Source organism: Scyliorhinus canicula, chromosome 11 (assembly GCF_902713615.1).
Source record: "Scyliorhinus canicula chromosome 11, sScyCan1.1, whole genome shotgun sequence".
NCBI classification, from domain to species: domain Eukaryota; kingdom Metazoa; phylum Chordata; class Chondrichthyes; order Carcharhiniformes; family Scyliorhinidae; genus Scyliorhinus; species Scyliorhinus canicula.
Window position 1 is genome coordinate 98,815,374 of NC_052156.1, and position 948,606 is coordinate 99,763,979.

Sequence of the window (948,606 nt, forward strand, 5' to 3'; positions counted from 1 at the left end):
TTAATATCTCTTTTGCGGGCTTTATCTCTCCAACTCATTGTGATTGTTCATTGCGTTAAGTGGACTGTTTCTTTCCACTGTAAAATTAAACAATTTGAAACCGGCACTTTTTTTTCCAGATTGCTTTTTTTCTGAATCAATGCTATTGTCAAAGTTCCAAGTTCCCTGTGTTACCTACTGGCCAGATATCGTTACCTAATTTATTGTTTAAAGCAGCGCTGCAGCCAATCTTCGAATATTACGTTCTTGAGAAAGGGTTTCTAAACACATGAAAAATAGAGGGGAGTTGCCGCTAGTTTTTTTTTTTTTAAATAATTTTTATTGAAAGAGTTTTTCCATACAAACATTTACCCCTACTAATTTTTAAATTATTTACAACACAATCCCTCTAGGCAAATGTCCCTCCCTCGCCCGCCCTCTCGCGCGCACCAGTCCTCCCCCCCCCCCCCCCCAGGCAACCTTAACAAACAAGGCAGCCTACAGTTTCAGACATGAGCAGCGAGCAGACTTGCCCGCGTTACAGTCGTGCATGTCCCCCCACGACCCTTGCTGCCCCCCCCTCCCCTCCCCCTCCCCCTCCCCCCTCCCTCCCTCCCTCCCCCCCTCCCTCCCCCCCCTCCTCCCTCCCCCCCCTCCTCCCTCCCCCCCCCTCCTCCCTCCCCCCTCCCTCCCCCCCCCCTCCCTCCCCCCCCTCCCTCCCCCCCCCCCCCCCCCCCCCCCCCGGGTTGCTGCTGCCACGACCCCGAACGTCTATCTCTGATCTAAAAAGTCAAGGAAAGGTTGCCACCGCCTGGAGAATCCCTGTACCGACCCTCTCAGGGCAAATTTGATCCTTTCTAGCTGAATATAGCTAGCCATATCGTTAATCCAAGTTTCAACGCTTGGAGGCCTCGCGTCCTTCCATTAAATTAATATCCTTCGTCGAGCCACTAGGGACGCAAAGGCCAGTATTCCGGCCTCCCTAGCCTCCTGTACCCCCGGTTCTACCCCGACCCCAAAGATCGCAAGCCCCCATCCTGGTTTGACCCTGGACCCCACCACCTTCGACACCGTCCTTGCCACCCCCTTCCAGAACCCTTCCAGCACCGGACATGCCCAGAACATATGCACATGGTTCGCTGGGCTTCCCAGACATCTGACACACCTGTCCTCACCCCCAAAGAACCGGCTCATCCTTGTCCCCGTCATGTGAGCTCTATGCAGCACCTTAAATTGAATGAGGCTCAGCCTCGCACACGAGGAGGAAGAATTGACCTTCTCCAGTGCATCCGCCCACGTCCCGTCTTCTATCTGCTCTCCCAGCTCCCCTTCCCACTTGGCTTTCAGCTCCTCCCCTGATGCTTCTTCCGCCTCCTGCATTATCTTGTAGATGTCTGATATCTTCCCCCCTCCGACCCAGACCCCCGAGAGCATCCTATCACTCGCCCCCTTACTGGGGAGCAGGGGTAACCCCTCCACCTGCTGTCTAGCAAATGCCTTCACTTGTAAATATCTGAACATGTTTCCCGGGGGGAGCTCAAACTTCTCCTCCAGCCCTCCCAGGCTCGCAAACCTCCCCTCTATAAACAGGTCCTTCAGCTGCCGTATGCCCACCCTGTACCAGCTCTGAAATCCCCCGTCAATGTTCCCCGGGATGAATCTATGGTTCCCTCTTATTGGCGCCGCCAACAGACCTCCCATTTCCCCCCTATGTCGCCTCCACTGCCCCCATATCTTGAGGGTGGCCGCCACCACCGGGCTCGTGGTGTACCTCGTGGGGGGGAGCGGCCATGGTGCCGTTACTAGGGCCCCCAGGCTTGTGTTGCCACAGGACGCCCTCTCCATTCGTTTCCAAGCTGCCCCCTCCCCTTCCATCATCCACTTGCGCACCATTGACACATTTGCCGCCCAGTAGTACCCCGAAAGATTGGGTAGTGCCAGCCCTCCACTGTCCCTACTCCGCTCCAAAAAGACCCTCCTCACCCTTGGGGTGCCATGCGCCCACACGTAGCTCATGATGCTACTCGTCACCTTTTTGAAGAAGGCCCTAGGGAGGAAGATGGGCAAGCACTGAAATAAAACAAGAACCTTGGGAGGACCGTCATTTTGATTGACTGCACCCTCCCCGCCAGCGACAACGGTACCATGTCCCACCTCTTAAATTCCTCCTCCATCTGTTCCACCAGCCTGGAAAAGTTCAACTTGTGGAGGGTCCCCCAGTTCCTTGCCACCTGCACCCCTAAGTACCTAAAGCTCTTTCCTGCTCGCTTGAAGGGGAGTCTCCCAATACCCTCTCCCTGGTCCCCCGGGTGTATCACAAAAACCTCGCTTTTGCCCAAATTTAGTTTGTACCCCGAAAAGTCCCCAAACTCTGCTAATAGTTCCATTATCTCCGGCATTCCCCCTTCTGGGTCTGCCACGTACAGCAGTAGATCATCCGCATACAGCGATACTCGATGTTCCTCCCCTCCCCTAGTCAGTCCTCTCCACCCCCCTGAACCCCTCAGTGCCATCGCCAACGGTTCAATCGCCAGTGCGAAAAGTAGGGGGGATAGGGGACATCCCTGCCTGGTCCCTCGGTGGAGTGTTGCCGCTAGTTTTATCTAAAGTTTGTCCCATAATGTCAGTAAAATGTGCCCCAGGCAAAAAAACGCTCAAACAAAATTTCTGGTACCAAATCAAATTGGAGGGTCCTTGACCCCAAAACATTACTGACAGGGTCCCTGACCCGAAAACTTATTGACAGGGTCCCTGACCCCAAAAACTTAATCCAAGGGTCCCGGACCCAAATTTATTGACAGCCTGTATAAATCTGATACGGATGAAAAACGAGATCAACAAGGTCCCTGACCTGCTGCTAATTACACAAAAAAAATGTACTCACAGTCAAATTTAGATTCGAGAACCGTCACCTGTTTAGTTACTTCCGTCAGGGATGAGGGGTCGCAGCATAGATCCGAGAGAGAGAGAGACCAAGGTCAATCTTACCTTGTGCCGGCGTCTGTCTCTTTACTCCGGTCATGGCTTTGATCACTTTTTCTCAGTCCCTCATGGAAGCTCACTTCAGGATATTGGATTTTTTCTCGCAGCGCCAAATGTTGTATTTTATATTTTCCCCGCGTCTTGACTGTGATAGAGAAATTCAAACAGCATTCATTAGGTAAGCAAAACTGAACTTTATTCACTAATTAGAACTGCTAGCAGAAATGGCAGAAACTTGGAGTCGGAAGGCAGTCAATTACAAACTGCTGAGTCCGTCTCAAGTCTGCGATAGTACAGAAAAGAAGGCGATTCTTATACATTATAGGATCAAGATAACATGAATACAGCTTGGTCAGGAATTTGATTGAAAGTAAAACATAGGTAATAATCGTTACAATGGCATCACCTTCTGACCTTTAGGGGACTTGAGTTTCATATCATTATCTTGTCTTTGTTTTAAGAAAGGGAAGAAGTTGTTTACATACAGGAAGAGACAGTTGTGCAGCTTGTTATGTATTGAGACTGCTTCTAAGTTCAAGCCTTATCTAGACTCTCAGAGTCACCCAGTTCTCAGGACATGCTGACCTCGGCTGTCTCTGTATTCTGGGCCTTAGGTTAAATTCAATTGTACCAAGAAGACTTGACTAGTTTTCCCATCATGCCATTATTTGCTTCACACAATACCACACCGGAACAGGAGTAAGACTACGAATACTACTAGAAGTAGAAGCCCACATGCACGTGAGATTTTGGTGGCTTCAAATAAATTAGATGAAAAAGCTATCAAAGATGCTAAACAGCAAGAATTGCATAGTTGGAGTGAATTTGGGGTATACACGGAAGTACCGGATAGGGGACAAAAAGCTCTATCCCACAGATGGATTTGTACAGAAAAGGTTCTTCCAGATGGAACTTATAAGGCAAAGGCCAGGCTTGTGGCAAGGGGATTTGAAGAAAACTTAGACGATCAGGACTTTAGGGGCCTCACGGTAGCATGGTGGTTAGCATCAATGCTTCACAGTTCCAGGGTCCCAGGTTCGATTCCCGGCTGGGTCACTGTCTGTGTGGAGTCTGCACGTCCTCCCCGTGTGTGCGTGGTTTCCTCCGGGTGTTCCGGTTTCCTCCCACAGTCCAAAGATGTGCAGGTTAGGTGGATTGGCCATGCTAAATTGCCCGTAGTGTAAGGTTAATGGGGGGATTGTTGGGTTACGGGTATACGGGTTACGTGGGTTTAAGTAGGGTGATCATTGCTCGGCACAACATCGAGGGCCGAAGGGCCTGTTCTGTGCTGTACTGTTCTATGTTCTAAGAGTAGATTCACCTACAGCAGGAAAGGTTATTTTAAAGATCTTCTCGGCTCTATTAGCCACAAAGGCATGGGACTGCAAATCTATAGATATAAAAGCTGCCTTTTTGCAGGGGCATCAGCTCCAGAGAGACATTTTTCTCCGTCCTCCTAAAGAAGCAGCTAACACAGAAGGGGTACTGTGGAAGTTGAACAAATGTGTATATGGATTAAATGATGCATCTAGAGTGTGGTACTTTTCGATAAGGTCAGTCTTGTTAAAGTTAGGCTGTTGCCAGTTGAAAGCAGATCCTGCAATGTTTTACTGGCACTATAAAGGAAATCTTGCTGGCATCTTCATGATGCATGTCGATGATTTTTTGTGGGGTGGGACTAGTGATTTTGAAGCTATTGTAATCTCTGGTTTGAGAAAAGAATTCAGGGTTGGAAGTCAGGCTTCTGGTGCATTTAAATATGTTGGTTTGGAAATCGGACAGACTCCGTTAGGGGCAATTTTATGTCAGCAATCTTACTTGGAAAGCATCAGTCCAATAGCAATTAGTCGAGACCGGGTTTCACAAAAAGACGCAATGGTTTCGAAGATAGAAAAAGAGCAACTGCGAAGTTTAATTGGGCAACTGAACTGGTTAGGAAGACAGACTAGACCGGACGTGAGTTTTGATGTTTTAGAGTTGAGTACAAAGGTGAATGATCCCAAAGTGGAAGACATAATAAGAGCAAATAAAGTGTTGGCCAAACTAAAAATGCAGGAGTGTGTTTTGAAGTTCCCGGTTTTAGGTGATCCTAGGCATTTGAAACTCATAGTTTATAGTGATGCGTCCTATGCAAATTTATGTGATGGAGTTTCACGCGCAGGAGGTTTTATAATTTTTCTTTTGGGGAACAATGGTAAATGTTGCGCTCTTGTGTGGGAAACAAAGAAAATAAGGAGAGTGGTCAAAAGCACTTTGGCTGCTGAGACATTAATCTTAGTGGAAGCGGTGGGATATGGCCTTTTTTATAATTCAGATATTGACAGAAATTTTGGGATTAGAGATTTAGGTAATATACCTATTGACTGTCACATTGACAATAAATCTCTGTGGGAAAATGTGCACTCTACAAAAAGTGTCAATGAAAAGAGGTTACGGATAGACATCTCAAGTTTAAAGTAGATGTTGGACAGAGGGGAAATAACAAAAATTAAATGGGTTGACAGTAGCTACCAACTGTCAGACTGTTTCACGAAAAGAGGGGCTAGTTCAGAGAAACTTTTAGATATCGTGAATGAAGGGTGCCTGTTTCTGTGAATGTTTTTTGAAAAAATAACGGGGGAATCAGGTGTGTGTTTTAGTTTCTTGAAATTTTAGTTTCTTGAAATTTTATTTTCTTGAAATTTTATTTTTACCTAATTGTTTTTTTTTCTCCAAGGAAGGGGAGACTGTTAAGTAATGGGTTAAGAGACATTGCAATTAGTTGTCTCATTTATGTTAAGTGTTCAATGATTGTCTCATTTATGTTAAGTGTTCAATGATTGACACTGATATGAAAAGGGGCTTCAGGTGGACTCTGGAGCTTGTGATGATCTGTAGAGTTATGTGCAGAGTGAGTTTGAACCATTAAAGGTGTGTTGGTGAAAAAGGAGCTGAACTCTTGCCTCTTCATACCACAGCATCTAGTACATATTAACAGAGGGAGGGAAGGAATGAGAGAGAGAATGGATGGAGGGAGAGAGAAATAATGGAGGAGGAAGAGAGAGAATGGAGGGAGGGAGAGAGAGAAAGAAAGAAAGAAAGAAAGGGCTGTTGCAGGTTACAACAGGACATTGACAGGATGTAGAGCTGGGCTGAGAAATGGCAGATGGAGTTCAACCTTGATAAACGTGAAGGGATTCATTTTGGATGGTCGAATTTGAATACTAATTACAGGGTTAAAGGCTGGATTCTTGGAAGTGTGGCAGAACAGAGGGATCTTGGGGTCCAAGTACATAGATCCCTCAAAGTTGCCACCCAGGTTGATAGGGTTGTTAAGAAGGCGTATGGCTTTCATTAACAAGGGGATTGAGTTTAAGAGCCGTAAGGTTTTGTTGCAGCTATATAAAACTCTGGTTAGACCACACTTGGAATATTGTGTCCAGTTCTGGTTGCCTCATTATAAGAAGGATGTGGATACTTTGGAGAGGGTGTAGAGGAGGTTTACCAGGATGCTGCCTGGACTGGAGGGCATGTCTTATGAAGAAAGGTTGAGGGAGCTAGGGCGAATAAGGAAGAGAAGTGACTTATAGAATTAATAGAATTTACAGTGCAGAAGGAGGCCATTTGGCCCATCAAGTCTGCACCAGCTCCTGGAAAGAGCACCCTACCCAAGATTAACACCTCCACCCTATCCCCATAACCCAGTAACCCCACCTAACACTAAGGGCAGTTTTGGACACTAAGGGAAATTTCTCATGGCCAATCCACCTAACCTGCACATCTTTGGACTGAGGGAGGAAACCGGACCACCCGGAGGAAACCCACGCACACACGGGGAGGATGTGCAGACTCCGCACAGACAGTGACCCAAGCCGGAATCGAACCTGGGACGCTGGAGCTGTGAAGCGATTGTGCTATCCACAATGCTACCGTGCTGCCCCGATAATAATCGCTTATTGTCACAAGTAGGCTTGAATGAAGTTACTGTGAAAGCTCGGAGTCGCCACATTCTGGCGCCTGTTCGGGGAGGCCGGTCCGGGACTTGAACCCGCACTGCTGGCATTGTTCTGCATTACAAGCCAGCTGTTTAGTCCTCTGTGCTACAGAGGTGTACAAGATGATGAGAGGCATGGATAGAGTGGATAGCCAGAGACTATAGGCAGAGACTACAGAGTGGATAGGCAGCATGGTAGCATGGTGGTTAGGCTCCAGGGTCCCAGGTTCGATTCTCGGCTTGGGTCACTGTCTGTGCGGAGTCTGCACGTTCTCCCTGTGTGTGCGTGGGTTTCCTCCGGGTGCTCCGGTTTCCTCCCACAATCCAAAGATGTGCAGGTTAGGTGGATTGGCCATGATAAATTGCCCTTAATGTTGGGTGGGGTTACTGGGTTATGGGGATAGGGTGGAGGTGTGGGCTTGGATAGGGTGCTCTTTCAAAGAGCTGGTGTAGACTCGATGGGGTGCATGGCCTCTTTCTGCACTGTAAATTCTATGACTTTTCTCCAGGATGGAAATGGCTGTCAGGAGGACAGAGAGTGGTGGGTGTATGGAATGCACTGCCAGCTGGTGTGCTGGAGTCAGAGGCATCCAGTTAAGCCTTGGATAGGCACATGGACAGCAGTAAATTGAACAAAGAAGAAAGAAAATTACAGCACAGGAACAGGCCCTTCAGCCCTCCCAGCCTGCGCCGATCCAGATCCTAAATCTGGAGGGACGGAGGTAGAGAGAGACTGGAGGGAGGGAGTGAGAGAATGGAGGGAGAGAGAGAGGGAATGGAGGCAGGGGGAGAGAGGGAAAGAGAGAGAGAATGGAGAGGGAGAGAGTGAGTGAATGGACGGAGAGAATTGAGGGCGAGAATGGAGGGAGGGAGAGAGAGAGAATGGAGGGCGGGAATGGAGGGAGAGAGAATGGAGAGAATGGAGGGAGAGAGAGATGAAGGAATGTAGGTTAGGTTGATCTTAGATTAGGATAAATGGTCGGCACAACATTGTGGGCCGAAGCACCTGTACTGTGCTGTACTGTCCTTAGAATGGAGGGAGGGAGAGAGAGAGAGAGAATAGAGTGAGGGAAAGAGAGAAAATGAAGGGAGGGAGAGAGAGAAAGAATGGGCGGAGGGAGAGAGAGAATGGAGGGAGGAGAGAATGGTGGGAGGGAGAGAGGGAATGGAGGGAAGGAGAGAGAGAGAATGGAGCGAGGGAGAGAGAGAGAGAGAATGGTGGGAGAGAGAGAGAATGGAGGGAGGGAGAGAGTGAATGGAGGGAGAGAGAGAGAGAGAATGGAGGGAGGGAGAGAGAGAATGGAGGGAGGGAGAGAGAGAGAATGGAGGGAGGGAGAGAGAGAGAATGGAGGGAGGGAGAGAGTGAATGGAGGTAGGGAGAGAGAGTGAATGGAGGGAGGGGGAGAGTGAATGGAGGGAGGGAGAGAGAGTGAATGGAGGGAGGGAGAGAGAGAGAATGGAGGGAGGGGGAGAGAGAGAGAGAATGGAGGGAGGGAGAGAGTGAATGGAGGGAGAGAGAGAGAATGGAGGGAGGGAGAGAGAGAATGGAGGGAGGGAGAGAGAGAGAATGGAGGGAGGGAGAGAGAGAGAATGGAGGGAGGGAGAGAGTGAATGGAGGGAGGGAGAGAGAGTGAATGGAGGGAGGGGGAGAGTGAATGGAGGGAGGGAGAGAGAGTGAATGGAGGGAGGGAGAGAGAGAGAATGGAGGGAGGGAGAGAGAGAGAATGGAGGAGGGAGAGAGTGGAGGGAGGGAGGGAGAGAGAGAGAATGGAGGGAGGGAGAGAGTGAATGGAGGGAGGGAGAGAGAGTGAATGGAGGGAGAGAGAGAGAATGGAGGGAGAGAGAGAGAGAGAATGGAGGGAGGGAGAGAGAGTGGAGGGAGGGAGGGAGAGAGAGAGAATGGAGGGTGGGAGAGAGAATATCTCTTGAACACGGGATTAGACCCGGGGCTAGAGGATTGCAAACATGATGCGTTTGTTTCACGAAGGTGCAAATGATAACCCAGGAAACTCCAGTCTGTCATTAGTAGGAGGCGAGGACAGGATGAGATAAATGTACACAGAGAAAAATAAGTTAATATTAGACAATCAACATGGCTTTGTCAAGGGCACGGCATGTCTGACAAATTTGATTGAGTTCTTTAACGAGGTGTCACAGGCGGTGGATGAAGGTAGTGCCGTGGATGTTTTTCAGAAAGTTTTTGATATGGTGCCACATGGCAGATTGGTTAACAGATTACAAATGTTTGGGATTGATGGGTCTTTAGCGGCTTGGATTAGATAGAAGTTGGCTAAGAGCTGGGAAACAGTAAGAATAGATGGGCATTTCTCAGACTGGAGATGAGTTGAAAGTGGTGTTCCCCAGGGCTCAGTGTTGGGACCCTTGCTTTTTCTGATTTATATAAGTGATTTAGAAGTGTGTATTGAGGGCAAAATCTCTAAATTTGCAGATTATACTAAACTAGGGGGAACAGTGAGTCGTGAGGATGACACTGAGCAGCTTCAGAGAGACATTGACAAGTTGGCCAAATGGGCAAACATCTGGCAGATGGACTTCAATGCAGCGAAAGGTGAGATATATTTTGGTGGAGGAAACAAGGGGAGACAATATAGGCTCAATGGTACAAATTTGAGGGGAGTGCAGGAGCAGAGGGACCTCGGGGTTCAAGTGCATAATTTTTCTGAAGGTGGCCAAGGAAGTTGAAACAGTTGTTGAGAAGGCTTATAGTATCCTTGGGTTTATAAATAAAGGCATAGAGTATAAAAGCAAGGAAGTGATACTACGCCTCTACATATCATTGGGCAGAACATATTTGGAGTATTGAATCATAGAATTTGCAGTGCAGAAGGAGTCCATTAGGCCCATCGAGTCTGCACTGGCCCTTTGAAAGAGCACCCTATTTAAGCCCACACCTCCACCCTATCCCCGTAACCCCACCTAACCTTATTTGGTCACTAAGGACAATTTAGCATGGCCAATTCACTTAACCTGCACATCTTTGGACTGTGGGAGGAAATCGGAGCACCCGGAGGAAATCCACAGACACGGGGAGAACGTGCAGACTCCGCACAGACAGCGATCTAAGCGGGACCCTGGAGTGTGAAGCAACGGTGCTAACCACTGTTCTCCTTTGCCGCCCTGTTTAGTTCTGGGCACCTTATAATAACCCTTATTAGTATCACAAGTAGGCTTACACTAACACTGCAATGAAATTACTGTGAAATGCTGTGAATATTTATGGAAGGATGTTAAAGCAATGGAGAGAGTGCAGTGGAGATTTACTGGGATGATACCAGGAATGTGGAAGTTTAGATACAAGGAAAGATTGGAGAAATTGGGCTTGTTCTCCTTGGAGCAGAGAAGATTACGAGGCGACCTCAGTGAAGTGTTCAAAATTCTGTGCACGTTTGATATTCTGTTTCCCCTAGTTGGCATGTCAGTGACTAGGAGTCACAAATTCAAGATGGTCAGCAAGAGAGCTAGGAGTGAGATGAGGAGAAACCTCTTTACTTGGAGAGTTGTTGGGGTTCGGAATGCGCTGCCCTGGAGAGTGGTGGAGGTGGATTCCATAGGAGGTTTCAAAAGAGGGCTGGATATATATTTGAAAGTGACAAATTTAGAGGGCTGTAGGGCTGAGGAATGGGACTGATTAGGTTGCTCTTTTGGGAACCGGTGCAGACACGATGGGTCAAATGGCCTCCTTCTGTGCTGTAAATAACTTTAACAATAGATAGAAAGAATAGAGAGAATATATAGAGGGAGAGAATAGAGAAAGAATAGAAAATTGAGGGAAAGAATAGGGAGAAAATATATGGATAGAATCATAGATCAGAATTCCTACAGTGCAGGACACTATTCAACCCATCAAGCCTGAGCACCCTACCTTGGTCCATTCCTTCATCCTATCCCTATACCCCCATCTAACCTGTAAATTCCGGGACACTAAAGGGCAATTTAGCACAGCGGCTGCTGTTGGCCAGGCCTCTCCACTCCGTGGTCAAGTTCGAGAGCTGCTACAAAGGTGTTCTCGTTGGGAGGGCCGGCTGAGAGAGCTGGTCAAGGAGAGGCTGGCAGAAAGAGAGAGCTGGGGTCGGGGTCTCTGTCTTATACCTCTCCCAGGATCTCGCGCCCACCTGGGTGGACCCTCTATACACTCGCAATCGATTGGGTCTCTTCCCAATCGATTGATTTGAATTTCCCCAATAACGGGGCAGTCCCTCGATCACTGGGTGGTTCTTGGGGCTTATTGTTTTGGACTTCTCTTGGCGCCGAGAAGTCTGGCCTTCTATTCACTGTAGCGATTTGAGTTAACTTGTTTCCATTGTACCTGGGAATCACCCGGTATCGCCTCATTAGTATGCTAACTTGTTTTCTTTCACAGTGCTGTCTGGTTTCTGCAGCAGTCAGAATACACAAGCACTTTTGCAAGCTGCTTGCTTTTGCAACATGTCCATTTTCCCTGCATTCTTTGTAATAGAACATAGAACATAGAACGATACAGCGCAGTATAGGCCCTTCGACCCACAATGTTGCACCGACATGGGAAGTCAAAAACTAAAGGCCATCTAACCTACACTATGCCATTATCATCCATATGCTTATCCAATAAACTTTTAAATGCCCTCAATGTTGGCGAGTTCACTACTGTTGCAGGTAGGGCATTCCACGGCCTCACCACTCTTTGCGTAAAAAACCCACCTCTGACCTCTGTCCTATATCTATTACCCCTCAATTTAAGGCTATGTCCCCTCATGCTAGCCACCTCCATCCGCGGGAGAAGGCTCTAACTGTCCACACCATCTAACCCTCTGATCATTTTGTATGCCTCTATTAAGTCACCTCTTAACCTTCTTCTCTCTAACGAAAACAACCTCAAGTCCATCAGCCTTTCCTCATAAGATTTTCCCTCCATACCAGGCAACATCCTGGTAAATCTCCTCTGCACCCACTCCAAAGCTTCCACGTTCTTCCTATAATGAGGCGACCAGAACTGTACGCAATACTCCAAATGCGGCCGTACAAGAGATTTATACAACTGCAACATGACCTCATGGCTCCGGAACTCAATCCCTCTACCAATAAAGGCCAACACACCATAGGCCTTCTTCACAACCCTATCAACCTGGGTGGCAACTTTCAGGGATCTATGTACATGGACACCGAGATCCCTCTGCTCATCCACACTGCTAAGAATTTTACCATTAGCCAAATATTCCGCATTCCTGTTATTCTTTCCAAAGTGAATCACCTCACACTTCTCTACATTAAACTCCATTTGCCACCTCTCAGCCCAGCTCTGCAGCTTATCTATGTCCCTCTGTAACCTGCAACATCCTTCCACACTGTCTACAACTCCACCGACTTTAGTGTCGTCTGCAAATTTACTCACCCAACCTTCTGTGCCCTCCTCTAGGTCATTTATAAAAATGACAAACAGCAACGGCTCCAGAACAGATCCTTGTGGTATGCCACTCGTAACTGAACTCCATTCTGAACATTTGCCATCAACCACCACCCTCTGTCTTCTTTCAACTAGCCAATTTCTGATCCACATCTCTAAATCACCCTCAATCCCCAGCCTCCGTATTTTCTGCAATAGCCGACCGTGGGGAACCTTATCAAACGCTTTACTGAAATCCATATACACCACATCAACTGCTCTACCCTCATCTACCTGTTCAGTCACCTTCTCAAAGAACTCGATAAGGTTTGTGAGGCATGACCTACCCTTCACAAAACCATGCTGACTATCCCTAATCATATTATTCCTATCTAGATGATTATAAATCGCATCTCTTATAATCCTCTCCAAGACTTTACCCACAACAGACGTGAGGCTCAAAGGCCTATAGTTACCGGGGTTATCTCTACTCCCCTTCTTGAACAAAGGGACCACATTTGCTATCCTCCAGTCCTCTGGCGCTATTCCTGTAGCCAATGATGACCTAAAAATCAAAGCCAAAGGCTCAGCAATCTCTTCCCTGGCTTCCCAGAGAATCCTAGGATAAATCCCATCAGGCCCCGGGGACTTACCTATTTTCACCTTGTCCAGAATTGCCAACACTTCTTCCCTACGCACCTCAATGCCATCTATTCTAATAGCCTGGGTCTCAGCATTCTCCTCCACAACATTATCTTTTTCCTGAGTGAATACTGACGAAAAGTATTCATTTAGTATCTCGCTTATCTCCTCAGCCTCCACACACAACTTCCCACCACTGTCCTTGACTGGCCCTACTCTTACCCAAGTCATTCTTTTATTCCTGACATACCTATAGAAAGCTTTTGGGTTTTCCTTGATCCTACCTGCCAAAGACTTCTCATGTCCCCTCCTTGCTCGTCTCAGCTCTCTCTTTAGATCCTTCCTCGCTTCCTTGTAACTATCAAGCGCCCCAACTGAAACTTCACGCCTCATCTTCACATCGGCCTCCTTCTTCCTCTTAACAAGAGATTCTACTTCCTTGGTAAACCACGGTTCCCTCGCTCGCCCCCTTCCTCCCTGCCTGACTGGTACGTACTTATCAAGAACATGCAATAGCTGTTCCTTGAACAAGCTCCACATATCCAGTGTGCCCAACCCTTGCAGCCTACTTCTCCAACCAACACATCCTAAGTCATGTCTAATGGCATCATAATTGCCCTTCCCCCAGCTATAACTCTTGCCCTGCGGGGTATACTTATCCCTTTCCATCACTAACGTAAAGGTCACCGAATTGTGGTCACTGTTTCCAAAGTGCTCACCTACCTCCAGATCTAACACCTGGCCTGGTTCATTACCCAAAACCAAATCCAATGTGGCCTCGCCTCTTGTTGGCCTGTCAACATATTGTGTCAGGAAACCCTCCTGCACACATTGTACAAAGAATGACCCATCTAATGTACTCAAACTATATCTTTTCCAGTCAATATTTGGAAAGTTAAAGTCTCCCATAACAACTACCCTGTTACTTTCGCTCTTTTCCAGAATCATCTTCGCCATCCTTTCCTCTACATCCCTAGAACTATTAGGTGGCCTATAGAAATCTCCCAACAGGGTGACCTCTCCTTTCCTGTTTCTAACCTCAGCCCATACTACCTCGGAAGAAGAGTCCCCATCTAGCATCCTTTCCGCCACCGTAATACTGTCCTTGACTAGCAGCGCCACACCTCCCCGTCTTTTGCCCCCTTCTCTGAGCTTACTAAAACACCTAAACCCCGGAACCTGCAACAACCATTCCTGTCCCTGCTCTATCCATGTCTCTGAAATGGCCACAACATCGAAGTCCCAGGTACCAACCCATGCTGCCAGTTCCCCTACCTTATTTCGTATACTCCTGGCATTGAAGTAGACACACTTCAAACCACCTACCTGAACACTGGCACCCTCCTGCGAAGTCAAATCTGTGCTCCTGACCTCTATACTCTCAATCTCCCGTACCCCAAAACTACAATCCAGGTTCCCATGCCCCTGCTGAATTAGTTTAAACCCCCCCAAAGAGCACTAACAAATCTCCCCCCCAGGATATTGGTGCCCCTCAGGTTCAGATGTAGACCATCCTGTCTATAGATCCTTCCCCAGAAAGAGCCCCAGTTATCCAGAAATCTGAATCCCTCCCGCCTGCACCATCCCTGTAGCCACGTGTTTAATTGCTCTCTCTCCCTATTCCTCATCTCACTATCACGTGGCACGGGCAACAACCCAGAGATAACAACTCTGTTTGTTCTCGCTCTGAGCTTCCATCCTAGCTCCCTAAAGGCCTGCCTGACATCCTTGTCCCCTTTCCTACCTATGTCGTTAGTGCCAATGTGGACTACGACTTGGGGCTGCTCCCCCTCCCCCTTAAGGACCCGGAAAACACCATCCTAGACATCACGTACCCTTGCACCTGGGAGGCAACATACCAAACGTGAGTCTCTCTCGCTCCCACAAAATCTCCTATCTGTGCCCCTGACTATTGAGTCCCCAATTACTATTGTTCTACTCCTTTCCCCCCTTCCCTTCTGAGCAACAGGGACAGACTCCGTGCCAGAGGCCCGTACCCCGTGGCTTACCCCTGGTAAGTCGTCCCCCCCACAAGTATCCAAAATGGTATACTTGTTACTCAGGGGAACGACTGCAGGGGGTCCCTGCACTGACTGATTCTTCCCAGTCCCTCTTACAGTTACCCATCTATCTCCAGTCTTTGGTGTAACTACTTCCCTGAAGCTCCTATCTATGACCCCCTCGGCCTCCCGAATGATCCGAAGTTCATCCAGTTCCAGCTCCAGTTCCCTAACACGGTTTTTGAGGAGCTGGAGTTGGGTGCATTTCCCACAGATGAAATCAGCAGGGACACTGACGGCGTCCCTCACCTCAAACATTCTGCAGGAGCATTGTACTGCCTTCCCTGACATCACCTCTAGATTTAAAAAAAACAAGAAAAATAAAAATAAAGGAAGAGCTTACCTGATATTCCCTCAAACCCTGCTCCCGCTGAAAGGTAAGCAAATTTAAAGGCACTCACTCACCTTCACGACAGGCCCCTGCTCCCGCTTCCCAACGACCGTGGGGGGGGGGGGTTCATTTTGTGTTGGGCAGTGGCCACCCCAGGTGGCTATCCCCCCCCCCCCCCCCCCAGCTCGGTAGCAATCTCTAACTACCCCACTGCCCCATTCACCCGCCGTAGCATTTTGGGGCAGTAGTAGCTGGTGTCTGAAAATGATTGTCTGATCCCATTGCCTGATGTTTGGACTCTTCCCGATATTGAGTTTGAGTACTTGAGGCCAAATTGCTTCTTAAACAACAGGTGTTTACAGTTTGATGAAATGACTGCTTGTGCCTTGTGTGGATTCCTGCATCAGCCAGGAACTTGGGAAAGCATTTCGACACTGTTCTCTTCTGGAGATGAGTGCTGGATGAGGAGGAGGGTTACACATTATAAGGTTGACTCTGAAATTATTTCTGGAATGGCCTAGAAAGCCACAGTGCTAATCACTGTGTCACCCCACAGCCCACATCAAGAAGCTTGACATCATCTAGGACAAAGCAACCTGCTTGACTGGCACCCCAACCAGAAATATTCATTCCCTCCACCCCCAACACACAGTAGCAGTAGTGTGTACAGTTACAAGATGCACAGCAGGAATTTACCAAAGCTCCTGAGGCAGCTCCTTCCAAACTCATGACCATTAGAAGGACAAAGGCAGCAGATAACTGGGAACACCACCACCTAGAAGTTGCCTGCCATGTCACTCACCATCCTGACTTGGAAATATTTGGGTAGCACAAGTGGATTAGCACTGTGGCTTCACAGCGCCAGGGTCCCAGGTTTGATTCCCTGCTGGGTCACTGTCTGTGTGGAGCGGAGTCTACACGTTCTCCCCATGTCTGCATGGGTTTCCTCCGGATGCTCCGGTTTCCTCCCACAGTTCAAAAATGTGCAGGTTAGGTGGATTGGCCATGCTAAATTGCCCTTAATGACCAAAACGATTAGATGGGGTTATTGGGTTACGGGGATAGGATATAAATGAGGGCTTAAGTGGGTCGGTGCTAACTCGATGGGCTGAATGGCCTCCTTCACTGTATGTTCTATATCACCTCGCTGTTTCTCCACTATTGCTGAGTCAAAATTCTGGAACTCCCTCCCTAACAGCACAATGGGTGTACCTATATCCAGGGCCTGCAGCGGTACAAGAAGGCAGCTCACCACCACCTTCTCAGGAGCAATTGGGGATGGGCAATAAATGCCGTCCTTGTCAGTGTGCTAAATAATGGGTTAAGAGACATTCCAATTAGTTGTCTCATTTATGTTAAGTATCCAATATTTGACACTAATATGAAATGAAATGAAAATCGCTTATTGTCACGAGTAGGCTTCAAATGAAGTTACTGTGAAAAGCCCCTAATCGCCATATTTCCGCCGCCTATTCGAGGAGGCTGTTACGGGAAGAGGCTTCCAAGAAGCCTTTGTGTCAGATGATGTGATGTTAGAGTTTTGTGCAGAGTCTTAAAGTAAAATAAAGCTGTTTTAGAAAAGGAACAGAACCTTTGACTCTTTATTAGCGTTATGTACAAATCACTCAAACTCTCAAATTACTGCACAACAATCTATTTTATTGTAAGTTACCAGGTTACCACACAAGGATCAGTGCACAACTATAAATGGTATCAAAAGTTCTAATACACACAGTATCAAAACCCTGTTCTACAAAAGGTATCGAAACTCACTGCGCAGACCTAAATACCACCTGTTAAGAGGTGTGGTGATCAGTGGATTCAGATATCCTCTCTGAGTTCCAGACCCAGCACACTGCTTCTTCACCATGATTGTCCCTGAAAGCTGTCGCTTTCAATGTTCCTCTGCCTCTCCTTTTTATCCAGATCCTACTGGCACTGATCATGCTCTCAGTCACGTACTCACAGGACAGGCACTGGTCAATCACTGTCTAGGTACAATCACTGTCTTTTGGTCCTGAATGCTCAGGAGGCTGTGTTTATCTCAGAAGGTCATGTTTCTGAGCACTTCCACTCATAAGGGTCTGTGTTCAATTACTGTACACTCGAGGCATAGCAGCAGCCATGTCTCGCATGAGATAACTGCCCAATTAGCTCTCATGCCCCCTCTGTGGCTGCACATCCTGTTCTTTGCCGCAGATTACAGCAGTTTATGTTGCTCCCACAATTCTTATGCAGATGTAGAGTTACCCTTTTTAACCACCAGGCTTTGCAGGTATCTTCACGAATACCCATCAGGTGACACCAGCGATGCCCACATTGAAAGAATATGAAGAAAGTACAATTTCAGTGGGCACTGTCTGTTGTTATGGGCCAGGGCTTAGAAACTCCAAATGTGTCAAGACTCACCTGACCTATAACTTTAAGTTGAATTTGGCTAGGATGAGCACAGGAGCCTTGCCTTCAGGTTCGATTCATCAGAGTCCCTAGGCTCTTTTATCAAAACAAAGTTTATTTTAAGAATGCAGATAACATATATGAAACACTTATCAAGAATTTATTCTCAGTTGCAAACATGAAAAAATACACAACAGCTACAGTAATCTGTGTATATAACTCTTAATTAATCCCCCTTAGTAGCTGTTCCAATTCAATACAAAATACAATAAACCATAACTCCTTTTAAGGGCATGGCCCAGCACACTGTATTCTCACTTGAATGGGACTGGTCCTTTCCCCGAGATCCAGCAGTTTCAAAACTCCTTCCAGAAATCAACTCTATCTTTAGAGTTACCAAGACAGTTTGCTGCACCCAATGTGCTTTCAGTTCATTGGAACAGCTTTAAAATTAGAACAGGGAAACACCGTTTTTTTTCTTCTGCAGTCCAAAGCAACAAACCAAAACTGAAACCCAAAAACCAAAACCCCCTCTGACCTGACAGCCACAGCCCAGCTCCACTGACAAATGACATCACTGAAGTCGTGGTAAGACCAAACCTTTCTTAAAGAGACACTCACATGACACGGTTGGCATCTATATTGATGTGACAATGGAGAGGAAAATTTTGAAGATGTTCAGGACCATTAGGGAATTGGCTGCACATTTTTTTTGTTTTTCCAATTAAGGGGCAGTTTATCGTGGCCAATCCACCTACCCTGCAAATCTTTGGGTTGTGGGGATGAGACCCACGTAGATATGGGGAGAATGTGCAAACTCCACACGGACAGTGACCCGGGGCCGTGAGCAGCAGTGCTAACCACTGCGCCACCATGCCACCCTTGGCTCCACATTTTAATGTTTACTGATCCTGACAGGCCTGAAATGAGTAGAGACTCAAGAAAATCAAGCTCATGTACCTCCTGCTATACATATCGATGGAAATGGCTGGGGGACATGTGACTGGTTAGTTGCGATTGCCTTAGTTTATCTAATCTTCTAGTTGAACACTGACTTTGTCACATATCCTTTCTCTGAATTTGACAACAATGATAACACCAGATTTCTTGTTGCGTGCAATCATGGAAGTGAAATTCACCAAGAATCTGGGATTAAGATTCCAAAACAGTCGAAGAAGTATCTTGGCCCTTTAATATCATTGTAAATGAGCAAGCATGGAAGTAGAGATAGTAATGAAGTTAAACATTTTTGGAGCGCAATCTGGAAATTGTGCCCCAGAAGTACCCAAAGTTGCATCTGAAAATGTGCTGGTCAGATTACAGTTCACATTTCCACTAAAAAGCATTTCCTGAATCACAAATGTAAAATATCTGTGAACAGGCTCAGTTATCAGTGCAATGGTTTTTAAACCTGTGGTAATCATCGTGAAAACTTCATTTCTGCAAAATGTAACTGTATTTTTGTACTGGTTTGGCCAGTTTCACGTACTAGTGATGAAACCAAAAAACACTAGTTTAAAAAAACTCTTCCTACAGTTTATGTGCAGGTATATTCAATGTTCAGTACCTCAGATCTGGTGTACAGATTGTAAATCAAAAGCTGATACGAATATCAGTTGTGATGACCATGAATCATAGCCCTGAATTACTTACAGGCATATTAGAACATAGAACAGTAAAGCACAGTACAGGCTCTTCAGCCCACAATGTTGTGCCGACCATTTATCCGAATCTAAGATCAACCTAACCTACACCCCTTCAATTTACTGCTGTCCATGTGCCTGTCTAAGAGTCGCTTAAATGTCCCGAATGACCCTGACTCCACCACCTCTGCTGGCAGTGCATTCCACACACCCATATTGTTATAACCTGCCCCTTTACTACTGGCTGGGGTCTAATGGCAAACCCACAATCCTTAGTGAGTATGAGCTTCCCCAATGAGGGGGGGTGGGGAAATCATTAGCGTACTACTACTACTTTTCAATTCTACAAACTTGTGCTGGATTCTTTGTGGCCCTCACAAAACTGGCGATAAGGGTTAAAGTGGATAGCTGTCTACGCTGCTAAAGCCACCTGCCTGGAATTTTGTTGGATACAGGTTGGAAGTTTTTTTTCTGTTACACCATGCCTCTGTATGGGCATTTGGGTGTCTTTGATGCTGTGCTGGAAAGTTGGAACCAGTACGCACAACAGATGCGTTACTATTTCTGGATGAATAACATCACCGCAAACGAGCAGCAGGTGGTCATATTGCTCACTGCCTGTGGCCCGCATACGTTTGGGGTGATTAGGAGCCTTACGTACCCAGGTGCACTGGACATCAAGACATTTGATGAACTTGTGACCTTGGTGGGGCAACATTTTAACCCAACCCCGTCCACGATAGTCCAGCGTTACCTGTTTGATACCGCAGAGAGAACCCCAGGAGAAAACCTTGCTGAGTTTCTATCCAGGCTACTCAGGATTGCGGAGTACTGTGACTATGGTGAGACCTTGTCAGAAATGTTACGTGACCATTTGGTTTGCGATATTAACAACCCTGCCACCCAGAGAAAGTTGTTAGCTGAGCCGACATAGACTTTTCAACTGGCCATATAGATAGCTTTGTCCCGAGAGAGCACATAACGGGGAGTGCAGGAGCTACAGGGAATGGAGGTGCACGCCTTGGGACGCAAACCCTTCCGTCCAAAAGTGTCTCCCCATACCCCTGCTGTACCTTGGGCGGGGCGACGCCAGTGGTCGCCGGATGTTCCTCCCCAAAGGGTGCCTTCTGCAGAACTGATGGATGTGGAGCCATGTCAGTGTCAGACTTGCTGGCGCCGACCCCATTGTGGACTCCAGTCCAGGGGCTGTATCTTCCATTTGTATGAACCTGCGCCGACTACCCCCGAGGATGTGGAGATGGAGGACGACTGTCTGCAGCTGCATTGTGTGGCAGCTCCCCTTGTGGCCCCCATTAACGTGACAGTATGGGTCAATGGTCACCCACTTGCGATGGAGTTGGACACTGGTGCAGCGGTCTCCGTGATTGCCCAAAGGACATTCGACCACATCAAGTAGGGTATAAAGACCCTTGCATTAATCAATACACAGACCAGGTTGGCGACCTGTATGGAGGAACCACTGGACATTGCTGGAACTATGATGACCCCCTATTGTTTATGGGGCATTTCCCGCTTATCGTGGTGCACGGCCACAGGCCCAGCCTGTTGGGTTGGGACTGGTTGCGTCATTTATGGCTGTAGTGAGCGCAGCACGGTGGCACAGTGGGTTAGCCCTGCAGCCGCACGGCACCGAGGTCCAGGTTAAATCCCGGCTCTGGGTCACTGTCTGTGTACAGTTTGCACATTCTTCCCATGTTTGCGTGGGTTTCGCCCCCACAACCCAAAGATGTGCAGGCTAGATGTATTGGCCACGCTAAAATTGCCCCTTAATTGGAAAAAATGAATTGGGTACTCTAAATTTATATTTAAAAACATTTGTGTCTGTAGTGGCAGCACATCCTTCAAACTTTCCGAAACCGGGCTGGAATACATCTGGTTACCGTCCTAGTACCTCCGTCACCCTTCAAAACCTGTCTACCTTGGCCAAATTCTGCCTTATTTTCTGAAAATTTACTCTCACCCAATCCAAAATGTGTTTTTGCAATTTGTCTTTTTCTTTGCCCATAACAAATTTAAATTTTACCATGTCACTATCACGAAAATGCTCCCCCACCAACAGATCAACACATCCAAGGTTAATGTGCAGGCTTAATGTGAAGGGTGAATGTCCAGTGTCAGTGTCCAGAGACTGTGGTTCTTGTAATGAGTAAGTGATTCCTGCAGGAGGCGAACATGAGGCTGCAAGAGATAGAATAATAGAAAATATTGCAACTCAAAATGTACAATAAAGATTTACTGAATGAATTAGCGATTGTGATCACTGTACATAATCCCTGCAATATAACATGTATAACAATGAAAGGTAGGTATTACGATTCTATTTATTTTATAAAAGCTATTGACCCCGACGTGATTCGAACACGCAGCCTTCTGATCTGGAGTCAGACGCGCTACCGTTGCGCCACGAGGTCTGAGAAACGAGCTTCGGGAAATCTCCTTAAGGCTGGGGCACCGAGCCCGCTCCCAGTGGCCTGGATTTCACTCCAGGCCGGATCCCGACCGCGGCTGGGGCTCCGTCCCAAAGAGGCCTTCAACCCCCGGCACCGACCCGGACACCCTCCCCGACCTTTACCCCGCCCCCTCGCGGCACCTCCCTCGAGGTACCGCCCCGCCCCCTCTCTCGCAGCACTGCCCCGCCCCCTCGCGGCACCTCCCCCTCGCGGCCCTGCCCCGCCCCCTTCATCCCTCCCACCCCCGCCCCCTCCCTCGCGGCACTGCCCCGCCCCCTCTCTCGCGGAACTGCCCCGCCCCCTCCCTCGCGGCGCTGCCCCGCCCCCTCCCTCGCGGCGCTGCCCCGCCCCCTCCCTGGCCGGTTTACTTCCGTGTTTCCTGGTGGCGGGAATGAAGCAGCGGCGCCCCCTGGTGGGGAGGAGCAGAAGGTGGGGGATGGGGTGGGGAGGGCCAGCTGGATTCCCCATCATTAGATGTCACCCCATGGCTTCCTCCTGTTTGTTCAGGGACGCTGACAATGTGTCCCTGTGCTGTAGGTACACCCTCAGTGCTGTTAGAGTGTGTGTGCCAGCTGCACTTAATGGATCAACAGCACAAACTTTCTGAGCATTTATATAGCTCCTTCCACATCCTCAGTGTGTCCCAAAGCAGGCAATTAAATACTTTTTCAAGTCGGGTCACTGTTGTAGCAATTACAACAGCCAATTTCTGCACAGCAAGCTCCCACAACCAGCAATGCGATTATGAGCAGATAACCTGTTATTTTTCATTATGTCGATTAAAGATTATTTGTTGGCCAGTACACTGGGGGTAACTCCCCTGCCCTTCAAAGTTGTGCTATGGGATCTTTTCTATTCACATGAAGGTGTGTAAGTCTCAAGAGGCCTCAAATTCAACAGTGTAGCACTCCTTCAGTATTTCACTGAGGTATCAGCCTGGATTATTCCAGATCCAAAATGGTGCCGGAGCATGGCGACTCTGCGAGCTCTCTCCCCCTGCCCCTTTTTACATCATAGCAGCGTTCTGACCGACTAAAACTATATTCCTCTTCTCATATAATTATTAACTATGTTCTTCTATGTTTTTTTCAGATCTGAGGATCCTACGAACCCCGAGGACCGGACATCCAAAGAATCCCGCTGCTGGAACGCCGCACCCACCCAGCGACCGCCCATACCGGAGCCCTCCCGAGCAGCGACCGCCCGCCCAGCGACCGACCCCAGCCCCGAGCCCCCCCCCCCGAGCAGCGACCGCCCGCCCAGCGACTGACCCCAGCCCCGAGCCCCCCCCCCCCGAGCAGCGACCGCCCGCCCAGCGTCCGACCCCAGCCCCGAGCCCCCCCCCCCGAGCAGCGACCGCCCGCCCAGCGTCCGACCCCAGCCCCGAGCCCCCCCCCCCCCCCGAGCAGCGATCGCCCGCCCAGCGACTGACCCCGGACCCGAGCCCCCCCGAGCAGCGACTGCCCGCCCAGCGACCGACCCCGGACCCGAGCCCCCCCCCCCGAGCAGCGACTGCCCGCCCAGCGACTGACCCCGGACCCGAGCCCCCCCCCCCGAGCAGCGACCGCCCGTCCAGCGACTGACCCCGGACCCGAGCCCCCCCCCCCGAGCAGCGACCGCCCGCCCAGCGACTGACCCCGGACCCGAGCCCCCCGAGCAGCGACCGCCTGCCCAGCGACCGACCCCAGCCCCGAGCCCCCCCCCCCCCGAGCAGCGACCGCCCGCCCAGCGACCGGCCCCGGACCCGAGCCCCCCCCCCCCCGAGCAGCGACCCGCCCGCCCAGCGACCGCCCGCCCAGCGACCGCCCGCCCAGCGACCGCCCGCCCAGCGACCGCCCGCCCAGCGACCGCCCGCCCAGCGACTGACCCCAGCCCCGAGCCCCCCCCCCCGAGCAGCGACCGCCCGCCCAGCGTCCGCCCGCCCAGCGACTGACCCCAGCCCCGAGCCCCCCCCCCCGAGCAGCGACCGCCCGCCCAGCGCCCGCCCGCCCAGCGACTGACCCCAGCCCCGAGCCCCCCCCCGAGCAGCGACCGCCCGCCCAGCGACTGACCCCGGACCCGAGCCCCCCCGAGCAGCGACTGCCCGCCCAGCGACCGACCCCAGCCCCGAGCCCCCCCGAGCAGCGACTGCCCGCCCAGCGACTGACCCCGGACCCGAGCCCCCCCGAGCAGCGACCGCCCGCCCAGCGACCGACCCCAGCCCCGAGCCCCCCGAGCAGCGACCGCCCGCCCAGCGACTGACCCCAGCCCCGAGCCCCCCCCCCCCCGAGCAGCGACCGCCCGCCCAGCGACCGGTCCCAGCCCCGAGCCCCCCGAGCAGCGACCGCCCGCCCAGCGCCCCCCCGAGCAGCGACCGCCCGCCAAGCGACCGGACCTGGACTCGGAACCGGACCCAAGCCCCCTGTGGTAAACACCACTAGTTATACACTACGTGTATTACGGTACTGCCATTGTACTCCAGTTATTACAGTAAATCCCGGTCTGCTGGCTCCACCCAGCAGGCTCTGTATAAAAGTGTGTGCTCTCCTGCACTGCCCCCATTCTGGTTCCAGCTGCAGGAGGCTTAACATCTAGCACAATAAAGCCTCAATATTTCACTATTTCGTCTCGTAGTCATTGATGGTACATTAATTTATTGTGCTCGAATTTTGAAGATGAACATCTTACTCAAACTGGATCGCCTGGAGCTGAACCCTCACGCAGCCGATGCCACAGCCACTGTCGAGCACTGGCCAGCCTGCTTTGAAAGATATCTCGGAGCAGCCACAGAAATCCTCTCAGACCCGCAGAAGCTCCAGATACTCTACTCACGGGTGAGCCCACAAGTTTTCCTCAACATTCCGGACGCTCCCACTTACACGGAAGCGATGGCACTACTGAAAGGACAGTACATCAAGACTGTTAATCAGGTGCTCGCCAGGCCACGAGACGGCAACTCCCAGGACGATTTCCTGCGTGCTTTGCGGATACTTGGTAGAAAGTGTAATTGCCAGGCGGTGTCGGCTGTCCAACACACGGAGCTGCTGATCAGAGACACCTATGTCACAGGCATTAAGTCCAATTACATCTACCAGCGATTATTGGAAGGGGGTACGCTCGATCTTACAGAGACTGTGCAGCTCGCTAACTCCCTGGAAGTGGCCTCCCGCAATCTGGAATCCTACACCTCCGACCGCGCGGCACCCTCGTGGGCATCATGAGCCCCACCATCATCCGAGACCCGGGTGCACCGCACGCCTGTGAGGCACGGCAGCCGGCTAACCCAGACAACGCTGCCCAGCGCGGAGAGCAACCTGCAATGGGTGTGGCAAAAAGGGCCACTTCGTCACTGTTTTCCAGGCCCGACATCGCTACACCCACCACGTGCGATCCAGGGAACCCACCATCTTCGCCGCCGCCCGCCATGTGGGGCCCGTGGACGCCGCCATCTTCGGCACCATCTTGGAACGCACCCCAGGACCCCTGCTCGCCTGGCCGTTCACGGGCCGCCAATACCTCCTCCACCACCAATCAGCCCTCCCACCAACTTCCACAGCTCGCCTCCATCACCCTCGATCAGTCTCAGCCTCGCGTCCGCTACAACGACCGTATGGATCAACTGGCACGAGATGACCTGCCTCTTCGACTCCGGGAGCAGGGAGAGTTTCATCCACCCTGCTACGGTAAGGTGCTGCTCCCTCCTGGTACACCCCGTCACCCAGAAAAGTTCTCTGGCCTCTGGATTCCATTCCGTACAGATCCGGGGGTTCAGCGTCGCGACCCTCTCCGTTCAGAGCGTGGAGTACAGTAACTCAGACTCTACGTCCTCCCCCATCTCTGCGCTGCCCTGTTACTGGGTCTCGATTTTCAGTGCCACCGCCAGCTGACCCCTGCCCCCCCTCACCGTCTGTGGCCTCACGACCCTTAAGGTCGATCCGCCCTCACTCTTCGCGAACCTCACTGCGAACTGTAAGCCTGTCGCCACGAGGAGACGGTACAGTGCCCAGGACAGGACCTTTATCAAGTCGGAAGTCCAACGGCTTCTGCAGGAGGGGGTCATTGAAGCCAGTAACAGCCCCTGGAGAGCTCAAGTGGTGGTAGTTAAGACTAGGGAAAAACATTGGATGGTCATCGAGTACAGTCAGACCATCAACCGGTATACGCAGCTCGACGCGTACCTCCTTCTACGCATATCTGACATGGTCAACCAGATTGCGCAGTATCGAGCCTTCTCCACAGTTGACTTGAAGTCCGCATACCAGCAGCTCCCCATCCGCCCGGGGGACCGCCAATACACTGCATTCGAAGCAGCTAGCCTTAGGGTTCCCTTCGGTGTCACCAATGGGGTCTCGGTCTTCCAGCGAGAGATGGACCGAATGGTTGACCAGAACTGGCTGCGGGCCACGTTCCCGTATCTGGATAACGTCACCATCTGCGGCCACGACCAGCAGGACCACGACGTGAATCTCCAGAAATTCCTCCACACCGCTAAACTCCTTAACCTTGCCTATAATGAGGAGAAATGCATTTTCCGCACTACCCGCTTAGCCATTCTTGGCTACGTTGTGGAAAATGAAGTCCTGGGGCCCGACACCAACCGCATGCGCCCCCTCCTGGAACTCCCCCTCCCCCACTGCCCCAAGGCCCTGAAACGATGCCTGGGGTTTTTCTCATATTATGCCCAGTAGGTCCCTAATTATGCGGTCAAGGCCCGCCCACTCATCAAGACCACCATTTTCCCCCTGACGACTGAGGCCCGCCGTGCCTTCAACTACATCAAGGCGGACATTGCCAAAGCTACGATGCACGCGGTCGACGAGTCCCTCCCCTTTCAGATGGAGAGCGACGCATCGGATGTGGCTCTGGCCGCCACCCTCAACCAGGCGGGCAGACCCGTGGCTTTCTTCTCCTGCACCCTCCATGCCTCCGAAATCTGGCACTCCTCTGTCGAAAAGGAGGCCCAAGCCATTGTGGAAGCTGTGCGACATTGGCGGCATTACCTGGCCGGCAGGAGATTCACTCTCCTCACTGACCAACAGTCAGTTGCTTTCATGTTTAGTAATACACAGCGGTGCAAGATTAAGAACGACAAGATCTTGAGGTGGAAGATCGAACTCTCTACCTATAACTGCGAGATCTTGTATCGCCCGGGGAAGCACAACGAGCCCCCAGACGCCCTATCCCGAGGTACATGTGCCAGCGCACAAGTGGACCGACTTCGGGCTCTCCACAATGACCTTTGTCTCTCGGTTCTTCCACTTTATCAAGGCCCGCAACCTGCCTTACTCCATCAGGAGGTCAGGACTGTGACCAGGGATTCGCAGTGGGAAAGATTGTGACTGACCCGGGAAGCATATTTGTCCTGGTGAGTGGGAGGTTGGAAGGTTCCCTGGTGGTATTGGGCAACATCTATGCCCCAAACTGGGACAATGTGTAATTCATGAGGCGGGTTCTGGCAAAGATCCCGGACTTGGATACACACAGGTTGATCCTTGGAGTGGAATTTATCACAGTGCTGGACTCTGAATTATACCGATCAAGTTCTAGACCCAGGAAGCTGTCGGCAATGGCTACGGGGCTGTCAGGGTTTATGGAGCATATCGATGGGGAGTGATGTGTTGGGTGCTCTGGATCCGTGAAACACATACAGGCCACCACACTTAAAATAGTGCAACACTATTTTATTAAACTATAAACTGCTGAACATACTATTACTGTGGGTTACATGATATTAGATTAACTAAAGACCTGTGCATGTTACAAATCGGATGGTCTACACCTGGGCAGGACTGGAACCAATGTCCTCGGGGGTGCTTTTGCTAACACCTGGGGAGGTTTTAAACTAATGTGCAGGGGGATGGGAACCAAATTAGGAAATTAGAGGTCAGTAAAGAGGCAGCAACTAAAGCCAGTAAGGTGCGGGATAATAAACTCAATGTGACAAAGGGGAAGAGTAGACGGGGAAGAGATGATGATCGCAAAGGGACAGCTGGGCTGAGGTGCATTTGTTTTAACGTGAGAAGTGTAGCAGGTAAGGCAGATGAATTTAGGGCTTGGATTAGTACCTGGGAATTTGATGTTATTGGTATTACTGAGACTTGGTTGAGGGATGGGCAAGACTGGCAACTAAATATCCCAGGGTACAGATGCTTCAGGAGGGATAGAGAGGGAGGTAAAAGGGGTGGAGGAGTTGCATTACTGGTCAGAGATGATATCACAGCTGTGATTAAGGAGGGCACGATGTCCAGGATAGAGGACTGTGTGCCACCAGGATAGAGGACTGTGTGCCAGGGGTGATACATGAGGATCAGACAGGATTTGTCAAGGGACGGCAGCTCAACACGAATGTGCGGAGACTACTAAATGTTATTATGATGCCGGCAGTGGAGGGTGAGGCTGAGATAGTGGTGGTGCTGGATGCGGAGAAAGCATTTGATAGAGTTGAGTGGGGGTACCTGTGGGAGGTGCTGGAGCGGTTCGGATTCGGGGAGGGATTCATCAAATGGGTGAGGCTGCTCTACGCGGCTCCGATGGCAAGTGTAGTTACCAATGGAAGGAGATCGGAGTACTTTAGGCTCTACCGTGGGACCAGGCAGGGGTGCCCCCTGTCCCCCTTGCTCTTTGCACTGGCGATTGAACCTTTGGCTATGGCGTTGAGGGAGTCAGGGAGATGGAGGGGTCTGGTGCGGGGTGGGGAGGAACATCGTGTATCGCTGTATGCGGACGACCTGCTGTTGTATGTGGCGGATCCAGAGGGTGGAATGCCGGGGGTGATGGAGCTGTTAGCGGAATATGGGGGCTTCTCGGGCTATAAGTTAAATTTAGGCAAGAGTGAGGTATTTGTAGTACACCCGGGTGATCAGGAGGAGGGAATCGGGAGACTCCCATTTAAGAGTGCAGTGAAGAGTTTCAGATACCTGGGGGTGCAGGTGGCCAGGAGTTGGGGGACTCTCCATAAGCTTAATTTTACCAGGCTGGTGGAGCAGATGGAGGAGGAATTTAAAAGGTGGGACATGGTGCCGCTATCGTTGGCGGGTAGAGTGCAGTCCGTCAAAATGACGGTTCTCCCGAGGTTCTTGTTCCTTTTTCAGTGTTTGCCCATCTTTATCCCTAGGGCCTTTTTTAGAAGGGTGACTAGCAGCATCATGAGCTTTGTTTGGGCGCATGGGACCCCGAGGGTGAAGAGGGTCTTCTTGGAGCGGGGTAGAGATGGTGGGGGGCTGGCGTTACCCAATCTCTCGGGGTATTATTGGGCGGCCAATGTGTCGATGGTGCGCAAGTGGGTAATGGAGGGGGAGGGGGCAGCATGGAAACGGATGGAGAGGGCGTCCTGTGGGGATACAAGCCTGGGGGCCCTGGTAACGGCGCCGTGGCCGCTCCCTCCTACGAGGTATACCACGAGTCCGGTGGTGGCGGCTACCCTCAAGATTTGGGGGCAGTGGAGGCGACATAGGGGAGAAGTGGGGGGCTCAATGGAGGCTCCGTTAAGGGGGAACCATAGGTTCGTCCCGGGGAACATTGATGGGGGATTTCAGGGTTGGCACAGAGCGGGCATCAGACAGCTGAGGGACCTGTTTATTGATGGGAGGTTTGCGAGCCTGGGGGAGTTGGAGGAGAAATTTGGGCTCCCCCCGGGGAACATGTTCAGGTATCTGCAGGTAAAGGCATTTGCTAGGCAGCAGGTGGAGGGATTCCCTTCGCTTCCCGCGAGGGGGGTGAGCGACAGGGTGCTTTCAGGGGTCTGGGTCGGGGAGGGGAAGATATCCGATATCTACAAGGTTATGCAGGAGGCGGAGGAGGCGTCAGTAGAGGAGCTGAAATCTAAGTGGGAGGGGGAACTGGGGGAACAGATCGAAGACGGGACATGGGCTGATGCTCTGGAGAGGGTTAATTCTTCCTCCTCGTGTGCGCGGCTTAGCCTCATCCAATTCAAGGTGCTGCATAGGGCCCACATGACTGGGACGAGGATGAGTAGGTTCTTTGGGGGTGAGGACAGGTGTGTCAGGTGCTCGGGGAGTCCAGCGAACCATGCCCATATGTTCTGGGCATGCCCGGCACTGGAGGAGTTCTGGAAGGGGGTGGCGAGGACGGTGTCGAGGGTGGTGGGATCCAGGGTCAAGCCAGGATGGGGACTCGCGATTTTTGGGGTTGGGGTGGAGCCGGGAGTGCAGGAGGCGAAAGAGGCCGGTGTGCTGGCCTTTGCGTCCCTAGTAGCCCGGCGAAGGATCTTGCTACAATGGAAGGATGCGAGGCCCCCAAGCGTGGAGACCTGGATCAATGACATGGCTGGTTTCATTAAGCTAGAGAAGGTCAAATTCGCCCTGAGAGGGTCGGTACAAGGGTTCTTTAGGCGGTGGCAGCCTTTTCTCGACTTTCTGGCTCAACGGTAGGGTACAGGGACAGTAGCAGCAGCAACCCGGGGGGGGGGGGGGAGGGAAAAGGGGGAGGGAAAAGGGGGGGGGGGGGCGACAATGACTATGTTTGTTTATTTAATTTTAATATATTTTTAAGTTCTTTTGTTGTTCATTGGGGTTGGGGGGTGGGGGGGGATGTGATACATGCGCCGATACGGTCTGGGGGCGTCACAGTTATTATGGGTTATTTTGTTGCATTTCATTGTTTGTCATGTTTTATATTTTCTGTAAAAAATTCCAATAAAAATTATATTTAAAAAAAAAAAAAAGGAGGGCACGATGGAAGATTCGAGCACTGAGGCAATATGGATAGAGCTAAGAAATAGGAAGGGTGCAGTAACATTGTTGGGACTTTACTACAGGCCTCCCAAAAGCGAGCGTGAAGTAGAGGTACAAATATGCAGACAGATTATAGAACAATGTAGGAGCAATAGGGTGGTTGTGATGGGAGATTTTAACTTCCCCAACAATGAATGGGATTTGTGTAGTGTTGGAGGCGCAATTGGAGCAGAATTTGGAAGGAGCATCCAGGAGAGTTTTTTTAGAGCAGTATGTAAATAGTCCAACTCGGGAAGGGGCCATACTGGACCTGGTGTTGGGGAATGATCCCGGCCAGGTGGTTGACGTTTCAGTCGGCGATTACTTTGGGAATAGCGATCACAATTCCATAAGTTTTAGAATACTCATGGACAAAGACGAGAGTGGTCCTAAAGGAAGAGTGCTAAATTGGGGAAAGGCCAACTATAACAAAATTCGGCAGGAGTTCGGGAATGTGGATTGGGAGCAGCTGTTTAAGGGTAAATCCACATTTGAAATGTGGGAGTCTTTTAAGGAAAGGTTGATTAGAGTGCAGGACCGACATGTTCCTGTGAAATTGAGAGATAGAAATGGCAAGATTAGGGAACCATGGATGACGGGTGGAATTGTGAGACTAGCTAAAATGAAAAAGGAAGCATACATAAGATCGAGGCGACTCAAAACTGATGAAGCTTTGGAGGAATATCGGGAAAGTAGGACAAATCTCAAACGCGCAATAAAGAGGGCTAAAAGGGGTCATGAAATATCTTTGGCTAACAGGGTTAAGGAAAATCCCAAAGCCTTTTATTCGTATATAAGGAGCAAGAGGGTAACTAGAGAAAGGATTGGCCCACTCAAAGACAAAAGAGGGAATTTACCCGTGGAGTCAGAGGAAATGAGTGAGCTTCTTAATGAGTACTTTGCATCGGTATTCACCAAGGAGAGGGACATGCCGGATGTTGAGGCTAGGGATGGATGTTTAAATACTCTAGGTCATGTCGGCATAAGGAAGGGGGAGGTTTTGGGTATTCTAAAAGGCATTAAGGTGGACAAGTCCCCAGGACCGGATGGGATCTATCCCAGATTTCTGAGGGAAGCGAGGGACGAAATAGCTGGGGCTAATAAATAACAGATATCTTTACCATGATATGGGTAAGCACAGTAAGAAGTCTTACAACACCAGGTTAAAGTCCAACAGGTTTGTTTCAAACACGAGCTTTCGGAGCACTGCTCTTTCTTCAGGCCTGAGGTTGAGTAGTAGATTAGGATTGTTTTCATTGGAAAGACGGAGGTTGAGGGGAGACCTGATTGAGGTCTCCAAAATTATGAGAGGTATGGACAGGGTGGATAGCAACAAGCTTTTTCCAAGAGTGGGGGTGTCAGTTACAAGGGGTCACGATTTCAAGGTGAGAGGGGAAAAGTTTAAGGGAGATGTGCGTGGAAAGTTTTTTACGCAGAGGGTGGTGGGTGCCTGGAATGCTTTGCCAGCAGAGGTGGTAGAGGCGGGCACGATAGCATAATTTAAGATGTATCTGGACAGATATATGAACGGGTGGGGAACAGAGAGAAGTAGACCTTGGAAAATAGGCAACAGGTTTAGATAAAGGATCTGGATTGGCGCAGGCTGGGAGGGCCCAAGGGCCTGTTGCTGTGCTGTAATTTTCTTTGTTCTTTGTTCTTTGTCCTAACCAGTCGAATCACTCAGCACGTGGTGAGAATCTGTGCTGTAAACTATAATCTCTTGTGCTTCTGAAAGGCTGCATCCCGAATGAGCCGGAAAAGTGATGCCCTCTGTCTTTATAGCGAGTGTGCTTGGCTGGTTGGACTGGTGATTGGCTGCGGTGTTATGCATGTTGATTGGTCCTAGTGTGTGTCCATCAGTGTGTGTGTCTGCACTATGATATACTGGTGTATATTATGACATCCCCCCCTTAAAAAAAACATTTGTATGTATGCGTCAATAAATAGTGTGAGTGCGTGGACAATGTTCCTAACTATATGTGTGGTACGAAGACGTATTTACAGGACTATGTACAGGAAAACTAAGCTCTCTACAAGGGAAGGTGCCTGGTGCAGAGAACTAGTATGCAACAAAATGAACGAGAACAATATTATATACAAACCAAGAAAAACGATCAAACAAGGCAGGGAAACAACTCAGAGAGTCCGTAAATTTGCAAAGTTCATAAATTCAGTCTCTGAGATGGGCGACAAATTCTGGTTGACCGCCTCAAGGGTGGGTCGAGAGCCACCAGGTCAGGAGCTGGTTGGACTGCAACTCAGTCAGGAGGAGGCAGAGTGATCGGAAGCTCTGCACAGTCCATTGCAGGGTCAGCAGGGGAGCGATCCGGGGGATCCCATGGCGATCGTGGAACAAAGCGAAGGGCACGCCGATTGCGGCGCAGAATGGATCCATCTGGGAGGCAAACCAGGAGGAGCGGGGGGCCGCCTAAGGACAACAGCAGTTGCAGACCAGCCACCATCCGGGAGATGGACGTGGACATTGTTGTTCGGTGTGATAGCAGGGAGATCAGCAGCACATGAGTCGTGTATCGCCTTTTGCTGCACCTGAGACTTCTGCATTTGGCGAAGAACTGGAACATGGTCGAGATTTGGTACATGGATAGACAGCACCGTTGTCCTCAGGGTGCGATTCATTAACAACTGTGCGGGTGACAGCCCAGTGGAGAGCGGGGGCGGAGCGATAGGCCAGCAAGGCTAGATAGAATTCAGACCCGGCATCGGCAGCCTTGCAGAGGAGCCTCTTGACTATGTGAACCCCCTTTTCTGCTTTGCCGTTGGACTGAGGGTACGGGGGACTGGATGTCACATGGGCAAAATTGTACCGCCGGGCGAAACTGGCCCATTCCTGGCTGGTGAAGCAGGGGCCATTGCCCGACATCATAGTGAGCGGGATGCCGTGCCGAGCAAATGTTTCTTTGCACGCCCGAATGACTGCGGACGAAGTGAGGCTGTGCAATCTGATCACCTCCGGGTAGTTTGAAAAGTAGTCGACAATCAGGATATAGTCCCTACCCAATGCGTGGAACAGGTCGATGGCCACCTTGGTCCAACTCATGGGGCAGCAGAGCCTCCCGTGGTTGGGCCGGCTGAAAGCGCTGGCAAGTGGGGCAGTTGAGTACCGCATTGGCAATGTCGTCATTGATACCAGGCCAGTACACAGCTTCACGGGCCCGTCGGCGACACTTCCCCACGCCCAGATGGCCTTTGTGTAACTGTTCCAGGACCAGCTGGCGCATGCTATGCGGGATCACAATGCGGTCTAGTTTCAGGAGAACCCCATCAACGACCGCCAGATCGTCTCGTACGTTATAAAACTGCGGGCATTGGCCCTTGAGCCACCCGTCTGTCATGTGGCGCATGACACGCTGTAGCAGGGGGTCAGCCTCCGTTTCGCGGCGAATTTGGATCAGGCGTTCATCCGATGCAGGTAAATGGGAGGCTGCAAACTCAACCTGGGCGTCGACCTGCCAAACGAACCCCTCAGGGTCACATGGAGTGGTGACTGAGCTGGAGAGGGCGTCCACAACGATGAGGACCTTGCCTGGGGTGCACACCAGTTGGAAATCATAGGATTGAGCAGGATGCGCTGGACGAGAGGCGTCATATCGTTCAGGTCGTTCTGTATTATATTGACGAGCGGGTGATGGTCGGTCTCGACAGTGAATTGGGGAAGCCCATAAACATAGTCGTGAAACTTCACAACACCGGTCAGAAGGCCCAGGCACTCCTTTTCTATCTGCGCATAGCGCTGCTCCGTGGGGGTCATTGCCCGTGACACATACGCAATGGGGGCCCATGATGAGGCCTCATCACGCTGCAAAAGCACGGCTCCAATTCCAGACTGACTGGCATCCGTAGAGATTTTTGTCTCCTTTGCCGGATCAAAGAAGGCCAGAACTGGGGCCGTGGTTAGTTTGGCCTTCAGTTCCCTCCATTCGAGCTCGTGGGCAGGGAGCCCTGGAAGTCCGTCGTCTTCCTGACCAGGTTCCTGACAGCCGTAGTATGAGAGGCGAGGTTAGGGATGAACTTCCCTAAAAAGTTTACCATCCCCGAAAACCAGAGAACCGCTTTCTTGTCGTCTGGCGTTTTCATGGAAGTGATTGCAGCAACTTTGTCCTCATCCGGTCGCACACCCAAATGGGATATGTGGTCCCCTAGGAATTTGATATCTGACTGACCGAAAGAGCATTTAGCTCTATTGAGACGGAGGCCATGTGTTTGCGTTTGAAAACACGCTTGAGGCGATTGATGTGCTCCTGTGGGGTGGTGGACCAGATTATTATGTCATCGACGTAGACACGAACACCTTCAATTCCCTCCATCATTTGTTGCATGATTCTGTGAAACACCTCGGATGTCGAGATGATCCCAAATGGCATTCTGTTGTAGCAATATATTCCAAAGGGGGTATTGAATGTGCATCGCTTTCTGCTAGATTCATCTAGCTGGATTTGCCAGAAGCCTTTTGAGGCATCGAGCTTTGTGAAGAGCTTGGCGTGAGCCATTTCACATGTGAATTCTTCATGCTTGGGAATTGGGTAGTGCTCCCTCATGATATTTCGATTAAGATCCTTGGGATCTATACAAATTCTTAATTCGCCGGATGGCTTCTTTACACATACCATGGAACTAACCCAGTCGGTTGGTTCCGTGACCCTGGAGATCACTCCTTGGTCCTGGAGGTCTTGGAGCTGTTGCTTGAGGCGGTCCTTAAGGGGCGATGGGATCCTGCAAGGTGCGTGTACCACAGGCATGGCGTTCGGCTTGAGTAGAATCTTGTATGTATACGGGAGCATGCCCATGCCCTTGAAGACGTCATGGTACTGTTGGATAATGGCGTTGAGTTATGCCCTGAGGTCGGTGTCTGGATAGGCAGACCCATCAATAGGAGAGAGAGATTGAACCCTCTGCACCAGGTCCAGCAGCTTGCATGCCTGCACACCAAGCAAGGAGGCTTTCGAGGAACCTACAATTTCAAACAACAAGATGGCTCGTGTGCACGATGCGTAACCTCCAGTTGGCATGAGCCGCTGGCAGCAATGGCATTTCCATTGTAATCAAGTAGTTGGCATGCAGATGGCAGGATGGCTGGTTTGACACAAAGGCTTTGGAGGTCAGAGGTCAATGAGATTGGCGAAGGCACCGGTGTCCAGGCAGAATCGTATTTGGGACCTGTTGACCGTAAGGGTGGCATGATCCGGATCGATGCTGTGTATCGGAATGGGCTTGGTGCTGTGACATCCTGTACTTTGTTATGATGTCGACTTGAAAAGGCGCCTTCGGGTCATCGCTGTCAAAATCGGGAGACAGGTCTGGATCAGGCTCGTTGGCTGTGGGCTGAATAGCCCGGACATCCCTGCGAGGTTGGCTGGATTGTCGGAGACTAGCTGGCTGAGTTGATCTGCATAAAGCAGCATAGTGGCCAAGTTTGCCACACTGCAAACATCGTCGGGACTTGGTGGGACACTGCTGCTTTAAGTGGGCGGAGCCACAGTTGCCTCACGCCATTGCGTCAGTGCTTTCGTTGCGCCACCGTGCATGCGCGGTGCGATCCGGAATGGTGCGCGCCTGCGCATTGCGTTCGTCAACGTCGCTGTCCTCTCGTTCAGTGCGTCCAAGTGCAGGAGCCTGCGAAAAGCGCGCAAAATGGCCACCTTCATCCAGGCTGAGGCCCTGGAGCAATTTGATGACTTGGACACGTTCTGCCTCGTGGGAAGCTTGCCACGCCGTTTCAGCTGCCTGGATGGGGGAATGCCGACTGGCGGCATGCTCGTGGAGCACGCAGATATCAATGGCAATCGCTAGGGTGAGCTGCTTGACCTTAAGAAGCTGCTAGTGAAGGAGGTCCGACTGAACACCGAAAATGATCATGGAGTCGGAGGTGGACCCGTAGTTGCAGGACTGCGCAAGGATACGGAGGTGAGTGAGAAAGGACTGGAAAGGTTCATCCTTACCCTGTAAGCACTGCTGGAAGATATAGCGCTCGAAGCTTTCATTCACCTCGATGTCGCAGTGACTGTAAACTTGAGGAGGACCGTCTTAAACTTAGATTTATCTTTCCCATTGACGAAGGTGATAGAATTAAAGATGTGGATGGCGTGGTCCCTGGCTGTGGAGAGGAAGTGAGCAATCTTCCTGGAGTCTGAAGCAGCTTCCAGGTCTGTGGCTTCAAGGTAGAGCTGGAAGCGTTGTTTGAAGATCTTCCAGTTGGACCCCAGGTTGCCGGTGATGCGGAGCAGCGGCGGCGAGCGGACACTGTCCATGTTGCAGGATGGCTGTATGCTGGTGGAAGGCAGATCACTTGCAGGTAGGTCTACGAAGTTCTAACATCCCTCAACTACTGGTACCATGATGTGTTGGGTGCTCTGGATCCGTGAAACACATACAGGCCACCAACACTTAAAATAGTACAACACTATTTTATTAAATTATAAACTGCTGAACATTCTATTACTGTGGGTTACACAATGTTAGATCAAGTAAAGACCTGTGCCTGTCCTAATCAGTCGAATCACTCAGCACGTGGTGAGAATCTGTGCTGTAAACTATAAGCTCTTGTGCTTCTGAAAGGCTGCATCCCGAATGAGCGGGAAAACTGTCTTTCTAGTGAGTGTGCTCTAACTGGTGATTGGCTGCGGTGTTTGTGCATGTTGATTGGTCCTAGTGTGTGTGTCTGCACCACGATATACTGGTGTATATTATAACAGGGTGGACCCACGGCGCTTGGCGAGGCCATGAGTGAGGGAATTTCTTTTTTGTCGCATGTCCATAAGGGCTATTCCCGGATAGGCTTTTTTGTCTTGGGCAAGACATTGGTGACAAGAGGGCTTTGGTTGGAATACTCAGTGATTGTGTTGTTCTCCGCGTTGTCTGGATCCATATGCGGAGAGGATCCCACAGGAGGATGGATGTAAGACTTCTTTCTAATAAAGGGATTTGTGAGGGGACAGAGGGGTCTACTAGAAACTATGTGGACCGGAACAACATGGGTCAGGTCTCCACCGGTATAGTATAGGAGGTACTGAAAGCTATGATTAGGGGAGAGTTCATCTCAATCAGTGCGCTCAAGGAGAAAGTGGAGTGGGCAGAGCAGTTAAGGCTGATGGAGGCAATTTTGATGGGAGATCGAAAATACTTGGAGTCATCCAAGGAGGTGCCGCTTAAGGAATGACAGAGGCTCCAAATGGAGTTTAGATTAGTTTTTACTGAAAAGGCGGTGAGGCAACTATGTAAAGCTAGAGAGGTGATGTATGAATACACAGAGAAAGCCCACAGGTGAGGGACATCGGTAGGTTGAGGGATGAGTGAGGCAAAGTGGCAATGGAACCAGAGGAGATTAACAGAGTCTTTGAGCCCTTTTACCAGAAATTATACTGGTCGGAACCCACGCCAAGGGATGAGGGAAGAAGATGGTTTCTGGATAGAGTGGAGTTTCTGAGGGTTGAGCATTGAGCAGATAAGAGTGGGAGGGCTGGGGGCCCCAGTGGATGCTGTGAGAGGTGATGGAGTGCATGGGGTTGTGCAGTCCGGGAGAGGCCCATATGGATTTCCTGCTGAGTTCGATAAGCGGTTTAGGTTGCTGCTAGGTTCCTTGTTGGTGCGGATGTATAACAAAGAGCTGGAAATGGATGAGCTCCACCTCACATTGTTGCAAGTGCCTATCTCACTCATCCTAAAGAAGTTCAAAGACCATGAACAGTGTGCATCTTACCAACCAATCTTGTTATTGAATGTTGATGTGAAACTTTTGGCAAAGGTACTGGTCACACGGATACAGGGTTGTGTGCTGGATGTGATCGGGGAAGACCAGAAGGAGTTTGTTAATGGTAGGCAGTTATCGGCAGATGTACGGAGGTTACTGGATGTTATCCCGATGCCTACAGAGGGGAGGGAGGTGAAGTGGTGGTGCCTATGGATACGGAGAAGATGTTTGACTGCTCAACCCTCAGAAACTCCAACCTATCCAGAAACCATCTTCCCTCATCCCCTGGCGCGGGTTCCGACCGGTATAATTTCTGGTAAAAGGCCTCAAAGACTCTGTTAATCTCCTCTGGTGGATGGGTATACTTGTTTGCTGTACTGGAATGGTTTGAACAGGGGTTTGTAGACTGGGTCAGATTATTGTATAATGTCCCGAAGGCGAGCGTTACATAGTGGGATGAGGCAAGGGAACCCACTCTCCACATCTTTCCATTGCTCTTTGCCCTTGCAATCGAGCCATTTGCGATGGCTCTTCAGACCTCTAGGGAATGGAGTGGTGTTGAGCAGAGGGGAGTGGAACACCGGGAGTCTCTATACGTGGATAACCTCCTATTGTACATATCAAACACAGAGGAGTGATTTGGCAGGATAATGGGGATTCTGAGAGTTTAGTACCTTCTTGGGATACAAGCTTAATATGGCAAAAAGTGAGGTGTTTCCGTTTAATACTAGGGCGCAGGAGTAAAGTCTGAGTAAGCTACTGTTCTGGTTGGTGGGGTTAAATGTCCGATCTCTGGGGATACATGTGGCATGAAGCTGGGCCCAGCTCCATTAGTTAAACTTGACGAGACTTGTGGGGGAGATGGGGGAGCATTTTAGGAGATGGGATTTGCTGCCACTGTCCCTGATGGGGAAAGTTCAGACGGTGAAAATGGTGGTCTTGCTGAAATTCTCATTTGTATTTCAGAATCTTCCAATTTTCTTGCACAAGTAGGTTTTAGGAAAGTGAAAAAGATGATCCTGAGCTATGTGTGTGCTGGAAAGACTCCTCGAATCAGGAGGGCTTTCCTACAGAGTGATAGACGGGAGGGAGGCTTGACGTTACCAAATTTACAAAATTATTATTCCCATGGTACAGAAGTGGATGGAGGATCAGGAGTCGGTGTGGGGATGAGTGGAGGAGGCCTCGTGTAAGGGAACCACTTTGAGAGCAGTAATTTCAGTGCCTCTGCTACTCTCGCCAAATAGATATTCCTTGAATGTGTGGTGTGGTCTCTCTGTACTGAGAGTGTGGAACCAGTGCCGGCAGCACATTGGGATGTAGGGCATGTACACGAGGGCACCGATCTGTGGCAACCACAGATTTGTCCTGGCGAGGCTAGATGCCGAGTTTTGGGAGTGGGACCGGTTGGGGATTGGGTGTTTTGAGGGCCTGTTTGTGAAATTTACAGACTTGTCGGAGCTAGGTGAGGTTTACCAGTTGTCAAATGGGAGTGGGTTCAGATACTTTCAGATCGGGGCTTTCCTGAGAAAAGGTGGGTTTGTTCCCAATGTTGCTGCCCTCAGGGCTACAGGACACGTTCCTATCAGAGGACGGGATGATAGAAAAGCAGAGCTGAGTAAAAAGGGGGAAGCAGCAATGGAGGAAATTCAGCGAAAGTGAGAGGAGGAACGAGGGTGGGCGTTGGGGGAGGGGATTTGGAATGAGGCTCTGCTCAGGATTAAGGCTTCCTCATCATGCGCAAGCCTAATCCAATTCAAGATGGTGCAAAGGGCACACATGAGGACGGCCAGGATGAATTGATTCTTCTCGGGGTAGAGGATCAATGCAGGCGGTGTGCTGGGACCCTGGTGATGGAACCATCAATTTACTAGACACGTGCTTTAAGATATGAACAGTGGTTTTAATCTACTTACAACAGAACCAGCCTGTTCCGCGTTGAACTCTTGATGAACTGAACGACTGGCTCTGAGCATTGGTATTTATACAGCAGTTCAGGGGGAGGAGTCGTGGGCGGAGCCAAGGGTGGAGCCCTGTACAAACTCCTAAGCATTCCCAGTGCTACTCCCCCTAGTGGTCGGGAAACACAACCAAGCTTACAAATGCATGGTCTCATGTATATACAATAGTGTGAATTACGGAGTTACATTTACCACATTCACCCCCTACAAAAAAATCAAGCCCGGCGGGGGTGGTGGTTCATAAATTGAGTCTGTCCGGTGGTCGGACTGTCCGCTGCGATGTGCGGAGCACCGGGGTTGCAGCCTCTTGCGGCGGCTGGACGGGTGTTGTGGGTTGGGGTACGATGGCAGACTCCAGGGAAGATCTCGTCCGAGCTCCATACCCGTCTGGTTTGACTTGGGACTGAGGGCGCTGGGGGTTAGCCGGTGTAGGCGCGCGGAACAGGTGGAGAGAGCTAGTGGCCTCAGTGGGCTCAGGAGCGCGAGGGGGCGGCTGGGTTGCGCGGAACCGATGCAGCGAGCTAGTGGGCTCAGGAGCCCGAGGGGGCAGCAGGATGGGGTGTAGGGTGAGGGGTGCATCTGTAGTGATAGAGGGAATGCTGGACCCGGCGGGTGCAAGGTCCCAGAGGGATACGGTGTCCTGACGGCCGTCGGGGAACTCGACAAAAGGCGTACTGGGGGTTGGAGTGAAGCAGGCGCACCTTCTCAACAAGGGGGTCGGTTTTCTGCGCCCTGACGTGCTTCCTCAGAAGTACAGGGCCCGGTGTCTTCAGCCATGCCGGGAATGAGACCCCCGTGGTAGTGCCCCTGGAAAAAATGAAGAGCCTCTCGTGAGGGGTCTGATTGGTCGCTGTGCATAAGAAGGACCTAATAGCGTGGAGCGCGTCTGGGAGGACTTCCTGCCAATGGGAGACTTGGAGATTCCTGGACCGGAGGGTCAGTAGGACGGTCTTCCAGACCGTCGCATTCTCCCTCTCCACCTGCCCGTTCCCCCTGGGGTTGTAGCTGGTAGTCCTGCTCGAGGCAGTGCCCTTTTCGAGCAGGTACTGACGCAGCTCATCGCTCATGAAGGACGCATCCCGGTCGCTGTGCACGTAGCTGGGGAAACCAAACAGGGTGAAGATACTATGCAGGGCCCTAATGACTGTGTGGGAGGTCATGTCGGGGCATGGAATAGCAAATGGGAAGCGGGAGAACTCATCTATGACGTTTAAGAAGTAAACGTTCCTGTTAGTTGAGGGGAGTGGCCCTTTGAAATTGATCGCGAGGCGTTCAAAGGGCCTAGAAGCCTTGACCAGGTGGGCCCTGTCTGGTCTAAAAAAGTGCGGTTTGCACTCCGCACAGATCGGGCAGTCCCTGGTGACGGCTATTACCTCCTCAGTGGAGAAAGGCAGATTTCGGGCTTTGATGTAGTGGGCGAGCCGGGTGACCCCCGGGTGGCAGAGGTCGTGTGGATGATTTTCAGGCGGTCGATCTGGGCGCTGGCAAACGTCCCGCGGGATAGGGCATCTGGGGGCTCGTTGAGATTCCCCGGTCGATACTTAACATCGTAGCTATCGGTGGAGAGTTCGATCCTCCACCGCAGGATTTTATCGTTTTTAATCTTGCCCCTTTGCGAGTTGTCAAACATGAAGGAAACCGATCTTTGGTCGGTGATGAGGGTGAACCTCCTACCTGCGAGGTAGTGCCTCCAGTGACGAATAGCCTCCACAATGGCTTGTGCTTCTTTTTCGACTGCCGAGTGTTGGAGTTCCAAAGCGGAGAGGGTACGGGAGAAAAATGCAACGGGTCTCCCTGCCTGATTTAAAGTGGCAGCAAGAGCTACCTCTGAGGCGTCGCTCTCAACCTGAAAGGGGGTGGATTCATCCACCGCCCGCATGGCCGCTTTGGCGATGTCCTCCTTGATGCAGTTGAAGGCCTGGCGCGCCTCAGCTGACAGGGGAAATAGTGTGGCCTTAAAGAGTGGGCGGGCTTTGTCCGCATATTGAGGGACCCACTGGGCGTAATACGAAAAGAATACCAAGCACCGTTTGAGGGCCTTGGGACAATGAGGGAGAGGGAGTTTTAAGAGGGGCGCATACGGTCCGGGTCTGGGCCCAGGACTCCGTTCTCCACGACATAGCCGAGGATGGCTAGTCTGGTCGTGCGGAAAACGCATTTCTCCTTGTTATAGGTGAGGTTTAATTTCTGAGCCGTCTGGAGAAAACGGTGGAGGTTGGCGTCGTGGTCCTGCTGGTCATAGCCGCAGATGGTGACATTATCCAAGTACGGAAACGTGGCCCGCAGCCCGTACTGGTTCATCATTCGGTCCATTGCTCGTTGGAACACCGAAACCTCATTAGTGACGCCGAAGGGAACCCGAAATGGAAGAGGCTGGGGCTTTCTTCACCAGACACACTCTGGCATAGTGTCCTTTTCGCCCGCAGCTGCTGCAGGTCGTGTTGTGGGCCTGGCAGTGCTGCCGCGAGTGCTGATTCTGGCCGCAAAAGTGGCAGGCTGGGGCAGCATTGTGGCTGGGCGGCCGCGTGGCGCAGGCCTGGGGGAGTCACTGGTCGGGGGCCCATGACGGGGTCGCGGGGTCCGCGGGGAACGAGGTGAGGCTGCGGAAGGAGACCTCCATAGTGGTAACAAGTTCAACAGTCGCTTCAAGATTTAGGGCCCCCTTTTCCAGCAGTCGCTGGCGCACATAATTTGACCTAAGGCCCGCAACAAAGGCATCACGTACAGCAAGTTCTCTATGTTCTGCCGCGGTAACCGCCTGGTAATTATAGTCACCAGATAAAGTTTTAAGCTCTCTCAGGAATTCTGCGAGCGATTCCGTAGGCCGCTGGCGGCGAGTAGTGAACACGTGTCGCGCGTAGACCTCATTTACAGGCCTTATATACATTTTGTCGAGTAGCACTAGGGCTTCAGTATACGAACCGGCACAGTTTAGTTGAGTAGAGATTCTGTGGCTCACCCTCGCGTGCAGTAGGCTCAGTTTCTGCTCCTCTGTTGTTTCGGCTGTGCTTGCTTCCGCCAGGTAGGCTTTAAAACACCGCAGCCAATGAGAAAAAAATGTCTTTTGCCTCTGCATCCTGTGGGTCGAGTTCCAGTTGCTCAGGCTTGAGGGCTGATTCCATGATTGATCCTGACTGTTTCTTAAGCAGATTAAATTGATGGAACCATCAATTCACTAGACTCGTGCTTTGAGATATGAACAGTGGTTTTAATCTACTTACAACAGAGCCAGCCTGTTCCGCGTTGAACTCTTGATGAACTGAATGACTGGCTCTGAGCATTGGTATTTATACAGCAGTTCAGGGGGAGGAGTCGTGGGCGGAGCCAAGGGTGGAGCCCTGTACAAACTCCTAAGCATTCCCAGCGCTACTCCCCCTAGTGGTCGGGCAATGCAACTGCGCTTACAAATGCATGGTCTCATGTATATACAATACAGTGTGAATTACGGAGTTACATTCACCACACCTGGCGAACCACATGTTCTGGGCGTGTCCGTGGCTGGTGGCGTTTTAGACGAGGGGTTGCTGAAGTACCGTCAAAGGTTTTGGGAGTGGAGGTGACACCGAGCCCGTAGGTAGCAATTTTTGGAATTATGAAGATCTGGGTGCTTTGGTGGGGAAGGAAGCTGATGCGGTGGCATTCGTCTTTATGCTAGCCCAGAGGAGGATCTTGATGAGTTGGCCATTAGGGGGATGTGAGGGGTTCCCCGTGAGGTGGAAGTTATTAATCGACTTGTTTAAAGCATACTAAAATGTCAAGTGTCTTGTTTTTCCCCTTTTTTCTTTTCTATGGGAGAAGGGGAGGGGATCGAGGGTTGTACTGGATAAAAATGGGGTGTAGGAGTGATTGTATATGCTTAGTGTTTGATACGTTATTACATTGCTGTTCCTTTGTTATTTCTCTTTGAGTCTTTCTGTTTTTGTATATTTGGAAATACCTCCAATAAGTTACTTTTTAAAAAAAAAGACTGAATTAGGCTTGAGGACACCAGTTCCAATGTTCCGGTCGTATAGTAGTGAACCAGACAATTATACAAAGCTCTTTCCATTGCTACCTGTTCGATAGAAAGAACGGAGGCAGTGCAGACTGCTGCCTGGAGTTACTGTGCTCTTCAAACAGAAAACTGAAGATAACTTCCAACAGCTTGTTAATTAAAGCAAGGCAGACAACTGAAGTCTCAGTCATGTGACAGCAAGGTTTCAGATTGACCGAGCAAGGTGCCTGTTTGACACCCGTCTCCGTGGCTGCAATTCTACAGTGGAAATGCCAAATCTTACTCTTCCATACTCCAGCTGATATCAGCCCAGCCTGTCCAACCTTTCCTCATAAGACAACCTGCCCAATCCAGGTATTATCCAGTAAACCTTCTCTGAATTGCTTCCAATGCATTTACATCCTTGCTTAAATAAGGTCCTGAGCGCTGTGAAGCCACAGTGCTAACCACTGTGTTACTGTTCCGCTCAATACAAGCAGAGAGAGGTTATATTTCAGTTATAGAGGGCATTGGTGAGACCACATCTGGCGTACTGTGAACAGTATTGGTCTCCTTATTTAAGGAAGGATGTAAATGCATCGGAAGCAATTCAGAGAAGGTTTACTGGATAATACCTGGATTGGGCAGGTTGTTTTATGAATAAAGGTTGGAAAGGCTGGGCTTATATCAGCTGGAGTATGGAAGAGTAAGATGTGACTTGATTTAAACATATAAGATCCTGAGGTATCTTGACAGGGTGGATGCGGAGAAGATGTTTGCTCTTGTGGGAAAATCTTGAACGAAGGATCATTGTTTAAAATAAAGGGTGGGATTCTCCATCGGTGGGATCCTCTGCTTTGACAACAGTGCACTCAAGCCCGCGGATTTCCCAACGGCTTCAGGGTATCTCCAAGGCGGCCTTCAGGACACGCGACAACGCAGAATTGCCGAGCAGAAACTTATAGCCAAGTTCCGCATGCATGAGTGCGGCCTCAACCGGGATCTTGGATTCATGTCACATTACATTCACCCCCCACCATCTGTCCTGGACTTGCAAAATCCTACCAACTATCCTGGATTGAGACAATTCACACCTCATTTAACCTGGGATCACCCCCTATCTCTGGATCTGTAATGATTTGATTACCCGCAAATGCCCGCATTCCAAGCATTGTCTGGCATCTCTGACTTTGTCTATATAAATGTTTCTGGAACAAACCTCTTCATTCACCCGAGGAAGGAGCAGTGCTCCGAAAGCTCGTGTTTTAAACAAACCTGTTGGACTTTAACCTGGTGTTGTAAGACTTCTTACTTTCTCAAAAGATGGTTGAGGTAGCGTCCTTGAATATTTTTAAGGCAGAGGTAGGTAGATTCTTGATAAGCAAGGGAGTGAAAGATTATCAAGGGTAGGCGGGAATGGGAAGTTTAGGTTAATATCAGATCAGCCATGTTCGAATTGAATAGTGGAGCAGGCTGGAAGGGCCGAGTGGCCTACTTCTGCTCCTACTTCATGTTTGTATGTACTTTCTTGGTGAGAACACATGGGAGGGAGTAGGTTATAGGCCCCCTAACAGTAGTTATACCATTGGGCAAAACATTAAACAAGAAATCAGTGGAGCTTGTAACAAAGGAAATGCAATCATTGGGGGGAGGAGGGGCATTTAATCTTCATATAGACTGTGACAATCAAATTGAAAAGAATGTTCAAGGGGTTGAATTTATAGGATGTTTTTGTGGTAGGTTCTTGGATTGGCTAACAGTTAGAATAAATAGTATGGGGATTAATTAGGCTTTTTCAAATTGACAGGCAGTGAATAATGAAGTAGATGGAGGATCGGTGCTGGGGCCTCAAATATTAACAATCTATATGAATGACTTAGCTAACTTTCTAACTCTTCATCGATCTACTTTTGCTGATGATATCAAGCTAGGTGGGAAGGGAAGCTGTGGGCAGGACAAAGATAGGCTGCAGAGAGATATAGACCAGGTTAAGTGACTGGGCAATGAGATAGCAGATGGGGTTTAACATAGGGAACTGTGAAATTATTCACTTTTCTCGCAAGGATAAAAAAGCTCAATAATATTTGAAAGGTGAGAATGTTGTAAATGTTGATGTTCAAATAAATTTGGTGTGCTTGTACAAGGAACATAGTAAGTCAGCATAGAGGTGCAGCAAACAATGCGGAAGGCAAATGGCATGTTGACATTTATTGTTCGGGGATTGGAGTACCAGAACAAAGAAATCTTGCTGCAATTCCACAGGGTTTTGGTGAGACCGCATCTGGAATACCGTGTACTGTTTTGCTCTCACATTGGAAGCTGTACTGCAAAGGTTCACCAGATTGGTCTCTGGAATGAGGAGGTTGTCCTATGATACACTCAGTAAATTGCATTTATAGCCTCTGGAGCTAGAAGCACGAGAGGCCATCTCATTAGAACCAAATGAATTCTGAGAGCGTTTCGATAGGATGGATGTGTGAGATTGTTCTCATTTGTCAGGAAGCTAAAACACAGGGTAACAATCTCAGCATGAGGAGCCGATTATTTAGGACTGGGATGAGGAGAAATGTCTTCACTCAAGGGGACGTGAATTTTTGGAATTCTCCACCCGAGGGTTGAATATATTTAAGACTGGGATAGACAGATTTTTGGTCTCTGAGGGAATTAAGGGACATGGGAGTGGGCGGGAAATGGAATTGAAGCCCAAGATCAGCCACAATCGTATTGAATGATGGAGCAGGATCAATGGATTGTATGGTCGTCTTCTGTTCCTTATGTTCTTACGTTCTGAATGAGGGATTGAACATTGGAAAGGTGGGCAGCTGAAAGCCATTCCCTGCCCTTGCCACTGACCCCACTGCATCCCTCTCCCGAAACTCCATCCCTCCCGGCAATCTCCATCCCTCTCCCGAATCCCCATCCCTCTCCCAAATCCCCATCTCTCTCCTGAAACGCCATCCCTCTCCCTGGAATCCCCATCCCTCTCTCAGCAATCTCTATCCCTCTCTCAGCAATCCCCAGCCCTCTCCCGAAACCCCACCCCTCTCCCGAAACCTCATCCCTCTCCCTGAAATCCCCATCCCTCTCCCAAATCCTCGTCCCCCTCCCTGAAATCCCCATCTCTCTCCTGGCAATCCCCATCCCTCTCCCGAAACCCCACCCCTCTCCCGAATCCCCATCCCTCTTCCTGAAATCCCCATCCCTCTCCCGAAACCCCATCCCTCTCCCGGCAATCCCCATCCCTCCCCGAAATTGTGTTTAAACTTACAAACCTGGTGACTGTAATTGTTGGACAGCCAAGAGGCAGAGACTGCAGGTTGCGAAACGCATGCATTGATGTGTGCGGACCTTAACGTGCGCCTCATGAGTGATACACGCGTCAGGACCCATCACATTGATGGGATAGATCGTCCTCCAGAATTATTGGTTAATTCACTTGTCTTGTGACTCTGGATCAAGTGGGGTAGGAATTGACCCTGCACTGCCTCAGGGTGTCGTATCACCATCCCAGTCCCTATCTTGTGAAACCCCTCCCTCCACATTACCACTTGTGGCCTGGATTCTCCTGGACCTTTCTGGCAGGAGCCACCTCACACTCCTCCCATCTCTCCCTGACTGCAACCCCCCCCCCCCCCCCCCCCCATGGAGCTGCTGAACACAAGAGATGTTGGCCTCTGATTGGTCAGTAGTTCTGGCGAAGCCTGAACCATGTGTGGTTTGGTGAACCTCCCCAAAAAATAACTCTGCAGCCAGCAGACAGGCTTGCAACACCACGGCAAGATTCCACTCTATCATAAGTATCATTGTGTTCACATCATACCCAGTTATCACTTTTAATGCCACTAGTTTATCACTTTTAATGCCACTAGTTTTGTGCATTCAGATAAGGAGCCTTTAATATCATTTAAAAAAACTATTATTCCCTGCTTGGGTCTTGCTAATGTACCATTCTTGCTAAACTCTCTGTTCCTTCCTGCTTGACTGAACGTAAATCCCTATACTGCTCTATTGCCCTGACCTTTCTCTTTAGATTTCTGAATTTTCGCTACCTAACCTGACAGTTTCACCCTGTCACACACCCCCCCCCCCCCCCCCGCCCCAAACCCTTTTCAGATGGCAGGAAACAGGGGGCGGGATTTTTTGGCCGCCCCCGCCCGGCAACCAGAAATTCTTGCCCGAGGTCAACTGACCTTTACATGGTCCCTGTCCTGTCTGTGGCAATCGTGCGGCAGGTGCAGCCGAAAAATCCAGCCCCGGGTGGATAATGGATAGGTTCTCAAATTAGAAGGAAAGTGACTGGAGTCAAAATTGTTACCTAGATAATTATTTTTTACTTAGTAACACAAAAGAAAGCCATGTATCCAAGTTTGCCAAATGGCACAAATATTGGTGGGTTAGTCAGCAGTGTGCATTGAAGTATAAAATGACCAAGAAATAAAATGAAAATCGCTTATTGTCACGAGTAGGCTTCAATGAAGTTACTGTGAAAAGCCCCTAGTCGCCACATTCCGGCGCCTGTTCGGGGAGGCTGGTACGGGAATTGAACTGTGTTGCTGGCCTGCCTTGGTCTGCTTTAAAAGCCAGCGATTTAGCCCAGTGTGCTAAACCAGCCCCTATTTTTGGCCGCCCCCACCTGGCTATTGATAGATTATGTAAATAGACACAACTGTGGCAGCAGGGTAGCATGGTGGTTAGCATAAATGCTTCACAGCTCCAGGGTCCCAGGTTCGATTCCTGGCTGGGTCACTGTCTGTGTGGAGTCTGCACGTCCTCCCCCTGTGTGCGTGGGTTTCCTCCGGGTGCTCCGGTTTCCTCCCACAGTCCAAAGATGTGCGGTTTAGGTGGATTGGCCATGCTAAATTGCCCGTAGTGTCCTAATAAAAGTAAGGTTAAGAGGGGGGTTGTTGGGTTACGGGTATAGGGTGGATACGTGGGTTTGAGTGGGGTGATCATGGCTCGGGACAACATTGAGGGCCGAAGGGCCTGTTCTGTGCTGTACTGATCTATAGAACGATACAGCGCAGTACAGGCCCTTCGGCCCTCGATGTTGCACCGACATGGAAAAAAAACTAAAGGCCATCTAACCTACGCTATGCCCTTATCATCCATATGCTTATCCAATAAATTTTTAAATGCCCTCAATGTTGGCGAGTTCACTACTGTTGCAGGTAGGGCATTCCACGGCCTCACCACTCTTTGCGTAAAAAACCCACCTCTGACCTCTGTCCTATATCTATTACCCCTCAATTTAAGGCTATGTCCCCTCGTGCTAGCTCTCGCTGTCTACCCTATCTAACCCTCTGATCATTTTGTATGCCTCTATTAAGTCACCTCTTAACCTTCTTCTCTCTAACGAAAACAACCTCAAGTCCATCAGCCTTTCCTCATAAGATTTTCCCTCCATACCAGGCAACATCCTGGTAAATCTCCTCTGCACCCGTTCCAAAGCTTCCACGTCCTTCCTATAATGAGGCGACCAGAACTGTACGCAATACTCCAAATGCGGCCGTACTAGAGTTTTGTACAACTGCAACATGACCTCATGGCTCCGGAACTCAATCCCTCTACCAATAAAGGCCAACACACCATAGGCCTTCTTCACAACCCTATCAATCTGGGTGGCAACTTTCAGGGATCTATGTACATGGACACCGAGATCCCTCTGCTCATCCACACTACCAAGAATTTTACCATTAGCCAAATATTCCGCATTCCTGTTATTCTTTCCAAAGTGAATCACCTCACACTTCTCCACATTAAACTCCATTTGCCACCTCTCAGCCCAGGTCTGCAGCTTATCTATGTCCCTCTGTAACCTGCAACATCCTTCCGCACTGTCTACAACTCCACCGACTTTAGTGTCGTCTGCAAATTTAATCACCCATCCTTCTGCGCCCTCCTCTAGGTCATTTATAAAAATGACAAACAGCAACGGCCCCAGAACAGATCCTTGTGGTACGCCACTCATAACTGAACTCCATTCTGAACATTTCCCATCAACTACCACTCTCTGTCTTCTTTCAACTAGCCAATTTCTGATCCACATCTCTAAATCACCCTCAATCCCCAGCCTCCGTATTTTCTGCAATAGCCGAACGTGGGGAACCTTATCAAACGCTTTACTGAAATCCATATACACCACATCAACTCCTCTCCAAGACCTTACCCACCACAGACGTTAGGCTCACTGGCCTATAGTTACCGGGGTTATCTCTACTCCCCTTCTTGAACAAAGGGACCACATTTGCTATCCTCCAGTCCTCTGGCACTATTCCTGTAGCCAATGATGACCTAAAAATCAAAGCCAAAGGCTCAGCAATCTCTTCCCTGGCTTCCCAGAGAATCCTAGGATAAATCCCATCCGGCCCCGGGGACTTATCTATTTTCACCTTGTCCAGAATTGCCAACACTTCTTCCCTACGCACCTCAATGCCATCTATTCTAATAGCCTGGGTCTCAGCATTCTCCTCCACAATATTATCTTTTTCTTGAGTGAATACTGACGAAAAGTATTCATTTAGTATCTCGCTTATCTCCTCAGCCTCCACACACAACTTCCCACCACTGTCCTTGACTGGCCCTACTCTTACCCTAGTCATTCTTTTATTCCTGACATACCTATAGAAAGCTTTTGGGTTTTCCTTGATCCTACCTGCCAAAGACTTCTCATGTCCCCTCCTTGCTCGTCTCAGCTCTCTCTTTAGATCCTTCCTCGCTTCCTTGTAACTATCAAGCGCCCCAACTGAAACTTCATGCCTCATCTTCACATAGGCCTGCTTCTTCCTCTTAACAAGAGATTCCACTTCTTTGGTAAACCACGGTTCCCTCGCTCGACCCCTTCCTCCCTGCCTGACTGGTACGTACTTATCAAGAACATGCAATAGCTGTTCCTTGAACAAGCTCCACATATCCAGTGTGCCCAACCCTTGCAGCCTACTTCTCCAACCAACACATCCTAAGTCATGTCTAATGGCATCATAATTGCCCTTCCCCCAGCTATAACTCTTGCCCTGCGGGGTATACTTATCCCTTTCCATCACTAACGTAAAGGTCACCGAATTGTGGTCACTGTTTCCAAAGTGCTCACCTACCTCCAGATCTAACACCTGGCCTGGTTCATTACCCAAAACCAAATCCAATGTGGCCTCGCCTCTTGTTGGCCTGTCAACATATTGTGTCAGGAAACCCTCCTGCACACATTGTACAAAGAACGACCCATCTAATGTACTCGAACTATATCTTTTCCAGTCAATATTTGGAAAGTTAAAGTCTCCCATAACAATTACCCTGTTACTTTCGCTCTTTTCCAGAATCATCTTCGCCATCCTTTCCTCTACATCCCTAGAACTATTAGGTGGCCTATAGAAAACTCCCAACAGGGTGACCTCTCCTTTCCTGTTTCTAACCTCAGCCCATACTACCTCAGAAGAAGAGTCCCCATCTAGCATCCTCTCCGCCACCGTAATACTGTCCTTGACTAGCAGCGCCACACCTCCACCTCTTTTGCCCCCTTCTCTGAGCTTACTAAAACACCTAAACCCCGGAACCTGCAACAACCATTCCTGTCCCTGCTCTATCCATGTCTCTGAAACGGCCACAACGTCGGAGTCCCAGGTACCAACCCATGCTGCCAGTTCCCCTACCTTATTTCGTATACTCCTGGCATTGAAGTAGACACACTTCAAACCACCTACCTGAACACTGGCACCCTCCTGCGAAGTCAAATCTGTGCTACTGACCTCTATACTCTCAATCTCCCGTACCCCAAAACTACAATCCAGGTTCCCATGCCCCTGCTGAATTAGTTTAAACCCCCCCAAAGAGCACTAACAAATCTCCCCCCCAGGATATTGGTGCCCCTCAGGTTCAGATGTTGACCATCCTGTCTATAGAGGTCCCACCTTCCCCAGAAAGAGCCCCAGTTATCCAGAAATCTGAATCCCTCCCACCTGCACCATCCCTGTAGCCACGTGTTTAATTGCTCTCTCTCCCTATTCCTCATCTCACTATCACGTGGCACGGGCAACAACCCAGAGATAACAACTCTGTTTGTTCTCACTCTGAGCTTCCATCCTAGCTCCCTAAAGGCCTGCCTGACATCCTTGTCCCCTTTCCTACCTATGTCGTTAGTGCCAATGTGGACTACGACTTGGGGCTGCTCCCCCTCCCCCTTAAGGACCCGGAAAACACGATCCGAGACATCACTTACCCTTGCACCTGGGAGGCAACATACCAAACGTGAGTCTCTCTCGCTCCCACAAAATCTCCTATGTTCTCTGTTCTATGTGGCAGATGGATTTCAACTCGGGAACTTTTGAGGATCATTTTGGACCAGAAAAGGATAGATCTAAATATTATTTAAATGGTATAAAGGTAGGAATAGTGCAAGTGAAATTAGATAGATGGGTCCACTAAGGTCAGGTACAAAAGCTAACGGAATGCTAGACTTTATATCTAGACTGCAATATTACAATCCAATGGTAACTATACAATAAGAACAAGAAAGCAAGTCTTGACTTCTTTGACTCCAAGTTTATTGTGTTGAGCAATCACTTCTCCAACAAAACAGTGCCATCTGTATCCCCTTCATGCAATCTATTAAATAATAAGTGCAATCTATTAAACAATTCAAACTTTTAAGTACTCAGGAACATGAACTCTTTCCTAACATGCAAGAATCTAAAAAGGAGAACATTTTGCTGGAGCTGTAGAACGCTCTGGTTATACACCCATCTGGAGGATTGTGTACAGTTCTGAAAACTGCACCTCAGGAAGGATATAATAGCCTTGGAAGGAGAGCAGCACAGATTTATTTGAATGTTAACAGGTTAAATTAAGAGGAAGTATTCCCTGGAATATAGATTAATGGATGATTTTATTGAGGTGTTTAGGATTTTGAAAATTACTGATAGGCTGAATAAAAACCTTTCCCACTGATGAGATGTGTAGGAGAAAATTGGGAAACATTGATTCAAGTAATGGATGACGGGAGAGAGGAATTTTCTCCAACATTCAATTCAATTCATACATTTAGAAACACATGGGGTGAAGATGAAGACCGTTTGACCTATTGTGTCTTTAAAAATAGTTTCCACACATCTTTAAACGAGAGATTGATAGCGTTTAGTACACAAAGATGATGAATGACTATGGAGATTATGATGTATGGACTGAAGATACAGATCAACCCTAAATTCATGGGATGATGAAGGGCTGAATGGGTTCCTCCTATTCTGATATTCCTTTGTGTGAACATCCAGGATTGTCAGGCAGCAAAGAAAAAACTGACACACAGTAACTTGTTGCAGTTTATGAAACAAAGCAACTTCACTCAGTTAGATGGCAGACTGAAAAATACACCAGTTAATATATTTCTATCATATTTCCCATTAATCAGAATGGAGAGAATATTAGTGTGTAGCAGCAGGAGTACTCTCCATCATCAACATTGTTATGTTTAGTGATGCATCTTAGTGCTGACAAACCGCAGTTGGATTTTGTACCTATGGAGACCTGTGTATTCAAACAGGAGATGAATGGAAGGTTAGTGTGACATAGTCAGACATAGCAGCACTCCAGACAGAAATGGAAGAGCTCATTTAGACAGAATGGAGTTTTCAGTTGCGTCATTTCAAGCACTCGTTCACACTGGAATAGAAGGAACAATATAAAAATACTGAAACTTATATCCATCTCGAGAGAAAAATCACACAATTCTGGGATACAAATAGTGTTCTACATCTGGATTAATGTGCAGAGTCCTGTCTGTACCCACAATATGGAGGAACTCTCCCTTGACTGCATGGTGTACTTTGTGATAGGGGCTTAGTTGAATCTGCAGTGATCAGTAATCAAGCTGACACAAGCAGGCCACTCCCCTGATGACCCAGTGATTCTGAGGCTGGTCTGATGGTAACTCAATGGTCAGAACATAGTTGGTGGAATGACCGGTGGTGGAGAGATTCCCTCTCCGAACACTAGTCTTGTAAACTGTGGAACAAAGAAATGCAAAATAAATCAATCAATGTTTCTCCAGGCCTCAACATTAACATCCACATCGGCAATGTCTGGTAAAGGAGGAACAGTCTATTCCAATATTTAGATTATAATCATACAAACAATTAGGAAAATCTTTTCAGAAAGTAAAAATGAAGCAGCCATTTTCTTCTGTATGGTAATTTAGTGATGAGGATTCATCAAATTAAATTGCACCAACTAGGAGAAAATTGGAAAATTATACGTACCCAATTCATTTTTTCCAATCCACCTAGCCGGCGCATCTTTGGATTGTGGGGGCAAAACCCACGCAAACACGGGGAGAATGTGCAAACTCCACACGGACAGTGACCCAGAGCCGGGATTAAACCTGGGACCTCGGCGCCGTGAGCAGCAGTGCTAACCACTATATCAATTCATTTTATCGGGGACAGCGATGCAATAGAATTAGTTTGTGATTGATACAGGGTTGGGGTGGGGGGGGGGGGGGGGGGCGGAGAATGGGACAGTGGGATTAGTTTGAGATTGATATGGGTCTAACGGGACAGCGAGGCAATGGGACTAATTTGCGATTGATACAGGGTTATGGGGTAGAATGGGGCAGTGGGATTAATTTGGGATTGATACAGGGCTATGGGGGACAGTGGAGCGTGGAATTTGTTTGGGATTGATACAGGGCTATGGGGAGAGTGAGGCACTGGTATTAGTTTGGGATTGATACAGGACTATGGCGGAGATGGGGGCAATGGGATTAGTTTGTGTTGATACAGGGCTATGGGGAAAGAGTTACAGTGGGATTAGTTTGGGTTTGATACAGTGGGATTATTTTGGGATTGATACAGGGCTATGGGGAAAGAGTTAGACAGTGGGATTAGATTGGGTTTGATACAGTGGAATTAGTTTGCGTAGATACAGGGCTATGGGAAAAGAGTTATAGGGGGACTCTATTCAACTGTGTATAAAGGGTTGGTCTCCATTGAGCATGGGATGTACCGGGACTTCTGTAAATAAACCAAGTTTTTTATTCTTACTCCGTGGATACCCTGTGTCCTTATTAAATTGGCAATGAGGAGTAAACTGGTTTGCCATCGACACTACAACCTACTAGGCTGAGCCACTTCCCCGATTTTCTGGACCCAAGTTGGAACCAATTATTTCTCCATGCCTCTGTTTGGGCAATTGGATGTATTTGACGCCAGTGTTGAAGACTAGAATCTGTACGCGGAAAGGATGCGTTACTCCTTCCGGGCCAACAACATCACTGAGAATGAGCGCCAGATGGCCATACTGTTGACGGCCTGTGGGGCACACACGTTCAGAGTGATCAGGACTTTTATGTAACCGGCAGCATCAGATACACATTCATTCGACTAAATTTCGGGCACTTGTGGCGCAACATTTTAATGCAACCCCGCCAGTGATCGTTCAAAGGTTTTAATAGAGGTCCCTGGTGAGTCCGTCACCGTGTTCATATCACAGCTAAGGAAGATAGCCGCGTTACGTGAGTATGGAACTGCTTTATCTGACATGCTCCGCAATTGTTTGGTCTGCGATATAAATAATCTGGAGACACAAAGAAATCTGTTGTGCAAAACATCCCTGACTTTTCAACAGGCGCCATAGATATTGTCCTGAGAAAGGGCGGAATGTGGCATCCAAACGATACAAGGGATGGAGGTGAACGTTTTGGGGCATCGCCTGTTATTATATCCCCAAGGTCGGACCAATCGCTGCATCGACTCCGGTCTCGAGACGAAGGGTCAGCTGTCGAGATGTGGGGCTTCTTTGACTTGGCTGAAGGAGATTCAGACCCGTGTGCGACATGTCGGTGCCAATCTAATCATGACCGTAGGCAGCAGGACGGCCAGTGCTCCAGGCGCCCCGGTCGAGGTAGACGTCAGCCCAAGGCCGGGCCTTACGTCTGGGCAATCCAGAAGAGGAGAGGATGAGGCTGAGTTGTCGTTAAACTGTTTGCTCTGTGTGGCCCATATTCGAGTTCCGATACAGATGAATGGCCATATGCTCCAAATGGCATTGGACATGAGTGCTGCTGTTTCAGTGGTGGCGTAGAGCAGCTTTGATCTTATTAGACGTGATGTGCATACTTTCACTTTGGCTGACACGTTTGGCTACTTATACTGGACAGCGACTGAATATTGTGGTGATGATGCTTACTCGGGTAGTATTTTTTTATAAATGTTTTTTATTGGGTTTTTGAACAAAGTATATTTACCGTTATATACACAGAATAAAATTTATAGATATAGAAGAGAAGAAAACAAAAGAAAAAAAAACTGGTAGGATATTGTGCACTAAGTCAACAACAGCAACTCTGTACAGTTAGCAATATTATGTTTAACACAAGTAGGCACCTGTTTGTGAGGGGGGGGGGGGAGAACTGGGGAGGTATGTATACATTTGGGTGCCGGACAACCAATTACATTGGTTATGTCCAATACAGAGAGGGCAATACGAGCATGGATCTGGTGTTGGTGTTGTTACTTGCTTCTCCCGGACGGTTTTTGCTACCGTTGTCGTCTCACGTTCACCTCCGCTTCACCCATTCGCCCCGTCTTTCGCCCGTATTTTCCTTGCTCTCTGTTACTGTATTTGCCAAGTTTGTTGTTGTTTCCCATGCTCTCCTTCTGGCTATCATTCCCTTGAACACGGCCACTTTCGGGCATGGCTCCACCCTGATCCCCACCACTTTGGACATTGCCTCAAAGAAGGCTGTCCAGTACCCCGCAAGTCTGGGGCAAGACCAGAACATGTGGGCGTGGTTGGCCAGGCCTCCTTGGCACCGTTCATATCTATCCTCCACCTCCGGGAAGAACCTACTCATTCGGGTTCTTGTTAAGTGGGCTCTATGTAACACTTTTCATTGCGTCAGGCTGAGCCTTGCGCACGTGGAGGTGGAGTTGACCCTATGCAGTGCTTCGCTCCAGAGTCCCCACCCTATTACAATCCCCAGGTCCTCCTCCCATTTCTTTCTTGTTGCGTCCAGTACGATGTTGGCCCTTTCTATCAGTCGCCCATACATGTCGCTACAGTTCCCTTTATCTAGGATGCTTGCGTCCAGTAGGTCTTCCAGTAATGTCTGTCATGCGGTTGTGGGTATTTCCTTGACTCCTTTCGTAGGAAGTTTTTGAGTTACAGGTACCTTAGCTTATTCCCCCTGGCTAGCTGGAATTTCTCCGTCAGTTCGTCCAGTGTTGCGATCCTGCCGTCCGTATATAAGTCCCCGGCTGTCAGTGTCCCTCCGTCCTGTCCCCACCTTTTGAAGGTGGCGTCAGTCAGTGCTGGTGTAAACCTATGGTTGTTCCAGATGGGAGCTTTGTTTGACATTTTGGTCAGGGCAAATTGCTGCCAATTGCACCCTTCCAGGACTGGAGGGTGGCTATCACCACCGGGCCGCTGGAGTGTTTTTTGGGTGGGGATAGGAGTGCCGCCGTGGCGAGGGCCCGGAGAGGTCCCCTTGCAGGAGGCCTCCTCCGTGTGTACCCACTCGGCTTCTGGCTCCTTGATCCATCCTCTTATTTGCTCGGCTGTTGCCGCCCAGTGGTAGAATTGTAGGTTTGGGAGGGCTAGCCCCGCCCCCTGGATTTTGGTTTTTGTTCGACCTTCTTTGGGATCCTAGCGTTCTTCACCCCCCCCCCATACGAACGCCATGATTAGTTTGTCCAGTGCTTTGAAAAAGGCCTTGGGGATCTAGATCGGAATGGATCTAAACAGGAAGAGGTACCTGGGCAGTACGTTCATTTTGATTGTCTGAACTCTCCCCACGAGGGGGAGAGGGAGCGCGTTCCATCTTTGCAGGTCCTTTTTTACTTCCTCTGTCGAACTGGTGAGGTTCCATTTGTGGATTCCTTTCCAGTCATGGGCTATTTGGATCCCCAGGTAGCAGAATTTGTGTCGGGCTTGTTTAAACGGCAGTCCCGTTAGTGCTGCCCCACCTACTTGTGGGTGTACTGGGAAGATCTCACTTTTGCTCATGTTAAATTGTAGCCCGAAAAGGTGCTAAACTCTTTCAGGAGCGTGATGATTCCGTCCTTGCTGCTTTGTGGAGGAGCAGGTCATCTGCATAGAGTGAGACTCTGTGCTCTCTGCCTCAACCTTTGGATCCTGCTCCAGCTTTTGCTGCTCTGAGAGCAATTGCTAATGGCTCGAACGCTGGAGCGAACAGCAGTGGGGACAGTGGGCATCCTTGTCTGGTGCCCCTGTGCAGCTGGAAGCATCGGGAGTTGGTGTTGTTGTTGGTGTTGTTGGTCCGTACACTCGCCATAGGAGCATTGTATAGGAGCTTTACCCAGGAGGTGAACCCTGTTCCAAGCCTGAACCGCTCCAGTACCTAAATGAGGTATTTCCATTAGACCCTGTCGACGGCCTTTTCTGCATTCAGGGAGACGGGGTCATTATCACGTTCAGCAGGGGCCTGATGTTCAAGGCCTTCTACCAAGGGCTAGCTGTTAGCCTGTCTACCTTTGACAAAACATGTCTGGTCCTCTGCGACCACCAGCACGGAGTGATTTTGGTCACTATTTTGGCATCTGCGTTCAGCAATGAGATGAGTCTGTATGACCCACATTCCGTTGGGTCTTTATCTTTCTTAGGTATTGATGTGCCATCAATTGTACGCGAGACGAGTGCTTTACAAAAGTCAGGCCTTAAATATCACCACAGGTATCAGCGAGATTGAGGCCTGTGCTAGCGTGGGTGGCAATGTGTCCGTAGCTAGCGAGTCTGTGAACATCTCCCGCAGGTGCGGGGCCAGTGCAGTCGCAAATCTTTTGTAGAAGTCCGCCGGGAACCCGTCTGGTCCCGGCGCCTTACCCGTCTGCATGGAACTAATGCTGTCCATGATCTCTCCCAGTGCTAGTGGTGCTTCCAGGCCCCATTTTCTGCCCTCCCCCATGACGGGTATATTCAGTCCATCAAGGAACCATTTCATCCCAGACTCCCCCCGCTGAGGGCTCTGAGCTGTACAGCCCTTGGTAGAAGGCCTTGAAGGTTTTGTTAATCCTCTCTGGTTCTGTTTCCAACGTGCCTCTGGTATCCCTGATTTGTGCAGTTTCTCTGGTGGCTGCCTGCTTTCTCAGCTGGTGTGCCAACAGGCGACTGGCTTTGCCTCCGTGTTCGTATAGGGTCCCCGTGCCTGGCGGAGTTGGTGGACTGCTTTTCTGGGGAAGAGCAGATCGAAATTCCTTTGTAGCTCTTTCCTCTCCGCCAGGAACTCTACGGTCAGGGCCTCGGAGTATTTACGGTCTACCTCCAGTATGGAGTTGACCAGCTGCTGCCTAGCCGCCCTTTCCTCCCTATCACTTTGCGCTTTGAATTTCCCCTCTTACAACGGCCTTTAGTGCTTCCCAGAACGTGGAGGGTGAGGCCTCCCCATTTTGGTCATTCTCGGTGTACTCTGCTATGACCTGTGATATCTTTTCATTGAAGGCCTTGTCAGCTAGTAGAGCAATGTCCACACTCCATGTGGGGCGTTGGCCCTGCCCGTCCCCAGTCTCACGTCCATGTAGTGTGGGGCATGATCGGATATCATAATTTGTCTAGCCCCGGAAGCACTGTTTTCCCCACCACAAAGAAGTCAATTCTGGTGTATACGTTGTCCTTCTGGCAACTCCTTCTCCTCTGGGTGGGTGAACCTCCAGGGGTCCACCGCTCCCATCTGTTCCATAAAGTGCCTTTGCCATGTTTGAGGTTTTCCCCGTTTTGGAGCTTAATCTTGCAACGAATGAACACATAGAATAGGACACAACCAATGAGCAGTCAGGACATTCAGGGGTGGCATCTCAGTATAAAAGGGATGAGGCACTCACACCCCACCTCTTTCCACAGACCAACATCTACAGAGTGAGACAGGGTATATCCTCAGCATCACACCCCAGCACGTGGCTTAGAGCAAGGCTGGTTCAGTTAGACTGAGTTACTACATTTAGATTAGCAGAGAGTCGAACTCATTGAGAACTGTGCTAATAGTTCAATAAAACACATTGAACTCACTTCAAAGTCTGGAGCATCTTTTACTCAAAACTGCATCAAGTGGCAACTTGCGTTATTCCAAATTACATAACAGAACAGATCTGTACGTTGTTGGATCCTGTACACAGTTGAGGTCCCCCCCCCCCCCCCCCCCGTTATTAGCCAGTGCGTCGTTTTGTCAGGGATTTCGGCCATGGTCTTTTTGATGACGCCCCTGTCGTCCCAGTTGTGCGCATACATGTTAACTAGTGCTACCGGTGCCTCATCCAGGGTCCTGCTGACCATGATGTACCGTCCCCCTGGGTCCGTAACCGTCTTTGTCGCCCTAAACATGGTCCTCTTGCTGATCAGTATTGCCATCCCCCGGCCCTCATCCCATAGCAGGTATGGTAGGTCTGCCCCTCCCAGCCCTTTCTTACCCAGGTGTTCTCTCAGGTGTGTCTCTTGGAGGAAGACTATGTCGGCTTTCATGTTTCTTAGGTGGGCCATTGAGTCTTCTTACGTTCCAGGTGACTATCCTGGTGGGGGGGGGGGGGGGGGGGGGGGGGGCTTCTGACCCCTCGCTCCTGTGGGATTAACCATACTTACCTTTTGTATGCACCCCTGCGCTCTGGGGTTTCCCTTTGTCCATGGGCCACCCGACATGTGGGTGGTCCCCTGCATTCTGGGGTCTCCCTTCGCCCAGAGACCGTACTGGGTGGATGTTTCCAGTGATTCCTTGTTCCGAACCCTTGGTTGTGGCACTTTTTAGCCTAATTGTTGTTCTCTTTCTAGCCTTGTCTGTCTCTCCTTCCCTGTGTTCCACCCACCCGCCCTGGTCCCTCCCTTTCCCCCCTCTCCAATCTCCTCCTCATTTGTCCCACTTTCCCCTGTTCCTATCCCCGTTTGCTCTCCTGCCTCTGTTGAGTAGTTCCCCCCTCCCCCACGCCTGGCGACGTCCCCCCTTTGGGGGCACGCAGCCGCTCTGCCTTGTTGCATGCCTCTGGCGCTAGCTTTCCTGCTAGTGTGGTGGCCCCCCCTCTCGGGAATTACTATTTCGCTTCTCCTTCGCCCGACCTCTGTGGTTTTCTGCCTGCTCTTCCCCCATCCCCTTCTCCACTACTCTCATTCCCTCGTGCTGGGTCCTGGTCTGCCACCTGAAGCGGTCCCTCGGGTAGTGGTTTGCTTTTTGTTCAGGGTGCGCTCGCCATTGGGGGCGCGGGGGGGGGCAACGGATGCCTGGTGTTGCCTCACGACCCCCCCCCCTCCCCCCCGTCGATGTGTTGTTGCCCCTTGCTGTCGGTTTTCCAGCCCGTGTTCCTTGACAAACTTGTTTGCTTTGGTGGGGGTTGTGAAGAAGTATTCTCTTTCTTGGTATGTGACCAGAGTTTCGCTGGGAACAGCATACCAAAACGCATGTCGCTCTTGTGATGAGCTGCTTTTGCTCTATTGAATTCGGCCCATCTCCTGGCTAGGTCTGCCCCAGTGTCCTCAAAAACTCTAATGAAGTGTCCTTCCCATTTGCAGGTTCTATTTTTACTGGCCCAGTGCAGGATTGTTTCCCTGTCTTGGCACCGGTGCAGTTGAGCTTTAACTGCCCTTGGTTGATCCCCTGCCTTGTGCTTCGGGCGCAGCGACCGGTATGCTCTGTTCATTTCTGGTGGGTTGGGGAAAGTTTCCTCTCCACTAAGTTGCCAAGCATCTCGGCCACGTAGGCCGTGGGGTTTCCATCCTCGATCCCCTCTGGTCGGCCCACTATCCTGACATTTTGCCTTCTTGAGCAGTTTTCCTTATCATCCATTCTGCCCTTCAGGCTCCCCTGCGTTGTGCCCAGTCTCGCCACCTCCTTCTCCAGGGCTATCTCTCATGTCAGTCGCGGCTTTTTCCAGCTCCTTAATGGTCGCCTCTTGGGCTTCCAGTTTCTTCTCTGCTCTGCCCAGGGCGAGCTGCACTCCGCCAGGGCCTTGACCATTGCTTCCTTCACCACGGTCTCCATGTCTGCTCTAGTCTCTGCCTTGTATTCCTGCTGATGTTACCTCAGCGCCTCGGCAAAGGCTGCCTTCCAGTTTCAGTTCCCCCCCAGCACAGGAGGAAAATGCTCCTATCTGCCCAGTTCTTTTCGTTGCGGCGAACCTTCCGCTTCGTGCGCCAGTTAGCTCGTCTGAGCGGGCTCGCTCATGGCCCCTTCTGCTTCTGGTGCCCTTTCTTCCCAGCTTTGGCTCCCTTCTAGCATTTCTTTAAAAATAAATTTTTTAAATGTTTTTTTTTGAAAAAAGGGGAAGTTCTTTTCTTTTCGCCTCACTCACCCACACATAGAGTCAGGAGGGTCGAGAGAGAGACGTCTGATTGGGCCGGGTGTCCTCCTTTGGTCCGCTCCCGCCATGTGGTCGCCGCCCGGGGGGGTGGGGGGTCGGTCTTTGCCCCTGGCTCCGCTCAGTCACCGCTTTGGTCCAGGGCGCCACTCTTCTTGCCCCGCATTCACCTACTGTGCCGGGGGTGCGGGACCAGTCCGGCCGGTTTGCACACTTCGGTGCAAGTTTTTTGGGGGAACGGGAAGCGACGGCGTTTTCCCCCTCCGGAGCTCCATTGCCCGCGACCGCTCTCTTCCCCCATCGGAAGTCCCTTCTTCCTTACTCGGGTAGTTTGTGGGCACCAACCGGTTCACCTTCCCCTCATTGTCGTGCAAGGAAGCAGCCCTAGCCTGTTGGGTCGTGATTGGTTACACCTGCTGCTGTTGGATTGGCAGCATACCCTCCAAGTGGGATCTGACGGTTTATGTGCCATACTGAACAAGTTTCCCGAGGTTTTCCAGCCTGGATTGGGTACAATTAAATGGGCCGTAGCCAAGATCCTGGAAGCCCAGCCCCCATATTTTCAGTCTGTGTCGATGCCGACATGCCCGATGTTGTATCTTCGGATTCAGACATCGAGTTTCAGATTCAATGGTTCAGCTGCCTCCTGCCGATCGTCCACCACGGTGTTCCTACCACAAACAAAGGTCCCTTTCAAGGTATACGCCACCTGATCACTGAGGCAGCCTTCTTCCATCTCTGTACTAATGCCTGATTTCTCACCTGGCTTAACTCATCTTCTGCTGACATTGTTACCTCTTGATTCCTCTCGTCTCCAGTCTCCCATCTTGTAACATAATTTTTATTCTTTTTTAAAACTTACAGTACTCAATTCTTTTTTCCAATTAAGGGCAATTTAGTGTGGCCAATCTACCTACCTTGCACATCTTTGGGTTGTGGGGGTGAGACCTATGCAAACACAGGGAGAATGTGCAAACTCCACATGGACAGTGACCCGGGGCCGGGATTGAACCCGGGTCCTTGGCGCCGTGAGGCAGCAGTGCTAACCACTGTGCCACCATGCCACCCATATCATCTACCATCATAAACATGAATTTATCCATATCTCTGCTTCCTGTTACCTGACACCAAATCCAATTTCACCCATCAGTCCTATGCTTGCTGATCTTCATTGTGTCTAGTCCCTTAAAATACCTCCAATTTAAAATTCACATTCCCACAATTAAGCCTTCATGTCTTCATCCCTCCTGAACTCGACTACATCCTCCAGCCCAATAGATCCACGTGAACTCTTTTGTCTGGCTCAGGTCTTTTGCCTATTCCCTCCTTGCTGCACTATTGACAGCCAGACCCCATACTCTGCAACTCCTGAATCCCCTCCACCTGCCCACCTCTCTCAGCACCTTTAAGACCCTCATTAAAGCCCATCTCTTTTACCAGGACCTTGGCCACTCTTGTCATCTCTCCCTTTGGCTCAGCAGCCATTTTATGGGTTAAGTCAGTGAGTGTCTGCTCATTTTTCTATGTTAAATATATCAAAGCAAGTTATTATTAATAAACATTATTTGTTATTCTAATTCGTACAATGTTATAGACTGAGGGCTGGATTCGAATTAAAAATATATCTTGTTACCTGGACATCCATATACAGATTCTTCCTTAAATGATGATTTTTCACCTGGTTTGAGCCAAATCTGATTGAGGGTTAAGGGTTTGTACCAACAGAAAGATCAGAGGAAGAATCTCACTCGGGAGATTCTCCCAACCCAAAGGCAATCCTAACGTTATACCTTCATTTCTCCTGACACACCCAATTCCATGCCTGTGCAGACAATCCAAACTGGCCTGTCCCAAGTCGTCAGCTCATCCCAATCCCATAGCAGCTGCTCTGAAATATGTAAAATCCAGCTGCTTCATAGAATCCCTACAGTGCAGGAGTCCATTCGGCCCATCGAGTCTGCACCAGCCCTTGCTCTAATAGAACACCCTACCTATGCCCAATCCCCACTCCTAGCTTCGGAACTCCACCTAACCTTTGGGCAATTTAGCACTGCCAATTCACCTAACCTGCATATCTTTGGTCTGTGGGAGGAAACCCACGCAGACACGGTGAGAACGTGCAAACTCCACACAGTCACCAGAGGTCAGAATCGAACCTGGGACCCTGACGCTGTGAGGCAATAGTGTTAACCATTGTGCCACCATGCTGCTTGATCTCATTTGACCAAGTCCCACTATTCCCTGTGAGTCGTCTCCACCAGCAAGAATCTAACCACCTCCTCTTCTTGGCATTAGCATTGTTAACGTCTACACCATCAACATCTTGAGGATTACCATTGACCAGAAACTCAACTGGACAAATGAAATATTTGTTATTTTTTCACAAGATGTGGATGCGGTGAGCTGCCTTCTGTTCCTCTGCAGTCCATGTGGTGTAGGTACACCTACAGTGCTGTAAGGGAGGGAGTTCCAAGATTTTGACCCAGTGACAATGAAGGGATGGTGATATATTTCCAAGTCGGGATGGTCTGTGGGTTTGAGGGGAACCTACAGGGGGTAATGTTCCCATATGTCTGCTGCCCTTGTCCTTCTAGATGGCAGTGGTCATCGGTTTGGAAAGAAGTGCTGCATAAGGAACCTTGGTGAGTTCCTGCAGCACATCTTGGAGGTGGTACACACAGCTGCTCCTGTGCTTGATGGTAAAGGGGGTGAATGTTTAAGGTGTCGGTTAGGATGACAATCAAGTGGCTGCTTTGTCTTGGATGGTGTTAAGCTACTTGAGTGTTGTTGGAGCTGCACTCACCCAGCAAAGTGGAGAGTATAAGTGGGGAGAAGAATGAGCGGAGGTCAGATTGAAGAGAAGAATTAGGGAAGGTCAAATTGAGGTGTTCAAGGTGATAAAAGGTATGGATAAAGTAGACATGGAGCGGATGCTTTCTCTTGGGGGCATTCTAGAACTAGAGGTCATAAGTCTTAGGATAAGAGGTAGCAAATTTAAAACAGTTGAGGAGAAACTATTTCTCCCAAAGAGTTGTGAATCTGTGGAAATTGCTATCCTAGAATGCAGTGGATGCTGGGACAGTGAGTAAATTTAAGGAGTTAGATAGATTTTTAATTGGTAATGAGTTGAAGGGTTATTGAGAACAGACAGGACGGTGGAGTTAAGGCCAGAATGTGATTCCTATATCTTATGAACTACACTCCTGACTTGTGCCTTGTAGATGACGGACAGGCTTTGGGAAGTCAGGAGGTGAGCAACTCCCCACCGAATTTCCAGCCTCTGACCGGTCCTTGTAGTCACAGTATGTATATGGTGAGTCCAGTTCAGTGAGCTCTACTTTGCTCCTGGCACAGCTGGAACTGCTAAGGCTACCAGCCAGCCGGATTAGCTAGCAGTTCCTGAGGATGAGACTTCTTCCCCAGTGTGGGGTGGACGTCACACTCTGAGCCAGTCTAGCTCTACTTGTGGTGTATTGCGGCTGTGGAGCTACCTTGTATAAAGGTAGCTCCACAAGTCCAGCCAACTTTCCCTCTGGGGGGCGAGCCATCCGCACAACACCCCCTCCCAGTAAAATGCAGCCCCTGGAATGGGACTCCAGAACTCTTGGCTCAAAGGCAGGGAAGTTACCCACTGCATCACAAGTCCTCTCTGATAAGGAATTTATATGAGGTTTGATTAGTGAGATTGTGAAATGTGTAATAAAATCAGAGAATTCTACCACGCCCTGTTGTAATCCTTTGATTTTCAAATGATTTTAACAATGTCGTTACCATGGGTCTGAAGGTACGGGACAAAGGCAAAAATATTTTCAACCTACATTTTGCAGATCTGACAAGCAGATTTAGTGGACGGAATTCGCCCATTGGGCGGCTAAGTGCCGCGGCCAGAGTAAAAACGGGAGCGTTTACTCCGGCGTCGGTGCCCGTTCCGGTACCCCATTCTGCGGCCCACAGGGGGCTATTGCTGGAGCGGCGTACACTGCTCCAGCTGCCGATCCCAGCCTGAACCCAGCACTGTGGGGTCTGCGCATGCGCAGTTGGGCCGGCGCCAACTAGCACATGCGCAGTGGCATTCTTCCCCGCGCCGGCCCCGATGCCAAATGGTGCAGGGCTACAGCTGCTGGTGCGGAGGAAAGGAGGCCGGGCGGGGGGGGGGGGGGGGGGGGGGGGCAGACAGGCTGGCCCATCGATTGGTGGGCCCTGATCATGGGCCAGGCCACTATGAGCCCCCCCCCCCCCCCCCCCCCCCCCGGGTCAGACCCTCCCACCCCACAGGCCGCCCCCGGGCCCTTCAACGCCGAGTTCCCGCCGGCTCAGAGGATGTTAGAATGGTGCCGGCGGGACTCGGCTTTTTGATGACAGCCGCTCGGCCCATCCCTGCTGGAGAATCGGCGCACCGACCCGTGCCGCCCTGACCGGCGCTGCGCCGACCCTGCCGGTGCCAATTCTCCGCACTGCGGAGGGGGGTCGGAGAATTCCACCCAGTGTTTCTACAATAATAGGCGAGGGCGAAAGGGTTACTGTCAACCAAATCATGGAGGAATGGACAGGGACTTGGGTCACAGCAAAGTTTCTGTGATAATGGAAGGTTCCAATCACAAATTCAGAGACATGTATGAAACCATGAACATTATGAATCATGAACATGGCAGTTGAAAGACACTTTAGCAAAGGACTCTCAGGTAAGAATCATGTGGTGACCGATTAAAAAGCTGAATAAAATTGGGACTTCCGGTTGCGGCTATGACCAGCTAAGTCGCACGTTTGGCTGCTCCTGCTACAAAGGTGTTTTCGGGCCGATTGGAGGGCCCCAACGGCGCTGTAAGGACAAATCCCGGTGGGGGAAGGATCCCTGAAGAGAACCAGACCAACTTTATGGTCGGTACCCGGAGTGGGGTGGTAAAGAGAGCAACAGCAGCTCCCAAAAAAAAGCGGGGGAAGAAGACCAAAATGGCGGCCGGTGGTGCACCCGAGGAATGGAGGAAATGGGCGGAGGAGCAGCAGGCCGCTCTCCTGCGCTTCTTTACGGAGCTGAAAATGGAGCTCTTGGAGTCAATGAATGCGACGACCACCAGGCTGATGGGAGCCCAGGCGACCCAAGAGGCGTCGATTCGGGAGCTGCAACAGGAGATGACTGCGAGGGAGGAGGAGGCCACGGTCCTCGTGGGAAAGGTAGAGGTGCACGAGGCACTCCACCTGAAATGGCAGAGCCGTTTTGAGGAGCTGGATACCCGAATGAGGCGGAAGAACCTGAGGATCTTGGGCCTGGCAGAAGGCCTGGAGGGGTCAGACCTCCCGGGATATGTAGCAGAAATGCTGAGCTCCCTGATGGGGGCAGGGGCCGTCCCTTCGCCCCTGGAGCTGGAAGAGGCCTACAGGGTCATGGCTAGGAGGCCAAGAGCAAATGAGCCCCCGAGGGCGGTGCTGGTGCGGTTCCAGCGACTTAGCGACCGTGAAAGAGTGCTGGAGTGGGCCAAGAGGGAAAGGAGCAGCAAGTGGGAGAATTCGACGGTGAGGGTCTACCAGGACTGGAGTGCGGAGGTGGCAAAGCGGCGGGCCCGGTACAACCGGACGAAGGCGGTGCTACATGCAAAACGGATCAGGTTCGGAATGCTGCAGCCAGCGCGCTTGTGGGTCACCTACAGGAACCAACACCACTATTTTGAGTCCCCAGAGGAGGCGTGGGCCTTTGTACAGGAAGAGAAACTGGACTCGAATTAGACCCAGGGGATACTTGGCGGCCGTAGCCGCTCGGGTACTTTCAGCTGAATTCTTTGTTTGGATTTTGAACTCTTGCTGTGGTTTTTCTTCTGATGTTTTTTCCCCCTTTGCCAACTTCCCTTAGTTATTGTTATTGTGGTTATTCATGGTTATTTATGGTTATTTATGCTGTTTGGTAGAGGGCGACTGTTAAGTACAATGTTATTTGTTATCTATCTGTTATTTATAATGTTAAGTTGGGGAGGCGGGACGGGGGGAGAGCAGATCGGGGATATGGGCTCCTAGGGGGGGTTCTTTACAGGCATGGACGGGGACGGGGGTGGAACTGAAGATGGCGGGGTGGGGTGTGGCAGGGCGAAAGCGCGGGCTTTCCTCTGTTTTCCCGCGCGCGGGGCAGAGGAGGGGGGAGGGGAGGAGTGCGGGGCGTGGCTAGCAATGGCGACCTTTCCCGCGCTGGAGCGGGGCCAGGGAGGAGTGGCAAGGGGGGGGAGGCCCCCCCCCCGAGCCGGGGGGAGTCGGAGTGTGGCAGGAGCAGCCGGGTCAGCGTGAACCAGCTGACTTACGGGAGTACGATGGAGGGTACATCGCGGCTAGGAGGGGTCCTAGCCTGGGAGGGGAGGGGGGTTAGGGAGGGACACCGGGTTGCTGCTGAAAAGACCAGAAACGAGAAGTGGAGGACTGGAGAGGTGGGGGGAGGGGGACATCGCCATGGGGAGCGGGTCAGAAGGGGAGGGTCGACCCGGGGCGAGCAGGGAACAGGACATGGCTAATTGGCAGGGGAGGGGGGCGGGTCGTCCCGCGACCCGGCTGATTACTTGGAACGTGAGGGGGTTGAATGGGCCGGTCAAGAGATCAAGGGTATTCTCACACCTGAAGGGACTGAAGGCTGATGTAGCAATGTTACAGGAGACCCATTTGAAGGTAGTGGACCAGGTTCGCCTGAGAAGGGGGTGGGTGGGACAGGTGTTCCACTCTGGATTGGACGCAAAGAACCGGGGGGTGGCGATTCTGGTGGAAAAGAGGGTGTCGTTCGTGGCGGAGGAGGTGGTGGCGGATAAGGAGGGTAGGTATGTGATGGTGAAGGGTAAGCTGCAGGGGGAGAAAGTGGTGATGGTCAACGTATATGCCCCGAACTGGGATGACGCGGGTTTTATGAGGCGCCTATTGGGCCTCATTCCGGGACTGGAGGCAGGGGGCTTGATCATGGGGGGGGACTTTAACACAGTGCTGGACCCCGGGCTAGACAGATCGAGCTCAAGGACCAATAGGAGGCCGGCAGCGGCAGAAGTGCTGAGGGGGTACATGGAGCAGATGGGAGGAGTAGACCCATGGAGGTTTGGTAGGCCGAGGGCGAGGGAGTATTCCTTTTTCTCCCACGTCCATAGAGTGTACTCCAGAATCGATTTCTTCGTGTTGAGCAGGGGGCTGATCCCGAGGGTACGGGAAGCTGAGTACTCGGCCATTGCGATCTCTGATCATGCACCACATTGGGTGGATGTGGAAATGGGGGAGGCGCGGGACCAGCGCCCGCTGTGGCGGCTGGATGTGGGGCTGTTAGCGGACGACGAGGTGTGTAAAAGGGTCCGGAAGAGCATTGAGAGCTATCTGGACTTGAATGACACGGGTGAGGTGCAGGTGGGGATGGTCTGGGAGGCCCTGAAGGCAGTGATCAGGGGAGAGCTGATCTCCATAAGGGCGCACAGAGAAAGAAAGGAGAGGCAGGAGAGGGAGAGGCTGGTGGGGGAGCTATTGGAAGTGGATAGGAGATATGCGGAGGCACCAGAGGAGGGGCTGCTGGGAGAACGGCGCAGCCTGCAGGTCAAGTTCGACCTGCTGACCACCAGGAAGGCAGAGACGCAGTGGAGAAGGGCACAGGGCGCGGTTTATGAGTATGGGGAAAAGGCGAGCAGGATGCTGGCACACCAGCTTCGCAAACGAGATGCGGCTAGGGAGATTGGGGGAGTGAAGGAGAGGGGCGGGAAGGTAGTGCAGAAGGGGCAAGAAGTGAACGGGGTCTTCAGGGATTTTTACAAGGAGTTGTATCGGTCTGAGCCGCCGACGAGGAGAGGGGGAATGGAGGACTTCCTAAACAAATTGAGGTTCCCAAGGGTCCAGGAGGGGCTGGTAGAAGGGCTGGGGGCGCCAATAGGGCTAGAGGAGCTAGTCAAGGGAATAGGTCAGATGCAGGCGGGGAAGGCGCCGGGGCCAGATGGGTTCCCGGTGGAATTCTATAAGAAAACTGTGGACTTGGTGGGACCGGTACTGGTACGAGCCTTTAATGAGGCGCGAGAGGGGGGGGTTCTGCCCCCGACAATGTCGCAGGCTCTGATCTCCCTGATATTGAAGCGGGATAAAGACCCCGTGCAGTGCGGGTCCTACAGGCCTATCTCGCTTCTGAACGTGGATGCCAAGTTGCTGGCAAAGATCCTGGCAGCTAGAATAGAGGATTGTGTGCCAGGGGTAATCCATGAGGACCAGACGGGGTTCGTGAAGGGGCGGCAGCTCAACACGAACGTGCGGAGATTGCTGAATGTAATTATGATGCCGGCAGTGGAGGGGGAGGCTGAGATAGTGGTAGCGCTGGACGCGGAGAAGGCATTCGATAGGGTGGAGTGGGAGTACCTGTGGGAGACGTTGGAACGGTTTGGGTTTGGGGAAGGGTTTATTAAGTGGGTGAAGCTGCTCTACTCGGCCCCGACGGCGAGTGTAGTGACAAACGGGAGGAGGTCGGAGTATTTCGGGCTCCACCGAGGGACCAGGCAGGGATGTCCCCTATCCCCCCTACTTTTCGCACTGGCGATTGAACCGTTGGCGATGGCACTGAGGGGTTCAGGGGGGTGGAGAGGACTGACTAGGGGAGGGGAGGAACATCGAGTATCGCTGTATGCGGATGATCTACTGCTGTACGTGGCAGACCCAGAAGGGGGAATGCCGGAGATAATGGAACTATTAGCAGAGTTTGGGGACTTTTCGGGGTACAAACTAAATTTGGGCAAAAGCGAGGTTTTTGTGATACACCCGGGGGACCAGGGAGAGGGTATTGGGAGACTCCCCTTCAAGCGAGCAGGAAAGAGCTTTAGGTACTTAGGGGTGCAGGTGGCAAGGAACTGGGGGACCCTCCACAAGTTGAACTTTTCCAGGCTGGTGGAACAGATGGAGGAGGAATTTAAGAGGTGGGACATGGTACCGTTGTCACTGGCGGGGAGGGTGCAGTCAATCAAAATGACGGTCCTCCCAAGGTTCTTGTTTTTATTTCAGTGCTTGCCCATCTTCCTCCCTAGGGCCTTCTTCAAAAAGGTGACGAGTAGCATCATGAGCTACGTGTGGGCGCATGGCACCCCAAGGGTGAGGAGGGTCTTTTTGGAGCGGAGTAGGGACAGTGGAGGGCTGGCACTACCCAATCTTTCGGGGTACTACTGGGCGGCAAATGTGTCAATGGTGCGCAAGTGGATGATGGAAGGGGAGGGGGCAGCTTGGAAACGAATGGAGAGGGCGTCCTGTGGCAACACAAGCCTGGGGGCCCTAGTAACGGCACCATGGCCGCTCCCCCCCACGAGGTACACCACGAGCCCGGTGGTGGCGGCCACCCTCAAGATATGGGGGCAGTGGAGGCGACATAGGGGGGAAATGGGATATCTGTTGACGGCGCCAATAAGAGGGAGCCATAGATTCATCCCGGGGAACATTGACGGGGGATTTCAGAGCTGGTACAGGGTGGGCATACGGCAGCTGAAGGACCTGTTTATAGAGGGGAGGTTTGCGAGCCTGGGAGGGCTGGAGGAGAAGTTTGAGCTCCCCCCGGGAAACATGTTCAGATATTTACAAGTGAAGGCATTTGCTAGACGGCAGGTGGAGGGGTTCCCCCTGCTCCCCAGTAAGGGGGCGAGTGATAGGGTGCTCTCGGGGGTCTGGGTCGGAGGGGGGAAGATATCAGACATCTACAAGATAATGCAGGAGGCGGAAGAAGCATCAGGGGAGGAGCTGAAAGCCAAGTGGGAAGGGGAGCTGGGAGAGCAGATAGAAGACGGGACGTGGGCGGATGCACTGGAGAAGGTCAATTCTTCCTCCTCGTGTGCGAGGCTGAGCCTCATTCAATTTAAGGTGCTGCATAGAGCTCACATGACGGGGACAAGGATGAGCCGGTTCTTTGGGGGTGAGGACAGGTGTGTCAGATGTCTGGGAAGCCCAGCGAACCATGTGCATATGTTCTGGGCATGTCCGGTGCTGGAAGGGTTCTGGAAGGGGGTGGCAAGGACGGTGTCGAAGGTGGTGGGGTCCAGGGTCAAACCAGGATGGGGGCTTGCGATCTTTGGGGTCGGGGTAGAACCGGGGGTACAGGAGGCTAGGGAGGCCGGAATACTGGCCTTTGCGTCCCTAGTGGCTCGACGAAGGATATTAATTCAATGGAAGGACGCGAGGCCTCCAAGCGTTGAAACTTGGATTAACGATATGGCTAGCTATATTCAGCTAGAAAGGATCAAATTTGCCCTGAGAGGGTCGGTACAGGGATTCTCCAGGCGGTGGCAACCTTTCCTTGACTTTTTAGATCAGAGATAGACGTTCGGGGTCGTGGCAGCAGCAAACCCGGGGAGGGAGGGGGAGGGGGGGAGGGGGAGGGGGGGAGGGAGGGGGGGGGAGGGGGAGGGGAGGGGGGGGCAGCAAGGGTCGTGGGGGGACATGCACGACTGTAACGCGGGCAAGTCTGCTCGCTGCTCATGTCTGAAACTGTAGGCTGCCTTGTTTGTTAAGGTTGCCTGGGGGGGGGGGGGAGAGGACTGGTGCGCGCGAGAGGGCGGGCGAGGGAGGGACATTTGCCTAGAGGGATTGTGTTGTAAATAATTTAAAAATTAGTAGGGGTAAATGTTTGTATGGAAAAACTCTTTCAATAAAAATTATTTAAAAAAAAAAAAAAAGCTGAATAAAATTTCAGCTGGTCAACCAGAATGCATGCCGGCATTCACTTTGGCATGGGCTGCTCATGCAAAGAATTCAATTCAGATTGTTTGAGGGTATAATCCTTATCAATTAGAATATGGGAAAAAACCCAAAACTGTTTACTGTTTTGCGCAATAATCCTCCTGCACTAGGAGGTATTACAATTTAGTAAAATGTTTTCTGCTTTATATGCAAAGACTGGTTTAGTGGGCTGGTTTAGCACAGAGCTAAATTGCTGGCTTTGAAAGCATACCAAGGCAGGCCAGCAGCACGGTTCAATTCCCGTACCAGCCTCCCCGAACAGGCGCCGGAATGTGGCGACTAGGGGCTTTTCACAGTAACTTCATTTGAAGCCTACTTGATCGACAATCAGCGATTTTCATTTCATTTTTTATTTCGTTTCAAAGACACTGGTTTTCATCAAAGCTGAGGTCTCAGAAAATTCATTGCTCATGGTTAATCAGAATAAATGAGTAAATCTTGGACTCTGAGCAGTTGATAGAAGAAAATGCGGTGCCTTGTACCTTAAATAATCAAATTTTTTTGATGGGGGTCCTGAGGAACAGAATGTGGTAGACAAAGATCTACACAGCTTTGTGCCTGCTCCACTATTCAATGTGATCAGGGCTGATCTTGAGCTCAAACTCCATTTTCGCAGCCACTCCCCATATCCCTTAATTCCCTCAAGAGACCAAAATTCTGTCTATCCCAGCCTTAAATATATTCAACAATGGAGCATGCAAATCCCTCGGAGTAGAGAATTCCAAAGATTCACAACCTTCTGAGTGAAGAAATTTCTCCTCATCTCAGTCCCAGATGATTGGTCCCCTTATCCTGAGACTGTGGTGCCGTGTTTTAGATTCTCCAACTGGGCAAAGAGTCTCTCAGTGGCCACCCTATCAAATCCCTTCAGAATCGTGTAGGTTTCAATGAGGTCACCTCTCATTCTTCTAAAGAGAATATAAACCCAATTTACTCAGTCTCTCAGCCCAGGGATCAATCTCGAGAACCTTCGATCTACCGCCCCTAACACAAGTATATCCTTCCTTTACATATGGTGAGTACAACTGCACACAGTATTCCAGGTGTTCTCATCACCCCAGAAATATAATTTTAATTGGATTTAAGATCCCTTTAAAATGTGGGGCAGGATTCTCCAGTCCACCAGTCACGTTTTCCTGGATGGTGCACCCTCGCTGGCAGTGAGATTCTCTGTTCCTGTCACCTGCTAATGGGATTTCCCATTGTGGCCACCCCACGCTGCCAGGAAACACGTGAGTATGGTTGCGACACTGGCACAATAGAGAATCCTGCCAGCGGAGAGTTCAGCCAGTGTTTTTTTGTTACAATGGGTTAGTGGTGGTCTTTCAATGAGGTTTTTTAACCATTTACAGGTAAAAGAGGTAGAGACACACTACAACTGGTTGTTGGGTGAGTAGGTGCATATTTGTAATATTTATCTCTGTAAGTAACTGCTTCTAAAGGTGTTAAAGATTGTTTCCAATTCCACCTTTCACCAACTGGCTTTTTGGAGTAGGACATCCTGATTCTCCAACGCCTGTCCACCATCCACAAGCTACGAATTAGGGATGCGATGGAATACTCTTCACTTGGCTAGATGAGTGCATTCCAAGAATGCCCAAGATACTCGGCATCCAGAATCCAGTACAAAGCCGCTCGGTGGATTCCCATTCACTGGCTTAAATGTTCACACCCAAGAAGATTTCTCCAACAGCCAAAATCAGTACACCCTGCTTCGAAGAGCAAGAGCAGCAGGAACTTGGAAACACCATCACCTCCAAATTTTCCCTCCAGATTAACACCAGACTGATTTGAAAAATATTACTGCTTCCCCATCATTACCGAGTCAAACTCCTGGAGCACCTCTCTCTTCCAGCAGCCTCACTGCAGGGATGGTAGCTCACCTCCTTCTCAATGGTAATAGACACTGGTTCTGCCAGCAATAGCCCCCATCTTATGAATAACGAAGGAAATTGGTGAATATGTTTGCCTTAACTGAACTCTGAAACATTTACAAATGTGCTTCAAATAATCAAAGGTTAGGATACGATTGGTAGATTATCATAGAGAACTTTGGGAAGAGATTCTCCAATCATATGCTTCTTCCGATCCCATTTTGCTCCTTCCATGTAAAGACCATTAATATAAACTCCATCTACCTAAAGGTAAAAGGAAAATAATGATAAGAAAATAATAATCACAATCTGTCACAAGAAATGTTTTTAGATAATACATATAACAATACATGTTGAAATATCTGTTTGGATTGACGTTCAAGCTTCAAATCAGAGGCAAAAGAACTGGACGAGCACAGTGAGAGTTTAAACATTGTAGGCAGTGTGGTGACATGAGAATGTGGTGATGCGACTACATAAGAGGTCACTGATACTGAGACTTGTCATGTACAGATTGAAAAGGAACTTAGAATCATAGAACCCCTACAGTGCAGAAGGAAGCTATTCAGCCCATTGAGTCTGTGCCAACCCTCCGAAAGAGCAGCCTATCTAGGCCCAATTCCCCCATGCAGGGGCAATTTAGCATGGCCGATCCACCTAACCTGCACATTATCGGACTGTGGGAGGAAACCGGAGCACCTGGGGGAAACCCACGCAGACACGGGGGGAATGTGCAAACTCCACACAGTCACCCTAGATCAGAATCGAACCTGGGTCCCTGGCACTGTGAGGCAACAGTGATAACCACTGTATCACCATGCTGCTTTCGTCTTCATCTGACTGAAATTTCATGGATTCTTCTATGGTCGATCTGAAACTGTTTTCCAGCCACTCATAACTATCTGAAAGAAGATTTGCCATGCTGCGTCTGCACAGCTGCAATGCATGGCAGAACATAGAACATAGAACAGTACAGCACAGAACAGGCCCTTCGGCCCTCAATGTTGTGCCGAGCCATGATCACCCTACTCAAACTCACGTATCCACCCTATACCCGTAACCCAACAACCCCCCCCTTAACCTTACTTTTATTAGGACACTACGGGCAATTTAGCATGGCCAATCCACCTAACCCGCACATCTTTGGACTGTGGGAGGAAACCGGAGCACCCGGAGGAAACCCACGCACACAGGGGGAGGACGTGCAGACTCCACACAGACAGTGACCCAGCCGGGAATCGAACCTGGGACCCTGGAGCTGTGAAGCATTTATGCTAACCACCATGCTACCCTGCTGCTTCAATGTTGTTAAAAAATTGCAACGTTACAATCTCGGTATTGTCTACAAACGTGATAGGGAGCTGCACTTGGTTGATGCCCTTTCCAAGCCGCCTTACCCACAACAGACCAGGCAGATCATGAGGAAAACATAGATATCATGAGAATAGAGGTGTTGTCCTCTAGTCGAATTCAGGAACTCAAAGATGTCTTAACAGGCGGATATCACATACAGACAATTGCATGATGTCACCATGGCGGGGTGGCTGGCCAGAATCTTCAAAGGAGCTTCCCCACGAGCTCTTCCCATTCTTCATCAGAGATGAACAGACCTTACAGGACGGATTAACATTGCATGGGCAGTGATACACATTCCCTACTGACTTCCAGAGGTACCACACAACAACGGGGGCCTCACGGTAGCATGGTGGTTAGCATCAATGCTTCACAGCTCCAGGGTCCCAGGTTCGATTCCTGGCTGGGTCACTGTCTGTGTGGAGTCTGCACGTCCTCCCCGTGTGTGCGTGGGTTTCCTCCGGGTGCTCCGGTTTCCTCCCACAGTCCAAAGATGTGCGGGTTAGGTGGATTGGCCATGCTAAATTGCCCGTAGTGTAAGGTTAATGGGGGGATTTTTGGGTTACGGGTATACGGGTTACGTGGGTTTAAGTAGGGTGATCATTGCTCGGCACAACATCGAGGGCCGAAGGGCCTGTTCTGTGCTGTACTGTTCTATGTTCTAACTTCATCAAGGGCATCTCTGTTTTGAAACAGCCAGATACGGGGCCAAGGAATCACTGTCCTGGCTCTTCATGTACGCAGACATGGAAAGGGAAATCTGTAGATGTGCACTGTGCACTCAAGCCGCATCAAACTAAAGAACATTTACTCTCTGACGGTGTCCATATGTACATAATCACCGGCACCTTCTACAGTATCAGAATCAGCATTTACATTGGGTTCCAGACCTCCCATGGTCGTCCACAGCAGCTGATATCTTTGAATAGAATGGAAAGCAACATTTTGTTTAAATTGATTTGTATTTGGATGGTTTGAACTTGAGTGCCTGCCAAAAATGACAAGTAGCAGTCATCATCAAGCTCCAGGGACATTTTGCGACACACTGCATCCCTCAGAAATTATGACAACAACACTTACCACTTTATCTCTCGGGAATTTCAGAACTTTGAACATATCACAAGCTGCCCCCTATATCCTCCGTTAAACTGTTTGCAGAATAGTTGGTTCTCTCAGCCAAGTACCTTCTAGAGAAATCTGCACAGACTACTATGCTGCACTTCTGAACCTGCAAAATCTACCTCGACAGGGCCTGCCCTAATCGGCACAATGACTGTTATCCAGGTGCACCAGGACCACGATTCCTACTGCCAAGGCTCTACGACCGCCCAAATTTGAAACCAAGGTGAACAATGCCTCATACAAACAGATTGAGAGGCAAAACACATTGCGATCGAGATGCAAATAGCTCTGCGCTCTAACAGCTGGTCAAATGGTCAAGACTCAGACCGCACATGACCATGACCAGTTGCAGTGGTACTCGGCAATGCCCTGTAACAGAACAGTAATGTGGTACTCTCTGACGGTGTCCATATGTACATAATCACCGGCACCTTCTACAGTATCAGAATCAGCACCAACAGATGACACAACAATTCAGTCATCCGGCCTGTGGCCCAAACCCCCTGCACTTGGCACAGATGAAAAGTCCTCTGGTGTGAACAGTGAGGACACTGGTCACAGATAAAACTACATCACCATTAACTGGTGTAACCACACACTCAGAACACCTGAGCAGACCAAAAACAAAATTCCTAGACTTTATTATCATTTACCCTAGAACTGACTTTTGAAGTTCACCTTTCTTTACAAAAGAAAAGTGGGGGGAGAAGGATCCGTGATGGGCTATGCACAAGTTGCTTCAATGTATTTGTATGTAAATAGTTATACATTGTCAGTAGCTGCATCTCACTCAATAGTCTGTATCTAGTTTCCTATTGCTCGCAATATCTGAATCACTGGGTGTCGCAGCTAAACGGGGTAGATGTCGACAGGTCAAGTGAGAACATGTTAACGCGGTTACATGAGAGGTCATGTGGCTGGGGCGTGGGAGGTATCCCCAAGAGTTCAGGCAGAGCACAAGTATTGTATATAGCTGTTGAGCCGAGCAATAAACTATCTTTATTGGAAGATCTTGGAGTTCGTTATTTAGAAAACCCACAACATCCTATCAAATTTAATCATTAACCATAACAGTAGAGGAACATTTTGGGAGTAGTTACCACAATTCCATAAGTTTTAGGGTACTTTTGGATAGGATGAGGGTAACCCTTGCGTTAAGGTGCTAAACTGGAGAAAGGCAAATTACGATAACCTTAGACAGGAATTGAAGAATTTGGATTGGGTGTAGCTCAACATCGGACATGTCTTTCAAGCAACAGTTGATTAGGATTCAGGAAAGTCATGTTCCTGAGAGAACTAAGGATAAGTATGGGAAGTTTGGGGAGCCTTGGATAACGAGGAATATTATGAATGTCGTCAAAAAGAAAAAGGAGGCTTTTGTTCGGTTTAGAAGGGAGGGGACAGTCAAAACCCTGGAGGAGTATGAAGAAAGTAGAAAGGTACTTAAGTGGGAAATTAGGAAGGCTAGGAGGGAGGGGTCATGAAAAGTCCTTGGCAAGTAGGATTATGGTGAATCCCAAAGCTTTTTATTCATATGTAAAAAGCAAGAGGGTGGCAAGGGAAAGGACTGGACCACTTAAGGACAGTGGGGGAAATCTATGTGTTGAGCCAGAGGAAATGGGCGAGGTTTCTAAATGAGTACTTTGCATCAGTGTTCACCAAAGAAAAGGACTTTGTGGAAGATGAATCTTGGGTAGGGGGTGTGGACAGTCTGGGTCATGTTGACATCGAAAAGGAGGAGGTATTGGGCCTTCTAAAATATATTAAGGTAGATACGTCTCCTGGGCCAGATGGGAATTACTCCAGAATACTGAGGGAAGCAAGGGAGGAAATTGCTGGGGCCTTGACGTACATCTTTGTAAGAAGTCTTACAACACCAGGTTAAAGTCCAACAGGTTTGTTTCAAACACTAGCTTTCAGAGCACTGCTCCTTCCTCAGGTGAATGGAGAGGTATGTCTGTAGAGACATATATATAGACAAATTCAAAGATGCCAGACAATTCTTAGAATGCGAGCATTTGCGGGTAATTAAGTCTTTACAGATCCAGTAGATAGGCATCATGGTCATATTATTTGTTTCTGGAACATACCTCTTCATTCACCTGAGGAAGGAGCTGCTCCGAAAGCTAGTGTTTGAAACGAACCTGTTGGACTTTAACCTGGTGTTGTAAGACTTCTTACTGTGCTCACTCCAGTCCAACGCCGGCATCTCCACATCATGTACATCTTTGTATCCTCATTAGCTACAGGTGAGATCCCAGAGGACTGGAGAATAGCTAATGTGGTACCGTTGTTCAGGAAAGGTAGCAGGAATAATCCTGGAAACTATAGGCCGATGAGCCTCACGTCAGTAGTAGGTAAATTATTGGAGAGAATTCTCGGGGGCAGGATTTATACCCATTTAGAAACAAATGGACTCATTAGCGATAGACAGCATGGTTTTGTGAAGGGGAGGTTGTGCCTCACTAACTTTAAAAAAAATTTAAAGTACCCAATTATTTTTTTTCCAATTAAGGGGCAATTTAGCGTGGCCAATCAATCTAACCTGCTCATATTTGGGCTGTGGGGGTGAAACCCACGCAGACATGGGGAGAATATGCAAACTCCACACGGACAGTGACCCAGGGTCGGGATTCGAATCTGGGTCCTCAATGTCGCATTTCCAGTGCTAACCATTGCGCCACATGCCGCCTTTGCCTCACTTACTTGATCGAGCTTTTTGAGGAGGTGACAAAGATGATGGATGAGAGGAGGGTGGTGGATGTTGTTTACATGGACTTCAGTAAAGCCTTTGACAAGGTGCCTCATGGCAGGCTGGTACGAAAGGTGAAGTCACATGGGATCAGAAGTGAGATGGTAAGATGGATATAGAACTGGCTCGGTCACAGAAGGCAAGGGTAGAAGGGTGTTTTTCTGAATGGAAGGTTGTGACCAGTGGCGTTCCACAGGGATCTGTGCTTGGGCCTCTGTTGTTTGTAGTGGACATAAACAATTTTGGAGGAAAATGTAGGTGGTCTGGTTTGCAAGTTTGCAGATGACACCAAGGTTGGTGGAATGGCAGATAGTGTTGAGGATTGTCAGAGGATACAGCAGGACATAGATAGGTTGGAGACTTAGGCTGAGAAATGGCAAATGGAGTTTAATCTCGACAAATGTGAGGTAATAAATTTTGGTAGGTCTAACATAGAGGGGAAATATACCGTAAATGGCAAAACTCTTAGGAATATAGAAAGTGACTGTGCAGGTCCACAGATCTTTGGAAGTGGCAACACAAATGGACAAGATAGTCAAGACGGCATACGGAATGCTTGCCTTCCTTGGACGGGGCATCGAGTATAAAAACTAGCAAGTCATGCTGCAGTTGTATAGAACCTTGATAATACTGCGCACAATTCTGGTCGCCACACTACCAGAAGTATGTGGAGGCTTTGGAGAGGGTGCAGAGGAGGCTTACCAAGATGGTACCTGGTCTGGAGGGTATTAGCTATGCGGAGAGGCTGAATAGACTCGGACTGTTTTCATTAGAATGACGGAGGTTGAGGGGTGATCTGATAGAGGTCTACAAGAATATGAGGGGCACGGATAGCGTGGATGGGCAGGCACTCTTTCCCAGGTTGGAGGGGGCAGTCACCAGGGGGCATAGGTTTAAGGTCCGTAGGGAAATGTTTAGAGATGAGCGAGGCAGGTTTTTACACAGAGGGTGGTGACTGCCTGGAATGTGTTGCCAGGGGAGGTTGTGGAAGCAGATATATTAATGGCGTTCAAAAGGCATCTTGACAAATACATGGATAGGATGGGTATCAAGGGATATGGCACTAGGAAGTGCTGAGGGGTTTGACCAAGGTTGGTATCATGACTGGACAGGCTTGGGGGCCGAAGGGCCTGTTCCTGTATTGTATTGTTCTTTGGAATCAACACTGCCAATGTCAACTCACTGTTTGCATTCACACCCTTAGGTCTGATGGATTTTAATTTCCACTTCAGAGACTTGAGCCCAAAATGGACTGACACTCCAGGTAATAGAGTGTGCTGTGCAGAGTCAGCTGACACTCCAGTGTAATAGTGTGCGCTGTGCAGAGGCAGCTGACATTCCAGTGTAATAGAGTGCGCTGTGCAGAGGCAGCTGACACTCCAGTGTAATAGTGTGCTGTGGAGAGTCAGCTGACACTCCAGTGTAATAGTGAGCCAGCCAGTTGCTTATCTTGTCCTGATGTCTGCACCATGGTTTGACATCCTCGGTGATGCTCCTGTGACTGGGCCATGCTCTGCAGCGCCTTGGCCATTCCCATCTGATTGTGGGACATGTACCGCAGAACCTCGTCAAGGTCAGCCTGGTACTGGGTCACAAATCCCAGCGAGGCGGACATTCTGCCCAGACCCTCAGCCATGGCCGTCACCGGCTACACAACGCCTTGGACACCTTCACTCATGGTGCCAATGTTGTGCTCCAGGCTCTCCACTGCGGTCACCACCCGAGCAGTGTTGCCCTCAGTGCGATGCATTGCCGGTGACATCTCCTGCACCCGCAGCCTCTGGGACTCCTCCAATCGGCTACGGGCCTGCTGGAGTGTCGCTGACATCTCCCTTTGAATGTCCCGGCCGCACCCCAATGTCTCCATCAGCTCTGGGAATTCCTGTTCCAGAGATTCAGCATCTGGCTGGGACCCAGCTGGGTCCTGGGATCAAGCAGACCTCTGACTGCGGTCTCATCTGTGAGTTCCTGCCTCCACCTGATATACATCATCAGCAATGTGGTGCTCACCAGATCTGTGTATCTGCGGCGGTGGAGCTGTGACGTGTCAATCATAGCATCCTCGGAGCTCTCCTCCGAGGTGGTTTCCTGGGAGGCAGGAGAGGGCACCACCCGGGATGGGCCGCCGGAGGATCTGTGGGAGACTGGGTAGTCAGTGGGAGGAATGGGTCAGTCAGTATGGCAATAACAACTCATGTTTGAGAGATCCTCCGTGTGGGGCCCGGTGGATTATCACCTTTGCGGCTTCCGCCAACCTCAGCGCTGATGACTGCTCTGTCCTCGGCCACCTCCAGGGCCCAGTTCTCGAAGCTGGCGAGGAACCGTATGTCCAGTATGCCTTCGCCAGTCTGGGCCCTCGACCGAAGGTTGTACGAGAGATTCTTCTGCGGACACACAGAAAATGCATCATTAGCCACACGCATGGTTCACAGTTGAAGGGAGAGGGGGTGAACTGAGGGTTTGGGGCTGTATGGAGAGTTGAGGTGGGGGGGGGGGGCGGGCATTGGTGTCAATGCACCCGTGCTGCCTGGTGTACGTCATTGACCTTCTTGCGGGACCGGAGGCCGGTCCTCCTGGTCATACTCCCAGAGCTTACGGCCGAGTCATATCTGGGGGATAGGCAATTATGATGCGATGAGGCAAGGCTTAGGATGCATCGGCTGGAGAAGAAAACTGCAGGGGATGGGCACAATAGAAATGTGGAGCATGTTCAAGGAACAGCTACTGCGTGTCCTTGATAAGTATGTACCTGTTAGGCAGGGAGGAAGTGGTCGAGCGAGGGAACTATGGATTACTAAAGCAGTTGAAACACTTGTCAAGAGGAAGAAGGAGGCTTATGTAAAGATGAGACGTGATGGCTCAGTTAGGGTGCTTGAGAGTTACAAGTTAGCTAGGAAGGCTCTAAAGAGAGAGCCAAGAAGAGCCAGGCGAGGACATGAGAAGTCTTTGGCAGGTAGGATCAAGGATAACCCTAAAGCTTTCTATAGATATGTCAGGAATAAAAGAATGACTAGGGTAAGAGTAGGGCCAGTCAAGGACAGTAGTGGGAAGTTGTGCGTGGAGTACGAGGAGATAGGAGAGGTGCTAAATGAGTATTTTTCGTCAGTATTCACACAGGAAAAAGACAAAGTTGTCGAGGAGAATACTGAGATACAGGCTACTAGACTAGAAGGGCTTGAGGTACATAAGGAGGAGGTGTTAGCGATTCTGGAAAGTGTGAAAATAGATAAATCCCCTGGGCCAGATGGGATTTATCCTAGGATTCTCTGGGAAGCTAGGGAGGAGATTGCTGAGCCTTTGGCTTTGATCTTTAAGTCATCTTTGTCTCTAGGAATAGTGCCAGAAGACTGGAGGGTAGCAAATGTTGTCCCCTTGTTCAAGAAGGGGAGTAGAGATAACCCCGGTAACTATAGACCTTGTCTTGGAAAGGTTTATAAGAGATAGGACGTATAATCATCTGGAAAGGGATAATTTGATTAGAGATAGTCAACATGGTTTTGTGAAGGGTAGGTCGTGCCTCACAAACCTTATTGAGTTCTTCGAAAAGGTGACCAAACAGGTGGATGAGGGTAAAGCAGTTGATGTGGTGTATATGGATTTCAGTAAAGCGTTTGATAAGGTTCCCCACGGTAGGCTATTGCAGAAAATACAGAGGCATGGGATTCAGGGTGATTTAGTAGTTTGGGTCAGAAATTAGAACATAGAACATAGAACAGTACAGCACAGAACAGGCCCTTCGGCCCTCAATGTTGTGCCGAGCCATGATCACCCTACTCAAACCCACATATCCACCCTATACCCGTAACCCAACAACCCCCCCTTAACCTTACTTTTATTAGGACACTACGGGCAATTTAGCATGGCCAATCCACCTAACCCGCACATCTTTGGACTGTGGGAGGAAACCGGAGCACCCGGAGGAAACCCACGCACACAGGGGGAGGACGTGCAGACTCCACACAGACAGTGACCCAGCCGGGAATCGAACCTGGGACCCTGGAGCTGTGAAGCATTTATGCTAACCACCATGCTACCCTGCTGCCCCACATTGGCTAGCTGATAGAAGACAAAGGGTGGTGGTGGATGGGAAATGTTCAGACTGGTGTCCAATTACTAGTGGTGTACCACAAGGATCTGTTTTGGGGCCGCTGCTGTTTGACATTTTTATAAATGACCTGGAGGAGGGTGTAGAAGGATGGGTGAATAAATTTGCAGATGACACTAAAGTCGGTGGAGTTGTGGACAGTGCAGAAGGATGTTACAAGTTACAGAGGGATTTAGATAAGCTGCAGAACTGGGCTGACAAGTGGCAAATGGAGTTTAATGCAGAAAAGTGTGAGGTGATTCATTTTGGAAGGGATAACAGAAAGACAAAGTACTGGGCTAATGGTAAGATTCTTGGTAGTGTGGACGAGCAGAGAGATCTCGGTGTCCATGTCCATAGATCCCTCAAAATTGCCACCCAGGTTGAGAGGGTTGTTAAGAAGGCGTACGGTGTGTTAGCTTTTATTGGTAGAGGAATTGAGTTTCGGAGCTATGAGGTCATGCTGCAGTTGTACAAAACTCTGGTGCGGCCGCATTTGGAGTATTGTGTGCAGTTCTGGTCGCCGCATTACAGGAAGGATGTGGAAGCATTGAAAAGGGTACAGAGATTTACCAGGATGTTGCCTGGTATGGAGGAAAGATCTTACGAGGAAAGGCTGAAGGACTTGAGGCTGTTTTCGCTAGAGAGAAGAAGGTTAAGAGGTGACTTAATTGAGGCATACAAGATGATCAGAGGATTAGATAGGGTGGACATTGAGAGCCTTTTTCCTCGGATGGTGATGTCCAGCACGAGGGGACATAGCTTTAAATTGAGGGGAGATAGATATAGGACAGATGTCAGAGGTAGATTCTTTACTCAGAGAGTAGTAAGGGTGTGGAATGCCCTGCCTGCAACAGTAGTGGACTCGGCAACACTAAACGCATTCAAATGGTCATTGGATAGGCATATGGACGATAAGGGAATAGTGTAGATGGGCTTTAGAGTGATTTTACAGGTCGGCGCAACATCAAGGGCCGAAGGGCCTGTACTGACATAGACATAGAATTTACAGTGCAGAAGGAGGCCATTCGACCCATCGAGTCTGCACCGGCTCCTGGAAAGAGCACCCTACCCAAGGTTAACACCTCCACCCTATCCCCATAACCCAGTAACCCCACCCAACACTAAGGGCAATTTTGGACACTAAGGGCAATTTATCATGGCCAATCCACCTAACCTGCACATCTTTGGACTGTGGGAGGAAACCGGAGCACCCGGAGGAAACCCACGCACACACGGGGAGGATGTGCAGACTCCACACAGACAGTGATCCAAGCCGGAATCGAACCTGGGACCCTGGAGCTGTGAAGCGATTGTGCTATCCACAATGCTACCATGCTGCGCTGTAATGTTCTATGTTCTATGCTCCACCTCGTTCCAGGTGGCACTGGGTGATCTGTGGCTCACATTCCGGGAACTTCGGGGGAACAGGCTACCTTCCTGGCCTCGACCGTAAATAGGAGTCTCCCCAGGTCCCGAATCTTGGTCCCAGTCTTCTCGGCGCCATGGCTCCCAGCTGACTGGGGTTGGCTGTTCAAGTGCTGCTCCACCTTGTTAGTGGAGGCTGGTGAGCCATCATTTGTGGCGAGAAGACCGTGGGGCCTCATTAAGTGGATTCATTAAGTATTATTGAATAGCGTTGCCGGCCTTGCTGGGCCAAGTGCTGGGAAGCTCGCGGGACTTCCCGTTCACTACACTTAGAATTCTTTCCAGAGTATCGTGCCCTTTCTCAATGCAGTGGCTGGCCCTATACCTTGTGCTTCGCTCCAGTTCAGAATACAAAAACCCTGTGTCCACCTCCACAGCTATAAATCCCACCACCAGCAGACAACAAACAGAACTCTCTTCCTAACAGAAGGCAATGTTTAGGAGAGACCCGCCCATCCCCACCCCAAGTCCTGGGGCGCGATTCTCCGCTCCCCATGCCGGGTGGGAGAATCGCGGGAGGGCCGGGCGAATCACGACACGCTGTCCTGGCACCCCCGCAATTCTCCCACCCCCCCCAAAATGGCGTGTCGCGTTTTGCGACACGCCGCTCGGAGAATCACCGCTCGTCGTTTTTCACGGCAACCGGCGATTCTCCGGCCCAGATGGGCCGAGCGGCCTGACGAACCCGACCGGTTCACGCTGGCGCCAACCACACCTGGTCGCTGCCGGCGTGAACATCCGCGACCGGTAAGTGTGGGGCCTGTGGGGGGCGGAGGGAGGAGCGAGCACCATGAGCATGTTCATGAGGTGACTGGCCCGCGATCGGTGCCCACCGATCGTCGGGCCGGCGTCTCTAAAAGACGCACTCTTTTCCCTCCGCCGCCCCGCAAGATTAAGGCGCCATGTCTTGCGGGGTAGCGGAGGGGAAGACGGCAACCACGCATGCGCGGGTTGGAGCCGGCCAACCTGTGCATGCGCGGCTGACGTCACTTAGGCGCCGACGGCCGCGTCATTCTCGGCGCGCTGCTTTGACGCAAGCGTCAAGGCCGGGCGTTCGGGATTCACGCACCGACGCTCCTAGCCCCCTGGGGGGGTGGGGGGGGGGGGGGGGCGGGGGGGCGCCGGAGTGAAACACGCCAGGTTTCACTCCGGCGTCGGCACTCAGTCTCCCGTTGGGAGAATCGTGCCCCTGGTGTTTTGTATTGTGCCCTTCTCCTGAGCTTGTGTGCAGCACGCATGCAAACGTTTGGTTTGTGCCACAATGCCTGTAACCGAAAGCTATGAGATTGGCATGGGCCTGTCTGCCATATTATAATCTGGCTTTGGCCTCTGCATGTGGCTCAGTGACATCCTGGACCTTGTCAGCTCCATGCCCTTTAACAATTAAAAAAACATTTCAGTCCTCCCTGTCTCCCACCACCATCTCCATTTTGTCATGCGAGGTTGTGTAGATTCAACTGAGGATGATAATCTGAGACACTGTCAACCCTGAGTATTGGAGAGACACTGTCGACGCTGGGTATTGGAAAGCCCTGCCTAAGTGGTCCAAACATCTGAACCTCATCTTTAGGAGAACAAACATCTGCTCAATCAGAGACCAAAAGGGTTTCCTGGCATTCTCGATTCTGCCGAGAACACAAATCCTATAGTTTATCCGACATTTGACCTCACGCCAAATTAACTTCCCTCACCCGCCACTCTTCCCATCGCTAACAGGACTGCAGGATTCCGCCATTACTGGCCGGAATTCCCTGTTCCGGAGTCCAAGTGCTCCCGTCAGCGGAGAAATGGTATTGGTCTCCGGTGGTGCTCGGAGTACATAGGTACTCCACTCCGTGACACTTGGAAAATTGCTTTTGGGCAATCGGGTTTTCCGTACCATTCCATTGGACACCGGGATTGCACTGCGACTGAGGGGATGGGATCTAATCTCTCGGACAGTTCCCACACCTCTGAGATTGTAGCGCCGACTTTAAAGGTACTCCGATCTCCATTACCTGTTGCAGCAGCATCCCCCCACCCTGGACCGCAGGTTGGGCACCACCTCACCCTAATGGTTGGCAACGCCCTCTGCCTCAGAAACCCCTACAGCCTCCCCAGACACCCCCTTCAGCTCCCACATCACAGCCCTCCCACCCCAAGATCCCCACCAGGCCTCCCCCTCAGGTAGTGATAACCTGGCACTTTGCAATCAGTGAGGAGGTGAGGTGGAAGGTATTCTCCCAAAAATAGTCGCCAGGGTGCTGAGGGGGGTCCTTCCTGGGAGGTGGGGGTCAGGGGGACTGGAGGGGCTCAGGTCAGAGGTCTTCCTTGGGATGGGCTCCTTTGGCTGCTTTCCCCACCTGCAGCCAGTAAGCCCATTGAACAATTAGTTTGTATCTAAAAGTTAAAGTTTTCCCAAAATAATGTGCAAATATGCTCATCTGTATCCCTGCACCATTGAGATAGTCAGTCATTATCTCATAAACACTCATCCCTTATAATTAAGAAAAAGTGTTCTCATCTGCACCCTTAAACTCTTTATAAACACTGGGCATGCGATCCAATGGTCACGCTACACTGGGTGGGATCACTTTTAGGTAAATCTGCATATTAGAGCGACACAGTTAGTTACATTCTAATGTGCACATTCCCGAGGAACTTGAGTCTGTAGGATTAGTTTCCTTTGCCTCAGAGACCTCGGGCGAGTGTCATTCAGCACTGGTCTCCACAAACGGAGACCAGATGGAATGGCAGTCGTGAAATTTTCCAGGCAATCGGAGGCCCCCAGTTGCATGCCCTATGTGGTGCCCTGGCACTTGGGCACACGGTCAGAGCCACCTTGGTGCATTTTTTGTGGGTGCGTGATTGTGCCGGGGTGTCCTGCCTGGGTGCTGAGGGCGGGGACTCTCCCATGATGTGTTTGGGTTGGGGGGGGAGGAAAAAAGAGACCGGGGATTGCTTAAAAATGGCACCCTAATCTCTTGCTACACTGGGGAGTTCCGGCGTTCCCTGTTGAGGTCCCTTATACAAAGAACAAAGAAAAGTACAGCGCAGGAACAGGCCCTTCGGCCCTCCAAGCCTGCGCCGACCATGTTGCCCATCTAAACTAAAATCTTCTACACTTCCGGGGTCCGTATCCCTCCATTCCCATCCTATTCATCTATTTGTCAAGATGCCCCTTAAACGTCACTATCGTCCCTGATTCCACCAGCGAGTTCCAGACACCCACTACCCTCTGTGTAAAAAAACTTACCTCGTACATCTCCTCTAAACCTTGCCCCTTGCACCTTAAACCTATGCCCCCTAGTAATTGACCCCTCTACCCGAGGAAAAAGTCTCTGACTTTCCACTCTGTCTACGCCCCTCATAATTTTCTACGCCCCTCAATCTCCTTCGTTCCAGTGAGAACAAACCAAGTTTATTCAACCTCTCCTCAAAGCTAATGCCCTCCATACCAGGCAACATCCTGGTAAATCTCTTCTGCACCCTCGCTAAAGCCTCCACATCCTTCTGGTAGTGTGGCGAGCAGAATTGAACACTATACTCCAAGTGTGGCCTAACTAAGGTTCCATACAGCTGCAACATGACTAGCCAATTTTTATACTCAATGCCCCGGCCAATGAAGGCAAGCATGCCGTATGCCTTCTTGACTACGTTCTCCACCTGTTTTGCCCCTTTCAGTGACCTGTGGACCTGTACACCAAGATCCCTCTGACTGTCAATACTCTTGAGGGTTCTGCCATTCACTGTACATTCCCTACCTGTATTAGACCTTCCAAAATGCATTACCTCACATTTGTCCGGATTAAACTCCATCTGCCATTCGCCACCCAAGTCACCAAAAGATTTAAATCCTGCTGTATCCTCTGACAGTCCTCATTGCTATCCGCAATTCCACCAACCTTTGTGCTGTCCGCAAACTTACTAATCAGACCAGTTACATTTTCCTCCAAATCATTTATATATACTATGAACAGCAAAGGTCCCAGCACTGATCCCTGAGGAACACCACTAGTCACAGCCCTCCAATCAGAAAAGCACCCTTCCATTGCTACTCTCTGCCTTCTATGACCGAGCCAGTTCTGTATCCACCTTGCCATCTCACCGCTGATCCCGGGTGACTTCACCTTTTGTACCAGTCTGCCATGAGGGACCTTGTCAAAGGCCTTACTGAAGTCCATATAGACAACATCCACTGCCCTATCTGCATCAGTCATCTCTGTGACCGCCTCGAAAAATTCTATCAAGTTAGTGAGACCCGACCTCCCCTCCGCCTCTCGCTAGTACGACCACTTGCTTCATTGGCTATTCTCCAGTCCTCCGGGATATCGCCTGAAGACAGTGAGGATCCAAATATTTCTGTCAAGGCCTCACCAATTTCCTCTTTTGCCTCCTTCAGTATTCTGGGGTAGATCCCATCAGGCCCTGGGGACTTATACACCGTAATATTTTTCAAGACGCCCAACACCTCGTCTTTTTGGATCTCAATGTGACCCAGGCTATCTACACAGCCTTTTCCAGACTCAACATCCACCAATTCCTTCTCTTTGGTGAATACCAAGTGATGCAAAGTATTCATTAAGTACCTCGCCCATTTCCTCTGGCTCCACACATAGATTCCCTTCTGTGTGCCAACCCTTTCCCTGGCTACCCGCTTGCTTTTTATGTATGTGTAAAAAGCCTTAGGATTTTCCTTAATCCTATTTGCCAATGACTTTTTGTGACCCCTTTTAGCCCTCCTGACTCCTTGCTTAAGTGCCTTCCTACTTTCCTTATATTCCACACAGGCTTCGGCTGTTCCCAGCCTTCTAGCCCTGACAAATGCCTCCTTTTTCTTTTTGACGAGGCCTACAATATCTCTCATTGTCCAAGGTTCACGAAATTTGCCATATTTATCCTTCTTCCTCACAGGAACATGCCGGTTCTGAATTCCTTTCAACTGACATTTGAAAGCCTCCCACATGTCAGATGTTGATTTATCCTCAAACATCCGCCCCAATTATGTTCTTCAGTTCCTGCCTAATATTGTAATAATTAGCCTTCCCCAATGCAGCACATTCACCCGTAGACCACTCTTATCCTTGTCCACCAGCACTTTAAAACTTAGTGAATTCTGGTCACTGTTCCCGAAATGCTCCCCTACTGAAACTTCTACCACCTGGCCGGGCTCATTCCTCAATACCAGGTCCAGAAGGTCCCCTTCCCTAGTTGGACTATCTACATATTGTTTTAAGAAGCCCTCCTGGATGCTCCTTACAAACTCTGTCCCATCCAAGCACTAAGAGAGTCCCAGTCAATATTGGGGAAGTTAAAGTCTCCCATCAAAACAACCCGGTTGCTTTTACTCCTTCCAAAATCTGTCTACCTATCTGCTCCTTTATTTCCCACTGGATGTTGGGAGGCCTGTAGTAAACCCCCAACATTGTGACTGCCCCCTTCTTAATCCTGATCTCTACCCATATAACCTCACTGCCCTCTGAGGTGTCCTCCCGTAGTACAGCTGTAATATTCTCCCTAACCAGTAGCGCAACTCCTCCATCCTTTTTACATCCCCCTCTATCCCGCCAGAAACATCTAAATCCTGGAACATTTAGCTGCCAATCCTGTCCTTCCCTCAACCAGGTCTCTGTAATGGCAACAACATCATAGTTCCAAGTACTAATCCAAGCTCTAAGTTCATCTGCCTTACCCACAGTACTTATGGCTTTAAAACATTTGCACTTCAGGCCATCAGTCCTGCTGTTTTCAGCAACATCTCCCTGTCTGCTCTTCCTCAGAGCCATAGTGGCCCTATTTCTGAGTTCTCAATTTTTTCACCTTCTGACCTATTGCTCCGGTACCCACCCCCCTGCCATACTAGTTTAAACCCTCCCGTGTGACACTAGCAAAGCTCACGGCCAGGATATTTATGCCTCTCCAGTTTAGATGGAACCCATCCTTCTTATACAGGCCACACCTACCCCGGAAGAGCTCCCAGTGGCCCAGATAACGGAAACCCTCCCTCCTACACCAGCTGTTTAGCTACATGTTTAGAATCATAGAATTTACAGTGCAGAAGGAGGCCATTCAGCCCATCGAGTCTGCACCGGCTCTTGGAAAGAGCACCCTACCCAAGGTCAACAACTCCACCCTATCCCCATAACCCAGTAACCCCACCCAACTCTAAGGGCAATTTCGAACTCTAAGGGCAATTTATCATGGCCAATCCACCTAACCTGCACATCTTTGGACTGTGGGAGGAAACCGGAGCACCCGGAGGAAGCCCACACACACACGGGGAGGATGTGCAGACTCCGCACAGACAGTGACCCAAGCCGGAATCGAACCTGGGACCCTGGAGCTGTGAAGCGATTGTGCTATCCACAATGCTACCGTGCTGCTCTATCTTCCTATTTCTAGCCTCACTGGCACGTGGCACAAAGAGTAATTCCGAGATTACAACCCTAGAGGTCCTGTCTTCTAACTTTCTGCGTAGCTTCCTGAACTCTTGCTGCAGGACCTCATCCCCCTTCCTGCCTATGTCGTTAGTACCAATATGTACAACGCCTGTTTGCCCTCCCCCTTCAGGATACCTGCTACACGTTCTGAGACATCCTGGACCCCGGCACCAGGGAGGCAACATACCATCCTGGAGTCTCTTTCACGTCCACAGAAGCGCCTATTTGTGCCCCTGACTATAGAGTCCCCTATGACTATTGCTCTTCTGCGCTTTGACCCTCCCTGCTGAACATCAGAGCCAGCCATGGTGCCACTGCTCTGGCTGCTGCTGTTTTCTCCTAATAGGCTATTCCCCCCGACAGTATCCAAAGGGGTAAACCTGTTCGAGAGGGGGACAACCACAGGGGATTCCTGCACTGACTGCCTGCCCCTTCTGGTGGTCACCCATCTCTCTGCCTGCACCTTGGGTGTGACCACATCTATATAACTGGTATCTATGACGCTTTCCGCCACCTGCATGCTCCTAAGTGCATCCAACTTAGTATGTGAGAAGCCCCAGTTGGGTGCACTTTCTGCAGATTAAGCCATCCAGGACGCTGCAAGCCTCCCGGACCTGCCATATCTCACAGTCAGAGCATTGCACCCCTATGATTGACATTGTGTTAACTAATTAGTAAATTAAATTAAAAAATAAATTGAAACAAAAGTTACTGTTAACTATATGTTCCCTAGCACTCGATTTCTACTATGAATGTAGATGCTAAATACAGTCCTCTCCGATCTCTGGCTTAGATACCCCTCTTAATTATGATTAAGTAATTAATTAATTATGTTTAATTAGTTTAACCAAGTTTAATTTTTAAATTTAGTGCAGCTTCCCTACCAGCCAATCAGGTCACAGTTTCCCTGTGATGTCACTTTTCAATCCCCCCCCCCCCTCCAGTCGGATCACTCAGAATAGCAGAATACCTATAACTTACCTGTTCCCAAGCTGCTCCCCGGCTCTCTCTCCCGCTCCCGAAAATGAAGGCGCTGGAACCTGGGGGTGAGATTTTATATCACCTACCTTCCCAGGGTGCTCCCTGCTTCCCGGAATGCACTCAGGATCTCTCCCTGCAGATTACCAGTTACAAAGCCAAACAAAGGGAACAGAACATAAAGGGAAACAGCACCCCGTCCCACTCCACGCGAAATTACCACACTGCCCAAATTCCAATACCCACAAGTTGCGTTGTATAGCCATGTATTTCTGAGCACTGCGAGCGGCAGGAAACACATGGCCAAAATCGCTATGGGACTTTGTTAGCATTTGGTTGAATCAAGCCCTCTGTCAGCATGCCAAGATTTAAAGGTCTGTGAGATGAAGGTGAAAGTTGTGCCTTTAAAGTGGTGGAAACCTTTGAAGTGGTTTTCACACTGTCAATTTAATTACCTTTTGAAGTACTGAAGACAGTGTGTATGGGCTAGGAGACTGAATGCTTTGTACTGGATTGTTTACATTGAAATTCACACTCCACTGCCTGCTAAAAACATTGTGATCGACAGCATTCTCGAACTGCAATTTTTTTTAATGAGTCTTCCTCTTTGTTCTCGAGTGCTTCATAGAAAGTGAAGGGGCAGCCCCCACAGTGGTTCTTTCCTTGGGAACAATGAGGCAGGCTCTAAATTTAAGTAATTAAGATATGAGGGAAAATTCCTGAAACTCAGTCTTTTCTCTGTTGAGATAGGATCTGATAGAAATGTTTGAAATGGTAAAAATGGATCCACAAGAGTTTTACGATGTTCACAGAACTAAAGCAAAGGGGATTAACAGAAGTCAGTGGAAAATGCAGGACAGTACAGTGGCACAGTGATTAGCACTGCTGCCTCAGAGTGCCAGGGACCCTGGTTCAATTTGGTGTCTGTGTGGAGTTTGCACTTTCTCCCGTGTCAGTGTGGGTTTCCTCCAGGCCCTCTGGTTTCCTCCAAAGATGTGCAGGTTAGGTGGATTAGCCATACTAAATTGCCCTTAGTATCCAAAAGATTAGGAGGGGCTACGGGGATGGGATGGGGGCGTGGGCCTAGGTAGGTTGCTATTTCCAAGGGTCAATGCAGACTTGATGGGCCAAATGGTCTCCTTCTGCACTGTAGGGTTTCTATGATTTTCATGACTGAATAGGTGATTAGTTTGTGCAACAGGGAACCAGCAAGGATGGTGGAAAAATAAATTTTGATGGGATTACGAAGGACCTGGACAGATTATAGTTAAGTAATAGGATTCATAGTGGTTAGCACAATTGCTTCACAGCTCCAGGGTCCCAGGTGTGATTCCCGGCTTGGGTCACTGTCTGTGTGGAGTCTGCACGTTCTCCCCGTGTGTGCGTGGGTTTCCTCCGGGTGCTCCGGTTTCCTCCCACAGTCCAAAGATGTGCAGGTTAGGTGGATTGGCCATGCTAAATTGCCTTTAGTGTCCAAAATTGCCCTTAGTGTTGGGTGGGGTTGCTGGGTTATGGGGATAGAGTGGAGGTGTGGACTTGGGTAGGGTGCTCTTTCCAAGACCCGGTGCAGACTCGATGGGCTGAATGGCCTCCTTCTGCACTGTAAATTCTATGATTACTATGTAGCAAAAACCTCCTTTTGTTGCAACTGGAGATGAACGTGTCATTTCTCACCTGGTAGGGTATGTATGTGTCATACTGAGGGAACATGAATAAGTGTGCCCAATGTTGATTACATATCAGGCTGATATCTGGAAGGTGAATGAATAAATGGGGCTAAGATCATTTCATCAGTGGCCATGTAATATAAAAATTACGCTAACTGAAGTGAGTTGCAGGTGGAGAGTTACAGAGCGAGAATGACGTGCTTGTTTTGTCGTGCATATTTAGAAACTGTCTCTTACTGGTGGCGCTGGCATGTCATAATCCTGGTCAGTCACATCGAACTCGAAGCCCAGATGATCTATGGGTATTCGATATTTCCTTGCGTAGTTCTGGAGAGCACCTGTTAGGAAGCTCTGAGTGAAGTATAACCCAGAGATCCAGAAGACTATTGGGGTTCCTTTATCAATCCAACTCTGAAATACATTAAACAAAAGAAAAATTTAAAACATATATAAAACAACATCTAGTTTTATGGCCACAGAGACATCTGCCACTTATTTTCCAGTTTTGCTTCCACTGAGCAGAAATCTTCATTAACACATTTACTATCTAACCCTTATGGCACGATCAGCAGCTTCTTCAGTCCTTAATGGCACCATTAACACCCCCTTTGTCTTTATGCCCATGACATCATTGTCAATTCCTTGGCTCCAACCCATCCCTGACCTTCTGTTCTGCCCCACCTCCCTCTATGACAACGTCATTCATTATGGAGGTGATTTTGCAGTCGCATTCGCCAAGAGTATAAACAGAGACATGGGACACAACATCACGTGAGGGTCGGGAAATATGATTCTTGGCGGCAAGATCCTGATTTTCGCAGACACCTGCCGGTGATAAAGAAGAATTAAGAACAATACAGTACAGGAACAGGCCCTTCGGCACTCCAAGCCTGTACTGGTCATGATACAGCCGGGAGATTGAAAACAGCGCGAGAGGAGAGACAGTCGGGGGAGTGAAAACAGCGCGAGAGGAGAGACAGTCGAGAGAGTGAAAACAGCGCGAGAGGAGAGACAGTCGGGAGAGTGAAAACAGCGCGAGAGGAGAGACAGCCGGGAGAGTGAAAACAGCGCGAGAGGAGAGACAGTCGGGAGAGTGAAAACAGCGCGAGAGGAGAGGCAGCCGGGAGAGTGAAAACAGCGCGAGGGGAGAGGCAGTGGGGAGAGTGAAAACAGCGCGAGAGGAGGGACAGTCGGGAGATTGAAAACAGCGCGAGAGGAGGGACAGCCGGGAGAGAGAAAACAGCGCGAGGGGAGAGACAGTCGGGAGAGTGAAAACAGCGCGAGAGGAGGGACAGTCGGGAGATTGAAAACAGCGCGAGGGGAGAGACAGTCGGGAAAGTGAAAACAGCGCGAGAGGAGAGACAGCCGGGAGAGTGAAAACAGCGCGAGAGGAGAGACATTCGGGAGAGTGAAAACAGCGCGAGAGGAGAGACAGTCGGGAGAGTGAAAACAGCGCGAGAGGAGAGACAGTCGGGAGAGTGAAAACAGCGCGAGAGGAGAGACAGTCGGGAGAGTGAAAACAGCACGAGAGGAGAGACAGTCGGGAGAGTGAAAACAGCGTGAGAGGAGAGACAGTCGGGACATTGAAAACAGAGCAAGAGGAGATACAGCCAAGGGAGTGAAAACAGCGCAAGGGGAGAGACAGTCGGGAGAGTGAAAACAGCGCGAGAGGAGAGACAGCCGGGACATTGAAAACAGCGCGAGAGGAGAGACAGCCGGGAGAGTGAAAACAGCGCGATTGGAGAGACAGCCGGGGAGTGAAAACAGCGCGAGGGGAGAGACAGTCGGGAGAGTGAAAACAGCGCGAGAGGAGAGACAGCCGGGAGACGCAGTGGTTGCTGTTTAAGTGTTTTATTTTTACCCATATTTAAGTTGGGCGGTGGGGGACCTGTAGTGTCCCCCACCCTTCCACCCCCTCTAATCTAAGGGGGTGAGTGGATGAACTTCGGATCATTCGGGAGGCAGAGGTGGTCATAGATAGTAGCTTCAGTGATGTAGTTACTCCGAAGAATGAAGATGAATAGGTGACGGTGAGAGGGCTGCGGGAAGCAGTCAGTAGAGGGATGCCCTGTGGTTGTTCCCCTTAGTAACAAGTATACCGCTTTGGATACTGGTGGTGGGGGGACGTACCAGGGGTAAGCCACGGTGACCGGATATCCAGCACTGAGTCCGTCCCTGTGGCTCAGAAGGGAAGGGGGGAGAGCAGGAGAGCAATAGTTATTGGGGAGTCGATAGTTAGACTGAAAGTTAGACGGTTCTCTGGCAACAAAGGAGACTCACAGATGGTGTGTTGCCTCCCCGGTGCCAGGGTCCGTGACGTCTCGGACCGCGTTTTCAGAATCCTTAAGGGGGATGGGGAACAGTCACAAGACGTGGTACACATCGGTACCAACAACATAGGTAAGAGAAGGGAAGGGGAGTTAAAACAGGAATTTAGGGAGCTAGGGCGGAAGCCGAGAGCCAGGACAAACTATGTTGTATCTCTGGTTTGTTGCCAGTGCCACGTGCTAGCGAGTTGAGGAACAGAGAGAGAGTGCAGATAAACACGTGGCTGCAGGGATGGTGTAGGAGGGAGGGTTTCAGTTACATAGATAATTGGAGCACATTCTGGGTAAGGTGGGACCTCTACAAACAGGACGGTTTGTACCGGAACCAGAGGGCCACCAATGTCCTGGGAGGGAAATTTGCTACGGCTCTTCGGGGGGGGGGGGGGGGGGGTTTAAACTAATTTGTCAGGGGGATGGGAAAACGAGCTGTAGTCCAGAGGCCAGTGTTGAGAGTAGTGAGGTACTGAGGAGGGTATAAGGATCGCAGGAGTGTACCGGAAGACAGAAAGGTAGGTTGAAGTGTGTCTACTTTAATGCAAGGAGCATCTGGAATAAGGTAGGTGAACTTGGAGCGTGGATTGGTACTTGGGACTACGATGTTGTGGCCATTACGGAGACATGGTTAGAACAGGGACAGGAATGGTTGTTGGAAGTTCCGGGGTATAGATATTTCAGTAAGAGTAGGGAAGGTGGTAAAAGAGGTGGAGAATAGCATTGTTAATCAAGGATAGTTTAACGGCTGCAGAAAAGCAGTTTGAGGGGGATCTGCCTACTGAGGTAATATGGGCCGAAGTTAGAAATAGGAAAAGAACGGTCACATTGTTAGGAGTTTTCTATAGGCCCCCAGATGTGGAGGAAGAAATTGCAAAACAGATTATGGATAGGTGTGGAGGTCTCAGGGTAGTTGTCATGGGTGACTTTAACTTTCCAAATATTGATTGGAACCTCTATAGTTCGAACAGTTCGGATGGGGCAGTTTTTGTACAGTGTGTGCAGGAGGGTTTCCTGACACAATGGGCGGGATTCTCCGTAGCCCTTCGTAACGCGGGTTGCCTGCGAGAAAAATCGGTGTTAATGACTCCGGCGTAGGGGCCTTCTTTAAGGCCGCTATTCTCCGTTCCCGGAGGGGCTAGCAGCTGACTGACGCGATACGCGTCAGTTTCTCCAGCTGCGGAAGTGGTGAGACCCGGCGTTTTTTGGAGGATAAGGAGGAGAGAGACAGGGGGGGGGTGTGTGTGTTCCGGCATTTGGGGGGGGGTGTGTTCCGGCATTTGGGGGGGGGGGGGGGGTGTTCCGGCATTTGGGGGGGGGGGGTGTTCCGGCATTTGGGGGGGGGGGGGGTGTGTTCCGGCATTTGGGGTGTGGGGGGGGTGTGTTCCGGCATTTGGGGGGGGGGGGGTGTGTTCCGGCATTTGGGGGGGGGGGGTGTGTTCCGGCATTTGGGGGGGGGGGTGTGTTCCGGCATTTGGGGGGGCGACGGATGCCCGGGGCCAACGCACCGTCGCCCCCCCCTCTGTACGCCGCTGCCCCCTACCCCAACCCCCCCCTCACCACCCCTACCTCAACCCCCCCCCTCACCACCCCTACCTCAACCCCCCTCACCACCCCTACCTCCCTCCTCACCACCCCTACCTCCCTCCCCCCCCCCCTCACCGCCGGGTGCCCCCCCCTCACCGCCGGGTCCCCCCCCCCCTCAACGCCGGGTCCCCCCCCCCCCTCAACGCCGGGTCCCCCCCCCTCAACGCCGGGCCCCCCCCCCTCAACGCCGGGCCCCCCCCCCTCAACGCCGGGTCCCCCCCCCCTCAACGCCGGGTCCCCCCCCCCTCAACGCCGGGTCCCCCCCCCCTCAACGCCGGGTCCCCCCCCCTCAACGCCGGGCCCCCCCCTCAACGCCGGGTCCCCCCCCCCTCAACGCCGGGTCCCCCCCCTCTCAACGCCGGGTCCCCCCCCCCCTCAACGCCGGGTCCCCCCCCCCTCAACGCCAGGTCCCCCCCCCCCCAACGCCGGGTCCCCCCCCCCCCCTCAACGCCGGGTCCCCCCCCCCTCAACGCCGGGTCCCCCCCCCCCCTCAACGCCGGGTCCCCCCCCCTCAACGCCGGGCCCCCCCCCTCAACGCCGGGCCCCCCCCCTCAACGCCGGGCCCCCCCCCCCTCAACGCCGGGCCCCCCCCCCCTCAACGCCGGGCCCCCCCCCCTCAACGCCGGGCCCCCCCCCCTCAACGCCGGGCCCCCCCCCCCTCAACGCCGGCCCCCCCCCCCCTCAACGCCGGGTCCCCCCCCTCAACGCCGGGTCCCCCCCCCTCAATGCCGGTACCCACACCCCCGTCCCCCTCCCTCTGAAGGCCGGTACCCACACCCCCCCTCTCTCCTCCCCCCCCCCCCCTCTCCTCCTCCCCCCCCTCTCTCCTCCTCCCCCCCCTCTCTCCTCCTCCCCCCCCTCTCTCCTCCTCCCCCCCCTCTCTCCTCCTCCTCCCCCCCTCTCTCCTCCACCCCCCCCTCTCCTCCTCCCCCCCCACCCTCTCTCCTCCTCCCCCCCCACCCTCTCTCCTCCTCCCCCCCACCCTCTCTCCTCCTCCCCCCCCACCCTCTCTCCTCCTCCCCCCCACCCTCTCTCCTCCTCCCCCCCACCCTCTCTCCTCCTCCCCCCCACCCTCTCTCCTCCTCCCCCCCCCCCCTCTCTCCTCCTCCCCCCCACCCTCTCTCCTCCTCCCCCCCTCTCTCCTCCTTCCTCTGTTAGTGGGGGGGGGGGGGTGCGGCGTTGGAGGGGGGTAGGGGTGGTGAAGGGGGTAGGGGTGGTGAAGGGAGGGGGTTGGGGTAGGGGCAGCTGCGTGCAGAGGGGGGGCGACGGTGCGTTGGCCCCGGGCATCCGTCGCCCCCCTCCTCTGCACGCCGCTGCCCCTACCCCAACCCCCTCCCCTCACCACCCCTACCCCCTTCACCACCCCTACCCCACTCCAACGCCGCACCCACCTCCCACTAACGCCGCACCCCCCCCCCCCACTAACGGAGGAAGGAAGGGGGGAAGGAGGAAGGAAGGGGGGGAGGAGGGGGGAGGAGGAAGGAAGGGGGGAAGGAGGAAGGAAGGGGGGGAGGAGGAAGGAAGGGGGGGGAGGAGGAGAGAGGGGGGGGTGTGGGTACCGGCCTTCAGAGGGAGGGGGACGGGGTGTGGGTTGCGGCGTTGAGGGTGGGGGGTTGCGGCGTTGAGGAGGGGGGGGGGGGAACCCGGCGTTGAGGGGGGGGGGGAACCCGGCGTTGAGGGGGGGGGGGACCCGGCGTTGAGGGGGGGGAGACCCGGCGTTGAGGGGGGGGGGGAGACCCGGCGTTGAGGGGGGGGGGGGGCGGTTGCGGCGTTGCGAGAGATGGGGGGCGGCGTTGGAGGGGGGTAGGGGTGGTGGGTAGGGGTGGTGGGGAGGGGGGTAGGGGCGTTGGAGGGAGGTAGGGGTGGTGAGGGTAGGGGGCAGCGGCGTACAGAGGGGGGGGGCGTTGGCCCCGGGCATCCGTCGCCCCCCCCCTCTCTGCCCGCCGCTGCCCCCAAACCCCCCCGATGCCGCAACCCACCCACCCCCCCGATGGCCGCAACCCACCCCCCCGATGGCCGCAACCCACCCCCCCGATGGCCGCAACCCACCCCCCCGATGGCCGCAACCCCCCCGATGGCCGCAACCCACCCCCCCGATGGCCGCAACCCCCCGATGGCCGCAACCCACCCCCCCCCCCCGATGGCCGCAACCCCCCCGATGGCCGCAACCCCCCGATGGCCGCAACCCACCCCCCCGATGGCCGCAACCCCCCGATGGCCGCAACGCAACCCCCCGATGGCCGCAACGCAACCCCCCGATGGCCGCAACCCCCCGATGGCCGCAACGCAACCCCCCGATGGCCGCAACCCACTCCCCCGATGCCGCAACCCACTCCCCCGATGCCGCAACCCACTCCCCCGATGGCCGCAACCCACCCCCCCCCCCATGCCGCAACCCACCCCCCCCCCCATGCCGCAACCCACCCCCCCCCCCCCATGCCGCAACCCACCCCCGATACTGAACGGCGTCAACCATCATCAATGGTTGACGCCGTTTTAAATCAACTGTGATTTTCGCCGACGTGACCCGTGGCCACGTCGGCGGGACTTCGGCCCATCCGGGCCGGAGATTTAAGGTCAGTGCAAATAAAATGAAATCCCGCCGGCGCCAGCTGTTTTCACAGGCTGCCGACGGGATTTGCACAACGCCGGTTTTTTACCGGCGGGAGAATTCGAAAACCTGCGGGAGCGGAAATAACGCCGCTTCCCGCCAATTCTCCGACCCTGCGTGGGGTCGGAGAATCCCGCCCAATATGTGGATAGGCCGACAAGAGGTGGGGCCACATTGGATTTGGTACTGGGTAATGAACCGGGCCAAGTGTTAGATTTGTTTGTGGGAGAGCACTTTGGAGATAGTGACCACAATTCGGTGGCTTTCACTATTGCAATGGAGAGGATAGGGCCATACGGCAGGGCAAGGTTTATAATTGGGGGAGGGGTAATTATGATGCGATTAGGCAAGAATTAGGGAGCATACGTTGGGAACAGAAACTGTCAGGGAAAGGGACAAATGAAAAGGAACAAATACTGCGTGTCCTTGATAGGTATGTCCCTGTCAGGCAGGGAGGAAATGGCTGTGTGAGGGAACCACGGTTCACAAAAGAGATTGAATGTCTTGTCAAGAGGAAAAAGGAAGCATATGTAAGGATGAGAAACAAGGTTCAGTTGGGTCGCTTGAGGGTTACAAGGTAGCAAGGAATGAGCTAAAAAAAAAAGGGCTTAGGAGAGTGAAGAGGGGGCATGAGAAGTCCTTGGCGGGTCGGATCAAGGAAAACCGCAAGGCTTTTTACTCTCATGTGAGAAATAAAAGAATGACCAGGGTGAGGTTAGGGTCGGATGAGGATGAGAGTGTGATACAGGCGGTTGGCTGGAGGAGGTAGATGTTCTGAGGGAAGATGTATTCGCAATTTTGAAAAACCTGAGGGTCGACAAGTCCCCTGGTCCAGATGAGATATATCCAAGGATTCTTTGGGAGGCAAGGGATGAGATTGCAGAGCCTTTGGCTTTGATCTTTGGGTCCTCACTGTCCACGGGGATAGTGCCAGAGGACTGGAGAGTGGCGAATGTTGTTCCTCTGTTCAAGAAAGGGAGTAGGAATGACACTAGTAATTATAGACCGGCTAGTCTTACCTCGGTGGTCGGTAAGTTAATGGAAAGGGTCCTGAGGGATAGGATTAATGACCATTTGGAAAGATGCAGCTTAATCCGGGATAGTCAACACGGATTCGTGAAGGGTACATCTTGCCTCACAAATTTGATTGAATTCTTTGAGGAGGTAACTAAGTGTGTAGATGAAGGTAGAGCAGTTGATGTCGTATACATGGATTTTAGTGAGGCGTTTGATAAGGTTCCTCATGGTCGGTTCATGAAGAAAGTAAGGAGGTGTGGGATAGAGGGAAATTTGGCCAATTGGATAAGTAACTGGCTATCTCATAGAAGACAGAGGGTGGTGGTGGATGGAAAATTTTCAGACTGGAGACCAGTTACCAGCGGTGTACCAGAGGGATCAGTGCTGGGTCCTCTGCTATTTGTGATTTTTATCAATGACTTGGAGGAGGGGGCTGAAGGGTGGGTCAGTAAATTTGCTGATGACACCAAGTTTGGTGGAGTAGTGGATGAGGTGGTGGGCTGCTGTAGGCTGCAAAGGGACATTGATAGGATGCAGGGCTGGGCCGATAAATGGCAGATGGAGTTTAACCCTGATAAGTGCGAGGTGATTCATTTTGGTAGAAAAAATTTGAATGTGGATTAGAGTCAACGGCAGGGTTCTGAGGAATGTGGAGGAACAGAGAGATCTTGGGGTTCATGTCCATAGATCTCTGAAGGTTGCCACTCAAGTGGATAGAGCCGTGAAGAAGGCCTATAGTGTGTTTGCGTTTATTAACAGCGGGCTTGAGTTTAAGAGCCGTGGGGTTATGCTGCAACTGTACAGGAACCTGGTGAGACCACATTTGGAGTATAGTGTTCCGTTCTGGTCACCTCATTATCGGAAGGATGTGGAAGCATTGGAAAGGGTGCAAAGGAGATTTACCAGGATGCTGCCTGGATTGGAGGGTAGGTCTTATGAGGAAAGTTTGAGGGAGCTAGGGATTTTCTCATTGGAGCGAAGGAGGATGAGAGGTGACTTAATAGAGGTTTCTAAGATGATGAGGAGGACAGATAGAGTGGACGTTCAGTGACTACTTCCTCAGGTGGATGTAGCTGTTACAAGGGGGCATAACTATAAGGTTTGGGGTGGGAGATATAGGAGGGATGTCCGAGGTAGGTTCTTTACCTCGGTGGTTAGAGAGTGGAATGGACTGCCTGCTGTGATAGTGGAGTCGGACACTTTAGGAGCTTTCAAGTGGTTATTGGATAGGCACATGGAGCACACCAGAATGACAGGGAGTGGGATAGCTTGATCTTGGTTTCGGACAAAGCTCGGCACAACATCAAGGGCCGAAATGCCTGTTCTGTGCTGTACTGTTCAGCACGGTAGCATGGTGGTTAGCATAAATGCTTCACAGCTCCAGGGTCCCAGGTTCGATTCCCGGCTGGGTCACTGTCTGTGTGGAGTCTGCACGTCGTCCCCGTGTGTGCGTGGGTTTCCTCCGGGTGCTCCGGTTTCCTCCCACAGTCCAAAGATGTGAGGGTTAGGTGGATTGGCCATGCTAAATTGCCCGTAGTGTCCTAAAAAGTAAGGTTAATGGGGGGATTGTTGGGTTACGGGTATAGGGTGGATACGTGGGTTTGAGTAGGGTGATCATTGCTCGGCACAACATCGAGGGCCGAAGGGCCTGTTCTGTGCTGTACTGTTCTATGTTCTATGATATCAACCTTTGCCAAAACCCTCAGTACTTCCTAATGTCGTATCCCTCTGTACCCATCCTATCCATCTTTGTCAAGATGCCTTTTGAACGCTGTTAATTTATCTGCATCCACAACCTCCCCTGGCAACACGTTCCAGGCACTCACCACCCTCTGTGTAAAAAAACCTGACTCACACATCTCCTCTGAACTTTGCCCCACGGACCTTAAACATATGCCCCCAGTAATTGATTCCTCCACCCTGGGAAAGAGTGCCTGCCCATCCACTCTATCCAATACGCAGCCCTTTGCATATCTGCTCCGCTGCCTAGCATCCAGCGATCCCAGCCACGGCGAAGAAGCACCCGTTCCATACAGCAGGCCATGCCAGACTCCGACAGCCCCGCAGATCCTGAGGCTGAGTGCCTCAAATCCCCATACCGGGTGGGCATCATTACGAAGCATGGGCTGCCTTTCTCCAAGATAGTGAAGCACCTCCTGATCCTCAGCGTGGATCCCGACGATGAGTGGTGCGCTGTCCTCACAGTTAACAAGGCTCGCATCCGGTTCAAACTGGACACCGGCGCATCGGCGAACCTCATCTCGAAATCCGATCTCGACACCATCCGCGTCAAATCAAGTATTCTTCCACCAGCCTGCCAGCTCCTTGACTACAATGGCAATGCCATAGCTGCCAGTGGCTCATGCCAACTCGGAGTGTCCAATAAGTCAATGAAAGCGACACTGCGGTTTGAGATCGTCGGACCTGACAGAGCTTCCCTGCTCAGTGCTCGGGCCTGCAAACTCCTGATCCTGGTTCAGCAAGTCCACACCATGTCATCATCACAGGCGACGGCCTCACTTGATGAAAACTTCCAGGCTGATATGGATGACATCATCACGCAGTACCATAGCATGTTCGACGGAATGGGCACGCTCCCATACCGATACAAAATCCTGCTCAAACCGAACGCCACCCCTGTAATTCACGCACCACGTCGGGTGCCGGCACCCCTCAAGGATTGCCTCAAGCAGCAATTACAGGACCTCCAGGACCAGGGCATCATACCAAAGGTCACAGAACCCACAGACTGGGTCAGCTGCATGGTCTACGTCAAGAAGCCGTCAGGGGAGCTTCGGATCTGCATCGACCCCAAGGTTCTAAACTGCAACATCATGAGGGAACATTACCCGATACCAAAACGTGAAGAGTTGACCAGTGAGATGGCTCATGCCAAATTCTTTACGAAGATGGACGCCTCCAAGGGATTCTGGCAAATACAGCTGGACGCATCCAGTCGCAAGCTGTGCACATTCAATACCCCATTCGGTCGCTACTGCTACAACCGGATGCCTTTTGGCATCATCTCTGCCTCAGAGGTATTTCACCGCATCATGGAACAGATGATGGAGGGTATCGAGGGGGTGCGAGTGTATGTTGACGATGTCATCATCTGATTCACCACTCCCCAAGAACACATCGCTTGCCTCAAACAGGTATTCCAGAGAATCCATGAGCACAGTCTCCAACTCAACAAGGCCAAGTGCAGAAAGTAAGGAGGCAGAAAGTAAGGAGGCATGGGATAGTGGGAAATTTGGCCAGTTGGATAACAAACTGGCTAACCGATAGAAGACAGAGAGTTGTGGTGGATGGCAAATATTCAGCCTGGAGCCCAGTTATCAGTGGCGTACCGCAGGGATCAGTTCTGGGTCCTCTGCTATTTGTGATTTTCATTAACGACTTGGATGAGGGAGTTGAAGGGTGGGTCAGTAAATTTGCAGATGATACGAAGATTGGTGGAGTTGTGGATAGTGAGGAGGGCTGTTGTCGGCTTCAAAGAGACATAGATAGAATGCAGAGCTGGGCTGAGAAGTGGCAGATGGAGTTTAACCCTGACAAGTGTGAGGTTGTCCATTTTGGAAGGACAAATCTGAATGCGGAATACAGGGTTAATGGTAGGGTTCTTGGCAATGTGGAGGAGCAGAGAGATCTTGGGGTCTATGTTCATTGTTCTTTGAAAGTTGCCACTCAAGTGGATAGAGCTGTGAAGAAGGCCTATGGTGTGCTAGCGTTCATTAGCAGAGGGATTGAATTTAAGAGCCGTGAGGTGATGATGCAGCTGTACAAAACCTTGGTCAGGCCACATTTGGAGTACTGTGTGCAGTTCTGGTCACCTCATTTTAGGAAGGATGTGGAAGCTTTGGAAAAGGTGCAAAGGAGATTTACCAGGATGTTGCCTGGAATGGAGAGTAGGTCATACGAGGAAAGATTGAGGGTGTTAGGCCTTTTCTCATTAGAACGGAGAAGGATGAGGGGCGACTTGATAGAGGTTTATAAGATGATCAGGGGAATAGATAGAGTAGACAGTCAGAGACTTTTTCCCCGGGTGGAACACACCATTACAAGGGGACATAAATTTAAGATAAATGGTGGAAGATATAGAGGGGATGTCAGAGGTAGGTTCTTTACCCAGAGAGTAGTGGGGGCATGGAATGCACTGCCTGTGGTAGTAGTTGAGTCGGAAAATTTATGGACCTTCAAGCGGCTATTGGATAGGTACTTGGATTAGGGTAGAATAAGGGAGTGTAGGTTAACTTCTTAAGGGCAGCACGGTAGCATTGTGGATAGCACAATTGCTTCACGGCTCCAGGGCCCCAAGTTCGATTTCGACTTGGGTCGCTGTCTGTGTGGAGTCTGCACATCCTCCCCGTGACTGCGTGGGTTTCCTCCGGGTGCTCCGGTTTCCTCCCACAGTCCAAGGATGTGCAGGTTGGGTGGATTGGCCATGACAAATTGTCCAAAATTCTATGATTAACCTAGGACAAAAGTTCGGCGCAACATCGTGGGCCGAAGGGCCTGTTCTGTGCTGTATTTCTCTATCTATCTATCTAAGTGCTCGTTCGGTCAATCAGACATCAAATTCCTTGGTGACCACATCTCGCAGCAAGGCTCCGCTTTCTTGGAATGGTCAACTTCCGAGGGAAATTAATTCACAATATAGCGTCCCACAAAACAGCCCTCCGCCATCTCGTCAAAAAGTCTACGGAATTCCAGTGGCTGCCCGCGCATGAGAAGGAATGGCGTGAGCTGAGGGCGAAGATCACCACAGCCCCGGTTCTTGCGTTCTTCGACCCAACCAAGGAGACCAAGATATCCACTGACGCAAGCCAGGACGGCATTGGGGCGGTGCTCCTCCAACGGGATGACTCCTCGTCCTGGGCTCCAGTGGCGTATGCCTCCAGAACCATGACGCCTACTGAACAACGGTACGCTCAGATTGAGAAGGAATGTCTGGGCCTCCTAACGGGAATCGACAAGTTTCACGGCTATGTCTATGGCCTGCCAAAATTCACGGTAGAGACGGACCACAGGCCACTAGTCCACATAATCCAGAAGGATTTAAATGACATAACGCCCCACTTACAGCGAATCCTTCTTAAACTACGCTGCTATGACATTGAACTTGTCTACACGCCAGGCAAAGAGCTCATTGTCGCAGACGCCCTTTCCAGGTCCATTACCACCCCTTGTGAACAAACTGACTTAATCTGCCACATTGACGCGCAGGTGCAATTGTGTGCCACCAAACTTCCGACCTCTGAGGAGAGGGTGATCCAGATTCATGAGGAAACGGCCTCTGCTGCAGCGTGTGATGCAGCACCTTACAAATGGCTGGCAGAAGGGACAATATCCCCAGTCCTACAACGTCAAGGGCGACCTGATGGTGGTGGCCAGCATCCTCATGAAGCTCGACAGGATCGTGATTCCTCAGAGCATGCGAGCTATGGTGCTGTTAATGTATCTGCATCCACAAACTCCCCTGGCAGCGCGTTCCAGGCACTCACCACCCTCTGTGTAAAAAAACCTGCCTCACACATCTCCTCTAAACTTTGCCCCACGGACCTTAAACCTATGCCCCAGGTAATTGATTCCTCCACCCTGGGAAAGAGTGCCTGCCCATCCACTCTATCCATGCCCCTCATAATCTTGTAGACCTCTATCAGGTCACCCCTCAACCTCCGTCTTTCTAACGAACAGTCTGAGTCTATTAAGCCTCTCCACATAGCTAACACCCTCCAGACCAGGCAACATCCTGGTAAACCTCCTCTGCACCCTCTCCAAAGACTCCACATCCTTCTGGTAGTGTGGTGACCAGAACTAATATTCCAATATTCCAAGTGCAGCCGTACCTAGTTTCTATACAACAAGGTTCCCGTTTGTCATAATTATACATCTATGTATATAATGGAGTGCAGACAGGCAGTGATTGACACACAGGATGACCAGTAAGGACACAGAACAGAGCAACCAATCACCAGACAGGACAGATCACCGCCCATTTGAATAAATATAAATATTATTAATGGGATTCCCAGCCATGATTCCCCCCTCACTAAATATTCAGATCTTGCCAATGTGACTTTTTACAACAGCGTTAGAAGAAAGGGATTTAGTTGAGTGGATCCCACTAGGGGCCCCAAGCTATGTATAGAGCCCAGCGGGGGGAGAGGGCAGTGCTCTGGCACTTCCTATTGGCAGAGCTTGGCCGTGCCCCTGGCACAGGCTGGCAGTGCCCCCGGCACAGGTTGGAAGTTCCAACCTGGCAGTGCCAACCTGTGTCAGAGGTGAGCCCTTCTGGGGAGTCCCGCTGAGGGTGGGGGGGGGGGGGGGGGGGGGGCGGATTCCACTGTGTGTGGGGAGGATGTCGGGAAAAGCCTTTTGGCGGGGGGGGGGGGGGGGGGGGGGGGGGGGGGTCTTGCCAGTGGAGGGAGAGAAAAGACTTGCCTGTGAGGGCGAGAGTGCCCGTGAAACTGCCATTGTGCCGGGGTGGTGAACAGGTGGACGAGAGACCCTGATACTTGTGCGGTTGGTGAGGAAGGCTGAAGATCCCCCAGTAATTGTGCAGTTTGGGAAGGGGGGGTTGGGGGGGGGGGGGGAGTGGAAATCGGGCTAGAGAGCACCCATTCCCTTCATGGGAGTGGAGGGTGGCTCTCTGTGCCTGTGGGAGGAGTGAGGGAGTTTAACTTCACTGCTGATCGGACCGCCTTTTAAAGATGGTACCCCAATCTTGGAATGGATCTTGGCGGCTGTATCAGGCCCTGCCCCGCCAGACTGATGGTGTAAACTACGCCCCCTCTGATTTCTTTTTCTCAGAGTGGCTGAAGATCTGGTCTCAAAATGAGGCTCTGCATCTGGAGAGTGACCAGTCAGAGCCTGACATTGATAAGATAATGAGGAAATTCCGCCCTACATTTTATCCCTCTTCAGTTCTGTAGAAGAGTCAGGTGGACTCGGTTGTTTCTCTCTCCACAGATGTGTCAGACCTGCTGTGTTTATCCAGTATTTTCTGCTTTTATTCTCGTTAGATAGTGTTCTTGATGGAGAAAAATAGCCCGGTGCAAGACGCAATAATATTTTCAGACACAAATTGATACTGAGCCAATACAGATCATGTTATAGAGATAGGTTTAAAGGAGGTGATTTAGGTGAACAGCTTTATGAAGAGAATTTCAGAGATGGATCGACGTACAAACAGACCGTTATATGTGTGTACCTGAAAGAATTGAATTCTGGACAGGAGGTCAGTGATGTAACTGCCCAGTGGTTTCACTGACGGGTAGGAATTTGCTGACCACATTGTAGGAACCTGTGAAATCAAACAATAGATAAAATCAGAACCAAATCTGTGGACGCCACACTGTCCCCATTATCCAATACTCACAATGTGGACCCCACACTGTCTCCATTGTCCATGACACACTCACAATGTGGACCGCAGACAGTCCCCATTATCCACTACTCATGTGGACCACACACTATCCCCATTATCCGTTACTCATAATGTGGGCCCCAAACTGTCTCCATTAACCATGACTCGCTCACAATGTGGACCCCACACTGTCTCCATTATCCATGACTCACTGCCAATATGGACACCAGACAGTCCCCATTTTCCACTACTCACAATGTGGGCCACACATTGCCCCTATTATCCATTACTCACAACGTGGACCTCATACTGTCTCCATTAGGCTTGGCTCACTCGCAATGTGGACCCCACAGCCCCTATTATCCACTACTCACAATATGGAGCCCACACAGTCACTATTATCCATCATTTACAATGTAGACCCCCACACTGTCTCTATTATTCATTACTCACGCACAGTGTGGACCCCACACTGTCTCCATTATCCATTACTCACAATGTGTGCCCCACACTGTTCCCATTATCCATTACTGATAGTGTGTCCCCGCACTGTCTCTATTAGCAATTACTCACAATGTGTGCCCCACACTGTTCCCATTATCCATTACTGACAGTGTGTCCCCGCACTTTCTCTATTAGCAATTACTCACAATGTGTGCCCCACACTGTTCCCATTATCCATTAATGACAGTGTGTCCCCGCACTGTCTCTATTAGCGATTACTCACAATGTGTGCCCTACACTGTTCCCATTATCCATTACTGACAGTGTCCCCCCGCACTGTCTCTATTAGCGATTACTCACAATGTGTGCCCTACACTGTTCCCATTATCCATTACTGACAGTGTCCCCCCGCACTGTCTCTATTAGCAATTACTCACAATGTGTGCCCCACACTGTTCCCATTATCCATTACTCACTCAGTGTGGACCCCACACTGTCTCCATTACCCATTACTCAAAATGTGTGCCCCACACTGTTCCCATTATCCATTACTGACAGTGTGTCCCCGCACTGTCTCTATTCGCGATTACTCACAATGTGTGCCCCACACTGTTCCCATTATCCATTACTGACAGTGTGTCCCCGCACTGTCTCTATTCGCGATTACTCACAATGTGTGCCCCACACTGTTCCCATTATCCATTACTCACAATATGGAGCCCACACAGTCACTATTATCCATCATTCACAATGTAGACCCCCACACTGTCTCTATTATTCATTACTCACGCACAGTATGGACCCCACACTGTCTCCATTATCCATTACTCACAATGTGTTCCCCACACTGTTCCCATTATCCATTACTGATAGTGTGTCCTCGCACTGTCTCTATTAGCAATTACTCACAATGTGTGCCCCACACTGTTCCCATTATCCATTACTCACTCAGTGTGGACCTCACACTGTCTCCATTACCCATTACTCACAATGTGTGCCCCACACTGTTCCCATTATCCATTATTGACAGTGTGTCCCCGCACTGTCTCTATTCGCGATTACTCACAATGTGTGCCCCACACTGTTCCCATTATCCATTATTGACAGTGTGTCCCCGCACTGTCTCTATTCGCGATTACTCACAATGTGTGCCCCACACTGTTCCCATTATCCATTACTCACTCACAATGTGGACCCCAAAACTATCAGTATCCATTAATCACAATGGAGACTTCACAATGTCTCATTGTCTATTGCTCACAGTGGGACGCAGTAGCATAGTGGTATTGTCACAAGACAAGTAATCCAGAGACTCGGGGTCATTCTCAAGGGACCTGGTTTTGAATCCAACCAGACCAAATGGTGAAATTTGAATTTTTAAAAAAAATCTGATATTAAATCCAAAGATGACCATGAATCGATTGCCGTAAAAACCCATCTGGTTCACTAATGTCCTTTAGGGAAGGAAATCTGCTGTCCTTACTGGGTCTGGCTTACATGTGACTCCAGATCAACTGCAATGTAGTTGACAATTAAAATGCCCTCGGTGATCGGCAATAAATGCTGGCCCAACCAGCGACGGCACATAGAACATAGAACAGTACAGCACAGAACAGGCCCTTCGGCCCTCGATGTTGTGCCGAGCAATGATCACCCTACTCAAATCCACGTATCCACCCTATACCCGTAACCCAACAATCCCCCCCCTTAACCCTACATTTTAGGACACTATGGGCAATTTATCATGGCCAATCCACCTAACCCGCACATCTTTGGACTGTGGGAGGAAACCGGAGCACCCGGAGGAAACCCACCCACACACGGGGAGGACGTGCAGACTCCACACAGACAGTGACCCAGCCGGGAATCGAACCTGGGACCCTGGAGCTGTGAAGCATTTATGCTAATCACCATGCTACCCTGCTGCCACATGCCATGAATGAATAAAAAATTCACAATGTGGATCCCTCACTGTCTCCATTATCCATTATTCACTCATAATGTGGGCCTCATGCTGCCTCCATTATACATTACTTCCAATGTGGCCCCACCCAGTCTCCATTATCCATTACTCAATCACAATGTGGCCCCACCCAGTCTCCATTATCCATTACTCAATCACAATGTGGCCCCACCCAGTCTCCATTATCCATTACTCAATCACAATGTGGCCCCACCCAGTCACCATTATCCATTACTCAATCACAATGTGGCCCCACCCAGTCTCCATTATCCATTACTCAATCACAATGTGGCCCCACCCAGTCTCCATTATCCATTACTCAGTCACAATGTGGCCCCACCCAGTCACCATTATCCATTACTCAGTCACAATGTGGCCCCACCCAGTCTCCATTACCCATTACTCAGTCACAATGTGGCCCCACCCAGTCTCCATTACCCATTACTCAATCACAATGTGGCCCCACCCAGTCTCCATTATCCATTACTCAATCACAATGTGGCCCCACCCAGTCTCCATTATCCATTACTCAATCACAATGTGGCCCCACCCAGTCTCCATTATCCATTACTCAATCACAATGTGGCCCCACCCAGTCTCCATTACCCATTACTCAGTCACAATGTGGCCCCACCCAGTCTCCATTATCCATTACTCAATCACAATGTGGCCCCACCCAGTCTCCATTATCCATTACTCAATCACAATGTGGACCTCACACTGTCTCCATTATCCATTACTCAATCACAATGTGGCCCCACCCAGTCTCCATTATCCATTACTCAATCACAATGTGGGCCCACCCAGTCTCCATTATCCATTACTCAATCACAATGTGGCCCCACCCAGTCTCCATTACCCAATCACAATGTGGCCCCACCCAGTCTCCATTACCCATTACTCAGTCACAATGTGGCCCCACCCAGTCTCCATTATCCATTACTCAATCACAATGTGGACCTCACACTGTCTCTATTACCCATTACTCAGTCACAATGTGACCCCACCCAGTCTCCATTATCCATTACTCAGTCACAATGTGGCCCCACCCAGTCTCCATTACCCATTACTCAATCACAATGTGGCCCCACCCAGTCTCCATTATCCATTACTCAATCACAATGTGGCCCCACCCAGTCTCCATTATCCATTACTCAATCACAATGTGGCCCCACCCAGTCTCCATTACCCAATCACAATGTGGCCCCACCCAGTCTCCATTACCCATTACTCAGTCACAATGTGGCCCCACCCAGTCTCCATTACCCATTACTGAATCACAATGTGGCCCCACCCAGTCTCCATTACCCATTACTCAGTCACAATGGGGCCCCACCCAGTCACCATTATTCATTACTCAATCACAATGTGGCCCCACCCAGTCTCCATTATCCATTACTCAATCACAATGTGGCCCCACCCAGTCTCCATTATCCATTACTCAATCACAATGTGGCCCCACCCAGTCTCCATTATCCATTACTCAGTCACAATGTGGCCCCACCCAGTCTCCATTATCCATTACTCAATCACAATGTGGCCCCACCCAGTCTCCATTACCCATTACTCAATCACAATGTGGCCCCACCCAGTCTCCATTACCCATTACTCAATCACAATGTGGCCCCACCCAGTCTCCATTATCCATTACTCAGTCACAATGTGGCCCCACCCAGTCTCCATTACCCATTACTCAGTCACAATGTGGCCCCACCCAGTCTCCATTATCCATTACTCAATCACAATGTGGCCCCACCCAGTCTCCATTACCCATTACTCAGTCACAATGTGGCCCCACCCAGTCTCCATTATCCATTACTCAATCACAATGTGGCCCCACCCAGTCTCCATTATCCATTACTCAATCACAACGTGGCCCCACCCAGTCTCCATTATCCATTACTCAATCACAATGTGGCCCCACCCAGTCTCCATTATCCATTACTCAATCACAATGTGACCCCACCCAGTCTCCATTATCCATTACTCAATCACAATGTGGCCCCACCCAGTCTCCATTATCCATTACTCAATCACAATGTGGCCCCACCCAGTCTCCATTACCCATTACTCAGTCACAATGTGGCCCCACCCAGTCTCCATTATCCATTACTCAATCACAATGTGGCCCCACCCAGTCTCCATTATCCATTACTCAATCACAATGTGGACCTCACACTGTCTCCATTATCCATTACTCAATCACAATGTGGCCCCACCCAGTCTCCATTATCCATTACTCAATCACAATGTGGCCCCACCCAGTCTCCATTATCCATTACTCAATCACAATGTGGCCCCACCCAGTCTCCATTACCCAATCACAATGTGGCCCCACCCAGTCTCCATTACCCATTACTCAGTCACAATGTGGCCCCACCCAGTCTCCATTATCCATTACTCAATCACAATGTGGCCCCACCCAGTCTCCATTACCCATTACTGAATCACAATGTGGCCCCACCCAGTCTCCATTACCCATTACTCAGTCACAATGTGGCCCCACCCAGTCACCATTATTCATTACTCAATCACAATGTGGCCCCACCCAGTCTCCATTATCCATTACTCAATCACAATGTGGCCCCACCCAGTCTCCATTATCCATTACTCAATCACAATGTGGCCCCACCCAGTCTCCATTATCCATTACTCAGTCACAATGTGGCCCCACCCAGTCTCCATTATCCATTACTCAATCACAATGTGGCCCCACCCAGTCTCCATTACCCATTACTCAATCACAATGTGGCCCCACCCAGTCTCCATTACCCATTACTCAATCACAATGTGGCCCCACCCAGTCTCCATTATCCATTACTCAATCACAATGTGGCCCCACCCAGTCTCCATTATCCATTACTCAATCACAATGTGGCCCCACCCAGTCTCCATTATCCATTACTCAATCACAATGTGGCCCCACCCAGTCTCCATTATCCATTACTCAATCACACCGTGGACCTCACACTGTCTCCATTACCCATTACTCAGTCACAATGTGGCCCCACCCAGTCTCCATTATCCATTACTCAATCACAATGTGGCCCCACCCAGTCTCCATTATCCATTACTCAATCACAATGTGGCCCCACCCAGTCTCCATTATCCATTACTCAATCACAATGTGGCCCCACCCAGTCTCCATTATCCATTACTCAGTCACAATGTGGCCCCACCTAGTCTCCATTATCCATTACTCAATCACAATGTGGCCCCACCCAGTCTCCATTATCCATTACTCAATCACAATGTGGCCCCACCCAGTCTCCATTATCCATTACTCAATCACAATTTGGCCCCACCTAGTCTCCATTACCCATTACTCAATCACACCGTGGACCTCACACTGTCTCCATTACCCATTACTCAGTCACAATGTGGCCCCACCCAGTCTCCATTATCCATTACTCAATCACAATGTGGCCCCACCCAGTCTCCATTATCCATTACTCAATCACAACGTGGCCCCACCCAGTCTCCATTATTCATTACTCAATCACAATGTGGCCCCACCCAGTCTCCATTATCCATTACTCAATCACAATGTGACCCCACCCAGTCTCCATTATCCATTACTCAATCACAATGTGGCCCCACCCAGTCTCCATTATCCATTACTCAATCACACCGTGGACCTCACACTGTCTCCATTACCCATTACTCAGTCACAATGTGGCCCCACCCAGTCTCCATTATCCATTACTCAATCACAATGTGGACCTCACACTGTCTCTATTACCCATTACTCAGTCACAATGTGGCCCCACCCAGTCTCCATTATCCATTACTCAGTCACAATGTGGCCCCACCCAGTCTCCATTACCCATTACTCAATCACAATGTGGCCCCACCCAGTCACCATTATCCATTACTCAGTCACAATGTGGACCTCACACTGTCTCTATTACCCATTGCTCACTCACAAAGTGGATCCCACACTGTCTCCATTATCCATTACTCCCCCACAAAATGGATCCGACACTGTATCCCAATATCCATTGTTCACTAACAATGTGGTTGCCACACTATATCCATTATCAACTGCCACAGTGGATCCCACATTGTCTATTATCCATTATCCCATACTGTCCCCATTATCCATGACTCACAATGTGGATCCCAAACTGTCTCCATTAATCATTACTCACTCGCAATATGGACCACGCAATGTATCCATAGTCCATTACTCACAATGTGGGCCACGCAACTGTCCCCATTATTCATGACTCACAGTGTGGATCCCACACTGTTTCCATTATCCATTATGAACAACATAGACCTCAGACTGTCTCCTTTATCCATTCCTCCGAATGTGAACCTCTCACAATTTCTATTATCTATAACTCACAATCTGAACCCTTCACTATCTCCATTATCCATGACTCACAATCTGGACCCCACACTGTCTCTATTATCCATTACTCACAATCAGGACTACAATTCTATGATAATTCTATGAATTCTATGATAATCTATGATACTGCCTCTGTTATCCATCCCTCACAGTCTGGACCCCACACTGCCTCCTTTATCCATTACTCACAATCTGGATCCCACACTGTCCCTATTATCCATGACTCACTCACAGTCTGGACCCAACATTGTCTCTATTATTCACTGCTCACAATCTGGACCCCACACTATCAAAGAACAAAGAACCAAGAAAGGTACAGTACAGGAACAGGCCATTCGGCCCTCCAAGCCTACGGCGACCATGCTGCCCATCTAACCCAAAACCTTCTACACATCTAGGGTCCGTATCTCTCTATTCCCATCCTATTCATGTATTTGTCAAGACGTCCTTTAAACATCACTATCGTAACTGCTTTCACCACCTCCTGCCACGCGTTTCAGGCTACCCTCTGTGTAAAAATCCTCCCTCACACATGTCCTCTAAATTTGTCCCTTGCACCTTAAACCTATGTTCCTGAGTAATTGACTCTTCCACCCTGGGAAAAAGATTCTGACTATCCACTCTGTCCATGCCTCTCACAATTTTGTAGACTTCTATCAGGTCACACCTCAATCTCTGTAATTCTAGTGAGAACAAACCGAGTTTATCCAACCTGCCCTCATAGCTAATGGCCTCCATACCAGGCAACATCCTGGTAAATCTCTTCTGTACCCTCCCCAAATCCTCCACATTCTTCTGGTAGTGTGGCGACCAGAATTGAACACTATACTCCAAGTGTAGCCTAACCACGGTTCTATACAGCTGGATTGGATTTGTTTATTGTCACGTGTACCGAGGTACAGTGAAAAGTATTTTTCTGCAAGCAGCTCAACAGATCATTCAGTACATGGGAAGAAAAGGGAATTGAACAGAATTCAAGAAAATACATGAGAATACATAATAGGGCAACACAAGATATACAATGACTTGCCAATTTTTATATTAAGTGCCTTGAACGATGAAGGCAAGCATGCCGTATTCCTTCTTGACTACCTGCGTTGCCACTTTCAGTGATCTGTGGAACTGTACACCCAGATTCCTCTGCCTGTCAATACTTTTAAGGGTCCTGCCATTTACTGCATATTTCCCACCTGTAGTAAACCTTCCAAAATGCATTACCTCACATTTGTCCGGATTAAACTCCATCTGCCATCTCTCCGCCCAAGTCTCCAGTCGATCTATATCCTATGTATCCTCTGACAGTCCTCATTGCTATCCCCAATTCCACCAACCTTGTCCACAAACTTATTAATCAGATTAGTTACATTTTCCTCCAAATCATTTGTATATACTAGAAACAGCAAAGGTCCCAGCACTGATCCCTGCAGAACACCACTAATCACAGTCTTCCATTCAGAAAAACACCCTTCCATTGCTACCCTCTGTCCTCTCTGACTGAGCCAGTTCTGTATCCATCTTGCTGGTTCACCCCTGATCCCGTATGACTTCACCTTCTGTACCAGTCTGCCATGAGGGCCATTGTCAAAGGCCTTACTGATTTCTATGTAGACAACATCCACTGCCCTACTTTCAACAATCAGCTTCGTCACTTCCTCGAAAAACTTGATCAAGTTGGTGAGATACGACCTCCTCTTCACAAAACCATGCTGCCTCTCGCTAACATGTCCACTTGCTTCCAAATAGGACTAAATCCTGTCTTGAAAAATCCTCTCCAATAATTTCTCTACCACTGATGTGAGGCTCACCGACCTGTAATTTCCTGGATTATCCTTTAAAAAAAAATGTATTTTATTCCAAACGTTAATAAAAGATTAGAAAACAAACAATTTGGGGAACAAACTCCCCAACAACTATATAGTTTGTACAAATTTTCCCCTTTTTCATCCCCCTTCCCCCCCCCCCCCTTCGATGAACATCCCCCACCTTGCCTCAAAGCCTTCCGCTGAACCCCTTAATTTGTACTTAATCTTTTCCAACCGAAGAAAGTCATACAAGTCCCCCAGCCAGGCCGCTACCCCTGGTGGTGTTGCTGATCGCCACTCCAGCAGAATTCTTCGCAGGTCAATCACACAGGGGAAGGCCACAACATCAGCACTCCTCCCCTCCATCAGCTCCGGCTTCTCCGATATCCCAAATATGGCCATCAATGGGTCCGGCTCAACTCCCCCCACTATCCTCGTTGGCACCGTGAACACTCCCCCCCCCCCCCCCCCCCCCCCCCCCCCCCCTCCTCCTCCAAAATTTCCCCATGTTTCCGCAGCCCCAGGACATATGAGCATGATTCGCTGGTCCTCGCCTACACTTCTCACGCTCATCTGCCTTCTCCTGGAAGAACCCACTCATTCTTGCCCGAGTCATGTGCATCCTGTGTACTACCCTGAACTGTATCAGGCTCATCCTTGCACATGAGGAGGTCACATTTACCCTTCATAGCGCCTCAATCCATACTCCCCAGTTTATCTCCCCTCCCAGCTCCCCCTTCCACCTCTCCTTAATCTTCACCACCTGCCCACCTCCCTGCTACCCATATATATATATATATATCTGATCCTGCCCTCTCCTTCCACGTCCGGAATCAGCAGTCACTCCAGCAGGGCATACTTTGGTAGCTTGGGGAACTAATTCCAAATCTTCCGCGCAAAGCTCTCGGGAGCTCTACTCTCTCCTTCAGTGCCAGTACATAGGCAACTCTTCTTCCAGGTACAAATTTCTCACCTTAACAAGCCCCACTTCTCTTCACTTCCTATACATGCCATGCTGGCTCAAAACTGTGGTTTTCGCACAACGGCGTTAACACCGACATCCTCTCGATTCCAAAGTGCCTCCTCAGCTGGTTCCAGGTCTTAACCATAGACTGCACCACAGGGCTCTCCGCGTGTTGCCTTGACGTCACTGGCAATGCCGCTGTCACCATAGCCCTCAAGCTGGACTTCCTCCATCCATTCTACCCATTCTCCTTCCCACCACCGCCTCACCTTCTCCGCATTCTTTGCTGAGTAATAATGTAGCAGGTTCGGCAAAGCCAACCCTACCTTCCGTCTCTGTTTTTAAAAAAAATTTAGAGTACCCAATTCATTTTTTCCAATTAAGGGGCAAATGGCCAATTCACCTAACCTGAACATCTTTGGGTTGTGGGGGCAAAACCCACGCAAACACAGGGAGAATGTGCAAACTCCACACGGACAGTGATCTCTGTCTCTGTAACAGAGTCCTCTTAACCCTTGGCACCTTCCCTGCCCATACAAAGTCTGAAATAATCATATCCAGTTTTTGAAAGAAGGCCTTTGGTACAATGATCGGCCGTGTCTGGAATATGAACAGGAACCTCGGCAGAATGTTCACCTTCACCATGTGGACCCTCCCTGCCATAGTCAAGTGCAGCGTGCCCCACCTCTTCAGATCCTTCCTAACCTCTTCCACCAGTATTGTTAAATTCCATTTGTGTAACATCGCCCATTCCCACGCTATCTGAATCCACAGGTATCTAAACCTGTCTCTGGCCACCTTAAATGGCATCCCCCATAGATTGGCTTGCCGATCCAACTTGTTCACCGGGAACACTTTGCTTTTCCCTACATTTAACTTGTATCCCAAGAACACCACAAACTTCCCCAACAGACCCATGAATCTCTCCATGCTCTTAAGCGGGTCCGAAACATACAATAGTAGGTTGTCCGCATATAGCGACACCCGATGCTCCCTTCATCCCTGTGCAACTTAGCCGACCCCCTAATAAGAGCCACTGCCAGAGGCTCTATAGCCAGCAATGGCGACAGTGGGCACCCCTGCCTTGTACAGTTCAAAGTTCTATGAACCCATGTCATTGGTCTGCACACTCGCCATCGGTGCCACATATAACAGGTGCACCCTTGCCTCAAACTTTGGCCCAAACCTTCCCAAGATCTCAAACAGATATCGCCAGTCCATCCGGTCAAATGCCTTCTCCACGTCCATGGACACCACCACTTCCAGTACCTGGGCTCCCGATGGGGTCATGCTCACGTTTAACAGCCTCATATTACGAGAAAGCTGTCTGCCCTTTAAAAAGCCTGTTTGGTCCTTCGCAACCACCCCCGCGACACAACCTTCATCCTTCCTACCTTCAACTTAGCAAGTAGTTTAACTCTGTATTTAACAATGATATGCGCCTATACGGCCCTCATTCCAACAGGTCCTTCCCTTTTTTTGGTATTGTGATTGTTGCCTGTGCCCTTGTCTCCTGCAGCTCCCCCTTCTCCAGCACCTCATTAAATGCCCCCAAGAGATGTGGTGCCAGGACCATCGCAAACTCCTTATAGAATTCCGCTGGGTAACCATCGGCCCCAGGGCCTTCCCGGACTTCATACCCCTTATACTATCCAATACCTCCCTCAGCCTCAAGGGCTCCTCCAGCACTTGCCTCTTCTCTTCCTCTGTGGAAACTCCAGTTCATCTAAGAACCGTCCCATGTCCCCCTCTTCACCCCCCGTCGGGTCCACCCTGTACAGCTCCTTATCGTCTCCGGCTCCAACGCCACATCCCCTGCTCCAGTCCGTATCTTCAATATTTCCCTGCATGCAGACTGCCTCCGTAGCTGATGCCTTCGACTCTCCTTCTCCCCGTATTCGCACTTCACCCCTCTTGCCCTACGCAGCAGTCCTATCATCCTTCCTGTTGTCAACCTATCAAATTGCTCCTTTTTTTCCTCCTTTCCAATTCCTCCGTGGTGGGCGCCCTCGACTACTCCCTATATACCCCCACTATCTCGTTCATTAGCCGTTCATATTCTTCCCTCCTTTCCCTATGTGGTGAATGTAATATATGAATGTATATATACTAATTCACACTGTTATTGTAAGCGCAGTAGCGCCATCCTACCACTAGGGGGAGTAGCACTGGGAGCACTTAGGAACTTGTACTGGGCTCCACCCTTGGTTCCGCCCACGACTCCTCCCCCTAGTGCAGCTGTATAAGTATCCGTGTCCAGAGTCAGCCTGGGCCACTACGAGTTCATCGACAGGTAACAGGCTGGCTCTGAAGTAAGTCGATTAAAGCCTAGATTCACATCGGAAACACGTGTCTGGTGAATTGATGGTTCCATCAATTTAATCGACTTAAGAACAGTAAGATTGATTAATGAATCGGCCCTCAAGCCTGGACGCCTGGAACTCAACCCGCAGGATGCAGAGGCTAAAGAAATCTTCTCCCATTGGATCCGGTGCTTCAAGGCCTACCTGGCCGAAGCAAGCACAGCCAAAACTACAGAGGATCAGAAGCTGAGTCTACTGCACGCGAGGGTGAGCCATAGAATCTCAACGCAACTAAACTCGGCCAGTTCATATACTGCGGCGCTAGCAGTTCTCGAAAAAATGTATGTAAGGCCAATTAATGAAGTTTACTCTCGCCATGTGTTTACGACTCGCCATCAGCGGCCTACGGAATCACTCGCCAATTTCCTAAGAGAACTTAACAATTTGTCCAATGACTAATTACCAAGTGGTTACCGCGGCTGAACACAGGGAATTGGCGGTACGCGATGTTTTTGTAGCTGGCCTCAGGTCTAACTATGTGCGCCAACGACTGCTGGAAAAGGGGGCCCAGGGACTGTGAAATGACTGTGGAAGCTGCGACCACGATGGAGGTCTCCTTCCGCAGCCTTAACTCGTTCCCCGCGGACCCCGCGACCCCATCATGGGCCCCCGACTAGCGACTCCCCCAGGCCTGTGCTACGCGGCCGCCCAGCCACCATGCTGCCCCAGCCAGCCACTATGCTGCTCCAGCCTGCCATTTCTGCGGCCAGAACTAGCACCCGCGGCAGCACTGCCCGGCCCGCAACGCGACCTGCAGCAGCTGTGGGCGAAAAGGGCATTACGCTAGAGTGTGCCTCGCAAAAAGGGCCCCAGCTTCCAACTCCCCAGCGACTCGCAGTAATCGCTCCCCACACTCTCAGCCCCGCGGGGCCCGAAACGCTGCGGCCTATGCCCCGACTTCGCCCCCTCCAGCCACGTGCGATTCATGGGGGCCGCCATCTTGGAAAACCTCCACCACGCGGCCGGCCACGTGCGACTCATGGGGGCCGCCATCTTGTCCAGCCCCCGCAACGTGCGGCCCATGGGCACCACCATTTTGTCCCCCGCAAAATCTTCAGGCGCCGCCATCTTGTCTTCCCCACGGGACATGATCGCCAACAGCATTCCACGACCTGGGCCCCCCATGCTCTCCATCTTCGGACGCCAGTGATGACCGACCGCAGCTCGCCTCAGTGACGATCGACCAGTCTCGTCCGCACAACCTGGCCACCGCCTCGACCAGTGTGAGAATCAACGGTCGCGTGACCTCTTGCCTGCTGGACTCCGGGAGCACCAAAAGCTTCATCCACCCGGATACGGTAAGGCGCTGCTCCCTCGCGGTCCACCCCGCCAATCAAAGAATCTCCCTGGCCTCTGGATCCCATCTCGATCCGGGGGTTCTGCAAGGTCACTCTCACGGTCCAGGGCATAGAATTCAGTGGCTTCCGCCTCTACGTCCTTCCTAATCTCTGCGCCGCACTACTACTAGGCCTGGACTTCCAGTGAAATCTCCAGAGCCTTACCCTCAAATTCGGTGGGCCGCTACCATCCCTCACTGTGTGCGGCCTCGCGACCCTAAAGGTCGACCCACCCTCCCTCTTTGCCAATCTAACTCCAGATTGAAAACCCGTTGCCACCAGGAGCAGACGGTACAGCACCCAGAACAACACCTTCATCAGGTCCGAGGTCCAGCGGTTGCTTCGGGAAGGCATCATCGATGCCAGCAACAGTCCCTGGAGAGCCCAAGTGAACTGGGGAGAAACACAGAATGGTCGTGGACTACAGCCAGACCATCAATCGGTACACGCAGCTCAAAGCGTACCCTCTCCCACGCATATCTGATATGGTCAATCAGATTGCGCAGTACCGGGTCTTCTCAACGATAGACCTCAAATCCTCCTACCACTAGCTCCCCATTCATAAATTGGACCGTCCATACACAGCTTTCGAGACGGACGGTCGTCTCTATCACTTCCTCAGGGTTCCCTTCAGCATCACTAACGGGGTCTCAGTCTTCCAAAGGGAGATGGACCGAATGGTCGACCGGTACGGTTTGCGGGCCACCTTTCTGTACCTAGACAACGTCACCATCTGCGGCCACGATCAGCAGGACCACAATGCCAACCTTGCGAAATTCCACCACATCGCCACTCTCCTCAACCTTACCTACAACAAGGAGAAGTGCGTGTTCAGCACAACCCGCTTAGCCATCCTCGGCTATGTGGTCCAGAACGGAGTTCTGGGGCTCGATCCCGACCGCATGCGTCCCCTCATGGAGCTTCCCCTCCCCCACTGCCCCAAGGCCCTCAAACGCTGCCTGGGGTTCTTCTCCTACTACGCCCAGTGGGTCCCAAACTATGCGGACAAGGCCCGCCCACTCATTCAGTCCATCCACTTTCCCCTTACGGCCGAGGCACAACAGGTCTTCGCCCGTATCAGAGCTGATATAGCCAAGGCCGGGATGCACACAGTAGACGAGACACTGCCCTTCCAAGTAGAAAGCGACGCATCAGACGTCGCACTTGCCGCCACCCTCAATCAGGCAGGGAGACCTGTGGCATTCTTTTCCCGCACCCTTCATGCCTCAGAAATTCGGCACTCGTCCGTCGAAAAAGAGGCCCAAGCTGTCGTTGAAGCTGTGCGGCATTGGAGGCATTACCTAGCCAGCAGGAGATTCACTCTCCTCACTGACCAACGGTCGGTAGCCTTCATGTTTAACAACATGCAGCGGGGCAAGATCAAAAATGATTAAATCTTGCGGTGGAGAATTGAGCTCTCCACCTATAATTACGAGATTTTGTATCGTCCCGGCAAACTCAACGAGCCTCCAGACGCCCTATCCCGAGGTACATGTGCCAGCGCACAAGTAGACCGACTCCGTGCCCTACACGACAGCCTTGGTCACACGATTGTACCATCTTGTCAAGGCTCGCAATCTGCTCTACTCCGTCGAGGAAGTACGGACAGTCACCAGGAACTGCCAGGTCTGTACGGAGTGCAAACCGCATTTCTAGGCACCAGACCGGTTGAATCTCTAACTGGCACCGGACTTTCAAAGGACATTTAAAAAATTTTTCCCTGATAAAACACTGTACATAAATTCACTACTGTATATAGTTCTCCACCACCCCCGCCAGAATCATTTAAAAAAAAAATTTAGATTACCCAATTATTTTTTGCAATTAAGGGGCAATTTAGAGTGGCCAATCCACCTACTCTGCACATTTTTGGGTTGTGGGTACGAAACCCACTCAGACACGGGGAGAATGTGCAAACTCCACACGGACAGTGACCCAGAGTCGGGATCGAACCTGGGACCTCAGCGCCGTGAGGCAGCTGTGCTAACCACTAGGCCACCGTGCTGCCCTTGACTCATTTTTAACAGGGTCACCCCATTCACCATGTGGTAAACCACTGTTACACCTGTATTAGGTGATGTAAGGTAGGACCTGTACTACAGGTTGGCTGGTAGCCCCTGCCTGCTGGCTCCGCCCAGTAGGTGGAGTATAAATATGCGTGTCCTCTATTCAGCAGCCATTTCGCCAGCTCCTGTGGGAGGCCACACATCTTACTGCAATAAAGCCACAGTTGTATCCAACCTTAGTCTTTTAACAATTGACCGTGCATCACCGTCAAGGTTACGGTGGCCCTGAACTTTTATGCCACGGGGTCGTTCCAGTCGCCGAGTGGGGATCTGCTCAGCATCTCCCAGGCACCGGTGCACAGGTGCACCCGTGCAGTGACGGGCGCCCTTTACGACATCCATGCTACATCCAGTTCCCCATGGACCGAGCCCACCAGAATGGGATTCGCTGCCGTGGCCAGGACACCCATGGTACAGGGGGCGATCGATGGGGTGCACATTGTCATGCGGCCACCAGCGGAGAACAGGGACGTGTTCATGAACAGGAAGCGGTCCTACTCCATGAACATTCAGGTGCTCTGCGACCACCAGATGAAGATCCTGCACATCTGCGCCCGGTACCCGGGCAGTGTACGTGACACGTTTATGCTGGCACAATTGTTCATCCCCGCCATGTTCGAGGGACACCCTCAACACCCCCCCTCCCGGCTGAGGGGCTGGTTGCTGGGCGACAAGACAGCTTGCATTGGAGTAACAGTGAGTTTAATTAGAAAGGTTATATACACGTGTCCTAGCCCCTATAAGTAAACTTTGCCCTGCACCCGTGCCAACTTACTAGGTGTCTAACTTCCTGGCCTTACGGGCCCTACCACTACGTCTCTGTGCCACCCCAGACGGTACAGCAGGAGTGGAGACGGACTGCTGAGACTCCTGTCCTGCGACTTGGTTCCCCGTCAGCGATTGCTTCCTAGGGCGGCCCGGCCTGGATGGGCCAGGCTGATCCTCAGGCGTCCTATATGGCGTGGAGCCGTTGCCCACCAGATGCACCAGGGACAGAACAGGGGGAGTCCGAGCTGCTCCGGAGTTCCGGGACCTCCCCTGTAGGAATCACCGGCACAGGCACCAGCCCCTCCTCCTCCCTCGAGGTGCCCGGTGGCTCCGGGGCCTCTCTATGGGACAGGGTGCGAGTGGAGACTTGCCCCGAGGCACCACCGACACCTGGCGCTGCTAGTCCTGGAGGCCCGCTGTGGTATCGATCAGGGTCCTTATGTCAGCCGCGATGGAGTTCAGGGAGTGAGCCATCCACATCTGGGACTGCGCAATCTCCCTCTGGGCTTGTGTGACGCCACCCAGCACCTGGGCAATGCCGCCAATGCTCTCAGCGATGGCCTGCTGAGACTCGGCCAGATTGCGAAACGCGGCTGAAATGTCCAGCTGGCTCTGGCACATGGCTGCCTGTGAGAGGGCGGTCTTGTCCTGGGCCACGGATGACGCATGCACATGAAGCCCCACGCCTTGCATAACCTGACCCATGGCCGACACCGTTGCCCACATTGCCTCGACTGCAGACGCCACCCGCGTCTGCAGCTGCTGGAAGCCGGCTGTCATCCCGTTGTCTAGTCCCCGTGTGTCTAACTGCATTGGGTGTATGGGTGGGTCTGGTAAGTCCAGGAACCCGGGAACCATCTGAGCGGCAGCTGGTTGCTGGGGCTGGGCTGACCGCCAACCGTCTCTCTGCTGGCAGAGGTGGTCGAGGTGGGCACGATAGCGTCATTTAAGATGTATCTAGACAGATACATGAATGGGCAGGGAGCAGAGGGATACAGATCCTTAGAAAATAGGTGACAGTTTTAGATAGAGGATCTGGATCGGCACAGGCTTGGAGGGCCGAATGGCCTGTTCCTGTGCTATAATTTTTCTTTGTTCTTTGTCTGCCCTCGGCTGCTCGTACCTCCACCTGCTGTACTGGTACGGCTGTGTGGTGCGTACCAGTCAGTGTCCCAGAAGCCTCAACACTAATGTGCCCAACCGAGGTGATAGTCTCTGCGATGGTGGAGGGTTTGGGAGACAGCAGTGCCGAGAAGCCAAAGTCCGGGGTCTCCTGCGTTGACCTCTGGTCCGATGGGCACTGAGTCGCACCTGTCTGCGTGTCACTGTCCGGTCTGACAGTCCTCTGGGTTGGCGTGCTCTGTGTCTCAGTCCTCTGGGTTGGCGTGCTCTGTGTCTCAGTCCTCTGGGTTGGCGTGCTCTGTGTCTCAGTCCTCTGGGTTGGCGTGCTCTGTGTCTCAGTCCTCTGGGTTGGAGTTCTCTGGGTGTCAGTCCTCTGGGTTGGAGTTCTCTGGGTGTCAGTCCTCTGGGTTGGAGTGCTCTGTGTCTCAGTCCTCTGGGTTGGAGTTCTCTGGGTGTCAGTCCTCTGGGTTGGAGTGCTCTGTGTCTCAGTCCTCTGAGTCAGTGTCCTGGGTGTCTGTCTTCTGTGTGTCAGTGTCCTCGGTGTCGTATGCATCTGGGTCCTGGGTGTCCGTGTCCTGGCTTTCGGTGTCCTGGGTGTCCATCCTGTGTCTCTGTTTCCTGGGTCTCTGTGTCAGTGGAAGGGCTTCCATGGCGTCTGGCCTCCCCGCCATGGCTTGCGTCCCTGGGGTTAGGAGTGGTTACTGCCTATCAGTGATAGGCGCTCCGATGCAGGCAGCGTTCATGTTGGGTAAATCATGGCATGGCAGCTCTGGGCACCTGGCCAATGCGGCTGGCATGGGTGGGTGCAGCCCATGTGGGTCAGGTAGGGGGTTGCGCCGTCTCCCTGGGGGTTGGGGGACGGCCTTTCACATGTGTGGGTGGCATGCGGCGGTGGTGCCAGGGGCACGTCACTGTGTACTCACCCTGCCTGCCCTCGTGAGGGTGTGCATCTTCTTCCGGTACGTGAGGTGTGCCCCACGCTCTGACGGCATTGCCCACCTCCCTCCACACACGCCGAACGGTGCTGCGCGGGTGGTGGTGTCCACGCTTGGGGCACAGGATCGCCCTCCTCTCCTCCACCGCGTCCAGCAGCGTTTCCAGGTCGTGGTCCCTGAACCTCGGCGCAGCACTGCGGGCGGCGGCCACCTTGCGGGTTTTGGAACTCCGCGCCGCTTGCGGGCCAGCGTCATTGATGCACTGCGCCTATCCGATGCCGGTCTGGGGCCGCTAACCCCCGCTTCTCGCGGCGTCCATCCTTGCCCCTTTTGCGGGCCAGAATCGGTACTCACAGCGACCCGTTCACGCCGTCGCAAAACGCTCTGGTTTTTACGAAGGCATCAACACTTAGCCGCTGGATCAGAGAATCCCGCCCACGATTTCCCAGTTCACTTAGGGCAGCACGGTAGCATGGTGGTTAGTATAAATGCTTCACAGCTCCAGGGTCCCAGGTTCGGTTCCCGGCTGGGTCACTGTCTGTGTGGAGTCTGCACGTCCTCCCCGTGTGTGCGTGGGTTTCCTCCGGGTGCTCCGGTTTCCTCCCACAGTCCAAAGATGTGCAGGTTAGGTGGATTGGCCATGATAAATTGCCCGTAGTGTCCTAAAAAGTAAGGTTGGGGGGGGGGGGGTTGTTGGGTTACGGGTATAGGGTGGATATGTGGGTTTGAGTAGGGTGATCATTGCTCGGCACAACATCGAGGGCCGAAGGGCCTGTTCTGTGCTGTACTGTTCTATATAACTAGCCTTATTTAAGTTTAAAACACGAGTATTAGACCCACTCATCTGTCTTTTAAACTGGATGTGAAATTCAATCATATTATGCTCACTGCTACCAGGGATTCCTTTCCTCATCCACAGTCCAATCTAAGGCAGCCAAGGCACCACCCATCATGATGTAATTTAGTAAACTTCCAATGCATGGAAAGTAAACTCAATAAAAGCACCTCACGAGAACTAAGAAAGCAGCTGAGTATTTATTGTGGTATTTCATGGCTTTGATTCTGCCTCATTATTGCTCCATTGATGGTTCCAACTCCATCTACAAGTTTGCTGACGATACGACCATAGTGGGCCGGATCTCGAATAACGACGAGTCCGAATACAGGATGGAGATAGAGAACCTAGCGGAGTGGTGTAACGAGAACAATCTTTCCCTCAATGCCAGCAAAACTAAAGAGCTGGTCATCGACTTCAGGAAGCAAAGTACTGTACACACCCCTGTCAGCATCAACGGAGCCGAGGTGGAGATGGTTAGTAGTTTCAAATTCCTAGGGGTGCACATCACCAAAAATCTATCCTGGTCCACTCACGTCGACGCTATCACCAAGAAAGCACAACAGCGCCTATACTTCCTCAGGAAACTAAGGAAATTCGGCATGTCCACATTAACCCGTACCAACTTTTATAGATGCACTATAGAAAGCATCCTATCGGGCTGCATCACAGCCTGGTATGGCAACTGCTCGGCCCAGGACCGCAAGGAACTTCAGAGAGTCGTGAATACCTCCCAGTCCAAACCTGCCTCCCATCCATGGACTCCATCTACACCTCCCGCTGCCGGGGGAAAGCGGGCAGCATAATCAAGGATCCCTCCCACCCGGCTTACTCACATTTCCAACTTCTTCCATCAGGCAGGAGATTCAGAAGTCTGAGAACACGCACGAACATACTCAAAAACAGCTTCTTCCCCACTGTCACCAGACTCCTAAATGACCCTCTTATTGACTGACCTCATTAACACTACACCCTGTATGCTTCAACCAATGCCAATGCTTATGTAGTTACATTGTATATCTTGTATTGCCCTATTATGTATTTTCATGTATTTTCTTGAATTTTGTTTAATTCCCTTTTCTTCCATGTACTGAATGATCTGTTGAGCTGCTTGCAGAAAAATACTTTTCACTGTACCTCGGTACCCGTGACAATAAACAAATCCAATCCAATCCAATGCAATGTTCTCATCTTGATGTTCTCAGGAAACTCGAAAAACCCAAGGCAAGGCATTAATCCGGTCTCTTCGCACATTACCATGTCTGGAGTAGCCTGCTCTGTGGTTGACTCTAGAACCTAATGCTCGAAGAAAATGTCCTGAAAACAATCTATGAACTCACCTTCCAGACAATCTTTGCTATTCTGATGTCTCAATCGATATGTAGATTAAAATCACCATGATTATAGCCATTTCTTTCTCATAAGACATCATTATTTACTCCTGTATACCCCATCCTAGAGTGGTTACTGTTATTATATACTACTTCCACAAGTGACTTATTACCTGTGCCATTTATTATCTCTACCCAAACTAATTCCACATGTTGATCTTAATAACTAAGGTTATCACACTCTTGATTGTACAAACATCATCCTCCACCTTTTCCTCCCCTCCTGTCTTTCCGAAATGTCATGCACACTTGAATATTTAGATCCCAGCCTTTGTCATCTTGCAGACATGTCTCTGTAATGGGTTTATTCGTTTATAAATATTTATTTTTATTTGAACTGATAATTCATCTATTTTCTTACGAATGCTACACGTTGGAACAGCACCCACGGGACATTGCTCCCCGCAGTCATTTCCATTAATTTTTAAAAACTCATTCATGGGATGTGATCGGCACAGTGGCTAGCACTGTTGCCTCACAGCGCCAGGGACCCAGGTTTGAATCTCCCCATGTCCGTATGGGTTTTCTCCAGGTGCTCCGGTTTCCTCCCACAAAGATATTGAGGTGGATTGGCCATGCCAAATTGCCCCTTATTATCCAAATGTGTGCAGGTTAGGTGGGGTTATGGGGATTGGGTGGTTGAGTGGGCCTACGTAGGGCCGGTACAGACAGACTAGTCCATTATCATCCATTCTCCAAGATCAAAATTACTCCAATAGATTAGGATTCTCAAAATACTTACTTTGCCTACAATCATACTGTTGCACATATCTTCCAGCTGACTTGACATGAGAATCAGACCTCGAATAGCTTTATTAATGTCTCTCAGACTGGTTCTGATGATGGATATCAGATGGTTAAAGTGAAGCAGTTCCTGTACCAGCACGGTGTTCATTGACTCACTGTACTTCGTTGGGTACTTATTCTGAAAATTAAACAGAAAAATTAATTATTTGACACAGTGAGAGAGCAGTAAGAAAAATTGGGAAGGAAAATGGGAAGTGAGAGTATATCGGGGAGTAATAACTCTCCACCATCGCGCCCCCCACACTGAGGAGGCCATTCCATTGGGTAATTTTCACTCTCTACAAGTGTGAGCCCTGTCTTCACTCATTGGCTGACAGTCTAACCTGCACTAATTTTAGTGAAACAACAAGATGAGCACAAAGTGATTGTCCTGTCAGGTGACTGTCTGGTGTGGGTGAGTGAGGGTGAGGGTAGGCGTGAAGGGGAGGGTTGGCGTGAGGGTTGGCATGAGGGGGAGGGTTGGTGTGAGGTGGGGGGAGGGTTGGCATGAGGGGAGGGTTGGCATGAGGGGGAGGGTTGGCGTGAGGGGGAGGGTTGGCGTGAGGGTTGGCATGAGGGGAGGGGGAGGGTCAGCATGAGGGGAGGGGGAGGGTTGGCGTGAGGGGCAGAGGGAGGGTTGGCGTGAGAGGGAGGGTTGGCATGAGGGGGAGGGTTGGCGGAAGGGGGAGGGTTGGCGTGAGGGGGAGGGTTGGCGTGAGGGGGAGGGTTGGCGTGAGGGGGAGGGTTGGCGTGAGGGGGGTGTTTAAGGAGAGGGCTGTGGGCCAAAAGATCTTGGCTGTGATTTAGCTAAACTCAGACACCATCAGCAGGGAAGATACCTGCTCCCTCGGCCCGAACAAGAACTCAGGCAGAGCTCACTGTCCCCTCCAGATCCTCAAAATATGAGAACTTATCATGGAATTAACAGTGCAGAAGGAGGCTATTCAGCCCATCAAGTCTACTCCAGCCCCTGGAAAGAGCACCCTACCACTGTGCCACCCCACAAACTTCACAAAGCATCGGAAGGTAGCAAAGGTCAGAGTAATGGCCAGTCAAGGTCAGAATGTTGGTGGTCAGAGTGACAGTCAGCAAGAAGTTTTCAAGTATTTCCTCTGCTGGGGGAAATCCAGAAAAAGGTCAAATTCAAGCCAGGTCTTTCAGGGTTGACACCATGGGTGACACAGTGGCTAGCACTGCTGCCTCACAGCTCCAGGGACCCAGGTTCAATTCCAGCTTGGGGAGACTGCCTGTGTCGAATTTACACTTTCTCCCCTGTCTGCGTGAGTTTTCTCCGGGTGCTCCGGTTTCCTTCCACAGTCCAAAAATGCGCAAGTTTTCTCTTTATTTAGAGTACCCGATTCATTTTTTCCAATTAAGGGCAATTTAGCATGGCCAATCCACCTACACTGCATATCTATGGCAAAACCCGTGTAAACACGGGGAGAATGTGCAAACTCCACACAGACTGAGACTCAGAGCCAGGATCGAACCCGGGACCTCGGCAGTGTGAGGCAGAATGCTAACCATTGTGTCACCGTGCTGCCCCGATGAGTAAGTTAAGTGGATTGGCCGTGCTAAATTGTCCCTTAGTGTCCAAAAGATTAGAGTCAGTGTAGACTCAATGGGCTGAATGGCTTCCTTCTGCACTGAAAGTTTTATGATTCTATGATTCTCCACTCAGAAGGAAAATGGAAATCCACAGCATTCTCCCCAAAAACGTGTTAGGGCTGGATTCTCTGTTTCTGCGGCTAACTGTCAGCGCCAGCGTTGGAACTTTGGCGTTTTACGACGCCAAAATCGGCGCTGAAATCTCACAGATTCCGGGACCGATGAGGTGCTAGCAGCCGCGCCGGGGCAAACACCCAGCTCCCGCCCCAAAAACGGCCGTAGAATGGCCGCGTCTGTGGCCATGCATCAGTCTGCGCCTTACACATGGTGCCGGCCATGCATGGATCCGACCTGCCAAATACGGGCCAACAGGACACCCCCCCACCAGCCCTCGTGGAAGCCACCCCGGCCAGCAGCATTGCTCCTGGCTGACTGTGGCAGTGATGGACACAGTCTGTGGCCACCATGCCAGGTTCCTGACCGCTCAGACCACACATCAACTGCGCGGTCGGGAACTTGGCCCATCAGGTTCCAACGGCTTGCGCCGCGCGATGACGTTATTTCGGAGGGAGTGGAAAATCAAAAACTTTAAAAACAACATTTTAAAATTTAGAGTACCCAATTCATTTTTTCCCATTAAGGGGCAATTTAGCATGGCCAACCCCTCTACCCTGCACATTTTTGGGTTGTGGGGGCGCAACCCACACAAACACGGGGAGAATGTGCAAACTCCACACGGACAGTGACCCAGAGCCAGGATCGAACCTGGGACCTCGGAGCTGTGAGGCAGCAGTGCTAACTCACTGCACCACCGTGCTGCTGAAAATCGCAAACTGGCATCAAAGTGATGCTGCCCCTGATTTGGGCGTCGGAAGGGATTCTCTGCTCGATCGTCAATTACGATATCGGCGTCAGGCAACGGAGAATAACGCCCTTAAAGTCTCAAGAATGAGATTGAGAGAAATTTGTTGGGTAAGGGGATTAAGGGATATGGAACCGAGATGGCGAGACAGAGATCAGATACAGATGAGGCACAATCTAATGGAATGGTGGAATAGGCTTGAGGGACAGACCAGTCTTGTCCTAACCCTATCATTTGAAGGAATACTGGAGGCACATGAAACTTGTAAAACAATCAGAAAACAAGAGAGTTGGAGATAATTGACCAGAATTGGTGAGCAAAAGAGCAGCTGAAACTGAACTGCTTATTTTATGATGCTTTTTCTGTTTCATTGGTGAATATCCATTTATCGAATTAGGTAGGGGACAAATACTCTGATGATTCACAACTGTTTTATTGTAACACTAGAGTTCAGTACAAATACAAGCTTCCATTCTTCCCTTCTGGAAAAAAAATCCAGCTTTACCTTTTCTCAACTCACTCTGAAACATGACCAACAGTCATTCAGCACAACACAGCTCAGACAAGGTTAATTTCATACAGCAACATCACAAAGCATAATATTCCAGCTTCATTAATATGGGCTATTTCTCACCATAACATCCTCGCTCAGAAAGTCAGGTGGGATTTTGGACAGAATGTCTGCTGCCAGTTCCTGCACAATTTCAGATGATGATCTAACTCCTCCATTTACCTAGAGTGGAAGAAACAGTTTGGCATTCAGAAATGATTGCTGGAGCCCAGCACATTGTTAAAATTATTCCTGTTGTCTAACATTCAAACAACCTCTATTATTATTCTTGTGAATTGTTGCAATGTTTAACCACTGTAAACTGACTATTTCTAGTTGTGTATTCCCGCATGGTTATGTTCTGAGTATCCAATGAAGCACTTCTGTTAACGATTCAGGCAAAAGCTTGTTGCTTGAGGTTTTACAGTACCCGATGGGCTGAGACGGATTCACACTGTTTCAGAAACATCATCTCCTTGTTATTTTATATAGATTTCTATTCAAGAATAAAGCTGTGCATTTCTATCCCAATTTCATCAAGACATCCTAAAAATGTATCTTGTCTGCCACAAGCTGACAGTCCTGCACCGAGACCCTCAATCAAAATAAACAAAAAGCTGCAGCACAATGACCCACGTTGAACAGGATTCAAATAATAAGGCAGGAGCAGTGGTAGGAAGCACTCACCTCTCGAGGAAGGGTGCTCAGGATCCCGTCAAAAAGTTTTTGAGTTTCCTTTTGTTCCTTTGAGATATTTGCATTTTCATGCAGCCCAAATACCTAAACAAGAAGTGAGAAAAACTGGCTGAACATGCATCAAATTATACCTTTAATCATGATTATGGTCACAGTTGTACAAATCTGAACTCAGCCACGTGATTCACTGTTTGATGCTATTCTGGGCTCCACTTTAAATATCAAGACCTCATAGAGGGTGGAGAGGAGATTTACTTAAACCATACCAGAGACAAGGGGACTCAGGTGTGTGGAGAGACTGGAGAAGCTGAGGTTGTCCTTCTGAGAGCAGAGGAGGCTAAGGTCTAATTAAAACAAGTTGCAAGTAGGATGTTCAACCCACTCTCAAGAGGTGGGTTAATAATTTAACTTTGTTATTCAGGCCACAACTCTCAGTTTCACATTGATTAGCTGAGGTCAGGTTTCCCAGAGCTCAGAAAACCCAAGGGCTGAAGAGAAGTACAGTGCCTTTCCAGCACTGCTTGTAGGCCAGGAGGAGCAGGAATGTTTCCCTCCTGTACCACCAAAGTTTTTTTTGTGCAAAATATTTTATTAAGGCATTTGTGATTTTATAACAGTAACAGTGAACCATATACAAACAACTATATACACAGTGCAAAGACCCTCTACCTCCCTCACAGATCCCATCTTCCTAGAACAGCAATCTAGACTAACCTCCCCCCCCCCTCCCCTGACAGTTAATTGTCTCTAAAGAAGTCGACAAACGGCTGCCACCTCCAGACGAACTCTAGCATTGACCCTCTTAGGGCGAACTTGATTTTCTCAAGACTGAGAAAGCCAGCCATGTCATTGACCCAGGTCTCTGATTACGGGGGCTTCGAGTCCCTCCATGTTAACAGTATCTGTCTCCGGGTTGCCAGGGAGGCAAAGGCCAAGATGGCGGCCTCTCTCGCCCCCTGGACTCCGACACTCCGAAAATCGCCACCTCTGGACTCGGTGCCACCCTTGTTTTTAAACACCGTGGACAGGACGTCTGCAAACCCCTGCCAGATTGCCCGAAGCTTCGAACAAGCCCAAAACATGTGGACGTGGTTCGCTGGCCCTCCCGCGCACCTTGCACACCCGTCTTCTATCCTACAAAACTTGTTCATCCGGGCAACTGTCGTGTGTGCCTGGTGAACGATCTTACATTGTATGAGGCTGTGCCTGGCGCATGATGTGGATGTGTTGACCCTACTTAATGCATCCCACCGGAGACCTGCCTCTATCTCTCCCCTTAACACCTCCTCCCATTTGTGCTTTAGCTCCTCTGTCTGTATTTCCTCTGACTCCATCAGTTCTTTATAGATATCTGAGTCCTTCCCCTCTCCCACCCATACTTTAGAAATGACCCTATCTTGTATCTCAAGTGGCGGTAGGAGCGGGAAGGTTGGAACCTGCCTTTGGAGATATCTAAACCCATTCCCTCCCATCAACTCAAACTTCTCCTCTAACTCCCTCAAACCGGGGAAGCTCCCATCTATAAACAAATCTCCCATCCTCCCGATTCCTGCTCTCTGCCATCTCCGAAACCCTCCATCTAGTCTCCCTGGGGCAAACCGATGGTTGCTGCAGATTGGAGCCCAAACCGATGCTGCCTCCGCTCTCAAGTTTCCTCCACTGCCCCAGACTCTCAGGGCCGCCACTACCACCGGGCTTGTGGAGTACCGGGCCGGAAGAACGGCAGGGCTGCCGTGATCAATGCCCCTAAACTCGTGTCATTACAAAATGCTGCCTCTACTCGGTCCCACAGTGACCCTTCCCCAACTACTCACTTCCTAATCATGGCTATATTTGCCACCCAGTAATAGTTGTTAAAGTTCGGCAGCGCCAGCCCACCTCCCTCCGGCCACGCTCCAGCATCACCTTCACTCGTGGGGTTTTACCCGCCCACACAAAACAGATCACCTTATTTACCCGCTTGAAAAAGGCGTTTGGGATAAAGATGGGGAGGCACTGAAAAACAAACAGGAATCGCGGGAGGACCGTCATTTTCACTGTCTGTCGCCTCCCCGCCAGTGATAACGGGAGCATATCCCACCCTCGGAAGTCCTCTTTCATTTGTTCCACTAACTGGGTCAAGTTTAGTTTATGAGACTGGGGGAGTCTCGTGCCACCTGGATCCCTAAATAACTGAAACTACCTCCCACCAATCTGAACGACAGCTCTCTCAGTCTCCTCTTCTGGATCGCAAATATCTCGCTTTTCCCCATCTTCAATTTGTACCCTGAAAAACGGCCAAATTCCCCTAAAATCCTCATGGCCTCTCCCATCCTCTCTAATGGGTTGGAAACATTCAGGAGCAGATCGTCGGCGTATAACGACACCCTGTGTTCCACCCCATCCGGACCAGCCCCTGGAAGCTCTTAGCGCCATAGCCAGTGGATCAATGGCCAGAGCGTACAGCCACAGAGAGTGGGGCACCCCAGCCTAGGTCTCCCGGTGGAGTCTAAAATAGCCCGACGTCAGCCGGTTCGTTTGAACATTCGCCTCTGGTGCCTGGTACAGCAGCCTGACCCAGTCGATAAAACCCCGACCAAACCCGAACCGCCCCAACACCTCCCACAGATAGTTCCATTCCACCCAGTCAAAGGCCTTCTCCGCGTCCATTGAAACCACTACCTCCACCCTCCTTTCCTTCTGAGGGCATCATGATTACATTCTAACGTTGGCCGTTAGTTGCTTACCCTTAACAAACCCCGTCTGGCCTTCCCCTATCACCCCTGGGGGACAGTCTTCGATCCTTGAGGACAAGATCCTTATGGGCAGCACGGTAGCATAGTGGTTAGCATCAATGCTTCACAGCTCCAGGGTCCCAGGTTCGGTTCCCGGCTGGGTCACTGTCTGTGCGGAGTCTGCACGTCCTCCCCGTGTGTGCGTGGGTTTCCTCCGGGTGCTCCGGTTTCCTCCCACAGTCCAAAGATGTGCGGGTTAGGTGGATTGGCCATGCTAAATTGCCCGTAGTGTCCTAAAAAGTAAGGTTAAGGGGGAGTTGTTGGGTTACGGGTATAGGGTGGATACGTGAGTTTGAGTAGGGTGATCATTGCTCGGCACAACATCGAGAGCCGAAGGGCCTGTTCTGTGCTGTACTGTTCTAAATACTAAAGATTTTCGCTAACAGTTTGGCATCAACATTCAACAGGGAGATCGGCCTGTAAGACCCGCTTCAGGATCAGCTAGATTGAGGCCTGTGACATTGTTGGGGGAAGAATACCGCGCTCCTTTGCCTTGTTAAACGTCCTCACCAACAGTGGGCCCAGCATCTTGGAGAACTTTTTATAAAACTCCATTGGGTAGCCATCTGGTCCCGGGTCCTTCTCTGACTGCATGGCCTCCAATCCACCTGCTATTACTTCAATCCCTATCAGGGCTCCCAGCCCTTCGTCCACCTTCGGGAACTCCAGCCCTCCCAGAAATTGCTTCATTCCTTCCACTCCCACTGGTGGTTGTGACTCCAATAGTCTGCTGTAGAACTCCTTAAACACACCGTTATCCCCTGCTGGGTCCAAGATTGTATTTCCTCCTCTGTCCTTCACTCTTCCTATCTCCCTAGCTGCCTCCCTTTTCCTGAGCTGGTGTGCCAGCATTCTACTAGCCTTCTCTCCATACTCATATCGCCCCCTTGCCTTCCTCAACTGCTCCACCGCCTTCCCCGTAGATAAAAAAGCCAAATTCCACCTGTAGCCTCCGTCGTTCCTTCAGTAATCCTACCTCCGGAGCCTCCGCATATCTCCTGTCTATCTAAAGTATTTCCCCGACCAACCTATCCGCCTCTGCCCTCTCTTCCTTCTCCCTATGTGCCTGAATCTAAATCAGCTGCCCTTTGATCACTGCCTTCAGTGCGTCCCACACCATTGCTGCTAAGACCTCTCCCGTATCGTTAATCTCCAGGTCGTTCTGGATGGATTCCCTCACCCGCCCGCACACCCCCTCGTCGGCCAACAGTCCCACATCCAATCTCCATTGCGGGCGCTGACCACCCTCCTTGCTCACCTGTAAATCCACCCAATGTGAGGCATGGTCCGACACAGCAATCGTCGAATACTCGGTGTCAACCACCCCCGCCAGTAAAGTCGATCCGGGAGTATACTTTATGTACATGTGAGAAGAAGGAGAATTCCTTCTCTCTTGGCCGTCCAAACTTCCATGGGTCGGCTCCACCCATCTGCTCCATGAACCCCTTTAGTTCCTTCGCCATTGCCGGCACCCTGCCTGTCCTTGAACTCGACCGATCCAGCCTTGGGTCAATGACCTCCCCCGTTAACAACCCAATAAATGCAACCCCCTTCAACAAAGAAAACATCTGCCACTGCGCTTCCATGAGCGAACCTGCCCAGTTGGCTTGGTGACTGCCCCCCCCCCCCCCCCCCCCCCCCCCCCCCCAGGCACCAGGCATCCTACCTCCTATTGTTCCCTCCCCTCTCCCCGCTCAGACATACAAATTCAAAGTCCCCCACCATGATTAACTTGTGTGAATCCAGATCCGGGATCTTCCCTAACATCCATCTACAAACTCCACATCATCTCAGTTTGGTGGGTAAACATTCACAAGCACTGCCGGCAACCCTTCCAGCTTCCCGCTAACCATGATATATCTACCCCCCATATCTGCAACTATTCTCCCCACCTCAAAGGACACTCGCTTATTAATCAGGATCACGACCCCTCTCGTCTTAGAGTCCAGCCCCGAGTGAAATACCTGCCCAACCCATCCCTTCCTCAGTCTGGTCTGATCAATTATCCTCAGCTGTGTCTCCTGTAGCATTACCACGTCCGCCTTCAATCCCCTCAAATGTGCAAACACGTGAGCCCTCTTAACCTGCCCATTCAGCCCTCTGATGTTCCACGTGATCAGCCTGGTCAGGAGGCTCCTCTCCCATCCCCTCCCCCGCCAATCAATCATCCCCCTTCCTAGGCCAGCCTCCAACCCATGCCCCGCGCTCCCTCCGGCCCACCCACAGATAGCCTCCGTTCCCGACCTCCCATTTATCTCCAAGCAACCGCCCCGCCCCTGTCAGAAGAGCAATGCCTCCCTCGTTAACAGCCCAATAAATGCAACCCCCTTCAACAAAGAAAACATCTGCCACTGCGCTTCCATGAGCGAACCTGCCCAGTTGGCTTGGTGACTGCCCCCCCCCCCATGGCGCCAGGCATCTTACCTCCTATTACATAGAACATAGAACAGTACAGCACAGAACAGGCCCTTCGGCCCTCGATGTTGTGCCGAACAATGATCACCCTACTTTAAACCCACGTAACCCGTATCCCAACAATCCCCCCATTAACCTTACACTACGGGCAATTTAGCATGGCCAATCCACCTAACCCGCACATCTTTGGACTGTGGGAGGAAACCGGAGCACCCGGAGGAAACCCACGCACACACAGGGAGGATGTGCAGACTCCACACAGACAGTGACCCAGCCGGGAATCGAACCTGGGACCCTGGAGCTGTGAAGCATTGATGCTAACCACCATGCTACCGTGAGGCCCCTGTTGTTCCCTCCCCTCTCAGATATACAAATTCGAAAGGCACGTTTCTACCCAAACACATCCAAAGAAAAAACATCAAAAATTCACCCACCCTTCCCCCACCAGTATAACGTTAACTCACAAAACTTAGCAACAGCCCATTTACAAAAGGCATTTCTCATGTAGTGCAAAAGTAAGAACAATTTCAGCAGAATCCCTACAGCAAAGATCAGTCACCTCAGTCGCTATCTAGACCGTTGCTTTTCACAAAGTCCATTGCTTCATCCTGCGACTCAAAGTAAAATTGCCGCTCTTCATAGGTGACCCATAAACGAGCTGGATAAAGTAGACCAAAATTCACCTTCCCCTTGAAAAGGGTCGATTTCACTCGGTTGAAACCCGCTCTTCTCTTGGCCAGGTCCGCACCCAGGTCTTGGTAGATGCGCAGAATATTATTCGCCCACTGACAGCTCCGTGTCTGCTTGGCCCAATCTGCTCCTTATCCAGAAATCTGTGCATTTGTACCACCATCGCCCTCGGTGGCTCATTCGCCCGCGGCAACCTCACAAGCGTTCTGTGCGCTCTGTCCACTTCCAGGGGTCTAGAAAATGACCCCTCGCCCATTAACTTCTCAAGCATATTCGCCACATAAGCCCTTGCGTCCGTTCCCTCACATCCCTCAGGAGGCCAACAATCCTCAAGTTCTGCCGGCAGCACCTTGTCTTGCCGCCTTTTCTGTTGCTCTTTCATCATATCATAGAATTTACAGTGCAGAAGGAGGCCATTTGGCCCATCGAGTCTGCACCGGCTCTTGGAAAAGCGCACCCTACCCAAGGTCAACACCTCCTCCCTATCCCCATAACCCAGTAACCCCACCCAACACCAAGGGCAATTTCAGACACTAAAGGCAATTTATCATTGCCAATCTACCTAACCTGCACATCTTTGGACTGTGGGAGGAAACCGGAGCACCCGGAGGAAACCCATGCACACACGGGGAGGATGTTCAGACTCCGCACAGACAGTGACCCAAGCCGGAATTGAACCTGGGACCCTGGAGCTGTGAAGCAATTGCGCTATCCACAATGCTACCGTGCTGCCCAGCCCCACCTGTGCCTCCAGCGCAGTTAGGTGTTCCTCATGTTCAGCCACAGTTTCCTCCACCTTCTGGATCACCCGATCTTGGGCTTCCAGTCTCATCTCCACCTGAGTGATTGACTCCTTGATTGGGTCCAGGCATTCCTTTTTTTTCTTGGCAAAGCCCTCCCGAATAAACTCCAGCAGCTGGTCTGGTATCCACTGGGCCACCAAACCAGTACTCTATAGATCCGCCGTGCTTTCCTTTGCTGCAGAATCTGCACGTGTCTGCTCGATTCGGTTCTTGCTTCTCTTACGTCCACTTCTGTACCGTGTCTCCATATACTGGGTGGGATTCCTCCTCACAGTCTCATCCACCGCCGACACCTCAACAAAATTCTGAAAAAAGGCAGGGGGAAAAGGTCCAAAACGTTCGTCACGAGCGGGAGCCACCAAACATGCGACCTACTCCTTCATGGCTGCCACTGGAAGTGCCTGTACCACCAAAGTTAACCCACTGCAATCAGCCTCCACCTCCACTCCCTGATTGGCCACCTCATATGATCTGAAGACATCGCGATCTCCAGGCCAACCCATCATCTCTCTACTGAGTAACAATCCAAAACTCTCCCATGTAATTTCTCTTATCACCTCCCTCAAGATCTCTACCTCACTTCCAGCTATGATGTGGAGATGCCGGCCTTGGACTGGGGTGAGCACAGGTGAATTCACCTGAGGAAGGAGCAGTGCTCCGAAAGCAAGTGTTTGAAACAAACCTGTTGGACTTTAACCTGGTGTTGTAAGACTTCTTACAGTGCTCACTTCCAGCTGTTTTTTCTAGGTTGTGGATTTTCTTTCCTGACAGCTCGTGCCTCTCAACCCTATCCAGCTGCCAAATGGGAAAAAACTCTTAAGACGAGCTCCTGATGTTAAATAATATAAGATCTCCATCTTGACCACATTCTGTGTTTCCCAGCATCAACACCACTGACCCCCTTTTCCCAGCTCCCTCCCTGATGACTTCAAAATATTGTGAACAATGATTCTATTTGAAGATATGAAAGTTTCCATGCTGGGAGTGGGTTTATACTGACTGCTGAAAACCACTTGCCCTCTGCCCCACACCCTCCAATCTCACAGTTCCTCACTCTACCTCTGGGTCTGCATTGAGCGGTAAGCGCTTTATACATTCCAAGTAACTTTCGTAGCTGCTTTTTCTGGGGCAACAGTAGATGCCACTGGGAGAGAATTTGTAGCAGTCATCACTGATGACACTTTGACAGTAGAAGTTCTCCAGGAGGCTGAGGAGAAGTCGCTGGTCGTGGTCATCTGTCACCCGGCCACCATAGTTACACTCGCCAGTGAGGTAGATCAACGCTTCGAAAGGAACCTGACTGTACTCGTTCAAGAATATCTGTGGAAATATCACAATAGACAAGTCACTTCCAATACTCTGCAATCACTATCTGAAATTAAATTGTCTGGCTCTTGTCATAGAAAAACATGCCGTATTATGATGCCATTCTCAGGGAATCTCAAAGTGCTTCCCAGGCAAAGCAGCATTCCATTAGTACATCCTGGAGTGTCAGTCTAGATTACGTGTTCCTGGAGTGGCTGCCAAGTATAACCTGAGCTGTTGTGCTTGGCTGAGTGGCAGCACTGCCACATCAGAAGGTTTTGAGTTCAAGTCTCAATCTAGGGATTTGGGCACATAATCTCTTCTGACATTGCAATGCAGCACTGAGGGAGTGCTGCACTGTCAGAGGTACAGCACGGAGGGAGTGCTGCACTGTCAGAGGTACAGTACTGAGGGAGTGCTGCCTTGTCAAAGGCCAGCACAGAGGGAGAGCTGCACTGTCAGAGGTACAGCACGGAGGGAGTGCTGCACTGTCAGAGGTACAGTACTGAGGGAGTGCTGCCTTGTCAAAGGCCAGCACAGAGGGAGAGCTGCACTGTCAGAGGTACAGCACGGAGGGAGTGCTGCACTGTCAGAGGTACAGTACTGAGGGAGTGCTGCCTTGTCAAAGGCCAGCACAGAGGGAGAGCTGCACTGTCAGAGATACAGCACGGAGGGAGTGCTGCACTGTCAGAGGTACAGCACAGAGGGAGAGCTGCACTGTCAGAGGTACAGCACGGAGGGAGAGCTGCACTGTCAGAGATACAGCACGGAGGGAGTGCTGCACTGTCAGAGGTACAGCACAGAGGGAGAGCTGCACTGTCAGAGGCGCAGCGCGAAGGGAGTGCTGCACTGTCAGAGGTGCAGCACAGGAGGAGAGTTGTACTGTCAGAGACGCAGCACAGAGGGAGTGCTGCACTGTCAGAGGTGCAACAGGGGAACAGCTACATTGTTAGAGGCACAGCACAGGGGCAGAGCTGCACTGTCAGAGGTACAGTACTGAAGGAGTGCTGCCTTGTCAGAGGCCAGCACAAGGGGAGAGCTGCACTGTCAGAGATGCAGCACCGAAGGAGATCTGCATTGTCAGAGGCACAGCACGGGGGAGAGCTGCATTGTCATAGGCACAGCACGGGGGAGAGCTGCATTGTCATAGGCACAGCACGGGGGAGAGCTGCATTGTCATAGGCACAGCACGGGGGAGAGCTGCATTGTCATAGGCACAGCACGGGGGAGAGCTGCATTGTCTGAGGTGCAGCACAGAGGGAGAGCTGCACTATCAGAGGTGCTTCACGGAGAGAGTGCTGCACTGCCAGAGGTGCAGCATAACTGGAGTGCTGCACTGTCAGAGGCGTAGCACAGAGGGAGAGCTGCACTATCAGAGGTGCATCACAGTTGGAGTGCTGCACTGTTGGAGGTGCAGCACAGAGGGAGTGCTACACTGTCAGAGGTACAGCACAGGGGGAGAGCTGCATTGTCTGAGGTGCAGCATAGTTGGAGTGCTGCACTGTTGGAGGTGCTGCACAGAGGGAGTGCTACACTGTCAGAGGTACAGCACAGAGGGAGTGCTACACTGTCAGAGGTACAGCACAGAGGGAGTGCTGCACTGTTGGAGGTGCAGCACAGAGGGAGTGTTACACTGTCAGAGGTACAGCACAGAGGGAGTGCTACACTGTCAGAGGTACAGCACAGAGGGAGTGCTGCACTGTTGGAGGTGCAGCACAGAGGGAGTGCTACACTGTCAGAGGTACAGCACAGAGGGAGTGCTACACTGTCAGAGGTACAGCACAGAGGGAGTGCTGCACTGTTGGAGGTGCAGCACAGAGGGAGTGTTACACTGTCAGAGGTGCTTTCCAGGCCTTCCTTCTCAGATGGATATAAAAGGTCCCATGACTGATGAGTCGAATGGCCTAATTCTGCTCCTCTGTCTTATAATAATAACAATAGCTTATTGTCACAAGTAGGCTTCAAATGAAGTTACTGTGAAAAGCCCCTAGTCGCCACATTCAGGGAGGCCGATACGGGAATTGAACCTGCGCCGCTGGTCTTGCTCTGCATTACAGCTCAGCTGTTTAGCCCACTGTGCTAAACCAGCCCCTATGAACTATATCTTATGAGCATTTTAAAAAGCAGAGGTATTCTTTCTGGTGCCGTGGCTAATGTTTACCGCCAACCAACATTACTAAAACTGGTTATCTGATCATTTATCATATTGCTGTTTGTGGAAGTTTGTTGTGTGAACATTGGCTCCTGAATTTCCTACTTTACAACAATCGATTATACTTCCAAAGCACAGAATCATAAAATTCCTACTGTGCAGAAGGAGGCCATTTGGCCCATCAGGTCTGCGGCAACCCTCTGAAAGAGCTTCCGACCTCGGCCCACTCCCCCGCCCTATCCGTGTAACCCCACCTAACTTGCACATCTTTGGACGCTAAAGGCAATTTAGCTAATGGCTAATCCACCTGACCTGCTAATCTTTTGACTGTGGGAGGAAACCAGAGCACCTGGAGGAAACCCACACAGACATGGGGAGAAAGTGCAAACACCACAGACACCAAATACCGGAATTGAACCCGGGTCCCTGGGGGTGTGAGGCAGCAGTGCTAACCATAGTGCCACCCTTTACAGGAATATCCTGTTTTAAATTGTTATTTACGTTTTTTAGAGCACTACGAAATTGGGACTCCGTGGGCGGGATTCTCCGTGAATCGGCGGGATGACTCCGCAAATGACTCCGGCGTCGGACCCCCCGGAACGTCGCAAATTCTCTGGCCGGGGATGGGTTAGCAGTGGCGTCACGCCATTTGTGACGGCTTCACCCGTGACTTCGGCCCATCTGGCCCGGAGAATTGGGGCGGCCCCGGGGCCCGTTGTGCCGCACCAGTCCTCGACATTCTCCAAGGCGCAACTCATGTCGACGCAATTTCTGGGGGGCTGGAGAATATCGGGGGGCAGCCGGGCGGGATTTACGCCGCCCCCGGCGACTCTCCGACCTGTCGGAGAATCCCACCCCTTATATCAAAGCAAGTTTTCCTATTTAAGTGCAATGTCGGGAGATGCACATATAGCCAAAGATTTTCAGCCCCAATAAGTAATATAAGCATTAAATAAGCACAGCACAATGTAGGTGAAAGTTCGACTTTCCCAGTGTTGTGGCAAAAACAACCAAAGAGAACTTAGAAACAGAGAGGTTAGAAGGAGGAGGCCATTTGGCCCTTTGAGCCTGTTCCGCCATTCATCATGATCATGGCTGATCATCAAGCTCAATAGCCAGATCCCGCCTTCCCCTCTTGATCCCTTTAGCCCCAAGAGCTTTATCTAATTCCTTCTTGAAATTACACAACGTTTTGGCCTCAAGTACTTTTATTTAATTATTTTTTAATATGCAAGTGCTCTCGAACTGGTAACAAATTGACAATTGCTGCTTCTGCACAAATTGCTGATTAAGATGTTGATTTCCTCCTCCGTTGGTGGAAAGCTTCCTGACTACGAGCTGCAGAGCCAGGGACTACTCCCCTGGGAGCTCTGGCTGTGACATCTTCTCTCACCATCGGGCTGGAGAGCTAACTGGTTCTTCAGCCAGATCCGAGAGATCCAGGTAGCTTCAGCTGCCGGGCTCCTGGTCAAACCTAACTCTCCAAGTTAGAAAGGTGCAACATGCCTGACTGAGACCCTGAGGGGCAGTCGACAGCTCCTCCGGCAGTGCGCCTGCTGTGGAACATGTAGAGCCACTGTGGATCCAGTCAAATGCTCTTGGCCATCGATAGGGGGAATGCAGGCTGGAAGCCTAGCATGGCCTTAGGGTGAGGACTGGCAAGAAATGCGGGAGAGTGAGGGGGGGGATAAAGTGTGGGGAATGACATCTAGCAGCATGTTACAAGGCGGAGTTTGGAGAGACCAAAACTGAAGTGATGGGCAAGCTAATGGGGCTAAAGGTAGACAAGTCTCCTGGCCCTGATGGAATGCATCCCAGAGTGCTAAAAGAGATGGCTAGGGAAATTGCAGATGCACTAGTGATAATTTACCAAAATTCACTAGACTCTGGGGTGGTCCCGGTGGATTGGAAATTAGCAAACGTGACGCCACTGTTTAAAAAAGGAGGTAGGCAGAAAGCAGGAAATTATAGGCCAGTGAGTTTAACTTCGGTAATAGGGAAGATGCTGGAATCTATCATCAAGGAAGAAATTGCGAGGCATCTGGATAGAAATTGTCCCATTGGGCAGACGCAGCATGGGTTCGTTAAAGGCAGGTCATGCCTAACTAATTTAGTGGAATTTTTTGAGGACATTACCAGTGCAGTAGATAACGGGGAGCCGATGGATGTGGTATATCTGGATTTCCAGAAAGCCTTTGACAAGGTGCCACACAAAAGGTTGCTGCATAAGATAAAGATGCATGGCATTAAGGGTAAAGTAGTAGCATGGATAGAGGATTGGTTAATTAATAGAAAGCAAAGAGTTGGGATAAATGGGTGTTTCTCTGGTTGGCAATCAGTAGCTAGTGGTGTCCCTCAGGGATCCGTGTTGGGCCCACAATTGTTCACAATTTACATTGATGATTTGGAGTTGGGGACCAAGGGCAATGTGTCCAAGTTTGCAGATGACACTAAGATGAGTGGTAAAGCGAAAAGTGCAGAGGATACTGGAAGTCTGCAGAGGGATTTGGATAGGTTAAGTGAATGGGCTCGGGTCTGGCAGATGGAATACAATGTTGACAAATGTGAGGTTATCCATTTTGGTAGGAATAACAGCAAACGGGATTATTATTTAAACGATAAAATATTAAAGCATGCCGCTGTTCAGAGAGACTTGGGTGTGCTAGTGCATGAGTCACAGAAGGTTGGTTTACAAGTGCAACAGGTGATTAAGAAGGCAAATGGAATTTTGTCCTTCATTGCTAGAGGGATGGAGTTTAAGACTAGGGAGGTTATGTTGCAATTGTATAAGGTGTTAGTGCGGCCACACCTGGAGTATTGTGTTCAGTTTTGGTCTCCTTACTTGAGAAAGGACGTACTGGCGCTGGAGGGTGTGCAGAGGAGATTCACTAGGTTAATCCCAGAGCTGAAGGGGTTGGATTATGAGGAGAGGTTGAGTAGACTGGGACTGTACTCGTTGGAATTTAGAAGGATGAGGGGGGATCTTATAGAAACATTTAAAATTATGAAGGGAATAGATAGGATAGGTGCGGGCAGGTTGTTTCCACTGGCGGGTGACAGCAGAACTAGGGGGCATAGCCTCAAAATAAGGGGAAGTAGATTTAGGACTGAGTTTAGGAGGAACTTCTTCACCCAAAGGGTTGTGAATCTATGGAATTCCTTGCCCAGTGAAGCAGTTGAGGCTCCTTCATTACATGTTTTTAAGGTAAAGATAGATAGTTTTTTGAAGAATAAAGGGATTAAGGGTTATGGTGTTCGGGCCGGAAAGTGGAGCTGAGTCCACAAAAGATCAGCCATGATCTAATTGAATGGCGGAGCAGGCTCGAGGGGCCAGATGGCCTACTCCTGCTCCTAGTTCTTATGTTCTTATGTTCGTATGAAGCCGAAAACTACACAAAATGGAGAAACAATGGCCTTGCCCAGCTGGTAACCATGTCAACGATGCATAAAAACTCTTACACTTGGTCCATCAACTATGTTATAACAGATTATTACTTACAACAATTAAGTGTTAGTAATTAGTAAACTAAATAATGAAACTACATTAGGCAAAACGACAAAAAATTGGGGATGGGTGTAATTAATCAGCTGCAAAGCACTTTGAAACTCTGTGGTTGTGAATGATTCTATATAAATACAAGTCTTTGGGCAGCAAGGTGGCGCAGTGTTTAGCACTGTTGCCTCACGGCACCAAGGATCCGGGTTCGATCCTGGCCAACTGTCCGTGTGGAGTTTACACATTCTCCCTGTGGATCTCACTCGCACAACCCAAAGATGTGCAGAGTAGATGGACTGGCCATGCTAAATTGACCCTGAATTGAAAAAAAAAGAATTAGTACTCTAAATTTATTAGAAATAAATAAATGCAAGTCTTCCTTCCAACTCAGAGGGGAGAGGTTCACTAACAGAGCAAAGTTGACACTGTTACAAAGGGGGGGGGGGGCATATTTCATAATCACTTAACAAATTAGTTATATATTACCACTGGAGGGTTTTTTCAATCAGTTCCTCGCTTGTAACCGTGACATACCTGAACTTGCTTTGCACTGATCCTCAGGTCAGACTCATTGAACTCATAGGGCACGTTCCAGCCAAGTGAACCAAACATACGACGTTCTTGGATGAGAGCGTGAAAGAAACACAAGGCAAAGAGAAGCTTCTCCCACACCTGTTGGTGAAAACAAATATCAAATAAAAACCCCAGCACCACTTCAAAAATAAAACCAATCTCTTTAAAATGGCAATTGGGACTTCCATTGCAGCAGAACGAAGTAGCGGCCACATCTCGGGTGGCTCACACCCAGGCTCCCGCACTATCAGCCAAATCGGAGGAATTTGTTTTTACAGAACAGACTTACCCAGTAGTGAAATTGGCCATAAAGAAGGAGATGTTGAAATTGACATCGAAGAGGGGCGGAGGGTGAAGTTGCTGAATTCGCGCCCAAACAAGGAGGCATCAAAGATGGTGGAGGAAGCAGTCATACCCATCACCCTTGACATGATGGCAGGGTGGTAGCCAGAGAATCTGGTGGCGAAATGGGCGACGCTTCATGAAACACGATCAGGAAATGAAGGCTTCAGGGGTGATGGTTGAGGTAGGATTATCAAGTGGAGACTGGGAAACTGTACGTAAGCCATGTTGGCTGGGTGTGGTTGTTGGTTGGTGGGGGGAGGGTGGGGCTGTTACTTACTTTGCTGTAAGAAGTCTTACACCAGGTTAAAGTCCAACAGGTTTGTTTCAACTGTTGGACTTTAACCTGATGTTGTAAGACTTCTTACTGTGCTCACCCCAGTCCAACACCGGCATCTACACATCATGGTTACTTTGCTGTGTTTCCTCTTGAAATTGCTGTTAAAAAATTTATAAATGCCTTAATAAAATGTTTTTTAAAAAAAAGAATTGATGGCTTCATTTAAAACTATGGTGAAGGAAGCTTTGGGCTCAATAAGGGAGCAACTGAGCAAAATAATTAAAGCAATAGGCATGCAAGGGGAGAAATTGAAAAATGTGGAGGAAGCCTTATCCCAGCACAAAGACAGACTTGCGTCCTTAGAGGCTGAAATGACGATTGTTGGAGACAGAAACAAGGGCCTCAAAGAAAAGCTGGATGTGGGCAGCATGGTAGCGCAGTGGTTAGCACAGTTGCTTCACAGGTTTGATTCCCGGCCTGGGTCATTGTCTGTGTGGAGTCTGCACGTTCTCCCCATGTGTGCGTGGGTTTCCTCTTGGTGCTCCGGTTTCCTCCCACAGTCCAAAGATGTGCAGGTTAGGTGGATTGGCCATGATACATTGCCCTTAAGTGTCGAAAAAGGTTAGGTGGGGCTACAGGGTTACGAGGATAGGGTGGAGGTGTGAGCTTAAGTGGGGTGCTCTTTTCAAAATCTGGTGCAGACCCGATGGGCCGAATGGCCTTCTTCTGCACTGTAAATTCTATGATTTAGAAAATAGGTCCAGGCGCCTGAACACGAAGCTGATGGGTCTACCTGAGGGAGTTGAGGTCGCAAGGCCCACCGAATACATTCCTGTGACGTTTTCCCAATTGATGAGCGGTGATGAGGTATTTGCTGCGCAGGAGCTCGACAGGACACAAATGGGCCTTGAGGCAGAAAATGGGACCGAATGAGCCACCTCGAGCGAAGCTCATTCGGTTTCATAGTTTTTAGAAAAAGGAGCAGGTCCTGGAATAGGCCAAGACAGCCCGAAACATTAGCTGGGATGGCAACATGGCAAGGATTTACGAGGACATTGGCATGGGTCTGGCGAAACCACGGGCGGTCTTCAATAAGGTGAAGACAGTCCTCTTTAATCGGGGAGTGTGTGTACCCAGCAAAATTAAGGGTCAAGTTTGACTCAAAAGATTTCTATTTCAAAGCTACTGAGCAGGCGGAGGACTTTATCAAACATCGTGGCTTGAGGGATGCGGGCGGGCAGTTGGTCGGTTGCGGTGTTAATATTTTACTGTTTTTATTGCTCATGTTGTTAAGGTGTTGAGTTGGGTTGGATGGGGTTGTTTCCTCTGTTCTGTTTTTTCAAAAGATTTTCCTTCTTTACGGGTTTAGCAGTTGCTGGGACGATGGGGGGATGGGGGTATCTTTCCTCAGTTTCAGGCCTTTGTTTATTATGGGTGGGAAAGAGGATCAGGGGAACCTGACGGGTTCCCGGTGGAATTTTATAAAATATTCATGTACCTATTAGCTCCTCCATTGTTAGGGATGTTCAGGGACCCCTTGGAGAAAGGAACTTTGCCACAGACGCTGAGGCAGGCTTCGATTTCCCTGCTCTTGGAAAAAGACAAGGACCTCTTAGACGGTGGGTCATATCGACCAGTCTCCCTATTAAATGTAAGGTGTTGGCATTAACACTGGAACCATGTCTGCCAGAGGTGGTGGGTGAAGACCAAACAGGTTTCGTTAAGGGGCGGAGGTTGACAGCGAACATGAGACGGCTGTTGAATATGGTGCTTGCTCCGGGGGAGGGCCGGGTCCTGAGATCATAGTCGCTCAACGCAGAAAAGGTGTTCGATCAGGTAGAGTGGGATTATCTGTTTGCGGTTTTAGAAAAATCTGGATTTGGGCCAGGCTTTGTAGCGTGGTTGCGGCTGTTGTGTCGGACCCATTTGCCAATGTTTGCACTAACAAAGTGACCTCCGACTCCTTTCGTCTTTACTGGGATGCCAGACAGGAATGTCCATTGTCACCGTTGCTATTTGCACGAGCAATAGAGCCACTGGCCAAGGTCCTGATCCCGAATATTTGGGGACGAATAGTTAGAGATGGGGTGGAACACAGGGTCTCGCTGTGCGACGACAAATTACTATTGTATGTGAGGAATCTGGAGGCGTCAATAGATAACATTATGGGGACCTTGCAGCATTCTAGGGCTTTTCTGGCTACAAGATATACAAGAAAGAGTGAATTATTTGTGGTTGGGTTGGTGAGGCAGAAAAAGGGGTTCATGGGAGTGCCGTTCCGACTAGCTAGAAGTACTTTCGGTATTTGGGTGTCCTGAAAGCAAGGGAGTGGGGAAAACTCCGGAGGTTGAATTATACAAATCTGGGGCAAAGGTCAAAGCAGGCTTGCAAAGAGGGGACCGTCTCCCATTATCCCGGAGGAGCTGAGTACAATCCGACATTCTTGCCCAAGGCTTCTTTCAGAGAGATTGGTTGTTTGGTGACTGGGTTTATTTGGACGGGTAAGAGCCCAAGGATCAGGAGGATGTTGCTTCAGAGGAAGAGACAATTAGAGGGCTTGGCCTTGCCAAACTTTCAATACTATTATTGGGCAGCTGATGCTTGGAAGTTGCTGGAGGAGATTCAGGTGAGCTTTGGGTTCAGGTGGAAGCAGAGTCTGTGAGGGGAGAAAACCGAGCGGCATTGGTATCAGCTCCGTTATCGGTGGTACCAAAGAAATATTTGTCTACCTCACTAGTCGTAGCCACGTTAATAATTTGGAGCTAACGCCATCATTTTAACTTGAGGGCAGTCTCTAGGTTGATCCCTATCTGTGCAAATCAGTTATTCGGACCTGCAGTTCTGGATGTGAAATTTAGGGAATGAAAGGATAAAACTTTAGAGAAAATGAGAGATTTATTTTTGGAAGGTCAGTTTGCTAGCTCAGGGAAACTGAAAGAAAAATACTGGTTCGGGTATCTCCAGGTCCACAGCTGGGTCAAAAAGTACTTTTCAGCCTTTCTGATGAAGCAGCCTGCTACCTTGATCGAGAGGATCTTATGATGCTCTGGTTCGGAGGTGGCCAACGCATCGGGTATATACCAGCGGATGATGGGGGAGGAGACGGGCTCTGTCGAGGGTGTGAAGGCAAAGTGGACGGAGCAGCTGGGACCGATCTTGGAGGAGGAGATTTGGAGTGAGATGTTGAGGACGGTGAACTGGACCTCATCCTGTGCGAGGCTGAGTCTCATCCAGCTGAAAATGGTGTTCGGGATACACCTCACGAAGACGAAAATGAGTCGGATTTTTTGAAGGATTGGATGATAGATGCGATCGGTGTCTGGGAGGCCTGGTACATCATGCTCTGGTCATGCTCAATGCTGGCCGACTTGTGGAGGTGTTTTGTTGAGACAATGTCAGCAATTCTTAACATTGGGTAGGAGCCTTGCCCTTTGGTGGCGGTTTTAGTTGCGCCGGAACTCTGGACGGGGGTGGGGACAGACATCCTGACCTTTGCCTCACTGGTGGCAAGGATGTTCCTCATGGGATGGAGGCTGACTCCACTGCCAAGCACCTTGGCGTGGCTGGGTGACTTGATGGCCGTTTTTACACCGCAAAGGTTTACCATGAGAGGGTCAGTGGGTTTTACCGCATTTGGGGGCCGTTTATATTGTTCTTTATAGAGCTGGTCACTGTTAGCTATAGGAAGGGGGGGGGGGGGATTTAGTAACTAAGTTTTACTGTTGTAAGAGAACAGGGGCTTACTGTTCAATTGTTATTCTTTGTTTTTGTAGGTTTTGTTTTAAAATTGTGGAAACATTTTAATAAAATATATTTTTTTAAATGGCAATTTCAAACTAAGTCATAGAACCATAGAATCCCTACAGTGCAGAAGGTGGCCATTTGGTCCATCGAGACTGTACCAATCCTCTGAAAGAGCACCCGACCTAGGCCCACTCCCCCCACCCTATCCCCATAACCCCACCAAACCTGCACATCTTTGGACAAGCCCCGTCTTGTCTGTCTCTGTTAGGATTAAATACAAAAGACAAGAGTTTTGGAACATTGAGTAATCCAGGATGAACTATTAATCTACTTTCTGTAGAAACATAGAAAATAGGAGCAGGAAGAGGCCATTCAGCCCTTTGAGCCGGCTGCGCCATTCAATATGATGATTCAACTCAATAGCATGTTCCCACTTTCCCCTCAAATCTTTTGATCCCTTTAGCCCCAAGAGCTATATCTAACTCCTAAAAAATGTACAGGGCGGGATTCTGCATCCCGCCAGACGTGTTTTCTGGTGCGGCGTTCCCTCGCTGGAAGTGGGATCCTCCATCCTGGCAGCCGGCCAATGGGGTTTTCCATTGTGGCCACCCCCACGCCGTCGGAAAATCCGGCGAAATTCACTGCCGGCGAAGCGTTGGATCCCACCGATGGAGAATCCTGCCCATAATGTTGTGGTCTCAGCTGCTTTCTGTGGTAATGAATTCCACAGGCTAACAGAAATTTCCCCTCAGTCTAACCCGTATCCTCAGACTGTGACGCCTGGTTCTGGACACCCCCCCACTATCGGGAACATCCTTTCTGCATCTCCCTTGTCTAGTCCTGTTATAATGTTATAGGTTTCTCTGAGATCACCCCTCATTCTTCTGGACTCCAGCAAATATAACCCTAACCAACTCAATCTCTCCTCAGACGTCAGTGCCACCAGCCCAGGAGCCAGTCTGGTAAACCTTTGCTGCACTTTCTCTAAAGCAAGAACATCCTTCCTCAGATAAGGATACCCAAACTGCACACAGTATTCAGGTTTGGCCTCACCAAAGCCCCTGTATAATTGCAACAAGACATTCCTGCTCCTGTACTCGAATCCTCTTGCAATGAAGGCCAACATATCATTTACCTTCTTTACCGCCTGTTGTACCTGTATGATTACTTTCAGCGGCTGGTGTACAAGAACACCCAGGTCTCGTTGCACATTCCCCTCTCTCAATCTGTACTCTTTCACATAATAATCTGCCTTCTTGCTTTTGCTAGCAAAGTGGATAACCTCACACTGATCTACATTATACTACATCTGCCATTCATTTGTCCACTCGCTCAACTTGTCCAAATCACATTGAAGGATGTCTGCATCCTCCTCAGAGTTCACCCTCCCACCCAGCTTTGTGTCATTCCATTTAGTTTCCTCATCTAAATCTGGAGTGCCAGCACCAATTCCTGCGGTACACCATTAGTCACTGCCTCCCATTTGGAAAAAGACCCAATTATTCCTACTCATTGTTTCCTGTCTTCCAACCAGTTTTCAATCCATCTCGATACACTACCCCAATCCCATGCACTTTAATGTTACACACTAAGCTCTTATGTGGAACTTTGCCAAAAACCTTCTGGAAGTCCAAATAAACCACATTCACAGGCTCTCCCTCGTCAACTCTACTAGTTACACCCTCAAAGAATTCCAGTAGATTTGTCAAGCATAATTTCCCTTTTAGAACATAGAACATACAGTGCAGGAGGTCATTCGGCCCATCAAGTCTGCACCGACCCACTTAAGCCCTCACTTCCACCCTATCCCCGTAACCCAATAACCCCATCTAACCTTTTTTGACACTAAAGGCAATTTAGCATGGCCAATCCACCTAACCTGCACATCTTTGGGTTGTGGGGGCAAAACGCACGCAAACACGGGGAGAATGTGCAAACTCCACACAGACAGTGACCCATAGCCGGGATCGAACCTGGGACCTCTGCTTGTGAGGCAGCAGTGCTATCCACTGTGCCGCTGTGCTGCCCCCAATGGGAATAAATAGTTGCTGCAGTTCACCCATGCGCTCTTTGAATGTTGGCCATCGCCTATCCACTGTCATCCCTTTAATGTTTCCGAATCCTAGTGGAGGAAGAGAATCCATGATCCTCTTCAAACCCATATCTCTGTACTCATAAGGGAGATATTAACTGAGTTTAGCAAGACAGGGATTGAATTTCACAATCCAGCAGTATCTGGGGAAAGAGAGCCCCAGAGAGGCAGTCCTTACCTCTGGTTTATTGCAGTCACTGAAGAAATGCGGGTCAGAGATGGGATCATTTAGGTAGGACCTCAGCAAATTTGCTCGCAGTCCCTGTGGTGGCTCGTTGGTCATTTTGATTCCGTTCTGCAACATGGAGACAGGGAAGTCTCTGGATGGATAGCTGGTGAGCCACAGGCGGAATTGCGGCTTGGTTCGGTCACTGTCGGTGATCACTTCTTCGCAGATTCGCTCCAACTCAGGCAGCCAGCTACTGGCGAGGTGACAATTCTGAAGAACAACCCAGGTACCCTCCTCAGCAGCCTGGAAAACAAGAAAGCATAGCATTGTGGATAGCACAATTGCTTCACAGCTCCAGGGTCCCAGGTTCGATTCTGGCTTGGGTCACTATCTGTGCGGAGTCTGCACATTCTCCCAGTGTGTGCGTGGGTTTCCTCCGGGTGCTCCGGTTTCCTCCCACAGTCCAAAGATGTGCAGGTTAGGTGGATTGGCCATAATAAATTGCCCGTAGTGTCTAAAATTGCCCTTAGTGTTGGGTGGGGTTACTGGGTTATGGGGATAGGGTGGAGGTGTTGACCTTGGGTAGGGTGCTCTTTCCAAGAGCCGGTGCTGACTCGATGGGCTGAATGGCCTCCTTCTGCACTGTAAAATCTATGATAATCTATGAGACCAGGCTGGCCAGCTCTCTGTACAGTCCACTGAACCAGACAGAACCAGACTGAACTGGAGAGAACCAGACTGAACCAGGCAGAATTGGACTGGACCAGACAGAGACAGAACATGAGGACCGGACTGAACCCCACTGAACCAGAAAAAACATTTTGGAAACTAAGTGTAGTGGGGAGCGGGTTTCATGGTGTGTTTCCCCCTGGGCATCATGGGGGAATTTTCATCTGATTTCATCCTCGGAAGCTCATTAATTATGTATTGACAAATAGCTCTCCGAGTCACATGGTGGGATGGGCACTGATTCATTGCCCCACTGTTATCTAATGGGTCAAAGTTCGTGATGCCATATTTAAAAGCCATACAAAGACAGTCTCTTCAGCCCCACTGTGTGGAGGACACGTTTCAATATGGCCGCATCCAACACCAAGCTGCATCAGGCTCCAGCGTTGACTCCCTTGAGGCCATCATCCGTGGAGTCCACCAGCGCTGGGATGCTCTCTACCTGAGGGATAGCAGGACACCAATCAGCCTCACCTCGCTGACCTGGGAGGCGATTGCAAGGGAGGTCAGCTTGTTGGGCTTACATCTGAGAAATGCAACCCAGTGTGGGAAGGGGATGAATGATCTCATCCGCTCTGTCAGGATAAATCAACCTTTTCTTCACTCCAATCTCATACTCTCATAATGGCACTCAAAGTGTTACAATGCTCAGGGATCTCACATAATATTAGCAGGGTCACATCAACATTGATTATCTTACAGGTACTTTAACATCACCAACATCTCATGCTACACAAACTTTATCCTCAACCCTTACTGGAGAGGGCACAGCAGATTTGCTTGCTTCGCAAACTCGCCTCCATCTCTTCTCATCACATTCAATCGACTTGGTGGGTGAGGACAGAGATCGCTCCTGTGGGGAAGGCAGGTCCTGACAGGGCAGCACATCCAACATAAGCCCCAGAACACCCATACTACATTCACCTGTACTTTTCACCAGCTCAATGGATCCTAGTTATGGAGTAGGCTTGGGGTCACATTCAGAGGAATACCAAAGGCAGTGGCAGCCCAGGTCTCTAGCACTCGGCGGACTGCTGGAGAACAGGCGCCCGCTAAGTCTGAGCTGGGTGATGAGCCTCTGGGCAAAGCCATCTCTCACTTGCTGGAGATGCAATGGCAGGCAGCAGAAAATCAGGTAGAATTGTGAGAGGCAGTCAGCAAATCAGAATGAAGGATGGAAGAGTCCACGTTTTGCCTGATGTCGTGCCTCCAACATGCAAGCGCTTCTCAGGGGCTCTATGAGAAGAGCGGTGGATGCCTTAGAGATGTTGATCCAGCAGATCTTGCTAGATTTGTGATTGGACCTGCACTGGATCCATTAGTGGCTATGTGAGAGGATGGGAGACTCCCAGTGGAAGTAGGTGCGATCGTGACTTTAAGGGGCGTCTTGACAAAGACATGAATAGGATGGGAATAGAGGAATACGGAAGTGTACAAGATTTTAGCTGAGACAGGCATCATGATTGGCGAGGGCTTTGAGGGCTGAGGGGTCTGTTCGTGTGCTGTGCTGTTTTTAGTTCTGGGCAGCACGGTAGCACAAGTGGGTAGCACTGTGGCTTCACAGCGCCAGGGTCCCAGGTTCGATTCCCCGCTGGGTCACTGTCTGTGCGGAGTCTGCACGTTCTCCCAGTGTCTGCGTGGGTTTCCTCCGGGTGCTACGGTTTCCTCTCACAGTCCAAAGATGTGCAGGTTAGGTCGATTGGCCATGCTAAATTTCCCTTAGTGACCGAAAAGGTTAGGAGGGGTTGTTGGGTTACGGGTATAGGGTGGATTTGTGGGTTGAGTAGGGTGATCATTGCTCGGCACAACATTGAGGGCCGAAGGGCCTGTTCTGTGCTGTACTGTTCTATGTTCTATGTACAAAGATGTGCAGGTTAGGTGGATTGGCCATGCTAAAAAGCAATTAGTGTCCAAAAATGTTAGGTGGGGTTATTGGGTTAGGGGGATAGGGTGGAGTTGTGGGCTTAAGTAGGGTGCTTTTTCCTAGGGCTGGTGCAGACTCGATGGGCCGAATGACCTCGATCTGCACTGTAAATTCTATGATTCTAAATGTCTGCAAGGTGCATTTGTAACCTCTATTCCATACAAGATAACATGGAATTAGGCGTGCTCACTAGCGTTGGAGGGGTAGCTATGAACGTTGCTCTAAATGAGAAGGCTGACTTTATTTCTGTACCAAAGCAAAAGACCTGCAGCCATGATGCTCTCTCCAACCATGTGCACATCTCAGTGTCCACTGAAGGTTTCTCATTAAAGTGGCAACATTGCATCAAGCCCTTTTCACAACTGTCATTTCCCCGAGTGCACGGATACAGAGTTCACCATTTACCTTTCCTAGTGAATCATGAGGGTTGAAGCAAGTGGTTAGCACTATGAAGCCATAGTGGTTAGCACTGTGGCTTCACAGTGCCAGGGTCCCAGGTTTGATTCCCGGCTTGGGTCACTGGCTGTGCAGAGTCTGCAAGTTCTCCCCGTGTCTGCGTGGGTTTCCTCCGGGTGCTCCAGTTTCCTCCCACAAGTCATGAAAGAAGTGCTGTTACGTGAATTGGACATTCTGAATCCTCCCTCTGTTTACTCGAACTGGGTCGGAAGTGGCGACTAGGGGCTTTTCACAATAACCTCATTGCAGTGCTAATGTAAGCCTACTTGTGATAAAAGATTATTATTGTTAAGTCCAAATGCTGAACTTGTTCTCGATGTCAGTGGTTGTAAAGGCCGTTTCGTGCACTGCCATGGCTCTAAGGCCATGCTAAATTCACCTGAGGAAGGAGCAGTGCTCCGAAAGCTAGTGTTTGAAACAAACCTGTTGGACTTTAACCTGGTGTTGTAAGACTTCTTACTGTGCTCACCCCAATCCAACGCCGGCATCTCCACATCATGGCTCTCAGGGACAGCAGGAATGTGGCTGTGTCCCATTGCGTGTACCTTACTCCTCCTGGAATCTTGTGGCAATCAGTGCGGCACGTCTTCCATGCTGTACGTCTTCGATGGCAACCTCACGTGGAAGATCTTATCTCTCACTTCAGGTTCCTGCCCTTCCTGCTCTTCATCATCTGAGGAGCTCTCAGCACCCCCCCCCACCCCCTGGGATGTCTCCTCTGGCAAGTGATTTCCCCCTTTGAAGTGTCAGGCTGTGAAGGACACAGCACACCACGATGATGTGGGACATGCTCTTTGGGGAGATCACTGCAGAGCCCTACCTGAGTGGTCCAAATATCCGAAGCACAAGTTCAGGATGCCCAATATTCAGCTTGATGTTGCATCATGTTGCCTTATTCGATACGGTGTATCTCATCTCCTCCAGATGCCAGTCTTCAGCCAATTCGATTCACTCCATGTGATATCAAGGAATGGCTGGAGGCACTGGATACTGCAAAGGCTATGGAGCCTGACAATATTCTAGCAATAGTACTGAAGACTTGTGCTCCAGAACCTACCATGCCCCTAGTCAAGCTGTTCCAGTGCATCTGCAGCACTGGCATCTATCAGGCAATGTGGAGAATTGCTCATGTCCTGTTAGGAAATAGAAAAAGTTTTAGGTAATCTATATTTGTACTTATGTGCAAATGTACTTTAAGTTTAAATTTAATTTATATTTCTGTAGTTGTGTGTTAAGGAATTTTAGTTTCACTCTAAAAGATGCCTGAATTTTTAATGAGGTTTTACAGCTTTTAAAGTAGGGAAAACTATGCTGTTGCCTCGCAACCAGGGCCCCACAGAAACAGCAAAAAGCAGTATCCGCCGTGGGGTTGGTGAAGATGCTCTGAGGCGCAGGGAAGTTTTAAATCTCTCCAGTAGGATATGAAGGGAGATTGCACACTGCAGGACCCAAACTAAGTGACCAAAAGGTCCTAAAACCAGTGAGAGGGACAGCAACAAGTTCCAAGAAGAGCGTCCAGTCAAAGGAACAAAGAACAGCACGGTAGCACAGTGGTTAGCACAGTTGCTGCACAGCTCCAGGTCCTAGGTTCGATTCACATTTTGGGTCACTATGCGGAGTCTGCACGTTCTCCCCGTGTCTGCGTGGGTTTCCTCCGGGTCCTCGCGGTTTCCTCCCACAGCCCTCAGTGTTCAAAAAGGTTGGGTGGGGTTACAGGGTTATGGGGATGGGGGGTTGGGCTTGGGTAGGGTGCTCTTTCCAAGGGCCGGTGCAGACTTGATGGGCCGAATAGCTTCCTTCTGCACTGTAAATTCTATGAAAAACAGGAATCTGGGAAAAAAGGTTCTGCTCGCACGTGTAACTGGACCCGGGCCCTCGGGAGGCCATATTCTGGGTGTTGGACCAACCGGGGTTGGAAACGGGCGCGGAGGCAGATGTTGTAACCTTCGCCACGTTGATCGCCTGAAGGCGGATCCTGTTAGTGTGGAGATCAACCCTGTGCGTGGCGGGGGGGACCTGCTGGAATTCTTGACGCTTGAAAAGGTCAAATGTGAACTGAGTGAAAGGATGGAGGGGTTCTATAATTCATGGGAGTTATTTATTATGCACTTTCAAGAATTGGATCACATCGAACATTAGGGAGGGGGAGGGCTGGGAGGTTTGGGGGGGAAGAGGGACTGTATATTATTGCGTACAGTTCTGGTCGCCTCATTATAGGAAGGACGTGGAAGCTTTGGAACGGGTGCAGAGGAGATTTACCAGGATGTTGCCTGGTATGGAGGGAAAATCTTATGAGGAAAGGCTGATGGACTTGAGGTTGTTTTCGTTAGAGAGAAGAAGGTTAAGAGGTGACTTAATAGAGGCATACAAAATGATCAGAGGGTTAGATAGGGTGGACAGCGAGAGCCTTCTCCCGCGGATGGAGGTGGCTAGCACGAGGGGACATAGCCTTAAATTGAGGGGTAATAGATATAGGACAGAGGTCAGAGGTGGGTTTTTTACGCAAAGAGTGGTGAGGCCGTGGAATGCCCTACCTGCAACAGTAGTGAACTCGCCAACATTGAGGGCATTTAAAAATTTATTGGATAAGCATATGGATGATAAGGGCATAGTGTAGGTTAGATGGCCTTTAGTTTTTTTTTTCCATGTCGGTGCAACATCGAGGGCCGAAGGGCCTGTACTGCGCTGTATCGTTCTATGTTCTATATGTTAATTTCATAGATTTCATAGAATTTACAGTGCAGAAGGAGGCCATTCGGCCCATCGAGTCTGCACCGGCTCTTGGAAAGAGCACCCTACACAAGGTCAACACCTCCACCCTGTCTCCATAACCCAGTAACCCCACCCAACACTAAGGGCAATTTTGGACACTAAGGGCAATTTATCATGGCCAATCCACCTAACCTGCACATCTTTGTGACTGTGGGAGGAAACCGGAGCACCCGGAGGACACCCACGCAGACACGGGGAGGATGTGCAGACTCCGCACAGACAGTGACCCAAGCCGGAATCGAACCTGGGACCCTGGAGCTGTGAAGCGATTGTGCTATCCACAATGCTACCGTGCTGCCCAATGGTGACTATGGGTGATTCCTGATTCCTTTTTGTCATTTGTTTATGTTAACATGCGGGCTAACGTTTGGGGGTTTGATGGGATGATGGGATCGTTGTTATTGATATGGGGATTGACATTGCATTCGTTACTGATTATTGTTGGGTGTAAATTTGGGAGAAAATGTGAAAAAGGAGGAGAATAAAAAATATTTCTTGTAAAAAGGTTCTGCTCACTGAAGTTAAGAATGAGAGAAAGACTCCAAAAGGCCAAAGCTGCAGGAAGTGAAGTGGGCTTGCGAGAATCCAGAGTTCCAAATTCAACAAGATGACTTCTTATCATGGGCCTTTTTATTTAAAAATTATGATGTGGGTGTAACTGGTTGGGCCAGCAGTTATTACCCATTCCTAATTACGAACCACTGAAATTGTCTCAGGTGGCATCTGCCACTTGGTTTCAGAATGTGGGATGTCTGACCACAGTTCGCCTGTTGGTACATGGACTGTGTACTTACTGTGATCATTCGAGTACATGATGGATCTTGTAACTTGTGTTATTCTTACAAATCTGCAAATATCTCTAAAGTATTTTTGTTCATTGTTTCTTATTCAATAAATGTTTTATTCTTTTGATCAGGTGGGATTGTAACAGTCCTGAACACAAAAAGCAGGCCAAATTCAGCCTTGTCAATTATCATCCCATCAGTCTATTCTTGATCATCAGTCAAGTGACCGAAGAGGTCATCAATAGCGCTGTCAAATGACACTTTGTCACCTGTACTTGGAGGAAGGATTTGCCAGTCTGGAGGAGCTAAGGGAGAGACTACAGCTGCCGAGGGGGAGTGAGTTCCCGTATCTGTGGTTTGGGGACTTTGCGCAAAAGGTTTGGAGGGGGTTCCCTAGGTTGCCGGGATACACCCTGCTGGAGCAACTGCTGCTTCTGATGTGGAAGGGGAGGGAAGAATTGGTGATACAAGTGTCTGGGGGAGCAGGGAGACGAGTGGGTGGTGATGATCAAGGAGTAATGGGAAGCAGAGTTGGGAGGGGAGATCAATTGGGGAGTATGAAGTGAGGCACTGCGTAGGGTAAACAGGATCTCCTCTTGTGCAAGGATGAATCTGATACAGTTCAAGGTGGTGCACAGGGTATATATGACTCGGGCAAGAATGAGTGGGTTTTTTCAGGGGTAGCAGATGAATGTGAAAGGTGTGGGTGGGGACCAGTGAATCATGCGCACATGTTTTGGGATTGCAAAAAATTGGGAAGATTCTGGGCGGGAATCTTAACCAGGATAGTGGAGGAGGAGGTGGACCTTTGGTGGCGATATTTGGGGTTTCAGAGAAGCTCATGGAGAGGAGGAAGGCCAATGTCGTGGCCTTCGCCTCTCTGATTGCACGCTGGCGAATTTTACTGGAGTGGCGGTTGGTATCGCCACCAGGGGCAGCGGCTTGGTTGGGTGACCTGTACGACTTCCTGCGGTTAGAGAAGATAAAGTATGAGCTAAGGGGCTCTGCAGGGGGGGGGGTTTGAGTAAAGGTGGGGGTTGTTTGTGACCGTGTTTGAGGAGCTTTTTGTCGCAGGTGGGTGGGGAGGGTGAAAAAGGACAAAAAAATCTGTACAGCCTGTATAATTGATTGCTGGGAAGTATGTTTCCAGGGGTGTTTATTTGCTGTAACCTGTTTTGATACATGTTTGCAATAAAATATATATTTTTAAAAAGAGTCACTTTATCAATAACCTGCTCATGGGCGTGTGGTGAATGTAGAAAGGGCGGCCTTCAGGACGCGCGACAACGCAGGCCTTCAGGACGTGCGACAACGCAGAATCGCCGAGCAGAAACTTATAGCCAAGTTCCGCACACATGAGTGCGGCCTCAACGGGGATCTTGGATTCATGTTGCATTACATTCATCCCCCACCATCTGGCCTGGGTTTGCGAAATCCTACCAACTGTCCTGGCTTGAGACAATTCGCACCTCTTTAACCTGGGGTTACCCCTATCTCTGGATCTGTAACGACTTAATCACCTGCAAATGCCCGCATTCTAAGCATTGTCTGGCATCTTTGAATTTGTCTATATATATGTTTCTGGAACATACCTCTTCATTCATCTGAGGAAGGAGCAGTGCTCTGAAAGCTAGTGTTTGAAACAAACATGTTGGACTTTAACCTGGTGTTGTAAGACATCTTAATGTAGACATTGTTATATATTATATTTTATTTTTGTTGCATGAAGGTTAAGATCTTAAGGGATACGGGACCAAGGATCCTGAGGCAGCACCTTCCAAAACCATGGCCTCTGACAAGGGCAGCAGATATCTGGGAATACCACCTTGGGGACTGCAGCATTCAAGAAGACAGCTCACCACCCCCTTCTCAAGGGCAACTAGGGATGGGCAAAAAAATACAGGCCTAGCTAGCGATATCCACATCCCGTAAATGAATAAAAGAAAGGCTCAGAGGCTAATGCTCGGATGCTGTGAGCCATCGCTTGAGTGGGTACCCCACATCTCCAAGCAGCCACCCCTGTAATCACGGAGATCCTTCGGACAAGGTACCCGAAGTGACTCAGTTTCTAGGAACTCCCTGGGTGCCTGGCACAAACGTGCAGGATGTGCTTCTGATGATCGCACGACAGGGCAGCAGGGTAGCATGGTGGTTAGCATAAATGCTTCACAGCTCCAGGGTCCCAGGTTCGATTCCCGGCTGGGTCACTGTCTGTGTGGAGTCTGCACGTCCTCCCCCTGTGTGCGTGGGTTTCCTCCGGGTGCTCCGGTTTCCTCCCACAGTCCAAAGATGTGCGGGTTAGGTGGATTGGCCATGCTAAATTGCCCGTAGTGTCCTAATAAAAGTAAGGTTGGGGGGGGGGGGGTTGTTGGGTTACGGGTATAGGGTGGATACGTGGGTTTGAGTAGGGTGATCATGGCTCGGCACAACATTGAGGGCCGAAGGGCCTGTTCTGTGCTGTACTGTTCTATGTTCTATGACAGTTGACTGTTCAGGGAGTGGGATCCTTTCCTGTTAATGTGAATGATCAGAGGCTGCTGCCATGGATCTCTTAATGTCGCATGTCTGCAATTGTTTGCACCCTGTACTGTAGGCTGCAGATTGCAGGAGTGCTTTTGGTAAAGTGGTACTGAGCTGCTGCTGGAAAAGTCATGGATGGAGGAGGCGTTTGCAGTCTGTCCCAGGCAAAGAGTATCGAGTTGGGGACGGGTAAGGTTCACATAGGACGTGGGTATGTTGACAGTGATGGGTTCAGGGGGAGCTCTTATATGTGCCATATTACCAAAGGCACTCCTGCAATCTCTGATCTAGTTTACTGATCAAGCTCAACCTGCACTTCAGCAATGACTGGATGGATGCCCTTTGTCCTGCGATCCAAGTCAATTGGAGAAAGTGCATTCGAGGCTTTCATTCATGATCTGGCAGTTTCCTGAATTTTCCATTCTCACAATATTCTCTATTAAAGCTCAGATACAGTTACTGTGTGGTGAAACCAGTGACTCCTGCAGTCTATGGTTAAAACTCACCAAAAGGCAATGGGTCCAATTGCACTTTCTCAAAGACGTCTTCCTCTTCTCTCCTAGCTCTGACTCTATTTAAATGCTGTGACTCTGGGCCACTTCCTTCAGGTGTAGGCTCCTCCAACTGCCTCAGAATCCTCCCATGCAGATTCTATTCCAGTTTTGATTTTAAATCACGCAATAACTTCACATTTGAAAGATGGTGGCGGTGATTCTACTCTCCCCCTTTCAGTGTTGGGGTCCCTCCAATTTTCCTGTAACCGCAGCCTACAATGTGCAGGTGGACCTCCCTCTGCTTATTTTCCAGCCTCCCTCATAACCATGGATTCCATCGTCATTGTGGACATTCCAACCCGGCGCCGTCAACGCATCACTGTTTATGTCCTCGACCTGTTCCTATCTCAAGGTTGTGTACACAGTCAGGTACAGAGGGGAGCCTCTCTCAGAGAGCTTCAAATACACCTCTTCACATTTGAAGTCCAAAGATGTGCGGGTTAGGTGGATTGGCCATGCTAAATTGCCCGTAGTGTAAGGTTAATGGGGGGATTGTTGGGTTACGGGTATACGGGTTACGTGGGTTTAAGTAGGGTGATCATTGCTCGGCACAACATCGAGGGCCGAAGGGCCTGTTCTGTGCTGTACTGTTCTATGTTCTATTGTATTTTCCCCATTTAGTTTCCCTAATCATGACATCCCATCTGCAGCCCCATACTGAGCCAGAAAATTCCATTGCCACCGAGCTGTGCCTTTTCTGCATTGAGCACAGAGGCCTCACTCCTCCCTGCAGCAGGAGCACAATGTGTGTGCCATGCATAACCTTATAACATGGCCTCCAATGTCCCAGGACTGCCTATAATCTCTCACCCTGATGATGAGGTCCACAAAGCCCTCAACACAATGGCCACTTGCAACTACCTAAAGTCTCGAGATGGAGATCTCAAGATTTTGCATGGGGGAGGAGGTATTGGATTATCAGGAGGGGCTGGAGAGGCAGGCCAGCTCATCAGGACAACTGAAGGGGGACTCCAGCCCAGCATGTAGCACTGACATTGCTGATGTGCTGGAACTGATGAGAGTGTGAAGGGCAAGAGGCTTCTTGCACATGTCTGGCAAGAGTCCTGGCAAAAATCCATGCCTCCCTGCACATTGTACATACCTGATTCCGAGGGCATATACCCAGCCTTGGGTGCCCTGAGGATGAGGGCAGGCAGGGGTGGGGTGTTTGGGGTGCGGCTCACAGTTTAAAACAACTACGAATCACAATTAAACCACATCTGACCTCATTAAAGTACAAGTGTGGACTATTTACAAAAGTGTAAGAACATTAACAATGAACATAGAACATAGAACAGTACAGCACAGAACAGGCCCTTCGGCCCTCGATGTAACAATGATCACCCTACTCAAACCCACGTATCCACCCTATACCCGTACCCAACAACCCCCCCCCCCCAACCTTACTTTTTAGGACACTACGGGCAATTTAGCATGGCCAATCCACCTAACCCGCACATCTTTGGACTGTGGGAGGAAACCGGAGCACCCGGAGGAAACCCACGCACACACGGGGAGGACGTGCAGACTCCACACAGACAGTGACCCAGCCGGGAACCGAACCTGGGACCCTGGAGCTGTGAAGCATTGACGCTAACCATCATGCTACCGTGCTGCCCTATATGAGATGAATCTACTGCAATGAGATGAAGTTGAAGGGGTCACAGGAAAGGGGGATTCTGAAGGGGCAGACACCGTATAGCATCTTGAGTGAAGGTCCCAGGGGTGTCCAACAGCAACTTCTCCTCCCTTAGGGTGCCCAAGGGCCCCTGCCTTTCTTCTTGAACAGAAGGGGCACTAGGATGGAGGTTGAAGTGTCCTGTGTTCCTCTCATGTAGACACAGCTAGATGTCTCTGAGAGAGGCTCCCCTCTGTACCTGACTGTGTACACAGCCTTGAGATAGGAACAGGTCGGGGACGTAAACTGTGCTGCGTTCACGGGGCCGGGTTGGAATGTCCACAATGACGATGGGATCTATGGTTATGAGGGAGGCTGGAGAATAAGCAGTGGGAGGTCTACCTGCACATTGTGGGCTACTTTGACAGAGTGCAGGTGTGTCCATCACTAGCAGTTCTACTGGATGAGGTTCTCCATGGCGTTCACTACCCTCCCCATGGAGACCTCGATGCTGCCTCACAGTGCCAGGGACCCGGGTTCAGTTCTGGCCCTGGGTGACCGTGTGGACTTTTCACATAGTAGCGCATCTGAGCTCTCTGTGAGGAAAGGTCAGGGACCCACAGTGGCCTCTCCATCAGCAGGCCAGATGGACTGTAGTGGGGCCATGAGGCATCACCGTATCATGTTGAGTAGCTCATTCATGTAGGGGCTGCACAGATGATGTCATTGGCAATGAGGCCGATGTTCCCTCTACCATTCAGTGAGGTGAGAGTGAGCAGTTGAGGGTTACCCTGGCAGAGCGGATGAGTGAGGTCAATCATCTGTTTCTGACATTGCAGGGCAGTCCTCCAGTGGAGACCTTGTGTACTGATCACCCTGGAAACTTGAGTTGGTCTGATTAAAGGACACCCTTCCTGGGATGCACTGGGATTGAGCAGCACATTGAGGGAAGCTTAGTTGATTCTGAGGCCAGAGCTCCCTTGGGATCGCAGGGTCATCTCCTCTTACCATGGTGGGTTTGTGACAAAGAAGCTGATGTCTGGATGCCTTTTAAACACGGCGCCTGGTGATGGCAGGGAGTGTGTTAATCTGAGATTTCACTGCAGCAATCAGACATTGCATGGCTGCTGTTTGTGCTGCTGTTTGTACGAAGTAGAAAGGGTCGAGAGCTTCAAGTTTTTAGGTGTACAGATCACCAACGGCCTGTCCTGGTCCCCCCATGCCGACACTATAGTTAAGAAAGCCCACCAATGACTCTACTTTCTCAGAAGACTAAGGAAATTTGGCACGTCAGCTACAACCCTCACCAACTTCTATAGATGCACCATAGAAACCATTCTTTCTGGTTGGATCACAGCTTGGTATGGAGCTTGCTCTGCCAAAGACCGCAGGAAACTACAAAAGGTCGTGAATGTAGCCTAATCCATTACGCAAACCAGCCTCACATCCACTTACTCTGTCTACGATTCCCGCTGCCTCAGAAAGGCAGCCAGCATAATTAAGGGCCCCATGCACCCTGGACATACTCTCTTCCACCTTCTTCTGTCAGGAAAAAGATACCAAAGTTTGAGGTAATGTACCAACCGACTCCAGAACAGCTTCTTCCCCACGGCCATCGGATTTTTGAATGGACCTACCTCGTATTAAGTTGATCTTTTCTCTACATCTTGCTATAACTGTAACATTATATTCTGCAGTCTCTCCTTCCTTCCCTATGTATGGTATGCATTGTTTGTACAGCATGCAAGAAACAATACTTTTCACTGTATACTAATAGATGTGACAATAATAAATCAAATCAAATCAAAACCAGCCCACCCCACTGCACAATACATTGGGAAACCCCTGGCTGCATAATTAATTAGGCCAGTATCACGAGATTCTGCGCAAATTCTCACCGGGCTCCGCGGCAGGAAACACTCTCTGCTCCCACCATGAGATTAGCTCTGGAATGGAAAACCCCAGCCAAATAGACTGAATCACACAACAAAGCTGCAGAGAAATAGCCATGTTGCAGGAAGCTACATTTTACAATTAATATAACTTTCCATCAATTGGCAAATTGTGGTGATTGACCATTTCAAATAGAACACTGCAGGAATGAAACTGTGTTTGTTTTCATATGGTGCCTGCCATATCAATGAAATCAATGAAAATACAAAATATTATTCTGTAATATATATATTGGGAATAGACCCTCTCTGGGTTTTGTCTCCAATAAAAGATGGTGAGTGTGCTGCATTGGTGGGAGGACCAATGGGAGCATCATGGGAAGTTGCGGCCACCTGCAATGCCACAGCAAGAGTGGGCACTGCCACTGTAGGTGAGAGACGGTGAGGGTGTCTCAAAGGCGGTGTTCACTGAAGACTTTTAAATAGCTTCAAATAAAATGTAGCCACAACTGCCAGGATATCATTGCAGAGGGCAAAACCCTCCACAGGATGTCCAACAGTCACGGCTCTCACACCCTCCAGCCTCCAGGCACCTACCAGTTTTTGGCCACAGCAGGATGATGGTTGGTGTTTGGGGAGGTGGGAAGTGGACAGGGTGTGAGGGGGAGGGAGGTGCTGCCATTGATAAGATTCTGGTAGCGTCACTAGTTTGCCCCAAAGTGGCTACTTAATTGCTGCTAATTAGCTCCCCAGCCAGCAGCGTCAATCTCACCACCTCTCCCTCAAGAGCACTCGGAGGTGAGAACAAGTCAGGGAGCCTCTCCAACATGACCTTTTGTAAAATACCTTCTCCTGCCTCCAAAGCCACCTCCTCATAGCTGATAGGAATCCACTCACAATTCCTACCCATTCCCATTAACCCAGTCTGCTCAGTTAACCCGTTATTTTGGAATGTTTGAAGCTCTCACAATGTTACATTTTTGTTGGGTATTGCTTCAGGAGATGCAGTGAGCTGCTCTACCCATCCCTATTTTAATTAAATGGGCTGTTTTCCTTTCGATTTTTTCCAGGATCAATAGGGAGATTGGCAGTCCAGGCCATCTTGAAAATGTTTGGGCTCAGAACCACATCCAGTGGGAATTTCTGAACATCTTTATCTCTCAGGGACTGTTGGATAACTGAGAACAGTGAAAACTAAGTGTACTTCACCAACCAGTATTCACCAACTTACATTTTCAATCATTTTTCCAGCGATTGGACCTTGCCCCTGGCCAAGGGAGATTGTTTGGAGATTTGCTCCACCCATTCCTGAAAAACACCGTGTAAATTTGAACATTCAGAAAGTATTTTTCTCATGGACTGAAATATAAATTTACATATCTATCAATATACTAAAATCTCTGTGCATGTTATTCACTCCCTGTCCAAAAGTCTGACTTCCTTTTTAACGTTCATATTAATGATATAAATGTCTAATTTAAGTGGCTTTGACAGGATTCTGTTCTGACTGGAACAATTCTGGGGTTTATAAGATTATATTTGGAACTGTATCTCAAAATTTAGAGTAAAATTAAGAGGGCCATGTCACTTGACCCACAGTCTGCCTGGGTGACTGAATTGTTAACTAGGAATGTGAAAGTAGCAAGAGTTTCTATAGACATTTAAACAGGAAAATAGTCCATAAAGTGAGTATTGGTGTTCTGGAGAGTGAGAATGTGGAGTCAATAGTAAATCAGGAGGTGGAAAGGAAAGGGGAACGTGACAAAATTACAATCACTAAGGAAGCAATATTGAATAAACAGATGGAGCTGCAGCTGACAATTCTACGGGTCCAGATGGAATTCATCCTAGGTCCTTAAAAGAGGTGGCCAATGAGGTGTGTTGATGTTAATTTTCCAAAATTGTAAGATTTGGGATAGCCCCAGGAATTACAGACCAGTCAGTTCAACGTCACTGCTGGGGGAACTTCTAGAAACAGTTATTTGTGTGAGAATTATCAGTCACATAGAAAAATGTGGGTTGACTAGGAAGAGCCAGTGTGGATTTCGAAAGGGGAAATTAAGTTTAATTTACTTGCTGGAGTTATTTGATGAGGTATTAGAAAGGGCCGATGAGTGTAATGCTGTTGACGTGGTGTACATGGACTTTCAGAAGACATTCGATAAGGTGCCACACAACAGACTTGTGAGAAAAGTTACAGCTTGTGGAATAAAAGGGATAGTAACAGCTTGGATATAAGGGCAGTGTGGTGGCACAGAGGTTAGCACTGATGCCTCAGAGTGCCTAGCACTGCTGCCTCAGAGTGCCAGTGACCCGGGTTTGATTCTGACCTTGGGTGACTGTGTGGAGTTTGTATGTTCTCCCCGTGTCTGCGTGGGTTTCCTCCCAGTGCTCCGGTTTCCTCCCATAGTCCAAAGATGTTCGGGTTAGATGAATTGGCCAGGCTAAATTCCCCTTCGTGTCCAAAGGTTTGGTGAGATTATGGGGTAAGGCAGGGAATGGGACTAGGTAGGGTGCTCTTTTGGAGAGTTGGTGCAGACCTGATAGGTTAAATGGCCTTCTTCTGCACTGGAGGGAGTCTATAAAATTGGCTGAATAATAGGAAGCAGAGAGAATCGGCAATGAATATTTTTCGGGCTGGAGGAAGGTTTGTAATGGTGTTCCCAGGGGGCAGTATTGGGATCCTTGCTTTTCCTGATATACATAAATGATCCAGATCTTGGGGTGGGATTTTCTTCACAACCCACCACGTGTTCTGTGGAGGTGGAGACGGTCGCCATTGGCCGGCGGTGGGATCTTCTGGTCTCACCATTGTCAAGAATGCACCCCTCGCTGTGAAACCCACGGTGGGGATGCGCTGCTGGTGGGACCGGAGGATCCCAGAGCGTTAACAGCGGAAAGTTCCGGCTGTTTCATGCAGGGGACAATTGCAAAATTTGCGGTTGATACAAAACTTGGAAATATTTGGAGACTGTGTAGAACTTCATAAGGACATAGACAAGTTGGTAGAATGGGCAGATAAGTGGCAGATGAAGCGGGGAAGTGGGAAATGATGCAATTTGGTAGGAAGAACATGGAGAGACAATATAAAATAAGGTGCAAAATTCTTAAGGGTGCGCAGGAGCAGAAGAGCCTGGGTGTATATGTGCCTTGATCATAGGAGGTGGCGAGAACAGTTAATAAAGCAGCTGGAATATTGTGTACAGTTCTGGGCACCACACTATAGGATGGATGTGAACACATTGGAGAGAGTGCAGAAGAGGTTTTACAAGAAAGATTCCAGGGATGAGAAACTTCAGTTATGAGGATAGACAGGAGAGGTTGGGTCTGTTCTCCTTGGAGAGAAGGCTAAGAGGAGATTTGATAGAGATGTTTGAAATGATGAGGGGGTTGGACTTCGGTGGGCGAAGACTCTGGATCCTTACATTCCAGGTAACAATCCTGGTGGGGGGGGGGGTTTCTTACCTCCCGGTCCTGCGGGATCACACATTCTTACCTGGGTAAGTATACTTAATTTGGGGTTTCCCTTTGCTAGGGGGCCGTCCAGAATGGCAAGGGTCGCCGCTCTCACCATGAGGTCGGGCCTCAATTCTCTGGGGTTTCCCTTTGTCCAGGGGAACTCAATGTGGCCGACAGCTGTGTGTATGCCACGTGGGTGCGCCCCTGCACTCCAAGGTCTCCCTTCGCCTTGATACCCTCCCGAGTGGCTATTTGAAGCACCCTCTTGGTTCCTCGCCCTGCTCCATGCCCGCCGAGCCCTATGTCTGTACTGCTTCGCTATCTCACCTTTCTCTTTGCTTCCCTTTTGTTCTGCGCTCTCCCCTCGACTCCTCTCCCCCCACCACCCCGTGTTCCCCCCCCCTTCCCTCCTTGTGCCAGGCGCTCCCTCTCCCCTGAGAGGTGTGCCGCGGCCCTCCTTCCTTCCTGCCCTCCCGTGCTTGCCCTCCTCACTGTACGGTGGCCCTACTCCCAGTATTCGCCCAGTTCTGGCCCTGTTTAACCTTCTTCCTACTGGCCTTTGTCTCGCCCTCCTATCTGCTTTTCTCACCCTCATTTCCCTGGCTCCATTCCCCCCCCCCCCCCCCCCCCCCCCCCATCTTCACTACCCCCATTGCACTGAGAGAGGAGACAGGCCCTGAAACGAGGCAGCACAGTCCCGCGCAAGACATAAAACACATGTGCACAGTTCATAATCCCACCGTTCTTGTTTGCGGCCTGTCCTCCGCTCTTTGTTCAGGTTTTCTCTTCCTTTTCCATCCCCATGTCTTCCATTGCGGTTGCGTGTGCTCCTCCCCCAGTTTGTTCGCTCTAACAAACTCATCAGTCTCCACTGGGGTGTTAAATACAGCTCTCTCCCCTGAAATATTATCCAGAGTTTGGCCGGGAATAATATCCCAAATTTCACCTTACTTTTGTACAGTGCTGATTTCGCCTTATTGAACTCAGCACTTCTTTTGGCCAGGTCCGCCCCAATGTCCTGATACACCCTTATGGTCTTCCCTTCCCACGTTCTCGGTTTCGTTTGCCGGGCCCACTTTAGGATTTTCTCCCGGTCTTGGAACCGATGCAGACTTGCAATAATCGCTCTGGGATGCTCCCTGGCTTTGGGCTTGGGTCGGTGCGACCTGTGTGCCCTGTCTATTTCTGGTGGGTTTGGGAATACCTCTTTTCCACTTGCTTTCCCATCATTTGGGTGATGTAGCCTGTTGGGTCTCTGCCCTCCCTCCCCTCTGGCAGACCCACGATTGCAATGTTCTGCCATCTGGACATATTTTCTTGGTCCTCCACGTTCCCTCTTAGGCCCCCCTGGGTAGTTACTACAGGTTATCACCCTGTTATCCTCCTGTCACTCTGGTCCGAGGTGGCCTTCTTCAACTCCAGAATCATTTTTTCCTGTGCCTCCATTTTCCTTTCCAGGCCTTCTATAGTCTGCTGCATTCTGTGCGACATCTCTGCCAACGCCTCCTTCACCACTGCTTGGAGATCCGACAAGAGTGCCTCCTTTATGCTGGTCGCTGCGTCCTGCTCCCACTCCGCTGTTTGTTCCGCCATCCTTTTCAGACTCGCCTGAACCTCCGTCTCGTCTTGTGGGACCACCTGCCTGCGCGTCCGTCGCTCCTGCATTTCCCCTCGCTGCTGCTACTGCTTGTGTCTCGCTGTCCCTTCTCTTTGGTGGTTTTCTTTCCTCCAGCCATCTGTCTCTCTCTCTTTCCACACTGCTGTTCCTTACCCTGCTCTCACTTCCCCCATTCCTCTGCTCTCGCTGGGTCTGCCTCAGGCTTCGTTTTTTGTTTTGTTTGAGGGGGGGGTCTGTAGTTGGTCCCCTTCCCTCCCCTCTCTTTATTTTCTCTTCTCTTTTCTTTTTTCTTCCCCCTTCTCCTTGTCCTCCTATTTTTCCTTCTCTCTCACTGGGTCAGGAGGGGTCGCGAGAGAAGTTGTGTGTTCTGGATGGGGATTCCCCTTTGTCTCATCACTCACCACGTGGTCACCATTGGTCCGTGGAGGGGTCTCTCTCTCTCCTGGTCGCTGGCTCTGCTCCCGAGCGCTTTCGTCTCCAACTCCGCGGGGCCAGGCGGAGGTCGTCGCTGCTCCACTCCTACCGCCGCACTCTCCTGCTGTCTTAGACGCCTTGAACACACTCCTGTGCAGGGCCCCTTGGACAATCACTACATTAAAGGTTCAATATAAAGTAATTGCTGAGCCATTTCTATACCAATCTGTTGGTGCAAAGTTTGCACATTCTTCCCGTGTCTGCGTGGGTTTCCTTTGGGTTCATCAGTTTCCTCCCACAGTCCAAAGATGTGCAGATTAGGTGAAAGTGAAAAGTGAAATTCGCTTATTGTTACAAGTAGGTTTCAAATGAAGTTACTGTGAAAAGCCCCTAGTCGCCACATTCCGGCGCCTGTTCGGGGAGGCTGGTACGGGAATTGAACCGTGCTGCTGGCCTGCTTTAAAAGCCAGCTCTTTAGCCCTGTGCTAAACCAGCCCCATCATGCTAAACCAGCCCCAAGGTGGCCATGCTAAATTACCCCTAGGTGGGATTGTGGGAATAGGGCGGGGGGATTGGGCCTGTGTCGAGTGGTGTTCTTTCAGAGGCTCGGTGAAAATTCAATGGGCTGATTGGCATCCTTCTGCACTGTAGGAATTCTAATTTTCCATTCTACCCGTGTTTGCGTGGGTTTCGCCCCCACAACCCAAAAAGATGTGGAGGGTTGGTGGATTGGCCACGCAATAAATTGCCCCTTAATTGGAAAAATGAATTGGGTACTCTAAATTTATTTTAAAAAACAATACCTTGTTCCTCGGCGAATTTCATAAGTAAGGCCATGGGGTCAGCTCCAGCAGAAAGAACAAAGACCAGGGGAGTAAAATGACTAGAAGCCTTGTAGCTATGTTGAAGGTCAAAGGTTGGAGGCTCGATATAAGCAGCATCCATTTTCTCAGTGACGAATTGTTGGATGGCTGGAATCATCTATAGAATAAGAAACAGGAAATTGGCAAGAATTTCAGCAAATTAAACCACTGGACTCATTGGGAAAATATTCTTGTTTTTAACCGCCAATGAGAATAGATTCTATCAAATCAATTTCATTTGCACTAAGGAGAACAACCTCAGGAACATAGGAAAATGAGAAGGCCATTTGGCCCATCAAAACTGCTCCACTATTCAATGTGATCATGGCTAATCATCTACCTCAATGCTATTTTGCCCACTAACCCAGTAACCCTTGATATCGTTGGCCTCCAGAAATCTATTGATCTCTGCTTTCACCATGCTTAATGATTGAGCGTCCACAACCGTCAAGAAAAGAGAATTCCAAAGGTTCACCACCCTCTAAGACAGGGGTGGGCAAACTTTTCCGTGCAAGGGCCACATTCAGAAATTCACAATTCACAAAGGGCCGCATAGTATATTAAGTAAAATAATTACTTCACCCGGTTATGATTCTGGGCGCCTCATATAGAACATAGAACAGTACAGCACAGAACAGGCCCTTCGGCCCTCGACGTTGTGCCGAGCAATGATCACCCTACTCAAGTCAACGTATCCACCCTATACCAGTAAGTAACCCAACAGCCCCCCCCCCATTAACCTTAAAAAAAAATTAAAAAAAAAAAAAAAACATTTAAAAAAAAAATTTTTTTTTTTTTTTTTTTTTAATGACTTGGTGGGCCGCAGAAATACCTTTGGCGGGCCGCATGCGGCCCGCGGGCCGTAGTTTGCCCACCCCTGCTCTAAGAGAAGAAACTCCTCCTCATCTCACTCTTCAATGATCTACTCCTTGTCCTGTGACTGTGTACCGTACCCTGGTTCTAGACGCTCCCCAGCCAGGGAAAACCCAATCGACATCCACCCTGTCACACGCTATAAGGTTTGAGAAAGATCATCTCTCATTCTTGGAAACTCGGGAATACAGACCCAGTCTCCTTAATCTCTTCTCATAAGATAACCCTGCCATCCCAGGGATTAGTCTGTGAACTTACATTGCACTGCCTGCATGGCGAGTAGTAGGGGACAAAAACTGTGCACAATACTCAATATACACAATGCTGTAGCTTCTCCAACCTAACCTTGTTCCTCAAATACCCCAACCTTGGAACCATTCTGGTAAATCTCCTCTGCATCCTCTTAAGGACCCCCAGATCCTCCCTAAAATGTGGTGACTGGAACTAGACACAATACTCTAGTTAAGGCCTAACCAGAGCTTTATTAAAGTTCAGTGTAGATTGTCTGCTTTTTTATTCAATAACTAATAATGAACCCTAAATTCCAAATGCTTTGACAACCGCACTCTCAATGTGTCCTGCCACCTTAAAAGTTTGATGCACATGAACCTCCAGGTCTCTCTGTCCCCACATATTCTTTCGAACGGTGCCATTAAGTCTATATCATCTCTTCCTGTCCCTTCTGCCAAAATGCATCACCTCAGACTTCTATCTATTACATTTCATCTACCCTAGGCTGCCCATTCTGCTCGTCTATTGCAGTCGTTAGCAGTCGATTGGTATCATCCTCACTGCCACACCTCAAGTCGTATCATTAGCTAAACTTGAAATTTTACTCTGTACTCAAATATCAATTATTTATATATAATCACAAAAGCAGTGTTTTCAAAACTGACCAAATGTTTACAATCCTCCAGTCTGTTTTCTGTCCTTAAGCCAATTTGATATCCAATTTTACACTGTCCCTCCTATTCCATGAGCCTTCAGTTTTGTTAACCAGCCGTTTATATGATACTCTGTCAAAAACTTTCTTAAAATCCATAGACAAGATTCAATTTATTACTTTCATCAAATGTCTGTTACTTCATCAAAATATTCAATTAGATTAGTCAAGTGTGATCTGCCTTTTACATATCTGTGCTGCCTCTCCATAATTAACTTAAACCTCTCTAAGTACCAATTGGTTTTTTTTCTATGTACTTTTTAAACTTGACCCATCACTGATGTAGATCTGACCAGTCTGTTGGAACTAGGACAGTCCTCGCAAACGTTCTTGAATAAGGGGCCACATTTGTCACTCTCAAATATTTTGGCACTCCTGTATCCAGGGAAGATTGGGAGATAACATCAAGCTCTTCCACTAACTCCACTCCCACTTCCTACAGCAACCTGGATGGAAGCCACTAGACCAAGCGACTTATCTGCTCGAGGCTTTTCCAGTACATCCTGCCTAGCAATTTTCATGCCATCCATTACCTATGTCATCTTCGTTCTCACCATATTTTATTAGCATGCTCTTCCTCAGTAAACACCGATATAAGGAACTCATTAAATATTCGAATCTTGCCGTGCCTCTCCAAACATGTATCACCTTGTGTCTCGATTAAGCCCCATCCCATCTCTTACTGCCCCCTTCCAATTAGTAGAATTTTGTGCTTTGTTTTATGTTGACCGCTGTTTTATTCTGATATTCTTACTTTGCCAGTCTTATTTTCCTCTTAATTTCCCATCACAACTTATTGTATTTGGTCTGATTCTCACTTGAACAATTCATCCGACATGCATCAAACACCCTCTTTTTCTACGTAATATTTTCTATCCCCCTCATCATCCACGGAGCACTGTCTTTGGTTCATAAGAACTAGGAGCAGGCCCCTCGAGCCTGCTCCGCCATTCAATGAGATCACGGCTGATCTTTTGTGGACTCAGCTCTACTTTCCTGCGAACATATTTTGAGGCTAGGCCTTCTAGTTCTGCTCTCACCCGCCAGTGGAAACAACCTCCCTGCATCTATCCTATCTATTTCATTCATAATTTTATATGTTGCTAAAAGATCCCCCCCACACCACCGCATCCTTCTAAATTCCAACGAGAACAGTCCCAGTCTACCCAACCTCTCCTCGCAATCCAACCCCTTCAGCTCTGGGATTAACCTAGTGAATCTCCTCTGCACACCCCCCAGCCCAGTAAGTCCTTTCTCAGGGAAGGAGACCAAAACTGAACACAATACTCCAGGTGTGGCCTCACTAACACCTTATACAGTTGCAGCATAACCTCCCTAGTCTTAAACTCTATCCCTCTAGCAATGAAGGAAAAAACTCCATTTGCCTTCTTAATCACCAGTTACCCCTGTAAATCAACTTTTTGCACTGGGACACCCAGGTCCCTCTGCACAGCAGCATGTTTTAATATTTTAACATTTAAATAATAATCCCGTTTGCTGTTAATCCTACCAGAATGGATAACCTCACATTTGTCAACATTGTATTCCATGTGCCAAACCCTAGCCCATTCACTTAACCTATCCAAATCCCTCTGTAGATTTCCGGTAACCTCTGCATTTTTGCTTTACCACTCATCTTAGTGTTGTCTGCAAACTTGGACACATTGCACTTGGTGCCCAACTTCAAATCATCTATGTAAATTGTGAACAATTGTGGGCCCAACACTGATCCCTGAGGGACACCACTAGCGACTGATTGCCAACCAGAGAAACACCCATTTATCCCCACTCTTTGCTTTCTATTAATTAACCAATCCTCTATCCATGCTACTACTTTACCCTTAATGCCATGCATCTTCATCTTATACAGCAAACTTTTGTGTGGCACCTTGTCAAAAGCTTTCTGGAAATCCAGATATACCACATCCATTGGCTCCCCGTTGTCTACCGCACTGGTAATGTCCTCAAACAATTCCACTAAATTAGTTTGGCACGGCCTGCCCTTTATGAACCCATGCTGTGTCTGTCCAATGGGACAATTTCCATCCAGATGCCTTGCTATTTCTTCCTTGATGATAGATTCCAGCATCTTCCCTGCTACCGAAGTTAAGCTAACTGGCCTATAATTACCTCCTTTTTTAAACAGTGGTGTCACGTTTGCTAATTTCCAATCCGCCGGGACCACCCCAGATTCTAGTGAACTTTGGTAAATTATCACAAGTGCATTTGCAATTTCCCTAGCCATCTCTTTTACTACCCTGGGATGCATTCCATCAGGGTCAGGAGACTTGTCTACCTTTAGCCCCATTAGCTTGCCCATCACTACCTCCTTAGTGATAATAATCGTTTCAACGTCCTTACCTGTCATAGCCTCATTTCCATCAGTCACTGGCATGTTATTTGTGTCTTCCACTGTGAAGACCGACGCAAAAAACCTGTTCAGTTCCTCAGCCATTACCTCATCTCCCATTATTAAATCTCCTTTCTCCTCCTCTAAAGGATCTTAGCCAATTTTGTTTTTTGTATATTTGTAGAAACGTTTACTGTCTGTGTTTATATTCAGAGAGCAAGTTTACTCTCATAATCTACATTACTTTTCTTTATAGCTCTTTTAGCAGTTTTCTGTTGCCCCCTAAAGATTTCCCAGTCCTCTAGTCTCCCACCAATCTTTGCCACTTTGTATGCTTTTTCCTTCAATTTGATACTCTCCCTTATTTCCTTAGATATCCACGTTCATTTACATTTTGCCCTTGTTGGGATGTACCTAGCCTGTGCCTCAAACATTTCCTCTTTAAAGATCACCTATTGTTCCGGTCCAGTTTTTCCTGTTAGTCTGTGGTTCCATTTACCCTTTCATCCCATTGAAGTTAGGCCTCTTCCAATTTAGATGTTCTTCTTTAGGTTCTGTCTTGCTCTTCTCCATTTCAATCTGAATCTTAGGATACGATGATCAATCTTCACCAAGTTCCCCACAGACATTTAACGGTACGATAGTACAGTGGGCGGTACAGTAGCACAGTGGTTAGTACAGTGGCTTCACAGCGCCAAGGTACCAGGTTAGATTATTGGCTTGGGTCACTGTGTGGAGTCTGCATGTTCTCCCGTGTCTGCATGGGCTTCATCCGGGTGGTCCGGTATCCTCCCGCAGTTCACAGATGGGCAGGTTAGATGGATTGGCCATGCTAAATTGCCCGTAGTGTCCAAAAAGGTTAGTCGGGTTATTGGGTTACGGGGATAGGGTGGAGGTGTGGATTTAGCTCTTTCCAAGGGCCGGTGCAGTCTCGATGGGCTGAATGGCCTCCTTCTGCACTGGAAATTCTATAATCTTGTTTCCCAGCAGCAGATCCAGCAATGCCATCTTCCTTTTAAATTTAGGGTACCAAATTATTTTTTTCCAATTAAGGGACCAATCCACCTAACCTGCACATCTTTGACCCACACAGACATGGGGAGAATGTGCAAACTCCACACAGAGTGTGACCCAGGGCCTGGATCGAACCAAGGTCCTCAGGGCTACAGGCAGCAGTGCTAAACACTGCGCCACTGTGCCACCTGCAATGTCACCTTTCTAATTGGACCATGAACACATTGATTAAGAGAGTTCTCCTCAGCACATTTCAGAACAATCTCCCCCTCCTTTTCTTATACTCTAATGTAATCCCAATTGATATTTTAGTCCGCAACGTTCCCCAATATCACCACTCGATAGTTAGAGTTTTACAGCAGAGAAAGAGGCCCTTCGGCCATGTGTCTTGTTCCATCTCTGACATGTTCCTGTAGATTTGCTCTTCTATCTACCTCTCACTATTTGGAGGCCTATAAAATCCTCACTGTGGTATGATCATATCCCTTTTGCTCTGTCCTTGCCTCCTCAAGGGAATCCTCATTTTTCAACCCTACAGGATCTTCCCACACCACTTCCCTTTGTCCCTTCCCTACCTTTCAGAATACCTTATGTCCTCACTAATTTTAAGTCACATTTCCATTATTACCCCAACACCGTGGGCGGGATTCTCTCAGCCCAGGCTGGGCCAGAGAATCGCCGGGACGGGCGCGAATCGCCCCAACACTGGTCCGCCGATTGGTGTAGTCAGCATGGCGCTGGTTGGGGGCCGCTCTATGCAGCCCCCCCCCCGCCCGGCGATTCTCTGCCCACGATGGGCCGAGCGGCCACGCAAAAAACCCGAGTCCCGTTCATACCTGCTCTTACCCGGCGGCACCTCGGCGTGCATGCATCCGGTGGCAGCCTGGTGGGGCGGGAGGGCCCTCTGCTGTGGCCTGGCCTGCGATCGGGGCCCACACATCGGCGGGCTGGCCTCTCGGGGCTGAGGGCCTCTTTTGTTCCACGCCGGCCCCTACAGCCCTACACCATGTTGCGTCGGGGACAGTGCGGAGAAGGGAGCCACTGTGCATGCGCGCATTGCGCTGATGCCGCTGCACATGCGCAGATCCACGGCGACCATCTGACAGTGGGAATCGGCAGCTGGAGCGGCGTGGGTCGCTCCAGTGCCATGCTCGCACCTTGTAGAGGTCAGAATCGCTGCTCCCGAGGCCATGTTGACGCCGTCGAGAAACGTGATGGCGTTTACAACGACATTAACACTTAGCCTCAGGATCAGAGAATCCCGCCGGTATTCCCGCATCATGGGTTGGATTTTTCGCTATCGGGATTCTCGGTTACCCCGGCAGCTCACCCACGCCCAGGGATTTTTCGACGAGTGGGGCTGCCCACAATGGGAAACCCCATTACCGCTGGCGGGACGGAGAATCCTGCAGCCGGTGGGGACACGCACCAGAAAATTAGTGAGGCGGGACAGAGAATCCCACCCCATATTTCTGGAGCTCCCCAACCTTTTTCGCTACAATTTGTGCATTATACACATGCATTCAAAACCTGTCTTTGTATTTCTCATAGGAGGTCAGTTGGCTGGACGGCTGGTTTAGATACGGAGCAACCCCAACAGCATGGGTTCAATTTGCGTTATTCATGAAGGCTCCACCTTCCCAATCTTGTTCCTCGCTTGAGTGTGGTGACCCTCAGATTAAATCACCACCAGTCAGCTCTCTCTCTCTCTCTCTCTGAAAGGGGAAAGCAGCCTACGCTCCTCTGGACTATGGCAACTATCAGTCCTTCTGCCAGATATGGTGTCACTTTCTTCTCTTCTATCACACACTCTCACTCCTTCATACACCTTCCTCCTCTTTTCTACATGTATATTGCTGGTGCCCACACTGATGTCAATTTAGTTCAAACCATCCGAACCACACTACTAAATCTCTCTGTGAAGACATTAGTCCCAGTTCCCTTGACTTGCAACTCACCCCTTTTGATCTCATTCTTTCGTTCCCCAGAAATGGTCCCAATGCTCCAGGAATATGAAGTCCTCCCTCCACATCAAGCCATCCATGGATCCTCCTATTTCTACTCCTTCTTTCCCCAGGACTCGTGTCAGTGTCCCATGAATCATAACCACTTCTTCCCACTCTTTGAGCCATGTGTTTGATTCTCTAATCTCCTTGAATTTAGACAATTGGCTCATGGCTCAGAAAACAATCCAATGACAATTATCTTTGATGTTCCTACATTTTTATCTGGACCCTAACTCTTCAAACTCTCTCAGCAAAATATAATTCCTGGTTCTACTTACATCACTGGACAACTGGGCAGAGCAATGGCAGATTAAATTTAATCGTGATAAGTGTGAGGAGATTGTCGTGTTATTCACCCTGGGGTAACACAGACTGCAACACGATGCAGATTAACTATAAAACATACACCAAACGTACGCGTTGGTTCAATAAGATTTATTGAACTTCTATAACAATGCACACAGCTGGCTGTGGGTTGACTCTCTGCTACTCTAAGTAAACTAACTCTAACTAACTAGATCAGGCTAGCTCTGATCCACGTGTAGAAGGTGCTGACTGATATGTACACCCTGACTGTCACTACAGTTCTCACCAGTGGAAAGAGGCGGAGTGCTGATGCCTCGTGTGTTTTATAGTTGGAAGCCCCCCCTGGTGTTCTGTCTGGTGATTGGTTGTGTTCTGTCCTGTATGTTGATTGGCTCACCTGGGTGTCTGTCACTGCCCGCTTTTACCTCATGATGTGTCTGAGTGCATATTATGACATTCCCCCCTTTTTAAAAAAAAATTGTCGGTTGCTTGGAGCATATACGACATATTTACAGAGATAACTATTTACAGCAAATGGTGAGTGAATGCATATGTACATGTAAGGTGTCAAGCGTGCAGATACAGAACAATATATGCAAAGGAAATATTTATAAGTTCAATCGCTGGGGTTGGCGTCGGATTCTTGTCGATCGCCTGGGAGGTGGAGGTGATGGCGCCTTGACAGGCGGGAATGCAGCCAGAATGGTGGCCTCGTGGAGCGAGGTGTCCGGAGAAGACATAACGACATCTGGGAACGCGAGATCCTGTGGTGGGCAGGCAAGTTTGCGTAGTGCCCTTCTGTTGCGCCTGACAATCGAGCCAACAGTCATGCGAACCACAAACAACCTGGGAGCAGCCTGTCGAACAACAACAGCTGGAGCTAACCAACCTCCACCAGGTAACTTGATGCGAACAGCGTCCTTCGGAGAGAGCACGGGCAGATCAGTAGCATGAGCATCGTATGTCAGCTTTTGCCGGGTTCTGAGTTGCTGCATCTTTTGCAGCACTGGAAGGTGATCCATGTCTGGTAAGTGTATGGCCAGAACAGTCGTCCGCAGGTCACGATTCATAAGGAGCTGTGCCGGAGACATACCGCTGGACAGAGGGGTTGCCCTGTACGCCACGAGAGCAAGGTTAAAGACCGAATCTGAGTCTGCAGCCTTGCAGAGCATTTGCTTCATGATATGGACCCTTTTTCGACCTTCTCGTTAGATTGCGGGTTATACGGGCTCAAGGTGATGTGCTGAACTGGTATAGCTTTGCGAAGTTGGACCATTCTTGGCTGTAGAAACAGGGACCGTTGTCGCTCATGACCGTGAGCAGAATACCATGCCTGGCAAATGTCTCCTTGCAGGCCTTGATGACAGTCCTTGATGTTAGGTCAGACAGTTTCACCACCTCGGGGTAACTCGAGAAGTAGTCAATTATAAGCACGTAGTCACGCCCATTGGCATGAAAAAGGTTGATTCCCACCTTAGACCACGGGGAGGTCATGATCTCGTATTGCTGGAGCATTTCTTAGGGTTGAGCAGGCTGGAAACGCTGGCAGGTTGCACAATAGAGGACCATGTTGGATATGTCCTCGTTGATGCCAGGCCAATAGACAGCCTGCGGGCCCTGTGCCTGTATTTCTCGATACCAAGGTGTCCCTCGTCGATCAGTTTGAGCACTAAGCTCTGGAGGTTGTGAGGAATGACAATGCAATCCAACTTGAGGAGGATCCCCTCGACAACTGTTAGGTCATCCTTGACATTAAAGAACTGAGGGCGTTGCCCTTTCTGCCAGCCATCTGTAAGGTGATGTATGACCCGCTGCAGAAGAGGGTCCTTGGCTGTCTCTTCTCGAATGTTGACAAGTCGTCCATCTGATGCCGGGAGGGTGCTGGCACACAAGTTGCACCTGTGCCTCAATTTGGTGGATGAAGTCGACCTGTTTACAGGGCAAGGTGATGGCGCGAGACAGGGCATCCGCAATGATTAGCTCCTATCCAGATGTGTAAACCAGTTTGAAATCATACCTGCGGAGTCGAAGGAGGATGCGCTGAAGCCTGGGCGTCATGTCATTCAAGTCCTTGTGAATGATATGGACTAGGGGTCTGTGGTCAGTCTCTACTGTGAAGACCGTAGACTTAATCGTGGAACTTTATAATACCGGTGACGAGGCCCAGGCATTCTTTCTCTATCTGAGCATATTTTTGCCCAGTGGGGGGCACATGGCCCTTGACGCATGGGCCACTGGAGCCCAGGACGAGGAGTCATCCTTCTGGAGGAGCACCGCACCAATGCTGTCCTGGCTGGCGTCCGTGGAGAATTTAGTCTCCCTTTCCGGGTCAAAAACGCTAGTACCGGAGCAGTGGTGACCTTTGCCTTTAACTCAAGCCACTCTGCTTGATGTGCGAGTAGCCACTGGAAGGCCGTTGACTTCTTCACCAGATGCCTGAGAACCGTGGTGTGTGATGTGAGGAATGAACTTTCCCAAAAAATTAACCATACCCAGGAAGCAGAGCACCGCCTTTTTTTCTTCCGGGGTCTTCATTGTGTTGATGGCTTTGACTTTGTCTGAGTCCGGTTGCACACCCTGCTGGGATATTTGATCATCCAAAAACTTTATTGATGACATGCCAAAGGAGCATTTGGCCTTGTTCAACTTGAGGCTGTTGGCATGTATACGCATGTTCCCGCATTATGTTCCGATTAAGATCCTTGGAATCTATAAAAATGCGCAGTTCTCCAGATGGCTTCTTCATACAGACCATCAAGCTGACCCAGTCAGTCGGTTCTGTCACTTTAGAGATTATACCCTGGTCTTGGAGCTCCTGCAGCTGCGCCTTGAAACGGTCCTTCAGGGGAGCCAGCACCCAGCGTGGTGCATGGATCACAGGCGTGGCATCAGGCCTGAGCAAGATTTTGTAGCGGTAGGGCAGCGCACTCATCCCACTGAACACATCCGGGTATTGTGAAAGCAGTTAGTCAGTATTAGCCTGAAGATTCATGTTGGCAGAGGACATGGTAAGTACGCGCTGGGCGAGATTGAGTAGCTTGCATGCATGGGCACCAAGCAGGGAAGCCTTGTCAGGCTTGACGATTTCAAACCGCAATGTGGCCTTGTTGGAGACATGCAGGTGACAGGACCCTAACGCAGTGATGGCATTGCCATTATAAGCAAGCAGTTGGCAGGCCGGCGGAAGAATTTTTGGCTGCCTTTGGATGTGAGCAAGATCTGCTTGAGATGTGAGATTGGCTAAAGCACTGGTGTCCAGCTTTAACCGGATGCTGCATTGGTTAACTTGTAAGATTGCATGCCACTCGTCCGCAGAATCCACCTTGAGGATGGGTAGGCGTGTTGGCGAATGTGAGGCGGCCTTGTCATACATGGTAATGATGCCACTCGATATGGGGGACTCCAAGCAGTTGGCCTCTGGATCCATGGCGGTATCAGGTTCCGAATCCAGCAGCCCTTGATGCACACTTCTAACGCGTTTGCATTGGAACTGGGATCGCTGGCCCACGATCGGAGCTGCAGACCTGCACAAGGCTGCATAATGTCCAGGCTTCCCAGAATTTAAACATCGCCTGCCTCTTGCAGGGCATTGCCACATTAAGTAGGCGGTGCCGCAGTTCGGGCACATCATGACTTTGACGTCATAACGCTCCGTGCGTCGTCGCACATGCACAGTGTGGTCAGCCGCCGCTCGCAACTGCGCAGTATGGTCTTCAGCCGCTTCATTCTCCCGTCCGTGGTGCGCACGCGTGGGACCCCGGGAAAAGACGGCAAAATGGCCACCTACGTCGATGCTATGGCGCCACATTCAGGCGATGGCCTGTACACTCTCTGCCTCGTGGGAGGCAAGTTGGTCCTATTCTGCCGATATGAGGCGGGAGTAACAACTTTTTGCCTGTTCATGGACTTTGCACGTCTCGATGACTACTAGCAGGGTCATATTTTTTATTTTTAGCAGCTGCTCCCGCAGGGCGTCGGAGTGGACGCCAAACACGATCTGATCCCTGATGAGGGAATCAGCGGTGTCACCGCAGTTACAGGATTGCGCTAGAATGTGCAGATGAGTGAGAAAAGATTAGAAAGGCTCATCCTTACCCTGTTCTGTCTGGTGATTGGTTGTGTTCTGTTCTGTATATTGATTGGCTCACCTGGGTGTCTGTCACTGCCTGTTTTTACCTCATGATGTGCATCGGTGCATATTATGACAGTGATGTGTTTTGGGAGGTCTAATAAGGGTAGGACATGTGTAGTAGGTCCTTCGCGAATATTGGGGAACAAAAGGACCTTGGTGTACAAGCCCATGAATCCCTGAAAGCATAAAAGCAAATTACTGTGGATGCTGGAATCTGAAACGAAAGAGAAAATGCTGGAAAATCTCAGCAGGTCTGGCAGCATCTGCAGGCAGAGAAAAGAGCTAACGTTTTGAGTCCGATGACTCTTTGTCAAATCCCTTAAGGTGGCAGCAGAGGCAAATAGGGTGGTGAATGTTTTGTTACCTGTAGAGATGGTAACTCAGTTACAGTAGACGCTCTGGAAAGAAGGCTAGAAGTCGTCCAGAAGTTTGATGGTAGGTCTATTGAGCAACACAACTTAAATAACTGCGTGAGCTCTTACTTAAAGAACTGCACTTGTAAATGAGGTTACAACTTTTCTATGCTTTGCAACTAGGCCTGACCACACTAGCAGCCCTGAGCTAAATTTCCGTTCCTGTTCCCCTCACAGTCACATCAGCCAAAGTGAGGGGAAGGGCCGTCGGCGTCACTTTTATACATGTCCGTGCTGCCCCTTGGTGGTCTTTCCATTACCCATCAGCCCCTTCTGTACACACTCAAGTAAGGATCACTACAGTGAAGAAGGCATACGGAGTGCCTGCCTTCATTAGCCGTTTCATAGAATAAAGGCATAGAATACAATAACATTGGTTAGGCCACAGATATAATATTGTGTGCAGTTCTGGTTGCCACACCATCGGAAGGAGGTGATTGCACTGGAGAGAGTGCAGAGGAGATTCACCAGAATGTTGCCTGGGATGGAAAGTTTCAGCTATGAGGAGAGACAGAAGCAGAGGCGGCTGAAGAGGAGGGGGAATCTGATAGAGGTATACAAAATTATGAAAGGCATAAATAAGATTGTAAGAATCTTTTCCCCATGGCTGAGGTGTCCAAGACCAGAGGGCACAGGTTTAAGGTGAGGAATAAGTGGTTGAGAGGGAACCTGAGGAACCATTTTTTCACCCAGAGGGTGGTGGGAATATGAAACGCGCTGCTGGAGGGTGGTGGAGGCAGGTACTCTTGCAACATGTAAGAAGCATCTGGATAAGCACTTAAATTGCCAAGTGTTATGATACCCTGGGCGAGTACGCAGTCAGTTCTAACTTCACAGATCACGGAGTCCCAATATAAGTCAATTAACCAACAATTTGTGTATTTTCCTGAGATCTTTAACCCTTGACTTCTCCAATGAGTTACAGGTACCAGACTTGTCGGTGAAACATAACAAACTGGTTATTTTTTAATGAGAGAAAAAGATGAACATATAATGGAAATTATAGAACAATGATCTACTAGTCTATCAATTCCTAAAGCCCTGTCCCACCCACCACCCAGACACACACAAGGTGAAGGGGATAGGAAAGTTTAAAAAATGACAGGGGTTAAGAGAGATTTGAGGATCTTCGCTGTTGAGGTTTAGGTCTCTGTAGGCGGTGATCTCTTCAGAATGTGAGGTGTTGCAAACCATTGGTGAGTTTGGATCTTTTAAGGACTACCATCCATGAGATCTCCCAGACTGTAGGTATTCCTCTGGGGAATTGTCTTCACACAGGAGATTCAGGTGTGTGTAATTCTGTCATGCGGCTACCAGATGGACTCTCAGTCTCCCTTAGATATCACTGGAGTTTTCGGCCTGAGAGTTTACAGTAGATTTTACATCCACTCTGCCACTCAACTGCTTGTCTGAACTCTGTGCAGAGACCCTGGCTGTACAAGAAGGATGGGTTACATCTAAACTCGAGGGGCAGCAATATCCTGGCTGGGAGGTCTGCGAGTGTCACTCGGGAGGATTTCAACTAGTATGGCGGGGGGGGGGGGGGGGGGGGGGGGGGGGGGGGGGGGGGCAGATCTTTCGCTAAGATGGTGTCATAACTGGAAATAGAGAACAAAAGTAAGAGAACAACATCACCCTCAGGCAGAACAAAAAAAGTGACACGTGTGAGAAGGGTTTGTACCTTAAGGTGCACAGTATACGGAACAACGCAAATGAGTTTGTTGCGCACATTGAAATTGGCTGGTACGATGTTGTGGGCATCACAGAGATGTGGCTGCAAGGGGATCAGGGCTGGGATCTAAATATACAAGGATATTATGTGTCCTATCGAAAGGACAGGCAAATGGGCAAAGGGGATGGGGTTGCATTGTTTATAAGGAATGAAGTTAAATTGATAGTAAGGAGCGATATAGGATCAGAAGGCATAAAATCTCTGTGGGTAGAGTTGAGGAATCTCAAAGGTAAAAAGACCCTGATGGGAGTTACGTACAGGCCTCTCAGCAGTAGTCAGGATGTGGGGCAGAAAATAAATCAGGAGATAAAGAAAGTGTGTAAAAAAGGCAATATTACAATAATCATGGGGGACTTCAACATGCATGTGGACTGGGAAAATCAGGTTGGTAGTGGATCCCAAGAAAAGGAATTTGTGGAATGTGTAAGAGATGTTTTTTTTGAAGCAGCTTGTGGTATAGTCCACTAAGGAACAGGCAATTCTGGATTTGGTGATGTGGAATGAGGCAGACTTGATTAGGGATCTTAAGGTGAAGGAACCCTTCGGGAGCAGTGACCACAATATGATAGACTTTACCCTGCAGTTTGAGAGGGAGAAGCTGGAGTCAGATGTAACAGTATTACAATTAAATAAGGGTAACTCCAAAGACGCGAGGGAGGAGCTGGCCAGAGTTGATTGGAAAAGGAGACTAGCAGGGAAGACAGTGGAACAGCAATGGCAGGAGTTTTTAGGGGTTATTCAGGAGGCACAACAGAAATTCATCTCAATAAGGAGAAAACATGCTAAGGGCAGGACAAAGCATCCATGGTTGACGAGGGAAGTCAAGGACAGCATAAAACCAAAAGAAAAAGCAGACAAATTGGCGAGGATTAGTGGGAAGCCAGAGGATTGGGAATCCTTAAAAAGTGAGCAGAGGACAACTAAAAAAGCAATAAGGGGAGAGAAGATGAAATATGAGTGCAAGCTAGCTAGTAATATAAAAGAAGATAGGAAGAGTTTCTTTCACTATATAAAAGGTATGAGAGAGGCAAAAATAGACATTGGACCACTGTAAAATGTGGCTGGAGAAGTAATAATAGGAAATTAAAAAATGGCAGACGAACTGAATAGTTACTTTGCATCAGTCTTCATGGTGGATGACACCAGTGGGATGACAGAGCCCTAGGAGAATCAGGGGACAGAGGTGTGTGGGGTGGCCATCACTAAGGAGAAGGTTCTGGGGAAACTGAAAGGTCTGAAGGTGGATGCGTCACCTGGACCGGATGGACCTCTTCCCAGGGTCTAAAAGAGATAGTTGAGGAGATTGTGGAGGCATTGGTGGTGATCTTTCAGGAGTCACTGGAGCCAGGAAGGGTCCCAGAGGACTGGAAAGTGGCTAATGTAACAGCCCTGTTTAAGAAGGGAGGGAGGCAGAAGACAGAAAATTATAGGCCGGTTAGCCTGACTTCGGTCATTGGTAAGATTTTAGGGTCCGTTATTAAAGATGAGATCGCGGAGTACTCGGAAGTGCATGATAAAATAGGACTGAGTCAGCATGGCTTTGTCAATGGGAGGTCATGTCTGACAAATCTGTTAGAGTTCTTTGAGGAGGTAACAAGGAAGTTAGACAAAGGAGAACCAGTCGACGTGATTTATTTAGATTTCCAGAGGCCTTTGACAAGGTGCGGCATAGGAGATTGTTAAGAGCCCATGGTGTTAAGGGTAAGATCCTGGCATGGACAGAGGATTGGCTGACTGGCAGAAGGCAGAGAGTGGGGATCTCTGACTTTGTCTATATAAATGTTTCTGGAACATACCTCGTCATTCACCTGAGGAAGGAGCTGCGCTCCAAAAGCTCGTGTTTGAATCAAACCTGTTGGACTTTAACCTGGTGTTGTAAGACTTCTTACCATATTTTAGGCAGGTTTGGGTTTGGGCAGCGATTTGTGGAGTGGGTCCGGTTATTGTACCGGGCCTGGGTAGCAAATGTAAGAACTAACCCAGTTCGGTAGGAATACTTTAGTCTATGTCGGGGACAAGGCAGGGATGCCCGCTCTCCCCATTAGTGTTTGTCCTGGCCATAAAACCCTTAGCAATGACCCTGAGAGCAGCGAATGCCTGGCAGGGTTTAGTGAGGAGGGGGGTGGAACACAGGGTCTCTCTCCATATAGACGATTTGCTGCTTTATGTCACGGACCCATTGGGGTATGACCGGAATCATGGAGGTATTAGGAGAATTTGCGCGATTTTCAGGCTACAAGTTAAATATAGGAAAGAGCGAGATGTTCATGATCCAGGCACGGGGGCAGGAAAGGAGACTGAAGGAGCTACCTTTTAAAGTGGTTGGGAGGAGTTTTAGGTATAGAACATAGAACATAGAAAAGTACAGCACAGAACAGGCCCTTCGGCCCTCGATGTTGTGCCGAGCCATGATCATCCTACTCAAACCCATGTATCCACCCTATACACGTAACCCAACAACCGCTCCCTTAACCTTAATTTTTAGGACACTACGGGCAATTTAGCATGGCCAATCCACCTAACCCGCACATCTTTGGATTGTGGGAGGAAACCGGAGCACCCGGAGGAAACCCACGCACACACGGGGAGGACGTGCAGACTCCGCACAGACAGTGACCCAGCCGGGAATCGAATCTGGGACCCTGGAGCTGTGAAGCATTTATGCTAACCACCATGCTACCGTGCTGGGGATTCTGGATTCTGGGGATCGTGAATCTGGGGATTCAAGTGGCCAAGGATTGGAGGTAGCTTTAGAAGTTAAATTTGGGCAAAGCAGTGGATCAATGAGAAGGGATTTTTGTCGATGGGACATGCTCCCACTGACGCTGGCGGGGAGGGTTCAGACGGTGAAGATGATGGTCCTTCCGAGACTGCTTTTCTTGTTTCAATGTTGGGCACACTGGATATGTGGAGCTTGTTCAAGGAACAGCTATTGCATGTTCTTGATAAGTACGTACCAGTCAGGCAGGGAGGAAGGGGTCGAGCGAGGGAACCGTGGTTTACCAAAGAAGTGGAATCTCTTGTTAAGAGGAAGAAGGAGGCCTATGTGAAGATGAGGCGTGAAGTTTCAGTTGGGGCGCTTGATATTTACAAGGAAGCGAGGAAGGATCTAAAGAGAGAGCTGAGACGAGCAAGGAGGGGACATGAGAAGTCTTTGGCAGGTAGGATCAAGGAAAACCCAAAAGCTTTCTATAGGTATGTCAGGAATAAAAGAATGACTAGGGTAAGAGTAGGGCCAGTCAAGGACAGTGGTGGGAAGTTGTGTGTGGAGGCTGAGGAGATAAGCGAGATACTAAATGAATACTTTTCGTCAGTATTCACTCAAGAAAAAGATAATATTGTGGAGGAGAATGCTGAGACCCAGGCTATTAGAATAGATGGCATTGAGGTGCGTAGGGAAGAAGTGTTGGCAATTCTGGACAAGGTGAAAATAGATAAGTCCCCGGGGCCGGATGGGATTTATCCTAGGATTCTCTGGGAAGCCAGGGAAGAGATTGCTGAGCCTTTGGCTTTGATTTTTAGGTCATCATTGGCTACAGGAATAGTGCCAGAGGACTGGAGGATAGCAAATGTGGTCCCTTTGTTTAAGAAGGGGAGTAGAGATAACCCCGGTAACTATAGGCCGGTGAGCCTAACGTCTGTGGTGGGTAAAGTCTTGGAGAGGATTATAAAAGATACGATTTATAATCATCTAGATAGGAATAATATGATTAGGGACAGTCAGCATGGTTTTGTGAAGGGTAGGTCATGCCTCACAAACCTTATCGAGTTCTTTGAGAAGGTGACTGAACAGGTAGACGAGGGTAGAGCAGTTGATGTGGTGTATATGGATTTCAGTAAAGCGTTTGATAAGGTTCCCCACGGTCGTCTATTGCAGAAAATACGGAGGCTGGGGATTGAGGGTGATTTAGAGATGTGGATCAGAAATTGGTTAGTTGAAAGAAGACAGAGAGTGGTAGTTGATGGGAAATGTTCAGAATGGAGTTCAGTTACGAGTGGCGTACCACAAGGATCTGTTCTGGGGCCGTTGCTGTTTGTCATTTTTATAAATGACCTAGAGGAGGGCGCTGAAGGATGGGTGAGTAAATTTGCAGACGACACTAAAGTCGGTGGAGTTGTAGACAGTGCGGAAGGATGTTGCAGGTTACAGAGGGACATAGATAAGCTGCAGAGCTGGGCTGAGAGGTGGCAAATGGAGTTTAATGTGGAGAAGTGTGAGGTGATTCACTTTGGAAAGAATAACAGAAATGCGGAATATTTGGCTAATGGTAAAATTCTTGGTAGTGTGGATGAGCAGAGGGATCTCGGTGTCCATGTACATAGATCCCTGAAAGTTGCCACCCAGGTTGATAGGGTTGTGAAGAAGGCCTATGGTGTGTTGGCCTTTATTGGTAGAGGGATTGAGTTCCGGAGCCATGAGGTCATGTTGCAGTTGTACAAAACTCTAGTACGGCCGCATTTGGAGTATTGCGTACAGTTCTGGTCGCCTCATTATAGGAAGGACGTGGAAGCTTTGGAACGGGTGCAGAGGAGATTTACCAGGATGTTGCCTGGTATGGAGGGAAAATCTTATGAGGAAAGGCTGATGGACTTGAGGTTGTTTTCGTTAGAGAGAAGAAGGTTAAGAGGTGACTTAATAGAGGCATACAAAATGATCAGAGGGTTAGATAGGGTGGACAGCGTGAGCCTTCTCCCGCGGATGGAGGTGGCTAGCACGAGGGGACATAGCCTTAAATTGAGGGGTAATAGATATAGGACAGAGGTCAGAGGTGGGTTTTTTACGCAAAGAGTGGTGAGGCCGTGGAATGCCCTACCTGCAACAGTAGTGAACATGCCAACATTGAGGGCATTTAAAAATTTATTGGATAAGCATATGGATGATAAGGGCATAGTGTAGGTTAGATGGCCTTTAGATTTTTTCCATGTCGGTGCAACATCGAGGGCCGAAGGGCCTGTACTGCGCTGTATCGTTCTATGTTCTATGTTCTATGTAATGTCTCCTGATTTTTGTCCCAAAGGCTTTTTTCAGAAGTATGAATGCGGCGATATCGAGGTTTATATGGGAGGGTAAAACCCAGACAGTAAGCTCCTGGAATGGACCCACGGAAAAGGGGGCTTGGCTCTCCCAAGCTTTATTAACTATTACTGGGCTGACAACATATCAATGGTCAGGAAGTGGGTATTGGGGGAGGGGTCAGTTTGGGAGCGGATGAAGGCAGCCACCTAAGATGGCTACCTGCAAAGGACCATGGGAATTATGGCCAACCCAGGACTCAGACAGATACAATGCCTATGTAAATCTAAAACACAGGTAACCAGACCTAACCAAAACCCCCGCTTGTTTACATTTCAATGGCCCATTTTCCCAGGACAATAGAACTCCAATCAAGCAACCGGTATAGCCGCAGACTGATCGGCGCCACTCCCTTGCTCAGAAAGCACAACTGCCAAGGTCAATAACCACTAAAGACCCGCCCAGCTACCAAGGCATCCGCCCCTTTATTGCCCGAAATCGAAGCGAGTGACCAGAGCCCTGTCGAACTATTGGGTCCAAGGTTAAGGACCGCCCCAAAGAGCGCAAAATCCCAGGGGGATAAAAGAGGAAGCAGCCATGTGTTCTGTCTCTTTTGGATCCAGCCTGTGTCAGCCCAATTGCAGCAGGAACAGCCAGCTAAGATCAAGACCAACGATCGCTACCTGACTAGGAGCCCAGCAGAGACAGAGCCACTTTTTTCGAACCAGCCAAGTGAAATCCAGATAAAGGCCTTATCCATTTGCACAGTGCCAGTCACCCTGAAGTTAAGTATAGGTTATTCTAGCTGATAGGTATAGTTTAACTCGGAGTAGATATTGTGTTTGCATGTTGAGATAACTCTTGTGTATGTAAATAAACCATCCTTTGAACTAACTAACTGGTTGTGTGGTCATTTGATCGATATAAGAGAAAGGCTTGTGGTTCACCGAGATAAATAAATAAAGCAACAATCCTGCAAAGATACGAGTTTGGAGGCTTTACTGATGGCGCCCCTGCCGTTCTCACTGGTTTGACCCAAGGGGGCTGGATGGGGCTTTCAGGTATGGCAGCGGGCAGGGGTTGAGAGGTTTGGGGATCTATTCATCCAGGAGGGCTTTCCCACCTTGGAGACATGAAAGGAGGAGTTTGATTTGCCGGGTGGGAACGGGTTTTGGTACCTTCAAGTGCGGGACTTTGTACAGAGACAGGTCCCAAGCTTTCCTGGCCTCCCCCTGAGGAGACTTCAGGATAAAGTGCTGGCAAAAACAGGGGTTGGAGGTGGGAAGGTTTCGGACAGATACAGGGAATTGTTAGAGTGGGAAGGGGCCCCTATCAGAGAGATGAAGAGGAAGTGGGAAGAGGAGCTAGGAGGGGAGCTGGAAACTGAACTGTGGGAAAAAGCCTTGAAAAGGGTAAATGCATCCTCGTCCTGTGCTAAACTTAGCTTGATTCAGTTCAAGGTAGTCTACAAGGCCCACATAATGGTAGCCCGGATGAGTAGGTTCTTCGAGGAGGTGGAAGACAGATGTGGACGGTGTGGGGAGTAGTCCGGCCAACCATGTTCATATGTTTTGGGCATGTCCGAAACTGAGGGAATTCTGTCAGGGATTTTATGTCAGAAGTCCTGGAAGGTAGGGTAACGCCGAGTTTTTGATCAAACGCCGAGCGTTTGATAAGGTTTCCCATGGCAGGTTGATGGCAAAAGTGAAGTCGTATGGGGTTCAGGGTGTACTAGCTAGATGGATAAAGAACTGGCCGGGCAACAGGAGACAGAGAGTAGTGGTGGAAGGGAGTGTCTCAAAATGGAGAAGGGTGACTAGTGGTGTTCCACAGGGATCCGTGCTCGGACCACTGTTGTTTGTCATCTACATAAATGACCTGGAGGAAGGTATAGGTGGTCTGATTAGCAAGTTTGCAGATGATACCAAGATTGGTGGAGTTGCAGATAGCGAGGAGGACTGTCGGAGAATACAACAAAATATAGATAGATTGGAGAGTTGGGCAGAGAAATGGCAGATGGAGTTCAATCCAGACAAATGCGAGGTGATGCATTTTGGAAGATCAAATTCAAGAGCGGACTATATGGTCAATGGAACGGCCCTGGGGAAAATTGATGTACAGAGAGATCTGGGAGTTCAGATCCATTGTATCCTGAAGGTGGCAACGCAGGTTGATAGAGTGGTCAAGAAGGCATACACAGCATGCTTGCCTTCATCGGACGGGGTATTGAGTACAAGAGTAGGCAGGTCATGTTACATTTGTATAGGACTTTGGTTAGGCCACATTTGGAATACTGCGTGCAGTTCTGGTCGCCACATTACCAGAAGGATGTGGATGCTTTGGAGAGGGTGCAGAGGATGTTGCCTGGTATGGAGGGTGCTAGCTATGAAGAAAGGTCGAGTAGATTAGGATTGTTTTCGTTGGAAAGACGGAGGTTGAGGGGGGACCTGATTGAGGTATACAAAATTATGAGAGGTATGGACAGGGTGGATAGCAACAAGCTTTTTCCAAGAGTGGGGGTGTCAGTTACAAGGGGTCACGATTTCAAGGTGAGAGGGGGAAAGTTTAAGGGAGATGTGCATGGAAAGTTTTTTACGCAGAGGGTGGTGGGTGCCTGGAACGCTTTACCAGCGGAGGCGGTAGAGGCGGGCACGATAGCATAATTTAAGAGGCATCTAGACAGGTATGTGAATGGGCGGTAACAGAGGGAAGTAGACCTTGGAAAATAGGAGACAGGTTTAGATAAAGGATCTGGATCGGCGCAGGCTGGGAGGGCCGAACGGCCTGTTCCTGTGCTGTAATTTTCTTTGTTCTTTGAGTCCAGAACTGGCAATATTTGGGGTGTCAGAGGATCCGGGGGCCGATATCCTGGCCTTCTCGTCCCTGGTGGCCCGGAGCCGGATCTTGCTGAGATGGAGGGACTTGGAGCCCCCGAAGTCAGGAGTGTGGGTCAGCGATGTTGTAGGGTTTCTCAGTCTGGAGAAAATCAAGTTCGCTCTGAGAGGATTAATACAGGGATTCGCCCGGAGTGGCAGCCGTTCATCGATTTTTTAAACAAATATTGAACGCAGGATACTTGGAAGTGCATGATAAAAATAGGACTGAGACAGCACGGCTTTGTCAAAGGGAGGTCATGTCTGACAAATCTGTTAGAATTCTTTGAGGAGGTAACAAGGAAGTTAGACAAAGAAGAACCAGTCAACGTGAGTTATTTAGATTTCCAGAAGGCCTTTTGACAAGGTGCCGCATAGGAGATTGTTAAATAAGTTAAGAGCCCATGGTGTTAAAGGTAAGATACTGGCATAGATAGAGGATTTGCTGACTGGCAGAAGGCAGAGTGGGGACAAAGGGGTATTTTTCAGGATGGCAGCCGGTGACTAGTGGTGTGCCTCAGGGGTCTATGCTGGGACCACAGCTTTTCACAATATACATTCATGATCTGGAAGAAGGAACTGAAGGCACTGTTGCTAAGTTTTCAGATGATACAAAGATCTGGACAGGTAGTATTGAGGAAGCAAGGGAGCTGCAGAAGGATTTGGACAGGCTCGGAGAGTGGGCAATGAAGTAGCAAATGAAATACAATGTGGAAAAGTGTGAGGTTATGCGCTTTGGAAGGAGGAATTTATGCATAAGACTATTTTCTTAATGGGGAAAGGCTGAGGAAATCAGGAGCACAAAGGGACTTGGGAGTCCATGCTCATGATTCTCTTAAGGTTAACGTGCAGGTTCAGTCGGCAGTTAGGAAGGCAAATGCAATGTTAGCATTCATGTCAAGAGGGCTAGAATACAAGGCCAGGGATGTACCTCTGAGGCTATATAAGTTTCTGGTCAGACTCCATTTGGAGTATTGTGCGCAGTTTTGGGCCCCGTATCTATGTGCTGGCCTTGGAAAGAGTCCAGAGAACGTTCACAAGAATGATCCCTGGAATGAAGAGCTTGTCGTATGAGGAACGGTTGAGTACTCTGCGCCTGTACTCGTTAGAGTTTAGAAGGATGAGGGGAAGCTTATTGAAACTTACAGGATACTGCGAGGCCTGGATAGAGGGGACGTGGAGAGGATGTTTCCACTTGTAGGAAAAACTAGAACCAGAGGACACAATCTCAGACTAAAGGGACGATCCATTAAAAGACGAGGAGGAATTTCTTCCGCCAGAAGGGACTGAATTTGTGTAACTCTGCCGCAGAAGGTTGTGGAGGCCAAATCACTGAGTGTCTTTAAGACAGAGATAGATAGGTTCTTGGTTAATAAGAGGATCAGGGGTTATGGGGAGAAGGCAGGAGAATGGAGTTGAAAAAAAAATTAGCCATGATTGAATGGCGGAGCAGACTCGATGGGCCTAATTCTGCTCCTATGTCTTATGGTATTATGAAGAGAGTTCTCAGATGGGGCTTTTCCCAGCCATTCACGGAGGATTAAACTGTTGCAGACCTGGTTGGAGAACCTGCTCACAACCAGTTATTCTCTTCAGAGGTCTGCTCACTGTCTGCAGTCTGTTAAATTGGAGTGCCTTCCTCAGGTCTCACCTGGCAGAGAGAAAGCTGACAGAGAGTGCCTTAAAGCTGCTTCAGGCTTCTTTCACAGAACTGACAAAGTGGGACTTTTTGCTCCTGTTCCAGAAGTTTCTGAAAAGCTCCACCAATCCCAAATGAGAATTTGATCAAGGCCCAGATTGCAAACGAGCTGATTGGCTGTTTGCCAAGTCCATCAACATGACATTACGGGCTGTACCACAGAACATACTGAATCAGAGGGGATTTGCAGTATTAGTCCACACAGCAGCTTGCAGCGGGCGGGTTTCAGTTCAAAACCAAAAGTCAGTGATTTTAAAACCAGCCAGCAGGACAGGCATTAAACGAGGAACACAAAACAGACAAGGATTTTAGCAAGTTCCTTACCCAAGGCATAGTAGGCTATGGACCTAATGCTGGTAAATGAGATTAGTATAGATTAACGCTAATAATGGTCAGCGTAGACTTGGTGGGTCGAAGGGTCTGCTTCTGTGCTGTATGACTCTAATTGTCGAATACTATTTCAGCTCTGCTTCTAGATTGTATCAGTGAATGTCAAAGTAGGAAACTCACCATCCATTGAATGAACTTAAATTGTGAATGCGTTGGACAATGCATATCCTAAAAATACACATTCTCATGAGCACAAACCTTGTCGGGTCTGATGCAGCGAAGTACAAGAAGAGTTTGAAAAGTACTCAGATTATCTGCCCAAGGATTCGGTAAAGGCATTTTCTCAGGCTGAGACGCATCATAGATTTTCTTCCATTCGGAAAGCTAGACGTAGTAAACAGACATCTGTCACTATAAATTCATTCTGAACAAGTTAATACTCAAACAAATATGAGAGTTCAGCTATCTGGATCAGTCTATTGTATTGTGCAGGTGTGAAGGCGGCTCACCACCACCTACGCAAGGGCAGTTAGAGACGGGCAATGCCAACAAAGCAGGATCTCTTTTCACAAACCCTGCAAACACACTCAGGCACAGGGATAGGAAGTGGGTGAAATTGATTATAACATTTTTCTCACAATCCCTAAAATCTGGAGTGAGAGTGAGACCAGATTTAAATATTTAAGTGAGCCATTAGGCTCATTTCGGGAAGAATTAAGCCCGAGGCCCAGGAGCAAATGCCCTCACCATGGCGCCGTTTAACACTGGTCCACACAAATGTGGACCAGGAGTAACGGCACCAGGGGAGGGGGGTCTCCCAGGCCATCAGAGGCCCAGGTGGTCGGGCTCTGGGCAGAGTGGTACCCTGGCACTCCTGCTGCCACCCGGACACCTTGGCGATGCTAGCCAAGCACCTCGACACTGCCACCTGGGCACCCTGGATGTGCCACCCTGGCAGAGGCCTGGGTGAAACTGCCAGACTGTAAGTGCCATGGTGCCAGGTTGCCCATGCTAGGGATTGGACCCAGGGGTCCCCTGCCTTAAGAGGTGGGGCGAAGGGTGCTTCAGGACCCCATAAGAGATAAGTTGGGGCATTGGAGGGGGGATGTGTCTTGAGGCCAGGGTGGGGAATCTGAGGGGGTTGGGAGATTGGGGTGACATTTAAAAATGGTGGGGAAGTGTGGCCTCGGCTGGGGGTTCCTTGCCAAGGCAAAAAAACCCAAGAGTTCATGTGCTGGCGGGTTGCTTCAGGCACCGAGAAACACCCCGACGGGCCCAAAATGGGACACCGTTTTCTTGGCATTAAATTGCGCCCATTGAGTTTAAAACTTAAGGAATCAGGTCATGGGAATTGAATGGGATAAAGGTGGTGTAATTAATGGGAGAAGCCATAATAGTCAGGGGAAAAACAGATAAATAATTCCTATATATTTTTTGGCATTAGGTTCTTACATTCTCTGTATACTCACACATTCTATCACTTACCTTTGAACAGAAGTGATTCTTTAGCTCGGAGAAAGCAGGAAGAGTGGACAGGTGAACAATTTCAGCCCAGGACTTCTCCTTCACCCAGGTGGGGGCAGGATTAACAAAAGGGATCTCTAATGCCACCCCTCCCGTCAGGAGAAAGCACCATTCATCATCGTTCACAAGGTTCAGACTCCTCTGAATGCCAACACACAGCAGAAATGAAAAGAGCATCTTGTCTCGCTCGAACAGAGACCGGCAGACATTCTGGTAGATACTGGAAAAGGAAAGATGGCTGATTCTTACTGGTGATATAGAACATAGATCAGTACAGCACAGAACAGGCCCTTCGGCCCTCGATGTTGTGCCGAGCATTGTCCGAAACCAAGATCAAGCTATCCCACTCCCTGTCATTCTGGTGTGCTCCATGTGCCTATCCAATGACCTCTTGAAAGTTCCTAAAGTGTCCGACTCCCCTATCACAGCAGGCAGTCTATTCCACACCCTAACCACTCTCTGAGTAAAGAACCTACCTCGGACATCCCTCCTGTATCTCCCAACCTGAATCTTATAGTTATGCCCCCTTGTAACAGCTACATCCACCCGAGGAAATAGTCTCTGAACGTCCACTCTATCTATCCCCCTCATCATCTTATCAACCTCTATTAAGTCGCCTCTCATCCTCCTCCGCTCCAAAGAGAAAAGCCCTAGCTCCCTCAACCTTTCCTCATAAGATCTATCCTGCAAACCAGGCAGCATCCTGGTAAATCTCCTTTGCACCCTTTCCAATGCTTCCACATCCTTCCTATAATGAGGTGACCAGAACTGCACACAATACTCCAAATGTGGTCTCACCAGGGTCATGTACAGTTGCAGCATAACCCCGCGCCTCTTAAACTCAAGCCCCCTGTTAATAAAAGCTAACACACGATAAGTCTTCTTCACGACTCTATCCACTTGAGTGGCAACCTTCAGAGATCTGTGGACATGAACCCCAAGATCTCTCTGTTCCTCCACATTCCTCAGAACCCTGCCGTTGACCCTCTAATCCGCATTCAAATTTTTTCTACCAAAATGAATCACCTCGCACTTATCAGGGTTAAACCCCATCTGCCATTTTTCAGCCCAGCTCTGCATCCTATCAATGTCTCTTTACAGCCTACAACAGCCCTTCACCTCATCTACTACTCCACCAATCCTGGTGTCATAAGCAAATTTACTGACCCACGCTTCAGCCCCCTCCTCCAAGTCATTGATAAAAATCACAAATCACAAATAGCAGAAGACCCCGCTGGTACCTGGTCTCCAGTCTGAAAATTTTCCATCCACCACCACCCCTCTGTCTTTTATGTGATAGCCAGTTACTTATCCAATTGGAAAAATTTCCCTCTATCCCACACCTCCTTACTTTCTTCATGAGCCGACCATGGGGAACCTTACTAAACGCCTTACTAAAATCCATGTATACAACATCAACTGCTCTACCTTCATCTACACACTTAGTTACCTCCTCAAAGAATTCAATCAAATTTGTGAGGCAAGACGTACCCTTCACGAATCCGTGTTGACTATCCCGGATTAAGCTGCATCTTTCCAAATGGTCATAAATCCTATCCTTCAGGACCTTTTCCATTAACTTACCGACCACCGAAGTAAGACTAACCGGCCTATAATTACCACGGTCATTCCTATTCCCTTTCTTGAACAGAGGAGCAACATTCGCCACTCTCCAGTCCTCTGGCACTATCCCCATGGACAGTGAGGACCCAAAGATCAAAACCAAAGGCTCTGCAATCTCATCCATTGCCTCCCAAAGAATCCTTGGATATATCCCATCTGGCCCAGGGGACTTGTCAACCCTCAGGTTTTTCAAAATTGCTAATACATCCTTCCTCGGAACATCCACCTCCTCCAGCCTACCCGCCTGTATCACACTTTCATCCTCAAAAACATGGCCCCACTCCTTGGTGAACACCGGAGAAAAGTATTCATTCAAAGTCTCTCCTATTTCTTCTGACTAGATGCACAAGTTCCCACTACTGTCCTTGATCGGCCCTAACCTCACCCTGGTCATTCTTTTATTTCTAACACTTGGCCCGGTTCATTACCCAGTACCAAATTCAATGTGCCCCCCCCCTACTCTTGTCGGCCTATCCACATATTGTGTCAGGAAAACCTCCTGCACACACTGTACAAAAACTGCCCCATCCGAACTGTTCGACCTATAGAGGTTCCAATCAATATTTGGAAAGTTAAAGTCACCCATGACAACTACCCTGAGACCTCTACACCTATCCATAATCTGTTTTGCAATTTCTTCCTCCACATCTTGATTACTATTTGGAGGCCTATAGAAAACTCCTAACAATGTGATGCTCCTTTCCTATTTCTAACTTCGGCCCATATTACCTCATAGGCAGATCCCCTTCGAACTGCCTTTCTGCAGCCGTTAAACTTTCCTTGATTAACAATGCTACTCCTCGGACTTCCGGTGGCGGCGATGATGTAGGAAGCCGCACATTTGGGAGCTCCCATTTCAAACGGACTTTTCGGCTCTTTGTAGAGCCCAAAACGGAGATTTTTCGACGTCTCCCGGTGGGAGAAGGTGTGCTGATCGACTTTCCCCGCAGTTCATGATTCGAACTCGGAGCGGAAAGGGGGAAAAAACGGCAGCGTCTCCCCAGAAAAAACGGGGGAAGGAATCCAAGATGGCGGCCGGCGGAGCTCCAGAGGAGTGGAAGCAGTGGGCCCTGGAGCAACAAGTTGCTCTCCTGCGCTGTTTTGCAGATTTCAAAGCTGAGGTACTGAGCTCTCTGCAGGAAACGAACAAAAGGCTCTCGGAGATTCAGACGTCCCAGGGTGCTGCCATCAAGGAGTTGCAGACGCAGGCCACTGAACGAGAGGAGGAGGCCGGGATCCTCGTGAGTAAGGTGGAGGGGCACGAGGCACTCCACAAGAAGTGGCAGGAACGCTTCGAGGAGCTTGATCACCGCATGAGGCGGAAAAACCTGCGGATCTTGGGCCTTGCGGAGGGGTTGGACCTGACAACCTACGTGGCTACGATGCTGAACTCACTAGTGGGGGCCGGGTGTTTCCATCTGCCCTTGGAGCTGGAGGGAGCACACAGAGTACTGACCAGGAGGCCTAAGGAGAATGAACCCCCACGTGCGGTGCTGGTGAGGTTCCACCGGTTCAGTGATCGGGAGTGTGTGCTGCGCTGGGCCAAGAAGGTGAAGAGCAGCAACTGGGAGAATGGGGTAGTACAGATCTACCAGGATTGGAGTGCGGAGGTGGCTAAGTGCCGGTCCGGGTTTAATCGGATGAAAGAGGTGCTTTACAAGAAGAAGGTAAAGATTGGAATGTTGCAGCCTGCGTGCCTGTGGGTAACTTATTCGGACCGGTATTATTATTTCGATTCCCTGGAGGAGGCGTGGGCCTTCGTGCGGACAGAGAAACTGGACTTGAACTAGGGGTTGGGGGTTGGTTGTAATACTTTATTGCTGGATTCTGCTGTTGCTGTGTTCTCTTTTTCTGTACTTTTGCAATTTTGATAGGGTTATTTGTGGGGGTGTTGTTCTGTTATGTTTTTTTGCTGTGGGGCATTGTTTGAGTTTTGTATCTTGCGGGGAGAGTTGGGGGGGTTGTTGTATTCTATGTCGGGTTGGGGGTATGGAGTGGGGCTGGTATTTGGGAGCTGCGTCAGAAGGGTGTGGTGGGCAGTGCGAAAGCGCGGGTTTTCCTCTGGTTTCCCGCGCTGCGGGGCTGGGGGGGGTGGAGATGATGACGGGGGGAGGCGGGAACCTTAACTGGTTCTTCCCCGCGCTGGAGCGGTGCCTGGAGGAGGGATAGGATGGGGGATGATCCCACTTTGGGAGGGGTCGGGTTATTGGCGGGAGTTTCCGGGGTCAGCAGAAGTTAGCTGACCCACGGAAGTACAAAGGAGGACGGTTCGCGACTAGGAGGGTTCGTAGCCTGGGGGGTGAGGGAGGGGGGGAAAGGGGAATACCGGGTTGCCGCTGGCAGGGTCAGGAAGGAGCTGGTAGGGGCCGGGGGGACAGAGGTGAGGTGTTGTCGCTGTGGGGACTGGGTCGGGCAGGGGGTGCTGGCCTGGGGCGGGCAGTCGACGGGCTATGGCTAGTTGACGGGGGAGGGGGGCGGGACACCCTCTGATCCGATTGTTCACCTGGAATGCGAGAGGATTGAATGGGCCGGTGAAGCGGTCGAGGGTACTTGCTCATCTGAGGGGGATAAAGGCAGATGTGGCAATGCTTCAGGAGACCCACCTGAAGGTGGCGGACCAGGTCCGTCTGAGGAAGGGATGGGTGGGGCAGGTTTTCCACTCTGGGTTGGATGTGAAGAACTGGGGAGTGGCGATTCTGGTGGGGAAAAATGTGTCGTTTGAGGCATCGGAGGTGTTGGCGGATAAGGGGGGTAGGTATGTTATGGTTAGGGGCAGGCTACAAGGAGAGAAGGTGGTACTTGCTAGTGTGTATGCCCCAAATTGGGATGATGAGGGCTTTATGAGGCATATGTTGGGACGGGTCCCGGATCTAGAGGCGGGAGGTCTGATCATGGGGGGTGGGGGTGGGGGGGGGGGCACTTTAATACGGTGTTGAATCCTTCACTGGATCGGTCCAGCTCTAGGACGGGTAGGAGGCCGGCGGCGGCCAAGGTACTGAGAGGGTTTATGGATCAGATGGGTGGAGTGGATCCATGGAGGTTTGTGAGGCCGAGGGCACGCGAGTACTCTTTCTTCTCCCACGTACATAGGGTCTACTCTCGGATAGATTTCTTCGTGGTGAGTAGGGGACTGATTCCGAGAGTGGAGGAGGCCGAGTATTCAGCCATTGCAATCTCCGACCACGCTCCGCATTGGATAAAGTTGGAGATGGGGGAGGTGCGGGACCAGCGCCCGTTGTGGCGGTTGGATGTGGGGTTGTTGGCGGAGGAGGAGGTGTGTAGGAGGGTCCGGGCAAGTATTGAGGGGTACCTCGAGGTGAATGATACGGGAGAGGTTCAGGTGGGGGTGGTCTGGGAAGCCCTGAAAGCAGTGATTCGTGAGGAGCTGATATCCATCCGGGCACACAGGAAGAGGAGCAAGAGGAGTGAGAGGGATAGACTGGTGGGAAGGATGCTGGAGGTAGACAGGAGGTACGCAGAGGCACCAGAGGAGGGACTGTTGGGGGAGAGGCGCAGCCTGCAGGCTAAATTTGATTTGCTGACCACTAGAAAGGCGGAGGCACAGTGGAGGAAGGCACAAGGGACAGTGTACGAACATGGTGAAAAGGCGAGTAGGATGCTGGCTCATCAGCTGCGTAAGCGGGATGCGGCAAAGGAAATTGCTGGAGTGAGAGATAAGAGTGGGAATGTGGTGCGGAAGGGGGTAGAGGTGAATGAGGTCTTCAAGGACTTTTACGGGGAACTGTACCGGTCGGAGCCAACGGGGGAGAGGAGGGGAATGGAGAGGTTCCTCGACGGGCTATCTTTCCCGAACGTGCAGGAGGAGCAGGTGGAGGGGTTGGGTGTGCCAATTGAGCTGGAGGAGCTAGTTAAGGGGATCGGGCAGATGCAGTCAGGGAAGGCACCGGGGCCGGATGGGTTCCCGGTGGAATTTTATTAAAAGTTTGTGGACCTAGTGGGCCCCTTGCTGGTGCGGACACTTAATGAAGCATGGGAAGGGGGGACTTTTCCCCCGACGATGTCGCGGGCGCTGATCTCGTTAATCTTAAAGAGGGACAAGGACCCCCAGCAGTGTGGCTCATACATATCTCTCCTCAACGTAGATGCCAAGGTGCTGGCAAAAATCCTGGCCACCAGGATAGAGGACTGTGTGCCAGGGGTTGTACACGAGGACCAGACAGGGTTTGTGAAGGGAAGGCAGCTGAACACGAATGTGCGGAGATTGTTGAATGGCATCATGATGCCGGCGATTGAGGGGGAGGCAGAGAGAGTGGTGGCGCTGGATGCGGAGAAGGCCTTCGATAGAGTGGAGTGGGGGGTACTTATGGGAGGTGTTGGGGAGGTTTGGATTTGGTGAAGGGTTTATTAGATGGGTGAGGCTGCTATATGAGGCCCCGATGGCGTGCGTGGCCACGAATGGGAGGAGGTCGGAGTACTTCCGGCTTTACCGAGGGACCAGGCAGTGTTGCCCCCTGTCCCCCTTGTTGTTTGCATTGGCAATCGAGCCGCTGGCGATGGCGTTGAGGGATTCAGAGAGGTGGAGAGGTTTGGTGCGGGGTGGGGAGGAACATAGGGTGTCGTTGTATGCCGATGACTTGTTACTGTATGTGGCAGACCCGGTGGGAGGGATGCCGGGGGTGATGGAGCTGCTAGCTGAGTTTGGGACCTTCTCAGATTATAAACTAAATTTAGGCAAGAGTGAGGTGTTTGTAGTGCACCCTGGAGACCAGGAGGAAGGAATTGGTAGGCTCCCGCTTAGGCGGGCAGGGGAGAGTTTTAGGTACCTGGGGTGCAGGTGGCTAGGGACTGGGGGACTCTTCACAAACATAATTTCACCAGACTTGTAGATCAGATGGAGGAGGAGTTCAAGAGGTGGGACATGCTGCCTAGTCATTGGCGGGGAGGGTGCAGTCCGTCAAAATGACGGTGCTTCCGAGGTTCTTGTTCCTCTTTCAGTGCCTGCCCTTCTTTATCCCCAGGGCCTTCTTTAGGAGAGTGACTAGCAATATCTTGAGCTTTGTGTGGGGACATGGAACTCCGAGAGTGAAGAGAGTTTTCCTGGAGCGAGGGAGGGATGGAGGCGGGCTGGCGCTGCCCAACTTTTTGGGGTACTATTGGGCGACCAATGTGTCAATGGCGCGTAAATGGGTGATGGAGGGGGGAGGGGCGGCGTGGAAAAGAATGGAGATGGCGTCATGTAGAGGTACGAGCCTGGGTGCCATGGTAACGGTGCCGTTGCCGTTCTCCCCTAAGAGGTTTACCAGGAGCCCGGTGGTGGCGGCGAACCTAAGAATCTGGGGACAGTGGAGACGGCATAGGGGGGAAACAGGGGGCTCCATGGAGGCTCCATTGGGTGGAAATCATCGGTTCATCCCGGGGAACAAGGATGGGGGATTTAGGGGGTGGCAAAGGGTGGGCATCAGTAAATTGAGGGATCTGTTTATTGGCAGGAGGTTTGCGGGCCTGGGGGAACTGGAAGATAAATTTGGGCTTCCCCAAGGGAACATGTTCAGATACTTGCAGGTAAAGGCGTTTGCTAGGCGACAGGTAGAGGGATTCCCTTTGCTGCCCTCGCGGAGGACGATGGACAGAGCGCTTTCAGGGGTGTGGGTAGGAGAGGGGAAGGTGTCTGACATTTATACGGTAATGCAGGAGGTGGAGGAGTCGTCAGTGGAGGAGCTGAAGGCTAAATGGGAGGGGGAACTTGAGGAGCAGATAGAGGACGGGACTTGGGCGGATGCCTTGGAGAGAGTCAACTCTTCCTCTTCATGTGCGAGGCTTAGTCTCATCCAATTTAAGGTGCTGCACCGGGCCCACATGTCCGGGACTAGGATGAGTAGGTTCTTTGGGGGTGAGGACAGGTGCACCAGGTGTTTGGGGAGTCCAGCGAATCATGCCCATATGTTCTGGGCATGTCCAGCACTGGAAGAATTCTGGAAGGGGGTGGCGGGGACGGTGTCGAGGGTGGTTGGATCCAGGGTCAAACCAGGGTGGGGACTCGGAGTTGCTGTGGAGCCGGGAGTGCAGGAGGCGAAAGAGGCCGGTGTTTTGGCCTTTGCATCCCTAGTAGCCCGGCGGAGGATCTTGCTGCAGTGGAAAGATGCGAGACCTCCGAGTGTGGAGACCTGGATTAATGACATGGCGGGATTCATTAAGTTGGAAAGGGTCAAATTTGCCCTGAGAGGATCAGTACAAGGGTTCTGTAAACGGTGGCAGCCTTTTCTGGACTTCTATATTTTTTTCGCTACGGTTATGTAACTTAACATTGTGTTAACTTAAGTTGCTGTTAATATGTTGGGTTGTTCATTGAGGAGGGGCGAAGGTTCATGATTGTTGTCATTACTGTTATCATTGGTATTTTAGCATGGTTTGATGTTGTTGTATAAATTCAACATTTTTCAATAAAAATTATTTAAAAAAAAACAATGCTACTCCTCCACCTCTTTTACCACCTTCCCTACTCTTACTCAAACATCCATACCCCGGAACCTCCAACAACCATTCCTGTCCCTGTTCTAACCATGTCTCCGTAATGGTCACAACATCGTAGTCCCAAATACCAATCCACGCTCCAAGTTCACCTACCTTATTCCGGATGCTCCATTGCTGCCATTTGTTGCCCACTCGTAGATTACCCAAGAAGGTGGCAATCAACCTTCTTTGCAGCAGTGTGATATCCTTCTGAATTACCCAACAGATTTTGTGCTATCTTATATTGACGGCTTCTAATTCTGCTTTTCCTCACAAGAGGGAAACATTCTCTCTCTTTACTCTATCCAAACTTTCTATAATTTTAACAACCTCTATTATCTCATCCGCACAATTTGTTTTTCAAGAGAAAAGAGACGTAGGCCAGAATTCTATGCTCCCCTCCAGTTGGTTCTGATGTGTTGTTGGGGTAAGGGGGGGGGGGGGGGGCACAAGAGTGAAATTGCAGGGAGGGTATTAGCTGCAGGATTCCACCCATTGTGACCTGGTTGTGATTTTACACTGGGGCAGGCAGGGCCTTGGGACAGGAGCCCCACCCTTCACCCAATTAAGGCCCTTAATGGCTACTTGAGGCATTTTCCTGCCCAGCCTCAGTTCTTATGCTGCTGGGTGGATAACAGATCAGGGACAAATCTGAAAACGAATAGAGTTGGATCTTGGGTCGGAAGGTAGGGGTGGCGTGGGAGGCTCCATCAGTATGTCCTTCATGACATGGGGGAGCCATCCTATTAAGGCCTGGGGATCTCTGGCCCTCCGTTCCACTATGGCCTATCCCCAGATGTCCCAATCGCTCCCTCTCCCGCACCCCACCTCATGGCCCCATCTTTTTTTAAATTAATTTAGTGTACCCAATTCATTTTTTTCCAATTAAGGGGCAATTTAGCGTGGCCAATCCACCTAGCCTGCACATCTTTGGGTTGTGGGGGCGAAACCCACGCAAACACGGGGAGAATGTGCGAACTCCACACGGACAGTGACCCAGAGCCGGGATCGAACCTGGGACATCGGCGCCATGAGGCAGTAGGGCTAACACACTGAGCCACCGTGCTGCCCTGACGGGCCCATTTTTCCACTGCAGTGCTATTCCTGGCGAGACTGGGGTGTTGTTGATCAATCAGCCAGGACATCGTCCCAGTGACGGAAAGATGCCACACCTCATGCTGATTAGAGCGTGACTTGGCTTGTACTGGCTGATCCGGCGGGGATGTGTTCCAGAGCACAAGGGCCAAACTACACCAGTCTGAAAATCCAGGCCCCAGTCTGTCAATCCTTTTATGTTAGGAATAACATTAACATTAACGCCCACTAGCAAGATCTTTAGCTGGGGGTATTCTTCCCAGGTAACTAGAGGCAATCTCTTTTCTGCCCCATTTCTATCACAACAGTTGGTGTCAACTTAGTGGGCTGAATGACACCATCTGTGTCATAGCATTTTCATTATTCATTCATGGGATGGGAGCATCGGTGACTAGGCCAGCTTTTATTGTCCAACCCTAATTGCCCTTGCTAATGCTTCAGACTTATCTTTTGCACCGATTGGTGGTTCCCTCACCACATGCTGCAGTCCCAGTCTAGCAGGTATATCCTTTAGGACACGGCCAGCTCAGTCTGTGGTGGTACTACCAAGCCATTCTTGATGATGGACATTAAGTCCCAAAGGTGAGTATTATGATGCACCACACAGAGAAAGAAATCCCACTTCAATTACAAACTTCAATAATTACCTGTAGGTAAAGTGATCATTCAGATGGTTTATCCTTTCAGCTAGCTGGCTGCAGGGGACGCTTTTCTCAATAGAGTTGATATAAAGATTGAGAAACCAGGCCAAGGAATATTGATACATGGGATCGATGTAAGCCAGATTAGAAATGACAAAAAATAAAACGCTAGAGTGAGTGGCTACCTGGAAAAGAAAACAAAAATAATGTGATCACACCAGGTTTATTAATCTAACGAGGGGAGGTCTTGATTCTGTAACAAGTAAGTTAGCGGCTGCAAGGGTAGCTGTAGCCAGGCACAAAGTGAAAACCGGCTATCTGATTATTTCATTAAATAGTTCAATGGCTTCCAAATCCAAGCCATTTTGGGTTCCTCCTGGAGCCTAGTGGTATAGATCACTGAACCTAGTCATCTACAGGCCTAGAACAATACTCTGGGGTTTCGGGCTCCAATTCCCCAGGGTAGTCAAATTTGAATCCAATAGATTGCAGCAATGGATGAGACCAGCAAGAGGAAAGTTCAAATATATCACTGTCCGGAGAGTGAGGATGAACCAGCCCGATTTCCCCACAGCCAGAAAACTGCACTTTATCAGCTGGTCAAAGATGTCCAGCAGCATCGATCATCCGAAAGAGCACATTCCTGAGGTCCACTCCCCCACCCCATCGTCATGCCACTTCTCTTGGACATTACGGGGCAATTTATCATGGCAAATCCACCTAACCCAACATCTTTGGACTTTGGGAGGAAACCGGAGCACCCGGAGGAAACTCACGCAGACACAGGCAGAAACAGTCACCCAAAGTCGGGATCGAACCCAGGTCCCTGGAGCTGTGAGACATCAGTGCTAACCACTGCGCCATCCTTGGGAGTGGTCAGTGTGAGGGGAGTGGGGGGGGGTGAGGAGTGGTCAGTGTGAGGGGTGGGGAAGTGAGGAGTGGTCAGTGCGAGGGGGGGGAGAGTGAGGTTTGGTCAATATGAGGGGTGGGGAGTGTGAGCTGTCCTAAGTGTCTTGGGGAGTGTGGAGTGGTCAGTGTGGGGGGGGGGGGGGAGTAAGGACTGGTCAGTCTGGGGGGGGGAAGGGGAGTGGTCAGTCTGGGGGGAGGGGAGTGGTCAGCATGGGGGGTGTGGTCAGCGTGGGGGAGAGGGAAGTGAGGTGTGGTCAGTGTGAGGGGGAGAGGAGCGTGAGGTGTGATAAGTGTCTTGGGGAGTGTGGAGTTGTCAGTGTGGGGTGGAGTGAGGAGTGGTCAGTGTGGAGGGGAGCGTGAGGAGTGGTCAGTGTGGGGGGGGGAGTGAGGAGTGGTCAGTGTGGGGGGGGAGCGTGAGGAGTGGTCAGTGTGGGGGGGGAGTGAGGAGTGGTCAGTGTGGGGTGGAGTTAGGAGTGGTCAGTGTGGGGTGGTGGGAGTGAGGGGTGGTCAGTGTGGGCGGGGGGGTACTGAGGAGTGGTCAGTGTGTGGGGCAATGAGGTGTGGTCAGTGTGTGGGAGGGGGGAGTGAGGAGTGGTCAGTGTGTGGGGGGGGAGTGAGGAGTGATCAGTGTGGGGGGGGTGAGGTGTGGTCAGTGTGTGGAAGGGGGCGTGAGGTGTGGTCAGTGTGTGGGAGGGGGGAGTGAGGAGTGGTCAGTGTGTGGGAGGGAGAGTGAGGAGTGGTCAGTGTGTGGGAGGGGGGCGTGAGGTGTGGTCAGTGTGGGGGGCAATGAGGTGTGGCCAGTGTGTGGGAGGGGGGAGTGAGGTGTGGTCAGTGTGTGGGAGGGGGGAGCGAGGTGTGGTCAGTGTGTGGGAGGGGGGAGTGAGGTGTGGTCAGTGTGTGGGAGGGGGGGCGTGAGGTGTGGTCAGTGTGTGGGAGGGGGGCCTGAGGTGTGGTCAGTGTGTGAAAGGGGGCGTGAGGTGTGGTCAGTGTGTGGGAGGGGGGAGTGAGGAGTGGTCAGTGTGTGAGAGGGGGGAGTGAGGTGTGGTCAGTGTGTTGGAAGGGGGAGTGAGGTGTGGTCAGTGTGTGGGAGGGAGAGTGAGGAGTGGTCAGTGTGTGGGAGGGGGGCGTGAGGTGTGGTCAGTGTGGGGGGCAATGAGGTGTGGCCAGTGTGTGGTAGGGGGGAGTGAGGTGTGGTCAGTGTGTGGGAGCGGGGAGCGAGGTGTGGTCAGTGTGTGGGAGGGGGGAGTGAGGTGTGGTCAGTGTGCGGGAGGGGGGCGTGAGGTGTGGTCAGTGTGTGGGAGGGGGCCTGAGGTGTGGTCAGTGTGTGGGAGGGAGAGTGAGGAGTGGTCAGTGTGTGGGAGGGGGGCGTGAGGTGTGGTCAGTGTGGGGGGCAATGAGGTGTGGTCAGTGTGTGAGAGGGGGGAGTGAGGTGTGGTCAGTGTGTGGGAAGGGGGAGTGAGGTGTGGTCAGTGTGTGGGAAGGGGGAGTGAGGTGTGGTCAGTGTGTGAGAGGGGGGAGTGAGGTGTGGTCAGTGTGTGGGAAGGGGGAGTGAGGTGTGGTCAGTGTGTGGGAGGGGGGAGTGAGGTGTGGTCAGTGTGTGGGAAGGGGGAGTGAGGTGTGGTTAGTGTGAGGGGGAGTGATGTGTGGTCAGTGTCTTGAGGAGTGAGGATTTAGCTTTAGGCAAAGAAGTGGAAGTAATGATAGTTAAGTTGGATTTAGATACATATGGGAAATGCAATAGATAAAACAGGGGTGAGAGCTCACATTTGGGAAAAGGACAATTTTTCAAAGCTGAGATGAAATTTGAAAAAAGTGGACTTGAAACAACTACGTGAAGGAAAATTGGCATCAGAACAGTGGGTGACACATCATTGTGGAGACCGAGAGTTTCAGAATAAATCTGTACCCAACAGAGAAAATCAGTGGAACTCCAAAATACCGACCCCCTGCATGCCAAGAATTTTGGGTGGGGGAATTTTTGCAATAAGGATAACTGGTGTTTGGTTTTGAACTAGGAGAGAGATGTAACTGAGGTGTATAAAATAATGGGGGACCAAGACAGAGTGGATAAACAAAGAACAAAGAAAATTACAGAACAGGAACAGGCCCTTCGGCCCTCCCAGCCTGCGCCGATCCAGGTCCTTTATCTAAACCTGTCTCCTATTTTCCAAGGTCTACTTCCCTCTGTTCCCGCCCGTTCATATACCTGTCTAGATGCCTCTTAAATGATGCTATCGTGCCCGCCTCTACCACCTCCACTGGTAAAATGTTCCAGGCACCCACCACACTCTGCGTAAAAAACTTTCCACGCACATCTCCCTTAAACTTTCCCCCTCTCACCTTGAAATCGTGACCCTTGTAACTGACACCCCCACTCTTGGGAAAAGCTTGTTGCTATCCACCCTGTCCATACCTCTCATAATTTTGTAGATCTCAATCAGGTCCCCTCTCAACCTCCGTCTTTCCAACGAAAACAATCCTAATCTACTCAACCATTCTTCATAGCTAGCACCCTCCATACCAGGCAACATCCTGGTGAACCTCCTCTGCACCCTCTCCAAAGCATCCACATCCTTCTGGTAATGTGGCGACCAGAACTGCACGCAGTATTCCAAATGTGGCCTAACCAAAGTCCTATACAACTGTAACATGACCTGCCAACTCTTGTACTCAATACCCCGTCCGATGAAGGCAAGCATGCTGTATGCCTTCTTGACCACTCTATCACCCTGCGTTGCCACCTTCAGGGTACAATGGACCTGAACTCCCAGATCTCTCTGTACATTAATTTTCCCCAGGACCCTTCCATTGACCATATAGTCCGCTCTTGAATTTGATCTTCCAAAATGCATCACCTCGCATTTGCCTGGATTGAACTCCATCTGCCATTTCTCTGCCCAACTCTCCAATCTATCTATATTTTGTTGTATTCTCCGACAGTCCTCCTCGCTATCTGCAACTCCACCAATCTTAGTATCACCTGCAAACTTGCTAATCAGACCACCTATACCTTCCTCCAGGTCATTTATGTAGATGACAAACAACAGTGGTCCGAGCACGGATCCCTGTGGAACACCACTAGTCACCCTTCTCCATTTTGAGACACTCCCTTCCACCACTACTCTCTGTCTCCTGTTGCCCAGCCAGTTCTTTATCCATCTAGCTAGTACACCCTGAACCCCATACGACTTCACTTTTGCCATCAACCTGCCATGGGAAAGCTTATCAAACGCCTTACTAAAGTCCATGTATATGACATCTACAGCCCTTCCCTCATCAATTAACTTTGTCACTTTCTCAAAGAATTCTATTAGGTTTGTAAGACATGACCTTCCCTGCACAAAACCATGCTGCCTATCACTGATAAGTCTATTTTCTTCCAGATGTGAATAGATCCTATCCCTCAGTGTCTTCTCCAACAGTTTGCCTACCACTGATGTCAAGCTCACAGGTCTATAGTTCCCTGGATTATCCCTGCTACCCTTCTTAAACAAAGGGACAACATTAGCAATTCTCCAGTCCTCCGGGACCTCATCCGTGCTCAAGGATGCTGCAAAGATATCTGTTAAGGCCCCAGCTATTTCGACCCTCGCTTCCCTCAGTAACCTGGGATAGATCCCATCCGGTCCTGGGGACTTGTCCACCTTAATGTCTTTTAGAATACCCAAAACATCCCCCTTCCATATGACAACTTGACCTAGAGTGTTTAAACATCTATCCCTAGCCTCAACATCCGTCTTGTCCCTCTCCTTTGTGAATACCGATGCAAAGTACTCATTAAGAATCTCACCCATTTCCTCTGAGTCCACGCATAAATTCGCTCTTTTGTCTTTGAGTGGGCCAATCCTTTCTCTAGTTACCCTCTTGCTCCTTACATACGAATAAAATGCTTTGGGATTTTCCTTAACCCTGTTAGCCAAAGATATTTCATGACCCCTTTTAGCCCTCTTTATTGCGCGTTTGAGATTCGTCCTACTTTCCCGATATTCCTCCAAAGCTTCATCAGTTTTGAATTGCCTCGATCCTATGTATGCTTCCTTTTTCATCTTAGCTAGTCTCACAATTTCACCCGTCATCCATGGTCCCCTAATCTTGCCATTTCTATCTTTCATTTTCACAGGAACATGTCTGTCCTGCACTCTAATCAACCTTTCCTTAAAAGACTCCCACATTTCAAATGTGGATTTATCCTTAAACAGCTGTTCCAATCCACATTTCCTAGCTCCTGCCGAATTTTGTTATACTCTGCCTTTCCCCAATTTAGTACTCTTCCTTTCGGACCACTCTTGTCCTTGTCCATGAGTATTCTAAAACTTACGGAATTGTGATCGCTATTCCCAAAGTAATCACCGACTGAAACATCAACCACCTGGCCGGGATCATTCCCCAATACCAGGTCCAGTATGGCCCCTTCGCGAGTTGGATTATTTACATACTGCTCTAAAAAAACTCTCCTGGATGCTCCTTACAAACTCTGCTTCATCTACGCTTCATCACTCTGCTTCATCACTCTGCCTCCAACACTACACGAATCCCATTCAATGTTGGGGAAGTTAAAATCTCCCATCACAACCACCCTATTGCTCCTACATTTTTCTATAATCTGTCTGCATATTTGTACCTCTACTTCATGCTCGCTTTTGGGAGGCCTGTAGTAAAGTCCCAACAATGTTACTGCACCCTTCCTATTTCTCAGCTCCACCCATATTGCCTCAGTGCTCGAATCCTCCATCGTGCCCTCCTTAATCACAGCTGTGATATCATCTCTGATGAGTAATGCAACTCCTCCACCCCTTCTACCTCCCTCTGTATCCCTCCTGAAGCATCTATACCTGGGACATTCAGTTGCCAGTCCTGCCCTTCCCTCAACCAAGTCTCAGTAATACCAATAACATAATATTCCCAGGTACTGATCCAAGCCCTAGGTTCATCTGCCTTACCTGCTATACTTCTCGCATTAAAACAAATGCGCCTCAGACCACCTGTCCCTTTGCGCTCATCATCTCTTTCCTGTCTACTCTTCCCCTTAGTCACATTGAGTTTATTGTCTCGTACCTTACTGGCTTTAGTTGCTGCTTCTTTACTGACCTCTAACTTCCTAATCTGGTTCCCATCCCTCTGCCACATTAGTTTAAAACCTAAGGTTTAAAACCTAAGGAATAGTGAGGAACTATTCTCCTCAGCAGAGATGTCAATAACCATGGGCCACTGATTTAAAGTTATCATTAGAAGGATGAGAGGGGAGTTGATGAGGAGTCGTCAGTGTGAGGGCAGGGGCGGGGGTGAATGCGGTGGGATATCTGGAACTCGTTTTTTGATCATGTTGGGGAGCTAGAAATCCTCATCAGATTGTTATGACACCCTGGGTAAGTGTGCTGTCATTCCTAGCCCCACAGACCCAGTAGTCCTAACATGAATGAATTAACCAATAATTTGGGAATTTTCCTGAGACCTTTTGAGACTTGGCTGCTCCAAAGAGTTTACAGGCACAAGATTTGTAAGTAAAATATTTTTAAAAACTGTTTATTTTTAACATGAGAAGAAGTAAGTATGTAATGGCAAAAATAGAACAAGTATCTGCTAAACTATTCCCCTAACCCCGCCAACCCTTCCCCAGACACACACAAGGCAGACACACAGTGAGGGGAGGACAGGATCAAGATAACAGGGATTAAGCTGGGAAATGAGAGGCTAGTATCTTCACTGCTGAGGTTGTGGTCTTTGTCGGTGATGCTCTTCTCCAAACACGGGGTGTTGCAAACCATCGATGGGTTTGGCATCTTTTTGTATCTACCACCAATTAGGGCTCTCAGACTGTAAGATTTCTTCAGGTCACTTCCACTGACCTGGTGCAATTCTCACTTGTGTCCACTGGATGGACCATTAGCCTCACTAAGTTCAATCTACACTTAATAATAATTAATAATAGCTTATTGTCACAAGTAGGCTTCAATGAAGTTAATGTGAAAAGCCCCTAGTCACCACATTCTGACATCTGTTCGGGGAGGCCGGTTCAGGAATTGAACCCGCGCTGCTGGCCTTGTTCTGCATTACAAGCCAGCTGTTTAGCCCACTGTGCTAAACCAGCCCCTGGTTCTCCACGAGGGTTGAAATGGATTTTCATATTGCCTCTCTGCCAGCAGGTGGGCACTGGACTGGAACATTCCACAGGTTAAACTGACTGCAGACAGATTGCTTTGTGTTTCAGTTCCTTAGCCTTTCAATCAGAGATTTAAACTTTCACCAACCTGGCTATTGATTGCAGTCTTTCAATCAGCAGTTAAACCTTCACAGACCTGAGAGGGAGAGATTGCTTAATTAAACCAGCTTCTGGCTGTTTTTGGAGTCTGAGCACAACTGAGACACAAAATGCAGCTTGCCTGGGTTTTCCAGAATCTTCTGGAAGGCTTCACCAATCCCAATCAAGAACCGATGATGTCCCAGAATTTCAGAAGAATTGATGCTTGTCAAGTTCAGCAAAATGACACCATGGGCTATGCCACAGAACATACTGAATCAAGGGGTCTGTCTGGTCAGTCCAAATAGCAGCTTGCGGGGGGGGGGGGGGGGGGGGGGGGGGGTTGTTCAGCTCAAAACCAAAGCTTAAGCTCAGAACCAAAAGTCTGTAATGTTACACAACAGGAATTAAAAAAGTGAAACACAGAACAGACAAGGGTTTAACAAGTTCCTTACAACATTTAAAGAAAATCACTTTGGTGTGGAAATGGGATGAAGTTGGATTGACATTTTGTGGCTGACATGAACATGATGGGCTGAGTGGCCTTCTGTGCTATAAATTTCTATGATTCTAATAATAATAATAATCTTTTATTGTCACAAGTACAAAGTTACTGTGAAAAGCCCCTAGTCACCATATTCTGGCGCCTGTTCGGGTAGTCAGAGGGAGAATTCAGAATTCTCTCAGCCGGTACGGGAATTGAACCCATGCTGCTGGCCTTGTCTGCATTACAAACCAGCTGTCTAGCCCACTGAGCTAAACCGGCCCAGATTCTATCACTAGCAATGGTAATATGTAACATGATCATATTGTAATTGGACCGAAGATTGTCTTACTAATAAACAGATTCATTTTTGCATCACCAAACCCTTAAGAAGCATTTACCTTTATTTTTGAAATTTACCTCTGGAAATTTCCAACCGTCTGACTAAACACAAAGCAATCTGACATCAGTCGCTGAGCAAACCATTCTTTTAAACCAGAAATGCATGGAATATTCTAGAATTCCAATGACCAATGGACTCACAGGCCTGTAGCCGTCCCTGGTGTCGTCAATCTGCCTCTCAGTCCTGGTGGTAATTTGCTGTTTTTCGAGGATTTCCTGTGATAGCTGTTTGCTGGTGGAAAGGATGTCAATGGCCCTCTCATCTTCCAGAATATTCCCCTGTGACATGGACAATACTTCCAAGATCTGATCTTCTGTTGCTTTTAGATGTTTCCTGAATCGGAGAAAGTATCAAAATTACAATTGGGAATCAGAATTACCTGCTGACTCTGTTAGGGATATGGTTACCCTCTGCCATTGGGCCGGATTAAATTGTGCACCGTGGTCCTTGCCTCATCCCTGGCCAACCAGTCGGGAGTGTGTCTACTCACAATTCCGATGACTGCCCATCGGATTCCAGCGCCGGGAAGCCGGGTTAGTTGCTTTAAAGCAAGAATCCTTGCCCCTTTCTCAGGAGGAGCACCTGCCTTAGAGAACTGCTGACCAATCATATGGTCAACAGTTTTGAAGTCCAGCAGTGCCATTGGGAACAGTGACAACTGCTGGGATTACAGGTAATCCCAGGGCTCCAGGTAAATCTGAGGTCAGGGATCTTCATGAGAGGGGCGGGACACAAGTACAGGAGACCAGGGGCTCGGTTTAAAGTGGCAATGACTTTTGGGGGTGTGCCAAAGGTGGACTTGCCAGCGATGCCTACGTCTCATCAAAGAATTTAAAAAAAATGAAAGTCATGATGCCACAGGAAATGAGATAGAGCAGAAATGGCACCTACTGGGTGGAGCACTCTGGAGGAGCCCTAAAGTACTCAGCAGAAATACCTCCTACATTCACATCCATATCATTAATGTATACTAGAAACAGCAAGGGACCCAGCACCGATTCCTGTGGAACACCATTGGACATAGGCTTCCAGTCGCACAAACAAATTTCAACGATCACCCTCTGCCTCCTACCACAAAGCCAGTTTTGGATCCAGTTTTCCAAATTGCCCTGGATCCCATGGGCTCTTACGTTCTTCATCAGCCTCCCACGTGGGACCTCGTCAAAAGCCTCACTAAAGTCCATGTAGACTACATCAACTGCACTACCCTCATCTACACACCTAGTCACCTCCTCAGGTGCTGCTTGTTAAGTTTCTGCCTAAATTCTGACTGAACGACCACTTCCCTTTTTCTACCTTTGCCATTGGTTCGAATGTTCACCCTTCCTCCTTGGGGTGCAAGGCAGCTGTCCTTGACTCTGGCACCTGGGAGACAACACATCATCCTGGATTCATGATTGCCTATTTATTCCCCTCACTGTCAAACCACAGCTCAGTACGATTCTTCGAGTCTACCTTGTACCCCTCTCTGCAGCTGAGCCACACGTGGCTGCCATGGACTTGGATTTGGCTGCACTCCCAAGATGACTCATCACTCTCATCGGTATTCAGAACCTTTTTGGATGGTATGATGGTCACCTATTCCCTCTCTCTCTGCACACTCAATCTGTGGAGTGACAACATCTATTAATGTTGTCTCCACGTGGATCTCAGTCTTGTGGATGAAAATACAGCGTGATTTCAGTCTATGACACTGTGACTAGGACACTGGGCTGATTCCTTTGGCATGAGATCCCACCGGACGCAGCAGCTGGGCTGATACCTGTTTTGTGCCCTTTCCAGGTAAAGAACTTTCTTCTTTTCTTCCAGTTCTGGCTTTTCCTTTGCTGCGACGATATTCAGCAGCTGGTCCTCCAGCCCGACTGATGTTATCATAAAGTTCAACAGGGTAACCTGAAAAATCAAAGATATCACTTTGAGTTTGGAACAATTCCTGGCCATTGTTTAACATGGAGAATAAAAGGGGCAATAATGTTCTGGTTCACTCCGAGTTGCTTCTATCTGGAGTTTCTGAGTATCTTTAATTGCCTTTCTCTTGTATCATTTAATATGAATGTTGGGTCAAAAAACATCTACTCCCAACTAGCTCCAGCACTGCACCCACTCCAATTCTCCAAGATAGTTTTTTGAAGAATAAAGGGATTAAGGGTTATGGTGTTCGGGCCGGAAAGTGGAGCTGAGTCACAAAAGATCAGCCATGATCTCATTGAATGGTGGAGCAGGCTCGAGGGGCCAGATGGCCTACTCCTGCTCCTAGTTCTTATGTTCTTAAGACGTTATACCTTTCTTGAGATACTGAACCAAGGGCTGAATGCTTGGATGATTCCTGGTAAAGGATTGGACAGCAATTACCCTGGATTGGGAACCATCCAATATTCTAAAATAAATCGCAGAGTTTGACTGGTTCTAACTCCATGACAGGAATAATTACCCAGGAAAAGTTAGAAGAATTAAAACCACCTCTAACTCCTGGGAAATTATAGTACTGGTCCCCGACTGACCACCCGACTGCCCCACTGACCACCACCACTCCGCAATGAGTGGTCAGTGGGGGGGGGGGCTTGTGGATGTTCAACTGGGGGGGTTTGTCCAGTGGGTGGACAGTTGGGTGATCAGTGGGGTGGTTATTGGGGATGTAGCTGGGGAGAGGTGGTACTAGTCAGTGGGATGGGGGATAGTAAGTATTCATTGGCAGGTTGGGAGGGCAGTCGGGGAGGTGTCTTCAGGCCCAACGTGGCTGTTACACCAGGGATTCACCATTTTGTGGAGAGCTCTCTCCAGTGGTGAAGTCCACAGCACACCAACTTGAATTTGCACCTGGCTGCTCCCAGCTAACCCTGTTTGACATTAACAGATTAGGAAGGACTACCTTGACTGAAACCTCTGGGAGGTAATGAGGGTTTCGAAGCCGGGTGGTCATGTAGAGCTTGAAATCTCTAGAATATTGTACGATGGTCTCTCCGAGGCGAATGTAATCCATTCCTCTTTGTTTGAATGTTTGCTTCAGCAGCAATGGCTCCAGAATGGGGTCAAGTTCTTCCGAAAGATTTTCAATTAAAACTGGATTTCCAAACTAGAAAATAGGAATGCACAATTTTAAAACTGAGCAATGTTCGTAGGCTGAAGGCTGACTGATATTGTCTGATATAGGGATATTGTACTTCTTGTATTATGCTGCTTCGGATAACACATGCTGCTACTTGATGCAGTCTTAACTAAAGGATGCTCCAGACTCTGAAATGAGTTCAACGTGTTTATTGAACCATTAACACAGTTCTCAAATGAATTCGACTGTCTGCTTATCTAACTGTAGTAACTCAGTCTATCTTTACCAGCCTGCTCTAAGCCACGTGCTGGGTGTGATGCTGCTGATCAACCCTGTCTAACTCTCTAGATGTCTGCCTTTGGAAAGAGGCAGGGTGTGAGTGCCTCATCCCTTTTATAATGTTTATGTCATGCCCCCTTGTGGTGATGCCACCTCTGAATCTCCTGACTGTCCATTGGTTGTGTCCTATTGTTCATTGGTTGCATGTTTGCATATCATGACACTTCTGATTTGGGTTTGAGCCCCATCCTGTCCGATAGGCTGAACATCTCCTGTCTCAGACTGGCCCTGCAAATAGCACCAATATGATTCTTATTATTTCTATTCAGTTCTTTCGTGGGCATATATTTAACCAAAACATATAAATATGTTATCAATTGATCGTATAAAGAGGTTTGGAGAACGAACATATTACATTTCTCACTGGACAATGATGAAAGGTGTTTTCATTTCTGGCTCAACAGTTAGTGTTGGAGTTGTCAGCGCAGAGATCTATATTCATAACCAGGAGCTGGAACACCTCAACATGCAAGGTCCATGTGAAATGTCCCAGGCCGGGAACTTACAGACTTCTACATGGTGGGTTTTCAGGCGGTGGAGCCGGCTCACCAGTGGGATTTTCCAGTCCTGCCAAAGTTGCTAGGCAACAGGACCCCCGGTGGGGTTGCCTTCGGCGGGACCAGAAGATCCCGCTGCTAAGGATGAACTTCGGATCATTCGGGAGGCAGAGGTGGTCATAGACAGGAGCTTCAGGGAAGTAGTTACACCAAAGACTGGAGATAGATGGGTAACTGTAAGAGGGACTGGGAAGAAGCAGTCAGTGCAGGGACCCCCTGTGGTCGTTCCCCTGAGTAACAAGTATACCGTTTTGGATACTTGTGGGGGGGACGACTTACCAGGGGTAAGCCATGGGGTACGGGACTCTAGCACGGAGTCTGTCCCTGTTGCTCAGAAGGGAAGGGGGGAGAGGAGCAGAGCATTAGTAATTGGGGACTCAATAGTCAGGGGCACAGATAGGAGATTTTGTGGGAGCGAGAGAGACTCACGTTTGGTATGTTGCCTCCCAGGTGCAAGGGTAAGTGATGTCTCGGATCGTGTTTTTCGGGTCCTTAAGGGGGAAGGGGAGCAGCCCCAAGTCGTAGTCCACATTGGCACTAACGACATAGGTAGGAAAGGGGACAAGGATGTCAGGCAGGCCTTTAGGGAGCTAGGATGGAAGCTCAGAGTGAGAACAAACAGAGTTGTTATCTCTGGGTTGTTGCCCGTGCCACGTGATAGTGAGACGAGGAATAGGGAGAGAGAGCAATTAAACACGTGGCTACAGGGATGGTGCAGGCGGGAGGGATTCAGATTTCTGGATAACTGGGGCTCTTTCTGGGGAAGGTGGGACCTCTATAGACAGGATGGTCTACATCTGAACCTGAGGGGCACCAATATCCTGGGGGGGGAGATTTGTTAGTGCTCTTTGGGGGGGTTTAAACTAATTCAGCAGGGGCATGGGAACCTCGATTGTAGTTTTGGGGTACGGGAGATTGAGAGTAGAGAGGTCAGGAGCACAGATTTGACTTCGCAGGAGGGCGCCAGTGTTCAGGTCGGTGGTTTGAAGTGTGTCTATTTCAATGCCAGGAGTATACGAAATAAGGTAGGGGAACTGGCAGCATGGGTTGGTACCTGGGACTTCGATGTTGTGGCCATTTCAGAGACATGGATAGAGCAGGGACAGGAATGGTTGTTGCAGGTTCCGGGGTTTAGGTGTTTTAGTAAGGTCAGAGAAGGGGGCAAAAGAGGGGGAGGTGTGGCGCTGCTAGTCAAGGACAGTATTACGGTGGCAGAAAGGATGCAAGATGGGGACTCTTCTTCCGAGGTAGTATGGGCTGAGGTTAGAAACAGGAAAGGAGAGGTCACACCGCTGGGAGTTTTCTATAGGCCACCTAATAGTTCTAGAGATGTAGAGGAAAGGATGGCGAAGATGATTCTGGAAAAGAGCGAAAGTAACAGGGTAGTTGTTATGGGAGACTTTAACTTTCCTAATATTAACTGGAAAATATATAGTTCGAGTACATTGGATGGGTCGTTCTTTGTACAATGTGTGCAGGAGGGTTTTCTGACACAATATGTTGACAGGCCAACAAGAGGTGAGGCCACTTTGGATTTGGTTTTGGGTAATGAACCAGGCCAGGTGTTAGATCTGGAGGTAGGTGAACACTTTGGAGACAGTGACCACAATTCGGTGACCTTTACATTAGTGATGGAAAGGGATAAGTATACCCCACAGGGCAGGAGTTATAGCTGGGGGAAGGGCAATTATGATGCCATTAGACATGACTTAGGATGTGTAGGTTGGAGAAGTAGGCTGCAAGGGTTGGGCACACTGGATATGTGGAGCTTGTTCAAGGAACAGCTATTGCGTGTTCTTGATCAGTACGTACCAGTCAGACAGGGAGGAAAGGGTAGAGCGAGGGAACCGTGGTTTACCAAAGAAGTGCAATCTCTTGTTAAGAGGAAGAAGGAGGCCTATGTGAAGATGAGGCGTGAAGTTTCAGTTGGGGCGCTTGATAGTTACAAAGAAGCGAGGAAGGATCTAAAGAGAGAGCTAAGACGAGCAAGGAGGGGACATGAGAAGTCTTTGGCAGGTAGGATCAAGGAAAACCCAAAAGCTTTCTATAGGTATGTCAGGAATAAAAGAATGACTAGGGTAAGAGTGGGGCCAGTCAAGGACAGTGGTGGGAAGTTGTGTGTGGAGGCTGAGGAGATAAGCGAGATACTAAATGAATACTTTTCGTCAGTATTCACTCAGGAAAAAGATAATATTGTGGAGGAGAATGCTGAGATCCAGGCTATTAGAATAGATGGCATTGAGGTGCGTAGGGAAGAAGTGTTGGCAATTCTGGACAAGGTGAAAATAGATAAGTCCCCGGGGCGTGATGGGATTTATCCTAGGATTCTCTGGGAAGCCAGGGAAGAGATTGCTGAGCCTTTGGCTTTGATTTTTAGGTCATCATTGGCTACAGGAATAGTGCCAGAGGACTGGAAGATAGTAAATGTGGTCCCTTTGTTCAAGAAGGGGAGTAGAGATAACCCCGGTAACTATAGGCCGGTGAGCCTAACATCTGTGGTGGGTAAAGTCTTGGAGAGGATTATAAAAGATACGATTTATAATCATCTAGATAGGAATAATATGATTAGGGATAGTCAGCATGGTTTTGTGAAGGGTAGGTCATGCCTCACAAACCTTATCGAGTTCTTTGAGAAGGTGACTGAACAGGTAGACGAGGGTAGAGCAGTTGATGTGGTGTATACGGATTTCAGTAAAGCGTTTGATAAGGTTCCCCACGGTCGGCTATTGCAGAAAATACGGAGGCTGGGGATTGAGGGTGATTTGGAGATGTGGATCAGAAATTGGCTAGTTGAAAGAAGACAGAGAGTGGTAGTTGATGGGAAATGTTCAGAATGGAGTTCAGTTACGAGTGGCGTACCACAAGGATCTGTTCTGGGGCCGTTGCTGTTTGTCATTTTTATAAATGACCTAGAGGAGGGCGCAGAAGGATGGGTGAGTAAATTTGCAGACGACACTAAAGTCGGTGGAGTTGCCGACAGTGCGGAAGGATGTTGCAGGTTACAGAGGGACATAGATAAGCTGCAGAGCTGGGCTGAGAGGTGGCAAATGGAGTTTAATGTGGAGAAGTGTGAGGTGATTCACTTTGGAAAGAAAAACAGGAATGAGGAATATTTGGCTAATGGTAAAATTCTTGGTAGTGTGGATGAGCAGAGGGATCTCGGTGTCCATGTACATAGATCCCTGAAAGTTGCCACCCAGGTTGATAGGGTTGTGAAGAAGGCCTATGGTGTGATGGCCTTTATTGGTAGAGGGATTGAGTTCCGGAGCCATGAGGTCATGTTGCAGTTGTACAAAACTCTAGTACGGCCGCATTTGGAGTATTGCGTACAGTTCTGGTCGCCTCATTATAGGAAAGACGTGGAAGCTTTGGAACGGGTGCAGAGGAGATTTACCAGGATGTTGCCTGGTATGGAGGGAAAATCTTATGAGGAAAGGCTGATGGACTTGAGGTTGTTTTCGTTAGAGAGAAGAAGGTTAAGAGGTGACCTAATAGAGGCATACAAAATGATCAGAGGGTTAGATAGGGTGGACAGCGAGAGCCTTCTCCCGCGGATGGAGGTGGCTAGCATGAGGGGACATAGCCTTAAATTGAGGGGTAATAGATATAGGACAGAGGTCAGAGGTGGGTTTTTTACGCAAAGAGTGGTGAGGCCGTGGAATGCCCTACCTGCAACAGTAGTGAACTCGCCAACATTGAGGGCATTTAAAAGTTTATTGGATAAGCATATGGATGATAAGGGCATAGTGTAGGTTAGATGGCCTTTAGTTTTTTCCATGTCGGTGCAACATCAAGGGCCGAAGGGCCTGTACTGCGCTGTATCGTTCTATGTTCTACCACACTTCTTTTAAACACCTCAAGGTTCCTGGAAAAATACAACCATTGTCCCATCCTATTCATGTATTTGTCAAGATGCCCCTTAAACGTCACGAACGCCCCTGCTTCCATCACCTCCTCCTGCAGCGAGTTCCAGGCATCCACTACCCTCTGTGTAAAAAAACTTGCCTTGTACATCTCCTCTAAACCTTGCCCCTCGCACCTTAAACCTTTGCCCCCTCGTAATTGACCCCTCTACCCTGGGAAAAAGTCTCTCACTATCTACTCTGTCTATGCCCCTCATAATTTTGTAGACCTCTATCAGGTCGCCTCTCAACCTCCTTCGTTCCAGTGAGAACAAACCAAGTTTATTCAACCTCTCCTCATAGCTAATGCCACTCATACAGGCAACATCCTGGTAAATCTCTACTGCACACTCTCTAAATCCTCCCACATCCTTCTGGTAGTGTGGCGACCAGAATTGAACACAATTCTCCACATGTGGCCTAACTAAGGTTCTATACAGCTGCAACGTGACTTGCCCATTTTTATACTCAATGTCCCGGCCAATGAAGGCAATGCCTTCTTGACTATCTTCTCCACCTGTGTTGCCCCTTTCAGTGACCTGTACCCAAGATCTCGGTGATTGTCAATACTCCCTACCTGTATTAGACCTTCCAAAATGCATTACCTCACATTTGTCCGGATTAAACTCTATCTGCCATCTCGCCGCCCAAGTCTTCAAACAATCTAAATCCTGCTGTATCCTGACAGTCCTATCGCTATCTGCAATTCCACCAACCTTTGTGTCGTCCGCAAACTTACTACTGTAATAAGACCAGTCACATTTTCCTCAAAATCATTTACATATACTACGAACAGCAAAGGTCCCAGCACTGATCCCTGCGGAACACCACTCATCACAGCCCTCCAATCAGAAAAGCACCCTTCCATTGCTGCCTTCTATGACGTAACCAGTTCTGTATCCATCTTGCTAGCTCACCTCTGATCCTGTGTGACTTCACCTTTTGTACCAGTCTGCCATGAGGGACCTTGTTAAAGGCCTTACTGAAGTCCATATAGACAACATCCACTGCCCTACCTGCATCAATCATCTTTGTGACCTCCTCAAAAACCTATCAAGTTAATTGGACACTACCTCCCCTTCACAAAACCATGCTGCCTCTCGCTAATACGGCCACTTGCTTCCAAATGGGAGTAGGTCCTGTCTCGAAGAATTCTCTCCAGTAATTTCCCTTCCACTGATGTAAGGCTCACCGGCCTGTCGTTCCCTGGATTATCCTTGCTAGCCTTCTTGAACAAAGGAACAACATTGGTTTTTAAATTATCCACCTCCTCCTCAAGAAGCTTTGGTTCTGGTGACAAAGATTAAAACAGCAAATCTAGAAACCTGCCTCTGAACTGATCCTAATGGAAGTGACAGTGATGGGATGACGACCTTGGACACTCCTGTCCCAGAGACACTGGGTTCCCAGATGTGGCGAAGGAGTGATTTGTCAGTGATTTACCCAGACAAGCGTTTACAGGAATGTTACCTGAATGCAGTTTCCCAGGGTGCGGATACAGTCAGATTCAGTAAGTTTGCTGACATGAAGCTTGTTTGATTTCTCCATGTTTTTCACCCACTTGTTAGCCTGACCCTGAGGGTCGATCATGAGTGGCCAACGCTGGGCCGAGGTCACAATGATGGCGTTATCCACGGAGAATCTGAGTGGACAGGAGAATTCTGTGAGATATTTGAATCATTTAATTCTCACGTTTCTGCCAACCCAACCCAAACCGCTCCAACCCAAACCGCTCCAACCCAAACCGCTCCAACCCAAACCGCTCCAACCCAAACCGCTCCAACCCAAACCGCTCCAACCCAAACCGCTCCAACCCAAACCGCTCCAACCCAAACCGCTCCAACCCAAACCGCTCCAACCCAAACCGCTCCAACCCAAACCGCTCCAACCCAAACCGCTCCAACCCAAACCGCTCCAACCCAAACCGCTCCAACCCAAACCGCTCCAACCCAAACCGCTCCAACCCAAACCGCTCCAACCCAAACCGCTCCAACCCAAACCGCTCCAACCCAAACCGCTCCAACCCAAACCGCTCCAACCCAAACCGCTCCAACCCAAACCGCTCCAACCCAAACCGCTCCAACCCAAACCGCTCCAACCCAAACCGCTCCAACCCAAACCGTTCCAACCCAAACCGCTCCAACCCAAACCGCTCCAACCCAAACCGCACCAACCCAAACCACTCCAACCCAAACCACTCCAACCCAAACCGCTCCAACCCAAACCGCTCCAACCCAAACCGCTCCAACCCAAACCGCTCCAACCCAAACCGCACCAACCCAAACCGCACCAACCCAAACCACTCCAACCCAAACAAAACCAACCCAACCCAAAACAATCCAACCCAAAACAATCCAACCCAAAACAATCCAACCCAAAACAATCCAACCCAAAACAATCCAACCCATTTGGAAAGAAATGCTTACGTGTCTCGTGGAAGACCATGCAATTGCCACTCCATGATGTTCACAGGGTCCCCCAATGTATTCAACAGGGAGAACACACTGGAGACCGGGATCTGTCTCTGCATGCACATACTCAACCATTCTCCCAGCACATTCTGCAAAAGAGAAACAATCCCAACCCAACAGATGAAACCTTTGCAGAATGCAGTTCCTGTATCTGATAACTCTAAAATGGCAAAACCCATTGTGTCATATGTGCACTAAGAGAGGATTTCTTTAGAGATAATAGGTGCCTCGGCCGGGGGCTATCTACTCAGGAAGGCCCGTCGGTATTACATGCCAACCAAGCAGTTGAGAGGTTAGCAGCAGTCCTTCTCCAGGATCCAGGACCCCTCGGACAGAAGTCCCACTTCACCATGGCCGCATCTTCCTCCCCAGAACAAAGGGAAGTGTATCCTGTCTTCAAATATCAGCTGACCTTTCAAAAGCGGCAATCGACAATGGAAGTTGAGGACTGAGAATATTTATTTTGCAAACAGTTGTGCTCATGATACATAACATGATCAGCTGCTGTTGCTGACTGTTGTGGTACCCAATTATTCTGGAATGGGATGCTGAGTGCCATTTCCCTTACACCTGTCCTTATGTTATGGAATTACACAGGGATGGCAGACAGGGTGGCACAGTGGTTGGCACTGCTGCCTACGGCACTGAGGACACAGGTTCGACTCTGGCCCCGGGTCACTGTCTGTGTGGAGTTTGCACATTCTCCCCATGTCTGTATTGGGTTTCACCTCCACAACGCAAAGATGTGCAGAATAGGAATTGGCCACGCTAAATTGCCCCTGAACTGGAAAAATATAATTGGGCACTCTAAATTTATTAAATTAAAAAGGGATGGCAGACAGTTGTTAGGTTCAACTGGGTTTGGCCAGATTGGGTGGATTAGGTTGGGTTGGGTTGAATAGGGTTGGGTTTGATTGGCTTGGAACGGGTTGGGTTGGATTGGTTGGGCTTGACTGGATTGGGTTGGATTAGATGGGTAGCTTGGATTGGGGTGTATTGGGTTTGGTTTAGATTGCAGTGAGTTGGATTAGGTTGGGTTGGATTGCATTGGGTTGGGTTGGGTTAGATTGGATTAGGTTTGGTCAGATAGACAGAGACAGAATGGACCAAAAGTTAATAAGTTAAAAGACCAAAAGTTAAGACCAAAAGGGCCTCACGGTAGCATGGTGGTTAGCATCAATGCTTCACAGCTCCAGGGTCCCAGGTTCGATTCCCGGTTGGGTCACTGTCTGTGTGGAGTCTGCACGTCCTCCCCGTGTGTGCGTGGGTTTCCTCCGGGTGCTCCGGTTTCCTCCCACAGTCCAAAGATGTGCGGGTTAGGTGGATTGGCCATGCTAAATTGCCCGTAGTGTAAGGTTAATGGGGGGTTTGTTGGGTTATGGGTATACGGGTTACGTGGGTTTAAGTAGGGTGATCATTGCTCGGCACAACATCGAGGGCCGAAGGGCCTGTTCTGTGCTGTACTGTTCTATAAAGATGCTTTATTCCAGCTTCTGGAAGGATTGGATTGTGTTGCATTGGATCGGGCTGGATTGGTTGGGCTGAACTGTGTTGGGTTGGGTTGGATTGGGATGGGGATTGGGTTGGGTTGGGTAGGATTGGATTGGATTGGTTGTGTTGGGTTGGAGTGGATGGATTGTGTTGAATCGGATTGGGTTGCACTGGGTTGGGTCGTGTTGGATTGGATTGAGTTGGATTGGGTTAGATTGGTTTTGTGTTGGGTTGGATTAGATCGGGTTGGATTGAATTAGGCTGGACTGGGTTGGATTGGCTTGGACTGGGTTATGTTTACATAGATGATTTGGAGTTGGGGACCAAGGGCAATGTGTCCAAGTTTGCAGATGACACTAAGATGAGTGGGAAAGCGAAAAGTGCAGAGGATACTGGAAGTCTGCAGAGGGATTTGGATAGGCTAAGTGAATGGGCTCGGGTCTGGCAGATGGAATACAATGTTGACAAATGTGAGGTTATCCATTTTGGTAGGAATAACAGCAAACGGGACTATTATTTAAACGATAAAATATTAAAGCATGCCGCTGTTCAGAGAGACTTGGGCGTGCTAGTGCATGAGTCACAGAAGGTTGGTTTACAAGTGCAACAGGTGATTAAGAAGGCAAATGGAATTTTGTCCTTCACTGCTAGAGGGATGGAGTTTAAGACTCGGGAGGTTATGTTGCAATTGTATAAGGTGTTAGTGCGGCCACACCTGGAGTATTGTGTTCAGTTTTGGTCTCCTTACTTGAGAAAGGACGTACTGGCGTTGGAGGCTGTGCAGAGGAGATTCACTAGGTTAATCCCAGAGCTGAAGGGGTTGGATTATGAGGAGAGGTTGAGTAGACTGGGACTGTACTCGTTGGAATTTAGAAGGATGAGGGGGGATCTTATAGAAACATTTAAAATTATGAAGGGAATAGATAGGATAGATGCGGGCAGGTTGTTTCCACTGGCGGGTGACAGCAGAACTAGGGGACATAGCCTCAAAATAAGGGGAAGTAGATTTAGGACTGAGTTTAGGAGGAACTTCTTCACCCAAAGGGTTGTGAATCTATGGAATTCCTTGCCCAGTGAAGCAGTTGAGGCTCCTTCATTACATGTTTTTAAGGTAAATATAGATAGTTTTTTGAAGAATAAAGGGATTAAGGGTTATGGTGTTCGGGCCGGAAAGTGGAGCTGAGTCCACAAAAGATCAGCCATGATCTAATTGAATGGCGGAGCAGGCTCGAGGGGCCAGATGGCCTACTCCTGCTCCTAGTTCTTATGTTCTTATGTTCTTATGTTGGAATGGATTGGCTTGGATTAGGCTGGGTTGGGTCGAGTTGATGGTGTATTAAAGCAGAAATTATATTCCACTAATATAATAGGATGTAAAAACCAAGTATTATTCTTTATATTTTTATTGAATTAGATGAAACATTTCTGGTGTAATTAAAAATCCTGCCAGCATGCCTCACCTGTCGGAACTCAGATGTGAAGGGACCAAGGTAGGCCACCACACTGGCACTTAATAATACATCCCCAATAATGTTCTGGTACGTAGCTTCCAGATGTTCTGAAAAATTCGTCCACCGTTCTTTCTCACCTCCCAGGCCATTGATAAGCTTCTCAGAACGTTGCAGCTTCAACCTGACAACAGATAGGGCCTTGTGAGGAGGGACAGAGTGAAACAAGCAAAACCTCAAAATAATCGGAGAGAGACAAGATGTTGATCCAGTGCATTCTGAGTTTATTCACTGGACCCTGTGCTTCTGACAACAGTACCCCAATCCCTTTTCCAGCCCTGAACCCCACCCTGCCCCCTTCCACCCCAATATGACAAACATGGACCCCTCATTATTAGGATCTTGTACATTTGCTTGTTATAGGTTTCCATAGATTGTGTCATTATGGTATTTTATTTGCACGTGCATTGGGGTGTAGAGGTTGGTGTTAGAGTAGGGATCCAGATTTTGAAACAAGGCAGCGAAGAGCTGTTATTTGTTATATATTATTCTCCATGCAGGAGATTCACCAACCCACTGAGATATCAGTGGAAAGGCACAGCAAGTCTCTGAGCTTGTGTTAATATTATTCTGAGCATGGAGGCACAGTGCTTAAATCCCACTCCTAACGGTCCTACTGGGTGAATCTTAGAGCTCCAGCTCAAGGTCAATATTCAGAATCAGAGTGCAGAAGAGGCCCTTTGGCCCATCAGGTCTCCACCAACATGTGAAAAGACCATTCCCATTTATTCCCATCTATTCCCATTTACCAGCACTTGGACCATAGCCCTGAATATTATGACGTGCATGCTCTCCATGTACTTTTTACAGGATGTGAGGTAAACGCCTCTACCACCCTCCCAGCAGTACATTCCAGACCGTCACCATCCTCTGGCTAAATTTTTTTTCCTTATATCCCACTTAAACCTCCTGCACCTCCCCTTGAACTTGTGTCCCCTCGTGACTGACCTTCCAACTAAGGGAACAGCTGCTCCCTATACACCCTGTATAACCTTGTACATCTCGATCAGGTTGCTCCTCAGTCTTCTCTGCTCCAAGGAAAACAACCCAAGCTTATCCATCCTCCCTTCATAACTTAAATGTTTCATTCCAGGCAATATCTTGAGGAATCACCTTTATAACCCCTCCAGTGCAATCCCTCCTATAATGCGGTGACCAGAACTGCACACAGTACTGCTGTGGCCTCATCAAAGCTCTGTACAACTCCCAAATGACCTCTCTGCTTTTGTAATCTATGCCTCAATTGATAAAGGCAAGTGTCCCATATGCCTTTTTCACCACTCTATTAACCTGTCCTTCCGCCTTCAGAGATCTATGGGCAAACACGCCAAGGTCCCTTTGTTCCTCAGAACTTCCTAGTGTCATGCAGTTCTTTGAAAACTTCCTTGTGAAATTATTCCTTCCAAAGTATATAACCTCACACTTTTCATGGTTAAATTCCATCTGCCACTTATCTGCTCATTTGACCATCCCGTCTATATCTTCCTGTAACATGAGACACTCAACCTCACTGTTAACCAGCTGGCCAATCTTTGTCTCATCCGCAAACTTACTGATCCTACCCCCCACATAGTCATCTATGTTATTTATAGAAATTATGAATCAGAGCCCACTGGCTTCCAGTCACTAAAGCAGCCGTCCGTCATCACCCTCTGACCCCTACAACTAAGCAAATTTTGAATCCATTTAATCAAATAACCCTGTATCCCATGTGCATTGCTGTCTTTATAAATCTTCTATTTGTCAAAAGCTTTGCAGAAATCCATATATAGGGGCAGCAGGGTAGCATGGTGGTTAGCATAAATGCTAAGGTAAAGTAAGGTTAAGGGGGGGGGTTGTTGGGTTACGGGTATAGGGTGGATACGTGAGTTTGAGTAGGGTGATCATGGCTCGGCACAACATTGAGGGCTGAAGGGCCTGTTCTGTGCTGTACTGTTCTATGTTCTATGTTCTATATTACATCCACTGCACTACCCTCATCTACACACTTGGTCACGTTCCTAAAATACTCAAATCAAATTTGCTAGGCATGACCTCCCTCTGACAAAGCCATGCTGACTATCCCCGATCAAACCTTGCCTCTCCAAGTGGAGAGAGATTCTCTCCTTCAGAGTTTTCAATAGCTTCCCTTCAACTAACTCGAGACTCACTGGTCTGTAATTCCCTGGTTTATCTCTACCACGCTTCTTGAAAAGTTGAACCTTCTCCAGTCCCCTGGCACCTTCCTTGTGGCCAGACAGGAAATAAAATTTGAGTCAGAGGCCTGTAATTGTCTCCTTCTTCTGCCACAGCAGCCTAGGATACAACTCATCTGGACCTGGAGATTTGTCCACTTTTAAGCCCGCCAACATCTCTAATACCTTGACATTCCTAATATTGTATTATCAGCATTCTCAACAACACATTATGGAAAACTGAATCTATATTTTTACAACACATTGGGCTAGTGCGCAATTAATAAGGGGCAGCACAGTAGTTAATTGGTTAGCACAGTTGCTTCACAGCTCTAGGGTCCCAGGTTCAATTCCCGGCTGGGTCACTATCTATGCGGAGTCTGCATGTTCTCCCCATTTCTGCATGGGTTTCCTCCAGGTGCTCCAGTTTCCTCCCACAGTCCAAAGATGTGCAGGTTAGGTGCATTGGCCATGATAAATTGCCCTTAGTGTCCAAAAAGGTAAAGTGGGGTTACTGGGTTACAGGGGTAGGGTGGAGGCGTGAGCTTAAGTAGGGTGCTCTTTCTTTCCAGGAACCAGTGCAGACTCGAGGCCGAATGGCTTGCTTCTGTACTGTAAATTCTATGGTTCCAGCCCCACTTGGACCAGGAGTCACAACACAAATGAATTAACCAATAATTCCTAGAAAATTCCAAGGGGGGCGCGTATTAGCACAATTGCTTCACAGCTCCAGGGTCCCAGGTTCGATTCCTGGCTTGGGTCACTGTCCTTTCGGAGTCTGCACATCCTCCCCGTGTCTGCATGGGTTTCCTCCGGGTTCTCCAATTTCCTCCCACAGTTCAAAGATGTGCAGGTTAGGTGGATTAGCCGTGCTAAATTGCCCTTAATGTCCAAAAAGGTTAGGTGGGGTTACTGGTATAGGGTGGAGGTTTGAGCTTAGGTAGGCTGCTCTTTCCAAGGATCGGTGCCGACTTGATGGGCCAAATGGCTTCCTTCAGCACTGTAAATTGCATGTATGAAAAATACCCAACGTCTTTGGCCCTTGGCAGCCCAATAATTAGTCACCAAGTTTGTAAATGTAAACACAATTACTGTTTGTTCATAACAGGAACTAAAATATGCAACAAATACAACTTGCTAGTTATGTCATTTCTAATTCTTCACTTTAACTTCCCCGACCCTCTACACTAGGGTTTTTCAAACTCAGGGTCATGACCCGTGGGTGGGCCACGGCCGGGTGAGCTCGCTGTGCGATCGGTCGTGTCGCTCTCGATCATGGGAGAGGCACCCGAAAGTGGCGACCGGCTTTTAGTTGAGAATGTTGCCCATGTTTTCCAGCAGCCACAGCATTTTGCCTCGCTCCATCCGATTGGCACCCAGATTATCCAATGGGTGATTAGCTTTCCTAACATCGAATTGTTCCTCTGACCAATAGGAGGTGGAGGAGGCGGTACTTCTGGCAGTGGACAGTTGGAGATCGGGGCCTGTGAAGGACACTGAGAGCCGCCGAGTGAGCTTTGTGTGAGAGGCGAGAATGGCGGGTTACGATGCTGGCAGCCAGCACCAGTTCGCTGGCTTCCACAAGTACTTCAATGCCTACACCATCACAGGAAGGAGAAATTATGTGATAGCTACTTGTTCGTTCTTCAAAGAAGGCACCAGCAGCAATCACAGAAAATAAAGTATATGTGGTTCTCCTCTTGGCAGGGCAAATGGAATTTAAGCATCAGCATGTGAAATCTGTGTGAATGTTTGAAACCTCTGCGATTGTGTCACTATTATGGTGTATTGTAAGTCTTCACAAATAAAACTCATGGGGCCCCATGTGCTGTTTAAACAAGAAGACAATGCCGTCCGTATGCAGATCTGCCAGTGCACAGACCTGGCGCCCAGAATGGCAGATTGCCACCTCTTGACATCAGCGGGCTATCCCAGTATCGCCTCCTCCTGACGTCAGCGGGTATCCCGGTACTGCCTCCTCCTGACGTCAGCGGGTATCCTGGTACTGCCTCCTCCTGATGTCAGCGGGTATCCCAGTACTGCCTCCTCCTGAAGTCAGCGGGTATCCTGACACTGCCTCCTCCTGAAGTCAGCGGGTATCCCGGTACTGCCTCCTCCTGAAGTCAGCGGGCTATCCCAGTACTGCCTCCTCCTGAAGTCAGCGGGTATCCTGGTACGGCTACCTCCTGACGTCAGCGGGCTATCCCAGGACTGTCTCCTCCTGACGTCAGCGGGTATCCCGGTACTGCCTCCTCCTGAAGTCAGCGGGCTATCCCAGGACTGTCTCCTCCTGACGTCAGCGGGTATCCCGGTACTGCCTCCTCCTGAAGTCAGCGGGCTATCCCAGTACTGCCTCCTCCTGAAGTCAGCGGGCTATCCCAGTACTGCCTCCTCCTGAAGTCAGCGGGCTATCCCAGGACTGTCTCCTCCTGACGTCAGCGGGTATCCCGGTACTGCCTCCTCCTGAAGTCAGCGGGTATCCCGGTACTGCCTCCTCCTGACGTCAGCGGGTATCCCGGTACTGCCTCCTCCTGACGTCAGCGGGTATCCCGGTACTGCCTCCTCCTGAAGTCAGCGGGCTATCCCAGGACTGTCTCCTCCTGACGTCAGCGGGTATCCCGGTACTGCCTCCTCCTGATGTCAGCGTGCTATCCCAGGGCTGTCTCCTCCTGACGTCAGCGGGTATCCCGGTACTGCCTCCTCCTGATGTCAGCGGGCTATCCCAGTACTGCCTCCTCCTGACGTCAGCGGGTATCCCGGTACTGCCTCCTCCTGAAGTCAGCGGGTATCCCGGTACTGCCTCCTCCTGACGTCAGCGGGTATCCCGGTACTGCCTCCTCCTGACGTCAGCGGGTATCCCGGTACTGCCTCCTCCTGACGTCAGTGGGTATCCCGGTACCGCCTCCTCCTGACGTCAGCGGGTATCCCGGTACTACCTCCTCCTGATGTCAGCGGGCTATCCCAGGACCGTCTCCTCCTGACGTCAGCGGGTATCCCGGTACTGCCTCCTCCTGACGTCAGCGGGCTATCCCAGTACCGCCTCCTCCTGACGTCAGCGGGCTATCCCAGTACTGCCTCCTCCTGAAGTCAGCGGGCTATCCCAGTACTGCCTCCTCCTGAAGTCAGCGGGTATCCCGGTACGGCTACCTCCTGATGTCAGCGGGCTATCCCAGGACTGTCTCCTCCTGAAGTCAGCGGGCTATCCCAGGACTGCCTCCTCCTGATGTCAGCGGGTATCCTGGTACTGCCTCCTCCTGACGTCAGCGGGTAACCTGGTACTGCCTCCTCCTGAAGTCAGCGGGTATCCCGGTACGGCTACCTCCTAATGTCAGCGGGTATCCCGGTACTGCCTCCTCCTGACGTCAGCGGGTATCCCGGTACGGCTACCTCCTAATGTCAGCGGGCTATCCCAAGACTGTCTCCTCCTGAAGTCAGCGGGCTATCCCAGGACTGCCTCCTCCTGACGTCAGCGGGTATCCCGGTACTGCCTCCTCCTGACGTCAGCGGGCTATCCCAGGACTGTCTCCTCCTGACGTCAGCGGGCTATTTCAGGACTGTCTCCTCCTGACGTCAGCGGGTATCCCGGTACTGCCTCCTCCTGACATCGGTGGGCTATCCCAGGACTGTCTCCTCCTGATGTCAGGTGTCTATCCCAGTACCGCCTCCTCCTGACGTCAGCGTGCTGTCTCCTCTTGCTGTCCCAGGACCAAACCTTTTTAACAGGTCTTTACACCAGAAGTGGTGAGAGAGAGCAGGTTAAGCACCCGGCACACATACTGATGTCACACGATCCGTGCTTTGGCTGCAAAATCCTGGAGGAGAGATTCCTCCATTTTTAGTTTCCAGCAAGCAAGCAACAGGAGTGTGTGAAGAACTGAAGATGGGTCAGTTTGTAATAAGGAAGAGAGGGCCAGAGACACAAACAGGCCAGGATCTCACAACTGAATCTGCTGGAGTGAGCTTCTCAGGAGACTCCACGGCAGGACAAAGCACTGCTGGTGTGAGCTCCAGGGCTTCAGATGAACAACCCATTAAGAAGCTGAAATCAGAAACAAAGCAGTATAAAGATGATTTCTTGAGGTATGGCTTTATTAATTGTGCCAATGCAAATCAGGATGCAAAGCCCATGGGTGTTATGTGCAGGGAAGTATTGGCAAATGACAGATTGAACCCTCAAAGCTTCAAAAGCTAAGAATGATGAGTTCGAGAAGACACCTCTTGATTTTTTTCAAAGGATGCAGCGAGAACTTAAATCATCAACTGAAGCCCTTAGCTGAAATGTAGCATTGAATGACAAAGCAAGTGAGATCGTGAGGACCAAGCAGGCTCACCTGAAATTCGGGCAGCGTGGGTCACGAGGGTTGGCTGGCATTGGTCTCAAAGGCTGGCTGGCTGGCATAAGTCCCGAAGGATGGCTGGTTGGTAAAAATGGGTCCCGGGCAAAAAGATTTGAAAAACACTGCTCCACATACACAAGACAGACAACACATGGGTGGGGAAAAGGAGTTTAAAAAATCACAAGTAAAAGGAAGAAAGTGTTGGTTTCAGATGGTTGTTTCCAGCAGCTTTCTCCTCTTCAAACTTTGCTTTCAGTTCAAGGACTTTTACTATAGATTCATTCAGGCCTCTGCAGTTTCAGAAATACAGCAATCACAGCCTTTCTGGAGGGAGAGAGATTCTTGTCTTTGTTTGTAGCCTGCAATGGTTTTCCTGTAGATTCATTCATTCAGGTTCTCTGCAGATTCAGGAACACAGCATCACAGCCTTTCTGGAGAAAACATGGAGGAGAGCAGGATCTTGTTCCTGTGCTGCCAGGAGTCAATCTGAGCTCCAACGGGATAGGATCCAATCATGACCTGTTAACCGGTACAGTACAGCCTTTTGGGCCAATTCATTGGCCACCAGCCAATCAAACAAACCCGAGTCACATCCCATCTCTCTCTCTGGTGTCAAAAAGTCTGAAGCGCCTATTCAAACTCGCAGAGACTAGCAAATATTGTCTCTTGTGACTTTTGAATTCGTCATTCTCTCTGTTCATTGACTTAAAGATACATGTCCATTGATCACCTTTGGATCAAAAATGATAATGGCAAAATAAAATTGGAACTAAGGGAATAAACAGAAAGGACCCATGCAATATTCATATAGAACCTTTCACAACCGCAGCATTTCCCAAAATCGCAGAATTGTTATGGCGCAGGAGGCCATTCAGCCCATCATGTCTGCACCGGCTCTCAAAACAAGCAACATGACTTTGTGTTGATCCCCTGCCTTGTCTCTGAACCCCAGCACATTGTTTCCATTCAAATAATCATCTACTGCCCTCTTAGATGCCTCGATTGACCGTGCCTCCACCACACGTCCAGGCAACGAATTCCAGACCCCAACCACTCACTGTGTGAAAAGGTTTCCCCTCACATCACATTTGCTTCTTTTGTAAATCACTTTAAATTTGTGCCCTTTTGTTAATGATTCTTTTATGAGTAGGAACAGTTTCTCCTGATCTACTCTGTCTGGCTCCCTCACGATTTTGAACATCTCTATCAAATCTCCTCTGAGCCTTCTTTTCTCCAAGAACAGTCACAACCTCTCCAACCTATCCTCATAACTGAAGTTTCTCATCCCTGGAAACATTCTTGTGAACTGATGCACGATCAATTACACAAAGATGAGAGTTGAATGCAATCGAGGCTTTATTACACTAAGATGTGTGGCCTCCTAAAGCAGCTGGCGAAGTGGCTGCTGTACTGGGAGCACACATATTTATACTCCGCCTACTGGGCGGAGCCAGCAGGCAGGGAACTACCCCTGTACCTGTAGTACAGGGTCTTAACCACAAAACACCTACACCAACATCCTCTATATACAATATATACATCAGTGGTGACTACCACATGAACTTCTTCTGTACTCTCTCCTATGTGTTTACATCCTTCCTATTGTGTGATGTCCAGAACTGCACACAATATTCCAGCTGAGATCTAACTAGTGTCAGTTCAGCATAAGTTCAGCATAACCTCCTTGCTCTTGTACTCTGTGCCCCCATTAAATCCCAGAATATTATATTAACTGTTCTCTCCACCTGTCCAGTCACCTTCTATGATCTATGCACAAGAATCCAGGTTCTTCTGCTCCTGCATCCTTTTAAGAATTTTACCCCTTATTTTATATTGTCAATCCATTTCTTCTGAAATGTACCACCTCACTCTTTTGCATTTTGAACTTAATCCACCAGCTATCTGCCCACTCCACCAACTTGTCTATTTCTCTTTGAAGCTCTACGTTGTCCTCCTCAGTTTACAATATTTCCAAGTTTTGTATCATCTGCAAACTCTGAAATTGTCTCCTGCACACCAAGATCTTGATCATTGATATATATCAGGAAAAACAAGGGTCCCAATACCACCCCTTGAACAGCACCTCTACAAAGCTTGCTCCAGCTCAAAAAATATCCACTTACCATTACTCTCTGCTTTCTATTATTCAGCCAATTTTATATCCACATTGTTACTGTCACTTTTATTCCATGAGCTATCATTTTTCTCACACGTCTGTTGTGTGGCACTGTATTGAATGTCTTCTGTAAATCACACCAACAACACTGCCCTCATTGGCCCTGTTACCTCCTCAAAAAACTCCAGCAAGTTAGTTAAACACTATTTCCCCTTCAGAAATCCATGCTGGCTCTTCCTAATCAACCCACATTTTCCCAGTGTGATTATTAATCCTCTACCAAATAGAAACTTCCCCACCACTGAACTTAAACAGACTGGGTGTGTAAATGCTGGGTTTAACCTTACAGTCTTTTCTGAACAAATGCTTTACGGTCTATGAAATACTATGGAAATGTAATCACTGTTGTATTGTCGGAAACACAACAGCCAATTTGCACACGGTAAGATCTCACAAACAATCCCACCTCACCCCCACCATCGGAGAAAGTTCAAGCTTTGGCTAAATGTCTCATACACTCAGTATTACACCCGAGTGTCAGTCTGGACTCAAATCTCTGGAGTGAAATCAGAAGCCTCAGAGTGAGAGGAAGTGTCAACAATTGAGTCACAGTGAATACCTTAATGAAGATAACGAGAAGTCTAAGTACTGGAGGGAAGAGAAGAGTTTAGTATTTTCAAATGACGGGAAAATAATGAATTAGAACTTATCACAGTCTGGTGAATAGGCTCAAATGTTTGGCAACAAAACTATACTGCCAGGAGAAGCGGAGCAACTTGGATATAGGTTTTGACATTGACACACTCAAAGAGATGTTGAGTTAAAGGATTGCTAATGAGATATTTAGGACGAAGCCTTGCGACTGATCACACTAGTGAGATCTTCCGGTCCCGCCAAGGCGCACACCACCATGGGTTTTCCAGTGGTGTGGCGTAGATTCAATGGGAAATCCCATTGAAAGCAGGTAGGCCAGAGAATCGTGCCTAGTGTGATGTATAAAGAGTGGTGTATCGGGGTGATGTAGAGGGGGTGATGTAGAGGGGGTGATGTAGAGGGGGTGATGTAGAGGGGGTGATGTAGAGGGGGTGATGTATCAGGGGTGATGTATCAGGGGTGATGTATAAGGGGTGATGTATAAGGGGTGATGTATAAGGGGTGATGTATAAGGGGTGATGTATAAGGGGTGATATACAAGAGGTGATGTATCAGGGCTGATGTTTCGGGGCAGGTGTTTAAGGGTTGGTGCATAGGGGATTATGTATGCAGGTTGATGGAGGTGGGGTGATGCGAGAGGGTGATATACAAGGAGTGATGTATGCGGTTTCACAGAGATCAGGACGGCCTCTTCACTGAGCACAGAAAGAAAACCCTCTCTAGCCCCTACTCCCCATGGACATGGCACCTCCCGCCCCTCCACAAGCATCAGCCTCGGGTGTTCCTCCCTCCCAACATACATAACATGAACCCTGCCCCCAATGGGCTCCCCAGATAGTCCTCCCCTGGCACTGCCCCGGCACAGGTTGACATGATCACCTGGCAGTGCCAACCTGTAACAAGGGGAAATGCGAGGGGGCAGTGCAAGAGGGCAGTACCATGCCATGTCCCTCTATCCCCAGGGCTACACTTACCTTTGCACCCCTTAACTGATTCGCATTTTTCAGAACCTGTTGTAAACCTTGCTGATGTGACGTCGGGCCGCCGAAGCTTTCATATTCAGTGAGGGGAGGATGATGTGGCATGGGGGGCTCAGTAAGTATATTAAAATGTATGTAAATGAGGTTCCCATCCTTCTGGGTGTGAACCTTGTTATATCACTAGCGAGTGGCGTGAAAAACTGGAAAACTGTAATCTCACCGGCGAGAATCACATTTTCCCAAATCTCACAGTTCTTCTCACTGACGGCTAACGTGGGCTGATCGTCACCCCCTAAAGTGTGATATGTAGTGTGTGTGAGACACGGGCTCTGTGCCAGAGTGTTGGGGGCAGTGCCAGGACTGTGCCAGGTAAATTCCAGATGCACAGCTGAGTTTTCAGACCAGATTTTCTGGCATTCAGTGCACAGAGAATCTGGGAGCGTAGTTTATGCCATCACTCTGGCAGGATGGAGCCTATATTGGGGCACTATCTTTAAAGGGTGCCCCAATGTGCGCTGCAAGGTAACTCCCCCTCTCCTGTCACGTACATAGAGGACCTGCCCAGAAGCATCAGTGCAACCCCAGCCCCCAACACTGCGGAGGTATCAGGAGTGCTTTCTCTCTCCCACCCCACCCCCACCGGCATCAGCGTTCCTCCCTCCAACACACATAAGAACACCCCACCATGGGCTCTCCAGATGACCCACGCCTGGCACTGCCCAAGCAGGCCCCTCTCCCCACTCTGGGAGCTTTACTTAACTTGACGCCCCCAACAAGTTCCCTTCCACCGATTCCTGTTTTTATATAGCTGTTGTGAACCTTGGTGACAGAACAATGTTGAGGTGGGAATATTTAGTGAGGGGGATTATTTGGCTGAGAAGCCCTTTAATTTGAACCTAGTTACATCACTGGCGAGGGACAGGGAAAACCGGGAAATAAGATCTTGTCGACGAGAATATCGCTTCCCGACTCTCATGGGATTTTGAGCCTGCATCGTTGTTTATCCTTATAGCAAACACGGGCTCCAAATCGCCCCATCGCCTTTGATATTCAGGGATGAAGGAGACTCACTCTGTTACATTGATGCTCTCTTCCAGCTGTTTTTTTTTGGTGAGTTTCTGTGTGAGTTGGTTCTGGAGGAGTTCCAGTTTTCTCCGAATCTCCAGCAGCTCAGATCTCTTATTATTCAGTTTTTCCATTTGGATTTTCAACTCAGCCTCTGCTTCCACCAGTTTCGTCCGTTTGGGGGCAACAATCTGAAAGAGGCAACACAAGGTTTAAAAAGCAGAGACCCCTACCCCGCACATCCTGCTATCTCCCACCGCCATCAAATCCCTCACTCCCATCCTCCACCCCTCCATCACACCCTTCACTCCCATCCTCCACCCCTCCATCACCCTTCACTCCTGCTCCCCACATCTTGCCATCCTGCATTACACCCCTCACTTCCACCCCCCTACATCTTGCCTTCCTCCACACTCCCACCTGACATCATCCCCATGACCTGCACCCCCAGTGCTGTGATGGGATTGTCAGTGCTGTTCTTGTAGTCAGGAAGCACATAGACACAGCACAGTCCAGGGATACAGAAACGAGCATGCTTTGCCCAATGCAGCTGAGGGAGAGAGGCTGAGAGAGGTAAATGTGGCCTTGATTTCAAAACAGCTAAGACCTCAACTTGCTTTCTCTCCCTTCTTTTAGCCAAGGTTGGAACCCTTATTAGCCAGATTCTGGAACTGATACTGGTTGTCCAGGTTGTGAGCACTGTGGGCTCGGTGATATCTGTATCCTTTTTAAATCCCCTGCAGTGAGTTCTCTGCCAAGTATGTACCGAGGTACCACTGAACTCTAAGTAGCAATGTGGAAATCTCTGAAAAAAGACTGGCTAAACACAATTTTCATATTAATTATTATTATAGTGGTTAGCACTGATGCCTCACAGTGCCAGGGACCGGGTTCAATTCGGCTTTGGATGACTATGTGGAGTTTGTACGTTCTCCCTTGTCTGCGTGGGTTTCCTCCCACAGTCTAAAGATGTTCAGGTTGTTGTGCTATGCTTCATCGGATAACACAGGCTGCTACTTGATGCAGTCTTAACTAAAGGATGCTCCAGACTCTGAAATGAGTTCAAAGTGTTTATTGAACTATTAACACAGTTCTCAAATGAGTTTGACTCTCTGCTAATCTAACTGTAGTAACTCAGTCTAACTGTACCAGCTTGCTCTAAGCCACGTGCTGGGGTGTGATGCTGCTGATCAACCCTGCCTAACTCTCTAGATGTCTGTCTGTGGAAAGAGGCAGGGTGTGAATGCCTCATCCCTTTTATACTGTTCATGTCATGCCCCCTTGTGGTGATGCCACCTCTTGAGTGTCCTGACTGCCCATTGGTTGTGTCCTATTCTGAGTGTTCACTGGTTGCATATCATGACATCTCCCCCTCTTTTTTCTTCGATGTATATACATGTGAATGTGTCTGTCTAATGTGACTAACTGAGGAGTACAGAACAGAACAAACAAAACAAATGCTCATAAGTCCAGTCTCTGAGGCTTGTGTCTGATCCTCGTCGACCGCCAGAGAGGTGGTGGAGGGGATGACGGTGTCTTGACAGGCGAGTGGGAGGCACAACTGGTGGCCTTGTGGTTCGAGGTGTCTGGCAATTCGACATATGGAAATGGAGACGGAAGTGGTTGTGGGCAAGCAACTTTTCGCAGTGCCCTTCGAGTTCTTCGCACAATGGAGCCACCAGCCATACGTATGATATAGGATCTGGGCGTGGCCTGGCGAACAACGACAGCCGGAGCAGATCACCCACCATCCGGTATCTTGATCCTGACCATGTCTGCCGGGGATAGCACGTCCAGATCGGTGGCATGTGTGTCATAGCCCTGCTTCTGGCTGTCGCGAAGCTGCTGCATCTTCTGCAGCACCGAGAGGTGATCAAGGTTGGGCAGGTGTATGGCTGGAAGCATCGTCCGCAGGACCCTGTTCATCAGCAGTTGAGCTGGTGACATGCCATGGGAGTCGCCCGGTACGCAAGTAGTGCAAGGTGTATGTCGGAAGCGGAGTCCGAGGCCTTGCGGATGAGCTGCTTAACGATGTGCACCCCTTTTTCGACTTTGCCATTGGACTGCGGATAGTGCGGACTGGAGGTGACATGCCTGAAATTGTAGCTCTTGGCAAACATGGACCCTTCTCGACTATGGAAGCACAGGGCCATTGTCACTCATGACGGTGTTCGGGATGCCATGCCGTGAGAATGTCTCTACACGCTTTGATGACGGTCCGTGAGGTGAGGTCTGGCAGCTTCAGCACCTCAGGATAGTTCGAAAAGTAATCAATGATTAAGATATAGTCGCGACCATTCGCATGGAATAGGTCAATGTAACTTTGGACCACGGAGAGGTCTCTAGGTCATGTGGTTGGAGCGTCTCCTTGCTCTGCGCTGGTTGGAACCTCTGACAGGTTTCGCAGTTCAGGACCATGTCCGTGATGTCCTGGTTGATGCTGGGCCAGTAGACAGCTTGCCGGGCCCTGCGTCTGCACTTTTCTACGCCCAGGTGTCCCTCATGAATCTGCCGCAGCACCATGCTCTGGAGACGTAGTGGGATGACTATCCTGTCCAGCTTGAGCAGGATGCCGTCAATCAGCGTCAGGTCGTCCTTGACGTTGTAGAATTGAGGGCATTGCCCTTTCTGCCAGCCATTGCTGAGGTTGTAGATGACTCGCTGCAACAGTGGGTCTTTGGCCGCCTCTTCTCGGATGAGAACGATCTTCCCATCTGTTTCCGGGAGAGTGCTTGCACACAGTTGTACCTGCAATTCAATGTGTTGGATTATCTCCAGTGGTTCGCTGGGTGAGTTGACGGAGCGGGACAATGCATCAACGATGGTGAGCTCCTTGCCAGGTGTGTACACCAAATTGAAATCATACCTCCGGAGTTTGAGCAGAATTCTCTGCAAACGAGGTGTCACGTTGTTCAGGTCCTTTTGGATGATGTGGACCAGAGGTCTATGATCCGTCTCAACAGTAAATGTTGGCAAGCTGTAGACATAATCATGAAATTTGAGGATGCCGGTGAGAAGACCTAAACACTCCTTCTCAATCTGGACTCAGTGGGTGTCATCGCCCGTGACGCGTATGCTACTGGTACCCAGGATGACGTGTCGTCTCTTTGAAGCAACAACACCCCAATGCGATCCTGACTCGCATCTGTGGATATAGAACATAGAACAGTACAGCACAGAACAGGCCCTTCGGCCCTCAATGTTGTGCCGAGCCATGATCACCCTACTCAAACCCACGTATCCACCCTATACCCGTAACCCAACAACCCCCCCCTTAACCTTACTTTTATTAGGACACTACGGGCAATTTAGCATGGCCAATCCACCTAACCTGCACATCTTTGGACTGTGGGAGGAAACCGGAGCACCCGGAGGAAACCCACGCACACAGGGGGAGGACGTGCAGACTCCACACAGACAGTGACCCAGCCAGAAATCGAACCTGGGACCCTGGAGCTGTGAAGCATTTATGCTAACCACCATGCTACCCTGCTGCCCCCTTGGACTCTCGGTCTGGGTCGAAGAATGCAAGGACGGGCGCAGTGGTGAGCTTGGCTTTCAGATCCAGCCACTCCGTTCGGTGTTCCGCCTTCCACTCAAAGGTGGTTGCTTTTTTTTAACAGGTTGTGTTGGGCCGTGGTGTGTGTGGCCAAATTCGGGATGAACTTGCCAAGGATATTGACCATTTCCAGGAAGCGCAGTACTGCCTTCTTGTCCTCGGGGACTTTCATTGCCTCGATGGCTTTATTTTGTCTGTGTCCGGGCGCACACCATGTCGTGAAATCTGATTGCCCAGGAACTTCACCGTGGATATCCCAAAACAGCACTTGGACCTGTTTAGCTTGAGGCCATGTTCATGTATGCGTCGGAATACTTTCTTGAATCACGACACATGTTCCTCTGGGGTTGTGGACCAGATTATGATATTGTCAACGTAGACACGAACCCCTTCTATTCCCTCCATCATCTGTTCCATGATGCGATGGAAAATCTCTGATGCCGAGATGATGCCAAATGGCATTCGGTTGTAGCAGAATCTGCCAGAAGGCGTGTTGAAGGTGCAGAGTCTTCTGCTGGATTCTTAAAGTTGGATTTGCCAAAATCCTTGGGATGCGGCCAATGTTGTGAAGAAGCGCGAGTGTGACATCTCACTCGTGATTTCTTCCCTCTTCGGGATGGGGTAATGTTCCTGCATAATGTTTCTGTTTAGATCCTTGGGTCAATGCCGATGCGTAGGCACACCATCGAGCGGACCCAGTCGATTGGTTCAGTGACCTCGGAAATGATGCCTTTTTGTTGTAGACTCGTGAGCTCTGCCTTCAGGCGCTCTCCCTCAGTCGAGCAGGGACACATCGTGGTCCGTGGACCACTGGCTTGGCATTAGGCCGCAGTAGAATCTTGTACTCGTATGGCAGCGTGTCCCTCCAGCTAAATACATCTGGATTAGGATGTCGGTGATCCTGGCCTGAAGATCCGAATGGGACGGTGTCATGGTGTAGACCCTTTGAATGAGATTCAGTTGCTTGCAGGCGTGCGCACCTAGCAGGGACGCCCTGTCTGGTTTAACAATCTCGAAGCGTAAGCTTGCTTGTGTGTGTCGGCTGGACACCTGCAGATGGCAGGACCCCAGTGCCTTGATTGCTTTTCCATTGTAGTCCAGGAGTTTGCAGGCAGCTGGAAGGATTGTGGGGGGCTTCTTAATTCTCTTGAGGTCCACTGAGAAATCAGGTTGGCGGAGGCATGGGGCAGTGGTTGACCTTCATCACTGCATGCTGTTCGTCCTCGGAACCCACGGCCAGGATTGATTGGACTTGCGATGTGTCCGGTGTGAGGTATTCGCACTTCGTAATAATGCCCACTCGATAAGTGTTATCCAGGTATTCATCATCTGGCCTGCCTAGATCAGAGTCACATTGCCTGGATCAGAGTCATGCATTCGGTGTTGCACACTTCAGATGCGCCGCTGTCAGAATTGGGAGCGCTGGCTCCTGACCGGTGGTGCAGATCTGCACAGGGCTGAATAGTGGTTTGGTTTCCCACAGTTTAAACAGCGTTTGCCTCTTGCAGGGCAGTTTTTTTTAAAAATGGGCGGTGCCGCAGTTCGCACACGTCATGACGCTCAGTGCGTCGTTGCGCATGCGCAGTGTGGTTCTCGGACGTCTGCACCTATACAGTGCGGTTTTTGGCCGTTTTGTGTTCCCGATCGCATTGCGCATGCGTCGGGCCCCGGGAAGAGCCGGTGAAATGGCTGCTTTCGTCAATGTGGAGGCGCTGCGTCCGGGAGATGGCCTGCACGCTCTCCATCTCGTGGGAGGCTTGTTTTTCACTTTCTGCTGTTTTGTACTGTGAATAGTGATTTTTGGAGTGCTCATGCACAGCACACGTTCCAATCGTGACTGGCAGGGTCATGTGCTTGATTTTCAACAATTGCTCTCGCAGAGAATCAGAGTGGACTCCAAAAACGATTTGATCTCTGATCATGGTGTCAGTGATATCACCGAAGTTGCAGAATTGCGCTAGAAGTCTAAGGTTAGTTAGATAGGAGGTGAAGGATTTGTCTTTACCTTGCATTCTCTGCTTGAATATGTAGCGCTCGAAGATTTTGTTAGTGTCCACTTCGCAGTGGCTGTCGGATTTGTCCAGGATGGTTTGGTACTTTGTTTTGTCCTTCCCTTCGGAAAAGTGAAAGGGATTGAAGATCTCTATCGCATGGTCATCCGCAGTGGTGAGTAGAAGAGCTATCTTTCGCGCATCGGTCACGTCGTTGAGGTCGGATGCTTCCACGTATAGTTGCAATTTCTGCTTGAATGATCGCCAGTTGGCACTAAGATTGCCGATGATCCTGAGCTGATGAGGAGCCGTAATCTTGTCCATTGTGCCTGTATGCAGCAGCTGGTTGTCACGGATCTTGCTGAGTTGAACTAAATAGATTGAACAGTCACTCCTGGTATCATGTTGTGTTATGCTGCATCGGATAACACAGGCTGCTACTTGATGCAGTCTTAACTAAAGGATGCTCCAGACTCTGAAATGAGTTCAAAGTGTTTATTGAACTATTAACACAGTTCTCAAATGAGTTTGACTCTCTGCTAATCTAACTGTAGTAACTCAGTCTAACTGTACCAGCTTGCTCTAAGCCACGTGCTGGGGTGTGATGCTGCTGATCAACCCTGCCTAACTCTCTAGATGTCTGTCTGCGGAAAGAGGCAGGGTGTGAGTGCCTCATCCCTTTTATACTGTTCATGCCATGTGGTGACGCCACCTCTTGAGTGTCCTGACTGCCCATTGGTTGTGTCCTATTCTGAGTGTTCATTGGTTTCATGTTTGCATATCATGACACAGGTTCGGTGGATTGACTGTGCTAAATTGTCCCTTAGTACCCAAAGACACGGGGTTTCAGGAATAGGGCGGGGGAGTGGGCCAAGATAGGGTGCTCTTTCAGAGGGTCAGTGCAGACTCGATGGGCCGAAATACCTCCTTCTGCACTATTGGGATTCTAAGATTCTATAATAAGCATACTGACTCATTGTATGCAACTGCTACATTTTTCTTTCATCTTATTGATTGATGGAATACAATATATGAAATGAACTAGCTTTAACCCGGTGTCAGCTTTTACCTTTGCAACTTTATCGTAGACTTCAATAGCTCGGACCCAACTGCAGAGGCCTTCACAGGCTGAGGAAACATTCTTAATGACAGATGGCTGGAATTCAGGACTGCTGATGAAATCTCTTCGAATGTGGGTTATCACTTTAACAGGAATATTGTCTTTATCAAAGTCCTATAGAGAGTAAAACACAATACTGATGGACTGAAACAGAATAGGCAGCAGAAATAGAGGCTTCACTCAGGGTTGTTTCCACTCTGGGACCCTGGTGTGGATGTAATTCAGACAGAGGGATCATTCTCTGCTGACTGCAAGGCCCTGAAATGAAATGAATGAATGTGTCCTCAACCAGGGGAACAAGTTTGTGTCCTTCTCCCACCCCCCCCAAAAACACTCCGCCTCAATTAATGATTAATTAAAGCTCAGAGAACAGCAAGGGGCGGTACGGTGGCACAGTGGTTCGCACTGCTGCCTCACAGCGCCAGCGACCCAGGTTCAATTCCGGCCTTGGGTCACTGTGTGGAATTTGTACGTTCTCCCAGTGTCTGCGTGGGTTTCATCCGGCTGCTCTGGTTTCCTCCCACAGTCCAAAGATGTACAGGTTAGGTGGATTGTCAATGCTAAATTGTCCCTTAGTGTGCAAAAGGTTAGATGGGGTTACTGGGATGGGGTGTGGGAATGGGCCTCGGTAGGGTGCTCTTTCAGAGGATCGGCACAGACTCGACGGTTCGAATGGCCTCCTTCTGCACTGTAGTGATTTTATGATTCTGAGAAATGGGAAGATTGTGTTCCTGTAATACGGCTCCCTCCTGAACGTGAGCTTAATTCCTGTAAAGGGACTTTATTTGACTAGTGTCTTGCTGTCAGTGTCTTCAGAGCTGGTCCCTATACTGTACTCTGATCCTGCATCTGTCCACCCTACATCAGAGCTAGTTTCATACGGTTCTTCCCTCATTAGCAAAGGACAGGAATTAGATTGAGGGGTGCAGACAAACTGTTCTTTTCTGAAAGATCAGGAGTGGAATTCTCCCATTCCACCCGTGGTGGGTTTGGTGGTGGGCAGGATCGGAGAATGGGGCAGGAGACAAAATTTCGGAAAACGACTGGCATAAAATCCTGTTGCAATTCTCCCAATGGCGGGTTAATTGCGGGTCTTCCTGCTGGCTGGTGGGTTTGAATACCATTTGCAGCTCATGAATGCTCATTAAAACAACTGCCCACCAAAACCTCGTCATGCTTTCCAATCGCGCATTCCGTCAGCACAAAATCACATTGGTCTAAAACCTGATTGATAAATGAGTCACGTGCACAAGGGGGTCCTCAGTTTGCCAGAGATTTTGAGGTGGGTGCAGCAACTTTCTGCCACAGTGCTGTGTTGCTTCTGATGCCCTCCATCTCCATTCTGAGCTGGTTTTATGAACAGCACTGCGCTGCTGGATCCATAGATGCTCCTGTGTCACGGACTTGGATCAGCACGGCGCCTGGGAGTAGAGGTCTCCTTTCCCCTCTGCCCACACGCCAAGTCTATCTGGGCAACACTGTTTAGTGGGACGTATGTAGCCACCGCAGCTCACCACCACCTTCTGTAGAGCAACTAAGGATGGCAATAAATGTTGGCGGAGCCAGCAACATCCATTTCCCATCAATGAATATAAAAAAAGGAAAGAGATCGGCACAACTCAATAGCCTCACATTAAATTTGTAAAAGCTACATTGTGGAAGACAGGGGAATAGAGTGAAGGCTATAGTGAAAGGGAGTCACGGCTTACAATTAATGCCGTTCATCAATGGCCAAACAGATTCCATTCATGAGAAACAATGCAATCTATGTGCCAAAGCTTAGCCACCCAACTTCCTTGTAAGTCTATCATTCACACCCACTGTTTAAGCACCATGCAACTTTCAGAGAGGAAGAAAAGTGAGAATAGATCCAGTGGTCCAGAGAGATTTGAAGCAAATCCTCATTCGAGGCAGGAAGCAAAGAAGTGAAAAGTGCACAGCTCCAGCAGGAGGCACTGCATTTGGCACTAGGTCATGAGCATCAACAGCAGGCCGAGGAGCAGAGGGTCAGACAGCGGAGATGACCTGCAATACCAAGGGTCTATCGTCCACGAGTGTCCTTTCTACAGATGAATGAGAGGCAGTGCAGGATGAGGCTGCAATTGCCCAGAGATCAGAGAAGACCTGCCACCACAAGGGTGTGGAGGCTTCCTCCTGTCCGTGGCCCTGAAGGTGATAGCAGCACCCAATTTCTTTGCATCTGGGTCTTTCCAGCGAGTAACTGGGGACCTGTGCAGCATTTCAGAGTCAGTGACATATTAGTGCATCCAGGAGGTGACCAATTCTCTTTACAGGAGGACACATCACATGTCAGCAATCGGGTGGCCAGGGAAAGGATTGGACCACTTAAGGACAGTGGGGGGAATCTATGTGTTGAGCCAGAGGAAATGGGCGAGGTACTAAATGAGTACTTTGCATCAGTGAAAACGGACTTTGTGGCAGATGATTCTTGGATAGGGTGGGTGGACAGTCTGGATCATGTTAACATCAAAAAGTTGGTTTTGGGTCTTTTTAAAGATATTAAGGTAGATAAGTCTCCTGGGCCGGATGGGATTTACCCCAGAGTACTGAGGGAAGTCAGGGAGGAAATTACTGGGGCCTTGACTGACATCTTTGTATCCCCATTTGCTACAGGTGATATCCCAGAGGACTGGAGAATAGCAAATGTGGTACCGCTTTTTAACAAAGGTAGCAGGGATAATCCAGGAAATTGTAGGCCAGTGAGTCTCACGCCAGTAGTAGGTAAATTATTGGAGAGAATTCTCAGGGACAGAATTTATACTTATTTGGAAACAAATGGACTCATTAGCGATAGACAGCATGGTTTTGTGAAGAGGAGGTCGTGCCTTGCTAACTTGATCGAGTATTTTGAGGAGGTGACAAAGATGATTGATGAGAGGAGGGCGGTGGATGTTGTTTACACGGACTTCAGTAAAGCCTTTGACAAGGTGCCTCATGGCAGACTGGTACAATAGGTGAAGTCACATGGGATCAGAGGTGAGGTGGTAAGATGGATACAGAACTGGCTCAGTCACAGAAGGCAAAGAGTAGCAGTAGAAGGGTATTTTTCTGAGTGGAAGGTTGTGACTAGTGGTGTTCCACAAGGATCTGTGCTTGGGCCTCTGTTGTTTGTAGTGTACATTAACGATTTGGAGGAAAATTTAGCCGATCTGATTAGTAAGTTCGCGGATGACATCAAGATTGGTGGAGTGGCAGGTAGTGTTGAAGATTGTCAGAGGATACAACAGGACATAAATAGGTTGGAGGCTTGGGCACAGAAATGGCAAATGGAGTTTAATCTGGACAAATGTGAGGTAATGCATTTTGGTACGTCTAACATTGAGGGGAAATATACCGTAACTGGCAAATCTTTTAGGAATGTAGAAAGTCAGAGAGATCTGTGCGTGCAGGTCCACAGATCTTCGAAAGTGGCAACACAAGTGGACAAGGTAGTCAAGAAAGCATATGGAATGCTTGCCTTTATTTGATGGGGCACCGAGTATAAAAACTGGCAAGTCATGCTACAGTTGTATAGAACCTTGGTGAGGCCGCACTTGGAATATTGCACACAATTCCGGCCGCCATACTACCAGAAGGACGTGGAGGCTTTAGAGAGGGTGCAGATGAGGTTTACCAGGATGTTGCCTGGCCTGGCCGGTTAGCTATGTGGAGAGGCTGAATAGACTCAGACTGTTTTCATTAGAAAGATGGAGATTGAGTGGTGACCTGATAGAGGTCTACAAGATTAAGAAGGGTGTGGACAGAGTGGATGGGCAGGCACTCTTTCCCAGGGTGGAGGGGCCATAGGTTTAATGTCCGCAGGGCAAAGTTTAGGGGAGATGTGCAAGGCAGGGTCTTAACAAGTAGGGTGGTGAGTGCCTGGAACATGTTGCCAGGTGAGGATGTGGAAGCAGATACATTAACGGCATTCAAAAGGCGCCTCGACAAACACATGGATGGGATGGGTAAAGAGGGATACGGCACAAGGAAGTGCTGAGAGTTTTGGACAAGGTTGGTCTCATGACTTGGAGGGCGAAGGGCCTATTTCTGTTCTGTATTGTTCTTTGTAAACTTTGCTCTGGACGGGGATAGCTAGACATTAACGGACTTTTCAGATATCTTAGACTCCCAGGAGTGCAGAGAGCAGTAGACTGCAGCTATGTAGCTGCACAGGCTCTCTGGCAACAGCCCTCGAGGTTCATCAACCACAGAGGCTTCCATTCCATCAATGTGTAGTTGGTGTGTGACCATCGAAAGCATTTCCAAACCAAAACTACACATTAGGCAAAACAATAAATAAATAAATAGAGTCCACACCCTTTGACCAATCAAAATACTCCATACTATAATGTGCGAGAAAACGAACACAGAACCTCAAATAGCTAAAACACAAACAGAACAGGAACTATATACATGAACATGCCAAATTTGAAAAACTCCAAAAAACATTCATAACCACAATCAAATCCCTCCCAGTATGCTCCTCATCACAAAGTCATTCGCCTCCTCCGGCGTATTAAAGTAATGGTCCTTGTTTTTAAACGGTTGACCACAGTTGAGCAGGGTACACCTTTCTGAATTGGACCTCATTTTTGTAAAGTGCCGCCTTGATCTTGTTGAACCCAGCTTGTCGCTTTGCCAGTTCTGCCCCAATGTTCTGGTAAATTCTAACATGGTACCCTTCTCAATATCTTTCCTTCGTGGCCGTCGCCCTTTTCAAGATCTGTTGACCAGTGGTCCCGGTCCACCGTGGGAAGTTTGGCAAAGACCCCCCCATTCCCTCAACACAAATTTCCCAAGCATCCTCGCCACAAATTCCGTGGCATTCGTACTTGCGATGCCGCCCGTTAGCCAATGATGCGCAAGTTTTGGTGCCTGGGCCTGTTTTCCTGGTCTTCAGCCTTGGCTCTTAAAACCTTTTGGGTCTCCGCCATCAACTTAACCTCAGCCTCCAAAGAGGCAATCCAGTCGCTATGATCTGAGACTGCCTCTTCCATCTCACGGATCTTCATGCCTTGTGCCTCCATCTGCTGCTCTACCCTCTCCAAGGTTAACCGAAGGGGGGCATCGCTTCCTCGATTGCTCTAGAAACATCTTCCGCCATCAACTGCCTTTGTTTATGTAGCTCCCCCACAAGGAATTCCACCAATTTCTCCGTTAGTTCCAGGGTAGGCATATTTTCTTCAGAGGAGAGACCGGTAAGTACAAATTCGCTTCCCTTTTGTAAAAAAAAAATTACACCCATAGATCGTGTGACAAGGGCCAAAAGTGCGTCACTGAACAGGAGCTGCCCTGTAGGCGACCGCTCACCGCATCGCTGCAACTGGAAGTCCCGGAATCTCCCTATTCTGATCAGTGGTGCAGGCACGGCCAGAGTCACCTTATAATATTTTCCCTAAGTGTGGTAGCGAGCGGGAATTGCCACGAGCATCTCGGCGCTTGGCTCAGCAAAACCAGCAACGCAGTTCAACGTTAATTGGTCCATTTAACGAGGCCTCACGGGTTTCTCGTTGCAAATGAAGGCTCGTCAGCTGATTCGCCGGGACCGCGCTCGCCTGCCCCCCACTAACAACGTTGAGCAGCACTTCAGCTGTAGTTGCTCAGCCAACAATGGCACTGCCCAAGATCCGGAGATGCTGATCTGGGGAGGCTCCTAGATGCGGTGGAGGCCAGGAGGGATGTCCTGTTCCTCTGATGGGCAGCCACAAGGCACACACTTCTGCCTCGGATGAGGTGGCGGCAGCAATGAGCTTAGGGACTGTGACCAGGATAACTGGCCTCCAGTGCCGAAAAAAGGTAAAAGACCTACACCGGGCAGCCTTATGAGTAGATACCAAAGCACCCCACCACCCAAGGGAACATCTACCCCCTCCTCCCTCAATCCCCCAATCCCTCTCTCAAATGCCCTCCCACCACTGTGAACCACGCGTATGGTTAATGGTGTCCTCTCTGTGTTGCCTCAGGAAAAGCTCTCCCATAATCGTCGGGAGAGGGCAGTCCACCAGACTGGTGGACGGATGCTGGACTTATGAATCCTCATCTCATCGGTGTGGCCGAGGACAGATCGGTCAGATACGCGGAGGCTGACATATGCCGCAGAGGTCAGGAACCACCGGGATCCACCGGAGGACATGTCAAACGTGAGTAGTGATTGACTTACTGACTGACCCATCCCTCCTGCTGGCCACATGTCCATTCTCCCTCAGATCCCCAGCCTACGGCACCGGCCCATCCTGGGCGGCCCCCTCTTCTGACTCCGTGGATAACACCTCGGAAGAGAGCACCTCGGATGCAACTGTAGTCGCGGCACACCACTGTCACCCCCACCCTCCACCAATGCAGATACACACACCTTGGTGGGGCATGTTAGTGGACAGGCTTCTGGGGCACGTTCTGGTGCGCACCACACTGCTGTTGATGGACATCAGATGGAGGCAGGAATCCCCAGGCGAGACAGCAGTTGGAGGTCCACCAGATCCCAGGACCCAGCTGAGCCTGTGGTACAGAGGTACCCAGAGCTGATAGGGACGAACCTGGGTGTTCTGAGGGAGATATCAGCGTCACTCCAGCAGATCCATAGCCGCTTGGAGGAGTCCCAGAGACTAGGGGTGCAGCAGATGGTGCTGGCAAGGAGTGGCACCGAGGCCAACACTGCGAGGGTGGCGACCGGAATGAAGAGCCTGGTGCACGATGTTGGCACCATGAATGAAGGTATCCAAGACTCCGCAGTCGGTGACGGCCAAGACTGAGGGTCTCGGCCGGATGTCCAACTCACTGGGGCATGTCACCCAGTACCAGGCCGACTTTGATGAGGTTCTGCGGGACAAGTCCCACTCTCAGAAGGGAATGGCTGAGGGGCGGAGCTTGTTCCAGGCACAGGTGGGCATTGCTGAGGTGCTGCAAAGCATGGCCCAGTCACTGAGGAACATCGCCGAGGGCGTCGACACAATGGTGAGGACCATGGGGAACCGCCAGGGCTGGCTGAGCCAGATGATGCAGGGGCAGCCGGGGCACAAACCAGCTGCCCCTCCATCACAAGGTGGACCACAGGGCCCTATGGGTACCGAGTGGGAGGAGGGGGTGCCTTGTGCTCAGTCAGACCCTGGACTGGGGATGTTGGCCACCAGCTCCCCCGAGTTCCAACCTCTGATGAGGTCGTATCTCGCGGTCAGCACACGGGACAGGGCGGCCACTGCCGTGCATGTGCTGCCCACACGAGTCAGGGCCCTCCGGCCCCAGAGGACGCCCACCAGCATCGAAGGTCACGGGATGGTGTAGGCAGCTGGCAGCCTCCACCTCAAATATGCATCCTGGGAAAACGCCAAGATGTAGAGGTAGAGCTCGGAGAGCAAATCACATTGAAGATCACTGAGGGCACAGGGAGAGGGGATGGTAGGTAGGGGGTGGGGCGGCACCATCGAGAGTGGGGTTTGTGGAACATATTAAATACCTTTTCGCAAAACCATTATGATGCCTCCGTCACTTCCTTTCGCAATGCGGGCTGACCGCTGGGCCTTTTGCCCATCTCTCCAGGCATCCCCCCAGTGGCGCTCACCCACCCTCCGGTCGTGGACATGTCCCCAGAGCTGTGTCCTATCCCTGTTGTTCGGATGTTGCGTGTGTGGTGTTGCCCCCTGCATTGTTCCAGCGCAGTGTTGACGCATCAAAGTATGATTGCGATGCTAGGCAATGACTCCCATATGCTACATGGCCCGCCCACCCACGGGAATCCACGGCATGTGTGAAGTGCTCACTTAACCACGATTGTCAATTCCCTATTAGCGATAGCCTTCAGCTGCTCAGCTAGAGGCCTCAGCAGTCGGTGGGGTTTATGGGTGATCGTTGGGACAGACGGGCAGGGACAGGGGTTGCCCCCTGAATGGGTACACACGATTCAGGGATTGGCATGGTGGTGCCGTGTGCGGTAGCCCCCCACCCCATGGCGGCCCACCCCTGCATACGGTCCCCCACCTCCAGCCGAGGGTTCCCCACCCCCCATCGAGCACGGAGGTGGCAGGCCCAGCACGGGGCTCTTTGCCTGTGAGCAAAGATGGCTACTCACCTCCTCGACTCCCCATAGAATCCATAGAATTTACAGTGCAGAAGGAGGCCATTCGGCCCATCGAGTCTGCACCGGCTCTTGGAAAGAGCATCCCACTTAAGCTCATACCTCCACCCTATTCCGGTAACCAAGGAACCCCACCTCACCTTTTAGGACACTAAGGGCAATTTAGCATGGCTAATCCACCTAACCTGCACATCTTTGGACTGTGGGAGTAAACCAGAGCACCCGGAGGAAACCCACGCACACATGGGGAGAACGTGCAGACTCCACACATACAGTGACCCAAGCAGGGAATCGAACCTGGGACCCTGGAGCTGTGAAGCAACAATGCTAACCACTGTGCTGCAATGCTGCCATCGTCCAATGTGTTGTCCACCCATTCGCGATACAGTGTATCCATAGGTTGTTCTACCAATCTCAATTGCTGTGACTGGCAACTCGTGAAAAGAAAAATATATCATTCCTGTTAAGCTTGGCCTCTGATGGGGATGTTAATCTGGACAACATATTAGCTTTGCAATGATCATCCGTACTTAATATCGCACTGATAAGCAGATTAATTCAAATCTAATCTCTGCATTTATGCTGCAGATAATATTGGTGCTGGAGACTTTCAAATCAAAATAGCCATAAGTGGTTTTTGATCAGTTTTGATTGATCATACTACCATCCAAATATTTGTGAAATCGTCTCACCGCAAATATGTCCATAATTCTCCGCGATGAGGATTCTCTGTTCATGTTGGCAGCGCACCCCCGCCCATGGGTTTCCCGGCAGCGTGGGGTGGCTACAATGGGAAATCCCATTGCCAAGTGGCAGGAACAGAGAATCCTGCCTCTGGCGAACGGCCTGTCACCAAGAAACATAGTGCTGGGGGAACAGAGCATCCAGCCTAATGCTTCACATTCTATCTGAGCATAATTCCACTCACTGGCACCGGGGATGCATGAGGCAAATGCAGTCAGCCTCTCCTCATCATGATCCAACACATGAGAGATCACAGCACTTACTCCCCATGGAGAGTTATCACGTGCTAGCTTAATCTTTTTGGACTCATCATGTACAAGCATTGTGTCATCTGCCAATTTACTTTTACACAACTGGATCACCTTGTCACATTCCTTCTCAGAACACTCATCCTCAAGCAGCGCCGGCTCTAGGGTTGCTGGCGCCCCGGGCAAGCTGAACTTCGGCGCCCTTGGGGGGGTGGGGCCGGGGGGGGGGGGGGGGGGGGGGGGGGGGGGGGGCCGGGGGGGGGGGGGGGGCGGGGGGAGGGGGGGGGGCCGGGGGGGCCGAGGGGGGGGGCGAGGGGGGGGGGCGAGGCGAGGGGGGGGCGAGGAGGGGTGGCGGGGCCGAGGAGGGGCGGACCCGAGGGGGGGCGGGGCCGAGGAGGGGCGGACCCGAGGGGGGGGCGGGGGGGCGGGGGGGCGGACATGCGGGGGGGGCGGACGCGGGGGGGCGGACGCGGGGGGCGGGCGGACCCGAGCGCGGGGGGGGCGGACCCGAGGGGGGGGCGGACCCGAGGGCGGGGCAGGGGGGCGGACCCGAGGGGGGCGGGGGGTGGGGCGGGGCCGAGGGGGGGGCGAGGAGGGGTGGCGGGGCGAGGAGGGGCGGACCCGAGGGGGGGGCGGGGCCGAGGAGGGGCGGACCCGAGGGGGGGGCGGGGGGGCGGGGGGGCGGACATGCGGGGGGGGCGGACGCGGGGGGCGGGCGGACCCGAGCGCGGGGGGGCGGACCCGAGGGGGGGGCGGACCCGAGGGCGGGGCAGGGGGGCGGACCCGAGGGGGGTGGACCCGAGGGGGGCGGGGGTGGGCGGGGACAGAGCGGGGGGCGGACCGAGCGGGGGGGCCGACCTGGGGGCGGGCGGCCACCGCGCATGCGCTGGTTGGCACCGGCCCAACTGCGCATGCGCGGGACCCAAGTCTCTGGCGCCCCCGAGCACATGGCGCCCCGGGCGACAGCCCGAGTTGCCGGTGCCTTGAGCCGGCCCTGTCCTCAAGAGTTCATTCAATGGATGCAATAGCTTGATATGAATTTACTGCAGTAATCCACTAAACCCAAAAAAGATCTCAGCACAGGGATATTCAGAGGGTGTGGTGAATTTCTTATTGTTTGACGTTTACCCTTGGTAGGATGTAGCTCATCATTATCTACACTGTGACCTAAATACGCAACAGAGTTTTGAAACATTTAGCGTGGCTTTGCACAAATTCCATGGGCGGGATTCTTTGTCGGCATAACCGGAATCGGTTTTGACGCCAAAATCGTGGTGGATGTTCAGTTTACGCCAAATCGCAATTCTCCAGTGCCTTGACCCCACTGACCACCCATTTTGGCCCTTGGTTTTGCAGAGTGACACTGGCTGCATGGGTGCCCCCACCCCGCCACCCCCGTGTTAAGTAATGGGTTAAGAGACATTGCAATTAGTTGTCTCATTTATGTTAAGTGTTCAATGATTGTCTCATTTATGTTCAGTGTTCAATGATTGACACTGATATGTAAAGGGGCTTCAGGTGGACTCTGGAGCTTGTGATGATCTGTAGAGTTCTGTGCAGAGTGAGTTTGAACCATTAAAGGTGTGTTGGTGAAAAAGGAGCTGAACTCTTGCCTCTTCATACCACAGCATCTAGTACATGTTAACACCCCACAGCCCAGCTCCTGCACTCCACCCCCACATTCCACCCCCCACCACCCCTGCATCCCAACCCCCAACCTCCACCCCATCAAATCACACTCCACCATAACCATAAGACCACAGAGGCCCTTCCGCCACGTTCGTGTTTTTCAAAAGGAGTACTAATCGGTGCCAGTGTGACCACTTTTTGGGGAGGCTGCTGAATGACGGGATGCCGTTGAATATGGGGTCGCTCTCTTTAATTGTATGGAAATGAGCTTAAGTGGTGATAATTGGTTTCTCGCCATGCTACGGCAGGATCCCGACTTCGCCTACGGGAGTGCACCGGTTGCATTGCAAACTGTTTGGTGCCTGGGGCGGATCCCGTTTGTGGCCTCTCCCGCAATTCACCGGCCTTGCTTGAGTGAGAGCACAACAAAGTTGGAAAATCGTGCCCTTAGTCTCAAAATGGGAGAATTCCGACCCAGGTTCAATCTGTGATCTGGGATTCCATGATCTTTGCTGTTTGACATATGTGCAATGTTGATGTTTGGTACTCAGACACTAGATGGAGCTTTTCACCAATGTGTATTTGTTTATTATCAGAATTCAAGATTTTACCCTGTATGTTTATAACAGTGAACAAGCTTGTGGTATATAACCACATGACTACGTGATCAATCTGTCCTTGTCTTTGGCTTCAAGGGTGTCACATCCTCCTCCAAGAGCACGCTAACAGCCCGGATTGTAATTCTGCCTTTTATCCTTTCACTGACAATTGGTTGGAATCTTTCCCTGTGTTAAGTAGCTCTGGAAACACTGACACAGTCAACACTAGATTCCCATGGCATCATCCAAAGCACTTCAGTGGACAAAATGTCTCCTGACAGAGATGTACAAGGACATTTACAGAAACCGGTGACATTTTAAATCTAGACTTATGCTGAAAAGCTGCTAAAATGTACTTCTCTCACATGTAGCCTGCTCCATTACCTCTCATCAGTATTTTTACGACGAGGGTATGGTCTGCACAAACATAGAACATAGAACATAGAACACTACAGCGCAGTACGGGCCCTTCGGCCCTCGATGTTGCGCCGACCTGTGAAACCATCTGAAGCCTATCTGACCTACACTATTCCATTTTCATCCATATGTCTATCCAGTGACCACTTAAATGCCCTTAAAGTTGGCGAGTCTACTACTGTTGCAGGCAGGGCGTTCCACACCCCTACTACTCTCTGAGTAAAGAAACTGCCTCTGACATCTGTCCTATATCTCTCACCCCTCAATTTAAAGCTATGTCCCCTCGTGTTGGTCATCACCATCCGAGGAAAAAGACTCTCACTGTCCACCCTATCTAACCCTCTGACTATCTTATATGTCTCTATTAAGTCACCTCTCAGCCTTCTCCTCTCTAACGAAAACAACCTCAATTCCCTGAGCCTTTCCTCGTAAGACCTTCCCTCCATACCAGGCAACATCCTAGTAAATCTCCTCTGAACCCTTTCCAAAGCTTCCACATCCTTCCTATAATGTGGTGACCAGAACTGCACGCAGTACTCCAGGTGTGGCCGCACCAGAGTTATGTACAGCTGCAGCATGACCCTGTGGTTCCGAAACTCAATCCCCCTGCTTATAAAGGCTAGCACACCATATGCCTTCTTAACAGCCCTATTAACCTGGGTGGCAACTTTCAAGGATTTATGTACCTGGATGCCGAGATCTCTCTGTTCATCTACACTACCAAGAATCTTACCATTAGCCCAGTACTCTGCATTCCTGTTACTCCTTCCAAAGTGAACCACCTCACACTTTTCCGCATTAAACTCCATCTGCCACCTCTCAGCCCAGCTCTGCAGCTTATCTATGTCCCTCTGTATCCTATAACATCCTTCAGCACTATCCACAACTCCACCGACCTTCGTGTCATCTGCAAATTTACTAACCCATCCTTCTACACCCTCTTCCAGGTCATTTATAAAAATGACAAACAGCAGTGGCCCCAAAACAGATCCTTGCGGTACACCACTAGTAACTGAACTCCAGGATGAACATTTGCCATCAACCACCACCCTCTGTCTTCTTTCAGCTAGCCAATTACTGATCCAAACCGCTAAATCACCTTCAATTCCATACTTCCTTATTTTCTGCAATAGCCTACCGTGGGGAACCTTATCAAACGCAAACAGAGCCTCAGCAATTCCAGCCTGTTTTAGGGAGATTAGCTGGTCCACACTGTGTCTGGAGTGCCTTTGACACGAGCACCGAATGGCACAAATATACTACTCACAGTGAGTTCAATAAGCAGAAAAAGGAAGGGGCAAAGATCTGTATAATCTCAGAAATCCAACTAAACTGTGAGTCACGATGACTTACCTTCAGTGATTCCAGGAACTTCCTGTCACTCAGCATCTTCTTTGCAGACAGCCAGTAATCATCTGTACTTTTCCCATTTGTGTCTACTTTTTTCTCAGGTTTAATTCCCTGAAGTAGGGAGAGAAAAGCTAATCAGATAACTGCATTTGTTTAAAATGATTAAACCCGATCATGGGCCTTGTGTGACACTATTTGTTATCACTCACAGGAGGGCGGGGGATGGGGAATCAAACAGTCACACGCCATTTATATATTAGACCTCCGCTATTGCGAGGCCTCGTGTCGTTTAATGGCCAATTTCGCTGAAAGGTTTTGTAATATCCCGCACGGAACCTACGGGCCGTGAATGATCGTCTTCCCCGTGCTCCTTGCGGAGTACAAGCTCCCCCACTAGGGGTGGGTTATCTCAATTCATAGAATTATCATAGAATTTGCAGTGCAGAAGGAGGCCATTCGGCCCATCGAGTCTGCACCGGCTCTTGGAAAGAGCACCCTACCCAAGGTTAACACCTCCACTCTATCCCCATAACCCAGCAACCCCACCCAACACTAAGGGCAATTTTGGACCCTAAGGGCAATTTATCACGGCCAATCCACCTAACCTGCACATCTTTGGACTGTGGGAGGAAACCCGAGCACCCGGAGGAAACCCACGCACACACGGGGAGGATGTGCAGACTCCACACAGACAGTGACCCAAGCTGGAATCGAACCTGGGACCCTGGAGTTGTGAAGCAATTGTGCTATCCACAAGGCTACCGTGCTGCCCACGTATTAACCCATGTATAAAAGATTGGCCAGTAAGGCACCCACCAGAGAGAAACTTGGTAGGGATCTACCAGGCAGTGTACCTTGGTTAACTTGGTGTGAACTCCCATGTCTTTACTAAAGTTTTCCTTAAGACAAACCCGGAGCACAAATCATTTGGAAAAGACTGGATTTCTTTCTCTTATTAATTATTTCTGACAATCTGGAGGATGAAGATATGAATACTGACGCAAGCAAACTATATTCTGGGGAAAGGAGTCAGACACTCTGAGAGAGGTAGACATCTGGGTGCATGATTCAATCCCTATTTGAAAGTCCTACTTAGATAAATCAGTTAATCAACTCCTTTTAGATCATAGAATTTACAGTACAGGAGACCAGTCAGCCCATCAAGTCTACACCGGCCCTTGGAAAGAGCACCCTATTTAAGCCCATGCCTCCATTCTATCCCAGTAACCCCACCTAACCTCTTGGACACTAAGGAGTAATTTAGAATGGCCAATCTACCTAACCTGGATGGCTCACAACCGCCGGGAGAGGGAAAGTACCGGAGCGGGACTGCCAGATCTGCAAACCAACCCCCCCCCCCCACTTCCATCACCACTACCCGCACATCACCACCCCTACACCCTCGCTCCTCCACCACCACCACCCTGCCCGCTCAACCCCCTTCTACCACCAACCACCACCCCAATCCGCATTACAACTATGCGACATGTCTTGTGTCTTGCAGGATCACCTGGTGACAAGGTGGGCCCTTCTGGTACCCTCCGCCCCCAACCCTTAGGGGATAGCAGAGAGGAAGAGGAAATGGACAGCGACGAGAGCCCTTGGACCACAGCCCCCGACACCCTGGAACACCAGTCCGGTGAAGATACTCACTTCACGATAGAACTGTCTCCAACACCCTCAAACATCCCACAGACATTCATCTCGGTTGGGCACTTTAGCGAAGAGGCTCCTGGCGCACTATCTGGTGCACATCACACACATGCTGCGGTACATCAGGTGGAGATAATAACCCCTGAGGGGCTGGACAGACACGGCCTGATCCCAGGGACCAGCTGCCCTCCGGACGGCTTTCGCGGTTCTGGAAAGGGCGGTTCAATCGATGGTGGAGATGCTGACACAGAGCCGGGAACTCTGGTTGAGACGGGAAAGGCCCTCCAGGGCTGGCAGTGCCAGCTGTCGGGTGAGCCTCAGGGTTATCTCCGCTTGCACCCCCATCCCAAGGAGTAGTCAGGGGTCCAGGAGGAGGTGGTGATGGGGCTCGTGCCAGTGACTCCCCGGAACATCACAGCATCGCAGACTCTCTCACCCCCCCCCCCCCCCCCCCCACCTCCTGCCCCTGGCACATCTGATGGGCAGCGGGCAGCACAGAGCAACACCATGCCACCTCAGACATCTGACCTCCAGGTTGTCTCAGAAGATGATCGGCAAACCCAGGTCACAGGGCGGGAAACGCAGCAGTCCACCTCCACTCCTGATGTACCACCTGGTGATCCACCGAAACATCGCGTTAGGGCCTGTAAGGCCAAAACGTTAGGCACCAGTTAAGTTGGCATGAGTGCAGCACACAGGGAGCGTTAGGGGCTAGGGCACAAACCTGTACATATAAATTCACCATTGCACAATAAACACCTGGTCATAATGCTTCACCTGCCTCAGTGCTCTGTCAGGAGGGTGTGAGGGTGCTGCGGGTTGGGCTGGCTGCAGAGGGGCCGCGGGAGGGAGTTGGGCGAACGCTAGGAGTGGCTTTGGCCAGGGATCCCAGTTCAGCCAGTGCTCACTGCACCGGTGCCCCACCGACATCCCTCTCCACCCCATACCCGACTCACTCTCCCCCGCCATCCCACCTCCGCCACCCCAAGCGTACGGTGAGATTGAGTGATGGAATGGCCAGCTTGCATGCAGGGTTCACCCAGGTGGACAAAGAAAATGCTACCGTGGGCAGGAAGGAAGATGTCATCAAATAACGAACAACGTGGAGCAGAGCTCATTGCAGAATGGGTCATCATCATCATCCATCCCATGGACCAGACCCGCTGTTACTGCCAATCCAGGGCCTATCACGGAGGGGGTTGCAAGGGGGAAGGGGGAGGGTGCTCAAGGGAGTGGGTGGGTAGGCCAGGGCAGGGGCGGGACAGGATGTTTGTGCCTCTGGCCAGGCTCACAAGTCGGTGAACCTGGAGGTGATTAGAGTGTCTCGTGCGTACCGGCTCAGGAACACACGTGTGGCTTTCTGTGCCTGCCTGGGCCCCATGTCCTGCCAATCTTCACCCTGCCCAGCATTCTCCTAGTTGGACCAGGCCTGGATTCATCCTCCTCCTCCAGCCTGTCGCCCTCTGCTGCACGATGTTGTGGAGGACGTTGTGCAGCCCACCACGATGTGGGAGACCCGTCTATCGCGATATGGGAGGGCCCCTCCAGAGCAGTCCAGACATCTTCAGGTTGCCGAAGCACTGCTCAATCACACGCCTGGTCGCGGCATGAGGGTTGTTGTAGCGGATCTCTGTGTCGGTCTGTGGTGTACGGATAGGCGTCACCAGCCACAACCGCAGCAGATAGCTCCTTTTGTCCAGGAGCGAACCCCTCAGCCGGGAGGTGCTTCTCAAAGATGTTGGGAACCGTTAGGTGTGCCAGGGTGAAGGTGTATCGGGCGCAGACATGAATGACGCGCAGCTGATGGTCACACACCAACGGAGTTTTGGTTTGTGAAGACCGGCCCACTTGCTCATAGGACGACATGCAGAGGGCAGTAGAGCGGAGCTGCTGATTGGCTGTTGCGGGGAAAATTTGCATTAGTGCATTGCGGTCACTGCATCCATAACGTGTACCTGAGCAAGACACCCTCCGTGTTCAAGGGAAAGCAAGCATCCAGCAGAGAGCAGTAGAGCGGAGCTGCTGATTGGCTGTTACGGTGAAAATTTGCATCAGTGCATTGCGGTCACTGTATCTTGAAGGTGGTTTGTGGAGGAGCTGTTGTCAAGTGACAATTAACCCCAAACACTTCCTCAGTGTTTCCCTCCCTACCTCCTCCTCTAACCAAAAAAACAATCACTGTAAGGATCCCAGCCGAGTAAAGATAAAGAGGGAGACTCGAGGGCAGGTAGAAGTAGAAAGAAGTTGAACCGCGACGTCACAGCCAGCGGGTAAGTGATTAGTTGGTGACTGGTAAGTAATTTTTCTTTTCCCCGAGGTGTTATCGTGCGGGGCGCAGTGGTTGCTGAGTGAATGCTTGCTGAGAAGGGGAGTAAATTTTTAAAAAACTTACGGTTGGGAGTTTCCACCTGAATCTGGTTGGAGTGAGGACAGAGTGACTGCTGGATAAGTAGTAAAGATTTGAATTGTTTGCGCAGGCCCATAACAGCTGATTGCTGTTCTTGTGTGGGGCGCAGTGGTTGCTGGTTAAGTGTTTTAGTTTTACCTGTATTTAAGTTGGGCAGTTCCTAAACCCGAGACACTACACTTGTAGTGTCCCCCACCCTTCCAGCTCCTTTAACCTAAGGGGTAGAGAATAACAGGTAAGCTCTTTCTTTTTCTTTTTTTATCTAGAGGGGATGGCAGGGAAGGCAGTGCAATGTTCCTCCTGCAGAATGTTTGAGGTGAGGGACAACGTCAGTGTCCCTGCTGATTTCACCTGTGGGAAGTGCACCCATCTCCAGCTCCTCAGAAACCTCATTAGGGAACTGGAGCTGGAGCTGGATGAACTTCAGATCATTCGGGAGGCAGAGGTGGTCATAGATAGTAGCTTCAGGGATGTAGTTACTCTGAACAATGAAGATAGATGGGTGACGCTGAGGGGGGCTGGGAGGAAGCAGTCAGTGCAGGGATCCTCTGTGGTCGTTCCCCTCAGTAACAAGTATACCATTTTGGATACTGTTGAGGGGGACGACCGACAAGGGGTGAGCCACGGTGAACAGATCTCCAGCACTGAGTCCGTCCCTGTGGCTCAGAAGGGAAGGAGGGAGAGCAGGAGAACAATAGTTATTGGGGACTCGATAGTTAGAGGGACAGATAGACGGTTCTGTGGCAGCGAAAGAGACTCACAGATGGTATGTTGCCTCCCGGGTGCCAGGGTCCGTGACGTCTCGGACCGTGTTTTCAGAATCCTTAAGGGGGATGGGGAACAGTCACAAGTCGTGGTACACATCGGTACCAGCGACATGGGTAAGAGAAGGGACGGGGATTTAAAACAGGAATTTAGGGAGCTAGGGTGGAAGCTGAGAGCCAGGACAAACCATGTTGTCATCTCTGGTTTGTTGCCGGTGCCACGTGCTAGTGAGGTGAGGAACAGGGAGAGAGTGCAGATAAACACGTGGCTGCAGGAATGGTGTAGGAGGGAGGGTTTCAAGTACGTGGATAATTGGGGGGTTTAAACTAATTTGTCAGGGGGCTGGGAAAATGAGCTGTAGTCCAGAAGCCAGCGTTGAGAGTAGTGAGGTACTGAGGAGAGTATCAAGATCGCAGGAGTGTACCGGCAGACAGGAAGGTGGGTTGAAGTGTGTCTACTTCAAAGCAAGGAGCATCTGGAATAAGGATGGTGAACTTGGGAGCGCGGATTGGTACTTGGGACTACGATGTTGTGGCCATTACGGAGACATGGTTAGAACAGGGACAGGAATGGTTGTTGGAAGTTCCGGGGTATAGATGTTTCAGTAAGAGTAGGAAAGGTGGTAAAAGAGGTGGAGGAGTAGCATTGTTAATCAAGATGTGGAGATGCCGGCGTTGGACTGGGATGAGCACAGTAAGAAGTCTTACAACACCAGGTTAAAGTCCAACAGGTTTGTTTCAAACACTAGCTTTCGGAGCACTGGTCCTTCCTCATTCACCTGAGGAAGGAGCAGTGCTTCGACAGCTAGTGTTTGAAACAAACCTGTTGGACTTTAACCTGGTATTGAAGACTTCTTACATTGTTATTCAAGGATAGTTTAACGGCTGCAGAAAGGCAGTTTGAAGGGGATCTGCCTACTGAGGTAATATGGGCCGAAGTTAGAAATAGGAAAGGAGCGGTCACATTGTTAGTTTTCTATAGGCCCCCAAATAGTAATAGAGATGTGGAGGAAGAAATTGCAAAACAGATTATGGATAGGTGTGGAGGTCTCAGGGTAGTTGTCATGGGTGACTAACTTTCCAAATATTGATTGGAACCTCTATAGGTCTAACAGTTCGGATGGGGCAGTTTTTGTAGTGTGTGCAGGAGGGTTTCCTGACACAAAATGTGGATAGGCAGACAAGAGGGGGGCCACATTGGATTTGGTACTGGGTAATGAACCGGGCCAAGTGTTAGATTTGTTTGTGGGAGTGCACTTTGGAGATAGTGACCACAATTCGGTGTCTTTCACTATTGTAATGGAGAGGGATAGGGCCATACGGCAGAGCAAGGTTTATAATTGGGGGAGAGGTAATTATGATGCGATTAGGCAAGAATTATGGAGCATAGGATGGGAACAGAAACTGTCAGGGAAAGGCAGAAACGAAAAGTGAAGCTTGTTCAAGGAACAAATACTGCGTGTCCTTGAAAGGTATGTCCCAGTCAGGCAGGGAGGAAATGGCTGTGTGAGGGAACCATGGTTCACAAAAGAGTTGAACGTCTTGTCAAGAGGAAAATGGAAGAGTATGTAAGGATGAGAAAACAAGGTTCAGTTGGGTCGCTTGAGGGTTACAAGGTAGCAAGGAATGAGCTAAAAAAAAGGGCTTAGGAGAGCTAGGACGGGGCATGAGAAGTCCTTGGCGGGTCGGGTCAAGGAAAACCCCAAGGCTTTTTACTCTTTGTGAGAAATAAAAGAATGATCAGGGTGAGGGTAGGGCCGGTCAAGGACAGTAGTGGGAACTTGTGCATGTAGTCAGAAGAAATAGGAGAAGCGTTGAATGAATACTTTTCTTCAGTGTTCACAAGGAGAGGAGCCATGTTTTTGAGGATGAGAGTGTGATACAGGCGGGTAGGCTGGAGGAGGTAGATGTTCTGAGGATGGGTGTATTACCAATTTTGAAAAACCTGAAGGTCGACAAGTCCCCTGGGCCAGATGGGATATATCCAAGGATTCTTCGGGAGGCAAGGGATGAGATTGCAGAGCCTTTGGCTTTGATCTTTGGGTCCTCACTATCCACGGGGATAGTGCCAGAGGACTGGAGAGTGGCGAATGTTGTTCTTCTGTTCAAGAAAGGGAATAGGAATGACCCTTGTAATTATAGGCCAGTTAGTCTTCCCTCGGTGGTTGGTAAGTTAATGGAAAAGGTCCTGAAGGATAGGATTTATGACTATTTGGAAAGATGCAGCTTAATCCATGATAGTCAACACGGATTTGTGAAGGGTAAGTCTTGCCTCACAAATTTGATTGAATGCTTTGAGGAGGTAACTAAGTGTGTAGATGAAGGTAGAGCAGTTGATGTCATATACATGGATTTTAGTAAGGCATTTGATAAGGTTCCCCCATGGTCTACTCATGAAGAAAGTAAGGAGGTGTGGGATAGAGGGTAATTTGGCCAATTGGATAAGTAACTGGCTATCACATGGAAGACAGAGGGTGGTCGGTTACATTGTCGGTCACCAGGAGGGGATGTCCTCCCCCATACCCCCGTGGTGCCAGGTGCGCCATTATACGGCACATATGTCGCACTGTCCCGCTGACTGATCCAACATTCCTCACGTCCACTTTCCTGCCCTTTCCCTGCAATCCTTGATCCCCTTACTGATCAAGAATCTATCAATCTCAGCCTTAAATATACACACGGACTCTGCCCCCACAGCTCTCTGTGGCAAGGAGTTCCAAAGATTCACAACCCTCTGTGAAGGAATTTCTCCTCATCTCAGTCTGAAATGGGCACCCCTTTATTTTGAGACTATGCCTTCTGGTCCCAGACTCTCCCATGAGGGGAAACATCCTCTCAACATTTACCCTGTCAAACCCATTCAGAATCCTGCATGTTTCAATGAGATCACCTCTCATTCTTCTAAATTCCAATGAGTCACGTCCTTTTTAACATTTGTGGAAAACAGTGTTAACCGGCGCTCCCTCCAGGTCTCAGAGGCAAGGGGGTTAGATCCTTGCCTTGGATAACTCCAGCATGCATATTCAAATGAGCCTTACTGCACAGAAGCACTGCCAGGGTGGCAGCCTGGCAGTGCCAAGGTGCCTGGGCGGCATTTTTATCGGGCCCGGGGGTATCCTGCCCTTATGAGGTGGGTGCGGTGGGTGGGAGGTTCGATGACCCTTATAGGTGAGTTGGGACGTTGGGTGGGTCGAGAGGCTGCGGTGGGGGGGGGGGGGGGGGGTTAGAGATCTCTTCCTGCACTGACGAGTGGAGGGACTAAGTACAGCCTCGGCAGGGCGTTCCTCGCCGAATCCCCAAAATGAAGCGGAGTCCTGTTTTATAGCGGGGTCGCTCTCAGTGCTGCCAGCCCCATCAAACACCCGGCTAAACGTGCTCGACATGGGACTCTGTTTCATTTTCATTAAATCGCGTCCACTGTTAATGTGACATTAACAAGAAATGGATTTATGGTGGTGCAGACAACGGGCACTGACATTTTGAGGAACAAAGGAGATATTCTCTTCTTTCAACAAGAAAATAGTTATTTTTTAAAATTCATCACTGTGACCATCCCTGTTTCAACTAGCATTTATTGCCCATCACTAATTGCCTTTCAGAAGGGGGAGTTGAGCCGCTGTCTTGAAATGCTGCAGTCTGTGTGGTGTAGGTACACCTAAAGTGCTGCTCGGATTTTGACCTAGCAAGTGAAGGAACGGCAATATATTTCCAAGTCTGGATGGGGAGTTACTTGGAGGGCAACTTGAACGTGTGGTGTTCCCATTCATCTGCTGCCCTTGTCCTCCTAGGCGGACGTGATCATGGGTTTAGAAGGTTCGGTTGAAAGCCTTGGTGAGTTCCTGCCGTACATTGTGTAGATGGTGCACATGGCTGCGATTGTGCTTCGTTGGTGGAGGGAGTTTGTGGATGGGATGTGAATTAAGCGGGCTGCTTTATCCTGGATGGTGTGTGGCTTCCAGAGGATTGTTGGAGTTGCACTCATCCAGGCAAGTGGAGAATATTCCAACACAGTCATTCACACTTGAGCCTTCTAGATGGTGGACATGCTTTGGGGACATGCTGGTGGACATGCTTTGGGGAGTCAGGAAGTGAATTATTTGCCACAGGGTTCCCAACCTCTAATCTGCTTTTGTAACTGCAATATTTATATGACTGGTTCTGTTAAGGTTTTGAGCTATGGTCACCCCCACTGGGGGTTCAGAATGGTAATGCCATTGATAAGGTGAGATGGTTACATTCTCTCTTGTTGGAGATGAACATTAGTGCCACAAAAATGCCAGTCAATGTCACGTTCCTCTTATCAGCCCAAGCTTGGATATGGTCCAGGTCTTGCCACATTTAGACATGGACTGCTCCATTATCTGAGGAGACGTGAATGTTGTGCAGTCATTTGCACAGCTTCTGACCTTATGATGGAAGTGAGGTCATTGATGAAGCAACCAAAGATGATTGGGTCTCGGACACTACCCTGAGGAGCTCCTGCAGTGGTGTCCTGGAGCTGAGGTGATTGACCTCGAACCACCATAACCATCTTCCTTTGTGCCAGGTATGACTCCAGCCAGTGGAGATGTTTCCCCCCGATTCCCATTGACTCTAGTTTTTCTGGGGTTCCTTGATGCCATATTCAGTCAAATGCTGCCTTAGTGTCAAGGGCAGTCACTCTCACCTCACCTCTGGGGTTCAGTTCTGGAATTTAGCATGATAGAAAGGTAAAGAGTACAACTATTTTTTAGCATGAACAGAGCAAACATTCATCAACAGCAGCAGAGGAAAGATACCACAGCAACTGGATTACAGCAACTTGCACTTTTTGAAAATGCTCTATATTCCCTTTTCCAGTTAAAATCCGGCTTATTTTTGCTTTGTGATACCTTCAAGATGCAAATGGCAGTGAGTGTTAGCCGAACGCCTGACGGAGGATTCTGCATGGTCTTCACCAGAGTGATATCACTGGCCTTCAGTGTGTCAAGAGCTGTTATTGCATCGTTGAGAGCTGGCATGGCCACACTTAGCTTCTGTTCACACTCAACCTATAGGAGAATCACACAATTACCCTCTGGTTGTAAGAGGACTTAAATGGTAAAATCAAATACAATTACATCAAGATGCCTAACTGCATTGTTTCTCTGACAGTAATGAAAGCTCCCTTGTCAATTTTGACATAGTCCAAAGGAACCTTTTTTTGCCCTGAAGTAGAGACGGCTTCTTTCCATTGGAGTGTCATTTACTCATCCGTTTGTTAAACGGATCATTGTGATTGATGGGGATTGGGGGGATTACAGACAACATGTAAACCTTTCCCCAGCCACTCTGTATGAACAGATTGTGTAGGGCTCAGTCTCCAAAAGCAGAAAGCTTAATCTGATTGCACTCCAGCAGAGGTTCCCATTGTCTTTTAGATAAGGGAACAACACAGAAATGATCAATATCCACTTTGTGTTCAAGTGAGTGAAATCCTGAAATCTCCATAAGCCAGCATGAACAGGATCATAATTCTCATGAATGTAAAGGTTTAGTGCAGTTTTCAGAATGTGGTGTTGTTGAGAATAACTAACATCTCTTTTCAGAGTTTAATATGGACGAATAAAATCTGGTGAGATTGTGGTTGTTTCTGGTCCCTTGTTCACTTTATTCTTTCAGGGGAAATATTCCCAAAAATCCTTACCAATAGTTTACTGAGGTTAATTTATTCAGTTTAGATTGATTCCAGAACAAGAACAAAGAAAATTACAGCACAGGAACAGGCCCTTCGGCCCTCCCAGCCAGCGCCGATCCAGATCCTTTATCTAAACCTGTTGCATATTTACCAAGGTCTACTTCTCTCTGTTCCCCACCCGTTCATATATCTGTCCAGATGCCTCTTAAATGATGCTATCGTACCCGCCTCTACCACCTCCGCTGGCAAAGCATTCCAGGCACCCACCACCCTCTGCGTAAAAAACTTTCCACGCACATCTCCCTTAAACTTTCCCCCTCTCACCTTGAAATCGTGACCTCTTGTAATTGATACCCCCACTCTTGGAAAAAGCTTGTTGCTATCCACCCTGTCCATACCTCTCATAATTTTGTAGACCTCAATCAGGTCTCCCCTCAACCTCCCTCTTTCCAACGAAAACAATCCTAATTTACTCAGCCTTTCTTCATAGCTAGAGATGAGAGGTTTGTCGTATGGGGAGAGATTGAACAGTTTAGGTCTATACTCTCTAGAGTTTAGAAGAATGTGGGGAGATCCAATTGAGGTATACAAGATGTTAAAAGGTGTGGATGAAGTAGACATGGAGCTGATGCTTCCTCTTGTGGGGCGTTCTACGATGAGAGGTCATAATCTTAGAATAAGAGGTAGAAAATTGAAAACAGATTTGAGGAAGAACTACTTTTCCCAAAGGATTGTGTATCTGTGGAATTCGCTACCCCAGAGTGTGGTGGATGCTGGGACAGTGAGCAAATTTAAGAAGTGGTTAGACAGATTTTTAATTTGTAATGGGCTGAAGGATTATGGAGAGCGGGCAGGACGGAGGAGTTGTGGATAGGGTAGGATCAGCCATGATCACATTGAGGGTGTTTAGGCTGGGGAGGCTAAATTGCCTACTCCTAGGTCATGTGTTCTAGGGAGGAGCTGTTCTGGCTGATTTTACAATCCAGCTCTTGGTCTGTAACATTGTAGGTTGAGACAATTCACACCTCTTTAACCTGTGATTATCCCTCTTTCCAGTCACACCGTCTGGACCTGTAAAGATTTAACTACCTGCAAAGACTCACATTCAAAGTATCATCTTGCATCATTGAATTTGTCTATATATGTGTTTATGGAACCCACCTCTTCATTCACCTGAGGAAGGAGCAGTGCTCTGAAAGATAGTGATAAGAAACAAACCTGTTGGACTTTAACGTGGTGCTGTAAGACTTCTTACTGTGCCCACCCCAGTCCAACGCCAGCATCTCCACATCATTGTCGATAGCAGATAAGGAACATATCAGCCATGATAGAATGGCGAAGCAGACTCGACAGGCCGAATGGCCCAATTCTGCTCCTATATTTTATGAACTTATGAACTCCAATTTCTGGGAACATTAACTCTTTATTCAATTTCTTATCTGTTTTTATTTAATACTCCTCTCCAGATTTTTTATCTCTCAAACCCTGTCGCCCTTGTTAATAACGGGCAGCACGGTAGCATGGTGGTTAGCATAAATGCTTCACAGCTCCAGGGTCCCAGGTTCGATTCCCGGCTGGGTCACTGTCTGTGTGGAGTCTGCACGTCCTCCCCGTGTGTGCGTGGGTTTCCTCCGGGTGCTCCGGTTTCCTCCCACAGTCCAAAGATGTGCGGGTTAAGTGGATTGGCCATGCTAAATTGCCCGTAGTGTCCTAAAAAGTAAGGTTAATGGGGGATTGTTGGGTTAGGGGTATAGGGTGGATACGTGGGTTTGAGTAGGGTGATCATTGCTCGGCACAACATCGAGGGCCGAAGGGCCTGTTCTGTGCTGTACTGTTCTATATATTCTATAATATTTTCTCTTTGTACAGAATTTACAACATGAAACGTGGCCATTCAGCCCAACTGGTCTGGACTGACATTAATGCTCAACGAAGCCTACACCCACCCTCCTTATCCAACCCTATTCTTACTAGTTTTAAGCTTAGCTTATTACTTCTCTCCACATTAATTTAAAGCATCTCCCATTATTTTAACCATCCTCCAGAGGATGACATTACTGTCATTTTGGTTCATGCAATCTTACCAGTCTTTTCTTCCACATCTCACTGCAATGGCCAAGAACACAAATCCCCCCTCTCCTCCATTCCTTCCCACATCAACCCTACAGTCACACACTGATCTTCCTAATCTTCCTCTCCCTAGCCTTTCCAATGTGTAGCACAAGAAGCAATCTGGAGATTATCAACCGTAAGGATTATTTTTTCATTCCAGTGCCTGCCTCCATTAAACACCCTCTGCAACACCTCAAACACATTTTTACCTCTTGGTCGTTGCTTCCAACATGGACCCTGGCATCTCACTCTTCATTTCCTCATGTTGTCCACTCTGACACCAGAAAGAAAACTCACCCTGTGGGTACACAGACTATTGAACCCTCCGCCACATTTCTATACCTGCTCAAGGAATGTGGGAGTCGAAAAATATATTGACCAGTAATTTAAAATATTTTCATACATGTTTATTTTGAACAAAAGTCTGCAAATTTCCCCAGCCAGCTGTTATTAGAGTTAAACTCAGGTGCTTTGCATTCTAATTAATGTGTTGAATTCCAAAACTGGCGGAATCACCTTGACTGAATGCTCCAGGTCCTGGCAGCTGATGGGATGTGTTTGAAGAGTGCTCTTATATCAGCTGCATGTCTTTGCCTTTTACAATGGAGGCAGCATTTAAATTTTACCTTAATCGTCCGAGATTCCTGTGCAGCTTTATTCGCTGTTGCCTCATCAGTTTCCACAACCCGCTTCACAATTTCCACCTCCAGCGTCTCATCGGCAATGACCTTCAATAATTCTTCTGTCTCCCGATCTTGCTCCATTAATAATGGCTTGAGCTCAGTCAGTTCCTGCTGCATGATTGCAATCTGATTGAAAACAACAACGGAAAATCAGACACCGGGATATCACAAGCTGTGCATCAGATCAAACACCATTGACATCCCATGGAGAGTAATCAAACCAAATGGATCCACTGCCCATTATAGATCCTGTCAGATCTCCATTCCATTCAATTGAATGGGTGAGAATTTGACGGGGGTGGGGGGGTTCTCCATCCCGCCAGCCCCGTTTACTGGTGCGACACACACCTGCCGGCAGCAGGATCCTCCATTCCAGCAACTGGTCTATAGGGTTTCCCATTGTGGCCATCCCACGCCATCGGGAAACCCGTGGCAGTGGGTGCGCTGCCGGTGAGGCAGAGGATCCCGCTGACGGAGAATCCTGCAGAGGATCTCTACAGCAAAAACAAACTACAGAAAATGCTGGAAATACCCGGGCAGCATTTGTAGAGAGAGTTAATATTTCAGGTCATGATCTTCCATTTGATGGCAGGTCACAACTTGAAATGTTGTGGTTGGGGGGGGGGGGGGGGGGGGGTCTTGTGGAGGTGATGAGGGTCTTGTCCACTGGCTAAAGAGCCTGTCAGCCCCTGAGCTGCTTCGTTTAGGGAAGACCTGTTGCATCCTGTGCCACCCAGGCACTTGACAAGCCAAAACATGGCCATCACCCAGGATCAAGGACCCTAGGAGCGGATGTCCTGCCCACTGGGAGTTGCCAGCCAATCAGAGGTAGGCAGCTTTTTGGTGTTGAGCAACACCATCAGTGCGGTGACTGCCGGTATGATACCCATCTGAGGTCTTGGAGGGATTCAGGCACAGATGAATGATGGCGGAAAGGTGCTCACAGGATGGGATTTGGCAGGTAGGGCATGGCTGTGGCTCTCAGCAGGTCACTCCTTTTCCTGATGCCTTGCCCCTTGATCAGGTACTGAGTCCCTTTGAAGGCAAGTCCGCAAGAATACATCATGTTACCATCTTGGCAATTCCATTAAAGAAAATTGTAAAGATACCAGTGATGGGGACATAAGGTCCTTTTAGTGGTCTTTAATTGCCCACTTTAGGGGCCTCAAGTTGGTGGGGCAGGAAGACTGCCCAAGAGCCTCCCCACCATGGATGTGATTGGGTTGGAAGGTGGTAGGGTCCACACTCACCACCCTCCAACCTGATTCAATGCCCCCCATCACCAAACCTGTCAAAGGGAAGGGCACAATGTTCTGCCCATTAACTCTGTTTGTATCTCCACAGATCCTGCTTGACCTTCTGAATATTTCCAGCATTTTATGTTTACATTTCTCTAAAGGCTGGAAGTTAGGTTATTGTCCAGTTGGTGAAGGTGAAAACTCACTCCATTGCATTTTCATTATTTGTACAAAATTGAGGCAGGATCTTCACTTAACAAATCAAGAAAACTGGAGGAGTAGGGACTGATCCATTCATCCACCAATGGGGGAGTAGGGGCTGATCCATTCATCCACCAACAGGGGATTGGGGCTGATACATTCATCCACCAATAGGGGATTAGGGCTGATACATTCATCCACCAATAGGGGATTGGGGCTGATACATTCATCCACCAATAGGGGATTGGGGCTGATACATTCATCCACCAATAGGGGATTGGGGCTGATACATTCATCCACCAGTAGGGGATTGAGGCTGATCCATTCATCCACCAATAGGGGATTGAGGCTGATCCATTCATCCACCAATAGGGGATTGAGGCTGATCCATTCATCCACCAATAGGGGAGTTCAGAGAAGATTAGAACCCCTACAGTGCAGAAGGAGGCCATTCAGCCCATTGAGTCTGCACCAGCCCTGGGAAAGAGCCCCCTACCTCGGCCCATGCATCTGCCCTATCCCTGTAATCCGTTAATTCCAACCAACCTTTTTGAACACTAAGGGCAATCTAGTATGGCCAATTCACCTAACCTGCACATCTTTGGACTGTGGGAGGGAACCAGAGCATCCGGAGGAAACCCAGGCAGACGTGGGGAGAAAGTGCAAACTCCACACAGACAGTCACCCAAAGCCGGAATTGAACCTGGGTCCCTGAAACTGTGAGGCAGCAGTGCTAACCACTGTGCCATTATGTCACCCCACCCCCGAGTTGGGACTGATCCATTCATCTACAAATGGGGGAGTAGGGGCTGATAAATTCATCCACCAATGGGGGTTGTGGTGAATGTAATATATATGTTAATTCACACTGTCTTTGTAAGCGCAGTAGCGCTATCCTACCACTAGGGGGAGTAGCGCTGGGAGCACTCAGGAACTTGTACTGGGCTCCACCCTTGGCTCCGCCCACGACTCCTCCCCCTAGTGCAGCTGTATAAATACCCGTGTCCAGAGTCAGCCTGGGTGACTACGAGTTCATCGACAGGTAACAGGCTGGCTCTGAAGTAAGTCGATTAAAGCCTAGATTCACATCGGAAACACGTGTCTGGTGAATTGATGGTTCCATCAGGAGTAGGGGCTGATCCATTCATCCACCATTCTCAGTGCTTCACAGTCTGAACAAAGCATTTTACAACAAGTTGCAATTCAATATTTTTAGTAATTAGCAATACTAGAAATTATCTGCATTATTTATACCAGAGCAGCCTGAAGTACAAAACAACTTGTATTAAAATATCATCTTTGACCAGACATTAAAAAACAAAGTACAACACCGAAATATAACGAGAAATTGGGCTGGATTTTTATCTTCACGGCAGGTAGTGAGTTGGGACATTTCCCAGATTAGGAAAAAGTGCCTTATTGGGTCAATATTTGTTCCATTGATGCTGAAGTAAGGCCCACCACCCCCAGATACAGATCAGGGGCAGCCACTGGTACTGCTGAGTGCCGAAGTGGACTGGTTAAAAGGTCCATCACATTTTCTTTTTTTAACCTGGGTAGGTGAGGCACTGATACAGCCCGATTTGCTATATTTAGTTTTGGAGGGTTTCCCTTATCAGGTGGTGGGGGGAGTCATATCCCGTTCCGAGACATTCCATTGTTGGGTGTCTTGATGATTCTTCTTCTCCTTGTTGGTGGGGCCTGTGCGGTGCCTTTGATTTGGCTGGAGATGAGAGACGTCTGTTGTGTGGTTGGTCTTGGTGTGGTGTAAGAATCCTTGGTTTACTGGATCCTGTATATGAGAGTATACACAGCCAAGCACATGTTTTGTACAGAGGTGGTATCCTGTAGTTCCCCTTCACATGGGGTACCTATTCATTGCCTGGAGGCCTTGGGAAGCTGAGTAAATAATCATTTTTATTAGTGTCATATTAGGCTTATATATTTTTTAGAACATACAGTGCAGAATGGGCCATTTGGCCCATCGGGTCTGCGCCGACCCACTTAAACCCTCACTTCTACCCTATCCCCGTAACCCAATAACCCCACCTAACCTTTTTGGTCACTAAGGGCAATTTATCATGGCCAATCCACCTAACCTGCACGTCTTTGGACTGTGGGAGGAAACCGGAGCACCCGGAGGAAACCCACGCAGACACAGGGAGACACAGGGAGAGCGTGCAGACAGACAGTGACCCAGCCGGGAATCGAACCTGGGACCCTGGCGCTGTGAAGCCACAGTGATATCCACTTGTGCTACCGTGCTGCCAACTGCAATGAAGTTACTGTAAAAATTCCCTAGTTGCCACACTTCGGCGCCTGTTTGGGTACACAGTGAGAATTCAGAATGTCCAACTCACCTAAGAAGCACATCTTTCGGAGTTAGCTTTGAAATGTTAGCTTTGTCTTGTGGAGGGGGATGTGTACCACGTGGGCCATATGCTTTATTCTGGTATCCAGTTATCCTGAGATCCCCTGCTCTTTTTGATATCTTTTATCCTGCATTGAATATCATAAGTTGAGTAGATCCCGGGAGCAGGGTCTCCCGGCTTTCAACGGCCACGCTGCGCTGCAGCAAGCTGCTTTTCCGGACCCCTATAATAGGGGGAGCCCCAGGGACGCCCTAACCAAATGGATCCTCCACAGGAACCCCTGTAATAGGGGGACACACCACAGGGACCCCTATAATAGGGGACCACCCAGGGATGCCCAAACCAAATGGATTCCGCACAGGAACCCCAGTAATAGAAGGACCCCCCCTGCCTAAAGGGATCCTCCATCCCACACAGAACCCTCCACCCCAGAAAAGAAAACCCTGTCTGAAAGTTAGAGAGCCGTCCAGAGTCAGTGAGAAGAATTACAGCTGTGGTACTTGAAGCTTCCTTCGTGGTTCAGTGGCCTAAGTGGTGAAAGTTCAATGTTTACAAACATTGACCACATCATAGAGAGCCAAGGTGCGTTCCAAGCACTAAGCCCATTCCAATTACTCAAGCAGATGATTGCACTTCACTTGGTAAACATTTGGGTATCTCTTTGAGTAGAGATATGTGAAGGGACTCCCTGAACGAATCAAAGCTACAAATGGTTTGTAGAAGCGGTCAATCACAGACCACTACGAGAAAGCTTTGAATGGTTTGCAGCTAATGGATCTATGTGAACCAGACTCGGGTCATAGCTGCTCTCCTTCCAGGAATGGACACTGGAGCTGCAAGGCAAGTGTTACAGCTATACTTCTCTCATTGCCCCTGTCTGGCCTGATCTCCACCTTCCAGACAGGGGTCTCTTTTCGGGGAGGGGGGTCCCTTTAGGTGGGGGTCCCTGTGGGAAGTTCCCCTTTACAGGGATCCCTGGAGGGTCTTCCTATTACAGGGGTTCCTGTGGCAGGTTCCCTATTACAGGGGTCCCTGGGGGGGGGGGGGGGGGGGGGGGGGGGTGGTAGAGGGGTGAGCAGGCAATGAATTGTGGGGCAGAGAGTGGCTCTCGGTTGGGTTTGGATGGTCCCTACCAACTTGGCCCTGGAGTGATGACTGGAGACTCAAGGTGGGCCGAAGAACAGGGTGCCGGGCCTGCTATCTGAATGCACATGGGTCATTAAGATTATTTGCATTCATTACATCCCCCGCCATGTGCGGTCGTGGGCCTCGTTTTTGTTGCCAGCGGGGATTGGAACATTGCAATCGGATCGGCGCGATCAGGTCGGTGCCCGGCATCAATCCCAATTTTGCCCCGACGCCCAATTCTCCGTTCCATCAGGGAACGTGATCTGGGTGTCCCGGGGCAGAGAATCCCGCCCATGGTATTTGAAAAGGCAGGAGTACAGCAATAGCATGGTCAGATATCGTCAGATATTTATATGCTGCAGTCAGTCAAAACCCTTGCAAAGACACCTCTCCAAACATCAGCTTCATTGTGCGATCCATCCGTAGCTCTGCGTACTCCTCTTTTACTTTTAATGTCAGTTTTTTGGAGAACCGGAATAAGGTGGACTAAATGGATCACATACTCAGTCATAGACTTCCACATCTGTAGTGGGAAAGTAGCACTCAAAACGTCTCTTGTAGCGCTTTGAAATGTATAAATCAGAGCACCTTGCCAGATGCAAACTGGCCATGGAAACGTCTCAAGTGAACCACCTCCCACTGCCTCTTGCGAAAGGCCCAGTTTTGGTCGAAAACCTTGAAGTTTATTTGTGATGATCAATATCATCTCATTCTTCCCCTGCATTTTAGAATTCAACTCATTCAAATGGCTGGAAATGTCTGCGAGATATGCAAGCTCAACTTACCAGTCCAAAGGAAAAAAATGTAATCGATGTATCTGGTGTACAACGTCGGTTGAAGGTCCTGTGCGGTGAGGAAGTCTTGTTCAAACTTGTGCATGAAGATGTTGGCATATTGAGGTGCGAATTAGGTCCCCATGGCTGTTCCATGCGTCTGGTGAAGAATTTGTTGTCAAAGGTGAAGACGTTGTGATCTAGAATGAAGCGGATGAGTTGCAGAATTGCGTCTGAAGATTGGCAGTTGTCGGTGTTGAGGACTGAGGCTGTTGCAGCAATGCCGTCGTCATGGGGGATGCTGGTGTTGAGTGCCGAGACGCCCATTGTGACGAGGAATGTTCCTGGTTCAACTGGTCCATGGGTGCTGAGTTTCTGTAGGAAGTCCGTCGTGTTGCGACAGAAGCTGGGCGTACCTTGTACGATGGGTTTCAGGATGCCCTCGATGTGGCCAGAGAGGTTCTCACACAGGGTCCCATTGCCTGAAACGATAGGACGGCCTGGTGTGTTGGCCTTGTGTATTTTTGGGAGGCAGTAGAGATCTCCAATGCGGGGATTACGTGGGATGAGAGCACGTAGGGTGCTCTGAAGGTCCGGTCCGGGCACCGTGCAACAATCACCAGGCAGGAATGTTCCCTTCCAGTCGGGGAACACTTCAGCAGCCAAGGGCATTCGGCCTCTGATCTCCGGGTAAGCGTTCTCCAAGGCGGCCTTCAGGACACGCGACAACGCAGAATTGGTGAGCAAAAACTTATAGCTAACTTCCGCACGCATGAGTGCGGCCTCAACCGGGATCTTGGATTCATGTCGCATTACATCCACCCCCCACCATCTGGCCTGGACTTGCAAAATTCCACCAACTGTTCTGGCTTGAGACAATTCACACCTCTTTAACCTGTGATTATCCCCTATCTCTGGATCTGTAATGATTTGATTACCTGCAAATGCTCACATTCCAAGCATTGTCCGGCATCTCTGACTTTGTCTATATAAATGTTTCTGGATCATACCTCTCCATTCACCTGAGGAAGGAGCTGCGCTCCGAAAGCTCGTGTTTGAAACAAACCTGTTGGACTCTAACCTGGTGTTGTAAGACTTCTTATCGTAAAAGCTGTGAGACATTGGAGGCATTACCTGGCCGGCAGGCGATTCACTCTCCTCACTGACCAAGGGTCGGTTGCCTTCATGTTTAATAACACACAGTGGGGCAAGATCAAGAATGACAAGATCCTGAGGTGGAGGATCGAGCTCTCCACCTACAGCTACGATATCTTGTATCGACCTGGGAAGCTCAATGAGCCCCCAGATGCCCTCTCCCGCGGTACATGTGCCAGCGCACAGGTAGACCGACTCCGGGCCCTCCATAACGACCTCTATCATCCGGGGGTCACCCGGTTTTTCCACTTCATCAAGGCTCGCAACCTGCCCTACTCCATCGAGGAGATCAGGTCCGTGACCAGGGACTGCCAGGTCTGCGCAGAGTGCAAACCGCACTTCTATCGGCCAGATAGGGCACATCTGGTAAAGGCCTCCCGCCCCTTTGAGCGCATCAGCATGGACTTCAAAGGGCCCCTCCTCTCCACTGACCGTAACGTGTACTTCCTTAACATCGTTGACGAGTACTCCAGATTCCCATTCGCTATCCCCTGCTCTGACATGACCTCTGCCTCCGTTATCAGGGCCCTGCACAGTCTTTTCACCCTGTTCAGGTTCCCCGCCTATATCCACAGTGATCGGGGCTCCTCCTTCATGAGCGAAGAGTTGCGTCAGTTCCTGCTCAGCAAGGGCATCGCCTCCAGCAGGATGACCAGCTATAACCCCCGGGGTAACGGACAGATGGAGAGGAAGAACGCGGCGGTCTGAAAGGCCGTCCTTCTGGCCCTACGGTCGAAAAGTCTCCCAGTCTCCCGCTGGCAGGAGGTTCTCCCCGATGCGCTCCACTCCATCTGGTCGCTCCTATGTACAGCCACTAACGAGACTCCTCATGAATGGATGTTTGCCTTCCCCAAGAAGTCCACCTCCAGGGTCTCGCTTCCGTCCTGTCTGACAGTCCCGGGGCCCGTCCATCTCCGCAAGCATATGAGGAGCCATAAAACCGACCCCCTCTTCGAGAAGGTCCTGCCGCTCCATGCAAACCCCCAATATGCCTACGTGGCACACCAGGACGGGCGGCAGGACACAGTCTCCCTTCGGGATTTGGCTCCTGCAGGCTCCCCGGCGACCATCACCACTACCCCCACACCCTACACTTTCTTCCTCACCTCCGCGCGCCTCCCTCACGAACTTCACTCGCAGGCCCACTGGCGACAAGCACCACCACCTCCGCCCATACACTGCCCCCCCCCCCCCCCCCTTCGCCGACTCAACATCTGGGTGAAGACGACGATGACGACAACACGCTCCCGGACGTGCAGGTCTTGACGCCGGCGCCCATACCACAGCCGGGACTGCGGCGATCACGGCAGAAGGTCAAGGCCCCCGACAGGCTTGACCTTGAAGACCACTTCAGCCCGCCGGACTTTTTTTAAACAGTGGTAAACTATGTTTAACAGTGGTAAAAATGTGGTAAACTACGTTATTGCATGATATGTATTGTGCATGCCCGGGCTTGTCCAGGCTGGCTCCGCCTGTGGCTCCTCCCCTCGGGCTTCTACATAAAAGTGGCAAGTCTCCACCTCTTTGGGTGGACCCCAGTTTGGGTCCAGAAGCAGGAGGCTCTGCTGTTTAGCGTATTAAAGCCTCAGTCACGTTCATCACTCATCGTGTGTTATTGATGGTGTATCACCCCATACGGGCAGCACGGTAGCATGGTGGTTAGCATAAATGCTTCACAGCTCCAGGGTCCCAGGTTCGATTCCCGGCTGGGTCACTGTCTGTGTGGAGTCTGCACGTCCTCCCCGTGTGTGCGTGGGTTTCCTCCGGGTGCTCCGGTTTCCTCCCACGGTCCAAAGATGTGCGGGTTAGGTAGATTGGCCATGCTAAATTGCCCGTAGTGTCCTTAAAAGTAAGGTTAAGGGGGGGGTTGTTGGGTTACGGGTATTAGGGTGGATACGTGGATTTGAGTAGGGTGATCATTGCTCGGCACAACATCGAGGGCCGAAGGGCCTGTTCTGTGCTGTACTGTTCTATGTTCTATTATGGAGGTTGCTCTCATAGTGCAAATGTTACAACACATGGCCCATGTAGGTTTGTTTTACTTCAAGTATCGGTTCCCCAAAATATTTCCTCACCAGTAACATGACTCGGCAGTTCCTTACAAAATAAAATATTCTCCTGAATCGAGTCCCCATCAACATGCAAAATGTTGGCCAGCAGTTGGCAGTGTCCACTTATAGCAGTGGGCTCCTCAATCTGCAAAGCAAACTTCCCACCAGTCACTAACTTCTCTTGCAGCACCTCTTCGATACCAGCTGACATGTCAATTCGCCATTTCACTGTATTATCAGAGAATGGAACTGATGAGTTTGTTACATGCAGGTATAATTAAGGTTTCGGCTTGCCCCTTAATATTTCTCTGACACTCACACACACCCTATCAGACATTGGATCTGTTTCATGCTTTGTTTTTTTAAAAGCACTTGAAGTACTGAATGTCTTTGTTCACAATAGATGGGTGTTTTGTCTTCAAATGGCATTTTAACTTGTTTGGTACTATCGCTGTGTTTGCCAACTTCTCTCTGCAAATGAGACATTCAGGCAAGGGATCTCCAAAGGCCAGGTAGCTCTCATTGTGCTGTCACTGAACATTTCTTGCTTTTTTTCCCTTGTGGTTCAAACGTTTCATCGTGAATTGAATGAGCGGGGGAATTGCCTCTTTTAACAACCAACTTATCCATTTCTTCTGAGAATGGGGGACTAAAAATATATCCGGCAAAGAAATGCGGGTATGTGTCTGCCTGTCTTGTTTTTCTGTCAGTAAAAAAGCAGGGTCAATCAAGGCATTCAGGGGAGAGTTTGATGATTATTTGAATCGAAAGCATGAGCAGGGAGTGCGGGGAAAAGTCAGGAGAATGGCACTTTGACTGACCCACAATGCCTGTTTGGAAAACCGGTTCTGACACGATGGGCCAAATGGCCTCCTTCTGCGCAGGAACCATTCTGTGATTGAAATGTTCACCTTACCTTCTCTGCAGGTTCAACCTGACCTCTAACTGTTTTAAGTAGTGATATTTAAGAGAACTTCCTCAGGCTTCCAGGTTGTTGGACGGTAGGTTCCGAGCCCAAGTTAAAACAAAACCCATGTGGCGAGGGGTGGGGATGGACGGACACAATATTTGTTGGGGAAGCTGAATTGGTGATTGCAGGAGCTCAATGTTATTATGAGCTGCTACCTTTAAATTGAATGCTGGGAGGGGGTGCAAAATGCAGGAAGCAGCTGAATTGAGATTTCTTTTGAAGAGTTGAAAGCCCATCTGTAGCAGTGGCCCCGAGCCAGAAGCCTCATCTTCACTGAGAGGTGTGTACTGACCTCTGCTCAGCTGCTCCAGCACCTTCTCACTCTCACTGTCAGCCACCGCATATTTGGTCTCCTCTCTCTCCTCCCTGGTGAATGAATCCTTTCCTCGCCAGTATCGGGAGCTGCAACCATGGGGTCCACTCAACCCAGCCTCTGATCTATATGTCCATCAGGTCATGGGATAAATATGATGTATTTAATGGGAGATATTGAATATAAATCTAAAGTGCTTCTGTTTGAAGGATTTGTTATGTCTTTTGGATGTGTAAAAGGAACAGTTTGCAGGATTGGGTAGTGTTGTGTTATTTTCGGGGTTATCATTAAAATAAGGGGTGTTAAGAGATCCAATGTTTATTTAAAAGGTTAATTTGAGTTCATGGAATAAAGATTGTTTTAAAAACCACGTGTCCATAATTGTAATACTACACCTGGGGAACAAGCCGTGTGCTTCAAAAGTAACAATCCATTAAAGGTGGGGGTTGGTTGTACTCCAGGATACATTTTGGGGTTCTGAAAACACCAGTCCCCATAACAATAGTCTAAGAACTACAATTGTTAAGATCCCGGACGAGACTCCAACATTTCTTAGGATACTGGACAAGAACCCCAAACAATTAAACTGTGAGGAACAGGAGTGATTCCACTGACGAATAAGCATCTTTTATATCAAAACATTCTTAACTCAGGAAGCACATCGCAGGTCCAAAACCATTCATAAATAAAGTTAGCAAACACAAGGTTACTTGCTGCACATTTGCATACAGATTTCTTGGACAGACTGCCTGAAGAGAGAGGAATCCTTTCAGGAAAGAGACTGCAGATCCTTCTGTCTGTGTCAGACGACTGCTCAACCTGACAGCAGTTGGCAACATAGAACATTACAGCACAGAACAGGCCCTTCGGCCCTCGATGTTTTGCCGAGCATTGTCCGAAACCAAGATCAAGCTATCCCACTCCCTGTCATTCTAGTATGCTCCATGTGCCTATCCAATAACCGCTTGAAAGTTCCTAAAGTGTCCGACTCCACTATCAGTCCATTCCACACCCTAACCACTCTCTGAGTAAAGAACCTACCTCGGACATCCCTCCTATATCTCCCACCCTGAAACTTATAGTTATGCCCCCTTGTTACAGCTACATCCACCCGAGGAAATAGTCTCTGAACGTCCACTCAATCTATCCCCCTCATCATCTTATAAACCTCTATTAAGTCGCCTCTCATCCTCCTCCGCTCCAAAGAGAAAAGCCCTAGCTCCCTCAACCTTTCCTCATAAGACCTATCCTGTAGATCAGGCAGCATCCTGGTAAATCTCCTTTGTACACTTTCCAATGCTTCCACATCCTTCCTATAGTGAGGTGACCAGAACTGCACACTATATTCCAAATGTGGTCTCACCAGGGTCATGTACAGTTGCAGCATAACCCCGCGGCTCTTAAACTCAAGCCCATTGTTAATAAACGCTAACACACTATAGGCCTTTTTCACAGCTCTATCCACTTGAGTGGCAACCTTCAGAGATCTGTAGACATGAACCCCAAGATCTCCCTGTTCCTACACATTCCTCAGAACCCTGCCGTTGACCCTGTAATCCGCATTCAAATATTTTCTACCAAAATGAATCACCTCGCACTTATCAGGGTTAAACCCCATCTGCCATTTTTCGGCCCAGCTCTGCATCCTATCAATGTCTCTTTGCATCCGACAACAGCCCTCCACATTATCCACTGCTCCACCAATCTTGGTGTGCTGCTCAACTGAAAACTCCGAGCAGACTCACCAACCTATATCAAACTACAAACCTACAGACATACCTGGCTACTCCCATTAAATACATCATATTTATCCCATGACCTGCTTACCTAAATCTAAACACAATGGGCTGGATTAGAAGATAGGAGCAGAAGGCCTTTTGGCCCTTCGAGCCTGCTCCGCCATTCATCACGATCATGGCTGATCATCCAACTCAATAGCCTAATCCTGCTTTCTCCCCATAGCCTTTAATCTCATTTTCCCCATGTGCTATACCCAGCCACCTCTTGAATATATTCAAAGTTTTAGCATCAACTACTTCCTGTGGTCATGAATTCCACAGGCTCACCACTCTTTGTGTGAAGAAATGTCTCCTTATCTCTGTCCGAAATGGTTTACCCTGAATCCTCAGGTTGTGAACCCTGGTTCTGGACACCCATCATTGGTAACATCTTCCCTGCATCTACCCTGCCTAGTCCTGTTAGAATTTTGTAAGTCTCTATGAGATTCGCCCTCATTCTTCTGAACTCCAGCGAGAACAATCCCAACTTAGTCAATCTCTCCTCATATGACAGTCCTGCCATCCCTGGGTAGCCATCTAAGATGGCCACCTGCAAAGGACCATGGTAATTATGGCCAACCCAGGACTCAGAGAGATACACAGACGATATGTATCTAAAACACAGGTAACCAGATCTGACCGAAACCCCCGCTTGTTTACATTTCAATGGCCCATTTCCCCAGGACAATAGAACTCCAATCGAGCAGCCAGACTGATCGGCGCCACTCCCCTTACTCAGAGAGCACAACTGCCAAGGTCAATGACCGCTAAGGATCTGCCCAGCTACCAAAGCAGCCGCCCCTTTATTGGCTGAAATCGAAGAGAGTGATCAGAGCCCTGTCGAACTATTGAGTCCAAGGTTAAGGACCGCCCCAAAGAGCGCAAAATCCCAGGGGGTTTTATCCCGAGAGAGCGCAGTCATGTGTTCTGTCTCTTTTCAATCCGGCCTGTGCCTACCCAATTGCAGCAGGAACAGCCAGCTAAGTTCAAGATCAACGATCGCTACCTGACGGATGAGCCCAGCAGAGACAGAGCCACTTTCTTCGAACCAGCCATGTGAAATCCAGATAAAGGCCTTTATCCATTTGCACAGTGCCAATCACCCTGAAGTTAAGTATAGGTTATTGTAGCTGATAGGTGTAGTTTAACTCGTAGTAGATGCTGTGTTTGCATGTTGAAATAACTCTTGTGTATGTACATAAACCATCTTTTGAACTAATTCACTGGTTGTGTGGTCATTTGATCGATATAAGGGAAAGGCGTGTGGTTCACCGAGATAAATAAATAGAGCAACATTATTGGCGACTCTGGTCGGGCTCGATTAGAAGTGACTTTGTCACTCCGAGAGATCCCACAAACTTTGAATCCAATTGTGAGAAAGAGAAAGAACCACAAGTGCAAGTCCCATATCGACCAAATAACCGAATTTCGGAAGTGTGTACTAATCCGCATGCGTACCTAACAGGAAGAGTAAGATAAACCCATTAGAATTGTGTACAACTATTGAGCGATGTGAGCCATAAAATAGCTTAAGCCATACCCGCTGTTCAAATCGCAGCCTTATTCCCCTGTCCCAAATTCAAAGTAGAGAAAGAGATAAGAGAAAATAATGGCCACTAAAGCAATGGAAAGAATGATGAATCCACAGGAACCCGAGGTCGCAGCGACCAACAGAGCAGAGCAATGCCCCATATGGGAGGAAGAGTTAAGGAAATACTGAAAGGGGAAAGGATGGCCCCTTTGGTCGACTTTTTGTGCTAATGATGAGTCAGGTCCAGGAAATATAGGACAGATTTGGTGGGAGAACCTAAGCGAGGTCCACAAGAAAAACGTAGGGAAAGTCAGAAAGCTGATGGCAATAGTGTCCTCTTTGGCACAGCTGTGAGGCACAGAGGAGGTCGTGAAGATGCTCCGGAAGCAGCTAATTGAGAAGGAAGAAAAGGACGAGGGAAACAGTAACGAAAGCGAGAAGATAATTGAGCAACTCCGGGAACAGTTAGCAACTAAGGATAAGGAAACGGCGGATGTAAAACGCGCACATATCAATCTTGTCTAGTTCACCTGAGTAGCTTCCAGACCCAGTACGATAAAGCCTACCAAGATACACAGCATGCAGTCCTGGTAAGAGAGGAAACAGAACAACAGGTCGCTCAGCTAACCAGCAAATGCGCAGATTTAAAAGCAGCTTTGAGAGCGCTTCACAACTGCACTAAGGAACAGAGGCAGAGAACCGTTGAACATGCTAAAAGCCGACAGAAGATAGAAAAGTTAGTTGTTACTTTCAGTACAGAATGGCTTCAGGTACATTTTCGGGCAGGATTCAGATGAGTAAGATGCTCCCGTTTGGCAAGAGTTAAACAAAAGCGCCCAAAAATATGTAGAGGACACGGGAATTCAAAATCGGAACCCCATGCAGTACCGACTGCACAGGCAGCACACACCCCCACTCACAATTCGACCCCCATTAATCCGGTTACCACAGAACGCAGGTCATCGGATCAGGAGGAGCCTGATAACGTTTACACCTGGGCAGCACAGTAGCATAGTAGTTAGCACAATTGCTTCACAGCTCCAGGGTCCCAGGTTCGATTCCAGGCTTGTGTCGCCGTCTGTGCGGAGTCTGCACATTCTCCCCGCTTGTACATGGGTTTCCTCCGGGGGCTCTGGTTTCCTTGCACAGTGCAAAGATCTGCAGGTTAGGTGGATTGGTCACGCTAAATTGCCCCTTAGTGTCCAAAATTGCCCTTAGTGTTGGGTGGGGTTATGGGGATAGGGTGGAGCTGTGGGCTTGGGTAAGGTGCTCTTTCCAAGAGCCGGTGCAGACTCGATGGGCCGAATGGCCTCCTTCTGCACTGTAAATTCTATGATTCTATGACCACCCCATTATCCATAACCCAATTAAGAGACGCTTGCATGAAAATTATTCCATTCCAGCCCACCGCAGACCCGCACAGCTTCTTTGAGGAGGTGCGCCAACAAAAGGTTTTGTACAGCCAAGATGAGAGGGAGGAAGTAAAGCTAATAGTTATGAGCCTTAGCCAGTCCGTAAGGTCAGCATTGCCAGAACCCATGGTCGGCTCATGAAGAAAGTAAGGAGGTGTGGGATAGAGGGAAATTTGGCCAATTGGATAAGTAACTGGCTATCACATAGAAGACAGAGGGTGGTGGTGGATGTAAAATTTTCAGACTGGAGACCAGTTCCCAGCGGTGTACCAGAGGGATCAGTGCTGGGTCCTCTGCTATTTGTAATTGTTATCAATGACTTGGAGGAGGGGGCTGAAGGGTGGGTCAGTAAATTTGATGATGACACCAAGATTGGTGGAGTAGTGGATGAGGTGGAGGGCTGTTGTAGGCTGCAAAGACACATTGATAGGATGCAGAGCTGGGCCGCAAAATGGCAGCTGGAGTTTAACACTGATAAGTGCGAGGTGATTCATTTTGGTAGAAAATATTTGAATGCAGATTACAGGGTCAACGGCAGGGTTCTGAGGAATGTGGAGGAACAGAGAGATCTTGGGGTTGGCGTGAGTTGGCCTTGATAGATTGGGGAGAGTTACTTAAAGGGATGACAGTGGATAGACAATGGCAAATATTCAAGGAACGCTTGGATGAACGACAACAACTGTTCATTCCTGTCTGGCATAAAAGCAAAAGGGGTAAGAGAACCAATCCATGGCTTACAAAGGAAGTTAGAAATAGTATCCGATCCAAGGAAGAAGCATACAGATTGGCCAAGAAAAATAATAGATCTGAGGATTGGGAGCAGTTTAGAATTCAGCAAAGAAGGGCAAAGGGATTGATTAAGAAGGGGAAAGTACAGTACAAAAGGAAGCTTGCAGGGAACATAAAGATTGACACTAAGAGTTTCCACAGATATGTGAAGAGAAAGAGATTGGTAAAGACAAATGTAGGCCTGTGTTTTCTGTTTTCCATCTAATCCTGGGGATGCAAGCATAGTATCTGTTATTATCTTTGGTTAATATCTCGTTTTATTAGTCTCTCTCTCCTTACTCCAATTACCCGTTATGATTGTCACCATGTGTGATCCCTCATTTGTTATGGAATGGTAAGGTGAAGGAACCTTGGATGACAAGAGAATCGGAGCTTCTAGTCAAGAGAAAGAAGGAAGTTTATGTAAGGTTTGGGAAGCAAGGATCTGACACGGCTCTAGTGGGTTACAAGGTAGCCAGGAAGGAACTCAAAAATGGACTTAGGAGAGCTAGAAGGGGGCATGAAAAAGCCCTGGTGCGAAGGATTAGGGAAAACCCCAAGGCATTCAACACTTATGTAAGAAATAAGAGGATGATCAGAGTGAGTGTAGGGCCAATCAGGGATACTGGAGGGAACTTGTGCCTGGAGTCTGAGGAGATAGGGGAGGCCCTAAGTAAATATTTTTATTCAGTATTCACTGGAGAGAGGGACCTTGTTGCTCATGAGAACAGCGTGAATGAGGTTAATAGACTCCAACGGGTTTATGTTAAGGAGAATGTGCTGGAAATTCTGAAAAGCATCAGCATAGATAAGTCCCCTGGGCCTGATGGGATATACTCAAGGTTACCACGCGAAATGAGGGAGGAGATTGCTGCGCCGTTGGTGATGATCTTTGTGTCCTTACTCTCCATTGTAGTAGTGATGATTGGAGAGAGGCGAATATTGTTCCCCTGTTCAAGAAAGGGAATAGGGAAATCCCTGGGAATTACAGACCAGTCAGTCTTACATCTGTGGTGAGCAAAATATTGGAAAGGATTCTTAGAGAGATAGGATTTATGATTATTTAGAAAAACATAGTTTGATTAAAGATAGTCAGCATGGCTTTGTGAGGAGCAGGTCATGCCTCACAAACCTTATTGAATTGTTTGAGGATGTGACAAGACACATTGATGAAGGTCGGGCTGTGGATGTGGTATATATGGATTTCAGTAAAGCATTTGATAAGGTTTCCCATGGTAGGTTCATTCAGAAAGTTAGGCGGCAAGGGATTTGTAGATAGTGTCGAGGGCTGTTGCAGGTTACAACAGGACATTGACAGGATGCAGAGCTGGGCTGAGAAATGGCAGATGGAGTTCAACCTAGAAAAATGTTAAGGGATTAATTTATTAAGGTTGAATTTGAATGCTGAATACAGGGTTAAAGGCTTCTTGGAAGTGTGGAGGAACAGAGGGATCTTGGGGTCCACGTACATAGATCCCTCAAAGTTGCCACCCAGGTTGATCGGGTTGTTAAGAAGGCATATGGTGTGTTGGCTTTCATTAACAGGGGGATTGAGTTTAAGAGTCGCGAGCCTTTCTGCAGCTTTATAAAAGCCTGGTTAGACCACACTTGGAATATTGTGTCCAGTTCTGGTCGCCTCATTACAGGAAGGATGTGGATGTTTGGGAGAGGGTGCAGAGGGGATTTACCAGAATACTGCCTGGACTGGAGGGCATGTCTTATGAAGAAAGGTTGAGAGAACTAGGGCTTTTTTCACTGGTGCAAAGAAAGAAGAAAGGTGACTTGATAGAGGTGTACAAGGTGATTTCCGCCCCAGGGCGGAAATGGCTGTCACGAGGGGGACATAATTTTAAGGCGACTGGAGGAAGGTGTAGGGGAGATGTCAGAGGTAGGTTCTTTACACAGAGAGTAGTGGATGTGTGGACCTGGTCGGTGGGGCCAGAGAGCTGTCGCCAAGGCAGTCAGCACCGGGAAGCAAGTGAGCCCCTGATGGATTGAGATGTCCCTTTGGCAAATGTCGCAGCCCCCCACCCCACCCCCTGATCAGAATTTAAAAAAATATTACTGTAATAGTAATATTTTTAACTGTAACTGTGGAACAGTTCATGTTCCTTCTTGTTTCTTCCATGTATATTGCCTTCTTTTCCCTATCTTTTATTTTTGCTGTTACATGTTTGATCTGTGGGTGATTTATGGACATGTCTTTAAGGCAGCCTGTATTTTTACTTCAAGCAGAAGAGAGCCATGGTCTGTACCTTTAATTCAAATGGAATGATCTAGAAGGCTGTGCTGATTTAAATTGTGGACCGACACCAATGAGTGAGATTGGCTGGGACTCCGTCTGATTGATTTGGCTGGTGGCCAATGAATGAGCCCAGAATGTTGTGCTCTGCCCAGTAACAGGTGGAGTCTAAAGATTTGCAGGTTAGGTGAATTGGCCATGACTGTCCAAAAAAAAGTTAGCTGGGGTTACTGGGTTGCGGGGATGGGGTGACGGCGTGGGCTAAGTAGGGTGTTCTTTCCAAGAGCCGGTGCACTCGATGGGCCGAATGGCCTCCTTCTGCACTGTAAATTCTATGATTCTATGAGGTGGTGATTAGATATTATCCCACTGGAATGTTTCACAGAGCCACGATGTTCCATTTTAGTTTCTATTTGGGTCTGGCAGCGGTGGTGAAAGATCCAGCAAAATGCTCTCCAGACAATAGCTGCTAAGCTTCTTCAAAAAAGATCCAATTAGCCTGTGGGTGTTGGCTACTTGAAAACGGGGCCCGAGGGCAGGCCATGAACTGGGAGCAAACCTTGATAAAACAGGTCTCCGGCTCACCAGGAAAACTGGGAGTACAGGCTGTGAAACAAGGACTGTGATTCCCAAGCTACTGTGGAGAAAGCCTGCGGGGACACATCATCTGAAGCAAAGATTCTTTTCTCTTTACAGTCCTCCTCCCCCCCCCCCCCCCCTTGATGGGGAGGCAAGTTACAGTAGGCATTTGGTAATTAATATTCAACCAAATGTATCTGCTGCAAATTTCATCATTAATCTTGCTACAAATATACAGTAATTGTGCTTCAATTAACAAATCTGGTGACTGTAATTATTGGGCAGCCAAGGGCCAAAGACTTTGGGAATTTTTATATACATTATTGGTTACTTCAATTGTGTTGTGACTCCGGAGCCTATGGGGCTCGAATTGACCGTGCGCTAGCCCAGGGTGATGTAACACTTAACCGAGGCTTTTAATAACTACTCCTCCTCTGTCCAATGTTACATTGACCCCTGCAATGTTAATATCGCTCAATTTGAAAAATTCCCAGTTTTTGGACTGACATCATTCATGTTGATAAATATATAAACAGATCTGAAATTTACATAAACTAAATGAAATCCACTGGCCATTTATCTCAATGCTTTTTGTGGGGTTTAACTTGACTGGCTCAATACCCCAACCACGGGAAACCTCAGCGAGCAGGTGAATGCTGTCAGGTCTGCTCACATTTCAAAGCCAGTGCACCTCAGGATAATTTCTCGCACAAGCACTCTGAGACATTTCATTGTGATCGGACATTAAATGCAATTTCTTTTGATATTCTTTACCTCTTCAATTGTAGGGATGTGTCTGAACCTTAATGGGTCAACATTACATATTTGTACAATTTTAATATCCTGCTGACAGATCTAAAATTTGAGCCCTGCCACTGCCTCTGGGTAAAAAAGGAACTGTCCCCTAAACTCTTAGACTCTAAATAATTCCCCATCGTAAATTATTTTCTCATTGGCTTGAGTGAGTGGATTTATATTTTAAACATGGATATGGCTAAAGCTCTTCACCAGGGCTGAGAGATAGTGAATACAAATCAATCAGACCTGCACTCCTTCACAACTAAGTTGCACACAATTTTCCTCAGCTGTTTTCCCGATCAAACAGCAGACAATACACTGCACCAGGTAAACCAGGTCACTACAATTTCACCACCAGTGACCCATTGGGATAGCCTCTGAGAAAATTCAGAGTGAGCACGTGGATAGATGTAGAAATTATCTGCTGGGGATTAAAGGAGTCATCTTTGCCTGCACATATCTTGGGTACGTTTTCCACGTGTGTCACAGAATGATTGGGAACCAAATAGACTGATTGCATGGTGAAATTCCGAATGTTTTCTTCATGGTCCAAGGATCAGTAAAACATCGAAACACATTTCACAAAAGCGTACCTGAGATGCTGCAAAATCCAACTTTTCCAGCCCGACTGTGTATCTGTTCTTATTGGTCAACAACTCGAGTCTTTTCTTTTCCAACAGGGTTTTGAATATTTTAATCAATTCTAGGTAGGACGTGGGTGTGATGTACGTTCTCCTTTGAAGAGTTTCGTAGAATCTGGAGATGACAAGTTAGTGACCACGTTATATCTGAAACGTCAGCAGAAGATGCTGAAATACTCAACAAGTCAGGCTGAATCTGTGGAGAGAAGATCAGATTGAACAGCACTGGCTTATGGAGGTGAACAGAGTTTCCAGTAGCCCCCGTTAGTCTGGATATTGTGACATTTTATCTTTGTATTTTCTCCACGGTAGGGTCCAAAGCCAGCCTAACTCTCAGAAGGGAAAGGATCTGGAGAAGGCAAATCCGATTCACTGCCCCATCCTGGAGTAGGGATTCTATTCCTGACCTGAGGGATGTGGAAACCCAACACCACTGACCCCGGGAGGGGAGGGGGGGGGGGGGGGGGGGATTCCAACCCCAGATCCAGGGCAGTTATTCTCAAAGACAGTCTAATCCTATTCTCCCTCACTCCCCCATCCTTTAATATCCCACCCAGTCTAACTGCAATCATCCCCATAAACTCCAAATCATAAATACCAATTTATTGAACCTTCAACATTTCACCCAATCTAATCCCATTTTCTGCTGTCTCCAATTATTTTGAAACATCTCCTGTTGAACTGATTATAATTACTTATAATAATTGTTTGTTCTGATTGAACACAGAAAACACATTCCATGTTCTACCCACTCTCTGTGTGAGTAAACTGACTCTACCCTCTCTAGGATTTTCACGTTTAGCTGTACTGCAATTTTTCAATTCAATTGTACCGTTCTAGGCTTTGCTGGATCATCACAGTTTATAGTCACCATTCTATCTGCATTCAGCGTTATGATTGAGTAGCCTGTTGAGTCGGCGTTACGGGTAATGTATTTGCATGGATCGAGGATTGATTAACTAACAGAAAGCAAAGAGTGAGGATAAATGGGTGTTTTTGTAGTTGGCGATCAGTGGCTAGTGGTGTGCCTCAGTGTTTGGACCTCAATTTTTTACAATTTCCATCGATGATTTGGAGTTGGGGACCAAATTTCAGGAATTTAAATTAATCTAGAATTGTGTGGTGAAGGTTAACAAGGGGCTGCCCCACCCACTCACATACTGGTTGGCAGTTAAGTGTCAGTCACCTTAAGCTACTTTGATCTAAAAGCAGGTGGGGGGGGGGGGGGGGGGGAGTCAACTCAGGCCAATTTAAAAAGAGCAACTTTAACTCACTCCCAGTTAGTTCTCCCTGGGGGGGGGGGGGGGAGAGAAGGGTGAACAGCCAGCTGTTGTGGTGCACATAGGCACCAACAATATAAGTAAAACACGGGATGAGGTCCTACAAGCTGAATTCAAGGAGTTAGGAGTTAAACTAAAAAGTAGGACCTCAAAGGTATTAATCTCAGGCTTCGTACCAGTGCCACGAACTAGTCAGTGTAGGAATGTCAGGATAGATAGGATGAATGCGTGACTCGAGAGATGGTGCAAGAGTGAAGGATTCAAATTCCTGGGGCATTGGAACCGGTTCTGGGGGAGGTGGGACCAGTACAAACCGGACGGTCTGCACCTGGGCAGGACTGGAACCGATGTCCTGGGAGAGGATGTTTGCTCGAGCTGTTGGGGATGGTTTAAACTAATGTGGCAGGGGGATGGGATCCAATGTAGGAAGTTGGAGAGAAGTAAAACGGGGCCAGAAACAAAAAGCAGTAAGACGGAAAGTGTAAGGCAGAGAAGCCATAGTCAAAAATCAAAAAGGGCCACAGTACAGGGTACAGTAACTGAGGAAAGTGTGAAAAGGAAGGTGGCCAATGCAGGATTGAGGGTGTTGTACCTAAATGCGCGCAGTACACGGAACAAGGTAAATGAGCTTGTTGCGCACATTGAAATTGGCCGATACAATGTTATGGGCATCATAGAGACGTGGCTGCAAGGGGATCAGGGCTGGGATCTAAATATCCAAGGATACATGTCCTATTGAAAGGACAGGCAGATGGGAAAAGGGGGTGGGGTTGCATTGTTAGTAAGGAATGACGTTAAATCGATAGCAAGGAGCGATATAGGATCGGAAGGCATAGAATCTCTGTGGGTAGAGTTGAGGAATCGCAAAGGTAAAAAGACCCTGATGGGAGTTATGTACAGGCCTCGGAGCAGTAGTCAGGATGTGGGGCAGAACATAAATCAGGAGATAGAAAAGGTAAGTAAGAAAGGCAACATTACAATAATCGGGGGGACTTCAATATGCAGGTGGACTGGGAAAATCAGGTTTGATAGGGGATCCCGAGAAATGGAATTTGTGGAATGTCTAAGAGATGTTTTTTTGGAGCAGCTTGTGATGGAGCCCACTAGGGAACAGGCAATTCTGGATTTGGTGATGTGGAATGAGGCAGATTTGATTAGGGAACTTAAGGTGAAGGAACCCTTGGGGAGCAATGACGACAATATGATAGAATTTACCCTGCAGTTTGAGAGGGAGAAGATGTAATCAGATGTAACAGTATTACAATTAAATAAGGGTAACTGCAAAGACATGAGGGAGGAGCTGGCCAGAGTTGATTGGAAAAGGAGCCGCAGGGAAGAGAGTGGAACAGCAATGGCAGGGTTTTTGGGGGGTTATTAGGGAGGCACAACAGAAATTCATCCCAAGGAGGAGGAAACATGCTAAGGGGAGGACAAGGCATCCATGGCTGATGAGGGATGTCAAGGACAGCATAAAGGCTAAGGAAAAAGCATACAAAGTGGTAAGGATTAGTGCGAAGCCGGAGGATTGGGAATCATTTAAAAGCGAGCAGAGGACAACTAAAAAAGCAATAAGGGGGGAGAAGATGAAGTATGAGTGCAAGCTAGCTAGTAATATAAAGGAAGATAGGAGGAGATTATTTTCAATATATAAAGGTTTTTTTTGAGTCATCGGTTAGCTGAGGTCTGTATAAAAGACAGAGAGACTGCGCACAAAGTAAGCGAGCACTTTCCAGGAGACTCATCCGGAGGGAGACTCATACAGAGGGAGGATTGAAACTTGGTAATTTGGTGCAGTGAGGTAAATCAGCAAAGGTAAGTGGAAAATCTAATTCTGCTGTTTTTCAGTTAAAAGTGCAGTGTGGAGCTTAGTGTCTGATTGGTTGAAGCTGCCCCCACCCTAATTGCTGAGAGGCAGTTATCTGGCAATCACCTGAGGCCTGTTGAGGCCTGTTTAGGGGCACATTGTATTCTTCTCTTTGAAGTTAAGGTTTTTTTTGAGTCATCGGTTAGCTGAGGTCTGTATAAAAGACAGAGACAGCGCACAAAGTAAGCGAGCACTTTTCCAGGAGACTCATCCAGAGTGAGACTCATCCAGAGTGGGAGATTGAAACTTGGTAATTTGGTGCAGTGAGGTAATTCGGTGCAGAGTGTGAGGAGGTGCTCTTTAACCCTGGTAAGTGACTGGTAAGTAGTCTCTCTTTTTCTTTTCATTGTCTAATTTACTTATTTTTATTTTGAAATTGTAGTTGTTTAAGTTTACCAAGGGTTTAAGACATGGCAGGAGATCCCAGACCTGTGTCATGCTCCTCGTGTGCGATGTGGGAGCTCAGGGACACGTCCACTGTCCCTGGCTCCTTCACGTGCAAGAAGTGTGTTCAGTTGCAGCTCTTGTTAGACCGCTTGACGGCTCTAGAGCTGCGGATGGACTCACTTTGGAGCATCCGCGATGCTGAGGAGGTCGTGGATAGCACGTTTAGCGAGTTGGTCACACCGCAGGTGAAGGTTACTGAGGGAGATAGAAAATGAGTGACCAAAAGAAAGAGCAAGAGTAGGAAGGCAGTGCAGGTGTCCCCTGCGGTCATCTCCCTGCAAAACAGATATACCGCTTTGGATACTGTTGAGGAAGATGGCTCACCAGGGGAAGGCAGCAGCAGCCAGGTTCATGGCACCGTGGCTGGCTCTGCTGCACAGCAGGGCAGGAAGAAAATGGCAGGGCTATAGTGATAGGGGACTCGATCGTAAGGGGAATAGACAGGTGGTTCTGTGGACGCAATCGAGACTCCAGGATGGTATGTTGCCTCCCTGGTGCAAGGGTCAAGGATGTCTCGGAGCGGCTGCAGGACATTCTGGGGGGGGGAGGGTGAACAGCCAGCTGTCGTGGTGCACATAGGCACCAACGATATAGGTAAAAAACGGGATGAGGTCCTACAAGCGGAATTCAGGGAGTTAGGAGTTAAACTAAAAAGTAGGACCTCAAAGGTAGTAATCTCAGGATTGCTACCAGTGCCACGAGCTAGTCAGAGTAGGAATGTCAGGATAGATAGGATGAATGCGTGGCTTGAGAGATGGTGCAAGAGGGAGGGATTCAAATTCCTGGGGCATTGGGACCGGTTCTGGGGGAGGTGGGACCAGTACAAACCGGACGGTCTGCACTTGGGCAGGACTGGAACCGATGTCCTAGGGGGGGTGTTTTCTAGAGCTGTTGGGGAGGGTTTAAACTAATGTGGCCGGGGGATGGGAACCAATGCTGGAAGTTGGAAGGTAGTAAAACAGGGACAGAAACAAAAAGAAGTAAGGGGAAAAGTGCAAGGCAGAGAAGACATAGTCAGAAATCCATAAGGGCGACAGTACAAGGTACAGTGACTGAGGGGAGCACAGTGAATAGGCCCAGTAATAACAAAAGGAATAAAACTGGAGATGTTAAGATTCAAAACAGAGGTAAAAAAACCAACATAAGTGTACTTTACCTGAATGCTCGTAGTATTCGGAATAAAGTAAATGAGTTGGTGGCACAAATCATTGTAAATGACTATGATTTAGTGGCCATTACTGAAACATGGTTAAAGGATGGTCACGACTGGGAGTTAAATATCCGAGGGTATCAAACTATTCGGAAGGACAGAGTGGATGGTAAGGGAGGTGGTGTTGCTCTGTTATTTAAGGATGACATCCGGGCAATAGTAAGGGATGACATCGGTGCTATGGAGGATAAGGTTGAATCTATTTGGGTGGAAATCAGGAATAGTAAGGCGAAAAAGTCACTGATGGGAGTAGTCTATCGGCCACCAAATAGTAACGAGATGGTGAGGCAGGCAATAAACAAAGAAATAACTGATGCATGTAGAAATGGTACAGCAGTTATCATGGGGGATTTTAATCTACATGTCGATTGGTTTAACCAGGTCGGTCAAGGCAACCGAGAGGAGGAGTTTATAGAATGTATCCGCGATAGTTTCCTAGAACAGTATGTAATGGAACCTACGAGGGAACAAGCGGTCCTAGATCTTGTCCTGTGTAATGAGACAGGATTGATTCATGATCTCATAGTTAGGGATCCTCTCGGAAGGAGCGATCACAATATGGTGGAATTTAAAATACAGATGGAGGGTGAGAAAGTAAAATCAAATACTAGTGTTTTGTGTTTAAACAAAGGAGATTACAAGGGGATGAGAGAAGAACTAGCTAAGGTAGACTGGGAGCTAAGACTTTATGGTGGAACAGTTGAGGAACAGTGGAGAACCTTCCAAGCGATTTTTCACAGTGCTCAGCAAAGGTTTATACCAACAAAAAGGAAGGACGGAAGAAAGAGGGAAAATAGACCGTGGATATCTAAGGCAATAAGGGAGAGTATCAAATTGAAGGAAAAAGCATATAAAGTGGCAAAGATTGCTGGGAGATTAGAGGACTGGGAAATCTTTAGGGGGCAACAGAAAGCTACTAAAAAAGCTATAAAGAAGAGTAAGATAGAGTATGAGAGTAAACTTGCTCAGAATATAAAAACAGACAGTAAAAGTTTTTACAAATATATAAGACAAAAAAGAGTGGCTAAGGTAAATATTGGTCCTTTAGAGGATGAGAAGGGAGTTTTAATAATGGGAAATGAGGAAATGGCTGAGGAACTGAACAGGTTTTTTGGGTCGGTCTTCACAGTGGAAGACACAAATAACATGCCAGCGACTGATAGAAATGAGGCTATGACAGGTGAGGACCTTGAGAGGATTGTTATCACTAAGGAGGGAGTGATGGGCAAGCTAATGGGGCTAAAGGTAGACAAGTCTCCTGGCCCTGATGGAATGCATCCCAGAGTGCTAAAAGAGATGGCTAGGGAAATTGCAGATGCACTAGTGATAATTTACCGAAATTCAATAGACTCTGGGGTGGTCCCGGTGGATTGGAAATTAGCAAACGTGACGCCACTGTTTAAAAAAGGAGGTAGGCAGAAAGCAGGAAATTATAGGCCAGTGAGTTTAACTTCGGTAATAGGGAAGATGCTGGAATCTATCATCAAGGAAGAAATTGCGAGGCATCTGGATAGAAATTGTCCCATTGGGCAGACGCAGCATGGGTTCGTAAAAGGCAGGTCGTGCCTAACTAATTTAGTGGAATTTTTTGAGGACATTACCAGTGCAGTAGATAACGGGGAGCCGATGGATGTGGTATATCTGGATTTCCAGAAAGCCTTTGACAAGGTGCCACACAAAAGGTTGCTGCATAAGATAAAGATGCATGGCATTAAGGGTAAAGTAGTAGCATGGATAGAGGATTGGTTAATTAATAGAAAGAAAAGAGTTGGGATAAATGGGTGTTTCTCTGGTTGGCAATCAGTAGCTAGTGGTGTCCCTCAGGGATCCGTGTTGGGCCCACAATTGTTCACAATTTACATTGATGATTTGGAGTTGGGGACCAAGGGCAATGTGTCCAAGTTTGCAGATGACACTAAGATGAGTGGTAAAGCGAAAAGTGCAGAGGATACTGGAAGTCTGCAGAGGGATTTGGATAGGTTAAGTGAATGGGCTCGGGTCTGGCAGATGGAATACAATGTTGACAAATGTGAGGTTATCCATTTTGGTAGGAATAACAGCAAACGGGATTATTATTTAAATGATAAAATATTAAAGCATGCCGCTGTTCAGAGAGACTTGGGTGTGCTAGTGCATGAGTCACAGAAGGTTGGTTTACAAGAGCAACAGGTGATTAAGAAGGCAAATGGAATTTTGTCCTTCATTGCTAGAGGGATGGAGTTTAAGACTAGGGAGGTTATGTTGCAATTGTATAAGGTGTTAGTGCGGCCACACCTGGAGTATTGTGTTCAGTTTTGGTCTCCTTACTTGAGAAAGGACGTACTGGCGCTGGAGGGTGTGCAGAGGAGATTCACTAGGTTAATCCCAGAGCTGAAGGGGTTGGATTATGAGGAGAGGTTGAGTAGACTGGGACTGTACTCGTTGGAATTTAGAAGGATGAGGGGGGATCTTATAGAAACATTTAAAATTATGAAGGGAATAGATAGGATAGATGCGGGAAGGTTGTTTCCACTGGCGGGTGACAGCAGAACTAGGGGGCATAGCCTCAAAATAAGGGGAAGTAGATGTAGGACTGAGTTTAGGAGGAACTTCTTCACCCAAAGGGTTGTGAATCTATGGAATTCCTTGCCCAGTGAAGCAGTTGAGGCTCCTTCATTACATGTTTTTAAGGTAAAGATAGATAGTTTTTTGAAGAATAAAGGGATTAAGGGTTATGGTGTTCGGGCCGGAAAGTGGAGCTGAGTCCACAAAAGATCAGCCATGATCTAATTGAATGGCGGAGCAGGCTCGAGGGGCCAGATGGCCTACTCCTGCTCCTAGTTCTTATGTTCTTATGTTCTTATAAAAGGTAAGAGAGAGGCAAAAATAGACATTGGCCACTAGAAAATGTGGCTGGAGAAGTAATAATAGGAGACAAAGAAATGGCAGACGAACTGAATAGTTACTTTGCATCAGTCTTCACGGTGGAAGACACCAGTGGGATGCCAGAGCTCCAGGAGAACCAAGTGACAGAGGTGAGTGCAGTGACCATTACTAAGGAGAAGGTTCTGGGGAAACTGAAAGGTGTGAAGGTGGATAAGTCACTTGGCCCAGATGGACTACACCCCAGGGTTCTAAAAGAGATAGCTGAGGAGATTGTGGAGGCATTAGTGAAGATCTTTCAGGAATCACTGGGGGCAGGAAGGGTCTCAGAGGACTGGAAGGTGGCTACTGTAACACCAATGTTTAAGAAGGGAGGGAGGCAGAAGACGGGACATTATAGGCCGGTTAGCCTGACTTCGGTCATTGGTAAGATTTTAGAGTCTGTTATTAAAGGTGAGATCGCGAAGCACTTGGAAGTGCATGGTAAAATAGGACTGAGTCAGCACGGCTTTGTCAAAGGGAGATCATGTCTAACAAATCTGAGTAGAGTTCTTTGAGGAGGTAACAAGAAAGTTAGACAAAGGAGAATCAGTCGATGTGATTTATTTAGATTTCCAGAAGGCCTTTGACAAGGTGCCGCATAGGAGACTGTTAAATAAGTTCAGAGCCCATGGCGTTAAGGGTAGGATCCTGGCATGGATAGAGGATTGGCTGACTGGCAGAAAGCAAAGAGTGGGGATAAAGGGGTCTTTTTCAGGATGGCAGCCAGTGACTAGTGGTGTGCCTCAGGGGTCTGTGCTGGGACCACAACTTTTTGCAGTATACATTAATGATCTGGAAGAAGGTACTGAAGGCACTGTTGGTAGGTTTGCAGATGATACAAAGATCTGTAGAGGGACAGGTAGTATTGAGGAAGCAAGGGGGTTGCAGAAGGACTTGGACAAGCTAGGAGAGTGAGCAATGAAGTGGCAAATGAAATACAATGTGGAAAAGTGTGAGGTTATGCACTTTGGAAAGAGGAATCTAGGCATAGACTATTTTCTAAATGGGGAATGCTTCGGAAAGCAGAAGCACAAAGGGGCTTGGGAGTCTTTGTTCACGATTCTCTTAAGGTTAATGTGCAGGTTCAGTCGGCAGTTAAGAAGGCAAATGTAATGTTCGCATTTGTGTCAAGAGGGCTAGAATACAAGATCAGGGGTGTACTTCTGAGGCTGTATAAGACTCGTGTCAGACCCCATTTGGAGTATTGTGACCAGTTTGGGCCCCATATCTAAAGAAGGATGTGCTGGTCTTGGAAAGGGTCCAGAGGAGGTTCACAAGAATGATCCCTGGAATGAAGAACTTGTTGTATGAGGAACGTTTGAGGACTCTGGGTCTGTATTCATTGGATTGGATTTGTTTATTGTCACGTGTACCGAGGTACAGTGAAAAGTATTTTTCTGCAAGCAGCTCAACAGATCATTCAGTACATGGGAAGAAAAGAGAATTAAACAAAATTCAAGAAAATACATAAAAGCGCAACACAAGATATACAATGTAACTACATAAGCATTGACATCGGATGAAGCATACAGGGCGTAGTGTTAATGAGGTCAGTCAATAAGAGGGTCATTTAGGAGTCTGGTGACAGCGGTGAAGAAGCTGTTTTTGAGTCTGTTCGTGCGTGTTCTCAGACTTCTGTATCTCCTGCCCGATGGAAGAAGTTGGAAAAGTGAGTAAGCCGGGTGGGAGGGATCCTTGATTATGCTGCCCGCTTTCCCCAGGCAGCGAGAGGTGTAGATGGAGTCCATGGATGGGAGGCAGGTTCGTGTGATGGACTGGGCGGTATTCACGACTCTCTTAAGTTCCTTGCGGTCCTGGGCCAAGCAGTTGCCATACCAGGCTGTGATGCAGCCCGATAGGATGATAGGAGCCCGATTGGAGTTTAGAAGGATGAGGGGGGATCTTATTGAAACTTACAGGATGCTGCAAGGCCTGGATGGAGTGGACGTGGCGAGGATGTTTCCACTTGTAGGAAAAACTAAAACCAGAGGAAACCATCTCAGATTAAAGGGACGATCCTTTAAAACAGAGATGAGGAGGATTTTTTTCAGCCAGATGGTGGTGAATCTGTGGAACTCTTTGCCGCAGAAGGCTGTGGAGTCTAATTCACTGAGTGTCTTTAAGACAGAGATAGATAGCTTCTTGATTTATAAGGGGATCAGGGGTTATGGGGAGAAGGCAGGAGAATGGGGATGAGAAAATATCAGCCATGATTGAATGGTGGAGCAGACTCGATGGGCCGAGTGGCCTAATTCTGCTCCTATGTCTTATGATTCAGGAGTTGAGAGGATTGGATTGGATTGGATTTGTTTATTGTCACGTGTACCGAGGTACAGTGAAAAGTATTTTTCTGCAAGCAGCTCAACAGTACATGTTGAGCAGCTCCCAGTACATGGAAGAAAAGAGAATTAAACAAAATTCAAGAAAATACATGAGAATACATAATAGGGCAACACAAGATATATAATGTAACACTGGGACTATACTCATTAGAATTTAGAAGAATGAGGGGGGATTTTATAGAAACATAAAATTATGAAGGGAATAGATAAGGTAGAAGCAGGGAGGTTGCTTCTACTGGTGGGTGAAATGAGAACTACAGGGCATAACCTCAAAGGGAGAGCAGATTTAGGATTCAGTTGAGGAGGAACTTCTTCACCCAAAGGGTTGTGAATCTGTGGAATTTCCTGCCCAGTGAAGCAGTTGAGGCTATCTCGTTGAATGTTTTTAAGGCAATGATAGATAGATTTTTGAACAGTAAAAGAATTAAGGGTTACGGTGAGTGGGCGGGTAAGTGGAGCTGAGCTGTACCCAGTGTGGAATGAATCTCCGGGGCAGACCAATGAACTGGGTCAAAATGCTGGACTTTGCCGGTAACTAGTGGCAATTGGTTCTGAATTCTCTGGAATGTCTCTCTCCCCAGTAAGACTGGGTTGTTTTAGCTTCGCTTTCGGTTCAGAAGCTGGAAGAAATGTGTCTGATTTTCTCTCAAAGGTCTGATGACTTCTCTCTAAAAATCCAGTGTAAGAACTCTCTTCTCTTCCCAGTAAGTCATGTGATTGAAACTGCAAAGGAGTGAGATTAAAACTCAGGCTGTAAGCTGGGTTTGATGTGAGTCTTAAGAGAGAAGACTCAAAGGGGAACCTCGTGTTGAAGGCCCAGTTTAATAAAGGCTATAGTGTCTCTCCATAAGAAATCCTGCTGCCTGTTAGTGCTGAATGAATGTTTCTGCTGTAAGAGTATCACCAACTGTACACTGGTGGCTTCAATCAATCAACGTGCTGGGACAACAGCCTGCTGCAAAGAATTAAACACTGAAAGCAAGGAATCTTATTTTTCTTTTTATATTAATCCCTATTATTTGTATCCCTTTCCATCTCTCTGTGTTTGTTTGTCTTGTGTTTGTGTGGGTAAAGGGTGAGACAGTAAAAGGAGAGCAGTAGGTTAGCTTGCCATTATTCCATTGTAATTACTGAATATTTCATCTTTATTTGTTATAAATTAACAGTAATTGTGTTTCAATTTATAAACTTGGTGACTAATTATTGAGCAGTCAAGGGTCAAAGACTGCAGGAATTTTTATATGAATTATTGGTTAATTCACTTGTGTTGGGACTCTGTGGCCAGTGGGGCTAGAATTGTTGTTTGACCACGGACTAGCCCAGGGTGTTGTAACAATAGATATACAAGGCACTGCAGTAAACGGTGATCATCCCCATGAAGACCTACTGGCTCTTCGTAGATGAGGATGGATCCCTTGCAGTACTGAGTGGTTTCTTGGAGGCTGTGGTCCTAGAGAATGATTCCTGTTGCTGTATGCACCTTATGAAGTCTCTGTTGTCTTTTTCGAAGAATTGTGTGCTTTTACTGGCTGAGAAGTATTCAGATCTTCTATCCACTGAATCTACCAATATGTTGTTTACTTTATCTCCAGTTGTTCATGAAGAGACCACATGAGAACACTTTCCATGGAGAACACTTTGCCAGTGTTATGGGCCAGGGTTTAGAGAACCCCAAAGTGTATCATGGAGTTCACCTGACCCATAACTTTTAATAGATTGTGGTATGAGGAGCACAAGGCCCACTCTACAGGTGTGGTACAGCAGAAATGGAAAAGTATTTTTTAAAAGCAAAACAATGTTAATTCTATGAACTCAAGTTAACCTTTTTAAAACATAGTGAACATCTTAGCAATCATTAATTCAAATACAACCCCCAAAGAATACAACACTAAGTAATCCTTAAACTGTCCTTTCAACATACATAAGACTTAAAAAAACATTTAAACAGAAGCACATCAGGTTAAAGCCACTACTGAGAGCAGTTATTAGTTTTAAATCACCAAAGGATCGATTTACAGTCTTTAGATTAGAGAGCTCTTCTGGCTGTGACTGCAGCTGTCCAGCTCTGAAAACGAAACTAAAACACACCCTGCAGCAAACAGCCTGAAACAAAAGTAAAAAGCTGATAGACAGCCCAGCTCCACCCACAATCTGACATCACTGATAAACACCCATTTCTTAAAGGTACTCTCACATGACACCAGAATCTATGATAGAGTCCATAGAGGATCACACTGGCAGAGAGCTGGCACCTTCCCAGTGAATCAATTAGCACCAATGCTCCAGGCCCACATGAGTCTTTATCTCTTCAGTTGGGGCAGAATATTTAGTATTTCTAAAGCTTTGCAAACCTGTACAGTAAACCTCTTTCTGAATTATTCATCTACAGGAAATCTGCCTTCATTTGGTTGTTGAAATTCATCCAAGCAGTCTTGTCTCCATATCCTCAGCAATTCTTCCCATTGTTCAGTGTGGAGCCGCTTCACACAGTGAGAAGTGTGGATCAATTACACAGTCTTACAGAAAGTATGATGTGGAAATGCCGGCGTTGGACTGATGTGAGCACAGTCTTACAACACCAGTTAAAGTCCAACAGGTTTGTTTCAAACACTAGCTTTCGGAGCACTGCTCCTTTCTCAGGTGAATGAAGAGGTATGTTCCAGAAACATATATATATAGACAAAGTCAAAGTTGCAAGACGATACTTTGAATGCGAGCATTTTCAGGTAAATAAGTCTTTGCAGCTCCAGAGAGAGGGGCAAATCCCAACTTTAACCTAGGATTACAATATTACCATTGGGCAACTGCTGTCTAGCCGTTCTCTGCTCCCTGCCTCTTTGGGCTTTAAAGGCGATAATTTCCCCTCTAATCACAGTCTTCAATGCCTCCCAGAACGTGGAGGGTGAGATCTCCTCGTTTTTATAGTTTTTTTGTATACGCTATGGCCTCTGATACCTCGCTGAAGACCTTCTCGGCCAGTCGTGCAATGTCCAACCTCCATGTGGGGTGTTGGGCACTGCCCGACTCCAACTTCACATCCATATAATATGGAGTGTGGTCAGTTATGTATTCCGCTTTGACCAGCCCCGGAAGCATCGATTTCCCCACCACAAAGAAGTTGATCCTAGAGTATACGTTGTGCACTGGGGTGAAGAAGGAGAACTCTTTCTCCCCTCGGTGGGTGAACCTCCAAGGGTTCACCGCCCACATCTGCTCCATAAAATGACCGAGTTCCTTTGCCATGTTAGAGGACTTCCCTGTTTTTGGGTTCAACCTGTCTGTCCTTGGGTCCTGTTGGAAAGCAGGATTAGGCTATTGAGCTGGAGGATCGACCATGATCATATCGAATGGGGAGCAGGCTCAAAGGGCCGAATGGCCTCCTCCTGCTCCTATTTTCAATGTTTCCATGTCTTTCCTAGGCTCCAAGCATGTGTCTGGGATGAAATATCTGCTGCTAGTCCTCAGTGTCAAGTGTCTCTCCTTCTGAACTTTCTGCTCTTCACTCTGTCAGGTCTAACCCCGACTTTGTCATCAAACCTGCCGACAAAGGGGGTGCTGTTGTCGTTTGGCGCACTGACCTCTACCTCGCAGAGGCTGAGCGCCAACTCTCTGATACTTCCTCTTAACTCCCCCTGGACCATGACCAGACCACTGAACATCTAACCATTATCTCCAACACTGTTAGTAACCTCATTTCCTCCGGATGCCTTCCCCCTACGGCTTCCAACCTCATAGTCCCCCAACCCCGGACAGCCCGCTTTCACCTACTTCCCAAAATCCACAAAAAGGACTGTCCCGGCAGGCCCATTGTGTCAGCATGCTCCTGCCCCACCGAACTTATTTCCTCTTATCGTGACTCCATCCTCACTCCTCTGGTCCATTCCCTCCCCACCTACATCCGGGATTCCTCTGATGCCCTGCGTCATATTGACAGCTTCCAGTTCGTGGGCCCTAACCGCATTCTATTCACCATGGATGTGCAATCCCTCTACATCTCCATCCCACACCAGGATGGCCTAAGAGGCCTTCGCTTCTTTCTCGAAAAGAGACCCGGACAATTCCCATCCACCTCCATCTGGCTGAACTCGTTCTATCTCTTAACAACTTCTCCTTTAACTCATCTCACTTTCTCCAAATCAAAGGTGTAGCAATGGGTACCCGGATGGGTTCTAGCTACGCTTGCCTTTTTATGGGGTATGTGGAACATTCCTTGTTCCAGGCCTATCCGGGCCCCCTGCCACAACTCCTTTACCGATACATTGATGACTATTTTGGTGCCGCGTCATGCTCTCGCCCGGACCTGGAAAAATTCATCAACTTTGCTTCCAGTTTCCACCCCTCCATCACTTTCACCTGGACAATCTCAGACACTTCCCTTCCTTTCCTTGATCTTTCTGTCTCCATTTCCAGCAATAGACTATCCATTAATATCCACTACAAGCCCACTGACTCCCACAGCTATCTGGACCACAGCTCTTCACACCCTACACCCTTTCTCGCAACTCCTTCGCCTCCGTCGCATTTGTTCCGACGATGCCACTTTCCAAAATGGTGCTTCGAAAATGTGTTCCTTCTTCCTCGATCGTGATTTCCCACTCACAGTTGTGGACAGGGCCCTCAACAGTGTGCGGTCCATCTCCCGCGCCACTACCCTCGCCCCCTCCCAGAACAAGGATAGAGTCCATCTCGTTCTCACATTTCATCCCACCAGCCTCCATATGCAAAGCATAATCCTCCGCCATTTTCGCCAACTCCAGCGTGATGCCACCACCAAACACCTCTTCCCTTCACTCCCTCTGTCAGCATTCCGCCGAGACCGTTCCCTCCGAGACAATCTAGTCCACTCCTCCACCATAGCCAGTACCTCTCCCATCACCTATGGCACCTTCCCATGCAATCGCAGAAGGTGTAACACCTGCCCCTTTACCTCCTCCAGGCTTAACATTCCAGGCCCAAAACACTCATTCCAGGTTAAGCAGTGTTTCACTTGCACCTCTTTCAATCTGGTCTATTGCATTCGCTGCTCCCAATGTGGTCTCCTCTATATCGGAGAGACCAAACGCAGACTGGGTGATCGCTTTGCTGGGCATCTTCGGTCTGTGCGCATTCAGGATCCTGACCTTCCTGTTGCTTGCCATTTTAACAAAAGACCCTGTACCCATGCCCACATGTCTGTTCTTGGCCTGCTGCAATGTTCCAGTGAAGCGCAACGCAAACTGGAGGAACAACATCTCATCTTCCGTCCGGTTAGGCATCCGGCCTGAACATCGAATTCAACAACTTCAGATGATCAGCCCCACCTCAACCCATTTGTTTTCATTTCATTTTAACTGTCTTTTACAGTTCATCCTCTGATGTTAGTTTCCCTGCTGTTTGACCTTTCTGGGGACTGCCATTAGCACTCTTTCCCCTTGGTATCTGTGGCCATTAGCACCCGGTTTCCCTGGGTTTCTATGGCTATGACTCATCTTTCATTCTCACTCCACAGTATAAATATTTCCCACTTTCTCTGTCTGTTAGCTGTGACAAAGAGTCATCGGACTCGAAACGTTAGCTCTTTTCTCTCCCTACAGATGCTGCCAGACTTGCTGAGATTTTCCAGCATTTTGTCTTTGGTTTCAGATTCCAGCATCCGCAGTAATTTGCTTTTATCAAGAGTTCGAGGTGGATATTAAGCAGCTAAAAGGTTTTCGCTAAACCTGCTTCCATTTGTGAAGATTGAAGATTGTTAAATAATTTGATGACAATTTCCTAGATTTTTTTCATTAGTTCCTTCACAATAAATAATCTAAATTAATTTATGCTTTTCGGGAAACGTCATTAGCAGAGTAGCAGCAATTTACAAATTGATTAAAATCAAAGTATTCCATTCAAACCTTTCAGACAGGGTGACCACGCTCTGGTGGAAATGTTGACACATGAGCACAGCTTCGTTCCGGATTTCCTGCGACATTTCAACATCATCCAGAAAATGGTTTGCAACTTTCTCCAAGGCATCTTCAGGCCAGGCCTAAAAGATCGGAATAACTTGATGGTTAGAGTGCAACCACAACACAGTTGATCAGCAGACACTGGGCGGGACGTTGTGTTGTTTGGAGGCCGCCCGCCATTGTCGACGGGGTTTCCCGCTCAGTGCCACACAGCCGCCACCCCCCCACCCCCCCCCCCCCCACACAAAATCACCACCAACGGTAACCGGAATGTCCCGCGACTCCCGCCAGTGAGGTTGGCTGGAAATGTCTGGCCCCTGAGGGAGGCAAGAGACGGAGATACCAATATCCACCAAGTCCTGTCGGCGGCGAGCCGACGCTGAGGGGGATTTGTGGAGAAGCAACTAGTTCAATGTTGGCATAACGTTTTCAATGTCGTGCACGTAGGGAGGAAAGAAAGAATGGAGAGGCCCAGGAACAGTTAGAGGCACTGGTAGCAAAACTAAAATCATGGTGACCAAGCTGTTGGAGCACATTCCACGTGGCTCACTGGCTCTGATTCCACATTGACCGGACCTGAACAGATGATGGAACCTGAAGATGCACTTCACACACAGGTATGCCCGACATGTCCAAATAACAGATTGTGGCAGATAACCGACTAACTTGAGAGTAGGCCAAGTGAATATCAGGATAGGGCCATTTATCTCAAAGACCAACCACCAACATTTGGGACCAGCAGAGAGGAAAGGTAGAGAAATACAAAAACTGACTGAGGCAGAAGGAAGTGAAAATGTGGAAAGCCAGGCTGTGTAAATTCAGACAGTGGGTCTGATGGTGATTTAAGCCCGGGAAAAAGATCAAGAACTCGTGAAGGGAACTCGCCACAAGAGGGACAAGTTGAACAGGGTCCAGATAGGGACGCACTTTAACAAGCTCAAGGGCCAAACAACAGGCGTGTAGTGACGCAAGCAATAGGAGCCCCTTCAATAGAGAAACTCTTGTGGTTATGAACAAGTTGAATGGTAAATTGGTAAAGGAAGCAAAATCAAAAGGAGTTGACAATCGGAAAGAGTTTGATGTTTACACAGAGGTGCCAGATGGAGGACAGTGTTGTCCCATAGCTTGGTCTGTACGTATTTTCTTAAAGCACTTGCCTGGTTTCCTCTGGGGGGATCAGGTACATTTGAGAGAGTCATGATAGTTAGAATTATAAAGGAATTCAAATTGGAAGGTGAGCTTCTGGAGCTTTTAAAAAAAATTATTTACGGGATATGGGCGTTGCTGGTTAGGTCAGCATTTATTTCTTATCTCTAATTGCTCTTGAGAAGGTGGTGGTGATCTGCCTTTTTGAACCACTGCAGTCCACATGGTGTAGGTACACCTACTGTGCTGTTAGGGAGGGAGTTCTAGGATGTTGCCCCAGCGACAGTGGCACAAATGTAACTTGCCACTTGTCAGCCCAAGCTTGGATATTGTCCAGGTCTTGCTGTATTTGGACATGGACTGCTTCATTATCTGAGAAGTCATGAGTGGTGCTGAATATTGTGTAGTCATCAGCGAACATCCCCATATGTCCCCTTATGTCGGAAATAAGATCATTGATGATACAGCTGAAGATGGTTGGGCCTAGGGCACGACCCTGAGGAATTCCTGCAGTGATGTCCTGGAGCTGAGTATTACGATCCATGCAAGTGGGCTAGCACTTTGCTGGCACAAATTCTGAGCAATTCCTGGCCCAGCAGGCGGTCTGACCACCAGACCAGAGTTAGCGCCAAAGTGCCTGGCAGCTGGAGCTGTTTTTAAGCGCTCCACTTACCACACAGTCACTGCAGTCATCACGCCGCCTCAGAGAAGACCTGCCCCCCCCCCCCCCCAGCGAAGTTGGGAGTCTGAAGTGGATCTACAGCTCCATGTCAGTGAGGAGTGAGGGACACCCTCTTCCCCAGTGTAGGCTGTAGCCTGGCAGGTGGTGGCTGGACTCACCACCTTTCGCAGTCCAGCAGGTATGTTCTTTAGGGCCCAGCCAGCTCAGCCTGTGGCGGTACTACTAAACCACTCTTGGTACTGGAAATTGAAGTCACCCACCCAGAGCATATGCTGTGCCCATGTCACCCTCAATCCTTTCTCCAAGTGGTGTTCAACATGGAGGAGTACTGATTCATCAGTGGGGTTGGGGGGGTGGGGTGGGGTGGGGGGGTGGGGTGGGGTGGGGTTGGGGGGGTGGGGGTGGGGTGGGGGGGGGGGAGGCAGTGGTAAGTGGTAACCAGCAGGAGGTTTACTTGTCCATGTTTAAACTAGTACCATGAGACTTCATGGCGTCCAGAGTCGATGTTTAGGACTCCGAGGGCAACTCGCTCCCAACTGTATACCATTGTGCCACCACCTCTGCTGGATCTGGCCTGCCGGTGTGACGTACCCAGGAATGGTGATAGTGCTGAATGGGATATTATCTATAAGGTATGATTTTATGAGGATGACTGTCGTGCTGTTGCTCAACTGGTCCGTGAGACGGCACTCACAGTTTTGGCATAAGCCCCCAAATGTTTGTAAAAAGGGCTTTGCAGGGTCGACAGGGCTGGGCTTGTCACTGTTGTTTCCAGTGCCTAGATTGAGGCTGGGTGGTTTGGCCAGTATCAATCCTTTTTGCAGACATTGTAGCGATTTGAACTGAGCCATTTTGGAGGGCTTTTAAGAATTATCCACATTGATGTGAGTCTGGAGTGACATGTAGTCCAGACCAGATGAGGGCGGTAGATTTCCCTATAGGATATTAGCAAACAAGATGGCTTTAGGACAATGAACAATGGCTTCATAGTCATTATTGGACTTTTAATTCCAGATTTCTTTACTGAATTCAAATTTCATTATCTGCCTTGGTGGTCAGTGAGGGACACAGAGACAGAGTCAGTGAGTGGCACTGAGAGAGACAGAGTCAGTGAGCGACGCTGAGAGAGACAGAGTCAGTGAGCGACGCTGAGAGAGACAGAGTCAGTGAACGACGCTGAGAGAGACAGAGTCAGTGAGAGACACAGAGAGACAGAGTCAGTGAGTGACGCTGAGAGAGACAGAGTCAGTGAGCTACGCTGAGAGAGACAGAGTCAGTGAACTATGCTGAGAGAGACAGAGTCAGGGAGCGACACTGAGAGAGACAGTCAGTGAGCAAAATGAAGAGAGACAGAGTCAGTGAGAGACACAGAGAGACAGAGTCAGTGAGCGACGCTGAGAGAGACAGAGTCATTGAGCGATGCTGAGAGGGACAGAGTCACTGAGCGACGCTGAGAGAGACAGAGTCAGTGAGCGACGCTGAGAGAGACAGAGTCAGTGAGCGACGCTGAGAGAGACAGAGTCAGTGAGTGGCACTGAGAGAGACAGAGTCAGTGAGCGACGCTGAGAGAGACAGTCAGTGAGCTACGCTGAGAGAGACAGAGACAGTGAGCGACACTGAGAGAGACACAGTCAGTGAGTGACGCTGAGAGAGACAGTCAGTGAGCTACGCTGAGAGAGACAGAGACAGTGAGCGACACTGAGAGAGACACAGTCAGTGAGTGACGCTGAGAAAGACAGTCAGTGAGCAAATTGAAGAGAGACAGAGTCAGTGAGCAAAATGAAGAGAGACAGTGTCAGTGAGCGACGCTGAGAGAGACGGAGTCAGTGAGCGACGCCGAGAGAGACAGAGTCAGTAAACGACACTGAGAGAGAGAGAGTCAATGAGAGACAGAGTCAGTGAACGACACAGAGAGACAGTCAGTGAGCGACGCTGAGAGAGACAGTGTCAGTGAGCGACGCTGAGAGAGACGGAGTCAGTGAACAACACAGAGAGACAGTCAGTGAGCGACGCTGAGAGAGACAGAGTCAGTGAGCGACGGTGAGAGAGACAGAGTCAGTGAGCAACGCTGAGAGAGACTGAGTGATGTACCATCAATTGAACGCGAGACGAGTTGCTGAACAAAAGTATGGCTTTAATATACTAGATGTTAAGCCCTGCGGTCGATTACAGTAGAAGGACGACCGCCGGTTACTGGGTATTTATACCCCGCCCTGGAGGTGGGGTTAACTCAGCCTCTCGACCAATCGGGGAGCCGTCACATGACTGGTCTCAACCAACCGGTCGAGAGGCACATGATCGACCAGGGCCAATGGTAAGCCGGTGTTCTGCACCAATGGCAGGCAGCTATGCTAATCATACCACCACATTCACCCCTTGCGGAGAAAGAAGCCGGGGGGGGGGGGGGGGGGGGTGGAGTGGAGAACTGGTGGTATGAGTAGTAAGGAGAAAAAAAAATGTATCCTTGGCTTCCCACTGGCCCAGATATTTAGCAATAGTACATAGTGTCCATACAAGGTCCATGGTGGTGTTGAAGTTAAATGGACTCGATCAGCCTTTTCGTTGCCCGTGACGTCCTGGCAGACCGCCGCAGGGGAGTTGGTGACGTTGGTTCAGCCGAAGGTGGTGGTTCAGCTGATGTCCTGGACTCTGGGAGCGGTGGTCCTTGAACTGTCTCCGTACCCCGGGCTGGTGGTGGAGACGCCATGGATGGGGAAGGGGTGGCCTGGGTGAGGCGCTGGGGGAAAAGGGGCAAGGGGGGTCTGTGGTGAAGGGGGGGAAGGCCGCACACCGGCGGGTGCCAAGTCCCGGAGGGAAACTGTGTCCTGCCGACCGTCGGGGTACTCCACGCACGCATACTGCGGGTTAGCGTGGAGTAACTGGACTTGTTCCACCAACGGGTCGGACTTGTGCACCCGCACATGCTTCCGGAGCAAGATTGGTCCGGGGGCGGCCAGCCACGTCGGGAGAGGAGATCCGGAGGACGACTTCCTGGGGAAAACCAGAAGACGTTCATGAGGTGTTTGATTAGTTGTTGTACAGAAGAGTGAGCGGATAGAATGTAAGGCATCAGGGATAACCTCTTGCCATCGGGAAATAGGGAGATCTCTGGACCGGAGGGCCAGTAGGATGGTCTTCCAGATGGTACCATTCTCCCGCTCGACCTGTCCGTTACCCCGGGGGTTATAGCTGGTCGTCCTGCTAGAGGCAATGCCCCTGCTGAGCAGGAATTGACGCAGCTCGTCGCTCATAAAGGAGGATCCTCGATCGCTATGTATGTACGCGGGGTAGCCGAACAGGGAGAAGATGGAGAGGAGGGCCTTAATGACGGTCGATGTGGTCATGTCGGGGCAGGGAATGGCGAAGCGGAAGCGGGAGTATTCATCGATCACCATCAGGAAGTAAATGTTGCGGTTGCTAGAGGGAAGGGGCCCCTTAAAGTCTATGCTGAGACGTTCGAAGGGGCGGGATGCTTTGATCAGATTTGTGCGCGCTCGGGGCGGTAGAAGTGCGGTTTGCACTCTGCGCAGATGTGGCAGTCACGGGTTACTGTCCTGACTTCCTCGATGGAGTAGGGCAGGTTGCGGGTCTCTATGAAATGATAGAAACGGGTCACCCCTGGATGGCAGAGGTCTGTGTGGAGGGAGCGGAGGCGGTCTATCTGCGTGCTGGTGAAGGTACCGCGGGACAGGGCATCAGGAGGCTCATTGAGCTTCCCAGGACGATACAAGATATCGTAGTTGTACGTGGACAACTCTATCCGCCACCGCAAGATCTTGTCGTTCTTAATCTTGCCCCTCTGTGCATTATCGAACATGAAGGCTACTGACCGTTGGTCTGTGAGGAGGGTAAACTTCCTGTCGGCCAAATAGTGCCTCCAATGTCGCACAGCTTCGACTATGGCCGGGGCTTCCTTTTCCACTGAAGAGTGGCGGAGTTCGGAAGCCTGGAGAGTTCTGGAGAAGAAGGCCACGGGTCTGCCCGCTTGGTTCAGGGTGGTCGCCAGAGCTACTTCTGATGCGTCGCTCTCGACCTGGAAGGGGAGGGATTCGTCGATGGCGCGCATCGTGGCCTTTGCGATGTCCGCTTTGATGCGGCTAAAGGTCTGGCAGGCCTCTGTCGACGGCGGGAAGGTCGTGGACTGAATGAGGGGACGGGTCTTGTCAGCGTAGTTGGGAACCCATTGGGCGTAGTAAGCGAAGAAACCCAGGCAGCGTTTAAGGGATTTGAGGGTATTGGGGAGAGGGAGTTCCATCAGGGGGCGCATGCGTTCGGGGTCGGGGCCTTTCACTCCGTTACGCACTACGTAGCCGAGGATGGCTAGACGGTCGGTGCTAAACACGCACTTATCCTTATTGTAAGTTAGGTTAAAGAGTTTTGCGGTTTGGAGGAACTTTCGGAGATTGGTGTCATGGTTCTGCTGGTCGTGGCCGCGGATGGTGACATTATCGAGAGACGGGAAGGTAGCCTGTAATCTGTACTTGCCGACCATTCGGTCCATCTCCCATTGGAAGACCGAGACCCCATTTGTGACACCGTATGGAACCCTGTGGAAGTGGTAGAGGCGCCCATCTGCCTCGAACGCGGTGTACGTGCGGTCACTCGCGCGGATGGGGAGCTGGTGATAAGCGGACTTAAGGTCCACCATGGAGAAGACTTTGTATTTCGCAATCTCGTTTACCATGGCGGACAGGGAGCGCGCAGACAATTTCTCTTAAGACAATTTCTTAAACCGGTAAACCGAGTGTACGCCCGACATCTGCTGAGAGAGACAGAGACAGTGAGCGACGCTGAGAGAGACAGAGACAGTGAGCGACGCTGAGAGAGACAGAGACAGTGAGCGACGCTGAGAGAGACAGAGACAGTGAGCGACGCTGAGAGAGAGGGTCAGTGAGCAAATTTAAGAGAGACAGAGTCAGTGAGCGACACTGAAAGAGAGGGTCAGTGAGCAACACTGAGAGAGACAGTCAGTTATAGACAGTCAGTGAGCGACGCTGTGAGAGACAGTCAGTGAGAGACAGAGACAGAGAGCAACACTGAGAGAGACAGAGTCAGTGAGCGATGCTGAAAGAGAGGGTCAGTGAGCGACGCTGAGTGAGACAGAGTCAGTGAGCGACGCTGAGAGAGACAGAGACAGTGAGCAATGCTGAGAGAGACAGAGTCAGTGAGTGATGCTGAGAGAGACAGAGACAGTGAGCGACGCTGAGAGAGACAGAGACAGTGAGCGATGCTGAGAGAGGCAGAGACAGTGAGCGACGCTGAGAGAGACAGAGTCAGTGAGCGACGCTGAGAGAGACAGAGTCAGTGAGCGACGCTGAGAGAGACCGAGACAGTGAGCGACGCTGAGAGAGACAGAGTCAGTGAGCGACAGTCAGTGAGCGACGCTGTGAGAGACAGTCAGTGAGAGACAGAGACAGTGAGCGACGCTGAGAGAGACAGAGACAGTGAGCGACGCTGAGAGAGACAGAGACAGTGAGCGACAGTCAGTGAGCGACGCTGTGAGAGACAGTCAGTGAGAGACAGAGACAGTGAGCGACGCTGAGAGAGACAGTCAGTGAGCGACAGTCAGTGAGCGACGCTGTGAGAGACAGTCAGTGAGAGACAGAGACAGTGAGCGACGCTGAGAGAGACAGAGTCAGTGAGCGATGCTGAGAGAGGCAGAGACAGTGAGCGATGCTGAGAGAGACAGAGTCAGTGAGCGACGCTGAGAGAGACAGAGTCAGTGAGCGATGCTGAGAGAGACAGAGACAGTGAGCGACGCTGAGAGAGACAGAGACAGTGAGCGACGCTGAGAGAGACAGAGACAGTGAGCGACGCTGAGAGAGACAGAGTCAGTGAGCGACGCTGAGAGAGACAGAGACAGTGAGCGACGCTGAGAGAGGGTCAGTGAGCAAATTTAAGAGAGACAGAGTCAGTGAGCGACGCTGAAAGAGAGGGTCAGTGAGCAACACTGAGAGAGACAGTCAGTGAGAGACAGAGTCAGTGAGCGACGCTGTGAGAGACAGAGTCAGTGAGCGACGCTGAGAGAGACAGAGTCAGTGAGCGATGCTGAGAGAGACAGAGACAGTGAGCGACGCTGTGAGAGACAGAGTCAGTGAGCGATGCTGAGAGACAGTCAGTGAGAGACAGAGTCAGTGAGCGACGCTGAGAGATACAGAGACAGTGAGCGATGCTGAGAGAGACAGAGTCAGTGAGCGACGCTGAGAGAGACAGAGTCAGTGAGCGATGCTGAGAGAGACAGAGACAGTGAGCGACGCTGAGAGAGACAGAGACAGTGAGCGACGCTGAGAGAGACAGAGACAGTGAGCGACGCTGAGAGAGACAGAGTCAGTGAGCGACGCTGAGAGAGACAGAGACAGTGAGCGACGCTGAGAGAGGGTCAGTGAGCAAATTTAAGAGAGACAGAGTCAGTGAGCGACGCTGAAAGAGAGGGTCAGTGAGCAACACTGAGAGAGACAGTCAGTGAGAGACAGAGTCAGTGAGCGACGCTGTGAGAGACAGAGTCAGTGAGCGACGCTGAGAGAGACAGAGTCAGTGAGCGATGCTGAGAGAGACAGAGACAGTGAGCGACGCTGTGAGAGACAGAGTCAGTGAGCGATGCTGAGAGACAGTCAGTGAGAGACAGAGTCAGTGAGCGACGCTGAGAGAGACAGAGACAGTGAGCGACGCTGTGAGAGACAGAGTCAGTGAACGATGCTGAGAGAGACAGAGTCAGTGAGCGACGCTGAGAGAGACAGAGACAGTGAGCGACGCTGAGAGAGACAGAGTCAGTGAGAGTCAGTGAGCGATGCTGAGAGACAGTCAGTGAGAGACAGTCAGTGAGCGACGCTGTGAGAGACAGAGTCAGTGAGCGATGCTGAGAGAGACAGAGTCAGTGAGAGTCAGTGAGCGACGCTGTGAGAGACAGTTAGTGAGCGGTGTTGCATTGGTTGGATCTTAATGCATTCCACTCTATAAATGGGCGGATACAGATGGGTGGACGTAAAATCCGGTTGGTTGGGGGAGGGGCAGGGTGGTGGGGGGAGAGAGATATGGTGCATCCATGCCACATGTTGTGGTTACCGGGTAAACACTGGCAGGTTTTGAAACTACCGTTTGCCGAACATAGAGTCCCTTGCAGAAAGGACTCTCCCTGCCTTTTGATCACTGCCCCACTTCCCTCGCTGTGACTTGCCTGACTGACAGCGTTATCACTGCCCCTAGTTTTAATTCCAGCCCGATTCCTTGCTGGGGACTGATTATAGTTCCTCTGATTGGCCAGTAACTCTTGTGGGGAGGATGCCATGATTGACATCTATTAAATCCAATCCTTTCCAGGTTGATTTGGGGCAGGCTTTTCACTGACTTTTCTGCTTCCCCTGTGAGGCCAGAACTTCTGTATCACAGAGTGGCAATGGCTAGTGTGAGTCCATGAGCTTCCTCCTCACAACTGAAGTGAATTGTTGAGAACTTCTGCCAGCCACCTTTGACCTTGACCCTGTCTTCTGGGTGCATTCTGGGCACTGGGTGGCATCTCTCCCCCGGGGCGGATGGGGAGATAAAGTCCATGTGAGAGAAATGGTTTCAAACATTCATATCCTTTTTCCCTCTGTCGACTCTTCGAGGGTAAGTTGAAACTGTCACATTCTGAGACAAACATTTAAGCTGTCACTTCTTTTCAAGTAAAGACATTAAATTGTGAATATATTAGTTTACAAAACAAATGCCTCATTCCTGCATTCTCGTTATTCGCAGTCTAGCTAAGAAAACAAGGTGTCATTGTACTACATACCGCTGACTGATTCAAATGCTTTAATGGTTAAACTCTCACATTCTTTTTGTATTGTGATGATGTTTATTCAAAAACACTTTATTCAATTCAGTTTATTCAAAAACACTTGACCTGAAGTATATCTTCAACCAACACAAGCCAACAGGGTGCTGGACTCACCCTGACAATTGACTTGGCAAGTTTATTAATCCTGTTTTGATGTTTCAAGTATTGACAACATATCATAATGTATTTCCTCAAGAATTATTCACTCCTTGATTCTGGAAGAGTAACACAAACTCATAATGAATTGACTCATCGAAAAATGTATCAACTCAAATTTCCATTGATAAACTTGACGAATATTAATGTTGATTACTGCACCATTGTTGACAACCTAGTCCTTTGAATACTTCAGAAAGGAACATTTGGAGCGGAATGAGGCCATTCAGTTTCTCTGGCTGATCTGATCCGACTTCAGCTCCATTTACCCACCTTCACTCCGTATCACCCGATCCATTCACAGTCCTGAAATCTCCAATTCACAAAACCAGTGTGAACATTCTAATTCTAGTAGCTAGTTTGTGATGCAGAGCGAGGCCAACAGCACAGGTTCAATCCTCGTACCGGCTGGGGTTATTCATGTAGGCCCCGCCTCCTCAACCTAGATGTGGTGACCCTCAGGTTAAATCATCACCAGTCAGCTCTCCCCCACAAAGGGGAAAGCAGCCTGTGATCATCTGGGACTGTGGTGACTTTACTTTTAGTAGATAAGAGAAAAATTCAGCTGTTAAATCTCAGTGAAGTACCCCTCCAAATCCTTTTGTGAAGATTAATAAAAATATTGGCAGAAAACGTTGTTGATATTTGGAGTGAGTTACCTGAAACCAGTCAATGGTGCAGCAGTTAATCAGGGCTGGGAACTGGCGCAGTCGGTTACGGAATGCCTCTCCTATCGGGCTAAACACCAATATCAAATGCAGGTTCTGCTGAACTCTTTCAGTAAAGTTGCCATAGGTGTTGGAGGGTGTAATGTCTAGCTTTGCTTTTCCCGCTGGTGCAAGATGATTCATCTGTCAGTGAAAGAAAGTTATTGTTGGATAATATTGCCATGTGATAATACAAAGGCTACTGACGCTCCCAATGTTTACCTGAGGAAGGAGCTGTACTCCGAAAGCTAGTGACTCCAAACAAACTTTTTGGACTTAACCTGGTGTTGGAAGACTGTGCCATCCCAGTCCAACGCCGGGCAACTCCACATCTCGGCTCTCAATGTTGGCAGTGAGATCCAAAGTCGTAGTTCAAACACAAGCTCATTTGAAATACGATCAGAATGATAACATTTCTAAAGCACCGTAAAAACTTTCCAAACAGTTAAGTATATTTTGAAGTATGCTCCTTGTTGTTAATGTGGGAAATGCAAGATTCTGCAAACAGGAATGTGGTTACTGACCAGACAATCTGCTTGTGTGATACGTGCTGGCCAGGGCCACCGGGAATAACACATTTATCCTTCTTTGAATATTGTCATGGGATTTCCACGGAGGGGCTGGACAGGACCTCAGTTTAATCATTCATCTGAGGACCGTGCAGCGCTCCTTAGCACTCTCTCAGTACCAAGAATTAGGCCTCAGATCCTGCAGATTATCCTCAGCTTTGTTATTTTATCCATCTGTAATGTATAATGTGATGACCCAAGTACTGGAAAAAGCCTATATTTTCTTTGATTCAGTATCCCTTTATGGACAAAATGGGCTGGGGAATATTTTGAAAGAGGGTTAATTATTTTCCTGATTCTGATAACATTATGTTCCAAGATACTCTGGAAAATTCCTATCAAACACCTTCAGCCAATGAAGATCAGACAAACTAAGAGTTCTCTGTATTCCATGTTGTGTTAGCCTCTGTCAGAGAGACTAACTCTGTTTTAACACCCTGAGCTAGTGCGCGGTCAATTCCAGCCCCACAGATCCCCAAATCCAAGTGAGTTAATCAATAATTCGTATCAAATTCCGAAAATCTTTGGCCCTTGACTGCCCAATAATTTATAGTCAGTCGGCTTTTACGTTGAAACATAATTAATGTTTATTTATAATAGAATTAAAGATGAAATATGCAGTGATTATAATGGAATAACCTACTACTAAACCCCACCTTTTAACTGTCCCACCCTCAACCCACACACAAGACAGGCACACACACAGGGGTGGAAAGGGATGAAAATAATGTGAGTTAAGGGCAATAGATTAAAGTCCTTGCTTCAGTTGAGGATTTCTTCAGTGCACTTTCTTCCCAGTATGAATGAGGATTAAATCTCTAATGTTGCAGCCTGCACTGGTGTTCCTGCAGTTTTAAAAACACTGAACTCACACCTTCCCTGAGACGGGCTTTGATTTGATTTGATTTATTATTGTCACATGTATTAGTATACAGTGAAAAGTATTGTTTCTTGCATGCTGTACAAACAATACATACCGTACATAGGGAAGGAAGGAGAGACTGCAGAATATAATGTTACAGTTATAGCAAGGTGTGGAGAAAGTATCAACTTAATACGAGGCAGGTCCATTCAAAAGTCTGATGGCAGTAGGGAAGAAGCTGTTGCTGAGTCGGTTGGTATGTGATCTCAAACTTTGGTATCTTTTTCCGATGGAAGGAGGTGGAAGAGAGTATGTCCGGGGTGCGTGGGGTCCTTAATTATGCTGGCTGCCTTTCTGAGGCAGCGGGAATTATAGATAGAGTCAATGGATGGGAGGCTGGTTTGCGTGATGGACTGGGCTACATTCACAACCTTTTGTAGTTTCCTGCGGTATTGGGCAGAGCAGGCTCCATACCAAGCTGTGATACAACCAGAAAGAATGCTTTCTATGGTGCATCTGTATAAGTTGGTGAGGGTCGGAGCTGACATGCTAAATTTCCTTCGTCTTCTGAGACAGTAGAGTCGTTGGTGGGCTTTCTTAACAATAGTGTCGGCATGGGGGGACCAAGATAGGCTGTTGGTGATCTGTACACCTAAAAACTTGAAGCTCTCGACCCTTTCTACTTCGTTCCCATTGATGTAGACTGGGGCATGTTCTCCACTACGCTTCCTGAAGTCCATGATAATCTCCTTCGTTTTGTTGACAATGAGGGAGAGATTATTGTCGTCACACCAGTTTACCAGATTCTCTATCTCATTCCTATACTCTGTCTTGTCGTTGTTTGAAATCCGACCCACTATGGTGGTGTCATCAGCAAATTTGAAAATCGAGTTGGAGGGGAATTTGGCCACACAGTCATAGGTGCATAAGGAGCTCTCAGCTCATGGGTTCTCCTCCTGGCCCTGTTTTCGGGAATCAAACACTCACAGGTTTATTGGAGAGAAAGAGTTGGCTGGATCTTTTCATGCAGAGGCTTAGTAGTCAGTCTTTCTGGGGAGAGTTCAGCTGGGTCTTTCACCTCTGTTAACAGAATTCAAACTGAAAATAAAATTGCACCTCATGGCTGCGAAGAACATTCCAAAGAAGCAAACCAATCACCACCGGGTAATGGCAAAGCCCAACCTTTTTGAGTTGAGATCAGTTAACGGCGTGCTTCCAGGCGTTTCCCTACAACTCTGCCTGTACTCTTTCAGTACCTTTGAGATACCTGCTTCTTTCAGTCTCTAGTGTAATGCAGTCAGTCTCAGTCTTTCCTGAGGGTCTAATGAATATTTAACTAAATTTTAAGAATCTCCTACAACTAAACTACAAGTAAGTTTGTCGACGCTGAGAGAAGTGTTTGGTTCATTTTAAACCAATAGACTCTTCAACCGCACCAGCTTTACATTCCCTCTTGAACTGCACATGGCCACCTTCACCTCCCCGTGTGTGCGTGGGTTTCCTCCGGTGCTCCGGTTTCCTCCCACAGTCCAAAGATGGGCAGGTTAGGTAGATTGGCCATGCTAAATTGCCCTTAGCGTTCAAAATTGCCCTTCGTATTGGGTGGGGTTACTGGGTTATGGGGATAGGGTGGAGGTGTGGGCTTGGGTAGGATGCTCTTTCCAAGAGCCAGTGCAGACTCAATGGGCCGAATGGCCTACTTCTGCACTGTAAATTCTATGATTCAGCAACACGTGCAGCTGAGGGTTCACCTCTCGGAGTTGGTTGACTTTATAAGCACCATTCCTTGTGTGACAACTTTTACTTCCTCAGCTGAGTTTTCATAATAACAGCCTTTATCTCCGATTAGCTGATTTGTGCCTTTCCGATTTCAATTGTTTCTCTTTACTTTCCGAATCGGAAGAGGGTACATCTGTCAACATTTCTTTCTTTGAGCCATTCAATGCCCAATGCGTTTTCCTAGCTCCCACATGGCACATCCCGCATTGGCATCTCATGTGCTATCTGCAGTACTTCCTCGGAACTCTCTGTAATCGTGGGGGAAGCTACAACCTTCACTCTTGCTAAATGTTTCCCCAAAATAAGCCTACTCCTTTCACTGGGAATTCTTTAACCACTCCCACAACTACTGGACTTGACACAAAATCACACTCTAATTGCCCTTTATACAATGTAACTGGGATACAACTTCCACCTATCCCATTCACTAATACCTCAGCTTTCACTGGGCTCTCTGGAGGAAAACACAAATCCTTCTCTGGAAGTGTGCACTTAAGTGGGGTGGTCTTTCCAAGGGTTGGTGCAGACTCGATGGGCCCAATGGTCTCCTTCTGCACTGTAAATTCTATGTACTCCAATATGATAGTTTGAGTAGCATCTGTGTCCCTTAAAATTGTTATGGGTTTGGCTACATCAGTTGAGGAAAATCCTCTGACGACACAAAACTGGCATATCTGGGGCTGGTTTAGCTCACTGAGCTAAATCGCTGGCTTTTAAAGCAGGCCAGCAGCACAGTTCGATTCTCATACCAGCCTCCCCGGACAGGCGCCGGAATGTGGCGACTAGGGGCTTTTCACAGTAACTTCATTGAAGCCTACTCGTGACAATAAGCGATTTTCATTTCATTTCATCTACCTCATTCCTCACACCTCCCACAGCAGCGTTTACCTCGAGTCTCCTGAGTCCAGTTAACACCACAGTCTGTGCTGTAGTGTTCTCCAATTCTGTTCCCTTTTTAGAATCCTCCTTACAAACTCCCCCAAGTCCCATGGGCTTTCCTTGCATCTTCTAACATGCTGAACGCATATGTCCCAAATACCTAGGCTTCCAAGTCCCACCTCCAGCCTCAGTACCTTCCTTCCTGGTCTGAGGTGGAGATCTCATTGCTGTTCAGCTGTCCATTCCTTACCTTGGCTACCTGCCTTCTTCTCACTCTCCCACTTCCTGTCCTTTTGAAAAGTATGCGGGTGATGGAACAAAGGTTTTAAATTTATGGATTAGCTCATAACCTTTATGGATTAGCTCATAATAGTCTGTCAGAATCGCTGTTGCCGAGCAGTTTTCACCCTCTGGTCTTCAACATCACAGCAGGTAGTGAATTCTTAAATTCCACGAAGAGAATAATCTCTCTGAATCTCATTAGGTAGTTTCAACTCCCAGTGCTTGTACCCACCTATTAAAATAACCTTTTCAAATTCTGCATAAGTCTGTTCTGGCAGACTCCTTAAATTCAAAAGTTTTTGCCTATATGTTTCAGGAACCAATTCATTTGCATCCAGAATAGCATGTTTTACTATCTCATTATCCCTAGACTCCTACTCTGACAGGGAAGCTTAAACTTCCTGTGCTTGCCTCGTCAATTTACTCTGCAGGGGTAATGTCCACTCTGCAGGGGTAACGTCCACTCTGCAGGGGTAACGTCCACTCTGCAGGGGTAACGTCCACTCTGCAGGGGTAACGTCCACTCTGCAGGGGTAACGTCCACTCTGCAGGGGTAACGTCCACTCTGCAGGGGTAACGTCCACTCTGCAGGGGTAACGTCCACTCTGCAGGGGTAACGTCCACTCTGCAGGGGTAACGTCCACTCTGCAGGGGTAATGTCCACTCTGCAGGGGTAATGTCCACTCTGCAGGGGTAACGTCCACTCTGCAGGGGTAACGTCCACTCTGCAGGGGTAACGTCCACTCTGCCGGGGTAACGTCCACTCTGCAGGGGTAACGTCCACTCTGCAGGGGTAACGTCCACTCTGCAGGGGTAACGTCCACTCTGCAGGGGTAACGTCCACTCTGCAGGGGTAACGTCCACTCTGCAGGGGTAACGTCCACTCTGCAGGGGTAATGTCCACTTTGCTCTTGGCACTCCATTTGGGCTCCTATTTTCTCAAAAGCCCTAAAAAACATTTCAACTTCCTTCTGGTAAAATTTTGAGAGCATGTGCAAATGTAAACATATTTCCATTCTAGGATTAAGCTCCCTTCTACATTTTGTCAGCTCCCCACCCGCTTGTCATGCCTTAAGCTGGAAGTCTCTTTTTTTTTCCTGTTCCTCTCTCTTTTTCTCTTTCCACTTCCTCTCTCTTTTTCTCTTTCCACTCGCTCTTTTTCTTTCCTCCCTCCTCATATCCATCTCCATTGCCTTTTGCTTCATTTCTATTTCTTTCTGTATTTGCTACATTTCCAATTGCTTCAATTGTAACTGGATTTTAGCTAATTATAATGACTTGCACTGATCCAGGCTGTAATTTTTGCATTTCCCTCGAGATTAAATGTTGAGCAATTGCTTCAATTACCTCCACCTTCCGAGTTCCAGTTGAACTTCTAGTCTTAATTTACCTGTCAATTCGACTAGCTTTTCTTTGTGGAGCACCTTTTAAAAAAAAAGAATTAAATCTTCCAACTGAAGAAAATGCCTACCCGTTTCCAGAGCCATCGTGCCATATTACTACAAATCTGGTGTCCCTCTTTAATTAATGTTGTAACCCAAATTCACCATCTAATTTTCCAAAGATCCTTGATGATCCCTCAATTTATGTTACGACAGCTTGTGCTAGTGAGTGATCAATTCCAGCTCCATAGACCCCGAAGTCCCAACACAAGTGAATTAACCAATAATTTGTATAAAATTCCCAAAATCTTTGGCTGCCCAATAATAGTCAGCAGGTTGGTGAGTTGAAACACAATTAATGTTTATTTATGACAGAAGTGAAGATGAAATATGCAGCGATTATAACGGAATAACGGCAAGCTTACCTACTATTTCCCCCCCCATTAACTGACCCACCCTTTACCCACACACACACACAAGACAGACACATGTGGTGGGATGGAAGGGGGTGAAAATAATACGGATTGAGGGCAATAGATAAAAGCCATTGCTTCAGTTGAGCATTTCTTCAGCGCACCTTCTTTCCAGTATGAATGAGGTGTAAATCACTAATTTTGCATTGGTTTTCCTGCAGTTTTAAAAACATTGAACTCACACCTTTCCTGGAGAGACAGAGATTTTGTTTCATCAGACCTTGCTCTCAGCTCGTGGGTTCTCCTCCAGACCCTGTTTTCAGGAATCAAACACTCACAGGCTTATTGGAGAGAAAGAGTTGGCTGGAACTTTGCAGGCAGAGCTGAGGAGTCAATCCTTCTGCAGAGAGTTCAGATAGGTCTTTCACCTCCGCTGCCAGAGGTCAAACTGAAAATAAAATGGCACCTACTTCATGGCCCTGAAGAACATTCTAGAGAAGTCAGAACCAATCACCACCGGCATCGGCAAAGCTCAACCTTTTTGATACAGCTCATTGGCCGCCAGCCAAGTCCATCAGTCTAAGTCACCACTGACGCCAGTCAAATCGTTCTGTGTAAGGAACCTCTTTTAAATCATTGTATGACCTTGATTTCTTCTTTAATTCCTGTCTTGTTGGCTGCTTCAAAAATCATAATTTTGGTTTTAAACTGCAGTCTTTGGTTTTAAACTGAAACACCTCTGATTTAATATGCTATTTGAAGTGGCCCAGGCACACCCCTAGGTGCAGTGTGCTATGTGGCAGGGACCCGTGAGGTCATTTTGATGGACTTGGTTAGCAGCCAATCAGCTCTTCTGGAATTTTGGGATTCATCCAATTCTTGAGTTTGACTGGGAGAGCCCTTCTGAAGGTTCTGGAAGGTGGCGAGCAGTCTCCATTTCAATTAACTTCTGTTAAACGTTGGAGAGAACAGATTCTGTTTATACATGGAGAGTAGCAGGAGCTGAATTAAAAACTATCAGTTCTCTGCCTGGCGATTTAAATGCTTCCAGCCAGCCTGTGAATCAGACCTGTCTCATCTGATGACGTATGACTCGAAACCTTCTTTGCTCTGCACAGCCTGTGAGCTGTTGGCAAGTAGACATTTCCATTCAGATTAGGCAACTGTGAAACCAGAGCTTTGAATTCTCCCTTACCTGATGGATTCTTCCTGAAGTTTCAGGATAAAGGCTTTTCTCGGCAGACAGTTTAAGCTGCAGGAGGATCCAGTCCAGCTCCATCTGCAGACAGAGCGACTGCTTGGAAATCCATAAAAAATTTTCATGTTGAGAACTTTAGATTAAATTCAGGGAGGCTGGCAGTCCATCTGGTAGACGCAAGTTAGAAATGCACAGATCTGCAGGACTCTTCAGTGCGAAGGCCCAGGTCGGTAGAAGTGAAGGTGACTCCCCAGAGGAAGTTTTATAGCCTGAGATTTTTAATCGAAGGCAGACACTAAAAGATCCAGACCAACCAATGGTGTTCAACACCTCGTCTTCTGAGAAGACCGTCGCCTACAACGATCACAACCTCAGCAGCGAAGATACACATCTCTCATTCCTAGTTTAATCCCTGTTATGTGTGTCTGGTGGAGGGTGGGACGGGGTTAGAGGAATAATTAGATTAGCAGACCATTGTTCTATTATTTCCATTATATGTTTATCTTTTCTCTGGTTATAAATTAACAGTTTTTTTAACATTTTACTTACAAATCCGGTGCCTGTATGTCATTGTCATGGGTCAAAGATCTCAAGCAAAAATATGAATTATTGGTTAATTCACTTGGTTTTGTGTTGAGCTTTCATATTTTAAATCCAACAAATTATACATAACAACAACTGATCATGACCGCCCTTTAACCGGCATACATATTTTACATTCTCCAGTATGGCTGAGGCATACATTTACAGGCAATTATATACAATTTGGTTTGGGCATTAGCTTGCCATCGGTCTGTCCCTTGTGGCTTTGCCCCTCCTGCTTGTAACTCGCATTCCCTTTTGTTTGCTTTCACTCCCTCCTCCCCTTTCCTTTTTCCTCTTTGGCATGTGGCTCGTCCCCCCCTTGTTCTCCTGGTTGCTGGCTACGAACAGGCCTTGAAACAAGTTGGTGAACAGCTTCCTATGGAAACCTTCTTTCGATCCGTGGATGGCAAATGTTATTTTCTCTGGCCTGAGAAATTCTGCCAGGATGGACAGCCAGTCTGCAACCTTGGGTGGTTCTGCCGATCGCCATCTGAGCAGGATTATCCGGAGGGCAATCAAGGAGGTAAAGGTTAGGGCATTGGCTCCCATAAAGAACTCTGGCTGATCTGATACCCCGAAGACCACCACTTTTGGGCATGGCTCCTCCCTCATTCCCACAACCCTGGACATGGCCTCGAAGAAGGACGACCAATACCCGACAAGCCTGGGGAAAGGCCAGAACATGTGGGCCTGGTTGGCTTGCCAGGGCACCCTTCGTATTTATCCTCCACCTCCCGGAAGAACCTGCTCATTCAAGTTCTGGTTAGGTGCACTTTGTTTACCACCTTTAGCTGCATTAGGCTCAGCCGTGTGCACATGGAGGTGAAATTTGCCCTGTGCAGTGCTTCGATCCAGAGACCTCCCCCTATCTCTATGCCTAGCTTCTCCTCCCATTTTTCCCTTGTCTTGTCCAGGGAGGAGCGTACATTCTCCAACAGTCGGCCATACGGTTTCCCTCCCCTCGGTCGCTGGCGTCCAGCAGTCTTTCTACTGGTGAGTGTCCTGGTATCTGGGGGTATGTCATTGTTTCTTTGCAGAGGAAGCTTTTGACCTGAATATATCTCTGGTTGTTCCCTCTTGATAGCTGGAACCTCTCGTGAGTTTCCCCAGGGTTGCTACTCATAGAATTTACAGTGCAGAAGGAGGCCATTCAGCCCATTGAGTCTGCACCGGCTCTTGGAAAGAGCACCCTACCCAAGGTCAACAACTCCACCCTATCCCCATAACCCAGTAACCCCACCCAACTCTAAGGACAATTTTGGACACTAAGGGCAATTTATCATGGCCAATCCACCTAACCTGCACATCTTTGGACTGTGGGAGGAAACCGGAGCACCCGGAGGAAACCCACGCACACATGGGGAGGATGTGCAGACTCCGCACAGACAGTGACCCAAGCCGGAATCGAACCTGGGACCCTGGAGCTGTGAAGCGATTGTGCTATCCACAATGCTACCGTGCTGCCCTCTACTGTCTGTGTACTCTACTGTCTGTGTACATGTCCCAAACTGTCAGAATTCTCGTCCTGTCTCCAGCTTTTCAAGGTGGCGTCCATTATTACGGGAGTGTACCTATGGTTGTTACAGATGGGGCCATGGTGGACATTTCGGTTGGGCCAAGGTGTTGCCTCATTTGGTTCCACGTTTGGAGTGTGGCTACTACCACTGGGCTCCTCGAGTATTTGGCCGGAGGGATGAGAGTGCGTTTGTGACTGGAGCTCAGATGGATGTCCCTGTGGAGGACATATCCTCCATCCTCATCCACTCTGCTCCCAGTTCCTTGACATTCCCGTACCAGCCTCCCTGAACAAGCGCTGGAATGTGGTGACTCGGGGCTTTTCACAGTAACGTCATTTGAAGCCTACTTGTGACAATAAGCGATTTTCATTTCATTTTTTCACATGCCCATACTCTTTCTGCGGTGATCGCCCAGCCGTCGAACTGTAGATTCTGAAGGGCCAGGCCTCCCATGTTTCTCCTGCTTTGCAGGACCTTCATCTTCGGGTACTCTTTCCCCCCCCCCCCCCCCCCCCCCCCCCCCCCCCACACACACACATAAACTCCATGATTAGCTTGTCGACTGTGTTGAAAAAGGTCTTGAGGATGTAGATCCGGAGGGATCTGAACAGGAGGAGGAACCTGGACAGCATGTTCATTTCTGAATGTCTGTATTCTCCCTGAGAGGGAGTGTGGGCCCCGCCTCTGCAGGTTCTTTTCTAAAAAAAAAAAATTTTGAGTGCCCAATTAATTTTTTCCAATTAAGGGGCAATTTAGCATGGCCAATCCACCAATCCTGCACATCTTTTGGATTGTGGGGGCGAAACCCACGCAAGTCCAAAAATGTGCAGGTTAGGTACATTGGCCATGGTAGATTGCCCTTAGTGTCCAAAATTGCTGTTAGTGTTGGGTGGGGTTGCTGGGTTATGAGGATAGGGTGGAGGTGATGACCTTGGGTGGGGTGCTCTTTCCAAGAGCCGGTGCAGACTCGATGGGCCAAATGGCCTCCTTCTGCACTGTAAATTCTATGTAATCTATGTAAACACGGGAGAAAGTGAAAACTCCATATAGACAGTGACCCAGAGCCGGGATCAAACCTGGGACCTCGGCGGCGTGAGGCAGCAGTGCTAGCCACTGCGCCACCGTGCTGCCCTGCGGGTCCTTTTTAACATCCTCCACCATACTTGTCAGGTTCCATTTATGGATCCGTGTCCCGTCGTGGGCTATTTGGATCCCCACGTAGCGGAATTCGGTCTTGGTCAGTTTAAACGGTAGTCCCTCCAGCTCTGTCCCTCCCCCTGTGGGTTCATAGGAAAAATCTCCCTCGTACTCAGGTTAAGCTGAGTCTGAGAAGGCTCCAAACTCCTTTAGGAGTTTCATTATCCTTTCCATGCTAGCCCAGGGATTTGAGATGTAGAGGATACCCTCCATCCTCTCTGTCTCTCCTTTGGATACCTCTCCATCCCTTCACCGCTCTGACGGCAATCGGCAGTGGTTCAATTTACATAGATTTACATAGAATTTACAGTGCAGAAGGAGGCCATTCGGCCCATCGAGTCTGCACCGGCTCTTGGAAAGAGCATCCTACCCAAGGTCAACACCTCCACCCTATCCCCATAACCCAGTAACCCCTCCCAACACTAAGGGCAATTTTGGGCACTAAGGGCAATTTAGCATGGCCAATCCACCTAACCTGCACATCTTTGGACTGTGGGAGGAAACCGGAGCACCCGGAGGAAACCCTCCGGGTTTGTCAGATTCCCGGATTGTCAGAGTAAACAATAGCATCACTGCCTCGTGTCCCTGTGCATCTGGAAGTATGTGGAGCTGGTGTGGTTTGGACATAGAATCATAGAATTTACAGTGCAGAAGGAGGCCATTCGGCCCATCGAGTCTGTACAAGCCCTGAAAAGAGCACCTCATTTAAGCTCACACCTCCAACTTATCCCCGTAACCCCACCTAACCGTTTTTTTTTGGACACTAAGGGCAATTTAGCATGTCAATCCACCTAACCTACACATCTTTGGACTGTGGGAGGAAACCGGAGCACCTGGAGGAAACCCACATAGACACGGGGAGAACGTGCATACTCTGCAATGACCGTGACTCAAGCCGAGACTCGAACCTTGGACCTGGAGCTGTGAAGCCACTGTGCTAACAACTGTGCTACCGTGCTGCCCTACACTTGGCATGGGAGTGCTGTACATTGGTTTCACCCAGGAGGTGAATCCTGGCCCAAACCCAAACCATTCCAGTACATCAATGAGGAAAATCCATTCGACCATGTTGAAGGCCTTTTCTGCTTCCAGGGAGATGATCACTTTTGATGTTCTCAACCCGGATGGAGTCATTCACACGTTCATCCAGTGTCTGATGTTCGATATTAGCTGCCTGCCTTTGACAAAGCCTGTCTGGTCTCCGTAATTACCTCTGGTACACCGCTCTCCAGCCGCCAGGATCTTTATGGCTGCGTTAATGAGTGAGGTGGGCCTGGAGGACCCGCACTCCGTTGGGTCTTTGTCTTTTTAGGGAATCAGCGATATTGTTGGTGGTAGGGAGTCCCTTACCAGCGAGTCTGCAAACATCTCCCACAGGTGCAGAGCCAATACTGACGCAAATTCTTTGTAAAAATCCGTCAGGAATCTATCTGGTCCTGGTGCCTTCCCCACCTGCATGGAGTTGATACTCTGCATGAGTTCCCCCAGTTCGAGTAGTGCTTCCAGGCCCAGTCTCCTATCTTCCCCCACGACTGGCATGTCCAGTCCATTGAGGAACTGCTCATCTCTGAGTCCCCTCCAGGGTTCGAACGTTTATAGCCCTCGGTAGGTTGCAAAAGCTTTGTTGATCTTTTCTGGCACAGCGATAGCCTGCTGCTTCTGTCTTTAACCTAAGCTATTTCCCTTGTGGCTGCCTGCTTTCTCAGCTGGTGAGCCAGCAGGTTGCCGGCTTTGTCTCCCATGTTCATAAAAGGCCCACTGTGTCCCGCGGAGCTGGTTGACTGCTTTCCCAGTGGCGAGCAGGTCAAAATCCATTTGCAACATTTTTCTCGCTGTCAGTATGTCCACGGTCGGGGCCATGGAGTACAGTCGGTCGACCTCCAGTATGGAGTTGACCAGCTGTTCCCTGGCCGTCCTCTCCTCCCTATATCTGCGCAACTTGAATGTGATAATTCTCCCCCTGATCACTGCCTTCAGCACCTCCCAGAATGTGGAAGGTGAGACCTCCCCATTCTGTCTATGGTCTGTGATACCTGATCACAAAAAGCCTTATTGGTGAGCAGGGCCATGTCCAGCCTCCAAGGGGAGGTGTTGAACCCGGCCAATCTCCAGCCTCACATCCACGTAGTGTGGAGCGTGGTCAGAGATTATATTTGAAGAGCATTCCGCTCCTACTACCCCTGGGAGCACTGATTTTCCCACCACAAAGAAGTTGATCCTCGAGTAGGTCCTGTAGACCTGGGAGAAAAAGGAAATTTCCTTCCCCCTGGGTGCGTGAACCTCCATGGGTCCACTGCCTCATCTGCTCCTTAAAGGTGTTCAGCTCCTTTGACTTATTCATTAGACTGCTGAATTTGTCACTCTGTGGGTCCTGTACACAGTCAAAGTCTCTTCCCCCCCGCCCAATGATTAGTCGGCGCGTTTCTATGTCGGGGATTTCTGTCATGGTTTTCTTTATGAATTCTACGTCGCCACAATTGGGAATGTATATGCTTACAAGGACCACTGATGCTCCTTCCAGAGGACCAATAACCATGACATACTGTCACTTCAAGTCCGTAACCATCTTTGTCGCTGTTGAATGCCGTCCTCTTGTTCAGTAGTATGGTCACGCCTCTAGCCCTCGCCCTGTAACATGATTGGTGCGTCTGACCCAACCAGCTTTTCCTTACCCACAGTTGGTCCTTCTCCCTCCTGTGTCTGCTGGAGGAAGGTTACATGAGCCTTAGACTTTTCAGATGCGCGAAGACTCTGGATTTTTTCACCCGGCTGTTAAGTCCCCTGACTTTCCAGGTGACTATTCTGATAGGGGGTTTCAGTCCACTCCTCCTCCCCTGTCCTGCGGGATCAACTATACTTACCTTGTGGATGTGCCCCTGCACTCCAGGGTTTCTCTTTGTTTGGGGGGCATCCAAGATGGCCGCAATCACCATACTTTCCATATGGCATTGCCCCTGTGTTCAAGGGTTTCCCTTTATTCAAGAGCCATCTTAGATGGCTGTGGTTTCCCTTATTATCAAGATTTTTCATCAAGAAGGAGAGTGACGTAGTTGATTCGGAGACTAGAACATAGAACGATACACCGCAGTACAGGCCCTTCGGCCCTCGATGTTGCACCGACATGGAAAAAAAAAACTAAAGGCCATCTAACCTACACTATGCCCTTATCATCCATATGCTTATCCAATAAACATTTAAATGCCCTCAATGTTGGCGAGTTCACTACTGTTGCAGGTAGGGCATTCCACGGCCTCACCACTCTTTGCGTAAAAAACCCACCTCTGACCTCTGTCCTATATCTATTACCCCTCAATTTAAGGCTATGTCCCCTCGTGCTAGCCACCCCCATCCACGGGAGAAGGCTCTCGCTGTCCACCCTATCTAACCCTCTGATCATTTTGTATGCCTCTATTAAGTCACCTCTTAACCTTCTTCTCTCTAACGAAAACAACCTCAATTCCATCAGTCTTTCCTCATAAGATTTTCCCTCCATACCAGGCAACATCCTGGTAAATCTCCTCTGCACCCGTTCCAAAGCTTCCATGTTCTTCCTATAATGAGGCGACCAGAACTGTACGCAATACTCCAAATGCGGCCGTACTAGAGTTTTGTACAACTGCAACATGACCTCATGGCTCCGGAACTCAATCCCTCTACCAATAAAGGCCAACACACCATAGGCCTTCTTCACAACCCTATCAACCTGGGTGGCAACTTTCAGGGATCTATGTACATGGACACCGAGATCCCTCTGCTCATCCACACTACCAAGAATTTTACCATTAGCCAAATATTCCGCATTCCTGTTATTCTTTCCAAAGTGAATCACCTCACACTTCTCCACATTAAACTCCATTTGCCACCTCTCAGCCCAGCTCTGCAGCTTATCTATGTCCCTCTGTAACCTGCAACATCCTTCCGCACTGTCTACAACTCCACCGACTTTAGTGTCGTCTGCAAATTTACTCACCCATCCTTCTGCACCCTCCTCTAGGTCATTTATAAAAATGACAAACAGCAACGGCCCCAGAACAGATCCTTGTGGTACGCCACTCGTAACTGAACTCCATTCTGAACATTTCCCATCAACTACTACTCTCTGTCTTCTTTCAACTAGCCAATTTCTGATCCACATCTCTAAATCACCCTCAATCCCCAGCCTCCGTATTTTCTGCAATTCTAGAATCGTAATAAAGGCAACTATGAGGATATGAGGCGTGAGTTGGCCTTGATAGATTCGGGAGAGTTATTTATAGGGATGACAATGGCAAACATTCAAGGAACGCATGGATGAACTACAGCAACTGTTCATTCCTGTCTGGCACAAATGCAAAGTGGGTAAGTGGGCCAATCAATGGCTCACAAAATAAATTAGAAATAGTATCCGATCCAAGGAAGAACATAGGAGCAGGGGTAGGCCATCTGGCCCCTCGAGCCTGCTCCGCCATTCATTGAGATCATGGCTGATCTTTAGTGGACTCGGCTCCACTTTCCGGCCCGAACAGCATAACCCTTAATCCCTTTATTCTTCAAAAAACTATCTATCTCTATCTTAAAAACATTGAAGGAAGGAGCCTCAACTGCTTAACTGGGCAAGGAATTCCATAGATTCACAATCCTTTGGGTGAAGAAGTTCCTCCTAAACTCAGTCCTAAATCTACTTCCCCTTATTTTGAGGCTATGTCCCCTAGTTCTGCTGTCACCCGCAAGTGGAAACAACCTGCCCGCATCTATCCTATCTATTCCCTTCATAATTTTATATGTTTCTAAGATCCCCCTCATCCTTCTAAATTCCAACGTGTACAGTCTCAGTCTACTCAATCTCTCCTCATACTCCAACCCCTTCAGCTCTGGGATTAACCTAGTGAATCTCCTCTGCATACCCTCCAGTGCCAGTATGTCCTTTCTCAAGTAAGGAGCCCAAAACTGAACACAATACTCCAGGTGTGGCCTCACTAACACCTTATACAATTGCAGCGTAACCTCCCTAGTCTTAAACTCCATCCCTCTAGCAATGAAGGACAAAATTGCATTTGCCTTCTTAATCACCTGTAAATCAACTTTCTGCGACTCATGCACTAGCACACCCAAGTCTCTCTGCCCAGCAGCATGTTTTAATATTTTATCAGTTAAATAATAATCCCTTTTGCTGTTATTCCTACCAAAATGGATAACCTCACATTTGTCAACATTGAATTCCATCTGCCAGACCCTAGCCCCTTCACTTAACCTATCCAAACCTTTCTGCAGACTTCCGGTATCCTCTGCACTTTTTGCTTTACCACTCATCTTAGTGTTGTCTGCAAACTCGGACACATTGCACTTGGTGCCCAACTCTAAATCATCTCTGTAAATTGTGAACAATTGTGGGCCCAACACTGATCCCTGAGGGACACCACTAGCTATTGATTGCCAACCAGAGAAACACCCATTAATCCCACTCTTTGCTTTCTATTAATTAACCAATCCTCTATCCATGCTACTACTTTACCCTTAATGCCATGCATCTTTATCTCATGAAGCAACCTTTTGTGTGGCACCTTGTCAAAGGCTTTCTGGAAATCCTGATATACCACATCCGTTGGCTCCCCATTATCTACCGCACTGGTAATGTCCTCAAAACATTCCACTAAATTAGTTAGGCACGACCTGCCCTTTATGAACCAATGCTGCGTCTGCCCAATGGGACAATTTCCATCCAGATGCCTCGCTATTTCTTCCTTGATGATAGATTCCAGCATCTTCCCTGCTACCGAAGTTAAGGTCACTGGCCTATAATTACCCGCTTTCTGCCTACTTCCTTTTCAAAACAGTGGTGTCACGTTTGCCAATTTCCAATCGGCCGGGACCACCCCAGAGTCTCGTGAATTTTGGTAAATAATCACTAGTGCATTTGCAATTTCCCTAGCCACCTATTTTAGCACTCTGGGCTGCATTCCATTAGGGCCAGGAGACTTGTCTACCTTTAGCCCCATTAGCTTGCCCATCACTACCTCCTTAGTGATAGCAATCATCTCAAGGTCCTCACCTGTCATAGCCTCATTTCTGTCAGTCACTGGCATGTTATTTGTGTCTTCCACTGTGAAGACCGACCCAAAAAACCTGTTCAGTTCCTCAGCCATTTTCTCATCTCCCATTATTAAATCTCCCTTCTCACCCTCTAAAGGACCAATATTTACCTGAGCCATTCTTTTCTGTTTTATGTATTTGCAGAAACTTTTACGATCTGTTTTTATATTCTGAGCAAGTTTACTCTCATAATCTATCTTACTCTTTATATCTTTTTTAGTAGCTTTCTGTTGCCCCCTAAAGATTTCCCAGTCCTCTAGTCTCCCACTAATCTTTGCCACTTTGTATGCTTTTTCCTTCAATTTGATACTCTCCCTTATTTCTTCAGATATCCACGGTCAATTTTCCCTCTTTCTACCGTCCTTCCTTTTTGTTGGTATAAACCTCTGCTGAGCACTGTTAAAAATCGCTTGGAAGGTTCTCCACTGTTCCTCAACTGTTCCACCATAAAGTCTTTGCTCCCAGTCTACCTTAGCTATTCTTCTCTCATCCCATTGTAATCTCCTTTGTTTAAGCACTAGTGTTTGATTTTACTTTCTCACTCTCCATCTGTATTTTAAATTCCACCATATTGTGATCGCTCCTTCCGAGAAGATCATTAACTATGAGATCATGAATCAATCCTGTCTCATTACACAGGACAAGATCTAGGACCGCTTGTTCCCTCGTAGGTTCCATTACATACTGTTCTAGGAAACTATCGCGGATACATTCTATAAACTCCTCCTCACGGTTGCCTTGACCGACCTGGTTAAACCAATCGACATGTAGATTAAAATCCCCCATGATAACTGCTGTACCATTTCTACATGCATCAGTTATTTCTTTGTTTATTGCCTGCCCCACCATAATGTTACTATTTGGTGGCCTATAGACTACTTCTGTCAGTGACTTTTACGCCTTACTATTCCTGATTTCCACCCAAATGGATTCAAACTTATCCTCCATAGCACCAATGTCATCCCTTACTATTGCCCGGATGTCATCCTTAAATAACAGAGCTACACCCTTACCATCCACTCTGTCCTTCCGAATAGTTTGATACCCTCAGATATTTAACTCCCAGTCTTGACCATCCTTTAACAATGTTTCAATAATGGCCATTAAATCATAGTCATTCACGATTATTTGCGCCATCAACTCATTTACCTTATTCCGAATGCTACGAGCATTCAGGTAAAGTACACTCATGTTGGTTTTTTTACCTCTGTTTTGAATCTTAACACCTCGATCAGTAACCTCTCCTAAGTTATATTTCCTCTTAACTTTTCTCCTAATTTTCCTTGTCGTTGAACCCATATCTTCATGTAACAACCTGCCGCGTCGCTTACCATTTACGTTTTTACTTCCCGTTTTATTCCTTTTAGTATTACTGGGCCTATTCACTGAGCTCCCCTCAGTCACTGTACCTTGTACTGTCGCCCTTTTTGATTTTTGACTATGGCTTCTCTGCCTTACACTTTGCCCCTTACTGCCTTTTGTTTCTGTCCCTGATTTACTACCTTCCAACATCCTGCATTGGTTCCCATCCCCCTGCCACATTAGTTTAGTTTAGTTAGAAGCACACAGAATGGCCAGGAAAAATAATAGATCTGAGGATTGGGAGCAGTTTAGAATTCAGCAAAGAAGGACGAAGGGATTGATTAAGAAGGAGAAAGTACAGTACGAAAGGAAGCTTGCAGGGAACATGAAGACTGACACTAAGAGTTTCTACAGATATGTGAAGAGAAAGAGATTGGTAAAGGGAAATGTAGGCCCCCTACAGACAGAAACAGGGGGATGCATAATAAGGGACAAAGAAATGGCTGACCAATTAAATACATACTTTGGTTTTGTCTTCACAAATGAGGACACAAATCAGATCCCAGAAATGTTGGAGAATGAAAGGTTTAGTGAGAGGGAAGAACTGAGGGAGATCAACATTGGTAGAGAAATGGTGCTGGGAAAACCGATGGGTTGAAGGTGGATAAATCCCCAGGGCCTGAGAATCTGCATCCCAGAGTGCTTTAGGAGGTGGCTCTGGAAATATTGGATGCATTGGTGGTCATCTTCCTGGATTCTATAGACGCTGGAACTGTCCCTGCAGATTGGAGGGTAGCTCACGCCACTCGATATTCAAAAACGGAGGTAGAGATAAAGCACAGAATTAGAGGCTAGTAAGCCTAACATCGGTAGAGGGGAAAATGCTTGAATCCATTATCCAGGACTTTATAACGGAACATTTAGAAAGCAGTGGCAGGATCAGTCAGAGTCAGCATGGATTTATGAAGGGAAAATCATGCTTGACAAATCTGTTGGAATTCTTTGAAGAGGTAACCAGTACAGTCGACAAGGGGGAGCCAGTCGATGTGGTATATTTGGACTTTTAGGAGGCGTTTGACAAAGTCCCGCATTAGAGATTATTGTGCAAAATTAAAGCGCATGGGATTGGGGGAAATGTATTGAGGTGCTTAGACAACTGGTTGGCAGAGAGAAAACAAAGAGTAGGGATTAATGGGTCCTTTTCAAATTGGCAGGCAGTAACCAGTGGGGTACCACAGGGATCGGTGCTGGGACCCCAGCCATTCACAATATATATTAATGATTTGGATGAGCGAACAAAATGTAACATCTCAAAGTTTGAAGGTGATAACACATTATGTGTGAGGGTGAATTGTGACGAGGACGCAGGGATCCTACAGCAAGATCTGGACAGGTTGGGCGAGTGGGCAAACCAATGGCAGATGCAGTATAATTTGGATAAGTGTGAGGTTATTTATTTTGGAAGCAAAAACAGGAAGGCAGGTTACTACCTGAATGGTTGTAAATTGGGAGAAGGGAGTGTGCCGCGGGACCTGGGTGTCCTTGTGCACCATTTGTTGAAGGTAAGCATGCAGTGCAGCAGGCAGTAAAGAAGGCTAATGGTATGTTGGCCTTCATTGCAAGAGGTTTTGAGTACAGAAGCAGGGATGTGTTGATGCAATTGTACAGGGCCTTGGTGAGGCCAAACCTGGAGTATTGTGTGCAGTTTTGGTCTCCTTCTCTGAGGAAGGATGTTCTTGCTCTCGAGGGAGTGCAGCGAAGGTTTACCAGACTGATTCCAGGGATGGCGGGACTGTCATATGAGAAGAGATTGACTCGGTTAGGATTGTTCTTACTGGAGTTCAGAAGAATGAGGGGTGATCTCGTGGAGATTTATAAAATTCTAACAGGACTAGACAGGGTAGATGCAGGGAAGGTGTTACCAATGATGGGTGAGTCCAGAACCAGGGGTCACAGCCTGAGGATTCAGGGTAAACCATTTTGGACAGAGATAAGGAGACACTTCTTCACACAAAGAGTGGCGAGCCTGTGGAATTCATTGCCACAGGAAGTAGTTGATACTAAAACTTTGAATATATTCAAGAGGCGGCTGAATATAGCACTTGGGGAGAATGGGATCAAAGGCAATGGGGAGAAAGCAGGATTAGGCTATTGAGTCGGATGATCAGCCATAGAACATAGAACAGTACAGCACAGAACAGGCCTTTCGGCCCTCGATGTTGTGCTGAGCATTGTCCGAAACCAAGATCAAGCTATCCCACTCCCTGTCATTCTGGTGTGCTCCATGTGCCCATCCAATAACCGCTTGAAAGTTCCTAAAGTGTCCGACTCCACTATCACAGCAGGCAGTCTATTCCACACTCTAACCACTCTCTGAGTAAAGAACCTACCTCGGATATCCCTCCTATATCTTCCACCCTGAATCTTATAGTTATGCCCCCTTGTAACAGCTACATCCACCCGAGGAAATAGTCTCTGAACGTCCACTCTATCTATCCCCCTCATCATCTTATAAACCTCTATTAAGTTGCCTCTCATCCTCCTCTGCTCAAAAGAGAAAAGCCCTAACTCCGTTAACCTTTCCTCATAAGACATATCCTGCAAACCAGACAGCATCCTGGTAAATCCCCTTTGCACCCTTTCCAATGCTTCCACATCCTTCCTATAATGAGATGACCAGAACTGCACACTATATTCCAAATGTGGTCTCACCAGGGTCATGTACAGCTGCAGCATAACCCCGTGGCTCTCAAACTCAAGCCCCCTGTTAATAACCGCTAACACACTATAGGCCTTCTTCACGGCTCTATCCACTTGAGTGGCAACCTTCAGAGATCTGTGGACATGAACCCCAAGATCTCTCTATTCCTCCACATTCCTCAGAACCCTGCCGTTGACCCTGTAATCTGCATTCAAATTTTTCCTACCAAAATGAATCACCTCGCACTTATCAGGGTGAAACTCCATCTGCCATTTTTCGGCCCAGCTCTGCATCCTATCAATGTGTCTTTGCAGCCTACAACAGCCCTCCACCTCATCCACTACTCCACCAATCTTGGTGTCATCAGCACATTTACTGACCCACCCTTCAGCCCCCTCCTTCAAGTCATTGATAAAAATCACAAATAGCAGAGGACCCAGCATTGATCCCTGTGGTACACCGCGAGTAACTGGTCTCCATTCCAGGGGCTGGTTTAGCACACTGGGCTAAATAGCTGGCTTTTAAAGCAGACCAAGGCAGGCCAGCAGCACGGTTCAATTCCCGTACCAGCCTCCCTGAACAGGGACTGGAATGTGGCGACTAGGGGCTTTTTACAGTAACTTCATTGAAGCCTACTTGCGACAAGCGATTTTCATTTCATTTTCATTTCAGTCTGAAAATTTTCCATCCACCACCACCCTCTGTCTTCTATGTGATAGCCAGTTACTTATCCAATTGGCCAAATTCCCTCTATCCCACATCTCCTTACTTTCTTCATGGGGAACCTTATCAAACGCCTTACTAAAATCCATGTAGATGACATCAACTGCTCTACCTTCATCTACACACTTAGTTACCTCCTCAAAGAATTCAATAAAATTTGTGAGGCAAGACTTACCCTTCATGAATCCATGTTCATTCCTATTCCCTTTCTTGAACAGAGGAACAACATTCGCCACTCTCCAGTCCTTTGGCACTATCCCCGTGGACAGTGAAGACCCAAAGATCAAAAACAAAGGGGCGCGATTCTCTGCAACGGCGGAGAATCGGGAAGGCTGCGTGGAAGAGGCTGTCACCCACGGCAGCCTCCGCGGCCCCTCCCGGGACCCGATTCTAGCCCCCCATCGGGGCTAGGAGCGGGACCCGGGGGTCTTGGCGGCGCGGCCTTGACAACCGTTGTCAAGGCCGCGCATCATTCTTGGCGCCTGTGTGACATCAGCCGCGCATGCGCAGGTTGGACGGTTCCAACCCGCGCATGCGTGGATGACATAATCGTGCATGCGTGGATGACATAATCGCGCATGCGTGGATGACATAATAACGCAGACGGCTCCGACCCGCACATGCGCGGAGCCGTCTTTTCCCTCAACCACCCCGCAAGATGTGGCGGCTTGATCTTGCGGTGCGGCGGAGGGAAAATAGTGCGTCCGTTACGGACGCAGGCCCGATGATCGGTGGGCACCGATCGTGGGCCTTTGCCTTCCTAAGCACGGCCGTGGTACTGCCGTGCCAGTCGGGCGCCTAGAAGTCCCAAATGGGCTTCTGGCGCCCGTTTCACGACAGTGGCGACCAGGTGTGGTTGCCGCCATCGTGAAAAGGTCGTAAACGGATGGCCACTCGGCCCATCGGCCTCGGAGAATCGCCGTTTGCTGTGAAAAACAGCGAGCGGCGATTCGGGGATCGTCGGGTTTGGGGGGGGTGAGAATAGCGGGGGGTTGTAAAAAATGTCGGGAGGCCCTCCCGCTATTCTCCCAGGCGTCGTGGGGAGCGGAGAATTGCGCCCAAAGGCTCTGCAATCTCATCCCTTGCCTCCCAAAGAATCCTTGGATATATTCCATCTGGCCCAGGGGACGTGTCGACACTCAAGTTTTTCAAAATTGCTAATACATCCTTCCTCAAAACAGCTACCTCTTCCAGCCTACCTGCCTGTATCACATTCTCATCCTCAAAAACATGGCCCCTCTCCTTGGTGAACACTGAAGAAAAGTATTCATTCATTGCCTCTCCTATTTCTTCTGACTCCATGCACAAGTTCCCACTACTGTCCTTGAGCGGCCCTACCCTCACCCTGGTCATTCTTTTATTTCTCACATAAGAGTAAAAAGCCTTGGGGTTTTCCTTGATCTGACCTGCCAAGGACATCTCATGCCCCCTCCTAGCTCTCCGATGCCCTTTTTTTTTTAGCTCATTCCTTGCTACCTTGTAACCCTCAAGTGACCCAACTGAACCTTGTTTTCTCATCCTTACATACTCTTCCTTTTTCCTCTTGACAAGACATTGAACTTCTTTTGTGAACCATGGTTCCCTCACACGGCCATTTCCTCCCTGCCTGACAGGGACATACCTTTCAAGGACACGCAGTATTTGTTCCTTGAACAAGCTCCACTTTTCATTTGTGCCTTTCCCTGACAGTTTCTGTTCCCATCTTATGCTCCCTAATTCTTGTCTAATCGCATCATAATTACCCCTCCCCCAATTATAAACCTTGCCCTGCCGTATTGCCCTATCCCTCTCCATTGCAATAGTGAAAGACACTGAATTGTGGTCACTATCTCCAAAGTGCTCTCCCACAAACAAATCTAACACTTGGCCTGGTTCATTACCCAGTACCAAATCCAATGTGGCCCCACCTCTTGTCGGCCTATCCACATATTGTGTCAGGAAACCCTCCTGCACACACTGTATAAAAACTGCCCCATCCGAACTGTTCGACCTATAGAGGTTCCAATCAATATTTGGAAAGTTAAAGTCACCCATGACAACGACCCTGCGACTCCACACCTATCCATAATCTGTTTTGCAATTTCTTCCTCCACATCTCTATTACTATTTGGGGGCCTATAGAAAACTCCTAACAATGTGACCATTCTTTTCCTATTTCTAACTTCGGCCCATATTACCTCAGTAGGCAGATCCCCTTCGAACTGCCTTTCTGCAGCCGTTAAACTATCCTTGATTAACAATGCCACTCCTCCACCTCTTTTACCACCTTCCCTACTCTTACTGAAACATCTATACCCCGGAACTTCCAACAACGATTCCTGTCCCTGTTCTAACCATGTCTCCGTAATGGCCACAGCATCGTAGTCCCAAGTACCAATCCACGCTCCATGATCGTGATGAATGGTGCAGAAGGCTCGAAGGGCCAGTAGGCCTTCTCCTGCTCCTATCTTCTATGTATCTTAGGGTCCATCAAGATCGGCACTCCCTCTCTGTGCCTCCCTGATCTTTGGCCCCTCCTCCTGTCTTTCCACTTTCCCCTTGCTGTCCCCCCTTCCCCCTTTGCCAGGCTCTCCAACCCTGTTGGGAGTTGTGCTGTGGCCTCCGCTTCGCCTGTACTTTCCTGCACTGGCTTTCTCACCAGTGTGGTGGCCCCTCACTGGCAGCAATTCCTGTTTTCCCAGCCTGTTATGTTCTCCAACCCCTCTCCCTCCACCTGTTTCTGCACCTTACCGCTCTCATCCCCTCCTTCCTGGTTCTTCAAGCTAGGACGAAAGCGAGGCAGTTATGTTCTGCACAAATGTCTTTCTTTTTAAACTGAGTTTGTCGTCACTGTTGGTGCTGTTGCTGCTGCCTTCCCAGCTTTCGTCTGTGCAGAAACCTGTCCACCTCGGCCGGCGTGGTAAAGTAGGATTCATTCCTCTGGCAGGTTACCCACAGTTTGGCCAGGTACAGCATTCTAATCACACCCCACTCTTGTACAGCACGGTGCTTGGCCAGGTCTGCCCCAATGTCCTGGTACACTCAGATTGAATGGCCTTCCCATGGGTAGGACTGAGTGCACCTTTCCCAGTTCAGGATCTTCTCCCAATCCTGGTATTGGTGCAGCTTTGGTATTGCGGCTCTTGGCTGCCCCTCTGCTTTAGGTTTCGTCCAGAGACCTATGGTCTCTATCTCCAGAGGTTTGGGCTGCTCTCCCTTGTAATCAGATTACCAGCTTCTGGGCTACCAGCATATTCTGTGGGGTTTCTGTCCTTGATGCAGTCCGGCAGCCCCATGATACGGAGAGTCTGGCAGTGTGGGGGTACTGTCGAGGATCAGTTCTCCTGGACTTCAACAGTGCCTCTTGCGCATCACCAACCTTGTCGTTTCTGTTTCCATGGAGGGGATTCGGTCACTCTGGTCAGTTGCTGCTTTTTCTCAGTCCCTGCTTGTTACCTCCTGTGCTTCCAGTCATCGCTCTGCTTTCTCCTTGAAGGGGGTCAGGGTGTCTGTGACCACTGCTTTCCCTGACGTCATCTCCCCCCCCCCCCCCCCCCCCCCCCCCCCCACATCCTCATAACCAAACCTGCATATCACTGGACACGAAGGGGAAATTTATCATGGCCAACCCATCTAACGCACCACGTCTTTGGACTGGGGAGAAAACCAGAACACCCGCAGGAAACCCACAAAGACATGGGGAGAACATATAAACTCCACACAGACAGTGACCCAAGGCCAGAATTGAACCCAGGACATTGGAGCTGTGAGGCAGCAGTGCTAACCACTGTGCCACCATGCTGTCCATGTCACAGGTCAATCTTCAGTTTAAACCAGCCCAGGCTGCTGCTGGAAGTAAAGGCACAGCCCATTAATCGCCCATGGAAAAAAATTGTAATAACAAAAGTAAAGAAAAGAAAGGAGCAAACGGGCAGGAGAATCCTTTCAACTCTTACCTTTTCAATGATTGCCCGTTTTTCCTCATTATCAAACAGGTTGGGGATATCCCCGGTAGTGAGAATCATACTAATATCCTCCAGAAAGTCTTCATCCTTATAGAAAATAGTGGTGAAGAGAATTAATCAATTTGATATACAATATGAAGTCATTCACGGAATGTGAGTGTCACTCACTGCCCTTTCCTAGTTACCCTGGGAAGATGTTGGTGACCCACCTCCTTAAAGCACTGAACTGTTTTGAAATAATTCAGACAACTGTTGAGAATTTGTGTGTTACAAGAACAACTTATTTCTGTACCACCTTTAACATAATAAAACATTTCAAAGTGCTTCACAAAGCATGATAAAACAAAAAGTAACACAGCTCCATAAGGAGATATTGAACGTGATTTTCTCACCGTGTAGTGCCCGCCACCAATCAGGGCATTGTGGGAGAGACCCAAATCGGGCTTTGTGCCGGACACACAACCTCGCGTGCATGATCCAGATAATCATTATTCGGCTCATTTAAATATGCGTGAGGCCGCGTTCTCCCGATGCCTGGGAATAACTGGCCTCACTGGCGAGGCTTCACCTGTCCGTCGATTAGTACTGGTCTCCAGAAGTGGAGACCATAAGACACAGGAGCAGAATTAGGCCACTTGGCCCATCGAGTCTGCTCCGTCATTCAATCTTAGCTGATATTTTCACATCCCCATTCTCCTGCCTTCTCCCCATAGCCCATGATCCCCTTATTAATCAAGAACCTAATAAGAACCAAGAGACTGGGCATGGTCACTCTGGACATCGTCATTGGAGCCCCCTGGTGCTCAGGTACAGAGCAGTGGCCTGGTACTCTCCCTGGTACCCAGACACCCTGGTAGTGCCGACTGGGTATAGTTTGGGTGCCTGATTGGCACTGCTTGGGGGCGGGGGTTGTCAATGATAATGAAAGGGGAATATGAAGGTCAGTGGTAACATGGGGGTATGAAGAATTTCACAAAAGTTGGTGGGGTGAAGGGAGGGGTCCTGTTGCTCGTTTTACTGGAGTGTGATTAACACACCTCCGTTTAAAGGCCGTGTGCTTAACACTACTATGGCTCTGTATGTGTAATTATGCTCGGAGTCGCCAGGTGCCGTATTGAGACACCGTCACAAGTATATCAAGGTCAGGTTCAAAGTAATAAATCCGTACACCGATTAGTAAGTCCAAACGATTGGTGTTTATTATAACAAATATAATAAATACACATGCATACGCTAAAGAGACTAACTTACTTCTAATACTAAACAACTAAATACTTATCTAGACAGGAACAGGCAAGGTCAGGGAGCAAGGCCTTCGTCCCGTTCTTGGTCTGTAACTTTCTGATTGGCAAAGTTGTCAAAATCTAGCAAGGTCTGGATCACGTAGCGATCGTTGTGTTGGCACTTACAGTTCGATGGCTGATGCTCAACGGCCGGTGATGAAACTGGAGTCAGGATGCGATGTAACAAGTCTGGGCCGGAGTCTGGAAGCAACAGTTGGAGCAAACAGATCTGGGAGCAACAGCAGATCTGGGCCGGAGCAAAACAGACCGAACCATGTGCGGGATCTATTCTTAAAGGTCCTAGAAGTCCGTGCCCCTTGGGGCGGGTTCTTTCACCTGCCAGGTATCGATTGGGTCTCTCCCAATCGATATCTTTCAAACTCCCCAATCTGAGGGTCGTTCCTCGATGGGTGGGGCGGTCCCTACGGCTCTTTGTGTTGGTTGCTTTGGCGCCATTCTGTCTGGGTGTCTATGGAAAAGTATCCATTGATACTTAAATGTTTCTATTGTCCGGGGTCTGGATCTGGATCACCTCATTACTATGCAGATCTGTTTCCCATTTGCACCTTTGGCTGAAACTCTGCACCTGGCCAGAAACTGGTTTCTGTACGTGCAGAATGCAAAACAGTTTTCTGCAAGCTGCTTGTCCTCACTAAGACTGTTTTTCCCTGCAGCCTTAGCAGTTCTCCATTTTGTAGCCCAGTGTCCATCTTAGATGGCTACAGTCTTGAAAGGGGAAGTCCCGAAAGGGGGAGTGGGAGTCCTCTAATGAGGGGCTCCCAGTGATCCCATAGTGGGGTGTCTGCACCTGGGAGGGTGGTAATGCCCATGTCTGTGGGTGGCATTGCCCATGAGTGAGGGACCCTCAAGCTCACTTTGAGATCGGGCACCTTTAAAATCAGCTTACCATTGCTGAAAACATTTCTTATTGTGGGCTGGACCCAGAAGAAACTCCCCAAGGCCCAAACAGATAATCAAGTGTGGGTGAACACCGGTCTGGATCTCACCCCAATAGCCGTAGGAAAAACCCCAGCAAATTCACCCAAAATGACACACACGGTGCGAACTTCCGACCTCACTACACTCAAGTGAAATGAGGCCGGTGAATAGCGGGAGAGGCCAAAAATGGGAATCGTGCCAGGCGCCAAAAAGTTTGCAATGCAATGCAACAAAATGCGATCCTGAAATTGGGATCTCGATGTAGCGTGGTGAGAAACTAATTATCACCACTTAAGCTCCATTTCCATACAATTAACAGGAGCGACTCCATATCCAACGGTCTCCCGTCATTCAGCGACATCCCCAGCAAGTGGTCATGCTGGCGCCGATTAGTACTCCTTTTGAAAAACAGGAATCTGACGGAAGCGCTTCTGTGGGGCGCTGAGGAGCTAAGTAGCCATCTTTGCTCACAGGCAAAGAGCTCGTGGGTGCTGGGCTTCCTGCCCCTGTGCTCAATGGGCGTTGGGGGACCTTCGGCTGGGGGGTGGGGGGACCCTCTGCAGGGGTAGACCGCCACGGGAGGGTGGGCTGGGAAACCGGTGCGCACCCACTCTCTGCACCACCATGGACATCCCTGGAACGTGTGTACCCATCCCGGGGGCAACCCTTGTCCCTGCCCGTCAGCCCCAGGACCACCCATAGCCCCCACCGACTTCCGAGGCCTCTGGCGGCTGAAGGTTATAGCCTCTAGGAAATTGGCAATCCTGGTTAAGTGAGTACTTCACACAATCCAAGTGGATCCCTGTGGGTTGGTGGGCCATGCACATAGGCACCAACGATATAGGTAAAAAACGGGATGAGGTCCTACAAGCAGAATTCAGGGAGTTAGGAGTTAAACTAAAAAGTAGGACCTCAAAGGTAGTAATCTCAGGATTGCTACCAATGCCACGAGCTAGTCAGAGTAGGAATGTCAGGATAGATAGGATGAATGCCTGATAGATGGTGCAAGAGGGAGGGATTCAAATTCCTGGGGCATTGGGACCGGTTTTGGGGGAGGTGGGACCAGTACAAACTGGATGGTCTGCACCTGGGCAGGACTGGAACCGATGTCCTAGGGGCGGTGTTTGCTAGAGCTGTTGGGGAGGGTTTAAACTAACGTGGCAGGGGGATGGGAACCGATGCAGGATGTTGGAAGGGAGAGTATCAAATTGAAGGAAAAAGTCACTGACAGAAGCAAAAGGAAGTAAGGGGAAAAGTGCAAGGCAGAGAAGCCATAATCAAAAATCAAAAAGGGCGACAGTACAAGGTACAGTGACTGAGGGGAGCTCAGTGAATAGGACCAGTAATATTAAAAGGAATAAAACTGGAGATGTTAAGATTCAAAACAGAGATAAAAAAAAACCAACATAAGTGTACTTTACCTGAATGCCCATAGTATTCGGAATAAAGTAAATGAGTTGATGGCACAAATCATCGTGAATGACTATGATTTAGTGGCCATTACTGAAACATGGTTAAAGGATGGCTTTATGGGATGCCCCATTTTGGGGCAGCAGGGTAGCATGGTGGTTAGCATAAATGCTTCACAGCTCCAGGGTCCCAGGTTCGATTCCCGGCTGGGTCACTGTCTGTGTGGAGTCTGCACGTCCTCCCCCTGTGTGCGTGGGTTTCCTCCGGGTGCTCCGGTTTCCTCCCACAGTCCAAAGATGTGCGGGTTAGGTGGATTGGCCATGCTAAATTGCCCGTAGTGTCCTAATAACAAAAGTAAGGTTAAGGGGGGGTTGTTGGGTTACGGGTATAGGGTGGATACGTGGGTTTGAGTAGGGTGATCATGGCTTGGCACAACATTGAGGGCCGAAGGGCCTGTTCTGTGCTGTACTGTTCTATGTTCTATGGTCACGACTGGGAGTTAAATATCCGAGGGTATCAAACTATTCGGAAGGACAGAGTGGATGGTAAGGGAGGTGGTGTTGCTCTGTTATTTAAGGATGACATCCGGGCAATAGTAAGGGATGACATCGGAGGATAAGGTTGAATCCATTTGGGTGGAAATCAGGAATAGTAAGGCGAAAAAGTCACTGATCGGAGTAGTCTATCGGCCACCAAATAGTAACGTTATGGTGGGGCAGGCAATAAACAAAGAAATAACTAATGCATGTAGAAATGATACAGCATTTATCATGGGGGATTTTAATCGGCATGTCGATTGGTTTAACCAGGTCGGTCAAGGCAACCTTGAGGAGAAGTTTATAGAATGTATCCGCGATAGTTTCCTAGAACAGTATGTAATAGAACATAGAACATAGAACAGTACAGCACAGAACAGGCCCTTCGGCCCTCGATGTTGTGCCGAGCAATGATCACCCCACTTAAACCCACGTAACCCGTATACCCGTAACCCAACAATCCCCCCATTAACCTTACACTATGGGCAATTTAGCATGGCCAATCCACCTAACCCGCACATCTTTGGACTGTGGGAGGAAACCGGAGCACCCGGAGGAAACCCACGCACACACGGGGAGGATGTGCAGACTCCACACAGACAGTGACCCAGCCGGGAATCGAACCTGGGACGCTGGAGCTGTGAAGCATTGATGCTAACCACCATGCTACCGTGAGGTCCTTGGAACCTACGAGGGAACAAGCCGTCCTAGATCTTGTCCTGTGTAATGAGACAGGATTGATTCATGATCTCATAGTTAGGGATCCTCTCGGAAGGAGCGTTCACAATATGGTGGAATTTAAAATACAGATGGAGGGTGAGAAAGTAAAATCAAATACTAGTGTTTTGTGTTTAAACAAAGGAGATTACAATGGGATGAGAGAAGAACTAGCTAAGGTAGACTGGGAGCAAAGACTTTATGGTGGAACAGTTGGGGAATAGTGGAGAACCTTCCAAGCAATTTTTTTCATAGTGCTCAGCAAAGGTTTATACCAACAAAAAGGACGGACGGTAGAAAGAGGGAAAATCGACCGTGGATATCTGAGGAAATAAGGGAGAGTATCAAATTGAAGGAAAAAGCATATAAAGTGGCAAAGATTGGTGGGAGACGAGAGGACTGGGAAATCTTTAGGAGGCAACAGAAAGCTACTAAAAAAGCTATAAAGAAGAGTAAGATAGAATATGAGAGTAAACTTGCTCAGCAAACAGACAGTAAAAGTTTTTACAAATATATAAAACAAAATAGAGTGGCTAAGGTAAATATTGGTCCTTTAGAGGATGAGAAGGGAGTTTTAATAATGGGAGATGAGGAAACGGCTGAGGAACTGAACAGGTTTTTTGGGTCGGTCTTCACAGTGGAAGACACAAATAACATGCCAGCGACTGATAGAAATGAGGCTATGACAGGTGAGGACCTTGAGAGGATTGTTATCACTAAGGAGGTAGTGATGGGTAAGCTAATGGGGCTAAAGGTAGACAAGTCTCCTGGCCCTGATGGAATGCATCCCAGAGTGCTAAAAGAGAAGGCTAGGGAAATTGCAGATGATTTACCAAAATTCACTAGACTCTGGGGTGGTCCCGATGGATTGGAAATTAGCAAACGTGACACCACTGTTTAAAAAAGGAGGCAGGCAGAGAGCAGGAAATTATAGGCCAGTGAGCTTAACTTTGGTAGTAGGGAATATGCTGGAATCTATCATCAAGGAAGATAGCGAGGCATCTGTATAAAAATTGCCCCATTGGGCAGACACAGCATGGGTTCATAAAGGGCAGGTTGTGCCTAAGTAATTTAGTGGAATTTTTTGAGGACATTACCAGTGCAGTAGATAATGGGGAGCCAATGGATGTGGTATATCTGGATTTCCAGAAAGCCTTTGACAAGGTGCCACACAAAAGGTTGCTGCATCAGATAAAGATGCATGGCATTAAGGGTAAAGTAGTAGCATGGATAGAGGATTGGTTAATTAATAGAAAGCAAAGAGTGGGGATTAATGGGTGTTTCTCTGGTTGGCAATCAGTAGCTAGTGGTGTCCCTCAGGGATCCGTGTTGGGCCCACAATTGTTCACAATTCACATAGATGATTTGGAGTTGGGGACCAAGGGCAATGTGTCCAAGTTTGCAGATGACACTAAGATGAGTGGTAAAGCGAAAAGTGCAGAGGATACTGGAAGTCTGCAGAGGGATTTGGATAGATTAAGTGAATGGGCTAGGGTCTGGCAGATGGAATTTAATGTTGACAAATATGAGGTTATCCATTTTGGTAGGAATAACAGCAAAAGGGATTATTATTTAAATGATAAAATATTAAAACATTCTGCTGTGCAGAGAGACTTAGGTGTGCTAGTGCATGAGTCACAGAAAGTTGGTTTACAGGTGATTAAGGCAAATGGAATTTTGTCTTTCATTGCTAGAGGGATGGAGTTTAAGACTAGGGAGGTTACGCTGCAATTGTATAAGGTGTTAGTGAGGCCACACCTGGGGTATTGTGCTCAGTTTTGGTCTCCTTACTTGAGAAAGGACGTACTGAAGCCGAAGGGTGTGGAGAGGAGATTCACTAGGTTAATCCCAGACCTGAAGGGGTTGGATTATGAGGAGAGGTTGAGTAGACTGAGACTGTACTCGTTGGAATTAAGAAGATGAGGGGGATCTTAGAAACATATAAAATTATGAAGGGAATAGATAGGATAGATGCGGGCAGGTTTTTTCCACTGGCGGGTGACAGCAGAACTAGGGGACACAGCCTCAAAATAAGGGGAAGTAGATTTAGGACTGAGTTTAGGAGGAACTTCTTCACCCAAAGGGTTGTGAATCTATGGAATTCCTTGCCCAGTGAAGCAGTTGAGGCTCCTTCATTAAATGTTTTTAATGTAAAGATAGATAGTGTTTTGAAGAATAAAGGGATTAAGGGTTATGGTGTTCGGGCCGGAAAGTGGAGTTGAGTCCACAAAAGATCAGCCATGATCTCATTGAATGGCGGAGCAGGTTCGAGGGGCCAGATGGCCTACTCCTGCTCCTAGTTCTTATGTTCTTGTGTAACATTTGGGAGTCATCCCAATCATACCACAATGCCTGGACAGTGTGCCAGAACACTGTGGGAGGCAACACCATACACACAGCAGCCAACATCCGAACACCCAGCGGATGGTACACAGCTCCAGGGACATTACCATGTCGGAGGGTGGGTGAGTGCCACGGGGAGGGGGCCAGCGGCCGGTCCGGTTGATGTTGTGAGTGGGTGTCCAGGATACAGGGTCTGGGCCCGGTGAGGGGGGCTGCTGCGGCCTGGAGTACATGGGCAGCTTGTTCCGGGTAGGGTCGTGTGGGGGGGGGGGGGGGGGGGGGGTGGATTAGCAGGGGAATGGAAGGTCCCGGGCTGGGAGCCACCGCTGTTTGTCGGTCCAACACCCTGTCCCAATGCCTCACAGTTATTGAACGTTATGGCAGGGATGTTGGACGCAGAGGTTGCCCAAGTGATGCTGGTGCTACGCGATGTGGCCAGACGTCTGAGAAGGCGGCAGCAGCAGCTCGAGGCAGCGGCCCACGTGTTGGACCCCGCCCCACACCCTGAGGAGCCAGCTGCCCATCAGAATAGGGGGAGGGAGTCCCACGACGGCCCAGGGTGTATAGGCGTCGCTGGTCGTTTGAACAGATGGCGCAGGAGGCTCTGTCTCAACAAGGAGATGGTACGACACCTGTTCCATATCCTCGCAGACTTGGCTCCTCATGGAGGAGGAGGACGCCCGCTCCCAGTGGCCGTCAAGGTTACTGCAGCGCTGAACTGTTCTGCCACAGGATCATTCCAGGGCTTGAGTGGGGACCAGTGTGGTATCTCACAGGCCACAGACCACAGGTGCATCCGGCAGGTCACGAATGCCCTGTATGCCCGGTCGGAAGACGACATTTTTTTGTCATGGGCCAGGCCCAACAGGATGCCTGGGCAGCAGGTTTTTCCACCATCGGCAGGATGCCCCAGGTCCAGTCACAGATGCCACGCATGTTGCCCTGTGCTCACCGGGCCATCTGGGAGTGCCCTATGTTAACTGAAAGAGGTTCCACTCCCTCAACATACAGCTTGTCTGCAACCACCAGATGAAGATCATGCACGAGGCCCATGCAGCCACCCGGGCAAGTCATTGAGCAGTGTGTTAGACTCCTCAAGGCGCGGTTCCGATGCCTCGTCCGCTCTGGATGTGCCCTCCAGTACAACGCCTGGGGGGTCGCCACTTTGTGGTGGTCTGCTCTGTCCTCCCCAGCCTTGCACAGCAGTGAGGCGACAAGCTGGAGGTTGGAACATGTGGCCACCTCGGAGGAGAATGGGGAAGAGGATGATGAGGAGGTGCTGGACCAGCAAGGACTTGGAGGATGGTCACTGTCGAGGCAGGGGGTTAATGATAACCCACTGGAAGTTGGTGCTCCTCAACCTATGCCATAGTCTGACCCCTGCCTGTCTGCTGAGTGCTCGCTCACACATCATAACCTGCACGTGGTGATACATGCGGGAGAAAGGGACAGAGGCTTCCTACTGGTTGTGCACAAGGGTGTTTATTATCGAATAGAAGTCCCCACTGTCCCAGAGGTGCAATCCCTACCAAACCCCTCACCCCCTATCTACCCCATTTCCCCCTTCACTTAGTGCCCTCGGTGATCCTCAATGTGCTTTGCCCTACTAGCTCTACCATTACGTCTAGGTGGGTCCCAGGATACACAACTGAGGTGGAGCAGCCAGCTGCTTACCTCGTCCATGGCCTTCGATGCCCCTGTTGGGAGGCTCTGGGGCCTGAGAGCCCCGGCTCACTTGGTGGCACATACTCAGCCGTGTCGCCCTGTCCTGTGTGCTGACCCCGAGGTGTGACGTCATCAGAGGGATAGAACCCGGGAGAGCTGGTGGCCACCGCCGCCGCCCCCTGGACGGGTCCAGCTTGGCACTCAGCGTCCTCTCCTCCCGGTCAGTGCCCATAGGGCCCTGGAGTTCACCTTGGGATGGAAGGGCAGCTGGATCAAGCCCTGGCTGCCCCTGCATCATCTGGCTCTGCCAGCACTGGCAGCTCCCCATGGTCCACACTATCGCGCTGACGCCCTCGGTGATGCTCCACAGTGACTGGCCCACGCTCTGCAGCTTCTCGGCAATACCCACCTGTGACTGGGACAAGCTCCGCAGCGCCTCGGCCATGCCCATCTGAGAGAGGGTAGCAGTAGAAGGGTGTTTTCTGAATGGAAGATTGTGACTAGTGGTGTTGCACAGGGATCTGTGCTGGGGCCTCTGTTGTTTGAGTATACATAAACGATTTGGAGGAAAATGTAGCTGGTCTGATTAGTAAGTTTGTGGATGACACAAAGGTTGGTGGGGTGGCAGATAGTGTTGAGGATTGTCAGAGGATACAGCAGGACAGGATTAGAGAAAGTCAGAGAGATCTGGGCATGCAGGTCCACAGATCTTTGAAAGTAGCAACACAAGTGGACAAGGTAGGCACAAAAGAAAACAGGATGCTTTCCTTCATTGGAAGGGGCATTGAGTATAAAAACTGATAAGTTGCATAGAACCTTGCTGAGGCCACACTTGGAATATTGAGCACAATTCTGGTCACCACACTACCAGAAGGATGTGGAGCCTTTGGAGAGGGTGCAGAGGAGGTTTACCAGGGTGGTGTCTGGTCTGGAAGGTGTTAGCTATGTGGAGAGGCTGAATAGACTCCGATTGTTTTCATTAGAACGATGGAGGTTGAGGGGTGACCTGATAAAGGTCTACAAGATTATGAGGGGCATGGATAGAGTGGATGGGCAGGCACTCTTTCCCAGGGTGGAGCGGTCAGTCACGAGGGGCACAGGCTAAAGGTATGTGGGGCAAAGTTTAGAGGAGATGTGTGAGGCAGGTTTTCTACACAGAGAGTAGTGGGTGCCTGGAAATATTTTAATATATTAACATTTAACACGTTGTCAGGGGAGGTTTTGGAAGCTACATTAACGGTGTTCAAAAGGAATCTCGACAAATACATGGATAGGATGGGTATAGAGAGATATTGCACAAGGAAGTGCTGAGGGTTTTGGCCAAGTGTGGTATCATGACCGATACAGGCTTGGAGGGCCAAAGGGCCTGTTCCTGTGCTGTATTGTTCTTTGTTCTATGTCCCGCAGAACCTCATCAAAGTCGGCCTGCTACTGGGTGACGTCTGGGCAGCACAAGTGGATAGCACTGTGGCTTGACAGCGCCAGGGTCCCAGATTCGATTCCCGGCATGGGTGACTGTCTGTGCGGAGTCTGCACGTTCTCCCCGTGCCTGCGTGGATTTCCCCGGGTGGTCCGGTTTCCTCCCACAGTCCAAAGACGTGATCGTTAGGTGGATTGGCCATGATAAATTGCTCCTAGTGACCAAAATGGTTAGGAGGGGTTATTGGGTTACGGGGATAGGGTGGAAGTGGGGGGCTTAAGTGGGTCGGTGCAGACTCGATGGGCTGAATGGCCTTCTTCTGCACTGTGTGGTCTATGTGCCTATCCCCAGCGAGGCAGACATACTGCTGAAACCCTCAGCCATGGCCGTCACTGATATGCGACACCTTGGACACCTTCACTGATGGTGCTGACATCATGCACCAGGCTCTCCATTTCCTGTGCCCGTAGCCTCTGGGACCATTTCAATAGGCTATGGATGTGCTGGAATGATGCTGACATCTCCCTCTGAATGTCCTGGCCGCTCCCTATTGTCTCCATCACCTCCAGTTCCAGAGGCTCAGCAATAAACTGGGATCCAGCTGGGTCCAGGGATAGAGCAGCCCTCCGACTGCTGTCTCGCCTCCACCAGATGTACGTCAGCAGCAGTGTGGTGCTCACCAGATTGTTCTCCAGACGCTTGTCCACTAACATTTCCAATTGAGGTATGTATATCTGCGCTGGTGGAGGGTGGGGACGACTATAACAGTTGCATCCTCGGAGGTCTCCTCCTCGGTGTCAAGACAAAATCAGGATGGGCCGCTGCTGGACCTGGAAGAATGGACATGTGGCCAGCGGGATGGATGGGTCAGTCAATAAGGCAATCGCTACTCACGTTTGACAGGTCTTAGAATAGAATAGAACGATACAGCGCAGTACAGGCCCTTCGGCCCTCGATGTTGCACCGACATGGAAAAAAAACTAAAGGCCATCTAACCTACACTATGCCCTTATCATCCATATGCTTATCCAATAAACTTTTAAATGCCCTCAATGTTGGCGAATTCACTACTGTTGCAGGTAGGGCATTCCACGGCCTCACCACTCTTTGCGTAAAAAACCCACCTCTGACCTCTGTCCTATATCTATTACCCCTCAATTTAAGGCTATGTCCCCTCGTGCTAGCCACCCCCATCCGCGGGAGACGGCTCTCGCTGTCCACCCTATCTAACCCTCTGATCATTTTGTATGCCTCTATTAAGTCACCTCTTAACCTTCTTCTCTCTAACGAAAACAACCTCAAGTCCATCAGCCTTTCCTCATAAGATTTTCCCTCCATACCAGGCAACATCCTGGTAAATCTCCTCTGCACCCGTTCCAAAGCTTCCACGTCCTTCCTATAATGAGGCGACCAGAACTGTACGCAATACTCCAAATGCGGCCGTACTAGAGTTTTGTACAACTGCAACATGACCTCATGGCTCCGGAACTCAATCCCTGATACCAATAAAGGCCAACACACCATAGGCCTTCTTCACAACCCTATCAACCTGGGTGGCAACTTTCAGGGATCTATGTACATGGACACCGAGATCCCTCTGCTCATCCACACTACCAAGAATTTTACCATTAGCCAAATATTCCTTATTCCTGTTATTCTTTCCAAAGTGAATCACCTCACACTTCTCCACATTAAACTCCATTTGCCACCTCACAGCCCAGCTCTGCAGCTTATCTATGTCCCTCTGTAACCTGCAACATCCTTCCGCACTGTCTACAACTCCACCGACTTTAGTGTCGTCTGCAAATTTACTCACCCATCCTTCTGCGCCCTCCTCTAGGTCATTTATAAAAATGACAAACAGCAACGGCCCCAGAACAGATCCTTGTGGTACGCCACTCGTAACTGAACTCCATTCTGAACATTTCCCATCAACTACCACTCTCTGTCTTCTTTCAACTAGCCAATTTCTGATCCACATCTCTAAATCACCCTCAATCCCCAGCCTCCGTATTTTCTGCAATAGCTGACCGTGGGGAACCTTATCAAACGCTTTACTGAAATCCATATACACCACATCAACTGCTCTACCCTCGTCTACCTGTTCAGTCACCTTCTCAAAGAACTCGATAAGGTTTGTGAGGCATGACCTACCCTTCACAAAACCATGCTGACTATCCCTAATCATATTATTCCTATCTAGATGATTATAAATCGTATCTTTTATAATCCTCTCCAAGACCTTACCCACCACAGACGTTAGGCTCACCGGCCTATAGTTACCGGGGTTATCTCTACTCCCCTTCTTGAACAAAGGGACCACATTTGCTATCCTCCAGTCCTCTGGCACTATTCCTGTAGCCAATGATGACCTAAAAATCAAAGCCAAAGGCTCAGCAATCTCTTCCCTGGCTTCCCAGAGAATCCTAGGATAAATCCCATCCGGCCCCGGGGACTTATCTATTTTCACCTTGTCCAGAATTGCCAACACTTCTTCCCTACGCACCTCAATGCCATCTATTCTAATAGCCTGGGTCTCAGCATTCTCCTCCACAATATTATCTTTTTCTTGAGTGAATACTGACGAAAAGTATTCATTTAGTATCTCGCTTATCTCCTCAGCCTCCACACACAACTTCCCACCACTGTCCTTGACTGGCCCTACTCTTACCCTAGTCATTCTTTTATTCCTGACATACCTATAGAAAGCTTTTGGGTTTTCCTTGATCCTACCTGCCAAAGACTTCTCATGTCCCCTCCTTGCTCGTCTCAGCTCTCTCTTTAGATCCTTCCTCGCTTCCTTGTAACTATCAAGCGCCCCAACTGAAACTTCATGCCTCATCTTCACATAGGCCTCCTTCTTCCTCTTAACAAGAGATTCCACTTCTTTGGTAAACCACGGTTCCCTCGCTCGACCCCTTCCTCCCTGCCTGACTGGTACGTACTTATCAAGAACACGCAATAGCTGTTCCTTGAACAAGCTCCACATATCCAGTGTGCCCAACCCTTGCAGCCTACTTCTCCAAGCAACACATCCTAAGTCATGTCTAATGGCATCATAATTGCCCTTCCCCCAGCTATAACTCTTGCCCTGCGGGGTATACTTATCCCTTTCCATCACTAACGTACAGGTCACCGAATTGTGGTCACTGTTTCCAAAGTGCTCACCTACCTCCAGATCTAACACCTAGCCTGGTTCATTACCCAAAACCAAATCCAATGTGGCCTTGCCTCTTGTTGGCCTGTCAACATATTATGTCAGGAAACCCTCCTGCACACATTGTACAAAGAACGACCCATCTAATGTACTCGAACTATATCTTTTCCAGTCAATATTTGGAAAGTTAAAGTCTCCCATAACAACTACCCTGTTACTTTCGCTCTTTTCCAGAATCATCTTCGCCATCCTTTCCTCTACATCCCTAGAACTATTAGGTGGCCTATAGAAAACTCCCAACAGGATGACCTCTCCTTTCCTGTTTCTAACCTCAGCCCATACTACCTCAGAAGAAGAGTCCCCATCTAGCATCCTTTCCGCCACCGTAATACTGTCCTTGACTAGCAGCGCCACACCTCCCCCTCTTTTGCCCCCTTCTCTGAGCTTACTAAAACACCTAAACCCCGGAACCTGCAACAACCATTCCTGTCCCTGCTCTATCCATGTCTCTGAAATGGCCACAACGTCGAAGTCCCAGGTACCCACCCATGCTGCCAGTTCCCCTACCTTATTTCGTATACTCCTGGCATTGAAGTAGACACACTTCAAACCACCTACCTGAACACTGGCACCCTCCTGCGAAGTCAAATCTGTGCTCCTGACCTCTATACTCTCAATCTCCCGTACCCCAAAACTACAATCCAGGTTCCCATGCCCCTGCTGAATTAGTTTAAACCCCCCCAAAGAGCACTAACAAATCTCCCCCCCAGGATATTGGTGCCCCTCAGGTTCAGATGTAGACCATCTTCAGGGTGGAGCCCGGTGGCTCCTGACCTCTGCGGCATCCGGCAGCCTCCGCGTTGGTGACTGCTCTGTTCTCGGCCACACCAGTCACCTCCAGGTCCCGCTCCTTAAAGGAGCTGAGGATTCTCAAGTCCGGCCCTCTTCCGCCATTCTGGGCCCTATCCCGCCAAATATAGGGGAGCTTTTCCTGAGGAGACACAGAATGGGCTCGTCAGCCACACGCGAGGTTCACAGTTGTGGGGTGGACGGCGGGGAGTGGGGTGAAGGGAGGGCTCGGGTGGAGGGAGGATGACGGGGAGGGGAGGTGGAGTGAGGATTGAAGGGAGGGGTGGAGGGAGGATTGAAGGAGAGGGTGGAGGGAGGATTGAAAGGAGGGGGTGGAGGATGGATTGAAGGGAGACGGTGGGGGGAAGATTGAAGGGAGGGGGCTGGGGGGAGGATTGAAGGGAGAGAGGTGGAGGGAGGATTGAAGGGTAGGGGGTGGAGGGAGGATTGAAGGGGAGGGGGTGGAGGGAGGATTGAAGGGGAGGGGGGTTAGAGGGAGGATTGAAGGGGGGTTGGAGGGAGGATTTAAGAGGAGGGGGGTTGGAGGGAGTGGGTGGAGGGAGGATTGAAGGGGAGGGGGTGGAGGGAAGGTTGAAGGGGTGAGTGGAGGGTGTGCTAAAAGGGGAGGGAGATATCATAGAATTTACAGTGCAGAAGGAGGCCATTCGGTCCATCGAGTCTTGGAAAGAGCACCCTACCCAAGGTCAACACCTCCACCTTATCCCCATAACCCAGTAACCCCACCCAACACTAAGGGCAATTTTGGACACTAAGGGCAATTTATCATGGCCAATCCACCTAACCTGCACATCTTTGGACAGTGGGAGGAAACCGGAGCACCCGGAGGAAACCCACGCACACACGGGGAGGATGTGCAGACTCGACACAGACAGCGACCCAAGCCGGAATTGAATCTGGGACCTTGGAGGTTGAGGGTCGCCTGGGGTGGATGCTCCCTTGGGGGCTTGGGGGTTGAGACGTTGATGTCTACTCACTCTGGCTGCCCGATTTAGGTCGTTGACCTTCTTCCGACACTTGAGGTTAGTCCTCCTGGTCACACTGCCCGAGCTGACAGCTGTCGCCACCTCGTCCCAGGCAGCACTGGATGCTTGTGGCTCACCCTCCGGGAGTCTCGGGGCAACAAGAAATCCTGGCCTCCACTGCATTCAGGAGCCTCCCCAGGTCAGCATCCCCGAATCTTGGGGCGGATGGTCAAAGGGTGCAGGTGTCAGCCCACATTGCAGAAGGAAGTGACAGAGGCATCATAATGGTTTTACAAACAGGTGTTTAATGTGTTGTACAAACCCCACTCCCGATGATGCCGACCCCCAACCTCCCCTCCCCGGTGCCCTCAATGATCCTCTACTTGCTTTGCCCTCCTTGCTCTACCACTATGTCTTGGTCTCTCCCCAGGATGCATATCTGAGGTGGAGGCAGCCAGCTACCAACCTCGTCCTGTGGCCTTCTATGCCCATGGCAGGCATCCTCTGGGCCAGACAACGCGGCTCACTTGTTGATGGCACAGCTGTGCCGCCACTGTCGCCATTCCATGGGACGGGTCCGGCTTAGCAACCGGCACCCACTCCTGATTGGTCCCCATAGGGCCCCGACTGCCCCTGCATCATCTTGCTCTGCCAGCCCTGGCGGTTTCCCGTGGTCGGCACCATTGTGTAGACGCCCTCACCGATGCTCCTCAGTGACTGGGCTATGCTCTGCAGTGCCTCAGCCATACCCACCTGTGACTGGGACAAGCTCCGCAGCGCCTCAGCCTTTCCCATCGGAGAGCGGGACATGTCCCGCAGAACCTCATCAAGTTTGGCCTGGTACTGGGTGACATCCCCAGCGAGTCAAACATTCCACCGAGCCTCTCTGCCATGGCCGTCACCGACTGCGTGACGCCTTGGACACCTTCACTCATGGTGCCGACGTTGTGCACTAGACTCTCCTCTGCGGTTGGCACCCTAGCGATGTTGGTCTTGGTGTCACACATTGCCATCTCCTGCTTCCCTAGCCTTTGGGACTCCCCCAAGGGGCTATGGATCTGCTGAAGTGATGATGACATCTCCCTCTGAACATCCAGGTTAGCCCCTATCATCTCCATCAGTTCCAGGTACCTCTGTACCACAGGCTCAGCATCAGGTTGACCAACACTGCTCGGGTGCCAACCGCAGTGGAGAGCTAGGTCGTGGGATCCAGCAGCCCCCTGACTGCTGTCTTTCCAGGGGGTTCCTAGCTCCACTGGATGTACATCATCAGCAGTGCGGGGCTCACCAGATTATGCCCCAGAAGCCTGTCCACTAACATGCCCCATTGTGCTGTGTGTATCGGCGCTCGTGGGAGGTGGGGATGACAGCAATGCTGCGGTTGCATCCTCACAGCTCTCCTCTGAGGTGTTCTCCTTGGAGTCAGGAGAAGGGGATGTCCAGGATAGGCCGGCGCCGTTTGCTGTTGGACCTGTGGGAGAACGGACATGTGGTCAGTAGAAGCGATGGGACAGTCAGTACGGCAATAACAACTCACATTTGACAGGTCCTCCGGGTGGAGCCTGGTGGTTCCTCACCTCTGCAGCATCCGCCAGTCTTCGCGTGGCTGACCGATCTATCCTCGGCCACACCGGTCACTAGGGCACGGTCCTAGAAGGTGATGAGAATTCTTCTGTATGCCGCCCCTCTGCCAGTCTGGGCCCTTTCCTGACATTTATGGGAGAGCTTTTCCTGAGGAGACACAGAGGAGGCATCGTTAGTCACATGCATGGTTCACAGTTGTGGGAGAGGGTGTGTGAAGGAGGGGTTGGGTGGGTTTAGGGTGGGGGGGGTGGAGGGAGGGCTGTGGGTCACGTGGGGAGTGGATGCTCCCGTCTGGGGGAGGTGGGGAGCGTTGGTGTCTACTCACCCATGCTGCCTGGTGTAGGTCGTTGTCCGACCTACACTGAAGGCCAGTCCTCCTGATCAGACTCCCTGAGCTGACAGCTGCCGCCACCTCATTCCCTGCACTCGCTGCCTTGTGGCTCACTCTTCAGGATCCTCGAGAGTACAGGACATCCGGACATCCCTCCTGGCCTCCACTGCATCTCGGAGCCTCTCCAGGTCTGTATCTCTGAATCTTGGGACCGGCCTCTGAGCATCATTATTGCGAGCTGGCTGAGCAAGTGCAGCTTAAGTGCTGTTTGACCTTGTTAGCGGGGCTGGTGAGCACGGTCCCAGTGAGTGAGCTGGTGAGCCTTCATTTGTGACGAGAAGCGTGAGGTTTTATTAAGTGGACCAATTAACATTAAGTAGCGTTGCCGGCCTCGCTGGGCCGAGCGCCAGGAAGCTTGCGACAATTCACGCTCGCTACCACACTTCAAAATGTTTCCGGACAATTGCGCCCCTTGTCATTTTTTGGGTGAATTGCGACCATTGAATCAAATGACGAAAAGCTTTTGTCAAAATTGTTTTTTGAAGAATATTTTCAAGGAGGAAAGCAAGGTGGAGGGGGGTGAGGATAGGGAAAGAGGGGTGGGAGAAGTGAAAGAGTGGAGGAGTGGGATGGTGGAGGAAGGGAATGCCAGAGCTTTGGTCAAAGCAGCTAAAGATTTGGCCACCAATAATGGAGTGATTTATAATTGGGGATGCACAAGAGGCTAAAATGAGATGAAAGCGAACTAGATTTCACAGGTTTGAGGAAATGGAGGATATTACAGAGATAGGGCGGGCCAAGGACATGGAATGATTTGGAAACAGCATGGGAATTTTAAAATGAAGGCATTACTTAACCTGGTGTCGGTAAACAGAGGGGTGAAAGGGGCCTTGGTAAAGGTATGGGCAGCAGAGTTTTAGATAACTTCTGTGATGTGTCAGAGAATATAGCCCTGCTGGTGGACTATCGCGTGATCTACAGTGATGTCAGCAGAGTGTTATCTCGGGCTTCAGTTCACCATCTTAGTTTGCATGAGCAACATCTCTTAATAAACCACTCATCATGTTTGTAAGAAATTGAAGTGTGTGGAGCCTCTGTATCTTTTCTTGTTGCAGCACACATCGAGAATGTCACAAAAAAGAAAACTGGTAATGAGGGTCGAGGCATATAAACAAAATTGCTGAGGCAAAAATCGTCGACAAGCAAAGTGAAGATGGTGTGGAGAGTGGAGGAAAGATCCTCGGGACAGAATTCACATAAAGAGTCCACACAGGGATAGAGACAGATTAGGTGAGTGGGCAAAAACTTGTCAGATGGAATATAATGCAGGGAAATGTCATGTTATGCACTTCGGTCGGAAAAAATAAAGGAGCTGAATATTATTTAAATGCAGAAAACTGTGGCAATTATGGATTTGGAGGTCCTCGTGCATAAATCACTAATAGCTAGTGAGTTATCACTAATCACTAATACCAAGTTCATAAATAGCAAATCACTAATAGCAAGTTCAGCAGGTAACTGGGAAAACAAGTGGAATGTTGACCTTTATTTAAGAGGGAATGGTGTATAAAAATAGGGAAGTCTTGCTAAAACTATACAAGGCACTAGTTTGTCCACACCTGAAATACTGTGAACGGCTTTGGCCCTTTATCTAAGGAAAGATTATCATAGAATTTACAGTGCAGAAGGAGGCCATTCGGCCCATCGAGTATGCACCGGCTCTTGGAAAGAGCACCCTACCCAAGATCAACACCTCCACCCAAACCCCATAACCCAGTAACCCCACCCAACACTAAGGGCAATTTTGGTCACTAAGGGCAATTTATCATGGCCAGTTTTTATGCATGGGTTTCTTCTGGGTGCTCCGGTTTCCTCTCACAGTCCAAAGATGTGCAGGTTAGGTGGATTTGCCATGCTAAATTGCCCCTTAGTATCCAAAGGTTGGTTGGGGTTAGATGGATGGGGCGGGGAGTGGGCCTAGGTAGGGTACTCTTTTAGGGGGTCTGTGCAGACTCGATGGGCCGTATGGCCTCCTTCTGCACTGTCGGGATTCTATGGTTCTATATCAGATCAACCATGGTCTCATCAAATAGCGAAGCAGAAAGGGCCACTTCTGCTGCTATGTCTTATGGCGTGGCCAACCATACCCAGTGTCACATTTGGTAAGACGAGCAGATTTCCTCCCCGAAAGGAATTTGTCAGCCAGTGGGGTTTTCACAGAAATCCCTGGCTTTGTGGTCACTTTTACAAATACCAGCTATTTACAGATTTGAAACCTCAATCCCAGCATGTGAACTCTCATTCTCTCACTAGATCAGTAAATAACCACGATACTGTGGCATGATTGATGTGTGCTTCATATAGGAGGGTCCCCTCTGGTAATCATTTTCAATTTTGGAAGTAAAGGACAGGATTTAAGATTTGAGAGGTAACTGCACCCACAGCACATACGGATCAAATTACAGACTGAAACTGGCCAAGCCACTGGAGATTATTGAGATTGGGTCGTGCTTGCTAATAGATATCACAGTACTAACCTTGATCTGATGGTCAGCAAACAGGAAGACCGTTGGAGTGCCATTCTGACCAGCTCCTCGTAACACCTTCTTCAGATCATCCTTCCACTCGGTCAGTGTGTATGTTTTCTGAATACTGACCTGGAAGATCTCGGTGCCAGCCATGAATGCTGTGAGTCTTGTCACTGACTGCCTCCCGCTCCCTCCAATCCCTGCAATATAATACAAACAACTATCATCTCTGTGAAGAATACATCCTGTTTCTGTTAATTCAGGAAAGAGAAAGAATAGGCCATTCGTCCCCTTGAGCTGTTCTGCAATTTAACTCTGTGGCCGATCATGTATCTGAACACCATCTTCCCACACTTTTCCCATATCTCTTAATGTCATTGATATCTAGAAACCTATTGATCTCTGCTTTTAATATGCTTAATGACTGAACTTCCATATCCCTCTGGGTCCCTAGGGGCTGTTTAGCACACTAGGCTAAATCGCTGGCTTTGAAAGCAGACCAGCAGGCCGGCAGCACGGTTCGATTCCCGTGTCAGCCTTCCCGAACAGGTGCCGGAATGTGGCGACTAGGGGCTTTTCACAGTAACTTCATTGAAGCCTACTCGTGACAATAAGCGATTTTCATTTCATTTCGGTTGGCAATTCCAAAGATTCACAAGCCTCTGAGTTCCTCCTCAAGTCAGTCCTAAATAGTCTTTGCTTTTTCTGGGACTGTGTCCCCTCGTTTTAGACACCCCTGTGGTAGTCACCACTTTTGTATATATCACATACATAAGATGTAATACGGTAGGGCTCCTGTACTACAGGTACGGGGGTAGATCCCTGCCTGATTGTTCTGCCCAGTAGGTGGAGTATAAATGTGTGTGCTCACTGAGCTGCAGCCATTTCAGCAGCAGCTGCATGAGGCTACACATCTCTGCTTAATAAAGCCTTGATTACTCTCTATTCTCGTCTCGTCGTAATTGATAGTGCATCAATTTATTAAGCAGAGATTTTACAACGATGGACCTCCACATCAAGCCAGATCACCTGCAGCTGCACCCTCAAGCAGACAACGCCAAGTCGGCCTTCACCCATTGGCTAGCTTGCTTTGAAGCCTACGTCGGATCTGCGACAGAACCACCCACAGAGGCACAGAAACTCCTGATCCTGTATACACGGCTGAGCTCCGATATCTTTCCCCTCATCCGGGATGCGCCCACCTACGCTGAGGCCATGGCACTTCTGAAAGAAAACTACACCCAGCAGACCAACAAACTCTACGCCAGGCACCTCCTGTCCACGCGGCATCAACGCCTTGGTGAGTCCTTGGAAGATTTCTAGCGTGTCCTGCACGCCCTGGCGAGGGACTGCGATTGCCAGGCCATTTCGGCCATTGAACATTACGAACTCCTAATCAGGGACGCTTTCGTTACGGGCGTACATCTTCCAGCTCCTATTAGAAGGGGCTACCCTCGACCTCGCTGCGACAAAGATACTCGCAACCTCACTAACAGTCACCTCCTGTAATGTACAAGCGTACGCCACCGACCGTATGGCGCCCTCTCCTGGACATCCGTAGGCCCCACCAGCGACTGCCCCATCGTGGACCTCACCAGCGACCGCTCCCAGCCAATCCCAAGACTGCGCTGTGCGGCAGCCCGCCAACCCCAGGGGACCCAAGTGCTACTTCTGTGGACAGACAAAGTACTCCCAGCAGCGTTGCCCGGCGCGGAGTGCACTCCGCAAGGCCTGCGGGAAAAAGGGACATTTCGCTGCGGTGTGCCAGGCCTGCTCGATCGCCGCTGTAACCAGGCCCATTGTTCCTGCACCCACCCACGTGCGACCCGTGGGTGCCGTCATTTGCGTCCCCGCAACCCACATGCGGCCCGTGGGCGCCGCCATCTTCCTCGCCCCAGAACACGTGCGGCCCGTGGGCACCACCATCTTCCTTGCCTCAGGACACGTGCGGCCCGTGGGCGCCGCCATCTTCCCCCCCCCCCCAATCAGGCCTTGTGCGGCCTGTGGGCGCCGCCATCTTTAACGCCGCCCGCCACGTGCGCCCCGTGGACTCCGCCATCTTCCCCGCCTCAGGACCCCTGCTCGTCGGGCACCTCATCGGGCCGCTCATCGCCCGCAACCGACTCGGACCAGCCAGAGGCCTTCCAACACCAGCTACAGCTCGCCTCCATCCCAATCGACCAGTCCAGGCCGCACAACCTCGCAAACGCGTCGGCGACGGTAAAGGTTGATGGACACAAGACATCCCTTCTGGACTCCAGGAGCACTGAGAGCTTCATCCACCCAAATACGGTAAGGCGCTGCTCCCTTGAGGTACACCCCATTACACAACGAATCTCCCTGGCCTCCAGATCCCACTCCGTGGCGATCCGGGGGTACTGCACCGCCACCCTCACCATCCAGGGTGTAGAATTCAGCGACTTCCGGCTCTACGTCCTCCCCAACCTCTGCGCTGCCTTGCTACTCAGCATGGACTTCCAGTGCAACCTCCAAAGTCTAACCCTTAAATTTGGCGGGCCCCTACCACCCCTTGGGAGGAGCTGAAAGGGAGCGGTAAGATTCCCTACTTTTAAAAAAACTTAACTTGCAGTTTTGCAGTGAGTGGGAGGAGCCGAATTGCGCTCTGGGAAGGTGAGTGAATTGATATATTTGGGCAGCGGCTAAACCCGAGACACTACACGTGTAGTGTCTCCCACCCGCCCTCCTCCTCTAACCAAAAAAAAAGACTGTATTGAAAAGGAGCAGTGGACATCAGGTTCTCGGCAGGAGCGAGGGGTCTTTGCGAAGGTAGGTTTACCTCTTTAAAACTTTAAAAACTTACCTGGAAGAGCGACATCACAGCAAAGCAGAGATCTGATTGGCTGGTAAGGAAAGTGCTCCAATTAGCAACAGCTGGGAGAAATTTAACTCTTCGTGTGTTGGTAAGTATTGTGATTGGTAAGTAAAATCTTTGTTCCTTTCACTTATTAATGATTTGATAGTATAGTTTGTAGTCAGTAAAGGGTAAAAATGGCAGGAGATCCCAGACCCGTGTTATGCTCCTCGTGCCCAATGTGGGAGCTCAGGGACGCGGACGATGCCCCTGACTCCTTCATGTGCGGGAGGTGTGTCCAGCTGCAGCGCCTGTTAGACCGCATGACGGCTCTGGAGCTGCGGGTGGACTCACTTTGGAGCATCCGCGATGCTGAGGAGGTCGTGGATAGCACGTTCAGTGAGTTGGTCACACCGCAGATTAGGATTGATGAGGGAGACAGGGAATGGGTGACCAAAGGGCAGAGAAAGAGCTGGAAGGCAGTGCAGGTGTCCCCTGTGGTCATCTCCCTCCAAAACAGGTATACCGTTTTGGATACTGTTGGTGGAGATGACTCACCAGGGGAAGGCAGTAGTAGCCAGGCTCATGGCACCGTGGCTGGCTCTGCTGCACAGAAGGGCGGGAAAAAGACTGGCAGGGCTATAGTCATAGGGGATTCAATTGTAAGGGGAGTAGACAGGTGTTTCTGTGGTCGAAAACGAGACTCCCGAATGGTATGTTGCCTCCCAGGTGCTCGGGTCAGGGATGTCTCCGATCGGCTGCAGGACATACTAAAGGGTGAGGGTGAACAGCCAGTTGTCGTGGTGCATATAGGCACCAACAATATAGGTTAAAAAAAGGATGAGGTCCTACAATCAGAATTTAGGGAGTTAGGAGATAAGTTTAAAAAGTAGCACCTCAAAGGTAGTAATCTCAGGATTGCTACCAGTGCCACGGGACAATCAGAGTAGAAATTCAAGAATAGTCAGAATGAATACGTGGCTTGGAGGGAGGGGTTCAGACTTTTGGGACATTGGAACCGATTCTGGGGGCGGTGGGACCATTACAAACCGGATGGTCTACACCTGGGCAGGACTGAAACCAATGTCCTAGGGGGTGCTTTTGCTAACACTGTTGGGGAGGTTTTAAACTAATGTGGCAGGGGGATGGGAACCAGATTAGGAAGTTACAGGTCAATAAAGAAGCAGCAACTAAAGCCGGTAAGGTACGAGATAATAAACTCCATGTGACTAAGGGGCAGAGTTGACAGGGAAGAGATGATGAACGCAAAGGGAAAGGTGGTCTGTTGTGCATTTGTTTTAATGTAAGAAGTGTAGCAGGTAAGGCAGATGAACTTAGGGCTTGGATCAGTACCTGGGAATATGATGTTATTGGTATTGCCGAGACTTGGTTGAGGGAAGGGCAGGACTGGCAACTGAATATCCCAGGGTATAGATGCTTCAGGAGGGATAGAGAGGGAGGTAGAAGGGGTGGAGGAGTTGCATTACTCGTCAGAGATGATATCACAGCTGTGATTAAGGAGGGCACGATAGAGGATTCGAGCACTGAGGCAATATGGGTGGAGCTAAGAAATAGGAAGGGTGCAGTAACATTGTTGGGACTTTACTACAGGCCTCCCAAAAGCGAGCATGAAGTAGAGATACAAATATGCAGACAGATTATAGAAAAATGTAGGAGCAATAGGGTGGTTGTGATGGGAGATTTTAACTTCCCCAACATTGAATGGGATTCGTGTAGTGTTGGAGGCGTAGATGGAGCAGAGTTTGTAAGGAGCATCTAGGAGAGTTTTTTAGAGGAATATGTAAATATTCCAACTTGGGAAGGGGCCATACTGGACCTGGTATTGGGGAATGATCCCGGCCAGGTGGTTGATGTTTCAGTCGGTGATCACTTTGGGAATAGCGATCACAATTCCGTAAGTTTTAGAATACTCATGGACAAAGACAAGAGTGGTCCGAAAGGAAGAGTGCTAAATTGGGGAAAGGCAGAGTATAAAAAAATTCGGCAGGAGCTAGGGAATGTGGATTGGGAGCAGCTGCTTAAGGGTAAATCCACATTTGAAATGTGGGAGTCTTTTAAGGAAAGGTTGATTAGCGTGCAGGACAGACATGTTCCTGTGAAAATGAAAGATAGAAATGGCAAGATTAGGGAACCATGGATGACGGGTGAAATTGTGAACTAGCTAAGATGAAAAAGGAAGCATATGTAAGATCGAGGCGACTCAAAACTGATGAAGCTTTGGAGGAATATCGGGAAAGTAGGACGAATCTTAAACGCGCAATAAAAAGGGCTAAAAGGGGTCATGAAATATCTTTGGCTAACAGGGTTAAGGAAAATCCCAAAGCCTTTTATTCGTATGTAAGGAGCAAGTGGGTAACTAGAGAAAGGATTGGCCCACTCGAAGACAAGAGAGGGAATTTATGCGTGGACTCAGAGGAAATGGGTGAGATTCTTAATGAGTACTTTGCAAAGGAGAGGGACAAGACGGATGTTGAGGCTAGGGATGGATGTTTAAATAATCTAGGTCAAGTTGTCATACGGAAAGGGGACGTTTTGGGTATTCTAAAAGACATTAAGGTGGACAAGTCCCCAGGACCGGATGGGATCTATTCCAGGTTACTGAGGGAAGCGAGGGTCGAAATAGCTGGGGCCTTAACAGATATCCTTGAGCACGGGTGAGGTCCCGGAGGATTGGAGAATTGCTAATGTTGTCCCTTTGTTTAAGAAGGGTAGCAGGGAAAATCCAGGGAATTAAAGACCTGTGAGCTTAACGTCAGTGGTAGGCAAACTTGGAGAAGATACTGAGGGATAGGATCTATTTGGAAGAAAATAGACTTATCAGTGATAGGCAGCATGGTTTTGTGCAAGGAAGGTCATGTCTTATAAACCTAATAGAATTCTTTGAGGAAGTGACAAAGCTAATTGATGAGGGAAGGGCTGCAGATGTCATATACATGGACTTTAGTAAGGCGTTTGATAAGGTTTCCCATGGCAGGTTGATGGCAAAAGTGAAGTCGTATGGGGTTCAGGGTGTACTAGCTAGATGGATAAAGAACTGGCTGGGCAACAGGAGACAGAGAGTAGTGGTGGAAGGGAGTGTCTCAAAATGGAGAAGGGTGACTAGTGGTGTTCCACAGGGATCCGTGCTCGGACCACTGTTGTTTGTGATCTACATAAATGACCTGGAGGAAGGTATAGGTGGTCTGATTAGCAAGTTTGCAGATGATACTAAGATTGGTGGAGTTGCAGATAGCGAGGAGGACTGTCAGAGAATACAACAAAATATAGATAGATTGGAGAGTTGGGCAAAGAAATGGCAGATGGAGTTCAATCCAGGCAAATGTGAGGTGATGCATTTTGGAAGATCAAATTCAAGAGCGGACTATATGGTCAATGGAAGGGTCCTGAGGAAAATTGATGTACAGAGAGATCTGGGAGTTCAGGTCCATTGTACCCTGAAGGTGGCAACGCAGGTTGATAGAGTGGTCAAGAAGGCATACAGCATGCTTGCCTTCATCGGACGGGGTATTGAGTACAAGAGTAGGCAGGTCATGTTACAGTTGTATAGGACTTTGGTTAGGCCACATTTGGAATACTGCGTGCAGTTCTGGTCGCCATATGACCAGAAGGATGTGGATGCTTTGGAGAGGGTGCAGAGGAGGTTCATCAGGATGTTGCCTGGTATGGAGGGTGCTAGCTATGAAGAAAGGTTGAGTAGATTAGGATTGTTTTCGTTGGAAAGACAAAGGTTGAGAGGGGACCTGATTGAGGTCTACAAAATTATGAGAGGTATGGACAGGGTGGATAGCAACAAGCTTTTTCCAAGAGTGGGGGTGTCAGTTACAAGGGGTCACGATTTCAAGGTGAGAGGGGGAAAGTTTTTTATGCAGAGGGTGGTGGGTGCCTGGAACGCTTTACCAGCGGAGGTGGTAGAGGCGGGCATGATAGCATCATATAAGAGGCATCTAGACAGGTATATGAACGGGCGGCAGCAGAGGGAAGTAGAGCTTGGAAAATAGGAGACAGGTTTAGATAAAGGATCTGGATCGGCGCAGGCTGGGAGGGCCGAAGGGCCTGTTCCTGTGCTGTAATTTTCTTTGTTCTTTGTTCTTACTGTGTGTGGTCTCACGACCCTTAAGGTCGACCCTGCCTTCTCTGTTTGCAAACGTCACCCCGGATTGCAAACCCGTCGCCACGAGGAGCAGACGGTACAGTGCCCAGGACAGGACCTTCATCAGGTCTGAGGTCCAGCGGTTGCTATGGGAAGGCATCATCGAGGCCAGCAGCAGCCCCTGGAGAGCCCAAGTGGTGGTTGTGAAAACTGGGGAGAAACGCAGGATGGTCGTTGACTACAGTTAGACCATCAATCGGTACACGCAGCTCGACGTATACCCCCTCCCACGCATATCTGATATGGTCAATCAGATTACACAGTACCGGGTCTTCTCTACAGTGGACCGGAAATCTGCCTACCACCAGCTCCCCATCCACAAGGCGGACAGCCCATACACTGCGTTTGAAGCAGACGGCCGCCTTTACCACTTCCTTAGGGTTCCCTTCGGCGTCACTAATGGGGTCTCGGTCTTCCAACGGGAGATGGACCGAATGTTTGACCAGTACGGACTGCGGTCCACCTTTCCGTATCTGGATAACGTCACCATCTGCTGCCACGACCAGCTAACCTTTCCAAATTCCTCCACACCGCCAAACTCCTGAACCTTACGTACACCAAGGAGAAGTGCGTGTTCAGCACCAACCGCCTAGCCATCCTTGGCTATGTGGTGCAAAATGGAGTTCTAGTGCCCTGACCCCGATCGCATGCGCCCCCTCATGGATCTCCCCCTCCCCCACTGCCCCAAGGCCCTCAGACGCTGCCTGGGGTTCTCCTCATACTACGCCCAGTAGGTTCCCTAACTATGCGGACAAGGCCCGCCCACTCATTCACTCCTCCGCTTTCCCCCTGATGGCCGAGGCTCACCAGGACTTCAACCGTATCAAGGCCAACATTGCCAAGGCCGCGATGCACGCGGTAGACGCGACGCTCCCCTTCCAAGTCGAGAGTGATGCATCAGACGTGCTCTGGCCGCCACCCTCAACCAGGCAGGCAGGCCTGTGACGTTCTTTTCATGCACCGTCCATGCCTCCGAAATTCGGGTCTCCTCCGTTGAGAAGGAGGCCCAAGTCATCGTAGAAGCTGTGCGTCATTGGAGGCATTACCTGGCCGGCAGGAGATTCACTCTCCTTACTGACCAACGGTTGGTTGCCTTCATGTTCAATAACACACAGCGGGGCAAGATCAAAAGTGATAAAATCTTGAGATGGAGGATCGAGCTCTCCACCTACAATTACAAGATTTTGTATCGCCCCGGTAAGCTCAACGAGCTCCCCGATGCCCTATCCCGAGGTACATGTGCCAGCGCACAAGTGGAGCGACTCCGGACTCTGCACGACGCTCTCTGTCACCCAGGGATCACCCAGTTCTTTCACTTCATAAAGGCCCGCAATCTGCCCTACTCCATGGTGGAGGTCAGGGCTATCACCAGAGACTGCCAGATCTGCGTGGAGTGCAAACCGCGCTTCTACCGGCTAGACCGAGCGCACCTAGTGAAGGCTTCCCGCCCCTTTGAACGCCTCAGCATGGATTTCAAAGGGCCCCTCCCCTCCACCGACCGAAACGCGTGCTTCCTTAACGTGGTCGACGAATACTCCAGATTCACCTTCGCACCAACAAAACTACACTAAATTTACACTTGTCCCACTTTCCAACAATTGGCCCATAGCCTTGAAAGTTATGGCACTCCAAGTGCTCATCCTCGTACTTTTTAAAGATTGTGAGGTTTCCCCCCTCTACTAGCCTTCCAGAAAATAATTTTCCTGAAATCCCCTCTAAACCTCCTGGCTCCATTTGGGAGACTATGTGCTGACGCCGGCGTGGGAACAGTGGCGTTTCATGCCTGAAAGAACAGCGCAAAAGCTGCAACGATCCTCCTTCTGGTGGGGGGCTAGCAGGCACGCAGCGTAGAATCCCTGGCTTTAGCTGCGGATACAGCCTGGAATTGCCGGATCCGTGGCCATGCATGCGCACTGTGGCGCCTGCAGGGGCCGTGTCGTGCAACCGACGCCGGCCGCACGTGGACCCGGCCTGTCAAATAATGTCCCCCTTTGACCACGTTCGCCACCCCTGGACCACCCCCCATCAGTGCCCCCAGCCCCCCCTGAATGGCTCCCACCCAATTGTGGTGGCGCTGGACAAGTCCGCAGCCGCCATGCCAGGTTCTCAAAAAAAGAGGACACGTGTCCCACGCTGTCGGGAGCTCAGCCCATCGGAGGCGGAGCATCGGGGGAGGGCCTGAGGTGACTTCCTGAGGGCGTCCTGACGGTGTGCGGTGTATTTTGTGAGTATGCCGTTTTGGAGGGGGCAGAGCATCGCATAAGCGGCGCCGTCCCTAATTTTGGCGCCAACGGGGACTCTCCAGCTGATTGACGAACAGGATTTTGGCATCGGGGACCAGAGAATCCCGCCCCCTGTCTTTCACCTTAAAATAATGCCCCCTCGTTATTGACCCTTCAGCTAAGGGGAGCAGCTGCTTCATAGCCACCCTGTCCATACCTTTCATAATCTTATACACCACAATTAGAACATAGAACACTACAGCGCAGTACAGGCCCTTCGGCCCTCGATGTTGCGCCGTCCTGTGAAACCCCTCTAAAGTCCCTCTACACTATTCCCTTATCGTCCATATGCCTATCCAATGACCATTTGAATGCGTTTGGTGTTGGCGAGTCCACTACTGTTGCAGGCAGGGCATTCCACGTCTTTACTACTCTCTGAGTAAAGGTTCTCTCTCAGCCTTCTCTGCTCCAAAGCAAACAACCCAAGCTTACCCAGTCTCTCTTCATAGCTCAAATGATCCATCTCAAGCAACATCCTGGTGAATTTCCTCTGCACTCTCTTCAGTGCAATCACATAGTGTGGTGACCAGAACTGCACACAGCACTCCAGCTGTGGCCTAATCAAAGTTTTGTACAGCTCCAACATAACCTCCCTGCTCTTACATTCTATGTCACAACTGATGAAGGCAAGTGTCCCGTGTGGCTTCTTATCTATCCTATTAACCTGTCTACCCACCTTTAGGGATCTGTGGACAAGCACCCCAAGTACCCTCTGTTCCTCTTAGCTTCCCAGTGTGCTGCCGTTCATTGAGTACTCCCTGGTCTTGTTACCCCTTCCAAAGTGCATCACCTCACACTTTTCACAGTTAAATTCTATCTGCCACTAATCTGCCCATCGGACCAACCCATCGATATCTTCCTGCAACCTCAGCCTTTCGACCTCGCAATTAACTACCCTGCCAATCTTTGTGTCATCTGCAAACTTACTTATCACCCCCCCCCCCCCCCCCCCCCCCCCCCACATTCCCAACTATATCAGTTATATATATTGCATACAATAAGAGATCCAGCACTGATCCCTGTGGTACGCCGCTGGACACCGGCCTCCAGTCACACAAATAGCTTTCTGTCTCCTATCACAAAGCCAGTTTTGGATCCAACATGCCAAGTTACCCTGGATCCTTGCGCTTTTACCTTCTTTCTCAGTCTCCCAGCTGGAGACCAAAACTTCACACAATACTCTAGGTGTGGCGTCACCAAGGCCCTGGACAACTGCAGTAAGATATTCTTGCTCCTGGGAGTAATGCTTACTTTTACATGTTTCTATGTGAGTAAGAAAATTCAGGGAGGAAAATTACTCTTCTATTTCACAGTGAGAATTGACACAGATCTCTCTATCTCTGAACACTGAAGCACAGAATAATATTTTCACTGGTGAAACCAAACTGCTTTACATCTTGAAAGGTCTCTGGAACCCCAGTTTTTGGAACTGGTGGTTCCAGACCCCGGTCTCGAGAACCCAGTCTCTGGAACCCCGGTCTCGAGAACCCCGGTCTCTGGAACCCCGGTCTCTGGAACCCCGGTCTCTGGAACCCCAGTCTCTGGAACCCGGAAGAGGAAGAAGGATACTTATGGTAAGGCTGAGGAAATAAGGTTCAGACAGGGCTCTGGAGGGATACAAGATAGCCAGGAGGGAACTGAAGAAAGGGATTAGGAGAGCTAAGAGAGGGCATGAAAAATCTTTGGTGGGTAGGATCAAGGAAAATCCCAAGGTCTTTTACACATATGTGAGAAATATGAGAATGACTAGAGCGAGGGTAGGTCCGATCAAGGGCAGTAGTGGGAGATTGTGTATTGAGTCTGAAGAGATAGGAGAGGTCTTGAACGAGTACTTTTCCAGTATTTACAAATGAGAGGGGCCATATTGTTGGAGAGGACAGTGTGAAACAAACTGGTAAGCTCGAGGAGATACTTGGTGGGAAGGAAGATGTGTTGGGCATTTTGAAAAACTTGAGGATAGACAGGTCCCCCGGGCCTGATGGGATGTATCCAAGGATTCTATGGGAAGCAAGAGATGAAATTGCAGAGCAGTTGGCAATGATCTTTTCGTCCTCACTGTCAACAGGAGTGGTACCAGGGGATTGGAAAGTGGCGAATGTCGTGCCCCTGTTCAAAAAAGGGAATAGGGATAACCCTGGGAATTACAGGCCAGTTAGTCTTACTTCGGTGGTAAGCAAAGTAATGGAAAGGGTACTGAGGGATAGGATTTCTGAGCATCTGGAAAGACACTGCTTGATTAGGGATAGTCAGCACGGATTTGTGAGGGGTAGGTCTTGCCTCACAAGTGTTATTGATTTTGAGGAGGTGACCAAGCACGTGGATGAAGGTAAAGCAGTGGATGTAGTGAACATACATGAATTTTAGTAAGGCATTTGATAAGGTTCCCCATGGTAGGCTTATGCAGAAAGTAAGGAGGCATGGGATAGTGGGAAATTTGGCCAGTTGGATAACAAACTGGCTAACCGATAGAAGTCAGAGAGTGGTGGTGGATGGCAAATATTCAGCCTGGAGCCCAGTTACCAGTGGCGTACCACAGGGATCATTTCTGGGTCCTCTGCTGTTTGTGATTTTCATTAATGACTTGGATGAGGGAGTTGAAGGGTGGGTTAGTAAATTTGCAGACGATACAAAGATTGGTGGAGTTGTGGATAGCGAGGAGGGCTGTTGTCGGCTGCAAAGACACATAGATAGGATGCAGAGCTGGGCTGAGAAGTGGCAGATGGAGTTTAACCCTGAAAAGTGTGAGGTTGTCTATTTTGAAAGGACAAATTTGAATGCGGATTACAGGGTTAACCGTAGAATTCTTGGCAATGTGGAGGAGCAGAGAGATCTTGGGGTCTATGTTCATAGATCTTTGAAAGTTGCCACTCAAGTGGATAGAGCTGTGCAGAAGGTCTATGGTGTGCTAGCGTTCGTTAGCAGAGGGATTGAATTTAAGAGCCGTGAGGTGATGATGCAGCTGTACAAAACCTTGGTACGGCCACATTTGGAGTACTGTGTGCAGTTCTGGTCACCTCATTTTAGGAAGGATGTGGAAACTTTGGAAAAGGCGCAAAGGAGATTTACCAGGACGTTGCCTGAAATGGAGAGTCGGTCTTAGGAGGAAAGGTTGAGGGTGCTAGGCCTTTTCTCACTAGAACGGAGAAGGATGAGTGGCGACTTGATAGAGGTTTATAAGATGATCAGGGGAATAGATAGAGTAGACAGTCGGAGACTTTTTCCCCAGGTGGAACAAACCATTACAAGGAGACATAGATTGAAGGTGAATGGTGAAGATATAGGGGGGGATGTCAGAGGTAGGTTTTTTACCCAGAGGATAGTGGGGGCATGGATTGCACTGCCTGTGGAAATAGTTGAGTCGGAAATATTAGGGACCTTCAAGCAGCTATTGGATAGGTACATGGATTACAGTAGAATGATGGGGTGTAGATTAATTTGTTCTTAATCTAGGACAAAAGTTCTGCACAACATCGTGGGCTGAAGGGTCTGTTCTGTGCTGTATTTTTCTATGTTCTCACCCGATCTCTGGAACCCCGATCTCTGGAACCCCAATCTCTGGAACCCCGATCTCTGGAACCCGGTCTCTAGAACCCGGTCTCTAGAACCCGGTCTCTGGAACCCCATGTCTGGAACCCGGTGTCTGGAACCTGGTCTCTGGACCTCGGTCTCTGGAACCCCAGTCTCTAGAACTCGGTCTCTGGAACCCCGGTCTCTGGAACGCTGGTCTCTAGCGCCCTGTCTCTAGAACCCGGGGTGGGATTCTCCGACCCCCCCCCGCCGGGTCGGAGAATCACCGGGGTGCGTGAATCCTGCCTCCGCCAGCCGCTAAATTCACCGGCACTGGAGATTCGGCGTGGGCGGGAATCGCGCCGCGCTGGCCATTCGGCCATTGTGCTGCCGCTGCCTCATTAACGCACTATCCAATTCTCTGCACTTGTGACAGAGCCACGAGAATTTCTTCCTGGCTGCGTATTTATTCAATTATATCGTAAAAGTTCCTTTGCTGTTGTAAGAGAGGCAGCAGTAACCGTCTTATCTCGATGTGTGCATGAAAGAATGTAAAATCTAATTTAACTTTATTTGTTGTCACAGTAAGACTCACCAATCAGCAGAGCATGCCCACTTGGCAATTTGAGAATCCTGCTGACACGTGAGATATGCTCAATGGCAAAACTGAACATCACCAGGTCCATGGGAGTCTTACTGCTTCGATTGAATTCATGCAGATAGTGTTCAATAGTCTGCATCAGGAAGACAAATGAATATCAGTTATACAAATCGCTCCAATTCACTGGGTATGATGTTACAGAGCACATTTATCACTGTCATTGTGGCGTTGGGCATGTTTATTACTGTCATTGAGACACTGGCTATAACGTTACAGAGTGTGTTTATTACTGTCATTGGGACACTGGGTATGAGTTATATAGGTGTATATTGTTGCCCTGAGACGTACGTTCTTCAGCACGTTCATATCCGTTATTTTGTGATACGCCTTCTTTATACATATTATACACATAGTGTCATTGAGACACTGGCTATGAGGTTATAGAGTGTAATTATTGATTTATTTTTAATAACTTTTGAGGACCCAATTATTTTTTTTCCAATTAAGTGGCAAACTGGTGTGGTCAATCCACCTAATCTGCACATGTTTGGTTTGTGGGAGTGAAACCCACGCAGACACGGGGAAGATGTGGAAACTCCACACAAACAGTGATCCGGGACCACAATTGAACCCGGGTCCTCAGCGCCATAGGAAGCAGTGTTAACCGCTGTGCCACCTTGCCACCCCCATGGAGCGTGGTTTAATACTGTTATTGAGACATTGGTGGTGATGTTACACAGCGTGTTTATTCCTGTCACTGGAGCACTGGGTATGACGTTATAGAGCCTGTTGATTATTGTCATTGAGACACCGGGTATGATGTTATAGAGCATGTTTATCACTGTTATGGGCCAGGGTTTAGAGAACCCCAAAGTGTATCATGGAGTTCACCTGACCCACAACTTTTAATAGATCGTGGTATGGGGAGCACACGGCCCACTCTACAGGTGTGGGGTACAGCAGAAATGGAAAAGTATTTTTTAAAGCAAAACAATGTTTATTCTATGAACTCAAGTTAACCTTTTCAAAACATACAGTGAACATCTTAGCAACCATTAATTCAAATACAACCCCCAAAGAAAACAATACTAAGTAATCCTTTAAGCTTTTCTTTTAACATCCATAAGACTTAAAACACGTTTTACCAGAGGCACATCAGGTTAAAGTCACTACTGTTATTAGTTTTAAATCACCAGGATCAATTTACAGTCTGTAGATTATAGAGAGATACTCTAATACACCTGCTGGCTGTGACTGCAACTATCTAGCTCTGAAAACGAAACTATAACACACCCTGCAGCAAACAGCCTAAACGAAAGTGAAAAGCTGACAGACAGCCCAGCGCCACCCACTCTCTGACATCGCTACAGTAATAAACACCCATTTCTTAAAGATACTCTCACTACAGATATTTATATATACACCCATTTATAAACACCCATTTCTTAAAGATACTTTCACATGACATCACTGTCATCGAGACACTGGGTATGATGTTATGGAGCGTGTTTATTACTGTCTCTAGGATACTGGGTATTATATAGACCGTGTTTATTACTGTCATTGAGACACTGGCAATGATGTTACAAAGCATGTTTATTACTGACATTGAGACACTGGCAATGATGTTACAAAGCATGTTTATTACTGACATTGAGACACTGGCAATGATGTTACAAAGCATGTTTATCACTGTCATTGAGACACTGGGTATGATTATATAGGTGTATATTGCTGTCAATGAGACACTGGGTATGATGTTATATAGGTGTATATTACTGTCATTGAGACACTGGGTATGATGTTATATAGGTGTTTATTACTGTCATTGAGACATTAGGTATGTTATAGAGCGTGTTTATTACTGTCATTGAGACACTGGCAATGCTGTTACAAAGCATGTTTATTACTGTAATTGAGACATTGGGTATGATGTTATATAGGTGTATATTAATGTCATTGAGGCACTGGGTATGATATAGAGCATGTTTATTACTGTCATTACGACACTGAGTATAATGTTATGGAGCGTGTTTATTACTGTCATCGAGACACTGGGTATGATATTACAAAGCATGTTTATTACTGACATAGAGACATTGGCAATGATGTTACAAAGCATGTTTATTACTGTGATTAAGACACGAGTATGATGTTGTAGAATGTGTTTATTACTGTCATTGAGACACTGGGTATGATATAGACCGTGTTTATTACTGTCATTACGACACTGAGTATGATGTTGTGGAGTGTGTTTATTACTGTCATTGAGACACTGGGTATTATATAGACCGTGTTTATTACTGTCATTGAGACACTGGCAATGATATTACAACGCATGTTTATTACTGACATTGAGACACTGGCAATGATATTACAACGCATGTTTATTACTGACATTGAGACACTGGCAATGATGTTACAAAGCATGTTTATTACTGTCATTGAGACACTGGGTATGATGTTACAGAGCGTGTTTATTACCGTCATTGATGCACTGGGTATGATTTTATGGACTGTGTTTATTACTGTCAGACACTGGGTATGATGTTATATAGGTGTATATTACTGTCATTGAGACACTGGGTATGATGTTATATAGGTGTATATTACTGTCATTGAGACACTGGGTATGATGTTTTATAGGTGTATATTACTGTCATTGAGACACTGGGTATGATGTTATATAGGTGTATATTACTGTCATTGAGACACTGGGTATGATGTTATATAGGTGTATATTACTGTCATTGAGACACTGGGTATGATGTTATATAGGTGTATATTACTGTCATTGAGACACTGGGTATGATGTTATATAGGTGTATATTACTGTCATTGAGACACTGGGTATGATGTTTTATAGGTGTATATTACTGTCATTGAGACACTGGGTATGATTATATAGGTGTATATTGCTGTCAATGTGACACTGGGTATGATGTTATATAGGTGTATATTACTGTCATTGAGACACTGGGTATGATATAGAGCATGTTTATTACTGTCATTGAGACACCAGTAATGTTGTTATAGAGCGTGTTTATTACTGTCATTGAGACACTGGATATGAGTTCTATAGGTATATATTGCTGCCCTGAAACGTACGTTCTTCAACTCGTTCATATCCGTTATTTCATTATACACCTTCTTCCCCTTTTGATTGGTTTTTGGTGACATGTAATCACCAAAGAAGAGAGTGCGGATGTCGTCATCACTGAGATCTCTCCCGATGACTGTGTGGTTGAAAAGATTGTTGATTTTTTCCTTGAACTGTGTCTGCACGACATTCTGAAAAAAGAGACAAACTTCAACAATCCCTTCCAGACAAATCTGTCAGTAGACCTTTCAGCTACGGATATCAGCTACGAACAGTTTGCTGAGAGAATAGTCAGCGTTTTCACTGAGGGACTCTGTGCCTGTGATGTCTCACACTTCATTGAGATGCTCTGTGCCTGTGATGTTCCACCTCTCACTGAGGGGCTCTGTGCCTGTGATCTCCCACCTCTCACTGAGGGGCTCTGTGCCTGTGATGTCCCACCTCTCACTGAGGGGCTCTGTGCCTGTGATGTCCCACACTTCACTGAGGGGCTCTGTGCCTGTGATGTCCCACACTTCACTGAGGGGCTCTGTGCCTGTGATGTCCCACACTTCACTGAGGGGCTCTGTGCCTGTGATGTCCACACTTCACTGAGGGGCTCTGTGCCTGTGATTCCCACCTTCACTGAGGGGCTCTGTGCCTGTGATGTCCCACACTCTCACTGAGGGGCTCTGTGCCTGTGATGTCCCACACTTCACTGAGGGGCTCTGTGCCTGTGATGTCCCACACTTCACTGAGGGGCTCTGTGCCTGTGATGTCCCACACTTCACTGAGAGGCTCTGTGCCTGTGATGTCCCACCTCTCACTGAGGGGCTCTGTGCCTGTGATGTCCCACCTCTCACTGAGGGGCTCTGTGCCTCTAATGTCCCACACTTCACTGAGGGGCTCTGTGCCTGTGATGTCCCACACTTCACTGAGGGGCTCTGTGCCTGTGATGTCCCACACTTCACTGAGGGGCTCTGTGCCTGTGATGTCCCACACTTCACTGAGGGGCTCTGTGCCTCTAATGTCCCACACTTCACTGAGGGGCTCTGTGCCTGTGATGTCCCACACTTCACTGAGGGGCCCTGTGCCTGTGATGTCCCACACTTCACTGAGGGCTCTGTGCCTGTGATGTCCCACGCTTCACTGAGGGGCTCTGTGCCTGTGATGTCCCACCTCTCACTGAGGGGCTCTGTGCCTGTGATGTCCCACACTTCACTGAGGGGCTCTGTGCCTGTGATGTCCCACCTCTCACTGAGGGGCTCTGTGCCTTTGATGTCCCACCTCTCACTGAGGGGCTCTGTGCCTGTGATGTCCCACACTTCACTGAGGGGCTCTGTGCCTGTGATGTCCCACACTTCACTGAGGGGCTCTGTGCCTGTGATGTCCCACCTCTCACTGAGGGGCTCTGTGCCTGTGATGTCCCACACTTCACTGAGGGGCTCTGTGCCTGTGATGTCCCACACTTCACTGAGGGGCTCTGTGCCTGTGATGTCCCACCTCTCACTGAGGGGCTCTGTGCCTGTGATGTCCCACCTCTCACTGAGGGGCTCTGTGCCTGTGATGTCCCACCTCTCACTGAGGGGCTCTGTGCCTGTGATGTCCCACCTCTCACTGAGGGGCTCTGTGCCTGTGATGTCCCACCTCTCACTGAGGGGCTCTGTGCCTGTGATGTCCCACCTCTCACTGAGGGGCTCTGTGCCTGTGATGTCCCACACTTCACTGAGGGGCTCTGTGCCTGTGATGTCCCACACTTCACTGAGGGGCTCTGTGCCTGTGATGTCCCACACTTCACTGAGGGGCTCTGTGCCTGTGATGTCCCACACTTCACTGAGGGGCTCTGTGCCTGTGATGTCCCACACTTCACTGAGGGGCTCTGTGCCTGTGATGTCCCACCTCTCACTGAGGGGCTCTGTGCCTGTGATGTCCCACACTTCACTGAGGGGCTCTGTGCCTGTGATGTCCCCTCACTGCTATGTCACCTCACTGAGGGGCTCTGTGCCTGTGATGTCCCACACTTCACTGAGGGGCTCTGTGCCTGTGATGTCCCACACTTCACTGAGGGGCTCTGTGCCTGTGATGTCCCACACTTCACTGAGGGGCTCTGTGCCTGTGATGTCCCACCTCTCACTGAGGGGCTCTGTGCCTGTGATGTCCCACACTTCACTGAGGGGCTCTGTGCCTGTGATGTCCCACCTCTCACTGAGGGGCTCTGTGCCTGTGATGTCCCACACTTCACTGAGGGGCTCTGTGCCTGTGATGTCCCACACTTCACTGAGGGGCTCTGTGCCTGTGATGTCCCACACTTCACTGAGGGGCTCTGTGCCTGTGATGTCCCACCTCTCACTGAGGGGCTCTGTGCCTGTGATGTCCCACACTTCACTGAGGGGCTCTGTGCCTGTGATGTCCCACACTTCACTGAGGGGCTCTGTGCCTGTGATGTCCCACCTCTCACTGAGGGGCTCTGTGCCTGTGATGTCCCACACTTCACTGAGGGGCTCTGTGCCTGTGATGTCCCACCTCTCACTGAGGGGCTCTGTGCCTGTGATGTCCCACACTTCACTGAGGGGCTCTGTGCCTGTGATGTCCCACCTCTCACTGAGGGGCTCTGTGCCTGTGATGTCCCACACTTCACTGAGGGGCTCTGTGCCTGTGATGTCCCCACCTCTCACTGAGGGGCTCTGTGCCTGTGATGTCCCACACTTCACTGAGGGGCTCTGTGCCTGTGATGTCCCACACTCTCACTGAGGGGCTCTGTGCCTGTGATGTCCCACACTTCACTGAGGGGCTCTGTGCCTGTGATGTCCCACACTCTCACTGAGGGGCTCTGTGCCTGTGATGTCCCACCTCTCACTGAGGGGCTCTGTGCCTTTGATGTCCCACAATACACTGAGGGGCTCTGTGCCTGTGATGTCCCACAATTCACTGAGGGGCTCTGTGCTTGTGATGCCCCACACTTCACTGAGGGGCTCTGTGCCTGTGATGTCCCACACTTCACTGAGGGGCTCTGTGCCTGTGATCTCCCACACGTCAGGAAGATGCCTTTGCAATATAGTCAGACACTGGCACTGGAGAGTTTTGTGTGGGTGGGGGTCAGTGAGAGAGGATTAATAATATTTTTCAAGTTGGGCAAGTTGTGGATAAAAGCCAAAATATATTAATCAACTGATGGCTAAAGGTGAAAAGACAGCAGGTGAAGCCTGGTCCCAGGCTGTGACAGTACTCATCACCACAGCAATCATTCTCATTCGAATTTTGCAAACCTTTACAACATGAAAGAATAACGTTCTGTCCTGAGTGTCAACTAATCGATCACAGAAGACACGATACACCTCATGAATCCAGAGTCTCATTAGTTTATAATCTCCTTCAATTCCGTGAGGAATGCAGTCCGATTTTAATAGTAATAAACCCTGGAAAAAAGCGACAGGCAAATTAAAGAAAATAGATTGCAACTGTGACTGATGGATAATTGACAATATGGTGCAATTAGGATTATTTCGGTCCTAATTGTTCTGAGATTGCATTACCTGAATTACCCTCGAGAAATCTCGCAGATTAAATATGTAATGTGATTTGGACGGGGTAGGGAGAAAATGTTCCAGTGCTTGGACGTACACTTCTGTAGTAGCCCAGACCAAAATCTGTACCGGAGCAAATAATTACCATTAAAACCTTATATCTGAAACCAAGATAGCAACAATGTCAACAATTGCGAATCACAATTCAGCACCATCAGCTACAGGAGAAGCTGTTATTGTCCAAAGATAAAGCTGCATTGATACAGCACCTTTCACAATCTCAGGGTGTCCGAAAACACCTTACAGTCAATGAAATATTTCTAATGTTGCAATGTCAAAACACAGCTAATTTGCATATGGCTAATTCTGATAAGCAGAAACATGATAATAATCAGATCATTTCAGTAATTTGAGGATGCCAGCAGTAGTAGAACAAGGATACTCTTCCCACGCCAGTAACTCTCTCCCAATCCAGTCCTTGTTGGGACAACCAACAACTCCGGGCCCTGCTTAGGCTGGCTCTTATTGTCATCTTTAACAACTCCACCTCCAACCTGGGAAGCTCGTACTCCACGAGTCCCACGGCAAGATCAACAATAGTTCCCCATGGTCCTTGTGGCAGTCATGACAGTCATGTTGACTGATGGATAAATGTTGGGCAGGAAACTCCCCTCTCCTCTTCGGAATGGTGAGTCCCCCTCTAAATATCCTCTGAAACTCAAGGGACAAGGTTTAGTTACACAGTTACAAAAGTCTGGAGCCCGAGAATTCACAATATGTCTGTGCGGATCTCCATTTTGAAGAATTCAAATTGCGAATATTGCCTGGTGGCGGAAATGAAATTCTGTTTTACAAGGTAATGTTGCAGCTTAATTACCAGCCTTCAGCTTTTTGCAGGTTTCTGAGTGGGTTTCTATTCAAACTTGATCTTACCCTGGAATATCTTTTCAGGGAGTTATCAAATCCCCTATTGAAGTGCCAGTCCACCATAGGTTGGAAGATAGTCTTCATGGTTTCTTCACTGAAAGCATCTATGGCGATAATATTGAAGTGACGAAGGCAACGCGGAGTGACAGCTTGTCGCCCACCATCAGGTGGAGCCATTGCTGCCACTATGGACATGCCATGGAGGGGCAGAATGCTGGTGTCCTTCCTGTAATCACACAACGTATTGTTTAACTCACCACACTCTCAGAAACCCCCAAAACAACCATTAGTCCCATGTACATGTACCTTAGAAACAAGCTGTAGCTCAGCTGGTTAAACAGCTGATGTGTAGAGGTCTACAAGATTATGAGAGGCATGGATAGAGTGGATGGGCAGGCACTCTTTCCCAGGGTGGAGTGGTCAGTCACTAGGGGCATAGGTTTCAGGTGAATGAGGCAAAATTTAGAGGAGATGTGCGAGGCAGGTCTTTTACACAGAGAGTAGTGAGTGCCTGAAACATGTTGTCAGGAGAGGTTTTGGAAGCAGGTATATTAACGGCGTTCAAAAGGCATCTTGACAAATACATGGATCAGATGGGTATGGAGAGATATTGCACAAGGAGGTGCTGAGGGTTTTGGCCAAGTGTGGCATCATGACCAGTACAGGCTTGGAGGGCCGAAGGGCCTGTTCCTGTGCTGTATTGTTCTTTCTTCTTTGTATGGGATTGGATCCCTATTAAAATAATAGAAGCAAATTACTGCGGATGCTGGAATCTGAAACAAAAGAGAAAATGCTGGAAAATCTCAGCAGGTCTGGCTGTATCTGTAGGGAGAGAAAAGAGCTAACGTTTCGAGTCCGATGACTCAGTCAAAGCTGTATCCCTATTGCTGCGCTCCAGGCCCAGGGCCTCCTTCTTACCCGCAATGAAAAATCACAGCACCTTGCTGTGCTTAGCGAATGATCATCGAGGATTGGCCTTTGCCTACAAAACTAAAGAAGATGATGGGTGAAAGATGGATAAAGAGACTCAAGATACAGATCAGATATCTTTGAATAGACTCCAGGGACCAAATGGCCTCCCCACATTCCTGTGAATATTTGTGGACTAATCATCCAGAGGCTTAGAATATGGTGACAAACTCAATTCATTCAATTAATTAAATACAAAATAAAGAAAACTTATCTGAGTAATGATCATAAAATCATTATCAATTATCATTAAAAAATGTATCTGGTTCACTAATGACCTTTTGGGAAGGTACCTTTTGAGCAGCACGGTAGCATTGTGGATAGCACAAATGCTTCACACTCCAGGGTCCCAGGTTCGATTCCGGCTTGGGTCACTGTCTGTTCGGAGTCTGCACCACATCCCCGTGTGTGCGTGGTTTTCCTCCGGGTGCTCCGGTTTCCTCCCACAGTCCAAAGATGTGCGGGTTAGGTGGATTGGCCATGATAAATTGCCCTTAGTGTCCAAAATTGCCCTTCGTGTTGGGTGGTGTTACTGGGTTATGGGGATAGGGTGGAGGTATGGGTGCTCTTTCCGAGAGCCGGTGCAGACTCGATGGGCCGAATGGCCTCCTTCTGCGCTGTAGGGATTCTACGATTCTATGATTTCCTCTGACAAAGCTATGCTGCCTATCCTTGAATAACTCTTTTCTATCCATGTGAAGGTTAATTCTGTCACTCCGAATTTTTTCTAATACTTTCCCTGCCACTGATGTCAGACTCGCTGGTTAATAATGACTAGTTTATTCCCTACCTCCCTTCTTCAATAATGGTACTACATTCAGTCCTCTGGCATCTCCCTTGTGGCCAGAGAATATGTGAAAATTAGCGTCAGAGCCTCTGAAATCTCTTCCCTTGCCTCATGCAGCAGCCTTGGATACATCTCATCTTGATCTGGGGGTTTATCCACTTTTAAATCAGCTAAAACTGTTGTCTCTTCCTTCTCAATGCCAATCTGTCCAATTACATCACTGTCCCCTCCCTGATTTCTATGCCTACATCATCCTTCTCCATCGTGAAAAGAGATGCAAAATACTCACTTAATACCTCACCTACATCTTTTGGCTCCATACACTGATTGCCACTTTGGTCCCTGATTTAAGTAACCACCACCTCATTGCAGCCGAGGCTGTTCAGCTGCAACTGAATTGACATGCCTGGAGACTAACTGCTCATGCAATTAGGCCCACTCAAGCATCACTTATGTTTGTGAATACCAATGATTGCTGATTATCATTTAACCTTTGGCACACTGACTTCCAAAATTGCTGACTACCATGGTGTGCCTGTACCACTGTCTGACTCAGCAATCAACTATATCATCTTAGACAGTTGGCATAGGCACACTGCCTGAGGAGAGTGCTCCTAATCATTGGCTGTGTGCTAAGGTGCATACTGACAAATGCCCTCCATAGAACAGATTGATCACAAGGTCTTGAAGTGAGGCTGGGACCATGCCTGCGCCTGAGTAGAGCTCATGATGCAGCAGTGTGACCATAGCTGTGGCCACTCAATCATGTGGTGTGGGGCAAGGGTGGTATGGGTTATTGCCAAAGCAGAATGCAAAGTTAGGACTGGGCATCCAATATCATGGCCAGGAAATGCATCAGTGGGCTTTGAGGGGCAGCTTCAGATGATGAATGAACAAAGAGTCCATTTGGAAACAAATGCTAACCGTCAAGTCTCTCTCTTTGATCTTAAATTGGGGAGACCATCCAGAACATGGTGCCTACTGACCTCATTATCAATCTTCTTGCTCAGAGGTAGAAGAGAAGCAGAAGACATTGGCAGAGGTGCCTGCCTTGCCAAGGCAGAAACAGAATTGTGAAGAGGAAGGGGTGGTAGGCTCTGCTCCCTACACAGAACATAAACCCCAGACAGCCGTCACTCGGAGATGTCCTGCTGGACACAGGGTGTCCAGACGGTGCCTAATGTAGTTTGCAGATGTCCAAGAACCAGTATTGCAAACGACTAGACATGTCCAGGGAACTAGTTGGTCATCTGCCACCTTCGGCAGGATTTGGGGACTTGGGGGACATCCAGTGTCAGTAAAAGGTACAGCGGTGTTCAATGTTTACACCAGTGGCTCCTTCCAGGGCTCCACAGGTGATCTCTGTAGGAATTCACAGGCCTTCGCACACCAGGAGGTGACAAATGCAATCTTCGTGAGGTCATACAACTTCATCCATTTCAACTGGGATTGGGAAAGCAAGGATGCAAAAGCGATGGGTTTTACGCAAATCTCTGGCTTTCCACAAGTGCAGGGTACACTTACGTGGCACTCAGATCTCCGGGACATCAAGCAGGAGACTACGTGAACCACAAGGGCTTTCCACTTGCTGAATGTGCAGCTGGTCTGCGACCACACCAATGCATCCTCCAGACATGTACTCGGTTCCCTGGGGAATGTGAATGACTCCTGCACTCTGAGCCACTCTCAGATCTCTGACATGTTTCAGGGTCCACTGAGGCTGCAGGGTTGGCTCCTTGGGGATTAGGGCTGCCCACTGACAATATTGCTGATGACTCCTGTGTGGAGGCCACACAGTGCAGCTGAGGCAAGATACAATGAGGGTTTGCTGCAAGTTGAACTTTGGTGGAGCAGACCATAGGGATGCAGAAGATGAGGTTCCAGTGCCTGGGCCGGCCCTGCAATGTAATCTGCTGGGGTGTCACACGTCATGGGTGCCTGCTGTGCTCTTCACAAGCTGGCGCTGCAATGTCAAGAGGAACTGCCTGAAGAAATGGAGGAGAGGCAAGTTCTCTCCAATGAGCAGGATGTTGAAGGGGATGAGGCTGAGGAGGTCTTTGAGGGAGAGGATGTCGACCATGAGGCAATGATGATGTCCAGATGGGACAGACAAGCTCAGAATGCACTCATTGCCACTAGATTCATGGAGGTTGATGAGAAGATCCAGTGAGGACGTCCTGTTATCTTCATGCGGCTTCTGTGAGCTTTGCTCTCCCATCTGACTGATGGCAGTGCACACCTTCTGAGATCAGGCTCCTGTTATGGGGAGGGAGCGGTTGTGCACAGTCCCTACATTGCAGGAGGATGATGATGATGGGGACAGTGCATCGATCCTCACAGAGCTCCTGTGAATGTCTGGCTCCTGTCTGGCTGATGGCAGCTTGCTTGCTCTCAATGGCTAGAGTCGTATCATGGTGATGTAGTGGGGAAAGTTTCACCTCTCCTGATCTTACAGCGTGATCTGTATCCTGGAGGTTCAGTGTCACTGGAGGCTGAGACAGATGGGATGGGGGGGCAGGGGAGAATGTGGGGGGAGGATTGGGGGGGGGGGGGGCAAGCCGGAATGGTGCAGAGAGCACACACGGACAATGACTGGAACGAGTGACGTTAGCCCTGTGCATTGTGGGAGACATCCTCATTCCCTACGAGATACAGACATGATCGATGTGTTCAGTCAGTGTGACCAATGTGCTGGAAGCCTTGCACAAAGCATATGGAGGAAGCCCTGGACTGAGCACACTGTCTTTTTCTGGTACAGGAATCCAGTTTTCTGGTTGGGATACCAGGAACACAGCTCATCAGAACAAGGAGGCAGAACAAGGAGAAAGGGTACAATCAGAGAGAGTTTATTTATAGAGGTGAACATTATGTACGAATGCTTAACATCCATGTTCACTCTGTGCAAAAAGAGCTTCTTAACCTTTCTAACTCTGCCGCTACGTGATGCTATTCCCAATATCCACAGCGGAGGTGAAGGCAGCCTGCTGTCTGCCATGCCCTGTTGTCAGTGATGACCTTGGTGGTCGGCAACTAAGTGCTCTTGCCAGTGGGAAAACCAGAGTGATCTCGCTGGCATGAGAAGCAACCCTGATGTGCCATGCAATGAGACATAGAATTTTCTCTAACTTGAATTAAGTTTTTCGTGCCAATCCATGAATATACCAGCGTCTGCTCTGGAACTGCAAATGGTTGGCCCTAATCTCTTTCGCAGGTCCTGCCTCCTGAGATCAGAGTGACATTTTTAAAGAACTGTGATTCTCGCGAGATTCCTATTACTATTCTCCTACACCTAGTCATTTTTTTGGAGCTTGTCGAGATTCCTACTGGGAAAGAGATGTATAGAACTAAAAACGCCAACTGGCCGGCTCTTCGGAACCCCGATATCCAGACACGCTACAGCCCCACCCACTCATCGGCAGAGACCCTTGCCACTCACAACCATCAATCCACCCCACCCCCCTCACTGGTAGATGCGCCCCCTTCAAGTGACCAACACGCCATGAGGTCGCTGAAAGCTCTGCCCTTTAAGGCACCCACTCCATGCCTCCCCATTAGATCCCCCTTCACACCTACACCCCCCCCCCCCCCCCCCGTCGATTCTCTTTCATGCCTACCACACACACCCCGATGACCGTGCCCCATCTAAGGAAATGTCCCTTGGCATTGGCCTTTGACACTGGCACTGCCAAGGTGCAGGTTGCCCTGGCCTTGCCCACCTGGGGCTATTGGCCTTTAAACACCCCCCCGGCATGGTCACCACATCTGACCTCCTTTAATGGAGAGCAGTAGTGATTCGATCCGGCTTCATGCTGGTGGGAGCAGAGAATCCAGGGAGCCGGGCAACTCCGGCTGAAACCCGGAGATGAGTTTAATATCTCATTTAACTATGCAAATATGGTTCACACCCAAAGAGGTTGTGGCCCAAAAAGTGACTAGTGCCACAGGCCTGGTGCGGAATCGATTTAGGGGATCTCCCACTATCCTCCGGGAATAGTGGGAAATGCGCCGTGCACAACTCAAGGTAGGATGGAATCATCCCTATCACTTTGTAAGTCAATCCTCCAAGAAACCTACAGCCCCATTCTGTGTATAATGATAGTTCCTGAGACAGTAAATTCATACACCCCTTTTAGAGTCTCATTGCTCCTTCAATGTTGGTCTAAACTTGGGTTCACGACCTGAAATGAAACATTTTCCAGATTTAACATACTGGGCTTCTTACACAATCCCATTACACGATCAATTTAACTTAAAGATCGCTCTGTATATTTTTTGAGTTGTTTTGTTGAACCAGAGTGCTTGTATGATGACCATCTGTGGGAATAAACCTGATTTCAGCTGGTTTTAAAATGTCCCTAAACTCATACTAACTGGTCAACAATGTTATATCCTGAAAACGAGCTCACTTGTAACTTGACTGATGGGATCTACTTGAGAGAGGACAGAATTACGAGAGTGAGATTTATGATCTTACATTGCTTGTTCTGCGACCCATACAAACTACAGAACCTTAAATAAAATTTACCTCTGGATCTTTGCTCACTTAAGACAACTGAATCGAGATTTAGAGTCAAAGCAACGATTCTGCAAGACAGTGAGCTGGAAGATTGAGTTCTTTCTCTCAGGGTACAGTGTAACAATTAACTCACCTGTCAAACCAGTAGCCATGATCTATCCATTGTCGGAGCAGTTCAACAGGAGGCTGGGCTCCATATTTCTCCTTTGCTGGCATATTGAGGTCATCAACAAAAACACACACCCTTTTCTCTTGCTGGTTCCCAAAGGTAGGTTTTTTCCGCCTGTTTATTAAAATGATGAAGATGGTCAATTATTGGACGATTAGTCATCCCTTAAAATTGAAGCTCTCGCTCTCGCTATTTCACTCCCTCTTTCTCACATGGTGGCACAGTGGTTAGCACTACTACCTCATAGCACCAGGAACCCGAGTTCGATTCTGACCTCGGGTGACTGTCCTTGTGCAATGTCGGGATTCTATTCTACGATTCTTTTGATCTCTCTCACTCTCCCACACTCAACCTCTTTCCTACTCACTCTTACCCTCTGTTTTCTTTTCCCACTTTCATCAACTCCAGGGTCATTGTGCTGGAATAACCTTGCTGTCCCGGCACTATGATGATGGCTGGAACATTTGAAGCCATTAAATGCACCAAATGAAGATTTGGAAATAAAATGACCCTGCATCATGGGTAATGCAATTACTAATATACAATTACTGAGCAACAAGATTCTCTGTTTGCAGACTTTTCAACCCTTCAGGATTAACTTGGATCCTCTATGATTTGAAGAATAATCTCAAGGGCACAGCTGGGGGTAACCTAGGGAGATCATTTATTGCAACCTTCAAAACAAATGATGTTTCTTCAGTTTTTATTGAACATTTTTTGTTTATTAATTCCAAAAATATTGAATTTGGGTAAGTAAAGCAGGCTGAGGGAGAAAGTTATCCAATTGGATATGTGGGTTTATGATTGGCCAGGGAAAGCAGTGCATAAGGATATAGTTGGGGACCAAGGGCAATGTGTCCAAGTTTGCAGATGACACTGAGATGAGTGGTAAAGCGAAAAGTGCAGAGGATACTGGAAGTCTGCAGTGGGATTTGGATAGGTTAAGTGAATGGGCTAGAGTCTGGCAAATGGAATACAATGTTGACAAATGTAAGGTTATCCATTTTGGTAGGAATAACAGCAAACAGGATTATTATTTAAACAATAAAATATTAAAGCATGCTGCTGTGCAGAGAGACCTGGGTGTGCTAGTGCATGAGTCACAGAAAGTTGGTTTACAGGTGCAACAGGTGATTAAGAAGGCAAATGGAATTTTGTCCTTCATTGCTAGAGCGATGGAGTTTAAGACTAGGGAGGTTATGCTGCAATTGTATAAGGTGTTAGTGAGGCCACACCTGGAGTATTGTGTTCAGTTTTGGTCTCCTTACTTGAGAAAGGACGTACTGGCACTGGAGGGTGTGCAGAGGAGATTCACGAGGTTAATCCCAGAGCTGAAGGGGTTGGATTACGAGGAGAGGTTGAGTAGGCTGGGACTGTACTCGTTGGAATTTAGAAGGATGAGGGGGGATCTTATAGAAACATTTAAAATTATGAAGGGAATAGATAGGATAGATGCGGGCAGATTGTTTCCACTGGCGGGTGAAAGCAGAACTAGGGGGCATAGCCTCAAAATAAGGGGAAGTAGATTTAGGACTGAGTTTAGGAGGAACTTCTTCACCCAAAGGATTGTGAATCTATGGAATTCCTTGCCCAGTGAAGCAGTTGAGGCTCCTTCATTAAATGTTTTTAAGGTAAAGATAGATAGTTTTTTTATAGAAAAAAGGAATTAAGGGTTATGGTGTTCGGGCCGGAAAGTGGAGCTGAGTCCACAAAAGATCAGCCATGATCTCATTGAATGGCGGAGCAGGCTCGAGGGGCCAGATGGCCTACTCCTGCTCCTAGTTCTTGTATTTTATTAAATGCAATCAATACTGGGAGAATGAGTGCAGGGCAATTGGAGGCAGGAGGTCATGCGATGAAAGCTCCAGGAATACGCCCAATCAGAGTATGCAATCTTACTCTTCATGAACTTTTGAGTCTCCTCTTATTGCTCTTTCCTGGGTCTTTCCTAACGGCACGGTAGCACAATGGTTAGCACAGTTGCTGCACAGCTCCAAGGTCCCAGGTTCGATTCCCGGCTTGGGTCACTGTCTGTGCGCAGTCTGCACGGAGTCTCCCCGTGTCTGTGTGGGTTTCCTCCGAGTGCTCCGGTTTCCTCCCACAGTCTAAAGATGTGCAGGTTAGGTGGATTAGCTATATTAAAAACAAATTACCCTCAGTGTCCAAAAATATTAGGTGGGGTTACTGGGTTACGGGGATATGGTGAAGGTGTGGGGCAGATAGGGTGCTCTTTCCAAGAGCCGGTCCAGACACGATAGTCCGAATGGCCTCCTTCTGCACTGTAAATTCTATGATTCACATGGGGTTTTAACTGCAGCTTCTTTTAAAACAAGCCAAAGTCCCATAGCATTCTCACTCTAATCCTTAATCTAAATTTAGAGCTGTCAGTTTTTTCAAAGCTCAAAGGCTGATTTCCTAAATTGGGATGTATGTAATTGTGAATTTGCCTCTTCATCCAATTGTAGCTTTGCTTTTGCAGTGTGATGTACCATCAATTGAACGCGAGACGAGTTGCTGAACAAAAGTATGGCTTTAATATACTAGATGTTAAGCCCTGCGGTCGATTACAGTAGAAGGACGACCGCCGGGAGTACTGGGTATTTATACCCCGCCTCACTCAGCCTCTCGACCAATCGGGGAGCCGTCACATGACTGGTCTCAACCAACCGGTCGAGAGGCACATGACCGACCAGGGCCAATGGTAAGTTCATAGACTTCATAGAATTTACAGTGCAGAAGGAGGCCATTCGGCCCATCGAGTCTACACCGGCTCTTGGAAAGAGCACCCTACCCAAGTTCAACACCTCCACCCTATCCCAATAACCCAGTAACCCCACCCAACACTATGGGCAATTTTGGACACGAAGGGCAATTTATCATGGCCAATCCACCTAACCTGCACATCTTTGGACTGTGGGAGGAAACCGGAGCACCCAGAGGAAACCCACGCACACACGGGGAGGATGTGCAGACTCCGCACAGACAGTGACCCAAGCCGAAATCGAACCTGGGACCCTGGAGCTGTGAAGCCATTGTGCTATCCACAATGCTACCGTGCTGCAAAGCCGGTGTTCTGCATCAATGGCAGGCAGCTATGCTAATCATACCACCACACAGTGAAGAAATTGAAATACAGCAAAGTCCAAACAAAATAACTTGTTTTTCGTGCTCCAAAGCAGCCCCTGACTGAAGTGTGAGCTCCTCCCTAACTATCATTCCCTCAGGTTAGATTTTAAAACTCAAATGCTACCTCGTTCCTAATCAAAGCAGACTGGTTAATGAGGCTTCCATACTTTTCAAGTCGTGTTAGGATGATGTCCTGGGTTTGGTTGGCTGAAGTCTGTGCTGAGAAGTTGATCTGACAGATGGTGTATTTTTCAGCAGGCAGATGTCGCAGGAAACTAGTTGTGATAGCTGTCTTTCCAGTGCCGGTGGGTCCTACAAACAGTAATGGCTTATCCTGCAGCAGCAACTTCTCGAGAAAGTACATCTGCATTGCTGTCTCCGTGGTGCTAACAATGATGTCATTAAGCTGCAGGGACAAGTGCAAGATTAGATTCACATCAATAAACTGAGGAAAGAACAGAAACTGAAACCTGCCTGATGTAGAGCTGGGTGTTTGACAGGATGACAACTGTATGCTTAGTGTGGCTGTCACACATTTAACATGATCCCAGTCAGACTTGCCAACTTCTCTCTCCCTTTCACTGCCCTAGGTAGAGATCTAGCCTTTGGCAAGTGGCCTCATAGTTAAATTTCAAGGTGCATAACCATGATTCCATACACAGCAGCCAACATCATGCATTTAAAAGGATGGATTTATTTTGACAATCGAGTCAGTGCTACATTGCCAAAGAACCTGAGTATAGATGAGGGCAGCAAGGAGCTGTTGCTGAGCACTGAGAAGTGAAATACAAGGGGTGGGATTCTCCTTTCTGGGGACTTAAGTCCCCATGCCCACCGGAAAACAGGCGGGAATCACTCTGGACTTTTTCCTAGAAAGTCCGGGGTGATTCCCCGTCCTCAAGGGGGCCAATAGGGCCCTGGTGTGTGTCCCGCAGCTCCGGCTGCCGGTGGGGCCCTGCTGTACAGATCGCGGTTCCGCGCATGTGCACAGCGGCCATCTTTGCGTCGGCCCCCACGCAACATGGCAGCGCCCTACAGGGACCCGGTGCGGAGGAGCATAGGCCACACCCCCCCCCCCCGGAATGAGCACGCCCGATGGATGACTTGGAAAACAGATCAAGGTGACAGAATCTGAGGATTGTGGGTCTTCCAGAAGGAGTGAAAGGCCCGAGTCCGACTGAGTATTTTGTCACGATGTTGGTGAAGCTGTTGGGGGAGGGTGATGATCCCTCCCGATATGAACTGGATCGGGCTCATCGGTTGTGGAGGCATGTATCAAAGGAGAGTGAGCCGCCAAGAGTAGTGACTCTGTGTTTTCGTAGGTATAGTGTGAAGGAGAAGGTCCTGTGCTGGGCCAAGCAGAAGCGGGTGGTGCAGTGGGCTGGAGCTGGTACACGCATATATCAGGACCTTACGGTGGAGCTGGCAAGGAGGCGGGCTGCTTTCAACCGAGTGAAGAAGGCACTGTACATCAGTAAGGTGTGGTGCGGCATAGTATACCCAGCTAAGTTGAGGGTGACCTACAAATCCAAGGACTTTTATTTTGGGACGGCGGAAGCAACGGAGGTGTTTGCGAAGGCAGAAGGGCTGTGGCTGAATTGAGAAGTGGTCATGTACTGATATAGCCTCATGTAACTGTATTTTTTCACTGCGGCTGGTGTATGTGCTAAATGAGCGAACGTTGTATATACTTGGACAAGGGAAGAGAAGGGACTTTCACTTGCAATGATGGTTCTTTGGAGCTTGGGTGTATATGCGGGGTTTGTGTGCTAAAGGGGATTTCTTGGTTTTCCTGGGGCCGGACAAGGGGGAAAGAGACCCGGGCGGGGGCCCCGGCCAGTTTGGGAGTGAGGTGGGGGGAGCGCTGCAGCCATCGGAGCCTGGCAGAATAGGGCCCGATGAGTCTAGCCGGGGTGGAATGATGAGGGGGAGGAACGGAGGTTGGGGGGAGGATTTTTGTAAGAGGAAGTGGAGGGGAGGAGCCGGGAGGGGGGGGGGGGGGGGGGAGCTTGCAATGCATGGGTGTCATCTACGGTACTCTTTCGGGGATTGGATGGCATTGAATGTTAGGGGGGGGGGGAGGGACTCTATATGTTAATGGTGACCATAGGCAATTCCTAATTCCTTTCTCTTTTGTTTCTCCTTTGTTTATCCTACCGTGGGAGGGTTTGTTCTATTTGATGTTTATATTGTCAGCTGAGTCGTTGCTTGGGATGGTGGGAGAATGGGATCGTTGTTGATAAGGAAATTGACTTTGTATTGCGGGGCAGCAGGGTAGCATGGTGGTTAGCATAAATGCTTCACAGCTCCAGGGTCCCAGGTTCGATTCCCGGCTGGGTCACTGTCTGTGTGGAGTCTGCACGTCCTCCCCCTGTGTGCGTGGGTTTCCTCCGGGTGCTCCGGTTTCCTCCCACAGTCCAAAGATGTGCGGGTTAGGTGGATTGGCCATGATAAATTGCCCGTAGTGTCCTAATAAAAGTAAGGTTAAGGGGGGGGGGGGGGGGTTGTTGGGTTACAGGTATAGGGTGGATACGTGGGTTTGAGTAGGGTGATCATGGCTCGGCACAACATTGAGGGCCGAAGGGCCTGTTCTGTGCTGTACTGTTCTATGTTCTATGTATTTGTTACCACTTACTGCTTGTGGGTGGGGTGTAAATTCTGGAGAAAATGTGAAAATGGAGAATAAAAATATTTTTACAGAAAAATGAAAAAATGAAAATCGCTTATTGTCACGAGTAGGCTTCAATGAAGTTACTGTGAAAAGCCCCTAGTCGCCACATTCCGGCGCCTGTCCGGGGAGGCTGGTACGGGAATCGAACCATGCTGCTGGCCTGCTTGGTCTGCTTTAAAAGCCAGCGATTTAGCCCAGTGAGCTAAACCAGCCCCATGTCAGACTGTAAAGGATGGGGAGAAACCTGTAAAATGTGTTGCAGAGAAATATCTTGACCAGTATTTTCTCTACAGGTCAATTAGTTTAACATCAGTAATGGGTGAAGCTTTGGAAACAGTAATCAGGGAAAATATCAACAGGCACTTGGAAAGTTTTCAGTTAATATAATATAATAATCTTTATTGTCACAAGTAGGCTTACATTAACACTGTAATTAAGTTATTGTGAAAAACCCCTCGTCGCCACATTCCGGTGCCTGCTCGGGTACATAGAACATAGAACATAGAATGATACAGCGCAGTACAGGCCCTTCGGCCCACGATGTTGCACCGACATGGGAAGTCAAAAACTAAAGGCCATCTAACCTACACTATGCCATTATCATCCATATGCTTATCCAATACATTTTTAAATGCCCTCAATGTTGGCGTGTTCACTACTGTTGCAGGTAGGGCATTCCACGGCCTCACCACTCTTTGCGTAAAAAACCCACCTCTGACCTCTGTCCTATATCTATTACCCCTCAATTTAAGGCTATGTCCCCTCGTGCTAGCCACCTCCATCCGCGGGAGAAGGCTCTCGCTGTCCACCCTATCTAACCCTCTGATCATTTTGTATGCCTCTATTAAGTCACCTCTTAACCTTCTTCTCTCTAACGAAAACAACCTCAAGTCCATCAGCCTTTCCTCATAAGATTTTCCCTCCATACCAGGCAACATCCTGGTAAATCTCCTCTGCACCCGTTCCAAAGCTTCCACGTCCTTCCTATAATGAGGCGACCAGAACTGTACGCAATACTCCAAATGCGGCCGTACTAGAGTTTTGTACAACTGCAACATGACCTCATGGCTCCGGAACTCAATCCCTCTACCAATAAAGGCCAACACACCATAGGCCTTCTTCACAACCCTATCAACCTGGGTGGCAACTTTCAGGGATCTATGTACATGGACACCGAGATCCCTCTGCTCATCCACACTACCAAGAATTTTACCATTAGCCAAATATTCCGCATTTCTGTTATTCTTTCCAAAGTGAATCACCTCACACTTCTCCACATTAAACTCCATTTGCCACCTCTCAGCCCAGCTCTGCAGCTTATCTATGTCCCTCTGTAACCTGCAACATCCTTCCGCACTGTCTACAACCCCACCGACTTTAGTGTCGTCTGCAAATTTACTCACCCATCCTTCTGCGCCCTCCTCTAGGTCATTTATAAAAATGACAAACAGCAACGGCCCCAGAACAGATCCTTGTGGTACACCACTCGTAACTGAACTCCATTCTGAACATTTCCCATCAACTACCACTCTCTGTCCTCTTTCAACTAGCCAATTTCTGATCCACATCTCTAAATCACCCTCAATCCCCAGCCTCCGTATTTTCTGCAATAGACGACCGTGGGGAACCTTATCAAACGCTTTACTGAAATGTAGAAGTTTAATAATCAGTTAAGGCGCATTGACTGAAATACAGCCCAGATGAGGACGATATGAAGATAGGCTCACGGATGTTTTACATACCCGTAAGTGAAAGTGTTCTCCATCAGCCTGTCCAGCATACACCCAGCGACATCCATCCGCAACAGTGAAACAGGAAAGAACACACAGGAACATTATAATCACTCCACTGTGTCTATTGTCATAATAACAAGCCTATGTTATGTGTAAATCAACACAATTCTCTCTCAGAATTGGTTATTAGGGATTGCAGTGAACCTTACCATAAACAATAGGTGTAATTGTCACATCAATATGGAAGAAAGAATTGAATGATAACAAGATTACTAACAATATAGTGAAATGAAACAAATATAGAGATTCTTGTAATAGTTTGATTCATCTATGTATCATATTTACTCTCAATTCACAACAAGCAGGAACCTTTGAGGATTGAGAAAGTGAAAAATTATGTGATTAAGTTTATGGTGCTGGTTGATTTGATGAAGGTAAATCAAACAGTTTTTAACCCATTTCCCCTCTGTTGGCTGTTTTGCAACCCCGGTTCAGTTAAATGTCAACCTCTGAGTTTAAACAGATCCCATTTTCACAGGGGACAGTTTTCCTGTAGAGTGGAAGTCACAAATTTTAGAGGTTTGTTTTGTATTTTTAAAAATAAATTTAGAATACCCAATTATTTTATTTTCCAAGTAGTGTGGCCAATACACCTAACTTGCACATCTTTGGGTTGTGGGGGTGAAACCCACGCAGATACGGAGAGAATGTGCAAACTCCACACGGACAGTGACCTGGGGCCGGGATTCGAACCTGGGTCCTCAGCGCCGTAGTCCCAGTGCTAACCACAGCGCCACATGCCGCCCCTGAAATTTTAGAGTTGTGCAAATACTTTGAAAGGATAGATAAGCTTAGTAGAACTATTGTGGTGTCAAGTTATTTAAATACCAAGCCCTTTAATTTTTTTCTAAAATTAAGGCTGCCTATGTTAGTGAAAGTTGAAATACAGTCTGTTCTAACAATTACAATAGCTGTTTGTTAACACTTTGCCAAGGGTTATCATTATGTCAGTATTAATGCTTGGCTGTTTTCCACAATCCATATATACCTCAGCAGAGATTTTAAGTTGACAGTTTGATTTAAATCTCAAAGAGGCTATTGAAGGATTAGCTGTATTATAACCCCATGTCAAAGGCACATTTGTTTCGATAAGGGATTAAGTACTTGAGGGTATTTAAACATTTTGAATGGACTTTCATGATTGGGCGTGTTTTTAAATAAAGAGGAAGCTATATTAGATATTGAGACTTTTATTTTATTTCATCCAATATAGCCCATGAGGTCTTCCCATGGTGAATGCTAGGTGAGTTGGCATGGAGGGCGTAATGGCGATGGGTGGTCACCATAAAATGGCATTCACTATGCCAGGTTGGCACTGCCTGAGTGGCATGGCCAGGCTGCCAGGTCTGCGTGGGTTTCCTCCGGGTGCTCCGGTTTCCACCCACAGTTCAAAGATGTGCTAGTTAGGTGGATTGGCCATGCTGAATTTCCACTTGGTGTCCAGGGATATAAGGTCAGGTGGGTTTACCAGATTACGAGTTTAGGATGGGAGAGCGGGCCTTGGTAGGGTATTTTTTACGAAGGTCAGTGCAGACCCGATGGGCCGAATGACCTCTTTCTGCACTGTAAGGGATCTACGATTCTGTCTCGTTGATGACACAGCTGGGGTATGAGGGTGTCCAGCGGGGCGGCCTGGGTGAGCTCCCAAATGACCAGAGGCCTTCTGAGCATTTAAAGGACACAGGCAGCACTCAGCAGAGTGAGCAGCCAGGAGCCTGTGAATAGCACCAAAGAGTGTATTCAAAAGATAGATTACAGCAATGACGATCTGAGCGAGGCCACTCCGATCCTGAGGGACTGATCCCGAGTCCATGGACCCAAGCCACCACCTTCTCCTTCCCCGGCCAGGGCAGCCAGCAAGCCCAACACTTTTCAACAGTTTTGCAGCCATGGCGCACAGTCCAGTTTGTAAATACTTGTAGTAATTCAGGCCCATGACACGTTCACCTAAGAGGAGCGGAGCATCGCGGAAGGGCGAAACGTACTGGGCCGATGTGTCAATGGCATGGATCACTTGTGGTCTGAGATTTCGTCAACCTTGTGTGGCGGCTGCGGACTGTGTCCAGCGCCGCCACAGTCGGGGAAGGAGACATTCCGCTGGCCGGGGGGTCTTTGGCGGGGGCTGGGGAACTGGCGGATGATGGCAAGGGAGGTTACAGGGCAGCACTATATGGCAGGTGAGGTCCGCTCCCGGCCGGTGCCACGTTGTACGACACGACCACTGCAGGTCACCGCCATGCGCATGCGCGGCCACTGACCCAGCAATTCTCTGTCCATATCTGCAGGTACGTGGCATGGCTGCTAGCCTCTACCGGGAGGAGCATCGTAAGACTCGACACATGCACCGGACTTAGTCTCAAAATGGGCAGCACGGTAGCACAGTGGTTAGCACTGTTGCTTCACAACGCCAGGGTCAAAGGTTCGATTCCTGACTTGCTTCACTGTCTGTGCAGAGTCTGCACGTTCTCCCCGTGTCTGCGGAGGTTTTCTTTGGGTGCTCTGGTTTCCTCCCACTCGTCCCGAAAGACGTGCTATTAGGTAATTTGGACATTCTGAATTCTCCCACCGTGTACCCGATCAGGCGCCTGAATGTGGCGACTAGGGACTTTTCACAGTAACTTCATTGCAGCGTTACTGTAGGCCTATTTGTGGCAATAAAGATTATTAAACTATTATTAAATCGGTTTTCTCTGGGTGCTCTGGTTTCCTCCCACTCGTCCCGAAAGATGTCCTCGATTCGATTGGACATTGGAATCCATTCTCTGTCACCACCGGCGCATGCGCGAGGTGGGTTTCTCTTCCGCTTTGGCGGCCGCGGAGGAGAAAGAGTGCACCCAGGGCACTGGCCCGGAGTCTGAGCGGGGGGCCCCGATCGCAGGCCTGGCCACCGTGGGGGCACCCCCCGGGGTCCGATCGGCACGCGCCCCCCCCCCCAGGACCCCGGGGGCCCGGTCGCGCTGCCGATCCCGCCGCCACCAGAGGTGGTTCAAACCTCGGCGGCGGGAGAGGCCTCCCAGTGGCGGGACTTCGGCCCATCGCGGGCCGGAGAATCGCTGCAGGGGCCTCGCCGATCGGAATGGCGTGATTCTCGCTGCCGCCACTTCCCGGGTAGCGGAGAATCTCTGCCACAGGGGGGGCGGGATTTTCGGCAGGGTCGGAGAATTTCGCCCCAGAAGTGGTCATTTGGCACATGGAGTCTGCGCCGACACATGAACAACACCTGCCCTACTGACCTAATCCCATTTATAGAGTCATAGCGGTTTACAGGAAGGCCCATAGCCTTGAATGTTATGACCTGAGAAGTGCTCATCCAGGTACTTTTTAAAGGATGTGAAGCAACCCATCTCTACCAACCTCCCAGGCAATGCATTCCGGACCATCACCACCCTCTAGATAAAATTACATAACCTCACATTCCTCTTCCCCTCCCCCCCCCCCCTCCCGACCAAACCTCTTGGCCCTCAAAATGGACCAGTCCCAATTCTCCTCTGGTTGGAGGACTGAGAACAGAGCATCTTGGCCACAATCTTTTCAGTATCCAGTGTCTTCAGCCATTTTTTGATATCACGTGGAGTGAATCGAATTGGCTGAAGACTGACATCTGTGATTCTGGGGGAGAGCGAGATGGATCATCCAGTTGGCACTTCTGGCTGAATGCTGTTGCAAATTTTTCAGCCTTGTCTTTTGCACGGATTTGTTGGGCTCCTCCATCATTGAGAATGGGGATATTTGTGGAGCCTCCTCTTCCAGTGAGTTGTTTAATTGTCCACCATTCACAGTTGGATGTGGCAGTACTGCAGATCTTAGATCTGATGTGTTCATTGTAGAATCGCATAGCTCTAACAATTACGTGCTACTTATGCTGTTTGGCACACAAGTAGTCCTGTGTGCCAAACGGCTTCACCGGGATGACTTCTTGGGGTGAATTCTCTGCCTGTCCAGCCGTGTGTTCTTCAGCGGTGGGTCATCGCTGGCAGCGGGATTCTCCGTTCCCGCCATCGCCCTCTGGGATTTCCCATTTTGCCATCCCTCCCCACCAAGAAACCCGCAGGCGGTGGTGTGCTGCTGGTGGAACAGAGAATCCAGCTGGCGGAACAGAGATTCCAGCTGCCGGAACAGAGAATCCAGCTGGCGGAACAAAGAATCCAGCTGGCGGAACAGAGACTCCAGCTGGCGGAACAGAGAATCCAGCTGGCGGAACAGAGAATCCAGCTGGCGGAACAGAGAATCCAGCTGGCGGAACAGAGAATCCAGCTGGCGGAACAGAGAATCCAGCTGGCGGAACAGAGAATCCAGCTGGCGGAACAGAGACTCCAGCTGGCGGAACAGAGACTCCAGCTGGCGGAACAGAGAATCCAGCTGGCGGAACAGAGAATCCAGCTGGCGGAACAGAGAATCCAGCTGGCGGAACAGAGAATCCAGCTGGCGGAACAGAGAATCCAGCTGGCGGAACAGAGAATCCAGCTGGCGGAACAGAGAATCCAGCTGGCGGAACAGAGAATCCAGCTGGCGGAACAGAGAATCCAGCTGGCGGAACAGAGAATCCAGCTGGCGGAACAGAGAATCCAGCTGGCGGAACAGAGACTCCAGCTGGCGGAACAGAGACTCCAGCTGGCGGAACAGAGAATCCAGCTGGCGGAACAGAGAATCCAGCTGGCGGAACAGAGAATCCAGCTGGCGGAACAGAGAATCCAGCTGGCGGAACAGAGAATCCAGCTGGCGGAACAGAGAATCCAGCTGGCGGAACAGAGAATCCAGCTGGCGGAACAGAGACTCCAGCTGGCGGAACAGAGAATCCAGCTGGCGGAACAGAGAATCCAGCTGGCGGAACAGAGAATCCAGCTGGCGGAACAGAGAATCCAGCTGGCGGAACAGAGAATCCAGCTGGCGGAACAGAGAATCCAGCTGGCGGAACAGAGAATCCAGCTGGCGGAACAGAGAATCCAGCTGGCGGAACAGAGAATCCAGCTGGCGGAACAGAGAATCCAGCTGGCGGAGAATTCACCCCCTAAATTTACTACGTCCCTTAGGAGGTTTGTATTTTAGTCATTAAACCCCAGAGTAAGTACACACCTTAGTGAGTGTCTCAGTAAATACAACCAAGAACAACTACACACCTTAGTAATTACATATCTCAGTAAGTACATACGTTTATTCTCTGCTGAATGTCGACTGGCGTGATCAAGTCTCTCCACGTACACCATGATGAAAAGGTTTTCTTAAGATATACAAAGTCAAAAACATTCCCCTTTTTAGGGATTTGCAAAGCTCGGGGAAATTTTAAATCTTTCGGCCGGGGGTGTGATGAGTCCAATTCACAGAGATTGCTGAAGAAATCACTAAATCTGCAAATTAAAATATTGGTTTAAATAGAATTATCCATGATAGATTATGAGATAGATACAAACCCGTTTTCATTTTGAGCTACAATGAAGATATACATTACAATACTGGGTGGCACGGCAGCACAGTGGTTAGCATTGTTGCTTCACAGCGCCAGGATCCCGGGTTCGATTCACGGCTTGGGTCAATATCTGTGCAGAGTCTGCACGTTCTCCCCGTGTCTGCGTGGGTTTCCTCCATGTGCTCCGGTTTCCTCCCACAGTCCAAAGATTTGCCCTTGGTGTCCAAAAAGGTGGGGTGGGGTTACTGGGTTACGAGGATAGGGTGGAGGTGTGGGCTTGGGTAGGGTGCTCTTTCCAAGGGCCGGTGCAGACCCGATGGGCTGAATAGCCTCCTTCTGCACTGTAAATGAAATGATTCTATGATATCAGAATGATACGATAGCCCGAATCTGCCCAGAAATGGCAATAATCGCTGGATTGCCATTGAAATTCCCCCCACTCAACACATTTCTAGTACTGCATTCCCAGCCAGGCTTTCACAAAACTGTGCCGTGTGTCCATCATGGAACTCCATTTGAACAGTAAAATCAGGGGAAGACTGGACTCTCCCATTTTCACAGCATCTTCAACCCTACAGTAAGTTTAAATGTCTAGTTTGAATGTTAGTGAATTATGAATGGATGGATGATTGGGTTGGTGGGGGAGGTGGACGTGGGTCGGGGGGATAGTCATATCAGATCGGGGGGGTGGTTGGGTCATGTTGGGAGGGCGGTCAGGTCAGGGGGTAGTTGGGTCAGATTGTGGCTGGTCAGGTTGTCAGGGAGTGTGGTGTCAGTTCTGAAGTTACCCAGGCATTGAACTAGATGGTGGGTGGATAAGGGAGTAGCTAGGTGAGGCGGTGGGGTGGGTGAGGCAGCGGGTGGGTGGGTGAGTGGCAGGTAGATGGGGTAGTGAGCAGGTAAAGAAGCAGGTGGGTGAGGTTGGCATGTGAGGGGGCGAGTGGGTGAGGGGATTGGTAGATGAGGGGCAGGTAGGTGAGGTGGTGGGAATATGAGGGGCAGGTGAGTGAGTGGGCGGCTGGTTGAGGGCATGAATGGGTGAGATGGTGGATGGGCAAGGTGGGCGGGCGGGTGAGGTGGCAGGAGGGTGAGGGCCTGGGAGAGTGGGTTGTGGGTGGGTGGGTGGGTCATGCTGGCTTCTATGTGGCCTGAAATCTGCACCTCTCTTTTCCCCACTGGGACCCACTTGCACCATTGGAAATTTATACTCTTCTGCCCTCTGGATGCACTGGCCTCCAGTGTTATGCCAGCTTCTCCGAATTAGAAGGCAGGACAACCCACACTGCAAACAGTATCCCCACCCTCGACCCTGCTCCCTCGCTATCACTGGCCTTGTAACTAGTGAGCAGACACTTTGCCTGTTGTAAGTGGTAGTGTCCTGGGTCACCATGGTCCCTTCCTTTCTCCAGAACATTTCCACGTAAGAACAGTCTGACAGGACATTGGAAAGGGAATATTGGGAAGCGATTGCCCTCACTCCACAGTGCAATTTCCATTTCTCCATCTCTCTCCCTGACAACTAAAGCCGGCAGCTCTAACCTTGTGGTCATGTTGGAAGCTGGGGTGAGTTTTCGATCCCAAATCCGCACAATCATTCAGACTTCCCATTTCCTCCACCTCAGAAATCAGCAGTTGCTGCTGAAATCCACTGCACCTGGGTTTTCACTGAGCTAGCCATTGCCAATGGGGGGGGGGGAAGAGTGAGAAGGGAAATGACAATAACACCTTCTGCAACACAGTGACCCAGTGATGCACTATCAGTTATGACGAGATGCGAGTAGAGAGTATACATAGTTACATAGAGGCTTTAGTAATCGAGGCTTTATTAAGCAGAGATGTGTAGCCTCCTGCAGCTGCTGCCGAAATGGCTCTGTGAGCACACATATTTGTACTCCGCCTACTGGGCGGAGCCAGCAGGCAGGGATCCCCCCCCGTACCTGTAGTACAGGAGGCTTACCGTATTACATCTCATGTATGTGATATATACAACAGTGGTGACTACCACACCCAGTAACCTTTCTGAATAATGATCACTTAGAATTATTTCACCCCTTGGTCTGTGATGGGCTGTTACACCAAATTAGACTTGACTTGAGGTTTTAAAACCCCGTAATGCCTTGAGAAAGTCAGGAATGTCCAAGGTAAAGCAATAATAACGGAAAATTCATGAGAGGGCCATTCCTATTAGTATCAATACCTAATGTAAATAGATCATAGAATTTACAGTGCAGAAGGAGGCCATTCGGCCCATCAAGTCTGCACCAGCCCTTGTAAAGAGCGCCCTACTTACGCCCACACCTCCACCCTATCCCTGTAACCCAGTAACCACACCTCACCTTTTTGCACACTAAGGGCAATTTAGCATGGCCAATCAAGCTAACCTGCACATCTTTGGACTGTGGGAGGAAACCGGAGTATCTGGAGGAAACCCACGCAGACGCGGGGAGAATGTGCAGACTCCGCACAGACAGTGACCCAAGCTGGGAATCGAGCCTGGGACCCTGGAGCTATGAAACAACAGTGCTAACTACTGTGCTACCGTGTCGCCCAAATATGTCCACCATTACTGCTGGTGACAAATCCTCAAGGGCTCATTGTGCTGGAATGGTTCTCTTCCCCTTAACCCCTGAACTCTGATGACTGCCCCCGACTCTCAACCCATGACCTATCTCTGAACCCTGAACCATCCCCATGTCACATCCCTCTGGCCACTGACCCAAACCCCCACCCTCACCTCGATGCTCCTCCCACCCATTCCATCCTCTGCCTCGGCACTAATGTCTCCAACTTTGCAACATCTGGAAAAAGTCACTTACATCTAAATCTAGCCCTTTTAGTGCCAAGTGGCAGATTGTGCTGGTCATCATATTTGATTATGCTGGGAGATGAGATCTTCTGTTTCTTGGATAGTAACAGGCTATTAATCTCCAGATGCTGTCAGTCACACCCACTCACACTAAATTAAATTTGGGTGAAAGCTTTAAAGATCAAGCAAGGAGCTTAGTGACAAATGTAATGAAGCTGTTTACTTCAGAATCAAATCCTGTGTGAAGGATTTCTCAGTCCAGCTGAGACAGTGCCGTAGACTATTCTATAACTAACATTCATTGGCAAAATGAAAAAAGCATGAATTATAACTTTGAGAAACAGCAAAATAGCAAGTTTTTATTACATTTCATACCCTGCATCATGCCTCAAGACTCATTGTATGAGATCCATTATCAGCACCAACTTGGAAAAGGTTCACCTCTCACATCTAACTCCACCCATTGAGCATCACAATAATTCTGAGAGATATTGGCCAGAGTTGTCCAGCCGTAGGGATTACCTGTTCCTGCCGGCAGCGCACCCTGGCCTGAGGGTTTCTCAGAGGCGTGGGGTCGGTTGATTGGAAATCCCAATGTCAAGCGGCGGGAACTGAGAATCCTGCCGCGAGTGAACAACGCACCGTCGAGAGACATGTGGCTGGGGGACCGGAGAATCCCGCCCAAAGTGTCTGTCGATTGCCCTGACGGCTGGAAGCCCCACCTCCAACCTAGTAACGGCCAATAACCATCCTTCCCATGGGCTGACTCCTACCACCGGACCTTTTAGCCGGGGTGGGTGGAGTGGGGAGTGGGGGGGCGGGGGGTGAGTTGCAGGACAGGGGGAGTATGAGACGATGGCATTCTGAATAATTCAACCCTAACATGGAAGAAAGGCAAAGGGAATTGAATCACAAATCACTTCAAGCGGTGATGCAGGTTAATGAGGTAAACAAAACCACAAGTTCATTTCTTAAGGGATAGAATTGAAAAAGTAGGCTCGCTATACTTAACCTTGTCCAGACAAGAATACATTGGGTGGGATTCTCCATTTCTAAGACTAAGTGTTGACGCCAACGCGGAATTTGATGACAGACAAACTGGCACCGCAACTGTACCGATACTGCTACCGTTGAGGTGCAAGCACCGGTGCCCCGTGGAACACAATCGATTCCCATGAAAAACGGTGCAGGACTGGCTGGGTCCATGACTGACATTCAGGAGGCTGAAAAGCTGCAGTCACAAATACACATTACACTCCCCACACACGTTATACCAGCCAGGAACATGGGGCAGGTTGAGCTGGAGTGCGCCCATACAGCTGATGAGTCGGCTGGGGCCAGACTGCACCCAAGGGGGTGCCGTGGGGTGACAAATAAACGACCGATGGCAGTAAGTTCACAGTGGGCTGTTAGCGGCGTGCACAGCTGCATAGCTGTCTTACCGGCTGCAGCAATGGTGCTCTGTGCCCGTCCATCCCGATCCCACAGCCCACCTACTGGTCACCCCCGCTACATCCCCCAGCACTGGCAGAACCCTCCCCCCTCCCGGCCAGCGGCACAACTTTCAGCAAACTGGCAATGTTGGACACCTTTCGTACCCCCTCTCTCTCCCTCAGCAGTCACCATGCCAGTTTCACGATTGTTGAAAGCACAAGTGACCATGCCATTGGGAACTCGGCCCATCGGTGGCAGAGAATCATGGAGGCCCTGGAGAATACCAGGTCAGGCCCGCTAATGATATTCAAACAGTGTTTACTGCACTGCAGAGTAAAATGCGTTGACACCATTTTTAAGGTGACGGAGAATCGCGATTTGCCGTCAAATTGGCACCTGGCGTTGGAAGCTATTCTCCGCCCGATCGCATTTCCTCATTTTTACGTCGGCTAACAGAGAATCCCGCCCATTGTGTCCAATCCTGATCAGGATATTAAAACAAGGGTATTGAGGCACTAAGAGGATTCAAACAGATTTTAAAAGGGTGATACCAGAAAGGCAAAGGTCATTCTTATTCAGAAGAGATGAACAGGTTTGGTTTCCTTCTCTCAAGAAGAGTCTGAGGGGTGATTTCAGAATCATAGACTTGTTATGGTGCAGAAGGAGAACATTTGGTCCATCATGTCTGCACCGCTTTCCAAACAAGCATTGAGATATTTAAAATTCTGACAAGATTGAGAAACATGGAGAGAATGTTTCCTCTTGTGGGGTATGGCCGCCCGCAAAGGATAATGGGAATTGTGGTCAAGTCGGGACAAAGACAGTGCACAGCCCCTGTGTATTGTGCAAAGGAAAAGCAGACCAAACCGAAACTTGCACCTGTTAAAAGTCAATCACCGATTTCCCCAGGACAATAGACTCAGATTAAGGAATAGCAACAGTAGCAGACTCCCCGGCACCACCTTATTTGGCAAGGCATACACACTTGGAACAATAACGACTAGGACCCGCCCAGCCATCAAGGTACCCACCCCTAATTGGCCGGTATCGATCAGAGTGATCGAGATCCTATCGATCCATTGGATCCTGAGTTAATCCCACCCAAAAGGGCGCGAAAGAGAAGAAGGATAAGAAGCACTGCGCACTAAGGATCGGTCTCTTTTGGGATTGGCCTGTGCCCACACCAACTGCAGCATAACCACCAGCCAAGTTCAAGACCCACGATTGCTACCTGAGAGAGAGGAGTCGCAGCCAAGATGAACCTGATGTTTTCCAACCAACATACATGGGGACTCAGGTAAAGGCCTCATCTCCCGCACAGAGCCGGTCATCCAGAAGTTAAGTAAAGGTCATCTTAGTTGATAGGTGTAGTTTAATGCGTAGCTGCGTGTATCATTGCACAGAGAAATAAGTCTTGTGATTAATACTAAACTGTCATTTGGTCAATACAAGAAACGTACTCGCGGCTTGTGGTTTATTATTAAAAGTAGCAACAGGGGAAGAGCATAAGGTTGTCAATATAAGACGGTCACCGAGAAATCCAAGCGGGAATGAATTGTAAATGTTGCAAAGAACTGGCTAAATTCTTGTCTGTTTTGTGTTTCTCTTTTTAATCCCTGTCCCTGCAACATTGCAGATTTTGTTCTAAACTGCAGACTTTGGTCAAACTGAAAACACCCCTGGTCTAATGTACTACTAGGTCTCCCCTTGATGCTCTGTGGCTCAGCCCATGGTGTTATTTTTATGCTCTTGGAAGCGGCCAATGGTGCCTCTGAAATTGTGGGACATCTTCTGACCTAGCTTGGGATTGGACCAGAGAGCTGCTGGAAGATTCTGAAATCCCAGGCCAGCTCCATTTTGTTCTCAGTTCTGTGCTGACTTGAAATGCAGCACACACCAAGGCACTCTCCTCTATTTCAGCCTGGTGATTTAAATGTTTCCAACCAGCCTGGGAAGTAACTTCTGCCTTAAATGTCTCCAGCTAGGTGGGTGAAAGTGTAAAACTCTGAAAGGCCTGCCGATTTAAATTTTAGAATTAGAATTAGAACAGTACAGCACAGAACAGGCCCTTCGGCCCTCGATGTTGTGCCGAACAATGATCACCCTACTTAAACCCACGTAACCCATATACCCATAACCCAACAATCCCCCCATTAACCTTACACTACGGGCAATTTAGCATGGCCAATCCACCTAACCCGCACATCTTTGGACTGTGGGAGGAAACCGGAGCACCCGGAGGAAACCCACGCACACACAGAGGGGACGTGCAGACTCCACACAGACAGTGACCCAGCCGGGAATCGAACCTGGGATCCTGGAGCTGTTAAGCATTGATGCTAACCACCATGCTACCGTGAGGCCCAGCGTGTTTCCAGCGAGCCTGTAAAAGTGACCCACGAGAAGAACAAGTTAGACATTTCTATCCTGATTGAGAACTGTGAAGCCAGTACTCCAAATTCTCTCTCCCTATCAGATTCTTCCTCAGGTTTCAGAACAAGGAGAGGGACTGTTTAAAAGCCCACTTAAAACCCTCATGCTGAGAGAGAGTTTCAACTCAGTGAAGCTATTAGTCCATCTGGTGGATGCAAGCTAGAATTGCGCAGACCTGAGGGGATCCGTCAGTGTGAGACTGAGGTCAGTGAGGCGGAAGTGACTCCTCAGAAGGAAATCTACAGCCTGCCGGTTCTAATCGATGCCAGACATTAGAAGATCCTAACCAATCAATTATTGCAACGCTTCACATCTGTGGAAGATCACCAGCCACAAAGGCCACTACCTCAACAGCAAGGAACCATCTCAGGCCCTTTTAATCCCTGTATTTTCAATCCTTTCCCTACCCCCAAGGTATGTTTGTCTTGTGTGTGTCTGGGTGGAGAGTGGGATGGGAGATTGGGGAAGAATAGATTAGCAGACCATTGTTTCATCCTGACCATTATATATCATTTTTCCTTTGTTGTAAACACATTTTTAAAACATATTTTACAAATCTGGTGCCTGTAACTCATTGGAGCATTCAAGTGTTAAAGATCTCAGGAAAATACACAAATTATTGGTTAATTCACCACTTGTGTTGGGACTCCAGGGTCTGCGGGGCTGGAATTTTTCACACAATCATCCAGGGAGTTGTAACAATGTATTCAAGAGGAGGGAACATAGATTTACATTTATAGAATTAGAAGCAGGAGTTGTGAATGGAGTATGAATGTTAGCATGGGCTGAATCATAAAATGTACATTGCAAAAGGAGGCCATTCGGCCCATCGAGTCTGCAACGGCCCTTGAAAAGAGCACCCTACCTAAGCCCACACCCCCACCCTATCCCCATAACCCAAAGAGAAGGAATTGGTGGATGTTGAGTCTGGCGAAGGTTGTGTAGATAGCCTGGATCACATTGAGATCCAAAAAGATGAGGTGTTGGGCATCTTGAAAAATATTAAGGTGGATAAGTCCCCAGGGCCTGATGGGATCTACCCCAGAATACTGAAGGAGGCAAGAGAGGACATTGCTGAGGCCCTGACAGAAATCTTTGGATCCTCACTGTCTTCAGGTGATGTCCCGGAGGACTGAAGAATAGCCAATGTTGTTCCTTTCTTTAAGAAGGGTAGCAAAGATAATCCAGGGAACTACGGGTCGGTGAGCCTTACATCAGTGGTAGGGAAATTACTGGAGAGAATTCTTCGAGACAGGATCTACTCTCATTTGGAAGCAAGTGGTCATATTAGCGAGAGGCAGCACGGTTTTGTGAAGGGGAGGTGGGTCTCACTACCTTGATAGAGTTTTTCGAGGCGGTCACGAAGATGATTGATGCAGGTAGGGCAGTGGATGTTGTCTATGTGGACTTCAGTGAGGCCTTTAACAAGGTCCCTCATGGCAGACTGGTACAAAAGGTAAAGTCACACGGGATCAGAGATGAGCTGGCAAGGTGGATACAGAACTGGCTACGTCATAGAAGGCAGAGAGTAGCAATGGAAGATACTTTTCTGATTTGAGGGCTGCAACCTTTGCTGTTCGTATATAAATGACTTGGAGGAAAATGTAAGTCATCTGATTAGTAAGTTTGCAGACGACACAAAGGTTCGTGGAATTGCGGATAGCGATGAGGGCTGTCAGAGGATACAGCAGGATTTAGATTGTTTGGAGAATTGGGCAGAGAGATGGCAGATGGAGTTTAATCCGAACAAATGTGAGGTAATGCATTTTGGAAGATCTAATGCAGGTAGGGAATATACAGTGAATGGTAGAACCCTCAAGAGTATTGACAGTCAGAGAGATCTAGGTGTACAGGTCCACAGGTCACTGAAGAGGGCAACAACAGGTGGAGAAGGTAGTCAAGAAGGCATACGACATGCTTGCCTTCATTGGCTGGGGCATTGAGTATAAGAATGGGAAAGTCATGTTGCAGCTGTATGAAACCTTAGGCCACACTTGGAGAATAGTGTTTAATTCTGGTCGCCACACTACCAGAAGGATGTGGAGGCTTTAGAGAGGGTGCAGGAGAGATTTACCAGGATGTTGCCTGGTATGGCGGGCATTAGCTATGAGAACCGGTTGAATAAACTCGATTTGTTCTCACTGGAACGAAGGAGGTTGACGGGCGAACTGATGGAGGTCTACAAAATTATGAGGGGCATAGACAGGGTGGATAATCAGAGACTTTTCCCAGGGTAGAGGGGTCAATTACTAAGGGGCATAGGTTTAAGGTACGAGGGGCAAGTTTTTTTACACAGAGGGTAGTGGGTGCCTGGAACTAGCAGTCGGAGGATGTCGTGGAAGCAGGGATGTTAGTTATGTTTAAGGGGCATCTTGACAAATACATGAATAGGATGGGAATAGAGGGATATGGACCCCGGAAGTGTGGAAGATTTTAGTTTCGACTGGCAGCATGGTCGGTGCGGGTGTGGAGGGCCGAAGGGCCTGTTCCTGTGCTGTACTTTTCTTTGTTCTTTGTTCTGACCCAGTAATCCCACCTAACCTTTCTGAACACTAAGGGCAATTTTTAGCATAGCCAATCCATCTAACCTGCACATCTTTGGACTGTGGGAGGAAACTGGAGCACCCGGAGGAAACCCACGCAGACACGGGGAGAAAGTGCAGACTTCGCACAGTGACCCAAGCTGGGAATTGAACCTTCGGATCCTGGAGCTGTGAAACAACAGTGCTAACCACTGTGCTACTGTGCCGCCCAGAATGATCTCTATTGTGCTGTATACCTTCTGCAATCCTATGACCAATGATATGTAGGGCTGGATTCTCTGTTCCCCCCGCCGTATGTTTCTCAGCGGCACGCCGTTCACTGGCAGCGGCATTCGATTCTCGTGTCTAAAGTGAATCGCAACAACCAGTGAAATCCAGCCCTAATTTCCAGCCCAATTTGACTGTCATTATCTGAACATAGAAACATAGAATTCCTACAGTGCAGAAGGAGGCTATTCACCCATCGTGTCTGCACCGAATCTGCATACCGTACCTAGGCCTACTCCCCTGTCCTGTCCCCGGAATTCCAGCTAACCATTGAACACGAAGGGGCAATTTAGCATGGCCAATCCACCTAACCTGCAAGGGCAGCACGGTAGCATTGTGGATAGCACAATTGCTTCACAGCTACAGGGTCCCAGGTTCGATTCCGGCTTGGGTCACTGTCTGTGCGGAGTCTGCACATCCTCCCCGTGTGTGCGTGGGTTTCCTCCGGGTGCTCCGGTTTCCTCCCACAGCCCAAAGATGTGCAGGTTAGGTGTATTGGCCATGCTAAATTGCCCTTAGTGTGCAAAATTGCCCTTAGTGTTGGATGGGGTTACGGAGATAGGGTGGAGGTGTTGACCTTGGGTAGGGTGCTCTTTCCAAGAGCCGGTGCAGACTCGATGGGCCGAATGGCCTCCTTCTGCATTGTAAATTCTATGATAATCTTTGGACTGTGGGAGGAAACCGGAGCACCCGGAGAAACCCACGCAGCAATCCAAGACCGGAATCGAACCCGAGTCCCTAGCGCTGTGAGACAGTAGTGCTAGCCAGCTTGCCGCTGATTTTTAATGTTAACTTTTTTTTCGATTAATTGATTAAAAACAGCAGAATTTAATTGTACAAATTATCTCATCTGATTATATCTTGAGGCCACACTTTAGTTTCTGTATTAGCTTCAGATGAATAAAGATGGCATGCAGTTTATTACTGTTGTATATGTAAGAAAGTGTTTCACGGAATAATCTTCTGTAGCTACAGTTAACCATGTTTTCCATTTCCAATCCTCCCGTTTTCTTTCCAGCCAATTCCTACCCAAAAGGGGTTTTAAATGGTGAAATGTTTATAAAAGTATGGTGTCTACACAGGCACAATCTCACCAATTCCCTGTAACCATCTCACATTAAGGGGCGACTGTGGCGCAGTGGTAATGCTACTGGATTAGTAATCCCAAGGGACAAGGGTTCAAATCCCACCCCAGCAGCTTGAATTTAATTCATAAAATCTGGGACTGGTACACATAACCATTGTTGTAAAGACCCATCTGGCCCACCTGATCAGGTCTACACGTAACTCCAGATCTGGCTGACTCTTAACTGCCCTCTGACAGCTGCTCAGTCCAGAGGTAACAAGGATGAGGAACAAATACTGAGTTTAGAATTTAAATAATTGAACTTGATCAGCATGTCTTTGCATTAATCTGAAGTGTGCACCAGTGGCGGGGTTAATGACTGTTCTGAGTAATCAAAAATTAAAATCATTGTTATGGTCGGCCCCGAAGCTAAGCTGTCACTTTCACTTACATGTCTACAGTAGGATGGCTGAGGGTCAGTGAATGTCTGATTTACATTTCAGCCTCATGATTATTCATGATTATTACCTTTGCTTCGATGGAAGGTCAAGAATGCCACCAATGGACCAGACTATTGAAAAGAAGCCGTAAGCTACGAGATGATTGGTGACTTCCTCCTTTTCTTTCTGTATTGTGGATGAGAAACACTTTTCATCCACTGCTTTCAAAGCCTGAAAAATCTCCTCACCCTGGTCAACAGGGTGTTCGGTAAAGCTATAATACAAGAAGGCAGTCAGTGAGATCCTTGTCTGCTAATGTTAGAATGCGACTGTTCCATTAGACCTGCTTCATTGCTCAACAAATCAGACATGTTTAAATGTGTTTCAGTGGGTGTATATGGACCTATGGCTCCCTACCCCTCTATCAGCCATCTTCTGCCACTCCCACAACTTCTCTTTAAACCTCAGTCTGACAGATAGGTTCCCCTAAAACCAGGATGGTGCAGTTAAAAAGGCTGAAGCGTCCTGAAGATCAAATGATCAGCAATCCTCCTCAGCCTTAAAATGGCCAAGGTCTGATAAGGAGATATGTGGGAACCAATGGGAGGACTATAGTAGGCCCAGTGCATCTGTACAGGGTCTTTGTGAGGCCACACCTGGTCTTATTGAAACATACAAGATTCTGAGGGGGATGCTGAGAGAATTTTCCTCTCGTGGGGGTATCTAGTACTGGAGGAACAGTTTCAAGGTATGTGATTTCTTATTTAAGAATAACACAAGGAGGATTTTTTACCCTGAGTGTGGAAATATTTTCCTCAGAGGGCAGTGAATATATTCAAGGCTGCGTTTGACAGATTTTTGATCTGCAGGGGAGTTGAGGGATAGGGAACAGGCAGGAAAGTGGAGTTCAGATCACAACAAGAATACCTGTGATCTTATTGAGTGGCGAAGCAGACGTCAAATGGCCCACTCCTGCTCCTTATGATGCCAAGGCCATTACTGTTGCCAGGCCTACCCTACCAGCATCTTCAACATAGTGGTCGTGGAAGGAAGTGGCAGGAACTGAGGTAGATGGGAGGGAAATGGAAAAGGAATGGATGGCCAACAGCACCTGGAGTGAGTGACACTGGAGGGATATCCAGGTTGGGGCGGTGGTGAAGGTAGGCTGCACTATCAGGATTTACTCCATTCTCCGTTGGCATATTGCCTCATCATTGGATAGGATTGCGGAGCAGAATCTCACCCCGTCCTATCTTCCCCAGATAACCACAAGTTAGACTTTAAAACTCCTTACGTGATATCTGCCATCAAGCTATCATAGATCTTCAGCATGGAGACAGTCAGGTGCATGGACGATGATTGCACCACCGGATTACACTTCTGAACAAAATCCAAACATGGGGGTAACAGCCAGTCACACAGCAGCTAAACAGAAAGTCAATAATTACTGGGCCTCCTCACTTACAATACCTGATCAAAACATCAAACTTTAGCTTGAAATGCTTTCCACTTACATCACAGTGAAATAGTAATTGAATAATGAGGCTGGTGTTGTGAGGGGAGCTCAGGGACATACCTGTATCGTCTTCCTCTGCTCTATCTTCAGCTGCTCAGGTAGTTTTGTAGCTAACCAAGTCCGGACCAATGGCTCCCATCCCAGATTCATTGGCTCCATGTAAATCATCCCACATCTGCGTGAGAGAAAGGTATTATTTCCTGTGTGAAGTTGTTTTGATCATAGTCTTTAAAAGATAGAGTCAACAGTCATTCCCAGCGTTTAATGGGTTCACATCCCCCTGCTTTCCTAAGTTGTAATGAGGCTTTTCCCTCAGTTTTCGGAGAGAACCGATGACTGGGACAAATCTTCCAGAGTCTGTAGAGAGCCATGCGGCTCACTTCTTCAACTGAGAACATCCTTCACCAGACTGTTAGAACCATAGAAAAACTATAGAATTCAAAGAACACAACAAAGAAAAATCACAGCACAGGAACAGGCCCTTCGGCCCACCAAGGGACCGGAGCAGTAAGCTGCGGCCCCGGTGGAGGAAAGGTACGCGGGAGGAGCCGCTGGCCGGAGACCAGGAAGCGACCGGAGAAAGTCACGCCCCCCCTCCCCGAACGGAGATGGCACAGCGGAGCGCGGGCCTGCCCGACCGACCAAGCCACTCCCCCCCTGCACAGCAGAACGCGGGCGGCAGCAGGGCACAGGACAACAACAGCGAAACGCGGGACGGGGGAAGCGGCGGCCTGAGCCAAAGCGGGGTCCGAGCCAGCAACGAGGCTCGACCCCCGCCCCCCCATCCTGCGGCAACCACCACGAGGCAGGCAGCGGCGGAACAAAGAGGGATTCCCGACCCAACGAGAAGCCTTTCTCTCTCTTGTTGTTTTTTATGCTTTCTCTTTAATTGCTCTGTTTTATAACCTTTGCTCTAGAGTCGCCAGGTATCTTTCTGATACCACCACAAGGTTCAAGGCCAAGTGCTGATCAATAACTCAATACACTCAACATGAGCAGGAGCAAGGTCTTCCCAGTACACCCACAAGTAGGTGGGGCAGCACTAACGGGACTGCCGTTTAAAAAGGCCGACTCAAACTCTGCTACCTGGGGATCCAAATAGCCCACGACTGGAAAGGGATCCACAAATGGAACCTTACCAGTCTGACGGAGGAAGTAAAAAAGAACCTGCAAAGATGGAACACACTCCCACTCTTCCTTGCGGGGAGAGTACAGACGATCAAAATGAACGTGCTGCCCACGTACCTCTTCCTATTCAGAACCACCCCGATCTACATCCCCAAGGCCTTTTTCCAAACAGTAGACAAACTAATCATGGAGTTCGTATGGGGGGGGGGGGGGGGGAGGGGGGGAGAGAGAATGCTGGGATCACAAAGAAGGTCTTACAAAAAACAAAATCAAGGGGGGGGCTAGTCCTACCAAACCTACAATTCTACCACTGGGCGGCAACGGCCGAATGAGTAAGGCGATGGATCCAGGACCCAGAGGCCGAGTGGGTGCGCGCGGAAGAGGCCTCCTGCACGGGGACTTCCCTCCGGGCCCTCGCCACGGCGGCACTCCCATCCCCACCCAAAAAATACTCCAGCAGTCTGGTGGTGATAGCCACCCTTCAGTCCTGGAACCAGCTACGGCAGCAATTTGGCCTGACCAAAATGTCAGACAAAGCTCCAATCTGTAACAACCATAGATTCACACCAGCACTGACTGACGCCACCTTCAAATAGGCAGCTGGTCTAGATAGGACACGTGATCGGCAAGGGTCGGTAGGGGGTTGGGGTTGAGGGCGCTGGCAACAGTGCCGATCCCAATGGCCTCAGGCAAGTACTCTGGGAGTCTTGGGGTGGTGGCGACACTGAAGATTTGGAAGCAGTTGATGTTGTGTTCTGTGTTCGTTGTCTAGAAAGGAATCTACAGATCTGCTGGTGACTTGTCCAAACCAGGATTTTTATTAATGCATTCGTGGTAAGGTAACGATCAGTTACAGAGCAAGTTATCACAGAGTTTCTTTAGACTCTCCTGGAACTACCCCTATGCACAACCTTCTGAGGATAGCTGGATGTGCCCTGACATATCTGACGCCACCTGCTGGTGGGAGGTCATACTACTGAGTTTGTGTAATATTATCTACAGGCATTTCATACAGTTGAGGCAGCACTTTAAGCTGTTTAAGCTGGGGCCTGGGTCGAGGAGATGCCGATCAGGGGGAATCACAGGTTTGAGCCAGGGAGGCTGGATGGGAGATTTCTGAGATGGGGATCAGGGTGTTAAACAATATTTCTGTGGGGATGTTTTGCAAGATGGGAAGGGTTCAGGGAGAAATATGGACTTGCGAGGAAGGGGGTTCAGAACTTCCCAATAGCGGCGCCCCCCTCGCTGTTGGAAGAGGTTTTGACAGCATGGGGAATGGAGAAGGGGATGGTGTCAGCAATCTATGGGAGGATTTTGGGGGAGGATGGTGTCCATGGAAGGGATGAAAGCCAAGTGAGAGAAAGAGTTGGGGGAGGTTATGGAAGAAGGTCTGTGGAGTGAGGTGCCCCGGAGGATGAATCACTCAAGCTCATGCGTGAGGTTGGAGGGCTGATACAGCTGAACGTCGAGTATAAGGCGCACCTCACGAGGGTGAGGATGAGCCGGCTCTTTGAGGGACTTGAGGGCAAATGTGAGCAGTGTGGGAAGGGCCGCACAAACCACATACATATGTTTTGGCCCTCTCCGAAGCTGGAGAAGTATTGGAGGGAGGTTTTCAGTATCATCTCGGAGGTACTACACGTGAACTTGGAACCAGGGTCTCTAGAAGCCATTTTTGGGGTGTTGGGCCGGCCCAAGCTGCAGGCGGGGGCAGATGTTTTAGCCTTCGTCTCGCTGATTGCCCTTGGGCGGGTCCTGTTGGGGTGGAGGTGAGTTTCTCCGCCCTGTGCCTCGGCTTGGCGGGGAGATCTACTTGAATTTCTGACTCTCGAGAAGGTGAAATTTGAGCTGAGGGGGATGAAGGAGGGGTTCTACAATTCATGGGGACTGTTAATGATGCACTTTCGAGAATTGGTTGCCATTCAACATTAATGTTGCGTATTGAGGACTGTGTGCCAGGGGTGATGGGGGAAGACCAGACAGGATTTGTAAAGGGGAGACAATTGTCGGCGAATGTTAGGAGATTATTAAATGTGATAATGATACCCCCGGATGTTCATGATGTAGAGATGGCAGTGGCAATGGACGCAGAGAAGGCTTTTGATCAGGTAGAGTGGGAGTATTTGTGGGAAGTGTTAGGTCGGTTCGGGCTCGGGCAGGGTTTGTGAACTGGTCCGGTTGTTGTATAAGGCAGCGGTTGCGAGCATGTGGGTGAATAGGGTGAGCTTGGGGTACTTCGGGCCATGTGGGACAAGGCAGGAGGGCCCACTGTCCCTGTTGTTCTTTGTCTTGGCAATAGACCACTGGCAATGGCACTTAGAGCGTCAAGGAGTAGGAGAGGGATTGTGTGAGGGGTAGGGTTTGAGCACAGGGTCTCACTGGAAGCGGACAACCTGTTGCTGTATATTTCGGATCAACTGAGGGGTATTGGGGGGAATTGCGAGCATCCTGGAGGAGTTTGGCCGGTTTTCTGGATGCAAACTAAATATGGGAAAGAGTAGGATGTTCCCGATCGAGGCCAGGGGGCAGGTGAGGAGGTTGGGAGAGCCGTTCAAGGTGGTGGGGGCGAGCTTCAGGTACTTGAGTATCCAGGTGGCGCGGGGGTGGGCCCAGCTGCATAAACTGAACCTGGCCCTGCTGGTGGAACAGATGAGGGAAGATTTTAAGAGGTGGGATGTGTTGTCACGATTGCTGGCGGGGTGGGAGCAGACAGTGAAAATGACAGTGCTCTTATTTGTCTTTCAGAACCTCCCGATCTTTGTCAATGCTTTGATTTTGCGGTTTATGTGGGCGGGGAAAACACCACGGGTTAAGAAGCTGCTGCTGGAGCAGAGGCGAGGTGGGGGAGGCGGGACTGGCTGGCCTTGCCAAATATAATGAATTATTACTGGGCAGCTAATATAGCCATGGTTTGGAAAAAAGATTCCTACAGTGTAAAAGGAGGTAATTCAGCCCATTGCGTCTGCATGACCCTCTGAAAGAGCACCCTACCTAGGCCTATCCCCCCGCTCTATCCCCGTAGCCCCAGAACCCCACCTAAGCTATACATTTGTGGAAGACGGGTCAATTTAGCATGACCCATCTTCCTAACCTGCACTTCTTTGGACTGTGGGAGGAACCTGGAGGAAACCCATGCAGACACGAGGAGAAAGTGCAAACTCCACACAGTCACCCGAGGCTGGAACTTGTGGTAAATCACTGTGTTGTATTGTACTGTTGTTCTGTTACATGCCTGGGCTTGTCCCCGGCTGGGACTGAACCACTGCAGTATATAATATGTGTATTGTGGTAAACTGCCACTGTATGATATGTAATGTGGTAAACTACTGCCTGCTGGCTCCGCCTCCCCTCGGGCTCAGTATAAAGGTGGCTGGCCTCCGCCGCTGCCTCAGTTCGGGATCCGAGGCCAGGAGGCTTTTTCGTTTAGTTTATTAAAGCCTCAGTTATGTTCACCACTTGTCGTGTGTTCATTGAAGGCATATCAATTTAATAAACTAAACATCTAAGATTAATTCATCACTCAAGCCTGATCGCCTAGAGCTGGACCCACAGGCAGCTGACGCCACTCCAACATTCGAGCACTGGCTAAGCTGCTTCGAAGCGTACCTCGAAGACTTCACCGACTTCCAAAAGAAGCAGATCCTCCACGCACGGGTGAGCCCGCCAGTCTTTCTTCTCATCAGGGACGCCCCCTCGTATACGGAGGCGATAATGCTGAAGGGACACTATGTAAAGTCTGTAAACGAGGTGTATGCGAGGCACCTTCTTGTCACGAGACGACAACGCGCTGGGGAATCACTAGCCGAATTTCTGTGTGCCTTGCGAGTACTCTGCCAGAACTGTGACTGCCAGGCAGTATCGGCTACCCAACACGCAGAGCTGTTGATCAGGGACGCTATGTCGCAGGCATTAAATCAAACTACATCCGCCAGCGATTGCTAGAAGGGGGTACACTCGGCCTCCCAGAGACAGTGCAGCTCTCAAGCTCGCTGTAAGTGGCCTTCCAGAACATGGAGGCCTACACCTCCGACCGCGCGGTACCTCGTGGGTGCCGCCATTATCCGACCCGGGTGCGGCACAAGCCTGTGCCGCGCAGCAGCCAGCCAACGCCGGAAGCCCGAAGTGCTACTTTTTCTGCCAGGGTAATCATCCCAGACAACGCTGCCCTGCACGGAACACGACTTGCAACAGATGTGGGAGGAAGGGCCACTTTGCGAAAGCCTGCCAGGCCCGGTCTCTCCCTGAAGTTTCTAAGCCCAGCAGCGCTGCCTGCTGCCTGTCGGGGCCGCCCCCAGCTGCCGCGCCACCCGCCATGTGCGACCCGTGGGCACCGCCATCTTCAATTTCGGCTGACACGTGTACCCATGGGGGCCGCCATCTTTAACGCCATCCCCGATGTCACCCGTGACCCACGGGGGCCGCCATCTTGGGACCACTCCGCAACCTCCCGGGAGCCCTGCTCACCCGGTCGTACGCTGGCCGCCGCTACCTCCGACCGGCCTACCCATTACCTTCTGACGCTCGCGTCCATCACGCTCGACTAGTCCCGGCCTCATCACCTCAGAAAATCTACGATGACCGTCCGGATCAACAGGCACGAGACGGTCTGCCTTTTCGCCTCTGGAGCACAGACCGCTTCATACGCCCAGATACGGGTAGGTGCTGCTCTCTCCCAATTTTCCCCACGACCCAGAAAATCTCTCTGGCTTCCGGATCACATTCAGTAGAAATCTGGGGGTACTGTGTCGCGGCGTAGAATACACTAACTTTAAACTCTATGTCCTTCCCCATCTCTGCGCTGTCCTATTATTGGGGCTCAACTTTCAGTGCCACCTCCAAAGCCTTACTTTAAAGTTTGGTGGACCCTTGCCCCCCCTCACCGTCTGTAGCCTCGCGACCCTTAGGGTTGCCCCACCCTCGCTCTTTGCTAACCTCACCCTGGACTGTAAGCCCGTCAGCACAAGTAGCAGACGATACAGTGCCCGGGACAGGGCCTTTATCAGGTCGGAGGTCCAGCGACTCCTGTAAGAGGGGATAATTGAGGCTAGTACCAGCCCCTGGAGAGCCCAAGTGATGGTCGTCAAGACTGGGGAGAAGCACCGGATGGTCATCACCTGCAGTCAGACCATCAACCGGTACACTCAGCTCGATGTGTACCCCCTCCCCCGCATATCTGACATGGTCAATCAGATTGCGCAGTATTGAGTCTTCTCCACAGTTGACTTGAAGTCCGCGTACCACCAGCTCCCTTTCCGCCCGGAGGACTGCCAATACACTGCCTTCGAAGCAGATGGCTGTCTCTACCACTTCCTCAGGGTTCCCTTCGGCATCACCAATAGGGTCTCGGTCTTCCATCGAGAAATGGTTCGAATGTTTGACCAGTACGGGCTGCGGGCCACGTTCCCGTACTTAGATAAAGTCACCATCTGTGGCTATGACCAACAGGACCATGACGCAAACCTCCGGCACTTCCTCCACACCGCTAAACTCCTGAACCTCACCTATAATAAGAAAAAATGCATTTTCCGCACAACCCGCCTAGCCATCCTTGGCTATGTTGTGGAAAACGGAGTCCTAGGGACCGACCCCGACCGCATGCACCCCCTCCTGGAACTCCCTCTCCCCACTGCCCCAAGGCTCTGAAGAGATACCTGGGGTTCTTCTCTTACTATGCCCAGTAGGTTCCCAATTATGCGGACAAGGCCCGTCCAATTATTAAATCCACCGTTCTTTCCCTGACGGCTGAGGCCCGCCTGGCCTTCAGCCGCATCAAGGCAGATATTGCCAAAGCCGCAATGTACGCTGTGGACGAGTCCATTCTGTTCCAGGTTGAGAGCGATGCGTCGGACTTTACTTAGGCCGCTACCCTCAACCAGGCGGGCAGGCCCGTGGCTTTCTTCTCCCGTACCGTCCATGCCTCCGAAATCCGGCACTCCTCTGTCGAAAAGGAAGCCCAAGCCATTGTAGAAGCTGTGCGACATTGGAGGCATTACCTGGCTGGCAGACGATTTACTATCTATCCTCACTGACCAATGGTCAGTTGCCTTCATGTTTAACAATGCACAGTGGGACAAGATCAAGAATGACAAGATTCTGAGGTGGAGGACCGAGCTCTCCACCTACAACTACGATATCTTGTATCGACCTGGGAAGCTCAATGAGCCCCCAGATGCCCTATCCCGCGGTACATTGCCAGCGTACAAATAGACCGACTCTGGGCCCTCCACAATGACCTCTGTCACCCAGGGATCACCCGTTTTTTTTCACTTTATCAAGGCTCGCAACCTGCCTTACTCAATCGAGGACTGCCAGGTCTGCGCAGAGTGCAAACCGCACTTCTATCAGCCAGACAGCGCACCTGGTAAAGGCCTCTCGCCCCTTTGAGCGCCTCAGCATCGATTTAAAAGGGCCCCTCCCCTCCACTGATTGTAACGTGTACTTCCTCAACATTGTTGACGAATACTCAAGATTCCCCATTGCCATCCCATGCCCTGACATGACCTCTGCCACTGTCATCAAGGCCCTGCAGTCTTTTCACCTTGTTCGGGTTCCCCACCTACACCCATAGCGATCGGTGTTCCTCCTTCATGAGCGACGAGTTGGGTCAGTTCCTGCTCAGCAAGGGCATCACCTCCAGCAGGACGACCAGCTACAGCCCCCGGCACAATGGACAGGTGGAGAGGGAGAACGCGACGGTCTGCAAGGCCGTCCTCCTGGCCCTACGGTCTAAAGGTCTCCCAGTCTCCCGCTGGCAGGAGGTCCTCCCCGATGCGCTCCACTCCATCCGGTCGCTCCCATGCACTGCCACCAACGAGACCCCTCACGAGCGTATGTTTGTCTTCCCCAGGAAGTCCACCTCTGGGGTCACGCTCCCGTCCTGGCTGACAGTCCCGGGACCCATCCTCCTCCGGAAGCATGCAAGGAGTCATAAATCGGATCCCCTCGTCGAGAAGGTCATGCTCCTCCATGCCAATCCACAATATGCCTACGTGGCACACCATGACGGATGACAGGACACAGTCTCCCTCCGGGATTTGGCACCTGCAGGTTCCCCACCGACCATCACCACCACCCCCGACCCTACACCCTCTCCCTCCACCACTACCCGGCTGCTTCAAGGTCTGGCACCCCCAGGGCCACCGGCGGTCATCACCACCACCCACGTCCACATACCCCCCCCCCCCCCCCCCCCCCCCACCGCCTCAACTACTGGGTGAAGAAGATGACGACACGCCCTGGACGCGCAGGTCTCTATATCGGTGCCCACACCACAGTCGGGACTGAGGCGACGACGGCGGAAGGTTAAGACCCCCGACAGACTTGATCTTTAAGTCCACTTCACCCCCGCTGGACTCTTTTTTTTAAACAGGGACTGAATGTGGTGAACCACTGTGTTGTATTGTACTGTTGTTCTGTTACATGCCTGGGCTTGTCCCCGGCTGGGTCCAAACCACTGTCATATATAATATGTGTATTGTGGAAAACTACTGCCTGCTGGCTCCGTCTCCCCTCGGGCTCGGTATAAAGATGGCTGGTCTCCGCCGCTGCCTCAGTTCAGGATCAGAGGCCAGGAGGCTTTCTGTTTAGTTTATTGAAGCCTCAGTTAGTTCATCACTCGTCGTGTGTCCATTGATGGCATATCAGAGCTGAACCCAGGTCTCTGGTGCTGTGAGGCAGCAGTGCTCAACACCATGCTGCCCATTAGTGTAATGGAGGAATAAATGTTATCCAGGACACTAGGCAGAACTCCTTTGAAGGTGCCATGGGAAAATTCTCACCCACTTGACAGAGAGGAGACAGGTGCTCAGGTTAACTGAGTACTGGAAATCTGCTTCATAATGAGAAAGAGCTCACACATGCCAAGGCCACATTCATTGCACAAATCAGATGCTTGACAGCTCAGGAATGACTACTCCCCCCCCCCCCCCACCCCTGTTCCCCCATGCTCCCCGTGCGCCCGCCCCCACCCACACATTAATGCCAATGCCACACAGTTCATATTCCTGTACCCACCTGCTGACTGTTGCAGGTGATGCTTGCTTAAGATCCAGAACTTCAAAAATTATATTCTGCTGGCAGCTCATCTGAATAATCTCCCCACTCATCAAACAGAGCTGTGGGACATGGTAATAAGCTTCACATTAATATACAATGTGCATTGCACTCAAACGAGAGCTACGTAAATCACTTGAATTCCAAAACCATCTTTTGAATGATAAATAATGAAAACTTTACACCACTTCATACGTTTAGCATAATAAATGTTACAAAAATGATAATAGAATAAACAAGAGCTTTCCTTGCTAATGGTATTGTATATTTCAAACAGGATCAAATGTTTTCCTATCCCTGGAGGTGATTATGTGGCAATCTTCATTGAAATGGGATAATTATTCTTCACAGCTAAACCAGAAAGTAGAGATTGAATCTGATTTGACTGAGGGCACTGGAGCTCTGATGAGTAAAAGGGCAGATATTAAAATACCTGCGGCCTTGGAGTTGTCACTCTTGCCAGTTGTGCTAATTTAAGCTCAATGTGAAATACCCTCCTGGTGAGCCTTTGTAAATGAAGTCTGTCAGAATGCAGGCCATTCTCCAGTGCCCATTACCTTTTTGTTATCATCGAGAACTGTGTTCATGTTTTCCACCCAGACTGCATCCACAGGGCCGTCAAAGATGCACCACTTCCTGTCTCTGGTTGGGCTGGTGGCATGTTCTCGAAAAACATTCGCCAGGATTCCTGTCAAAATCAAAGTTTCCAGAGTTTACTTTACAATGTAAACAACTGCCACATCACATTTCAGTTTGAATTAATTGAACAACTCAAGCTTCTAGCTGTATTGTGACGGTGTCGCCAAGTTGGTGTGAATATTGAATGTTCAGCAAGTCTGGCAGAGTCTGTGGAGAGAGAGATAGAGTCAATTGACTTCTGCGGGACTGAAAGATCTCACTGGTGGGAAGGGCTGGAAAATACCAGCCTTTATCTCTTATTCCAGACCTTCGCCCATCACTTCTATTGCCACTTAATTATTTTCCTCCCTCCCTTAACTCTCTTTTCTCTCTGCCCTTTGTTATGGTACCGGTCCAGACCGCAATTAATATTATTTTCCCAGTAACTTCATTGCAGTGTTAATGTAAGCCTACTTGTGACACGAATAAAGATTATTATTATTATGAAACCAGACGATACACCAACACATTTTAAACCTGTAAACTGTGAGAAAAAGATCCAGGAATTATTCCACTGACAAATAGGGATCTTTTATATTAAAACAAACATTTTTATTAACACAGGAGTAATCACATTAGTATCACAGAAAAAATAGCTGAACGAGTAACAGTAGAAAATTACCCTTTCAGGCACAACCTGCAAATCCTGCTTTCCTTATCAGGCTAAAAAACCCTACAGCCAAAACTGCTTGCTACAGACCTGGCTCCCCCCATTAATTCCATAATTTCTATCCCACACAGCTCCCATGAACTGCTTACCTAAGCCTAAATGGCTGGAATTATCTGTGTTTTCGTGCAGGCAGAATTCTCCGGTCCCGCTGCAGTGGATGGAGCTTTGGCTGCATGCCAAATTCTCTGTTCTCGCTGGCAGCGGTGGCGGGGTGAACTCTGAGCAGAGAATCTCGGTCAGTGTCTCAAGTTATCTACCACCTTCCCAGGGAACCATCCAAAATACACAATACTCCATTTTTCCATTAACCACAACTTAATTGCAGACCGAGCAGACACACAGACTGGATACCATAACCAAGGATCTTTAATAAAATTATTGCAACAGATATATACCTTAACTCAAGCTTTTAAAAACCTTACTGCAACAGATATAAAATATAATATACACCAATTTCTTACATTAATTACACCCTCCTAGACTCTTCCCTTGTGTCCTGCCTCCTTTTATTTCTCCCCTTTGGATGCTATGCCTTCTATTCTGCCCCTTGGTGACATCATCTGAAAACATAATACCATTTTCCACATGCAGGCATATGACACCAGCTCTACCTCACTGCTATTTCTCTAGATCCCACCACTGTCTCAAAATGACCAGGCTGCTTGTCTGACACTCAGGACAGAAAGAGCAGAAATTTCCTGTGATTAAATATTGGAAAGTTAGAAGCCATCGTCTTTAATCTTCATCTTAAACGTTGTACCCGCACCACTGACTTCATTCTGCTCCCCAAAGATTGTTTGGTGCTACACCAGACTGTTCACAACCTTGCTGTCATATCTGACCCCGAGATGGTCACCGACCTCATCCTGTTTCCATGTCCCTGCCTCAGCTCATCTGCTGCTCAAGCCCTCATTCATCTCCTTGTTATCTCTAGACCAGATTATTCGAAGGCACTTCTGGCTGCTTTCCAATACTCTACCCTCCATAATCCTGATCCATAATGTAAAACTCAAATGCCCTTGTCCTAGTGCACACCCAGTCCCATTCACCCATTACCCTGCACACTGACCTCCATTGGCCTGAAACCAATTGAGGCTAATCTTCATATCTTTAACGGGACGGGCCCCCTATCTAACAGCCACCCATGATCTAACCGGCTCCCTAGCGAGCAGTTACACTTGACCCCTTTAGTGCACCTATATAAAAACGGGAAGCTAGTGCAATGGCTGCTGAGGGGATCGAAAGAGGTGAGTAGCCATCTTCAAAATTGGGCAACCAGCCCAGGGACTCTGGAGCTGCTGACCGGTACTCGGGAGGGAGAGGCCCAGTGGGAAGGGATGGGTGCTATCGGTGGGGAAGTCGCCATGGGCTGGGGGGGGGGGGGGGGGGGGGGGGGCGGTCAAAGGGCTCAGCGCCTGCAGGTCCAACAGGCCACCCCCCAGATGGTGCATAACAGGCAACTTCAGCTGATGCCTGTCCGTCCCACCGAACACCCCAGGACAGAGCCCTGTCCTTGGTAATATGGTGAAGGTCACTTTAACTCCCTCTGACAGTGGGGCCTCTGGCTGCACAGCTGAAGGTTATTGCTAAAAGGGAATTGGTATTGTTAGTACACAAGTACTTCACAGTTCGCAAGTGGCTGCAGGTTGTATTTGTTGTTTGTTTCTGCTTGTGGCTGCAATGCCTGAAGGTCTCGTGTTTATTTGCTGCTGCCTCTTTAGCTTCTGTGGCCCGGAATAAGGCAAAGGTAGGATGTAAGCTGGCCTACTACCAGTGTTGGAGAGGGGGATGGGGTGCTCTTTCACTCTTCTGTGCTCGGTGTCAGTGTCACTTTCTGGTATGATTATTCCTGCTTTTGAGAGTCTGCTGCTGGGAGCTGCAGGAGGGCGAGAGAGAGGTGGATGCCACAAATGCTGCTATGGCTGGTTGGAGACTGTGTTTCTTTGTTGGTGCGTCTTTTGCTTCTGTTGCCTGGAGTAAGGAAAGGGAGTGAGTGAGATGACCTACTGCCAGTGAAGGGGAAGGGGAAGGGTGATGATTCGATTCAACTTGTTGCAGGTATTGAACTGCTTTTGCAACTTGCTGGTTACTTTGTTGTACAGCTGACTTCAGTGTTTAATGTCTGGAAGCTGTGTGTTTGCTTGCTACTGCCTCTTAGTTCTGTGGTCTGGAGCAAGGAAAGAGACAAAATCAGATGACCTGCTGTCGGTGCTGGAGGAGGTGAAGGGTGGCAACCCGATTCAACTGAGCAACTTGCTGAAGGTTTTGAAGAAATGCCTTTGCAGTTTGCTGGTGACTTTATTGACCTGTTGACTATTTACTGTTTAATGTCTGGAAGCCGTGCAGATGGCTGGTGACTTCATTGTACTGTTGACTGTTTGATGTTTAATGCCTGGAAGCCATGTGTTTGCTCTTGTACTGTCGATTGTGTTTAATGTTTAATGCCTGAAGGCTATGTGCTTGTCTGCTTCCGTCACTTGCTTCTGTGGCTTGGAGGAAAGGAAATCGTGCAGTAAGGTGACCTACTACCAGTGCGAGCAAAAGGGAAGGGGTGCTCTTTCACTCACCTGCTATGCTCTGTGTCGGTGTGACTTTCCATGTGTTTCATTACGCTACCCTTGAGCGACTTTCCACTGATCCATGTCTACTGCTGGAGCTGTGGGAGGGGACGAGTTATATACTGTTGACTGTACTGCTTGCAGGCCGTGAGTTTGTCTGTAACAGCCCCTTTTGCTTCTGTGGCCTGGAGTATCGAACCTACTGCCAGTTCTGTAGAGGGAGTAGGAGTGCTCTCTCGCTCTCCTACTGTGCTCAGTGTCGGTGTGATTTTTCCGGCGTATTGTTACGCTACCTGGAGTGACTTTCCACTGATGCGAGCCTACTGCTGGGAGCTGCGGCAGGGGAAGAGCACGGCGGGTTGATTCGGATGCTGGTAGCTTCGTTGTACTGTTTAATGTTTAAAGTGTATTTGGTTTTCTTTGTATAAATGCACAGTTGTAGCTTTGTGTTTGTACTGATATTCAGATGCCTGTGTGTACAGCATGGTGCCTTTTACTTGTCAGTTAATGGTTATTGTGATGTATGGACTGTTAACTAGTTAGTTATATTTTTGTAGAACTGTTTAATAAACAAAATACTTTCAAGTGAATTTCCGTGGGTATAAACGCCATGTCGAAGGCAACTGTTACTGCTTCGCATCCCAATGAGACCGTGAGGCCTGGACACTTGCCGAAACGCTAGAGACATCAATACCACAGACGCGGTAGCCAACAATCAAACACCCGACATCTGGGCTTCAGCACTGGGGATATCCCCGCGATCAGAGAGTGTGTGTGTGGAACCAGGGCGGGGGTATCCGACCTTGGTCCAGAAGGGTCTGGGGTCCGCAGCCCGTGCTGGGGCCAGGGGTGGGTGAACAGGGTGGGGTTCCTGAGCACAACTGGCTCGTTCGATAGCATCACGAGAGAAAGCAGGGACGTAAGGATGGTGGGGGCTTGGGGGACTCGAGGGTCCTGGGGTGCAAGTCATTCCTGACTGTTAGTCTCTCACCCTCTCCAATTCCTTCCAGATATCACATTATGGATGATATTGTGGATCCCGCAGCAGTTGTGGTGGTGGCAGTCCTGGCGGCCAGATGCCGGAAAAGGCAGCATCGACAGAGGCTCGAGGTAGCAGTCCATCTGCAGGGGCCTGCCACACATCCTGAGGATCAGGCCACCCATCAGATCAGGGAGGGACTCGGAGGGGGAGGTCAGTAATGGCCCAGGGTGTACAAGCTTCGCTGGTCGTTTGAAGAGATGTCTGACAGCGTATACCGCAGGAGGCATCGCCTCAACAAGGGGACGGTGCGACACCTGTGCCATGTCCTTGCAGGGTCTGGCATTCTCGGAGGACGGGGGAGGCCCTCATCCACGCCCGCTTCCCATGGTACGGGGTTATGCCCATCACTCTGTTCTCCCCCCGCCACCCCCCCAGGATCTCTGTAACATCATTCCAGGGTGATGGGCCTGTGTCAACACTGTCAGCAGGTCAATATACATGGCAGGAGGGTGATGATAACCAGCTGTGAATTGAGCTCTGGTGCTCCTCAATCTATTCCATAGTCTCATTCCTGTCTGTCTGCTGACAGTGCGTTCACACCCATCACCTGCATGTGGTATGACTTGTGGAGAGGGGGCCCAGGTCTCGGACAAACATGCTTGTGTGGCTGAGGGCAGGGGGAGAGGGGAGTGCAGGCCGGCCCGCAGTGCGGAATAACATGACAAGGCTTCACGTCTCTCAGGTGTAACATGTTTTAATGATGTATAATCTAAATTCTGACTGTCCATAGTTATCGATGGTGCTGCTCCCAGGATTTCAATCAGTGGTGGAGGTAGCTTGCTGCTTACCACGCCCTGTGGGCTTTGATGCCCCTAGCGTGCATCCTCTGGAGGTCCTGGGGCCAGAGTGCACCAATCAACTTGCCTGTGACACATGCCCCGCCATGTCACCCTGTTCCGCCCACTGACCCCAAGACGGGCCGTTGTCAAGAGGGGGGGATTCGGGATAGCTGCCGCCCGCCGCCCTGTTGGAAGGCTCCATGCTGGCTACCGGTGCTCTGTACTCCCGGAAGGTGCCCATAAGGGCCTGGGGGTCTCCTTGGGATGGAGGGGCAGCTGGAGTGACGCCTCTGCAACATATGGCTATGCCAGCCCTGCCAGATCCCCACTGTCTGTACCATGGTGCCGATGCCCTCTGTAATGCTCCTCCGTGAATGGTCCAATATCAGACAGTACTGCCCTGTTCCTGACCATCCAGGGATCTCCAATGGCCTCCAAGACTCCCCGAGAGGCTATAACGCCTGGTCTCCCACTTGTAGAGACCAGTACTAATCGGTACTAGTTGAGGCCTCGCAGATGTGGCTGGGGACCTCCGGGCATCGGGAGAATGCAGCCTCAACCCGACGACACCTATTTAAATGAGCCGGGCATGCTCTAGATCGCAATGGGTGTTGTGGGTCAGGTGGTTTTGTGCCGGGCGTGAAGCCCGATTTGGGTCTCTCCTGCAACGCTCCCAGATTGCCCTGATCTCCATGGGCGCAAAGTGGTGGGAAAATCGCACCCATGGATTTTAAACAGCTGTGAGAATCCGTAATGTAGTTTCTGTCCATTGACTAAATCTAACTCATTATTTAATATATTCTTTCAAATCTATCAGTTCTGTTTCACAATTCAGGAAATGCCTCAACTAACATTTTAACATTTGTCCACAAGACATTTTTCTGTGCAGTTTTCTCAACAAAACCCAATTCCAAAGTGAATGGCTGGAATTTTCCAGCCCCCCCCCCCCCCCCCCCCCCCCCCCCCCGGCTGTCCTGGGGCAGAGATGGAAGGCCATTGGCCACTGGGGGGATCTTCCAGTTCCGCCGGAATCGCGTGGCTCGCCTGTCTCGCTGCCGGGAAATCTGCAGCAGGGGGTTGGCTTCTGTGGGACTGGAAAATCCTGCTGGTGGGAAGGGTTGGAAAATCCCATCCAGTGACCTTTGCTAACTGAATTATGGACACAAACAATATTTGTGAGATTAGTTCTAGAACAGGGGGGGGCAAACTTTTCCGTGCAAGGGCCACATTCAGAAATTCACAATTTTAAAGGGCCGCATAGTATATTAAGTAAAATAATTAATATTTTAAATAGCCAAAATAAAAGCACATTTATTTGAAAAACAAAGTAACTCAGTAAGTAACAGAACAATGTCAATGAGAATGATGCATCTGACTGCAGTCTTTTACCAGTTTGTTGAAATCAGGTGTCAAGTTGCTTGTGCTGATCCTTAACACTGACAGAAGCACAGCCTGGCCGAGTCAACGATAAAAACGCGCGTAGTGGGGTGGATGAGTGGGGCTGCCTTATTGGTCGGTTTAGTTGGGTGTGCGACCAATAGGAGTCCAGGTTACAAACAATAATAAGGCTTATTGTTTGTAACCTTGACTCCTATTGGTCGCACACCCAACTAAACCGATCAATGAGACAGTCCCACTCATCCACCCCACTACGCGCGTTTTTATGCGGCCCGCCAATGAGGTGCCCGGAATCATAACCGGCATTTTTGAAAAGCCGCCGGGGAAAAGCCGCTGAAGTAAATGCGCTTATTGAATAAGCGCATTTACTTCAGCGGCTTTTCAAAAATGCCAGTTATGATTCCGGGCACCTCATTGGCGGGCCGCATAAAAACCTTTGTCGGGCCGCATGCGGCCCGCGGGCCATAGTTTGCCCACCCCTGTTCTAGAACTACTTGTTTGTGTAATTAGTCTGCTGCTGGCTGGAGTTGAACCCGTCCCCATAGACATCCCAGTGAAGCCCACACTCACCATCACTCCACTCATGTGAGACTGGATCAAAGCTGCCATACAGTTGACCCATGGTGATAGCTTTTGGATTGATGATAATGTACTGCACTCTGTGTTCATCCATCAGGCCTTTCACCTCCAGCAACTCCAACACGCCAGCGAGCACTTTCAGCGCACACGTCTTACCCCCCAGTGGATTCCCAACCAGCATGAAGCCATGACGAACCAGCATCATTTCATAAATCTGAGGACAAAAACAATCCAATTGTTCACTTTCATTTATCCTGTTTGATAACAAAATTGCAGCAGTGAAAATTCTGCACCCTGGAGTTAAACTATTAACAAAGGGCCTGGAGAATTTTCAATTGTTAATACTGTACCGGGAGAGTTGGTCAGTTAAAACAAAATGACGCATGGTAGGTGAATTTTCCAAGTGTGAATCAAGTCAATTACAATGAGTTGAGCTGAAGAGCAAAATAAGACTGGGTAAGGGGAAAATGTGAGAATAGAAGGATGCTGCGGGATTCTCCGTCGGCTGGTTTTCCTCCTTCCCGCCGGCAGCGCACGCATGCCCATGCATTTCCCGACAGCGTGGGATGGCCCACAATGAGAGAGCCTCGGCTGGATTCTCTGTTTTTGGGACTATGTCCCCACGCCGTTGTAAAAACTGTGCCCTTTCATGCCAGAAAAACTGGGCCGCTGCACCTCTGGTCAGAGGCTGCGCACGGCAACGACTCCAGCGGCCACGCCGTGCTCCATAGCGGACTCAGACCGCGGAGCTGGACCTAAAACATAGTGCCCCCAATCGGCCATGTGCTCGACCCTGACCGCCCACCCAGAACTACCCCTGGCCCATATGAGGCCCCCCTCCCCTCCCATTGGCCTGCCCCCGACCATGGTGGCTGCAGACTGAGTCCGCAGATCGGTCGGGAGCGAAGAATGGCAGAGCGGGCCTCCAGCAATGGCTGCAGGTAGGTGATATGCAGCGCGGATTACGCCGGTCCCGATTCCATGCGGGGAAATGGATTCTCCGCCCCGGCGCCGGCCGCGGTTTCGGCTCCGGGGTGCGGAGAATCAAGCTCCCCCATTGGTCAGTTGCAGGAACAGAGAATCCCGCTGCCGGCACATAAATAGCAGGAGATACTATAGGATCTATTAGGAACAAATGTGGTATTAGGAACAAATGTTGTATATTCTAAGAGGCACAGGGCCAGGCTTGAATAGTTAATAAATACTTTGTATCGGTGTTAACTTTTTAAAAATATTGGTCAAGGTGGAGATAGTGGAGGTAATGGATGGGGTGACACAATTGATGGGAAGGAGGTACTGGAAAGGCTGCCTGTATCTCGAGTGGATATGTCTCCCAGTTCAAATTAATTGCGAAAGGAAGTGGTGGACAGAAAAGTTTGTGGCAGCGTGATAGCACAGTGGCTATCACAGTTGCTTTACAGTGCCAGGGTCCCAGGTTTGATTCCCAGCTTGGGTCACGTTTTTTGTGGAGTCTTCATGTTCTCCCCGTGTGTGCGTGGGTTTCCTCCGGGTGCTTCGGTTTCCTCCCACAGTCCAAAGATGTGCAGGTTAGGTGGATTGGCCATGATAAATTTTGCTCAGTGTCCAAAAACTTAGGTTAGCTGGGGTTACTGGGTTACGGGGATAGCTGGGGTTACGAAGATAGGGTGGAGGCGTGGACTTAAGTAGGGTGCTCGTTCCAAGAGCAGTGCAGACTCGATGGACCGCATGGCCTCCTTCTGCACTGTAAATTCTATGATTCTATATCATCATTTTCCAATCTGCCCCAGACACAAAGAAGTTTCAGAGGATTGGATTTCAGAAAGGACAAAGGGTCATTCCTAGCAACTACAGGGTGGTGGGTTTGACATTAGTGGTGGGTAATTAAAGGAAAAAATGGGCTTGACTAATTTGATTGAATATTTTGATGAAGTAACAGAGAGCAGGTTGATGAATGCAATTTTTGTTGTCTTTATGGATGTCCAGAAAGTGTTTAATAAAGTACAACATACAAAAAGATTGGTTAACAAAATTGAGAATGAGGCCCAGTGTCAACTTGGATGAAAAATTGGGCTGAAGGATGGGAAACAGTTTTTAAAAATATATATTTTTATTCTCCTCTGTTTTCACATTTTCTCCCAAATTTACACCCAACAATAAATTATAATCAGTAACAAATGCAATGTCAATCCCCATATTAATAACAACAATCCCATCCTCCCACCAAACCCCAAACCTTAGCCCGCATGTGTGGTGGTATGATTTGCATAGCTGTCTGCCATTGGTGCAGAACACCGGCTTACCATTGGCCCTGGTCAGTCATGTGCCTCTCGACCGATTGGTTGAGACCAGTCATGTGACGGCTCTCCGCTTGGTCGAGAGGCTGAGTTAACCACGCTTCCATACCGAGGTATAAATAGTCAGAACGTACGGCGGTCGTCCATTTATTGTAGTCGACCGCAGGGCTAAGTTCTAGCTTATTAAAGCCTAACTTTTGTACAGCAACTCGTCTCACGTACAGTTGATGGCTCATCAATTTAATAAGCTAGATTTTTGAAGATGGAGTTCCGGATCAAGCCCGAATGCCTCCGCATCAGCCCGCAAACTCAGCATTGGCTGGCATGTCTCGAAGGATCCCTGGAGTCTGCAACCAGCCCCCCAAACATGGCACAGAAGCTGCACATCCTCCACTCCAGCGTGGGCACAGCAGCCTACGCGATAATCAAGGAAGAGAAAGATTACGATGCCGTCTTGCTTAAGCTGAATGGACAATTTCTTAAACCAGTCAACAGAGTATTCGCCCGACATCTGCTGGCCACCAGACAACAGCTCCCCGGTGAGTCATTAGACCAATTTTACCAGGCCCTCGCTATCCTGGGGAGGAATTGTTCCTGTCTCCCAGTTTCAGCTACGGAGCACATGGAACTGCTGATCAGAGATGCTGGGATGCAGTCCCCCGCTATCCGCCAGCGGATGCTGGAGAAAGACAACCTCAGCTTAACTGAGGCACGGACTCTCTCCACCTCCCTGGAGGTCGCCGATTTAAACACCCGCGCCTATGTCCCCAGCCGCGCTGCACCATCCTGGGCCTCCTGGCACATTTCCCACCGCCTTCCGCCACTCCCGACCTCCCTCAGGCCTGCGCCGCGGGACGCCCCGACAAGTCCACGGGGCCCCACTGCTATTTTTGTGGGTTCACGCTCGCCCGCGCGCCCAGCCCGCTCCACCCTCTGTAAGAGCTGCGGGAAGAACTTCTCCACTGTCTGCCAGGCCAAAACAGTCGGTGCTGTTCCGCGCAGCGACCAGGAATCCCCCTCTCCGGCCCTTGCTGGCCCCTCCTGGACGCCGCGCAACTCTACCCCCCCCCCCGCCCCCGGGCCCCTGCGCCCAGCCTGCGTGCCTCTCTCTCTCCTCTGGGCCCTCCCGGTCCCCTCCAGGACGCCGTGCTGATCTCTCTGCCCCCGGGCCCCTGCGCCCGACCTGCACACTTCTCTCTCTCCTCCGGGCCCCTCCAGCGCACCGCGCAACTCTTCACTCGCCGCCCCCGGGCACCTGCGCCTGGCCTGCGTGCCTCTCTGACCCCGCTCCCAGCCGCTCCGATCAGCCCACCGGCACCGCTAACCCCGCCCCCAGCAACCACGAGGGCCCCACGGGCGCCGCCATCTTGGGGCGCTGACTCCACGTGTGGGCCCTGGGCGCCACCATCTTGGGGCGCCGACCCCACGTGCGGATCCTGGGCGCCGCCATCTTGGGGCCCCGACTCCACGTGCGGGTCCTGGGCGCCGCCATCTTGGGGCCCCGACTCCACTTGCGGGTCCTGGGTGCCGCCATCCTGGAATATCAACTCCACGTGAGGATCCTGGGCACCGCCTTCCGGGACTGGCACGCAAGGTTCTTCCAGCATCTACTCGGACGACAATGATGAATATGGATTTTCTCCACGGCTCGCAGCCATTCAGCTCGACTAGTCACGTCCACGCACGCTCGCCAAAACGACAACGCTGATCTACCTCAACGGCCACGAGACGGGCTGCGTGCTGGACTCCGGGAGCACGGAAAGCTTCGTTCACCCTGCCACGGTAAGACACTGCGCGCTCCCTGTCCATCCTGTAAAACACAAAATCGGGTTAGCCTCAGGTTCGCACTCCGTCCGCATCACCGGGTGCTGCATCGCGGACCTCACGGTCCAAGGGAAGGTTTTTTAAAATTATAAACTCCTTGTCCTCCCTGACCTTTGCGCACCGGCACTCCTAGGACTGGACTTCCAGTGCAACCTGCAGAGCTTGACCTTCCAATTCGGCGGCCCTATACCCCCCCTCACTGTCTGCAGCCTCGCGTCCCTCAAAGTGGACCCCCCCCTCCTTGTTTGCTAATCTCACCCCCGATTGCAAACCCGTCATGACACGGATCAGGTCCGAGGTCCAGAGGTTGCTGACGGAAGGGGTCATCGAACCAGCAACAGTCCCTGGAAAGCACAAGTGCTGGTGGTCCGGACTGTGGAGAAAAACCGGATGGTCATCGACTATAGCCAGACCATCAACCGGTTTACGCAACTGGACGCGCATCCTCTCCCCCGTATTTCATGGTAAACGATATCGCGAAATACAAGGTCTTCTCCACTGTGGACCTTAAGTCCGCTTACCACCAGCTCCCCCTCCGCGCGAGTGACTGCAAATACACCGCGTTTGAGGCAGGTGGGCACCTCTACCACTTCCTTAGGTTTCCATTTGGTGTCACAAATGGGGTCTCGGTCTTCCAACGGGAGATGGACCGAATGGTCGACAAGTACGGATTACGGGCTACCTTCCCGTACCTAGATAATGTCACCATCTGCGGCCACGATCAGCAGGACCATGACACCAACCTCCAGAAATTCCTCCAAACCGCAAAACTCCTTAACCTCACATTCAATAAGGATAAGTGCGTGTTTAGCACCGACCGTCTAGCCACCCTCGGCTACGTAGTGCTTAAAGGAGTGATAGGCCCCGACCTCGAACGCATGCGCCCCCTAATGGAACTCCCTCTCCCCAATACCCTCAAATCCCTCAAACGCTGCCTGGGTTTCTTCGCTTACTACGCCCAATGGGTTCCCAACTACGCTGACAAGGCCCGTCCCCTCATTCAAACCACGACCTTCCCGCCGTCGACAGAGGCCTGCCAGGCCTTTAGCCGCATCAAAGCGGACATCGCAAAGGCCACGATGCGCGCCATCGACGAGTCCCTCCCCTTCCAGGTCGAGAGCGATGCATCAGAAGTTGCTCTGGCGGCCACCCTGAACCAAGCGGGCAGACCCGTGGCTTTCTTCTCCAGAACTCGCCAGGCTTCTGAACTCCGCCACCCCTCTGTGGAAAAGGAAGCCCAGGCCATAGTCGAAGCGGTGCGACATTGGAGGCACTATTTGGCCGGCAGGAGGTTTACCCTCCTCACAGACCAATGGTCAGTAGCCTTCATGTTTGATAATGCACAAAGGGGCAAGATTAAGAACGACAAGATCTTACGGTGACGGATCGAGTTGTCCACATACAACTATGAGATCTTGTATCGTCCTGGGAAGCTCAATGAGCCTCCTGATGCCCTGTCCCGCGGTACCTGCGCCAGCGCGCAGATAGACCGCCTCCGCTCCCTCCACGCGGACCTCTGCCATCCAGGGGTGACCCGTCTCTTCCACTTCATTAAGGCCTTTCTCCATCGCGGAAGTCAGGACAGTAACCCATGACTGCCACATCTGCGCGGAGTGCAAACCGCACTTCTACCGCCCCGAGCGCGCACACCTGACCAAAGCATCCCGCCCCTTCGAACGTCTCAGCATTGACTTCAAGGGGCCCCTTCCCTCTAACAACCGCAACATTTACTTCCTGGCGGTAATCGACGAATTCTCCCGCTTCCCCTTCTCCATTCCCTGCCCCGACATAACCACATCGACCGTCATTAAGGCCCTCCTCTCCATCTTCTCCCTGTTCGGCTACCCCGCATACATACACAGCGATCGGGGGTCCTCCTTTATGAGCGATGAGCTGCGTCAATTCCTGCTCAAAAGGGGCATTGCCTCTAGCAGGACGACCAGCTATAACCCCCGGGGTAACGGACAGGTCGAGCGGGAGAATGGTACCATCTGGAAGACTATACTACTGGCCCTCCGGTCCAGAGATCTCCCTATTTCCCAATGGCAAGAGGTTATCCCCGATGCCCTACATTCTATCCGCTCACTCCTCTGTACCGCAACAAATCAGACACCTCATGAACGTCTTCTTGTCTTCCCAAGGAAGTCGTCCTCCGGATCCCCTCTCCCGACATGGCTGGCCGCCCCCGGACCTATCTTGCTCCGGAAGCATGTGCAGGTGCAAAGTCCGACCCGTTGGTGGAACAAGTCCAGTTACTCCACGCTAACCCGCAGTATGCGTATGTGGAGTACCCCGACGGTCGGCAGGACACGGTCTCCCTCCGGGACCTGGCACCCTCCGGCGTGTGGCCTCCCCCCCCCCCTTCACCACAGACCCCCCCCTGTTTTTTTCCCCCCAGCGCCCCACCCAGGCCACCCCTTCCCCATCCATGGCAACTCCACAGTCAGCTCGGGTGACGGAGACTGTTCAAGGACCATCACTCCCGGACTCCAGGACGTCAGCGGAACCACCACCATCGGCTGAACCGACGTCACCTCCTCCACTGCGGCGGTCTGCCTGAACGTCACGGGCCACGAAAAGACTGATTGAATCGATTTAAATTACAACAGCTCCATGGACTTTGTTGGGACTTTGTGTACTATTGCTAATTGTCTGGGCCAGTGGGAAGCCAAAAATGTAATAAAAGAAAAGAAGAGAAAATGTTTCTTCTCCCGACTGCTACTCATACCACCAGTTCTCTCTCTCTCCCCCCCCCCCCCCCCCCCCCCCCCACCACGGGCTTCTTTCTCCGGAAGGGGTGAATGTGGTGGTATGATTTGGATAGCTGTCTGCCATTGGTGCAGAACACCGGCTTACCATTGGCCCTGGTCGGTCATGTGCCTCTCGACCGATTGGTTGAGACCAGTCATGTGACGGCTCTCCGCTTGGTCGAGAGGCTGAGTTAACCACGCCTCCATACCGAGGTATAAATAGTCAGAACGCCCGGCGGTCGTCCATTTATTGTAGTCGACCGCAGGGCTAAGTTCTAGCTTATTAAAGCCTAACTTTTGTACAGCAACTCGCCTCATGTGCAATTGATGGCTCATCAGCATGTTAACAAATGACAAAAAGGAATCAGGAATCATCCATAGTCACCATTTAGCTGATTTAGCTCACTGGGCTAAATCGCTGGCTTTTAAAGCAGACCAGCAGCACGGTTCGATTCCCGTATCAGCCTCCCCGGACAGGCGCCGGAATGTGGCGACTAGGGGCTTTTCACAGTAACTTCATTGAAGCCTACTCGTGACAATAAGCGATTTTCATTTCATTAACACATACAGTCCCTCTCCCCCCAACCCTCCCAACACCCTCTCCCTAATGTTCGATGTAATCCAATTCTTGAAAGTGCATAATGAATAACGCCCATGAATTGTAGAATCCTTCCCCTCAGTTCAAATTTGACCTTTTCACGTGTCAAGAATTCCAGCAGGTCCCCCCGCCACAGGGTGGAGAGATTGATCTCCTCTCTAACAGGATCCGCCTTCGGGCAATCAACAAAGCGAAGGCTACAACATCTGCCTCCACAACTGTTTCCAACCCCGGCTGGCCCCGACACCCCGAATATGTCCTCCCGAGGGCCCAGGTCCGGTTTCACATGCACTACTTTAGAGATTACCCTAAAAATTTCCTTCCAGTAATCCTCCAGCTTTTGACAGGACCAAAAATATGAACATGGTTTGCGGGGCACCCCCCCGCATCGTTCACATACATCTTCTACCCCCTCAAAGAGCCGGCTCATCCTTTCCCTTGCAAGGTGTGCCCTATACACCACCTTCAGCTATATCAGCCCCAACCTATCACACAAGGTGGAGGCGTTCACCCTCTGGAGCACCTCACATGAGAACCTCTTCCCCATACCCTCTCCCAACTCTTCCTCCCACTTTGCCTTGATCCCTTCCAGCGGCGCCTTCTCCTCCAAAATAGCCCCATAAACAGCACACTATCCCCTTCTCCAGTCCCCCTGTCGTCAGCACCTCCTCCAGCAATGTGGAAACTAGGAAGCTCTGTATCTCCTTTCTGGAAAAGTCTCGAACCTGCATGTATCTAAATATTTCCCCCTGCTCCAGCCTATATTTCACTCCCAGCTCCTTCAATCCTGAAAACCGACCCCCAAGAAACAAATCTTTTCGTGTCCTAATTCCTTTCTCCTCCCATCTCCGAAAATTTCCATCCCACTTCCCTGGTTCAATTATCATCGTAGAATTTACAGTGCAGAAGGAGGCCATTCGGCCCATCGACTCTGCACCAGCTCTTGGAAAGAGCACCCTACCCAAGGTCAACACCTCCACCCCATCCCCATAACTCAGTAACCCCACCCAAAACTAAAGGCAATTTTGGACTCTAAGGGCAAATCTATGGTTCCCCCAGGGAAACAGTCTGTTGTGGTAAGTGGGTCTTTTCAGACTACGAGACACACAAGAACATAAGGATTAGGAGTAGCAACCGGTCATTCGATCCCTTAAGTCTGTTCCGACATTGGATAAGATCTGATTGTGGCCTCACACCACTTTTCTGTCAATCCCCCTTTTAACCCCTGACTCCTTCATTGATCAGAAATCTAAGTTGAGTATATTCAGTTAGCCGGTCTCCACTGTTCACTGGGGAATTCCACACTTGGAATTCAGAGAGAAAAGAAAATTCTCCCTATCTAAGTCTTAAATGGGAGACCTCTAATTTTTCCATTATGCTCCCTGGTTCTAGACTCCCCCACACTGGGAAATATCCTCCCAACATCCACCCTGTTAAGACTCCTCAAGATCTTGCATATTTCAATAAGATCACCTCTCATTCTTTTAAACTCCAATGGATAGACATTCAACATGTTCATCCTTTCCTCATAAGATAATCCCTTCAGCCCAAGAATCAGATGGGTCAACCATTTTGAATGCTTCCAATGCTTCAGGGGGCAGTAGGGGGCAGCAGAGCAGAGCTTCTGATTGGCTGTTCCGGGGAGATTTGCATACGTGCAGTGCGGTCAGCGTAAATTGAAAAAGGGGCAGCAGGGTAGCATGGTGGTTAGCATAAATGCTTCACAGCTCCAGGGTCCCAGGTTCGATTCCCGGCTGGGTCACTGTCTGTGTGGAGTCTGCACATCCTCCCCCTGTGTGCGTGGGTTTCCTCCGGGTGCTCCGGTTTCCTCCCACAGTCCAAAGATGTGCGGGTTAGGTGGATTGGACATGCTAAATTGCCCGTAGTGTCCTAATAAAAGTAAGGTTAGGGGGGGGGGTTGTTGGGTTACGGGTATAGGGTGGGTTTGAGTAGGGTGATCATGGCTCGGCACAACATTGAGGGCCGAAGGGCCTGTTCTGTGCTGTACTGTTCTATGTTCTATGTTCTCATATACTTTTCAATATCTTCTCTTAAGCAAGGAGACAAAACTGTACACAGTACTCCAGATGTGGTCTCACCGAAACCCTGTACAATTGTAGCAATATTTCCCTACTTTCATCTTCCATTTCCCAAGCAATAAACACCAACGTTCCATTTACCTCCCCAATCAATTACTCTACCTGCATGCTGACATTCCTTGATTCATGTACCAGGACACCCCGATCCCTCTGTACCTCAGAGTTCTGTACCTCAGAGTTCTGTAATATCTCTCCGTTCAGTTAACCTGCTGCTTTTCTATTGCTGCCAAAAGGACAAGTTCATATTTTCCCACGTATACTCCATCTACTAATTATTCCCACTTCTAATCCCTTTTTAGGTTCCTTATATCTTTTTGACAACTTACTTTTCCACTTATCTTTGTTTCATCAGCAAATTTAGCAATCATAAACCATTTCAACCTTGTATTTGATATAGAATATAAATAGTTGAGGCTCTTCACTTGTTGCATCTTGTCAATCCAAAAATATCCCATTTACCCAACTCTCTGATTCCTGTTAGTTATCCAATCCTCAACCCAAAGATGTGCAGGGTAGGTAGATTGGCCACACTAAATTGCCCCTCAATTGGAAAAAAAGAATTGGGTACTCTAAATTAAAAAAGTTATCCAACCCTCTGTCCATGCTGATATGTTACCCCTACACCATGAGCTCATATTTTGTGTAGTAACCTTTTTTAATTAATTTTTTTAACAATAAATTTAGAGTACCCAATTATTTTTTTTTTCATTTAAGGGGCAATGTGGCATGGCCAGTCCACCAAACCTGCAACATCTTTGGGTTGTGGGGGCGAAACCCACGAAAACACGGGGAGAATGCGCAAACTTCACATAGACAGTGACTCAGGGCCGGGATTCTAACCCGGTTTACTCAGCGCCGCAGTCCCAGTGCTAACCACTGCGCCACATGCCACCCCTTGTGTAGCAACCTTTGATGCGGCTCTTGTCAAATGCCTTCTTGAAATATAACAGGGCAACACGGTAGCATGGTGGTTAGCGTAAATGCTTCACAGCTCCAGGGTCCCAGGTTCGGTTCCCGGCAGGGTCACTGTCTGTGCGGAGTCTGCACGTCCTCCCCGTGTGTGCGTGGGTTTCCTCCGGGTGCTCCGGTTTCCTCCCACAGTCCAAAGATGTGCGGGTTAGGTGGATTGGCCATGCTAAATTGCCCGTAGTGTCCTAAAAAGTAAGGTTAATGGGGGGTTGTTTGGGTTACGGGTATAGGGTGGATACATGGGTTTGAGTAGGGTGATCAATGCTCGGCACAACATCGAGGGCCGAAGGGCCTGTTCTGTGCTGTACTGTTCTATATTCTATGTTCTATAAGTACAGTACATCCACAGGTTCCCCTTTATCCATGTTGTTTGTTATTTCCTCAAAGAATTCTATTACATTAGTGAAACATAGAGGAGAGAGATAGTTTTCGTGCCCCCCAGGGGCGATCTTGGTGGCAATATGTGGCCCGCCATTGGCAGGATCTTCTGGTCCCTCCATTATCAATGGGATTTTTAAGTGAAACCCCCACCCACCGCTGGGAAACTTGGGATGGGATGTTCATCATCGGCGGGAGCGGAAGATCCCACTGACGAGGATGGTCAGAAAATCTCCCCCCATACTTTCTCCTTCACAAAACCATATTGACTCTGCCAGATTGTATTATGATTTTCTAAATGTCCTGTTATTACCTCCTTCATAATGGATTCTAGCATTTCCCCAATGACAGCCATTAGACTAACTTGTCTATATTTTCTGCTTTCTGTCTCCCTCCTTCCTTGAAAGAAGTCTTATATTAGCAATTTTCCAATCCACTGGGATCTTTCCAAAATCTAGGAAACTTTGCAAGATCATAACCAATTCACCGACTAACTCCACAACTATTTCTTTTATGACACTAGAATGCAGGCCATTTGGTCTAGTGGACTTGTCAAACTGTAATTCTAATAGTTTTCCCAATACATTTTGTTTTACGATCTACCCATCCATTTTGAAGTATTTTCAGTATATTTTTGTGGCTTCTGTAGTGAAGACAGACACAAAATACCTGTCCAATTCTTCTATCATTTTATGATTGCCATTATTACTTCCCCAGGTCCACCCTCTAAGGGACCAATGCTTGGTTACTCTTCTAAAAAAAAATTATAAACTCTTACCATGTGTTTTTATAGTTCTAGCTAGCTTTCTCTCATACTCTAATTTCTCCCTCCTTATTATTTGTTCATTTTTTTGGAGATTTCTAAAAACATTCTCACCTACCACTAATGTTCACAGTATGTACTCTTTTTCTTAAAATTTTTTACTATCTTTAATTCCCTCTGCTGACCAGGGATGGTTCATCCTTCTCATAGAGTCTTTCTCAATGGAATGTATCTTTGCTGAGAGTTATGAAATATCTCTACTGTCCTACCTTTTAACCTATTTTTCCAGTTTACTTTAGCTAACTCAATCCTCGTACCATTGTAATTACCTTTATTGAAGTTTAAGTCACTACTCTAATAGAAATAGATCTAATAGAAACTTACAAGATAATGAATGGCTTGGATAGGATGGACGTAGGGAAGTTGTTTCCATTAGTAGGGGAGACTAGGACGCGGGGGCACAGCCTTAGAATAAAAGGGAGTCACTTTAGAACAGAGATGAGGAGAAATTTCTTCAGCCAGAGAGTGGTAGGTCTGTGGAATTCATTGCCACAGAGGGCGGTGGAGGCCGGGACGTTGAGTGTCTTTAAGACAGAAATTGATAAATTCTTGATTTCTCGAGGAATTAAGGGCTATGGGGAGAGAGCGGGTAAATGGAGTTGAAATCAACCATGATTGAATGGTGGAGTGGACTCGATGGGCCGAATGGCCTTAGGTCCGCTCCTATGTCTTATGGTCTTATGGTCTTACTCTTAGAGCCACACCCACATGTGAAAATGTATCATATTATGATCGTTATTGCCGAAAGGTTCCTTTACTTTGAGGCCACTAATTAATTCTGTCTCATTGTGCATTACCAGCTCTAGGTTGACATTAGAATGCACTGTTTTAAGAAATTGCCCTGAATGCTATGAATTCATTTTCCAGGCGACTTTACCAATACGATTTGTCCAGTCTATATGAAGATTAATGTCACCCATGATTATTACAGTCGTCTTCTTACAAGACCCTGTATTTCTTCCTATATATATCCTCCAGTAGCTACTGTTATGGAGTCTGAAAACTACTCCCACAAGTGACTTCTTACCTTTGTTGTTTCTTATCTCTACCCAAACCGATTCTACATCCCAATCTTTAGAACTAAGCTCATGTCTCACTACTGTACTAATGTCGTTGTTAATTAATACAACTACCCTACCACCTAGGGCAGCACGATTGCGCAGTGGTTAGCACTGTTGCCTCACAGCACCGAGGTCCCAGGTTCCATCCCGGCTCTGGGTCACTGTCCATGTGGAGTTTGCACATTCTCCCCATGTTTGTGTGGGTTTTGCCCCCACAACACAAAGATGTGCAGGGTAGGTGGATTGGCCACGCTAAAACTCCCCTTAATTGGAAAAAATTAATTGGGTGCTCTAAATTTTAAAAAAATGACCCTCCCACCTTGTCCTAGTTTCTTTGTCCTTCTGAAATGTCATATATCCTTGATATATCCTTGTTCCAGCCCTGGTCACCGTGCATCCACGTCTCTGAAATAGCTGATAGGTTGTATATATTTATTTCTGCTTATGCTGTCAGTTCATTTGTTTTGTTATGAATGCTGCACGGATTCTGATACAGAACCTTTAATTTTGATTTTTTACTATTCTTGCAAATTGACCTTATCTTCTGGTACCCAGTCCCTTCCTACCACACTCTGGTTATCATTATCCATGTAGCTCTTCTACTCAATTCTTTTGTTCCTTTTCTGAATTTTACCATATGACCCCGAGTCCTCCGCCCTCTCACTCTATGTAGTTTAAAGCCATAATGGCACAGTGGTTAGCACCACAGCCTCACAGCTCCATGGACTCGGCTTTGAATCCCGCCTTGGGTGATTGTGTGGAGTTTGCACATTCTCCTCATGTCTGTGTGGGTTTCCTCCAGATACTTGGCTTTTTCCCACAGTTTCCTCCCACAGTACAGGTTAGGTGGATTGGCTATGCTAAATTGCCCCTTAGCGTCTAAAGATGTGCAGGTTGGGAGAGGATGAGAAGGAATTAGATATAGCTCTTGGGGCTAAAGGGATCAAGGGATATGGGGGGAAAGCGGGATCAGGATATTGAACTTGATGATCAACTACGATCATAAAGAATGGCGGACAGGCTCAAAGGGCCGAATGGCCTCCTCTTGCTGCTATTTACTATAATATAGGGATAGGGCAATGAGTGTGCCTAGATAGGGTGTTCTTTCAGAGGCTTGGTGCTGACTCGATGACCAAATGGCCTCCTTCTGCACTGTAGGAATTCTATAGTTCTGGCACCCTAGTTATACCATCACCAGAATACCAATCCCAACCACATCAGGTGAAGACCATTTCAACAGTACAGCTCCCACTTTCCCTAGTTCCCCGGGAATTGAACCCCAATTCTCCCACATCCACACCACTTTGAGCCACAAGTGATGCCAATTCGTTTGTGGCTCAGGTAGTAATCCCAGGATGAATGGAACACGTGGAGAGGAGACTCTAATGATGGTGGACAGTAATGCCTCCCAAGGAACAGTACCAAGACCACTGCTCTATTTGATAAATATAATGACTTGGGTATTAAGTATGTATGGCTTCACTTGGGTAGTTGGAATGGGCCCCTGGGCCATCCGACCTTGAACAGAATGATTAACTTGCTAACAGAGTAAACACCACCATCACAAGATCGCAAAACAAACTCATTGGTTTTAACTGATTTTGCTTCTATTTTCAAAGGTGTAAATGGGCCATGTTCCTTGAAAGGTCCTGGGAATGTCCCCACCCAGCACAAAATGGAAGACAAATAGGATGTCCATACTTGGCCCTTCTGATTGAAATTCAAAGCTCTGCTCCAAATCCTGACAGAGCTGAGATTTAATCCAGAATCCCAAGCCCCTGCAGCCGGAATATAACCTGGAACCTTCCCAGTCTCAGACAGCTCAGGACTCATTCTCATCGATATTGAGAAATCGCATTAAATGGCGTCATGCTCTTACCTGAATGATTTTTTCAATGAACCAGGGCGATTGCTGAAGGTTAAATCCGTTAATGATTTCTCGGATGGAAATTTCCAGGTACCCGTGATGACGAGTGGGCAAAACCACCCCAGGGAAGAGATCAGAAATAATGCTGTCAAAAAGTGGGATATCATGGGACAGGAACTGGAAAGAAAAATAAAGGCGGAATTAGCATGGTTAAGAAGCTGGAATCATGAGGTAATCAATAATACTTTATAAAAATACTCAGAAATCAGAATATTAGGAGGACTGGTGAATGCATAGAATCCCTACAGTGCAGAAGGAGGCCATGCGGCCCATTGAGTCGGCATCTGCCCTCTGAAAGAGCATTTTACCAAGGCCTACTCCCCCGCCCAATCTGTGTAGCCCCAAAACCCCACCTAGCCTGCACATCTCTGAACACTAAGGGGCAATTTAGCAGTAGCAATCCACTTAACCTGCAGATCTATCTGTGTGAAGAAACCTGAGAACCCAGAGGAAACCCAGGCAGACACGGGGAGAATGCAAACTTGGATACATTGTACTTGGTCCCCAACTCTAAATCATCTATGTAAATTGTGAATAATTGTGGGCCCAACACTGAATCCTGAGGGACACCACTAGCTACTGATTGCCAACCAGAGAAACAGCCATTAATCCCCACTTTTGCTTTCTATTAATTAACCAATACTCTATCCCGTACCAGCCTCCCCGGACAGGCGCCGGAATGTGGCGACTAGGGGCTTTTCACAGTAACTTCATTGAAGCCTACTCGTGACAATAAGCGATTTTCATTTTCATTTCATTTCATCCATGCTACTACTTTACCCTTAATGCCATGCATCTTTATCTTGTGCAGCAACATTTTGTGTGGCACCTTGTCAAAAGCTTTCTGGAAATCCAGATATGCCACATCCATTGGCTTCCTGTTATCTACCGCACTGGTAACGTCCTCAAAAATTTCACTATTTGCCCTTCATGAACCCATGCTGCGTCTGCCCAATGGGACAATTTCCATCCAGATGCCTCGCTATTTCTTCCTTGATGATAGATTCCAACATCTTCCCTACTACTGAAGTTACGATAACTGGCCTATAATTACCCGCTTTCGGCCTAGCTCCTTTTTTAAACAGTGATGTCACGTTTGCTAATTTCCAATCCACCGGGACCACCCCAGAGTCTAGTGGGGCGGAATTCTCCGCTCCTGGGAAAAATCGGGAGGGCTGTCGTGAACTCAGCCAAGTTTCACGACGGCCTCGGAGGCCATTCCTCGCCCCCTATTCTCCCCTCCCGGCGGGGCTAGGAGCGGCGCTCCATAACTCTCGGCCGTGGGGACATTGTGTCAAGAATGACGCAGCCGGCGCGCCTAATGACGTCAGCCGCGCATGCGCAGGTTGGCCGGCTCCAACCCGCGCATGCGCAGCTGACGTCATGACGCTGACGGCATGAACCCGTGCATACGCGGTGGCTGTCTTTCCCCATAGCCGCCCCGCAAGACGTGGCGGCTTGATCTAGCTGGGCGGCGGAGGGGAAATAGTGCGTCCGATTTGGACGTCGGCCCGACGATCGGTGGGCACCGATCGCAGGCCTGTCCCCTCCCGAGCACAGTCGTGGTGCTCATTCCCCACCAGGCCCCCTACAAGCCCCAAACGGGCTTCTCACTCCCGTTTCACAACGGCAGCGACCAGGTGTGGTTGCCGCCGTCGTGAAACAGCCGCTAACGGCAGGCCGCTCGGCCCATCTGGGTCGGAGAATCGCTGTTCACCGTGAAAAACGGCGAGGGGAGGGGGGGCAGAATCGCAGGGGGGGGCATGAAATTTGTCGGGGGTCCCTCCCGCGATTCTCCCACCCAGCGTGGGGAGCGGAGAATCGCGCCCGTGAATTTTGGTAAATTATCAATAGTGCATTTGCAATTTCCCTAGCCATCTCTTTTAGCACTTTGGGATGCATTCCATCAGGGCCAGGAGACTTGTCTACCTTTAGCTTACCCATCACTACCTCCTTCGTGATAACAATCATCTCAAAGTCCTCGCCTGTCATAGCCACATTTCCATCAATCACTGGCGTGTTATTTGTGTCTTCCACTGTGAAGACCGACCCAAAAATCCTGTTCATTTCCTCAGCCATTTCCTCATCTCCCATTATTAAATCTCCCTTCCCATCCTCTAAAGGACCAATATTTATCTTAGCCACTCTTATTTGTTTTATATATTTGTCGAAACTTTTAATATCTGTTTTTATATTCTGAGCTAGTTTACTCTCATAATCTATCTTACTCTTCTTTATAGCTTTTTTAGTAGCTTTCTGTTGCCCCCTAAAGATTTCCCAGTCCTCTAGTCCCCCACTAATCTTTGCCACTTTGTATGCTTTTTTCTTCAATTTGATACTCTCCCTTATTTCCTGAGGTATCCACGGTCGATTTTCCCTCTTTCTACCGTCCTTCCTTGTTGTTGGTATAAACCTTTGCTGAGCACTGTGAAAAATCGCTTGGAAGGTTCTCCACTGTTCCTCAACTGTTTCACCATAAAGTCTTTGCTCCCAGTCTACCTTAGCTAGCTCTTCTCTCATCCGATTGTAATCTCCTTTGTTTAAGCACAAAACACTAGTGTTTGATTTTACCTTCTCACCCTCCATCTGTATTTTAAATTCCACCATATTGTGATTGCACCTTCCGAGAGCATCTCTCACTATGAGATCCGTAATCAATCCTGTCTCATTACACAGGACCAGATCTAGGACCGCTTGTTCCCTCGTAGTTTCCATTACATACTGTTCTGGGAAACTATCGTGGATACATTCTATAAACTCCTCCTCAAGGCTGCCTTGACCGACCTGGTTAAACCAATCGACATGTAGGTTAAAATCCCCCATGATAACTGCTGTACCATTTCTACATGCATCAGTTATTTCTTTGTTTATTGCCTGCCTCACTATACTGTTATCATTTGGTGGCCTATAGACTACTCCTATCAGTGACTTTTTCGCCTTACTATTCCTGATTTCCACCCAAATGGATTCAACCTTATCCTCCATAGCACAGATGTCATCCCTTACTATTGCCCGGATGTCATCCTTAAATAACAGAGCTACACCACCTCCCACTCTGTCCTTCCAAATAGTTTGATACCCTCGGATATTTAGCTCCCAGCCGTGACCATCCTTTAACCATGTTTCAGTAATGGCCACTAAATCATAATCATTCACGATGATTTGCGCCATCAACTCATTTACCTTATTCAGAATACTACGAACATTCAGGTAAAGTACACTTATAGAACAGTACAGGACAGAACAGGCCCTTCGGCCCTCGATGTTGTGCCGAGCAATGATCACCCTACTTAAACCCACGTAACCCATATACCCGTAACCCAACAATCCCCCCATTAACCTTACACTACGGGCAATTTAGCATGGCCAATCCACCTAACCCGCACATCTTTGGGCTGTGGGAGGAAACCGGAGCACCCGGAGGAAACCCACGCACACACGGGGAGGACGTGCAGACTCCACACAGACAGTGACCCAGCCGGGAATCGAACCTGGGACCCTGGAGCTGTGAAGCATTTATGCTAACCTCCATGCTACCGTGCGGCCCTGAGTGAGTGTGTGTATTCATATAATTTCAGGTATTTGGCAGATTCCACTTGATATGAAAGACAAGACGATTAAAACAGAGAGTGCTTCACCACAAGAGTGTGTGAGGGGTATTTGTTTCACAATATTATTTATTATTTCTGTCTCAAGCTGGAGCAGGTTCTGAACAGAATGAAACATGGTGATGGTGAGCGAACAGAGTACCTTTGGCCGGTTGACATCAGTGATGGAACGAAGGGTGAGAACTTCTTCCTTCTCCTGAGGATATTTGACTTTCAGATTTCCAGCTGCCGTTAGGACAGATTTGACAGCTCGCATTCCATAATCGTAGTGATGCTGTGAGGAGAGCTGCAAGTTACAATGTCTGATTAGCAAATTCAGCCATAGACCAAATTTCCCACCAACGTGGTGCTGTTGATAATCAATATCTTTGTTCTGTGTTATTTCACTAAAAAATATCACAGGAAATGGAATGATGAGCTCCAATAATCTTTCTGTTTGAGCTATTCCATGTCACCTGATAAGTTAATTAAAAAATACATATTTCTTCTGGCTTTAATTGTAATATAAACAACACACCCAGAATTTCACTCTCGCCATTCATTGTCTAAACCTTGTAATGTATTCCAGTAACCTTTGGGCGGCATGGTGGCACAGTGGTTAGCACTGCTGCATCACAGCTCCAGGGTCCCAGGTTCAATTCCGGCCTTGGGTGACAGTGCACACTCCACACATTCTCCTTGTGTTTGAGTGGGCTTCCTCTGGTTTGCTCCCACAGTCCAAAGATATGCAGGTTAGGTGGATTGACCATGCTAAATTGCCACTTGTGTCTAAAAGATTAGATGAAGTTTGTGGGTTACGGAGATAGGGTGGAGGTGTGGGCTTAAGTAGGGTGCTCTTTCCAAGGGCCAGTGCAGACTTGATGGGTGAATGGCCTCCTTCTGCACTGTAAATTCTAAGATTCTTTCTTTCTATCTCTGCCTCTGGCTGTCTACTTCTCTCCATCTTACTCTCTCAACAACATATATTTACAAATGAAACGACCAAGGGACTTCACAGGATCTTTATAAAACAGAAAGTGGCACAGAACCTGTGGAGTTTGTTCGCTTTAAGGTGCAGTCTGCCGAGAGAGTCATATGGCCAGGTAACCAATCTGGGCTGGGGGGTCACTCCAGCGAGTGCGGGTTTCTGATGCTGGAAACTGGACTGAACCACGAGGCTGCCAGACTCTGCATTGTAGTTAAATGTAAATGAATACGGCAATTGTTATTTGCCTAACTGCTGAATGGGGAGAAAAAGGCGATCCTAAGATTGTGAGTATTAAGTTGAAGTTCAGTGCGAGGTGAGAAACAGAAGAGTGTTTGCAGGTATGCCCTTATTTGGATTGATAGATCCTCTTGATGCCTCTGTGGAGAATTGGACACAATACATTGAACATTTGGACTACTTTTTTCAGACCTATGAAATTTAATAGAAAGGGAAGAGAAAGGCAATCCTTCTGAGCGGGTGTGGAACCCAGGCCTAGAATTTAACATGCAGCCTCACTGCTAAGTGCACCCGACTCCAAGTTATTCTCTCAGATAATTGAATTTGTGAAAACACGCGACCACCCGAAGCCATCGGTATTATTGCAGCGATAAGTTTAACTCAACTCAGAGAGCCCCTAGGGAAACTATTGAACCTTATATTACCATGTTCAGACAGATCACAGAGAAGGACGACTTTGGAGCAAATCTCAACATTATGCTCTGGGTCTGCTTAGTCTGCAGTAAAATAAAGGGCCTCCAGGCAAAGATCCATGTAGATCCTGAGGCAACCCTCTGTTTTTAGAGTGGGACCAGTACCATATGTCTTGTGAGGAAGGTTCGACACAGAATTGAAGAGATTGGAAGAGCTGGGTGTTGTCCAGCCAGGTCAATTCGCAGAGTGGGCATCTTCCACAGTCATAGAATAGCATAATAGAAAAGTTACAGCACAGGAGGTTATTTGGCCCATCTTGTCCATGCTAGCCCGAGGACACCCAGGTGCCCTTTCTAATCTCACATTTTTGCACCCGATCCATAGCCCTGTATCTTCCAGCACTTAAGGTGCAGATCAATGTACTTTTTTTTTTAAAGAGTTTAGGGTCTCTGCCTCCACCACCAACACAGGCAACAAACTCCAGACTCCCATTATCCTCTGTGTCATGTGAGAGTACCTTTAAGAAATGGGTGTTTGTCTGATGTCAGAGTGTTGTTGGAGCTGGGCTGTCTGTCAGCTTTTTACTTTAATTTTAGGCTGTTTGCTGCAAGATGTGTTTTAGTTTTGTTTTCAGTGTTGGAGCTGAAGCCAGACAGCAGGTGCACTGTTGATTTCTCTGCCATGAAAAGACTATCTCTTGATCATTTGGTGAATTCAGAATTATAAATGTTTTCAGTGGTGAATGTAAACCTGATGTGCTTCTGTTAAAAGGTGTTTCTTCTGTCTTCTGGATGTCGTTTGGGAAGTTATTAAGGATTACTTAGTGTTGTACTCTTTGGGGGTTGTATTTTAATTGATGGTTGCTAAGATGTTTACTGTATATTTTGAAAAGGTTAATTTGAGTTCATAGAAGAAACATTGTTTTGCTTTAAAAATTACTTTTCTATTTCTGCTGTACCACACCTGTAGAGTGGGCCGTGTGCTCCCCATACCACAATCTATTAAAAGTTGTGGGTCAGGTGAACTCCATGATACACTTTGGGGTTCTCTAAACCCTGGCCCATAACATCTGTGGAAAACATTCTTCCTCATGTCCCTCAACACCTTCTGTCTCTTATCTTGAATATATATCCCCTGGTTTTGGAATTCTACACCAAAGAAACAATGTTATCCTATCTACTCTATCTCTTCTCGTAATTTTGTATACTCCAATTAAGCCACCCCTCAGCTTTCTTTGTTCCAAGGAAAATAACCTCAACCTATCCAATCTTTCCTCCTAGCTACTTTTCTAGCCCTGACAACATTCTTGTAAACCCTTTGCACTTTTTCCAGAGCAATTGCATCCTTCCTATAATATGGTAACCAGAACCGCCCACAATACTCTAGTGGTGGCCTCACCAGTGTTATATACAACTCCAGCATTATATCCTTACTTTTATATTCTATACCTCTGACAATGAAGGAGAACATTACATATGCTTTCTTTACAACCTTGTCTACTTGAACTGCTGCATTTAGGGACCTGTGTACTTGTACACACAAGATCTTACACTTCATCTACCCCTCTTAGTATATTCCTATTATTATGTACTCCCTATAACTGCTGTTTGACCTCCCTGCATGACTTCATACTTCTGTGTGTTAAATTCCATCTGCCACTTTATTGCCCACTCCAACAACCCAGCTATATCATTTTGGAGATTCTAGTTATCTTCTACATGGTGGACAACTAGGCCAATCTTTTTGTAATCTGCAAATTTCCAATCGTGCTCCCCGCGTTCACTCCAAATCGTTAATGTATAACACAAACAGTAAGGGCTGGAATCTTCCGCCCTGCCCGCGGCAAGAACTCCGCGGGCGAGATGCTGACAATGGAGAAATTCATTGACCTCGGGTGGGATTCACCGGGCGTACGCGGACGGAGAATCCTGCCATAAGGGTCCCAACACCTAGCCCTGTGGAATGCCACTTGAAACGAGCAGCCATCAACCCCTTGTTTCCTGTTACTAAACCAACTTTTTATCCAGTTTGCCACATTACCCTGTATCCCTTGGGTGTTTACTTTCTAGACCAATCTACCATGTGGTACTTTGTCAAACGCCTTGCTAAAATCCATGCACACAACATCCACTGCACTACCTTAATCAATCCTTGTCACTTCCTCAAGTCATTCAATCAAATTTGTGAGGCAAGGGGGCGGTGGTTAGCAGTGAGACTGTGGCGTTGAGGACCAAGGTTTGAATCCCGGCCCTGGGTCACTGTCCGTGTGGAGTTTGCACATTCTGTGGCACAACGGCTGGTTTAGCACACTGATCTAAATAGCTGGCTTGTAATGTAGAACAAGGCAGCAGCGCGGGTTCAATTCGCGTACCAGCCTCCCCGAACAGATGCCAGAATGTGCCGACGAGGAGCTTTTCACAGTAACTTCATTGAAACCTACTGGTGACAATAAGCTATTATTATTATTCTCCCCATGTCTGTGTGGATTTCACTCCCACAACCCAAAGATGTGCTGGTTAGGTGGATTGGCCACACTAAATTTCCCCTTATTTGGTAAAGAAAAATTAAATAAATGAAATGAAAATCGCTTATTGTCACGAGTAGGCTTCAATTAAGTTACTGTGAAAAGCCCCTAGTCGCCACATTCCGGCACCAGTTGGGGAAGGTTGGTACGGGAATTGAACCGTGCTGCTGACCTGCCTTGGTCTGCTTAAAAGCCAGCGATTTAGCCCAGTGTGCTAAACCAGTGTGCTACTGTAAATTATAAAAAATAAATAAATATGTGAGGCAAGACCTTCCTTTAACAAATCCATGCTGACTATCCGTGACTAGCCGATGCCTTTCTATGTAACAGTTAATCATATCTCTCAGGATTCATTCTACTAATTTGCCCACCACTGCCTCCAGATGAACTGGCCTGCAATTGTTTGGCATTTCCTTCGATCACTTTTTAAACAATGGAATCACATTTGCATTTCTCCACTCTGGTACCTTCCCCCATATCTAATGAGGATTGAAAAATTATCTTCAGAGCATCTGCTCTCTCCCTGACCTCCTTCAGTAACCTTGGAAACAATCAACCTGGCCCTGATGAATTGTCAAAGGTTCATAAGATGTAGGAGCAGAATTAGGCCATTTGGCCCGTCAAGTCTTCTGTCATTCTATCATGTCTGATCTCATCCTGGCCTTAACTCCAACATCCTTCCCATTTTCCATAACCCTTCAACCCATTACCAATTAAAAATCTGTCTTAACTCCTCCTTAAATTTATTCACTGTCCCAGCATCCACCACACTCTGGGGTAATGAATTCCACAGATTCACAATCCTTCACAAACCTCATTGAGTTCTTCGAGAAGGTGACCAAACAGGTGGATGAGGGTAAAGCAGTTGATGTGGTGTATATGGATTTCAGTAGAGCGTTTGATAAGGTTCCCCACGGTAGGCTATTGCAGAAAATACAGAGGCATGGGATTCAGGGTGATTTAGCAGTTTGGAACAGAAATTGGCTAGCTGATAGAAGACAAAGAGTGGTGGTTGATGAGAAATGCTCTGACTGGTGTCCAGTTACTAGTGGTGTGCCACAAGGATCTGTTTTGGGGCCGTTGCTGTTTGTCATTTTTATAAATGACCTGGAGGAGGGCGTAGAAGGATGGGTGAGTAAATTTGCAGATGACACTAAAGTCGGTGGAGTTGTGGACAGTGCAGAAGGATGTTACAAGTTACATAGGGACATAGATAAGCTGCAGAGCTGGGCTGACAGGTGGCAAATGGAGTTTAATGCAGAAAAGTGTGAGGTGATTCATTTTGGAAGGAATAACAGGAAGGCAGAGTACTGGGCTAATGGTAAGATTATTGGTAATGTGGACGAGCAGAGAGATCTCGGTGTCCATGTCCATAGATCCCTGAAAGTTGCCACCCAGGTTGAGAGGGTTGTTAAGAAGGCGTACGGTGTGTTAGCTTTTATTGGTAGAGGAATCGAGTTTCGGAGCCATGAGGTCATGTTGCAGTTGTACAAAACTCTGGTGCGGCCGCATTTGGAGTATTGTGTGCAGTTCTGGTCGCCACATTATAGGAAGGATGTGGAAGCATTGGAAAGGGTACAGAGGAGATTTACAAGAATGTTGCCTGGTATGGAGGGAAGATCATATGAGGACAGGCTGAAGGACTTGAGGTTGTTTTCGTTAGAGAGAAGAAGGTTAAGAGGGGACTTAATTGAGGCATACAAGATGATCAGAGGATTAGATAGGGTGGACATCGAGAGCCTTTTTCCTCGGATGGTGATGTCCAGCATGAGGGGACATAGCTTTAAATTGAGGGGAGATAGATATAGGACAGATGTCAGAGGTAGGTTCTTTACTCAGAGTATTAAGGGCGTGGAATGCCCTGCCTGCAACAGTAGTGGACTCGCCAACACTAAACACATTCAAATGGTCATTGGATAGGCATATAGACGATAAGGGAATAGTGTAGAGGGACTTTAGAGGGGTTTCACAGGACGGTGTAACATCGAGGGCCGAAGGGCCTGTACTGCGCTGTAATGTTCTATGTTCTATGTTCGGGAGAAGTAGTTTCTCCTCACCTCTGTTTTAAATTTGCTATCTCTTATCCTAAGACTGTGACCTCTCATTCTAGAATGCCCTACAAGAGGAAGCATCCACTCCACGTCTCCTTTATCCATTCCTTTTATCATCTTGAACTCCTCAATTTGATAAAGGAGGCTCCGGCCCCCAGAAACCCATCCGAGTTCAAGTCATTCTTAGGAATGGTGAATTATTGTGGGTGCTTTCCACTAAATTTGTCGACATTATTGGCCCCTTTGCATATAGTACATAGAACATACAGTGCAGAAGGAGGCCATTCGACCCATTGAGTCTGCAGCGACCCACTTAAGCCCTCACTTCCACCCTATCCCCGTAACCCAATAACCCCTCTTAATCTTTTTGGTCACTAAGGGCAATTTAGCATGGCCAGTCCATCTAACCTGCACATCTTTGGACTGTGGGAGGAAACCAGAGCACCCGGAGGAAACCCACAGAGACACGGGGAGAACGTGCAGACTTCTCACAGTGGAGCCAGTGGGGAATCGAACCCGGGACCCTGGCGCTGTGAAGCCACAGTGCTATCGACTTGTGTTACCGTGCTGCCCAAAGAAGCACCAACATTGGGTTTGAAAGACGCCCCAGAGAGAAGCTTTTAACAAAGTAAAGCACTTGTTACATTAATCAAGTTGATCGCTGCATTTCAAACCAATCTAAAGAATTGATGTTAATCTGTGGCGCCTCTCCATATGGCATCGGTGCAGTATTCTCCCTTAAGATGGACAATGGATCTGAAAGACCTGCAGGCTATGTCTCGAGAACCCTCTCAGAGACTGAAAAAGCCTCAGTTTGATTTGAAAACGAAGGCTTGTCAATAGTCTATGGGGTAAAGAAGTTTAACCAGTATGTATATGAAAGGCACTTTACCATTGGTATGGGCCACAAACCTCTCTTGGGTCTTTTTAAAGAAGATAAGGCTAATCTACCAATTGCACTGGCAAGAATTCACCATTGGGAGTTAATTCTTTTTTTAAACAATGTTTTTAAGTTTATACTCAGTACATTAGACAGAGACAGGGGTATGTGCATCGGGTACAATATACAAGAAATTTCCATTGGTATCGATGCACCCCTGGCTTTGAACATATCCTGCATCAAGTTGCTGAATGGCCTTCTCTGACCCTCGGATTGTGAATTTGACCTGCTCCAGACGGAGACCGACAAGTCTGCCAGCCAGTCTGCAGCTGTGGTTGGTGCTTCTGATCACCAGCCAAGCAGGATTCTTCGATGGGCGATGAGGCAAGCAAAGGCATGGGTGTCGGCCCCTTCTCCATGAATAGTTCTGGCTGGTCCGATACCCCTAAGTCTGCCACCCCGAGACACGGCTCCACCCTCACCTCCACAATAGAACATAGAACAGTACAGCACAGAACAGGCCCTTCGGCCCTCGATGTTGTGCCGAGCAATGATCACCCTACTTAAACCCACGTAACCCGTATACCCGTAACCCAACAATCCCCACCATTAACCTTACACTACGGGCAATTTAGCATGGCCAATCCACCTAACCCGCACATCTTTGGACTGTGGGAGGAAACCGGAGCACCCGGAGGAAACCCACGCACACACGGGGAGGACGTGCAGACTCCACACAGACAGTGACCCAGCCGGGAATCGAACCTGGGACCCTGGAGCTGTGAAGCATTGATGCTAACCACCATGCTACCGTGAGGCCAATCTGGGACATTGTCTCAAAGAAGGCTGTCCAGAACCCGACAATCTGGGGCATGCCCAAAACGTGGTTGGTCGGGCCTCCCTGGCGCCATTCACATTTGTCCTCCAGGAAGAACCTGCTCTTTTAGGTTCTTGTTAGGTGCGCTCTGTGCACCACATTCAGTTGCACGAGGCTTAGTCTGGCGCAAGTGGAGGTGAAGCTGGCCTGTTCACTGCTTCGCTCCAGAGTCCTCACCCTATTTCCATTCCTAATTCTTCATCCCAGTTTTCCCGTGTTTCATCCAGTGGGGAGCTTGTCCTTTTTGACAGTCAAAGAAAAACAAAGAAAAATACAGCACAGGAAAAGGCCCTTTGGCCTTCCCAGGCATGCGCCGACCATGCTGCCCGTCTAAACTAAAATCTTGTACACTTCCGGGATCCATATCCCTCTATTCCCATCCTAAAATAACAAAGAAAAGTACATACAGATCCCTGCGTCCCCCTCTGCCAGATTACCCCGTCCAATAGCTCCTCTAACATTGTGTGTCTCGGGGTCCGTGGGTCCTTGCGGAGAAAGTTCTTAACCTGTAGGTGTTGCAGTTCGTTCCCGTTAGTAGCTGCAGTCTCTGTCAGTTCCTCTAAGGTCGCTAGCCTGTCCTCTGTGTAAAAGTCCCTAACAGTCAGTATCTCCCATCCTGTCTCCACCTCTTAATGGTGGCATCTAACATGGCTGGCACAAACTTGTGGCTGATGCAGATCAGAATCATGGTGGACATTTCGGTCAAGCTGAGCTACTGCCTCATCTGGTTCCAGATTCTGAGGGTAATTGCCACCGCTGGGCTTGCTGAGTGTTTGACTGATGGGGTTGGGAGTGCTGCCATTGCGAGGGCCCAAAGGGCATCCCTGTGCAGGAGCTCTCCTCCATCCTCAGCCATTCCATATCTGGTTCTTTCACCCATCCCCTCGCTCTTTCCGCCGTGGCTGCCCAGTGGTAGTACTGCAGGATATGGAGGACCAGGCCTCCCGTGTTTCTTCGCTGTAGGACCTTTTTGGAGATCCTTGGGTTCTTACCCCACACCCTCACACAAACACCATGATCATTTTGTCGACCGTGTTGAAGAAGGCCTTGGGGATGCAAATTGGCATGGATCTGAATAGGAAGAAGAACCTGGGCAGTACGTTCATCTTGATTTTCTGTACCCTCCCCACTAGGGAGAGCGGGGGTGTGTCCCATCCCACTAGGTCCATTCTTGTGGATCCATGTCCAGATGTGGGCAATTTGAAGAGTTGAAGCAGAATTTGCTTTGGGCTAGTTTGAATGGTAGCCCCCCGCTCTGTCCCTCCCTCTCTCGGGTTCACAGGGAAGCCTTCACTCTTGCTCAGGTTTAGTTTGTAGCTGAGAAGGCAGCATGATCCCTTCCATGCTGCTTTGCAGGTCCGAGATGTAGAGGAGCACATCATCCGCATAGAGTGAGATTCTGTTCTCTCTGCCTCCTCTTTGGATTCCCTTCCAGCTTCTTGCCGCTCTTGAGAGCGATCACCAACGGCTCAATTGCCAGAGCAAACGAATGGGAACAGCGGGCATCCCTGCCTTGTGCCTCTGTGCAGCTGAAGTATTTGGAGCTGGTGGTGTTGGTCTGTATGCATTGGTCCTGCGGACATTGTACTGTAGTTTCACCCATCAGGTGAACCTTGTCCCTAGCCCAAACCTCTACGAGTTACATTCGCTTGACTCTTTCGAAGGCCTTTTCTGCGTCCAGGGAGACGATCACCTCGAATGGGGTCATTACCACGTTTAGCAGTCGTCTGATGCTTGCTGTTAGCTGGCTACCCTTAACAAAGCCTGCCTGGCCCCCTGCGACCACCTCTGGTACACAGTTCTTTAATGTCTTGCCCAGACTTTCATGAGTATTTTCACATCCCCATTGAGCAGCGAAGTGGGTCTGAATGATCCTCATTCTGTTGGGTCTTTCTCTTTCATAGGTATCAGCGATATGATGGCTTGTATTACCTTTAGAGACAGGGTGCCCATTGCAAGCAGGTCTGCAAACAACTCCCGCAAGTGCGGGGCCAGTGCCGTTCGTTGCAAATTGTCTGTAGATGTCCGCCGGGAACCCGTTGGGTACTGGCGCCTTCCCCGCCTGTATGAAGTTGATGCTCTCCATAACCTCTCCGAATTCTATTGGTGCTTCCAGCACACCCCCCCCCCCCCCCCCCCCCCTATCGTCCCCAACGACTGGCATGTCCAATCCATTGAGGAACTGTTTCATCCCCAAGTCCCTGCCGAGGAGCTTGGACATGTACTGTAAAAGGCCCCAAAAGCTATGTTGACCTTTTTTTGGTTCGGCTACCAGTCTGCCTCTGCTATCTTTCACAAGCGCTATGGCGGCACGTAGCACAGTGGTTATCACTGTTGCTTCACAGCGCCAGGGTCCCAGGTTCGATTGTGTGCGGAGCCTGCAAGTTCTTCTGTGTCTGCGTGGGTTTCTTCCGGGTGCTCAGGTTTCCTCCCACAAGCCCTGAAAAATGTACTGTTATGTCAGTTGGACATTCTGAATTCTTCCTCTGTGCACCCGAACAGGTGCTGGAATTTGACGACTCGGGGCTTTTCACAGTAACTTCATTGCAGTGTTAATGTAAGCCTACTTGTGACAATAAAGATTATTATTATTTCCCTCTTGGCTGCCTGCTAACTCAACTTGTGGGCCAGCAGGCGGCTAGCCTTGTTTCCATGCTTGTAGAAGGTGCTCCATGTTGGCGGAATTGATGCACTGCCTTCCTGGTGGATAGCAGGTTAAAGTCCATTTGTGTTTTTTTTCCTCACCGCCAGAAGCTCTACGGTCAGGGCCTTGGATTATCTTCTGTCAACCTCCAGAATGGAGTCGATCAGTTGCTGCCTAGTCGCTGTCTCTTCCCTGTCTCTGCATGTCTTATAGACAATAATTTCTCCTTTAATCACAGCCTTCAGTGCCTCCCAGAACGTACTCGCCTATGGCCTGTGATGTTTTCTGGCAGAAGACCTTGTCGACCAGAAGAGTCATGTCAAGCCTCCATGTGTGGTGGTGTGCAAGGCACGTCTCCAACCTCACATCCGTGTAGTGCGGAGGTGGTCGGAGATTACAAAGACAAAGTATTCCGCTCTTACTATTTTTGGAAGCACTAATTTCCCACTACAAAGAAGTCGATACAGGTGTAGACCTTGTGTACTTGCGAGAAGAAAACAAACTCCTTCTCACCTTGGTGCATGAACTGCCTGTGTCCACAACCTCAATCTGTTCTGTACTTGTTCCCAGTTCTCTAGCCATGCCTGCTGTTTTCCCGTTCTGGGGTTTGACCTGTCCATCAGTGGGTCCTGTACACAGTTAGAGTCTCTATTCCCCCCCCCCCCCCCCCCAATATGACCAGTCAGTGTGCATGTATGTCAGGGATTTCCGCCATGGTCTTCTTTACGAATTCCATGTTGTCCCAGGGGCCATGATGTGGAGGTGCTGGTGTTGGACTGGGTTGGGCACAGTAAGAAGTCATACAACACCAGGTTTAAGTCCAACAGGTTTGTTTTGAATCACTAGCGTTCAGAGCGCAGCTCCTTCATCAGGTGAGTGAAGAGGTGGGTTCCACGACCACAAATATAGACAAAGCCAAGGATGCAAGATGATACTTTGAATGCAACTCTTTGCAGGTAATTAAGTCTTTACAGGTCCAGTCGGAGAGGGATAATCATAGGTTAAAGAGGTGTGAATCCAACGCCGGTAACTACAAATCATGGCTCCCCCCTTTGATGTTGTGCTCTCCCCCCTTTGCCAGATGCTTTCTCTCTGATGGGAGATACGCCCTCCCCACCCCATATACCTCTTGGCGCTAGCTTTCCCGCCAGTGTGGTGGCCCCCCTTCTGGGGTCGGTCTGACCCTCTCTTACGCCCGCTCTGTTGGTATCCCCTCTATCTCCTCCTCCCTGTCTCCTGTGCTCTGCCGCCCCCCCCCCCCCCCCCCCCCCCTGCAAACTGGTTCCCTTGTTCATAATGAGGCCATGCAGTCCTTCCCTGCCTCCTCTGTGCCTTCCTTATCACTGTCTCTCTTGCTGTCTGTCAGGTCCATTCTTTTGGACAAACCCGTACACTTCTTCAGGGCAGCGAAGCAATGTTCCTTTCCCTGGTATATTACCCAGAGCCTAACTGTGTACAGCACCCCAAATTTAATATTATTTGTACAGGGTTGATTTTGTCTTATTAAAATATGCCCTGAGCTTTGCCAGGTTCACCCCAAAGCCCTGATATACTCTTGAGTTTTTCTGTCTCACAGCTGCAAGCTTCATTTGTCTGGCCCAGTGATTGAACCTTTCCCGATCCTGGTACTTGTGCAGTTTGGCAATGACTGCTCTCGGCTGATCCCCACCTTGGATTTTGGCCGGAGCGACCTGTGAGCCCTGTTGATCTCCGGCGGCTTGGGGAAGCTGTCTTTCCCCATTAGGTTACCTAGCATTTGGGCCACATAGTCGGTCAGGTCCCTGTCGATTCCTTCTGGCAGGCCCACTATTCTGATGTTCTGTGGCCTGGACCGATTTTCTTGGTCCTCCACCTTCCCTTTCAGACTCCCCAGGGTCACCTCCAACCTCTTAATTTTGGCCTCCGGGGCAACGATTTGGTCGCTCTGGTCCGTCAAAGCTTTCTCCAGCTCCTTTATTGTGCTACCCTGGGCCTCCAATCTCTTCCCATTACTGTTGAGGGCCACTTACACGGTCGGCAGCGCCTCCGCCACCTTTATTTCTGCATTAGTATCGTCTCTCATCTCCTTCAGTTCCCTGGTGAGGAATGTGTTGTTCCTCGTGTCTTAATAAAGCTCGTAGTCTCAAAGGTGGAGAAGATGCTTTATTGTGAATTTGTTCGCTTAACTTACGGCTACCTCAAATGCTGCCTGCTTGTGTCTGTGTCCTGCTACGAGTTCTGCCTTCCGTGAAGTGTGTCGTCACTTCCTGTCCCTGTAGCTCTCCCGTGCTCCCTCTAGTGCTTGCTCATTTGTATTGCATCTACTCAGATCTCCAATCACCACATCCCCCCTTTTTTCTTTACATATCTTCTGTACATCGTTAAAGAAAATTGTACAAAACAGTTACTTATGATATGTGTATCTATACAAGTGATGGTGCTATTGCATATTTTACAAAGCCAATTTATATTTATGAGTCCAATCTTAATAAAAACATTTATGAGTCCAAACTTGATGAATTTGTTCACTGAGTTTTTTCTTTTGTTGTTGTTGACGTGGTGAATGTTGTCGGTGTTCTTGTTATTTTAAGTAACCAATGCGTCATCCCGAGGTGTTTGCATGGTCGAACCACTGATGTTGACTGACATGGACTTTTTTCTGTGCTTGTGGTATCGATTTATTATGTCATCTGCCTTGAAAGCTGGTGTGCTTGCTTGTTCTGGAGCAGATGTGAGTTTGGGCGATTCGTTGTCATCCCATGGCATGTTTGTAGTCTTGTCATTGTTTTGCAGTGTGCTGTGGCATTGTCCTTCATGCGCAGAGTTGTACCATTTTGTACAAGTCTTTTCATTGCTGTTGTTTCTGTCGTTCCTGTCTTTGTTGTTTTCGTTGCTGTTCTTGTTGCTGTTTTTGTCGTTTCTGTCTTTGTTGTTGTCGCTATCTTTGTTATGCTTCTTGTTGGTTTTGTTGTTCTTCTTGTAGTTTTTGTCGTTGTGCTTGTAGTTTTTGTTGGTGCTGTTGTTGTTCTTGTTTCTGCTGTGCTTCTTTTGGCTGTTGTTTTTCTTGTTATGCTCAATGAGTGTCCCGTGTGGATAATTTGAGTCATTGTCACAGTTCTTGGTGCGAGTGTCCTTTGTGGAATCTGTTGCATTGAACGTTTCGTCTCGAGAACTGTGAGAATGATCTGATGTTGCATTGATGCTGGTGACATCAGTCATTTGTGGTGGATTTGATTCGTCATCTTTGCTTTCTTGGTGCTCCTCTTCTGGAGTCCAATTCTTCACGATTTCATTTGACGCAGTCTCTCTGGACTCTTGGTGCTCCTCTTCCGGAGTCAAAATCTTCATGATTTCACTTGACGTGGTCTCTCCGGACTCTTGGCGCTCCTCTTCCGGAGTCAAAATCTTCATGATTTCACTTGACGTGGTCTCTCTGGACTCTTGGTGCTCCTCTTCTGGAGTCAAAATCTTCATGGTTTCTGTTGATGTGGTCTCACTGGACTCTTGGTGCTCCTCTTCTGGAGTCAAAATCTGCATGGTTTCTATTGGCGTGGTCTCACTGGACTCTTGGGTGGCCCTACTCTGTGCTTCTGTACAGACAGGCTGAGAACTGACAGTCTCGCTGTGATCCTGTACCTCCTGTATGTCGAGTGTGATCACCTTGTCACTGTTTTCGCATGCAGTGGGTAGATGTACATTGTTTTCTCCTTGTTTATGTGAGCTTGGTAGACTTTCATAGTCTGCTTGCGGTTGCTCAGATACGGCGGGTTGACCTTCATGGTCTTGTTCATGCATGGTGTTCGCCAGGGAGTGTTTGCTTGCTTCCCTTTTGGAGTCTTTCATCACTCTCACTGTGGAGCCTGTCATCGCTCTCTCTGTGGAGTCTTTCTGTGCTCTTTGTGTGGCGTCGTCTTCGTCTTGGGTATTGCTGTCATCCAATGTATCGACGATCTGCCATGGCACCATGGTTTTGGATTCATCTACCACGAGTAGATTCGTGTTGAGCTTTGCGACCGTGTCGCTGATGCTGTGATCAGCATATCCAAATAACTCAGCCATGTCTGAGTAGTATTCTTCGAAAAACAAATCATCTTTTTTTGTTTCGGATTTCTTTTTGTTCTCTTCACTTTGGGTCATGCAGACTGCTTTTTCCAGGGTGTTGTGCGAGTTGTTTTTAACTGCTGGTTTAAGTTCAGGCGTTTTTTTGTCTTCTGAGGCAAGAAAGTTTGGTTTTACCGCTTTAAGTATCTTGTTTTCAATTATCGGGCATTTCCCTTTTAAGTAGGCGTGGTCCGGATGCTCAGACGTCATGACGCTCGTGACGTCATGCGTAGGAATCAATTGCGCATGCGCAAATCGGCCTTTACTGTGCGGTTTTGTGTCCACTGCGCATGCGCGGCTTGCACATGCGCATACCGATCCGTGACTAAAACGTTTTGAGACTGCCTGCGCATGCGCATAATGATCAGCAACACAAACTTTTTTAAACTGCGCCAGCCACGCATGCGCAGAACGATAAACGGGTGATTGTAACTGCGCATGCGCGGCTTCTGTTTCGCACGCAGAACACCTCTGTTTTCTTCAGACGCAGATTTGAGTTCTTTGTCTGCCCGAGACTGTAAAATGTGGTCGGACGCCATTTTATCGCGGATTTCAGCGTTTTTTTCTTTCTGAAAGTTGTAAGTTACCTTTTCTTTTCAATCTGGACTGGATTTCAGCATTTTGGCTTTGTGAAAAATTCAAGTTATTTCTTCTTTTTGATCTGTACTTTTACTCGCGATTTCTTGTTCTTTTCGTGATTGTTTGAGTTTTGCATCACTCAGTCTCTGTGCAGTTTGGCCTCTGAGCATACCGTGCTGTTCAAATTCCTTACAGTACTCTTCAAATTTGTTTAGTATTGTTTGTAAGTTGTTGCTATCTTCATCTTTTGAGTATTTAAATCCATTATATACTTTCCTAGCTTCATGTCCTACGATGAGCATTGCTATTTTAATTTTGTCTGAGGCTGCTGCTACATCATTAGCTATGATATAAAAATCGAACATTTGTTTAAACATTTTCCAGACATTTCTTACATTGCCGGTCGTGTCCAGCTGAGGTGGGGTTCCAAGCCACATCCTTGAATAAGCGATGTCTTCCCAAGTCCAATGTCCAGTAGGAAATTTCCATGTCATTTTGTTCTTTCTGTATCTGCAGCTGAATTGACCTGTAGTAAGCGTCTGAAGCCACTCCTGGTAACATGTGTTGTTCCTCGTGTCTTAATAAAGCTCGTAGTCTCAAAGGTGGAGAAGATGCTTTATTGTGAATTTGTTCTCTCTTCAGAGCTTAACTTACGGTTACCTCAAATGCTGCCTACTTGTGTCGGTGTCCTGCTACGAGTTCTGCCTTCCGTGAAGTGTGTCATCACTTCCTGTCCCTGTGTATATATAGCTCTCCCGTGTTCCATCTAGTGCTTGCTCAGTTGTATTGCATCTACTCAGATCTACAATCACCACAAGGAATGTCTTCCATCCATCACCTGACGGGTGGGGTGGAGGGGGGGAGCTTGTTTCTTGGGTCGCTGGTCGAGAGAGAGAGAGAGAGAGAGAGAGAAAAAGAGTGGCCGGGGACCCTTTGGCCTGTTGACCTTCTGATCCACTTACTCGCTGCTCCTGTCCTTTGCTGCCATTTCTACGGCCTCTTGAACTGCTGCTTCCTGGCATCATTGCTGTATTTTGTATTGTTTAAGGTGAGGGGATGTTTTTGTTCAATTTTGTGGGCTATGTTTGGCTAAAAGTGCCTGTTATCCTGTCTTTCGGAGGGGCGACACCTGACGTTCGACTGTTCAGCACATCCCAGTCACAGGAAGTCAAACTGGTCTGTAATTTGTAACATTCTGCCTCCCTCGCATTTTGAATAAGAGCGTTACATTCACCTTTCCTGTGTCCAGGGAATTTTGGAATATTATAATCAATGGTTCCACTATATCTGCTGCCATTTCCTTTAAGATCCTAGGATGTAGGCCATCAGGCCCTATCTCTCTTCAATCCCAATAGTTGTTGAGTATTGTTTCCCTGTTGATGCTGATTGTTCTAAGTTCCACCCTTTCGATTACCTCTGAATTACCCGTTCCTATAACAATGGGTCTAGAGTCCTCCACTGTAAAAACTGAGGCAAAATATTTATTTAGCATCTCTGCCATTTCTGTGTTACCCACTATTAACTCTCCAGCTTAATCTTCCAAGGAAGGGATCAACATACACTTTAGCAACTTTGGGCAGCACAGTAGTACAAGTGGCTAGCACCGTGGCTTCACAGTACCAGGGTCCCAGGTTCGATTCCCTGCTGGGTCACTGTCTGTGCAGCGTCTGCATGTTCTCCCCGTGTCTACGTGGGTTTCCTCCGGGTGCTCTGGTTTCCTCCCACAGTCCATAGATGTGCAGGTTAGGTGAATTGGCCATGATAAATTGTACTTAGTGACCAAAAAGGAGGGGTTACAGGGGTACAGGGATAGGGTGGAAGGGTTAGGAGTGGTTATTGGGGTACAAGGATAAAGTGGAAGTGAAGGCTTAAGTGGGTCAGTGCAGACTCGATGGGCCGAATGGCGGCCTCCTGCACTGTATGTTCTATGTTCAACTCTCTTCCCTTTTATGCATTTATGAAAGCTTTTGGTATCCTTTTTGATATTTTGCGCTAGCTTTCTTTCACAATTTATCTTGAACTGGTTCAAAGTTGACCTGGACAGGTTCAAGATGGTGCCGGAGCGTGGTGACCCTCTGCGAGCTCTCCCAAACAGATCCTCTTTTTATATCTCTTATAATCGTACTAATCTTTTAAAATTTTATTCTAACATTAACATTATCACTAACTTTTCTCTTTTAGTTATATATTTACATTGTTGCCTTATTATGTATTTTTTTTTCTTTTCATGTACTAAATGATCTGTTTGAGCTGATCGCAGAAAAATATTTTTCACTGTACCTCAGTATACGTGACAGTAAACAAATCCAGGGCAGCGCACAGGTTAGCACTGTTGCCTCACGGTGCCGAGGTCCCAGGTTTGATCCCCGCTCTGGGTCACTGACCATGTGGAATTTGTACATTCTCCCCATGTTTGCGTGGGTTTCACCCCACAACCCAACAATGCAGGGTAGGTCGATTGGCCACGCTAAATTGCTCCTTAATTGGAAAAATTTAATTGGGTGCTCTAAATTAAAAAACAAATTCAGCTCTTTTTATAACTTTTTTCAAAACCTTTACTGTAGCACAGTGGTTAGCACTATTGTGTCACAGCCCTCGGGACCTGGGTTCAATTCCCGTCTTGGGTCACTGCCTGCGGAGTCTGCGCACTCTCTGGGTGATCTGCTTTCCTTCCTCAAGTCCTGAAAGACATGCTTGTTAGGTGAATTGGACATTCTGAATTCTCCCTTAGTGTACCTGAACAGGCGCCGGAGTGTGGTGACTAAGGGATTTTCACAGTAACTTCATTGCAGTGTTAATGTAAGCCTACTTGTGACACTAATAATATTAATATTACAGTAGTCCCCCTTTATAACGCGGGTGTTGGGGTCCAAGACAGCCACCCGCGTTGCAACCGAGCCGCGGATATCCACGATGGGGGTTTTAAATTTATTTAAAAATCTATGCTAGCGCTTCCCATTGAGAGTCTACGGGGGGCGGGGGGAGAGGTCAGACCCCCGTAGACTCACAATGGGAAGCGCTAGCATAGATTTTTAAATAAATTTAAAACCCCCATCGTGGATCTAATTAAAACAGTGTCAATTTCAGCGGCCGGAGAGGGAAGCTGCTCTCTCACTGAAACAATCAGCCGGCCGCTGAAATTGACACTGCCCGCTGCTCTCTCCCTCCAATCCAACTTTTAAGTTTTAATGTTTCTGATTGGAGGGAGAGAGCAGCCGGCAGTGTCAATTTCAGCGGCCGGCTGATTGTTTCAGTGAGAGAGCAGCTTCCCTCTCCGGATCAAAGTGAGCCGGCCGCTGAAATTGACACTGCCGGCTGATTGGAGGGAGAGAGCAGAGAACACAGGAGGAGGTCATACGGGCCTCTGCAAGACCAGCATGGTCTCACATCGCCCCTCCCCTCTGTAGTTGGGGTTCAGGCTGTGGCTGCTGGGCTTCAGGCTGTGGCTGCTGGGGTACTGTGGCTGCTGGGGTTCAGGCCGTGGCTGCTGGGGTACTGTGGCTGCTGGGGTTCAGGCCGTGGCTGCTGGGGTGCAGGCTGTGGCTGCTGGGGTGCAGGCTGTGGCTGCTGGGGTTCAGGCCGTGGCTGCTGGGGTGCAGGCCGTGGCTGCTGAGGTACAGGCTGTGGCTGCTGGGGTACTGATTGGAGGGAGAGAGCAGCCGGCAGTGTCAATTTCAGCGGCCGGCTGATTGTTTCAGTGAGAGAGCAGCTTCCCTCTCCGGATCAAAGTGAGCCGGCCGCTGAAATTGACACAACTGACAGTTGGGGTCCATAAGCCCCCCCGCGGTATATCGCGAACCGCGGTATTGCGGAGCGCGGTATAACGGGGGACTACTGTATTATTATGTTTGAAAGTTTCCCAATCATCTAGTCTGCGACTGGCCTTTTCAACATGGTATACCTTAGTTTTTGTCTTCATATTGTCCTTAACCTCCTTGGTTAGCCATGGATTTTTTTTTTACCCCTCTTACCATCTTTGTTCCTCTCTGGAATATATTTTAGTTGTGAGGAATTGAGTATCTCCTTAAACAACTGCCACTGCTCATCAGCTGTCCGACCTTTTAGCCTTCCTGCCCACTCTCCTCGAGCTAAATCTGTCCTCGTGCCGATGGTATTACCTTTGTTTAATTCCAGAACGCTAGTGTGGGACTTCACTTTCTTGCCCCCAAACAGAAATCATACTATGGTCACTATTCCTCAGAGGATCCTTAACTATGAGGTCTTCAGTTAATCCCTCCACATTACACAATACCAATCCAGAGTAGTCTGCTCCCTGCTTGGCTCCCCAACATATTGTTCCAAGAAACAATCTCTAACGCATTCAGTTAAAGTTCCCTTGAGGCTACCCTTGCCAATTTGATTAATCCAGTATATGTGCATATTAAAATCATCCATTGCTGTACCTTTTTTATAGGTCCCCAGTATTTCCTGGTTTATTCTGTGCCCCTCTGTGGAACTGTGGTTGTGCCTATGGATGACTCCTACTAGGGACTTCTTCTCTTTGCTATTTCTTATATCTACCCAGATGGATTCCACATCTTGATCTCCAATGCTTATACCATTTCTCATTACAGCACTGATCCCTTTCTTCACCAGCAAAGCTCACCACCTCCTTTCCCTTTCTGCCCGTCTTTCTGAAATACTGAGTACCCTTGGATATTCAATTCCCAGACCTGGTCTCCTTCTAACCATGTCTCAGTAATCGCCACCAAATCATACCCTTTCGTCTCTATTTGCGGCGTTAACTCTTTTTGTTGCAAGTGCTCTGTGCATTTAGATAAAATAGCTTTAAAATTTGTTCCTTTGTCAAATTTCTCTACTCTTTTTTTTAATAGTTTCTTGTTGCAAAAAGATATTCACCCGTACTGTCCCTCACCTTTATTTGCTGGTGACCATCTGCCACATCGCTAACCTACCTCCTCCTTTAATTTTAGCTTTCTAATTTCCCCTGCAATTAAACCCTCCCCGCACCCCAATTCCATTTAAATATCTACAACACTAGTTGTGCGATTTACCAGGACTCTGATCCCAGTATGATTCAAATGAAGACTGTCCCATCAGAACAGGTCCCTCCTTCTCCAGTGTTGGTGTTAATGTCCCATGAATTTGAAGTCTTGCGGGCTGGTCTTCGATCCAGCAGCGGGTGGGTGGGGCACAGGGTCTTCAGCCCAGCAGGAGCCCAGCAAAACAGCCCACGGATATTATTCCGTCTCAGCGTCATCGGCAGATGAAAGTCCAGATGCACCAACCTTCCTCTCCTCTTCGTCCCCTTCCCAGTGTTGCAGCAACCTCCTGCTTGCTGGGAGGCCTCAGACCCCAGTGCTCTGCAGACGAAACAGTCAGCAAACTGCAAACAGTCCCAGCTCCAAGGGCCCTGTAGATGGAACAGGTAGCAAACAGTCTTGGACCCTTCTTTTGTTATCTTGCAGGCTGTGGAAATTCAGGGAGGCAGACAGGCAGTGTGTAAATCCAGTCCCAGGCTGGAGCTCTATCCAAGCCAGGCCAGGCCAAACCTTCACCTGCAAAGACTTCTTTCCCTCTCTTGCAGCTCCCTGTAATATCCGGTGAGCTTCAGATAAACCAGACAGTAGCAAATGTCATCCTCCCTCTCTCGTTTCTCCTTCATCCAGGCAATTCAGCAGCAACCAGCACTGGAAACCACAGCAAACTGAGCAACAGAGAGCAGCTGCAGCCACTCAAGGTGGATTGGCCATGCTAAACTGCCCCTTAGAGGCCAGGGATGTGCAGGGATCGGGCGGGGGAGTGGGCTTGGGTGGGTGCTCTTTTGGGTGATCAGTTTGGACTCGATGGGCCAGGTGACCTCCTTTGACGCTGTTCTATGGATTAGGGAACAGTGGCTTCAGACTCTGTCTCTTTTTGCTTCTATATCCCCACTCTCTTTCGGCCATCTTATGTACCTTTATCTATATCTTTGTCTCTCTCCCTATATAAAGTATTTGTCTAGCCCAATGCTGACACTGGCTCCAATATTACAGGTTAAGGAATTAAATGCTCCTGTTTATCATTTGCTGCCTTTCATAGAATGAGTTTTATTGGTTCAAAACCAATCTACAACAGGTCTAAATGAAAACAGTCATGAGAGCCGGAACTTTCCCGATGTTCCCGCGGATGGGATCGTCCGGCCAGGGAGGCAGACAAGCAGTGTGTAAATGCAGTCCCAGGTTGGAGCTCTATCCAAGCCAGGCCAGGCTACAGAGAGCAGCTGTAGCCACTCGAGGTGGATGGCACACCCCCACCGTGGGTTTCCTGGCAGCGAGGGGTAGAACATAGAACATAGAACAGTACAGCACAGAACAGGCCCTTCGGCCCTCAATGTTGTGCCGAGCCATGATCACCCTACTCAAACCCACGTATCCACCCTATACCCGTAACCCAACAACACCCCCCTTAACCTTACTTTCATTAGAACACTAAGGGCAATTTAGCATGGCCAATCCACCTAACCCGCACATCTTTGGACTGTGGGAGGAAACCGGAGCACCCGGAGGAAACCCACGCACACACGGGGAGGACATGCAGACTCCACACAGACAGTGACCCAGCCGGGAATCGAACAATAGAAGGTACATAGAACAATACAGCGCAGTACAGGCCCTTCGGCCCACGATGTTGCACCGACATGGGAAGTCAAAAACTAAAGGCCATCTAACCTACACTATGCCATTATCATCCATATGCTTATCCAATAAACTTTTAAATGCCCTCAATGTTGGCGAGTTCGCTACTGTTGCAGGTAGGGCATTCCACGGCCTCACCACTCTTTGCGTAAAAAACCTACCTCTGACGTCTGTCCTATATCTATTACCCCTCAATTTAAGGCTATGTCCCCTCATACTAGCCACCTCCATCCGCGGGAGAAGGCTCTCACTGTCCACCCTATCTAACCCTTTGATCATTTTGTATGCCTCTATTAAGTCACCTCTTAACCTTCTTCTCTCTAACGAAAACAACCTCAAGTCCATCAGCCTTTCCTCATAAGATTTTCCCTCCATACCAGGCAACATCCTGGTAAATCTCCTCTGCACCCGTTCCAAAGCTTCCACGTCCTTCCTATAATGAGGCGACCAGAACTGTACGCAATACTCTAAATGCGGCCGTACCAGAGTTTTGTACAGCTGCAACATGACCTCATGGCTCCGGAACTCAATCCCTCTACCAATAAAGGCCAACACACCATAGGCCTTCTTCACAACCCTATCAACCTGGGTGGCAACTTTCAGGGATCTATGTACATGGACACCGAGATCCCTCTGCTCATCCACACTGCTAAGAATTTTACCATTAGCCAAATATTCCGCATTCCTGTTATTCTTTCCAAAGTGAATCACCTCACACTTCTCTACATTAAACTCCATTTGCCACCTCTCAGCCCTGCTCTGCAGCTTATCTATGTCCCTCTGTAACCTGCAACATCCTTCCACACTGTCTACAACTCCACCGACTTTAGTGTCGTCTGCAAATTTACTCACCCAACCTTCTGTGCCTTCCTCTAGGTCATTATAAAAATGACAAACAGCAACGGCCCCAGAACAGATCCTTGTGGTACGCCACTCGTAACTGAACTCCAGGATGAACATTTGCCATCAACCACCACCCTCTGTCTTCTTTCAACTAGCCAATTTCTGATCCACATCTCTAAATCACCCTCAATCCCCAGCCTCTGTATTTTCTGCAATAGACGACCGTGGGGAACCTTATCAAATGCTTTACTGAAATCCATATACACCACATCAACTGCTCTACCCTCGTCTACCTGTTCAGTCACCTTCTCAAAGAACTCGATAAGGTTTGTGAGGCATGACCTACCCTTCACAAAACCATGCTGACTATCCCTAATCATATTATTCCTATCTAGATGATTATAAATCGTATCTCTTATAATCCTCTCCAAGACTTTACCCACAACAGACGTGAGGCTCACCGGCCTATAGTTACCGGGGTTATCTCTACTCCCCTTCTTGAACAAAGGGACCACATTTGCTATCCTCCAGTCCTCTGGCACTATTCCTGTAGCCAATAGCCAATGGAAACCCCATTGACAACGGTGGGTCAGAAGATCCTGCAGCTGGCCAATGGCGTGCCACCTCCACTGCCACGTGGAGGGTTGTGTAGAAAATCCTGCCCAATGGATGAACGTAAGTGTTCCACCTGTAATTTACTGACTTGAAATGAATTGGAAAAATAGCAAAACAATAAAGTGGATCAAACCTCCAGCCTAGTGCCAATTTTCACCATAAAAGATCAAGGAGATTCAGGCAAAGGTGACTAACACTGTGGTCAAGTTTCCTTAATGTTCTGCACTGATTCTTTCACATTTCTGTCCAGTGTCCTGGCTCGTTCATTAATGTAACTCCATCCCCATTGCAAAGAGAAACTCATGCAAATTTCCTGCAGTTAATTTAAGTTTCTGCAAGAATGGCTTCAAGGTGAAACTTTCAGACGTAGAAGACAGCATAATCAATACTTGTGGGATTTTACAGCGACTCTTCCTCCCATTGTTTCTCTTGCTGGGACCTTCACTGGAATTTCTTGAATGTGTTTTTCGATGCATTGGAGGTGTGTTAAATAACAGGAAAATCCTGTGAGAGGCCCAAAGCTTGATGTACACTGGCGGGATTTCCTGTTGCAATTGTCCCTGCCCCTCTCCACTGACGTAATAGGAACCCTGACATTCAATGTTTAACATATGATTATGATGCCTCTACGCCTGATAATTACCCCCCATCCCCCCGTTACATAATCCATTGGCGTGCGTCCCAACCTGAATTATGACCGGTCTCCCACAGCGTGCACTTGGTGAGCAGAATCTGCCAGAGGAGTTCAGGTAAGTGCATCCCTTAGGCGGCGAGAGGGTCATGCCCGAGGACTGCCCCCAGGCACTTTCTGGACATTGCCCCCTGATACTACTCAGTGTGTTCAAGGTAGTGGTGTTTGAGAGGCTTCTAGTTTTAATTTTTGTATTGAAGTGCCCTTTTTAAAGGGTGCCTAATCTTTTAAAACCGAGGTTTCTGGCAGGACGGGCTCCAACAGAGAATCCCCTGCCACTATTACATAATGAGACCCACACCTTCACTTAATTTCAGCTGTCAGCTGACCGATACGATGAAGAAAGCCGCTGTTGTGCCCAGCAGATTCCACATTGTTTTTCCCACCCGCGGCATCACTCTGCCAAAATGGGAAAATTCCGCCCATTATTTTATCTCAGCATGTCTCCTGAAGTCAACCTATACTGGACACTGGGTAAGTAGACATGGAGGATAAATGGGAAAAGCGTGATGGGTGGGGGGTACAGTTTGGCATGAATTGGCAAAAGGTTGGTAATCGCTATAAGGGTCATACGGGTAGGTGCAGGTCATGAGTTGGCATGGAGTTTATGCCTGGATCCATGTCCCAGATAAAGTAGCTTTAACTGAAATCATTAACAAAGGAAAAGTAAATGTATTAATAACAGAATCATTAACTTTGTTACAAAGTAGTTTGTACCTGCTCGGAGCAGAGCCTATACATTGCAACGATTTTTGCAGCAAGGATTCGAGCGCTAACAAATCCCATGGAGTAGAGAGAGATTTCAGCAATGAGAGCATAATCCGGGACCATCATAGCCACAGGTCGGAACAAAACCTGTAGGAGAACAGGGGAGTCAGGGATATCAAACCATCAGTCATATCAAACTATTGTATACACAGTCCACTGATATAATACTATTGTACACAGTGTTCACTGATATTAAGCTATTGTACACGCTGGTCACTGACATCAAACTATTGTACACACATTGCTACTGACATCAAACTATTGTACACGCTGGTCACTGACATCAAACTATTGTACACACATTGCTACTGACATCAAACTATTGTACACGCTGGTCACTGACATCAAACTATTGTACACACACATTGTTACTGACATCAAACTATTGTACACGCTGGTCACTGACAAAACTATTGTACACACCGTTCACGGATATCAAACTATTGTACACACATTGCTACTGACATCAAACTATTGTACACGCTGGTCACTGACATCAAACTATTGTACACACACATTTTTACTGACGTCAAACTATTGTACACGCTGGTCACTGACATAAAACTATTGTACACACCGTTCACGGATATCAAACTATTGTACACACTGTTTTCTGACATCAAACTATTGTACACACTGTTTGCTGACATCAAACTATTGTACACACTGTTTGCTGACATCAAACTATTGTACACACTGTTTGCTGACATCAAACTATTGTACACACTGTTTGCTGACATCAAACTATTGTACACACTGTTTGCTGACATCAAACTATTGTACACACTATTTCCTATTAAACAATTGTACACACTGTTCAATGATATTAAACCTTTGTACACACAGATATCAAACTATTGTACACAGTTACTGATATCAGACTATTGTACAAACTTCACTAATATCAAACTATTGTACACACTGTTACTGATATCAAACTATTGTACACACTTCACTGACATCACATTATTGTACACACTGTTACTGATATCAAACTATTGTACATGCTGTTCACTCTTCAAACTATTGTACACACTGTTCACTGACATCACATTATGCACACACTGTTACTGATATCAAACTATTGTACACACTGTTCACTGACATCAAACTATTATACACACTGTTACTGATATCAAACTATTGTACACACTGTTACTGACATCAAACTATTGTACACGGTGTTACTGACATCAAACTATTGTACACACTGTTACTGATATCAAACTATTGTACACACTGTTCACTGACATCAAACTATTATACACACTGTTACTGATATCAAACTATTGTACACACTGTTCACTGATATCAAACTATTGTACACACTGTTCACTGACATCAAACTATTATACACACTGTTACTGATATCAAACTATTGTACACACTGTTACTGACATCAAACTATTGTACACGGTGTTACTGACATCAAACTATTGTACACACTGTTCACTGATATCAAACTATTGTACACACTGTTACTGACATCAAACTATTGTACACACTGTTACTGATATCAAACTATTGTACACACTGTTCACTGACATCAAACTATTATACACACTGTTACTGATATCAAACTATTGTACACACTGTTACTGACATCAAACTATTGTACACGGTGTTACTGACATCAAACTATTGTACACACTGTTCACTGATATCAAACTATTGTACACACTGTTACTGACATCAAACTATTGTACACACTGTTCACTGATATCAAACTATTGTACACACTGTTACTGACATCAAACTATTGTACACACTGTTACTGACATCAAACTATTGTACACGGTGTTACTGACATCAAACTATTGTACACACTGTTACTGACATCAAACTATTGTACACACTGTTACTGACATCAAACTATTGTACACACTGTTACTGACATCAAACTATTGTACACACTGTTACTGATATCAAACTATTGTACACACTGTTACTGACATCAAACTATTGTACACGGTGTTACTGACATCAAACTATTGTACACACTGTTACTGACATCAAACTATTGTACACACTGTTACTGACATCAAACTATTGTACACGGTGTTACTGACATCAAACTATTGTACACACTGTTACTGACATCAAACTATTGTACACACTGTTACTGACATCAAACTATTGTACACACTGTTACTGACATCAAACTATTGTACACTGTTACTGACATCAAACTATTGTACACACTGTTCACTGACATCAAACTATTGTACACACTGTTCACTGACATCAAACTATTGTACACACTGTTCACTGATATCAAACTATTGTACACACTGTTCACTGATATCAAACTATTGTACACACTGTTCACTGATATCAAACTATTGTACACACTGTTCACTGACATCAAACTATTCTACACACTGTTCGCAGACATCAAACTATTGTACACACAGTTCACTGGCATCAAACTATTGTACACATTGTTCACTGACATCACACTTATACACACTATTCACTGATGTTAAACCATTATACACTCCGTTCACTGATATCAAATTATTGTACACACTGTTACTGATATCACACTATTCTACACTGTTCGCTGATATCAAACTATTGCACACACTTGGCTATGGGTCACATGTTGGGTTGCTTTTGATTGGCGCAGACACGGTGGGCAGAAAGGCTTTTGCTGTGCTGTGGACTTTTATGACTCCAGGATATCACCTGCAACACCACAAACTCTGACCTAATGAACCTTTTATGTGGCAACTTATCAAATGTCTGCTGGAAATGCAAATAAACTTGATCCACCAGTACACCTTTTGAAATGCTGATTGTTACATCCTGTAATAACTCTAATACGATTTCCCTTTCACAAAATCATGTTGATGTTGACCAAGCCTGATTGTATGATGATTTATAAATGTACTGCTACTAATTCCTTAATAATAAATTTGAGCATTTCCCAGATAGATGTCAGACTAACTGGCCTAGAGTTTTGTGCTTTCTATCTCTCTCCTGAGGTGTTTTTGCAATTTCCCAATCCACTGGGACCTTTCCAGATACCAGGGAGCTTTGGAAGACTATAACCAATGCATCCACTCTCTCGACAGCCACTTCCCCCTCCTTTATTCTTTCATGGGTGATGATGCAGGACCAGCATTTGTTGTCGATCCCTAACTGTCTTTGCACTGAGTGGCTTGCTCAACCACATCAGGAAGCATTTAAGAGTCAACCACGATTTATGACCTGAGACAAATATAGAAAATACTGAACTGCGTCATTAAATACCAAGAGGAGTTGTGAGTTGCAAAGAAAGTAGATTTTAACATTTGCTTTTTTTTAATGGTGAATAAATCAGAAGGCTCTGCTGCATCCTATTGTGCTGTATCGTGTTCACTTGTGTCATGCTGTGTCATTCTCTGCCGTGCTGCTATGAGGACCTTTGATCCAGAAACCATATAGTAATGAAAATCCATAAATCCTTTCAAATGTCTACGGATTTTATGACTGTTTTTAAGAATTTAACTTTCTTGGATAATGATGGACCTGATGACCCTTGACCTTGAAGCAACTCCAACAATAAAGAAGTTAAGACCAGAGGCTGTGGAGTTGGCAGACATAAAGAAGATCTGCGGACACAAAGGAGAGATGGAGGCAGAAGGTGGTCAGCATATAGATATACGCAAAGGAAGTGGTGCAGCCCGGCACAGTTAGCAAACCCCTCGTGTGTTTAGGAGCAAACTGAGTTCTCTGCAAAAAGGTCAGTTTTCTGTTTGGTCATAAGAAGAAAAATAGAATTTCAGAAGAATTTGAAGTAGGAACATACATGCATTGAATCCTAAAAGTGGCACAAGTAGCTCAGGCATGCTAAATGGGATAGACTTAGAACAGATCTAGCAGCTCGAGACTGGACATTGATGAGGTGATGTGGGCCATCAACAGCAGCAGAATTGTATTCAACCACAATCTGCAACCTCATGGCCTGGCATATACCCCACCCCACCATTACCACCAAGCCAGTGGATCAATCCTGGTCAAATGAAGAGTGCAGGAGAGCATGCCAGGAGCAACACCAGGCATATCGAAAAATGAGGTGTCATCCTGCCTTATCCCGCCGTGAATGGTGATGGACAACTAAACAACTAACTGGAGGAGGAGGCTCCACAAATATCCCCATACTCCATGATGGAGGAGCCCAGTACATATGTGCAAAAGACAAGGTTGAGGCAGTCGCAACAATCTTCAGTCAAAAGTGCCGAGTGGATGATCCTTCTCGGGTCTCCCCCAGAGGTCCCCAGCATCACAGATGTCAGTCTTCAGCCAATACGATTCACTCCATGTGATATTGAGAAACGACTGAAGGTACTGAATACTGCAGAGACTATGGGCCTGACAATATTCTGGCAATAGTGCTGAAGACTTGTTCTCCAGACCATGTCGCACCCCTAGCCAAGCTGTTCCATGTTGTACAAGCTGTACATCTACAACACTGGCATCTACCTGGCAGTGTGGAAAATTGCCCAGGTGTGTCCTGTACACAAGAAACAAGACAAATCCAATCCAACCAATTCCCGCTCTATCAGTCTATTCTCCATCATCAGCAAAGTGATGTAAGGAATTGTCAGCAGTGTTATCAAGCGGCACTTACTCAGCAATAACCTGCTCACGAACGCTCAGTTTGGGTTCCACCAGGGTCACTTGGCTCCTGACCTCATTACAGCCTTGGCTCAAACATGAACAAAAGAGCCGAATGCTAGAATTGAGGTGAGTGACTGCCCTTGACACCAAGGCAGCATTTGACTAAGTATGGCATCAAGGAGCCAAACTGGAGTGAATGGGAATTAGGGGGAAAACTCTCCACTGGTTGGAGTCATACCTGGAACACAGGAAGATGATTGTGGTGGTTACATAGATACATAGAAGATAGGAGCAGGTTGGAGGTCAATCATCTCAGCTCCAGTCCATCACTGCAGGAGTTCCTTAGGGTAGTGTCCTCGGCCCAACCATCTTCAGCTGCTTCATCAATGATTTCCTTCTATCATAAGGTCAGAAGTGGGGATGTTTGTGGATGACTGCACAATGTTCAGCACCATTCGTGACTCCTCAGATAGTGAAGCAGTCCATGTCACAATTCCTGCAAGATCTGGATTATATCCAGGCTTGGACTGACAAGCAGCAAATTACATTCGCACCACACAAGTACCAGGCAATGACCATTGAGGGCAGCACGGTAGCATTGTGGATAGCACAAATGCTTCACAGCTCCAGGGTCCCAGGTTCGAATCCCGGCTTGGGTCACTGTCTGTGTGGAGTCTGCACGTTCTCCCCGTGTGTGCGTGGGTTTCCTCCGGGTGCTCCGGTTTCCTCCCACAGTCCAAAGATGTGCAGGTTAGGTGGATTGACCAGGCTAAATTGCCCTTAGTGTCCAAATTGCCCTTAGTGTTAGGTGGGGTTACTGGGTTATGGGGATAGGTTGGAGGTATTTGCTTGGGTAGGGTGCTCTTTCCAAGAGCTGGTGCAGACTCGATGGGCCGAATGGCCTCCTTCTGCACTGTAAATTCTATGAAATAAATTCTATGAAATTCTATGAAATCTCCTGCAAGTTTCACCTGAGGAAGGAACTGCACTGTGAAAGCTAGTGATTCGAAACAAATCTGTTGGACTTCAACCTGGTGTTGTAAGACTTCTTACTGTGCCCACCCCAGTCCAACGCCGGCACATCCACATCATCATCTCCTACAAGAGAGGATCTAACTACCGCTCCATGACATTTAATGGCATTACCATTGCTGAATCCCCCACGACCAACATCCTGAGCGTTACCATTGATCAGAAACTGAAGTGGACTAGCCATATTAATACTGTGGCTACCAGGGCACCAACTAGGATAATACAGCCCGCTTGATTGCTCCCCCTTTCACAAACATTCAAAACCCTCCACCTCCGACGAACAGTGGCAGCGTGTGTACCAGCTACAAGATGCACTGCACTAGACTTCCGATGGTGGTTGTGGCATAAGTGGCTGCACACAGGATGGCTCCAACTCGGGAACAAAGATTTTGGCAATTTAAATCCTGCTGACGGGTTTCTCTGATGGAAAAAAAGGGCCGCAAAAGTTTTAAACAGTGCACTCCCCGATCAAAAAAGTAAGTGGTTTCCGATCAAAAGTGACCAGATTGTATCCCTGGAGGTGGAGGTGGGAGCCCTGGGGGATCTATGTAAATCACTCAAGATTAGGGTCGAGGAACATGAAAATAGATCCAGGCTATAGAATCTCCGAATCGTGGGGCTGCTAGAAGGTGTGGAGGGGATGAGCGCCACGAAGTATGTAACAAAGATGTTGGCCGGGCTGGTGGGGCAAGGAGTTCAGGTGCACAGGTCCTGAAGGCAAAGGCCGAGAGTGGGGGAGCAGCCACGGGAAATTATTGTGCATATTCACAATTTTTGGAAAAGGAAATAATGTTGCATTGGGCCGAAGAGAAACGTGATTGCGAATGGGAAGGTAACCGGATTAGCATTTACCAGGACATAGGGACAGAGCTGGCAAAGAGACGTGCGGGCTTCAACAAGGCCAAGGCGGTCCTATACTGGAGGAAAATTTAATGTGGGGTTTTACACCCTGCAAAACTGGGTCACCTTCGAAGGCCGGGAATACAATCTTGAAATGAAATGAAAAAAAATGAGAATAGCTTATTGTCACGAGTAGGCTTCAATGAAGTTACTGTGAAAAGCCCCTAGTCGCCACATTCCGGCGACTGTTCGGGGAGGCTAGAAGAGGCGAACAAATTCATAAGAGACCATAAGCTGAGGAGATCTAAGAGTTGATGTAAAAGAAGGGAGTTTGCATCTGGAAAAATTAAAGGGCACAGTTATTGTTTGTTATCAGAGGGTTGGGGAATTCTTTGGGTCCTGTTTGTCGTTGATAGTTCTTCAAGTTGTATTTTCTGTTTCAAGTTACAGGTTTATAAGCATCGTATGGGGTACTCTCTCTCTCTCTCTCTCCCCCCCCCCCCCCCCCCCCCCCCCCCCGGCTGTTTGTTGTGTTTCTTTGTTTTCTGGAGGGTGCCGATTGTTACTTCGGTCCCTTTTCCTTCGCGCTGTGGGCATCTGGGGGGGTGGGGGGGGGGGGGGTGAAATGTAAGAGGAAAAAGAGATTTCCAAGTGGAAGCTGTCACACTGGCAGGCAATACTAGTGAACGGAGGTGTGAAAGGGGAGGAGGCTGAGAGGACTGGTTGGGGGGGTGAATGTGAGGAGGAGGGAAGGTGGGGGACACGGCAGAGGGGGAAGGGACACAGCAGAGGGTGGAGAGAGACATGTTAGAGAAAATTGCAATGAGGTGGAGATCAAGCATGGTCATGGACAAAGAGGGGGCCACCTTGGATGGGCCCAATGTAGTACTGTATTAGGAGAGACTGGGCCGATTGAGGATGACGGAGGAGAATGGAGGTGCAGACCCCCAATAAGATTTGTTTCATGGAATGTTCGTGGGCTAAATGGACCGAGCCTTTGCACACCTGAAGGGTTTGAAGGTGGAGGTGATCTTCCTACAGGAGACACACCTCAGAGTTAAGGATCAGATTCGGCTGAGGGACAAGTATTCCATGTGGGGTTTGACTCGAAGGCACGGAGGGTGGCCGTTTTGATGAATAAGAGAATGCGGTTTGTGGGAGCTGGGGAGGTAAGGAACCCGGGAGGGAGATATATTATAGTGAGTGGAGTGCTGGAGGGGACGGCAGAGGTGCTAGTCAACATATATATAAATTGAGATAATGTGGGGTTTATAAAGAGCCTGCTGGGAGTGATCCCAAACCTAGATACATACCAGCTGATTATGGACGGAGATTTCATTTGTGTGATGGTGCCGAGGGTGGACAGGTCATGCCCCAAGTCAATAGAAAGGCTGAAGATGGCAAAGGAGCTGGAAGGGTTTATGGAACAAATAGGAATAATTGATCCGTGGAGGTTTAGGAATCCGGGGAAGAAGGAGTATTCCTTCTCACACGTACATAAGGCATACTTGAGGATTGATTTCTTTGTGGTGAGCCGGGCGATGTTGTTCGGGTGGTGGAGGCAGAATACATGGGATTGTAATATCTGACCATGCGCCACATTGGGTGGAGGTGAAACTCAGTTGTGCAGAGGCTGGGTTGAAGGTTTGACTCGGATCTTTTGGCAGACATGTTTTTTTGTGAGAAGGTGACATCGTTAATTGAGAAGTATGTGGACATTAACCAGACGGGGAGGTGTCAGCGGCCACTTTTTGGGAGGCGTTGAAGACTGGTCCAAGGGAGGTTATTTCATTTAAAGCGCATAGAGACAGAAGGCGGAGGAGAAAATACAGATGGTTGTTGGAGGAGATAATTGAGGTGGACAAGAGATATGCGGGGGCCTACAAAGGAGCTGCTAGCTGTGTGATAGAGGTTACAGGGCAGTTTGATAGGCTGACGACAGGGAAGGCAGTAGGGCAGTTAAGACGGGCAAGCGGGGTACAATACAAGTAGCAGTAGAAGACGAGCAGTATGCTGACCCACCAGTTAAGAAAGCAGGCTGCATCCAGAGAAACTTTGAAAGTAGGAAGGAAGAGGATGATGTGGTATCAGAATCGGGAAAAATAAATGATGCGTTTCAGAGATACTATGAGAAGTTATATTGGGCAGCACCAGATAGAACGGGAGGGGACATGGGAAGGTTCCTAGATAGTTTGGAATTCCCAAGGCTGGAGGAGGAGAAGAGGCAAAAATTGGAAGAACAATTGAGCCTGAGAGAGGTGATTGAAAGTATTAGGGGAATAAAGTCAGGGAAGGCACCAGAGCCAGATGGCTTTCCGACAGAGTTCTGCAAGGCTTTTGTGACAGAATTGGCTCCGCACTTGTTGGTGATGTTTAACAAAGTTGTGGAGAAGCGAGAGTTACTGTGGTGGGGGGAAGGGCAGCACGGTAGCATAGTGGTTAGCACTATGGCTTCACAGTACCAGGGTCCCAGGTTTGATTCCTGCATGGGTCACTGTCTATGCGGAGTCTGCACGTTCCCCCGTGTCTGCGTGGGTTTTCTCCAGGTGCTCCTGTTTCCTCCCACAGTCCAACGATGTGCAGTTTAGGTGGATTGGTCATGCTAAATTGCCGTTAGGTTTGATGGGGTTGCTGGGTTACGGGGATAGAGTGGAGGTGTGGGCTTAAGTAGGGTGCTCTTTCCAAGAGCCGGTGCAGACTCAATAGGCCGAATGGCCTCCTTCTGCACTGTAAATTTGGTGATAACATTAACACAGGCACTGATTACATTAATCTCGAAAAGTGGAAAAGATCTGTTGGAGTGTGGGTCATATAGACCCATTTTGTTGTTAAATTCTGATGTGAAGTTGCTGGCCAAGGTGTTGGTGAGAAGGATGGAGGGAGTTGGTAGCAGAATACCAAACGGGTTTTATAAAAAGCAGACAGGGCTCGAGTAATATTAAGAAGCTTTTAAACATGATAATGATTCCATTGAGGGGGCACGTGCCGGAGGCTGTTTTCTCCATGGATGCAGAGAAGGCCTTCGACTGGGTGGAGTGGAGGTACTTAATTGAAACTTTGGACAGGTTTGGATTTGGACTGAATTTTGTGGCATGGGTGCGCTTGTTATATACAGCTCCAGTGGCACGTGTTGCCTCGAATGGATTGAGTTCACAAAATTTTGAGCTATACAGAGGTACGAGACAGGGATGTCCACTGTCACTGTTGCTATTTGCTTTGCTGATTGAACCCTTGGTGATGGCTCTGAGGGGACCTACTGAGTGGCGGGGGATTGTGAGGGGGAGTGGAGAACTTTGGATATCGCTATACATGGACAACCTGTTGTTTGTGTCAGACCGGCTTGAGAGCATGGGCAGGATCGTGGGAATACTGGAGAGATTTGGAGCCTTCTCAGGATATAGATTAAATGTAGGGAAGAGTGAGATATTCCTGGTGTACGTGATGGGGCTGAAGGCCAACCTAAAGACTCGACCGTTAAAGTGGCTAGAGAAAGGTTCAGATACCTAGGGATACAGGTGACAAGGGAATGGGCCAGGATGCATAAGTGGAACTTGACAACACTGGTGTAAGATTGAAGGGGACCTTAAGAGATTGGATACAATGCATTTGACATTGGCAGGGAGAATGCAGGTCATAAAAATGAATGTGTTACCAAAGTTCTTATTTGTCTTCCAGGCCCTCCCAATCTTTCTCCCAAAGTCTTCCTCTCAAAAATTAGAGGCAATAATCTCGGAGTTTATATGGATGGGAAAGGTGCCAAGGATAAAGAAGGCCCTGTTACAGAGGCAGTGACAGAAAGGGGGATTGCCACTCCCAAACCACATGGGATTGAAGGTGATTTAGCGGTTTGGATCAGTAATTGGCTAGCTGAAAGACAGAGGGTGGTGGTTGATGGCAAATGTTCATCCTGGAGTTCAGTTACTAGTGGTGTACCGCAAGGATCTGTTTTGGGGTCACTGCTGTTTGTCATTTTTATAAATGACCTGGAAGAGGGTGTAGAAGGATGGGTTAGTAAATTTGCAGATGACACGAAGGTCGGTGGAGTTGTGGATAGTGCTGAAGGATGTTATAGGTTACAGAGGGACATAGATAAGCTGCAGAGCTGGGCTGAGAGGTGGCAGATGCAGTTTAATGCGGAAATGTGTGAGGTGGTTCACTTTGGAAGGAGTAACAGGAATGCAGAGTACCGGGCTAATGGCAAGATTCTTGGTAGTGTAGATGAACAGAGAGATCTCGGCATCCAGGTACATAAATCCCTGAAAGTTGCCACACAGGTTAATAGGGCTGTTATGAAGGCATATGGTGTGCTAGCCTTTATCAGTAGGGGGATTGGGTTTCGGAGCCACGAGGTCATGCTGCAGCTGTAAATAACTCTGGTGCGGCCACTCCTGGAGTACTGCGTGCAGTTCTGGTCACCACATTATAGGAAGGATGTGGAAGCTTTGAAAAGGATTCAGAGGAGATTTACTAGAATGTTGCCTGGTATGGAGGGAAGGTCTAACGAGGAAAGGCTCAGGGATTTGAGGTTGTTTTCGTTGGGAGAAGGCTGAGAGGTGACTTAATAGAGACATATAAGATAGTCAGAGGGTTAGATAGGGTGGACAATGAGAGTCTCTTTCCTCGGATGGTGATGACCAACGCGAGGGAACATAGCTTTAAATTGAGGGGTGGTAGATATAGGACAGATGTCAGAGGCAGTTTCTTTACTCAGCAAGTAGTAGTGGTGTGGAACGCCCTGCCTGCAACAGTAGTAGACTCGCCAACTTTAAGGGCATTTAAGTGGTCACTGGATAGATATATGGATGAAAATGGAATAGTGTAGGTCAGATAGGCTTCAGATGGTTTCACAGGTCGGCGCAACATCGAGGGCCGAAGGGCCCGTACTGCGCTGTAATGTTCTATGTTCTATTACTGATGTGGAGATGCCGGATGTTGGACTGGGGTAAGCACAGTAAGAAGTCTTAGAACAGCAGGTTAAAGTCCAACAGGTTTGTTTCAAACACTAGCTTTTGAAGCACTGCTCCTTCCTCAGGTGAATGAGGAAGGAGCAGTTCACCTGAGGAAGGAGCCGTGCTCCGAAAGCTCGTGTTTGAAACAAACCTGTTGGACTTTAATCTGCTGTTCTCAGACTTCTTACAGTATTACTGAGCAGTTAATGTGGAGAAGGTGAGGCGGTGGTGGGGAGAGGAGGGTGCAGAGTGGGTTAGGATGGCAGAGGAGTCCTGCAGGGGATCCAGCCTGAGGGCCTCGGTGACGGCCCCTCTGCCGTTTGTCCCATGGAAGTACTTGGCGATCCCAGTGGTGCAATCGACGGTTAAGGTACGGAACCAACTGAGGAGGCACTTTAAATTGGAGGGATGTCGGTGTTGACACCACTGTGTGTGAACGATAGTTTTAAGCCTGGGGAAATAGATGGGATGTATAGAAGATGGAGGGAGGTGGGACTGGAGAAGAGAGGGACCTGTACCTGGAAGGGCAATTCACAAATTTAGATGAGCTACGAGAAAGGTTCAAGCTGCCAAGAGGAAGTGAGGTTAGGTATGGGACTTTGTAAAACAAAATCGTGAAGGGTATACTTTGCTGGAGCAATTAATACACCCTAACAAGCCTGGAAAGGACAACATTGGGACATATACGCGTTGCTCGGTGGGGGGGGGGGGGGGGGGGGCCAAGTGGCGAAGATTAAAGGTAAGTGGGAGGAGTAGCTGGGGGAGGAAATAGATTGGGGTCTGTGGTGCGCAGCTATGCGTAGGGTGAACGTCACTTCTTGTGCGCGAATTAGCCTGATCCAGTTTAAGACTGTACACAGGGTGCACATGACTCGTGTGCAACTGAGCGGGTTCTATTGTGGGGCGTTTGACGTGTGAAAAATGTGTGCAAGGGCCAGCGAACCACGCGCACATGTTCTGGTGGTATGAGAAGCTGATAAGGTACTGGGAAGCGATGTTTGGGACATTGTCTAAGATTATTGGGGTAGAGGTCAGGCCGGATCCAATGGTGGCACTTTTTGGGTCTCGAAGGTGCCGGAGCTAGTGGAAGCGAAAAAGACTGATCTTTTGCTTCCCTAATTGCCTGGCGGAGGATTTTGTTAAATTGGAAGGCAGACACGCCACCAGGAGGTCAGAGGAAGGATTCAAGACTATGTTTGAAGATCTGTTTGTCACAGGGGAGGGGGGGGAGGTAAGGGTAAAACAAGATAAAATTGTACAAGCTGTATGTTGCTGATAGTTTTTTTTGGATTTATTAATGTTCATACATGTTTGGAATAAAATACATTTAAAAAAAAAGATGCACTGCATTAACTCACCAAGATTCCTTAAACAGCACCTTTCAAACCCACGCCAACTGCTATCTAGAAGGACAGGAGCAGCCGATACCTGGGAACTCCACCATCTGGAGGTCCCCCTCCAAGTCACTCACCACCCTGACTTGGAAATATATCACAGTTCCTTCACTGTCGCTGGGGCAACACACTGGAACTCCCTCCCTGACAGCACAGTGCGTTACCTACACCTCATGGACTGCAGTGGTTCAAGAAGGCAACTCACCGCCACCTTCTGAAGGGCAACTAGGGAGAGCCAACAAATTTTTTTTAAAACGAACTGAGAATTTGCATCGGAAGACCAGATTGTGAACTGAGTTTGGATGGTCATAAAGGAACTTGGATAAATGACACCATCATGAACAAGTGGGAGAGGGAGCACAGATATACCCTTGTCCGTGTTAACTGTATCCGGGGACCTCGGTTGAAATACAGCTGTTAGTGAATGAGATCCGAGGGCCGAATCGACTCCGTAGGAGAGATTTTTGTACCAGAGAGGCGGAGCTGGAAAGACTGTGAGATTGCACATGATGCCACAGTTGTGAGGGGTGTGATGTTGTTTTGTAAGATGCACCTGTATTATATTGATTAGTTAAATTTACCTTTCATTTGAAGTATTGCTTGTTAATTCGCGTGTAATTTGCGTGGTTCTAATTTGTGTTAAAGTAAAGGTTCTAAGCAGTGAAATCTGATTGGTGGCGCCTTCATTTGCCGGCGGGGAGGCAGTGGTGGCATTTGGTAAAGGTGGTTATATTTTGGTTCACGGTTCCCCTTTGGGGGTTGCAGCAATGTGTCATGCCATGCCTTGCTGGTGCTGCGCCACACCTTACTGTAGTTTTATATGCCATGCTCTCTCACACGGGGCCATGCCATGTTGTGCCATTCCATGCCAATTTATCTTCAGACTCCTGGGTAGGTGCAGTAGGGTGTTTTCCCATTCTTTCATGAACTGAACTGCAGTAACTGTTTCAAGACAGTCACGTCAATTTGCTAACTTCAACAATCAATCACCATTCATCGTGCCTAGGATACACATAAAAGCCAAAATTCTCCGGCTGTTCGCTGGCAGCGGGGTTCTCTGGTCCTGCCGGTAGCGCACACCGTGCCAGTGCCGTGGGGTCACTTCAATGGAAACTGACAGCACTGGGCTAAATCGCTGGCTTTTCAAGCAGGCCAGCAGCACGGTTCGATTCCCGTACCAGCCTCCCCGGACAGGCGCCGGAATGTGGTGACTAGGGGCTTTTCACAGTAACTTCATTGAAGTCTACTCGTGACAATAAGCGATTTTCATTTCATTTCATTTCATTTGCCTTCATGGCTGAGTGACTTTGAAGTGGTTAGCTGTGAAACTAACCCACATGAGACAAACAGGATCGGACCAATTAGCCTCCCCGTGAGCCTCATTGAATACGAGATTCCCCACTGAAGGCGAGGGCCCATCAGTGGAGTAAAAGGACTCTAGCATGAAAACTGGCCCAGATGAGAGCCGAGCATGTGTAGTCCCGATTGGAGTGTGCTGTGTACATAACTGACTTTGTAATAAACCAGTTTTCTTTCCGCCTCTCGTTTGAACTCCTCTGGCCACAAAATTGCCGCCCAGGATAAGTGCTATTGTAGGCGTTCTAACTGTTGGAAGAATGGTCATCTCCTATTTCACTACCAGAATAAGGTTTGCCCTGATTGCAAAATGCTGCTCTTTGGGAGACTTGATGTATCCATGCTAGGGTGGAGGATTGGATGCAATACGGAGAGCTTATGTAATACTATTTCAGGCGTTAAGTGGTTATAAACAACAGACACTAATACTCTTGACTGCTGTAGCCATCAGGGATGGCCACTTACAAAGTAAACATGGATACTTGCAAAGATTCAAGGGAAATATGGCCAATACAGGATTCAGGCACACTCAGAGCCTGAATGTATATTTGCTAACAGAGACCAGACAGTATCGAAACCCCGAGCCAATTTGCATTCTAATGGCCCATTCCTCAGGACAAAGGACTGGTACTCAGGTATCAGGTACAATTCCAGACACAACGGCGCCACTCCCTTCACCCAGGAGGCCCAAACAGCCAAGGTCAATGACCGCTCAGAACACGCCCAGCCATCAAGGCACCCGCCCCTTTATTGGCTCAAATCGAAGGCAGTAATCGAAGCCTGCCGAATTATTGGGTCCAAAGCTAAGGACCGCCCAAAAGAGCGTGAAACCCCCAAAGGATAAAGAGAGACACTGCCATGTGTTCGATCTCTTTTGACCCTGGCATTCCGGCACTCTTCGGCCCGGCCTATACCTGAAGCTAACTGCAGCACCACGACCAGAAACAAGTTCAAGATCAACGATCGCTACCAGCCGGATGAGCCCAGCAGAACCGAAGTTACTTTTCCAGACCCAGCCATTCCAGACCCGAACAAAGGCCTTGTTCCTCTGCCAAAGCCAGTTCCATGAAAGTTAAGTACAGGTTGTTATAGTGTTAGGTGTAATTTAGCTTGCAGTGTTTATATGTTGCATGTGTGAGTTAATCTTGTTTCTAAATAAACCATTATTGGACTTGAACTAACTGACTGGTTGTTGCGTCTTTGATCAATATCCTGTTGACCCTTGTGGTGGTATCATCTGATATCTAGCGACTCTGAAAAGCAATATTACTTGATATTAAAAAGAGCAACAGTTATTAGTGACGCTAGTGGGATATCATTCCACTCATCAAAGTTGGCAACACCATTTGTGGAACCCCCACCTTCATCATGATAAAAAGACTTAAATAAAAGTCTCAAAGCATTATGGCCCCAAACCGTGTCATCGTACAATGTTACCGGTTTAACACAACTGAGAGGACCCCAGGGGAGTCTGTTACCGAGTTCTTAACGCGTTTGAGGAAACAAGCTGAATTTTGTGATGATGGCCTTTCCCTTGCCAAGATGCTGCATGACTGTTTGGTTTGTGGCATGAATAATATGGTGACCCAACGAAAGTTGCTGGTAGAGCCATTATTAGACCTTAAGAAGGCCGTAGAAATCTTGATCTCAAGAGAAAGTGCAGAAAAGGGAGTGCAGGAACTCCAAGGGATGGAAATGAACATTGTGGGGCATACCCCCTTCCAGCATTCAGCACTCCTCCGATTAGGAACCCCTGATCCCCGCCTTGGGGCGAACACCGGCGAGACGAGGGCCGCAGATCTAGGAACACAATGACTTGGCCAGATATGTCCCTGAATCAATAGAGGGTGATCCCAGATGGTGTGGGGCATGTGGCCGGAGGAATTGCAGGGAGCAAAATCCACGGGGCAGCCAGCAAACCCATCATTCCACCCGTCGTAGGCGTCAACCCAGAGCCTGTACTTTTCATTTGGAACAGCCTGATGATGAACACATGCAGCTGAACTGCATTGCCACACGCAAAGTTGTCCCCATTCGGATCACTGTCCAAGTAAACAATCACCCTCTCGTAATGGAATTGGATACGGGAGCCACAGTCTCAGTCATAGGTAAACAAACGTTTGAAAAAAATCAGTCAGGAGTACAACAGTTGACTTTGTGATATGGAGGCAAGACTGGCAACCTACACGGGGGAACTGCTTGCCATCGCTGGGTCCACGGTGATTTACGAGCAGCAATCTGTCAGATGGCCATTGATTGTGGAAAAAAGACACGGCTCTAGTCCAGGGTTTTCAAAAGTCGGGGTCGTGACCCGTGGATGGGTCGCGGGCAGGTGTCAGGAGATTCACGGAGCGATAAATCACTCTCTTCCTGCAGTGGTGGCGATTGCGGGGATACAGCCTGACAGCCGTTTCCGGCTTTTACATCGACAATTGCAGCCGATACTGCCTTTTAAATGGAGATAAACAAGACCACAAGACAAAGGAGCAGAATTGGGCCACTCGGCCATTGAGATCCCCTCTCAAGTCCTCAAACGTTCCTCATACGACAAGTTCTTCATTCCAGGGATCATTCTTGTGAACTTCCTCTGGACCCTTTCCAAGGCCAACACATCCTTCCTTGGATATGGGGCCCAAAACTGCTCACAATACTCCAAATGGGCTCTGACCAGAGCCTCTTACAGCCTTAGAAGTACATCCCTGGTCTTGTATTCTAGCCCTCTTGACATGAATGCTAACATTGCATTTGCCTTCTTAACTGCCGACTGAACCGGCACATTCACCTGAAGAGAATCATGAACAAGGATTCCCAAGTCCCTTTGTGCTTCTGATTTCCAAAGCATTTCCCCATTTAGAAAATAGTCGATGCCTAAATTCTTCCTTCCAAAGTGCATAACCTCACACTTTTCCACTTTGTATTTCATTTGCCACTTCATTGCCCAATCTCCTAGCTTGTCCAAATCCTTCTGCAGCCCCCTTGCTTCCTCGATACTACCTGTCCATCTACAGATATTTGTATCACCTGCAAACCTAGCAACAGTGCCTTCAGTTCCTTCTTCCAGATCATTAATGTATATTGTGAAAAGCTGTGGTCCCATCAAACAAACCCCTGAGGCACATCACTAGTCACCGGCTGCCATCCTGAAAAAGACCCCTTTATCCCCACTCTCTGCCTTCTGCCAGTCAGCCATTCCTCTATCCATCCCAGGATCTTACCCTCGACACCATGGGCTTTTGACTTATTTAACAGTCTCCTATGCAGCACCTTGTCAAAGCCCTTCTGGAAATCTAAACAAATCACGTCCACTGGTTCTCCTTTGTCTAACTTCCTTGTTACCTCCTCGAAGAACTCTTAACAGACTTGCCAGACACAACCTCACTTTGACAAAGCTGTGCTGACTCAGTCCTATTCTACCATGGTCTTCCAAGTACTTTGCAATCTCATCTTTAATAACAGACTCTAAAATCTTACCAATGACCGAAGTGAGGCTAATCGGCCTATAATGTCCCGTCTTCTGCCTCCCTCCCTTCTTAAACAGTGGTGTTACATTAGCCACTTTCCAGTCCTCTGGTACCCTTCCTGCCTCCAGTGATTTCTGAAAGATCACCACCAATGCTTCCACAATTTCTTCAGCTATCGCTTTTAGGACCGTGGGGTGTAGTCCATCCAGTCCAGGTGACTTATCCACCTTCAGACCTTTCAGTTTCCCCAGAACCTTCTCCTTTGTAATGGTCACTGCACTCACCACTGCCCCCTGGTTCTCCTGGAGCTCTGGCATCCCACTGGTGTCTTCCACCGTGAAGACTGATGCAAAGTAACTATTCAGTTTGTCTACCATTTCTTTGTTTCCTAATTATTACTTCTCCAGCCACATTTTCCAGTTTTGCCACTCTCTTACCTTTTATATATTGAAAAAAATGCTTCCTACCTTCCTTTATATTACATGATTAGGCTGTGCAGATTCTTCCAGCCAGAAGCGGCAGCATCCTGCATGTAGAATTGGTGTGAAGCGCCAACCTGGTACATGCTTTTGGTGCCAAAGCAGGGAGCAGAGTTGTTTCGATTTTGTAGCTGCTGGTAAGCAAGGCAAGTGAACTGTGAAGATGAATGGTTTTCTTAAAAGTAAGAGATGGCCAGAGACTGAAATAGGCAATTTACTGGATATAATCTGCTGGAGAGTGCTGTACAGGAGAATCCAGGGCAGGATAGTGAAGTGCTGGCATTAGCTGTGTAAAGAGCTGCTGGGCCTCTGGTTAACAGACTAAAACGTGAGAACAAAGCAGTATAAAGATGATTTCTTGAGGTATGGTTTTGCCAGTTGTGACAATGCAAATAAAGAGGCAAAGCTCATGTGTGTTATCAGCAGGGAAGTACTGGAAAATGAGAAAAGTTTCAGATTTTGGATGAGAAATGTTGTTTGAAAGATTCTCTTTGAGGTTGAGACCCCAGAGTCAGTTATTAACTTACAGCTGACTCCAAATGAAAACACTGGGCTGCTGTAACTGACCTTTAATACCACATTAAAAACAAGCCAAAAGCCCATGAGGCTGGAAGCATTCTGATGTATCCAGTGCTGAGTAAAACACGCATTTTGTTGCTGTTGCCCTTCACGATGATCTACATGTGCGAGGTTGGATTTTCCATTTTCACAAATATAAAGACGGAACAATGTAACTGGCTGAATTCGGCACCTGATATGCATATTGCCCCCTGCTCCTTTGAACCTGCTTCAAGTGAGATTGTGAGAACAATGCAGGCTCCCCTATCACATTAAAGGGTAAGCGAACATGCTGCGTGTCACCAAGGTCGGTCAGAGTACCCCTACCAGCCTCCCCGAACAGGCGCCGGAATGTGGCGACTAGGGGCTTTTCACAGTAACTTCATTGAAGCCTACTCGTGACAATAAGCGATTTTCATTTTCATTTCAGAGTGTGCCGCGATGGATGGCCAGCGTGGGACCTGAAGGATGGCCATTTGCCAAAAGTGGATCCGGGAAAAAAAAAAGTTTGAAAGTCTGTTAGGCTGTGACTGGCTGCAAGACCTTTGCCTAGATTGGCAGCGGATTTTTCAGATGAGTACTGGAGGCCTCTACGAGGTGGTGGGGAAATACCCTGCAGTTTTCCAAACCGGGCTGGGGAAAATCAAGGGAGCCATGGCAAAAATTCATGTTAACCCTGAACCACAACCTAAATATTTTCGGGCCTGCCTGGTTCCCTAAGCAATTGGGTAGCACCAGTCGTCCCTGTCCTCAAAACGGATAAAAATGATTGACCTTGTGTTGATTATAAATTGGCAGTAAATAGGACCTCCCGATTGGATAGGTACTCATGCCACACAACGAGGAATTGTACGCGAAACTGGCTGGTGGTCATTCATTTACAAAGCTTGACATGAGTCATGCCCACCTTCGGCTGGAATTCGAACCTGAATCCAGACCATACGTGACCATAAATGCCCACAGGGGCCTTTATGAATATGCTAGATTGTCCTTCGGTGTATCATCAAACGGCACCATTTTCCTGCCCATCATGGAAAACATCCTGGAGGGGCCTGCCATGTGGGATGGTTTATTTGGATGACTTATTTGTCATGGGTATGACAGAGTGAGACCACTTGAACAACTTCGATAAGGTATCCGGCTGATTTTCAAAGTTGGGCATCCGTTTAAAAAGAGAGAAATTTGTTTTTCACGCCAGAGAGGTTAGTTACCATGGGTACCGCGTAGACCGGGATGGACTACACCCGTTCACAAACAATTCAAGAGGCCCCCACATCTGAACTATGCTCATTTCTCAGGCTCGTAAATTAATACGAAAAATTAATCCCTGGACTCGCCACCTCACTCGACCCCGCCCTCCCTACATATTCTGCTAAAATTAAAATAGCCACGGGCGTGGAGAGTGTCACAGAAAGAGGTGTTTACTCAAATAAAGACAAAACAAACTTCATCCGGCTTGCTGACACACTACGATCCGACCAAACCACTGGTAATCACATGTGATGCCTTACTGTACGGCATTGACGCCGTGTTGTCAAACCGCATGGATGGCATTAGAGAGCGGCTGATTGCGCTTGCCTCCAGAACACTGGCCACAGCAAAAAGGAATCATAAAGGGAGATGAATGAAAGAATGCTGACTGCTGGGGATGTCTGGAAGCTGTCAATCACAGGCGAGTAAAATCAACATCAAAGAGAAATTAATGAATGACTTACAGATCAAAGATCTCAGGGGGTTTTAACCCAACTGACTGGATTTCTCTTTGCAGGAATTGACAGGTACTGCTTCCTCTGCCTGAGCCAATAGATCTATTGCCCAGGTAAGTGTTAAAGCAGCGTTTTATTTTCACTACCTCTGTCTGGATTGCTCTCTAGATTCCTGACAGGGGACAACACTATTCTGGGGGAACTTCCAGACAGGGGTCTCTCTTCGGCGGGGTGGGGGGGGCTTCATGGCAGGTATGTCTCTTCTAGGGGGTCTGTGGGGGTCTCTTTATCTAGGGTGTCTCTGTGGGGGAGGTCTCTGTGGTAGTCACCACTGTTGTATTATATATTGCATACGAGGGTATTACGGTAAGGCCCCTGTACTACAGGTACGGGGGTAGATCCCTGCCTGCTGGCTCCGCCCAGTAGGCGGGGTATAAATACCATTTTGGCAGCAGCTGCGGGAGGCTCCACATCTCTGCGTAATAAAGCCTCGGTTATTCTCTACTCTCGTCTCGTCGTAATTGATAGTGCATCAATTTATTGCGCAGAGATTTTAAAACGATGGATCTCCGCATCAAGCCTGATCGCCTGCAGCTGCACCCTCAAGCAGACCATGCCAAGTCAGCCTTCGCACATTGGCTAGCCTGCTTCGAGGCACACACAGGATCTGCGACTGGCCCACCCTCAGAGGCACAGAAGCTCCAGATCCTCTACATGTGCCTGAGCTCGGACATCTTCCCCCTCATCTGGGACGCGCCGACATACACTGAGGCCATGGTGCTACTGAAGGAGAACTATACGCAGCAGACCAACAAGATCTACGCCAGGCACCTTCTCTCCACGCGGCATGAACTCCCTGGTGAGTCTGTGGAGGATTTCTGGCTTGCCATGAAACTGCTAGTGAGAGACTGCGATTGCCAGGCCGTTTCAGCCGCTGAACATTCGGACTTGCTACTTAAAGACGCGTTCGTATTAGGCATAGAGTCGGCCTACATCTGCCAGCGACTATTAACACTGCCCGGCACGGAGCACGCTCTGCAAGGCCTGCGGTACGAAAGGACATTTTGCTGCTGTGTGCCAGGCCCGCTCGGTCGCCGCTGTTGCCCCCCATGTGCGACCCGCGGGCGCCGCCATCTTCCTTGCCCCAGACCACGTGCGGCCCGTGGGCGCCTCCATCTTTCTCCCCTCACAACACATGTGGCCCGTGGGCGCCGCATCTTACTCGCCATCTTGCTCGCCTCACATGTGCGGCCCGTTGGTGCCGCCATCCTGCCCGCCTCAGGGCCCCTGCTCGTCGGACTCCTCATTGGGCCGCTCATCGCCTGCAACCGCCGCCGACCAGCCATGCCTGGCCTCCATCACGATCGACCAGACACAACCGCATAACCTCGCAGCCGCGTCGACGACGGTGAAGTTCAATGGACACAAGGTTTTCTGCCTTCTGGACTCCGGGAGCACTGAGAGCTTCATCCACCCAGATACGGTAAGGCGCTGCTCCCTCACGGTACACCCCATTAACCAGAGAATCTCCCTGGCCTCCGGATCCCACTCCATGGCGATCCGGGGGTACTGCACTGCCACCCTCATCATCCAGGGCGTAGAGTTCAGCGGCTTCTGCCTCAATGCCCTCCCCAACCTCTGCGCTGCCTTGCTACTCGGCCTGGACTTCCAGTGCAACCTCCAGAGCCTAACCTTGAAATTTGGCGGGCCCCTACCACCCCTTACTGTATGCGGCCTCACAACCCTTAGGTTGACCCACCTTCTCTGTTCGCGAACTTCACCCCGGATTGCAAACCCGTCGCCACCAGGAGCAGACGGTACAGTGTCCAGGACAGGACCTTCATCAGGTCTGAGGCCCAGCGGCTGCTGTGGGAAGGTATTATCGAGGCCAGCAACAGCCCCTGGAGAGCCCAAGTGGTAGCGGTGAAAACTGGGGAGAAAAACAGGATGGTCGTTGACTATCAATCGGTACACGCAGCTCGACGCATACCCCCTCCCTTGCATATTTGATATCGTCAATCAAATTGCACAGTACTGGGTCTTCTCGACAGTAGACCTGAAATCTGCCTACCACCAGCTCCCCATTCGCAAGGCGGACCGCCAGTACACCGCATTTGAAGTGGACGGCCGCCTATACCATTTCCTTAGGGTTCCCTTTGACGTCACTAACGGGATCTCGGTATTCCAACGGGAAATGGACCGAATGGTTGACCGGTACGGAGTGCGACCCACCTTCCCGTACCTGGACAATGTCGCCATCTGCGGCCATGACCAGCAGGACCATGACGCTAACGTTTCCAAATTCCTACTACCGCCAAACTCCTTAACCTAACCTACAACAAGGAGAAGTGTGTGTTCGGCATGGACCGATTAGCCATTCTCAGCTATGTGGTCCAGAATGGAGCTCTAGTGCCCGACCCCGATCGCATGAGCCCCCTCATGGAATACCCCCTCCCCTACAGCCCCGAGGCCGTCAAACGATGCTTGGGGTTCTTCTCGTACTACGCCCAGTGGGCCCCAAACTATGCGGACAAGTCCCACCCACTCATTCACTCCACTGCTTTCTCACTGACGGTCGAGGCTCACCAGGCCTTCAACCGTATCAAGGCCCACATCGCCACGGCCACGATGGATGCAGTCGACGAGACGTTACCATTGCGTTACCAGGTCGAGAGCGATGCATCAGATGTCGCTCTGGCCGCCACCCTCAACCAGGCAGGCAGCTCGTGCCATTCTTTTCCCACACCCTCCATGCCTCCGAAATTCGGCACTCCTCTGTCGAAAAGGAGGCCCAAGCCATCGTAGAAGCTGTGCGACATTGGAGGCATTACCTAGCCAGCAGGAGATTCACTCTCCTCACTGACCAACAGTCGGTTGCCTTCGTTTTTGATCTTGCTCCGCTGTGTGTTATTGAACACAATAACACACAGCGGGGCAAGATCAAAACGATAAAATCTTGAGGTGGAGGATCGAGCTCTCCACCTACAATTACAAGATTTTGTATTGCCCCGGTAAGCTCAACGAGCCCCCGATACCCTATCCCGAGACACATGTGCCAGCACACAAGTTTATCGACTCCACACCCTGCACGACGGTCTCTGTCACCCAGGGGTCACCCGCTTTTATCAACTCATAAAGGCACGCAATCTGCCCTACTCCATCGAGGAAGTCTATCATCAGAGACTGCCAGGTCTGCGCAGTGTAAACCGCACTTCTACCGGCCAGACCATGCGTGCCTCCCACCCCTTTGAACGCCTCAGCATGGACTTCAAAGGGCCCCTCCCCTCCACCGCCGCAACACGTATTTTCTCAATGTGGTCGACGAGTACTCGAGATTCCCCTTCGCCATCCCATGCCCCGACACGACATCTGCCACCGTCATCAAAGCCCTTAATACCATCTTCGCTCTGTTCGGTTTCCCCGTCTACGTCCACAGCGACCGGGGACCCTCATTTATGAGTGATGAGCTGTGCCAGTATCTGCTCAACAGGGGCATTGCCTCGAGCAGGACGACCAGCTACAACCCCAGGGGAAACGGGCAGGTGGAGCGGGAGAATGGGACGGTCTGGAAGGCTGTCCAGCTGGCCCTATGGTCCAGATCTCTCCCGGCCTCCCGCTGGCAGGATGTTCTCTCCTACGCCCTTCACTCCATTCGGCCGCTCCTGTGTGCTGCGTCTAACGAAACTCCCCATGAACGTCTTTTTGCCTTCCCCAGGAAGTCCACATCTGGGGTTTCGCTCCCAACATGGCTGGCAGCTCCAGGACCCGTTCTCTGTAAGCACGTGCGGCTACACAAGGTGGCACCGTTGGTTGAGAGGCTACAGCTACTCCACACGAACCCGCAGTACGCCTTCGTAGCGTACCCGGACGGCTGCCAAGACACCGTCTCCCTTCGGGACCTGGTACCAGCTGGGTCCCCACACACCCCCCCCCCCCCTTCTGCCCCGGCACCACCCTCCCTTCCCCCGGCGCACCCCGCTCCAGGACGATCCACATTCCCCTTGGTCCCACCCGTGGATGAAGATGAGGTTGACACACTCCCGGAGTCACCGGCAACGGAACCAATGCCGGCATCAACACCACACCTGCGGCGCTCGCAACGGCGCATCAAGGAGCCCGACTGTCTAAATTTGTAGACTCTTTCTAAATTTTTTAACAACCTGTATGTAAATAGTTTCCAACAACCTGTATGTAAATAGTTTTCACCACCCCCGCTAGACTCTTTATTAACAGGGGGTGAATGTGGTAGTCACCACTGTTGTATTATATACTGCATACGAGCGTATTACGGTAAGGCCCCTGTATGACAGGTACGGGGGTAGATCCCTGCCTTCTGGCTCCGCCCAGTAGGCGGAGTATAAATGTGTGGGTTCTCCGAGCTGCAACCATTTTGGCAGCAGCTGCAGGAGGCTCCACATCTATGCGTAATAAAGCCTCGATTACTCTCTACTCTCGTTGCGTCGTAATTGATAGTGCCTCAGTCTCTTTAGTTTTGGGGTCTCTGGGGGTCTCTTAATTTAGGTGGTTGTAGGGAGTCTCTTTAATTAGTGGCTCTCTAGTGGGGGTGCAGTGGGCAGGTCTTGTATTGTGGGGGGTGGGGGGGAGGGTAGCCCTCCAATGAACTTTGTGGACAACTCCCCTAAAGAGTGGCCTCTTGACCCACCGCATCAAGTATATTCTTGTCAGGACCAGCCCCAATGTGATTCCTGACCCAGAGGATCAGTCACGACAGCCCAGAGAATATGGTGCATGGCCCAGTAATAAGATGCAAATGGGTCTTAATGACCTATTTGTATCCTCCCGCTGGTGTGGGGCGCGTACCTTGATCCCGACGCCTGCGCGGGGCACGAGCATCGGAAACGGGTCAGCACCTGGCACCAATCGCGTTTTCTCCCCGTGCTGGATTCTCCACCGCATCGGGAACTCCGGTACCAGTGGTGCAAGGCGGAGAATCGAGCCCCGAGTTAACATTTCAAATCCAGATGACCCTTCTACAGTACTCTGTAGAATACATCTTGGATATTAAATATTGAATAGAAAACCTATTTGAATAATGTTATAGAAATAGAACAGTACAGCACAGAACAAGCCCTTCGGCCCTCAATGTTGTGCCGAGCATTGTCCGAAACCAAGATCAAGCGATCCCATTCCCTGTCATTCTGGTGTGCTCCATGTGCCTATCCAATAACTGCTTGAAAGTTTCTAAAGTGTCCGACTCCACTATCACAGCAAGCAGTCCATTCCACACCCTAACCACTCTCTGAGTAAAGAACCTACCTCGGACATCCCTCCTATGTCTCCCACCCTGAATCTTATAGTTATGCCCCCTTGTAACAGCTACATCCACAAATAGTCTTTGAACGTCCACTCTATCTATCCCCCTCATCATCTTATAAACCTCAATTAAACCTCAATCGCCTCTCATTCTCCTCCGCTCCAAAGAGAGAGGCCCTAGCTCCCTCAATCTTTCCTCATAAGATCTATCCTGCAAACCAGGCAGCATCCTGGTAAATCTCCTTTGCACCCTTTCTAATGCTTCCACTTCCTTCCTATAATGAGGTGACCAGAACTGCACATAATACTCCAAATGTGGTCTCACCAGGGTCATGTATAGTTGCAGCATAGCCCCGCGGCTCTTAAACTCAAGCCCCCTGTTAATAAACGTTAACACACTATAAGCCTTCTTCACGGCTCTATCCACTTGAGTGGCAACCTTCAGAGATCTGTCGACATGAACCCCAAGATCTCTCTGCTCCTCCACATTCCTCAGAACCCAGCCGTTGACCCTGTAATCCGCATTCAAATATTTTCTACCAAAATAAATCACCTCGCACTTATCAGGGTTAAACTCCATCTGCCATTTTCGGCCAGCTCTGCATCCTATCAATGTCTCTTTGCAGCCTACAACAGCCCTCCACGTCATCCACTACTCCACCAATCTTGGTGTCATCATCAAATTTACTGACCCACCCTTCAGCCCCCTCCTCCAAGTCATTGATTAAAATTACAAATAGCAGAGGACCCAGCACTGATCCCTGTGGTACACCGCTGGTAACTGGTCTCCAGTCTGAAAATTTTCCATCCACCACCACCCTCTGTATCTATGTGACAGCCAGTTACTTATCCAATTGGCCAAATTTCCCTCTATCCCACACCTCCTTTCTTTCTTCATGAGCCGACCATGGGGAACCTTATCAAACACCTTACTAAAATCCATGTATACGGCGTCAACTGCTCTATCTTTATCTACACACTTAGTTACCTCCTCAAAGAATTCAATCAAATTTGTGAAGCAAGACTTACCCTTCATGAATCCGTGTTGACTATCCCCGATTAAGCTGCATCTTTCCAAATGGTCATAAATCCTATCCTTCAGGACCTTTTCCATTAACTTACCGACCGCCGAAGTAAGACTAACTGGCCTATAATTACCAGGGTCACTCCTATTCCCTTTCTTGAACAGAGGAACAACATTTGCCACTCCAGTCCTCTGGCACTATCCCCGTGGACAGCGAAGACCCAAACATCAAAGCCAAAGGCTCTGCAATCTCATCCCTTGCCTCCCAAAGAATCCTTGGATATATCCCATCTGGCCCAGGGGACTTGTCGACCCTCAGGATTTTCAAAATTGCTCATACATCCTTCTTCAGAAAATCTACCTCCTCCAGCCTACCTACCTGGATCACACTCTCATCCACAAAAACATGAGTCCTCTCCTTGGTGAACACTGAAGAAAAGTATTCATTCAACGCCTCTCCTATTTCTTCTGACTCCATGCACAAGTTCCCACTACTGTACTTGACCGGCCCTAATCTCACCTGGTCATTCTTTTATTTCTCACATGAGAGTAAAAGGCCTTGGGGTTTTCCTTGATCTGACCCACCACGACTTCTCATGCCCTCTCCTAAGCCCTTTTTTTTTAGCTCATTCATTGCTACCTTGTAACCCTCAAGCGACCCAACTGAACCTTGTTTTCTCATCCTTACATACTCTTCCTTTTTCCTCTTGACAAGACATTCAACCTCAGTTGTGAACCATGGTTCCCTCACACGACCATTTCCTCCCTGCCTGACAGGGACATACCTATCAAGGACACGCAGTATTTGTTCCTTGAACAAGCTCCACTTTTCATTTGTGCCTTTCCCTGACAGTTTCTGTTCCCATCTTATGCTCCCTAATTCTTGCCGAATCGCATCATAATTCCCCCAATTATAAACCTTGCCCTGCTGTATGGCCCTATCCCTCTCCATTACAATAGTGAAAGACACCGAATTGTGGTCACTATCTCCAAAGTGTTCTCCCACAAACAAATCTAACACTTGGCCCGGTTCATTACCCAGTACCAAATCCAATGTGGCCCCCCCCTCTTGTCGGCCTATCCACATATTGTGTCAGGAAACCCTCCTGCACACACTGTACAAAAACTGCCCCATCCGAACTGTTCGACCTATAGAGGTTCCAATCAATATTTGGAAAGTTAAAGTCACCCATGACAACTACCCTGAGACCTCCACACCTATCCATAATCTGTTTTGCAATTTCTACCTCCACATCTGGGGGCCTATAGAAAACTCCTAACAATGTGACCGTTCTTTTCTATTTCTAACTTCGGCCCATATTACCTCAGTAGGCAGATCCCCTTCGAACTGCCTTTCTGCAGCCGTTAAACTATCCTTGATTAACAATGCCACTCCTCCACCTCTTTTACCACCTTCCCTACTCTTACTGAAACATCTGTACCCCGGAACTTCCAACAACCATTCCTGTCCCTGTTCTAACCATGTCTCCGTAAGGGCCACAACATCGTAGTCCCAAGTACCAATCCACGCTCCAAGTTCACCTACCTTATTCCGGATGTTCCTTGCATTGAAGTAGACACACTTCAACCCACCTTCCACTCCTGCGACCTTGATACCCTCCTCAGTACCTCACTACTCTCAACACTGGCTTCTGGACTACAGCTCGCTTTCCCAGCCACCTGACAAATTAGTTTAAAACCCCCCGAAGAGCCGCAGCAAATTTCCCTCCCAGGACATTGGTGCCCCTCTGGTTCAGGTGCAAACCGTCCTGTCTGTACAGGTCCCACCTTCCCCAGAATGTTCTCCAATTATCCACGTACCTGAAACCCTCCCTCCTACACCATCCCTGCAGCCACGTGTTTATCTGCACTCTCTCCCTGTTCCTCACCTCACTAGTACATGGCACCGGCAATAAACCAGAGAGGACAACATGGTTTGTCCTGGCTCTCAGCTTCCACCCTAGCTCCCTGAATTCCTGTTTTAAATCCCCGTCCCTTCTCTTACCTATGTCGTTGTACCGATGTGTACCACGATTTGTGACTGTTTCCCGTCCCCCTTCAGGATTCTGAAAACACGGTCCGAGACGTCACGGACCCTGGCACCCGGGAGGCAACATACCATTCATGAGTCTCTTTCGCTCCCACAGAACATTCTATCTGTCCTTCTAACTATCGAGTCTCCAATAACTATTGATGTCCTGCTCTCCCTCCTTCCCTTCTGAGCCACAGGGACGGACTCAGTGCTGGAGATCCGTTCACTGTGGCTTACCCCTGGCAGGTCGTCCCCCTCAACAGTATCCAAAACGGTATACTTGTTACTGAGGGGAACAACCACAGAGGATCCCTGCACTCACTGCTTCCTCCCAGCCCCTCTCACCGTCACCCATCTATCTTCATTGTTCAGAGTAACTACATCCCTGAAGCTACTATCTATGACCACCTCTGCCTCCCGAATGATCCAAAGTTCATCCAGCTCCAGCTCCAGTTCCCTAATGTGGTTTCTGAGGAGCTGGAGATGGGTGCACTTCCCACAGGTGAAATCAGCAGGGACACTGACGGCGTCCCTCACCTCAAACATTCTGCAGGAGGAACATTGCACTGCCTTCCCTGCTATCCCCTCTAGATAAAAAAAAGAAAGAAAGAACTTACCTGTTATTCACTCTACTCCTTAGGTTAAAGGAGGTGGAAGAGTGGGGGACACTACAAGTGTAGTGTCTCGGGTTTAGAAACTGCCCAACTTAAATGCAGGTAAAACTAAAATACTTAACCAGCAACCACTGCGCCCCACACCAGAACAGCAATCAGCTGTTATGGGCCTGCGCAAACAATTTAAATCTTTACTACTTACCCAGCAGTCACTCTGTCCTCATTCCGACCGGATTCAGCTGGAAACTCCCAACAGTAAGTTTTTTAAAAATTTACTTCCCTTCTCAGCAACCACTCACTCAGCAATAACTGTCACTTGACAACAGCTCCTCCACAAACCACCTTTAAGATACGGTGACCGCAATGCACTGATGCAAATTTTCCCCGCAACAGCCAATCAACAGCTCTGCTCTACTGCCCTCTGCTGGATGCTTGCTTTCCCTTGAACACGGAGGGTGTCTTGCTCAGGTACACGTTCTGGATGCAGTGACCGCAATGCACTGATGCAAATTTTCCCCGCAACAGCCAATCAGCAGGTCCGCTGTACTGCCCTCTGCACAAAACTCAAAACAAAGGAAACTATTCCTTTTATAAGGTCAGAATGCATGCTGTCAGTGTGCTTTACTCATGAATTACAATTTACCTTAATGATAATTAATTAATTAATGAGTTGAATTCAGCCTCCGGGTTGCTGCTCTTACCTTGAGGTTGTCGGGTAACTCAGCTCGGCCAGCGTAACCAGGATTCATCGTGATAAACACAGTGCATGATGGGTCCAGGGAGATCTCTGTCCCTTCAAAGACAAATGACTTCACTTGTTCTGAAACTGCTCGCTGAATAGTCTGGATCTGTTGGGCAACAACAGATAGTACCTGTGGTGTAGACAAGAGAATCTGTATCAGATAAGCAGCAACCTAAATCAATCATCACCTTCAAATGGGCAGCATGGTAGCATGGTGGTTAGCATAAATGCTTCACAGCTCCAGGGTCCCAGGTTCAATTCCCGGCTGGGCCACTGTCTGTGCGGAGTCTGCACGTCCTCCCCGTGTGTGTGTGGGTTTCCTCCGGGTGCTCCGGTTTCCTCCCACAGTCCAAAGATGTGCGGGTTAGGTGGATTGGCCATGCTAAATTGCCCGTAGTGTCCTAAAAAGTAAGGTTGGGGGGGGGGGGTTGTTGGGTTACGGGTATAGGGTGGATACGTGGGTTTGAGTAGGGTGATCATGGCTTGGCACAACATTGAGGGCCGAAGGGCCTGTTCTGTGCTGTACTGTTCTATGTTCTATGTTCTATAATTGTGGTGGTGTAGTGCTGAGCACTGCTGCATCACAGCGCCAGAGACCCGGGTTCGACTTGGTTAACTGTCTATGTGGAGTTTGCACATTCTCCCCATGTCTGCATGGGTTTCCTCTGGGTGCTCCGGTTTCTTCCCAAAGTCCAAATGATGTGCAGGTTAGGTGGATTGGCCATGCTAATTGCATCTTTGTGTCCAAAGGTTAGGTGGGGTTACGGGGATAGGGCGGGAAAGTGCATCGAATGGCCTCCTTCTGATCTGTAGAGATTCAATGATATAATTGTCAAATCGCTGGGGACAAAATGCAAAGTGATGTGCCGTTAGATCTGCCCAGCATCTGCCGTCAACAGACTGTAAACAGACTGTACAGTTATCCCAATAAAGATCAGTGGGAATGTGGTCTTTTGATGAAAAGCCAGCTTCAAATGGAAAGCTCGTCTTCTGGGAATTCATTCTCTGCATCTGGTGAAGATTTGAAAACAGATTCTTATCTGAGGTTTCCCCGTTCTTTTAATGTCCAACATGTCATCTTCATCAGCTTGATATCTTATTAAATAAAAACTTATCCTTGGAAAGAGGGTACGATTTCTGTCCAAAAAACCTCAAAAGAGTTTGAGAGCTATTTGTAATGGTTTTGTGCATCTCATTGACACAAAAATATATCGCTGATCTTTTTGTGGACATGGGCTTAAAAAGTTAGTTCATTTATTAGCCAGGGTTCCATACACATAGAACATAGAACAGTACAGCACAGAACAGGCCCTTCGGCCCTCGATGTTGTGCCGAACAATGATCACCCCACTTAAACCCACGTAACCAGTATACCCGTAACCCAACAATCCCCCCATTAACCTTACACTACGGGCAATTTAGCATGGCCAATCCACCTAACCCGCACATCTTTGGACTGTGGGAGGAAACCGGAGCACCCGGAGGAAACCCACGCGCACACGGGGAGGACGTGCAGACTCCACACAGACAGTGACCCAGCCAGGAATCGAACCTGGGACCCTGGAGCTGTGAAGCATTGATGCTAACCACCATGCTACCGTGACATAACTTGTCTGTTTTCTGATTCTGTCCTTCTGAAATAAAATGAACTCTGGTGTTTTGTTTGCTTTGTTATTAAGTTGCTTTGTGACTATTAATGATTTGTGTATCCACGTTCCAGGATCCCTCCGCTCCCCGGCCTCATTTACAGCATTTATTTTCCAAGGAGTGAGGGTGGGGCTTTGTCACAATTCCTACCGACTTCACCCATGCTCAATAAGGTGGTTCTCCCAGGATAATGTGAGTTGCAATTCTTTGGGGTTTTGTTTGGGGGTGTGGACTGGGGAGGGGGTGGGGGGTTAGCAGTGTTGGCTGCTCACCTTTTGGTGATTGAGTTCTCCCAGTTTTGTTATCTTCTTTCTGGTTTGCACTGTGGTGCCGGTCTTGTAAAAAGCGATGCCTGCAACCAGTAACGGAGCACAAACCAGGGGCATGTAATTCCTTCAGGAAGCCAGTGAAGGAGGTGCGCCCAGCAACTGTTCCCCTTCATTTGGGAGTCTGTTCTGAATGCTGAGGTCTGCCTGACTGCCTGCAGGTCCTCCTCAGCGCTTGATATTTTGATGCAAATTTTAAAAATGTCCTAGGATGTATGTGTGAAATTCCTGATGGATGTGTTGACTTTCTGAGGTGGTTGGGGAAAGCACCAAGGTCAAGAACCCCTTCAGGATTTAGACAAGCAAAGGACAGATCAAGGTTACCTTAAAGGGGAGCAGCACGGTGGCCTAGTGGTTAGCACAATCGCCTCACGGCGCTGAGGTCCCAGGTTCGATCCCGGCTCTGGGTCACTGTCTGTGTGGAGTTTGCACATTCTCCCCGTGTCTGCGTGGGTTTCGCCCCCACAACCCAAAAATGTGCAGAGTAGGTGGATTGGCCACGCTAAATTGCCCCTTAATTGGAAAAAATAATTGGGTAATCTAAATTTATTTAAAAAAAGGTTACCTTAAAGGTGAATGGTAAGGAGGTCATCCTCCACCCTCACTCCAGCTTTGTCGTCAGGGATATATCGTCCACACAGGGAATCCCAGGGTTTGTCAGAATAGCAGGAAGGTGACCAGAGAAAGGATTGAACACAGATGAATTTCTTAAGCTGTGTTGGGGCAGGTCACGTCGATAAGACCTGTCCGAAACACTGCCTCAGTTACACACAGGCGGCAAGAACGAAAGAGAACGAAGGAGTGGCTTATGCAGGAGAGACCAGCAATGCTCTCCACCACGTCTTGCAAACAAGCTCATAGAGAGGGACAAGAAGGACAAGGTAAAATAAGCTCATTCAAGCTGTAAAACACCCACATCATCACTGAGCTTCCTCAGTAGACAGACAATGAGAGGGGTGCCAACAGAGTGGCAAATGGGGAGCTGGAACAAAGACGCAGGAAAGGGAGCTGGCAGCACCCAGACCATGGCTCCCATTGGAAATGGCCTGCAGAGGCTGCTCCTGTTCAGACAAGGAGAAGAAAGATGACACCAACAGAAGGAGCGGGAAAATGCAAAGGTGTTGGAGGAGAAAACCCCCGAGCCCCAAAATACTGGAAACTGAATCTCGGCTGCCACTTCCTTTAAGATCCTAGGATGTAGGCCATCAGGCCCTGGGAGCTTCTCTGCCTTCAATCCCAATAGTTTGCTGTTTCCCTATTGACGTTGATTGTTCTAAGTTCCACCCTTTCTATTACCTCTGAATTACCCTTACCTATAATGATGGTACTAGAGTCCTCCACTGTGAAAACTGAGGCAAAATCTTTATTTAGCATCTCTTTCATTTCTGTGTTACCGCTATTAACTCTCCGGCTTAAGTCTTCCAAGGGACCACATTCACTTAAGCAACTCTCTTCCCTTTTCTGCATTTATAGAAGCTTTTGCTATTCTTTTGATATTTTGTCCGAGCTTTCTTTCATAGTTTACCTTGAAACAGGTTCAAAGTTGACCTGGACAGGTTCAAGATGGTGCCGGAGCGTGGTGACCCTCTGCGAGCTCTCCCAAACAGATCCTCTTTTTACACCTCTTATAATCGTATTAATCTTTTAAAATTTAATTCTGACACTAACATTATTACTAACTTTCTCTTTTATCTATGTATTTACATTTACTTTTATCTACATATTCACACTGCACCAAGTGCAGTGAGGTGTTCAGTGCATCTCAGCTCTAGGAAGCTGCAAACAACAACATCCTCAAGGTATGAACGGAGTGGAAAAGAGTGACCCAACAAAGGACAGCACAAGCCTTCTTGCTTGATGACACCTCCACCATTGACCAGCAGACACCCCCCCCCCCCCCCCCCCCCCCCCCTCCCCTCACCACCGACCACAAATGTCACTGCAGGGGATCAACGCTACTGGAGTGGACCAACACCTTTCTCACCAAGAGCAATGAAATTATTTGTTAATACTAGGGATAGTCAAGAATATAACCAAGGCCTGGACTATCACAGATGATTGGATAGGAAAGTGGCGCAAGTCGAATGACTCCATTACGGTGTCGTGGTAAATTGATTACACAATGCGTTTCAATACTAGGGCATCTTGCCAAAGTTAAAGCTGACTTTATGTTTCTGTGTAAGTGTGGAATAATTTACCTCAGCTCCTACAAGCAATGGTCACAATGGGCGGGATTCTCCCAGCCCCGCGTCAGGCTGGAGAATCCCCGCGAACGGGCCCCGACGCTGGCACGCGATTCTCCGCAGTGCGGAGAATCGGCGCCATTGGCGCTGGTGTGGTTGGCGCGGCACCGGTCGCGGGCTACTCTACATGGCCGGCCCGCCGATTCTCCGGCCCGGATGGGCCGAGCGTTCGTAGGAAAAGAGCCGGGTCCGGCCAGCGCCGTTCTAACCTCCTCTGAGCCGGTGGAACCTCAGCGTGTAAGGGTCGGGTGGCGGCCTGTGGGGGGGGGGGGGTGGTCCGACTCCGGGGGGCTTCCGATGTAGCCTGGCCCGCTTCGGGACCCACCGATTGGTGGGCCGGCTTCTGTGGCTGGGGGCCTCCTTTCATACGCGCCGGCCACTGGAGCCCTGCGCCATGTTGCTTCGGGGCGGCTCGTTGAAGGACCCACTGCGCATGCACGCCGTTGGCGCCGGCACAACTATGCATGCGCGGCTCTCGCGGCACCCAGTTTGCGCCGAGGATCTGCAGTTGGAGCGGCACGAACCGCTCCAGCGCCGTGCTGGCTCCATGTCGGGGCCACAATTAGATGTGGGAGTGGCCCGTTCACGCTGTCGTAAAATACTGGGGCTAGGCTGGTTTAGCACACTGGGCTAAATCGCTAAAAGCAGACCAAGGCAGGCCAGCAGCACAGTTCAATTCCCATACCAGGCTCCCGAAACAGACGCGTGATTAGGGGCTTTTCACAGTAACTTCATTTGAAGCCTACTTGTGACAATAAGCGATTTTCATTTCATTTCATTTCTTTCAAACGCGACCTTTTTTACGCCGCCGTGGACACACTGCCGCAGGATTGGAGAATCCCACCCAATGTTTATCCCCTGGATCAGTGGTGTGGTCAGGAAGAAAACATTCCCATCCTTCTGACCTCAGTTTCCTCCTGTGAGGATTGCAATTTCCCCTTTTCTGACATTCGGGAGGTGGTGGGCATACTGTCCAAGAAATCCTCCTTTCCGTTAATTAATATGTATGGCCATCTCAAACAGTGAATGGCTGGCTGTCCTTCAGCATCTCCCACTGCTGCTGGCGAATTCCAGGCCGGTCATTCTGGGCGGTGACTTCAACTGCATCATCAATGTAGCTGGACGATCTGGCAGGGCCGACACCAAACTGGACGCTACATCCAGAGCCCTGATGTAAACAGCAAAAGACGCCAAGCCTGCACGGCATCTTCATTAACCCATGCCAGTCGTGCCCATTCATTCCAGATAGATTTCCTGTTTGTGTCTCGTGCCTTTGTGGTCAGGTCAACCGACATCAGGCCTCCTACTGGCCGACTGTCACCTATTGGAAAACCAGAGGACGGGCAGGGCGACATGGAGGCTGAATGTTGGCCCCAAAAAGAAATTTAAGGAACTCAAAAGGGATTACAGAGGTTGGAGAGTACTTTTAGTGAAAGTTTGGTCAAACCTTTCTTTGAGTCTGCATCTCTCTGGTGAGAAGTGATCAAGGTGAACATCAAGAGGTTTCACACCCTTAAAGCTGCTCAGTAGACGATAAAGAGATGGGGTGGGGGATGTCCCCACTCCAGAAATGTATGTAGAATCTGGTCCGGTTGCAGTCGATGAGAATTAATGTCAAGGAGGATCTCCAAGCGGTGAGGAGTCAGTAATCCTCACTCTTTACCTCGGAGGCCTCCAAGATCTTATTCTGGTCCAGAGCTTCAGGATGACAGCATATCAAAATCCATGAGAAAAGGCATCATAATCCTTATCTACAAGCAGGAGGGGGAAAGGAAAGAAATTAGAAACTGCCGACCCACTTCACTGTTGAACGTGGATTATAAAATTCTAGCCAAGGTCATCATCAATCGGGTCAAGTCTGCTCTGGAGTCGGTCATCAACCTTGACCAGACCTGTGCTGTACCCACCAGGAAGATCTCTGAAAGCCTTGCGCAACTCAGTGATACAATTGCCTACGTGCAACACAGGAGTGTGGACACCTGCCTCATCAGCCTGGACCAGGAGAAAGCATTTCACAAAATGTTGCACACCTACAGTAAGTAAGTAAGTTGAAAAGTAGAACCTCAAAGGCAGTGATCTCAGGATTACTACCAATGCCACGTGCTAGTCAGAGTACAAATAGTAGGATATATCAGATGAATACGTGGCTGAAGAGGGGGAGAGTTTCACATTCCTGGAACATTGGGACCAGTTTTGGGGCTTTAAGACTGGAGTCATATCTCCTGGAGGCGATACGGGAAGATCAGAGGGAGCTCGTAAAGGGGTGGAAGCTGTCAGCGAACATGCGCCGGTTGCTTAATTGGTGTTTACTCCTGCAACCGGAGATCATTATGTCTCTGGACGTGGAGAAGGCGTCTGACCGGGTGGAATGTGGAATACCTCTTTACAGTATTCAAGACATTTGGGCTGGATCCGGGATTTATATGCAGCGCCGTTTGCTAATGTTTGTAGTAATAATATAATCGGTTACATTGGGGCACGAGGCGAGGATGTCCGCTGTCTCCTTTGTTGTTTGTGAAGGGAATTGAGCCGTTGGCTATGGTGCTGAGTGCCTTGAAGGAATGGAAGGGGATAGTTGGAGGGGTGTTGGGGCACAGGGTATTGTCATATGCTGACGATTTATTGTTACACGTAAGGGATCCGGAGGCATCTATTGGGAACATTATGGGGATTTTGCAGGGATTTGGGGCTTCCTCTGGCCATAAGCAGAATATAAGGAAAAGTGACTATTTTGTGATAGTTGAGGAGAGGAACTAGATTGAGAGGAATGCCGTTTTACTGGGCAGGGGCCAGCTTCCGGTACTGAGGGGTACAGGTGGCTTTGGCAGTGGGACTCTGAAATCCTTAGTATATGGGTGGCCCAGCGGAGTTGGTTTTGGATAACGTAGGGAAATATTAAAAAAACAAGTTTTGAAAATGTAACGTCAAATAAAGAATTAGTTGGACTCACGGAATTACCATGGAGGGTGCGTCGCGGCTAGGAGGGGTCCTAGCCTGGGGGGGGGGGGAGGGGGGGGGGGGGGTTGGGGGGGTGGGGGGGATACCGGGTTGCTGCTGGAATGTCCAGGAAGGAGCTGGTGTGGGCCGGGGGGGTAGAGGAGAGGCGTTATCGCCATGGGGAACGGTTCGGGTGGGGTGTGCTGGCCTGGGGCGAGCAGTCGATGAGCTATGGCTAGTCGGCGGGGGAGGGGGCGGGGTGCCCTCTGATCCGGCTGATCACCTGGAACGTGAGGGGGCTGAATGGGCCGGTCAAGAGAACTAGGGTATTTTCTCATCTGAAGGGGCTGAAGGCGGACGTGGCTATGCTCCAGGAGACCCACTTGAAGGTGGCGGACCAGGTTCGTCTGAGGAAGGGGTGGGTGGGGCAGGTTTTTCACTCAGGATTAGACGCGAAGAACCGGGGGGTGGCGATTCTGGTGGGGAAGAGGGTGGCGTTCGAGGCGTCTGAGGTGGTGTCAGACAAGGAGGGCAGATATATTATGGTGAAGGGTAGGCTGCAGGGAGAGAAGGTGGTGCTGGTTAATGTATATGCCCTGAATTGGGATGATGCTGCCTTTATGAGGCGCATGTTGGGCCGCATTCCGGACCGGGAGGCAGGGGGCCTGATCATGGGGGGAGACTTTAACACAGTGCTGGATCCCCCACTGGACCGGTCCAGTTCAAGGACGGGTAGGAGGCCGGCGGCGGCCAAGGTGCTGAGGGGGATTATGGACCAGATGGGAGGGGTGGATCCCTGGAGGTTTGGGGCCGAGGGCGCGGGAGTATTCCTTTTTCTCCCATGTGCATAGGGTTTACTCCCGAATAGATTTTTTCGTCCTGAGCAGGGGATTGATCCCGAAGGTGCAGGATGCCGAGTATTCGGCCATAGCAATTTCAGACCATGCTCCGCACTGGGTTGATCTGGAGATGGGGGAGGCGCGGGACCAGCGCCCGCTGTGGCGTCTGGATGTAAGGTTGCCCGTAGTGTAAGGTTATGGGGGGATTGTTGGGTTACGGGTATACGGGTTACGTGGGTTTAAGTAGGGTGATCATTGCTCGGCACAACATCGAGGGCCGAAGGGCCTGTTCTGTGCTGTATGTTCTATGTTCTATGTGAGGATGCTGGCTGATGAGGAGGTGTGTAGGAGGGTCCGGGGAAGTATTGAGGGGTATCTTGAGACCAACGACACGGGGGAGGTCCGGGTGGGGACGGTCTGGGAGGCTCTGAAAGCAGTGATCCGGGGGGAGCTGATTTCCATCCGGGCCCATAGGGAGGGAGAGAGGGAGAGGGAGAGACTGGTGGGGGAGCTCCTGGATGTGGATAGGAGGTACGCGGAGGCACCGGAGGAGGGGTTGCTGGGGAACGGCGTAGTTTGCAGGCTAAGTTCGACTTGGATGGGTTCCCGGTGGAATTTTATAAAAGTATGCGGATCTGGTGGGCCCCCTGTTGGTGCGAGCCTTCAATGAAAGGCGGAGACACAGTGGAGGAGGGCGCAAGGCGCGGTATATGAGTATGGGAGAAGGCGAGCAGGATGTTGGCGCATCAGCTCCGTAGGCGAGATGCGGCTAGGGAAATTGGTGGAGTGACAGATAAGGGTGGGAATGTGGTGCAGAAGGGGGCAGAGGCGAACGGGGTCTTTAGGGACTTCTACGAGGAACTGTACCGGTCGGAGCCACCGATGGGGGGGGGGGGGATGGAGAGCTTCATGAACAGGTACGTTTCCCAAAGGTGCAAGAGGAGCTGGTGGAGGGGCTGGGGGCGCCGATAGAGTTGGAGGAGCTAGTCAGGGGGATTGGTCAAATGCAGTCAGGTAAGGCGCCGGGGCTGGATGGGTTCCCGGTGGAATTTTATATCGGATCTGGGGGTCTGTTGGTGCGAGCCTTCAATGGAGGGGGGGGGGCTTTGCCCCCGACTATGTCACGGGCGCTGATCTCTCTGATCCTGAAGCAGGATAAGGACCCCTTGCAGTGTGGATCGTACAGGCCAATCTCGCTCCTCAATGTTGACGCTAAGTTGCTGGCCACCAGGATAGAGGACTGTGTGCCATGGGTGATACACGAGGATCAGACAGGATTTGTCAAAGGAAGGCAGCTCTACACGAATGTGCGGAGATTGTTAAATGTTATTATGATGCCGGCGGTGGAGGGGGAGGCGGAGATAGTGGTGGCGCTGGATGCAGATAAGGCGTTTGATAGAGTTGAGTGGGGGTACCTGTGGAAGGTGATGGAGCAGTTCGGATTCGGGGAGGGGTTCATCAAATGGGTGAGGTTGCTCTATGAGGCCCCGGTGGTGAGTGTAGTTACCAATGGAAGGAGATCAGAGTACTTCAGGCTCTACCTTGGGACCAGGCAGGGGTGCCCCCTGTCCCCCTTGCTTTTTGCACTGGCGATAGAACCTTTGGCTTTGGCGCTGAGGGAGTCGGGGAGGTGGAGGGGCCTGGTGCGGGGTGGGGAAGAACATAGGGTATCGCTGTATGCGGACGACCTGCTGTTGTATGTGGTGGACCCAGAGGGGAGAATGCAGGGGGTGATGGAGCTGTTGGCTGAGTTTGGGAGCTTTTCGGGCTATAAGTTAAATCTAGGCAAGAGTGAGGTATTTGTAGTACACCCGGGTGATCAGGAGGAGGGAATTGGGAGACTCCCATTTAAAAGGGCAGTGAAGAGTTTCAGATACCTGGGGGTGCAGGTGGCCAGGAGTTGGGGGACTCTCCATAAGCTTAATTTTACCAGGCTTGTGGAGCAGATGGAGGAGGAATTCAAAGGTGGGACATGGTGCCGCTATCGCTGGCGGGTAGAGTGCAGTCTGTCAAAATGACGGTTCCCCCGAGGTTCTTGTTCCTCTTTCAGTGTTTGCCCATCTTTATCCCTAGGGCCTTTTTTAGGAGGGTGACTAGCAGCATCATGAGTTTTGTTTGGGCGCATGGGACCCCGGGGAAGAGGGTCTTCTTGGAGCGGGGTAGAGATGGTGGGGGGGCTGGCGTTACCCAATCTCTCGGGGTATTATTGGGCGGCCAATGTGTCGATGGTGCGCAAGTGGGTGATGGAGGGGGAGGGGGCAGCATGGAAATGGATGGAGAGGGCGTCCTGTGGAGATACAAGCCTGGGGGCCCTGGTAACAGCGCCGTGGCCGCTCCCTCCTACGAGGTATACCACGAGTCCGGTGGTGGCGGCTACCCTCAAGATTTGGGGGCAGTGGAGGCGACATGGGAGGAAGTGGGGGGCTCGATGGAGGCTCAGTTTTTTTTTTTATAAATTTAGAATATCCAATTCATTTTTTCCAATTAAGGGGCAATTTAGCGTGGCCAATCCACCTACCCTGCACATCTTTGGGTTGTGGGGGTGAAACCCACGCAGACACGGGGAGAATGTGCAAACTCCTCACAGACAGTGACCCAGGGCCGGGATTCGAACCCGGGTCCTCAGCGCCGTAGGCAGCAATGCTAACGACTGTGCCACCGTGCCGCCCGATGGAGGCTCAGTTAAGGGGGAACCATTGGTTTGTCCCGGGGAACATTGATGGGGGGTTCCAGGGTTGGCACATAGCGGGCATCAGACACGCTGAGGGACCTGTTCATTGATGGGAGGTTTGCGAGCCTGGGGGAGTTGGAGGAGAAATTTGGGCTCCCCCCGGGGAACATGTTCAGGTATCTGCAGGTAAAGGCGTTTGCTAGGCGGCAGGTGGAAGGATTCCCTTCGCTTCCCGCGAGGGGGGTGAGTGACAGGGTGCTTTTGGGGGTCTGGGTCGGGGAGGGGAAGATGTCTGATATCTACAAGGTTATGCAGGAGGTGGAGGAGGCGTCAGTAGAGGAGCTGAAAGCTAAGTGGGGGGGAACTGGGAGAACAGATCGAAGATGGGACATGGGCTGATGCCCTGAGAGGGTTAACTCTTCCTCATAGAACATAGAACGATACAGCGCAGTACAGGCCCTTCGGCCCTCGATGTTGCACCGACATGGAAAAAAAAACTAAAGGCCATCTAACCTACACTATGCCCTTATCATCCATATGCTTGTCCAATAAATTTTTAAATGCCCTCAATGTTGGCGAGTTCACTACTGTTGCAGGTAGGGCATTCCACGGCCTCACCACTCTTTGCGTAAAAAACCCACCTCTGACCTCTGTCCTATATCTATTACCCCTCAATTTAAGGCTATGTCCCCTCGTGCTAGCCACCTCCATCCGCGGGAGAAGGCTCTCGCTGTCCACCCTATCTAACCCTCTGATCATTTTGTATGCCTCTATTAAGTCACCTCTTAACCTTCTTCTCTCTAACGAAAACAACCTCAAGTCCATCAGCCTTTCCTCATAAGATTTTCCCTCCATACCAGGCAACATCCTGGTAAATCTCCTCTGCACCCGTTCCAAAGCTTCCACGTCCTTCCTATAATGAGGCGACCAGAACTGTACGCAATACTCCAAATGCGGCCGTACCAGAGTTTGGTACAGCTGCATCATGACCTCATGGCTCCGGAACTCAATCCCTCTACCAATAAAGGCCAACACCCATAGGCCTTCTTCACAACCCTATCAACCTGGGTGGCAACTTTCAGGGATCTATGTACATGGACACCGAGATCCCTCTGCTCATCCACACTACCAAGAATTTTACCATTAGCCAAATATTCCGCATTCCTGTTATTCTTTCCAAAGTGAATCACCTCACACTTCTCCACATTAAACTCCATTTGCCACCTCTCAGCCCGCTCTGCGCAGCTTATCTATGTCCCTCTGTAACCTGCAACATCCTTCCGCACTGTCTACAACTCCACCGACTTTAGTGTCGTCTGCAAATTTACTCACCCATCCTTCTGCGCCCTCCTCTAGGTCATTTATAAAAATGACAAACAGCAACGGCCCCAGAACAGATCCTTGTGGTACGCCACTCGTAACTGCACTCCATTCTGAACATTTCCCATCAACTACCACTCTCTGTCTTCTTTCAACTAGCCAATTTCTGATCCACATCTCTAAATCACCCTCAATCCCCAGCCTCCGTATTTTCTGCAATAGCCGACCGTGGGGAACCTTATCAAACGCTTTACTGAAATCCATATACACCACATCAACTGCTCTACCCTCGTCTACCTGTTCAGTCACCTTCTCAAAGAACTCGATAAGGTTTGTGAGGCATGACCTACCCTTCACAAAACCATGCTGACTATCCCTAATCATATTATTCCTATCTAGATGATTATAAATCGTATCTTTTATAATCCTCTCCAAGACTTTACCCACCAGTCGTTAGGCTCACCGGCCTATAGTTACCGGGGTTATCTCTACTCCCCTTCTTGAACAAAGGGACCACATTTGCTATCCTCCAGTCCTCATGTGCGCGGCTTAGCCTCATCCAATTCAAGGTGCTGCACCAGGCCCACATCTCCGGGTCTAGGATGAGTAAGTTCTTTGGGGGCGAAGATAGGTGTGTCAGGTGTTCGGGGAGTCCAGCGAACCATGCCCATATGTTCTGGGCATGCCCGGCACTGGAGTAGTTCTGGAAGGGGGTGGCGAGGACGTTGTCGGTGTCGAGACATAACAGCTGCAGCTTTTGTGATGTGAATATTGATTTTAGCATCAAGTGACAGGTTGCTTGTGATTGTGGAACTGAGGCATGTGGAGCAATCAACAACCTATATCACAGGAACTGCAGTGATTCAATAAGGTAGCTCAGCATCACCTTCTCAAAGGGATGGGCAATATGGTGGAATTTAAAATACAGATGGAGGGTGAGAAGGTAAAATCAAACACTAGTGTTTTGTGCTTAAACAAAGGAGATTACAATGGGATGAGAGAAGAGCTAGCTAAGGTAGGCTGGGAGAAAAGACTTTATGGTGAAACAGTTGAGGCACCTTCCAAGCGATTTTTCACAGTGCTCAGCAAAGGTTTATACCAACAACAAGGAAGGATGGTAGAAAGAGGGAAAATTGACCGTGGATATCTGAGGAAATAAGGGAGAGTATCAAATTGAAGAAAAAAAGCATACAAAGTGGCAAGATTAGTGCGAGACTAGAGGACTGGGAAATCTTTAGGGGGCAACAGAAATCTACTAAAAAGCTATAAAGAAGAGTAAGATAGATTATGAGAGTAAACTTGCTCAGCATATAAAACAGATAGTAAAAGTTTCTACAAATATAAAACAAAAAAGAGTGGCTAAGGTAAATATTGGTACTTTAGAGGATGAGAAGAGAGATTAATAATGGGAGATGAGGAAATAGTTGAGGAACTGAACAGGTTTTTTGGGTCGGTCTTCACAGTGGAAGACACAAATAACATGCCAGTGACTGATAGAAATGAGGCTATGACAGGGGAGGACCTTGAGATGATTGTTATCACTAAGGAGGTAGTGATGGGCAAAAGGTAGACAAGTCTCCTGGCCCTAATGGAATGCATCACAGAGTGCTAAAAGAGATGGCTAGGGAAATTGCAAATCACTAGTGATAATTTACCAAAATTCACTGGACTCTGGGGTGGTCCCGGCGGATTGGAAATGAGCAAACGTGACACCACTGTTTAAAAAAGGAGGTAGGCAGAAAGTGGGTAATTATAGGCCAGTGAGCTTAACTTCGGTAGTAGGGAAGACACTCGAATCTATCATCAAAGAAGAAATAGCGAGGCATCTGGATGGAAATTGTCCCATTGGGCAGCGCACCATGGGTTCATAAAGGGCAGATCGTGCCAAACTAATTTAGTGGAATTTTTTGAGGACATTACCAGTGCAGTAGATAACGGGGAGCCAATGGATGTGGTATATCTGGATTTCCAGAAAGCCTTTGACAAGGTGGCACACAAAAGGTTGCTGCAGAAGATAAAGATGCATGGCATTAAGGGTAAAGTAATAGCATGGATAGAGGATTGGTTAATTAATAGAAAGCAAAGAGTGGGGATTAATGGGTGTTTCTCTGGTTGGCAATCTGTCGCTAGTGGTGTCCCTCAGGGATCAGTGTTGGGCCCACAATTGTGCATAATTTACATAGATGATTTGGAGTTGGGGACCAAGGGCAATATGTCCAAGTTTGCAGACGACACTAAGATGAATGGTAAAGCAAAAAGTGCAGAGGATACAGGAAGTCTGCAGAGGGATTTGGATAGGTTAAGAGAATGGGCTAGGGTCTGGCAGATGGAATACAATGTTGACAAATGTGAGGTTATCCATTTTGGTAGGAATAACAGCAAAATGGATTATTATTTAAATGATAAAATATTAAAACATGCTGCTGTGCAGAGACCTTGGTGTGCTTGTGCATGAGTTGCAAAAAGTTGGTTCACAGGTGTAACAGGTGATTAAGAAAGCGAGTGGAATTTTGTCCTTCATTGCTAGAGGGATGGAGTTTAAGACTAGGGAGGTTATGCTGCAATTGTAAAAGGTGTTAGTGAAGCTACACCTGGAGTATTGTGTTCAGTTTTGGTCCCCTTACCTGAGAAAGGACGTAATGGTGCTGGAGGGTGTGCAGAGGAGATTCACGAGGTTAATCCCACACCTGAAGGGGTTGGATTACAAGGAGAGGTTGAGTAGACTGGGAGTGTGCTCGTTAGAATTTGGAAGGATGAGGGGGCTCTTATAGAAACATATAAAATTATGAAGGGAATAGATAGGATAGATGCTGGCAGGTTGTTTCCACTGGCGGGTGAAAGCAGATCTAGGGGGCAGAGCCTCAAAATAAGGGGAAGTAGATTTAGGACTGTGTTTAGGAGGAACTCCTTCACCCAAAGGGTTGTGAATCTATGGAATTCCTTGCCCAGTGAAGCGGTTGAGGCTCCTTCATTACATGTTTTTAAGGTAAAGATAGATAGTTTTTTGAATAAAGGGTTATGGTGTTCAGGCCGGAAAGTGGAACTGAGTCCACAAAAGATCTGCCATGATCTCATTGAATGGCAGAGCAGGCTCGAGGGGCCATATGGCCTACTCCTGCTCCTAGTTCTTATGTTCTTATGCACAGTTCCCACTACTGTCCTAGACCGGCTCTAACTTCACCTTGGTCATTCTTTTATTCCTCACATTAGTGTAAAAAGCCATGGTGTTTTCCTTGATCCGACCTACCAAGGACATCTCATGCCCCCTCCTGGCTCTCCTAATCCTTTTCTTGAGCTTCTTCCTAGCTATCTTGTATCCCTCAAGTGCCCTAACTGAACCCTGTTTTCTCAATCTTACATAAGCCCCCTTCTTCCTCTTGACAAGACATTCAACCTCTTTTGTAAGCCATGGTTCCCTCACCCGAGCATTTCCTCCCTGCCTGACAGGGACATACATATCAAGGACTCGCAGTATTTGCTCCTTGAAAAAGCTCCACATCTCAATTGTGCCTATCCCTGACAGTTCCTGTTTCCATGTTATGCTCCCCAATTGTTGCCTAATCGCATCGTAATTACCCTTCCCCCAGTTATAAACCTTGCCCTGCTGTATGTTCCTGTCCCTCTCCATTGCTATAGTGAAAGTCACCGAATTGTGGTCACTATCTCCAAAGTGCTCTCCCACAACCAAATCTAACACTTGGCCCGGTTCATTACCCAGTACCAAATCCAATGTGGCCCCGCCTCTTGTCGGTCTGTCCACATATTGTGTGAGGAAACCCTCCTGCACACACTGGATAAAAACAGCCCCATCCAAACTATTTGAATTATAGTAGTTCCAATCAATATTTGGAAAGTTAAAGTCACCCATGACAACTACCCTGTGCCAGGATATTGGTGCCCCTCTGGTTAATGTGTAACCCGTCCTGTTTGTACAGGTCCCACCTTCTCCAGAGTAACTGCACATATCCAAAATCTGCATTGCAATCTTTTGCTCCACATCTCTGTTACTGTTTGGGGGCCTGTAGAAAACTAACAAAGTGACCGCTCCTTTCATATTTCTAACTTCAGCCCACACTACCTCAGTAGACAGATCCTCCTCAAACTGCCTTTCTGCAGCCATTATACTATCCTTGATTAACAATGCCACTCCTCCACCTGTTTTACCACCTTCCCTAATCTTACTGAAACATCTAAACCCCGGAACCTCCAACAACCATTCCTGCCCCTGTTCCATCCACGGCTCCGTAATAGTGACAACGTCGCAGTCCCAGGTACCAATCCATGCTTCAAGCTCACCAACCTTATTCCTGATGCTCCTCGCATTGAGGTAGATATACTCCAAGCTATCTTCATGCCTGCAGGTCCACTCTTGTGACCTTGGTACCTTCTTCAGTACTGAACTGCCCTCAGCTTCCTGAACTCCAGCAACGCTATCTCCTGGACTACAAATCAGTTTCCCATCCCCCTGCCAAATTAGTTTAAACCCCCCCCCGAATAGCTGTAGCAAATTTCTCTCCCAGGATATTGGTGCCCCTCTGGTTAATGTGTAACCCGTCCTGTTTGTACAGGTCCCACCTTCTCCAGAATGTGCTCCAATTATCCAAGTAACTGAAACCCTCTCTCCTACACCATCCCTGTAGCAACGTGTTTAACTGCACTCTCTCCCTGTTCCTCACCTCGCCAGCACGTGGCACTGGCAGCAAACCAGAGATGACAACACTGTCTGTCCTGGCTCTCAGCTTTCACCCTAGCTCCCTGAATTCCTGTTTTACATCCCCGTCCCTTTTCCTATCTATGTCGTTGGTACCGATGTGTACCACGACTTGTGGCTGCTCCCCCTCCCCGTTCAGGATCCTGAAAACACAATCAGAGACGTCACGGACCTTGGCACCCGGGAGGCAACACACCAACCGTGAGTCTCTATCATTGCTACAGAACCGCCTATCTGTACCTCTAACTATAGAGTCTCCAATAACTAATGCTCTCCTCTCCCCACTTCCGTTCTGAGCCACAGGGACAGACTCAGTGCCAGAGACCTGGTCACCGTGGCTTACCTTTGGTATGTTCCACCCCCCCCAACAGTATCCAAAACGGTATACCTGTTATTGAGGGGAACAACCGCAGGGGATCCCTGCACTAACTGCTTCGTCCCCCTCCTTTTCAACGTCACCCAGCTACCTTCATTCTTAGGCGTAACTACATCCCTCGACTCTGCCTCCCGAATGATCCTCAGTTCATCCAGTTCCAGCTCCAGTTCCCTAACACAGTCTTTGAGGAGCTGGAGATGGGTGCACTTCTCGCAGGTGAACTCAGCAGGGCCACTGACGGTGTCCCTCACCTGGAACACCCTGCACGAGGAACATTGCACTGCCCTCTCTGCCATCCCTTCCATTTACCCACTTGACAATTGGAGAGAGAAAAAAAGCTTACCTGATTTTCATACTCCGCATAGGTTAGAGGTGGAGGGCAATGGCTGAACAATGGGCACAATGGTCTATCCCACCCTATTCTCTGTTTTGAAGCCACATGTAGGAATTTAATAATAAATAGAAATGCTGGGGACTGGTACGGATTGAAGAGAAATGTAGGTAAAATGGAAATACCTACAGTGAATTAATAAATTAAATGAATTTTTCATTGTGTTATGATTGTAGACCAGAACCCTCAGTTGTTGGCAAGATCTAATTAGGACCAATAGCATTTTGTTTCAAGTAGACAGAGATCCGAGACACATGCTCAGTGAATAAAGTCATAGATTCCAGAACTTTTTAAGAAACAAAAATAAACTTCACTATCAAAAAATCAGAAAGATAAAACAATTTACAATATCAATCTTACACTCTAACATTGAGGGATAAGAGAGGTACACATGAATGAACAGGAAAGCTATGGTTGAACACACCACACAATAAGTGGCAGATGTAACCAAAACAGATTCCATGGATTTCTACAAAACCCACCCAGGCATCCATCAACACATTGAGTCAATCAGTCTCGTCGTAACTCTATTCTTTTTCACAAAGGTTTACAATCTTCACTTTTGAAGATCTCGCCTTGGAATTATCTCCAAAAGTCACTCCAACTCAGATGGTTTCATTGATGGTCCACCTTGCAAGCTTTCTACCTCACCTTCCAAGATTATGTTCCCTGGATTCCTGTGTATACACTCAAGTACCAAATGACTGGTACAGCTTCAGATCTTTGACCACACTGAGCAGAATGCTCCTGCTCCAATTCACTAGCCCTCTTTACTTAAAGTCTGCTCCCCACATCCTTTCTCTAATTTAGAACCTACTTCTCTGCTCTTTTCTTTCAACTGAACTTAATTGAGCTTAACTGAGGCCTTTTTCTGCCCAGTGTCTTTGTCCCATACCTGAGACTTCCTTTAGGGACCTCTACCTGTCCCCACTCCTTGTTCCTGGCCTGGAACACTTCTTGGGACCATTTCCCTGTCCCCTTTCCCTGAGCCTGCGGAAGGACATTTCCTGGGCCTGAACAAGGTAAAGTTGTAGAACTGAGCATGTGCAGCTCGCTCCCAGCCTGCACATGCACAGTAAGTCTGAGGTCCATCGACAATCGAAGTGCAGACTTTGAACTTAACAAGGTAAGTTTGGGTTTCGTAACAATTTATATCCAGAATCATTAGAAATAATGCAAATTATAATTTTTATAAATACATTTAATTTGCCAGCTTTGCACTTCAAAGAGTAAGTGTAAAATGTTAACAACTGTAATGTCTGTTGATTGTTCGTTAATATCAAAATTATAATATGATTTTGTTTAAAGTTTAATTCTAAAATTGTTTAAATTACCTCCAGCTCTATACGGTTGAATTCATCAAAACAGGCCCAAGCTCCAGACTGTACCAGACCTTTGAAAAACTTCCCCATCGCTTTGTAGTCTAGTCCATCGGAACAATTAAACACAACACACTGCAAAATAGAAGATCATTAGTGATTTAGAGATGTGGATCAGAAATTGGCTAGTTGAAAGAAGACAGAGAGTGGTAGTTGATGGGAAATGTTCAGAATGGAGTTCAGTTACGAGTGGCGTACCACAAGGATCTGTTCTGGGGCCGTTGCTGTTTGTCATTTTTATAAATGACCTAGAGGAGGGCGCAGAAGGATGGGTGAGTAAATTTGCAGACGACACTAAAGTCGGTGGAGTTGTAGACAGTGCGGAAGGATGTTGCAGGTTACAGAGGGACATAGATAAGCTGCAGAGCTGGGCTGAGAGGTGGCAAATGGAGTTTAATGTGGAGAAGTGTGAGGTGATTCACTTTGGAAAGAATAACAGAAATGTGGAATATTTGGCTAATGGTAAAATTCTTGGCAGTGTGGATGAGCAGAGGGATCTCGGTGTCCATGTACATAGATCCCTGAAAGTTGCCACCCAGGTTGATAGGGTTGTGAAGAAGGCCTATGGTGTGTTGGCCTTTATTGGTGGAGGGATTGAGTTCCGGAGCCATGAGGTCATGTTGCAGTTGTACAAAACTCTAGTACGGCCGCATTTGGAGTATTGCGTACAGTTCTGGTCGCCTCATTATAGGAAGGACGTGGAAGCTTTGGAACGGGTGCAGAGGAGATTTACCAGGATGTTGCCTGGTATGGAGGGAAAATCTTATGAGGAAAGGCTGATGCACTTGAGGTTGTTTTCGTTAGAGAGAAGAAGGTTAAGAGGTGACTTAATAGAGGCATACAAAATGATCAGAGGGTTAGATAGGGTGGACAGCGAGAGCCTTCTCCCGCGGATGGAGGTGGCTAGCACGAGGGGACATAGCCTTAAATTGAGGGGTAATAGATATAGGACAGAGGTCAGAGGTGGGTTTTTTACGCAAAGAGTGGTGAGGCCGTGGAATGCCCTACCTGCAACAGTAGTGAACTCGCCAACATTGAGGGCATTTAAAAATTTATTGGATAAGCATATGGATGATAAGGGCATAGTGTAGGTTAGATGGCCTTTAGATTTTTTTTTCCATGTCGGTGCAACATCGAGGGCCGAAGGGCCTGTACTGCGCTGTATCGTTCTATGTTCTATGTTCTATTAATTAGTTAAATAAGGGCAGCACGGTGGCACAGTGGTTAGCACAGCAGCCACATAGTGCCAGGGATCCGAGTTCGATTCTGAACTTTAGTGTGGAGTTTACACAAACTGTGTGGAGTTTGCACTTTCTCTTCGTGCCTGTGGGTTTCCTCCTGCCGCTCCGGTGTTCTCCCACAGTCCAAAGATGTACAGGTTAGGTGGCCATTCTAAATTTCCCCTTAGTGTCCATAGGATGGGTAGGGTTATGGGAATGTGGCAGGGGAGTGGGCCACGGTAGGGTGCTCTTTCAGAGAGTTGGTGCAGACTTAATGGGCTGAATGGCCTTGCTCTGCATTGTAGAGATTCTATGATTCTTGTAAACATACAACATTCACTGTAAACAGATGCACTGGAAGGCACAAATCTGCAGCACAATAGATGGTGTCATGAATGTTGTTTTGAAATGTATCTTTAACTCAAAATAAACCAGAATTCCAGGGAAACACCTCAGCTCAGAGACATGCCTATGTGATCATGTTGCTATGGAGAGAGAAACCTGAACAGAAACCCACTGATATAGGTGGCAATTTTAACTGCTTTTTCACAGTATCTCACAGAGAATGGATGGCTGCTGTTTGACACAGAGAAAGCAGGACCAAGAAAGATGCTGGGGAGAGTTTGGTTTCTAATCAAAAGAAAGGGATCAGAATAGATGAAGCTCTTGAATTTTTAAGGCACAGAGTCACAAAGTGTGCCTTACTGGTGGTAATCATATCCAGGAAAACTGCGGTCAGTGGAATGATTGCCAAGGGCACTGGAGGTTTCAACTTGATGTGGTGGGGAAAAGTGAACCTACTTGAGAACTGAGAGTGACTTTGCGACTGTTCGTGTAATATTACATCTTTGCCATCAGTGTGGCATTGATGTGTTTCAAAAGACATAGTTTGGTTTTGTTAGTGAATGCAAAACTTGCCTTTCTCTTTAGTTTAATGTTTCAGTTGCCTGCTCGTTAATATTTGATCCATGCTGATTTTACTTTGTTAAGGTTTAAAAAGTGAATCTTGTCCATCAGTTGCACAGAAATTCTTTTTTTTTAAAAAGAGATCAGTCTCTGCAGAGATCAGAGTTGTCACAAGCTCAGGAAAGCCACACCATACCAGACACCAAAACCACCATGAGACTGCTGCTGACCCCATTAACCTTCAGAATATCCAGACTGATACCTCCTGGAGGTGATGGGGTGATGTAAAATCTTTGGGTCTCCTCCATGGTTGATATGGTGAGAAAAGTTCACAGTTTAGACTCAACCCCAGACGACCAGGCACACAGATAAGCTTACCATTGATGTTGTGGTACGTCAGACACAGCAGTGTCAAATATATTCTGTGCCCTGGCAAAGGGCCATAGAGCGATGGGCTGGCTGTAGTTCTGCAGGTTACCCTGGAGCCCATAATTGAAGGCTGATACTCAGTTTATCAGGATCCCAGACAGATTTTCAGCCATTCTGAGCAACTCACATCATTGTGAGGATACACATATTGGCGTTGTAATGTATAAATTTATCTGAATACTAGGAAGTGAACGAGGGATCGGTAGGTGTATTCTGAAAATTATCAACCAACATGTCCTCCTTCAAGGGTTTGTTAAAGACAAATATGAAGTCAAAAGGGGGAAATTCAAAGTGTGAGAGTCACAAACATGGCTCAATTGGGGGAGAAATTGACACAATTGGCTCTTCCTCATCTCATTTAGGATAAAATCACGTTTACAACATTCTCCCATTGTGTCCGTGTGTGTCCATTTTAGAGCAATCCCAAAATAATCCCATTTCCCAAATTTTCTCAGAACCCTGTATCAATCTCCAAACTAATCCCTGCGTCCCAATCTCTCCCTATAGCCCTGTATCAATCCCAAACTAATTCCACTGCCCTACTACCTCCTCATAGCCCTGTATAAATCCCCCTGCTCCACTCCCTCCATGACGCTGCATCAATCCCAAACAAATCCCATTGCCATCAATCCCAAACTAATCCCTGTGCCCCACTCTCGTCCCATAGCCCTGTATCAATCACAAACTAAGCCCACTGTCCTGCTCTCTCTACATAGCCCTGCATCAATCCCAAACTAATCCCACTCCCACTCTCCCCCTATAGTCCAGTATCCTGAGACTGTGCCTTCATGTTCTAGATTTCTCTATCCAGGAGACATTTCTGTCTCGATGCTCTCAAATCCATTCAGAATTCTGCCTGTTACAATGAGTTTTGCTCTTATTTTTCTAAACTTCAGATAATATAAACCGAAGAGAAACTGCAGAATTAAATTATCAAGGAACAGAACTCGTGAAGTATTCTAGAGAACCTCCAATAACAAAGACGATCGGGGTAGAGTTATTAATGGACACACAGGATAAAGTCACAGGCAATAGCAGCAAAATGGCTGAAATATTTAAGAATTATTTTCCTTGACAGAGAAACTGACATGGTGGACACAAACATCATAAAAATAAATCAAACAGGATAGAAAGATATTTCAGGCGGAAAGGAGGAGATAATTAATAAAGTAATTAAACTTAGAGAGGATAAAACCTCAGATGTGGATGTATTGCATCTGTGCTTATTAAAAGTAGTCAGGAAGAAAATAACAGGAACGATTGTATCAAAGACAACTGGACCATACCAAAGTAGTTTCAAAAAAGGAACAGCGAACATCTAATGTTATTCCAAAATGTAAAAAGAGGATGGCGCAATCAAGGGAATTATAGACCAATTAACTTAATAAGAACATAAGGACTAGGAGCAGGAGTAGGCCATCTGGCCCCTCGAGCCTGCTCCGCCATTCAATGAGATCATGGCTGATCTTTTGTGGACTCAGCTCCAGTTTCCGGCCCGAACACCATAACCCTTAATATTGGTGATCGAAAAAAATAACAGAATCTTTACTGACAGGTGTCTTGGAGAAACATCTAACAACTGATAATATATAAAAGATACAATTACAGCGCTAGGGTTCATGCAAGAGAGGGATAGAATTGAAAAATAGAGAGATTCTGTTAAATTTATATAAACCCTTTACATCATGGAATCCCTACAGTGCAGAAGGAGGCCATTTAGCCCATTGAGTCTACACCAACCCTCCGAAAGAGCACTTTACCTAGGTCCACTCACCCACCTTATCCCTGTATCCCCACCTAACCTACATATCTTTGGACTGTGGGAGGAAACCGGAGCACCCGGAGGAAACCCATGCAGACACAGGGAGAATGTGCAGACTCCACACAGATAGTCACCCAAGGCCGGAATTGAACCCGCTGTCACTCGGTCATGTGGTGTGGGGCAATAGTGGGGAGGGTTTACGTCAATCACCATGTGCACTAATCACAGGTCATCCTAGTGGTGGGCAGGATTCCCCTGTGTGCATGAAGGGGCCTTGAAAGGCAGCCACAGGCATTGACTTGACCAAGGGCAGTCCTGAGCGGATGCACGCTGACTGCCACATCTCTGCAGTGAGGAGGCCTTCAGGAAGATGGAACCTTGTGGTCTCGCGGTCTGCCTCATTGCTTTTAGACAGGAAAGAAGATGGAGAAGAATGCAGTGGCAGCGCTTCCCTCACCAAAGGCAGGAGCAGAACCCTCAAGAGCAAGGAGTGGCAGGGCTCCCTCCACATACAGAGGACGAACCTCAGAGAGCTATCACTCATAGGTGCATCAACAGATCCAGGGTCAGGAGTCCCATGTGCCACCAGTAGAGAACCAGTGTTGCCGATGTCAAGGGAACTGGAAATGTACATATGCCACCTACAGTATAATTTTGTACCTTGGGGACTCAGAGGACAGAGAAAATGACCACTGCGTTCAATTTCTATGGCAGTAACTCAGTCCAGGGTTCCACTGGGGATCTGTGCGGGAGCTTACAAACTTTAACCCACAAATGTATCCAGAAAATCAAGGATGCCGTTTTTGCCAAGGCACACAACTTTGTCAATTTTAACAGAGATCAGATGAGCCAGGAGGCAGGAGCACTGAGTTTTGCGGAAATATCTGGAGTCCCACAAATGCAATCACCTGGCTATTAAATCTCCCTGGCAACAAGCTATCTAGTAAATGAACTCTTAATCTCAGCTGGTCTGTGACCATATCAAACCGATCATACAAGTTTGTGCAAGATACCCAGATGCATTCATGGCTCATACATCCTCAGCAGGTCTCAGATCCTTGACATCTTCCAGAGAGCACAGAGGCTTCAAGGTTGATTCCTCGGGGGCAAGGGATACCCATAAAGGACGTGGCTGATGACACCCGTACGGCAGCCCCAGACTGATGCTGAGAGAAAGTACAAAGAACTCACGCTGCAACACAGCTTGGTGGAGCACACTATTGGCATCCTGAAAATGAGGTTCCAGTGCCTCAACAAATCAGGCGGTGCACTGCAGTACACTCCCTAGAGGGTGTCACATATCATCATGGCTGCATGCTGCACAACCGGGCAATGGGGGTGGTCCTGAATGGCGACAAGGTGGAACAACTGTATGTCTCCTCCGGTGAGGAGCAGGTTGAAGGGGATGAGGATGCTGTGTTCCTGGACGGAGAGGATACAGACGATGAGGCCGTTGCACTGGGCAGACGAGGCAGGCATGCTCGTGAGGCCCTCATAGACACAAGAATTCTGGAGGATGATGACAAGGTGAGGTATAATCCTCCAGATTATCTCCATCTGGAAATGTCTGACACCTGTCTGGCTGAGGGGGTCACACATATACTCTGTAAAGATAGTCATATTGTGGAGAAGCTACTAAGATACAGCAGGCACATAGACTTTAACAGTGCTTTATACTTTGGCTGGAATCGCCAACAGTTTCCTTCAGCACCACAACTTTACTTTTCAGAAATGCTGATGAGGGGACTTCCAGTGTGAGTGGTCGCACACAGGGCAACTCCTGCATGAAGGCATAGAAAATATTTCTTTTTCCCGATATTGGGTGCAACTTAGACAGAAAGGTGGAGTTGAAGGAGCAGTTTCCCCCTGAAGTGGACAGAGCACATAGATATCTGAGGCAGAAGCCTAGAGCAAGGGCGGTGATTGTGAGACTCCATAAGATCGTGGAAAAGGAGAAGATCTTGCTGTGGGCCAGGGAGAAGGCAACTGTGAATGGAGAGGAACAAGGTCCGAATATATCAGGACATTGAAGCCCAGCTGGCGAACCAGCATGCAGGGTTCAACAAGGCCAAGGCGGTGTTATATCAGCGGCAGATTGGGGTGCTCTACCCAGCGTAATTCTGGGTAATGTTTGAAGGCCGGGAATATCACTTTGAGGCCCCAGAAGCGGCTGAGAACTTCGTCAAGAAGCATCAACTGGGGGAGAACTGAATTGAACAATTCTGGGGGACTGATGTGCTGGCACTTTGAAATGATTGGGAATACGGGTGGAGTGAGGGGTTTTCATTTTCGCTGATCTGGAGGGGGTTCTTTTTCTTGTTTGTTATGTACTGTTGGGTTGACAAAGTGTAGCAGGAGTGTAATGTTTATGCGGGGCTGAAGGCCGAGAGAGGTGGGGGATGGGGTGGGGGGGGGGATAGGGAGGATAACACGATGAGGCGAGGTGGGAGAAGAGGCATGGTCAGGGGTGGAGAAGGGGGCCATTTTGGATGGGCCAGGTACAGGGTGGAATTATGAGGCTGGAGCTAAAAGGGGAGGACGACTGATGGTAGAGAGGAATGGAGGCATAAGCTTCCGGTAACATGGAACGTGAAAGGGCTCAATGGACCAGTTAAAAGATCTTGGGTTTTTGCGCACCTCAGAAGCTTGAAAGCGAAGGTGGTCTTTCTGCAGGAGACACACCTCCGCGTGAAGGACCAGGTTAGACTAAGGAAGGGGTGGGTTGGTCAGGTTTCCCACTCTGGGTTTGATTCAAAGTCGTGGGGAGTGGCAATTTTAATGAGTAAGAAAAGGGGGTTTGTGAGCGCTTAGGAAGTGAGGGACCCAGGTGGGAGATACGTGTTTGTGAGTGGGGTATTGGAAGCAACGCCGGTGATGTTGGTGAATGTGTATGCACTGAATTGGGATGATGTAGGTTTTATGAGGGGGTTGCTGACAGCGCTCCCGGACTTGGCCACACACCAGTTGATTATGGGAGGAGATTTTAACTGTCCCAGAGGGTGGATAGGTCGAGCCCCAGGTAGATGGGTAGGATACGAATGGCAAAGGAGCTGGGTGGGTTTATGGATAAGATGGGCATGGTGGATCCGTGATACATCAAGAACCTAGGGGGAAGGGAGTGTTCCTTTTTTTCCACATGTCTATAGGGCGGATTCCAGAATTGACTTTTTTGTGGTGAGCCGGGAGATTTTGGTTGGGGTGGAGGGGGCAGACTATGCGGGGATAGTAATTTCGGACCATGCGCCTCACTGGCTGGAGATTCAGCGTAGATTGGGACGGGAGCAGAGGCCGGGGTAGAGGCTTGTTTTGGGGTTGTTGGCAGGTAGAGGCTTTGTGATAAGGTGCAGTTGGCGATTAAAGATTATGTGGAATTGAACCAGAATGGGGAGGTGTCAGCTGCCATCTTTTGGGAAGCGTTAAAAGCGGTGGTCCGGTAGGGGATTATCTCATTCAAGGGTCATGCAGATCGGAAAAGGAGGGAGGAATATGATTGGCTCATGAACGTGATTGTGGATTTCGACTTCCGGGCGGCGAGCGAGGAGGTCGCAGGGAGAGGGGCTCCCGCAAGCGCCAGGAAGGAACCCCCCCGACAGGCCGGACGGCGGAGGAGGAGCGGGCGGCAACGGCGGAGGAGGAGCGGGCGGCAACGGCGGAGGAGCGGGCGACAACGGAGGAGCGGCGGGCGGCAGCGGCGGGCGGCAGCGGAGGAGAAGCGGAGGAGGAGCGGGCGGCAGCTGAGGAGGAGCGGGCGGCGGCGGAAGGCGGAGGCGAGGAGCGACGGCGACAGGGAGGCCCAGCAGCGGCAGGTCCAACCCCTCTCTCCCCCCCCCCCCCCCCACGCGGGCCGGGAACGGTGCGGTAGCGGCGGGCCCTCTTCCCCCCCCCAAACCAGCAGCGGGACACCACCTTCCCCCCCCCAATCAGCAGCGGGGACACCAACTCCCCCCCCCCCCCCCCCCAACCAGCAGCGAGGACACCAACTCCCCCCCCCCCCCCAACCAGCAGCGAGGACGCCAACCCCCCCCCCCCAACCAGCAGCGAGGACACCAACCCCCCCCCCCCCCCAAACCAGCAGCGGGGACACAAACCCCCCCCCCCCAACCCCCCAACCAGCAGCCCCACTCGCCCCTCCCCCTCCCCCCAACTGCAGTGACCACCACGTGGCAAGGACAAAGGGGGACTCTCTCTCTCTCTCCTGGGCGAGTGGAGAGAGAAAACAAAAGAAAAAAGAGACTTATATTTCTGTTCTTTTTTTTAAAATAAAAACCCAAAAGAAAACTGGTAAAGAGAAAAGGGGTGAAATAAAGGGGTAAAGGAAAGAAGGGGGGAAATAAATTTTTCATTTTTAAAAAAAAAAATATATACATATATTTTTATATATATATAAATAAAATTAAAATAGGGTGCGGAAAAGGGGGAAAAGAAGAACAAGGAGAGAAGAAACGATGAAGGGGAAGGGGGAGAAAAAAATGCCAGAAGGGACCCAAGAGAAAGGGGGCACCGGAGGTGGACGGGGCAAAGGGCAAACCAGCTTGGGCGAACGAGTCAACACGCGAAGCAGCGGGAAGAATGTATCGCCGCATCCAAAAGGGCTGGACGGGCGGACAACCTCTCCCCTGGGGTTAGAGGGGGGCGTGAATTGGAAGGAAGCCATTGCAGAGGTGGTGAGGGAGCAGCTGCAGGCAATCAAGGCAGAGTTAAAAGCAGACACAGAGGCCGCAGCACAGGCAGCAATGACCAGGGCCATGTCAGGGGTGCAGCAGGCTCTGACCAGAATGGAGGAGAAAGTGGATGCCCAAGGGAAGATACTGGAAGCCCACGGGGCAACCATTAAAGAGCTGGAGAAGGCAGCGACTGACGTGAGCGACCGGGTCATGTCCCTGGAGAGGGAAATGGCGAAACTGAGTGCAACACAGGGGAGCCTGAAGGGCAGGGTAGACGACCAGGAGATCAACTCGAGAAGGCAAAACATTAAGATAGTGGGCCTGCCAGAGGGGATAGAGGGTAGAAATCCCACAACATTCGTGGCTGCGATGCTGGGCTCCTTGGTGGGGCGGGAAACTTTTCCCACCCCACCGGAAATGGACAGAGCTCATCGGTCACTGCGCCCGAAGCCCAAGGAAGGGGAAAAAACCGAGAGCAGTTATAGCCAGACTGCACCGGTACCGGGATAGGGAGACAATCCTGCGCTGGGCCAAGGAGAATAGAGCCTGCAATTGGGACGGGCACGCCATCAGAATCTACGAGGATTTTGGAGCGGACATAGCTAAGAGACGGGCGGAGTTCAACAGAGCGAAAGCAGCTCTCTATAAGAACAAAGTACGTTTTGGTATGCTGTACCCAGCAAAACTCTGGGTCACATACCAACACAAGGAATATTTCTTTACAGCCCCTGCCGAGGCGAATAGATTCGTTGAGGAGCACGGGCTGGAAAAACGCCATGGGAAGTAGGGACGAGGGGCCCATGGCAAGGAGATACGTCATGCCGACGGGGGGGTGGGGAGGGGCGAGGCAAAGCCAGCCCCCTCCCCCCTGGCAGGAGCACCCAGGAAAAACAACCCAATGCCCAAGGGCCCGCTCCAGGTGGGAGGCCAGGCCCCGGCACGAGGGAACGGGAGTACTGGAGAGGGGAGAGGGGAAGGGGGACAGCAACCTCCGAGCGGGGAGCCACCGTGCTAGCAGGAAAGCTAGCGAAGGGGGCGCGCAACAGAGCAGGGCCGCAGCGCACCCCCAACAGGGGGGAAGGCGCCAGGCAGGGGAGGGGGGGGATCACCCATCAAAGGTGGGAGAGCAAATGGGGACAGGAATGGGGGAGAGAGGGGCAATGGAGGGGTACACAGGGGTATCCCCGAAAGGGATAGAGCGGGGGGGGGGGGCACTCGGGGGGCGAGAGACCAGGGAGGGGAAATGCAGGGACGAAGGGACAAAAGAGGCCAGAAAGGGAATAGGGCCACAAAGTGCCACAGACAAGGGCTCGAAACAGGGAACTGCTGCAAACACCCACCCAGTACGGTCTGTGGGTGAAGGGGCCCCCCGGAGTGCAGGGGGCTACCCGCGTGGCGGACACACAGTGGACGGCCATGGCGGGTGTCCCCGGGACAAGGGGGAACCCCGGAGCGCAGGGACCCGACCGCATGGGGAGAGCAGTGATAGTGGACATCCTGGACGGCCCCCTAACAAAGGGAAACCCCAGAGGGCAGGGGCGCGTCCACCGGACAAATATGGTTAACCCCACAGGAGCAAGGGGGCAGAAGCCCCCCACCAGAATAGTCACCTGGAACGTAAGGGGACTTAATGGCCCAGTGAAGAGATCTAGAGTCCTCACCCACCTTAGAAACATGAGGGCCGACATAGTCTTCCTCCAAGAGACGCACTTGAGGGAGCAGGACCAACTGCGGGTAAGAAAGGGCTGGGTGGGACAAACCTATCATTCCTGTTATGGGGCAAGGGCCAGGGGGGTGGCGATCCTGATTGGCAAGAGGACAATGTTTAGGGCGACAAAGACGGTTACGGACCCAGGGGGACGGTATGTCATGGTCAGCGGGGCCCTGGATGGGGCGCCGGTAGTCCTAGTTAACGTGTATGCGCCCAACTGGGACGACACGAGCTTCATCCAAAAGACCATGGCAGAAATCCCGGACATAGCGACGCACCGACTAATCATGGGGGGGGACTTCAACTGTGTACAGGACCCAACGACGGACAGATCAAACCCCAGAACGGGGAAAACCTCAAACATGGCAAGGGAACTCAGTCACTATATGGAGCAGATGGGAGCAGTAGACCCCTGGAGATTCGCCCACCCGGGGGAGAAAGAATTCTCTTTCTTCTCCCCAGTACACAACGTGTACACCAGAATTGACTTCTTTGTGGTGGGGAAAACGGTGCTTCCAGAGATAGACAAGGTGGAATACTCCGCAATTGTGATATCAGACCACGCCCCACACTACATGGATGTGCGGCTAGAGACGGGAAGGGCCCAGCGCCCCAAATGGAGGTTGGACGGTGCCTTACTAGCTGACAAGGCCTTCAGCGAAAGGATAGCGCGGGCCATAGCGGAGTACACTGAGATCAACCAAAACGGGGAGGTCTCACCCTCCACGTTCTGGGAAGCGCTTAAGGCCGTACTAAGAGGGGAAATCATAGCCTACAAAGCGCAAAGAGATAGGGAGGAAAGGGTGGCTAGGCAGAAGCTGGTCGACTCCATACTGGAGGTAGACCATAAATACTCCGAGGCCCCGACCGTAGAACTCCTGGCGGAGAGGAAAGAATTACAAAGGAACTTTGACCTGCTCTCCACCAGGAAAGCAGTACACCAACTCCGCCAGGCACGCGGGGCCCTATACGAACACGGAGACAAAGCCAGCCGCCTGTTGGCCCACCAGCTGAGAAAGCAGGCAGCCAGCAGAGAAATTGCGCAAATCAGAGACACCAGAGGCACGTTGGAAACAGAACCAGAGAGGATTAACAAAACCTTCAAGGCCTTCTACCAAGAGCTGTACACCTCAGAGCCCCCAACGGGGAAGGCTGGGATGAACCGGTTTCTTGACGGACTGGACATACCAGTTGTGGGAGAGGGCAGAAAACGGGATCTGGAAGCACCACTAGCACTGGGAGAGATCATGGACAGCATTAGCTCCATGCAGGCGGGGAAGGCGCCGGGACCGGACGGATTCCCGGCGGACTTCTACAAAAAATTTGCGACAGCGCTGGCCCCGCACCTGCGGGAGATGTTCACAGACTCGCTAGCTAGGGGCACATTGCCACCCACGTTAGCACAGGCCTCAATCTCGCTGATACCTAAGAAAGACAAAGACCCAACGGAATGTGGGTCATACAGACCCATATCTCTGCTGAATGCAGACGCCAAAATACTGGCCAAAATCCTAGCCAAGAGGCTAGAAGACTGTGTACCTGAGGTGGTCACAGAGGACCAGACGGGCTTTGTCAAAGGTAGACAGCTTACCGCGAACATCAGGCGCCTGCTGAACGTGATAATGACCCCCTCCGGGGAGAGAACACAAGAGGTGATCGTCTCCCTGGACGCAGAAAAGGCCTTCGACAGAGTCGAGTGGAAATACCTCATAGAGGTACTGGAGCGGTTCGGGCTTGGAACAGGGTTCACCGCTTGGGTAAAGCTCCTGTACAACGCACCCATGGCGAGTGTACAGACCAACAATACCAACTCCCAATACTTCCAGCTGCACAGGGGCACCAGACAAGGATGCCCACTGTCCCCGCTGCTGTTCGCACTAGCAATTGAACCGCTAGCAATCGCGCTCAGGGCAGCAAAAAATTGGAGGGGGATCCGAAGGGGAGGTAGAGAGCACAGAGTCTCACTCTATGCGGATGATCTGCTCCTCTATATCTCGGACCCACAAAGCAGCATGGACGGAATCATCGCGCTCCTGAAAGAGTTTGGAGCCTTCTCGGGCTACAAACTCAACATGAGCAAAAGTGAGATCTTCCCAGTACACCCGCAAGGGGGGGGGGGGGCAGCACTAAAGGGGCTGCCGTTCAATCAAGCCCGACATAAATTCCGCTACCTGGGGATCCAAATAGCCCATGACTGGAAAGGGATCCACAAATGGAACCTCACCAGCCTGACGGAGGAAGTTAAAAAGGACCTGCAAAGATGGAACACACTCCCGCTCTCCCTCGCGGGGAGAGTTCAGACGATCAAAATGAACGTACTGCCCAGGTTCCTCTTCCTGTTTAGATCCATTCCGATCTACATCCCCAAGGCCTTTTTCAAAGCGCTGGACAAATTCATCATGGCGTTCGTATGGGGGGGTAAAAATGCTAGGATCCCAAAGAAGGTCTTACAAAAAACAAAAACCAGGGGAGGGCTAGCCCTCCCGAATCTACAATTCTACCACTGGGCAGCAACAGCCGAGCGAGTAAGGGGATGGATCCAGGAGCCAGAGGCTGAGTGGGTGCGTGCGGAGGAGGCCTCCTGCATGGGAACCTCCCTCCGGGCCCTCGCCACGGCAGCACTCCCATCCCCACCCAAAAAACACTCCAGCAGCCCAGTGGTGACAGCCACCCTCCAATCCTGGAACCAACTGCGGCAGCAACTTGGCCTGACCAAAATGTCGAACAGGGCTCCCATCTGCAACAACCATAGGTTCACACCAGCACTGACTGACGCCACCTTCAAAAGGTGGAGGCAGGACGGGGGGACACTGACAGTCAGGGACCTATACACGGACGACAGGATCGCAACACTGGACGAACTGACAGAGAAGTTTCAGCTAGCTGGGGGGAACGAGCTACGGTACCTGCAGCTCAAAAACTTCCTACGAAAGGAGACAAGGACGTACCCACAACCGCCACGACAGACACTACTGGAAGACCTACTGGACGCAAGTATCCTAGAGAAAGGGAACTGTAGTGACATGTATGACCGACTGGTAGATAGGGACGACACCGTACTGGACGCAACAAGAAGGAAATGGGAGGACGACCTGGGGATGGAGATAGGGTGGGGACTCTGGAGCGAAGCACTGCATAGGGTCAACTCCACCTCCACGTGCGCAAGGCTCAGCCTGACGCAACTAAAAGTGGTACATAGAGCCCACTTAACAAGAACCCGTATGAGTAGGTTCTTCCCGGAGGTGGAAGACAGATGTGAACGGTGCCAAAGAGGCCCGGCCAACCACGCCCACATGTTCTGGTCTTGCCCCAGACTCGTGGAGTACTGGACAGCCTTCTTCGAGGTTATGTCCAAAGTGGTGGGAGTGAGGGTGGAGCCATGCCCGATAGTGGCGGTCTTCGGGGTTTCAGAACAGCCAGATCTATTCCTGGGGAGGAGGGCGGACGCCCTTGCCTTTGCCTCCCTGATCGCCCGCCGTAGAATCCTGTTTGGCTGGCGGTCAGCAGCACCGCCCAGAGCTGCGGATTGGCTGTCCGACCTCTCGGAATCTCTCCAAATGGAGAAAATCAAATTTGCCATCCGAGGGTCGGACGACGGCTTCCACAGAACGTGGGAGCCATTCATGCAACTGTTCCGGGACCTATTTGTGGCCAATGTACAAGAGGAAGAATAGTCGGGGGAAGGTAGCGGGAGGGGCTACAGGTTCGGTACGGGGGTTCGATGGCTAGCTAAGGCCCAAAACCAAACTAAATAAACATGTTGGGGGGGGGGGGGGGGGGGGCGGGCACAGTTACTACTACGAAGATGCTTACCTGTAAATATGTATGTTAATTTTTGCGTGTTTGTTTGTTGTTTTTTTTCTCCTAACAATTTGTAATTTGTTCAATATAAAATATGAAAACTGAATAAAAACATTTATAAAAAAAAAAAATGAACGTGATTGTGGAGATAGATAGGGAGTACCCAAGGGTGCCCACCACGGAGGGATTGGTGAGGAAAAAAATTACAGGGCAATTCGATAGGCTGACAACGGGGAGGGCGGTAAGTCAACTGCGTAGGGCAAAGTGGGTGCAGTACGAATAAGGGGAGAAGGCAAGTCGAATGCTAGCCCACCAGCTACGGAGGCAGGCCGCTCTATCCATGTCTCCAAAATGGCCACAACATCAAAGTCCCAGGTACCAACCCATGCCGCAAGCTCACCCACCTTATTCCGGATGCTCCTGGCATTGAAGTAGACGCACTTTAAACCACCTTCCTTCCTGCCGGTACACTCCTGCAACTTTGAAACTTTACTCATGACCTCACTACTCTCAGCTTCTTGTGTACTGGAGCTACAATTCAGGTTCCCAATCCCCTGCTGAACTAGTTTAAACCCTCCCGAAGAGCATTAGCAAACCTCCCCCCCAGGATATTAGTATCCCTCTGGTCCAGGTGTAGACCATCCCGTTTGTAGAGGTCCCACCTACCCCAGAATAAGCCCCAATTGTCCAGGAATCTGAAACCCTCCCTCCTGCACCATCCCTGCAGCCACGTGTTGAACTGCTCTCTCTCCCTATTCCTCGACTCGCTAGTACGTGGGACGGGTAACAACCCAGAGATAATAACTTTGTTTGTCCTGGATCTAAGTTTCCACCCTAGCTCCCTGAATTCCTGATATATATAAGGGTAGTATTGGAGATATATATAAGTGGCTGGGAGAGCAGGGAGGTGAGTGGGTGGTGAAGATTAAGAAAAATGGGAAGGGGAGCAAGGAGGAGAGATAAATTGGGGAGTATGGAGTGAGTCACTCCGAAGGGTGCCTGATACAGTTCCAGGTCATACGGTACAAATGACTCAGGCAAGAATGAGTGGGTTCTTCCAGGGGGTGGCAGATGAGTGTGCGAGGTGTAGATGGGGGCCACTAAATCATGCGCACATGTTCTGTGGCTGTGAAAAGTTGGAGAAATTCTGCAGGAGTGTTTGCGTCCCGAACAAGGATAGTGGAGGAGGAGGTCGAACAGGATCCTTTGGTGGTGTAATTGGGGGTTTTGGAGAAGCCGGAGCTCATGGAGTGGAGGAAGGCCGGTGTTGTGACCCTCACCTCTCTGAATGTCCGACGACGAATCTTATTGGAGTGGCAGTCAGCAATGCCACCGGGGGTAACGGCCTCTCTGGGTGACCTGTTTGATTTATTTTGGCTGGAAAAGATAAAATACGGGTTAAGGGGAGGGGTTTGAGGCAAGGTGGGGATGTTCGTGACTGTGTTTGAGGGATTGTTCGTTGTCTGGGGGGGGGGGGGGGGGGGGGACTGAAAAAGGGGAAAAATTTGTTCAAAATGTAGAGGCATTTGTTGGGAGGCCTATTTCCTGAATTGTTTATCAGTTGTAACTTTTTATATACGTTTGTAATAAAAATACGTTTGTAAAAAAAGAAATGCTGACGAGGTATGGTGCCCCCACCTGTAAGTTATTGAAAGCACATAGAGAACATCACATCACGAGATTCTTGCAGCAAACACAAACCACTTTGAGGAGCAGGAGTGACTTTGAAGCAGGACATTCACTGTGTTCACAAGGTTACACACTGCACAGGGGAGAGCCCTGGAATACAATAGTGTGGTATTATCATTACTATCAGCATTACAAGGGTTACCATGAATAGCCACAAGAGGGAGCTGCAGATACTCTGTATAAAGCAGTGATGCTAGACCTTAGGGGAGGAGTGTTAGCAGGAGACAGCTCGTGAAGGTCATCAGACCAGTTATTGTGAGAAGGTTAGATTAGTTATACCAGTGAGTGAGATTAGCAGGTGAGTGTAGTTAGATGTTGCCGATCAATTCTGTATTCTAAAAGGACTAAGTGTCGAAACCCAGTTTAGTAGTGTAACTAAAATCATAGCTTTACATAGAACATAGAACGATACAGCGCAGTACAGGCCCTTCGGCCCTCGATGTTGCACCGACATGGAAAAAACTAAAGGCCATCTAACCTACACTATGCCCTTATCATCCATATGCTTATCCAATAAACTTTTAAATGCCCTCAATGTTGGCGAGTTCACTACTGTTGCAGGTAGGGCATTCCACGGCCTCACCAATCTTTGCGTAAAAAACCCACCTCTGACCTCTGTCCTATATCTATTACCCCTCAATTTAAGGCTATGTCCCCTCGTGCTAGCCACCTCCATCCACGAGAGAAGGCTCTCACTGTCCACCCTATTTAACCCTCTGATCATTTTGTATGCCTCTATTAAGTCACCTCTTAACCTTCTTCTCTCTAACGAAAACAACCTCAAGTCCATCAGCCTTTCCTCATAAGATTTTCCCTCCATACCAGGCAACATCCTGGTAAATCTCCTCTGCACCCGTTCCAAAGCTTCCACGTCCTTCCTATAATGAGGCGACCAGAACTGTACGCAATACTCCAAATGCGGCCTACTAGAGTTTTGTACAACTGCAACATGACCTCATGGCTCTGGAACTCAATCCCTCTACCAATAAAGGCCAACACACCATAGGCCTTCTTCACAACCCTATCAACCTGGGTGGCAACTTTCAGGGATCTATGTACATGGACACCGAGATCCCTCTGCTCATCCACACTACCAAGAATTTTACCATTAGCCAAATATTCCGCATTCCTGTTTAGATTTAGAATTTAGAACAGTACAGCACAGAACAGGCCCTTCGGCCCTCAATGTTGTGCCGAGCAATGATCACCCCACTCAAACTCACGTATCCACCCTATACCCGTAACCCAACAACTCCCCCTTAACCTTACTTTTTAGGACACTACGGGCAATTTAGCATGGCCAATCCACCTAACCCGCACATCTTTGGACTGTGGGAGGAAACCGGAGCACCCGGAGGAAACCCACGCATACACGGGAAGGACGTGCAGACTCCGCACAGACAGTGACCCAGCCGGGAACCGAACCTGGGACCCTGGAGCTGTGAAGCATTGATGCTAACCACTATGCTACCGTGCTGCCCCATGTTATTCTTTCCAAAGTGAATCACCTCACACTTCTTCACATTAAACTCCATTTGCCACCTCTCAGCCCAGCTCTGCAGCTTATCTATGTCCCTCTGTAACCTGCAACATCCTTCCGCACTGTCTACAACTCCACCAACTTTAGTGTCGTCTGCAAATTTACTCACCCATCCTTCTGCGCCCTCCTCTAGGTCATTTATAAAAATGACAAACAGCAACGGCCCCAGAACAGATGTTTGTGGTACGCCACTCGTAACTGAACTCCATTCTGAACATTTCCCATCAACCACCATTCTCTGTCTTCTTTCAACTAGCCAATTTCTGATCCACATCTCTAAATCACCCTCAATCCCCAGCCTCCGTATTTTCTGCAATAGCCGACCGTGGGGAACCTTATCAAACGCTTTACTGAAATCCATATACACCACATCAGCTGCTCTACCCTCGTCCACCTGTTCAGTCACCTTCTCAAAGAACTCGATAAGGTTTGTGAGGCATGACCTACCCTTCACAAAACCATGCTGACTATCCCTAATCATATTATTCCTATCTAGATGATTATAAATCGTATCTTTTATAATCCTCTCCAAGACTTTACCCACCACAGACGTTAGGCTCACCGGCCTATAGTTACCGGGGTTATCTCTACTCCCCTTCTTGAACAAAGGGACCACATTTGCTATCCTAAAACCTTAAGTAAAAGCTATACTGTCATCTTTGTGGAACACTACGCCAACCATCCTATATAAGCAACACAAATGTTGCCATCACTTTGTGCAGAAACCAAAGTTTCACATCTGACTGACAGGAACACTGCTCAGAATAACAAGGAGAAATTCTTGGGAATTACAGAGGTGAAGATTATGTGTAAGAGATTAAAACCTATGTCCATGCTGTGCAATTACACCTTTCTAACCTAGAAACCTATAAAATTCTACCAGGACTAGACAGGGAAAATGCAGGAAGGATGTTCCCAATGGTGGGGAGTCCAGAACCAGGAGTCACAGTCTAAGGATACGGGGTAGACCGTTTAGGGCTGAGATGAGGAGAAATTTCTTCACCCAGGGAATGGTGAGCCTGTGGAATTCTCTACCACAGAAAGCAGTTGTAGCCCAAACATTGAGGAGTGTACCAGACATCCTGATGTTCCCAAGTTTGCTTTTGGAGCTCAAGCAATGGAGGTGTGCCAGGGACGGAGCAGATTCTTGGCCTCCAGCTGTCCTCCAAGTGCCGGCTCCCAGGCATCTCAGCCTCCAACAGCTGTGGATCTAAAAGTGTGATGTGTTCACCAGATTGTGGCTCCCGAGGCTGATCTAAAACTAGGGCCCAATGAAGTGTGTGTCTCTCTGCTGGGGAAGGGTGTCGGTGAGGATTGTGATGGGCCAGCAATGTCGGGGTCTGCGGATTCCTTGTCTGTGCTCTTCTCGGGTGGGGCTTGTTTTGTTATGCTCCTGATGTAGCATAAGCTGCTTCCTTGATGTGCACTCTGACAAAGGAAGGTTCAGACTTGGAGAAAGCTTTAACATTTATTAAACTGTTAACGATTCTCCTACTTGGATTCGACTCTCCTGTTAATCCTGCTATAGCTACTCAGACTAACTAACCAGTCTGCTACAATCCACGTGGTGGGTGTGATGTGTTTCAATCAGCCCTGTGTACTCACTAAGTGTCTCCACTGGAAAGAGGAAGATCATGTGTGCTGTGTCATTATATATGGGTTGGTGTAATGCCCTCCTGTGGTAGTGTCACCTCAGTGTGTGTCTTGAATGCCCATTGGTCGTGTCCTATCTTACTGACCTATTGGGTGACTGTCTGTGTGTCATGATGTCTCTGGTGCTCCCTCTAGTGTCTAGCTAGATGTAGTGTGTTCACATTAACCTCTTGTGTATTTACAGTGATGCATATCACCACATCCCCCCTTTTTTGTTTATTTACAGTGTGCTAGTGTATCTACATTAACCCCTTGTGTATTTACAGTGATGCATATCACCACATCCCCCTTTTTTCGTGTTACATATTTTCCGTACAGTAAAGAAAATTGAACAAACTAGGTAGATAAGTGATGATATGTACAAATCATGATAACAGTGATCATTAAACAATAATTCCAAATCATATGTATGAGTCCAAAGTTCATTAATTAACATGGTCAAGTGGCTTTATTGTCTTGTTGGTGATTTGGTAATGTTGATGGTGGCGTGTCCTTGTGAACGCCATCAGTGTCCCTGTGTGTAAAGAACCAAGAAGTGGTCAAATCACTTTGTTGTCTGACGTGGACTCTTGTTTTCTTTCGATGCTTGTCGTGGCGATGTACGCAATCTGTGTCGTCCTGCCATGGCATGTCATTGTACTGAGCTGAGCAGTAGCAGTTTCCCTCATTTGCAGAGTTGTATCATATCGTACCAGTCGTAGTTCCATTGGTGTAGTCTTTGTCGTGCTTGTGGTCGACATTGTTGTCTTTAGTACGCTTCTTGTTATTGTCTTTGATGTTGCTGTTGTGTTGGTTGGTTTTGTTGTCGTGTTTGCTGTGCTCAAGGACCACACTCTGTGGATAATACGAGTCCTTCACACAGTTACTCGTGTCAGCGTGCTTTGTGGCATCTTCTGTTTCCTTGAGCGTGCCGTCACTGACTGTGCGGCATGTCCGGCTTACTTGAATCAGCTTTGGCTTGTCAATGCTCCCCGTCTGGAGCCCTTTCTGGTTCACCTAAATCAGCTTTGGTTTCTTGACGCACCCCATCCGGAATCATTGCAGGTTCACTTGAGTCTTCTGAGGTTTCTTGATGCTCCCCGTCCGGAGTCATTTCAGGTTCACTTGCATCTTCTGAGGTTTCTTGATGCTCCACGTCCGGAGTCAAAACGTTCAGGAATGCATTTGCTTGTGGAGAGGCTCGAGCGGATGAGGTTTGAATTAACATGGTGTCACCAGTAGTCTCACTGTGATTGTCGAGTGCCTCTATACACACTAGCAGAGGTCTGTCATGTTGCACATCTTGTATGGGAAGTGGGATGCCGTCGTCACTTGTCTCACATACAGTGGGTAGAGCCTCAGTGTCTTCTTGTCGTTCTCTTGAGCTGGGTAGACTGTCAGAGTCTTCTTCTGGAGGCTCAAGTAATCTCAGTGGACTGTCATAGTCGCTTTGTTGTTCACGTGAGCGTGGTAGACTGTCATAGTCCTCTTGCTGTGCACTTGAGCGTGGCAGACTGTCATCATCTTTCTGTTGTTCACTTGAGCGTGGCAGACTTGCATCGTCTGCTGCTGGTTGCCCAGAGGAGGTTGCTAGACCCTCATGGTCTTGTTCATGCAAGGACTGCGCTCTGGAGTCTTGCGTTCCTTCCATCATGGAGTCTGTCCACGAGCTCGCTGTGGAGGCTTGTGTCACTCCCTCTGTGGAGTCTTGCAGCCTTCCCTATATGGAATCGTGCATTGGTCTCGCCGTGGAGACTGTCATCACTTCTTGTTCATGCAAGGACCGCACTCTGGAGCCTTGCGTTGCTTCTATCATGGAGGCTGTCCACGAGCTCGCTGTGGAGACTTGGACCCTTCGTGGTGCGTGGACCACTCTCTGTGTGGAGTCGGGCACTCTTCGTGGTGCGTGGACCACTCTCTGTGTGGAGTCGGGCACTCTTCGTGGTGCGTGGACCACTCTCTGTGTGGAGTTGGGAACTCTTCTTGTTGCGTGGACCACTCTGTGTGGCAGCAGGCTGCTCTCTGTGGGCTTGTACCGCTCTCTGTTTCTTGGTGTCAGGCCGCAGCATAATCCTACACTCACGAGTCAGGGTGTCATATATGCTGGGCTGAAGATTCCCCAATCCGAAGAACTCATCGTCGGGGTCTTCACGGTACAACACCTCTAGTTGCGGTTTGGATTTGGTACTGGGGTAGCCATCTCCCAAGATGAAATCTTCATCTGAGTCGTTGTCTACAAAAAACATATCAACTTCTAGGGCTCTGCTAACTGCTTGTTGCAGGGTTCTGCGGATGTTACTTTCAGCTACTGGCCGAATTTCAGGCATTGTGCTGTCGTTCCAGGTGAAAGAATCTTGTCTCATACAAAGTGGCAAAGATCAGTGGGAAGCATAAAAAGTGGCAAAGATTAATGGGAGACGAGAAGACTGGGAAATCATTAGGGGGCAACAGAAAGCTACTAAAAAAGCTATAAAGAAGAGTAAAATAGATTATGAGAGTAAACTTGCTCAGAATATAAAAACAGATAGTAAAGGTTTCTACCAATATATAAAACAAAAAAGAGTGGCTAAGGTAAATATTGGTCCTTTAGAGGATGAGAAGGGAGATTTAATAATGGAAGATGAGGAAATGGCTGAAGAACTGAACAGGTTTTTTTGGATCGGTCTTCACAGTGGAAGACACAAATAACATGCCAGTGACTGATAGAAATGAGGCTATGACAGGTGAGGATGTTGAGATGATTGCTATCACTAAGGAGGTAGTGATGGGCAAGCTAATGGGGCTAAAGGTAGACAAGTCTCCTGGCCCTGATGGAATGTTAAAAGAAATGGCTAGGGAAATTGCAAATGCACTAGTGATAATTTACCAAAATTCACTAGACTCTGGGGTGGACCCGGCGGATTGGAAATTGGCAAACGTGACACCACTGTTTAAAAAAGGAGGTAGGCAAAAAGCGGGTAATTATAGGCCAGTGAGCTTCACTTCGGTAGTAGGGAAAATGCTGGAATCTATCATCAAGGAAGAAATAGCGAGGCATCTGGATGGAAATTGTCCCATTGGCCAGGCGCAGCATGGGTTCATAAAGGGCAGGTCATGCCTAACTAATTTAGTGGAATTTTTTGAGGACATTACCAGTGCAGTAGATAATGGGGAGCCAATGGATGTGGTATATCTGGATTTCCAGAAAGCCTTTGACACGGAGCCACACAAAAGGTTGCTGCATAAGATAAAGATGCATGGCATTAAGGGTAAAGTAGTAGCATGGATAGAGGATTGGAAAATTTATAAAAAGCAAAGAGTGGGGATTAATGGGTGTTTCTCTGGTTGGCAATCTGTCGCTAGTGGTGTTCCTCAGGGATCAGTGTTGGGCCCACAATTGTTCACAATTCACACAGATGATTTTGAATTGGGGTCCAAGTGCAATGTGTCCAAGTTTGTAGACGACACTAAGATGAGTGGTAAAGCAAAAAGCGTAGAGGATACCGGCATAATGCTCTTGACCTAGCATAAGCTGCTTCCTTGATGTGCACTCTGACAAAGGAAGGTTCAGACTTGGAGATAGCTTTAACACATTTATTAAACTGTTAACGATTCTCCTACTTGGATTCGACTCTCCTGTTAATCCTGCTATAGCTACTCAGACTAACTAACCAGTCTGCTACAATCCATGTGGTGGGTGTGATGTGTTTCAATCAACCCCATCTGGACTCACTAAGTGTCTTCGCTGGAAAGAAGACGATCATGTGTGCTGTGTCCTTATATATGGGTTGGTGTAATGCCCTCCTGTGGTAGTGTCACCTCTGTGTGTGTGTGTCTTGAATGCCCATTGGTCGTGTCCTATCTTACTGACCTATTGGGTGACTGTCTGTGTGTCATGATGTCTCTGGTGCTCCCTCTAGTGTCTAGCTAGGTGTAGTGTGTTCACATTAACCCCTTGTGTATTTACAGTGATGCATATGACCACAGGACTGTACTCCAGGACCTGGCTCGTGGACCCCCTTGGCTGCTCACTGATGTACCTGCGACGGAAAGGAGAGGTCACCAGTGCATGTCAGGGGCCTGAGAAACAGGAGACGTGACTCACAGCATTGTTATCTGATGGACGATGCAGTGCTGGGTCCTCACTTGGTTTATAGCCGCCGACCCCACCACCAGTACAGGAGTGGTCGATTTCCTCTCCAACCAGCTAGATGGTTCATGTAGACCTTCAGCTCTGGGATCCCTCCGCCTGCCTGGGATCGCTCCCTCTTGTGTGCCAGTAGTTCTGTATGAAAACATATGGGGCTGGGCTCTCCGCAGCCTCGCGGCAAAATCGTGTTTGGCATGGGGGCGGGGAATACACTTTTACGACAGGATCGAGCCTGGCGCCACTCCCGCGATTCTCCGGAGAATCGCTCGTGCGCCAGTTACGCGGCGCAGCTGGGGGTTCATTGCCAGAGGCCCTCCCAGCGATGTTCCAGTCCCGATCGGCCAAATTCCTGACGACGTGGTTCTAACCACGTCTGGCAGGTCGGGCATCTCACGCCTGTGGACTCAGTCCGCGGCCGCCCTGCTGGGGGGTATCAAGTACCGGCTGGGGCCTTATGGGCGGCTGGGGCGGTGATCGGTCGGGTTAGATGAAGTGGCATGATCGTTGGGACCTTCTTTGGTCCAGGTCTGCCGGCTTAGTCTGCCATCGCGTTCGGCGTGGCCACTACAGGCCACTACAGGCCACCAACGTGCGGATGCGCAGACTCATAAGCGGAAGTGCGGGGGCCCATATATCCGCAGCTGAAGCTGTGAGAAGATCCCCGGGGCCCTGCCAGCACCTTCAAGGTAGGTGAATAGCTGTAAATTGTTTTGAGGAAAGTCTGGCGTGAAACGCCAGCGGTTTTACACCGGTGTGGGGACATAGCCCCATTTTTGGAGAATCCAGCCCATGGAGTGTAAGCAGAGCATGTGCCAGGGCAGATGATGAGGTGGATGGTGAGTGGAACCAGCAAAGTGGTAAGGACACGATCCTCGAAAGGTATGTGTGGGAGAGTGAGTGATGGGAGGATGGACCCACCCTGGCAGAATGGAGGAGATCATTCATCCTTTTGCGACACTCGGTGGCTGTGTTTCTCTGCAGGATGTTGGTGCTGACCACCTCTACCCCTGCCTACCAGGCTGTGTTCACGACCTTGCTTTCTGGCCTTGCCCAGAGTGGTGGTAGAGAACATTGCAGCGAGCCTCCACTGTGTCTAATAGGTGTATGAAAGTGGCAGTGGCAAATTTGGGGGCAGCATGTTTCCTATCTTTGGCAGCTGTTTGTTCCCAGCAGCTCCCTATTTCGGGAGGAGTGTTAGCCTTTAAATATGGCGTCCGAATTACTGAAGCTCAGGCCATGATGAGGTGGGCGAATCGGAGACCTTTGGTCACTGATCCGATGTGAAAGCCGTGGTTCGCCATTTCTTAAACAAAATGCTGCACAATATGATGGAAAAATTGGTGCTGGCGGGTCAGACATCACTTCACCAGCCCAAAATTGGACTTTGCCACTTTCTAGGCCAATTTTGCCCATAGACGCATGGGACAAGGTTTTTATAAAGTGTAATTAAATGATAACAGAACTGAGAGGTTATACCTATTGAGAAAGATTAAACAGGCCGGGGCTTTGTCTCTTGAAACGAGAAGACTGGTGGGTGACCTGATAGAGATCTTTAAAATTATGAAAGATGTTGATAGGATAGTGGTAGAGAAGATGCTCAAGTGGCAGTCACTGGCAGATTGCCAATCAAAGAATCATAAAATCCCTACATTGCAGAAGGAGGCCATTTGGCCCATTGCGTCACCATGAACCCTCTGAAAGACCACCACACCTAGGCCCTCACCCTATCCCCGTACCCTCACCCAGGCCTACTCCACCTAACCTTTGGACACTAAGGGGCAATTTATCATAGCGCATCTACCGAATCTCCACATCTTTGGACTGTGGGAGAAAACTGGAGAACCTGGACGAAACCCACACAACCTGGAACAACTTATCTTCACTGGAATTCCAAAGGGCCTTTTCACCCAACCTTCCTGACTCAGGGAAGGTGAGATTCAGGCAGCGCATCCTCCACTCCAGAGAGGTGTAAAAGAAGTGAAGGAAGACACATCCTCTTTTTACAGCACTAGCTGCCGTAAAGCAGGTGAGATTAATGGGTGAATTTAGTAGATGAGTTTAATGACTATTGAGAGGGAACAGGTAAGTGAATATGATGTGGGGGTTCAGACAGCGGCGGGGCTTGTTGGGTCGGGTGTGTCCGGGGTGGGGGGGGGGGGGTTGTCCGGTTGGACCACGATGGGCTGACAGCGGAGATGTTGCCGAGCTAGGGGATTGCCTGGCTGAAGGCGAGGCTTGTCAAACCAGGAGATGTCTGGCCGGGAGGGAGGGGGTGTCTGGCTTTGAGGGTGGGGGCAGGACTGGTGTCAGGCAAGGGTAGTGTCTGGCTATGGGGGGGGGGGATGTTGGTGTCAAGCTGGGGGGGTGGTGTCAGGCAGGGGCAGGGTGTGTCTAGTAGGGGAGTTGTCATGCGTGCGGGGTGTCCCAGGGAGCTATGTCTGGGTTTTCTAAAGAGTTACTCTGAAGTTAGAACTGCTTTTTCTACTTCTGACTCTGTCAGAGTAACTGTCAGGGTAAAAGCGGTGAACCATCCAAAGTTAATAAAGTTGCCGGATGTTCCTAGCCCAATGAAATTGTTAGCGCTTCTAGGCAATTGCCGGGTAAACCCTTACCTGGGAACTTCCGAGAGGGATTCCTCAGCGCCTGACTGGGGTACCCCCCAAATCTGACACTGGGGAACCAGGGCTTATGGCCCGATGTTTCCACTTGTAGACAAGACCAGAACTGGTACTATGAATAAAATACAGTTGTTAATAAATCCAATCGGGAATTGAGGAAAAATTCCACCCAGAGAGTGAGGAGAATGTTTGAACTGAAGAGTCTTGATACGTTTAAGGTGAAGCTGGAAAAACACATGAGAGAGGAATGAAAACATAGAACATACAGTGCAGAAGGAGGCCATTCGGCCCATCGAGTCTGCACCGACCCACTTAAGCCCTCACTTCCACCCCATCCCAGTAACCCCTCCTAACCTTTTGGTCACTAAGGGCAATTTATCATGGCCAATCCACCTAACCTGCACGTCTTTGGACTGTGGGAGGAAACCGGAGCACCTGGAGGAAACCCACGCAGACATGGGGAAAATGTGCAGACTCCACACAGACAGTGACCCAGCAGGGAATTGAACCTGGGACCCTGGCGCAGTGAAGCCACAGTGCTATCCACTTGTGCTACCGTGCTGCCCAATGGTGATATGTTGATCATATTAGATGGTGAAAGGAGCAGATGTCGAATACAAATGGTGCTGTAGGGTTGAATAGTCAAGAATCCTCAATGGTGGAGGAGCCAGTGTGAAAAAAGCAAATTAATACTTTGTTCTATTTTTCATTAATACAATTCAGCATTATCTTGGATTATGCAAAGTGAGGAAGAACATGCTTTCAACAATCAACAGGGGATGATAATGGAACAATAATTTCCAACAGGGCAATGAAAATGTCAGCAAATGAATGAGCAAATGCAGATGTTGCATGAGAGAGTGCAGAGTAAAACTGAAAAGGGCATGTCACACTGGAGGCTGTGGGAATAACACCGGTATGTGTGTTTGTGACATCTGCCACCTGAATCAGTCTTAATCCTGTGGTGGGGAAATTCTGTAAATCCCAAAGCAAAGACCAAAAGCTGTTCTAAGTAAATATTTTGTGAACAGATTTCAAATCCTATGTGCAGGTTTATTTTATGATTAGCTAAGTTGTAAGGGAGAGGGCGAGAGAGAGTCAGGCAAAATGTGGATCCAGAATCACTGTGCCTTCTGGAGAGCCCTGGACTGATTTAGAATTGGATTGGATTGGATTGGATTTGTTTATTGTCATGTGTACTGAGGTACAGTGAAAAGTATTTTTCTGCGAGCAGCTCAACAGATCATTAAGTACATGGGAAGAAAAGAGAATGAAAGAAAATGCATAATTGGGCAGCATAAGATATACAATGTAACTACATAAGCACCGGCATCGGATGGAGCAAACAGGGTATAGTGTTAATGAGGTCAGTCCACAAGAAGGTCAGTTAGGAGTCTGGTAACAGTGGGGAAGAAGCTGTTTTTGAGTCTGTTTGTATGTGTTCTCAGACTTCTGTATCTCCTGCCCGATGGAAGAAGTTGGAAGAGTGAGTAAGCCGGGTGGGAGGGATCCTTGATTATGCTGCCCGCTTTCCCTAGGCAGCGGGAGGTGTAGATAGAGTCAATTGATGGGAGGCAGGTTCGTGTGATGGGCTGGGCTGTGCTCACGACTCTCTGAAGTTCCTTGCAGTCCTGGGCTGAGCAGTTGCCATACTAGGCTGTGATGCAGCCCGATAGGATGCTTTCTATAGTGCATCTGTAAAAGCTGGTAAGGGTTAATGTGGACATGTCAAATTTCCTTAGTTTCCTGAGGAAGTAAAGGCGCTGTTGTGCTTTCTTGGTGGTATCGTCAATGTGAGTGGACCAGGACAGATTTTTGGAGATGTGCACCCCTAGGAATTTGGAACTGCTAACCATCTCCACCTCGGCCCCGTTGATGCTGACAGGGGTGTGTACAGTACTTTGCTTCCTGAAGTCAATGACCAGCTCTTTAGTTTTGCTGGCATTGAGGGAGAGATTCTTGTCGCTGCACCACTCCACTAGGTTCTCTATCTCCCTCCTGTATTCTGACTCATCGTTATTCGCGATCCGGCCCACTTTGGTCATCAGTAAACATGTAGATGGAGTTGGAATTAGAATGACTACAGGGCAGAAGGAGGCCATTTGACCCATCACGTCTGCACTGACCCTCTGAAAGAGCACCCCACTTAGGTCCATTCCCTAGTTCTATCCCTGTAACCCTACCTAACCTGGACATTTGTACACTAAGGGGCAATTTAGCATAACCAATCCACCTAACCTGCACTTCTTTGGACTGTGGGAGGAAACCGGATCACCCGGAAGAAACCGACACAAAGTGAAAACTCCACCCGAGGCAGGAATTGAACCCGGATCCCTGGAACTGTGAGGCAGCAGTGATCACCATTGTGCCCATTACTGGCATTGCCCAGAGCACCCACTTTCACAACCTTTCAGCTTTCCTTCCTTCTGCTGTGAGGTCTCACATTGACCAAAGCAAATGCTTCAACGCAAAAGTTGGAAACAAATGCATTACATTTGCAAATAGCTCCGAAGAATGAAAGAAAATAAACAGTTCACTCATGGTGTCTGGTATCCCCGTCATCAGTGTCCAATGCAACAATCCATCTACCTGTTTAGCGACAGCTTTGGCCAGATCTTTGCAGGTTTCAGTTTTCCCAGTTCCTGCAGGTCCTTCTGGAGCCCCTCCCAGGTTCAGCTGTAAGGCTCCCATTAAAGTTCTGTAAGAGGAATTTGCAGAGTTGATGCTTCAGCTTAAACTGCAGAGACTCCCACAGTCGGTTATGGTAGCAACCATTACATGGCGAGATCGAGATTTATGCTGATACAATATAATTAGAACTGCGTGAAATCATTTTGATGAACTGTGGTTGTATATGCTTCAGACATCTCCTTTAGATCAAATAAGTTACTTACGTAGTGTCTCCCACCCATCCTCCTCCTCTAACCAAAAGAAAAGCTCTGTCTGTTGGATTGCTAAACTAACAAGCTTTTTATTTTTTTATTTTTCAGTTGTTGGGAAGTTAGTCCAGTGGGAATGGAGGCTAGGGAAGTTGAATGTTCCTCCTGCAGAATGTGGGAGGAAAGGGTCACCTCTAGTATCCCTTCTGACTACATCTGCGGGAAGTGCACCCAACTCCAGCTCCTCGAGAGCCGCATTAGGGACCTGGAGCTGGAGCTGGATGAACTTCGGATCATTCGGGAGGCGGAGGAGGTTATTGAGAGGAGTTATAGGGAGGTAGTCACACCTCAGGTAAAAGAAGAAAGTAGATGGGTTACCGTCAGGGGAGGGAGAGGGAACCGGCAGGCAGTGCAGGGATCCCCTGTGGTCGTTCCCCTCTATAACAAGTATACCGTTTTGGATAGTGTTGCGGGGGACGACTTACCAGGGGTAAGCAATAGGGCGCAGGTCTTTGGCACAGAGTCTGTCCCTGTTGCTCAGACGGGAAGGGAGAAGAGGAACAGAGCACTTGTCATTGGGGACTCCATAGTTAGAGGAACAGACAGGAGGTTCTGTGGGAATGAAAGAGACTCACGGTTGGTATGTTGCCTCCCAGGTGCCAGGGTTCGTGATGTCTCTGATCGTGTTTTTGGGATCCTTAAGGGGGAGGGGGAGGGGGAGCAGCCCCAAGTCGTGGTCCACATAGGTACCAACGACATAGGTAGGAAGAGAGATGGGGATTTGAGACAGAAATTCAGGGAGCTAGGGTGGAAGCTGAGAGCTAGAACAAACAGAGTTGTTATCTCTGGGTTGTTACCCGTGCCACGTGCTAGCGAAGTGAGAAATAAGGAGAGAGAGGAGTTGAACACGTGGCTACAGGGATGGTGCAGGAGGGAGGGTTTTGGTTTCCTGGATAATTGGGGCTCATTCTGGGGTAGGTGGGACCTCTACAAACAGGATGGTCTTCACCTGAACCAGAGGGGTACCAATATCCTGGGGGGGAGATTTGCTAGTGCTCTTCGGGGGGGTTTAAACTAATTCAGCAGGGGGATGGGAACCTAAATTGTAGTCCCAGTGTACAGGATGTTGAGAGTAGTGAGGTCAGGGATAGGGTTAAAAGTTCGAAAGAGGGCACCGGCAAGCAGGACGCTGGTTTGAAGTGTGTCTACTTCAACGCCAGGAGCATCCGGAATAAGGTGGGTGAGCTTGCAGCATGGGTTGGTACCTGGGATCTCGATGTTGTGGCGATTTCGGAGACATGGGTAGAGCAGGGACAGGAATGGTTGTTGCAGGTTCCAGGATTTAGATGTTTCTGTAAGAACAGAGAAGATGGTAAAAGAGGGGGGGGTGTGGCATTGTTAATCAAGGAAAGTATTACGGCAGTAGAAAGGACGCTTGAGGACTCGTCTACTGAGGCAGTATGGGCCGAGGTTAGGAACAGTAGAGGAGAGGTCACCCTGTTGGGAGTTGTATATAGACCTCCGAATAGTCCCAGAGATGTCGAGGAAAGGATTGCAAAGATGATTCTTGACAGGAGCGAGAGTAACAGGGTAGTTGTTATGGGGGACTTTAACTTTCCAAATATTGACTGGAAATACTATAGTTCGAGTACTATAGATGGGTCAGTTTTTGTGCAGTGTGTGCAGGAGGGTTTTCTGACACAGTATGTAGACAGACCAACAAGGGGCGAGGCCACATTGGATTTGGTACTGGGTAATGAACCCGGCCAGGTGTTAGATTTAGATGTAGGTGAGCACTTTGGTGATAGTGATCACAACTCGGTTATGTTTACTTTAGCAATGGGCAGGGATAGGTATATACCGCAAGGCAAGAATTATAGCTGGGGGAAAGGCAATTATGATGCTATTCGGCAAGATTTAGGAGGTATAGGATGGGGAAGGAAACTGCAGGGGATGGGTACAATCGAAATGTGGAGCTTTTTCAAGGAACAGCTACTGCGTGTCCTTGATAAGTATGTACCTGTCAGGCAGGGAGGAAGTTGTCGAGCAAGGGAGCCGTGGTTTACTAAGGAAGTTGAAGCACTTGTCAAGAGGAAGAAGAAGGCTTATGTTAGGATGAGACATGAAGGCTCAGTTAGGGCACTTGAGAGTTACAAGTTAGCCAGGAAGGACCTAAAGGGAGAGTTAAGAAGAGCGAGGAGAGGACACGAAAAGTCGTTGGCGGATAGGATCAAGGAAAACCCTAAGGCTTTCTATAGGTATATCAGGAACAAAAGAATGACTCGAGTAAGATTAGGGCCAATCAAGGATAGTAGTGGAAAGTTGTGTGTGGAATCAGAGGAGATAGGGGAAGCATTAAATGGATATTTTTCGTCAGTGTTTACACTGGAGAAAGACAATGTTGTCGAGGAGAACACTCAGGTTCAGTCGACCAGGCTAGATGGAATTGAGGTTCAAAAGGAGGAGGTGTTAGCAATTTTAGAAAATGTCAAAATAGATAAGTCCCCTGGGCCAGATGGGATTTATCCTAGGATTCTCTGGGAAGCCAGGGAGGAGATTGCAGAGCCTTTGTCCTTGATATTCATGTCGTCTTTGTCGACAGGAATAGTGCCGGAAGACTGGAGGATAGCAAATGTCCCCTTGTTCAAGAAGGGGAGTAGAGACAACCCTGGTAATTATAGACCTGTGAGCCTTACTTCGGTTGTGGGTAAAATGTTGGAAAAGGTTATAAGAGATAGGGTTTATAATCATCTTGAAAAGAACAAGTTGATTAGCGATACTCAACACGGTTTTGTGAAGGGTAGGTCATGTCTCACAAACCTTATTGAGTTTTTTGAGAAGGTGACCAAACAGGTGGATCAGGGTAAAGCTGTTGATGTGGTGTATATGGATTTCAGTAAGGCGTTTGATAAGGTTCCCCACGGTAGGCTATTGCAGAAAATAAGGAAGTATGGAATTGAAGGTGATTTAGCGGTTTGGATCAGTAATTGGCTAGCTGAAAGAAGACAGAGGGTGGTGGTTGATGGCAAATGTTCATCCTGGAGTTCAGTTACTAGTGGTGTACCGCAAGGATCTGTTTTGGGGCCACTGCTGTTTGTCATTTTATAAATGACCTGGAAGAGGGTGTAGAAGGATGGGTTAGTAAATTTGCAGATGACACAAAGGTCGGTGGAGTTGTGGATAGTGCTGAAGGATGTTATAGGATACAGAGGGACATAGATAAGCTGCAGAGCTGGGCTGAGAGGTGGCAGATGGAGTTTAATGTGGAAAAGTGTGAGGTGGTTCACTTTGGAAGGAGTAACAGGAATGCAGAGTACTGGGCTAATGGCAAGATTCTTGGTAGTGTAGATGAACAGAGAGATCTCGGCATCCAGGTACATAAATCCTTGAAAGTTGCCACCCAGGTTAATAGGGCTGTTAAGAAGGCATATGGTGTGCTAGCCTTTATAAGCAGGGGGATTGAGTTTCGGAACCACAGGGTCATGCTGCAGCTGTACATAACTCTGGTGCGGCCACACCTGGAGTACTGCGTGCAGTTCTGGTCACCACATTATAGGAAGGATGTGGAAGCTTTGGAAAGGGTTCAGAGGAGATTTACTAGGATGTTGCCTGGTATGGAGGGAAGGTCTTACGAGGAAAGGCTCAGGGAATTGAGGTTGTTTTCGTTAGAGAGGAGAAGGCTGAGAGGTGACTTAATAGAGACATATAAGATAGTCAGAGGGTTAGATAGGGTGGACAGTGAGAGTCTTTTTCCTCGGATGGTGATGACCAACACGAGGGGACATAGCTTTAAATTGGGGTGAGAGATATAGGACAGATGTCAGAGGCAGTTTCTTTACTCAGAGAGTAGTAGGGGTGTGGAACGCCCTGCCTGCAACAGTAGTAGACTCGCCAACTTTAAGGGCATTTAAGTGGTCACTGGATAGACATATGGATGAAAATGGAATAGTGTAGGTCAGATAGGCTTCAGATGGTTTCACAGGTCGGCGCAACATCGAGGGCCGAAGGGCCCGTACTGCGCTGTAGTGTTCTATGTTCTAAGTTCTATAAAAAGGATTTCACAGAGAAAATGGTATCCAAGGAAGAGCTAAAGATGGGGCAAAGTAAATCAGGAAAAAGTAGATGTGACTCCAAGTGAACGAAGAACAGATTCAAGCACAGTATTGTGTTCTGTTGCAGTTATTAATTTCCCAGTCATTGCCATCTCACAGCATTCACCATCACTCCAATACAATAAAACTTGCTTTAATCTTAACAACAAAGTTTAGAAATTAGAGTGCTTCTGAAGAAACTCGAATTGGGAATGAGAATAACAAAAGGATGATGTCCGACTGTAGATATCCCACATGTTGTTCTTCGTTGAAAGGCAGCGATGTTTGTTTTAGGATTGTCCTGGGAGTTGGATTTGTGAAGATCAATGAGACATTCAGTAGATCATAGAATTGTTATGGTGCAGAAGGAGACTATTCAGCCCATCGTGTGTGCTCCAGCTCCCTGAATGAGTAAAGTCCCTTAGTGTCATTTCCCCACCTTCTCCCCGTAATCCTGCCCATTCTTTCTTTTCAGATCAGCCAAATTTATTTTTAATTCTTCAACTAAACCTGGCTCCAGCACACTCTCAGGCAGAGAATTCCCGACTCTAACCACTCGCTATGTGAAAACGCATTTCCTCATATCACTTTTGGAGGTTTTTTGAGAATCAGTTTAAATCTCGTTCTTCATCCTTTTAAAAACGGGAACAGTTTCTCCCGATCTACTGTCCAATCCCCTTATGATTTTGAACATCTCAGATCTCCTCTTAGTCTTCTTCGCTCCAAGGAGAAAATGGTAACTAAGGAAGAGCAAAAGATGAGGCAAAATAAACCAGGATAAAGTAGATGTGACTCCAAGTGAACAAAGAACAGATTCAAGCACAGTATTGTGTTCTGTTGCAGTTAATTATTTCAGGTTTGCACTGAGTGCTGAATTTGGGTGCATTTGAGTGCTATAGTGAGAGTTTGGTGACAAAGGTAGTTAGGTGAGGAGCGAGAAAGGTGCTCCTTTCATTTCATTTCCTATATATCCTTAAAGAGCGTGAAGGGAGCCGGGAGTTTACAGAGAGTGCAGCTGACTGGGAGCAGAGTCGGAGGGCGGAGTTCCAGTTGGTCCACAGTGCAGCTATATTCTGTAAGGTAAGAGGGGATGGAGGCTAGGGCAGTTGCATGCTCCTCCTGTAGGATGTGGGTGGTGAGGGATACCTCCGGTGTCCCCGCTGACTATACCTGTGGGAAGTGCACCCAACTCCAGCTCCTCACAGACCGTGTTAAGGAACTGGAGCTGGATGAACTTTGGATCATCCGGTAGGCAGAGGGGGTAATAGAGAAGAGTTACAGGGCGGTAGCCACACCGAAGGTACAGGACAAGAGTAGCTGGGTTACAGTCAGGGGAAAGAAAATGAACCAGCAGACAGTGCAGGGATCCCTCGTGGCTGTTCCCCTTCAAAACAAGTATAATGTTTTGGATGCTGTTGGGGGGGATGACCTACCGGGGGAAGGCCCTAGCGGCCAGGTCTCTGGCACTGTGTCTGGCTCTGGGCTCAGAAGGGAAGGGGGGAGAATAGAAATGGAATAGTGATAGGAGACTCAATGGTTAGGGGAGTAGATGGGAGATTCTGTGGTCGCGAGCGAGACTCCCGGAAGGTATGTTGCCTCCCAGGTGCCAGGGCCAGGGATGTCTCAAATCGAGTCTGCAGGATTTTTAAGTGGGAGGGCGAGCAATCAGAAGTCGTGGTGCACGTAGGCACCAATGACATACCTAAGAAAAGTTGATGAAGATCTAAAAAGTGATTTTAGGGAGTTAGGTTGGAAGCTAAATAGCAGGACAAGCAGAGTAGTGATCTCAGGATTGCTACCGGTGCCACGTAACAGAGGTAAGGAACAGAGAGCGAGTGCAGCTGAACACGTGGCTACAGGGCTGGTGCAGGCGGGATGGCTTCAGATATGTGGATCATTGGGATATCTTGTGGGGGAGGTGGGACCTGTACATGAAGGACGGATTGCACCTAAACTGGAGGGCCACCAATATCCTGGGAGGGAGGTTTGCTAGAGCTCTTCAGGAGGATTTAAACTAGTTTGGCAGGGGGATGGGAACCAGAGCAATGGATCAGAGAATAGGGTAGTTGAACAGGCAGAAATAGTATGCAGCAAGTCTGTGAGGAAGGATAGACAGTTGATAGGGCAAAGTTGCACTCAGTGGAATGGGTTAAAGTGTGTCTGTTTCAATGCAAGGAGTATCAGGAATAAGAGAGATGAACTTAGAGCATAATAGTACTTGGAACTACGATGTTGTGGCCATTACGGAGACATGGATTTCACAGGGGCAGGAATGGTTGTTAGATGTTCCGGGGTTTAGATGTTTTCAGAAGAATAGGGAGGGAGGTGAAAGAGGAGGGGGAGTGGCACTGTTAATTAGAGAGTGCATCACAGCTGCAGAAAGGGAGGTATTCGAGGAGGGTTTGTCTACTGAGTCAGTATGGGTGGAAGTCAGAAACAAGAAAGCAGCTGTCACCTTATTGGGAGTTTTCTAGAGACCCCCCCAATAACAGCAGAGAGATAGACAAACAGATTGGGCGGCAGATCTTGAAAAAGTGCAGAAGTAACAGAGTTGTTGTCATGGGTGACTTCAACTTCCCTAATATAGACTGGAACCTCCTTAGTGCAAATGGTTTAGATGGAGCATATTTTTTCAGGTGTTAGGATTCCTGACTCAATATGTAGATTAGGCCGACTAGGGGGAGGCCATATTGGACTTGGTGCTCGGCAACGAACCAGGCCAGATGTCAGCTATCTCGGTGAGAAAGCATTTCGGTGACAGTGACCACAACTCCTTGACCTTTACCATAGTCATGGAGAGGGATAGGAACAGACAGTATGTGAAGGTATTTAATTGGAGGGGGGGGGGGAATTATACTGCTATTAGACAGGAGCTGAGGAGCATGAAGTGGGAACCATTATTCTTGGGGAAATGCACAACAGTAATGTGGGGATTGTTTAAGGAGCACTTGCTGCGAGTGCTGAATAGTTTTGTCCCACTGAGACGAGGAAGGAATGGTAAGGTGAAGGAACCTTGGATGACCAGAGAAGTGGAGCTTCTAGTCAAGAGGAAGAAAGAAGCTTGTGTATGTTTGACGAAGCAAGGATCTGGTACGGCTCCAGAGGGTTACAAGGTAGCCAGGAAGGAACTCAAAAATGGACTGAGGAGAGCTAGAAGAGGGCATGAAAAAGCCCTGACGGGAAGGATGAGGGAAAACCCCAACGCGTTCTACACTTATGTGAGAAATAAGAGAATGATCAGAGTGAGAGTAGGCCTGATCAGGTATAGTTGAGGGAACTTGTGCCGAGAGTCTGAAGAGATGGGGGAGGCCCTAAATGAATACTTTGCTTCAGTATTCACCAGAGAGAGGGACCTTGTTGGCCATGAGAACAGTGTGAACCAGGTTAATAGACTCGAACAGATTGATATTAAGGAGGATATGCTGGAAATTCTGAAAAGCATCAGGATAGATAAGTCCCCTGGGCCTGACAGGACATACCCAAAGTTACTACGGGAAATGAGGGAGGAGTTGCTGCACCGTTGACGATGATCTTTGCGACCTCGCTCTCCACTGGAGTAGTACCGGATGATTGGAGGGAGGCGAATGTTGTTCCCCTATTCAAGAAAGGGAATAGAGAAATCCCTGGGAATTACAGACCCATCAGTCTTATGCCTGTGGTGAGCAAAATATTGGAAAGGATTCTGAGAGATAGGATTTATGATTATTTAGAAAAACATAGTTTGAATAAAGATAGTCAGCATGGCTTTGTAAGGGGCGGGTCATGCCTCACAAGCCTCGTTGAATTCTTTGAGGATGTGACGAGACAGATTGATGAAGGCCGGACAGTGGATGTGATTTATATGGATTTCAGTAAGGCATTTAGAACATAGAACAGTACAGCACAGAACAGGCCCTTCGGCCCTCGATGTTGTGCCGAGCAATGATCACCCTACTCAAACCTACGTATCCACCCTATACCCGTAACCCAACAACGCCCCCCCCCCCTAACTTTTAGGACATAGCGGGCAATTTAGCATGGCCAATCCACCTAACCCGCACATCTTTGGACTGTGGGAGGAAACCGGAACACCCGGAGGAAACCCACGCACACACGGGGAGAACGTGCAGACTCCGCACAGACAGTGACCCAGCCGGGAACCGAACCTGGGACCCTGGAGCTGTGAAGCATTTACGCTAACCACCATGCTACCGTGCTGCCCAAATTTGATAAGGTTCCACATGGTAGGCTCATTCAGAAAGTTAGCGGACGTGGGATACAGGGAAATTTGGCTGTCTGGATACAGAATTGGCTGGCCGAAAGAAGACAGTGAGTGGTAGTGGATGGAAAGTATTCCGCGTGGAGGTCAGTGACCAGTGGTGTCCCACAAGGATCTGTTCTGGGGCCTCCGCTCTTTGTGGTTTTGAGAAATGACTTTGTGGAAGGGTGGGTGAGTAAGTTTGCCGATGACACAAAGGTTGGTGGAGTTGTAGATAGTGTTGAGGGTTGTTGCAGGTTACAACAGGACATTAACAGGATGCAGAGCTGGGCTGAGAAGTGGCAGATGGAGTTCAACCTTGATAAATGTGAAGTGATTCATTTTGGAAGGTCGAATTTGAATGCTGAATGCAGGGTTAAAGGCAGGATTCTTGGAAGTGTGGAGGAACAGAGGGATCTTGGGGTCCACGTATATGGATCCCTCAAAGTTGCCACCCAAGTTGATAGGGTTATTAAGAAGGTGTATGGTGTGTTGGCTTTCATTTTAACAGGGGGATTGAGTTTAAGAGCCGCGAGGTTGTGTTGCTGCTTGATAAAACTCTAGTTAGACCACACTTGGAATATTGTGTCCCATTCTGGTCGCCTCATTATCGGAAGGATGTGGATGCTTTGGAGAGGGTACAGAGGAGATTTACCAGGATTCTGCTTGGACTGGAGGGTATGTCTTATGAAGAAAGGTTGAGGGAGCTAGGGCTTTTCTCACTGGAGCGAAGAAGGCAGAGAGGTGCCTTGATAGAGGTGTACAAGGTGATGAGAGGCATGGATAGAGTGGATAGCCAGAGACTTTTCCCCAGGGTGGAAATGGTTGTCACGAGGGGACATAATTTTAAGGTGATTGGAGGAAGGTACAGGCGAGATGTCAGAGGTAGGTTCTTTACACAGAGAGTGGTGGGTGTGTGGAATGCACTGCCAGCTGGGGTGGTGGAGTCAGAGTCATTAGGGACATTTAAGCGACTCTTGAACAGGCACATGGACAGCAGTAAATTGAAGGGGTGTAGGTTAGGTTGATCTTAGATGATGATAAATGGTCGGCATAACATCGTGGGTTGAAGGGCCTGTACTGTGCTGTACTGTTCTATGTTCTGAGTTCGAACAGTCTCAACCTCTCCAATCTATCCTCATAACTGAAGTTTCTCATCCCTCTTCTGCACTCTCCAATGTGTTCACATCCTTTCTATAATAATAATCTTTATTGTCACAAGTCGGCTTACATTAACACGGCAACGAGGTTACTGTGAAAATCCCCTAGTCGCCACATTCCGGCCCCTGTTCGGGTACACTGAGGGAGAATTCAGAATGTCCAAATTACCTAACAGCACGTCTTTCAGAACTTGTGGGAGAAAACCGGAGCACCGGGAAGAAACCCACACAGATACTGGGAGAACGTGCAGACGCCACACGGACAGTGACCCAGGCTGGGAATCAACCCTGGGACACTGGAGCTGTGAAGCAAATGCTAATCACTGCGCTACCATGTCACCCAGGTATATTGCTGTGCTCAGAACTGTACACAATATTCCAGCTGAGGTCTAACTAGTGTCTCGTTCAGTATAACCTCCTTGCTCTTGTACTCTCTGCCTCTATTAATAAATCACTGAATACGATATAAGACCACAAGACATAGGAGCAAAATTAGGCCACTCAGCCCATCGAGACTGCTCCGCCATTCAATCATGGCTGATATTTTTCTCATCCCCATTCTCCTGCCTTCTCCCAATAACCCCTGATCCCCTTATTAATCAAGAACCTATCTATCTCTGTCTTAAAACCACTCAGTGATTTGGCCTCCACAGCCTTCTGCGGCAGAGTTCCACAGATTTACCACCCTCTGGCTGAAGAAATTCCTCCTCATCTCAGTTTTAAAGGTTCGTCCCTTTAGCCTGAAATTGTATCCTCTGGTTCTAGTTTTTCCTGCAAGTGGAAACATCCTCTCCATGTCCACTCTATCCAGGCCTCGCAGTATCCTGTAAGTTTCAATAAGATCCCACCTTCATCCTTCTAAATTCCAATGAGTACAGACCCAGAGTCCTCAACCGCTCCTCATACGACAAGCTCTTCATTCCAGTGATCATTCTTGTGAACCTCCTCTGAACCCTTTCCAAGGCCAGCACATCCTTCCTTAGATACGGGGCCCAAAACTGCTCATGATACTCCAAATGGAGTCTGACCAGAGCCTTATACAGCCTCAGAAGTACATCCCTGATCTTGTATTCTAGCCCTCTCGACATGAATGCTAACATTGCATTTGCCTTCCTAACTGCCGACTGAACCTGCACGTTAACCTTAAGAGAATCGTGAACAAGGATCCCAAGTCCCTTTATTCTTTTGATTTCCTAAGCATCTTCGCATTTAGAAAATAGTCTATGCCTCCAATACTCCTTGCAAAGTGCACAACCTCACACTTTTCCACATTGTATTCCAGCTACCATGTCTTTGCCCACTCTCCTAGACTGTCCAAGACCTTCTGAAGCCCGCCTGCTTCCCCAATACTACCTGTCCCTCTACAGATCTTTGTATCATCTGCAAAATTAGCAACAGTGCCTTCAGTTCCTTCCTCCAAATCATTAATGTACATTGTGAAAAGTTGTGGTCCCAGCTCCTCGCCTGAGGTAGACCACTAGTCACCGGCTGCCATCCTGAAAAAAAAACCTTTATCCCCACTCTCTGCCTTCTGCCAGTCAGCCAATCCCCTATCCATGCCAGGATCTTACCCTTAACACCATGGGCTCTTAACTTATTTAACAGGCTCCTATGCGGCACCTTGTCAAAGGCCTTCTGGAAATCTAAATAAATGATGTCCACTGATTCCCCTTTGTCTAACCTTGTTACTTCAAAGAACTCTAACAGATTTGTCAGACATGACCTCCCCTTGACGAAGCCGTGCTGACTCAGTCCTATTTTATCATGCACTTCCAAGTACTCCGCAATCTCATCTTTAATAATGGATTCTAAAATCTTACCAATGACCGAAGTCAGACTAACCGGCCTGTAATTTCCCATCTTATGCCTCCCTCCCTTCTTAAGCAGTTACATTAGCTACTTTCCAGCCTTCGGGGACACTTCCTTCCTCCAGTGATTCCTGAAAGATCATCACTAATGCCTCCACAATCTCCTCATCTATCTCTTTTAGAACCCTGGAGTATAGTCCATCCGGTCCAGGTGACTTATCCACCTTCAGACCTTTCAGTTTCCCCAGAACTTTCTCCTTAGTAGTGGTCACTGTCCTCATCTCTGCCCCCTGGTTCTCCTGGAGCTCGGGGACCCACTGGTGTCTTCCGCCGTGAAGACTGATGCAAAGTAAATATTCAGTTCATCTGCCATTTCTTTGTTTCCTATTATTACTTCTCCAGCCACATTTTCCAGTGGTCCAATGTCTATTTTTGCCTCTTTCTTACCTTTTTATACATTGAAAAAAAACTCTTCCAACTTCCTTTATATTACTTAGCTAGCTTGCACTCATACTTCATCTTCTCCCCCTTATTGCTTTATTAGTTGTCCTCTGCTCGCTTTTAAAGGCTTCCCAATTCTCTGGCTTCCCACTAATCCTCACCACTTTGTAAGCTTTTTCTTCAGCTTTTATGCGGTCCTTGACTTTCCTCGTCAGCCATGGATGCCTTGTTCTCCCCTTAGCATGTTTCTTCCTCCTTGGGATGAATTTCTGTTGTGCCTTCCGAATAACCCCCAAAATCATCTGCCATTGCTGTTCCACTGTCTTTCCTGCTAGGCTCCTTTTCCAATCAACTCTGGCCAGCTCCTCCCTCATGTCTTTGCAGTTACCCTTATTTAATTGTAATACCGTTACATCAGATTGCAGCTTCTCCCTCTCAAACTGCAGGGTAAATTCTATCATATTGTGGTCACTGCTCCCTAAGGGTTCCTTCACCTTAAGTTCCCAAATCATGTCTGCCTGATTACACATCACCAAATCCAGAATTGCCTGTTCCCTAGTAGGCTCTGTCAGAAGCTGTTCCAAAAAACCATCTCTCAGACATTCCACAAATTACTTTTGTTGGGATCCACTGCCAACCTGATTTTCCCAGTCCACCTGCATATTGAAGTCCCCCATGATTATTGTATTATTGCCTTTTTTACATGCCTTTTCTATCTCCTAATTTATTTTCTGCCCCACATCCTGACTACTGCTAGGGGCCTGTACATAACTCCCGCCAGGGTCATTTTACCTTTGTGATTCCTCGACACTACCCGCAGAGATTCTATGCCTTCTGATCCTCTATCGCTCGTTGCTATCGATTTAACTTCATTCCTCACTAACAATGCAGCCCCACCCCTTTTGCCCATGTGCCTGTCCTTTCAATAGGACACATATCCTTGTATATTTAGATCAAAGCCCTGATCCTCTTGCAGCCACGTCTCTGTGATGCTCACAACATCGTACCGGCCAATTTCAATGTGCGCAACAAGCTCATTTACCTTGTTCCGTATGCTACGTGCATTTAGGTACAACACCCTCAATCCTGCATTGACCACCTCCCTTTTCACACTGGTCACCTTTTTTGCTCTGCCTGAGGATGATGTTGTTCTTTTATTTTGGTTCTCTATTTCCCCTTCAGTCATTACATCTTCTCAGCTCACATTCTGGTTCCTACCCCCCTGCCATGTTAGTTTAAATCCTCCTGAGTGAATTTAGCAAACCTCCCAGCCAGGATATCATTGCCCCTCCAGTTTAGATGTAACCCGTCCTTCTTGTTCAGGTCCCACCTGCCCCGGAAGAAATCCCAATGGCCCAAAAATCTGAAACCCTCCTTCCTACACCACCAGTTTAGCCACGTGTTTAGCTGCACTATCGTCCTATTTCTCGCCACACTGGCATGTGGCACAGGGAGTAATTCTGAGATTACAACCCTAGAGGACCTGCATTTTAGCTTACTGCCTAACTCCCTGAACTCCTTCTGCAGGACATCATCACTCTTCCTGCCTATGTCATTAGTACCTGTGTAATACGACCTTTGGCTGTTCACCCTCCCCCTTCAGGATGTTTTGTGTTCGTTCAGAGACACCCTTGACTCTGGCACTAAGGAGGCAACATACCATCCTGGAGTCTCTTTCCCATCCACAGAAGCGCCTATCTGTGCCCCTTATTATAGACATGATGTGGAGATGCCGGCGTTGGACTGGGGTGAGCACAGTAAGAAGTCTTACAACACCAGGTTAAAGTCCAACAGGTTTGTTTCAAACACGAGCTTTCGGAGCACGGCTCCTTCTTCAGGTGAATGAAGAATCCATGTACACTACATCTACACTACAGTGTATTATAGAGTCTCCTATACGGGCAGCACGGTAGCACAAGTGGTTAGCACTGTGGCTTCACAGCGCTAGTGTCCCAGGTTCCCTTCCCCACTGGGTCACTGTCTGCGCTGAGTCTGCATGTCCACCCCGTGTCTGCGTGGGTTTCCTCCACGTGCTCCGGTTTCCTCCCACAGTCCAAAGATGTGCAGGTTAGGTGGATTGACCATGCTAAATTTCCCTTAGTGTCAAAAAAGGTTAGGAGGCGTTACTGAGTTATGGGGATAGGGTGAAAATGAGGGCTTAAGTAGGGTGGTGTAGACTGGATGGGCCGAATGGCTTCCTTGTGCACTGTATGTTCTATGTTCTAACTGTCGCTCTTCTGCACTTTGCCCTCCTCTGCTGAGCAACAGAGTCAGTTGTGGTGCCACTGTTCTGGCTGCTCTTGTTGTCCCCTGACAGGCTATCCCTCCCAGCTCATTCTTGAACGAGTACTTTTCTTTAGTATTTACGAATGAGAGGGGCCATATTGTTGGAGAGGACAGTGTGAAACAGACTGGTAAGTTTGAGAAGATACTTGTCAGGAAGGAAGATGTGTTGGGCATTTTGAAAAACTTGAGGACAGACAAGTCCCCCGGGCCTGACGGGATATATCCAAAGATTCTATGGGAAGCTAGAGATTAAATTGCAGAGCCGTTGGCAATGATCTTTTCGTCCTCACTGTCAACAGGGGTGGTACTAGGGGATTGGAGAGTGGCAAATATCGTGCCCCTGTTCAAAAAAGGGAATAGGGATAACCCTGGGAATTACAGGCCAGTTAGTCTTACTTCGGTGGTAGGCAAAGTAATGGAAAGGGTACTGAGGGATAGGATTTCTGAGCATCTGGAAAGATACTGCTTGATTAGGGATAGTCAGCACGGATTTGTGAGGGGTAAGTCTTGCCTCACAAGTCTTATTGAATTCTTTGAGGAGGTGACCAACCACGTGGATGAAGGTAAAGCAGTGGATGTAGTGTACATGGATTTTAGTAAGGCATTTGATAAGGTTCCCCATGGTAGGCTTATGCAGAAAGTATGGAGGCATGGGATAGTGGGGAATTTGGCCAGTTGGATAACGAACTAGCTAACCGATAGAAGTCAGAGAGAGGAGGTGGATGGCAAATATTCAGCCTGGAGCCCAGTTACCAGTGGCGTACCACAGGGATCAGTTCTGGGTCCTCTGCTGCTTGTGATTTTCATTAATGACTTGGATGAGGGAGTTGAAGAGTGGGTCAGTAAATTTGCAGACAATACGAAGATTGGTGGAGTTATGGATAGTGAGGAGGACTGTTGCTGGCTGCAAAGAGACATAGATAGGATGCAGAGCTGGGCTGAGAAGTGGCAGATGGAGTTTAACGCTGAAAAGTGTGAGGTTGTCCATTTTGGAAGCACAAACGTGAATGCGGAATATATGGTTAACGGTAGAGTTCTTCGCAATATGGAGGAGCAGAGAGATCTTGGGGTCTATGTTCATAGATCTTTGAAAGTTGCCACTTAAGTGCATAGAGCTGTGCAGAAGGCTATGGTGTGCTCGCATTCATTCGCAAAGGGATTGAATTTAAGAGCCGTGAGGTAATGATGCAGCTGTACAAAACCTTGGTAAGGCCATATTTGGAGTACTGTGTGCAATTCTGGTCGCCTCATTTTAGGAAGGATATCAGAAACCACATGGTGCAAGAACTGGGCGATTTGTAGAGTTCTTTGAGGAGGTAACAATGAAGTTAGACAAAAGAGAACCATTGGACGTGATTTATTTAGATTTCCAGAAGGCCTTTGACAAGGTGCCGTATAGGAGACTGTTAAATAAGTTAAAACCCATGGTGTTAAGGGTGAGATCCTGGCGTGGATAGAGGATTGACTGACTGGCAGAAGGCAGAGAGTGGGGATAAAGGATTTTTTTTCAGGATGGCAGCCGGTGACTAGTGGTGTGCCTAAATTTGCGGATGGTACACAGATCTGTAGAGGGACAGGTAGTATTGAGGAGGCAGGGGGGCTGCATGAGGACTTGGACTGGCGAGGAGAGTGGGCAAAGAAGTGGCAGATGGAATACAATGTGGAAAAATGGAAAGTTATGCACTTTGGAAGGAGGAATGGAGACATAGACTATTTTTTAATGGAAAATACTCAGGAAATCAGAAGCACAAAGGGACTTGGGAGTCCTGGTTCAAGATTCTCTTAAGGTTAACATGCAGGTTCAGTCGGCAGTTAGGAAGACAAATGCAATGTTGACATTCATGTTGAGAGGGCTAGAATACAAGAGTGGGGATGTACTTGTGTGGCTGTATAACGTTCTGGTCAGATCCCATTTTGAGTATGGAGCAGTTTTAGGCCCCATATCTAAGTAAGGATGTGCTGGCCTTGGAAGGGGTCCAGTGGAGGTTCACAAGAATGATCCCTGGAATGAAGAGCTTGTCATATGAGGAACGGTTGAGGACTCTGGGTCCGTACTCGTTGGAGTTTAGAAGGATGAGGGTGGGATCTTATTCAAACTTACAGGATACTGCGAGGCCTGGATAGAGTGGACGTGGAGAGGATGTTTCCACTTGTAGGAAAAACTAGAAGCAGAGGACACAATCTCAGATTAAAGGGACGATCCTTTAAAACAGAGATGAGGAACAATTTCTTCAGCCAGTGGGTGGTGAATCTGTAGAACTCTTTGCCACAGAAGGCTGTGGATGCCAAATCACTGAGTGTTTTTAAGACAGAGATAGATAGGTTCTTGATTAATAAGGGGATCAGGGGTTATGGGGAGAAGGCAGGAGAACACAGCACAACCTTTATACTGAGGTACCAAGTTGAAAATCTCTCTCTTTAAAAATTGACCTTAATAATGGAATGGAACTTTTTTGATTTTCTTCATCGATTTCCTGTCAGTCTTAAATGTAATTGCAAATTTAATGTTGCACACATAGTTGGCGGGATTCTCCACCGGCGGGATTCTCAGTTTTGCCAGCACCCGGGGGTTTCCCAACAGCGTGGGGCTGCCCAAAATGGGAAACCCCATTGACCCACCGGCGTAATGGAGAATCCTGCCGGCAGGGCAAGGCAGAAATGTGGCGCAGCGGGGCGGAGAATCCAAACCATAGCAGCAGTAAAATTAATCATGCAGGTATTTCATCAGATACACTGGAATCCATTCTCTTACCTATAACACCGGTCAGTCAGGGGAGTGATGACAAGTCTTCCTGTGTTCCCCAAATATTCATAACCGTAAGGCACTGTGGTTGTAATCATTCGAACAATAATATTCCTCTTTTCCCAGTAATAACGCAACTGTGCAATCCAATTAAAGTCTGTTGTAGTATTAATTCCAAGGTTGATCAACTTTGCAACCACATCGCGAGCTGACAGAGAGAATGAAAATGGTGCACACTATTTATTTATGAGCAGAGTTATTGTTTATAGAGGATATGATTGGGCTGCAGCGGAGCAGCGAAGACAGCCAGTCCTTAACCTCTAGAATGGAAAAACCCTCAAAGTTAATGCAGACCTAATAATAATAATAATAATAATAATAATCTTTATTGGCACATGTCGGCTTACATTAACACTGCAATGAAGTTACTGTGAAAATCCCCTAGTTGCCACATTCCGGCGCCTGTTCGGGTACACAGGTAGAATTCAGAATGTCCATATTACCTAACAGCATGTCTTTCGAGACTTGTGGGAGAAAACCGGAGCACCCGGAGGAAACCCACACAGACAGAGGAGCACCCGGCTTGGGTCACACAGACAGTGACCCAAACCGGGAATCTAACCAGGGACCCTGGCACTGTGAAGCAACAGTGCTAACCATACGGCCACATCATCTTGGATAACTTTCTGGGGAAGATGAGGAGGTATCAAACATGCAACTTCCCCTACCTTCCTTGACCTCAGGACCATTAATGCCACTATCCATTGGGTTAATTACCATCTCGTAGTATCAGGTAACTATGGAGATTGGGTTGATGATCAGGTGAGCCGAGCAAATCCCGTTTGTGACATAGCAGGTGGAATATTGAGACAGAGCTGGTGGGAGACGATGCTCTATCTCACATCAGGTCTGTATCATAGAACATAGAACAGTACAGCACAGTACAGGCCCTTCAGTCCACGATGTTGTGCCGACCATTTATCCTCATCTAAGATCAACCGAACCTACATCCCTTCAATTTACTGCTGTCCATGTGCCTGTTTAAGAGTCGCTTAAATGTCTCTAATGATTCTGACTCCACTACCTCTGCTGGCAGTGCATTCCACACACCCACCACTCTGTGTAAATAACCGACCTCTGATATGTCCCCTATACCTTCCTCCAATCACCTTAAAATTATGTCCCCTCGTGACAGCCATTTCCACCCTGGGGAAAAGTCTCTGGCTATCCACGCTAGCCATGCCTCTCATCACCTTGTACACCTCTATCAAGTCACCTCTCTGCCTTCTTCGCTCCAGTGAGAAAAGCCCTAGATCCCTCAACCTTTCTTCATAAGATATGCCCTTCAGTCCAGGCAGCATCCTAGTTAATCTCCTCTGTACCCCGTCCCAAGCATCCACATCCTTCCGATAATGAGGCGACCAGAACTGGACACAATATTCCAAGAGTGATCTAACTAGGGTTTTATAAAGCTGCTGCAAAACTTTGCGGCTCTTAAACTCAATCCCCCTGTTAATGAAAGTCAACACACCATATGCCTTCTTAACAACCCTATCAACCTGGGTGGCAACATTGGGGGATCTATGTACGTGGGCCCCAAGATCCCTCATTTCCTCCACACTTCCAAGAATCCTGCCTTTAACCCCGTGTTCAGCATTCAAATTTGACCTTCCAAAGTGAATCACTTCACATTCATCAAGGTTGAACTCCATCTGCCACTTCTCAGCCCAGCTCTGCATCCTGTCAATGTCCTGTTGTAATCTGCAACAACATTATCTACAACGCCACCAACCTTCATGTCATCAGCAAACTTACTAACCCACCCTTCCACTTCCTCATCCAAGTCATTTATAAAAACCACAAAGAGAAGAGGTCCCAGAACAGATCCTTGCGGGACACCACTGGTCACCGACCTCCAGGCGGAATACTTTCCATCCACTATCACTCGCTGCCTTCTTTCGGCCAGCCAATCCTGTATCCAGACAGCCAAATTTCCCTGTATCCCATGCCCCCTAACTTTCTGAATAAGCCTACCATGAGGAACCTTATCAAATGCCTTACTGAAATCCATATACACCACACCCACTGCCCGATCTTCATCAATGTGTCTCGTCACATCCTCAAAGAATTCAATGAGGTTTGTGAGGCATGTCCTGCCCCTCACAAAGCCATGCTGACTATCTTTAATCAAACTGGTTTTCTAAATACTCAGAAATCCTATCTCTCAAATTTCCAATATTTTGCTCACCACAAACTTAAGACTGATGTCTGTAATTCTCCGGGATTTCCCTATTCCCTTTCTCGAACAGGGGAACAACGTTTGCCTCCCTCCAATCATCCGGTACTACTCCAGTGGAGAGTGAGGACGCAAAGATCATCGCCAACGGCACTGCAATCTCCTCCCTCGCTTCCCATAGTAACCTTGGGTATATCCCGTCAGACTCAGGGGACTTAGCTATCCTGATGCTTTTCAAAATTTCCATCACATCCTTCTTAATATCAACCTGCTCGAGTCTATTAACCTGGTTCACACTGTTCTCATGGGCAACAAGGTCCCTCTCTCTAGTGAATACTGAAGCAAAATATTCATTTAGGGCCTCCCCCATCTCCTGAGACTCAAGGGACAAGTTCCCTCCACTATCCCTGATCGGCCCTACTCTCACTCTGATCATCATCAGAGTGCCACCATCAGAAAGAAGTATCACCCAGGGCAGCACGGTGGCACAGTGCGTTAGCCCTGCTGCCTAGCGGCACCGAGGTCCCAGGTTCAATCCTGGCTCTGGGTCACTGCCCGTGTGGAGTTTGCACATTCTCCCCATGTTTGCGTGGGTCTCGCCCTCACAACCCAAACAATATTGAAGGTATGTGGATTGGCCACACTAAATTACCCGTTAATTGGAAAAAAAGGAATTGGGCACTCTAAATTTTTTTTTTTTTAAAAGGTCTGTATCGTCAAGGAGATTTTAGCCCGTAGAAACAGAGCAGTGATGGGAGACTGTTAAATAATTTGAGAGTCCATGGTGGTAACAGTAAGATCCTGGCATGGATAGAGGATTGGCTCGGTCCAAGATCGCATGAAACTGCAGGGTGTGGTGAACTCAGCCCAACGCATCACACAAGCTTGCCACCCTCACATTGATTCTGTCTATACCTCCCACTGCCTCAGGAATGCAGACAACATTATCAGAGACCCCTCCTACCCAGGCTTTGCCTTCTTCCAGACCCTTCCATCAGACAGAAGATACAGACGTCTGAAGACCCGCATATCCAGACATAGGAACAGCTTCTTCCCCACAGCAACTAGACGCCTCACCGACTCTCCCTCGGTCTGATCTGTTCCCTGTAAGAACACTATTTACGACGCCCTATGCTGCTCTTGCTCATGTATTTGCTTTGTTTGGCCCCTTGTTCCTCACTGTAACCAATCACTGTTTGTCGATGTACCATTTGTTAATGTACTCTGTCGATTTTTTTTTTGTCTATGTGCGTACTGTGTATGTTCCCTTTGCCACAGAAGAATCACTGGACTTCAGTACATGTGACAATAAATCAAATCAAATCAGGATTGGCGACTGAACATTCCAGGATTTAGATACTTCAGGCAGAATAGAGGGGATGCAAAAGGGGTGGGGGAGTTGCATTATTGGTTTACAAAGAACAAGAACAAAGAAAATTACAGCACAGGAACAAGCCCTTCGGCCCTCCCAGCCTGCGCCGATCCAGATCCTTTATCTAAACCTGTTGCCTATTTTCCAAGGATCTACTTCCCTCTGTTCCCCGCACGTTCATATATCTGTCCAGATGCATCTTAAATGATGCTATCATGCCCGCCTCTACCACCTCCGCTGGGAAAGCGTTCCAGGCACCCACCACCCTCTGCGTAAAAAACTTTCCACGTACATCTCCCTTATACTTTCCCCCTCTCACCTTGAAATCGTGACCCCTTGTAATTCCCACTCTTGGAAAAAGCTTGTTGCTATCCACCCTGTCCATACCTCTCATAATTTTGTAGACCTCAATCAGGTCCCCCCTCAACCTCTGTCCCTTTGAAAAGCATTGTTTAGGAGAATATCACAGTTGTGCTGAGGGAGGACATCTTGGAGGGTTCAGACAGCGAGGCAATCTGGGTAGAGCTCAGGATCAGGAAAGGTGCTGTCACAATGTTGGGAGTTTAATACAGACCTCCGAACATCCAGTGGGAGAGAAAGAAGCAGATATGCAGACAGATCTTGGAAAGATGCATAAACAATAGGGTTGTTGTGGTGCGTGATTTTAACTTTCCCTATATTGACTGGGACACACATACTGCTCGGGCATGGATGGAGCAGAATTTTTAAGGAGTGTCCAGGAGGGTTTCTTGAAACAATATGTAAATAGCCCAACTCGGGAAGAGGCCATATTAGACCTGTTGCTGGGAAATGAGCCCGGCCAGGTGATTGAAACTTCAGACAGAGATCATTTCGGGAACAGTGATCATAATTCTGTAAGTTTTAAGCTGCTTATGGAAAAGGACAAGAGTGGTCCTCAGGTGATGGTGTTAGACTGGGGGAAGGTTAATTACAACAGCATTAGGCAGGATCTGGAGAGTGTTGACTGGACGAGGCTGTTTGAGGGGAAATCAACATCCGGGATGTGGGAAGCTTTCAAATGTCAGTTGATTAGAGTTCAGGACCGGCATGTACCTGCGAGGATGAAAGATAAGGGTGGCAAGTATAGGGAACCCTGGATAACGAGGGATATTATGAACTTTGTCAAAAAGGAAGCATTCATAAGGTCTAAAAGGCAGATGAAGCCCTTGAAGAATATAAAGCAAGTAGGAAGGAACTTAAGGTAGGAGTTAGGAAGGCTAAAAGGGGATCATGAAATGTCATTGGCAAACCAGATTAAGGAAAATCCAAAGGCTTTTTATCCATATTTAAAGAGCAAGAGGGTAGCCAGAGAAAGGGTTGGTCCATTCAATGATATTGGAGGGAATCTATGTATGAAACCAGATGAAATGGGAGAGATACTAAATGAATAGGGGTAAATAAATAAATGGGGGCAGCACTGTAGCATTGTGGATAGCACAATTGCTTCACAGCTCCAGGGTCCCAGGTTCAATTACCGGCTTGGGTCACTGTCTGTGCAGAGTCTGCATGTTCTCCCCGTGTCTGCGTGTGTTTCCTCCGGGTGCTCCGGTTTCCTCCCACAGTCCAAAAATGTGCAGATTAGGTGGATTGGCCATGCTAAATTGCCCTTAGTGTCCAAAATTGCCCTTAGTGTTGGGTGGAGTTACTGAGTTATGGGGATAGGGTGGAGGTGTGGGGATGGGTGGGGTGGTCTTTCCAAGAGCCGGTGTAGACTCGATGGGCCGAATTGCCTCCTTCTGCACTGTAAATTCTATGAATACTGTATCTCGGTATTCACCAAAGAGAAAGACTTGGTGGATGAGGAGTATAGGGTAGAGTGTGCAGATATTCTGAGTGATATTGATATTAATAAAGAGGAGGTGTTGGGCATCTTAAAAAGCATTAAGGGAGATAAGTTCCCAGGGCCTGATGGGATCTATCCCAGAATACTGAGGGAGGCAAGGGGGGAAATTGCTGGGGCCTTGACAGTATTCTTTATAACTTCATTGGCTACAGGTGACGTTCCAGAGGACTGGAGAGTAGCCAATGTCGTTCCATTGTTTACGAAGGGCAGCAGGAATAATCCAGGAACTAATAGGCCGGTGAGCCTTATGTCAGTGGTAGGGAAATTATTGGAAAAGATTCTTAGAGATAGGATTTACTCACATTTGGAAACAAATTAAATTTCTAGTGATGGACAGCATGGTTTTGTGAAGGGGAGGTTGTGCTCACTAATTTGATCAAGTTTTTCGAGGAAGTGACAAAGATGATAGATGAGGGAAAGGCAGTAGACGTTTTCATGGACTTCAGTAAAGCCTTTGACAAGGTACCTCATGGCAGACTGGTACAATAGATGAAGACTATTGAGGATGTTTGAGGACTCGTCTACTGAGGTAGTATGGGCCGAGGTTAGGAACAGGAGAGGAGAGGTCACCCTGTTGGGAGTTGTCAATAGACCTCCGAATAGTTCCAGAGATGTAGAGGAAAGGATTGCAAAGATGATTCTCGACAGGAGCGAGAGTAACAGGGTAGTTGTTATGGGGGACTTTAACTTTCCAAATATTGACTGGAAATACTATAGTTCGAGTACTATAGATGGGTCAGTTTTTGTGCAGTGTGTGCAGGAGGGTTTTCTGACACAGTATGTAGACAGGCCAACAGGCCTGCGAGGCCACATTGGATTTGATACTGGGTAATGAACCCGGCCAGGTGTTAGATTTAGATGTAGGTGAGCACTTTGGTGATAGTGATCACAATTCGGTTATGTTTACTTTAGCAATGGGCAGGGATAGGTATATACCGCAAGGCAAGAATTATAGCTGGGGGGGAAAGGCAATTATGATGCTATTCGGCAAGATTTAGGATGTATAGGATGGGGAAGGAAACTGCAGGGGATGGGTACAATCGAAATGTGGAGCTTTTTCAAGCAACAGCTACTGCGTGTCCTTGATAAGTATGTACCTGTCAGGCAGGGAGGAAGTTGTCGAGCAAGGAAGAGGAAGAAGGCTTATGTTAGGATGAGACATGAAGGCTTAGTTAGGGCACTTGAGAGTTACAAGTTAGCCAGGAAGGACTTAAAGGGAGAGTTAAGAAGAGCGAGGAGAGGACACGAAAAGTCGTTGGTGGATAGAATTAAGGAAAACCCTAAGGTATATCAGGAACAAAGGAATGACTAGAGTAAGATTAGGGCCAATCATGGATAGTAGTGGAAAGTTGTGTGTGGAATCAGAGGAGATAGGGGAAACGTTAAATGGATATTTTTCGTCAGTATTTACGCTGGAGAAAGACAATGTTGTCGAGGAGAACACTCAGGTTCAGTCGACCAGGCTAGATGGAATTGAGGTTCACAAGGAGGAGGTGTTAGCAATTTTGGAAAGTGTAAAAATAGATAATAGGGCAGCACGGTAGCATGGTGGTTAGCATAAATGCTTCACAGCTCCAGGGTCCCAGGTTCGATTCCCGGCTGGGTCACTGTCTGTGCGGAGTCTGCACATCCTCCCCGTGTGTGCGTGGGTTTCCTCCGGGTGCTCCGGTTTCCTCCCACAGTCCAAAGATGTGCGGGTTAGGTGGATTGGCCATGCTAAATTGCCCGTAGTGTCCTAAAAAGTAAGGTTAAGAGGGGGGTTGTTGGGTTACGGGTATAGGGTGGATACATGGGTTTGAGTAGAGTGATCATGGCTCGGCACAACATCGAGGGCCGAAGGGCCAGTTCTGTGCTGTACTGTTCTATGTTCTATGTTCTATAAGACCCCTGGGCCAGATGGGATTTATCCTAGAATTATCTGGGAAGCCAGGGCGGAGATTGCAGAGCCTTTGTCCTTGATCTTTATGTCGTCTTTGTTGACAGGAATAGTGCCGGAAGACTGGAGGATAGCAAATGTTGTCCCCTTGTTCAAGAAGGGGAGTAGAGACAACCCTGGTAATTATAGACCTGTGAGCCTTACTTCGATTGTGGGTAAAATGTTGGAAAAGGTTATAAGAGATAGGGTTTATAATCATCTTGAAAAGAACAAGTTGATTAGCGATACTCAACACGGTTTTGTGAAGGGTAGGTCATGCCTCACAAACCTTATTGAGTTTTTTGAGGAGGTGACCAAACAGGTGGATGAGGGTAAAGTGGTTGATGTGGTGTATATGGATTTCAGTAAGGTGTTTGATAAGGTTCCCCACGGTAGGCTATTGCAGAAAATACGGAAGTATGGGATTGAAGGTGATTTAGCGGTTTGGATCAGTAATTGGCTAGCTGAAAGAAGACAGAGGGTGGTGGTTGATGGCAAATGTTCATCCTGGAGTTCAGTTACTAGTGGTGTACCGCAAGGATCTATTTTGGGGCCACTGCTGTTTGTCATTTTTATAAATGACCTGGAAGAGGGTGTAGAAGGATGGGTTAGTAAATTTGCAGATGACACGAAGGTCGGTGGAGTTGTGGATAGTCTGAAGGATGTTATAGGTTACAGAGGGACATAGATAAGCTGCAGAGCTGGGCTGAGAGGTGGCAGATGGAGTTTAATGCGGAAACGTGTGAGGTGGTTCACTTTGGAAGGAGTAACAGGAATGCAGAGTACTGAGCTAATGGCAAGATAACGCCGACCTGTGAAACCATCTGAAGCCTATCTGACCTACACTATTCCATTTTCATCCATATGTCTATCCAGTGACCACTTAAATGCCCTTAAAGTTGGCGAGTCTACTACTGTTGCAGGTAGGGCGTTCCGCAACCCTCCCTCCTGCACCATCCCTGTAGCCACGTGGTCAACTCCTCTCTCTCCTTATTTCTCACTTCGCTAGCACGTGGCACGGGTAACAACCCAGAGATAACACCTCTGTTTGTTCTAGCTCTCAGCTTCCACCCTAGCTCCCTGAATTTCTGTCTCAAATCCCCATCTCTCTTCCTACCTATGTCGTTGGTACCTATGTGGACCACGACTTGGGGCTGCTCCCCCTCCCCCTTAAGGATCCCAAAAACACGATCAGATACATCCTGCACCCAAAGCCTTTGGAACGCCTCCAATTGGCTATGCAATCATTGGAATGCCGCTGACATCCACTCCTGAATATCGCGGCTCTGGCCCATCATCTTCATCAGCTCTGGGAGAATCTTGTCCAGAGGTTCGGCATTTGACTGGGATCTAGCTGATAGAACATAGAACATAGAACAGTACAGCACAGAACAGGCCCTTCGGCCCTCGATGTTGTGCCGAGCAATGATCACCCTACTTTAACCGGTATACCCGTAACCCAACAATCCCCCCATTAACCTTACACTACGGGCAATTTAGCATGGCCAATCCACCTAACCCGCACATCTTTGGACTGTGGGAGGAAACCGGAGCACCCGGAGGAAACCCACGCACACACGGGGAGGACGTGCAGACTCCACACGGACAGTGACCCAGCTGGGAATCGAACCTGGGACCCTGGAGCTGTGAAGCATTGATGCTAACCACCATGCTGAGTACTGGGATCCAGTAGACCTCCGACTGTTGTCTCCCTTGGATGTTGCTGCCTGCACCTGATGTGCTTCACGAACTGTGTGGTGCTCATCAGTTTGTGCCCAGAAGCCTGTCCACTAATATCATCTACTGAGGTGTGTGTCTCTGCGTTGGTGGAAGGTGGGTGCGAACGTTGTGAGGCCTCAATGGTGGCTTCCTCAGAGCTCTCCTCCAAGGTCTCTTGGGTGGCGAGGGTGAATGACTCCAGATCGCCCGGCCTCATCAGACAGAGACTCTGCGGGACTATGGACCCGTGCTCAATGTGAGGGGAGGATCAATAAAGCAAATTACTGCGGATGCTGGAATTTGAAACCCCCCCCCCCCGAGAAAATATTGGACAATCTCAGCAGGTCTGACAGCATCTGTGGAGAGAGAAGGGAGCTAACGTTTCAAGTCTGGATGACTCTTTGTCAAAACTGGAGGAACTGGAAATAGGGTCAGATTTATACTGCTGTGCAGTGGGGGTGGGGGGGGGGGGGGGCGCTATGGAGCGGTAGGGCTGGATAGAGGACCAGTGAAAGGTGGAGACTGACAAAGAGGTGGACAGAAAGGCAAAGGGAATGTAAATAGAACAAAGAAAAGTACAGCAGAGGAACAGGCCCTTCGGCCCTCCAAGCCTGTGCCGACCATGCTGCCCGTCTAAACTAAAATCTCCTACACTTCCGGGGTCCGTATCCCTCTATACCCATCCTATTCATATATTTATCAAGATGCCCCTTAAACATCACTATCATCTCTGCTTCCATGGTGCCTCCTCCGGCAGCGGGTTCCAAGCACCCACTACCCTCTGTGTAAGAAACTTGCCTCGTACATCTCCTCTAAACCTTGCCCCTCACACCTTAAACCTATGCCCCGTAGTAATTGACCGCTCTACCCTGGGCAAAAGTCTCTGACTATCCGCCGTGTCTATGCCCCTCATAATTTTGTAGACCTCTATCAGGTCGCCTCTTAACCTCCTTCGTTCCAGTGAGAACAAACCGAGTTTATTCAACCTCTCCTCATAGCTAATGCCCTCCGTACCAGGCAACATCCTGGTAAATCTCTTCTGCACCCTCTCTAAAGCCTCCACATCCTTCTGGTAGTGTGGCCACCAGAATTGAACACCAATTGAACTCCAAGTGTGGCCTAACAAAGGTTCTATACAACATGACTTGCCAATTTTTATACTCAATGCATCGGCCAATGAAGGCAAGCATGCCACATGCCTTCTTGACTACCTTCTCCACCTGTGTTGTCCTTTCAGTGACCTGTGGACCTGTACACCTAGATCGCTGTGACTGTCAATACTCTTGAGGGTTCTACCATTCACTGTATATTCCCTACCTGCATTAGACCTTCCAAAATGCATTCCCTCACATTTGTCCAGATTAAACTCCATCTGCCATCTCTCCGCCCACGTCTTCAAACGATCTAAATCCTGTTGTATTCTCTGACAGTCCTCATCACTATCTGCAATTCCACCAAACTTTCTGTCGTCTGCAAACTTACTAATCAGACCAGTTACATTTTCCTCCAAATCATTTATATATACTACGAACAGCAAAGGTTCCAGCACTGATCCCTGCGGAACACCACTAGTCACAGCCCTCCAATCAGAAAAGCACCCTTCCATTGCTACTCTCTGCCTTCTATGACCTAGCCAGTTCTGTATCCATCTTGCCAGCTCACCTCTAATCCCGTGTGACTTCACCTTTTGTACCAGTCTGCCATGAGGGACCTTGCCAAAGGCCTTACCAAAGCCATATAGACAACATCCACTGCCCTACCTGCATCAACCATCTTTGTTACCTCCTCGAAAAACTCTATCAAGTTAGTGTGACACGACCTCCCCTTCACAAAACCGTGCTGTCCCTCACTATTACGTCCGTTTGCTTCCAAATGGGAGTAGATCCTGTCTCGAAGAATTCTCTCCAGTAATTTCCCTGCCACTGACATAAGGCTCACTGGCCTGACGTTACCTGGATTATCCTTGCTACCCTTCTTAAACAAAGAAGGCGGCGGCGGCCCCTCTTCTCTCCCCCCCCCCCCCCCACGCGGGCCAGGAGCGGTGCGGCGGCGGCGGCCCCTCTTCTCTCCCCCCCCCCCCCACGCGGGCCAGGAGCGGTGCGGCGGCGGCGGCCCCTCTTCTCTCCCCCCCCCCCCCCCCACGCGGGCCAGGAGCGGTGCGGCGGCGGCGGCCCCTCTTCTCTTCCCCCCCCCCCCCCCCCAGCCAGCAGCGGGGACCCCCCCCCCCCCCCAGCCAACAGCGGGGACCCCCCCCCCCAGCCAGCAGCGGGGACCCCCCCCCCCCCCCCCCAGCCAGCAGCGGGGACACAACCCCCCCCCCCAAGCCAGCAGCGGGGACACAACCCCCCCCCCCCCCCCAGCCAGCAGCGGGGACACAACCCCCCCCCCCCCCCCAGCCAGCAGCGGGGACACAACCCCCCCCCCCCCCCAGCCAGCAGCGGGGACACAACCCCCCCCCCCCCAGCCAGCAGCGGGGACCCCCCCCCCCCCAACCAGCAGCGACCACCGGCCCACTCGCCCCTCCCCCCCCCCCCCCCCAACTGCTGTGACCACCACGTGGCAAAGACAAAGGGACTCTCTCTCCTGGTTGAGTGGGGAAAAAAGAAAAAAGAGACTTGTATTTCTGTTCTTCCCAAAAGAAAACTGGTAAAGAGAAAAGGGGTAGGGGAAATAAATTTAAAAAAAAAAAATATATATATATATATATATATATACATATATAGATATATAATAATAAATAAAATAAAAATAGGGTGCGGAAAAGGGGGAAAAAGAAGAACAAGGAGAGAAGAAAAGATGAAGGGGAAGGGGGAGAAAAAAGTGCCAGAAAGGAGCCAAGAGAAAGGGGGCACCGGAAGTAGACTGGGCAAAGGGAAAGCCAGCTCGGGCGAACGAGTCAACACGCGAAGCGGCGGGAAGGATGCTTCGCCGCATCCAGAAGAGCTGGACGGGCGGGCAACCTCTCCCCTGGGGTTAGAGGGGGGCGTGAATTGGAAGGAAGCCTTTGCCGAGGTGGTGAGGGAGCAGCTGCAGGCATTCAAGGCAGAGTTAAAAGCAGACGCAGAGGCCGCAGCACAGGCAGCAGTGACCAGGGCCATGTCAGGGGTGCAGCAGGTTCTGACCAGATTGGAGAAGAAAGTGGATGCCCAAGGGAAGATACTGGAAGCCCAAGGGAAGATACTGGAAGCCCAGGGGGCAACCATTAAAGAGCTGGAGAAGGCAGCGACTGACGCGAGCGACCGGGTCATATCCCTGGAGAGGGGAATGGTGAAACTGAGTGCAACACAGGGGAGCCTGAAGGGCAGGGTAGACGACCAGGAGATCAGCTCGAGAAGGCAAAATATCAAGATAGTGGGCCTGCCAGAGGGGATAGAGGGTAGAAATCCCACAACATTCGTGGCTGCGATGCTGGGCTCCTTAGTGGGGCGGGAAACTTTTCCCACCCCACCGGAAATGGACAGAGCTCATCGGTCACTGCGCCCGAAGCCCAAGGAAGGGGAAAAACCGAGAGCAGTTATAGCCAGACTGCACCGGTACCGGGATAGGGAGACAATCCTGCGCTGGGCCAAGGAGAATAGAGCCTGCAATTGGGACGGGCACGCCATCCGAATCTACGAGGATTTTGGAGCGGACATAGCTAAGAGACGGGCGGAGTTCAACAGAGCGAAAGCAGCTCTCTATAAGAACAAAGTACGTTTTGGTATGCTGTACCCAGCAAAACTCTGGGTCACATACCAACACAAGGAATATTTCTTTACAGCCCCTGCCGAGGCGAATAGATTCGTCGAGGAGCACGGGCTGGAAAAACGCCATGGGAAGTAGGGACGAGGGGCCCATGGCAAGGAGACACGTCATGCCGACGGGGGGGTGGGGAGGGGCGAGGCAAAGCCAGCCCCCTCCCCCCTGGCAGAAACACCCAGAACGGAAAACAACCCAATGCCCTAGGGCCCGCTCCAGGTGGGAGGCCAGGCCCCGGCACGAGGGAACGGGAGTACTGGAGAGGGGAGAGGGGAAGCGGGACAGCAACCTCCGAGAGGGGAGCCACCGTGCTAGCAGGAAAGCTAGCGAAGGGGGCGCGCAACAGAGCAGGGCCGCAGCGCACCCCCAACAGGGGGGAAGGCGCCAGGCAGGGGAGGGGGGGGATCACCCATCAAAGGTGGGAGAGCAAATGGGGACAGGAATGGGGGAGAGAGGGGCAATGGAGGGGTACACAGGGGTATCCCCGAAAGGGATAGAGCGGGAGGGGGGGGGGGCACCCGGGGGGCGAGAGACCAGGGAGGGGAAACGCAGGGACGAAGGGACAAAAGAGGCCAGTAAGGGAATAGGGCCACAAAGTGCCACAGACAAGGGCTCGAAACAGGGAACTGCTGCAAGCACCCACCCAGTACGGTCTGTGGGTGAAGGGGCCCCCCGGAGTGCAGGGGACTACCCGCGTGGCGGACACAAAGTGGACGGCCATGGCGGGTGTCCCCGGGACAAGGGGGAACCCCGGAGCGCAGGGACCCGACCGCATGGGGAGAGCAGTGATAGTGGACATCCTGGACGGCCCCCTAACATAGGGAAACCCCAGAGGGCAGGGGCGCGTCCACCGGACAAATATGGTTAACCCCACAGGAGCAAGGGGGCAGAAGCCCCCCACCAGAATAGTCACCTGGAACGTAAGGGGACTTAACGGCCCAGTGAAGAGATCTAGAGTCCTCACCCACCTTAGAAACATGAGGGCCGACATAGTCTTCCTCCAAGAGACGCACTTGAGGGAGCAGGACCAACTGCGGGTAAGAAAGGGCTGGGTGGGACAAACCTATCATTCCTGTTATGGGGCAAGGGCCAGGGGGGTGGCGATCCTGATTGGCAAGAGGACAATGTTTAGGGCGACAAAGACGGTTACGGACCCAGGGGGACGGTATGTCATGGTCAGCGGGGCCCTGGATGGGGCGCCGGTAGTTCTAGTTAACGTGTACGCGCCCAACTGGGACGACACGAGCTTCATCCAAAAGACCATGGCAGAAATCCCGGACATAGCGACGCACCGACTAATCATGGGGGGGGACTTCAACTGTGTACAGGACCCAACGACGGACAGATCAAACCCCAGAACGGGGAAAACCTCAAACATGGCAAGGGAACTCAGCCACTATATGGAGCAGATGGGAGCAGTAGACCCCTGGAGGTTCGCCCACCCGGGGGAGAAATAATTCTCTTTCTTCTCCCCAGTACACAACGTGTACACCAGAATTGACTTCTTTGTGGTGGGGAAAACGGTGCTTCCAGAGATAGATAAGGTGGAATACTCCGCAATTGTGATATCAGACCACGCTCCACACTACATGGATGTGCGGCTAGAGACGGGAAGGGCCCAGCGCCCCAAATGGAGGTTGGACGGTGCCTTACTAGCTGACAAGGCCTTCAGCGAAAGGATAGCGCAGGCCATAGCGGAGTACACTGAGATCAACCAAAACGGGGAGGTCTCACCCTCCACGTTCTGGGAAGCGCTTAAGGCCGTACTAAGAGGGGAAATCATAGCCTACAAAGCGCAAAGAGATAGGGAGGAAAGGGTGGCTAGGCAGAAGCTGGTCGACTCCATACTGGAGGTAGACCATAAATACTCCGAGGCCCCGACTGTAGAACTCCTGGCGGAGAGAAAAGAATTACAAAGGAACTTTGACCTGCTCTCCACCAGGAAAGCAGTACACCAACTCCGCCAGGCACGCGGGGCCCTATACGAACACGGAGACAAAGCCAGCCGCCTGTTGGCCCACCAGCTGAGAAAGCAGGCAGCCAGCAGAGAAATTGCGCAAATCAGAGACACCAGAGGCACGTTGGAAACAGAACCAGAGAAGATTAACAAAACCTTCAAGGCCTTCTACCAAGAGCTGTACACCTCAGAGCCCCCAACGGGGAAGGCTGGGATGAACCGGTTTCTTGACGGACTGAACATACCAGTTGTGGGAGAGGGCAGAAAACGGGATCTGGAAGCACCACTAGCACTGGGAGAGATCATGGACAGCATTAGCTCCATGCAGGCGGGGAAGGCGCCGGGACCGGACGGATTCCCGGCGGACTTCTACAAAAAATTTGCGACAGCGCTGGCCCCGCACATGCGGGAGATGTTCACAGACTCGCTAGCTAGGGGCACGTTGCCACCCACGTTAGCACAGGCCTCAATCTCGCTGATACCTAAGAAAGACAAAGACCCAACGGAATGTGGGTCATACAGACCCATATCTCTGCTGAATGCAGACGCCAAAATACTGGCCAAAATCCTAGCCAAAAGGCTAGAAGACTGTGTACCTGAGGTGGTCACAGAGGACCAGACGGGCTTTGTCAAAGGTAGACAGCTGACCGCGAACATCAGGCGCCTGCTGAACGTGATAATGACCCCCTCCGGGGAGAGAACACAAGAGGTGATCGTCTCCCTGGACGCAGAAAAGGCCTTCGACAGAGTCGAATGGATATACCTCATAGAGGTACTGGAGCGGTTCGGGCTTGGAACAGGGTTCACAGCTTGGGTAAAGCTCCTGTACAACGCTCCCATGGCGAGTGTACAGACCAACAATACCAACTCCCAATACTTCCAGCTGCACAGGGGCACCAGACAAGGATGCCCACTGTCCCCGCTGCTGTTCGCACTAGCAATCGAACCGCTAGCAATCGCGCTCAGGGCAGCAAAAAATTGGAGGGGGATCCGAAGGGGAGGTAGAGAGCACAGAGTCTCACTCTATGCGGATGATCTGCTCCTCTATATCTCGGACCCACAAAGCAGCATGGACGGAATCATCGCGCTCCTGAAAGAGTTTGGAGCCTTCTCGGGCTACAAACTCAACATGAGCAAAAGTGAGATCTTCCCATTACACCCGCAAGGGGGGGGGGGGCAGCACTAAAGGGGCTGCCGTTCAAACAAGCCCGACATAAATTCCGCTACCTGGGGATCCAAATAGCCCATGACTGGAAAGGGATCCACAAATGGAACCTCACCAGCCTGACGGAGGAAGTTAAAAAGGACCTGCAAAGATGGAACACACTCCCGCTCTCCCTCGCGGGGAGAGTTCAGACGATCAAAATGAACGTACTGCCCAGGTTCCTCTTCCTGTTTAGATCCATTCCGATCTACATCCCCAAGGCCTTTTTCAAAGCGCTGGACAAACTCATCATGGCGTTCGTCTGGGGGGGTAAAAATGCTAGGATCCCAAAGAAGGTCTTACAAAAAACAAAAACCAGGGGAGGGTTAGCCCTCCCGAATCTACAATTCTACCACTGGGCAGCAACAGCCGAGCGAGTAAGGGGATGGATCCAGGAGCCAGAAGCTGAGTGGGTGCGTGCGGAGGAGGCCTCCTGCATGGGAACCTCCCTCCGGGCCCTCGCCACAGCAGCACTCCCATCCCCACCCAAAAAACACTCCAGCAGCCCAGTGGTGACAGCCACCCTCCAATCCTGGAACCAACTGCGGCAGCAACTTGGCCTGACCAAAATGTCGAACAGGGCTCCCATCTGCAACAACCATAGGTTCAAACCAGCACTGACCGACGCCACCTTCAAAAGGTGGAGGCAGGACGGGGGGACACTGACAGTCAGGGACCTATACACGGACGACAGGATCGCAACACTGGACGAACTGACAGAGAAATTTCAGCTAGCTGGGGGGAACGAGCTACGGTACCTGCAGCTCAAAAACTTCCTACGAAAGGAGACAAGGACGTACCCACAACCGCCACGACAGACACTACTGGAAGACCTACTGGACGCAAGTATCCTAGAGAAAGGGAACTGTAGTGACATGTATGACCGACTGGTAGATAGGGACGACACCGTACTGGACGCAACAAGGAGGAAATGGGAGGACGACCTGGGGATGGAGATCGGGTGGGGACTCTGGAGCGAAGCACTGCATAGGGTCAACTCCACCTCCACGTGCGCAAGGCTCAGCCTGACGCAACTAAAAGTGGTACATAGAGCCCACTTAACAAGAACCCGTATGAGTAGGTTCTTCCCGGAGGTGGAAGACAGATGTGAACGGTGCCAAAGAGGCCCGGCCAACCACGCCCACATGTTCTGGTCCTGCCCCAGACTCGTGGAGTACTGGACAGCCTTCTTCGAGGTAATGTCCAAAGTGGTGGGAGTGAGGGTGGAGCCATGCCCGATAGTGGCGGTCTTCGGGGTTTCAGAACAGCCTGATCTATTCCTGGGGAGGAGGGCGGATGCCCTTGCCTTTGCCTCCCTGATCGCCCGCCGTAGAATCCTGTTTGGCTGGCGGTCAGCAGCACCGCCCAGAGCTGCGGACTGGCTGTCCGACCTCTCGGAATCTCTCCAAATGGAGAAAATCAAATTTGCCATCCGAGGGTCGGACGACGGCTTCCACAGAACGTGGGAGCCATTCATGCAACTGTTCCGGGACCTATTTGTGGCCAATGTACAAGAGGAAGAATAGTCGGGGGAAGGTAGCGGGAGGGGGGGGGGGGGGGCTACAGGTTCGTTACGGGGGTTCGATGGCTAGCTAAGGCCCAAAACCAAGCTAAATAAACATGTTGAGGGGGGGAGGGGGGGGGGGCGCAGTTACTACTACGAAGATGCTTACCTGTAAATATGTATGTTAATTTTTGCGTGTTTGTTTTTGTTTGTTTTTTTTTTTCTCTCTCCTAACAATTTGTAATTTGTTCAATATAAAATACGAAAACTGAATAAAAACATTTATAAAAAAAAAAATATTCCGCACAGGCTTTGTCTGTTCCCAGCCTTCTAGCCCTGACAAATGCCTTTTTCTTTTTGACGAGGCCTACAATATCTCTCGTTGTCCAAGGTTCCCGAAATTTGCACTATTTATCCTTCTTCCCAACAGGAACAATGCCGGTCCTGAATTCCTTTCAACTGACATCTGACAACTGACACTCCCAAATGGGAGTGATCAAAGCTAAGAAGGGTGCTGATTGTGGCGCATAAAGAGATTAGTGTGTGTTAATGGCAGAACAAAGGTGAGCAGTGTGTCAAAGGACAACTAGGAACTATGGCCCAAATGGGGTGGGGTGGGGGGAAGACATATTGATGGAAGAAATGAAAATAAATTAATCGAAATAAAAACGGGATGAAGGTGAAGGAGAGAGTCCACAGTCTAAAGTTGTTGAACTCACTGTTAAGTCTGGAAGGCTGTAACGTGCTTAATCAGAAGGTGAGTTGCTGTTCATCCAGTTTGTGTTGGGCTTCACTGGAACATTGCAAGTGACAGATGAAGTACAATGTAGAGAAGTATGAAGTAATCCATTTTGGTTGGGAAAATGTGGAAAGACCTCTGTGTATTTGTGCATAAATCGTTGAAGGTGACAGGGCATTTTGAGACAGCAGCCAATAAAGCAGATGGTATCCTAGCTTTTATTTAAAGGTGAATTGAGTACAAGAGTAAGGAGGTCATGTTGAACTTGTATAAGATGGGGAATCACGGTGGCGCAGTGGTTAGCACTTCTGCCTCACGGCACCGAGGTCCCAGGTTCGATCCCAGCTCTGGGTCACTGTTGTGTGGAGTTTGCACATTCCCCCCCGTTTATGCGTGGGTTTTGCCCCCACAACCCAAAAGGTAGGTGGATTGGCCATGCTAAATTGCCCCTTAAATGGAAAAAATGAATTGGGTACTCTAAATTTATTTTTAAAAAGAACTTGTGTAAGATGCTAGTTGGGCTTCATCTGGAGACCATATTCAGTTCTGTGCACCATACTTGAGGAGGGATGTGATGGCATTGGAGAGAGTACAGAGGAGATTGACAAGATAAAGAATTGTAGCCATGAGGATAGATTGGAGACATTTGGACTGTTTTCCTTGGAGAAAAGAAGGCTGAGAGGAGACTTGATAGAGGTATTCAAGAGCCTGAGGGTTATGGACAGGATAAATAGTGAGAAACCGTTCCCTGCCAAGTGTACATCAAACATTAGAGGGCACAGATTCAAAACAACGGTTTGGCAAGGTTGTGAGATGCACTGCCGCAATGAGTCAGCACATCCACCCTCTCCGTTCCCAACTCCAGGCTGTCACACACAGCTTATTAAAATCTATACCAATGCAGTGAAGATGCTTCACATTAATATCATCTCATTCAGCCAGTAATAAGCTGAAGTAGATATCTGATGAGAAGTCTGTCACAGGGCAGGAAATACAAACTGGAGGCTACACACAATCATTTCAATTTATTTTAGTTTCGGTGCAGGTAGTGTTCATAATTGAAGTTTACATTCATCAATCTGTATTGACATTCACACTTAAAAAGAATTAAACATGGATTTTAAATATATAATGACTCATCAGCCTGCTCTCTGCTCCGTATGCCTTCATTATCTTTGTTTGATTAATGAGCTACTTCAGTAGCTGCACCCACTGTGAAGTGAAATACAAATGGCTTCTCCATGCTCTGATTCACTTTCTGCCAACTTGTTCTGGAATCTCACCAGAGAATGGCATTTCAGTGCAACTGAGTGACAATGAAAGAGAGATGTCAGCCACACAACTTCTCCTCAGTCTCCTGCTCATTATGTGAAGGGATGACACTCTCACTTTCCTGCTAAGGAAGGAGATTCTGGTCCCAATATTTATGAGGAGGCAGTAAGGGCATGGGGGAGGGCAAAGCACCCGGCAAGGCCAGGGGCACAGGTACTACAATCCTAATGACAGAAACCATGATTCAGTTTATAGCTCCTCTTGCAGGAGGTATATTCAGCCTGGGATCTGCTCAGAGGGAAAGTCACTGGTGGGAGTTCACAACCAGGGTGAGGGACTGGGAGCAGCCAAAAGAATGGACATGCAGGGCAGAGCTCACTGGACATCTCAAAGCACTTTGCAACTAATGAACTATTGTCCTGTTGAAAAATAGGAGCAGATTTCCACACAGCAATCTCCCAAAAACAGCATTGATTTATATTGCAAGCCCTGAAGTGAGAGTTGAGCCAGAACCTTGTGACTCAGCACCGAGAGAGATACCTACTGGGCGAGAATGATACAAATTGAACGAGTGATACCAAGGGGGAAGAATGACACCAATTGGGCGAGAGTGATACCAAGTGAGTGAGAGGGATACCAACTAGGGAAGAGTGATACCAACTGGGCAAAAGTGATACCAACTGGGGAAGAAAGATACCAACTGAGTGAGAGTGATATCAACTGGGGAAGTGTGATTCCAACTGGGAAAGAGTAAAACTAACTGGGAATGAGGAATTCGAACTGAGAAGGAGCGAAACCAACTGGGGAAGATTGATACCATCTGGGGAAAAGTGATTCCAACTGGGAAGAGTGATACCTATTGGGGAAGAGGGATACTAACTGGGGAATAATGATACTAACTGGGAATGAAAAATACCAATTGGGCCAGAATGATACCAACTGAGTGAGAGTGATACCAACTGGGAAAGAGCGATATCAACTTGGGAATAATGATACCAATTTGGAGAGAGTGACACCAACTGGGTGAGAGTGATATCAACTGGGAAAGAGTGAAACTAACTGGGGAAGAACAAAACAAGCTGGGGAAGATTGAAACCAACTGGTGAAGAGTGAAACCATCTGGGGAAAAGTGAAACCAGCTCGGGAAAAGTGGTACCAACTGTGGACGAATGATATGAACTGGAGAACAGTGACAGCAGGTAGGCAAGAGTGAAACCAACTGGGATAAGATTTATACCAACTGGGGAAGATTGAAACCATCTGGGGAAAAGTGAAACCAGCTCGGGAAAAGTGGTACCAACTGGGGAAGAATGATATCAACTGGAGAACAGTGACAGCAGGTAGGCAAGAGTGAACTGGGATAAGATTTATACCAACTGGGGAAGAGTGATATCAATTGCGTGACATTGATGCCCACTGGAGAAGAGTGATAACATTGGGCGAGAGAGATAGCAATTGGATGAGAGTAACACCAATTGTGGTCGAGTGATACCAAATGAGGAAGAGTAATACCAAATGGACGAGAGTGATGCCAGCTGGGGAAGAGGCTGGCCAACTGGGGAAGGGCTGGTTTAGCACACTGGGCTAAATCGCTGGCTTTTAAAGCAAACCAAGGCAAGCCAGCAGCACGATTCAATTCCTGTACCAGCCTCCCCGAACAGGTGCCGGAATGTGGCGACTAGGGGCTTTTCACAGTAACTTAATTGAAGCCTACTCGTGACAATAACTGATTTTCATTTAATTTTCATTTTCATTTCAAGAGTGATACTAACAGTACAAGTGTGGTAACAAATGGGCAATAGTGATACTAACTGAGCAAGACTGTAACCAACTCAACAAGAGTGACACCAACTGGGGAAGACTGTTTTCAACTGGGAAGAATGGTACCAACTGGGGAAGGCTGCTTTCAACTGGGAAGAGTGGTACCAACTGGGAAAGAGTGATACCAACTGGGGGAGAGTGACACCAACTGGGGGAGAATGATACCAACTGGGGGAGAGTGACACCAACTGGGGGAGAGTGATACCAACTGGGGGAGAGTGACACCAACTGGGAAGAGTGGTACCAACTGGGGAAGAGTGATGCCAACTGGGGAAGACTGTTTTCAACTGGGAAGAGTGGTACCAACTGGGGAAGAGTGACACCAACTGGGAAAGAGTGATGCCAACTGGGAAATAGTGATGCCAACTGGGGAAGAGTGATTCCAACTGGGGAAGAGTGACACCAACTGGGGAAGAGTGATGCCAACTGGGGAAGAGTGATGCCAACTGGGGAAGACTGTTTTCAACTGGGAAAGAGTGACTCCAACTAGGGAAGAGTAACTCCAACTGGGGGAGAGTAATACCAACTGGGGGAGAGTGATTCCAACTAAGTGAGAGTGACTCCAACTGGGGAAGAGTAACTCCAACTGGGGGAGAGTAATACCCACTGGGGGAGAGTGATTCCACCTGAGTGAGAGTGACTCCAACTGGGGAACAGTAACTCCAACTGGGGGAGAGCGATTCCAACTGAGTGAGAGTGACTCCAACTGGGGAAGAGTAACTCCAACTGGGGGAAAGTAATACCAACTGGGGGAGAGCGATTCCAACTGAGTGAGAGTGACTCCAACTGGGGAAGAGTAACTCCAACTGGGGGAGAGTAATACCAACTGGGAAAGAGTGACACCAACTGGGGGAGAGTGACTCCAACTGGGGGAGAGTGACACCAACTGGGAAAGAGTGACACCAACTGGGGGAGAGTGACACCAACTAGGGAAGAGTGACACCAACTGGGGAAGAGTGACACCAACTGGGGGAGAGTGACACCAACTGGGGGAATGTGATACCAACTGGGGAAGAGTGATGCCAACTGGGGAAGAGTGATGCCAACTGGGGAAGAGTGACACCAACTGGGGGAGAGTGACACCAACTGGGGGAGAGTAACACCAACTGGGGAAGAGTGATACCAACTGGGGGAGAGTGACACCAACTGGGGGAGAGTGACACCAACTAGGGAAGAGTGACACCAACTGGGGGAGAGTGACACCAACTAGGGAAGAGTGACACCAACTAGGGAAGAGTGATACCAACTGGGGAAGAGTGACACCAACTGGGGAAGAGTGACACCAACTGGGGAAGAGTGACACCAACTGGGGGAGAGTGACACCAACTGGGGAAGAGTGGTACCAACTGGGGAAGAGTGACACTAACTGGGGAAGAGTGACATCAACTGGGGGAGAGTGACACCAACTGGGGGAGAGCGATTCCAACTGAGTGAGAGTGACTCCAACTGGGGAAGAGTAACTCCAACTGGGGGAAAGTAATACCAACTGGGGGAGAGCGATTCCAACTGAGTGAGAGTGACTCCAACTGGGGAAGAGTAACTCCAACTGGGGGAGAGTAATACCAACTGGGAAAGAGTGACACCAACTGGGGGAGAGTGACTCCAACTGGGGGAGAGTGACACCAACTGGGAAAGAGTGACACCAACTGGGGGAGAGTGACACCAACTAGGGAAGAGTGACACCAACTGGGGGAGAGTGACACCAACTGGGGGAGAGTGACACCAACTGGGGGAATGTGATACCAACTGGGGAAGAGTGATGCCAACTGGGGAAGAGTGACACCAACTGGGGGAGAGTGACACCAACTGGGGGAGAGTAACACCAACTGGGGAAGAGTGATACCAACTGGGGGAGAGTGACACCAACTGGGGGAGAGTGACACCAACTAGGGAAGAGTGACACCAACTGGGGGAGAGTGACACCAACTAGGGAAGAGTGACACCAACTAGGGAAGAGTGATACCAACTGGGGAAGAGTGACACCAACTGGGGAAGAGTGACACCAACTGGGGAAGAGTGACACCAACTGGGGGAGAGTGACACCAACTGGGGAAGAGTGGTACCAACTGGGGAAGAGTGACACTAACTGGGGGAGAGTGACACCAACTGGGCGAGAGCGATTCCAACTGAGTGAGAGTGACTCCAACTAGGGACGCGTGACTCAAAGTGGGGAAGCATGACTCCAACTGGAGAAGAGTGATGCCAACTGTGTGTGAGTGATACCAACTGAGCCAAGGTTGACATTTCTCAAAGTCAAGGTCTACCTCAGGGATCCATCATTGCTTATTTCCCTGTCGATGTATGATCAAAAGAACACCCTGAGTAACTGTGTGCAGTGTTTTGTGTCATTATCACACTAAATTGCTTCCAAATCGATTAGTTGTGTTAACTTGTCCACTCGATAAACACTTCAATCCCTCAGAACTGCAACACAATGCCGGTGTGCATTTCAATTAAATACAACCAACCAGTTCCTGCCGAATATATGCAGTTTTAATCAATCACTTTTTCATTGCATTTTTAATCAATGTTGATTAATTAATCAACAAAGTCCAGTTTCAAAATAGACCCCAACCTTTATTTTGAATACTGACTGTGCATGGGAACCTGTCACTAGCATGTCCGGCTCAGTTCAGTTACCATGGTTACCAATCCTTCAGCAGAATTACGTTAGTAAATTGATTTTCACACAATCTTTTGTTCATGATTAGACATGTCTGTTGTAATCAAGGTTAAATCTGGATTGAAAACTGCTTTAATATTACAAAGGTAATACTTTAAAATGTTGAGCTGATTCTAACTGACGCTAATACTGTAACAGTCTTTTAACAAAATAAAGAATATTGTGTCTGGTCCAACAATCTTTATCATCTGTGTTTTTACATCTGCAATCGGCAAAGAGCGTCAGTCAAACTTAGCAGCCTGGAGTTTCTGCTTTGGGGGCAATTCAAGATCCAGAGACAAATTACGTTGAAAGTTAGGCCAGTTTTTAAGAAGCACTTTTGCTCAGGTATCCACTCAAACTCATTTGCCCAACACCAAACTTCAAATCTTCCATGATCCAGTGAAATCAGGAAACACTCCGAATGTAATTTAAACACAATTTGTGTTTTCCTGATGATATTTAATAGTGATGACCTGTAGCAGGTTCATTAAACAGCTGAAAATGGGGCTATCACTCAAGTTATTTTCCATCAGTCCCTGCGAATCATTGAAAATGACTATAAGAACGAAGTATACTGCGCGAGTATAGCCCCCCAGGGGGGGATGCCTGAGCAGTGCCCTGGCACTGACCACGGCACTACCCTTTGGCATAGGTTACAGATCTGGCAGTGTGAAAATGTGCTAAGGGTCATTATGGGGGGCAGTGACGGGTTGGCCCTCTGGGGAGCTGGGGGGGGTGGGGGGGGGGGGGGGTGGGTCGAAGAGTGCTGAGGCCATTGAAAGGGGAAGTTTTGCAGGCATGGACGGAGAAGCTGGCAGTGATGGGAAAGTTGCAGGCACAAGCGGGGGGGTGGGTAGTGAGGGGGGAACTTGTAGGCATGGGCAGGGGAGCGGGCAGTGAGGGGGCAAGTTACAGGCACAGGCTGGGAAGTTGCAGGCACGGGCGGGGGGGGGAAGTGGTTAATGAGGGGGGGGAAGTTGCAGGCATGGGATGGGGAGTGGTCAGTGAGGGGGAACACCATTGACACTCCACGGTGGGCAGTGGGGCGGAGTCCCCAGTGATTGAGCGGGGGAGGGTTAACGCCGGTGATACCTCTGTGGTTGGTGGGGTGTGGGAGAGTTGATCTTCAGTTCTCATTGGGCGACCTTTAAAGGTGGCGCCCCGATCTTTGTTGAGCCGGGCTTGTTGGTTCAATTAGGCCCTGCCCCACCAGACTGATGGCATAAACCCCGCCCACGGTAGCATGGTGGGCAGCACGGTAGCATGGTGGGCAGCACGGTAGCATGGTGGGCAGCACGGTAGCATGGTTGGGCAGCACGGTAGCATGGTGGTTAGCATAAATGCTTCACAGCTCCAGGGTCCCAGGTTCGATTCCCGGCTGGGTCACTGTCTGTGCGGAGTCTGCACGTCCTCCCCGTGTGTGCGTGGGTTTCCTCCGGGTGCTCTGGTTTCCTCCCACAGTCCAAAGATGTGCGGGTTAGGTGGATTGGCCATGCTAAATTGCCCGAAGTGTCCTAAAAAGTAAGGTTGGGGGGGGGTTGTTGGGTTACGGGTATAGGGTGGATACGTGGGTTTGAGTAGGGTGATCATTGCTCGGCACAACATCGAGGGCCGAAGGGCCTGTTCTGTGCTGTACTGTTCTATGTTCTATGTTCACTCATTTGTTTTACTCAGAGAGGCTCAAGATCTGGCGTGAACACTTGGGCGGGATTCTACAATCGCCGAAATCCCCGAATGCTCCGCCGCCTCAAAAACGTCGTATTCGGGGAGTAAGCCGCAGACATATGAATGGCCTCAGGACATCACCTGAAGCCCTCCCCCGATGCTCCACCCCTGATGGGCCGAGTCCCCGATGGCATGGGACACGTGTGCTCACACCGTTCGGGGACCTCGCATGGCATCTGCCAACTGAGTTCAGTGCCGCCACAGTCGAGGGGAAGCCGTTTTGCTGGTAAGGGGGGGCTTCGTCGAGGGCTGGGGGGACTGGTGGGAGGTGGCGAGGCTAGTCACAGGGGGTGCTGTATTTAGCAGGCTGGACCCACACGCAACCGGCACCATGTTGCATGGCGCAGCCGCTGCAGGCCTCTATCGTGTGCATGCGCAACCACAGACCCGGCCATTCTCCGGCCGTATCCGCTGCGTGACTGCCAGTCCCACCGGACGGAGGATTGGTGCGGGGGCCACAGCCACTTTCTGGTCAAAAGACCAGACGATCCTGCGGCTTTGAGAATCCAGCCCCTTATCTGTGCAGCCTGAGAGCTACACGGCGGGTTTCAGTCAGAGTCTGACACTTTGGGGAAAATTTGGTAAGAATCCGGCCAATGGTTTTGTTTTTCAGCATTGGAGCTGATGTTACTACGGGTAGTTCTTCGTGTGAAATGTTTTTAGAAGTTTTTGCCGATCAATGTTCATAGAACATAGAAAATACAGAACAGAACAGGCCCTTCGGCCCACAATGTTGTGCCGAATTTTTGTCCTAGATTAAGAACAAATTAATCCACACCCCATCATTCTACCGTAACCCATGTACCTATCCAATAGCAGCTTGAATGTCCCTAATGTTTCCGACTCAACTACTTCCACAGGCAGTGCATTCCATGCCCCCACTACTCTCTGGGTAAAGAACCTACCTCTGACATCCCCCCTATATGTTCCACCATTCACCTTAAATTTATGTCCCCTTGTAATGGTTTGTTCTACATCCACTACTTTACCTTCATCCACGTGCTTGGTCACCTCCTCAAAGAATTCAATAAGACTTCTATCGGTTAGCCAGTTCATTATCCAACTGGCCAAATTCCCACTATCCCATACCTCCTTACTTTCTGCATAAGCCTACCATGGGGAATCTTATCAAATGCCGTACTAAAATCCATGTACACTACATCCACTGCTTTGCCTTCATCCACGTGCTTGGTCCCCTCCTCAAAGAATTCAATAAGACTTGTGAGGCAAGACCTACCCCTCACAAATCAGTGCTCACTATCCCTAATCAAGCAGTGTTTTTCCAGATGCTCAGAAATCCTCTCCCTCAGTACCCTTTCCATTACTTTGCCTACCACCGAAGTAAGACAAACTGGCCTGTAATTCCCAGGGTTATCCCTATTCCATTTTTTGAACAGGGGTACGACATTCACCATTCTCCAATCCCCTGGTACCACCCCTGTTGACAGTGAGGACGAAAAGATCATTGCCAACAGCTCTGCAATTTCATCTCTTGCTTCCCATAGAATCCTTGGATATATCCCGTCAGGCCCGGGAGACTTGTCTATCCTCAAGTTTTTCAAATTGCCCAACACATTTTCATTCCGAACAAGTATCTCCTCAAGCTTATCAGTCTATTTCACATTGTCCTCTCCAACAATATGGCCCCTCTTATTCGTAAATACTGAAAAAAAGTACTCGTTCAAGACCTCCTATCTCTTCAGACTCTGTACACAATCTCCCGCTACTGTCCTTGATCGGACCTACCCTTGCTCTAGTCATTCTCATATTTCTCACATGTAAAAGGCCTTGGGGTTTTCCTTGATCCTACCGCCAAAGATTTTTCATGCCCTCTCTTAGCTCTCCTAATCCCTTTCTTCAGTTCCCTCCTGGCTATCTTGTATCCCTCCAGCACCCTGTCTGAACCTTGTTTCCTCAGCCTTACATAAGTCTCCTTCTTCCTCTTAACAAGACATTCAACCTCTCATGTCAACCATGGTTCCCTCACTCGACCATCTCTTCCCTGCCTGACAGGGACGTACATATCAAGGACACGTAGTATCTGTTCCTTGAACAAGTTCCACATTTCAATTGTGTCCTTCCCTGACAGCCTTTGTTCCCAACTTATGCACTTCAGTTCTTGTCTGACAGCAACGTATTTACCCTTCCCCCAATTGTAAACCTTGCCCTGTTGCACGCACCTATCCCTCTCCATTACTAAAGTGAAAGTCACAGAATTGTGGTCACTATCTCCAAAATGCTCCCCTATGAACAAATCTATCACTTGTCCTGGTTCATTACGAAGTCCCAAATCCAATATGGCCTCCCCTCTGGTCGGACAATCTACATCCTGTGTTAGAAAAGCTTCCTGGACACACTGCACAAACACTACCCCATCCAAACTATTTGATCCAAAGAGTTTCCACTCAATGTTTGGGAAGTTGAAGTCACCCATGACTACTACCCTGTGACTTCTGCACCTTTGCAAAATCTGTTTCCCAATCTGTTCCTCCACATCTCTGCTGCTATTGGGGGGGCCTATAGAAAACTCCCAACAAGGTGACTGCTCCTTTCCTATTTCTGACTTCAACTTCTGACCTCAGTAGGCAGATCCTCCTCGAACTGCCTTTCTGCAGCTGTTATACTATCTCTAATTAACAATACCACCCCCCACCTCACTTCTTTTACCACCCTCCCTAATCTTATTGAAACATCTATAACCAGGAACCTCCAACAACCATTTCTGCCCCTCTTCTATCCAAGTTTCCGTGATGGCCACAACATCGTAGTCCCAAGTACCGATTCATGCCTTAAGTTCACCCACCTTATTCCTGATGCTTCTTGCGTTGAAGTATACACACTTCAACCCATCTCCGTGCCTGCAAGTACTCTCCTTTGTCAGTGTTACCTTCCCCACTGCCTCACTACACGCTTTGACGTCCTGAACATCGGCTACCTTAGTTGCTGAACTACAAATCCGGTTCCCATTCCCCAGCCAAATTAGTTTAAACCCTCCTGAAGAGTCCTAGATAACCTCTCTCCCAGGATATTGGTGCCCCTCTGGTTCAGATGTAACCCGTCCTGCTTGTACAGGTCCCACCTTCCCCAGAATGTGCTCCAATTATCCAAATACCTGAAGCCTTCCCTCCTTTAACATTCCTGCAGCCACATGTTCAACTGCACTCTCTCCCTATTCCTAGCCTCGCTATCACGTGGCACTGGCAACAAACCAGAGATGACAACTCTGTCTGTCCAGGCTTTTAACTTCCAGCCTAACTCCCTAAACTCGTTTATTACAGCCACACCCCTTTTCCTCCCTCTGTCGTTGGTACCAATGTGCACCACGACTTCTGGCTGCTCACCCTCCCCCTTAGCAAAGGCAGTTTAGCAAAGAGAGGAGTTCAGAAGGAGGGGAAACAGAAAGAAATCATTCATCAAAAGATGAGGCAAAGCCAGTAAAGGTCACTGGTTCTATCAATTTCAAAGGATTCTACGGTTCTGCCAGATTCTTACTTCTACTCAGCAGTAGAATTCTGCTGTTATGTAGGTGTCTCTCTTTCATCCAGTCTAAGTGCTCGGGATATTAAAGTTGTAAGGGAATTAGTGAAGTGGAATTCAAGAAAGGAAATCTTTCACCTACCGTGAACATCGATGGTGATGAGTGCAGCCAGAGTTATTCTCGCCATTTTGGTAAGCTTACCCCGTACCAGGGTGACAATATCTTCAATTTGTTTATTACTTTTCTCCAGGAAGTCACGCAGTCCATTCTTCTTCTGAGTGATGGCCTGTAAGGAAAACAAGGCTGAAGGATGCTGCAAATTGTTTGCTTATTTGCATCAAGCTGGAGAGATTGACTATTTCATTTGTCAGTTTCGATTTGTTTCACAGTAATTGATGTTATTGGTTCCAAACTAAAAACTCATGAAATGAACAGCGCAGACAGACATCTTCAATGTGAGTCTGGGTAATTTACCAGGCCCTCTACTTTATCTTTCACGGATGATTAGGAATATTCTCTTTCAATTGTCGGCTATTTGAATATATTTCTGGCTTCTGCTAATAAAACAGCAGGAACCGAGCCAATGACATCAAGTGTAAATGATCAAAATCACATCAGCCTCATCCATCACTCTTTTGTTTCATTGACTTTGACATCTCCTTATTTAGAAACGTCCATTTGGTACATTCTTTTTATATTAAATTGAAAATAATTGGATGGCGTGAAGTAATTTAATTAAGGAAATTTCTAACTTTTTATACCGGGTTTGTGTATCACTGGAAGTAGGAGGACCACATTCGCAGCTGTAACACACAACTGTTGTGTAGCTCTCAATATAAACAGTTTCAGCAACAATACCAATCTCTGGTGCCACAAAGGGCATTTGATATATCCTTTATATAGTTAACATATTATTTTGAATATGTTTGTGGATATGGACTCCACTGGTGAAGGAACAGTGATATTGATCCAGTGACAGTAATTTCCATCCAATGGTGATATTGATCCAGTGACACTGGGCAGCACGGTAGCACAGTGGTTAGCATAAATACTTCACAGCTCCAGGGTCCCAGGTTCGATTCCCGGCTGGGTCACTGTCTGTGTGGAGTCTGCACGTCCTCCCCGTGTGTGCGTGGGTTTCCTCCGGGTGCTCCGGTTTCCTCCCACAGTCCAAAGATGTGCGGGTTAGGTGGATTGGCCATGATAAATTGCCCGTAGTGTCCTAATAGTAAGGTTAAGGGGGGGGTTGTTGGGTTACGGGTATAGGGTGGATACGTGGGTTTGAGTAGGGTGATCATTTGTTCGGCACAACATCGAGGGCCGGAGGGCCTGTTCTGTGCTGTACTGTTCTATGTTCTATGATTCATCAGACTGAAGTTAAAGTTCGCTGAACAGTGCATTTAGCACCGAGAAACGTCCCGTTATCCAATGGCACTTTCCCGTTTCTTTTGGCTTCAGCTCACCAGCAGGAAAGGCTTCTCGCAGATCAGGGTGTCATTTTGTTTGGCGGCCCCAATCTCCAACCCTCCCCCATTTTCCTCTCCCCCCTCCAGTCCCGACCCCTGGCAGTGCCAGCCAGGGTGGCACTGCCAGGGTGCCCCGGTGGCATTGCAAAGATGGCAGTGCCAGAGTTCCCAGGTGCCAGGGAGAGTTTCAGGGTGTCACCCTGCCTGCCCCTGACTGGATGGGGGTCTCCAATGTCCTGGGAGACACCCCCAGGTGTTGTTATGCCTGGTCCAGTTTGTGTGGACCAATACTAAACGGTGTCCTGGCAAGGTTTACAAGGTGCGGCCGTTGAGTCCCGGGCACCTGGTGAATCCAGCGTGTGGGCTCATATTCAGATTTGGATCTCCCCAGTGAGGGCAAGATCCACATCGTGCCGGGGGGGGGGGGGGGGGGGGGGGGGGGGGGGACGAGTCAGGTGACTCATGATCGGCACGGAGCCCAATTTTGGGCTCTTCCAGGATTCACCCATTCAGCCCGGCTCCGTGCCAGGCGTGACAGTGTATGCTTTAACACGTCAGAAGAAGTAAAGAACATTTCAAAATGGGTAAGAAGTCTCACAACACCTGCTTAAAGTCAAACAGGTTTGTTTGGAATCACTAGCTTTTGGAGCGTAGCTCCTTCATCAGGTGAGTGAACTGCACTCCGAAACCTAGTGATTCCAAACAAACATTTGGACTTTAACCTGGTGTTGTTGACTTCTTACTGTGCTCACCCCGCCCCAATCCACATCATTTGAAAATGAGACAACACAGGCCATTCGACCAAACCATGCCAGTGAAGTTATCCTTCACTGAACTCTCCTCCAATCTCTCCTAATCTAAATTATTGTAATGCTCTTGTCTTCTCTGTCATAGGCTTGTCTAGCTTTCTCTGAAATGCATTGATCTATTTGCTTCAACCACTCTCTGTGGCAGTGAGTTCCACCTTCTCACCACTCTCTGGGTGAAGGTGGTTCTTCTGAATTTCTGATTGGATTTCTGGGTGACTGTCTTATATTGACGGCCTCAAGTTTTGCTCTTCCCCATAAGAGGAAATATTCTTGCCCTGTCCACGCTAACAAAACCTTTCAGATTTTCAAATGTTTCTACTGGATCACCCCTCAGCCTTCTTTTTTCAAGGGAAAAGTGTGCCAATTCCCACATATTTCTGTGATCAGGGTTTAAAATCCTTGGGGTGGAATCGATCTGGTGTTGGAACCTTGTCAGCCTTTTGTGCCATTAATTTCCTCCATTACAATTATTTTGCTCATGTGAAACTTGGTGACTCCCTGATTCAATATTCATTTTCTTGGGATGTTCAGCATGCTGATCTCTTCCATCACTGTAAATACAGGCGCAAAGTAATTGGTCAACATGTTCTCCATTTCCTTACTCTCACTGACCACATCCCCATCATCTGTTCAATGGGCCCATTTCCTCCTGGCCTCATTTACAGAGCATTACTCTGGGTCTTTGGTCTACTAGTCTGGTGAAAATACCACTACGCTACTGCCCCCTCCCCCCCCCCCCCCCCCTCCAAAGAACAGAACAGAATAGAACCATGGTGCAAGAGGGAGGGATTCAAATTCCTGGGGCATTGGGACCGGTTCTGGGGGAGGTGGGACCAGTACAAACCGGTCTGCACCTGGGCAGGACTGGAACCGATGTTTTCTAGAGCTGTTGGGGAGGGTTTAAACTAATGTGGCAGGGGGATGGGAACCGATGCAGGAAGTTGGAAGGTAGTAAAACAGGGACAGAAGCAAAAGGAAGTAAGGGGAAAAGTGCAAGGCAGAGAAGACATAGTCAAAAATCTAAAAGGGCGACAGTACCAGGTACAGTGACTGAGGGGAGCTCAGTGAATAGGCCCAGTAATAACAAAAGGAATAAAACTGGAGATGTTAAGATTCAAAACAGAGGTAAAAAATCAACATAAGTGTACTTTACCTGAATGCTCGTAGTATTCGGAATAAAGTAAATGAGTTGATGGCACAAATCATCGTAAATGACTATGATTTAGTGGCCATTACTGAAACATGGTTAAAGGATGGTCACGACTGGGAGTTAAATATCCGAGGGTATCAAACTATTCGGAAGGACAGAGTGAATGGTAAGGGAGGTGGTGTTGCTCTGTTATTTAAGGATGACATCCGGGCAATAGTAAAGGATGACATCGGTGCTATGGAGGATAAGGTTGAATCCATTTGGGTGGAAATCAGGAATAGTAAGGCGAAAAAGTCACTGATAGGAGTAGTCTATCGGCCACCAAATAGTAACGATATGGTGGGGCAGGCAATAAACAAAGAAATAACTGATGCATGTAGAAATGGTACAGCAGTTATCATGGGGGATTTTAATCTACATGTCGATTGGTTTAACCAGGTCGGTCAAGGCAACCTTGAGGAGGAGTTTATAGAATGTATCCGCGATAGTTTCCTAGAACAGTATGTAATGGAACCTACGAGGGAACAAGCGGTCCTAGATCTTGTCCTCTGTAATGAGACAGGATTGATTCATGATCTCATAGTTAGGGATCCTCTCGGAAGGAGCGATCACAATATGGTGGAATTTAAAATACAGATGGAGGGTGAGAAAGTAAAATCAAATACTAGTATTTTGTGTTTAAACAAAGGAGATTACAAGTGGATGAGAGAAGAACTAGCTAAGGTAGACTGGGAGCTAAGACTTTATGGTGGAACAGTTGAGGAACAGTGGACAACCTTCCAAGTGATTTTTCACAGTGCTCAGCAAAGGTTTATACCAACAAAAAGGAAGGACGGAAGAAAGAGGGAAAATCGACCGTGGATATCTAAGGAAATAAGGGAGAGTATCAAATTGAAGGAAAAAGCATATAAAGTGGCAAAGATTGGTGGGAGGCTAGAGGACTGGGAAATCTTTAGGGAGCAACAGAAAGCTACTAAAAAAGCTATAAAGAAGAGTAAGATAGAGTATGAGAGTAAACTTGCTCAGAATATAAAAACAGACAGTAAAAGTTTTTACAAATATATAAGACAAAAAAGAGTGGCTAAGGTAAATATTGGTCCTTTAGAGGATGAGAAGGGAGTTTTAATAATGGGAAATGAGGAAATGGCTGAGGAACTGAACAGGTTTTTTGGGTCGGTCTTCACAGTGGAAGACACAAATAACATGCCAGCGACTGATAGAAATGAGGCTATGACAGGTGAGGACCTTGAGAGGATTGTTATCACTAAGGAGGGAGTGATGGGCAAGCTAATGGGGCTAAAGGTAGACAAGTCTCCTGGCCCTGATGGAATACATCCCAGAGTGCTAAAAGAGATGGCTAGGGAAATTGCAGATGCACTAGTGATAATTTACCGAAATTCACTAGATTCTGAGGTGGTCCCGGTGGATTGGAAATTAGCAAACGTGACGCCACTGTTTAAAAAAGGAGGTAGGCAGAAAGCAGGAAATTATAGGCCAGTGAGCTTAACTTCGTTAGTAGGGAAGATGCTGGAATCTATCTTCAAGGAAGAAATTGCAAGGCATCTGGATAGAAATTGTCCCATTGGGCAGACGCAGCATGGGTTCGTAAAAGGCAGGTCATGCCTAAGTAATTTAGTGGAATTTTTTGATGACATTACCAGTGCAGTAGATAACGGGGAGCCGATGGATGTGGTATATCTGGATTTCCAGAAAGCCTTTGACAAGGTGCCACACAAAAGGTTGCTGCATAAGATAAAGATGCATGGCATTAAGGGTAAAGTAGTAGCATGGATAGAGGATTGGTTAATTAATAGAAAGCAAAGAGTTGGGATAAATGGGTGTTTCTCTGGTTGGCAATCAGTAGCTAGTGGTGTCCCTCAGGGATCCGTGTTGGGCCCACAATTGTTCACAATTTACATAGATGATTTGGAGTTGGGGACCAAGGGCAATGTGTCCAAGTTTGCAGATGACACTAAGATGAGTGGTAAAGCGAAAAGTGCAGAGGATACTGGAAGTCTGCAGAGGGATTTGGATAGGTTAAGTGAATGGGCGAGGGTCTGGCAGATGGAATACAATGTTGACAAATGTGAGGTTATCCATTTTGGTAGGAATAACAGCAAACGGGATTATTATTTAAACGATAAAATATTAAAGCATGCCGCTGTTCAGAGAGACTTGGGTGTGCTAGTGCATGAGTCACAGAAGGTTGGTTTACAAGTGCAACAGGTGATTAAGAAGGCAAATGGAATTTTGTCCTTCATTGCTAGAGGGAGGGAGTTTAAGACTAGGGCGGTTATGTTGCAATTGTATAAGGTGTTAGTGCGGCCACACCTGGAGTATTGTGTTCAGTTTTGGTCTCCTTACTTGAGAAAGGACGTACTGGCGCTGGAGGGTGAGCAGAGGAGATTCACTAGGTTAATCCCAGAGCTGAAGGGGTTGGATTATGAGGAGAGGTTCAGTAGACTGGGACTGTACTCGTTGGAATTGAGAAGGATGAGGGGGATCTTATAGAAACATTTAAAATTATGAAGGGAATAGATAGGATAGATGTGGGCAGGTTGTTTCCACTGGCGGGTGACAGCAGAACTAGGGGACATAGCCTCAAAATAAGGGGAAGTAGATTTAGGACTGAGTTTAGGAGGAACTTCTTCACCCAAAGGGTTGTGAATCTATGGAATTCCATGCCCAGTGAAGCAGTTGAGGCTCCTTCATTACATGTTTTTAAGGTAAAGATAGATAGTTTTTTGAAGAATAAAGGGATTAAGGGTTATGGTGTTCGGGCTGGAAAGTGGAGCTGTGTCCACAAATGATCAGCCATGATCTAATTGAATGGCGGAGCAGGCTCGAGGGGCCAGATGGCCTACTCCTGCTCCTTGTTCTTATGTTCTTATTAGAGTTCCCACAGTGTTTAAGGAGGCTATTCAGCCCATCGTGTCTGCACCGACCTTCCAAAGAAGACACTACTTCGGCCCATTCCCCCCGCCCTATCCCCGTAACCCCACATCGTGATCATGGCCAATTCACCTAACCCGCACATCTTTGGGCTGTGCGACGAAACCAGAGCATCCGGAGGAAACCCATGCGGGCACAGGGAGAATGTGCAAACTCCACACAGTCACCCAATGCCAGAATTTAACCCTGGTCCCTGGTACTGTGATGCAGCAGTGTTAAACACTAGGTGTTTATGCAATCTTCTCTTGAAAACAAAATCTCTCTGACTAGTCTGGGGGTTCAATCCTCTCAGTTCAGCCGACAAATTCTGCTTTGCTTTGTCTGCTGATGTAAGGCTATTTTTAATTGTGTTCCTTAACACATTTAGCAGATCTTGCATGCACAATCAGCTAGACTTCTTTTTCCTACTCAAACATGCCAGCTGAAGGTGGCATGCCAAGGACAACACGCAATCTGGGTGCTTGGCAAACCATGGGACCAAGAATATCACATTAACTGAGGGCTGAGAAATAAACAGGAAGGATTGAGAAGGAAGGTGATTTAGAGTGAGTGATTTCAACATTTAATCAGATACGGAAAGAGAACGATAAAAAGGTTGGATTGAGGGAAAGAGGAAAAAGACAAATGGGAAATAAGATCAACATTTCAAAATCAATCAACAAATCGCTGTCCAAAGGAATGAGATCTCCCAACATTCAAGTGTTTCATTTCTGAGTCATGAGTTTCATTATCATTAAATTAGTGGGAATCAACTTGTGCTGTTAATTAATTGCGCTACGACCAAAAAAGTACAACAGCGCCGATACTTTCTCAGGAAACTAAGGAAATTTGGCATGTCCATATTGACTCTTACGAACTTTTACAGATGCACCATAGAAATCATCCTATCACAGCCTGGAATGGCAGCTACACGGCCCAAGACCGTAAGAAACTACAGAGAGTCGTTAACACTGTCCAGTCGATAACACGAACCCACCTCCCATCAATTGACTCTGACTACACCTCCCACTGCCTTGGGAAAGCGGGCAGCATAATCAAAGACCCCTCCCACCCGGCTTTCACTCTTCCAACTTCTTCCATCAAACAGAAGATACAAAAGTCTGAACATGCACTAACAGATTCAAAACAGCTTCTTCCTGCTGTTACTAGACTCCTGAACAACCCACTTATGGACTGATCTGATCTCTTCATACATCTTCTCTACTGAGAATACTACACTCCATGTATTTACATTGTGTATTTATGTATGCCCTGTGGTTTTTTTCATGTATGGAATGATCTTCCTGGACTGTACCAGAACAATACTTTTCACTGTACTTTGGCATACGTGACAATAAACAAATGCAAATTATCAAATGTATCTTTCTGTGTAGTTAATGGAGAATTAATAGGCAAATTCCAGAAAATTTTAAAAGATAACGGGGATTTTGAAAGTGAGATGCTGTTTGTGTGATGTTTTGGAGATCCACAACTCAGTATATTTTTAAACCCTTTTGATTTGCTTGCAATTTGCATATTGATAAAGCATACCTTACACGAACATACATACAAACATGAGAAATAGGAGCAAAAGTAGAGCATTTGGTTCCTTGAGCTTGTTCTGTCATTCAATAAACTCATGGCTGATCAGTTTGTATTTCCAATTCCACATTCCCATCTATCCCTGGTAACCTTTGATTCCCTTGCCTAACAAGAATCTATCTCCACCTTAAAAATATTCAACGACCCCGCCTCCACTGCCTTCTGAGACAGAGAGTTCCAAAGTCTCACAACCCTCTGAGGAAAATCTCTCCTCATCTCTGCCCTAAAAGAATAATCCTGCATTTTAAAACTGTGCCCCTTAGTTCTGGAGTTGCCCACAAGAGGAAACATTCTTTCCACACCCACCTTGTCCAGACCATTCAGGATCTTATAGCCTTCAATCACATCACCCCTCACTCTTCTGAACTCCAGTGGAATCAAGCCCAGCCTTTCTAACCTTTCCTCATTAGACAACCTGCTCATTCCAGGTATGAATCTAGTAAACCTCGACTGAACCACCTCCAATGCATTAACATCCTTCTCTAAATAAGGAGAACAAAACTGCACATAGTATTGGAGATGTGGTCTCACCAATACCCTGCAAAACTGAAGTATAGCATCTTCACTTTTATATTTGATTCCTCTCGTAATAAAGGATGACATTCCATTAGCCTTGTTGTAACTGCTTACTAATGTTTTGGACTTATGCATGAGAACATCAAAATCCCTCTGAACCTCAAAATTCTGCACCAATCTCCGTTTAAATAATACTCTGCTTTTTTATTCATCTTGAATAACAGAACCTGCACTTTTCCCACTTGATACTCCATCTGCTAGTTTTTTGCCCACTCATTCAACTCAGCGACATCTATCTGCAACCTCCATATGTCCTCTTCACAACTTACTTTCCAACCTATCTTTGTGTCATCTGAAAATTTAGCTACCATGCCTTCACTCCCTTCATATAAGTCATTGATGTAAATTGGAAAAAGTTGAGACCCCAGCACAGACCCCAGTGGGACTTTACCTGTTACATCCTGCCAATCAAATACCTATTTATACATACTCTTTTCTGCCAACCAGCCAATCTTCAGCCATGCTCATATGTTACCCCCTAACATCATGAGCTTTTATTTTCCGCAATTACATTTGATGTGGCACCTTATCAAATGCCTTTTGGAAATCCAAGTCCAGTACATTTACAAGTTCCTCTTTATCCACGTGCATGTTATTCATACAATCATAGAATCCCTGAAGTGAAGAAGGAGGCCTATCGATTCTGCACCGACCCGCAGATAAAGCACCCTATCAGAGCTCACAGCCCCACCCAATCCCTGTAATCCCATTTAATCCTTTGGACACTAAGGGACAATTTAGCATGGCTAATCCACCTACCCTGCACATTTTTGGATTGTGGGAGGAAACTGGAGCACCCGGAGGAAACCCACGCAGACATGGGAAAAAGGTGCAAACTCCACACAGACAGTCATACAAGGCCAGAATTGAAGCCAGTTCCCTGAAGTTGTGAGGCAGCAGTGCTAATCACTGTGCCACCCTGTGTCACCTTTGAAAAAACTTGAATAAATTGATCAAACATGATTTCCCTGTCACAAAACTAAGCTGATTATTCCCAATTAGCTCGAGGTTTTCTAAATGCCCAACAATAAATTATTTAATTGTAACACCTTCCCCATGAAAGATGTCAAGCCAACTGGCTTATAGTTTCCTGTTTCCTACCTCCCTCTCTTCTTGAATAGAGGGGTTATATTTATCATTTCCAGTCTGATGGAACCGTTCCAGAATCTTGGATAGCATCATTTAAGATGCATCTGGACAGATATATGAACGGGCGGGGAACAGAGGGAAGTAGAACCTTGGAAAATAGGCAACAGGTTTAGATAAAGGATCTGGCGTAGGCTGGGAGGGCCGAAAGGCCTGTTCCTGTGCTGTAATTTTTTTGTTCTTTGTTCTAACATCCATTACCACATTAGCCACTTCTTTTACGCCCAGAGGATGAATTCCATCTGGACCTGTAGAATTGGCAGCCGCAGCTCCATCAGTTTACTCAGTAATGCTTCCCTAGTGATTCTAATTTCACCAAATTCCCCTCTCCTTTCCACCTCCTGATTTACAGCTTTTACTGGAATGTTTTTGTACCCTTTATAGTGAAGACAGAAACAAAATATTTTATCATTTCACCCACCATTTCCTTATTAACTATTATTAGCTCCCCAGTCTCACTCTCCAGAGGACAAACACTCACTGTACTTACTCTTTTCCTGTTTAAATACCTGTAGAAACTCTTGCTTTCAGTTTTTATATTTCTAGCTAGCTTCCTCTCATACTCTCTAATTTCCTTCACCTGATTAACCTTTTAGTCATTCTCTGCCATTCTTCTGACCAATCATCTGACCTTCAACTCATCTTTGCTCAGTTATATGCTTTTTCCTAAGTTTGAGGCTTTCTTTAACTTTAGTTAACCACAGATGGTGGGCCCTCCTCTTTGAAGTTTTCTTTGTAGCCGGAATATATTCAAGATATTCTGAAATATCCCTTTAAATGTCGGCCGTTGCTTCTCTATTGATCTATCTACAGTATTAGTCTAGTGTCACAGTTCAATTCAGCTAGCTCAGCTTTCATACCCACATGGTTGCCCTTATTTAAGTTTGAAATACCAAATTTAGACCACTCTTCTCCCTTTCAAACATAGAAACATTGAGAAATAGAAAATAGGAGCAGGAGGAGGCCATTCGGCCCTTTATGCTTTTCTCCTCATCTCTGTACTAAATGGTCTACCCCTACCTTTAGCCTGTGACTGATGGAAAATTCAATCATATTGTGGTTCTTGCTATCTAGGGGTGTCTTCATATTGAGGCCATTAATTAATCTTGTCGCATTACACACTACCAAGTCTTATATAATCTGCTCTCTTGTTGGTACCAGAATGTGCTGCTCTAAAAAACAGTCTTGAAAGAATTCTATGATATCTCCATCCAGGCTATTTCTGCCAATCTGATTTTTCCAGTTTATATGTAGATTAAAATCACCCATGATTATTGCTGTCCCTTTAACACTCACCAAAAATTTCTTCTTGTGTACTTTGTCCTACATTGTGGTTACCATAAGGGGGCCTGTAGACCACTCCCATTCATGATTTATTTCTCCTCCTATTCCTCATCTTCACCTAAACCAATTCTACATCCTGATCTCCTGAATCAAGGTCATCTCTAACTATTGCATCAACCCCATCCTTGAGTAGCAGTGCTACTCCTTCACCTTTACCTAGCTTCCTATTCTTCTTGAATGTCATATATCCCTCAATATTCAGGACCCAATACTTGTCATCCTGCTGCTGGTTCTCTGTAATATCTATCAGATCATATTTAATTACTTCACTGTGCCCTGTTGATTCATTTACTCTGTTATGAATGTTACATGCATTCAAACAGCCTTCAATGTTGTCTTTGTGTTTTCTTTGTAACATCTCACCCTGACCTTGTCTATTGGTGCATCTTAGGTTTTATCCCTTTTCCTTTCCTGCTCTTCTATTCTTAATGTTCTAAATGAGTTTCCAGCTACATTCTTTCCTTTGTGTATATCAAGATGATTGAGTGAACTTGCACATTCCTATGATGTTCCTCTGAACAAAATAAACCGTAACACTTGGTTAGTTAATTTGGATTCCATCATCTTCCTCCCAGAAGCAACCTTCAGATCCTTGAAGATACCCACGTGGACACGGTGAGAACGTGAAAACTCCACAGAGACAGTGACCTGCGGCCGGGATTGAACCCAAGTCCTCAGCGCCATGAGCCAGCAGTGTAAACCACTGTACCACCGTGCCGCCCATCTGAGAATCCTTCTTATTCTACTGGAATAAAATAAATCTGACTGAAAAACCTGTGAATAAAGAAGATTGGATTATTCTGCCTCTCAAAAAGTAGCTTTGCCTTTGCATCCTCCTCTGCTCATTATCCCAGTCGGTCAATTCTATAAACAGTTTCTGCCCTAACGCAGGATTTTAAGATGAGGGGTTATTGAATCTTTAATCATAAGCTTAGGTAGAGGCCTAACTCTCCATTTGAACAAAGAGCAGACTGAAGTTCCAATAATAAATCACCACATCTAAAAATCTACAGGGGCAACTGAGAGTTTGCTCTGTATTTGACTCATTACGTATTCATCAGAACTGTCATCCACACAGCAGGAATCTCACTCACTTTGAGATGGGGGGTTTTCATGCCGTAGATTTTAAAGGGCAAGTGGAGCTCAGTGAAAGAACAGCAGATGTTCAAAGGAGATTGGGCATGAAGAGAGGAAAAGCATCTTCACCCACTTTCTGCAAAAAGACACCTGCAGGTTGTGAAATTCAGATGCATAATTTAGCAGTGAAATGGGATGCTTTGTTTTTCATTTATAGGCCCCCAGAATAGCCTTCTTCTTAGTCTCTGAACTCCGTCACTGTAAGCTGTCTTCACTTTCCTTTACTGGAATTAGTAACTAGTTAACTAACAAAATAAATAAAATGAGACCAAGCTGGCAGGGTTGGTGCTGTGCTGTTATGACCATATGAGGGAGTTTTTGCCGATCTGGGCCCACCATATTTACAGGAAGTGTCTGCACCTTAAGAAACATCAGCTAGAGCCTGAGCTGCAGACCTTGTGAAGGGAAGTTACCTGGGCATTTTGTTCTGGGAGACAGTCATGTTCTTTAAATTAAGTGGTACTTTCAACTTGGCCAATCAATGGTCAGTGTCAGGAGAGTGTGATAAATGTAGGAAATTGTTATATACTATATTGTGGCAGTAATGTTATTAAAACCCTCGGTTTAAATACATACAACCAGTATGTCTACTAAAGCTGGAATCAAGGTGTCGTAAAAATGAGGGAATTATTGATTTGACGTATTTACTTGGCTAATAGAACATTGTTTTGATTGCAGATGATTCCTTGGGGTGTAGATAATTAATGAGGGAGAGGTTTTTAGTCCTAGCCTACAGGTCATGGGACAACTTGAGATAATAGTGAGCTACCGATGATGTAATTAATGGAAGGAGCCCGGTCTGTTTGTAATTTTGCCGTCTGCTAGAAGATTTTAAGTTGAACAGTAGTTTTTCATTGGATTTGAGTCTGATAAGACAGAAGGATTTTCAGGTTGTTCCTGAAAAGGTCTCTCTCCAAAGGTCAGCACAGATTAAGCAAGTAACTCTGATTGTCAACTTTATTGATGAATGCCATTTAGAACATAGAACAGTACAGCACAGAACAGGCCCTTCGGCCCTCGATGTTGTGCCGAGCCATGATCACCCTACTCAAACCCACGTATCCACCCTATACCCGTAACCCAACAACCCCCCACCCCTTAACCTTACTTTTTAGGACACTACGGGCAATTTAGCATGGCCAATCCACCTAACCCGCACATCTTTGGACTGTGGGAGGAAACCGGAGCACCCGGAGGAAACCCACGCACACACGGGGAGGACGTGCAGACTCCACACAGACAGTGACCCAGCCGGGAATTGAACCTGGGACCCTGGAGCTGTGAAGCATTTATGCTAACCACCATGCTACCGTGCTGCCCTAGCTTGAACTGTACTGGGTTGCATAATTGGAATATAGTGGCAGATTTAGATAGTATAATGACAGAGAAAGCCAGTAGTAGGAAACAAAGATTTATTTTGCCCACTTACAATAATCTGCCCAGGGCAGTAACTATTCACAATCCCAGTCCACGTTGGGACAACCAATTGCCTGTGACCTTCTTGGGCTCTCTTTTATAGTCAGTTCTGATGAGCCCCAGCTGGATGGCCTCCCCTACCTGAGAAGCTCATACTCCACAGCCCCATGGGAAGATCGATAATGCTTTTCTCGTGGGGGTTATGATACCCCTCCCCACCCACCTCAAAGTCCAAAGGTCCCCCCTCTGCCGTCATCAACTGAGGCCTCCCGCACCGCTTTGCCTGAAGCTGAGCTTCTGCCTGAGGTGGGTTTGGGTCAGGCGGTGTATATCAGTTCATTGACTGCCTTTTTCTGGCTGATATCCAGTGGGTTATCGCTGAAAGCCCGGTCCTGGACACGACATTGTCCACCTGCACAGATGCAACTGTGTCCATATCCCAGCCAAAGTCATCTTCGTCCTGCTGGTCCAGGCACTGGGATTTTGATGGTTGGGTTCCCTGGCTGAAGGGTGGTTCTCAACAAGGAGGAGGCGTTAATATCATCAGTTTGGTGTGTAGCGCGGGCTTCCGCTTCTTGAGGTGGTCCACATGTTTCCATTGGACTCTTCCTTGAATTTTAACTTTACAGGAGACCAGCCCCGTTCTCTCAAGCATGATTCCAGGGGGCCAAAGTGCCCTGTCTCCAAAGTTGCAGGTATAGTCTGTGATCCTGATTGAAACTACTGCCCTACATAGAACATTACAGCGCAGTACAGGCCCTTCGGCCCTCGATGTTGCGCCGACCTGTGAAACCACTCTAAAGCCCATCTACACTATTCCCTTATCATCCATGTTTATCCAATGATCATTTAAATGCCCTTAATGTTGGCGAGTCCACTACTGTTGCAGGCAGGGCATTCCACGCCCTTACTACTCTCTGAGTAAAGAACCTACCTCTGACATCTGTCCTATATCTATCTCCCCTCAATTAAAGCTATGGCCCCTCGTGCTAGCCATCACCATCCGTATTTTGGTGACGCTTGTGATGAACATGTCATTCAAGTAAACAACCACCTTTGGCAGACCCTTAAGAATATTCTCCACCACATGCTGGAGAATGGACAGGGCAGGTGAGATCCCAAATGGGAGACGGGTGGAGTCAAACTCCCCTCTATGGGTGTTTATAGTCGCAAATTCCTGGATACATGTGCAGCCCCACCTGTAAATAGGTGTGGCTCAGGTTGAGCTTCGTAAAGGAACAATGACCAGCCAGTTTTGCGTACAAATCTTCCCTTCTGGGGATTGGGTACTGGTCCATGCATGAGGTTCTGTTTACAATGAACTTGTAATCGTTGAAGAATCGGACAAATTTGTCGGCTTAATTGCCGGCACCACAGGTGTGGCCCACTCCGCAAACTGTACTGGGCATATGATTCCCAGATCCTCAGGTGCTGTGGTTCCGTGTCAACATTAGCGAGCAATGCCTAGGGAATAGGCCACGCACTAAAATATCTGGGATGAGCCTCAGGGTCTACATATATATGAGCATGGCCCCTTTTATTCTAATGGAACACATTTGCCCAGGTCATCATATAAACCCCTGGTGCCGGAACATTGGTTGCCCAGTTCCTCGTTAGTATAGTGGTTAGTATCCCCGCCTGTCACGTGGGAGACCGGGGTTCAATTCCCCGATGGGGAGTTTGTACATCTGCAGAAAAAGGACGAGAATCCTGAGAGCAGCATGGTGGCCCTGCTGCCTCACGGCGCCGAGATCCCAGGTTCGATCCTGGCTCTGGGTCACTGTCCGTGTGGCGTTTGCACATTCTCTCCGTGTCTGCGTGGGTTTCACCTCCGCAATGAAAGATGTGCAGGTTAGGTGGATTGGCCACGCTAAATTGCCCCTTAATTGGAAAAAATGAATTGTGTACTCTAAATTTATGGGGCAGCACGGTAGCATTGTGGATAACACAATTGCTTCACAGCTCCAGGATCCCAGGTTCGATTCTGGCTTGGGTCACTGTCTGTGTGGAGTCTGCTCATTCTCCCTGTGCGGGCGTGGGTTTCCTCCGGGTGCTCCGGTTTCCTTCCACAGTCCAAAGATGTGCAGGTTAGGTGGATTGGCCATGATAAATTGCCCTTAGTGTTGGGTGGGGTTATGGGGATAGGGTGGAGGTGTTGACCTTGGGTAGGGTGTTCTTTCCAAGAGCCGGTGCAGACTCGATGGGCCGAATGGCCTCCTTCTGCCCTGTAAATTCCGTAAAAGATGGAACAAAGTAGTGATGTGGCTAAGAATTGTTGGAAAGGAAGGAGCAAATATTTTGGCATTGCACAAATAAGATTCATGGAAAATAATTGACTAAAAAAACAACATTAAAGATTCTTTATCTGAATGTGTCAAGCATTCACAAATGCATGAGTTAATTAGTGATATGATTAGAGATAACTTGGTTAGATCAAGAACTGCTGTGAGCTCAGACCGGCGAGGCCGTCACCAGTATAAAACGTTAATTGGTCCACTTAACGAGACCCCATGGACTTCATGCCACAAATGATGATCCCGCCGGCTGTTTCACCAGGATCGCACTCGGCCAGCCCTGCTAACAAGGGAGAGCTGCGCTTAAACCGTTCCTGCACAGCCAACCCCACACAGCTCAGCCATGCCACCAAGGAGACCAGCTCCACGATTCGAGGATGCCGACTGGGGCAGATTGTTGGACACGAGAGAGGCCAGACGGGATGCCTTGTTCCTCCGAGGGTCTCGGAGGGCCAGCCACAGAGCAGCCAGTGCCACCGGGGAGGAAGTGGCAGCAGCCGTCAACTCGGTGTGTGTGACCGGAAGGACCGGAGCTCAGTGCCATAATAAAATCAACAACCTCCATTGGGCTGCACGGGTGGGTTGGCACTGAATTGCCCCCTCACCCCAATAATGTGCCTGGCACCCATTCCATGCCCCAGCCCACCCATGTCCAGCAGTGCCGCCCATGCCACTCAACACACCTCGATGGGCGACATTAGTGGACAGGCATCTGGGGCACATTCTGTTGTTGATGCACATGAGCTCGAGGCAGGAACCCCCAGGTGAGGTCTGCTGAGTCCCAGGATCCAGCTGGGTCCCAGTCAGTTGCTGAGCCTCTGGAACAATTTAACCCGAAGCTGATGTAGATGATAGTTTGCGGCCGAGAGATTGAGGGGGCTGTCAGCGATACGCCAACAGTTCCATAGCAGATTGGAGGAGGAGTCCCAGATGCTACAGCCACAGGAGATGGTGCCAGCAATGTGTGGCACCAAGGCCATAACTGTGAGGGAGGCGACCACAGTAGAGAGCCAAGTGCACAACGTGGGCAGCATGAATGGAAGTATCCTAAGCATAGCTTAGTCGGTGACGGCCATGGCTGAGGGCCTCGACAACATCCTCTCTGACCCTCCAGGCTTGCTGGAAACTTGCTGCTGCTGCCTATACGCCATTCACCAGCTGATCCTGTGGGTCCTCCCTGGATTTGTCTGTCTGCCCCTCCTGGTCTGGCCCTCCTTGACCTCGTCTTCCTCTGCCTCCAGCACATCGGCCCGTAATTGTGCCAGGTTGTGGAGGACACAGCAGACCAAAATCAGGGCGACCCTCTGGGACACGTATCTTGAGGAGTCCAATGCACCACTCAATGACAGCCCAGGTGGCTGCATGTGCCTCATTGTATCGAGTCTCCGCATCAGTCACCCGCCTCCATACTGGCGTCATTAGTCAGGTCCTCAGCGGGTATTCCTTATCCCCAAGAGCCATCCTGGGGTGGTCCTCAGAGAGGCTGGGGATATCCGACTACCCCAGGATGTCGCTGTTGTGCACACATATGCATTATCTTCATGTGGTGGTTGCACAAGAGCTGGACGTTCAGGGAGTGAAACCCCTTCTTGTTGACGTAGGGCACTCCCAGATGGCCGGGTGAGTGCAAGGCGACATTCATGCCATCTATTAGCCCCTGGACCTGGGGCATCCAAGCGATGGCAGAGAATCCTGCTGCCCGGCCATCTTGTTGGGCCTGGTCCATATCAAAGTTTATATTGTTCACTGCCCTGGCAAACAGGCATCTATGACCTTGGGGAGGTAGTGGCGCAGTAATATTGTCGCTGGACTAGTAATCCAAAGATCTGGAGTAATGCTCTGGGGACCTGGAATTCAATCCTGCCATGGCAGATGGTGAAATTTGAATTCAATAAAAATATCTGGAATTAAAAGTCGAAAGGGTGACCGTGAAACCATTGTCGACTGTTTTTAAAAAGCCATCTGTTCACTCATGTCCTTTAAGGAAGGAAATCTGCCGTCCTTATCTGGTCTGGCCTACATGTGACTCCAGACCCACGGCAATGTGGTTGACTCTTAAATGCCCTCGGGGATGGGCAATAAAGGCTGGCCCAGCCAGCGACACCCACATCCCATGAACAAATTTTTTAAAAACGTCACGGTTGCACTTGTGGGCTGTGGCTTGTGAGATGTTGCACAAGTCCTCGCTCGAGCCATGGAATGATCCTGACGTAGAAGTTCTGGGCTGCGGGAACAGGTATCCTCTTCCATGTGGTGCCGCACCATCTCCTTGTGGAGGTGGAACATCCTGTGGCACATGGTGTCCGTCATCTGTTCGAAAGGCCAGCGACGCCTGTACACCTTGGGACATCGCCGGCTTCCCACTTTGGTTCCCTCCCTGGCTTGATGAGTGGCTGTCTCCTCAGGATGTGGGGCAGGGTCCTGCATATGGACTGCCACCTCGAGCCTGCTGCCTTCTCCAGTGTCTGGCCAGCTGGCCTGCCATCAGCACCGCAAGGGAAATCTCTGCGGGGCCCAAGATATAATCCAAAGCATGTAATACCTGTAAGCAATTAGAGAGGGTGAGAGACTGACAACCAACGGTGTCTCCACCCTGGCAACCTACATTCCTTCATTGCTTCCCCACTCCCCATTCCACTATTGCTCCCCCCATCCCCCCTTCCCCCACATCCCCTGCCATCCAATCCGTCCTGCTCACGCACCCCCGGCCTCAGTGAAGGCTCCTGCTCACTGGGCCCCACACCCTGTACCCTCGACACCCGCATGTAACGTTATTTGGACCGGGTGCTGGTCTCCTCTCCAGTTCACAGGCCCAACTTCTGGTCATTGAAATGTCCCTGGTACTGGGGCCCAGCCCCTGGGTGTTCGGATGTTTGCTGCTGCGTCTGTGGTGTTGCTTCCTGCAGTGTCCAGGTTTCATGGTCTGATTGGGATGCTCGGCAATAACTCCCACCTGCGACACAACGCGCCTACCCACGGCAATCCATTTAGGAGCTGTGAAGAGCTCACTTTACTTTGATTGCCAATTCCCTATTAGCAGTAGCCTTCAGCCACGTGGCCAGAGGCCGCCATGGTCAGTGGGAGTTATGGGTGATCGTGATGGGCTGGGGTTGCTCCAGGAACAGGAACAAACGGTCCAGTGTGTGGCATGGTGGACCCGTGAGTGCTGAGACACCCATCTCCACCCCCCAGCCGAGGTAATGGGCGGTGTGGTAAACCACTGTTACACCTATATTAGGTGATGTAAGGTAGGACCTGTACTACAGGTTCGCCAGTAGCCCCTGCCTGCTGGCTCCGCCCAGGAAGAGGAGTATAAATATGTGTGTCCTCTATTCAGCAGCTATTTCACCAGCTGCTGCAGGAGGCCACGCATCTTACTGCAATAAAGCCACAGTTGTACCCAATCTGAGTCTTTGCATAATTGATTGTGCATCAATTTATTGCAGTAAGATTTTCTACAAGATGGACCTCCAAATCAAACCAGATCGCCTGCAGCTGGACCCGCAATCGACCGACGCCAGAAGAGACTTTAATCACTGGCTAGCTTGCTTCGAGGCCTATATAAACTCAGCGACCATCCCACCGACGGAGGCTCAGAAGATACAGATCCTGTACTCAAGGTTGAGCCCCAGCGTGTTTCCGCTGATCCAGGACACCCGGACTTACGCGGACGCCATGGCGCTCCTCAAAGAGAACTATGTGCAGAAAGCTAACTCACTCTTCACCAGGCACATACTCGCCACTCGCTCCCAATTCCCTGGTGAGTCCATTGAAGACTTCTGGCGGGCCCTAATCCCACTCGTCTGGGACTGTGACTGTCAGGCCGTCATGGCCACCAAACTTTCTAATCTCCTCATGCGATGCTTTTGTAACGGGGATTGGGTCAGACCTCATACGCCAAAGACTGCGAGAAGGGGCCACGCTCGACCGAGAGGAGACTAACAGGCTTGCGCCCTCCATGACGGTCGCCTCACGTAACGCTCAGGCTACCCCTCCAGCCATGCGGCCCATCCCTCCTATCCCTTGTGGACCCCGCAAAGGGCCACCCACGCGCAGCCAGTGGGCACCGCCATCTTCACTCCCCAGGGCCACAGCCGCCATCTCCCCCCACTCAGTCCACGTGCAGCCCATGGGTGCCGCCATCTTGTTCAACTCCAGCAACATGCGGCCCATGGGCCCCCACAGGATCTTCAGTCGTCACCTTTCTGTCTTCCCCAAGGGGCATGGACACCGACGACATTCCACGAACGGGGCCCCCCCACGCTCTCCGTCTTCTGACACCAGTGACGATCAACCGCAGCTCACCTCGATGACGCTCGAGCAGTCCCGGCCACACAACCTTTGTTGTACTCAATCTGAGTCTTTGTACAATTGATCGTGCATCAGGTGGCCCACCTGACCAAGGCTGCCCCTCAGGGGGCTCCCCCATCCCTTTCCGTGCACTGGAACAGCAACACTCTAAACTAGAGATTGGGGGGGAAGGGAAAGTCAGGGAACCAAGAGGTGAAGGGATCAGTGGGAAGCGTAGCTGCTTAGGATTACAAAAAATCACGAAAAGACAGAGCTCAGGAGAGGTTACGATAGTCCCCATCTAACAAAATATGACACAGTGTATGGAAAGGCTCAGTAAACCAAGGTCCACCACACTAAGAAAACAAAAAGGGACAGTCAATAGGGAATTAAAGGTGCTATATTTAAATGCCCGCAGTGTACGGAACAAGATAGATGAGCTTGTGGCCCAGATTGTGACTGGCAGGTATGATGTGGTAGGCATCACAGAGACGTGGTTGCAGGGGGTTCAGGACTGGCAGTTAAACATCCAGGGATTTACAACCTATCGAAAAGACAGAGAGGTGGGTAGAGGAGGCGGGGTTGCCTTGTTAATTAGAAATGAAATTAAATCAATAGCACTAAACGACATAGGGTCAGACGATGTGGAGTCTGTGTGGGTAGAGTTGAGGAACCACAAAGGCAAAAAAACCATAATGGGAGTTATGTACAGGCCTCCTGACAGTGGTCAGGACCAGGGGCACAAAATGCACCACGAAATAGAAAGGGCATGTCAGAAAGGCAAGGTCACAGTGATCATGGGGGACTTCAATATGCAGGTGGACTGGGTAAATAATGTTGCCAGTGGACCCAAAGAAAGGGAATTCATTGAATGTTTACAGGATGGCTTTTTGGAACAGCTTGTGATGGAGCCCACGAGGGAACAGGCTATTCTGGACTTAGTGTTATGTAATGCGCCAGAATTGATAAAAGATCTTAAAGTAAGGGAACACTTAGGAAGCAGTGATCATAATATGGTAGAATTCAGTCTGCAATTTGAAAGAAAGAAGGTAGAATCAGATGTAAAGGTTTTACAGTTAAATAAAGGTAATTACAGGCGCATGAGGGAGGAACTGACGAAAATCGACTGGAAGCAGAGCCTAGTGGGAAAGACAGTAGAACAGCAATGGCAGGAGTTTCTGGGAGTAATTGAGGACACAGTGCAGAGGTTCATCCCAAAGAAAAGAAAGGTTATCAGAGGGAGGATTAGGCAGCCATGGCTGACAAAGGAAGTCAGGGAATGCATCAAGGCAAAAGAGAGAGCCTATAATGTGGCAAAGAGTAGTGGGAAGTCAGAAGATTGGGAAGGCTACAAAAACAAACAGAGGATAACAAAGAGAGAAATAAGGAAGGAGAGGATCAAATATGAAGGTAGGCTAGCCAGTAACATTAGGAATGATAGTAAAAGTTTCTTTAAATACATTAAAAACAAACGGGAGGCAAAAGTAGACATTGGGCCGCTCCAAAATGACACTGGTAATCTAGTGATGGGAGACAAGGAAATAGCTGAGGAACTTAATAAGTACTTTGCGTCAGTCTTCACAGTAGAAGACATGAGTAATATCCCAACAATTCAGGAAAGTCAGGGGGCAGAGTTGAATATGGTTGCCATCACAAAGGAGAAGGTGCTAGAGAAACTAAAAGGTCTGAAAATTGATAAATCTCCGGGCCCAGATGGGCTACATCCTAGAGTTCTAAAGGAGATAGCTGAAGAAATAGTGGAGGCGTTAGTTATGATCTTTCAAAAGTCACTGGAATCAGGGAAAGTCCCAGAGGATTGGAAAATCGCTGTTGTAACCCCCCTGTTCAAGAAGGGAACAAGAAAAAAGATGGAAACTTATAGGCCAATTAGCCTAACCTCGGTTGTTGGCAAAATTCTAGAATCCATCGTTAAGGATGAGATTTCTAAATTCTTGGAAGTGCAGGGTCGGATTAGGACAAGTCAGCATGGATTTAGTAAGGGGAGGTCGTGCCTGACAAACCTGTTAGAGTTCTTTGAAGAGATAACAAATAGGTTAGACCAAGGAGAGCCAATGGATGTTATCTATCTTGACTTCCAAAAGGCCTTTGACAAGGTGCCTCACGGGAGACTGCTGAGTAAAATAAGGGCCCATGGTATTCGAGGCAAGGTACTAACATGGATTGACGATTGGCTGTCAGACAGAAGGCAGAGAGTTGGGATAAAAGGTTATTTTTCGGAATGGCAACCGGTGACAAGTGGTGTCCCGCAGGGTTCAGTGTTGGGGCCACAGCTGTTCTCTTTATATATTAACGATCTAGATGACGGGACTGGGGGCATTCTGGCCAAGTTTGCCGATGATACAAAAATAGGTGGAGGGGCAGGTAGTATTGAGGAGGTGGGGAGGCTGCAGAAAGATTTAGACAGTTTAGGAGAATGGTCCAAGAAGTGGCTGATGAAATTCAACGTGGGCAAGTGCGAGGTCTTGCACTTTGGAAAAAAGAATAGAGGCATGGACTATTTTCTAAACGGTGACAAAATTCATAATGCTAAAGTGCAAAGGGACTTGGGAGTCCTAGTCCAGGATTCTCTAAAGGTAAACTTGCAGGTTGAGTCCGTAATTAAGAAAGCAAATGTAATGTTGTCATTTATCTCAAGAGGCTTGGAATATAAAAGCAGGAATGTACTTCTGAGGCTTTATAAAGCACTAGTTAGGCCCCATTTAGAATACTGTGAGCAATTTTGGGCCCCATACCTCAGGAAGGACATACTGGCACTGGAGCGGGTCCAGCGGAGATTCACACGGATGATCCCAGGAATGGTAGGCCTAACATACGATGAACGTCTGAGGATCGTGGGATTATATTCATTGGAGTTTAGGAGGTTGAGGGGAGATCTAATAGAAACGTACAAGATAATGAATGGCTTGGATAGGATGGACGTAGGGAAGTTGTTTCCATTAGCAGGGGAGACTAGGACGCGGGGGCACAGCCTTAGAATAAAAGGGAGTCACTTTAGAACAGAGATGAGGAGAAATTTCTTCAGCCAGAGAGTGGTAGGTCTGTGGAATTCATTGCCACAGAGGGCGGTGGAGGCCGGGACATTGAGTGTCTTTAAGACAGAAATTGATAAATTCTTGATTTCTCGAGGAATTAAGGGCTATGGGGAGAGAGCGGGTAAATGGAGTTGAAATCAACCATGATTGAATGGTGGAGTGGACTCGATGGGCCGAATGGCCTTACTTCCACTCCTGCTGTACTGTTCTATGTTCTATGTCTTATGGTCTTATGGCCTATGCCCCTGGGCTCATTGCCCGGGAGTGAAGATGGTTACTCATCTCTTCGGGTCCTCACAGCAGCCATTCCACCAGCTTCAAGTTTTATAAAAAGGAGCACTAATCGGCGCCCATGTGACCAGTTACTGAGGAGGGCAGCACGGTAGCACAAGTGGATAGCACTGTGGCTTCACAGCGCCAGGGTTCCAGGTTCGATTCCCCGCTGGGTCACTGGTCTGTGTGGAGTTTGCACGTTCTCTACGTGTCTGCGTGGGTTTCCTCCGGGTTCTCCGGTTTCCTCCCACAGTCCAAAGACATGCAGGTTAGGTGGATTGGTCATGCTAAATTGTCCTTAGTGACCAAAACGGTTGGGACGGGTTATTGGGTTACAGGGATAGGGTGGAAGTGAGGGCTAGAGTGGGTCAGTGCAGACTCGATGGGCCGAACGGCTTCCTTCTGCACTGTATGTTCTATGTTCCATGAGGTGGTTAGATAGGGGGTTGCTCTTGTTAATTGTATGGAGATTGGCCTTAAGTGGTGATTATTGTTTTTTCGCCACGCTATGGCTTATTTTGCCAATGGTGAGGGGCCGGTTAGATCGCAACTGACTGGCCTCCCCGAACAGGCACCGGAATGTGGCGACTAGGGGCTTTTCTCAGTAACTTCATTGAAGCCTACTTGTGACCATAAGCAATTATTATTATTAAGAGAGTAGAGACTGGATATTGACCCTGTGAGAGGACAGAGACTGTTACTGACCCTGTGGGAGGGCAGAGACTGGATACTGACCCTGTGGGAGGGCAGAGACTGTTACTGACCCTGTGAGAGGGCAGAGACTGGATACTGACCCTGTGGGAGGGCTATACTGGGATACTGACCCTGTGAGAGGTCAGACACTGGTTACTGACCTTGTGGGAGGGCAGAGACTGTTACTGACCCTGTGGGAGGGCACAGACTGGATACTGACCCTGTGGGAGGGCAGAGACTGTTACTGACCCTGTGGGAGGGCAGGGACTGGTTACTGACCCTGTGGGAGGGCAGAGACTGGTTACTGACCCTGTGAGAGGGCAGAGACTGGTTACTGACCTTGTGGGAGGGCACAGACTGGATACTGACCCTGTGGGAGGGCAGAGACTGTTACTGACCCTGTGGGAGGGCAGAGACTGGATACTGACCCTGTGGGAGGGCTGAGACTGGATACTGACCCTGTGAGAGGACAGAGACTGGATACTGACATTGTGAGAGGGCAGAGACTGGATACTGACCCTGTGGGAGGGCAGAGACTGGATACTGACCCTGTGAGAGGGCAGAGACTGGATACTGACCCTGTGAGAGGTCAGACACTGGTTACTGACCTTGTGGGAGGGCACAGACTGGATACTGACCCTGTGGGAGGGCAGGGACTGTTACTGACCCTGTGGGAGGGCAGGGACTGGTTACTGACCCTGTGGGAGGGCAGGGACTGGTTACTGACCCTGTGAGAGGGCAGAGACTGGTTACTGACCCTGTGGGAGGGCAGAGACTGGATACTGACCCTGTGGGAGGGCAGAGACTGGATACTGACCCTGTCAGAGGGCAGAGACTGGTTACTGACCTTGTGGGAGGGCAGAGACTGGATACTGACCCTGTGGGAGGGCACAGACTGGATACTGACCCTGTGGGAGGGCAGAGACTGTTACTGACCCTGTGGGAGGGCAGAGACTGGATACTGACCCTGTGGGAGGGCACAGACTGGATACTGACCCTGTGGGAGGGCAGAGACTGTTACTGACCCTGTGGGAGGGCAGAGACTGGATACTGACCCTGTGAGAGGGCTATACTGGGATACTGACCCTGTGGGAGGGCACAGACTGGATACTGACCCTGTGGGAGGGCAGAGACTGTTACTGACCCTGTGGGAGGGCAGAGACTGGATACTGACCCTGTGAGAGGGCTATACTGGGATACTGACCCTGTGGGAGGGCAGAGACTGTTACTGACCCTGTGGGAGGGCTATACTGGGATACTGACCCTGTGGGAGGGCAGAGACTGTTACTGACCCTGTGAGAGGGCAGAGACTGGTTACTGGCCGTGTGGGAGGGCAGAGACTGGATACTGACCCTGTGGGAGGGCTGAGACTGGATACTGACTCTGTGAGAGGGCAGAGACTGGTTACTGACCCTGTGGGAGGGCAGAGACTGAATACTGACCCTGTGGGAGGGCAGAGACTGGATACTGACCCTGTGGGAGGGCAGAGACTGGATACTGACCCTGTGGGAGGGCACAGACTGGATACTGACCCGGTCTGAGGGCAGAGACTGGATACTGGCCCTGTGGGAGGACAGAGACTGTTACTGACCCTGTGGGAGGGCAGAGACTGGTTACTGACCCTGTGAGAGGGCAGAGACTGGATACTGACCCTGTGAGAGGGCAGAGACTGGTTACTGACCCTGTGGGAGGGCAGAGACTGTTACTGACCCTGTGGGAGGGCAGAGACTGGGTACTGACCCTGTGGGAGGGCAGAGACTGGTTACTGACCTTGTGGGAGGGCAGAGACTGTTACTGACCCTCTGGGAGGGCAGAGACTGGATACTGACCCTCTGGGAGAGCAGAGACTGGATACTGACCCTGTGGGAGGGCTGAGACTGGATACTGACATTGTGAGAGGGTAGAGTCTGGATACTGACCCTGTGAGAGGGCACAGACTGGATACTGACCCTGTGGGAGGGCAGAGACTGTTACTGACCCTGTGGGAGGGCAGGGACTGGATACTGACCCTGTGAGAAGGCAGAGACTGGATACTGACCCTGTGGGAGGACAGAGACTGGATACTGACCCTGTGGGAGGGCAGAGACTGGATACTGACCCTGTGGGAGGGCAGAGACTGGATACTGACCCTGTGGGAGGGCAGAGACTGGATACTGACCCTGTGGGAGGGCAGAGACTGGATACTGACCCTGTGGGAGGGCAGAGACTGGACACTGACCCTGTGGGAGGGCAGAGACTGGATACTGACCCTGTGGGAGGGCAGAGACTGGTTACTGACCCTGTGGGAGGGCAGGGACTGGTTACTGACCCTGTGAGAGGGCAGAGACTGTTACTGACCCTGTGAGAGGGCAGAGACTGGATACTGACCCTGTGGGAGGGCAGAGACTGGATACTGACCCTGTGAGAGGGCAGAGACTGGATACTGGCCCTGTGGGAGGACAGAGACTGGATACTGACCCTGTGGGAGGGCAGAGACTGGATACTGACCCTGTGGGAGGGCAGAGACTGGTTACTGACCCTGTGGGAGGGCTATACTGGGATACTGACCCTGTGAGAGGGCAGAGTCTGGATACTGGCCCTGTGGGAGGGCAGAGACTGGATACTGATCCTGTGGGAGGGCAGAGACTGGTTACTGACCCTGTGGGAGGGCAGAGACTGGATACTGACCCTGTGGGAGGGCAGAGACTGGATACTGACCCTGTGGGAGGGCAGAGACTGGATACTGACCCTGTGAGAGGGCAGAGACTGGATACTGACCCTGTGGGAGGGCACAGACTGGATACTGACCCTGTGAGAGGGCAGAGACTGGTTACTGACCCTGTGGGAGGGCAGAGACTGGATACTGACCCTGTGGGAGGGCAGAGACTGGTTACTGACCCTGTGGGAGGGCAGGGACTGGATACTGACCCTGTGGGAGGGCAGAGACTGGTTACTGACCCTGTGGGAGGGCAGAGACTGGATACTGACCCTGTGGGAGGGCAGAGACTGGATACTGACCCTGTGGGAGGGCAGAGACTGGTTACTGACCCTGTGGGAGGGCAGAGACTGGATACTGGCCCTGTGAGAGGGCAGAGACTGGACACTGACCCTGTGAGAGGGCAAAGACTGGTTACTGACCCTGTCTGAGGGCAGAGACTGGATACTGACCCTGTGGGAGGGCAGAGACTGGATACTGACCCTGTGAGAGGGCAGAGACTGGATACTGACCCTGTGGGAGGGCAGAGACTGTTACTGACCCTTTGAGAGGGCAGAGACTGGATACTGACCCTGTGTGAGGGCAGAGACTGGATACTGACCCTGTGGGAGGGCTGAGACTGGTTACTGACCCTGTGGGAGGGCAGAGACTGGATATTGACCCTGTGGGAGGGCAGAGACTGGATACTGACCCTGTGAGAGGGCAGAGACTGGATACTGACCCTGTGGGAGGGCAGAGACTGTTACTGACCCTTTGAGAGGGCAGAGACTGGATACTGTCCCTGTGTGAGAGCAGAGACTGGATACTGACCCTGTGGGAGGGCTGAGACTGGTCACTGACCCTGTGGGAGGGCAGAGACTGGATACTGACCCTGTGGGAGGGCAGGGACTGGTTACTGACCCTGTGGGAGGGCAGAGACTGGATACTGACCCTGTGAGAAGGCAGAGACTGGATACTGACCCTGTGAGAGGGCAGAGACTGGTTACTGACCCTGTCTGAGGGCAGAGACTGGATACTGACCCTGTGGGAGTCCAGAGACTGGATACTGACCCTGTGAGAGGGCAGAGACTGGATACTGACCCTGTGAGAGGGCAGAGACTAGTTACTGACCCTGTGGGAGGGCAGAGACTGGATACTGACCCTGTCTGAGGGCTATACTGGGATACTGACCTGTGAGACAGCCGCAGTCCAGTATACCATGCTGGAAGCCAACACAATCTGGCCAGGCCAGGTCAACACCCACTGTTCTCTCGAAGCCTCAGGGTAGGCCGTGATCGCTTGTAGCATTACTTCACCTAAGGACCTTTTCATTGCCTTTTCTACCTGTAAATTAAAGAGATGGTAAAGAGAATCAGTATCAGCATTTGCCTACAAACAGTTCTGAGTTTTATTAACACATGATTGGAAATTACAATACTCCAAAAGAATAATTTGAATAATTCCCTTCCAGCGCTGCTTGAGTGAGATTATGATTATTTTATCTTGTAATCTCCAGGCATAACCATAATGTAAAGTAAATATTTTCCCAAACTCCCATGACACTGGTGTTTTACAGTTCACCCAAGAAGTCTGAGTTGCTGTGACAACATACATTTTTGCACGCATCTTGTAGTCAGGAGCTATGGAAATTGATGGGGGAGGCTCTAATTGTTTTTCCATCACATAGCTGACCAGGAATCTCTTACTGACAGCCATTGGCCTTTGTTAGAAGGATTTGCAGGTTGATATTCAAACAGTTTGGCTGCGGTATAAATGTACCGTCCTTGGCCATCAAGCCCTGGAAAAAATTGAGCTATTCTAACTGGCTGTCCAGCACTGAACAAAGAACAATACAGCACAGGAACAGGCCCTTCGGCCCTCCAAGCCTGCACCAGTCATGATACTAATCTTAGCCAAAAACCTCAACACTTCCTTGTGCCGTATCCCTCTGTACCCATCCTATCCATGTATTTGTCAAAATGTATTTTGAACGCCGTTAATGTATCTGCTTCGACAATCTCCCCTGGCATCGCATTCCAGGCACTCACCACCCTCTACATAAAAAACCTGCCTCGCACATCTCCTCTGAACTTTGCCCCATGGACCTTAAACCTATGACCCCTGGTGACTGATCCCTCCACCCTGGGAAAGAGTGCCTACACATGCACTCTATCCATGCCCCTCATAATCTTGTAGATCTCTATCACGTCACCCCTCAACCTCCGCCATTCTAAAGAAAACAGGCTGAGTCCTTTGAGCCTCTCTGCATAGCGAATACCTTCCACAGGCAACATCCTGGTAAACCTCCTCTGCATCCTCTCCAAAGACTCCACATCCTTCTGGTACTGTGGCGACAAGAATTGTGTGCAATATTCCAAGTGCGGCCGTACCATGTAGCATGACTTGCCAGATTTTATACTCGATGCCCTGTCCAATGAAGGCAAGCATTCCGTAAGCCTACTTGTCTACTTGTTTTGCCATTTTCAAAGATCTGTGGACCTACACGCCCAGATCTCTCTGACTTTCTATATTCCTAAGAGTTTAGCCATTTATTAGACATTTCCTTTCTGTGTTAGACCTACCAAAATGCATTACCTCACACTTGACTAGATTAAACTCCATTTGCCATTTCTCTGCCCAAGTTAAGGAAGCCAATGAAATTTGGCATATCTGCATCGACTCTCACAAACGTCTCCAGATGTGCGATAGAGAGCATCCTATCCGGCTGCATCACAGCCAACTGCTCGGTCCAAGATCGCAAGAAACTGAAAAGAGTGTGGTGAACTCAGCCCAATGCCTCACAAAAGCTTTCCACCCCCACATTGATTCTGTAGACACCTCCCACTGCCTCAGGAAGGCAGACAGCATTATCAGAGACCCCTCCCATCCAGGCATTGCCTTCTTCCACACCCTTCCATCAGGCAGAAGGCACAGAAGTCTGAAGACTCGCACATCCAGACATAAAAACAGCTTCTTCCCCACAGATACAAGACTCCTCAACGACTCCCCCTCGGACTGATCTGTTCCCTGTACGAACACTATTCACGACATCCTATGCTGTTCTTACTCATGTATTTGCTTTGTTTGGCCCTTGTTCCGCACTGTAACCAATCACTGTTTGCCAATGTACCATTTGTCAATGTTCTCTGTTGATTATTCTTTGTCTACTATGTAGGTACTGTGTACGTTCCCTCGGCCACAGAAAAATACTTTTCATGTACATGTGACAAATCAAATCAAATCAAAATCAAATCAAATCCCCAACCTATCTATGTCCTGCTGTATCCTCTGACAATCCGCCACACTATCTGCCACTCTACAAACCTTGGTGTCATCCGCAAACTTACTAATCAGACGGGCTACATTTTCCTCCAAATTGTTTATGTACACTACAAACAACAGGCCCCAGCATAGATCCCTGTGGAACACCACTTGTCACAACCTTCCATTCAGAAAAACACTCTTTTACTGCTACCCTTTGCCTTCTATGACTGAGCCAATTCTGTATCTATCTTACCACCTCACCTTTGGGGCAGCACGGTAGCATTGTGGATAGCACAATAGCTTCACAGCTCCAGGGTCCCAGGTTCGATTCCGGCTTGGGTCATTGTCTGTGCGGAGTCTGCACATCCTCCCCGTGTGTGCGTGGGTTTCCTCCGGGTGCTCCGGTTTCCTCCCACAGTCCAAAGATGTGCAGGTTAGGTGGATTGGCCATGCTAAATTGCCCTTAGTGTCCAAAATTGCCCTTAGTGTTGGGTGGGGTTACTGGGTTATGGGGATAGGGTGGAGGTGTTGACCTCGGGTAGGGTGCTCTTTCCAAGAGCTGGTGCAGACTCGATGGGCCGAGTGGCCTCCTTCTGCACTGTAAATTCTATGACAATCCTGTTTGACTTTACCTTTTGTACCAGTCTGCCATGAGTCATCTTGTCAAAGGCTTTACTGAAGTCCATGTAAACAACATCCAGCGCCCTTTCCTCATCAATCATATTTGTCACCTCCTCAAAAAACTCGATCAAGTTAGTGAGGCACAACCTCTCCTTCACAAAACCATGCTGTCTATCGCTAATGAGTCCATTTGTTTCTAAATGGGTATAAATCCTGTCCCTCAGAATTCTCTCCAATAATTTACTTACTACTGACATGAGGCTCATCAGACTAAAGTTTCCAAGATTATCCCTACTACCTTTCTTGAACAGCGGTACCACATTAGCTATTCTCCAGCTCTCTGAGATCTCACCTGTAGCCAATGGGGATACAAAGATATCAGTTAAGGTCCGAGCAATTTCCTCCCTTTCTTCCCTCAGTATTCTGGGGTAAATCCCATCCCAGGGGACTTATCTACCTAATATCTTTTAAAAGAGCCAATAGCTCCTTTTTGATGTCAACATGACCCAGACTGTCCACACACCCTACCCAAGAATCATCTTCCAAAAAGTCCTTTTCTTTGGTCAACACTGATGCATAGTACTCATTTAGTACCTCAGCCATTTCCTCTGACTCAAAACATAGTTTCCCCCCACTATCCTTAAGTGGTCCAAGCCTTTTCCTTGCCACCCCCTTGCCTTTTTCCTGTGAATAAAAAGCTTTTGGGATTCACCTTAATCCTACTTGCCAAGGACTTTTCATGGCCCCTCCTAGCCCTCCTAATTTTTGCTTCAGAACACATCTGCTGAGTAACTGCTGCCAATGGGATCTGATCTCCAGGGAAAGCAAATCCATATTGGATATGGAGAGGCTGCTCCGACACATTTCTTTCTGATATTCCCTCCTCCACAACACCCCCTTCCTACATCCTCCACATGCACACGCACACACATGCATACACAAGAAAGAGAGTGAGGGAGAGGGAATGGAATCAAGGGAGAGAATGGGAATAATAACAGATCCAAAGAATATCAAGGCTACAGTTTAATTGTTATAACCCACAGGGTGGGATAATAAACCTCCCCGTAGCCCTTGCGGGATATGAGCTCCCCCATCAAGGGGACGGGCGCCTTCCAAACAATGTATAGTTGTATCATATATAAAGCCAGCCAATTTGGCACGGCCAAGGGAGAGACACAGTTGGGATCTATTGTGTGTTGTGCATAATAGTCATTGTAAATAAACAAAGTTGTTCAGAACTACTCAATGTGGACTCCTTCGTGGCCTTATAAAAATGAGCAAAGGCTTTATAAAAAAATAATTTTGTGACTTATAGCCCATGTTGCATGAAGATACTTTTTAGTCACCTTTTAAAAGGTGCAGTAAACATTGTCCATGTTGAACAGTTGCTGAAAGTACTGAGATAAATGAGGTTACATCCAATGGAGGAATCACATTGACTTACTGTCACTGCCTGAGATGTAACTGCAGCAAATACAGATTCCTTCCATAGAAGAATCCTGGTCAGCAAAAGGCAAGTCACATTCTGCCTATATTCCACTTCAACGCAAGTGGCTTGTGAAATCAAAGTTATTGACAAGGGCAGTGTCAAATGAAAGACCATCTGGTACAGTTTGCAAAAGCATTAGAATTGAAGTTTTGTCACAGCTTTCTCAACACATTCTGTCCCATGTGTTACTGCCGGATAAGTCACTGATCAAGCCAGCTATCAATTTCACAGTTGTGTACATACCATTTACTGTTGAAGTGTGGGTTGTGTACGGGGTGTTTTCCTGGGCTGGGGTTCAGGCACATTATTGAATGGGGTAGAGAGAATCTGTCCAGTCTCAATAGATTGACTTGCTGATAAAATAAGGTGTTTTTGTGCAGACTCAGTGTCCATGCTGATCTATAACTGCTGCTGTCCTATTGACCCCAAATACTAGGGCTGGTTTAGCACACTGGGCTAAATCGCTGGCTTTTAAAGCAGACCAAGGCAGGCCAGCAGCACGGTTCAATTCCCGTACCAGCCTCCCCGAACAGGCGCTGGAATGTGGCGACTAGGGGCTTTTCACAGTAACTTTATTGTAACTTATTACAATAAGTGATTTTCATAAATTGTGGTAGCATCCCATTCCAGAAAAGGTGAGAACCTCCTTAATATGATTAATCACTGCAAGATTGCTGAACTGTGCTTACTTCAGGCACTTAATCATCTGGTGTTCATTCTTAGTTACTAATGATTAAAGGTGCTAAATTATGATTTGATAAATTCTATGGAACTTTAATTTTTCAAAGAAGTGTAACTGAACTGGGAATAGTTTTCTGAATAAATGTTGATTTATTCAAATGCAATTGAGATATGGACAGATCAGCAGTATAAAATTGAATATTTATCAATTGTAACAGATTCCATCACTTTCCCAATGACTGGGAAATTCCAGAGTTACATTTTCCAAACTCCATTCTGCTGGGACCATTCCAAAATGGAAAGCCACATTTTGGAAAGCCACAGCCAGTGCATCGACTGTCTCTGCAGCTACCTCCTTTAAAAGCCTATGATGCAGATCATCAGGTCCTGACGATTTGTTGTGTTTTACTCCCTTAGGTTTCTTCTTTTTCTCTGCGAATATTAATTTCGTAAAGTTTCTCACTCTTTTAGTCCTCTGGTTACTCTCTATTTCTGGGAAGTAATTTGTGTCTTCTACACAAAGCGAGGTGATATTTAGTGGAGGTGATCGGGTTTGGCCCACTCAATGGAGAGCCCTGCGTCGCCTTTTTAGGGAAGCTCACTCAGGATCAGCAAGTGGCAGCACGGTAGCACAGTGGTTAGAACAGGTGCTGCACAGCTCCAGGGTCCCAGGTTTGATTCCTGGCTTGGGTCATTGTCTGTGTGGAGTCTGCACGTTCTCCCCGTGTGTGCGTGGGTTTCCTCCGGGTGCTCCGGTTTCCTCCCACAGTCCAAAGATGTGCAGGTTAGATGGATTGGCTATGCTAAATTCCCCTTCGTGTCCAAAAACCGTTAGGTGGGGTACAGGGATAGGGTGGGGATGTGGGGATAGGGTGGAGGTATGGGCTAGGGTGGGATGCTCTTTCCAAGGGCCGGTGCAGACTCGATGAGCCGAATAGTCTCTTTCTGCACTGTAAATTCTATGATTCTGTGATCAAGAACCCCAGGTCAATTAGAGACCAGCAGCAATATTGGACAGGAACACCACCGGGGATGTGGTAGCTGTTGCCAGCACGACACCCACCCAAGACATAGCATCGTCGCTGGATGACAGGTGAGTGATGGTGGTTGTGGGGGAGAGGTGGGGGCGGTTGACAGCAAGAGCATGGATGGCTTTCAGTGGGAATTCCTCCACACTGCTGGGTCCTTTAATGGGGGACTCCCTGGAAGCTCACAGTGTTTGTTTCTCAGGTTCCCCACAGTGAGCCTCCAATCAACTGTTTTTTTCCGATTGGCAGCTGGGCAGGAAGGCTGTCCATGCGCTGCATACCATGGACTTAAATTGGGGTAAAGGCGGGAACCCCACCTGCCAACCCCTGCCCGATTAAATGACTCCCTACCACTAAAGTTCTCGATGGCACAGTGCTTAGGCTCACAACGGAAGGGATCCGGGTTTGATTCCAACCTCGGGTGAGTGTGTGGAATTTGCACTTTCTCCCCATGTCTGTGTGGATTCCTCCGGATGCTCCGGTTTCCTCCCAGATGTGCTGGTTAGGTGGATTGGCCATGATAAATTGTCCCTTAGTTTCCAAAGGTTAGGTGGGGTTACGGGGATTGGGTGGGAGAGTGGGCCTTGATGAGATGCTCTTTAGGAGGGTTGGTGCAGACTCAGTGGGCCAAATTGCCTCCTGCATTGTAAGGATTCTATGATTAAATTCGACCCAAAATACTTGCTCAATGTTTTCTTTTATAAATTTAGAGTTCCCAATTATTTTTTTCCCCAATTAAGAGCAATTTAATGTGGGAAATCCACCTACCCTGCACATCTTTGAGGTAGTGGGGTGAGACCCTCGCAGATACGGGGAGAATGTGCAAAATCCACACGGACAGTGACCTGGGACCGAGATCGAACCAGGGTCCTCAGCGCCGTGAGGCATCAGTGCTAACCACTGCATCACTCTGCCGCCTTGCTCAATGTTTATGCAATTTCCTCACTGCCTCTAAGGTGCCAACATTTAATTTAGCTACTCTAATCCTTTTTACACACTTGCAAAAGCTCTTACAATCTGTTTTTATATTGCTGGCTAGTTTACTCTCTCATTCAATTTTTCCTTTCTATCAACCTTTTAGTTGCCTGTTTATAGTTTCTAAAACACTCCCAATCCTCAGCCTTATTGCTATTCTATGGAACACTATAAGCCTCTTATTTTAATCTAATATTAACCTTAACTTTCCCAGTAAGCTATGGCTGGATCTTTTCATTGAGTTTAAAAAAAAATATAATGTATTTTATTTCTTGATCAATTTGACTTGTTTATTTAAATGTTTCCCACTGTTTATTTTTGGCCACGCCTTTTAATCTATTTAACTAATCAACCTTAGACACCTCTCCGCATATACTTATGTCATTGGCTTTGTTTCAGACGTTTCTTTGGAACTAGAGTAAGATACTTTCAAAATTAATACGCCATTCAATAGTATTATGATCACTATTTCCCAGTGGATCTTTTTCTAAGAGATAACTAATTAACCCTTCCTCTTTACACAATACTACATTTAAAATTGTTTTACCTCTAGTTGTTTCCATAATTTCTTGCTCCTGGAAACTCTTATGTAAACATTCTACACACTCACCTTCCAGAGTACCCTCACTGATTTGATTGGTTCAGACTATATGAGGGTTAATATCCTCCCAAATTATAACATTGTCTTTGTTACACTCTGCGATGATTTCATGCTTATTTCACTATCCAGTGGCAAAGAGCACAAAATGACTAAGTGTCACTTTAGAAGGGTTTGGCGGAGTTTTTCTCACCGGCGTTTTGGGCGAGATCCAGACAGGTATTCACCCACACTTAAGTCATTATTTGGGGACTTGGGGAGTTTCTCCCCGGTCCAGCTACACTTGGAAATCTTTTCAGCAATGGGGAATTAAACTTGTCGGCGAGATCGCTCCTCAGAGCTTAGTGTGCCATTTTGAAAGGGTGCCCCTCTAAATAAGTTTGGGGGTCCCACACACCTACACCCCATCCACGGACAATGCCACCCTCTGCAGACGTGGGCATATCCCTCCCTAGTGAGCACACCCCATTATCGGAACACTGAGGACCCCTTTCAGCCCCCTCTTTTTGAATTTATGATGCCCCTTCACACCCCTTTTTATCCCCCACCCTTCATAACACCCCCCCTTAACCACACCTTTCATGGGCATGGTCTCCCTGTTCATCGCTACCCAGTGGGCTCCAATGGCCTCCGACTCCACCATAGTGCCCATCACGTCTGGTCTCCGCTTGTGGTTGAGGCCTCGCTGGTGCAGCTGGTGTCTCCGGGGTGCCTGCCTCAAACAGGCTATGCATATTTAATTAAGCCAGTCCCAGCAAGGACGTGATCCAGATCGTGGCGGATACTGCGGGTTGGGCGTCTAGCTTGCAGTTTTGCACCGATCACAAAACCCATCTTGGGCCTCTCCAACAATGCTCCCGGTGCAACGGGATTGGCGCTGGCACAATGGGGTGGCAAAATGCGCCCACCATCAGGAATGATGCAACCTATAAACTACTCCCGCCAGCTTTTTGTGACCATATTTTTCCTAATCTCTCCCCATATTGTTCTGTGCCAGGATCCTTTCTCTCTACGATAACTATGGGCGGAATTACAGACCCAATGTGGCAGGGACGGGGATGGAAAACATGGCAAGCCATTCAAAAATCCATTGACCTGGGACTGGATAATACCACCAGCAGGAGGGCATGTAAAATTCTACCCTCTGCCAATCTATTATTGAGGATACGCCTCCTCCTTTTCCATTCTGTCTGTCTTTTATACTGTATTCCCTAGAATATTGATTTCATCACATTGGTCACCCTGTCACCACATCTTTGTAATGACAGTGAGATCTAAAGCGTTCAATTGTAATTACTTTTTCTTTGGATTTCTAAATCTGCCTTCACTTGTATCCTCCTAACCCTAACCCTGTTTTAGTTTAAAAACCTGCCCACAGCCCTTGTTATTTAATTCTCCAGGGCACAGATGCTAATCATCATAGAATTTACAGTGCAGAAAGAGGCCATTCGGCCCATGGAGTCTGCATCAGACCTTGGAAAGGGCCCCCTACCCAAGCCCACACCTCCACCCTATCCCCGTAGCCCAGTAACCCTACTGTAATAAGTTCATGGAGGCAGAAGTCCCGTCACCAGAATTCATTTTATTTACAAACCCAACAGCCGAACGACCATGACCATTCAGTCTGCTGTCTACACCGGGAGTGCAGAGGATCTGACACTCCCTGTTTTATATACACAGAAAGGTGTTCCCTGATTGGGCCACTAATCAGGGAACTCGTATTCTAATTGGCCAATCTCAAAGGCCTGGCCTAAGTCATTGCACCCACCCAAACGTTTTGGACACTAAGGACAATTTAGCATGGCCAATCCATCTAACCTGCATATCTCTGGACCGTGGGAGGAAACCGGAGCACCCGGAGGAAACTCGCACAGATACGGGGAGAAAGTTCAAACTCCGCACAGGCAGTGACCCAAGCCGGGAATCGAACCAGGGACCCTGGAGCTGTGAAGCAACTGTGCTAATCACAGTGCTACCGTGCTGCCCCCTGGTTTACATGGAGCCCATCCTAATGGACCAGTCCCAGTTTTCCCTAACAATGGTGCCAGTGTCCCATGAATCAAAACTCCTTCGTATACCATCTTTAAGCCGTGTATTTAAATCTCTAACCTGCTTGGCCCAAAGGCACGTGGCCCAGGTAACAATCCAGTGATGATTACCTTTGAGGTTTTGCATTTTGGTTCCATTGTTCCTAGGTGGACCTTACCCTCCCATTTCATTTTTGTCTCCAACCATGAGGAGAGGCCGTTAACCCTGGGCAGGCAATACAACCTTCAGAACTCCCAATTAACTGCAGAAAACAGTGGTTAGCACTGCTGCCTCACAGCGCCAGGGACCGGGTTCAATTCTGGTCTTGGGTGATTGTCTGTGTGGAGTTTGCAGCTTCTCCCCTTGTCTGCATGGGTTTCCTCCAGTTTCCTCCCACAGCCCAAAGATGCGCAGGCTAGGTGGATTGGCCATGATATAAATTGCCCCTTAGTGTCCAGGGATGTGCAGGTTAGATGGGGTTATGGGGATAGGGTGGGGGTGTTTGTCTAGGTAGGGTGCTCTTTCAGAGGTACAGACTCGATGTGCTGAATTGCCTCCTTCTGCCCTGTAGGGATTCTACGTACCGATCATCCCAACTATACTGTCGCCTATCAGTACTGCATTTTTGCGCTCCCCCTACTTCAATAGCATCCTGATCTCGGTTCACTTTTCCCATTCTGCTCATCCACACTGGTCGCAATTACCTCATACTCAATGGTCAAAGTCAACGGTTGAGGTTCTCTCATCACAACATTCTGGATCCCGATACTTAATGAACTTGCAGTCACACCCTTCTGTCCCTGACCATTGACCAAATCTGAAGTTCTACTTAGCCTAAGGGATGTATCTAAGTGTCCAGGTAAATCTACCCCTCTCTGATGCTCTGCAATGCCTCAGAGACTAGTTCAGCACCTCTGAGCCAAAGTTGCTCATGCTGTCGACACTTACCGTGTTTTGGTTGCCTGGGAGTATCATGCACTCCACAGATTCCCACATGTTGCAGACACGACACATCACCATCCCTGCCATGTCCACCTAACCTTATTTGTTCACTGATTACTAATTTATCAAAGTAAAGCAAGATACAGTCTCTTAGTTTGCAGGCAAAAGGAAAAGATTCACGCCCTACTAGAGGTAAAACAAAAAGAATAAAATGCTGCAGCTCTCTGCGTGGAATTCTCACTGCACCAAACTCCCACCTTAGCACTCAGTTCACGAAGCACCTGATTGCCCGTTTACTTTGTGCTTCCCCATTCTGTGCGGCAGCAAACACTAACTACTTACATAGACAGCGTATGATTCACAGCCAAGTTATAACTGTTATGTAATTAACATTTATTCAGGCAGCTACTTTCAGTTCATGCGACCATCAATTCAACCAGAGACACGAGTTGAAGTAAACTGTGGCTTTAATCGGCTTACAACTGAGCCTGCCTGCGACTGTGCTGAACTGAAGGCAGACTCGCAGGACAGCAGCACTTATACTTCCTGAAGGGGGTGGAGCCGAGGGCAGAGCCCTGTACATGCTCCTCATCTCCCCCTGTGGGCAGAGCCGCGCAACGGCTCACAGATGGAGCCCACAGGGACACAGTAATGTACAGTGTGAATTATAGTGGTTACACATTCACCACAAACTGTTACGTAATTAACATTTATTCAGGCAGCTACTTTCAGTTGATGAACTGTTAACTGCCATTGCCAGTCTATTTCTGCAAAGCAGCTATCTAATGAACTTGCAGTTTCTTTTGCACTTCTAAAGTGCGAAGTCAAACTCTAAATCACAGCTCGAGAAATGCTGAGCAGAGAGATTCCGCATACACCAAATTCCTGACTTGGCACAGAGTTCGTGATTACCCTGTGCTCCATACCGTGAAACCCTCAGAGAATCTGCTGAAAGAATGTTGCTTGAATGTTGGCAAATTGTTTAAAAATGGAGAAAGAGATAGAATGAGTAATTACCGGCTATGCAGCAAACCCTGGTAATGGGGAAAATATTGGAAAACATTTAAAAGGCAGATCGTGTTTTTGGGATCCTTAAGGGGGAGGGGGAGCAGCCCCAAGTCATGGTCCACATAGGTACCAACGCCATAGGTAGGAAAAGGGATAGGAATGTAAGGCAGGAATTCAGGGAGCTAGGGTGGAAACTTAGAGCTAGAACAAACAGAGCTATTATCTCTGGGTTGTTACCCGTGCCACGTGCTAGCGAGTCGAGGAATAGGGAGAGAGAGCAGTTTAACACGTGGCTGCAGGGCTGGTGCAGGAGGGAGGGCTTCAGATTTCTGGACAATTGGGGCTCATTCTGGGGTAGGTGGGACCTCTACAAACGGGATGGTCGACACCTGGACCAGAGGGGTACTAATATCCTCGGGGGGAGGTTTGCTTATCTTTGACTGCTTCTGCACAAGATGAATTGGCAAAATGGTTGAGCAAGTTGCAACAACTAGTTCTGAGTGAGTATTCCACATATATGGTGGAGGATTCCTTCACATAAGAACATAAGAACTAGGAGCAGGAGTAGGCCATCTGGCCCCTCGAGCCTGCTCCGCCATTCAATGAGAACATGGCTGAGCTTCTGTGGACTCAGCTCCACTTTCCGGCCCGAACACCATAACCCTTAATCCCTTTTTTCTTTAAAAAACTATCTATCTTTACCTTAAAAACATTTAATGAAGGAGCCTCAACTGCTTCACTGGGCAAGGAATTCCATAGATTCACAACCCTTTGGGTGAAGAAGTTCCTCCTAAACTCAGTCCTAAATCTACTTCCCCTTATTTTGAGGCTATGCCCCCTAGTTCTGCTTTCACCCGCCAGTGGAAACAACCTGCCTGCATCTATCCTATCTATTCCCTTCATAATTTTAAATGTTTCTATAAGATCCCCCCTCATCCTTCTAAATTCCAAAGAGTACAGTCCCAGTCTACTCAACCTCTCCTCGTAATCCAACCCCTTCAGGTCTGGGATTAACCTCGTGAATCTCCTCTGCACACCCTCCAGTGCCAGTGCATCCTTTCTCAAGTAAGGAGACCAAAACTGAACACAATACTCCAGGTGTGGCCTCACTAACACCTTATACAATTGCAGCATAACCTCCCTAGTCTTAAACTCCATCCCTCTAGCAATGAAGGACAAAATTCCATTTGCCTTCTTAATCACCTGTTGCACCTATAAACCAACTTTCTGTGACTCATGCACTAGCACACCCAGGTCTCTCTGCACAGCGGCATGCTTTAATATTTTATTGTTTAAATAATAATCCCGTTTGCTGTTATTCCTACCAAAATGGATAACCTCACATTTGTCAGCATTGTATTCCATTTGCCAGTTATTGTTCTGTAAGAGTGAACAAACTCATTAGTATTTAACTTGTTATTCATTAAATCTATTTTGCTTTGAACTGCAAAGAGTATACAAAATCTACATTTTAGCAACACTGCTGTATCTATGTGCACATTCAACAACATTATGAGCCTATTCACTGATTTCTGTTATTTTACTTGTTTGTAATATGTCATTACTCTTTGCTTTATCCTTCCAGAATGGTCTGACGGTTAGATTCTAAAGAATCTACCAATCTTCAGTTCAAAGCAAAATAGATTTAATGAATAACAAGTTAAATACTAATGAGTTTGTTCACTCTTACAGGACAATAACTGGTGATAAAGTAATTCAGAGTAAAATATGAACTATATTTAACAGCACATGCTAACTCTTGCTATAATCTCTCTCTCTCTAACACAACTGCTGCAAAGTCACTCCTGGATCGAAGAGGACCAAGATCCTTTGAGATCACATATTTATACATCAATCTAGTGCTGCCATCTAGTGGTTATCTTACTCTATGATGCAGCCATTTATCCTTTATATACATATCACAACAACTCCCTGTCCAAGGAAGCCTTTGCGCAGTATAATTATATCACGGCAATCTAGACACACCACCATGTTCTGAACAAGTATTCGCTGAACTTTTGAACTTAGCAGCTTGCGCAGTTGAGTTCAATTTTAATGACACCATGTATGTCCAAATAAATACAATGGATTCCCCTCTAACATTTCAATCGGTTTCCATGAAAACATAATTTTCAATGAAATGACCCATACCTCCTTCTCCTTGCATATTTCTGATGCTAGATGGTACATTTTCTAGATTTGAATCTGCAGCTGCATGTAAACATTTCCTAACCACCACAGAAAGGTAGCAAATGAACGAAAGGTAGGAGAAAGAAATGAAAATGAAATGAAAATCGCTTATTGTCACGAGTAGGCTTCAATGAAGTTACTGTGAAAAGCCCCTAGTCGCCACATTCCGGCGCCTGTCCGGGGAGGCTGGTACAGGAATCGAACCGTGCTGCTGGCCTGCTTGGTCTGCTTTAAAAGCCAGCGATTTAGCCGAGTGAGCTAAACCAGCCCCTGGTTTAGAAACAGGGAATGACAGACCTGGTAGCCTGACATCAGTAGTAGGGAATATAAAAGCAATGGCTGGAATCTGAAGCAAAACCAAAAAATACTGGCCAATCTCCGCAGGTCAGAGAGCATCTGTGGAGAGAGATGGGAGCTAACGTTTCAAGTTGGATGACTCTTGTGGCGCTAACAATTATACTCAAAGCCGAGAGACTAGTACAATAGAGGCTTTATTGCTGTACGATGTTGTCCCTCCATCCGCAACTGTAGACTGAGGGTCTGAGCAGCTCTCATACATATTTATACACAAGCTCCCTGTGGGCGGAGCTAGCCGGCAGGGGCTGACCGGAGGAACCTGTATTACAGGTACAGGCATACATCCCCCTACTGCAGTATAACTACAGTGGTTATCTCACCACATTCACCCCCTGTAAAAAATGAGTCCGGCGGGGGTGACATGTAACTGTAATACAAAGGATGCTATTTACAAGAGGGTCCAACAAGGAAAATCAAGAGTCCATCCGGTTAGCAGGTTACAGGTTGAGCCGAATCGGTGGTCGGACGTTCCGCTGTGATCGGCGTAGCTGTGGTGGTGACGTCGGCACAGGCGGTGATGGCCCCGATGGTGCAGGTGCTGGCGGTGTTGGTGCTGGCTGCTGGCGGGATGACACCGAGAGCAAGCGAAATCTTCCATGTCCTCCAGGGTGGGCAGGGGGATGAGGGATGGACCTGATGGGGACAAATAGGGGGGCGCTGGGGTTGGCGCAGGATGGGTTGTGGGCATGGGATCGGCACCTGAGGGAGCCAGGTCCCGGAGCGAGACTGTGTCCTGGCGGCCGTCGGGGAACTCCATGTAGGCATACTGAGGGTTGGCGTGGAGAAGGCGTACCTTGTCCACCAGGGGTTCCGCCTTGTGGTGCCGTACATGCCTACGGAGAAGGACTGGGCCCGGAGTCGTGAGCCAAGTCGGGAGCGACACTCCGGATGTGGACTTCCTAGGGAAGGCAAAAACGCGTTCATGGGGTGTACTGTTGGTTGCGGTGCACAGTAGCGACCGAATGGAATGGAGCGCGTCAGGGAGGACCTGCTGCCAGCGAGTGGCTGGGAGGTTCCTGGACCGTAGGGCCAGCTGGACGGCCCTCCATACCGTCCCGTTCTCCCTCTCTACCTGCCCGTTTCCCCGGGAGTTGTAGCTGGTCGTCCTGCTGGAGGCGATACCCCTGCTGAGCAGGAACTGACGCAGCTCATCGCTCATGAATGAGGATCCCCTGTCACTGTGGATATAGTCGGGGAAACCGAACAGGGCGAAAATGGAATCCAGGGCCTTGATGACGGTGGCAGACGTCATATCTGGGCATGGGATGGCAAAGGGGAACCTAGAAAATTCATCGACCACACTAAGGATGTAGGTGTTGCGGTCGGTAGAGGGAAGGGGCCCTTTGAAGTCCACGCTGAGGCGTTCAAAGGGGCGGGATGCTTTCACCAGGCGCGCGCGATCTGGCCGGTAGAAGTGCGGCTTGCACTCCGCACAGATCTGGCAGTCTCTGGTGACTGTCCGTACTTCCTCGACGGAGTAGGGCAGATTGCGAGCTTTGATCAGATGGTACAAGCGGGTGACCCCCGGATGGCAAAGGCTGTCGTGCAAGGTACGGAGCTGGTTCACTTGTGCACTGGCACATGTACCTCGGGAGGGGGCGTCTGGGGGCTCGTTGAGCTTGCCGGGGCGATACAAGATCTCGTAGTTAAAGGTGGAGAGCTCGATTCTCCACCGCAAGATTTTGTCATTCTTGATCTTGCCCCGCTGCGTGTTGTTGAACATGAAGGCTACCGACCGTTGGTCAGTGAGGAGAGTGAATCTCCTGCCGGCCAGGTAATGCCTCCAGTGCCGCACCGCTTCAACGATTGCCTGGGCTTCCTTTTCGACAGAGGAATGCCGAATTTCGGAGGCGTGGAGGGTGCGTGAAAAGAATGCCACGGGTCTGCCGGCCTGATTCAGCGTGGCGGCAAGGGCGACATCTGAAGCGTCGCTCTCTACTTGGAAAGGCAGAGTCTCGTCTACGGCGTGCATCCCCGCTCTGGCTATGTCATATCGAATGCAGGCGAAGGCCTGTTGTGCCTCGGCCGAGAGGGGAAAATGTGTGGACTGGATAAGTGGCCGGGCCTTGTCTGCGTATTGCGGGACCCACTGGGCGTAATAAGAGAAAAACCCAAGGCAGCGTTTGAGGGCCTTGGGGCAGTGGGGAATTGGGAGCTCCATGAGGGGGCGCATGCGGTCGGGATCAGGCCCCAGTAGTCCATTTTGGACTACGTAGCCAAGGATGGCTAAGCGGTCTGTGCGGAACACGCATTTCTCCTTGTTGTACGTGAGATTAAGGAGAGATGCGGTGTGGAGGAATTTATAAAGGTTGGCATCATGGTCCTGCTGGTCATGGCCGCAGATGGTGACATTGTCGAGGTATGGGAAGGTGGCCTGCAATCCGTACCGGTCAACCATTCGGTCCATTTCTCGCTGAAAGACCGAGACCCCATTCGTGACGCCGAAGGGAACCCTCAGAAATTGGTACAGACGACCGTCCGCCTCAAAGGCAGTGTAGGGACGGTCCGATTTACGGATGGGGAGCTGGTGGTAGGCGGATTTCAGGTCAATAGTAGAGAAGACCCGGTACTGTGCAATCTGATTGACCATATCAGAAATGCGGGGGAGGGGGTACGCGTCGAGCTGCGTGTACCGGTTGATGGTCTGGCTGTAGTCCACGACCATCCTGTGCTTCTCCCCGGTCTTAACCACTACCACCTGGGCTCTCCAAGGGCTGTTGCTGGCCTCGATGATACCCTCCCGAAGCAGCCGCTGGACTTCGGACCTGATGAAGGCCTTGTCCTGGGTGCTGTACCGTCTGCTCCTGGTGGCGACGGGCTTGCAATCCACAGTCAGATTGGCAAAGAGGGAGGGGGGCTCGACCTTGAGGGTCGCGAGGCTGCAAACGGTGAGGGGAGGTAGGGGTCCACCGAATTTGAGGGTGAGGCTCTGGAGATTGCACTGGAAATCCAGGCCTAGTAGGAGTGAAGTGCAGAGGTCGGGGAGAATGTACAGACGGAAACGGTCGAATTCCACACCCTGTACAGTGAGTTTAACCAGGCAGAAACCCCGGATCGGGACACAGTGGGAACCGGAGGCAAGGGAGATCTGCCGGTTGGCGGGATGGATCGCAAGGGAATAGCGCCTTACCGTGTCCGGGTGGACGAAGCTCTCGATGCTCCCGGAGTCGATGAGGCAGGAGGTCACATGGCCGTTGACCAGCACCGATGTGGAAGAGGGTGCCAGGTTGCGAGGACGGGACTGGTCGAGCGTAATGGAGGCGAGCAGTGGTTGGTCGGCGGTTGAGTCAGATGAGTCCGACGAGGAGCGGTAGCGACCCGTGTCCCGTGATGGCGGCCCCTGGAGACGAGATGGCGGCATCCGCAGTACCTGTGGGTAAAATGGCGGCGTCCATGGAGCGCACGTTATGGGGTCGGAACAAAATGGCGGCGCCCATGGAACGCACATGGCTGTGGTGGATGAAGATGGCGGCGCCCATGGGGCGCACGTGGCGGGGGCGGCAAAAGATGGCGGCGCCCACTGATTGCACGTGGGGTCGGGGGAAGTGGACGGCGGGGCCCATTGAGGGAGTGGCTGAGGCGTGGGGACTGGGGGGCGATAGCGGCGACCGTCCGGGACTGACACACCGCTGCAAAATGGCCTCTCTTTCCACAAGCTTTGCAGGTCGCTGTGCGGGCCGGGCAGCGTTGGCGAGGGTGCTTCTGTTGGCCGCAGAAGTAACAGTGAGGACCCCCAGGGGGTGCGGTGTGGCGGGCAGCGCAGGCATAGTGCGCGGGGGCGGCTGCTGGTGGGGCCGTTTGCGGGGTCCACGAGGGGTGGGACGGATGGCCTGGGGAGCCGTTTGCGGGGTCCACGAGGGGTAGGACGGGTGGGCCGAGTGGCTAGCGGAGTAAGTGTGCGCACTACGGGAGGCGGCCGTCATGGAGAGCGCCAGGGCCTTTGCAGCCGCGAGGTCGGGGGCGACCCCTTCCAGCAGTCGTTGCCGGATGGGGTCCGATGCAATGCCTGTAACGAAGGCATCGCGCATGAGTAAATCGGAATGTTCCGCGGCTGTGAGGGCCCGGCAGTCGCAGTCTCGTACCAGAGGTATAAGGGCCCTCCAGAAGTCCTCAATCGACTCACCCGGCTGCTGGACGCGAGTAGAAAGTTGATGCCTCGCAAACAGGGTGTTCGTCGATGGTGCATAATTCTCCTTGAGCAGTTCCATAGCTGCGATGTAGTCGGTCGCATCTCGAATGAGCGGAAAGACGCTGGAGCTAAGTCTGGAGTACAGGAGTTGCTTTTTCTGAGCCTCCGTCGGGGGAGGGTGTGCTGAAGAGATGTAGGCCTCTAAGACTGTGAGCCAGTGATCAAAGTCTTTTCTGGCATGAGGCGAATGTGGATCCAGCTGCAGACGGTCAGGCTTGACTCTGATGTCCATGGTGACTGGGAAATCGTACAGCAATAAATTGTGGCGCTAACAATTATACTCAAAGCCGAGAGACTAGTACAATAGAGGCTTTATTGCTGTACGATGTTGTCCCTCCATCCGCAACTGTAGACTGAGGGTCTGAGCAGCTCTCATACATATTTATACACAAGCTCCCTGTGGGCGGAGCTAGCCGGCAGGGGCTGACCGTAGGAACCTGTATTACAGGTACAGGCATACATCCCCCTACTGCAGTACGCATAACTACAGTGGTTATCTCACCACAACTCTTTTTCAACGTAGTAGGGAAATTGCTAGAATCTATTGTTCAGGATGAAATGCCAGGGCACTGAGAAAATAATGGTAGGATTGAACAGAGTCAATTTGCATTTTGTTCCATAACATCTTTGTCATTTAACCTCTTCCAGTCTATTGCAACCCCCGGGTTGCTGCTGCTGCTGGCCTTTTTCTACCGTTCTGCCAGGAAATCTAGGAATGTTGCCACCTCCTGAAGAACCTCTGTACTGATCCCCTTAGGGCAAATTTCACCCTCTCCAATTTAATAAATCCGCCATGTCATTGATCCAGGCCTCCATGCTTGTGGGTCTCGCAACCTTCCACTGAAGAAGAATCCTCTGCCGGGCTACCAGGGACGCAAAGGCCAGAATACCGGCCTCTTTCGCCTCCTGCACTCCCCCCCCCCCCCATTATCAGGCTTGGGCCTCCTCGCCAATACTCTGTGGGACCCCTCCAGCTCCAGGGGCCCCTGAAAGGACCCAGCTCCCATCAGTGAATTTAGCATGATGACCACGTAGGCCCCCACGTCCGACCCCTCTAGCTCCTCCGGGAGGCCCAGGATCCGCAGATTGTTCCGCCTCTAACGGTTCTCCATCTCCTCGAACCTCTCCTGACATTTTTTAATGGAGCGCCTCGTGCGCCTCCACCTTCACCGCGAGGCCTAAGATCTCGTCCTCGTTTCCGGAGGCCTTTTGCCTGACCTCTCGGATCGCCACCCCCTGGGCCGTCTGGGTATCCAGCAGCTTATCAATGAAGCCTTCATCGGCTCCAGGAGCTCCACTTTAAGCTCCCTGAAGCAGCGCTGAAGAGCCTCCTGCTGCTCCTGCGCCCACTGCATCCATGCCGCCTGGTCTCCACCCGCCGCCATCTTGTGCTTCTTCCCTCGCACCTGCTTTGGCTTTGCTACCACTTTTTTACTCATCCCACTCCTGGTCCCAGCCATACACTGCTGGGGAAATGTTGCTGACTCCTTCCCACGTCGGGAAAGGTCGAAAAAGTACCGCTGGGGGCCCTAAAAAGAGCCCAAAAGTCCGTTCCTAGCAGGAGCTGCCGAACGTGCGACTTAGCTCCGCATAGCCGCAACCGGAAGTCACTAACCTGCACATCTTTTGGACTGTGGGAGGAAACTGGAGCACCCAGAGGAAACCCACGCAGACACTGGGAGAAAGTAAAAATTCCACAAAGCCAGTGACCCAAGGTTGGAATTGAACTCGGACCCTGTGCCGCCCATTGTCTGCATGAGTTTCCTCACAGTATTCCGGTTTCCTCCCAGTGTCCAAAGATGTGCAGGTTAGGTAGATTGGCAATGCTAAATTGTCTCTTAGTATCCAGGGATGTGAAGGTTAGGTGGGATAACAGGCATAGGGCAGGGGAGTGGGCCTCGGTTAGATGCTCTTTCAGAGGGCCGGTTCAGACTCAAAGGGCTGAATGACCTCCTTCTGCACTGTAGGGATTCTATTCTAAAAATGGCTAAAACAAAACTGCTCCTACCCCATAAAATTTCTGCAGCCAGAGAAACTGTTAACTTTCACCTATTCCTTAATTCATTTTGGGATAATAAGTTGAAAATATATTGTCGCCTAGTTAAAAGAAAACAGAAACACTCTAACTGGAAGGTTTGTTTTCAGGTCTGTGATTCACAGGAACTGGACAGATACCATGATTGTATTTAAAATACCGCTTCAAATTTCAGAGTCTCGTTCCTAGTTTATGGCAGCGTTTCCTGCAAGGGCATCAAGGTGGCACAGTGGTTAGCACTGCTGCCTCACAGCGCCAGGGACTCGGGTTCAATTCTGGCCTTGAGTGACTGTCTGTGGAGTTTACACATTCTCCCCGTGTCTGCGCGGTTTCCTCCCAGTGCTCCTGTTTTCTCCCACAGTCCAAAGACGTGCAGGTTAGATGGTTGCGGGGACAGGGTAGGGGAGTGGGCTTCGGTAGGGTGCTCTTTCAGAGGGTCAGTGCAGACTCAATGGGCCGAATAGCCTCCTTCGGCACTAGGAATTCTATGGAAGTTGGGTTTTGATTACAGGAAGGACGACTCAGCACTAAAGACCACCTCAGCTCAGTTTGTGTTTATAACGAATGGTGACAGGAGGATGAATAACCATTGCTGAGCTTGTCTTTAACAACAGCTGCCAGCTCTGGAATATTTCCAAGTTCTGGTTATTAAAAACCATTGTTATGAATAGTTACAGATGGTGTTAATAGCTGTTGTTCAATACCCCAATACATTAAAAACAATCAAGCCAATATTTGCGATCACTCATTAGCATAATTAGTTTCCCCAGCAATTAGTCCCACTCTCTCCATTGTGTTAAAATCAGAATCCAACACACTATGCGAACTAGGAGCAGGGGGAGGCCAATTAGCCCCTCAGGCTTGCTCCGCCATTTAATAAGATCATGGCTGATCCGATGGTAACCTCAAATCTACATCCCACCCACCTCCGATAACCTTTCACCCCCTTGCTTCCCAAGGATAATCCACCTCTGCCTTAAAAATATTCAAAGACACTGCTTCCACCGCCTTTTCAGCAAAGGAGTTCCAGAGACTCACCACAGAGAAAAAAATGTTGCCTCATTTCTGCTTTAAATAGGTGACTCTTTGGGCAGGATTCTTCAACCCCCCCTGCCGGGTCGGAGAATCAGCAGGGGGCGACATGAATACCGCCCCCGCCGGCTGCCGAATTCTCTGGCGCCAGGGTTTTGGCTGGGGTGGAAATCGGGCCGCGCAGGTCAGCGGCCGCTGGCAGCGGCCTCCCCTGCAATTGTCCGGCCCACGATGGGCCGAGTGGCCGTCCGTTTTCGGCCGGTCCCGCCAACATAAATCACAACAGGTCCTTACCGGCAGGACCTGGCTCCACGGACGGCCTGCAGAGTCCTTGGGCCGGGGGGGGGGGGGGGGGGGGGGGGGGATCTGGCCCCGGAGAGTGACCCCACGGTGGCCTGGCCCGCGATCGGGGCCCACCGATCTGCGGGCGGGCCTGTGCAATGGGGGCACTCTTGCCCTCCGCACCGGCCGCTGTCAACCTCCGCCATGGCCGGCGTGCAGAAGAAACCCCCGTGCATGCGCTGGGAGGACGGCAGCACACGCTGGCGCTTCCGCACATGCGCCAACTTGCACCGGCCGGCGGAGGCCCTTCTGCGTCGGCTGGTGCAGCGCCAAACACTCCGGTGCCGGCCTAGCCCCTGAAGGTGCAGAGGATTCCGCACCTTCGGGTTGGCCCGACGCCGGAGTGGTTCACGCCACTTCTCGGCGCCAGAGTGGCCCGCCCCACCGGTTTGCGGAGAATCCTGCCCTTTATTTTTAATCAGTGATCCCTACTTCTAAATTCTCCCACAAGAGGAAACATCCTCTCCACATTCATCCTGTCAAGACCCCTCAGGATCTAATATGTTGCAATCAAGTCGACCTTGACCTTCCAAACTCTAGTAAACCGCTTTGGATACTGGTGCGGGGACAACTTACTGGGGGTAGCCATGGGGTACAGGTCTCTGGCACAGAGTCTGCCCTTGTTGCTCAGAAGGGAACATAGAACATTACAGCGCAGTACAGGCCCTTCGGCCCACGATGTTGCGCCGTCCTGTGAAACCCCTCTAAAGTCCCTCTACACTGTTCCCTTATCGTCCATATGCCTATCCAATGACCATTTGAATGCGTTTAGTGTTGGCGAGTCCACTACTGTTGCAGGCAGGGCATTCCACGCCCTTACTACTCTCTGAGTAAAGAACCTACCTCTGACATCTGTCCTACATCTATCTCCCCTCAATTTAAAGCTATGTCCCCTCGTGCTGGACATGACCATCCGAGGAAAAAGGCTCTCACTGTCCACCCTATCTAATCCTCTGATCATCTTGTATGCCTCAATTAAGTCACCTCTTAACCTTCTTCTCTCTAACGATAACAGCCTCAAGTCCTTCAGCCTTTCCTCATATGATCTTCCCTCCATACCAGGCAACATTCTTGTAAATCTCCTCTGTACCCTTTCCAATGCTTCCACATCCTTCCTATAATGAGGTGACCAGAACTGCACACGATACTCCAAATGCGGCCGCACCAGCGTTTTGTACAACAGCAACATGACTTCATGGCTCCGAAACTCAATTCCTCTACCAATAAAAGCTAACACACCGTACTCCTTCTTAACAACCCTCTCAACCTGTGTGGCAACTTTCAGGGATCTCAGTGGTAACTAGACTAGTGACCCAGAGGCCCAGGTTAATGCTCTGGGGGTCATAGAATCAGGACGTGGGTTCAAATCCCACCCTGGCATCTGTGGAATTTAAATACAATTAATTAATCTGGATTGAAAGCTACTCTCAATGACCATGAAACAACTGTCCTCAAACCCATCTGGTTCACTGAAGGGAATTAAATTGGTCATCCTTACTTGGCCTGGCCTATATGTGACTCCAGATCCACAGCAATGTGGTTAACTCTTGGTCTAGAAAACTATTTAGCTGTATCCAGTATTGACTGAGGCACTGAAAAAACAAAGGCAAACCCGGCCTTATTCACCTGAAAGTCCTCCTTACAAGTAAAAACTGTCCCACAGACTAGCCAAGCTCTTGACACAGCCATACTGACAGAATCACACCTCACAGACAATGACCCAGGCACCACCACCAAAATTCCTGGGTGTGTCCTGGTCCCACTGGCAGGACAGACCCAGCAGAAGTGGTACAGTGGTATACAGTCGGGAAGCAGTTGCCCTGAGTGTCCTCAGCATTGACTCTGCACCCCATCAAGTCTCTCAGCATCAGGTCAAACATGGGCAAGGGGACCTCCTGCTGATTACCACATATCCACCCCATCTCTGCTGATGAATCGGTACTCCTCCATGTTGAACACCGCTTGGAGGAAGCACTGAGGGTGGCAAGGGCACAGAATGTACTCTGGAAGGGGGACTTTAATATCTAGCACTGAGGTTCAGTTTGGGTTCTGCCAGGTCCTCTCAGCTCCTGACCTTGGTCTAGTTCAGCTCCTGAACTTAGACCAAAAAAATGAACTGAAGAGGTGAGGCGAGAGTGACTGCCCTTGTCATTCAGCTGTTTCATCAATCATTCTTTCCATCATAAGGTCAGAAGCGGGGATGTTCGCTGCTGATAGCACAATGTTCAGCACCATTCGTGACTCCTCAGATATTGAAGCTGGCTACATCCAAATGCAGCAACACATGGACAATATCCAGGTTTGGGCTGACAAGTGACATTCGTGCAACACAAGTGCCAGACAATTTCAATCTCCACACTAAAGTATCTTGAGTGTAAATTGTTAAATCAGACCCAATTAATTATTCGGAATTTAGATAATATCCAGTACAACATTCGCCTAATTATCTCAGAATGATGTTGTTTTTAATAGTAATTCTGTTGTAGTTTAGGATGACTAACCCAGATGTGAAGAAAGTCATTACTATTTTAATTTCTATTAGTCGGATAAATTGAACATTGTAATCAGATCGTCGGGGTGCATCAAATCTAAGATTTTATAATATTCAAATTTTCTAAGGAAACACAAGAATCTTATTCCATATCTGAAGCTGGTGGGGATCACAGAGACAATGTAGAACATCAGATGGTTGTAAATTGGGAGAGGGGAGTGTGCAGCAGGACCTGGGTGTCCTTGTGCACCAGTCGCTGAAGGCAAGTATGCAGGTGCAGCAGGCGGTAAAGAAGGCTAATGGTATGTTGGCCTTCATTGCAAGAGATTTTGAGTATAGAAGCAGGGATGTGTTGCTGCAATTGTACAGGGCCTTGGTGAGGTCACACCTGGAGTATTGTGTGCAGTTTTGGTCTCCTTCCCTGAGGAAGGATGTTCTTGCTCTCGAGGGAGTGCAGTGAAGGTTTACCAGACTGATTCCAGGGATGGCGGGACTGTCATATGAGGAGAGATTGATTGGGTTGGGATTGTTCTCGCTGGAGTTCAGAAGAATAAGGGGGGATCTCCTAGAGACTTATAAAATTCTAACAGGACTAGACAGGGTAGATGCAGGGAAGATGTTCTCAATGATGGGTGTGTCCAGAACCAGGGGTCACTGTCTGAGGATTCAGGGTAAACCATTTCGGAGAGAGATAAGAAGATATCTCATCAGACAAAGAGTGCTGAGCCTGTAGAATTCATTACCACAGGAAGTAGTTGATGCTAAAACTTTGAATATTTTCAAGAGGCGTCTGGATATTGCACTTGGGGAGAATGGGATCAACAGCTATGGGGAGAAAGCAGGATTAGGCTATTGAGTTGGATGATCAGCCATGATCGTGATGAATGGCAGAGCAGGCTCGAAGGGCCAAAAGGCCTCCCCCTGTTCCTATCTTCTATGTATCACCTTGGACTTGGTGCCACCTCCTCATTTCCAATAGCGGTTCAGTTCTGTTACGACTCGGATTTTAAATCTTGTAATCAGGAAGCCCATACTTATTGTTCATCCCCGATTTCCCTGAGAAAAAGGTGGCAAACTGTCTTTTTGGAAACAACTGTGAGTGAGTTATTGGGACATTTCAGAGCGAAGTTTAGAGGGACTAAAGTCATCCATAGGCTGGCCTAGGTAAAGATGGCAGATTTATTTCCCTAAAGGACATTGGATTCTTTCCGAAAATCTGAAAGTCTTATTAACATTGATGAATAATCCAGCTCATTGAGAGAATACAAACATAAGAACTAGGAGCAGGAGTAGGCCATCTGGCCCCTCGAGCCTGCTCCGCCATTCAATGGGATTATGGCTGATCTTTTCAGCTCCACTTTCCTGACCGAACACCATAACCCTTTATTCCTTCATTCATCAAAAACTATCTATCTTTATCTTGAAAACATTTAATGAAGGAGCCTCAACTGCTTCACTGGGCAGGGAATTCCATAGATTCACAACCCTTTGGGTGAAGAAGTTCCTCCTAAACTCAGTCCTAAATCTACTTCCCCTTATTTTGAGGCTATGCCCCCCTAGTTCTGCTTTCACCCGCCAGTGGAAACAAGCTGCCCGCATCTATCCTATCTATTCCCTAAGTAATTTTAAATGTTTCTATAAGATCCCCCCGCATCCTTCTAAATTCCAATGGGTACAGTCCCAATCTCCTCAACCTCTCCTTGTAATCCAACCCCTTCAGCTCTGGAATTAACCTAGTGAATCTCCTCTGCACATCCTCCAGCGCCAGTCCGTCCTTTCTCAGGTAATGAGACCAAAATTTGAACATAATACTCCAGATGTGGCCTCACTAAATACCTTGTACTGTGGCAACATAACCTCTCTAGTCTTAAACTCCAACCCTTTAGCAATGAAGGACAAAAGGCTGTTTAGCACACTGGGCTAAATCGCTGGTTTTGAAAGCAGGCCAGCAGCACGGTTCGATTCCCGTAACAGCCTCCCCGAACAGGCGCCGGAATGTGGCGACTAGGGGCTTTTCACAGTAACTTCATTGAAGTCTACTCGTGACAATAAGCGATTTTCATTTTTTCATTTCAAACTCCATTTGCCTTCTTAATCACCTGTTGCACCTGGAAACCAACTTTTTGCGACTCATGCACTAGCACACCCAGGTCCCTCTGCACAGCAGCATGTTTTAATATTTTATCATTTACTTAATAATCCCTTTTGCTGTTATTCCTACCAAAATTGATAACCTCACATTCGTCAACATTGTATTCCATCTGCCGAATCCTAGCACATTCATTTAAACTATCCAAATTTCTCTGTAGACTTCCAATATCCTCTGCACTTTTCGCTTTACCACTCATCTTAGAGTCGTCTGCAAACTTGGACACATTGCACTTGGTCCCCAACTCCAAATCATCTATGTAAATTGTGAACAATTGTGGGCCCAACACTGATCCCTGAGGGACACGACTAGCTACTGATTGCCAACAAGAGAAACACCCATTAATCCTAACTCTTTGCTTTCTATTAATTAACCAATCCTCTATCCATGCTACTAATTTATCCTTAACGTCATGCATCTTTATCTTATGCACCAACCTTTTGTGTGACACCTTGTCAAAAGCTTTCTGTAAATCCAGATATACCACATCCATTGGCTCCCCGTTATCTACCGCACTGGTAATGTCCTCAAAAAATTCCACTAAATTCGTTAGGCACGACCTGCCCTTTATGAATCCATGCTGCGTCTGTCCAATGGGACAATTTCCATCCAGATGCCTCGCTATTTCTTCCTTGATGATAGATTCCAGCATCTTCCCTACTACCGAAGTTAAGGTAACTGAAGAAAGACTACATTATTCTACTCAGAGCAAAAATCCATGGAAATGTCTAGGATGCCTATATCTTGTTCCTTGCACATTATTGGAAAAGATTTCCGCTCTTCCTTGTGGAAGCGGAGGCCCTGAACAGTGGAGTCATGCTAGGTATCTGAGCATGACATGGTCAGCCTGTGCTGCTTCAAGGAGTGGAGCTCCAGTTTAGTATCAGACCTGGGATGGGGAGTACCTGGGCAATACACAAACTGCTGAAGGACTTAGGAGATTTCAGAATACTTGCCCAGTCAACCCAGAGCCCACCTGGCTGAATTAGCCAGCCATGTGTTGGCAGTAATGTTGGATCTGCTACTCTTCGATAGTAACCGTAAAGTTGCCATAGTCGCAGATGACCAGAGGCATCTTTCCCCTTTGAGGGACAGAGCTGACTGGTGGTGATTTGACCGGAGGATCACCACACCTCAGGCGTGGGGCAAGGTTGAGAAGTATATGAACAACCTTAGATAGTACCTCAGCTACAAGCACGGCCTTGGAATGCATGTCTGTGAGTTATTAAAGGGAAACAAATGATTGCAAGTATATTTCTGAATCTCAGTGTTTTCAGGAATGAAATGCATTTTCTTCTGAAAGGTTGAAACTAGCATTCTTGATGTACAAGGTCATTGGTAAAGTCATCTGTCCCATATATAATTGAATCTATGTACACACTGTTCTGTATTGAGAACACTAACTCGATACCCTGAGATTCAGTAGTTTGGGATTTGAAGTGTAATTCCTTTATTAAAGTAAATCACATTGTACCAAAAACTGGAGTTCTAATTGTTTTGTAATCATATATTGCAGTGATTTTTACAGTGTCTAGTGGGATAAATATTTCATTCATGTTGTGACAGTGATAGCATGTATCTAAATATTTGCTGAACATTCTTTGCCAAACAACCAATTGCAATGAGATGTAGTCAGTAAGCAGAACGGAGAGATCGGTTTCTACAGACAGCTTTATTTAAATAAATTTCAATTAAGAAAAACAGATGCAGGAGCAAAACAACCCCTCAGTGCTAACCATGGATGGTCACAGTGACTGAATTTGGTCTCAGCTACACTTTGCATGTCTCAAACTCTGACGGAATGTGAGTGTTCTTAGGCACTTACTGAGGCAGAACCATTCTGATATTCATTACTTCACTGGAAGATTTAGGGACAGGTGTTGACAGTATAAATACATGAATACAGTGCTTTCTTACTGCCAGGATGGTTGGAGCCTTTGTAACTAAGAAAATTGTATCAAATTAACTTGAACTTAAAATATGTGCACTTTTTAAACATGTAAGTAAAAAGGAGCAAATCAAACTGAAAACAACTTTCCAACCAAATAAGACAAACCACTAAAATGATAAACTCCTTTGAAGAATAAATAATAATTAAATGGAGAGCAAATGCCTCAGTAAAAAGTGTGAACGACATAGATTGCTCGGTCAAACTTGTTTGATAATGTGCTCAATCTTGCACAACATTCAAAGTGTTTTTACAATCCTTGATTGTTATAGATGAACTGATTGAACACGGGTTGGATGACGCTAGGTGGCAGAAGGCAGCTCATGAATCTAGCACTGTTTGGAATATTACCTGTGAGGCTCCCCTGAGGTCTGTCACTGAGCATTCCATGGCTTCCCTCCCTATGTGCACTGTATCCCAATCACATAGGAATAAAAAGCCATAAAACACGACAGTGAATCTATCTTCATTACCGGTGACACTGATTGTTTTCTTTACATGATTCCATTTGTTCTTAAAGAGTAAAGGGTCATTTCATGCTACATTACATATCAGCATTTTCAAACGACATTGAAGAATATTACTGCTACAAAAGTCAGCACAGAAACAAGAATAACACCACTTAATGAAGCCTTGGTATTACCACAACTCTCTGCTTCTCCTACCAAGCCAGTATCATTATATTGATTATTATCAATAATAATGGGAGCCCCATGAACAGAGGTTCTTAATCCCCCCCATAAGAAATTGTGAAATTGAACTCGATAAACAAACAGTCACCAGAACACTGATTGTAACAAATCTGAGAGAAACTATCTCAAAACGCTGTTCTTCGACACTCTGCGGAAAGAATCACCAACATTCTAGTTAGTTTAAGTGTTCAGTACAACAAATGTTCTCCTGTGCTACAGAATGTTCAGGTTTATTTACTTACCTTAATGTTCCTGCTTCTCACAGCGGTTAGTGGATTGGCCATGATAAATTGCCCCTAGTATCCAAAATTGCCCTTAGTGTTGGGTGGGGTTACTGGGTTATGGGGATAGGGTGGAGTTGTTGACCTTGGGTAGGGTGCCCTTTCCAAGAGCCGGTGCAGACTCGACGGGCTGAATGGCCTCCTTCTGCACTGTAAATTCTATGATAATTCTATGATATCAAGGGTTAGAGTAATAAAAGCTCTCGCAGCTTGTCCTGATTACTGGCTGATAATTGAATAACTGGATTCCTAGTTGTAGTGAGTCTGACAGTTATTTTTTTTGATGTTTACACTGCTGTTTGAAAGCCTGGATAGTTACAGGGATAGATACTATATTTACACACTCGACTGAACTCATTGACCTTCAGTCACCTTCCTAGTTAATATAATTCTCAATGCAAATGCTGTTGGTCCTATAGGACAGTGTTTTTCAAGTATTTGTATGGTAACGGCATTGTGCGGCCTGTCACTTAGCAACAAGAGGAGGATGATTGGAAACAGGAGGATGTTTCAGGAATGGCAGCACTGGAGAGGTGTGAGGTTGATTGATGTGAGACATCCAACGAATGGCTTCCAGCTCCACCTCACCACTACATCCCTGAGCCATGCTATCAGACTGCTTGTCCAAGTCGGCCCTGCAGAGTAGAATTCAGACCTCACCACGCCAAACTCTATGCTCCAGCCACTGATGGCAATCCATCTCCTTGTCTGAGACTTGTGAACCTGTTATTATTTCAGATCCTATATCCTCTATTACCGAGACCGGTACTGTCTACCACCGTCACATTGTGTGGCTCCCTTGCAGCCTCAGCCCCGCTGTAGCTGAACCACTAAACTAAGACTTTAAGAACTTGAGAAATATCATCAATGCTGATCTTGTGTCTTAATTTCACTTTCCCACCCATTCCTTACATCACTTTATTCCCTGAGAGACCAAAATCTGAGTATCCTTTAAATATATTTAATGATGTAACACCCACTACTCTCTGTAGCAAGAATTTCAAAACCCCCCGAACAAAGACATTTCTTCCCATCTCAGCAATAAATGATGGGCACGATTCTCTGGCCTTGTTACTGCTTCTACCACAGGGCCGAGCTGAAAGCACAGCCGTCAGTGCTGGACAGCAGGGGTTAGAGTAATAAAAGCTCTTGCAGCTTGTCCTGATTACTCAAGCATAATGAGGCCGGTGAAAAGTGGGAGGCCAAAAATGAGAACCGCGCGGGTCGCCAAATTGTTTGCGATACAGCCGGCCTGCTCCTGTAGGCGAAATCGGGATCTCGTCGTAACATGGCAAAAAACAATTTCACCACCGAAGCCCCATTTCTATACAATTAACGAGAGCCACACCATATCCAATGGCCTCTTGTCATTCAGCAGCCTCCCCAGCAGGTGGTCACGCTGGCGCCGATTAGTACTCCTTTTGAAAAAAGTGAAACTGGTGGAAGGGCTTCTGTGCAGAGCCGAGGAGGGGAGTGGCCATCTTTGCTCGCAGGCAAAGAGCCCGAGAGCACTGGATGTGCCACCCCAGTACGCGCTGGGGGGTGAGGGACACTCGGCTGGAGGGGAACCAACGGGGGAACCCTCCGCAGGGGTGGGCTGCCATGGGAGGGTGGGGAAGGGGGGCAACTGCACACGTCACCACCATGCCAACCCCTGTATTGTGTGTACCCATTCCTGGGGCAACCCTTGTCCTTGCCTGTCTACCCCACCGACCACCCATAACCCAAACCGACTGCCAAGGCCTCAAATAGAAAATTGGCAATCATGGCTAAGTGAGCACTTCACATAACCCAAGAGGATCTGTGTGGGTGGGCGGGCCATGTAGCATATGGGAGTCAATGTCTAGCATCCCAATCAGACCTTGATACACGGACACTGTGAACATTGCAGGAGGTCAGACCACAGCAGCCAACATCCAAACATCTAGGGGATGGGACACAGCTCCGGGGACATGTCTATGGCCGGAAGGTGGGTGAGTGCCACGGGGAAGGTGAGTTGTCGGGAGAGATGGGCCAAGGGTTCAAAGGTCGGCCCTCATTGTGGAAGAAGGTAACAGAGGCATCATGCTGGCTGTGCACAAAGGTGTTTATTGTGTTTGACAATACCTCACCCTCCTGATGGTGCTGCTCCCTTCCCTAACCCCAGCCTCCTCACCCTCCACCCTCCCTATGCCCTCAGTGATCCTCAATGTGCTTTGCACTCCGAGCTCTTGCTCAGATGCACATCTGAGGTGGAGGCAGTCAGCTGCTGACCATGTTCCATAGCCTTCGATGCCCCTAGTGAGTGTCCTCTGGGAGCTCTGAGGCCGGAGGATCCTGGCTCACCTGTTGACATCACAAGCATCGTGCTGCCGTGTCCCATGTGCAGGCTGAGACACAGCCTCATCAGAGGGGTGGAACTCGGGAGAGCTGGTGACCACCGCGTCACTCCATGGGACGGGTCTGGGTTGGCATCCGGCACCTCCACTTCCCACTCGGTGCCCATAAAGCTCTGAGTTTGCCTTGGGATGGAGGGGCAGTTGGTTTGAGCCCCGGCTGCCCCTGCATCATCTGGCTCTGCCACCCCTGGTGGCTCTCCGATGCTGCACCATTGTGTCGACTCCCTCAGCGATATTCCTCAGTAACTGCGACATGCTCTGCAGCACCTCAGCCATGCCCACCTGTGACTCAGACAAGCTCCACAGCACCTCGGCCATTCCCATCTGAGAGTGGGGCATGTCCCGCAGAACCTCATCACATCGGCTGGTAATGGGTGACATCCTCCAGTGAGGTGGACATTCTACCGAGACCCTCAGCCATGGCCATCACCGACTGCGCAACACCTTGGATACACTAATGGTGCCGACAACATGCACCAGGTTCTCCACTGAGGGCACCACCCTTGCAGAGTTGGTCTTGTTGCCACGCATTGCCGGCGACATCTCCTGCATTCGTAGCCTCTCGGACTCCTCCAAACAGCTATGGGTCTGCTGGAATGAAGCTGGCATCTTCCTCGATATGTCCTGACCGCAAACTAACGTCTCCATCAGCTCTTGGATGACCTCTTCCACAGGCTCAGCATTAGGTTGGGACCCAGCTGGGTCCTGGGATCCAGCAGACCACCTTCGGCTGTCCCACCTGGGGATTTCTGCCGCCACCTGATGTGCATCAGCAGCTGTGTGGTGCTCACCAGGTTGTGCCCCAGGAGCCTCACACTAACATGTCCCACCGAGATGTGTGTATCTGCGCTGGTGGAGGGTGGGGATGACAATTGTGGGGATGACGCAGCTAGTATGGTGGCATGCTGGGAGCTCTCCTCCGAGGTGGTCTCCTGGGAGTCAGGAGAGGGGGGCTGCCAAGGTTGGGCCGGCACCATTGGCTGGAGAACCTGCAGGAGAATGGATATGTGGACAGCGGGAGGGATGGGTCAGTCAGTAAGGCAGTAACAACTCACGTTTGACATGTCCTTCGTGTGAGGGTTTTTTTCTTTTTTTTTACTTTTTCACTTTTTTACTTTTTTTTCACTTCTTTTTTTTAAAATTAAAAAAAAAAATTAGATTACCCAATTATTTTTTTCCAATCGAGGGGCAATTTAGCATGGCCAATCCACCTACTCTGCACATTTTTGGGTTGTGGGGACGAAACCCACGCAGACACGGGGAGAATGTGCAAACTCTACACGGACAGTGACCCAGAGCCGGGATCGAACCTGGGACCTCAGCGCCGTGAGGCAGCTATGCTAACCACTAGGCCACTGTGCTGCCCTTGGTTCCTCACTTCTGCGGCACCCGCCAGCCTCCGCGTTGGTGACCGCACTGTCCTCAGCCACAGTGGTCACCTCCAGGGCCCGCCCATCGAAGGTGGTGAGGATCCTGATGTCTGGCACACCACCGCCAGTTTGGGCCCTCTCCCGGCTATTGTGGGAGATCCTGAGGAGACAGAGAGAGAGCATCATTAGTCACATGTGTGTTTTGACAGTGGTGGTGAAGGGTTGGGATTGAAGGAGGAAGTGGGGTGAATGCTCCCATTGGGAGGGAAAGTCTCAGTGGGGGGGGATTTGGTGTCTACTCACACGTGCTGCCCGGTATAGGTCATTGACTTCCTTCCTGCACTGGAGGTCAGTCCTGGTCATACACCCCGAGCTCACTGCCGGCACCATCCCGTCCCACGCGGCACTGGCTGCCCTATGGCTGACCCTCCTGGACTTTGGGGGGAACAGGACATCTCTCTGGCCTCCACAGCATTTAGCAGCCTCCCCAGGGCAGCATCCCCGAAACTTGGGTCTGGTCTCCTCGGTGCCATTGTTGTGAGCTGTCTGGGGTTGGCTGAACAAGAGCAGCTTAACTGCTGCCCCACCTTGTTGGGGGGTGGGGGGTGGGGGGGAAGAGAGTGGTGAGAAGCCCGTGAGGCCTCATTAAGTGGACCAATTAACGTTGAATAGTGTTGCCGGCCCCGCTGGGCTGAGCGCCAGGAATCTCGTGGCAATTCCCGATCGCTACTACACTTAGAAATCTTTACAGAGACTCGTGCCCGATGGGTCTGAAAGTGTGGTTCCGTATCCTACAGTCCCCAGCTAATAGAAATATCTCTCAGAATCTACCCTGCCACCCTTAGAATCACCTCTGATCTCATTTTCTCCGACTCTCATTAGAGGACATTGACCCAGGGACCAATCCAGTGAACCTTCTCTGTACCAACCCCAACATGACTAAATCCTTCCTTAAATGTGAAGACCTAAGCTGCACACAATATTCCAGATATGGTCTCACCAAAACTCAAAACAATTGTAGTGAGATTTCCTTATTCCTGTACTCCAGCTCCGGGGTCCCAGGTTCGATTCCCGGCTGGGTCACTGTCTGTGCGGAGTCTGCACGTTCTCCCCGTGTATGTGTGGGTTTCCTCCGGATGCTCCGGTTTCCTCCCACAGTCCAAAGATGTGCAGGTTAGGTGGATTGGGCATGATAAATTGCCCTTAGTGCCCAAATCGGTTGGGTTGGTTGGGTTACTGTGTTACGGGGATAGGTGTGGGCTAAAGAAGGGTGTTCTTTCCAAGGGCCGATGTAGACTCGATGGGGCGAATGGCCTCCTTCCGTACTATAAATTCTCTGATTTACTTTCTGAACTGCTTTTGATACCTACATTGTGACTTGAGCACGAGTACACCCAAGTCTACCTGAACATCAACATTTACAAGTCTCCCACCTTTTAAATTATATTCTCTTTTTCTATTCTTGGGGATGGGGCCACTCACTCAAAAGCACTCAGTTCCTGATCAAGGGACTCAACATCTGGAAAGGGGTGGGGCGTGGTGCTGCTGAGAGTCACAGCCCTGCCCTTGCTGTGACCTCTCCCACCCACTACCCCTGCACCCCTCTACCTGTGACTCCAACCCCACAAAGCCCCTCCTCTCACATTACTTACCCGTGGGCCAGGGTCACTCTGGGATTCCAGTGCCTGCCTTTCCAGGACTAGCCACAGCCTCAACCGGGTGCTGCTAAGCACAAGAGCTGCCAATCTCTGATTGGCCAATAGCTCTCGGTAGGCAGGACTAATAATATCTTCCGACCCACAGCCCTCCAAGAATCTCTGCAGTCCTCCAAATATCACTTGTGCATCCCCAGTTCCTTCATCTCATTATTGATGGAGGTGCCTTCAATTGCCAAGACCATAAGCTCTGAAATTCATTCCCTAAACCTCTCTACTTCTCATCATTCCTCCTTTAAGACTTTCCTCAACACCTACCTCCCTGAACCAAGCTTTCCTGTGACTCCTGATGTGACTCTGTCTCAATTCTGATCTGGATCTGGAACAGTAGAGGGGGGGCTATACCAGCAGAGGGGGGGCTACAACAGCAGAGGGGGGGGGGCTATAACAGCAGAGGGGGGGGGCTATAACAGCAGAGGGGGGGGCTATAACAGCAGAGGGGGGCTATAACAGCAGAGAGGGGCTATAACAGCAGAGGGGGGGCTATAACAGCAGAGGGGGGGCTATAACAGCAGAGGGGGGGCTATAACAGCTGAGGGGGAGGATATAACAGCAGAGGGGGGGCTATAACAGCAGAGGGGGGCTATAACAGCAGAGGGGGGGCTATAACAGCTGAGGGGGAGGATATAACAGCAGAGGGGGGCTATAACAGCAGAGGGGGGGCTATAACAGCAGAGGGGGGCTATAACAGCAGAGGGGGGGCTATAACAGCAGAGGGGGGCTATAACAGCAGAGGGGGGGCTATAACAGCAGAGGGGGGGCTATAACAGCAGAGGGGGGGCTATAACAGCAGAGGGGGAGGCTATAACAGCAGAGGGGGGGGCTATAACAGCAGAGGGGGGGCTATAACAGCTGAGGGGGAGGATATAACAGCAGAGGGAGGGCTATAACAGCAGAGGGGGGCTATACCAGCAGAGGGGGGGGGGGGGGCTATACCAGCAGAGGGGGGCTATAACAGCAGAGGGGGAGGATCTATAACAGCAGAGAGGGGGGGCTATAACAGCAGAGGGGGGGGGGCTATAACAGCAGAGGGGGGGCTATAACAGCAGAGGGGGGGGCTATAACAGCAGAGGGGGGCTATAAAGCAGAGGGGGGGCTATACCAGCAGAGGGGGGCTAGAACAGCAGAGGGAGGGCTATAACAGCAGAGGGGGGGCTATAACAGCAGAGGGGGGGGCTATAACAGCAGAGGGGGGCTATAACAGCAGAGGGGGGGCTATAACAGCTGAGGGGGAGGATCTATAACAGCAGAGGGGGGGGGGCTATAACAGCAGAGGGGGAGGATCTATAACAGCAGACTTTTAAAATCGAGTCCAGTGATTAATTACACAGAATGTATGGCATGAAACAGACCGTTCAAGACAACAGCTTGTCATCATTTACCTCGTGTATAGCCTTCCTTTAAATGTATCTCAGCAAATCTCCTCAACCACTTGTGGTCGTGACTTCCACATTCTCATCATTTTCTAGGTGAGGAAGTTTCTCCCGGATTCCCTGATTTATTAGACGCTCTTACGGTTACGGTCCTGAATTCTTCCGAACAACTAGAACATTTTTCTGTGTTTACTTCCAGATAGCAGCCAGATAAAAAAATAGGAAGAGTAGGCCATTCAACCCTTCAGGTCTGCTCTGCCACCATTCAATAAGAAGTCTTACAACACCAGGTTAAAGTCCAACAGGTTTATTTGGAATCACTAACTTTCAGAGCGCAGCTCCTTTATCAGGTGACTTCTTACTGTATCCCCCCAGTCCAATGCCGGCATCTCCACATCATGGCTGCCATTCAATAAGACCAGGGCTGCTCTCATTGTGACCTTAACTCCACTTTCTTGACTGTTACCCATAACCTGAACTTCCTCATTGACCAACAATCTCTCTAACTTTGTCTTGAATATATTCAGTGACCCATAGCCTCTGCCGCTCTTGGGGGGTGGGGGTGACAATAAAGATTATTATTATTGAGAGAATTCCAAGCACCAGGTAAATTCCTCCTAAACGCCGTCTTAAGTGGGAGCTCCCTTATTTTGCAACTGTGTCCCTAGTTCTAGATTCCTCCAAGAGGGGGAAATACCCTCCCAGCATCCACCCTGTTAAGCCCCCTCGGAATATTTTATGCTTCATTAGAACAAATAATTATTTGTTTCTCTTCCCCGAACTAATGCCAGGATTTCCTGGCCCATGGAACCTGCTGACCACTGGCAGGACCAGACCTTCCTGGCCGTGTGTGGGTGTGGAAAATACTGCCCAATATAGTTTCATTATTCCCGAAGAGTGAATGAAGAGTCAATGGTGGTGAAGTTACTTTTGGAGGGCATTACTATTTGACCACCCAGTTTATACACACAATTAGATTTCCGGGTTGCAATTTTGGGATTTGCAGTCACCTGCTCTGCACTGCTGACTAAAATCAACTTCACCCCACATGCCTGGTGACTCATTCCTCACTCCTGTACTTAGATATGAAGTGGATGGTACATGTGAAAATTGTCTGGGTCTCTCAGGGTTGAGGTAATCAACATTTCACACAGAATTCCAACCAGCAAATGACAGAGAAGAATTTACAGAGGCAATGACTGAAAGAAGGTAATCGCTGTAACACAGCACCACATCACAGCGAGGCCTGTGTGAATGTACTGTGCTCTTGGACTCTTCAGCTACCATGCAGCAAGGACGATATCGGAACAGTAAAAAAAATTAGGAATGACCTCAAGTTTAATTGAACATTGTCCTTGACAATGTCACAGAATCATAGGATCCCTACAGTTCAGGAGGCCACCATTTGGTCCATTAGGTCTGCACCGACCCTCTGAAAGAGCATGCTACCTAGGCTCAGCTCTGCCCTATACTGTAACCCCACCTAACCTTTGGACACTAGGGAGAAATATAGCCTGGTCAATCCACCTAACCTGCACATCTTTGGACCATGGGAGGAAACTTCAGCACCCGGAGGAAACCCACGCAGACACAGGGAGAATGCACAAACAACACACAGACAGTCACCCGGGGCTAGAATTGAATCCGGGTCCCTGATGCTGTGAGGCAGCAGTGCTAGCCACTGTGTCACCCAAATGTTCAATTATTAGTCATGTATGTGAAAGGTACCAAGTTACATGAAGCTTATTTAGAGCCATTCACAAATCGACCTGAGTTTTGATTCAAGTACTTTTAGCTACAATGTCACCAAGAGGCGATCATCTTTGAAACTCAGGGTGAACAACCTGAAAGTGATATTGAGCATTTACTCACAATGAAGTAGTGAAAGATGAGGAGGGATGTGTCGTGTTGTTAGTGGACTGGAGGGAGACAGGGCTGTGATCAGAAAAGAGTTTCCAGCTAGCTAAGCAAAGCAGGGATAAAGTAGCCACTTCACCTCATAAAGCCACTTTTCCACGAGGTCCTTGGCTCTGGATGGATTGACACGAAGGACAAGCTCCACTCTCTCACCTTCTGCCGATTCAATGTGAGTGATTTCTTTCTCCACATTAAAAGTGAGCTGTGCAATCCCTTCAAAGCATTTCTTTAAATGAGGCTGGACTCGAAGTGGATCCTTTGTCTCTGATAGAATTTCCAGCAGTTCATCGTTGGAAAGGAAGAAAAATCTAAAAGCAGGGAGAGAGGGGGAAAGTGCAGGACAAAACTCATGAAAATGAAACAAGCTCCAAGTCGTTTGATAAAAGTGAGAGATGTTTTCTCATTTACCGAGGGAAGAAAAGTCTCTTCTTTTCTAAATATTCATTGAGGCCTTTCTGAATGTCATCCAACAGTGACTCTGCTTCCTTCAGCTTATCCAGCATCTGTGGCTGAGAGATAACTTGCATAGCGTTGGCCCCCTTCACTGACTCTTCCATTATCAGTCTCCTAGTGTGGCAGATAGAATAGACTGAATGCAGTAACTATACCTCGAACAGCAGGCTTCACAACTTTAATTGGAAACCCATTGCTACAAGACAACAGCATGTATTTTCATTCCAGCTTTAAGCCACCAGCGCTGTGTTAATACGCCAGCCTGCGTGGTACAAAGGCACATGTAGCTCGTAACTAGATAAATGGAATGTGAAAAGCAGCAATTGTTCTCAATGTGAATGACTTTATCCAGCTATTTGAAATTTCTGCACAGAAGAAAGTGTTTTTAAATAATTTTGTTAATTCACTTAGAGCAGGTTTCCATGATTGAGTTCAATACTTTCAGCTTATTTTAAGATAATAAAATGTGAGTGCCTGCCAAACCACAATTGGGAACTAATTATCCATTTAAACACAGAGAGATACATAGATGTGCTAACAGAAAGCCCCTGCAGTATATAGCAGAGATGTGAGACACAGTATTCAACTTGGGGCCTGGGTTTGAAAGTGGCACTGTGAAACAATTCACCATTATAGAAACCTCGGTTTTTAATCCCCTCATGGACATCCAGAGGTTGTGAAAGGTGCTATATGAATGCAAGTCTTTCTTTCTTTCAGATGTGGCTCAGAGTGCGACACTAATTCAGGTCTCGAGCTTTGAAACTGATTCTCGGCGACAGCTTAAATGAAAACTAGAGCAGTAGGGGAATTGATGACGAGGGCTCTATCATTCCTCAGAAAAATATCTTACTCTCCCTATTAATAAAAACCCGGCCAGGAATACTAAACCCAGAGGACTGCCTTTCTGAAATATACTTGATACAATACTTCAACCTTTAAAAAAAACATTTAAAATAAAAATTGCATTGTGCTGTATGATTCACTAATATTTCTGTTTCATGCCTAAAGACTACTGACTATTTATCATACCCATGTGGTTTTCAGAGCAATCCCATATCCAGTGTCACACCAGTATCAATTGACGCTATTTGAGAACCTTCAGCAACATGTGAGTGAGAATTCTACCTGTGCTCAGGTGTACGATGCATCCTGTTGCTGTTCTTAGTGATTAATTTTTCCCATTGACTAATATAAATTGCTATTTAAATTTAGTTTTATATTTCGTCCTTGGGGCACCCATGAATCAAGTCACATCTAAATCAAAACAAGGGCCATGAATTCCTATGGAATTCCTGTGCAAAAGAGGCACATCTGAGAGGGCCATGTAACGCAGAAAAGCCTTTCAATATCTGGGACAGACCATGTTGGGTGGTATTTATTCGGGGTGAAGGAGGTCTTGGCGCTGGGTTGGAGAGCTGGTGAAAGAGAGCCCTGCGCCCACTACATGTTATGTGCATTCAGGCACTTAACTGGACAGGAGTAGGCCTTATCCGGAATCTCAGGGCAGAAACCCCACCTTCCAGCCAATCAAGAGGCCGGCTGATCTATTTAACAACAGCACCACTGGGAGGCCATTGCTGATGTCAGTACGAAACCCACCCATGGCCTGGTATCGTCACTGAATCCGAGGCACAGGTGAGTGATGATGGGATGGGGGTCACGGGATTGGGGTGACGGGGGGGGGGGGGTGCAAGCAAACGCACCATGGTGTGTTTGCTGAGCTACCGGCTTGGTGCAGCAGGAGTGGGCCTTCCCTCCATCCACTTAATCCAGGTGCAGACTCTACACAGGGTCACCCTCATTTCTGCTACCCTCCAGTCTGATTAAATGCCATGAAACCCCCTACAGGGGGAGGGAATCATAACTGAAAGGAAATTAGTGGCATACGAACCACATCATATTTTACAACAATAATATAATATGAGCACCAGAAAAATAGGCCAATAATCGAACTGACTCATGGAAATCAAAGCCCATTGTCTGGCACAATGCAGTCATTTAATAACTTGTAAACCGACAGGCTTCAGTCACTGGATTCTGCAATTGTTATGCCTTTCCTTTCATTGTAAAAGAACAAAATATATATCACTGCAGAATAGAATATCCCAGACACATTTACAGGCAAGCAGAGGGTGATCTATGCTTAGGAATATATAGTTTAACAATGGGTCAAGATCAAGGGGATTGTTTAATATTTCACACTTTGAAAATATGAAATTTATATTGTCTGCTCCAGTTTACTTTTATAACATCACATCGGACAAAATTTGCATCAGATCCCTTCAACCTCGCGGATAGCATGATTTACGCTAATAGTCTGATTGGCCGTCTGTTCACAAATCCAGCTCATTCTACTGTTTTTGATAGCAATGTGAATGGAACTGGGCTAAATGGACTGGTTCACTCGAACCACCAGTTAGAAATTCAGCGCAGGCTGTTAAAAAAATTGATATACACAGGAACAGTAAACCATTCAGCCCATCGAGCCTGCTCCACTCAATACCGTCGTGGCTGATCATCCAGTTCAATCTCTTTTTCCTCACATTATCCCCATATTCCATTACGTCATTGATATTTAGAAATCTGTGAATCTCGTTTAAATATATTTAATGACAGAGCTTCCACAACTTTCTGGGGTTGCGAATTCCATTATATGTCTATATATATATATATATATATGTATTACACACACATATATTATATATGTACATACGCACACATGATATACTATGACTGTTAATTCCTAATTCCTTAAAGAAAGAAAGACTTGTACTTCTATCGCACTTTTCACATCCTCATTATATATTAAACTGCGTTACCGCCAATGAAATATTTTTGAAGTGTACTCACTGTTGTAATGTAGGAAACACAGCAGCCAATGTGAGTCAACAAGGTCTCACAGTAATATGATAAATGACCAGATTATCTGTTTTAGTGGCAAAGTCATAAACTGCTAGAAAACCTTAGCAGGTCTGACAGTATCTGCAGAGCAAGAATGGAGTTAACATTGAGTGTGGGTTACTCTCAGTCAAATATTGGGAACGTTAGCTCCCTTCTCTCTCCACAGATGCTGTCAGACCTGCTGAGATTGTCCAGCATTTTCTGTTTTTGTTTCAGATTCCAGCATCTACAGTAATTTGCTTTTATCTATTTTAGTGATGTTGGCTGAGGGCTTACTATTGTCCAGAACACCAGGTAGAACAGCCCTGCTCTTCTTCTAATTCTACTGTGGGTTCTCTTACATCCACCCGAGGATGTAAAAGAACCCGAGGTTCACATCTCATCCTTGACACATACTGTTCTACACAAAGTGTACGTCATAACCAACGACAGTTGTGAAAGTGTTAAATATTGGAAATTCATATTTACCTGGTGCTAATATGGTTAGGACCTGTATCGAGCTTTATTCTACGTACGGACACCCCTTGAGTGAGAAACAAGTCTGCGGATCCTTCACTGACAAAATCTAACTGCACCGTTTGTTATTATTTTTAATGATAATTTGAATCAATGAACTAACACCATAATGTGTCAAACATGCTAATTTGTATCTGAGAATAATAGATTAATTAACCAGATACTTTTTAAAATGCTTTCTGTGTTTCTTAGTCCAGTATTTTGGAATTAAAAGATATCTCTTTTGTTATAGTTTTTCTTTAATCTCCCACTCTCTTGCTTTATATCAGGCTCATATTACAACATAGGAACCCAGCATTGCTAATTGCATCCCTTAAGCCTGGAGGACAATGCTACCATTCAGCCTGGTGGACTTTGAGCTCGACTGACATGAGGAGCCTGATATACTGGGTGAGTTTAAAAAGCAAAGTCAATCTACATTGACATGATTCTACGAGAAATAGGAAAACACTAGACTGCAAGGTTAAATATAAACACTTCAACTTTAACAAAACTGAGGTGATTGCATTTTATCACTGTTATCACGATTGAAATCCTTCCTGCGTGTGGAGATTTAATTTTAATCAGGCTCTGTCAAGTATGTTAAGAGAACAATGATCAGGCTAGCAAACATTTCCATGTGTATAATGAACAGATAACAATCAGTCTATCTGCTACTTGGATAGGGGGAAAAATACAATGATTTTCTTTGCTATTTTTGATGAACGTTATTCATTGTAGAATTACATTAAATATCACTCCCCTACAGGCAGCTCAATTAAACTAAAACATAAAATGATCATATCGCTTCCCCTCTCTCCAACAGAAAAAGTCATCCATTTAAACGTGGCTCTATTTTTCACAAAAGGAGTCCTTTACCAGTTCGAGTCCACCACTTCAAACATCTTCCCTTGCACTGGGATCTGATTGTGGATATCCTCGGAACTGAATATCGGCTCCAGGTACAGCCAAACCATTTGGACACGGAGCCAAGATTCCAGGATATTATGCATCAGCCACTGTGAAGAGAGAGAGAGAGAGAGAGAGCACAGGGTGATGTCCGAAATGTCACTACAAGTAAGAACACAACAACAAAAAAGACCGATTACTTCTCAGAATCGGGGACGGCTCCGCAGATACCCGTTCTGCTTATTCTATCCCACAAGATTCTGGGAGGCAAACTCTCATCCGCACAATTCTAGACCTGACATTCCTTTTTCTGTTCTAGCTGATGAAACACAGTGAAGTAAGAGCCAAGCCTGTTCCTTGGTCAGTCTCACATGGATGATTTGCTCACTTACTCAGTGACCGTGCCTATTTAGTTTAGCCTCTCACGGTTAAAACTAAAGCAGCTTCAATTTAACAGTTTGCGTGTCATGCTGTTCCCACAGGAGCAGCACCGGCAGCTCAAGTTTAAGAAGTTACATCGACTGAAAGCTACTGAAGCATGAACACTGATAGATAACAAAAACTGAGACGTGGGACGCAACAAAAAATCCAGACACTAATTAAATTCAACAAGAGCCTCCCTGAAACCAACTCACCAGCTTTGACTCCCATGCTGACATTTCCTTCGCGAAGGGTGCAATAAATGGAGAACCTTTCATGGTGGTGGTTTTTACAATGTGATCTTCAAGTAAAACCTGAGAGAAATAGATTAGATTCACGGATTATAGTCCTGAATGGATGCCAAGAATAAGATCAAATGAAGAGATAAGTTAGAGCTTGTATTGAGCTAAATTTGCAGCAAGGAATGATTGAACCTTCTTGCTGCAAAAAGTCCAGAAAAATAGTGTCATTTATAAAGAATCTCCGGCCACACAGCATCTTGGCTTCGTAGATTCAGCATTGTTACTTTTACAATTTAAATTTCCCCATCTTCAATTCAATAAGATCACATTATCTTTGCAAATGCTGTGATTTAAATCTGCCACATGTGATAGCAGCTTTTAAATAACCTTTAGGCTTCAATCTATCTTTTTTCCAGCACAATGCAGATTATTTACTGGAAGCAGCAGGCCATGTAAAGCTAACTTCAAGGAAGACAATTTAAACCTTTCTTATTTTTCGACATAAAGCCTCTTTTGCGACATCGGAATCAGGTATCTGCAACAAAGAACTCCTTGTAGTTTATGTTGTAAAGTAGAATGACTGAACAAGAATTCATCGAATGTTTCTGGAGCAAAATTTTGGATTAAAATTGTCTTGTTTTATCTCCCCATTTTTGTTACAAAAGGACTGACTGACAATTATGCGAGTCTGAAACAGAATCTAATTAAATTTACCAGGTGCAGTTCTGGACACAATTTATGACTGTTTCAGACCAGTTTTTATTCTATTTTTACAAACAAGAAAATCAGATATTTAATCATGGAAGCTGACACTAGCACACACATTGCAGCAAGAAAAAGATCAAATGGGCTGCAGCCTTTGGTCTTCTTATGATCTCTATTCTAGGCACATCTTATTATTGAAGATTAGGTTCAAATCCAGTTACATTTTCAATCCTGCAGATTTTAGAGAGTGCCACTTTTTGTCCTTTGTAATCCCATTCTGAATCCAACAGATTTACAGAATCACAACTTTATCCTTACCATCAAAGTTTCCTACTCACTTCCCTCCAAGAGGAAATCTGATAGTCATTCCCTCAAAGTATCAAATCTAAGCTCTCACTCCATTAAAACATTGTTGGTATACTGCACCTGAATGTCATCCACTGCAGCCAAAATATTGACGCCAGTATCTTTGTAACAGACAAATGTAAAATTAACTTCTTCCCAATCTGCTTCCATTTTGCTGAGAGCTTTTTCCAATGCATACTCTTTACTAGCTTGCGAGCTAATGTGGCTTAAATCTTCCAAGTATTTCTCGAGGCCCAGCTGCAAGATGTCCATCAAGGATGAGCTTTCGTGTGGTGTGATACTAAATCCAACCTGTGATGAAGTGAAAGCATCTCCTTACAAAGTATCTCTCAACAACATACACAAAGTTTTAACAGATAACACTTAGCAGTAGGTGAACGACAAGCAATTCCCATGTTTGTTTATGTTTAAAATTCTCATATTACAGCATAAGATTTTGTCTCAAATGTTTTATTTAAGGACGTTCAAACCTCAACATAAAAGATACACAGCACGTGCAAAGCACATTTGTGCCAAATCACGTTAGGATTCGCAGTAAATAATTGGCATGAGACAGATGACTATGTTTAAATAAAGCATCAACATTGCCACAATTCACATCCAGATATTGAGAAATTAGAGCAAGAGAGAGGATTGGCTTTGAGACCCTTGCTGTGACACATAGTCAGCACCCAAACATTCCAACTATTCCCTATGCACCCTGAACAAGGCTGGAAAGGTAGCTCAGGTTAATCAATCTACCATAACAATGACCCGTTCACCACATCTTAACATTGAGGCAGCTGCCTCGTAATAAGCATCAGTCTGGGTATCTGACAGGCTAGCCTTCTGCTACTCTAACCTCTCCATCGTAAAATTCTCTCCCTCTTTCTGTCTTCACTTTTTTTCTGGTTTAAAAGTGTTCTATGTTCTGTACATATTTTTCAGCCTCATCTACATTCTGTGGTGAAATCACAGTATTCCAACCATATTGCTTTCCAGAGATTCCGAAAGGGTCACTTACATCAGCAACCCCTCTCCATTCACTTCCTTTCTTTGATAAGTGGGGTTCCAGGAACACAATGGGGATTACACTGGATAGGCTTAAAACCAGGCCAGGTGATCAAACTACACAACAACTCCACGTCAGTGCAATATTAAGCAGGGAGCACCCCATCATGGTGCCACCTGCTCGTTATCATCATTCCTGCAGACTGCCAGCACTAAATGCAACAAGGGACCAGTATCCTAGTTGCCAGCACTACTTGAAGCTACCCTTCACCTCTTAAAGGTAGGTTGTATTGTGACTGCTGGGGGTGTTAGCATGAGTTAGACAGGTGCTAGCAACAAAGAACAATGGCTAACAATGGATCAGAGTATGCACCAATGTTTTCCGATCTATTGGAGGAGGTCGAAAGAAGGAGATGCATAAGATAAAGATGCATGGCATTAAGGGTAAAGTAGTAGCATGGATAGAGGATTGGTTAATTAATAGGAAGCAAAGAGTGGGGATTAATGGGTGTTTCTCTGGTTGGCAATCAGTAGCTAGTGGTGTCCCTCAGGGATCCGTGTTGGGCCCACAATTGTTCACAATTTACATAGATGATTTAGAGTTGGGGACCAAGGGCAATGTGTCCAAGTTTGCAGACAACACTAAGATGAGTGGTAAAGCGAAAAGTGCAGAGGATACTGGAGGCCTGCAGAGGGATTTGGATAGGTTAAGTGAATGGGCTAGGGTCTGGCAGATGGAATACAATGTTGACAAATGTGAGGTTATCCATTTTGGTAGGAATAACAGCAAACGGGATTATTATTTAAATGATAAAATATTAAAGCATGCCGCTGTTCAGAGAGACTTGGGTGTGCTAGTGCATGAGTCACATAAGGTTGGTTTACAGGTGCAACAGGTGATTAAGAAGGCAAATGGAATTTTGTTCTTCATTGCTAGAGAGATGGAGTTTCAGACTAGAAAGGTTATGCTGCAATTGTATAAGGTGTTAGTGAGGCCACACCTGGAGTACTGTGTTCAGTTTTGGTCTCCTTACTTTTGAAAGGACGCACTGGCACTGGAGAGTGTGCAGAGGAGATTCTCTAGGTTAATCCCAGAGCTGAAGGGGTTGGATTACGAGGAGAGGTTGAGTAGACTGGGACTGTACTCGTTGGAATTTAGAATGATGAGGGGGGATCTTATAGAAACATAAAATTATGAAGGGAATAGATAGGATAGATGCGGGCAGGTTGTTTCCACTGGCGGGTGAAGGCATAGCCTCAAAATAAGGGGAAGTAGATTTAGGACTGAGTTTAGGGGGAACTTCTTCACCCAAAGGGTTGTGAATCTATGGTATTCCCTGCCCAGTGAAGCAGTTGAGGCTTCTTCATTAAATGTTTTTAAGGTAAAGATAGATAGTTTTTTGAATAATAAAGGGATTAAGGGTTATGGTGTTCGGGCCGGAAAGTGGAGCTGAGTCCACAAAAGATCAGCCATAATCTCATTGAATGGTGGAGCAGGCTCGAGGGGCCAGATGGCCTACTCCTGCTCCTAGTTCTTATGTTGTTTATACTCAGAGGGCCAGGAGGTTAGCCATACACTTGGCGAATAAGAAGCAGGATTAGATATCTGCAGAAGTCAATCCCATCATTTTACCCCAAAAGAACCTGGAAAAAGGTACTGCAAGAAGTTCATCGACCTGACACAAGTGGTTAAGGTCAGCGAATGCATCTCCAAATGCCATAATCCATCAACTGCTCTATTCATAATCACTGCTCAATTAGTAACACCTCTATCACGTACCCAAGAATCGTTTGCTTTGGTTAGAATTTTGTTAAGCTGGTGGTGAATGACAATGGACTGCAAAGCTGCAAGCAATGCTTCCTCCGCCTTTTGTGGAGCCCTGGCTGGACATTCTGCCAATTTTGTAGCGAAGAAGCTTCTTTTGGGGCACTTTTCCCTTCATGAGAGAAGAATCTACCAATCAGGAGGCCAGTTCAGCAGGTCCTGGCAAAGGACTGGTTGGTGAGAGCAAGAGAGATATTGCTGTGGTGATATGCATCACTGTAAATACCCCAAGTAAAGGAACAGCGATATGCGCATGCGCAATCACTTCCTATGACCTATGCAACACACTTCATGACGTCAGAGGCCCCGGACCACACCCACTTAAAGAGAAAATGTCCCAAAACACAAAAAAAAGATTTAAAGCCGTAAAACCTGATTCTTTCACCTGGAGCACAATGCCTGAAATTCGGACAGTAGCTGAAAGTAACCTCCGCGGAACCCTGCAACAAGCAGTTAGCACCGCCCAAAGAGATGCTACAGTCCTTGAAGATTATGAGTCAGACCTTGAATTCTTCTTTGGACATCGCAAGCCCAATGCCAGCTCCGAAACAAAACGTGATGATATGGTCTTGGAAGACAGCGACAGATGAAGATTTCACCTTGGGAGGTGGCTACCCCAGTACCAAATCTGAATCGCAACTAGACGTGTTGTACATTGAAGACCCTGACGATGAGTTCTTTGGATTGGGGAATCTTCAGCCCAGCATATATGACATCCCGACTCGTGAGAGCAGGATTATGCTGCGGCCTGACACCAAGAGACAAAGAGCGGTACAAGCGCACAGAGTGGCCTGCTGCCACACAGAGGGTGGTCCACGCACCGCAAAGGGTCCCAACCTCCACACAGAAAGCGATGAAAGACTCCACAGCGAACTCATGGACGGACTCCACGACGGCAGGAACGCAAGACTCCAGAGCGCAGTCCTTGCATGAACAAGACCATGAGGGTCTAGCAACCTCCTCTGAGCAACCAGCAGCAGACGATGCAAGTCTGCCACACTCAAGTGAACAACAGAAAGACGAGGACAGTCTGCCATGCTCAAGTGCACAGCAAGAATACTATAACTGTCTACCACGCTCCAGTGCACAGCAAGAAGACTATGACAGTCTACCACGCTCCAGTAAACAACAAAGACTATGACAGTCCACCCAGATTGTTTGAGCCACCAGAAGAAGACTCTGACAGTATACCCAGCTCAAGTGAACCACAAGAATTCACTGAGGCTCTACCCACTGTATGTGAGACAAGTGACGACGGCATCCCACTTCCCATACAAGATGTGCAACATGACAGACCTCTGCTAGTGTGTACAGAGGCACTCGACAATCACAGTGAGACTATTGGTGACTCCGGTGACACCACGTTAAGTCAAACCTCATCCACTCAAGCCTCTCCACAAGCAAATGAATTCCTGAACATTTTGACTCCGGACGTGGAGCATCAAGAAACCTCAGAAGACTCAAGTGAACCTGCAATGACTCCAGATGGGGAGCATCCACAAGCCAAAGCTGATTCAAGTAAGCCGGACTTGACTCTAGACGGGGAGCGCCGCGATCTCAGTGATGGCACGCTCAAGGAAACAGCAGATGCCACAAAGCACGCTGACATGAGTAACTGTGTGAAGGACTCGTATTATCCACAGAGTGTGGTCCTTGAGCGCAGCAAACACAGCAACATCAAAGACAACATCCAGAAGTGTACCAAAGGCAACAACGTCGACAACAAGCATGACAAACACAATGTCATTGGAACTACGACTGGTACGACATGGTACAACTCTGCAAATGTGGGACACTGTTACTGTTCAGCTCAGTACAATGACATACCATGGCAGGACGATGCATCTTTCCAATTCACGTTTGCTACACTACCAACAGGCAACACAGCTTTCAGGATGGATGCCATCCAGAATTGCTACCATAAGCATCGAAAAAAAAAGAAACAGACTCCAAATCAGTCAATGAAGTGATTTGAACACTTGAACACCTCCTGATGACCAAACACCAGGACACTGACGGCGTTCACAAGGGAATGACAACGTCACCATTGACAATTCTATACCAGACCATATAAATTCATGAACTGTTGGACTCATAACTTTTATTTTGTGTTGTCTTATCCTCAAAGTCATTGCAACTATTATTTGGTCTTGTATACTATTGTATAGTCATCACAGTCATCATAACTTGTACATTGCTGAGAAGAGAGAGTTCAGTGAAGAGGGAAGGCTGGTACTCCTTTGACATTCTCGCAATTTTATCCGGTTCTACAGGGGCGGAGGTGAGCTGTTGGTAAGAATCTGGGAGTATCCGCTAAGTGGTCAAGATCTATTTTCCAAACATTTAAAATAATGCTGGAGTTTGTGATAAGGTTAATAAATATCTTAAAGAAACAAAATCATTGAATACAATAATTAAGTAATTAATTATAGATTGTAAGTATGGCAGGACAGGTAATGTGGGAGCTCCTGGATATCGGTGTGATTCAGAGCAAACACACCTGCAGTAAGTGTCCACAGCTTCAGTTTAGAATGATTAAGCTGGAGGCTGAGCTGCAGACATTGTCACACATCAGGGAGGGCGAGAATTACTTGGGCACTTTGGTTCAGGAGGTGGGCGCACTCTGTAGGATAGAATCTTCTGGTTTGAAAAGTGGTTAGGGACAGGAGGGTGCGACTGCAGCCGAGGCAGGTAAGGGGACCCAGAGGGCAGGAGTGCAGGAGTTTCAGCATCTCCAATTTTCCATCAGATTCTTTCAACTTGCTGAGATGAGAGTGTGGGCTGCAGGGTGGATGAGCTGACTGAACATTGCACCGTGGTACAGAGAGCCATACAAGTTGGAGCAGCACATAAGACTGTAGTGCTCCTATAGGACAGCATTACAAGGCAACTATTTAAATAACGATACTCAGAGTGTGACAGCACGGGACAGTGTGTACAAGCATTAAAAAAATAGAAAAGACGATCAAAAAGAAAATGGTAAGAAAGCAAAATAATTACTCTTTATTAAATGCACGTAGCATTCGGCACAAAATAAACGAATTGAGGTTAATTGGTATGATCAAGTAGCCATTACAGAGATGTGTTACAAGGAGATTAAAACTGGGAACTAAAATTCAGAGGTCTGCGACTTTTCATAAGGGCAGGATGGAAGGAAAGGGTGGTGGGTAGCTTTGTTGTACGAGATGGAATAAGTACAATAGCAAGAAATGATCTTGGATCGTAAGATGTAGAATCCATATGGGTGGAGCTAAGAAATAATAGCGGGAAGAAGACACAGGTGAGAATTGTCATAGAATCCCCACAGTACAGAAAGAGGTCATTCGGCCCTTCGAGTCTGCATCGATTCCTTGAAAGACCAACCTACCTTGGCCCTATCCCCCGCCCTGTAACCTCATCGTAAGGGGCAATTTAGCATGTCCAATCCACCTAACTTGCACATCTTTGAACTGTGGGAGGAAACCAGAGCACCCAGAGGAAACCCAACGTATATAAGGGGAGAAAGTGTAAACTCCACATAGACAATCACCCAAGGTGGGAATTGAACCTGGCCCCGGCACTGTGAGGCAGCAGTGCTAATCACTGCACCACCATGCTGCCCCTACAGGTAACCATGAGGAATAATTCATAGAGTGTATTCGGGATCATTTCCTAGAACAATATGTTGTGGATCCAACCAGGGATCAGGCTATTTTGGATCTGAAAATCTGTAATGAGACAGGTTAATAAACAAGCTCAGAGTAAAAGACTCGATCGGCAGCAGTGACCATGACATAGTAGTATTTAGCATTCAACTTGAGAGTGAGAAATGTAGGTCAGAAACAACTGTGATACACTTAAATAAGGATAATTACAAAGGAATGAGAGCAGAGTTGGCTAGAGTGGACTGGAAAGAAGTTTCTCAGAAAAAATGGTTGGTCAACAATGACAGATGTTTCTGAAAATAGTTCCTGACTCACAACAAAGATAGATCCCAGTGAGGGAGAAGGGTTTGAGGAAAGGGATAAATTGATCGTGGTTAACCAAAGAAATGAAGGATAGTATTAAACTGGAAGTAAAAGCAGACAATGTAACAAAGATCGGTGATATGCCAAAGGATTGGGAAAGTTTTAAAAACCAACAAAATATGACCAAAAAAATAATAGAGGGAGAAGATAAACTATGATCATAAACTAGCAAGTAGTATAAAATTGACAGAAAGAACTTCTTTAAAAATGGAAGAGGACCAAAGTTAACATAGGCTCCTGAGAGAATGAGACTGGAGAAATTATAATGGGGAGCCAGGAAATGGCCGAAGAGTTAAACCAATTCTGTGCATCAGTCTTCACGGCGGAAGATACTAATGACATTCCAAAAATAATCAAGTGGCAGAAGGGGGGCGGGGGGGGGGGGGGGGGGGGGGGGGGGGGGGGGGGGGAGGATGAAATAAATACAGTAACAATCACTCGGGAAAAAGTAAGAGGAAAACTAATTGGGCTGAAAGCCGATAGTAAGAGGGAAAGCCAATAGGTTCTCTGGGCCTGATGGGTTGCATGCCAGGATATTAAAGGAAGTCGCTAAAGAGGATAGTGGATACACTTCCAAGAATCCTTAAATTCTGGAAAAGTCCAGGAGGACCGGAAAACCGCCAATGTAACACCCAGGGGCTGTTTAGCACACTAGGCTAAATCGCTGGCTTTGAAAGCAGACCAAGGCAAGCCAGCAGCACGGTTCGATTCCCGTAACAGCCTCCCCGAACAGGCGCCGGAATGTGGCGACTAGGGGCTTTTCACAGTAACTTCATTGAAGCCTACTCGTGACAATAAGCGATTTTCATTCATTCATTATTCCAAAAGGGAGAACAACAAAACAGGTAACTATCGGCCAGTTAGCTTAACGTCTGTCTTTGGGAAAATGTTAGAGTCCATTATAAACAGAGCACTCAGAAATGCACAATATAGTCAAGCAGAGACGGCATGGTTTCCTGAAGGGGAGATCATGCCTGACAAACCTGTTAGAATTCTTTGAGATGGTAACGATCAGGTTGATGAAGGATAACCAGTAGACGTAATATACTTGGATTTCCAAAAAACATTTCATAAGATACTTAAGGCATAAAAAGCTACTTAATAAGATAAGAGCCCATGGTGTTGGCAGGTAGTATAGTAGCATGGATAGAGGATTGGCTAACTGATAGAAGACAGAGTTGGGCTAGGAGGGCATTTTCAATCATTATCCCATTGAATGGCAGAACAGACTCAACTGGCTGAATGGCCTACTTCTGCCCCTTCATCTTCTGGCCTCATGGAACAGAAAAGTAGGAACAGAGTGGCAATCTGATGATGATTTCCACTCCTCGACAGATCCAGATCAATGTTATTTACCTAACTCCCTTTGGCATTGCTCATAGTTGCAAGGAAAATACATCAAATGAATGGAGAAAAGATCTCATTTGCCATAAGCTTTCTTTTTCTGCTTTATCTTACTCTGTATACTTACGGTTAACCAGGCATTCTGGCTGGATTTGACAGTTCTGTCCTTTTTCTTTGTGGGGACATGTTTTCACTGTGCAAATAGAAGTTCACTTTTGAATGTCTCGCGCTGGTCTGCCACTGATTTCCCTTCAAGGAACAGTAACCAGTCCACGTTCGGCAGCTCATTTCTCAGCTTCATTTCCTCAGACTGAAATTGGAATTTTGCCCCCTCATGTTGGGCTTGTTACGTGCTGGCTAAAACAGTTCTCTCAAATACAGATCAAGAATTCTGTGCTCTCTGTGGTAGTTGAAGTCTCCAACTTTGTTTGAATTTATTCAAGGAATGGGGGCTTCACTGGCTAGGCCGACATTTATTACCCATCCCTAATTGTCCTTGAGGAGAACTATTAATCCCCTAATGTTTTTACATTCAGACATTTGAATACATATTTGCTGTTCTATCTCTCTCTTACAATTTGGGATCAATAGTACCCGCCGAGCAGTGTGGCTGCCCTTTTTTACATCTGACCACAACCCACATTCGATGCTTCATTCTGTACATTATCCTTCCTCACAGCTGTAATTGATTCTTTATCCAATAATGTTACACACCCCACCTTTTTATACCCTCCCTATCCTGCCCGAAAACTCTATATCCCGGGATATTCAGCTGCCATTTTTGCCCCTCTTGAAGCCACGTTTCCATTATAAACAATGGCCTTGTACTCCTGTGTCGATCTGTGCCCTCAGCTCATGAGCTTTGTTTGCTTTACTCCTTACATTTACATACATACCATTTAACACTGGCAGATTCCTGTGCTGTACACTATTGTCATGGAAATGTCACTTTAAGAAATGGTAGTCTGCTAAAGTTACTGCAGTGATGTCAGAGTGTGGATGGAGCTGAGTTCTGGCTCTGCTTTTTAGTTTCGCTTTGAGAAAAACCTTGGGTGCGTCAGTGTTTTTGGTTTTGTTTCAGTGTTGGAGCTGCAGTTAGCCACAGAAGGTGTAATGTTGTTGTCTCTGCCATGTAAAGACTATCTGTTAATCGTTTGGTGAATTCAGAGTGATAACTGTTCTCAGTAGTGAATTTAAACCTGATGTGCTTCTGTTAAAAGGTTTTTTTATGTCTTCCGGATGTTAAAAGGAAAGTAAGGATTACTTAGTGTGGTATTCTTTGGGGGTTGTATTTAAATTGATGGTTGCGAAGATGTTCTCTGTATGTTTTAAAAAGGTTAACTTGAGTTCATAGAATAAACATTGTTTTGCTTTAAAAAATACTTTTCCATTTCTGCTGTACCACACCTGTAGAGTGGGCCGTGTGCTCCCCATACCACAATCTATTAAAAATTGTGGATCAGGTGAACTCCATGATACACTTTGGCTTCTCTAAACCCTGGCCCATAACACTATTTAAACCCTCCCAACAACTGTGAGGATACCAGACCAGGCCCCAGCATTTGTTAGGATACAGGATGAGAACCCCAAACAATCTTTCTATTTGTAGAACTGTGAGGAAAGGATACTTCACCCCAGGAGTGACGGCTGTGACCAATACGTTTCTTTTAGACCATAAGACTATAAGATGTAGAAGCAGAATTAGGCCACTCGCCCCATCGAGTCTGCTTCGCCATTCAATCAAGGCTGATATTTTTCTAATCCCTATTCTCCTGCCTTCTCCTCATAACCACTAATTCCCTTATTAATCAAGAACCTATTTATCTCTGTCTTAAGGACACCTGGTGATTTGGCCTCCACAACCTTGGGCAGCACGGTAGCACAAGCTTCACAGCGCCAGAGTCCCAGGTTCAATTCCCTGCTGGGTCACTGTCTGTGCGGAGTCTGCACGTTCTCCCCATGTCTGTGTGGGTTTCCTCCGGGTGCTCTGTTTTCCTCCCACAGTCCAAAGATGTGTAGGTTAGGTGGATTGGCCATGCTAAATTGCCCTGTGTGACCAAAAAGGTTAGGAGGGGTTATTGGGTTACGGTGATAGGGTGGAAGTGGCTTAAGTGGGTCGGTGCAGACTCGATGGGCTGAATGGCCTCCTTCTGCACTGTGTGTTCTATGTTCAAAGGATGCCACAGATGGACCACCCTCTGGCTGATGAAATTCCTCCTCATCTCCGTTTTAAAGGGTCGTCCCTTTAGTCTGAGATCGTGTTCTCTGGTTCTAGTTTTTCCTACAAGTGGAAACATCATCTCTACTTCCACTCTATCCAGGCCTTGCAGTATCCTGTCAGTTTCAATAAGATCCCCCCTCATTCTCCTAAACTCCAACAAGTACAAACACAGAGTCCTCAAATGTTCCTCATACGTCAAGCTCTTTTATGTTAAAATAAACTTTAATTTAAACACATTTAACCACGTTAACATCAAAGAAATATCTTTACAATTATTAGTTAAACAGTTCTTAAACAAAAGAAAAACTTGAGCTTACTATCCATACCTGACACTAACTATAACTAAGCAACCCAATACAGTTTAAATACCAATCATAAATAAAGTTAACATACAGGTTTACTTGTTTAGCTGTCAGAGTCTTTTGGATAGAGTACCTTTCAAGAGCAGATTCAATACATATCTGCTCAACCTAACAGCAATTGGTAAAACTGCTGATCAACTTCAAATCCTACAACAGACAGCAAAACTGCAAACAAACCTGGCTCCTCCTATTAATTACATCATCATAGTGGGTCGGGAGCCGGCATGGCTGGGTGTCGGAGCCACAGAGCAGGTAGGGCGGGGCGGGAACCGCCATGGCCGGGTGTCGGAGCCACAGAGCGGGTCAAGAGCCGGCATGGCCGGGTGTCGGAGCCACAGAGCGGGGAAGGAGCCGGCATGGCCGGGTGTCGGAGCCACAGAGTGGGGAGGGCGGGAAGGGAGCCGGCATGGTGGGATGACAGAGCCACAGAGCGGGGAGGGAGTCGGCATGGCCGGGTGTCGGAGCCACTGTGCGGGGCGGGAGCCGGCATGGCCGAGTGTCGGAACCACGGGGAGGCAACCGGCATGGCCGGGTGTCGGAGCCATGGGGAGGGAGCCGGCATGGCCGGGTGTCGGAGCCATGGGGAGGGAGCCGGCATGGCCGGGTGTCGGAGCCACGGGGAGGGAGCTGGCATGGCCGGGTGTCAGAGCCACAGGGAGGGAGCCGGCATGGCCGGGTGTCGGAGCCACAGAGCGGGGCGGGAGCCGGCATGGCCGGGTGTCGGAGCCACAGGGAGGGAGCCGGCATGGCCGGGTGTCGGAGCCACAGGGAGGGAGCCGGCATGGCCGGGTGTCAGAGCCACAGGGAGGGAGCCGGCATGGCCGGGTGTCGGAGCCACAGAGCGGGGCGGGAGCCGGCATGGCCGGGTGTCGGAGCCACAGGGAGGGAGCCGGCATGGCCGGGTGTCGGAGCCACAGAGCGGGGCGGGAGCCGACATGGCCGGGTGTCGGAGCCACAGAGCGGGGAAGGCGGGAAGGGAGCCGGCATGGCCGGGTGTCGGAGCCACAGAGCGGGGAAGGCGGGTCGAGAACCGGCATGGCCGGGTGTCGGAGCCACAGAGCGGGGAAGGCGGGAAGGGAGCCGGCATGGCCGGGTGTCGGAACCACAGGGAGGCAGCCGGCATGGCCGGGTGTGGGAGCCACAGAGTGGGGAGGGCGGGAAGGGAGCCGACATGGCCGGGTGTCAGAGCCACAAGGAGGGAGCCGACATGACCGGGTGTCGGAGCCACAGAGCGGGGCAGGAGCCGACATGACCGGGTGTCGGACCCACAGAGCGGGGCGGGAGCCGACATGGCCGGGTGTCAGAGCCACAGAGCGGGACGGGAGCCGGCATGGCCGGGTGTCGGAGCCACAGAGCGGGACGGGAGCCGGCAGGGCCGGGTGTCGGAGCCACAGGGAGGGAGCCGGCATGGCCATGTGCCGGAGCCACAGAGCGGGGAGGGAGCCGGCATGGCCGGGTGTCAGAGCCACAAGGAGGGAGCCGACATGACCGGGTGTCGGACCCACAGAGCGGGGAGGGAGCCGGCATGGCTGGGTGTCAGAGCCACAGAGCGGGGAGGGAGCCGGCATGGCCGGGTGTCAGAGCCACAGAGCGAGGAGGGAGCCGGCATGGCCGGGTGTCAGAGCCATGGGGAGGGAGATGGCATGGCCGGGTGTCGGACCCACAGAGCGGGGAAGGCGGGGAGGGAGCCGGCATGGCCGTGTGCCGGAGCCATGGGGAGGGAGCCGGCAGGGCCGGGTGTCAGAGCCACAGAGCGGGGAAGGCGGGGAGGGAGCCGGCATGGCCGGGTGTCGGAGCCATGGGGAGGGAGCCGGCATGGCCGGGTGTCAGAGCCACAGAGCGGGGAAGGCGGGGAGGGAGCCGGCATGGCCGGGTGTCGGAGCCATGGGGAGGGAGCCGGCATGGCCGGGTGTCGGAGCCACAGAGCGGGGAAGGCGGGGAGGGAGCCGGCATGGCCGGGTGTCGGAGCCATGGGGAGGGAGCCGGCAGGGCCGGGTGTCAGAGCCACAGAGCGGGGAAGGCGGGGAGGGAGCCGGCATGGCCAGGTGTCGGAGCCATGGGGAGGGGGCCGGCATGGCCAGGTGTCGGAGCCATGGGGAGGGAGCCGGCATGGCCGGGTGTCGGAGCCACAGGGAGGGAGCCGGCATGGCCGGGTGTCGGAGCCACAGAGCGGGGAGGGAGCCGGCATGGCCGGGTGTCGGAGCCATGGGGAGGGAGCCGGCATGGCCAGGTGTCGGAGCCATGGGGAGGGAGCCGGCATGGCCGGGTGTCGGAGCCACAGGGAGGGAGCCGGCATGGCCGGGTGTCGGAGCCACAGAGCGGGGAGGGAGCCGGCATGGCCGGGTGTCGGAGCCACAGAGCGGGTAGGCAGCAGGCATGGCCGGGTGTCGGAGCCACAGAGCGGGGCGGGAGCCGGCATGGCCGGGTGTCGGAGCCACAGAGCGGGGAGGGCGGGGAGCAGCGGCGTGCAGAGGTCTGGTGATGCCCGGGGCAAATCTTGATTGTATGCCCCAAAGACTCAAGTATAAGGCCTAATATACTGAGAAATATTATGAGAAAGGAAAACATTTTGAATATATAAACACAGATGAAACATGAAATAAACGCTTTATTCGATTTTAAAATAAATCAATCAAATTTATTAAGTTCTTTTCCCCAAATGATACCTCCTGTCACAAAACACCTGAACTACTTCACTTTTTACATCAGCTGTGAGAAATTTTTTTTCAATGCTTATTAAAGCCAGGTTGGTCAGTCGCTCCTGTGACATAGAAGACCTCAGATATGTTTTTATTAATTTCAGTTTTGAAAATGACCTTTCACAGCTTGCGACTGAAAATGCGATTGTAAGCAGTAATCTGTATGAAACACACAGCGTCGGAAAGACATCCCTCCCATACTGCAGTAAAGACTCCAGAGCATCTTTAGGATCAGGGGGAACTCTATTCCCTCCAGCTCGAAGGAGCATCACAAAATCAATAATTTTGCCATATAACTAAATTGTAACCACATCAGGGGCAGCACATCAGGGGCAGCACGGTAGCATAGTGGTTAGCATCAATGCTTCACAGCTCCAGGGTCCCAGGTTCGGTTCCCGGCTGGGTCACTGTCTGTGCGGAGTCTGCACGTTCTCCCCGTGTGTGCGTGGGTTTCCTCCGGGTGCTCCGGTTTCCTCCCACAGACCAAAGATGTGCGGGTTAGGTGGATTGGCCATGCTAAATTGCCCGTAGTGTTCTAAAAAGTAAGGTTAAGGGGGAGTTGTTGGGTTACGGGTATAGGGTGGATACGTGAGTTTGAGTAGGGTGATCATTGCTCGGCACAACATCGAGGGCCGAAGGGCCTGTTCTGTGCTGTACTGTTCTAAATTCTAAATCATTGTCATAATAATTTGCAAAGTCTGAACATTCCTTTTTTAATTTCTCTCTTTCTTGTTCATCTTCAATCACTCCTGAATTCAAGTTCAGAAGAAAAGAAAATCGGTCACTGAGTCTTTGAAGACGGACACTGCGGTCTTCAATTTCAGTTTTTAATCTGTTCACAATCTCTACCATTACTCTATTCATTTCTTCTTGTGCCGTCAGTCCACTATCTCTTGCTGACTCTCCAGGCATTATTCTTCTTCTCCTTGTTCGTGCAATTGGTATTCCCCAATTTTGACAATATTCATTGGCTAAATCTATTGCATTGTGGATAATTTCGTCATTCTTCAAATTCAAGATATGAATAAGTCCTCTCAGATCACAAGAAGCTTCATGGAATCCCATTTTCGGATCCTGCAAACGTTTTGAGACTTTATCCACTGATGATAAAACTGAGTACCAAAAATTTAATAAAGCTATAAACGGGAACTGTTGAATAGAGTTCAGTAGCTATCCTGCATCAGATTTAGTTTCCCTTGAAAATTCTCCTTCCAGCAGGTGTTGAAGGCTTGCAATAACGTTGTCACACTCTTCGTGGATTACTTGCACAGCATCATGGCTGGAACTCCATCTTGTGTCACACTGTCTTTTCACAGTCCGAGTGACAAATGATTTTAACACTTCCCAACGAGAAGTAGATGAAGAAAAAAAAGTAGAGTTTTTCTAGAATGCCAAAAAATGTAACAACAACAGGTTGCACCTCACTTGCATGGACACAGGACAAATTGAGGCTGTGGTTCTCGCAGTTCACAAACACAGCTTTTGGGTTAACTTCAAGAATTTTTTGTTGAACACCTCCTCTCACTCCAGCCATAACTGCTGCGTTATCATATGCTTGACCACGACAGTCATTCATGGAAATTTTGTCTTCTTCCAATTTTTCCTGAATTTTATTTACCAGGCTGACTGCATCTTTCTTGTTGACTTGAAAAAATCCCAGAAATGTCTCCTTTATTTCTACTTTTCTGTTTTCATCAATATGAACGTAACGCAGAATTTCAGAAACCTGATCTTCATGGGCAATATCTGGAGTTGAATCCAGCATTATGCTAAAATATTTTGCGTCCTTAATTTCGGAAATTATATTTTTCTTGACAGTTTCACCAAGAAGATTGATTATTTCGTTTTGAATTCTGTTGGACAAGTAGGTGACACTTTTTGGTTTCTCTTTCCCTCTCTGCAAGTGTTTTGCTAAGATGTCATCATATTTGGCCAAAAGTCTGATTGTTGCTAGAAAGTTTCCTGTATTTTCACTGACTGTCTCCCCTGGCTCTGATAACCCAGATATTCCTTCTCCTCAATGTCCACAATAGGCGAGATTCTGTTTTGCCAGAAAGGATATAACCTCGACAATCCGTTCAGTAAATAGCTTTCCATCTTTTCTTTTCAGCAGACATTTGCTGTTGAAGCTCAGCATCTATCGTAGTTGAATGATGGAGTCGAACTACAAGGTTCAGGTATTCCCTCATGTGAGCTCCATGAGAAGGGCTTTTCTCATGGTCAGGTATTGTTGGATTTAATTTTCTCCAAATGGAGAAACCGTCTTCCTTTCCAAAGTTTGACACAGACAACAAATGCTACTTTGAAAACAAAAAGCAAACAAAACAGCAGCATGCTTTCCGATATGGAGAGTATAACAACCATTTGCTCTCCACAATTTCTCCGTTTGTGGAAACTTTATCAAACCACTGTTTGGAAAATGATCTCCCATCCTTCTCAGCAAATGGACCACTTTTATTCTGATATCTTTCAGGGCCATGTTGTAATATTGTCATCTTCAAATGATCTGGAATCGGTTTCTTCAAACAGCCAAAATCGCTTCTTTGCAAAAATATGCAAATATCTTCTTTATTTTCTTCACATGGATCATCATCCTGACAACGAGACTGAGGAGAGAGAGTATTATGTTCTGACCGAGCTGAATCCGTATCAGAAAAATCCTTCTCTGCACCCACATCATCTTTTACTTCTCCAGGTTCTCCTACTTCTTCTTTACTTCTTTTTATCCATGCATCTAATGCCCCTCTTTGATGGGACTCTTCTTCGACTCTGGCCCTCTTTTTTTTCCTGTTCTGTGCTCCACTCGGTTGTACACGAAATACTCGTAACATTTCATTTTCTATCTCAAAAACCGTAAGACGCATGAGAAAATGGGAAGAAAATGGTAAACAATCGGTCAGTTGCAGACGGATAAACCATATTTCATTTCTTTGTTCCTTCGTATCAAATTATTTCACACTGATTCTCCACTGATAATTTTGTGCAATTTATATCATAGACTTGCAAATTAGTGGTATCTGTATTCGAATATTAGCATGTTAAGGAATAAATGTCTCCTATTCCGAGATTAAATGCCATAGCAGTCCTCTGATCATCCATGCTTCACTCTTACTACATCCCACGTAAATATTTCATTAAATATCGCCAAAAAACCTATAAAAACCGTAGTTGCACCTGTTCTAGAGCTATTCACTGACCTGAGTAGGTAAAAGAACTAATCTAGATGCACAAAAAGCTGAAGAAAAGACGAGTTATGACTCGAGGAAACGCAGGAACGAACAGCCACGTCTGCTTGTTGCTTTTGATGGTTGCACCACGTACATCATGTGCATGCGTGTGGGGGGGATGGGGAGAAGGACCATTTTCTCTAGACAGAAAGGGTACACCATGTTAAAGGAATAAAGGGCTAACAACTGCCTCTGCAGTGTGGTGAGCCTCCAAAAATTGATTTATCACCGCTGAAATTTTAAAATTACTATCTTATTTCCTTCTCTGGGGCAGCACGGTGGCCTAGTGGTTAGCACAACCGCCTCACGGAACTGAGGTCCCAGGTTCGATCCCGGCTCTGGGTCAATGTCCGTGTGGAGTTTGCATATTCTCCCCATGTCTGCGTTGGTTTCGCCCCCACAACCCAAAAAATGTGCAGAGTAGGTGAATTGGCCACGCTAAATTGCCCCTTAATTGAAAAAAATAATTGGGTAATCTAAATTTTAAAAAAATTAAAAAAAAAAGCTTTTTTTTTTTCCTTCTCTGATTGGATGCCCCCATCCAATGGATGCCCGGGGCCAATGCACCGTCGCCCTCCCACTCTGCACGCCACTGGCGGGGAGGGAGCCGGCATGGCCGGGTGTCGGAGCCATGGGGAGGGAGCCGACATGGCCGGGTGTCGGAGCCATGGGGAGGGAGCCGGCATGGCCGGGTGTCGGAGCCATGGGGAGGGAGCCGGCATGGCCGGGTGTCGGACCCATGGGGAGGGAGCTGGCATGGCCGGGTGTAGGAGCCATGGGGAGGGAGCCGACATGGCCGGGTGTCGGAGCCACAGAGCGGGGCAGGAGCCGGCATGGCCGGGTGTCGGAGCCACAGAGCGGGGCGGGAGCCGGCATGGCCGGGTGTCGGAGCCACTGTGCGGGGCGGGAGCCGGCATGGCCGGGTGTCGGAGCCACTTAGCGGGGCGGGAGCCGGCATGGCCGGGTGTCGGAGCCACAGAGCGGGGAAGGAGCCGGCATGGCCGTGTGGGAGAGACACAGAGCGGGGAGGGCGGGGAAGGAGCCGGCATGGCCGGGTGTCAGAGCCACAGGGAGGGAGTCGGCATGGCCGGGTGTCAGAGCCACAGGGAGGGAGTCGGCATGGCCGGGTGTCAGAGCCACAGAGCGGGGAGGGCGGGGCGGGAGCCGGCATGGCCGGGTGTCGGAGCCACAGAGCGGGGCGGGAGCCGGCATGGCCGGGTGTCGGAGCCACAGGGAGGGAGCCGGCATGGCCGGGTGTCGGAGCCATGGGGAGGGAGATGGCATGGCCGGGTGTCGGACCCACAGAGCGGGGAAGGCGGGGAAGGAGCCGGCATGGCCGTGTGCCGGAGCCATGGGGAGGGAGCCGACATGGCCGGGTGTCGGAGCCACAGAGCGGGGCAGGAGCCGGCATGGCCGTGTGGGAGAGACACAGAGCGGGGAGGGCGGGGAAGGAGCCGGCATGGCCGGGTGTCGGAGCCACAGAGTGGGGAAGGCGGGAAGGGAGCCGGCATGGCCAGGTGCCGGAGCCACAGAGCGGGGCGGGAGCCGGCATGGCCGGGTGTCGGAGCCACAGAGTGGGGAAGGCGGGAAGGGAGCCGGCATGGCCGGGTGCCGGAGCCACAGAGCGGGGCGGGAGCCGGCATGGCCGGGTGTCGGAGCCATGGGGAGGGAGATGGCATGGCCGGGTTTCGGAGCCATGGGGAGGGAGCCGGCATGGCCGTGTGTCGGACCCACAGAGTGGGGCGGGAGCCGGCATGGCCGGGTGTCGGAGCCACAGGGAGGGAATGCCCCCCCCCCCGGAACCAGCAATCGAACGCCCCACCTGGGAACAATGTTAGGCCCATACACAGCATCAGTGCCCGATCAGGTCATGCTGCGTTGGGTCAGACCCAATTTGGGTCTGTGACACATTCTGGGACAAATCAGGCAGACCAGTCGTCACAGGCACAGTCCGAGGACATCCAGTAGAGTTCCTTTGGGACACAGGAGGGTCCCGCACCACTTTAAACTCCTCCACAATGTTTCAGCGCAACAAATGGCCCACCACACACACCTTCACTCTCAGTGGATTTACAGGACATGTACAGCAGGGACACATTACGGTCCCCGGAGATATTCAACTCAGAAACATTAATACCGGGCACCCCGCTGTTTTAGTGGATTTGCCCCAAACAGCAGAGCACATTTTAGGAATCGACTTCATGAGCTCACACAACCTTTCCTTTGACCCCGTGAATAAGTGTGTTTGGAAAATGGCCAGAACAGCAAGACAGTAGGAGACTACGAACACAGAATATGCTCAGTGGATGATTATTGGTTTGACCCACAAGCGATTACCACAGATAAGATGATTAGAGAGGTCCTAAGAAAACATAAAGCATCCTTTCGGCCAGCCCCAATTTGGCCCGTAAGAAAACCAGACGGTTCATGGAGACTAACCAAGGATTACAGAGAACTCAATAAAGTAACTCCATTAGCAGCCTCCAGCATTGCCACGAGTCCCAAAACAATGCTAAAGCAGGGAGCACATGCTAAGTACTTTACTGTACTGGACATTAGCAATGGCTTTTGGTCCATTCCTTTAGATATGAATTGCCAATATAAATTCGCCTTCACATTCCAAGGACAGAAATATACATGGGCATGCCTTCTGCAAGGCTTCCACAACTCCCTCTCCATTTTTCACCAACAATTGGCAAACGGACTATCCAAATCTTCCCGACCTGAATGCCTCTGTCAGTATGTGGATGACTTGCTCCTACGAACTGACACAAAGGAAGAGTGCATTAAGCTTCTTTCCGAATTATTAGGTCTCCTACACTCAATTGGATGTAAAGTTAATCCGAGAAAAGCCCAGATCTTAGAAGAAAAAGTTCTTTACTTAGGCACCATTATCACACAGAAAAAGAGAGATAGAACAGAAACGGATTGAATCGATAGTTAAATTGCCCTTGCCCCACAATGTCACTGCACTCCGGTCATTTTTAGGATTAGTTGGGTATTGTAGGAACCATATAGATAGTTTTGCCACAAAGGCAGCCCCACTTTCTGAGCTCCTTAAAAAGAGCGCCCCATGGGAATGGCTTCCTCGGCACACGGACGCCACTGATGCATTAAAACGCACCCTAGGTACAGCCCCCGATTTGTAGGTACCAGACCCACACTCCCCATACGCCATAGAAGTAGCGACCACTGACCAAACCCTCTCTGCAGTACTCCTCCAAGAAAGACATGATAGTTTAGGACCCATAGCTTGTGCCTCACGAGTTTTGGATCCTGTGGAGCAAGGATTTACAGCCTGCGAACGGGCAGTTCAGTACTTCACATATATCACAGGCCTCAGACCCGTAACGATTTTAACCGAGCACACCCCAACGCAGCTACTGTTAGATGGTACGTTAAAGGATGGTTCAGTTAGCCAGATCAGAGCAGCACGCTGAACCCTGCTCCTATATGGAAGGGACATCACAGTTAAACGGACAAAGACCCATACATTTTTAGCGGTCAATTTAGTGTATGAAGGAACCCCACAAGTGGCAGATCATTGCAGTCAAACACCACACAGGACCCTTTATTCCAAAATCGCTACACTGACGTGTAGTTAGTAAAGCACAGACTCTCACGACCATGGATAACTCTTCAAAAGTTTATGTAGATGGTTCCTCCCCCATTGATAATGGAAAAAGAATAACAGGATGCAGTATTTATGTGGAAGACGTGCAGGGACACGCGTTAGAGGAGATATTGCCAAAATTGCCAGGTCACTTAGGATCGCAGGCAGCCGAATTGGCAGCAATTGCATATGTAGTGCAGCACCCAAATTCATTCTCGACCCCCGCAGATATATATTTGGACAGTTTATATGGCTGTAACACAGGGGAATTCCTGTCCCTGTGGGAATCTAGAAGATTTATATCCGCTGACGGTAAACCCCTACCCTCAGTCTCATTATTGAAGCACATTCTTGAAACAGCTATAGACGCCTTGCGTCCCTAGTAGCCCGGCGGAGGATCTTGCTGCAGTGGAAAGATGCGAGACCTCCGAGTGTGGAGACCTGGATCAATGACATGGCGGGATTCATTAAGCTGGAGAGGGTCAAATTCACCCGGTACAAGGGTTCTTTAGGAGGTGGCAGCCTTTCCTCGATTTTCTGGCTCAACAATAAGGAACTAGGTCAGCAGCAGCAGCAACCCGGGGGGGTGGGGGGGGGGGGGGAAGGGGGGGGGGGTCTCAGGGGGGTATTGTTCAAGTTAATTTGCTTATTGTTAATTTATTTTGTTGTTTATTGGGTTTGCGGGGGGTGGGGGGGGGGGTGGGGGGTTCGTTACATGCGTTGTTTTGGGTGCCAGGGGGTGTTTATTATTGTTATTATTATTATTGTTCTGTTGCTATATATTTTTCAAAAAATTCCAATAAAAATTATTTTTAAAAAAAGAAACAGCTAAAGACCGCACATATGGCATAATAAAAGTCAGAAGCCATCATTGTTTGTCCCCACCCGGTAATATAAAGGCAGACGCCCTGGCAAAGGCAAGATCACGACTCGGTCACTTTTGGCAACCCCCTGAGAGTGAGCCGATACACGCAGTCCAGGTCTCACAGACAAATATCGAAGATTCAGCCCAGGCCCAAAAGGCAGACGACACTGAGACAAATTTTAGACGGTACCTTCCCAGCCCCCTCGGACAAATTCAAGGACACACTGACGGTACAGGACGGAATAATTTTAAAGAATGGAATTTATGTGGTCCCCACCCAGGACAGGAACCAGATAATTTGGCAATTCCACGATGACCACGGACATCAGGGGATGAAAACCACCATTGTCCACTTAAGATCTTTGTGCTGGTGGCCCAATTTAAAAGCAGACGTCAAGCATTATGTTGACAATTGTTTAACCTGCGCACAGAATAATCCAGAATAAACAATCATTTTACAGGAAGAGTTATGCAGAATGTCCTGACAGTTTTCGGCATAAAACAGACATTCCACATTGCTTATCACCCACAATCCAGCGGCATTGTAGAACGTAAGAATCGGACCCTGAAAGCTACTATTAGGAAAATGGTGCAACAGCCCAACACCACATTGGACACGGTTCTCCCATTCACCCTTATGATTATTAGGAACACACAGAATTTACAGTGCAGAAGGAGGCCAGTCGGCCCATCGAGTCTGCACCGGCTCTTGGAAAGAGCACACTACCCAAGCCCACACCTCCACCGTATCCCCATAACCCAGTAACCCCACCTAACATTAAGCGCAATTTGGACCCTGAGGGCAATTTAGCCTGGCCAATTCACCTAACCTGCACATCTTTGGACTGTGGGAGGAAACCGGAGCACCCGGAAGAAACCCACGCACACACAGGGAGAACGTGCAGACTCCACACAGACAGTGACCCAAGCCAGGATTCGAACCTCGTACCCTGGAGCTGTGAAGCATTTGTGCTAACCACTATGCTACCGTGCTGTTCCACAGGATTCACCCCCCACACTCTCATGACCGGACGACCCATGAAAGGAACTGAATATTTATTAGGACTTGATTTGGCCAGCCCTACAGTCACCGCCCTCACCCACAAAAAAGCAGTCCAACAGGTCACGGAAAATATTAAAGCAGCCCAGCTGGCTGCAGCTGTCCGACTAGGCGCTAGAAAAAAGCAGAGGATGGCCTGCTTTGATAAAACAGTCCACCAAGTAGCGTATACAGTCGGTCAGCAAGTGATGGTTTCCCTATACAACCCAAGTTTGTTCCTCTCCCCTAAATTTGCAGGACCCTACTCCACCTCGGATAAAGTGAGTCCCTCAGTGTACAAGATAACGTACCCTAATGGAAAATCAGGATGGTTCCATATCAACCAACTTAAGGTTTATGCAGCCACTCACACCACACCTCCCTGGCAATGGCAGACAAGTACGAACCGCCCACTAACAACCTAGACCGACCCTCCCCCAGCCAGGACAGGGGATCTTGTTCCCGTCCACAGAAACGACTTCCCACCTTAAACTTGATTCAGACACTAGCAACAGCACTCCAAACTTATTTCAAATCAACGACCAATGCCACAACCGCCCAGGCTCCAGTCGCTCGAGCCCCTGGAACCAGGGGCTCCGACCCCCATACCCCCTTTCATTGCCACAGCCAGAGCCACTGCCACCGCCCAACGAGAGAAATTTGCCCTTTGCAGCTACCGCCCCTAATGACCAAAGAATTCCCCACTGGCACCGTGATAACACTTGCCGATTAATACAGAACGATGATTTGGATCCCACAACGGCACACGCGGCCACGGCACGAAAACGCCAGACACGAGTTTGGCAACCGGGAGATGGTGATTCCCGTTACAGTAACTCTTGGGTGATGCTTTTTGATACTGAATCCTGAGGTGTGCAGATGATGAGAAAAAGGAACCAGCTGAGATTTATGGTGTCCTATTTCCTGATGGAGCCTGCCTGCTTTCTTTCTTTCTTTCTGATCTTACATGGTTTCAGCTAATGTCACTTCGACATGGAATTTCTTGCTACACTTTATTCTTCCGGTCTCACATGTTTTAATTAATGTCGCCCATTCACTAAATTTCTTGATGCAGTCATGATTACTCTTCTGCACATTGTTGGAGTGCATATGTTACAAATTCTTCCGCTCATGTCAGGTCACCCAGGCAGTGGAGTAATGGCACTAATCCCCGCCCTGCCTGAGGACCCCCTATGTATTCGGCCAGCCAAGCTCGGGTAGTGGAGCAACGGCACTGATCACCGCCCTACCCGAGGAAGTCCACCCATTCTTTCCCTGCCGCAGCTCACATGCACCCCATGTTCCTATCATTGCGAATAATTTGGAAAATTTCTTAACACTCCTAACACTCCTTGGCATGTCTTTGTTTCCCCTTATCTGCTCTTTCGTGTGGTTTAAAGAATGCTTTTTGTCATAGTCTCTGCACTAAACTATTTCAGCAACTCTTTGCTCGCTACCCCAACTGCTATTTACATGTTCAACACACTGGGTGGTAACAAAATTTGCTGCTATACGCATTGATCACAAGCTGCGAGATTCCTTGCACTTCAACAGAATATTTTTCGGATGTCTTATCTCCAAAATGGTTCTTTAAAAAAAAATGAGGGAGTCACACATGGTGATGGTTCTAATGGGTAATTGAAGTTCAGAAGAGAAAGACAAACAAAATGAAATATTAACCAAGGGTTATTATGCTTGCACCCCCAGGAATATATGAAGAACGAAGAGCAAAAAGACAAGAAGATGAAGACAGAACTCATGACCTCCATTATGATCATCGTTGGATCCCTACAGTTGCACGCGTTGTACGCATTTACCCCCTACACCATACTGGCCCCGAACATAACCACACAACACAATACCCCTAGCCTGTACACCACATCACACATAGAGACACACACTGATATCCCCACATGGTGCAAAAACATTGTAAAGTGGTATTCCCTCTCCTATACAGTAGAAGCCCTTTTGGTAATAACAATACCCTGCAGTGTCATTCAGATACTTAGACTCGGCAAATGGCGAAGGAGAGCCTCCCGCTCCTCGATATATACACTCTGAGCCCCTTTCTTGGAATTCAACAGACTCCACAAACATTTTGAACCCCTTTTTCTGAAGAATAAAGTTTGCGTTTTCTGTAAATGTAATGAGTTAAATAGAAATGTGATGCTGCTGTTGTTTAAAATTTTTGCACTGTAATATAAGTTCCTTTTTGTTATTTTCCAGCAGCATAAGTGTAGTTTAGGTAAGGACAGTTAGAGGTTCCCCTTGTGTAAAGAAGTTAAATGAATGACTAAATGTTTATAGTGGCCCCTTAGAATTTATGAATGTGTGATGTATTAAAAACTTAGGTAAATGCTCCCAAAACATAGGACAGTGTAGTATAAATCCTGCCCTTGACCAAGGGTACCCGGCACACCGAAGGCGGATAAAGGACCAATAGTGATCCACCACGCGTCGCGTTTGGGATCAAAAGGACAGGATGTAGCCATCTAGGATGGCCATTTACAAAGCGAAATGTGGCCACTTGCAAAGAATCACGGGAAATATGGCCAATGCAAGATCCAGATGAACTCAGAGCTGAAGTGTATATTCACCATGAGAGAACCAGACACTATTGAAACCGCCAGCCAATCTGCATTCTAATGGCCCATTTCCCCAGGACTCAGGTATCAGATACAATTCCAGACACATCGGTGCCACACCCTTCACCCAGGAGGCCCAAACAGCCAAGGTCAATGACCGCTCAGGACACACCCAGCCATCAAGGCACCCGCCCCTTTATTGGCTCAAATCGAAGGCAGTAATTGAAGCCTGCCGAATTATTGGGTCCAAAGCTGAGGACCGCCCAAAAGAGCGTGAAACTCCCAAAGGATAAAGAGAGACACTGCCATGTGTTTGATCTCTTTTGGCCCCAGCGCATCGGCACTCTCTTGGCACTGGCTTGTGCCCAAAACCAATTGCAGCACCACGATCAGAAGCAAGTTCAAGACCAACGATCGCTACCAGACGGATGAGCCCAGCAGAACCGAAGTTACTTCTCCAGACCCAGCCACGCAAGATGCTAACAAAGGCCTTGTTCCTCTGCATAAAGCCGGGTGCCTGAAGTTAAGTACAGGTTGTTGTAGCGTTAGGTGTAATTTAGCTTGTAGTGTTTTATGTTGCATGTCAAAGTAATTCTTGTATAAATGAACTATCATTGAACTTGAACTAACAAACTGGTTGTTGAGTCTTTGATCGATGTCCGGCTAAAACTTCTGGTGGTATCATCTGATACCTGGTGACTCTGAAAGCAATATCATCATTAATAACTGTCATATTAGTTCCAATTAAAAAGAGCAACATTATTGGCGTCTCCGGTGCAAATTGGCAACACTACCCAAACTGATCCGTCATGTTGATCTCTGAAACCAAGGTCATCTCTCTCTATTGTACCAATGTCTTGCTTAATTAACAGAGCTGCTCTGCCACCTTCTCCCACTTCCTGTACTTTCTAAATGTCATGTTGTCCTTGAATATTCAGGTCCCTTTGTCATCCTGCAGCCACATCTCTGTAACAACTATCAGATCTCACATTCATTTCCATTTGAGCTGTTTTGTTATGAATATTCTGTGCTTTCAGATACAGAGCCTTTAACTGCAGGCTGGGTTCTCTGGTCCCCCAGCCGCAAGTTTCTTGGCGGTGCTGGTGGTGGGATTTGCTACTTCCACCGCTTGTCAATGGGAATTCCCATTGAAACCACCCCATTCCCCTGGGAAACCCATGGGCGGGGGTGTGTTGCTGGCCGGCCTTTGCTTTTTTCCCACTTTTGCAGTCTCTACATTTGCCTGCTGGCACTACAAAGAAGTAGAGTGATTGAATTGATGAATTGAGACATGACAGTGGGAATATAATGTAGACAATTTGCAGATAGGGAGAGTTAAAAGGAGAGACAAAGAGGATTTGGAGCGATTATTGATCTTACCTTGAAAGCATACAAAGGACAAAGAAAAGTACAGCACAGGAACAGGCCCTTTGGCCCTCTAAGCCTGTGCCAACAATGGTGCTCGTCTAAGGTAAAACCTTCATCACTACTCTATTCCCATCCTATTCATGTATTTGTCAAGACACACCTTAAACGTTACTATCACACCTACTTCCACCATCTCCTCCAGCAGCGAGTTCCAGGCACCCACTACCCTCTGTGTAAAAAAATTTCCCTCACACATCTCCTCTAAACTTTGCCCCTGCACCTAAATCTATGTCCCCTAGTAATTGACTCTTCCACCCTGGGAAAAAGCTTCTAACTATAAAACCTGTCCATGCCACTCATAATTGTGGAACTTCAATCAGGGCGTCCCTTAACCCCCGTTGTTCCAGTGAGTACAAACTAAATTTATCCAATCTCTCCTCATAACTAATGTCTTCCATACTAGGTAACTCCTGGTAAACCTCTTTAACCTCTCTAAAGCCTCCACATCCTTCTGATAGTGTGGCGGCCAGAATTGAGCACTATATTCCAAGTGTGGCCTAACTAAGGTTCTATACAGCTGCAGTATGACTTGCCAATTTTTATACTCAATGCCCCGGCCAATGAAGGCAAGCAAGCCGTATGCCTTTTTGACTACCTTCTCCGCCTGTGTTGCCCCTTTCAGTGACCTGTGGACCTGTACACCCAGATCCCTCTGCCTGTCAATACCCTGAATGGTTCTGCCATTTACTGTATGTTTCCCAACTGTATTAGACCTTTCAAAATGCATTACCACACATTTGTCCAGATTAATCTCCATTTGCCATTCCTCCGCCCAAGTCTCCATCCGATCTATATCCTGCTATATCCTCTGACAGTCCCCATCACGATCTGCAATTCACCAACCATTGTGTCATCTGCAAACTTACTAATCAGACCAGTTACATTTTCCTCCAAATCACTTAAATATACTACAAACAGCAAAGGTCCCAGCACTGATCCCTGCGGAACACCACTAGTCACAGCACTCCATTCAGAAAAGCACCCTTCCATTGCTATTCTCTGCCTTCTATGACCTCTCCTTCAATGCCAGCAAAACTAAAGAGCTGGTCATTGACTTCAGTAAGCAAAGTACTGTACACACTCCTGTCAGCATCAACGGGGCCGAGGTGGAGATGATTAGCAGTTTCAAATTCCTAGCGGTGCACATCACCAAAAATCTGTCCTGGTCCACTCACGTTGACGCTATCACCAAGAAAGCACAACAGCGCCTATACTTCCTCAGGGAAACTAAGGAAATTCGGCATGTCCACATTAACCCTTACCAACTTTTACAGATGCACTATAGAAAGCATCCTATCGGGCTGCATCACAGCCTGGTATGGCAACTGCTCGGCCCAGGACCGCAAGGAACTTCAGAGAGTCGTGAATACCACTCAGTCCATCACACAAACCTGCCTCCCATCCATTGATTCCATCTACACCTCCTGCTGCCGGGGGAAAGCGGGCAGCATAATCAAGGATCCCTCCCACCCGGCTTACTCACTTTTCCAACTTCTTCCATCCGGCAGGAGATACAGAAGTCTGAGAACACGGACGAACAGACTCAAAAACAGCTTCTTCCCCACTGTCACCAGACTCCTAAATGACCCTCTTATTGACTGACCTCATTAACACTACACCCTGTATGCTTCAACCGATGCCAATGCTTATGTAGTTACATTGTATATCTTCTGTTGCCCTATTATGTATTCACATGTATTTTCTTGAATTTTGTTTAATTCCCTTTTCTTCCATGTACTGAATGATCTGTTGAGCTGCTTGCAGAAAAATACTTTTCACTGTACCTCGGTACACGTGACAATAAACAAATCCAATCCAATCCAATCCAATCCAACCTAGCCAGTTCTGTATCTATCTTGCCAGCTCACTTCTGATCCTGTGTAACTTCACCTTCTGTACCAACCTGCCATAAGGGACCTTGTCAAAGGCCTTACTGATGACCATGTAGACAACATCCACTGACCTACCTTCAGCAATCATCTTCATCACTTCCTCGAAAAACTCAATCAAGTTAGTGAGACACGACCTCTTCTTCACAAAACCATGTTGCCTTTTAGCCCTCCTGACTCCTTGCTTAAATTCCTTCCTACTTTGCTTATATTCTTCATGGGCTTCCTCTGTTCCCAGCCTTCAATCCTTTACAAATGCTTCCTTTGTCTTTTGGATTAGGCTCACAATATCCCTGATTATTCAAGTTCCCGAAAATTGGATCTTGGATAAGTTGGATATTGGTGGGTATCTAGTGGGTGAGGAATATAAAGGAAAACAAGGTTTTGCTGACCCGGGCCCCAATGCTCCTCACTCTTTACTTGATAGGACTGTTTCCACAGTCCTGTTCTTTGGATTAGGAGCTCTTGGGACCTGGTTCTGTTCTTCTGCCTGGCTTTAAGACCTTTTGTTTTGTTTCGTTCGGAGCCTGCAATGTGCAGTCTCTTCATATCCTACTGGAGAGAAACTTAAACTGCTCCTTGTACCTCAGACTATCTTCACCAACTGAACCTCAAACTGCTTACTTTTCCCCATGGCCTCTTTGTTACTAGGCAACAGCCCATATTTGTTTTTTCTCTTATAAATTTAGTGTACCCAATTAATTTTTTCCAATAAAGGGGCAATTTAGCATGGCCAATCCACCTAGCATGCACATCATTTTGGGTTGTGGGGGCGAAACCCACGCAGACACGGAGAGAATGTGCAAACTCCACACGGATAGTGACCCAGAACCGTGATCTAACCTGGAACCTCGGCACCGTGAGGCTGCAGTGCGAACCCACTACGCCACGATGCTGCCCTAGACCATATTTTTCATATTTACAGCTAGCTTTCTCTTGTGCTCTAATTTCTCTGAGTCATAAAGAGTCATAAAGTCATTACAATGCAGGCTTCTTTTAAAGTGAAACTAAAACTTCAGTTTCTTTAACACACAACTGCAGAAATAAAAAATTAACTTTAAGCTATACCTTATTCCATGAACACATAAATACTTTTTTTTTAGCATTTATTTTTTTTGTGTTTTTTTAAAATTTAGAGTACCCAATTAATTTTTTCCAATTAAAGGGCAATTTAGCGTGGCCAATCCACCTAGCCTGCACATCTTTGGGTTGTGGTGGTGAAACCCACGCAAACACGGGGAGAACGTGCAAACTCCACACAGACAATGACCCAGAGCCGGGGTCGAACCTGGGACCTCGGCGCTGTGAGGCCCCACTGCACCACCGTGCCGCCCTCATAAATACAAATATAATTTAGAACCATAGAAAAGTTACAGCACAGAAGGAGGCTAATCGGCCCATCTTGTCCGTGCCAACCCAAGGGCACAGCCCTTTCTAGACCCCCCCCCTTCCTATATCCGATCCACAGCTTACTGCACATAAGGTGCAGATCCAGGTACTTTTCAAAAGAGTTCAGGGTCTCTGCCCCCACCACCAACTCCGTAGCAAGTTCCAGACCCCCACTGCCCTCTGCATAAATAAAGTTCTTCCTCATGTCCCCTCCACACCTTCTGCCATTTATCTTGAATCTATGTCCCCTGGTTCTAGAATTCTCCACCAAGGGAAACAGTTTTATCCTGTCCACTCTATCTCTTCCCCAAATAATTTTGCATACCTCAATTAAGTCACCCCCTGTATCTCTCCTTGTAGCTACACTTTTCTAGCTCTTGCAACATTCTTGTAAACATCCTTTGCACTCTAGAGCAATATCCTCCTTCCTGTAATGTGGTGGCCAGGGTGCACACAAATACTCCAGTTGTGGCCTCACCAGTGTTTTATACAATTCCAACATTACCTTATAATCCATACTTTTATATTCTATACCCAAATAATACCTAAATTACCTAACATTATCTCTATTTCCTAACAATACACACACACACATGCATCTGTGATTCTTTTAAAGCCTGTCCCAACTGCTCCCAATCGCAGTTTCCTCCACAAAAACCATTTGCTTTTCATTACTTAATCAGATCTGAGGCACTTTGAGGCATCCTGATGGATACTATATAAATGCACACGTGTTCTTTCTGCCATACTCACTGCATGTGAGATGAAAACTGCTTCAATTAGTGAATCTCTCCAGGGAAAGAAATGGAAAGACAAGCACCTGAAGGCAATTGCCGGAGATTCTGGGAGTACTTAACGCTACTTGAAGTTCCTGAGTCAACCAGCCCTTTGTACTGTGCGTGGAGAGACAGTGCAACCCATTCTATCCCTACAGTTTATTTGTGCAGCTGGGATTTACTAAAAGACTGGAGCACCTGCCAACAGAAAGCCTCGCTGTCACTTCTCTTTGGTTGTAGCAATGAACAATAGCAGTCAGGAAGGAAAAAAGCAGTTTCTGTCGAACTCAGTACAGACTCTGCAAATTGCTCGAGCAAATCCCCCAGATGACTGAATCACGCGAACTCTTGTACCTCCCGACATAATCACATTGTCTGCACACAATTGCTGTTATTCAGCAGGTACTCTGGCAGGTCTGTCATTAATGAGGTTGCTGCTATTGACCTGGTCATAGACTCCAGCCTCACAATCAGCTCCATCAATTAAGCAGAAATAGGAGGTGACACACTGTGCGTGGATTTTATTTTCACAGTTCTGTAAACAAGATATTAATGTTAAAATCTTTCAATCTGGAAGCTGTGATGCACTTCAACCAGGTGTGCTCTGCCACAGCGACTGGTTCTCATCCAGCTGCCTGTTCTAATTTTAGCTTGGTGGGATTTTAATTTCCTGCCTTTAGCAAATTAAGTTACACAGAGGATGAGAGCAGCACTAATTGCTGTTCACTAACCCAAAGAGCCTGAATGATGCCCCTCAACATCGTATCGATGGGGAGCAGGAAGACTGTTACCAAACAGAGCACCTCAATCCCTACAGGTGTAATTACTGAGCTCAAGGTATCTGGGGTGATGAGAGTAACACACTTGGTTCTCATCCACTTCCATATCCTACAGGGAGACCAGAGGGAGCTATAGCCACTGATTGGTCACAGGTTCCAGAGGTAAGTAGAGTTCATGAGAGGAGTCTACATTTGCTGATATAAAATACTGTTAGTGTTGAATCCCTGAACTTGGAAGAATTGAAGTAAACTGAAGATAAACCTGCCTCAATAATTCCAAAATCTACTGGGTGCGAGGGAGGTCAAGTTCAAATCTCGCTCAATTTAGTAAATAGCATTTGGACAGCAGCTGTCCATCATTTTGCCATTCACACCTCCTTTAGACACATCTATTGTTACTTTACTTGTCCTATTAGCACTCCCATTGGCCCGGCATCATCAACTATTTTATCATTTAATCTCTTCTCTCTTCCACACTGTCGCACTCCTTCCTTTATTTCACCAATTAAATTTCAACTTTGTCCAGTTCGATTGAAAGGTCATCAATCGGAATTGTTAAAATATCTGTGTTTTTTTCCCCCACAGATTCTGCCAGACCTACTCAGTATTTCCTGCATTTTCTGTTTTTATTTCAATGTTTTTTACAAGGGTTATGGCTGTAGTAGGCTGGGCCAGCGTTTATTGCCCAGCCCTAGTTGCTATTGAGAAGGTGGTGGTGAGCTGTCTTCTTGAACCATTGCAGGCCGTGTGGCGCAGTTACACCCTCAGTGCTGTTAGGGAGGGAGTTCCAGGATTTTAACCCAGTGACAATGAAGGAATGCCGATATATTTCCAAGTCAGGATGGTGAGTGACTTGGAGGGAAACTTCCAGGTGGTGGTGTTCCCAAGTATCTGATGCCACTGTCCTTCTAGTGGTCGTGGGTTTGGAAGATGCTGCCTAAGGGGCCTTCGTTAGTTCCAGCAGTACAACTTGTAGATGGTACAAAGGTTGCCACTATGTGTCACTGATGTATGGATTGAATGTTTGTGGATGGGATGCCGATCAAGCGGGCTGCTTTGTTCTGGATGGTGTTGACCTTCTTGAGTGTTGGTGGAGCTGTACTTATCCAGGCAAGTGGAGAGTATTCCATTATACTCCTGACTTGTGCCTTGTAGATGGTGGACAGGCTTTGGGGAGTCACGAGGTGAGTTACTCGCCACAGGATTCCCAGCCTCTTACCTAACCACAGTATTAATATGGCTGGGTCCAGTTCAGTTCTGTCAATGGTAAGCCCACTTGATGATAATAGAGAGGGATTCAGTGATGGCCATGTCATTCAATGGGAGATGGTTCGATTCTCTCTGGTTGGAGATAGTCATTGCCTGGCCTCTCTGTGGCCATGAAATTATGGTCTTCATTACATATTATTGAAGTGGAATTGTTATATTAACAATGTTCTCTAAACGCAGACATCGCATAACAACTGAGAAGCAACAGCTGCTTGAACAGGAAAACTTAATCTCCAGTGGCAGGAACACCAATGGAAGGAACTCATAAAATTTACATAGAATTTACAGTGCAGAAGGAGGCCATTCGGCCCATCGAGTCTGCACCGGCTCTTGGAAAGAGCACCCTACCCAAGTTCACACCTCCACCCTATCCCCATAACCCAGTAACCCCACCCAACACCAAGGGCAATTTTGGACACTAAGGGCAATTTATCATGGCCAATCCACCTAACTGTGCCCCAGTCATACAGATACCAGGTTGGAGTTTACCTGGAGCACTGTGTTCAGTTCCAGACACAGCTTCTCAGTAAGGATATAATGGGAGGGAGGGAGAGGGGAGGGGGGGGGGGGGGGGGGCAGAATACAGGGCTAAAAGGGTTAACATATGAGGACATGTTGTGAAGCCCAAGCTTATAATTCTGTTGAGTATAGATGGTTAAGGGTTTAATATGATTTAAGGATTGGTAGAGGGGTTATTTCCTGTGGTAATGTCCAGAATAAGGGGGAGAGAATGATAAAATTAGAGCTAGGTCTTTCAGGGGTGATGTCAGGAAGCGCTTCTTCATAGAGAAGATAATGGACTTCTGGAATTCTCTCTTCCCTGGATAGTTGTAAATACTGTTTGTTTTGGGATACCTTTAAGAGAAAGCAGCATAACTTCACTCAATGAGCAATGCATTATCGTGGATCCAGTCTCCGTTTCACTTTGACCTGTGAGCAGAACACAACACCCACAGTTCTGCTGCTGATGCCTTCCCATGTCTCTCAGTTCACATATGTCTGGTCTTAATAAACCATAGAATTATCATAGAATTTACAGTGCAGAAGGAGGCTATTCGGCCCATCGAGTCTGCACCGGCCCTTACAAAGACCACCCCTACTGAAGCCCACATATCTACCCTATCCCCGTAAGCCAGTAACCCCCTCTTAACATTTGTTGGTCACTAAGAGCAATTTAGCATGCCCAAAATCCACCTAACCAGCATTTCTTTGGACTGTGGGAGGAAACCGGAGCACCTGGAGGAAACCCACACAGACACGGGGAGAACGTGCAGACTCCACACAGACAGTGACCCAAGCCGGGAATCAAACCTGGGACCCTGGAGCTGTGAAGCATCTGTGCTAACCGCTGTGCTACTGTGCTGCCCTAAATGAACCCACAACGTGTTTACTCAATGCCTTATGAGTGATTTGTACATCATTATAAAACCACAATACTGTGGACATTGGAAAATTTCAAAAGCAAGATATTTTTGTTGGATAAGAGGTATTTAGGAATGTGAAACCAACTCAAGTAAATGAAGGTGAAGATCAGCCTTCATCTGACTGAATGGGTGGAATGGGTGCAAGGGGCTGAATGGCCTCCTCCCTGTTCTTATGTTTGGGAAATGTGTTATGTGAGCCATGTGGTAAACAATGTCTGTCACGTATTGACCTGCGCTGTCACCAGCAAACTCATCTCCCAGGAACTTCCAATCTCTTCAGTGATGACACCATCACACTCAAACTGCCTGTACAAAATAAACCTCACATCGCAACAACTTGGATTGTATTCGATCAAGTGCACAGATGATCTATAATGCACGCTAGTATACAGCATGCAAACTACACTCCTTATCTTGCTAATATTATTGAACGGCATCACCATTTCAAGGTTAGCTTGGATATTTTAATTAACTCAGTTGATGTAATTATAAACTCTGGTTTAAGTGGCTTTGCTCGCTGTCATGTGACACCATTTCCTCTTCAATAAGCAGGCAACAGCGAATGAGGTTCGGTGACTCTGTGCATTTTCACCCCAAATATAATAGTTTGAATTTGGATGGTTTTGAATAACTGTAACATTTTTCTCCAAACAACTGTCTGATTTTGTCAGATGAGCATTTTATAAAAGTTCTAGCTCAGGGACAGTGGAAATTGCAGGTTGAGAATCCACCTAACCAGCATTTCTTTGGACTGTGGGAGGAAAGGTTGTAAGGGCCGGTGCAGACTCGATGGGCCGAATAGCCTCCTTCTGCATTGTGGCAGGTTGAGAGGTTCTCCTCCTCATTTCAGTTGGTATTTATTTTGCAAGAACATTAAAACAAGACCTGTACCAGAGGAAGGAATCTCTATTTTTATTTTCTTGTCTTAAAAGTCCAACAACATGGGCACAGTGGTTAGCATTACTGCCTCACAGCGCCAGGGACCAGGTTCAGTTCCGGCCTCGGGTGACTGTCTGTGTAAAGTTTGTAGAGTTTGTATGTTCTCCCCGTGACTGCGTGGGTTTCTTCCAGGTGCTCCGGTTTCCTGCCACAATCCAAAGATGCACAAGTTAGGTGGATTGGCCATGATAATATTGCCCAAAGTTAGGTGGGTTTACGGGGATGGGGACAGGGCCTAGATAGGGTGCTTTATCGGAGCAGGGTCCGATGCAGACTCGATGGGCCAAATGGCCTGCTTCTGCACTATTGGGATTCTATGATTTTTGTTGATGTTGTCAAAGGTTCTGCCGATTTGTCAATTCACTAACTCTCAATTGCACAAGTGCGGGAGAAATCTGTTCCCCGCGAGGCTTCAAGTAATTAGGGGCAGTATTCTCCACTCTCCGCCTCCCCGCCGGGTCGGAGAATCGGCGGGGGTCGGCGTGAATCCCGCCCCCGCCGTCCTCCTGATTCTCCAGCCCCCCAAAAGTCGGCCCAGCGTGAGTCGCGCCGCTCACCTCGGAGAATGGTGGGGTCCGGCGCAACTCAATGGGCGCCGGGGCTGCCCGAATTCTCTGGCCCGCAATGGGACGAAGTCCCACCGGCATAAATTGGAGTAGGTCCCTTACCGGCAGGACCTGGCGGCGCGGGCGGGCTCTTGTGTTCTTGGGGGGTGTGGGGGGGAATCTGGCCCCGGGAGGTGCCCCCACGGCAGCCTGGCTCGCGATCGGGGCCCACCGATCCGCGGGTGGGCCTGTGCCATGGGGGCACTCTATCTTTCCGCACCAGAGGCTGTACCGATCCGCCATTCCCGGCGTGGAAACAAAGCCCTCTGCGCATACACGGGGATGACGCCAGCGTGTGCTGGCGCTCCTGCGCATGCGCCAACTCGCGCCGGCCAGCAGAGGCCCTTCAGCTCCGGTTGGCGTGGTGCCAAGTCCCTTCCCCGCCGGCCGGCATGGCACAATCCACTCCGGGGCGGGCCTAGCCCCTGAAGGTGCCACTCCATCCAGCCGGGACCCCCCGTCCCGCCGGGTAGGGGAGAATCCCGCCCTAGGTCTTCGAATGTGAGTTAGGGAGAAATGCAGTTGTCCCTCGCTGCCAATGGGAAGGAGTGCGAAATGTGAGCCGAAACCTCCAACCTCCATTCCTCACTGCCTGGGCATCTGGAATTAATTAAACTGATGACTAGATAGAGGATATGTCAATTTTTTTCCTGTATGCACTGAGCATGGGGTACAGCATCAAGTGGAAGGCAGTGTTCATTGGAATACAAAGGATTTGGTTGGTGATTGTGTCTTGTCAGGGTCGTTGTCATGGAAGCGGTGTTGTAGCAATAGTGTCATGTCCTGGGGGATGAAACCCTTGCTGGTTTTATTTATAGGTCTGCTCAGGATGAAAACCTTGTGACATTTTAACAACATCACTTTCTATGACAACACCAGCAATCACACAAATCACACCTAGCTGGAGGTTTGACATTCCACTGGATGCTTTTAATTGGGAAGAATGTTTCCTTCAAGCTGAATTAGAAGCATTGGATGTGGCAGGTGAGGTCACAGGTGCTTATCAATTGTAGTAAATTCCTTTTTTCTTCGCCAAACAACAGGCGTGATTTAACAGAAATATTTCCAAGTGTGATTTTGGGTGAGCTTGGCAGGGTGTTGGCAAGATCACGACCCATATTTAACAGCATTTAGTGCCAGAAATGAGCCCCACGAGCTTCTCGCTGTTACTGGCTGTGTCACCGTCTGATTTGCCAGATTCGTGCCTCAGCATCTCGCCACCAACAAGGAGGAACTGCTTTTAAACGCTTCCTCACCACTCATTCCCAGTCAACATACAGCAAGGCAGTGTGCAGACCTGCTCCTCACTTTGGGGATGCCAATCTGGACAGGCTTCTCGACGCCTGTTCCCCTAAGAAGGTTGGAGGACCAGCAGCAGGGTTACCAGTACTGTCTGGGAGACAGTGGCAGTGGTTATCAGTTCAGGCAACATGACCAGGAGGAGCGCTGTCCAATGTTGGAAGACAACCAACGACCTCCACCAAGCTGCAAGGGTAAATTACCACCTCTCTCCTCGCCTCTCAACTTCCCAAACCACCCATCTCCCCCCCCTCCCTCCCCACATCACTGGCTGACTCCTTGTATCCTCCCCACATTCGTTATTGGTGCTTGTTCCTTAGAACCCACTGGCACCCTAGGTACAGCCCCTTCATGACCTGGAGCGGTGCCCACACATGCCACCTGCTGGAGGCCCCCCTGACCCATGTGGTACTGACCTGCTATAGACCTCCAAGCCCATGTGGTACTGAAAACAGTCTGAGAAGATACACATAGGCCAAGGACAGAAGCTTCCACATGAGACCCCGGCTGAATTGATACTGGCTGTCTGAAAGAGCACTCAACTGAACACATGAACTCCTTATTGCGATATGGAATTTGCGATTACCCACTCACATTTACACAGAAGAACACAGCCATGCTATGAATATGTAATGAATTTCCAGACACAGGTGATTAACTTTGCAGCAGGACAAAGGACAGACAAAAGAAGCTATCAGACGAGGATGTTTCAGAGGACAATGGGTCTTGATTGAATCACCCTGGATAAACAGGACTATCTTGTTTTTCCCATCAATGTGTTGGGGTCTGGATGGGACAGTGGCCAGTAGTGGGTGTATACCTATGACTCAACGCTAGCAGACCAGTATAAGGGAAGGAACATTGGAACAGATTTTCAGTGATAACCTGGGAGTCCCCCAGACACAACCATCGAAAGAAGAAGGCACCCTGGGTTTCGAAGCCCAGAGAAGATAGCCACACGGAGTGATCGTAGCCCAGCCAGACTCCTTCACTAGGTGCGGGTAATAACTGTCTGAGAGAATTGTAAATAAAATTGCGTTAAACCGCAAACCTGTTTTGTCCTTTGTTCGTCTCACAAATAAGGGCACCCAGGTAAAACGTTTGATTGATACACTGGTCGAAGTATCTGAGATTTACAGATAGAACATTGGCGTCCCTGGATAGGATTCGATAAGTAACCTAGTTGCTCCGAAGTGGAACCCATCAACCTTGTATACTCTAACACTCAGTCTGAGTCTGAATTAAGAGGGCAAATACCCTATCTGAGTCTGAATTAAGAGGGCAAATACCCTATCTGAGTCTGAATTAAGAGGGCAAATACCCTATCTGAGTCTGAATTAAGAGGGCAAATACTTCATGTGTTGGACAGTACAGGTTTCCAACCAGTAAATTGGGCCACAAGTCAGGGGCGGGATTCTCCGCGAACCGGCAGGGTGGGCCACTCCAGCGCCGAGGAGTGGCATGAACCACTCCGGCATCAGACCGCCCCAAAGGTGCGGAATCCTCCGCACATTCAGGGGCTAAGCAGGCGGCGGAATGTTTGCGCCACGCCAGCCGGTGCTGAAGGACTTGGTGCCACGCCAACCGTCGCCGAAGGGCCTCTGCCGGCCGGCGCGAGTTAGCGTATGCTGGCATCATCCCAGCACATGTGCAGGGGGGTTCTTCTCCGCACTGGCCATGGCGGAGGTTGACAGCGGCCGTTGCGGAGGGAAAGAGTGCCCCCACGTCACAGGCCCGCCCGGGGATCGGTGGGCCCCGATCGCGGGCCAGACCACCGTGGGGGCACCCCCTGGGACCAGATCCCCCGCGCCCCCCTGAAAACTCTGCAGGCCGCCCGTGGAGCCAGGTCCCGCCGGTAAGGATCCATTGTGATTCACGCCGGCGGGATTGGCCGAAAATGGGTGGCCACTCAGCCCATCACGGGCCGGAGAATCGCTGGGGGGGGGGGGGGGGGGGGGCTGCCAAAGGCACGGCTCGATTCCCGCCCCTGCCAAAACCCCGGCACCAGAGAATTTGACAGCCGGCAGGGGCAGGATTCACGCCGCCCCCCCGGCGATTCTCTGACCCGGCAGAGGGTCGGAGAATCCCGCCACAGGTGCCTGTAACACAAGGTGAACAAACTACGTATTTAGATCTAGGATAGTCAAGGGAGTTGGGTAAAATCTCTGCGAGGGAATTTAGTGAAAGTCAGAGCCTTACCCGAGTCGATTCCCACAAATGGGTGACGAACTAGAGAGAGAACGAGAGAGAGAGAGATCAATAACTAGGGTACGGACCCTTGAGATTAAAAAGCGCAGCACAGTTGCATCGGCGCTCCTCTCACTGGGTTTACCCACCCCCTCCTGTACTGTTTGGTAGCGTTAACTGTCTTGTTGTTGGTAAGTTCATTAGTATTGATGTAAATTCGGCGTGCTTTCAGTATCTGTACTGATAAGTAGTGAGTGGAAGAATTAGAGAAACAGTTAAAAGAAGTGAACAAAAAGCATGGCTCTTTGGATCCAAAGTCTGGGATTAGGGAAAGGATATTCAAAGCATCTTGTGGAAAGTGGCCAGTGACAAAAGGCTCCTCGAGGGATCCTTTGTGTCAAAGGGGGGGGAGGGGATATTAGTTTTATATGTCAGTGTGGGAATTTATCCTCAGTGTTGGAAGTTAGGGAAAAGAGGTTAGCGCCTGCAGTCTGGAGTGTCTCCAGTCTCCACCCAAAGGAGTGTAATGTGCATCTTTGGGGATAAAGACGACGGGGATATAGATTGGGGAGATATGTCTTTGAGTTTCAAAAAAAGCTAAATTAACAATTTGGAAAGGGTTCGAATTATTATATTCTAAATGCATGTTTGAAAGAAATTGGGAAATGATTGGTTTTATTCAATATAAAGTTAAAAGATAGTCTGCAGACTTCAATCGATTCTTTCAGAGCTGCTGGCAGCTGAAAAAGAGAACTTGTGTTTGTTAAATTGCTGTTAGTTGTATACTTTTTCCTTGTCACTGAGTCTGTCCGAGTCTGTGAGTCTGTCTAGTGCCTGTGTCATTGGGTTAACCCTGTGTGGCCTGGTTTTGTTTGTGCTGGCCGTCTGCAAGAGCACTCAGCTGAACACAAACTCGTTATTGTGATTACTCACTCGCAGTTTCACAAAAGAACAAGACCATGCTCTGAATATGTAACCAATTTCCAGACACAGGTGATCAACTTTGCAGCAGGACTAAGGCAGGCAAAAGAAGCTATCAGACTCCAGAATGGGCTGTTAACTGGTCAGATGAGGGTGTTTCAGAGGACAATGGATCTTGATTGAGTGGATAAACAGGACTATCCATTAATGAGTTAGGGTCTGGATGGGACAATGGCCAGTTATGGGTGTGTACCTATGACTCAATGCTAGCAGACTAGTATAAAGGAAGGAACATCGGAACATCTTCAGTGATAGCCTGGGAGTCCCCAAGGCAGAACTATCGCAAGAAGAAGGGACCCTGGGTTTCAAAGCCCAAAGAAAATATCCTCATCGAGTGATTGTACATCGAGTGTGCAGCTCACAAAGCCCTCCTTGTTTCTGCAGGCATAGGTAGCCCATAATAAGCGAGAAAGGGCCAAGATGGGGGGCGGAGTCCCAGAGATGAGGGTTCTCACTCCCTATGAGGAACGGGCCCTGGAAATCGCAGGGCTGACTGAAGAGAGAGCAGTCACCGACAGGGAGGTCTGGCTGCACTGCAGAGGTGAAGATCCACTGCCCCTTCACCCAGATGGCCTGAATCAAGGGAGTTATTCATGTCAGACAAAGTGATCCTTCCCTCTCACTGACCACATGTTCATTGTCTTGCAGCATCTCCATCTAATGGGGCCGGGACATCTGGAGGTGTGCCCCCCCCCCCCCCCCCCCCCCAGACACCATCACACAAGAGACCACTTCAGAGGTGATCTCCAAGGAGACCACCATTGAGGCGTCACAACTATTACCCCCACCTTCCACCAGCGCAGAGATACACACCTTGGTGGACGACATTAGTGGACAGGCTTCTGGGGCACAATCTGGTGGGCACTCCACGGCTGCTGATGCACATCAGTTGGGGCAGGAACATCCAAGGGAATTAACAGTTGGAGGTCTGCTGGATTCCAGGACTCAGCTGGGTCCCAGTCAGATGCTGAGCCTCTGGACAAGGTTCTCCCAAGGCTAATGCAGGTAATAGGACACAGCCGTTGAGCCTGGATCACGACATTCGCGTCTTGAGTGATGTGTCCAAGGCATGGCTCAGACTGAGACAAGCATGGTTGATGTCCCAGGCACAGCTGGACATTGCTGAGGGACTGCAGAGCATGGCCCAGTCACCGAGGAGCATCACTGAGGGTGTCGACACCATGGTGCAGACAATGGGGAGCCGCCAGTACTGGCAGAGTCACAAGACTTAGAGGCCACCGGAGCTCACTCCGGCTGCCTCCCTGTCCCATGGAGACCTGCAGGGCCCTACGGGCACTGTCAGGGAGGAGGAAGTGCTGGAGGCCAACCCAGGGCTTGCCACCTAGGGAACAACAGTGGTCTCCAGTTCTTCCGAATCCCACTTCCTGACACTGGAACATCTCAAGGGCAACAGGCAGAATAGGCTGGCATAGCGATGCCAGTGACACCGGTAATGTTGCCGGGGCTCCCGTCTCCAGGCCCTCCGTCAAGGGCACCAAAGGCCACAGGGTGCGGAAAGCAACAGGCTGCCTCCACCTGGGAGGGGCGGGTCGCTATCTGTAGCTAGGGGGAATGTTCACCATTAAAACATGTAACACCGGATACATATGTGAAGCTTCTGTCACACTAACTATGTGACACCTAACTGCACCCCACCCCCCTTTGCCCTCAGCGCCCCAGGCGACCATATTGACAGCTGTATTTGTAACCAGATAAACAGAGCAACATTTACTGGCGACCTCTGATGGGACTCAACCTAGAAGTGGCCGAGTCACTCCGAGAGAACCCAAACTTTGAATTAGATATCCAATTGGAAACAGAAAACCACAAGTGTAAGACCAATACTGATCAAACCATCAAGATTCGGAAGTGTGTTAATGCATGCGTACTAACAGGGATACAAGGTAAACCTGAGAGATTTTGTTGCGTAAAGCTGTCGGGAGTTTTGTAGGCCGGAAATTAGCATAAGCCGTACTCGTGTTTACATCACCACTTTATCACCCCCGTTCCAAATTCAGTAGAGAACCCAGAGATAGTGAGAAAAACGGCAATGAAGGCAATGGAACGCCTTAAAAACCCCCAAGAATTCGAGGTTGCAGCGACCAGTAGAGTAGGACAATGTCCTGTATGGGAAGAGGAAATCAGAAAGTACCTCAAAGGGAAAGGTTGGCCCCTTTGAAGAGAATTCTGCGCGAATGATGAAACAGGTCCCAGAAGTATAGGGCATACTTGGTGGGAGAACCTGTCAGAGATTCACAAGAAAAGCTCGCAAGCCAATGGCAATCATGTCCTCCTTGGCACAATTGCGGGTACAGAGGAGGTTGTTAGGACGCTCCGTAGAGAGATTGAGGAGAGAGATAAGAATAGTAAAGGAGATGTGAGCGAATATGAGAGAGAGAACAGGGAACTGAGAGAGCAGTTAGCGGCGAGGGACAAAGAGGTGGCTGATGCCAAGCGGACAAAAGGAATCTTGTCTCGACCATTTGAGTAGTTTTCAGACCCAATATGATAAGGCCTACCAAGACACGCAACGCGCGGTCTTGGTAAGACAGGGAACCGAACAACCGAACAGGTTGAGTAGTTGCAGACAGCGTTTGCTGGACACTTGTGGATTCATTTCACAGCGGTGTTTGGAGAGTTAGCACGCGCCCATTTGTCTCCAGATAATATGGCCAAATGGATTTGAATCCTGGTCTCTCATGCAACAGAGGCAGGACAGAGACCTTGCGCAAATTACGACTCCTCAGACGAGGCCCACAACAAGAAACGGGTTTTGAAAAGATTGTCCCGCGCTTGGGAACAATCCATGCAACGAAAAACAGCATACGGTAGAGCAGAGGAAGAGCAGGCAGACATGTTAGGACGCAGCAGAACCCCGCATGGGTAAATGAGGGCAGGAACGGCCCACAGCAGAACAAATCCCAGGAGTGTTATAATTGTGGCCAATTAGGACTACTTCGCACGAGAGTGCAATGCGCCCCAGAAGCAGCAGAGAAACCAGCAGGACAGGCACCCTAAATAGGAATAGGGCAAGCCAATTCACAGTGTTAGCGCCCGTTCAGACACCCCAGACATGACAGCACCAATTGACGGTGTTCAGACTCCCCAACTTGGGTCTGCGACACCCTTGAGACAAGTCCGGTAGGACCGGTAGTGGCAGGCACAGTCCGGGGGACAACCCCGTGGCATTTCTTTGGGACACAGGAGGGTCCCGTACCACGCTAAATTCCTCCACAATGTTTCAGAGAGACACATGGCCCACCACGGACTCTCATTACTCTCAGCGACCGGTGTGGCACGATTCCCGCTCCCAGCCGAATCTCTGGTGCCGGAGACTTCGGGAGACGGCAGGGGTGAGATTCATGCCGGCCCCCGGTGATTCTCCGACCCGGCGGGGGGGTCGGAGGAATTCCGCCTGTTACCTTTGTATTTGGCCTCAGATCTCTCATTGACATGATGGGTTTGATACGAGGGCTCCTGTCAGGTGCCAGCTGCTCGACTACACAGAGAGGTTCTTTTGGACTCGCATCCAAAGCCCACATCCACAGCCCAACATGTGCATAAAGTGGGGGGGGCACCATGATGGCAGGCATGTGGATATTAGCCCCATCTCTCCAGTGATGGATTTACCAGCTACCAGCTCATTATGATCATAAAATGCCAGTCCCCAGCAATCTTCCAAACGTTCTTCCAATCCCAGCATGCCATACTTGGTCAAGTTTGAAAGGGGCCATTCTAAGGTGAGCAGGTGCCAGCCTGCCTGTCCAACTATGCAGCCAAGACATGCCCAGATTCTGATGACCCTGACCGACCGCAAAGTTTACATCAAACTTACAGCAATGCAATGGGAGAATCTCAGAGAAATTCCTGACCCGTATCCCAAGACTTCCTTTGGACAGGGTCAGGTACCATCATCCTGCTACCTACCCTCATAGAACATAGTACATAGAACAGTACAGCACAGAACAGGCCCTTCGGCCCTCAATGTTGTGCCGAGCCATGATCACCCTACTCAAACCCACGTATCCACACTATACCCGTAACCCAACAACCCTCCCCTTAACCTTACTTTTTTTATTAGGACACTACGGGCAATTTAGCATGGCCAATCCACCTAACCCGCACATCTTTGGACTGTGGGAGGAAACCGGAGCACCCGGAGGAAACCCACGCACACAGGGGGAGGACGTGCAGACTCCACACAGACAGTGACCCAGCCGGGAATTGAACCTGGGACCCTGGAGCTGTGAAGCATTTATGCTAACCACCATGCTACCCTGCTGCCCCATATTTAAATCATATTTAAATATCTTGATTGCGATTATTTCTTACCCTCCAAAATTCGAAGGAATACAAGCTGTGCAACCCCGCCTCATAATTTAATCTTTTAACCGCAGCATCATTCTGCCGAATCTGCATTGCGCCCATTCCAAAGTGAAGGACCCAGAACTGAACCAGTTACTCCAAATGGTATTTGGGGCCTCACGGTAGCATGGTGGTTAGCATCAATGCTTCACAGCTCCAGGGTCCCAGGTTCGATTCCCGGCTGGGTCACTGTCTGTGTGGAGTCTGCACGTCCTCCCCGTGTGTGCGTGGGTTTCCTCCGGGTGCTCCGGTTTCCTCCCACAGTCCAAAGATGTGCGGATTAGGTGGATTGGCCATGCTAAATTGCCCGTAGTGTAAGGTTAATGGGGGGATTGTTGGGTTACGGGTATACGGGTTACGTGGGTTTAAGTAGGGTGATCATTGCTCGGCACAACATCGAGGGCCGAAGGGCCTGTTCTGTGCTGTACTGTTCTATGTTCTATGTTCTATGTATGTGTCTCATCAAGTGCCTGTCCAGCTGTAACATCACTTCCTCCTCCTTGCGTTCCTGCCTTTTAAAACTCAGGTCAACAATCTGTCAGGCTTTTTTTATTACTTTCTGTACCTCCCCACATCCCAAAGATGTGCAGGTTAGGTGGCTTGACCATGTTGATTTGCCCCTTAATTGGAAAAAAAATTGAGTACTCTAATTTTAAAAAAAAATTAATTTCAGTGCCCATTCTCTAGTCTATAGAATGCCTACAATGCAGGAGGAGGCTATTCAATCCATCAAGTCTGCACCGATCCTCTGAAAGAGCACTCTACCTAGGCCAACACCCCGCCCTATCCCGTAACCCTGCATATTGATCATGGCCAATCCACCTAACCTGCACATCTTTGGACTGTTGGAGGAATGTGGAGCACCCAGAAGAAACTCACACAGACACAGGGAGAACCTGCAAACTCCACACAGTCACCCGAGGCTGGAACCAAACATGGGTCCCTGGTGTTACGAGGCAGCAGGGGGCAGCAGGGTAGCAATGGGCAGCAGGGTAGCATGGTGGTTAGCATAAATGCTTCACAGCTCCAGGGTCCCAGGTTCGATTCCCGGCTGGGTCACTGTCTGTGTGGAGTCTGCACGTCCTCCCCCTGTGTGCGTGGGTTTCCTCCGGGTGCTCCGGTTTCCTCCCACAGTCCAAAGATGTGCGGGTTAGGTGGATTGGCCATGCTAAATTGCCCGTAGTGTCCTAATAAAAAAGTAAGGTTAAGGGGGGGGTTGTTGGGTTACGGGTATAGGGTGGATACGTGGGTTTGAGTAGGGTGATCATGGCTCGGCACAACATTGAGGGCCGAAGGGCCTGTTCTGTGCTGTACTGTTCTATGTTCTATGCTAACCACTGTGTCACTGGGTCGCCCATGTCTTTAATGATTGATCTACCAGGACAGCCAAATCTTATTGTTTTATCACAGTTCCTAGTCTCTCACAACTAGAACATATTCATTTAATCTTTCTTGGATTCAAAGTGAATGATTTTAGCTTTAATGACCTGTATATGTTTTTATGTATACCTGCACAGGTTCCCCGGTTCCACTTCACCATTTATGTTTTTTAGTTTTGATAAATTTAGAGTACCCAGTTGTTTTTTTTTCCAATTAAGAAGCAATTTATTGTGGCTAATTCACCTAACCTGCACATCTTTGGGTTGTGGGGGTGAGACCCACGCAGACTCGGGCAGAATGTGTAAACTCCACACAGACAGTGACCCAGGCCGGGATCGAACCAGAGTCCTCAGCGCTGTAGGCAGCAGTACTAACCACTGTGCCACCGTGCTGCCCAACTTCACTACTTATATCCTTTGGTGTTCTGCAGTTACCGACCTTTAAAGCCACAAATAAGCTCTCCAAAAACAGAGGTTGACTTATATGCTGGTATAAAAGTGAACCGCTGGTATGTGTGACCAGGGGATCAGGGGTTACGGGGAGAAAGCAGGAGAATAGGGATGAGAAAATATCAGCCATGATTGAATGGTGGAGCAGACTCGATGGACTGAGTGGCCTAATTATGCTCCTATGTCTTATGGTCTGATGGTGACCGCTGTTTTGAGATGGATCAACATCCGATGCAAAGAGTGGGCGACATGGAAACTCCCAACCATTGTTGCAGCTCAATCCATATTGTCGGCCGTCCACCTGACCACCGAGTCATTGGGGACCAGGTAGGAAAACATCCATGTGTGGGCAAAACATCCTTCTGCAGGATCTTGGTCAACATTTCTGGGGCCCTGAAAATGATCATCTTACCTTCTGGCTCATCAGATCCCAGTGACGTGGTTTAATCCCTGGGGTGCAGAGAGCATTGATCAGAGGCAGGTTGATTTTGAATTTCTCCAGCTTTGTTTTGATGGCCGTCGCAACTTTCAACGGTCCGTGTAAATCTGGGTGATTGAAAACCTTTGTTAGCTTGTAGCTGACCCTCCATAAACTCTGCACCTGATGGGAACATTTTACAAGAAGAAAAGATTTATTGCAAGTGACCAAAGCTTCATGAATAACTGGTTAATTTGCAGGTTTCCCTGATGAATCTTCTCGGCAATGCAAATCGTTATTTGTCATTTTAATCTCTAACTTGCTCTCATGCAGACTTTTGATTTCAATCTAAAACTATCTAAAACTATCAATTTTAAGGCAGGCAACATTTTAAAAATACCCTGCAAGGGTACAAATCTGCATATCTAAAATAAATTATTAAATTATATTTTAAAACATAAAATGTCACACAGCATGAATTATAGGATGGCAGATTTCGGCATAGACTAGATTTGATGTTTAAAACAGAGAGATAAATCTTAATAATTTCTAACCTCCTGTTCCACTTCTTCAGCATTGACTTGGAGCAAAGGGCCATTCATCCACTTGTCATAGTGCAAGTTAAACTGCACAGCGATTTTCCACAGTTTCTCATAGGGCTCCTTAGTGTTGATAATATTTTGGATTTGGGGATAAGGGCTAATGTGTCCTGTCTCCAGCAGAACCTCTTCATGGTTGATCAGGGCTTTCTGAACAGCAACAAAAGAAACCAGTCACATCCTGACCACCTGACGGAACAACCCCCACCCCTTCACCTTCCCCCACCCCCACTCGCCTTTCCCCCTGCCTTCACCTCCCTCCCGGCTTCCTCCCCCTTCCCTCCTCCTCCCTTCACCTACCCCCCCTACCCCATCCCCTTCACCTTCCCCCACCCCCCCTCGCCTTTCCCCCTGCCTTCACCTCCCCCCGGCTTCCTCCCCCTTCCCTCCTCCTCCCATCACCTACCCCCCCTACCCTATCCCCTTCACCTTCCTCCCCACCCCTTCACCTTCCCCCATCCCCACTCGCCTTTCCCCCCCGGCCTTCACCTCCCCCCCGGCTTCCTCCCCCTTCCCTCCTCCTCCCTTCACCTACCCCCCCTACCCCATCCCCTTCACCTTCCTCCCCACCCCCTTCACCTTCACCTGCCCCCCCCCTCCCCCCCGCCTTTCCCCCCCGCCTTCACCTCCCCCCGGCTTCCTCCCCCTTCCCTCCTACTCCTTTCACCTACCCTACCCCCCTACCCCATCCCCTTCACCTTCCTCCCCACCCCCTTCACCTTCACCTGCCCCCCCCCTCGCCTTTCCCCCCGGCCTTCACCTTCCCCGGCTCCCTCCTCCCCCGCCCCCTTCACCAACCCCCTCCCTCGCCGCCCCTCTTCTCCCTCCCCCGCCCTCCACTGCCTCTTTCCCCCTATTGGCAGGTGGCATGGCCAAGCTCAAATGCATTCACACTCCGAACGCATGTCGGTTGGGCTATTGGACAGTAATTCTTTTTTTTAAAAGGTATAACCAATGGCATTTGTCATTTAGAAATTAAGACTTAGGATGTATTCTCAGTAGGTTCCACTGTATTTAATTGAAGGAGTTTTTAACCTCCATCCTGCTACTAGTTTGCTCACTAATATAAAACAGCAAAGTGCACCTGCTGTTTGCCTTCCTGATATTCACTGTAATGTATAGTTAGATTTTTATTCAGTACAATTTTGGGAACAGGCCTGAGGTGATTAGCACCTCTTTATAAATGGAATGCAGAATATTCAAGAGTAGAGTTTATGCAAAAACAACTTAAAACATGATACAGTCCCAGGGGAGGTGCGGTGACTGCTGCCTCACAGTGCCGAGGATCCGGGTTCAATTCTGGCCCCGGGTCACTGTCCATACGGAGTTTACACATTCTCCCTGTGTCTGCGTGGGTCTCACCCCACAACCCAAAGATGTGCAGGTAGGTGGATTGGCCACGCTAAATTGCCCCTTAATTGGGGAAAAAAGAATTGGGTACTCTAAATGTGTTTTTTAAAAATTTGATACAGCCATAGCATCTTCCTCAACAACCTTATTATTTCGGAATAAAATTGCAGATATTTCCTAAACAGTAACTTGGCAAGACTCACCTCCTCTGCAAACTCCTTGAGTCTTCTATTAATGTCTTCCAGCTTCTGGACATACTGTTGTGCTTCAGACATACGATCCTTCTTTTGAAATTTCTTCACCAAGGCAGCAGCTTCTGCAATACGCTTTATAAAATCATTCTGCCACTGGACCAATTTGGAAACTGCCACATCATGTTCTCTCTGTAATCGCATCTCACTAAGGCAAGGTTTGGGAAAAGAAAGATGTTTTTTTTTCTTAGCAACAGGGATGATGTGGAATCTGGGCACTGTTTGCAATGCCAGTGGTGTTAGTCATTTCTTTCCGCTTTTAAAAGTGCTTCACAGGAATGATTATCAAATAAAATTGGACTCTGAGCCATGAATGGAGAGATTTAGGTTAGCGTTTTTAAAAAATATTTTTTATTCTCCTCTTTTTTCACATTTTCTCCCAAATTTACACCCACCAACAATAAACAATAATCAGTAACAAATATGTCAATCCCCATATCAATAACAACGATCCCATCCTCCCACCAAACCCCAAACAGTAGCCTCCACGTTCACTAAACAAATGACAAAAAGGAAATCAGGAATCACCCATAATCGCCATTAATACACTTCCCCCCTTCCCCCCAACCCTCTCACCCCCCCCCCCAACTAATGTTCAATGTTATCCAGTTCTTGAAAGTGCATAATGAATAATGCCCATGAATTGTAGAACCCCTCCATCCTTCCCCTCAGTTCAAACTTAACCTTCTCAAGATTCAAGAATTCCAACAGGTCCCCCCCACCACGCCAGGGCACAGGGTGGAGAGGCTGCTCTCCATCCCAGCAGGATCCGCCTTTGGGCGATCAACGAGGTGAAGGCTACGATATCTGCCTCCGCACCCTTTTCCAACCCTGGCCGGTCCGACACCCCGAATATGGCCTCCCGGGGGCCCGGGTCCAGATTCACGTGCACCACCTTGGAAATTACCCTAAAAATCTCCTTCCAATAATCCTCTAGCTTTGGACGGGACCAAAACATATGAATGTGATTAGCGCCCCCCCCCCCCCCCCCCCCCCCCACAATGTTCACACACATCTTCTACTCCTTCAAAGAATCGGCTCATCCTCACCCTCGTGAGGTGTGCCCTGTACACCACCTTCAGCTGTATCAGCCCCAACCTCGCACACGAGGTGGAGGCATTCACTCTCCGGAGCACCTCACACCAGACCCCCTCCTCTATAACCTCTCCCAACTCTTCCTCCCACTTTGCTTTGATCACTTCCAGTGGTGCCTTCTCCTCTTCCAATATAGCTCCGTAAACCACTGACACTACCCCCTTCTCCAGTCCCCCTGTCGTCAGCACCTCCTCCAGCAATGTGGAGGCCGGTTCCTCCGGGAAGCTCTGTATCTCCTTTCTGGCGAAATCTTGAACCTGCATGTATCTAAACATTTCCCCCTGCTCCAGCCCATACTTCACTTCCAGCTCCTTCAGTCCTGCAAACCGACCCCGAAGAAACAAATCTTTTAGTGTCTTAATCCCCTTCTCCTCCCATTTCCGAAAATTTCCATCTCACCTCCCTGGCTGAAATCTGTAGTTCCCCCGAATCGGTATTTCCCTTGACCCTGCCCCCAACCCGAAGTGTTGGCGAAACTGCCTCCAGATTTTTAATGAAGCTATTATTACCGGACTCCCTGAGTATTTCCCTGGAGCTATCGGGAGCGGTGCTGTTGCTAGTGCTTTCAGTCCCGACCCCCTGCACAAACTCTCCTCCATTCTGACCCATTGGGAATCAACCCCTCTGACCCAGCTCTGCACCTTCTCCTCATTCACCGCCCAGTAATAATACATCAGGTTCGGGAGACCCAAACCCCCTGCCTGCCTTCCCCTCTGTAGCAGCACCTTCCTCACTCTGGCCACCTTCCCTCCCCATATGAACGACGTGATCCTTTCCTCAATCTTTCTGAAAAAAGCCTTTGGCAGGAAAATCGGTAGGCATTGAAAAATAAACAGAAATCGCGGCAACACGTTAATTTTAACCGCCTGTACCCGACCCGCCAGTGACAGAGGGAGACCATCCCACCTCGCCAGATCGGCTTTCACTCTCCCCACCAAAGTAGGAATGTTGTACCTGCGGAGCCTCCCCCCCCCACCAACCCCCCCCCCCCCCCCCCCCCCCCCCACCACCCCCACTCCCAGGCAACCTGCACCCCCAGGTACCTAAAGTGAGTCTCTGCCCTACGGAATGGCAGCCTCCCCCACCCCTGCCCCACCCCCGGCCGAGACACCACAAAATATTCACTCTTGTCTAGATTTAGTTTGTCCCCGAGAAACACCCAAACACTTGATATTCCCCCTATCGAAACACTCGGTTCCAACATGTATAACAGCAAGTCATCGGCATATAAGGACACCCTATGCTCTATCCCCTCCCCGCACTATCCCTTTCCATACCCCCGAACCTCTTAATGTGATGGCCAACGGCTCAATCGCGAGTGCAAACAGCAGATGGGACACAGAATTTAGGTTAGTGTTAAGGAGTCTGCGAGAAGGAGGAAAGTGAGGGTGTTTCAGGTGGAGTTCCACAGTTTCGGGCCTAGGCAGTTGAAGCCATGACTAGCAATGATTAATCACCTGAATGAAAGATAATTTAATTTTAATCCTCAGTGAATCCTCGGTGGCACAGTGCTTAGCATTGTTGCCTCACAGATCTAGGGGCCCAGGTTCAATTCTGACCTTGGGTAACTGTGTGGAGTTTGCACTCTCTCTCTGGGTTTCCTCCAGGTGCTCTGGTTTCCTCCCAATGTCCAAAGATGTGCAGGTTAGCTTGGGTCACGGGGATAGGGAATGGACCCAGGTAGGGTGCTCTTTTAGAGGGTCTATGCAGCCTCGATGGGCTGAATGGCCTCCTTCTGCACTGTAGGACTTATGTGGTTCTAATTCCATGTCAATCCAGTTGCAGACATTACTTTCAGAAGGAAGTCTCGATGTTGGGTTGAGGGTGCTCGGACTTTTCCCATTAGAACAGAAAAGGATGAGGGGTGACTTGATAGAGGTTTATAAGATGATCAGGGGAATAGATAGAGTAGACAGTCAGCGACTTTTTCCCCGGGTGGAACAAACCATTACAAGGGGACATAAATTTAAGGTGAGTGGTGGAAGATATAGGGGGGATCTCAGAGGTAGGTTCTTTACCCAGAGAGTAGTGGGGGCATGGAATGCACTGCCTGTGGAAGTAGTTGAGTCGGAAACATTAGGGACCTTCAAGCGGCTATTGGATAGGTACATGGGTTACGGTAGAATGATGGAGTGTAGATTAATTTGTTCTTAATTTAGGACAAAGGTTCGGCACAACATCGTGGGCCGAAGGGCCTGTTCTGTGCTGTATTTTTCTATGTTCTATGCATCAGGATGTTAAGCCAATAACTTATTGAAACTGTTCATTTCACTGAAGTCAGAAGCACAGATTTGTTCTCTGTTTTATGGGATAATCTTTATAAGATGCCATCCCCTTTTGCTGATGCACGGTTTTAAGACTCAAGTTTAATACTGAATATTCGACATTTGAAACAAATATGCAAAACCTTGTGTAACTGATCTTCTCAGCTCTTCGACTAGCAGTGCTCTTTCCCACTCTCAGTGCTAAGGGAACGGGTTACAAATCTTTCACAGACAGGCTGCTCATTGTACAGAGACGTACTGTTCTTCCCTGGGACATGGTGAGTTTGCAAACAGACCTGTTTCTGATGAGTGGACTGATCCTCTCTGGCCATGAGAAGGTGTTGCCATTCAGAACGATGTCCTTCTTGGAAAGCGAGGTATAGTCCACCAGGAAGAGGAGATTCTCAGCCGCTATGTCCAGCTTGTCCTGTCCAAGATGACACAGAGCTCTTATGTTTCCAGTCCACAATCCATGGACCGTTCCTCAGTGCTGGGCACTCAAATCGCAGTGACACAAACCGATAATTAAAATGATTTCCAACTCACTAATACCCAGGAGACGATGAGCAGGATAATGCAAACACACAACTTGTCTATTTTTCCCAGCTGGTTCCAAGTTATTGAGTTCAGATATTTTGACATCGCCAGATTAGACACGGATGGCTTTACTCAGATAGATCTCCCTATATTGTAGACTCTGTGCTTTGTTTTACAAACATTCTACGATACGGAGGCAAGTTAACGTGAGGTGTGGAGTGTCAAGTGGATTGATTCTGCAAGCACACAGCAGTCTATAGATGTTGTAAAACTCCCTATGGATGGGTTTTTTCAGCCTATCAGTGTACTTTCACTCCTCCCCACCTTATGACAGTAATTAAAAAGATGGCTGTGTGCTTCATGTTTAATTTAAAAAGAGACATTAATATTGAGGCTTGTCAGATGTGCCATGCCCCCCCCCCCCCCCCCCCCAAAACCCTCTGTATATGCCACAGATTCCCTGTCAGGTATCTCACATTAACACAGTTACAGGTATTCTCAATAGCGAGACATCGGGGTGACATTTTAGCCTGCAGCTACACACCCTGTACAAAATTAAACATCAGGGAGTCAAGACAGATCTTTCGATTATCACGCAGAAGTTACGAATGCTGATTAATTTGTGGCAAATTTGAAACATGCAACATTAACTTTGCACCACCACAGGATAAAAACTCTGCTCTGCATTTAGAACCACAAACTAAATCTTTAACTCTGTGTCAGAAATCAGCAGAAGGAAAGACCTTTAGAGATGAAGTTCAGACATTCTGCTCTGGCCTATTGGAATGCCTGTCATTAAAATCCCCAAATTACAGAGAAGAAAAGAAATGGCTCTACCTGAATCTGAAGCATTTCACAGCTCCTCAAGGTATCCACATAATTTTGCACTTGGATCAGTTTGCGAGTGGAGTCGGTTGTGTTTGTTATTTTCCTCATGATGCTGTCGTACTGCTGGCAGATCCTGCGATTAAACGTCTCAGACACGGCAAGAACTTTATTAATTACAATGCTGGCCAGTTTCTGGGTGCGGTCAATCAGCCACTGTGAATTGGAGACCATTAAATATTCTCAGTCTTTGCAGCAGGAGACCTGGGAGGGGCATGTTACACTTGAAAATGAATGAAATGAAAATCGCTTATTGTCACTAGTAGGCTTCAATGAAGTTACTGTGAAAAGCCCCTAGTCGCCACATTCCGGCGCCTGTCCGGGAAGGCTGGTACGGACCGTGCTGCTGGCCTGCTTGGTCTGCTTTAAAAGCCAGCGATTTAGCTCAGTGAGCTAAACCAGCCCCTTACAGCCCTGATCACAACTCCCCCCATTCCCATTTGACGAACTGTCAGTTTTGCTCGATCCCTCCCTGAGACTGGGTGTTGAGGAAGACCAGGTATCACTCGCTGTCCCATGGCAAATCAGTTGAATGGTACTTATCATCTTTCATTGCTTGTTGAAGACTATGAGATTGATTTGGGGCCGAGAGTCACAATCACTTTATCAATATAATGAACCATTTCTAAGCCCAGACTGCACTATCCTTGACCTTGCTTCTGAAGATAATAGTTTGGTGACATTCATTTGGAACCACCTTGAATATTAACAATTAAACCATTTAACGTGTTCCTTTGAATTGGCAGTGTGAGCTGAAAAGTTGCTCTGCTGCTTTGCGGATATTTCTCGGTTACGTATTAAGGGATGGTCTCCCCATCCTGACAGAGCAATATCATTTACATTTTCATTTACACAGCGCAATCCTTTTTGCACGGTACGGTACCCCTCGCCCCGCAAAAATCATTAAGATACAAAATATGCAAAGGTATCCTTTACGATAGCAAAGCTATGCATATTTATTGGAATATTAATATTTAATACAAGAAAGTTACAACTCCAATATCCTTCTTAAAAAAAGGATTATATATCTGGCAGTGATTGTTAGTGTCTTGGAAATGAATCTTGTCATTTTATAATGACTGTACATTGCAATCTCTCACAGATCAATTCTAATCCATTTACAATTTTTTAAATCAGACTTTTTGACTGTTTTACATTCCTCCACATTGCACTGACACCAATCAGCATTATCTGCCTCAAAGGTGTGAAAGACTAAACATTTCCAAGTGGACAGAATTAAATAAGAGACCTGTATGAATAAACCAGTTTCCACCATTCGTGCCGAATTCATTAGTTGTTACATCGCCTCTATTGTACAACTGAACAAATGGGGCCGGTTTAGCTCAGTTGGCTGGACAGCTGCTTTGTGATGCAGGCCAACAGCTTCAATTCCCCTACTGGCTGAGGTTATTCATGCTCCTTGTCTGAGGTGTGATGATCCTCTGGTTAAATCACCATCAGTCAGCTCTTCTCCTCAAAGGGGAAAGCTGTCTATGGTCATCTGGGACTATGGCGACATCACTTTACTTTTACTAATGTTCAATAACAAAAAGCTGCATTTATAATAGCACCTGCCATGACCCTAGAACATCTCAAAATGTTTTACAGGCAATTGTTTATTTTTGAAATGTAACCACTGTTAGAATGCAGAGAAACACAACAGACAATCTGTCCAATACAAACTCGGCCAATCAGCAACAAAATAACAAATCATCCGGCTGAGTGAAGTTGGTTGAGGGATAAATATTGGTCAGAATCCCTAACTCATCTCCTAATAGAACCATAGGATCTGTGACATTCAGCCAAGATGGCAGATAGAGCATCCAATAGGGTTTCTAATGCCCAGTCCCTTATTGAACTTGGGGGCAATGGTTAGAGGTCAGTAAGTCTGCTGGGATGACATATACCAGTGTCCAGCGGGAGGACCCACGCGAAGTCCAAGCGGGATTGGGAGGACAGAGGGAGGGAAGTTCAGGTCAGGGAAGAAATAAAATTCCAAGAAGCCTCATTTTAGCACAGGAGGAGGGGGAGAGGAGGTTTCTTTGGAGTTAAGTCAATATTCCCACCCTCCCCCTGAGGTGGCAGGTGAGCACAGAGCTTTTTGAGGTGCTGCAGATCCTGATTGACACCATGTGGAGTTACAGAGGATCAGAAACATTGTGTGAGGAAACTCTCTGCCTTTCTGTTAGTCATAGGTACATTTGGTTGATGTCACACAATAATTTCCCCGTGGAGCCAAGTTAGAAGACTAATGATTTATTTTAAAGGAACCCAGGAGACATGTAAGCCTCAATAAGTCCTATTCACCCCGTCAGCCCTGTGTTTGCAAATATATCACTGGCTCCCAGATCCTTAAAACCTCGATTTGAAAATTTTCATCCTTGTTTTCAAATCCCTCAATCGTCAAGCACCTCCTTATCGCTGAAACCTCCTCTTGCACCTATAACCGTCTCTTGATGTTCTCCTGATTTTAATTGCTCTACCATTAGTTGTCGTGCCTTAAGCTGCCTGGGCCATTCCTGACCCTCTCCACCTCTCTCTGTCTCTCCTCTAACATGCTCATTAAAATCTCCCTCTGGGGCCAAGCTTTTGATCATCTATTTTAATCTCACCTCACATGGCTCAGTGCGAAACATTTGATAATGCACTCATGAAGCTTATGGTAAGTTAAAGGCAGAACAAAAAAGAGCGTTTACTGTCATAAAACACAAAGAAAGAGTCAAAATATCTATTTTGAAAATGCCGATATATAATATAAAATCAGAATTGTTTTTTTTTGGAGTACTGTAAATTGCATTGTGTATCGGACTGGTATGGAATTGATGACCTTGTGTTGCTCTTATTCTGATTAACAGAACAACACAGGCAGGAATTCCCTGCGCTACAGATTTGATCAGACACCAATCTGCAATTTTCAAAACATACTCATTAATCTAGAGGATGCTGAGAGGTTTTGCTGAGTTAATCAGGGTGAGATAGAGTTGGCCCTCTGCTATTCAAATGAAGAATTAATCTGAAAACACAGATATTACAGAATCCTACAGTGCTAATGTTCCACTCAACTTCAACATTAGCCCTGACAAATTCAGATGAGGTGTGAGATACATAAGAAATATTTAGTGGAGTCAGCTATTTGGGCTACTCAGCCCCTCCGCTATTCAGTAAGATTATGGATAATCTGAACATGGCCTCGCTTTCCTGCCTATACCCTCCCCATAACCCTCTACTCCCTTGTAGATCGTGAATATCTCTAATTCAGCCTTGAATATATTCAATAACCCGGCCAGTCTTCACATGTAGAATTCCAAAATTAAAGGTCCTCTGAGAGGAGAAATTCCTCCTCAAATCCATCTTACATGGAAGACCCTTTATTTTTAAACTGTGCCCCCTTGTTGTAGATTCCCCAACAAAGGAAAACCTCCTTCCAGCATCCGCTTGTCAAGATCCCTCACAATTTTATTTAATTATTTATTCATGGGATTTGGGCGTTGTAGGCTGAGTCAGCATTTATTGCCCATCCCTCATTGCCCTTAAGAGGCAGTTAAGAGTCAAGCACATTGCTGTGTGTCTGGAGTCACATGTAGGCCAGACCAGGTTAGGACGGCAGATTTTCTTCCCAGTGAACCAGATGGATTTTTATGACAATCGACAATGGTCATCACTAGACTTTTAAGCCAGCGGAGGTGGTAGAGGCGGGCACGATAGCATCATTTAAGATGCATCTAGACAGATATATGAATGGGTGGGGAACAGAGGGAAGTAGATCCTTGGAAAATAGGCGACAGATTTAAATAAAGGATCTGGATCGGCGCAGGCTGGGAGGGCTGAAGGGCCTGTTCCTGTGCTGTAATTTTCTTTGTTCTTTGTTCTTTGTTTTAATTACAGATTTTTCCCGGTGGCGGCAATATTCTGGGTCTCTCGTTTATCAGTCCAGTGACAAAAGTACTATGTCCCCGCCTCCCCGTACACATTTCAATAAGACCACCTCTCAGTTTTCTAAACTCCAATGAGTACAGGCCCAACCTGCACAATCTTTTCACATAAGACAAACTCCTTCACCCCAGGGATCAGCTCAGTCAACCTTCTCTGAACTGCTTTCGATGCGAATATATTGATTCTTAAGGTGACCAAAATTGTGCTCAGCACTAACATTTGGTCTCACTAATGTAGAGTTGTAGCAAGCCTTTCTGTACTTTTATTATTTCACCCCCCTGCAATAAAAGCCAATATTCCATTTGCCTTTCCAATTACTCGCTGTAGCTGCATGCTAATCTTTTGTGATTCACGTACAAGACCTCAATCTCTCCATACCACAGCATCCTGCAATCACTCTTCATTTAAATAATATTCCACCAAAGTGGACAGGCTCACATTTTCCCACAATATACTCCATCCGCCAAACTTTATACCACTCACTTAACCTATCTTTGTCCCTTTACAGACTTTTTGTATCCTCCGTACAACTTGTTTTCCTCCCTATCTTTGTACCAATGGTAAATTTGTCTCCAATATACCCGGTCCTGCTATCCAAATCATTAATATAGGCGGTAAACCACTGTGGTCCCAGGACTGATCTCTGTGACACTCCACTGGTTACAGTTTATCATAAATAACCTATTTATCCTGACTCTTTGTTCCTTGTTAATTGGCAAATCCTCTATCCATGCTGATATATTACAGCCAACACCATGAGCTCTGCCTGATTGTAATACTATTTTTTAAATGTCCTGCTACTATGTCCTTCATGTGGATTCTAGTATTTTCCTGATGACTGATGTTAGGCTCACTGGCCTAGAATTTCCTGCTTTCTGTGTCCCTCCTTTCTTGAATAGAGATGTTCCATTTGTGGTTTTCCAATCTATTTGGGGACTTTCCAGAATCCAGGGAATATTGGAAGATCACAATGAATGCATCCATTATCTCTCCATTTAGACCCAAGGCTGCAGACTATCATCCAGAGGGCCTGTCAGCTTTTAGTCCCATTGATTTTCCTAGTACCTTTTCTCTAGCAATCATGATTCCACTCTCCCTTTTACCTTTGATTTTCTACTACTGTATTCTTGGGATGTTTTTTGTATCTTCCACTGTGAAGACAGATACAAAAAACTTGTTCAAAGTTGCTGCCGTTCCTTGTTTTCCATTATTAATTTCCCAGTCTCATCCTCTGAGGGATAACTCCCCCACCTATTATTCCTTTCTTACTATCCTTCCAAAAAGTCAAATACACTGAAATATTCAGGTCCCTGCAGTGGTTACCTTGTAACCATATCTCCTCAATGTATCATCCTCATTTATCTCCATTTGTGCTATCAATTTATCCATCTAGTTATGAATGCTGTGCATTCAGACAGAGAGACTTTGATTCTGTCTTTTACCATTTTTCTCTATTCTGACGTTATTTTCTGGTGTACTGTTATAATAATAATTAATAATAATAATCGCTTATTGTCACAAGTAGGTTTCAATGAAGTTACTGTGAAAAGCCCCTAGTCGTCACATTCCGGCGCCTGTTTGGGGAGGCTGGTACGGGAATTGAACCCGCGCTGCTGGCATTGTTCTGCAGTGTTCTGCATTACATGCCAGCGGTTTAGCCCACTGTGTTATGTTTGTGCACACTGTCCGTTCCTGTCACCAGCATAGTTCAGGTAAAGGCCGTTCTGGTGCCAGTGTCCCAGGCTCATTTCTCCCACAACAAGTTTTGAGCTACCCAATCATCTCCCTCTTTTAGTTTATTCTTTATTAATCTGCCTGTGGCTCTGATAGTAATCCAGCCCCTTTGAAGTTTTGCTTTATTAACTTAGCTCATGTTTCTTCAGTATAACCTCATTCTTGACCATGTCCACTGGATCCTCCCCATTACACTGCAAGTTCTTCCCCAGCTCTGGACAGATGTCCAGAACCCTGGCACTGGGCAGGAAGACAGCTGTCTGGACTCTTGCTCCTGCAAGGAACCGTATCTACACCCCTGACTATATTGTCCCAAGCTACTACTACATTCCTACTTACTCCCCCTGTTTGAATGGTCCCCTGCACCATGATTCTATGGTCAGTTTGCTCATCTTTCCTTGGGCTCCTGCTCTCATTCACACAAGTAACAAGAACCTTGAACCTGGTGGACACGTGTGAGGGCTGCCTTTCTCATTCGTAGTCACATCAAACTATCCCTGTCAATTTACCAAATCTAAAGTACCTAACCTAAAGGGTGTGACTGCCTCCTGGACCAAGATGTCCAGGTAACCTCACTCTCCCTGATGCTTTGCGGTGTCTGAAGCACAGACTCCAGATCATCAATTCAGAGCTGGGGTTCCGTGAGCTGCTTAAACTTACAGCAGATGTGGTTGCTGTGGATCACAATGGTGCCCAGCAGCACCCACATACAACAACTGCAACACGTCACCTGTGTTGCCATCCTTAGTGTGCTTTTTAAATTAATTATGCTTTAGTTCAGGAACATCACTTGTAATAACTTGTGGTTAAAGTAAGTAGTTAATTACTTATATCTCACCAATACCAGTTTAAACAAATGCTCCTGTAAATCATTGCCACTCCTATTAATTCAATTCCTGTTCTTTAAACCTCTCACACATACTTTCAACTCCATGGCCTCATCTCCCTCTATCTCTACAATCTCCTCTGGCCCTCAACCTATGAAATCTCTGCAGTCATCAAGTTATAACCTTTGGTGTATCTGCATTTTAACAACATTGGTGTGTGCATAAGTCCTGAGCTTTGGAATTCCTTCTCTACATCTTTTCCTCTCTCTCCTTTAAGGATGTCCCAAAGTGCTCTACAGCCAATGAAATACTCCTGAAGTGTAATCACAGTTGTAATTTAGGGATTGTGGCAGTCAGTTTGCACACAGCACGATCCCACTAACGACAATGTAATAGTGAACAGATCATTTGTTTTAGAGATGCTGGTTGAGGGATGAATATTGAATGGACACAGGGAGAATTCTCCTGCTCTTCTTCCAGGTATTGCCAATGGGGCAGACAGGCCTCAGTTCAACATTTCACCTGGACGATGGTATCTTCAACAGTGCTGCACTCCCTCAGTTCGGCAGTGGCATTGTCAGGCTAGATTATGGCCCTGGAAGGAATGTGAACCTAGAGCTCTGAAAGGTGAGAGAATTACCAACTGAGCTGTGACCATACCTTCACAGAAAACCGAAAGAATCGGCTTGATCTGCCTCATGTACCAGGCACTATAACACGTTACAGAGTTCAACTTGGAAACGAAAATCAACTGGGGTGGTTAATAATTCGAGAACTGGCTCCAATCCATTTTGCTGCAACTTCCAGGGTGATATCCTCCCAATGTGTCAACCTGCTCCTCCCAGATGATACCCTACCAATACTGGAGGAGGGAATACAGGCCCGATGTACCCTGGGAAGGCCTGACCTGGGAGGTGGGGAAATTACCCTGACCCTGCTTCCTGTCACTCAGCCATCCATGCTGCCACTGACCATTTGGCTTCAACTTTACTGACAAGTCCATGGTGTGACATTCACGTGCTTGCTGAAAATATTACCCTCATAAACCCTTCCTGTTACCACCACAAAAGTTGGTTAAGTATGACCTTTGGACTTTCCGGTGTTGGCCATGGTGTGAGTGGTCATACACAGGGCAGCTCCTGCTTGAAGGCACAGAAAAGAGCTCTTTTTACCCAATAGTGGGTGGAATTTTGATGAAAAGCGTAAGTGAAGGTTGGGGAGTAGTTTCCCCCGGGAGTGATATGTCTTCTGGTTATCAGACCCGGCATAATATAGTGAGAGTACCAGGCTGAAGAGTTGGAGGAAACCTGTGCCTTTGGGCAGGGGCTACAGAGCTAGCAAGTGATACTGGTGAATGGTGAGGTAGTGGGGAGAAGGCCGAACGGGGTGGCTGGGGGGGGGGGGGGGGGGGGGGGGGGGGGGGGGAGGTTGTTGCGACGTGGCAGGGGGTGAGAGATTACATGGTCAGGGGCGAAGAAAGGGGCCATCTGGGATGGGCTAGGTACAGGGTGTAATTAAGGGGGCGGGGCTAAGTGGGGAAGATGACGGATGGTAGAGGGGATTGGAGGCGAAAGCCTCCGGTAAGGCTGGGAACGTGGAAAGTCCGGGGACTGAATATGCTTGTTAAAACGTTGCGTGTGTTCGTGCACCTCAGGAGCTTGAAAGTGGGGGTGGTCTTTCTGCAGGAGATGCACCTCCGTGTGAAGGAAAGGGTGGGTCGGGCAGGTTTTTCACTCGGGGTTTGATTCAAAATTGAGGGGAGTGGCGATTTTAATTATCAAAAATATGGGATTTGTGAGTGCGAAGGAGGTGAGGGATCTGGCAGATATGTGATTGTGAGTGGGGTATTGGAAGGGGCACCAGTGGTGTAGGTAAATGTGTATGCCCCAAATTGGGATGATGTGGGTTTTATGAGGGGGTTGCTGGCAGCAATCCCAGATTTGGCCACGCACCAGTTGATCATGGGAAGAGATTTTAACTGTCCGAGAGCCGAGGGTGGATAGGTCAAATCCCAGGTCGATGAGTAGGGTACGAATGGCCAGGGAGCTAGGGAGGTTTATGGAGAGGATTGGTATGGTGGATCCATGGCACTTTCAGAACCCAAGGCGAAGGGACTATTCCTTCTTTTCACACATCTATAAGGTGAATTCGAGGATTGATGACTTTGTAGTGAGTCGGGAGATTTTGGTGCAGGTGGAGGGGGCAGTGTATGGGGAGATAGTTATCTCAGACCATGCGGCCCACTGGCTGGATATTCGGTTCAGTACGGGATGAGAGCAGAGGCTGGAGTGCAGGTTTGACTCGGGGTTGTTGGGGGATGGAGGTTTTTGTGATCTGGTGCGGGAGGCGATTAAGAAGTATGTGGAGGTGAATCAGAATGGGGAGGTGTCGGCAGCCATTTTGTGAGAAGCATTGAAATGAAATGAAATTGAAAATCGCTTATTGTCACAAGTCGGCTTCAAATGAAGTTACTGTGAAAAGCCCCTAGTCGCCACATTCCGGCGCCTGTTTGGGGAGGCTGGTACGGGAATTGAACCGTGCTGCTGGCCTGCCTTGGTATGCTTTAAAAGCCAGCGATTTAGCCCAGTGTGCAAAACCAGCCCCTGCACTGAAGGCAGTGGTCTGGGGGGAAATTATTTTGCTTAAGGCTCGTGCGGATAGGGACAGGAGGGAGGAAGATGATCGCCTAGTGAGCGAGATAGTGGAGGCAGACAGGGAATTTTTGGGGGTGCCCACTGTGGAGGGATTGGTGAGGAGAAAAAAGTTGCTGGGGCAGTTTGACAGGGTGACAATGGGAGGGCGGTTGGGCAACTGCGTAGGGGTGCAATATGAATATGAGGAGAAGGCGAGCCGCATGCTGATGCACTAGCTGCGGAGGCGGGCTGCATCCAGGGAAATATTGAAGAAAAGGACTGGGGCTAGAGATGTGGTGTCAGAGCCAGGGAAGTTAAACAAGACGTTTAGGAAGTGTGGTAGTCACCGCTGTTGTATATATCACAAACGAGATGTAATACGGTAAGGCTCCTGCACTACAGGTACGGGGGCAGATCCCTGCCTGCTGGCTCCGCCCAGTAGGTGGAGTATAAATGTGTGTGCTCACCGAGCTGCAGCCATTTCGGCAGCAGCTGCAGGAGGCTGCACATCTCTGCTTAATAAAGCCTCGATTACATTCTACTCTTGTCTCGTCGTAATTGAAAGTGCATCAATTTATTAAGCAGAGATTTTACAACGATGGATCTCCACATCAAGCCAGATCGCCTGCAGCTGCATCCTCAAGCAGACAATGCCAAGTCGGCCTTCGCCCATTGGCTAGCTTGCTTTGAAGCCGACATCGGATCTGTGACAGAACGACCCACAGAGGCACAGAAACTCCAGATCCTCTATACACGGCTGAGCTCCGATATCTTTCCCCTCATCCGGGATGCGCCCACCTATGCTGAGGCCATGGCACTTCTGAAAGAGAACTACACCGAGCAGACCAATAAACTCTACGCCAGGCACCTCCTGTCCACGCGGCATCAACTCCCTGGTGAGTCTGTGGAAGATTTCTGGCATGCCCTGCACTTCCTGGCGAGGGACTGCGATTGCCAGGCCATTTCGGCCGTAGAACATTCCGAACTCCTAATCAGGGACGCTTTCGTTACGGGGATAGGGTTGGCGTATATCCGCCAGCGCCTCTTAGAAGGGGCTACCCTCGACCTCGCGGCGACCACGAAACACGCGATCTCACTAACGGTCGCCTCCCGTAATGTACAAGCGTATGCCCCCGACCGCACGGTGCCCCTTCCTGGACATCGTGGACCCCACCAGCGACCGCCCCCAGCCAACCTCCAGGGGACCCAAATGCTACTTCTGCGGACAGACAGAGCATCCCTGGCAGCGCTGCCCGGCGCGGAGCGCACTCTGCAAGGTCTGCAGGAAGAAAGGACATTTTGCTGCTGTATGCCAGGCCCGCTCAATCGCCGCTGTAACCAGGACCATTGTTCCTGCATCCCCCACGTGCGACCCGTGAGCGTCGTTATCTTCCTCGCCTCAGAACACGTGCGGCCCGTGTGCTCCGCCATCTTAGAACATAGAACATTACAGCGCAGTACAGGTCCTTCGGCCCTCGATGTTGCGCCAACCTAAAGCCCATCTACACTATTCCTTATCATCCATATGTTTATCCAATGTCCCTTAATATTGGCAAGTCCACTACTGTTGCAGGCAGGACATTCCACGCCCTTACTACTCTCTGAGTAAAGAACCTACCTCTGACATCTGTCCTATATCTATCTCCCCTCAATTTAAAGCTATGTCCCCTCGTGCTAGCCATCACCATCCGAGGAAAAAGTCTCTCACTGTCCACCCTATCTAATCATCTGATCATCTTGTATGCCTCAATTAAGTCACCTCTTAACCTTCTTCTCTCTAGCGAAAACAGTCTTAAGTCCCTCAGCCTTTCCTCATAAGGTCTTCCTGCCATTCCAGGCAACATCCTGGTAAATCTCCTCTGTACCCTTTCCAATGCTTCCACATCCTTTCTAAAATGCAGCGACCAGAACTGCTCGCAATATTCCAAATGCGGCCGTACCAGAGTTTTGTACAGCTGCAACATGACCTCATGGCTCCGAAACTCAATCCCTCTGCCAATAAAAGCTAACACACCGTACGCCTTCTTAACAACCCTATCAACCTGTATGGCAACTTTCAGGGATCCATGTACATGGACACCAAGATCTCTCTGCTCATCCACACTACCAAGAAACTTACCATTAGCACAGTACTCTGTCTTCCTGTTACTCCTTCTAAAATGAATCACCTCACACTTTTCTGCATTAAACTCCATTTGCCACCTCTCAGCCCAGCTCTGCAGCTTATCTATGTCCCTCTGTAACCTGCAACATCCTTCTGCACTGTCCACAACTCCACCGACTTTAGTGTAATCTGCAAATTTACTCACCCATCCTTCGACGCCCTCCTCCATTTATAAAAATGACAAACAGCAGTGGCCCCAAAACTGATCCTTGTGGTACACCACTAGTAACTGAACTCCAGGCTGAACATTTCCCATCAACCACCACCCTCTGTCTTCTGACAGCGAGCCAATGTCTGATCCAAACTGCTAAATCAGCCTGAATCCCATGCCTCCGTATTTTCTGCAATAGCCTATCGTGGGGAACATTATCAAACGTTTTACTGAAATCCATATACACCACATCCCCTTTACCCTCGTCCACCTGTTTGGTCACCTTCTCAAAGAACTCAAAAAGGTTTGTGAGGCACGACCTACCCTTCACAAAACCGTGTTGACTATCCCTAATCAAATTATTCCTTTCCAGATGATTATAAATCCTATCTCTTATGAACCTTTCCAAGACTTTGCCACAATAGAAGTAAGGCTCACTGGTCTATAGTTACCGGGGTTGTCTCTTCTCCCCTTCTTGAACAAGGGGACAACATTTGCTATCCTCCAGTCTTCTGGCACTATTCCTGTAGACAATGGTGACATAAAGATGAAAGCTGAAGGCTCAGAAATCTCCTCCCTAGCTACCCAGAGAATCCTAGGATAAATCCCGTTCGGCCCAGGGGACTTATCTATTTTCACAGTTTCCAGAATTGCTAACACCTCCTCCTTATGAACCTCAAACCCTTCTAGTCTAGTAGCCTGTATTTCAGTATTCTCCGCGACAAAATTGTCTTTTTCCTGTGTGAATACTGACAAAAAATATTCATTTAGCACCTCTCCTATCTCCTCGGACTCCACACACAACTTCCCACTACTGTCCTTGACTGGCCCTACTCTTACCCTAGTCATTATTTTATTCCTGACATACCTATAGAAAGCTTTAGGGAAATCCTTGATCCTACCTGCCAAAGACTTCTCAAGTCCCCTCCAGGCTCTTCTTAGCTCTCTCTTTAGGTCCTTACTCGCTAACTTGTAACTCTTGAGCGCCCTAACTGAAGCTTCACGTCTCATCTTTACATAAGCCTCCTTCTTCCTCTTGACAAGTGATTCAACTACTTTCGTAAACCATGGTTCCCTCGCTCGACCACTTCCTCCCTGCCTGACAGGTACATACTTATCAAGGACACGCAGTAGCTGTTCCTTGAACGAGCTCCACATTTCAATTGTGCCCATCCCTTGCAGTTTCCTTCCCCATCCTATGCATCCTAAGTCTTGCCTCATCGCATTATAGTTGCCTTTCCCCCGGCTATAACTCTTGCCCTGTGGCATATACCTATCCCTTTCAATCGCTAAAGTAAACGTAACTGAATTGTGGTCACTATCACCAAAGTGCTCACCTACCTCCAAATCTAGCACCTGTCCTGGTTCATTACCCAACACCAAATCCAATGTGGCCTCGCCTCTTGTTGGCCTATCTACATACTGTGTCAGGACCCCTCCTGCACGCATTGGACAAAAACGGACCCATCTAAAGTACTCAATCTATAGCGTTTCCAGTCAATATTTGGAAAGTTAAAATACCCCATAACAACTACCCTGTTACTTTCGCTCTGATCCAGAAACATCTTTGCAATCCTTTCCTCTACATCTCTGGAACTTTTCAGAGACCTATAGAAAACTCCCAACAGGGTGACCTGTCCTTTCCTGTTTCTAATCTCAGCCCATACTACCTCAGTAGACGTGTCCTCATCAAAAGTCCTTTCTCGCCATCTTCCCCCCATCAGGCCTTGTGCGACCCGATGGCACCGCCATCTTTAACACCATCCGCCACGTGTGCCCTGTGGGTGCCACCATCTTCCCCGCCTCAGGACCCCCTCTCGTCGGGCACCTCATCGGGCCGCTCATCGGCTGCAACTGCCGCTGACCAGCCAGAAGCTTTCAACACCAGCTACAGCTCGCCTCCATCATGATCAACCAGTCCCGGCCGCACAACCTCACAACCGCGTCGACGACGGGAAAGGTCGATGGGCACAAGACATCATGCCTTCTTGGCTCCGTGAGCACAGAGAGCTTCATCCACCCCGATACGGTAAGGCGCTGCTCACTCGCGGTGCACCCAATCACACAACGAATCTCCCTGGCCTCCGGATCCCACTCCGTGGCGATCCGGGGGTACTGCACCGCCACCCTCACCATCCAGGGCGTAGAGTTCAGCGACTTCCGGCTCTACGTGCTCCCCAACCTCTGCGCCGCCTTGCTATTCGGCCTGGGCTTCCAGTGCAACCTCCAAAGTCTCACTCTGAAATTCGGTGGGCCCCTACCACCCCTTACTGTATGCATCTCACAACCCTTAAGGTCGACCCGCCTTCTCTGTTTGCAAACCTCACCCCGGATTGCAAACCCATTGTCACCAGGAGCAGACGGTACAGTGCCCAGGACAGGACCTTCATCAGTTCTGAGATCCAGCGGCTGCTGTGGGAAGGCATCATCGAGGCCAGCATCAGCCCCTGGAGAGCCCAAATGGTAGTTGTGAAAACTGGGGATTAAAACAGGATGGTCATTGACTACAGTCAGACCATCAATCGGTACACGCAGCTCGACACGTACCCATGCATATCTGATATGGTCAATCGGATTGGACACTACCGGGTCTTCTCAACAGTGGACCTGAAATCTGTCTGCCTGCAAGGTGGACTGCCCGTACACTGTGTTTGAAGCGGACGGCTGCCTTTACCACTTCCTTAGGGTTCCCTTCAGCGTCACTAACAAAGTTTCGGTCTTCCAACGGGAGATGGACCGAATGGTTGACCGGTACGGACTGCGGGCCACTTTCCCGTACCTGGATAACGTCACCATCTGCGGCCACGACCAGCAGGACCACGACGCTAACCTTTCCAAATTCCTCCACACCGCCAAACTCCTCAACCTTACGTACAACAAGGAGAAGTGCGTGTTCAGCACCAACCGATTAGCCATCCTTGGCTATGTGGTCCAGAATGGAGTTCTAGGGCCCGACCTGATCGCATGTGCCCCCTCATGGAACTCCCCCTCCCCCACTGCCCCAAGGCCCTCAAACACTGCCTGGGGTTCTTCTCATACTACGCCCAGTGGGTCCCTAACTCTGTGGACAAGGCCCGCCCACTCATTCACTCCACCGCTTTCCCCTTGACGGCCAAGGCTCACCGGGCCTTCAACCGTATCAAGGCCGACATCACCACGGCCACGATACACGCGGTAGACGAGATGCTCCCCTTCCAAGTCGAGAGCAATGCATCAGACGTCGCTCTGGCCGCCACCCTCAACCAGGCAGGCACGCCCGTGGCATTCTTTTCATGTACCCTCCATGCCTCCGACATTCAGCACTCCTCCGTCGAGAAGGAGGCCTAAGCAATCGTAGAAGCTGTGTGTGACATTGGAGGCATTACCTGGCCGGCAGGAGATTCACTCTCCTCACTGACAACAGTTGGTTGCCTTCATGTTCAATAACACACAGCGGGGCAAGATCAAAAATGATAAAATCTTGAGGTGGAGGATCAAGCTCTCCACCTACAATTACAAGATTTTGTATCGCCCCGGTAAGCTCAACGAGCTCCCCGACGGCCTATCCCGAGGTACATGTGCCAGCGCACAAGTGGACCGACTCCGGACCCTACACGACGCTCTCTGTCACCCAGTGGTCACCCGGATCTTTCACCATAAAGGCCCGCAATCTGCCCTACTCCATCGAGGAAATCAGGGCGATCACCAGAGACTGCCAGGTCTGCGCGGAGTGCAAACCGCACTTCTACCGGCCAGACCGCGTGCATCTAGTGAAGGCCTTCCGCCCCTTTGAACGCCTCAGCCTGGATTTCAAAGGGCCCCTCCCCTCCACCGACCGAAACACGTACTTCCTTAACGTGGTCAACGAATACTCCAGATTCCCCTTCGCCGTCCCATGCCCCCTGACGTCTGCCACAGTCATCAAAGCCCTCAACACCATCTTCGCCCTGTTCGGTTTCCCCGCCTACATCCACAGTGACCGGGGATCCTATTTTATGAGTGATGTGCTCCATCAGTACCTACTCAGCAAGGGCATCGCCTCGAGCAGGACGACCAGCTACAACCCCCGGGGAAACGGGCAGATGGAGCGAGAGAATGGGACGGTCTGGAAGGCCGTCCTGCTGGCCCTGCGGTCCAAAGATCTCCCGGTGTCCCGCTTTCAGGAGGTCCTCCCTGACGCCCTTCACTCCATCTGATCGCTACTTTGCACTGCAACTAATGCAACCCCCCGTGAACGTCTCCTTGCCTTCCCCAGGAAGTCCAACTCCGGGGTTTCGCTCCCAACGGAGCTGGCAGCTCCAGGACCCGTTCTCCTCCGCAAGCACGTGCGGCTCCACAAGGTGGACCCGTTGGTCGAGAGGGTACAGCTACTCCCTGCAAACCCGCAGTACGCCTACGTGGCGTACCCCAGTAGCCGCCGAGAGTCTCAGTCTCCCTCAGGGACCTGGCACCAGCTGGTTCCCACACCCCCCCCCCCCCCCCCGCCACGGCGCCACCCTTACTCTCCCCAGCGCACCTCTCCTCAGCCCCCGCTCCAGGATGATCCGACCTCCCCTTGTTCCCACCCGGGGATGAAGATGAAGTCTACACAGTCCCGGAGTTACCGCCGACCGAGCCGACGCCTGCATTGCCACCAGGACTGCGGTGCTCACAACGGAGGATCAAGGCACCCGATTGGCTGAATTTGTGAACTTTCCCCAAAATGTTAACCTTAAAATGCATGAAAATAGTTTTTCCACCAGCCCCGCTGGACTCTTTTTCAACAGGGGGTGAATGTGGTGGTCACCACTGTTTGTATATATCACATACGAGATGTAATACGGTAAGGCTCCTGTACTACAGGTACGGGGTAGATCCCTGCCTGCTGGCTCCGCCTAGTAGGCGGAGTATAAATGTGTGAGCTCTCCGAGCTGCAGCCATTTTGGCAGCAGCTGCAGGAGGCTACACATCTCTGCTGAATAAAGCCTCGATTACACTCTACTCTCGTCTCGTCGTAATTGATAGTGCATCAGGAATCACTACTAGGGACTTTACAAGGCGGACCCGGGGGGAGAGGAGGGGGACATGGGGCGGTTTCTAGACCAACTGGAATTTCCCCAGGTGGAGGAAGCAGAGAGGCAGGTATTGGAGAAGCCTCTGGGTCTGGAGGGAGGTGTTGGATAGTATCAGGGATATGAAGTCGGGAAAGGCCCCTGGGCCGGATGGGTATCCGGCGGAATTTTACAAAGGTTTTGCGATATACCTGGTACCACATCTGTTGGGGACTTTTAATGAAGCACTGGAGAAGGAGGTGTTGCCGAAAATGATGACGCAGACAGTAATCATACTAATTCCAAAAAACGGGAAGGACCAGTGGCATGTGGGTCATATCGACCCATATCACTGTTGAACACGGATGTGAAAGTATTGGCTAAGTTCTTGGCGGGGAGGATGGAGGACTGTGTCCCAGGGACGGTTGCAGAAAATCAAATAGGCTTCGTGAAGGGCAGGCAACTCACAAGTAATAGAAAACGGCTGTTGAATGTGGTGATGAAGGGCAGCACGCTGGCGCAGTGGGTTAGCTCTGTTGCCTCATGGCGCCAAGGTCCCAGGTTCGATCCTGGCCATGGGATCGTCACTGTCGGTGTGGAGTTTGCACATTCTCCCCGTGTTTGCGTGGGTTTCACTCCCACAACCCAAAGATGTGCAGGGTAGGGGGATTGACCACGCTAAATTGCCCCTTAATTGGAAAAAAATGAATTGGGTGCTCTAAAGTTATTAAAAAAAAGAATGTGGTGATGAATCCATTGGGGGCTCTGGTGCCGGGGGTGGTAGTGTCCATGGACACAGAGAAGGCATTTGATCGCGTGGAGTGGCGGTACTTGTTCGAGGTTTTGGGAAGGTTTGGGTTTGAACCGAGATTTGTGACATGGGTGTGGTTGCTGTATGTGGCACCAAGGGCGAGGGTGAGGATGTATAATATGAGCTCACAAAGCTTTGACTGACACCGGGTACGAGACAGGGGTGCCCACTGTCATCGTTGCTGTTTGCGCTGGCCATAGAGCCATTGACGGTGGTTCTTAGGGGATCAACGGAGTGGCGAGGGATTATGAGGGGACAGAGGGCGCATCGTGTGTCGCTCTATGCCGATGACCTCTTGCTGTATGTTTCGGATCCGCTGGAGATTATGGGAAAGATTATGGGCCTGCTGGAGAGGTTTGGAGGGTTTTCTGGGTGCAAACTGAATGGAGGGAAAAGTGAGGTTTTCCAGGCAAATGAGCTGGGACAATGGGCTAATTTAGGGGGGATGCCATTAACGGTAGCGAGGGATAGGTTTAGATATTTGGGGATTCAGGTAGCGAGAGAATGGAGGGGGCTACGTAAGTGGAACTTCACGAAGCTCGTGGAGGAGGCCAGGGAGGATCTTAAGAGGTGGGATACACTGCACCTAACGTTGGTGGGGAGGGTCCAAGTGGTGAAAATGAATATTCTGCCAAAGTTATTGTTTATCTTTCAGGCTCTCCCGATCTTTATACTAAAAGCCTTTGTTTGGAAAGTGGACACGATCATTTCTTACTTTGTATGGGTGGGGAAGTTGCCAAGGTCAGGACGACCCTGATACAGAGCCAGAGGCAGCAGGGGAGGGGTTAGCATTGCCGAATTTGCTTCATTATTATTGGGCGGCGAATGTGGACAAGGTGCAGCAGTGGTGGGATGGAGAAGGGGTAGAGTGGGTTCGATGGAGGGAGGAATCTTGTAAGGGTCTAGTTTGAGGGCTTGGTGACTGCAGCGTTGACAATGGCTCCGAGTCGGCATTCAGGGAGCCCGTTGGTGCAGCCCACGGTGAAGATATGGAATCAGTTGGGGAGGCATTTTAGGATGGAAGGGTTGTCAGTGTTAATGCCGCTGTGCGAGAATTTGGGTTTGAACCAGGGGGCGGGGGGATGAATAGTGTATACAGGAAGTGGAGGGAAGTGGGGCTCGTCAAGGTGAGGGATCTGTGTTTGGAGGAAGGTTTTGCCAGTCTGGAGGAGCTAAGGGAGAGGGTAGAGCTGCCGTGGGGGAGTGAGTTCAGGTCTCTGCAGGTTAGGGACTTTGCGTGAAAGGTCTGGTGGGGGTTCCCTTGGTTGCCGGGATACACCCTGCTGGAGTGACTGCTGCTTACGGATGTGGAAGGGGAGTGAAGAATTGGAGATATATACAAGTGGCTGGGGGAGCAGGGAGGCGAGCAGGTGGTGAAGATCAAGGAGAAATGGGAAGGGGAGTTGGGAGATGAAATCTATTGGGGAGCATGGAGTGAGGCACTGCGTAGGGTAAACGGGACCTCCTCATGTGCAAGGATGAGCCTGGTACAGTTTAAGGTGGTGACAGGGTGCATATGACTCAGGTGAGAATGAGTGGGTTCCACCAGGGGGTAGCAGATGAATGTGAGAGGTGTGGGTGGGGGCCAGCGAATCACGCGCACATGTTTTGGGGTTGCGAAAAATTGGGAAGATTCTGGGTGGGAGTGTTTACAGTCTTAGCCAGGATAGTGGAGGAGGTGGAGGACCCGGACCCGTTGGTGGCGATATTTGGGGTTTCAGAGATGTATCACGCTCATGGAGAGGAGGAAGGCCGATGTTGTGGCCTTCGCCTCTCTGATTGCACAGCGGCGAATTTTACTGGAGTGGCAGTCGGTATCGCCACCGGGGGTTGCTGCTTGGTTGGGTGACCTGTACGACTTCCAGCGATTGGAGAAGAAAAAGTATGAGTTAAGGGGCTCTGCAGGGGGGGTTTGAGAAAAGGTGGCAGATGATTGTGACCGGGTTTGAGGAGCTGTTCACCGCAGCGGTGGTGGGGGGGGGGGGGGGGGGGGGGGGGGGTGGGGGGAGAGAGGAAGGGGAGGGATGTAAAGGGAAAATATCTGTACAGACTGGATAGTTAATTGCTGGGAAGTATGTTTCCCGGGGTGTTTATTTGCTGTAACCTGTTTTGATACATGTTTGTAATAAAATACATTTAAAAAAATATGATTTGCCTTTAACACACTCATGCTAGCTTTCTTTAATTATTCCACATTTACTATTAATGCTACCTCAGATTACAGCTTCCCCATCAATGAAGTTAATCTGACCGGCCTCGAATCACTGGGTTCAACTTTACATTCTCTTTGTGAAAAAGGGTGTAATGTCTGCAATTCTCCAGCCCTCTGGTCCCACCCCTGAGTCTAAGAAGTATTGGAAAATTATGGCCAGTATCTCTGCAGTAGCCACTCATCCTTCCCACAGTATCTGCAGATGCATCCCATCTGATCCTGGTGACCTATCGTCTCTAAGTACAACTAGTCTTTCCAACAGTTCTTTCTCAATTTTTAAGCCAACAGTGTCTCAACGACTTCCTCTTTCACTCGGACTTGGACAATATTTTCTTCCTCAGTAAGGAGTAACGTCAAACTGTGAGCCCATTGGATGTTTGGTTGGAGCTGGGAGGAAATTGGAATAGGAGGAGGCCATTTATTATCACATTGCTGCTTGTGGGAGCTTGCTTTGCACTAATGAGCTGCCTTGTTTCCTACATTCCAACAATGACTACACATCAAGAAAAGCTTCAACGACTGCAAAGCATCTGGGAGGTCGGGTTGTTGTGAAAATTGTGACATCAAAACAAATCTTTCTCTTTTTCCAGCTCCTTGAGCTTGTTTTCACATTTCAGAAGATCATGGATGATCTGCACCTTAATGTGATTTGTCGCTCATTGTTCGTTCCAGAAACCATACACTTACCCACTAACAATTCAGCAATCTCAGTTTTCAAATTTGCAATGGACCATCAGTTTCAATAGCTTTCTTGGGAATTTCAAATTTGCACAAAGTTTTTGCCTCCTCATTTGTGTTAATACTCTGCCATGAGGCAGTCCATCTAAATAGTATCCATCATCACCATCTTCTTGATCTTGTTAGTTATTTTGTTTTATTCGTTCATGGGACATGGGCGTCGCTGGCTGCGCCAGCATTTATTTCCCATCCCGAATTGCCCTTGAGGGGGCAGTGAAATGTCAACCACATTGCTGTGGGTCTGGAGTCACATGTAAGGACAGCAGATTTCCTTCCCCAAAGGACATCAGTGAACCAGATGGGTTTTTACAACAATCAACAATGGTTTCATGGCCATCATTAGACTTTTAAGGAGCAGCATGGTGGTGCAGTGGTTAGCACTGCTGCCTCACGGCGCTGAGGACCCATAAGATCGTAAGACATGGAAGCAGAATTAGGCCACTTGGCCGATCGAGTCTGCTCCGCCATTCAATCATGGCTGATATGTTTCTCACCCCTACACTCCTGCCTTCTCCGCATAACCCCTGATCCCCTTATTGATCAAGAACCTATCTGTCTCTGTCTTAAAGACACTCAGTGATTTGGCCTCCACAGCCTGCTGCGGCAAAGAGTTCCACAGATCTACCACTTCTGGCTGAAGAAATTCCTCCTCATCTCTGTTTTAAAGGATCCTCCCTTCAGTCTGTGATTGTCCCCACTGCTTCTAGATTTTGCTACAAGTGGAAACATCCTCTCCATGTCCACTCTATCCAGGCCTCGCAGTATCCTGTAAGTTTCAATAAGATCCCCCCTCATCCTCCTAAACTCCAATGAGTACAGACCCAGAGTCCTCAACCGTTCCTCATTCCAGGGATCATTCTTGTGAACCTCCTCTGGACCCTTTCCAAAGCCAGCACATCTTTCCTTAGATACGGGGCCCAAAATTGCTCAGAATGCTCTAAATGGTGTCTGACCAGAGCCTTATACAGCCTCAGAAGTACATCCGGGTCACTGTCTGTGAAGTGCATATAGACAGTTCATTCTTCATGGGCCTTCGTGGGTCTCACCAGCACAACCCAAAAATGTGCAGGATAGGTGAATTGGCTAATGACTGGTGGTCCATTGCAAATTTGAAAACTGAGATTGCTGAATTGTTAGTGGGTAAGTGTAAGGTTTACGGAACAAACAATGAGGGACAAATCACATCATCCATGATCTTCTGAAACGCAAACAAAAAAAATGAAATGAAATGAAAATCGCTTATTGTCACAAGTAGGCTTCAAATGAAGTTACTGTGAAAAGCCCCTAGTCGCCACATTCCGGCGCCTGTTCGGGGAGGCTGGTATGGGAATTGAACCGTGCTGCTGGCCTGCTTTAGTCTGCTTTCAAAGCCAGTGATTTAGCCTTGTGCCAAAGCAGCCTCTAAAATTGCCCCTTAATTCGAAAAAGAAAAGAATTGGGTACTCTAAAGTTAAAAAATAATCATTAGACTTTTAATATCCGATTTGCAGTGGGAGGATTTGAACCTGGGTCACCAGTGCATTACGCTGGGTCTCTGGATTAATATCCAGTGATAATGCTATATCACCACCTCCTCCCCCCAAACACCGGGGGGGGGGATTCTCTCAGCCCGGGGATGAGCCGGAGAATCGCCGTGACTGGCATGAATCGTGCCAAGCCGCCCAGAGGCAAGGACGTGATTCTCTGCATAGCGGAGAATCGGCGCTGCCGGGGGCCGCTCTACGGGGCCCCCGGCGATTCTCCGCCTGGGATGGACCGAGCAGCCGTAACAGAAAACCCGAATCCCGCCGCCGCCGTTCTAACATGCTATTAGCTGGCAGGACCTTGGCATGGAAGGGTCTGGGGGCGGCCTGTGGTGTGGGGGGGGGGGGCCTCCGTTATGGCCTGGAATGCGATCGGGGCCCACCGATCGACGGTCTGGCCTCTCGGGCTGGGGGCCTCCTTTCTTCTGCGCTGACCCGTTTAGCCCTACACCATGTTGCGTCGGGGCTGGCGCGGAGAAGGGAGCCACTGCGCTTGCACGTGTTGTTGCCGGTCCCACTGCACATGGGCGCATTATTGCCGGTCCCACTGCGCATGCGTGCATTGGCGTTGGAGCCGGTGCCACTGCGCATGCGTGGGCTCCGCGGCGGCCAGTTGACGCCGGGATCAGCAGCTGGGACACTGATCACTCCAGTGCCGTGCTGGTCCCCTGTAGGGGTCAGAATTGTGATCCTGAGGGCATGTTGACGCCGTCGAGAAACGCGATGGCGTTTACGACGGTGTCAACACTTGGCCTCAGGATCAGAGAATCCCGCCCTTGAACCGTTCACAAATCCATGCCATCCCTCTAATCTTTTCATATTTGTCCAAAAGCTCAGTCACTCAAAAGAATAGATTTATGATCAAAAGACTCCTCGATGTCTGGTTTCCACAACAATTGAGGCACTTACCTGATTGAATTTGGAGCAATCAAGCAGCAGGAAGTTCAGTGGAACATGAACAGGGAGAGACGCAAGTTCTGCAGCCAAACTTCGGAGTTTCTCAATTTCTTTACTATAACTGCTCAGATTCAACTGTTTGTTGATGATAAATTCAATTTTGCTGTCCGTATCCGGGGACAATAGGTACTTGTACGGTTCATACACTGAGCTGTATCTATTAGAAGCCAAAGGGAACTTTAATAATCAGGAATAATCATTGATTTCTCTCAACTAACCTCATGACAAAAACATACATTTCTGCGTGAAATAAAAAAAAAAATTAGATGCTGCATTGCTAAAAGCAGCATTCTAACAGCAACTTCTATTTCACCGCATAGCGAAGGGCAATCTGCGGCCTTAGTCCACATGCGGACAATCTTGGTTCTGAGTGTGGCCCACAAGACATTTTGTTGACCGTTGTCTAGGTGCAGGGTTGCCACATTCCACTGATTTCCATCTACGTAGCTTTTTTCTTACCGGTATAACTGAAGTGATTTGCACAGAAAGCAAGGACAAGTGAAGTGAGGACATGCTGATTGCACACAACATTGACCATGAGAGCGGTGTCCAAAGTGTAAATAGTTATTTTGAGTTTATCATTTTAATTTGATGACAGTTCTATAAATACACGAATGATTAAACATTTTCTATAACTCGCTATGAAATACTTGGTGTGTATTAAATGCATTTCATCTTATTCATGGGGCCATGGTTAGTGAACAAGCCTGATTTCAATCTTGCGGCCCACTGCAATGAAGGAGGGCCACTCATGCGGCCCACTCACTAGCTTAGGTTTCCACACTTCTGCCTCACAGCGTCAGGGATCCGGGTTCAACTCCGGCCTTGGGTGACTGTGTGGAGTTTGCATGTTCTCCCCGTGTCTGCATGGGTTTCCTCCAGGTGCTCAGGTTTCCTCCCACAGTCCAGTCCAAAGATGTGCAGGTTAGATAGGGTTGCAGGGATAGGTCAGGAGAGGGGCCTAGGTATGGTGCTCCCCCGAGAGTCGGTACAGGCCAGATGGGTCAAATGGTCTCCTTCTGCATTGCAGGAATTCTATGGAATTGATCACTGCTCTAATACCTGTAATGTAATGAAACATCCTACAGTGCTTCACACGACAACACAAGGCACAACACCAGGTCACATGGGGAGGTAGTAGCTCACATGACTCCAAACTTAATCAAAACTTTGCTTTTCAGCAGAGTCTCAATGGAGATAAGGGAGGAGGAGAGGCTGAGAGCTCAGAGAGGGCATTCCAAAACATTTGGGCCTAGTCAGCTGGAAGGCACTGCCACCAATGGTGGAACAATTAAAATCAGGGATGCTGAAGAAGAGCAGGGCTGGGATTCTCCCCTACCCAGCGAGGGTCGGAGAATCCCGCCCCAGATGTCTTGGGGTTGTGGGGCTGGACAAGGCAGGGAGGAATTTGAAATAAGAATGAGAATTTTTAAATCAAGATGTTGCTTTACAGGGGTGATATCTGAACAGGATTTGGTATGCGTTAAGATATAGTCAGCAACTTTGGGTGATCTGAAGTTTATGGATGGTAGAGGATGAGAGGAGTGGAATAGGCAATTCCTGGGTTTCAGCAGACAATGGGATGAGTTGGGCAGCATGTAGATGAGAACGAGGAAGAGATGATGGGGTAGATCCTTGGGGAACAGCAGAGTTACCAGAATGGGATTTTGAAACATTCTAAACCCAAAGATCCACAAAGAATTTCTGCATGGACAGCTATTGGTTCAAACCAGACAAAATTGGCTTCAAAAGGTGAATTATTTTTGTGACCCAAACATGTTAATCTGAAGTAGCAGTTGTATAGGGAGGTCTTGTGGTACATTGGGTAGCATTCTTACATCTGGGCCAGAAGTTCCGGCTTCAGTTTATGACTTGATGGAAGGTGTGTTCATAACGTGATCAAGTGGATTGGCTATCTGCTTGTAAATGCTTCCAATACACAACTGACGGCAGGCAGTAATAGAGGAAGAGTTTCCGAGTCAGCCATACTGTACAGACCACCGGTGTACAGACCAATCCAATGGGGATTCATGGTCGCCAACACCTTCATTGGGTCTGGAAGCTGAAAGAGCAGGAGTAGCTTTGCACAGATGAAGGAGACACAGCCTGAGTGAGTGATGCACAGCCAGAGTGGGAATTGGAACTTGGTCATTTGGGCAGTGCGGTAATTCGTGGAGTGGGAGGAGGTGCTGTTTCCCTTTTTATTCTGTTTCCTACGTTTGGATTTGTAACTGGTAATCAGCAGGGAGAGATCCAGAGTGCATTCTGGGCAGCAGAGAGAAAACCAGGGAGCACCCTGGGAAGCTAGGTGATATAAAATCTGACCCCCAGGTTCCAGCGGCCTTCATTTTCGGGAGCGAGAGAGAGCCGGAGAGCAGCTTGGGAACAGGTAAGATAGATATTCTGCTATTCCGAGTGACCTGTCTGGGGGGGGGGGGGGGATATCTGAAAAGTGACATCACAGGAAAGCTGTGACCTGATTGGCTGACAGGGAATCTGCACAAAATGTAAAAATTAAACATTGTTAAACTAATTAAACATAATGGTTTGGTTGGAGCAGCAGTTGGATGCACTTAGGAGCATGCAGGTGGCAGAAAGCGTCATAGATACCAGTTATATAGATGCGGTCACACCCAAGGTGCAGGCAGAGAGATGGGTGACCACCAGAAGGGGCAGGCAGTCAGTGCAGGAATCCCCTGTGGTTGTCCCCTTCTCGAACAGGTTTACCCCTTTGGATACTGTCGGGGGAAATAGCCTGTCAGGGAAAAACAGCAGCAGCCAGAGCAGTGGCACCACGGCTGGCTGTGATGTTCAGCAGGGAGGGTCAAAGCACAGAAGAGCAATAGTAATAGGGGACTCTATAGTCAGGGGCACAGATAGGCGCTTCTGTGGATGTGAAAGAGACTCCAGGATGGTATGTTGCCTCCCTGGTGCTAGGATCCAGGCAGTCTCCGAACAGGTAGCAGGTATCCTGAAGGGGGAGGGCAAACAGGCAGAGGTCATTGTACATATTGGCATAAACGACAGAGGCAGGAAGGGGGTTGAGGTCCTGCAGCAGGAGCTCAGGAAGCTAGGCAGAAAGTTAAAAGACAGGACCTCAAGAGTTGTAATCTCGGGATTACTCCCTGTGCCACGTGCCAGTGAAGCTAGAAATAGGAAGATAGAGCAGCTAAACACGTGGCTAAACAGCTGGTGGTGGAGGGAGCTCTGGACCACTGGGAGCTCTTCCGGGGCAGGTGTGACCTGTATAAGAAGGACGGGTTCCATCTAAACTGGAGAGGCATAAATATCCTGGCCACGAGGTTTGCTAGTGTCACACGGGAGGGTTTAAACTAGTATGGCAGGGGGGTGGGTACCGGAGCAATAGGTCAGAAGGTGAAAAGATTGAGGGAGAACTAGGGAATAGGGCCAGTATAGCTCTGAGGAAGAGCAGACAGGGAGATGTTGCTGAAAACAGCGGAACTGGTGGCCTGAAGTGCATATGTTTTAATGCAAGAAGTATAACAGGTTAGGCAGATGAACTTAGAACTTGGATTAGTACTTGGAGCTATGATGTTGCCATTACAGAGACCTGGTTGAAGGAAGGACAGGAATGGCAGCTAAACATTCCAGGATTTAGATGTTTCAGGCGGGATAGAGGGGGAGGTAAAAGGGGCGGAGGAGTTCCACTACTGGTTTGGGAGAATATCACAGCTGTACTGCGGGAGGACACCTCAGAGGGCAGTGAGGCTATGTGGGTAGAGATCAGGAATAACAAGGGTGCAGTCACAATGTTGGGGGTTTACTGCAGGCCACCCAACAGCCAGCGGGAGACAGAGAATCAGATATGTAGACAGATTTTGGAAAGGAATAAAAGCAACAGGGTTGTTGTGATGGGAGACTTCAACTTCCCCAATATTGACTGGGACTCACTTAATGCTAGGGGCTTAGACGGGACAGAGTTTGTAAGGAGCATCCAGGAGGGCTTCTTAACACAATATGTTGATAGTCCAACTAGGGAAGGGGCTGTACTGGACCTGGTATTGGGGAATGAGCCTGACCAAGTGGTAGACGTTTCAGTAGAGGAGCATTTCGGGAACAGTGACCACAATTCAGTAAGTTTTAAAGTGCTGGTGGACAAGGATAAGAGTGGTCCTCGGGTGAATGTGCTAAATTGGGGGAAGGCTAATTATAACAATTTCAGGCGGGAACTGAAGAACCTAGATTGGGGTGGATGTTTGAGGGTAAATCAACATCTGACATGTGGGAGGCTTTCAAATGTCAGTTGAAAGGGGTTGGATTACGAGGAGAGGTTGAGTAGACTGGGACTGTACTCGTTGGAATTTAGAAGGATGAGGGGGGATCTTATAGAAACATAAAATTATGAAGGGAATAGATAGGATAGATGCGGGCAGGTTGTTTCCACTGGCGGATGAAAGCAGAACTAGGAGGCATAGCCTCAAAATAAGGGGAAGCAGATTTAGGACTGAGTTTAGGAGGAAATTCTTCATCCAAAGGGTTGTGAATCTATGGAATTCCTTGCCCAGTGAAGCAGTTGAGGCTCCTTCATTAAATGTGTTTAAGGTAAAGATAGATAGTTTTTTGAAGAATAAAGGGATTAAGGGTTATGGTGTTCGGGCCGGAAAGTGGAGCTGAGTCCACAAAAGATCAGCATGATCTCATTGAATGGTGGAGCAGGCTCGAGGGGCCAAATGGCCTACTTCTGCTCCTAGTTCTTATGTTCTTATGAAAGGAATTCAGGACCGGCATGTTTTTGTGAGGAAGAAGGATAAATATGGCAAATTTTGCGATCCTTGGATAACGAGGGATATTGTAGGCCTCGTCAGAAAAAAAAGGAGGCATTTGTCAGGGCTAGAAGGTTGGTAACAGACAAAGCCTGTGTGGAATATAAGGAAAGTAGGAAGGAACTTAAGCAAGGAGTCAGGAGGGCTAAAAGGGGTCACAAAAAGTCATTGGCAAATAGGGTTAAGGAAAATCCCAAGGCTTTTTACACATACATAAAAAGCAAAAGAGTAGCCAAGGAAAGGGTTGGCCCACTGAAGGACAGGCGAGGGAATCTATGTGTGGAGCCAGAGGAAATGGGTGAGGTACTAAATGAATACTTTGCATCAGTATTCCCCAAAGAGAAGGAACTGGTGGATGTTGAGTCTGGTGAAGGGCGTGTCGATAGCCTGAGTCACATTGAGACCAAAAAGACGAGATGTTTGGCGTCTTGAAAAATATTAAGGTGGTTAAGTCCCCAGGGCCTGATGGGATCTACCCAGAATACTGAAGGAGGCAAGGGAAGAAATTGCTGAGGCCTTGACAGAAATCTTTGGATCCTCACTGTCTTCAGGTGATGTCCCAGAGGACTGGAGGATAGCCAATGTTGTTCTTTTGTTTAAGAAGGGTAGCAAGGATAATCCAGGGAATTACTGGCCGGTGAGTCTTATGTCAGTGGTAGGGAAATTACTGGAGAGAATTCTTCAAGACAGGATCTACTCCCATTTGGAAGCAAGGGGTCGTATTAGCGAGAGGCACAACAGGTTTGTGAAGGAGAGGTGGTGTCTCACAAACTTGATAGAGTTTTTCAAGGAGGTCACAAAGATGATTGATGCAGGTAGGGCAGTGGATGTTATCTATATGGACTTTAGTAAGGCCTTTGACAAGGTCCCTCATGGCAGACTGGTACAAAAGGTGAAGTCACACGGGATCAGAGGTGAGCTGGCAAGATGGATACAGAACTGGCTAGATCATAGAAGGCAGAGAGTAGCAATGGAAGGGTGCTTTTCTCATTGGAGATCTGTGACTAGTGGTGTTCCGCAGGGATCAGTGCTGGGACCTCTGCTGTTCGTAGTATAGATGATTTGGAGGAAAATGTAACTGGTCTGATTCGTAAGTTTGCGGACGACACAAAGGTTGGTGGAATTACGGATAGGAATGAGGACTGTCAGAGGATACAGCAGGATTTAGATCGTTTGGAGACTTGGGCGGAAAGATGACAGATGGAGTTTAGTTCGGACAAATGTGACCTGATGCATATTGGAAGGTCTAATACAGGTAGGGAATACACAGTGAATGGTAGAACCCTCAAGACTATTGACAGTCAGAGAGATCTTGGTGCACTGAAAGGGGCAACACAGGTGGAGAAGGTAGTCAAAAAGGCATACGGCATGCTTGCCTTCATTGGCCGGGGCATTGAGTATAAGAATTGGCAGGTCATGTTGCAGCTGTGTAGAACCTAGGTTAGGCCACACTTGAAGTATAGTGTTCAATTCTGGTCGCCACACTACCAGGAGGATGTGGAGGCTTTAGAGAGGGTGCAGAAGAGATTTACCAGGATGTTGCCTGGTATGGAAGGCATTAGCTATGAGAGGTTGATTAAACTTGGTTTCTTCTCACTGGAACGGCGGTGGTTGAGTGGCGACTGATAGAGGTCTACAACATTATGAGGGGCATAGACAGAGTGGATAGTCAGAGACTTTTTCCCAGTACAGAGGGATCAATTACTAGGTTTAAGGTGCGAGGGGAAAGGTTTAGAGGAGATGTACGAGGCACGTTTTTTACACAGAGTGGATGCCTGTGAACTCGCTTTCGGGGCATCTTGACAAATACATGAACAGGATGCGAACAGAGGGATACGGACCCAGGAAGGGTCGAAGATTTTAGTTTAGACGGGCAGCATGGTCAGCGCAGGCTTAGAGGGCTGAAGGGCCTGTTCCTGTGCTGGACTTTTCTTTGTTCTTTGTTCTTTAATCGTGTATGATTTGTAAACATTGTCTGGATTCTCCAGTCCCCCAGTCGCGCATTTCTTGGTAGCGCACCATTCATTGGCTGCAGGATTCTCTCTTCCCTCCAACGGCCGGAGAATTCCTGCCATAAACAGCCCTGCCATTGCCAGAGATCTCTATTACAAAATGTTTAAGAGAGATTCAATTGTCTGGATGACATAACCTTCAGCTAATAGTGTTAAGATCCCGGAACAGACCCAAAAATTTGTTATGATACCGGACGATAACCCTAACCAGTTATTCAATTTGTAAAACTGTGAAGAAAGGATACTTCCCCCCCAAGAGTAATGACTCTGACCAGTAGGTATCTTTTATGTTAAAACAAACTTAATTTAAACACAGAATCAACCACATTCACATCACAGAAAATTGCATAACAATTAACAATTAAATAATTCTTAAATAAAAGGAAACACTTTAATTTCTAATTTATATCTTCTCTATCTCCAATTAAGCAAAGCGCATTACAGGTCAAAAGCCACTTATAAATAAAGTTCGCAGACACAGGGATACTTTCTGTACCCTTGTGGAAAGATTTCCTTTCAGAAAAGGAGAGACACCCCCTTCCAGGCACAACCTGGAAATTCTGCTGTCCTTGTCAGACAAACAAATCCTGCAGCCGAAACTGCCTACTACAGACTTGACTCCTCCCATTAATTACATCATCTCTAACCCACTAACTGACCATCTTAACTAAGACTAAAAACAACCCTTCAATTATCAACACCCCAGGGAACCTTCCAACATATACAATATTGCATTAACTCCATATAGGTAAAAAATACATGGTTGAATGAATAATTATCTCACTTTTATGAAATCTTAATTGCAGCCTTAGCAGACACACACTGCCTGTATGTTAAACCAGGATTTCAAAATATATAATACATTCTATGTAGACATTTGACATTTCCTACACTTATTACAATAGAAATAACTTTGGAATATTCCAAAACACTGCAAACAGTGACATTTGTCACTGTGGTTAACAGGAAATGCAGCAAGGAATTGATGCACAGTAAGATCCTACAAACAGCAACCTGGCTTCGTTACAACAGTGCAACAACTTCATTGATTGGCTAGAACCCTCTGTGCCATCGAGTTCAGAGACCTGGTGGGATTCCCCGAGCCCCTGTCGTATTCTCCGGTGCCGTCATTCGGGCGGGGCGGGATTCTCGCCATGCCAGTCGGGGGCCGTTGACAGCGGCCCCCCCGGTAATTCTCTGGGCCCCGATGGGCTGAGCGGCCATCCTTTTTTGGGCAGTCCCGCCGCCGTGAATCATTTAACTCACGTACTGGCGGGACCTGGCAGGTAAGTCGGCGGGGGCAGTCCTGGGGGGGGGGGGGGGGGCACGGGGGGATCCGACCCTGGGGGGGCCCCCACGGTGGCCTGGTCCGCGATCGGGGCCCACCGATCTGCGGGCGGGCCTGTTCCGTGGGGGCATTCCTTTCTTCCGCGCCGGCCCCTGTAGTGCTCCGCCATGGCCGGTGCAGAGAAGAGAACCCCCCCCTGCATGCGCCAAAATATGCCGGCCGGTCTGCGCATGCGTGGAACCACACCGGCGGTTCTGCGCATGCGTGAGATCCCACTGGTCCTTCGGCGCATGCGCGAACTTGCGCCGGCTGGAGCGGCGCCAACCCCTCCGGCGCCCACCTAGCCTCCGAAAGTGTGGAGAATTCTGCACTTTCGGGGGATGTTGACTCCCCCGGGAAAATCCCGGCCCTGAATTTAAAGGGTAATGTTACCAGCTTCAAACAGTAAGGCAATCTTGGAGCTGACAGCTCTCGTTTAGACTTTAAAAAGTCACTTACAACTTAGCAAACAGAACAACTCAAGTGAATGTTTATATCTTTAGAGCAAGAAGACGGTATTGCCATTTTTACATATTTTATACATATTATACATTTTATATACAGTATACATTATCCTAAACCATGATGCACACTGTTCATTTTCCAGCTCAAATAAAGCCACAATATAGTTGATAAAGATGACCAACCATAAATATATGAGGCAATGCAAATCTACAATCCTCTGGGATGGAAAATTTCAGAGATTCACAACCATTTTGAATGAAGAATTTTCTCCTCATCTCAGCCCTCAATAATTGGCCCCTTATCCTGACACTGTTTGCTCGTGTTTTAGATTCCCGACCAACGGGAACAATCTCAGTATCCACCCTATCAAACCCCTTCAGAATCTTGTAGGCTTTAATGAGGTCATCTCTCATTCTTCTAAACTCCAAAGAATAATAAACCCTCTCATCATAGGACAGCCACCTCATCCCAAGGACCAACAGTGAACAATCACAATACAATCACAATACAGACTCCAATGTGAGTAAATCCTTTCTTAACGGTGGAGACAAAAACTGAACACACAATTCCAGGTGTGGTCTCACTAAGGCCCTGTATAATTGCAGCAAGATATCCTTGTTCCTGTACTGAAATCCTCTCACTATTCCGGGTGTGGTCTCACTAAGGCCCTGTATAATTGCAGCAAGATATCCTTGTTCCTGTACTGAAATCCTCTCACTATTCCGGGTGTGGTCTCACTGAGGCCCTGTACAACTCTAGCAAAACTCCTTGGCAGGATTCTCATTGCCAGTCTGTCCCGCTACCACTGCTCGTGAGGGCAGAGAATTTGGCGCTCATCCAAATCTCCCACTCAATGCAGTAGGACTGGAGAATCCCACCCCTTTATTCTCAAACTCCAATCCTCTTGCAGTAAAGGCCAACATGCCATTTGCCTTCTTAATTGCTTGCTGTACCTGCATGCTAGCTTTCTGTATTCCCCATTAGATCACACTCAGGTCCCCCCCCCGAAGACTATCATTTATATATGTTAATAATTTCAACACTTGAATCTATTCCTAGAATCCCTACACTGCAGTAAAGAATTATTCGGCCCATCAAGTCTACACTGACTCTTCAAATGAGAACTCTACACTTGTCCTATCACTGTAACCCCACCTAATCTACACATCCCCAGACACTAAAGACCAATTTAGCATGGCCAATCCACCTAACCTGCACAACTTTGGACTGTGGGAGGAAACCGGAGCACCCGGAGGAAACCCACGCAGATACGGGAAGGACGGGCAAACTATACACAGTCACCCAGTCATCCAAGGTCAGAATTGAACCTGGATCCCTGGCGTTGTGAGGCAGATAATAACAACAATAATAACAACACCAAATAGAGTCTATGTTGATCGGCAATTTGTCTCTCCCAAGAGTGTTGTGTGGATGCTTGAAACATGGCCCCAAAGGTCTAAACTCACTTGTTCTCTCAAATATGTTACACTCACTCAGTACATGTCATGTCTTGAATTACTCACATAATATATCCCAAATATTAATGTTACCATAATTAAAGCGGTTCTTACCTAACTGGACCATGACTGTTGTTTGTGACCACAGCCTGGAGTCTTGCTTTAGTGCACAGGACAATATCCTCTTCAAGTCGCACTGAGCTGATGTATTTGATTTCTTGGTTATCTATAGCCTGCAGATCAAATATAATAATAATCTTTATTGTCACAAGTAGGTTTACATTAACGCTGCAATAAAGTTATTGTGAAAATCCCCTAGTCGCCACATTCGTACAGGACGATGAGAGAAACCTTCCCGAGCTCCCAACAGATCAACTGGAAAAACACAAGCTTGCAGCTGGTCACAAATTTATTTTAGATTCATTTGGAAAACAAATCGATATGAGATGAAATGATCTGTTTTTTATATGGATTTGGAAATCCCAATATGGCAGACTAACAGCAGCACATATAAAGGTCAGATGTAACTGTGTATAATGGGGTGGGTTATAATCAGACCCAGAGGGCTGAATTTGAGAAAGGGGATGGATGGGGCTAAAAGATGACAAGGCCAACTAGATTCCTGATCCTCCTCCCGACGTCAGCCATTTTAGCAGGTATGTGTTGGGGGCTGGGCAAGGCCACCCACCCTCACAAGGCAGGCAGGCAATGATACTCAGTAGGAGCTGTTTCAAAGGTAGGTGATGGAGGCCGATTGGGATTTTCCATTCAGCTTCCAGGTTCCCTGTAGAAATGGCAGCAGATTGATTGATGGAAGCAGATACCCAGCACCAGACTGGGTATGCTGTAACAGCCCAATGACTGATTACACGGGCAAGACATGAACAGTTACTGAGAGGCACATATACAGACTGAACCAGATAGTTACCTGAAAGAGCTGGTATTCAATTCTCGGTATCCGCTGGGCACTAAGCACTAAATGATCCACTATGTGAGTTAGTCCTTCCAATACTTCATTCATGGTTGGTGTAAACAAGATGTGGGATCCCTCCATGTGAGGCTTCTGCAAATTGAACAGAGTAAACAGACAAATGAATACCGATTTGCAAATATTACTAATGTAGATCTGAGTAACTGGGGGGGGATTGACCTAAAATGGCGGGGGGGGGGGGGGGGGGGGGGAGAGGAACCTATGCAAGGATTCCGAGGAGGAGGAAAGAAGGATAAAAACAAAAGACCCAAAGGGGTTTAAGAAAAGTGATAGGCAGGTAACCAAGGTCCAGATTCAAACAGGGCCACACTAAAAATATTGGGAGTGAGACAAGTAATGTTTAAAAGACAAACTTAAAGGCTTTGTGCCTTAACGTAACCCCTCAACATCCTGGCTTGCCCCCTCCTCATGGCTCCACAACACTCTGCCCCCTTCCCGTGACATCCTAACACCCTTCAGCTCCTCCCCGTGCCCCCCAACTTCCTGCCCCACCCTCTCCCTATGGCTCCACAACATCCTGCTCCACCCCCTCCCCATGATTCTTAAACACTCTTTACCCCCTCTCCATTACCCCAACACTTGGCCCCACCCCCTTCCCATTGATCCCCCCCAACACCTTGCCCCACCCCCTCCCCGTGACCCTTCAACTACCTTCACCACCTTTCAACATCCTGCCTCATCTCCTCCCTCCGCTTAATTCATTATCAGAATACCAGATTAATATTTGATTATATTTTGTTTTTAAATCTTCATCATGAAACAATGTTGTTGTTATTTCAAGATGGCACTGGGTGACCCAAGCCCCAAGATCAGACCAGAAAACCTTTGGCACATCAAGTACAAATTATCATGCCATCGTGGTGGGGGAGGGTCTGTAAAATCGGACCAACAGTTTCAAATTCCAGCGTCTTTGGTGGAAAGGGAATATCCTGCCAGGGGAGGTGTGGTAGGAATTCACCCGGTTTCATATTACAAAAGAAACAAAAATTGTTTCTTTTTACTCTTTTTTGGGTGGAGTAGCAACAATGGGCTGAATGGCCTTTTTCAGCACCGTAACTTCCGTAGCCTCACGGTAGCATGGTGGTTAGCATCAATGCTTCACAGCTCCAGGGTCCCAGGTTCGATTCCCGGCTGGGTCACTGTCTGTGTGGAGTCTGCACGTCCTCCCCGTGTGTGCGTGGGTTTCCTCCGGGTGCTCCGGTTTCCTCCCACAGTCCAAAAATGTGCGGGTTAGGTGGATTGGCCATGCTAAATTGCCCGTAGTGTAAGGTTAATGGGGGGATTGTTGGGTTATGGGTATACGGGTTACGTGGGTTTAAGTGGGGTGATCATTGTTCGGCACAACATCGAGGGCCGAAGGGCCTGTTCTGTGCTGTACTGTTCTATGTTCTATGTAACATTTGTATGGTTCTATACTATATTGTATCTTGCAGGAATATTATATATAGGTGGAGTTTATGAAATTTTTTTTTAATACCTTGTTTTTCAAAATCTGTGTACTTTACAAAACTGTGCAGCCAGAATAAATAATGTTAAAACGTCAAAGTTAATGAGATAATTCAAAGACCAAAATCATCAAGCGTTATTGTCATGGCATGAACAGTATTGCACAGAATATACAGGACATAAACCAACTGGTCGATGTTCACACTCGGCACCAATTTCCTCCCACCCTATCAATGTAATCTGCTGTTTCTTCCACATTGATCGAGATTCCCCTTAAACACAACAAACATAATCTGAAAGAGCTTCCCTGTCTACTCTATTACTATGGCCTCATGTGACTGGCAATCCCAAGAAACAACTTTGAAACAATTGAGCTCAATAATCAAATAAGTCCAATACAGTTTTTGATAATACTTAAAACTCACAGTTCAGGTACAGTACTTAAAATGACAACATTTTAAAATTACAATATTCAGAAAATTAATTACATTATTATACCAAGTTACCATTTATTACACGCTATTGCCCCGTAAAAATCTCAGTCTGAATTTTCTGGCACTGTTATTATTCCGCATGTTGCCTTTTCCCCACAGTCTGTTAGATTCTATATGTCAGGAAGCCACTTTATATTAATAATCTTTATTGCCACAAGTAGGCTTACATATAACACTGCAATGAAGTTACTGTGAAAATCCCCTAGTCGCCACATTCTGGCGCCTATTGAGGTACACGGAGAGAGAATTCAGAATGTCCAAATTACCTAACACCACATCCTTCCTCAAATCAGGGTCGGGATTCTCCGACCCCCCACCGGGCCGGAGAATCACCGGGGGGGTGACGTGAATCCCGCCCCCGCCGACTGCCGAATTCTCCGGCGCCGGGGTTTTGCCGTGGGCGTGGCCAGTAATCACGCCTTGCCGGGCGATGGCCACTGACTGCGCCTCACCCCCTCTCCCCCCCCCCCCCCCCCCCCCACCCCCCGGCGATTCTCCGGTCCGCGATGGGATGAGCGGCAGATGTTTTAGGCCGGCCTTGCCGGCGTAAATTAGACCAGGTACTTACCGGTGGGACCTGGCTCTGCGGGCGGCCTCCGGGATTCTCGGGTGGTGTGGGAGGATCTGGCCCCGACAGGGTGCCCCCACTGTGGCCTGGCCCGCGATCGGGACCCACCGATCCACGGGCAGACCTGTGCCGTGGGGGCACTTTTTCCCTCCGCATCGGCCGCTGTGAACCTCCGCCATAGCCGGTGCGGAAACAAACCCCCCTGCACATTCGCTGGAATGATACCAGCGCATGCTGGCACTCCCACACATGTGCCAACACGCGCCGGCCGGCGGAGGCCCTTTGGCGTGGGTTGGCGCGGCGCCAAGCCCTTCCGTGCCAGCTGGCATGTCACCAACTCCGCCGCCGCTGGCCCAGCACCTGAAGGTGCAGAGGATTCCGCACCTTCCGGGCGCCCCGACGCTGGAGTGGTTCATGCCACTTCTCGGCGCTGGGACCGCCCGCCCCGCTGGGTAGGGGAGAATCCCGCCCCAGGAGACCTAAACTGGACACAATATTCCAGATGTGGTCTCACCAACACCCTATACAATTGCAACAACACCTCTCTACTTTTATTCTCCAGTCCTATCCCTCTCTATGACTGTGGTAAAAGTCAAGAAATTGTGGTCACTGTCATCGAAATGCTCTCCCACCGAGACATCTGACACCTGGTCTGGTTCGTTGCTGAGCACCAAGTCCAATATGGCCTCCCCCCTAGTCGGCCTACCTACATATTGAGTCAGGAATCCTTCATGTACACACCTGACAAATTCTGCTCCATCCAAACCATTTGCACTAAGGAGGTTCCAGTCAATATTAGGGAAGTTGAAGTCACCCATGACAACAACTCTGTTACTTCTGCACTTTTCCAAGATCTGTCGCCCAATCTGTTCCTCTATCTCTCTGCTGTTATTGGGGGGTCTCTAGAAAACTCCCAATAAGGTGACTGTTCCTTTCTTATTTCTGACTTCCACCCATACTGACTGAGCAGACAAACCCTCCTCAACTACCTCCTTTTCTGCAGCTGTGTTGCACTCCCTAATTAAAAGTGCAACTCCTCCTCCTCGTTTACCTCCCTCCCTATTTTTCTGAAAACATCTAAACCCCAGAACATCTAACAACCATTCCTGCCTCTGTGAAATCCATGTCTCCGTAATGGCCACAACATCGTAGTTCCAAGTACTGATCCATGCTCTAAGTTCATCTCCCTTATTTCCGACACTCCTTGCATTGAAACAGACACACTTTAACCCATTCCACTGAGTGCAACTTTGCCCTATCAACTGTCTATCCTTCCTCACAGACTTGCTGAATACTATTTCTGCCTGTTCAACAGCTACCTTATCCTCTGATCCATTGCTCTGGTTCCCATCCCCCTGCCAAACTAGTTTAAACCCTCCCGAAGAGCTCTAGCAAACCTCCCTCCCAGGATATTGGTGCTCCTCCAGTTTAGGTGCAATTTGTCCTTCATGTACAGGTCCCACCTTCCCAAGAAGATACCTCAATGATCCACATATCCACAATGGGCGGATTTACATCGCAACATCTCATGAGATCGCATTGGATCTGGTGAGGCATGGTGAGACGGGTAGATCCCGGGAGCGGGATCTCCCAGCTTCCCTCGGCCACGCTGTGTCACGGCGAGCAGTGTAGCGTGCCCTATGATTCTAGGAGTGAGGTCCAACACTGAAGGAGATTTATTTTACAATTCTCTAAAACCACTCATTCCCCCTCCCTCCACCCCTCTAACCCCTCCATCTATCCCACCCTCTACCCCCCACCACCACTCTCTACCCCTTCCCTCCTCCCTCTACCCCTCTCTCTTTACTCGTCTCTTCTTTCAATCCCGCCCTCTACTCCTCTCCCCTTACTCTCACCCTCACTCCTCTTGCCCCACACCCCCTCACTCTATCCTTCTCCCCTCACTCCTCTCCCCTCACCCATCCCCTCGTCCCTCTACCTACCTCTCTCCCCTTACCCCAACTTCCCTCATCCCCTCTCCTATCTCATCCCCAATTTCTCCCTCTCTCCTCATCCTCACCCTCTGCCTCGCTCATCCGTGCGGAAGAAACAAACAAAGTAAAATGTTTGACAAGATCTCTCAATGGCCAGTGAATGAACTGTTGCACTCACCATGAAGATAGTAATGGGATGAGGTTTGACGGGAAGCCCTAGGGAATTGGCAGGATACTCCCCTTCATAATTGTTTCCTTGTTGATATGCCTCAAACATCTGAGCTAAGTCTTCCAGTGATTCTTCCACTATGCTTCTGAGCAGATTTGAGGCAAGTGTAGCAACACTGGAGAAGAAATGGTCCATCTTTTTCATCCTCATCTCCTACACGTCATGGCACAATAAATGTTATTTGTTTAAACAAAAGATGCTGATAGAAAGGCTTGTAAGCAGTTGATATATAAATATATCTTTACAGTGATTCAGTTTAACTTCCCTAAGTTCATACAATCTCCATTGGTTAATCATTGCAATTGCACAATGTTACCAACATGAGGAGGTTACAAGGCTGAATGAAAATGAAATGAAAATCACTTATTGTCACGAGTAGGCTTCAATGAAGTTACTGTGAAAAGCCCCTAGTCGCCACATTCCGGCGCCTGTCCGGGGAGGCTGGTACGGGAATCGAACCGTGCTGCTGGCCTGCTTGGTCTGCTTTAAAAGCCAGCGATTTAGCTCAGTGAGCTAAACCAGCCCCTATGTGATGTGATTTGTTTGGCCACTTGGTCCAGTTGACTCAGGACTGCTCATTCAATGTGGATTTCATTATCCTTTCAGCATCTACACTGATACTCTTGTTTGAGTTAAAAGTATGCTTCACTTTCTCTTCTGATCGGTTCTACTTTTTATTAAATTTCTTTCTTCATATTTGGCTCACATTGACAGAAGTTCGCAGATTGAAACACTGAAAACTGTTGGCTCAACTTTGTTCAAGGAACTGCGAGTGGAGGTCGGCAGATTTTTTTTTGTGAACCTCACTGAGGTCTAGGTTTTTAATATTGCGGAGTGAGCTCGAGTCAGGCAGCTGAACAGACAGCAGAAATATATTCCCCTCTGATTCACATGTCCGCCATTTTGTCCAGTGAGGGAACAGGGTGGGCACAACCTGAAACTTGTACAAGTGGTGGCAGGATCGTCATTTTAAAGTGTGTGTGGACCACGTCAGGTTGCTGAGGTGCTGAGCCTTGGGGGAAGCCTGTTGTATGGAGTCAGGAACCTTTAATAGAAGGTCTTGCCAAATTTACACATGTCATAATAAAATGCTGTATGGTAAGTTATGTATGTTTTTAATGCAAATGATTAATCATCGGGCTTTCTCTTTAAAAGGTAAGTGACCATTAAATTGATCAGCATTGTGTCAGTATTCAGATGCAGTAGAGTACTTTCCCCATTTGATAAAGAGCTCTTATGCATTCAGCAAGGAAAACCCAAAAGCTTTCTATAGGTATGTCAGGAATAAAAGAATGACTAGGGTAAGAGTAGGGCCAGTCAAGGACAGTGGTGGGAAGTTGTGTGTGGAGGCTGAGGAGATAAGCGAGATACTAAATGAATACTTTTCATCAGTATTCACTCAGGAAAAAGATAATGTTGTGGAGGAGAATGCTGAGACCTAGGCTATTAGAATAGATGGCATTGAGGTGCGTAGGGAAGAAGTGTTGGCAATTCTGGACAAGGTGAAAATAGATAAGTCCCCGGGGCCTGATGGGATTTATCCTAGGATTCTCTGGGAAGCCAGGGAAGAGATTGCTGAGCCTTTGGCTTTGATTTTTAGGTCATCATTGGCTACAGGAATAGTGCCAGAGGACTGGAGGATAGCAAATGTGGTCCCTTTGTTCAAGAAGGGGAGTAGAGATAACCCCGGTAACTATAGGCCGGTGAGCCTCACGTCTGTTGTGGGTAAAGTCTTGGAGAGGATTATAAGAGATACGATTTATAATCATCTAGATAGGAATAATATGATTAGGGATAGTCAGCATGGTTTTGTAAAGGTTAGGTCATGCCTCACAAACCTTATCGAGTTCTTTGAGAAGGTGACTGAACAGGTAGACGAGGGTAGAGCAGTTGATGTGGTGTATATGGATTTCAGTAAAGCGTTTGATAAGGTTCCCCACGGTCGTCTATTGCAGAAAATACGGAGGCTGGGGATTGAGGGTGATTTAGAGATGTGGATCAGAAATTGGCTAGTTGAAAGAAGACAGAGGGTGGTGGTTGATGGGAAATGTTCAGTTACGAGTGGCGTACCACAAGGATCTGTTCTGGGGCCGTTGCTGTTTGTCATTTTTATAAATGACCTAGAGGAGGGCACAGAAGGTTGGGTGAGTAAATTTGCAGACGACACTAAAGTCGGTGGAGTTGTAGACAGTGTGGAAGGATGTTGCAGGTTACAGAGGGACATAGATAAGCTGCAGAGCTGGGCTGAGAGGTGGCAAATGGAGTTTAATGTAGAGAAGTGTGAGGTGATTCACTTTGGAAAGAATAACAGGAATGTGGAATATTTGGCTAATGGTAAAATTCTTAGCAGTGTGGATGAGCAGAGGGATCTCGGTGTCCATGTACATAGATCCCTGAAAGTTGCCACCCAGGTTGATAGGGTTGTGAAGAAGGCCTATGGTGTGTTGGCCTTTATTGGTAGAGGGATTGAGTTCTGGAGTCATGAGGTCATGTTGCAGCTGTACAAAACTCTGGTACGGCCGCATTTGGAGTATTGCGTACAGTTCTGGTCGCCTCATTATAGGAAGGACGTGGAAGCTTTGGAACGGGTGCAGAGGAGATTTACCAGGATGTTGCCTGGTATGGAGGGAAAGTCTTATGAGGAAAGGCTGATGGACTTGAGGTTGTTTTCGTTAGAGAGAAGAAGGTTAAGAGGTGACTTAATAGAGGCATACAAAATGATCAGAGGGTTAGATAGGGTGGACAGTGAGAGCCTTCTCCCGCGGATGGAGGTTGCTAGCACAAGGGGACATAGCCTTAAATTGAGCGGTAATAGATATAGGACAGACGTCAGAGGTAGGTTTTTTACGCAAAGAGTGGTGAGGCCGTGGAATGCCCTACCTGCAACAGTAGTGAACTCGCCAACATTGAGGGCATTTAAAAGTTTATTGGATAAGCATATGGATGATAATGGCATAGTGTAGGTTAGATGGCCTTTAGTTTTTGACTTCCCATGTCGGTGCAACATCGTGGGCCGAAGGGCCTGTACTGCGCTGTATCGTTCTATGTTCTATAACAGTTATGAGTATCAGATGTTAATGTGTCACCTGGCTTGAAGATATGAAGGGCATGGGAGATATTCTGGGGTTTGGGGGATCTGGAGAGGGGATGGGAGTTGCATAAGGGTGAGAGGTGAGTCACGGAGGCCAAATAGTCATGAATAGAACTGGGCCAATCCCCCAGTGCACGAGGTGGGGCTTTTAACCTGCCGATCCCGGCATCCACAAGCCTCCATTCCCACAGTTGGGCCTGTTTCGGGAGGTAGTGGCCTTGATCTCAGACCAAGCACAACTCCCCAGGAGGAAGGTAATGTCTGTGTGTGTGAGCTTATGCAAGAGACAGGAATACGTGATTTCAGAGTCTAAGATGAACATCCAGCCGCTCTAAGACCTACTGAATCAAGCACTCCAACAAGAGGTGGGGGGTGGGCATGTGATAAGTGGCAGATAGGTAGGGGTGAGGGAGGAAGCAGTGGTGGTGGAGGGAATAGGGTTAGGGATAGAGGGGGGAGAGAGGGGTGGGGTTCAGAGAAGGGGCACACTTTGTCCATTTTGTTTACAGTTCCACAAGTGAATGGGAGGCATCTGTGGAGTGTTACGACAATCAGGATTTAGCAAGGGGAAGTCATTCTGAATGGAAATATTTTACCTCATTATCCTGGGGCATCCAGGATTCGACACTTTCTCTGTGCTCACCAATGATATCAGAACAATCCTTTAACCACTCATCCTGCAAAACCATAGCCCTGTTCTCCGTAACCAAGGAGACATGGTTAATTAACTGGTCCAGGGAGAAGGGAAAGAGCTGTGAGAGAGCCTTGGGTTCGATCAGTCTGAAGTGTCTGTATCTGTAACACAAAAATGCAAATGACCAACAAGATGCACTTTCTTAAAGTCAATAAAAGATTTTCTCAACATTTCATCAGAGATTCAACTTTGAAATTATTTAATTGGCTGTAGATGTTTTCTGATATTTTGATGTCATAAATGGTGCTGTACAAATGTAAGTCCATTCAGCTGGCAGCATTCCTAACATTGGGAAATTCCAAAGCACATGACAACCTGTGAGGTATCTCGGAAAGCATGTTCAGAGAGGTAGGGCAGGCAATTTATGCACAGTAAGATCCCAAAAAGTAATGAAGTAAACTAATGAAGTAAATGTGTTTTCAATGATGTGGATTGTCAGATAAATATTGGCCAGGACACCGGGGTGAACCCTCCGCCCAACATCAAAATAGAATATTCTTCAAATATTCAAATCGTGGTCTGGCATTTTTACGATTCATCTGAAGAGGCCTTGGTTTAGCTTTTCACCTGAAAGAAGGTATCGCTGACCATGCAGCACTCCCTCAGTACTGCGCTGAAGTGTCAACCTAATCGTGTTCTCACACCCCTGGAGCGGGGTGTGGGCCTCCGATGTCCAGCCTGTGGTGAGAGTGTTAACATTGAGTCAAATCCAGGGTCTGGTAATGTTAATTGTGTCAGGTATAATGTCCTTGTGGAAGTTTTAACAATTTGCGAGATATGGGAAATAACGGGATGTTGGAGTGCTGAGCCTTTGGGCCTAACTGATACACCTACATTCCAGTGATGAGAAACCCGATTCTATTCGATTGGTCAGTTTTGAATTGTAGAAGTGGCTTTGTAGCTGGTGAAAGGGTGTTAAAGTGGACAACATTTGAAAATTATTTTCTGACTGTAATAGACATTGAGTTGAGTCTGTGGGAGATAGAAAGTGGAAATCATCCTGAGTGTAAACAATGGCCAAATGGTCAGTGATCGGATGTACCCCTGAAGGTTCAGGATCCCTTGAGAGTCCCAACACAAGGACACAGTGGGAGCTTGCCATAGGCAAATTCCCAGCTCTCCTGGGCCCTTTGAAAAAAATTCCAATTCTGGATTAGAGTCGAGGACTTGAATAGTTCTAACTTATTTACCTGAGCTTATTCACCCTGGAAATGAGATAGAAAAGTTCTAGTCTAACTCCTGGATAACTATACAACTGACCGGCCACTCGCCCACACTCTCTCACAATGACTTCCCCAAGCCCCCAACCACCCGTCCCAACCCTCTGATTGCCCTGACCCAACCTGACAACCCCTCACAAACTGACCCCCGATCTCCTGGCTCCCTCTGACTGCCAAACTCCCTGGCTCCCCCCGACCTCCCTTACTCTCCCCGCTTCCAACAACCTTCCTGACTGTCCCTGACCTCCCGACTCCCCGGCTCCCCCAACAACCATCCCTGAACCTCCCCGAATCACCCACCGACTGCTCCGAACTGCCCCTCCATCCGATCTCCCCTACTCCTCCCAACCTCCCGGCTCTCCCAAGTTCCTGGCTCCCCCCCCCCCCCCCACCCCATACCCATCTCCTCCCGAATCCCCTGACCTCGGCCCAATTTGTCTGTTTGTCTAACACCTCAAACAACTATTAGTATTTTAAAAAATACTGTCTGCACATCTACTTAGTACAAATATAATGCAACATTATATGGGACGTTTGGATAGGCAACACAATTGCACAACACTGGGTGGGTGCCAGAGAATTCAGAATGGTAGAGTTGTATTAGCTACAGAGTTGAATTGTTTTGTAAATATATTGATTTGTCTGCAGTCACTTTCCAAACAGCAGTTGATTGCTCGGTGATTAATTTTACTGAGGAGGTCCTGTGGCTCAGTGAAGGTGTCCCTACCTCTGGATCTGAGGCTCTAGGTGTGATTCTCTGAAAAGGTTTTGTAAGTGGGGTAGTGAGCGGGAACGACCCCAAGCTTCCTGGCAATTGGCCCGGCGAGGCCAGCAATGCTATTCAACATTAATCGGTCCACTTAATGAGGCCCCACAGGCTTAATGCCATATATGAAGCTTCACCAGCCGATTTGCCAAGATAGCACTCACTACCAATCCCCCCCCCCCGCACTAACAAGGTCGAGCACACTTAAACAGCATTTGCACAGCCAACCCCACTCAGATCGCAGCCATGGCGCCGAGAAGACCGACACCAAGAACACTGGGGTGCCAAGCCCAGTGCCCCCAGGCTCTTTGCCTGTGAGAAAAGATGGCTACTCATCTCCTTGGCTCCCCACAGAAGCCCTCCTGCCAGGTTCACCATTTTCAAATGGAGCACTTGCTGGGGAGGCCGCTGAATGATGGGAGGCCATTGGATATGGGGTGGCTCCCGTTAATTGTATGGAAATAGGGCTTAAGTGGTGAAAATTGGTTTCTCGCCACGTTACTGTGAGATCCCAATTTGGCCTACGGGAGCAGGCCTGTTGCATCGCAAACTGTGGCACCTGGCGAGGGTCTCGCTTTTAGCCTCTCCCGCTATTCGCTCGAGCGATCAATGCCAGAGAATCACGCCCTCTGGGTATAAATCCAACATCAGGACTTATTCGGCATGGAAAGAAGGTTCATAACGCGGTTTAACAGGCTAATGATATGCTCAGGAATTCTTCAATCACTTTCCCACTATCCCTCAAAGGGAAAAACAGACTGGCTGGGATTTTCTGCTCCCATTTACTTCAGGCGGGTTTGGTGACGGGGGTGGAAAATATCGCGAGAATTGCAAAGTTGTGTTTTACATCTACATAAAAAAGTGACGTGGTTGGCTTTCACCCCACCGCCAGTGACCGGACACATTACCTGGTGTTCAACATCGGGAACCTCATCATGATAAATGAACATATGACGATCAGGCCCCTATACCAAAGTCATCCTGCCCCCCCCCCCCCCCCACCGCAACTCCCTAACCCATCAGAATATTCCTCCACATCGGCAAGATGGTGAAACGGTCTGAATCACAACTGGTCTCTCAATGAAATGAAATGAAAATGAAAATCGCTTATTGTCACGAGTAGACTTCAATGAAGTTACTGTAAAAAGCCCCTAGTCGCCACATTCCAGCGCCTGTTCTGGGAGGCTGTTACGGGAATCAAACCGTGCTGCTGGCCTGCTTGGTCTGCTTTAAAAGCCAGCGAGTTAGCCCAGTATGCTAAACAGCCCCCGTGTGCACCTGTGTGCACCTGGCAAACAGACCTCCAGAGGGAGCTCATGTTACAGGAGCACTCGGGGTGGGGGGGGGGGGGGGGGGGGGGTGGAGAGAGGGCCATGCCCGGGACAGCCCTGACATCCCCAATACTGCCAAGGGGTGCCCGGGTAGTGCCAGAGGATGCCTGGGGAGAACCAGGTGGGTGCCGGAGGGGGGGATGTGGTTCCAGTGTAAACTGGTTTTCTCGCTCTGTGCTGGGGCAGCCTTTAAAAATGGCGCCCCAATTTTCACACTTCTAAATTGCAGGTAGGTTGGGCAAATCAGAGGCCGCCCGCGAACAATGCATCATGGAACCTGTGACTTGAACTTTTATTTTCTAAGTGAAAAAATGAAAATGAAAATCGCTTATTGTCACGAGTAGGCTTCAATGAAGTCACTGTGAATAGCCCCTAGTCGCCACATTCTGGCGCCTGTCCGGGGAGGCTGGTACGGGAAGTATGGCTGGTCGTGCAGCACTATCCAAGGGAAAAAGCTGCCATTGCCGTCGGCGGCTTCAATGCGGCTTTACCCGCCTGACATTAGCCTTTGCCAATATCGGGAAAAGTCCCAGTCATAGTGTGTGTGTGTGAAGATACACTAAAAAATTATTCTGAGAGAATCAGCATTGAGCCTTCAGTTCCACCAGCACTACAGTCATTCTGCTTACTGCATGCAAGTATAAGGAAAGAGAGACAAAACCTAACCTTTCACAGTCTCAAATCACTTAACAGCCAATTAAATACTTTTAAGTTGTGGTCACTGGTATAATAGTGTCAACATTATCAAATGGCAGAACCGGCTCGAGGAGCAAAATGGTTTGCCCCTGCTCCTAATATGTATGTTTGTATCTCATTCTGGGATGGCTGAGATGAATTGGACTAGTCATCCATAACTATCATGCGAACAGAGGATGGAATCATGGCTGGAGTTCTGTTCATTCTGTTGTAAATAAAAGTTTACTGTGAGTGGATTTTGTGGGGTGAGATTACCAGGGCAGGAGTGCGTAATGGGCTGATAGTGAATCAACAACCTTTTTTCACAATATACATGATTCTCAGGAGTCTTTTCCATTGACTTCAATCTTGTCCTATTGTCTGCTCATCTATTGTTCCACTCTATCTTAGTGCTTTTTATGAGATTTTTGAGGTATTTAAATACCGCAATAAAGTTGTGTTGCATAGTCTATGTTGAAAATATATCGTGGTGAGAAGCAGAAATCAGCAGATTCTTCAGACTTGTTGATCAAGGAAACACATATAATCATGAGCCATTCAATCTTTGTCCTCCAGTCGTTTAAATGCCGTGTTGCACAGAGACACCTGAGGGCTCCAGTGCTTCTTACTGAGAGTGAAGACGTATGTTGCTCAATCATTTCACTTTGTTTTTCAGGAGTTATTTGATCTTTCTACCCTGTGAGATCACTGATCAAGTAAAACCCAACACACCCCTGAAATAATCATATTGAATAATATCATGTACCCAGGCAGAAGGAAGTGTTCTACTTCTACAGAATGGAAAAGGTCTAGTGCAGTTTATCTGCATTAGCAAGTATTGAATCTTCCCCGAAATATGAATTTCCTCAACTCCGCACAGTCACCCAAGGCCGGAATTGAAACTGGGTCCCTGGTGCTGTGTGGCAACTCCTAAATAATTGACATTTTCCTGCCAAATTAACAATATTGCACAGTGCTGATGAAGTACAATTTGTACTCTCTGGTTTGTTTAATAGTCACGGTGGGATCACCTAAAGGGAACACAGAACCGAAGACTGCATTATGTTGTTGCCGCTCTTAATATCAATGAGCTGTGCTATATGTCAGACAATACCTGTAACCAGAGGTTATTATTATTTAACTGGAGCCTTGCTGTGATTGAAGCGGGGGGGGCGGGGGGGGGGGGGTGTAAAAGTGGTGAGGGGAATGAAGGGGCTGGTAACAGAGTAACAGAGAAGCCCATGATCCATGATATCTCTGTCTGGACTTGCCCTTATCCACTTACCTCATCCCAAAACCCCCCCCCCCCCCCCCACTTACATTATCTCCCACCTCCTCACCTCACCCACCCTACAACACTCATTCACTAACATACCGCAAAGCTCTTTAAATGACCCATCGCTTTCTATTGTGTTGGTGAACACTGACCAGAATACAGCAGTGAGTGCTGTAAAAGGGTCAGTGGCTCATGCACCGATTCCCTTGCCTTACGTCTCCCAGGTTTCCTGTGCTGATTGCGTTCTGCAGAATCCTCCATCGGAAGATTGTCAGAAAAATCAGAGGAAGGTAAGCGGGTATTTTTGTTTGTCTGATCAGGATCAGTAGATGGGGGTCCCAACCGAATTGGAAGATTTGGGCCGCTATTGTTTGAACTATTTCACATTTCCTACATTTGCTGATTTGTTTCCAGCACCCATTTTTTAAAAACATAAATTTAGAGTACTCAATTCTGTTTTTCCAATTAAGGGGCATTTTAGCATGGCCAATTCACCTACCCTGCACATCTTTTGGTTGTGGGAGTGAGACCCATGCAGACATGGGGAGAATGTGCAAACTCCACACGGACAGTGACCTGGGGCTGGGATCAAACCCGGGTCTTTGGTGCCAGGAGGCCCCTTGTTTCTAGCATCCATGATGTTTAATTCGCTGCCATGCTCTTCCAGGAACCCCCGATCTTGAAAGAGGTTCTCTTCTATCTTACTCACCTTCTTTTCTTCCTATTTCTCCTCTTGTGTTTGTCTACCTACCCATCCCCTTGCCACTAGATTACAAACTCTGACATTTAAATTTTCCTTCAGTTCTTACCCTGGAACACTGAGCTGGATTTTCATATTTGTGGTAACGACCAGGTGTTGGGTAATTTCCGAGCATGGCAGACCTGTCTCAGGAGAAATTTCCAGAAAAGATGGAACTTTCATTCTGGAGGGGGCGTGTTGGGGCACCTCCAGGAGTTAGTAGGCCCACTATCTTTGGAAAGATGCCAGGGTGGGATCTCATCAGCCCATCTCGCTGCTTTGGGACTTCATGATAATCCCAGCAAAATAAAGGACAGCCCTCATTCCTCCTCACCCCCGCCAGCCCCCCCCCCCCCAATCGCCACATCACCATGCCAAATTATGCTCCCCCACCCGCATCCTCATGAACCCTTATACACCTCATGCCAATCTATGGCACTTCCATGCCCATTCACCGGTTATGCACTCAGTACAGAACCAATACACCTAATAATGTCAAGATGATGTGTTAAGAAAGATTTTTTAAAAGATACTTCATAATTTCCAACTTTAAAAGAAAACTCCTTTCACTTCACCCCAATATAACACAGAACCTTTAAAGAATCAACAGCAGAAACTGCAAGCACCTGAAATTTATTTATCTGTGTGAGAAAATATTGTACCATTGACTGAACTGATCAGAGAGCAAGAGCTGTCAATAAAACAGTTTTCCCTGCGGTGCAGCTGCCTCAACAATCTAATGAATGTCTGGACTCTCAGCCAAGAATACATCCCATTGTCACCACTGGGTTCATTGGGTCCATAGAGAATGTGTCGTGACTGAATGGCTGTAAAATTACCATAGCTTGGCGCACGCGAATGAGGGGCCTTGGGGTAGTTAGGTGGATGGGAGGAGTCAGTGCTTGGCATGGGAGCATGGGTGAACTTAAACTTCCTTTATCCAGTTTAGTTTAGAAGAAGGTGAATTTTCAATCAGCTTTAAACAAATGCTCTACTTGTAGCTACTTGCAGCTGGAGCTTGTTAATTAGTTAATTGGATTAGGCCAGTTTTCAGAGGCTAGATTCACAGTATAAAAGAGAGCCAGATACAGTGCTGACTTTGTTTGCACTGAGTGCTGAATTTGGGTGCATTTGAGTGCTATAGTGAGAGTTTGGTGACTGAGGGAGTGCTGAATTTGGTGCATTTGAGTGATATAGTGAGAGTATGGTGACTGAGGGTGTTAGGTGAGGAAGGAGTAAGGTGCTCCTTTAATTTAATTTCCCACATTTGCTCAAAGAACGTGTAGGGAGCCGGGAGTTTACAGAGAGAGCAGCTGACTAGGAGCAGAGTCGGAGGGCGGAGTTCCAGTTGGTCCACAGGGCAGCTGTATTCTGTAAGGTAAGAGGGGATGGAGGCGAGGGCAGTTGCGTGCTCCTCCTGTAGGATGTGGGTGGTGAGGGATACCTCCGGTGTCCCCGCTGACTATACCTGCGGGAAGTGCACCCAACTCCAGCTCCTCAGAGACCGTGTTAGGGAATTGGAGCTGGATGAACTTCAGATCATCCGGGAGGCAGAGGGGGTAATAGAGAAGAGTTACAGGGAGGTAACCACACCCAAGGTACAGGACAAGAGTAGCTGGGTTACAGTCAGGGGAAATAAAACAAATGAGCAGACAGTGCAGGGATCCCTCCCGGCCGTTCCCTTTCAAAACAAGTATACCATTTTGGATGCTGTTGGGGTGGATGACTTACCGGGGGAAGGCCCTGGCAGCCAGGTCTCTGGCACTGAGTGTGGCACTGGGGCTCAGAAGGGAAGGGGGGAGAATAGAAAAGCAATCGTGATGGAAGACTCAATGGTTAGGGGAATAGATAGGAATAGAGAGAAATAAAAGCCAGGACAGACAGGGTTGTCATCTCTGGTTTGTTGCCGGTGCCATGTGATAGCGAGGCTAGGAATAGGGAGAGAGTGCAGTTGAACACGGGGCTGCAGGAATGGTGTAGGAGGGAGGGCTTCAGGTATTTGGATAATTGGAGCACATTCTGGGGAAGGTGGGACCTGTACAAGCAGGACGTGTGGCATCCGAACCAGAGGGGCACCAATATCCTGGGAGGGAGCTTTTCTAGTACTCTTTGGGACGGTTGAAACTAATTTGGCAGGGGAATGGGAATCGGATTTGTAGTCCAGCAACTAAGGGAGCCGATGTTCAGGACATCAAAGTGTGTAGTGACGCAGTGGGGAAGATAACATTGACAAAGGAGAGTACTTGCAGGCATAGATAGATGGGCAAGAAGCATCAGGAATAAGGTGGATGAACTTAAGGCATGGATCGGTACTTGGGGCTACGATGTGGTGACCATCACGGAAACTTGGATAGAAGAGGGGCAGAAATGGTTGTTGGAGGTTCCTGGTTATAGATGTTTCCATAAGGTTAGGGAGGGTGGTAAAAGAGGTGGGGGGGGGGGGGTTGCATTGTTAATTAGAGATAGTATAACAGCTGCAGAAAGGCAGTTCGAGGAGGATCTGCCTACTTAGGTAGTATGGATTGAAGTCAGAAATAGGAAAGGAGCAGTCACCTTGTTGGGAGTTTTCTATAGGTCCCCCAATAGCAGCAGAGATGTGGAGGAACAGATTGGGAAACAGATTTTGGAAAGGTGCAGAAGTCACAGGGTAGTAGTCATGGGTGACTTCAACGTCCCAAATATTGAGTGGAAACTCTTTAGATCAAATAGTTTGGATGGGGTAGTGTTTGTGCAGTGTGTCTAGGAAGCTTTTCTAACACAGTATGTAGATTGTCCAACCAGAGGGGATGCCATATTGGATTTGGTACTTGGTAATGTCCCAGGGCAAGTGATAGATTTGTTAGTGGGGGAGCATTTTGGAGATAGTGACCACAATTCTGTGACTTTCACTTTAGTAATGGAGAGGGATAGGTGCGTTCAACAGGGCAAGGTTTACAATTGGGGGAAGGGTAAATACAATGCTGTCAGACAAGAATTGAAGTGCAGAAGTTGGGAACATAGGCTGTCAGGGAAGGACACAATTGAAATGTGGAACTTGTTCAAGGAAGAGAGACTACGTGTCCTTGATATGTATATTCCTGTCAGGCAGGGAAGAGATGGTCGAGTGAGGGAACCATGGTTGACAAGAGAGGTTGAATGTCTTGTTAAGAGGACTGAGGAAACAAGGTTCAGACAGGGCGCTGGAGGGATACAAGATAGCCAGGAGGGAACTGAAGAAAGGGATTAGGAGAGCTAAGAGAGGGCATGAAAAATCTTTGGCGTGCAGGATGAAGGAAAACCCCAAGGCCTTTTACATGTGAGAAATATGAGAATGGCTAGAGCGATGGTAGGTTCGATCAAGGACAGTAGCAGGAGATTGTGTATTGAGTCTGAAGAGATAGGAGAGGCCTTGAACGAGTACTTTTCTTCAACATTTACGAATGAGAGGGGCCATATTGTTGGAGAGGACAGTGTCACGAGTAGTGTCTTTACATCCTTACTGTTAACAGGGGTGGTACCAGGGGATTGGAGAGTGGCGAATGTCGTGCCCCTGTTCAAAAAAGGGAATAAGGATAACCCTGGGAATTATAGGCCAGTTAGTCTTACTTCGGTGGTAGGCAAAGTAATGGAAAGGGTACTGAGGGATAGGATTTCTGAGCATCTGGAAAGACACTGCTTGATTAGGGATAGTCAGCACGTTTTTGTGACGGGTACGTCTTGCCTCACAAGTCTTATTGAATTCTTTGAGGAGGTGACCAAGCACGTGGATGAAGGTAAAGCAGTGGATGTAGTGTACAAGGATTTTAGTAACGCATTTGATAAGGTTCCCCACGGTAGGCTTATGCAGAAAGTAAGGAGGCATGAGATAGTGGGAAATTTGGCCAATTGGATAACGAATTGGCGAACCGATAGAAATCAGAGAGTGGTGGTGGATGGCAAATATTCAGCCTGGAGCCCAGTTACCAGTGGCGTACTGCGGGGATCAGTTCTGGGTCCTCTGCTGTTTGTGGTTTTCATTAATGACTTGGATGAGGGAGTTGAAGGGTGGGTCAGTAAATTTGCAGACGATACGAAGATTGGTGGAGTTGTGGATAGCGAGGAGGGCTGTTGTTGGCTGCAAAGAGACATAGATAGGATGCAGAGCTGGGCTGAGAAGTGGCAGATGGAGTTTAACCCTGAAAAGTGTGAGGTTGTCCATTTTGGAAGGACAAATATGAATGCGGAATACAGGGTTAACGGTAGAGTTCTTGGCAATGTGGAGGTGCAGAGAGATCTTGGGGTCTATGTTCATAGATCTTTGAAAGTTGCCACTCAAGTGGATAGAGCTGTGAAGAAGGCCTATGGTGTGCTAGCGTTCGTTAGCAGAGTGATTTAATTTAAGAGCCGTGAGGTGATGATGCAGCTGTACAAAACCTTGGTAAGGCCACATTTGGTGTACTGTGTGCAGTTCTGGTCACCTCATTTTAGGAAGAATGTGGAAGCTTTGGAAAAGGTGCAAAGGAGATTTACCAGGATGTTGCCTGGAATGGAGAGTAGGTCTTATGAGGAAAGGTTGAGAGTGCTAGGCCTTTTCTCATCAGAACAGAGAAGGATGAGGGGCGACTTGATAGAGGTTTATAAGATGATCAGGGGAATAGATAGAGTAGACAGTCAGAGACTTTTTCCCCGGGTGGAACAAACCATTACAAGGGGACATAAATTTAAGGTGAATGGTGGAAGATATAGGGCGAATGTAAGAGGTAGGTTCTTTACCCAGAGAGTAGTGGGGGCATGGAATGCACTGCCTGTGGAAGTAGTTGAGTCGGAAACATTAGGGACCTTCAAGCGGCTATTGGATAGGTACATGGATTACGGTAGAATAATGGGGTGTAGATTAATTTGTTCTTAATCTAGGACAAAATTTTGGCACAACATCGTGGGCCGAAGGGCCTGTTCTGTGCTGTATTTTTCTATGTTCTATGTTCAGACTATAATTCACAGCATCTCTGAGGAGCTGAGAGCCACAAGTCCTTTAAATGTTAGCTCACCTCCATGACAGCAGTAAGATGTCTTACAACACAGGTTTAAGTCCAACAGATTTATTTCGAATCACTAGCTTTCAGGGTACTGCTCCTTCCTCAGGTGAAAGAAGAGGTGGGTTCCAGAAACATATATATGGACAAAGTCAAAGATATAATACGATACTTTGAACGCGAGTCTTTGCAGGTCCAACACCGGCATCTCCACATCACAACTCCATGAAAATTGTGGAAGGTTAGGAAATCGACAGGTCAGAACGAAGGGTGTTGATTAACACACACTGGTAGAATTGGAGGGGCAAAGGGCAGGATGTTGGGTATGGGGTTGGGAGTCCTGGATCGGGTTCTGGCCATCATTCTTAATTCTCCACAGAATCTCTGTAACACCACAAAAGTTCAGCCCATTAACTCTGTTTCTTTCTCCACAGATGCTGCCAGACCTGCTGGGCGTTTCCACCATTTTCTGCTTTTATTTCCGATTCCCAGCATCTAAAGTATTTTGGTTCTGTAAACAGAATTGTTTTAAATTTCTTTCACCTGTTTTACTGGGGCCTGACTCAGTCTTGAGAAAAATGAGGAGAATGTCTAATTTTTGGAAGAAAAGTATATTTGCAAAAAATCAACAGTGACAGAAATGTTAGTGAGGATATCATGGGATATTGTTGATGGTACACAAGAATCTTAATGCATTAGAGGCTATTGAACTAAAGCATCTTTTTACTCTTCTGTGAGAAATAAAAGAATGACCAGGGTGAGGTTAGGGCCGGTCAAAGACAGTAGTGGGAACTTGTGCATGGAGTCAGAAGAGATAGGAGAGGTGTTAAATGAATACTTTTCTTCAGTGTTCACCAAGGAGAGGGGCCATGTTTTTGAGGATGAGAGTGTGATACAGGCGGGTAAGCTGGAGGGAGTAGATGTTCTGAGGAAGGATGTATTAGCAATTTTGAAAAACCTGAGGGTCGACAAGTCCCCTGGGCCAGATGGGATATATCCTAGGATTCTTTGGGAGGCAAGGGATGAGATTGCAGAGCCTTTGGCTTTGATCTTTGGGTTCTCATTGTCCATGGGGATAGTGCCAGAGGACTGGAGAATGGAGAATGTTGTTCCTCTGCTCAAGAAAGGGAAATAGGAATGACCCTGGTAATTATAGGCCGGTTAGTCTTACTTCGGTGGTCGGTAAGTTAATGGAAAAGGTCCTGAAGGATAGGATTTATGACCATTTGGAACAATGCAGCTTAATCCGGGATAGTCAGCACAGATTCGTGAAGGGTAAATCTTGCCTCACAAATTTGATTGAATTCTTTGAGGAGGTTACCAGGTGTGTAGGTGAAGGTAGAGCAGTTGATGTCGTAGGGGCAGCACGGTAGGGTTCAGGGTGGGAGATATAGGAGGGATGTCGAGGTAGGTTCTTTACTCAGAGAGTGGTTAGGGTGTGGAATGGACTGCCTGCTGTGATAGTGGAGTCGGACACTTTAGGAACTTTCAAGCAGTTATTGGATAGGCACGTGGAGCACACCAGAATGACAGGGAGTGGGATAGCTTGATCTTGGTTTCGAACAAGGCTCGGCACAACATCGGGGGCCGAAGGGCCTGTTCTGTGCTGTAATGTTCTATGTATGTTCTATCTTTAAACTCTGGAAAAAAAATTGAACTTCCATTTGAATGGAGCACAATGTGTTAATATATTTAACTTGCAAGCAGGAATTCAGCGTAGGCCTTGAGTTGTCGAGTAGGACTTTGATAAGGCTGACAATATCCTTGGGAAATTCCCTGGGGTAATGCCCTGGGGTAATGTCTGCCTTCTGTTCTTTAACACAAATAGCTTTTCACAGTGACTTGAAAACTATCGAACAATTTGAAGTGACATACCTGGTCTGAAAATTCAGTAATATTGCAGACATGACGGGATGAGTGATGTACAAGACATCATTTAACTTCTGCCGTGCATAGCTAATGCTTTCATGCCATGGAAGACTCCCTCTGCCTGCTGTATTAGATTGCTGGAAAAATCAAATGGTGTTCAGGAATAACAGAAAGAATAAAGGCACAGGTTAAGTCTACCCTGGAAGCTCCTGATCAGTGAGTTCATTAAGCACATGATTGAGATAGTTGCTCACTTTTACATTTCATCAGCTTTGATTGTGATGCTCTGGCAATATTATCCTGTTCTTTAAGGTGGATGACCTCAAATCTATTTAATTTGCACACTTAGATTTGTCCCCTATAATGTTTCTCCCGTATTGTATGGCTCACAGGGTACATGCCTTTTCTGTGCACAAGGGAGTCCATATTCCACATTTATGTAGTTTGCCGAAGGTTGCAGCATCTTTTTAGCTACTTGAAGGGGCTGTTCCTCAACTTTTGGTTGCACTTCGGCCCCCATCAGCTCCTAATCTCTGATCACTTGGTGCGGAGGAGGGGATGAGGAGGGAGGAGGACCTCCTCGTAACCCTCCTCCAGGGCCTGGCCAAGTTGGCTACTAACAGGTCCAGGGAGCTGGCAGCAAAGGATGTCGTCTGACCCGACTGTCTGTTGCCCTGTTCACAGCCGGGTGGCCTTGGAGACGGAGCACGCGGTGTCTGCTGCCACGGTTCAGGCATTCCACGACCGATGGGCGCTGCAGGGGCTGGGGCACATCATCACTCCCGGGAATGACATTTTGGTTTAGTTCAGTTTCCTTTGGTGTTTTGTTTCAGTTACAGTGTCCCGCCAGGGGCTGCCACCCTTGTCATTTGTGTTCAATTTACTGTTTATTGGTTTCTTCGAAACCGTATAGTTTTTCTTGCTGGTATAGTATTGACATTTGTGATTTGATGTCATAAGAACATAAGAACGAGGAGCAGGAGTAGGCCATCCGGCCCCTCGAGCCTGCTCCGCCATTCAATGAGATCATGGCTGATCTTTTGTGGACTCAGCTCCACTTTCCGGCCCGAACACCATAACCCTTAATCCCTTTATTCTTCAAAAAACTATCTATCTTTACCTTAAAAACATGTAATGAAGGAGCCTGAACTGCTTCACTGGGCAAGGAATTCCATAGATTCACAACCCTTTGGGTGAAGAAGTTCCTCCTAAACTCAGTCCTAAATCTACTTCCCCTTATTTTGAGGCTATGTCTCCTAGTTCTGCTGTCACCCGCCAGTGGAAACAACCTGCCCGCATCTATCCTATCTATTCCCTTCATAATTTTAAATGTTTCTATAAGATCCCCCCTCATCCTTCTAAATTCCAACGAGTACAGTCCCAGTCTACTCAACCTCTCCTCATAATCCAACGCCTTCAGCTCTGGGACTAACCTAGTGAATCTCCTCTGCACACCCTCCAGCGCCAGTACGTCCTTTCTCAAGTAAGGAGACCAAAACTGAACACAATACTCCAGGTGTGGCCGCACTAACACCTTATACAATTGCAACATAACCTCCCTAGTCTTAAACTCCATCCCTCTAGCAATGAAGGACAAAATTCCATTTGCCTTCTTAATCACCTGTTGCACTTGTAAACCAACCCTCTGTGATTCATGCACTAGCACACCCAAGTCACTCTGAACAGCGGCATGCTTTAATATTTTATCGTTTAAATAATAATCCCGTTTGCTGTTATTCCTACCAAAATGGATAACCTCACATTTGTCAACATTGTATTCCATCTGCCAGACCCGAGCCCATTCACTTAACCTATCCAAATCCCTCTGCAGACTTCCAGTATCCTCTGCACTTTTCGCTTTACCACTCATCTTAGTGTCATCTGCAAACTTGGACACATTGCCCTTGGTCCCCAACTCCAAATCATCTATGTAAATTGTGAACAATTGTGGGCCCAACACGGATCCCTGAGGGACACCACTAGCTACTGATTGTCAACCAGAGAAACACCCATTTATCCCAACTCTTTGCTTTCTATTAATTAACCAATCCTCTATCCATGCTACTACTTTACCCTTAATGCCATGCATCTTTACAGAACATTAAAAATGTTGCTTTATGTTATGGAACCTCTATGGGAAAGGGAGGAGGTATCTGCCTTTATCTGGATAAAAGCAAATTACTGCGGATGCTGGAATCTGAAACCAAAGACAAAATGCTGGAAAATCTCAGCAGGTCTGGCAGCATCTGGAGGGAGAGAAAAGAACTAACGTTTCGACCCTTTGTCAAAGCTAAAAGACAAAGAAATATTTATACTGTGGAGTGAGAATGAAAGATGAGTCATAGCCACAGAAACCCAGGGAAACCGGGTGCTAATGGCCACAGATACCAAGGGGAAAGAGTGCTAATGGCAGTCCCCAGAGAGGACAAAAGGTGTGAAAGGCCAAACAGCAGAGAAACTAACATCAGAGGGTAAACTGTGACAGATGTAGAGGGTGGGGAAGGGGATAAGATGGGGAGGGGTTAAATATATATGAAGAAAGGCAAGAAAGAAAGAAATGGTAAAAGACAGTTAAAATCAAATGGGATGAAAACAAAGGGGTTGAGGTGGGGTAGAGCTAATCATCTGAAGTTGTTGAAGATGAGATGTTGTTCTTCCAGTTTGCATTGAACTTCACTGGAACATTGCAGCAGGCCAAGAACAGACATGTGGGCATGGGAGCACTTTTATTAAAATGGCAAGCAACAGGAAGGTCAGGGTCCTGAATGTACACAGACCGAAGGTGCGCAGCAAAGTGATCACCCAGTCTGCGTTTGTTCTCTCCGATAGAGAGGAGACCACATTGGGAGCAGTGAATGTAATAGACCAAATTGGAAGAGATGCAAGTGAAACGCTGCTTAACCTGGAATGAGTTAATGTTAAGCATGGAAGAGGTAAAGGGGAAGGTGGTACACCTTCTGCGGTTGCATGGGGGGTGCAGGGATGATGGGAGAAGTGTTGGGTGTGGTGGAGGAGTGGACTAGATTATCTCGGAGGGAACGGTCTCTGTGGAATGCTGACAGAGGGAGTGAAGGGAAGAAGTGTTTGGTGGTGGTATCACCCTGGAGTTGCCGAAAATGGCAGAGGATTATGCTTTGCAGGAGGCTGGTGGGGTGAAATGTGGGAACGAGGGGAGGGGTCTATCCTTCTCCTGGGAGGGAGGGAGCAAGGGTAGTGGCGTGGGAGATGGGCTGCACACTATTGAGGGCCCTGCCAATAACTGTAGGTGGGGAAACATGGTGAAGGAAGAAGCAACACCTTTTCAAAGCACCATTTTGAAATGGTGAGCTAAGGAGGTAAGAAAAAGGGATGTCGTCCTTACAGGGTCTGGGGTGCGAAGAGCTGTGGTCCAAATAGCTGTGGGAGTCAGTGGATATTAGCAGATGGACTGCCATTAGCACTCTTTCCCCTTGGTTTCTGTGGCTATTGGCACCCCATTTCCCTGACTTTCTGTGGCTATGACTCATCTTTCATTCTCACTCCACAGTATAAATATTTCCCACCTTTAGCTTTGACAAAGGGTTGACTGGACTCAAAATTGTAGCTCTTTTCTCTCCCATCACCAGATGCCACCAGACCTGCTGAGATTTTCCAACATTTTCTCATTGGTTTCTGCCTTTATCTGTTGCTCTCTGTTACTGTGTGTGTGTGTGTACGTGTGTTTACTTGTATATACATGTATGCACATGTATTTGTTTCAGCCACTGTGTGTGTTAAGAGTGTGCGTATGTGTTATTAAGGGCCAGGGTTTCGAAAACTCCACAGTATATCATGGAGTTCACCTGACCTAGAACTGTTTCTTAATATTTGGTTATGAGGAGCAGAAGGGCCTACTTTTCAGGTGTTATTTTAACAGAGGCCTTAAGCACTTTTAAACAAACAAAGTTTATTCTACGAATTCAGTTAACATTTTATAAACACACACAGTAAGCATTTTTTAAATCAACTACAAACATAAATTCCCCACACAGCTACACTTCTCTATGTATATATAATCCCTTAATAAATTCCCTTTCTGCTGTTTCAACTTGACAACAACATTCAATAAAACCTTTTAACAAAACAGTTATCATGGGAGTGTACCTTTAAGAAATGGGTGTTTATCAAATAGCTGCAGTGATGTCATTGTGTGGGTGGAGCTGGGTTGTGTCTCTGGCTTTTACTTTCATTTTGATCTGGAAGCTGTTTGTGGCTTTGTGTTTTACTTTCATTTTAGGCAGTTGAAAGCTGAATTCAGACAAGGAGGGTTCATTTTGTCTCTCTATCTGTATGTTAAAAGGTGTCAGTGTGGGTGGAGTTGGGCTGTCTGTCAGCTTTTTAACGTCATTTTAAGCTGTTTGCTGCAGTGTGTGTTTTTGTTTCGTTTTCAGTATTGGAGCTGAAGCCAGACAGAGCAGGTGTACTGTTGATCTCTCTGCCATGAAAAGACTATCTCTTAACCATTTGGTAAATTCAGAATTATAAATGTTCTCAGTAGTGAATGTAACCCTAATGTGCTTCTGTTAAAAGGTGTTTCATTTGTCTTTTGGATGTTGTTTGGGAATTTATTAAGGATTACTTAGTGTTGTAGTCTTTGGGGGTTGTATTTGAATTAATGGTTGCTAAGATGTTCACTGTATGCTTTAAAAAGGTTAACTTGAGTTCATAGAATAAACATTGTTTTACTTTAAAAAATACTTTTCCATTTCTGCTGTACCACACCTGCAGAGTGGGCCGTATGCTCCCCATACCACAATCTATTAAAAGTTGTGTGTCAAGTGAACTCCATGCTACACTTTGGGGTTCTCTAAACCCTGGCCCATAACAAATTGGGGACTCGAGGGGGATAAAAGTATATCTATTGGATTGGCTTAGTGAACTTAAAGACAGTGAGGGGTGAGCATATTGTGGTTGCTTTTCAGGTGCGGTATTCCAGTTTAAGTGGGGAGTGTGTTGTGGACAATGGCTCTTTCAGAGGCTCTGAAACCTTTGGGGGGTGGAGACGGTCACACGCAGTATCTTACGGACAGAGACTAAAAGCAGACTGTTAAGAGTTGGCAAAAACATTGCAGTTAACATTACCTGACAAAATGAGAAAAGATTACGTAATTATGCCGGTGGCTAAGCATTTAAAGTTGCCTGAGATACAGTTTGATTCCTTGGAAATCGCAAAAATTCAGTTACAACTTAAACAAACGGAACATGAGAGAGAGAGAGATGAAAAAGAAAAGGAGAGCGAAGAAAGGAGAAAAGAAAGAATAGTCCTAGCAAAACAGAAAGAAAGAGAAAGTGAGATACAGATCAGGGAAAAAGATAAAGAGGGAGAGTTTGAACTTCAGAATATGGCCATGAAACATGACAGTCAGCTAAAATTGGCAGACATAAAGGGAAAGGTATAGATGGATGATAGTGATGAGGATAGTGAGAAAGAGCGTCATAGTCGAAGGCTTGGTGGGGATCTATTTAAATATGTCCGAGCATTGCCAGGTTTGATGAAAAGGAGGTAGAAGCCTTTTTCATTTCATTTGAGAAGGTGGCTAAACAAATGAAATGGTCACAGGACATGTGGGTATTGCTGATTCAAACAAAGCTGATAGGTAGGGCTAGTGAAATTTTGCATCACTATCGGAGGAGGTATCTGGGACGTATGAGGAGGTGAAAAAATCCATCTTAGGTGCATATGAACTAGTGCCTGAAGCCCTCAGACAAAGGTTTAGAAACTTAAGAAATAATTTGGTCAAACATACATGGAGTTTGAAAGGCTCAAACAGAGTAATTTTGATAGGTGGATAAGGGCTTTGATAATAGACCGAACGTATGAAGCGCTCAGAGAAATTATACTTTTGGAGGAGTTTAAAAATTCAATTCCTGATGGAGTGAGAAAATACTTTCTTTTTCTTCTCTTTATTTTTGTTCTGCTAGGTCTATTCTTTCTTTTTCCCTTTCTTCTAGAACACAGAACATAGAACATTACAGCGCAGTACGGGCCCTTCGGCCCTCGATGTTGCGCCGACCTGTGAAACCATCTGAAGCCTATCTGACCTACACTATTCCATTTTCATCCATATGTCTATCCAGCGACCACTTAAATGCCCTTAAAGTTGGCGAGTCTACTACTGTTGCAGGCAGGGCGTTCCACACCCCTACTACTCTCTGAGTAAAGAAACTGCCTCTGACATCTGTCCTATATCTACCACCCCTCAATTTAAAGCTATGTCCCCTCGTGTTGGTCATCACCATCCGAGGAAAGAGACTCTCACTGTCCACCCTATCTAACCCTCTGACTATCTTATATGTCTCTATTAAGTCACCTCTCAGCCTTCTCCTCTCTAACGAAAACAACCTCAAGTCCCTGAACCTTTCCTCGTAAGACCTTCCCTCCATACCAGGCAACATCCTAGTAAATCTCCTCTGAACCCTTTCCAAAGCTTCCACATCCTTCCTATAATGTGGTGACCAGAACTGCACGCAGTACTCCAGGGCGGCCGCACCAGAGTTATGTACAGCTGCAGCATGACCTTGTGGCTCCAAAACACAATCCCCCTACTGATTAGGGCTAGCACACCATATGCCTTCTTAACAGCCCTATTAACCTGGGTGGCAACTTTCAGGGATTTATGTACCTGGATCCCGAGATCTCTCTGTTCATCTACCCTACCAAGAATCTTGCCATTAGCCCAGTACTCTGCATTCCTGTTACTTCTTCCAAAGTGGACCACCTCACACTTTTCCGCATTAAACTCCATCTGCCACCTCTCAGTCCAGCTCTGCAGCTTATCTATGTCCCTCTGTATCCTATAACATCCTTCAGCACTATCCACAACTCCACCGACCTTCGTGTCATCTGCAAATTTACTAACCCATCCTTCTACACCCTCTTCCAGGTCATTTATAAAAATGACAAACAGCAGTGGCCCCAAAACAGATCCTTGCGGTACACCACTCGTAACTGAACTCCAGGATGAACATTTGCCATCAAACACCACCATCTGTCTTCTTTCAGCTAGCCAATTACTGATCCAAACCGCTAAATTACCTACAATCCCATACTTCCGTATTTTCTGCAATAGCCTACCGTGGGGAACCTTATCAAACGCCTTACTGAAATCCATATACACCACATCAACCGCTTTACCCTCATCCACCTGTTTGGTCACCTTCTCAAAAAACTCAATAAGGTTTGTGAGGCATGACCTACACTTCACAAAACCGTGTTGACTATCGCTAATCAACTTGTTCTTTTCAAGATAATTATAAACCCTATCTCTTATAACTTTTACCAACATTTTACCCACAACCGAAGTAAGGCTCACAGTTCTATAATTACCAGGGTTGTCTCTACTCCCCTTCTTGAACAAGGGAACAACATTTGCTATCCTCCAGTCTTCCGGCACTATTCTCTCGAAAAAGACGACATAAAGATCAAGGACAAAGGCTCTGCAATCTCCTCCCTGGCTTCCCAGAGAATCCTAGGATAAATCCCATCTGGCCCAGGGGTCTTATCTATTTTTAAACTTTCAAAAATTGCTCACACCTCCTCCTTGTGAACCTCAATTCCATCTAGCCTGGTCGACTGAACCTGAATATTCTCCTTGACAACATTGTCTTTCTCCAGTGTAAACACTGACGAAAAATATCCATTTGACGCTTCCCCTATCTCCTCTGATTCCACACACAACGTTCCACTACTATCCTTGATTGGCCCTAATCTTACTCTAGTCATTCTTTTGTTCCTGATATACCTATAGAAAGCCTTAGGGTTTTCCTTGATCCTATCCGCCAACAACTTTTCGTGTCCTCTCCTCGCTCTTCTTAACTCTCCCTTTAGGTCCTTCCTGGCTAACTTGTAACTCTCAAGTGCCCTAACTGAGCCTTCATGTCTCATCCTAACATAAGCCTTCTTCTTCCTCTCAACAAGTGCTTCAATTTCCTTAGTAAACCACGGTCCCCTTGCTCGACAACTTCCTCCCTGCCTGACAGGTACATACTTATCAAGGACACACAGTAGCTGTTCCTTGAAAAAGCTCCACATTTCGATTGTACCCATCCCCTGCAGTTTCCTTCCCCATCCTATATATCCTAAATCTTGCCGAATAGCATCATAATTGCCGTTCCCCAAGCTATAATTCTTGCCTTGCGGTATATACCTATCCCTGCCCATTGCTAAAGTAAACATAACCGAATTGTGATCACTATCACCAAAGTGCTCACCTACATCTAAATCTAACACCTGGCCGGATTCATTACCCAGTACCAAATCCAATGTGGCCTCGCCCCTTGTTGGCCTGTCTACATACTGTGTCAGAAAACCCTCCTGCACAAAAACTGACCCATCTATAGTACTCGAACTATAGTATTTCCAGTCAATATTTGGAAAGTTAAAGTCCCCCATAACAACTACCCTGTTACTCTCGCTCCTGTCGAGAATCATCTTTGCAATCCTTTCCTCTACATCTCTGGAACTATTCGGAGGTCTACTGACAACTCCCAACAGGGTGACCTCTCCTCTCCTGTTCCTAACCTCGGCCCATACTACCTCAGTAGACGAGTCCTCAAACGTCCTTTCTACCGCCGTAATACTTTCCTTGATTAACAATGCCACACCCCCCCCCCCTCTTTTACCATCTTCTCTGTTCTTACAGAAACATCTAAATCCTGGAACCTGCAACAACCATTCCTGTCCGAAATCGCCACAACATCGAGATCCCAGGTACCAACCCATGCTGCAAGCTCACCCACCTTATTCCGCATGCTCCTGGCGTTGAAGTAGACACACTTCAAACCAGCGTCTTGCTTGCCAGTGCCCATTTCTGAACTTTTAACCCTATCCCCGACCTCACTACTCTCAACATCCTGTACACTGGGACTACAATTTGGGTTCTCATCCCCCTGCTGAATTAGTTTAAACCCCCCCGAAGAGCACTAGCAAATCTCCCCCCCAGGATATTGGTACCCCTCTGGTTCAGGTGAAGACCATCCTGTTTGTAGAGGTCCCACCTACCCCAGAATGAGCCCCAATTATCCAGGAAACCAAAACCCTCCATCCTGCACCATCCCTGTAGCCACATGTTCAACTTCTCTCCAGTGGCGTGCAGAGGTCTGGTGATGCCCGGGGCAAATCTTGATTGTATGCCCCAAAGCCCCACGTAAATATTTCATTAAATATCACCAAAAAACCTATAGAAAACGTAGTTGCACCCGTTCTAGAGCTATTCACTGACCTCTTTATCTTAAATGTTGCACCAACATGGAAAAAAACTAAAGGCCATCTAACCTACACTATGCCCTTATCATCCATATGCTTATCCAATAAACTTTTAAATGCCCTCAATGTTGGCGAGTTCACTACTGTTGCAGGTAGGGCATTCCACGGCCTCACCACTCTTTGCGTAAAAAACCCACCTCTAACCTCTGTCCTATATCTATTACCCCTCAATTTAAGGCTATGTCCCTTCGTGCTAGCCACCTCCATCCGCGGGAGAAGGCTCTCGCTGTCCACCCTATCTAACCCTCTGATCATTTTGTATGCCTCTATTAAGTCACCTCTTAACCTTCTTCTCTCTAACAAAAACAACCTCAAGTCCATCAGCCTTTCCTCATAAGATTTTCCCTCCATACCAGGCAACATCCTGGTAAATCTCCTCTGCACCCGTTCCAAAGCTTCCACGTCCTTCCTATAATGAGGCGACCAGAACTGTGCGCAATACTCCAAATGCGGCCGTACTAGAGTTTTGTACAACTGCAACATGACCTCATGGCTCCTGAACACAATCCCTCTACCAATAAAGGCCAACACACCATAGACCTTCTTCACAACCCTATCAACCTGGGTGGCAACTTTCAGGGATCTATGTACATGGACACCGAGATCCCTCTGCTCATCCACACTACCAAGAATTTTACCATTAGCCAAATATTCCGCATTCCTGTTATTCTTTCCAAAGTGAATCACCTCACACTTCTCCACATTAAACTCCATTTGCCACCTCTCAGCCCAGCTCTGCAGCTTATCTATGTCCCTCTGTAACCTGCAACATCCTTCCGCACTGTCTACAACTCCACCGACTTTAGTGTCGTCTGCAAATTTACTCACCCATTCTTCTATGCCCTCCTCTAGGTCATTTATAAAAATGACAAACAGCAACGGCCCCAGAACAGATCCTTGTGGTACGCCACTCGTATCCGAACTCCATTCTGAACATTTCCCATCAACTACCACTCTCTGTCTTCTTTCAACTAGCCAATTTCTGATCCGCATCTCTAAATCACCCTCAATCCCCAGCCTCCGTATTTTCTGCAATAGCCGACCGTGGAGAACCTTATCAAACGCTTTACTGAAATCCATATACAGCACATCAACTGCTCTACCCTCGTCTACCTGTTCAGTCACCTTCTCAAAGAACTCGATAAGGTTTGTGAGGCATGACCTACCTTTCACAAAACCATGCTGACTATCCCTAATCATATTATTCCTATCTAGATGATTATAAATCGTATCTTTTATAATCCTCTCCAAGACTTTACCCACCACAGATGTTAGGCTCACCGGCCTATAGTTACCGGCGTTATCTCTACTCCCCTTCTTGAACAAAGGGACCACATTTGCTATCCTCCAGTCCTCTGGCACTATTCCTGTAGCCAATGATGACCTAAAAATCAAAGCCAAAGGCTCAGCAATCTCTTCCCTGGCTTCCCGGAGAATCCTAGGATAAATCCCATCAGGCCCCGGGGACTTATCTATTTTCACCTTGTCCAGAATTGCCAACACTTCTTCCCTACGCACCTCAACGCCATCTATTCTAATAGCCTGGGTCTCAGCATTCTCCTCCACAATATTATCTTTTTCCTGAGTGAATACTGACGAAAAGTATTCATTTAGTATCTCGCTTATCTCCTCAGCCTCCACACACAACTTCCCACCACTGTCCTTGACTGGCCCTACTCTTACCCGAGTCATTCTTTTATTCCTGACATACCTATAGAAAGCTTTTGGGTTTTCCTTGATCCTACCTGCCAAAGAATTCTCATGTCCCCTCCTTGCTCGTCTTAGCTCTCTCTTTAGATCCTTCCTCGCTTCCTTGTAACTATCAAGCTCCCCAACTGAAACTTCACGCCTCACCTTCACATAGGCCTCCTTCTTCCTCTTAACAAGAGATTCCACTTCTTTGGTAAACCACGGTTGCCTCGCTCGACCCCTTGCTCCCTGCCTGACTGGTATGTACTTATCAAGAACATGCAATAGCTGTTCCTGAACAAGCTCCACATATCCAGTGTGCCCAACCCTTGCAGCCTACTTCTCCAACCTACACATCCTAAGTCATGTCTAATGGCATCATAATTGCCCTTCCCCCAGCTATAACTCTTGCCCTGCGGGGTATACTTATCCCTTTCCACCACTAACGTAAAGATCACCGAATTGTGGTCACTGTTTCCAAAGTGCTCACCTACCTCCAGATTTAACACCTGGCCTGGTTCATTACCCAAAACCAAATCCAATGTGGCCTCGCCTCTTGTTGGCCTGTCAACATATTGTGTCAGGAAACCCTCCTGCACACATTGTACAAAGAACGACCCATCTAATGTACTCGAACTATATCTTTTCCAGTCAATATTTGGAAAGTTAAAGTCTCCCATAACAACTACCCTGTTCTTTCGCTCTTTTCCAGAATCATCTTCGCCATCCTTTCCTCTACATCCCTAGAACTATTAGGTGGCCTATAGAAAACTCCCAACAGGGTGACCTCTCCTTTCCTGTTTCTAACCTCAGCCCATATTACCTCGGAAGAAGAGTCCCCATCTAGCATCCTTTCCGCCACTGTAATACTGTCCTTGACAAGCAGCGCCACACCTCCCCCTCTTTTGCCCCCTTCTCTGACCTTACTAAAACACCTAAACCCCGGAACCTGCAACAACCATTCCTGTCCCTGCTCTATCCATGTCTCTGAAATGGCCACAACATCGAAGTCCCAGGTACCAACCCATGCTGCCAGTTCCCCTACCTTATTTCGTATACTCCTGGCATTGAAGTAGACACACTTCAAACCACCTACCTGAACACTGGCACCCTCCTGCGAAGTCAAATCTGTGCTTCTGACCTCTATACTCTCAATCTCCCGTACCCCAAAACTACAATCCAGGTTCCCATGCCCCTGCTGAATTAGTTTAAACCCCCCCAAAGAGCACTAACAAATCTTCCCCCCAGGATATTGGTGCCCCTCAGGTTCAGATGTAGACCATCCTGTCTATAGAGGTCCCACCTTCCCCAGAAAGAGCCCCAGTTATCCAGAAATCTGAATCCCTCCCGCCTGCACCATCCCTGTAGCCACGTGTTTAATTGCTCTCTCTCCCTATTCCTCATCTCACTATCACGTGGCACGGGCAACAACCCAGAGATAACAACTCTGTTTGTTCTTGCTCTGAGCTTCCATCCTAGCTCCCTAAAGGCCTGCCTGACATCCTTGTCCCCTTTCCTACCTATGTCGTTAGTGCCAATGTGGACTACGACTTGGGGCTGCTCCCCCTCCCGCTTAAGGACCCGGAAAACACGATCCAAGACATCATGTACCCTTGCACCTGGGAGGCAACATACCAAACGTGAGTCTCTCTCGCTCCCACAAAATCTCCTATCTGTGCCCCTGACTATTGAGTCCCCAATTACTAATGTTCTACTCCTTTCCCCCCTTCCCTTCTGAGCAACAGGGACAGACTCCGTGCCAGAGGCCCGTACCCCATGGCTTTCCCCTGGTAAGTCGTCCCCCCCACAAGTATCCAAAACGGTATACTTGTTACTCAGGGGAACGACCCCAGGGGGTCCCTGCACTGACTGCTTCTTCCCAGTCCCTCTTACAGTTACCCATCTATCTCCAGTCTTTGGTGTAACTACTTCCCTGAAGCTCCTATCTATGACCCCCTCTGCCTCCCGAATGATCCGAAGTTCATCCAGCTCAAGCTCCAGGTCCCTAACACGGTTTTTGAGGAGCTGGAGTTGGGTGCACTTCCCACAGATGAAATCAGCAGGGACACTGACGGCGTCCCTCACCTAAAACATTCTGCAGGAGGAGCATTGTACTGCCTTCCCTGACATCACCTCTAGATTAAAAAAAAAACAAGAAGAAGAAAAAGAAACGAAGAGCTTACCTGATATTCCCTCAAACCCTGCTCCCGGTGAAAGGTAAGCAAATTTAAAGGCACTCACTCACTTTCACGACAGGCCCCAAGCTGCCTCTAGGTCATCTCTAAGGTATAGGACGGCTGCCTGAGGTTAAATTGCGCTGTAAGAGTTAGTCAATTTCCCCTTAGCGCTGGGATTCTAGGGATATTGTTCTCTTCTTCAGTCATTTTGCTTTGCAGCAATGGGTGAGATGTTATGTCTCGAAAGTTGTGCCTCCCTCCTCTGCAACCCCCATGGAGAAGGATAAGAGCAGCAACGTCATGGAAATACTGTTATGACCCTTGTGGAAACAAACTACAAACAACCCAACTAAGACCAATATACAAGACTTCACTTTTATATTAGCAATCACACCAAAATCAACGTAAATTAAACATGAATTAACAGGAAAATTGCAATAATATGACCGATAAATTACACATAGCAGATACAAAGACATATCTCACACATTTCTCAGTCAGCCCATTCAGCACGTATCGCATTCATTTCGGCCACAATATCCTTCAAAACGTTGAACTTCTTCAAATCAAATTCCATCTTCATTTCTCTAAAGCTTTAGCACCAAGTCTCATCAAACACCGGCATTACTTCACCCAATTTCCACAAATATAATTTTCACAGTCGACACATTTCCAGATCCCTTCTTCTTCACAAAACCCTGGTCATGTGGGGCCTGTTTGTGCACTATGCCAGTGCATAAAGGGTCCCCAAATCCAGATATAAAGCTCTGTTCAAGATCCGAGCTCCAGCAGCTTGCAGTCAAGTAGAACATAGAACATAGACCAGTACAGCACAGAACAGGCCCTTCAGCCCTCGATGTTGTGCCGAGCAATGATCACCCTACTCAAACCCACGTATCCACCCTATACCCGTAACCCAACAACACCCCCCCCCAACCTTACTTTTTTAGGACACTACGGGCAATTTAGCATGGCTAATCCACCCAGCCCGCACATCTTTGGACTGTGGGAGGAAACCGGAGCACCCGGAGGAAACCCACGCACACACGGGGAGGACGTGCAGACTCCACACAGACAGTGACCCAGCCGGGAACCGAACCTGGGACCCTGGAGCTGTGAAGCATTTATGCGAACCACCATGCTACCGTGCTGCCCCTGTCTCTGAGAATCTCCCATTTATAGGACCCTGGGCTTTAAGTATAAAGGGTAAGAGGGCAAAAGTTAAGAGGCCATGATGAATCTTCATAAAATACTGGTTCTGTCCCAAATGGGTGCCCCTGGCCCAAATGTCAAATTCTGGGCACGACAGTTTAGTAAGTTGACAACTATAGAGAGGGTGCAGAGAAGAGTTTAAAAATGGATCAAAAGATAAAGATAAAGAATAAATAAAACTCACCCATGGTGGCATTGATTGCCGTCGATTGGGAGAATTCGCGCCCTTTTTGTTCACGCTCCAGCCGCCGAGTGCAAAGCCGCCTCTTCACCAGCGGCGACCGGCCCCCCCCTCTGCATGCCACTGCTTCTCTCTCTCCTTATTTCTCACTTCGCTAGCACGTGGCACGGGTAACAACCCAGAGATAACAACTCTGTTTGTTCTAGCTCTCAGCTTCCACCCTAGCTCCCTGAATTTCTGTCTCAAATCCCCATCTCTCTTCCTACCTATGTCGTTGGTACCTATGTGGACCACGACTTGGATCCCAAAAACACGATCAGAGACATCACGGACCCTGGCACCTGGGAGGCAACACACCAACCGTGAGTCTCTTTCGTTCCCACAGAACCTCCTGTCTGTTCCTCTAACTATGGAGTCCCCAATGACAAGTGCTCTGTTCCTCTTCTCCCTTCCCTTCTGAGCAACAGGGACAGACTCTGTGCCAGAGACCTATGCCCCATTGCTTACCCCTGGTAAGTCATCCCCCGCAACAGTATCCAAAACGGTATACTTGATATAGAGGGGAACGACCACAGGGGATCCCTGCACTGCCTGCCGGTTCCCTCTCGTTCCCCTGACGGTAACCCATCTACCTTCTTCTTTTACCTGAGGTGTGACTACCTCCCTATAACTCCTCTCAATAACCCCCTCCGCCTCCCGAATGATCCGAAGTTCATCCAGCTCCAGCTCCAGGTCCCTAATGCGGTTCTCGAGGAGCTGGAGTTGGGTGCACTTCCCGCAGATGTAGTCAGCAGGGACACTCGAGGTGACCCTTTCCTCCCACATTCTGCAGGAGGAACATTCAACTACCCTAGCCTCCATTCCCACTGAACTAACTTCCCAACTACTGAAAACTAAAAACTAAAAAACTAACAAAAACTAAAAAACTTGTTAGTTTAGCAATCCAACGGACAGAACTTTTTTTTTTGGTTAGAGGAGGAGGATGGGTGGGAGACACTACGTAAGTAGTGTTTCGGGTAAAGCTGTCACTCGAGAACAGCCCCTTCACAAACCACCTTCAACTTATGCCGACCGTACTGCACGTATGCAAATCTCACTGGAACAGCCAATCAGAATCTCTGCTCTGCTGCCCTCTGCTGGATGCTTGCCTTCACTCGACCTCCTCGGGTCACTTGCGTAGGTACACCTTCAACTTACGCTGACCGCACTGCACGTATGTAAATCTCCCCGGAACAGCCAATCAGAAGCTCTGCTCTGCTGCCGTCTGCTCTTTTTCTTTTTCCCTTTCCCTCATTTTGCTGATTTAATTCTTTTCCATGTTCAAGCTGCTTGATCTGTAATTAAATTCTTGCCATATCCAATAATTCTGACTGTGTCTCAGGCAATTTTAAATGCTCAGCTACCGCTGCAATTATCGCTTCTTTTTGTATGTTGTCAGGAAATGTCAACTGCAATGTTCTTGCCAGACCCAAAAGCCTTTCTTTTAGTCTCTGTTTGCAAGGTACTGTGTGTGACCTTTTCCACGCCCCAGACCCTCTGAGCCACAACGCACTGCCTACTTAGGCTGGAATACCACACCTGAAAAACGAACACAAATATGCTCACCCCTCGCTGTCTTTAAGTTCCCTAAGCCAACCCAATCACAAAAAGACTTTTATCCCACGAGCCCACAATTTGTAATGGGCCAGGGTTTAGAAAACTCCAAAGTATATCATGGAGTTCATCAGAACTACAACCTGTTTATTAATTTTGGTTACAAGGAGCACAAGGGCCTACTTTTCAGGTGTTATTTTAACAGAGGCCTTAAGCACTTTTAAACAAAAGAAAGTTTATTTGACAAATTCAGTTAACATTTTATAAACACACACAGCAAGCATTTTTATCAACTACAAACATAAATCCCCCACACAGCTACTGTTCTCTCGAGATATATATAACCCTTAATAACTTCCCTTTCTGCTGTTTCAACTTGATAACAGCATCCAATAAAACCAGGAAAACCCTTTTAACAAAATAGTAGGTTTGAATTCTTTACAGAAAACAGTTATCACTTTTAAATTATCAAGTGATCTGACATCTTTTAACATATGGAGAGAGAGGAGAAACTTCTTTTTCTGAATCCGGGTTCCAACTGTGTAAGTTGTTCCAACTGTTCCAACTTTCCGAAAGTAAAACTCAGAGCCTCAGCCCAGCTTCTAGCTCAAAACGAAAGTAAAAGCCAGAGCAACAGCCCAGCTCCACCCACTCAATGACATCACTGAAGCCTTTTGAGAAGGCAAACATTTCTTAAAGGGACATTCCCATGACAGTGTTAGAGTGTGTTTGTGTGTGTGTGTGCTTGTCAGAGTGTGTTAGAGTGTGTGTGTGCTTGTGTGTGTGTGTGTGTGTGTGTGTATATTAGAATGTATGTGTGTATATAGAGTGTCCATGTGTGTGTCACAGTGTGTATGTGTGTGTGTGTGTGTGTGTTAGAGTGTATTTGTGTATGATAGAGTGTGTATGTGTGTGTCACAGTATGCGTGTGTGTTAGATGTATTTGTGTGTGTTAGAGAGTGTGTGTTACAGAGTATGAGTGTATGGGTTCGAGGCCGTGATCTACCCAAATGGGGACACAGTCCCGCAGCACACAAGATTAGTCAATGCCAAGGTGCCCTGGTGGCACCAGCTATGCCAGGTACCACCCCACCCAGAGGGCATGCATCTGGGGACCTCCTATCCCGTGGGAAAGCCCCATCAGAGCCTTTCCGTCTGCTCTCCATTTGTGGGGAGGATTCGAGTACCGGGACAGGGATGTCTTGCTGCAATCATACAGGGCCTTGGTGAGGCCATACCTGGAATATTGTGTGCATTTTTGGTCTCTATCTGAGGAAGGATGTTCTTGCTCTAGAGGGAACTCAATGAAGGTTTACGAGACTGATTCCTGGGATGGTGGGATTGACGTATGTGGAGAAATTGACTAGGTTAGGATTATATTCGCAGGAGTTCAGAAGAATGAAGGGGGATCTCATAGAAACCTATAAAGTTCTAACAGGACTACACAGGGTAGATGCAGAGAAGATGTTCCCGATGGTGGGTGTGTCCAGAACCAGGGGTCACAGTCTGAGGGCGCTGGGTAGACCATTTAGGACAGAGTTGAGAAATGTCTTCACCCAGAGAATGATTGGCCTGTCGAATTTGTTACCATAGGATGCAGTTGAGGACAAAACATTTTATGTTTTCAAGAAGCTATTAGATGTAGCACTTGGGGCAAAGGGGGTTAAAGGATATGGGGGGAAAGCGGGATTAGGCTATTGAGTTAGATGATCCACCATGACTAGGCTCGAAGGGCTGAATGCCCTCATCCCAAGCCTATTTTCTATGTTTCTATGTGTTAATTGTTATGCCTACAGGCCTGTGGTTCTGTGACTGATGCTCGGAGGCATAGAGGTTGGCAAGTTCAATTACAGAGGTGTGTTCAGTACAGGCTGCTTCTTTACTTTGACACCCTGGACCTACCTGGCATGTTCACCTTGAAATCCACTCCTGGCTGAACAAACAGAGCAACAGGTTGAGGCCATTCAGCCCATTAAACCTGTTCTGTCCTGTTGTAACCTGCATGGGTCTCACGGGATAGGGATGATTCACTACCTCATGGAGCTTGCAGAATACAAGTTACCCTGATAACAAGGTTCATGTTCCTTTGTATAAATAGTCGACCAGTCAGGCACCGACTAGAGAAGGCCCAGTAGGGAACTACTGGAGCTATACATAACAGTTAACGTGTTGAATAAAATAAGCCCTGTTTTGTCTAACAACTCGGTGTGGACTCTTCGGTGCCCCTTTCAAAATGTCCTCAAATAAATTCCTCTGGAAGAGGTCAGTCAGGAATTCTGAAGACATGGTGGAAATGCAAATTAATTCAAGGCTGTTACTTGGACGATAGTAAAAGGAGAAAATTTAGCCCCTTGAGTCTGTTGCACCGGAATATGCTAATTAACCCCTCAAACCCTCGTAATTCAGTCACATGACTGGTATTCTGAGTTTTAACCCCAGCACTCTTACAGAACAAACTGTACCGATCGCAGTCTCGGAGTTTTGAATGGAATTCTCAGCCTTAGCAGCTGGTGAGAATTCCATCACGGCTACCCTTTCTGGGTCAACTGCTTCCTGACAAGATCCAGGATTTCAGTAATGTACCTTCAGTATTCCAAATGTAGGGATTGTGAGGAATGCCTATTCCTCCGACAGTAAATCATGAAGACTCGTAAATTCCTCCTGTTTTTAAGATCAGTAGAACACAAACATCACATTTCCCACGCACCTGAAGAGGGAGTTCAATGTCAAGTCTCTTCTGTTCGACTGGATCTAAAAGCACGTAGTCGAGTATGGCCTTCCTTACAGCTCCTGTGTACATGTCTTCAATCTCCTGTGTGAAAGAATTGATGAGTTTCAGTCTGGCTGCTTAAGAATTGAATAGAAAGCAGCAAGCATTAAAGACTTTTCTTCAGTAAAACCCACCATTTGATGAATTTGGTTAACTAAAGACTGGATTCAATGGGTTCAATAGAAGCAAACGTTCGACAAAAGGGGCTTTTCCTCCAGATTAGATTTTTGAAAGTGCAGTTATTTCTGGCTGCAGCTCAGATCTAAATCCAGGGTTGCTGACATTCTTGTCAGTGTTGTTTGATCAGGAGTACCCTGTCTGAAAGGTGCTCGATGCAAATTGCATCGCAAACTTTCAAAAGGTAATTGTATATAAAGGAAAAATCTGTGGTGCTCCTGGAAAAGCATAGCGATCGGGACTAAATGGATAACCAGTACAGGCAGACTGGACTAAATAGTGCTTCTGTCCTCTTTGGTTCTATGGTGGGGCTACCATGAAGGAACACAGTTTATAAAGAGTGAGATCTGAAACATTGACCAACCACGGACTTCCAGGTGGGCTGGTGGAGGCGCAAGCCATGGATATAATCAGGAATTTATTAGGTGCTACAACGGGAGAGTGGAGGGTGCTTCAGAATTTAAAAAAATATTCATTCATGGGATGTGGACATCGCTGGCTGGGCCCATCCCTAATTGCCCTTGAACTGAACAGCTTTCTGGGCCATTCCAGAGGGCATTTTTAAGTGTCACCTACATTACTCTGGGTCTGGAGACACATATAGGACAGACCAGGTAAGGACGGCAGATTTCCTTCCTTAAAGGACATTAGTGAACCAGATGGGTTTTACAACAATCGACAATGGTTTCATGGTCATCATCAGACTCCCAATTCCAGATATTTATTGAATGCAAATTTCACCATCTGCTGTGGTGGGATTTGAACCCGGGTCCCCAGAGCATGTCTCTGGGGCGTCTGGATTATTAGTCCAGTGATAATACCACAATGCCACCAGAAGTGACAATTGTTCTGTATACAAACTACAATAATGGCTTTTGCTGCACCCGAAACATGTCAAATAATGTTCACACACACAAATATAATGCTGCTGAAGTTGTATTTATCAATCTCCAACAGATAGGGCAAGAGAAACATTTCAAGAAATGTGGACATTGATGGTCATTTACGCTCGGTTACAACTTGTAGCAAGTCACAACTATTGATGATATATGTTTACTGACCCCTCGAAAAGTTCTGCGAGTCCTGCAGACCTTTAAATATTAATATGTAATCATATCAGCATGAATTATTGAATGGAAAGAAAATCTTTGTTCTTCATATCTGATAAGATTCCATGATCCATAAAGAAACATCAATTTAGTTAGATATGTGATAGATAGTAGGTGCCCATTTCCATCTGTGAGATACATAATTCTCTGGTTCATCAGGGTGAATCAACATTCCATGTACAGGTATCACTCAATGCTCAGTCTAAATACCCTCCAAATAAAACATTCAAGGTGCTTTAAACTTCTACCTGCTACACAGCCAGGTTTGTTAGTCATGGGAAGAGTCACCGAACACACTGTTCCACTCTGGGGTGGCACAGTGGTTAGCACTGCTGCCTCACAGCTCCAGGGACCCAGGTTCAATTCTGGACTTGGGTGGCTGTCTGTGTGGAGTTTGTACATTCTCCCCGTGTCTGCGTGGGTTTCCTCCCACAGTCCAAAGATGTGCAGGTGAGGTGGATTGGCCATGATAAATGACCTAAATGTGTGGGGTTACGGGGATGGGGTGGCGGACTGGGTCTAGGCCAGGTGCTGTTTCAGAGAGTTGTGCAGACTTAATGGGCCAAAGGGCCTGATTCTGAACTTTTATGTGCTATACAAAATGTCATAATACCATGCTCTGTGTTCCCGCAGCTAATTAGTTCATGCTCACAAATACACTTTCTACATTCGATTGTGATCAGCTTAATGAACTGTACAGAGAACAGAACTTTCAGCTTTTCTTTTTTTTTTAATAAACAATTTTATTGAGGTAGTTTTTGGCTTTGTAAACAGTTACAGACATCAACAGAAAGAAAGCAAAAAAGGCAAAAATGTGCAAACATCCACGTACTTTCAATACTTCAATCGTAACATACTGCACAAGCCCGCTCCTCTCCCACCGGTACTACCCGCCATTTTATCCCTCCTACTATACTCTACTCCCACCCCCTGCTGATGCTCACTCTCCCGCAAAGAAGTCAATAAATGGTTGCCACCTCCGGGCGAACTCCTGTACAGATCCCCTCAAGGTGAACTTAATTTTTTCCATACCCAGGAAACTCGACATGTCCGCAAGCCACAACTCAGTCTTCGGGGGCTTTGAGTCCCTCCACGCCAATAGTATTCGTCGCCAGGCTATCAGGGAAGCAAAGGCCAAAACATCGGCCTCTTTCTCCCCCTGGACTCCCGGGTCTTCCGAAACCCCAAAAATTGCCACCCCTGGACCCATCGCCACCCTTGTTTTCAGCACCCGGGACATGACGCCCGCAAATCCCTCCCAGTACCCCCTAAGCTTAGGGCATGCCCAAAACATGTGAACGTGGTTCGCTGGTCCTCCCACGCACCTAGCGCATTTGATCTCTATCACAAAGAATTTACTCATCCGAGCCACCGTCATGTGGGCCCGGTGAACGACCTTAAATTGAATCAGCCCGAGCCTGGCACATGTCGCGGTCGAATTTACCCTACTCAGGGCCTCTGCCCACAGCCCGTCCTCCAATTCCCCGCCTAGCTCCTCCTCCCATTTAAGTTTCAGTTCCTCTGTCTGGGACCCTTCCTCCCTCATGAGCACCTTATAAATATCAGAGACTCTACCCTCCCCTTCTTCCCCCCCTAGAGACTATTCTGTCTTGGATCCCCATTGGCGGGAGGCGTGGGAAAGATGGGACCTGTCTACGAACAAAGTCCCGCAACTGTAGGTACCTAAATTCATTTCCCCTTACCAGCCCAAATTTCTCCTCCAAGCTCCTCAAACTCGCAAAGCTCCCTTCCAGGAACATATCGCCCACCCTTCCCACCCACGCCCACCGCCATACTCGAAACCCCCCATCCATACTCCCGGGGGCAAACCGATGGTTGTTGCAGATTGGCGCCCAAACCGACGCCCCCGTCTCCCCTACATGCCTCCTCCACTGGCCCCATATCCGCAGGGTCGCCACCACTACCGGGCTGGTGGTGTACTTGGCCGGCGGCAGCGGTAGAGGAGCCGTGACCAGGGCTGCCAAGCTGGAGCCCCTGCACGAAGCCGCCTCCACCTGCTCCCAGATAGACCCCGTACCCACCATCCACTTCCTTATCATAGCGATGTTGGCCGCCCAGTAATAATTAATCAGACTCGGCAAAGCCAGCCCTCCCTCGCTGCGGTTCCTCTCCAGCATCGCCTTCTTCACCCGCGGGGATTTTCCCGCCCAGACAAAGCTCATGATCATCCTGTTAACTCTTTTGAAGAAGGACTGTGGGACAAAGATCGGGAGGCACTGAAAAACAAACAGAAATCGAGGGAGGATTGTCATCTTTACAGCCTGCACCCTCTCTGCCAGCGACAGCGAGAGTGCATCCCATCTCCGAAACTCATTTGCTCCACCACCCTGGCCAAATTTAACTTGTGCAGCCTGCCCCAGTCTCGTGCCACCTGGATTCCCAAATACCGGAAATTTTCCTCAACCAGCCTAAACGGTAGCCCTCTCAATCTGTTCTCCTGGCCCCTTGCCTGTACCACAAACATTTCACTCTTGGTCGTATTTAGTTTGTATCCTGAAAACTGGCCGAACTTCCTCAACATTCCCAGTATACTTCCCATCCCGGCCACTGGGTCCGACACGTACAGGAGCAGGTCGTCTGCGTAAAGAGAGACCCTATGTTCTACCCCGCCCCTCACCATCCCCTTCCATCCCTCTGCAGCTCACAGCGCAATAGCCAGTGGCTCTATGGCCAGCGCAAACAGCAGCGGGGAGAGCAGGCAGTCCTGTCTGGTCCCTCGGTACAGCCTAAAGTACTCCGACACTTCTCTGTTAGTCCTGACGCTGGCCTTCGGGGCCTGATATAATAATTTGATCCATTCCACCAGTCCCTCCCCGAACCCAAACCGTCCAAGCACCTCCCATAGATAGTCCCACTCCACCCGGTCAAAGGCCTTTTCGGCGTCCATCGCCACCACTACCTCCACCTCCCTGCCCGCCGGGGGCATCATTATCACATTAAGTAATCTTCTCAGGTTGGCCGCCAGCTGCCTACCTTTCACGAACCCAGTTTGGTCCTCCCCAATCACCTCCGGTACGCAGTCCTCCATTCTAACCGCCAGTACCTTTGCCAGGAGCTTGACGTCAACATTAATCAGGGAGATTGGCCTGTAGGACCCGCACGCCTCTGGGTCTTTACCCCGCTTCAATATCAGTGATATAGTGGCTTGCGACATTGTCGGCGGCAGGGTCCCTCTGTCCCTTGCCTCATTGAAAACCCTCGCCAAGACCGGGCCCACCAGCTCAGAAAACTTCCTATAGAACTCTACTGGGTATCCATCCGGCCCCGGGGACTTCCCCGACTGCATGGCCTTTAGGCCCCCCAATACCTCCTCCACTCTAATCGGGGCCCCCAGCTCATCCACTCGCCCCCCCCCCCCCACCTACTGTTGGGAATGTTAACCCGTCCAGAAACCTTTTCATCTCCACTGGTTCTTCCGGCGGCTCCGAAGTATACAGCTGGTGATAGAAGTCCCGGAATACCTTATTCAATCCTGCCGACCCCTCCACTTTACGCCCCTCCCCATCCATCACTCTACCTATTTCCCTGGCCGCCTCCCTCCTCCTGAGTTGCTGCGCTAACAGTCTGCTAGCCTTTTCCCCATGCTCGTACACCACGCCCCTCGCCTTCCTAAGCTGTTCCACGGCCCTACTCATGTATAGTGCCCCCAGTTCCGCCTGTAGTCTCTGCCTCTCCCTGAGTAAAACCTCCCCCGGGGACTCCGCATGTTCTTCATCTATCCGACCCATTTCTCTGACCAATCTATCCATCTCTGCCCTATCTGCCTTGGCTCTGTGGGCCCCGATTGAAATCAGCTCCCCCCCTGCACTACTGCCTTTAGTGCCTCCCACAGGGTCGCCGCTGAGACCTCCCCCGTGTCATTCACCTGCAGGTAATTTTGCATACACCTCCGAAGCCTCTCGCAGATCCCCTCCTCCGACAGCAGTCCCACGTCTAGCCTCCATTGCGGGCGTTGGTAGCTCGCCCCCCGATCTGCAGGTCTACCCAGCGCGGGGCATGGTCTGAGATAGTAATTGCCGAATATTCCGTGTTCTTTAACTCCCCTATACAATCCCTGCTTAGTACGAAGAAATCTATCCTAGAATATACTTTATGGACGTGCGAGTAAAACGAGTAGCCCCTTCCTGTTGGCTGTCCCTCTCTCCAGGGGTCCACTGCCCCCATTTGCTCCATAAACCCTTTCAGCTCCCTTGCCATTGCTGGGAGTCTCCCCGTTCTGGGACACGACCGATCCAAAGCCGGGTCAAGGACCATGTTAAAGTCCCCCCCCATTATTAGCCTGCGAGAGTCCAGGTCCGGGATCTTCCCCAGCACACTTTTAATGAAGTCCACGTCATCCCAGTTCGGGGCATATATATTCACCAGCACCACTCTTCTCCCCTCCAGTCTGCCCCGTACCATCAGGTATCTGCCCCCCCTGTCTGCGGCTGTGCCCTCCGCCTCAAATTGCACGCGCTTGTTGATCATGATTGCCACCCCCCTGGACTTCGAGTCCAAGTCCGAGTGGAAGACCTGGCTAATCCAGCCCTTCCTTAGCCTGGTCTGGTCAGACACTTTCAGATGTGTCTCCTGCAACATAATTACGTCCGCCCTCAGAGCCCGCAAGTGCGCGAACACCCGCGCCCTCTTAACCGGCCCATTCAGCCCCCTGACGTTCCAGGTGATCAGCCTGGTCGGGGGGCACAACCCACCCCCCCCCCCCCCCCCCCACCACACCGGTCAGCCATAACCATTCCTGGCCCGCCTGTTGGCTGCCTCCACCCTCGACCTCCTTTCCAGTGCCTATTTCAAGTCCCTCCCACGTCAGCAGAACAACCCCCCCCCAACAACGTCCCCCGATACCCCCACCCCTGCCATCCACTGGCTGTGATCTCCCCCCCCACCTGACTCCCTTGACTAGCCAATCTGCTAGCCCTGTGACTCAGCACTCCGGCGCCTTCCTGTCTCATTCCCATTGTTTCCCCGTCCTCCTCCCCACTCCCCGGCGCCCCATCCCCCTCTCCAACCCACTGGAGCAAACTCACTGGCACAGGAAGGCATGGACATCAACAAAATAAAAACAAAAAAACCCCAAGAAAACCCCCCCAACCCACGTCCTTGGCCCCCCTTGCTGACCGGCCCCCCTTCGTTACCGTGCCGGCTCCAGTGTCCTCCGCGAGCTGCACAAAAAGTACAAATCCGCCCAAAAAGGAAATAACAGAAAAAAGAGGAAAAAACAAAAACATAAGAGAAAAAACAAACAATAAAAAAAAAAAAAAAACCCCAAACCAATGTCCATGAACAAAGGAAAGAGTCCCAAATGTTCCGCTTGGCACCTTTGACCCAGCAAACCGTTGAACAGCAGTCCAGGCCCATTCGGCGTACCTTCCTACGGTAGTCCTCGGGCCCTAATTCGCGTCCGTGCGGCCTCTTTTCGCAAAGTCCATCGCTTCTTCAGGCTCGGAGAAGTAGTGGTGTTGACCCTGGTGCGTGACCCATAGACGAGCCGGGAACAGCAGACCAAACTTCACGTGCTTCTTGAACAGCACCTCCTTGACATTCTTAAAGGCTGTTCGCCGCCGAGCCACCTCCTGGCTTAGGTCCTGGCAAATGCGGAGGACACTGTTGTTCTACGCACTGCTCCTGGCGCTCTTTGCCCACCGCAGCACCCGCTCCTTGTCCACGAACCTGTGGAACCTAATCACCATCGGGCGGGGGGGGGGGGGGGGGGGGGGGGGGGGGGGGGGGCCTGCCTCGCCTGCACTCTGTATACCCACTCCAGCTCCGGCGGTCGCGGAAAGGCTTCGGCCCCCATCAGCTGCATCAATAGGTCTGCTACAAACGCTGCGGCATCAGCTCCCTCAGCCCCCTCCGGGAGGCCGACCATCCTCAGGTTGTTCCTGCGGGCTCTATTCTCCAGCTCCTCCACTCTGTCTAGCAGTCTTCTCTGCCGCTCCTTCAGCCCATCAACATCTAGCGCCGCAACCGTCTGCGCATCCGCCTGCTCCTCCACCGCCTCTCCCAGCTCCTTAACTTTAACATCTTGCGCATCCAGCCTCTGGTTCAGCTGATCCACCGCTTTCTGGATTGGGTCCAAGCTGTCCCCCTTCAGCGCTTCAAAACTGGACTTCATTACCTGGAGCATGTTATCCAGCGCCTGCTGGATTGCTGAGTCCGGGGTCCGTGTGTCCGCCATCTTGGGTTCCAGGTAAGTTTCTTCAGGTCCTTTCCTCTGTTCCTTTTTCTCTCTTTTCTTCTGCCTCCTGGACTCCCGCTGTTCCATGTGCCGCAGCCCGCTCCTCAGCACTTTCGCTGCCGCCTTCCTTCAGCTCCGTGGTCCCGCTATCGCGGGGAATCAGCCCCTAAATGCCCGCCGGAGTGAGAGCCCGCCGAATGTGCGGCTCACTCGGACATTGCCGCCACTAGAAGTAACTTTCAGCTTTTCAATGAGGTGTTGGAAGCTCTGATGTGTTGATCAAGAATAGTAAATAATATTTATTGCTTTAAACAAGGCCACTCTTTCCAAGTTAAGTATTATTTACAGCAAACACGATATTGGATGGGCACTCGGTAGTTACTTAACATCTGCAATAAACATTCTATACAATTTATTGTAATAATCTTTAATAATAATCTTTATTGACACAAGTAGGCTTACATGAACAGCGCAATGCAGTTACTGTGAAAATCCCCGAGTTGCCACATTCTGTTTGGGTACGCAGAGGGAGAATTCAGAATGTACAAATTACCTAATAGCACATCTTTCGGGACTTGTGGGAGGAAACCGGAGCACCCGGAGGAAACCCACTCAAACTCGGAGAGAATGTGCAGACTCCACATAGACAGTGACCCAAGCAGGAATTGAACTTGGGACCCTGGCGCTGTGAAGCAACAATGCTAACCACTGTGCTACCATGCCGTCCAATGCCATTTTTACGAATGGTATTTCCTCTGCAACAGAGTTATTTGAGGTTCTAGGACACATAGGAGCAGGAGTAGGCCATTTGGCCCCTCGAGCCTGCTTGGTCATGGTAGACCATCCTTGTCAATGCATTTTCCCAACCATCCCCATACCCCTTGGTGTTATTTGTATCCACAGCCCTCCCTTTGGGGTTGAGAATTCTAAACATTCACCACCCATGAGTGAAGAAATCCCTCCTCATCTCAGTCTGAATTTGCCTTAAGTGGTGTCCCCTGGACCCCCCCACACCTCCCCACCTCTCCCCACTCCCCGCACCCCTCACCCCAGTCAGGGTAAACATCCCTTCGGCTTCTACCCTGTTAACCCCTGAAGGATTTTGTAGGTTTCAGTGAGATCACCTCTCATTCTTTTTGGACCAGAAATTCCATCCAAAGTCAAAAGGACCTTAGATTTCCCGTCCTGCCAAAGCAATTCCTTCCGTGGTCTGCCAGGTAATCCTGGCCCTGAACTCTAGAGAATCGGGACACAGTCTCCTCAATCTTTCCCCTGGGATAATCTGCCATCCCAGTGGTTAGTGTGATGAGTCTCTGCTGCACTCTCTCTGTGGACTTCGGCAAAGGGACTGGATGCCATCAGACCCAGTCCTGTGAAGTGCACCAATCATGTAGCCACAACAACCACCACAAACACCACTATAAGTAAACACAATATTTGGGAAAATGGTATTGGGCGGCATGGTAGCACAGTGGATACCAGGGGCGGGATTCTCTGAGCCTCCGTGCTGAAATAAACACAGAACATGCTCATCCGGCAGCGTCTGTGGAGAGAAACCCCTTCTAATGAGCTCTGAAGAAGTCATACAGACTCGAAATGTTAACTCTGTTTCTCGCTCCACAGATGCAGCCAGATCTGCTGAGTTTACCCACCATTGTCTGTTTGAATTTTGGGTCCAGCTGTGGGATTCTCTGTCGGTGGGATCCTCCGCTTCGCTGGCAGCGCACCCACGCCTGTGGGTTTCCCGATGGAGTGCGGTGGCCACAATGGGAAACCCCATTGGCCAGCTGTGGGAACGGAGAATCTCGCTGCTGGCGGGGTGCGGCTCGCTGGAAAAGGGCCTGACTAGACGGAAAATCCCACCCCAGATATTTTTCTCACTTTTCATGTCTAGGTCCATTTGTGGTAGTCACCACTGTTGTATTGTATATATCGTATATACGGTGTATTACGGTAAGGCCCCTGCACTAGAGATACGGGGGTAGATCGCCGCTTGCTGGCTCCGCCCAGTAGGTGGAGTATAAATGTGTGGGCTCACCGAGCTGCAGCCATTTCGGCAGCAGCTGCGGGAGGCTACACATCTCTGCGTAATAAAGCCTCTCGATTACACTCTATTCTCGTCGTAATTGATAGTGCATCACCATTTAAATCCCTGCACTCACCATCTACATCTCTGTGACCTACAACAATAGTTTAACTTTAATATTCCAATCCTTCTTTTTAATTCCCTCTGTGGCCTCACCCCTCCCGGTCTCTGTAATCTCTAGCCTCCAAACCCTCCAAGAAATCTGTTCTCTAATTTTAATTGAGAATGTCCTATTAATTGCTCCTCCATTGGTGGACAAGGCCCAAGGTTCTGGGATCCCCTCTCCATCTCTCTTTCATCCTTAAGGACACGGCTTAAAATCCCCTAGTTCACATGTCCCAATAACTCCTTATGTTGTTGGTTGTCCAATTTTGTTTGAGAAAACGCTTGTGGTCTTGGGATATCTTATGATGTTAAAGATGCTTCAGAAATTCATAGAATTCATAGAATTTACAGTGCAGAAGGAGGCCATTCGGCCCATCGAGTCTGCCCCAGCTCTTGGAAAGAGCACCCTACCCAAGGTCAACACCTCCACGCTATCCCCATAACCCAGTAACCCCACTCAACACTAAGGGCAATTTTGAACACTAAGGGCAATTTTGGACACTAAGGGCAATTTATCATGGCCAATCCACCTAACCTGCACATCTTTGTGCAGCCTGTGGGAGGAAACCGGAGCACCCGGAGGAAACCCACGTACACACGGGGAAGATGTGCAGACCCGCACAGACAGTGACCCAAGCCGGGAATCGAACCTGGGACCCTGGAGCTGTGAAGCGATTGTGCTATCCACAATGCTACCGTGCTGCCCATTGTAAATAGTTGTTGTGGGGTCTAACCGTCAATGCAACACAGAAGATAATAACCAAACTAATCCTGGGGTGGCATGGTGGCACTGCTGCCTCATGGCACCAAGGGCTTGGGTTCGATCCCGGCTCTAGGTCACTGCCCGTGTGGAGTTTGCACATTCGCCCCGTGTTTGCGTGGGTTTTGCCCCCACAACCCAAAGATATGCAGGGTAGGTGGATTGGCCATGTTAAATTGCCACTTAATTGGAAAAAAAGAATTGGGCACATTAAATTTATCAAATTTAATAATTTTATACATATTAAACAAACTTCCTTTCTCAGTCTCCATCAAACAAGATTGGATGATGTAAGTCCATTAATGGAAGCGGCCTTCTTTGGCTGTGTTTTACAGAGAGATAGTTCCTCACAGCTAATCAGCTGTGTTTCAAACAGCTGAACCTGTACCAAATTGCTCAAGTTAGTGAAAGACTTCAAGATTTTGCATCACCAGCCTCTAATTGAATGCTTCAAATCAATTTTTAATAACTTATTAATATCTCTCCTACACTCGATTTCCAGTAGGTTAATGATTATCATCAAATCTTGTCTCTCAATTTCCTACCCTGTTTAACAGCAGTCACAGCAGTTTGGGAATAATGAGCTGCAAGAAGCAGTTTGAGGCCACTCAATGTGATTCAGTCACATTATAAAACAGAGTTCTTTTCTCTGATGAAAACAGGTTCAGCTATTTAACACTTTTCTTCACAATCTATTTCCCAAATCGATGCAAAACCCATATCCCCCACCCGGAGACTGCCCTAACTCACCTGTACCCCCCCACAACCTGCCCCAACTCACCTGTACCCCCCCACAACCTGCCCCAACTCACCTGTACACCCCCCACAACCTGCCCCAACCCACCTGCACTGCCCAGAGCCTGCCCCAACCCACCTGTACCCCCCAGAGCCTCCCCCAACCCACCTGTACTGCCCAGAGCCTCCCCCAACCCACCTGTACTGCCCAGAGCCTGCCCGAACCCACCTGTACTGCCCAGAGCCTGCCCCAACCCACCTGTACTGCCCAGAGCCTGTCCCAACCCACCTGCACTGCCCAAAGCCTTCCCCAACCCACCTGTACCGCCCAGAGCCTCCCCCAACCCACCGGTACTGCCCAGCGCCTGCCCCAACCCACCTGTACTGCCCAGAGCCTCCCCCAACACACCTGTACTGCCCAGAGCCTCCCCCAACCCACCTGTACTACCCAGAGCCTCCACCAACCCACCTGTACTGCCCAGAGCCTGCCCCAATCCACCTGTACCCACCAGAGCCTCCACCAACCCACCTGTACAGCCCAGAGCCTCCCCCAACCCACCTGTACTACGCAGAGCCTCCCCCAAACCACCTGCACTGCCCAGAGCCTGCCCCAATCCACCTGTACTGCCCAGAGCCTCCCCCAACCCACCTGCACTGCCCAGAGCCTGCCCCAACCCACCTGCACTGCCCAGAGCCCCCCCCAACCCACCTAGAACATAGAACAGTACAGCACATAACAGGCCCTCCGGCCCTCAATATTGTGCTGAGCCATGATCACCCTACTCAAACCCACGTATCCACCCTATACCCGTAACCCAACAACCTTAACCTTACTTTTATTAGGACACTACGGGCAATTTAGCATGGCCAATCCACCTAACCCGCACATCTTTGGACTGTGGGAGGAAACCGGAGCACCCGGAGGAAACCCACGCACACAGGGGGAGGGCGTGCAGACTCCACACAGACAGTGACCCAGCCGGGAATCGAACCTGGGACCCTGGAGCTGTGAAGCATTTATGCTAACCACCATGCTACCCTGCTGCCCCAGAGCCTGCTCCAACCCACCTGCACTGCCCAGAGCCTGCCCCAACCCACCTGCACTGCCCAGAGCCTCCCCAACCCACCTGTACTACCCAGAGCCTGCCCCAACCCACCTGTACTGCCCAGAGCCTGCCCCAACCCACCTGCACTGCCCAGAGCCTGCCCCAACCCACCTGTACCCCCCAGAGCCTCCCCCAACCCACCTGTACTGCCCAGAGCCTCCCCCAACCCACCTGGACTGCCCAGAGCCTCCCCCAACCCACCTGCACTGCCCAGAGCCTCCCCCAACCCACCTGTACTACCCAGAGCCTCCCCCAATCCACCTGTACTGCCCAGAGCCTCCCGCAACCCACCTGCACTGCCCAGAGCCTCCCCCAACCCACCTGTACCGCCCAGAGCCTCCCCCAACCCACCTGCACTGCCCAGAGCCTGCCCCAACCCACCTGTACTGCCCAGAGCCTCCCCCAACCCACCTGTACCCCCCAGAGCCTGCCACCAACCCACCTGTACCCCCCAGAGCCTCCCCCAACCCATCTGTACTGCCCAAGCCTGCCCCAACCCACCTGTACTGCCCAGAGCCTCCCCCAACCCACCTGGACTGCCCAGAGCCTCCCCCAACCCACCTGCACTACCCAGAGCCTCCCCAACCCACCTGTACTACCCAGAGCCTGCCCCAACCCACCTGCACAGGCCAGAGCCTCCCCCAACCCACCTGTACCACCCAGAGCCTGCTCCAACCCACCTGCACTGCCCAGAGCCTGCCCAACCCACCTGCACTGCCCAGAGCCTGCCCCAACCCACCTGCACTGCCCAGAGCCTGCCCCAACCCACCTGTACCCCCCAGAGCCTCCCCCAACCCTCCTGCACTGCCCAGAGCCTCCCCCAACCCACCTGTACTGCCCAGAGCCTCCCCCAACCCACCTGTACTACCCAGAGCCTCCCCCAACCCACCTGTACTGCCCAGAGCCTCCCCCAACCCACCTGTACTGCCCAGAGCCTCCCCCAACCCACCTGTACTACCCAGAGCCTCCCCCAACCCACCTGTACTGCCCAGAGCCTCCCCCAACCCACCTGTACTCCCCAGAGCCTACCCAACTCACCTGTACTGCCCAGAGCCTCCCCCAACCCACCTGTACTGCCCAGAGCCTCCCCCAACCCACCTGTACACCCCAGAGCCTGCCACCAACCCACCTGTACCCCCCAGAGCCTCCCCCAACCCATCTGTACCGCCCAGAGCCTCCCCCAACCCATCTGTACTGCCCAGAGCCTCCCCCAACCCACGTGCACTGCCCAAGCCTGCCCCAACCCACCTGTACTGCCCAGAGCCTCCCCCAACCCACCTGCACTGCCCAGAGCCTCCCCCAACCCATCTGTACTACCCAGAGCCTCCCCCAACCCACCTGTACTACCCAGAGCCTCCCCCAATCCACCTGTACTACCCAGAGCCTCCCCCAACCCACCTGTACTACCCAGAGCCTGCCCCAACCCACTTGCACTGCCCAGAGCCTGCCACAATCCACCTGTACTGCCCAGAGCCTGCCCCAACCCACTTGCACTGCCCAGAGCCTCCCCAACGCACCAGTACCACCCAGAGCCTCCCCCAACCCACCTGTACCGCCCAGAGCCTCCCCCAACCCACCTGTACTGCCCAGAGCCTGCCACCAACCCACCTGTACCCCCCCCCCAGAGCCTCCCGCAACCCACCTGTACTGCCCAGAGCCTGCACCAACCCACCTGCACCCCCCAGAGCCCCCCCACCCACCTGTACTGCCCAGAGCCTGCCCCAACCCACCTGTACTGCCCAGAGCCTCGCCCAACCCACCTGTACCCCCCAGAGCCTCCCCCAACCCACCTGTACTACCCAGAGCCTCGCCCAACCCACCTGTACTGCCTAAAGCCTGCCCCAGCCCTCCTGTACTGCCCAGAGCCTGCCCGAACCCACCTGTACCCCCCAGAGCCTCCCCCAACCCACCTGCACTACCCAGAGCCTCCCCCAACCCACCTGTACTGCCCAGAGCCTGCCCCAACCCACCTGTACTGCCCAGAGCCTCCCCCAACCCACCTGTACCACCCAGAGTTTGCCCCAACCCACCTGCACTGCCCAGAGCCTGCCCCAACCCACCTGCACTGCCCAGAGCCCCCCCAACCCACCTGTACTGCCCAGAGCCTGCCACCAACCCACCTGTACTGCCCAGAGCCTCCCCCAACCCACCTGTACCCCCCAGAGCCTCCCCCAACCCACCTGTACTGCCCAGAGCCTCCCCCAACCCACCTGTACCCCCCAGAGCCTCCCCCAACCCACCTGCACTGCCCAGAGCCTGCCCTAACCCACCTGCACTGCCCAGAGCCTCCCACAACCCACCAGTACCGCCCAGAGCCTGCCCCAACCCACCTGCACTACCCAGAGCCTCCCCCAACCCACCTGTACTGCCCAGAGCCTCCCCCAACCCACCTGTACACCCCAGAGCCTCCCGCAACCCACCTGCACTGCCCAGAGCCTCCCCCAACCCACCTGAACTGCCCAGAGCCTCCCCCAACCCACCTGCACTGCCCAGAGCCTCCCGCAACCCACCTGCACTGCCCAGAGCCTCCCCCAACCCACCTGTACTGCCCAGAGCCTCCCCCAACCCACCTGTACCCCACTGAGCCTCCCCCAACCTACCTGTACTGCCCAGAGCCTCCCCCAACCCACCTGTACTGCCCAGAGCCTGCCACCAACCCACCTGCACTACCCAGAGCCTCCCTCAACCCACCTGCACTGCCCAGAGCCTCCCCCAACCCACCTGTACTGCCCAGAGCATCCCCCAACCCACCTGTACCACCCAGAGCCTGCCACCAACCCACCTGTACTGCCCAGAGCCTGCCCTAACCCACCTGTACCCAGCAGAGCCTCCCCGAACCCACCTGCACTACCCAGAGCCTGTCCCAACCCACCTGTACTGCCCAGAGCCTCCCCCAACCCACCTGCACTGCCCAGAACCTGCCCAAACCCACCTGTACTGCCCAGAGCCTCCCCCAACCCACCTGCACTGCCCAGAGCCTCCCCCAACCCACCTGTACCCCACTGAGCCTCCCCCAACCTACGTGTACTGCCCAGAGCCTGCCCCAACCCACCTGTACTACCCAGAGCCTGCCCCAACCCACCTGTACTGCCCAGAGCCTGCCCCAACCCACCTGTACTACCCAGAGCCTCCCCCCACCCACCTGCACTGCCCAGAGCCTGCCCCAACCCACCTGTACTGCCCAGAGCCTCCCCTAACCCACCTGTACCCACCAGAGCCTCCCCAACCCACGTGCACTGCCCAGAACCTCCCCCAACCCACCTGTACTGCCCAGAGCCTCCCCCAACCCACCTGTACTGCCCAGAGCCTCCCCCAACCCACCTGTACTGCTCAGAGCCTCCCCCAACCCACCTGTACTGCCCAGAGCCTCCCCCAACCCACCTGTACTGCCCAGAGCCTCCCCCAACCCACCTGTACCCCACTGAGCCTCCCCCAACCTACCTGTACTGCCCAGAGTCTGCCCCAACCCACCTGTACTGCCCGGAGCCTGCCCGAACCCACCTGTACTGCCCAGAGCCTGCCCGAACCCACCTGTACTGCCCAGAGCCTCCCCCAACCCACCTGTACCCCCCAGAGCCTCCCGCAACCCACCTGCACTGCCCAGAGCCTCCCCCAACCCACCTGTACTGCCCAGAGCCTCCCCCAACCCACCTGTACCCCACTGAGCCTCCCCCAACCTACCTGTACCCCACTGAGCCTCCCCCAACCTACCTGTACCGCCCAGAGTCTGCCCGAACCCACCTGTACTGCCCGGAGCCTGCCCGAACCCACCTGTACTGCCCAGAGCCTGCCCGAACCCACCTGTACTGCCCAGAGCCTGCCACCAACCCACCTGTACTACCCAGAGCCTCCCCCAACCCAGCTGCACTGCCCAGAGCCTCCCCCAACCCACCTGTACTGCCCAGAGCCTCCCCCAACCCACCTGTACCACCCAGAGCCTGCCACCAACCCACCTGTACTGCCCAGAGCCTGGCCCAACCCACCTGTACCCAGCAGAGCCTCCCCGAACCCACCTGCACTACCCAGAGCCTCCCCCAACCCACCTGCACTGCCCAGAGCCTGCCCCAACCCACCTGTACTGCCCAGAGCCTCCCCCAACCCACCTGTACCCACCAGAGCCTCCCCCAACCCACCTGCACTGCCCAGAGCCTGTCCCAACCCACCTGTACTGCCCAGAGCCTTCCCCAACCCACCTGTACTACCCAGAGCCTGCCCCAACCCACCTGTACTGCCCAGAGCCTGCCCCAACCCACCTGTACTACCCAGAGCCTCCCCCCACCCACCTGCACTGCCCAGAGCCTGCCCCAACCCACCTGTACTGCCCAGAGCCTCCCCCAACCCACCTGTACCCACCAGAGCCTCCCCAACCCACGTGCACTGCCCAGAGCCTCCCCCAACCCACCTGTACTGCCCAGAGCCTCCCACAACCCACCTGTACTGCCCAGAGCCTGCCCCAACCCAGCTGTACTGCTCAGAGCCTCCCCCAACCCACCTGTACTGCCCAGAGCCTCCCCCAACCCACCTGTACTGCCCAGAGCCTCCCCCAACCCACCTGTACCCCACTGAGCCTCCCCCAACCTACCTGTACTGCCCAGAGTCTGCCCCAACCCACCTGTACTGCCCGGAGCCTGCCCGAACCCACCTGTACTGCCCAGAGCCTGCCCGAACCCACCTGTACTGCCCAGAGCCTGCCACCAACCCACCTGTACTACCCAGAGCCTCCCCCAACCCACCTGCACTGTCCAGAGCCTCCCCCAACCCACCTGTACTGCCCAGAGCCTCCCCCAACCCACCTGTACCACCCAGAGCCTGCCAACAACCCACCTGTACTGCCCAGAGCCTGCCCCAACCCACCTGTACCCAGCAGAGCCTCCCCGAACCCACCTGCACTACCCAGAGCCTCCCCCAACCCACCTGCACTGCCCAGAGCCTGCCCCAACCCACCTGTACTGCCCAGAGCCTCCCCCAACCCACCTGTACTTCCCAGAGCCTCCCCCAACCCACCTGTACTGCCCAGAGCCTCCCCAACCCACCTGTACTGCCCAGAGCCTGCCCCAACCCACCTGTACTACCCAGAGCCTCCGCCAACCCACCTGTACTGCCCAGAGCCTCCCCCAACCCACCTGTACTGCCCAGAGCCTGCCCCAAACCACCTGTACTACCCAGAGCCTGCCCCAACCCACCTGTACTGCCCAGAGCCTCCCCCAACCCACCTGTACCCCACTGAGCCTCCCCCAACCTACCTGTACCCCACTGAGCCTCCCCCAACCTACCTGTACCGCCCAGAGTCTGCCCCAACCCACCTGTACTGCCCGGAGCCTGCCCGAACCCACCTGTACTGCCCAGAGCCTGCCCGAACCCACCTGTACTGCCCAGAGCCTGCCACCAACCCACCTGTACTACCCAGAGCCTCCCCCAACCCAGCTGCACTGCCCAGAGCCTCCCCCAACCCACCTGTACTGCCCAGAGCCTCCCCCAACCCACCTGTACCACCCAGAGCCTGCCACCAACCCACCTGTACTGCCCAGAGCCTGGCCCAACCCACCTGTACCCAGCAGAGCCTCCCCGAACCCACCTGCACTACCCAGAGCCTCCCCCAACCCACCAGTACCGCCCAGAGCCTGCCCCAGCCCACCTGCACTACCCAGAGCCTCCCCCAACCCACCTGTACTGCCCAGAGCCTCCCCCAACCCACCTGTACCCCCCAGAGCCTCCCGCATCCCACCTGCACTGCCCGGAGCCTCCCCCAACCCCCCTGTACTGCCCAGAGCCTCCCCCAACCCACCTGTACCCCACTGAGCCTCCCCCAACCTACCTTGTACTGCCCAGAGTCTGCCCCACCCACCTGTACTGCCGGAGCCTGCCCGAACCCACCTGTACTGCCCAGAGCCTGCCCGAACCCACCTGTACTGCCCAGAGCCTGCCACCAACCCACCTGTACTACCCAGAGCCTCCACCAACCCACCTGCACTGCCCAGAGCCTCCCCCACCCCACCTGTACTGCCCAGAGCCTCCCCCAACCCACCTGTACCACCCAGAGCCTGCCACCAACCCACCTGTACTGCCCAGACCCTGCCCAACCCACCTGTACCCAGCAGAGCCTCCACGAACCTACCTGCACTACCCAGAGCCTCCCCCAACCCACCTGCACTGCCCAGAGCCTGCCCCAACCCACCTGTACTGCCCAGAGCCTCCCCCAACCCACCTGTACTGCCCAGAGCCTGCCCCAACCCACCTGTACCCAGCAGAGCCTCCCCGAACCCACCTGCACTACCCAGAGCCTCCCCCAACCCACCTGCACTGCCCAGAGCCTGCCCCAACCCACCTGTACTGCCCAGAGCCTCCCCCAACCCACCTGTACCCACCAGAGCCTCCCCCAACCCACCTGCACTGCCCAGAGCCTGTCCCAACCCACCTGTACTGCCCAGAGCCTGCCCCAACCCACCTGTACTACCCAGAGCCTGCCCCAACCCACCTGTACTGCCCAGAGCCTGCCCCAACCCACCTGTACTACCCAGAGCCTCCCCCCACCCACCTGCACTGCCCAGAGCCTGCCCCAACCCACCTGTACTGCCCAGAGCCTCCCCTAACCCACCTGTACCCACCAGAGCCTCCCCAACCCACGTGCACTGCCCAGAGCCTCCCCCAACCCACAGGTACTGCCCAGAGCCTCCCCCAACCCACCTGTACTGCCCAGAGCCTGCCCCAACCCACCTGTACTGCTCAGAGCCTCCCCCAACCCACCTGTACTGCCCAGAGCCTCCCCCAACCCACCTGTACTGCCCAGAGCCTCCCCCAACCCACCTGTACCCCACTGAGCCTCCCCCAACCTACCTGTACTGCCCAGAGTCTGCCCCAACCCACCTGTACTGCCCGGAGCCTGCCCGAACCCACCTGTACTGCCCAGAGCCTGCCCGAACCCACCTGTACTGCCCAGAGCCTGCCACCAACCCACCTGTACTACCCAGAGCCTCCCCCAACCCACCTGCACTGCCCAGAGCCTCCCCCAACCCACCTGTACTGCCCAGAGCCTCCCCCAACCCACCTGTACCACCCAGAGCCTGCCACCAACCCACCTGTACTGCCCAGAGCCTGCCCCAACCCACCTGTACCCAGCAGAGCCTCCCCGAACCCACCTGCACTACCCAGAGCCTCCCCCAACCCACCTGCACTGCCCAGAGCCTGCCCCAACCCACCTGTACTGCCCAGAGCCTCCCCCAACCCACCTGTACTGCCCAGAGCCTCCCCCAACCCACCTGTACTGCCCAGAGCCTCCCCCAACCCACCTGTACTGCCCAGAGCCTGCCCCAACCCACCTGTACTACCCAGAGCCTCCCCCAACCCACCTGTACTGCCCAGAGCCTCCCCCAACCCACCTGCACTACCCAGAGCCTGCCCCAACCCACCTGCACTGCCCAGAGCCTGCCCCAACCCACCTGTACCACCCAGAGCCTCCCCCCACCCACCTGCACTGCCCAGAGCCTGCCCCAACCCACCTGTACTGCCCAGAGCCTCCCCCAACCCACCTGTACCCACCAGAGCCTCCCCAACCCACGTGCACTGCCCAGAGCCTCCCCCAACCCACCTGTACTGCCCAGAGCCTCCCCCAACCCACCTGTACTGCCCAGAGCCTCCCCCAACCCACCTGTACTGCCCAGAGCCTCCCCCAACCCACCTGTACCCACCAGAGCCTGCCCCAACCCACCTGTACTGCCCAGAGCCTCCCCAACCCACCTGCACTGCCCAGAGCCTGCCCCAACCCACCTGTACTGCCCAGAGCCTCCCCCAACCCACCTGTACCGCCCAGAGCCTGCCCCAACCCACCTGTACTGCCCAGAGCCTGCCCCAACCCACCTGTACTGCCCAGAGCCTGCCCCAACCCACCTGTACTGCCCAGAGCCTCCCCCAACCCACCTGCACTGCCCAGAGCCTGCCCCAACCCACCTGTACCCCCCAGAGCCTGCCCCAACCCACCAGTACCCCGCAGAGCCTCCCCCAACCCACCTGTACTGCCCAGAGCCTCCCCCAACCCACCTGTACCACCCAGAGCCTGCCCCAACCCACCTGCACTGCCCAGAGCCTGCCCCAACCCACCTGTACTGCCCAGAGCCTCCCCCAACCCACCTGTACCACCCAGAGTCTGCCCCAACCCACCTGCACTGCCCAGAGCCTGCCCCAACCCACCTGCACTGCCCAGAGCCCCCCCAACCCACCTGCACTACCCAGAGCCTCCCCCAACCCACCTGTACTGCCCAGACCCTGCCCCAACCCACCTGTACTGCCCAGAGCCTCCCCCAACCCACCTGTACCACCCAGAGTCTGCCCCAACCCACCTGCACTGCCCAGAGCCTGCCCCAACCCACCTGCACTGCCCAGAGCCCCCCCAACCCACCTGTACTGCCCAGAGCCTGCCACCAACCCACCTGTACTGCCCAGAGCCTCCCCCAACCCACCTGTACCCCCCAGAGCCTCCCCCAACCCACCTGCACTGCCCAGAGCCTGCCCCAACCCACCTGCACTGCCCAGAGCCTCCCCCAACCCACCAGTACCGCCCAGAGCCTGCCCCAGCCCACCTGCACTACCCAGAGCCTCCCCCAACCCACCTGTACTGCCCAGAGCCTCCCCCAACCCACCTGTACCCCCCAGAGCCTCCCGCAACCCACCTGCACTGCCCAGAGCCTCCCCCAACCCACCTGTACTGCCCCAGAGCCTCCCCCAACCCACCTGTACCCCACTGAGCCTCCCCTAACCTACCTGTACTGCCCGGAGCCTGCCCGAACCCACCTGTACTGCCCAGAGCCTGCCCGAACCCACCTGTACTGCCCAGAGCCTGCCACCAACCCACCTGTACCCCCCAGAGCCTCCCGCAACCCACCTGCACTGCCCAGAGCCTCCCCCAACCCACCTGTACTGCCCAGAGCCTCCCCCAACCCACCTGTACCCCACTGAGCCTCCCCCAACCTACCTGTACTGCCCAGAGCCTCCCCCAACCCACCTGTACTGCCCAGAGCCTGCCACCAACCCACCTGTACTACCCAGAGCCTCCCTCAACCCACCTGCACTGCCCAGAGCCTCCCCCAACCCACCTGTACCACCCAGAGCCTGCCACCAACCCACCTGTACTGCCCAGAGCCTGCCCCAACCCACCTGTACCCAGCAGAGCCTCCCCGAACCCACCTGCACTACCCAGAGCCTCCCCCAACCCACCTGCACTGCCCAGAGCCTGCCCCAACCCACCTGTACTGCCCAGAGCCTCCCCCAACCCACCTGTACCCACCAGAGCCTCCCCCAACCCACCTGCACTGCCCAGAGCCTGTCCCAACCCACCTGTACTGCCCAGAGCCTGCCCCAACCCACCTGTACTACCCAGAGCCTGCCCCAACCCACCTGTACTGCCCAGAGCCTGCCCCAACCCACCTGTACTACCCAGAGCCTCCCCCCACCCACCTGCACTGCCCAGAGCCTGCCCCAACCCACCTGTACTGCCCAGAGCCTCCCCTAACCCACCTGTACCCACCAGAGCCTCCCCAACCCACGTGCACTGCCCAGAGCCTCCCCCAACCCACAGGTACTGCCCAGAGCCTCCCCCAACCCACCTGTACTGCCCAGAGCCTGCCCCAACCCACCGGTACTGCACAGAGCCTCCCCCAACCCACCTGTACTGCCCAGAGCCTCCCCCAACCCACCTGTACTGCCCAGAGCCTCCCCCAACCCACCTGTACCCCACTGAGCCTCCCCCAACCTACCTGTACTGCCCAGAGCCTGCCCCAACCCACCTGTACTGCCCGGAGCCTGCCCGAACCCACCTGTACTGCCCAGAGCCTGCCCGAACCCACCTGTACTGCCCAGAGCCTCCCCCAACCCACCTGTACCCCCCAGAGCCTCCCGCAACCCACCTGCACTGCCCAGAGCCTCCCCCAACCCACCTGTACTGCCCAGAGCCTCCCCCAACCCACCTGTACCCCACTGAGCCTCCCCCAACCTACCTGTACTGCCCAGAGTCTGCCCCAACCCACCTGTACTGCCCGGAGCCTGCCCGAACCCACCTGTACTGCCCAGAGCCTGCCCGAACCCACCTGTACTGCCCAGAGCCTGCCACCAACCCACCTGTACTACCCAGAGCCTCCCCCAACCCACCTGCACTGCCCAGAGCCTCCCCCAAACCACCTGTACTGCCCAGAGCCTCCCCCAACCCACCTGTACCACCCAGAGCCTGCCACCAACCCACCTGTACTGCCCAGAGCCTGGCCCAACCCACCTGTACCCAGCAGAGCCTCCCCGAACCCACCTGCACTACCCAGATCCTCCCCCAACCCACCTGCACTGCCCAGAGCCTGCCCCAACCCACCTGTACTGCCCAGAGCCTCCCCCAACCCACCTGTACCCACCAGAGCCTCCCCCAACCCACCTGCACTGCCCAGAGCCTGTCCCAACCCACCTGTACTGCCCAGAGCCTGCCCCAACCCACCTGTACTACTCAGAGCCTGCCCCAACCCACCTGTACTGCCCAGAGCCTGCCCCAACCCACCTGTACTACCCAGAGCCTCCCCCCACCAACCTGCACTGCCCAGAGCCTGCCCCAACCCACCTGTACTGCCCAGAGCCTCCCCCAACCCACCTGTACCCACCAGACCCTCCCCAACCCACGTGCACTGCCCAGAGCCTCCCCCAACCCACCTGTACTGCCCAGAGCCTGCCCCAACCCACCTGCACTGCCCAGAGCCTCCCGCAACCCACCTGTACTGCCCAGAGCCTGCCCCAACCCAGCTGTACTGCTCAGAGCCTCCCCCAACCCACCTGTACTGCCCAGAGCCTCCCCCAACCCACCTGTACTGCCCAGAGCCTCCCCCAACCCACCTGTACCCCAATGAGCCTCCCCCAACCTACCGGTACTGCCCAGAGCCTGCCCGAACCCACCTATACTGCCCAGAGCCTCCCCCCAACCCACCTGTACCCCCCAGAGCCTCCCGCAACCCACCTGCACTGCCCAGAGCCTCCCCCAACCCACCTGTACCCCACTGAGCCTCCCCCAACCTACCTGTACTGCCCAGAGTCTGCCCCAACCCACCTGTCCTGCCCGGAGCCTGCCCGAACCCACCTGTACTGCCCAGAGCCTGCCCGAACCCACCTGTACTGCCCAGAGCCTGCCACCAACCCACCTGTACTACCCAGAGCCTCCCCCAACCCACCTGCACTGCCCAGAGCCTCCCCCAACCCACCTGTACTGCCCAGAGCCTCCCCCAACCCACCTGTACCACCCAGAGCCTGCCACCAACCCACCTGTACTGCCCAGAGCCTGCCCCAACCCACCTGTACCCAGCAGAGCCTCCCCGAACCCACCTGCATTACCCAGAGCCTCCCCCAACCCACCTGCACTGCCCAGAGCCTGCCCCAACCCACCTGTACTGCCCAGAGCCTCCCCCAACCCACCTCTACCCACCAGAGCCTGCCCCAACCCACCTGTACTGCCCAGAGCCTCCCCCAACCCACCTGTACCCAGCAGAGCCTCCCCGAACCCACCTGCACTACCCAGAGCCTCCCCCAACCCACCTGCACTGCCCAGAGCCTGTCCCAACCCACCTGTACTGCCCAGAGCCTGCCCCAACCCACCTGTACTACGAGAGCCTGCCCCAACCCACCTGTACTACCCAGAGCCTCCCCAACCCACCTGTACTGCCCAGAGCCTGCCCCAACCCACCTGTACTACCCAGAGCCTCCCCCCACCCACCTGCACTGCCCAGAGCCTGCCCCAACCCACCTGTACTGCCCAGAGCCTCCCCCAACCCACCTGTACCCACCAGAGCCTCCCCAACCCACGTGCACTGCCCAGAGCCTCCCCCAACCCACCTGTACTGCCCAGAGCCTCCCCCAACCCACCTGTACTGCCCAGAGCCTGCCCCAACCCACCTGTACTGCTCAGAGCCTCCCCCAACCCACCTGTACTGCCCAGAGCCTCCCCCAACCCACCTGTACTGCCCAGAGCCTCCCCCAACCCACCTGCACTGCCCAGAGCCTGCCCCAACCCACCTGGACTGCCCAGAGCCTCCCCCAACCCACCTCTACCCACCAGAGCCTGCCCCAACCCACCTGTACTGCCCAGAGCCTCCCCCAACCCACCTGTACCCAGCAGAGCCTCCCCGAACCCACCTGCACTACCCAGAGCCTCCCCCAACCCACCTGCACTGCCCAGAGCCTGTCCCAACCCACCTGTACTGCCCAGAGCCTGCCCCAACCCACCTGTACTACGAGAGCCTGCCCCAACCCACCTGTACTACCCAGAGCCTCCCCAACCCACCTGTACTGCCCAGAGCCTGCCCCAACCCACCTGTACTACCCAGAGCCTCCCCCCACCCACCTGCACTGCCCAGAGCCTGCCCCAACCCACCTGTACTGCCCAGAGCCTCCCCCAACCCACCTGTACCCACCAGAGCCTCCCCAACCCACGTGCACTGCCCAGAGCCTCCCCCAACCCACCTGTACTGCCCAGAGCCTCCCCCAACCCACCTGTACTGCCCAGAGCCTGCCCCAACCCACCTGTACTGCTCAGAGCCTCCCCCAACCCACCTGTACTGCCCAGAGCCTCCCCCAACCCACCTGTACTGCCCAGAGCCTCCCCCAACCCACCTGTACCCACGAGAGCCTGCCCCAACCCACCTGTACTGCCCAGAGCCTCCCCAACCCACCTGCACTGCCCAGAGCCTCCCCCAACCCACCTGTACCGCCCAGAGCCTGCCCCAACCCACCTGTACTGCCCAGAGCCTGCCCCAACCCACCTGTACTGCCCAGAGCCTGCCCCAACCCACCTGTACCCCCCAGAGCCTGCCCCAACCCACCTGTACCCCCCAGAGCCTCCCCCAACCCACCTGTACTGCCCAGAGCCTCCCCCAACCCACCTGTACTGCCCAGAGCCTGCCCCCAACCCACCTGTACTACCCAGAGCCTCCCCCAACCCACCTGTACTTCCCAGAGCCTCCTCCAGCCCACCTGTACTGCCCAGAGCCTCCCCCAACCCACCTGTACTGCCCAGAGCCTCCCCCAACCCACCTGTACTGCCCAGAGCCTGCCCCAACCCACCTGTACTACCCAGAGCCTCCCCCAACCCACCTGTACTTCCCAGAGCCTCCTCCAGCCCACCTGTACTGCCCAGAGCCTCCCCCAACCCACCTGTACTGCCCAGAGTCTGCCCCAACCCACCTGCACAGCCCAGAGCCTCCCCCAACCCACCTGTACCACCCAGAGCCTGCCCCAACCCACCTGCACTGCCCAGAGCCTGCCCCAACCCACCTGTACTGCCAAGAGCCTCCCCCAACCCACCTGCACTGCCCAGAGCCTCCCCCAACCCACCTGTCTGCCCAGAGCCTCCCCCAACCCACCTGTACCCCCCCAAAACCTCCCGCAACCCACCTGTACTGCCCAGTGCCTGCCCCAACCCACCTGTACCCCCCAGAGCCCCCCCCACCCACCTGTACTGCCCAGAGCCTGCCCCAACCCACCTATACTGCCCAGAGCCTGCCACCAACCCACCTGCACTGCCCAGAGCCTCGCCCAACCCAGCTGTACTATCCAGAGCCTGCCCGAACCCACCTGTACCCCCCAGAGCCTGCCCCAACCCTCCTGCAGTGCCCAGAGCCTCCCCCAACTCACCTGTACTGCCCAGAGCCTGCCCAAATCCACCTGTACTACCCAGAGCCTCCCCCTACCCACCTGCACTGCCCAGAGTCTGCCCCAACCCACCTGTACTGCCCAGAGCTTCCCCCAACCCACCTGTACTACCCAGAGCCTGCCCCAACACACCTGTACCCCCCAGAGCCTCCCGCAACCCACCTGTACTGCCCAGAGCCTCCCCCAACCCACCTGTACTGCCCAGAGCCTCCCCCAACCTACCTGTACTGCCCAGAGCCTGCCCCAATCCACCTGTACTGCCCAGAGCCTGCCCCAATCCACCTGTACTACCCAGAGCCTCCCGCAACCCACCTGTACTGCCCAGAGCCTCCCCCAACCCACCTGTACTACCCAGAGCCTCCCGCAACCCACCTGTACTGCCCTATTCCTTCATGAAGAGAGGTGGCTATGCTTCAAATAGTTAGCAGCACTGACTGTAGTTCCGTTATATCCTTGTCGCCAATTTAGCGGTCAGAGAGGAGTCCGGAAAAGGGTGGCTCGGTGGTTAGCACTGCTGCCTCACAGCTCCAGGGACCAGATTCAATTCCGGCCCCAGGTGACTGTGTGGAGTTTTCACGTTCTCCCCGTGTCTGCGTGAGTTCCCTCGGGGTTGCTCTGGTTTCCTCCCACAGTCCAAAGATGTGCACGTTAGGCGGATTGGCCATGATAATTGCCCTTAGTGTCCAAAAAGCTAGGTGGAGTTACTGGGTTATGGGATAGGGTGGAGCAGTGCTCTTTCCAGGGCTGGTGCAGACTCGTTGGGCCAAATGGCTTCCTTCTGCACTTTAGGGATTCTATGGTTCTATGAAAAGAGAGTTAAACAACACGTTTATTACCAAAAGTAAAGTATTTACAGGTAAGAGCCCTAGTCCCAGCAGGGACTACTCTGCAGCTTAGATCCTACCTGGCCCGCCTTTTACGATCCTGAGTTAACAATCCTAATGATGGGCCTCCGCTCCTCAGTGGCAGAGTTTGTACTCCACAAGGCTCATGGGGAGATTAATCGGGGTATCCCCATGGGTCTCGTGGAGTTTATAACACCAGTGAACATTGTGACTGAGCTTAACCCAGCACACAGGAGTCTGTCATGGTTGGAGTTGAGAGGGTGGGGAACATTTCAACAGAACATTGATTGTCTGCTCAGTATAGTGCCACAGAGTCTGTACTCCTTATCAGCCCCTGGTTTCAGTTCAGGACCTGGGCACAAAAATCTAGGCTGGCAGCCCCGTGTCAGGGAGGGAGTGCTGCACTGTCAGAGATGCCGGGCGCGATTCTCCCAGAGAGGGAGAAATCGTAAGGCTGGCGTCAAATCCGGGCGGGTTTGACGCCAGCCTCCCCCTCCCCGACCGGGAACCGATTCTGGTCTCCGGTCGGGGCTAGCATGCCGCCGCCGTAAACTCCGGCATCGCGGGCTTAACGAATTTCGTTAAGCCCGCTTGCCAGAGTTTGCGCCGGCTGACGCATCACATGACGTCAGCCGCGCATGCGTGGATTGGAAGACTCCAACCCGCGCATGCGCGGATGACGTCACATTTGCGCGAAACCCCGCATGCGCGGGCCGGGATGCCCCTCAGCCGCCCCGCGAAGTGATACAGCGGGGCGGCGGAAGGACAAAGAGTGCGCGGGTATCAGACCCGCTGCCCGCGATCGGTGCCCACCGATCGCGGGCCCATGGCACCCTTGGCACGGCCGTGGTACTGCCGTGCCAATCGGTGCCATGGTTTTAAAAATCGGCACTTTACGGCCGTTTTTACGAACGGCCAGACCAGGTGTGTTTGCCGTTCGTAAAAACAGCCGTAAAGGGCTTGGAACTCGGCCCATCGGCCAGCTGAGAATCGCTGCTGGCCGTAAATAAACGGCGGCAGCGATTCGTATCGGGAGTCGGGCGTGGGGGGGGGGGGGGGGAATAGCGGGAGGGCGTCAGACTAGCGTGGCCGTAAAATTTTACGAACACCGCTATTCTCCGCACCGTCGTGAGTGCGGAGAATTGCGCCCGCCGTCTTTCTGCTGAGGTCTTCAACCGTGGCCGCATCTGCCTGTTTGGGTTGGATGTAACTGATGCCATGTCACTATTTTGAAGAAGAGCAGGAGAGTTCTCCCCAGTGTCCTGGACAATATTTATCTCTCAACTAATCTCATAGGAACAGATTATCTGGTCATTACTACATTGCTGTTTGCGGGATCTTGCTATGCACGTTTTGGTTACTGTGTTTCCCATATTACTGGCTGTAAAGAACTGTCAGACATCCAGTGGTTCTGAAAATTGTCATATAAATGTAAATTTTATTTCTTTGAGATGCCGTCTCGGTGGCACAGTGGTTAGCACTGTTGCTTCACAGCGCCGGGGTCTGGGTTTGATTCCCAGATTGGGTCACTGTCTGTGCGGAGTCTGCACATTCTCCCTGTGTCTGCGTGGCTTTCCTCCGGGTGCTCTGGTTTCCTCCCACAAGTCCCGAACAGGTGCCGGAGTGTGGTGACTAGGGGATTTTCACAATAACTCATTGCAGTGTTAATGTAAGCCTGCTTGTGACAATAAAGATTATTATTATTATGGTGCAAGTTGGGCCTTCTCTCTGTCTGCCGATACATGCACTCCACCATGTATTGTGCAGTAATGTTACACGCAGCAGACTGCGCTGATCTTAAACCATTTTACAGGCATTCCTCAGAAAACACACCCAGAAAGGTCTAAGAGATTAAATCACTGTTTCAACGTGGTGGCTTGACTGAAATTCTGATCAAAGCAAAAGTGTTATTTACATAGAGCATATTTATATTGTGTGATGTTTAAGAATTTCTCAGAGAAAGGGAGCGTGCAAATAGGACGATGGTGGATATTCTCTGATCTGCAATTGGCCATCTGTTAATCCCTCTGAGCCTTCAAGTAAAGAATACGTGATCTGCTGGATAATGAACCTGTCAGGCGGTCCCTATGCTACCTGAACGCTAATTACGTGAATATTCGTTTGACTGGACATTTGTCAGATTATTGTAGGGTGTTTGAATTAACAAGACATCTACTCTTAGCTACCCAGAAATCTGGCACAGATCCAATGAACTATCAAACTGTAGCCTCCTTTGCAGAGGGGAAGTGAGGAAAATGTAACACTTGCTGAATGCCATCTAATGGAAAGCAAACCCATGTTATAAATGATAGCATCATTTAAGAAGCATCTAGACAGGTATATGAACGGGCGGGAACAGAGGGAAGTAGACCTTGGAAAATAGGAGACAGGTTTAGATAAAGGATCTAGATTGGCGCAGGCTGTGAGGGCCGAAGGGCCTGTTCCTGTGCTGTAATTTTCTTTGTTCATTGTTCTTTATTCTTTGTTAGGTGAATTGGACATTCTGGATTCTCCCTCGGTGTACCTGAACAGGCGCTGGAGTGTTGCAACTAGGGGTTTTTCACAGTAACGTCATTGCAGTGTGAATGCAAGCCTACTTGTGACAATAATAAAAGATTTTAAAAAAAGATTAAGATTAAAAAAGCAAGGAGCTTGGAAGGTTAAATTATCAGGAATTCATAAACTCAACCTGTATTTCCTTGAGGTTAGACGGTTAGATGTTGATCTGTTGAGGTTCATAAAATGATGAAACAGTAATATATCGATGAACCAACTAGAGAGCAGGCCATCCGAGACTGGGTACTGTGAAATAAGGATGGAATCATTGGCAATCTCCTTGTGCAATCTCTAAGGGATCAGTGACCATAACATGATAGAATTTTTCATCAAGATGGACAGTGAAGGAGCGCATGGAGGAACTGTAACAACTGTTTATTCCTGTCTGGAACAAAGTAATATGGGAAAGATAGCCAATCCATGGCCTACAACGGAAATTAGGGATAGTATTTGATCCAAGGAAAACCCATGCGAATTGACCAAGAAAGACAACAGGTCTGAGGATTGGGAGCTGTTTAGAATTCAGCAGAGGAGGACCAAAGGATTGATTAAGAAGGGGAAAATAGAGTAAGGCTTGCAGGGGACAGAATAACTGACTGTAAAGGTTTATATAGGTACGTGAAAAGAAAAAGATTGGTGAGGTCAGGAACTTTGGAATTTATAATAGGGGACAATGAAATGGCTGAGCAACTAAACACATACTTTGTGTTCTATCATCACAAATGATGACACAAATCAGATACCGGAAATGTTGGGGAATGCAGGTGAGAGGGAGGAACTGAAGGAAATCAATATTAGTAGAGAAATGGTATTGGGGAAATTGATGGGATTGAAGGCTGATAAATCACCAGGGAATGATAATCTACATCCCAGAGTACTTAAGGAAATGGCACTAGAAATAATGGATGCATTGGTGGTCATCTTTCAGGATTCTGTAGACTCTGTTCATAAGTTCATAAGATATAGGAGCAGAATTAGGCCTTTCGGCCCATCGAGTCTGCTCTGCCGTTCTATCATGGCTGATACCCTGCTTGCTAAAGATATTTCATGACCCCTTTTAGCCCTCTTGATTCAAGAAGGCATACAGCATTCTTGCCTTCATCGGCCGGGGTATTGAGTACAAGAGTTGGCAGGTCATGTTACAGTTGTATAGGACTTTGGTTAGGCCACATTTGGAATACTGCGTGCAGTTCTGGTCACCACATTACCAGAAGGATGTGGATGCTTTAGAGAGGGTGCAGAGGAGGTTCAGCAGGATGTTGCCTGGTATGGAGGGTGCTAGCTATGAAGAAAGGTTGAGTAAATTAGGATTGTTTTCGTTGGAAAGACGGAAGTTGAGGAGGGACCTGATTGAGGTCTACAAAACTATGAGAGGTATGGACAGGGTGGATAGCAACAAGCTTTTCCCAAGAGTGGGGGTGTCAGTTACAAGGGGTCACGATTTCAAGGTGAGAGGGGGAAAGTTTAAGGGAAATGTGCGTGGAAAGTTTTTTATGCAGAGGGTGGTGGGTGCCTGGAACGCTTTACCAGCCGAGGTGGTAGAGGCGGGCATGATAGCATCATTTAAGAGGCATCTAGACAGGTATATGAACGGGCAGGGAACAGAGGGAAGTAGACCTTGGAAAATAGGAGACAGGTTTAGATAAAGGATCTGGATCGGCGCAGGCTGGGAGGGCCGAAGGGCCTGTTGCTGTGCTGTAATTTTCTTTGTTCTTTGATTCTTCGTTTCAGATTGGTCCTACATTCCTGATATTCTTCCAAAGCTTCATCTGTCTTCAGTCGTCTAGACCTTATGTATGCTTCCTTTTTCCTCTTAGCTAGTCTCACAATTTCACCTGTCATCCATGGTTCCCTAATCTTGCCATTTCTATCCCTCATTTGCACAAGGACATGTCTGTCCTGCACTCTAATCAACCTTTCCTTAAAAGCCTCCCACATATCAAATGTGGATTTACCTTCAAACAGCTGCTCCCAATCCACATTCCCCAGCTCCTGCTGAATTTTGGTACAGTTGGCCCCAATTTAGCATTCTTCCTTTAGGACCACTCTCATCTTTGTCCATGAGTATTCTAAAATTTACGGAATTGTGATCACTATTCCCAAAGTAATCCCCGACTGAAACTTCAACCACCTGGCCGGGCTCATTCCCCAACACCAGGTCCAGTATGGCCCCTTCCCGATTTTACATACTGCTCGAGAAAACCCCCCTGGATGCTCCTTACAAATTCTGCTCCATCTAACACCAGTGTATCCCAGTCAATGTTGGGAAAATTAAAATCTATCACCACCACCCTGTTGCTCCTACATCTTTCCATAATCTGTTTACATATTTGTACCTCTATCTGATGCTCGCTGTTGGGAGGTCTGTAGTACAGCCCCAACATTGTTACCGCACCCTTCCTATTTCTGAGCTCTGCCCATGTCGCCTCACTGCTCAGGTCCTCTATAGTGCTCTCCTTCAGCACAGCTGTGATATCCTCTCTGACCAGTAATGCAACTCCTCCACCCCTTTTACCTCCCTCTCTATCCCGCCTGAAGCATCGATATTCTGGGATATTTAGTTGCCAATCATGCCCTTCCCTCAACCAAGTCTCAGTAATGGCAATAACATCATACTCCCAGGTACTAATCCAAGCCCGAAGTTCGTCTGCCTTACCTACTACACTTGTTGCATTAAAAAAAATGCACCTCAGACCACCAGTCCCTTTGCATTCATCATCTTCTCCCTGCCTACTCTTCCCCTTAGTCACGCTGACTTCATGATCTAGTTCCTTTCAGGCTTTAGTTACTACCTCCTTACTGTCCACTAACCTTCTCATTTGGCTCCCATCCCCCTGCCACATTAATTTAAACCCTCCCCAACAGCGTTAGCAAAAGCACCCCCAAGGACATTTGCTCCAGTCCGACCCAGGTGTAGACCATCCAATTTGTAGTATTCCCACCTCCCCAGAACTGGTCCCAATGTCCCAAAAATCTGAACCCCTCCCTCCTGCACCATCTCTCAAGCCACGCATTCATCCTGCCTATTGTTTTGTTTCTACTCTGACTACCACGTGGCACTGGCAGCAATCCTGAGATTACTACCTCTGAGGTCCGACTTTTTAACTTGGCTCCTAACTCCCTAAATTCTGTTTGTAGGACCTCATCCCATTTTCTACCTATATCGTTGGTGCCTATATGCACCACAACAACTGGCTGTACACTCCCCCTTCAGAATGTTCTGCAGCCGATCTGAGACATCCCTCACCCATGCACCTGGGAGGCAACATACCACTGTCACTTGACAACAACTCCTCCACAAACCACCTTCTAGATACAGTGACCGCAATGTGCTGATGCAAATTCGCCCTGCAACAGCGAATCAGCGGCTCCGCTCTGCTGCCCTCTGCTGGATGCTTGCCTTCACTTGAACACCGAGGGTTTCTTGCTCAGGTACACCTTCTGGATACAGTGACCGCAATGCACTGATGCAAATTTTCCCGCAACAGCCAATCAGCGGCTCCGCTCTGCTGCCCTCTGCTGGATTTTCCACATGTTGGCCTTCATAGTGAGAGGATTCAAGTACAGGAGCAGAGATGTCTTGCTGCAATGATACAGGGCCTTGATGAGGCCACACCTGGAATATTGTGTGCAGTTTTCGTCTCCTTATCTGAGGAAGGATGTTCTTGCAGGGAGTGCAGCGAAGGTTTACCAGACAGATTCCTGGGATGTTGGGACTGACATATTATAGAATCATAGAATTTACAGTGCAGAAGGAGGCCATTTAGCCCATCGAGTCTGCACCGGCCCTTGGAAAGAGCATTCTACCTCAGCCCACACCTCTGCCTTATCCCCGTAACCCTACCTAACCTTTTTTTTTTGGACACTAGGGGCAATTTAGCTGAGTGAATCCACATAACCTGCACATCTTTGGACTGTGGGAGGAAGCCGGAGGACCCGGAAGAAACCCACTCAGCAACAGGGAGAACATGCAGACTCCACAAAGACAGTGACCCAAGCCGGGATTCAAACCTGGGACCTTGGAGCTGTGAAGCAACTATGCTAATCACTATGCTACCGTGCTGGCTTTGAAAGTATGAGGAGAGATTGAATCGTTAAAGTTGTATTCGTTGGAGTTCAGATGAATGAGGGGGGATCTCATAGAAACTTATAAAATTCTAACAGGACAGGACAGGGCAGATGCAGGGAAGATGTTACCAATTGTGGGTGTGTCCAGAACCAGGGGTCACAGTCTGAGGATATGGGGTAGAACATTTAGGACAGAGATGAGGAGAAATGGCTTCACCCTGAGGGTGGCCGGCCTGTGGAATTCGTTACCACAGGATGTAGTTAAGCCAACATATCGTATATTTTCAAGAAGCAGTTAGATATAGCTCTTAGGGAGAAGGGGATCAAAGGATATGGGAGGACTTTGTGGAAGATGATTCTTGGGTAGGGTGTGTGGACAGTCTGCACCATGTTAACATCGAAAAGAAGAAGGTATTGGATCTTTTTTAAGATATTAAGGATAAGTCTCCTGGGCCAGATGGGATTTACTCCAGAATACTGAGGGAATCAATCGAGAAAATTGCTGGGGCCTTGACTGACATCTTTGTATGCTTATTGGCTACAGGTGAGATCCCACAGGACTGGAGAATATCGCATTTGGTACCGATGTTTAAGAAAGGTAGCAGGGATAATCCTGGAAACTATAGGCACGTTGGTGGTAGGTAAATTATTGTAAAGGGTTCTCAGGGACAGGATTTATACCCATTTGGAAACAAATGAACTCATTAGCGATAGACAGCATGGTTTTGAGAAGGGGAGGTCGTACCTCACTAACTTGATTGAGTTTTTTGAGGAAGTGACAAAGATGATTGATGCAGGTAGAGCAGTGGATGTTGTCTACATGCACTTCAGTAAAGCATTCGACAAGGTGCCTCAGGGCAGACTGGTCCAAAGGTGAAATCACACGGGATCAGAGGTGAGGTGGTGGTAAGATGGATACAGAACTGGCTCGGTCACAGAAGACAAAGGGTAGCAGTGGAAGGGTGTTTTTCTGAATGGAAGGTTGTGACTCGTGATAGAACATAGAACGATACAGCGCAGTACAGGCCCTTCAGCCCTCGATGTTGCACCGACATGGAAAAAAAAAACTAAAGGCCATCTAACCTACACTATGCCCTTATCATCCATATGCTTATCCAATAAATTTTTAAATGCCCTCAATGTTGGCGAGTTCACTACTGTTGTAGGTAGGGCATTCCATGGCCTCACCACTCTTTGCGTAAAAAACCCACCTCTGACCTCTGTCCCATATCTATTACCCCTCAATTTAAGGCTATGTCCCCTCGTGCTAGCCACCTCCATCCGCGGGAGAAGGCTCTCGCTGTCCACCCTATCTAACCCTCTGATCATTTTGTATGCCTCTATTAAGTCACCTCTTAACCTTCTTCTCTCTAACGAAAACAACCTCAAGTCCATCAGCCTTTCCCCATAAGATTTTCCCTCCATACCAGGCAACATCCTAGTAAATCTCCTCTGCACCTGTTCCAAAGCTTCCACGTCCTTCCTATAATGAGGCGACCAGAACTGTACGCAATACTCCAAATGCGGCCGTACTAGAGTTTTGTACAACTGCAACATGATCTCATGGCTCCGGAACTCAATCCCTCTACCAATAAAGGCCAACACACCATAGGCCTTCTTCACAACCCTATCAACCTGGGTGGCAACTTTCAGGGATCTATGTACATGGACACCGAGATCCCTCTGCTCATCCACACTACCAAGAATTTTACCATTAGCCAAATATTCCGCATTCCTGTTATTCTTTCCAAAGTGAATCACCTCACACTTCTCCACATTAAACTCCATTTGCCACCTCTCAGCCCAGGTCTGCAGCTTATCTATGTCCCTCTGTAACCTGCAACATCCTTCCGCACTGTCTACAACTCCACCGACTTTAGTGTCGTCTGCAAATTTACTCACCCATCCTTCTGCGCCCTCCTCTAGGTCATTTATAAAAATGACAAACAGCAACGGCCCCAGAACAGATCCTTACGGTACGCCACTCATAACTGAACTCCATTCTGAACATTTCCCATCAACTGCCACTCTCTGTCTTCTTTCAACTAGCCAATTTCTGATCCACATCTCTAAATCACCCTCAATCCCCAGCCTCCGTATTTTCTGCAATAGCCGACCGTGGGGAACCTTATCAAACGCTTTACTGAAATCCATATACACCACATCAACTGCTCTACCCTCGTCTACCTGTTCAGTCACCTTCTCAAAGAACTCGATAAGGTTTGTGAGGCATGACCTACCCTTCACAAAACCATGCTGACTATCCCTAATCATATTATTCCTATCTAGATGATTATAAATCGTATCTTTTATAATCCTCTCCAAGACTTTACCCACCACAGATGTTAGGCTCACCGGCCTATAGTTACCGGGGTTATCTCTACTCCCCTTCTTGAACAAAGGGACCACATTTGCTATCCTCCAGTCCTCTGGCACTATTCCTGTAGCCAATGATGACCTAAAAATCAAAGCCAAAGGCTCAGCAATCTCTTCCCTGGCTTCCCAGAGAATCCTAGGATAAATCCCATCCGGCCCCGGGGACTTATCTATTTTCACCTTGTCCAGAATTGCCAACACTTCTTCCCTATGCACCTCAATGCCATCTATTCTAATAGCCTGGGTCTCAGCATTCTCCTCCACAATATTATCTTTTTCTTGAGTGAATACTGATGAAAAGTATTCATTTAGTATCTTGCTTATCTCCTCAGCCTCCACACACAACTTCCCACCACTGTCCTTGACTGGCCCTACTCTTACCCTAGTCATTCTTTTATTCCTGACATACCTATAGAAAGCTTTTGGGTTTTCCTTGATCCTACCTGCCAAAGACTTCTCATGTCCCCTCCTTGCTCGTCTCAGCTCTCTCTTTAGATCCTTCCTCGCTTCCTTGTAACTATCAAGCGCCCCAACTGAAACTTCACGCCTCATCTTCACATAGGCCTCCTTCTTCCTCTTAACAAGAGATTCCACTTATTTGGTAAACCACGGTTCCCTCGCTCGACCCCTTCCTCCCTGCCTGACTGGTACGTACTTATCAAGAACATGCAATAGCTGTTCCTTGAACAAGCTCCACATATCCAGTGTGCCCAACCCTTGCAGCCTACTTCTCCAACCAACACATCCTAAGTCATGTCTAATGGCATCATAATTGCCCTTCCCCCAGCTATAACTCTTGCCCTGCGGGGTATACTTATCCCTTTCCATCACTAACGTAAAGGTCACCGAATTGTGGTCACTGTCTCCAAAGTGTTCACCTACCTCCAGATCTAACACCTGGCCTGGTTCATTACCCAAAACCAAATCCAATGTGGCCTCGCCTCTTGTTGGCCTGTCAACATATTGTGTCAGGAAACCCTCCTGCACACATTGTACAAAGAACGACCCATCCAATGTACTCGAACTATATCTTTTCCAGTCAATATTAGGAAAGTTAAAGTCTCCCATAACAACTACCCTGTTACTTTCGCTCTTTTCCAGAATCATCTTCGCCATCCTTTCCTCTACATCTCTAGAACTATTAGGTGGCCTATAGAAAACTCCCAGCAGTGTGACCTCTCCTTTCCTGTTTCTAACCTCAGCCCATACTACCTCGGAAGAAGAGTCCCCATCTTGCATCCTTTCTGCCACCGTAATACTGTCCTTGACTAGCAGCGCCACACCTCCCCCTCTTTTGCCCCCTTCTCTGACCTTACTAAAGCACCTAAACCCCGGAACCTGCAACAACCATTCCTGTCCCTGCTCTATCCATGTCTCTGAAATGGCCACAACATCGAAGTCCCAGGTACCAACCCATGCTGCCAGTTCCCCTACCTTATTTCGTATACTCCTGGCATTGAAATAGACACACTTCAAACCACAGAACTGAACACTGCCGCCGTCCTGCGAAGTCAAATCTGTGCTCCTGACCTCTCTACTCTCAATCTCTCGCACCCCAAAACTACAATCCAGGTTCCCATGCCCCTGCTGAATTAGTTTAAACCCCCCCAAAGAGTACTAACAAATCTCCCCCCCAGGATATTGGTGCCCCTCAGGTTCAGATGCAGACCATCCTGTCGATAGAGGTCCCACCTTCCCCAGAAAGAGCCCCAGTTATCCAGAAATCTGAATCCCTCCCGCCTGCACCATCCCTGTAGCCACGTGTTTAATTGCTCTCTCTCCCTATTCCTCATCTCACTATCACGTGGCACAGGCAACAACCCAGAGATAACAACTCTGTTTGTTCTCGCTCTGAGCTTCCATCCTAGCTCCCTAAAGGCCTGCCTGACATCCTTGTCCCCTTTCCTACCTATGTCGTTAGTGCCAATGTGGACTACGACTTGGGGCTGCTCCCCCTCCCCCTTAAGGACCCGGAAAACACGATCCGAGACATCATGTACCCTTGCACCTGGGAGGCAACATACCAAACGTGAGTCTCTCTCGCTCCCACAAAATCTCCTATCTGTGCCCCTGACTATTGAGTCCCCAATTACTAATGTTCTACTCCTTTCCCCCCTTCCCTTCTGAGCAACAGGGACAGACTCCGTGCCAGAGGCCTGTACCCCATGGCTTACCCCTGGTAAGTCGTCCCCCCCACAAGTATCCAAAACGGTATACTTGTTACTCAGGGGAACGACCGCAGGGGGTCCCTGCACTGACTGCTTCTTCCCAGTCCCTCTTACAGTTACCCATCTATCTCCAGTCTTTGGTGTAACTATTTCCCTGAAGCTCCTATCTATGACCCCCTCTGCCTCCCGAATGATCCGAAGTTCATCCAGCTCAAGCTCCAGGTCCCTAACACGGTTTTTGAGGAGCTGGAGTTGGGTGCACTTCCCACAGATGAAATCCGCAGGGACACTGACGGCGTCCCTCACCTCAAACATTCTGCAGGAGGAGCATTGTACTGCCTTCCCTGACATCACCTCTAGATTTAAAAAAAAACAAGAAAAAGAAAAAGAAAGGAAGAGCTTACCTGATATTACCTCAAACCCTGATCCCGCTGAAAGGTAAGCAAATTTAAAGGCACTCACTCACCTTCACGACAGGCCCCTGCTCCCGCTTCCCAACCACCGTGGGGTGGGGGGGTTGGTTAGAGGAGGAGGTAGGGTGGGAAACACTCACAAAGTGTTTCGGGTTTAACTGTCACGTGACAACAGCCCCTTCACAAACCACCTTCAACTTAGGCTGACCGCACTGCACGTTTGCAAATTTCCCCAGAACAGCTGATCAGTAGCTCTGCTCTGCTGCCCTCTGCTGGTTGCTTGCCTTTACTCAAACTCCTTGGGTCTCCTTCGCAGGTTCACCTTCAACTTAGGCTGACCGCACTGCACGTATGCAAATTTCCCCAGAACAGCTGATCAGTAGCTCTGCTCTGCTGCCCTCTGCTGGTTGCTTGCCTTTACTCAAACTCCTTGGGTCTCCTTCGCAGGTTCACCTTCAACTTAGGCTGACCGCACTGCACGTATGCAAATTTCCCCAGAACAGCTGATCAGTAGCTCTGCTCTGCTGCCCTCTGCTGGTTGCTTGCCTTTACTCAAACTCCTTGGGTCTCCTTCGCAGGTTCACCTTCAACTTAGGCTGACCGCACTCCACGTACGCAAATTTCCCCAGAACAGCTGATCAGTAGCTCTGCTCTGCTGCCCTCTGCTGGTTGCTTGCCTTTACAGGGGGATGTTTCACAGGGATCTGTGCTGTGGCCTCTGTTTATAGTATACATAGATGATTTGGAGGAAATGTAGCTGGTCTGATTAGTATGTTCGTGGATGACACCACGGTTGGTAGAGTGGCAGATAGTGTTGAGGATTGTCAGAGGATACAGCAGGACATAGATAGGTTGGAGACTTGGGCAGAGAAATGGCAAATGAAGTTTAATCCAGACAAATGTGAGGTAATGCATTTTGGTAGGTCTAACGTAGAGGGGAAAAATACCGTTAAAGGGAAAACTCCAGGAATATAGAAAGTCATAAAGATCTGGACGCGCAGGTGCACAAGTGGACAAGGTAGTCAAGAAAGCATACGGAATGCTTGCCTTCATAGGATGGGGCATCGAGTATAAAAACCAGCAAGTCATGTTACAGTTGTAAAGGACATTGGTAAGGTCGCTCTTGGAATATTGCGCACAATTCCGGCCGCCACATTACCAGAAGGATGTCGAGGCTTTGGAGAGGGTGCAGAGGAGGTTTACCAGGATGTTGCATGGCCTGTAGGGTGTTAGCTATGTGGTGAGATTGAGGGGTGACCTGATAGAGGTCTACAAGATTATGAGGGGCATGGATAGAGTGGATGGGCACGCACAGTTCCCCAGGGTGAAGGGGTCAGTCACCAGGGGTCATAGGTTTTAGGTCTGTGCGGCACGTTTGGAGGAAATGTGCGATGAGAGTTTTCTACGCCGTAGGTGATGAGTGCCTGGAATACGTTGCCAGGGGAGGTTGTGGAAGCAGATACAGTAATGGCGTTCAAAAGGCGTCTTGACAAAAGCATGGATAGGATGGGTATAGAAGAATATGTCACAAGAAAGTGCTGAGGGTTTTGGCAAATGTTGGTATCATGACCGGTACAGGCTTGGAGGGCCAAAGGGCCTGTTCCTGTGCTGTATTGCTCTTTGTTCTTTGTTTGAAAGCGATATTAGGCTATTGAGTTTATCAGCCATGATCATATTGAATTACAGAGTAGACTCAAAGGGCCAGAAATTGGTGAAGTTGCGAATAGGAGAAGAGGCCTTCAGTTTTTCAGCGGTAGGAGCGAGAGCAGTAACCAGGGGTCTGTCGGGAAGGTAAGTTTCCCGTTTTAAAAACTTACAGGAGAAGCAGCCTTTGTTTTTTTAACTAACTTTTTTTTCGGAGTTGTTTTTTTTGTTTCAGACCAGCAGGAAACCGGAAGTTGGCCGTGGGGATTTCTGGGAAGATGTGTAGTACCTGTATATAAGTTGGGCGGTTGCTAAACCCGAGACACTGCACTTGGAGTGTCCCCCACCCTTCCACCTCCTCTAACCTAACGGGTTGAGTGAATATCAGGTAAACTCTTCCTTTCTTTTTCTTGTTTTATCCGAATGTTATCTAGAGGTGATGTCAGGGAAGGCAGTGCAATGTTCCTTCTGCAGAATGTTTGAGGTGAGGGACGCCGTCAGTGTCCCTGCTGATTTCACCTGTGGGAAGTGCAGCCAACTCCAGCTCCTCAAAAACCGTGTTAGGGAACTGGAGCTGGAGTTGGATGAACTTCGGATCATTCGGGAGGCAGAGGTGGTCATAGATAGAAGCTTCAGGGATGTAATTACTCCGAAGAATGAAGATAGATGGGTGACGGTGAGAGGGGCTGGGTGGAAGCAGTCAGTACAGGGATCCCCTGTGGTCGTTCCCCTTAGTAACAAATGTACCGCTTTGGATACTGTTGGGGGGGGGGGCGACTTACCAGGGGTAAGCCATGGGGTACAGGTCTCTGGCACAGAGTCGGTCCCTGTTGCTCAGAAGGGAAGGGGGGAAAGGAGTAGAACATTAGTCATTGGGGATTCCATAATCAGGGGGACAGATAAGAGATTCTGTGGAAACGAGAGAGACTCGTGGTTGGTGTGTTGCCTCCCAGGTGCCAGGGTCCGTGATGTCTCGGATCGTGTTTTCAGGATCCTTAAGGGGGAGGGGGTGCAGCCCCAAGTCGTGGTCCACTTAGGTACCAACGACATAGGTAGGAAAAGGGATAGGGATGTAAGGCAGGAGTTCAGGGAGCTAGGGTGGAAACTTAAAGCTCGAACAAACAGAGTTATTATCTCTGGGTTGTTACCCGTGCCACGTGCTAGCGAGACAAGGAATAGGGAGAGAGAGCAGTTGAACACATGGCTAAAGGGATGGTGCAGGAGGGAGGGTTTCAGATACCTGGATAATTGGGGCTCATTCTGGGGTAGGTGGGACCTCTACAAACGGGATGGTCTACACCTGGACCAGAGGGGTACCAATATCCTGGGGGGGGGGGGAAATATGCTAATGCTCTTCGGGAGGGTTTAAACTAATTCAGCAGGGGGACTCCGATGTTGTGGCCATTTCGGAGACATGGCTAGAGCAGGGACAGGAATGGTTGTTGCAGGTTCTGGGGTTTAGATATTTCAGTAAGCTCAGGGAAGGTGGTAAAAGAGGGGAAGGGCTGGGTGGCATTGTTAGTCAAAGACAGTATTACGGTGGTAGAAAGGACGTCTGATGAGGACTCGTCTACTGAGGTAGTATGGGCTGAGTTTAGAAACAGGAAAGGAGAGGTCACCCTGTTAGGGCTTTTCTATAGGCCTCCGAAAAGTTCCAGAGGTGTAGAGGAAAGGATTGCAAAGATGATTCTGGATAGGAGTGAAAGTAACAGGGTAGTTGTTATGGGGGACTTTAACTTTCCAATTATTGACTGGAAACACTATAGATCGAGTACTTTAGATGGGTCCATTTTTGTCCAATGTGTGCAGGAGGGTTTCCTGACACAGTATGTAGATAGGCCAACGAGAAGTGAGGCCACATTGGATTTGGTGTTGGGTAATGAACCAGGACAGGTGCGAGATTTGGAGGTAGGTGAGCACTTTGGTAATAGTGACCACAATTTAGTTACGTTTACTTTAGTGATGGAAAGGGATAGGTATATACTGCAGGGCAAGAGTTATAGCTGGGGGAAAGGCAAGCCTTAGGATGCATCGGCTGGAGAGGACAACTGCAGGGGATGGGCACAATGGAAATGTGGAGCATGCTCAAGGAACAGCTACTGCGTGTCCTTGATAAGTATGTACCTGTCAGGCAGGGAGGAAGTGGTTGAGCGAGGGAACCGTGGTTTACTAAAGTAGTTGAATCACTTGACAAGAGGACGAAGGAGGCTTATGTAAAGATGAGACATGAAGGTTCAGTTAGGGCGCTCGACAGTTACAAGTTAGCTCGGAAGGACCTAAAGAAAGAGCTAAGAAGAGCCAGGAGGGGACATGAGAAGTCTTTGGCAGGTAGGATCAAGGAAAACCCTAAAGCTTTCTATTGGTATGTCAGGAATAAAAGAATGGGCCAGTCAAGGACAGTAGTGGAAAGTTGTGCGTGGAGTCCGAGGAGATAGGAGAGGTGCTAAATGAATATTTTTTGTCAGTATTCACGCAGGAAAAAGACAATGTTGTCGAGGAAAATACTGAGATACAGGCTATTAGACTAGAAAGGCTTGAGATTCATAAGGAGGAGGTGTTAGCAATTTTGGAAAGTGTGAAAATAGATAAGTCCCCTGGGCCGGATGGGATTTATCCGAGGATTCTCTGGGAAGCTAGGGAGGAGATTACTGAGCCTTTGGCTTTGATCTTTATGTCATCATTGTCTACAGGAATAGTGCCAGAAGACTGGTGGACAGCAAATGTTGTCCCCTTGTTCAAGAAGGGGAGTAGAGACAACCCCGGTAATTATAGGCCAGTGAGCCTTACTTCTGTTGTGGGCAAAGAGATAGGATAAATAGGTTACAAAAGATAGGATTATAATCATCTAGAAAGGAATAATTTGATTAGGGATAGTCAACAGGGTTTTGTGAAGGGTAGGTCGTGCCTCAGAAAACCTTATTGAGTTCTTTGAGAAGGTGACCAAACAGGCGGACGAGGGTAAAGCAGTTGATGTGGTGTATATGGATTTCTGTAAAGTGTTTGATAAGGTTCCCCACGGTAGGCTATTGCAGAAAATAGCCGTTGGAGGCATGGGATTCAGGGTGATTTAGCAGTTTGGATCAGAAATTGGCTCGCTGTAAGAAGACAGAGGGTGGTGGTTGATGGGAAATGTTCAGCCTGGAGTTCAGTTACTAGTGGTGTACCACAAGGATCTGTTTTGGGGCCACTGCTGTTTGTCATTTTTATAAATGACCTGGAGGAGGGCGTAGAAGGATGCGTGATTATATTTGCAGATGACACTAAAGTCGGTGGAGTTGTGGACAGTGCGGATGGATGTTGCAGGTTACAGAGGGACATAGATAAGCTGCAGAGCTGGGCTGACAGGTGGCAAATGGAGTTTAATGCAGAAAAGTGTGAGGTGATTGATTTTGGAAGGAGTAACAGGAAGACAGAGTATTGGGCTAATGGTAAGATTCTTGTTGTGTGGATGAACAGAGAGATCTCGGTGTCCATGTACATAGATCCCTGAAAGTTGTCACCCAAGTTAATAGGGTTGTTAAGAAGGCGTACGGTGTGTTAGCTTTTATTAGTAGAGGGATTGAGTTTCGGAGCCATGAGATCATGTTGCAGTGGTACTAAACTCTGGTGCAGCCGCATTTGGAGTATTGCGTGCAGTTCTAGTCGCCGCAGTATAGGAAGGATGTGGAAGCATTGGAAAGGGCGCAGAGGAGATTTACTAGAATGTTGCCTGGTATGGAGGGAAGATCTTATGAGAAAAGGCTGAGGGACTTAAGGCTGTTTTCGTTAGAGAGAGAAGGTTAAAAGGTGACTTAATTGAGGCGTACAAGATGATCAGAGGATTAGATCAGGTGGACAGTGAGAGCCTTTTTCCTCGGATGGTGATGGCTAGCACGAGGGGGCATAGCTTTAAATTGAGGGGAGATAGATATATGACAGATGTCAGAGGTAGGTTCTTTACTCAGAGAGTAGTAAGGGCGTGGAATGCCCTACCTGCAACAGCAGTGGACTCACCAACATTAAGGGCATTCAAATGGTCATTGGGTAAATTTATGGATGATAAGGGAATAGTGTAGATGGGCTTTAGAGTGGTTTCACAGGTCAGCGCAACACCAAGGGCCGAAGGGCCTGTACTGCGCTGTAATGTTCTATGTTCTATATTCTAGTGAAGAGGATTGTCAGAGGATGCAGCAGGATATAAACTGGTTGGAGTCTTGGGCGGAGAAATGGCAGATGGAGTTTAATCCGGACAAATGTGAAAGAATACACTTTGGAAGGTTCCATGCATGTAGGAATTACACAGTAATTGGTGAACTCTTGTGAGTACTGACAGGCAGAGACATGTAGGCATGCATGTCCACTGATCACTGAAAGTGGCAACGCTTATGGATAAGGTGCTTGCCTTCATTGGTCAGGGCATTGAATATAAAAATTGGTAAATCTTGTTGAAGGTGTCCAGGACCTTAGTTAGGCCTCATTTGGAATATTGCGCACAATTACTGGTTGTCACACTACCAGAAGGATGTGGATGTTTTGGAGAGCGTACAGAAGCGGTTTGCTACGATGTTGCCTGATATGGAGGGCATTAGCTATGAGGAGAGGTTAGATTCACTCGGTCTGTTCTCACTGGAATGACGGAGACTGAGAGGTGACCTGATAAAGGTCTATAAGATTATGAGTGGCATGGACAGAGTGGATAGTCAGATGCTCTTTCCTAGGGTAGGAGAGTCAAGTACTAGGGGACATCGGTTTAAAGTGCGTGGGGAAAAGTTTCGAACAGATGTGCAAGGCAAGTTTTTTTACACAGAGGGTGGTAAATATATGGAACGCGCTGCCTGGGGAGGTAATGGGAGCAGATACAATAACGGCATTTAAGGGACATCTGGACAAATATATGAATAGGGTGGGAATGGAAGGATCTGGACTCAGTAAGTGCATTCGGTTTTAGTTTAGGCAGGTACCATGGTCGGCGCAGGCTTGGAGGGCTGAAGGGCCTGTTCCTGTGCTGTATTGTTCTTTGTTCTTTGAACGGTCTCCTCCTGCTCCTATTTTCTATGTTTCTACATAAAGTCACCATGGTCCCAGTTGACTATAGGCTGCTTTCCCCTTTGAGGGGGAGAGCTAACCGGTGGTAATTTAACTTGAGGATCACCACACCTCAGGCGATGGGCAAGGTTGAGAAGGCGGAGCCTTTATTAATAACCTCAGCCGGTACAGGAATTGAACTCAGGCTGTTGGCCTTGCTCTGCCTCACAAACCAACCATCCAGCCAACTGAGCTAACCTAGCCCCCATTCTTCAATAGGATACACGCAGAGAAAGTATTTCCTCTTGTGGGAGAATCCAGAACCAAAAGTGGCATCATCTTAGAGTGAAATCAGCAAGCACTTTTCCATGCTCAGGGTCGTTGCCATTTGGAACACTCTTCTAAAAGGCTGTGGATTCTGGCAATGGACTGCAGTTTTTAAGACAGAGACAACGGGCGCGATTTAATGGCCTTGTCGCGTCCGACTTGTTCCTGAATCTTTTTGGTTCGGAAGGGATGGCTATGGACAATGCACTGACCCTTCACTTGAGTTTGTGGTGTCATGGGAGGGGGTTGGCCTGCGACAGACAAGACCATTCACCCCTACTCGTGACAATAAGCGATTTTCATTTCGTTTTCATGTTCGATTCCCCGCTGGGTCACTGTCTGTGAAGAGTCTGCACGTTCTCCCCTTGTCTGCGTGGATTTCTTCCGGTTGCTCCAATTTCCTTCCATAGCCCAAAGATGTGCAGGTTAGGTGGATTAGTCGCGATAAATTGACCTGCTGTGACTCCTGTCCTGTGCCAAGGGTCCCCTTTGGTGCATATCTCCTGGGACGACCCGGCCTGGATGGACCCGGCCGCTGCTCGGACGCCCTGGGTTGCGCGAAGGTGCCCTGTTCTGCCCACTGCCCACCAGATGCACCAGGGACAGGAGGAGGGCAGTCCGAAGTGCTGTGCTGTTCCGGCACCCCCACACTGCGGGGGGTCAACGGCATGGGCCCCATCACCACCTCCTGCCTTGGGGTACCCGATGGCCCCCGGGCTACTCCATGGAACGGGGGTGTGAGTGGAGCCATCCCCTGAGACCGCTCCCTCCCTTCGGCGCTGCCAGTCCTGGAAGCCTGCTCTGGTCCCGACCAGGGTCTGCACATTCGCGGCCATGGAGGGCAGGGAGTGGACCATCTCCATCTGGGACTGTGCCACATCACACTGCGACTGTGCCATCACCCTGAGGGTCTGTGGCACATCAGCCAGTGACTGGGCCACCTCCCTCTGGGTCCAGACCAGACTGGGTCCAAACTAGAACCAGAGGACACCATCTCAGACTAAAAGGTTGATCCTTTAATACTGAGATGAGGAGAAATTTCTTCAGCTAGAGGGTGATGAATCTGTGGAACTCTTTGCATCAGAAGACTATGGAGGCAAAATCACTGAGTGTCTTTAAGACAGAGAGACAGGTTCTTGATTAATAAGAGGATCAGGGCGAAGGGGAGAAGGCAGGAAAATGTGGATGAGAAAATTTTAACTATGATTGAATGGCGGAGCAGACTCGATGGGCCGAGTGGCCTAATTCTGCTCCTATGTCTTATGGTCTGATGGGACTGAACCACTTCCCTCTGGGACTGGACCGCTTCCCTCTGTGTCCAGCGCCAGGGCAATGCCGCCGATGCTGTCAGCAATGTTGTGACAGGGCCATGCTGAGGGGCGCCGCTGCAATCTCCAGGTGGCTCTGGCGCATGGCTGCCTGTGAGAGGACAACGCTGTCTTGGGCCTCGGCCCCCGCCTGCACAGAATGCCCCAGTCCCTGGACACTCTAACCCATACCCAACACCATCGCCCCCACTGCCTCCAACGTGGATGCCACCCATGCGATGTTAGCCTGAGTGGCATGCATGACCGGCACCAACCCCTGTTCCTGCACGCGGATGGACCCCTCTACCTGCGGCTGCAGGTGCTGGATGCCCGTCGTCATCCCCTCTTGTGGTCCCTGGGTCTCTGACTGCACCTGCACTGTGGCTGGGACTCTGAGGGGTAAGGGTGGAGGGGGTAAGTGGGTGTGGGATCTGTGGGCTGAGGGGGCTGAGGGCGTTGAGGGAGGGTGTGGGAGGCGGCACTAATGTGTCATGGTGATCCGCATCTAAGCAGAGTCTCACTAGCTCGCCCGCCGCTGACCTCCACCTCCACCTTTCCCCCGGCCAATGGACCACGTCTAGCGCCCTCCGCTCAGACATGGTGGGGGGCTGCAGGTCTGGTGGTCCCCCTCCGATCTTCTCCCGCTCCCAGCGGCTGTGCGCGGCCTTCTCCTGGGGCTGGGGGTGCAAACACAAAGATACTGTTAGATGTTCCGACGCATGCAGCCCAGGGGTTGGGTAGATGATGACATCAGTGACCAGGGCACCCGACCATTGCGGCTGGCATGGGTGCTGGCATGTGCTGGATAGGGTGGGGGACAGCCTTCCCCCTGGGGGGGGGGGGTCTGGGTTATGTGTGTGTGGAGGGAGGGGGTTGGTGCCGGGGGCACAGCGCTGCCTACTCACCCTGGCCGCCCTGAGGAGGTCACGCAGTTTCTTCTGGCACTGCATGCCAGTCCAGGCAACATTGCCCACGGCGTTGACCGTGTCTGCCACCTGCACCCAGGCACAGCGAACGGTGGCCCGTGGTGGCCTTACTCCCGGGTCGGGGTATAGAGTAATCCTCTCCTCCACAGCATCCAGGAAGGTGCCCAGCTCAGTGTCCCTGAACCGTGGCACTGCTCTCCTTGCAACCACCTTGTTGACTGTGTGTGTGTGTGTGGGGGGGGGGGGGGGGGGGGGGATGCCCCCACAAGTGCGGCTGCGGCGTGTGAGCCTCGTGCGCGCCAATCACGGACCTGGCAAATCGGAGCTGTTTTGCATGGAACCGGTTGCGTTCCATATTGTGATGGGGCTAGCCCAGTTAGTGTTGCTGAATCGGTGCAGCTGTCGCGCCGTTTTTCCTGTCGCAAAACACCACTGTTCCCACGCTGTCTCAGAGACAGAGAATCCAGCCCCATAGCTCGATTTGACTGTGTGGGATGGATGCCTGCCTGATGGCCCACATCTTGTCTTTCATCACGTGTAGGCAATGCCGGTCCACCCAATACCCCAAATCGGTGATTTTGGGGGCGTTGAAAATGCCCCCTCCGATGACCGACGCTGGCCTGCTGAAACCCCCAGGTTGTCCAGGTATTTCCTGTCTCAGGCCCCAGTGATGAGGATGTCAGCCAGGTATATAGACTCTCTGGTCAGGCCCCTTAGGATGTTCTCCATAACCTGCTGGAATATCGCACAAGCCGAGGAAACCCCGAACAGCAAACTGGTGTATTCGTACACCCCTGCGAGTATTGACAGGACTCCGGGAGCCCAGATTCAGAACCAACTCCAGGTATGTGGCTCATGTCGAGTTTAGTAAACATCTTGCTGCCACTGAGCTTGATGTCCAGGTCCTCGATGCGCGGGACTGGGAAACCCGGTTCGCCGTCATTTTATAGTCCCCACACAGCCGCAAGGATCGATCAGGTTTCAACAGCTGGATCACTGGCACAGCCCAGTCACTGAGGTGGATGGGGTGGATGATGCCAAGGTGATCCAACTCAGCGTCAACCCTGCGGTGCAGTTTGTATGGAATCAGCCAGGCACAGAAAGAGCGGGGCTGCTCGTGTGCGTACACGCTGATTTTAGGCACTGCTCCTTTGATGATGCTGAGACCATTGGTGAAAACCCCGGGGAACTTCACCAGAAACCCTCCAGGCCATGGCGTACATTCGGCAGACTTGTTTCCAGTCCAACTTTAAGTGACACAGCCAGTTACAGCCCAACAAAACTGGGGCTTCCACCGCGGACCACCACCATGGGCAAGCACGCCGATGGCCCCCATACGTCCCGAGTAATTGGGTACTTCAATGGCCAGAGCCTCCCCCCTATACGTAGCCAACATGGCATCTGTGTCTAGGAGGGACAAGGACTAGAGACCAGACCGGATCATGGCAAATGTCCGGCAGTTGATGACCGTGACCACCGCTCTGGTGTCGAGCTCCATTTCAATGGGTTGCCCATTGTCTTGCAGCGCCCTGATGGCTGTGACTCTGGGAGCTGTCACGCAATGAAGCTGTCGGTAGGCATCATCTTGGACTTCGACGAAGCATGCCTGACATCCAGCCGCCACCTTGGCTCGAGGGTGTCATCCCTGCCAATCCCGGATGCCCTGTTCACGGCCTCTATTCCTGCTGTGGGTTCCGCCCTGCGGGGGTTCTGGTCATGGCCGTCTAGCGGTCACTCTGATGGCCGAGTTTCAGTAATAACAATAATAATCTTAATTATTGTCAAAAGTAGGCTTACATTAACACTGCAATTACGTTACTGTAGGACTGCCAGGCCCTGAAGATCTTGGACCCCAAGTTGATGCTCTGCCGGGAGACGACAATGTCAACCATCAAAATGCTTGGAGACTGGCCTGTTCAGGTGAGTAAGGCTCTTTGTCAGTGTGCAGGTCAACCCACTGACAACAGTCAGTAATATCATAGTTTTCCGCTCATCCCCAATGTGGCATTCGAACTAAAACAATATTGTACCCTCTCAATGTACGGGGTCCAGTCATCACTACTCATGTTGAAAGGTTCAAGTGTCCCAATGTGCAGCATCTCTATGGCTGGAGGAGACATCTCCTGAGGCCCAGGTATTCAGCGTTGCAGCACGCAATTCCTGCGGAAGATCCACTTCAGCCTCGTCGCCAGTGTAGATTCCAACAAAGAGACACATAGGAACGCACGGTAGGATAAAATTAACTCAGGTTTAATCAGGCACACACAACTAACTCCTTACCCTGAAGGGTCACCCTCTCCGACCTACACCCAAGTCGACCAGGAGTCACAGTCTGAGAATACAGGGTAGACCATTTAGGGGCAGCACGGTAGCATGGTGGTTAGCATCAATGCTTCACAGCTCCAGGGTCCCAGGTTCGATTCCCGGCTGGGTCACTGTCTGTGTGGAGTCTGCACGTCCTCCCCGTGTGTGCGTGGGTTTCCTCCGGGTGCTCCGGTTTCCTCCCACAGTCCAAAGATGTGCGGGTTAGGTGGATTGGCCATGCTAAAATTGCCCGTAGTGTAAGGTTAATGGGGGGGATTGTTGGGTTACGGGTATACGGGTTACGTGGGTTTAAGTAGGGTGATCATTGCTCGGCACAACATCGAGGGCCGAAGGGCCTGTTCTGTGCTGTACTGTTCTATGTTCTATGTTCTAAGCTCCAGGGTCCCAGGTTCGGTTCCCGGCTGGGTCACTGTCTGTGTGGAGTCTGCACGTCCTCCCCGTGTGTGCGTGGGTTTCCTCCGGGTGCTCCGGTTTCCTCCCACAGTCCAAAGATGTGCGGGTTAGGTGGATTGGCCATGCTAAATTGCCCGTAGTGTCCCTAAAAATAAGGTTAAGGGGGGGTTGTTGGGTTACGGGTATAGGGTGGATACGTGGGTTTGAGTAGGGTGATCATTGCTCGGCACAACATCGAGGGCCGAGGGGCCTGTTCTGTGCTGTACTGTTCTATGTTCTATGTTCTATTTAGGACAGAGTTGAGGAGACATTTCTTCACCCAGTGGTATTTGTTACCACAGAAAGAAGTTGAGGTGAAATGTTTTCAAGAAGCAGCTGGATATAGTACTTGGGGTGAAGGGGATCAAAGGATATGGGGGAAAGGCTATTGAATTGGACGATCAGCCATGAGGCCAAATAGCCTCCTCCTGCTCCTATTTTCTATATATCCTGAAGATCTGTGTACTTTCCTATCTCTGCGAGTTAACAACAACATGAGTTAACCCATGTGAAATATATTGACATCATTGAAATAGTAAAGAATTACCTTGTTGACCATTCACTCATCACATCACAGGCTACAAACCAGGAGCTACCCATAAACAATAGCTCAGAGTCTCCTTCAGCTCCTACCTGTGATAATCGCTGACACAGGTCCTTCAGTTGTGTGTAGTTGGCAGTCGGAACGTAAGCATAGACTCTCTGCAGGGAATCCTCACTCAGTGGAGTTACGACGGATGGGTCGATACATCGTTCAATAAGATCATAATATCTGGAAAGGAAACACAAATATTAAAAATCAGTAGCAACTCCACCGACTGTCACCTCTTTGTTGCCCCTGGCTTTGTAGGTGTGACTGGATGTATCATTGGCTCTAACAATAATGGTTTGCCAGTCTAATCCTTTCTTTTTGCCAGAACACAAAATCTCACACAGCCCCTGACAACTGCTGCCATGGTCACCTTCAGGCCCAGGATGATATCAGTCCATGGCCAGGGTGAGAATGGTGGTGGTCACTCTGACTGATTGTCTCTCCTCCACAACCTCGCCCCTGCCCGGGTCTCCCCGGAGAACGTGTCTAGGCTTAGGGCCTGTGGAAGACTGATGGAAACTAACAGACACCACATGGAGTGTTGGTGGACATCGGGAATAGTATCATCCTTCAGATTTAAAGTTCCCTTTAGTTTGTTCAAAGCTTTGGGAAAAAGAAAATAAACCTGCGAATTTTTATAGCCATTTTGAGGTTTGACTTTGATGATATAAATCACCTTATGTGGCTGAGGATAAGGGGCAAGTGATATAATTATCACAGTCTTGCTTTGTGTATCATTAGGGTAATTGCCAGCTTTGCTTTGATGTTTAGAAAATATAAACAATATATAATTCTTACACTGAGTAGAATTGGACAGCCATCTGCCTCATTAGCAAGTATCATGTTGGTTAGATGACAGCTGGAGGCACAGCCTCTATCCTCTGGTAAAGTAATGCTGTTTATGTTCTGGTAATGCACCCAAAGGTTTTCTATCCACTGTGGAGCACATCCAGGGCCGACACTCCCAGTGGCGTTCCTAAGAGAGTGCTGCACTGCCAGAGGTGCTGTCTTTCAGATCAGGCATCAAACCGAGTGAATGTAAAATACTCCTTGCACTATTCAAAGAGTTTCAGAGTCCCTTTATCCTTAAACCAGCATCACTGGAACAACTTGTTAGCACATTCCTGTGGGCAGGATCCTGCTGTGCACCGCTTGGCTGTCGCATTTTCTTTTTTTTTTTAAAAACATTTTATTAAGGCATTTATAATTTTATAATAATAACAGTAAACAGTACAAATACAAATATAATCATAGTGCAAAGACCGCCCCGCCCCTCCCCTCCCTCACAAGCCGCATTTTCTACATTTCCACAGGGGCTACACTCCGAAGGTACTTGACTGACTGTTGGGCATTTTGGGACGTACTGATGGTTGGGAAAGGCGCTATAGAAATGCAGCTCTTTCTGTTGGTTCGAATTGCAAATGGTTTCTTCCTTGCTGGCAAGGTTTGGACAGTTTTCAGATTGTTAGATAAATTATCAGGACAACTTCCAGCGATGGTGTTGCTAATCCGTCATGCTGCTGGCTGTATGCGCAGATCACGTTATTGATTGTCCTAATTTGAAATAGTAGGCCCACAGCACATTCAGACAGCTGTACTCCAGCCCATTCATTTCACAGGCAGCTTCCATTCACTCACACATTTATCATCAGAGCTTTGGTCTGAAATGAAATTTCATGCTGCATCTTGCACACAATAATTAGTATTTTTCATAGTCAGACAGTAAATGCGGCCACAAGATTTACGACTGCTTCAATTACCATTTCTTATTTCAAATTGCCAAACTGGGTTTTATAGATTTGTGTATTCCCCAGTTATTTCATGATTATTTGTTGCATACCCTCAACCTCCTGTAAATTCTGTTTGCTTTGCTTTCAGGGTCTGTCGAGTTCATATCTCATTCTAAATACCTCACCTTTTGTGTAAAAGCAATTAAAGTTTTATAATCACCCAGAGGTTTCATTCCACTTCCTGCCTGTCCTCTGATCCCTCAGTTTAACAGAGAGTGCAGAGCTGGCTGGGCTGAGCGTTAGCAATTAAACTGCACGGCCTCAGTGAGCCTGCTGCCTGCCACACGCTAATGAGGTGGTTGAAAGCCATGTTCACTCTCTCAGCAATGGGCCAGTAGCCTGATACCCTGTGCCTACTTGCATTAGCCCTCCGTGCCCCTCTTGAGATCTTGGTTCCCTGCCCACCCACTGTCATTGACGAGGTTGTCAGCCGTGTCCCATCCAATTCCCGCACCTCTGCTCTCACCCCTTCCCCTCCCTCCCAGAACCAGGATAGTCCACATCTTTCACCCCTACCAGCCTCCACATTCAAATATCATCCGCTGCCAGTACCGGCGACTCAAGAATGATGCCACCATCAAACACACCTTCCTGTCACTCCCCTTGTCAGCATTCTGCAGGGACCACTGCCTCCATAACTCCCATGATGTGGAGATGTCCGCGTTGGATTGGGGTGAGCACAGTAAGAAGTCTTACAACACCAGTTTAAAGTCCAACAGGTTTGTTTCAAACACGAGCTTTTACCTGAGGAAGGAGCTGCGCTTCGAAAGCTCGTGTTTGAAACAAACCTGTTGGACTTTAACCTGGTGTTGTAAGACATCTTACTGTCCATAACTCCCTGGTCTGCTCCTCCAACTCCCACAATTCCTCATCCCTTCCCGCAACACCTTCCCACGCAATCCCAGGAAGTGCAACACCTGCCCCTTTAACACCTCCCTCCTCACTGTTCAAGGCCCCAAACACTCCTTTCAGGTGAAGCAGCATTTCACTTGCACCTCCTTCAATTTAGTTTCTGGTATTGACTGTTACCAAAGCGGTCTACTTTACACTGGGGAGACTAAATGCAGGCTAGGTGACTGTTTTGCGGAACACATTCACTCAGTCCGCAACAGGACCCTGTCACTCACCATTTTCATAGATTATCATAGAATTTACAGTGCAGAAGGAGGCCATTCGGCCCATCAAGTCTGCACCGGCTCTTGGAAAGAGCACCCTACCCAAGGTCAACACCTCCACCCTATCCCCATAACCCAGTAACCCCACCCAACACTCAGGGCAATTTTGGACACTAAGGGCAATTTATCATGGCCAATCCACCTAACCTGCACATCTTTGCACTGTGGGAAGAAACCGGAGCACCCGGAGGAAACCCACGCACACACGGGGAGGATGTGCAGACTCCGCACAGACAGTGACCCAAGCCGGAATCGAACCTGGGACCCTGGAGCTGTGAACCAATTGTGCTAACCACTATGCTACCGTGCTGCCCTAACTCAGCATCTTGCTCTCATGCCCACGTGTCCGCCCTTGGCCTTTTGCAATGTTCCAGTGAACCCAAAGCTAACTGGAGGAGCAGCAACCCATAGAACATAGAACATAGAACAGTACAGCACAGAACAGGCCCTTCGGCCCTCGATGTTGTGCCGAGCAATGATCACCCTACTCAAACCCACGTATCCCAACAATCCTCCCCCCCCCTTCTTTAACCTTACTTTTTCGGACACTACGGGCAATTTAACATGGCCAATCCACCTAACCAGCACATCTTTGGACTGTGGGAGGAAACCGGAGCACCCGGAGGAAACCCACGCACACACGGGGAGGACGTGCAGACTCCGCACAGACAGTGACCCAGCCGGGAACCGAACCTGGGACCCTGGAGCTGTGAAGCATTTATGCTAACCACCATGCTACCGTGCTGCCCCTCATCTTCCGATTGGGCTGATACCCCGTGCCTACTTGCATCAGGTCTCAACTTTGAATTCAACATCTTTAGAAGGTGAAGGTTCCTCTCCATCTTTACGCTTTTTATATCCCAAACATTTTTTGTCCCAACACAAAGCCCTTCCCCCATTGGGCTATCTGTCTCTTGTTCACCAGGTTTGCTTTCATTGAGTACGGACCTTTGTTCTCCCATTAATGCATTCGCCTATCTTACTATTCTGCTGTTATCACCACCTTCTCCACCCTTCATGCTGTCATTAACATTTCCTCTGTCTCGTGCCTGGCACATTTTTGTTAAAATCTGTCCCAGCATCCACCAATCACTGGCCTTCTACACTTTCCAGCTGCTCAACCCCCCTCTTCAAGAGCATAAAATCCATTAGATTTCTCCCTCGCTATAGCTCTGAAGAGGAGTCATACAGACTCAAATTGTAAATCTAATTCTCCACTGAAACGGCCAGACCTGCTAAGTTTTTCCAGCATTTCCCGTTTTTGTTTATCCAATCCACTTTAGGGAATCTCATGGAATCAAACCTCCTCTTGTAATGGATCACATTGTATTACTGAATCTCAATGTGTCACTAGCACCTTTACTCTCCCTACCCAGGGGCAAGCCGTATGCTAAGAGATTGCATTATCCAATCTGTCACCTCCCCATCATCACCCCAACATGACCCTGGGCAGCACGGTAGCACAAGTGGATAGCATTGTGGCTTCACAGCGCCAGGGTCCCAGGTTCGATTCCATGCTGGGTCACTGTGCAGAGCCTGCATGTTCTCCCAGTGTGTGTGTGGGTTTCCTCCGGGTGCTCCGGTTTCCTCCCACAGTCCAAAGACGTGCAGGTTAGGTGGATTGGCCATGATAAATTGCCCTTTGTGACCAAAAAGGTTAGGAGGGGTTATTGGGTTACAGGGAGAGGGTGGAAGCGAAGGCTTAAGTGGGTTGGTGCAGACTCGATGGGCTGAATGGCTTCCTTCTGCACTGTATGTTCTATGACTCCAGTATCACCCTGACATGGCCTCATAATCATCATAAAATCATAGAATTTACAGTGCAGAAGGAGGCTTTTCGGCCGATTGAGTCTGCACCAGCCCTTGGAAGTAACACCCCACCCAAGCCCATGCCTCCACCCTATCCCCGCAACCCCACCCAACATTTTTGGACACTAACGGCAATTTAGCATGGCCAATCCACCTAACCTGCACATCTTTGGATTGTGGGAGGAAACCGGAGCACCCAGAGGAAACCCATGCACACACGGGGAGGATGTGCAGACTCCACACAGACAGTGACCCAAGTCGGGAATCGAACCTGAGATCCCTGAAATAATCTCCCTGACATGACCCCCATCATCCCTCCGACATGACCCCATCAACCTGACCTGACCCCAGAATCACACCTACATGATCCCATCGCCATCCTGACATTACCCCATCGTCCTCCCGACATGAACCCATCATTTCCCCGACATGACCCCATCGACCTGACATGACCCCAGCATCATGACTGCATTACCACCCTGACATGACCCATCACCACTCTGACATGACCCCATCGACCTGACATGACCCCATCGACCTGACATGACCCCATCGACCTGACATGACCCCAGCATCATCCCTGCACGCCGCCAATACCACTCTGACATGACCCATCACCACTCTGACATGACCCCATCGACCTGACATGACCCCATCGACCTGACATGACCCCATCGACCTGACATGACCCCAGCATCATCCCTGCACGCCACCAATACCACCCTGACATGACCCATCACCACTCTGACATGACCCCATCTTGACACCGACATGACCCCATCACCACCCCGGCATGACCCCCATCACCACCCCGGCATGACCCCATCATCACCCCTACAAAACCCCACCATCATCCTCCATGATCATATCACCCGGACATTTCCCCATCATCCCTCGACATGACCCTATCACCACCCCGACATTAACCCATCATCCCTCGACATGACCCTATCACCACCCCGACATTAACCCATCATCCCTACCTGACGCCATCACCCTTCACCCGAATGACCCCATCACCCCAGATGACCCCATCACCCAAATGACCTCATCACCCCGGCCTGACACCATTACGACCTGACAACGTGACGACATAACCCCATCATGACCCCATCACCCCAACATGCCCCATCACGCTGGCAATTCAGGTTCCAATCCCACCTGTGAACAGTCCCTGTGACTGGACAGTGGAGCACCAGTTGGACATTCCGATTGACAATCCAGTGGGATCTGCTTCTGGAATGACTCACCCCCCACTCTGGCTCTCAGGGTAGTCCTGGCCATTGACAAAACACTCTCAAGTCAGAGAGAAAACCTGTCTCTGCTTCACACTGTTCCCCTAGAGAAACCTCACACCAAAAAACATCAGATCCCCACAAGAAACAGTGGCTCACATCCGCAACCATCGTACCCTGGCTCCGCAACATCCACTGGGAACTTTACACCAGGGCTCCATATTACTCTGTGACAGAGAGAGAGAGAGTGAAAGAGAGAAAGGGGTGGGGGAATGAGTGAAAAAGACAAAGAAAGGGATGGACCGAGAAAAGAGGGAGAGGATAAGAGTAACAGAGAGTGGAAGAGAGAGATCTGGGAAGTAAGTTTAAAGCGAGAGAGAGCGAAAAAAAACAGAAGAGTAAATAAGAGTAAGAGATTTAAAAAGGAATTGAAGCAGGCAAGATTGAGTCAATCTTTGTTGGAACCGTAACTGAGCACTCCATCACCGTTAGACAGGAGTGTGATCACGGAGTCGCTCTGCTATTTGCTGCCTCCACTCTGCACCAACATTCAGCTCCTTCTCCTGCTTCCTGTCCAGCCTGAAACTTTGCGTTGTCTGCTGTCCGTCCGCCACACTCAATACCCGACTGCTGTCTTGCCTGAAGTGCTTCCTGCAATGAATCATGTTCCTCCTATCGTCTGTGTTACACATCGCTCTCTCCTCCTCCTGCAACACACAGGTTGTGACTCCTCGAGCTCAGAGAATAGGTCATTGAGCTGAAACATTTATTTTGTTTCTCTCTCTCTCCACAGATACAGTCTGACCTGCTGAGAATCTTGTGTGCTGTTTGGTCATTTGTCATAGCTGTTAAGCAACAGCAGCCAAAACACATTGGCTCATTACGCTGGTGAGAAGGTGAAAGGAGCTGGTAATGGGAGCTGTGGGAACAAGACAGGCTGGGTTCGGAATACAAATTTAGTTGAATTTGCAGATGATCATAATTTGAATATGGCTGCAGGTTTGAAAGCAGAAACCAGCAGGTTCAACACTCAAGTGCTGATTGGAAGAAATTTTTGTGCAGACGTCAATGGGCTCGATTCAACTAATTGGGAACAAAGTACCCTAGCGAGTGCGTTTAGCCGCGTGTTTCCCGGCGCTGGCAGCACCAAGAAACAAATGGCTACACAATGTGACTCACGTTGTATAAGGGACGTCAGTGGAAACATGCGGATGAGGCAGCACATAGCCCCGTATTGTTCACTGGGGATCATCACTCACTAACTCCCAAATGTAGAGAGAGATCGGAATGCCTCCGCACCCCCCTGAACACCTATACAGGGCACCCTGGACACTCTAAATTAAAAAAACATTTGGGGGCCTTGGCGAGGAACGCCTCACGGAGGCCCCACTGAGACCCATTTCCTGTACCAACAAGCTCAGCTCACCAGTGCAGGAAGAAATCAGGGCGGCATGTGTAAATGATGGCCTCTGGTCTCCCCCAACTTACCAATTAGGGGATCATTGAGCCCCGACACCTCACCTCATAAGGGTACCAGACTGGTGCCCTGGCACTGCCACCAGGGTGTCAGGGTGGCAGTGCTATGGTGCCCAGATGGCATTGTGAATGCCAGGGTACCATCCTGTCCAGAGCCTGACCACCCGGGGACCCCGATTGCCTGGGAGACCCCCAAGTGCCGGTATGCCTGGTCCCCATTTATGGAATTCAGTGCTAAACGGCGCCTGTTCGGGGTCTCCGAGGCAGCGGTCTTATGGGGTGGGAATGATTAATGACCCCATAGACCTTGCAGAATGCAAGCCCCCCCAATAAGGGGGCCAGGGACCTCTAACAATGTCTGGCTGTGTATAAACAGAGTCAGCCAGTAAAGCACTGACTAGTGAAGATCGCTCCCTCGGTGCCCGCCCGCCCTCCCTCTCTCTCGGTCCCTGCCCACCCTCCCTCTCCCTCGGCCCATGCCCTCTCTCTCCCTCAGTGCACCCTCAAGGCGTTCCAGTGCCTTGGGTAATTCCATCGTGAACATATTTAAGTGAGCTTGATTGTACACTTAAATAGGCAACTCTGAATCCAGCCAATGAGGGGCGTTAGATTTCGTTAGATTTCACGAGGCATAACGAGTGTCGTAAATCTGGCAAGAGGCCTCTTGTGAGATTTACCGGCATTGTTGCGTTCCAGCTCGGGGGTGAGGAGGCGGTTAGATCACGCCCGTGGAGTCTGCTGGCTGACACACAACAACAAAATGGTACAGCAACTGAGGGCAGCAGTGCACAGTGGGTGCACCGAGGGAGAGGGAGGATGGGCAGGGACCGAGGGAGAGGGAGAGTGGGCGGGCACCGAGGGAGAGGGAGGGTGGGTGGGCACCGAGGGAGAGGTCTTCACTAGTCAGTGCCTTACTGGCTGACTCTCTTTATACATAGCCATTGTTAGAGGTCCCTGGCCCCCTTATCGGGGGAGCTTGCATTCTGCAGGCCTATGGGGTCGTTAATCATTCCCACCTGTAGCCATCTGGGGTGGCCACTTCCAGAATACAAAATGGATGTTTGCAAAGGCTATAGGGAAACATGGACAATGCTAAGAAAGCAGGCAGGCACAGAGCCTGGATGCATATTGAGAAGGCAACTCCCAGACGAGACTGAAACTGTAGGTCAATTAGCATATTGATGGCCCATCTCCGGGAATAAAGGAGACACTCAAGTAACCGATACTATTGCAGACAACCCGGCGCCAGAAAGACACAAACAAAGCAAGGCCAACGGCCACCTGAGACACCCAGCCATCAGGGCACCCACACCTTTATTGGTCGAGATTGATACAGATGATCAAGATGCGGTCCAATTAACTGGGGCCAACTTCAAGGCCCGCCCAAAAGCGCGCGAAGCCCCTTTGGGTATAAGAAGAAGCCCCCGAGAGAGAATCGCTCTCTTGGGCTCGGCTCTCAAAGCGGAGAGACCAGTCCACCAGCTGCACCAGAAGTAAGTAAGTCCAAGGTCAACGCTTGTCATCAGACGGACGACCTTAGCTGTTCTCCTGTTACACCTTCGCACCCAACAGCCTCAGATCCAAACAACGGCCATTGTGCCTCTGACTGAGTGGGCACCCAAAGTTAAGTATAGGCGTTAGCGTTAGAGATAGTTTAGTTTGTGGTATTTGTGCATGAGTAGATATTATTGTGTGTGTAAATAAATAGTATTGGCTTTGAACTAATTAACTGGTGCATTGGTTCTTTGATCAGTATTCGGGTTTGAACCTTGTGGCGGTATCGAAAGATACCTGGCGACTCTAGAACAAAACATAATCAGGATTAAGGAAGGCGACCATATTTAGAGCCAGATAAACAGAGCAACACACCCTATAAGACCGCTGTGGGTTATAACAGCGTTCAATAAGGTAACGCACAAAAGGTAGCAAGAGCGCATAGTGATGGGTGTAGTATATTAGCATAGATAGAGGATTGGCTAATTTATAGAAGACAGAGTTGGGAAAAGGGGCATTTTGAGGATGACAGCCTGTAACTAGAGGAGTGCCACAGGGGTCAGTGCTGGGGCACAATTATTCACAATATAGATTAATGACTTGGATGAGGAAAGTGAATGCACCATTGCCAAGTTTGCGGATGACACAGAAATAGGTGGGAAAGCAAGTGGTGAGGATGAGACAAAGGACAGAAATCTCCAGCCACGTCCACCCGGGAACCGGAGAATCCCGCCCGAGGTCAATGGACTTTTCCATTGTCTGCCCCTCGCCCATGGCGATCTTGCGGTGGGCGGGGCGGAAGAATCCAGTCCAAAGAGACTACAGAGGGATAAAGACGGATTAGGTGAGTGGGCAAAAACTTGGCAGATGGAATATAATGGAGGAAAATGTGAAATTGTGCACTTTGGCTGGCAGTATAAAGGAATTGAATATTATTTAAATGGAGAAAGACTGCAGCACAGAGAGCTGTGGGGGTCCTCGTGCATATATCACAAAAATCTGGCATGCAAGTTCAGCAGATAATCGGGAAGGTAATTGGAATGTTGACATTTATTTCAAAGGGAATGGAGTATAAAGATAGGGAAGTCTTCGAAAAGTATATACTAGTTAGACCACACTGGAATACTTTGAACAGTTTTGGTCCCCTTATCTAAGGAAAGATATACTGGCATTGAAGGCAGTCCAGAAAAGGTTAGAATAGAATTTACAATGCAGAAGGAGGCCATTTGGCCCATCGAGTCTGCACCGGCTCTTGGAAAGAGCACGCTACCCAAGGTCAACACCTCCACCCGATCCCCATAACCCAGTAACCCCACCCAACACTAAGGGCAATTTTGGGCACTAAGGGCAATTTATCATGGCCAATCCACCTAACCTGCACATCTTTGGACTGTGGGAGGAAACCGGAGCACCCGGAGGAAACCCACGCACACACGGGGAGGATGTGCAGACTCCGCACAGACAGTGACCCGAGCCGGGAATCGAACCTGGGACCCTGGAGCTATGAAGCAATTGTGCTATCCACAATGCTACCGTGCTGCCCATAATAGGCTGATCCCGGGTGTGGAGGGATTTTCTTATGAGGAGAGGTTGAGGGGCGACCTGATGGAAGTGTACAAAATTATGAGTGGCATGGACAGAGTGGATAGTTCGAAGCTTTTTCCCCAGAGTGGAAGAGTCAATTACTTGAGGATATAGGTTTAAGGTGCGAGGGGTAAAGTTTAGAGGAAATGTGTGAGGAAGGATTTTTATACAGAGAGCAGTGGGTCCCTGGAACTCGCTGCCGGAGAAGATGAAGCAAATACGATAGTGACGTTTAAGGGGCTTCTTGACAAATACCTGAATAGGATGGAAATAGAGGGATACGGACCCTGGAAATTAAGAAAGTTTTAGGTTAGACAGCAGCATGGTCAGTGCAGGCCTGGAGGGCCGAAGGACCTGTTCCTGTGATGTACTTTTCTTTGTTCTTTGTTCTTTTGAGAGGTTGAGTAGATTAGGTCTGTACTCATTGGAGTTTAGAAGAATGAGAGGCAACCTTTCTGAGATTTAACGGATTCTCAGGGGGCTGAGAGATAGATGCTGAGAGGTTGCTTCACTTGGTGGGAGAGTCTAGGACAAGAGGACATAATCTCAAAGTAATTTAAGACAGAGATGAGGAGGAATTTCTTCTGTCAAAGGTAGTGAGCCTGTGGAATTCTTTACTGTAGAGAGCTGTAGAGGCTGGGACATCAACTATGTTCAAGACTGAGATAGACAGTTCGGGAATCAGGGTTATAGGGATAAGTCAGGAAAGTGGAATTGAGGGTTATATCGTGATCTCATTGAATAGTCACAATGGCCAACCTGAGTCCGACTTCAAACAAGTGCAAAAGGTGAGATCTAATCGCAGACTGACATCATCTTGAAGCATTGGCAAATAGCTTGAATAACCATTGCCCTTTGCCCGTCATTGAGCTTTGAGGACCAGCAGAATGAGGTGTATTAGGCTCTGAGTTGATTTACCTCATTTATCTTCTATATGCCAGTAATTCAGATGCAATTATGGTCAGAGATCAGGAACACCTCCTACACGCTGTCTAACCAATGCAGCAAAGCACAAGGATGTCTCATTTATATTCTCAGTTGTTTGTGTCTTCATGTCAGTAAAGCTGTTAACTTGTCCGAGTAAATGGGAGCTGTATGAGTCAGAATGACTGATCTGTTCTCCCAGCAGGATATCCGAGGAACTTCTAGTGATGTGCATGATCTTGGCTCATGAAGACATTCAAGGTAATTAACCTTCGGCTGAATTGCTACACAGCCAAAGACAGAAATACAAACAAGGTCATAGCATTTACAGCGTCTGGAGACAAATTCTCAATCTCCTTTGTATGAATCCCACTTTTTAAAAAATTTGTTGACCTTTCGGGAAACATCATCCTCAATTAGCAGTTGCAGCACGGTAGCACAGTGGTTAGCACTGTTGTGTCACAGCGCCAGGGACCCAGGTTAGATTCCTGGCTTGGGTCATTATCTGTACGGAGTCTGCACATTCTCCTCATGTCTGTGGGTTTCCTCCCGTTTCCTCCTGCAAGTCCCGAATGACGTGCTTGTTAAGTAAACTGGACATTCTGAATTCTCCCTCTGTGTACCCGAAGAGGCGCCGGAGTGCGGCGACTTGGGGCTTTTCACAGTAACTTCATTACCGTGTTAATGAAAGCCTACTTGTGACACTAATAAAAATTGTTATTCAAATTACAATTTCTTGAACGGAAGAGACTTGCAACAGATGGAGTTGCTGTGTCTACTGATGTTAAAAATAATCCTCTTTCAAATGAGATTTCCAAAGTTGGTGCGTTATGAAGTATAAAGTTTTGTACCAATAACATAAAGAACCAACCGAAAATTAATGTTTACAGCCCATAAATGTTTTGGTGCAGTGATTCCAACCACTGTCCCACTCTCTCTCCATAGCCCTGTATCAATCCCAAATAAATCCCACTGTCCCACTCTCTCTCCATAGCCCTGTATCAATCCCAAATAAATCCCACTGTCCCACTCTCTCTCCATTGCCCTGTATCAATCCCAAATAAATCCCACTGTCCCACTCTCTCTCCATTGCCCTGTATCAATCCCAAATAAATCCCACTGTCCCACTCTCTCTCCATAGCCCTGTATCAATCCCAAATAAATCCCACTGTCCCACTCTCTCTCCATTGCCCTGTATCAATCCCAATTAAATCCCACTGTCCCACTCTCTCTCCATAGCCCTGTATCAATCCCAAATAAATCCCACTGTCCCACTCTCTCTCCATAGCCCTGTATCAATCCCAAATAAATCCCACTGTCCCACTCTCTCTCCATAGCCCTGTATCAATCCCAAATAAATCCCACTGTCCCACTCTCTCTCCATAGCCCTGTATCAATCCCAAATAAATCCCACTGTCCCACTCTCTCTCCATAGCCCTGTATCAATCCCAAATAAATCCCACTGTCCCACTCTCTCTCCATAGCCCTGTATCAATCCCAAATAAATCCCACTGTCCCACTCTCTCTCCATTGCCCTGTATCAATCCCAAATAAATCCCACTGTCCCACTCTCTCTCCATTGCCCTGTATCAATCCCAAATAAATCCCACTGTCCCACTCTCTCTCCATTGCCCTGTATCAATCCCAAATAAATCCCACTGTCCCACTCTCTCCACATAGCCCTGTATCAATCCCAAATAAATCCCACTGTCCCACTCTCTCCACATAGCCCTGTTTCAATCCCAAATAAATCCCACTGTCCCACTGTCTCTCCATTGCCCTGTATCAATCCCAAATAAATCCCTCTGCCCCACTCTCTCCACATAGCCCTGTATTAATTCCAAACTAATACCAATGCCCCACTCTCTCCCCATAGCCATGTACCAATCCCACTGCCCCATTCTCTCCCCCTAGCCCTGTATTAACCCCACACAAATCCCATTGTGCCATTCTCTCCCCCTAGCCCTGTATCAATCCTAAACTAATCCAACTGCCCCATTCTCTCCCCACAGCCCTATATCAATCCCAAACCAATTCTACTGCCCAACTCTCTCTCCATAGCCCTGTATCAATCCCAAACAAATCCCACCGTCTCATTCTCTCCTTATAGTCCTGTATCAATCCCAAACAAATCCCACTGTCTCACTCCCACCCCATAGCCCTATATCAATCCCAAACAATCCCACTGTCTCACTTTTACCCCATAGTCCTGCATTAATCCCAAACTAATCCCATTTCCTAACCCTCTTCCCGTAGCCCTGTTTCAATCCCCAAACTAATCCCATTGCCTAACCCTCTTCCCGTAGCCCTGTTTCAATCCCCAAACTAATCAGTTACAATTATGAGGTTCATAAGAATGTTCCGTTTGGGGATTATGTTCTTAATTTAAAGTTAAATGAAGGAGGTCAGGTGACCGCTTCTGAAGTCTGCCTGACAGCAAAACTGGGTGGTTTGCTTGTTAGAGATTAATATAAGGTTTAGATAGCTTTACTGGGGAGACGATGTGAGGCATTTAAGCTTGGAGGCAATGGCAGCAGCCTGTGTGCTAACAGTGGATAGACTGTGAGGCTCCAAAGTCCCAGAAAAGTGTTGGGAATGTCAGGTTATAAACAGCTGTGATTTAACTGTTTACTCTATTGAGTTCCAAGTTGAAAGAGAGTTGGGCTCCAAGGATTGCTAACCAGCACATCTACTTGGATAAAACACCTATGTGATTCACATTGCCATGGTGATGGACTTTGAGATGACAAAGATATATTAGAAGCCATTGTGATATCTGGTTACAGGCTTTCCTCAAATATCAGGCAGGTTAGTCATCCAGGATCCAGGAGAGAGGGAGAGCAGCTAAAGACTGAAAGTCACCCTGATTGACTGCACTAAAATGTGGATGGCAGCTGGTACACAGATTGAAAAGGCTGCGAGGAGTTAAAATTAGGCTTGAAGATTCACCCAGCTTGCACTAGAGAGATTTTCTCCAGTAATAGTGTCACCATGAAGGACATTCTGGGGTTAAAAGCTGAGAAAAAAAAGAAGTTAAACCCTCAGGAGCTAAGAATCATTTTTCATGGATTCTACTTAAAAGGACAATGTAATGTATAGCTGATGGGGTTTTGACCACTGCACTTTATAAGATGGATATGTTTTAAACTGTCTCTCTTAATTCAGGGCAAAATTGACTAATGGAGAGGGACATATGGTCTTCCACTAGTTCTGCCTCGTGATAAGCCTCTGTGATCTGGTTGCATGCAGAGGGTGAGACCTATTGAACCTCAAGTGCCAGTTTTTGCACCTGGACACAATGAGATGAGAAGTTGGCCTTGTTATGGGCAGAATAACAGACTCTCCGGCTGCGAATTGATGCCCCCCCCCCCCCCCCCCCCCGGGTATATTTCTGGCTGTGGAGGCAGCCCACCATTGGCCAGTGGTGGAAACTTTCCATCCTGCTGATGTCTACAGGGTTCCAGGAAGGGCCGGAAAATCTACTGATTTACTGGCCAGAATTTTCCAGACCTCTCCCGGGGGACGTGCGGAATCCTGAGGCAGGTATGGTGAACCATTGAAATATCTGCTCATATCCACCGTACCTGAATGTTTTGCTGGTATGAAGGGCTTGAAAATTCCAGCCACTGATTCAGAGAGTCTGACCAGCGACAGACCCGGATACTCACTTTCCTGGAGAGCCAACCGAATTTGCACTGATGTTTCAGGAGGACCTCTGAGCAAATTCTCAGTGTCTGTTTAAGTAAAATAATTTGCCTGTACACAAAATAACTGTTTTGATAAATGGTAAAAATTTATTTCTCACCTTCCTTCCCAATAGGTAAAACTGGAAATCATATTCATTTATTTCCAATCTGACAGATATCCTGTTCACATAGTGAGGCAGGATTCGGAGATTGCAATCTTGTCCAAGAGTCAAGTATAATCCTATCAGTTCATCGAGTCATAGAGTTTTCACAGCACAGAAAGAGGCCCTTTGGCCCATTGTGCCTGTGTTGGCCATCAAGAACCTCTCTATTCTAATCCCATTTTCCAGCACTTGGTCCATTGCCTTGTAGGCTGTGGTGTTTCAAGTGTTCATCTAAATGCTTCTGAAATGCTGTGAGGGTTCCTGCCTCTACCACCATTTCAGGCCGTGAGTTCCAGATTCCCACCACCCTCTGGGTGAAAATATTTTTCCTCACATCCCTTCTAAATCTTCTTCCACTTCTCCGTAATCTATGCCCTCTGGTTATTGACCCTCTACTAATGGGAAAGGGTCCTTTCTGTCTACCCTAACTGCGTCCTTCTGAATTTAAACACCCCAGTCACATCCCCCTCAGTCTTATTTGCTGTAAGGAAAACAACCTCAGCCTAACCAGCCTATCTTCATATACTGAAAGGCTCCAGCCCAGGCAACATCCTGATGAATCTCCTCTGAACCCTCTAAAGTGGAATCATATCCTTCCTAGTGCTGCAACCAGAACTGTACACAGTGCTCAAGCTGTGGCCTAATGATCGTTTTATACAGCTCCATCATAACCTCCCTGCTCTTATATTCTATGGACGCGAGTCTCCGGAAAAACCTCTAAGTGTGGTAGCAAGCGGGAATTATATCGATGAACAAAGAACAATGCAGCACAGGAACAGAGGGCGGGATTCTCCAAAAATGGGGCTATGTCCCCATGCCAACGTCAAAACGCTGGCGTTTCACTCTGGACTTTCCTTAAGAAAGGGCTGCAGGGCATTCTGCTCCTCGCAGCTCCGGCTGCGGATGCGGAGCCCCACACTTCCGGTCGGGAGTCCACGCATACACACGGCGGAGGCCTGCAGTGACCGCCCCGTGGGACATGGCGGACTCGCACCGCAGACCATGGCGGACTCACACCGCGGAGCGTGATGGAAGAAGTAGGTCCCCTCGAGATTGCATGCGTCCGCGGAATCGGTGCCGCCTGATCGCTTGGCTGGCCGTCCATGAGGCCCCACCCCCCGGTGAAGGATCCCCCTGCCCCCCAACAGGGCGACCGTGGGCTAAGTCCGCAGCCGCCACCCGAGCTTCCCGACGGCCGATAGGTGGTTAGGACCACGCCGTCAGGAAGTCGGCCAGTGAATCGCGGGGTGGGGGCCTCTGTCATTGGCGCGTGATTCGCAAGCTATTCTGCGGAGACCGGAGAATCGCTTCAGCGGCGCTGACCACGATTCCCGCGCGAACGCCCATTCTCCGCCCCCGTGCCGAACGCGATTTCAGTGCAGAGGCTCGGAGAATCCAGCCCAGGCCCTTCGGTCCTTCAAACCTGTACTGATCATGATACCAACCTTGGCCAAAACCCTCAGCACTTCATTGTGCCATATCCCTCTATACCCATCCTATCCATGTGTTTGTGAAGATGCCTTTTGGGCAGCAGGGTAGCATTGTGGTTAGCACAATTGCTTCACAGCTCCAGGGTCCCAGGTTCGATTCCGGCTTGGGTCACTGTCTGTGCGGAGTCTGCACATCCTCCCCGTGTGTGCGTGGGTTTCCTCCGGGTGCTCCGGTTTCCTCCCACAGTCCAAAGATGTGCAGGTTAGGTGGATTGGCCATGATAAATTGCCCTTAGTGTCCAAAATTGCCCTGATTGTTGGGTGGGGTTACTGGGTTATGGGGTTTGGGTGGAGGTGTTGATCTTGGGTAGGGTGCTCTTTCCAAGAGCCGGTGCAGACTCGATGGGCCGAATGGCCTCCTTCCGCACTGTAAATTCTATGAATGCCGTTAATATATCTGTTTCCACAACCTCCCCTGCAACGAGTTCCAGGCACTCAGCACCCTCTGCGTAAAAAACCTGCCTCACACATTTCCTCTAAACTTTGCCCCACGATCCATAAACCTACGCCCCTGGTGACTGACCCCTTCACCCTGGGAAAGTGCCTGCCCACCCACTCTACCCATGCCCCTCATAATCTTGTAGGCCTCTAACAGGTCACCCCTCAACCTCCATCGTTCTAATGAAAACAGTCTGAGTCTATTCAACCTCTCCGCATAGCTAACACCCTCCAGACCAGGCAACATCCTGGTGAATTGTCGCGAGCTTCCTGCTGCTTGGCCCAGAGAGGCTGGCAATACTATTCAACATTAATTGGTCCACTTAATAAGGCCTCACGGGCTTCTCGCTTCAAATGAAGGTTCGGCAGCTGATTCTCCGGAACTGCGCTTGCCAGCCCCCTGTTAACAAGGTTCAGTAGCACCTTAAGCTTCACTTGCTCAGCCAACCCCAGCCAGCTTGCAACAATGGAGCTGAGTAGACCAGCCCCAAGATTCAGGGATGCTGACTTGGGGAGGCTGTTAGATGCTGTGGAGGCCAGGAGGGATGTCCTGTTCCCCAAAGGATCCCGGAGGGTGAGCCAGAAGCCAGCCGGTGCTGCTGGGATGAGGTGGGGGCAGCTGTCAGCTCGGGGAGTGTGACCAGGAGGACTGGCCTCCAACAACCTACACCAGGCAGCACGTGTGAGTGGACGCCAAGCCCCCCCCACCAAGGTAGCTTCCACCACCCCCAACTTGCCAGGTGACCCCCAACCTTCCCTCCACCCCCCTTCCCCCTCAACCCTCCTTCAACCCTCTCGATGTCTCCTCAGAAAAAGCTCTTCCAAAATCATTGGAAGAGGGCCCAGACTGGCTTAAGAATCCTCACCTCTTTTGAGGGACGTGTCCTGGAGGTGACTGGGGTGGCCGAGGACAGAGCGGTCACCAACACGGAGGCTGGCGGACGCTGTAGAGGTGAGGAACCACCGAGCTCCACCCGGAGGACCTGTCAATCGTGAGTTGTTATTGCTGTGCCGACTGACCCATCCCACCCACTGAACTCATGTCCATTCTCCCACGGCACCGTCTCCTGCCTCCCAGGAGACCAGCTTGGAGGAGAGCTCCGAGGATGCAACCGTTATAGTCGCGGCACAGCTGTCATCGCCACCTTCCACCAGCGCAGATACATTAGTGGCTTCTGGGGCACAATCTGGTGAGCACCACACTGCTGCTGATGTATATCTGGTGGAGGCAGGAACTCGCAGGCGAGACCGCAGACGGAGGGCTGCTGGATCCCAGGGCCCAGCTGGGTCCCAGCCTGATGCTGAGCCTGTGGTACAGAGGTACCCGGAGCTGATGCGACGATAGAGAGCCTGGAGTGATGTTACACATACACTGGGAGGGATGGAAAGTGGGTGGGAGAGGTGGGTAAGGTTGTGATGATGGCCATGAGCCATGGGCGAGTATGAGAGGCTCCCTGCCCCCCCCCCCCCCCCGGCTTTCCGGGCCTTCACTGCTGCCGCCTGTCCTGCAGCCTCCAGCTGGGCCTCAGGTTCCTCCCCAACCTCGTCCTCCAGCCCCTGCTGGTCCGGCATCTCCTCATCATCCTTATCCTCCATCTCCTCGGAGATGGCCACATGTTCCTCATCACCAACCTCTAAAATGTGGCCCCGCTGCTTTGTGAGGTTGCGGAGAGCACAGCAGACCACCACAAAGGGGGCAACCCTCTGGGGGGTGTACTGGCGTGCACCACTGGAGCGGTCGAATCATCGGAACCCCATCTTGAGGAGTCCGACACACTGCTCAATGACTTGCCCGGGTGACTGCATGGGCCTTGTTGTAGCGAGTCTCTGCTTCGGTCTCCAGCCTCCGTACTGGCCTCATTAGCCAGGTCATCAGTGGATATCCCTTATCCCCCAAGAGCATCCTGGGGTGCTCCTTGAAGAGGGAAGGGAATATTGACTGCCCCAGGATGTTGTACACACTCCCCGGGAGGCGGGCACACATGTCCATGGTCTTCATTTGGTGGTTGCACACGAGCTGTATGTTGAGGGAATGGAACCTATTTTGGTTAACATAGGGCACTCCCAGATGGCCCGTTGAGCATAGGGCAACATAGAACATAGAACAGTATAGCACTGTGCAGGCCCTTCGGCCCACAATGTGGTGCCGACCATTTATCCTAATCTAAGATCAACCTAACCTACACCCCTTCAATTTACTGCCTTGGCATCTATAACCCCCTGGACCTGGGGCATCCTGGCGATGACGGAGAAACCTACAGCCTGGGCTTCCTGCTGGCCTTGTCCATGTCAAAGACGATGTGGTTTTTTGTCCAGGCATACAGGGCATTTGTGACCCGTCGGATGCACCTGAGGGCTGTGGCCTGTGAGATGTCGCACAGGTCGCCCCACGAGCCCTGGAAGGATCCCAAGGCGTAAAGGATTCAGGGCTGTGGTGACCTTGACTGCCACTGGGAGTGGCTGTCTATCATCTGTTGAAATGACGAGCGACGCCTGTACACCTGGGCCGTCGCGGGACTCCCTCTCTGGGTCCTTTCCTGGCCTGATGGACAACCAGGTCCTCAGGGTGTGGTGAGGGTCTGGCACATGGGCCGCTGCCTCAAGCATCTGCAGATGCTTCTGCTGCTGCCGCCATCTCCGGTGTCTGACTGCATCACCTAGCAGCAGCATCACTCGGGCAACTTCTGTGTCTAAAAACCCTGCCATAGTGTTCAATATCTGTATGGCATTGGGAGAGGGTGTTAGACTGAGAAACAGCGGTGGCTCCCACCCCGGGACCCTCCATTCCCCCCCTAATCTTTTTTTTTTAAATTTAGATTACCCAATTATTTTTTCCAATTAAGGGGCAATTTAGTGTGGCCAATCCACCTACTCTGCACATTTTTTTTGGGTTGTGGGGGTGAAACCCACGCAGACACGGGGAGAATGTGCAAACTCCACACGGACAGTGACCCAGAGCCGGGATCGAACCTGGGACCTCAGCGCCGTGAGGCGGTTGTGCTAACCACTAGGCCACCGTGCTGCCCCATTCCCCCCCTAATCTGACCTGAGTGACCAGATTGCCTGGCAAGGAAAGTGCTCCAATTAGCAGCAGCTGGGAGAAATTTAACTCTTCCTGGGTTGGTGAGTATTGTGATTGGTAAGTAAAGTCTTTTTTTTTTCCTGTCACTTATTAATTATTTAATAGTATAGTTTGTAGTCAGTTAAAGTAAAGGCTAAAAATGGCAGGAGATCCCAGACCCGTGTTATGCTCCTCGTGCTCAATGTGGGAGTTTAGGGACGCGGCCGATGTCCCTGACTCCTTCATGTGCGCAAGGTGTGTCCAGCTGCAGCTCCTCTTAGACCGCATAACGGCTCTGGAGCTGCGGGTGGACTCACTTTGGAGCATCCGCGATGCTCAGGAGGTCATGGATAGCACGTTCAGTGAGTTGGTCACACCGCAGATTAGGATTGCTGAGGGAGAAAGGGAATGGGTGACCAAAAGGCAGAGAAAGAGCAGGAAGGCAGTGCAGGTGTCCCCTGCGGTCATCTCCCTCCAAAACAGGTATACCGTTTTGGATACTGTTGGGGGAGATGACTCACCAGGGGAAGGCAGTAGTAGCCAGGCTCATGTAAAATGTAAATGTAAATCGCTTATTGTCACAAGTAGACTTCAGTGAAGTTACTGTGAAAAGCCCCTAGTCGCCACATTCCGGCGCCTGTTCGGGGAGGCTGGTGCGGGAATTGAACCGTGCTTTAAAAGCCAGCGATTTAGCCCAGTGTGCTAAACCAGCCCCTAAACCATGGCACAGTGGCTGGCTCTGCTGCACAGAAGGGCGGGAAAAAGACTGGCAGGGCTATAGTCATAGGGGATTCAATTGTAAGAGGAGTAGACAGGCGTTTCTGTGGTCGAAAACGAGACTCCTGAATGGTATCTTGCCTCCTGGGTGCTCGGGTCAGGGATGTCTCCGATTGGCTGCAGGACATACTGAACTCAATGTGACTAGGGGGAAGAGTAGACAGGGAAGAGTTGATGAACGCAAAGGGACAAGTGGTCTGAGGTGCATTTGTTTTAATGCGAGAAGTGTAGCAGGTAAGGCAGATGAACTTAGGGCTTGGATCAATACCTGGGAATATGATGTTATTGGTATTACTGAGACTTGGTTGAGGAAAGGGCAGGACTGGCAACTGAATATCCCAGGGTATAGATGCTTCAGGAGTGATAGAGAGGGAGGTAGAAGGGGGGGAGGAGTTGCATTACTCGTCAGAGATGATACCACAGCTGTGATTAAGGAGGGCATGATGGAGGATTCGAGCACTGAGGCAATATGGGTGGAGCTAAGAAATAGGAAGGGTGCAATAACATTGTTGGGACTTTACTACAGGCCTCCCAAAAGCGAGCATGAAGTAGAGGTACAAATATGCAGACATATTATAGAAAAACGTCGGAGCAATAGGGTGGCTGTGATGGGAGATTTTAACTTCCCCAATATTGAATGGGATTCGTGTAGTGTTGGAGGCGTAGATGAAGCAGAGTTTGTAAGGAGCATCCAGGAGAGTTTTTTAGAGCAGTATATAAATAGTTCAACTCGGGAGGGGGCCATACTGGACCTGGTATTGGGGAATGATCCCGGCCAGGTTTCAGTCGGTGATTACTTTGGGAATAGCGATCACAATTCCGTAAGTTTTAGAATACTCATGGACAAGGACAAGAGTGGTCCGAAAGGAAGAGTGCTAAATTGGGGAAAGGCAGAGTATAACAAAATTCGGCAGGAGCTAGGGAATGTGGATTGGGAGCAGCTGTTTTAGGGTAAATCCACATTTGAAATGTGGAAGTCTTTTAAGGAAAGGTTGATTAGAGTGCAGGACAGACATGTTCCTGTGAAAATGAAAGATAGAAATGGCAAGATTAGGGAACCATGGATGACGGGTGAAATTGTGAGACTAGCTAAGATGAAAAAGGAAGCATTCATAAGATCGAGGCAACTCAAAACTGATGAAGCTTTGGAGGAATATCGGGAAAGTAGGACGAATCTCAAAAGTGCAATAAAGAGTGCTAAAAGGGGTCATGAAATATCTTTGGCTAACAGGGTTAAGGAAAATCCCAAAGCCTTTTATTCGTAAGTAAGGAGCAAGAGGGTAACTAGAGAAAGGATTGGCCCACTCAAAGACAAAAGAGAATTTATGCGTGGACTGAGAGGAAATGGGTGAGATTCTTAATGAGTACTTTGCATCGGTATTCACAAAGGAGAGGGACAAGACGGATGTTGAGGCTAGGGATGGATGTTTAAATACTCTAGGTCAAGTTGTCATACGGAAGGGGGAAATTTTGGATATTCTAAAAGACATTAAGGTGGACAAGTGCCCAGGACCGGATGGGATCTATCCCAGGTTACTGAGGGAAGCGAGGGACGAAATAGCTGGGGCCTTAACAGATATCTTTACAGCATCCTTGAGCATGGGTGAGGTCCCAGAGGACTGGAGAATTGCTAATGTTGTCCCTTTGTTTAAGAAAGGTAGCAGGGAAAATCCAGGGAATTATAGACCTGTGAGCTTGACGTCAGTGGTAGGCAAACTGTTGGAGAAGATACTGAGGGATAGGATCTAGTCACATATGGAAGAAAATAGACTTATCAGTGATAGGCAGCATGGTTTTGTGCAGGGTAGGTCATGCCTTACAAACCTAATAGAATTCTTTGAGGAAGTTACAAAGTTAATTGATGAGGGAAGGGCTGTAGATGTCATATACATGGACTTCTGTAAGGTGTTTGATAAGGTTTCCCATGGCAGGTTGATGGAAAAAGTGAAGTCGTATGGGGTTCAGGGTGTACTAGCTAGATGGTTAAAGAACTGGCTGCGTAACAGGAGACAGAGAGTAGTGGTGGAAGGGAGTGTCTCAAAATGGAGAAGGGTGACTAGTGGTGTTCCACAGGGATCCGTGCTCGGGCCACTGTTGTTTGTGATATACATAAATGACCTGGAGGAAGGTATAGGTGGTCTGATTCGCAAGTTTGCAGATGATACAAAGATTGGTGGAGTTGCAGATAGCGAGGAGGACTGTCAGAGATTACAACAAAGTATAGATAGATTGGAGAGTTGGGCAGAGAAATGGCAGATGGCGTTCAATCCAGGCAAATGCGAGGTGATGCATTTTGGAAGATCAAATTCAAGAGCGGACTATGTGGTCAATGGAAGTGTCCTCGGGAAAATTGATGTACAGAGAGATCTGGGACTTCAGGTCCATTGTACCCTGAAGGTGGCAACGCAGGTTGATTGAGTGGTCAAGAAGGCATATAGCATGCATGCCTTCCTCGGACGGGGTATTGAGTACAAGAGTCGGCAGGTCATGTTACAGTTGTATAGGACTTTGGTTAGGCCACATTTGGAATACTGCGTGCAGTTCTGGTCGCCACATCACCAGAAGGATGTGGATGCTTTGGAGAGGGTGCAGAGGAGGTTCACCAGGATGTTGCCTGGTATGGAGGGGGCTAGCTATGAAGAAAGGTTGAGTAGATTAGGATTGTTTTCATTGGAAAGACGGAGGTTGAGAGGGGACCTGATTGAGGTCTACAAAATTATGAGAGGTATGGACAGGGTGGATAGCAACAAGCTTTTTCCAAGTGTGGGGGTGTCAGTTACAAGGGGTCACGATTTCAAAGTGAGAGGGGGAAAGTTTAAGGGAGATGTGCGTGGAAAGTTTTTTACGCAGAGGGTGGTGGGTGCCTGGAACGCTTTACCAGCGGAGGTGGTAGAGGCGGGCATGATAGCATCATTTAAGAGGCATCTAGATGGGTATATAAACGGGCGGGAACAGAGGGAAGAAGACCTTGGAAAATAGGAGACAGGTTTAGATAAAGGATCTGGATCGGCGCAGGCTGGGAGGGCCGAAGGGCCTGTTCCTGTGCTGTAATTTTCTTTGTTCTTTTCTTTGTAATCCCCACTACCCCCCCACCCCCATACCCGACCGTCCTGCCCACGCACCCCTGGCCGCAGCGGACACCCTTCACCAGGCTCCAGACCCTGTACCCCAGACACCCGCTCACAACATCAACTGGACTGGGCGCTGGTCCCCTCCCCTGGCACTCACCCACCCTCCGGATGTGGACATGTTAGCCGGAGCTGTGTCCCATCCCCTGGGTGTTCGGATGTTAGCTGCTGGATCCGTGGTATTGCCTCCCGCAGTGTTCAGGCATTGAGGTGTGATTGGGATGCTAGGTAATGACTCCCACGTGCTACATGGCCCACCCACCAACATGAATCCACTTGAGTTATGTGAAGTGCTCACTTAACCACGATTGCCAATTCCCTAGAGGCCTTCAGCTGCACGGCCAGAGGCCTCGGCAGTCGATGGGGGTTATGGGTGGTCGGTGGAGCAGATGGGCAGGGACAAGGGTTGCCCTAGGAACGGGTACACATGATCCAGGAGTTGGCATGGTGGTCAGCAAGCGGTTGCCCCCTGTGATGATATGATCTGCATACTCGTCTGCCATTGGGCCAGAACGTCGGCTTACCATTGGCCCTGGTCGGTCATGTGCCTCTCGACCGATTGGCCGAGAGGCTGAGTTAACCACGCCTCTATCAACGAGGTATAAATGCTCAGAAGCCTGACGATCGGCCTTTTCCACTGTAGACGATCGCCAGGCTGTGTTCTAGTTAATTAAAGCCTGACATTGGTAAATCACTCGCCTCGCGTGCAATTGATGGTGCATCAATTTAATTAACTACAACTTTGAAGATGGAGTTCCGCATCAAGCCCGAATGCCTCCGCATCAGCCCGCAAACTCTGAACTCTACAGAACTCTTTAAGCTCTGGCTGACTTGCCTCGAAGGGTTCCTGGCATCTACAACCACCCCCCCCACCGGGGCACAGAAGCTGCACGTCCTCCACTCCAGCGTGGGTATTGCCGCTTACTCAATAATCGAAGACGAAACAGACTATGATGAAGCTATACGGAAGCTAAAAGGACAATTCCTCAAACCCATCAACAGGGTATTCGCTCGACATCTGCTGGCCACCAGAAAGCAGGTCCCCGGTGAGTCTCTAGACCAATACGCCCGGGCCCTCTGTGCCCTGGGGAGAGGTTGCGCCTGTGAAGCGGTGTCCGCTACAGAGCACATGGAGCTACTCGTCAGAGACGCTTACGTGGCTGGGATGCTGTCCCCCGTGATCCGCCAGCGGATGCTGGAAAGAGACGAACTCAGTTTAACGGAGACACTGACTCTCTCCGCCTCCCTGGAGGTCGCAGATCAAAGCGCGCGCACCTATGACCCTGGCCAGGCCGCCTCCTGGCACGCTTCCCACCAGCTACCCACCGCTCCCGGCCTCCCTCAGGCTTGTGCCGCGGGGCGCCCCGATAAATCCGCGGGGCCCCGCTGCTACTTTTGTGGGTACGCTAAGCACCCTCGCTCGCGCTGCCCAGCCCGCTCCGCCCTCTGTAAGAGCTGCGGGAAGAAGGGCCACTACTCCACGGTCTGCCAGGCCAAAACGCTGGCTGCTGCGCTTCTGGAAGCTGCACAGCACTCTCCCCCCCTCCCCCAGGCCTCTGCAAACGGCCTGTGTGCCTCCCTCTCTCCCCCAGGGCCGCCCCAGCTGCTACCGACTCGCGCCCCGCCGGCCGACATGCGCACCTCCCCGGCCCCTCCAGGCCTCTGCCTGCCCGCCGCGCACGTTTCTCCCCCCCGCCCCCGGGCCCCGGCGCCCGACCGGCTCGCCTCTCCGGGCCTCCCTGGTCCCTGCCTGCCCGCAGCGGCCCTGCTTCCCTCGCTCCCGGACCCCGGCTCCCCCCACCCCCGGGCCCCGGCGCCCGACCGGCTCGCCTCTCCGGGCCCCCCGGTCCCTGCCTGCCCGCAGCGCGACTCGGCTCCCCCCCGCCCCCGGCCCCCCGCACCCGGCCCGCGCGCCTTACCTCCGCCCACAGCTGATGCACCTAGCCGGCGTCCTGGAGCCGGCTTGTGCATCCCCACAGCTGATGCACCTAGCCGGCGTCCTGGAGCCGGCTTCCGCATCCCCACAGCTGATGCACCTAGCCGGCGTCCTGGAGCCGGCTTGTGCATCCCCGCAGCTGATGCCGGTCACTCACCTCTTGGAGCCGGCCTGCGCGCCTCTCCGCTCACAGCGCCGGGAACGCTAGCTCCGCCTCCAGCGGCCACGAGGGCTTCCTGGGCGCCGCCATCTTGGGGTGCCGACCCCACGTGCGGGTCCTGGGCGCCGCCATCTTGGGGCCCCGACCCCACGTGCGGGTCCTGGGCGCCGCCATCTTGGGGAACAGACCTCACCTGGGGATCCTGGCCACCGGCTTCCACATCTGCCACGCAAGGTCCCTCCAGCATGGAATCGGACAGCGACGACGGATTTTCTCCACGGCTCGCGGCCGTTCACCCCACATATGGATCCTGGCCACCGACTTCCACATCTGCCACGCAAGGTCCCTCCAGCATGGATTCGGACAGCGACGACGGATTTTCTCCACGGCTCGCGGCCGTTCAACTCGACCAGTCTCATCCACGCACGCTCGCCAAAACGACTACGCTGATCCACCTCAACGGCCACAAGACGGACTGCCTGCTGGACTCCGGGAGCACGGAAAGCTTCGTTCACCCTGACACGGTAAGACGCTGCGCGCTCCCTGTCCATCCCGTAACACGCAAAATCGGTTTAGCCTCAGGTTCGCACTCCGTCCACATCACCGGGTGCTGCATCGCGGACCTCACGGTCCAAGGGAAGGTTTTTAAAAATTATAAATTCCTTGTCCTCCCTGACCTTTGCGCACCGGCACTCCTAGGACTGGACTTCCAGTGCAACCTGCAGAGCTTGACTTTTCAATTCGGCGGCCCTATACCCCCCCTCACTGTCTGCAGCCTCGCGTCCCTCAAAGTAGACCCTCCCTCCCTGTTTGCTAACCTCACCCCCGATTGCAAACCCGTCGCCACACGGAGCAGACGGTACAGCGCCCAGGACCGGTCCTTCATCAGGTCCGAGGTCCAGAGGTTGCTGACGGAAGGGGTCATCGAGGCCAGCAACAGTCCCTGGCGAGCCCAAGTGCTGGTGGTCCGGACGGGGGAGAAAAACCGGATGGTCATCGATTATAGCCAAACCATCAATCGGTTTACGCAACTGGACGCGTATCCTCTCCCCCGTATCTCTACCATGGTAAACGAGATCGCGAGATACAAGGTCTTCTCAACTGTGGACCTTAAGTCCGCTTACCACCAGCTCCCCATCCGCGCGAGTGACCGACTGTACACCGCGTTCGAGGCTGACGGGCGCCTCTACCACTTCCTTAGGGTTCCGTTTGGCGTCACGAATGGGGTCTCGGTCTTCCAAAGGGAGATGGACCGAATGGTCGACAAGTACGGATTACAGGCTACCTTCCCGTACCTTGATAATGTCACCATCTGCGGCCACGACCAGCAGGACCATGACGCCAACCTCCAGAAATTCCTCCAAACCGCAAAACTCCTTAACCTCACGTACAATAAGGATAAATGCGTGTTTAGCACCGACCGCCTAGCCATCCTCGGCTACGTAGTGCGTAACGGAGTGATAGGCCCCGACCCCGAACGCATGCGCCCCCTGATGGAACTCCCTCTCCCAAATACCCCCAAATCCCTCAAACGCTGCCTAGGGTTCTTCGCATACTACGCCCAATGGGTTCCCAACTACGCGGACAAGGCCCGTCCCCTCATGCAAACCACGACCTTCCCGCCGTCGACAGAGGCCTGCCAGGCCTTTAGCCGCATCAAAGCGGACATCGCAAAGGCCACGATGCGTGCCATCGACGAGGCCCTCCCCTTCCAGGTCGAGAGCGATGCTTCAGAAGTAGCTCTGGCGGCCACCCTGAACCAAGCGGGCAGACCCGTGGCCTTCTTCTCCAGAACTCTCCAGGCTTCCGAACTCCGCCACCCATCTGTGGAAAAGGAAGCCCAGGCCATAGTCGAAGCCGTGCGACATTGGAGGCACTATTTGGCCGGCAGGAGGTTTACCCTCCTCACAGACCAACGGTCAGTAGCCTTCATGTTTGATAATGCACAAAGGGGCAAGATCAAAAATGACAAGATTTTACGGTGGCGGATCGAGTTGTCCACGTACAACTATGATATCTTGTATCGTCCTGGGAAGCTCAATGAGCCTCCTGATGCCCTGTCCCGCGGTACCTGCGCCAGCACGCAGATAGACCGCCTCCGCTCCCTCCACGCAGACCTCTGCCATCCAGGGGTGACCCGCCTACACCACTTCATTAAGGCCCGCAACCTGCCCTACTCTATCGAGGAAGTCAGGACAGTAACCCGTGACTGCCACATCTGCGCCGAGTGCAAACCGCACTTCTACCGCCCCGAGCGCGCACACCTGATCAAAGCATCCCGCCCCTTTGAACGTCTCAGCATTGACTTCAAGGGGCCCCTTCCCTCTAACAACCGCAACATTTACTTCCTGGCGGTTATCGACGAACACTCCCGCTTCCCCTTCGCCATTCCCTGTCCCGACATGACCACATCGACCGTCATTAAGGCCCTACTCTCCATCTTCTCACTGTTCGGCTACCCCGCGTACATTCACAGCGATCGGGGGTCCTCATTTATGAGCGACGAGCTGCGTCAATTCCTGCTTGACAGGGGCATCGCCTCTAGCAGGACGACCAGCTATAACCCCGGGGTAACGGACAGGTCGAGCGGGAGAATGGTACCATCTGGAAGACCATACTACTAGCCCTCCGGTCTAGAAATCTCCCTATTTCCCGATGGCAAGAGGTGCTCCCCGATGCACTGCACTCTATCCGCTCACTCCTCTGTACTGCAACTAATCAGACACCTCATGAGCGTCTTCTTGTTTTCCCCAGGAAGTCGTCCTCTGGATCCCCTCTCCCGACGTGGCTGGTCACCCCCGGACCCATCTTGCTCCGGAAGCATGTGCGGGTGCACAAGTCCGATCCGTTGGTGGAGCATGTCCAGTTACTCCACGCTAACCCGCAGTATGCGTATGTGGAGTACCCCGACGGTCGGCAGGACACGGTCTCCCTCCGGGACCTGGCACCCGCCGGCGTGCAGCCCCCCCCCACCACAGACCCCCCCTCCCCTTTTTCACCCCAGCACCCCACTCAGCTTCCCCATCCCTCATCCATGGCGTCTCCACGGCCAGCTCAGGTGACGGAGACTACTCGAGGTCTATCGCTCCCGGACTCCAGGACATCAGCAGGACCATCAGCCGATCCGACGACTCCTCCTCCACTACGGCGCTCGGCCAGGACGTCAAGGACCACCAAACGACTGATCGAATCCATCTAGAGTTCTACGGTCCCATGGACTTCCTTTTGTAAATATTGTTATGTCTGGGCCAGTGGCAAGCCCCCAAATTCGACAAGGGTACGGAGAGAAAATTATTCTCCCGACGGCTACTCATATCATCAGTTCTTCCCCCCCCCCCACCCCGGGTCTCGTTCACACCCCCCCCCCCCCGCCTTCCTTCTCCGTAAGGGGTGAATGTGATGATATGATCTGCATACTCGTCTGCCATTGGGCCAGAACGTCGGCTTACCATTGGCCCTGGTCGGTCATGTGCCTCTCGACCGATTGGCCGAGAGGCTGAGTTAACCACGCCTCTATCAACGAGGTATAAATGCTCAGAAGCCTGACGATCGGCCTTTTCCACTGTAGACGATCGCCAGGCTGTGTTCTAGTTAATTAAAGCCTGACATTGGTAAATCACTCGCCTCGCGTGCAATTGATGGTGCATCACCCCCAGTTTTCCCTGCTGCCTCACCACCCTCCCATGGTGGCCCACCCCTGTGGAGGGTCCCCTACCCCCACCCCAGGGTCCACCAACCCCCACCGAGCACTGGTGTGGCAATCCCAGCGCCCCTTTGCCTGTGCACAAAGATGGCTACTCATCTCCTCGACTCCCCACAGAAACCCTTCCGCCACGTTTTTGAAAAGGAGTACTAATCAGCGTCAGCGTGATCACTTGTAGGGGGGCTGATAAATGACGGGAGGCGGTTGGACAAGGAGTGACTCCCGTTAATTGTATGGAAATAGGACTTAAGTGGTGATAATTGGTTTCTCGCCATGCTACAGCAAGACCCCGATTTCGCCTACGGGAGTGGGCATTGCAAACTTTGGCCCCTGGCGCAGTTCTTGTTTTCGGCCTCTCAATCCAGAGACAAAGCTATTCACCGGCTTTGTTTCGTATGCGCGAGAGTGTAACAAAGCTGGAGAATCATACCCTATACCTCGGCTAATAAAGACAAGTGTTCCATATGCCTTCTTAACCACCTTATCTACCTGACCTGCTGTCTTCAGGGATCTGGGTCCCTCTGTCCTCTGTATTTCCTGCCTTACGACCATTCATTGTGCATTCCCTTGACTTGTTCGTCCTCCCAGAGTGCGTCATCTCACATTTTTTGGGTTAAATCCCATTTGCCACTGTTCTGCCCGTCTACATTATTCTGTAATCTAAGGCTTTCCTCCTGACTATTTACCACACCATTAATGTTCATGTTATCTGTGAAGTTTGATTCACTTTGATCAAACTGCTGAAATCTTGAAATACTTCAAATAAAAGCTGATCTCTGATAGAGAGGGTGGGTTGGGGTACTGGGGGGTTGGCAGGGGACGGGGTGGTGGGGTGCTGGTGATTGAACTGCATCAGGCCATCAGCAAACAACAGAGTCAGTGCATTTATGTAAAATTCCAATTCTCCACTGTCTCAGTAAAGCTGTGAACACATTTATCACACAGTGTGGCTCCATCCACAATAGCGCTTATGAAAAGCAGAATTATCCACTCTGATTGCCATTTGAAAGCTCCCCAATGGACCAGCTTTTCAGGCTTGTCTTAATTTGATGTTTGTGAAAGGTCAGTGGTAACTTGCTGATGTGGTGCCATCAAATGGCAGTCACAGTGGCTAATTACTGAACACAAAGGGAGCCTTCTTTAAAGAGTACGTGGGGCTTTCAGCAGCGTTGGATAGTTCAGTTATTCAGATAAAGATTAGACTGATTCCTCCCTATTCTTCCTTCACGAGGAATCAAACCATGTTTAGTTGCAATTAAAGTGGATTATTTCCACACAGAAAAGAAACCATTAATTTTGACAAATTAGTCAAATGTGCAACGTTTTATTCCAACAAGATTTTATAATCAGATTTGGGAAGCTTCCTGCTGAGTTTTAAACTGGAAATGAAACAAAATTAACCAAACCAACAGCTGCAAACACAGCACCTACATCAGGGCACTATTGGCTCCTTACACTGGATATGGTGCACATCTGGGAGAACACATTCTCTCATTGACTGGAGGTAGACTGTGGACAGCAAAATGTGTTTATGTGCATAGCTCATCAAATGAGACAGGACAGGTGGTGACAGCAGATAATACAGCATAGAATATTCTGGGATTTATTAATAGGGGCACAGAGTACAAGAATGAGGAGTTATGCTGAACTCATACAAGACACTAGTTAGACCTCAGCTGGGGTGCTGTGTACAGTTCTGGGCGTAGCAATATAGGAAGGGTGTAAACACACTGGAGAGAGTGTAGAAGAGGTTTACAAGAATGGTTCCAGGATGAGAAACTTCAGTTACAAGGTTAGGTTGGAGAGGAGAAGGCAAAGAGGAGATTTGATAGAGGTGTTCAAAACCATGAGGGGACCGGACAGAGTAGATGAGGAGAAACTGTTCTCCCCTCTGTTGAATCTGCGATAAGCAGGACACATAGACGATAGGTCGAAAGTGAATAACCAGGTTTATTACAATACAAATCCAAACTTCTCCACTACCTTAAGCGTCTCCTTCCCTGACGTGCACCCTTTTATGTGAGTTTGACCCTGTTAAGGGGTTGACAATTTTCTGGGGAGGGCATGGGAAATCATATGGTCCGGATCCCAGGATCTCCATTGGGGTGAAACACTTCTCCATACCCCCCCCCCCCCCCCCCCCTTGCAGGTCTGGAGCAACGTCTCCATCCATGGGTACTTTTTTGACCGCTTGATCACTTTGCCTGCGGACGGCGTAGTGTCAGGAGGCGTATATCAGACTGGAGACCGACCATAAGACCATAGGAGCAGAATTAGGCCACTTGGCCCATCGGACCTGCTCCGCCATTCAATCATGGCTGGTATTTTCTCATCCCCATTCTCCTGCCTTCTCCCATAACCCCTGATCCCCTTATTAATCAAGAACCTACCTATCTCTGTCTTAAAGACACTCAGTGATTTGGCCTCCATAGCCTTCTGCGGCAAAGAGTTCCACAGATTCACCACCCTCTGGCTGAAGAAATTCCTCCTCATGTCGGTTCTAAAGGATCGTCCCTTTAGTCTGAGATGGTGTCCTCTGGTTCTAGTTTTTCCTACAAGTGGAAACATCCTCTCTACGTCCACTCTATCCAGGCCTCACAGTATCCTGTAAGTTTCAATAAGATCCCCTCTCATCCTTCTAAACTCCAACAAGTACAGATACTTGTCAGGAAGGAAGATGTGTTGCGCGTTTTGAAAAACTTGAGGATAGACAAGTCCCCCGGGCCTGACGGGATATATCCAAGGATTCTATGGGAAGCAAGAAATGAAATTGCAGAGCCGTTGGCAATGATCTTTTCGTCCTCGCTGTCAACAGGGGTGGTACCAGAGGATTGGAGAGTGGCGAATGTCGTGCCCCTGTTCAAAAAAGGGAATAGGGATAACCCTGGGAATTACAGGCCAGTTAGTCTTACTTCGGTGGTAGGCAAAGTAATGGAAAGGGTACTGAGGGATAGGATTTCTGAGCATCTGGAAAGGCATTGCTTGATTAGGGATAGTCAGCACGGATTTGTGAGGGGTAGGTCTTGCCTTACAAGTCTTATTGAATTCTTTGAGGAGGTGACCAAGCATGTGGATGAAGGTAAAGCAGTGGATGTAGTGTACATGGATTTTAGTAAGGCATTTGATAAGGTTCCCCATGGTAGGCTTATGCAGAAAGTAAGGAGGCATGGGATAGTGGGAAATTTGGCCAGTTGGATAACAAACTGGCTAACCGATAGAAGACAGAGAGTTGTGGTGGATGGCAAATATTCAGCCTGGAGCCCAGTTATCAGTGGCGTACCGCAGGGATCAGTTCTGGGTCCTCTGCTGTTTGTGATTTTCATTAACGACTTGGATGAGGGAGTTGAAGGGTGGGTCAGTAAATTTGCAGATGATATGAAGATTGGTGGAGTTGTGGATAGTGAGGAGGGCTGTTGTCGGCTTCAAAGAGACATAGATAGAATGCAGAGCTGGGCTGAGAAGTGGCAGATGGAGTTTAACCCTGACAAGTGTGAGGTTGTCCATTTTGGAAGGACAAATCTGAATGCGGAATACAGGGTTAATGGTAGGGTTCTTGGCAATGTGGAGGAGCAGAGAGATCTTGGGGTCTATGTTCATAGTTCTTTGAAAGTTGCCACTCAAGTGGATAGAGCTGTGAAGAAGGCCTATGGTGTGCTAGCGTTCATCAGCAGAGGGATTGAATTTAAGAGCCGTGAGGTGATGATGCAGCTGTACAAAACCTTGGTCAGGCCACATTTGGAGTACTGTGTGCAGTTCTGGTCACCTCATTTTAGGAAGGATGTGGAAGCTTTGGAAAAGGTGCAAAGGAGATTTACCAGGATGTTGCTTGGAATGGAGAGTAGGTCATACGAGGAAAGGTTGAGGGTGTTAGGCCTTTTCTCATTAGAACAGAGAAGGATGAGGGGCGACTTGATAGAGGTTTATAAGATGATCAGGGGAATAGATAGAGTAGACAGTCAGAGACTTTTTCCCCGGGTGGAACACACCATTACAAGGGGACATAAATTTAAGATAAATGGTGGAAGATATAGAGGGGATGTCAGAGGTAGGTTCTTTACCCAGAGAGTAGTGGGGGCATGGAATGCACTGCCTGTGGTAGTAGTTGAGTCGGAAAATTTATGGACCTTCAAGCGGCTATTGGATAGGTACTTGGATTAGGGTAGAATAAGGGAGTGTAGGTTAACTTCTTAAGGGCAGCACGGTAGCATTGTGGATAGCACAATTGCTTCACAGCTCCAGGGTCCCAGGTTCGATTTCGACTTGGGTCACTGTCTGTGTGGAGTCTGCACATCCTCCCCGTGACTGCGTGGATTTCCTCCGGGTACTCCGGTTTCCTCCCACAGTCCAAAGATGTGCAGGCTGGGTGGATTGGCCATGAAAAATTGTCCAAAATTCTATGATTAACCTCGGACAAAAGTTCGGCGCAACATCGTGGGCCAAAGGGCCTGTTCTGTGCTGTATTTCTCTATATCTATATCCAGAGTCCTCAACCGTTCCTCAAACGAGACCTTTTGCGTAATGAGTGTCTGGCAGTGACAGCATTGAGGGGTGCACCCACGAGAGCCGGCACGGGTGCCTCTGGCAGTGGTGAAATGTCCGTCTCAGTTTCAGAATCGGATCTTGGCAGTTCCTCGTCCGGCATCCCGTTATCCTCAAGGACGACCACTGGATCCTCGACAGCTGGTGGGGGCATTGGCAGCAACAGGGGCGACAGGGGCATCAGTGAAAAGTGCAGTGCTGGGACGTCTGAATCAACAGCTGGTCTGGCCTGAGTATCCGGACACGGCTTCGGAGATGGTCCACATTGTGATTACACTCGTAGCCTATATTCGGTAGGAAACAGGCCCCATTTTCACCAACACAACGCCCAGGATCCAAGCGGCTCCACTGCCAAAGTTCCGTATGTGGGGCAAACTCTTGCAGTGGCTTGCTGCGGCCTGCGATCACCTCGGTTTGGTCCTGAGCACAGAGGACATTCCCGCCCATATACGGAAAGACAAAACTTAACTGGGTGTGGAGGCGGCGACCCATCAACATTTCGGCTGGCGCAATGCCCGTCGTGACATGCGGGGTCGTCCGGTAACAGAATAAGAACCTTGCTAAGCGGGTTTCCCAGGAATGCGATGCCTGTTTCTTCATTCCATGCTTGAAAGTTTGAATTGCCCGCTCGGCCAAGCCATTCGTAGCCGGGTGGTACAAGGCCGCCCTGAAGTGACGGATCTCATTCGCGGACATGAATGCCGTAAATTCCGCACTCATGAAAGCCGGCATTGTCTGACACCAGCACCTCGGGTGTGCCATGCATGCTAAAAATGAAAAATGTGCCAGAGTTTCTCTATGGTGGTCCAGGCCATCGCCGCCTGTATATTCAGGACCTCCATCCACTTTTGGTGTGGGTATTAATGAGGACGAGGAACATTGCGCCTTGAAAAGTGTCTGTAAAGTCTCTTTGGAGGAGAGACCACGGACGACCTGGCCATTCCCACGAGTGGAGCGGGGCTGCAGGGGGAAACATCAGGTGTGTCTGACACTGGATGCAGCGCTGGGTCACGCTCGATGTCTACGTTGATGCCGGGTCACCAAGCGTAGGTATGAGCTCACATTTTCATCTTGAACACCACTGGGTGACCATTGTGGAGGTCCATCAGGAGCGGGATATGCCCACATTCAGGAGCCACCACCTGGGTCCCCCAGAGGAGTACTCCATCTTCTATGCTAAGCTCCGGCATTTTCGTGATGTAGGACTTCAGGTCCTGCGGTAAAGCCCGATGCTGAGCCCCACACTGCACCATGTGGCGGATACGGGATAGCTGAGGGTCAGTCTGTGTCTACCCGCAAATCCGGGTAGATCCGTCGTCCATTGTGTGGGGCAGCACTGCACCAATGCTGTACGGAAAAATGCCGCAGGTCAACAGGCTGTGACGAGTCAAAGTGGGTTAGCAGTCTTGCTGAGGATAGCTGTTGTATCACTCGGGCGAAAGCCGTCTGCTGTCCCTGGATCCACCGCCAACATTGTTCCTCCTGTAACAGACAGCAGAGGGGGTGGGCAGGTTGGGAGGAATTTGCCAGAGTGATTCACCAGGCCTCAGAATGGTTCCGTTGGGCCACCTGGCACGGGGGCCTGCCAAATTACCTGTACGTTTCTTCCACCCAGGTGCACCCCAACGTGGCAGCCGAGAACATTGGGCTGGATTCTCCACTCCCCGATGTCGAAATTGCATCTGGTGAGGGGGCGGAATATCCCTGATGATGCCAATATCGGGGGCGGCGCCGTTTTCATGATGCTCCACCGCCTGAACAGCGGCGTACTCTGGGAGCACTCCGCACGTTGTATCCACGGCTTCAGGCCATTGCCTGAGGCCTGCCCCGTAATGCTCCGTCACCGACCGGCTGAGTTCCCGACAGTGTGGGACTCTCATGGTCTCACCCGTTGTGAACTCAGCGCGGCGGCTGCGGACTAAGTCCGGCACCGCCACAGTCGTGGGAGGGACGATCGGCGGGCAGGGGAGTCTTGATTCAGGGCTGGGGGCACTGTGGGTGGGTGGTGCGTGGCACGCTAGCGACCAAAGGGGGTACTATTTTTGTGGTCCGGGTCCGCGGGCTGAGTCCGCCATGAAGCACGACCATGGACCCAGAAATGCTCAAGGCCGTGTCGGCAGCTACAGCTGGTGGCTGTACCCTGCCTCCCTGCTAGCCCCCAGTAAAATGGCAAATCGGTGTCCGTTTTGTGTCAGTTTTCCAGTGTAAAACACCACCGTTTCCACACCAGCATGGGGACTCAGTCTCCCAAACGGAGAATCCAGCCCATTAACTATCTCTCCACCGCACATTGCAGGTCCAAATTGGCCTCAGCTAGTCATTTCTTCTGCATGGCATCGTGGACTCCACACACTAAACAGTTCTGGAGCATCTCATTTAATGTTGCTCCGGAGGAAGGCCAGGAAGTCAACACAGACTCAGTTTGGGCCTGAGTAGCCGTGTGGAATTGAAAGCGGCGTACAATGAGCTGTGGTTTCCGGTCAAAATGCTCCACCACTGAGGCCACCAGGGCGGCGAATGACCAGGTATCTGTGAGTCAGGCTTTTCATCACACTGGAGGGAGGCCTTTCACAAGTCGTTAGCAATACTAGTTTGTCTCTCATTGCTGATAATCACATTGTCTTAAAGAAAATTGCATACATTCGATGTATTGTGTCCAATTGTCTGTACCTGCGTTAAATGGCTCCAGTTTCCCTATATGAGGCATTTTGGTGGTCAGTAGAGGGGCCTCCCGAGGCTTAGATGAGGTGGACTGGATGCGTAGCAACCGGTGTCAATGGCAACTCCACTGAATCCTCGTCGCCAGTGTTGAATCCACAGTAAGCAGGGCGCATAGGCAATATGCTGATCTGGATCTCGCTCACACTGGGATCTCGTTAGCTCTCGCGAGACGTTCTGAGCATCACAAATCTTGCGAGAGGGTTCTCACGAGATTTAACAGCCTCATTGTGTCACCAAATCAGGCGCAAGAAGATTGTTCCGTTGTATGTTTGAATCAAAATATAATAAATGGGGGAATGAGCATATTTTCAATCTGATGTTCCCAGTGTCCACTGTTTTATACCCTGACAACTTTTGCAAAGGCTCTCGACTGTTCCATCTCATTAACCTTGAACAAAGCAGGTTTTTATTGTGACACCAGTACTTGCTTGTTCAGGCTGAAAGGATTGTTTGCGACTTTTAGTCACTTGCACTCAAACTTAGATTTGCACATAAATCTAGGTACACGCTTCAAAGTAAAGCGGGTTAACCTCAAACTGCTGCGATTAAGGTCACATCCACCATGGTAACAACAAAGAACTCCTTGCATTCCTTGGGAACTTAGCAACCAGTTAATGATCTTACATTCCTTGTCTCTTCCCACTGACATGAAAGTTAAAATGAAAGAAGATTAGATCACTCTGTCTCCATCGCAACAGCTTTCACCAAGAAAAAAGTCATTTTCAATCAGACAGATCGCCTTGAGCCTTGAGTATCAGCAGGAGTCGTGACTGAAGGAGAGACCTTGACTGAGCCCAAGCTAATCATCTAATCACAATTGCCAGGGGCTGGGGGGGGGAGGGAGGGAGAGAGGGGGGGGGGGGGGGAAGGGCTGGAGAGAGGCACTGGATTATAATCAGGAGCAGATCTCTGGCTACAGGCAGACAGGCCAATGGCAGCAGTCCCTTGACTGCCAGGTTGTGAATAACGCTGCAAATCATTGAGCCAGAGGCAACAAGTGGATGTTAAACACAAGGAGGGAGGGAGATTCGCTATACCCGAGACAAACATTCCTCTTAACCTAGGATGAATAAAAGACAAAACAATATTCCGATAAATGGGTCTGCAGCCAATAAACTATTTTTATGACGTAAATCTGACACGATGCTTCCTGTATTTTGCATTGTGTCATGTGAGAGCACCTTTAAGAAATGGGTGTTTATAAATGAGTGTATGTATAAATATCTGTAGTGAGAGTACCTTTAAGAAATGAGTGTTTACTACTGCAGTGATGTCAGAGAGGGGTGGAGCTGGGCTGTCTGTCAGCTTTTTACTTTCATTTTAGGCTGCAGGGTGTGTTTTAGTTTGGCTTTCACAGCTGGATAGCTGCAGTCACAGCCAGAGGTGTATGAGTCTCTCTCTCTGTAATCAAAAGACTGTAAATCGACCCTTTGGTGATTTAAAACTAATAACTGCTCTCGGTAGTGACTTTAACCTGATTTGCCTCTGTTTAAAGTTTTTTTAAAGTCTTATGGATGTTAAAAGGACAGCTTAAGGATTACTTAGTATTGTATTCTTTGGGGGTTATATTTGAATTGATGTTTGCTAAGATGTTCACTGTATGTTTTAAAAAGGTGAACTTGACTTGAGTTCATAGAAAAAACATTGTTTTGCTTTAGAAAATACTTTTCCATTTCAGCTGTACCCCACACCAGTAAAGTGGGCCGTGTGCTCCCCATACCACAATCTATTAAAAGTTGTGGGTCAGGTGATACACTTTGGGGTTCTCTAAACCCTGGCCCATAACAAACTGGGGGCTCGAGGGGGATAAAAGTCTATCTATTGGATTGGCTTTGTGAACTTAAAGAGAGTGAGGGTGAGCATATTGTGGGTGCTTTTCAGGTGTGGTATTTTAGTTTCAGTAGGGAGTGTGTTGCGGTGAATGGCTCTTTCAGAGGCTCAGAGGTTTTTGGGGTGGAGACGGTCACACGCAGTACCTTACGGACAGAGACGAAAAGCAGATTGGTAGATTTGGCAAAAACATTGCAGTTAACATTACCTGACAAAATGCGAAAAGACAAAGAGAACAAAGAACAAAAAACAAAGAAAAGTACAGCACAGGAACAGGCCCTTCGGCCCTCCAAGCCCATGCCGACCATGTTGCCCCTCTAAACTAAAGTCTTCTACACTTCCTGGGTCCGTTAGCATTGTGGATAGCACAATTGCTTCACAGCTCCAGGGTCCCAGGTTCGATTCCGGCTTGGGTCACTGTCTGTGCGGAGTCTGCACCTCCTCCCCGTGTGTGCGTGGGTTTCCTCCGGGTGCTCCGGTTTCCTCCCACAGTCCAAAGATGTGCAGGTTAGGTGGATTGGCCATGATAAATTGCCTTTAGTGTTGGGTGGGGTTACTGGGTTATGGGGATAGGGTGGAGGTGTTGACCTTGGGTAGGGTGCTCTTTCCAAGAGCCGGTGCAGACTCGATGGGCCAAATGGCCTCCTTCTGTACTGTAAATTCTATGATCTATGATCTATGATCTATTCCCATCCTATTCATGTATTTGTCAAGATGCCCCTTAAATGTCACTATCGTTCCTGCTTCTACCACCTCCTCCGGCAGCCAGTTCCAGGCACCCACTACCCTCTGTGTAAAAAACTTGCCTCGCACATCTCCTCTAAACCTTGCCCCTTAAACCTATGCCCCCTAGTAATTGACCCCTCTACCCTGGGGAAAAGCCTCTGACTATCCACCCTGTCTATGCCTCTCATAATTTTGTAGACCTCTATCAGGTCGCTCCTCAACCTCCGTTGTGCCAGTGAGAACAAACCGAGTTTATTCAACCTCTCCTCATAGCTAATGCCCTCCATACCAGGCAACATCCTGGTAAATCTCTTCTGCACCCTCTCTAAAGCCTCCACATCCTTCTGGTAGTGTGGCAACCAGATTGAACACTATATTCCAAGTGTGGACTAACTAAGGTTCTATACACCTGCAATGAATGAATGAAAATCGCTTATTGTCACATGTAGGCTTAAAATGAAGTTACTGTGAAAAGCCCCCAGTCGCCACATTATGGCGCCTGTTCAGGGAGGCTGGTGCAGGAACAGGGCCACCTGGTCAATGAAGCGGCACTCCAGAGTTTGGCTCAGTCACAGCAGGTCATGGCTGAGGGCGGCGGCGACATTGCCAGGGCGCTGGCTGACCTAAGCCAGTCACAGTGGGACATAGCACAGTCACTGGATGATGTGGCACAGTCCCAGATGGAGGTTACGCAGTCCCAGAGGGATGAGGCACAGTCACTGGGGAAGGTGGCCCAATCCCTGTGCTCCATGGCTGTGAGCATTGAGACCCTGGTCTAGACGAGAGTGGGCCTCCAGGACTGGCAGCTCCAGGTGGCAGAGGAGCTCCGGTGTTAGTCTTGGTCGCACCCCCATCTCAAGGAGTAGCCCGGGGTCATTGGGTACCCTGGGGAGGAAGATGTGAAAAAAGAACAAAGAACAAAGAAATGTACAGCACAGGAACAGGCCCTTCGGCTATCCAAGCCCGTGCTGACCATGCTGCCCGACTAAACTACAATCTTCCACACTTCCTGGGTCCATATCCCTCTATTCCCATCCTATTCATGTATTTGTCAAGATGCCCCTTAAATGTCACTATCGTCCCTGCTTCCGCCACCTCCTCCGGCAGCGAGTTCCAGGCACCCACTACCCTCTGTGTAAAAACAACTTGCCTCATACATCTACTGTCTTTGTCAAGAAGCCCCTTAAACGTCACTATCGTATTTGCTTCATCTTCTCCGGCAGCGAGTTCTAGGGACCCACTGCCCTCTGTATAAAAATCCTTCCTCACACATTTCCTCTAAACCTTGTCCCTCGCACCTTAAACCTATGCCCCATGGTAATTGACCCCTCTACCCTGGGGAAAAGCCTCTGACTATCCATTCTGTCTATGCCCCTCATAATTTTGTAGACCTCTATCAGGTCGCCCCTCAACCTCCGTCGTCCCAGGCCTTGGCCATCTTGGCCAATGGCCGAAATCTTCACCCCTCAAGGCCTCCACCATGGATGTCACCCATGCAGTGTGGGGGTGTCATGCATTGTCGGCACTGCCTCCAGCCCCTGAAGGAGGTTGGACTCCTCCAACTGCACCTGCAGGCGGTGGATGGTTGCTGACACATCCTCGTGTAGTCCCTGACTCTGTGACTGTGTGTGGTGGGCACTAGATTGTGCCCCAGGAGCCTCTTCACTATAGTGCCCAACCGAGGTGAGTGTCTCTGGGATGGGGGAGGGTGTGGAGACAGCTGTGATGGGAAGTCAGTATCGTCTCCGGACTGGTGCTCCGGGGTGTCTCGGACAACGGTTTGTCAGTGCCCTTCTGTGTCCGTGTCCTCCTTGTTGCTGGAATCTGCTTGGGGTCGGGGGTGGGGGATAGCAGAAGGGCCCCCCTCACGACAGGTGATCCTGCAGGACAGAAGGCATAATGCATGATTGGATCGCACATGGTGGTGAGGGGCTGTTGAGGGGGTGGTCTGGGATGGTGAGGGGTGTTGTGGGGGTGAAGAGCTGGTGATGAGGAGGTGGTGAGGGGTGAAGAGGGGGTCATGCCACATGTGCCATGGGGAACCGCAACTCATCGGGGGCTCACTTGCTTGCCCGATGCTGACCTCCGCCTCGGCAACTGCCCTCTTTCTGGGCCCACCAATGTGGTCCAGGACCTGCAGTTCAGTAGCAATGAAGGGCAGCTTGGTGGTCCGTCTCAGATCTTTTCCCTCTCCCAAATGTTATGTGCCTTCTTCTCCTGGGAGGTGAGGAGACAGAAAGGGCAAGGTATTAGGAAGTAGGGCACATGCAGCATGGTGTTTGGGCAGCTGGTGGCCTCCGTGGCCACGGCAATCGGGCAGCACGGTAGCATTGTGGATAGCACAATTGCTTCACAGCTCCAGGGTCCCAGGTTCGATTCCCGGCTGGGTCACTGTCTGTGCGGAGTCTGCACGTTCTCCCTGTGTCTGCATGGGTTTCCTCCGGGTGCTCCGGTTTCCTCCCACAGTCCAAAGATGTGCAGGTTAGGTGGATTGGCCATGATAAATTGCCCTTAGTGTCCAAAATTGCCTTTCGTGTTGGGTGGGGTTACTGGATTATGGGGCTAGGGTGGAGGTGTTGACCTTGGGTAGGGTGCTCTTTCCAAGAGCCGGTGCAGACTCGTTGGGCCGAATGGCCTCCTTCTGCACTGTAAATTCTATGATAATCTATGATGGCGGGCGGTATGGGTGCTGGCATGCAGTGCAGGGTGGGGAGTATGCACATTGCCGGCGGGTGGGCTTCAGTCGCCCTCTGAGTTGGGGGGGATTATGGGTATTTAGGATGGGGGTTAGTACGAGGGGCACAGCGCTGCCCACTCACCCTGGCAACCCTGAGGAGGTTGTGCAGCTTTTTCCTGCACTGCTGTCCGGTCCTTTGAGTGGGATCCACGGCGCTCATGACCTCAGCCACCTGCACCCAGGCCCGGTGTTCGGTCCCTTACCGCCCCAGGGTACAGGGTGGCCCGCCTCTCCTCCATGGTGTCCAACAAGGTCTTCAGCTCATCATCCGCAACAGAGGTGCCGCTCTCTGTGCTGCCATCTTGTTGGCTAGGATGAGTGTGGGGAGTGGCGTGCTTATGCACAGCTGCAGCTTGTCAGCCTCTCGATCCCAATCCAGGCGAATCAGACACCGTTATTCATCGGAATCACGATCGGTTCGGTGCCCAGCACAAACCCCATTTAGGGGCTCTCCCACTATTCACCCGGAATAGTGGGATCGGTGCCGGACATAACACGGCCAGAGAGTCGCGCCAATAGGATTCCCACGGGGTTTGACAGGGTAGATGCTGAGAGATTATTTTCTCTTGTGGGAGAGTGTGGGATTAGAAGACATAATCTCAGAGTAAGGGGTTGCTCATTTAAAACAGAGATGAGGAGGAATTTATCCTTTCAGAGGGCAATGAGTCTGTGAAATTCTTTACCACAGAGATCTATCGAGGCTGGGTCATTATGTTCGGAGGCTGAGATAGACAGATGTTTATTCAGGAAGGGAAATGAGGGTTATGGAGACAAGGCGGGAAAGTGGAGATGAGGATTATATCAGAGCAGCCATGATCTCGTTGAATAGAGGAGCAAACCCGATGGGCTGTGTGACTGACCTATGCTCCTACATCAAAAAAAAATGTCCTTCAAAGTTGTGAGTTTCTTCAGCTAGAATTCCAGCTCCTTTTCTTTGAGGATTTACACATCAATTCTCAACCGACAGCAGCTCCCAGCCAAACTGAGTTAGATGGGCACAGTCTTCACCTCCTCAGCTCTGCTCACAAAAGTCTTGCTGGCTTTTATCCGCCAAAATCCCCTTTGTCTGAACCTTCAGTAACAACCCTGTGAACTGTATGGCCAGTGCTGGTCAATTTGTTCTTTTGAAATAATTGAAGGAGCAGCAATAACCTTATTTTTCTTTACGGCCACTCCCCAATCCAGCCTTTGTGTTCCTTCAGCCTGCCTGCTGTGTACCATTTGATCATCTGAGCTTGAATGGTTCTGTGCTTTTTATCTGATATCAACCAGCTTCAGTTTCCCCAGGAACATGAAATTTTCATTTGAATTTGATTTTTCTCCAGAAACATGAAGACTCAGTATCCCTTTTAGATAGCGTGTAACCCAAGAACAACAGCTTTGAAACCACAGATTCAACCACATCATTCATTTTTCCATTATTTAACTGATACTAACTTACAATGCACTATTGAATTATTCGAGGAGGTGACAAAGACGATAGATAAGGGAAAGGCAGTAGATGTTGTATACATGGACTTCAGCAAACCCTTTGACAAGGTACCTCTTGGTAGACTGGTACAATAGGTGAAGTCACATGGCATCAGAGGGGAGCTGGCGAGTTGGATACAGAACTGGCTTGGGCACAGAAGTCAGAGGGTAGCAGTAGAGGGTTGCTTTTCTGAATGGAAGGCTGTGACTAGCGGCATTCCACAGGGATCAGTTCTGGGGCCTTTGTTGTTTGTGGTGTGTATAAATGATTTGGAAGAAAATATAGTTGGTCTGATTAGTAAGTCCGCAGACGACACAAAAACTGGTGGAGTTGCGGATGGTGAAGAGGATTGTCAGAGGATGCAGCAGGATATAAACTTGGTTGAAGTTTTGGGCGGAGAAATGGCAGATGGAGTTTAATCCGGACAATTGTGAGGTAATGTACTTTGGAAGTTCCAATTCACAATAAATGACAGAACTCTTACGAGTACGGATAGGCAGAGAGATCTGGGCGTGCATATCCACTGATCACTGAAAGTGGCAACACAGGTGGATAAGGTGGTCAAGAAGGCATACGGAATGCTGGCCTTCATCGGTCGGGGCATTGAATATAAAAATTGGCAACTCATGTTTCAGCTGTACAGGACCTTAGTTAGGCCTTATTTGGAATATTGTGCGCAATTCCGAGAGCCACGCTACCAGAAGGAGGTGGGTGCTTTGGAGCGGGTACAGAAGTGGTTTACTAAGATGTTGCCTGGTATGGAGGGCATTAGCTATGAGGACATGTTAGATAAACGTGGTCTGTTCTCAGTGAAACGACAGAGGTTGAAAGGCGACCTGATAGAGGTCCACAAGATTATGGGTGGCATGGGGAGAGTGGATAGTCAGATGCTCTTTCCTAGGGTAGGAGAGTCAAGTTTAGAACAGATGTGCGAGACAAGTTTTTTTACACAGAGGGTGGTAAATACATGGAACACGCTGCCTGGGGAGGTGGTGGGAGTAGGTACGATAGTGGCATTTAAGGGACATGTAGACAAATATATGAATACGGTGGGAATGGAAGGATACGGACTCCGTAAGTGCATACAGTTTTAGTTTAGGCAGGTAACATGGTCGGCGCAGGCTTTGAGGGCCAAAGGGCCTGTTTCTGTGCTTTCTTTTTTTTTCTTCTTTGTAATACTAAAACTGGTTGCTATGACTACAAAATGTCATGAAATATTCCTGTCCATGTCACATATCTTTAGATTTATAGTGACTATATCAGTAAAGCCATGTGCCAACGAAAAGCTTACAATAGAATGTGGTAGCATCCTTTAATACTCTTCACAGATTTCACATTTTTCATTTACCTCAAAAATTCTCGTGAGTGGCATGACAACACAATGGTTAGCACTGATGCCTCACCGCGCCAGTAATCTGGGTTCGATTCTGACCTCGGGTAACTGTGTGGAATCGGACGTTCTTCCTGTGTCTGCGTGAGTTTCCTCTGGTTCTCCGGTTTCCTCCCACAGTCCAAAGCTATACAGATTAGTTTGAGTGGCTATGCTAAATTGCCTGAGGTGCGATTATGGGGATAGGGTGGGGATTGGACTGGGCCTAGGTAGTGTGCGACTTCAGAGGATCGGTGCAGACTGAATGGGCCAAATGGCCTCCTTCTGCACTGTAGTGATTCTATGATCAACCAGGGGCTGTTTAGCACAGGGCTAAATCGCTGGCTTTGAAAGCAGACCAAGGCAGGCCAGCAGCACGGTTCAATTCCCGTACCGGCCCCCCCGAACAGGCGCCGGAATGTGGCGACTAGGGGCTTTTCACAGTAACTTCATTTGAAGCCGACTTGTGATAATAAGCAATTTTCATTTTCATTTCATTCATTTCATTTTTTCATTTCAACCACACTTGCGTCCTGGCAATAAACAGGAAATTAGAGGTGTGTGTAAAAAAAGGGTACAGCCGTAATTTGGTACTGGGTAATGAACCCGGCCAGGTGTTAGATTCAGATGTAGGTGAGCACTTTGGTGCTAGTGATCACAACTCGGTTATGTTTACTTTAGCAATGGGCAGGGATAGGTATATACCGCAAGTCAAGAATTATAGCTGGGGGAAAGGCAATTATGATGCTATTCGGCAAGATTTAGGATGTATAGGATGGGGAAGGAAACTGCAGGGGATGGGTACAATCGAAATGTGGAGCTTTTTCAAGGAACAGCTACTGCGTGTCCTTGATAAGTATGTACCTGTCAGGCAGGGAGGAAGTTGTCGAGCAAGGGAACCGTGGTTTACTAAGGAAGTTGAAGCACTTGTCAAGAGGAAGAAGAAGGCTTATGTTAGGATGAGACTTGAAGGCTCAGTTAGGGCACTTGAGAGTTACAAGTTAGCCAGGAAGGACCTAAAGGGAGTGTTAAGAAGAGCGACGAGAGGACACGAAAAGTTGTTGGCGGATAGGATCAAGGAAAACCCTAAGGCTTTCTATAGGTATATCAGGAACAAAAGAATGACTAGAGTAAGATTAGGGCCAATCAAGGATAGTAGTGGAAAGTTGTGTGTGGAATCAGAGGAGATAGGGGAAGCTTTAAATGGATATTTTTCGTCAGTGTTTACACTGGAGAAAGACAATGTTGTCGAGGAGAACACTCAGGTTCAGTCGACCAGGCTAGATGGAATTGAGGTTCAAAAGGAGGAGGTGTTAGCAATTTTGGAAAATGTCAAAATAGATAAGTCCCCTGGGCCAGATGGGATTTATCCTAGGATTCTCTGGGAAGCCAGGGAGGAGATTGCAGAGCCTTTGTCCTTGATCTTTATGTCGTCTTTGTCGACAGGAATAGTGCCGGAAGACTGGAGGATAGCAAATGTTGTCCCCTTGTTCAAGAAGGGGAGTAGAGACAACCCTGGTAATTATAGAACTGTGAGCCTTACTTCGGTTGTGGGTAAAATGTTGGAAAAGGTTATAAGAGATAGGGTTTATAATCATCTTGAAAAGAACAAGTTGATTAGCGATAGTCAACACGGTTTTGTGAAGGGTAGGTCATGCCTCACAAACCTTATTGAGTTTTTTGAGAAGGTGACCAAACAGGTGGATCAGGGTAAAGCTGTTGATGTGGTGTATATGGATTTCAGTAAGGCGTTTGATAAGGTTCCCCACGGTAGGCTATTGCAGAAAATAAGGAAGTATGGAATTGAAGGTGATTTAGCGGTTTGGATCAGTAATTGGCTAGCTGAAAGAAGACAGAGGATGGTGGTTGATGGCAAATGTTCATCCTGGAGTTTAGTTACTAGTGCTGTACCGCAAGGATCTGTTTTGGGGCCACTGCTGTTTGTCATTTTTATAAATGACCTGGAAGAGGGTGTAGAAGGACGGGTTAGTAAATTTGCAGATGACACGAAGGTCGGTAGAGTTGTGGATAGTGCTGAAGGATGTTATAGGATACAGAGGGACATAGATAAGCTGCAGAGCTGGGCTCAGAGGTGGCAGATGGAGTTTAATGCGGAAAAGTGTGAGGTGGTTCACTTTGGAAGGAGTAACAGGAATGCAGAGTACTGGGCTAATGGCAAGATTCTTGGTCGTGTAGATGAACAGAGAGATCTCGGCATCCAGGTACATAAATCCCTGAAAGTTGCCACCCAGGTTAATAGGGCTGTTAAGAAGGCATATGGTGTGCTGGCCTTTATAAGCAGGGGGATTGAGTTGCTGCAGCTGTACATAACTCTGGTGCGGCCGCACCTGGAGTACTGCGTGCAGTTCTGGTCACCACATTATAGGAAGGATGTGGAAGCTTTGGAAAGGGTTCAGAGGAGATTTACTAGGATGTTGCCTGGTATGGAGGGAAGGTCTTACGAGGAAAGGCTCAGGGAATTGAGGTTGTTTTCGTTAGAGAGGAGAAGGCTGAGAGGTGACTTAATAGAGACATATAAGATAGTCAGAGGGTTAGATAGGGTGGACAGTGAGAGTCTCTTTCCTCGGATGGTGATGACCAACACGAGAGGACATAGCTTTAAATTGAGGGGTGGTAGATATAGGACAGATGTCAGAGGCAGTTTCTTTACTCAGAGAGTAGTAGGGGTATGGAACGCCCTGCCTGCAACAGTAGTAGACTCGCCAACTTTAAGGGCATTTAAGTGGTCACTGGATAGACATATTGATGAAAATGGAATAGTGTAGGTCAGATAGGCTTCAGATGGTTTCACAGGTCGGCGCAACATCGAGGGCCGAAGGGCCCATACTGCGCTGTAATGTTCTATGTTCTATGTTCTATCATAGAACATAGAACAGTACAGCACAGAACAGGCCCTTCGGCCCTCAATGTTGTGCCGAGCCATGATCACCCTACTCAAACCCACGTATCCACCCTATACCCGTAACCCAACAACCCCCCCCTTAACCTTACTTTTATTAGGACACTACGGGCAATTTAGCATGGCCAATCCATCTAACCCGCACATCTTTTGGACTGTGGGAGGAAACCGGAGCACCCGGAGGAAACCCACGCACACAGGGGGAGGACGTGCAGACTCCACACAGACAGTGACCCAGCCGGGAATCGAACCTGGGACCCTGGAGCTGTGAAGCATTTATGCTAACCACCATGCTACCCTGCTGCCCATGAGTCATGAGTGACTTTAATCTACATATAGACTGGGCAAACAAATTTAGCAACAATACTGTGGTGGATGAATTCCTGGAGTGTACACAAGATTGTTTTTCAGACCAGTTCATCGAAAAAACCAACTAGGAAGATGCTATCCCAGATTTGGCATTATGCAATGAGAAGCGGTAAATTAATTACATTGTTGTGCAGTGTCCTTTAGAAAACAGTGACCATAATGTGATAGAATTCTTCACTGGATTGGAAAATAAAGAAGTCCAATCTGAGGGCCCGAAATCTAAACAAAGAATTTACAAAGTATGATGTGTGAGTTGGCTAAGAAAGATTGGGGAACTTGAAAAGCATGATGGTGGATAGGCAATGGCTAATATTTAAGGAATAATGTATGCCATTGCAACAGTTATACAGTGGCCCAACCTGGCTTACAAAAGAAATTAAGGTTAATTAAATCCAAAGAGGAATTTATAAATTATATAAAGTTGTTAGAAAAAATAGCATGGGTGAAATTCAGAATTCAGCAAATGAAGACCAAGAGGGTAAACATAGAGTATGTAAGTAAACTTGTCAGTAACATAAAAGCAGACTGTAAAAGCTTCTTTAAGTGTGTAAAAAGAAAAGGATCAGTGAAGACAAATGCAGGTCCCTTACAGTCCGAAACAAGAGAATGTATAATAGAGAACAAGGAAATGGCAGCCGCAATGGCGACACGATGACATAATGGTTAGCACTGCTGCCTCACAGCGCTACGGACCCGAGTTCGATTCCGGACTTGGGTGACTGCGTAGAGTTTGCACTTTCTCCCCTAGGACAGATGTCAGAGGCAGTTTCTTTACTCAGAGAGTAGTAGGGGTGTGGAACGCCCTGCCTGCAACAGTAGTAGACTCGCCAATTTTAAGGGCATTTAAGTGGTCACTGGATAGACATATGGATGAAAATGGAATAGTGTAGGTCAGATAGGCTTCAGATGGTTTCACAGGTCGGCGCAACATCGAGGGCCGAAGGGCCCGTACTGCGCTGTAATGTTCTATGTTCTATGTTCTGCGTGGGTTTCCTCCGAGTACTCCGATTTCCTCCCGCAGATGTGCGCATTAGGTGGATTGGCCATGCCAAAATAGCCTCTTAGTGTGCAAGGATATGCAGGTTAGGTAGGGTTATAGGGATAGGGCAGGGGAGTGCGCCTAAGCATGGTGTTCTTTCAACAAAGGGCTGGTGCAGACTCGATGGGTCGGATGGCCTCCTTCTGCAGTAGGAATTCTATGGCTCTAATTAAACAACTACTTTAGTTCAGTTTTCACAGAGGAATACACGAAAGAATTCCCAGAAAGGCTAATGAACCAAAGGTCCAGTGAGAAGGAGGAATTGAAGGAAATTAATATTAGTATAAAAATAGTGTTGGAGAAAGTAATGAGATTGAAATCCATAAATCCTAGGGTCTGATCATTTACATCCCAAGATACTAAAGGAAGTGATCATGGAAATGGAGGATATGTTGGTTGTCATTTTCTAAAATTCTGTAGATCCTGGGTAGTCCCGGCAGATTTGAGAGTGAGAAAGGTGTTTTAAAAAGGTGGGAGAGAGAAAATGTTGTACCCAGTGTGGATCCGGGCACAACAGGTGAATCGCACGTCAGCCCTAAATTGGGCTCTGTGCCAGGTGTGAAACGTCACACGAGCTCCCGTCTCACACCACCCTGCGTGATCTGGATCTTACCCTTGCTGGGCATGATCCCGATAATGATATTTAAATGAGCCGTAAAGACTCAGATTCACCCGGCACCTGGGACTCACTGGCCATGTCTAGGAGCTCGCACCAGGGCGCCATTTAGTACTGGTCCAGTTGTAATGGCACCTGGGGGGGGTCAGTCATAATGGCACCTGGCGGGCCTCCCAGGCCATTAGAGACACCTGGATGATCGGGGACATGGTAGGGTGGCACCGTGTCATTCCGCCTGGCACCTGGGTACATTGAGACTGCCAGCTTGGCAGAACCACCTGGGCACCCGGCAGTGCCACCTTAAGCCTTGCCAGGTAGAGGGGGATTCCCAGGGCCCTCCCCAAGGTTGTGGAGCGAGGGGGGTCAAAAGAGTAGGGGAAAGGCTGGAAGGAGGGTGGGGGGGTGGGGGGGGGGGGGGGGGGGGGGGAGATGAAATTAAAATTGCTTATTGTCACTTCAAATGACGTTACTGTGAAAAGCCCCTAGTCGCCACATTCCGGCACCTCTTCGGGGGAGGCTGGCACCCCGATCTCTGAGGAGCCTTTACAGTTGGCGAGCTTCCGCTGCAGCTTCCCAGAAACAGCCCACTAAACACGGCTTTCAATAGACTTTAACCTGAGTCCGCTGAATCGCTCCCAGGGAATTACTGACCTAACATCAGAAGTCGGGAAAATGCTCGAGTATATTATAAAAGATGCAATAACAGGACACTTAGAAAATATCAAGGGGATTAGGGAAATTCATCATCGATTTATGGAAGTTAAATCGTATTTGACAAAACCCACTGGAGTATTTTGAGGATGTAACTAGTAGAATAGATAAGGGTGAACATTTGGTTGTGGTGTATTTGCATTTTCAGAAACCTTTTTGAAAAACAGGTTTGTGTGCAAAATTAAAGCAAATGAGTTTGGGGTAATTTGTATTTTAGAATTCCTACAGTACAGAAGGAGGCCATTCAGCCTATCAACTGCAACGACCCTCTTAAAGATGGCATGGATTAAGAATTGCTTAGCAGGCACGAAACAGAGAGTAGGAATAAATGGATCTTTATCGGAGTGGTAAGGGGGGAACGAATGGGGCTATCTGATGACTCAAAACTAGGTGGAATTTTGAGTGGTGAGGAGGATGTTAAAAAGCTTCAAAGTGATTTAGACAAGTTGAGTGAGTGGAAAAATATTTGGCAGATACAGTATAATGTGGATGAAGCGTGAGGTTATCCACTTCGGAAGGAGAAAGAGAATGGCAGCGTATTATTTAAATGGTGGTAGATTGGGAAGTTGAGATGCTTGGATGTAAAGGGAGCTGGGTGTCCTTGTACACCAATCACTGAAAGCAAGCAGACAGGTGCAGCAAGCCATTAAAAAGAAAAATGGTTTAATGGCCTTGATTATGAGAGATCTTTGCAACAGGAGCAAGGGTGTCTTACTGTAGCTGCACAGGGCCTTGGTGAGACTACATCTGAAATATTAAGTTAAGTTTGGTCTCCTTAACTAAGAAAGGATATACTTACCGTGGAGAGTGTGCAGCAAAGGTTCACCACACTGATTCCTGAGATGGCTGAGGAGAGATTGGGTCAACAAGACCTACATTCACTGGAGTTCTGGAGTTTAGAAGAGTAAGAGGGGATCTCATTGAAAAGTATAAAATTCTGACAGAATGGTTGCAGGAATGTTGTTTCCCCTGGCTGCAGGGGGGGGGGGGGGTTCTAGAACAAGAACTCACACAGGGGGTGAAATTCTCCGGTAACCGTCGCGATGCCCGGGACCCGGTGGCAAAAACAGCGCTGATGACTCCGGCGTCGGGCCCCGCGAAACATCGCGTATTCTCCGGGCCCGAATGGGCCAGCAGCGGCGTTACGCCATTCACGTCGGCGTCACCCGCTGACGTGGGGCCACCTAATCAACGCCTCCCGGCGTGACTACACAAAAGGCCCCCCCCCCCCCCAAACCCACCGGCACCCGCACTCTGTGATCTCTCCCCCACCCCCCCAACCCACCGGCACTCGCACTCTGTGATCTCTCTCTCTTCCCCCCCCCGCAACCCACCGGCACTCGCACTCTGTGATCTTTCTCTCTCTCTCCCCCCCCCCGAGGCGGGCGGCGGGATTGGCGGCACGCCGACTTTTCTCTCTCTCCCCCCCCCCCCCCCCCCCACCTACCGGCACCCACACTCTGTGATCTCTCCCCCCCCCCCCAGCCCACCGGCACTCGCACTCTGTGATCTCTCTCTCTTCCCCCCCCCCAACCCACCGGCACTCGCACTCTGTGATCTCTCTCTCTTCCCCCCCCCGACCCACCGGCACTCGCACTCTGTGATCTCTCTCTCTTCCCCCCCCCCCGCAACCCACCGGCACTCGCACTCTGTGATCTCTCTCTCTCTCTCTCTCCCCCCCCCCCCCCCCCCCCCCCCCCCGCCCAACCCACCGGCACTCGCACTCTGTGATCTCTCTCTCCCTCCCCCCCCGCCCAACCCACCGGCACTCGCACTCTGTGATCTTTCTCTCTCCCCCCCCCCCCCCGCCCAACCCACCGGCACTCGCACTCTGTGATCTCTCTCTCCCTCCCCCCCCCCCCCCAACCCACCGGCACTCGCACTCTGTGATCTTTCTCCCCCCCCCCCCCCCCCGCCCAACCCACCGGCACTCGCACTCTGTGATCTCTCTCTCTCTCTCTCCCCCCCCCCCCCCCCCCCCCCCCCCCGCCCAACCCACCGGCACTCGCACTCTGTGATCTTTCTCTCTCTCTCCCTCCCCCCCCGCCCAACCCACCGGCACTCGCACTCTGTGATCTTTCTCTCTCTCTCCCCCCTCCCCCCAACCTACCAGCACCCACACTCTGTGATCTCTCTCTCTCTCCCCCCCCCCCCCCCCCCCCCCCCCCCCCGCCCAACCCACCGGCACTCGCACTCTGAGAATTCTCTCATCCCCCCCCCGGGCCTGTCACCCACCTCCCCGATGAGCGGCGTCAACCATCAGCACTGGTTGGCGCCGTTAAATACCTGTTGTGATTAACTTCGGCCCATTCGGGCCGGAGAATAACGGCAGCACAGAAACCCATAGCTTCCCGCCGGCCCCCGCCATTCTCCGAGGCGGGCGGCGGGATTGGCGGCACGCCGACTTTTTGCGGGTCGGAGAATTCTGGACATGGCGGGGGTGGGATTTTCGGCGGCCCCGGGCGATTCTCCGACCCTGCTGGGGGTCGGAGAATTTCGCCCAGGATACGTGATTGAGGTTCAAGATTGAGATGAGGAGAGACCTCTTCCCTCAGAGGAAGGTGAACCTGTAGAATTCTCCACCATGGAAAGCTGTGGAAGCCAAAGCGCTGAATATATTTAAGAAGGAAATAGATTTCTAGACTAAAGGTGTTAGAATCATAAAGAGGTTACAGCCATTTGCCCACCTTGTCAGATACTTTTTAAAAGTGCTGTTGTCTCTGCCTCCATCACCAACACGGGCAGCGAATTCCAGACTCTCACTACCCACTGCATAAATAAAGTTCTTCCTCATGTCCCCTCTACACCTTCTGCCACTTATCTTCAATCTATGTCCCCTGGTTTTACAATTTTACACAAAGGGAAACAATTTTATTCTGTCCACTATCTCTTCCCCTAATTATTCTGTACACCTCATTTAAGTCACCCCTCAGAGTTCTTTGTTTCAAGGAAAATAACCCCATCCTATCCAATCGCTCCTCGTAGCTACACTTTTCCAGCAACATTCTTGTAAACCTCTTCTGCACTCTCTCCAGAGTAATTACATCCTTCCTGTAATGTGGTGACCAGAACTGCACACAATGCTCCACTTGTGGCCTCATCAGTGTTTTATACAATTCAAACATACTGGGCGAGATTCTCCGCAAATGCGGAGAGTTGTAAAGGCTACCGTGAAACTGGCCGTGTTTCACGGCAGCCTTCACGCCCGTTCCCGGGACCCAATTCTCCCCCCCCCCCCCATCGGGGCTAGGAGCGGGACCCCGGGACCGTCGTTAAGGCCGCGCACCAAGATGACGCGCGGCTGGCGTCTGTATGACGTCAGCCGCGCATGCGCAGGTTGGAGCCGGCTCCAACCCGCGTATGCGCAGATGACGTCATCGCACTTGTGCGTGAAACCCGCGCATGCCCCGCAGAAGCCCCGCGGATGGATCCATCGGGGCGGCGGAGGGAGAAAGAGTGTAAGTACCCGCTGCCCGCGATCGGTGCCCACGACGTTGTTGTGCCACCAATCGGAGCCATGGTTCCCGAGAACGGGACTTTACGGCCGTTTTTACGAACGGTCACAGCAGGTGTGTTTTACGCTTGTAAAAACGGCCGTAAAGGCCTTGGAAATCGGCCCATCGGCCAGGAGAGAATCGCTGCTCGCCATAAAAAAACGGCGGGCAGCGATTCGTGTCGGGAGGCGGGCGTGGGGGGGGGGGGGGGGGAGAATAGCGGGAGGGCGTCGGACCAGCGTGTCCGTAAAAATTTACACCGCCCGCTATTCTCCGAATTTTCGTGAGAGCGGAGAATTGGGCCCTATACCTCTGCCAATGAAGGAGAGCATTCCATATGCTTTCTTGACAACATTATCTACTTGAACTGCTGCCTTTAGGGACTTGTGTACTTGTACACCAAGATTTCTCACTTCATCTACATTCTTAGTATATTCCCATGTATTGAGTACTCCCTATAGCTGTTTGACCTCCCTAAATGCATGATCTCACACTTTGTTAAATTCCATCTGCCGCTGTATCACCCACTCCACCGACCCATCCATATCATTTTGGAGATTGTAGCTATCCTCTACATTGTCCACCACTCGGCCAATCTTTGTGTCGTCTGCAAATTTCCCAATCGTGCTCCCCACGTTCACATCCAAATTGTTTATATATAACACAAACAGTTATCCAGTTTGCCACATTGCCCTGTATCCCATGGGCTTTCCCCTTTCTTGACCAATCTGGCATGTGGGACTGTGTCAAACACCTGGCTAAAATCCATATACACAACATCCACTGCACTACCTTCATCAACCCTTTTTGTCACTTCCTCAAAGAATTTGTGAGGCAAGACCTTCATAGAACATAGAACATAGAACAGTACAGCACAGAACAGGCCCTTCGGCCCTCGATGTTGTGCCGAGCAATGATCACCCTACTCAAACCCATGTATCCACCCTATACCCGTAACCCAACAATCCCCCCCCCCCCCCTAACCTTACTTTTTAGGAAACTACGGGCAATTTAGCATGGCCAATCTACCTAACCCGCACATCTTTGGACTGTGGGAGGAAACCGGAGCACCTGGAGGAAACCCACGCACACATGGGGAGGACGTGCAGACTCCGCACAGACAGTGACCCAGCCGGGAATCGAACCTGGGACCCTGGAGCTGTGAAGCATTTATGCTAACCACCATGCTACCGTGCTGCCCTTTAACAAATCCATGCTGAGGGGAATGGGGAGAGTGTGGGAGTATGGCAATGGGACGGAGGATCAGCCATGATGGTATTGAATGGGTTGCAGTTCGATAGGCTGAATGAATGCTGTTATATTACTTGGAGTAATATATGTTACTCATTTGTTTATGCCGAGTTAAACTTAACTTTGATGATGATGAATACTTGAAATCGTCCAGTGATAACAATAATTTATTGAGTAACTAATCAATTAACTTGTGAGTTTGATTTTTCAATACTTTTATTAGTAGTCAAATTAAGCAAGATAGAATTAGATTAATTATGAATATTATACTTTACACTCTGAACTAATATACTTCTGAACTCTAGCAACAACATACCTGAAGAGAGTGGGAAAACAGATTGAGCTTGTATTTATACTCCCTGTTAGTGTTGTCCTCTAGTGATCATCTGACTGTACTGACTACACATTAACCCTTCATGTATATCCACATACAGAGATCACTGCAAATGCCTACACCTGCTCCTATGTTTTTCACAATCACACACGCAAGCAACATGCATGCACACTTTCACACACACAAGCTGAAGCACATGCACAGTCACATGCAATCACACATAGGCTATCACACGCATGCCCTAACATGTGCAATCAAGCATGTGTGCACTAACATGCAATCAGATACACGCATACTAACATGTGCAGTCACACACAAACATGCAAAAATGTGCAAAGTGTAGCCACCTGGGGTGGCCACGTCCCGATTACAAAATGGACACTTGCAGAGAATGAAGGGAAATTGGACAATGCTAAGAAAACAAGCAGGTACAAGGTTTATCTGTGGACTGGAGTTTGCAGCTCCCAGACAAGACCGATACTGCAAAACCATTACCATACTAATGAGCTATCTCCAGGGACAAAAGAGAAACATTTAAGCAAACGATACCAAAGCAGACACCCCGGCGCCAGATTGCCCAGCAATCAGGGCAGCCACCCCTTTATTGGAGGAAATCAATACCAATGATCAGGATACGGTCCAATTAATTGGGACCAAGTTCAAGGCCTGCCCAAAAGAGCGGGAAGCCCCCTTTGAGTATAAGAGGAAGCTCCCAAGCGAGAATCGTTCTTCTTGGCCTTGGCTCTCAGCGAGGAGAGGCCTGCCTAGCAGCTGCTCCAGAACAAGTAAGTCCAAAGTCAACGCACGCTATGAGATCGATGCTCCTAGCTACTATCCCGTACAAGTTCGATGCTAGCAGCCTCAGAACCGGACAACGGCCATTGTTCCTCTGACTGAGTGGCGCCTGAAGCCAAGTATAGACTTTAGTAGTAGTGATAGTTTAGTTGGTAGAGCTTGTGCATGAGTATAATTGACTGCGTGTAAATAAATGAGTATTGATTTCGAACTTACTAACTGGCGTATCGAGTCTTTGATCAGTATTCGGTTTTGAACCTTGTGGCGGTAAAGATACCTGGCGACTCTTGAGCAAACGTAATTAGAATTAAGGACAGCGACCATATTAACCGCCATAAACAGAGCCAATTAGAGAGAGAGCATAACGAGCAACAAATTGCAAATACACAGTAACAAATGCAATCTCACACACATATGCAACATATGTAATCACGCACAATAACACACACGCTAATGCACAGGTTTTGACACACGCACACACATTAATACAATAAATTCCATGCATACCTTGCTAACTGATCTTCTCGGGGTGTGGCTGGTCTTGATAGGCCGTGTGTTGAGGACCTTGATGAGGGGAAGACAATGGTCAGAACTGCCTTTGTGGCTTCATCGTGTAGCGTATAATCATTGTCTGAATTTGTTGGAGAAAATTAAAGCAACCAGTAAGGCAATCATGTGAATAATTCTGCCATCATCAAATCCGATCAAACAACTGACTTGGGACAAGTATAAATTCCATATCAGAGCAGAGCCAATGTCTGCACTCAGCCGGCTTCACAACTGTACATCACTCTGTGATTCTCCACTTGGTAAAATTTTGATTCACAGAGAGTCCCATCTTTGTCACAGCCCCGAATGAGTTTTCTTTCAGACTGTGCTCATGGTTCACATCAATAATTAATTGCCTTGTTTATCCAGGAAGCAAAAGATATCAACTAGGTGAAAACACATAGCAGAATGTATTTTACCAGCAATCCTGAGCAGAGTTAGGTTTAAGGAATGGAAACAGCACTAGATCCGAATTGCATAAACTTCGGAATCGGACTAAACAGCACGTTGGATATAAACAAACACACATACAGTCCAGATATCAAACTCTCTGCCCCCAGTTCAGTCAATATATCAAACTCTCTGCTCCGATGCAGTCCATATATCAAACACTCTGCTCCCAATACAGTCCAGATATCAAACTCTCTGCCCCCAGTTCAGTCAATATATCAAACTCTCTGCTCCGATACAGATGGTCTGAGGTGCAATTGTTTTAATGCGAGAAGTGTAGCAGGTAAGGCAGATGAATTTAGGACTTGGATTAGTACCTGGGAATATGATGTTATTGGTATTACTGAGACTTGGTTGAGGGAAGGGCAAGACTGGCAACTAAATATCCCAGGGTATAGATGCTTCAGGAGGGATAGAGAGGGAGGTAAAAGGGGTGGAGGAGTTGCATTACAGGTCAGAGATGATATCACAGCTGTGATTAAGGAGGGCATGATGGAGGATTTGAGCACTGAGGCAATATGGGTAGAGCTAAGAAATAGGAAGGGTGCAGTAACATTGTTGGGACTTTACTGCAGGCCTCCCAAAAGCGAGCATGAAGTAGAGATACAAATATGCAGACAGATTATAGAAAAATGTAGGAGCAATAGGGTGGGCGTGATGGGAGATTTTAACTTCCCCAACATTGAATGGGATCCATGTAGTGTTGGAGGCGTAGATGGAGCAGAATTTGTAAGGAGCATCAAGGAGAGCTTTTTTAGAGCAGTATGTAAATAGTCCAACTCGGGAAGGGGCCATACTGGACCTGGTGTTGGGGAGTGACCCCGGCCAGGCCGTTGAAGTTTCAGTCGGTGATTACTTTGGGAATAGCGATCACAATTCCGTAAGTTTTAGAATACTCATGGACAAAGACGAGAGTGGTCCTAAATGAAGAGTGCTAAATTGGGGAAAGGTCAAGTACAACAAAATTTAGCAGGAGCTAGGGAATGTGGATTGGGAGCAGCTGTTTAAGGGTAAATCCACATTTGAAATGTGGGAGTCTTTTAAGGAAAGGTTGATTGGAGTGCAGGACAGACATGTCCCTGTGAAAATGAGGGATAGAAATGGCAAGATGAGGGAACCATGGATGACGGGTGGAATTGTGAGACTAGCTAAAATGAAAAAGGAAGCATACATAAGATCTCGGCGGCTTAATACTGATGAAGCTTTGGAGGAATATCGGGAAAGTAGGACAAATCTCAAACGCGCATTAAAGAGGGCTAAAAGGGGTCATGAAATATCTTTGGCGAACAGGGGAAAGGAAAACCCCAAAGCCTTTTATTCGTATGTAAGGAGCAAGAGGGTAACTAGAGAAAGGATTGGCCCACTCAAAGACAAAAGAGGGAATTTATGCGTGAAGTCAGAGGAAATGGGTGAGATTCTTAATGAGTACTTTGCATCGGTATTCACCAAGGAGAGGGACATGCCGGATGTTGAGGCTAGGGATGGATGTTTAAATACTCTAGGTCAAGTTGTCATACGGAAGGGGGAAGTTTTGGGTATTCTAAAAGGCATTAAGGGGGACAAGTCCCCAGGACCGGATGGGATCTATCCCAGGTTACTGAGGGAAACGAGGGTCGAAATAGCTGGGGCCTTAACAGATATCTTTGCAGCATCCTTGAGCACAGGTGAGGTCCCGGAGGACTGGAGAATTGCTGGTGTTGTCCATTTGTTTAAGAAGGGTAGCAGGGATAATCCAGGGAATTGCAGACCTGTGAGCCTGACATCAGTGGTAGGCAAACTGTTGGAGAAGATACTGAGGGATAGGATCTATTTACATTTGGAAGAAAATAGACTTATTAATGACAGGCAGCATGGTTTTGTGCAGGGAAGCTCATGTCTTACAAACCTAATAGAATTCTTTGAGGAAGCGACAAAGTTAATTGATGAGATAAGGGCTGCAGATGTCACATACATGGACTTCTGTAAGGCGTTTGATAAGGATTCCGATGGCAGGTTGATGGAAAAAGTGAAGTCGTATGGGGTTCAGGGTGTACTAGCTAGATGGATAAAGAACTGGCTGGGCAACAGGAGACAGATAGTAGTAGTGGAAGGGAGTGTCTCAAAATGGAGAAGGGTGACTAGTGGTGTTCCACAGGGATCCGTGCTCGGACCACTGTTGTTTGTGATCTACATAAATGATCTGGACTAAGGTATAGGTGGTCTGATTAGCAAGTTTGCAGATGATACTAAGATTGGTGGAGTTGCAGATAGCGAGGAGGACTGTCAGAGAATATAGCAAAATATAGATAGATTGGAGAGTTGGGAAGAGAAATGGCAGATGGAGTTCAATCCAGGCAAATGCGAGGTGATGCATTTCAGAAGATCTAATTCAAGAGCGGACTATACGGTCAATGGAAGAGTCCTGGGGAAAATTGATGTACAGAGAGATCTGGGAGTTCAGGTCTATTGTACCCTGAAGGTGGTAATGCAGGTCGATAGAGTGGTCAAGAAGGCATACAGCATGCTTGCCTTCATTGGACGGGGTATTGAGTACAAGAGTTGGCAGGTCATGTTACAGTTGTATAGGACTTTGGTTAGGCCACATTTGGAATACTGCATGCAGTTCTGGTCGCCACATTACCAGAAGGATGTGGAGGCTTTGGAGAGGGTGCAGAGGAGATTCACCAGGATGTTGCCTGGTACGGAGGTTTGAGTAGATTAGGATTGTTTTCGTTCGAAAGACGGAGGTTGAGGGGGGACCTGATTGAGGTCTACAAAATTATGAGAGGTATGGACAGGGTGGATAGCAACAAGTTATTTCCAAGAGTGGGGGTGTCAATTACAAGGGGTCACTATTTCAAGGCGAGGGTGAAGGTTTAAGGGAGATGTGCGTTGAAAGATTTGTACGCAGAGGTTAGTGGGTGCCTGGAATGCTTTGCCAGCGGAGGTGGTGGAGGCGGGCACGATAGCATCATTTAAGATGCATCTAGACAAATATATGAACGGGCGGGGATCAGAGGGAAGTAGATCCTTGGAATACAGGCGACAGGTTTAGCTCAAGGATCTGGATCGGTGCAGGCTGGGAGGGCCGAATGGCCTGTTCCTGTGCTGTAATTTTCTTTGTTCTTCTTTGTACTCTGCTTCCAACACAGTCCACATATCACACTCTCCCGTACCAGCCACCCCGGACAGGCGCCGGAATGTGGCGACTAGGGGCTTTTCACAGTAACTTCATTGAAACCTACTCGTGACAATAAGAGATTTTCATTTTCATTTTTTCATTTCTCTGCTCCCAATCCAGTCCACATATCAAACTCTCTGCTCCCAATCCAGTCCACATATCAAACTCTCTACTCCCAATACAGTCCACATATCAAACTCTCTGCTCCCAATACAGTCCACATATCAAACTCTGTCTGCTCCCAATACAGTCCACATATCAAACTCTCTGCTCCCAATACAGTCCACATATCAAACACTCTGCTCCCAATACAGTCCACATATCAAACTCTGTCTGCTCCCAATACAGTCCACATATCAAACTCTCTGCTCCCAATACAGTCCACATATCAAACGCTCTGTTCCCAATACAGTCCACATATCAAACTCTCTGCTCCCAATACAGTCCACATATCAAACTCTCTGCACCCAATACAGTCCACATATCACACTCTCTGCTCTGAATACAGTCCACATATCAAACTCTCTGCTCCCAATACAGTCCACATATCAAACTCTCTGCTCCCAATACAGTCCACATATCAAACTCTCTGCACCCAATACAGTCCACTTTTCACACTATCTGCTCCGAATACAGTCCACATATCAAACTCTCTGCTCCCAATACAGTCCACATATCAAACTCTGTCTGCTCCCAATACAGTCCACACATCAAACTCTCTGCTCCCAATACAGTCCACATATCAAACACTCTGCTCCCAATACAGTCCACATATCAAACTCTGTCTGCTCCCAATACAGTCCACATATCAAACTCTCTGCTCCCAATACAGTCCACATATCAAACGCTCTGTTCCCAATACAGTCCACATATCAAACTCTCTGCTCCCAATACAGTCCACATATCAAACACTCTGCTCCCAATACAGTCCACATATCAAACTCTGTCTGCTCCCAATACAGTCCACATATCAAACTCTCTGCACCCAATACAGTCCACATATCACACTCTCTGCTCTGAATACAGTCCACATATCACACTCTCTGCTCCCAATACAGTCCACATATCAAACTCTCTGCTCCCAATACAGTCCACATATCACACGCTCTGTTCCCAATACAGTCCACATATCAAACTCTCTGCTCCCAATACAGTCCACATATCAAACTCTCTGCACCCAATACAGTCCACATATCACACTCTCTGCTCTGAATACAGTCCACATATCAAACTCTCTGCTCCCAATACAGTCCACATATCAAACTCTCTGCACCCAATACAGTCCACATATCACACTCTCTGCTCCGAATACAGTCCACATATCAAACTCTCTGCTCCCAATACAGTCCACATATCAAACTTTGTCTGCTCCCAATACAGTCCACATATCAAACTCTCTGCTCCCAATACAGTCCACATATCAAACACTCTGCTCCCAATACAGTCCACATATCAAACTCTGTCTGCTCCCAATACAGTCCACATATCAAACTCTCTGCACCCAATACAGTCCACATATCACACTCTCTGCTCTGAATACAGTCCACATATCAAACTCTCTGCTCCCAATACAGTCCACATATCAAACTCTCTGCTCCCAATACAGTCCACATATCAAACTCTCTGCACCCAATACAGTCCACATATCACACTCTCTGCTCCGAATACAGTCCACATATCAAACTCTCTGCTCCCAATACAGTCCACATATCAAACTCTCTGCTCCCAATACAGTCCACATATCAAACACTCTGCTCCCAATACAGTCCACATATCAAACTCTCTGCTCCCAATACAGTCCACATATCAAACTCTCTGCTCCCAATACGGTCCACATATCAAACGCTCTGTTCCCAATACAGTCCACATATCAAACTCTCTGCTCCCAATGCAGTCCACATATCAAACTCTGTCTGCTCCCAATACAGTCCACATATCAAACTCTCTGCTCCCAACGCAGTCCACATATCAAACTCTCTGCTCCCAATACAGTCCACATATCAAACTCTGTCTGCTCCCAATACAGTCCACATATCAAACTCTCTGCTCCCAATGCAGTCCACATATCAAACTCTGTCTGCTCCCAATACAGTCCACATATCAAACTCTCTGCTCCCAACGCAGTCCACATATCAAACTCTCTGCTCCCAATACAGTCCACATATCAAACTCTGTCTGCTCCCAATACAGTCTACATATCAAACTCTCTGCTCCCAATACAGTCCACATATCACACTCTTTGCTCCCTATACAGTCCACATATCAAACTCTCTGCTCCCAGTTTAATCCATATGTTTCCTGTCACTGAATGTTTCGCACTTTGCCGCCGCTCCAATGCTGCTTTGAATGTCGGATTGTGATTCACGGAATCTGCTGCATGAACTTCTGAATGGTTTCCATTTACAACATGTTTGTTTTTCGGTGTATTAAACAGCAACATTCATTGTTGAAAGATTGAAATCCACCCCAGAATATTGCAGGATAATATTGAGAACTCACCGTCCAGTGCAGTGTCCCAGAGCTGAGGATCTGAGGTCTGAGCGCTGCCCCTCTCCTCCGGGCTGCCTCTGTCCAGATGCTGTCGTTGGCAACTTTCCTTCCTCAAGCTTGGCCTCCCCAGCCCGGAGACTCCTTCAGACTCTGACTGCCCTGCTGGCGGCTCAGGAGAGCCTGCACGCTTCCTGTCCTCCAAAACAACTTTAACAGCGGCAGGGTGGGCAGCCCAGTGCTTGAGCTGCTGCCTCTGGATGGGAGGTAGACTGTCAGCGGCGCTGGGTTCCTGGTCATGGCTGGGTACCCTGTGGGGTGAGGTTGTGTCCGGATTACACTCGGTCCCCTGGGTCGCCGCGTCCGAAGCGAATTCCTCCTGATTGCAAGCGCTGTGAAGCAGTCTGTGAGGGCTTAATCTGAAACAAAATATAACAGCTTGAAATAACACTCACCCGTGCCCCTGGCCATCCTGTGGGATCCTGCCGTGCACTCAGATTGAAATGACTGTCGCTTGTCAGTGCTGATCAAGGTGCTGAGGCAGAAGTGGTTCTATGACACTAAGATGACACTAAGATGAGTGGTAAAGCGAAAAGTGCAGAGGATACTGGAAGTCTGCAGAGGGATTTGGATAGGTTAAGTGAATGGGCTAGGGTCTGGCAGATGGAATACAATGTTGACAAATGTGAGGTTATCCATTTTGGTAGGAATAACAGCAAACGGGATTATCCTTTAAATGATAAAATATTAAAGCATGCTGCTGTGCAGAGAGACCTGGGTGTGCTAATGCATGAGTCACAGAAAGTTGGTTTACAGGTGCAACAGCTGATTAAGAAGGCAAATGGAATTTTGTCCTTCATTGCTAGAGGGATGGAGTTTAAGACTAGCGAGGTTATACTGCAATTGTATGAGGTGTTAGCGAGGCCACACATGGAATATTGTGTTCAGTTTTGGTCTCCTTACTTGAGAAAGGACGTACTGGCACTGGAGGGTGTGCAGAGGAGATTCACTAGGTTAATCCCAGAGCTGAAGGGGTTGGATTACGAGGAGAGGGTGAATAGACTGGGACTGTACTCGTTGGAATTTAGAAGGATGAGGGGGGATCTTATAGAAACATATAAAATTATGAAGGGAATAGATAGGATAGATGCGGGCAGGTTGTTTCCACTGGCGGGTGAAAGCAGAACTAGGGGACATAGCCTCAAAATAAGGGGAAGTAGATTTAGGACTGAGTTTAGGAGGAACTTCTTCACCCAAAGGGTTGTGAATCTATGGAATTCCTTGCCAAGTGAAGCAGTTGAGGCTCCTTCATTAAATGTTTTTAAGGTAAAGATAGATAGTTTTTTGAAGAATAAAGGGATTAAGGGTTATGGTGTTCGGGCCGGAAAGTGGAGCTGAGTCCACAAAAGATCAGCCATGATCTCATTGAATGGCGGAGCAGGCTCGAGGGGCCAGATGGCCTACTCCTGCTCCTAGTTCTTATGTTCTTATGTTCTTATCCTGCCTCCCAACACTCACAGGATCTGACGATTATTTTGGAAAATAAAGCTTTCCTTTTCCAGTTACCATAGAGATCTCATATTGCTCCCCCCCCCCCCCCCCCCCCCCTCCCTGCCCGTCCTCCCTGGCATCAAATTGGCTGAAGAAATGCTGCCCTTTCCCCAGTTGTTGAACTTTGGACTCACCCGCCTGTAAACAGCAGAGCAATGAGTCCACATATGACAATGAGGGTGCTCTTTCAGAGGTATGGTGCAGTCTCAATGGGCTGAATGGCTCATTCTATGGGAGGAATTCTATGGTTCTAATGAGGAGCTTCATTCTGCTGAAAACTGCCCCAAACCTGACCCCATTCATCTTACAGTGCCCATCACTGTCAGTCTGAGAATGTAAACAGCAATAACATCTGCATTGCTTTATCCTCCTCATCCCATACAAGCCTCCCCGGACAAGCGCTGGAATGTGGCGACTAGGGGCTTGTCACAGTAACTTCAGTGAAGCCTACTCGTGACAATAAGCGATTTTCATTTTTTTTTCATTCATCTGTGGCGAAAAGGAAATGTAAACTCTCAGGGTAACTTTGAGTTCCCGTCATTGCCGAATAGCCTTGTAACTGATTCCCTTCCACATTGTGCCAATGTGACCTTATATAAGAACAGGTGATTCACCTGAAGAAGGAGCCGTGCTCCGAAAGCTCGTGTTTGAAACAAACCTGTTGGACTTTAACCTGGTGTTGTAAGACTTCTTACTGTGCTCACCCCAGTCCAACGCCGGCATCTCCACATCTTAAAAACATGTAATGAAGGAGCCTCAACTGCTTCACTTGGCAAGGAATTCCATAGATTCACAATTCTTTGGGTGAAGAAGTTCCTCCTAAACTCAGTCCTAAATCTACTTCCCCTTATTTTGAGGCTATGCCCCCTAGTTCTGCTTTCACCCGCCAGTGGAAACAACCTGCCCGCATCTATCCTATTTATTCCCTTCATAATTTTATATGTTTCTATAATATCCCCCCTCATCCTTCTAAATTCCCACGAGTACAGTCCCAGTCGACTCAACCTCTCCTTGTAATCCAACCCCTTAAGCACTGGGATTAACCTAGTGAATCTCCTCTGCACATCCCCCAGCGCCAGTACGTCCGTTGTCAGGTAAGGAGACCAAAACTGAACACAATAATCCAGGTGTGGCCTCACTAACATTTTATACAATTGCAGCATAACCTCCCTAGTCTTAAACTCCATCCCTCTAGCAATGAAAGACAAAATTCCATTTGCCTTCTTAATCACCTGTAAATCATCTTTCTGTGACTCATGCACTAGCACACCCAGGTCTCTCTGCACAGCAGCATGTTTTAATATTTTATCATTTAAATAATAATCCCTTTTGCTGTTATTCCGACCAAAATGGGTAACCTCAGATCTGTCAACATTGTATTCCATCTGCCAGACCCTAGACTATTCACTTAACCTATCCAAATCCCTCTGCAGACTTCCAGTATCCTCTGCACTTTTGCTTTACCACTCATCTTAGTATCGTCTCCAAACTTGGACACATTGCCCTTGGTCCCCAACTCCAAATCATCTATGTAAATTGTGAACAATTGTGGGCCCAACACTGATCCCTGAGGGATACCACTAGCTACTGATTACCAACCAGTGAAACACCCATTAATCCCCACTCTTTGCTTTCTATTAATTAACCAATCCGCAATCCATGCTACTACTTTACCCTTAATGCCATGCATCTTTATCTTATGCAGCTACCTTTTCTGTGGCACCTTGTCAAAGGCTTTCTCGAAATCCAGTATCTGTTGCCCCCTAAAGATTTCCCAGTCCTCTAGTCTCCCACTAATCTTTGCCACTTTGTATGCTTTTTCCTTCAATTTGATACTCTCCCTTATTTCCTTAGATATCCACGGTCGATTTTCCTTCTTTCTACCATCCTTCCTTTTTGTTGGTATAAACCTTTGCTGAGCACTGTGAAAAATCACTTGGAAGGTTCTCCACTGTTCCTCAACTGTTTCACCAGAAAGTCTTTGCTCCCAGTCTACTCTTTTCTCACCCCATTGTAATCTCCTTTGTTTAAGCACAAAAAGCTAGTGTTTGATTTCACCTTCTCACTCTCCATCAGTATTTTAAATTCCACCATATTGTGATCACTCCTTCCGAGAGGATCCCTAACTATGAGATCATTAATCAATCCTGTCTCATTACACAGGACCAGATCTAGGACCGCTTGTTCCCTTGTAGATTCCATTACATGCTGTTCTGGGAAACTATCGCAGATACATTCTATAAACTCCTCCTCAAGGCTGCCTTGACCGACCTGGTTAAACTAATCGACATGTAGATTCAAATACCCCATGATAACTGCTGTACCATTTCTACATGCATCAGTCATTTCTTTGTTTATTGCCTGCCCCACCATAATGTTACTATTTGGTGACCTCTAGACTACTATCAGTGACTTTTTCGCCTTACTATTCCTGATTTCCACCCAAATAGATTCAACCTTATCCTCCATAGCACCGATGTCATCTCTTATTATTGCCCGGATGTCATCCTTAAATAACAGAGCTACACCACCTCCTTTACCATCTACTCTGTCCTTCCGAATAGTTTGATACCCTCGGATATTTAACTCCCAGTCTTGACCATCCTTTAACCATGTTTCATTAATGCCCACTAAATCATAGTCGTTCACGATGATTTGCGCCATCAACTCATTTACCTTATTCCGAACACTACGAGCATTCAGGTAAAGTACACTTATGCTGGCTTTTATACCTCTGTTTTGAATCTGAACACCTCGATCAGTAACTTCTCCTATGTTATATTTCCTCTTAACTTTTCTCCTAATTTTCCTTGTCGTTGAACCCATATCTTCATGTAACAACCTGCCGCATCGCTTATCATTTATGTTTTTACTTCCTGTTTTATTCCTTTAGGTATTACTGGGCCTATTCACTGAGCTCCCCTCAGTCACTGTACCTTGTACTGTCGCCCTTTTTGATTTTTGACTATGGCTTCTCTGCCTTACACTTTCCCCCTTACTGCCTTTTGTTTCTGTCCCTGTTTTACTATCTTCCAACTTCCTGCATCGGTTCCCATCCCCCTGCCACATTAGTTTAAACCCTCCCCAACAGCTCTAGCAAACACTCCCCCCCCCACCTCCCCCCGGTCCCCAGGACATCGGTTCCAGTTATTTTACAGTTAATGTACGGAACGGATTAATATTCCTGAGTATTAACTCCATACAGCTGGAATATTTAGCATTCCAATGGTTCCCTTCACTAGGTCACCCTCTGGCTTCCACCCCAGGCAGGAATAGCTGACTTCCTGTCATCCCAGTCTGTCTCCGGGCATTTCCAACTGCTCTGTAAACTGTTAGTCCCAACACCCAAGTAGTGCTGAGGGAGTGCTGCACTGTTAGACACAAGAGCCTGCTGGCTCTATCAGGTGGATGTTAAAGATCCCATGGCACTGTTCTGTAGAGGAGCAGTAGACTTATCCTGCTGTCCTGGCCAAAATCTATCCCTCAATCAACATCACAAAACATGAAAAGTAGTTGATCTAAAACATGAAGTATGTTTCTCTCTCTACAGAAAAGGCCTGGCCTCCTGAGTATTTTCAGCATTTTCTGTTTATCCGCAAGAAATAGTTTATCTCGTCATTATCATATTGCTGTCTGTGGGATCCTGCTGTGCATGAATAGGCCTGCCACCCCCAACAATGACTACACTTCAAAAAGTACCTCATTGTCTGTAAAGTGTTTTGGAACATCCTATAGTTAAGGAAGGTGCTATATAAATGCATGTTTTTCTTACTGACTACCCTTTAAATGTCGCACACTTGCCTCTTGTCACAGGAATCAGCTAAATGTGAAGCTCAGTGACAGTGAGGGAGGAGTTGGACTCAGGTAGCAGTTCGAGGGGGCTGGGGTTTACTGCAGATCACTGGGTGACAGGGTTAACTGCATATATTATGGGCCGGAATACTGATACCTGGTTCCAGGAGGGCCCCTCTAAGGGTCCTGTATACACCGACAAGCTGCAAACAGGTGCACTATGTGATGACCTTACTGGAAGGCCAATCTGGTAAGGTGGGATCATGTGATGCCAGAATTGCATGGAAAAATCCAGTGGATTTAATACAGATTCTGCAGACAGAACTATGAACAACAAGCTAACATGGATTTCAGTGCATACTTCGATGAACATGAATTATAAAGGCGACTTTTAAAAAATATATCACTAATTGTAGCGATATGTCAGAAGACTTTGGTAGACCTGAGCAATGATGCCTGACACAAAGTTAGGTAATCACACCCCGACAGACGTAAAAGACATGGAAATCCTGGGTATACACATTTAAACAGACTTGAACTGGAATCCCAAGTGGACAGTATGCTGAAACAATAAATGGATATTCATTCTCAGATCCCTCTATCCATGAGCTGCTATTGATCTACACTGGTCAAATACACTGTGCAAGTGTACCACCCTGGCCTCTCACATATAAACTGCCCAGATCAGAAGAATACAGAGCTGTGCACTGAGGTTTCTCTCAGGCCCTCCATCTCTCTCTGGCAGCCCCTCAGCATTGAGGATGACTTGCTTCTAATCCGGGGAGATGAGGGAGTCTGCGGTGGCTGAATAGTCCAATCCTGGATCCGCAGACTCTGCCACAGGTTTGGCAGGTGGTGCTTGATGAGGTGGGTGGGAGGTGCACTCTGGAAGCCGCATTCTCCTTCCCTCTTTGTGCTTGGCCTTCGTTTGCTCCAGCCTGTGATGCTCAATGTGATTGGCACCTTTGCCGATGCTTTTTCTCCAGTTTGTGTGTTCTAACGCAAGTGATTCCCACTTGTCGTTGGGAAGTTGCATTTAGCTAGGGACGGTTCCAGAGTGTCCCTGTAGTGTTTCCTCTGCCCTCCTAGTGATCGCTTGTCATGTGGAGCTCGGAGTAGAGCACTTGTTTTGTGAGTCTTATGTTGGGCATGTGGACAATGTGGCCTATCCATCGCATTTAGCTCACTGGGCTAAATCGCTGGCTTTTAAAGCAGACCAAGCAGGCCAGCAGCACGGTTCGATTCCCGTACCAGCCTCCCCGGACAGGCGCCGGAATATGGCGACTAGGGGCTTTTCACAGTAACTTCATTGAAGCCTACTCGTGACAATAAGCGATTTTCATTTCATTTCAGCTGGTCAAGTGTGACCAGTGCCTCGTTACTGGGGATACTGGCCTGGGAGAGGACGCTCACCTTGGTATGCCTATCCTGCCAGTGCAGTCACAGGATTTTGCGTAGGCAGTGTTTAGCACTGTAGCTTTACAGCACCAGGGTCCCAGGTTCGATTCCCCGCTGGGTTACTGTCTGTGCGGAGTCTGCACTTTCTCCCCGTGTCTGCGTGGGTTTCCTCCGGGTGCTCCGGTTTCCTCCCACAGTCTAAAGACGTGCAGGTTAGGTGTATTGGTCATGATAAATTACCCTTAGTGTCCAAAAAGGTTTGGAAGGGTTATTGGGTTACGGGGATATGATGGAAGTGAGGGCTTAATGTGGGTCGGTGCAGACTTGATGAGCCGAATGGCCTCCTTCTGCACTGTATGTTCTATGTTCTATATTCTATGTTCTCTAAGGTCCTCTCTGACATACTTCAATAATGAAACCTATAAGTTCCTCACTGAGGTACTTCAGTGATGAAACCTATATGTACTTTTGTGCCTGTAATATAGGAATTGTATATTGATTTGAAATTTTAATATTATTTTAATTCAACAGTACCTTTATTTTAATACCCCCATCCATTACCTCTCTGTTACCTGTTCAATTTATTTGTCTATTTTTGTTGCTGCATGAATGCTTGATGCTTGCACATTTTTAACTTGATTACTTAGTCTATATACAAGTTGATTGAAGTAAGTTACTCTCCAATTCAACCTCTGGGCGACAAACCGCTTTTGAATTAAATGTTGTTATTAACACACAGCACTGTTTCCTGAATACTAACAATTTCTCTCCAGACGCACATGATTTGGTTCTTTAGATACATGGAAAATTCTCAGCAAGTTTTATTAAATGTCGATGCAAAGGTGATTGGAAGGCAGCAACAAATAGAGGTGCCAGTTTTTAGCACTCTCAGCTGTAAATCTAATTTTCGGTAGTTTCGGGTGAACAGAAAAGGTGATCTTTGCCGTGGAGATACATCTATCTACTAATCCCATAGGCTCCAAAAGGAGCCGGGAAACAATGTTGGGGTGCGGACAAGTATCAATTAGATTCCGTCAGCTTTGGAACAACAAGCGAGGAGGATCCGCTGGACAGACAAGATAAAACTGACTGGTCACAGAAAGCAATACACAAGCCTGACGCAGTCTCATTCGGAACTGGCAACAGTTAATTCAGCCCTATTGCCATACCTGATTTAACAGCTGGGAATTTAATCCTCACAGTACTCAGCTTTCTAAAGCAAAGCTTCCATCTTGCTCTCTACTCAGAAGTCTGAAGGCCCACGTCATTGTCACAGTCTGAGCGACTGTGGGGAGATGCTGTGTTGGTAATGCTACTAGACAAAGACCCAGGCTAATGCTCTGGGGACAGAGGTTCAAATCCCAACACGGCAGCTGGTGGAATTCAAATTCAACAGAATAAATCTGGAATGAAAAGCTAGTCTCAGAAATGGAGACCAGGAAACTATCGTTGTAAAACCTCCATCTGATTCAGTTTATTGAAATCTGCTAGGTCTGGTCTACATCCACACCCATAGCAACTAACTTCCCTTTGAAATGCCGAGCAAGGCCCTCAGTGCAACTGCAATTAGGGATAGGTCTATGCTGGCCTTACCTGCGACGTCAACATTGCATGAAAGAATATAACAATGGTGCACTAAATTTCAATGACTATCAATTGCAATAGGTCACAATCTTCACTGGATCACAGATTGGAGTGATTGGATAACAGTTTACACTGGGTCACAGTCGCAAGACCCCAGATGTTAATGAGGAGGACTTGGCAGGATCAACAAGACAGAGCATGCTGTTGTCCTTTCCTGTGCAATAATAACCTTCACGTGGCCCACAGGGACATTCGAGTTGATCACCCCATGGAGATCGTGGAATGTGAGCTCCTCCACGAGTGGGCGGAGGTCCATCAGCTGGTGCTGGTGGAAATCAACCTCTAAAAGTTGGCTTGCACGAGGACCGGCTGAAGCAGTACTCCCATTTGGGATCATAGAATCATAGAATTTACAGTGCAAAAGGAGGCCATTCAGCCCATTGAGTCTGCACCGGCCCTTGGAAAGAGCACCCCACTCAAGAACACACCTCCTCCACCCCATCCCCTTAACCTGGTAATCCCAATGAACCTTTTTGGACACTGAGGGTAATTTAGCATAGCCAATCCACTTAACCCATACATCTTTGGACTGTGGGAGGAAACCAGAGTACCCGGAGGAAACCCACGCAAACATGGGGAGAACGTGCAGACTCCACACAGTCAGTGACCCAGCAGGGAATCGAACCTGGGATCCTGGAGCTGTGAAGCAACTGGGCTAACTACTATGCTATCATGCTGCCCCTAAATCTTGCCATAAGCCACGTTGTGGCCTTTGCTTTGGTTGTTGAATTAAAACTTCTTTTGGATTCACCTGAGCTTTTATATGTACCTTAATCAATGCCGGCTGGTCTATCTGGGTATATTCCTTTATTACCTTTCTGTAGTGGTTGAATATAACTGGGAGGTTTGCTGGGCCATTTCAGAGGGCAGTTAAGCATCAACCACATTGCTGTTGGTCTGGAGTCACCTGCAGACTAGATGAGGTAAGGACGGCAGATTTCCTTCCCTAAAGGACATTGGTGAACCAAAAAGGTTTTCCAATACTTGATGATCATTAGTTTTCAATTCCGGATCTTCGGCTGGATTCTCCATCAGTATTGACGCCGACACAGGATTCGTCGACTTTCACAACAGCAAAACTGGTGCCGAGCCTGGACCAATTCTGGCTAGTACCGGTGCCACATGGAATACAATCGATTCCAATGGGAAACGATGCCGGATTTGCTGGATTTGCGATTGACAGTCGGGAGGCTGACAAGCTGCAGTTGCAGATATATACTTCACTCCCCACACACACCATCCCAGCCAACACGATAGCACTGGTTGTGCTGGAGCGTGCCCATCCAGCTGATGGGTTGGCTGGAGCCAGAAGGCTGGCCTGGGAGGACATCTATACGACCCGTGGGTCCCGGCCTAGGGGAGTGGCGCCAACCACTCAGGGGTCAGGCCTCCCCAAAGGTGGGGAATTCTCCCCACCTTTGGGGGCCAGCCCCGTGCCGGATCGGTTGGCACCAGAAGACTGGCGCAAAAAACCGGCGCCCCCGGGAGCGGGGCTGGCCGAAAGGCTTTCGCCGGTCGGCGCATGCGCCGGCAGTGACGTCAGTGGCCAGCTGCCGCTGACGTCACCACCGGCGCATGCGCAATGTGGGTTTCTCTTCTGCTTCCACCATGGCGGAGGCCGTGGCGGCCGCGGAAGGAGAAAGAGTGCACCCAGGGCACTGGCCCGGCGTCTGAGCGGGGGGCCCCGATCGCGGGCCAGGCCACCGTGGGGGCACCCCCCGGGGTTCGATCGCCCCCCGCCCCCCCCAGGAACCCGGGGCCCGCTCGCGCCGCTGATCCCGCCGTTACAGAGGTGGTTCAAACCTCGGCGGCGGGAGAGGCCTCCCAGCGGCGGGACTTCGGCCCATCTGGGCCGGACAATCACCGCAGGGGCCTCGCAGATCGGAGTGGCGGGATTCCCGCCACCGCCACTTCCCGGGTGGCGGAGAATCTCTGCCACGGCGGGGGCGGGATTTTCGGCGGCACCAGGCGATTCTCCGACCCTGCTGGGGGTTGGAGAATTTCGCCCCTTGCCTCTCCCTATCTCTGCAATCTCCTCATGTACCCGAAGCCTCCAATATTTCTGCAGTCACCTAATTTGGGCCTCTTGAATCTTCCTGATCTGAATCACTCACCATTGGTAACTGCGATTACAGTTGCCCTAACTCTGGAATTCCCTCCCTGAACTTCTCCTCCTGAAAACAAAACTCCTTAAAATCTGCCTCTTTGTCAAACGTTTAGTCACCTACCTTCATATCACCTGATGATGAGCTGATGCCATGCTGGGATGTTTTACTACAGTAAGGGGGCTATGGACAAGCTGTTGATGTTGCTGAGTTGGAGACAATGGAATCAGACCAATTCAATTCCATTTCAATAGACACCATTTTGAGGGGAGAACAATTGACTAAAACTGCTGACACAATTCACGCTGTCTGAATCACTTCTCTCATTTCACACTTTCCAAGGTGAACGGATGGCACGGTAGCACAGTGGTTAGCACTGTTGCTTCACAGCTCCAGAGTCCCAGATTCAATTCCCAGCTTGGGTCACTATCTGTGCGGAGTCTGCACGTTCTCTCCGTGTCTGCATGGGTTTCCTCCGGGTGCTCCGGTTTCCTCCCACAGTCCAAAGATGTGCAGATAGGTGGATTAGCCATGCTAAATTGCCGTTAGTGTCCAAAAAGGTTAGGTGGGTTTACTGGGCTATGGGGATGGGGTGGTGTGGGGTTGGGTAGGGTGCTCTTTCCAAGGGCCGGTGCAGACTCGATGGGCCAAATGGCCTCCTTCTGCACTGTAAATTTGTAGCCATCAAAGATGGCCACCTGCAAAGGACCATGGGAATTATGGCCAACCCAGGACTCAGACAGATACACAGCTTATGTGTATCTAAAACACAGGTAACCAGACTTGATCTTGAGCCCCGCTCGTTTGCATGTTAATAGCCCATTTTCTCAGGACAACAGAACTCCAATCAAGCAACCAGTACAGCTACACACTGATCGGCACCACTCCCCTTACTCAGAAAGCACAACTGCCAAGGTCAATGTCCGCTAAAGACCCACCCAGCTACCAAGGCGCCCGCCCCTTTATTGGCTGAAATCGAAGAGAGTAATCAGAGCCCTGTCAAACTATTGGGTCCAAGGCTAAGGACCGCCCCAAAGAGCATGAAATCCCAGAGGGATAAAAGAGGACACAGCCATGTGTTCTGTCTCTTTTGGATCCGGCCTGTGCCAAAACCAATTGCAGCAGGAACAGCCAGCTACGTTCAAGACCAACGATTGCTACGTGATGGATGAGCCCAGCAGAGACAGAGCCACTTTCTTCGAACCAGTCAAGTGAAATCCAGATAAAGGCCTTATCCATTTGCATAGTGCTGGTCGCCTTGAAGTTAAGTATAGGTTATTGTAGCTGATAGGTGTAGTTTAACTTGTTGTAGATATTGAACAAAGAACAAAGATAAATTACAGCACAGGAACAGGCCCTTCGGCCCTCCAAGCCAGCGCCGATCCAGATCCTCGATCTAAAATTGTCGCCTATTTTGTAAGGATCTGTATCCCTCTGCTCCCTGCCCATTCATGTATCTGTCTAGATACATCTTAAATGACGCTATTGTGCCCGCTTCTACCACCTTTGCCAGCAATGCATTCCAGGCACCCACCACCCTCTGCGTAAAGAACTTTCCACGTATATCTCCCTGAAACTTTTCTCCTCTCACCTTGAACTCGACCCCTAGTAATTGAGTCCTCCACTCTGGGAAAAAGCTTCTTGCTGTCCACCCTGTTTATACCTCTCATGATTTAGTAGATGTCAATGAGGTCCCTCCTCAACCTCCACCTTACTAATGAAAATAATCCTAATCTATTCAACCTCTCTTCATTGCTAGTACCCTCCATACCAGGCAACATCCTGGTGAACCTCCTCTGCACCTTCTCCAAAGCATCCACATCCTTTTGGTAATGTGGTGACCAGAACTGTACGCAGTATTCCAAATGTGGCCGACCCATAAGAACATAAGAACAAGGAGCAGGAGTAGGCCATCTGGCCCTTCGAGCCTGCTCCACCATTCAATGAGATCATGGCTGATCTTTTGTGGACTCAGCTCCACTTTCCGGCCCGAACACCATAACCCTTAATCCCTTTATTCTTCAAAAAACTATCTATCTTTATCTTAAAAACATTCAATGAAGGAGCCTCTACTGTAACATGACCTGCCAACTCTTGTACTCAATACCCCTTCCATTGAAGGAAAGCATGCCGTATGCCTTCTTGACCACTCTATCGACCTGCGCAGCCACCTTCAGGGTACAATGGACCTGAACACCCAGATCTCTCTGTACATCAATTTTCCCCAGGGCTTTTTCATTTACCGTATAGTTCGCTCTTGAATTGGATCTTCCAAAATGCATCACCTCGCATTTGCCCGGATTGAACTCCATCTGCCATTTTTCCGCCCAACTCTCCAATCTATCTATATTCTGCTGTATTCTCTGACAGTCCCCTTTACTATCTGCTACTCCACCGATCTTAGAATCATCTGCAAACTTGCTAATCAGACCACCTATACCTTCCTCCAGATCATTTATGTATATCACAAACAACAGTGGTCCCAGCACGGATCCCTTTGGAACACCACTGGTCACAGTTCTCCATTTTGAGAAACTCCCTTCCACCACTACTCTGTTTCCTGTTGCTCAGCCAGTTCCTTATCCATCTAGCTAGTACACCCTGGACCTCATGAGACTTCACTTTCCCCATCAGCCTACCAGGGGGAACCTTATCAAACGCCTAACTGAAGTCCATGTATATGACATCTACAGCTCTTCCCTCATCAATCAACTTTGTCACTTCCTCAAAGAATTCTATTAAGTTGGTAACACATGACCTTCCCTGCACAAAACCATGTTGCCTATCACTGATAAGCCCATTTTCTTCCAAATGGGAATAGATCCTATCCCTCAGTATCTTCTCCAGCAGCTTCCCTACCACCCTTCCCTGTGTTTGCATGTTGAGATAACTCCTGTGTATGTAAATAAACCATCTTTTGAACTAATTAACTGGTTGTGTGGTCATTTGATCGATATAAGGGAAGGCTTGTGGTTCACAGAGATAAATAGAAATACTCACAGTATTGGTGACGCTGTTGGGACCGAAACAGAGCAACAAATTCAATGATTCTATGAAGTATTGAAGATTCGGTAGAAACTACTGCATGGCAGGTTTTATGTCGACAATGCCTTAATTGCGTTAAATAATCAATTAGACATGAGCGACATTATCGGGAGATTTCTGAGCACTGATAATGTGCAGGGAAATTTGGAAAAATGTGTGAAATTGTGTTATGTGCAATTAGACTTGCTACATTTACATAATTAGTACCAGACCATCTGTTGAGATATTGCATTGTTGTATATTATCAATGCACCAACCAAATAGACAACATCTGTGAGTCTTACAATTCAGTCTTCATCAGCAAGATAATTATTCAAAGGATTGATTTCAACATCCATTTTGCTTCGGATGAAACAACGATATTTCATATGCAAAATCTAATGTAGTTTTTTTTTCCAGTTGCTTATCGGATGTGAGCATCACTGGCTAGGCCAGCATTTATTGACCATCCATAATTGCCCTTGAGAAGGTGGTGGTAAGCCTATTTATTGAACTGCTGCAGTCCATGTGCTGCTACTGTGTGTTAGTGGTGGAGGGAGTGAATGTTTGTAGAAGGGGTGCTAATCAAGCAAGGTTGCTTTGTTCTACACAGTATCGAACTTATCACGTGTTGTTGGAGCTGCACTCATCCAGGCAAGTGGGGAGTATTCCCTCACACTCCTGACTTGCACCTTGTAGGTGGTGGACAGGCTGTGGGGAGTCAGGAGGTGAGTTATTCATCATAGGATGCCTATCTTTTGACATGTTCTTGTAGTCACAGTATTTATATGGCTGGCCCAGTTCGGTTTCTGGTCAATGGTAAGCCTCCAGGATGCTGATAGTGGGATGTCCAGGGATGTTACAATCCCTGGGCTAGAGATTGGTCAATTCCAGCCTCACTTGACCTAAAGACACAACACAACTGAATTGACCAATAATTCTTATAAGAATACCAGAAGTCTTTGGCCCTTGGCTGCCAAATAATTACAGTCACCAGGTTTGTAAATGTAAACACTTTTTATTTATAACAAGAACAATAATGAAATATGCAGCAAATACAACTGGTTAATGATTACCTAATTCCTCATCCCCCCATTTCAACTTACTCTCCCCTAAACACACACAAGACAGACAAACACAGATGGGAGGAGAGGGGTGAACATAATAAGTAAAAGGAAAAAAAGTCTTTGGGCAGGATTCTACGACCCCCCGCCTGGTTCGGAGAATTGCCAGGGGGCGGCGTGAATCCCACCCCCGCTGTCCGTTGAATTCTCCGGTGCCGGAGAATTCGACAGACAGCGGGAATCGCGCCTTGTCGGTCGGCGGCCGCTCTCAGCGCCCCCCCCCCCCCCCCCCCCGGCGATTCTCCGGCCCATGATGGGCCGAAGTCCCGCTGGTTCTTTGCCAGTCCCGCCAGCGTAGATTAGACTAGGTCCCTTACCGGCGGGACCTGGCGGCGCGGGCGGGCTCCAGGGTCCTGGTGGCGCTGGGCGATCTAGCCCCGGGGGGGTACCCCCACAGTGGCCTGGCCCATGATCGGGGCCCACCGATCCGCGGGCGGGCCTGTGCTGTGGGGGTACTCTTCCTACGCTTTGGCCGTGTCAGCCTCCGCGCATGCGTGGATTTGCGCCGGCCAGCGGAGTCCCTTCGGCCCCAGCTGGCGTGGCGCCAAAGGCCTTCCATGCCAGCCAGCTGGCAACCATGCAAACCACTCCGGACCGGCCTAGCCCCTGAAGGTGCGGCGGATTCGCACTTTTGGGGCGGCCCGACGCTGGACTGGTTCACGCCACTCCGTTCCACCGGGAACCCCGCCCTGCCGGGTACAGGAGAATCCTGTCCTTTGTTTCAGATGATTGTATTTAAGCAGACCTTCCTTCAAAGTAACTTTTCAAATCCAGGTCTCGGTTTGCAGCCTGTAATCATTTTCACTGTAGATTCATTCACTCAGGTTCTCTGTAGAGTCTGAAATACGAACACACAGCTTTACTGGAGAAATGAAATGAAAATCACTTATTGTCACGAGTAGGCTTCAATGAAGTTACTGTGAAAAGCCCCTAGTCGCCACATTCCGGCGCCTGTTCGGGGAGGCTGGTCGGGGAATCGAACCGTGCTGCTGGCCTGCTTGGTCTTTTTTAAAAGCCAGCAATTTAACCCAGTGAGCTAAAGTGAGCGAGAGAAAAGAGAAGAGAGGGAAAAGGTCCTTCTCTCTGTGTGTCCAGGTCTCAACTCTGCTTTCCTTAAGTCTCTGGAAATCATCCCACTCGAGTAGGACCCAATCACCACCCACCACCGGGCAAAATACAGTCTTTTGGCTAATTCATTGGCCACTAGCCAACCAATCGAACCGAATGCCACCCCTCAGGTGCCACACTGCTTGGGTTTTATTGAACGAAGCGAGCAGCACCATTTACTATGTTGCAACTTATCGATTACCTTATTCTCTCAGCTGCTCTACTTAAAGATGTATGTTGATTAAACACCCACAGATCAAAAATGATGACTGCAAAAAATAAAGAAAGGGGAAATAAGGGAATCATCAGAAAGAATCTTTACACCATTGAATGTTGAGGGGTGATGGTTAGATTCTCTCTTGTTGCAGATGGTCATTGCCTGGCATATGTGTGACGTGAATATTACTTGTCACTTGTCAGCCCAAGCCTCAGTATTGTCCAGGTCTTGTTGCATTTGCACATAGAACCATAGAAAAGTTACAGCACAGAGGGAGGCCATTTGGCCCACACTGTCCATGCCAGTCCAAGGACCAGGTGCCCTTTCAAATCCCACCTTTATGCACACGATCCATAACCCTGTATCTTACAGCACTTAAGGTGCAGATCCAGGTACTTTTTAAAAGAGTTTAGGGTATCTGACTTCATCACCAACTCGGGTAGCGAATTCCAGACTCCCACAGCCCTCTGCGTCAAAATGTTCTTCCACATGTCCCCACTACACCTTCTGCCTCTTATCTTGAATCTATGTCCCCTAGTTCTAGAATTCTTCACCAAGGGAAACACGGTAGCATGGTGGTTAGCATAAATGCTTCACAGTCCCAGGTTCGATTCCCGGCTGGGTCGGTATCTGTGCAGAGTCTGCACGTCCTCCCTGTGTGGGTTTCCTCCGGGTGCTCCGGTTTCCTCCCTCAGTCACAAAGATGTGTGGGTTAGGTGGATTGGCCATGCTAAATTGCCCGTAGTGTCCTAAAAAGTAAGGTTAAGGGTGAGCGTTGTTGGGTTATGGTATAGGGTGGATATGTGGGTTTGAGTAGGGTGATCATGGCTCGGCACAACATCAAGGGCCTGTACTGTTCTATGTTCTAAACAACTTTATCCTGTCCACTCTATCTCTTCCTCTCATAATTTTGTACACCTCAATTAAGTCACCCCTCGGCCTTCTTTGTTCCAAGGAAAATAACCCCAACCTATCCAATCTCTCCTCCTAGCTACACTTTTCCAGCAACATTCTCGTAAACCTCCTCTGCACTCTCTCCAGAGTAATTACATCCTTCCTGTAATGTGGTAACCAGAACTGTACACAAGATTCCAGTTGTGGCCTCATCAGTGTTTTATACAATTCTAACATAATATCCTTACTTTTACATGCTATACCTCTGACAATGAAGGACAGCATTCCATATGCTTTCTTTACAAACTTGTCTAATCAAACTGCTGCCTTTAGGGACGTGTGTACTTGTACACCACGGTCTTTCACTTCATCTATCATAGAACATAGAACGATACAGCGCAGTACAGGCCCTTCGGCCCTCGATGTTGCACCGACATGGAAAAAAAAAACTAAAGGCCATCTAACCTACACTATGCCCTTATCATCCATATGCTTATCCAATAAATTTTTAAATGCCCTCAATGTTGGCGAGTTCACTACTGTTGCAGGTAGGGCATTCCACGGCCTCACCACTCTTTGCGTAAAAAACCCACCTCTGACCTCTGTCCTATATCTATTACCCCTCAATTTAAGGCTATGTCCCCTCGTGCTAGCCACCTCCATCCGCGGGAGAAGGCTCTCGCTGTCCACCCTATCTAACCCTCTGATCATTTTGTATGCCTCTATTAAGTCACCTCTTAACCTTCTTCTCTCTAACGAAAACAACCTCAAGTCCATCAGCCTTTCCTCATAAGATTTTCCCTCCATACCAGGCAACATCCTGGTAAATCTCCTCTGCACCCGTTCCAAAGCTTCCACGTCCTTCCTATAATGAGGCGACCAGAACTGTACGCAATACTCCAAATGCGGCCGTACCAGAGTTTGGTACAGCTGCATCATGACCTCATGGCTCCGGAACTCAATCCCTCTACCAATAAAGGCCAACACACCATAGGCCTTCTTCACAACCCTATCAACCTGGGTGGCAACTTTCAGGGATCTATGTACATGGACACCGAGATCCCTCTGCTCATCCACACTACCAAGAATTTTACCATTAGCCAAATATTCCGCATTCCTGTTATTCTTTCCAAAGTGAATCACCTCACACTTCTCCACATTAAACTCCATTTGCCACCTCTCAGCCCAGCTCTGCAGCTTATCTATGTCCCTCTGTAACCTGCAACATCCTTCCGCACTGTCTACAACTCCACCGACTTTAGTGTCGTCTGCAAATTTACTCACCCATCCTTCTGCGCCCTCCTCTAGGTCATTTATAAAAATGACAAACAGCAACGGCCCCAGAACAGATCCTTGTGGTACGCCACTCGTAACTGAACTCCATTCTGAACATTTCCCATCAACTACCACTCTCTGTCTTCTTTCAACTAGCCAATTTCTGATCCACATCTCTAAATCACCCTCAATCCCCAGCCTCCGTATTTTCTGCAATAGCCGACCGTGGGGAACCTTATCAAACGCTTTACTGAAATCCATATACACCACATCAACTGCTCTACCCTCGTCTACCTGTTCAGTCACCTTCTCAAAGAACTCGATAAGGTTTGTGAGGCATGACCTACCCTTCACAAAACCATGCTGACTATCCCTAATCATATTATTCCTATCTAGAGGATTATAAATCGTATCTTTTATAATCCTCTCCAAGACTTTACCCACCACAGACGTTAGGCTCACCGGCCTATAGTTACCGGGGTTATCTCTACTCCCCTTCTTGAACAAAGGGACCACATTTGCTATCCTCCAGTCCTCTGGCACTATTCCTGTAGCTAATGATGACCTAAAAATCAAAGCCAAAGGCTCAGCAATCTCTTCCCTGGCTTCCCAGAGAATCCTAGGATAAATCCCATCCGGCCCCGGGGACTTATCTATTTTCACCTTGTCCAGAATTGCCAACACTTCTTCCCTACGCACCTCAATGCCATCTATTCTAATAGCCTGGGTCTCAGCATTCTCCTCCACAATATTATCTTTTTCTTGAGTGAATACTGACGAAAAGTATTCATTTAGTATCTCGCTTATCTCCTCAGCCTCCACACACAACTTCCCACCACTGTCCTTGACTGGCCCTACTCTTACCCTAGTCATTCTTTTATTCCTGACATACCTATAGAATATCCTTTAGTATATTCCCATGTATTGAGTACTCCCTATAACTGTTTGACCTCCTGAAATGCATGATCTCACACTTAGAACATAGAACAGTACAGCACAGAACAGGCCCTTCGGCCCTCGATGTTGTGCCGAGCAATGATCACCCTACTCAAACCCACGTATCCACCCTATACCCGTAACCCAACAAACCCCCCCCCCCCCCACCTTACTTTTTTAGGACACTACGGGCACTTTAGCATGGCCAATCCACCTAACCTGCACATCTTTGGACTGTGGGAGGAAACCGGAGCACCCGGAGGAAACCCACGCACACACGGGGAGGACGTGCTGACTCCGCACAGACAGTGACCCAGCCGGGAATCGAACCTGGGACCCTGGAGCTGTGAAGCTTTTATGCTAACCACCATGCTACCGTGCTGCTGTGAGGGGCAGCACGGTAGCATGGTGGTTAGCATAAATGCTTCACAGCTCCAGGGTCCCAGGTTCGGTTCCCGGCTGGGTCACTGTCTGTGCGGAGTCTGCACGTCCTCCCCGTGTGTGCGTGGGTTTCCTCCGGGTGCTCCGGTTTCCTCATACAGTCCAAAGATGTGCGGGTTAGGTGGATTGGCCATGCTAAATTGCCCGTAGTGTCCTTAAAAGTAAGGTTAAGGGGGGGGGGGGAGGTTTGTTGGGTTACGGGTATAGGGTGGATACGTGGGGTTGAGTAGGGTGATCATTGCTCGGCACAACATCGAGGGCCGAAGGGCCTGTTCTGTGCTGTATTGTTCTATGTTCTATGTTCTATGTTCTAACTCCTGCAGTGATGTCCTGGAGCTCAGATGATTAACCTCCAACCACCACAACCATCTTCCTTTGAGCCGAGTATGAATCCAACCAATGGAGTGTTTTCTTTTTGATTCCCATTGACTCCAGTTTTACCCGGGCTCCTTGATGCTACATGCAGTCAAATGATAAGAACATAAGAACATAAGAACTAGGATCAGGAGTAGGCCATCTGGCCCCTCGAGCCTGCTCCACCATTCAATGAGATCATGGCTGATCTTTTGTGGACTCAGCTCCACTTTCCGGCCTGAACACCATAACCCTTAATCCCTTTATTCTTCAAAAAACTATCTATCTTTATCTTAAAAACATTTAATGAAGGAGCCTCTGCTGCTTCACTAGGCAAGGAATTCCATAGATTCACAACCCTTTGGATGAAGAAGTTCCTCCTTAACTCAGTCCTAAATCTACTTCCTCTTATTTTGAGGCTATGCCCCCTAGTTCTGCTTTCACCCGCCAGTGGAAACAACCTGCCCGCATCTATCCTATCTATTCCCTTCATAATTTTATATGTTTCTATAAGATCCCCCCTCATCCTTCTAAATTCCAATGAGTACAGTCCCCATCTACTCAACCTCTCCTCGTAATCCAACCCCTTCAGCTCTGGGATTAACCTAGTGAATCTCCTCTGCACACCCTCTAGTGCCAGTATGTCCTTTCTCAAGTAAGGAGACCAAAACTGAACACAATACTCCAGGTGTGGCCTCACTAACACCTTATACTATTGCAGCATAACCTCTCTAGTCTTAAATTCCATCCCTCCAGCAATGAAGGACAAAATTCCATTTGCCTTCTTAATCACCTGTTGGACCTATAAACCAATTTTTTGCGGCTCATGCACTAGCGCACCCAGATCTCTCTGCACAGCAGCATGCTTTAATATTTTATCATTTAAATAATAATCCCGTTTGTTGTTATTCCTACCAAAATGGATAACCTCATATTTGTCAACATTGTATTCCATCTGCCACACCCTAGCCCATTCACTTAACCTATCCAAATCCCTCTGCAGACTTCCAGTATCCTCTGCACTTTTCGCTTTACCACTCATCTTAGTGTCATCTGCAAACTTGGACACATTGCCCTTGATGTCAAGGGCAGTCACTCTCTCATCATCTTTGGTGTTGAGCTACTTTGTCCATGTTTCAGCCAAGGCTGTAATGTGGTCAGGAGCTGAGTGACTCCCAGGCGGAACCCAAACTGAGCATCCGTGAGCAGGTTATTGCTGATTAAGTGCTGCTTGATAGCACTGTTGATAATCTCTTCCATCACTTTACTGATGATAGAAAGTAGACTGATGGGGGTGGTAATTGGCCAGATTGGATTGCTCCTGCTTTTTGTTAATAGGACATACCTGAGCAATTTTACACAGGATGTGCAGCACCGAAACAGTCCCTTTGCACAACCAGTCCATGCTGGTGTCTAAGCTCCACTCGAACCTCCTCCTATCTCTCCCAATCGAAAACCATTACCATAACCCTGTTTTCTTCTCTCTCACCGACTTGTCTAACTTCCCCTTAAACATAACCATACTATTCACTTCAACCACACTCTGCGGGAGGGTGTTCCACATTCTCACCACTCTCTGGGTGAAGAAGTTTCTACTGAATTACTGATTGGATTTCTGGATGACTGTCTTATATTGACGGCCTCTAGTTAAGCTCTTTCCCAAGAGAGGAAACATTCTCTATGTATCCACTCTGGAAAGACATCAATTATGCCAGTCTTCAGCCTCTATTTTTAAGATAAAAGAGATTCAGCCTGTCAATTATTTTCTGAAATGTAAACCTACACATTTCTTATATCATCCTTGTAAACCTTCTCTACATCCTCTCCAGAGCCTCTCATCCTTTTTCTAATATGGTGACTGGAGCTGTACACAGCATTCTAAATGTAGCCTACCCAAGGTTAAATACAGGTTCAACATAGCTTCCCTACTTTTCAGATCTATCCCTCTGAAGTTAAAGCCGAGAGTTTGAGTTATTTCTTTACGGCCTTGCTAACCTGTGGTATAACTTATAGTATTGATGCATTTGTACACATCTCCGAGATCCCTTTGTTCCTTTGCCACACCGAGACATCCACTTTCCACGTTTTGATCTATTCATGGGATGTGGTCTTCGCTAGGGAGGCCAGCATTTGTCGGTCATCCCTAACTGCCCTTGAACTGAATGGTTTGCCCGGCCGTTTCAGAGGGTCAGATAAACATCAACCACATTACTGTGGGTCTGGAGTCACATGGAGGCCAGACCAGGTAAGGATGGCAGATTTCCTTCCCAAAAGGGCATGAGTGAACCAGATGGGGTTTTACAACAACTAATTGCTAATGTTGTCCCTTTGTTTAGAATTGTTAATGTTGTCCCTTTGTTTAGAATTGTTAATGTTGTTCCTTTGTTTAAGAAGGGTAGCAGGCATAATCTAGGGAATTACAGACCTGTGAGCTTGACGTCAGTGGTAGGCAAACTGTTGGAGAAGATACTGAGGGATAGGATCTATTCACATCTGGAAGAAAATAGACTTATCAGTGATAGGCAGCATGGTTTTGTGCAGGGAAGGTCATGTCTTACAAACCTAATAGAATTCTTTGAGGAAGTGACCAAGTTAATTGATGAGGGAAGGGCTGTAGATGTCATATACATGGACTTTAGTAAGGCGTTTGATAAAGTTTCCCATGACAGGTTGATGGCAAAAGTGAAGTCGTATGGGTTTAAGGGTGTACTAGCTAGATGGATAAAGAACTGGCTGGGTAACAGGAGACAGAGAATAGTGGTGGAAGGGAGTGTCTCAAAATGGAGAAGGGTGATTAGTGGTGTTCCACAGGGATCCGTGCTCGGACCACTGTTGTTTGTGATATACATAAATGATCTGGACGAAGGTACAGGTGGTCTGATGAGCAAGTTTGCAGACGATACTAAGATTGGTGGAGTTGCAGATAGCGAGGCGGACTGTTAGAGAATACAGCAAAATATAGATAGATTGGAGAGTTGGGCAGAGAAATGGCAGATGGAGTTCAATCCAGGCAAATGCGAGGTGATGCATTTTGGAAGATCAAATTCAAGAGCGGACTATATGGTCAATGGAAGAGTCCTGGGGAAAATTGATGTACAGAGAGATCTGGGAGTTCAGGTCCATTGTACCCTGAAGGTGGCAACGCAGGTTGATAGAGTGGTCAAGAAGGCATACAGCATGCTTGCATTCATCGGACGGGGTATTGAGTACAAGAGTCGGCAGGTCATGTTACAGTTGTATAGGACTTTGGTTAGGCCACATTTGGAATACTGCGTGCAGTTCTGGTCGCCACATTACCAGAAGGATGTGGATGCTTTAGAGAGGGTGCAGAAGAGGTTCACCAGGATGTTGCCTGGTATGGAGGGTGCTAGCTATGAAGAAAGGATGAGTAGATTAGGATTGTTTTCGTTGGAAAGATGGAGGTTGAGGGGGGACCTGATTGAGGTCTACAAAATTATGAGAGGTATGGACAGGGTGGATAGCAACAAGCTTTTTCCAAGAGTGGGGGTGTCAATTACAAGGAGTCACAATTTCAAGGTGAGAGGGGGAAAGTTTAAGGGAGATGTGCGTGGAAAGTTTTTTACGCAGAGGGTGGTGGGTGCCTGGAACGCTTTACCAGCGGAGGTGGTAGAGGCGGGCACGATAGCATCATTTAAGAAGCATCTAGACAGGTATATGAAAGGGCGGGAACAGAGGGAAGTAGATCCTTGGAAGATAGGAGACAGGTTTAGATAAAGGATCTGGATCGGCGCAGGCTGGGAGGGCCGACGGGCCTGTTCCTGTGCTGTAATTTTCTTTGTTCTTTGTTCTTTGTTAATGATGGGCGCAATGTAACAGAAAAGTTTCTAAGTGTGGTAGCGAGCAGAAAATGCTGGGTGTTTCCTGACAACCGATCTGGCGAGGCCATCACTGGTATCCAACATTGATTAGGGTACTTAATGATGCCCCACGGGCTTCTCTCTGTAAATGACAGTCCTGCTGGCCGATTCACCCAGACTAGCAGCTCCCCGCTAACGAGGGGGAGCAACACTTAAACCGATCCAGCAGAGCAAACCACAGACAGCACATAGCCATCATAGGATCATAATATCATCAGAGTAACAGATTGAATTACTTCAACCGATATCATGTATGTTGCTGAAAAGTTGTTTGTGACAGTGTTCAAAGAGGGTGCAGTTCCACTGCAGGGCTAGTGTTACTGTTTAGTCATTCTGCTTTGTATCAATACTGAAAGCATCTCTGGAACCAGGGGGAGAGAGACTTGGTGGTGGCATTGATGCTGTCGCACACCGTCAGAGAATCCACTGAGGCCACAGTCTGAAACCCAGGTGGCTCTGATATTGGAGCCATTGCTGTCCCTGTTGTCACTGGGTGTGAAAATCTTGGGTGTTGATGTGCTTGGAGGCTGGAGACAAAGATCCTGTCTCAAAGTAACCTTTATTTACACGTTCAACTCTGTACAGCATTACAAAGCCACTGGGACAGAGACCCTGGCACACTCTGACAGAGTCACTGGGACAGTGACACTGAGACAGCGACACTGGGACACAGACACTGGGACAGAGAGACTGGGACAGCGACACTGGGACCGCGACACTGGGACAGCGACACTGGGACAGCGACACTGGGACACAGACACTGGGACAGAGAGACTGGGACAGAGACACTGGGACAGAGACACTGGGACAGCGACACTGGGACACAGACACTGGGACAGAGTCACTGGGACAGAGACACTGGGACAGAGTCACTGGGACAGAGACACTGGGACAGAGACACTGGGACAGAGACACTGGGACAGAGACACTGGGACAGAGACACTGGGACAGAGACACTGGGACAGAGACACTGGGACAGAGACACTAGGACAGAGACACTGGGACCGCGACACTGGGACAGAGACACTGGGACAGAGACACTGGGACAGAGACACTGGGACAGAGACACTAGGACAGAGACACTGGGACAGAGACACTGGGACAGAGAGACTGGGACAGAGACACTGGGACAGAGAGACTGGGACAGAGGCACTGGGACAGAGACACTGAGATAGCGACACTGGGACAGAGAGACTGGGACAGAGAGACTGGGACAGAGAGACTGGGACAGCGACACTGGGACAGAGACACTGGGACAGAGAGACTGGGACAGCGACACTGGGACAGAGACACTGGGACAGAGAGACTGGGACAGAGACACTGGGAGAGAGACACCGGCACACTCCGACAGAGTCATTGGGACAGAGACACTGGGATGGCGACACTGGGACAGAGACAATGGGACAGAGACACTGGGACAGAGACACTGGGACAGAGACACTGGGACAGAGGCACTGGGACAGAGAGACTGGGACAGAGACACTGGGACAGAGAGACTGGGACAGAGAGACTGGGACAGAGAGGCTGGGACACTGGGACAGAGACACTGGGACAGAGACACTGGGACAGAGGCACTGGGACAGAGAGACTGGGACAGAGACACTGGGACAGAGACACTGGGACAGAGAGACTGGAACAGCGACACCGGGACAGCGACACTGGGACAGAGACACTGAGACAGCGACACTGGGACAGACACAGTGGGACAGAGACACTGGGACACTGAGACAGCGACACTAGGACAGAGTCACTGGGACAGAGACACTGAGACAGCGACACTGGGACAGACACAGTGGGACAGAGACACTGGGACAGAGTCACTGGGACAGAGTCACTGGGACAGCGACACTGGGACAGAGACACTGGGACAGAGAGACTGGGACAGCGACACTGAGACAGCGACACTGGGACAGAGAGACTGGGACACTGGGACACTGGGACAGCGACACTGGGACAGAGTCACTGGGACAGAGAGACTGGGACAGAGAGACTGGGACACTGGGACAGCGACACTGGGACAGCGACACTGGGACAGAGTCACTGGGACAGAGATACTGGGACAGAGTCACTGGGACAGAGGCACTGGGACAGAGGCACTGGGACAGAGGCACTGGGACAGAGTCACTGGGACAGAGTCACTTGGACAGAGACACTGGGACAGAGACACTGGGACAGAGTCACTGGGACAGAGGCACTGGGACAGAGGCACTGGGACAGAGGCACTGGGACAGAGTCACTGGGACAGAGTCACTTGGACAGAGACACTGGGACACTAGGACAGAGACACTGGGACAGAGACACTGGGACAGAGTCACTCGGACAGAGACACTGGGACAGAGAGACTGGGACAGAGGCACTGGGACAGAGAGACTGGGACAGAGACACTGGCACACTCCGACAGAGTCACTGGGACAGACACTGGGACAGCGACACTGGGACAGAGACAATGGGACAGAGACACTGGGACAGAGAGACTGAGACAGCGACACTAGGACAGAGTCACTGGGACAGAGTCACTGGGACAGAGTCACTGGGACAGCGACACTGGGACAGAGAGACTGGGACAGAGACACTGGGACAGAGACACTGGGACAGAGAGACTGGGACAGAGAGACTGGGACAGAGGCACTGGGACAGAGAGACTGGGACAGAGACACTGGGACAGAGAGACTGGAACAGCAACACCGGGACAGCGACACTGGGACAGAGACACTGGGACAGAGACACTGGGACAGAGACACTGGGACAGAGACACTGGGACAGAGACACTGGACACTGGACAGGAGTCACTGGGAACAGAGACACTGGGACAGCGACACTGGGACAGAGAGAACTGGGACAGCGGACACTGGGCCAGAGTCCACTGGGACAGAGAGACTGGTGACAGAGAACACTGGGACAGCAGACACTGGGACAGAGACAACTGGGACAGAGAGACTGGGACATGAGGCACTGGGACAGAGTCAGCTGGGACAGAGAACACTGGGACAGAGAGACGGGACAGCGAGCACTGGCGACAGCGGACACTGAGACAGAGACACTAGGCACCCGACAGAGTCACTGGACAGAGCACTGGGACAGAGACACTGGGACAGAGAGGACCTGGCAACCTCCCAGAGTCATTGGGACAGAGACACTGGGACGGCGACACTGGGACAGAGACAATGGGACAGAGACACTGGGACAGCGACACTGGGACAGAGACACTGGGACAGAGACACTGGGACAGAGACACTGGGACAGAGACACTGGGACAGAGAGACTGGGACAGAGGCACTGGGACAGAGACACTGGGACAGAGACACTGGGACAGAGAGACTGGGACAGAGGCACTGGGACAGAGAGACTGGGACAGAGACACTGGGACAGAGAGACTGGAACAGCGACACCGGGACAGCGACACTGGGACAGAGACACTGGGACAGAGACACTGAGACAGAGACACTGGGACAAAGACACTGAGACAGCGACACTGGGACAGACACAGCGGGACAGAGACACTGGGACACTGAGACAGCGACACTAGGACAGAGTCACTGGGACAGAGTCACTGGGACAGCGACACTGGGACAGAGACACTGGGACAGAGAGACTGGGACAGAATAGACTGGGACAGAGAGACTGGGACAGAGAGACTGGGACAGAGAGACTGGGACAGCGACACAGGGACAGCGACACTGGGACAGAGAGACTGGAACACTGGGACACTGGGACAGCGACACTGGGACAGAGTCACTGGGACAGAGAGACTGGGACAGAGAGACTGGGACAGCGACACTGGGACAGAGACACTGGGACAGAGTCACTGGGACAGAGATACTGGGACAGAGGCACTGGGACAGAGATACTGGGACAGAGGCACTGGGACAGAGATACTGGGACAGAGTCACTGGGACAGAGGCACTGGGACAGAGTCACTTGGACAGAGACACTGGGACACTAGGACAGAGACACTGGGACAGAGACACTGGGACAGAGTCACTCGGACAGAGACACTGGGACAGAGAGACTGGGACAGAGGCACTGGGACAGAGAGACTGGGACAGAGACACTGGCACACTCCGACAGAGTCACTGGGACAGACACTGGGACAGCGACACTGGGACAGAGACAATGGGACAGAGACACTGGGACAGAGAGACTGAGACAGCGACACTAGGACAGAGTCACTGGGACAGAGTCACTGGGACAGCGACACTGGGACAGAGAGACTGGGACAGAGACACTGGGACAGAGACACTGGGACAGAGAGACTGGGACAGAGACACTGGGACAGAGAGACTGAAACAGCGACACCGGGACAGCGACACTGGGACAGAGACACTGGGACACTGAGACAGCGACACTAGGACAGAGTCACTGGGACAGCGACACTGGGACAGAGACACTGGGACAGAGACACTGGGACAGAGAGACTGGGACAGAGAGACTGGGACAGAGGCACTGGGACAGAGAGACTGGGACAGAGACACTGGGACAGAGAGACTGGAACAGCGACACCGGGACAGCGACACTGGGACAGAGACACTGAGACAGCGACACTGGGACAGACACAGTGGGACAGAGACACTGGGACACTGAGACAGCGACACTAGGACAGAGTCACTGGGACAGAGTCACTGGGACAGCGACACTGGGACAGAGACACTGGGACAGTGACACTGGGACAGAGACACTGGGACAGAGTCACTGGGACAGCGACACTGGGACAGAGACACTGGGACAGAGACACTGGGACAGAGACACTGGGACAGAGAGACTGGGACATAGTCACTGGGACAGCGACACAGGGACAGCGACACTGGGACAGAGAGACTGGAACACTGGGACACTGGGACAGCGACACTGGGACAGAGTCACTGGGACAGAGAGACTGGGACAGAGAGACTGGGACAGAGAGACTGGGACAGAGTCACTGGGACAGAGACACTGGGACAGAGGCACTTGGACAGAGACACTGGGACACTAGGACAGAGACACTGGGACAGAGACACTGGGACAGAGTCACTCGGACAGAGACACTGGGACAGAGAGACTGGGACAGAGAGACTGGGACAGAGAGACTGGGACAGAGAGACTGGGACAGAGACACTGGGACAGCGACACAGGGACAGAGAGACTGGGACAGAGACACTGGGACAGAGAGACTGAGACAGCGACACTGGGACAGAGACACTGGGACAGAGACACTGGGACAGAGAGACTGGGACAGAGAGACTGGGACAGAGAGACTGAAACAGCGACACCGGGACAGCGACACTGGGACAGCGACACAGGGACAGAGAGACTGGGACAGAGAGACTGAAACAGCGACACCGGGACAGCGACACTGGGACAGAGACACTGGGACAGAGACACTGGGACACTGAGACAGCGACACTGGTACAGAGAGACTGGGACAGAGAGACTGGGACAGAGGCACTGGGACAGAGGCACTGGGACAGAGACACTGGAACAGAGACACTGAGATAGCGACACTGTGACAGACACAGTGGGACAGAGTCACTGGGACAGAGACACTGGGACAGAGACACTGGGACAGAGAGACTGGGACAGAGAGACTGGGACAGTGTCACTGGGACAGAGACACTGGGACAGAGTCACTGGGACAGCGACACTGGGACAGAGACACTGGGACAGAGACACTGGGACAGAGACACTGGGACAGAGAGACTGAGACAGAGACACTGGGACAGAGACACTGGGACAGAGAGACTGGGACATAGTCACTGGGACAGCGACACAGGGACAGCGACACTGGGACAGAGAGACTGGGACACTGGGACACTGGGACAGAGACACTGGGACAGAGACACTGGGACAGAGAGACTGGGACAGCGACACTGGGACAGAGAGACTGGGACAGAGACACTGGGACAGAGACACTGGGACAGAGAGACTGGGACAGAGAGACTGGGACAGAGTCACTGGGACAGAGACACTGGGACAGAGACACTGGGACAGAGACACTGGGACAGAGACACTGGGACAGAGACACTGGGGCAGAGAGACTGGGACAGAGGCACTGGGACAGAGAGACTGGGACAAAGACACTGGGACAGAGAGACTGGGACAGAGACACTCGGACAGAGACACTGGGACAGAGAGACTGGGACAGAGAGACTGGGACAGAGAGACTGAGACAGAGACACTGAGACAGAGACACTGTGACAGAGAGACTGGGACAGAGACACTGGGACAGAGACACTGGGACAGAGACACTGGGACAGGGACACTGGGACAGGGACACTGGGACAGAGACACTGGGACAGAGAGACTGGGACAGAGTCACTGGGACAGAGAGACTGGGACAGAGAGACTGGGACAGAGACACTGGGACAGCGACACTGGGACAGAGACACTGGGACAGAGACACTGAGACACTGGGACAGAGTCACTGGGACAGAGACACTGGGACAGAGACACTGGACAGAGACTGAGACAGAGACACTGAGACAGAGACACTAGGACAGAGACACTGAGACAGAGACACTAGGACAGAGACACTGAGACAGAGAGACTGGGACAGAGACACTGGGACAGAGACACTGGGACAGAGACACTGAGAC

The 948,606-nt window shown here is 49.1% G+C and overlaps 1 protein-coding gene and 2 non-coding genes across 3 annotated transcripts; 1 reads left to right on the forward strand and 2 right to left on the reverse strand.

Annotated features, from left to right (window-relative positions):
• Positions 1–21,747: 21,747 nt before the first annotated feature.
• Positions 21,748–21,819, reverse strand: trnaw-cca. Its single transcript has one exon. It is a non-coding gene; the product is annotated as a tRNA-Trp (tRNA).
• A 31,732-nt stretch (positions 21,820–53,551) lies between these two features.
• Positions 53,552–768,248, reverse strand: LOC119973221 (dynein heavy chain 3, axonemal-like). Its single transcript, XM_038810887.1, has 69 exons — positions 768,173–768,248; positions 763,490–763,624; positions 762,676–762,794; positions 752,469–752,673; positions 729,777–729,980; positions 728,699–728,829; positions 724,996–725,191; positions 723,398–723,592; positions 722,838–723,026; positions 676,550–676,780; positions 675,392–675,490; positions 674,727–674,866; positions 670,407–670,565; positions 670,078–670,306; positions 632,097–632,249; positions 604,193–604,337; positions 574,852–575,050; positions 557,787–557,895; positions 529,052–529,171; positions 510,216–510,386; positions 480,140–480,277; positions 455,525–455,668; positions 451,727–451,891; positions 437,061–437,283; positions 429,923–430,053; positions 429,327–429,427; positions 420,246–420,360; positions 419,964–420,094; positions 418,758–418,943; positions 407,426–407,621; positions 402,226–402,252; positions 397,980–398,218; positions 394,651–394,800; positions 388,252–388,471; positions 387,328–387,441; positions 387,061–387,210; positions 383,824–384,006; positions 380,710–380,848; positions 367,352–367,542; positions 347,589–347,684; positions 322,148–322,339; positions 311,635–311,768; positions 295,664–295,826; positions 275,705–275,887; positions 272,182–272,340; positions 262,490–262,597; positions 242,768–242,952; positions 231,388–231,559; positions 228,392–228,525; positions 227,436–227,607; positions 220,991–221,194; positions 219,884–220,014; positions 218,262–218,454; positions 210,094–210,272; positions 200,219–200,477; positions 198,992–199,117; positions 174,989–175,166; positions 169,926–170,002; positions 155,454–155,747; positions 148,779–148,916; positions 142,351–142,611; positions 134,601–134,693; positions 133,998–134,096; positions 130,850–131,032; positions 109,605–109,697; positions 95,096–95,269; positions 75,209–75,319; positions 64,117–64,177; positions 53,552–54,198 (listed from the first exon to the last, which is right to left on the reverse strand). The coding sequence occupies exons 1-69, from the start codon at positions 768,173–768,175 to the stop codon at positions 54,053–54,055; spliced, it is 10,773 nt and encodes a 3,590-aa protein (XP_038666815.1). The 5' UTR covers positions 768,176–768,248; the 3' UTR covers positions 53,552–54,052.
• Positions 619,236–619,307, forward strand: trnad-guc. The gene has a single exon. It is a non-coding gene; the product is annotated as a tRNA-Asp (tRNA).
• Positions 768,249–948,606: the final 180,358 nt, after the last annotated feature.

What these genes read in the sequence shown, in the direction of transcription:
- LOC119973221 (XM_038810887.1), bottom strand. An exon ending in TGGATTTTGCAGCATCTCAG is followed by an intron (nt 275,888 to 295,663) that starts GTACGCTTTTGT and finishes GTTTTCAATCAG; the next exon opens with ATTGCAATCATGCAGCAGGA. An exon ending in CCCTGGGAAACTGCATTCAG is followed by an intron (nt 221,195 to 227,435) that starts GTAACATTCCTG and finishes CCTATTTTCTAG; the next exon opens with TTTGGAAATCCAGTTTTAAT.